Consider the following 1,153,433-nt stretch of genomic DNA (forward strand, 5'->3'; position numbering starts at 1 on the left):
TTCCTTTAAAAGTAATTTCTTGTTACCCAACAGAACCACTTTGTTGCTAACAGTTTCCTTCCTCTCTTGGCTTCGCAAAGGTTGTGCGCTTTGAATCTGCTGAACCACAGCCCTGCTCTTTCGCTCAAGATTTCATTGTATTTGTATTTGTGCTGTGTTAGTGCGGCAGGAGTGCTTTGTCATTTGTTGCTTTTGCATGGTCTATCTCCAGCTTTTTTATCTCTTTCGTGAGTTGGTTTATTCTCAGGTTCGTTTCCCTGTTTATTCTTGCCTTAATTCCTATTAGTTTACCCCTGATTGTTGCCTTTAGTGCCTCCAAGTGCCTTTAGTGTGTTAACGCTAGTCTTTGGGGAATCGTTGTGTTTTAGGTATTCCGCTATGGCTCCTCGATTTCTTTTTTGTACCCCGGGTCTGAAATAATTTCACTGTTAAAGCGGCGCCTTCTGGGGATGGCTTTGTTGTGGCAGCCCCTTAGTTTTAGGCTAATGGCTGAATGGTCTGAGACCAGTCTTGGTGCTATATCCGTATGTTCTATCAAGTGTGTGTGTGTGTTACCCCGATAGTAAGATGTAGTCTATTCTGGTGTAGGAGTTATGTGGGTTGGAGTAGAATGTGTAGTCTCTAGTGTCTGGGTGTTGTAATCTCCATGCATCTTTAAGGTTGAATTTTGTGCAAATGTTTTGTAGCGGGGTGTGGGAGTTGGTGGCGTGGTATGGGCAAGAGGATTGTCTGTCTACTATGTGGTCAAGCGGGATGTTGAAGTCCCCTGCTACGATTGTAAGTTCGTCCTGATGGAGTTTGCCTAGTGTGTCTGACACTTTCGACCAGAATGTGGGGTCGTCTGTATTAGGGCCATATATGTTTGCAATGTGGAACCGCTCCTCCCCTCCTGGTAGGTTTGTTATTAGGAGTCTACCCTTCTTGTCTTGGAAGTGGGAGTCTATCAAGATCTTCGATTTCTTGGATACTAGGGCCAGGAACCCGCGCTTCTTTTTGTCTGCTGGAGAGCAGGCAGTTTGTGCTATCGAGTTGGCTGTGACTAGTTTGGCATCTTCCTGGGCTAGTTTTGTTTCCTACAACAAGATTATATCACCTTTGGTCTTTGCTAGGTAGTTAATTATCTTCCTGCGCTTGATAGGGTGGTTAAGGCCTTTGACATTTAGGGATATTATATTGAGGTCTGCGAACAGGGTGAATAATTTGTTGTTAGCCATGTAGTGTGGGGTGTTGCGGTGGTTCCGTGATCCCAACAGTCAGTTTCCTGCAGCATCTCTTGTCCTCTGGTGAGTCTGTGCGGACCCTTAGAGCCCTGTATTGGTTTCACCTGTTGTCACATGTCTTGTGCCGTGACGTGTAAGGTGTGGAAAGAAGAATAGAATGGAAAATAGAGTAGACATAGACATAGAAGTAAAATATACTAATGTGGCTCCCCCCTCCCTTCTCCCCTCTATCCTCCCTCCATCCCTCCCCAATTCTCTCTTATGTCTGAGGTGCGACGGCAGGATTGCCATTCCGCCCCCCGGAGACATGTTGTCGGATAAGACCACTCGCTAGCCCCGTTGGCAGTGTAGAATGGAAGGGCTGGTGAGTGTGTACTTTGAGTGTGTCCGAGTAAAACAAAGTAAAAGTAAAAGGATACGTTGTCTTTCGTGAGGTAGCTGATTGTCTTTATGAGGTAGGTCTTGTTTGAGGTAGATAACTGGCTACTGTGAGGTAGGCAAAAATGTTGCGGCGGTCCCTCAGCTTCTATATTGAGGATGTACCTTTCAGGAGGCTTCCCCCCCGGTGACTGGTTCTGGCGAGGGTCCCATCTTTGCTGATCCGAGCTGGGAGGTGTCCATGGATTGAGCTGCTGGGTAATCTAAGTAGTGGGTCAGTTCTTTGGGGTCGGTAAAGAAGAGGTTTTTCCCTTTGTCTATTATCTTGAATTTTGCGGAAGCTACAAATGAGAATTGAATACCTTTACTCTTCAGTCTTTGGTGTAGGTTTAGGAAGCCTTTCCTGGTGCTGACCATGGGTTTGGAATAGTCCTGTGTGAGGATGATCTTGTCGCCCTTCCAGTTGATCTGGTGATTTTTGCGTGCAAAGTTAAAAATATCTTCAGTGTGTTGAGAACTTAGCGGTTTGCAAATGATCGGCCGAACGGCTTGGGACGTTGAGGGTTTGAAAGCTGGGATTCTGTAGGCTTTGTCTATATCGAATTGTCGTGTGAAGTTTAGGTTAGTGAGCTTGGGAATCAGGTCTTCGAGGAATGTTGAGCAGGATCCTGCGGCATCTTCCGCCCCGTCAGGGATCCCTAGTATGCGAATGTTCCCTCTGCTGCTCCTGCCTTCCATCTCTGCTGTCTGCTTTATATCGGCTCTGACTGCCGCAATCTCTGGTTGGATTGTATCTGTGGTGAGGTTCATGGATTTTGCTAGATCCTGCACCTCCGCTAGTTTCATAAGTATCATTTCTAGGGTGCTGTTTATGTCTGGTTTTTGTTTGATGGGTGAGTCTGATGTCATTGGTTCCCCTTTGCTCTTCTTCATTTGTTGCTGTTGTAGTCCCAATTCTCTGTCCGCCATGTTGCTTGTTGTGCTATTTATTTATTTATTTATTTATGTCAGGATTCGTAATGCGCAAGGCTGCCTCAGCAATGAGGCGTCCCAGCGCAACCAGAAACCAGACAGAAACCAGGGAGACACAGCGAGCGACAGATATCATATAGTAGGGAACAGCCAGGTCTTCAAGGATTTCCGAAACGTCAGTAGGTTGGGGGTGGCTCGGATGCTTGCTGGAAGGGAGTTCCACAGTTTGGCCACCAAGAGGCCAAACGAACGACCGCCCGCCCTCGCTTTCTTAACTCGAGGGACACAGACCAAATCTTGGTTGGCCGAACGCAGATCGCGTCTAGGCAAATATGGCTTCAGTAGACCTAATAGCCCCATAGGGGCTTGGAGTCGCAGAATTTTATGCGCAATACGTAGCACCTTAAACTGAATGCAGGCTTCGATTGGCAGCCAGTGCAGCTTCAAAAGCATCCGGGCCACTGAGTGAGATCTTGGGAGTGCCACTAACATGCGTGCTGCTGCGTTCTGGACCCTCCGCAGGCTCTTGATGCTAGCTTTATTGGCACCTAGATATAAGGCGTTGCCATAGTCGAGCCTCGCAAGGATGGAAGCCTGCAGGATGGTCTGGCATACTCTGGGAGGGAAGAAGCCAAGCAGAGGCCTCAATCCTCTCAGAAGCCCAAAGCAATCTGCGGCTACAGCTCTTGTCTGCCTATCGAATGTTAGTCCGGTGTCGAACCAAACACCCAGGTTCTTCACCGTCTCCTTCGGCAACGGCGTGGGTTTCAGATGATCAGGCCACCATTGCTCTGACCAGAGTCCCTGGTCCTTCCCATACAATAGAATCTCGGACTTGCTGGCATTTAATTGAAGGCAGTTAGCCTACATCCAGTCCGAGATAATCGATAAGTCCTCCTTAAAGTTCTCCAGGTTGGTACTGCATTTTTTGGAGAAAGCGATCACCAGCTGGGTGTCGTCAGCATACGACACCAAGGACAACCCCCGGCCTCTAGCCACCTCCGCCAAGGGTCCCACATACAGGTTGAATAGAAGTGGGCTCAAGATGGAACCTTGAGGAACCCCCGTGCCCAGGGCATGTTCCTGAGAATGGAGCGGCGGCACAGACACTTGGAACGACCGCCCAGCCAGAAAGGACCGAATCCATTCCAGGGCAGCATCCCTAATGCCGACCATCCAAAGACGATGAAGAAGAATCTCATGAGACACTGTATCAAATGTGGCACTTAGATCCAATAGAACCAAGGCCGCGGAATCATCTACATCCAACCTGCTACGGATGGATTCCATGACCGCCAAAAGAGTGGATTCCGTGCTATGGCGGGGGCGAAACCCGTGTTGGGATGGGTCAAAGATGTTATGCTCATCGATGTAGTTAGATAAGATGGCATTTACATGTGCCTCCACCACTTTCGCCATGAAAGGGAGCTGAGATATGGGGCGATAGTTGCCTGGGTCGTCCGGGTCAAGTGACGGCTTTTTTAACTATGGAATAATCTTGGCATGCTTCCACGTCCTTGGGACGGAGGCTGACTTCAATGAGAGGTTAACCATTTCTAAAGCCACCGGGGAGATAAGAGGTAGAAGCTGGTGAAAATGACTTGCCGCCAGCGGGGGCAGCCGCGAACCTGACTTGATCTTAACACGCAAGATCTTAAACTCCTCAGGCGACAGCAATGGCAGGGATAGCAAGCCATTATTCATCCCATTGTCTGGCCTTACTAGCACTGTGTTTTCAATGAGGGTATTCCCCATGGAGAGGCCCTGGTAAATCTGCTCCACTATTTCCACAAAGTGGAGTGCTAATGCCTCACAGTGATGGTTAGACGCTACAGGGGAAATGCTGGCCTGACCAGCACTCTTCATATTTTTAAGCAGTTTAAAGATGTTTTTTGTGGGATTGGAGCTTGTCAAACTTTTATCAGTGACAAACTCTGCCCGTGTTTTACGGATAAGCTTGTGTTACGGCGGGATTTCTGATCTATTTTTATAGGTCTAGATCCCAACTCAGGTCGACTGAACCGTTGATACCTGTCATAGAGTAAAAGGCAATCCACTACTAGGTCTATCAATTAAGGACATACACCACTCTAAAGAACCACCTACTACGAATAAGTTTTAAAAGTTTATTATAAAGCCAAAGTTAACTGGAGATACAAACATCTCAATATAAGGTTCAAAAGATATACTGGTATCAAAACAAACATAAATTTTCTAAATGCTCTTAGTCGGCAGAAGAATATTACCAAAACCAATTCAAAAATCATCAGAGTTGCAAGAATAGACACAAGCTGTAGCTTATGAGTCATTTACAGAAAGGAAGAAAATTCAGATTAGACTGTCCCTACACTAGACTAAGTGACATCCCTACTTAGTAGAATCTTAACCTAAAAAGGTGTCAGCCGTGGTGACTTCCAAAGAAGATCACTCACTTACCTTAGTCTTCGTTGTAAATCGGTGTCTCGCAGTTACCCTATCTGCCTACCCATCCGCTCTCTTAGGTTCCTCAGACCATCTGTCCTAACTCCACCCAGGGGTGCTGTCCCTAATACAAAATCACATTTACAATAGAAACGCCCTTTAGAGACGCCCCTCACGTGGTGTCAGTTCTGGCATTTTCCATGCTGATACTCCTCTGGGCCCATCGTTAGCGTTGACCTTGCTTCTCAGACTCTTCTCCGGCAGGACGGTACCCCCCAGGAAATTCCTGAAGCCTCCTCCAGGCCTGTGCCTGGCGCCCTGAACAAAACCCTATACATCACTTCTCTTGATTGGAACCTCCTCGCACCTGCAAACAGACACTTGTACAGTGGGCCCCAAATTCCGGCCTCCACCATATCTTCTAAGTCGTAAACCATCGAGCAGGCTCCGCAATTTAAGCTTAACATGACATTCTTCTAACTAGCACATGCAGATCAAAAGAAATAAACTTATCTATTCAGGCCTATTAGAACTACATGAAACGGCCTGTGCACTCTGTAAAACATTTAATTTCTCAGTCTAAACAATATTCTTACTTATTACACACAATGGTTATATGAAACACTTCTATAAAACATTTTTCAGTTCTATGATCAATAATACTTTGAATTACAATAATATTAAATCCATCTCACGTGTGTGTGTAACAACTCTTTCATTCTCTGTGAACTGCCATGTGGCCTACACATTTCTTCGTTTAGCAGCGTTACATTCTCCTCTACAACAGCCACATAACATGGTATTTCAACACTATTATAACATCTTTACACACTTCTACATTAGCTTTTCACACTGATATATACAGTCTATTCTAGTTAAACACTCTTATGTATTTTCACTCTATAAATTCGACACTCTTGTGCAATCTTTACTAAACTAATGCCATGTGCTTGTAAATATGGTGCACTTCTAATTTTTCCTCGATTTGCGCTCTCTCAGTTCCCCCCTTTGATGACTTTTAGTAGTCATCACCATCACAACACCATCCCTGAGGTATGAACTAACTCAAACTGAACTCGTTGCAGTACTCCCTCGCTTCATCATCTCTAGAGCCCTCAGACTCCTGTACTGATTATCCTGCATCGCAGCCAATCTCCTTTCCTGCTCTCTCATGGATCTCTGCAACCTATTTGATCTATACCATTGGTACAGCCGCACCAATCCCCACAAAGTGATTATACAAATCACTATTATGATGATAGGTTTCAGTATGTACCAAATGAAACCCTTTCCTAGGTTGGCAACCCAACTTCCAACTTTACCCATTCCATGACCTACTTTTTCCCACACATTTACATGTGTCAAATCCTCAATCTCATGATGAATTTCAGTGATGTTCCGTATATACTTTTCTAGAGGTTTTGAATTGTCTGGAATGTAAGTACAACATTCCTGAACCTTCAAAGCCTTACAGACTCCTCCCTCTTTGGCTAACAGAACATCTAGAGCAAGTCGGTTCTGAAGAACCATTGCCCTTATCGACTGCATCTCTCCCTCCACCAGCATTAATGATCTAGCAGTGCTGGCGGACAACCTATCTACAACTGTTGCCAATCTTCTGATCTTGACATCATTCAGTACTATCCCTAAAAGAGGAAACATAGCACCAAATACGTCCCCAACTACCTCCTCATCGCTTATATCCCTTCTTCCTCTAGCTTGAGTTCTTCCCTCTATAATTTCTAGATCCTTAGCATGGTATATTTTGGGGAAGACAATTGCTAAGTAACATGGTCCATACCAATTATCCGGTAGTTTCACGTATGCATTTCTTCCACAAACAAAATATACATTCGGGATCACCTGCATTCCCTTCAAAAAATCTTTTGTATAATACTCTAATTGGAAAGCATGTTCACAATTTACTTCTCCCACAAACACATTCTCATCATAGGTTTTACCCCTATATATACACAGTTTCGCTTTCTTCTCTCGATCTAAAGCTATTGGACCATTGCTACCCTTTCTTTGGTGTGATCTTTCTTCCTCTGTCCAATCTGTTTTCCATTGGCCTGAGGCTTTTAAAATCTTCTGTCTCCTATACCGATCATCCACTTGCCCTATAAACCTTTTCTCAATTTCTGACACTTTACAAGTCAAATTATTTCTTCGGGCATGTGAAGTATCCAACGTTTTCCAAGGAATGAAAAATTTCTTTAGTCTATCTTCACTCTTATAATAATCCCACTTATTCATATGCTTGTAATTTGGAACTTCTGGTAAAACAGCATCAAAGTTTGAAAAATAATATTCAAAACCATCACGTTCATAAAATATACTAAGCAACAAACTACATGTGATTCCATAGGTCAATGGAAGATGATGATATCTAATACCCTCGTCTACAGAGGCTGGCAATTGCATGCAGACATAACAATCTTTAGCCTCCATAGCATCAATATATTCATAAAGCAACTTAGCATATGCATTTGATTTGAAATTTCCCTGTGATTCATCCACATGCAACCTACGAGTCTCTGCTGCTAGTAAAGCTTTATCTTTCTCTGTATTGTCCCCCTTTTTACCAGCAGTATTAGGTCTCTGTGTCTATACAATTTTTGCTTCCTTTGTAGCCTTTTCTTCATTTTCATGTCCCACTACATATGATATAGTAACTACTAAAACTATAAGAAAAATTACTCCCACTAAAAGTGTGCCTACTATGCATTTTGTCCTGCGGTTTGGGTTGCCAGCCTCCATGATCTTAAGACAGTGTACTTCTGATTTTCTTTCACAACACAAAGTCTCTTTTCTTTGCTTATTCAGTCTTTCCGAACCACATCTGGAAGCTGATAATCCCTTCAGCAAGATCAGTTTTTGTGTTCCAAAGCAAAAGAGAACCCTAGCCCTTCTCCGTCCACTAAATGGGAAGTCCCTAAATTTCTTCTTCCTCCACTTGGCGCTAGGTTATCTTTCAGTCTGTTTATTTACAAAGTCTTTAACAATCTGGAATCAGACGTGTTCCAGCGGCTCTAATCACGTATTCTAATATTTCCAAACGAAGAGTGATCTCCTCATGCGTTGGCCTCGTTGGACAAAAAGTCGGAAATTCTATTCTGTTTAAAACCATGTCTCTTATCCCGCTCAGATAAGGAGGATTGGGGATAGTGAGTGTCAGCAACCTTTCGACCTCCACTCCGGGTATCACCAACACTATTTTCACTGTTATGATTGGGTCAGTACTGATCAAGGTCACTTCCCTCAACCTCCCAGATCTCCGTGCACTGGACATCTGTAGCTAGGTAGGTCCACTCAGGAGTAGCGTATCTTCTGCAGGGCACTCGCACCCTCCTCGATCTTCTCGGACCTTCCTGTTCCTGTCCTTGTGCACCTTCGTCCAGATCCGAGTCTTCAGATATAGGAGCAAGAGTTCTCTCTGGAGTTGGCTTCAAGCTCGACCTCTTCTTTCTTTCAGGCCAACTAGCTTCTCCACGCCTTGTTCTCCTATTTCTTGTCCTCACACTCGGTTCTTGATCACTCTTGTCTTGATCTGTGTCTGAGCCGTATTCACAGCAACTTTCTCCTTCGGTGGCAAATTCAGTTTCACTGTCGTCCTGTCTTTCTTCTTCTGGATCTGTAGCACTCCCAACTTTTTCCGACACCCCCACAGCTTGACTGATCCCCTCTAGTGGTTCGCCGTCCACAGCTGGATTTTCATCTGTGAGAGGAGCTGTTTCTTCTAAGGGTGCTGGAACTCTTCGAGTATGGGAAGCATGAATCCAGTTTGGCAGCCCTCCACACTTTACAGCAGTATTCGTTGTCAGGATTATTTGGTAGGGCCCCTTCCAACGCACATCTAGGCAGTTCTTCCGGACGTGCTTTTTAATAAGCACCCAGTCTCCAGGGCACAAGTCGTGACACAGGTCTCTTGAAGATGGAACTTCAGCAGCCTGCACCTGAAGAGACACAGAATGAATGACATCAGAAAGTCCCTTGCAATAATCCAAGATCAGGTCATCTGTAATATTCAACAAAGCTGTAGTTGGAACAGACGGAAGTCTCATTGCCCTCCCCATTAAAACCTCATGTGGAGAGAGACCTGTCCTCCTGTCTGGTGTGCTACACATACTCATGAGTACCAAGGGCAAAGCATCAGGCCAGCTTAAGGACGTCGATGAACATACTTTGGCTATTCGGGATTTTAAGGTTCCGTTTATCTGCTCCACGATACCTGAAGCCTCTGGTCGATAGCTACAGTGCAACTTCTGATCAATGTTCAATGCAGAGCAAAGCATCTTCACAACTTCACTGTTGAAATGAGTTCCTCTGTCTGATTCCAAAGAGGTCGGCACCCCAAAGCGTGGGATCAACTCTCTAAGCAACAACTTTGCTACTGTGAGTGTATCGCACCTGCGTGTAGGGTATGCTTCGACCCATCTGGAAAATATGCATACAACCACCAGAACATACCTGAGGCGGTTGCTTTTTGGCATCTCAATAAAGTCTAATTGCATTCTGTTGAAAGGCCCCCCAGACCTCCCAAAGTGACTCATTGTAACTGGTGTTCTTTTCCCTACGTTCAATTGCTGGCAGGTGACACACCTCCGACACACTGCTTCTGCTGCTATCCTAAACCTAGGATTATACCAAGTCTGCCTAAATAACCTCAGCATGGCATCTCTTCCTAAGTGTACTGGACCATGTATCTGTCGTGCCATTGGACTCACTAGCTCATCAGGTAATACTGCCCTTCCATCTGCTGAAACCCACAAATCCATTTCACTTTTCACACAACCAGCTGTTTCCCATGCCTTTTTCTCAGTATCAGGTGCTTTCTCTTGCAGATCTTTTAAATCATCCCAAGTATCGACTGTTTCTAGTATCATGTTTAACTCTGTCTTCTCCTGAGTCCCACCTACTTCCACTTCCGTGAAAGAATATCCTTGCTCCGCACAGTAGCGGGCAACTTCGTCTGCATATCGATTACCTTGTGACACAAAATCTGTATTTTTGGTGTGGGCTACACATTTAACAACCGCAATTGCTGCTGGACCTTGTAATGCTTCTAACAACAGTCGCACAAATTCCCCATTTCGAATAGGCGAACCAGAGGAGGTCATGTAACCTCTCTGAGACCACAATTGCCCATAATCATGAACCACACCGAAACCATATTGGCTATCGGTATAAATGGTGACTCTAATTTTGCTACCTGCTAAACAGGCACGTATCAATGCAATGATTTCAGCTACCTGAGCGGAGTGTACTCCTTCCAGGCAAGCGGCTTCCACAACTCCAGTAATGGTGCAAACAGCATAAGCTGCTCTCAACCGACCAGTATCGTCCCTTAAACATGAGCCATCAACAAAGAAAATTTCATCAGGGTCAGTCAACGGCTCATCCACAATATCTGGTCTTGGCTTGGTGCATAGTTCAGTCACATCAAGGCAATCGTGATCTTCACATTCTTCGCCTTCTTTATCATTAGGAAGTGGCATCAATGTAGCAGGATTCAAAACAGAGCACCTCTTAATGGTCACGTTCTCCACAGCAAGAATAACTTGCTCGTAGCGCGTGAGCCTATTATTGGTTAAATGCTGTGTCTTGGTCCTGGTCATTAACAGTTCTACAGAATGAGGTACATACACCACTAATTGGTGTCCCATAACTATATTTTCACACCGTTCAATGCTGACACCTGTTGCAGCAACGGATTTGAGACATCCGGGCAACGCTGCGGCTACCGGATCTAAAGTAGCCGAAAAGTATGCAACTGGTCTACGGGCATTTCCATGAGTATGTACTAAAACTGACAAAGCACAACCTTCTCTTTCGCAGCAGTAAAGTGAAAATGGTTTTTCGTAATCAGGCATCCCCAAAGCTGGAGCACGGCACAAGTCCTCTCTCAGCTGTAGGAATGCCATCAAACAATCCTTGTCCCATGGTACCGGATCACTCACCTCCTTGTGCGTCAGTTTTTGTAAGGGTTTTGCTTTCAGGGAAAAGTTAGCTATCCACTGTCGGCAATAACCCACCATCCCTAGGAACATCCTGACTTCTCTCTGTGTTTTAGGCGCGTTCATCTTCATTATCGCCTCTATCCTATATGGTGACACCTTGCGCTTTCCCTTCTCTATCCGGTGACCCAAGTACTGTACTTCTGTCAGACAGTACTGCAATTTGCTCGGAGATACTTTATGCCCATTTTCAGCTAAATGGTTCAACAAAGCGATGGTATCTATCTTACAAGCTTCTTCCGTTCCTGACGCAACAAGTAGGTCGTCTATGTACTGGACCAGAACCGAGTTCTGTGGCAGTACTAGACTTTCAAGATTTTTCTTCAATAGCTGGTTGAAAATTGATGGGCTTTCTGTATACCCTTGTGGGATATGACACCATGTTAGGACACAATCTTCCAGCTTAAAAGCGAAAAGATACTGGCTCTCTTCATCCAATGGGATTGAAAAGAAAGCCTGACAAAGATCTATCACTGTGAACCACTCAGCTTGGAATGGTATCTGAAACAATATCACTGATGGATTCGGTACCACTGGACAACATGAAACAACTATGTTATTAATCTTTCGAAGATATTGCACTATTCTAAATTTCCCACTAGGTTTCTGCAAACCCATAATCGGGGAGTTGCATGGACTACCCACGATTTCCTTCAGTATTCCCTGTTGGATCATAGAGTCGATTACGGGTTTTATTCCTGCAATCGTCTCTGGGGTCAATTTGTACTGAGGCGTTCTTGGATATTCAACATTTGGTTTTACCATGATCTTCACTGGTTGTACTCCTTTGATCAGTCCTATCTCTTCTCCAGTAAAATCCCATACCTCTGATGACACTGTATCTCGCAAATCCCGAGGAAGGTCCCCCACAGTCAGGGTAGGATACAGTTCTACGCATACTCTCGAATTTGCAACTTTAAAAGTAGCATCCTCGTCTGTAGTCTGTACCTCTACTCCCTGAGGTGTGCAGTATATTGTGCAGTTCAGTTTGCACAATAAGTCCCTTCCTAACAGACACACAGGACTAGAATCACATACTACAAACTGATGTTCATAGTTGTGGTTTCCTATTCTCACTAGCACTGGTTCCGTCAAAGGGTTAGTCATTCTCCTATTTGCAACTCCTACCACTTGAATTGTTTCCCCCGACATTGGTAGATCTGGAACCACTGCCGATCTCAAAGTTGATCGAGTAGCTCCGGTATCTACTAAGAATGTTGTAGGACACCCTGCCACTTCAGCCTCAACAAAAGGTCCTCTTTGATCCACCTCTAGAACTGCCCCGAGGGTACAGTCCTCCTCTCTACTTAAACGTCGTCCCGTCAATGGATCAACGTAGTAACACTCTTCTTCGTCTATAAAAAGAGGCATTTGTCTATAGATCTTTCCCCCTGTCGTAATCTTTGGTGGCTGCGGGAACTGGGCTCGTGGAGCCGAAGTCCCCCCTTTGACCACCTTACTTTTTGGCACTATCACCCTTTGAACTGGAACTTCTAGTACTTCCTCCTCCTCTACTTCTAGCTCTCCGTTTTCAGTGTTATAGGGACACTCGCGTTTCCAATGTCCCACCTGGTGACACCTGTGACACTTTGTCGTTTTTTTCAATGTAGCAATGTCTATTCTAGGTCTTGAGTTTTCCTCGCTGTCCTTATTCTGGCTATTTGGTTTCCGTCCCATTGACCCTGTTCCCTGTTGCTGCTGTCCACCCTTTCCAGCAGACTGCATCTGCACCATCATCAGTTTCTCTTTTAATTTCTTTGCTTTGGAATCTATTTCATCACTGCAATACCTTGCGTATCTCAAATTTCATCCAATGGTTTGTTTTGCCAACAAATTACATGTTGCTGAATCATCAAACAAATATCAGGTCTCAACCCCAAAACAAATTTCGATACAAACTGTCCTATATCTTTGGGATCCATTACATCTAAACCACTGTATTGTTTGAACGTTTTCAGCAATCGCTCATAAAACTCATGAACTGTCTCTTTGGGTTCCTGTCTTGTTCGGTCTATTTTTACCCAATCTATATCTTGTGGTGGCACCTTCTCCTTCAGCCATGTCATCACCCTATCATATTTTAACATTACTGTTTCTGATGGTCCATTGGTACGTCCATCCCTTTCTGGTTCTGCGGTTGGCCATTCGACACTAACCTTGCATGCTATCCACAAGTCTCCTGGGACCACAATGTCAAATAGGGTGTTCAAATCAATCCACAATACTTTTGAAATTTTGACAAACCTCTCTACCTGCTTGTACCACTCTACGGGATTTTCCCTTAACTTCGGAAATGAGTTGGTAAATGCAGCCAAATCTCCCCTACTCCAGGGCACATGTACATAACTCCCATTCGCTATTTCTCACAAAGGGAATGCCTCCATCTGCAGTAGCCTTCCCTCCGGTGACATCACATTTGCGCTCCGCCTGACAGTTCCCTTTTTGGACCACCTCTCTTCCCATTTGTCCAGATCTCTCCATGCTCTTATTCCTGTGATCAGTTCCCTTATGTGTGTTTTTAATCCAGTTGTCCTCCTCTCATCTAAGTCCTGATCTGAATAATGCAACCTATGGTTACCCTGCAATGCCTTTGTTCTGGACAAATCTACCATATACTTGTCTGCCAGTTCAGACAGTTTCTCATGAGTTGCTCTTGCCTTCCGAGTAACATCCTTTGCTATAAACAGCAGCTCATCTTGTTCATACATGTCAATCCTTTCTAAAGGCAACACACCATCAATTATTTCGTCCAGGTCAGATTTTAAGCTGGTCACATCGAGTCTCTTGGCTTTTATCACAGCTTTCAGTATGCTATCTCTAGAGAGTCCATTTAAATCTCTCCCATCACAGCTCTGAGTCCTACATCTGGGTTCAGGCGTGTTATGGGGAGTCCTCCCATGCTCCCATCTCTCCAGGTCCCATGTAGTTCCATCCTCTCTGGGTGTATAGTGAAACACTTCTCTATTTCCCATAGTCCCACGTTTCCCGTTCTGCCTGGTTTCTCTGGGTGCATGGTAGGACATCTCATTATTCCCCATGCTTTCGCAATTTGTCTGTGATCTCTGATCACTCGACGCATGGCAAGATCCTTCGCGGTTTCCCATGTTCCCACAATTCCAGTACTGTACGTTACCATCAGGTACATGGGGAGTGCACTTAAACCTATCCCTGTACTCTTGTGTCCTTCGGTCTCCCTCACTTTGAATGAGACGAGACATCTCTCCACACTCTGCACTTCTACCTTTTTGCTCCTGCACATTTCCACCGTCAATATGACGTGTATCTCCTCTACTCTCCTGACTTTTACCGTCCCACTCCTGACTGCTTTCGCTAGCCCCGCAGTGAGATAATGTCCCGTTGCCTCGACTTCCCCATCCAGCTTCTGCTCTTGACCTGTCGCTCGGTGCTTCTGTGGACCTATCCCATTCCCTCAAGTCAGCCCTCAACTCTTTATAGGATTTCGGCCGTGGTCCCCTCAGGTCCATCGGTCCTCTCTGACCCCCCTGCTCTGCTACGGGATCCACTGCTGAATCCAATGGGGTGCTCCACGTTATCGGTCCTGGCAATTTCCTCCAGGCATTTGTCGTGTTATTCCTTCTTTCCATCTCAACTCTTTCTCTGTCTAGCCGTACCTGTTCTTCCTCTCTCCCTTTCTCTGGGTGATAAACCGACACTATAGGACCTATGGTAACGGGTACTTGAAGAGCATCTGGCAATCCATAAGACTCAACCCTCTCTGTTGCTGGCATCTTCTGCACCACAACCCTTCCGACTACTCTCTGTACAGGACTATGTTGAGGTGTCTCCTCACCTTTGGTAGGTACCCAATCCGTTATAGGGAGTGACCTGTTCTCTTCTATGTCAACCCTACCTTCCCTTGAGAGCTCAGTACCTTCTATCTCCCTATTGTCCGAAGGTGGTCTATCTATCAACAGCCTGTTTATTAGGCCATCCTCCGACTCGCTCTCTTCATCCTCTTCTATGGGTCCCTTTTCTCCGGTAACTTCTCTCACTGGGTACAACTTATCCACTTCAATCGTCTGTACCCTCCATCTCTTGGCCTCCGCATCCCATTTGGCATCTTGCACTGCCCTTACTGATCGCCTTACCCTTTCCTGGCGTCTGTTCTGACTCCTGTCATGCGCCGCCCTAATCCACGCATTAAGCGCCTCAAACTGTGTTGGTCTAGGCAAAGGTCTCAATGAGGACATAACTGCTTTCAGCTGATGAAACACCTCTAGTCTAAACGTTCCGTATTTCGGAAAAGTCAGTTCCTCATTCCCTTCTGTAATCTTACTCCAAGTACCAAGCCACAGTATAGTATGCAACCCAACATTCATTGCCATATAGTGAGCTGGTGTACCCTCTGGCGGTGCCTCTTCCCCGTAATAAGATTCTCTTCTTTTTCTCTTAAAGATCGCTCTCAAACATTTAAAACATTTCATGTTCAAAATCTAAAAAATTTCTATTTTCTCCGCGTTCGTTTACTTCCTGATGACAATCCACCAATCCCAGCGCGGTTCTCGCTAACTGGCCTATCACAGCGCGGCTTTTCGCTGATGTCACACCAACCGGCCTATCTCAGCGCGGCTTCACACCAACCGGCCTATCACAGCGCGGCTCTCGCTGACGTCACTCCTACCGGCCTATCACAGCGCGGCTTCACACCAACCGGCCTATCACAGCGCGGCTCTCGCTGACGTCACTCGTCCCCCTTCGCAGCAGTTCCCCTCCTTTCTCGGCTCGTCTCCCGGACATGCATGCGTCCCATTCATACTCCGAAAATGATTACTTCCGCCCAAGCGATCACTTTCCTTGACTGTACGCCCACAGTCTAACTGTAATTGTCACCTTAACTGACGAAATGTCTTTCCGTGTACGTCCAGACAATCGCCTTAACTGATAGGTTACTTACACACGGTAACTTTCGACCTGCATCCGTTACCCACACACTCACTCTTGCGTTCCCCCTATCTCGGTCCTGCGGGCGATCAATGGTACCTCATGACCCCCTTTACTCTGGTCGACAACTACTCTGGATGTTCGATACACCCGAACCACTTAAGCTCTTCCCCGAACTTAAGATTTTCCCCCAGCCAGGTTGCGCGCGCTCACAACCCTCTCTCACTCACTCTACAGGCATTCAACTCCGCATGACATTACAATACAAATACAACACAAAACACCGCAATCTGTCAACGCATGACCATTGTTATACTCACTCTCGTCCGACCCTGCTGCTTTTCTCTCGCACGTCAGCACCTTCTTCGGCAGGCGATTCTTCCGCTGCTCATCTCGATTTCTAGGGACCTTGGGGTAATCTTAACCTAGTCTAGATCACCTTCCTCTTGAAGGTAACCATCCGTCTCTGCTACCAACTGTTACGGCGGGATTTCTGATCTATTTTTATAGGTCTAGATCCCAACTCAGGTCGACTGAACCGTTGATACCTGTCATAGAGTAAAAGGCAATCCACTACTAGGTCTATCAATTAAGGACTTACACCACTCTAAAGAACCACCTACTACGAATAAGTTTTAAAAGTTTATTATAAAGCCAAAGTTAACTGGAGATACAAACATCTCAATATAAGGTTCAAAAGATATACTGGTATCAAAACAAAAACATACATTTTCTAAATGCTCTTAGTCGGCAGAAGAATATTACCAAAACCAATTCAAAAATCATCAGAGTTGCAAGAATAGACACAAGCTGTAGCTTATGAGTCATTTACAGAAAGGAAGAAAATTCAGATTAGACTGTCCCTACACTAGACTAAGTGACATCCCTACTTAGTAGAATCTTAACCTAAAAAGGTGTCAGCCGTGGTGACTTCCAAAGAAGATCACTCACTTCCCTTAGTCTTCGTTGTAAATCGGTGTCTCGCAGTTACCCTATCTGCCTACCCATCCGCTCTCTTAGGTTCCTCAGACCATCTGTCCTAACTCCACCCAGGGGTGCTGTCCCTAATACAAAATCACATTTACAATAGAAACGCCCTTTAGAGACGCCCCTCACGTGGTGTCAGTTCTGGCATTTTCCATGCTGATACTACTCTGGGCCCATCGTTAGCGTTGACCTTGCTTCTCAGACTCTTCTCCGGCAGGACGGTACCCCCCAGGAAATTCCTGAAGCCTCCTCCAGGCTTGTGCCTGGCGCCCTGAACAAAACCCTATTCATCACTTCTCTTGATTGGAACCTCCTCGCACCTGCAAACAGACACTTGTACAGTGGGCCCCAAATTCCGGCCTCCACCATATCTTCTAAGTCGTAAACCATCGAGCAGGATCCGCAATTTAAGCTTAACATGACATTCTTCTAACTAGCACATGCAGATCAAAAGAAATGAACTTATCTATTCAGGCCTATTAGAACTACATGAAACGGCCTGTGCACTCTGTAAAACATTTAATTTCTTAGTCTAAACAATATTCTAACTTATTACACACAATGGTTATATGAAACACTTCTATAAAACATTTTTCAGTTCTATGATCAATAATACTTTGAAATACAATAATATTAAATCCATCTCACGTGTGTGTGTAACAACCCCTTTCATTCTCTGTGAACTGCCATTTGGCCTACACATTTCTTCGTTTAGCAGCGTTACATTCTCCTCTACAACAGCCACATAACATGGTATTTCAACACTATTATAACATCTTTACACACTTCTACATTAGCTTTTCACACTGATATATACAGTCTATTCTAGTTAAACACTCTTATGTATTTTCACTCTATAAATTCGACACTCTTGTGCAATCTTTACTAAACTAATGCAATGTGCTTGTAAATATGGTGCACTTCTAATTTTTCCTCGCTTTGCTCTCTCTCAGTTGTGATAATCCTTTACTTTCTTACGATATACAGCTTTGGCAGATGGCTCATAAGAGGGACGCCAAACATGTTCCAGCTGCTTGCACCCCTTCTTTGCCTGCGTTAGAAGGTCTGTGAACCAAGGATTAGATGGCCCACGTCCCTTACCTCCCCGCTTTGCCGGGATGCAGCTATCCAGACCAGTTATCAGCCAGTCCTGAAAGCACGCATGCGCCTCCTCGATATCTGTGGGAAGCTGAGGTCTAAGTTCCGCTAACTGCGCGGAAAGCACCTTCCGGTCTAGCTTATGCCATGGCCGTTTTACCACCACAGCAGGATGAACCGGATGTATGATGTTACAACGCATACTTTTACAGCGCCTACCTTTACAAAGCATTTTTTACACCGCAACATCCATTACAACGCACACCATACAACGCATGCCATTACAACGAATTCTTTGAAACTACCTTTACAACGCATTCCACTACACCGCATACTACATTTACAACGCATACCATTACAACGCATTACATTGCATTGCATGTAAGGTAAGTGTTGGATAGTGTAGGGGTAAAAATTATTATTCTAACTCCAGGGGGTGCAACAGTAGGGTAAGTGTTGGATAGTGTAGGGGTAAAATTTACTATTCTAACTCCAGGGGGTGCAACAGTAGGGTAAGTGTTGGATAGTGTAAGGGTATAATGTGTTGTAATGCTATGCGTTGTAATGGTATGCGTTGTAATGACTGCGTTGTAATGGTATGCGTTGTAGTTATGTGCGTTGTAGTGTCATGCGTTGTAATGACTGCGTTGTAAATGCATTCGTTGTAATGGATGTTGCGTTGTAAAAGTTTCATTGTAATGGTAGTGCGTTGTAAAAGTTGCGTTGTAAAGGTTGTATATCGGATGAACCACATCAACTCTACTCTGCCACAGTAAAGAGAATGGAATTACTGAATGGTCAGTCCATGTCAGCGGGACCGGGGAGAGGGTTTTCTAGCAGCCAAGATTGGACAAAATGGGGTCGAGCAGATGCCCAGCTACATATGTGCCCTCCGAGACCAGCTGTGGCAGCTGAAAACCTTCTTAATCTGCTAAAAAATTAGAGATCTCCGCCTTTCCTTCCAGCTCGAGGTGCAGATTAAGGTCCCCCAGGATGGTGAAATTGGCCGCTTTGCTTGCCATACGTCCAATTTTGTTCGCTAGGTCTTCGCGAAAATTCCCGGAAGGCCCAGGGGGTCTATAAATTAGGAGATCGGACATAGTCAGGTTGCCGCTCAGCTTTAATTTAAAGAGAGCACTCTCGCAGCCCACAATTTCTTCTTTTGCCAAATTGACGGCAAATGTCTCTTTAGCTATCACCGCAATGCCCCCCATGCCCCCTCTCTATTGATATGATATATCATATAGCCGTCAGGGAGGGCAAGCCCTGGCTCCGCCACTGTGTCCTGGGTTAGCCAAGTTTCTGTGAGAAACAGGGCATCAGGGGCCTCAGCCATTAAAAGATCAAAGACATCAGCATGATGGCTCACCAGAGAGCGGCAATTTAAGCTGATTAAGTTAAATTTGGTGTAACTAGAAGGACAAATAGCCTGCACCTCAGAGTTGACCCTAAAGGCGCAGCGTTTGCACTCAAAATATGGCTCTTGGAAGGCCCATGGTGCTGATGAGCACCAAGTGGCCAAACCCAAAAGTTCATCACGGGGGTACCTGAGAACATCGCCCTTGGAAGATGCGGGGGTCCAGGCGTCTGGCGCCGTCCCGGCGCGGACGGGCGCAGACGGGCTTGCCTTTGTTGCGCCTTCGGTGCGCCAGCGGCGCGCCCGCTGCTCACGTCCCCCGCGCGGGTGCCTTAGTATGGTCATTTATAGGAGCCCCAGAGGTGGCCAGGCAGGCGAGTCAGTACCCACTAGCCTGCGACCTCATTGTTCCTCACCCAAGATGGCGGACACACTCCCTCCCTTGCCCCAAGCAGTGGCTCCTTAATGGCAGCAACAGCGCAAACAGTTTAAGAAAATGGCGCGGTGAAGAAAGGTAATTAAAATGTAGTCCCCCCACAGTAAAAAACACCCGTACAATTTGCGAGCAGAAATTCAATGTAGCGCTATCTATACTCCCGGCTCATGCCTAAGGAGTTTGGTGGCTACGCGGGCGCCTCCGTGTGGACATTTGTAGGAGCCCTGGAGGTGGCCATGCAGGCGGGTCAGTAACCACTAGCCTGCAACCTCGTTGTTCCTCACCCAAGATGGCGGACACACTCCCTCCCTTGCCCCGAGCAGTGGCTCCTTTAATGGCAGCAACAGCGCAAACAGTTTTAAAAAACGGCGCTGTGAAGAAAGGCAATTAAAATGAAGTCCCCCCACAGTAAAAAAACACCCGTACAATTTGCGAGCAGAAATTCAATGTAGCGCTATCTATACTCCCGGCTCACGCCTCAGGATTCTGGACTTGCTTGTTTTGCTCTGATTGCTCTCTTTTTATCGCTCCCCGTGTGTTCTTTGAATGTGTCCCTTTTGTCGTAGCACCTCTCTGTAGGACCCCGCTCTTAATGCGAGCCTCGTCGTTCTTATCTGCCGTTAGATGTTCCTGGCTGGTATTGGGTGTATCACACTCTATGGAGCTATCTGGGTGCACTGGGCTGCTTGGTTGCTAGTCGGGTGCTGAGCTACCCTTGTATCTTATTTGTTTGCTCCTTAGTGTGTTGACTCTACTCCACTTTCTCCTCTGCTGGCGGGACTGAGTGTTCACTTCCCCCGAGTCCTCCGCTGTGGTGTGTTATGGCGCCTTATTGGCGCCTGGGTCAGGGCTGAGTGTGGTTATCTGTGTGGACAGTTAGTTTCGGGGCTGAGTCCCTACTGAGGGTCTTTTGCTGGTTTTCCCTTGCTGTTAGGCTGGGGGAAGTCTTGTGTGTCGTTAGGTTGCTCTTATTTGCGTCTTGGTCCCACCCCTTAGTAGTAGCTCTGTCTGTTGATTCGGTTCTCTGTGCCTGGTGTGCCCCATTGTTAGTTCTCACTCCCCCGCTTTATTTGAGTTATTCACTCTTCTATCGGTTCTGTTGCTCTTCTTTGGTAGTTAGGCGTTCTTGCAATCAGCCTTTGTCCCGCTGATGTGCGCTCACAGCTGTTCTTAGGCACTTTTTGTTGTATTCTTTTACTTCTTTTACTTCTGCCCGCTCTTTTCATCTCCTGTGCTGTGGTGTCGGCAAGATTGTGCACCTGTGTCTCAATGATCGCACTAGAACTTCCCTTCTTCTGTGTTTTTATCTGTCGCGGTTCGGGGTGCTTTGTGTAGGCTCTGTTGTGGGGTATAAATAAATCCAGAGAAGAAATATGTTTAAACCTTTAGGTTTAATCTTTAAGCAACGAGCCACCGCACCACTCTCTAGCACAGAGTGGCTCCAACTGTCATAACATGGAATTGGAACATTACGACATCATGACAAGCTTAAGATTCTGTTGCAGATCATTACCAAGCATAGGTAAATACAACATTACCTTTTTTTCCAATTAAAGAAAAGTAAACAAAAGCAAAAATACACAAAAAGAAAAAAAAACTCATGAACAAAAAACAACAAGCTAATAATCTTAAACATACATTGAAGAAACAGCATTTAATCATGAACATACACTGAAGAAACACTCAGCGTAACTTCCAAGGAAGGCGGGTCACCCGATTTGATCTTCTAATAGGAGGAACATACCCCAATTGAGAGACATTCCCAGTAGAACTTCCAAAAGGAACATTCCTCAATTGATCATCATTTGAGTGTGACATGTTGTCAAAACTATTTTTCACCTTAACTATTTTTCCAAGATTCCACCAATGTCCACCCTCCACCATGACTGCATTACCACATACCTTCACCACACAGACAGGTTCACCAAAAGAGTCTCCTCCCTTTCTGACAACCCTATAGTTTTTGACACGCACCATGTCACCGGGCAAAATATTCACCTTTTTCACCGAATTCTTGACATCATATCTGAAAGCCATTTTTTCTTGGGCATTCTTAACACGAGGTTCTAACTCAGAACTGTCAATATGACAAGAAATTTTCTTTTTAACAGTTCTCAATAACCAAGCAGGATACAAAGTAGAAGTGGGTACTCTACCCCTAAGAGATACAAAAGGTGCAATGTTAGTGATGGAATGAGGGGGTGTGCGATAAAACCAAATCATTGGCTTTACCGCATTTTCAACATCAAAGTTGTTATTCTTGGCCCATTTTATGCACTCCACCACTACTCGATTCATTCTCTCAACAAGTTCATTCGTTTGACGATGTCCCACAGAGCTCTTCAAGTGCTTCACACCAGACTCAGACAGAAAAGTGTTCATCTCAGAGCTAACAAACTGTACCCCATTGTCCGATACCATTGACTCTGGAAAACCCTCTCCCAAAAATATTTCTTGAAGAAAAAGAACTGCAGGATTTGCAGTGGGATTGGCACAAAATTTAACTTCTGGCCACTTGCTATGAAAATCCATTAGCACAAAAGAGAAACGTAAATTATTAGGAAGGAAATTAAACGGGCCCACAAGATCTATGCCAACCTTCAACCATGGTTTAGAAGGAAAAGGAATGGGCTGTAAAGGTGGAGTTACAACTTTCAACCCCTTTTCAGCACTGGAACAGACACAACACTCTTTAACTTTTTCCTCAACATCACAATCCATCGATGGCCACCAATACTGTAACCTCAAACGTTTCTTGGTCATAGTTACACCAAGATGACCTGCATGTGCATGATCTATTAACCTCAAACGAAGCTGCATAGGAGAAACACATCTCTCATCTCTCATTACAATACCGTCTTCAATAGACAGATCACCAGAAACTTTCCAAAAAGGTTGAATGGCAAAGGGGACACTCTTTTCCCTAGGCCAACCATCAACTATATACTCTTTGACTTTTACAAGAGTGGAGTCTGCATCCATGGCATCCTGCCATTCCTTTTCACTACCACACACATTCTCACACACATCTAAAGCCGCAATAAAACAATCTTCCCTATCCTCTTCCACATCTAAACACTCATCGTCTGCCAAAGGAAGTCTTGAAAGCATATCAGCTGTTAAATTTTCCTTGCCAGGAATGTGTTTAGTAACAAAATCATACTGAAGCAACTTAGTTGTGAGACGAGCAATGCGAGGAGTGGCATATTTGACCCTATCACCATTCAAAATGTAAACTAAAGGCTTGTGATCTGTTTGAATTACAAACTTCCTTCCCCAGATGTAGCTACGAAACTTCTCGCAAGCCCAATAGCAAGCCAAAAGCTCCTTTTCTATCACCGAGTAATTTGTTTCAGGGTCCCTTAAAACTCTTGAAGCAAAACTAATGGTAACATCCTTACCATCCACCCTTGGAGTAAGTACAGTACCCAGACCATAATTGCTCGCATCAACGGTGATAGTACAACTCACATTAGGATCATAAGCTTTAAGAATTTTTGCATTGGTCATTTCCACTTTGACTAAATCAAAAGTCTGTTGACAAACATCATCCCACACAAACGTCACACTAGATCTAAGCATATTAGAAAGAGCTTTCCTTTTGCTTGCGTAGTCGGGAATGAAACGAGCATAAAATTCACAAAGGCCCAAAAATCAATCAATCAATCAGAACATTTGTATAGCGCACTACTCACCCGGAGGGTCTCAAGGCGCTGGGGGGGGGGGAGTCCGCTACTGCTCGAACAGCCAGGTCTTGAGCTGCTTCCTGAAGGCGAGGTGGTCCTGGGTCAGGCGGAGGTGGGTCGGGAGGGAGTTCCAAGTCTTGGCGGCCAGGTAGGAGAAGGCCCTTCCTCCTGTGGTGGCTCTTCGGATGCGGGGGACGGCGGCGAGGGCGTGGCTGGTCGATCGAAGCTGGCGCGTGGGAGCGTAGAAGTTGAGGCGGCTGTTGAGGTATCCTGGTCCTTAGTTGTGTAGGGCTTTGTGTGCGTGGGTGAGGAGCCGGAAGGTGATTCTCTTGTTGACCGGGAGCCAGTGCAGGTCTCTCAGGTGTCTGGAGATGTGGCTGCGGCGGGGGATGTCCAGGATGAGTCGTGCTGAGGTGTTCTGGATCCGCTGGAGTCTCTTCTGGAGTTTGGCGGTGGTGCCGGCGTAGAGGGAGTTGCCGTAGTCCAGCCGGCTGGTGACGAGGGCCTGGGTGACCGTCTTCCTGGTTTCGGTGGGGATCCATCGGAAGATCTTGCGTAGCATTCGCAGGATGTTGAAGCACGATGAGGAGACGGCGTTGACTTGTCTGGTCATGGAGAGGGAGGAGTCCAGGATGAAGCCCAGGTTGCGTGCGTGGTCAGTTGGTTTGGGTGCGCTGCCCAGGGCGGGGGGCCACCAGGAGTCGTCCCAGGCGGAGGGTGAGGATCCCAGGATGAGGACTTCCGTCTTGTCCGAGTTCAGTTTCAGGCGGCTGTTCAACATCCATTTGGCTACGTCTGTCATCCCTTCGTGCAGGTTGGCTCTGGCGGTGGCGGGGTCGTTGGTGAGGGAGAGGATCAGCTGGGTGTCGTCTGCGTAGGAGATGATGTTCAGGTTGTGCTGGCGTGCGATGGCTGCGAGGGGGCTCATGTAGATGTTGAAGAGAGTTGGGCTGAGCGAGGAGCCTTGAGGGACGCCGTAGATGACTTCGGTGGCTTCCGATCTGAACGGGGGGGGAGGCGGACTCTCTGTGTCCTTCCGGCGAGGAAGGAGGTGATCCACTCCAGTGCCTTCTCCTGGATTCCGACGTTGCTGAGGCGCTGTACTAGGGTGCGGTGGCAGACAGTGTCGAAGGCCGCGGAGAGGTCCAGGAGGATGAGGGCCGCTGTTTCTCCGTTGTCGAGCAGGGCTCGGATGTCATCTGTAGCTGCGATCAGGGCGGTCTCGGTGCTGTGGTTGGCCCGGAAGCCAGACTGCGAGAGGTCGAGGGAGCCGTTCGTCTCGAGGAAGGCGGCCAGTTGCTTGTTGACGGTCTTCTCGATGACTTTGGCTGGAAACGGGAGCAGCGAGATGGGGCGGTAGTTCTTGAGGTCGGTAGGGTCTGCTGATGGTTTCTTGAGTAGAGCGCTGAGTTCGGCGTGCTTCCAGCTCTCCGGGAAGGTGGCGCTGTCGAAGGAGGTGTTGATGATGTCCCGCAGGTGGGGTGCGATGACAGCGTCGGCCTTGTTGAAGACGTGGTGAGGGCAGGGGTCTGTTGGAGATCCGGAGTGGATGGAGTTCATCGTGCGGATGGTGTCTTCGGTGCTGATCGGTGTCCAGGCGCGGAGGGTGGCGGTGGGGGGCGGTGGTTCGGTCGTGGCGTGCGTTGGTTGAGTGCTGAAGCTGTTGTGTATGTCCGCGATCTTGTTGTGGAAGTAGGAGGCGAGGGAGTTGCAGAGGTCTTGCGAAGGGGTGATGTCGTTGTTTCCGGCGTTGGGGTTGGAGAGCTCTTTCACGATGTTGAAGAGTTCCTTGCAGTTGTGTGCGTTGTTGTCCAGTCGTTCCTTGAATGCGGTTTTCTTGGTGGCGCGGATCAGCTGGTGGTGTTTTCGGGTGGCGAGCTTGAGGGCAGTCATGTTGTCCGGTGTTGGGTCTCTGCGCCAGGTTTTCTCGAGTGCTCTGCAGTTCTTCTTGGAGCTCTTGAGTTCGTCGTTAAACCATGGGGCTTTCTTGCTGCCGGGTCTGCTCGGCTGGGTCTTCAGAGGGGCGAGGTCGTCTGCGCAGTCGCTGATCCATTTCGTGAGGTTGGTGGCCGCTTGGCTGGGGTTCGTTGTGCTGGTGGGAGGGTTCTTGCTCAGGGAAGTAGTGAGCTGGTCTGCAGTGATCTTGTTCCAGCTTCTGCGGGGAGCCTGTTGCTGGAGATGGTGGAGCGTGGTCCTTCTGTAGCTGAAGTGGACGCAGCTGTGGTCCGTCCATTGGAGTCCCGTGGCATGGCTGAAGGCGATGTCCTTGCTGGAAGAGAAGATCGGGTCGAGTGTGTGTCCGGCGTAGTGGGTGGGGGTGGTCACCAGTTGCTTGAGTCCGAGGTTGGCGAGGTTGTCCAGCAGGGTGGTGGTGTTGCGGTCGTTGTTGTTCTCCAGGTGGAAGTTGAGGTCTCCGAGGAGGATGTAGTCGGTTGAGGGGAGGGCGAGCGGGCTGACAAAGTCGGCGATGTCCTCGCTGAATTGTGCGCGTTGTCCCGGGGGTCTGTAGATGAGGGTGCCTCTGAGGGTGGTCTTGGGGTTGACGTGGATCTGGAAGTGCAGGTGTTCGGCGGGTGCGAGGTTGTCGTCGGTGTTGGTCGTGATGCGGATGGAGTTCCTGTGGATGATGGCGATGCCTCCTCCTGTCTGGTTGACGCGGTCCCTCCGGATGATCTTGTAGCCGTCCGGGATGGCGATGGCGATGTCGGGCGCTGAGGAGGCGTTCATCCAGGTTTCCGTGAGGAAGGCGACGTCTGGGTCTGTGGTGTCGAGCAGGTTCCAAAGCTCGACGGCGTGTCTGTGGACGGAGCGGTTGTTGAGCAGGATGCACTTCAGGTGGGTGCTGCTGGAGTTCGGCTTGGTGGGTGCTGGAGTAGCATGGGTCCGGTTGCAGGTGAACTTGCAGGAGTGGCAGCTGAAGGGTCCGTGGGTGCATCTCGGTGTGGCTCGGTAGCAGCGCGGGGTTCGGCCGGTGTTGAGAGCGTTCGGTGGAGTCGTAGGTTCGTCTGGTCGGCTTCCGGCGGTGGGGGCCAGGGGTCCTGGCACTGGGCGCGGTCCAGGCGCAGACGGGCTTACCTTTGGCGCACCTTGGCGCTCAATCGGTGCTCCCGCTGCGCGCGTCCGCTGAGCGGTCGCTCAGGGGGCGTCATAAGAAGGGGGACGGGAGGGTGGGTCTGCTGGGCTGGGCGAGCGCCCGGGCCAATGGGCCGGTGGTGGGCGGGGCCGCAGGGGCCAGCGGCGGGAAAAGTGGCGAGCGGCCGGCTCCGCTGTGGCTGGGCCGCTCAGGGGTGCTGGGGGGGCGGCGGTGGCGGCAGGCAGGCGGCAGGCAGGCAGGCAGGAGGCTGGCAAGGAGGCTGGCTAGCAGGGCAGCAGGCGAGTGAGGGGGGTGACCCGCACTCGAGAGGCACAGTGGTCACTCCCGCGGTCACCCAGGCGCTCCCCTTAAGAAGGGGGCCGGGCGGGCGGGTCTGCTGGGCTGGGCGAGCGTCCGGGCCAATGGGCCGGTGTTGGGCGGGGCCACAGGGGCCAGCGGCGGGAAAAGTGGCGAGCGGCCGGCTCCGCTGTGGCTGGGCCGCTCGGGGGTGCTGGGGGGGCGGCGGTGGCGGCAGGCAGGCGGCAGGCAGGCAGGCAGGAGGCTGGCAAGGAGGCTGGCTAGCAGGGCAGCAGGCGAGTGAGGGGGGTGACCCGGCCTCGAGAGGCGCAGCTCATCTTTGTTCTTGGGAACGGGACAATCTACTACAGCCTTGACCAACCCCGGTCTGGGAGCAACCCCATCACCTGAAACCAGATGTCCCAAAAACTCAACCTCCTTTTTCCAAAACTCACACTTGCTTTTTTTTACAACAATGCCTTTCTCTTCAAACTTAGAAAGAACAGACCTAAGTATGAGATCATGTTGTTCCAAAAACTTACTGAAGATCAGCACATCATCCTGAAAGATCACTACACCTTTAACATCCTTTAGAACATTCTGCATAACTCTTTGAAAGACTGAGGCCGCCGAAGCGAGACCAAAAGGCATCCTACAGAACTGGAAGGACCCAAAAGGAGAATTGAAAGCAGTGTAATGTCTAGACTCAGCATCTAAAACAACCTGATGATACGCAGAGGCCAGATCAATCTTAGAAAACGACTGCGCCTCTCTCAATTTCTCTAAAAGATCACCAATCTTAGGGAGTGGATGAGCATCCACCCAGATCTCTTTGTTAAGACTTCTAAGGTCACAACATAAACGAATCTCACCTTTTTTCTTACGGGCTACAACCAATGGACTAAGCCACAAATTAGACTCAATAGGCTCAATTATGCCGTTCTTTTCCAACCTCTCAAGTTCCGCTTTAAGGTCAGCTCTTAAACTAAAAGGCACTGATCTTACTTTGTGTTTTATAGGCACAGCATTGTTCTTAACCTTTATTCTATGCTTAAAACCAGAAATCTCTCCAAGAGAATCCGAAAAAACACTAGGAAATTCTTTCTCTAAACACAGTGGATCAGGCATATCTCGAACCACAAGTACTTGTTCTTTTGCACCAGGCCTCAACTCCATCCCAAACAAACCCTGATGGAACCAACCCAAAATATTCAAACCACGGACAGCAACGTAAATTTTCCCATGAATCCTTCTTCCCTTAAATTCCAAAATATCTTCAATGAAACCCTCTAAGTCTATTTTACGCCCTTCGTAGGACACAGGGGCTCTATCAGGAGGGAATAATTTCCTATCTTCCCATGACTGCTTAAATAAGTCAAAAGTAATCATTGTTATCCTGGCACCAGAGTCCACCAGCAAATTCAAACATACATCACCAACCAAAATGTCTACATAGGGATCAACGCATTCTGAGGGGTCACCACACCATCATCGGTTACAGTAACAATCATGTCCTTAAAATCTTTAACAATGTTAGTCTCTAACACATGCTCCGACACCTGTTCTTCACCAATGACACAATTAACATTCTCAGGTTTACTGACACTCGCCTGACACACCTTGGCTAAGTGACCAAATTTGCCACATTTATAACATTTAGAATTTTTACCCGGACAGAAACTGTTCTCCTTTGAATGTGGAGGATAACCACACCTATGACAAATGTTTTTCTTGATAAAATTCCTCTCATTCAACCTTTCCTTCTTGGGAAAGTTAGTTTTAGAAGACGGAGCAACAACAGCATTCACACTTTCTTTACTAATATGCAATGTGCTTAATTCCTTTATCGAAGTTTGAGCAAGCTCAATACTCTTAGCTACCTTTATAACCTCCTCTAAGGTGGGATTACCCAAGGTGAGAAGTTTCTGTTGAATTTTTTTATCACTGCAGTGAGCTATAAATTGGTCTCTTACCAATTGATCACAAAACTCCCCAAACTGACATTCTGCACACAACTTACGTAAAGCACTCAAATAAGTATCAACATCTTCACTCTGAATTTGTGTCCTTTTAAAAAATTTGTGTCGTAAGACAACTAAACTAGGCTGAACATCAAACTTAATAATAAGTTTCTTAATAGTTACTTGGTACTCATCAAGTACTTCACCCTCCGCCAGAACTAAATCTGGTAAATGTTTGTATACCTCCCTTCCTTCACATCCCAGACAATTTAACAACAAACATTTTTTTCTCTCAGCTCTATATCTGGACGCACCAATTGCACCTATGTAGGTCTCGAAAGCATCAAACCACTGCCTCCATTGGATTGGTGGTGGGCCTGGGCTTTCCAAAAAAGGAGGTGGTTGATTAACAGATTGCATTGTAGAAGACATAAGATAATTAAAAAGAAATTGACCTAAATACTTCAGGTACAAAATGTTAAGTTAATATAACAAGATACCAAAATTTTTGTGAATCAAAAACATGTCAGAGGGTACTTTGTTTAAGCTTAAAAAATTAGAATGTAAACCCCCCCAAAAATTATAACTAAAGAGCAGAGCTAAACTGGTATAAACAGTTGTCTAAAGTGCAGAACTGAACTGGTATAAACAGTTGTCTGTCCTGAAACATTTTATGATGGATCATCCCAGAGGAAATAAAATCAAAATACTGTGGAATATGATTCTTAACGCTGTGAGGCAGTTCTACAGCGTTAAAGAATCACTAAACAGTTACCACGTAATATGCGCGATGCTTCAAACCTCACACCATGTCTCGATGCTTGTGTTTCAGCAGCGTAAACAAAACAAAGCGTAGAGATCAGAGTTCATCGTCCCATGAAAGGATTCCAAGAGCATGCGTAGCACGTCAGACACGCCGAAGCTCCAATGCCGTGGAGTGCAATTACCAACTTCCCGTGCACGTTCTAAGACGTCATCAGTCTGAAAAGACGCTAGCCGAGTGAAGATCAAGTATTACTGGGGATTCTTTCCAACGGTCACTGCAGATGGAGATCAGACCGGACTGGGAATTCTTTTATTCAGTAGCTGCACATCCCGACAGAACAGAAATTTCAGTGGAACACGGAGTAATCTGAGAAACATCCAAGGTGAGCCAACACAGTCAAAAGATTTTCAAAACGGAAAATAGCTCGAACGATTAATGACCGACCCCACGACCTCCTCACCTTTGGTAAAGACACACACTGCCGCTGGGGAAAATAAATCTCCCTTTGAAAACTACAGCCGCTGGGGTCTCTGGGGTGGTGATGGATTATTTCCTCAGATAGATGCAAAGCTGTAAAATGTCGTTTCTCAAAATATTCAAATAAGAATAAAGTCTCTTTAAAAATTATGCAGCAGTGGCTCGTAATCTTCCTACAGTCCTCGTCGCCAAAAATATGTTGTGGGTTATAAATAAATCCAGAGAAGAAATATGTTTAAACCTTTAGGTTTAATCTTTAAGCAACGAGCCACCGCACCACTCTCTAGCACAGAGTGGTTCCAACTGTCATAACATGGAATTGGAACATTACGACATCATGACAAGCTTAAGATTCTGTTACAGATCATTACCAAGCATAGGTAAATACAACAGGCTCCATCTTGTTTCCCCTCTCCCCCACCTTCCACTCTGCTACGCTCATTCGGCATGATATCTGTCCCTCATTGGCGTCTAGCTACTTGGGGGAGTGAGCGGAACTGGGTTTGTGCGCATCCGATGATTAGAGCACAGTTGTGGGGTTTTTGTGCGCGCAGACCTTGGCCGGAGGTTGTGCCCGTTTCGCTTGTGCCTTCCGGCCGGTAAGAGTATCTTGTGCAGGGTGAGCCTGCGTTTCCGACCTGGGTTGGAGTTAGGGCTTGGGCCGGCACCCCGCTCTCTCCTATGCTCCTTAGTGGTAGCCTTGCGGTGCAGGGTGCGCCCAATGCTGTATATCGCAGCCACGCTCTCACCTCATGTGATCTGTTTCCTCCCCTTTGTCGCGTGTCGGGTGCCCAATATTATCGGATAGTGCAGGGTTGGTGGTCTGCGTGTGTGTATTGAGCCCCTCTTCCGACTTTTCCTGGCTCGGTTTGCTTCCACCGTCTCTTTCTCCGTCTCAGCTCGACCACTCCAGTTTCGTTTTCGCCGCCGCCATCTTCTTTCTGTTCACTTTTGGGCTGTTGTGTTCCTTCAGTTGCTTTTCCTCCCTTCCCGATTATTCCTCGTGCTTTGTGGATGGCATCATTGGAAGTTTCTCATCGACTTACTCCAAATCCACCTTTCTCGTCCATGTCGTTACTAAATAAATGTCTTTCCCAAAGAGACAGGCCATTCCGAGTAGCCACCATTTTTCCAACTTTTTTTTTTACTTCTCCCTCTCTTCCTACACATTACTTCCTCGTCCATCTTCCTCTCACAGATGTTTATCATCTTTCATGCAGAACATAATCAGCAAACTTGACTTTTTCCCCCCAATCCAGAATGGCCCCATCCAATGAAGTACAAATCAATCACATCCTGGGAAGGACTTCCTGTTTCTTTTTTCTGCAGCCGATTACTGTAACAAGGTTTCATGGAGACGTAGGTCTCGGGCGTCGCAGAGTGGAAGGAAGCAGACACGAACACCAGAGTCTGGGTATGGGTGAAACACGCTGTGCTGTCTTTGCCCGTTTATTATATATAGTCTCTGGCCACACCTGGCCAGAGGATGTTACAGAGGGTGCTATTTAAGGGTCATTCCAGCACCGCTGTTGTGGTGCTGGGATCGTTACATCCCTCCCCAGCTTGGCGTTAACTTTCGTACTGATGTCCAACAGACAACGGGGCATATTATCAACGATTAGTGATAATTATCGCAAAGCACGCTTCGCGCTGGTTTTTTAACACCTGCTATCGCTGGATTTCCATGCCGGGATAGCGCGGTATTATCAACGCGTAGCGCAAAGGCGATAGGAAATCCAATGATAGCGTGTAAAACCAGCAATAGCGTGAGGATTCCAGCGATAAATTAACTGCGCTAATGAAAAACTTGCTAATAGGCAAGTGTGTACTTAACCTAACAATCCACCTCCCATCGAAAAGATGGTTAAGTCAAGTTTTTTTCAGGTGTTAAATTCCAGCGATAAGCGCGGTTAACGCGACTTTTCTTATCGCTTCACGGGGATTGATAATAGAGGGGAGTTGTGTTTGCGGACTGGTTTATTGGAGTTTAAGTCAGGAACACCTACTTTGCATGTCATTAGCGATATATATCGCTGAGAAGCAAAGCGGAAAGGAAAACGGCTAATGTTGTCAGAAAACAAGCGCTAAAGCATGTTAACGAGTCCATGTTAATGGTGTGATATAAAAATCGCCTCTTTATTGCCGGGAAGTGTTGCTAAACTAGCGAAAACTTGCATGAAAATATGCCCCAAAGCCTCTGAGTCTTTGACTTGGTGGTGGATTCGGCCTCAAGTCATACTGCAGAGAGTGGCCACTCCTCTCTCCAGACTGGCTCATGCTGGGGGCCTGTGTCGGTGCCTTCAGTGGTATTCAGCAGTATAGGTGTGGAGCGTGCCAAGGGACATACTTATCTTCTGTTCAAACTGTGGTCCCTGACTGTCCCAGGCGGTGTCTTCATCTTCTGATTTGGTGGCTCATTGGCTTGTGTGATCTACCTTTTGGAACCACAACACATTCCTTGTGATAACCGATACTGCATCAAGGCGGTCAGTGGTTGGATGAGTGGACACTGCCTGAAGCTCAATTCACGTAAAACTAAGATCATTGTTTTCGGGAACCCTTCCCCTGCCTGGTCCCCTAATTGGTGGCCTGAAAATGTGCCTCATCCTCCTCTTCCCATCACCAAAGCTAAGAACTTAGGAGTGATTATTGATGACAACCTTAATATGAGTGCCCAAATCTTGGCTATAATGTCCTCAGCATACTATATTCTAAAAATGATCAGGAAGATCCTTCCATTCATTCAAGATCACCATAGGAAAACCTAAATGACTGTGCTAGTCCTTCCCTGGTTGGACTACTGCAACAGTCTCTCTCTAACCATCCTAGGAAAACATACGAGACATCTTCAGTCAGTACAAAATGCCACGGCTAGATTGATTCTAAAGCTCCCCAAATTCCACTCCATCACGCAGGGACTTTTCAAGCTACACTGGCTTACCGTGCGCAGTCGTGCAAAATTTAAAGCCTTTTGCTTAGCTCACAGAGGATTGCATGATTCAGGGCCTCATTTCCTTAGATCAGCTTTCAAGCGATATATGCCCAACAGAGAACTCAGATCTGCCAAAGCTAACCTCTTAGCTGTTCCCAAATTTAAAGAGATGCAATGGGGTGGCAGAGGTTTAGTTTATAATACGACCAAACTTATGACTAGCCTCCTACCACATATCAGAGCAATCTCCTCACTAACATCTTTTAGGAAGGAGATAAAGACCTGGCTATTTAATCTCTAAACAGCCTCTAGCTTGCCATTCAGATAGCGCCAAGACATCCTTGTGGCAATTGCACGCTTAAAAAAATTCCTTACATAACATTACATGACCTCATATCCTCTTTTGGTGGTGACCATGGCGCCACTCAAGTGAGAGACTGTCGATGTACCTGGTTCGAACGGCGCCCAGAACTTCCATCCCAGCCAGCAGTCTTTTACTAACACAAGATTCCCTGGAAGGAGCTGTTGAGATTTAGTGTGCCTCTTCAGGCTGGCATGTTCATTGGTCCGGGTGCACCTGGCTTGCGCATCAGCTGGATCATATGGGGTTGGTGTCCACTAGCTGGAGACAGGGATGGTGTCTTGCCAATGTCCATTTAACATCGGGGACTGAGGAGACCGCTGTGTGGTGCAGTGTGATGTTCCACAGTACTCACACAAATAGTGGTACAAGCTGAGTTCGGGGTTAGTGCCTTCAGCCACTGCAATCCGGAAAGCTTTGTTTAGTGTACGCATAAAGCGTTTCACCTCGCAGTTAGCTTGCAGCCACTGGGGAGTGACACAGCGGTGATTAATGCCGAGGGTTGTGAGCATATTTCTTAAACCAGCACGTTGAAATGGTGGCCCATTGTCCATTTTGATCTCTTGGGGGAGCCCTAGTAAGAGGAAGGTCTTCTCAAGCACCGGGGCAACGCTGGAGAAATCTGTTGAGTCGATCGCCTCGACTAAGGGGTGTTTAGAATAGCTATCGATTACGAAGGCAGTTATCCGCCCATCTGGAAAACTCCAGAAGTCAAGGCTCACTTGGGACAATGGCGCTGTACATGGTTCCTCCATGATGATCGGCGCTGGGACCTCTTGAATATTTGTGCGTTAGCACGAGGGGCACTGACATACAAAGTCATCTACTGCAGCTTCCAGCCCCGGGAACCAGACTTTCTCCCTCATCTGGGATTTCAGCCAGACAGTACCTTGGAGGCCTCTGTGGGCTAAGGTCGTCACTCGGAGCTGGAGACTTTCAGGAATTACAATGTGTGCTCCACACAATATAAGCCCATCTGCTGTGGCACTCAAGTCATCATGTCCCCTCCACATCTTCCTGAGTCGTTGTTTGTCTGGGTTATTGGTATCTCTTAGGAAATTGAGCATTGAGCCTTGCTGATGAGCTTCCATGATTTTTGTCAGCACTGGATCAGACTTGGTGGCCTTGCAGATTTCCGTGATGGTGAGTGCCTAGGGGCATGCTCCATGAGACACCATGCTTACACACTCTTCCGTGGTGTCTGTGTCATCGCTGTTCTCATTTGCCAGGACATTCGGGTGACGGGAGAGGAAGTCCGCGGGGTTCATTGATCGTTGCAGTAAACTTCTTCCATCTGATAATGCTGTAGTTGGATCACCCACCGTTCAATCTGCAGGGAGGGTGTGGCGCTGTGCCTCAAAATAGTGTGATGAGCGGTTTGTGGTCAGAGACTACTCGGAATGGCTGTCCACTGTCTCATTCTATCTGGGAGTATCGTGCCTCTGTTGGCAAGAGAGCTTTACTGGTAAATGCAAGGGGCGGCCACTTGCCTGGCTCTACTTTTTGAGTGATCACTGCACCTAGGCCCATGTGGCTGGCATCCACCAGCAGCTCAGTGTTTCGCTTGGCATTGCATTAGGCCATAGTAGTTTTGCTGACTAAGGCTTCCTTGATGTTCTGGAAGGCCTCCACCTCACTGCAGCCCCTTTTCTGAGGTTTGTCCTACTTGGTCAAGGATCACAGAGGGTCAGCCATGGTTACCAGGTATGGGATGAACCGGCCACAGTATGTGGCAATTCCTAGGAAGCTGTACACTTCTGGCACCGTGGTGGGGGGGCGGTGCCTGCTTGATGTTGTCAGACTTGAGAGAGTCTACTTGAACACCTTTTTGGTTAAAAACATAACCAAAGAATTCGATTGAGTTCTGGAAGAATGAGCATTTCTCTTTAGGAGTGTGACTCCATGATTGGATAGCAGCTTCAGTGCCGCTCAGAGGTGCTGGTGGTGTTCTTTGGGAGTGGCAGAATGGATTAAAATATCATTGCTTACATTCATCACACCTTGCAAGCCAGACAGGGTTTCTCAAATTACGTCCTGGAATACCTCTGCAGCTGAGGAATTTCCAAAGTTTAGTAGCTTGTGCCGGTACAGCCCTAGGTGCATTGAGAAGGTGGTTATATAGTGACTGTCCTCAGCCAACATCAGTTAGTGGTACCTTGCGTTGAAGTCTAGCTTGGAGAACCACCTTGAGCCATTATGGTAAGCAATGATGTCGTCCATTGTGGGCGTTATGTGCCTCTCCCGCTATCTGGCTTGATTGGGGAGGCACATGTCTATACACAGCCGTACTTTTCCTGACTGCTTCGGTTTTTCCGTGATCACCATAGGGGACACCCAAAGAATTGGGAAGAAGACTTTCTCAATCACACCTTGTGATTCTATCTTGCGGAGTTCTTGCTCAACCAGGGGTCTGAGGTGAAAAGGTATGTGCCGGGTGCCGAGTAGCCACCAGTTTTATGGACTTATCGATGTGCAGCTTGATGGGAGGAGCTTTTAGACCCCCGAGGCCTGTGAAGAGGTGAGAGAACTGGCTCAAGATCTCATCAGTCCGGAAGGCTCTCACTGTGTACGTGAAAAACACTAGGCCTAATTCCTCTGCAGTGTGGTTTCTGACCTGGGTACCAGCTTCCCTGTCAACGATATGAAAGGTAGTTGTTATTTCCTGGCCTTTTGCCTTTATTTGAATGGTTATCTTCCCTTTGAGCTGCAGTTGTGTCTTGCTTCTAGGGGCCTTGATGCTGGAGCCTATGACCTAGACTATGCATGTAGGTTGTAGTTGTCCACTGCATTTGAGATCGATTGTAAACGAAATGAGGAACAATTCCTCTTCATCATCTGGGGAGGAGTCTTCTATCCGATATCAATGATGTGGTGATATTTTAGAGGCAATTGTCGTACTGATTTAGATGTTGGGCATCTTCCACAGGTTCCTCTTCTTCTAGGCCCTCCTCTGCAGGCAGTAGCGAAGTGATTTAGAGTGCCACACTTCGAGCATGTTTGACATTGTGCCGGGCGTTCTTCGAGGGGATGTTCTTCACATCTGCAATACCCACAGTAGGACCCAGATGAAGAAAGAGCTGGTGGTCGTGATCTGTTTCCTCTGTCCCAAGAGCTAGCCATCACGGGAAGCACTCACATACACCTTACAGACTAGCAATCTCATGCTACAGACAATAATCTCACACCATCACACCCTACTGGAAGCACTCTTAGATCTGAAACTGACTAGTAGTCACACACTACTGGAAGCACTCATACATCCTATGGACTAGCAATCTAATGATACAGACAGTACTCTCACACCATCGCAGGATAGCCTTCACACACTACTGGAAGCACTCACTACATATTATAGACTAGCATTCTCACATTACAGACAGTACTCTCACACCATCGCAGTCTAGCCATCACAGAAAGCACTCAAATACACCCTATGGACTAGCAATATCACGCTACAGACAGTATTGTCACACCATCCCAGGTTGGCCATCACAGGAAGCACTCACATATATCTTAAAGCCTAGAACTCTCACGCTACAGACAGTGCTCTCACACCATCACAGGCTCTCCGTCACAGGTAGCACTCACATATACCTTACGGACTAGCACTCTCACACTACAGAGAGTGTTCTCACACCATCACAGGTTAGCCATCACAGAAAGCTCTCACATACACCTTACAGACTAGCAATCTCATGCTACAGATAGTACTCTCAAACACCATCACAGGCTAGAAGTGACAGGAAGCACTCGCATATACCTTACGAACGAGCATTCTCAAACTACAGACCGCACTCTCACAGGCTAGCCATCACACCCTACTGGAAGCACACTCACACCTGTCACAGACTAGTAGTCACACACTTCAGAAAACATTCACATTCATTTTATGGGCTAGCAATTTCATGCTACAGACAGTGCACTCACACCATCACAGGCTAGCCGTCACAGGAAGCATTTACATACAACATAGTGACTAGCAATATCACGGTACAGACAGTACTCTCACACTAATACAGGCTAGATGTCACAGGAAGCATTTACATACAACATAGGGGCATATTATCAACAACTAGCGATATTTATTGCTAAATAAGCTTAGCTACATTTTTTCTATCGCCGTGCATCCCCGGATTTTATCGCAGAGATAACGTGCTATTAGCAATGTGTATCTCAAATGCGATAAAATATCCAACGATAGCGGCGAAATGCGTGAATATCGCTGGAAATCCAGTGATATTCAGGCATTATCACTAATAGGGTCTTAACTTGAATATCCACCTCCCATTGGATATATAGGTTAAGAAGTGGTCTGAACATGCGTTAGGTTTTGGCGATATTCGCACTTAGCATGAATTTTTATATCGCTACGCCTGCGTTGATAATAGGCGATAGCGATGTTAGCGACTGCATTCAGTCGCTAACAGGTTGGGTACGCCCCCTTTGCATGTCATTAGCGATAAATATCGCTGACAAGCAAAGCGGGCCCCAAACCTCTCGCTATCACCTAAAAGCTGTCGCTAACTGATGTTAGCGACAGCTTGCTAATAGGGCGGTGAAATTATCGCCGCTTTGCGGACGAAAAAGTGGCGATAATCTAATATCGCACGCCTAGATAATATGCCCCGCAGTGACTAACAATCTCAAACTACAGACAGTACTCTCACAGGTTAGCCATCACACCCGTGAGCGGCTACCGTCTGCATGATGGAACATTCATGTTGCTGCGCGTTTGAACTGTTGTGCACTGCTTACCTGAGGAGCCACGAGGTGGGGTCGCAGTGGCCTAGAGCAGAGAAAATCAAATTGGCAACCCCAAGGTCAGGAGACAGGAGAGCACGAGCTGCGGCATCTTAGAAGCCCCGCGGAGACTGGAGAGCATGCTGACATGGTAGAGGATACTCGATTGGAAGAGCGTATCAATTTACACCAAAAAAACTGCTTATTTTTAATGACATAGGTGAAACCTAATGCATTTACCAGTGCAATTAAAAAAAGTCACTTTTGATTTTCAGTAAAAGTAAGACCTGAGAGTAAATACTTTGTTCAGTGCCTGTTTTATCCCATTTGCTGGTTTAAAAGATACCTTGCCTTCGTATTCTCTGTCTTCATGCTGTATCTTGTGCAATTTGACAGTGTTTTCTTGCCTCGAATTTGGGGGTGTTTCCCTGGGTGTGCAATCGCTTTAATCCCGTCTCCCCAACCATCGGTTTCATCCCCAAGAGCTGTTGCCATTTATCAAATATCAAGATTCAAAACGTGTCATATTCTAAAAGACCACATGATGGCGACATAGCCCTTTGAAAGAAATAAAGGATACTTTAGGCTATTAAGTTAAAATCTCTCTATGGTTGATGCATATTATTTAAGTGCTTTCAGCTCAAGTGACTTTCGTACAAAAAATCGAAAATATAGATATGTAAGTTAGCATTTATAATGCATAGAGATAACAATATAGACGTTCTTGGCTCCATTTCTAGCAAATAGTTTAGATCATCTGCACCAGGTTTAGAATATTTAGAGCATTTTTCAGTCCTTGCTTGTCATTGGCATTAACCTCCAACCTGCCAATCTCCCCCTCTATTGCCTCCCAGCATCTTGAGAGATACTGTCCAAACAGTCCTGTTGTAGCATCCGACAGATTAGAGGGCAGGTGTAATGCCTTTTCTTCCTTTCTTTGCAGCTGTTTATGTATTCCTTGTTTCAGTGAATTTCAGAGCACAAAATAAAGGGCTGCCCTATTTAATTTAATCTATAGGTTCAATAAGAGTCCTTATTCCAAACTATGCATACGAGAGCTCACAGACACCAGAGACTAGACCAAAGAATTATCAACAATCATTTTATTTTTCTTAAATTCATAATTTCTTCATTTGTCTCAAAGAGATTCAGTAAGTTGTTTAAAACAGTACACCATCAGTTAAGATCAACACATCACATGTTATCATTTTTATTTTTTTCCCGAAAAACATATTTCCCACACACACTCCAGAAAGTTCTACACATCAGAATATCCAACTAACATACACACTCCGTTACCAAACATGCATACATCAAAACACTCTTCATTCAGCCCGGTCCAACAATCTTCCACGATCAGATGTAACCCAATTCCTCTGTCCGGATAACGCTAAAAGACACGTGGGGAGTCAGATGGCACAACATATATATCTTATCCAGACAGGTAAAACCACGCCATCGCGCGTTTCAGTGTAATGCCAGAATTTTAGGGCCACACCTTCATCAGGGCGATCAAAAAGGAGAGGGGGGACATGACGATACCGCAAACAGTCAACTATGTATCAAGGGCGGTACACCTAATAACACAACACTCAGCTCGCTTTCTGAATCCACAAGGCGTGGTGGTTCAGCTAGGGTGGGCATCAACAAGGGCGGAGTCACACACTTCACCAAGGATACAAGTAATCAGGAACCTCGAACTTCAGGGTCCCGTCTAGAACATCGTCGTGTCTCTTGATTTGCGTCCAATCATATAAAAGAGTGCAATCTGCCAGGTCGTGCGAAAAAGGAGATCAGCAAGATGTTTCACAGATAGATTCAACTTCTCCCATCCGTATCTGCACTTCCCTGTTTCAGAACAAGGCACTGTTCTCCGTTTTCGGATAGGGATAGCACAGCACGCAGTCGAGTTTCTTAGAGCTGTGGTTTTCCTGGTGGCTGGGAGGAGTGTGAACCAGACTTCCAACAGATTTGACGTGCCCGTCTCAATCAGGATGCTTCCACAGCATTGCCTTCCTGCAGTTTTCCACCTTCAAAGGAAAGTTGATATGTGTGATAGGTCTTCCTTTTCTCCACATACACAGTCGTGTGTCACAGCCATGCGTGAGTGTTGTAAAAAACATATAGGAGCATATTATCAAGACAGGAGATAAAATTAACACCGCTTTAGCGGCAGAAAACTGACGCTAAAGTGGCGATAATTGGCTTGATAATATGCTCTATGGAATTCCAATTGAAGCTAATGTTAAATGTGAAGGACATCTAACATGAGCTTCAATTGAAATTGCATAGAGCCTATTATCAAGCCCATTATCACCGCTTTTAGCGGTAGTTTTCTGCCTCTAAAGCGGTGATAATTTTATCACCTGTCTTGATAATATGCCCCTGAATCTCCCCAAAATCGCCAAGCCTTTCTTTCTAGCAAAATATCTAGGGGCATATTATCAAGAAACGGAGTTAAAATTATCACCGTTTTAGCGGCAGAAAACTGCTGCTAAAGTAGCGATAATGGGCTTGATAATATGCCCTTGAGAGTTCCAATAGAAGACAATGTTTTGGTGTCAAATGCAAAACAACAGTTGATGGACAGAATGCAGAACAATGTCATACATTCACCCCAGTACAGAGATCTGGGCCTAAATCAATCGTTTTTCTGCACTCCACACCACCCCAGTTCAGACATGGCCATATGCAAATCAGCCTTGACCCTGTGCCTCATGGGAACAGTCCAGCCCGAACTGCCAAGCCATGTCTTTCCTGGACCAGAATCAAGCATCCTAGGACCGGTTTCTGGCTATCAGCCGTCTTCAGCCAGGATAGCTTGACTCCAATGGTGTGGAGAGCATGGGACTCACGTCTGAGCATACCCATACCCATCCCACTCGGATTGACAAATGCAAAACAACAGTTGATGGACAGAATGCAGAACAATGTCATACATTCACCCCAGTACAGAGATCTGGGCCTAAATCCATAGTTTTTCTACACGCCACACCACCCCAGTTCAGACATGGCCATATGCCAATCAGCCTTGACCCTGTGCCTCATGGGAACTCACGCCTGAGCATACCCATCCCACTCAGGGTGACAAATGCAAAACAACAATTGACGGACAGAATGCAGAACAATATCTTACATTCACCCCAGTACAGAGATCTGGGCCTAAATCCATCGTTTTTATGCACTCCACACCACCCCAGTTCAGACATGGCTATATGTTTTGGTGTCAACATGGGCTTCTATAGGAATTCTCCAGGGCATATTATCAAGCCCATTATCGCCGCTTTAGCAGCAGTTTTGTGCCGCTAAAACTGCGATAATTTTAACTCCGTGCTTGATAATATGCCCCCAAGTTTAACACAGTTTTCTACATATCCAAACTCTGGGGAGTGAGCAAGTCTTCTCAGATAGACAGTACCCTAGTAATTGTGGGTGCCTAACCTGTGGGAGTGTGAGATGTGAATGTGTGTGAAGAGTTAGAGTTACACCCTCACACTCCGCACAGAGCAGCCTCATGTGGCACAAAAGACAGTAGTTTAGCCGTCCTCATGGACTAGCACTCACACACTACCGAAAGCACTTTCACACCCCTCCCAGGCTAGAATGCTCAAACTTCTTAAAAAAGGCACACTTCAAAGACTGCCAAACTCACACTATCAAAATGGGTGTCACAAATCGCACGCAGCTGCAGTCCCAATAAAAGCACTCATAACCTTCAGAGACAAGCATTCACACACTTGCAACAGCACTTTCACACCACATCCAGGCTAGATATCACACCTTACTAACAGTACTCTCCCACCACATCCAGGCTAGATATCACACCTTACTAACAGCACTCTCCCACCACATCCAGGCTAGATATCACACCTTACTAACAGCACTCCCCCACCACATCCAGGCTAGACATCACACCTTACTAACAGTACTCTCCCACCACATCCAGGCTAGATATCACACCTTACCAACAGCACTCTCCCACCACATCCAGGCTAGATATCACACCTTACCAACAGCACTCTCCTACCTCATCCAGGCTAGATATCACACATTACCAACAACACTCTCCCACCACATCCAGGCTAGATATCACACCTTACCAAGAGCACTCTCCCACCTCATCCATGCTAGATATCACACCTTACTAACAGCACTCTCTCACCTCATCCAGGCTAGATATCACACCTTACCAACAGCACTCTCCCACCTCATCCAGGCTGGATATCAAACCTTACCAACAGCACTCTCCCACCACATCCAGGCTAGATATCACACCTTACCAACAGCACTCTCCCACCTCATCCAGGCTAGATATCACACCTTACTAACAGCACCCTCTCACCTCATCCAGGCTAGATATCACACCTTACCAACAGCACTCTCCCACCTCATCCAGGCTAGATATCACACCTTACCAACAGCACTCTCCCACCACATCCAGGCTATATATCACACCTTACCAACAGCACTCTCCCACCACATCCAGGCTAGATATCACACCTTACCAACAGCACTCTCCCACCTCATCCAGGCTAGATATCACACCTAACTAACAGCACTCTCCCACCTCAACCAGGCTAGATATCACATCTTACTATTACTAACAGCACTCTCTCACCTCATCCAGGCTAGATATCACAACTTACCAACAGCACTCTCCCACCTCATCCAGGCTGGATATCAAACCTTACCAACAGCACTCTCCCACCACATCCAGGCTAGATATCACACCTTACCAACAGCACTCTCCCACCTCATCCAGGCTAGATATCACACCTTACCAACAGCACTCTCCCACCACATCCAGGCTAGATCTCACACCTTAATAACAGCACTCTCCCACCTCATTCAGGCTAGATATCACACCTTACTAACAGCACTCTCCCACCACATCCAGGCTAGATCTCACACCTTAATAACAGCACTCTCCCACCTCATCCAGGCTAGATCTCACTCCTTACTAACAGCACTCTCCCACCACATCCAGGCTAGATCTCACTCCTTACTAACAGCACTCTCCCACCACATCCAGGCTAGATATCACACCTTACTAACAGCACTCTCCCACCACATCCATGCTAGATATCACACCTTACTAACAGAAATCTCCCACCACATCCAGGCTAGATACCACACCATACTAACAGCACTCTTGCATCCCACAGCACTAAGAGCACTCTTACACCTGTTACGAACTAGTAGTCACACAGTACAGGAAGCACTCACATACAACCTACGGACTAACAATCTCACACTACAGTTCATACTCTCACACCATCACAGGATAGCCGTCACAGGCAGCACTCACATACATACACCTTATGGATATACAATATCATGTTACAGACAGTACGCTCACACCATCACAAGCTAGCCATCACACACTACTGGAAGCACTCTTACACCTGTCACAGACTAGTAGTCACACACAACTGGAAGCACTCACAGACTAGCAATCTCATGATACAGCCAGTACTCGCACACCTCTGCAGACAAGCCATTACAGGAAGCACTCACATACACTTTACGGACTAGCACTCTGACGCTACAGACAGTGCTCTCATACCATCACAGTTTAGTCATCACAGAAAGCACTCACGTACACTTAACAGACTAGCAATCTCATGCTACAGATAGTACTCTCACACCATCACAGACTAGAAGTCACAGGAAGCACTCATATATACCTTACAAATGAGCAATCTCAAGCTACAGACAGTACTCGCACAGGCTAGTCATCACTCCCTACTGGAAACACTCTTACACCTGTCACAGAATAGTAGTCACACACTTTAGAAAACATTAACATACACTTTATGGACTAGCAATATCATGCTACAGACAGTGCACTCACGCCATCACAGGAAACATTTAATACACCATAGTGACTAGCAATATCACTGTACAGACAGTACTCTCACACTATTACAGTCTAGACATAACAGGCAGAACTCACATGCACCTTACGAAGTAGCAATCTCACGCAACAGACAGCGGTCTCACACCATCATAGGCTAGCTGTCACACACTACTGGATGCACTCTTACACCTGTCATGGACTAGTAGTCACACACTACAGGAAGTACTCACATACACATTACAGAGTAGCAATCGCTGCTCCAAACAGTACTCTCACAACATAACAGGCTAGCCATCACAGGAAGCACTCACATACACCGTATGTGCCAGCAGTCTCATGCTACACACAGTACTCTCACACCATTGCAGGCTAGCTGTCACAGGAAGCACTCACATACATTTTACAGACTAGCAATCTCGCGCTAAAGACAGTACTCTCACACCATCACAGGCTAGCTATCAAAGGAAGCACTCACGTACACCTTACGTGCCGGCAGTCTCACGCTACAGACAGTACTCTCACACCATCACAGGCTAGCTGTCACAGAACACACTCACATACACTTCACCGACTAGCAATCTCACGCTAATGACAATACTCTTACACCATCCCAGGCTAGCCATCAAAGGAAGCACTCACATACACCTTATGTATCAACAGTCTCTCGCTACATACAGTATTCTCACACCCTCACTGGCCAGCTGTCTTATACTACTGAAAGCACTCTGACACTCTTCACATGCTAACAGTCAAAAACTACCACCAGCACTATTATGTACTGAAACCAGCCTAAACTCTTCTAGACTGGTGTATATATGAACTACAACCAACACTCTCCCTTGTGAGAACAGTCAACACACATTACCAGTGGCACTCACACCCATCACAAACTAGCATTCTTACTTCTAACATCACTCTAACACCACACAAAGACTAGGAGTCACACACTTCAGACAGCACTCTCAAATCCCTCACAGACTAGCATTCAATGACTCAGATGCCAACACTCTAATGCCGATCAGAGGTTAGCAGTCACGCTCTGCTGGAAACACTGTGGTACCCTGCACAGACAAGCTGTCACTCACTGCCAAAGTCACTGTCACAGCCCCCAAAGAATATCAGCAAAGCCAGTAGGTCTAGGGCAATAACTGTAAGAACATTTATATTCATTGGTGAATTTTTGTGCTTTTGGTATTGCAGATTGCTTGTGAGTGAATGCATGATTTTGTTAATGGGTGGATTAATATATGTGAGTGGAAGGATGAGTTGGGTCATTGTTCTAATTCTAATTTTCTGTCCATGACTGACAGGTTTTTCCTGGCAGTGATGGACTGACAAAAAAATCACACCAATAGCCCTAAATAGGGCAGATGGTCAGATGGCTTTGATGGCCCGGAGAGTCGGACCGGACCTAAAATATGCCCAGGCACCAACATAAAAGTGGCTCCCACTAGTGAATTATAAAGCTAAAAAGGTAACCCATGTTTGCAAATTGGGGCAGTTTTAACTTGTAACGACACCCTATGTGCCTATGTGCCCACACACTGACCTTTTAGACCAGCCTATAGGGCACTGTCTGGTCGCCCTATAGCCCAGTCCGACCCTGATGGCCCGTACTCCGATGGGCTGTAGGAGTAAGTTTTACACCAGCAGAGGGCACCCCCTCAGAACACTGATGGTCCATTCAACTCAAAATCTAGAAGGCGGTCTGAGAGTATGGCAGACAGGATACCCTCCAGCAAACTCTAAGGGGCATATTTATCAAGGGTTTGCGTTGTGTTTGCACTATGCAAAATAGTGTTTGTGTGACGCAAACCCTAAAATGCAATTTATCAAGCCACACAAAGCCACTTTGCATGGCTTTGAGTGGCAGTATGAATTGCTGCGTTGCATTACTCTGCCCTAGGAAGGCGTTCTAGTGGCAGTGCGTGAGTGTTCCTACGCAACTCCCATGGTTTTTAACGCAGTCCCAGATTTAACATTGCTGGCAGACATGAGATTGCGCTGAAATGCTACACCTTCCCTGGGGAGGCCTAATGATGAGAAGTATCTTTATTTCCCCTTGTTACTTTCTCTTTCTATGTCTGCTGATTTCTGCAGCCCACATGGCTAGAGGAATATGCCCCTTGTGCAGGAAGGCGTCCCCTTCTGGCACAAAAATAATCCTGAATGCAACAAAGGTGCCCTTGCACTATGGAGCAAGGAGGTCTGCATGGGCGCTAGGCAGCACGTTGTGCACCAGTACTGGGAAAAAAACAGGAATGGGTCATATTATAATAAATACAGCTCATTGCTGCTCTTTTCCTGTAACATAACGTAGCGCAGCGCAGCCAGGTGACTGGCTGCGCTGCGTTGTGTTACTTTTATATAAATATGGCCGTTAATCTGACTCTTAGGGGCATATTACCAAGCAATAGCGATAATTATCGCTATTGCTTGGTTAGAGACAAAAATTTACCGCTAAGCTGCGGCAATTGTTATCGCAGATAAACCTTGGTATTACCAAGGTTTATCGCAAATGCGATAAAAAATGGCCGCAATGCATGAATATCGCTGAAAAGTCCGCGATATTCATGCATTACCGAGCTAATGCTCTTAGCCATGTTATCCACCTCCCATTGGATAACATGGCTAAGAACTGCTCAGGGCAGGTGTTAGCTTTTGGAGATATTCGCGCTTAGCGCAAATATCTCCAAAAGTTGGTAATAGGAGATAGCGATGTTAGTGACTGTTTCCAGTCGCTAACATCTTGGCACGCCCACTTTGCATGTCATTAGTGATAAATATCACTGACATGCATAGTGGGGCCCAAGATGGTCGCTATCTCCTACTAGCTGTCGCTAACTGGTGCTAGCGACAGCTAGGTAATAGGGAGATAATTTTATCTCCGCTTGCTTGGCTTTTAAAGCCAAAAAAGCGGAGATAAACCCCCTAGTTCTTCTGTGTGTGTTGACTCTACTAATGATCGTATTTACGACTTACAGATGCACATCTACAGACCTCGCAGAAGACATACTTGCTCTCCTCACTGAGGGAATGACTCCAGTAGGGTAGCATTACCTTCTACCAATGCCAGCACGGGTTGAAAATTTTGTCTCAATCCTAAAAACAGATTATAATTTTTACATCCCACCTTTTTCCGCCTCTAAGCTGATGTTTACAAGGGAAAGAAATGTGTTGGGGGCTCCCCTGGTGAGGCTCCCAGACATTGGAAGCGACTGGGTGTGAGGCATGCCTTCTCTGAAACTACGGAGGCTCAGAGAGGGCCCAAGGACTTCTATTGACACAGTTGACTTTTTTTCAGCATTTGTGATGAAAGGTGATGGCAGATTGGAAAAAATAGAGATAGGAATTTCAGGCAATGGGTGGAATGCTGGAATAAACCCCGGTCCCTAGTCATTTCTCAGGGCTGCATCACAGTCCATCTTGTTGCCTACATTGCCACTTCAAACAGAGACCAGCCATATGCAAATCCACACAGGTCCTCCTCCAATTGGAACAATCCAGTCCAAACTGGCAGGCCTGTGCGGAGTAGACTTCACTCCGGTCTTGTGAACGTGCGGGGCATGAACCCCTCTCCTATTGCTGAAGTCGATGTGAATATTGTGGCCAAAGTCCTAAAATGCTGAGCTAAATATATCACTATTTGCTCCCAAAGAAGTAGGAGAGGATACAGGGTTGCTCCATGAGTTGTACACTCGATGCTTCCTTAACTCAACATTGTTGCAGGATGAGCACCAGCAGCGTTGGTCACACGCAGAGACACACGCACGCTCTCTCTCTCTCTCCAATTCCTTTTGTGTAGGAAATATGCATTTTTGTGTGTCACTGAGTCCAGTAGATTGGAAAATCACAAGCTTCAAAGTACCACAACTTCCACTACTACTTTGACCGCACTCAGCACTGTATGTGGACCACTGATCACACCTTGACTGCACTAGGTGCTCAGTATACTACGGGGCAGATTTATGTTAACTGGCGCATCCCCAGGGATGCGCCAGTTAATGTGCGCCACAGTGCGCCACTGCTCCGCCACCCATGGTGCGCCGCATTTACAATGCGGCGCACCATGGTGCAAGGCAGGGAAGATGCGTGACGCATCTTTCGGCGTACGGGCGGCGCATTGCTGGAGTCATGTCGCAAGTGCGACATGACTCCTGCAATGCACAGGGGCCACCCCTACAATGCATGGTGCGTCACCCTTACGCCTGCTTCAAGCAGGCGTAAGGAATTGACGTAGAAAGTGACTGAGTGAAATCTCATAGATTTCACTCAGCCACTTTTAGGAGGCGTTCCTGCACAGGAACGCCCCCCCCTGCGCAGGAACGCCTCCTTATAGCGCAGGGGTTTCCAACGTGACGCATCTCCTAGATGCGTCACGTTGTAAATAGGGCGCATTGTTTGCGCCGCCGTTGCGTCAAATTAAGTGACGCAATTGCGGCGCAAAGAGGCGCAAGGGCCTCATAAATCTGCCCCTACATTTTTAGGTCGAGCATTTGAGATCTATTGGAATTTTTCATGTTAGTTTAAAGCCATCCCCCTGATTATGGTTTGATTGTTTCAGTGTCCTTTAAAAATCCATGCTTGCTAGAGGTCAGCCCTGCCTCTTTGTTCCTCCTTCTTCCCTTCTGTTCCTCCCATGTAGCAGGGACTAAGTACAGTCTCATTCCGCTAGGGCTCTTTATGTGTTCTTTGAAAGACTACTTTTTTTCTTGGTTTTCTGGTCTGTTGCGTTTTGCCTGTGTTCAGCTACTGGGTAAAGCTGCTTACATGTAAATATATCATTCCTCCCTTCAGCTCCTCTTAATGCCACAATTGTGTTAGTACTCTCTTCCTCTCTGTTCCTCCCATTCTGCTGATTGTATTTATTCAGCCTTTTTGCACTTTTCCATGTGTAGGGCAGTTGGGCTTTTTAATAACTCTGGCATAGGGCCTAAAGGAGTTAAGTGAATAAATACATAAATAAAATTAATTACATCGCATGCGCTGAATCGCCATTTGCCGTTCCAGCGCGTGCGATGTAATTCATTGTATTTATTTATTTATTTACTTAACTCCGTTCGGCACTATGCCGGAGTTTACTAACCCCCACGCTGTCCCTCCCCTGCCCCACCCCACTGCCCCGTAGCACTTCCTCAAGGAGCGGCCACTGGTGTTCTACATGGATTCACTGACTACATCATTACACTTTGACCGCACTCATCACTGTATGTGGACCACTGATCACACCTTGACTGCACTAGGCGCTATACGTGGACCACTGTCCACTGCCAACCCACATCTTCACCAAACCCTCAAATCTGTCATTTTCTAAATGTTGAAACCTCAGCTTTGTTTTTTCATTACAACTCTATCCGAAACATACAATTCCACCTCATTCAAGATGACCGTTCATCAGACTCGACTTTCACGATTGCTGTTTGTCTAGTGTGTAAAAAAACATCCACAAAATATTTACACGCAAGCTAGTCCTTTACTTTAATTCAATATTTCAGATGTAAAAAGAAGAGATGGGTCTGTCTTGTTCAACTGCCTTTTACAGGCAATTCCAGAAGTAGGGCATGGTTTATACCCCTAATGTGGTAATGTGTATGTAAAGCATCCAGCACTGTAAATACGGCCCAAAAAAATAAATCCAGAGCTCCAGCCTTGAGACGTTGAGATGTTCTGGGTTGAGAAAAAACGGTGAGCCTCGAGGGAGAAAATGCAAATAGTACACTGGGAAGTGTGCTTGTGTTGAACCGTGGGGTGGTAGGTGCTCTGCTATATATATATTACCTACTGGTGGTCACCAGTAGGTAGTTATAGTTAGGACCTTGTTTCTATTCAAAAAGCATTTTTTCTTTTCCCAATAACTTTTGCGCCGGATGACGAATCTTTGCAAAATGTTCAAAACTCGTGGGGCGCTATGGTCAGCTCCTATCTTGAAAGGTTTGGGGAAATTCGGCACGCGAGGTCGAGAAAAGAAGGGGGTCCCAAAACGTGTTTTATCCATGTTAATTTCCGTAGGAAAGTTTAGACACGGTTACAGCCAAAAATGCTGAATGGAATTACACCAAATTTGGCACAAAGGTAGCCCTTGGTTCAGAAAGAGACCTTTTTTCAAATGGTGTAATCTGTTCAGTACTTGCTGAGAAAATAAAAAATTAAAAGATTGATATTTAGAGGCACGCTGGATCAGCACACCCACGCGACCACAAGCTTTATTCTAATTGGCTGTCAACACTCCAAACCAGGAAGTGTTGGCAGCCATCTGGTAACCGTGGCACTCAATACGCACCATGGTGCGCGTTTGCACAGTGGTGAAGGGAGGGGACGGGGTCTGAGGTGACATGTGTGAAAACACGCCCTGTGGCACGGGGGAACTCATTCCTCTTCAAATCTGAGAGTACCTGGGGGCCAACTAGCTCACCAGGTACCTCCAGTAAACGCCACTGTGCTGCGTTGCAGATAGGTGGCCCGGGCCACGCTCCTTTTTACACCTCTCTGCAATGCAGCTCTGTGGCGCTTACTAGAGGCACCTGCAGGCTAGTTGGACCCCAGGAACCCTCAGGATTGAAGAGGAATTAATCCCCCAACTTAAAATACGCCACGGGCGCATTTGGACAGTGGTAAAGGGAGGGGGCGGGGCCTGAGGTGACATGTGTGCAAACACGCCCTGTGGTGCGTTTTAAGTTGGGGAATTAATTCACCTTTCAATCCTGAGGGCCCCTGGGGGCCAACTAGTCCACCAGGTACCTTCAGTAAGCACCACAGGTCTGCATTGCAGAGAGGTGGTCCAGGCCACGCCTTTTTTTATACCTCTCTGCAACGCAGCTCTGTGGCGCTTACTGGAGCAACCTGGTAGGCTAGTTAACTCTAGGAACCCTCAGGATTCAAGGGGACTAACGCCCCCAACTTAAAACATGCCTTTGGACGTGTTTATACAGTGGTGAAGGTAGGGGGCGGGCCTGAGGTGACATGTGCAAACACGCCCTCTGGCGCATTTTAAGTTGGGGAATTATTTCCCCTTCAATCCTGAGGGCCCCTGGGGGCCAACTAGCCCACCAGGTACCTCCAGTAAGCATCACAGGTCTGCGTTGCAGAGAGGTGGTCCAGGCCATGCCTCTTTTTACACCTCTCTGAAACGCAGCTCTGTGGCGCTTACTGGATCTACCTGGTGGGCTAATTGGACCCCAGGGACCGTCAGGATTCTAGGGGACTTAATCTTCCAACTTACAATGTGCCAGGGGGCGCGTTTGCAGAGTGGTGGAGAAAGGGGGCATGGCCTTTGTCTACCTCTCACCAATCCCACTGTGTGGGGCTTACTGGAGATAAAAGGTAAGCTAGTTGGCCCCTAAAGGACCCCCAGTAGTGAAGGGGACTTTAGTCCCCATCCAAGAGCGTGCCAGAGAGCGCTTTTGTGGAGTGGTGGGCAAAGTGGGCGTGGCCTGGTACGAGTACTTACCAATGCTGCTGTGTGGGACTGACTGGAGGCAATAGTTTGGGAAGTTGCCCTCAAAGATGTCCTTGGAGGCCAACTACCCCTCTTGTTACCTCCAGTAAGTGCCACACAGTGGGATTGCTAACACAACTTCGGAGGCCATGGCCCCCTTTCTTTACCACTCTGCAAACGTGCCTTGTGGCAAACTACAGGATGGGGGATGAAGTCCAATTTAGTCCTGAGGGAGTTTGGGGGCCAAGAATCCCTCCTGGTACCGCCTGTAAGTCCTACACAGCGGAATTCCTGAGCGTTGGTTGGACGCCCAGCACTTTTTCTCCACCACTCTGCAAACTCGACTACTAGTTAAAGTAGCATGTTTCTGTACGTCTGACTTAGAGGTAGTTTTATCCCCCTGCCATATTACATACTAGGGCCTTACAGAGGGGGTCATGCTAATCACAGGCTTATCCCAACGCATAACGTTCCATAGTGTATGTAGGTGTTTTCACTGTATTCTAAGTGTCTTTTAGCATAGCACTGGCTCTAGGCCTGGTTAGTCCGAGTCAGTTACCACCAGTACGTGTCTGAAAAAGTTGTGGACACAGGATGATTTCCCCCGTTATAGTTAGTTTATCTAACTATAACTCGCGCCCCCGCAATGCACTGCTGATGACGTCACATATTACATCACTCATGACATGGACATCACTGATGACATCTCAAATGACATCACTGATGACATCTCAAATGATACTCTCACTTATAGCCATGTATATACTCTAACACACATATAAACTGCCTTTCACATATGCAGATACTCACACATGTACCACTGATAAATACATTCACTCACTAACACACCCAAACACACACTCACCCACCCATACAGTCGATCACAGATGCACTCTTGTATCTATGCACCCAGTGAATCACCCACACACACATCTATGCACAGTCACACACACCCCACCCACACAAAAAGTCAGGCACCCATACAGATACTCAGACAACCAATCAATAACTCATATAGACACTCATGTAGCTATTCACAAACCCATGCAGCCGCTTACACACCAACAGACAGACGGATACAGACATTCACACAGTTTAGTCACTAACCCATGTATTCAGTAAGATACGTTTAATCACTCACTTATAGAGTCAGTCACGCACCTACTAAATCATCCATTCAAACACTTATACACCCACTCATTCTTCCAATTGCCTTTCCCTAAATATAGTGAACATATTTAAACTTTACAGAAACAGTCACTGGATGATGTCATCAGTGATGTCATATGAGATGTCATCAGTGATGTCATATGTGACGTCATCATCTCAAATGACATCACTGATGACATTATACAAGTGATAATTTCCTGCATCTTTTCACACCCTAATATACCTTTTGATACACCCGCTCTAAATTACAGACTGCGATTCTCAAAACCATAGACACTCCAACACCAATAACTACATACCCACTCAATGATTCTTAGATCTATACACACATCCACTCACTCACCCGTACAGTCACTCATACATACTCAGTATAGGACTATCATATACAATCATACACCTATATAGACACTCACACACCGCCACTCATGCATAGAGGTACTCACACACCTAGTCAGTCATGCAAATAATTAACCACACTCCCATTTACTCACCTATACAGTTATACACACACCAGTTCACTTACTCATACAAATACTAGCACATTCTTATGCTCTTATACAAACACTGATACAAGCACACACTCATCCATACAGCCACTCCCATAATCACACTCTCACTTATAGCCATTTATATACTCTAACACACTTATATATTGCCTTTCACATATGTAGATACTCACACATGTACCACTGAGATATACATTCACTCACTAACACACCCAAACACACACTCATCCATCCCTACAGTCCATCACAGATGCACTCTTGAAACTATGCACCCAGTGAATCACCCACTCACACATCTATGCACAGTCACACACCCCCCCCCACACAAACACTGCCCATACAGATACTCAGACAACCAATCAATAACTCATATAGACACTCATGTAGCTATTCACAAACCCATGCAGCCGCTTACACACCAACAGACAGACGGATACAGACATTCACAAAGTTTAGTCGCTCACCCATGCATTCAGTAAAATACGTTGAATCACTCACTTATAGAGGTAATCACGCGCCTACTAAATCATCCATTCAAACAGTTATACACCCACTCATTCTTCAATATGCCTTTCCCTAAATATATTAAACATATTTAAACTTTACAGAAACAGTCACTGGATGATGTCATCAGTGTTGTCATTTGAAATGTCATCAGTGATGTAATCAGCGATGTCACTGACCATGCCATGAGTGATGTAATATGTGACATCATCAGCAGTGCATTGCAGGGGCGCGAGTTATAGTTAGCTGAACTAACTATAATGGGGGAATTTCTATGGTTTTGTACGTGTGAAATGTCCAGCTAACTATAACGCACCTGAAACCTATGGTTTTTCAGTGAATTTCTAAGGTTTTTTAAAATGCTAATTTCTAACTATAATGTGCCTGAAACCTATGCTTTTTTTCAGTGAATTTCTGTGGTTTTTTAAATGCTAATTTCTAACTATAACATGCCTGAAACCTTTGTTTTTTTCAGTGAATATATATATATATATTTTGTTTTTGCAGATTTAAATAGCGCAAACTCGACCCAAAGGTATTGGAGCGCTTACCTAAGCATCATTTACGAAGGACCCAAACTTGACGTTATTACACGGACTGCATGCTTATGCACTGTGAATTGCTCTGTGCTGCAGAAACATTATATTTTTATATTGTGGCAGGGGCGGATTGGCAATGCGGGCATTCGGGCATGGGCCGAAGGGCCGGTGTCTCAGTGCACTCTGTGGACCATTCCCCTCCCCCATTTCCCAATCCACAGAGAGCACTGACAGGGCAAGGAAAGGAGCTTCGCTGGGTGACCATTCAGTGATTATCAGCTGTGGCCTCTCCTTGACCCCCAGCCCTGCCACGCAATCACGCTGATGGCGGGCTGGGGAGGGGTGATTGTGCGCAAGAATCGGATTTCTAGGGGGCCATGAGTTGCTCAGGCCATTGAGCCATTTTCACCTCAGCCACCCTGGGGCCGACGCAGCCCTGAAACTGTGTTTACATTAACACCTTGCCCACAGCCCTTCTCATTCACGGCATAGTGGGCGAGGAAGAATGGGTCTCGCTGTGGTGGCCAGGTGATGTTGGTAACTCGCACCATCTTCACCTTAGCCCCACCCCCCACTCCCATGGATGGCCCAGCAGCTGTGTTTTTTGCTTTAACCCCTCTCTGGCCAGCCCATTGCCATGAGGCTGGGGAGGGCTGAGTAATTTACAAATACCTGGGGCCTTTCTGTTTTTCAGGTGCTCCTTCACTGGAAGGCTGGGGAATATTTTTTTAGTAGAAAGTGGCCTCACTGTTTTCAGATTCTCCTGTGCTAGAGGGCTGAGGAATAATTTTGAAATAGAGAGGGCCTTTACTGTTTTTCTGTTGCTCGAGGGCTGGGGAATACGTTTTTTATTAGAAAGGGGCCTCACTGTTTTCAGATGCTCCTGCGCTGAAGGTCTGGGGAATAATTTTGTAATAAAAATGGACCTCGCTGTTTTTAAGTTGCTCAGCTTGTAGGACATTGTCACCTTTGCCCTGTGTCATTCCCAAGAATTACATCCTCACACTTACATTCTTTGGGTATTTCATGAAAGGACACGCCCATGAATGTGAGCCACGGCCCGCCGAATGTGGGGCACACCCCGCAAATGTGGGCCATATATGCACCGCAAATGTGGGCCACTTTTTTCGTCAGTGCCCGGGCCAAATTGTGATCCCAATCCGATCCTGTATTTTAGCACACTGCAGTGCTTGGTGCGTGCATTGATCCTGATGCTTCAGTGCCTACTGTAAATTGTGCATATGTGTGCTGTTCGCTGGAGGCGTGAAGCAGTGCTCATCTGCATGTCACCAAGCACCCCCTGCTAACGAGCCTCATGCCATGTCTGGGGGTGTCATCTGTTTCCATGCACATCAGCAACATATCCATGGCCTCTTTGAAGCGGAGCCGCCTTTACCATTTCAGTAGATTGCCAAAGTGTTTCCTATCTGCAAGCAGCATGGAGGAACACATTGGCAACGGTTCCAATGCTCTGGCCAGTGCTTGTTTGAAGAGCCATGGGGTATTCAGCGCTGCCTTTCGCTCTCCTCTCCACAGTGGCGAACATACGCACAGATTTTGTTTGTGACTCGAACAGTGGCCCGTAGACTACGGGCCTCATTTATGAGAAATGACGCATTTCTGCATGAAAGCAGCGATGCGTCATTTCTCAGTGCGCACTCCTTGCGACATACCTGATGCGTCATATTTAATGTATGACGCATCATGTCGCAAGGAGTTACAGATACGTCAGTATTTCTGACGTACCTGTAAGCGCAAAAGTGATGCATTGCTGGAGTGTGTCACAAAATTGACGCAACTCCAGCAATGCGTCCTTTCACATGGGGCAAGCCCCATGTGAAAGGGCCTGCATCAGTCTTACGCCTGCTGTGAGGCAGGAGCAAGATTTTGACGCAACCGCGTCCTAGAAGTGAAGCAGTGAAGTCTCATAGGTTTCACTGCGTCTCTTCTACGAGGCTTTTTGCGGGGGAACGCCCCCCCTGCATATATTATACCTGATGCAGGTATAATGTAGCGCAGGGGTTTACAAACTGACACATCTGCTTAGATGCATCACTTTGTAAATAGTGCGCAACAGGAGGCATGTTTTATGCCGCCGATGCAGCACAAAAAGTGACGCATCGGAAGAGCAAAACTGACGCAAGGCCTCATAAATGAGGCGCTCCGTATCTCCAAACCAAAAAATAGAGCTCAAAGCTCGCAATAAAATGTCCTCAGCTATAAAAGCATCTTTCGCTTTTCTATACTTCTATTATAAAGAGAGAACTGGAACCTTTGAGGCGGGTAAACTCAAGAAGTACAGCACCAATCACAACACCCAATACACCATTGTAAAGGGTAGTTTCAGCAGATGGACATAGGCTATACAGCTGGCCACCATATACATTAGAAAGGTCAAAGAACATTAGGGGTAAAGTAGTCCCTTGAGGGCGTTGTCATGGGCGCGTTAAACACCACTGGGCGTGTCATGGGCGTGTTATGGGCGTGTGAATGGGTGCGTACTATAATCAATGTTCAAGCCCGTTCGGAAAAAGTGGGCGTGTTGTGGGTGTGGTCGTGGGGCGAGGAGTGTCATCAAACAAGATGCGCCGCCGCATCATGCGCCCCGTGAATCATGCGCCCCGTGAATCATATGGGCGTGTAAATGGCCGCATACTAAAATCAATGTGCAAGCCCATTCCGAAAAATATTAATTAACATAAAAAGGGGCGTGGCCTGCAACAGCAATGTGCGCGCCCATTCACGCTCCACCATACCCTCATGATTGGATGCGTCAGCATGGTCACAAGGGGTTGCACTGCAAGGAAGTAAAACAAGCATTTGCAATGCAATAGATCTCGCATTAGGAAAGTTTGAGGTATTGGTATTGCAAATGACAAATATTTTATTTATGTGTTGGTATTGAAAGTAGGGAAATTACTAGCTTTGTCATTTACAATGCCAATATTTTTAACTTTTGCAAACGTGACACCTATAGCATTCTAATGCAATATGTGTTGTATTTACTTGACTTTGAAGTATTAATATTACAAATAACAATGGCTTTTATTTGTTTTAATAATTAATACTTAAATAAAAGTTATTGTAATGTATAATGGCAATAGCTTAAACTTTTGTAAATAACTTATATGAAGATTGTGTTCAGTGTATTTTACTGTGATGAAAATCCAAGAACAGAAGTGAAATATTAACATTATTTTGTAACATTTCTAATAAAGCTTAAAACATTGAGAGAACATATTAGAACCAGTTGATGTTGATTGGTTGCAAAGAGTGATGCTGTGGCGTTCAGTGATGCTGTGGCCTTCAGTGGTGCTGAGTGATGCTGTGGCCTTTAGTGGTGCTGAGTGATGCTGTGGCCTTCAGTGGTGCTGAGTGATGCTGTGGCCTTCAGTGGTGCTGAGTGATGCTGTGGCATTAAGTGGTGCTGTTGTTTTGAGTGGTGCTGTGGCGTTGAGTGTTGCTGTGGCGTTGAGTGTTGCTGTGGCGTTGAGTGATGCGGTGGTGTTGAGTGGTGCGGTGGTGTTGAGTGGTGCTGTGGCGTTGAGTGGAGCTGTGGTGTTGAGTGGAGCTGTGGCGTTGAGTGGAGCTGTGGCGTTGAGTGGTGGTGTGGCGTTGAGTGGTGCTGTGGCGTTGAGTGGTGCTGTTGCGTTGAGTGGTGCTGTGGCGTTGAGTGGTGCTGTGGCGTTGAGTGGAGCTGTGGCGTTGAGTGGTGCTGTTGTGTTGTGGGGTGCTGTGGCATTGAGTGGTGCTGTGGCATTAAGTGGTGTTGTGGCATTGATTGGTGAAGTGGCATTGAGGGGTGGATTTGGAGGTTGGAGGGTGGAGTTGGAGGGTGGAGTTGGAGGGTGGAGTTGGAGGGTGGAGTTTGAGGGTGGAGTTGTAGGGTGGAGTTGTAGGGTGGAGTTGTAGGGTGGAGTTGTAGGGTGGAGTTGTAGGGTGGAGTTGTAGGATGGAGTTTGAGTATTGTGAGGGTGAGGGTGAGGGTGAGTGAGTGCGTGTAAGGATGAGGGTGTGACGGTGTGTGAGGGTGTGGGGATGTGAGGGTGAGGGAGGGTGAGGGTGTGTGAGGGTGACTGAGGTGAGGGTGTGAGGGTGATTGAGGGTGTGCGTGTTGTGAGAGGGGTAAGGGTGTGAGGGTGAGTGAGGGTGTGTGAGGATGTGGGTGTGAGGGTGTGATGGTGAGTGATGGTGTGTGAGGGTGAGGTGTGAGGGTGAGTGAGGATGTGATGGTGTGTGAGGGTGATAAGGTGAGGTGAGGGGGTGTGAGGGTGGGAGGGTGAGAGGGTGTGAGGGTGAGAGGGTGTGTGATGGCGTGTGATGGTGTGTGAGGGTAAGTGAGGGTGTGTGAGGGTTAGTGAGGGTGTGTGAGGGTGAGGGTGTGTGAGGGTGAGGGGGTGTGAGGGTGAGGGGGTGTGAGGGTGAGGGGGTGTGAGGGTGAGAGGGTGTGTGAGGGTGAGGGGGTGTGAGGGTGAGGGGGTGTGAGGGTGAGAGGGTGTGTGAGGGTGAGGGTGAGGGGGTGTGAGGTTGAGGGGGTGTGAGGTTGAGGGGGTGTGAGGGTGTGTGAGAGTGGGATGTGTGAGGGTGGGTGAGGGTGTGAGGGTGAGTGAGGGTGTGTGGGTGAGTGAGGGTGTTTGAGGGTGGGTGAGGGTTGTGCACAGAGGAGACGAGTAGGGTCAAAAACGGAGCCATTGCTGGGACTTTTCTGGTAAAATACATGATGAGAACCCAGGCCAGTATAATGCTGTCTTCTGCGTGCAAGTCTGGGCGCCCCCCCCTCCAATCGGGGGGGGGCGAGTTGGCAGGAAGCTGGGGAGGGTTTAAATAAGGGCACAAAGCCCTGAGTTACCACAACCCCCCCCCCTTGCAATGAGAAGAAGGAGTGAGGAATCGCCGGGAAGAGGAACAACTGACCTGAGGACAAGACCTGAAACCTGACCGTGAGCAGCGAGTTGGAGCAGAGCAAGTGCGATTCGCAAGGACCGGAGGCGCGAGGGCAGCGATTCACAAAGACCACGGGGGGACAAGCTGAAGAGTTTTCAGGACTTACGGGGCATTTGAAGTCAATACAGCAGTGCCTTGGGTTGAGGCAGGAGGCCCAGCCTGGAGTTACGAGGACCAGCGATACAGTCATGCATCGCAAGGCGGGTATAGGTGTGGGCGGCGGTGCCCCCGATACGGCGGATGTGTGAGAATAGAGCTGACCTCGGGTCGGGATCCAGAAGGTTGCTGGTAGCATAGGCGGACAGAGGGTGGGGGTGCAATGTAGCTTAATCAAATATGGCTTTACATGGAAGGGATTTAATTACAGGCACCCCCATTTGCAAAGGCATCAATCGGCGCACCACGTCTGGAAGTGTCTTCATTGCGAAAGTCTCTTTGTGGATAGTTGAGCATAAAGGCCACGCTGCTATGTTAATTTTCGCGACACCGCGGGGGTAAGAGTGGAGTTGAGTCAAAAACAGCTGAAAGTTCCCCCCTCCCCCAATAAAACAGCCCCCATAGGAGGCGGGAACCACTTGTCTAGTAAGGGCGATGTAGCATGTTACATAGTGCCACAAGAGAATTGTAGCTAAGCTTTTATTGTTGCAACCAGAACACGATGAGCACGGTTCCAGCAGCGCGCAGGGTTTGCTGCGAGGTGTTCGAGGCAGCAGTGAAACAGGAGGCGGTTCAACTCACAGGGCGCACGGTACTCGGTAATTTAGCAGATAACGTTTGTTCAAGTGGGTTGAAGTACGTTCTCAGTTGGAGCAGACAGCAGCTAATTCATGCTATGGCAGCATACGGTGATAATAAAAGAGTGTTTTCCGTTTCTAAGGTGCTTTTAGAAGTGCAGGTTGTTTTTAATGTATCACGAATTATTGTTTATTGTATCAGTCTGTACGTATTTATTTATTTAGGTAACACTTAATGCTTCTAAAAGCAACAGAACTTGGTAGTAAGCAAAGCCCCAAGCAGGTAGGAAATACAATAAGGTCAAGGTAGGAATACGGATGCATTTGTGACAATGGCGCAAGCCCATTGGAAAGGATAGGCCCCTTGCTCTCGAAGAAGGCTTTGGAACAGACGGTAATTTAAATTTTAAAAAAAGCCTTTGATGCAGCAGGAGGCAGAGAGCAGGGGGCGGAGCGGGAAGAGCTGCTGGCGTGGGAGGGTGATTGATGGGCGGGGCAGTGCTGGGGAAACCTTTGATGTGGCCTGGCGAAATGCTGCTGGCAGTGGGAAGGCTCGGGCATGCTCGTCCACGAGGCATGCACTTTCGAAAATACGCTGGAGAGCCTTTGCTTGGCCTGAAGTATGGTTTGGCTGCATTAGGGCTGTTTTCCTATTCCTGTGGAATAGGAAAGGCGAGCCCTAAAAAAAAAAAGGACGCGGCTTCCCGAAACATTCACGATCCGCCTTGACGTTGCGATCCGTTTACAGACACTACATAAAGATTCACTCATTTTGTGAAGTTGCTTTTACTCACAAGGGCTCAGTTACACGGCTACAGTGGACACTGAAGACAGGCAGCGTACGCCGGACAATGATTCAAACTCAGGACGCACACACAACCAAGGAGCTAAAAATACAAACAACGCGCAGGCACTCAAACAAGCCCTTGCAAACGCACATTCACGCCGGCCAATCATTAAAACTCACGACGCACACACATTACAATCATACATTTTCATACCCGGACAACGTCTGGACGAGCTGCTAGTCTATTATAAAACGTTTATATGATTGGGATTTCCCTGTTTAAGTATTTCATTCTAAACGCCAGAAATAGTGAATGTAAAGAAGCACTGGCTCGATTGGCATGAACATTTTATTTTACTTTTGACATAGAAAGAATGTTATCTGTTTTCCATGCCTGACGTTTAAAAAAAAAATCATAAACACATCCCTAAATCAGACTTCTGCCTTCCTTCTACATCCGTTGGCCTGGCATTCTCATTTTGATCAGTGGTTTGTTCCTGAATCCTTTTGCCACGCGCACTACCAAATAAAACCCAGAGGTAAAGAGGCTTGAGTAGACAGACAAAGTACCTTGGGTGAACATAATTCATCTAGTGATGGTATCTGTTCCCATGCATTCTTGTATATGGCTGAGTCACTTGCTGGCTGCAGGGTGTGAATATCTGTGCTCTGTTTGTTTACGTTTGAGCGGTGTATTCATGCAGACAGTGGGGGGGACAGTGGCTGCATGGTGTCTTGTGGCCCGTTTGCATCTCATCCACATAGTAGTGGGGAGGGGGACACATAAGGGTTACCTTTCATATTGGATATAGCTTTGACAGAGACCGAATTCATTCCAACCTCTTCGGACATCATTCGGGACCCTGCACAAGTCGTGTGCAAATCTGAAAGTAGGCTCCTGTCTCACTTTGATGTGAGCTCAGCTCATACCAGTGCACTGCTGTCGGCTAGCCCAGCCTCATCTTGGGAACTTCCAGGCCCCTTAAGCTCTCCTGTTGGTTTAGCTCCTCGCTTCCTTCCTATTTCTGGCTTTCTTTCAAATGGACTATAGCATGAAAGATGTGTGCCCTGCGTTTGCAATTGTGAACCCTCATCGCTCCCTGCTGCTCTCACAAGGACTGTGCCAAGGAGGTGAGTAGCGGTCACAGAGGTTGTGATTGGTGAAGAATGGCTTGGGTGTTTTTCAGTCGCAATGTTTGGTAACAAGTTATCATGGAAATGTTCACTTGGTTGAAACTCAGCTAACTTCCTTGGAAACAGAGTAAATCAAACCAGCTCTGGCATCCGAGTACCAGGAGTCCCACTTCACTGAAAATGTTAATACAAACATGACTGGCACAAATCCTAGACAATTGTAGCGGTTTTTACCTCGTTAATGTTCATGTTGCACATTTGGTACTTACCATGTTTATGCTTGCTTTTCACAGTTTAAAAAAAATATCTGCACTGCCGAGACTGAAACTCCAATTCTCCAAAACCTAAATATGCCAAGTCCTTCTGGTTCTTTTAACCACACACTCTACAACTGAGCTAAATGTGTGCTTCAATGTGGGGTCACTTTTAACCAATTGTTTAACTGTGTTCCAGTGCTCTTACCTCATCTGGAGTAGCGCTTTTCCCTCAACTTGTACACAACTGGTGAAATGTCTATTTACATTTTAATGTTTTTTAAGAAAATTCTTCTTCAAATTTGATGACCTAGCTCATGGGTACCCACAAAAATGTGTCCGGGGGGCCTCAAAGTGCGATCTGTGGTATGACAGAGGGCCGCACTAATGCCAGCAGGATGGGCATAGGGGGCTGGGTAGGCCAGGGATTTTACTCGGAGGTCTAGAAAAATGTTAAATAAATGGTCAAGCATTTAGTTGCATTTCATTTATTTATTTATTTATTTTATTTATAAAGTTTTATATAGCACAAACAAGATGCAAAAGGATATCAGAGCGCTTTACAATAGGGTGGAAGGAAGCACATAAATGCAATATCGACAACAAGTAAGAATAAGAAACGAGAATGATCTCATAATTACAGGACAATTGCATGTTAATAAATGCTTGCCTTTTTATTTAAAAAAAAATTCTGAATATTAGTGCTCAGCAGCTAAACAGCACTGTGTGCTGCTGTTCACCAGTGGGGCCGCACATAAAGGTCAAGAGGACTGCACTTTGAGTATCAGTGATCTAGCTAAATAAAATCTGTCCCTTGACTTCATTCAGCTAACTGTGTATATTCCTGAATCAGACTGCATGGCCCAGTGTATAGTAACTGCCTGGTTATTCGATCCCTGGCGGCACAGCACCCACGATAATATACTGCATCGCTAAAAACTCGTACGGTGCCAAAACCACTGCACTCGAAACCAAAACACATAGATAAAAGATATTCGGGCATATTATCAAGGGGGTTTATCTCCACTTTTTTGGCTTTTAAAAGCCAAGAAAGCGGAGATAAAATGATCTCCCTATTACCTAGCTGTCGCTAACACCAGTTAGCGACAGCTAGTAGGAGATAGCGACCATCTTGGGCCCCACTTTGCATGTCAGTGATATTTATCACTAATGACATGCAAAGTGGGCGTGCCAAGATGTTAGCGACTGGAAACAGTCGCTAACATCGCTATCTCCTATTACCAACTTTTGGAGATATTCGTGCTAAGCGCGAATATCTCCAAAAGCTAACACCTGCCCTGAGCAGTTCTTAGCCATGTTATCCAATGGGAGGTGGATAACATGGCTAAGAGCATTAGCTCGGTAATGCATGAATATCGCTGACTTTTCAGCGATATTCATGCATTGCGGCCGATTTTTATCGCATTTGCGATAAACCTTGGTAATACCAAGGTTTATTTCCGATAAAAATCGCCGCAGCTCAGCGATAAAGTTTTGTCTCTAACCACTAACCAAGCAATAGCGATAATTATCGCTATTGCTTGGTAATATGCCCCATTGTTATTTACACTGCCAATAGCTGTAACTCTCGCAAATGCGAGACCTATTGCATTGCAAATGCTTGTTTACATTGTTGTCAGGTGGCCCCTATCTGTCTTCCCAGCAAGATAGGGCACTTCTGGGTCATACTTATGGCGAGAAACTGTGATTTGGACTTGACAAGCGGCATCATGATGAATACGTTGTAGATTTGGAAAAATAATTTGAGACACAAAAGTAAAGAAAACACTTTTTACTTAATTTCAGGAATATATTCATATTGTTATGCAAGGTTTCACCTCGACACCAAGGAGGCTGTTCAACAATCAGGACTCTGAATCGTGGGGGTCGTTTGTTGTCATTTCATGAAATATATCCACTTTCATCATTTTTTAAGGCATTGTTTTTTGCAAATCCACTTCGAGTGAATGGTGCAGAGAATGTCGTACCATCTGCCACCGCTGACCATCTCAGCACAGTGTTCGGTTTGTCCCTCTGGGGTCATCCAGTTGTCAGGTTGATTGAGGGCCCAAAAACTGTCAAGAAAAAATGAAATAACTGCAAATGCCAAAAAAATAAAATAACTGCAACCACCTACAGCTTTTGTTCTTACAAAGATGTTGTTCTCCAGTGGGAGCACTGTGACAGCAAGCAGGCGAGATGAAAAGAGGGTGAAAGAAAGGAAGACGATTAAACAGACATATTGAAACTTTGCAGCAATTCAAAATACATTTTTTCTTAATTTTTGCTGCTTGTATAATATGTAAAGAAGCAAAAAGAAATAGTGTATCATCAAGAGCAAACGGAGGAGTTCTTGGGCCCAACCGTGGTGGGTGTGGCCTTTTAACTCCTGCTGTCTAGGGCCCGACCTGTTGTGGGTCCCGAGTAAAAGGGACTTTTATTACCCCTTCAGCACTTGACTCTCAGTGGTAGCGCGTCGCGAGCATTCCGAGGTTTCTGTGAGGGAGGTGGTGCAAGCTAAGCAAAGGTAACTGAAACAGTGACACCAAAAATGTGATTATCTAGTTCAATACTTACTTTTGGTAAGAAAAGAAGCATCTATGACAGACACAAGATAAGATTTAGCACCCTAAATAACACAAACCGACGTCTCTCAGGGTGTGCACTCACGCAGTTTCCTAGTCAGTGTCATCCAGATCCCTCCTCCACGTTCGCAATTGTGTCGCTGGCGGTTTACTCGGGATGACCCCACAGGTGCTGCCTGCACCAGCAAGCAACAACAAAGGGGCATATCATCAAGGGGCCGTGATAGAATTATCGCCGCTTTAGCATCTGTTTTCGGGTGAAAAGCGGCGATAATTTTATCGTATTATCAGCAAGGACCCGCTAGCGCGTGATTCCATGCCTCAGCGCCCGTTTACTTAACGCCCAGCATCGCAACGCTAATGATATGCAAAGTGGGAGTACCTTACTAAAATAAAGTGGAAAATGTCGGTGACACAACTTCCTCTTGTTATCAATCTGGCCGTAAACCCGCGTAGCGATGATAAAAGTAGCGCTAACAGCGCTTATTGCTGGTTTCAGAACGCCTGCTTTCTATCTGACTTAGCCATGATATCCTAAGGGAGGTGGATTGTAAGTATAAGTCCACCTGGCCCTATCATCAAGGATTTGCCTATCGCTGTGTTTTTATCGCTGGATTTCCTGCGATAATCGCACATTTTGCCGCTATCGCTGGATTTGTTATTGCCTTGGAGATACGCGTTGCTGATAACGCGCTATTTTGGTGATTTAATCACGCTATAGCCGGCGATAATTAAACTTGCACTAAGCGCGCTTAAAGATAATTATTGCTAGCTGTTGCTGATATGCCCCAAAGTCTCACTTTGGCCCTGAGAATTTCTCTCGCAATGATGCAATTGCGCTTTAGTGCTACTTCATCCAAGTCGCAAAAGGCCTACTGGCCCTGCTTCTGTCTTACCCAGCTGCAGCTTGAAGTAGTGTGCAGGAGCTGGGGTATGCCTTCCCATGCCCTACTGATGAGTTAGATGCACTCTGTCTTCCCGCAGTCTGCCGGGGTGGAACGCTGAGATGGTCGTGGTCGGTGACAGCTTCCAGGGGCAGCAAGCCACTTCTCCTTCACGTTTCGTGCAAGTAAGGTGACGGGGCAACAGCGGTTAGCACTTACTAAATGTAATAAGGCAACCTAATGTTATCCTAGGGGACAGGTAGGCTATACAGTAGTGAAAAGCTGAGGGGCATATTATCAAGAAACAGCGTTAAAATTATCACCGCTTTAGGCGCAGAAAACTGCTGCTAAAGCGGCGATAATGGGCTTGATAATATGCCCTTGAGAATTCTAATAGAAGCCCATGTTCTGGTGTCAACATGGGCTTCTATTAGAATTCTCCAGGGCATATTATCAAGCCCATTATCGACGCTTTAGCTGCAGTTTTCTGCCGCTAAAGCAGCGATAATTTTACCGCCGTGCTTGATAATATGCTGCGGAGTTTTTCTCTACCAAGGCAGGTAATTGCCTGTCCAATCTTTCGATTACAATGCACCCTCCCTATGAGCTACCTAGGTCCTACCATAGGGGTGACTTAAAAGCAATAAAGGGGAGTTTAAGGCTTGGCAAGGGGTTATATTGCAAAGTCAAATTGGAAATTTAAAGCTGCATGCAGACTGCAATGGAAGATATGGGACATGTTTTAAGGGCTACTTAGGTTGATGGCATAATAAGTGCTGCAGACCTACTGGTAGTATAAGGCCCTGGGTATATGGTACGCAACTCTACAAGGGACTTATACATAAATTAAATATGTCAATTTGCTTTAAGCCATGTTTAAAGGAGAGAGCAGACACATTTTAGCACTGGTCAGAAGTGGTACGGTGCACAGAGCCCTAATGCCAACAAAAACAAATTCTGCAAAAATGGAGGAGTGAAAGCATGAAGTTTGCGAGTGACCCTGCCGAGAGCGTCGAGTCTAAAACAGAGGAACAGTATGATGTGTATTTATAAACCATTTATTTTCCTCTCTGAGGAATTACACCAAACTACTGTTTTACAAACACAACCTAATGATATAAAAGTTCTCTACTGTACGACTTGAATTCTGATATAACACAGAAAAATAAATGTTAAAAGGAAAATAAAATCAGTCATTTATTAAGTATTAATGAGGTTCTAGTACAGTAATTAAGATCATTTAATTAATGTTCTGATTCAGAGTTTGGCAGATGTGCATTCTGTCACAAACCTGATGGATATCCTGTCCGCCTTATTAGGATATATTGAGTTTATAGTAAGGCAATGGAACAGTAAAAAAATGGAAAACACATATAAAGCAAGCATTTGCAATGCAATCGGTCTCTCCTTTGGGACCTTATATGTATTTAGCTATGCAGCACATTTGCCTGGGTACTGAAACATCTACTGTCCTTTAACATTGAGGAAAAATAAGCACAAAGCACCAACTTGTGTGATACGCCTTGTATGGGAACACTTGGAGAGAAATAGAGCCTTTCAGCAGGAAATAATATAGCATAAAGCTCTGTTTTCAACTTAAAATCAGGGCATTCGCTGGTCATATCACTGAAAATACAAGATTTGAAAAAAATATTATTGACTAAGGGTGCTCATGGAAGAAAATTTCTATGGACTGGAATCTAGAGAATGCAAAAAGTGATTCTGGTATTTTACTGACCTTTGCTGGCCGTTTTCTCTCAAGAAAGTTAATTAGAGGAAATTGCCAAAAAAAAAAGAAAGTCCCTCAGCAGAAACCAATTCTGGTATTTTACTGACCTCTGCTGGTCGTTTTCTATCAAAACAGTTAAATAGAGGCAGTTGAACAGGAAAAAAGTCCCTAAACGGAAGCAGACAAGTCCTAGGGCTGATCTCGAGGGCCAACAAAGTACATAAACATATAAGTATATCCCAAAGTATATACAAGAGGTCTTGAATGCTTGACCTAAAAACCTATATTATGTTTGACATCGCTACATGTATAAAAATAATCTAGGCCACAAATAGGGTGCACAAGACAACTGACTAGCTCTAAGTTAACTGAAAGCACTGCTGCTAGGATGGAGCAAATATAAATGTTTTCAAAATTCACTTTCAGTAAATAGCTCTCGATGCAATGATATAATCTGAAGTGCTAATGTGAAACATTTCTACATTTTAAGAAAATACACTTTTTGAATTTTAAACGACTTTATCCTATTTTTACATGGTGTTTGTTGTACAATTTACATCCAAACATGTTAATAACTCTATATACAGCAGATACTGGGCACACGTAAGGTATACAAAACTTATGAGTGATTTAGTTGGTTGAGACAAAACAAGAGACACCAGTTTGTATGGTGAAAACAATATATTAAACTTTATATACGTCTTCTTTCTTTTGAGTATTTACAGAACGCCAGCCGACGTGTGTTTCATCACCAGGGCAGTGCCTGTGACTCATCAGGGCTGAAAACGGCGCTTGTAATCAGGGCGGTGGAAATTGTGGTAAGAGTCAAAATCACGGGTTGGTAGTAGAAGTGATCATCTCCTGATCACTTCTATCGGACAAGACGAGAATCCACATCATTTTCTAAAGGAGATATCGCGACAGTCATACACGACTGTGCGAGCAAGTTACCCGTTTCAATATTTTACATTGCCCTGGAAGGGGATTACCTTATCGGCAAAAATCCCTGCTTTAACCAGCCATCCTTCAACTTTATAACACTCTAAACTGGTAACTCATCGTAACTGAACTTTTGAAGATTCCTACCTGCTGTTGAACCGCCCTGCCTGTTTTGGTGGAGCCGTGACTCATCAGCACGACACCTTCACCCGACTGTGCCAATGGATCGACTGCACTTGTCCCGCCTGCGATCTTGATGGAGGGGATCTACTGAGGTGATCTACTGCGACGGAGCTGCGCCACCAGCGCACAAGATGCCGTTGGGCCTTCTCGCTGTGCTCACTGGGGACAAAGGCTCTGCCGATCACTGATACCGGGGAGAGACGTCCCCTGCCAGCCGACCCCTACCCTCTGCTCACAAAGCCGATTTGCCCCTACGGACATGTCCTCGCCAGCCTGACTGCCTTCCATCTGAGACTAAGACCCTGCCACCTTCTGCGCCTTCGACTTGGGCCTTATGACTGGAACTCTTGTTGGGACCTGGTTCTGTGGCTGCCATGGCAAAGTTGGTCTGAGATCCACCACCATCTTGGCCTACAATGCGGTCATTTAGCCTGAAGCTCCTGGAGCAGGGCAGCTCCAAGCGAGACACGGAAAGGTAGGTCGCCAACCGGGCTGATCTCCTTGACCTGATGGTCATCTTGGCCCAGGCTCCAGCTGATATCCCCGGTTCGTCTGTGACACTGCTCCCCGCTGTCCCCCTGCTCGTCTCGGCAGCCGGGAGACAGCCACTGCTGACTACTGCCTCGACCCTGTGCGCTGCCCTAGGCATGGGGCTGCTCCGGATTTCCTTTTTCCACCTGCCCTCTGGCCCCTTTCCACTTCATTGAAGCTGAGGCTGAAGATCGCTCCGCGACTAGCTGGATGCGGCCCGGCCCGCTGCTTCTCATGAGGGGCCGCTTTTGGGCTCTGCTATCATATGCGACCCTACCTCGAGTCGCGGTCGACGGCACTGGCAATGTCGAATGGTTGGATGTCGGTGACCATCCTCGCGATGCTCTACCCACTGTGTTCCTTCGGCCCCCTGTGAGGTCGGGGCTCTGAGCCCCCAGCCTCTTCCCGTGTTTAATCTGTGGGACTTAAGGAGAGCGCTGGGCCCACCGATGTCCCCTCACCCTGCTGCACCACGCCGGTATAACTACGCTTCTCTAAGCCCTCAGCCCCCTGGTGTGCCTCCAGCCGTTTCCGAGAGGTGCCGTATGGCCCAGGGCATCGGCTTTGAGACTCTGGTGCCCATGATCGATCGCTCCCGCCTCCTGCTGCTGCGGGGATCACGGATCTTACATCTCTGATGCGAGATCTGTCTGCTCTCAATCTGAGGATTGGGATTAATGGCCTCATTCTTGAATTTCCCTCCACATGCTGATGTTGGGGAAAGTGCCCTATGAATGACTTCAGATCCCTGTCCCCTTGCAGTACTGAAATCTCTAAAATGGCCACCCCACCTCTCTGAACATCTGGGTTGAGTGCCTGACCCCTTCCACTTTTAATGACCCCTCCCTCTCTCTAAAATGGTTGCCCCCTGCTCTTCTCTCGAATAACTTGGTTTATTGTTTGACCCCACTACCACTCTTCTAGTACTGTCTCTCTAAAATGGCTGCTCCCGGCTCACTAGTGCTACAGTTAATCTGACGCATGACCCCAGTGCCACACTCTCCTAAACACTATAATGGGACCTAGCACATGACCACTATCCAGCATATCCCTGATCTCTCCATTAAGAGGCTCCTGGGTATCAAGGGTTGTAAACAGCTGCCCGCTCCTCACTACAATAGCTTGGCTGATTGCTTGACCCTACTTCCCCAATAAATCTGATCTCTCTTTAGAACTAACAGCGCCCTACTAATATATGTGTGGGAAGATTCCCTAATCGGGACAACTTTAGTGGACAACTGCTGTAATCCCCATGCCCAGTTCAAAGATGCAACCCCAGGCCATATTAGTAGACCGCTCCTCCTGCAGAGCTCCTACTGAGTTCCACCATGGTGACACCATAAAGTCATGTCCATGCCATACCTCAGTACTTGACCTAGCTAATCCGACCGTGCCTAAATTAAGGTACACCCTCAAGACACACCATCTGGATGGATCACTCTGTGGACACCTGCTCATTCCTACCTCACTGCCAAACCATGTATCCTAAGCTCTGTCCTCCATGACCACCCTTACACAGTGCAGTATTGACTCCAGACTTGAAAAGTTTGGCACTAACAGCGACACAATTATCTATCCGACCAACCACTCCAAAAATGCTACTAAAACCCTGAAACATAGACTTCTCAAAGCAAACCCAGAAACCCTTATCTCTGACCTCTACCTCTGTCTAATAAAAGGTACTATTACAAGCGACCTGATCTTCTACACTAAAAGAAGAGCTCAGTGAAGATTGACGTTCCACTCCCTACTCAGAATCACCTCGGCCAAAAAAATCCCCTCGCGGTCTGTGACTTTTGGCTACAAAGTCTCCAGCATTTAGAGAAAATGCCACAATATAAATCTACAACAATGGGACTATACTAATTCAGGCCACCAATCGCAACCTAGTCATCTTTGGTGAAAGATTTGTCCTCTTTAAAAGATATTTGGTCACTAGTGACTCCCCTGTTTAATCTAGGTATGCACTTCCCCTTACCCCGTCTCAGGAGCTCACTGATCCCTCGCTAACCGAGGACTGCCTCACCTACACCGATCAACACACACAGGACTATAGTTCCTCCAACCCCAGGCTCCCCTAACTCACCCATCCTGCCACGACCTGCCCCAACTATTGGCAGTAATCATGGAGCATTTGTTATTCCTCGTTCTGACCACCTCTAAGACCCTTCCCCCACCCCCTCTCCCAACAGCCCTTGCCTATATAACTCCCTCCCGCAACAGCAGGCCTGCCCACTTTCCAAAAGGAACTCATCTACCCTCCCTTCCTCTACCCATTGCCCACTATCCTTGCGTGCCTGTACATCAGAGAGGAAATTCTCCATTAGCGTATGTCCTCCATAACCCCGTCCGCCTGCCCTGTTCTCTCTTCCGCCCTTCCCACAGACCAACCCTCCACCTCACCTCCACGTGACCCATAATGCATACTCAGATACTGCTGAAAAGCTCAAGACAATAAACCAGGAACTTCTAACTCACAAAACGTTCATCCAAAAACTCATTAAGTACACCGAAGAGCTAGCCCTTGACCTCTCTTCCAACATGTCCACACATTTCATCCCTCATCTCTCTCCCAACAGGAAATCACGGGAGATCCCCATATGATCCAGCTGAAACCACCTGCCCAGAATTGGAATACCACTCCCTACCCCAATGCCCTATCTAGACCTGCCGGATCCAAAAATCCTTTTTCAGAACCTGAAATTCTCTCCCTCCTCCTTGAGTACACCTCTCCTCAGTCTGCCATCTCAGCCACTACTAGATCCTCACAAACAGCCCCACTAATTGCCCCTAGCTCGACATTCCCTAAAGATGGTTATGCGGAACCCATCCAATGCATCACACCCAACCCTCATAGAGCTCTAAGACTCAACACCAATTCCATAAACATTAATAGCCTCATGCAGATCCACACTACACAACCCACACTCACAGACACCCTGCATAAATCACACCTGAAATACATGTTACTTAACTGTAGATCAGCTATGAAAACTGCCACAGACCTTGCTGATCTCATCCTTACCCAAGAACTGGACCTCCTTATCCTCAGAAACATGGCTTAACAAATCCTCTGGCCCTATCCTTGACTTTTTAGTCCCTCCCAGTCACAACATTATCAGACTAAACCGAGTTAGGAAAATGGGAGGGGGCACAGACTGTATTTTCCACAACTCTCTCACAGCAAAACAGTCCCCTTCAGCCAATCTCTCATCCTGTGAATACTTATGCATCAATATCACTAGCACACACAGACCCTTGCACAGCCTCACATCTTCTACCACCCCCAGGTGATAAACTCCCTCTAATTGAACAAACTATGTAAACCATCTCCTCCAACCTGGGCCGACACTGCCCCCAGATCTTCCTTGGTGACCTCAATCTCCACTGGAATGATCCACATGATCAGGTGGTTACATCCCTCAAAAATGTCCTAACCAATCTCTCACTGACCCAATTCTGTGACAGCCCCACACACAACCTAGGCTTGACACTGGATCTATTCATCTCCAACCACAACTCCATCCATCTTGAATCCATTCTCCCCTGTGACTGGTCTGACCATCACTATATCAACTTCCTGATTCTTGAAAGTTAGAACCACAAAAGTACACAACCACTAAAACGGCGCCCTCCCAGTTAGAGATGGAAAACTCAGAGCCATCCCCCCACCCCCTTGGTAGGATGCACAGTCTAATCCCCGGTCCTTGGCATCACCTACCCCGAGAGCGCTAGCCGGGGTATGAGCAGGCAGCGCACTGAAGAGGAGCTTGTGAGGAGCAACGCTAACTAGTACTGGTGCTGACTAGCCATACACTAAATCTGTCTAACGTAAAAGTTATATTCATGACACGCACCAGGTGGCTTAAGCCCCCACCAAAGTAGCTGTGAATTAAATATCTATAAAGTTAAAGCAGCTTTGTACCGAATGTTTTCCAAATGCAGATGTTTCATAAATACATGCTGGCCACTGATATCCTCCTGTACACATCTTGTGCTCAGTGCCAGAGCAGGGGAAACATAGGTTTCAGCTCTGTGGGACAATTCCATACACCAAAGCCCACCCGTACAACATCGTTCTGACAAATTCGACATGTTGAGGTGCATGGCATTGATCCTTTCAGGGACACGCATCGATGAGCAGAAAGCGGCCTCTTTAGCATCTTTCGCTCCCTTGCTCCGGGACAGACATATCAAATGAGAGTCAATCCCACACAACACAGTAGAAACCAACACGGTAATACCTGCTGCTCGGTTCACCTTCCGTCTGTTTGTCTTATCAAGAGCAGGACCAGAGGCAGCTTAAACAGCACCGTGATTTACCCATATGAAGGGGACCACAGGTTCTGGATTGACTAAGGCCCCGCTACCGCTCTCAGCAGCCGAACACAGGTACAGGTTTGACTTCTGGCGAAGACAGCCACCCGGCCTGATTATGCATCAGGAACACGTCGCTTCTTGTGCCTCAGAAAGCCTGCCCTGATAGCACTGAAGGCTGTGATTGGCTGAGAGTGACAGCGAGCATGGTCCCATTGGTTACTGCAAAAACAAGCATTTGCAATGTAATAGGACTCGCATTTCCATGAGACCTATTGTATTGGAAACAGCAGTGCGGGCAGGTGACAAGGCACGGGGGGTGTGTGAAAAGGCATTGGACTGCAGGAGTGGGGCACAGGAATAAACTATCTGTGCAATAAAGGGGCACTAGCCATGGAAGGACACAAACGACGACATGGCCATCATTAGGAGGGACTAACAAGCCTATAACCAATCAGAAGGCAGCATTTAAGACACAAGCCAATGAAAATGAGAGGTGGAAAGTGGGTGGAGCTTCTACGAAGCTTCCACGCTTACTGTATACTGCATCCCTTGTAAAGAAAAAGGCAGGAGAGGCGAATGAACAAGGATTGACAAAGCCAATAGGTCTCACTGATTTTAAAAAAGCAGTGGTATTCACATTTTCATGCCCTAAGCTGCAATTGTCACATTCCTAATGCTGGCTTCAGTACCCCTTTTTGTCAAAATCACCACCTGGGAGCAAGTGCGTGATATAAACACTGTAGAGGTGTAGGCAGCATACATAGGTTAGTTTAAGTACAGTGACACCAAGAAGCTATTTAGTGATGGTGCGCTTTACAAATAAAAACAAGTGGTGGTATAAACAATAGGTCTTGCCTTCATAAGTCAAGCCATACTTGTATTTTTTTTATCTACATACTTGAAGGAAAGTAAACTCATACCTTTAGATACTTTAAAGGAAAATGCTTTCTATTTACTTTCCACTTGACAAGGAACTGGGAAATTTGCTACACCCTTTTGGTGCACAACAGCAGCCCAGGGTGCAGATTTCTGGACCTCCATTAAAAGAGACATCTTTTCAGGCGCTCTAATTACACCTCCTGCCTCAAATACACTGGATTCAGCAGCCTCCTCCTTCCTTAGCACCAGCAATGTGGCCTTTGTGAGTCAAGGTCAGGGCCTTATTGTAAGGGACTGGTTTCCTGATCTGAGCCAAGAAACAATACAAATCATACAATAAAGTATGGAAAAGAAGCTATGCACCAGGGAAGGGACAAATACAATAATGCATGTGAAGCGAGCAAATAGGATAGACAAGAAAACCAACCAACAGTAAGCTATTGGCGGACCCTAAAACGACTCTAAGGGGTCCATTAGGATGGCTGCCAGCATGACGGGGGCAATCCGCCCGCCATCCTTCCCTGTATTCCCCCCCCGCCATATTAGAATGGCGGGGGGGACCACGGCGGAGCAAAACACCGCCTGCCACTTTTCCGCCCCGGTCGCATTGCGGCCGGGGCGGAAAAGGATTAATATGGTGGCGGTGTCTATCAGACACCGCCAGCCATATTACAATGGTCATTTGACAATGCCTTTCCGTGGCGGCAATGCCGCCACTGAAAGGCATGCGGTCTTCACTCTGGATCCTAATGGCACCCCCGGGACCCCCACCCTTATGGCGGGCGGTCCCGATTTACGATGGGATGAGTCCCTAAGTATTTGTATTGTACACAATCGTTCCTTTACCAGCTAAAAAAAGCCAGTAGGCAAGACCTACTTAATATGTTCTCATTAAAGCATGTCACATGGTCACACCTCCAAGCATCTAAATCTGTGAAATATCAACCACCTCAAATAAAGTACATATTAAAAGCATGTTCAGTACGTTAATTGGAGCATATTATAGGATTAATAGGCAAGAATCAGAAATACCTACAATGGTTCTTTGTATGCTGATCCATCAACATAATACCAGTGTCCACCTGGTTTTTCATTTGTAAGACCAATCCAGTATTTGTTTTGTCCTCTCATGGACGCCAGGTATAACTACAAGAAAAGATTGAAGCACTGTTCATATTGGTGAAAGAAATTCCTTAAAACTAATCATGTATTAAATCAATATAAAAACGTATGGATCAAATTTTTTACAGAATTTCTTCAATTTCTAAAGTGCAATTTGATACTATACTGGACCTGCCTTGGCTTTGATTTTTTGTAAAGATTCCTTAAAGTTATTTGTTCCATAATACACACATATTTGTTTTAAGCAACAATTTCTAAATACAGTAAAATGCACTTCTCATCCTCAACAACATTGCTCATACAGATACACATGGGGCAGTAACTAATTTCCCACAAATAAAACACGCTTTGGCAAAGTCAATTCAATGTAATTCAATATTACTTTATTCAAATATAATAATATCCATAATAGAATCATAAAAGTAATATATTTGTTCCATTTTAAAAACATTGCACTCTCGTTCTTATTGCATTTATTAAGATCCGATTAATTGCATGTAAGCAAACTATGATTATATCGACAGCTACATCTAATGGCCATATCTTTGTTCTAAATAAAGGCATCTACATATACAAAGCTAAAGATACACTGCGTTTAGGCCCATATACTTTATAATAAATTAAAAAGACTCTACCAAATAAGACTATCAAGAGAACACATACTAATATGGCTAAAAGCTTCTTGAGCATATATATAGTGCAGCCTCATAGGACATAACTTCTAAGGGGCCGATTCCGATGTCATTTGAAAAGGATCCAAATGGGATTCAGTTTTGCAGAATCTGATTCGGAACCTTATTTCTGAATGAATCGCACACATTTCCGAATGACCGATTACGATGCCCGGAAACCGTTGAAGCAGTCCAAATCGATTTTGAAAGGCATTCAGACAGCCCGAGTCTCTCAGAGCCGATTTGTACAGCTATATGGACATGTTTTCTGGATGGGGGATTACGATGAACGATTCTGGCAGCCTTCCGATTTGGTTTGCCTGACACGAAACAGCTGTTGGAATCTGTATTTGGGGGCTCGTTGTGGGGCCCTCTTCACCCAGAGGTGTACGAATGGGGCTCTTTGGGTACCCAAGGGAACCCTCTTCGTCACCATGCACAATGTGGCAGGCACCATGGGGTGCCCGCCACAGGGTAGAAGGTTTTCCACAAACACGCCTTTTTTCAGTGGGAGCCTGTGTTCTCGTTCGGAACACAGACTCCCATTAAAGTCAATGCGAGTCCAACCGAACGATGGTGGGTAGCATCGTAATCGGTTGTCCGGACTCGCAGAACCCTAGTCTTTCAGAAACAAGTCCGAGACCAATTAGTTCGGAACAGTTTCCTAACGACATCGGAATCGGCCTTAAGTGTGCAAGATTTTCCTTCTATCAAAAGCAGATATAATATATGAGGTGAAAAGTCAGAGTGTGTCGAGTGGAGCGTGAAAAGCAGAGTAAAAGAAAAAAGTCAAAGAAGGGGAATATCCCTTGTTGGAACTAGAACCCTCACACATCCAGCAAGCTAGATGTCATGCTTCATCATATGGGTTCTGCTCCTCGTCAGACTGGCGATGCAATGTCTGACGGGCACCCGTAAAGGGGCTCTTTATCGGAGATCTTTTGTTCCAGCCATATGGTGCATGCGGGTGTGAGGGAAGAAAAGGGGTGTAGTCGTAAGAGAGTGGTGAATTAAAAAAGGTGGGTCAGTCCACAATTAATTTTATTCGTGTGGCTAACGCCCTTAATTTAAAATGGTGGGAGGGGAGATATGTGCTAGGAAAGTACAAAGCAAAATACCTACAACCCCCTGGTCAGGTCAACATGTTTCTTGCCAGGATGGCAATTCGTCAGGACCTTTGTGAGACGTACTACACAGTGAAAAAATTGGTGTTCATACAACCTTAAACCTTGAGGTCGTATTAGGGCAGGCACAGAGGTCCTGCTGAGTAGGAGTGACCTAGAAGGAAATGCATAATAAAACAATGATTGAGGTTCTATTGTACATGGTCACATCAACAAAACGCTCAAAGACACACTCGTGACTGTAAGGGACAGTGACTGCAAATGACTGTACTGGGATTGACAGATACCTTTACAAGGGGAACAGACATTGATGCAGATTAGTTTATGAAAACGCTAAACAGGAGGAAAGTGAGATGCCCAGTGTCAGATCTTACCCTAAGGGAGATCCAAAGGTGCTCCGCAGTCTGCTCTAGTGGGACCTGCACGCGTAGGTCAGGAACCTAAAAAAAGGGGGGGGAAGAGAGCGTCGATATGGAGCATAAGGGGTCACTCGCCAGTGTGATGGTAATAACCCGTAATGGGTCAAGACTCATAGAGTGGAAATTGCCGATGGGGTAGAGATGAACCAAGCAGGTCATTAGCGCGCCAAAGCAGTCACGCGGAAACAAGTAAACCTGAGGCTTCAACGTACGTCAAAGTGAGCACCCAAACACCGGATCGGCGCAGGCTGTCCCCGCGCACCCAAAAGGGAATCGTTGGTGAGCAGGTACTGGCCACGGTCAAAACTGCGTTCAGGGCACAACCAAAGCATACGTAAGAGTGTGCCAACAGAGACAAACCTCGCGTCCAAGGGACTGCGTCGGATCACCGTAGGTCAGTGATCGCCCCCCGTCCCATCGGCAATACCGCACCCGGCATGTCTCGAAGCCGGCTGGGATCACGAGGCGGGAGCATGTAGCAGAAAATTCCAAGCAGACTTACCCGGTTGGCGTGCGGTCAGCGCCGCTAACACCTACCCCCACAGTCTGGTCAGGACAGAGCAGCTGGTGAAGCAGCCGTCGTCCATACGGAGTATAAGTAGTTCCTGTCTCGCCAAGTCCGCGTGGGGGCTGGGCTTCAACGGAAGGCTGCGCATGCGTCGGAGTGGGGTGCTCCAGAATGCTACAACGAAGCCGTCAGTGGTGCCAGTAGCACAAAAGAGGCCACCATCTTAGGTGTGGGTCGGCAGTGGATTCATTGCACCGTGTAGTTGAAGTGACAGCATGGAGTACAGATTTAATGCAACAGTGTCGACCATGGAATCGAGTCGTTCAGGCCACATATATCAAGTTGGAGGCGATGAACCCATCTCTGTTTGATTCTGAACAGTGCCTGTTGTGAGATGAGGGGGTGGGATTCCAAGACTAGCCAGCGTATGTTGTCTGCCTGATGGCCCTGCTGAGTGAAGTGTTCATATAGCTTGGTGCGTGTCTTGAGACATCTAATGTTGCTCTTGTGCTCCATTATGCGTATTTTCACTTGTCTCATGGTTATTCCAAGATAGTGCTTGTTGCAAGGGCACGTAATGAGATAAATGCATCTGGTACTGTTACAATTGGTATGTCTACGTAGCTGCCAATTAAAGGTCTCGGTGAGCATAATCTCCTTAAAAGGTCGAGTCTGGGGACACACAACGCAGCCCCCACAAGGGAAGTGTCCTGTCACTGGAGGGAGGTCCCATAAAGTACTTTGACTCTTGGTAATTTGTTTCTTGGGCTGTGTGTGAATGAGGGAATCCTTGAGGTTAGCCGTTCTTTTGAACGCAAACCTCGGGGGAGGAAGATTCAGACCACTGGAGTTGATAATGTGCCAATGTTTGTTTATGGTTTTCTTTATATGGTCTGAGTTTCTTGTAAAGGAGGTGACACACGTGATCAAATCATCAGATTCATTTAGGTTTGTCTCCAGTAGTGCGTCCCTGGGGTTATTCAGAGCTCGTTTGCGAGAATTATACACAAGACGAGCCGGGTAACCTCTATCCTGTAGTTTATGTTGTAGGATAGTTGCCTCATGATTGAAGTCAGTTCTCTCTGTGCAATTTCTACGTACCCGGAGGAACTGTCCGAATGGCAGGTTGTCCCTCAGAGCTTTTGGATGGTGGCTCCCGTAGAGGAGGAGACTGTTCCTATCTGTACTTTTGCGATAGAGAGTGGTCTTCAACCCGTCCGGGTTGAGACTACTACTGAGGTCAAGGAAGGGGATAGTGGAATCTGATATCGTGCCCGTGAACTTGAGGAAGGGATTCTGCAGATTCATCCATGTACAGAAGGACTCACAGGAGGTGCGGTCTCCTTTCCATAGTACGAGAATATCGTCTATGTATCTGCGCCACACAGTAAGGTTGTCTCGTAGGGGTTATTAGGGGAGATGATTACATTCTCTTCAAATGTAGACATGTAGATACAGGCCAAGCTTGGAGCAAATGTAGAACCCATCGAGGTACCTCTGATTTGGTGGTAGAGCTGGGTACCATACTGGAAAAAGTTTTCAGTTAATGCTATGGTTGCGCATGCCAGTTCACTGTGTAGTACGTCTCACAAAGGTCCTGACGAATTGCCATCCTGGCAAGAAACATGTTGACCTGACCAGGGGGTTGTAGGTATTTTGCTTTGTACTTTCCTAGCACATATCTCCCCTCCTACCATTTTAAATTAAGGGCGTTAGCCACACGAATAAAATTAATTGTGGACTGACCCACCTTTTTTAATTCACCACTCTCTTACGACTACACCCCTTTTCTTCCCTCACACCCGCATGCACCATATGGCTGGAACAAAAGATCTCCGATAAAGAGCCCCTTTACGGGTGCCCGTCAGACATTGCAGCGCCAGTCTGACGAGGAGCAGACCCCATATGATGAAGCATGACATCTAGATTGCTGGATGTGTGAGGGTTCTAGTTCCAACAAGGGATATTCCCCTTCTTTGACTTTTTTCTTTTACTCTGCTTTTCACGCTCCACTCGACACACTCTGACTTTTCACCACCCCACCTGGGGAACTTTGTACATTGCTTTGTAATTAGTCTCTCGGACACGTACACTGGACCCCGTTAAAAATTGTCCTTTTACGGTTCCTTTTGTTGGTATAATAATATATGAGGTAACAGAAAAGCAGATATCCACATTTTCCAGATAAAAACATACTGATAATTAATATATTTGCCAGTTTTAAAAATTGGTACGAAGTATTGTTTTCTAAAATCCTTACAAAAATTAGAAAACAGAATAAAGGATATTGAGCTTTGGATGTTTGACGCTGGTGAAAGGAAATGGACTCATCAATGCAGAAGATTCAAGGGCATATTATCAAGAACGGGCGTTACATTATCGCCGCTTTTATCGGCAGGAAACTGCCGATGAAGCGGCGATAATGTGCTTGATAATATGCTCTATGAATTCCAATCAAAGGCCATGTTAGATGTGAAGACATCTAACATGGGCTTCGATTGGAATTCATAGAGCATATTATCAAGCACATTAGCGGCGATAATGTGCTTGATAATATGCTCTATGAATTCCAATCGAAGGCCATGTTAGATGTGAAGACATCTAACATGGGCTTCGATTGGAATTCATAGAGCATATTATCAAGCACATTATCGCCGCTTTATCGGCAGTTTCCTGCTGATACAAGCGGCGATAATGTAACGCCCATTCTTGATAATATGCCCCTCAGTTCCTTGTAAATCTGCACCATAGTGCGCATCCGTTTGGCCAGGCCAAGATTGCCGGCCAATCCGTCATGCGCTCAAACCACTCCTCCCAAGCTCCTCTGACACCAGCCCTGCCTAATCGGAACCCAGCCCCGTAGCGAAGAAAAATAAAATGATAACAACAGGGTTATCATCACCTTATTTTTTTTTTCTGCTCTGAGAGCAGTGGGGCGATGCACCTCTGCCTTAGCAGAGGTGCCGCCCCTGATATCAAATACCACACTGCTTTATTTACTAATATAGAAAATTCCTCACCACCATGGAGGAGAGAACGCTTCACGACAAGAAACGACAACTATGCCTGATTCATCCTATGAAACCCGTTTATGTATGTTAATGTGTAAATTTAGTTGTATTATATCAAATGTTGTTAATTGTCACATACATATTTAACTGACATTATAGGAAAAAATATAGCGTAACACTTGTTTGTATAAGAAAGAAGGGAAGCAAATGTCACTGACAGAAAAGCCCAACAAACAATATAGGGGGTACAAAATTTACAGAGCTTCCTCTTGTGAAATCACATGAAACTTTGGGAAAATTAAGTGAAAGAGCAAAATATGGCATGTTGTGCTATGTTTTAGCGTTCAGAGCAACCCTTCATCCATTTTGTATCTAAGGACATAGGGGCATATTATCAAGGACCAGTGATAAAATTATCGCTGTTTTATCGGCAGGAAACTGCTGATAGAACGGCGATAATGGGCTTGATAATACGCCCTTGTTAAGTCCCATAGAAGCCCATGTCATGGTGTTAACATAGGCTTCTATGGGAATTAACAAGAGCGTATTATCAAGCCCATTATCGCCGTTTTATAGGCAGGAAACAGCGATAATTTTATCACTGGTCCTTGATAATATGCCCCCCATTTCCACGAAAGATAGCACTTTCAAATAATGCGACCAGCAGCTGCTCACCTTCTGTTCGTGTTGTCCCTGAGCTCGCATTTTTCCTGAAAATGGCTTCATTATGCACTTTGTGTTATTCCAGGGATTTTGTTTGGCAAGCAGAATATCAAAATGTCAAAAGGTACTCAAGATCACACCTAGGCACATAACATTTTACATGGGCCTTAAACAAAATTAGCAGAGTGTTCCTGAACAACTTCTTCTAATGTGATGACTAAAACATTTGGCACAATAGCAAAGGCAATAGATAGCAAGCCCAAAAATGGCAATACAAGTTAATTTAGTAAAACAAATAACACTCAATAGTGGAATTCTTAGGCTATTCAGAGAGAGCTATGATGCATGAGGTTGGAGGTAGGTAACGTTGTCTCCAGATTTGAGATTCCTAGATGTACTTTGAATAAGATGGCAAATTATGAGAACCATCTTTTCAGTCAGATTTTCAAAGGAAGAACTTCTACCCTCACATACCCAAGTACTCGGGTTTTGTGTGTGTATGACAGAGGGATAAGAAGGCAGAGACATGTGTGTCTAACTTAGTTTATGTGTCTTACTCTGTACATGCGAGGGTGTGGACACCACACTGAGGGAGCGATCAGTGCACCCATTGAGCAAGGGATTGCTGGACACAGGTTAATGGAGGCCTTGTACATACCGATTAAGGAGAAACAAGTTTATAAATGTGAGTGAGGGCTGTAAATGGGTTAGAGAGAAATTGGTGTATATAGTTTATAGCACTATATACACACAGGTAAGAAGGGCTAAAAACCCACATGTGTAGAGGTTACATATTCAGAGACAAAAATGAACTGTGTGCATGCAGGGGAAAGTGGGATTATGTGTATTGGTCCTGGCTCTGTTTGCAGGGTATTCCCAAATGTTTAGCCTTCTTCCACCTATTTTCTTCTAACCTGTCTTTGTTTTGTTTTAGGATTCTGGGCACTTTACCACTGCTAACCGGTGCTGAAATGCATGTGCTCTCGGTCTAAATTATATTGGTGATTGGTTTATCCATGATTGGCATATTTGATTTACTAGTAACTCCCTAGTACAGTGCACCAGGTGTACCCAGGGCCTGTAAATTAAAAGCTACTAGTGGGACTGCAGCACTGATGTGCCACCCACATGTGTAACCCTGCAACCAAGTCCCAGGACTGCCACTGCAGTGTCTGTGAGTGTAGTTTTAAACTGCCATTTCGACCTGGCAAGTTCACCCTCTTGCCAGGCACAAACCTTCCCTTTTACTACCTGAAAGTTACCTCCTAAGGTAGGGTCAAGGCAGCCGCATGGGCATCGTGCAGTGCATTTAAAAAGTAGGACCTGTGCAATTGTATTTTAGTTCTCCTGATAATAAAATACTGCTGCTTTCGTCTTTCACTGTTGAAAGGCCTATATCTCCAATAGGGTAACATGGGGATTGCCTTGAAATATCTTTTAAGTGTAACTTCCTATTGGGAGCAGATAAAGATTTGGAGTTTGGGGTCTCTGGACTCACAATTTAAAAATACATCTTTTGGTGAAGTTAGTTTTTAAATTGTGTGTTTGAAAATGCCGCTTTCAGAAAGTGGGCTTTTTTTTGCTTAACCATTCTGTGCCTCTGCCTGCCTGTTGAATACACATCTGAGTTGGATGACAGTTGGGCTCTTGTGAATTCACTCTCGACAGGCTCACAAAGGGAGCTGAGGTGTGCCTTGCATAACCTGATGGGCCATCATCAGGCTGATGAGCCTTCCTGAGGTAGAGTGGTGAGAGGAGTTGCCACTGACACCTGAATAGGACTGTGCCTGTCCCCACACAAAGCTGTCTCCACCACCTTTAGTGTGTTTGGAGCCAGGTCAGGGAAATGCAGGGTTTTGTGCACTACAAAAACTTTCCTTTGATGTTTGTCTGCTTCATAGGCAGAAAGGGGTATAAGTATTGGACCTCTGATATCCCAAAATCAGAAAATTTTAGACATTCTGCCAGGAAGAAGAACTGGATGCTGGCTTAACTCTTCGAACATTCTGTGATGTTCAGACAGCTCTGCCACTCCGTCTGGACTATCTACCTCATGGTGACGTCACCGTAACAATGACAAGCACCATTGGAGGGAAGACCACAGTACTTCTGCAGTGAATGCCGGCACGAATTTTCCATAGGAAGGTTAATGGTCACATGAATGTACAACATCGATCTAGCATTTCTGGCATGTCAAGGCAGCATAAAACTCTTACGCAGTGTCAAAGCCAATAGGTCTCGCGTTAATGTGCTAAGACCTGCAAACGTGTGCATGCTTGTGCATGCAAGCATTAGCACATAGAAGCCAGATAAATTAACTTTGCATTGTTTTCCCCACACCTGTGGTCTTCAGAGAGGGGCTCAAGCATTCTCCTTTTGACACATTGCAAGGAAAATAAACAAATGGTGCTCACCGGAGGGATCCTTGGCTGATGCAGTCAATAGGTTGCTTGTTTCAATAGAGTTGACCAGCTTCTTGGCTTCATGCTCAATGTCATTTAGATAAATCACCTTCCGAAAATCTAAGAGAACAAGCATAGGCTATCGATAAAACTTCTTGGAATATGTAAGCCTGTGTCAATTTAAATGACTGCTTATTGTTTAAAAAAAAATATATGCTTATTGTTTACCACACATTTTTGCCTAATCACATCTCTCAAAGCTGAAGGCGATTTTGGCAGAGACAGGGCACTGTTGGAGAGGGGGCATACAGGGGTTGAAGGGCTGAAAGAAGGATGGGCTCAGCTGTCCTCACGGCCTCCAGTCCCGGAGGCAGGGGCTGTGTGCTTAGACTCACCAATCAATCAATCAATCAGGTCATTTATAGAGCGCACTACTCACCCGTAGGGTCTCAAGGCGCTGGGGGGGGGGGGGGGTGCCGCTACTGCTCGAACAGCCAGGTCTTGAGCTTCTTCCTGAAGGAGAGGTGGTCTTGGGTCAGGCGCAGGTCGGTTGGGAGTGAGTTCCAGGTCTTGGCGGCCAGGTAGGAGAAGGACCTTCCTCCTGTTGTCGCTCTTCGGATGCGGGGGACGGCGGCGAGGGCGTGGCTGGTTGATCTGAGGAGGCGCTTGGGAGTGTAGAAGTTGATCCGGTTGTTGAGGTAGCTCGGGCCTTGGTCGTGTAGGGCTTTGTGCGCGTAGGTGAGGAGACGGAAGGTGATTCTCTTGTTGACCGGGAGCCAATGCAGGTCTCTTAGGTGTCCGGAGATGTGGCTGCGTCGGGGGATGTCGAGGATGAGTCTGGCCGAGGCGTTCTGGATCCGCTGGAGTCTCTTCTGGAGCTTGGCGGTGGTTCCGGCGTAGAGGGCGTTGCCGTAGTCCAGTCGGCTGGTGACGAGGGCCTGGGTGACCGTCTTCCTCGTCTCGGTGGGGATCCACCGGAAGATCTTACGTAGCATGCGCAGGATGTTGAAGCAAGACGAGGAGACGGCGTTTACTTGTCTGGTCATGGAGAGGGAGGAGTCCAGGATGAAGCCCAGGTTGCGTGCGTGGTCCGTTGGTTTAGGTGCGGTGCCCAGGGCGGGGGGCCACCAGGAGTCGTCCCAGGCGGAGGGCGAGGAGCCCAGGATGAGGACCTCCGTCTTGTCCGAGTTCAGTTTCAGGCGGCTGGTCGTCATCCATTCGGCTACCTCTCTCATCCCTTCGTGCAGGTTGGCTCTGGCGGTGGCGGGGTCGTTGGTCAGGGAGAGGATCAGCTGGGTGTCGTCGGCGTAGGAGATTATGTTGAGGTTGTGTTGGCGTGCGATGGCCGCGATGGGGCTCATGTAGACGTTGAAGAGGGTGGGGCTCAGTGAGGATCCTTGAGGGACCCCGCAGATGACTTTGGTGGCTTCTGACTTGTACGGTGGTAGGCGGACTCTCTGTGTTCCGTCGAGGAAGGAGGTGATCCATTCCAGTGCCTTGTCCTGGATTCCGATGTTGCCGAGGCGCTGTACTAGGGTGCGGTGGCAGACAGTGTCGAAAGCCGCGGAGAGGTCCAGGAGGATGAGGGCCGCTGTTTCTCCGTTGTCCATCAGAGTTCGTAAGTCATCGGTGGAAGCGATGAGGGCGGTCTCGGTGCTGTGGTTCGCTCGGAAGCCCGACTGTGAGGGGTCGAGGGATCCATTCGTCTCGAGGAAGGCGGCCAGCTGTTTGTTGACGGTCTTCTCGATGACTTTGGCCGGGAACGGGAGGAGCGAGATGGGACGGTAGTTCTTGAGGTCGGTGGGGTCTGCTGTGGGTTTCTTGAGAAGAGCGCTGAGTTCGGCGTGCTTCCAGCTTTCAGGGAAGGTGGCGGTGTCGAAGGAGGTGTTGATGATGTCCCGCAGGTGGGGTGCGATGACAGCGTCGGCCTTGTTGAAGACGTGGTGAGGGCAGGGGTCAGTCGGAGATCCGGAATGGATGGAGTTCATTGTGCGGATGGTGTCTTCGGTGCTGATCGGGGTCCAGGTGCGGAGGGTGGTGGTGGGAGGCGTTGTTGCGGTTGTGGCTTGCGTTGGTTGGTTGCTGAAGCTGTTGTGTATGTCCGCGATCTTGTTGTGGAAGTAGGAAGCGAGGGAGTTGCAGAGGTCTTGCGACGGGGTGATGTCACTGTTTCCGGCGTTGGGGTTGGAGAGCTCTTTCACGATGTTGAAGAGTTCCTTGCAGTTGTGTGCGTTGTTGTCCAGCCGGTCTTTGTATGTATTTTTCTTGGTGGCGCGGATCAGTTGGTGGTGTTTCCGGGTGGCGAGCTTGAGGGTGGTCATGTTGTCCGTGGTTGGTTCCCTTCTCCAGACTTTCTCGAGGGCTCGACAGTTCTTCTTGGAGCTCTTTAGTTCGTCGGTGAACCATGGTGTTTTTCTGCTGCAGGGTCTGCTGGGCGGGGTTCTCAGAGGGGCGAGTTCGTCCGCGCCGTTGTTGATCCACTTCGTGAGGTTGACGGCGGCCTGGCTGGGGTTCGCTGAGCTGGCGGAGAGGTGCTGGCTCAGGGAAGCGGTGAGCTGGTCGGCTGTGATCTTGTTCCAGCTTCTTCGGGCAACCTGTTGCTGGTGGTGGTGGATCGTTGTTCTTTTGAAGCTGAAGTGGACGCAGCTGTGGTCCGTCCAGTGGAGTCCTGTTGCGTGGCTGAAGGTGACGTCTTTGCTGGATGAGAAGACGGCGTCGAGTGTGTGTCCGGCGAGGTGGGTGGGGGTGGACACCAGTTGCTTGAGTCCGAGGTTGGCGAGGTTGTCGAGCAGGCTGATGGAGTTGCGGTCGCTGATGTTCTCCAGGTGGAAGTTGAGGTCCCCCAGGAGGATGTAGTCGGCGGAGGGGAGGGCATGTGGGCTGACGAAGTCGGCGATGTCCTCGCAGAATCGTGTGCGTGGTCCCGGGGGTCGATAGATCAGGGTGCCTCTGAGGGTGGTCTTCGGGTTGGTGTGGATCTGGAAGTGCAGGTGTTCAGCGGTGGTTAGGGTGTCGTCGGTGTTGGTTGTGATGCGGATGGTGTCTCTGTGGATGATGGCGATGCCTCCTCCCGTCAGGTTGGCGGTGCGGTCCCTCCGGATGATCTTGTAGCCCTCCGGGATGGCGATGGCGATGTCTGGGGCTGAGGAGGCGTTCATCCAGGTCTCGGTGAGGAAGGCAACGTCGGGGGCGGTGGTGTCGAGGAGGTTCCAGAGTTCTACGGCGTGTCTGTGGACGGAGCGGGTGTTGAGCAGGATGCACTTGAGGTGGTTGCTGCTGATGTTCGGCTTGGCGCGTGCTGGTGCAGGATGAGTCCGGGTGCAGGTGAACTTGCAGGCGTAGCAGCTGAAGGGTCCGTGGGTGTGCTTCGGGGCGGCTCGATGACATTCAGGGATGCGGCCGGTGTTGAGTGCGATGAGATCGGCGGCGTTGTAGGTTCGTCGGGTCGGCTTCCGTCGGTGGGGGCCAGGGGTCCTGGCGCTGGTCGCGATCCGGTCGCGGACGGGCGCAGACGGGCTTACCTTTGGCGCGCCTTCGGCGCACAATCAGCGCGCCCGCTGCACGTCAACGCTGCGCGTTTGCACGGTCGCCATTTAAGGCGAAGTGCGCGGGTGGGCGGAGCAGCTGGGAGGCGGGAGCGGGGAGGGAACAGAAGAAAAAAGGGGCGGGGTCGGCGGTGGTGGCGGGAAGCGGGGGGCGTCGAGGAAGGCGGGAAGCACGAAGGGGGACGGGCAGACTACGAAACAAGCACAAATGCTGGAAAAAGATACTTAATACGGGCAGAGTCACGAGGGAAAAACAGTACAATACAGGCACAAATGCTGGGAAAAAGATACTTAACACGGGCAGAGTCACGAGGGAAAAACAGTACAATACAGGCACAAATGCTGGGAGAAAGATACTTAACACGGGCAGAGTCACGAGGGAAAAACAGTACAATACAAGCACAAATGAAGGTAAAAAGATCCCTAACACGGGCAAAAACCACGAAGAAAAGAAACAAGCACAACTGATTGGAAAACAGAACAGAGCAGTGAAATCAGGGTCAGCCGCCGGCGCGGCAGGCAGTGAGGCAGAGGGCACAGCAGGGGGGCACACGCAGCAGCTGGTGGCCGTGCGGCGCGGGGGTGTCCCACAAGTGGGTCACACTTACCTGTGTCGCACGGTCGCCTTTTAAGGCCAAGTGCGCGGGTGGGCGGAGCAGCTGGGAGGCGGGAGCAGGGAGGGAACAGAAGAAAAAAGGGGCGGGGTCGGCGGTGGTGGCGGGAAGCGGGGGGCGTCGAGGAAGGCGGGAAGCACGAAGGGGGACGGGCAGACTACGAAACAAGCACAAATGCTGGAAAAAGATACTTAATACGGGCAGAGTCACGAGGGAAAAACAGTACAATACAGGCACAAATGCTGGGAAAAAGATACTTAACACGGGCAGAGTCACGAGGGAAAAACAGTACAATACAGGCACAAATGCTGGGAGAAAGATACTTAACACGGGCAGAGTCACGAGGGAAAAACAGTACAATACAAGCACAAATGAAGGTAAAAAGATCCCTAACACGGGCAAAAACCACGAAGAAAAGAAACAAGCACAACTGATTGGAAAACAGAACAGAGCAGTGAAATCAGGGTCAGCCGCCGGCGCGGCAGGCAGTGAGGCAGAGGGCACAGCAGGGGGGCACACGCAGCAGCTGGTGGCCGTGCGGCGCGGGGGTGTCCCACAAGTGGGTCACACTTACCTGTGTCGCACGGTCGCCTTTTAAGGCCAAGTGCGCGGGTGGGCGGAGCAGCTGGGAGGCGGGAGCGGGGAGGGAACAGAAGAAAAAAGGGGCGGGGTCGGCGGTGGTGGCGGGAAGCGGGGGGCGTCGAGGAAGGCGGGAAGCACGAAGGGGGACGGGCAGACTACGAAACAAGCACAAATGCTGGAAAAAGATACTTAATACGGGCAGAGTCACGAGGGAAAAACAGTACAATACAGGCACAAATGCTGGGAAAAAGATACTTAACACGGGCAGAGTCACGAGGGAAAAACAGTACAATACAGGCACAAATGCTGGGAGAAAGATACTTAACACGGGCAGAGTCACGAGGGAAAAACAGTACAATACAAGCACAAATGAAGGTAAAAAGATCCCTAACACGGGCAAAAACTACGAAGAAAAGAAACAAGCACAACTGATTGGAAAACAGAACAGAGCAGTGAAATCAGGGTCAGCCGCCGGCGCGGCAGGCAGTGAGGCAGAGGGCACAGCAGGGGGGCACACGCAGCAGCTGGTGGCCGTGCGGCGCGGGGGTGTCCCACAAGTGGAGGACCAGGACCGAGAACATCTTTTCAGTGCCCCCGCCGCCCTATGTTTATGCTATGCCTTTGTAACTCATGTAACTATTCTCCAGCACCTATCTGGCCGTCACCTACACAGCTGGTCTTCTGACATTCTTTTCCTTGTCTCCCCGTATGTGTCTCCTTCCCTCCATCTCCTACTCCCTCTTTTGATCATGTGATTCAAACTGATGTAACTATATAACCCGTAACTCGCTGATCCAACTGATGTAAATCACAAAACTGTTTGTACCTACCACAGAGCCTGAGCAACCTTGGCGGATGCCCGGTGGAGCTGTCCTATGCAGCTATAGAGGAGTCTGGCCCCCTGGCCGTCACATACCCAGCCGGTCATCTGACATTGTTTTTCCTCGTCTCCCCGTTATGTGTCTCTTTCTCTCCCCCTTCAACGGAACAATGACGACGCCCCCTGGGCGGGTACCAATCTGTTTGTACCTACAGCGGAGACCGAGCAACCTTGGCCGATGCCCGGTGGAGCTGTCCTATACAGCTATAGAGAAGTCTGTCCCCTTGGCCGTCACCTGCCCAGCTGGTCATCTGACATTGTTTTCCTCTTCTCCCCGTTCGTGTCTCCTTCACTCCCCCTCCCTCTGTGATTTTTTGAGTCAAACGGTTGTAACTAAGTAACCTCTAACTCGCTGATTCAACTGATATAACTAAGTATCCTGTAACTTGTTGATCCTCATGTAAAGTGCTCTGATACCTCCGGGTCTAGCCAGCGCTATATAAAACTTTGCAAATAAAATAAATAAAATACAGGAGGAGGAGGAGGAGTGTGCACGGGCTCCCGGTCCACGCACACTTCAGGAGCGATCATCGCCGATACCCTGGGGCCCCGGGGGACGTCAGCAGCAGATCCTGACAGCGGAACATGTAGCGCACTTGAGTGGGGCGCTCTCTGCCTTCCGTGTCCGTGGGTCTAGTGGTAAGGAAGCCCTGAACGATTTTGGGACCGGCACCTAAGATGGCGGCTGCTGTCCAGATCTAAGAGCCGGATCTCGCAGCAAACGGAGCCCGACGCCGCTTTCGGACCAGAGTTCCCCCCTTTGCCCGGATGCCACAGGTGAGCGGGGGGCTGGCGCGAGTGCTACCAGGTATTTGCGGCCCGCAATGCGGACTCCCACCAGACGACGCTAACTCAAGGCCCCATGTCTGACCTTAAGATGGCGGCAGGCGCCGATACAAGGCACCTGTGACACTCGATGTCCGTGCAATGAGCTACTGCGGCCCTGCGGTGCAAAGACAACCCCGGTAACGTGCGCAGACATCCCATCTTGCAGCAGACTCCCTGCACAGCACAGCACTGTCGTTGCCATAAGGGGATGCACTGTGTAGCAGTTGGAGGCCCTCACCCACCCCAGAGAACACTCTTCATCGGAGCTGCCTGTCCCGCCACGGATCGAGGGGCGCAGGGGTGCCTCCACCCAGGAGTCTAAGCACACAGCCCCCGATTCCGGGACTGGAGGTGAGGACAGCTGAGCCCAGTCTTCTTTGGGCCCTTCAACCCCTGTATGCCCCCTCTCCAACAACTTCTGTTGTAGTCAAACAAAGTGCTGCTGCAGCCGGGCAGGAGCGAGGAACCAGTGAACTTTTCCCAGGTATGGGGGCAAGGGAGGCATGACTGGCTGATTGGCTTCGAAGTTACTCCAGTGGACCCAAGCCTACACGCCTCCTCTCCCTTCCTGACTTTGATTTCTGAACTATGTACCCCCACCGGACTTCTCCTGGCACTTTAATTCATACTCACTGGGTCACTCTCATGGACTTCTTCACGTTTTTTCCTTTGTCCTGGCCGCCATTTTGCTGCTGTTCTCGACCGCTTTTCTCTGGACCCTGACCCGCCTTCTTGTCCATTCCCTCATCCTTTCCCCTTTTCCCTCGTTTCCCCCTTGACGATCCTTAAATGTTTCTTTCTTTTTGTTATGTTATGTTATGTTATGTTATGTAACATTTTTAATGCGCACAGATGCTCCAGCAAAGGAGCGTCCTGGCGCAAGGGAAAGGCAGACACAACACAACACTAAAACCAGCACCAAAAACAGAGCACTTAAAACAGGGGGAGTTTAAAACAGAAAAGTTTTCAAGGCCCTACGGAAAGATATTAGATCATCCAGAAGACGGATTTCCAGGGGGAGCGCATTCCAGAGAACTGCAGCTTTCACTCGGAAGGAGCGTCCTCCCATCCGGCTGAGTCTGAACCGAGGCACAACCACCAAGGATTGTCCAAGGGAGCGAAGTGAGCGAGTTGGCACATAAGGAGAAATCAAATTATTAAGTAGCAAAGGTGCCGACTCACGAAGAATTTTAAAAACCATGCTGAGGGCTTTAAATTGGATTCGCTTATTCATCGGGAGCCAATGTAGGGACCGCAGAGTGTTGGAGGTAGGGCAAGCCCGAGGCAAGCCGACCACCGCCCTAGCCGCAGCATTCTGGACTCGCTGTAAACGGAGAATCTCAGCTTGGTTCACTCCTAAAAGGAGTGAACTAGCATAGTCCAGGCGAGAAATAATCATCGCTTGAATGACCAGCTGTCTTGTAGGAGCATCGAAGAATTTGAGCAGGGGTCTTAGCCCGCGTAATACTCCAAAACAGCAGGCCGCCACTCTCTTCGTGTGAGTCACAAAGCTTAACGTATGGTCAAGCCATACTCCCAAATTCCTGAGTTCCAGGACAGGGGCTGGCGCTGTTCCCAGCTCAGAAGGCCACCATCCATCTCCCCAGAGGTCCGCATCCCTTCCAACGATCATCACCTCCGTTTTTGATGCGTTCAGCTGGAGACAGTTGTTATTCATCCAGCTGGCCACCTCTCTCAGTCCACTGCGGAACCTGAGGGCATCCTTCTTGGCATCCCCGCTGATCGTAACCGCCAGCTGAGTATCGTCGGCATAGGAGACCATGGTTAGGCCCCATTGCCTGGCGACTTCAGCCAGCGGCTGCACGTACAGATTAAAAAGCGTGGGACTCAGCGAGGAGCCTTGAGGCACCCCCAGGTCCAACGGATGGAATTTGGACTGAAAGGGAGGGGTGGCAACGCAGAAGGAGCGATCACTAAGGAAGGAGCGGAACCACTGCAGAGCTGAACCACCAAGGCCAATGTCCTGCAAGCGGTGTAGAAGGATGCGATGGGAAACAGTGTCAAAGGCAGCGCTCAGGTCTAATAAAATAAGCGCTGCCGTTTGACCTGCATCCAATACAATCCGCAAGTGCTCAACCATTGCCAGAAGGGATTTGCCTTTTCTCCATACCCTTGTATCCCTCCCACCCTCCCTTGGTGCGTCCCCCCTCCGACCCCACTTAATGGAACTCTGCTCTCCTGGTTTTTTGGGTCTTGACCTGAGAAAATCTACTATTTGTATATACATGTATATAGGGATAACTCTAATCACTAGTATATACAGTAGACCTTTGTACTCTCTACCATTCTTATGTGACTCCTAGAGTATATCCATTTGTATCCCTTCCTTATGCATATAGAGATAACTCTAATCACTAGTATATGCAGTAGACCTTGGTACTCTCTACCATTCCTATGTGACTCTTAGAGTATATCCATTCGTATCCCTTCCTTATGTATATAGAGATAACTCTAATCACTAGTATATGCAGTAGACCTTTGTACTCTACCATTCCTATGTGACTCTTAGAGTATATCCATTCATATCCCTTCCGTATGTATATAGAGATAACTCTAATCACTAGTATATGCAGTAGACCTTTGTACTATCTACTATTCCTATGTGACTCTTAGAGTATATCCATTCGTATCTCTTCCTTGAATATCTCTTCCTTGTGTGACTTTATAACTTGTACATTTGCAATTTCTTTCTGTTGGTATCTTTTATGTAACGCATGTAATCCTAAGTCCTTATGTATCGCAACTGGCTCTTATGTAAAGCGCTCTGACACCTTCGGGTAATGTTCGCGCTATATCAAATCGCATTAAATACAAATATAAATATAAATATATAAATATCCTGGAAACAGCGGATGTCAAAGCAAAAGTATTGTAAACGATTTGCCTTAAATGTTGATATTGTAATATTCAGTACAGGAGTTTCCAGCATAATCATCACATTTTTTTGCAATAAGAAAGAATGCCCTGCAATCCCTTATGGGTCTCACTGACTCACGCATCTTAAACCCTCTTCATGAGTGGGGATTGTCGCGTTTGATCATATCACATCTGGGGGCTTATTCTCAAAAATGTGTGATAAGCATCGCAAAGTTAGCTTAACGCAACTCTTCACATGGCAGTCCATCGCGGGAAAATAATGCAGCGGTACCATGCAATAGTATCACGATAACGCATCAAATGTCTGTGATAAAGTCACCGGGATGGCGTAAAAAAAGTAAACGCTAATACGGAAAAACTTGCAATGGGCCGCACTGTGATAAAAAAATCAGCGACGATCTTTCCTAGGCCTACAATTCACACACGTTAGGGGGGGGAATCACTAATGAAACAACACAAACAAAACTAAAACAACTGCGAAGCACAATGGAAGTAGCCGGAGCAAGTAAAGAGGACAACCGGAACCCCACAAGCCCCTCAGAGGACCAGCCTTGGACCTCGGGGACAGGGAAGGGCAAGGACAAGAAGAGTAGGAAGAAGCGGTTCAGTCCGCAGGAAAACAGGATCCTGATAACGTAGGTGGTAGAACACCATCAACAACTGTTGGTCACCTCCACTATGTCATTGGCAACAAAAAATGGAATATGGCAGTCCATCGTGGACAAGGTGAATGCAGTGGGAGTGCTGAAGAGGACAATGGACGAGGTCAAGAGGCGCTGGAATGATGTGAAGCACAAACTTGCCAACAACCTGAGGGCAGAAATGCAGACTGGGGGTGGGAGTTTAGCACCAAAGGAGGACCTGGACGAGATGGAGGAAATGGTGTCCACAGTCATCAGTGGGGAGACGGTGGCAGGAGTGGGTGGACCGGACACTGCTCCTCATGACTGGACACAATAGCACCAGGGTGAGTAACAACCAGGGACTGGGGGAGATGGGCACAATGGCACACATGCACAATTAAGTAGAGAACATCTGCGGACAAAACCATGCCCCAGACCCCCAACTCCCACTAAGAGACCAATGTTCCCACGTATGCAACATCTCAGCACTGTATAAGCACAGAAGTCAAAGGCACACCGCATGAAAGGGAGAAGGCGATACCAAACGATAGATTGAGGCCCAGATCTCTGAACTGGGGTGAATGTATGATATTGTTCTGCATTCTGCCCATCAATTGTTCTTTTTGCATTTGAAAGGGAGAAGGGGCAGCAAAATCAGAGCTGCAGGGGCGACTCCCCCAAAATGCTGCACACACAAACATAACGGGCAGAGCACATCAACAATGTGGTACAAACCACAACACTCACACAACACAACTGGTGTCGCTTGTGTGTAGAAACTGGCCAATCACATTTGGCATTGCAGGGAAATGTGAGATGATGATGTACAAGTACAAACACACATCAGTGATGGTGTAGAAATGTCCACTGTCCCGCATCAAATAGGCAGCTCCTCCCAAACAGTCACAATGTGCACTGTCATGCAGTCTGTATGTAACCATGAACAATGCGTCAACATACATGTGAACACAATGTTAAACTGCATCTCACCTTCACATTGCAGAGGGAAATACAACACCTCCTGCAGAGCAGGCCGAACCTCTCTTCTCTGATGACAAAGAGGACCACCATACCTTCGACCCTGACGCCCTCGAACAGCTCGTGGACAGCCTCCGTAGCCCACCTGCAGGAGCAGCGCAGCCCAGCTGCTACGAGTAGACCCAACTTCCTGCACAGACCACAGAGCAGGCAGCACCACCCACCACAGCTGCCTCCCAAGACCCCCACGAAGACCATATGACCTTCCAATGCCGTGTGTTGGGGTACTAGGAGCAGCTGGCTGAACAGGTGCGACAGCCAAACTAGATGCCATACATGGGTGTCTAAGTCCCATCAGGGACCACTCACAGTCCCTAACGGACACCCACAGTCCGCTCCATGCCCTCCAATGAACTATGGCTGACATCGCTGGGGTCCAGACTCTGAGACAAGAACAACTGTCTAGTCAGAGTGGCTCCAGCGATGTCACCCGGGAGTTGGGACACATGCGGAGGATAATGGAAAACATGGAGCTGACGCAGGCGGAAAGAGCCGCTGCCATGTACGCACACCAGCGAGAGGTAGCTGGATTCCTCAATGACCCTCCTCATGGCATTGCTGCCACAAGGCCTGGCGCTGATGAATGCTGCTGCTACCACTAGATCCACATCTCCGCCCCCTGAAGTGTCAGTGCCACACAGTGCGGCAGACATTCCACCTCCGGCTGCTGGAGACAGAACGCCACCGCCCACGCGTGAGTCACATGAAACAGCAGAGGACAAAGATGCGGATGAATCTGACTTCCAGGTAAGAAGAAAACTGTAGTAATCATCTCCGCAATATGGACGGTTCTGCTTGGTTTTGCCCTCTGCATCATCACCTTCCACTGTTCCCTGGTGCACTCTGCGATATTCACCTTGGACCTCGACATGGACTGCCATATTCTGATTGGTCACCAACGACACAGCATTCAGACTGAGGACTGGGCTCCTACCCTTCCGTTGAACTTGTCATTCCCTGAAGGACCCTGGCTGGCCCTCCACGGGCCAACAATATAAAGTGGGGTTTGCATGGCCCTGTACTGCTCCAGCTACAACACTCCACTGAATGTGCATTAAATATTCATATTCAAACAGACGTTTCATGTCTATGATCTTTCAAGTGTGGAAGTATGGATGAATGTAGGGTCAGTAATTCCCCTTCTGTCCATGTTGCTCATTTTGTAGGACTTGGGTCACATGGTGACACATTGCCGATTGCGGTCCGGGTGGCGCCGGCACTACAAGAGGGAAACACGCATTAGCTACTTCCTTGTCCAGCCCAGGACGGAACCACACCCAGAGCCCCGAGATCATTGTTCACACCCTTACGCTGGACTGGCATACGCCCGGCCAGCCCACTCCGCTTACGCTTACAGGGGGGGGGGCGACAACGCTACATATCCCAGGTCTTCCATGTAGTGATCTACTGATCAAAGATCTAGTTGTCAACATGCCACAGTCACTCCCTCACGGCTGGTTTACACCCACACCACACCCATCCAGCACATGTGTCACAGGACATGTGACCCTGCCAATGTATGAATTATTATTCATCAGTAATTCATATGAGTCAAATCATTACTTTTGTTATATTGCATATTTTACCAACAGAAGGCAAGCAAATTATACATCAAATTATTATGCTTGTACAATCACAAGCAATCTATGTACAATAAATTGAAAACATGACATTGACAAATTGTCATATTCTTAATGTGAAGCTCGATGCATTTCAAGACTCTGTGGTCCCTTCCTCAGGAGATAATTCTGTGAACAAACATTTTTACATAAATGTATGCTTGTCGATACATATACATGGAGAAAAGTCCCATTGTCCAACAAGTGAAGTGCCTCACCTCATTGTTATGCATAATGTTGATTGAGCCCAAGTCAGTAGTTGAAAAGAGATGGTGTGAGAACCCCAAGAAGGGAATAAAGTGAACTAATAAGTTGGACCAGAATGGAATCCTTAAGAATACATAAAAAAAAAACAAGATGTAGGAAGTGGTGCATGTTTTGCTGGTGAGACACCATAAGAATGGGAAAAAAAACCTCAATAAACCGCACCGTGATACGTGAGTAAAAACACACCTATGTGGAAAGGAGTCGCACTGTATCCTATAAAATTAAAAATCCTCTGTAAACAATGTACATTTTGGAATATAGAGTATTAAAGCATTCAAGAAGTTATACCTGATGAATATCAATGTGAATGCTAATGCGTTGTGTGCCTGAAAAATAGACAGCATGTAAATACCTAATAAACACTCTACGTTTAGAGAAGACGCCGAGTTCACAACAGAATACTAGTACACTCACCCCGAGTGAACGTTGCAAATTCGCATATATCAATGCTGTTCAGACCTCGTACCAAAAAATACAAACCGAACGGAAACATGAGTCCTCTAGATGTGCATATTACTTGGGTACTGATAAATAGACTTACCGGAACTTATGGAGAAAGGTGTATAACACGTTTGAGGCGATTTGTGCAAGCACGTCTGATACTTCACCAACAGAAATACGAGCATAGACGCGAGCGACGTCAGAAATAAAAATAGAAAACTGACAACAATATGAACCATAATGAAGTGGGAAGAAAATCTCAATAGATGTATTGTCACAAGTCTAATATTAGACTTGTTCATGAAGTATAAAACCAGACCAATATAAACAATCGACAGATAAGGATAACCAATGAGATATTCAAGTGAATATCGTGTTAGATTGTGATCGCAAGGTGATCGGTATAGTGTGATTAATGGAGCAACTAAACAACTTGTGCATACGAAAGCAGCATGGTAAATCATTGTAGATGTACTACCGTGTTTGATTTTACTGGAATGACTTCCAAGGATATAACTTCTGCATTGCTCTGTGCTCATGATATGAAAAGCTGCTCCCACCAGACTTAAAAGTGATCTACTATGCCCCAAAGTAACACGCTAAATGTCTTCTTTTATTTCAGTTAGGCCTTACACTCGAAGGTGACTAAAAGGCGTACAGCCCCACATCCCTCAACAACCACATAAACGCCCACACACTTATCAGAAACCTCCACTCAGCCACACTCCTACTTGCACACACACGCATATACAGAAGCAGAACTGGCAGTCATGTCTTTTTCCTCCCTCATAAAGCCTGGAATGATCTGCCCCGGCACATCTGACCCACCTCCTCAGTTCTTGAATTCCACAAGAAGCTGATGACCTGACTCTTCACCTAGCCTCTACTCTGGCCTAAACATGTCCTGCTTCAGCACCGGGATACCCTTCGGTAATAACATGACATAACATGGGATATCTGCTATCCTCCATAGGCATCTGAATTTGTGCCCCCAGCTACATGGCTTGTTTGATGACTCTTGGTGCAAGCATTGATCTCTTGGTATCTTGTCGTATGGAAAATTGTCAGATGGGTTCTTAGTCTAGAGGGCAGGGTCCTGTTCTGTGACTATCTTTTGATCTACTTTTGGAGAAACAATGAGCTTAGCCTTGCATGACCTTGTGGAGAGTGCAGAGTAAATAGAAGTGCTCTATTCTGCATAAGAAATAGCAGTCTAACTTAACAGAAAAGAGTACAGAGAAGCATACTGTGTTGACTGAAAGTGGGTGGATAGATACCAGTGGCAAGTCAGTCACGTTTGATGTGGGGGTGAAAGAGGGTGCCCAATGAACTCCTCCAATCAGCCATTCACCGCCATGCACTTATGAAGTTTGGTAGAGAGTAATCTAGATGAGCATTATATCACTGCGGAAGCTAGGGTAGTGTATAGTTTCTGATGATTGGGATATATGTGGTAGTTATATATATATATAGCACATTACATATCACAGAAGTAATTACACAAGGTTACAAGGGTTGTAAATAGAAGTACATAGTTTGGGGGCCCACTGTTTATACCTGGTGCCAGCTCTGAAATAGGAGAAAGTTCAGGAGGTTTCAACCCTATAGGTGCCTGAATTTCCTGGCTTCCTGCCCGTCCTGTACTGGCCTCTGCTTGTATGGGGACACAATAGACTTGTGTGAAACCCTTTGCAAGTGTGATGAGGCAGAGCCTTTGTGATGTGCAAGTGCAGGAGATGACAGCTCCTCTCCCTTATCAAATCAGAGATGGCCCATCCTGCTAATTATTACCCTTCAGCTGGCTGTTTGGGAGCAGTACACAAATACCAACTACCAACTCCTTCTCATGCGATACAGGCTGCAGGCATCAAATGGTTGAAAAATTAAATTGATGGCTTTCTAAATGTGTCGTTTTCAAAATTGTCACCTAAAATCGGACTTTACAATTAAAGCTGTTTTAAATTACAATTTTTTTGAGAATAAACATGACTTACTTACCTGTTCCCAATTGAACGTTATCACATATTACATTTAATACGGTAACCAGTGTTAACCTATGGGAAAGGCAATACTTGCAGTAGAAAAAAACAAATTTGATAGTTTTTCCATTCCAGGACATTTGAAGCTTAAATGTTTAAATGCACAACACCCTGCCATCTGCCCTGTATTGGGTCTAACTTAGAGGTGATTTACATGTATTAAAATGGAAGAGTTAGGCCTTTATTTTGCCTGGTCAAAATGGCTTTTTAAAATGGCACATAAGGGCAGCAACAGCAGGCCTGAGACATGTTTTAAAGGGCTACTTAAGTGGGTGGCATCATGAGTGCTGCAGGTCCACTACTAGCATTTAATTTACAGGCTCTGGTACTTGTATAACCATTGTATAGGGACCTACAAGTAAATCAGGTATGTCAATTGGGTGTAAACCGATTTGATCATGTTTAGAGGAGAGAGCACAATCATTTTAGCCCTAGTTATCAATGGTAAAAGATGCAGGGGCAGATTTATGTTGGGAATGCGCCACGTTTGCGTCACGCAACTGCGGCGTAAACGTGGCGCATCCCTACGACCCATTTACAACATGACGCATCTAGGCAGATGCGTCACGTTGTAAAGCCCTGCGCCACTTGTGGGCGTTCCAGCGCAGGGTGGGCGTTCCGGGGCAGGTGCGCCTCGCAAAAGTGGCTGAGTGAAATCTATAAGATTTCACTCAGTCACTTTCAGGCCAATGCTGCGTCAAAACCCTGCGCCTGCTTGAAGCAGGCGTAGGTCTTGACGCAGCATTGTAAAGATGGGGCACCCCCGAGCCTTGCTGGAGCTGCGTCACGCTTACGACGCAACTCCAGCAATGCGCCACCTTTACGGCACAGATGCGTCACGCATCTGTGCCGTTTTTGACCCATGGTGCGCCGCATTGTAAATGCGGCGCACCATGGGTGGCGGAGCATCGGCGCAAAATAACTGGCGCATCCCTGGGGATGCGCCAGTCATCATAAATCTGCCCCGCAGAGTCTTAAGAGACAACAAAAATGGGTTCAATAAACAGGAGGCTGAAGGCAAAATGTTTGGGGATGACCCTGCAGAGAGGGCCATGTCCAACACCCTGCAACTCATAAATAGTCTTCTTATTAAAAGGTTCTTCCTTCACTTTGTTTTCCTATGCAGAGGACACCCAAATTTTGGTATCCTTATCTTCTAAGGAGAACAACAGCGCAGAAGCCTTCCAAGCTGTTTTGCCCAAGTTTCAATGTAAATGAATACCAACTAACTGAAACTTAATAGGGACAATAACATGGTTTTGCTAGTGGGAAACAATCACCACCTTTAGGGGATCTTCATTTGTTGCAGTCAATAATGGGTTCTACTCCTTCCCCTGTAAAAGTGGTGAAAAATGTAGGGGTATGGCTCGATGATACGCTCTATGTGAGTCAGCTGATCAATAAAGTAGCTGCTGCGTGTTTCTGCATGCTCAAATGGCTAAGAAAAATTCTGGCTTGCCTTCTGTTGTCAGAACAATGACTGTCGTCGAGGCTCTGGTGGTCTAGACTGGACTACGGCAACATTCTGTAGCTGGAGCTGAATTTCTACTCAAGCGGCTTCAGATTGTACAGATCCCAGCTGCACGTCTTATCCTCCACCCTTCTAAATTCACTTCTCCAGCCAGTTTGTTACAGACTCTTCACTGACTGCCAATCAATCGTCCAGTCCAATTTAAGAACTGCTTTATGCATCAGTGCCTCTTTCAACAATCATTTGCAATGCAATAGGTATTGGATTTATCAGAGTTTAAGCTATTAGCATTGTAAATGACAATGCCTTTTATTTATGTGTTTTTATAAGTAACACATAAATAAAAAACATTTTCTTTAGCAATGCTGATAGGCCAAACTCTTGTAAATGTGAGACCGTTTTCCTTTCAAAGAAGCGGCCACCATTTTCCCTGGCTGATTGGAAAGTAAAAGCATGATTGGCACATTGAATGTTGCAGGAAAGCATGTCATGCATTTGACACCGTGCCTCATCAACAACTTATGGCACAGTTGTCTCATATTGGCATCTCGGGGCAGGTATGGAAGTGGATTGAATCCTTTTTAGCCAAAAGATCACAGCAAGTATGGTTGCCTCCTTTCTCTTCTAGGCCTAGACTAAGACTAAATACGGGAGTCCCTCAGAACTCTACACTGAGCCCCCTTTTGTTTAATAATTATATGACAACCCTAGTCTACCTGGCAGAGGAGCTGGGTGCTAAAATCATAGTGTATGCTGATGATACCCAGCTCCTCTTCACTTGGAACAAAACTGACTCCTCTCCGACAATTGCTAAAAATTGCCTTGCTGAAGTCTTTAAGTGGCTAGCAAAGGTCCAACTGAAATGCAACGAGGAGAAGTCGGAGGTGCTCATTTACGGTTTCTTCCCCCCGCATTTCAGGGAGGACATCTGGCCTGAGGGCTACCCTATGCCCTGCTCCTCGGGGTGTCCGGCGAAAAATCAGGGGGTTTGGTTTGGTGAGGATTTGAAATTTCTCCCCCAGATTAACAAGCTGGCAGGTGTGTGTTTTGGCACACTGAAACGTTTAAAAAAGTTCCTGCCTCTTTTGCCTAAAATGGCTAAGGAGATGGTGACCCACGCACTCATTTTGTCAAGGCTAGATTACGCCAATGCCTTCTACATTCTTCTCCCGGCGTATCAGCTAAAAAAGCTGCAGATTGTTCAGAACGCGACGGCGTTAGCTTTGTTGGGTATGCCTGGTAAATCCAGTGCTAGTCAGAACCTTCGTGATCTTCATTGCCTGCCGGTTGAGCAGCGGGTTCTGTTTAAGGCTCTCACACTTGTTTATGTTTCCCTTTATAAGACAGGGACTCAATATCTTAGGAGACGTTTTTCATTCTATGTACTGCCTCAACAGCTTTGATCTACAGGCCAATGCCTTGCTGTTGTTCCTAGGTACCACCTGTTTAGATTAAGGTGGCAGTTCCCTTTCGGTTAAAGCGGCCATGGCTTGGAATGCCCTGCCCTTTGGACTACGTAATATTGAGAGCCTCAGGCTGTTTAAACAGTTAAAAATCCTGCTATTTAAGTAATCATACGTTTGGCAAACCCTTTTCCTTCTTTACTATTCGCTCCGGGACACTTCCGAGAAGCTGTGCGTGCTATAAATGAAGGCTAACATAACATGCAACCTGCTGACAACGGGGTTTTAATATAAGGAGTGAAATGTGTAAAGTTCATGCCCAAGGGTCATCACGTGTTTCGTGCCAGCGTCAAATAGTGACGGGAACAGGGCAGGCCATGTACTTTTGCCTACCAACATGTGGGTGGAGCCAAAGCCCCTCTCTAAAGATGCTCACATAATTGTCTGGTGATAGCTGCGCTGTCAAGCCAGACCATGAAAAAGAAAAAACATGATCGCACGGCATTCCCCCTTTCTCTTCCAACCACTATTAAAGAACTCTCCAAAACGTTGTCCTCCCCTGATGTTAAATATGAGATTAACTATTCTTCAGAATAAAGGACAAGGTTGCTTGCCCTGCAATGATAGAGTCCAAGATGCAGCCACAAGACTTGCCACAGCCTTTAGCCTCTGGGCTCACATTACACCCTCTCTGCACTAACTCCAGCTGGCTTCCCGTTATCTGCTGGGTTAATTTCCGATATCTGCGCATCCCAGACAAAGCCCCCACACAACAAACCGCTCATATTTAACCCAGACGACCAGTGCTTAATTTGAGCAGGTGCTTTCAGGTGCTCAGCACCGGCACTTCTTTCACAGGGCCGGGGTAGGTGGTGGTCTCAATATTAATTGCCCAATTTAAAATAAAAAGAGCCACATACCTTGCATGGTGATTGGCTGGTATGTTTTCATAGGGAGGCATACATCTGTTCAGGCAGGGCAGGCGTGATTGTGTATCAACCACAGGCCAGCCACTGTCAGCGCAACCAAACGTAAAGTAACCCAATAGTGGGGAATTTACTTGACACGGAACTGCTATGAATCATGTAGCAAAAAGCGCTAACTAAATGCTGTTTTTGTATTATACAGTCACACAATTTTTAAACAGTATTATTGCAAACAGTAACCTAAATAAGCACACCACATGCGCAATTTTAACATTACATTTCAGAGTGTTAATTAGGAATGTCCATTTAAATGTTCAAATAGGTGGAGTCTTTCATGTTGTACAAAGAATATGCAGCCTTATTTCACTCAGCGCCGCGTGGCACAAATGTTTTTCTGGGGAAAAGAAGGTAAACTAAAGCTTCTTTTCCAAGTCCTGGAAAGATACTGAGTTATACCCTCTTCTTATTTCTTTTATTTATTTTCCTAGACGAGCACGGCAACAGACGACAACCTCTTTGTTAAAACAGAGCACATTAAAGTGCGTGTTATTGTTTTTGAAAGAGCGCCCGCTAAGTTTTAAAATAGTTTTTTTAACTAAACCCTCAGGGCATGGGGATCTTACAATTGATTCAGGATAGCTCAGGAGGTCAATGTAACCTCCTGAGCTGGTGCAGCGGTTTCAGTCTGAATCTTAGCACGGCCCTCTTGGACTTCTATCCTTCAGAGGCAGGTAAAATGAGATGTCTAACAGCTTCTGTTTGTGATGTAAGCCTCACGAAGCCGTTCAGCTGCTGACGTGTGCTACATGCAACGGGATGTGAGTGACAGTTAAAGAGGGGTAATTGCTTTGCTATTGCTGGCCTTTTTCTTCCGCTGTTTTTACCCTTTTAGCCTACATAATGTCTTCAAACGTACAGTAATACAAGCATTTCCAATGCAATAGGCCTCACATTTACGCGAGTTTGCGCTATTGACATTGCAAATGACAATGCCTTTTATTTTTGTATTAATTTTTAAAACGTTACTAAAACGCAATGGACCCGATTCACAGAACTAACGTAAGACAAAATCCTAAACTTACTACCATTTTGGTATTCACAGAAGGCACTTACTCATTTTCGTATTCACAGAATGCCCTCACTCATTTCGGTATTCACAGAAGTTAGGAGTCCTAATTTTAGGACTCCTAAATGCCTTCTGTGAATACCGAAAGCCTTAAAGTTAGGATTTTTCTCAGTTTAGGAGTAGTAAAGTTAGGACTCCTAATTTTGCTACTACTAAACTGAGAAAAATCCTAACTTTAAGACTTTTGGTATCCACAGAAGGCATTTAGGAGTCCTAAAGTTAGGAGTCCTAACTTTACTACTACTAAAGTGAGAAAAATCCTAACTTTAAGGCTTTCGGTATCCACTGAAGGCATTTAGGAGTCCTAAAGTTAGGAGTCCTAACTTTACTACTCCTAAACTGAGAAAAATCCTAACTTTAAGACTTTCGGTATTCACAGAAGGCATTTAGGAGTCCCAAATTTAGGACTCCTAACTTCCGTGAATACCAAAATGAGTAAGTGCCTTCTGCGAATACTAAAATTGTAGTAAGTTTAGAATTTTGTCTTAAGTTAGTTCGGTGAATCGGGCCCATTGTCATTTACAATGCCGATGCTTAAACTCCTGTAAATGCGAGACCTATTGCATTGCAAATTCTTGTTTATTCTGATCTCACATGGGGGAGCGGGGCAAGGCCTCGAGGTGGATAAGAATAGTCCCGGTGGGTCCCCCACCTGTCACCAGAGCAGTCAGGTGTGTTCTATTCTCATTTTACAAGTGCATCACAGGTGTCGTGATTGTCATAATTTGAGTTTACACTGTAACTCCAAACGTTTTAGTGACATCTCAGCAGTGTCTTCAGACGGGACCATAACTTGTTTGTTAACATATCCTAAATGTACAATGCGCCTTCACATGCTGGAATCTTTTTTTTTAACTAAAGCAGCTATCATGCTGTTTACATTTAAGAAAACACCAAAATTATTTTGTATTTGTAAAATATATATAATCTTGGCAGGGGGTTGATTGCTTTGTTCTTATTACCTCGGTGTCTTTTAATCCCCCCAAATCTGGGGTACTACTGCCGTTCTCCCCAGGCAGCTAATAGTACCAGAATTTACTCTACTCTTTGGAAACACCTGATGGTTTTGTCAGGAGGGCAGTCTTTTAAAGTGAAGTAAAGTATGGTGATGTCGGGTGCCACGTGGACAACGGCATCTATTCTATAAAGTATAGAGGGAATAAGCATACCTGAGGTGTGCATAATGATCTGGTTCCATATGGTTTTGAGCGCAAGTCCCCCAAAACAGTCCCAGTTGAAATGCTGCTGTACCCTTTTCTTTTTTTGGGTTTCAAGGTACAGTTAATGCAAATAACCTTGATGGTTTTGAACACGTACATTCCCTTTCAGTAAGCGGCAGAGCTTTGTTGATTTCCTTTTTATTCGGTTATTTATGTGAAAACTAGAGTGTCTCACTTATTTTTTGTGGTAACCCTTGACCCGGTCACTCCGCTACCGCATGGCCCCCGTGTGCCCGGATTCTGCTGATGCTGCCTGCTTGGCCCTCTTGCTGGCCCTCTTGCTGCTGCCTCTCCTTAGGGTCCCTGCTCTCCAGGCTTGCCCTCGCTCTCCAGGCTTGCCCAGGCTTGCCCCGATCTCCAGGCTTGCCCAGGCTTGCCCTCGCTCTCCCCCGCTCCGCTTTCCCGCTCTTTCCCCCCCTCTGCTCCCCACTGCTTCTTTCCTGCGGCCCGCCCCCCTCTCCTGTCTCCCGCCTCCCAGCAGCTTCTCCCTCCCACTTGGCCATAAATGGCGGAGACCGCGCGGCAGTGAGCTGTGACCCTTGACCCGGTCACTCCACTACAGCACGGCCCCCGTGTGCCCAGATTCTGCTGCCGCTGCCTGCTTGGCCCTCTTGCTGCCGCCTCTCCTTAGGGCCCCTGCTCTCCAGGCTTGACCTCACTCTCCAGGCTTGCCCCGATCTCCAGACTTGCCCAGGCTTGCCCTCGCTCTCCTCCGCTCTGCTTTCCCGCTCTTTTCCCCCCTCTGCTCCCCGCCGCTGCTCTCCTGCAGCCCCGCCCCCCTCTCCTGTCTCCCACTCCCCATTCCCCACCCCGCTCCCGCCTCCCAGCTGCTCCTCCCTCCCACTTCACCATAAATGGCGGGGACCGCGCGCACGTGCAGCGGCCACACGCAGCGGGCGTGCCAATTGCGCACCGAAGGCGCGCCAAAGGCAATCCCGTCTACGCCCGTTTACGCCTGGACCGCGCCCAGCGCCAGGAACCCTGGTCCTCAACGATGCCAGCCCACTCGACGGACCCTCAATACCGGCCGGAACCCCGCCTGCTACCGAGCCTCCCCGAAACGCACCCACGGACCCTTCACCTGCCAAGCCTGCCAATTCACATGCCTCCGAACCTGCACCGCACCCGCCAAGCCGAGCACCAGCAACAACCACCTCAAGTGCATCCTGCTCAACACCCGCTCCGCCCACAGGCACGCCGTCGAACTCTGGAACCTCCTCGACACAACATCACCAGACGTCGCCTTCCTCACAGAAACCTGGATGAACGCCTCCTCAGCCCCCGACATTGCCATAGTCATCCCGGATGGCTACAAGATCACCCGGAGGGACCACGTCAACTAAAACGGAGGAGGCATCGCCATCGTCCACAGAAACACCATCCGCATCACGACCTACTCCGACGACACCCTCACCGCCGCCGAGCACCTTCACTTCCAGATACACACCGACCCCAAGACCACCCTCAGAGACACTCTCATCTACAGACCCCCGGGACCATGCACACAATTCATCAAAGTCATCGCAGACTTCATCAGTCCACACGCCCTCACCTCATCAGACTACATCCTCCTAGGGGACCTCAACTTCCACCTAGAGAACAACAAGGACTGCAACACTGCCGCCCTGCTGGACAACCTCGCCAACCTCGGACTCAAGCAACTGGTGAACACCCCCACCCACTACGCCGGCCACACACTTGACCCCGTCTTCTCCTCCAGCAAGCACATCTGCTTCAGCCACTCCTCCGGACTACACTGGACAGATCACAGCTGCGTCCACTTCAACTTCAGGAGAACCACGACCCACCACCACCCGCAGCAAGTCCCCCGCAGAAACTGGAGCAAGATCACCGCCGACCAGCTCACCACCGCCCTCAGCCAGCACCCACCCACCAACACGACGGACCCCAGCGAAGCAGCCCGCAACCTCGCACCACTGAAGAACCCTCCCAGCAGATCCGGCAGCAGGAAAGCCTCGTGGTTCACCAACGACCTCAAAAACTCCAAGAAAACCTGCCGCACCCTCGAGAAAGCCTGGCGCCATGACCAGACAACAGAAAACATGACAGCCCTCAAGAACGCCACCCGCAAACACCACCAGCTGATCTGCACCACCAAAAGGACAAAATTCAAAGAACGACTGGACAACAACACCCACAACAGCAAGGAACTCTTCAGCATCGTTAAAGAGCTCTCCAACCCCAGCGCCTGCAACAACGATATCACACCCTCGCAAGACCTCTGCGACTCACTCGCCTCGTTCTTCCACTGCAAGATCGCCGACATACACAACAGCTTCGGTGCACAGACCACGCACCCAACCACCGAACCAACGCCCCCCACCACCACCCTCTGCACCTGGACCCCTGTCAGCACAGAAGACACCACCCGCCTGATGAACACCATCCACTCCAGCTCCCCAACCGACCCCTGCCCACACCACATCTTCAACAAAGCCGACTCCATCATCGCACCCCAGCTCCGTAACATCATCAACAGCTCCTTCGCATCCACCACCTTCCCGGAGAGTTGGAAACATGCCGAGCTGAGCGCCCTCCTGAAGAAACCCACCGCGGATCAGACGGACCTCAAGAACTTCTGCACCATCTCGCTTCTCCCCTTTCCTGCCAAAGTCATCGAGAAGACCGTCAACAGACAACTCTCTGCCTTCCTCAAGACCAACGGATCCCTCGACCCATCACAATCCAGTTTCCTAGCAAACCACAGCACCAAGACCGCTCTCATCGCAGCTACCGGCAACATCAGATCCCTGCTCGACAACGGGGAAACTGCTGCCCTCATCCTCCTAGACCTCTCAGTAGCCTTCGACACCGTATGCCACTGCACCCTGATCCAGCGCCTCAGCAACACCGGAATCCAAGGAGCGGAGCTGGAGTGGATCATCTCGTTCCTCGCCGGAAGAACCCAGAGAGTCCGCCTCCCCCCGTTCCGATCCGCGGCCACCGAAGTCATCTGCGGCGTCCCGCAAGGATCCTCACTCAGCCCCACCTTCTTCAACGTCTACATGAGCCCTCTCGCTGCCATCGCATGCCAACACAACCTTAACATCATCTCCTACGCTGACGACACCCAGCTGATCCTCTCCCACACCAACGACCCCGCCACCGCCAAAGCCAGCCTCCAGGAAGGAATGAAAGACGTCGCGGAATGGATGAAGATCAGCTGTCTGAAACTGAACTCAGACAAGATGGAAGTCCTCATCCACGGACCATCCCCTTCCGCCTGGGAAGACTCCTAGTGGCCCCTGCACTGGGTACCGCACCCAAGCCAACGGACCATGCACGCAACCTGGGCTTGATCCTGGACTCCTCCCTCACGATGACCAAGCAAGTCAACGCCGTCTCGTCTTCCTGTTTCAACACCCTGCGCTTGCTCCGAAAGATCTTCCGGTGGATCCCCACCGAAACCAGGAAGACAGTCACCCAGGCCCTCGTCACCAGCCGTCTGGACTACGGGAACACCCTCTACACCAGAACCAAAGCCAAACTCTAGAAAAGACTCCAGCGCATACAGAACGCTTCTGCACGACTCATCCTGGACATCCCTCGCCACAGCCACATCCCTGCCCATCTGAAAGACCTGCACTGGCTCCCCGTCACCAAGAGGATCACGTTCAGACTCCTCACCCACGCACACAAGGCTCTCCATGACATGGGCCCGAAATACCTCAACAGCCGCCTCACATTCTACACACCCACCCGCCAGCTCCTTTCCGTCAGCCTCGACCTCGCCTCCACGAATCCGCAAATCCACCGCCGGAGGAAGATCCTTCTTCTACCTGGCGGCCAAGACATTGAACTCCCTCCCCACCCACCTTCGGATGACCCAGGACCATCTCTCCTTCAGAAAGCAACTCAAGACCTGGCTGTTCGAGCAGTAGTGACTCCCCCCCCCCTCCAAGCGCCTTGAGACCCTAGCGGGTGAGTAGCGCGCTCTACAAATTTGTTGATTGATTGATTGATTGGTTGTCGTACTGCAGGAAGTCCTGGATCAACGTACACTGAGTGATTGGCGGTCTCTCTGCAGCACGAGTGCTGTTTGTCACATCCACGCAGGTGTACTCCTGCTTGTGGGACAGCCTCTCTTCAAACTCCAGCGCGTAGTTATCCGCGTTTGTCATCATCTACCCTAGCACCTTATCAGCTTCCTCCTTGGCCTGGTAGCCCGGCACCACCTTCACCACCGTGCTCCTACAACTGAACTCCATCCTCCGGCAGTGCGCACCGTACACCAGGTCATCGGTGCCCAGGAAGTGGTCAAAGCAACAAATAGGGAAGAACATCAAACAAGCTGGACATGCGTGTGGTGTTTTGTTGCGCATGCGTACAATATAAGGCATCGCGCCCATGCGAGACAAATAGTGCGAATGCACCACCGAATCAAAAAGCAAAACAAGCACCGAAAATGTAATAGGAGTCCCATTGCATTTTTAACGGAAGTGCAGACATAAAAGAAGGCACAAACAGGAGGGGGTGGGAAGGTGTTTGTGGTCCAAGAAGTCACGAAGTATGGGAGGGAACGGGGAGAGGCAGGGGACCAAAACTGTTTATGAAGTAAAGGGGCCTATATCCACGAAAGGGAAAAAATTACGACATGCCTGTCAGGAGGCGGGATTACAAAGCTAAGCACCAATCACAATGCAGAAAATATGATGCAAGCGAATCAAACATAAGGCTGGAAAGTGGGCGGAGCTTCCCCACTATACTGTATACAGCAACTCTCGACGAGACAGCGCATGCGCTGCCTATCCGAGACCTAAATAGGGCCCTTGTATGTGAGACATCTTGTGCCTTGGTACACACCCAAATGTGCCGTCTGTTCACGCCGTCTGGACTTGGCAGTGGTTCTTAGAGTCAAGAAACCTCATCAAGGCAGTACGGATTGTGGTTTTTTGGACCAAAGCTCTAGAATCCCTTGCCACAGATGCTGAGAGTCTGTAAATCACTTACAGCTTTTCGTACGCTCCTTAACACCTGCTTGTTCTCGCCTGTCGAATTCTATTATCAATTTTAATTGGTATTGCGCTGCAGATGATGATGTTGTGAGTAGGCTAGCGCTAGGAAACCTTTCTTAAGGTAGCCAGGTGCTTTACAAATAACAAATAATAATAAAAAAGTAGCCTCCTAACTAGAATGACTAGGTTCTTAAAATGCTAATTACAAACAAATTATTGCCACTTTGCTTAAGAAATACAAAAATGTCACTATCATTGCAGCCTTCCACTCAAACGGAATCAGGGAATCATTGGCTAGAAATTCTCAGTATACAACAAATATCCCTTACTTATGTTTGTAAATCTAAAAATTATCAATGACAGCTGACTTGGACTCCAGTTACACCTCCGAGGTACCCTCCCATCAAAAATCCTTCTACTCTCAGTTCCTAAAAACCTTGCAACACCATTAAAAACCCCACACTGCAGATGCACTCCTCTACTAAATTTCTAACTTAACTGCAGAGACTGTGGGGCATATTATCAAGACAGGCGATAAAATTAGGCGATAATGTGAAGGACATCTAGCATGAGTTTTAATTGGAATTCCGTAGAGCATATTGGCAAGCCCATTATCGCCGCTTTAACCTTCGACGCTCATGACGAGCTGAGCTCGTCATGGAGTTTCCATTGATTTCAATGGAAATTACATGGAATGTCCACGCACACCTTAGCATCCAAGTGGTTAAGCAGCGATACGTTTATTGCCTGTCTTGATAATATGCCCGTGTGAGCTTCCAGTTAAGGAAGGATTAGAACCAAATGCATTCAGTGCTCATACATGTGGAGAAAATACGTGAAAAAAGATAATGATCAATGTTGTCCAGGGATGCTCAGAGTACAGAGGGAACTTGTGAGCATGACTTACATTCACAAAGGATAGACAAAGCATCCTTCAGCATCTGAAGATGAAATACATCTCTACCCCATGAAGTCCTTCAAGGTGTCTGGCAGGATCCCAGAACATTCTATGTCCAAAGAAGCTGATGAAGTTGGTTGGAAACACGTGGTAAATTATTTACCAAGGGTTGAGCTGCGCTTTGCTTTTGGTATATGTTTTATTGATTTAAAAAAATGTAAAAAGAGACAGCTTGAAAATTGGCAATATGTGTTCACTTACACATCACTATCATCACAACAAGGGAGGCAGCCATCAGGAAACTCAGGATGAATGAAACAATGACAAGTCTTCTTGTGACCTTTAAACCATGGTTTGGATGGCCCTGCTGAAAATCCGAGTGACCTTTTCCTGGAGAGAAAATGTTTCAAGTAAAAATTATTATTCTAATAGAATGTTCAGTTCTTACACTTCACTGTAGCTTGGTAATTTAACATGCAGAAAAACTAGATAAGAGGGTGAGTACAGAGGTGATTGCTCAACAATGAGTGTCACTTCACAATGTAAAGCGGCCTAAATGGGACTGCCTATCACATTTTTGGTGGTTAACGACCTCATTTACAAGGAGCTTGCACCGCCATGTGTCAAATTATGACGCCTCGCTGCGTTGTCAGTACTCCATAGTTACAAAGTTTTGTTGCGCTGTGTCAGTTTATACCTCAGTCTGAACAGGCTGCATTGATCACCTGCAACGCAGGCGTTTCCTTTTAATTTATTTCCTAAAACTGACGCTGCATTATTTACGAGTTTTTGTTAAAATGTCGTATCGTCAGCAAGCGATGCACACAGCCTGCAATGCATCACAATTCCGATGCCTCAAAAACCCAGGCATACGAATAACGCATTGGCTGTGGTATAGGTTTCTGACCAGCTGAAATCACTTAAAATACTGCAATAAGTCATTAAATCACATCCTCGCATCTAGTAGTATGACTACACATGTATCAATGTTGTAGCGCCCCTTGAGCAAGTTGGAACATAGGTAAGTCCACACATAAAGTAGGTAACACAGTACCTGTCACTTTACATCACATTTATTATATCTATCACATTAAGGTGTTACTCAACATGTCACACATATTTAGGTATCTTATGCATATGCTGACAATGCCCACTGAAATGTGACACATAGCCATACTTCATACTTGCATGCTGTATCCAGGCCCAATGGTATGGTGTCCCAGGTGACTTTACCACCATTACACTCTTCACACTAGTTCTGACTCATTGGGCTATTTGCGTCAGTTTGAAATGACGCATGGCCCCTGTTTGTGATGCATAGCTGAAGTTGAGCTTGTCATAAGCCCAAATTCAGACTTAAATTGAATAGGCCACACCAAAACTCATGCAATGCATCGCATGCCATTACAACATGGTCATTACCACAACCGCGTTGTTACATTGCATACCATTACAACGCAAGTCGTTACAACGACTTGCTGTAGGTAGAGTGCTGGATTTTGTAATAGTATAACTTACTATTCAAACTCCAGTCTGCACAACAGTAAGGAAGGTGTTGGATTTTAAATCCAACACCTTTTGTCCCCTAGAGAAAGTCGTTGTAACGATTTGCGTTGTAATGGTATGCGACGTAACAATGCGGTCTATGTAATGACTTAATTGTAATGAGATGCGATGTATTGCATGCGTTGTAAACTATGTTTCCCCCTTTCATCAATTTTGCTGCCACTGCATCACTTTCCACTTCAACATCCCTCCCCACCAATGCGTCAATTGTTTTAATGCATGGTTATTCCCTGCTTCTTGGTGCGCTATATCAGAAATACGGCACATCCATGGCCTTACAAAATGGCTTCACGCAGCACAAGTATTTCTGATGCCTCTCTGCATTGTGACAGCAAGGTGTCAGATCTTGTTAATGAGGCACTATGTGTATTAGCGCCAAATGTTGATTAGAATGCAATGTCAAAACACCGAACCTCTCAGATTTGACAGAAAGTAAAATATAATGAGCTATTGTGACATGGCTTTACACCAACTAATGCCAAATGAAATCAGGAGTTAATAAGAGGCAAGCTCAATTCTGCATGATATTCACAGGTGTAATATGTATTTATATACATGCCAAATTGTATAGTGATTAACCCTAGGCGTAGTTCGCCAAGTAGCGCTACGCGTAGCTACACGAAGTGCACTTTGCACTACGCGAGCTACACGTAGCACTACGCAAACTGCATAATACCATGTTCGCACTGTGCAAGATGCCGTTTTCAATGATTGCACAGTGTGGACAAGCATCCGGTATTGTACAATCATTGAACACGGCTTCTTACACAGTGCGAGCTGTAGTTTTTTGCCATTCGAGTAGATTTTTACTCGAGCGGCAGCTTTCTCAACGCGGGCTGGTAGTTTCTCATCGTGAGCGGTCGCGAGCAAATGCGACCACTCGCAAAGAGAAATCTGACCTCCCGGCGTTAGGAATCTAGCCGGGAGGTTTATTTTCCACGATCGGCAACTGGGAACGAGGAAAAAGTCTCGCCGGGATGTCATTTTGCTTGCTCACGGTCGCCAACTTGACGTTGAGGACCGTGAGCTAGCAAAAACTGACCACTGCACTATGCTACGTGTGTTTGCACTGTGCTACATGCGTAGCATAGTGCGAAGTAGCAGAAACTTCGCAAACTACGCAAGCGTAGCGTAGTGCTTTGCCCAGGGTTAATAGTGATGGTAAAATAGTTTTGTCTAATTTAGGAAAAATCACGGTAGAGATATACATTCCTTATTTGGAATACGACTCAAACCCACTTTTCGTGGTATGCTTCATCATAGGGTCCTCCCCACAAACAGAACTATGGCCTATATGCATGAAAGGATTTCGCATTTCTTAACAGTCCAAATCACTATTTCGGGCTGTTAAGAAATGCAAAACTGCCATTCTTCATGTATAAAGGCATATGCGGCATCGCAAAATGCGATTTCTTCCCAATAGAAATCGCATTTTGCAATTAGCAAAATAAGGAATCACAAATAGAAATTTTTTATTTGCAATTTCCTAACCGCATGTCCATAGCATTTCCTAATTGCAACTTGTCGCAAAATGGGCAATTCCATGATGCATTCACACAACCAGTCTCCCACCCACACATTCACTGAGACACCTAATAACTTACTTATGCAGACTGTTGGGCACCAACCGGATCATCCATACAGGCACTCATATACCCACTGATTCACCAACACAGCAAGGCACCTTGTGTGTGTGTGTGTATGTATATATATACAACCACGAACCATGAACCTTGACAAATTGGATGCCCTTCCTAACGGGTCAGGGCTTGCTGGCGATGTCGCCGCCCAAATATTCCACAAGAAGAATCATGCTTCCTTCCAGCATGAAATTCAAGCCCATCCAGTCGAGAGGTAAGTAAAGTAGATTTTAACAGGCAGCTCAGTAGTAATAGCATGACGCGTTTTCAACACAACAGTGTCTTAATCATGTGCAGCTGTGGGGAACAAGTAACTTTGACTTTCGATACACTCCATTAGTAAACAGTGAAGAGGGATGCTTGTATGCACACATCTACTTTAAAAGCGCCAGTCACAACTAAGTTTAGTTTTTTTGTTTTTCAATCTGGGACTGCACAAGTGGTTTCCTTACACAATATTCTTATTAATTTATTTGACAGGTCAATGTTCTGAAGCAGCGTCCGAATTTGTACGGTTTAAGTCCCAGTACTACTTGTTTCTGGATTACAGTGAACAGCATGCAACACAACTGTTTTGCGAAATACAGCATTGCATCCTTCTTATTTAAATTCATAACAATCCAGACTGATACTCGGATGGTGGGTGATTGTATTCACCTTGCGTCTTAGCGGACAGACTTATCAAGGTTTATTCCTGTGCAGTATAGATACTTACATGTTACAGTGTACGCAGTGTATTCCTGGGTGCCACGTGTAGGATTGCAGTGTCCCGGCTGGTGTCAAGACTTGGGATGGTGTTTACTCTACTTTTATTAGACACCAAACGTTAGTTTGGCTGACTTGCCAACTACGTCATGGTCGTTTGACTATTTTGTTCTCTTGACTTGGACACCACCTACTTATGAAACGTTATGCGACGTGGAACCCAGACTTAATTGTCTATTTTGCCTTGAAAAAGACTGAATACTAACAATGTACAGACGAAACACGTGTTGGCTTGGATAAATTGCTGGGTTTTGCCTTATACTAATGAAGGAGATCTGCTTTTATCTGTTGCGGAGAATCCTTGAGAACCTGTGCTGTGTGTTATAAGGACAAGCTTTATTTGCCTTACAACTAGAATCCATGAGAACCTGTGTATTATTAGGACACGCTTTATTCACTTTACCACTAGAAAACCATGACATATATTGTCATATTATGTTCCTACATTAAGGATATGTTCTAATGAAATTGATTGTGACTATCTTAGGGAGTGCTATAACTGTATTTTGAAATTATTTAAAGTCAATTTTGTGTTGAAACGCATCATGCTATTACTACTGAGTTGCGCATTGTAAGTTGGGGGATTAAGCCCCCTTGAATGCTGAGGGTCGCTGGGGTCCAACTAGTCCACCAGGTACCTCCAGTAAGCGCCACAGCGCTGTGTTGCAGAGAGGTGTAAAAAGGGGAAAGGCCTCAAGCCACCTCTCTGCAACTGTGCTCTGTGGCGCTTACTGGAGGTATCTGGTGGGCTTGTTGTTGGCCCCCAGGGGCCCTAAGGATTCAAGGTGACTTCATCCCCTAACTTACAATGCACCAGGGGGTATGTTTGCACAGTGGTGCAAGGAGGGGGAGGGGCCTGACATAACAAGTGTGCAAACATGCCCCCTGGCATGTTGTAAATTGGGGGATTAAGTCCCCTTCAATCCTGAGGGCCAACTAGCCCACCAGGTACCTTCAGTAAGCACCACAGAGCTGCGATGCAGAGAGGTGGTTCGAGGCCAGCCCCCCTTTTTACACCTCTCTGTAACGCAGTCCTAAGGGGCTTACTGGAGGTACCTGGTCGGCTAGTTGGCCCCTAGGGACCCGCAAGATTAAAGGGGTCTTAATCCCCCAAGCTACAACGTGCCAGGGGGCTTGTTTGCACAGTGGTGCAGGGAGGGGGCAGAGCCTAATATAACACATGTGCAAACACGTCATCTAGTGCATTTTAAATTGGGGGATGAAGTCCCCTTCAATTCTGAGGGTCCATGGGGGCCACCTAGCCTACCAGGTACCTCCAGTAAGTGTGTTAGAGCTGCGTTGCAGAGAGGTGGTCCGGGGCCACGCCCCTTTTTACACCACTCTGCAAACGCGGCTCCTGGTGCACTGCTGGTGGGGCGATGAGGTCCACTTGTGTCCAAGCAGCAGTGCACCAGAAGCCGTGTTTGCAGTGTGGTGTAAAAAGGGAGGGTGGTCGTGGACCACCCCTCTGCAATCCAGTGATGTGGTGCTTACAGGAGGTACCTGGTGGGTTAGTTTGGCACCCAGAGACCCTTAGTATCCAAGTGGGTGCATTTACAGAGTGGTGGAGAAAGGGGGCGTGGCCTTTGTCCACCTCTCAGCAATCCCACTGTGTAGGGCTAACTGGAGGTAAGAGGTAGGCTAGTTGGCTCCTAAAGGACTCTCAGCAGTGAAGGAGCCTTCAATCCCCATCCCAGAGCGTGCCAGGGAACGTGTTTGTAGAGTGGTGGGAAGAGGGGGCGTGGCCTACTCTTCGAACTTAGCAATGTTGCTGTGTGGGACTTACTGGAGGTAATAGGAGGGGTAGTTGCCCCCAAGGATGTCCTTGGGGGCGAACTACCCCTCTTGTTACCTCCAGTAAGTCTTGCACAGTGGGATTGCTAAGACACCTTCGGAGGCCATGCCCCCAATCTCCACCATTCTGCAAACGCTCCTCCTGGCAGACTACGGGATGGGGGATGAAGTCAAATATACCCCTGAGGGAGTTTGGGGGCTAAGAAGCCCTACTGGTACCTCCTGTAAGCCCTACACACCGGAATTCCTGAGCGCTGGTCAGAGGCCCAGCACTCTTTCTCCACCATTCTGCAACCGTGACTACTAGTTAAAAAGTGTTTGCAATGTAATAGGTCTCGCATTTGTGAGAATTAGAGCTATTGGTGTTGTAAATGCAAAGTTTTTTACTAATCTTTTTTTGGAGTGGAGTTGATGTACCTTGTGTGTAGTGGAATTATGTGATATGTTGTGCAGCGAAATTATGTGGATAGAAAGTATGTGGTATTTAGTGTATAGGAATTATGTAGAGTGGGATTATGTGTTATGGAGAGTAAGTATGTGGTATTGTAGTCTGTGTTGTGGAGTGGTAACCTCGGGTTTAGTCTTCCTCATTTCCATAGAAGCTCAACTATGAACTCAGTGAGACAAAAAAAGATGGAATCACTGAGGAGCACTTGTGACCTTGTTAGAGGTATGAGCAGGGCCACTGGAATTATATGACTGTTTGGCTGCACCGACTTTCGCACAATTAAACATTTTCTGCATTAGCCACATAATTGATCATCTGCACCCTAATCTGCAGATTTGAACAAAAAAAGTCTTGTTTCTAGCTGAAACGGATCAAACGTTACCAAAAATGCAGCAACAAGTGTTAAAGTGTGGTGGAAGGCCCTTTGCAAACCTAGAATGGTCACCTGTTACTTACTGCTAAATGTGGGTGTTAAATTGGTACTAATGGTGTGCAAGCCACTCTTCCTTCCCTCTGCGCCTCTCTTGCCTCTTTCTGCATTTCTATTGCTTCTTTCTGCATGTTTCTTTCTTTTTCTGCACTTCTCTTGACCTCATTCTGCAAATCTCTTGTACTTTCTGCACCCCTCTTTCCGCACGTTTGTTGCCTCTTTCTGCACCTCATTTGCTTCTTTTTGCACCTCTGTTGTCTCTTTCTGCACTCGTCTTCCCTCTTTCTGTACCTTTCCTGCCTGTTTTTGCCTCTCACTTGCCTCTTTCTGAACTTTTCGTGCTTCTTTCTACACACCTCATGCTTCTTTCAGCAATTCCTTGCCTTTTTGTGCACTTTTCTTGCCTGTTTCAGCACTTCTCTTGCCTCTTTCTCCACACCTGTTGCTTCATTTTACACTTTCCATGCTTCTTTTTGCACCCGTCTTGCTTCTTTTTGCACCCCTGTTGTCTCTTCATGTACCTCTTTTGCCTCTTTCTGTACTTTTCTTGCCTTTTCCTGCACTTCTCCTGCCTGTTTCTGCACTTCTCTTGCCTTTTTCTGTACCCCTGTTGCTTCATTCTCTACTTTCCATGCACTTTTATGTACCTGTCTTGCTTCTTTCTGTACCCCTGCTGCCTCCTTCTTTACATCTCTTGCCTCTTTGTGCACCCATCCTACCTTTTTCTGCACCCCTCTTGCCTTACTCTCCATCCCTCTTCCCTCTTTCTGCACATCTTTTGGTTCCATCAGCACTGCTCTTGCTTCTATCTGCACCTTATTTGCCTCTTTCTGCACTTCTCTTGCTTCTTTCCACACCGCTGTTGCATCTTTCAGAAATTTTCTTGCCTCTTTTTGTACTTCTCTTCCGTCTTTCTGCACCCTTCCTGCCTCTTTCCGTAGCTCTCTTGCCTCTTTGTGCACCTCACCTACCCCTTTCTGCACCCCTTTTGCCTCTTTTTACACCTTTGTTTGCTCTTTCTGCACTGCTTTTGCTTCTTTCTGCACCCCACTTGCCTCTTTCTGCACTTCACTTGCTTTTTTCTGCACCTCTCTTGCCTCCTTCTGCACCTCTTAGTTAGACGTAGTTTTAATCCCTCTGCCCTATTATGTACTAGGGCCATATAGGGGAGGTCATGCCAATCACAGGGGTACCCCAACCCATGGTGTACCCTAGTGTAAGTGTTTTCATTGTATTCTAAGTGTCTTTCAGCATAGCACTAGCTGCAGGCGTGGTTAGTCCCAGTCAGATATCACCAGTACCTGTCATCAAAAAGTTGGGGGCACAGGACGACTTTGCGACAGGGCCTCTTTCTGCTTCTCTGTTGGTTCTTTTTGCACATCTCTTGTTTCTTTCTGCACCTTTCTTCGGCTTTCTGCACATGTCCTGCCTTTGTAGGCACTGTTAGAAATTAGTATTTAAAAAACCTTTGATATTCACTAAAAAACACAGGTTTCCGGGACGTTATAGTTAGAAATTAGCATTTAAAAAACATTTGAAATTCACTGAAAAAACCCATAGGTTTCTGAGACATTATAGTTAGAAATTAGCATTTAAAGAACCTTAGAAATTCACTGAAAAAAAACGGATTCAGGGACATTACAGTTAGGAATTAGCATTTTAAAAAACTTAGAAATTCACTGAAAAAACCACAGGTTTCAGGGACTTTATTGTTAGGCTGACATTTTACCCATACAAATCCAGAGAAATTCAGCCTTTATAGTAAGCTGAGCTAACTATAACTATAACTCGCACCCCTGCAATGCACTGCTGATGACATTACATATTACATCACTCATGACTTGGTCAGTGACATCACTGATGACATCTCAAATGACATCACTAATGACATCATCCAGCAACTGAGTGTTTCATTGAAGAATGAGTAGGTATATGAGTGTCTGAATGGATGATTTAGTGGGTGCGTGACTGACTGCATAAGTGAGTGATTAAATGTGTTTTAGTGAATGCATGGGTGAATGACTAATCTGTGTGAATGTTTGTATCAGTCTATTAGTTGGTGTATAAGTGGCTGCATGGGTTAGTGAGTAGCTACATAGTGTCTATATGGATTAATGGTTGGTTGTCTGAGTCCCTCTATGGGTACCTGAGTGTCTGTGTGGGAATGTGTGTAGGTGATTCACCGGGTGTATAGGTTCATTAGTCCGTCAGCCAGGGGCTGTATGGGTCAGTGAGTGTGGGCATGGCTGTTTTGGTGAGTGAATGGATATCTCAGTGGTATATGTGTGAACATCTACATACGTGAAAGGCACTATATGTGAGTGTTGGAGTATATAAGTGACTCTATATGAGAGTGAGTGATTGTGAGAGTTATGTTATGTTATGGTAAATGAAGCTTGTATAGCGCACTGACACCGAAGGTTTCCTGGCGCTTGGAGACAGAGTGAGTGAGGGTAAGGCAGGGGTGACGGAGTTTAACCAAGGGGGGGAAGAGGTGAGTTTTGAGCGATTTTCTGTAATTAAGAAGGGAAGGGCTGGATTTGATGGAAAGAGGGAGGGGATTCCAGAGACCGGGAGCCAGGTGGGAAAGCGACGGCCACCGAATTTCTTGGTTTTAGCTTCGGAGGTGACTAGCAGATGAAGATAAGCTGATCGGAGGTTGCGCGTTAGTTGATGTGGGATGATTAGAGATTTGAGAAACGCGGGACCGGTGCAGTGGAGGGCTTTGAATGTAAGGCAGCCCACCTTGAAGGCTGCCCTTTGACCTATTGGTAGCCAGTGCAGTCTATGATGCAGGGGTTTTGCCAATTGCCATTTAGGAGTTTTATGGATGAGGAGGGCCGCCTGGTTCTGAACAACCTGAAGGCGGTGCAGCAGTGATTGTGGGAGACCGTAGTAAAGGGAGTTGGAAAAGTCCAAACGGGATAGTACCAGAGAGATGACAACCTGGGTTAGTGCGGCGGGTGGCAGTAGGTGGCTGATTTTGCGGATCTTCCGGAGCTGGTGGATACAGGAGATGACAGCACCCACTTGAGCTTTGAGGGATAGTTCGGTGTCGATAATCACACCTAGACTTTTCACTGATTTGACCGGGACTGGGGGGGGACCTAGCTCAGAGGGCCAGAACTGCTGGCCCCAGTGAGCAAGGCTGGATCCAGGGAGAAGGAGCTCGGTTTTCCCAGGATTTAGCTTCAGTTGATTCAGGTTCATCCAGTGTTGGATGTGGATCATGACGGTGTGAAAAGTGTTAATGGCATTAGGGGAATTGAGTGGGAAGACAATCTGCAAGTCATCGGCGTAGTTGTATACAATAATGTCTCAGTTCTGAAGTGAGTGAATCAGGGACCGGAGGTACAGGTTGAACAGCAGTGGCGAGAGGGAGGAGCCTTGGGGACTCCACAGGTCGTGGGAGTTTTTGCCGCTGTATAAGGGCCCAGACGAACGGCCTGTGTTCTTCCAGTCAGGAAGGACTCGATCCACTTAAGAGCAGTACCCTGGATGCCTGCCTGCCCGACACGGTGGAGGAGGATGTTATGGTCCACCGTGTCGAACGCGGCCGACAGATCCAGGAGTACGAGGGCTTGGGGAATCGCCACATCCGCGTTACTCCTCAGTGTGTCCAGGACTGTCAGAATGACGGCCTCAGTAGAGTGGGCAGGTCTGAAGCCGGCTTGGTTGGGCTCAAGGTGGCAGGAGGTTTCAATAAAATTTGAAAGGCATCGAGTGACCTGGGCCTCCATTAATTTGGAAAAATAAGGGAGGAGGGAGATGGGGCGATAATTGGATGGTTCCGCGGGGTCAGCGCCAGGTTTCTTGAGGAGGGGCACTAGGATGGCCTCTTTGAGAGATCTAGGGACAGTACCGCTGCTGAGTGAGCCATTCAGCAGGGGTAAGATGCAGTCGGGTAGATTGAGGCAGATATTCCGCAAGACCGATGGCGGACAGCAGTCATTTGGGGAGCCTGATTTGACCCGGGTAGCGAGTTCCGCTAACTAAGTGGGGTTGAGGGCAAGGAATGTAGTGAGGGTCAGGGGGTTATTAGGAGAGGTGTCCGAGGGATGTGACTGGTGTGGAGGGGGGATAGAGTTCTTGATTTTTATGATCTTTTCCACAAAAAAGAGGTTGAGAGCATCGCATGTCTCTTGGGTGGGGGTCTGGGCTGGGAGGGTTCTGTCGTCTGTGGTGAGTTCATTCATGATTTTGAACACCTCTTTTGATTTGTTGAACGCTGACGAGAGCCTATTGGAGAAGTGTTCCGATTTGGCTAGGGTGATGGCAGTTTTGTAGTCTCTGCGCGCAGCCGTGTAAGACAGTCTGGCTGAGTAGGAGTAATCACGTCTCCAGATCCGTTCCAGCTGGCACACTTTCCGTTTGTGTTGCTTAAGGTCATCAGAGAACCATCTGTGGGAGTTGTGATGCCTAGTACGGGGGAATTTAGTTAGGGGGGCGAACTGGTCACTGGTCGTCTTCAGCCAGGAGCCGATGTCACTTTCTATTGCGTCGATGTTGTCTGTGGGGTTGATGACTGGGCGGGTGTCGGCCAGGGTCGCGAGAAAGCCCTGGGAATCATATGTGCTCCATTTTCGTGAGGAGCCACCAGCCATCAAAGGGGCATGAGTCCTGCCGACGACAGTGATGGTGGTGTCGACTAGGTAATGGTCTGACCATACGCAAGGGGATATAACTGGCTGGGACAGAGCCAGATTATGGGTCCAGATCTGGTCGAGGATATGGCCCTTGATGTGAGTGGGTGAAGTGACCTGTTGGGTCAAATTCAAGCTATTGAGAGTTTTGAAGAGCTCGATAGCATGAGGACCGGCGTTGGTGTCATTGAACCAGTAGTTCAAGTCGCCGAAAAGGGCGAGACTAGAGTGCTGTGTTAATAGATCGGACAGCTGTTCACTCAGGATGGGGAGAAGGATGGCATAGGGTGTGGGGGCCGGTATAAGAGGAGGATCGTGAGGGCACCAGGGTCAGTTTCTAGGCTAATAAGCAAGTTGTCCACCTCAGGGAGGGGGAGGGAGTATGAAGAGATAGAGTTCAGGCGCTTAGATATGATAGCTGCCACCCCACCCCCGGGCCGGTCACCAGGGGGGTCGGCGTGGAGAATGTAGTAATCAGGGGGGAGGGCCGCCAGAATATCTGGGTGAGACTCTGTAGTTAGCCATGTTTCCGTGAGCAGAAGTATGTCGGGATTGTTAGTGGGCAGCAGGATGTAGATGTCGTCGTGGTGTTTTACTAGAGAGCGGATGTTCAGATATGTCACCCTGATGGAAGTGTCGCTCACGTCGGTTTAGCTGAAGGTTTGCGTCCGCAGAAAGAATGAGGGGCAGGGCGCATAAGACCGGCTGTGTGTATGTGCCTGATGGTGTTAGGGGACGGCGGGGCGTAAGGATGCTGCACCTCTCTAAGGGATTGTGACGAGTATGAAATGGTATGGCCGACATGGCTGGCCCTAGGGCCGGGCCTGGCGGGGACGGGCGCAGACAGACTTACCTTAGGCGCACCTTCGGCGCGCATCCGGCGCGCCCGCTGCGCTTCCGGGGAGGGGGGGACATTTTATAGTGGTGGTCAGGGTAAGAGGGCCGAGCAATTGGTCTGCTCGCCCTCTGACTCACCCAAGATGGCGGACGAAGATAGTGGGAGCAGCGCCTAATCGGATGCTTGAGGGATTTCGAAGTGAGCGCGAGCGTGGGCTATCAGGTAGGGAGTGCCCAGGGAGCTGATTGTGCTAAAATCCACAATATTTAAAAATTTTTAAAAATAAGCGTCACACACGAAAATATGATTTTCAAAATGCTAAGCGTCCCCGGCTTTCCGCCTCAAGGACCTTACTCTCAGTCAATTTCTCAGGAATGGGGCCACAGGGCGCACAGCGCTTCTGTAGTGGTGGTCAGGGTGGGAGGGCCGAGCAATTGGTCTGCTCGCCCTCTGACTCACCCAAGATGGCGGACGAAGTTAGTGGAAGCAGCGCCTAATCGGCTGCTTGAGGGATTTCGAGGTGAGCGCGAGCGTGGGCTATCAGGTAGGGAGTGCCCAGGGAGCTGATTGTGCTAAAATCCACAATATTTACAATTTTTTAAAAATAAGCGTCACACACTAAAATACGATTTTCAAAATGCTAAGCGTCCCCGGCTTTCCGCCTCAAGGACCTTACTCTCAGTCAATTTCTCAGGAATGGGGCCACAGGGTGCACAGCGTTTTTGTAGTGGTGGTCAGGGTGGGAGGGCCGAGCAATTGGTCTGCTCGCCCTCTGACTCACCCAAGATGGCGGACGAAGTTAGTGGGAGCAGCGCCTAATCGGCTGCTTGAGGGATTTCGAGGTGAGCGCGAGCGTGGGCTATCAGGTAGAGAGTGCCCAGGGAGCTGATTGTGCTAAAATCCACAATATTTACAATTTTTTAAAAATAAGCGTCACACACGAAAATACGATTTTTAAAATGCTAAGCGTCCTCGGCTTTCCGCCTCAAGGACCTTACTCTCAGTCAATTTCTCAGGAGAGTGGCTGCAGGGATGAGTGTGTGCTTGTGTCAGTGATTGTATAACAGAGGTGTTAGTATCCGTATGAATAAGTGAGATGGTGTTTGTATAACAAGGATTGACTGTGTGTGACTGACCTATGAAACAGTGAGTGGGTATGTACTAACTGGTATTGGTGTATCTATGGTTTTGAGAATGGCAGTCTGTATTTTAGAGTAGGTGTATGAAAAGGAACATTAGGGTGTGAGGAAGTGCATCAGAGATTAAGTGGATGAAGTCATGAGTGATGTCATTTGAGATGTCATCAGTAAAGTCACTGACCATGTCATGAGTGATGTAATATGTGACATCATCAGCAGTGCATTGCAGGGGTGCAGATTATAATTAGATCAACTAACTATAACAGATGAATTTCTCTGGTTTTGTAAGTGTGAAATGTCAGCCTAACTATAACGTACCTGAAACCTGTGTATTTTTCAGTGCATTTCTAAGGTCTTTTAAATGTTAATATCTAACTATAACATCCCTGAAACCTGTGTTTTTTCTCAGTGAATTGCTAAGGTTTTTCAAATGCTAATTTCGAACTATGTCTAAATAGGTTAGACGTGCAGAAAAAGGAAGAAATGCGCAGAAAGAAGCAACAGAAGTGCAGAAAGAGGCAAGAGAGATGCATAAAGAGGAAGAAACATGCAGAGAGAAGCAAGAGAAGTGCAGAAAGAAGCAACAGAGGTGCAGAAAGAGGCCTACTTCAACTGTACCTTTCTACAGACTCATACAAAGTAGCCTAATCACTAATCCTACTCCCAGGATGTCTTAAACCTCACATTTCTTTTAAAGGTTCACTATTCATCGACTGCTCAGAATGTTAGGCCTACCAAATGCAAAACAGCAGTCCTAACACTATCACTGTTGTAAGTCTCACCACGCTTGTGAAGGTATGTACGCGTGTGTATGTGCTTTCACCTAGTGACATTTCATATAAAAAATAAACATACATATACTTGAATACCTTGAATACCTGTGTTTCAAACAGCATGCTCTGTAAATTTGTGTACAAGTTGTATGCATTTCATTAGGCTCATAATACCTGCCACATGAATATTCAATAGTATATTTGAGGGCCTCTAAAATACCTACATACGTAGACATGTCTGACTATGCAACCGAATGACAGAGCAGAACTGAAAATATATTTCCACCTATAGGAGAAGCTACCAGATTTTTAAGCTATCGTCTTCAGATTCATAAGGCATGTGAGAATACATGTATAAGTAGACATATACCTCTGGCACGAGAGCATGCAGACTTTTAAACTTGACAGCTTGCACGTCCCATTTGAGTACTGAAAGAGGTGAGAGAAGTACAGAAAGAGGCAAGAGAAGTAGCGAAAGAGGCAAGAGAAGTACAGAAAAAAATAAGAGATGTGCAGAAAGAGGCAAGAGAAGTGCAGAAAGAGGCAAAGGAGGTGCTGAAAGAGGCAAGAGAGGTGCAGAAAAGGGGGAAGAGGGATGCAGAAAGAGGGAACAAAGGTGCAGAAAGAAGCAAGAGAGGTGCAGAAAGAAGCACGAGAATTGCAGAAAGAAGCAACAGAGGTGCAGAAAGAGGCAAGAGAAGTGCAGAAAGAGGCAAGAGAGGTACAGAAACAGGCAAGAGAGGTGCAGAATGAGGGAACAGGGTACAGAAAGAGGCAATACAAATGCATAAAGAAGCCACGGAGGTGCACAAAGAGATAAGAAAAGTGCAGAAAGAGGCAAGAAAGTGCAGAAAGGGGCAAGAAAGATTCAGAAAGAAGCAAGAATATGCAAAAAGAGGCAAGAGAGGTACAGAAAGATAGAAGAGGGGTTCAGAATGAGAGAAGAGTGGTGCAGAAAGAGGAAAGACCAGTGGAGAAAGAGGCAGGGGGGGTGCTGAAATAGGCAAGAGAGGTACAGAAAGAGGGAAGAGGGGTGCCAAAAAGGCAACAGGGGTACAGAAAGCAGCAACAGAGATATAGAAATATGCAAGAGACGGGCAGAAAGAAGCAAGAGAGATATAGAATGAATCAAGGGAGGTACAGAAAGAGGCATGAGAAGTGCAGAAAGAAGCAAGAGAACTGCACAAAGAGGCATAAAAGGTGCAAACAGAAGCAAGAGAACAGCACAAAGAGGAGGAAGGGTGCAGAAGGAGGCAAGAAAGGTGCAGAAAGAACAAGAGGGGTGTCTCTGAAGTCGCTGTGCGTGTGACCTGCGGACTTCTCTTTGCCTGCTCCTGAGACCTGGCTGGACCCTAACGCTGTGCCCTGAAGCGGGATCTCAGTGGTGTGCTGTGCTGACGGCGGGACTGCGATCTTCATGATCCCCTGCGGCCCGATACCAGCCGCACCTGTGAGCTATTCCCGCCCCCCCTTCCGCCCGCTCATCGGCTATAAGATCACGCCCCCGACGCGCATCACGGAACGTGCGCGGGACGGCGCCGGGCAAGGCCCGTTTCTGCCCGTTCCTGACCGATCAGGACCGGACCGGCCCACCCCCCTTGGTTCTGGGACCGCTGTACCAATATTACCTCCGAACTATGTCAGGACGCGAACTAAGAAGTATGTCTACGCTTGTTGGGGGCTCTTCTGTTGGAGACATGGATTTTTTTTAAATTAGAGCAAACTCCCTAATTGACAAGGAGAGGACATTTATGGAAAAACGCATGTCACTTGAAATTTCCTCAACTAAAAGATCTTCCCTGGGAGCAATTGCCAATGCTAAAACGCCGGACAGGGTCCCGGATACGGCCACTACAGTGTCCTCTGTACCAGAACAAGACATTACCCCTGGAGTGGATGGGCATGATTTTCAGGACTTGGATATTCTGGTCAATGAAATTTTGCCCGAAATTGACTTAATTCTTGTTAACCATGAGACTACTCCCTCTGAAACTGCGGCTGCTATTAATAGCACTCTGTGCCAAGGGCCTAAAGAAGGGGCTATCCTCTAAAAGGAAACGGGTTTATTATAAGAAAGATGGGAGTAAAGCTAAAATAGCCAAGCAATGGTATCAACCCTGGTGGGCCTATTACGGGGAGGCAATTATCTGCAAATGGGATGGTGGATTTAACTTTGCCCCCCTCCGCCGCCCTATTGCAAACCCAGCTCAGGTCCGAGTTGTCCATTGAAAGCCTGGGAGCGTTATTTAAATCCATCTTATACCCCTTAGAAGACAAAATGGAACAAATTGAACTTAGACTGGCTCATATTGAGAAAGCAACATCTGCCTTTGTAGCAAACTCAAAGTTGGCCAATAAACCGGGTGTAATTGTGATCCCTGATTGCCAACCAGGGGGGGTGCCACCTCTTGTAGATTCCATAGCCCCCACCATTAGCGGCAGACTACCTGGTCCACCAGGGCCTAACCCGGTTTGTCAGGCTCCCCCCACGCAGTTTCCTGCCCCCTTGCCTGGTGGTAGTGATAGTTCTGGGATGGTAGACAGCGGTAAGCTTGTACCGCATGCATTGGTAAAAGAGTGTAGTGCCAGTAGACCCCGGCTACCAGATTTTCCACCAGAAGCTAACCGTTATATGGTGGTTTTGGCAGGCGCTCCTGCCCTATATGAGGGCGAAGGTGAATCCCATGGCTCCCTAAAAAATAAGGTTGTTAATTGGTTACATTGGAACAGACCCCTTCCGGACCACCTATCTAATGAGATCATAATGATAAGAAGGTTGCCTTGGGTGGGTAAGTCAGTAAAAACTATAAACGAGGACTGTATAACAGTAAACTTTAGGGACCCCAGAACCATCTCCCATATTTGTGCTGGTTTTAACAGGTCACTGGATTCTGCTATCCAGACCCTGCCGTTGTCTTTTTTTTACACCCCAAATCGCATGGCCTATGGGAGAGAAACTGATGATTGGACAAGGGTCGACCGTAGGGGGAGAAGCAGGAGATTTGACGGTAGATCAGATACTATGCCAATCTATGTTCCCTTTTGTGATGATAACCGCTTTAGCTGCCTTGGTGCAGTAGACTGACTACCCCCTGTCGTATTGATGTCATCTATGGGGGGAAGTCCAGACCTGAATATAGAAGTTTTGGCGGGGAGCATTAAACAAACAGAGTATGACCCTGTGGAGTGTATGCCAACGGCTTTTGACCCACTAGGTACAATTCACCAGATACCCACCATCCCCCCATGTAATAAGCAATCCTATAGTCTGGAGGCCCCAAAGAAAACGACATGCCTTCAGTCGTCTATGGGGGAGAACATAGTATTGGATAAGGGAGGACACGGTACTGGGTACAAACTAGTGAGTTGGAATATTGCTGGTTGGCGGAGCAAGGAAGAGTTACTGGGCTGGAGGGAGTACGTAACAAACTTTGATATTCTCTGTCTACAGGAGACATGGTCAATGGAAGAGATCCATTTTGATGGGTATGCCTCTTTTAACTGCTTGGCGCAGGGATCAACCATGGGAAGGGCTAAAGGTGGGCTGGTGATATTATTGTCTGTGAGCTTGCCGGTAAAGGTCAAATCCCATATAACTATTGGATTCCACTCACAAATGCTCTGGCTGCAGCAAAGCGGGGGCCGTAATGTTCTGTTAATCAACCACTACAACAACGTGTTTGATTCCTCTAGCTTCTCAGTAATTAACGATCTTGAGACTGCAGTAGACAAACTATGTGGGGTCAACCCTGTCCATTTTGACTTTATCTGGGGGGGGGACTTTAATATCTCCATGTGCCCCTTCTCTTTTACGAATGCCTGTGGGTTTAACGGGGACAAAGGGGAGGACCGGGCTCATTTTATTCACACCCCCCATGGAGAATCACTTAATACCCTAATGCTCAAACTGGGACTGTTAATCCTTGTGCCCGCAAACGATAGGGAGGGCAACCCCGTCCCGACCTTTGTAGGGAGGAATTCAGCCACTGTCATAGACCACTTAATGGTCTCTGTGAATATCAGTTTTCTCTGCGCTGTCCCGAAAGTCGCAGAAGTGGCCCTTAGTGATCACAATGGCATTACTATGTCTACATCCGTCTGAGGGAAGAAGGTTCAAGCCCCCCGAAGGATTGTTGATGAAATAACCCCATGTAGGCCAAATGGCTGCAGGATCAAATGGTGCAGGGACAACTCAGAGAAGTTGCTGATTCAAATCGTGGCTGCGAGTCTCCAAGAGCTGCAGCGTTGCCTGGATGTTAATACAGGCGCTGTATGCATCCTTGCTGACTTTGTGAAAATAAACGAGTTAACTAAAAAGATTTTAACTATTGACAAGGTCAGGAGGTCAGGGGGCACTGTGGGTTGGTTCGACGGGGCCTGTACAAAGTCCTTACAAGAACTAAAGAAAGCACTTTCTAGCCGTCCCAGGGACAAGAGAGCCGTTAAATCCCTAAGGGCAAACTATAAAGACAATCTGAGACGCAGGAAGCAAGTGCTACGGGAGGAAGCTTGGGACAGTCTCTCTAAAGCAGCAGAGCTCCAGGATAGCAAGCTTTTCTGGAACACCGTGAATAGCCCCTTCCTTTTACATACGGAGGAGTTCCCAGTATTATCTGCCCAGGTTAGCGAGGAAAACTGGGTCGCCTTTTTTAGTAGTATTTTTAACCCGGGAGGGGAAGCCCTTTTATGTTCAAGGGCCGTAGCCTGCGGCCCATACCTCCCTATCAGTATTACAATCCCAGAGGTGGTTAACGCTATTCAGAAAAGCAAAGGAGGGAAGGCCCCTGGGCCTGACGGGGTGCCGATAGATCTCTATAAAGCAGATACTCTGTTATGGGGCCCCCTTTTGACCAAGGTTTTCAATCCGGCAGTCATGGAAAGCACCCATCCAACACGGGGTGAGTCTATAATCATACCAATTTACAAGAAAGGAGATAGAGGCGAGGCCAAGAACTACCGGCCTATCTCCCTTTTAGACTCGTCCCAAAAAATAATGAGTAGGGTGCTTTTGTTGCGACTGGAGGAGTGGGCAGAGGTTAATGGCATCCTTGCAGATTCCCAATTTGGGTTTCGTAAGGGCCTTGGTACCATCGAGCAGTGTGTTAACCTAGACCAGATCAGATTTGGCCAAGCGGGGGGAATGTACCAATAACATCAAGGTCAATTCAGGTATTAGGCAAGGGTGTGTCCTTGCCCCTTTACTTTTTTCCCTTTTTATTAATGCCATGGATTCCGAGCTAAGATCAGTTATCGCTGATGCACCAATTGTTGAGGGTCAATCGATTCCCGTACTGCTATATGCAGACGACACAGTCTTATTATCTAGAACACCGGTCGGTCTGCAGAGACTAATGGACACATTTTTTGACTTCATTAAGGGGAGGGAATTAAAAATTAATAACTCCAAAACCTTTATTATGGCTTGTGGGAAGAAGGTTAGGAAACTGAGATCATTTCAGTTCGAGGAGCAAAAAATCCAAGTGGTAGATAAATTCTGCTATTTGGGCATCACTTTTAACAGTAAGGGCACTTGGGCACAGGAAATGCTTAATGTCAAGGCTAAGATGGGCAGAGGTATCTTCGGTGTTTTTAAATTTGCTTCTAAATTGGGAAATCGACGGATATGGGACATGTTACATATCTATCGTCTTAGATGTGCCTCAGTGGCACTTTATGGTTCAGGTGTTTGGGGACACTGTGGTCATGGAGATCTGCAAGTGCAGGAAAACAACTTTCTAAAGAGACTTCTCTGTCTTCCAACCTCTGCCTCTACCGGGCTAGTTCACCAAGAGGTTGGGTTGGAATTCTTGACTGATCTCATAGGTTTAAGACCACTAATGCCCTGGTGGACTGCCCGGTGGTGGGGTGGCACCCATCATATCTAAGCACCTGAACTCCATCTCCTCTCAATCCCTCCCCATCCCTGAGGTGGATAACTTACTTATCAGCGTGGGAACTGACTCTGGCGCTCTCACTCTCCTCCTCTTATACCGGCCTCCTTATCTTATGCCATCCTTCTCCACCATCATGAGCGAACTGCTGGCCAATCTGTAAACGTTGCACTCCAGCTTCGCCCTTTTCGGTGACCTAAACTATTGGTTCAATGACCCTAACGCCGGCCCCCATGCCATAGAGCTTTTTGAGGTTCTTAACAGTCTGAACCTTACCCAACAGGTCACCCAATCCACCCATAATAAGGGCCATATTCTGGACCAGATCTGGACCTATAATCTTGCTTTATCCTCGCCAGATATATCCCCCTGTGTATGGTCCGACCTAGTTGACACCACCATCACGGTCGTCGGCCAGATTCCGGCTCCTCTGATGGCTGGTGGCTCTTCACGAAAATGGAGTGCATATGACTCCCAGGGCTTCCTCAAGGCCCTGGCCGACACCCGCCCAGTTCATAACGCTTCAGATAACGTCGACGGAATTGAACGCGACATTGGATTCTGGCTGAGGTCGGCCAGCAACCTTTTTGCCCCCCTGATCAAATTCCCCTGCACTAGGCACCATAACTCCCATACCTGGTTTTCTGATGACCTTAAGCATCATAAATTAAAAACACGTCAGCTAGAACGTATCTGGAGACGCGACTACTCCGACTCAGCCAGACAGTCCTACTTGGCCGCGCGTAAAGAATACAAAGCCGCCATCGGCCTAGCCAAAATGGAACACTTTTCCAACAGAATCTCTTCAGCAGTCGACAAATCTAAGGAGGTGTTCAGAGTCATGAACGAACTCACGACAGATGACAAAACCCTCCCAGCCCAGACCCCCACTCAAGAGGCATGCGATACTCTCAACTCCTTTTTTGTGGAGAAAATCATAAAAATTAAACATTTCGATCCCTTCCCCTCCTCAGCCATTTCCATTGGACACTTCCTCCAACAATCCCTCGACTCTCACTACCTTCCCTGCCCTAAACCCCATTTCACTAGCGGAACTCGCAGAAAGAAACACGAGAATTGCAGAAAGAAGCAACAGAGGTGCAGAAAGAGACAAGAGAAGTGCAGAAAGAGGCAAGAGAGGTACAGAAACAGGCAAGAGAGGTGCAGAATGAGGGAACAGGGTACAGAAAGAGGCAATAAAAATGCAAAAAGAAGCAACAGAGGTGCACAAAGAGATAAGAAAAGTGCAGAAAGAGGCAAGAAAGTGCAGAAAGGGGCAAGAAAGATGCAGAAAGAAGCAAGAATATGCAAAAAGAGGCAAGAGAGGTACAGAAAGATAGAAGAGGGGTTCAGAATGAGAGAAGAGTGGTGCAGAAAGAGGAAAGACCAGTGGAGAAAGAGGCAGGGGGGGTGCTGAAAGAGGCAAGAGAGGTACAGAAAGAGGGAAGAGGGGTGCCAAAAAGGCAACAGGGGTACAGAAAGCAGCAACAGAGATATAGAAATATGCAAGAGACGGGCAGAAAGAAGCAAGAGAGATATAGAATGAATCAAGGGAGGTACAGAAAGAGGCATGAGAAGTGCAGAAAGAAGCAAGAGAACTGCACAAAGAGGCATAAAAGGTGCAAACAGAAGCAAGAGAACAGCACAAAGAGGAGGAAGGGTGCAGAAGGAGGCAAGAGAGGTGCAGAAAGAACAAGAGGGGTGTCTCTGAAGTCGCTGTGCGTGTGACCTGCGGACTTCTCTTTGCCTGCTCCTGAGCCCTGGCTGGACCCTAACGCTGTGCCCTGAAGCGGGATCTCTGTGGTGTGCTGTGCTGACGGTGGGACTGCGAGCTCCAGGATCCTCTGCGGCCCGATACCAGCCGCACCTGTGAGCTCTTTCCGCCCCCCCTCCGCCCGCACTGAGGGTTGGGCTGATAAGCGACTCGAGTCTCCCGCTCCACGGGTGTCTCTGAAGTCGCTGTGCGTGTGACCTGCGGACTTCTCTCTGCCTGCTCCTGAGACCTGGCTGGACCCTAACGCTGTGCCCTGAAGCGGGATCTCTGTGGTGTGCTGTGCTGACGGCGGGACTGCGATCTTCAGGATCCTCTGCGGCCCGATACCAGCCGCACCTGTGAGCTCTTCCCGCCCCCCCCTCAGCCCGCTCATCGGCTATAAGATCACGCCCCCCGATGCGCATCACGGAACACGCGCGGGACGGCGCCGGGCAAAGCCCGTTTCTGCCCGTTCCTGACCGATCAGGACCGGACCGGCCCACCCCCCTTGGTTCTGGGACCGCAGTACCAATATTAACTCCGAACTATGTCAGGACGCGAACTAAGAAGTATGACTACGCTTGTTGGGGGCTCTTCTGCGGGAGGCATGGAACATTTTTTAATTAGAGCAAACTCCCTAATTGACAAGGAGATGTCATTTTTGGAAAAACGCATGTCACTTGAAATTTCCACAACTAAAAGATCTTCCCTGGGAGCAATTGCCAATGCTAAAACGCCGGACAGGGTCCCTGATACGGCCACTACAGTGTCCTCTGTATCAGAACAAGACATTACCCCTGGAGTGGATGGGCATGATTTTCAGGACTTGGATATTCTGGTCAATGAAATTTTGCCCGAAATTGACTTAATTCTTGTTAACCATGAGACTACTCCCTCTGAAACTGCGGCTACTATTAATAGTACTCTGTGCCAAGGGCCTAAAGAAGGGGCTATCCCTAAAAGGAAATGGGATTATAATAAGAAAGATGGGAGTAAAGCTAAAATAGCCAAGCGATGGTATCAACCCTGGTGGGCCTATTACGGGGAGGCAATTATCTGCAAATGGGATGGTGGATTTAACTTTGCCCCCCTCCGCCGCCCTTTTGCAAACCCAGCTCAGGTCCGAGTTGTCCATTGAAAGTCTGGGAGCGTTATTTAAATCCATCTTATACCCCTTAGAAGCCAAAATGAAACAAATTGAACTTAGACTGGCTCATATTGAGAAAGCAACATCTGCCTTTGTAGCAAACTCAAAGTTGGCCAATAAACCGGGTGTAATTGTGATCCCTGATTGCCAACCAGGGGGGGTGCCACATCTTGTAGATTCCATAGCCCCCACCATTAGCGGCGGACTACCTGGTCCACCAGGGCCTAACCCGGTTTGTCAGGCTCCCCCCACGCAGTTTCCTGCCCCCTTGCCTGGTGGTAGTGATAGTTCTGGGATGGTAGACAGCGGTAAGCTTGTACCGCATGCGTTGGTAAAAGAGTGTAGTGCCAGTAGACCCCGGCTACCAGATTTTCCACCAGAAGCTAACCGTTATATGGTGGTTTTGGCAGGCGCTCCTGCCCTAGATGAGGGCGAAGGTGAATCCTATGGCTCCCTAAAAAATAAGGTTGGTAAATGGTTACATTGCAACAGACCCCTTCCGGACCACCTATCTAATGAGATCATAATGATAAGAAGGTTGCCTTGGGTGGGTAAGTCAGTAAAAACTATAAACGAGGACTGTATAACAGTAAACTTTAGGGACCCCAGAACCGTCTCCCATATTTGTGCTGGTTTTAACAGGTCACTGGATTCTGCTATCCAGACCCTGCCGTTGTCTTTTTTTTACACCCCAAATCGCATGGCCTATGGGAGAGAAACTGATGATTGGACAAGGGTCGACCGTAGGGGAGAAGCAGGAGATTTGACAGTAGATCAGAAACTATGCCAATCTATGTTCCCTTTTGTGATGATAACCGCTTTAGCTGCCTTGATGCAGTAGACTGACTACCCCCTGTCGTATTGATGTCATCTATGGGGGGAAGTCCAGACCTGAATATAGAAGTTTTGGCGGGGAGCATTAAACAAACAGAGTATGACCTAGTGGAGTGTATGCCAACGGCTTTTGACCCACTAGGTACAATTCACCAGATACCCACCATCCCCCCATGTAATAAGCAATCCTATAGTCTGGAGGCCCCAAAGAAAACGACATGCCTTCAGTCGTCTATGGGGGAGAACATAGTATTGGATAAGGGAGGACACGGTACTGGGTACAAACTAGTGAGTTGGAATATTGCTGGTTGGCAGAACAAGGAAGAGTTACTGGGCTGGAGGGAGTACGTAACAAACTTTGATATTCTCTGTCTACAGGAGACATGGTCAATGGAAGAGATCCATTTTGATGGGTATGCCTCTTTTAACTGTTTGGCGCAGGGATCAACCATGGGAAGGGCTAAAGGTGGGCTGGTGATATTATTGTCTGTGAGCTTGCCGGTAAAGGTCAAATCCCATATAACTATTGGATTCCACTCACAAATGCTCTGGCTGCAGCAAAGCGGGGGCCGTAATGTTCTGTTAATCAACCACTACAACAACGTGTTTGATTCCTCTAGCTTCTCAATAATTAACGATCTTGAGACTGCAGTAGACAAACTATGTGGGGTCAACCCTGTCCATTTTGACTTTATCTGGGGGGGGGACTTTAATATCTCCATGTGCCCCTTCTCTTTTACGAATGCCTGTGGGTTTAACGGGGACAAAGGGGAGGACCGGGCTCATTTTATTCACACCCCCCATGGAGAATCACTTAATACCCTAATGCTCAAACTGGGACTGTTAATTCTTGTGCCCGCAAACGATAGGGAGGGCAACCCCGTCCCGACCTTTGTAGGAAGGAATTCAGCCACTGTCATAGACCACTTAATGGTCTCTGTGAATATCAGTTTTTCCTGCGCTGTCCCGAAAGTCGCAGAAGTGGCCCTTAGTGATCACAATGGCATTACTATGTCTACATCCGTCTGAGGGAAGAAGGTTCAAGCCCCCCGAAGGATTGTTGATGAAATAACCCCATGTAGGCCAAATGGCTGCAGGATCAAATGGTGCAGGGACAACTCAGAGAAGTTGCTGATTCAAATCGTGGCTGCGAGTCTCCAAGAGCTGCAGCGTTGCCTGGATGTTAATACAGGCGCTGTATGCATCCTTGCTGACTTTGTGAAAATAAACGAGTTAACTAAAAAGATTTTAACTATTGACAAGGTCAGGAGGTCAGGGGGCACTGTGGGTTGGTTCGACGGGGCCTGTACAAAGTCCTTACAAGAACTAAAGAAAGCACTTTCTAGCCGTCCCAGGGACAAGAGAGCCGTTAAATCCCTAAGGGCAAACTATAAAGACAATCTGAGACGCAGGAAGCAAGTGCTACGGGAGGAAGCTTGGGACAGTCTCTCTAAAGCAGCAGAGCTCCAGGATAGCAAGCTTTTCTGGAACACCGTGAATAGCCCCTTCCTTTTACATATGGAGGAGTTCCCAGTATTATCTGCCCAGGTTAGCGAGGAAAACTGGGTCGCCTTTTTTAGTAGTATTTTTAACCCGGGAGGGGAAGCCCTTTTATGTTCAAGGGCCGTAGCCTGCGGCCCAAACCTCCCTATCAATATTACAATCCCAGAGGTGGTTAACGCTATTCAGAAAAGCAAAGGAGGGAAGGCCCCTGGGCCTGACGAGGTGCCGATAGATCTCTATAAAGCAGATACTCTGTTATGGGGCCCCCTTTTGACCAAGGTTTTTAATGCGGCAGTCATGGAAAGCACCCCTCCAACATGGGGTGAGTCTATAATCATACCAATTTACAAGAAAGGAGATAGAGGCAAGGCCAAGAACTACCGGCCTATCTCCCTTTTAGACTCGTCCCAAAAAATAATGAGTAGGGTGCTTTTGTTGCGACTGGAGGAGTGGGCAGAGGTTAATGGAATCCTTGCAGATTCACAATTTGGGTTTCGTAAGGGCCTTGGTACCATCGAGCAGTGTGTTAACCTAGACCAGATCAGATTTGGCCAAGCGGGGGAATGTACCAATAACATCAAGGTCAATTCAGGTATTAGGCAAGGGTGTGTCCTTGCCCCTTTACTTTTTTCCCTTTTTATTAATGCCATGGATTCCGAGTTAAGATCAGTTATCGCTGATGCACCAATTGTTGAGGGTCAATCGATTCCCGTACTGCTATATGCAGACAACACAGTCTTATTATCTAGAACACCGGTCGGTCTGCAGAGACTAAGGGACACATTTTTTGACTTCATTAAGGGGAGGGAATTAAAAATTAATAACTCCAAAACCTTTATTATGGCTTGTGGGAAGAAGGTTAGGAAACTGAGATCATTTCAGTTCGAGGAGCAAAAAATCCAAGTGGTAGATAAATTCTGCTATTTGGGCATCACTTTTAACAGTAAGGGCACTTGGGCACAGGAAATGCTTAATGTCAAGGCTAAGATGGGCAGAGGTATCTTCGGTGTTTTTAAATTTGCTTCTAAATTGGGAAGTCGACGGATATGGGACATGTTGCATATCTATCGTCTTAGATGTGCCTGAGTGGCACTTTATGGTTCAGGTGTTTGGGGACACTGTGGTCATGGAGATCTGCAAGTGCAGGAAAACAACTTTCTAAAGAGACTTCTCTGTCTTCTTACCTCTGCCTCTACCGGGCTAGTTCACCAAGAGGTTGGGTTGGAATTCTTGACTGATCTCATAGGTTTAAGACCACTAATGCCCTGGTGGACCGCCCGGTGGTGGGGTGGCAGCCATCATATCTAAGCGCCTGAACTCCATCTCCTCTCAATCCCTCCCCATCCCTGAGGTGGATAACTTACTTATCAGCGTGGGAACTGACTCTGACGCTCTCACTCTCCTCCTCTTATACCGGCCTCCTTATCTTATGCCATCCTTCTCCACCATCATGAGCGAACTGCTGGCCAATCTGCTAATGTTGCACTCCAGCTTCGCCCTTTTCGGTGACCTAAACTATTGGTTCAATGACCCTAACGCCGGCCCCCATGCCATAGAGCTTTTTGAGGTTCTTAACAGTCTGAACCTTACCCAACAGGTCACCCAATCCACCCATAATAAGGGCCATATTCTGGACCAGATCTGGACCTATAATCTTGCTTTATCCTCGCCAGATATATCCCCCTGTGTATGGTCCGACCTAGTTGACACCACCATCACGGTCGTCGGCCAGATTCCGGCTCCTCTGATGGCTGGTGGCTCTTCACGAAAATGGAGTGCATATGACTCCCAGGGCTTCCTCAAGGCCCTGGCCGATACCCGCCCAGTTCATAACTCTTCCGATAACGTCGACGGAATTGAACGCGACATTGGATTCTGGCTGAGGTCGGCCAGCATCCTTTTTGCCCCCCCTGATCAAATTCCCCTGCACTAGGCACCATAACTCCCATAGGTGGTTTTCTGATGACCTTAAGCATCATAAATTAAAAACACGTCAGCTAGAACGTATCTGGAGACGCGACTACTCCGACTCAGCCAGACAGTCCTACTTGGCCGCGCGTAAAGAATACAAAGCCGCAATCGGCCTAGCCAAAATGGAACACTTTTCCAACAGAATCTCGTCAGCAGTCGACAAATCTAAGGAGGTGTTCAGAGTCATGAACGAAATCACGACAGATGACAGAACCCTCCCAGCCCAGACCCCCACTCAAGAGGCATGCGATACTCTCAACTCCTTTTTTGTGGAGAAAATCATAAAAATTAAAAATTTCGATCCCTTCCCCTCCTCAGCCATTTCCATTGGACACTTCCTCCAATAATCCCTCGATTCTCACTACCTTCCCTGCCCTAAACCCCATTTCACTAGCGGAACTCGCCACTCGTGTGAAATCTGGTTCCCCCAACGACTGCTGCCCGCCATCTGTTCTGCGGAGCATCTGCCTTAACTTACCTGACTGTATCCTTCCCCTGCTAAATGGGTCACTCAGCAGCGGCATTGTCCCTAGTCCTTTTAAGGAGGCCTTCCTCGTGCCCCTCCTTAAGAAACTCGGAGCCGACCCCTTGGAGCCTTCGAATTATCGTCCCATCTCCCTCCTCCCGTACTTCTCTAAATTAATGGAGGCCCATGTCACCCGATGTCTGTCAAACTTCATCGAATCCTCCTGTCATCTTGAGCCTGATCAAGCCGGCTTCAGACCTTCCCACTCTACAAAGGCAGTTATAGTGGCAGTTCTGGACACACTCAGGAGCAACGCGGAAGCGGGGTCCCCCCAAGCCCTCGTACTCCTGGACCTGTCGGCCGCGTTCTACACGGTGGACCATAACATCCTTCTCCACCGTGTCGAGCAGGAAGGCCTCCAGGGCACCGCTCTTGAGTGGGTCAAGTCCTTCCTGACTGGAAGAACTCAGGCGGTCCGTTTAGGACCCTACACTGCTACAAAAACCCCCACATCCTGCGGAGTCCCTCAGGGCTCCTCCCTTTCACCGCTCCTGTTCAATCTATACCTCCAGCCGCTGATCCACTCTCTTCAGAAATGGGACATAATTGTCTATAACTACGGTGACGACTTACAGATCATCCTTCCGCTCAATTCACCTCAGGCCATCAACACGTTCCACGCAGTCATGATCCACATCCAATTATGGATGAATCAGAACCAATTGAAGGTCAATCCAGGAAAAACCGAGCTCCTCCTCCCTGGACTCAGTCATGCCCACTGGGGCCCCCAGTTCTGGCCCTCGGACCTAGGTCCCCCCCAGCCCCGGTAAAATCAGTAAAGAACCTGGGAGTTATCATGGACGCTGAACTCTCCCTCAAAGCCCAAGTGGGCGCGGTAATCTCATCCTGTATGTACCAGCTTCGGAAGATCCGTAAAGTCCGTAATTTACTCCCTCCCGCTGCACTTACCCAAGTGGTCATTTCACTCGTGCTCTCCCGCCTTGACTTTTCTAATTCCATCTACTACGGTCTTCCACAATTTCTGGTACACTGCCTCCAAGTTGTCCAGAACCAAGCGGCCCGTCTAATTCACAAAACCCCCAGATGGCAATCGGCCAAACCTCTACTCCACAGCCAGCACTGGCTTCCAGTAGATCAGGGGGCAGCTTTCAAGGTGGCCTGTCTCACATTTAAAACCCTTCACTGTCCCGGCCCCGCGTTTCTGAAATCTCTTATCCGCCCTCACCGTCCAACGCGAAACCTCCGATCAGCCCATCGTCTTCTGCTAGTCACTCCCAAAACCAAAACCAAGAAATTCGGCGGTCGCCATCTCTCTTATCTGGCTCCCGGGCTGTGGATTCTCCTTCCCATCTCCATCAAATCCTCCCCTTCCCTTACGAACTTCAGGAAGTTGCTTAAAACTCACCTTTTTCCTTCCCTGGGCTAAATTTCCGCCACTCTCGTTCCCCTCCTCACTCTCTGTCTTATAGCGCCAGGAAGCCTACGGCGTCAGTGCGCTCTATAAATTGCACCTAAGATAATGGCCTGAAGATCTATCTTGGCCAAGGAGGAAACTGGTTTCACCAGAAGAATCATTCAAGACTGCCTCCGTTTGGAGAAATATAATGTGATCCCATGGCTTAATTACGTCATAACAACATTTAGGGATGCATTCGACTTGAATATTTTTTTGGACCCCGTTAGTGCCACTGATATCTCCAAAAAGGAGCTTAAACATGTCTATCTGGGGGTTAAAGCCAAGTTACGTAGGAATGCTACTTGCCTGTATGTAACACATCAATTTTATTATTCTAATAATCAGGCAAGTTCCGGTTATTCCAAGTATTTAAATGTGGTTACCAAGCAATCCCACCAGTACGTTCTCACCAGACTACGATGAGGTATTGTCCATAATCTGGTGGCCTTCCCCCTGATAAAAAAGTACACGTCAACACCCTGCCCCTGTGATGGGTTTTCTAAGCAGAGCACCGAACACTTTTTGTTACTTTGTCCTCTGTATTTGCATCTCCGTATTGCCTATCTTAAACCGCTTTTTAAAAAATATTTTGTGTCCACTGTTAAAACTGCTATGAGACTTTTATTTGCACTTGACGAACCGGATGTGTGCTTATTCACAGCGATTTTCATTCTGAAATCTGTGTCCGCTAGGAAAAGTATGGCTTTTTAACTGTAATGTAGTGTTTTCAGTGAATTCACAGCCTCAGCATATTTCGCCGCCCATCCCTTCTTTCGATTGTATGATTTTAACTCTACTAAATGTTTCGTATTAATGATGTATTATGTGTGCTTTTATGATTGTTTTTTAAATGATCGAATAAAGCTTTTTTTTTTTATTGAACAAGAGAGTTGCATATAGAGAAAGAAAGGCGCAGAAAGAAGCAAGAGAAGTTAAGAAAGAACCAATAGAGGTTAAGAAAGATGCAAGAGGTATGCAGAAAGAGCAAGAGAAGTACATAAAGAGAAAGAAAGGCGCAGAAAGAATCAAGAGAAGTGCAGAAAGAAGCAACAGAGATACAGAAAGAAGCAAGAGAAGTTAAGAAAGAACCAATAGAGGTGCAGAAAGATGCAAGAGGGGTGCAGAAAGAAAGAAGAGAAGCCCAGAACGAATAAAGAGAACTGCACAAAGAAAAATACACCTGCAGAAAGAGGCAAGGTGGGTACTGTAAGAAGCAAGAGAGGTGCAGAAAGAGAAAGAAAGGAGGGGAAAGAAGCAAGAGAAGTGCAGAAAGAGGCAGGAGAGGTGCCAATAGAGGCAAGAGAGGTGCAGAAAGAGGCAAGTAAGGTACAGAATGAGGCAAGAGAAGTGAAGAAAGAAGAAATACAGGTAAAGGAAGAAGCAAGAGAAGTGCAGAAAAAAGCAAGAAAACTGCAGAAGGAGGAAGAAAGGTGGAAAAAAAGAACAAAAGGCATAGAAAGAAGCAAGAGAAAAGCAGAAAAAAGCAAGAGAAGTGCATAAAGAGGCAAGTGAGGTACAGAAAGAAACAAGAGAGGTGCAGAAAGCGACAGGGCATGGTCATTTTTAAAAATGTATTTTAAGGGAGGGGGCCACGTGGCCCACCTCCCCAGGCTGATTTAGGTCCCTGGGACCCCATTCCCCAGATACCCGGACATTTATTTTCATTGTGGCATGGACACAATGTAGGGGACTGCGAGGGGAGCCCCAATACACCCGAAGCCCCTGCCATCCCCATGCCTCCTGCGGGAGCTGGCATTGCTTTGAGCAAAGGGAGCTGCTGACATGCAGCTCCCTTTGCCCAAATGCAATTCTGCTTCGCTTGATGGCAGCGAGAGCAGGTTTCCTGTACTTGCTCCATGAAGTGAAGCAGACATTTGCTATGGCATGGTGGGAGCACTGCCATGCCATAGCAAACTTCAATGTCCCAGGTGGGGGCACCCTGGGACTGTTCTTGAGCCGGCCCTGAGGGTAGGCGGTCTCCAGGGCAATGAAGGGCCTTTAAATAAAGTGTACCCCGGGGAAGTGGTGGTCCCTAGGGCAGTGTAGGGGGGCTAGAGTCCCCCCACACTATATTTTTTAAAGGTAGCCCTGGGGAGGTGGCAGTCCCTGGAGCTTTTTTTATAGTCTTTGCGGCTGCAGGAGCTTGCACTGGCCCTTGCATCTATATACATTATTGCCCCTGGGACCTAGCTCACCTGGGGGCTTAAAGAAACAAAGAACTGGAGATCACACTTCGTTTAAAAAAAAAATTGTTGGGCTTCACGGAACCTACGTAATGAAAATAAAAAAAAAAAAGCTTTGTTGGGCCCACGGGGCAACATTTTTCCTTGTGACTCAGTTTAAGTGAGTCACAAGATAGCTGCCAACACTTCCTAGTTGGAATTTTTGGCAGCCAATCCGATCTCATCCTCGAGATCAGGAGAGTTTGCAGATCCTTTGCATTGGTATATGGATATCTGTAAATATTTAAATTTCTCAGAAACTACTGAATGGATATACACCATTTAACAAAAAGCGTGCATTCTGCACCAAAAAAAAAACAGCGACTCACCCAGACAGGCATTCTCACACCGACCATGACCCCTTTATTGACATTTCACACCCAGTGACACAGACAGACAAACACTGTCACACCCAGTCTGATGCCCATGCAAACGCTCTCGCACCCAATGATACATACAGGCACACTCTCTTACACCCTCTGTGACACCCAGACAGACACTGCCCCACCAACTCACAATCACAGACAGATATTCTCACAGCCAGTCACACACAGAGAGTCAGCATTGCACCGACTTCTACACCCGACAGACACTCTCAAACTGACTATACCAAAGTGAGGTATAGTGTGCACAGAGTACCCAAAAGTTAGGCCGAGGTAAAGTAGATAGCACTTCACTCTCTATTTGTAGTAGTGTGGTTGAGCCGTAAGGCTTTATCAGAGGACCGTGTTAAGCATTTGTTGTACACACTCAGTCAGCAAATGAATTCACACACACAAAAACTGAACTTCTGACCAATTGTTTTTGTATAAACATATTCTTTTAGGTATTTTATTTTCTAGAACCAAGCAAGCCTGGCACAAGTACGCAATACATAATTTACAGTAGTAATGCAGATTGAAAAAGTTTGATTTGCAATTGTATATGCACTTTGTTTTGATTACAGTATTGTCACTGAAAATGAAATGCTTTGGAAATGCAATATATATACTTTGTAAAGACTTCTTAGTAAAATGACCAGTAGATTACTTTTCTTACACAGTATAGTATACCTGGATACCGCACTGGGACATTTCCAGTAAACAGGTGATTAAAAGTATTTTTGTTATTTAGTACAATTAAAAAATATGTCTTGGATTTTTCTACTCCACACTTGGAAACTATTCATAGAAAAACAGTCAATGTTGTCCCATGGAGGAAAATAGTGTTATCGGTTAAAAGGTAAGTACTTTGTTGTGGGAGTTTGTATTCTGGGGTTAGACTCAGGAGTCCCCCAGGGTCAAGGATGCACTCTTGTTACACCCTCAGCGGCACGCGGGTGGCCAGGTACAGAGTGCTGAGGTCCAATGTTATCCAATATGGTATAGGGGGCTTCTGACTGAGTTGTGGGAGCAAAGCTCCTGGACTTAAGCTCGGGCAAATAGGGGTTTAGGCCTGCACAAAACATGCACCCTCAGCGGTACTTGGGTGGCCGGGTGCAGAGGCTGTTTTGGCGTCGGGTGCCCTGTAGCTTTCAATGAACTTCTGGCCCATCTCCCTGCTCCTGTTTCCGGCAAAGGTCATCAAGAAAACCGTCAACAAACAGCTGACCCACTACCTCGAGGAGAACAAGGAGAACAGGAACCATCTACCTCGAGGAGAACAACATCCTGGACCCATCCCAGTCTGGTTTCCACAGCAACCACAGCACCGAAACTGCCATCATCGCCCCCACCGACAGGGCCCTCCTAGACAACGGCGAAACCGCGGCCCTCATCCTCCTGGACCTTTCAGCCTCCTTCGACACTGCCACCGCACCATACTCACATGCCTCTACAACGCAGCAATCCGAAACAAGGCCCTGGAATGGACCACCTCCTTCCTCGCCTGCATAACCCAGAGCGTCCGCCCATCCTTTCCGTACCCAAGCCTCCAAGATAATCTGCGGCGTACCCCAACGATCATCTCTCAGCCCGACATTGTTCAACATCTACATGGCCCCACTCCCCCATGTTGCCAGACTGCACGTCATGACTAAAGCATACATCAGGGACACGATGGATTTTTTCTGTTGTCATGACTAAAGCATACATCAGGGACACGATGGATTTTATCCACAAGGTAGAGAACTTGATGTTCGATGGAGACCAGCAGTTGTTGGTCTCCTTCGACATCGAGAGTCTCTACACAATCATACCGCAAGTTGAGGCTCTCATGGTGATGGAATTGGTATTAGATCAAAGAAGCAGACCTCACCAAGTTCCCACCAAATTTATCCTTGATTTGGCAAAAATTTGTTTAAAGAACAGCTTCTTTTCTTTTAAAGGGGATCTGTATTTACAACTTAAGGGGGTAGCGATGGGTTGTTGTTTTGCCCCGGAGATAGCTAATCTCGTGATGGACCAGTTTGAAGGGAGGTATGTCCTTGGTGGGGCGAACCCATTTCGGCATTGCTTGTCGAGATGGGTTCGTTTCATTGACGACATATTCCTAATCTGGACGGGGAGCAGAGAAGAACTTGAGCTTTTCCATGGGTGGCTTAATACATGTACCCCTGATCTCAAATTTACGATTAATTACAGTAACGAGAAAATCAACTTTTTAGATGTGTGTATTTTTGATAACAAAGGCCACCTGGAGATGAACCTATTCACCAAGCCGAATGATCGTAATACTCTTTTAAAATTCACCAGCGGCCACCCCAGAAGTCTCAAGGAAAACTTACCATTTGGGCAGTTTTTACGTGTACGCCGTAATTGCTCTAATAAACAAGACTATTTCGATAATGCAGACATTTTGTTAAACAAACTGTGTGCCCGCGGGTACCCAAGGAAATTAGTCAAAGCTGCACTTAAAAGAGCTTGGTACACGCCTCGAGAGAGTCTATTGACCCCGAAAGAAAAAAATTAAAAAAGTGAGACTTGTGTATTGACTTTTAACCCCAAAGCCAATAAGGTCAAGCAAATTATCCTAAGGAACTGGAGGTTGATTGAACACCTCAACATCCCCAAACCGCTCTTTGCTTTTCGGAAAGGGAAAAATATAAAGCAACATCTAGTGAGAGCTAGTAGAGAATCACCTACCGGAAAGATACCAGGAGTTTATTAGGCCTACCAGCAGTGATCGGACATTACCGATGCATGAATTGTACGGTGTGCCCCAACACTAAAAATTTGAAAGAGGTAACGATCAATGGGCAGATGCATACTATGCGTTCATTTTCTAATTGCAACACTAAAAATGTTGTATATATAGTGATCTGTCCCTGTAACCTGGCCTATATAGACCAGACGACCCAACCGGTTAAAATGCGGATTGGGCAGCACAAATCGCGCATTAGGTGTAAAACTAGTGGGGCACCATTGGTACAACACTACTCTGACGCTGGACATAGCGAAGAAGACATGATGTGGTCAGTCCTAGTAGTGATTACGGCCACAAACAGAGGTGAACTAGAACAGAAATTGAACAGAACTGAGGCCAGATTAATTGATAGATACCACACCTCTACAAATGGACTCAATGACCGGGACGAGCTGTGGGCACTGATTTAATATATGTTGTTGATTCTGTTTCGGATGCCCCTTTCGTAAGACGCACCCAGGGAGGGCCCTCCTTGGATATGTTTCTTGAGTCTCAGGATTTTTTCCTGATCATTGATGTATGTTGCTAGTATTGTTATAAAGCCCTTTTTACTGCCTTATATCACTTTGTGTATTGGGTGGGAGATGTTTTTTCAGGTTTATGTTTAGATTGTAAACCCCTGTGTGGTTATGCAGTGCATGAGATTCTCGGCCCATGTTTTTTGGTGATGGGTAGGTCCATTCACTTTTGTTTACTTTCGTGATCTTCCCAGTTTGGTGCTTTTTCACATTGGTTAAGCTTGAGACGGTTTTAGTTTTCCCTGTATTTAGACCACTGTAGGTGGCTATTTTTGGCCCCTGTTGCGGCCACCGGTATGATGCCCCTTTAGTACTAGCGAGGGACTTAGGAAGACGTGAGACTGTCCGTTGTTTATTTTTGTTGCCCGACATTTGAGCAAGGTAGTAACTTCTCTATGTCTAGGACGCTGTGGACGCGCCTGCGCGACGTCCTAGCACGGTTTCCTCATAATGGCGAATGTGAGTCGCCCGACTAAACGCGGATGTTGTTCTCCGGTTTACAGATGTGGTGGACCATGGACTAACGCTGGCCTCCTGTTTTTGGTAGGTACCGCAGTTTTATATTTCTGAGTGTCATGTGTGCTGTAGCTTCCATGTAGATCATCCAGGGTACTTCAGAGAGATAACGAGGTTTTCATTGATTATTATATTCCCTTTACTCAGGAACGAGTGTTGTAGCCTCGACCCTTGTTTTGGATCTGTAATTTAGCTTTACTGATGCCCATTAACATCAAGTGGGACATCGGCTTGTCCCGTAAAGGTACTTTCTTGGTGTTTTCTCTGCTTCTGAGTGACTTTTGATTTCTCCACCGGTGTATAGCGACTATATATATTTTTTATATCTTCTGTTTAGTGTTCTCCGGGCGCTGTGGCCCAGTGGACCGATATTACCCTCTTTTCCCTGGGTGACCTCTACATTGATGAGCGCTATTTTCTGTCTTCAGGTACCTATAACCTATGATGTGTGGTGGTTTGTAGTTTGCCCTGCACTGTCCCTTATGGTGGGGGGTTTTCATTTTTTGAACCGTGCCTCAGGATAATTGTTTAATCTTTGATTTTCCTTTGAACATTTTGGTTTGTTCTCTGGTGTCGGTGCTTTCCCCTTGTCTCTTTCGCTTTCTTTTACTATAGGCTCACTCGGGTCCTATTTCAGTAATATTCTTTCTTTGTGAGGAGTTAGGTGGTTCTGAGCACTTTCTATTGGGCACGAGTGGCACTGCATTTCTTCAGACGGGTGAGATAATAGATACGGCAATGTATTAGTGTATTTGATCTTGTTTTGATTTAATGTGTTTCATAACATTATTGTTGTAGTACCCTTGTCCTGATGAAGCCATAAAGATTCTACTGGCGGAAACGCGACCGCAACAGCGTCGACATCATTGTGATTAGGAGTCCCGTTTCAGTTTATCTGTGTTTGTATATTCAGGAGCCTTATACAAAAGAATGTTTTGAGAGAAGTTACATCTCAGGCGTATTTGGGATCTCCATTATAGATTTATATCACTCGAAGTTAGGAGTGTATATTGTGTGATAGGTCGTTCATTGAGATCTGTCTATGGGTACACTTTTTGGATATGTATTGTATATATTGTATTTGTGATTTCTATATATTGCATTGTATTGTGTGTATATAGTTGAATTTGTCTTCCTTATATATAGTTGTTATGCGCCATCTCCTTTTTGTACATGTTCATATGTCTTCAGAATTTTGCAAATAACTTGTTACATATTTAGTTGTATAGAACAGGATAATTAATCTTTTCATGTTCTTAATTAAAAATTGAATTAAACCCTCAATACTATTTTGTTCTACTACTTCATCTTTTTGATGCTCCTTGTCCAGGTATGGGAGGGTAATTTGGGCAGAACCCCTGTTATTGTTCCAGACTGCATGACCTCAACATCATCTCCTACACCGATAACACACAGCTGGACCTCACCTCACCAAGGACTCCTTCACTGCCAAGACCAACCTCCACGAAGGAATGAAAGCCATCACCGAATGGATGAATAACATTCGTCTGAAGCTGAATTCGGACAAGACCGAGGTCATCATCCTTGGCTCCACCCCCTCAGCCTGGGACGACTCCTGCTGGCCGACCATCCTGGGAGCAGCACCAACGCCCACCGACCACGCATACAACCTGGGGTTTGTCCTCGACTCAACACCCTCCATGACCAAGCAAGTCTAGGTTGTCTCATCCTCCTGCTTCAACACCCTCCACATGCTCCGCAAGATCTACAGATGGATCCCCACCGACACAAGAAAAACGGTTACCCAGGCCCTCGTCAGCAGCAGGCTGGACTACGGAAAAAACCTCTACGCGGGAGCCCCGGTCAAACTACTGAAATGACTGCAACGCATACAGAATGCCTCGGCCCGCATGATCCTCGACATCCTGTGACACAGCCTCATCACACCCCACCTGATAGACCTGCACTGGCTGCCCATCAACAAGAGGATCACCTTCAAGCTCCTCAACAACTCACACAAGGCACTCCACGACACAGGACCAACATACCTCAACAGACGACTCACCTTCTACTCCTCGAGCCGCTAGCTCTGCTCTGCCGATCGTGCCCTCACCACTGTCCCCTGCATCTGAAGAGCAACCTCCGGCGGCAGATCATTCTCCTACCTCGCCGCCAAGACCTGGAACACCCTCCCCATCCTTCTGCGGCAGACTCAAGACCTACTAACCTTCAGGAGGCTACTCAAGACCTGGCTGTTCGAGCAATAGCAGTACCCCCGTCCCCCCCTAGCACCTTGAGAACCTCACGGAAGAGTAGTGCGCTCTACAAATTCCTTTATAGATTGATTGATCGAATGGGGAGTCTCTTGTTTGCAAAAGCACTGCAGGCTCAGGGACGATGGGTGCAACCACCACTTGGAGAGGTAAGTTGGGATCTTGGGAGTTGGTTAGGCACCATCGATTGCGCCACCCAAGGCCGTGGGGCGTTGGGTGGAAGGATGCCTTTTAGGGTCAGATCTCCTTACCAGCTCCTGGTCACGGTTGGGAGGACTTACCAGTTTGAGGCTGCAGGCATAATCTGGAGGCTTGAGGCAGGCCAGGGGTCACTGGATATTGGGTCAGGATCACCAAGGAGACCTTCTCTTGGTGTTGGACCACTCGAACTCGGGCCGAGGGTACCAGGTGCAGAATGGTGCAGATCCGTGGATACTTGCGGAGCTGAAGTCTGCTGATGAACAAATACAGTGTTCACAGGAGACAGAGTCTTTGGGATGGGAGGCAGGCAGGTCCTCCAGGTTCCTCAAGGTTGCTGGCTGCAGGACACACCGGGATTTTACTCGAGCAGGTTCAAGGTGGGGACAGGCCGGTAGGGCTGGGGCCAAGTCAATGGGCATCCTCTTCTTGTTAGCTTCGGCACGGCTGTTCGGTCCTTCATCTTATTGTTTTCTTCTTCTGGTTTCTTGTCTGAGGAAGCAAGGTTCAGGGGTGCCCCTAAATACTAGGTTTAGGGGTGTTACAGGTAGGTAAAAGGTTGTGACCAATGGGTCCCTTCACTGGGGTGGGTACACTCCCTATTATGCCACCCTCCTGTTGGCTAGGTCCCCCCATTTGCAAGATGGCAGGGAGTTGTGCTTCACCTCGCCTCCCCCACCTGAGGGGTGGAGTTGGCAGAGGTAGGCACACCTCTCTTCCTCACTTGTTTTTTCTGCTGGTTGTCACCCCAAAGTGGGGGTCAGAACCAGTTGGGACCAGTTGCTGAAAGCAGCAAGTGGCCTGGGGAAGCTCACAAAGGCAGCAAGCCTTTGAAGCTTCCCATTCGTGGACCCTGCCTATCCCGGGGGAGGACGCTTGGCACATTGTCCTAGGATGTACATTGTTTCAGGCCCTCAACCCAGGAGTCCAGAAACATGTTTGGTGGTGGCAGCTGAAAGCAGCCACTCAGCCTGGACAATAGTGTTAGGTTGTTTTTCAGGGGGCATCTCTAAAATGCCCTCTGTGTGCATTTTTCATTAAATCCCACCCTGGCATCAACGTGGGTTTAATGTGCTGAGAAGTTTGGTACCAAACTTCTCAGTTTTCAGTGTAGCCATTATGGTGCTGTGGAGTCCATAATGACAGGACTCCTAGCACCATATTCTCTTAATGCCAGCACTGCATTTTAAATGTCTAAGAATGGAGTTATACACTGTAGGGGTACAGGGCTCATGCACCTGTACCCTCACCACTGTTATAGTGCACCCAGATAGAGGGGTGACTGATCTATGTCAGGGCAGTGGGTTGTAGGCATGGCACTCAGGGATGTGTGCCATGTCGACTCTTCACTTTGTTCTGTACCAAAACATGCAGCCTGCAAAGGCAGTGTGTGAGTGTAATGGTACAGGGCCTCTAAGGGTGGCACAATAAGTGCTGCATCCCCTAGAGGTCTTCCCTGGTCACAGTGCCTTGGGTACCTGTGGTACCATTTACCAGGGGCCGACCTGTGGCCAGAGATGCCAATTGTGTTCTGTTTTCAATTCAGTTTTAGGGAAAGAACATAGGCCCTGGGTACTTGATTGGCAGGAGCCTAGGGCACACTCTGTCAAAGCACATCAGCAGTTCAGCAAAAAGTGGGGGCAACCATGCAGAAAGAGGGCACTATCTCATACCGGTCGGATCCGCAATCCATTGTGAAGTTCCAAGGGGGAACGTGCTGAGTGTTGCGGTGGATTCATGAATCTGCACCAAAAAACAAAATTGGGCTTCTTCTCTGAAAATATGGAAAGGATTAAAAATTACCTATTTCCAAGTGGTATAACAAAAGAAAATATGAAAGGAAGCCTGCGATTCTTTAACTAAAAGGGTATAAGTAAGAGCACATGGTGAGGGGTAACCATTTTATCTGCTTTTGTGCTGAGAGAGAAGTAAGAGTGACATAGTTGTGACTTCAGAGTGCCAGTGAAAAGATGTTAACAGACATTGAAACTAAAGCTGGTCAATTGGATTTTTTTTTACAGATATGGTAATTAGGATAAAGTATAAAGAGGAATATTTAGAAAAAATTTATAGTGTATATAAGCTGAAAGAAAATGTGTAGCTTATGGACACTATAGTACCAGGCAAACTAGAAGGGAGCTTAGATGACAACATTAAGTAGAATTATAGTGAGCAGAAAAGGATAAGAAAGAATTGGTATTGCCTTCTTCCACATTATGCATTGGTACATGAATTTTTGGATAGTTTTGGTCTGCTTTCACATGGAACGTGTCGCTAGGCAATATGTTTTCACAGTATGTCTTAATAACTGCTTGCTGTAGAGATTACACTGGATACATTTGGCAGTATCCTATTTTGCAGATAAAGGAATACTAAAATGTTCTATTTCTCCTTTTTGCTGGTGACATCTCTTCCTCCTCATCCAGTACAGTGCCAGAATGTCTTTGTTAGTTTTAATGCATACCTTCATCTATGTGAAGGTCTTGTGTAGAAATGTGTATTTGTAAATAATTTAAAAACTTCTGTTATGTTCATTTGTTTATTGTTTGGTGTCCTTCGTATAATAATTGTGTTAATGTGTACTTTTACATGGAACTTGTCGCATGAGAATATTTTTTATCAGTCTGTCTTGATAAATCCTTCTCACAGAAGTTGCACTAAACAAACTTAGCAAATAGATACCTAAACATTTAAGTTCTCTTGGTGTCTTTAATTCCATTGTTACAGAAATAAATTGTTATCTCGCAGATGATGTATCTTTCTGCCACCCTCAAAAGGTCCTGGATGTTTATCCTGGATAGAAAGATGAAGCTTCAGCCATTGCTTTATAGTTTCCAGAAAAGTGAACACAAGCAGAGCACCACTGGTTCTGAATCCTCTTTCTACAGACTTCACTGGAGAAATAAGGGGCGTATTAGCAAGGAATAGTGATATTTATCGCTAAACATGCTTAGCACATTTTTTTTATCGCTGCCTATCGCTGGATATGTTAGCAAAGAAAACATGCTATTAGCAAAGTTTTTCTCCATTGTGCAAAAATATCCAGCGATAGCGGCGAAATGCGAAAATATCGCTGGAAATCCAGCGATATTCACGCGTTAACGCCAATGGGGACTTAACCTGACAATCCACCTCCCATTGGATAAACAGGTAAGTCATGTTTTTAGCAGGTGTTAGATTATAGCGATAATCACGCTTAGTGCGATTTTTTTTATCGCTTCGCCTCCCTTGCTAATAGGCGATAGCTGTGTTAGCGACTGCTTTCAGTTGCTAACAGTTTGGGTACGCCCACTTTGCATGTCATTAGCAATAAATATCGCTGACATGCAAAGTGGCCCCCAAACCGGTCGCTATCGCCTGAAAGCTGTCGCTAACTGCTGTTAGCGACAGCTTGCTAATAGGGCGATAAAAAAATCCCCGCTTTAGCGGCAAAAAGTGCTGATAAAGCGGCGATGAAGTCCTTGCTAACATTTTTAGGAGCTGTTTTAAAAAAAAGAAAATACCAGCAATTCTTCTTCACTGTGTAAGAATGCACCTATACAAAACAGTTTTATGGTAAGAACCATGTGGCATTTTGCACAGTTAGTAACCATCTGACTTAAATCTTTATAGACAGCTGGTGTTACAATGGCTTCTGCTGGTGATGGTTCTCCCAACGTTGCTGCATAGTTGGACTGTCCTACTGTACCTTGTTTCTCCCATGTCATTCAGTAATAGTCTCTTTCATCAATTTTTGGTAAATGCTTCCACAAGGAATCCTTCAAAAGGCAAGGTTTGGTGAGTCAGCAAGTGGATTCGCGATTCTGGTTAGTGCATTCTCGGAACAGCAAAAATGTTAAAACAAGTCATTTTTTAGAAAATCAGGAATTGGGTGCCATATATCTTTACTTATAAATATGTTCAAACTCATGTCATGAATAAATGTAGAGGGATGTACATATTTAAAATAACTTGTAAAAAATTTCGGCAAATCCTGGAATTGGGACTCATGAATCTTTTACAGTACATGTAGTCCTGTCGGTTTGGGACCCACGGAGGGACAGCAGAACCAAAAAATAACATATAAAAAAAGAAGACTTGATAAATTACATTTAAAAAACATTGAATCATTTACAATAAGTTAATATGTGTGATAAATTGTAGTATACTTAGTACTAAAAGAAACCCTAGAAAATAACAAAAAATTACAGATATATAATAATATATTTTGATAACTCGTTAAAAATCACTGAAAAAACAAAAGGTTACAGGGACCTTATAGTTAAGCTCAAATATCACTCATACAAAACCATAGAAATGTAGCAATTATAGGTACCTGAGCTAACTATAACTTACACAATGCGCAGCTCATGATCTCACATATTACATAACTCATGACATGGTCAGTGACATCAATGATGACATCTCAAATGACATCACTGAAGACATCATCCAGAGAACCACTCACACCCCTATACAGCCTGTCAAACACTCACTCAAACAACCATAGAACCACTCACATACCCATTCACAGACCCATGCAAATAATCTCACATATGCTCAGTCATACATAGACCCACTAACACCCACTCATTCACTCATACAGACACTCACTCAACATCTTACTCAGCCACTCACTCACCCATACAGTGAATCACACAACTAGTCACCCAACCATGCATCTATTTACACAGCCATACACTCACCCATACAGTCAATGACATACCCACTCACTCACCCATACAACTCACATACCCATTTACTAAACCATTCAGCCAATCACACAGCCACTGACTCACTCATACATCTAGCAGATCTATTCACTCACCCATACAGCCACTCACACATCCATTCACTCATCTACAAAACCATTTACATACTCATTCACACATCCATACAAGCACTGACATGCCCACTCACTCACCCATACAGTCACTTACTGTGCAAAACAGCTACTCACACTCGCCTACCCATTCAGCTATTCAAACTGCTACTCACTTTCTCATACACTCACTTACTCACTTAGTCACTCACCCATAAAACCTTAATTGCATCCATTCAGCCACCTACACAGCCACTCACACCCACTCACCCCGCCATAAAGGCATTCACACATCAACTCAATGACCAACACAGCCTCTGACACACACACTCACCTGTCTATAGAGCCACTAAAATCCACTCACCCATACAGCAATTCACACACTAACTTACCATACAGCTACTCTCACAGCCACACACAAATCCATACATCTACACCACCCACTTATTCACCAATACAGCCATTCATACTCCCACTCACACACCCATACAGCCACTCACTCATACACAGGCTCGGACAGTCTCACAGCCACTCAGCTGACATGTGTTCGAAATAGTATTACTAATTAGTTATGAAGAAGGAATAATAATTGAACTTATTCAGTAGCGTACTATATATTTGTAAGCCTCAAACAATTATGAAACACACTCACTGGATGATTTTTTTTTGTTGTAAATGTGTTTTTATTGTTGCATCATAGATCATGGGTACAGAGTGGATCAACTGCTGGCGTGGCGTCAACATTCAGCCACGGTCAGCCATGCGCGCAACATTTCTGTATATAAACTGGTGTAAGTAGGTACTTCCTCCATTAAACAGTACAGATCAATCAAATAGGTCATCAGGCAGGGATACAATGAGTGTGCTCCATAAGGGGGACGGAGAATAACATAGGGCATGTGATTTCCCACCTCGAGGGTGTAGGATCGGGGTCTGTACAGTTCGCATAGCGGTGTTACCAAGTAACGGGGGGACGGAACTGAGGGGGGGAAGCATATAGGTGCTAGCAAGATCAAGGTAAAAGAAAACAGGTGTCGGGCGTCGGGAGGCAAGGGGTTCCCCCAGTACGTACTCGTAGTGAGGTAGGACGGTCAGGGGGTGGAGGCATCCCACGTATGTGAATGGCGGGGACGGGTGACATGGCAGCGGGGTGTTGACGGGGAGGTGTGAAGTACCGGGATTTGATACTGGGATGACTGGCAACAGTCAAAGACTATGGGCTCTCTCGGGGGGCGGGGGGTGTAGGTGGGTCTTCTGTGTGCAAGGACAGCCGGAAGCTATGAAGGAGCATGGCCCATTCCATAGAAATGGGATTTTTACGCGCACCCCTGGCCTCCTCCTCCCTAAGGGCATCCTCCTCCGCCGCCGCCCACTTACAGACCGCCCCCGTACAAGCCGCTATGGGGGGACCTTCCGGGGACCGCCAGTGCATGGCTATGCATCTTTTCGCCAGTAGCAGCGCTAGGGACACAAAGCGTCTATGTACCGGTGCTTGCTTAGGGACGTGAAAAATGTCCAGCGCGCTGGATTCCCAGGAGGCTAGCGTTGTGAGGCCTGTGAGATCCGTCAGTGTGTCGTGCACTGTTTGCCATAGGGAGTGGAGGTCGGGACAGCTCCAAAACATATGGCGAAAATCTGCACCGGGGGAGCGGCATCTGGGGTATAGGAATTGTGTTGACGGGTAATACTTTTGCAGACGCGCCGGGGTGAGGTATGCCCTGTGTAGTACATAGTATTGAATGTTTTTGAAGCGGGCATTCCTAGAGACGCGTTTTGGGGCCTCAAGTGTTCTGGTCCATTCCGAGTCGTGTAGAGCGCGACCGATGTCTTCCTCCCATGTGGCCCATAGGGTCGCCAGGGGAGTGTACGAGAGTTCCCGGATCGATTTATACAGCCAGGTGACCAACTGGCATCCCACTCCCATATGTAGGATAGTGTGTATCACTGGATGCGTGTCAGGTTCGCCGGCCTGGAGATCATAGTAGGGACGGTATCCCTCGAGCAACTGTCGGTGTCTGAGGAATTGACCTGGGGGGAGTTCGAACTCAGCGACCAGTCGGTCGATTGGTTTCAACTGACCTTCCTCAAAGAGCGACTCCATATCCGTGATGGCACAGTGCGTCCATGCAGCTAGCATTGGGGCCGTGAAATAAGAGTCCCGCCTGAGGCAGCCTATCAGCGGCAGTAGCGGGGAGTATGGGGGTCTACCGGGGACATCCGGTGGATCCGCATCATGCACTGGCGCGCTATCGCGACTTGAAGGGGGTATGTCCGCCGGGGCTTGGTGCCCGGGAGGAGAAGACGGGTGAGTTCCGGGGTTGTGACTCTGCCAGTCGGGGTAAAAGTCTCCTGGGTGTAACGGTCCGCCGTCCAATACAATAGCCATTGGAGCTGCGCCGCCAGGAAATAGGATTCAAAGGAGGGAGCTCCGAGCCCGCCTTGTGTTGTGGGGAGTTGGAGGGTTTTCAGGGCCACCCTGTGTCGACCTGCGCCCCATATAAGGGTGCCTAGGAGAGAGTTGAGGTCCCGGAAGAAGGACCTGGGTGGCACCACCGGTAGATTAGTGAAGTGGTAGAGGAGTCGGGGAAGCATCACCATTTTAGCCAGGGCTATCCGTCCTATTGGGGCTAGTGGGAGCTTATTCCAGAAGGCAACAGTCGGGCGTAGGCCAGCGAGCGTTTTACGGTGATTACCCTCAAAGATGTCTGCCGGAGAGTGGTGCAGGTGGACACCGAGGTACCGGGGGGCTTCCGCGGACCATGAGAGTCTATGGGTCCCCAGCCCAACGTCCCGGGGAGGTAAGCTCGGTGGAGGGGATAGATCGTGGATTTGTCCCAGTTCACCCGGAGTCCTGAGGCATCTGCGAATTCAGCAAGCGCTACCCCTATGGGGGTTAAGTCAGTCTCGATGTCCCGTACGTATATGAGGAGGTCATCTGCGTACATAGAGACGCAATGTGTACCGTCCGCGAGCGGGATGCCCCAATGTATTCCCTCCTGGCGTAGTCTAACCGCCAGCGGTTCGACGGCCAGGGCAAATAAAAGAGGCGACAGGGGGCACCCCTGTCTCGTGCCTCGTTGAACCTCAAACGCAGATGAGACGTGTTTTCCCGATCCGTACCCGCGTTGTCAGATCGGTGTACAGAAGGCGTGTGTACGCCATGAGCGTCGGGCCAACGTTGTGGTGACGTAGGACCGAGAAGAGGAATGGCCAGGTGAGTGTGTCGAACGCCTTCTCCAAATCCATAATGAGGCAGGCGGCGCGGGGGAATCTGTCCCGTACCTGATCCTGGACATGGAAGACTCGGCGAAGGTTCTGTGAGGTGTTCCTTCCTGAACACTCACTGGATGATGTCATGAGTGATATCACTGACCATGTCATGAGTGATGTAATATGTGAGGTCATAAATAGTGTATTGCGGAGGTGTAAGTTATAGTTAGCTCAGATAACTGTAACTGCAGAATATCTATAGTTTTGTACAAGTGAAATTTGAAATCAGTTAAGGTCAAGACAAGATATTTACATTTATAAACAATACTTCATTATTTACAAGTGACCATTAGAATGCCGCAAATGGCGTTGCAGGGTCGACGGCGTTTCAACCTCTATGACTTGAGGTCATCAGCAGGACGATGGTTACACGGTTAGGTATGGTGCTCTGTCAGTTAAGTAGGTAGATTCTACGTCTGGAATCCTACTAGCAACTTCTTAGAAGGTATTCAATTTCAAAGAACCAATCGATGGGAGGAAGTACAGCGTCAGTAATGTACAGTGGACTGGGCAGAGGATCACGCTCGTACTAGTGAAGGAATTGCTCCACAATGGGGATTCAATAAACTCCGGTAGGCGGGAGAGCCGGGATGAGTTGGGCTGTAACTCCGTGATGGGGCATACAAAGCCGGGGAATTAATTGCCAAAATGCCTCCGGGGATCGAGATAGCCGGGTAAGAGTCAGGCGGTATCTCCGACGAATGGTTCCATTTGTCGGCGATATTGCCCGACTGCCTGGCTTTGATTGCCCCGTCACGGAGTTCCAGCCCGACTCATCCCGGCACTTCTGCCTCCCGGAGTTTATTGAATCCCCATTGTGGAGCAATTCCTTCACTAGTATGAGCGTGATCCTCGCTGTACATTACTGACATTGTACTTCCTCCCATCGATTGGTTCTTTGAAATTGAATACCTTCTAAGAAGTTGCTAGTAGGATTCCAGATGTAGAATCTACCTATTTAACTGACAGAGCACCATACCTAATTGTGTAACCATCGTCCTGATGATGACCTCGGCCCTGCAACGCGATTTGCGGCATTCTAATGGTCACTTGTAAATAATGAATTATTGTTTATAAATGTAAATATCGTATCTTGACCTTCACTGATTTCCTTTCACCTTGCGCCGCCTCACATGTGTCACTGCGCCGTTCACTCGCTTTCACACTGCCAGTACATATCTGGTTGTTATGGTTACTGCAATTTAGTTGTACCTGTGTGCTTCTATATGTAAATAACAACCTTTTGTACTATCCGTTGGTCTCCCTTGTTCTTTTCCCTTGTGCTCTGTGATTTATCCTCGCCTTAAATTGGTTTTCCACGTGATATTCCTGTTGAGACACTGTGTTATTGTTACAATTTCTACCCGGTCTCAACTGGGTTAACAGGTTTACTCCTGTTCTTTGTTTGTTCTAAGACAAACTTAAGACAGACTTAAGACAATCTTAAGACCGATTTAAGATAGACTTAAGACAGACTTAAGACAGACTTAAGTCAGACTTGTTAGGATTTTCTCTTAAGTTTGTCTTAAGGTGCAGAAAGAAGCAAGGGCAATGCAGAAAGAACCGACAGAGGTACAAAAAGAGGCAAGAATGGTGCAGAAAAAGGTAGGAAAGGTGCACAAAGAGGCAAGAGAGGTACAGAAAGGGGCAGGAGGGGTACAGAAAGAAGGAAGAGAAGTACAGAAAAAGCAACAGAGGTGTGGAAAGAAGCAAGAGAAGTACAGAAAGTGGCAAGTGAGGTTCAGAAATAGGCAAGAGAGGTACAGAACGTGGCAAGAGAACAGAAGAAAGAGGCAAGAGGCAGGCAAAAAAGGGAAGAAGGGTGCAGATAGAAGTAAGAAAGGTACAGAAAGAGGCAATAGAAGTGCAGGAAGAAGCAACAGAGGTGCAGAAAAAGGCATAAGGGGTAAAGAAAGTGTAGAGAGAAGTGCAGAAAAAGCTAAAGAGGTGCACAAAGAGGCAAAAGGGGTGCAGAAAGAGGCAAGAGCAGTGCAGAAAGAACCAAGAGATTTGCAGAATGAGGCAAGAGAGGTGAAGGGAGAGGCAAGAGATGTACAGAAAAACGAAGAAGGGTGCAGAATGAAGCAAGAGACTTGCAGAAAGAGGCAACTGAGGTACAGAAGGAGGCAGGAGAACTGCAGAAACAGGCAAGATAGTTGCAGAATCAGGCAAAAGGGGTGCAGAAGGAAGGAACAGGTGTGCAGAGGCAAGAGAAGTGTAGAAAGAGGGAAGAGGGGTATAGAAAGAGACAAGAGGGGAACAGAAAGAGGTAGGAGAGGTGTACAAAGAGGCAAGAGGAGTACTGAAAGAGGCAAAATAAGAGCAGAATGAAGCAACAGAGGTGCAGAAAGAGGCAAGAAAGGTACATAAACAGGCAGGAAAGATGCAGAAAGAGGGAACAGGGTTGCAGAAAGCAAGAGGGATACAGGAATTTACAAAAGAGGTACAGATAGAAGCAAGAGCAGTGCAGAAAGAACCTTCAGGGGAGCAGAAAGAGAGAAGAGGGGTGCAGAAAGAGGTAGACGAGGTGCACAAAGAGGCACGAGGGATACAAAAGAGGCATGAGGGGTACAGAAAGAAGAGAAGTGTAAAAAGAAGTAACAGAGGTGCTGAAAGAGACAAGAGGGGTGCAGAAAAAGGGAAGAAGGGTGCAGAAAGAGTCAAAGGGGGTACAGAAAGAAGCAAGGGGGTACAGAAAGAGGCAACAGTGGTGCAGAAAGAGTTGAGAGAGGTACAAAAAGTAGAAGAGATTTGCAGAAAGAGGCAAGAGAAGTGCAGAAAAAGAAAGAAATATACAGAAAGAAGCAACAGAAATGCAGAAAGAGGCAAGAGAGGCACAGAAGGAAGCAAGAGTGGCTTGCACACTATTACTACCAATTTAACACCCACATTTAGCAATAAGTTCTAGGTTTTCAAACGGTCTTTCACCACAGTATAACAATTGTCGCTGCATTTTTGGTAACGTTTGACCTAGTAACAAGGCTTTTTTTGTTAAAATCTCCAGATTAGGGAGCAGATGATGGATTATGTGGCTAATGCAGAAAATGTATGATTGTGCGAAAGGTGGTGGAGTCAAACAGTCTCATAATTCCAGTTGCCCTTCTCATACCTCTGACTAGGTCCACAAGTGCTCGTCAGTGATTCCTTCTTTTTTTGTCTCACTGAGTTCATAGTTGAGCTTCTATGGAAACGAGGAAGACTAAACCTGAGGTTACCACTCCACAACAAAGACTACCATACCACATAATTACTCTTCATAACACATAATCCCACTCTATATAAGTCCTACACAATAAATACCACGTACTTTCTAGTCACATAATTTCATTGCAAAATTTACCACATAATTCCACTACACACAACGTACATCCACTCCACTCCCAAAAACATTAGTAAAAAACTTTTACATTTACAACGCCAATAGCTTTAACTCTTGCAAATGCAAAACCTATTACATTGCAAACACTTCTTTAGCTAGCAGGTGCGTTTGCAGAGTGATGGAGAAAAGGAGCTGGGCATCCGACCAGTGCTCAGGAATTCCGCTGCATAGGACTTACAGGAGGTACCAGGAGAGCTTCTTGGCCCCCAAAGTCTCTCAGGAGTAAAGTGGACTTCATCTCCCATCCTGTAGTCTGCTAGGAGAGACATTTGTAGGGTGGTGGAGAAAGGGGGGCATGGCCTCCAAAGACGTCTTAGCAATCCCACTGTGTGGGACTTACTGGAGATAATAATAGGGGTAGTTGGCCCCCAAGGACAACCTTGGGGCCAACTAACCTCCTATTATCTCCAGTAAGTCCCACACAGCAGGTTTGCTAAGTTCTCATAGCAGGACACGCCCCCTTTGCCCACCACTCTGCAAAAGCGTTCCCTGGTGCGCTCTTGGATGGGGATTGAAGTCCCCTTCGTTGCTGGGGGTCCTTAGGGGCCAACTAGCCTACCTCTTACCTCCAGTAAGCCCCACACATTGGGATTGCTGAGAAGTGGACACATGCCACTCCCCCTTTCTCCACCACTCTGCAAACGTGCCTCCTGGCGTGTTCTAAGTTTGGGCATTAAGCCCCCTTCCTTCCTGAGGGTCCCTGGGGGCTAACTAGTCCACCAGGTACCTCCGGCAAGCCCCACACAGCTGGATTGCTGAGAGTGGTCTGAGGCCATGCCCCCTTTTTACAACACTCTGCAAACGTGGCTCCTGGTGCACTGCTACTTGAGGGATGTAGTCCACTTGTGTCCTGCGGTCCTCAGGACACAAGAGGACCTCAATGCCCCACCAGCAGTGCGCCAAGAGGTGCGTTTGCAGAGTGGTATAAGAAGGGGCCTGGCCTCGGACCACCCCTCTGCAATCCAGCTGTGTGGCGCTTACTGGAGGTACCTGGTGGGCTAGTTGGTCCCCAGGACCCTCAGTGTGCAAGGGGACTTAATTCTCCAACTTAGAACGTGCCAGGGGGCGAGTTTGCAGAATGGTGCAGGGAGGGGGCGGGGCCTCTAGCGAGATGGCAGCTTTTTATTTTTATATCTTTTTAGAAGGGGGCTGTGCGGCCCCTTCTTTCAGTCTTTTTGGGGCCCTGGGGACCCCTTTCCCCAGGGCCTGCCATATTTTTAAAAAAAAGAAAATGGGAAGGGGGCCCCCTCCCGAGCCCAAATACAGTCCCGGGGAGCCTATCGCCTGGGCCTGGCCACAAATAAATTTTTAAATTTTTTTATGTATGGGAGCCCACGTGGCCCCCTCCTGGGGCATTTACCTGCCCCGGGGACCCCATTCCCTGGGGCATTGCCTCTTTCTTAATTTTGTTTATTTTTTATTTTGGAGGGGGGGCTGCTTGGCCCACCTCTCCTGGGCCATTTCTTGGTCTGGGGACCCCATCCCCAGACCAAGCACTTGATAGGGATGGGGACCATGGGGGAAGCCCCAATGTCCCCACAGTGCCTGCCGGCTCTCCACCTCCTGCGGCAGCCAGCATTACTTTTGGGCAAGAGGGAGCTGCTGACATGCAGCTCCCCTACCCAGAAGCAATCTGCTTTGCTTCATTGAAGCAAGAGCGTGTTTCCCGCTCTCGCTTCAACACAGCAAAGCAGGAGTTTGCTATGAAAGGGCGGGAGTCCTGCTCCTGCCCTGCCATAGCAAACAGCAATGTGCCGGTGTTGGGCACCCCGGGACATTGCAGGAGCCGGCCCAGGGGGGCCATAGAGGGTTCCAGGAGGGGGGCCATGTGGCCCCCTCCCAGCATTTTTAAATCCCGGGGAGGTGGTTGTCCCCGGGGCCTTGGGGTCTGCAACGAACCCCCATATTTAAATAATTAGTGCCCGAGGAGGTGGTGGTCCCTGAGGCAGTGTGGTGGGCAGAAGCCCCCCACACTTTTTTTTATTTTATCTTAAGCCCTGGGGAGATGGCGGTCCCTGGGGCTTGGACCCCCCCCCCCCCCTTAGTGATGAATGCCCCAGGGAGGTGGTGGCCCCAGGGCTTTGGGGGGCTGTATGCCCCGTAGATAATGAATAAAGCACCAGGGAGGTGGTGGTACTCGGGGCTGTGGGGGCCCCGCCGGCCCCTGCTAATTAACTGTGCATTGCCCCTAGGACCTGGCCCACCCAGGAGCTTATACAAAAGAAGCGAGGAAGCCCTCACTTTGGTTTTTTTTCTCGGCTGGATCTGCACACCCAGTGCTAATTCGGCCGTTTTAAAAAGAAAATGCCTATTTTGACACTGGGAGTCCTTGTGGGACCCCCTGAGCAGGCCTAGGGGTCAGGGTGTTTCTACACTGCCCCCTTTTCTTTTTTTTAACCTTTTTTCCACAGTTTTCTTGTGACTCAGTTCTATGAGAGTCTATAGATAGATAGATAGATAGATAGATAGATCGATAGATAGATAGATAGATAGATATAGGTTTGAAAGAAGGCAGCTTTAAAAAGATGGATGGTCCTTTCAAATCTGGTCAGATATATCCAATGCAACTCAGGACAGGCATGGGAACTGGGGACGTATATTGTGGAACTAAACAAGCTAGAAGCTGCAGCTCAACTGAAGTTTGCTACAACTCTCAAAGTAATTTGGGACAATACTATGTATAATACAGGAGAGCCAGATGAAGCAGGGAGCTTACTTTGACAAATCAAAGCGCGCCATATATGGAAAGTTGGTCACCAGAGGATGAAACGCTTGAATGGGTAGTGTTGTGTCCTTCAGACTGGTTGGACCAACTTAGCTAATCGGCACTAGGCCTAACACGTGGCCCTAGGAATAAAGGAGTCAGACACGGGAAATAACTTGCTGGCTCTCCGTGCGCCCGTCTCAGAATAACGTACGTGCGTGCGGAGCCTTTCTTTATTATAGGCGGTCACATGACTTCAACACTACACGCCCCTTGCGCCAGGGGCGGAACATGGGCCCAGAACATAACATTCCTCCTAAAACAAGAAAAACTCAAAACCAAATTCAAACAGCTGCAACCCTGCAGTCTCGATGGATAGTCTATTGTACTAACTTTCATAGACTTCAAATTCACTTTTCCAAAACCACTAACGACTAGCATGACACATTACGGGACATTGTATTCAACACTGATACATGGAACAGTCTTACGTGAGGTAATCGCGTAGTCGACAGGAAGGCGTCGGGTTTCGTCTCAGCCTTTGATCCACGCCCCTCTGGCTTGAACAGTCTGTCTCTGGGGCGGAGCTGGTCTCAGGCGCCTCCATGTCGGGCGCCTCCGGATCTGACACCCCTTCGTGGGCCTCCGCGCTGCCTTCCGTCTCCTTGATCACCGCCCTCGGAGTGTTACTCTGGGTGACCTCGAGGCTAGGCGTCGGCTCCCTTCCTGGCACGTCCTGTGCAGTTTCGGTTTCTGTTGTCAGAGTTGGCGAATCCGATGCTCTCAAACCCCCATGAAAATGTTTAAAGTGCGACACATTCCTGGTTACAGTCTCTCTTCCTCGGACCACAGTGATGCGGGTTCCTTTCACACCAACCACTCGCCAGGGTCTCCTTTCATAGTTCAAACGGAATTTTCCACTGGTCACTCTGTTACGGAGAAGTACCACATCTCCTCTGCTGAATTGTGTCACCATGGCTCTTCTCTTCTGACTAATTTTAGCAAAAGCAGTCTTTCTTTTGCGGGCAATTGTTTCTTCATTTGCGGGTGCTGGGGCCCATTGGGGATGGTGAGGAATGGAATCAGGTATGATCCGTCCCATCAAAAGATGCGCCGGAGCCATCCCGGTGGTTGAATGTGGGGTTTGTCGGTAGCTGCGGAGAAAAGTGAAAATGGCCATTTCCACGGACTGCCCTTTGTCATGAGCAATGCGAATCACTTTATTGAGAGTCCTCATGAAACGTTCCGCTTCCCCATTAGCTTGTGGCCATCGGGGAGTGATGCGTCGATGCCGAATGCCCAGAGATGATAGATAGGTGGCCAATTCCTGTCCTTGAAATGGGGGTCCATTGTCTGTGCGGATTTCACACATAGCCCCATGTGTGGCAATAATCTTCTCTACTTTCGGGATTACACACTCGGCACTGGTGCTGGCTATTATCTCTACTTCCGGATACTTGGAATGGTCATCAATCATGACCAGCGTGTACTTTCCATCCGGAAGACTGCCAAAGTCCATGCTGACCTTCTCCCATGGCTGTTGGGGACGAGGTTCCACTGCAATCGGGGCTTCACGAGGGGCTTCCCCAGTCACCTGACACGCAGCACATGTCTTTACTACCTGCTCCACCATGTCATCCATCAGGGGAAACCACACCTTTGTCCGTAGGCGTGCCTTGGTTTTGACAATCCCTTGGTGACCTACATGCGCTAACTGTATTACTTGATCAGTGAGGGCTGAAGGTATTACCAAGCGATGCCCCCGCAGCAGGCATCCGGCCTCATCCTCATTGAGCTCCTCCCGGACATGATACAGGCTTTCCATTATTTTCTGGGCTTCGGGCGTGAGCACCTTCCACCCCTCCTTGGCCCGATTCCAGGTAGTCGTGTGAACAAGTTCTTTGGCCCTCTGAAGGCAGGCGTCCTGTGCTGTGGCACTCACAATGTCACTGAGAGAGATGGGACGAGGGCAAGATCGCGCCACCACCCACCTGACATAGGCCTCCGTTTCTTCAGCTTCTTCCATCTCCTCGGCCGTGGCTGGTCTGGGATGACGTGACAGATAGTCTGCCGGGTTCTTGGCCCCGGGCTGATACTCGATTGTGCAATTGTACTCCTGCAGTTGAAGCAGCCACTTCTCTATGCGAGGCGGGGGTTTCGATGAGGTTCCCGCAAACACAGACAGCAAGGGCTTGTGATCAGTCACCACAGTGAATGGTTTGCCATAGATGTAGAGTAGTGTGGCTCACTGGTTAGAGGCGGCAGGCCTGAGAGCAGAAGTCAGCCCGGGACCAGGGTTCAATTCCCGACGCGGCAGGGTCGTGGACCTTGGTCAGCGGACTCGATAATTCTCGCTTCGGTGCTTACTATAATCAGGGGTTCCACTCGGCAACTCTGGGCATTAGCTTGCCTAATCTCCACAACGGCCCCACCAATTCCAGGGATGCCTGGCTCCACCTTGGAGACTCCCAGCAAGGGACCATCCCACAGGGAAAGCCAGGACGGGTTCCCCAGAGTTATACAGCGCCGGGACGCCCCGTTGCTGGGGCAGCTGTGCGCTTTACAAGTATACTACACACACACATAGGTGAAAGTGTCGGCACCCCCAATGAATGGCAATTGCTTCTTTCTCAATCTGCGAGTACCTTTGTTCCGTGTCCGTGAGAGATCTGCTTGCAAAAGCAACAGGCGTCCAGTCGATGTCGTCTCTCTTCCTTTGCATGAGAACCGCTCCCAGTCCAGCAGGCCCCGCATCCACAGCAATGAGCGTGAAGTTGCGTGGGTCAAAGAAGGCGAGAGTGGTGTTGTTAGACAGAGACTCTTTGATGTCTCGGAAAGCTTTTTCTTGCTCAGGTCCCCAGTGCCAGGGAGTGGAGTCTTTGGTGAGGTCCCGCAAGGGGAGCGTGAGATTAGCCAAGTCTCTGATGAACCGGCCACAATAGTTGACCATGCCCAGGAAGCTCCGGACTTCAGTGACGGTCTGCGGGGGTGGCGCATCTTTGATGTCTTTTACTTTATCCGGATCCGGGTTGACACCCTCAGCCGAGAAGACGTAGCCAAAAAACCCTATCCGGTCCCGCAGGAATTCACACTTTTCTCGGTGGAGCGTCAGTCCTGCGTCTTTGAGTCTTCGAAATACTTGGGCCAGCCTTTGATTGTGCTCCGGGATGGTGCGGGCATGTATCATTATGTCATCGCTGACATTGATCACTCCCGGTATGCCAGCGATCAGCTCCTGGATGACATTCTGGAATACCTCCGCGGCGCTGGAAATTCCGAAACTGAGGCGAGTGTATCGCCGAAGGCCGATGTGGGTGGAGAAAGTGGTGATGTTGCGCGACTCCATGTCCAACACCAACTGGTGATACCCTGATCGCAAGTCCAGCTTGGAGAACCACCGGGCACCTGCCATCTCTCCGATGAGGTCGTCTATAGTGGGCGTGATATGGCGCTCCCGTCTTATGGCAGCATTCGGGAGGCGCATGTCCACGCAGATCCGGACCGCTCCGGGTTGCTTCGGTTTCCGGGTGACCACGATGGGCGAGACCCATGGGGTGGGGCCCGAAACCTTTTCGATTATGCCCGCCGCTTCCAGTTTGTGGAGTTCCTCTTCCACCAACGGCCGTAGATGGAACGCAATGCGGCGGTGTCGTAGAGCCACCGGCTGTACCGTTGGATCTATGTGCAAATGAATTTCTCGGCCTTTGAACTTGCCAATGCCCTCAAAGAGATCCGGGTATTCCATAAGGAGATGTTGAACGGATTCCTCATGGACCCCAAAGGCAAATGTCACCACACCCAGGTCTTCAGCCGCTCTGCAACTCAGCAGCATGCCTTGGCCTTCTTCTGACACGAAGATGTTGGTTTTGATTGTCTTGTTCCCATGGCGGATCACCGCTTTGAATTTCCCTCGAATCTCAAGAGGGGTGTCTTGCCCATATGCGAAGACAGTGATGGGGGTGGGACGCAGCGCCGGAGGCGTGGTCATGGTCCTGTAGAGGGAAACACTCATGAGGTTTATGGACGCGCCTGTATCCACCACTGCTATTAGATCTTGGTCCGCTACCTGTATGGCGCATTGAGGCAGTGGCCTGGTACGGCGGGCAGCGGTACCGATCATGTGTACCTTGTGTACCGACCGTTCCTCCTCCTCATCGTCATCCATATCACTGTGACTCTGTTCCCCCTCCATTATGGCCTGCACAGCGGGGCGTGGTTTACGGAATTTCTTCGACCGGCACACCTTCTCAAAATGATTCTGCCTGCCACATCCCGAACACCGCTTGCCCCGTGCTGGGCATTCTGCCATCTGGTGTCGCGGACCTCCACAATAACCACATGACTGTCCCGACACTCCACCCTGAGTGGGCGGTCTCTTGGGCCACTTAGTGGGCGTGTGCGTCTGTATTTTGTTGACCGGTTCCACTTTTACCGATGCCTGCAAAGCAGCTTCCATGTGCGCAGCCCTAGCTTTGGAGAGTTCTTTCGTGCGGCCAAGAGTTAGGATGTCCATTAGCGGCTTGCCGGACTCCTCTAGAATCCGTTCCCTCAGTTTGGCCGATGCACATCCCTGTATTATTTGCCCCCGAATTTCCTCGGTGGTATCTTGAAACCCACACGTGAGCGCCAACCTTTTGAGCCTGGTGTGATATGTGTCCAGCGACTCCTCGGGCAACTGGCGCGCTTGTCTGAACACAAATCGTTCATAATCTTGATTGGCCATGGGCTCAAAATGGGCATTGAGGGCATTAATCAGCATGTGATGAGTTCTGGGGGTCGCCTCCGGGAGGGTCCGAGCAATGGAATGGATGTCCTTGCCACCGAGATGTAACACCATGGCCCGTTTCTGTTCCTTGTGCGTCTTCGTAGCTTCGAAGAATACTAGGAGTCTATCCACCCACTCCTTCCATTTGGGAGCGAGCGCTGATGGCGCACCCTCCACCACAAAAGGTTCAATGGGCGGAATCGTCGCCATCCTCCCGGTCGCGCCGGATCAGGCACTGCGCACGACCACCTGATGCGTGGGCTGAAACGGGGCACCGCCCGGATCACCGTGTAGATGTGAACTGTGCGGCAGTAGGGTCGGAGTCACCTACTTGATGTCCATGCACCAGGCCGCTCCTCCGGCGGTCTGCGCGGGGGTGGGGTACGCCGCACGGCACGAGCACCACGAGCCGAGGAACAGGCTCGCGGCCGCCACACAGGGCAGGAAACACGTACCCTCACCCAGCGAGGATTCAGCAGCCACCCTCGTCGCCAATTGTTGTGTCCTTCAGACTGGTTGGACCAACTTAGCTAATCGGCACTAGGCCTAACACGTGGCCCTAGGAATAAAGGAGTCAGACACGGGAAATAACTTGCTGGCTCTCCGTGCGCCCGTCTCAGAATAACGTACGTGCGTGCGGAGCCTTTCTTTATTATAGGCGGTCACATGACTTCAACACTACACGCCCCTTGCGCCAGGGGCGGAACATGGGCCCAGAACATAACAGGTAGATCAACAATATTCAAAAGAAATAAAGTGAGTTTACCAGGGGGAAGAGGGCAGTGGCTGGGTGGGATACACACAATGGAGGCGAGGAAGAGAAGACACAGGGATGGAGCAAGTGGGATAAACAAAAGCAAATGATTCTCATTTGTGACAGGAAACGATAGATATAGGAGGCAAGATGGCGGTTTGTCAGTAACCGCAATGCACGCATAGCACCAGAGCTCCGAATCATGATCAGAGGATACCGGCCTTGTATCGCCCAAACCCTGCCTAAACCCTCGACCAGCTCGATGACAATGCTGAGGGAGTGTCAGAAGGCAAGCAGTCCCGACCCTAAATGCCTTACGTCTCTCTACACTTTGATCGGATGGGCTGTCCTTAAACTCTTCTTGAATTCGCCACCCCGTCTTCATAACGAGTCCGACTTTCCCACATACCTGGCAGACTCTACTGAAGGGATCGCGACTGCAGCAATGGCCCTGAAAATTGCAGCAGCCCCACTGTCCGCCGCAGCTCGAGCAAGAGCTGCCAGATTGGCGCTACATGAGAACACCGAGCGCCAGGCTTAGAGCAGTGCTGGAAAGGCTCAGATGCCCGCTGCAAAAGAGAAGGAGAAGAGGCCTCCTGATACGGCAGACAATAACTCACCGAAGCAGGACGCCGCATCAGCTCGTAGGAGAGTTGGCAAAAGGACGCAGCTGGCTCCATCGGCCCCACCGGCTCTACCGTAATGGACCTTTGGCGGAGGACATCTGGAGTACTTCCGGAGCAAGAGAAAAAGCGCTCAACAGCATCCTCAAGCAATGCTGCAAAGACTGCCCCTGCATCCAATGGGATCATACAGGGAGAGGGAGAGGGAGAAGGAGAAGCGGTTGAAAACATCGAGGGCTCAAACGCTGAAATTACAACTCCGAAAGGGAGACAGGACCCCCCCCCCCCGCCTTGGCACAATCAGCGCAAATGACATAAACAGCGCCCACTACACATGTGAGTACTATGGGGGCAAAAGTCAAGTATGGCCTTACCAATACAAGCATAATCCCTGATCCTGAAACTGTAGAAGCTATCGATCTTTTGGCAGAAGCTAATGACTCCAATCTTGCTAATCTAGCTTTGAGTGGTGTTCAGGCCCAGGAGACGCAGAAAGTGCAAAAGGCCGTTTCAGCCGTTTCTGACTGTCAGGCAAATCAGGATAGAATTTTAGGGGCAAATGGAGAACATAGGCTGCCTAGTGAATTCAATGAGCAGTCGCAAGACAATACCGATCGTAACTTGGATGGGCAAAGAGTCTTGAGCAATATTGATCACAACCCTGATGCCGAAAAAGAGGCAAGTGATTTCTTCTCCTTCTCCGAGGTTGAAGGAGAATGGACGGATGACTCCATGTCGTACCTGACGGACGAGAGCAGCAGTAATAGTGGAGACAAAGCAGAGATTAGTACCATCAAGTCCAAAACTGCCTTAAAACGGAAAAAGAAACAACATTGTGGAGGGGACCTTGCTTGGGACTATACTCTCACCAACCAACTTACTCCCCCCTCATGCAGCGTCAAAACAACACAGCAGCCCGCTTACCTTACTGTCGGGGTGGCCCCCCCCTGCAACAACACTAGATACCGTATTACAAGCCAAAGCAGCCCATCGCGAGGAAACTGCACAAGACGGGCGCAGGGCGCAAGCAGCACTGCTTAAGGTACAAGGGGTTGTACGCAAGCTAACTAAGACCTCTAGCTCTTTTGGGCACAGAATCACAGAGATTGAATCCAGGGTGCTCTCTAATGAAACCGAGCTTGCCATGAACCAGGAACGAATTGAGTCCCATGAGTCTGAGCTGGCGGACGTTAGGTGGAAGTTAGTTGACTTTGAAAACCGCCATCGAACGAGCAGTCTCCGTGTGCTTGGCGTGAAGGGGATGATGTCCGTTCTTTTATGGCTAACCTATTCAGAGACTCTTTGCCTGAACTATCAAACTGGGACTGGGACACTGAGATCCAGAGAGTGCATCGTATGCCCCTTAAGCTCCCAGCAAAACCTGGGTCCTATACCCATGCTATCTTGGTGTATCTCGGAAATTTTCTGCTTCGACAAGCGATTTCGATTTGAATAATCTTTATTTCGATCACAGGATCATAAAAGATGTACATTACATTCTATATGAAATTTAAAAGCGTATTAAACAGGATTAGTGATCAAATAGGACTAAAAGTGGGATAATTACCACGGAATTAAAATCGTCTTAAATCTTCAAGGCTTTTACACAAGCATTTTTACACAACGACTTCTAGTGTACCACACAGCGGTTAAAAATTTGGACAGTGCAAAAACTACAATCGGGGACAAATCTGTCTTTAGGACTCTGTAGGCGGGTAAAAAAGTTCTGAATCCAAGATTCCTAAGCAAGGGGACTAGCCAGTGTTTCCTGCTCCTCTCGTAGCCCCTGCAAAAGAAGACAACATGAACATCGTTCTCCTTCGGGTGTGCACATACCGGGCAAGTTTCTGAGGAGGAGCGAGAACACCAGGATGCTGTAAATGTCGCTAGGGGGAGAGTTCCATATCTCCATTGGAGAAATAATTTCCTGGTCAGTTGTGGGGTAATGGCATCTAAGACGCTTTCGAGTTGATAGGAGTCTTTTGTTTTTGTGAACTGGTTGGCCAGTGATCCGTCCCGGGTACCTTCTGTAGCTCTAAAGAGCATATGTTCATAGTAGGCTCTCGCCAGTACCTTTTTCGGGGTCTTTGGACAGGTGTTTAATGGGTCTAGCCATAGTTCAGGGTGTCCAATTGCCTCCAGCATTCCCTTGATGTATATAAGCCATGAAATACTTTTACTTTTGGCGTTGGATAACTCTAAGAATTCCTGCAACTCAGCTCTATAATTTGAAAGGTCTGGACTACTCCATAGACGCCGCCAAAATGTCAAAGGCTTAAGACCCAGCTCCTCCGTTATTGGTCGAATGCCCAAATCCAGTCTGAGCGGGAGTAATGGAGTACTCTGTGGAAGAGCAACTATCTGTCTCAGGAATTTATTCTCAGTTATTAATAATTTGGATGATGGAATATGACCTCACAATTCACCCCCATATGTAACACCCCCCCGTGCTTGGGCTTTGTAAATATGGATTATAGGGCTAAGTGGCCGATAGGGGGATTTGTTCGCCAGTCTTATAGTGCCACCCACCAGCTGTGCCAGTTTTATGTTCATTTTCGACTGGTGGGACGACCACGTTAGGTTTTCATTAAGGGTGATCCCCAAGTATTCGATTATGTGTACCCGTCCCAATTGGACTGTTCCCAACCTAGGTGGTGCACGGTTATGGGGCTTAGGATTGAGAATCATATATTTGGTCTTTTGTGAATTGATTTCCAATCCCCGGTCTAGACAGAACTGTAAGAACCCGTCCAGAATACGTTGAATGCCCATAGGAGATTTGGACAGCAGCAGGGTGTCATCTGCAAACATAATTGCAGGCACCCTGCTGCCAGTCAATTTTGGGGCGTCAGTGTTGGGGATCCTAGTTAGGTGGGCAACGACCCCGTTCACAAAGAGGCAAAACAGGGTCGGTGCGAGCACACAGCCCTGTCTTACCCCTCTGCGAACGGGGAACCTTTCGGTTAACTTACCACCTCTGCCACACCTAACACGGGCATAGTTGTTATAATGCAGTCTCATCAAGATCGCCAAGATATCTCCAGGGACATTCAACTCCACCATAACTTTCCATAATTTCACCCTCGGTACCAAATCAAAGGCGACACGCAAGTCTACAAATACAGTATACAAGGTACCGCCCTCGATTACAGCTGTTTTCCAATATAGGAGGTTCATCCTAAAAATTTGATCTATTGTGGACACCCCCTGTCTGAATCCTGCCTGATAAGGGGTCAGGACATCCGCCTCCTCTACCCAATACTGTAACCGGTCCAGAATCAGTCGCCCAAAGAGCTTTTGGGATATATCGATAAGACTGATTGGTCGATAGTTGGCTGGGAGCAGAGGGGACCCCTTTTTATAAATTGGAACCACCTCTGCACCCAGCCAAGTATCCGGGACCTCCATACCCTCCAGAATAGCATTAAATATCAGTGTGAGGTATGGGGCCCATATCCCTGGTTCCTGCTTAAATAGGTCCCCAGGTACCCCGTCAAGACCAGGTGCTTTCCCTGCGGACAGCCCAGCTATAGCCACCCTCACCTCTTTTTCTGTGAAACGGTCGCCAATAGGGCCTCGTTCTGTCCTACTGTTAGGAGTATTGGGAGACCCGTCTTCTGCTGAGTACAGTGACTCAAAATGACTCTGCCATAAGCTAGGGGCTATATTAGGCTCAATTGCTGGGGATAAGTCTTCTGTACCATTGGCGACTAAGCGCCAGAATTTGCGCGAGTCTTTGATGGTTAGGGATTTTGAGAGGTTTTCCCAATATTCTTGATCCCATTCGGACCTCGCATCTACCAGGAGCTTTCTATAGGATCTTCTCCTGTCTTGAATTTCCTGCCTGCTTTTACCTCCCTTAATAGCAAGTACAAGTTGGGCCTTAGATTCCCTGCAAGTAGCATTATACCAGGACTTCTTGGCTGGGGGTCCTTTTCTTTTCCCAGGCTTAGAAAACAGATCTAGCTGCAGGGTACTAATTAGATCTGCATGTATCTGAGCAAGCTTTTCTCTATTGGCTGCACCTTCCACCTCCTTTCCTATCTGAAACGACTTCTCCAGGAGCGGGATGATCCTAGCGTATAGTTTAGGTATTCTGTCTTTGCTAGTGGCCAGTTTCTCCCACCTGACTTTTCTCCTGTTGTTATCTAGTAGGAGTCCTGACTTGTCTATATCCATGCCAGGCGAGATGTCCTCGTTCCCTGGTGAGATATAAAAAAGTTCCAGGGCATTGTGGTCACTATCCCTTCTCTCAATGACTTTAAAGTCTACTACTTGTGACCACATTGCTAATTTAACAAGGATATAATCTAATCTTGATTCCCTACCGGTTTTGTTGTAGGGACAGATACTTGGTGTATTCGATTTACAATGACCATTGCAGGCCCTTAAACCTTGGTTTAGAGAGAGGGCAGTTATCTGCAAGGCCAGGGGGGTCCAGGCTCTGGGGGGAGGCGCCACCGTTGCAGGAACCATCCAACGTGAGTCTTCCTCAAAAGAGGGGCCATCACGTAGGCCTGATAGTGGTTCATACTGGGAGTTTAGATTGCCTCCCACCAGGCATGGAAGTTCCCAGGGAATACCATCAAGGAAGACCCTTATGTGTAATGAGGGTACTGAGGGCGAACTGTTCCCCATCTGTTCTGATGTGGGCAATTCACACCCCTCATTACCCGAGTGTCAATCCACCAATTCTAAGCTGCTATATCTATTATAGGTAGGGAAATGGGCTGGATAATGCATTCTGTGGGGCCCTGGGATTCCTCTCGTATATCTACCCCCACCGCCCCTAGGCAGATGCGTCACGTTGTAAAGCCCTGCGCTGCTTGTGGGCGTTCCGGCGCAGGGTGGGCGTTCCGGGGCAGGTGCGCCTCGCAAAAGTGGCTGAGTGAAATCTATGAGATTTCACTCAGTCACTTTCTGGCCAATGCTGCGTCAAAAGCCTGCGCCTGCTTGAAGCAGGCGTAGGTCTTGATGCAGCATTGTTGAGATGGGGCACCACCGAGCCTTGCTGGAGCTGCGTCGCGCTTGCGACGCAACTCCAGCAATGCGCCACCTTAACGCCACAGATGCGTCACGCATCTGTGCCGTTTTTGCCCCATGGTGCGCCGCATTATAAATGCGGCGCATCATGGGTGGCGGAGCTGTGGCGCACTGTGGCGCACATTAACTGGCGCATCCCTGGGGATGCGCCAGTTAACATAAATCTGCCCCAGTATCTTTAAGCGGGGGGATGGTAATGGGAGTGGCAATTTGTGGTTGTGAAGTTAATGGAGGAACTTTGTTGGTATTAAGGTTTGGCGGAGGTTGGAGTGTCTTATTGGGGATGGCTATTGGGTTGTGAGAGTCAGTGGAGGTTAACTTCTTCTTTACAACTGTTATGGATTCATTGCCCTTTTTAGCCTTTGGATCGGGGCCCCCTTTCACTACTTTAGCTGCATTAAGATCAAGTTTCTTCGAGTCAGCTAGTTGCACAGTAGATTTTTCGATATTAACTAGTCTTTCTTCGATCTTGATCTATCGGGCTTCAAGGGGGCTCAGAAGCGACCTGAGGAGTGTACCAATGTCCTCCAGTGTGATGTCATCACTGGAGTTATCCACTAGAGTCATGTTTGTGGCTGGTAGTGGTACCGTCCTACTCTGGGTTATGGGGGTAGTTGATGTGCCCTGCTTCTCTAAGTTGGTAACTGTAGTGCCTCCCTTCGCCCCTTTTCCCCTTGATGGTTTGGAGTTTGGGGACTTTTGCCTATTAGCTTCTTTAGTTTCTTTGTTGTGACCCCCCCTCTTTTTTTGCATGGCCCCTTCCCTGACCCCCCTATCTCTAGCGGGGCTAGACTCTTTATCATTAACTACCAGTTTTTTCGGCTCGAGGGTTGGGAAAGAAATTCTTGGTGAGGTATGGGGCAATTGGGTGTTAGGAAGAGCCATTAGACTCATGTCCTCATTTTCACTGGGAACCTCGATTGTAAAGTCAGGATCAATAGTAGTTGCATTGGGTGATTGATGTATTACCTGGTCGGTCGATTCGTTGGTTATAAGTTCAGGCCTACCCTCCGGAGTTCTGGCTTGAGCCATTGGCCCCATTGAAGATCTTCTAACCCAGTCGATTTCCTGGGAGATTCTTCTTTCCAAGACCTCAATTTCCTCAATCAAAAGAGATCCGGCTTTGACGAAGTAATTGTCAATGGGGCCTTTAGCAGCTAACGCCGCAGCTAGTGTCGATTTACTTCTGGTTTCTCTAGTGCTCATTGCTCCGTGGATTGGGAAACCATATGTGGCAGTAAAAAGGGGGGGGCCCGGACCGGACTCTCCCGTACTCGAACGGCCTCAAACGGCCCGCTCTTTGCCCGGTCTTCGCCCGAGCTCCGTCCCACGCGCGTCCCGCGTCGCGGTGGTGATTGCGCCTGTAATGTACAAGGAGGCTGGGGGCGTGGCCATCGGGGGAAGAGGCACCAGCTGTGTGGAATGAAGGATGCTGGTCCTCTCAGTCCCCCGGTAGGCTCCACGCACTTAGATCTCGCCAAAGGGCTCGACCTGGGCCGTCCTCTACTGGGAGCGAGTGTGCTCTCCGCCGACTGCGGAGCCGCTCACACCAGGGGAAAACAGCCTCAGGGAGCAGATGAGCGGCACCCGCGTAGCGGGTGTCGCGAAAGGTAGCGGAAGAACTGGCAGCCTCAAAGTGCAGGCAGAAGTCTGGAGCTAACCACGTAGCAGAAGGTGATTTCCTTGGTAAGGCACCCAAGCAGCCGGTGTTCCCAAACGCAGTTATTGCTGGAGGCTGGGGGCGTGGCCGCCGGGGGAAGAGGCACCAGCTGTGTGGAATGAAGGATGCTGGTCCTCGCAGTCCCCCGGTAGGCTCCACGCACTTAGATCTCGCCAAAGGGCTCGACCTGGGCCGTCCTCTACTGGGAGCGAGTGTGCTCTCCGCCGACTGCGGAGCCGCTCACACCTCGGGAAAACAGCCCCAGGGAGCAGATGAGCGGCACCCGCGTAGCGGGTGTCGCGAAAGGTAGCGGAAGAACTGGCAGCCTCAAAGTGCAGGCAGAAGTCTGGAGCTAACCACGTAGCAGAAGGTGATTTCCTTGGTAAGGCAACAAGCAATTTTTGAAAAAGCGAGGCCTGAATCTAAGCGCACCAGTAAAGGTATCCCCTATTTTGTCCACCCAGACTTCTGCCACACTACTGTGGAAAGAAGGTGGAGGTTGCGCATGCTAATCAAGCCATTTCAAGAAAAAAAGCGCAAGCATATCTAAACAATCCAGCACGGCTTAAAATCATTTATGGAGGACAAACAAAGTGTTTCCTCTACGCGATCAAAGCCAAAGAGTACTTGGACGAACTAAAATGAGCTAGCCATAACCGACTCCACACTTGCAAAAATGTCTAAAACGTCTAAAATTATGCACATCTGATTGCTTTTGTCCAATTCAGTACATATGCTAGATTAAAATAATTTCGGTCAAGGTCTACACTTGATGGGGGTGGGTTCACCAGGGGGTTTGGGTGATATTGGTTTTAATAGTTTTTTTTTCTTTTTTCTGCCACAGTTATAGGTTGGTACCCTCCTCAAATATATAATGTGAGGTTTAGTGGTCATGCTCTGTCACTGTGTTGCATCACCATCAACCCAGACTCTTATGGAGTCTGAATGCCTTAATTTGGGTTGGAATTGGGAGGGGGGAGGGGGTCGGGCACATGGAGGAGTGGGTGGGGGGGAGAAGCATCAAAAAAGAAAAAAACAGATCCAGATGTAAGACAGGAGTCACCATTACTTTAACTTTCTCTTCACTAACTCTAGAAAGTACACTAATAAAACCTGAGGCAGGTCAAGCAGGCCAGAGAATAAATCGAATAATGCATGTACAGATTTACACGGAAATAATAAACAAGCTCTTATAGGGACAAGCGCAGGCGACTGAACGAGATAATCTACCAAAATCCTGTAGATGTAGTATGTCTCCAAGAGACCCACCTGCCTTGGGATAAAAGGGAGCTAGTACAAATCGGGGGGTATAATTTATTGTCGTGCACCACTCAAACATCTAACACCCATGGGGTAGCGATACTGGCTAAAACCTTCCTAGGCCAAGCCATCCGTAAGATAGTAGATCCTCAGGGCAGATGAGTTGGCTCTGGGCATCATTGTCTGTTCGGTCTATGGATCTCATCAAGATGACCCCGCTATCTTTGAGAAACTTGAGCTCGCATCATGGTCGGGCCCACTTGTCTTTTGTGGCAATTTAAACATCTCGCTTGGACCCTCATTTAATAATCAGATGTAGCAAAAATATCTGGCCGGCAAACCGCGAGTTTTCAAGGCAATCAGCCGGCTCCAAGATAATTTGGGCTTGGTCGAAATTTGGTGTGCGAAAAAGCAGCCAGACCCTAGGTTCACATACTTCTCTTGCCCCCACAATAAATGCGTTAGAATCGACTATATACTCACAACAATGGATCTCTCTAATCAAGCTACAATCTTTAATCACCCTAAAATAATTTCCAATCACAATGCACTAACCCTCACAGTTAGCTTAACAACCTTTAGCAGACAATGCAGGAGTTGGACCTTTGATAGGAAATTGTTGTCCAACAAGGAGTACATCAAATACATCACTAGCTGGGCTCAAGAATTATTTTATATAAATCGCTTTAGCGCCCCAAGATGTGTAGTCTGGGACTGCTTCAAAGCTGCTCTTAGAGGTGAAACGACTAGCTATATAGCCAGAACCAGAAAACAATGCAGTAGGGAGTATAACCAGAAGATACATGAGCTAGCTAGGAGAGGAAGAGCACACCGCACAAATAGCTCAAGGGGAGGATGGGAAACACATTATGTATCGTATGCTGGTGTTAAAAACAGATTTAAACTCTGGGTTGACTCAGAAAGCTGCAGAGATCTATAAAACATACCAGAAGGATGTTTATGAGAATGGAGAAAGGATAGGCAAACAGCTCGCATTGCGTACTCACCAGAAAACCTCCTATAATGCTATCTCAGCTATACAATCAGGAGGACAGACACTTACACAAACAGCTGACATAATTAATGCGTTCCAACAATACTATCAGAACAAATACCAGAATGATAGCATAGCCAAAAGGGTTGAGTCTGACTTGTTTCTAAGTAACTTCTTAAGGGTCCCGGAGATGAACAGGAACATAGATGCTATTACTCGAGAAGACCTTGAGAAAGAAATGACTCTCACAGAATTACAAATGGCCCTCTCTGCTCTTGCCTTTGGGAAGGCCGCCGGCCGAGACAAAATCCCCCTTGAGTTATATAAAAGTCTGAGTCAATGTTTAGGCCCTCTCCTACTTGACTTACTCCTTGGAATACAATGGAGTGGGAGCCCTCCAGGGTCCTGGAAGGAAGCAAATATAATCATCTTTCCTCAGAAGGGAAAAGCCCCAGATCAATTGTCATCATACCGCCCAATTTCCCTAATTAATTCGGACTCGGCTCGGGAGGGTTGTCGAACATCTGGTCTCCCCATGGCAACACGGATTCATCCCTGGCAAAGGCACGACTTACCATACTCGAAGGGCTATCTCCCTATTTGACATCATGTCTGCAATGGGGGGGCCAGATGTCGATGATCCTCAAGGACGCCGAGAAGGCCTTCGACCGTGTGTCATGGAATTTCCTCTGGGCAGTATTGACCGACAATAATTTCGGCCCTAAATTTGTAAAATCCTTAATGGCGGTGTACCTGGATCCTAAAGCTAAACTACAGATAGTGGGCTCCGAATCAAGTACAATCGAAATCTCAAGATGCACAAGGCAAGGGTGCCCTTGTTCCCCAATACTATTTGCTTTATACATAAACCCCCTGATCTTGAAACTGTTAGAAAATCAAACATTCAAACCTGTTGTGACTGGTCAATATGAAACCAAGTATTGGCCTACGCCGACGACATTGCTGTCCTAACACCTAATCCCACTGAGGCTATTTCTGAAATAGAGGCAGTTACACAAACATATGGACGCTACTCGGGCTATTCCCTTAATAAGGATAAAACAATCATGCTCTGCACCGACAATATTGAACTTAATGATCCCAGAAAAGCCGAAAAAGCTATGTACCTAGGCGTATGTATAAGTTCAAATCTATCCCCAAGCTTAATTATGAGCCATTATTGAATATTATAAGAAAGGATCTAGACCGAGTCAACAGTCTGCATCCGTCAATTATTGGCAGGGGAAATTTTTTGAAGATGAACATTCTCCCCAGGGTATTATACCTTTTTCGAGCGATTCCCCTGATCTTTGAAGAAAACATTCTAAAATCACTAGAATCTCAAATGTCTAAATTTGTGTGGCAGTATGGCAAAGTCAAGAGATCTTTAAAATTCCTCTCGCTCCCACAGCACAGAATGGATTAGCAATCCCCAACATGTTATTTTACTTCTGGGCGGCTTTTCTCCAACAAATGGCTCCACTTCTATGTTCTACCCCCTCTACTGATGATATAGGGGACGCAGTAGTACCATCTATTTATGAGTTGTCAATAGGGCTGAAAGCTAAAGGTCTTTTTCTAAGACAAGTAGAACCAAGCTACTACAAGAAGATTAAGTTTAAGGTCATCTCTAATGCTTGGAGAATTTGGTCAAGAACGGCTAAATACATGCAGATCTCGAAGATAAACTGCTATACCCCCCTATGGCACTCCACATTACTGCCCACACTAGCTAACGATGATACTGCCAAAAAATTGGAAAATATAGGAATCGCTACAGTAGGCGATTTTCTGGGGGAGGATATAACTACCACATTTATAGACCTACAGAGAAAATTTCACTTATCTAATGGCGATTACTTCAAGTTTATTCAGGTCTATGCTATACTAAAGATAAAAGCTCCTAACATTAACTTAGGAAGAACTCAAAAATTATTACTAAAAATGCTACCAGAATCGGTCCAATATACGGATTGCTCTTAGAAAAACTACAGGACGGTATGGAGCAAACAGAAGCAGCCTGGGCTGACAAACTTGCTAATCCAAATGTAGATATCAATATGAGTTTATCCTTATCATCACGTTTGCTCATATCGTCTAGCTTAAAAGCCCAGACATACAAAACCATTTATAATCTGTATTTTACTCCTGCAAAGCTACATGCCTGGGGAAAAAGAGTAAACGATGAGTGTCCCAGATGCTTATCCGGCCCAGCTACGCTCATACATATGTTTAGCGAATGTAATAAATTAACATTAATCAACAGAAGGGTGCTTGATTTCTGGGAAGAGGTGTTTGGTCACAAAGTAGCCTGCTCCCCCACCCTCTATATGCTTGGTTTTGACAGTACAATTGAACTAAAAGCGGAGGAAGAAGCAATGCTATTTATTGGTACCGCTGTGTATAGAATCATACTAGCAGCGCGCTGGAAAGATGCAGATCCGCCGCCGAGTTTCCAAATGTGGCTGGCTCGCTTTCTGGGGGTATTCAATCAAGAGAGTGCTATCTATGCCACTAGGGGAAGACAAGCTGCTAGGCGGGGAAATGAGATCTGGTTACCCATAACGACTTGGAGTATAGGGTTTAGGCCTCTTGCACCATAGGCAGGATGTAATGTTATTTTTTTTGTTTTTTTCTTCCTGTTATACAAATGTAACTTATTTCTTGCAATATGAGTTATGAGATTGTAATTTTCTAAAATATGTGTATACATATGTACTTTCCTTTTTGCAGAATTTTATATAGCGCGAACTAGACCCGAACCGAATCAGGGCGCCTTACATAGCACCAGTTACGACACATGAGGACACACTTTCATTTTAGGCATGGGGAGATTAAGTGATTTGCCAAGAATCACAGGAGTTTTTGGCGTCGTTACCGAGACTCGAACCCAGATCCCCAGGTCCGAGGTCGAGCGCATTAGCCGTTAGGCCAACTCCTCTCTTTCTCTTTTATAATTGTATAATTAAGTATAATCGGGAATTTTCTATTGTCTAATGACCTCTGTCTTACCTGGATTTCACAATTAAAAAAAATATTAAAAAAGGAAACCATAGATACATGATTGGAGAAAAACTAGAAACATACAGAAGGAAGGGAGCAAGATGGCAAGAATAAAGAAGGAACAGCCCTAAGTATTCTAACTTGGAATGTGAATGGCCTCTGGGTGGGAAGCAAGAGAGGACAAATCCTAGTATATTTGAGACAGACAAAAAATGAAATAACAAAATATGCATCTACTGAAAATGAATGCAGAGAGATCATGGAAAAGCAGAGTTGGATTAAAAAAACCTCCGGTATTGATCAAGCTGATTATGCCAAAGGGGTGGCAATCTTAATTAAAACCTCATCTCAGGCAACCTAAGAAGAATGTATAACAGAACCAGAGTGATGGTGGTTCAAAGCTAAAATCCAAACATAAAGCATAGGAATTGCACTAGTTGGCTACTTTGGTCTAAATACAGATGATACAGATGATCGATCCCCTCTTTGGGATTTATATTGTCAGTTGCTAGAAATAAAAGTCCCCATAGTGATGGGGGCGATTTTAATGTCCTGATTAATCCAGCCCTTAACAAATCCACAAAGCAATAAACAACTATTTCCCCGGATGTTGACACAGGTCCAGGTGTTGATGAAGGAACTGGGTCCTGAGTGATATCTGGAGGCAGAAGGGGGGAGGAGATAAAAGATTCACATTGTATAACAAAAAATATGGTTATGCTTCTAGAATAGTCTTCTTTTTGGTAGACATCATGTTAACAAATAAAGTTAAAGAGGGAAAGAGGGAACATTTATCAGCTCATGCTGCAGTGAGACTAGATGTGCTCCAGAAAAAGAATCTATCTCTACTAGATTGACCCTGGACAGATCACTGTTGTTGGACCAGGGGGTAGTCAATCAGTTAAAGACATAAGTGACTTCTTTGGTGTAAACAAGGGTCAGCTTCCACACACATAATCTGGCACACTTATAAAGCCTACATCGGAGAGAGGTTAATTAGCCTGTCAGCTTATAAATGCAAAGAGACAAGGAGCAGGATTAAAGAATCGCACAACAGAATCCTGGAACTAAAGAACGACAGAGATAGTCACAGTGATGCTTTAGAATCAATGAAAACAAACAACAATTTCAAGATAGATAAAGGCAAATTGGCAGACTACTTAGAAGGAAAACTGCAAGCAAAATTGGAAGCCAGTAAGCTTGCTCATTATGAAATTGGTGAAGGCTGCGAGAAACTGCAGGCTTGGAAGACAAAGGTGGAAAGAGTGAGAGACATAATCAAGGGGATTACAGACAAATAAACCGGGGATTGGTACACAGCAGACGTAAACTTAGAACAGCCATGTACAAGTTTCTTTCAACAACTCTATACAGAAGATTTAGAGGTCTCAGAGGATCAGATAAGAGTATGGCTGAGGAAAGTTCTACTCACAAAACTATGATCAGATCTAGGAAATGGGATGAACCAAAAGCTAAACAGGGTGGAGATGGAGACAGCAATACAGGAGCTAAAAAAGAAAGAGTCAGGCCCGGATGGCCTGGTAAATAAGCTGTATTTAATGCTGAAGGAAGAACTAACTTCAGTACTTACTAACCTATTAGTAGAGGTTTTCACCCACCGCCAGGTTATAATGGCGGTGGGACCCAGACAGCTGCTGAGGCAAAGCTCGTCCGCCCTGGAACCGCCACAAGCAAATGTTACAATTGCTCGGCAGAGCAGTCTGCATCCATAAAATGGTGGCGGTGCATAGCAAACACCGGCTGCCAAATTATGATGAGGTCTCCAGCCAGCCTTTCCGCGGCAATGCAACTGCTGTTGAAAGGCATGCAGAGTTTGGTTTTGGTTGCGGGCCCCCCTTGTGTTGGGGTGAGGTATGTGTGCACTGGGGCATGGTACCCCACTATATTTTACTGCACCAAGTGGCAGGGACAGTGTAGTGACTGCCACTTAGTGCAGTGAAATGCACAAAATGCTGTTTTTGACATTGCGGCGGTGCTGCTATCAGCAGCCACCGCGGCAATGTTAAAGGTGCGGAAAGCGACCACCGCGGTGGCGGTCCCATCCTAATCGGGTATGCGGGACTGCCACATGCATGGCAGACGGTCGCAGTTTACACCACCATGGGAGATGGAGCCAGTCCGTCTGCCATCGTAACGAGCCTCTTAGGGACTCATTACGCTGATGGGCGGATATCAGTCCACCCATCATCATAACGACAATTAAACCGCCCGCCAGACGTGTGCTGGTCTCGCCAGTGCAATTAGGATGCGCCCACCATACTGGCGGGCGCATCCTGGCCTTTTACCATTGCAGACAATGCTGCTGGCTGAAGCAACGTCCGCAATGGTAAAAGACCATGCATAGCATTTCCCTGTACCACGTGTCAGGCACCACGTGGTGGTTGTCACTTGCTGCATGGAACTCCCTGTGCACCCCTCTACCCTCCCCACACAGAGGGCCAGCAATGGGGCCCCAAAGCAAATCCCTGCCAGCCTTTTTATGGTGGCATCGCCATGGAAAGGCCTGTCTATTCCCACATTCTAATATGGTGGACAGTGCCTGCTAGGCACCGCCACCACATTAGTGGCCACGCTCCACATGGCAGGCAATCATAACGATTGCCACTGGCGGAAAAGTGGCGGACAAACTTTGTGTCCGCCGCAATACCCACCTCCATCCTAATATGGCAGTGGGTGAATCTCGTTACAATGGCGGAATGAGAACCACCGCCGGCCCGGCGCTGGCAATCGTTCCGCCATCGTAATGAGCCCCTAAGTCCAGTACTTACTAACCTATTAGTAGAGGTTTTCACAAAATGCCAAACCCTGCCACAATCTTATGATGAAGTCAGAATTGGTGCACTTCTAAAATCTAACCAAGACCACAAATTTTGTGAGTCATACAGACCAATCCCACTACTAAATTGTGAGTACAAGATCTATAGTCATATATTAGTGAGAAGGTTAGAGAAAGTAATAGGAAGTCTAGTAGAAGAAAAACGATAAGGTTTCATGAGAGGGCAGCAACTATATGAATTTACTCATGAATTGATAGGGGCAAAATATATGGCTAGATGGAGGAACATCATTATCAACATTCACATTCGATGCTGCTAAAGCCATCGATAGAGTGAGCTGGCCCTTTCTACATAGTGTGATAAAACAACTTGACTTAGGAAGGGAATTTTCAAGATCAATTATACACATCTATAGGGAACCAACAGCAAGAGTAGTAGTGAATGGTAAACTGACAAAAAAAATAATGATACAAAGAGGAACCCGACAAGGTTGCCCCCGTCAATTGTGCTTTTTAACATATATATGGAACCATTAGCAAGTAGACTAAGGGCCCGATTGCGACATCGTTCTGGAAATGGAACCGAATGACCTCCTGTCATCGTTTCCAGCCCAGTTATTAGGATGCGACCCCCTGGATCACTGACATTATATTGACACTCATAATATCAACATACAAACTTATTGAGACAGAAATATCAATAACAGAAATATCAATATGCTATACTAAGTAAAAAAAATGCACACATTTCAAATCACAAATATTGTCAAACACGAACATCGATGTAACTAATATCCAAATCAATAATATTGTTAATATTAATATCACTAACATTTAATAAACATACAAAATAACACAAATATCGAAATAAAAAATATAGACCACACAATTATTGTCAAGATTAAAATATCGAGACCTTAAAAATATTTCAAATAACACAATACATAACAAATAAAATCTAAACAATATCACAAACATACACAACATATTAAATATGCACAATTAAAAATAAATAAAGTATACATAAATAAATTAATTTTAACATAAGTAAAATCACCAAATTAAATCCTCTTTATAAACATAATATTTAAAAGAAATAATTATTTTCATACCTTAAATACAATCTAATTACAAATTATATACAACCATACTTTTAAAATAACAAAGTATAAAAAACTGGTTAACTGAAAATGAATTATCATTTCCCAAATATGCAAACAACTGCCTAAATTATTAACAAAAATTAGTAACAACCAAGAAAAAACACCTACAACATAAATTAACCAATAAGATGTACAGAACAATTAAACAAACACTATATAAACTAAACAAAAATTACCATTATTTAATGCTACAACAGCAAACACAATAATAAGGGAAATCGCTGCCGGATTGCTTCACCAACATCAGACTTCCACATTGGAAACTCAGATTTCAACTTTACAAAGTAAGAAAAGTATAAAGTTAATGTTATAACTTAATAAAAGATAATTCAAGTACTTTTAAAATAATTAAATAAGTAATATGTTATTTATTTTAATTATATCTCCTCTACAGAAACTCCAAACAACACTCAACTAATTACAAACAACATCAAAAAATCACCTTGCCAAAAAGAAAATATAATTTAATATTACACTAATGCAACCACTATTACTCCCAAACCAAAGGCCCCACTAACCACACAAACCTTAAAATACAGAAAATGGTGTTAAAAAATTGAATTAAAATTATATATTTTTTCTAAAGAAAATAAAAGGAAAACTAAAGCCAAGCACCAACAGAAAAATGCCACCACCAAAAAACGTCTACAGGTTAAAACTTGTAAGTATAATTTTATTTATGAACATCTGTAAACAATAAAAACATTTATAATATATATAAAAAAATTATATAAATTTCTCATAGCAGTTAAAATATCAAAATAACTAAAGGTGCAAAATTCATTATTTCAAAGCAAGGAAAAATGTTATTATGCTATATGGGATATGTCTACACCCAGAAGAAAAACAAACAGGCGACAACATTAATTGGAAATGCAGTTAATATTATGCCTGTTATGGGAGGGCTACAACAAAAAAAACTACTGTATTACATGTCAAAGAACATAACCACCTCCCTAACATGGCGGAAATAGAAGTACGAGATACTTTAGAGGCTCTCAAGCTAGCACCAGCTCATAAAAATCTACTACTTAAATACTAAAGGACATACTACCCCCGGTCCCAGAATACGTAACTGGCCAATTACGCTGCATCCCAACGTTAAAAAGATTAATAGCTAGAACACAAAAATCAACTATTAACACCCCACCTGCACCCAAAAATGTCAGTGAAGTTCAAATACCACCTGATCTCACTGTAACTCATTATTACAAGCAATTCTTTCTTAATGGTTAGAAAACTAATGAAAAAAAGATTATATTATTTGCTACTCCTACAAACCTACTTAAACTACAAAACTGTGAGACATGGATGATGGATGGAACATTTAAATTATGTCCCAAACCATTTTACCAATTATACACAATCCATGAACAGTATCACAATAGCAACATCCCCTTTATATATGCCCTGTTACCAAACAAACAAACAACTACCTATTTAGAGCTCCTAACAAAAGTAAAGCAAGAAACTAATAACTACTACCCTCAAACAATTATCATAGACTTTGAACAGTCAATGATACATGTTATCCTGAAAAACTACCCTCACACAGCAATTACAAGCTGCTATTACCACTTTAATCAATGCATATGGAGACACCTTCAAAAATCTACCCTAAAGGGCTGATTACGATGACGGGCGGATGGCCACCGCCGGCCAGCGTTGGCCATCTGCCCGCCATCAAAAGGTGATTTACCCACCGCCGTATTACGATGGCAGCTGGAATCACTATTGTTCCGCGGTGGTCAGAAAGACTGACTGCCACGGTTCTGCAAGGCGGTCCTTTTCCGCCCACCTTGCGGAACTCGGAACCAGGCCATCATTGTGTGGTGATTACAATAGGCCTCTCTGCCTGTCTTTTTGCAATGGATTCTATGCTGCAAAAAGGCAGGTGGAGGCTGGCTTTGGGGCCCGTTGCGGGCCACCGGGGGAGGTCAGCTGTGTACTGGGCATTTGTCTGCACAAGGTGGCAGGCACCATGCGGTGCCTGCTACGTTGTGCAGGGAAATGCACAACATGGCCATTTCACATTGTGGCGGGTGCTGCAGCCAGCAGCAATAGCCGCCATGTTAAATGGCCAGGTGCAACCGCCGCTGTGGCGGTCGCATCATAATTAGGGTGGTGGGACCGCCACATGGCAGGCAGCTGGTCCTGTTACTGCTAGGTCCGTCCACCGTCCTAATGACCCCCCTTAGTGTAGAATGTGCACCTAATAACAATTTTGCATATGAAATTAAAAAGCTAATTGCACTAGCCTACCTCTCACCAACTGATGTAGCAGACCACTGCAATTATTAACCCCTTCGATGCTTATGACGGAACGGTTCCGTCATGAGCGCCGGTTGGGCTGTGCTTGTGACGGAACCGTTCCGTCACGGCCCCACCCGTTTTTTAGAATCTTCAGCACAGCGTGAAAATTCACGCCGCGCTGAAGGTGTTAATAGAAAGCCCCTACTACCAAACAAATGAACATACACAAAGTCCCCTACTTGACTATTTCGAGGATACCTGGGTGGGAAGGCTACACAGATCAGGACACAGAAGCCAAAATTCCACATTCCATTGTGGAATGTATACAACGGTACCCTAACAAAAAAAGCAAAAAACTAATAACGCTGTTGATGGATGGCATAATGCTTTCCAAGCCATAACAGGCAGAACACAACCAACCCAACATAAATTATGAACACAACCAACCCTACATAAATTAGCAGAATCAATGTAAAAAGAACTGAGCTACCAACAACTAATACTAGAACAATCTATATCACAGCTATGTTCAAATCTAACTAAACAAACTAAAACAATGTATGAGCACTTACAATACAACGTAAAACTCTACCCAAACACTAAAGAGCTATAATATTTAAAAAAAATAGCAAAATCCGTACTTTAAAAACTTCACACATAAACATAGAAAAATAGTAAATATGAAATGAGTTCTTAACTAAACATTTTTATTCTAACATCTAAAATATAAAAATGATTTCAATTAATTTTAAAGTTTTTTTAATGATTTGACATCGCCTCCATGGAAAGGCCTTTTCAATGGCACATGATAATATGGATGGCAGTGCTGCAAGGCACCGCTACATTATTATCTACATTTTCCGCCCGGCCGGAAATCCAACCGGCGGAAAAGCGGCAGGCGGTCTTTCCGTCCACCGCGTAGCCCCTCGCCATACTAATATGGCGGGGGTGTCACAGGGACATTTGGCAGGCAGATCGCCACTGCCGGCCCAGTGGTGGCGATCCGACCGGGATCATAATAGGCCCCTTGGTGCATGGATGTCACACGCTAGCCCTTACTACTATTCTGCTGCAGACACTACATGAAATAAGTCGAGCTCCACTTTTTTACACCTGTTATATGGACGTTAAAGCAATAAACTCTGAAAAACAAGCACTTATTTATAACAATAATAATTTATCAACCGGGATAATATTGTTTTATTGAAATGTAGTTATTAATATTTCAGCCTCTATTTTCACATGAATGGCTATTAATTCATTATTGAGGATTGTGAAACTTATTTACAAGCCCCCTGCGCCGTCTGAGCACCACTTTTTTTGATGTTTCAGCAGCTCAGATTACCAAATTATATCTATGAGGCCATGTAAAACTACTATGAGTGGCTTTGGATGGCCTCATAGATATGGAGTAAGGCGCTGCTTTGCCTTATTCTGTGCTCTGAAGACATTCCATGTGCGTTGTGGTGGGTTTTCCCACACAACACCCATGGATTTTGACGTTGCCCCACATTTACACAATTGTGTAAACCTGGAGAAGCCCCAAAACCTTACGCCTCCTGAGGTGAGGCCTATTAAGGAGAAATATGTTAATTTCTCCTCATTTGTCCTCTTACTATATGTGCTGTATTCTACAGCACATATACATAGAGGAAAAGGCTTCTTAGGATTGTTTCTGTTCAGGAAGGTACCCAATCCTGCACAAAAACAATATTGCATGCAACAGAGGCCCCCTTGCACCATGGTGCCCGGGTACCTGTGTTAGTGCTAGGTTGCCGAAACTGCACCACTGAGGGGAAAAAGATAGGAATGCACCATATTGCATAAATATGATGCATTCCTACCCTTTCATTTTGGCTTGGCCACCCCCTACATGCAGTAGAAACTGTGTAAGTCTGAAGCCTGCAAGAATGAAAGTAGGGCCATTCCGTATGGTATCTATGCTATTTTGCAGTAGATGTGCCTGCTGAGATGAGCGCCTTTGCAACAACGCTCATGCCTGAATGGTGCAATTGTCCTGTTGTGATTGGCCAGGGCAGTTGGCAGGGATGGTGAACAGAGCATGTGTACTTTTTCCTGGTGAGCCTTTGTATTACCTTCTACTTATCCATCTACTAATAGAACTGTTACTTTTTAAACTTATAATGGACAGGTGTCTCCAACCAGTAGATGGCAGCTCCCAGTAGCTCCATTCACCTTCAGAGTAGCTCACAGCCTTGAATTCATTTTTAAATAAGCACAAGAGCATATTTCCTTTTAATTTTAAGGCAATCTGTGTTTATTTTATATTATTATCATCAGGCTGCAGATAACAGGGCCTGATAAGGAGTTGTACAGTCAGATTTATGATCCAGGCTGGGGCACAGATGCGAAGACCTGAAGCACTGAAGTATTTAACTCTTAAATAAAATCCCTTGTCAGATCAGTAATGGAGCTGCAAATAAAATGAGGTCTCTGAATGTTTTTAACTGGGAGGAAATTACAATGGAAAGTTATCTTAGGGGGTGATTATGATGGTGGAGGGTCAGCCACCACCAGCCGTGTGGTGGCGGGCCCTCCACCATCTGACAGCATCTTTCCCCCTGCCATGTTACGATGTCGGGGGGAATCGTGCTGGTATCCTGGCGGTCGCAAAGACCGCCCACCATGGTGCCGCCACAGACAATCGTTCTGATTGCCTGGCGGACCAACCTGCATGTTGAAAATGGCGGTGGTGCCTAGCAGGCACCGTCCGCCAAATTACAATGCTGGCTCAAGCCAGCCTTTCCATGGAGGTGAAACTGCCATGAACAGGCTGGCGGCAATTGGCTTTGGGGGCCTGTTGCGGGCCCCTCTTGTGTTGGGGGTAGTGGTGGTGCATGGGGGGGGTACCCATGGCACCCCCCTACATTTCCCTGCACTAAGAGGCAGGCACCATGTAGTGCAGGGAAATGCACAACAGGGCTGTTTAGCATTGCGGCAGGTGCTACAGCCAGCAACACTCGCAACAAAGTTAAATGGGCCGGATGCGACCGCCATGGTGGATGTCGCATCATAATCCATGGTGCGGAACCACCGGCTTAAAGGCGGGTGGTCCCAGTCATGGCTATAGTCCACCGGCCATTTTAATGACCTCCTTAATGATTAAGTCAACTCTTCATTTTAATTTTCTCCCATTTCAAAGTGTCACATTTACAAACAGCAGGCCTCATTCTCCCAATGGCCAGTAGACACTATGCCATAAGTATAACAGAAAAATACAGCAATTTTTCTTAAAAGAGAGAAATTTATAAAGTGCAGAAAATTGTTCCATAGTATGAACATTTTTGCGCAACTTAAAATTCCTCCCATTTAAAAACAAAAAAATGTATGTTTGTGTTATATATGTAACGGTGGCACATATGGCGAAAGGTATGTCCTGTGCTGCAAGTACAGACAACACAGTCTCACAGTCACCCATACAAATATATCCCACTAATACTCACATGTTTATATATCCCCAGAGACCAGGCTCTCACTGACAACCATGGCAGCCCTGTCTAATGCCCCTAGTCAAAGTATTTTGTTCAAATTATAGTATACAGCTCTGTGGACATTAGGCTTAAAGTGAATGACGCTGGGCGTGGCGGTGTCTGGTAACCATGCGCAAGTTGTTTAGCCTTGAGTAGCTCATTGATCAGAAATAGCTCTTCCTTCAGAGAAGGTTACAGATGACAGGGAACCTTCCCTCTCCAGTATGTTCCTACAGCGTACACCATCTGAGGATAGGACACTGGCGATGAGTAGAAACAGAGGACAGGAGAAATGTGGAGATTTAGTGTAACAGAAAAAACTGAGGGGCATATTAACAATGGCCTGCGATAATTATCTCTGGCCGTGCTTAGCGATAACTAGATTAGCGCAGGCTATCTCTGCTTTTTATTGCCCTGGTAGCGCGTAAATAGCAACGCGTTACTCCAGGGCGATAACAATATCCAGAGATAGCGATGTTATCTCCCTTTTGCAGGGAACATCGCTGGTTTTCCAGTGATGTTCCCTGCAAAAGGGAGAAAACCTTGCTGATATGACCCAGAGGGTCGTGTCAGCACAATCCACCCTGTGTGTTAGGGGTGGCTAAGTCAAGAGTTTAGCAGAGATTAGTTTTTGGAGAAAACAAAACTAACGTCTGCTAAAATGCTTGGGCATCCTTGCTGATAGCTTGTATCCGCGCTGTTGATGTCCTGACATGTAATGTATGTCAGGAACGCCCACTTTGCATTAGAGATGCAAAGGTAGGCGTAGTGCAAAAGGGTGCTAACAAGCAAATATGCATGTTAACACCCTCTTGCTGGTAGGGCAAGGGTTTTATCTTTGCTTTTCTGGCTTTTAAAGCCTCAAAAGCGGTGATAAAGCCCTTGCTGATATGCCCCTGAGAGAAATCAAAAGGAATGTAAAATAGAGAAGACTGCCATTTTATCTAGCGACCCAACAAGAAACAGTCCAAAAGGCTCCTCAGCTTCATTAAAGTAGATACTTCAAGGGGTAAACAAGGAACTCAAGAAACCCTCATCTCATTGCCTAGTGAGAGGGGTGATGAACTCTTGAGACCACAGAAAAGCTCCAACTGCTCCTGCTGTAGAATGCAGCAGACATGCAAAAGAGGCTAAAACGAGGAGAATGAAAACCTTTATCCTCGTTATGCCTGCCACAAAACGGTGCAAAAACGACAGTTGATGGACGGAATGCAGAACAATGTCAGTGCAGAGATCTGGACCTAAATCCATCGTTTTTTTACACTCCACACCACCCAAGTTCAGACATGGCCATATGCAAATCAGCCTTGACCCTGTGCCTCATGAGAACAGCCCAGCCCGAACTGCCAAGCCATGTCTTTTCTGGACTGGAATCAAGCATACTAGGACCGGTTTCTGGCTATCAGCTGTCTTCAGCCAGGATAGCTTGACTCCAGTGGTGTGGGGAGCATGGGACTCACGTCTGAGCATACCCGTCCCACTCGGGGTGACAAATGCAAAAACAACAGTTGATGGGAAGAATGCAGAACAATGTCATACATTCACCCCAGTACAGAGATCTGGGCCTAAATCCATCATTTTTTTGCACTCCACACCACCCCAGTTCAGACATGGCCATATGCAAATCAGCCTTGAACCTGTGCCTCAAGGGAACAGTCCAGCCCGAACTGCCAAGCCATGTATTTCCTGGACCGGAATCAAGCATCCTAGGACAGGTTTGTGGTTCATCGTTTTTTGGCATTCTAACACCACCCCAGTTTGTATGAACTGGGGTGGTGTGGAGTGCAAAAAAACGATGGATTTAGGCCCAGATCTCTGTACTGGGGTGAATGCATGACATTGTTCTGCATTCTGTCCATCAACTGTTGTTTTTGCATTTGTCACCCCGAGTGGGATGGGTATTCTCAGACGTGAGTCCCATGCTCTCCACACCACTGGAGTCAAGCTATCCTGGCTGAAGACGGCTGATAGCCAGAAACCGATCCTAGGATGCTTGATTCCGGTCCAGGAAAGACATGGCTTGGCAGTTCGAGCAAGACTGTTCCCATGAGGCACAGGGTCAGGGCTGATTTGCATATGTCCATGTCTGAACTGGGGTGGTGTGGAGTGCAAAACAACGATGGATTTATGCCCAGATCTCTGTACTGGGGTGAATGTATGACATTGTTCTGCATTCTGTCCATCAACTGTTGTTTTTGCATTTGTCACCCCGAGTGGGATGGGTATGCTCAGACGTGAGTCCCATGCCCTCCACAAATGTATGTCGTTACAACGCATGCTATTACAATGCATGCCTTTATGACGCAAGTTTTACAATGCAAGTCGTTACAACGACTTGCGTTGGTGGGTGCTGGATAGTGAATAGTTTAATTTACTATTCCAACTCCAGTCCCTGTTGATGTTAGGGAAGGTGTTGGATAGTGAATTAAAACTATTCCCTATCCTAGAGCGCCCCCCAGCGCAATGCGTTGTAATGACTTGCGTTGAAATGGTTGCGTCGTAATGGTAGTGCGTTGTAACAGTTGCGTTGTAAAGGATGTTTCCCGCTCTCCACACTACTGGAGTCAAGCTATCCTGGCTGAAGACGGCTGATAGCCAGAAACCGGTCCTAGGATGCTTGTTTTCGGTCCAGGAAAGACATGGCTTGTCAGTTCGGTCTGGACTGTTCCCATGAGGCACAGGGTCAATGCTGATTTGCATATGGCCATGTCTGTCTGAACTTGGGTGGTGTGGAGTGCAAAAAAACGATGGATTTAGGCCCAGATCTCTGTACTGGGGTGAATGTATGGCATTGTTCTGCATTCTGTCCATCAACTGTTGTTCTTGCATTTGTCACCCCGAGTGGGATGGGTATGCTCAGACGTGAGTCCCATGCTCTCAACACCACTGGAGTCAAGCTATCCTGGCTGAAGACAGCTGATAGCCAGAAACCGGTCCTAGGATGCTTTATTCCGGTCCAGGAAAGACATGGCTTGGCAGTTCGGGCTGGACTGTTCCCATGAGGCACAGGGGCTATTTTGCATATGGCCATGCCTGAACTGGGGTGGTGTGGAGTGCAAAAAAACTATGGATTTAGGCCCAGATCTCTGTACTGGGGTGAATGTATGACTTTGTTCTGCATTCTGTCCATCAACTGTTGTTTTTGCATTTGCCTTAAAAAGGGGCAGGATTTTTGCACCAATTTCTGTCCCCAATTCCTTGTAGATAAGGATTTGTGTCAAAATCCATGGTTGGTTGCATGGATACGTTCATGCACAATGCATGGAATGCCCCTGTGATGCAAAGTATCATAAGACTGTGCGTTGCTCAACACTTCGTTACTTTTCTTTCCAATCCAACACAAATTGTGAATTGTGTTGCATTGTAAATACTGACATAAAACGTTTTTGTCGGATTTGTGGAAAAAAAACAAAGCAAATCTAGTACAAAATCTTAGTATATCTGGGCCTGTTTATGAACCAGCAGTTGTTGTTTTTTCCTCATTCTGCCGAATTTATTTGTTGGCAATACTCCCTTTCCATTGCCGGGGACCAGCCAGGAATGAAGTCATTCCACTCAAGAAATCAAGCTGCTTCCACTCCCACCCTTCTCTAGTATACAATAAAGAAGAAGGGGAACAGGACAGACAGCTACTTATTGGTTTAATCATTGGACCCCAGCCTTTTGACTCCAGTCCACCAACATTGCCCATGTCTTTTCCCGACTACTAGGGTTACATGCCACGTCCTGTTGACTTATAGATATAATGTTCATTTTACATTCCGAAAAAGGGGTTGAATGCCTGATTTCCATGCTTACAAATCTCCTGTCTCCCCATTAGGGTCACGTAGGAGATTAGTCTTACAAACTTCTTGTTTATAGCAGAGATACTGTCTTGGCATCGTCCAAAGAATATAAGTAAAGGACTTGCCCTCACCTGTACGCCTGTGACTTCCGACAAAAACTTACAAAGTTCAGTCCAAAAATTAGTGATCTCTGGGTATGTGAAAAACATGTGAAAATCATCCGCTGAGGGATCTCGACATCTTGGACAGACATGCGATGTTCCTGAAAGTTTTGCTAATTTTGCTGGGGACCAATATGCCCTGTAAAGAGTAAAGAGATGATTGCATTTAAGAAAAGCAGGTTTGACTATCTCCCGGAGCAATGCAAATGAAGCCATCCAAACCTCACCCAAATTTACATTTGGTAATTCATTGCCCTAGAGCTTTTGAATGTCCTTTTCCGGATCTTCTTCTGCTTCCACCAAAGTTCGATACCACAGAGCAACCTCCTTCTTAATGCTACCAACTTTTATTGCTTGATTTAACCACCAGGAGTCGTCCTTCTGTTCCTCCCATTCTTGTCTAGCTCACCAGGCAGAAAGTTGATAGAATTTAAACCTGGTTAATTGACCCCATGTGCATAGGCTCAAAGTTTTCCAACCAACCAAGAGGCATATTAACAACGAATAGCGAGAAGTATCGCTTAGCGCGTTTAGCGATGTTTATCTTATCGCCGGCTATCGATGGATTTCATTGCCGTGAAACTCTTATCACAACGGCGATAAGAAATCCAGCAATAGCGTCTCATAACCACATTAACTCTAGAAATCCGGAGATGAATTATCGGCGATAAGAGTAGAGCTCTTTGAAACTGAAGTGTGGTTTCAACATTATAATCCACCTCCCATATGACATAAGTCTAAGTCTGCTTTTTTGCAGATGTTGGAATCGGCGATGATGGGGGCTTAGCACGAGTTTAGACATCACTTCACGGGTCCGCTGTCGGCTTGTTAATATGGCAAAGCCGTCTTAGCGCGTTATTTCAATGCTGTTTTCCTCAGGAACGCATACCTTGCATCTAATTAGCGAGGCATTAGGAAAACTGCTGCTAACGCATGTTAGCAGCGCATTGATAATATTGCATATTTATAATTGCCGTTTTTCCAGTGCATAGTGCCCGGAAAAGCGGTGATATGTCTGTTTTTATAATGCCCCTATGTCTGTTCCCATTCTCAAATCTCATCAACGGACGATTCCTGCATGCTTCAATGGTAGGCTAAGCAAGTAATTCAAACATTCCGGGGTTCCTGGAGAGCCCCAAATTGGGGCATTGGTAGAATAATAAGACTCTCCTAATTTCTTCTGGATAAGGACCCAAATTTTCAATGCCTGCAACAAGATCTTCAGTCTTACTTTCTTGAAAAATGTAGGACCCCCGAACTTAAAGACGAATTGCTCTTATCCATCCCTCAACTCGCTTAGCATTGCCCCATAGAGAATACCTATTGCAGAGTCGTCAGGTTTGTTTAACAACATCCGATAGTTCTTAAAGTGGAAAGAATGACCATATAACAGGTCGGGGAGTGCCAACCCCCCCTTCTCTAACCTTCTCCTTAATCTTTTCCAAAATATACGGGGGCCCTTCGAGGCCCAAATAAAATTACCAATATTTCCCTGTATTTTGCTATTTCACCTTTATCAAAGGATAGAGGAATAGAATTAAAAAGGAAAGTGAACTTTGGCAGAACAATCATTTTGATAAGGTTGACCCTACCAGAGAGATTAAGGGGGAGGATTGCCCACCTGACTCACAATCTCCCAATCTCCTGGCTGATCTTCCTCCAATTAACGACAGTCACATCTACTTATTTCTGTGTAATTGTGATACCCAGATAGCGCATTTGCAGCTTTGCCCCCGAAGTCTGAGTTGATTGGTTCCACTCCATAATTTCCGTCTTATCTCTGTTTACTCTGTCCCCCGATGCCTTTCCAAAAAGCTCTGCTTTAGTCATTAATGTAGGGATAGCCTTCTCGGGGTTCAAGGTGTACAGAATATGATTGTCTGCATACGAAGCTAGTTTGACCTTAAAATCTCCATATCTAAATGAGGTGATTGACTTATCCTGTCTAATCCATGCTGCAAACAATTCAATATATACATTAAATAAAAGGGGAGAGAGGGGACACCCCTTTCTTGTTCCTCGCATAATACCGAACTAGACTGTTAACTCCCCGTTTACTAGAACCCTAGCTCTAGGTGCGTGATATAGCAGTTGAACTGCTTTTATTAAGTTATTGGGAATCCAAACGTTTTTAAAGCCTCCCAGAGATAGGGCCAGTGAACTCAAAAGCCTTAATGGCATCAACTGCCACAGCTGTTACTGGCAAGTTATAGGATTCAGCCAAATCCACTACCCCAAGCATTGTGAAGGTTAACTCATTAAGCTGCCTACCGGGAATGAAACCCCTCTGATCACTATGCACTATACTCTAAATGATCTTAGCGACCCTGGCTGCCAATATCCCTGTGAACACCTTATAGTCTGTGTTTAACAGGGATATTGGTCTATAAGACTACGCCAACAGCTGATCCATATTTGGTTTCAATATTAGAACCACAGTTGCCTCGGCCCAAGACAATGGAGGATCCTCTTCTTTGATCAGAATAGTGTTAAAACGGTTTTTAAGAACAGGCAGAATACTATCTAAAAGACCCAGATAGGAAGGCCATCTGGCCCGGCAGCCTTCCCTCTAGCAATCTTCTTCAGCTGTACTCGGATCTCCTCTTCTCTAATCTCAGACGCCAAAGATTCCCTCTGATTCTCATTTAAGTGTGGAAGTTCGACATTTTTTAAGAACTCCTCAATGTTTTCCCTCCCAGGCCTGTTATTGTCTTTGTGGAGTACTCCCATATATCTACATGCTTCCAACCCTATCTTGATATTTGTATCCACTATATCCCCTGTTACGCTCTGTTTTAGGCTACTTATTTGGTTGTGAGCTTTGTCAACTTTGGCTTTCCAGGCCAGAAGGGGGCCACTTTTGTCACCATATGAAAGTTCTGCAGTTTACTAACCTTCCACCTATCACACAGGATCTTATCAAGGGCCCCTTGATATTCAGTTTGAAGATGTTCTAACTCTTTGGTCAGCAAGGCCAACTTACTATGACAATCTGACGATGTCTTTTGCAGCTCCAATTCTTTGTTTTTATTATATTTTAAAAGTAATTCCTCCCCCTGCCTCATGTTACGTCTTTTACCTGACATTATAGAAGAGCCAATTGCCCTCAAAAGAGCCTTCAAGGCATCCCACAATATCTGAATTTTTGCTGACATGATATTCACATTAAAAAAGCTGTAACCTCATCTTGCATCTTGGATAGCACTACTTCGTCTGGCAGGATTGTCCTATCAAGGGTCCATCTTGTTATACCCTTCTTATCCCGGAGCCTCAAAGAAAGATACACAGCGGAATGATCGTAGAGAATAGCGGCCAGATGGTTAAACTTTACCACTCCCGTCAATAGCTCCTGATCTATTAGAAAATAATCGATACGGGAATGGTGACCATACTTCTTACTAAAAAAGTTAAAACCCTTCTTATCTCCCATCCTTATTCCCCAGACATCAACTAAATGTAATTCCGGGCTCAAAGTTTGAAGTACCGCTGCTGTTTCAGGAGGACTTACATACTTAGCCTTCGAGGTTCTATCCAGATCCATCCGTTGAACTATGTTAAAGTCACCTCCTATTACCACCGGGGCATTAGTTAACAAAAGGGCAGATTATAGTTTGATTAGAGCATCTGGATTGTCTTCATGTGGGCCATAATAACTAGCACAAGCTAATATCCTGTCTTGGATCTTTACCTTACTAATATCCATCTCCCAGATGTATCTGTCTGATAGCTTACTAATTTAATTCCTCGATTCACTCTTAAAATGACAGCTACTCCCCTTGTGCTACCTCTCTGATCCGAACAAGCAATGTACTGGACCCAGGCCCATTTATTAAATGCACTTATACATTCAATTTTTTCTAGGTGAGTTTTCCCTAACAAAATGACATTAGCCTCGGATTTCTTAAAGAAATTCAATTATTCGAGCCAGTTTCCTCATAGACCTCACCCCATTTGCATTCCATGAGGTGAGATGAACTAAGTTGTTACTCATTTATCATATGGTAGGGCCCACTTCCTTCCAAACCCGACCAAATGAGGCTGCTTTGGATCCCCGTAAAACTAAAGATTAAATAAAATGATTTAATTTAATTTAATTTAATTTAATTTAAATTTAATTTAAAGCCATTTGTAAAGCGCCTGGTTACTCAAGAACAGAGTGTCCCCGCGCTGAAAACTGCACAGGCGCTAGAGAAGGGAGAACGGGAGAGCCAACTGAGGGGGAAACGGTTAAGTGCGAGGGAATAAGATAGTTTTCAGTTTTCCCCGAAACCTGGTTTCGGAGGGCTCCATGCGGATCTCAAGTGGGAGCTCGTTCCAGCACTTAGAAGCCAGATATCCAAACGAGCAGCCGCCCATTCTGGCTCTGGTGACTTTAGGGATTTTAAACAACATTGCCCCAGAGGATCTGAGATTTCTGGAGGGGCGGTGTATTGTAAGAAGGCTTTTTAAGTAGTATGGCCCTGTGCCATGAGCGATGCGATGGGCAAAGCATAATGCTTTAAATTTGATACGCTCTTTGATGGGGAGCCAGTGAAGTTTGGATAGGGCAGATTTCCCTGAGGCTCTGCGGGGCAGCATTCTGGACACACTGGAGTTGGTGGAGTCCCTTTTTGCTCAAGCCCAGTAACAAGGCGTTCCCATAGTCCAGATGGGGGGTTACTAGGGCGTGAACAATGGTCTTCCTGGAGTCCATGGGGAGGAGGTCGAACACCTTTCGGAGAACCCTCAATACGCTAAAGCATCTGGCAGAGACTTTGCTGACATGGGGTAAGTAAGAGAGACTTGGGTCGAGTGTTATGCCCAAGTTGCGCACCGAGGCCGCAGGGCAAGGTAGGCTACCTAATTCCGCAGGCCACCGTTCATGGGACCATGCGGAAGAAGATTTTCCTATCACCAGAAGCTCGGTTTTATCGCCGTTAAGGCGAAGGCAGTTCTTATTCATCCAAGCTGCCACAGAGGAGAGACAGTTGGAAAAATTAGTGGCATCCTCTCTGTGGTCCGGTGTAAGCTTGAACATCAGCTGGGTGTCATCAGCATAGCTGACAATGCCCACCCCGTAAGTCTCCACTATGCGAGCCAGGGGTTCCATGTGGATATTAAATAGAGTAGGGCTCAAACTAGAGCCCTGAGGAACACCGTGGCTCGCCTTCCTAAGAGAAGACTTAAAGGGGGGGCAGTGCATCTGAAAATGCCTGTCAGCCAGGAAGGACTCTATCCATGCCAGGGCATGCCCCGTTACTCCCATATCTGATAGCCGAGACAGCAGCGTTGAGTGCAGCACGGTGTCGAAGGCTGCACTCAGATCTAAAAGTACCAACGCTGCTGTCTCTCCATCATCCACTATCTGTCTCAGAGTTTCGGTGGAAAAGAGCAGGGCGGACTCCGTGGAGTGCCCTGCTCTGAACCCAGATTGAGTGCAGGAGAGAGTGTTCTTTTAGATAGCTCATGAGCTGTCTATTGACTACTTTTTCCACCAGTTTAGCGCAGAAGGGGAGAAGGGAGATAGGGCGAAGATTTTGAAATTGGGTGATATGGATGTTCGCCTTTTTTTTTAGGGGGATTACTTGGGCAGTTTTCCAAGCATCCAAAACCAGGCATTCTTGAAAGGAGAGAGACACCATAAATAAAATGATCACGGTAAAACAACTATATGACAGATTGAGACACTTTTTTCCTTTTTCCCCCACTTGCCCCCTGCACCCCGTGACCCTTCCCCCTCCCTGGGGAACCCCCCTCCCTATCTTCTTGGGTGCTACTGCCTACGAGAACCCCCCATGCTAGTGAGACAAATCCTACAACTATATCCATACCAAATCACATAGTGTAAGTGCAGGTGACGTGTAATATGTGTCCCAGTGAAGTCATAACTGCAAGTTTATGTCTAAGTATCAAACTTATGTTACTCCTTTACACTCCAATATTTCTAATTTCTGTGTTCATTCTATATACATTTCTATATACATTCCATATACATTCTATATATACATTATAGAGATCAACACTCCAATCTCTACTCCGATCCTCCCATCTGCTGCAGCAGAGCGTCTACCTCATCCAAATCTCGAATATTGAACATTTTTATTCTGCCACATGATCTTCAACATGGCGGGGAATTTCATATGCACCTGAGCCCCTCTAGAGTGCAATTCATTCATTTTTGTTCCTAAGAGCCACTGCCTATGGGCTGTTCTCTTGCCCACAGCGGAACATATTTGGTAGGTACCACCTCCATAGTTCAACAACCGATCTTTTAATGCCCGGCCAAGGACAAGCTCTTTAATTGAAAAGGTAAGAAAATATACTAATATCTTCCTAGGGGCTTTCCTCCCTGGTGGTAACTTATACGGATCCCTGTGTACCCTTTGGAGCTCTTTTCCCCAATTGATGTCAGTCCTATCCGGGAACAGTTCACCCAATAGTTTACACTTATAACTTGTAATATCCGTGCCTTCTGCATTTTCCGCAATACCCAAGTGGCGGATATTATTTCGCCTAGCCTGAAGCTCAAGCCTTTCCATATCCTCTTGTAATGACTTATTTCTTGTTTGAGCCTCTCTATTTCCCTAAGATTTGTGGCGGTGGCTTCACCCAAGGCCTTCACTTCCTCTTCCAAGCCCTCCGTATGGAGAGCGATTCCGTCAAACTTCTGTTCAAGTGTACCACATTTCTCTTGGATATCTTTCTGATTGCTTTCCGAGGTATCATCCTTAACCGGAATTGAACCAGCAGTTGTGATTATGCCATTACTGGTCAGTAAAATGAAAGGCGTACAAGGAAAACTTGTTCTGCAATTCATTGAAATGGAGGCAGGACAGGTTTGTTCCATGTTCCACATCTGCAAATTGAGGTAGAATAGGTATGAGCATATCATCACAGACCCAGGCCTAAAGTTACTAATAGTTCATGCAAGGCAAGTTGCTGAGCTGTGTTGCTTTGCACAAACGGGAATGAGATGAACGGTGCCATATTTACAAATATATAGTGCTATTTGTTATTCTTTCCTTTTCTCCATTTTCTGTTCTTTTTCTCCTTATTTTCTCCTTCATTCAATTGTATGAGAGAGGAGGATATGTTGTAATCTTCTGATGTTGTTAAGGTTTATTATGGCGTGTGGAGCACTGTGCCTAGTGCGTTCCACATTCCAAAGAGTGTTTCTTTAGTTCTCTACCCTGGCAGTTGCTGCTGGACTGGCCAGGGGATAGCCACGCATTTCTACTTAGGACAACAGTTTATGAATAAATACTTTATTCAACTTATTAGCCATATGTTTCCAGATTACGCCTCACCTCTCCCTCAAGGGAGGTGTGGTGCCGCGGCAAGAGCGACTGACTCCGGAATCTGGGAATCATGGTTCGATCAGATTAGCCCAGCACCATGTGACTCTGGGCAATAGCTTGCTTAATCTTCCCAAAGGCCCCCAGCGCCTAGAGACCCTTACGGGAGATTGTTCACGCTTTACAAATGTGGATTATTATCAGCTCTCTCCCTGTGTTGATGCACTTGTGGCTGCCAAGCGCCAATGCACAATCTATTGTTTCCATGAGGCGTATTGATGAGCTTAACTTCTGTAGTATATTTTATTGAACAGAGCTCATGGATTTGAGGAACTGCTGTCTAGATTGGTTGACAGACAACATGATCATAGGAATTGTACATTACTTTTTGTTAGAAGATGCAGAGTTTCAAGTTAACGCAGTTCTTCGTGAAAAATAAAAAGTGATGAGAAACATTTGCACTATTTGACTGGAGGGTCTATCCAGGATTAATATTTGAATACCAGTTAAAAATGTTGGTATAAACTGCCATATAAAATGGCTATTCATGGTTAGATAAATAGGTACAAAAGGGTTTGCAGTGCAAGGATGTTATGCAACTCCATTTATTGCAATGTGAGTGAGGACTGTGAATGCATTTTATTTTTCAACAGCAAATGGTGAGTATGCTGTATACATGCATTGTGTTGTATATATTGTTTAGGTGCATGCCTTGTGATTTAAGTGCAGAGTTTGGGGGATCATTGTCCAGAAGTGATTTCATGAAAAAGTCAGAGGCACTTTAGAGGTGTGCACGTTTGTGAGGCAACATCATTAAAAACATAGCAGTGGCACATTAGGGGTGTGCATGTCAGGGACACAGCCTCATGAAAAAAAGGCGCCTTAGAGGTGGGCATGTCGGGTGCACTCTGGAAAGAACATCATGAAAAAAAGCATTAGCAAAGCTTACAGGTCTGTTATTGGCTCTCAGCCTTTTGACAATTCTTGTTTAGTTTTGTCATAGATGCAGCAAAACTTTGTTTTTCAGGAAGCTACTAAATCTAAATAATCTAAACAAAAACATTGACCAAAGGCAAAAATGTTCTTTTGGTCTCAAAACGCACACATTGCCATAGAACTCCTGGGTAAGGAAGTTAACCACTTTAGGCCCGATTCACAAAGGTAAAGTGAGACAAAAGTCTAACTTTACAGCTTTCGGTATTTACAAAGGGCATTTACTGCTCGTAAATGCCCCTTGTGAATGCCGAAAGTCGTAAAGTTGATTTTTGCCTCACTTTACATTTGTGAATCGGGCCCGTTGTGTGTTGATGCTTTGTAAAAGGGTAGCAAGCCATAACTCAGAGTAAAATCAGCCAATAGTAAAGAGAGCTGAAACACTTCCCTCTGATGCATGCTGGTGTGAGTGGAAGAACAACGTAAATGACAGAACCACAAACAGAAGAAATTTGCCTGAAAACATCTATAGTAACTATGTTATACACAACCTTTTAGTAAAGTTAAAAGGTCTTTGCTAACATAGACTTAAAACAACCCATTGGTCTGGCATTACCTGCCAGACAATTGCTTTCGGGAATGTAGATAAGAAAGAAAGGAAGAAAGAAAGAAACAGGAAGGCAAGAAAGAAACAGGAAGGAAATCAAGAAGGAAAGAGGAAGAAAGAGAGAAAGGAAAGAAAGAAGGATGGAAGAAAATAGGAATAGAAGAAAGAGAGGGAAAGAAGGAAAGAAAGAAAGAAAGAAAGAAAGAAAGAAAGAGAAGAAAGAATGAAAGTAAGACAAATGAAAAAGAAAAAAGATAGAGAGGACAAGAAAGAAAAGGGGAAGAAAGTTATAAAACAAGAGGAAGAGAAGAAAGAAAGGCAATAAAAAAGAAAGGAAAAAAGAAATAGTGAGACATGAAAGAGAGAGGGGGCAAGCAAGAAATAAAAGGGGAAGAAAGAAAGACAGAAAGAAAGAAAATGGAAAGAAAGAAGGGAAGAAGGGAAAAATGGAAATAAATAGAGAAAGTAGGAAAGACAGACAATTAGGGTTGCACAGATAGAGCTTATATCTAGAGTTCATGTGAGCTGCTGATATTTTGTGAAAAAGCAGATGTCAGCTACAAAAATGACACTTCAAAAGGAAATTACAGCAGCATTAGAAGAAACAGGAAGTGGTACAGCAAAAATGTGCCCTGTGCTTTCATCTGGCTTCCCCTATCAGCCTCTACAAACAAAGGCAACACTGAAGTAATAACCAGCATTGCATCTTTTTGGTTTGCCATGGTTTTTGCATACCTTTACTGCTTGGAAATATGTCGGGCCCTAATCAATCTGAAAAAATCCTTTGCTACAGACAAAAAAGATTTAGCTCTGAAATCAAAAAAACACATTGCAATACTAAAGAGAAGGAAAGAGGGAAAGAAGGCACAAATGAAAGAAGCCAAAAGAGAAAGATCGGCAGAGAAAGAAAAAAGAAAGAAGGAAAATGTAATAGTGAAAGAGAAGGAAAAAGAATTAAAGAAAGAGAATTAAATAGGGAAATAAGAGGAGAAAGAAAGAGGAAGAAAAAATAAAGAAAATAAAATAAAAAAGGATAGAAGGAATGAAAGAAGGCAAGAATGAAAGAAGTCGAGAACGTAAAAGAAAGAACTAATGTAAGACTAAGATGGAAAGAATGAAAGAGAGAGAGATAGATAAAGAAAAGTAAAGAAAGAAGGCAAGAATGAATGAAGGAAAGAAAAAGAAAAGGAAAATAGAAAGTAAATAGCGAAGTAAAGAGGGAAGGTAGGAAAGACAAAGAAATTAGGAAGGAAAGAAGAAAGAAAGAAAGAAGGAGAGAAAGAAAAAAGTAAAAAGAGGATAGCTTTATTACAGAACAGTTTCAAATGGACACGATCTGGTATGCTGTGACATAGCAGCTGTCAGAAAAGAAAAACTTTACAAAATAAATTTACATCTGAAGCATCCTGCTTTCACATCAGCCTCTAAACACGTAAGCAATGCTAAAGTAATTCTAAAGAAAAAACAAAATCAGTGACACTGAAGGGAACTAGCTTGTGTGTGGATGTGATCCTTGTGAGAGAGCAAAATGCAGTCACTCAAAGTGACGTTAACCAGTGGCTTAAGTCAGCTTACCCACTGCCCCATGCTATATGCTGTAGTGGGTGGAGGCAAGATGTGAATGACACAAAAACAGGCCAATGGATGAAAAGAGGAGGATGTAATCACTTTGTAAGTACATTATACACATTTTAGTAAAATCAAAAGGTCTTGGTTAACGCCATACCTAATAAAGTAAGAACAAAAACCGTGGCAATGAAAGGAACTACTTGTATGTGGATGTGCTCCTTGTTAAATGGCTAAATGCAGTCGATCGAAGTGAAGTTAGCCTGTGGCTTAAGTCAGCTGACCCACTGCTCCATGCTATGTGCTGTAGTGGGTGGAGGCAAAATGTGAATGACACAAAAACAGACCAATGGATGAAGAGAGGAGGATGATACCTTTTAATGTAAGTACATTATACATAATTTATTAAAATTAAAAGGTCTTGGTTAACGCCAGACCTATTAAAGTAAAAACAAAAACACTGGCACTGAAAGGAACTACTTGTGTGTGGATGTGCTCCTTGTAAAAGGGCTAAATTGCAGTTGATCAAAGTGAGGTTAACAAGCGGCTGAAGCAGGCTGACCCACTGTCCAATGCTGTATGCTGTAGATGGCGGAAGCAAAATGAGAATGACACAGCAACAGATCAATGGAAGAAGAGAGGTGGATGAAGTCCCTTTATGTAAGTATATTCAACATATAATTTGAGTGAAATCAATATGTCTTGGCTAACGTCAGACCTAAAAAATGAGCTATATTAGGGGTTGCATGTTGGTGAGACAATCTCGAGAATAAATCCAGGGCCTGATGGTTGTGGATATCCCTCATGATGGTGTGATGATGTGGGAAAGATACCGACTGGTGCATATTGTGTCACGGTCTTGAAGGAAGGAGGAGTGCTGCGATGTGCTGAAGGAAGAAGAGGAGTGTACTGATTTGTTTTTATTGTTGAACTAGAGAGAGGAGTTGAGTGGTACTTGTGTTACCTCTTGTGCTAGCCTGTCTGTACAGCGCAGAGTGAAGAACAAAGAATAGCTATCCTCTTTCTTTTCTCTCTCTCCTTTATTTTTTATCTCTTTGCTTTCTTTTCTCTCTTTTCTCTTACTTTTCTCTCTCTTTTCTCACTACTCTATCTTTATTCCCTCCTTTCTTTCTTTTTGTCTTTCTCCTCTTTCCACTCTCTATCTTATCTATCTTTCTTTCTCCTCTTACTTTTCTCTCTGCTCTCTTTCTTTTCTTTTTCTCCTCTTTTTTTCTCTCTCCTCGCTTTTTTCTGTCTTCTCTTTCTGTTCTGTCTCCTCTTTCTGTGCTCTTTCTCCTTTTTTTCTCTCTTTTTCTTTTTTCTTTCCTCTCTTTCGTTTCTATCTCCTCTTTTCACGCTCCTCTTTCTGTTCTCTCTCTGCTTTTTTTTCTCTCTCCTCTGTCTCTTCTCTCCCTCCTCTTTCTTTTTTTCTCTCTTTTCTCTCATTCCTCTTTTTCTTCTCACTTCTCTTTTTTCTTTTTTCTGCCTCTTCTCTTTTTTCGCTCTTCTTTTTCTTTTCTTCCTCTCCTTTATTTTCTCTTTACTCTCCATTCTTTTCTCTTTTCTTCTTTTCTCTCTCCTATTTCTTTTCTGGCTCTGCTCTTTCTTTCCTCTCTCCTCTCTCTCTTTTTTCTCTCTCTCTCCATTTCCCTCTCCTATCTTTCGTTTCTCTATATCTGTCCTCTCCTTTTGTCTCCACTCTATTTGCATGATTTCCTCACTCCTCTCTTTATTTTCACACTCCTCTCTTTGTCTGCCCAACAGTGCTCAATGAGTGACAGATGCAGAAGCCTAGGCCTTAAAACCGGCCTGCAATGAATGAATCATGACACTTCATTTACTCCTGATGCCCTGGCAAAATCCAGATAGGATAAATGGCCGGTTTTATCTGCTGATATCTGTTCAGGTATGAAGACCTCTCAATGGATATCAGAGTGCCCTTGTTGGCCGTTCTTGGCACAAATCCCATTCTAAGCTCAGAATTAAATGTGAGTCCTTGGAGCTAGCAGATCCAGCAGGCAAACCTCTTCAGTTAAAGAAAAATGCTCATTGAAGAACAGGGCACTCATAGGAGAGGTGGGCTCTTCTCATTTTGGGTGAGTCGCTGTACACTATGACTTTGTGTGTGGCTCAATGCTTTTATATAGATTTTTTACATTTTTGGACTAAAAACAGTCATGAGGTTGACGCTTGTGCCTAAGCCTTTAATTGGCAAGTGCCAAGCTCAGCTTATATATGCTTCAATGCACTTTTCTGAAGAAGTCAGGCTGGGCTCCCATAAATCCACCTCTAGGGAGCTCAACAAGGGAGTACCACAAGGCTCATGCCTGAGCCCTACACTATTTAATGTGTATGTGGCCCCCTTGGCCGACCTGGTAAGATCTTTTGGGTTCACCCCGGTGTCGTACGCCGACGACACCCAACTTCTGTTTCCCTTTAAAATCTTGACGCCTGCACTAAAAAAATCATTTGCAGACGGAATGAGGGCAGTATCGGAGTGGATGTCATCAAATTGCCTTCAGTGCAATGTAGGGAAAACAGAAGTCATGCTGTTTGGACAAGCATCAATACTCTGGTCCCCTGAGTGGTGGCCCTCGGAACTGGGACCTGTTCCCAGTCCTAAACATACTGTCAAAAACTTGGGGGTGCTATTAGATCAGGCACTCACACTAAAAGATCACGTTAACCAAGTGGCTGGTACATGCTTTCGGGCCATTGGATTGCTAAGGAGGGTCTTCCCTTACTTGCCAGACTGTCACAGAAAAACACTCGTCCAGGTGCTAGTCAGGTGACCCTCCTGGTCGCTCCTCATGCCGCACGGTCCCCGTGTGCCAGGGCCTCCCTCTGCCTGCCGCCTTCCTGCCAGGTCCTCCCGCTGCCTACCTGCCTGGTCCCCCTGCTGCCTGCCTCCTGCCCCAGGCCAGCCTTGCACGTTCCCGCGCGCTTGGCCCCCCTGCTGCCGGCCGCCTGACCCCCGACCCTGCATTGCACGGTCCCCGGGGCCCAGGTCACCCTACTGCCGGCCCGACCCCTGCCCCTGCCCCCTGCCCGCCGCCTGCTAGGGTCAGCCCTCAGGCCTCCCCCCTCGCCGCTCCGCCGCTTCCCGCCGTTTTTTGCTTCCCGCCGATCCTACCCCCACCCCTCCTCCCCCCGCCGCTCACTTCCCCCCCTCCCCGCCGCTGCCCCTCTGCGGCCTGCCCCCTCTTCCCTCTGCTCGCCCCTGATTCGCCTCCCCGCTCCCGCTTCCCAGCTGCCCCTCCCTCGCTCCACCCCCCCCACTACGCCATTTATGGCGGAGTCCACGCGTACGCGCAGCGTGCACGCGCAGCGGGCGCGCCCTAAGCGCGCCAAGGGCGCGCCAAAGGTAAGCCCGTCTGCGCCCGTCCGCGCCTAGACCGCGCCCAGCGCCAGGACTCCTGGTTCCCGCAGACCCCAGCCCGCCCGCCGGACGTACGACACCGCCACCCTCAACGCCCTCAACGCCGGCCGACTGCCGGGCTGCTACCGAGCCAACCCGAGACGCACCCACGGACCCTTCTGCTGCAACTCCTGCATGTTCACCTGCATCCGGACCTGCACTACTCCAGCACCAACCAAGACCAAGACGAGCAACAGCAGCAGCCACCTGAAATGCATCCTACTCAACACCCGCTCCGTCCACAGGCACGCCATCGAGATCTGGAACCTACTCGACACCAAAGCTCCAGACGTCGCCTTCTTCACGGAAACCTGGATGAACGCCTCCTCAGCGCCCGACATCGCCATCGCCATCCCAGACGGCTACAAGATCATCCGAAGGGACCGCATCAACCACACCGGAGGAGGCATCGCCATCGTCCACAGGAACACCATCCGCATCACGACCAACACCGACGACTCCCTCGCAACCGCCGAGCACCTGCACTTTCAGGTCCACATCAACCCCAAGACCACCCTCAGAGGCAATGTAAACAACTAGAGAGAAAGGGTCCGGAGGACACTCTTGTACCCCTTAATAACAATAGTAGAAAACAACATAAGAGTGGCCGCATCAATCAAAACACAAATAAGAATTAAGTCATGGAGTAATGATAGTACATACCACCAAGACAAGTACAGAAACCAGATAGGGGTAGGTTAAGTGAACATGCAAAGTGAAAAGAAAAGAACCCTCAGGCACCCACAAATGTTGGTAGCCAATATCTTCATTGGTTTCTTTTTTTGAGACAAGAAATATGTCCAAAATGTGATGAATTAGTGAGTTTAAAAAGAGTGTGGGCTACACCTCAAACAAAACAATCTTTATTACGAGGATAGTTCTAACTCTATTAAAAACAGTGAAAAGAAGACGGACTTATGTGAGGTTAGGTTAATTTGAACCTTAAAGTCCTATAGAAATATTTAAAAATGGGTCAACATGTTTCTGCTAGCGAGTCAATAATCAACTCAGCATTCGTCAGGACCACAAAGAAATATATCCTCACTCCATGGATGACACACACTAAGGTGCCGAACCAAAACGGAGTGGGCAGAGACAGATATACAACCTTAACTGTGCGATTTGCACAAATGTTGTCTCCTGCGGTCTCTCCAGAACATGAGAGACAGGGAAATCTGAAAAAAATAAACACAAACATGGTGGTAGGTATGTAAGTGTTAACCCTTTTAGGGAAGAAAATAAACACTGTTAGTTATTTACAACCATGCTCTGTTCAGCTTCAGAAAAACCTTCCCCAATTGGTCCCTCACATAAAAAAACACACACAAGAGGTATGGCAGACATTTTCTCACTTCGTTGTTACACGACAAATATTTTTTCACGGTAAATATTATTGGTCTTATCCAGGCTGTTTTTTGCTCAGCAGAATTCCTGGTATCACTTATTGCCAGAAAAGGCGGCTATACTTAGAAATCTCGCATTACATTTTGAGCGGATATCACATGTATGCCTTGTTAAAAACTCGTGCAGAAAAAGTGCATGGTTCGATACAATAATGGGAAAAAAGGGTGTGCGTTTCTTCACGATGGCAATAGATGGACTAAGTCCACATTACTCACATTCTGCAGACAAGAGTCGTTCCCCATGGGCTAGTGGCAGGGGGAAACCTTCACGTCCGGGCTCTCTGCAATAAACAAACAGCCAAGCAAGACCGTTCGTTATTATTTACAGGGACACGGAAATGTCTGTACAAATAAAATAAACTGCCCTTGCACTTACTTGCTCCAGGACGACCGCCCGCTTTTGCACCTATATCGGCCTCATCCACTGCCCGAATCGACACATGTTTAACCCGGAAGTGGGCGTTGAAATAAACTTTAGAACAGGAAAGACGCGACTCGGGACCACGTAACTACGTGATACGCCGTAACGTCATCCTGTCTTGGCCCTTGGGAGAGACCGCAGGAGACAACATTTGTGCAAATCGCACAGTTAAGGTTGTATATCTGTCTCTGCCCACTCCGTTTTGGTTCGGCACCTTAGTGTGTGTCATCCATGGAGTGAGGATATATTTCTTTGTGGTCCTGACGAATGCTGAGTTGATTATTGACTCGCTAGCAGAAACATGTTGACCCATTTTTAAATATTTCTATAGGACTTTAAGGTTCAAATTAACCTAACCTCACATAAGTCCGTCTTCTTTTCACTGTTTTTAATAGAGTTAGAACTACCCTCGTAATAAAGATTGTTTTGTTTGAGGTGTAGCCCACACTCTTTTTAAACTCACTAATTCATCACATTTTGGACATATTTCTTGTCTCAAAAAAAGAACCCAATGAAGATATTGGCTACCAACATTTGTGGGTGCCTGAGGGTTCTTTTCTTTTCACTTTGCATGTTCACTTAACCTACCCCTATCTGGTTTCTGTACTTGTCTTGGTGGTATGTACTATCATTACTCCATGACTTAATTCTTATTTGTGTTTTGATTGATGCGGCCACTCTTATGTTGTTTTCTACACCCTCAGAGGCACCCTCATCTACAGACCCCCGGGACAACGCACACAATTCAGCGAAGACATCGCCGACTTCATCAGCCCGCACGCCCTCTGCTCCGCTGACTACATCCTCCTAGGGGACCTCAACTTCCACCTGGAGAACAACAACGACCGCAACACCACCACCCTGCTGGACAACCTAGCAAACCTGGGACTCAAGCAGCTGGTGACCACCCCCACCCACTACGCCGGACACACACTCGACCCCGTCTTCTCATCCAGCAAGGACATCGCCTTCAGCCACGCCACCGGAATCCACTGGACGGACCACACATGCGTCCACTTCAGCTTCGGAAGGACCACGATCCACCACCACCAGCAACAGGTTGCACGCAGGAGCTGGAACAAGATCACAGCCGACCAGCTCGCGACCTCCGTGAGCATGAACCCTCCCACCAGCACAACGAACCCTAGCCAGGCGGCCACCAACCTCACGAGGTGGATCAGCGACTGCGCAGACGAGCTCGCCCCCCTGAGGATCCCGCCTAGCAGACCCGGTAGCAAGAAAGCCCCATGGTTCACCGACGAACTCAAGAGCTCCAAGAAGAACTGCCGAGCCCTCGAGAGAACCTGGCGCAGAGACCCAACACCGGACAACATGACTGCCCTCAAGCTCGCCACCCAAAAACACCACCAACTCATCCAAGCCACCAAGAAAACTGCATTCAAGGAACGACTGGACAACAACGCACACAACAGCAAGGAACTCTTCAACATCGTCAAAGAGCTCTCCAACCCCAACGCCGGAATCAACGACATCACCCCTTCGCAAGACCTCTGCAACTCCCTCGCCTCCTACTTCCACAACAAGATCGCGGACATACACAACAGCTTCAGCACTCAACCGACGAACGCCACGACCGAACCACCGCCCCCCACCACCACCCTCCGTGCCTGGACTCCGATCAGCACCGAAGACACCGTACGCACGATGAACTCCATCCACTCCGGATCTCCGACCGACCCCTGCCCTCACCACGTCTTCAACAAGGCCAACGCTGTCATCGCACCCCACCTGCGGGACATCATCAACACCGCCTTCGACACCGCTACCTTCCCGGAGAGCTGGAAGCACGCCGAACTCAGCGCCCTACTCAAGAAGCCATCGGCCGACCCCACCGACCTCAAGAACTACCGCCCCATCTCGCTGCTCCCGTTTCCTGCAAAAGTCATCGAGAAGACCGTCAACAAGCAGCTGGCCGCCTTCCTCGAGACGAACGGATCCCTCGACCCCTCGCAGTCTCGCTTCCGGGCCAACCACAGCACCGAGAACGCCCTGATCGCAGCCACCGATGACATCCGAGCGCTGCTCGACAACGGAGAAACAGCGGCCCTCATCCTCCTCGACCTCTCCACGGCCTTCGACACTGTCTGCCACCGTACCCTAGTACAACGCCTCAGCAACGTCGGAGTCCAGGAGAAGGCACTGGAGTGGATCATCTCCTTCCTCGCCGGAAGGACACAGAGAGTCCGCCTCCCTCCGTTCAGATCTGAAGCCACCGAAGTCATCTGCGGCGTTCCTCAAGGCTCCTCGCTCAGTCCAACCCTCTTCAACGTCTACATGAGCCCCCTCGCAGACATCGCACGCCAGCACAACCTCAGCATCATCTCCTACGCCGACGACACCCAGCTGATCCTCTCCCTCACCAACGACCCCGCCACCGCCAGAGCCAACCTTCATGAAGGGATGAAAGAGGTAGCCGAATGGATGAAGAACAGCCGCCTGAAACTGAACTCGGACAAGACGGAAGTCCTCATCCTGGGATCCTCACCCGCCGCTTGGGACGACTCCTGGTGGCCCCCCGCCCTAGGCAGCGCACCCAAACCAACAGACCACGCACGCAACCTGGGCTTCATCCTGGACTCCTTCCTCTCCATGACCAGACAAGTCAACGCCGTCTCCTCGTCGTGCTTCAACATCCTGCGCATGCTACGTAAGATCTTCCGGTGGATCCCCACCGAGACCAGGAAGACGGTCACCCAGGCCCTCGTCACCAGCCGTCTGGACTATGGCAACTCCCTCTACGCCGGAACCACCGCCAAACTCCAGAAGAGACTCCAGCGGATCCAGAACGCCTCAGCACGACTCATCCTGGACATCCCCCGTCGCAGCCACATCTCCGGACACCTGAGAGACCTGCACTGGCTCCCGGTCAACAAGAGAATCACCTTCCGTCTCCTCACCCACGCACACAAAGCCCTACACAACCAAGGCCCAGGATACCTCAACAGCCGCCTCAACTTCTACGCTCCCAAACGCCAGCTTCGATCGACCAGCCACGCCCTCGCCGCCATCCCCCGCATCCGAAGAGCCACCACAGGAGGACGGTCCTTCTACTACCTCGCCGCCAAGACATGGAACTCCCTCCCCACCCACCTCCGCCTGACCCAGGACCACCACGCCTTCAGGAAGCAACTCAAGACCTGGCTGTTCGAGCAGTAGCAGACCCCCCTCCCTCAGCGCCTTGAGACCCTCCGGGTGAGTAGTGCGCTATATAAATGCGATGATTGATTGATTGATTGATTGATTAGCAGAGTGGACTACTGTAATGGTTTGCTCTTAGAAGCAAATGAAGAACAACTCAATAAGTTACAGGTAGTCCAAAACACTGCGGCAAGGATTGTCCTGAATGTTCCACCTAGGACTCCCTCCCGCCCCCTGCTGACTAAACTCCACTGGCTTCCAGTGCGAAAACGAGTACAATTTAAGACCCTATGCACTATTCATAAGTGTCTAATAGGCACCGGCCCCAAATAGCTGACTAAAATCTTTCAACCTTATGTTCCTGGACGTTCTTTACGATCAAGCAGCCTTCAGCTGCTACAGGTTCCTAGAATAAAAAAAGCAAGGCAAGGAGGCTGTGCTCTGGCCCATGCAGGGCCAAAGCTCTGGAATTCACTTCCTCTCACACTGAGATCATACACTAACCATCTGGCCTTTCGAAAGAATCTTAAAACTCACCTATTCACAAGCAATTAATCTCCTTGAGCAATAATCCCTCATTGTTTCATGGTCACTCTGAGCTATATTCTACCTCCTGCAAAAGCGCAGAGATACCCCTTCGGGAGTTTAGTCAGGCGCTATATAAGAATATAAAATAAATAAAATAAATAAATAATAACATTGCAAAACATAATGGGGCTTTTAGTGATGCACCTGCAGCGGAATCTGTTGCCCCATATTTACAAGGACACGTAAAGGCACTCTGAGTGGCTATTTGTGTCCTTGTAAATATGGCCCCTTTAATTTGCCTGAAAGGGCCGTGCCATGGGTGGTGATGTAGATGTTCCCACGCAACACTCATGGCTTCTGCCACATTTCCAGATTCACAAGAAATAATAAACCTGGAAATGAATCAGCATGCTGCGCCTCCCCAGAAGAGGCACAACAAGGAGAAATGTTTTAATTTCTCCTTGTTATTTTCCTCTTTCTGTGCGTGCTGCATTCTGCAGTACACATAGAAAGAGGAAATCACCTCTTGTGAATGTTTACGTGCAGGAAGGTGTCACTTCCTGCACATATGTAACAACAACATAAGAGTGATTCAAGGTGCTCTAAAGTAATTACCCACAAGCAACCACAATTATAATCAGAAAAAGAAGATGAACCAACAAAGTGCTTAAAGTAAAAAACCTTAATTGTAAAAAGAAACCTCACTCACCAACCTGGTGGTGACATGCTTCATCATGGGGTTCCCACTGGGGGAACCGAATGTCCCCCCAGTGTGCTTCAACGCCTGTTTTACAGCGGAGCTGTTTTTTTTTAATCAAGTTTTATCAAGTGCTCAAGTGTAGTGAGTGCAATGTTAAAAGATAACAGCTGTACCATCAACAATTTTATTAATTGGTCAGCTGGTACCGTTAAAAACTTGTGAACAGGACACCCAGTGGTCAGAATATTTGAACCACTATGCCCTAAGAAGTGCAGGTCGACATGTTTCTGCTCTTAAGGCTATAGTCAGCGCAGCTTTCTTCAGGACCAAAAGTAAATATCCCCGGTGGTCCACGCACGCTAAGGCGTAGCCGATCTGTGAGGATATTAATGTGAAAAAAAAGGAAAAAAAATCACGGTTTTACCCGTGTTGGCACGCCCAGAAATCCCCAGGGGCCATTATTGCACGTGGATATTCAACACGTAGCCTAGGCATGCGGATGGGGTTACTCTTCCCGTTGCCTGTAAATTTACTGGCAACAACTCCACACTTGTAAACCTATTCTGAACGCTAACGCAGCCCGCAAAAAAACTTCCTGCACATAAACATTCATTTAAACAAATTACGTTTTTCAACTTCTATGTGTGCTGCATTAAGCAGCACATATAGAAGTTTCAAAGCGCCATTTCAGATTGTTTAGGTGCAGGAAATTAAACCTTCCTGCACATAACAATCATTCTCCTCAACCCAGGCACCCTTGCACTATGGTGCAAGGGTGCCTGTGTCAGCACAGGGCAGCAAATTGTGCACCAGCGCAAAGTGGAGCAATGGGATCCGTCATACCGTTGTAGATATGACGTACCCCTGTGCTTCAGAATTAATGCAGCGCGGCAGAGCCAAATTGCCTGTGGCACCGCGCTGCATTAATTCCTTGTAAATAAAGCCCATGTTTTCCTGGTTGGTAGAAAGCATGATTTAAAAAAAATCTTATTTTGTTTCGATAATACACTGGCAGATCCCACACTATTGCCAGTCACATAAATTCTTCTGAAAATGACTTTTTAAAACTCATTTGCATATGGATGAATCTACTCCTTCACCCAATTCACCTCACAAACTCTGAAATGTAACGCACTCCCTTGTCATTCCCTTACCTGGTGAGTCCATAACTGAGCGTTGGTTGACGTACATCGGCTTATTTCACATTCTTCCTTCCTCTGGAAGTTCAGACTTCTTGTGAATAGACTGATCCTAGAAGGACAGCTGCCCCACTCCTTGCCACCTTGTGCAAGGGCAGAGGAGTATTCGCACTGACAGCTGCTCCTTCGTGTTAGAGAACCAGGACTGTAGGAAACAGGAAGTTGTCATGTCCGTGACTTCGCTGAAGTCACGGACATGGCAACTTTTGACTCTTCTTCCCACTTCTTCTTACAGGACGGAAAGATTTCATAAACCCCTTCCATGAACTGCTCAAAATAGCTGTCCTTTAGTGTCTACTTGTGCAACAGGGCGAGATGGTGCAACCCTGGCATAACGGCAACAGACTTTAAATGACTGATAAATAACATGAAAAGTCTGAACCCACAAAAACTAAGGGCCATATTATCAAGAAAGGGCGATACATTATCGCCGCTTTTATCGGCAGGAAACTGCCGCTAAAGCCGCGATAATGGTCTCGATAATATGTCCTTGTTAATTCCCATAGCAGCCCAGGTTCTGGTTTTAACCTGGGCTGCTATGGAAATTAACAAGAATATTTAACACGGAATAAAAGTATTGGTCAACAAACCATCTGTGCTGACTTACGTAAGAACAGAGTACAGCCAGACCTACGGGCGCTATGGAATTTGGCACCTGTTGTGGGCCACCACAAGTGCAGTTTATGTTCCTCTTGTGGAAACACCATGGAGGGTTCGGAATTCGTGTTCAAAGATGTGAAGTGGAAACATACCGAATTCACAAACTGTAAAACGCGGAACGTGATATATGCCATCACATGCCCATGTCCTAAATTATACATTGGCAAAACCACGCAGCAAATCAACCTCAGAATGACTCAACATAAATCAAGCATCAAACAAAGAATTTTCACAGCACCAATGGTCCCACATTTTGTTGAAAAGCTCCATTCTGAAAAGGATTTTGTTTGGACGGTGATATCTGCATTAAACATTCCCCTGAGGGGTGGTGATATTGATGTTCACTTGCAAAACAAAGAAACATATCTCATTATGAAATTTAATGAGATGCCATAGTCCCTCTAACTGGATGCTCTGGTTCCCTGTTGAAAATCACATACCATTCAATAGGGTTATGATTAGTCTTGGATTATTGCGGAATTGTATTACTTCCTATTGGGAGGACGCAATTTATTTATTCATTAACACGATTGCAGTTAAATTCCTCCTCACACGTGTAGTATGAAGTTCTGATTAGAATGTAGACTGCTAAATAAATATGCAGCCCTGTAACCAACCAGTTGTTGAAGTTGGAACATAAAGGGGCATATTTACAATAAGTGGCGCATCCCTGCATATTAGCAGGGATGCGCCACTTATTGTGCGCCATGCCTACGCCAACATGGTTGCGCTGCATTTACAATGCGGCGCACCATGGAGCAAAAATGGCACCGCTGCGTCACGCATCTGTGCCGTGAAAGTGTCGCATTGCTGGAGTTGCGTCGCAAGCACGACGCCGCTCCAGCAATGCTCGGGGGGCCCTATTATTCCAATGCTGCGTCATTCCTTACTCCTGCTTCAAGCAGGCGCAGGGTTTTGACGCAGCATGGGCACCAAAATGACTGAGTGAAATCTTGTAGATTTCACTCAACCACTTTCAGGAGGCGTTCCTGCGCCGGAACGCCCCCCCCCCTGCGCAGGAACGCCTCCTTCTGGCGCAGAGCTTTACAACGTGACGCATCTCCCAGATGACGCAACGGCGGCGCAAAAGCGGCGCAAGGGGCTTGTAAATATGCCCCAAAGTTTTTTCGCTCTGCCGTTAATAGATGTTGCGCCCCAAGTGAAGTCACTCATCATTTGGCTTTCAGTTATGGTGCAGGCCTTTGTCAGCCATCTTTGCAGTAATTGGAAAGATTTCTTAAATATATCAGGCATTTAATTGATATGGAAAGAATGCCTTGCCCAATATACTTTGAAGAAATTGGCTGCGAGTTCGATAACAAAACAAGTTCTCAATCGCCGAACAGAGAGATCAGTGTGACGTTCAGAGAACCACATGCCCCACAATACACTTCTAAAGGAGGCATGCTAACTTCCGGTTTTGGCTCCATTTGAGCAGCATTCAGCGTGGTCGCCGACTCCGAAGTTGTTACGATGGAGGTCGACCCGCATTGAAAACCGCTTTGGAATCGAAGTAAGTGAAACACAAAATAAGTGTTGCATACTTTTACCGGTGCGAGGAAGTTGAAAAATCGCACGCGGCTGAGGGGACACAAAACATTTGTATTTCTTGGTTCTCCCTTTTGTTTACTTGGTATAGGTAACGGCGGTTATTTAGAGTATTTCGAAAACGTGTGAAACATCCAGAAATTAATAATAGTGGGCCTCATTTATGAAAAGTGAAGCATCGCTGCGTGAAAACAGCTGTGCGTCACTTTTCACTGCGCTCTCCCTGCAACATGATTGATGCGTCATATTTATAATATGACGCATCATGTCGCAAGGAGTTACAGATACATCAGTATTTCTGACGTTCCTGTAGGCGCAAAAGTGACGCATTGCTGGAGTGTGTCACAAAAGTGACGCAACTCCAGCAATGCTTCCTTTCACATGGGGAAAGCCCCATGTGAAAGGGCTTGCATCAGTCTTACGCGTGCTGTGAGGCAGGCGAAAGATTTTGACGCAACAGCATCCTAAAAGTGACGCAGGGAAATCTCATAGATTTCACTGCGTCACTATTACGAGGCTTTTTGCGGGTGAACGCCCCCTCTGCATACATTATACCTGACGCAGGTATAATGTAGCGCAGGGGTTTACAAAGTGACGCATCTGCTTAGATGCGTCACTTTGTAAATAGTGCGCATCAGGAGGCATGTTTTAAGCTGCCGATGCGTCACAAAAAGTGACGCATCGGAAGCGCAAAACTCACGCAAGGCCTCATAAATGAGGCCCAGTAAGTGCAGACTTTGTTTATTTTGGCTCTTTTTGACTAAGTAGCAGCGGAGAGCATTCCCTTATAACCAGGGGTGCATTGTTTGTTATGGCAGATCGAAAACCCACACAATGGGTGAAACACGATTGAAGAGTGACGGCTAGAAGCCGGCTGGAGGTCCCATAAGTAATAGCTGTCCTTTGGCATCCTCCTTTTTTAAATACGTAAGTTTCCATGCTAAAAGTCAAAATAATTGTTAACACATACATTAGACTGTATCAGGTTACTGTTGAGAAGAGTTAAAAGCGATATCCATCGTCCTTGAAGCTATTCATGAATTTCAGGTACATAATTTTTTATATAAGAAACTGTAAAAAAGTGTAGAAGAGGAGTTTGGCCTAGATTTTAACTAGTTCACTTACTTTCACCTTTTAGGTTACACCGTGCCCCAGCGCCCTGATGATAATTTGTTATTTGTTATTTGTTATTGCGGGTTTATATAGCGCCAAATCACCTGCAGGTCTCGGGGCGTGGAATCCCATGATTCCACGCAGGGATTAGAAAAGCGTTGGCCTTTTCCAGTATATCTGCCACATAGGGCATCAATTAATTCCTATGCTCCAGAATTAGGGTGTACAATGGTTTATACATCCGGCAGGGGTTAAGAGAAATTTCCCATATGGTTTAAGGATCTCCATGATAATTGCCTAATGTTAGGCCAAGGGAGATCTTGTTTTGAAAATGTATTGCTGGTGTAATTTTTTGAATTTCTGGAATAATTTTTTGAAAATTGTATATGGTTTAATTCTCTTTTGTTTATGCAAAATTGTTACATTGTGTTTTCAGTTTATTCACTCGACAAATGTAGTTAACTGGTGGATGTGAGTTGTATCTTGTCTCAGACATGAAATGAATGTTCACTTTCAATAAGTTCTATGAAAAAAAACGTAAATTATCTACACTGAACATATGAACCTAATGGTCGTTGTTTCCTCTCCGCATAAAATAAATAGCAGTGAAATACATAAACCAGGTACTCTCTTTTGTTGAATATTATTGTAAATTCGTCTATACCTGGTTTGCTAAGGACAAAATCCCCATTGTACTTCACACACGGTAATTCACAAGGGCATATTATCAAGCCCATTATCGCCGCTTTAGCGGCAGTTTCCGGGCCATAGAAGCGGCAATAATGTATTTCCCTTTCTTGATAATATGGCTCTAGGACCTGACATCTGGCTCTACTGCCTAGAAACAATTGCTTCATCAACAAACACAAAAAACTAATTATCACAAATCTTCGAAGAACCCTGTAAAGCATGATTCTTGCAAAATTACATAACGAATAAAAAATTATTTGCCAGAATTTTTCATCAAGGCGGTCTTATCAGAATTTTAAATTCAGCTGTGCATCAGGTGTTGGAGTATTGCAGAAATTGCAATAGTTTGAGCCTATTTGTTTCTGTATTTATTTTTGATTTCCCAAAAAAGCCATATCAAAAACCCATATCAAAATCTATCTTAATAAAAACATCGCTTTAAAAACGACACTGTTTTCAAATTGTAATATCCAAAGAAAAACACTGTAGTTCTGTATTCAATACCTCCATCTTCATCCTGAAGTCATGGCATCTTCGTTCCCAAGAGATTTATAAAAAAACAATATAAAAACACATAGGCAAAAAAGTAAAAATGTTGCTTTTATTTCAAAGAAGTTTACAAAAGTTTTACCAACTTATCCTATAACTTTTCTAAGCTGACTTTAAAAATATTCAATAGTCTCGACGTGAGCATTAGCCCACAAACTGCATCCCCAGTACCTTCTAATAAAAGTAGCCACCTACATACTTAGTAATTCTGATCTTGAAAGCGACACCCCACCGACAGTAAAAACATATGTACAACCGCAAGCATCAAGGTGAAGAGTTAAAAAAAGAATTAATGATAAACTGTGGAAAAATAACATATAAAGTCTTTAATAAATATGTTACATGTCTCAAATGTGTTAACATTTTTCTAAAATATGATGTATTATTTACCATTTTTGTTAATTGTTTGTTATTTTTATACTATCTGTAATATAAATAAATATCTATATAAATATTAAACTTTTGTATTACATTTAAATTTTTTCAAATGTGTTAAAATATAATTTAGATAAGTAAATGTTTGTAAATTAATATATAATATCTTAGAAATTCAATAAAATATATTTGTATATAATTACAAAAATATATAATTCACATCAGCTTTTTTACGTAAATAAATTCCTTTTAAATATTACTATTCAACTACTACAATTATTACCTAAGTATTAATAAACCTCCTGAAAAAATATTCCATATCCCTTACATTGCATCCCTAAATACCAATTTAAAATTTTTAATTATAATAGTAATATTATTTTGGCTAAATTCCAAATCTTACATAGAAATATTAAAGTATTAAAATTAACACATTTCTTCACCTAAACACCTATATCCATTGCATCCATCCGTAAACATTATTTTACAGTTTCATAAAATATTTTTCAACTTAAAATAATGTATAACAATTAATAAATATCAGTAGTACAGTTCTCCACCCGATACCCATATATACCTTACATCCCCTCCCGAAATAAAGATTTAAAAATATTATTAAATATTTTGATGAATAAAATTGTCATTAATTTAAAAATGCTCAATTCATAAATATTGATACTAAGGAATTAACAATAATGCCTGAGTATTAATACAATTACTCACCCAATTCCCCATTATACATCGCATCCCTTCCCTATATACTAATTTAGCATTTTTATGAAAGATTTTAAATTTTTTAATTTCCATTGATTTGAACACAATAAAAATGTATACACATTAAAACGAAGGGGTCCATTAGGATGTCGGGCGGTGGCACCACCGCGGTGCTGGTGGTGCGGGAAAATGCATTTTTCCGCCTGCGAGCAGCGGTACTCACGTCCGCCATATTAGTATGGCCAAACATAGACCATTTCCCGTCCACCGCAGTGCAACGCGCACCACCATCAAAGTGCGCCCACCACCACGGAGGTGGGAGCCTATGGAGACTCACTGCCGTGCAGAATGACGTCTGCCCTACTCCACAAATTAGGTTGCCCAAAACAAGCAGACGCACCGCAGCGGAGATACCGCACAATCGGAGACGGCGGAAGCTCGACAGTGGAGCGCGCAACCAGAGTCCCGGTCCACACCACCCGGTCACGACTGCCATGGACCCAGCTCTACACGTCTTTCCGGTGCTGTACCTGCTAAATCACGAGCAACTCATGGACCACGCGGGCGCCGACGCAGGTACGCAATTACACAAACACAACACATGGGCTGACACTGGGTCCAAATCCACATCAGACACCCTGCTGGGGACAGGAACACACCCACAAGAGCACCCGCCATGACCCACCTGCCACCAAGTTACCCCTCTGCATCTTGGACACACATCTTATGCGACCATGCAGCAATGTCCCAGACACGTCACCGCAGCGGTGAACAAGAAGGAATACATGCGCACAATGCAGAAGGCAGGGCCTGTGCCAGCCATGGGCAGGGCACAAGGACCACAGGGCCACACCTCCTCCCTCCACACATTAGCACACCCCATGAAGGAACATGCCATCTGCCCCTCCTGTGCAACAAGCAAGGTCAAACCACACCCTGCACCACACAACAAACAACAAGGGAGACAGCCACAGCAGGAGTGACTGCACAGGAATACACACAACACAGCACAATAGCACAGGGCCAAGTAAACACACACACAACACCACCACCACACTCAGGGAAACAAAAATAAGTGCAAGCACCAACTGAACACATACAAGCAACAAACATACAAATGAACACACAGCCTGCATATTCACACATACACACCACAGACTGACACACAGACACATACACACCCCACGTGCAATGGAGCACAACAAATAGGTACACCAAAGTGGTATGCACACAAAAGGAAGGCCATGGAGACACACATCAAGCATGTGTACATCACATGCAAGACAAGAAACACAGAACCACATTCTCAGACCATCAAAGCACACATGGCTGGTACAGTCAGAGAAGTCAAAACACAGACACCACAGTGCTTCAACACAGGGAGACACTGTGCAGCCAAACTGTGGAAAGGCAATGGAAGCATAGACACAACAGGAGTGCACAACCTCATCACTCAGGAACAATGCACAGACAACATACCACAACACACACAAGAAGTGCACCACCACAGAACAACACAGCCACATCAAACAAGCAACAGATGCACAGGCCTAAACTCACAGAGCAAACACAGTAGGACATCAGGGGATGCACACCAGGCAATGACAAGGCAACATACACACATAGCACTGCACGCACAACAAGCAATGTGTGCACACCAAGCATAACAGCCACACACAGACATGAGTGACACAACATCAACCCACACAACACAAATCAGCACAGCACAAAGACAACAGCACACCCAGGACGTTAAGCAATACCACAGCCAACACAGCAACAACAGATGCACAAGTCTGGGATACAAAGGTGGAATCAACCTGACCAGAGGACTGGGCAGCACACACAGTTGAACAGCAGATGAACAACCATGACTGACAAACAGCACAAGAACATCACAAATAAACAATTTGGGAAATATCCTGGGTGGCACATTGTTCCTGACTAAAGAACTATATCACGAAGCACAGTGTCACAAATGAAGTGATGATGAGGCACACACACATGTAAACCAAGGGGACAGTTGACATCTAAGTGAAGTGTACTGCACGTCACTAGTGGACATGGCAGAAGTGCACCATACACAAATTGAGGGAGTGCAGACCCACCATGGGTAGGCATCTGAAGCACAGATAGGGGATAGCTTGACACCACACACTACATGCCATACTGGAGGCAAAAAGGCACCATGTGACAACAATGCATGAGAAAACACAACCACAATGGCAGTGTGGAACAGCAGGTCTGCACAGTCTACACAAACAGTATCAAGACACATGGATGATCAACAAAACACAACACTGATATGCCAGTCACACACTCTGCATACTCACAAGTGACAAAAACAAAAAGTAGGAGTCAGACAGAACTGCATGGACACACCAACACACTGCACAGTGCACAACATACAACTCACACATGTGCATACAACCACATCCACAGGGCTGAACAATCAAAACGACAGGCACCCAACTCCTGGGTAACACGTGTGTAGTTGACAATGCAGGGGCACACACACATCAACACTCCCTACAAAGTCACCCCATCACACTGCACACTTGACTACCCAAGAGCACACATCTAAGGTAGGCTATGGGACCTGGATGACTGGATACCCACACACATACACTGCTGGGCACACATAAAGGAAGTACACACATACATGATGTCACTGGCCAGCCTGGCTGCAAACCCGTGGGCAGAATCACACTCTGTGCTGGCAGTGCCCCCAACCTGACATGTGAAGAGTATAGCTAACATTAACAAATCATGAAAATGACAACTGCATTACAGGTAAAATTCACATCATAGACACCACAAGTATAAAGGTCATGAAGAACTGAAGTCCCTGTCGCCCCTGTAAAAAAAAGAGTAGATGAGCCTAAGACATTGGCAATGCTGAAGTGACACACAGAGCATGGGGCACAGTAAACCATATACATCCACCAAAAGAACTTTATTCAGTAAGGACACTGACAAAACAGACAACGGGAGTAACTGTCTTTATTCACATATTGCACAGATAGGCACCAAGAGTAGAGAGGAACAAGGCACCAAATGCAGAGCATATCCATGAGAATCTGCACAGGCAAGGGCAAAACAGGAAGGCCAGTGTCCAGGGCAAAGTGCAGAGCGTGTACATGAGAAGCTGCACAGGGAATGTGTGCGACTGTACCTTTACATGATCAGCACACAGTCAGGGGGTAATAATGGGCAGTACAGGCCCACCTGTGTGGGAGACAGGTATGTGAGGGTGACTACCACTCAGACTTCGCTGTCAGGCAGACTGGGAGCTGGCTGTGTGTCTGGGACACTGTAGGAGCACTTGACCAGGGAGAGAGCGGCCCAGCTGAGGTAGAGCGATCAATGGCTTGGCAAGCCGGAGGGCTGCTTGGACCATGTGGTGTAGTGGCATGTGGAGGTGGAGGTGGAGTCATGCTGACGTGAGGAAAGCCGTAAAAACCTATATCTTCCCAAACAGTTGTTAACTTTCCTTATTTGGATTCTCTCTTTCGCTCGGTTTGTGTTGTGTTCTTTTCCAGGTGCAGCGCCGGGACGCCTCTAAGCTGGGGCAGCTGTGCGCTTAAAAATGGAGGTAACATAACAGATACAGTGTGGCTGGGAGATTGTGGAGGGATGCCTTTCCACTACTTGGGGAGTCTAAATGGCCTCACTCTCTTGGTAGGAGTAGGAGGTGGGGCAGACACAACAGGCACACTCCAACAAAGCTGCATCAGGTGCAGACGCTGGCACTTCCTCTAGGGACGTGCTTGACCCAACAGAACGCTTCACCTTGCTTCACCTTTGCCCCGCCATCCCCTGTTTACCAGGTATAACCCATACATTGCCCTCCTTCCCCTGCTTCACTGGGCTTGGAACTGGAGTCGAGGTGATGGGTGAATCTGCCTTGAAGCCCTCCTTAGTTGTACCCTTGCCATGCACCACCTCCTCAGTGGGCACAGAAGCTGCATGCCTCTTTGCGAGATGCTTTAGGGACAGGAGAGTCCTTAGCTGGGGATGCCTCTGAGCCATGTGAGCCTGAGGTCAGCTTCCTTGCTTTTTGGGCTTTGGTGTTGCATGACGGGCTTTTGTCTTTGCGCTCTGGGGTGGCTTTGTTCTTCTGTGGGGATGGTGTCTGCGGCCGGGACCGCTTGGGTTGTTGCTGCTGTGTGGTTTGTGTGCTGTATCAGACTTTGAGGTCTGTGGACCGTGGTTACTATCGTCAGATGTGGCCACTACCTGGGGGGTGGACAAAGGCCCCGGAGCTGGACTGGGATTATGTGGCTGTTGAAGGGCAGACGTCAATGTGGAGGACAAAGCCTGGACAGTTCGGTGCGGCCCACCCACGTCTGAATGTATGTCCTCCATGAAAGCAACCAGCTGGGCCAATTTTTTGTCATGGTCAATGAAGGCATTGAGGAGAGCTGTCTGGCCTACACCGAGCTGGCGCAAAAACTCTACAGACTCAGCTCTGATGGCAGCAGGGCGGACAGGGGCAGGGGCAGCGGAGCCAGGTTTGAAGGAAACCTGTCCCCTCTTACTGAGCTGGACACGGGCAGCACCAGAGGAAGTGGCTGGGAGGGTGGGCACTGGCCACTGTGTGGTTGAAGATGATGCAGAGTCCCCATTCCCTGGGCCTGCCAACATGGATGCATCCCCGCTGTCATCAGATGATGTGGTACTTTGCATCTCAGGCTGGGATTCCTCCTGCAGACTCCGGTCCCCCTCTGAGGCGCTGGTGACATCTGTCTCACTGGGCTCCTGTGCAGCTGTTGTGCAAGTTTCACCCCCACTGGTGTTTGTCTCCTGTCCCTCCGTGACCACAGGACATTCTGCATGAGAGAGAGATGTAGGGACGGTCAGTGGCAGCAACAGAACAAACCTATGCAAGCAATGCATTACAAAAGATGACAAAATCTACATGTTGCACACCACCCTCTGCAATCATATCACGGCAACTCACTATATAGACTCAAACAGTGAGTGGAACCCAGATTTTCAGTCATGATTGAGCCATGTGATGGCCACAAAGCACAACACCCTGCTTGTGGCTCGATTCAACCAGACACACAACTAGCTCTACGCACACCTAGGGACATGACGGGGGCACACTACTTGTTGCCACTGACCGATCTGGATGGAACAGGAGGGTACAACACCGACACAGACTACAACTCAACAGTCCACCATGGCAATGAGCCTATGCCACCCACCATGTTGTAGTTTGGGGGTCAAAAACTGGTGAACATTGTTGTCAGATGTCTAGGCCTCCATAAACTGGGTGCATGCAATGGACACATTGATAAAGTCACACTCAGATTGGGAACACTGCCGTTCCCTCCCAATGTGTTTCCCATACTACCCCATTGCAGAAGAAACCTGAAGAGCACAACTCAGAGTACAATGGAAATTCACAGCAGGGAAAATTACCTTTGTAAGTACAGCTAGCAAAAATGCATGACACTGGTACCCAGCCCAGCAGCCACTTACATGCCACTGCATCACACCACCAACATCACATAGGCCAGCGCCAGCACAGGCTCTGTACACATGCAGCCACTCCCAGCCAAAGTCACCCTCCCCAAATACTCACCCCTCGCTTGCTGCTCATGCTCCTTCAAACGTGCATCCATATCAGGCTGAGTCACCGTCGAGATGCGGCCCATTAGTGGTGTAATGATGCGCCGTGCCAAACGCCTAGTGTGAAGAAGCAGCCCTAAGGTCATCTCTGCCTCTTTGCCAGCCGGCAGATGTTGTCCCACCTCTTGTAGCAGTGGGTGCGGCATCGGTTAGAGACCCCTAGAGCTCGCACCTTGGCTGCAATGGCTCTTCACACGGCCTTACGCTGGTGTACCTTGAGCTGCAGGCATGGGAGACAAGAGGCGGAAATGATCAGTGACACAGTGTAATGTACTAACATCTATCAGTATAGCAAAAAGATAAAAACTCATTACAAATTCAACAATATGTCCATCTGAGACTAGGATACATCTCACATGGGACATCTGCATGGGATAAGATGATAGGAATGCATAGTTGTGAGGGGGGACACAGTCCCTGCACATCTCACACACATGCAGGATGCCAGCACTGAAACCCCTATGTGGCCTGTCCACATCTCCAGTCCATTGTTGGGTAGAGCAACACATACATAACATATCAACCTGTGTCTGAGGGTGGACTCACAGTGTCTAAGACTGCGCAGCACTCAGCGTCCCTGCCCTGTGACTCACAAACAGAAATTCCTCAACACAAGGCTGGTTGTGTGCTATCTACAGGGCTGGGATGGCACATAGCTGGCGTGTAATGAAAAAATACTTAGGAAATACTCTGTCCTTGCCATCACTGTGGACATGGAACAACTGCGGTGGAATTGGGTGGGGAGGGGTCTATGGCAGCAGTCCCTGGAGGCTGCAGCAGATGATGGGGTCTCAGGCAGCAGTCCCTGGAGGCATCAGCAGAAGAGGGGTCTCAGGGAGCCGTCCCTGAAGGCAGCAGCAGAAGAGGGTTCTCAGGCAGCAGTCACTGGAGGCAGCAGCAGAAGAGGGGTCTCAGGCAGCAGTCCCTGGAGGCAGCAGCAGCAGGTCAGGGGGTCTCTGGCAGCAGGCCCTGGGAGCAGTGGAAATGTGAGGCTCCCTCCCACACATATATAGCCCACTGGGGGTCGTTTCAAAGGTGCCAAGCTGCAACAATTGGTGGTCCAGGTCTGCCTCTTTCAAAAACATCCAATGACCACCTCTGTGGTGGTGGAGCACGCCTACCGTGATTTTCAAAATTGCATCATGCTATGCAATCCACGTTCCCATTGGCTGTAAGGGCATGCTCCAAGGCGGTGACACACCGCAGAGGCCCGGTGCGCGCTACAGCGATGCTGGATCTTTCAAATGCATCCAATGACCGCCTCCACTGTGGCGGAGCACGCCTAACACGATTTTCAAAATTGCATCATGCCACTGCAATCCACGTTCCCATTGGCTCTAGGGCATGCTCCATGGCGGTGACACATCGCAGGGGCCCGGTGTGCGCTACCCGATGGTGCATCTCTCAAATACATTCATCGACCGCCATCACGATTGCTGAGCACGCCTACCGCGATTTTCAAAATTGCATCATGCCACCGCAATCATCGTTCTCATTGGCTCTAGGGCATGCTCCATGGCGGTGACACACCGCTGGGGCCAGGCGGTAGCAACAGTGATTTGGGTGCCATACAATCACATGATTATTATATACAGGGAGTTAGGTCCTGGGACGTACGGACAGCTGGACCATATGTCATTTGAAAGAAATGTAGTGCTGCCCATACATATGGTTTATAACGCCTCCTTATTTGGAGTAACAAATCACCTTTTACTTGAAGATTTGTCTGGTATTATTTATTTATACCTTGTGAATCATTTTTTAGTTAGAGAAATAGTTTATACGAAAAGACAAACCATGTACAAACAGTTATTCAAACAATAACTATACAAAATTACAACACTACTACATAAAACACAAATCTAAACATTTCATATGTACATTTGCACAATATCCACATTTTTAAATGTCATATGTACATTACCAAAGTATCCGAATTTTTGATACAATTCCAATCAAGGAATAAAGAAGAAAATTAAGAAAAAATCAGGTGGAGAAGAGATGAATCAATAACATGCACAATATTAATCAGAATGAATAGACTCAATCAGTGTTTCAGTCATTCAACAGTGCTTGTCTCCATTTGGCCGACGCGTTTCGAACTCGTTATATTAATTAGCGTGTTCTCATCAGAGCTGTATGATTTTTCCTGTATGGTTTTGTGCAAAAAATGAAAAGGAAATATACATCAATTCCTCTTATATAGTGAATGGCCTCAGTGAATTGCTCAAGTATGTGCATTAATTGCAAGGGATTACCTTACAAGAGTTGTCGCAGTTTATTGGGGTTCAGTTGTCGGGGTTCAATTGTTTTATGAAGTCCCTGCAGTGGTTTCTAGAAGAGGGGACACTTAATCAGTGCATTATTCCAAAAGAGAGTAAGTTTCTGATGCCAAAAACATGTGCACTCATATCTAAAACTTTGTCGCGTATGTTACCTTATTCAGCTTGCGATAGGCATCCAAAGTAATTTCTAGGAGGTCTTGTTAGGTACCCGCCGGTACCGATTGCGAGCCTGAGGGAATGAATGAAGTGGAATGTGAATCGGGCTCGTTTTATACTGAACCGCATAAGTCAGTTTCAGCTACCGCAGCATGTACCTGTGCTCCAGGAACGTGTTTTCACTGCGCCACGCGGTTTTACACAGAAACAAATCGAAAATAGTTCAGCGCGGTGCAAGACCTGCAGGGAAAACAAGCGCTCTGTTACTCGCTGTTTATTGTCATGATTCAGGTTGGGCAGTAACATTTTAATCATCATTTTCTGCTAGAACTCATATGTCAGTCTTAACTCACACCCCCGTGTACCTGAGCTCCGGGGCATGTATTCTCACTGCTCGGAGCGGCTTCAGGCAGGGACAGCTCGAGACCAGTTCAGAGCGGTTCAAGTTCTGCAGAGAAGACAAGCGCTCGGTTAATCGCTGCTTGTCGTGCAAGTCATAATTCAATAGGGCATTAGCGTATGGTGCTCGCTTACCCGTTATCCTTAGTTTTGGGGCTGTGCTTCCAACTGCTGGCGACATAACATCATTGCGCCATGTTGGAAGGGGGAGTGGATGTTTTATTAGGTCACATGACCTCGGGAATTGTGGGAGATGTAGTTTACAATTCATGGAGTTTTTGGAAGATGAAATTTTATTCCTTTTAAGAATGCATTTATAATCTAGAAATTTCAGACATAGAATTTAGCCCAGTCTGGAAGCTATTAAATCGTAGTATCAGGTAGGCTTCCTTTTTGAGTAGAGCACCATCGACATCTTGGACTCTCCTATTATGCCCAATTGTGTGCAGGACTGTCCATTTGAAGTCAATTTCTGAATGGCCATGATCCATGAAATGTTGCACCATGGGAGCGGACACAACTTTATTTTTGATACGCGATCTATGTTGAGTGACACGAACGTTGATTTGCTGATTCGTTTTGCCTATGTACAATTTGTCACAGCTACAAATGATTGCGTAAACCACATTTTTGGTTTTACAATTGCTGACATTTTCATTCTTCCATCATGTGTTTCTGTGAATGAATTCACTGCCCTCAATTGTTGTGTCACACGACACACAGTTTCCACATCTATGGTGGCCCGTGATCTGTTTTAGACCCCATACCGATAACAAATCATGTTTAGGTTTCTCCAACATTATATCAGCACGAACAATCTGTTGGCCTATGCTTCTGTTTTTTTTTAAAGCAAAGATGGGCTTCGGAAACGGGCATTCCAGGTCTTCCAACAAATGCCAATTTTTAAGTATGGTCTGTCTTACCTGGTGGGCATGGGGGCCGAACGTCGTGACACAAACCATTTTTTCTGATTCCTGTTTGTTTTTACGTTCAAGAAGGCACTCGCGTGGAGTGTAACGTGCCCTCTTGCATGCATGTTTCAACAGTTTTTTAGGGTATCCCCTCGTGATCATTTCTTCACAGAACTTCTTGGAGTGCAGATCATAATCTTTAATCTCTGAGCAGTTTCTCCTGATACGGAAAAGCTGCCCATAAGGCAAATTGGTCCTCAGATTTCTCGGGTGTGCACTCTGATGATGGAGTATGGTATTTCTATCTGTCTCTTTCTTAAAGAGGGACGATTTCAGACGTCCATCCATGCATCTTATTTCCACATCTAAAAAAGTCATTTTGGAATTGCTCTGTTCCATCGAAAATTTGATGTCCTGATGCTTATTGTTTAGCCACTGATGGAATTCAATCAATTCGGTGTGACTCCCCTGCCACAGGAGCCACACGTCGTCAATATATCTGAGCCACTGTTTGATATGTTTCTTATAAGGATTATTGTTCTCCACGAATTTATTCTCGTACTCTGCCATAAACAATATGGCCATCTCCGGCGCATAAGGACAGCCCATGGCTGTCCCCTTGGTTTGTACAAAGAACTCGTCGTTGAAGCGGAAATAATTCTTCTTCAACGTTAGTTCAGCGAGTTCTAAGATGAAAGACGTGGGAACCCTATGTGGTCGTGTTCTCCTATCAAGGTATAACTCCATAACCTCCAGAGCTTCACTTTGCGGGATTTGCGTGTACAACGATGTCACGTCCATCGTGACCATGATCTCAGTAGAGGTATTGAATTCCATGTTTTCAATTTTGACCAAAAAGTCAGTAGTATCCTGTAAATACGACTTTACAGTAGTCAAAAATGGTTTCAAAAAGTAGTCAACATACTTCGAAAGCGGTTCCAAGCACGAGTCGCACCCTGAGACGATAGGTCTTCCAGGGGGCTCTGCTGGATTTTTGTGTATCTTGGGAAGAAGGTACAAGAGTGGTGTGCGGGGGAATTTTTTCACAAGAAAGTCCCTTTCTTTCAGACCCACATACCCACCCTCATATCCCTTTGGATCAGATCAGCAATTTTTGCTTGAATTTCTTTCGTTGGGTCCACGGTTACTTTCCTATACCAAGTTTGGTTGTTTACCTGGAGTTCACCTTCCTTAAGATATTTATCCCTAGGCCACAGGACCGTTGCTCCGCCCTTGTCGGCGGGTTTTACTATAATTGTATGGTCTTCACTAAGACCCCTCAGTGCTGTCCGTTGGTTTTTACTTAAGTTTGGTTTGATATACATGTTATTTTTCTCAAGCTTGTTAATTGAGGAAAGAACCACTTCCTCAAAGGCACGAATCTGTTTAGGGATATTCTGATTAGGAATGAATGTGGACTTATTCCTCAGCCCAGTTGTTTCATAGTTATTTGTAGGTGGCTGGTTATGAAAGAAGGCTTTGAGCCGGATCTTACGACAGAAGGCGATCATTTCCATTTTAGTTTTTGTAAAATCTGTCCGTGTAATTGGAACAAATTTTAATCCCAAGTTTAGCACAGATTGTTCATCTGCTGTTAAAATTTTTGTTGACAGATTCACTATTGTCGATGGAACCTCTATGATTTGTAGGAATTTTTCCGGGTGCGCATCTCCCATGGTATCTTTTGTCTGGGTTTGTTTTGCTGGCCCTTCTCTAAAAAAGAGACCTGCTTTTTGTTGGTGTTACCTCGTGTATCAGGGCCAGACGAGTCAGATGAAGATGATGTCTCTGAAAAAGTTTTATACCTGTTTCGTGATCGTCCTTGGTAATTATATAGGGCCCCTCTTGATTCAGCCTGAGAATAATAATCGTCCTTCAAAAATGGATAGGCTTTCTCCAAAGTGAAAGATTTAGAATCCCTTTCATATTGGACGCCCTATACAATTATATACAGGGAGTTAGGTCCTGGGACAGCTGTCCGTACGTCCCAGGACCTAACTCCCTATATATAATTGTATAGGGCGGGTGCATACCCGCGAGAGTGGTAAGGGCACTTTAAGTAGAACGTGCGCTCAATCCATTGCGATTTGATCAAGTGGAGGGACATCCTCGCCCCTCCAAGATATGTCCGAGAAAGACACCCTGTCATTCTCTGAAAATCACATTCAGTCTTTAATAGCCTCAGCTCCATTCTCTAATATTGCTCTGAGCACCTCCGCGCAGCAACAAAATGAATCTGATAAATTAATCAGATTAAGCAAAAAACATATCCGAACTGAGCTACACGGCCATTTTCTCTTGAGGCACCTGAGGGGTGGCACTATCCCTTGGGGACTTCAAGTGAAAAATGTGCCAGTCATTTTTACGGAGGATGCAGAATATAAAAAGGGTTTCAGTTGCATAAATACAAAGTGCAGTAGGGACCTCATGGTCCACACGATTGAGACAGCACAACGTTTGTGTCAAAAGGAACTAGAAGAAATTGAGGAAGTTACTAAAAGTATCCAGGAGAATCAGTTGGTTACTGATGCCAAAGCACTCCTCGGAAAAATCGAAAAGGAGATTTTGTCTTTTAAAGACACTGCCATAAACAATAAAACCGTCCAATACGAAAGGGATTCTAAATCTTTCACTTTGGAGAAAGCCTATCCATTTTTGAAGGACGATTATTATTCTCAGGCTGAATCAAGAGGGGCCCTATATAATTACCAAGGACAATCACGAAACAGGTACAAAACAGGTATAAAACTTTTTCAGAGACATCATCTTCATCTGACTCGTCTGGCCCTGATACACGAGGTAACACCAACAAAAAGCAGGTCTCTTTTTTAGAGAAGGGCCAGCAAAACAAACCCAGACAAAAGATACCATGGGAGATGCGCACCCGGAAAAATTCCTACAAATCATAGAGGTTCCATCGACAATAGTGAATCTGTCAACAAAAATTTTAACAGCAGATGAACAATCTGTGCTAAACTTGGGATTAAAATTTGTTCCAAATACACGGACAGATTTTACAAAAACTAAAATGGAAATGATCGCCTTCTGTCGTAAGATCCGGCTCAAAGCCTTCTTTCATAACCAGCCACCTACAAATAACTATGAAACAACTGGGCTGAGGAATAAGTCCACATTCATTCCTAATCAGAATATCCATAAACAGATTCGTGCCTTTGAGGAAGTGGTTCTTTCCTCAATTAACAAGCTTGAGAAAAAGAACATGTATATCAAACCAAACTTAAGTAAAAACCAACGGACAGCACTGAGGGGTCTTAGTGAAGACCATACAATTATAGTAAAACCCGCCGACAAGGGCGGAGCAACGGTCCTGTGGCCTAGGGATAAATATTTTAAGGAAGGTGAACTCCAGGTAAACGACCAAACTTGGTATAGGAAAGTAACCGTGGACCCAACAAAAGAAATTCAAGCAAAAATTGCTGATCTGATCCAAAAGGGATATGAGGGTGGGTATGTGGGTCTGAAAGAAAGGGACTTTCTTGTGAAAAAATTCCCCCGCACACCACTCTTGTACCTTCTTCCCAAGATACACAAAAATCCAGCAGAGCCCCCTGGAAGACCTATCGTCTCAGGGTGCGACTCGTGCTTGGAACCGCTTTCGAAGTATGTTGACTACTTTTTTAAACCATTTTTGACTACTGTAAAGTCGTATTTACAGGATACTACTGACTTTTTGGTCAAAATTGAAAACATGGAATTCAATACCTCTACTGAGATCATGGTCACGATGGACGTGACATCGTTGTACACGCAAATCCCGCAAAGTGAAGCTCTGGAGGTTATGGAGTTATACCTTGATAGGAGAACACGACCACATAGGGTTCCCACGTCTTTCATCTTAGAACTCGCTGAACTAACGTTGAAGAAGAATTATTTCCGCTTCAACGACGAGTTCTTTGTACAAATCAAGGGGACAGCCATGGGCTGTCCTTATGCGCCGGAGATGGCCATATTGTTTATGGCAGAGTACGAGAATAAATTTGTGGAGAACAATAATCCTTATAAGAAACATATCAAACAGTGGCTCAGATATATTGACGACGTGTGGCTCCTGTGGCAGGGCAGTCACACCGAATTGATTGAATTCCATCAGTGGCTAAACAATAAGCATCAGGACATCAAATTTTCGATGGAACAGAGCAATTCCAAAATGACTTTTTTAGATGTGGAAATAAGATGCATGGATGGACGTCTGAAATCGTCCCTCTTTAAGAAAGAGACAGATAGAAATACCATACTCCATCATCAGAGTGCACACCCGAGAAATCTGAGGACCAATTTGCCTTATGGGCAGCTTCTCCGTATCAGGAGAAACTGCTCAGAGATTAAAGATTATGATCTGCACTCCAAGAAGTTCTGTGAAGAAATGATCATGAGGGGATACCCTAAAAAACTGTTGAAACATGCATGCAAGAGGGCACGTTACACTCCACGCGAGTGCCTTCTTGAACGTAAAAACAAACAGGAATAAAAAAAAATGGTTTGTGTCACGACGTTCGGCCCCCATGCCCACCAGGTAAGACAGACCATACTTAAATATTGGCATTTGTTGGAAGACCTGGAATGCCCGTTTCCGAAGCCCATCTTTGCTTTAAAAAAAATCAGAAGCATAGGCCAACAGATTGTTCGTGCTGATATAATGATGGAGAAACCTAAACATGATTTGTTATCGGTATGGGGTCTAAAACAGATCACGGGCCACCATAGATGTGGAAACTGTGTGTTGTGTGACACAACGATTGAGGGCAGTGAATTCATTCACAGAAACACAAGATGGAAGAATGAAAATTTCAGCAATTGTAAAACCAAAAATGTGGTTTACGCAATCATTTGTAGCTGTGACAAATTGTACATAGGCAAAACGAATCAGCAAATCAACGTTCATGTCACTCAACATAGATCGCGTATCAAAAATAAAGTTGTGTCCGCTCCCATGGTGCAACATTTCATGGATCATGGCCATTCAGAAATGGACTTCAAATGGACAGTCCTGCACACAATTGGGCATAATAGGAGAGTCCAAGATGTCGATGATGCTCTACTCAAAAAGGAAGCCTACCTGATACTACGATTTAATAGCTTCCAGACTGGGCTAAATTCTATGTCTGAAATTTCTAGATTATAAATGCATTCTTAAAAGGAATAAAATTTCATCTTCCAAAAACTCCATGAATTGTAAACTACATCTCCCACAATTCCCGAGGTCATGTGACCTAATAAAACATCCACTCCCCCTTCCAACATGGCGCAATGATGTTATGTCGCCAGCAGTTGGAAGCACAGCCCCAAAACTAAGGATAACGGGTAAGCGAGCACCATACGCTAATGCCCTATTGAATTATGACTTGCACGACAAGCAGCGATTAACCGAGCGCTTGTCTTCTATGCAGAACTTGAACCGCTCTGAACTGGTCTCGAGCTGTCCCTGCCTGAAGCCGCTCCGAGCAGTGAGAATACGTGCCCCGGAGCTCAGGTACACGCGGGTGTGAGTTAAGACTGACATATGAGTTCTAGCAGAAAATGATGATTAAAATGTTACTGCCCAACCTGAATCATGACTTAAACAATAAACAGCGAGTAACAGAGCGCCTGTTTTCCCTGCAGGTCTTGCACCGCGCTGAACTATTTTCGATTTGTTTCTGTGTAAAACCGCGTGGCGCAGTGAAAACACGTTCCTCGGAGCACAGGTACATGGTGCGGTAGCTGAAACTGACTTATGCGGTTCAGTATAAAACGAGCCCGATTCACATTCCACTTCATTCATTCCCTCAGGCTCGCAATCGGTACCGGCGGGTACCTAACAAGACCTCCTAGAAATTACTTTGGATGCCTATCGCAAGCCGATTAAGGTAACATACGCGACAAAGTTTTAGATATGAGTGCACATGTTTTTGGCATCAGAAACTTACTCTCTTTTGGAATAATGCACTGATTAAGTGTCCCCTCTTCTAGAAACCACTGCAGGGACTTCATAAAACAATTGAACCCCGACAACTGAACCCCAATAAACTGCGACAACTCTTGTAAGGTAATCCCTTGCAATTAACGCACATACTTGAGCAATTCACTGAGGCCATTCACTATATAAGAGGAATTGATGTATATTTCCTTTTCATTTTTTGCACAAAACCATACAGGAAAAATCATACAGCCCTGATGAGAACACGCTAATTAATATAACGAGTTCGAAACGTGTAGGCCAAATGGAGACAAGCACTGTTGAATGACTGAAACACTGATTGAGTCTATTCATTCTGATTAATATTGTGCATGTTATTGATTCATCTATTCTCCACCTGATTTTTTCTTAATTTTCTTCTTTATTCCTTGATTGGAATTGTATCAAAAATTCGGATACTTTGGTAATGTACATATGACATTTAAAAATGTGGATATTGTGCAAATGTACATATGAAATGTTTAGATTTGTGTTTTATGTAGTAGTGTTGTAATTTTGTATAGTTATTGTTTGAATAACTGTTTGTACATGGTTTGTCTTTTCGTATAAACTATTTCTCTAACTAAAAAATGATTCACAAGGTATAAATAAATAATACCAGACAAATCTTCAAGTAAAAGGTGATTTGTTACTCCAAATAAGGAGGCCTTATAAACCATATGTATGGGCAGCACTACATTTGATACAATCACATGAGGCACTGCGATATGGGTGGCGGAGTGTCCCCACCGCTATTTGGGGATGTCTCCATGCTATCACTAATTCACTTGTGTGAATGGGGGTGCTGGTGACACACCCCGGGGGCCAGGCGGTAGCTACCGCAATTTGGGTGGCGAGCATGCCAACCGCCATTTCGGAATGTCTCCATTCCTATGACTATCGCACTTGAGACTAGGATACATCTCACCTGGGACATCTGCATGGGATAAGCTGACCCTGGAGACAGCATGTTTGGCAGTGCATAACACAACTCCACACCCTCAGGCACATGCTGCATCAATCCATCTATATGTGTGCCTGCCCTGCCCTACACCTCCACTTCTGAGGACTTACCACAACATTTGGGGCACCATACAGCCTTGGGTACTATGTGAGCACCTCATCCACCAGGACCTCCAGCTCCACGCTTGTGAATGGACTGGCACAGATCTTCTCTGTCCTTGCCATCACTGTGGACATGGAACAACTGCAGTGGAATTGGGTGGTGAGGGGTCTCTGGCAGCAGTCCCTGGAGGCAGCAGCAGAAGAGGGTTCTCTGGCAGCAGTCACTGGAGGCAGCAGCAGAAGAGGGGTCTCAGGCAGCAGTCCCTGGAGGCAGCAGCAGATGAGGGATCTCAGGCAGCAATCCCTGGAGGCAGCAGCAGAAGAGGGGTATCAGGCAGCAGTCCTTGGAGGCAGCAGCAGATGAGGGGTTTCAGGCAGCAGTCCCTGGAAGCAGCAGCAGAAGAGGGGTCTCAGGCAGCTGTCCCTGGAGGCAGCAGCAGCAGGTCAGGGGTCTCTGGGAGCAGTGGAAATGTGAGGCTCCCTCCCTCACATATATAGCCCACCGGGGTTGTTTCAAAGGTGCCAGGCTGCAGCAATTGGTGGTCCAGGTCTGCCTCTTTCAAAAGCATCCAATGACCACCTCTGCGGTGGCAGAGCACGCCAACTTCGATTTTCAAAATTGCATCATACCACGCGATCCACGTTCCCATTGGCTGTAAGGGCATGTTCCATGGCGGTGACACACCGCAGAGGCCTGGTGCGTGCACCACGATGGTGCATCTTTCAAATGCATCCAATGACCGCCTCCCCGGTGGTGGAGCACACCTACCACGATTTTCAAAATTGCATCATGCCGCTGCAATCCTCGTTCCCATTGGCTCTATGGCATGCTCCATGGCGGTGACACACTGCTGGGGCCAGGCGGTAGCAACCGTGATTTGGGTGCCATACAATCACATGAGGCACTGCGCTTTGGGTGGCGGAGCATCCCCACCGCCATTTGGACATGTCTCCATGCCTACCACTACTGCACTTGTGTGACTGGGTGGTGCTGGTGACACACCTTGGGGGCCAGGCAGTAGCTACTGCGATTTAGGTGGTGGAGCATGCCCACCACCATTTGGGCATGTCTCCAATCCTATGACTACCGCACTTGTGTAAATGGGGGTGCTGGTGACGCACCGCAGGGTCTAGGCTGTAGCTACCGCGGTTTGGGTGGCGGAGCATGCTAACCGCCATTTGGGCTTGTGTATATGGCCATGACTACCGCACTTGTGTGAATGGGGGGTGCTGGTGACACGCCGCAGGGGCCAGGCGGTAGCTACCGTGATTATGGTGGCCGAGCATGCCAACCGCCATTTGGGCATGTGTTTATGGCTATGACTACTGCACTTGTGTACTGGGGATTACTGGTGACACACCGCTGGGGCCAGGCGGTAGCTACCGCTATTTGGGTGCCGTACAATGGCAATGGCCATCTGGCACACATCAACAGTGCACAGTGGCCACATGGTCAATGGCACATCATTGTGCACACAATGCCAATGTTCCATTGACTCCACTGGTGACTACACATGCCATGTTTGTATAAGTGTTTCATAGATTGGCTTGTACTCCCTCACATGTCACTTATGAATTTGATGGACAATGAGGCAGGGAGGTGTTGTTGTGGGCTCTACAATGTGTACACATGTCAATGTGTTTAGGTGCAGTGACAATCACAGCAATGCCCGTCTCAATGTATGATGTAGTTTCTTGCATGGCCTCTTATGTCTGCTCGTGCACACAATCATCATTTCTGCGCCAACTGTGGTCATTGTGTTGTGGATGTGTGCCAGGTTGAAATTAGGTATTAAGGTGTGACAGGTACAGCAGCTAGGTATAAGACAGTAGGGTTGATTTGTTGAACATATGCTGGATGCTATACTCCCATGCTTGCCCATGTGTGATGTGGCCAGATCCCTATGTGCAGTCACATTGACCAAGGTGGTGTTTGGGGTACTAGTTTTGTATAAGTTGACAGGTGTGCCCTTTGTGTAGATGAAGGTGTCCCTTCATGTAAGCTGGTCTGTTACTCAATTTTGAATGGCAGTCATTGTTGTCGTTCATACAGAACGTGAGATGCAGAAGACAGTAGCCAGCACTGGTGGTATGTCACAACCGATGTTCAGCCTGGTGCTACGTGATGTTCTGTCCGCCATGATGATATACAAAGGACAGATATATACATTTCCCCAGGGGTGCAGGATTGCCAGCTGAGAAGGGAGACTTCTATCTCCTTCGGCACATCCCCCATGTTGTTAGTGCTATAGATTGCACCCATGTTGGTCTTGTACCACCATAGGTAAGTGAGCACATTTACAGGAATCGAAAACATTACCACACCATAAATGTGCAAGTGGTGTGCTAGGCAGATATGATCATCTCCCACGCTCAGCCCATGACTCCTACATCCTGCGTAGGATTTGTAGTGTAGTTCCTATATTCCCAATAGGCTCTGCACATTGGAATAACATAAACAGCAGTTTAGACGTAGGACTGGGGTCATCTAGGTCTCTACTGACTATGTTAGACTTAATTAGGTTTGCCAGCTAGCTCAGAGGTCACTAGAAACTTTCTCGAATAAACAAGGAGATGTTAACTTCCCTGAATAGACAAGAAGGGATTAGCTTCTGACAACCGCATAAATATGACAACTTTGCTCCCTCAGAATAAAGAGTGTATCTCTAGAGTCGTGTGAAAACAATAGACAACTATTTTACTCAGTCAATCGTGCATACTTAGTTTCACCAGAGTGCAGAGAAATAGAGAGACGGGCGTTTTCAATAAAAGGTGTTATTTATTGAGCAGTCTTCTTTCTCATGCAAGAGAAATGAATTGCCGCAGTTGCAATACTTATCATGAAGTAAAGTGCGTACAGTAAAAGGAGTATTATGAAATAATACTGTAAAAGCATTGATATGGTTTCTTAGCCATATGATACTTTAAAATGGATCAAATATATACATACATAAAAACATTGACTAACGTACTCAACTGGTGCTTCTAAGATACGCCTACCCCGGTGTACCTGACCTAAGCCTAATACGTGGAAAGGAGTAAGTAAGTTGCAGTTTAAGTTAAGTTGTTTTTTTGCCAAGAATCTGAATCAAGAAATCTCTTTAAGGGTTTAGTCAGCTCCATACCTTGGTTCTAGAATGTAGGAGGTCTTGTATCTCTCTCTCAGGACTCGATCTCCCAGCAACCCGCAAAGGTGACTGGAAACACCAGAGCTGGATTTCTCGGCAAGAGAAAAGACAGCGTCTCTCTCAGTGCATCAAGGGAGGGTCGGCTTCCTTCGGCTCTCGCATCAGCTGGGCGTCGGGCAAGTAGATAGCCGCTCTGCTCCAAACCACCGTGTGTTTGCTTAAGGCAACGTTGGTATATTTATACCTGAAAGGTGCCGTGTTTGACGTAAGGTTGGACATAAGACATCACCAAGAACTAACAGTTCTTTCTGGACTCCAGGAGTTCTTGTGCAAATCAAAGCAAAAGCAGGGGAAATTCCCGGGCTGCTGGAGGCTTGGTTTGTTTAAAGAACACGTTGTGCTTTCTAGGAGTCTATGGGAGTAGCCTTGCCGTATTTGGACTGCATGGGCTATGCCTGAATATGGACATGATTCTTATGCCTTTATAAATGTATGTTTTGTTATAACCGCATAAGGGCATGAATCGGGGATATCTAATTAGGGTCCTAGATAGATTCACAACAGATTGTGGGTGAGTATGCCTAGTTGTATAGCATGCTGTACAACTTTTGATCTGCTCAAGTCATGTTTCCGCTGCTTGGACAAGACCGGAGGTGCACTGGCATACTCGCCTGGGAAGGTGTGTCAGATTGTATTGGCATGCTGCATACTCCACAGCCTAGCCATTCGCAAGGAGATTCCCCTGCTCCTGGATGATGGTGAGGACCCAAGGCCCCCGCCTGCAAAACAACCTGTGTCCAGTGATGAGGACAGTGGAGAGGAGGAAGATGTTGACCTGCGTCAACAGCTCATCACCCACTACTTCACTTGAAGGTGGGTGACAATGTACAACATACCCATTGTTTGATGATATTGCTACTGTTGTGAAGGGGTATGTGAGAATTTTTACAGCAGACAGTTGTAGACTCAGCAGTGGTTGGCAATTTTTCCAGGATAGGTCATGTGGGGTGTTAGACCTGGCACCATTGGTGTGGGTCTCCCTTCCATTTTTTGTGCTGTTGCCTCATGTGTTTTTGCTGTGTTAGATGCTTTGGGCACTGTGCCACTGCTATCCAGTGCCACAGTGCAAGTGCTCCCTATTGTAAATTGATGTATGGATTAGTGATTCCATGTTTGGCTATTTTGGTTTACTTGTCAGACCCTAGTCTAGTGCACTGAGTGTGCCAGGGTGTGTAATCCAAATGCTGCTAGTGGGCCTGCAGCACTGGTTCTGCCACCCACAGAAGCAGCCTTGTAAAATGTGTCTAAGGTCTGCCATTCCAGAGCCTGCGTGCAGTCTGGAACTGTCATGCTGACTGGGCAAGTGCACCCACTTCCCAGTCGCCAAACCTTCCCTTTTCTTCATATCAGTCACCCCTATGGTAGGCCCAAGTGCAGGGTGCATTGTAAGTATAAGGTAGGACAAGCCCTGAGGTGTGTGGCATGTCCTAATAGTGAATTACAGCCATTTTCATTTTTCACTATTGCAAGGCTACCTGTTCTCCATAGGTCAGAATGGGCTGTTAGAGTTATTACATTTTATAATCCTAACTGTCTCAGAGAACATTGTAGCAATTCGAGTTTAGTATGCCTGAACTCAGAATAATAAATTACATCTTTTAGTAAAGTTTATTTTAATATTCTGTGTTTGCAAATACCACTTTTAGAAAGTAGGTATTTGCTTGTCTAACCATTCAAACCTGCCTCTGCTAGTTTGTGTATTCCTATGTCTGGTTTTTGTGAGTGACAGGGCTGGGGAATTCCAGGAGACAGGCTGAGTCACCCAGTGGTGAATAGCGAGATCTGCATCTTGATGGGAGGGAGGAGTGCCGCTGAACTCTGAATAGGGCTGTGCCTGCCTTCCACAATGCTGGCTCTACTCCCTGGAGAGCGGCTGATTTCTCCGTCCTGCACACTGAAAGAAGAGAAGGAGTCCTGTAAATAGAGTGTTCCAGGACTGTACTTGCCTTCCAAAATGCTGGCTCCACCTCCTGTGGGGCGTCTAATGTGCATGCCCTGCACTGTGAAAGGAAAGGAGAAGTCTGGTAAACAGAGTGCTTCAGAACTGGTTTGGACAGGGCAAAGGCCCCTCTCCTCTCAGAGAACAAAGGGTTTCTGGGTATAAATATTGGGACCCTGATCCCATGAAATTAGATAACTTTTGGACTACAAGAAGAAACCTTTACTGGGGATAGGAACCTGAAGAAACTGAGGAGAGACTATTCCCAAGCTGAAGTGCTGCTTGGGGGATTGGCCTGCAGTGGTTGCCTTACTGGTAAAGGAAGGAGAAAGGAACTTTGTAACTTTGCTTTCAACTTGTGAAGGATCTCCAAGGGCTCGGAAAAGAGCTTGCCTCCTGCTGAAGTTTCACTGACAACAGACTTCACCACCCAGCTCCCCAGAGTTCTTTTGGAAGTGCCTGCTGCTGTTTTGGGCCTCCCAAGGAACTGCGTGTCGCAAGGAGCTGGAAGCACGACTCAACGAGAAGAAGCGGAACTGTCGCACTGCACCGCATCGGAGAGAAGCGTGCCGCAACGAAGAGGAAGTGTGTCACCGTCGCTGCTGCTGCCGTCGCAACTCCGAAGAAGGAGGGTGCTGCACTGCACCGCATCAGGAGAAGAATCACGCAACGAGGTCAGAGCGTGTCACCATCGCTGTGCCTGCCGTCGCAACTCCGAAGGAGGGTGTCGCCGCTGGAACTGTCGCATTGCACCGCATCGACCAAGAGCACCTCGCATCCCCAAAAAGCAGGCCGCCATCGGAGCTGCTGCCGTCGCATCTTGAATGTGGGAGCTGTAGTTGTCGCATCGAGCGGAAGCTTCACGCATCGTGGGAGAAGAGCGTCGCCTCTGGAGCTGCTGCCGTCGCATCTTGGATGTCGCCGCTGTAGTCCACGCATCAGACTGAGAAGTTCTCGCATCCCCGAGAAGCGTGCCGCATCTGGAAGATCTTCACGTCTTTATTTCTTTGTATCTGAACTTTGACGCATTTCCTATTGCTGCGACATTGCTTGTCGTGGAAGCGCAACACAGTTAAGGTACATTGACGTAGAGTGTTGCATCTAAGAACTGAACTGAACTAAGCTTATACAACCATCCTAAAGTAATCATAGTGTGTATTTTTGTTGTTTATGGTCTTGTTGTAACTCTATATAAAGTCTACTTATTTTTTATATAAAACCTGTGTGGTGTCCATTTGTAGTGTTGTCACTGGGTTACTGTATGTGGTCACAACTACTTAACTTACAACGCCTCTGAAATAAGCCTTGACTGCTCGCGCCACGCATCCTAGGGGGTGAGCAGGGGTTATTTTACGTGTGTAATCCCCTTTCCTTGACTAGAGGAGAGGGTCCCTATTTGTCACAAGTACCTACGTGTGCCAACTAGAGACCCCCAAATCTAGCATGGGGACATCTACAGGACGTGTATGTTGACACTTGTTGCACATTGTGACGTGCACATGTTGGCTTTTCTTGATGGTGGGTGTTGTCTGTGATACCACACCCAGAACAGTGAATGTTGTTCTGTTGTGTTTCCCTAGGGCCTTCAACCTCTCCTTGCCTACAAACACTCCAGTCTCCTGGTATATTGTAATCATGGTGAAGACTATACATCCTGGAATAAACACGGAGCTGACACAACAACATGTGTATGTAAGGTGTGTTTATTTACAACGGGGACATGTGACAGGGGGATGGATATCTACAATAAGTTGATTGATTGGGCAGTGAGTTGACAGTCATGGTACATGAGGTAATCGGGATATCACCACATGGATGTGGCGACCTAGTCCAACAGACAGATGCCATTCACAAGGCAGTGTGGGGAAGAAGTCCAAATAGTCCATGCAGTGGTGAAGAGGGTTGCCATCAGGGCTGGCACCGTGACTGGCATGTGGCAGGTATTTTGCCTCCAGATAATCCTGGTGTCTTTTTAGGACTGCCCCTTCAGCGCTTAGGAGGAAGGGGCCCTGCTGCAGGGCCAGTGAGGTCTGAGGAGTCACCCCTCTCAGTGGGCGCAGGGGAGGATTTTGAACTGTCATCCTGCGGCCCACCAGAGGGAGGTGGAGGTGTTGTTTGTGGCACAGGCCTATCCCTCTGAACCGCACCCTTGCTGCCCCAAACGGTCCACAATTTGTTCCATGCTGGGGTCGATGGACCTCATCAGCAGGATGAGCTTGCGTAACAGGTCGTCTGACTGGCCCATTTGTCCCTGGGCCTGTTCACAAGCACCAAGGACTCTAGTGATGTGGTCCAGGGATTGGGTCCCAGCCTCCTGGTGTCTGTGGGTGACCCTGCCCCTTATGGCTACCCGGCTGCCACGGACCTGTTGCCTCACCACTGTGTGCATCCACATCCTCTCCCTGCCGTCCTCAGTCGGTGGTGTGGGGTGGTCATCCTCAGGGACAGGGAGGGTGTTGCAGGCAGCACTGGTGGTGGTGTTGGTGGCGGTGGACGCACAGGCTGCAACAGCAGGGGTCTGCAGTGAAGTTGTTATTGCAGCAGGCGTGGTGGGGGGGACAATGGGGTCCTGGGACTAGTTGCTCCCTGGCACACCAAATGGGCCGGCTTCAAGCTCATCATCCAGAGGATCCTGGGAGTCAAGATCCGAGAGTCCATGTCCCTGGCGTGGGGAGACTAGCTCTGCAGGTTGCTGGTGTTGTCCTCTGCAGTGAGTTCTTGGTCACCTGTGGATCAGATGGGAAATGGTCATTGTAGTGCACCCCGCAAGCTCTGTATTAGCTCTGTGTCATTGGCTGTTTGTATACTACCCAATTGACTGATCATCACATTTTTTCCTATGTGCACTACAGTACCTCCTGACATGATGCAGTGGTACATGCATTACTTGTCCATGGTGTGAGGTGTCAATGCATGTCAATGCATACCATGCGACCAATGCCTAATTTATGATTACAGGGACCTGTTGCCATCTAGGGACTGGCACAACATGTTTTTAATTGGGGACTCTTTGTTGATTCGTCTGACCTCGCAGACGTTTACATCTGGGCATCGACTGGCCATTGTCATCTCCAGCATACCTGTGTCATGTCATGTGCTTATCTTGATTTGCACCACCACACATGCTTTCTTATGTTTTTTAATGGTCCTTCTTGCTCTGGCCCCATGGCAATGCATATGTCAATAGATGATGTGCATGTTCGTGCCTAGACTTTATTCTACAGCTGCATTGGTGTGTGCCACTTTAGTAGCTGTGACTATTTCTTTTGCTACTTTTTAATACTTGATGGGACCCAATTTTGTTTTCGCCTGCACAGTACTTGCGCTGTGCTTGTGAAATTTATAGCAGTCAATTTATCTTTCAAAGGACTTCACTCCTGCCTTAACTTCTTATTCACTTCTTATTTGTCCATGGGCATGTCAATTTAGTTTCCTTGTGTTTTCCAGTGGAGTTATGACACATGTATGGCTGTGTTCTGTGAGGAGAACTTTCAAGATATTGATTGATGTGCCCTGCAGAACTCAGTGGCATTGGAGCTGTGTTTTTGCACAAACAGAATCTTAACGTAAGTTCTCCTAGAACTTACGTTAAATTTGGAGCTCTGTCTTCACTTCTTTTCCTGTAAGGTAAAGTCCATTTTAAAATATACCTTGCCCTTTAGACATCTATTTTCGTCATGTTCCATAAAATATAATGAGGCTCATTAAAACATAAAAAAGATTCCTCCCTAAGTTGACCACTGCTGCATAGCAGGGGCACACAGCTGTGAATGCCCTTCTGACATTTACACAAGATTTTTATAAGTAAGGAGGTTTTGCCTAGAAATCGTCCCAGGTGTAAACCTCTTATTATAAGTATTATTTGCAATATCGCCCAGTTTCTAATATATAGAAGCAAACACCTTGAGCCTGATACTGGTGTCACCTTAAGGTTATGCTCCAAACATTTGATGCAGTTGGAAACATGTTGTATCTTGATTTTCAATGGAGATACCACACTCATTTTCACAAAACCTCAATATGTGATCATCTCTTGCACACAGTTTCAAAGGTATTATGGTCCATTATACAGAGGCCAAACCACTCTTTAGGTGTGCTCCAAGTTTATCAAGCTCAAACAAGCTGTTTCCCTTTCTTTGTAAACTACATCAGTTGAAAAAAGCAATCTTGGATTTTGTACTCTGCAAACACCAATTTCCACACCCAGACCTTCAAATGTAACTACCTTGAAGTGTGCTGCAAATACCTGATTTTGATAGCATGCTTCCTGTTTACCTGAAAACACTCCTGTCTACTGAACATTCTCCTTAGAATATAGACTTTAAAATGGCAGTTTCTCTCTCCTACTGCTGACAGCACCTTGACTAAATCATGTGCCTGGAATGCCTTCCCATTTGTGCAAAAATTAATTGTTCCTTTCTTATAGCGTGCTTTAGAAGTGTATTGAGTTACACTGATATTACTTTCAATGGATATTGCTACAGATATGACTGAATTATATCAGTTACAATTAATGTTGTAGTTTTTATTGAGTGTGCTGCTAAAAGATAGCTTCCCGGTGCTTAAAGAACCCACCTAGGGCCAACGGCGAATGCAAAAAGAAAACTAAACCAATAAATAAACACAGAGTGAAGTAATGGAAAAGGAAGGTGCTGTGCTCTTTGGAAAAGGCTAGGGCCCTCATTTATGAAAAGTGACGCATCCTTGCGCAGGCGCAGGGATGCGTCACAATTCCTTACGTCGCGCTGCGTCAGAAGTTTGCGACGCGAATGCGTCACATTAATGGAACGGCGCATCATGTCGCAAGTGATGCCGTAAGCCGGAAAAAAGACACGCAGACGCTGGCGTCCTGATGTACCGGAAAGTCACGCAAGTGCGGGAAAAGTGCCGTAAGTCGCAATCGCGGAACTGACGTAAGCTTACGCATCGCTGCGTCACATTTACGTTGCGTCACAATCTGGAAAACGCCAAAAATACACGCATCCATCACCCAATTCTCCCGCAAATGGAAAAAATTGTTACCATGGAGCCTGAAGGACACAGCAGCAGCCAAGGGGACCTTCCACATGGCAGCCAGGATGTCCAGCCACATGGCACCCAGGAAGCGCAGCCTGAAACACAGGGAGAAACCCATGGCAAGAGGAAGAGGAAAATTAATTTCAGCGCTGAGGAGAACACCATCCTCATAAATGAGGTCACAGACCACCAGCACCACCTCTTTGCCAGTTCAAAGTTGCCACTATCAAAAAAAGAGGCAATTTGGCTGTCCATATTGGCAAAGGTCAACTGTGTGGCCCAATCTAAGAGGACAGTCATTGACCTGAAGAAACGCTGGAACGACATAAAGCGCCGGACAAAAGAGAAAATGGCAAGAAACCGCAAAGAAGCTGGGGTGACAGGAGGAGGCAGCCCATCACTACAGGAAGAGCTGGATGACCTTGAGGAGCGGGTAGCGGCGGTCATCCCAGAGGAGTTGGTGGTTGGCGTCCCAGGACAGGACAGTGCAGAGCATGAGGAACCGCAAGACACACAGGGTAAGACCCTACAAGGGGAACTGTGCAAAGAAGGTAATGTTGTGCAGTGCATAAAGTAAGGTAGCCGGCTCAATTACAGACGTGTAGTGGAAAGAGTAGTCATGCAATGTCATGAACTGTGAAGGGTCTACAAAAAGTATTGTACCAGGGAGTTCAAGTTCAAGTTCGGGCATTTATATAGCGCACTACTCACCCGGAGGGTCTCAAGGCGCTAGAGGGAGGGGTTCATTATTTGTCGAATATCCAGGTTTTCAGTTCTAATCTGAAGGGGATGTGGGTCTGAGTAAGGCGGAGGTGGGTGGGGAGTGAGTTCCAGGTCTAGGCGGGCAGGAAGGAGAATGATTTGGCCCCCATGGTGGAATATTGGATGCGCGGGACTGCGGCGAGGACTTGATTGGATGATCTTAGTTGGCGTGTGGGTTTGTAGAAGGACAGTCGAGTGTTGAGGCATTTGGGTCCTATATCATAAAGGGCCTTGTGTGCATGGGTGAGAAGGCGGAAAGTAATGATTTTGTTGACGGGGAGCCAGTGGAGGTCTCTTAGGTGTCTGGTGATGTGATCTTGGTGCGGGATGTCTACTATGAGTCCAGCAGACGCGTTTTGGCTGCGCAGGTTTTTTTCTGCAACATTGTGGAATGCATTACATTGCAGTCTGCATGAACCACAGCTGCTTGAAAATATAAATCTGAGATAACAGAAGTCTGTGTCCTTGGAACAACTCTTCCAGCATGTAAAAACACCTGTTGGATCTCCCACTCTGATGGGAAGGGGCTGCGGCTACCGCTCAAAGAGACAGGTCATGATGAGTCTTCTGAATGGGAGAGTAGGTCCTGGGTCTGCCGTAGGTGGGCCGGGAGGGTGTGCAAGGTCTTGGCGGCGAGGTAGGACAAGGATCTGCTGCTGGAGGTTGGTCATAGGATGCGGTGGACAGTGGTGAGGGGGAGGCTGGTGGAGTGGACCTGGCGTGTGGGGGTGTACAAGCTGAGTCTGCTGTACAGGTAGCCTGCTCCGGGCCACTGGAGTGTATTGTGCGTCTGGGTCTGGAGCCTGAAGCTAATCTACTTGCTGATGGGGAACCAGTGTAGGTCTCACATTTGGGGGAAGATGTTGCTGCGGTGTGGGACGCTGACAATCAATGAGCCGTAAGTGTATTGGATGAGTTGCTGTACTTGTAAGTGTTTGTTTGGGAATCCTCAGTACAGTGCGTTGCGGTAGTCCAGTCCGCTGCTGCTCAGCGCCTGCGTCACACTAATGTCAGTCTGTGGTGGGGATCCGCTTGTAGATCCAGCATAGCATGTGGAGGCAGTTGTAGCATGAGGAGGACATGGCGTCGACCTGCTCAGACATGGAGAGGGAGGAGTACTGGATGTATAGTAATTTGCGTGCATGGTCAGTGGGTGTTGTTGCTGTTCCCAGTGTGGTTGGCCACCAGGAGTCGTCCCAGGCTCAGGGTGTGGGTCCAAGGATGAGGCCCTGTGTCATGTCCAAGTACAATTTCATACTGTTGCACCTCATCCACTTGGTGATGGAATTCAGTCCCTCGTCGAGGTTTGTTGAGGGTGTGAGTGGGTCCCTGGTGATGGAGAGGATGAGCTGGGTGTTGTTGGTGTAGGAGATGATGTAGAGGCTGTGATGGCGGCCCACCTGTACGAGGGGGACATGTACATGTTGAACAGTGTTGTGCTGAGGGATGACCCCTGGGGTAAGCCGCAAATGATGTTGAGGGCGTCCCATTTGATGGATGGGTTTTGGACACTCTGGACGCTCTGGGTGCTGCGGGAGAGAAAGGACGTTCTTCAGTGTAGGGCCTTCAATTGGAATCATGATTCTCGGAGGTGTGTGTTCAGAGTGTGATGGCATACCGTGTCAAAGGCGGTTGACCGGTCCAGGAGGAAGAGGGCTGCTGACTTGGTGCTGGCTAGTTGGTGCATGATGTTGTCTGTGCTGGACATGTGGACTGTCTTGCTGCTGTATGTACGTATGAATCTGGACTGGGACGGGTGAAACATGTAGGGGTCTTCCAGCCGGCGCCACAATTGCATGTTCTTCATTACCTAGATGAACTTCGTTGGGAACGTGAGCAGGGAGATGGGCGGTGAGTCCCCGAGGGCCTCGGGGTGTGACTTGTGCATCTTGAGGAGGGCATTGCTTGTGGCGTGCCTCCATATTTCATGGAATGTTGCTGCATTGAAGTAAATGTAGATGAACTTGTGTAGTTGGGGTATGATCGCTTCCTCTGCCTTTTACAATAAGTGGTGTGGTGATGGTACTGGTGGTGATCCAGAGTGTACGGAGTTCATGACCTTGTGTGTTGCGTCCTTGTCGACGTAGTACCAGGATGTGCTGTGTTTGGGGCTGGTGGTCCTCGCTGGGGAGGTGGAGTCTGGCAAAGTTGGTGTGGATGTGGTGGTGAAGCTGTCGTCGATGGCACTAAACGTGCGCTGTGAGAAGATGGACAGTGAGTCCCACACTTCTTGTGAGGGTGGGATGTTGACAACATTTTCGCATGGGTTTCTCTGTTCAATAACGATGCAGAAGACATCATTGCTGTTGTGTGCATTGGTATCCAGAAATGTTTGGAAGGAGGAGCATTTTGCCAATCTGTTGAGGTGGTGATGTATACACGTGGCGTCCTTGTGGACTGTGTGGTTGTGTAGTGTGTGTCCATGGAGCCATGTTCACTCCATCTTCCGGCATGTGCCTTGGTAGGTCTGGAGGTAGTCGGTGAACCGGGTGGCTCTGCTGCAGGCGTGGCAGTTGGAGGCCAACGTGAGTGGGGCAAAGGTGTTGGTGCCGTCCTACATACACTGTCATAGTGTTTTGGGCACTGGCGACTGGGTTGGTGGGGTTGTAGTTCGGGCCCTGGCTGAGGGGTGTGACCAGCTGGTCTACGTTTACTTTTACCCAGCATTGGTGAGGCAGCAGTTCTCTGCAGTGGTGTGTGGTTGATTAATAGAAGGTCAAATTGATGCTGCGGTGGTCGGTCGAGTGCAGGTCAGTGGTGTGGTTGGAGGTGATGTGGGTGCCTGTTGAGAAGACGGGGTCCAGCTTGTGGCTGGCGGCGTGGGTTTGGTCCCGAGTAGTCTGCAGCCGGGTCTGGTCAGGTCGTTGATCAGTATGGTGGAGTTGTCGTCGTTGTTGTCCTTGAGGTGTAAGGTCAGGTCACACAGGATGATGTGGTGCGTGGAGGGGAGTGTGTGGGTGCTGGGGAGGGCCTTGATGGAGCAGCAAAACTGAGCACAGGGTTGGTGTGCTGTACATGAGGGTCCTCTGAAGGTGGTGTTGGGTGTCGGTGTGGATGTGTATGTGCAGGTGGTTGGCGGTGTTGATGGTGTTGTCTGCATGGGTGCCGACCTTGAGGGGGGACTTGTGGTCGATGGTGACCCATACACCAAATCAGTCAGCGCAATCCCTGCGATTCAACTTGTAGCTGTCTGGGATGTCTATGGGGATGTTGGTTGCAGAGGACTAGTCCCACCAGCTCAAGTTTAATGATCACACATCTGGGGCGGAGGTGTCAAGCACATCCCAGAGCCACATGGGCTGTGTTCGTGTGGAGTGGGTGTTGTGGATAATGCATCAGAGGTGGTTGGGTCCACTCCATGGGGGTTTGGTGGTTCACTTGCATGTGAAGCTGCATGTGCGGCAGGAGAAGGGTCCCGTGTGTATGTTATTGTGGTGGGCTGGAAACAACTGTTGTGTTGGATGGCATTGAGTGCATGGAGGGTACCGGCGTAGTACTTGAGTGTGGTGTAGTGGCGTTAGTGGCCACAAGGGGTCCTGCCGCTGGGCATGGTCGAGGCGCAGATGGCAGCAGACTGGCTTGCTTAAGGTGTGTCTCTGGTGCGCAAGTAGCACAGTCGAGCACAGTTTGGGACATATGGGGATGTGGGAGGGAGGAGCAGCTGGTAGGCGGGAGCAGCATGTGTGCATGGGGTGGTGGAACAGTGGCACAGAAACAAAAATGGTGTGCAAACAGTGTGTAAAATAGTTGTAATGAGGCCACTAATGGGACACTAATATGGTGGAACTGCACACCTGCCAGTGTGTACTCAGCAGTGGCAGCAGGGGCACACAGGGGGAGCTGGGTGTAGGTTGAGCAACATACCAGGAGCAATCTGTATTATCAAAATGTAACGTAATTAGCATGAAGACACAGGAAATGGTCCACACACAAACAACACAGCTGTGATGGCTATGACATGTGGGATGATGGGAGATGGTAAGAAATCCATGTCCCCAATCCTCTGTAATTATGGCCTGATACCTGTTGCACACATATAGAGTGCATAAAGCCACTTGGACTTGCTACTGTGCTGGAATGAGTCCCCAATATACACCAACAAAACAGACATCAGGACATGCACTCAAGTTGAATGTTGCAAGTGTGCAAGCACTGTCTGGCCATGTGCCATGTTTTTAGACAAATATATAGAATCCATCAAATGAATCATGCCATGTCATTTTAGGTAACATGAGTGATGATGTGTAGCTTTAACTTTGACATGTTGACACACATCAAACTCAAAAAGGGTAGATGACTGAGAATTGTGCTTTTGTACACCATATGTCAGACATGATCATAAACATACATCTATTTTTTATTTCAGAGCATGGTACACATCCTCATGAGCAGGAACCTATGTTTGAATCCGATGATGACGCCGTGGAAAGTGTACCAAGTGTGGACACAGACGTCATCCAGGACCTCTTACTATCAATACAGACTCCCTCTCCCCGCCCCAGAAGGCAAACCAGCACAGTGGGATCTCCGCTTGCCCAACCTGGAAGCACTCCTACGCCACCTCCCACAACATCTCTGCCTCACCACTCGCCAAACACGCTGAATATTTTTGAACAACGTGTCGTGGATGTACAGGGGCAGTTGGCACAGGAGGTGCGTAAAGGCATTGAGAGCATGGCAGGCACCCTAGAGGGAGTGCTCCGTTGCCTTACATCCAATAGTGGCAATGCGGAAACTGGTAGCACCAATGATGCACCACCACGTACTTTGTTTCACGCCATGAATGAGATATCAGAGGTCATGCAGCAGAGGCACAGACAAATGCCTAACACAAGTGGCAGTCTTGAAGTGGCCAACACACTGAAGGAAATTCAGGACACCCTTAAAGATATGAATGCTAAACAGGATGCCTACCTGACCAAATTGGCTAACTACCAACATGATGTAACAGCTGTGCTTGAAAATCAACAACTCATGCTCAGTGCATTCATGCGGTACCTGATGGGCATCGAACATGATGCTGGTACAATCCCATCTACATCTGCAGCCCCTGATGTGTCTATGCCTCCCGTGTCAACTGCACCACTGAGTCCACCATCAGCTGTGACAACAAACACATCTGATGAAGAAGAGTCTGAAGATTGTCCAGTCCTCCGCAGAACCATGCGTTAGCATGACATATTGTACATGGACAATACATATACACTGTCTGGTGCACATAAAACTGACATTGTACCACAGTAATGATGAACAACAAATTACTGCTAGCCAATGGATGTACAATGAATTATCTGCGGTCTCCCTCCATGAGGTGAACATATGATTTTGACACTCCCTTCTCACACAATAAAAACACTACTCACTCATGCATGTCTCAAATGTCATGTTGATGTATGGACTGTGCATGTACAAACTCAACCCTACTGTATGTGGCCCTTGATCATTATAGTCCTGTCATACCTTGCCAATTGCTAAGTTGTGTCACTTACATCAATGTGCACCCACAACATGCAAAGTCCAACTGGCAAAGTTCATAAAGTGAGTAGTAACATGTGTACAACAGCATAGCAAATGTGCAACATTACGAATGATGACTTTAGTTCTAATGAGTAACACTACAAGTTTGTACAAGGAGGGGGTGACGGGGAACATCAGATATGCTTGCACGCTAACATGATTGTGGGTCAGTCCAAGGTGTATGTATGTGATGATGAAATATCTGACATACCACATGTATGTATGAAAGGAAAACATCATCAGGTGGCTGGCATCAGAGGCACATCCTAAGGTAAGAAGAGTAGCACACAATATTATTAACTTAAGCATGGGAATAGGGACATGCTTCACACCAGTGATTGAAACAACATCATTCAACACTCACATGGTGTCTCATGTATGAATTCCTACTAATAATTCAGTGCTGCTGCAAAGACTGTGGCCCTCATGCCTCATTGCCTTAGATACACACTTGGTACAGTCTCCTACCACTAGATCATCAAGGTGAATGTCAACCTAGATGAACATAAGCAAGGCATACCACACTACACCTTAGCCCAAGTAAGCCACACTACACACCATCCTCTGGTGTCCACTTGGCTACATGTTTCACATCACAAACACCGTGATGGACATACTTTAAGGAGCACCCACACACCCCTGCCCACAGCACATCTTCCACAGGGCTGCATCCCCCACAGCACACAAACAGTGACAGTACATGGCCTCCACCATTGGAACATGCACCTCCACAGTAATAGCAAATGCTGAGAGCTACATGACATTAGCAGTTACACCCCTGCTGACCAAACAGATGTGAAGACCCACAGGCACATCTTTCCACACACATATGCAGTCTAAATCCTTAACCAGAGGGTCATCATGCACCCACTGATGTTCATAGGAACATTGAACATCCCCAATCCTCCACCATGACAAACAACGGCATCAAGATGTCCCTCCTACATGCCACAACAACATCCACACAATCCGCAAAGTAGGTCACACTGCCACTCCATATACACAATACATTGCATCATTGCAAGAAACAATGTACCACAACACACTAGCAGTTAGACTCCACTATGGCATGAGGCAAGGTAAAACACCACACTGGAATGTCTCCACCCTTGCAGACCGGAGCAGATGATTCAGCCTAATACATTTCACAGCGCAACACACAGAGTACTGATGCTGAGTTCCTCAGGGACTGTCCCTCAGTAACTTTGTCTGCTATGTCTACATGGCTCCGCTTGCTGAGGGCATCAGTGAACATGGACTCTGCATAGTACCCTACGCCTAATACACCCAGCTCTGCCTCTCACTCACCAAGGTACCCAACATTACAGGACACGACTAACCACAATGGATGCGAGATGTGCCAACAAGTATGTGCCTCAGTTGGACACATCTCCATTTGTTGTCAAAAAAAATTCATCATAATCCCAAGAACCACTACCACATGGAACTATACCTGGGGGTACCCTGGGCTGGATAAACAGTTCAGCACTCATATGTGCCACACAAACTATACATTGTACAGAACACATCCCTCACCCCGTCATTACGGATAATAGTAGTATCCTCACCATACTTCTTCACCCTCTGCTAACTCTGCAAGTGCATCAAAATTATTGCCAACTGATGCATTGATTGGATCTGCCACACACCCATCATCATCAGCCTGTGCAATGTGAAAGCCCTCAATAACATTATCAAAAATACCCTCTGTACAAAAAAGATTAATGTCCAGACAACCGTAGGTAGACGTTCCCTGTGGCTCACATGATAATACCACTTCCGCCTGCACATACAGGAGCTCTACTGCATCCACACCCATACAGATATACTGACACTCAAGGAGCTCACACACACCTACACAGTCAGCCAGAACCCTGGGCCAGCAAACCTCTACCAATGAATCTGCTTCTAGGCCCACAAGACATACGGCTGCAATACAGACCTATCCATGGTCACATTTCCCTGCATCTACATAGCCAGGCTGTAAACCTGCTTTCTTTTCCACTTGCAGGAAAGACGTGGGTCATACTGGCCCTCAGCATTGGGAAACACTGCAAACATTGAGGTACAGTCTCAATACCAGGTGGCCCAATAAATGACGGCCCATGTGCCATCTGACCCTCACTTGTTGTGACGTTGTGTGATGCCTAACCCTGCCTAACAGTCATCATCCATCACCAAGGCACATAGTCATGGGATAATGCTGCATGCAGCTAATCCAACCCTTGCACGCATTGATCTGCGGTACAGTCACGTGCAATGGGTGTTGCTGGGTGCCTTCCCAGCAACATCCATTGCCTTTTGACACTGCCACAGATGTAATAGGAACATGAAATGTGAGGCACTGTCCAGAAATTACACAGACCCAGTGCAGGCGTGAAGAAGGCTCAATGTTGACAAATATGATGATTTCTCCTTGTCTCCCCTTTTCCTCACAATGCAGTAGACATAGTAAGAGGAAGAGGCCGTTGTGATGATTGATTAACTGAGAGGTGTCCGTTCCTGTACAAGTCTGATGTTCACAGCAAGGCAGACACACTTGCCCCATTGTGCAAAGGTGACTGCGTTAGCGATGAACAGGACATTGTGCAACAGTGCTGGTGAGAACAACAGGACTGCGCAGTAACTAGCAGATACGGCACGGTCCTGCACTTCAGCCTGCAAAAGGGTAGCACTACAGGAAGGCCTGCTGTGCTCCACTACGGAAAAACGTCATGACAGAGGTCCCAGAATCTTTACACATGATTGTTGATCACATGGGCTCACCTGAGACACATTACCTAAAGTCCCTCAAGGGTGAGTATTGGCCTGTATGAATTAGTGATAGGGTAATGAACATTTCGCTTACAATAGCTAACATGTAACGGTAATCTCAGCTATGAGATCATTGTTCACATTCCTTGGCCAGCAAGGGTAAGGCTCATCCAGAGCTGATTTCTCTACTTCATATGCCTACAAGTACAACTGATTGTAATTGAAACAGATGTTTTATTAACAAAAATTGTTCAGACTATTTAAATGTAATGCTAAACTACACTACACTATTCAAAAATGTTTATAAAATCCTACACTAATCTAATCTAATGCACTAACATCTACACTTATCTTGTCTAACTGTTCCTATACCTACCTCACACATACTACACAACACACAGATGACCCCCCACCCCCTATTCAACAATCACACATCAGGCATACATACACTTAATCTAAACACATACTAATTAACCTACCTAACTAAACAATGATATATTTTTTTAATATTTTTTTTATACATATAAAAATACATTTAACATACACTATACATCAACCCCCACCCACTCCTAATAACTTAACACTTATCCTAACACTATTCCTAAGTACTACAACTATCCTAAATACTATGTAAAAAATGTAAACAATAACAAGGTCCGTAACTTGACATGTGAAATTCCATGTCATGGACAACGACCACAGTTGTTAACTATGTGTTCATTCCTGCTCGTCCATTTGTTCAATGTTGGCCTTCATGTCCGCAACCATGGACAGCAGGGTGGCCAGCTGCAGTTGCATGCCCGCAACCTTCAATGTCAGTTCCTTTTGGCCTTTTTCAAACATTTCCATTTGCCCCTCAATCTTGTTAATTTTGGCCATCAGGAGCACACCGTCGATCTCAGGGGGAGCTGCTGCATGCCCTGTTGCTGTACGTCCAAGTTGCCCTACTGCACCTCCACCTGGACTCGTTGGAAGGGCCTCTGCTGTGGTGGTTGGCGATTTGTGAGCAGTGGTTGTCACTGGGGTCATATCTGAGGGATGTCCAGAAGTGGATTGAGTAGCAGATCCTGAACCAAGACCAGCTGGGGGTGCAACCAAACCTGATGTTGAGGGTGCTGATGTCTGCATGCCTGATGGTCCACTCCCTGTAGGTGATTCAGTGTCCATCTGGGGATGTTGATCTTCACATGATCCTGTTGGTGGTCCGGAGTGCATGTGTGAGGTTTTGGCCTTTTCCTTCCGGCTCCGCGTGTTGGATGGTGGAGTGGGAGTTGGTGATTTCCATGCTCCATCAGCACGTGAGTGCTCATGTCGGCGTCCCATCTGCCTGAATGAACGACCAACATTCCGTATGTGGCGGTATCTCTCTAGACGGATGCGATACTGCCTCTCCTCATCTTGTGTCATGTTTTCTGTAATGGAGCAATGACATCCACATCAGTCTGCACTAACACATTGACACCTGTACACATGCACATTCATGCAACCTTCGGTACATTTGTCACGGGGCTATCGTTAACAGGGCATCAATTTAAAAGCATGGTGGCATCATCATCTATGGTCATACACAGGGATGCTAAGTGATATTGCGTACTACCTAACATGATAAATAATCTACATGACATGTAAGGCCTCAATACATATGAGATGGGGCATTCCAAATCATATGTCCTGGCCATGAACCCAATGCTCGCCATTCACATATGCAGGCCCCTTCTCAAAATGATGCCTGTGCATCTGTGTGCAGGCAAGGTTTGTATAGGCATTGTAATTGTGCTCTTCATACGCAGATACATAGCAAGGTATATGGACCATCATCCCTGTATGCTGCACAAGCCTACACCCATGTAAAATGCACCATGGAAACAAAACATGGCCAAATTAGGATTGTGTTTCAAGGAAAGACACAGGTGTGCACTGCAATTGATTTGTGCACCGCCTCCTATCATTTAACTCTTGTACATGGGGTGCTGCTTGGGAGTACATACGTGCTGCATTTTCACACTACACAACACACACTGCACAACACTTTCATGTTAGACGCATCTTCACAGGGGACGTCATATAATGGCCAGCATCAAGGCCTGGTATGTGAGTTGACAATGCATGATAAATGATGCTATGGCCATTTATAGACATGTACATCAATGCATATTTAATACTGATGTCAATAGTCAAATCTGCCGGTAGCCCTTTTAGTTGCATAGGTAACTGCATTATTATAGTGCTGATTGATGATGGACTTGCAGCACTGTTGCATCCCTCTAACAATAGCAAGTACTGACACACATGGGGCACAAGGAAATCCTACTTGTAGGAGGTATGTCTATGTTGTACTGGAATTAGCATGTGTCACGTAGCCATGGTCTACATACACTGACTGTCACGTACCCCAAGTCTCCTTGCTCTGCATGACACTCTTCGACATCTCCATGTGCACACTTGCCACCATTGTATGCACACAACACCACAACATACAAACCTATGCGAATGACACCCATCTGGTACAGTCCCTCACCCATGACCCAGCCCCGAACAAAAACAACCTCCATGAAGGAAAGATAGACGCAGCAGAATGGAAAAAGGTCAGTCAGCGGATACTGTAGACACACAATACAGAGGTTTTCATTCTTGGCAAATCAACATCCGCCAGGGACGACGCCTATTGGTCCACAACAATGGTGACTGCAAGAACACCCACGGAGCATACACCCCACTTGGGATACTTCCAGGTCTACTCACTCATAACTAACAAACAAGTGGACGTCATGTCATCCTTATGATTCTACACCCTGCACATGCTCGGATAGATATTCTGGTGGATCACCACCGGAACGTGTGAGACGGTCACCCAGGCCCTCATCAACAGCCAATTGTACAACGGGAAGCCCCTATACACAGGAACCACTGCCAGACTTCACTTACAATTACTACCCATAGTAAATGCATCGGCACAACTCATCCTCGACGGCCCTCACCACAGCTGCTATTCTACAGGCCATATTGACCAACACTGGGTCACCTTCAACACAAGGATCACGTTATGGCTCCTCACCCACACACACACACAGACACATGACATGGGCCCAGAATGACTCCTCAACCGCCTCTCGTTCTCACATCCTACCGGCCACCTCCGCTCCACCAGCCTCCCACTGGCCACCATCCCAAGGATTGACTCATCCACCACTGGACGTAGATCATCCTCATACCTGGGCACCAAGACATGAAAGTCCCTTGGCGCACAACTACGACTGACCAGGAACATCTTACCTTAATGAAAGAACTCAAGAGCTGCCTATTTCATCAGTAGCAGCACACCCCCTCCCTTCAGTGCCTTCAGACCCTCACACCTGAGTATGGTGCTCTATGGAGGTATAGATGTATAGTTTGATTGTGGTCTAATTTTATGTGATAGATACTTACAGCAGCACAAGATTTGTTACTGTGTCCCTTGCACACTGTAACACCTCATACATGTGACCCTTATCATTGAGTAAATGGATTTCCACATGGTGCCATTGAGTCCTTCACACTTCCATGCACATGTGATGTGTAAACATGCTGCATGCAAGAATGATGAATTTGGCACTGTCTGCATACTTGGCATGCATGAGGAGACATTTTAAGCATACAGACAAACATAGTAAGGATTTCTAACTCACCAATGGCCTTAGGATCCTTGAAGGACTCCACCTCACCCCTTGTGTATGGTGGTGGACCACCTACAAGGGAAAGACAATAGAGCAGATTCTCAGCGTATGTTGCATATTTCAACATAGTACAGAGATTACATGAGAGTCAGTGGTATCTTCAACATTGGCTTACGATGCATCCCATGAGGCAACCTGATTCATACAACAGTCTCTGGCTAAGTGCTTCACATGTGAAGCACACTCTTTGTTAGACCTGTCTGGATTTTTTGCGTAGTCCCTCCTCATTATTCTTTATGTTGTCCCCTTTTTGCCCCTCATACCCTTAATATTTTTGTGTCTACTACTTTTTATAGGTGTTGGTCAAGGGGATAGGTGTTCTTTTTCCCCCCATAATCTTTTACCTCAGGCCCAGAGGCCTGTTCTGACAGGGAAAGTTGGAGCCACAAAATGGTGGCTAACAACTGCCCTAACTGCCAAGTCCAGAACTTACCCATAGACCAGCATAGGGCATTCCAGAACCTTCTGGTCCATTCTGGACCACTGAAGGGCAGCCTATAAAAGGCGGAATGCGGGGCCGCCTTTTTGTCTACCTGTGAGAGTCAGCTGGAGGACAGGCTATCCTGGCAGGTGGGAGGAGACTAGTGTAAGGGTTGAACTCCTGGACTGGGAAGCAGCCTAATAATTCCACTTCTCCATTTCTCCAGTGGGTTCCTTGTCCTGTCCCCGCTGTGGAAGTTTAAGGGAGACCCTGGGCGCCTGACTGACCCCTAGCTTCAAAATAGTGGGGTGTAGGTAGGATAAGGAGACTGCGGCGCTGTGGAGCGCAGTCCTCTGCCCAGTGGTGGGAACTGTACTAAAGAGGGCTCCTGTTAACTGTCCAGTAAAAAGGGCTGGGGTCCTAGAGTGGAAAAAGAGCCCTGTGGCTTCATTCTGTGGAAGCCCCTTTGATCCCCCCTTTCCCTGTTGAGGGCAAGAAGTAAGCTTTTGACCTGGGTGGCACTGGGCATCTCTTACCTGTGTCAGGACTGGCAGGGAGCCGACACTTTACTAATTGACCAGTGGTTGGAGACTGGAGGAAGATTCCCTTGAGCCTGGGCAGCCTTGTGAGGCCAGCGCCGTAAACGGGACCCCGGGGGCACCTGTCGCGCTCTGTGTCGGCGTCCGGTGAATCCAGGAGTGAGAGTGAGCGCAGTGCTCATGCCCGGCGCCAGCGCGCTAATTCCCCACTGAATTGGGGGACTGCCTGGAGAGGAGGGGCCGAGGATTGAGCAGGCCCGGTGCGGAGTCGCTTTTCCCCCGCGCATGCGCAGTGGAGCCCATGGGTGTGGAAATCAACGTCGTCGTCCACCGCTGAGGAGAGCTGTGAGGAGGCGGCTTCGGCGAGTGGCTGGGACCGATCTGCGCGCCGAGGGTCAGATCCGTGGTGGTGAGGAGCAGCCTGTTAAGCGGCTGTTGCGCTGTGTTTAGCGCTTCGGTTTTGCTCCACATGGGGCGGAGAGGCCGAGTAGGAGGAGAGAAGCATCTGAAAGGTACAGGGGGTGAGCGGAAGATCCGCCTGCTGGCCACCCTCACAAGTAAGCAGGGAGGAGTGAGGGGTAGCGTGGGAGAGCTGGTCAGGCCTCCTGATCGTCTGGCTTCCTCCCTACACTGATTATAATTGAGAGAGAGGAGGAGGGAGGAGAGCCTGGCAAACGAGAGGCTTAATTATTAAACACTAACTGACTCAAGAAGCCTGGTTACCAGTGGGGGTGTCAGGAGTATAACATCATAATAAACCCCTGGCTCTTGACCATCAATGACAGTTTGCCCCCCTCTGATGGAGTAGAGTGTCTGAAAAGCCAAAATGAAAGCATATTGCATAATTAACTGTCCTATGGAATTAGAAGGGTTACCTACCAGACCTGGTTGTGGTGCATATTTAACTGTAATGCGCTATTGGAATTAATTAACAACTAGCATAGTAATTTAAGAGTATTATTGCTATTGCTGAGACCAGTTGTAGAGTATAGATCATATTTAGAAACTATGCCTAATTAACTATTAGAAATTCTAGTAATGTAATGTGAATTCTTAATGCCAGTGACTCTGCTAAAAAGAATGCTAATACTGTGATGATATCTGCCTTTGCGTATATTGAGTAGTAGTTTCTCTTCCAAAACTTTAGCGGATAGTGATTTCACCTGACTGATGGTAAAGTACTGAACTGTAAAATCTAAAGCATAAAAGAATAGAAGATATTATTTTTATACAGCAGTACTTATTTTCCTGAAATTTGGTGTAGTGTTGTTTTTGTGTGCTATTGCGTGAATTTACTTTTGGGTGGTCTGCAACCTTCACACTGTGCCTCTAGAAATTGCATGTCTTACCCCTAGGCCAGGCTACCCTAGGTGACCTGGCATCTCAGGTTCTAACACTCTTCCACTGCATGTATGACACACATGTGATCCCTTGTTTGTGGTGTCACATTGAGATGGCATTTGCCAAATACTTGCACACTTGTCCCATATCGATAATATGTTTGTATTGTGTAGATGTATGTGATTGTGCTTTTATGGGGGACTTCATTTATAAAGCAGCACACCATGGTGAACAAACGGCACAGATGCGCGAGGCATCTGTGTGGGAATTGTGGGCCATTGCTGGAGTTGCGTCGCAAGCGCAACGCAGCTCCAGCAAGGCACGGGGATGCACCATCTGCACAATGCTGCGTCAATACCTACGCCTGCTTCAAGCAGGCGCAGGGTTGTTACGCAGCATTGCCCAGAAAGTGAATGAGTGAAATTTCATTGATTTCACTCAGCCACTTTCATGAGGGGTTCCTGCGCAGGAAGGCCCCCCCCCCTGCGCAGGAACGCCTTCTTATGGCGCAGTGCTTAACGAAGTTGTGAATAGGGCGCTTTATTTGTGCGGCAGTTGGTCAAATGAAGTGACGCAATAGCGGTGCAAAGAGGCACACATGCCTCATTAATCTGGCTTTATGTATGTTGCATTTTTGTGTAGCTAATTATGTTTGATATTTAACAAATTAACACCAACCTGTAGTTGATGGTAAGGTGCTTATTTTTCTCAACATGCACAATTTTGCTTTTTGGAAGGTGGCAGGTGATGCACACACATGGCCATAGGGCATGTATGTGCACCATATGCACACACATATACTTTTGAGGACTGCAGCAGTGTGTCTTTGAGACAACCCTGCACCCTTGTAATAATTCACTTATGTCGATTAGCAAATAGTTGATTTGAAATAAGTGTATAGATTTTAAATTTTCCCTATGGCCCTCCTGGGCCATGGCAATGCATAAGGAATTATCCCTTAATTGCTAAGGCTAAACATGCAAAGTTGCACATACGAAAGATTAATGGATTCCTAAAATAATAGTAATTTTTCTTAATACATACCATTTGTCAAATCATAAATATGGATTCCTTGCTAATCTCAAGTTTAGATTACCAAAAGGGTTTGTTGATAGATATGGCCCTTTATCTGATGTCACAGCGTTGCAAGGGGATCATCAGTGAGACCCCTGTAGTTTCACAATTGAATAACTTAACCTTACAATACAGCTGTTAATACATTAAATAAATGTATTTTGACTTACCAATTGTTCCCTCGACCTCGATTCCAAGGTGGTCCAGGAGATCCTGCTCACGGTTGATGACATCAGCCCACCGATGCTTGTACTGTCGGAGGGTCCGGTCCACTCCAAATATTCGCAACATCTGGTACCGGACCCTCTCCCACCTCTGCTTCCTTTCTTGGGTTGGGTAACCCAGCAGTACCCTGCCTCCACTCCCAATCATGTTTGGGAGGTAGTGGACAATCAGCCACAGTAGCCCCCCATACTCCTGCTCAGTGAGGTTCCTAGACCTGGGTGACATTGTGACAAAGCACAAGCCACGCTGTGTGAATGCTACAAAAAAAATAGTGGCTTTCACAGGAATACCCCTAATAGTTTAAATCCACTAAACAGAACACTATTCCCCCTATTACTAACTTTGAAAACCCCTTAAAACAACACAAATCCCCCTATTAATGAATAATAAAACCCCTAAACAGACAGACACCCCTTTACACACAACACACAGGTAGACAATACTGAACACTACAGAGACAATTTGGACACAGTTAGCAAGACACACACTGTAAAACAACTGCAGGACAGGACAAAACTCTCAAGCACTTTGCAAACACACTCCTACACCTCTCAGAGACTACAAAGGAGTGAAAGAGAAAGCGAAAGTATCATATAACTTCCTGTTTTTGGGCAGGGCAGGCTGGTTACATCATTTCCTGTTGCGATGCGACTCGTTTCCGGTGATGCGTCATAATTGGCATGCGAATAAAACATAATTATGTCGCATCCTTGACTTGAAGCATGGTACAGTTAAAATATTTCCCCTTACGGTGCGAACAGTTCTGGCGGAAGCGTCATTATTGTCATGCGACACTACCTTTATTATGTCGCATCATTGATTAGATGCATGGCTGACTGATGACATATTTTCCCCTCAAGGTGCGACCAGTTCTGGTGGAAGCGTCATTATTGTAATGCGACACGACCTTTATTATGTCGCATCATTGATTAGATGCATGGCTGACTGATTACATATTTTCCCCTCAAGGTGCGACCAGTTCTGGTGGAAGCGTCATTATTGTCATGCGACACGAGCCTTTATTATGTCGCATCATTGATTAGATGCATGGCTGACTGATGACATATTTTCCCCTCAAGGTGCGACCAGTTCTGGTGGAAGCGTCATTATTGTAATGCGACACGACCTTTATTATGTCGCATCATTGATTAGATGCATGGCTGATTGATGACATATTTTCCCCTCAAGGTGCGACCAGTTCTGGTGGAAGCGTCATTATTGTAATGCGACACGACCTTTATTATGTCGCATCAATGATTAGATGCATGGCTGACTGATGACATATTTTCCCCTCAAGGTGCGACCAGTTCTGGTGGAAGCGTCATTATTGTCATGCGACACGAGCCTTTATTATGTCGCATCATTGATTAGATGCATGGCTGACTGATGACATCTTTTCCCCTCAAGGTGCGACCAGTTCTGGTGGAAGCGTCATTATTGTCATGCGACACTACCTTTATTATGTCGCATCATTGATTAGATGCATGGCTGACTGATGACATCTTTTCCCCTCAAGGTGCGACCAGTTCTGGTGGAAGCGTCATTATTGTCATGCGACACTACCTTTATTATGTCGCATCATTGATTAGATGCATGGCTGACTGATGACATATTTTCCCCTCAAGGTGCGACCAGTTCTGGTGGAAGCGTCATTATTGTGATGCGACACTACCTTTATTATGTCGCATCATTGATTAGATGCATGGCTGACTGATGACATATTTTCCCCTCAAGGTGCGACCAGTTCTGGTGGAAGCGTCATTATTGTAATGCGACACTACCTTTATTATGTCGCATCATTGATTAGATGCATGGCTGACTGATGACATCTTTTACTCCCAAGGTGCGACCAGTGTTATATGTAGATGTGACTTTATTGGCATGCGTCACTATCTTCATTAATGGCACATTGCAGTTATTATCTGACAATGTTGTAGCATATCTTAAGTGGTGTATGTGTTGACGCTGGCCAAAAGATGTGTGTTTACGCTTAGCGTGAAAGTGTCTCAACAGGAACACAAAATGTTTGTGTGTAAATATTTTATGTTTCTAAATTCTGCTGAGTCACACTATGACATGTGTTGACCAAAGTCACTTTGGTCCTTGTGTAACGTGACTTTTGTGCGTGGAGTCCGGAATGCATGGGTCAGATTGTGACGTACGCAGACCCAACGTCACAGTTGTGTGTAGAGTCATGAATGCATGGATGAGATTGTGAAGTATGATACACCTACTTCATTTATGTGCCTGCCACATTAGTTCTATTGTGCAAACCTGTGTGGGCACTGAGGTGTACTTTTTCATGGATGGTCATATTTAGCCTCACATCCACTGTGTAACATATTAATGAATGTAATGTTTGTCCTATTATTGAATTACCTCCAACATGACTTAGCAACATACAAGAAATGTTTATTATTTTTACCTGCTGTGTGATTTCATAATGTGGGCTCATCTTCACCTGTGGTTTTATCATTTTCTGCACCACTAAATGGGGATGCCCCATCTCGCTGCTCCCATTTCCAGCTAAAGTCATCGAGAAGACCGTCAACAAGCAACTGGACGCCTTCCTCAAGATGAACGGATCGCTCAACCTCTCGTAGTCTGGCCCAACCACAGCACCGAGAGGGCCCTGATCGCAGCCACCGATGACATCCCAGCCCTGCTAGACAGTGGAGACACAGCGGCCCTCATCCTCCTAGACCTCTCCATGGCCTGTCTGCCACCGTACCCTAGCGCAGCGCCTCAGCAACGTTGGACTCCAGGGGAAGGCACTGGAATGGATCACCTCGTTCCTCGCCGGAAGGACACAGAGAGTCCGCCTCCCCCCGTTCAGATCAGTAGCCACCACAGTCATCTGCGGCATTCCTCAATGCTCCTCGCTCAGCCCAACCCTCTTCAACGTCTACATGAACACCCTCGCTGCCATCGCACGCCAACACAACCTCTAGATCATCTCCTACACCGACAACACACAGCTGATCCTCTCCCTTACCAACGACCCCGCCACCGCCAGAGCCAACCTACACGAAGGGATGACAGACGTAGCCATGTGGATGAAGAACAGCCGCCTGAAATTGGACTTGGACAAGACAGTAGTCCTCATCCTGGGATCCTCACCCTCCGCCTGGGACGACTCCTGGTGGGCCCCCGCCCTGGCCAGCGCACCCAAAACGACAGACCACGCACGCAACCTGCCCTTCATCCTGGACTCCTCCCTCTCCATGACCAGACAAGTCAACGCAGTCTCCTCGTCGTGCTTCAACATCCTGCGCATGCTACGTGAGATCTTCCAGTGGATCCCCACCCAGACCAGAATGATTGTTACCCAGGCCCTCGTCACCAGCCGACTGGACTATAGCAACTCCCTCTACGCAGGAAGCACTGCCAGACTCCACTACACACTCCAGCGGTTTCAGAATGCCTCAGCACGACTCATCTTGGACATTCCCCATCGCTGCCACATCTCCGGAAACCTGAGAGATCTGCACTGGCACCCGGTCAAGAAGAGATTCTCCTTCCGTCTCCTCACCCACGCACACAAAGCCCGACACAACCAAGGCCCAGGATTCCTCAACATCCGCCTCAAATTCTACGCTCACACACACCAGCTTCAATCGACCGTCCACGCCCTCACCGGCATCCCCCGCATCCGAAGAGCCACCACAGGAGGAAGGTCCTTCTCCTACCTGTCCACCATGACTTGGAACTCCCTCCGACCCACCTCCGCCTGACCCAGGACCACCTTGCCTTCAGGCAGTGGCTGAAGACATGGCTGTTCGAGCAGTGGCGGACCCCCCCTCCCCTAGCGCCTTGAGACACTCCAGGTGAGTAGTGCGCTATATAATAGCTTTGATTGATTGATTGATTGTGTACTCCACATATGAGATTGTCATTCAACTTGCAGTATAAATTTTAGAAAACTAATCATACACAAGGGAGTAAAGGTAGTATGATGTATTTTTATTAATCCTTACAAAAACTCAAAATGCATGCTGAGGCTGTTATTTTTGACATTGTTAAAAAAAATTATGCACTATGTCAGCACGTCTGCGGATGCCTGCTGCTGTGCTTTGGTTTACAGGAGCATGGCCGTCCTCCTGGTCATCCTCCGGCATTTGTGGATTTAATTCAGGTCCCTCATCTCAGGGGACTTTTGTGAGCACACATATGTTGTGCAGTATTGCACAAGCCAAAATTAATTTGCACACTGTCTCTGGTGAATACAGCATACGTCCACCAGACTTGTCCAGGCGCCGAAACCTGGCCTTGAGCAGACCAAATGTTCTTTCGACAATGTTCCTGGTCCTGCAATGTGCTTGGTTGTACGCTACTTCCTGTGGCGACTGTGGGTTTCCATAAGGTGTCATCACCCATGGCTGGATGCCATATCCCTGGTCAGCTGTAATGGAATAAATGAGAAGGTACAATGAAATGCTTGTAATGGTTCTGGTCGAGTACAGGCCATATGTTGTGTGTAATATTTCTTTTGACAGTGTCCATTGGGCATGGATGTTGCAGAGAACACACCCAGTGACTCACATGCAAGACACCTTTGGCACATAGTTATGCTGGGAAATGGACACAGATTTGGGCGGACATGCATTGACTCCCTATATGCCTCTACATGACCTTGGCCCTCTTTTTTGAAGGACTTGCGCCACTGGTGCCTGACTTTTTAATTTTTTTAAAGTTAGGCACCAGCAGCGCATGATCTAAATTAATTATGCCCCTTCTATTGATGTATATGTATATGGTAGTGCAACATTATTCCATCCATGTCCTCATTAAAGCGTAATTGAAGCAATATTAACAGTATGGTAGCATGGATGGTGCATTGTATCATACTCTTTTGCTTACCTACAAGTAGGCCATTGCCATACTGGCCATTCTTGAAGCGGTCATTTATGATGCAGTTCCGGAATATGAAGGCATCATGTACACTGCCAGGGTATTTAGCCAGCACATTGGTGAATAGTCCACGGTGATCCACAATGGCCTGTACATTGATTGAATATGTATGTTTGCGATTTATGTACAAATGTGCTGTTGCTGCCGGAGGTACTAATTGCACATGTGTACAGTCAATGGCACCCAGCACATGGGGTAAGCCTGCTATGTCATAGAATCCTTGCTTGATCTCCATCTGCTGTTGTGGATTGTTGGGGAAACAGAGGTAGCGGGGTGTCAGTTGGATGATGGCATCCAGGATAGTTGGTAGGAATGATGAGAAAGCTGGCTGGGATATTCCTGCCACTTTGGCAACTGTTGTCTGGAAGGAGCCCGACGCTAGCATGTGCAACACAGCCAGGAGCTTTGCCTGTGGCGGTATGTTGGTAGGCCTGTTGGTTCCTACCTCTAGCCTTGGTCCAATGAGTCACAGTAGATGTAGTATGGTCTGCTTCTTGAGGCGAAATAGACTTATGACCTCCTCATTCCTGAGGCCTCTCAGGACACTCCTTTGACGGAATAACCGCTCCTTTCTGCGGCGTTGCCTTGGGGGGGGGGGGGTTTGTGGGGCAGGGGGTTGTGGTTGGATTCCTTGTGCTAGTCGTCTCCGTCTGGCAGCTACTCGCAGCATTACCACCTCCATGGTGTGGGGATTGTTGCAGCAATGTCCACTGTGGCCTCTCCTCTTGCTATGTGCCGATGCGTCATTTCCTGCGCGTCCGTTTTGCAGGCGCACCAAATCTGACGTAACCGCAACGATGCGCATTTCCCGCAACAGATGCGACAAAAGTGGATTGAGTCATTAATATGGATGCGTCACTTTTGCGCATGTTTCTCCGTCGTAACGCCCACCATGCATACATTAATACTTACGTGTCGCAGGGCATTTTCACGCAGTGGATTTCCGTGCGCAGTGGGTAGAAAGTGGCGCATCGTCGGAGATGCGCCACTTCATAAATATGGCGCATGCGTTGCGCCGACGATGCACCATTATTTTTGACGCACCGCCGGCGCAAGCTCTTCATAAATGAGGGCCTAGATGTTTTTCAGCCTTCTTCAGCATATCTGGTAAGCTCTTGGCCAAATTTGAGCAATATGTACCCACTTTTAGATTTTGTCTGCACAGTGCTTGGCCTGTGCTTCTGAAATCTAATGTATTTAATATATCTTTGAAGGGGCTTACATCGTATTCACTTCTTATTTGTCCGTGGGCTTGTCACTTTAGTTTTCCTTCATTTCTATTGGTTGAGCTTTGTATTTCCTTTTCCTGGTTGGTCTGTTTCTTTATCAGTATCCAAAGGTCTAATTACTCATTCGCATGTGCTTTGATGGCTGAAACTACTTTCGCTGATGCATATAAAGAATTATTTTCATGGGAGCACGCACAGCTACACTTCTTAGTTTCTCATACATTTTCATTATTTGATTGTGCCTTTACTTAACTTCTGTAGCTGTATACTAAACTTTCCCTGGCTGCATGTTTTGCTTGCGTACTTTAAATGATGGCAGCGCAGTGTTGACGTTCTGATGACCAGAGATGTCTTAAGGCATGGGCAGTGTGGGCTCTGGCCCCGGGTTCCAGCATTTCAGGGAGCCCCCTGATAGAGCCAGCTCTGTTCTGCAGAGAATCTTGCCCTAATGACCATGCATACTCCTTAAACAGATTGTTTTAGTGAGAACCTATCACAGAGATTTTGCAGAAAAATTTGTTTCTTTCATGCAACATCTATAAAAAAATGTCTTTGAGATCAAACAGGCCATCACATATGAGAAATGGGAGGATGTCACTGAGATTATTTTCAGTAATTTTAGTGAACTGCTACTGTGTTGTAATATTGAAAACACACATCAATGTCCTTGAATATTAGATGTAAATACATTAAAATGTATGGTAGTGCACTGTCCAGTGACCAGCTTAAAGAGGGCATCAAAGAGCTTAAATTGTATCATAAATTCAAATCTTTTCCGAACAGGGGCCCCAAAAATATTTTTGGCCCAGGGGCCCCAAAATCCTTAAGCTGTCCCTGCTGATTCCCAGATCTCCTTTCCGCAGAATATATTGTCTTTCTTTAAAATAAAATCAATGCACTTGAACAGTCTTTCAGTAACTTATATTGCACAACTATTCACCCAGCTATAATTTACATCAAAAAACAACTTATTATTAAACACATAGGCGGAACCGAATGCATTTACCAGTGCTTTGTAAATAACATCTCCTTTGATTTTCAGTAAAAATTAAGAGCGGAGACTAATACTTTGTGCAGTGCCTGTTTCATCCCATTTGCTGTTTTAAAAGATACCTTGCCTTCTTATTCTCTGTCTTTATGCTGTATGTAATGCAATTTACATGTTTTTGAGCCTCGGAACTGGGGGTTGTTTCCCTGGGTGTGCAATCGCTTTAATCTCATCTCCCTAAATATTGGCTTCATCCCTAAAAGCTGTTGTCAAAGGGTATGTGTTAGACCTGGCATCATTGGCATGAGTCTCTCCTCCGTTTTTTCTGTTTGCCTCCTCTGTTTACGATGTTTTTGCTGGTATATGCTTTGGGCACTGTGCCACTGCTGATCAGTGCCACAGTGCAAGTGCTCCCTATGTGAAATTGCTGTATTGATTGACTTCCATGTTTGGCTTATTTGGTTTACTATCAGTCCCTAGTAGAGTGCACCAGGAGTGCCAGGGCTTGTAAATACAAATGCTGCTAGTGGGCCTGCAGCACATGTTGTGCCACCCACAAGAGCGGCCTAGTAAAAGTATGTCTGAAGGTCTGCCATTGCCAGACCACGTGCAGTCTGACTGTCACGAGGACTGCGCAAGTACACCTACTTGCCAGTCCCTAAACCTTCCCTTAACTTCATGTTAGTCACCCCTATGGTAGGCCCACGGGCAGGGTGCATTGTAAGCATAAGGTAGGACAAGCCTGACAAGGTTGGCATGTCCTAATAGTGAATTACATCCATAGTCGTTTTTCACTATTGTAAGGTAGCCTGCTCTCCATCAGTTAGAATGGGCTGCCAGGATTATTAATGTCATAATCCTAGCGGGCTCGGGGAGCATGGTGCAATGTCGAGTTTGGTATCCCTGAACTCAGGGTTTAATAACGCATCCGTTTGTGTGGATGGTTTTTGGACTCTGTGTTTGAAAATAGCACTTTTAGAAAGTAGCTATTTTCTTGTCTAACTGTCTACCGGTCTCTGCTGGTTCTGGTGTGTGTGTGACAGGAGCTGGGTGGCTCCAGAGAGTCTGAATGAGTCAGTGTGGGATGAGTGGGGCATTTGCATTGAGAGTAGGGGAGAGTAGCTCTTGATAGCCTGCCCTGCCTGATACAATGTTGGCTCCGCCCCCCTGCCAGGCGACTGATGACTCTGTGCTTGCCTGGGACTTTCCTGGCCCGCCTCCTGCCGGGCAGCTGATGGCCCTGCCCCTGCCAGTAACAATGCTGGCTCCGCTCCTGCTAAGCGGCTGAGGACTCTGCCCTGCCCAGTGAATAGGCCAGGTGCTCTGGCCTGGCAACACCCACAACAAACCCAGGATGGGGGGAAATTCCCCTGCATGGACAAAGGGATCAAAGCCAAAAAGGGGTATAAGAGAAGGACCCCTGAACCAAGAAATCAGATCACTTCTGACAAGGAAACCTGAACCAAGGACAAGAAGCCTGCTGATCTAAGGACTACCTACCCCTTCTGCCAGAGTGCTGTTTGTTGGGGGAATCCTGCATTGCTTCTTTATTTTTGCCAAGGAACCAGGAGAGAGGAACTTTGTGTATACTCTCACTCTTTGCTGAGAAAATCTCCAAGGGCTGGAAGAGTGCCAGTCTCCTGTTGAAGTCACAGGGCTGAAGGACTTCATCTGCTTAAAGTGCTATTTGCTGGAGTTTGTGAATCCAGCACCTCTGAAAGAATCCAGCAATCTCGACGCCGACGGACGCCGCCGAATCCAGCTCGACATCGTGAGTAACGGCTCCAGTGTCCCGCTTCCTCGACGCCGGCCGCTGGGCCCGATCGACGCCAGTGAGTAGTGAGTTCGGCTCCAGCTCCAAGTGACCCCGTGTCTGCACCGCTGCTGATCGCATCGACTTCGAGCCCTCTCGACGCCGTGAGCGCTGCTCACTCTTGCAACATCGACATCAACGACGTCGTATCCTGCTTCATCCCGTGAGCGCTGCTCCCGCCTGACTTCGGTCGACGCCGCTGCAGATCGCCCCGACTCCGAGGCCCGATCGACGCCGAAGACGCGACGCCGGACATCTCGACGCCGCTGATCATCGAGTGCTTCACTTTTCCAAGGTACTGTGTTGTTGGGGTCTGTGCGACTCCGGGCTCGACGTAGCGCTCCTCGCGGTCGACGCCGAACCTTTGGATTAACTTTGCCTCGACGTCGTGTGACTCCCGTGTGGGTTACATTGTTGCCAAGAACTTTGATTTAGAGAAGAAGAGTTGCTTTTGATACTAAAGACTTTTGTGCTAAGAAGAAACCGTGCTTGAACTATTATCTTTCCTTCCAACAGTATTTATTAAGATTGTGGTATATTTTTGTCGTTATTTGGTCTTGTGCTAAGCCTTATATAAAAATACTTATTTTTATAATACTACTGTGTCGTGTCCATTTGTAGTGTATTCACTTTATTACTGTATGTGGTCATAAATGCTTAACGCACTGCCTCTGAGATAAGCCTGTCTGCTTTGCCAAGCTACCAAGGGGGTGAGCAGGGGTTATCTAAGTGTGTGATCTCCTTGCCCTGACTAGAAAAGGTGTGTCCCTATTTGTCAGAAGTGTATACCTCTGCCAACTAGAGACAGCCGCTTCTAACATTGGTGGGTCAGCGGTGGGATTTTGAACTTTGCATTTATGACCCATGTGCAGTGATTAGTGTGCGCTACATAGTGAAAGCAGACCATAGCGCAGCCACAATCTGTTTTGGTTGGATATTCTATTTTTGTTCTCCGCTTTTCCTGAAGCTTGATTTTTGAAACTGCCAGTTTTGACCATGAGTAATGCTGGAAGCACTACACCTGTTGTTGAGGAGGAGTTTGATAGGAGTAAGATAAACGACTATCCAGTAAGGAAGCTGAAATCCTTTTGCAAGCAGTTGAAAGTTCCTACCACAGGCATTTCCAAGAGAGCAGATTATCTCAAAGCATTGGAGGCCTGGTTAGAGGCCAGAGACCCCTCTGCCCCGGTGGTGGTACCGACAGAGGAAGGGGAGGAGGAAGTGCCCGTGACTGGGCCTGTATCCCCTCCTGGCAGCAGTGTTTCCTCCAAAGGTCTTTCCCCTGAAGAAAGAGAAGAAAGGGCGAAGGAGCGAGCCTACAACGTGGAAATGGCAAAACTTAAGATAAATGGGCAGTTGGAGATAGAGAATGCAAGAGGCAGGAGAGAAGCTGATTTGGAGATCAAAAGATTAGAGTTTGAAAGAGAGAAGTTAGCTTTTGAGCGTGAGAGAATGGTGAGGGACATGGAGCTCAAAGCTAAGGAGTTAGAATTGAATCCCTCTGGTGGCAGCGTCCCATCTGTGCCTGCAGAAAGTAGGTTTTATTTTCCCAAAGATGTGATCAAAGATTTTCAGAAGAATGAGGATATTGGTCAGTGGTTTAAAGCATATGAGTTAGCATTGTTGGCCCACCGGGTCCCTGAGAAGGATTGGGGAGCGGGGTTGTGGGGTCGCTTTGTGAATGAGGGAAGAGATACCCTGTTAGACATGCCTGTTGAGAATAGGACGTCTTATGCTCATATGAAAGATGCTTTAATGTTAAGGTATGGCCTAACTCCAGAAAAGTACAGACAGGCCTTTAGAGAATGTAAGAAGTTACCTGGTACCACGTGGGTGGAGTATGTGTCATATTTTTGCAGAGCCATGGATGGTTGGGTAAAGGGCAGCAAAGTGGAAAGTTATGATGCTCTTTATGATTTGTTTGCTTGGGAGCACTTGTCTAATAACTGTTTTCCAGAGCTGCGCCAGCACCTTATTGATAGCAAGATATCTAACCCTAGAAAACTTGCTGAAGAGGCGGACCGCTGGGTCAGTACCAGGGTCCACAAGGGTCCAGTGGGAGACTCAGCCAAAGGTGGGCAGGGTCCCCAGCAGAAGAGTGGGGGGGACAGGGGTAAACAGAAGGAGTCCCAGAAAGGGCCCCAAAGTAATCCCCAAGGGAACCAAGGGAAAGGTTCCCAGCCTCCCCCTGTGAAGAAATCAGAGGCCCCGCCAGGTAAACCTGGTCATAGGGGCCCACTGACCTGCTTCGTTTGTAAGCAGGTGGGACACCGTTTTTATGACCCTCAGTGTCCCTTGAAGAAGTCTGGTGCACTACCCAGTGCACCACCCCGTCAGTTGGCTAGTGTAGCTCTGGGAGGGGAGGAGATGGTTGCCCATGGTGGGGAGGGTCCCGCGGAGATGTCCCTGGTCTCTCTAGGAGACATGGAATTGGTCCCTCCACCCCCTCTGCCTAGTAACACTAAAAAATATAGGCAGTGGGTGACCATTAATGGCCATAGAGTGGAAGCTCTCAGAGACACCGGAGCGAGTGTGACAGCTGTCAAGTGTCACTTGGTGTCCAGAGAGCAGGTTGTTCCCCACGCATTCTACCCTGTGATAGCTGCTGACAACTCCCAGAAAGAGTGTGAGGTAGCTCAAGTTTCCTTTGAATGGGGGGGAGTTTCGGGTACTCTTCAGGTTGCTGTGAGGCCCGCCATGCCTGTTGATTGTCTCCTGGGCAACGATTTAGAAGACTCCCCTTGGGCTAAGGTGGAGAGGGAGACCCATTTGAAAATGTTGGGTGTGCCAGAGTGGGTGTGTGCAACCACTCGATCCATGACAGCAAGTAAGGGTGTTGATGGGGTTCTGGAGCCTGAAAGTATGGCCCAGGACCCAGCTGTAAAGAGAAGAGGCAGGGGGCGCGGGAAACCGTCCCCCGTAGTTCCCGTGGTCCAGGAGGAGGCAGACCTCGAGGGGGATGCCCTGGAACCCACAGGTGAACAAGTTGCCGAACTGGGAGACCTGCCCGAGCTGACCCATTGGCAGCAGGATGGTGGTCCCTCCAGGGAGGAATTCTGTGCAGAACAGAAAGTGTGCCCTTCTCTTGTGGGTATGAGGCAGCAGGCCTCAGCCCAAACCTCAGGTGATCAGTCAGGGTCACATTTTGTGTACTGGGAGAACGACCTCCTGTATAGCGAGCCTAAGGCTGCTGAGCCTGGGTCAGCCCGTGTGCTGGTGGTACCCCAGCGCTTCAGAGCCTTCCTACTGGGTTTGGCTCATGACGTTCCTTTAGCTGGACATCTGGGGCAGGACAAGACCTATGACAGGCTTGTCACCCATTTCTATTGGCCTCAGATGCGAAGGGATGTGGACATCCAGTGCAAGACCTGTCAGACTTGCCAGGCAAGTGGGAAAAGCGGGCGGAAGCAGAAGGCTCCCCTCCAACCTTTTCCCGTGGTCAGTACCCCCTTTGACCGGGTGGGGATTGACATTGTTGGGCCACTGGACCCCAAGACAGCCCTGGGCAACAGGTTCATCCTGGTCTTGGTGGACCATGCCACACGGTACCCGGAAGCCATCCCTCTCAGAACAGTGACTGCCCCCGTGGTGGGACGGGCGCTGATGGGTGTTTTCTCCCGAATGGGGTTCCCCAGAGAGGTGGTGTCAGACCGGGGCACCAACTTCATTTCCAACTATATGAAGTCTCTGTGGAAGGAGTGTGGGGTAACTTATAAGTTCACCACTCCTTACCACCCTCAAGGTAATGGGTTGGTTGAAAGATTCAACCGTACCCTTAAAGGCATGATCATGGGTCTTGAAGAACCAATGAGGCGTAAATGGGACGTCCTCTTGCCATGCCTGTTGTTTGCTTACCGTGAGGTGCCACAGAAGTCTCTAGGGTTCAGCCCCTTTGAGCTTTTGTATGGTCACCCGGTAAGAGGACCTTTAAGTCTGGTCAAAGAAGGCTGGGAGCAATCTCCCAGGAAACCTCCCCAGGATGTATACAGTTACATGCTGGCCTTTAGGAACCAGACTAGGCGCTTCAGGGATCTTGCTCAGGCAAATCTGGAGGCCAGCCAGGAGGAGATGAAGCGGTGGTACGACCAGAGGGCCACTCTGGTAGAGCTTCAACCTGGACAGAAAGTTTGGGTCATGTCCCCTGTGGAACCTTGTGCGCTCAAGGACAGGTGGACTGGACCATTCGAGGTTGTGGAGAAGAAGAGCGATGTCACCTACCTGGTGGATTTAAAGTCTCCCAGGAACCCCTTGCGGGTCCTGCATGTCAACCGTTTGAAGCCCCACTTAGAAAGGTCCGAAGTGGGCATGCTCCTAGCTACAGATGCTGGAATGGAGGAGGAGAGTGAGCCTCTTCCTGACCTCCTGTATGCAAAAGAGCAAGATGGGTCAGTGGATGGTGTTGTCCTCTCTGACACACTGACCCCGGAACAGCAGCAGGATTGTCGCCATTTGTTGGGGCAATTCCCTGATCTGTTTTCCTTGATTCCTGGTGTTACTCAGTGGTGTGTCCATGATGTAGACACCGGGGACAGCACTCCTGTCAAGCACAAGGCTTACAGAGTGACTGACAAGGTCAGAGCATACATCAAGGAGGAGGTCTCCAAGATGTTTGCCCTAGGGGTGGTTGAGTCCTCTAGCAGTCCTTGGGCCAGCCCCGTGGTCTTGGTTCCAAAGGCTGCAGCGCCTGGTGCTTCACCGGAACTTCGGTTCTGTGTGGATTACCGAGGACTCAATTCAGTCACCAAGACTGACGCGCACCCCATCCCCAGAGCTGATGAGCTCATCGATCGGTTAGGGGCTGCCCAGTATCTTAGTACGTTTGATCTAACGTCTGGGTACTGGCAGATCGCCTTGACCGATGGGGCAAAAGAGAGGTCAGCATTCTCCACACCAGATGGGCACTACCAGTTCCGGGTTATGCCCTTTGGGATGAAGAATGCCCCTGCCACCTTCCAGAGGTTGGTCAACCAGGTCTTGGCTGGACTGGAGGATTTCAGTGCCGCCTACCTGGACGACATCGCAGTGTTCAGCTCCAGCTGGGAGGAACACTTGTGCCACCTCCAGGAAGTGTTGTTGGCCCTGCGCAGAGCAGGCCTCACAATCAAAGCCAGTAAGTGCCAGATTGGGCAGGGTTCAGTGGTGTACTTGGGGCACCAAGTAGGGAGCGGCAAGGTGGCCCCCCTGCAACCCAAGATTGATACCATCCTGGCATGGGCACCGCCCAAAACCCAGACTCAGGTGAGAGCCTTCCTGGGTCTCACGGGTTACTACAGGAGGTTTGTCAAGGATTATGGTAACATTGTGCACCCCTTGACTTCGCTGACTTCCAGGAAGCAGCCACGACTTGTGAACTGGACTGACGCCTGTCAGACGGCCTTTGACACCCTGAAAACTGCAATGTGCACAGCACCCATACTCCAGGCACCCGACTTTTCTAAAGAATTCGTTGTCCAGACGGACGCTTCAGAGCATGGCGTGGGGGCTGTTCTAGCTCAGGTGAATGAAGAGGGCCGAGACTTACCTGTAGCCTTCATCAGCAGGAGGTTACTTCCCAGGGAACAGAGGTGGAGTGCGATAGAAAGAGAAGCATTTGCTGTGGTCTGGGCACTGAAAAAGCTGAGACCCTACCTGTTTGGGACTCACTTCCGGGTGCAGACGGACCACAGGCCCCTCAGATGGTTGATGCAGATGAGGGGTGAGAATCCAAAGCTGTTGAGGTGGTCCATTTCCCTACAGGGGATGGACTTCACGGTGGAACACCGCCCTGGCACAGATCACACCAATGCTGATGGTCTGTCCAGATTTTTCCGCCTTAGTGATGAGGACTCCCTAGGGTAAGGGTAGTTCTCCCCACATTTCAGCTGGAGGGGACACGTGTTAGACCTGGCATCATTGGCATGAGTCTCTCCTCCGTTTTTTCTGTTTGCCTCCTCTGTTTACGATGTTTTTGCTGGTATATGCTTTGGGCACTGTGCCACTGCTGATCAGTGCCACAGTGCAAGTGCTCCCTATGTGAAATTGCTGTATTGATTGACTTCCATGTTTGGCTTATTTGGTTTACTATCAGTCCCTAGTAGAGTGCACCAGGAGTGCCAGGGCTTGTAAATACAAATGCTGCTAGTGGGCCTGCAGCACATGTTGTGCCACCCACAAGAGCGGCCTAGTAAAAGTATGTCTGAAGGTCTGCCATTGCCAGACCACGTGCAGTCTGACTGTCACGAGGACTGCGCAAGTACACCTACTTGCCAGTCCCTAAACCTTCCCTTAACTTCATGTTAGTCACCCCTATGGTAGGCCCACGGGCAGGGTGCATTGTAAGCATAAGGTAGGACAAGCCTGACAAGGTTGGCATGTCCTAATAGTGAATTACATCCATAGTCGTTTTTCACTATTGTAAGGTAGCCTGCTCTCCATCAGTTAGAATGGGCTGCCAGGATTATTAATGTCATAATCCTAGCGGGCTCGGGGAGCATGGTGCAATGTCGAGTTTGGTATCCCTGAACTCAGGGTTTAATAACGCATCCGTTTGTGTGGATGGTTTTTGGACTCTGTGTTTGAAAATAGCACTTTTAGAAAGTAGCTATTTTCTTGTCTAACTGTCTACCGGTCTCTGCTGGTTCTGATGTGTGTGTGACAGGAGCTGGGTGGCTCCAGAGAGTCTGAATGAGTCAGTGTGGGATGAGTGGGGCATTTGCATTGAGAGTAGGGGAGAGTAGCTCTTGATAGCCTGCCCTGCCTGATACAATGTTGGCTCCGCCCCCCTGCCAGGCGACTGATGACTCTGTGCTTGCCTGGGACTTTCCTGGCCCGCCTCCTGCCGGGCAGCTGATGGCCCTGCCCCTGCCAGTAACAATGCTGGCTCCGCTCCTGCTGAGCGGCTGAGGACTCTGCCCTGCCCAGTGAATAGGCCAGGTGCTCTGGCCTGGCAACACCCACAACAAACCCAGGATGGGGGGAAATTCCCCTGCATGGACAAAGGGATCAAAGCCAAAAAGGGGTATAAGAGAAGGACCCCTGAACCAAGAAATCAGATCACTTCTGACAAGGAAACCTGAACCAAGGACAAGAAGCCTGCTGATCTAAGGACTACCTACCCCTTCTGCCAGAGTGCTGTTTGTTGGGGGAATCCTGCATTGCTTCTTTATTTTTGCCAAGGAACCAGGAGAGAGGAACTTTGTGTGTACTCTCACTCTTTGCTGAGAAAATCTCCAAGGGCTGGAAGAGTGCCAGTCTCCTGTTGAAGTCACAGGGCTAAAGGACTTCATCTGCTTAAAGTGCTATTTGCTGGAGTTTGTGAATCCAGCACCTCTGAAAGAATCCAGCAATCTCGACGCCGACGGACGCCGCCGAATCCAGCTCGACATCGTGAGTAACGGCTCCAGTGTCCCGCTTCCTCGACGCCGGCCGCTGGGCCCGATCGACGCCAGCAGCAACGCCAGTGAGTAGTGAGTTCGGCTCCAGCTCCAAGTGACCCCGTGTCTGCACCGCTGCTGATCGCATCGACTTCGAGCCCTCTCGACGCCGTGAGCGCTGCTCACTCTTGCAACATCGACATCAACGACGTCGTATCCTGCTTCATCCCGTGAGCGCTGCTCCCGCCTGACTTCGGTCGACGCCGCTGCAGATCGCCCCGACTCCGAGGCCCGATCGACGCCGAAGACGCGACGCCGGACATCTCGACGCCGCTGATCATCGAGTGCTTCACTTTTCCAAGGTACTGTGTTGTTGGGGTCTGTGCGACTCCGGGCTCGACGTAGCGCTCCTCGCGGTCGACGCCGAACCTTTGGATTAACTTTGCCTCGACGTCGTGTGACTCCCGTGTGGGTTACATTGTTGCCAAGAACTTTGATTTAGAGAAGAAGAGTTGCTTTTGATACTAAAGACTTTTGTGCTAAGAAGAAACCGTGCTTGAACTATTATCTTTCCTTCCAACAGTATTTATTAAGATTGTGGTATATTTTTGTCGTTATTTGGTCTTGTGCTAAGCCTTATATAAAAATACTTATTTTTATAATACTACTGTGTCGTGTCCATTTGTAGTGTATTCACTTTATTACTGTATGTGGTCATAAATGCTTAACGCACTGCCTCTGAGATAAGCCTGTCTGCTTTGCCAAGCTACCAAGGGGGTGAGCAGGGGTTATCTAAGTGTGTGATCTCCTTGCCCTGACTAGAAAAGGTGTGTCCCTATTTGTCAGAAGTGTATACCTCTGCCAACTAGAGACAGCCGCTTCTAACAGTATGAACAAGCAAGATTCAAACTGTGTCATATTCTAAAAGGCCCCTTGTGGCGACATGGTCATTTGAAAGAAGGAGGCAGGGCTCAGGCATTTTGTTTGGTTAAAAGCTCTCTCCATTGATGCATTTGATTTAAGTGCTTTCGGCACAAGTGACTTTCGTACAAAAAAAAAAAATGTAGACATGTAAATTAGCATTTATAAAGCATGGAGATAACAATATAGATGTTCTTGGCTCCATTTCTAGTAAATACTTTAGATAATCTGCACCAGGTTTTGAATATTAAGAGCATTTTACAGTGTTTTCTTGTCGTTAGTCCTTGATTGGCATTAACCTCCAAACTGCCAATCTCTCTCTCTCTTGCCTCCCAGCATCTTGCCAGATACTGTCCAAACAGTCCTGTTGTAGCATCCGACAGATTAGAGGGCAGGTGTAATGAGTTGTCTTCCTTTCTTTCCAGCTGTTTTAGATATATCCTTTGTGTGTTTGCCTTCATGCAGATTTACTGCTACAGGACAGTTCAGGAGCATGTGTTACAGGCCTTCCTTTTCTCCACATACACATTGGTGTATCAGAGCCATGGGTGAGTGTTGTCAACAAATCTAATCTCCAAAAGTCTTTAAGCCTTTTGTTAGAAGTAAACTGCAGAAACTGGGGAGTCTGAGGAAGCTCTTTATTTATCTACTATCCTCAGGCATCAGCAGGCAACCGAGGCACTTCAACATTCTAAGGTGAGCTTCAATCCAACTTTCTAAGACAGGGAATGTACCAACCAGAGAGGGGAGGAGGGGTGAAATGGGCAGGGTGAAAAGGAAGGGAACAGTAGGAAGCAGGGGCAATAACAAGCTATGAATGTAGTTGATATTACATGGAGGTTACAACACACCTCCCTTCGAATAGGGAAGGACAAAAAACAGGTGATACTAGGAGAATACGATCACCAAAGAAAACATACATCATACAATATGAATGGAACAATTAGCATTACATTTCATAGTCCTTTTGCCACAATGGTGGACGGCGAATTCTAACGTCCTTTGGTTGTTGTGTGTTTGAGACAGAATCCTCCCAGCTCTCCCTATTGGCAGACATTGGGAGATACACTTTGGGACAGCGAGCTACATTGTCCATGTTCCAGGTAGTTCCATCTTCCAATATTACAGAATTACTATTAACACGTTGGATTCTTAGAGGTTTGGAAAATGAGGACATTTTGCGACGACCTACACAGGGCCTTTTGAAAACCACCCATTGATCTTTACACCATTGCCCACCAATGGTTCCCCACTTCTGGTCGCTTGGCTTTGTAATTACATTGATGACGTCCAACCGTCTCCATAACTGACTCCCTGTCTACCCAGATGGGACATCCGCCATTTAGCCAATTGGGAGTGAGTTTGGAACCTGGCTCCCTCCCCCTTAGAGATACAAATGGGGAAACTCCAGAAATGGCATTCGGTGAGGTGTGATCGGACCATAGCATCTGTCTTATGGCTTCCTCTACTAATTAATGTGAATTAAGAGGCAATTGGATAGTCTTTTTTATCCTTCTAATGGCCCTTTCTACCTTAGCCTTTGGACACGACAAAGGGGATTTGAGATGGGAAATAGCTAACTTAGTTAAGAATTGTGTCATTTCGTCTGAAGTAAATTGAACCCCATTGTCTGTGATCAGAGTACTAGGTATACCTTCTTTAGAAAATACTTCTTTTAACCCCTTGGATGCACGCGAAATTTTCCCGCAATGCGGGAAAATTTCCCTCATGCGTAATTTGGACGGCTCCCGGCCCTCCGACTCACATGCCACCCGTTGCGTCGGACGGCCAGAAATCGTCCGACGCATCCTAAGGGTTAAAAATGTACTAAGGGAGGATGTAATGAAAGAAAATACAATTTTTGTAGCGATCCCGTGACAATGATGATTGAAAAGTACAAACATAAATCTTTTAGAAGTGTTCAGTAGGTTCAAGGGACCAATAATGTCCAGACCCAGTTTGTCCCAAGGTTTGGCGGGGACAGAAACTGAAATGAGGGGGGCTTTGCGAGTGACCTTGGGTTTGTCACAGGACCTACAAGTAAGACAATCTTTTACCATTCTTTCCACCATTGAGTTCATGTTGGGAAACCAATAATCGTGCCTGATTTTACTTTTGCTCATACTCCTCCCTGGATGTCCTTTGTGTGCCACTTCTTTGAAGCGTACATGCATGTTTGTAGGTGGGACAATTTTTTCCCTCTGTAGATCTGATCACCGATTATAGATAATTTGGCTCTCACCATCCAGAAAGCCTTAACATTCTCTGGTAAATCTTTAAGATTCTTAGGCCATCCTCTGCCAATCATGTTTTCTTAGTTCCATCAAGACAGTGTCATCTTTTAACCCTTTCTTCCATTCTTCCGTGTTGATGGCCGGAATGTCTATTGCAAGAATGGTCTATTCAGGAAGGTTAAATCGTGAATTTACATTGCAATAGGGAGTCTTGACACACAGCGAGCTATTTGGTTGCTTTCGTCTGGTAAGTAACACATGGTATAGTTAACACTCTGTTAGCCTAACACTCATTAGAGATATGGGGAGTGACCCTTTCAATGCTTTTAGTGGAGAACATGAGAAGTAGGGGTTTGCGGTCTGTATGTAGAGTAAAGGGAATTCCCCACAAGAAAAACTTAAAATGGTTTATCGCCCAATAACAAGCGAGCGCCTCTTTTTCGATGATGGAATAGTTACATTCTGGTTCCTTCAATGACCTAGACATTGACCATTAATACTTTGTCTGAATGAGGCTCAAAAACCCTTCATGCTAGCATCAGTAGTCAAGGTTGTTCATGCATTGGGATCAAGCATTCCTAAAAGAGGTCTTTTGACAATGGCTTGTTTAACATGAGTGAAGTTGATTTGGCATTGGGAATTCCAATTAAAGGGGTCCCCTTTTTTAGCAATTCTCTAAGAGAATGTACATGTTCAGCGAAATGTTCCACATACTTGGAAATATACTCTACAAGGCTTAGAAAGGATTTTAGTTCCTCCTTGTTAGTGGGTGCTGGGGCTAGCTTGACCGAATCTAATAAACTGGTTTTTGGTCTGATTCCTTCGCCAGAGATGGTGTGACCCAGGTACACTACAGTCTCCACACCAATTTTGCATTTGTCCCTTTGTGTGGTGAAACCTGCTCTGCTTAATTTGCCAAGAACTTCTTTCAAGATTTTGTTGTGTTCCGTCACTGTCAGTATGTCATTCTGGAAACACAAAACTTTGTCAGAACCCTTCCAAATGTGTTGCATTATACGTTGGAACACTGCCCCGGCTGATGCTAAGGCAAACGGATTTCTGTAAAATTGGTAGTCTCCAAAAGGTGTCATGAATGATGTAAGGGCTTTGGAATCAGGGTAGAGAGCTACCTGGTGGTACACTGACGATAGGTCCAGGACTCTAAAATATTTGGCACCCTGGATAACACCCAGCATCTCATTGATGTTAGGAATGGGATGTCTATGTACCCAAATGTTGGAGTTAAGATCTCTAAGATCAACACAAAGGCGGATAACTTTCTCTCCCTCCTTGGATGCTACCACTATGGGAGCCAACCCCTCTGAGCTTTCAATCCTCTTGATCACACCAGTGGTTTCCAACCTTTCTAACTCATTTCTAAGGGGGTCTCTTATGAGCAAAGGAATAGATCTAGCCTTGTGGAAAACAGGTTTATGTTGTTTCCTTAACTTGATCCTATGTAAGAAGCCCTTAAGTAAACCTAATTTATCAGAAAATATTTCAGAAAACTGTAAACACACTTCTTTTCCAACACCCAATCTCTCAAATAAATTTACTGGATCAGGAGCATTGGGATCCAACTTGATCCCTAAGCCTTTTTGGTGTTCCCACCCTAACAAATTTGACCCATTTTTGTGATGTATACGTTTCCCACTGTAGCTCTGTCTTTGAAATTGATCTGCATTATAAACATTCCCACGAGAGGTATGGGATCATGGTTATAGCCACCTGGATTAACATCAGGGGTTAATATCTCATAATCTTTGTTCCCTGCGTTTTCCTTGAATATAGATTCATTAATAAGAGTATAAGGGGAACTTAAGTCAACGAACACAGTATAAGGAACATCATCAAGGAAAATTTTACAATTGGGGTAATTGTTATTATGAATTTCCTTAGAGTCGGCTACTTGGAAGATGATGTCTTCATTTGAAAATGGTTCATTGTGGACTAAGTGAATGACATTGCTTCTCATTTTTTTACACCATTTTGCAAAATGTCCACGTTTGTTGCTTTCCTGCACGTGAAAGTCATGGCCAGGCATTTTAAATTGTTGGCCAAGTGATAAGGATCACCGCAACAGAAACATTTTAGTTTAGTACCTACTGCTCTTTTTGTTTGTAGAAAGCCTTGTTCTTATCATCTTTTGCAGACGCCTTATATACAGTTTTCTCCATGACATGTTTAACATCAACAGCATCTTTCATTTTGTAGAAACAAAGTTACAACTGCGGACTCCAAATGCCGCACTAGCCTTAGAGTAATTACCCAAAGTAACGTCTGAATATTAATCAAATGAGTGGTGTGCACAATCTGCTCCTGCACTCGCCGTTGAGGGATGCAACCCGCCTGGACAGGAAACAAACATTGAGAAAATAATGGAACAGTGCACTCCCAAAGTAAAGTAATGTCTAATAAAGAAGCATGTTCAGTTTCTTCATGGGTGTCATCTTTATTTAAGGATATCCAAGGAAGCAAACACACATCAGCCAACGCGTTTCGTTCATATGATGGCACTCTTGGAAGTACCTATTTATCCGGACCAATTCTGAAGACTATTGGCCCTTATCATGGAGGCTCCTGCTACGTTTTGATTATATTCATTATTCAAGGATACTGGATCTAATGCATTGACGAACGATGGTTTTCGACATATATTCATCGCCCTGACGAAGTACATCATATGAACGAAACGCGTTGGCTGATGTGTGTTTGCTTCTTTGGATATACTTAAAGATAACACCCATGAAGATACTGATCATGCTTCTTTATTAGACATTACTTTACTTTGGGAGTGCACTGTTCCACCGTTTTCTCAGCATCTTTCATTTCATTCATACAAAATGCAGCGTGTTCAATGCTTTTAACAATATCTATTGCTTGTTTAAAGTCTCAAGCATCAGCCAATAGTTTTTCTTATCACATGTGCACCTCACTAATTGGTCTCTTATAAAAGATTCAGTTAAAGTTTCAAACTCACATGTAGAAGCTATTCCTCTTAACACAGCAATGTAATTACAAACTTTCAAATGTCTTACTTGTAACCTAGAGAAAAATGTATGATATTCTAGGACTACATACATTTTTTCCTCTGAATTGGATCTCTAATTTTCTAAGGGTATTTTGATATACATCATGATGAGGAACCCCATGTGCATCTTCATTTCCACCCTCATGTTCAATTACAGAATCAGAGATCATCAAAAATGCCTTTTGCATGTTTGCCCTGGTTACGTAACAAAATATGCTGTTTGCGTACAGAAGAAAATCCGTCTCCCCAAAGCAATCAAATAGGATTCAAAAAGATTCACCCATCTTTTTCAAGGAATTAGGGGTTCTCCTGCTTCATTCAAGAAGGAAGGAGGTTGAGACATAGCAAACAATGCCATAATAGGAGAGGAGAAAAAACAAGAAGGAGAGAAAAGAATAAAAGTAATAAGAATGAGAAATGAATAGGAAAATAGAGAGGAAAAACAAGAGTACAGAATGTTGAGGTAAAAGCCTAGAATATCACCTTATTAAGATTAAATGTAGGACATGTCCCACTGTAAATCGCATAAGAAAAGGTTTAAAGAAATTAGACTTAATACGGAGCATGTCATTTATGTGTGAATTTCACAGAATTTCACTTCTGTGAGGAAGTTCCAATATTATGAAACAATATGAAATGTCAAGTCATGAAAATTGCTGAGAAAAATGGTTATTAAGTAAAGTTCTGGAACTGGAGAGAAAAAAAAATGAAAGGTTTAATAGCGCTGAAACTGAGTTAAAAGCTGTGCCTGTCAGCGGTGTTTGGGCAGGCAGGTCGGTACATCAAAATTGAAAATACTTCTTGGCTGATGCGAGGTGTGCACTAGAGACTGAATGTAAGCTGTGCCAGTCAGCGGTGAGTGAACTGGCATGGGAATCTAGAATAGAAAGCATCCAGCCTGGAATGAGGAGAAATGATAAGGTGCACAGAATTTAAGTTGTGCCTGTCAGCGTTGTCTCACGCTGGCACGCAACAATGAATGGCATCTTTAGAAGGAAACACTTTAAGGCACAAGAGAAAATCTTCACCTCAGTGGCGAAGAGTGCAATTGCTAGCTGGCGCAGTAGAAATGTACCGGCGCTTAATTAAATTCACACCAGCTGATTCTTTGAGCTGGCAGGATTCTTCACACAGGAGGTAGCCACTGAGCATGACAGAAACAAAGCTGAGGGAAGAAGTGGCAGAGGTGGTGACGCACTACCGAAATCCACACGATATGTGAGGAAAATTGGTAAGCCAGCATTGCACCAAACACTGCGCTGCACTGAGAAGTTTCTCTGGTAAAAGAGATGAGACCGATAACGGTGTCGAACATAATCAGGTACACAGCTGACAGGAGGAAAAGCAGCTGAGATGCTCCACTCTGGGGGATTGAAAGTGGTGAAGCGGAGAGACGTCAATCACAATTAGGCACTTGGCTGACAAAAGGAAACAGCTGTGACACTCCACTCTACATGGTTGAAAGAGGTGGGGTGAAAAGACAGCAACATCCCTCTCAGCTGGGAGAAAGCACCCGGACCTCAAAGCGACAGAGATCAGCCCCACAGAAGAAGCAAAATGAACCGCTGCAGAAGACGTTGTTGAACAAATGGTAAAGGTTGTGCCCGTCAGCATAGAGGGCAGCTGGCAAGCGGTATAAAAACATTCCACACAGTCGAGATCAAGAAAAAGATACAAAACTCCAGGAAGGCTTCCCACAAGCGTTTTTTAGAAGATCAATCAATCAGTACATTTGTAAAACGCACTACTCACCCGTAGGGTCTCAAGCTCTCTGGGGGGGCTACTACTGCTCGAAAAGCCAGGTCTTGAGAAGCCTCCTGAATGTTAGTAGGTCCTCGGTCTGCCATAGGAGGATGGGGAGGGTGAGGTGAGGTGGGAGAACTATCTGCAACCGGTGGTCGCTCTTTGGATGCGGGGGACAGTGGCGAGGTGAGGTTGGCGGAGTGGAGCTGTCGGTTCGGGGTGTAGAAGGTGTGTCTTCTGTTGAGTTATGCTGTTCCAGTGTTGTGGAGTGCCTTGTGTGTGTGGGTGAGGAGCTTGAAGATGATTCTCTTGCTGATGGGAAGCCGGAGCAGGTCTCTCAGGTGTGGTGTTATGAGGCTGTGGCGTGGTATGTCGAGGATCAGGCAAGCAGAGGCGTTCTGTATGCGTTGTAGTTGTTTCAGGAGTTTGGCCGAGGCTCCTGTGTAGAGGGCGTTTCTGTAGTCCAGCCAGCTGCTGACAAGGGCCTGGGTGACCGTTCTTCTTCTTTCGGTGGGGATCCACCTGTAGATCTTGCGGAGCATGCGGAGGGTGTTGAAGCAGGACGAGACGACGTTGACTTGGTCATGGAGAGTGTTGAGTCGAGGATAAGCCCCAGGTTGCGTGCATGGTCGGTGGGTGTCGGTGCTGCTCCCAGTACGGACGGCAACCAGGAGTCATCCCAGGCTGAGGGGGTGGAGCCGAGGATGTGGACCTCTGACTTGTCCAAGTTCAGCTTCAGGCAGTTGTTCTTATCTTCATCCACTCAGCAATGGCTTTCCTGGAGGTTGGTTTTGGCAGTGAGGGGGTCCTTGGTGAGGGAGAGGATCAGCTGGGTGCCATCGGCATAGGAGATGATGTTGAGGTCATGTAGTGAAGGACTGGACTTTTAACAGTACCAGCGGTGCCAGGGAACAACACCTATAACCTTCATGGGATACCTGTTTCGGCGCACAAACTACAGAGACACGGGACACTTCCTTCGGCGTCAAAGATCAGCGTTTATTACTGCAGGGAAACAAGAGTCATAAGAAGTACATGGACATGTAGGTTCTGCGAGTCTGCTTCAAATTGCATATGTAGGTCGCTCTCTTTTATACAAGATGTTGCCATTGCACAACATGTGGACAAAAGGTTACAATTCAGTTCCCACAGTAAAACTTCAAAAAGGGTCGCTTTCATGTGTTCAGAATCCCGCAACATAATTACAGTAGCAATGCCGGTTCCCAACTGTAAAAGTACATCTTCCCACCATTAGGCACACCCATTAGAGTTGTAAATGACAAAGAAGAGGGGACAAGAGCAGCTGCAAGGAAGTCAGACACGTGTAGAGAAAAGAGTGTGGGGGTAATATCGGAAGCATGATCATAGGATCAAAGAGTTGGATCCCATCTCCTGCACGGCTGTCACAATAGACCGACACGACCAGATTACCCTCAAGCTGAGCCATCTGCCTTTGCTGTGTCATTCCTCCGGCCATAAAGACGCATGAAAGGAATATGCGTCTTCCGCAAGGCTTGGGAACTAGAGGGTCAAGGGGCGAACAGTTTACCTGCTCGCTGACTACGTGAGGGCAAGAAACAAAATGGATGCCGTATCTAAAATGGAACCCAAGGGTTCGGATGAAGAACACGTAATATTAGACGAACCCTGGCAGGTAGCGTAGCGAAAATACACACACTTGCCGAACTCGTCATTTACGGTTCGTAGATACCAGACTCGTCCATATTCGGTAATGCCCAGAAGGTCGTAATAATTTTTAAACGGAACCTCAGTAGTCAGGTAACGTGGGCGAGCGTTATCATGTAGCTGTAAACAGCTTCAGGCTGAGGGATGATCCTTGGGGTACGTCGCAGATGATCTTGGAGGCTTCGGAGCGGAAAGGGGGAGGCGACGCTCTGGGTTCTGACGGAGAGGAAGGAGGTGATCCGTTCCAGAGCCTTGTCTGAGATCCCTGCTTTGTGGAGGCGTGTGCATAGGGTGCGGTGGCAGACAGTGTCCAAGGCAGCTGATAGGTCCAGAAGGATGAGGGCCAAGGTTTCGCCGTTGTCCAGCAGGGCCCTGATGTCATCGGTGGCGGTGATGAGGGCAGTCTTGGTACTGTGGTTGGTGCGGAACCCGGACTGGGATGGGTCCAGGATGTTGTTTTCCTTGAAGTAGCGGGTCAGCTGTCTGTTGAGAGTCTTCTTGATAACCTTTGCCAGGAATGGGAGCAGGGAGATGGGCCGGAAGTTCTTGAGATCCCTCAGATCCACTTTGCGTTTCTTCAGTAAGGCGTTGATCTCAGCGTGCTTCCAGCTCTCCGGGAAGGTTGCGGTCTTGAAGGAGATGTTGATGGCCTTGCGGAGCTGGGGCGCGATGGTGGCACTAGCTTTTTTGAAGATGTGGTGTGGACATGGGTTTGACGGAGAGCCTGAGTGGATGGTGTTCAAGATTTTGATGGTTTTGTCGTTGTTTATGTTGGTCCAGGAGAGTAGGGGAGCAATGTAAGTGGTGGCCACGGGGTCTGAGGTGTCAGTGGTTGTTGAGGTGGCCAGGATGTTAAATCTGTTGTGGATGTCTGTAATCTTGCGACAGAAGAATGTTGTGAGAGAGTCACACAGGTCTTGTGATGGTGGAATGTTGTTGGTGTTGGAGCTGGGGTTGGTGAGTTCCTTCACGATGTTGAAGGGCTCTTTGCATTTGCGCGTTGTTGTCGAGTTGGTCCTTGAAGGAGGCCCTTTTGGCGGATCTGTCGGGGTGATGGTGTCTGCGGATGGTGTTCTTGTGGGCTGCGTAACTGTCTGGTGTCTGCTCGCAGTGCAATTTCTTCTCAAGTGTACGGAAGGTTTGCTTGGAGGCCTGGAGGTCTCAAGTGAACCAGCTGGCTTTCTTGTTAGTGTGTCTGTTGGAGGGTTTCTTGATCGGGTGAGAGTGTTGGTGCAGTTGTCGATCCAACGTCTGAGGTTGCTCGTAGTGGTGGGGTCGGCGGGTGGGCTTTGGGCAAGGATGGTGTTTAGCTGGTCTGCGGTGATTTTGCTCCAGCTGCGGCGGGGGATCTGTTGGGTGCGGTGGTGCATGGTGAGTTTCCGGAAGGTGAAGTGGAGTTCGGTGGTGTGGCTGAAGGTGACGTGCGGGCTTGCGGAGAAGATGGGATCAGGCATGTGGCCGGCAGAGTGGGTGGGCATTGTGACAAGCTGTCTGAGTCCGAGGTTGGTGAGGTTGTCAATCAGGGTGGTGGAGTTGGTGTCGTTGTTGTTCTCGAGGTGGAAGTTCAGGTCTCTGAGGAGGATGTAGTCGGTGGAGGCAAGGGTGTTTGTGCTGATGAAGATGGCGATGGAGTCGCTGAACTGAGGCCAGGGACTGGGGGGTCTGTAGACAAGAGTTCCTTTGAGGGTGGTGTTGGGATTGGTATGGATCTGGAAGTGCAGGTGTTCGGCGGTGCTGAGGGTGTCGTCGGTGCTGGTCGAGACCCTGAGGGTGTTATTGTGGATGATGGCGATTCCACCTCCTGCTCCATTGGTGCGGTCTCTGCGGGTGATCTTGTAGCCATCCGGGATGGCAACGGCGATGTCGGGTGCCGAGGAGGCGTTCATCCAGGTTTCTGTCAGGGAGGCGAAATCAAAGGATGTATCGAGCAGGTCCCAGAGTTCGACAGCGTGTTTGCATGCGGAGCGGGTGTTCAGTAGTATGCATCTGAGGTGGTTGCGTCCTGTCATGGTGGGTGGCTTGGTGGCTCTGAGGCTGGTGAAGCTGCAGCTCCGGCAGGAGAAGGGTTCTTTGGTGTACTTCAGGGTGGCCAGGAAGCAGGTGCGCTGTCGTCCGGTGCTGAATGTGTGGAGGGTGTTGGCATCGTAGCGGCATCGGGTGTCGTGGTGTTTGTGGGAGCCAGGAGGTCTGGAGCTAGGCACGGTCCATGGATGGACGGGCTTGCCTTAGGTGCACCTTCGGCTCGGCCGTGCAACGACCGCTATATGAAGGGAGGTGGTAGGGATTAGCAGCTGAGAGGCTGGAGCGGGCGGCGAATGGGCTAGCAGGGGGGCGGAGCAACAGGGGATGCAGCAGCAGGAAAATGAAGGTTAGAGTGGGTGGAGGAAACAGAGGGCAAACTAGCACAATGACCCTATAAACAGTACAAGACCGGAATAGGAGGCGAAATACAATTAAATACAATAGGAGAGCAGAAGCAGGGGAGACAGTGGCGGAAAAATGAAGGGTAGAGCGGGCGGAGGAAACAGAAGGCAAAACGGGCACAGTAACGCTATAACAGTACAAAAATGGAATAGGAGGCGAGATACAATTAGATACAAATGGGAGAGCAGAGGCACAGTCACAGCAGAGATGACAAGGGAACAAGGGGCAGAGCGAGCGCAAGAGCTTGGGGCCTACCACTGGCCACCAGGGATGAGGTGCAGGTGGTAGCCTGCGGGTGGAGAAGAGCCTCAATCTTCGGTGCTTCTGCAGGCTGCAGCAGCGGGGGACACGTGCACACAGGTGGAGCTGTTCGGTGTGGGGAGCGACCTGCCTAAGATGAGAAGTTAACCGTACGCACTAGCAATCTCACACTTCACACAGTACTCTCACACCACTGCAGACTAGCCATCACAGGAAGCACTCACATACACCTTACGCACTAGCAATCTCACACTACACACAGTACTCTCACACCACTGCAGACTAGCCATCACAGGAAGCACTCACATACACCTTACACACTATCAATCTCACACTACACACGGTACTCTCACACTACTGCAGACTAGCCATCACAGGAAGCACTCACATACACCTTATGGACTAGCACTGTCAAACTACAAACAGTACTCTCACACCACTGCAGACTAGCTATCACAGGAAGCACTCACATACACTTTATGGACTAGCAATCTCACGCTACACACAGCACTCTCACCACTGCAGGTTAGCTGTCACAGAAAGCACTCACATACACCTTATGGACTATCACTCTCACACTACAGACAGTACTCTCAGGCCATCACAGGCTCGCTGTCTCAGGAGCACTCACATACACCTCACACATTATCAAACTCACACTACACATAGTACTCACACCACTGCAGGTTGGCCGTCACAGAAAGCACTCACATACACCTTATGGACTAGCAAACCAGTGCTATACCCAGTACTCTCACACCATCACAGGCTAGCCATCCCACCCTACCGAAAGCACTCTTACACCTGTCACAGACTAGTAGCACACAGCTCAGGAAGCACTCACAGTTTACGGATAGCAATCTCATACCACCCACATGCACCTTACAGATAGCAATCACACACTTCAGAAAGTACTTTCACACTCACATACACCTTATGCACTAGCAATGTCACGCTACAGACAGTACTCACACACCATCACAGGCTGGCTGTCACAGGAAACTCACTTACACCTTATGGACTAACAATGCCATGCTACAAACAGTACTCTCAAACCATCGAAGACTAGCTGTCACACTCTACAGGAAGCACTCTTACACCTGTCATAAACTAGTAGTCACACACTCAATCAATCAGGAGTTTAAATAGCGCTGCTCCTCACTCGTGAGGGTCTCAAGTCGCTGGGGGGTGGGCGCTGATCTCTCTGGGCATGGAGGTGCAGTTGAAGAGCCAGGTCTTGAGGTCCTTCCTGAATTGGGTCAACAACAGGGATTGCCTGAGGTGGAGAGACAGGGTGTTACAGGTCTTGGTGGCAAGGTAGGAGAAAAATCTTCCTCCAGCTCTGGTCTTGTGTATCCGTGGGACGAATGCCAGGGCAAGTTGGGTGGAGCAAAGTTATCTGGTGAGTATGTAGAATGCGAGGTGGGGGTTCAGATATTCAGGTCCTGCGTTGTGGAGAGCTTTGTAGGTATGTGTGAGGAGCTTGATTCTCTTGTTGATTGAGAGCAAGTGGAGTTATAGTAGGTTGTGTTTTATGTGGCTACGGCTGAGGATGTTGAGGACCAGTCTGGCTGTGGTGTTTTGGACATTCTGGAGTTTCCTGACCTGTTTCTGGGTGAAACCAGTGTATCGTACGTTGCTGTAGTCAAGTCTGCTGGTGATGAGTGCATGGGTGACCGTCTTTCTGGATTCTGTGGGATCATCTGAATGTCTTCCAAAGCAGGTGGAGCATGTGGCAGTAGGATGAGGATACTGTGTTGATTTGGCATCCAATGTGTGCGAGGAGTCCAGTATGATGTTGTGGTTGCATGCATTGTCCATGGGGTGGAAGGGGTTCTTACTGCGGTAAGACACCAGGAGTCATCTCAGGCTGAGGTGGCAGGTCCCATGATGAGTACTTGAGTCTTGACCGAGTTGAGCTTGAGGAAGCTGTCTATCATCTAAGTAGCAACCACCTTCATTCCACTATACAAGTTGATTCTGCGGCTGTGGGTTTGTTGGGGATGGAGAGGATCAGCTGGGTATCTTTGGCCTACGAGACTATGTTGAGTCAGTGGCTTCTGACGATGGCCGTGAGGGGAGCCATGTAGATGTTGAAGAGGGTGGCCTCAGGGAGGAGGTCTGCAGCACTCCGCAGCTGATCTCTGTATGTTCTCAGATGAACGGGGTAGTCTGACAAGCTGTGTACGCCTGTTAAGGAAGGAGTGGATCCCGTCCAGTGCATTGTTGTGAATGCCGGCGTCATGGAGTCTAGTGCTTATGGTACAGTGGGAGACGGTATTGAAGGCAGCTGAGAGGTCCAGTAGGATCTGTTTGACACAAGGTTCATAAACGTATAAGGTGCTTTATTAGGACTTTTTTGCGCACCTTATACGTTTATGAACCTTGTGTCATTTAATATGTAAAGGTGTATGTTTCTTCTGTTTTACCATTGAAATTGTGAAAATTACAGAGCCATAAGCTTTTGCCTAAAAGCCCTTTGTGTTTCACGTTTTCCAACTGTACGTTTCATGAATGCTAAGTAGGGCACAGGCTTGTGCCCCACCTTGTAAATTGATGATGAGATTGTTACTATTACTAAAAAGTAAATATGAGACCTCTGTCCGGCCGGACATGTCACACCAATATAGAAACGACTGTGTCTCTATTTATTAAACTGTATTCCTTGTCTTGTAAGGGACCACTGTTGTTTAAAAAGAATCTATCCCCAAGGTCCCTTGCTGACTTTATTGGGTGCCCTTGTTGTTTTCAAATATATGTGATTGTACGGAAGCCAGATTGGGAGGTGTCCAGGATGTGGTTCTCTTCAATGAAGTCAGAGAGTTGCGCATTGATGCCCTTTTCGATGACCTTAGCTGGGAAGGAAAGAAGAGAGATGGATCTGAACTTCTTGAGGTCTGTCAGGTCGGCGGCCTGCTTCTTCAGCAGGGGGTTGATCTGTGTCTTTCTAGTCATCAGGAAAGGTGGCAGTTTAGATGGAGCAGCTGATGGTGCAGCAAAGCTCAGGGGCGATAGAGGCGGGTGCTCCATGGAAGATGTGGTATGGGCAAGGATCTGATGAGACTCCTGAATGGATGCTCTTCATGGTTTTGAGTGTGTCATCCAGGGGGAGCGGAGTCCAGTTGAGAACGGTTGCTTGTGGTGGTGAGGGGTGTTATGGCAGGGTCCTGGGTGTCAAATCTGTAGTAGATCTCCCTGATCTTATGGTGGAAGAAGATACCGAGTTCTTTCTTAAAGGTTTTGAGGAGAAGGTGGTGTGCGTTGACAGCGTAATTTAAGGTTGCATGGGTTTTCAGGGTTTGGTTGTTCATCCATCTCCTCTCGAGTTATCTGCAGGTTGAACTCATGGAGGGCTGGCATAAACTAGCTGACTCTCTTGGAGTGTTGCTTGCCTGATGTCTTCTTGTGGGGTACCAGATTGTCAGTGCAGTTGGAGATCCATTGGTGAATGTTGTTTGCTGCAGTGTTAGCATCTGTTAGTGTTGGCCGAGTTGTCCTGTTGAAGAAGTCGACCAGAATTTCTTTGGCGGCCTTGTTCCAGCTATGACCCAGGGGGCGGTGAGGGTGGAGGTGAATGCTGGGAGTGGACAAGGTAAAATGCACGCAGTGGAGGTCGGTCCGAAGGACTTCGGTGGTGTGGCTGATGTTCCCGCTGGCGGAGAAGACAGGGCTGAGCGTGTGTCTAGCTGTGTGGGACGGTGCAGTCACAAGCTGCTTGAGTCTGATGCTGGTGGGGTTGTCAAGAAGGGAAGCGTTGTCCTGGTCACTAGGGTTTTCCAGGTGGAAGATGAGGTCTCCGAGTAGAATGTAGTCGGTGGATGCGAGAGCCTGAGGTGTATTGAGGTCTATGATGGTTCCCGTGAAGGGCGGGGTGGCAAGGGGGCCTGTAGACCAGGGTGACGCGGAGGATGGTGTTGGGGTTATTCTGGATCTGGAAGTGGAGGTGTTTCTTGGCTGTCATCTAGTTGTTCAAGTAAGTGGTCAGATGGAGGGTGTTCTTGTGGACAATGGATATGCCGCCTCCTGGTTGGATGGCGTGGTTCTTGCTGTTGATTTTGTAGCTGTCTGGGATGGCAGTCGCGATGTCTGGTCCAGAGTATCGGTTGGACCAGGTTTCTCTGTGGAAGGCAATGTCAGAAGGGGCGGCATCGATGTTGTTCAGCTGGTCGGCAAGAGGATCTGACATATTGCCGTGGTTGAGGTTGTGGCTGCAGTTCTGACAGGAGAGGGGTCTTAGGGTTTACTTCAGTGATGTGAGGTGGCAGACGGCACGGTGTCCTGAGTTGAGGGCGAGGAGGATGCTGGCTGGTAGCAGTCGAAGGTCTGAGAACCAGGGTACGAGGTACTGGGCGTAGTCCGGGCACAAACAGGCTTGCCTTTTGTACGCCTTCAGGGCACCTGCTGTGTGGCCAAGTGGCGGCCACCATTAAGTAGTGCTGTGGGGTCTGAACATCTGGGAGGCAGGAAACGTGGGAGCAGAATGGGTCACTGGAGGGGGTGGAGCGGCAGGGAATTGGAGGGGCGAGGGTGGGAAAAAAGAGAAGAAAAGGAAAAAGGAAAAAAAACAGTATAAAGGCTAGAAGCAGAATCAGGGAAAAGCATAAAAGAGAGACAGAAGGGCAGCCTGGCAGTTGAGCAGTGACGCTCTACCACTAGACCACCAGGGATGAGGTGCAGGCGGAAGAGGACCTCGAACTCCTAACTCAAGGGTCAGCAGCCGCAACGGGGCTGCAGCACCTACCAGGCAGAGCTGCACCATCAAGTGAACAAGCAGTGGTGTAGCTAGGCCTTATGCCACCCGTGGCAGCTCCTGCATTTGCTGCCCGCAGTGGCCGAATGTAATAGCAAGGGGGGGGGGTCTTGGCGACTTATGACTTTGCCGGAAACTATGGCCGCAGGTAAAGTGGGTGGAGAGAGAAGCTGCTGCCCCCAACACTTGTGCCTCCCCCCTTGCTACGCCACTGGGAGCAAGTCCACTGGAGGGTGAGTGGACCACCCTACACTACAGGAAGCACTCACATGCACCTTACAGACTAGAAATCTCATGTCACAGACAGTACTACCACACCATCACAGGCTAGCTATCACAGGAAGCACTCACATACACCTTACGGACTAGAACTCTCATGCCACAGATGGTACTCACACCATCACAGGCTAGCCATCACATATTGCTGGAAGCACTCTGACACCGTTCACATACTAGCAGTCAAAATCTACCGACAGCTCTATCATATCCTGAAACTAGTCTAAACTCTCATAGACTGGTAGATATGAAATACTACCAACACTCTCTCCCCTGTGAGAACAGTAGTCACCCATTACTAACAGCACTCACACCCATCGCAAACTAGAGTTCACGCTTCCAACAACACTCTAACACCTCACAAAGACTAGAAGTCACACACTTCAGACAGCACTCTCAAACCCCTCACTGACTTGCAGTCACTGTCTCAGACGGCAAACAACACTCTAATGCCGATCAGAGGTTAGCAGTCACACTCTACTAGAAGCACTGTGGTACCCTGCACAGATAAGCAGTCACTCACTACCAACATCACTGTCACAGTCCTCAAAGATCAGCTGCTGAGCCAGTAGGTCTGGACCTATAACTGAAAGTGCCTTTTTCATTGGTTGTTGAGTTTGAGTGCACTTGGTATTGTAGATTGAATGCAAGATTGTGTTAATGGGCAGATTAATATGTGTGAGCGCAAAGATGAGTGAGGTCCTTATTTTAATTTTCTATCCATGAATGACAAGTTTTTCCTGGACGTGATATACTGACAAAATAAATCACATCAATAGCCCAAAACAAAGCAGATGGGCAGATGGCTTTTCTCTGATGGCCCGCAGGGTTGGACCGGGGCAGAAAATGTGCTCAGGCACCAAAATGAAAGTGGCCCTCATTAGTGAATTAGAAAGCTAAAAATTGTTTGCAATTTGGGGCACTTTGTAATATTCTATTATTCCCAATGTGATGCATTTCTACCATCTTTAGAATGTTCATAAATGCAGCAGTCAGAATGTTAGTACTCTGACTGGAGAGTGACAGTTTGGATGGGCTGAGCACCTGGATAGGAGCTCCCGGTGGGGTCTCCACTAAGTCTCCCCTAGGTCCCTTAAGTCTCCTATTGAGCTTGTACCTGACTTAACCTATCTGCTCAATAAAACTACATGAAAACTACCTTCAAGCGTGGACCTATTTACTAAATTATTTTGGCGACGATCCTGAAAGAACCTACAAGCAAGTTACTACAAGCAAGTTACAGAATACTACAAGCAAGTTACAAGAACAAATTAATCTGAATTTCACTCAAAACACCCCAACTGGCACCGAGGCCCCACCAGTGACCTGCCATCAGTCGCCCACAGCAGCCTGCCAGTTGTACAAGTGTCTGGTGAGTCATTTCTCTGACTGTAGCCTTTTTCTCAAGAAGCTGGAGCCACTAAATTGCTTTGTAATTACAAGCCTTGCCTCATTCTGTGCTGTGTCAAGCCTCTACACGACCTCTAGCGACAGTTAGGCTGACCGCACTTTATCTACCTATTTTAAAAATGAGACTACAAGGATTTAAACATTGTTTGTCATAATACTTCAACCTATTTCTGCTTAATTCAATTTTTTTGTAAAATAAGCAGTCGAGTGACTCACTAATAAACAGTTAAGTGTTATTAAACTGCCAATGTTTTGTCCGCTCCTGCAACACTTCTTTGATCTTTGTGTGCAGTTTCTCTGCCTTCTTATTCATGATACGAATTTCACCAGCAGTTTCATTAACGTGAACACAGCGTCACTGCCATCTACTGGAAGTTTTTTTTATTGACAGCAGAAATTATAGAAACTTACACGCAAATGTTTTGTCTTGTTTTCAACCCTAACACGGATGGTACAGATTTAAAAATACATTGACAGTGAGTTTTAAGTACCTGCTAGCGCATTCAAGAAAACGCTGCGCTATTACAGCTGAATTTAAACTCTGAATGGTCTCAAATTCCAGCACCACTCGTAGCCTGTTTACTCACCTTCCTGGATGTCCGTTAATCGACGGTTGGTCACAAGCGATCTTCACTCCTTCCCACCTGCCGCCCGTTTGATGACGTCTGTGGAATACTTAGAGGAGTTGGTGAAGCGAGATTCTCTTGTGACGCCTGTGACGTCTTTAGAGTCATGCTTCTTACGTCGCTACGTCAGACATAGCTGCCGTTCTGTGTTTGTTTGGTTGCCACGACAACAACTTGCTCTGAGCATTTCCTGGTTACTGTTCGACGTATCCGAGGGCAGCTGTACAGATCTTCGTTTTGTTGTCACGTCCACGTTTCTTGAGGCATTTAACTTTCGGCTGCAACGTTTCTTTATACCTCAGCACACAAACTACTCTTATTCAAATGACATCAAATTATAGGATACTATGTGTGTATTGCCATCGCTAGTGGAAAACCGACGAATCCTACATCTTTCCCACTTCGATACTCTCATATTGTCGAAACATTCAGTAATGACCACGCACAGCAGAGTACAAAGACCCGGGTGAGAGATCGCTCACCGGAGCTAATGTTGTTTATTTATTTGTGTTACTAAAATTGTTACAGGCATGTTTTAGTTTTATTGTGCACAATATGTAGGTTACTCATTATATTAAGAGTTCCTATTCTCTTTTATTTGAGATAAGTTAAAATTTCTAGCCATTTATTATAATTACCTATCAAAAGTAATGTGCATTTTAATAACATTCTTTTTCTTAATTATTATCATTCTGGTTGGTAATATGTATTTTGAAATTTTCACTGCTATTAGCTGCGTATGTTCGTGATATGTATGTGATATGTCTCATTTTGATATTATTTAAGCACATTTAGTGAAATGAGGGAGCTGGTCTCCTTATCTTAGTTTATCTTCAGTGTTAGGTGATGCGCACACTTTTTCACTGATTCCTAACTTTTCGTGCCTGATATTTATTAATTATACATTTCACAGAGTGTTCTTTTTCTAGGCAATAATTTTGTTGTTGCAGTGACTTAATTTTCATTACACTTAAATTGGTATCCAACCTTTATATTATTACAACTGTGTGTTTTCTTTACAATTGTAGCTGTATTTGCTTAGGGTTTCAGTCCCTTTTAGTTTTCAGTGCTGCTTGACAGTTTTCAGACTCTTTCTGTGTTGCGTAGGGTTTTAGTCCCTTTAGTTTTCTGTTGTGCACATCAGTTGTCCATACACAGATTCCACTGGATTTAGTTTGTCTGTAGTTTAAATAGGGTTATACTCCCTTTAGTTTATAACTGGGCACATCTAGTGTCTATACACAGATTACTCTAATTATTGTTTCTCTGTGTTTTGCTAAGGATTAAAATCCTTTAGTTTCTAACAGCACTACATTAATCCACACATGGACCTCATATAGATTTTGATAGTGCTTATTTTGATAGAATTTATTGAAAAGTTTAAAGTTTTTTTTTACTTTTCTTGTTTTAAATTCTACTCATTTCTGCTGTGTATTTTCACAGTTTAGTGTCTTGATGCTTGCAACACTTGTAAGTTCTATTCTCATGCACTGTGCAAATGAGATTTTGTATTAATATCATATTTAGCTTGAGTTTAGTTCTATTTAGGTGCTCCCATGCACTTATTGCTAAATATGTTCTGTTTTATCGTATTTTGAAAATTTTTCTTGCACTATTACCTTTACATTACTAATTTGTATTTTGTTTTAGGTTAATGGTGTTTAGATGAGATTTCTTCTTTTTGTTCCTCATCTTCTTTTCTACTTATTCTTCTTTTCTGCTTTTCTGAATTCTATAATTTCAAAAATGTTCATTCTCCATTCATTCCTATTCTGGCCAGTAAGTGTGCATGGAGTTGCTTTTCATATTTAATCTATTCTTTTCTTTTCTGCTATTTAAGAAAGGAGGATGGTTTGTATATTTAATTCCATTCTTTGGTTTCTAATTTTAATTTCATTCTTCTATTCCTATTTCTAGATTTCTTATTAGTTCCTTTGTTTAATTCCTAATTCTCACATATTTCTTCAATTCTCTTATTACTTTCTTCTTGTTGTTTTACTCCTGACGAAAATTCCTCTTTCGCTAATTCTTTCTTTCTTATGCTCACTTTTCTTGATTTCATTTCTCTGTTTCTAAAATGATGTTTCTAACTTTTAAATTTTATATAAGAAAGGGGGATATGTAATATTCTATTATTCCCAATGTGATGCATTTCTACCATCTTTAGAATGTTCATAAATGCAGCAGTCAGAATGTTAGTACTCTGACTGGAGAGTGACAGTTTGGATGGGCTGAGCACCTGGATAGGAGCTCCTGGTGGGGTCTCCACTAAGTCTCCCCTAGGTCCCTTAAGTCTCCTATTGAGCTTGTACCTGACTTAACCTATCTGCTCAATAAAACTACATGAAAACTACCTTCAAGCGTGGACCTATTTACTACACACTTGTAACTTGTAAAGACACTCTGTATAAGTGTCTTACAAGGTATTGAAGATAGCACGGATTTGTGCTTGCTGCAAGCAATGTTTGTGTTTATTTCAGGGAAATCAACGGTAAAAGCTTATACAGCAAGCAGACCACAAAACAGGCCCACAAACAGCCAAAAAAATGGCCCACACACTCACCTTTTTAGACAAGCCCATCAGGCTCTGCTTGATTGCCCTATAGACCAGTCCAACTCTGATGGGATGTAGGAGTAACTTGTACACCAGCAGAGGGCACCACCATAGAACACTGATGGACCATTCGACTCAAAATTGAGCAGGCAGACTGAGGGTTTGGCAAACTCTAAGGGGCATATTTTATCAAGAGTTTGCGTGAAGTTTGCAAGATGCAACATAGTGCATGTGTGACACAAACCCTAAAATGTGATTTATCAAGCCATACAAAGCCACTTTGCATGGCCCTTGAGTAGTTTGATAAATCAGGAGCAACACAATGCAATCCAAATCGCTGCGTTGCATTACTCTGTCCTAAGAAGGCCTTCCATGGGCAATGCATGGGTATTCCTACGCAACTTCCATGGATTTTATTGCAGTTTCAAATTTACCATTTCTGGTATTCCTGGGAATGCATCGTCGCGTCAGTGCCTCAAACCTGCTGCAATCCCTCCATTGGCTTCCCATACGGAAGAGGATAAAGTTTAAGGCTCTGACATTAGCTCACAAGGCACTGCATGCCACGGGTGCTAAATACCTACAGAAAAGGTTGGCTTTTTACCGGCCGACGCGATCTTTAAGATCGGAGTCTTTGGCCCTGGCCGCGATCCCGCGTATAAAGAGGGCACGCCTGGGAGGGCGATCTTTTAGATACCTGGCCCCTCAGTTGTGGAACTCCCTTCCCTTGTCGTTGCGGTCCACGTCCAATCTGTTGGCCTTTAGAAAGGATCTTAAGACCTGGTTATTCTCGAACTAGATTTCTTCTGTCTCCTTCCTCTGTGCTTCCTGTCTGTTGTTATGTTTTTTAGCTTCCTTTTCTGGGTCTGGAGCATAAAAGCGCCGGGACACTCCTTTGGAGTAGCCGTTGCGCTATACAAGACCCATATATAACATAACATATAACATAACATAACAAGGCTATGCCTTCTCAGGGGAGACGTAATAAGGAGAAGTATCTTTATTTCTCCTGGTTACTTGCTATTTCTATGTGTGGTGCATTCTGCAGCACACATGGCTAGAGGAACATGACTCAGGGTATTGTTTTCATGCAGGAAGGTGGCCCGTTCCTACAGAAAAACAAGCCTGCATGCAACACAGGCCCTCTTGCACCACGAATCAAAGAGGCTAGTGTTGGCACTAGGTAGCACATTGTGCGCCAGTACTGGGAAAAAAACATGAATGGATTGTTTTGTAATAAATACAGTGCAATCCTGCCCTTTTCCAGCAGCACAACGTAGCACAGCACAGCCAGGCGACTGGCTGCACTGCGTTGTGTTACTTCTACATAAATATGGCCCTTAATTTGGCTCTTAGATTTTTTCTGTGTGTGTTGACTCTACTTATGATCCTCTGTACTACTTACCGCTGCACATCGACGACCCTCACAGAGGTCCTAGTTGCTCTCCTCACTGAGGGAATGACTCCCGTCTCCTGAGGGTAGCATTCCCTTCCATAAAGCATATGATGAACATTCTGGCTCAATCCTAAAAACTGATTTTCATATTTACATCCTACCCTTTCCGCCTCTAATTTGATGTTTACAGGGGAGAGAAATGTGTTGGGCGCTCTCCTGGAGAGGCTCGCACACATTGGAAGTGACTGACTCGAGGTATACTCTCTCTGAAACTACCGAGGCTCAGAGGAGGCCCCAGGACTTCTGTTGACAGAGCCAACCCTTTTCAGCATTGGTGATTATTCCTGATGAAAGGTGATGGCAGATTGGAGAAAATAGAGATGAGAATTTAAGGCCATGGGTGGAATGCTGGAACCTCAGTCTCCAGTAATTTCTCGATGCTGCATCAAAGTCCATATTTTCTGCCTACATTGCCACTTCAAACAGAGACCAGCCATATGCAAATCAGCCATGATCCTCCTCCAATAGGAACAGTCCAGCCCAAACTGGCAGGACAGTAGGGAGTGGACATCACTCCGGTCTTGTGAACGTGCTGGGCATGTGCCACTCTCCTAATGCTGAAGTCGGTGTGAATATTCTGGCCAAAGTCCTAAAAAGCGGAGCTAAATATATCACTATTTGTTCCCAAAGAAGTATAGAAGAGGATACTGGGTTGCTCCCTGAGTTGTACACTCAATGCTTCCTTAACTCAACATTGTTGCAGGACGGGCACCACATGCATGCTTTCTCTCCTCTCTCCCCAGTTCCTTTGTGTGAAAAATATGCATCTTTTGTGTGTCACTGAGACTAGTATATTGGAAAATCACAAGCTTCAAAGTTCCACAACTTAGATTTACCCCAGTATACTACATTTATAGGTCGAGCCTGTGCAGCGCATGCGCTGCGAGGCATGCTGTATCGAGTTAGGGATTTGAGGACCCCCCTCTCCACCCATATTTTTCATTGTATTCTGTTGTTGTCCTTTGTCAATGCTGGCTTTTGATTCCTTTATTGTCCTGTCAGTCCCTCCTTAGTACCGCCTTGTCTTCATCTGAAACCTCGCATGGCGACTGGCCCTTTTACTTCTGTTGTGACACAGTATGTTTTAATTTGTCAGTAAGCAATCTTTTCTTTAATGGGTTTTGCCCTGCTGCAGGCACGGTGTGCTTTCCTTACATTCAGTGTGCCATGCATGCTTTCACTTTCAAAGCAGCCGGGACAATGGTGAGGGCTGGTTTGCAATGCCCTAGGTCTCGCATTTACCAGAGTTTGAGCTAGCTTAAAACTCTCACAAATGCAAGATCTACGGCACTGCACATATTTTTGGGGCTTTTACAAAAAGAAAAGCAACAGATACTTGTTTTTTGTAAAAGCCCCCATGCCGCGTCTCACTTTAATAGCGGCTGCGCACCTTTTGTCTGACACAGCTTTTTTTTAAAGAAAGAGGTGCGGTCTTCATGCACGTAAAAGTGCGGCATGGGGGCTTTATCAACAAAAAAAAATGCGCAATCCCAATAGCTCAAACTCTGGTAAATGTGAGACCTATTGCATTGCAAATGCTTGTTTACATCGTTGTCAGGTGGCCCATATCTGGCCTCCCAGCAATATATGGGACTTTTGGGTCATACTTATAATGGCGATAACCTGTGATTCGGACTTGACAGGTGGCATCACGTTTAATACATCGTAGATATGGAAAAATAATTTGAGACGCAAAATTTAAGAGAATACTTTTTACTTAATTTCCAGAATCTATTCATGTTGCTATGCAAGGTTTCACCTCGAGGCCAAGGAGGTTGTTCAACAATCAGGACTCTCTGAATCGTGGAGGTCGTTCATTGTAATTTCATGAAATATATCCACTTTCATCATTTGGCATTGCATTCTTTTTTGCAAATCCATTTCGATTGAACAGTGCAGAGAATGTCGTTCCACCTGCCAACGCCGGACATCTCAGCACAGTGTTCGGTTTTTCCCTCTGGGGTCTTCCAGTTGTCAGGTTGATAGGGGGCCCAAAAACTGTAAAGAAAAAGAAAATACCTCCAATTACAAAAAAATAAAAAAAATAACTGCAACTACTCACAGCTTTCATTTTTATAATGATGTTCAATTCCAGTGGGAGCGCGTGTGGCAGCAAGCACGTGAGATGAAAAGAGGGTGAAAGAAAGGCAGAAATAGACCATAAAAAAGACATATTAAAACTTTGCAGCAATACAAAATTATTTTTTTCATAATTTTTGCGGCTTGTATAATATGGAAAGAAGCAAAAAGAAAAAGGGCTTCATCAAGAGCAAATGGAGAAAACAGATTTTAAAACCACATGCACATGTAATTGAAATTTATTCCCATATGTCACAATCCCTTCCAGAGGGCCACGGGCACGGAGGAGATCCTGGGCCCAACCCTGGTCGTTGTTAGCTTTTAACTTTTGCTGTCCCGGGATCAACTTGTTATGGGTCCCTAGTCGCAGGCCAAAGTGGGAAACATCCTTTACAACGCAGTCATTACATCGCACTACATTTCCAACGAAGTCATTACAACACAAAATCCTTTAAATTGCATGCCATTACAACACAGCCATTACATCGCATGTCACTACAACGCATGTCATTATAATGCATGTCACTACAACGCATACCATTACAACGCTAAGTTTTTACCCCTACACTATCCAACACTTACCGTACTGTTGCAGTCACAGGAGTGGGAATAGTATTTTTTCCCCTACACTATCCAACAATTAACCTCCTGTTGCACTCACTGGAGTAGGAATAGTAATTTTTACCCCTACACTATTCAACACTTACCTTACATGCAATGTAATGGTATGCGTTGTAATGGTATGCGTTGTATTAGTATAATGCGATGTAATGGAATGCGTTGTAAAGGTAGTTTCTAAAAATGCGTTGTGAAGTCATGCGATGTAAAATCATGATTTGTAATGGATGTTGCAATTGAAAAACTGTGTTGTAAAGGCACGCGCTGTAAATGAATGCGTTGCAACGTCATACATTCGGGCCAAGTACTACCCCATCAGCACTTGACTATCAGTGGTAGCGAATCGCAAGCATTCGGAGTATTCTCTGGTTGAGGTAGGTGCAAGATAAGCAAAGGTAATTGAAACAGTGACCCCAATAATCTGTTTGTCCAGTTCAATACTTACTTTTGGTGAGAAAATAATAATTTATTACAGAAGCAAAATAAGATTCTGCACACTGAATAACGCATACTGCAGTCTCTTAGGGTATACACTCAAGCACTTTGCTGGGCAGTATCCCCCAGGTCCTTCTGCTCCCTCCTCCTTCACGTTTTGCGTCACTGGCGGGTTACTCGAGATGACCCTACAGGTGCTGCCTGCACCAGCAAGCCACAACAAAGTCTCACTTTGTCCCTGACAATTTCTCTCGCTATGATGCAATTGCACTTTAGTGCTACTTCACCATAGTCTCAAAAGGCATACCGACCCTGCTCCTGTCTTACCCAGCTGCAGCTTAAAGTAATGTTGGGGCGTGCCTTCCCGCGCCCCACTGATGAGCTAGATGCACTGTATCTTTCCGCAGTCAGCGGGGGTGGAACGCTGAGATGGTCGTGGTCGGCGACAGCTTCCAGATGCAGCAGGCCGCGTCTCCTTTATGTTTCGTGCAAGTAAGGTGACGGGGCAGCAGCAGTTAGCACTTATTAAATAAATGTAATAAGGCAGCGTAATGTTATCCTGTGGGACAGGTAGGCTATACAGTAGTAGAAAACTGAGTTGTTCTCTACCAAGGTATGTAATTACATGTCCAATCTTTTCATTGCAATATACCGTGCCCTATGAGCTACCTAGGGCCTACCATAGGGGTGACTTATACGCAATAAAAGGGAAGATTAAGGCATGGCAAGGGAGTTATATTGCCGAGTCAAATGTGTGCTTCTGTCAGCCAACGGCCACAGCGTACACTACCTCCGTAGTGCTGCGCACATCCGTTGGCCCGCGCGACCCCGCCCACTCATCAAAGCCGCCGCACCACAGCGGAATTGCCGTCGCAGTAAAAGACTTAAGGGGATACTTAAGTTGATGGCATAACAGGTGCTGCAGGCTTACTGGTAGTATTAGGCCCTGGGTATATGGTACACAACTCTACAAGGGACTTATATACATAAATTATATATGTCAGAGAGCAGAAGCATTTTATCACTGGTTAGAAGTGGTGTGGTGCACAGAGCCTAAGGCCAACAAAAAGCCAATTCAGCAAAAATAGAAGTGGCCTCATTTATGAAAAGTGACGCATCGCTGCGTGAAAACAGCGATGCGTCACTTTTCATTGCGCCCTCCTTGCGACACCAATGATGCGTCATATTTACAGTATGACGCATCATGTCGCAAGAAGTTACAGATACGTCAGTATTTCTGATGTATCTGTAGGCAGAAAAGTGACCCATTGCTGGAGTGTGTCACAAAAGTGACGCAACTCCAGCAATGTGTACTTTCACATGGGAAAGTCCCATTAGTGGCCGCGTCAGTCTTACGCCTGCCATGAAGCAGGCGTAAGATTTTGACGCAGTGAAATCTTATAGATGACCCTTTCTTGCGTCAAAACACCCCTCTTGCATACATTATACCTGGCGCAGGTATAATGTGGCGCAGGGGTTTACAAAGTGACTCATCTATCTAGATGCGTCACTTTGTAAATATGGTGCAACAAGGCGAATTTTTTACGCCACTGGTGCGTCACAAAAAGTGACGCACCAGAGGCGTACAAGTGACGCACAGCCTCATAAATGAGGCCTGAGGAGTGAAGGCATAAAGTTTGGGAGTGACCCTGCAGAGAAGGTCACGTCTAACATGTAGGATGTGTATTTATAAACCATTTCTTTTCCTCTCTGAGGAATCGTGCCAAACGATTGTTTTATAAACATAGCCTAATGATATAAAAGTTCTCTACTATATCTGGAATTCTGATATCACACAGAAAAATAAATGTAAAAAGGAAAATTAAATCAGTCATTAAGTATTAATGAGGTTCTAGTACAGGAAAGAAGAACATGTAATTAATGGCCTGGTTCAGAGTTTGGCAGATGCGCATTCCATCACAAACCTGGTGGATATCCTGGCCGCCTTATTAGGATATATTGCACTTATAGTAAGGCGGTTAGGATATCGGAGTACCTGTCCACCAAACTGGATATCAGGCTCTAAGCCTAACATGGAACTCTAAAAAAAAGCAAATTCATACCTTTAGATACTTTAAAGGAAAATGTTTTCTATTTACTTTCCACTTGACAAGGATCTGGGAAATTTGCTACAGCCATTTGGTGCACTACAGCAGGCCAGGGTGCTGATTTATGGACCTCCAGGTGAATAGAATTCTTTTCAATCACTCTAATTACACTTTCTGCCTCAAATACACTGGCTGCTGCAGCCTCCTCCTTCCTCAGCACCAGCAATGCTGCCTTTGTGTTCCATGGCTTGGGCCTTCTTGCATGGGAGTGGTTTCCTGATGTGAACCAATAACTGATACAAGTCATACAATAAAAAGATGGTAAAGAAGCTAGGCACCAGGTAAGGGACAAATAAAACAAGCATTTACAATGCAATGGTCTCGCCTTTGCAAAAGTTAGAGCTGTTGGCATTGTAAATTACAAATTTTTCTCTATGTGTTGGTTTTGAAAACAGATAAATAAATGGCATTGCCATATACAATGACAATAGCTTAATCTCTCGCAATGTGAGTAGTGAATATTTGTAGTAGAGTTAGTAGTAGATAGAGCGAGTAGTATAGTGATTTGAGAGTAGAGAGTAGTAGAGAGTGAGTAGTAGAGTAGTAGAGAGTAGTGGTCAGTAGAGTAGTAGACAGTAGTAGAGCGAGTAGTATAGAGTTAGAGTTGTAGATAGTGAGTAGTAGATAGTAGAGAGTGATTAGTAGAGTGTGAGTAGAGTGGAGAGTAGTAGAAAGTGAGTAGTAGAGTAAGTAGTAGAGAGTTAATAGTAGAGTGAGTATTAGTGAGTAGTAGAGTGATTAATAGAGAACGCGTAGTAGAGGAGTAGAGAGTGTGTTGTAGAATATTAGAGTTAGTAATAGAGAGTAATAGAGTTATTAATAGAGAGTGAGTAGTAGAGTTGTAGAGTACTGTAGTGAGTATAGTGAATAGTAGAGTGTGAATAGAGAGTAGTAGAGTGAGTAGTAGAGAGTAGTAGAGAGTGAGTAGTAGAGTGAGTAGGGAGATTTAGAGAGTTGTAGAGTAAGAAGTAGAGTACTAGAGGGAGTAGTAGAGAGAGTAGTAGAGAGAGTAAGTAGTAAAGAGTGAGTAGTAAAGTATGAGTAGTAAAGTCTGAGTAGTAAAGTCTGAGTAGTAAAGACCGAGTAGTAAAGAGTGAGTAGTGTAGGGAGAAATAGTGTAGTAGAGAGTAGTCGAGAAGTAGAGAGTAGTAGTGAGTATAGTAGTAGTGAGTAGTAGAACAAGTAGTATTAAGTTAGTAGAGTTGTAGATAGTGAGAAGTAGATAGTAGAGTAATTAGTAGAGTGTGAGTAGAGTAGAGTAGTAGAAAGTGATTAATAGAGTAAGTAGTAGAGAGTGAGTAGTAGAGTGAGTAATAGTGAGTTGTAGTAGAGTTAGTAGTAGAGAGCGAGTTGTATAGTGATTGGGGAGTAGTAGAGAGTGAGTAGTAGAGAATGAGTAGTAGAGTAGTAGAGGTTAGTGGTGAGTAGAGTAGTAGAGAGTAGAAGAGCGAGTAGTATAGAGTTAGTAGAGTTGTAGATAGTGAGTAGTAGATAGCAGAGTGATTAGTAGAGTGTGATTAGAGTAGAGAGTAGTAGAAAGTGAGTATTAGAGTAAGTAGTGGAGAGTGAGTAGTAGAGTGAGCAATAGTGAGTAACAGAGGGATTAGTAGAGAGTAGAGTTTGTACTAGAGAGTAATAGAGCTATTAATAGAGAGTGAGTAGTAGTGAGTAATAGAGAGTTGTAGAGTACTATGGTGAGTAATGAGTATAGTGATTATCAGAGGGTGAGTAGAACATAGTAGAGTGAGTAGTAGAGAGTAATAGAGAGTGAGTAGTAGAGTGAGTATGGAGTATTAGAGAGTTGTAGAGTAAGTAGTAGAGTACTGGAGGGAGTAGTAGAGAGCGTAGTAGAGAGAGTATAAGAGAGTGAGTAGTAAAGAGTGAGTAGTAAAGTGTGAGTAGTAAAGTGTGAGTAGTAAAATTTCGAGTACTAAAGATCAAGTAGTAGAGAGTGAGTAGTAAAGAGTGAGTAGTGGAGTGAGTATTAGTGAGTAGTAGAGAGTGCGTAGTAGAGAGTGCGCATTAGAGAGTGCGTAGTAGAGTATTAGAGTGAGAACTAGAGAGTAAAAGTTATTAATAGAGTGAGTAGTAGAGTTGTAGAGAGTACTAGAGTGAGTAGTAGTGAGTAATGTGAGTAGTAGAGTGATTACTATAGAGTAGTTGAGATTGAGTAGTAGAGTGAGTAGGGAGTATTAGAGAGTTGTAGAGTAAGTAGCAGAGTAGTAGAGTGAGTAGTGAGAGTATTAAAGAGCGAGTAGTAAAGAGTGAGTAGTTGTGAGTGAGTAGTAGAGAGTAGTAGAGAGTGAGTAGTAGAGAGGAGTAGATAGTGAGTAGTAGAGAGTGAGTAGTAGAGAGTAGAGAGTGAGTAGTAGAAAGTGAGTAGTAGAGAGTAGATAGCGAGTAGTAGACATAGGAGAGAGTAGTAGAGTAGAGTAGTGGAGGGTGGAGGGTAGGGTGAGGGTGGAGTTTTATGGTGAGGGTGGAGTTGGTGGGTGGAGTTGGAGGGTGGTGTTGGAGGGTGGATTTGGATGGTGGAGTTGGAGGGTGGAGTTAGAGTTGGAGGGTGGAGTTGGAGGGTGGACGGAGGAGTTGGAGGGTGGAGTTGGAGGGTGGACGGAGGAGTTGGAGGGTGGAGTTTGAGTTGGAGGGTGGAGTTTGAGTTGGAGGGTGGAGTTTTAGTTGGAGGGTGGAGTTGGAGTGTGGAGTTGGAGGGTGGAGTTGGAGGGTGGAATAGGAGGGTGGAGTTGGAGGGTGGAGTTGGAGGGTGGAGTTTGAGTTGGAGGGTGGAGTTGGAGGCTGGAGTTTGAGTTGGAGGGTGGAGTTTGAGGGTAGATTTGGAGGGTGGAGTTTGAGTTGGAGGGTGAGTTGGAGGGTGGAGTTTGAGTTGCACGGTGAGGTTTGAGTTGGAGTTGGAGTTGGAGGGTGGAGTTGGAAGGTGGAGTTAGAGGGTGGAGTTGGAGGGTGGAGTTGGAGGGTGGAGTATGAGTTGGAGAAGGAGTTGGAGTTGGAGGGTGTAGTTGGAGGGTGGAGGGTGGTGTTGGAAGGTGGATTTGGAGGGTGGAGTTGCAGGGTGAAATTGTAGTTGGAGGGTGGAGGGTGGAGTTGGAGTTGCAGGGTGGAGTTGGAGGGTGGAGTTGGAGTTGGAGGGTGGAGTTGGAGGGTGGAGTTTGAGTTGGAGGGTGGAGTTGAGTTGGAGTTGGAGGGTGGAGTTTGAGTTGGAAAGTGGAATTGCAGGGTGGAGTTTGAGTTGGAGGGTGGAGATGGAGGGTGGAGGGTGGAGTTTGAGTTGGAGGGCGGAGTTAGAGTTGGAGAGTGGAGTTGGAGTTGGAGGGTGGAGTTGGAGGGTGGAGTTGGAGTTGGATGGTGGAGTTTGAGTTGGAAGGTGGAGTTGGAGGGTGGAGTTTGAGTTGGAGGGTGGAGTTGGAGGTGGAGTTTGAGTTGGAGGGTGGAGTTTGAGTTGGAGGGTGGAGTTTGAGTTGGAGGGTGGAGTTTGAGTTGGAGGGTGGAGTTTGAGTTGGAGGGTGGAGTTAGAGTTGGATGGTGGAGTTTGAGTTGGAGGTTGGAGTTTGGGTTGGAGGGTGGAGTTTGAGTTGGAGCATGGAGTTGGAGGGTGGGGTTGGAGGTGAAGTTTGAGTTGGAAGGTGGAGTTGGAGTTGGAGGGTGGAGTTGGAGGGTGGAGTTGGAGGGTGGAGTTGGAGGGTGGAGTTGGAGGGTAGAGTTGGTGGGTGGAGTTTGAGTTGGAGGGTGGACTTTGAGTTGGAGGGTGGAGTTTGAGTTGGAGGGTGGACTTTGAGTTGGAGGGTGGAGTTTGAGTAGTAGAGTGATTACTAGAGAGTAGTTGAGATTGAGTAGTAGAGTGAGTAGGGAGTATTAGAGAGTTGTAGAGTAAGTAGCAGAGTAGTAGAGTGAGTAGTGAGAGTATTAAAGAGCGAGTAGTAAAGAGTGAGTAGTTGTGAGTGAGTAGTAGAGAGTAGTAGAGAGTGAGTAGTAGAGAGGAGTAGATAGTGAGTAGTAGAGAGTGAGTAGTAGAGAGTAGAGAGTGAGTAGTAGAAAGTGAGTAGTAGAGAGTAGATAGCGAGTAGTAGAGCATAGGAGAGAGTAGTAGAGTAGAGTAGTGGAGGGTGGTGGGTAGGGTGAGGGTGGAGTTTTATGGTGAGGGTGGAGTTGGTGGGTGGAGTTGGAGGGTGGTGTTGGAGGGTGGATTTGGATGGTGGAGTTGGAGGGTATAGTTGGAGTTGGAAGGTGGAGTTGGAGGGTGGACGGAGGAGTTGGAAGGTGGAGTTGGAGGGTGGACGGAGGAGTTGGAGGGTGGAGTTTGAGTTGGAGGGTGGAGTTTGAGTTGGAGGGTGGAGTTGGAGTTGGAGGGTGGAGTTGGAGGGTGGAGTTTGAGTTGGAGGGTGGAGTTGGAGGGTGGAGTTGGAGGGTGGAGTTGAAGGGTGGAATAGGAGGGTGGAGTAGGAGGGTGGAGTTGGAGGGTGGAGTTTGAGTTGGAGGGTGGAGTTGGAGGCTGGAGTTTGAGTTGGAGGGTGGAGTTGGAGGGTAGATTTAGAGGGTGGAGTTTGAGTTGGAGGGTGAGTTGGAGAGTGGAGTTTGAGTTGCAGGGTGGGGTTTGAGTTGGAGTTGGAGGGTGGAGTTGGAAGGTGGATTTAGAGGGTGGAGTTTGAGGGTGGAGTTGGAGGGTGGAGTTTGAGTTGGATGGTGGAGTTGGAGGGTGGAGTTGGAGTTGGAGGGTGGAGTTGGAGGGTGGAGCGTGGTGTTGGAGGGTGGATTTGGAGAGTGGAGTTGGAGGGTGGAGTTGGAGGGTGAAGTTGGAGTTGGAGGGTGGAGTTGGAGGATGGAGTTGGAGGGTGGAGGGTGGAGTTGGAGTTGCAGGGTGGAGTTGGAGGGTGGAGTTGGAGGGTGGAGTTTGCGTTGGAGGGTGGAGTTGAGTTGGAGTTGGAGGGTGGACTTTGAGTTGGAGGTTGGAGTTTGAGTTGGAAAGTGGAATTGCAGGGTGGAGTTTGAGTTGGAGGGTGGAGATGGAGGGTGGAGTTTGAGTTTGAGGGTGGAGTTTGAGTTGAGGGTGGAGTTGGAGTTGGAGGGTGGAGTTGGAGGGTGGAGTTTGAGTTGGAAGTTGGAGTTTAAGTTGGAGGGAGAAATTGGATGGTGGAGTTTGAGTTGGAGGGTGGAGTTGGATTGTGGAGTTTGAGTTGGAGGGTGGAGTTGGAGTTGGAGTTTGAGTTGGAGGGTGGGGTTTGAGTTGGAGGGTGGAGTTTGAGTTGGAGGGTAGAGTTTGAGTTGGAGGGTGGAGTTAGAGTTGGATGGTGGAGTTTGAGTTGGAGGTTGGAGTTTGGGTTGGAGGGTGGAGTTTGAGTTGGAGCGTGGAGTTGGAGGGAGGATTTGGAGGTAGAATTTGAGTTGGAGGGTGGAGTTGGAGGGTGGAGTTGGAGGGTGGAGTTTTAGTTGGAGGGTGGAGTTTGAGTTGGAGGGTGGAGTTTGAGTTGGAGGGTAGAGTTTGAGTTGGAGGGTGCAGTTTGAGTTGGAGGGTGGAGTTGGAGGGTGGAGTTGGAGGGTGGAGTTGGAGGGTGGAGTTGGAGGGTAGAGTTGGAGGGTGGAGTTTGAGTTGGAGGGTGGAGTTGGAGTTGGAGGATGGAGTTTGAGTTGGAGGGTGGAGTTTGAGTTGGAGGGTGGAGTTTGAGTAGTAGAGTGATTACTAGAGAGTAGTTGAGATTGAGTAGTAGAGTGAGTAGGGAGTATTAGAGAGTTGTAGAGTAAGTAGCAGAGTAGTAGAGTGAGTAGTGAGAGTATTAAAGAGCGAGTAGTAAAGAGTGAGTAGTTGTGAGTGAGTACTAGAGAGTAGTAGAGAGTGAGTAGTAGAGAGGAGTAGATAGTGAGTAGTAGAGAGTGAGTAGTAGAGAGTGAGTAGTAGAAAGTGAGTAGTAGAGAGTAGATAGCGAGTAGTAGAGCATAGGAGAGAGTAGTAGAGTAGAGTAGTGGAGGGTGGAGGGTAGGGTGAGGGTGGAGTTTGAGTTGGAGGGTGGAGTTGGAGGCTGGAGTTTGAGTTGGAGAGTGGAGGTAAAGGGTAGATTTGGAGGGTGGAGTTTGAGTTGGAGGGTGAGTTGGAGGGTGGAGTTTGAGTTGCAGGGTGGTGTTTGAGTTGGAGTTGGAGGGTGGATTTGGAAGGTGGAGTTAGAGGGTGGAGTTTGAGGGTGGAGTTGGAGGGTGGAGTTTGAGTTGGAGGGTGGAGTTGGAGGGTGGATTTGGAGTTGGAGGGTGGAGTTGGAGGGTGGAGGGTGGTGTTGGAGAGTGGATTTGGAGGGTGGATTTGGAGGGTGGAGTTGGAGGGTGGAGTTGGAGGGTGAAGTTGGAGTTGGAGGGTGGAGTTGGAGGGTGGAGGGTGGAGTTGGAGTTGCAGGGTGGAGTTGGAGTTGGAGGGTGGAGTTTGTGTAGAGGGTGGAGTTGAGTTGGAGTTGGAGGGTGGAGTTTGAGTTGGAGGTTGGAGTTTGAGTTGGAAAGTGGAATTGCAGGGTGGAGTTTGAGTTGGAGGGTGGAGATGGAGGGTGGAGTTTGAGTTGGAGGGTGGAGTTTGAGTTGGAGGGTGGAGTTTGAGTTGGAGGGTGGAGTTGGAGTTGGAGGGTGGAGTTGGAGGGTGGATTTGGATTTGGAGGGTGGAGTTTGAGTTGGAAGTTGGAGTTTAAGTTGGAGGGTGGAATTGGATGGTGGAGTTTGAGTTGGAGGGTGGAGTTGGGGGTGGAGTTTGAGTTGGAGGGTGGAGTTTGAGTTGGAGGGTGGAGTTTGAGTTGGATGGTGGAGTTTGAGTTGGAGGGTGGAGTTAGAGTTGGATGGTGGAGTTTCAGTTGGAGGTTGGAGTTTGGGTTGGAGGGTGGAGTTGGAGGTGGAGTTTGAGTTGGAGGGTGGAGTTGGAGGGTGGAGTTGGAGGTGGAGTTGGAGGGTGGAGTTTTAGTTGGAGGGTGGAGTTTGAGTTGGAGGGTGGAGTTTTAGTTGGAGGGTGGAGTTGGAGGGTGGAGTTGGAGGCTGGAGTTGGAGGGTGGAGTTGGAGGGTGGAGTTGGAGGGTAGAGTTGGTGGGTGGATTTTGAGTTGGAGGGTGGAGTTTGAGTTGGAGGGTGGAGTTTGAGTTGGAGGGTGGAGTTAGAGTTGGAGGGTGGAGTTTGAGTTGGAGGGTGGAGTTTGAGTTAGAGGGTGGAGGGTGGAGTTTGAGTTGGAGGGTGGAGTTTGAGTTGAAGGGTGGAGTTTGAGTTGGAGGGCGGCCTTGGACATATGTTCTCAACCTTCCTTCGCAAACACCTCCCCTCACAGACACCTTCCAGAAAGCAAGACTATTGGTTACTACAAGGGAAAGGGGAGACACGGACAGCAAAACATCGAGCGCATTAATAAAAGAAGACAGACCGAAATTACAACAGTCGAGAACCATGGGAGAAGGCTAAGAGTAACAATTATGATTTTCCCATGTTGTCAAACGGAAGAAAAACATTTTGAGTTTGATTTGTCGTCCGCCGCAATGCGGCAAAATATTACCTTTTTAATGGCAGCTTTCGCAATCATTGTTTTTCTGAAAATCCCGGCCTTGTTTAATTAGGGTGAAGCATGTTAATGATGGAGCAGCACGGCCCGGAGACGCCTTGAGTTGGCATATTAATTGTGTTTAGGGAAAGAAGCATGAATTGCTTTTTTTTCTCGTTACCATTTCATATCTTAGGTTGGTCATTAATTTGCCCCTATTTTACTTTTTATATAAACAAGTACAATACTTTCTACAAAAGATACGAAGAGGTTTTAGGTAGAGCCCGCGAAAGGTGCATGTCAGCTATTTAGTGTCCGTACTCGGGAGGGGAGGCTTTGGGAGTCAAGGTGCAGGACTACCCTGGCCTCTGTGCCAGCAATGCAGGGCACGTGCGGAATGGCACTGGGGGGCGCACACTCACGCACCCACCGTGAGTTAAATATAGCCAGCCCTTGGCCGCGGCGAACAATGGCCGGGCTTGGGTTACACGGCAGCATGCTGCCACTGTTTGTTGTGAGCGGAGGGGGTGGGGCAGGGCAGAAACACTTGAAAGGTGCGTGGAGAGCGAGGCTCTACAAGAGTGATCGGATGGGGCTAGAGAAGGATTCCACACAAGTGGAAAGCGTGCAGACAGCACAATTTGAAGCAAGCAGAGAGGTGTGCAGACAGTAACCTTTGTTGCAAGTGAAGAGCCTCCAAGACATCAACATTTGCTGCGAGCAGAAAGTTGTGTTTGTGGTAAGATTTTACAGAAGTGAAAGGTGCTGAGACATCGGCGTTCTCCACAACTGCACAAGTGTGGGGAGAGCAAGACTCGATGCTAGCGGGCAGGATGCGGGGGCACTCTGCTGGAAGGGAAAGGTGAACGCGAGTGGAGGCATTGTCAACACAAAGTTCGGGTCCTCGAGAGGCAGCAAGCCCCGTCCTTTTCAGACCGGGGACGTGCTTTTTTACTGTTGTTTGCATTCCAGCCAATGGAGAAGAGGGGAGAAAGAAAGTAAAAAACACGCCCCCAATCCGAAAAGGACGGGGCTTAGATCCAAAGAAGAACATTACTGGGACCTCTTCTCCAATGGCTGGCCACCGTTTAGGAGGCCAGCCAATGGAGAAGAGGGGCGGGGCTTAACCTCGCTAGAGACACTCACTCTATCCCATTAAGTCTCCCCAGCGAGACTGCGCATGTGCGCAGTCTTTCGCAGGCGGTGACCTAAAAAGGAAGGAAAGCTAATGGATATGAAGCGAGCAAATGAGATTGGCAAGAAAACCAACCAATGGCAGCTCTAAGTATTTGTATGGTACACAATGGTTCTTTGACCAGGTAAAAGAAGCCAGTAGGCAAGACCTACTTAACATGTTCTCATTAAAGCATATCACACGGTCACACCTCCATGCAGCTAAATCTGTGAAATATCAACCACCTCAAACAAAGTACATATTAAAAACATGTTCACTATGTTAATTAGAGCACTTTATAGGATTACTAAGCAAGAATCAGAAATACGTACAGTGGTTCTTTGTATGCTGATCCATCAACATAATACCATTGTCCACCTAGTTTTTCATTCGTAAGTCCAATCCAGTAATTGTTTTTTCCTCTCGTGGACACCAGGAACAACTGCAAAAAAAAATTGAAGCACTGTTCATATTGGTGAAGGTAATTCCTTAAAACTGATAATGTATTAAATTGAAATAAACACGTATGGAACTAATTTTTTACAGAATTTCCTCATTTTATAAAGTGCAATGTGATACTATACGGGACCTGCCTTGCCTTTGTTTTTTGTTCTAAAGGTTCCTTAAAGGTATTTGTTCCATAATACACACATACTTGTTTTAACCAACAATTTCTAAATACAGTAAAATGCGCTACTCACCCTCAACAACATTGCTCATACAGATACACATGGGGCAGTTTCTAATTTCCCAAAATAAAAAAAAGCTTTGGCAAAGTCAGTTCAATTCAATATCACTTTATTTGAATATAATAATATCCATAAAAGAATCATAAAATAAATACATTTGTTCCTTTTTAAAAACATTGCGCTCTCTTTCTTACTGCATCTATCAAGATCCGATGAATTGCATGTAAGCAAACTATAATTATATTGAGTGCTATATCAAGTGGCCATATGTTTGCTTTAATTAAAAGCATCTACATTTACAAAGCAAAATATATACTGCGTTTAGGCCCATACACTATATAATAAATTAAAAAGACTCTACCAAATAAGAATATCAAGAGAACACATATTAATATGGCTATTATCTGCTTAAAAAGATTTAAAGTGCGGTCTCTTGGGACATAACTTCTAAGGGGCTGATTCCGATGTCGTTCGAAAAGGATCCAATGCGATTCAGAACCCTTGTTTCCGAATGAATCGTACACATTTTCCAATGACCGATTACGATGCGCGGAAACCATTCGAGCAGTCCGAATCGGTTATGAAAGGCATTCGGACAGCCCGAGTGTCCCAGAGCTGATTCGTACAGCTCTATGGACACGGTTTCTTGACGAGGGATTACGATGAATGATTCTGGCAGCCGTTCCGATTCGGTTTGCCCGACATGAAACGGCTGTTGGAATCTGTGTTTGGGGTCCCGTTGTGGACCTCCTTCACCCGGAGGCGTACAAATGGGGCCAGTGGGGGTACCCAAGGGAACCCTCTTCCCAACCATGCCCAATGTGGCAGCCACCATGGGGTGCCCGCCACAGGGTCCAAGGTTTTCCCCAACCATGCCTTTTTTCAATGGGAGCCTGAGCTCTTGTTCGAACATTGACTCCCATTGAAGTCAATGCGAGTCCAACCAAACGATGTTGGCTATCATCGTAATCCGTCATCCAGACTCACAGGACACTATTCATTAAGAAACGAGTCTGAGAACAATTAGTTCGGAACAGTTTCCTAACGACTTTGGAATCGGCCCCCAAGTGTGCAAGATTTTTCCTTCTACCAAACGCAGTTATATTATATGAGGTAATAGAAAAACAGATATCCACATTTTCTAAATATTTAAAAACATCCTTATAATGATTATATTTGTCAGTTTTAATAATTGGTAGTAAGTATTGCTTTCTAAGATCTTTACAAAAATTACAAAACAGAATAAAGTGCCTTGTGCTTTGGACGGATCTGCCATCACATAGACAAGCCCACATCTTTGCAAAAGCAACCTTCAGATGCAATGTTCCTAGACGTAATCTAGTGAGGTAAAACCTATGTTGTGTGTTCTTCACCTGTAAAGGTAGTATTGCAGGTCAGCTTGTACCGAGCCCGAAAGATATCTACACACCATAGATATTTTACATTCACAAGTATCTACTTCTGCCCCACTCTCTCCCCGAATATATATTTTACCTTACTTTTGCTATATTTTAGGATTTTAACTGTCTCCAATGCACATCTATCCACATTTTGTAGGTGCCTGTCTTTATATGTCAGCCATCTTATCTTGCTTCAAGTGTCTAAGGATAAGCAATCTGATATTTCCTTAGCAAGCTTTGCCCCGGTTTTCCTCCATTTATTGTACCACAATAGAATGGGGCCGGCATGTAGGCCATCCTCTAAAAGAGGAACTGCCACTTCCTTGTGTATAATAAAGGATAAAATGATTTTTGGCACTGCCAGCAGTCAGTCTAAGAACAATTTTTCTAAGGTTTGAAAAGGGGTCAAAATGTACCCACCTCCACAATGCAGCCCCATAACTAGCACTAGGGAGTCATTTGCTTATGTATAACATCAATATTTCCCTAATCGGTTCATGGCCTATTTTAGCAGCACAACTACAAATCGTTTCTATGGCTCTCAAAAATGTTGTTTTGCATGTATTCAAATGGGTTTCCCAGCAGTGAATTGAACTCCTAAATATGAAAATGATTGGGTCTCAGTTAATCTCACTCCCCTGATATGGTATGCCCTCTTCTTCATATATATCAACAACAGGAGAGTGAGGATAAACAAGAGGTCACTCCTATATCCCCAGTAATGAAATGCAAAAAACAACTAAAGAGTGACTTGTCGGTGCTGTGGTCAAAGTAATAAAGCCCAAGACACCAAAAAATACAGAGAAATACAACCTCACAACAATTATTGTGACTAGGCAGTTATTGAGCAGGAAAAGGAGAAGAAAAAGAGAAACACATACAAAAAGGGGTATAAACAATAACTCATAATAAATTAAGAAAAAGAACCCTCACTACCCTAGTGGTGACATGCTTCATCATGGGGTTCCCACTGGAGGAACCGAATGTCCCTCCTGTGTGCTTCTACGCCTGAGTTGCAGCGGAGCAGGTTATTGTGAAAAAAAGGTTTGTTTCTTTTTATAGGTATGTGTTCTGTGCAAGTGATGGTGAGGATTGAAAAATATCAGTAGTACCAAAAACAACTTTATTTGGTGGTCCGCTGATATTGTTTAAAAGCAGTGTGTTAGATATTGATAGTGGTTACGAGCGAATGGCCGTAGCGTGAAGAAAGCCTCCCCCGCTAAGCCTATGAAGACAGCACCTTAGTTACGTGCTATTCCTTGCCCCTGGAAATACTAGGGTGCAGAAACCGAGAAATTCCGGTATTATAAACAATTTTTTACAAAACAAAAAAATTTTCACACACTATATATCCACTGGTTGGACACGCCTTAGCGAGCGCGGACCACCAGGGATACTCACTTTTTTGGTCCTGAAGAAAGCTGCATAAAAGAATCCCAGACAGCTGAAACATGTCGACCTAATTCTTAACGGATATAAGTGGTCAAGAAAATTACCACTATCAATATCTAACACACTGCTTTTAAACAATATCAGCGGACCACCAAATAAAGTTGTTTTTGGTACTACTGATATTTTTCAATCCTCACCATCACTTGCACAGAACACATACCTATAAAAAGAAACAAACCTTTTTTTCACAATAACCTGCTCCGCTGCAACTCAGGCGTAGAAGCACACAGGAGGGACATTCGGTTCCTCCAGTGGGAACCCCATGATGAAGCATGTCACCACTAGGGTAGTGAGGGTTCTTTTTCTTAATTTATTATGAGTTATTGTTTATACCCCTTTTTGTATGTGTTTCTCTTTTTCTTCTCCATTTCCTGCTCAATAACTGCCTAGTCACAATAATTGTTGCGAGGTTGTATTTCTCGGTATTTTTTGGTGTCTTGGGCTTTATTACTTTGACCACAGCACCGACAAGTCACTCTTTAGTTGTTTTTTGCATGCCCTCTTCTTCACCCTTCCTTGTCCACTCACCATAGTATACGTTTTCTCTAAAAAAAATTATATTTATCTTCCATACAAGTGTCAAAATTATCGATCATAAGCTGCAGCCGGTTTGCGGTTTTTAGATAATAGAATTGCATCGTCTGCATATAATAGGATTTGGACTTGGCGGAATCCCACCAAGGGGGCGTCAATCTTTGCTTTCTGTAACATCTCATCCACCCCATTTATATAAAGTAAAAAAAGCAGGGGAGGGCAAGGACACAGCCCTGTCAAATCCCCTGAGCAACCTTAAGGCATTGGGTGCATTCTCCTTTCGGCCCATAGCATACCCGTGCAGTCAGATGTGAATACAATTGGGACAAGCCCCCAAATATACGTGGATACTTGTTGTGGAACTGGTCCTTTGATGTGTTCTAATAATTCCAAATTGTGTTTAAAAATATTTAGTTTCTTTGCTCCCCCTATATGAGTTTGCGAGAAGTGTGGCATGCCCTCTTCATTGGTTCTTAAATAGCCGCTGCTTTTAGATCCCATCCTATTGCATTGACTTATATTAAAAGCCCCTAAACATATTAGTATGTAATCATCTTTGATACATTTTGTAAATAATTAAAACTCCCTGCTTACATCCCCAATTACTTTGACTCTAATTTTATCAAATACATTGTTATAAAAATTGACTAAAATCAGGTTTAGCTTTTCCTCTGTTTGCAATTGAAAGAGTTGAAATTAGGGGGAGCACAAATGAGATCTTATCAATTTAAGTGATATGGTTGTAGAGATTAATAGGGTCAAGCCCCACTTTGTCCGCCCTAGATCTGAAGGGGTTTTGGAGTTGGAAACAAGGTAAAATCATCCATGTAAAAGTCCTCAATTGACGGAGTTGGTGAGGATGGCGACGGATTCAGGGGAATCAGTTATGGTGGTGCTCCTGGATCTGTCGGCAGCTTTTGATATAGTTGATCATTCATGGCTGGTTCAGTGCCTCCAGGACATTGGTATTTGAGGTGTAGCCCTTGCTTGGCTAAAGTCCTTTCTTGAAAATCGTACTCAAAGAGTCTCTCTGCAACCCTACTTGTCTGAACCCAAAAGTTTATGGTGTGGGGTGTCCCAGGGTTTGGCGTTGAGTCTGCTGCTTTTTAATATATACTTGGCTCCATTGTTCACGCTTACAGCAAACTGGGGTGTGAGGGCGATATCTTACCCCGACGACACACAGTTGATGTTTTCTTTTAAAGATCAGGCGACAGATTATTTTAAACTTTTTAAAGTCTGCATGAAGGACCTAGCTCTTTGGATGAAGTATAACCAACTTAAACTCAATGCTGAGAAAACTGAGGTATTAATCTTCAGCAAGATCCAGCCATCTGCAGCGGATCTGTGATGGCCAATGGAAATGGGCACCCTGCCCATTCCAGCAGACACAGTAAATAATTTGGGAGTAAAATGGGAGGCTGATCTATCCTGATATATCATAGCCTTTGTTTATGGTTAGTGGTATTCATTAAAAATTACTTTTTTAATTTCTTAAGAATTGTAATACTATTTTGTCTAATCTTTACAAAATTTGGCAGTTACCTGCCTGCCAAATTTCGTGACGATTGTTAAAGGAGAGAAATATTATTTGCAGTGAAGTAAAAGCAGTGTTTTTAATTTAAGTTCCATATGAATATTTTGCTTTGGACTACAGGAAAAACTGCTAAAACCACAAAAAACATGAGGTAGAACTTTACTCACACTGGGCTCTGGTTCTGATTTTGTATACACTAATTTATTTGTTTTTAGGTTGAGCCTGGGCAGCGCATGCGCTGCTCTGAGAGGTGAGCTGTATTCATGTATGGACTTGAAGCTCCGCCCACTCTCTGCCCATCTTTTCAGTTGATTCCTGTTACTATCCTTGGTATCCTATGGTTGCTTCTAAATCGTTAATATGTTTGTTAGTCCCTCCTTAGTAACGCCTTGTCTGCATTTGTAGCCTCCCATGAGGATTGGCCTTTTTGGGTTTCGCCTGCCGAAAGGCTGCGCTCTGCGCAGCTTTTCAGCGCAGGTGAAATCCTATGTCGACACTAAGCACTTCTGGAACGTCCCCCGGCTCTCATTGGCTAGCTCCATAAATGGAGGCTAGCCATTGGGTGCCGGATCTGTCCGTCAAGGCCGGACCAGATTCGGGGGCGTTCCGGAGATTTTTTCCCTGGGCGGAGTTACGTTTTTTACCGTTCCCTCCCCTTTCACTGATGCGCTGTCCATTCCCGCCGCCTCCGTGTGCCTTTCCGCCCTACCCTCGCTTTCCGTCCTCTCCCGCCCCCTCCCGCCGTCCGTGTCCTCTCCCGCCCCCTCCCGCCGTCCGTGTCCTCTCCCGCCCCCCTCCCGCCGTCCGTGTCCTCTCCCGCCCCCCTCCCGCCGTTCGTGTCCTCTCCCGCCCCCCTCCCGCTTTTTTAATGTGTGACGTCACCTGCCGCCTGCCCCCTCCCCACATGGTAAACATTACAGCTCTCCAGTTCTTTCGTTAGTACTGTGTGAAGATGTTGCCATTGGAATCTGATGGCAACATGTGCCTCCTAAATGTGCCTCCTCGTGATTCGCTATCATGCACACAATTACTAATGTCTCCCCATGCGCATCGAGCTCGTGCGTCATGGCGCTTCCCCTGAGTGAACGTTTGACGCATTGCTGAAAGTGTTATACAGTATATCTTGTTGTTTTCCGCTATCACGAGCTATCTATCATTAGCCAATTGGGGGACTGTTGATGTTCTGAAGGAAAGTGTGTGGCAGGGGCGGAGTCTGAAGGGTGCGGTGAGTTTGGGCATTCCCTGCCCATCCTGTGAAAAGGAGAGCCATTTCTAAAATATTAAGAGGGCCGTGTACATTTTACGTACGAGTGGTGGACGCCCGCCTGATTCTTTCTATTCACCAATGCGTACTCCATTTATAAATACACCTGTCCGTGTATGCGTGAAACTGGCAAGGCAGGAACCCAGCGCAGCACTTAAGGGCTGAGGTGGAGGCCAGGATGGCGGTGCAGAAACAGAGTCAAGAATCGTGTACATCACTTGAGGAACTACACATCTCTACTGCATTCTATTTCACATATTTGCATTGCATCATAGTTCTCATAATTTCAATTGCCCTGTTTCCCTTCCGCGTCTCCACAGCCCCTGAAAGCCCTGCAGCGCACAGTTGACCTCACCCCTGTATTCACGAGGCGCTATGGCATGCACAGACCAGTTAGACGCTACAAGTGCCCCGTTTGTGTTTCCTTAGAAATAGATACTTTCTGAATTCTGCATATGACCGAATTACTGTTATAAATAGTACTATGGCAGGCAGGCTAACCCTTTGGTATCCACAGAAGTCCGTCTAACAAAATCGTATCGGCCAATCACGTGGCGCTCAGCAGAGACTGGATTGTTTCTTGGGCTAGACATGTGATGTGTAACTGCAAACCAAAAATATACCAACGTTATCAGTCGTGGAATGATGACGAACAACTGCGGCAGTCCCGGTGGGTTTGAATCAGCAAGTTAACAAATACATCCATGTCTGCAGTTCTCATGTATTAATCTTGACTTTTTGAAACAATGAAAAGGATTGCAGCTGAGCATACATTTCCCTTTGTTCTTATAGGGAGCGACATTTTCGTTCGGTTGCGTTTCAGAAATGCACCAATGTTGTTTATCTTGCCCTTGTTTCTGGTGACGACGTAATTTTCGTTCCGGAACTCCCCTTTTCGGCGGCTCTGAAAGGGCCGCTGTGTGTCGAAATGGTTTGGAGCCGGCTCCACCGGGGAGAAACGGGGGAGGCCGTGTTTATTCTGAACCAAAGGCCAATCAAGTCCAGGGCTGGCAGCGCGGCACTTAGGAACATGTGCATTAATACAAATTGTAATTAAATGGATTCCCGCGGCACCAGTAATGATGCTTTAATGAAGTCTTCTGCAAGAGCAATCGGTTTGAAAGGCCGGCTGCAGATGAAGAAGAAATGATAACATTTTGGATACGCGGCGCTCGGAGGTTGAAGGATGGGTTCCGCTGCCAGGCAGCGGTGCCCCTCTGCGAGGATTTACTGCGGCTGAACCAGAAGTATGCTTGCAGTGCTGGCATTGAATATGTGTTGCATTGCATGTCGAAGAGGGCCAGGCCATTTCGAATCATGCAAGGGTTAACATATGTATGCAAAGGATGTACACACGATTCTGTAGAGACCGCGGTTCCATGTGAATCATTAGATAAAATACCAACGTATAAAGTACAAATACTATCATAAGTGATTAAAAAAGAAGACAAAAGGGAGAAATCGGGAAATCATGGTGACCTTCAAAAACAAAATGCAATGAAAAAATGTCACGATGTTGTACAAGCGTGTGTGCCCCCAAATTGACATTGTCATTGGCCGATGTGGACGATATATGGGTACTTTCAAGGGTGGTGAATTATCTCATTCAGTTTTGAAACACCAGTCCATATGAGGACACTTTTGCGTGAATGACAGTGAATCCCACCCTTGGCCAATGGCCTCTGTGATTGGGCGGCGGTTGCTGCCCCCTGTCCAGGGAGCAGCAGCGCGTGCATTGAATAATTGAATGAAGTGTTGATTTAGGAGGGCAGAGGACGGGACGCCCTTGGCACGGCCGCTATCCCCGGAGGCTGCAGGGTTGCGGGCGTTGTGCTGGCAGGAGTGTTACCTACACAGGCTATGCTGAGCTGTGGTGAGAGAAGGGGCGTTAGATCGCTACTGAGGCCTTTTCACCAGTCTTGGGGTTTGCAGAGGAAGGGCACGTAAAGGTATAATGCCATCACTGCTGCGATGAGGGAGTGGTCATTGCGCGCTGGGGCTCTCCCGAAGCCTGCTGGATGAGAGGGCAACGTCGGAGCGCGAAGGCCTAGTATCTTTCTGTGCGCACATTGGTGCTGCTGCCCCCACAAGGAGGGGGAGGAGAGGGCCGGTGGTCGTGGTGAAGGCGTTGCACCTCGTGTCTGCGGAGGAGGTCCACCTATTGGGTTTCGCCTGCCCCCTTAATAGCCATTCGGTAAGTGGCCGTTGGACTACTTAATATAATAAAGATCACATGGCCTAATTCCAGGCATTTTAACAATTCTGAATGTGTTTGTTTTTCTTCACTTCCTCCATGAGAGTAAGCACTGGAGCCGCATTGCCTATTCTGCTGAGCTGTGTTTTAACTCCGTGGAGTTTGGCGAAGAAAAGTGATTTCTGCCTGTTAATATAAAGGATCTTAATTCAGGATTGACCAGATGAATTTATACAGCTGCCTAAGTCTGTAATTGCAGTGCAGAGTGCAAAGTGAGTGTGCAGAGTAGTGAGTGCAGAGTGAGTGAGCAGAGTAGTGAGTGCTGAGTGTGAGTGCTGAGTGTGAGTGCTGAGTGTGAGTGCTGAGTGTGAGTGCAGAGTGCTAGGGAGTGCAGAGTGCTAGGGAGTGCAGAGTGCTAGGGAGTGCAGAGTGCTAGGGAGTGCAGAGTGCTAGGGAGTGCAAGGGAGTGCAGAGCGCAAGGGAGTGCAGAGCGCTAGGGAGTGCAGAGCGCTAGGGAGCGCAGAGCGCTAGGGAGCGCAGAGTGCTAGGGAGTACAAGGGAGTGCCGAGTGCTAGGGAGTGCCGAGTGCTAGGGAGTGCAGAGTGCTAGGGAGTACAAGGGAGTGCAGAGTGCTAGGGAGTGCAGAGTGCTAGGGAGTGCAGAGTGCTAGGGAGTGAGAGGGAGTACAAGGGAGTGCAGAGTGCTAGTGAGTGCGGAGTGCAGAGTGCTAGGGAGTGCTAGGGAGTGCAGAGTGCTAGGGAGTGCAGAGTGCTAGGGAGTGCAGGGTGCTAGGGAGTACAAGGGAGTGCAGGGTGCTAGGGAGTGCAGGGTGCTAGGGAGTGCAGGGTGCTAGGGAGTGCAGGGTGCTAGGGAGTGCAGGGTGCTAGGGAGTGCAGGGTGCTAGGGAGTGCAAGGGAGTGCAGAGTGCTAGGGAGTGCAGAGTACAGAGTGCTAGGGAGTACAAGGGAGTGCAGAGTGCTAGGGAGTGCAGAGTGCTAGGGAGTGCAGAGTGACTAGGGAGGGCTAGGGAGTGCAGAGTGACTAGGGAGGGCTAGTGAGTGCAGAGTGACTAGGGAGTGCTAGGGAGTGCAGAGTGACTGCAGAGATTAAGCTAATAGCAAAGTAAATGACAATGCCATTTATTTATCTGTTTTCAAAAGCAAAACATAAATACAAATTTTGTCATTTTCAATGCCAATAGGTCTAACTTTTCCAAAGGCGAAACCATTGCATTGTAAATGCTTGTTACTTTTGTGGTTACACTGTAGGTTTAGTTAGTCGGTGAGCAAGATTTTCGTTAATTATTTTATCCTCCTGCAACGGCTTTTAAGACGTGCGTGAGGCACCTTCAGGTTCAAGAACGGCAGCTGCTCATTTCTTTTACTGTACGCGGCTCCCAAAGTTAATTAACACAAACTCACTAATGGTGCCCACTGACTGCAGCCCCTCATCTCCGACCCGGGCGCCACGCTTCAAGTTTCAGCACGGCGCCCGTTTTGAGATTACCAATATAGGTTTCACATTATGACGGGCGCCCATCTTCTTTGTGATTGGACTTTTCTTATGTGGGAGTGTAACTGCTTTTTTTCTTTATTTTACCAGCGCGATGCGCGCCATGCTTTCTTATGTTCTTTTGGGCTTTAGCTGCATGAGCACTACTGGCCCTGTGCATTTATTTCTTTATTAACACCGCACACATGGGTAACAAACATTTGCAATGCAATAGATCTCGCATTTGCAAGGCTTTCAGCTCTTGTTCTTGTAAATTACAAGGCCACTCATTTATGTGTTGGTTTTTAAAACAGATAAATTAAAGGCATTGTCATTTGCAATGCCAATAGCTTAAACCCTGGCAAATTCGAGACCTATTGCATTGCAAATGCTTGTTTTAACATTGTTCTGTTATACGCTTTGTTTGGTCCAGTTTTTCAAGGAAGTTCTTAGATGGATAACCCATCTAACCTCCTAGGGAACAGAGGCGCCCTTTATATAAGTCATATGTGGGTAAAGTGGGGGTTGTTTTTAATCCCTGGCTACCTTAAATTTGTTCGTTTTTTTGGTTGCTCTCCAATGGCTCCTATTTGATAGAACCCCAAACTTAAAATTCAGAGGTCTCCAAGGCCTCTCAGATGAACATTTTCACTCCAAGCCTCTCTACACAGTTTCATTAATGTCCAATCTGTGTGCAATTATGCAGCACAGTGATGCATCATTTCATAAACACTCGGATTTGCTGTATTTACAAGGATAGGACATACGCCTGGCATCTCACCCGGATAGGGCACGAGAAACTACAACTGGGCACCACGCGATGGTACATGAGCTTGGAGGGTGCATGTGACTTTTTTGCACACTAGTTTCACGACTTCCTCTGAAAGGAAGAGGTACGTTGAACAACGGCTACACAGTTCCAGTGGTAGCTTGTATTCTTCTTTTTATATTTCACTTTTAACCACTTTCTGCAGAGTGACTGAATGTATAAGTCCTAACGAATGACAATTGCCAGAAACATGTTGACTTTATGAAATAGGGTATATCTGTTGAAGCCCTAACCCTCTTGCATTTTAATTATGCCGCTGTGACCACCTAATAAACGTTCAGTTGACTCAGACAGACATTCTTAAATCACACTTTTCTACAGTCTGCCTCACACTCACCCATTTCTCTTCGCTCATCTTCTGAGAAAACACCTCAGTTCCTCCCCTCGGGGAGTCGTAGCCCACACTACGGTGTAAGGAGGGAACCCACATGATGAAGCATGTCACCTAACTGTGAGTGAGGGTGAGTGAGGGTGAGTGAGGGTTCTTGTTCTGAGGGTTTTCCCTGATCTTAATTTTGACACTGCTGCCCCATATTTACGACACCCTTGTAAATACGTGGCAGCATCAAAATCAATGGGTTTTGCGGCAGAACACCCACCGCAACACACATTGCCTACCCTTTTCATGCTAACTATTGCGTGAAAGGGGGCATTATTTACAAGGCAGCGTTGTGCCATGTTAAGTGGCTTGACGCTGTCTTGTATATAAGACGAAGCCTCTATCACCACCACACCGGCATAAATAATAGTGACATTATGGTGGCAATAGGGGCTTGTAAATATGCCACTTAGACTTATTAATACTAATAGTATCTCTCAGAACTTAGCATCCATCTTGTGAACATCATTCGGCGGTCTCACCTGTTCTTCCTCGCTTGTGATAGAGACAAGATCGGAATTATGATCAGTGCAGTATTTTCTTGCATCAAACCAGTTTTTTGTTTCTGTTGAAAAGTAATAGAGGTAGGGTCCATTCAGCTTCCATCCCTCGGTAGGTTTGTTGTTGCATGTAGCTAGTGATCAAGAGCATAATCAACAAAAATAGTCAGAGAATGATAAATCAGTGCGATTTGCAAAAAGATGTCATGGTGCAGTTTTGGGAGCATAGCTCACTCATACATAGACACCCACGCAGAGGCAGCCTTCTTTCTTGTGACTTCTGAGCCTCCTCACCCCCTTTGGCTGACAGAATTATGTGATCCTGCCATCAACAACCATGTGCATTAGGCTCTTGCAGTGTCACCGGTCAACCATAATGTTCTCATGCTGGTTTTGTTGCAAAGTGCCAGTCAATGGTGACATCTGTGGTGTCTCATATTTGTGTCTGCTATACCCAGAGTAACTGGAATTATGCGATTGTGTAGCCACAACAATGTTCGCATTTGCCACATAATCCATCCTCCGTCACATAATCTGCAGCTTTTAACAAAGGATTGTTTCTGGCTCAAAAGGGTTCAAAAGTTACTAACACGTGTTGCAGCGCAGTGGAAGGTTCTCAGCAAACCTGGGAGGGTCACCTTTCTGTTGCTTACCGCTATATTTGGGTTATAAATTAGTATGACTGAGGTGCAGCCAATGCACTGACGGTTTTACCAGGTTTAAAAATGGTGAAATAACGAAATAATGCAATTACAAAATATGCTGCGCTATGCTGCATAATTTGTTTTTTCTTGCTGTATAATTTACTCAATTCTGCTGCATAATTTAGCTCTCTCCTGCTGCCTAATTCCAGTAGCCCTGGCTATACTCTAGAAGGGCAAGGGCCATTAACCCCACCCCCTGCACCTCAGTCAAATAAAGCATAAATACTATTCAACAATTGCACCTTAATCAACCCCCCCCCCACACACACATACACATAACACTCACACACACATGGTCCACTCAAACTCAACCTTCACTATGCGCAACTGTCCGACGAAAGAGAAGACCTTCAGTTTGTTTTAGTGTACTCTATGTATGTAATAGCTGCATGCTTCATCATTGTCACCTGACTCACGCTCACCTGTAAACAAATTATAGGCACAGGCTACAGCAATTGCACAGTTGCACACATAAGACCAGAGGAAATCACTGTCAGCCATCAGTTTCCAGGAACCTACAAATCTCACCTATCTAGAGCTTCCCACACTCTGCTTCCACTTCTACGAGATACAAGTGTCGTGAACAAATCACCCCCACTTTCTTCAACCACTAAAATACTCATCTTAGTAAGAAACAACATCATTCAAGGAGACTTATCTACTAATAAGTCATAAAAAGCACTCTTCAACCACATTGAGACTGTGAACCTCAAACAAGACATCACCTAAACTTCTCCTTCATGACTGCATTTGAATACCACTGCCCGATGACAGCAAACTATCCCAATTCTCATCCATCACTTACTACCAACCCACCTTTGACAACACAAATACTTCACTGAATAAATCCTATTAACATTACAAGGCGAAATCCTCAGGTACACAAAATACAAAAATGACATCCTTCAATTCACCATCACATCTCTTCAGAAGTCCTTACTTCCATCACATCACAACATCTTCCATTATCCACTCAAATAAGCAAAGATTCTTCCTCTACTGAGGAAAACATCTTGACTTTGGCGGACATCATCCCATCAAATATCTGCAATTGCAATAGTCGGAACATTGGTTAACATTCAACTGCAGCAACACAGCAACCAACTCCAGCATGACTTCCAGGTCAGCTCCCCACCAACATGCAACACTGAATGGTCCAATTCTCGGTACTTACTTACCACACGAACGTGAACCTTTCAACCTGGCCATGCTAAATCTTTCTTCAGCATTCAGTTCAGTATACCAACACTGCTGATAAAAATCATGTCAACATGCATTTTAACAAAACCTCACTACACAGGAGTGTATCCTAAGTCTCCCACCAACACCAGTTCATCAACATGAGACTTCATAGTTCCTAACCACTACCAGTGGCGTGTGGTTGTCCTAGTACCTTTCATCCTCTCTGATAGATTTGGATTGCGCATGAAGCCTGAATCCTCCTCATCCACCATGGTAACAAGATGCAAGAGAAGGGCAATGACACACAACTATACATTGAAGGCTCCACACACAAGGACATCAATCCCCTGAAAGCGTCCTATGCCAACCATAGATGTCACATGTATATTCCAAATTCAAACTAGCAAAGCAACAAAGTCCAGCAAGCTCAGATAGACCATGGCTCTCTAACAAGAAACTGAATGAATTCACATGAACTACATCTACTCCTTCAGAATCTGCATGGTTAAGAAATATGAAATAGCTCTGTACCTACTATTGTCACTAAATTAAATACAAACTTTACTTATAGATATGAACTTTTCTTCCAGGTACAAGCTTTAGTTCTATATATGCACTTTGCTTCTAGAGACAAGCTTTAGTTCTAGATGTGAACCTCAGAACAAGTGACTGACCATTGGCATTTGGCCATATGGTTGGTGGCATCTTTACCCACAATTGACAGTATAGAGTTGGTGAAACAAACACAGCAAGAAACCCTGTAGTCCTATAAGCAAACCAAACCCCATCTCAGGAGAGCAGTGGTCAACAATACACCAGGAAATTACAATATATGTCAATAAGAAGTACCCTAGGAAAAGAACACAAGTCTTCTCAAGCTACCAACCCACATCTGGCTCTCTTCTTTACTCAAGCACTTCATTAAGGAACACTCAAAGCACATTGCTCTAAGGAACAATTAATGTATCACAAAGAAGAAAGTTGGTCCCAACAACATGAGACTCTTCTCTCCTCACATATGTAAACAATCTTGCTTCACCTCCTAATGTTAAATGCAGTGCAGCATTCAGTGTTAGGTTTCTGATCTATAACTACAAGTACCACTTTCTTACAATCCTCAATATTGCAGATCAAAATCTAGAGTAGAGCGAACAAAGTTATTCCATCTTCATCTCCATCTTCCTTGACCAGGGGAAGAACAAGGCACATACCTCTCCTACCAAAATATTCACTCCAGAGTTGGTGAGGGATTCAGTTCTCTTCCATACATCCCTCCCCCTCTAGTTCGCGACTTGTCTAGATGAAAGAGTAAGTAGTAAATGGAGAAGGTCAACATCGGTAGCGTGCTACTTCACCTTTAATGTTAAGCACAAGAGGGGCAGATCTGCCTTCATAATGAAGAGCCCAGCAATTGAAGAGCATTAAGAGATGGTGTGTGGCATGTAGAGTAGTTGGCATACACCACTCAGGCGCTATGTGGCATGCTCAAGCTGTGATTACTTTTCTCTATCTCAAACCCTGTAGTGCAGCTGTTCTTAAACTTTTGACTTCTGTGGACCCCCACCTAATCATTACTGGAACCCAGGCCCCTCTACCGGATCATTATTGGAAACTGGGGAGCCCCACAGCATCATTACTGGAAGCCAGGGACCCCGGCCTAAGCATTTTTGATAATTTGAAGCACAAAACAATACACAAAAAGCACAGGAACAAGCATTCAATCAACAAATAGACGAATTATGAAATATTTTATTTAATGCATAAACAAATTACAATCACATTTCAATGAGAAGCTTGAAGCCTTTCTAAATTCAATTGAGGCCACTCATCATGTATACTATATCCTGTCTGATGCACTTTCACTGCTCTCACAAATCAATCTGAGGACACTAACTTATTTTTTTGCCACCAATTCAAGCTCCTTCACTTTTACAGAATGTTTTAAAAATTTCAGTTGTACATTTTCTATTTTTATTTGTCTAAATGTTACTAAACTTTTATTATTTAATTTTCCAAGCAGGTGTGGACCCCCTGAGTAGGTGCCACGTACCCCCAGTGGTCCCCGGACCACAGGTTAAGAATCACTGTTATAATGCATCCATACCTTAAAATTAGGTTTGCTGACCCTGGAATCAATTGATGTTATCCTGGTGGCAGGGCAGTATTGAAGGACTTGACAATCTTTCAGGGGCAAAGAGTCAGGCAGCCAAACCTGTATTGTCTCCCACCCCAGGGTAAATGCCAGCGGTGACAGCTCTAATGCTGGGCTTCATTGTCTATTGAGGTTTCAGTCGACCTTAGTGTGATCCCGGCTCCTTTTCTATGAGACATCCATAAATCTGGGCGCACCCACTAACTAGGAAGTAGAGAGGTCTATGGGTTGAGGTGAATTAACCTGATGGCCCTACTATGCTGAATGTACCCAATACCTCCTGGTCTCGGGAGTTAAGTTAAGGTGAATGTATGTATGTATGCGCTATCTCTATAGTGTGAACCCAGCCAAAAGTCAGCAAAATGCTCTACAGGGTCAAGAAGAAGCAGAGTCATTGAGTAATAGGAAAGATAACTGCTATGTGGACGGGTAAGACATTGTGATGTAGTGTTCTTTAAAGATCTGAGTCATCAACTTTTTTCCTATATTGAAGCAGCATTGGGGCAGTGATGGATACAACAGTTTGCCCTCAGTGGAGATTCCTTTCTCGATCTGCCACACCAACCCGACTCGAAGCCAGCTACTTTTCTTCTACATTTCCAAGGTAAGTTCAACCTTCGATTGTGGGTTCTTCGTGGGAGCCGTCCTCGTCGCCAATTTCGAGTGTAATAACTCGCAAGGAACAGCAGTGTTGAAATGATAAAGCTTTATTACAGCTCCCACAGGCACGTCTTTTCCATCCCAGGTACACATGAGAATCCCCGCATAACGCCACCAACTGTTACTGTCGCACACGTCATAACGGGCAGCACGAGACACACTCTACAGGCCTCGCACGCAGGTCGCGCGAGGCAGACGAGCCCACTACAAATATTTTCCAGATCATGGGTGCATAGATGAAAAAGTCCTGCTACCTCATATTTTCTTTTTTACACTTCTTAATCAGCTGTGGATGTGCTGAGAGCCATCAGAGATGGAAAGCTTGTCTGCAAGATAAATTACAGTTCTTATGAAGTTGGTGTGGGCTGGCAAGGGAAGTTAATGGAGTTCCATCAGGATGGCGGTGAAGATATTTGTTCAGGCCCTGAAAGAGATGTGCCGCAGCACATAGGATTTCTTACAGGGTTCCAGCATGAGGCTATGGGGCACCAACCATATACAAGACTATGAGGGCTTGAACAGCAGTTCTGCAGTTGTGAATGTAGATACTTGCTCATGTTTCCAGCGTCAGCTTCTGCCAATCTGACGTAGGAGGGAAGCACAGGGAAAAAAAAGAATACACACTTACCTTTCACTGCTGGCCCCACGATCTTATGCTCCCTCTGAGTGCTGTGCCTAGCTGCTTCTCGCAGTACAATCACCGAAAGCACAGGTTCCCAGACTCTACACAAAACACGCGCTTCTCCCATGCAATTACTCCCGGTATGAGAGAAGCGATGAGATTGGGCGGAGCAAATCAATTCCAAGCTCCAGCAGGGACTGGGAGCCTATACTCTTGAGCACTGCTGATATCTCCGAGGAAGAGACTAGAGATAAAATAGTTTTATTTTCATTTTCATTTTCTTCTTTTCTGCGGCATTTCACCAATGGCACGACGCTCCTCCGCCATAGCGCCCCTACATGTTTCCTGTTCAGGGAAGCATTGCAGTGAATTGGCTACCAAGAGTGGTACTTTTGGGACAGGTAGTTCGAACAAAGGCTAAGGGACTCACCAGTTGCCTATCCTCCAATAGGGTTGGTGGTATTAATACTGACCTGCACGTCACAGAAATGGAAGAACATTATTTGGAGCAACCCAGAAGAACAGTGGCTTAAGAAGTAAAGGTAGATAGGGCTGAAGAAGGCGGTGTCTTTTTTGAAAAACAGTTCTTAATTTGTGTTGGTGGTTGCCGGTGGTGAGTCTCAGCACACAATGTTAATGACCAAGAATTACTTTTCATTAGCTGACCTTCACCCAGAGCAAGTGAGAGAAAAGCAGAAAAGTTAGAAAAGAGGAAGAGAAAGAGAAAGAAGCCATAACAAGGAGGAAGGAGGTTTGAAAAAAGAATCTGCAAGAGTGAGACAAAGAAACAGGAAGTTTAGGTGGTGGAAGAAAGAGGCATGAGATGAAATCAAGACTACACAACCTTAATATTCAGCAATCCAGGCATTTGGCAGCGGGCTCCTTAGAAAAACGTTAGTATCCTGTACTCTTTTGTGTTTTTTAAAACGAGTACTGTCGTAAAATGGGCAAGTAGCAGTAAATCAAACCGATTTGTGATAGTGCTGGTGAATGATGCATGTTTTAAATTAGGTGAAGGATGGAAATGTTCAGAGAAAAAAACAATGAGAACCACAAGCACCAACTGCGGGCCATGGGTTTACTCTTTGTTGTATTACTAAATAAACATGTGGGCTGCCATTTTATCACCTTCAGGAGGATCAGAGCTGAGCAAATCGTTTCACAGATTCACAGTTGTGACATGCATGCTAGATACAGACCTCTGTAGCAGGCACATTAACCCACTGGATTTTATTATCAAAGGGCAGTCACTACTGGAAATAAAGGTCCAGCAGATTAACAATTTTTAGAGCACACCCCACAGACGTTATTATTGAACAAGTTAATTGACTAAAGTGTGAATCCTCCATGTCTCAATTAAAGGGGTGCCCTAAAGGCTAAACTGCACACTAATCTCTACAGAAGCCATACATATTCATCTATAATGTATGGGATTCTGCAATCCCTGTATTAAAAGCTTGTTGGTATTTTTTTTTTTAATCGACGACCTGTGACGCACCCAGGTCGGGTGAGGGAGCATATCTTAAGCAGTTGTCTAAACAGTGAAAACAAAACATTGATTTTCTTTCTTCTGCTCTGTTCTTCTAGTTGTACAATACCAATCTGAATGGAGAGATTTATAGCAGCATGTGTTTACACTCCTAAGGTAAAGTTTGGATATTTCTGCATGTTTCTACTTGTGATTTATTAAAATACCATATATTAAACTGTATTTAATATCTTTTTGCAACACTTGTCTAACAGTGTTTAATTTTGAACTCGATATTCAATGATCTTATTTTTATTCTTCTCGGTTGCAATCTCTTATATTTTCTCTCTTATATGAGCTATGCACCAATAATTGTAGGGGCTTATGGGAAAGGTGATGGTGTGACAATGTATTATAAGGAATAAAGTAACCCCTGCCGTACTTTATATGGATATTGCAAGTCACTTCAGAGTTCCCTAACACTATGGCCTCGGTCCTCTGTATGGCTATAGAACTCCTCGGTGATGTGCAATATCTTTGTAAAGTACGCAGGGAGTATTTTATCCCACATATCTCGGTTAAATTTCAACTGTCGGCCACTCTTTAACAAAGTTCCATTCATCATATATTCATCCTATAAGCTGTATTATTGCTATGTTTTGTCAGGTCATGTTATGTTATGCTAGGTTATGCATTGTTATGCTATGTTATGTCATGTTACATGCTAAATTATACTATGCTATGTTATGTTATACCATGTCATGTCCTGTTATGTTATGTTACATCATGTCCTATTATGTTAAATTATATGTTATGTGAAATTATATGTTATGGTATGTTATGTTATGCTTGTTATGCAATGCTATGTTGTGCTATGCTATACTATTCTGTGTTATGTTATGCTAAGTCATGTTGTGCTATGTTATGATCTGATATGATGTGATACGTCATGCTATGGTATGTTAAGTTAAGTTATGCTATTTTATGCTGTACTATATTATGTTATGTTATGCTTTGCTATGTTGTGCAATGCTATGCTATGTTCTGTTGTGCCATGCTATATTATGTTATGCTACGCTAAATTCTGCTATGATATGCTATGTTTAAAGTGAAATAAAAACTTGCTTAATGTTGTCATTCTTTTAATGATTTTCTGATATAAATGGAAGTAAGATGCAAACTTAGACTGGGTTCTATCTTGAGTATCACAAAAATGATCAATACTGTGTGATGTGTGCACTGAACTGACCATACAGGGTTCAGTTGGGGATGGTGAAACGAGAGAATTGTCAATGTTTAAAATTACTGTATTTTAGAATTGCGACACAATTACCACTTAGACATACATTTAATCACCAACACACTGATAGACACACTCACTCACCTATACAGCTATTTCCACATGGACTATTGAACACATACACCCAGTAAATATCCACTCACACATGTAGGAAGAAAGTCATACCCTCCTCACCCACATACACACACAAACACTGAGGCACCCATACAGATACTCATCAACCCATGCAGCAGCTTACACAACAACAGAGAGACTGATATAGACATACACAGAGTTTAGTCACTAACCTATGCATTCAGTAAGACACAATTAATCACTCACTTATACAGTCAGTCACAACCCTATTAAATCCTCCACCCAGACACGTATACACAAACTTATTCTTCAATAAACCTTGGCATTAACATATATAAAATGTATTTAAACTTTAGAGAAACACACATTCACTGGATGATGTTATCAGTGATATCATCAGTGATGGCATGTGAGCTGCCATCAGTGATATCATCAGTGATATCACTGACCATGTCATCAATGATGTAATATGTGACGGCATCAGCAGTGCATTGCGGGGGCACGAGTTATAGATAGCTCTACTAACTATAACATTCAAATTTCTCTGATTTTGTAGGAGGGAAATGTCCAACTAACTATAATGTCCCTGAAACCTATGGTTGTTTCAGTGAATTTCAATGGTTTTTAAATGCTTATTTCTAATTATTATGTTCATTAAACCTATAGTTTTTTCAGTGATTTTAAATTATCATTCCATTCTCAACCTGGTGATAACAGCCGATATTGCCGACAATAGCTTCCGCAAAACAAATCGCCACAAATGAGAGCAACAACTAACGCTAATGATATGCGGAGTAGGCGTTCCCGTGCAAAAATAACACAAAAACACCACTTCCCGATATTTTCAACTAGCAGCCAAATCTGCTTTTTACTGGTGTAAAGCGGTGTAAAGCAGGACGACTAACTACGGAGCCCAGACCAGAATCACATCTGAAGACCAATACATGCCATAGCACTACTGACCATGCACCTCCCACACCCAAGAAGGCCACAACACCCACTGCCACCACCCTCAAGACCTCCCCCCCGGACTACCGCCCTCCCTACTACCACTGAGGCGGCGCAGAACAGGACAGCGGACCTTCCAAAAACGGCATGGTCCCTCAGCCACACAATAGCTGAATGTTGGGAGATGTGGCAATCAAGTATGTGTGAAGGATGCAAGTCACCCATCAATAATAATGCACACAATACCAAGTCTAGCAGTGATGTGCTGGACAGACCTCACTATGAAGAGAACAAACCTCTCCATGTGGGCATATACTGCTGGTACTTGTGCTGTGCACAGTGGACGCAACCATGTTACCTCAGGCAGTTGGGAAGATCTGGGTCATGTAGCTGTGTTGTCCCACCCCCCGGAAGCAGAAGCGGAGTGGGCTGGTCCAACATACGCCACTCCAGCATAGGAGTGTGAATAAGTAGGCTGGGGCTCTGAATGTGGTTCACTTGTGGGAAGGCCAAAGCGTATGCCTGGGTGGCAGTCCTCACCCTGCAACGTGGCCTCTGCTGTGACTGCCGGCCTCCTTGACACAGGCCCCCTGCGAACCCAGCAGCACAGCACCTTAGACTAATGTCTGTACAGACTACTGCCTTCGATCTACACTGTGGACAGCAGGGCTCACAATTCAGATGGAGTGGCGATTGCAGATGACGCAGTCCAGTAGGCAAGACACATTGTTCCCAGTGCGTCTCGCCCGGACCGCGCATCATCGCAGGCTGCGCACAGGCTGAGCGCCAGGGGTACCACTAACTAAATGCACCACAAATCAAAACCCATGTCGCCTTATTAAGGCAGAACATTTGACTAAAGACATTGCAACCAATGCGGCATGCCCAAATCACGCATCGTCGCAGGCTGCGCAGACGCTGAGTGCTTCAGGTGCCACTAACTCACTGCACCACAAGTCATCGCCACGTAACCTTATTAGGGCAGAATTCCATAGGCAAAAAGACATCGCTACCAGTGTGGCCCGCCTGGACCACGCATCATCGCAGGATCCACACATACTGGTTGCTTGAGGTGCCACTAACTGCAGTGCAACTCAACGCCATGTGGCTGTGGACCCTTCCTGACCGCTGCCTCCGGCCTACACTGTGGTCAGCAGAGCTCACAATTAAAATTGAGTCTTGATTCATTAATTACAGAGTTCTGTAGGCTACTAACTACAATTTCCTTCAAAACCTACATAATATCCTTTTAGTATCCTTGCTTCAAGAACATGTTTTATATCAGTAATAGCGGTACAAAAGGGGCTGGTGATGGACGGAGCATCTGAACCAATCAAACACTTACACTCAGTCAACAGATCTGGGTTTAATCCATCACTGTTCTTTAGCCCACTCTGCCACCCCAGTTCAGACATGGCCATATGCAAATCAGTCTGACCCTGTGCCTTATGGGAACAGTCCAGCCCAAACTGCCAAGCCATGCCTTCCCTGGACCGGAAACAAGCAACCTAGGACCGGTTTCTGGCATTATAGCCGTCTTCAGCCAGGCTTGCTTGAATCCAGAGGCAAAGTGAGCAAGGGACTCTGTTCTGAGCATACCCCGCCAACTTATGGCGAACAAAGCGGTACAAAAGGGGGTGGTGATGGACGGAGCATCTGAACCAATCAAACACTTACACCCAGTCAACAGATCTGGGTTTAATCCATCACCGTTCTTTAGCCCACTCTGCCACCCCAGTTCAGACTAGGCCATATGCAAATCAGTCTGACCCTGTGCCTCATGGGAACAGTCCAGCCCGAACTGCTAAGCCATGCCTTCCCTGGACCGGAAACAAGCTTCCTAGGACCGGTTTCTGGCATTACAGCCGTCTTCAGCCAGGCTTTCTTGAATCCAGTGGCAAAGTGAGCAAGGGACTCACGTCTGAGCATACCCTGCCAACTTATGGCGAACAAAGCGGTACAAAAGGGGGTGGTGATGGACGGAGCATCTGAACCAATCAAACACTTACACCCAGTCAACAGATCTGGGTTTAATCCAACACCGTTCTTTAGCCCACTCTGCCACCCCAGTTCAGACTAGGCCATATGCAAATCAGTCTGACCCTGTGCCTCATGGGAACAGTCCAGCCCGAACTGCTAAGCCATGCCTTCCCTGGACCGGAAACAAGCTTCCTAGGACCGGTTTCTGGCATTACAGCCGTCTTCAGCCAGGCTTTCTTGAATCCAGTGGCAAAGTGAGCAAGGGACTCACGTCTGAGCATACCCTGCCAACTTATGGTGAACAAAGCGGTACAAAAGGGGGTGGTGATGGACGGAGCATCTGAACCAATCAAACACTTACACCCAGTCAACAGATCTGGGTTTAATCCATCACCGTTCTTTAGCCCACTCTGCCACCCCAGTTCAGACTAGGCCATATGCAAATCAGTCTGACCCTGTGCCTCATGGGAACAGTCCAGCCCGAACTGCCAAGCCATGTCTTCCCTGGACCGGAAACAAGCTTCCTAGGACCGGTTTCTGGCATTAATTAACATTCTGTTACTGCAATAGGTTAGTTGTGCATGTAGTTACAGTCAATATATCGTAAGCTATTCATGCAATACTTACTAATGTCGCCTCCAATTTCACACGTTCTGCGCAAACGCTCTTCCTTTGCTTGTAATGTCTGAAAAGAAGATCCGATTCTTGCCAGACTTTGCATGATCTGGTAACCTAAAAAACAAAATCCATACTTATTTTTCACATTATTTAATCAGTCTGCTTATTCAATGACCCAGCCAGTATTCTGCCAAAATATAGTCTCAAAAGTATTATATAACACAAATTTGATTTAAAAAATATCATGGGACAATTTATACAAGGTAAGAATATAATTTTCTAAGTGTTTTGTATATGGTTTTTAAAATATAGTTGTACATATTACTGATTTTATTTAGTTGAATTTTATTAGAGTTTATAAATTGTTATTATTATAATGTTAAGTATTTTTAATTATTTGATGTGTTTTTGTCAGGACGTTGTATTTGTAGGGGAATAGATTGAGATGTTTTTTAAAAGTTTAGTTTTTTAGTACAATGTTTTTTTATTTGTTAATTAGATAATTAGTGATGCATTTGGTTTAGATGTTTAACACATAATATGTAAATGTTGTAAATATGTTTTATTTTAAAAATGATGTAATAATTATTTGATTTAATTAGTTTTAATAACTTTGCTATGCATGTAATAGTGATATGCTTAAAGCTTTTTGAATAATAATTATTATAATATAACTTTATATTTGTACTTATTTGTATTATTTGTTTCTGTTATTAATGTAATGTGGGAATTTTCGGGCACTTTGGAGGGAAGTGTTTTTTAAATTTGTTAATTGACATAATGTTTTTAATATTATTTTTGTGTGCAATTTCATATGTTAATTGTTCAAAACAGTATCTTTTTATAGGCAAATGTTTTAAATACTTTGTTTATCTATTCTATATATATATATATTTAATTTATTTTATATGGGCTTAAGTAGGGAAAATTAAATCCAAGCCTTCTAAAATGTCGCATTTACCTTACTGTTGCCCATGTTGGTGAGGAAATGGTAGTTCTGACCAAACCAAAATCCAACACTTTCCCACTATTTTTATACTAAATCTAACCCCTCCAAAGACTAACATTTTTCCTATTGTTTCTGATGTTGGAGTGGGAATAGGAAATCTGACCGCTCCAATATCCAGCCTGTTTCAAAGTTTGGAGTGGAAATAGTATATTTGACCCATCAAGAGTCCAGTATTTGCCCAACAGTTGCTTACGTCAGAGTGATAAAGTAAACCTAACCTCTTCAAAATCTCTTTCCCTGCTGTTTATCAGGTTGGAGTGGAAGTAGTGGATTTTACCACTCGAGTCAGATTTTTTCAAAATATATATTTTTCTTTAATATTTAGAATTCTTCTAATGTAAGTTTTTAAATATTTTTTGTAGCAATACTTTTATTAATGTATTTTTTATTTTAATTTTACTACTGTATGTTTAGTATTTTGTCAATTATTTTAAAATAAATGTATTTTACATTAGTAAGTTAGATTTTATTTAATTTATTTCATGTTATGAATATATATTTTTAAATGTTAAATTATTTTTGAAGGTAATCATTGTTTTAAAGTTAACACAGTGTATAATAGATGAAATTTGATAAACCTACCTAATTTTGACAATATTCTGGTCACCTATGTTTTTTTTTCTCAACATTTTTTGATTTTTACATGTAAAGTATGTAAAGCCAATATTTGTGTCCGCAATATTTTTGACTGAAATTTTCTTAGCACCCCAAATGCAGATTTTAACTCAAAGCTCAGGCTGTTGTTCCACTGTCATGTATGTTGCTGGAATATAGCTTTGAAAAACAGTGGGGCTCATGTATGTATGTATATATTTAGTGTTGGACCTGACATCCTTTGCTTTGTTTTCTGCCACCTTTTTGCCTTCAAACCTGTTTTTGCTGACTTGCTTTTTGCTGCTGCTTCAGGGCTCTGTCACTTTACAAATGCTAATCACTGCTCATAGCTTTTCAAACATGTCTCAGGCCTGTGAGTGCACTGTAAAAGTGTGATTTCGACCTGGCAAAATAAAACTTTTCTAGGCCTAGACCTTCCTTTTAATGCATATAAGTCACACCTAGGGTAGGCCCTAAACAGATTATAGGACAGGGTGCAGTGTATTTAAAAATGTGGACATGCACTTTCAACTTTTACATGTCCTGGTAGTAATTAATGAACAATAACGTGCAATTGAGAGCAATTAGGAATGTTGAGTTCAGTGTGTAAAGAATTCTATTTATAAACCTCTTTAATGGTAAAGCCGTATATTGAGTCACAGTTTGAAAATGCCACTTTTATAAAGTTTGCATTTTTATGTCCCAACCATTTGGTGCCTGCAGCCTGTATCCTGGGCCACATAACTAGATGTAGCTGGCAGTTGGACTTTGTGTATTGCTCCCAGACAGTGGAACAAAGAGGGAATAGGTGTTGGCACCTGCGCCCTCCACGGCCCTCCGCGGCCTGGTCGCCCCCACGCTCCCCGCCTGCTCTGCCTGCCTACCTCTACCTGCTGCCTGCCAGACGCCGATCCGGCGCCCCAGCCGCCGCAGGGCCGCCCACCAAGCCCGCCGTTTTTTCCCGCCGTTCCTGCCGCGACCCCGCCCCCCCGCTTGCCGATTGGCCCACGCGCTCCCCGCCTCCCAGCTGACCCTCCCTCCCGGCTCCCTTCTTAAGGGAACCCAGACCACGATTCAGGAGCGACCACTGCGCCCTCCACGGCCTGGTCGCCCCCACGCTCCACGCCTGCTCTGCCTGCCTACCTCTACCTGCTGCCTGCCAGCCGCCGATCCGGCGCCCCAGCCGCCGCAGGGCCGCCCACGAAGCCCGCCGTTTTTTCCCGCCGTTCCTGCCGCGACCCCGCCCCCCGCTTGCCGATTGGCCCACGCACTCCCCGCCTCCCAGCTGACCCTCCCTCCCGGCTCCCTTCTTATGACGCCCCCAGAGCGACCGCGCAGCAGACGCGCGCAGCGGACGCGCGCAGCGGACGCGCGCAGCGGGAGCACCGAATGAGCACCGAAGGTGCGCCAAAGGTAAGCCCGTCTGCGCCCGTCCGCGCCTGGACCGCGCCCAGTGCCAGGAGCCCTGGTCCCCACCGCCGGAGGCCGTCCCGACGGACCTACGACGCCACCGACCTCAACGCACTCAACACCGGCCGAACACCGGGCTGCTACCGAGCCACACCGAGACGCACCCACGGACCCTTCAGCTGCCACTCCTGCAAGTTCACCTGCAACCGGACCCACGCCACACCAGCACCCACCAAGCCGAACACCAGCAGCACCCACCTGAAGTGCATCCTGCTCAACACCCGCTCCGTCCACAGACACGCCGTCGAGCTATGGAACCTGCTCGACACCACAGACCCAGACGTCGCCTTCATCACGGAAACCTGGATGAACGCCTCCTCAGCGCCCGACATCGCCATCGCCATCACAGAAGGCTACAGGATCATCCGGAGAGACCGCGTCAACCAGACAGGAGGAGGCATCGCCATCATCCACAGGAACACCATCCGCATCACGACCAACACCAACGACACCCTCGCACCCGCCGAACACCTGCACTTCCAGATCCACGCCAACCCCAAGACCACCCTCAGAGGCACCCTCATCTACAGACCCCCGGGACCACGCACACAATTCAGCGAGGACATCGCCGACTTCATCAGCCCACACGCCCTCCCCTCCGCCGACTACATCCTCCTCGGGGACCTCAACTTCCACCTGGAGAACAACAACGACCGCAACACCACCACCCTGCTGGACAACCTCGCCAACCTCGGACTCAAGCAACTGGTGACCACCCCCACCCACTACGCCGGACACACACTCGACCCGATCTTCTCTTCCAGCAAGGACATCGCCTTCAGCCACGCCACGGGACTCCACTGGACGGACCACAGCTGCGTCCACTTCAGCTTCAGAAGGACCACGCTCCACCATCACCAGCAACAGGCTCCCCGCAGAAGCTGGAACAAGATCACTACAGACCAGCTCGCTACTTCCCTGAACAAGAACCCTCCCACCAGCACAACCAACCCCAGCCAAGCAGCCACCAACCTCACGAAATGGATCAGCGACTGCGCAGACGACCTCGCCCCGCTGAAGACCCAGCCGAGCAGACCCGGCAGCAAGAAAGCCCCATGGTTTAATGACGAACTCAAGAGCTCCAAGAAGAACTGCAGAGCACTTGAGAAAACCTGGCGCAGAGACCCAACACCGGACAACATGACTGCCCTCAAGCTCGCCACCCGAAAACACCACCAGCTGATCCACGCCACCAAGAAAACCGCATTCAAGGAACAACTGGACAACAACGCACACAACAGCAAGGAACTCTTCAACATCGTGAAAGAGCTCTCCAACCCCAACGCCGGAAACGACATCACCCCGTCGCAAGACCTCTGCAACTCCCTCGCCTCCTACTTCCACAACAAGATCGCGGACATACACAACAGCTTCAGCACTCAACCGACGCACGCCACGACCGAACCACTGCCCCCCACCACCACCCTCCGCGCCTGGACCCCGATCAGCACCGAAGACACCATCCGCACGATGAACTCCATCCACTCCGGATCTCCGACAGACCCCTGCCCTCACCACGTCTTCAACAAGGCCGACGCTGTCATCGCACCCCACCTGCGGGACATCATCAACACCTCCTTCGACATCGCCCCCTTCCCGGAGAGCTGGAAGCACGCCGAACTCAGCACTCTACTCAAGAAACCATCAGCAGACCCAACCGACCTCAAGAACTACCGCCCCATCTCGCTGCTCCCGTTTACGGCAAAAGTCATCGAGAAGACCGTCAACAAGCAACTGGCCGCCTTCCTCGAGACGAACGGCTCCCTCGACCTCTCGCAGTCTGGCTTCCGGGCCAACCACAGCACCGAGACCGCCCTGATCGCAGCTACCGATGACATCCGAGCCCTGCTTGACAACGGAGAAACAGTGGCACTCATCCTCCTGGACCTCTCCGCGGCCTTCAACACTGTCTGCCACCGTACCCTAGTACAGCGCCTCAGCAACGTCGGAATCCAGGAGAAGGCACTGGAGTGGATCACCTCCTTCCTCGCCGGAAGGACACAGAGAGTCCGCCTCCCCCCGTTCAGATCGGAGGCCACCGAAGTCATCTGCGGCGTTCCTCAAGGCTCCTCGCTCAGCCCAACACTCTTCAACGTATACATGAGCCCCCTCGCAGCCATTGCACGCCAGCAAAACCTGAACATCATCTCCTACGCCGACGACACCCAGCTGATCCTCTCCCTCACTAACGACCCCGCCACCGCCAGAGCCAACCTGTACGAAGGGATGCCAGACGTAGCCACATGGATGTCGAACAGCCGCCTGAAACTGAACTCGGACAAGACGGAAGTCCTCATCCTGGGATCCTCACCCTCCGCCTGGGACGACTCCTGGTGGCCCCCCGCCCTGGGCAGCGCACCCAAACCAACAAACCACGCACGCAACCTGGGCTTCATCCTGGACTCCTCCCTCTCCATGACCAGACAAGTCAACGCCGTCTCCTCGTCGTGCTTCAACATCCTGCGCATGCTACGTAAGATCTTCCGATGGATCCCCACCGAGACCAGGAAGACGGTCACCCAGGCCCTCGTCACCAGCCGTCTGGACTATGGCAACTCCCTCTACGCCGGAACCACCGCCAAACTCCAGAAGAGACTCCAGCGGATCCAGAACACCTCAGCACGACTCATCCTGGACATCCCCCGCCGCAGCCACATCTCTGGACACCTGAGAGACCTGCACTGGCTCCCGGTCAACAAGAGAATCACCTTCCGGCTCCTCACCCACGCACACAAAGCCCTACACAACCAAGGACCAGGATACCTCAACAGCCGCCTCAACCTCTACGCTCCCAAACGCCAGCTTCGATCGACCAGCCACGCCCTCGCCGCCGTCCCCCGCATCCGAAGAGCCACCACAGGAGGAAGGTCCTTCTCCTACCTGGCCGCCAAGACTTGGAACTCCCTTCCTACCCACCTCCGCCTGACCCAGGACCACCTCGCCTTCAGGAAGCAGCTCAAGACCTGGCTGTTCGAGCAGTAGCGGACCCCCTCCCCCCGGCGCCTTGAGACCCTCCGGGTGAGTAGTGCGCTATATAAATGCATTGATTGATTGATTGATTGATTGGCAGGATGGGCCATTTTTAACTTGACGAGGGGCAGGAGCAGTCACCTAACACTATTGCACATCACAGAGGCTCTGCTTGAGCACCCTTTATAAGAACGAAGGGGCATATTACCAAGCAATAGCGATAATTATCGCTATTGCTTGGTTAGAGAGAAAATTTTACCGCTAAGCTGCGGCGATTTTTACCGCAGATAAACCTTGGTATTACCAAGGTTTATCGCAAATGCGATAAAAAACGGCCGCAATGCATGAATATCGCTGAAAAGTCAGCGATATTCATGCATTATCGAGCTAATGCTCTTAGCCATGTTATCCACCTCTCATTGGATAACATGGCTAAGAACTGCTATGGGGCAGGTGTTAGCTTTTGGAGATATTCACGCTTAGCGCGAATATCTCCAAAAGTTGGTAATAGGAGATAGCGATGTTAGCGACTGTTACCAGTCGCTAACATCTTGGCACGCCCACTTTGCATGTCATTAGTGGTAAATATCACTGACATGCAAAGTGGGGCCCAAGATGGTCGCTATCTCCTACTAGCTGTCGCTAACTGGTGTTAGCGACAGTTAGGTAATAGGGAGATAATTTTATCTCCGCTTTCTTGGCTTTTAAAGTCAAAAAAGCAGAGATAAACCCCCTTGATAATATGCCCCGAAGGTCCTTAGCACTTAGAAGAATAAGTGAGAAATAGCATATAGACCACAATAGACTACTATATAATTCCAATATCCAGCCGGACATGGATTTTTATTTTTAAGGATATTGAAAGGATAGAATCAGGGATATCAGAACAACATCAGTTGTAGTAGGGCACAGTCCTGTACCATACTATGGGGGGAACAAGAAGGAAAGGACAGACAACAAAAAATGAAGTTACAGGCGAAGACTGAGCATAATGGCCACTTGTAAATCCGTATATCAAATATTTCCGCAAGTATAGCCACAGTGGAAAACACAACAAATTATACACAATGGTCAATTGTGGAACCACTAGAAAAGGTCGACGTTTCGATCCCTTGCTCAAAATTATACGGTATCATCATCAGGACTCAAACATAACATTTGCCTGGTGTATACAAATAACGCCTCCGGGATGAGGCAATGTAGACCGTTTAGGAAATGAGGGCACTTCGCTCCCCGCAGGAAGAATCACTTGTAAGCGAGCAAAATTAACGCTCTAGCGTTCTTATGAAAACCTGCACGATATATCGGTCTGGGTAATGCGGGCAGTGGAGAGGGTCTCCAGGGTTTTCTTAGTTATTGGTGCGGTCGAGAATTCAGGGCCGCTGATAATCGTGGGCAGGCAAGCCGAGTACCGATAGCACACTGCTGCTTATTTCCACTGATAGCACATTGCTGAATGAGTGTACATATAGAGTACTGTGACCCACAATTTTTGACAGTAAAAGTGTGCATTACAGGGTACTGTCACCTACATTATATGTTTTTATGAATGTGCTTTCTAAGGTAATGCGACATGTAGTGTATGATTTTATGAGTGTGCATTTTAGAATGCTATCACATAGATTTTGTGACAGTAAATATGTGCATTATAGGGTACTGTGACCTAAATTATATGATTGTATGAATGTACACTCTAGAATATAGGGACTCACATTAGCCCACAGTCGGTCATTCAGGGTAATGTGACCTACAGTATATGGTTTTATAATAATGTGACTTACTTTTTTTGACAGTATCCGTATGCATTCTAGGGTACTGTAACCTAAATTATATACTTGAGTTTGCATTCTAGGATACTGTGACCTGCATTCTATGAGAGTATGGTTGTGCATCCTAGGGTTCTGTGACCTGCATTCCCTGAAAATATGGCTGTGCATTCTAGGATGCTGTGTCCTGCTTTCTATGAGAGTATGACTGTGCTTTCTAGAGTACTGAAACCTCATTCTTTGAGAGTATGACTCTTTCCTTCTAGACTACTGAGATTTGTATTCTATGAGAATATGACTTTTACTTCTAGAGTACTGAGACCTATATCCTAATGAGAGTATGGCTGTCATTCTAGGGTACTAAGGACTATATTCTATGACAGTATGAATGTGTGTTCTAGGGTACTGAGACCTCTATTGTATGAGAGTAGGACAGTGCCTTCTAGAGTACTGAGGGGAAACATCCTTTACAACGCAACTTTTACAACGCACTACCATTACGACACAACTTTTACAACGCAAGTCATTACAACGAATTGCGCTGGAGGGCGCTCTAGGATAGGGAATAGTTTAATTACTATCCAACACCTTCCCTACTATCCATGGGGACTGGAGTTGGAATAGTAAATTAAACTATTCACTATCCAGCGCCCCCCAACGCAAGTCGTTGTAACGACTTGCATTGTAAAACCTGCGTCGTAATGGCATGCGTTGTAAAAGAATGCGTTGTAACGTCATACATCCGTACTGAGACCTGTATTGTATGAGAATATGAATGTGCCCCCTCCACGCTATGTTTATGCTGTGCTTTTGTAACTCATGCAACTATTCTCCAGCACCTATCTTGCCGTCACCTACACAGCTGGTCTTCTGACATTCTTTTCCTCGTCTTCCCGTATGTGTCTACTTCCCTCCCCCTCCTCCTCCCTCTTTTGATCCTGTGATTCAAACTGATGTAACTATATAACCCGTAACTTGCTGATCCAACTGATTTAAATCACAAAACTGTTTGTACCTACCACGGAGCCTGAGCAACCTTGGCGGATGCCCGATGGAGCTGTCCTATGCAGCTATAGAGGAGAATGGCCACTTGGCTGTCACCTACCCAGCCGGTCATCTGACATTGTTTTTCCTCGTCTCCCCGTTATGTGTCTCTTTCTCTCCCCCTTCAATGGAACAATGATGACGCCCCCTGGGCGGATACCAATCTGTTTGTACCTACAGCGTAGACCGAGCAACCTTGGCCGATGCCCGGTGGAGCTGTCTTATGCAGCTATAGAGGAGTCTGGCCCCTTGGCCGTTACCTAGCCAGCTGGTCATCTGACATTGTTTTCCTCTTCTCCCCGTTCGTGTCTCCTTCACTCACTCTCCCTCTGTGATTCTTTGAGTCAAACGGTTGTAACTATGTAACCTGTAACTCGCCGATTCAACTGATATAACTATGCATCCTGTAACTTGTTGATCCTCATGTAAAGAGCTCTGATACCTCCGGGTCTAGCCAGCGCTATATAAAACTTTGCAAATAAATAAAAGAGTATGACTTTGGGTTTTTGAGCACTGTGACCTATATTTTATCAGAGTATGACTGTGCCTTCTAGAGTACTGAAATCTATATTCTATGAGAGTATGAATGTTTGAAAATAAACACTACATTGTACGTCTTGCGCGTGCACATGCGCACATGCAAGACATACAACGTATTGTTTTTTTAAATATAGAAGGACACGAGAGGAACAAGAAGGAGAGCGGCAAGGCTGGGGAGGCTGCAGTAACACAGGTAAGTGCTTTCTTTTTATATTTGGAAAGCATTTGGGAGGGGGGAGGGATTGGCTAACTCCGTTCCACCACGGAGGCAGAGTTTTGCCTACCTCCGGTTTCGCCACGGAGAGCGGAGTAGGCAAATCTCCGCAAACTTTGCTGGTGGAGCTACCCGCCCAGGGTTAACTATGACCTGCATTCTATGAGAATATGCCTGTGCATTCTAGAGCACTGAGACCTATATTCTATGAGAGTATGACTTTGCGTTCTAGACTACTGTGACCGATATTCTATGAGAGAATTACTGTGCCTTCTAGAGCACTGATACCTATCTTTGATGAGAGTAGGAATGTCCATTCTAGGGAAATATTACCTGAATTCCAAGAGAGTATGACTGTGCGTTCTAGAGTACTATGACCTTTATTCTATGAGAGTATGACTGCATTCTGGAGTATTGAGACTTATCTTCTATGAAAGTATGGCTGTGCATTCCAGAGCACTGATACATATATTCTATCAGAATATGGCTGTGCATTCTAGAGTACTGAGAACTATATTCTATGAGAGTACGGCTGTGCATTCAAGAGTACTGAGACCTACAGTCTATGAGCATATGACCGTGCATTCTAGCGCGCTCTGACCTACATTCTATGAGAGTATGACTGTGTGTTCCAGAGTACAGAGACCTATATTCTATGGGAGTATGGCTGTGCATTCTAGAGTACTGAGAACTATATTATATGACAGTATGGCTGTGCATTCTAGAGTACTGAGATCTATATTCTATGAAAGCACGACTTGCCTTCTAGAGTGCTAAGATATATATTGTATGAGAATATGGCTGTGCATTCTAGAGAACTGTAAACTATATTCTATGAGAGTATGGCTGTGCATTCTAGAGTATTGAGAAGTATATTCTATGAGAGTATGGCTGTGCTTTCTAGAGTACTGAGACCTATATTCTATGAGAGTATGACTGTTCCTTCTAGAATACTGAGACCTATACTCTATGAGAGCATGAATGTGCATTCTAGGGCACTGTGACCTGCATTACTTGAGAGTATGACTGTGCGTTCTAGACTACTGTGACATAAATTCTGTGAGAGTATGACTATGCATTCTAGAGTACTGAGACCTATATTCTATGAGAGCATGAATGTGCATTCTAGGGTACTGTGACATATATTCTATGAGAGTATTTCTGTGTGTTCTAGAGTAATGAGACCTATATTCTATGAGAGTATGGCTGTGCATTGTAGAGTACTGAGACCTGCATTCTAACAGAGTATGATTGTTCCTTCTAGAGTACTGAGGCCTAAATTCTATGAGAGTATGCATGTGCATTCTTTGGTACTGTGACCTGCATTCCATGAGAGTATGACTGTGTTTTCTGGAGTACTGTGAACTATATTCTATGAGGGTATGACTGTGTCCTCTTGAGTACTGAGACCTATATTCTGTGAGAGTATGACTGTGCATTCTAGAGTACTGACACCTATATTCTCTGAGAGTATGACTGTTCCTTTTAGAGTACTGTGACCTATATCATATAAGAATATGACACTGCCTTCTAGAGTACGGATACCTATATTCTGTGAGACTACGAATGTGTATTCTAAGGTACTGTAACCTGCTTTCAATGAGAGTATGACTGTGTGTTCTAGAGTACTGAGACTTGTATTCTATGAGAGTATGGATGTGCATTCTAGAGTTCTGAGACCGGCATTCTATCGTAGTATGGCTGTTCCTTCAAGAGTACTGAGACCTATCTTCTATGAGAGTATGGGCCCGATTCACAGAACTAACTTAAGACAAAATCCTGAACTTACTACCATTTTGGTATTCACAGAAGGCACTTACTCATTTTGGTATTCACAGAAGGCACTTACTAATTTCGGTATTCACAGAAGTTAGGAGTCCTAACTTTAGGACTCCTAAATGCCTTCTGTGAATACCGAAAGTCTTAAAGTTAGGATTTTTCTCAGTTTAGCAGTAGTAAAGTTAGGACTCCTATCTTTAGGACTCCTAAATGCCTTCTGTGAATACCAAAAGTCTTAAAATTAGGATTTTTCTCAATTTAGTAGTAGTAAAGTTAGGACTCCTAACTTTAGGACTCCTAAATGACTTCTGTGAATACCGAATGTCTTAAAATTAGGATTTTTCTCAGTTTAGTAGTAGTAAAGTTAGGACTCCTAACTTTAGGACTCCTAAATTCCTTCTGTGAATACCGAAAGTCTTAAAATTAGGATTTTTCTCAGTTTAGGAGTCCTAAAGTTAGGAGTCCTAACTTTACTACTACTAAATTGAGAAAAATCGTACTTTTAAGACTTTCGGTATTTACAGAATGCATTTAGGAGTCCTAACTTCTGTGAATACCGAAATGAGTAAGTGCCTTCTGTGAATACCAAAATGAGTAAGTGCCTTCTGTGAATATCAAAATGGTAGGAAGTTTAGGATTTTGTCTTAAGTTAGTTCTGTGAATCGGGCCCTACGACTTTGCCTTGTAGAGTACTGAGACCTACATTCTATGAAAGTATGACTGTACCTTCTAGAGTACTGATACCTATATTCTACGAGAGTATGATAGTTCCTTCTAGAGTACTGAGCCCTACATTCCATGAGACTATGACTGTGCCTTATAGAGAACTGAGACCTATATTCTATGAGAGTATTCCTGTTCCTTCTAGAGTGCTGAGTAGTGTATTCAATGAGAGTATGGCTGTGTATTTTAGAGTACTGAGAAGTATATTCTACAACAGTACGGCTGTGCATTCTAGGGTACTGAGACCTTCATTCTTTGAGAGTATGGCTGTGCTTTCCAAAGTTCTGACACTTATATTCTATGAGCGTATGAGGTCCATTCTAGGGTAATGTGACCTGCATTCTATTAGAGTATGACTGTGCGTTCCAGAGTTCTGAGACCTACATTCTAACAGAGTATGTCTGTACCTTCTAGAGTACTGAAACATATATTCTATGAGAGTATCACTATTCCTTCTAGAGTACTGAGAAGTATATTCTATAAGAGTATGGATGTGCAGTATAGAGTACTGAGAAGTATATTCTATGATAGTATGGCTTCTAGGTTACTGAGACCGACATTCTATGAGAGTATGACTGTACCTTCTAGGATACTGATACCTATATTCTGTGAGAGTATGAGTGTTCCATCTAGAGTACTGAGCCCTACATTCTATGAGAGTATGACTGTGCCTTCTAGAGAACTGAGACCTATATTCTATGAGAGTATGCCTGTTCCTTTTAGAGTACTGAGAAGTATATTCTATGAGAGTATGGCTGTGCATTTTAGAGTACTGAGAGTATGAATCAATCAATCAATCAATCAAAATACTTGTATAGCGCACTACTCACCCGGAAGGGTCTCAAGGGGCTTGGGGGAAGGGGTCTGCTACTGCTCGAACAGCCAGGTCTTGAGTTGTCTCCTGAAGGCGAGGTGGTCCTGGGTCAGCCAAAGGTGGATTGGGAGGGAGTTCCATGTCTTGGCCGCCAGGTAGCAGAAGGATCTGCCTCCGGCGGTGGCTCTTCGGATGCGTGGTACGGTGGCGAAGGCAAGGCTAGTAGACCGTAGCTGGCGGGTGGGCGTGTAGAAGGTCAGGCGGTCGTTGAGGTACTTGGGGCCCAGGTCGTGGAGGGACTTGTGTGCGTGGGTGAGGAGCCTGAACGTGATCCTCTTGTTGACAGGGAGCCAGTGCAGGTCCCTCAGGTGGCCGGAGATGTGGCTGCGTCGGGGGATGTCCAGGATGAGTCGGGCGGAGACGTTCTGGTTGCGTTGGAGTCTTTTCTGTAGCTTGGCTGTGGTTCCGGCATAGAGGGTGTTTCCGTAGTCCAGTCGGCTGGTGACGAGGGCCTGGGTGACCGTCTTCCTGGTTTCGGTCGGGATCCATCTGAAGATCTTGCGAAGCATGCGTAGGGTGTGAAAGCATGATGAGGAGACGGCGTTGACTTGTCTGGTCATCGAGAGGGAGGAGTCCAGGATGAAGCCTAGGTTGCGTGCGTGGTCTGTTGGCTTGGGAGCGGTGCCCAGGGCTGGGGGCCACCAGGAGTCGTCCCAGGTGGAGGGCGATGGTCCCAGGATGAGGACTTCCGTCTTGTCTGAGTTCAGTTTCAGGCGGCTGTACTTCATCCACTCGGCGACGTCGTTCATCCCTTCGTGCAGGCTTGTTCTGGCGGTGTCGGGGTCTCTGGTGAGGGGGAGGATCAGCTGGGTGTCGTCGGCGTAGGAGATGATGTTGAGGTTGTGTTGGCATGCGATGGCAGCAAGAGGGCTCATGTAGATGTTGAAGAGGGTGGGGCTGAGAGATGATCCATGCGGAACACCGCAGATGACTTCGGTGGCCTCGGATCGAAACAGGGGGAGGCGGACTCTCTGTGTTCTACCGGCGAGGAACGAGACGATCCACTCCAGTGCCTTCTCTTGGATGCCGATGTTGCTGAGGCGTTGAACTAGGGTGCGGTGGCAGACAGTGTCGAACGCTGCCGAGAGGTCCAGGAGGATGAGTGCCGCTGTTTCCCCGTTGTCGAGCAGGGCTCGGATGTCGTCGGTGGCTGCGATGAGGGCGGTCTCTGTGCTGTGGTTGGCTCTGGAACAGGACTGCGAGGGGTCGAGGGATCCGTTCGTCTCGAGGAAGGCGGCAAGCTGTCTGTTGACGATCTTCTCGATGACTTTGGCGGGAAAAGGGAGTAGCGAGATGGGGCGGAAGTTTTTGAGGTCGGTGGGTTCCGCTGTTGGTTTCTTCAGTAGCACGCTGAGCTCGGCATGCTTCCAGCTCTCCGGGAAGGTGGCGGTGTTGAGGGAGGTGTTGATGACGTCCCGGAGTTGGGGTGCGATGGTGGAGTGGGCCTTGTTGAAGACGTGGTGGGGGCAGGGGTCGGTCGAAGATCCGGAGTGGATGGTGTTCATCGTGCGGGCTGTGTCTTCGGTGGTCACCGTGGTCCAGGTGCAGAGGGTGGCGGTGGGGGGCGTTGGTTCGACGGTTGGGTGCGTGGATGGTGCGCCGAAACTGTTGTGGATGTCGGCAATCTTGCGGTGGAAGAACGAGGCGAGAGAGTCGCAGAGATCTTGTGAAGGAGTGATGTCGTTGCTGCCGGTGCTGGGGTTGGAGAACTCCTTGACGATGGTGAGGAGTTCCTTGCTGTCGTGGGCGTTGTTGTCCAGTCGTTCCTTCAGTGATTTCTTCTTGGTGGTGCGGATGAGCTGGTGGTGCTTGCGGGTGGCGTGTTTGAGGGCGGTCATGTGCGGCAGGTCTTCTTGGAGTCCTTGAGTTCGTCGGTGAACCAGGCGGCCTTCTTGCTTCTAGGTCTGCTGGGAGGGTTCTTCAGTGGTGCGAGGTCGTCGGCGCAGGCGGTCAGCCACTGCGTGAAGTTGCGGGCTGCTTCGTTGGGGTCCGTTGTGCTGGTGGGTGGGTTCTGGCTGAGGGGGGTGGTGAGCTGGTCGGCGGTGATCTTGCTCCAGCTTCTGTGAGGAACCTGTCGCGGGTGGTGGTGGGTTGTGGTTCTTCTGAAGCTGAAGTGGACGTAGCTATGGTCGGTCCAGTGGAGTCCGGTGGAGTGGCTGAAGGTGATGTGCTTGCTGGATGAGAAGACGGGATCAAGCGTGTGGCCGGCGTAGTGGGTGGGGGTGTTGACCAGTTGCTTGAGTCCAAGGTTGGCGAGGTTGTCCAGCAGGGTGGCGGTGTTGCAGTCCTTGTTGTTCTCCAGGTGGATACTCAGTGTAGTGAGACCTATATTCTATGAGAGTATGCCTGTTCCTTCTAGAGTACTGAGAAATATATTCAATGAGAGGATGGCCGTGTATTTTAGAGTCCTGAGAAGTATATTCTGTGACAGAGTGGCTGTGCATTCTTTAGTACTGAGGCCTATATTCTATGAGAGTATGGCTGTGCTTTCTACAGTACCGACACCTGTATTCTATGAGAGTATGAATGTGTATTCTAGGGTACTGTGACCTGCATTCTATGAGAGTATGACTGTGCCTTCTAGAGTACTGAGAGCTATATTCTATGAGAGTATGACTGTTCCTTCTAGAGTGCTTAGAAGTATATTCTATGAAAGTATGGCTGTGCATTTTAGAGTACTGAGAAGTATATTTTATGATAGTATGGCTGTGCATTCTAGGATACTGAGGCCTACATGCTATGAGAGTATGACTGTGCCTTCTACAGTACCGACACCTATATTCTATGAGAGTATGAATGTGTATTCTAGGGTACTGTGATCTGCATTCTATGAGAGTATGACAATGTGTTCTAGAGTACTGGGAACTATATTTTATGGGAACCTTGGCTGCGCATTCTAGAGTACTGTAAACTATATTCTATGAGAGTATGGCTGTGCATTCTAGAGTACTGAGACTTATATTCTATGAGAGTATGACTGTTTGTTCTAGAGTACTGAGACTCTTATTCTATGAGAGTTTTGGCTGGGCATCCTATGTTACTGTGACCTGCATTCTATGACAGTATGACTGTTCCTTCTAGAGTTCTGAGAAGTTTATTCTATGAAAGTATGGTTGTGCATTTCAGAGTACTGAGTAGTATATTCTATGATAGTATGGCTGTGCATTCTGGGGTACTGGGGCCTACATGATTCTACAGTACTGACACCTATATTCTATGAGAGTATGAATGTGTATTCTAGGGTACTATGACCTGCATTCTATGACAATGCGTTCTAGAGTACTGTGACCTATATTTTATAGGAGTATGGCTGTGCATTCTAGAGTACCGTAAACTATATTCTATGAGAGTGTGGCTGTGCATTGTAGATTAATGAGACCTATATTCACTGAGAGTATGACTTTGTGTTCTAGAGTACTGAGACCCTTATTCTATGAGGCTTTTGGCTGTGCATCCTATGTTACAGTGACCTGCATTCTATGACAGTATGGCTTTGCATTATAGAGTACTGAGAGGTATATTCTATAAGTATGGCTGTGCAATCTAGAGTACTGAGATCTATATTCTATGAGAGTATGACTGTGTATTGTAGAGTAATGTAACCTATATCTATGAGATGATGTATGTGCCCTTCTAGGGGAAAGTGACCTGCAATCTATGGGAATTTGGCAGTGTATTCTAGAGGGTTCACTGACTTTAAAATCATTAATAAACTACCATTTTTAATTTATGTTAAAAGTTTAAAATAATATGAAAAATAAAAATATATTAATGATTTAAAATATAAAAAATACTAAAATCTATAATAAGTTAAAACATTAAACTATTAAAAATATGTAAACTTACATTTCACAATACAATCAGTCCAACAGTAGGGAAAGTGTTGGATAGTAAAGGGGTAAAATTAACTATTCCCACTGCAAGTGCAAAAGTAGGGTGAGTGATTTAAAGCGGAGAAATAAAATGTACTATTCCAACTCCACTGAGTGCAACAGTAGGGAAAGTGCTGAGTAGCGGAGGGGAACATTTACTATTCCCACTCCAGTGGAAGCAACAGTAGGGAAAGTGTTCGATAGCAGAGGGGTAAATATTACTATTCCTACTCCACTGAATGCAACAGTAGGATAAGTGATGGATAGCAGAGAGGTAACATGTTGTATTCCAACTCCAGTGAGTTCAAAATTAGGGAAAATGTTGGATAATATCGGGGTAAAAATACTATTCCCACCCCAGAGAGTGCAACAGTAGGGAAAGTGTTGGATAGACGACAATTAAAAAATACTATTCCAGCCCCAATGAGTACAAAAGTAGGGAAAGTGTTGGACAGCGGACAGTTAACAATTACTATTCCAACTCCAATGAGTGCAAAAGTAGGGAAAGTGTTGGATAGTGGAGGGGCAAAAATAACTATTCTCACTCCAAATTGAGCAACAATCGGGAAAGTGTTGGACAGCGTAGGGGTAAAAATGACTATTCTCATTCCACTGAATGCAACAGTAGGATAAGTGTTGGATAGCGGAGGAGTAAAACATGTTATTCCCACGCCAGTGAGTGCGACGGTAGGGAAAGTGTTGGATAGAAGAGGGGTAAAAATTACTATTCCCACTCCAAAGCGTGCAACATTAGGGAAGGTGTTGGATAGCGGAAAGGTAAAAATTACTATTCCAACTCCAGTGAGTGCATCAGTAGGGAAAGTGTTTAATAGCGGGGGGTAAAATGTACTATTCCCAGTCCAGTGAGAACAACTGTAGGGAAAGTGCTGGATAGCGGAGGGGAAACAATTACTACTCACACTATAACATTTAAAAATAAATACAAAATATTAAAAACTAAAAAACTATATAAAAAGTAAAATATATTAAACATATAAAAAGAACACATATAATATTAATTTCATATACCATAAACCATCAAATATTATATAAAATAAAATAGTAAATACATTTATGAAAAATAATTATTTTAAACTAGAAAATATTTACATACGAAAAAAGCATGAAAACATAACTGTATTACACTTTACCCCTTTAAATGTAAAAACAACACACAAAAAATAAACAATTACACAAAATAAATATAAAAAAGTAACATGAATTAACAACTATATATTAATTATTTAAAAACAAATTACTTCCCACCCTTTACTCCTATAAACACAACAGAAACCTACAATTAATTGCACAACTACCATAATTAATTACCAATTAATTAATTAATTAAAATTAATTAACAACCAATTATTAATTCATGCATTATAAATATATTACTTCCTACCCTTTATGCCTATAAACACCACCACCCCTAAAATTAATTACACAACTACCATAATTAATTACCAATTATTTAATTGCAATTAACTACCAATTAATAATTCATAAATTTGAAATACATTTCCCACCCTTTACACCTATAAACACATCATACACCTAAAATAAAATTAATTACACACTTACCATAATTAATTACCATTTTTTTAAATGTAAATATCAAGCAATTATTAATTCATTAATAATAAAAAATAAATAAACGTATCGCTATAATTTCTCAATTAAATATTAATAAAGAAAAAAGAATCAATACATTTAATAAAATTCAATTACTTCCCACCCTATTCCCCTATAAACCTGCAACCTGCTATGGAAGGAAAAACAAAAAACTGATTTTTTTTATTTGTAATAACTACTAACAATTAACACATATTAAAAATACAAACAATTCATATACAAAAAAAATACATCACATACATATGAACTATATAGCAATAATAAAATAACAATATTGTTAACCACTATATTTTTGCAAACGATCATAAACACTTTTATATTTTCTAAATCGATATTACTTACCTCAAATCGATATTCTTGACAATGATATTCTAGCTGTTGATATTTCTGACCCATGATATTAATGATTTGATATTTGTGCAACTCGATATTAATAATCCACATTTGTATAGCGCACAATCACCCGTTAGGGTCTTTAGGCGCTGGGGGCCGTGGGGAAGATTAAGCAAGCTATTGCCCAGAGTCACATGGTGCTGGGCTAACCTGACGCCGGAGCCGGGGATCGAACCCTGATCCCCAGATTCCAGCGTCAGTCGCCCTGGCCGCGGCGCCACACCTCTTCCCTATTATGTCTCTGCACCATTCTAGAGTACTGATACCTGCATTCTGTGAGAGTATGACTCTGCATTCTAGAGTAATGAGACCTATATTCTTTGAGAGTATGGCTGTGCATTCTAGAGTACTGTGACCTACATTCTATGAGAGTATAGCTTACATTATAGAGTACTAAGAAGTATATTCTATGAGAGTATGACTGTGCATTCTAGAGTACTGAGATCTACATTCTATGAGAGTATTACTGGGCATTCTAGAGTACTGACACCTACATTGCATGAGTATGACTTTGCGTTCTATAGTACTGAGACGTAAATTCTATGAGAGTATGGCTGTGCATTGTAGAGTACTGTGAAATATATTATATGAGAGTATGGCTATAAATTCTAAAGTACTGTGTACTGTATTCTATGAGAATATTGTTGTGTGTTCTAGGGTACTGAAACCTATATTCTAAGAGAGTATGACTGTGCATTCTAGAGTATTAAGACCCACATTCTATGACAGTATCACTGTGCATTCTAGGGTACTAGGACATATTCTTTCAGAGTATGACTGTGCTATCTAGAATAATGAAACTTACATTCTATGAGCATATGACTATGTATTCTAAAGTACTGAGAGCTGCATTCTATGAGAGTATGGTTATGCATTCTAGAATACTGAGGCCTACCTTCTATGAGAGTATGACTGTGCGTTCTGGAGTACTGAGACCTTTAGACTATGAGTGTATTACTGTTTATTCTAGACTACTGAGACCTACATTCTATGAGAGTATGACTGTGCATTCTAGAGTCCTGAAACCTATATTCTATGAACATATGAATGTGAATTCTAGAGTACTGAGACCTACATTCAGTGAGAGTATGACTGTGCATTCTACAGTACTGAGACCTACGTTCTATGAGGGCATGACTGTACATTCTAGAGTGCTGAGACTTATATTCTATGAGAGTATGGCTGTACATTCTAGAACACTGTGAACTATATTCTAGGAGAGTATGGATGTGGGTTCTAGGGTACTGTGACCTACATTCTATAAGAGTATGACTGTGAATTCTAAAGTATTAAGACCCACATTCTATGACAGTATGACTGTACGTTCTAGAGTACTAGGACATATTCTATCACAGTAGGGCTGTACTATCTAGAATAATGAAACTCACATGCTATGAGCGAATGACTGTGTAGAGTACTGAGAGCTGCATTCTATGAGAGCATGACTATGCATTCTAGAGTACTGAGACCTACATTCAATGAGAGTGTGACTGTGTATTCTACAGTACTGAGACCTACATTTCATGAGGGCATGACTGTGCATTCTAAAGTACTGAGATTTACAATCTATGAGAGTATGACTGTGCTTTCTAGAGTATTCTGTGACAGTGTGGCTGTGCATTCTAGAGCACTGAAGCCTACATTCTATGAGAGTACGGCTGTGCTTTCTAGAGTACTGGCACTTATATTCTATGAGAGTATGAATGTGCATTCTAGAGTACTGAGACCTACATTCTATGAGGGCATGACTGTGCACACTAGCAAACTGAGATATACATTCCACGACTGTGCATTCTAGAGTAAGGTACCCTACGTTAGATATATGCATGACCATGCATGCAGAGGTGCTGAGGTTCATATTATACACTCTAAGCTTAGTGTTACAGTACTGTGGACTCCTGAGTCACCATCTCTCTGCCACTTCTGCATAAACCTGACTTTCCCTTTCATCTTTCCCCTTTCATTGGTCATGGCCATGGCTGGCCCTGTCACAAGAGTGTGGAGATCATCAAATTAAATCAATAAGCAATAAACAAACATGGCACAGTCAATATTGTCGGCCTACATTAAGGACACCAGGAATTTATCATTATAAAACACTGTCAATGTGGCCGTCATATTCCCCCACACAAAAGCTGTTTGCCTGCTCCTTACCACATTACGCGTGGCATGCCCATTTATCTCAGGTCAGGGTCAAGAGATCTTGGCAATGAGAGTTCTGGTGGAATTTGTGATTTCACTTTAATTTGATACAGTGTTTTATTCTCCTATTGATACATGGCAAGCAAATAAACAAATTCTTCTTTGAGATTTTCAGGTCATTTAATTACTTTTACAATCTATATGATTGTTTCTCGATTTTCAGGAGGCCACCTCCTGCCACAGAAGCAAACGCCACTGCAGGTTTCATAATGATGATAATATGGTGTCACTTCCTGTTTCAGGGAACTCTTTCACATTGTGTTGTTGCTGACTCACTTACCGCATGCAACTGCATTTTTTTCGCTTTATCTCCCAATTGCGCAGTTTCTCTGTTTTACAATCAGCTTACATTTCGCACTGCGCATTTCCTTCCTTTCTTTGCCTGGTTCTCTTTATGTTGCTTTTTAGTAGGCCTAGTTTACACATTTGTAATAACTCACTGTCAAACTCCCACATTCCATCTCTGATGTTTTCCATGTGATTAACACCACCAGGAGCTACTGTTTCCAGACTCACATACAACCCGTCAAATTAACATCCATGATAGGTTTGATATTTGTTAATGACCTTGATGCAGGCTCTTAACTCTTCGAACATTCTGTGATGTTCAGACAGCTCTGCCACTCCGTCTGGACTACCTACCTCATGGTGACGTCACCGTGACAACGACAAGCATCATTGGAGGGAAGACCCCCCTCAACCAACAATGTAGTACTTCTGCAGTGACTGCCAGCATGAATTTTCGATTATAAAACGATTATAAGACGAATGTGCTACATCAAGCTACCATTTCTGGCATGTCAGGGCAGCATAAAACTCTCAGGTAGTGTCAAAGCCGATAGGTCTCGGTTTAATGTGCTAAGACTTGCAAACGTGTGCATGCAAGCATTAGCACATAGAAGTCAGATGACTTGATTTTGCAATGTTTTTCCCACACCTGTGGTCTTCAGAGAAGGGCTCAAGCATTCTCCTACTGATACATGGCAAGAAAATTAACAAATTCTACTCACCGGAGGGATCCATGGCTGATACAGACACTGGGTAGCCTCTGTTAATAGAGTTGACCAGCTCCTTGGCTTCATGCTCAATGTCATTTAGATAAATCACCTTCCGAAAATCTAAGAAAACAAGCATCGTAAACAGATAAAAGTTCTTGGAATATGAAAGACTGTGTCAATTTAAACGAATGTTCATTGTTTACCACTCATTTTTGCTTAATCACATCTCTCAAAGCTTAGGGCGATTGTGGCAGAGACAGGACCCATCACCAGAATTTCATTTTGTCACCATTTACCCGGAGCATGGTTTTCTTCGTGCAGTCATGTTCCATGGGCAGGCAGACAGAGACTCTATGGGTAAGTTCATAGAAAAGTCACCAAGCTTTAGATGCAATTGGACATCTTCTAAGTACAAGGGGTACCCAATCTCGAGGCTGCCTCAGTAGATGTAAGTGGTGCTACATCACCATAAGTAAGCGCTGTTGATAAAGGTGAGTCTTAGAGTGCTCTATAAGTGGAATTTGTAGTTGGCATTATTAGTACCTTGTATTCAAAAAAATTTAAATATGTCCTAGGATACATGGGGCCTCATTTATGAGAAATGACGCATCGCTCCTTGAAAGCAGCGATGCGTCACTTCTCAGTGCGCACTCCTTGCGACATACCTGATGCGTCATATTTATAATATGATGCATCATGTCACAAGGAGTTACAGATACATCAGTATTTCTGACGTATTTGCAAGCGCAAAAGTGACGTATTGCTGGAGTGTGTGACAAAAGTGACGCAACTCCAGCAAAGTGTCCTTTGCCCCATGTGAAAGGGCCTGCGTCAGTCTTACGCCTGCTGTGAGGCAGGTGCAAGATTTTGACGCAACAGTGTCCTAGAAGTGACGCAGTGAAATCTAACAGATTTCACTACATCACTCCTATGAGGCTTTTTGCAGGGAAACGCCCCCCCTGCATACATTATACCTGACGCAGGTATAATGTAGCGCAGGGGTTTACAAAGTGACACATCTGCGTAGATGCATCACTTTGTAAATAGTGTGCAACAGGAGGCATGTTTTATGCCACCGGTGCGTCACAAAAAGTGACGCATCGTAAGCGCAAAACTGACTCAAGGCTTCATAAATGAGGCCCATGATCTTTAAGCAAAACAGGATTTTTTGGGGAATTATTGGCTCTTGAATTTCACTTCTGTAATTCTCAATGTGATGAACGTCCTCATGACGCCTTCTTCTCTGTAGGAGCAGTTTAACTCTGACTTTTGGTCAGGTCACAGTGCTGGCTTTCAGAATAAAGGACCACACATTCACGATGAGGCACAGGTGCCCACACGCTGTTCTGATATGCAGTGGTTTCATGATCCATTGTGGGTATTGTGATGGGGACATGCTGATGCACCCACATCTCCAATAAGGATGGCCTAAACCATCTGGGCATGTCAATATATTGAATTACATTTCTACCCCAGTGCGGCTAGAAATGCAATGATGCGCCCACTGTCAATGTCTTACCCGAGCAATGGGGCACATGGGGACATTTCCATCAGTGTCACACGTTTTTACATTCCTCTGCCCCTGTCTGGTGGCACAGAGGTCTGGTGCAGGGTGACTGGCATGTGCAGCACGCATAAATCACCCTAATTCCTGGCAATACGCCTGGCCCTGCACCATCGACATATCTCGCACCATGAGCACTTGCCAGAGGAAGATCCATATCAGTGCCTGCCAGCAGAGTTTTCAACTGCAAAGATTTGCTTGGAGATTTTGTGCAGGGAAAAAAAATCTGTGTGATTCCTTCCCAAAGTGCTGAGGAATGTGATGGAGTGTACCCTTTTACAGCGAGTGTTCTGTGTGGAGTTAAAAAGTGATAGTTTGTATCTCTTGTGTGTAACTCAAAGGATACCAATCACTGTTGTGAGCAGAAATGTTCGGCACTCTGGGGACCGTCGCCACAAAATTCAATGATTTGTGTTTTAAGCGTTCTCTGGTTTTGTGTTGCCTATATGTTTAGGTTATTTTTTCTGATATACCTGGGTTACTTGTGGGCATATTACAAAGAACGGCATTAAAAATGATCGCCGGTTTAGCGGCAGAAAACTGCTGCTAAAGTGGCGATAATGGGCTTGATAATATGCTCTTGAGTATTCCGATAGAAGTTCATGTTCTGGTGTGAACATGGGCATCTATTGGAATCCTATACGGCATATTATCAAGCTCATTATCGCCGCTTTAGCAGCAGTTTTCTGCCGCTAATACGGCGATCTTGATAATATGCCCCTCGGTTCCTTGTTTATGGAGGTAGCAGTGGTGTGTCCTACTTTTTTTTGCAGTACACATCGACCATATGTTGTGTCTTTGTGTTATGCAACATTTTGTTGTTCCTTTGCGTGAATAGTGCGACGTGTTGGATCCTTTATTTGGTGTGTTTGAACATATCTCAGGTAGGACCCTTTCTCCACTATTGGTCACTGCAGTTGGTCGTTCAGAGGTTGTGAAACTACTGTCCAGCACTTCACTGACAAATGGTAGACTTTGCGCCTACAATTTAAACCCTGTGTTGGAAATTGCATTGTTGGTTGATGGAGTTGTGAGGCTACTCAAGCAGCAACCACAATTCTTGTCAGGGTGAAAAATAAGCAAACACCAACTTTACCTGTGCTTAACCGTCTCGATGCTTGGCACAAAAGAAGTCAGGCTTAACTTAGAGGCAATGTGTAAAGTATATATGCAGCACTTCAAACAGTAATAGCGTGAAAACACAACTGCAGAAAAATCACACACAAATTTAGAAAGATAGAGTGAACTGCAATCAATTACTTGAAACTAAACTGACAAAAATCCAATCAGTAGAACAGGAGATATGACATTTTAAAGTATAGCACCCAAAAGCACAAAGCACTACTTTCGGTCGTGCAAGACTGGGTAAAACTCAGAAATTCAGGCTCACCTTACTGAAGCATGGGCCAGATGCATGGACCAGATTAGTCCTGCCGAAAGAGTTACCTTCAAAAGTCTAACATGAAGAGTCCAGTTCATGGTGGATTGGACCACAGGGGGCAAGAAGTGTGTCATGGATGGTCGTCGCTTTAGCGTAAAAACCAACCCGAGCATTGAGGTTGAGGATGTTTGCCGCTGTAGCATGAAGATCCTGTCCAGCATCTCGGGAGATCGCTCCTGGAGATTCTCATTAGCAATCACTCTGGGCTGTCATTGTTGTAGCCCGAAGAGCAGATCTTGGGCCTCCAGTTGCTGCTGGTGGTTGCTGTAGCATGAAGAGTCTACGGTTTGGAGGTTGGCACAGGCGGCAAGATATTGGCACAAACAAGGCACTTGGCAGTTGCCAAGAGCCCAAAACTTCAGGATCTCTCCTTTTCTTGGAGTGGACGCTCAACTGATGCCTCACCAAGGGTCCAGGAATTGAGGGGCACCTATTGGGGATTGGGAATGCACTCCAGCGGAGACCAGCAAGGCTCACATAGGTCCAGGCAGCAGGTGAGCTGGGCAGATGAAGGGAGTTCAGAGGTCTCCGGAGCTCGTTATTTATTTATTAATGTATTATATAGCGCATTATATAGCGCAAACTTGACCTGAGGGTATTAGAGTGCTTCACATAGTCTGCATTGCATCCTTTATATAAGATACATTGAGGTTAGATAGAAATAGAAGGTGACATTGTGGAAACGAAGTATACATTTGGTAATTTGTTGCAGATGCAGTTCTGAGGTAAATACAAAAGACATTAGGATATAGTTGCCCATACAGAACACACACATATATATATATATATATATATATATATATATATATATATATATATATATATATATATATATATATATTACCTACTGGCGGTCGCCAGTAGGTATATATAGTTAGGATTTTTTCTCTATGGGATTTTTGAAAATTCTATGTCTAATAACTTTGGCGTTTGTGGACGGAATTGGCTGACATTTTCAGGAAAATGGCACATTTTGTTTCTGAGCAGCCCTTGAAAATTTGGGGGGGGTTCGTCAAGGGGGGGCCGAGAAAAAAGGGGGGTCCCAAAACGTGTTTTTAACATTGAGTTTTCCATAGGGCGGTTGGCCTCACTTTTAGCCCGAACGGCTGAATGGATTTGCACGAAACTTGGCAAAATTGTAGGGACTGGTAGCCCGATGTGCCTTTTGTAGGTCTCAATATATGTGCTCCAGTGGATTTTGAGAAATTAACGTTTAAAAAAAGATATATATCTGTAACAGCGGACCGGGCAGCGTCCCAGGACGCGTACTTTGCGCGCAACGGAGCTTTGTGAAGCGAAGCTGATTGGTTCTCTGGCGTCTGTCAACATTCCAAAAAGTCCGTAGCGGCCGCCATCTTGTCTCTCGGTAGGATCGAGAGACAAGAGGAGGCCAAAACGAAGGGGGAAATGACCATAAGGGGGCATAGTAGATCCTCGCTGACCCCCTAGGTTTGATGTGGAGGTTTTAAAAGGGCCCCGCGGGGCAAAAAAAATAATAATAATAATAATCGAACGGCTGAATGGATTTGCACGAAACTTGGCAAAATATCAGGGACTGGTAGCCCGATGTGCCTTTGCTAGGTCTCAATATATGTGCTCCAGTGGATTTTGAGAAATTAACGTTCAAAAAAAGATATATATCTGTAACAGCGCTCCGCTTCGCGTAACGGAGGTTTGCGAAGCTGATTGTTCATTCTGTCACTGGGCTATAGTTGGGCTACATCTGGCTGATATTTGGGCTACATTTGTTTTTTTGTGTGTCTGGCGGCCATCTTTGGGCTACATTGGGCTACATTGGGCTTCATTGGGCTACATTGGGCTACATTTGGGCTCCAACATATATATAGGCCAATGTAGCCCAATATATATTTTTCAAAGTTAATTTTCGTAAAAACCACTGGAGCATATATCTTGAGACATAGCAAAGGCACATCGGGCTACCAGTCCCTACAATTTTGCCAAGTTTCGTGGAAATCCATTCAGCCGTTCGAGCTAAAAGTGAGTCCAACCGCCCTATGGAAATGAAGGAAATGAATGGGTAATTTGTAATTAGCAAATAGCTAATCGCAAACTAGGAATGGTAAAGAATCGCTATTTATTCCTTAAAGTTCGCTATTTAGGAAATGCAAAAAACTTTGATGATACATATGGCGGTTCATCTCTAACAAGATAAGAAGCATAGGGATACATTTATGATGACTGGCGCATCACCAGGGATGTGTTAGTCATTCTGTGCCGCTGTTCCGTCATCTATGGTGTGCTGCATTTACAATGCGGCGCATCATGGGGCAAAAACAGCACAGATGCGTGATGTATCTGTGCCGTAAAGGTGGCGCATTGCTGGAGTTGTATCGCAAGTGTGATGAAGCTCCAGCAAGGGTCCGGGGTGCCCCTGTCGCAGGGTTTCTGTTCTCACACAGAACTGTGGACAGAGGATTGGAACCTCGGCGAATTAGGGTGTCCCAAAACTCACGTTAGTAATCAAAAACCCCTTAGCAAGCTAGGTACAGTGTCACATTGGATATAACAAACTCTCAATGTTTAGACAATCCAGAATATGAACTTATAGTACCTCAGGATACGTGGAACTCATGAACAGTCGGTCGTTATATATTTCTTAGAAACCAGAACATGGAGTTAAGAAGAACACATGTGTATTTGAAATGTTTATTTACTAATGCCGTCTTCTCAGGCGTAGTATCTTAGATAATACAAGTACACATATTATCAGTAGCAAAATTACCAGCATAGTTACTAGTACATAAAAAGCGAATGGTGATAGTATGTTAACATGCTGTAAATGAATAAGAGTTAGCAACACTTATAAGCAGCCGCGGGCCGTGGAGGGAGTTACGGTGAGGCAGGGAGGCGGGGAGGGGGAGAAGCAGGGTGGAGAATACAAGTACACATATTATCAGTAGCAAAATTACCAGCATAGTTACTAATACATAAAAAGCGAATGGTGACAGTATGTTAACATGCTGTAAATGAATAAGAGTTAGCAACACTTATAAGCAGCCGCGGGCCGTGGAGGGAGTTACGGTGGGGCAGGGAGGCGGGGAGGGGGAGGGGCAGGGTAGAGAGGGCTCCACCCTGCTTCTCCCCCTCCCCGCCTCCCTGCCTCACCGTAACTCCCTCCACGGCCCGCGGCTGCTTATATCTCACCCTCCCTAATACACATATTATATTATTTGCTAAGAAGGTCTCTTTGTGTTGGTTTAGGGCGTGCCCATACTTTAGTGTCTTAGATTTGAAGGAATCACATCAGCATACACCAGCTCTCTCTTCATGTGAACCGCATCAACTGTTGTGTATGTGTGTTCGGCAAAGCAATATAAAACCCGCCTCATGCCCAGAATTGGCAGAAGTTGCACTTATGTTATGAGTATGAAGTCGTGGAGATCAGACCTCATAACAATTCTGTATCGTGTTGTTCTTGAAACTTTAGCACTCGCTGTACAGATATAGTTTAACAAGCAAAGCAGATAGTAGAGCAATAACATATTATTCTCATGTAAACCACGATGAACTACTAGGTGGAAAGCTAAAGCAACAACTAAGTGTCGTGTGCAGAAGTTGCAAAAAAGGAAAAATGGCGTTTAAACCGGTAATGAGCCCATGCTAACTTAACACGGTGTAAAGATATCCAGGACCTAGATGACACCTCCCCATGATCCGGAAACGAACTGAATAAGATAATAGAAGTGCCATCTCATGAGAGCAGATTGCAAGTTTATATGTGGACGGTCCGCAAGGTAAAGCATTAAAAACTAGGAAAATTTAATGCTAAAGAAAAATAAAACAGCCAAGTACTTTATCGAGTCTTAAGCCAATAGGCAAGGTAAATAATAAAAACTTGACAAATAAGTCAATGAATTGTCAATGAAATGCTAGTACTCAGCATATCAAACATGAAAAAGGTCTATGACATAACTGTGTATGCAAAATAAGCTGCAACAGCCTCCAATAGGAAGTCACCGTCTTCATCCGAAAACAGTTCAGCCATCCAATTTAAAAGCGGAAAAGAACATACGTGCTCTCCCAGCACCGGATCCTCTATCACCATCAGAGGACAGCTCGGTGGGTTTTCAAGAAAGCTCTGTTCCAAGAAAGACTGTGCTGCCGCCAGTAAATTCCAGGGACCAAGTAGTCCATGCATCAATGCCACAGCCATAATCCTTTCGCCAGGACAAACCAACTCGTGAGTAATGATAGGAGTCATCAGCTGATTAAAGTCGACGTCAGGAGAAACCGGTCCGCAGAGACACAAATCAATGGCCCAATCGAAATCACAGGTCAGGCAGTGAAATACAGGCTGGACACAGCTGAAGTAGGAGAATCGAAAAGATAATCCATATGCCGTGCTTAATATCGCCAACGGCATTGTGCCATAATATTCTAGCATGCGATTGCGGAACAGTGTCAGCAGCTGCAGGGTGGGAGGTTGCATAGGAGGGACATCCATATTTAAAAATGTAAAAAAGCACAAGAGCGTCCGCTGGTAATGCAAGTAAAAATGCCAATCCACGAAGCAGAGTGGAGAAAATAGAATGAAAGAAAGCAGGGATGACTCCAAAGATTTTCTCAAATGAAGTCACGAGACCACTGGTAACAACTTTAAAAAAGTGCGCCAGGGCCTTTGTGGAGGATGCGTTAAAGATAGTCCGAACCATCTTGCTGAAATTGAAAGGCAAATCTGAATTGAGAAGGGTCTGCACCTCTGTACGGGTGTTCGCTATGTGAAGCACGAAAGTTTCACGGGCCGAACTCAAGGCCACCTCTCTCTGAGACAAAAGAGCTCTTATTCTTGCCATGCCGTTGAAATCTCTCCCAAGGTTGGTATTTGTGGCCAGATTGAAAACTCCCTATGTTCATGTGTGGGAGGAAATAGAACATTTCTGCAGCAAATAACCCGTTCACTTACTGTTACCATAAAAGGAATACTTTTAATTAACTCAGAACAATCTTCATTATTGAGCATCAAATAACTACCATTTTCCAACAACTTGAACGTGGGGATGATAGCAGGAACTGGCGTGCCTTGCAACACGCAAGCCATATTTGGTCGGTGTTTGTTGCATGAACCGTGTAACTGTATGTGCCTACACATTAGTGAATGATCTGGCGTCTCAGTGCATTCCTCTCCATTCAGATAAACTTCTTGATCATCTTTGAAACATCTGTATGTGTATGGAAGCGACCAGACCTCATGAAGAAAAGCACTACCTAACGGTTCATAACGACCTATTGGTATATATTTCATACAATTTGAAAACTTATATAAAGCAAAAGGCAGCGTTATTAAACCGTGGATAAGGCACGTTGTCAAAAAACCCGCAATCCTCTGCTGATGATGTCACTGAGCATGTCATGAATGATGTAATATGTGACATCATCAGCAGTGGATTACGGGTAATAGTATCTCTAGTTTACTCCCCTATAGCTGTCTTTCTTTTAACATAAGTCTCTGTTTCCTTCCCTTATACTTACTGTTTTTGGTTCGCTTCCGGTTCGCGTACCGGCGAGCGAACTGGGAAGCGAACTAAGAGAAATAGAGGTTGGCACAGTTCCAAATATTGTACCAATTTTTTAATAACGGGGAGGTAGTTCTGAAAAGAACTTTTTTTTTTATTGTTTTTGTTGTTTTATATTTTTTTATTATTTTTCAGAACATTTTTTTACTTTTTTTGAATTTTTCTGAACAGTTTTATATTTTTTGGGGTTTTTCTTGGAGGGGGCAATGAAAACGATTCATTGTAAAGGGCTCAACAGGAGCAACAAAACAAAAAAAAAGTATTTATTATTTTGGGCGTTTCGTACAAACTTGCATATGATAGTCAATAGCTCTGTTGATCAGAGTGATGCTTCTTTCTCCGTAGCAAATGAATCCATCGCAAAATACGCAGATGTGTTTTACTTCACCAAATCTCATTTGTATATTTGGCACCATCTCCCTGCCCTCTGGTCCCGTTACTTCCGGTACAACAGATCTTCTGGCCATAATAGGGAGATTATCTAGGTCGTTCCGAAACTGTGCAGCACTGTAGTTGTTAGGATGCCACCTAGTCATATGGCGATGCATTGTGTAGTTTCCGAAACTGTATTTTTTCTCGGTTCCTCTGGACAGTCTATCTTGACATATAAGGCAAGTTACGTATCTTGCATTTACTTTTTTCTGACCTTTGGGAATTTTAAAAAATTGCCAAATGAAGTTTTCTTTCCGGTGAGACGTCCTGGGTTCCTCAGGCAAAAACTGCCTCTCTTCGTGCTCTTCCTCCTGTTCCTCTTCTTCCTCTTCTTGCTGAATTATAACTTGAGCAGGTGGTCCACTCTTCCTTGGATGTGGTGGAGGTGGTGGGGAAGCACCAGCTGAAGCTACTAAAGAAGCCATTGCTCAGTGATCACAAAGGGTCTTTCTCTCACAATGATGAAAGTCAGAGTGAGGAAAGAAGGAGGGATTTTCATCATTTGGGAAAAACAAGAGTTCTCAACCAATCAAAAGTGTTCATTTTAGATGATATGACCTAGTCTTACATCATTAGGAAACCAAAAGTGAAATGAACCAATGAAAAGTGTTATTACCAAGTCACATGACTTGCTGTGTTTACGTTAAGCGCTTTGCAGGGCCTCCCGGTTTGCTTCCAGAAACCTGCGCTTTGCGACTCGCTTCGCGTACCAGTTCGCTAACGTAGCACGTCATATGACGTATCACGCGACAACGTGAAACGTCATGCGGACGGGAGGCGTCACGATGTTGTTTTCTAACGCGGCACTTGCGGTAAAGAAACGTTTACCGGCTCGCGGTTTATTTCGCGGCATCAAGGTCAGCTAACGGGAAGCTTCCCGATTCGCGAAGCGGGAACGAAGAAAAAAAAATATTTAAAAAAAAAATTATTCATAAACATATAAAATATATTTTTGGATTTAAAGAAGAATACATTTTACAGCTACAGATATTAGCTGTTAAAAAACCAATGAAATTCACTGAAAAAACCATAGGTTATAGACCATATATAGTTAGGAATTAGCATTTACAAAACCTTGAAAATTCACTGAAAAAACCATAGGTTATAGACCATATATAGTTAGGAATTAGCATTTACAAAACCTTATTTTACTCACACAAAACCATTGAAATTCCATATATAGTTAGTTGCACTAACTATATATCGCGCACCCGCAATCCACTGCTGATGATGTCACATATTACATCATTCATGACATGGTCAGTGACATCACTGATGACATCACTGATGACATCTCAAATGACATCACTGATGACATCTCAAATGACATCACTGATGACATCATGACACACCAATACCAGTTACTACATACGCACTCACTGATTCCTACGTCTACACACACATTCACTCATTCACCCATACAATGACTCATACATACAGTCACTTATTATTACAACACTATCATATGCACTCATACACCTATGCAGACAGTCACACACTGCCACTCATCCATGGAGTTACTCACACACCAAGTCAGTCCTGTAAAGAATCAATCACACTTCCATTTCTTCATCTATACAGTTAAACACAGAACACCATACTTCAGTGACATCACTGATGACATCACTAATGACATCTGAAATGACATCACTGATGACATCTCAAATGACATCACTGATGACATCATGACACACCAATACCAGTTACTACATACGCACTCACTGATTCGTACGTCTACACACACATTCACTCATTCACCCATACAATTACTCATACATACAGTCAGTTATTATTAGAACACTATCATATGCACTCATACACCTAGTCAGTCCTGTGAAGAATCAATCACACTTCGATTTCCTCATCTATAGTTAAACACAGAACACCATACTTTTCACACATATACTAACACATACTTACTCTCTTATACAATCACTGATACAAGTACACATTGATATGCACAGAGTCACACACCTCCCAGCCAGCCACACACACACTCAGTCTTCCATACATCCAGTCATTCTTCAATATGTAAAACGTATTTAAACTTTACAAAAACACACAGACACTAGATGATGTCATCAGTGATGTCATTTGAGATGTCATCAGTGATGTCATCAGTGATGTCACTGACCATGTCATGAATGATGTAATATGTGACATCATCAGCAGTGGATTGCGGGTGCGCGATATATAGTTAGTGCAACTAACTATATATGGAATTTCAATGGTTTTGTGTGAGTAAAATAAGGTTTTGTAAATGCTAATTCCTAACTATATATGGTCTATAACCTATGGTTTTTTCAGTGAATTTTCAAGGTTTTGTAAATGCTAATTCCTAACTATATATGGTCTATAACCTATGGTTTTTTCAGTGAATATATATATATATATGCATATAGCACATTGAAGATTGCAGCAGTAATTGCACAAGGTTACAAGTGTTGTAAATAGTAATACATAATAGCAATTAACAGGAAAAAGTTTGGTAGAGAGTAATCTAGATAACATTAAATTACTGAGGGAGTTAGGATGGTATATAGTTTCTCATGATTGGGATAGATTTGGTCAAATATATATAGCACATTACATATCACAGTAGTAATCACACGAGGTTACAAGCATTGTAAATAGAAATACATAGTTTGGGGGTCCAATGTTTATACCTGGTGCCAGCTTTGAAATAGGACAATGTTCAGGAGGTTTGAACCCTATAGGTGCTTGGAATTTCCTGGCTTCCTGCCCTGGCCCCTGCTTGTATGGGGACACAATAGACTTGTGTGAAACCTTTTGCAAGTGTGATGAGGCAGAGCCTTTGTGACGTGCAAGTGCAGTAGATGACAGCTCCTCTCCCTCATCAAATCAGAGATGGCCCAACTTTCCAATTATTCCCCTTTCAGCTGGCTGTTCGGGAGCAGTAAACCAATATCAACTGCCAACAACTCCTTCTCATGCGATACAGGCTGAAGGCACCTAATGGTTGGAACATGAAATTGCCAGCTTTCTAAAAGTGGTGTTTTCAAAATTGTCACTTAAAAGCAAACTTTACAATTAAATATGTTTTAAATTACAATTTTTTAGAGAACAAGCTTGACTTACTTACCTGTTCCCAATTGAAAGTTATCACATATTACATTTAATACAGTAATCCAGTGTTAAGCAATGGGTGAGGTAATAATTGCAGTAGTAAAAAACAACTTTTCCCTCTGTATTGGGTCTACCTTAGAGGTGATTTACATGTATTGAAATTGGGTCTACCTTAGAGGTGATTTACATGTATTGAAATGGAAGGGTTAGGCCTTGCAAACACTTTATTTTGCCTGGTCAAAATGGCATTTTTAAATGGCACATAAGGGCAGCCAACAGCAGGCCTGAGACATGTGTTAAAGACCTACTTAAGTGGGTGGCATAATGAGTGTTGCAGGTCCACTACTAGCATTTAATGTACAGGCTCTGGTACTTGTGTAACCATTTTACTAAGGGCTTACAAGTAAATTAGGTGTGTCAATTGAGTGTAAGCCAATGTTATCATGTTTAGAGGAGAGAGCACAATCACGTTAGTCCTAGTTAGCAGTGGTAAAAGATGCGGAGTCTTAAGAGAAAACAAAAATGGGTTCATTAAACAGGAGGGTGAAGGCAAAATGTTTGGGGGTGACTCTGCAGAGAGGGCCATGTCCAACACCCTGCAACTCACAAACAGTCTTCTTAATAAAAGGTTCTTCCTTCACTTTGTTTTCTTATGAAGAGGACACCCAAATTGTGGTATCATTATCTTCTAAGGAGAACGACAGCGCAGAAGCCCTTGACAGCTGTCTTGCCCAAGTTTCAATGTGGATGAATACCAACGAACTGAAACTTGATAGGAACAATAACAGGGTTTTGTTGGTGAGCAACAATCCCTACCTTTGGGGGACCTTCATTTGTTGCTGTCGACCATCGGTTCAACTCCTTCCCCTACAAAAGTGGTGACAAATGTAATGGTATGGCTCAATGATAAGCTCTCTAGGAGTCAGCAAGTCAATAAAGTAGCTACTGCGTGTTTCTGCATGCTCAAATGGCTTGCCTTCTGTTGTCAGAACAATGACTGTCGTCGAGGCTCTGGTGGTCTAGACTAGACTACGGCAGAGTTCTGTAGCTGGGTGCAGCTACATTTCTACTCAAGCGGTTCCAGATTGTACAGAACCGAGCTGCACACCTTGTCCTTCACCCTTCTAAACTCACTTTTCCCGCCAGTTTGTTACAGACTCTTCACTGACTGCAACCAGTCTAATGTAAGACCTTCTGCTTTATGCATAAGTGTCTCTTTCAAATAGGGCCCTTGTATTTGAGACATCTTGTGCCTTGGTCCACACCGAAACGTCCCCTCCGTTCACGCCACCTGGACTTGGCAGTTGTTCTTAGAGTCAAGAAAACTCATCAAGGCAGTAGGGATTGTGGTTTTTGGACCAACACACTAGAACCCCTTGCCATAGATGCTGGGAGCCTGCAATCACTTACAGCTTTTCGGACGCTCCTTAACACCAGCTTGTTCTCGCCTGTCCAATTCTTGTATCGATTTTGATTGGTGTTGAGCGGCCGATGATGTTGTTGTGAGGAGGAAAGCGCTAGAAAACCTTTCTTAAGTTAGCCAGGTGCTTTACAAATTACAAATAATTGAAAAGTAGCCTCCTAACCAGAATGACTTGGTCCTTAAAATGTTAATTACAAACAAATGATTGCCATTTTGCTTAAGAAATCCAAAAATGCCACTATCAGTGCAGCCTTCTACTGAAATGGAACCAGGGAATAATTGGCTAAAAATTCTCAGCATACAACAAATATTCCTTCCTTATTTTTCTAAATCTAAAAATCGCCTAGGACAGCTGATTTGGACTCCAGTTACACCTCCGAGGTACCCTCCTACCACAAATCCTTCTACTCTGTTCCTAAAAACCCTGCAACATCATTAGAAACTCCACACTGAATATGCACTCCCCTAGGTATTTTCTTAATTCACTGAAGAGACTGTGAGCTTCCGGTCAAGGAAGGATTAGAACCAAGTGCATCCAAATAGAGAAAATATGTAAAAAAAGAAAATGATCAACCATGTCCGGGGATGTTCAGAGGAAACTGGTGAGCATGACTAACATTCACAAAGGATAGACAAAGCATCCTTCAACATCTGAAGATGAGTTACATCTCTACCCCATGAAGTCCTTCACGGTGTCTGGCAGGATCCCCGAATATTCTATGTCCAAAGAAGCTGATGAAGATGGTTGCTCCCAGCAGAAGAGGTCGCTCCACACGCTGCTCCCTGCCTCGCCTGGTATCGTAGCGCTTACCGCCAGACTGCTGAGTGCCTATCTCGCCTTGCACCCACAACTGCTTTAGCCTGCATAAATATTTATTAGAGTTCGTAGCGCTAGATTGCCCCGCCTGTTTATTATTATTTATTAAATTGCTGATGTAAATTAGATCGTAGCGCTTGATTGCCAAGGTGCGCTTGTACGATATTTGAACTTGTACTGGGCTGCCTGCAGACTTATTTGTGCCTGACTGTGCTGGCGCCACTGCCATTTGCATCGCGCTATTTACAATTGTGCCCCAATCCTGTTGCGATATTGGCTTGCTGCCATTTTGTTTTTTGTTGTTGTGTTGTGCCTCCCTGCCCTGATCTCCACCCCGCTCCCGCCTCCCAGCTGATCCTCCCTCCCACTGATACTGTTTACCCCCGCTCTGCCGTGGTAGTGCTGTGACCGTCCTGCTCCCAGCAGAAGAGGTCGCTCCACACGCTGCTCCCTGCCTCGCCTGGTATCGTAGCGCTTACCGCCAGACTGCTGAGTGCCTATCTCGCCTTGCACCCACAACTGCTTTAGCCTGCATAAATATTTATTAGAGTTCGTAGCGCTAGATTGCCCCGCCTGTTTATTATTATTTATTAAATTGCTGATGTAAATTAGATCGTAGCGCTTGATTGCAAAGGTGCGCTTGTACGATATTTGAACTTGTGCTGGGCTGCCTGCAGACTTATTTGTGCCTGATTGTGCCGACGCCACTGCCATTTGCATCACGCTATTTACAATTGTGCCCCAATCCTGTTGCGATATTGGCTTGCTGCCATTTTGTTTTTTGTTTTTGTGTTGTGCCTCCCTGCCCTGATCTCCACCCCGCTCCCGCCTCCCAGCTGATCCTCCCTCGCCCCTCCCCTTCCACTATCCACATATGACAGATGCCTACGCGCTCAGTGTTCACGCGCAGCGTACGCGCCCCATGCACGCCAAAGGTAAGCCCGTCTACGCCCGTCCGCGCCTGGACCGCGCCCAGCGCCAGCCCCCCTGGTCCACGCAAATCCCATTCCACCCGCATAACATACGACGCCGCAACCCTCTCAGCACTTAACCCCGGCCCACTCCCTAACTGCCACCAAGCCGCTCCAGGAGACACCCATGGACCCTTCACCTGCCACTCCTGCAAGTTCGACTGCATCAGGACCCACACCAAATCCACAAACTCCAAACAGAGCTCCGACACTAACCACCTAAAGTGCTTACTGCTCAACACCCGCTCAGTCCACAGACACTCGATCGAACTCTGGAACCTACTCGACACTACATCGCCAGACGTCGCCTTCCTTACAGAAACTTGGATGAACGCCTCATCAGCCCCGGACATCGCCATAGCCATCCCGGACACCTACAAGATCATCCGAAAGGACCGCATCAACCAAACAGGAGGAGGCATCGCCATCGTCCATAAGAACACCATCCGCATCACGACCAGCTCCGACGATAACCTCGCTACCGCCAAACACCTTCACTTCCCGATTCACACCGACCCCAAAACCACACTCAGAGGCACCCTTATCTACAGACCCCCAGGACCCTGCTCACAATTCAGTGAAGACACCGCTGACTTCATAAGCCCACATGCCATCCCATCCGAGAACTACATTCTACTGGAAGACCTCAACTTCCACCTGGACAAGAAAAACGACAACAACACCAACACCCTTCTGGACAACATGGCCAATCTCGGACTCAAACAATTCGTTGACACCTCCACCCACTCCGCCGTACACACGGTCGACCCTATCTTCACCTCCAGCAAGCACATCTCCTTTGATCACACCACAGCTCTCCACTGGACAGCTGCGTTCACTTCCACTACAAAAAATCCACGTCCCATAACCCCCCACAACCTATTCCCCGAAGAAACTGGAACAAAATCACCACCGACCAGCTCTTCTCGTCGCTTCAACAAAACACTCCTGCCAATTCATCTGACCCAAACCAAGCAGCCACCAACCTCACACAATGGATCACCCACAGCGCAGACGAACTAGCACCCTTGAAAAACCATCTAATCAAGCAAGGGAACAAAAAAGCCCCCTGGTTCAACGATAACCTTAAGAAATCCAAGAAGCTCTGTCGGACTCTCGAGAAAACCTGGAGAAAAAACCCTACCACTTACAACCTGGCCTCCTTCAAAAACGCCACCCACAAACACCACCAACTCTTCCGTTCCACCGAGAAATCAGCATTTAAGGATCGACTTGACAACAATACCCAAAACAGCAAGGAACTATTCAACATCGTCAAAGAATTCACTAACCCCTCCGCAGGCACTAACGACATCACCCCCTCCCAAGACCTCTGCGACTTTCTATCATCATTCTACCACAACAAAATCGCCGAAATACACAACAGCGTTCAAAACCAGTCCGAAGACCGGCCCACTCCACCCACCTCCGAACCAAAACCCCCCTCTAACAACCTTTGCGCCTGGAACCCAATCACCACTGAAGACACCATCCGCCTGATGAATTCCATCCACTCAGGATCGCCAACCGACCCTTGTCCCCACCACATCTTCAACAAAGCAGACTCCATCATCGCACCCCATCTCCGAGACGTAATCAACTGCTCCCTCAACTCCGCCACCTTCCCAGAAAACTGGAAACATGCCGAACTCAGCGCCCTTCTGAAGAAACCCACGGCTGACCCAACCGAACTTAAGAACTACCGCCCATCTCGCTCCTCCCATTCCCCGCCAAAGTCATCGAGAAAGCCGTCAACAGTCAGCTCGCCGCCTTCCTAGAATCCAACAAATCCCTCGGCTCCTCTCAATCAGGCTTCCGAGCCAAACACAGCACCGAAACCGCCTCATCGCAGCAACAGATGACATCCGAACACTACTGGACAACGGAGAAACAGTTGCTCTCATCTTACTTGACCTCTCCGCAGCCTTCGACACAGTCTGTCATAGCACCCTCATACAACGCCTCAGCAACATCGGAGTACAAGGAAAGGCATTGGACTGGATAATATCGTTCCTCAGCGGAAGAACCCAGAGAGTCCGCCTCCCCCCTTTCAAATCAGAGGCCACCGAAGTCATCTGCCGCGTACCACAAGGATCGTCACTCAGCCCCACCCTCTTCAATGTATATATGAGTCCCCTCGCATCCATCGCGCGCCAACACAACCTCAACATCATCTCCTACGCAGACGACACCCAGCTGATCCTCTCCCTCACAAAAGACCCAAACACCGCCAAAACCAACCTACACGAAGGAATGAAAGAAGTAGCCGAATGGATGAAGAACAGCCGTTTAAAACTAAACTCGGACAAAACAGAAGTCCTCATCTTAGGACCATCCCCCTCTGCCTGGGACAACTCATGGTGGCCACCGGCCCTCGGAACCGCACCCATACCTACGGACCACGCACGTAACCTGGGCTTCATTCTAGACTCCTCCCTCTCGATGACTAGACAAGTCAACGCCGTCTCATCATCTTGCTTCAACATCCTACGAATGCTCAAAAAAATCTTCCGCTGGATCCCCACCGAAACAAGAAAGACAGTCACCCACGCACTGGTCACAAGCCGATTGGATTACGGCAACACCCTTTACGCCGGAACCACAGCCAAACTACAGAAAAAACTCCAACGCATCCAAAACGCCTCAGCCAGGCTCATTTTGGACATCCCTCGGCAAGCTCACATTTCCGACCACCTGAAAGACCTCCATTGGCTCCCTGTCAACAAGAGAATAAGGTTCCGTCTCCTCACCCACGCACACAAAGCCCTCTACGACCTAGGACCCGAATGCCTCAACACGCGTCTATCCTTCTACACCCCCTCCCGCCAACTACGATCGTCCAATCAAGCCCTCGCCGCAATCCCGCGCATCCACAGATCCACCATGGGGGGAAGATCCTTCTCCTACTTAGCGGCTAAAACCTGGAACTCTCTCCCCACCCACCTCCGCCTCACTCAGAACCACCTCTCTTTCAGAAAGCAACTAAAAACCTGGATATTCGATAAGTAAATTCACCTCCCTCCACCAAGCGCCTTGAGACCCTCTGGGTGAGTAGTGCGCTATACAAATTTCTGAACTTGAACTTGAACTTGGAAACACGTGGTAAATTATTTCCCAAGGAATGAGCTGCTCTTTGCTTTTGGTATATATTTGGTTGACTTATGAAAAAAAAGCTTGAAAATTGGCAATATGTGTTCACTTACACATCACTATCATCACAACGAGGGAGGCGGCCATCAGGAAACTCAGGATAAATGAAACAATGACAAGTCTTCTTGTGATCTTTAAACCATGGTTTGGACGTCCATGCTGAAAATCCAGATGACCTTTTCCTGGAGAGAGAATAATTTTCAAGTAAATAATATTCTAATACAATGTTCTGTGCTCTCACTGCACTGAATTTGAATTTTATTTTTGCGTAATTACTTAAAAATTTTGCAAAATTGCAGTGCATTATCCAGAATTACAATAAAAAGTGTATCTATCGCCATTATAAAACATTTGTCTAAACAAGTATAAAAATGTAAAACTATTAATTGGTCAGTGGTACCAGACCATATTTAAAATGTGGCTTTGTTCTAATATTCCATATATATATTTTTTTAATTAAATATTAAGTATTGACAAAGGTCCATATTCCCTGGCCTTTCGTACAAGGTTATTTTTTTGTTCATTGCTGGGCACAGTTGCCGCCCACGTTTTTTCTCTGCGTTATTTCCGATTAAGGCCATTCGTGTCATGTTCATATATTTGCCAAATCTCGCCAGATCTGAAGAGTCCATACTTGACTGAAGCAGTGCCACTGCATCAGCGCATCTTCTGGTCCCATGTTTCAGGAACATTGGTTTTAACAGAATACGCCGCTGCTGTAGTAGTGCATGGCAGCAGCATAGTAGATGTACCAATGATTCTGCCTTATAATTACACAGCCTGCAACTGGTTATATTGTTCAACGATTTCTAAGCCGGATTCAGTTCTTTTATTGGAAGGGGTACTAAACGCGCCCATCGAATTTCCTTCAAACACTTCCTTCCTAGAGAACTGTTCATGTATGGCTGGATTTTATGCGACTCATATGCTTTAGTTAGGCCTGCCAGACCTATGTTTACCTTCAATCTTGCAAGATCGTCATTCCTTGATATCTGGTCGGTGTGCTTTTTTAGCACCTTCTTTGATGCAAAATAGTTTAGACCTTCTTGTGACCAGGATGCTGTAGATGGGTCCAATTCTGCCACTGTCTCCAGGCAATATTTCTGCCATGGGTTTGGCAACCCCTCAAATATTGTTCTCAATGCTTCCTTAAGGGATCCTTTCTGAGCTTTTGTCGTCTTGAACCAAAATTTAACCAGGGCGCTCCTGCATTCGTATTTTTGTTGTACACGGCCAAACTTGAGCCGAATCAGGGCATTTCGTGTGTACTTGGGGAGCCTAAAGAGTCTTTTGTAACACTGGCACTGAGCTTTCTCCATCATCTTTTCCATCTTACCTGGAAATGCCTGTGTTGCATACCCAGCAACCGCAAGGATTTTTGATTTTGTGACTCTCATGATGGGTTTCGTGGTAGGGCTATATAATTTACCATGGAGTTTGCGGAGGGCGTACATGGTAGCTTGTATTTTGTCTTGCGTCTTGGCCTAGTACAGGGTTGCCTTGCCTTTGTCGTTCAGCCATGCTCTAAATATTGATACGCTCTTTCTGTGGCTATGCTGTTGTTGCCCAGTCTCCATTTTAAGCTGGTTTTCTTCGGGTGTTTACCAAACACCACAACTTTTGTTTTACTGGGATTAGCCACAAGTTCATTGTCCAGGTTGTACTGCACTGTAGCTTGATAATTTAACTTGCAGAAAAACTAGATAAGAGGGTGAGTACAGAGGTGATTGCTGAAAAATTAGTGCCAGTTCACAATGTAAAGCTTCCAAAATGGGACTGCCCATAACATTTTTTGTGGTTAAGGACCTCATTTAGAAGGAGCTTACACCGCCGTGTGTCAAATTGTGATGCACGGCGGCGCTTTCAGTGCTCCATAGTTACAAAGTGACGCATCTAGGCCGATGCATCACGTTTTGTCACGCTGTGTCGGGTTATACCTCAGTCTGAACAGGCTGCATTAATCATATGCAACGTAGGCATTCCCTTTTCATTTATTTCCTAAGACTGATGCTGCATTATTTACAAGTTTTGTTAAAATGAGGGATCGTCAGCAAGCGACGCACACAGCCTGCAATGCATCAAAATTCCTACATCTCAAGAACCTAGGCAGAAGAAGATCGCATTGGCTGTGATATAGGTTTCTGACCAGCTGAAATCACTTAAAATACTGCAATAAGTCATTAAATCACATCCTTGAAACTAGTAGTATGACTACACATGTATCAATGTTGTAGGGCCCCTTAAGCAACTTGAGATGCAGGTAGGTCCACACATAATGATGCTAATGATAGTGACATTTATAAAGCGCTCAAATACCAAAAATGGTGTCTCGGCGCTGAAAAACCAAGAGCAGAACCCCGACCGACTCCTCTCACTGAAACAACCAAGTTTTCAGGTATTTCCTAAAGCTCAGGAGAGAGCTAGCCTTCCTAATCTCAGGTGGCAACAGATTCCACAGATTGGAAGTGCCATAGTAAAAACTCCAACCTCCCCAGTGCAGAGTCTGAATCTTCGGCACAGTTAGAAGATTAGCACCTGAGGACCGGAGTGATCTACCTGGCTCATACCACGTAAAGAGTTCCTGCAAAAACAGCGGACCCTTGTGTGTTAAGGCTTTAAAGGCCACACAGAGTGCCTTAAATTTAATTCTCTGTACCACTGGCAGCCAATGCAGCTTTCGAATTTCTCCTGCGATGGATTTATGCCGGGGAAGCCTCAACAAAAGGCGAGCCGCAGAGTTTTGAACTGCTTGAAGTTTCCTCAAACACTGCTTCTGGACATTCAGATAGAGTCCATTGCAGTAATCCAATTTGGATTGTATAAGGGAGGTGATAACCACTTTCTTGGTTTCTTAAGAACCTTCTTAATTTTTTTTATCAGGAAGTAGGAGGCCGAGACAATAGCATTTGTTTGTTGAATGAATGTTAATCTGTTGTCAAACAAAATGCCCAGATTTCTGGTCTTGTCCGATGGAATGGGCGGTGATCCCATTTCTGCAGGCCACCAAAGATTACTCCACGCAGGTTGAGGACTGCCAAAAATCAACACTTCCGTCTTATCGGAGTTTCATTTGGGGCAGCGTCTGCTCATCCAGATGTTAATGGCGGCCATGCAGTCATGGAATTGCACAGCCGGGGAGCTCTGTTTTCTATAAGGCTGCAACCACAATCTGGGATTCATCTGCGTAAGATGTTAATGAGAAGCCATAGCCTCTAATTAGTAACGCCAGTTCAGTGACATACACATTAAACAACAGTGGGCTCAGCGAGCTGCCCTGTGGCACCCCGCAAGGCAGCACATAAGACTCCGAATTAAACCCATCAAGCAACACCGTTGATCTCCTCTCCTGTAGAAAGGAGGTAACATAAGGTAGGTAACATAGGACCTGTCACTTTCCATCACATTTATTTTATGTATCCACTCACATGTGTTACTTAACATATCACACATACTTAGGTACCTTACACATATGTTGACAATGCCCACATTAATGTGACACATATCCATACTTCATACTTGCATGGTATACATCCAGGCCCAATGGTATGGTGTCCCAGGTAACTTTACCATCATTACACTCTTCACACTAGTTCTGACTCATTAGGCTATTTGTGTCAGTTTGAAATGATGCATTGCCTTTGTTTGTGATGCATAGCTAAAGTTGAGCTTGTCATAAGCCCAGATTCAGCCTAACATCACTTTTGCTGCCACTGTGTCACTTTCCGCTATGCCATCCCTCCTCACCAATATGTCATTTTTTTTTATGCATGCTTGTTCCCTGCGCCTTGGTGTGCCATATCAGAAATACGGTACAAAAGGGGGTGGTGATGGACGGAGCCCCCTTTTATATCAGAAATACGGCACATCCATGGCATTCAAAAATGGTTTGACGCAGCACAAGTATTTCTGACGCATCGCTGCATTGTGACAGCGATGCGTCAGTTCTTGTAACCAAATGATGTTGAGAATGCAATGTCAAAACACCAAACCTCTCAGATTTGACAGAAAGCTAAATATAATAAGCTATTGTGACGTGGCTTAACATCAACTAATGCCAAATGAAATCAGGCGTTAATAAGGGGCAAGCTCAATACTGCATGATTTGTACATGTGTAATATGAAATTATATACGCCCCAAATTGTATAGCGAGGTATATGGTCAAAATATTGATTCCAAAATATAGACTAACACAAATATCGATTCCAAAATATAGAATGGACAAAATATCGAATGGACAGAATATAGACATCAAAAATATCGTTTTTAAGGTAAGTAATGTAATATCGATTTTAAAAATATAGAAAGTCAAAATATCGAAGTACATAATATAGGTTATTAAAAATATCGAATTTTTTATAATATCGATTTTTTTACGTGTTCTGTATGTTAGTATATGTGTGAAAAGTGTATATTTTTTGTAATTTATTTGAAGTAATTAATTTTGTTATTTAATTTTTGTGTAATTTAATTCTGTAGCGGGTTGTGGGTTTATAGGGAAATAGGGTGGGAAGTAATTTAATTATAATTAATTAAATATGTTAATTAATTTATTGGTATTTATTTTCAAAAAATTGTTAATTAATTTTAAATTTGTAATTAATTAATTCTTAATTGATAATTAATTTTTATTAATTGATAATTATGTGAATAATATTAATTTCTTTTCTGTAGCGGGTTGTGGGTTTATAGAGGAATAGGGTGGGAAGTAATTTAATTATAATTAATTAAATATGTACATTTATTTATTGGTATTTATTTTGAATACATTTATAATTAATTTTTAATTGGTAATTAATTAATTCTTAATTGATAATTAATGTTTATTAATTGATTAATTGATAATTATGTGAATAATATTAATTTATTTTCTGTAGCGGGTTGTGGGTTTATAGGGGAATAGGGTGGGAAGTAATTTAATTATAATTAATTAAATATGTTAATTTATTTATTGTTATTTATTTTGAATAAATTGTTAATTAATTTTTAATTGGTAATTAATTAATTCTTAATTGGTAATTAATTTTTATTAATTGATTTATTGATAATTATGTGAATTATAGTAATTTATTTTCAGTAGAGTGGGAATAGTAAAATTTACCCCTATGCTATCCAACGCTTTCCCTACTGTTGCACTCACTGGAGTGGGAATAGTAATTTTTACCCCTACGCTATCCAACGCTTTCCCTACTGTTGCACTCACTGGAGTGGGAATAGTAATTTTTACCCCTACGCTATCCAACGCTTTCCCTACTGTTGCACTCTCTGGAGTGGGAATAGTAATTTTTACCCCTACGCTATCGAACGCTTTCCCTATTGTTGCACTCTCTGGAGTGGAAATAGTAATTTTTACCCCTACGCTATCCAACGCCTTCCCTACTGTTGCACTCTCTGGAGTGGGAATAGTAATTTGTACCCCTACGCTATCCAACGCTTTCCCTACTGTTGCACTCTCTGGAGTGGGAATAGTAATTTTTACCCCTACGCTATCCAACGCTTTCCCTACTGTTGCACTCTCTGGAGTGGGAATAGTAATTTTTATCCCTACGCTATCCAACGCTTTCCCTACTGCTGCACTCTTTGAAGTGGGAATAGTAATTTTTACCCCTACGCTATCCAACGCTTTCCCTACTGTGCACTTCCAGGAGTGGGAATAGTAATTTTTACACTCCCGCTATCCTACGGTAATAATATTGTGTATTTTTTAATATTATTATGTTACTATATATATGTTTTAACATATATGATTGTATGTTTTTTTTATAAGTTAAATTAATTATTTAATAATGTTAAGGTAATTTAAGTACTTTTAAGTATGTTTTAGCTATTTATTTTAAATATTTTTTTAATTTTCCATTATTTTTAAGAAATTCGATATTTTTACAAAGTATATATTTTTAAACGATATTTTGGGTTCGATATTTTGGTACTTACCTGTTTGTAGATAGGAATTCGATATTTTGTCTGTCGATATTTTGGCATCTATATTTTGGGTAGTCTATATTTTGTCCCTCGATATTTAGTCAGTGATCCGTATAGCGATTGTAAAATAGTTTTGTCTGATTTACAAAAAATCAGGGAAGAGATATATTTTCCTTATTTGGAATAGGACTCACACCCACTTTTCATGGAATACTTCATCATAGGGTCCTACCCACAAACAGGACTATGGCCCATATGCACGGAAGAATTTTGCATTTCTTAACAGTCCAAATCACTGTTTCGGGCTAATCGGAAATGCAAAACTGCCTTTCTTCATGTACAAAGTCATATGTGGCATCGTAAAATGCGATTTCTTCCCAGTAGAAATTGCATTTTGCAATTCGCACAAAGGGATTTTCTATTTGCAATTTCCTAACTGCATGTTCATAGCATTTCCTAATTGCAAATAGACACAAAATGAGCAATTAGAAAATGCTATTACCATCAGCTTGGATCTGATGGACATCCTGGATTGGGATAGCACAGAGATCTTCGAAGGCCATTCCCCCTTTTGGCACCACTTTGCAAACTCATCTCCTAGCGTGCTACTGGTTGGGGAATGAAGTCCTCTCGGATGCTGAGGGACCTTGGGGGCCAAGAAGCTCTCCTGGTTCTTTCTATAAAGTCATACATAGCAGGATTCCTGAGACCTGGTCAAAAGCTCCATCCCGTTTCTCCACGACTCAGCAAATGCCATTTCTACTTTGAAAACCATACAAATTCACTGAAAACAACAAAAGTTACAGGGACGTTATAGGAAATGGAATTTTAAAAAGACTTAGAAATTCACTGGACTATTGTAATTAGGCTCAAGATTTACTCATACAAAACCAGTGAAAATCAGCAGTTATAGTTTGCTGAGCTAACTAAAACTTGCGCCCCCGCAATGCACTGCTTATGACCGCACATATTACATCACTCATAACATAGTGAGTGACATCACTAATGGCATCTCAAATTACATCACTGAAGACACAATTCAAGACATCATCCACAAAATCACTAATGTACCCACTTGCACCCCATAGAACCTCTCTTACACTCACTCCCACAAAATAATTCACAAACCAATTCACAGACCCATACCAGCACTTGAACACCCACTCACTGATTCATAGATCTACACACACATCCACTCACTCAGCCATACTGCCACTCATACACCCACTCACTCACTAAGACAGTCACTGACATTTCCAGTCATACACCCATAGAGCTACTCACACACTAAGTCACCGATAGAGCTACTCACTCACCCAAACAGTCATTCATATAGCCACTGACTCACCCATACAGTTACACACAGACCCTGTAGTGTAGTTCCTATCATCCCAATAGGCTCTGCGCATTGGAATAATACCTTCAATAGTATAGGCCTAGACCAGACGTTAACTAGGTCTACTACTGTCGATATTAGACTTAAAGTTTTGGGTTTGCCAGCTTAGCTCAGAGTTCACTAGAAACTTTCTCGAATGTTCAGGAAGGAATTGACTTCCCTGATTAGACAAGAAGGGATTTAGTTTCTGACAACCATAGAACATGACAACTTTGCTCTCCCCTAATCAAGAGTATATCTCGAGAGTCGTGTGAACAAAAGGCAATTTATTTTACTCAGTCAGTACGTGCATTCTTAGTCTCATCAGATTGTAGAGAAAAGGAAGAGACGGGCGTGTTCAATAAAAGATGTTATTTATTGATCAGTCTCTTTTCTCATACAAGAGAAATGGATCGATATTATTGCAATACTTATGGTTAAGTAAAGTGCATACATTAAAAGCAGAAGTATAAAATAATACTGTAAAAACATTGATATGGTTTCTAAGCCATATGAAGGTTTAAAATGATTAAAATAGATTACATACATATATACATTTGACTAAACGTACTCAACTGGTGTTTCTAAATACGCCTACCCCGTGTACCTGACCTAAGCCTAATGCGTGGGCGGGAATAGAAAGTTACAGTTTAAGTTAAGTTTGTTTTGCCAAGTGTCTGACTAAAGAATTCTCTGTGAGGGGTTATTCAGTTCTGTACCTGGAAGTTAGGATGAATGAGGGATGGTATCTCTCTCTCTGGTCTCGATATTCCAGGCTGCCTGCGAGGGCTACCCGGAAGCGCCGGTGCTGGATCTCTCGGCAGGAGAAAGCAGCGCGTCTCGTTCTCAGCGCGTCAGGAAGGCGGGGCTGCGCCAGCGGGGTCTGCTCTGCTCTGGGCTTCGGCAAGTATGGCTGCTCCGTCTCGTCACCACCGCGTGTGTTTGCATAGGGCAATATCGGTAATATTTATACCTTTAAGGTGCCGAGATTGACGTAAGGATGGACATAGATACGTCAATAAGGATGTCATACGACTTGGTCGTTAGCACATTCTTTCGCTGAAGTTCTCGGTGAAATCAAAACAATGGCCGCAGGGTTTTTCCCAGGTTGTCATAGGTTTGATTTGTTCAGAGAACTCCGTATGCCTTATCAGGGGCTGGAGGAATATCGCTTGTCTAATTAGATCGCAAGCGTTATGACCTAATCAGATAACACGTTCCTGTGCCGTAGTGTGGCTTCGTCAGATAACGGTATCTGCATCATGGGGGTTTGCTGCCTCATGGGCTGACTGCTAGTTAACTTGTTGGTTTGTTAACCAGAATAGGGTCAGGAATAGGGGGATCGATTCAGAACCTATAGGAATACATCACACCCACTCCACGCTAACTATGGACATATTTACTAATCTAGGCATAGTAAACATAGTACAACATACTATAGAGTATCGTGTATACCTTACCCCCCCAAAATACATAAATGCACTTTGAAATTTTTCAAATATACGGAAAAAATGCAGTCATAAGTAATATATGCACTCAAGCTGTAGAATAACGCTAAAGTAATCACGCATTTTCATACATTATTGCTATTTGGTATATGAGAATTTACACATGAAATGGCTCTTAATACAGAAAAAAGGTTCGAGACCATTCCATCACAGAATAAAATATTTATGAACACACCAGCGGGCAGCTAATATCTATAAGCTATCTAAAAATAGAAATCTTAGTTCTTTAAGAATAGTTACTTACTTTAAGCAGAAGATAAGTGTCCCGAAAAATTTAAAAAAATATTTTGGGGCTGCTGAAAAAATTGCTGTCCGTGAACTGGAGGGAAAATTGTTCATGGTATTTTGTTATTAAAGTTGAAGGCCAAATTCAGGGAACGCCGTGTGCGAGCTTGCTCAAAAGTTTCTATTTCTGCTCTGGTGAGAACATCATATCATTTAGGCTTTCGAAAAAGCTGTCAACAGCTTCCTGGGAGAGTTCCACTAACTCGGAAATAGGTGTGACCATGCATTCGTGCGCATGATTGTCTCCATTGACATTCTGAATAGGATTGCTGACAGAAGGTTGTACCTGATCGATGCTGCTTTCATCTTGAACTTCACTACCCCTTAATCGTAGTGGTGAAGCTTCCACGAATGCCGTCATCAGGATTGGTAGCCTTTGAGGGCAGCACAAAGCGTGAGCCTTGATTGGACTCATCAATGTTTCTGCATCCATTGGCGCATCCGATTGTAGCGTCAGACAGGTGTCTAACACGCATTCTTCTCCGCATAGCAGGCACCTTAATACAGGTAAAACACATCGTTGCCACATTGGTCGAAATGATAGAAACCAAGTCATGTTCAGGTCTCTAAGCCGGGAGAGTCCCAGGATTTTTGATATCCGGTCCCGGTATCCAATGGCTAGGATTGTTTCTTCCCTTGTCGCAGGTGTTTTGTCTGTGACATGGTTTGCCATAACGAAATATAAGGACTAGGAACAGGATTCCTGCAATCAGTCCTAAAATGAGGGGAAGTCCGCCAAAAATCGAATGGATGAAATCTGGAAAAATACCCAGTATGGCTTTGAATGGTGTTAATGCCATCGAAAATACTGTCTTAAATACCTTTGAGACCCCATTGGTATCAGGAATATTTAAGATTTCGTTCAGGATTTCCGCGAAATGTATGGGGGAATTAGTTGATAACAAAGAATGTATCTCTGCAGTCGTCCTTGCGACTTGTAGATCATACGTTTCTTTTGATGACGTGAGCCTGGTAGGCGTCTGAAGAAGCACTGTTTTCATTCTGCTTAAAGTATCTATTCGAATAGAAGTAATTTTCAAGTTGGGCCATGCCCTTGCCTCCCTGTCTGGAAAGGAGCTGGGGAACAATGAGCGTCCACAGCACTTGACCTTCGCAGTCGTAGTTACGAGATAAGGAGTCCCGGGCATAAGACTACAACATCTGCGATCTACAATTAGAATGTAACTCCCATTATAGAGTCTTTGAAAGAATGGTTCTATCTCTGTTGCAGGTGCGCCTAGCTGGTGACATGAAAGGTTATATGAATTCCCTTCACAGGCTCCATGCAAACTAATTCCATTACACAGAAGTGTGCCGCTTAGTGACATCGCACAATTATTGCCACTAAGAAACACTTTCTGTCCTTTATTACTGACACATACATGTGAATAGGGCAAGTTCCATGTTGTTTTAATGTACCCCTTTCCCAATTTCTCGTACATGCCAGCCTGTATATATTTTTGGCAGTATTGAAACCTGAAGGTTGAAATTGGAATATTAATTATCCCATGTATTATCCATTCACTGACAGGTCGTTCTGACATTGTCACTGGTAATCTTTCGAGTTTCTCAATGCTCAGGATTGTATAATCAGCACCCTTTTGTGCCATACTGATTTGTCTATCAGTAAGGTTAAAGATTTGGAATAGTGACGTTGTGTTGATTAAACGCCAAGGCACATAGCCTGAACGCAGATTTTGTAACGTCCAGCCAAGCTGTACAATAGAACGCAATTGAGACTGACCGTGTTGTAACAACAGTAAGTCCTGCGATAATATGTCGATTGCTGAAGACACAATGCTGTCCAGAGAAAAAATTCTGGAGGACAGAGTCATTAACCCATTGTCCACTACAGAAAGTGATTTTTCCAAATTAATACGGTCAATTTCCCGTATTCTCTCTGCTGTTTCAATTTGAGTAACCTTCCAGGACTCGTTGTATGCTGCATATACAGAGGCTGCATTGAAACGCTTTTGACGCTGTTTGCGTGGTCCCATAATGAAATCACGCAAGTCAGCACCATCAGTAAGTAAAGTAAGGTGTTGCTTAATTTCTGTCAGTGTGGAAGTTTGTAGCCATTGAAGGCATAATTTGCCCACACTGTAGGTGGTGATTATCCCTGGGTGTTGTCTTTGGGGATATCTAGGGTCTGGCCTGGTCATTGTGAACCCCTGTGTTTTGTTCAGGAATCTGTCTTGACAGTTATTAGTATCTGTGGGCCAGATCAACCACTGTTTCCAATCAGGATGTGTTCTGTTTTGGTTTAATACATAGTTTACGTCTATCTCCTCATCTGTAGAGCTATTGCTGTTCATTGTTGGTTTTGGAATAGACGGTTTATTTAAGTCTTTGATTTTGGCTAAGCCAAGACAGGTAGTTTGTTGAACAGTGTCATTTAAAAATATAATTTGTTCTGGGATCATGCAGGCTCTAAACAAAGATTCTATACCATGTACTTGCCATTCTTTTGTACCCCAAACACTTTTCAATTCAACATTTTTGTCCCAATAATCAAAACCAAAAGTATTCATTTGTTCAAAGAATGAGTCTGAATATATCAATTTTGTGTTTGTTATCATGGTCTTTGTCCCTGTCTTATTTGACAATTTGAAATAAAATGTTTCAGCATTACTTGTGTTAAAACCTGAAAAGTATGAATATTTGTCATAGACGGTTCTTGAGCTTCCTTTTGGAGGTGTTGCACAATGCTCCCATTGATTATAATTTAAAACATTTCTAGGTTGTGCAGATCTATGTATAAAATGGTTGCCATAGTGGTTATAGCAATACATACTATCATAATTTGTAGAACCTTGCAAATATTCATGTTTGGTAAATTTAGCAGACATTACTAAGTCAGACATCATATTATTAATGCTTTCGAAGTCCCAATCATCAGCAAATGAGCTTGGTTTTACAAAGTCACTCAATGAGATCTTAATTTGGTGTGGATATTTCAGGATTTCAACCGGACCATAGATTTCATAGTCAGTGTTGTCCCATGCTACCCCACCCGGTATAGGATTGGCTGTGAAGTTGACTGAAGAAAATTCTCTTTTCTCGACGTGTGAAGATGTGTGTGGTTTGAGGATCAAGTTGATTTTCTGACTTGCTGTGTCCATTTTAGCATATTTTCCCTCAATGAAGCGTCCCAAAGTTAGTACCATGATGAGCCAAAGTATGAGGATAAATGCACCAAAACCCACCCAAAATTCAATCCATGGAGAAATCAGATATGTTTCTTTCAGTTGTTTCAAAAGTTCTTTAGCTTTATCTTTAAAGGTTTTTGATGATGGCTGTGTCTTTGATTCGCTGAAGGCTTCAGAGGAATCATCGAAGTTTATGAAGTAGCCGGATGCAGTTCTGTCAATTGTTCCAATTGCTTCAGGATTACTGTTTCTTGCATTTTCACTTGGTACTTCATTGTAGATTGGTGTGCCTCTGCTAAATGTTTTTATTTGGGTTTTCAGAGGTCTAAGTTCCATTGCCTTGTTGCATAGTCCTTGTTGTTCTTCTGTAGGCGTTCCGAATGTGATTAGCCTCTTAGTTAGAACCTCTGTACTGGTAGCAAACCTTGGTGTTCTGCTACTTATTGGGAGTCCACTTGGCCTACTGTTTGTTATTGGCCACATGATTGTGGTTTTACCAGGTCGATGGATACAACTCGGTTCTCCTTTTTACCAGCAAGCGGCGGTAGTACAACTGATCTTGTCCCGTTGACAGACAAGACAGGAACTGCTTTTCTGTAAGAAGGCCCAAATTCCTTCTTTACCGCGATCTTTTCTCTGACTAGATCCCCGACTTTTGGAATCCAGACAGGTGGTGGTTCTTCCGTGGTTGTTGGCTGCTGTTTCAACTTTATGTTGCTCAGGTCTTTTCTTGTTTTGTTTAAGTCCTGCAAAATAGCCAAACGGTCTTTGATATCAAAGCTTTTTTCTTTCACCACTGAAGTCTGACTATCAAGGTCAGAGATCAACATCCTAGTTCCAAATAATAATTCTTACGGACTGAATCCCTTCAGAGAATTTCTTGGCAAGTTATTTAGACTACGTTGGACACTTATTAGATGTTTGACCCACCCAGCTCCCGAACCTAATATCCTTTCCGATATAGATTGCTTTATGCCTTGGTTTTTTCTTTACACCATCCCGTATCCCTCAGGAAGGAAGTGAGAAGATTCCCGCTGTGCTATGCTCATTTGGCCATGTTTCCCCTCAGGCTGGAGGGCTAGAGTGAAAACAATGGTCAAACGTAGCATGTTCTTAGCGTATATGCCATTTAGACTCGCAAATCTCTGTATAACAGTCCAGACGTCAGCCGAGTGCTGGTGATCTACATTATAAGTGGAAACTAGCCTGTATATGTCAATCGCAAGCTTTGCTTTTTACTCTTGATTTTTCCTGGAGTGAAACGACGAGGTATTACACTGTTTCTCTCCCCACTGCGATTTCTGTTGCAGTTTGGGCAGTTTTTCACAAACATGGTGTGATGCAGGCTCATGCCTGGCCACCAGTACCGTGATTGTAATTCTTCCAGAGAATCTTTTAGTTTGAGGTGTCTGAGACCCTCGCCCATGTGTGCGTCTGCGATTAACAAGTTTCTCCTGTCCATGTTTGGAATCACTCTATCCCCCACTCCAGGGATTCGAGCAAAAGGGACGGAGTTTGCATCGATTATGTATGTATAATTGAGTGGATAGTTGATCGGTAGCGCTGAGCAGTCGCCTTTTGATGACGTTTTCACCGCCAGCACTGTTTCACCGTCAATGTATTTTAATGTACGCTTTTTTCGAACTACGGGAGCCGATTTAGTGGCTGCCGCTGTGGCTGTTTCAGCCAATGAATTCCCTGCAACGTGAACGCCATCACGCTGATGACTCAGTGAGTGTGTCACGTGAGTCTTTGGTAGTTCTTTTTGTAAAAGAGCTATTTGTTCCCAAAGCAGTTTCTGCTTTATTGTTGCATCTGTGTCATCTTTGTAACCGTTTTGAATCCATGTCTGCAAATCCTTGTTGTATGATTTGACGCAGTAATATGAATCAGACACTATAAGTGTCGGGAATTCGCGATCCGCATTATCTAGCGCCATTTTCAAAGCCATTATTTCAGTCTGTTGTTCTGAATTTGTTTCTACTGAGTGTGTTTTTGTTAATAGAGGTCTTAGTTTACCTCCGTGCCACACTTCTTTTGTAATCCCACATGTGGGGTTGTATGCTTGTTTTCCCCAAACGGAGGTTTGAGCATGTCCGTCTGTATAGATTACACAGGCGTAGTGTCGTAAGGGCAGAATGTCGATCGGCAGAGGGAATGTTCTTACATATTCTAGATTTTTTAATTCTTCTAATTCTGGATCAAGGTAGTAGTATACTTTGTCCGTCGTAATTGAATTCACCCATTGTATCCATTCCGGATTCAATGTTGTTGTTGGTAAATTACATGGTGTTGTTAATGCCTCAAAGGCTGGTTCTGCTGTTCTGACTATGATATGTCTACCGTCAGCTTTGTCTTTTTCTCTAGCTATTGCGGTTTCAATTGCATGAACAATGTTTTGTTTAATACTGAACTTCTTTTCAGCCTCTGTGTACAAGTGTGATTTGAATGCAATTGGTACCTTTTCTCCCTCATTAGAGGTCAGGTATGTGAATCCGCATCTTCCTGGGATGACTCGAATCACAAGATTGCGTGTGTTATCACGTGTTTCTAATTTTGTTTTAATTAGCATGTCTGTTTGTAAGGATCTCAGAATTTCTGTGTGGATTTGAGTCCAATTCGTTCTTTTAAAATCTGGTCTTATCAGATCATAAAGGGGTTTGACCCTTTCTGCGTAATTTGCAATGTATGTTCTTCCGAAATTTAGGAAGCCTAGAATTGACTGTAGGTTTTTTAGTGTTCTAGGTGCTTGGACTACGGCACATTTCTCTAGGAAATTGTCAGCCAGGCTTTTGCCTTCACTTGATAATTCATATCCTAAGAACAGGACTTTCAGATGGGCAATTCTGGATTTTTTAAAGTTGAATTTGTAACCCTCTGCTGCGAACCCAAGTATTATGGTGTTCACTCTCTTCAAGTGAGTATCCAAGTCATCATCTGTTAAGTAAATGTCGTTGACATAAGATAATGCTTCATCATCATATATTTGTAGTAATTCTGTTACTCTCGCTGAGAATACTCCCGGGCTGTTCTTGTACCCCTGGGCTAACCGACAGAATTGTTTTTGAGTGCCATTTATGGAGAACGCAGACAAATATCTGCTCTCTGGTGCTATGTTTTGACAAAAGAATCCATTAGAGATGTCTAATGTTATTTTGTATTTTTTGCGCACTATGTTATTCATTAGTGCAGCACTATGCGAATTTTGCACTGCAAAAGTTTTGCAACATGAGTTAAGGTGTCGGTAATCCAAAACTAGACGATATGAATTGTCTGGTTTGGAGACCGGAAACAAAGGGTTGTTCATTTGTGAGGTGCAAGTTTCAATCACCCCCTGGTATTCTAGCTGATCTAGGATTTCTTTTACCTGTTTTTTAGCTTCTTGCTTAATTGGGTACTGCCTTTGTGCAGTAGGTTGTGATTTTAATTGGATTTTGTGAGGAGGAGAGTCCTCATCCCATCCTACGTGATTTTTATATAAAGCAGCAGCTTGAGCTACTGCCCACTTTCTGGCAAGTGTGTATTTTTTATGAATTGGGATATGATTTGAGAAGGCAGGCATAATTATTTCTTCGCCATGAGGGCAATCCCTGACAAACTCTGGTGGCCAGTCTTTTTCAGCTAGAAGGATGTCATAGCCCTTGGAGACATTATCCCAAAATAGTCCCCTTATTTTTCTAGTCTTATCCCCCTCTATACGTAATGTTATTTCATATATTTTGTGAGGTTTGCTAACTCTGGTGTCTGCAGTTTCCACTTGAAGATATTCATTCGTGTCCACTGTCTCCAGATGATCCATAAGGACTTTGCAAGCTATGCTCACTTCTGCTGCTCTGTCTAGCATTGTCTGAGCCCATTCTCCGTTTTTCAGTTGTGTCCTCAGAATTCTCGGCATTGTTAACTATTTTAATGCTGGCTACCTTCTTTTTTGGAAATTGTAATTTCTTTTTTAGCTGAGCAGGTTCCTTGTCTTTGGACTTGGCGTGCTCTTTTCTTTGTTCTGATCGTCCTCTTCTTTCCGATTTCTGCGAGGAAGTCTGAAAAGATTGAGAAGGACGTGTATCAATGTCTTGATATCTATCAGGCTTCTTTAGATTATCCCTATTTCTAAGGTTATATCTTTTCCCAGAGGGGTCACTCTGGGGTGACCTGTGTCTTTGGTTCGGAGATTTTTCTCTTCGCCTAGGAGACCTTCCTCTGGACAGGAATTTCTTTTCTTTAGGATTGGATTGTTTGTTTCCATCCCAGTTCTTTTTTGGTGATGTTGAATTATTATTAAAAAATATTTTTTCAGGACTTTCAATCAGTTGTGGTTTTACTGGTATTCCACCTAAACTATCTCTACCTAGTTCCTCATAGGATTTTTCTATGATTCTGGCTATTTCAGCTGGTTGGTCTGCTATATCTGTCTCTTTTAACCTCTGGCGGATCGCCACGTTTGCTGCTTCTCCCTTGATGTTGGCTAGTAATATAGCCGAGACCTGCTTGAAGTCTTTCAGTAATTTCATACCAAGAGTTAAAGCGGGTTCTGGACCGTATTCGTCTTGAATTTGTTTTAGCACATCTGGTATTACCGAGATGGATGGAACACCGTGCGTTTTTGTGTAGATGGAAGCAAAGACTGTACCCCAAGTGTCACAGTCCTCTATGTGTGGTGCGATTCCCATTGGAAGACAGATAGTCAGAATCCTGTGTTTTTCTAACGGGGTGGTGTCTGGAAACACCGCCTCTATTTGGGTGATTTTCTGCGCTAGCCAGAAAGGTATTTGTTCCCGTTTAGCCGGTACTTTACCTAGGCAGGACTGTATGTTCTGTGGTGTAATTTTATTTGTGTTCCCCTGGTGAGGGGTCAGCTGTGGAATTTTAATTGCTGGTTGAATTGTTGAAGTCCGCATCACATACTGGACTAATTGTCTATGTATTTTTATTAGTTGTTTTAGCTGTGTTAAAAGCTCTGCTGCAGACATCCCGTCGATGTCTGGATGTGGTGTGTATCCGGCTAGGACCGGCCACGTTGCTCCTGGTCTACCTAAGGGACCGAGCCTGGTGATGTGATTATTATGTTTTAGGGCGCCATCAAATAAGAGCAGGTGCTCTTGAAATTTGAGTGGTACTTCCACCTCCTCGAAAGGAGTGTACATTTCAGGAGGTTCCTCTATTTTGTAATAGTGGAAGTACTTTGTTACAGGATTTGCTGCTGGAAAGTTTATCCATGAATAGTATACCTCTGTCTGCCGATATTCGTGTGCCTCAATTACGAATATGACTGTGCCACCTCTAGGTGTCAGTCCATTTTCTATAAGTTTTAATGTTATAGATCTCCTTTTGATGACCGGAATGAGTATTATATTCGGGTCTGCTTCCTGCATGGTAGCATCAGCTGCTGCGAGTTCAGTTGCTATTCTAACTGCCTCTCTTTCATCATCACTCTCTACCATTTTACCGACAGGAAGGTTAGTTCTTTTGTTTGCAGATCAGGTTTCTTATGGAAACAAAGATTAGATGCACAATATTTTGGAACCGTGTATCCTTCAACGTTGACTAAACCAAGAACCATACATAGGAGTTTCCTCCTGCGAGGTCTGGCGGATATAACCTTTCACCCACTCCAGACGTCTTTGGAGTATTATGGGAAAAAAGGGGTCTGAGTGAGAAAGCACGACTGAGTTACTCTAAATGTCTTACGTTAGTTTTATCGCCCTTTCCAAATGCGTTGGGCGCCATGTAGTGTAGTTCCTATCATCCCAATAGGCTCTGCGCATTGGAATAATACCTTCAATAGTATAGGCCTAGACCAGACGTTAACTAGGTCTACTACTGTCGATATTAGACTTAAAGTTTTGGGTTTGCCAGCTTAGCTCAGAGTTCACTAGAAACTTTCTCGAATGTTCAGGAAGGAATTAACTTCCCTGATTAGACAAGAAGGGATTTAGTTTCTGACAACCATAGAACATGACAACTTTGCTCTCCCCTAATCAAGAGTATATCTCGAGAGTCGTGTGAACAAAAGGCAATTTATTTTACTCAGTCAGTACGTGCATTCTTAGTCTCATCAGATTGTAGAGAAAAGGAAGAGACGGGCATGTTCAATAAAAGATGTTATTTATTGATCAGTCTCTTTTCTCATACAAGAGAAATGGATCGATATTATTGCAATACTTATGGTTAAGTAAAGTGCATACATTAAAAGCAGAAGTATAAAATAATACTGTAAAAACATTGATATGGTTTCTAAGCCATATGAAGGTTTAAAATGATTAAAATAGATTACATACATATATACATTTGACTAAACGTACTCAACTGGTGTTTCTAAATACGCCTACCCCGTGTACCTGACCTAAGCCTAATGCGTGGGCGGGAATAGAAAGTTACAGTTTAAGTTAAGTTTGTTTTGCCAAGTGTCTGACTAAAGAATTCTCTGTGAGGGGTTATTCAGTTCTGTACCTGGAAGTTAGGATGAATGAGGGATGGTATCTCTCTCTCTGGTCTCGATATTCCAGGCTGCCTGCGAGGGCTACCCGGAAGCGCCGGTGCTGGATCTCTCGGCAGGAGAAAGCAGCGCGTCTCGTTCTCAGCGCGTCAGGAAGGCGGGGCTGCGCCAGTGGGGTCTGCTCTGCTCTGGGCTTCGGCAAGTATGGCTGCTCCGTCTCGTCACCACCGCGTGTGTTTGCATAGGGCAATATCGGTAATATTTATACCTTTAAGGTGCCGAGATTGACGTAAGGATGGACATAGATACGTCAATAAGGATGTCATACGACTTGGTTGTTAGCACATTCTTTCGCTGAAGTTCTCGGTGAAATCAAAACAATGGCCGCAGGGTTTTTCCCAGGTTGTCATAGGTTTGATTTGTTTAGAGAACTCCGTATGCCTTAACAGGGGCTGAAGGAATATCGCTTGTCTAATTAGATCGCAAGCGTTGTGACCTAATCAGATAACACGTTCCTGTGCCGTAGTGTGGCTTCGTCAGATAACGGTATCTGCATCATGGGGGTTTGCTGCCTCATGGGCTGACTGCTAGTTAACTTGTTGGTTTGTTAACCAGAATAGGGTCAGGAATAGGGGGATCGATTCAGAACCTATAGGAATACATCACAACCCACTTACTTGTTCATACAAATACTTACATGCACTTACCTATTCAGTCACTGACACATATACACACTCACCCATACAGTCACTCTCACATTTACTCACTCACCCATACAGTCGCTCATATACCCCATCAGTCACCCATACTGCCTTTCACATACCAAGTTACTCACCCCTATACAACTGACACATCCACTCACACCCACAGAGCAATAAATATATTCATGCACTCATGCAACCCCTCACTCACTCACCCATACAGCCACTGACTCACCCACCACTCATCCATATAGGCAGTCACACACTCCCTCAACCACCCACAGACACCCATAAAGGTACTATGACATCCAATCAATCACCCATGCAGCCACTCATGTACTCACTCACACACGGGCACATCTATTTAGACACCAACTAACAGCCTGATACAGACATTCACACAGCCAGTCTCTCACCAATACTGTCACTGGGACACCTAATAAATCACTTCTACAGACCATTGCGCACCCACTGGAACACCCATACAGCCACTCATAGACCCACTGATTCAGCAACACACCTTGTATATGTGTATTTATTGAAAAAAACACAGGTTTCCGGGACGTTATGGTTAGGTTAACATTTCTCACATACAAAACTTGAGAAATTCAGCTGTTATAGTTAGCTGAGCTAACTATAACTTGTGACCCCGCAATGCAATGCTAATTACGTCACATATTACATCACTCATGACATGGTCAGTGACATCACTGATAACATCACTGATGACATCTCCAATTACATCACTGATGACATCATCCAGAGACCGAGTGTTTTTAAAAGTTTTAGAACGTTTTATATATATATATATATATATATATATATATATATATTACCTACTGGCGGTCGCCAGTAGGTATATATAGTTAGGATTTTTTCTCTATGGGTTTTTTGAAAATTCTATGTCTAATAACTTTGGCGTTTGTGGACGGAATTGGCTGAAATTTTCAGGAAAATGGCACATTTTGTTTCTGAGCAGCCCTTGAAAATTTGGGGGGGGTTCGTCCAGTGGGGGCCGAGAAAAAAGGGGGGTCCCAAAACGTGTTTTTAACATTGAGTTTTCCATAGGGCGGTTGGCCTCACTTTTAGCCCGAACGGCTGAATGGATTTGCACGAAACTTGGCAAAATTGTAGGGACTGGTAGCCCGATGTGCCTTTTGTAGGTCTCAATATATGTGCTCCAGTGGATTTTGAGAAATTAACGTTTAAAAAAAGATATATATCTGTAACAGCGGACCGGTTAGCGCTCTGGTTCGCGGACTTTTCGCGCAACGGAGCTTTGTGAAGCGAAGCTGATTGGTTCTCCGGCGTCTGTCAACATTCCAAACAGTCCGTAGCGGCCGCCATCTTGTCTCTCGGTAGGATCGAGAGACAAGAGGAGGTCAAAACAAAGGGGGAAATAACTATAAGGGGGCATAGTAGATCCTCGCTGACCCCCTAGGTTTGATGTGGAGGTTTTAAAAGGGCCCCGCGGGGCAAAAAAAAATAATAAAAATAATAATTGAACGGCTGAATGGATTTGCACGAAACTTGGCAAAATATTAGGGACTGGTAGCCCGATGTGCCTTTGCTAGGTCTCAATATATGTGCTCCAGTGGATTTTGAGAAATTAACGTTCAAAAAAAGATATATATCTGTAACAGCGCTCCGCTTCGCGTAACGGAGGTTTGCGAAGCTGATTGGTCATTCTGTCACTGGGCTATAGTTGGGCTACATCTGGCTGATATTTGGGCTACATTTGTTTTTTTGTGTGTCTGGCGGCCATCTTTGGGCTACATTGGGCTACATTGGGCTTCATTGGGCTACATTCGGCTAATTAGCAAATAGCTCATCGCAAACTAGGAATGGTAAAGAATCGCTATTTATTCCTTAAAGTTCGCTATTTAGGAAATGCAAATAACTTTGATGATACATATGGCGGTTCATCTCTAACAAGATAAGAAGCATAGGGATAGATTTATGATGACTGGCGCATCACCAGGGATGTGTTAGTCATTCTGTGCCGCTGTTCCGTCACCTATGGTGTGCTGCATTTACAATGCGGCGCATCACGGGGCAAAAACAGCACAGATGCGTGATGTATCTGTGCCGTAAAGGTGGCGCATTGCTGGAGTTGTATCGCAAGTGTGATGAAGGTCCAGCAAGGGTCGGGGGTGCCCCTGTCGCAGGGTTTCTGTTCTCACACAGAACTGTGGACAGAGGATTGGAACCTCGGCGAATTAGGGTGTCCCAAAACTCACGTTAGTAATCAAAAACTATTTAGCAAGCTAGGTACAGTGTCACATTGGATATAACAAACTCTCAATGTTTAGACAATCCATAATATGAACTTATAGTACCTCAGGATACGTGGAACTCATGAACAGTCGGTCGTTATATATTTCTTAGAAACCAGAACATGGAGTTAAGAAGAACACATGTGTATTTGAAATGTTTATTTACTAATGCCGTCTTCTCAGGCGTAGTACCTTAGATAATAAAAGTACACATATTATCAGTAGCAAAATTACCAGCATAGTTACTAGTACATAAAAAGCGAATGGTGACAGTATGTTAACATGCTGTAAATGAATAAGAGTTAGCAACACTTATAAGCAGCCGCGGGCCGTGGAGGGAGTTACGGTGGGGCAGGGAGGCGGGGAGGGGGAGGGGCAAGGTAGAGAGGGCTCCACCCTGCTTCTCCCCCTCCCCGCCTCCCTGCCTCACCGTAACTCCCTCCACGGCCCGCGGCTGCTTATATCTCACCCTCCCTAATACACATATTATATTATTTGCTAAGAAGGTCTCTTTGTGTTGGTTTAGGGCGTGCCCATACTTTAGTGTCTTAGATTTGAAGGAATCACATCAGCATACACCAGCTCTCTCTTCATGTGAACCGCATCAACTGTTGTGTATGTGTGTTCGGCAAAGCAATATAAAACCCGCCTCATGCCCAGAATTGGCAGAAGTTGCACTTATGTTATGAGTATGAAGTCGTGGAGATCAGACCTCATAACAATTCTGTATCGTGTTGTTCTTGAAACTTTAGCACTCGCTGTACAGATATAGTTTAACAAGTAAAGCAGATAGTAGACCAATAACATATTATTCTCATGTAAACCACGATGAACTACTAGGTGGAAAGCTAAAGCAACAACTAAATGTCGTGTGCAGAAGTTGCAAAAAAGGAAAAATGGCGTTTAAACCGGTAATGAGCCCATGCTAACTTAACACGGTGTAAAGATATCCAGGACCTAGATGACACCTCCTCATGATCCGGAAACGAACTGAATAAGATAATAGAAGTGCCATCTCATGAGAGCAGATTGCAAGTTTATATGTGGACGGTCCGCAAGGTAAAGCATTAAAAACTAGGAAAATTCAATGCTAAAGAAAAATAAAACAGCCAAGTACTTTATCGAGTCTTAAGCCAATAGGCAAGGTAAATAATAAAAACTTGACAATTAAGTCAATGAATTGTCAATGAAATGCTAGTACTCAGCATATGAAACATGAAAAAGGTCTATGACATAACTGTGTATGCAAAATAAGCTGCAACAGCCTCCAACAGGAAGTCACCGTCTTCATCCGAAAACAGTTCAGCCATCCAATTTAAAAGCGGAAAAGAACATACGTGCTCTCCCAGCACCGGATCCTCTATCACCATCAGAGGACAGCTCGGTGGGTTTTCAAGAAAGCTGTGTTCCAAGAAAGACTGTGCTGCCGCCAGTAAATTCCAGGGACCAAGTAGTCCATGCATCAATGCCACAGCCATAATCCTTTCGCCAGGACAAATCAACTCGTGAGTAATGATAGGAGTCATCAGCTGATTAAAGTCGACGTCAGGAGAAACCGGTCCGCAGAGACACAAATCAATGGCCCAATCGAAATCACAGGTCAGGCAGTGAAATACAGGCTGGACACAGGTGAAGTAGGAGAACCGAAAAGATAATCCATATGCCGTGCTTAATATCGCCAACGGCATTGTGCCATAATATTCTAGCATGCGATTGCGGAACAGTGTCAGCAGCTGCAGGGTCGGAGGTTGCATAGGAGGGACATCCATATTTAAAAATGTAAAAAAGCACAAGAGCGTCCGCTGGTAATGCAAGTAAAAATGCAATCCACGAACCAGAGTGGAGAAAATGGAATGAAAGGGAGCAGGGATGACTCCAAAGATTTTCTCAAATGAAGTCACGAGACCACTGGTAACAACTTTAAAAAAGTGTGCCAGGGATTTTGTGGAGGATGCGTTAAAGATAGTCGGAAACATGTTGCTGAAATTGAAAGGCAAACCTGTGTACGGGTGTTCGCTATGTGAAGTACGAAAGTTTCACGGGCCGAACTCAAGGCCACCTCTCTCTGAGACAAAAGAGCTCTTATTCTTGTCATGCCGTTGAAACGTGTCCCAAGGTTGGTATTTGTGGCCAGATTGAAAACTCCCTATGTTCATGTGTGGGAGGAAATAGAACATTTCTGCAGCAAATAACCCGTTCACTTACTGTTACGATAAAAGGAATACTTTTAATTAACTCAGAACAATCTTCATTATTGAGCATCAAATAACTACCATTTTCCAACAACTTGAACGTGGGGATGATAGCAGGAACTGGCGTGCCTTGCAACACGCAAGCCATATTTGGTCGGTGTTTGTTGCATGAATCGTGTAACTGTATGTGCCTACACATTAGTGAATGATCTGGCGTCTCAGTGCATTCCTCTCCATTCAGATAAACTTCTTGATCATCTTTGAAACATCTGTATGTGTATGGAAGCGACCAGACCTCATGAACAAAAGCACTACCTAAAGGTTCATAAAGACCTATTGGAATATATTTCATACAATTTGAAAACTTATATAAAGCAAAAGGCAGCGTTATTAAACCGTGGATAAGGCATGTTGCCAAAAAACCCGCAATCCTCTGCTGATGATGTCACTGAGCATGTCATGAATGATGTAATATGTGACATCATCAGTAGTGGATTATGGGTAATAGTATCTCTAGTTTACTCCCCTATAGCTGTCTTTCTTTTAACATAAGTGTGTGTTTCCTTCCCTTATACTTACTGTTTTTGGTTCGCTTCCAGTTCGCGTACCAGCGAGCGAACTAGGAAGCGAACTAAGAGAAATAGAGGTTGGCACAGTTCCAAATATTGTACCAATTTTTTAATAACGGGGAGGTAGTTCTGAAAAGAACTTTTTTTTTTATTTTTCTGAACATTTTTTTAATGTTTTTGAATTTTTCGGAACAGTTTTATATTTTTTTGGGTTTTTCTTGGAGGGGGCAATGAAAACGATTCATTGTAAAGGGCTCAACAGGAGCAACAAAACAAAAAAAAGAAGTATTTATTATTTTGGGCGTTTCGGACAAACTTGCATATGATAGTCAATAGCTCTGTTGATCAGAGTGATGCTTCTTTCTCCGTAGGAAATGAATCCATCGCAAAATACGCAGGTGTGTTTTACTTCACCAAATCTCATTTGTATATTTGGCACCATCTCCCTGCCCTCTGGTCCCGTTACTTCCGGTACAACAGATCTTCTGGCCATAATAGGGAGATTATCTAGGTCGTTCCGAAACTGTGCAGCACTGTAGTTGTTAGGATGCCACCTAGTCATATGGCGATGCATTGTGTAGTTTCCGAAACTGTATTTTTTGTCGGTCCCTCTGGACAGTCTATCTTGACATATAAGGCAAGTTACGTATCTTGCATTTACTTTTTTCTGACCTTTGGGAATTTTAAAAAATTGCCAAATGAAGTTTTCTTTCCGGTGAGACGTCTTGGGCTGCTCAGGCAAAAACTGCCTCTCTTCGTGCTCGTCCTCCTGTTCCTCTTCTTCTTCTTCTTGTTGAATTACAACTTGAGCAGGTGGTCCACTCTTCCTTGGATGTGGTGGAGGTGGTGGGGAAGCACCAGCTGAAGCTACTAAAGAAGCCATTGCTCAGTGATCACAAAGGGTCTTTCTCTCACAATGATGAAAGTCAGAGTGAGGAAAGAAGGAGGGATTTTCATCATTTGGGAAAAACAAGAGTTCTCAACCAATCAAAAGTGTTCATTTTAGATTATATGACCTAGTCTTACATCATTAGGAAACCAAAAGTGAAATGAACCAATGAAAAGTGTTATTACCAAGTCACATGACTTGCTGTGTTTACGTTAAGCGCTTTGCAGGGCCTCCCGGTTTGCTTCCAGAAACCTGCGCTTTGGCACTCGCTTCGCGTACCAGTTCGCTAACGTAGCACGTCATATGACGTATCACGCGACAACGTGGAACGTCATGCGGACGGGAGGCGTCACGATGTTGTTTTCTAACGCGGCACTTGCGGTAAAGAAACGTTTACCGGCTCGCGGTCTATTTCGCGGCATCAAGGTCAGCTAACGGGAAGCTTCCCGATTCGCGAAGCGGGAACGAAGAAAAAAAAATATTTTAAAAAAAAATTATTCATAAACATATAAAATATATTTTTGGATTTAAAGAAGAATACATTTTACAGCTACAGATATTAGCTGTTAAAAAAACAATGAAATTCACAGAAAAAACCATAGGTTATAGACCATATATAGTTAGGAATTAGCATTTACAAAACCTTGAAAATTCACTGAAAAAACCATAGGTTATAGACCATATATAGTTAGGAATTAGCATTTAGAAAACCTTATTTCACTCACACAAAACCATTGAAATTCCATATATAGTTAGTTGCACTAACTATATATCGCGCACCCGCAATCCACTGCTGATGATGTCACATATTACATCATTCATGACATGGTCAGTGACATCACTGATGACATCACTGATGACAACATCCAGTGATTATGTGTTTCTGTAAAGTTTAAATATGTTTTACATATTGAAGAATGAGTGGATGTATAAGTGTCTGAATGAAGGTTTTAGTAGGTGCGTGATTGACTGTATGAGTGAGTGATTAAATGCGTCTTACTAAATGCACGGGTTAGTGACTAAACTGTCTGAAAGTGTGCATCAGTATGTCTGTTGTTGTGCAAGCTGCTGCATGTGTTGATCAGTAGCTATATAAGTAGCTATATGGGTTATTGATTGGTTGCACAAGTATTTGTATGGGAGACTGAGTGTGTGTATGGCTGGCTGGGAGGTGTGTGACTCTGTGCAGATCAATGTGTACTTGTATCAGTGATTCTATAAGAGAGTAAGTATGTGTTAGTATATGTTTGAAAATGTAAGGTACTCTATGTTTAACTGTGTAGATTAGAAAATGGAAGTGTGATTGATTCTTTACAGGACTGACTAGGTGTGTGAGTAACTCCATGGATGAGTGGCAGAGTGTGAGTGTCTGTATAGGTGTATGAGTGCATATGATAGTGTTGTAAAGATGAGTGATTGTATGTATGAATGATTGTATGGGTGAATGAGTGAATGTGTGTGTAGACGTAGGAATCAGTGAATGCGTATGTAGTAACTAGTATTGGTGTGTCAATGGTTTCAAAAATTATACTCTGTATTTAACACTGGGTGTAACAGAGGTTATATTAAAGTTGAGGAGATGCATTGTATTGTCACATTAATGATATCATCATTGATGTGACCATTGATGTCAAAAGAGATATCATCAGTGATGTCATTTGAGATGTCATCAGTGATGTCATCAGTGATGTCACTGACCATGTCATGAATGATGTAATATGTGACATCATCAGCAGTGGATTGCGGGTGCGCGATATATAGTTAGTGCAACTAACTATATATGGAATTTCAATGGTTTTGTGTGAGTGAAATAAGGTTTTCTAAATGCTAATTCCTAACTATATATGGTCTATAACCTATGGTTTTTTCAGTGAATATATATATATATATATATATATATATATATTCACTGAAAAAACCATAGGTTATAGACCATATATAGTTAGGAATTAGCATTTACAAAACCTTGAAAATTCACTGAAAAAACCATAGGTTATACACCATATATAGTTAGGAATTAGCATTTAAAAAACCTTATTTTACTCACACAAAACCAATGAAATTCCATATATAGTTAGTTGTACTAACTATATATCGCGCACCCGCAATCCACTGCTGATCATGTCACATATTACATCATTCATGACATGGTCAGTGACATCACTGATGACATCACTGATGACATCTCAAATGACATCACTGATGACATCACTGATGACATCTCAAATGACATCACTGATGACATCACTGATGACAACATCCAGTGACTGTATTTTTCTGTAAAGTTAAAATATGTCTTACATATTTAAGAATGAATGGATGTATAAGTGTCTGGATGAAGGATTTAGTAGGTGCATGACTGACTGTATGAGTGAGTGGTTAAATGTGTCTCACTGAGTGCATGGGTTAGTGACTAAACTGTCTTAATTTGTGCATCATTATGTCTATTGTTCTGTAAACTGCTGCATGTGTTGATCAGTAGCTATATGAGTAACTATATGGGTTATTGATTGGTTGCCCAAGCATTTGTATGGGAGACTGAGTGTGTGTGTGGGTGGCTGGGAGGTGTATGACTCTGTGCATAGATGTATGGGTTCAAAAGTGCATGTGGAAACAGCTGTATGGGCGGTTGACTGTGTGCATGACTGTATTGGTGAGTGAATAGATATCTCAGTGCTACATGTCAAAGTAAGTACATATGTAAAATACAGTACATGTGAGAGTTGACATATATAAATAACTGTGCATAAGAGCCAGTGAATGTGTGAGTGGCTGTATGGATCATTGTGCACTTGTATCCAGGATTGTATAAGTGAGTAAATATGTTTTAGTATATGTTTGAATAAGTAAGGTGTGTATAACTGTATAGTTGTGAAAATGGAGGTGTGATTGATTCTTTGCATGACTGACTAGGTGTGTAAGTAACTCCATGGATGAGTGACAGTCTGTGAGTGTCTGTTTACACTGAGTGTATCTAAGGTTATATTAGAGTCTGAAGAGGTTCATCGTATTATCACATGAATGATGTCATCAGTGATGTGATCAGTAATGTCAAATGAGATGTCATCAGTGATGTCATCAGTGATGTCATTTGAGATGTCATCAGTGATGTCATCAGTGATGTCACTGACCATGTCATGAATGATGTAATATGTGACATGATCAGCAGTGGATTGCGGGTGCGCGGTATATAGTTAGTACAACTAACTATATATGGAATTTCATTGGTTTTGTGTGAGTAAAATAAGGTTTTTTAAATGCTAATTCCTAACTATATATGGTGTATAACCTATGGTTTTTTCAGTGAATTTTCAAGGTTTTGTAAATGCTAATTCCTAACTATATATGGTCTATAACCTATGGTTTTTTCAGTGAATTTCATTGGTTTTTTAAAAGCTAATATCTATAGCTGTAAAATGTATTCTTCTTTAAATCCAAAAATATATTTTATATGATTATTAATAAAAAAAAATTAATTCTTTTTTTTGTTTCGCTCCCGGTCCGCGAACCGGGAAGCTTTCCGTTAGCTCAAATTGATGCCGCGACCCGGTCCACGAACCGGTAAGAAATCAACATAGTGACGGTATCGCGTTGCCGCGTAATGCGTCTTATGACGTACTGCGTTAGCGCACCCGGAAGTGCCCCGGGGCGCGGACCGAGGCGCGAAACGCAGCTCCCCGGAAGCGATCCGCGGCGCGTCGCGAAAGCGCGACGTATCGCGTTGCCGCGTAATGCGTCTTGTGACGTACCGCGTTAGCGCACCCGAAAGTGTCCCGGGGCGCGGACCGAGGCGCGAAGCTCAGCGACCCGGAAGCTAACCGGGGCGCGTTCCGCAGCGCGTAACATGAGCGTGAGAGGTCATGTGACTTGTTAATAAAACTTTTCATTGGTTCATTTCAGTTTTGGTTTCATAATGATGTAAGGCTAGGTCAGGTGACCTAAAAATAACACTTTTCATTGGTTGAGAAGTATTGTTTTTCCCAAATGATGAAAACCCCTCCTTCTTTCCTCACTCTGACTTTCATCATTGTGAGAGGAAGACCTTTATTACTATATCAGAAATGGCTTCAGTAGTTGCTTCAGCTGGTGCACCCCCACCACCACCTCCACCTCCTCATGGGAAGAGAGGACCACCTCCCCAGGTGATGGCCAACACTGAGGAGGAAGAGGAAGAAATGGATGAAGAGGAGGGAGAAGAACCACAGTTCTTAGAAGAGGTGCCCCGGGTTTCCCATAAGAAAGCCAGTTTCATCTGGCAGTTTTATTCGATCCCTCCTGGCCAAAAAAAAGTGAATGCGAGGTATGTCACCTGCCTCATCTGTAAAGAAAAATTATCCAGAGGGACGGATAAGAAATATAGTTATGGCAACCATACTATGCACAGGCACATGACAAGGAAGCATCCACTCAATTATAGCCGGGCGGAAATACGGGATTTGCAGGAAAATCCAAGATCAACACCTGTGGCCAGATCAAGAATATCCATTTCATTGACACCAGCAGAGGCACGGGAAACTGTGCCAAACATACAAGAAAATTTTGGCCACATGATCCACACTTGTATGCACTGTCGTGCGTTGTTAGCATGTGGCAATATGAGCATAAATGCTATCAACCTGGCGTATGAACACCATAATTGCCCTAACCGCCCCCAGTAATTTTTTTTTTGCTCCTGTTGAGCCCTTTTCAATGCCTGTTTTTTGTTGTTTCCCCCCCCAAAAAAAATCAAAAAAAATATAAAATCGTTCAAAAAATACAAAAAAACCAAAAAATGTTCAAAAAATAAAAAAAAATATAAAACAACAAAAATATTTAAAAAAAAGTTCTTTTCAGAACTACCTTCCCTTTCAAAAAAAATTGCTAGAATGTTTAGCACTCTGGCAAGCTCTATTTCTTTTGGTTCGCTTCCCGGTTAGCTTCCCGGTACGCGGACCGGGAGCTAACCAAAAAATTTTTTTTTTTTAAAAAGAGTAAGTATAAGGAAAGTAAACAGAGAGTGATGTTAAAAGAAAGACAGCTATAGGGAGTAAAGAAGAGATACTGTTTAATAGATCTATTTACCGAAGAAAAGACGGAAGAGGGTATAATTGTGAAAAACAAAATAGATAACGAAGTGAAAGAAAAAAAAAGAGAGTATAACATTAACAAAGAAGAGTTTCTTGGAGAATGTGAGTGAATGTTCAAAATAAGATTAAAACATGAGGAATAACAGAGAGAAAAAATAGAAAACAGAAAACAAAAAATAACAGAAAAAGATTAATTGAAACAGCAAAGAAATGTAAGTAACATAGAGCCATATCATCAACATAGGCAATAAAAGTTTTGCAGCTTTTATTGGCAGAAATGTGTCGCTAAAGCTGCTTTTGCGGCAGAAAACTGCCGCTAAAACCACTTTTGCACCAGTTTTCTGCCAATAAAAAGAGCAATAATTTTATTGGCTGTGTTTATAATATGCCCCTTAGTGTGCTTCAACTACACAGAGAAAGCATTATGAACAAATAGTGATAGAGTGATCAGTCAAAGACACTAAGAGTAATAGAGACGGAGTGAGTGAACAAGAGTGAGGAACTATGAGAAGAGAGGGACTGAGAAAAAGAGTGGAAGGAGTTGAGTAAGTAGGTAATAGAGAAAGGAATGAGGGAAGTAGCAAAGGCAGGAAACTGAGGGTTAAAGAAATGAAGCTGTGGAACTAATAGAAGTTAAATGTGATAGAAATGTAACGAAAAGAGTACAAAACATTTACCTTATAATTGTCGTTAAATTACTCACTTTTTGTTTTTATACTTTCAATCTGTGAAAGAGAGAACAAACATTTCAAAAATATTAAAACATGTATTTAAAAATTACAAAAGACAAGGGAAAAGATTGAAGGACAAACAGTTTTTCAACAACTTTGACACTTACAGAAGCTTCTGCTTCTCCAGGCCCCCTACACAGTCCTAAAGATATACATTTTAAACTAACAGTATCTTGATGCAGATGAAGTGAGGCCTATCTTAAAACATGGTGCATCTTTTGCATTGCTGTTGTCTCAGAAAAGTGTCGCAAGACACTAAAATTTTAAATAATTGCTTCAGGATGCCAATAAGATGTCTCCTATCCAGAGGTTTGTTTGAGGTGAGGCCTACTCAGGGTTGCAGATGAAATTTCGAGTTGTTGAAGAGAATAGAGGACATAATATATGTGAAGGTCTACCAATGAAGTGAGTCATGTCCACTGCACTCTTGAACAAAGTCCAAACCTCCTATGTTTCCCTGGACAGACCTAAACTTGATCTGCACAATGTGATTCGTAATGATAGGAAACACAGGTGATGTAAATGAAATACGTGCAATTTATTTTGCTCAATTCACAATCACATCACTTGTGTTTCCTTTGCTTAGGTATCTCATTGTGCAGATGTAGTCTAGCATATGAAAGAATACGCAGAAGCGCAGCACTGCATGCAACAACTTTGACACTTACAGAAGCCTCACCTTCTCCATGCCTCCTACACAGTTCTACATATACATCATAAATGCAAACAGTACAGAATTAATTATACATGTTAAATGGTTTATTTTTGCTGTTCTCAGAATGTATCAAAATTCACTAAAAACAGTGACTTGAAGGTATTCATCATATAACAGCGGGGGAAAAAAAAACACAATCAAAATGATTGTGTTTAAAAAACCCATACAACATAACAAATCAGAATTCAGAACTCCTTAAAGTTAACTTACTTTCCATGACGTCAAAGGATGTCCTATGAACAGCTTACACTCTGTTGTGCTGTTATTACTTTCAGCCCGCCACTTTCTGAAAGAAAATCTCCATCGTTTTTAAAAACATGTTACATGCAATAAATGACTTCTTGCTCTCTACCACAAGTTTCCACAAGGCCAAATCTTGTCAGAGCCATTTATAACTCTTGGATTTCTTGTAAGCCAATCCCGTCATTTGGCATTTCTGCAACTTTCAGAATTAAAATGTTGAAGATCATTTTCACAATCAAGGAATAGTAATATCTTCCCCTTCTTGCTCAGTCATGTTCTACATTTCCTATGACACTGATACTGCTTACTATGAAGCAGACTTACACTAACTCTATGACTACTACAATTATTTAATTCTCTACATCACTTTCAATCACAAAGCAATGTAAAACAGTAGACAGCATTGCAGACTTACATTCCCTCTACTCTATGTTTTGATTGGCTGCTTCAATTAGCTTATAAAAAGAAATAGTTTTTCTGAACTCATTCAAAGTGCACTTATTTCTCCATGACGTCCAGTCTTATGGTTAGAAGTTATGTCTCTGAACTACACTTATCCTCAAGGCCAAATTGTGTAGGAGCCATTAGAACTTCTTGAAATTCCACAGAGCACATCCCGAGATTCTTTCCCTAAAATGTTGGTTTTAAAAACACCAGGTAAGAGTTTTTAAGGTCATACGGCAATTTTTTTTTGAAAATTAAAACAGAATCGTTGCAGAATGACCAGCCATTTCTAGACTTTAAATAAGCTGTGTAATGTCCTGATGTTATTGAAGGGCCGTCATGATATATAATTGCTGCAGTTACAAAAGTCCTTCCTGATATTGACAACTGCGAAGCTACAAAATTTTTAATTAAAGTTGTCAATTTTGTTCCATCAGGCCTACATCGTTGGAACATTAAAATGACATACTGGCCATATGTTCGTATAAATAATGTGGACATCATTTCAGATTTACATTGGCTACACTCCATGTTGTGATCAGCTGCTTTTACTAGCTTATTAAAGGAGACTGATTTACTGTCTGGCAAAGTTAAATATATAAATCTTTCTGAGTCTACACTAGTAGTACTTGATACCATACAGTTCTCGCAGTCATGCTGCCATTGATAAGAAAGCCCAAACAGCTGATCTACATCTACACCTTCAGCATGCAATACATCAAGCATATACATTAAAAACTCCTGACAATCTTGCTGAATATTTTGAGAGAATTGTGTTTGGCCTGAACATCTGTCTAACAGATTTCGAATTTCAGACACACTTTCTATGTTTGTTCTATCAGTGCTACATTTCTCTAACACAGAATTTAACAAACTGCAAAATCTTTGATCAGAATTGACCACAATCTCTTCTTTTACATTTTCTAGAGAAAACAAAACATTAACCACTACATTAGCATAGCATTTGACACCAGAACTGTTTTCAAATTGAAAACCAACAACATCTTCAACAGAATCCTTTTTGTTTCTGCTTGTAATTTTAGGTTCATCGACTTTTCGTCTTTTTGCTACAACCTCCCCAGTATTGGTCACATTTCTTCGTTTCCGGCCTACCACACGTTTCTCAAACAAAGGATACTGAGGCAAATGTGGCGCATACTCTCTTCTTAACCTATTGTATTCCTTAACACAATCTAGATCCGCACAAATGTTTGTGACATCACACTCAATCAAGTACAATCCCGATAAAGTTCTAACTCGTGACAATGCCACATATGCCATACCCTCCTTGAACACAGAACTGCCAATATTCACCAATGCACAGTCTACACTTAAACCTTGCGATTTATGGATTGTCACCGCATATGCCAAGCAAACAGGAAACTGCTTACGGCGAACATATAAGTCTTTTACAAGCAAAAATCTAGCAGAGCAACGACCAATTAGCTGTACTTCCTCAATGCCATCAAATTTAATTTTTAAAAATTCAATTCCATCTCTATTTCTGTATTTTACAAAATCAACAACATTACCCATTGATCCATTTACCAGACCTCTTTCAACATGTAAATTCCTTCTTAAAATTATACGGCAGTTCAAGCACACATTCAGAGTCTTTTCAAAACCTGCAGTTTTAGATATACTCTTCTCTAATGAATCCAATTTTGTTTTCAGATTCTCAGACAAAATAATTGTTGATCCCATATGCTCTACTCTGTCAATAGCTTCCAGTTTCACAATCTCTTGCTTTTCTAAATGCAACATTTTGTTGTTGAATTTGGCACATTCTGCAAGAGTTGGCATCAAACATATTCCAGATTTCTTATCAGTAATTTTCAGAAAAATATTCTCAGGCACAACATCTTGTTCTGGATATAAATTTGACAGTAATCGTGCATGTAAAGCTTCTTTCCCATGCTCGGTCACTTTTCCAATTCTAACATCTTGTAGAATAGTCTTGTAAACTTCATCCTTCGCCTGACGCATATTTTCATGCAGTTCAGCATAATTGAAGTTTAACCATATATTGACGTTGCAAATGCTGCCTAGGCACTTCCTGGTATCTTCATGCGTGAGCATTTTGAACACAGGTTGCCCTTTCACTGGTGTCAGCTGCAGAAGATCTCCGAAAACAATGATGTGTTTGCCACCAAATAACACATCATACTCTGTTTTGAGAACTTCTTGCATTCTCAAATGCACAAAGGCAAGCATGACATTGGAAACCATGCTTACTTCGTCAATGATAAGAAGTTTCATTTTCCTCAAGATTCTTGAAACTTCAAAACAAGCATCTCCAGATAGCTTGTGATATTGTAATTTGTTGTCATGCTCCACTGGCAGCATCAGTAAACGATGTAAAGTAATCCCTTTAATGTTATGTGCTGCCAGTCCAGTTGGAGCGGTGACAACACAAGACAGCGATGACTCTGTCCTTTCCTGCAAATAGCATGAAATTGCTTTAATGAGGAAACTTTTTCCAGTTCCCGCTTCTCCACTCATGTACAGTCGGACAGGCTTGAACGACGTACATGAGCACTCTTTCTTGTCATGACTTAATCCATGATCAATTTGCATGGTACATTCGTCATATATTTTCCTCTGCTCAACGTTGAGTTGTCTTTCCAACTCTTCTAAGTTAACCGCATCCTCCTGAGCATGTGCCATAGCTCTTTCCACTTCATTCATGGCAGTGGCAGCTTCATTTTCGATAACAGGTCCTCCTAGTGGATCCTGACTCAATGAAGCAGAACTCTGACTGTCCTGAGAACTGTCTCTGGCAATCTCGGCTGCAATCGTTGCTTCCTGCTCAATTTCCGCATTCAACATTTCTACATATTTGGGAAAAGCAGGACATTCTATGGTCTCCTTGGCGGCATTGAAAGAGTCTTCGTAACAGAGGAAATCTCCAAGCAGTTCCTCTTCTGCACGCCAAGGCTTGAAAAGTTGCAAAAGTGCTAAATAGAAAAACTCCTTTTTTTCAGGAGATTCGCCACTCAATTTTCGATGGTTTACCAAGTGGCATTTTCTTTGCTTGACCAGACATCCCTCACTTCCTATTACAGCATACACTCCTTTCTCAGTATCTTCTTTGATGTTCCTCTTGAATATGTAATTTTGAAGAACCTCATACAGACAAACATTGTCGAGGTGACTGCTTCTATTTGGATAATATGTATCCAACATGTTGGTCTTCAAAATGTCGGTACTGTTTGGCTCCTTTTCCGCCAAATACTCAATTTCCCGCACAGGTTTCAGAACTCGATTACGCGTTGCAGCAAGACCAAGACTCGCCCAAATGATACTCCTGGACTTGGCATAGAGACTTGCTGAAGACAACCGGTCAGAGCATTCGTAAGCTCCAATTTCTCGATGCGACAACATCTTCAGACTGAAACTGTACAACTTCTTGCTGAGGCTCTTTTCATGGGAAATGTCCTCCCACATATCCTTCAATTCTGTCTTCTCTTTTTTGGTGATGTAAGACGTCACATACCGAGCAACAGCCATACAGTTATCAGCCACAAACTGTATATCCATGTTAGCATTCCACATGGACAAAATCACCGGGTTGTAGTCGTTGATGTACTTGGACTCTTCGTTCCTCTTCAAATTGTATGTGTTTTTAGGTGATTTCTTCATGACATTATGTCGCAGCGAAGACATCAAACTGTTTACTCTTCCTTTAGAAATCACCGGTCGTGGAAAGCCGAAACGACATTTGGTGTAGAACTTGTCCTTGTTTCGGAATTTACGATGGCAGTACTTTCCACATCGATGGCTTTGGAAACGCAGAACTTTTTCTCTTAGGCTTTTCTTCTCCTTTGCGTTTGGAACAGCACACGTAGAATACTGTTGGATGAAACTCATCACTGAGTCTTCTGGATCCGTTCCAAATTTAGGTGCATCCTTGATCCACAGCAACATATGTATATGAGGAGCACCTCTCGCTTGGTACTCCTTTCTCCAGAAGAAATCCAACACCTCTCCAAGAGGTGGATTCTTCTTATTCATGATGAAAGACATCATAGCTTCAAATCTATGATTGAAGTACCTACATACATTGACTGGATCCAAAGAGCACAGTTCTCCGGGTGTCTTGAATTCGATGTTATCTACGTTAGCATTTGCCTCTCGTAGAAATTCAAGTAAGTCTTCCCAGCCATACTCGGCACAGCTCAGAGTGAGGAACCATGTGGGAGTACCTAAGTTCCTCAGCATACATTTTAAATCACCATGACGACGGTACCAGTACTCATTAGTACCACGCTGACACGCCATGAGATTAATCAGGTGAGAATCCAAAATACTGTCTTGGACATTGACTTTATCCATAAAGTCACTTGCCGAGATGTTTTGCATGTGTATACCACTTTTCAAGATGTGGTTCACTGCATATGACAGTCCAGACAGATCGCTTTCAAACAGGAGATGAAACAAATAAGGAATGCATTGTCGAAACCTAGCATCTCCTGCATACAATCGCAAAGTCCGGTATTCAGAAGCAGGAATTTGATGAGGTCGCTCATCATATCTTCCTCCCTGACCTGTTGGAAAAAGCTGTGGGAAACACCGAGCTTCCAAACTTTCCTCCCAAACACTAATGGGACTCCCTTTGGCTTGTTTCATTTGAAACAACTCAATAGCATTCCCCATGACTTCCTTGGAATGCAAAGGATGAACACTATAATGTTCATATATTTCTTCACTAGTAGAGGGTTCTACTTTCTCAATTTGACCAGCACACAAATCGCTATCCTCTTCCTCACTTACTTCCTCTTCTGCAACATATACATTCTTATAGTATTTATTATTTTTTTTCAAATACAATGTTGCCTTTTTAACTTTCCTAACATCTACTAAATCTTGCCATATTTTCTTATTCTTTGTCGGAACCCCATTAACTAAGATAACCAGAGGTTCCTCTTCCACTTTTTCTACTCCAATTGTGTTAATGTTTTTCTTCAAATCTAGAGGCAAATAAACAACTCTTCCCTTTAATCCTCTCTGTAAATCTGATGGAGGCAATTTCCCTGTCTTTGGCTCCATTCTTACAATAGCCTGAAAGGGATGGATACTTTGAATCAAAATAGATTCATAAGTATTTAAATCCTTCAATTCAGAAGGAATCTCAACCAATTCCAGATTATTATGAACTGCTCTAGCAGGCATCTGGTTTTGATTTAATTTGCAACAACAATAAGTACACACACGTTGATCCAATCCCAAATCAAAACAATTTTCTACCATCAAGTATGTTGCAAAATCCTTCCATTCACTATTATTTTCCCTTTCACTTTTTGCATATAAATCCACTAACTTAGTCTGATTCTTATAATAAGTGCGTCGACAACACACACAAGTGAAATTTGGCCTCTCACTTGATTTGACCTGAAATGTGACAATTTCCCTCTGGAAATTATCTGTACTGGAAACCTGTACACTATCTTCCACATTACCCGCTTCTTCTTGGTCAATTTCAACATTCTCCTCTTTACTTCCAAAGTAACAAAACTCAATTTCTTCACATATATTCTTCACATCTATTTCAGAACCATGCAAAAGAGCAGCGCATAATTGTTTAAGCATAATTGCTGGACTCTTAGCATAATACAACCTTCTAACTAATTTCCTCACTTTATTATGATGCACTGCTAGCATTCTGAAATGATGAAAAACACTCTGGCATACTCTCCTGGAAAGACAAGCCAGTGAATGACCATGCAAACCTGTCACTTCTCTCACTCTGCAAGGATCTAATTCTTGCAACAACCTTATTTTCTGCTTCAAACTTTTCTTATTAAATGACCGTACAAAATCACAAAGCAAATTTATGGAATCCTGTCGCACACTACAAATACTACTACACTTCCAGGTGTACACAGGACCCTTAGCACGTCTTCCTAAAACCTCATTACCTAACACCTCTTCTGCCTCTGTTGTCACAAGTTTTTCTTTTTCAACTGGACAACCATCTTTCACTTCATAAGCACGACCACTGGTGTCAACTGCATGCACCAAATCATTATCCTGGAAATAACTCTCCTCATTAAAAAATGCCTCACAGCTTGAACTATGAATCCATTTTCCAGAAAAAACTTCACAAAAATTACTACGATTAACTATTCTCTTCCATCTACTATTTCTTTTGAAATCATAAATTGCCTTGTTTAGCTTCCTAATTCTATTGATTATCAAAATAAATAACTTACGTTTAATTTCAAATGCCTGATCAATAACTTTCTCAACTTTTTTTTTTCTCTTATAAAAAACCACTTTCTGTTGACCTTTCTTAATATTTTTTAACAAATTGCCAATCATCCTGTTGCGGAACATTCGTTTACGAATGTCCCTAAACTGTTGTTTCCTTCTACTATCATGCACAGAGTTATCTCTTGCTCTAGCAGTAACATTTTTGATTGGCCTTTCCTTTCCATTTGAATTGGTTCTCTTTTTATGGACTGAAACATTTTCTGTAGTAATATTTTTTTTACTACACATATTTCTTATGAATGTTTTTGTACTCTTACCCGGTGCTTTCTTCGTGACTTGACAAATCTTTTTGTTAGAGGACTGCTGCTTCTTTTGATTCACCTGCTGCCTTTGACGTTTTGCAGCCTTTCTCTCTCTTTCTTTCGTTGGCATGGTGAAATGTTGAAATGATCTGCAGTTGAATCTGTGGTAAAATATATTAAAAAATGTTATTAACCACTATTACCAAACAGTAAATCAATAAGAGTGATCAAAAACTTAACACACTACTTGACATTTTAAATAGAAGATTTTTTAGTCCTTGGCAAATTTACAATACAGAAATAGCAGAAAAGAAATGGAATTTATGTTCATGTTACCTGTGCTATTTTATATGTGAATCTGATCTAATTTTATGAGCATATTTTAATATTTTATTGAAGACACTACACATAACCTGTTTTTGAAGGTGTCTTTATTTTTAAATTAAACGGTTTACACTTTTACTTTTTATTTATTATAAATTTTAAAAATAAATGTTTATAGTTCCATAGGCTCAAGCAGGTCAGCTTCACACCCTATGTCATATAATTCGGACAAATCTGCATCCTCATCACGCTCTTCTTCATCCTCAGGATTTAAATCATCCAAGGGATCAACATCCACTGATGTGTCAATTACAAGTTCAATGATGAGGTCAAAATCAACTGATTGCAGATTGTCGCTCATGTTGATGTTGTCTTTATCTTTAAAGAAAGATAACAACAATGAGATGTTGCAGAGTAAGAGACAAATCTCAGAGATTATAATAGTAAAATTGTTTAACAAGAGTAACATTTTGCAGCTATTATTTAGCCATGTCCAGCGATGCTGAGCAGGTGAAGCCGATGTCTAATTTTTCAGTGAACAGGACTCATCTCTTCTTAACCTTGGATAAGCCTCACCAACTCTGTGTCCCCTGCACATACTTAAATGTAAAGGGGCAGATTTATGTTAAATGGCACATCCCCAGGCATGCACCAGTTAACGTGCACCGCTGCTCTGCCACCCATGGTGTGCCGTATTTACAATCAGATAGGAGAAAGCTGCGTCAAAACCCTGCACCTGCTTTAAGCAGGCATAGGTCTTGACGCAACATTGTGGAGATGGGGCACCCCTGAGCCTTGCTTGAGCTGCATCGCACTTGCGATACAACTCCAGCAATCACTACCTTTACAGCACAGATACGTCACGCATCTGTGCCATTTTTGCCCCATGATGCCCCGCATTGTAAATTCAGCACACCATGGGTGGCGGAACAGCGGCGCAGGATGACTGGCACATCCCTGGTGATGCGCCAGTCATCATAAATCTATCCCTAAGCTTCTTATCTTTTTACAGATAAAGCGCCATATGTACCATCAAACTATTTTGCATTTCCTAAATAGCGAATTTTAAGGAATAAATAGCAATTCTTTACCATTCCTAATTTGCAATGAGCAAATTGCTAATTGCAAATTACCCATTCATTTCCATGGGCTAGGAGGCTCATAGGAATGAAGGTACAATTTGCGATTAGCAATTAGCTCATCGCAAATTAGGAATTTTTCCAAGGGTGCAGGGGTGTCTCAAGAACACCCTGCTGCACCCCTGAAAAAGAAATTTGGGGGCATATGGCGCACATACATGCCCTAAGGGCATGTATTGGCGTCATATGGCACCTTTTGTTTTTTGGAAAAAAAGCTTTTTGAAAAGAATTCGCAAATTACCACAAACTAGAAGTTGGTGGTAGTTTCCAAATCCTTAATGTCATTTTTTACATATTTTTTGTTTGATACATTGCATTTAAGTAATCGCAAAATTTGCAAATCCTTCAGTGCAATCGCAAAATAAGGAATAGCAAATTTTGCTATTCCTTATTTTGCATCAAACTTGTTTGATACATACCATTTGTCTAATTAGCATTCGCAAAGGCCGAAATTCGCAGAATTTTGATCTTTGCGAATGCTAATTAGCTTGATACATATGGCCCCAAGTGAGGCCTGTCTTGCAACATGGTGCATCTTTTGCATCACTGCTGCATCGGTTTCATGTGGCACGTTTTTTTTACACCATGACACATCTGCCTAAATGCATCAATTTGTAATTTTGTCACCTCATAGCAAATCTTTTGCACTGCCACTGCATCATAAAAGTGACGCACAGTGGCGCAAAAGAGACATACACCTATCATAAATCTGTCTCTACCATTTTAAATGATTAATCCAGGATGACGATAAGGTGTGGCCTATCCAGAGGTTTGTTTATGGTGAGGCCTACTCACAATTGCAGATTAAAGTTACGCTTGATAAAGAATACAGAGGAGATAATACATGTAAAGGCCTACCAATGAAGTAAGTAATGTCCACTTTATTGCGCCAGTCATCATAAATGTATCCCTAAGCTTCTTATCATGTTACAGATGAACCGCCATATGTACCATCAAACTATTTTACATTTCGTAAATAGCGAATTTTAAGGAATAAATAGCAATTCTTTACCATTCCTAATTTGCAATGAGCAAATTGCTAATTGCAAATTACCCATTCATTTCCATGGGCTAGGAGGCTCATAGGAATGAAGGTTTAATTTGCGATTAGCAATTAGCTCATCACAAATTAGGAATTTTTCCAAGGGTGCAGGGGTGTCTCAAGAACACCCTGCTGCACCCCTGAAAAAGAAATTTGGGGGCATATGGCACACATACATGCCCTAAGGGCATGTATTGGCGTCATATGGCACCTTTTGTTTTTTGGAAAAAAAGCTTTTTGAAAAGAATTCACAAATTACCACCAACTAGAAGTTGGTGGTAGTTTCCAAATCCTTAATGTCATTTTTTACATATTTTTTGTTTGATACATTGCATTTAAGTAATCGCAAAATTTGCAAATCCTTCAGTGCAATCGCAAAACAAGGAATAGCAAATTTTGCTATTCCTTATTTTGCATCAAACTTGTTTGATACATACCATTTGTCTAATTAGCATTCGCAAAGGCCGAAATTCTCAGAATTTTGATCTTTGCGAATGCTAATTAGCTTGATACATATGGCCCCAAGTGAGGCCTGTCTTGCAACATGGTGCATCTTTTGCATCACTGCTGCATCGGTTTCATGTGGCACGTTTTTTTTACACCATGACACATCTGCCTAAATGCATCAATTTGTAATTTTGTCGCCTCATAGCAAATCTTTTGCACCGCCGCTGCATCATAAAAGTGACGCACAGTGGCGCAAAAGAGGCATACACCTATCATAAATCTGTCCCTAGCATTTTAAATGATTAATCCAGGATGACGATAAGGTGTGGCCTATCCAGAGGTTTGTTTATGGTGAGGCCTACTCACAATTGCAGATTAAAGTTACGCTTGATAAAGAATACAGAGGAGATAATACATGTAAAGGCCTACCAATGAAGTAAGTAATGTCCACTTTATTGCGCCAGTCATCATAAATGTATCCCTAAGCTTCTTATCTTGTTACAGATGAACCGCCATATGTACCATCAAACTATTTTACATTTCCTAAATAGCGAATTTTAAGGAATAAATAGCAATTCTTTACCATTCCTAATTTGCAATGAGCAAATTGCTAATTGCAAATTACCCATTCATTTCCATGGGCTAGGAGGCTCATAGGAATGAAGGTTTAATTTGCGATTAGCAATTAGCTCATCACAAATTAGGAATTTTTCCAAGGGTGCAGGGGTGTCTCAAGAACACCCTGCTGCACCCCTGAAAAAGAAATTTGGGGGCATATGGCACACATACATGCCCTAAGGGCATGTATTGGCGTCATATGGCACCTTTTCTTTTTTGGAAAAAAAGCTTTTTGAAAAGAATTCACAAATTACCACCAACTAGAAGTTGGTGGTAGTTTCCAAATCCTTAATGTAATTTTTTACATATTTTTTGTTTGATACATTGCATTTAAGTAATCGCAAAATTTGCAAATCTTTCAGTGCAATCGCAAAATAAGGAATTGCAAATTTTGCTATTCCTTATTTTGCATCAAACTTGTTTGATACATACCATTTGTCTAATTAGCATTCGCAAAGGCCGAAATTCGCAGAATTTTGATCTTTGCGAATGCTAATTAGCTTGATACATATGGCCCCAAGTGAGGCCTGTCTTGCAACATGGTGCATCTTTTGCATCACTGCTGCATCGGTTTCATGTGGCACGTTTTTTTTACACCATGACACATCTGCCTAAATGCATCAATTTGTAATTTTGTCGCCTCATAGCAAATCTTTTGCACCGCCGCTGCATCATAAAAGTGACGCACAGTGGCGCAAAAGAGGCATACACCTATCATAAATCTGTCCCTAGCATTTTAAATGATTAATCCAGGATGACGATAAGGTGTGGCCTATCCAGAGGTTTGTTTAAGGTGAGGCCTACTCAGGATTGCAGATTAAAGTTACGCTTGATGAAGAATACAGAGGAGATAATACATGTAAAGGCCTACCAATGAAGTAAGTTATGTCCACTTTATTTCGCCAGTCATCATAAATGTATCCCTAAGCTTCTTATCTTGTTACAGATGAACCACCATATGTACCATCAAACTATTTTGCATTTCCTAAATAGCGAATTTTAAGGAATAAATAGCAATTCTTTACCATTCCTAATTTGCAATGAGCAAATTGCTAATTGCAAATTACCCATTCATTTCCATGGGCTAGGAGGCTCATAGGAATGAAGGTGCAATTTGCGATTAGCAATTAGCTCATCGCAAATTAGGAATTTTTTCAAGGGTGCAGGGGTATCTCAAGAACACCCTGCTGCACCCCTGAACAAGAAATTTGGGGGCATATGGCGCACATACATGCCCTAAGGACATGTATTGGCGTCATATGGCACCTTTTGTTTTTTGGAAAAAAATGCTTTTTGAAAAGAATTCGCAAATTACCACAAACTAGAAGTTGGTGGTAGTTTCCAAATCCTTAATGTTATTTTTTACATATTTTTTGTTTGATACATTGCATTTAAGGAATCGCAAAATTTGCAAATCCTTCAGTGCAATCGCAAAATAAAGAATAGCAAATTTTGAATTAAGGACATTTTAAGTCATTTCCACATGTGCAGTGTTTTCAAATTATGATTTGAAAATCGTTTTTGGGGAAAAGGAATGGTTTGCAAATTTATGACAAGGACATAATGGTGTATGCTTCTCTATAAGGCACTTCACTGTCTCTGATGTCATTTTTCCCATATTACATTATAAGACCTTTCCCCATGGAGCACATTCCTTGTAAATATGCTCCCACCTGTGCATGGTGAATTTAGATTTTGACTGTTTGAGTCACATAGCCATGTTAAAAGTGACCCAAAAAAATTGCAAACGCTTTAAAAAAACACATTCATGTGTCTTAAGGACATTTTAAGTCATTTCCCCGTGGACAGTGTTTTGTAAGTGGCGCAAAAGAGGCATACACCTATCATAAATCTGTCCCTAGCATTTTAAATGATTAATTCATGATGACGATAAGGTGTGGCCTATCCAGAGGTTTGTTTAAGGTGAGGCCTACTCAGGATTGCAGATTAAAGTTACGCTTGATGAAGAATACAGAGGAGATAATACATGTAAAGGCCTACCAATGAAGTAAGTGATGTGCACTTTATTGCGCCAGTCATCATAAATGTATCCCTAAGCTTCTTATCTTGTTACAGATGAACCACCATATGTACCATCAAACTATTTTACATTTCCTAAATAGCGAATTTTAAGGAATAAATAGCAATTCTTTACCATCCCTAATTTGCAATGAGCAAATTGCTAATTGCAAATTACCCATTCATTTCCATGGGCTAGGAGGCCCATAGAAATGAAGGTGCAATTTGCGATTAGCAATTAGCTCATCGCAAATTAGGAATTTTTCCAAGGGTGCAGGGGTGTCTCAAGAACACCCAGCTGCACCCCTGAAAAAGAAATTTGGGGGCATATGGCATACATACATGCCCTAAGGACATGTATTGGCGTCATATGGCACCTTTTGTTTTTTTGGAAAAAAATGCTTTTTGAAAAGAATTCGCAAATTACCACAAACTAGAAGTTGGTGGTAGTTTCCAAATCCTTAATGTCATTTTTTACATATTTTTTGTTTGATACATTGCTTTTAAGGAATCGCAAAATTTGCAAATCCTTCAGTGCAATCGCAAAATAAGGAATAGCAAATTTTGAATTAAGGACATTTTAAGTCATTTCCACATGTGCAGTGTTTTCAAATTATGATTTGAAAATCGTTTTTGGGGAAAAGGAATGGTTTGCAAATTTATGACAAGGACATAATGGTGTATGCTTCTCTATAAGGCATTTCACTGTCTCTGATGTCATTTTTCCCATATTACATTATAAGACCTTTCCCCATGGAGCACATTCCTTGTAAATATGCTCCCACCTGTGCATGGTGAATTTAGATTTTGACTGTTTGAGTCACATAGCCATGTTAAAAGTGACCCAAAAAAATTGCAAACGCTTTAAAAAAACACATTCATGTGTCTTAAGGACATTTTAAGTCATTTCCCCGTGGACAGTGTTATGTAAGTGGCGCAAAAGAGGCATACACCTATCATAAATGTGTCCCTAGCATTTTAAATGATTAATTCAGGATGACGATAAGGTGTGGCCTATCCAAAGGTTTGTTTAAGGTGAGGCCTACTCAGGATTGCAGATTAAAGTTACGCTTGATGAAGAATACAGAGGACATAATACATGTAAAGCTCTACCAATGAAGTAAGTAATGTCCACTTCATTGTGCCAGTCATCATAAATGTATCCCTAAGCTTCTTATCTTGTTAGACATCAACCACCATATGTACCATCAAACTATTTTGCATTTCCTAAATAGCGAATTTTAAGGAATAAATAGCGATTCTTTACCATTCCAAATTTGCAATGAGCAAATTGCTAATTGCAAATTACCCATTCATTTCCATGGGCCAGGATGCCCATATGAATGAAGGTGCAATTTGCGATTAGCAATTAGCTCATCGCAAATTAGGAATTTTTCCAAAGGTGCAGGGTTGTCTCAAGAACACCCTGCTGCACCCCTGAAAAAGAAATTTGGGGGCATATGGCGCACATAAATTTTAACAACATTCCTTTACCTCAAAAACGATTTTCAATTCATAATTTGAAAACACTGCCCACAGGGAAATTACTTAAAATGTCCTTAAGACACATGAAAGTGTTTTTTGATTGCCTTTCCAGCATGGTTGGGTCACTTTTAACATGGCTATGTAACACAAACATTTAAAATCTAAATTTGCCATGCACAGGTGGGAGCATATTTACAAGCAATTTGCGCCACAGAGAAAGGTCTTACATTAAAATGGGAAAAATAACATCAGGGACAGTCAATTGCCTTATAAAGAAGCATACACCATTATGTCCTTTTCATAAATTTAAAAACAATTCCTTTTCCCCAAAAACGATTTTCAAATCATAATTTCAAAACACTGCACATGGGAAAATTACTTAAAATGTCCTTAAGACACATAAAAGCGTTTTTTGATTGCCTTTGCAGCATGTTTGTATCACTTTTAACATGGCTATGTAACACAAACATTCAAAATCTAAATTTTCCATTCACAGGTGGGAGCATATTTACAAGCAAATTGTGCCACATAATTCATAATTTTCTCCTTAAATCACACTATTCTCTATCTAAATTAAAGAAATATTTTCTCACCTTAGCAAATACTTTGAGTTTGAAAACAGTCTCAGAAACACACCAATTTGTCTTCAGCAGAGCAAAAGGTATGCACTCCAGAGTCTGCAGCTATCAAAAGCACAGAAATGCTGTAATTCTTCACACATATCTCTCATGTCACCCAATCAAAACTCTTCCCTCACTTTTTTTCAAATGAAAACCCTTCCCCCCTCTGCCATTTCATGCCTTTTCTGCATGGCAACCACCTCTTGGAAGACCTCTGGTGTTTGCAAGTTCACACAACAATGTTGCAATTGAACTCTGAACTCTCAGTGCACCTGCATATCCAGTGCATTCTTTCATTTAAAGATTTTTTATTGACCAATCAAAATACATCTTTCAAATAACTCATCCATGCACCCTAACTTTCTGTTTTCAGCAATCAAAATCCACCAATCACTGTTACTGCTTCATGAACACAGAAACTCCACAGTTTTTTTCATTTTAAACTCTCATTTTTTCAACTGCCATTTCATTGCCACACTTCATCTGACTGCAGGAGAACCTTCTCTCACCATGTTTTCTGTCTGGATTGTTGGACATAGTTATATACACTGGGCTCACAGGTATGCTGAGAACAGAAAATTACCTAACCTCAATTTACAAGATGTGGAAATTAAGTGGTTTGGCCACAGAGGATTAAAATGTCACCAATTGATACCATTGGTGAAAACCTTTATGCATTTGCCCAAACCTGACCTGTTAATTGTGCACTGTGGAGGTAATGATTTGGGCACTTTGACTGGGGTAGATCTGGAAATGCTTTTAAAGGACACCTTTGAGCAATTAATGGCACTTTTTCCTCAGACTGCCTTGGTATATTCAAATATATGCCAAAGACAGAAATGGAGGTGGTCAAACCAATTTTGTCCACAAATTGAGAAGTCGAGGAAGCATGTAAACAAATCTGTTTCAGCTTACATGAGAGACCATGGAATGGGCTCCATGTACAACAATAACTTGCGTTACTACATGCAAGATATCTACAGAGGAGATGGAGTTCACTTCTCAGATGAGGGCAACAGAATTTTCACTCTGAATTTAAGACTGTGCATTGGTACCTACTTATAAGTACCTAAATGTACCATAAACCCAAAAGCTCTTCTCAGAGCTACCCTACATCTGATCACTCACAATTATTATTTTACTGTAACATTTTTCACTAATTTTCAACAAAGTACGCTCCCTGGGGCGCTACCCGGTACGCGAACCGGGAGCTAACCTCGCGAAATTTTTTTAAGCCTCCTCAGCCACCCTCACAAAACCTAGGGGGTCAAGATAAGTCTACCGTGCCCCCTTCTACCCATTCTGAACATTATTTGCCCTCCATTTTGTATCTTAATTCGACCGAAACACAAAATGGTGGACTCCCGTAACGCTTAAGGTTCGCGAACCGGGGCGCTCAACGGTTCGCGTACCGGGTCGCTCCCTGGGAAGCGCACCATCAAAAAAGGTGGGAAAGTAGTTTACAGAAAAGCCACTGGAGACAATTTCACCAAATATAGATTAGCTCATACTACATACCAATCCCTACCATTTTCATAAATTTGATTGGAATTCCATTTAGCCATTTAGCCTGTAGACCTCTCTAAATACCCTGAGGTAAATTACTTCTCAAAACACATCTGAAGTGTTGGAATTGACAACCAATTAAAATGTTACTTTCATTTTCTACTTTTTTTACCTGACATTTGATTGGTTATGTACCTGAATATATATAAAAGAAGAGAATGAAACACAGCCATTTTGACTACTACTTCCTGGTGTACATTTCAATTGGATTTTCACTAATCACTTCAACTTCTTTCTAAAGGTAAGTTGTTATTTTAAAAACTGAACTATATTGTGCACTATAAGTTAATATGGTAAACTTTTTCTGATAGTTATATACTATCCCTCTGTAGTAGTTATAGATTTAGATAGACTTCTCTGTTATAGTTATGGATGGAGTTAGGCTTCTCTTTTATAATTATGAATTTACTTACTTACGTTAAATCACATACACTTTTTTATATTCCTACTTCCACTCTGATACTATACACTGCCCAAAGATAAATTCTCTGTTAAAAAATGCCTATCTAAAATTAATCCCAACAGTGCCCTATCTCTACTAATATATATTTTTTTTATCCAAATTTCAGGCAACATGGAAGGCGAACAGAAAGTTTCATTTCAAATTGTCCTGCAAGAGAGCAGCCAAGAATTAATTGATCCAAATTATATAGAATTTATGGATGAAACTTGGGACCAAGAACTACTGCAATGTGTGCAAGCAGTGGATGACCTCCTTCAAAATGAGGACATTTTACACCCTCATAGATTACAAGCTATGTTCAATGAAAATGACGACATTTCAGACAGTGAAATGTTAGAAATGTTATTAAATTTTGAAACACAATCACAATAATAAATAATTGCTTAAAAAATAAAAAAAAATAAAAAATAATCAACAAAACCAACAATCAATTAACATACAGTATTTGAAAAGTCTATCATTCATTTTTCATTGCAGTACGCTGCCCAGAACGCTTCCCGGTTCGCGGACCGGGCGCTCCCCACGCAAAAAAAACAAAAACAATTTTTGTTTTTTTTGCCCCGCGGGGCCCTTTTAAAACCTCCACATTAAACCTAGGGGGTCAGGGAGGATCTAGTATGCCCCCTTATGGTTATTTCCCCCTTTGTTTTGGCCTCCTCTTGTCTCTCAATCCTACCGAGAGACAAGATGGCGGCCGCTCCGGACTGTTTAGAATGTTGACAGACACCGGAGAGCCAATCAGCTTCGCTACGCGAAGTTCCGGTACGCTTAAGGTCCGCGGACCGGAGCGCTGCCCAGAGCGCGCTTACAGATATATATCTTTTTTTAAACGTTAATTTCTCAAAATCCACTGGAGCACATATATTGAGACCTACAAAAGGCACATCGGGCTACCAGTCCCTACAATTTTGCCAAGTTTCATGCAAATCCATTCAGCCGTTCGGGCTAAAAGTGAGGCCAACCGCCCTATGGAAAACTCAATGTTAAAAACACGTTTTGGGACCCCCCTTTTTTCTCGACCCCCCCTGGACGAACCCCCCCCCCCAAATTTCCAGGGGCTGCTCAGAAACAAAATGTTCCATTTTCCAGAAAATTTCAGCCAATTCCGTCCACAAACGCCAAAGTTATTAGACATAGAATTTTCAAAAATCCCATAGAGAAAAAATCCTAACTATATATACCTACTGGCGACCGCCAGTAGGTAATATATATATATATATATATTCACTGAAAAAACCATTCACTGAAGTAACCATAGGTTTTAGGGGTGTTATAGTTAGCTGGACATTTCACTCGTACAAAACTATTGAAATTCTATAACTATAACTCGCACGCCTGCAATCCACTGCTGATGATGTCAAATATTACATCATTCATGACATGGTCAGTGACATCACTGATGACATCACTGATGACAAGACACAGAGTGATACAGATATGCACACAGTTTAATCACTATCCCATATATTTAGTGACACACTTTAAAATAGTCACTTAAACAGTCAATCACACTGCTAGTAAATCCTTCATCCAGACACTTATACTTCCACTCATTCTTCAATGCAGATTGCTATATATATAATACATATTTATATATCAAACTAAACCACATTCACTGGATGATGGCATCAGTGATGTCATTAGTGATGTCATTTGAGATGTCATCAGTGATATCACTGAACATGTCATGAATGATGTGATATGTGACATCATCAGCAGTGGATTGCGGGCGCGCGAGTCATAGTACAACTAACTGTAACGGATGAATTTCATTGGTTTTGAACAAGTGAAATGTCCAGCTAACAATAACACCCCGAAAAACAATGTTTTTTTTCAGTGAATTTCTAAGGTTTTTTAAATGCTAATTCCTAACTATAACAAGTCTGTTTTTTTCAGTGAATTTCAAAGGTTTTGTAAATGACAATTTTTAAATGTATTAATTGTTATATTTATTTTTTTATACTAATTTACTACATTTTTTTTAACTATTTATTTTTAGATATTTTATTTTTTAAACTACATTACAGATTTTCAATATAAATTGAAAAAAAATATTTTAAAAAAATATTGAAATTCTAATATTGTTTTTTTTATTTTATATTTTTTAATATATTTATATATATTTTATATGTCAGGAAATCATATCCTATGGAAGGAAATTCAAGTTACTGATAAGTACGGTTAGAATTACTTTTCAGGATCAGTACTGGGCTCACAGATGCAGCACTGAAGTCTCTCCTGATAACAGGTGAGTAAATCAGAATTCGTAGTTCGGCTGACTTTAGAGGAATATTTGTAAGTTCCAAAACTCCACACTTAGAAGAATTTCCAAGTGAAACCAGTCAATGTTAGCCTACGGAAGGAAATTCAAGTTACTGGTAAGTACGGTTAGAATTACTTTTCAGGATCAGTACTGGGCTCAAAGATGCAGCACTGATGTCTCTCCTGATAACAGGTGAGTAAATCGGAATTCGTAGTTCAACTGATTTAAGAGGAATATTTGTAATTTCCAAAACTCCACACTTAGAAGAATTTCCAAGTGAAATCAGTCAATGTTAGCCTATGGAAGGAAATTCAAGTTACTGGTAAGTATGGTTAGAATTACTTTTCAGGATCAGTACTGGCTCAAAGATGCAGCACTGATTTCTCTCCTGATAACAGGTGAGTACATCGGAATTCGTAGTTCGGCTGATTTTAGAGGAATATTTGTAAGTTTAAAAAATCAACACTTAGAACATTTTTCTGCAAAAAGCAGGCAATGATATCCTACGGAAGGAAATTCAAGTTACTGGTAAGTACAGTTAGAATTACTTTTCAGGATCAGTACTGCGCTCAAAGATGCAGCACTGAGGTCTCTCCTGATAACAAGTGAGTAAATCGGAATTCGTAGTTCGGCTGATTTTCGAGGAATATTTGTAAGTTCCAAAACTTGACATTTAGGGGACGATTCCTATGTCGGATGGACCTGAGTCCGTCCGACATCGACCAGGAGCTGTAACCAACCGACCTGCTGTCGTCGGTTACAGCCCTGCTAGTACAATGCGACCGAACAAGGTTCGGTCGCATTCGTATACTTAACAAAACAAGCATGCATTCCGTGCGGAATGCATGCCTGCATTGTTGAAAGCAGGGGTGCAGTTCATCCCTGCACCCTGTGGCCGGCACCTCAAGGTGCCTGCCACCGGGTGCTGGGATCAACAGAGGGGCACCATAGCCGCCATTTAGTGACCTCGCACCCATGGGGGCCCTGCTGGGGGCACCCAGGGACAATTTCTGACTGCCTTTTCGTGCCGGAGATACCGGCACGAAAAGGCATTGAAAAACTGCCATCGTACTCTCTCGGTCGCAAAGAGGCGGCCGGGGGAGTACTGTAGGATTTCCGGACGGCGGACGGGCTCTGCGAGCCTGTCGTCCGCAATTCAGAAATCCGAGTCGGATTCCTTTCCGACCGAGCCCATCAGAATGGCTCAGTCGGAAAGGAATCCAGGCAACGCATTCCGGCTCGGTCGGAAGGGCTCCGACCATCGTTCGGAGCCCTTCCGAATGAAATCGGAATTGGCCCCTTATAAGAATTTCCAAGGAAAACCAGTCAATGTTAGCCTATGGAAGGAAATTCAAGTTACTGGTAAGTACAGTTAGAATTACTTTTCAGGATCAGTACTGCGCTCAAAGATGCAGCACTGAGGTCTCTCCTGATAACAAGTGAGTAAATCGGAATTCGTAGTTCGGCTGATTTTCGAGGAATATTTGTAAGTTCCAAAACTTGACATTTAGGGGACGATTCCTATGTCGGATGGACCTGAGTCCGTCCGACATCGACCAGGAGCTGTAACCAACCGACCTGCTGTCGTCGGTTACAGCCCTGCTAGTACAATGCGACCGAACAAGGTTCGGTCGCATTCGTATACTTAACAAAACAAGCATGCATTCCGTGCGGAATGCATGCCTGCATTGTTGAAAGCAGGGGTGCAGTTCATCCCTGCACCCTGTGGCCGGCACCTCAAGGTGCCTGCCACCGGGTGCTGGGATCAACAGAGGGGCACCATAGCCGCCATTTAGTGACCTCGCACCCATGGGGGCCCTGCTGGGGGCCCCCAGGGACAATTTCTGACTGCCTTTTCGTGCCGGAGATACCGGCACGAAAAGGCATTGAAAAACTGCCATCGTACTCTCTCGGTCGCAAAGAGGCGGCCGGGGGAGTACTGTAGGATTTCCGGACGGCGGACGGGCTCTCCGAGCCTGTCGTCCGCAATTCAGAAATCCGAGTCGGATTCCTTTCCGACCGAGCCCATCAGAATGGCTCAGTCGTAAAGGAATCCAGGCAACGCATTCCGGCTCGGTCGGAAGGGCTCCAACCATCGTTCGGAGCCCTTCCGAATTAAATCGGAATTGGCCCCTTATAAGAATTTCCAAGGAAAACCAGTCAATGTTAGCCTATGGAAGGAAATTCAAGTTACTGGTAAGGACAGTTAGAATTACTTTTTAGGATCAGTTCTGGGCTCAAAGATGCAGCACTGAGGTCTCTCCTGATAACAGGTAAGTAAATCGGAATTTGTAGTTCGTCTGATTTTAGAGGAATATTTGTAAGTCCCAAAACTCCACACTTAGAAGAATTTCCAAGTGAAACTTATGCAAACAATTGATCAAACTTACATTTACTAAGCTACACACTTATACAAACACCACTTCAGTTATTTATATAGATAGTAACTCATACTTAGTGTGTTATAAAATCACTATTACAAGTATACAGTTATCCATACAGTCACTCATGCAATCACTGAGTCTTATGTACACTTATTTATATAAAATAACTGTCACGTACACTGCCTTTTGTATTTCTACTTTGTTGGACATGTATCATTGACAAATATATTTACTCATCACTTCACCCATAAAGACATTCACTCACGCAAACAACTGTTTCCACATGCAGTCTTAACCTCATATACCTAATGAATCAACTATTTACACATCTTTGTACAGTCGCACACCTTCCACCCAAAGACACACACATTCACTCTCCCATACAAATACTCACTTAACTAATCAATAACTAATATAGACTTTCACATAGCTACTAACCAACTTATGTAGTAGTTCACACAAGACACAGAGTGATGCAGATATGCACACAGTTTAATCACTATCCCATATATTTAGTGACACACTTTAAAATAGTCACTTAAACAGTCAATCACACTGCTAGTAAATCCTTCATCCAGACACTTATACTTCCACTCATTCTTCAATGCAGATTGCTATATATATAATACATATTTATATATCGAACCAAACCACATTCACTGGATGATGGCATCAGTGATGTCATTAGTGATGTCATTTGCGATGTCATCAGTGATATCACTGAACATGTCATGAATGATGTAATATGTGACATCATCAGCAGTGGATTGCAGGAGTGCGAGTTATAGTTTTAGAATTTCAGTGGTTTTGCACTAGTGATGTCCAGCTAACTATAACCCCTAAAACCTATGTTTTTTTCAGTGAATTGCGAAGGTTTTTTTAAATGCTAATTCCTAACTATAACATGTCTATATATATATATATATATATATATATATATATATATATATATATATATATATATATATATATATATATATATTCACTGAAAAAACCATAGGTTATAGACCATATATAGTTAGGAATTAGCATTTACAAAACCTTGAAAATTCACTGAAAAAACCATAGGTTATAGACCATATATAGTTAGGAATTAGCATTTACAAAACCTTATTTTACTCACACAAAACCATTGAAATTCCATATATAGTTAGTTGCACTAACTATATATCGCGCACCCGCAATCCACTGCTGATGATGTCACATATTACATCATTCATGACATGGTCAGTGACATCACTGATGACATCACTGATGACATCTCAAATGACATCACTGATGACATCATCTAGTGTCTGTGTGTTTTTGTAAAGTTTAAATACGTTTTACATATTGAAGAATGACTGGATGTATGGAAGACTGAGTGTGTGTGTGGCTGGCTGGGAGGTGTGTGACTCTGTGCATATCAATGTGTACTTGTATCAGTGATTGTATAAGAGAGTAAGTATGTGTTAGTATATGTGTGAAAAGTATGGTGTTCTGTGTTTAACTATAGATGAGGAAATCGAAGTGTGATTGATTCTTCACAGGACTGACTAGGTGTATGAGTGCATATGATAGTGTTCTAATAATAACTGACTGTATGTATGAGTAATTGTATGGGTGAATGAGTGAATGTGTGTGTAGATGTACGAATCAGTGAGTGCGTATGTAGTAACTGGTATTGGTGTGTCATGATGTCATCAGTGATGTCATTTGAGATGTCATCAGTGATGTCATTTCAGATGTCATTAGTGATGTCATCAGTGATGTCACTGAAGTATGGTGTTCTGTGTTTAACTGTATAGATGAAGAAATGGAAGTGTGATTGATTCTTTACAGGACTGACTTGGTGTGTGAGTAACTCCATGGATGAGTGGCAGTGTGTGACTGTCTGCATAGGTGTATGAGTGCATATGATAGTGTTGTAATAATAAGTGACTGTATGTATGAGTCATTGTATGGGTGAATGAGTGAATGTGTGTGTAGACGTAGGAATCAGTGAGTGCGTATGTAGTAACTGGTATTGGTGTGTCATGATGTCATCAGTGATGTCATTTGAGATGTCATCAGTGATGTCATCAGTGATGTCATTTGAGATGTCATCAGTGATGTCATCAGTGATGTCACTGACCATGTCATGAATGATGTAATATGTGACATCATCAGCAGTGGATTGCGGGTGCGCGATATATAGTTAGTGCAACTAACTATATATGGAATTTCAATGGTTTTGTGTGAGTAAAATAAGGTTTTGTAAATGCTAATTCCTAACTATATATGGTCTATAACCTATGGTTTTTTCAGTGAATTTTCAAGGTTTTGTAAATGCTAATTCCTAACTATATATGGTCTATAACCTATGGTTTTTTCAGTGAATTTCATTGGTTTTTTAACAGTTAATATCTGTAGCTGTAAAATGTATTCTTCTTTAAATCCAAAAATATATTTTATATGTTTATGAATAATTTTTTTTTTTAATATTTTTTTTTCTTCGTTCCCGCTTCGCGAATCGGGAAGCTTCCCATTAGCAGACCTTGATGCCGCGAAATAGACCGCGAGCCGGTAAACGTTTCTTTACCGCAAGTGCCGCGTTAGAAAACAACATCGTGACGCCTCCCGTCCGCATGACGTTTCACGTTGTCGCGTGATACGTCATATGACGTGCTACGTTAGCGAACTGGTACGCGAAGCGAGTCGCAAAGCGCAGGTTTCTGGAAGCAAACCGGGAGGCCCTGCAAAGCGCCTAACGTAAACACAGCAAGTCATGTGACTTGGTAATAACACTTTTCATTGGTTCATTTCACTTTTGGTTTCCTAATGATGTAAGACTAGGTCATATAATCTAAAATGAACACTTTTGATTGGTTGAGAACTCTTGTTTTTCCCAAATGATGAAAATCCCTCCTTCTTTCCTCACTCTGACTTTCATCATTGTGAGAGAAAGACCCTTTGTGATCACTGAGCAATGGCTTCTTTAGTAGCTTCAGCTGGTGCTTCCCCACCACCTCCACCACATCCAAGGAAGAGTGGACCACCTGCTCAAGTTATAATTCAGCAAGAAGAGGAAGAAGAGGAAGACGAGGAAGAGCAGGAAGAGAGGCAGTTTTTGCCTGAGGAACCCAGGACGTCTCACCGGAAAGAAAACTTCATTTGGCAATTTTTTAAAATTCCCAAAGGTCAGAAAAAAGTAAATGCAAGATACGTAACTTGCCTTATATGTCAAGATAGACTGTCCAGAGGAACCGAGAAAAAATACAGTTTCGGAAACTACACAATGCATCGCCATATGACTAGGTGGCATCCTAACAACTACAGTGCTGCACAGTTTCGGAACGACCTAGATAATCTCCCTATTATGGCCAGAAGATCTGTTGTACCGGAAGTAACGGGACCAGAGGGCAGGGAGATGGTGCCAAATATACAAATGAGATTTGGTGAAGTAAAACACATCTGCGTATTTTGCGATGGATTCATTTGCTACGGAGAAAGAAGCATCACTCTGATCAACAGAGCTATTGACTATCATATGCAAGTTTGTACGAAACGCCCAAAATAATAAATACTTTTTTTTTGTTTTGTTGCTCCTGTTGAGCCCTTTACAATGAATCGTTTTCATTGCCCCCTCCAAGAAAAACCCCAAAAAATATAAAACTGTTCAGAAAAATTCAAAAAAAGTAAAAAAATGTTCTGAAAAATAATAAAAAAATATAAAACAACAAAAACAATAAAAAACCTACCTCCCCGTTATTAAAAAATTGGTACAATATTTGGAACTGTGCCAACCTCTATTTCTCTTAGTTCGCTTCCCAGTTCGCTCGCCGGTACGCGAACCGGAAGCGAACCAAAAACAGTAAGTATAAGGGAAGGAAACACACACTTATGTTAAAAGAAAGACAGCTATAGGGGAGTAAACTAGAGATACTATTACCCGTAATCCACTGCTGATGATGTCACATATTACATCATTCATGACATGCTCAGTGACATCATCAGCAGAGGATTGCGGGTTTTTTGGCAACGTGCCTTATCCACGGTTTAATAACGCTGCCTTTTGCTTTATATAAGTTTTCAAATTGTATGAAATATATACCAATAGGTCGTTATGAACCTTTAGGTAGTGCTTTTCTTCATGAGGTCTGGTCGCTTCCATACACATACAGATGTTTCAAAGATGATCAAGAAGTTTATCTGAATGGAGAGGAATGCACTGAGACGCCAGATCATTCACTAATGTGTAGGCACATACAGTTACACGGTTCATGCAACAAACACCGACCAAATATGGCTTGCGTGTTGCAAGGCACGCCAGTTCCTGCTATCATCCCCACGTTCAAGTTGTTGGAAAATGGTAGTTATTTGATGCTCAATAATGAAGATTGTTCTGAGTTAATTAAAAGTATTCCTTTTATCGTAACAGTAAGTGAACGGGTTATTTGCTGCAGAAATGTTCTATTTCCTCCCACACATGAACATAGGGAGTTTTCAATCTGACCACAAATACCAACCTTGGGAGAGATTTCAACGGCATGGCAAGAATAAGAGCTCTTTTGTCTCAGAAAGAGGTGGCCTTGAGTTCGGCCCGTGAAACTTTCGTGCTTCACATAGCGAACACCCGTACAGAGGTGCAGACCCTTTTCAATTCAGATTTGCCTTTCAATTTCAGCAAGATGGTTCGGACTATCTTTAACGCATCCTCCACAAAGGCCCTGGCGCACTTTTTTAAAGTTGTTACCAGTGGTCTCGTGACTTCATTTGAGAAAATCTTTGGAGTCATCCCTGCTTTCTTTCATTCTATTTTCTCCACTCTGCTTCGTGGATTGGCATTTTTACTTGCATTACCAGCGGACGCTCTTGTGCTTTTTTACATTTTTAAATATGGATGTCCCTCCTATGCAACCTCCCACCCTGCAGCTGCTGACACTGTTCCGCAATCGCATGCTAGAATATTATGGCACAATGCCGTTGGCGATATTAAGCACGGCATATGGATTATCTTTTCGATTCTCCTACTTCACCTGTGTCCAGCCTGTATTTCACTGCCTGACCTGTGATTTCGATTGGGCCATTGATTTGTGTCTCTGCGGACCGGTTTCTCCTGACGTCGACTTTAATCAGCTGATGACTCCTATCATTACTCACGAGTTGGTTTGTCCTGGCGAAAGGATTATGGCTGTGGCATTGATGCATGGACTAATTGGTCCCTGGAATTTACTGGCGGCAGCACAGTCTTTCTTGGAACAGAGCTTTCTTGAAAACCCACCGAGCTGTCCTCTGATGGTGATAGAGGATCCGGTGCTGGGAGAGCACGTATGTTCTTTTCCGCTTTTAAATTGGATGGCTGAACTGTTTTCGGATGAAGACGGTGACTTCCTATTGGAGGCTGTTGCAGCTTATTTTGCATACACAGTTATGTCATAGACCTTTTTCATGTTTGATATGCTGAGTACTAGCATTTCATTGACAATTCATTGACTTATTTGTCAAGTTTTTATTATTTACCTTGCCTATTGGCTTAAGACTCGATAAAGTACTTGGCTGTTTTATTTTTCTTTAGCATTAAATTTTCCTAGTTTTTAATGCTTTACCTTGCGGACCGTCCACATATAAACTTGCAATCTGCTCTCATGAGATGGCACTTCTATTATCTTATTCAGTTCGTTTCCGGATCATGGGGAGGTGTCATCTAGGTCCTGGATATCTTTACACCGTGTTAAGTTAGCATGGGCTCATTACCGGTTTAAACGCCATTTTTCCTTTTTTGCAACTTCTGCACACGACACTTAGTTGTTGCTTTAGCTTTCCACCTAGTAGTTCATCGTGGTTTACATGAGAATAATATGTTATTGCTCTACTATCTGCTTTACTTGTTAAACTATATCTGTACAGCGAGTGCTAAAGTTTCAAGAACAACACGATACAGAATTGTTATGAGGTCTGATCTCCACGACTTCATACTCATAACATAAGTGCAACTTCTGCCAATTCTGGGCATGAGGCGGGTTTTATATTGCTTTGCCGAACACACATACACAACAGTTGATGCGGTTCACATGAAGAGAGAGCTGGTGTATGCTGATGTGATTCCTTCAAATCTAAGACACTAAAGTATGGGCACGCCCTAAACCAACACAAAGAGACCTTCTTAGCAAATAATATAATATGTGTATTAGCGAGGGTGAGATATAAGCAGCCGCGGGCCGTGGAGGGAGTTACGGTGAGGCAGGGAGGCGGGGAGGGGGAGAAGCAGGGTGGAGCCCTCTCTACCCTGCCCCTCCCCCTCCCCGCCTCCCTGCCCCACCGTAACTCCCTCCACGGCCCGCGGCTGCTTATAAGTGTTGCTAACTCTTATTCATTTACAGCATGTTAACATACTGTCACCATTCGCTTTTTATGTACTAGTAACTATGCTGGTAATTTTGCTACTGATAATATGTGTACTTGTATTCTCCACCCTGCTTCTCCCCCTCCCCGCCTCCCTGCCTCACCGTAACTCCCTCCACGGCCCGCGGCTGCTTATAAGTGTTGCTAACTCTTATTCATTCACAGCATGTTAACATACTATCACCATTCGCTTTTTATGTACTAGTAACTATGCTGGTAATTTTGCTACTGATAATATGTGTACTTGTATTATCTAAGATACTACGCCTGAGAAGACGGCATTAGTAAATAAACATTTCAAATACACATGTGTTCTTCTTAACTCCATGTTCTGGTTTCTAAGAAATATATAACGACCGACTGTTCATGAGTTCCACGTATCCTGAGGTACTATAAGTTCATATTCTGGATTGTCTAAACATTGAGAGTTTGTTATATCCAATGTGACACTGTACCTAGCTTGCTAAGGAGTTTTTGATTACTAACGTGAGTTTTGGGACACCCTAATTCGCTGAGGTTCCAATCCTCTGTCCACAGTTCTGTGTGAGAACAGAAACCCTGCGACAGGGGCACCCCCGACCCTTGCTGGAGCTTCATCACACTTGCGATACAACTCCAGCAATGCGCCACCTTTACGGCACAGATACATCACGCATCTGTGCTGTTTTTGCCCCATGATGCGCCGCATTGTAAATGCAGCACACCATAGGTGACGGAACAGCGGCACAGAATGACTAACACATCCCTGGTGATGCGCCAGTCATCATAAATGTATCCCTATGCTTCTTATCTTGTTAGAGATGAACCGCCATATGTATCATCAAAGTTTTTTGCATTTCCTAAATAGCGAACTTTAAGGAATAAATAGCGATTCTTTACCATTCCTAGTTTGCGATTAGCTATTTGCTAATTACAAATTACCCATTCATTTCCTTCATTTCCATAGGGCGGTTGGACTCACTTTTAGCTCGAACGGCTGAATGGATTTCCACGAAACTTGGCAAAATTGTAGGGACTGGTAGCCCGATGTGCCTTTGCTATGTCTCAAGATATATGCTCCAGTGGTTTTTACGAAAATTAACTTTGAAAAATATATATTGAGCTACATTGGCCTATATATATGTTGGAGCCCAAATGTAGCCCAATGTAGCCCAATGAAGCCCAATGTAGCCCAATGTAGCCCAAAGATGGCCGCCAGACACACAAAAAAACAAATGTAGCCCAAATATCAGCCAGATGTAGCCCAACTATAGCCCAGTGACAGAATGACCAATCAGCTTCGCAAACCTCCGTTACGCGAAGCGGAGCGCTGTTACAGATATATATCTTTTTTTGAACGTTAATTTCTCAAAATCCACTGGAGCACATATATTGAGACCTAGCAAAGGCACATCGGGCTACCAGTCCCTAATATTTTGCCAAGTTTCGTGCAAATCCATTCAGCCGTTCGATTATTATTATTATTATTTTTTTTGCCCCGCGGGGCCCTTTTAAAACCTCCACATCAAACCTAGGGGGTCAGCGAGGATCTACTATGCCCCCTTATGGTTATTTCCCCCTTTGTTTTGGCCTCCTCTTGTCTCTCGATCCTACCGAGAGACAAGATGGCGGCCGCTACGGACTTTTTGGAATGTTGACAGACGCCAGAGAACCAATCAGCTTCGCTTCACAAAGCTCCGTTGCGCGAAAAGTACGCGTCCTGGGACGCTGCCCGGTCCGCTGTTACAGATATATATCTTTTTTTAAACGTTAATTTCTCAAAATCCACTGGAGCACATATATTGAGACCTACAAAAGGCACATCGGGCTACCAGTCCCTACAATTTTGCCAAGTTTCGTGCAAATCCATTCAGCCGTTCGGGCTAAAAGTGAGGCCAACCGCCCTATGGAAAACTCAATGTTAAAAACACGTTTTGGGACCCCCCTTTTTTCTCGGCCCCCCCTTGACGAACCCCCCCCAAATTTTCAAGGGCTGCTCAGAAACAAAATGTGCCATTTTCCTGAAAATTTCAGCCAATTCCGTCCACAAACGCCAAAGTTATTAGACATAGAATTTTCAAAAATCCCATAGAGAAAAAATCCTAACTATATATACCTACTGGCGACCGCCAGTAGGTAATATATATATATATATATATATATATATATATATATATATATTACCTACTGGCGGTCGCCAGTAGGTAGTTATAGTTAGGATCGTTTTCCATAGGAAATCCGCAACATTCTATTGGGAATAACTTTGGCGCCGAATGAGGGATCTGCATGTAATTTTCCTAAACTTTGCCTCGCTGCGCTCCGCTCCTGCCCTGAAAGTTTCGGGGGGATCCGTCAAGCGGGGGCCGAGATAAAAGGGGGTCCCAAAACGTGTTTTCCCCATGTTAATTTCCATAGGGCGGTTGGACCCCCTTTAGCCCGAACGGCTGAATGGATTTCCACCATACTTGGCAAAATTGTAGGGACTGGTACCCCGATGTGCCTTTGCTATGTCTCAAGATATATGCTCCAGTGGTTTTTACGAAAATTTACTTTGAAAAAATATATATTGGGCTACATTGGGCTATATATATGTTAGAGCCCAAATGTAGCCCAATGTAGCCCAATGTAGCCCAAAGATGGCCACCAGAGACAAAAAAAACAAATGTAGCCCAAATATCAGCCAGATGTAGCCCAACTATAGCCCAATGACAGAATGTCCCAGAGTGTTCTAAAGAACAACTAGAGCGCTAACAGTCTTACTTATGACAAAAGTATGGCACACCTGAAGTCATCTTGATTGGAATAAAGTGTTAACACTTAAAACATTTAATTTGCAAAAGAACAAAATGAGGGGGTTCATTTTGCCATAGAAATTATGATTAGTGCTGAAGAAAGAAAAATTAGGGCACATTTTGAGTGACTTCTCAAATCCTCTTATATTTCATTAAAAAAATTCTGATATGCAGTCTCCCAAAATGGCCACCAGAGACAAAAGAGCCCAAATGTAGCCCAAATTTCAGCCAGATGTAGCCCAACTATAGCCCAATGACAGAATGTCCCAGAGTGTTCTAAAGAACAACTAGAACGCTAACAGTCTTACTTATGACAAAAGTATGGCACACCTGAAGTCATCTTGATTGAAATAAAGTGGTAACACTTAATACATTTAATTTGAAAAGGAACAAAATGAGGGGTTTCATTTTGCCATAGAAATTATATGTATATATATATATATATATATATATATATATATATATATATATATATATATATATATATATATATATATATATATATATATATATATATATATATATATATATATATATATATATATATATATATATATATTCACTGAAAAACCATAGGTTTCACACCAGTTATAGTTAGGAATTAGCATTTAAAAAACCTATTAAATTCACTGAAAAAACCATAGGTTTCACACCAGTTATAGTTAGGTGGAAATGTTACTCGCATAAAACCATTGAAATTCCCACGTTATAGTTAGTTGGACTCACTATAACTTGCGCGTGCAATGCACTGCTGATGACGTCACATATTACATCACTCATGACATGGTCAGTGACATCACTCATGACATCACTCATGACATCTCAAATGACATCACTGATGACATCATCCAGTGAATGTGTATCTTTCTGAAAAATAAATATTTTTTATATATGTATATCTAAAGGTTGATGGAAGAATAAATGGGTAAATAAATGTCTAAATGGATGTTTTTTTGTGTAAAATTGATTGGTTAACTGACTTATTAAATGTATCTTAGTGAATACTTATATATTAGCGAGTAATGTTTAAATATTTAAATATCTGTATCTGTGTCTCACTTTGTGTATAAGTGGCTGCATGGGTTGGTGAGTATCTACATGAGTGTGTATATGGGTTATTAGTTGTTTTTTTTTGAGTATCAGTATCAGTGTCTGTATGGTTCGGTGGGGGATATTACTTAGAGCACAGATGCATGAATGAGTGACTCACTATTTGTATGTATTTTGAAGACAGCATGTGTGGAAGACTGTATGGGTGGATGATTGTGTGTATGGGTGGGTTAGTGAGTATGTGTTTTTATAATTGATTGTTTAAGAGAGTAAATATGTTTCCGTTTCTGTAGAAGTATGTGTAGTGGTGTGTATATAGCAGTATAATCAAGTAAATGGTTTTTTGATAGTTTATTTGCATGTGTGAATTTGTGTGTGAGTAACTATATGGATGAGTATTAGTGTGTAACAGGATGTATAGGTGTATGAGTACATATGATGAGTAAGTGCATGCATGAGTGACTATATAGAACTGTTGGTGAATGAGTGGATGTGTATGTAGATGTTGGAAATACCTAATAAGTTGTTGTAATTGGTATTGGTTTCCCTTTTTTTAAGAAAATATTAGTTTCTATTTTTGAATGTGTGTGTCAAAGGTTATTTTATGCTGATAGGAGGTCTGCCACTTTGTCACAAGGATGTTGTCATCAGTGATGTCATTTGAGATGTCATCAGTGATGTAATGAGTGATGTCACTGACCATTTCATGAGTGATGTAATATGTGACGTCATCAGCAGTGCATTGCACGCGCAAGTTATAGTGAGTCCAACTAACTATAACGTGGGAATTTCAATGGTTTTATGCGAGTAAAATTTCCACCTAACTATAACTGGTGTGAAACCTATGGTTTTTTCTGTAAATATATATATCCAAAATAGAAGTCACTGACACTATCAACAAAATGCGAGCTGATATGATGATTCGCCTGGCTAAGGAGGAAGAAATAATAAAAAAAAGGAAGACAATCAAGTTTGAAAGAGACAGAGTCGATTATGCGAATGGACAGGTTTTTACTTTTGCGAAAAAGTATGACGCAGTAAAAGCTAAAGCGCGTTCCAATATGACTAATCAACAAACAAGAGAGGATATTTTGCTACCAGCAACCTCTTTATCCAGCTTAAGTTCAGCAGTGGAAAGTGATCTTGAGGCAGACCCCAGTCGTGAAGCAACTTTGGGGTTTACCAAGCTCTCCTTGGCACAGGAGGTGGATTGCCTGTGTCAGGATCGTCATGGACCAGTTCTCTCTCTCAGCGCCGAGACACCCACGGGTAATTGAGCGCTTAATAAATCGCCTAAAATAAATAAATAAATAAATCGACGCGAAACCTTACGATCACACAAAGCCCGCGCTCCAAAAAACAGCGGGCAAACCACAAACGCTGGCAATGCCGGAAATGCCGCATCAGGAACATCCAACGGCAACAATCAGGGCAAACAAAGCCATTGGAAGCGCAACCAAAGGAGAAATCGCAAAACGAAACAAAATCAGTAATTAATCTCACAGACTTGAAGCTTACTCCTGCTGAAACTGACGTATTAAATTTAGGACTATCATATTGCCCACCATGCAACATGAATTATGCTGATACTCGCATGGATCTTTATAGATTCACAAGGAAATTGAAACTTAAAAAATTCTTTGAATTACATCCAAAGAAAATTAATCTGCCAGAAACAGCATCTAGTCCGACTTTTTCCAGCAGCCAAAGCCACGTGACCTTCAATACCATTTGGGATTTACAACAACAATCTTCTTCAGGTAATCTGAGGGAAGTCCCACTAGAACATACTGGACAACGGATTACACCTTTTAAGCCCAAATCTATCTTTCAGCCAATCATGGCTCATGACAACTTGGATTCCTTTCAGGAGATTGTAGTGCAAGATATGAAACATCTATATATCGCAATTAATAAGAAGAAATTCGACATCTCCAAACAGAATCGATGCTACAATCAATTGGTCACAAAACTTAAACTGGACCACAATATCATTGTAAAGCAGGCCGACACGGGCGGAAACGTGGTCCTTTGGCCAAGAAACATGTACCTCCAACAAGCGGAATTACAACTAAATGATACATCATGTTACCGCAGGAGTAATGTTCAAGTTGTCAAAAATACATGGATTGAGCAACATCAGAAGCTTCAAATATGGCGAAGCGCGGGGCTTCTATCACATGAGGAGTTCAAATACCTCGAAAAAGAACATCCTGTAATCCCTTCCTTCTACCTGCTTCCCAAAGTTCATAAGGACAGTGCTATACCACCAGGACGTCCCATCATTTCAGCAATAGATAGTTCTTTGAACATGTCTCTAAATACATTGACTTTTTTTTACAGAACCATGTCAGGAACCTTAGATCATATGTTAGGGATTCCTTTGATTTTCTTAGTAAAATTGCAGAATTTGATTGGGAAGACAACATGGTGCTAATGACTTTGGATGTTTCATCCCTTTATACTTCGATTAGACATGGGGATGGTCTCAAGGCCTTGGACTATTACCTTAACAAGGATTTGCCTCAACCAACAGCACATAGTAAAATGCTAGTCGATATGACTAAAATGTGCCTTGAACAGAACTTTTTCATTTTCAATGGCGCAATATACCATCAGATAAGGGGTGTTGCGATGGGGGCCTGCTTCTCACCCAGCTACGCGTGTTTACACGTAGGGCTGTGGGAGGAGCAGGTCCTCGCCTGTCAGCACCAAGAGTTTATTTCTAATAACATTGCCTTATATTTGCGTTACATCGATGATGTCTTTATTATTTGGAGAGGTAATCAGGATAGTGCCAGAGCCTTTGTTGATTTGATTAATTTGAACAACGTTAATCTTAATTTCACTGTAAATTTAAGTTCTGAATCGATTTGTTTTTTGAATGTGGAGATATTTGTGAAGGATTCCACCCTGAGTACACGACTCTACCGGAAGCCCAGTGCAGGTAACACTATACTGCACTCCAACAGCCAACATCCTGCACACCTGATTCGGAGCATTCCCTTTGGGGAGATGCTCCGAATCAGGAGGATTTGTAGCTCGGATGCCGAATGTGCGGCTGCACAGGAGGCATGTAGATTAAGTTTTTTGGCCAGGGGTTATTCCTCGGAAAATATTATGAAAGCGATCAGGCGCTCCAATTCAGTAAGCAGACAAGAGGCACTGATCTCTAAATCTAGGAACACAAATTTGGAGATTCCTGTGATAGGAGATGGACAATTGAGTTCTCCACGACTCATTTTGACATTTAATCGTCAACATGGGGCTTTACGTAAAATCGTAAATAATAACTGGAATTTGGTCCGTAGTGACCCAGTACTTGGCCACAAAGTAGACACCAAACCTATCTTGACTTTTAGAAAGTCCCCTTCAATGTCCAAAACCTTGGTCAGTAACACTCTGGAACCTAAGATCTCTGCAACCTGGGGAGCACTAAAGAAGGGCTTTAAAATTTGCCCACAATGCAAAGCCTGTCGATATGGCTCCAACAGAACCCACTTCCAAAGCCCCTTTCAGCAACATCCCACTGCTATCCTTAAATGGCTTAACTGTAAAACCGAGTACGCCATTTATGTGTTGGAGTGTCCGTGTGGACTTCAATATGTGGGCAGCACTAAGCTGCCCGCCCACAAACGAATACTCCAACACATACGTGCAATAACTGGGCATGATCAGAACTATCCGGTTGCCAGGCATTTTCAGGAGAAACATCTAGGCATTCCTGACAAACTCCAATTCTTTTTAATTGATTGTGTCGAGCCATCGAGGAGGGGAGGTGACCGTGAGGCCAAACTCCGCCTCCTCGAGACGAGATACATCTTGGAGCTTAACACCAAGAATCCTAATGGTCTCAATGACAGCGAGGACCTTTATACCTGCCTTTAGGATTTAGGAGTTTGTTCATAAGACCTGTCCGGATAAATGTGGTATTCGTTGTTCTAGATTGGTTGTTTCCAAATTTCTGTATTGTATATATTGATGAATTTATTCCTCTTCAATTTGTAAATATATTGGTACGAATTTTAACATTAGATAATTTTCAATTATATTGTTTGCACTTTATTGTTATATCTGCACTATTTTTTCATGCACTGTTCTTGTCTGCCAGACACTTATTGTGACTTGCCCACTTGGGCTCTATTCTGATATCTATTTGTCATATGGCTTTGGATTAACGCTGCTAACTCATATATTGAGCTTTTTGTTTTTGGGCATAACATGATTATGAGATAATACCCATAGTGTACATAGATGATATTAATTGTTGTGTATATACTTCTGTTGGTTTTTTATCATGTTCTTTTGCCCTACAAATATGCTCCTTTATCTAGGAAATCGGTTTACATGATTTCACGGATTGTGCTATTCTCATTGAAAAAAATTCATTGTTTGATTTTTTGCATTCTTTGACTATTTGCACGTGAGTAGCGTTTTACTATATAGTATTTTTTCCATGCCTATGATTCATTTTGATTGCACTGTCACTTTAAAAGCTTTGCTAACCATGTGTAGTTTGTCATGTGATCAAGCCTCCCTGGAGGCGAAACGCATCATGGCGGCAGCGCTGGCTTCACGTAATTAAAACCATCTTGCACCAGCACTTTTGGGTCGACTCTTTGTTGCTGGACACTGTTGGCAAACTGCTCTTTTGCCAAAGCGACAATTTTCGGAATATATATATATATATATATATATATATATATATATATATATATATCCATATATATTACCTACTGGCGATCTTTGTTGCTGGACACTGTTGGCAAACTGCTCTTTTGCCAAAGCGACAATTTTCGGAATATATATATATATATATATATATATATATATATATATATATATCCATATATATTACCTACTGGCGATCGCCAGTAGGTAGTTATAGTTAGGACCTTTTATCCATAGGAAAACCGCAACATTCTATTGGTAATAACTTTGGCGACGATTGATGAATCTTCTTGAAATTTTCCAAACCAGCTCAGTTCCGCTCTTTCCCTGAAAGTTTGGGGGTGATTGGTCAAGCGGGGGCCGAGAAAAAAGGGGGTCCGAAAACATGTTTTCCCCATGCAATTTCTCATAGGACCTTTAGCCACATCTACAGCCGGAACAGCTGAACGGAGTTGCACCAAATTTGGCAGAGAGTTAGTCCTCAGTTCCAAATTGTGCCTTTTGCTTATATGGTGTCAATCTGTTCAGTAGTTCCTGAGAAAATTATGGTTAAAGTCATTTATATATATATGGGCGCGGTGGATCCGTGGATTGTGCGAGGATTGGCATCATAGCATAAGCGCACCATCCCGATCACACGGTCAATGCTAATTGGCTGTCAAGCGGTTGTAAACATTCGAAACCAGGAACTGTTGACAGCCATTTGTGCCTCGGTAGAAGCGAGGCTGAGGAAGTCAGTGGAATATGTGTTCAAAACGGAGAAAGGGGGCAGGGTAAAAATAATTCTCTAGACCTGCTTAGGGGGTCCTAGAAGGATCCCCAGGGCCCACATTTCTTTTTTTTTAAAACCGGGATGTGTGTAGGGTGCGTGGACTGTGCCGTAAAATAAATAAAATAAAAAGGAGTTTTTTTAAATAATTAGTCTCCGGGGGTTAAATTCCAGGGGCAAAATTATTAAATTTAATGTGGCGCCCAGAGGGGCCCCAGAGCCTCGGGGATCGTCAGCGCCCGGGGCTAGAAAGAAAAAAAATGGTGGTGGGAGGGGTCCAAGGTCCTGAAAGCCGCGGGTACCATCACCCTTCGGGGGTTTATGTATTTGTGGGAGGGAGACTACGTGGCTCCACTCCTGGAGCGCTCGAGGGCCCCGTTACCCACCGGGGCTACATGAAAAAGTATGGCTAGGGAGGGGGGGCTGTAAGGTCTACAAAGCCCCAGGGACCACCAATGCCCGGGGCTTTATGTATTGTGGGAGGGCCGGTTCCTGCAGTGTTCCGGGGTGTCCATCCCACCCTCCCTTAGCAAGAAAATCTGTTCTCTCTTTCAAAATCAAAGTCAGATTGTTTTTCCACATGGGGAGTTGTATGTTAGTAGCTCGTGATGTTGTAAAAGTAATGCTGAGTCACAAACGCGTAGAAGTTGTGCATCAAAGGCGCGACTTGTAATTTTACCGTAAAAAAATAACCCTTATCAGTAATTTCTAATATCTCCGGGGACCCTATCTCCCAGGTCTTAGAAAAAATGTTGGGGACCGTGAGGGGAGCTACAATGCCCCCACCGTCCCGCCGGCTGCCCGCATTCTTCGGGAGTCGGCATTGCTTTTCCTCAAGGGGAGATGTTAACTTGTATGTGGAAATGCAATCAGCTTTTTATTTTGAAAGTGAGAACAGATTTCTCTGCTCTGTCTTTCAAAATGCAAACTAAGTTTGCTATGGGACGGCGGGAGCCATGAGACTCCAGTCCTCTCAAAGCAAACAGCAGTGTCCCAGCGGTAGGCACCCCGGGACACTGCATGACCCGGCCATCGGGCGTTGCGGTCTCTAGGCATAGGGTCACGCAGTCTGTCTCTCACAATACACAAATTTACAGGGGTGGTGGTTTCCGGGGCTTGAGGGGGGGCCTTGGACGCAAAACTTATGCAAGGGGGTTGTAAATCTGGTACACAGTATTTTGTTTTACTTTGCTTTCCTTTTTGGTCTTGTAGAGGATCCAGGGTTAATATAACGGTTTTTGTACAGACAGTACCTTTCAACTCTACCCCCAAACGGCTTTCTGCCTGTTACCATAGTAACAGTTCATGGAACACTTAAATGAGCACAGAGGTTAGAAGTTCACCACACGGAGGAGCTTGGCGGGCATCCGAGATGGCCGCGTGAGCACAGCGCTCCCCGGACCCCCGCCGCTCCCGGCCTAATATCCTGCTTTAATCCTGATTTTTTTGCGAGGATTTCTATAGAGGACGTTGGGCTGATCTACCTGGACCTTTCAGAAACTGATTTGGACATCGGGTGACTGAATTATGTTCAATTGAACTTTTGGGCTCCGCCCTCGAGGTGCGCCCGGGACTGGGTGAGGTTCGGTGGCCGTCTTGGAGTTGAACAACAACGGCAGGGGGATTGAACTTGTGGGTCCCCTTCTTAAGTTTCGGTTTCGATTCTGCCTCAGACTGGGACATTGGTGAGAGGGTCGGGCCAGAGCTGCGGCCAGGACACGCGTAGGTTGTCGGGCCCTTGGCTGAACTGTTCCTTGAGTTGGCTGCATCTATCCTAGTGATACCCCTCTTGTGGTCCTTTGGTCCCGGGGCCTCCATTTCTGGTGCCCGGTCCGTCGACCCTGCGTGACTTTACTCGTGACGCATCTTCAAAATGGCGGGCAGAGGGGACCGAGAGACGCGCAAGACGAAGACACCTCTGCGCGGGGTCCGGTTCAATCTAATGTTATGGATCGTTATACCCACTCTAAGGGGTCCCCCGGAGCTGCCCTGCCCGGTCCCATTGCGTCTGACCACGTCGTGGATGCGTCGACGGACCCCTCCTTGCAGGACATCATGGGCGCCATTTCTGGCATGAGAGAATCCATAGGCCAACAGTACGAAACCTTGGCCCACAAACTTGACACTGTGGCAATTGAGGTGAATTTGATTCGAGCCGATCTCTCCAAGACGAACGAAAAGGTGAAGTCGTTGGATATCAAATCATCCAGCCTCACGACGGACGTCTCTGATATACAGACGGAGTTTGGCAATCTCCGTCGGGTGAACGATTTCATGACCCGGCGCTTGGAGGATTTTGAGAACAGGGCACGTCGCTGTAATGTTCGCGTGGTTGGTGTGCCGGAGAATCCAGAACCCCACTCGGTTGATCTCCTGGTTGAAGACCTGATCCAGAACCACCTTTCTCCGTCTGGCCTTAGTAAATTTTTCACAGTGGAGCGCGCACATCGTGTTCCGGGGGGCCAGGGCAAGCCAGGCGCCCCGCCAATACCTATTGTTGCGAAGCTTTTCCACTACAGAGATCGGGACGCTATCCTGCAGGCCTCGCGGGTGAAGGGCCCGGTGGCCTTTGAAAATGCCACGGTGAACTTTTATCCGGACTTTTCCCAACAGGTCCAGAAGCAGCGTATGGGATTTCGTGGTGCCAAGAAGCATCTTAGGTACATGGGGATGCGTTACGCAATGCTCTTTCCGACCAGGCTGCGGGTTGAGTATAATGATCGAACTTTCTTCTTTGATCGGCCAGATGCGGTGAATGACTGGCTAGACTCCCTGCCTAACCGACCTCCTGAGACTGAGTCCGAAGCCCACCCGGGCGGTGCTGAAGGTGGTGTAGAGAGCCGGACGTTTCGTCTTTGACTGATGCCTTGTTTTGTATAACTTCTCCAGGGATGTATGCCTATGTTCCTCTACCTCATATGTGTTTTGATGTATGTTCTTTTTCTCGTCATTGGTTTCGATCGGGGGGCGGGTGGGACGGAGCCTTTCCTCCTCCGGGGTCTTTGTGTAGAATAGGGGTTCTTGGGCGACAGGCACACTGCAGGTTGGGGTGGCTTTTTAGCTTTTTGCAGGGGTGCAGGGTGGGGGGTGTTTTCTTGTTCTTTGGGGGGTGGGTGGTTGGGAAGTTCGTTGTTTGTGTGTTCTGTGTTCAAGGCGACTTTATCCTGTATTTGAACTTGTTTTTGTGGTCGTGCTCATTGGTGGGGGGTTTGGGCTTTGTCGGGTGGGATGGGGGGTAGCGGGTTGAGATTTGTTTCGTGGAACGTTAATGGTCTGGGAGATCGTATCAAACGAAGTGTGGTGTTGAAATGTATACGACGTTTATCTCCTGATGTTGTTTTCCTGCAGGAGACTCATTTGATAGGCAATGTTTGTCATGCAATGAATCGGTGGGGCTATCGCCTCGTAGCACATTCGGGGTTTACTTCGGGTTCCAGGGGTGTGGGTATCCTAATTCGGGCTTCCCTCCCCCTGGCTATTGATGATGTGATTCAGGATGACCGGGGGCGGTATGCTGTTCTTGTGGGTCGATATGAAGGCCGTGCCCTCTCCCTACTAACTGTTTATGTGCCCCCTGGCTTGCAGACTTCTACCTTTTCAGATTTGGGCCGTGTCTTGTTGGACCTCCCTGATAGTACTCTCTTTATGGCTGGTGATTTTAATTCGGTAGTCTCCGGTCTCCACGATCGCCACCCCCCTAGGGATACTCCGGCGGCTCAGCAGTGGTTGGGTGGATTTTTGGATACCTTTGGCTTGGTGGATTGCTGGAGGCTTTTGCATCCTACTCAGCTTCAGTACACCTTTCACTCTGGGGCCCATGGGAGTCTGTCTCGGCTGGATTATTTCCTGATGCCTGCGGCTCAGTCCCCAGCGTTGCGTGAGATTGTGCACCTGCCCAGGGGTATCTCTGACCACTCTCCGCTCTGGCTTCGTTTTGAGGTTGGGGTGGAGGCAGTGGGCCGGGTGGCCCCCATTAATCCGTGGTACCTTACCTCCCCCGAGACCCGCAACCTTTTGCTTAAGTCTTTGGACGCGTATTTTCTGGATAACGAGGGGTCGGTTTCCTCGGCTGTGTCCCTATGGGAGGCCTTTAAGACAGTGATTCGTGGGCAGGCCCTCTCCCTTATTGTTGAGGCTAAGAGGGCGAGGAATAGAGAGGTGGTGGATCTTGAGGGGGAGATTTCTGCATTGGAGGAGGATTTGGAATCTGGTGTCACGTCTGAGAAGCTCCATGCCCTGGGTCTGAAACAATTTGCTTATAAGTCCATGGTCACAGACGCTGCCAAAGTGATGTTTCGGGAGCAACAGGGCCGTTTGTATGATGTGGGTGACAAAGCGGGTAAATTGCTGGCATGGCTGGATAAGAAGGAGAGAGCTAATCGTGTGGTACCCGTGATTCAGTCTGCGTGTGGTGTGAGTGTAACGGACCCGCTTGGAATAGTTGACCGATTTGCCGAGTACTTCCGTGTGGTGTATACCCCTGTGTCTGTGAGGGATGTGGCTGACTCTCGCCTTCTGTTGCGTGATATCGCCCTGCCCAGTGTTTCCGATTTAGACCGTGTGGCGTTGGACTCCCCCTTTACGGTTGATGAGATAGCTACTGCCATCCGTTCCCTCCGTTCGGGCAAAGCATTGGGCCCGAACGGGTTGCCAATCGAATTGTACAAGTTGCGTCCCGACAGGGTGGCTCCGTATCTTCGCGCCATGTTTCTGGAGTCCCGGGAACGGGGTATTCTCCCTTATGATCAGCGACTGGCCACGATAGTTGTCATCCCCAAGGATGGTAAACCGCGTGATCTATGTTCCTCCTATAGGCCCATATCCCTGCTAAATGTTGAACCCAAGGTATTGGCGAAACTCCTGGCATCCCGTCTCTTGACGGTCATTAGTGACTTGGTCCATCCGGATCAATCTGGATTTATCCCGCATCGCAACACGGCTCTGAACCTACGTCGTCTTCACGGCGCGGTTGCGAGGGCGGGGCTTCTGACGGAGCCGGCCATTTTGGCATCGTTGGATGCATCCATGGCCTTCGACACGGTGGAGTGGCCTTATCTTTGGGCGGCTCTTGAGAAATTTGGTTTTGGGCCTGAGTTTATTGGTTGGGTCCAGTTACTATACGCGGAACCTCTGGCGCAAGTAGTGGTGAATGGTAGGGTCTCGGCTCCTTTCACCCTTGGTAGGGGTACCCGTCAGGGATGCCCCTTGTCTCCGTTACTGTTTGCTCTCGCCTTGGAACCATTGGCTGCTTGGCTTCGGTGGGAACCTTCCCTCAAGGGGATTCGCTGGTCTCCGGACTTCGAGGACCGCGTTTCGCTTTACGCGGACGATATTCTTTTATATCTCACCTCCCCGCGTAAATCTCTGTCTGTTCTATTTGACGTTCTTGCTTCCTTTGGTGCCAACTCGGGCCTTGTTATTAATTGGACCAAGTCCTGTGTGTATGTTCTTTCGGGTGTTTTGCCCCCCTTGCCGAGCAGACTTCCTATTCAGGTGGTCCAGTCGGGTTTCAAGTATTTAGGGATTTTTATTACGTTGGATCCGTCGCTCCGCTTTGAGCGTAATCTCCTCCCACCGTTGCTTAGATTGCGCTTGGATGTGGCCCGTTGGCGTAAGCTTCCTTTGTCTCCTCTGGGCAGGGCGGCCCTGTTTAAAATGATGTCCTTGCCGCGATTCCTTTACGCGCTCCAAAACTCCTATGACGCTATCCCTAAGACCTATTTCCGAGAGATTGAGAGTCTTCAACGGCAATTGATTTGGGATGGGCGTCCGCGTATTGCACTCGCAAAGCTCACCATCCCTTGGTACGACGGGGGCATGGCGCTCCCCGATATCAAGCGGTATTACTGGGCTTCCCAGTTGTCTGCCATTAATCACGTGATGTTTTCCCCGGGTCGTAATCCTGCATTCGAGATGGATAGACTCCAGCTTCCGGGTGGGGACTTTAATAGAGCGCTTTATTCTCGATCGGCCGGGCGCCATCTTGTGGGCCCGTCCAAGATTGCAGTAACTGTATGGCGAGCCGCGAATGTGAGTTTGGGGTGGGAGGATCGACTGACGCTGGCGACGCCGCTTTATGCCTCGGAACGTTTGGGTGGTCTCTGGTCTACCAAGGGTTTCGACTGCTGGGATGTGATTGGGATTTATAAGGTGGGTGATGTGTGCTCGAACGGTTGTGTGAAGTCGTTCCAGGTCCTCCAGGCGGAATATGGTTTGAGTGGAAGGGAGTTTTTTCGCTACCTGCAGGTCCGGCACGCCCTCGCCTCAGTTTTGGTTCCTGATGAGGCCCCGCCTGAGTCTTCCCCCCTCGAGGACCGTGTCCTTGATGGGCATCTTCCTGACAGCACTATTTCTCTGATTTATAAAAAATTGATCAATAATCGGGCGGACTTATTGGTCCGACTTCGGGAGGCTTGGGTCAGCGATGGGTTGGAACTGGACGACGAGGATTGGCAGTCGGCACTCTCTTCTCCCAAGGAGGTGGCCATTCCTGCCCGTCTCCGTTTGGTTCAACTTAAGATCCTGCATCGAGTATATGTCACGGGTCCGCGTCTGGTGACGATGGGCTTTTCTTCGGATGGACTCTGTAAGCGTGGCTGTGGTTCGAGTGCGACCTTTTTACATATCCTTTGGGAGTGCCCGGCTGTAGCGGCTTACTGGACTGCTGTGCTTGAGGTGATGACTGATGTGACTGGTGTGGCCCTGCGGCCGGAGCCTCGACGATGTCTGTTGAATGTGTGGGAGCCCACTGACTACTCTGTGGCCCAGACCAGATGGGCTACCCTGGGTTACATGATTGCGAAGCGGGATGTTGCGCAACTCTGGGGAGCTTCCAGGCCCCCTGAGGTCTCGAAGTGGGAAGACAACATGGACTGGTCCATGTTTCGTGAGAAGACGGTTTATGTGGCCAGGGGCAGACCCAGGGCGTGGACAAAGATTTGGGGCCAGTGGAATGATTATCGTGGGGGTATTTGCACCCCTCCCCTTGTAGGCACTGCTGAGATTGTCCTATCTCCCTAGGCGAGCGTTCCCGGAACCCTTTTATACTGTTTTTTATATTTCCGGTTCTCCCCGCTGCTCCCCTCCCCCTCCCGACTTGGTTGGAGCCTCAGGGCTCTGGGTGTGTTCTCCTGATCGTGGACCATCCCCTCCGTTCTTTGGGCTGACCTTACTTACCGTGCATTCGCCTTTTAGTGTTTGTTTTTCTTTTTGTACAATAAAAATTCAAATTGCTCTGTGATATGTGTGTAGAGTAATGCTTTGTGCTCGAGCTGTGCCTGCCGCGGGTGTACATTTTTACTTCATGCATTGTGCCTTATTATTAGCGGCCAGCCCGTGAGGTTGTAGGCCCATTCTTGTACTTTTCTATGCTTACTCCAATAAAGGTTTTTGAACAAAAAAAAAAGAAGTTCACCACACTATGTTGGTAATGGAAAAAAGTTAATGTGCTGGAGTAACCGTTAGTCGTAGGAATAGACTTTGGTAAAGATCTGGTAAAGAGTTAGCCTCAGAATTATACTTCAAATTATAAAAATAATTTCTATTGGGGACCGCTTACCCCCCCCAAAAAAAAAGACGTCTACAGTTTTTTTTAATTAACTATTATTTAAACAATAAATAACTGGAAACGTAACTTAAAGATAACGATACAATAAATAACTAGAAACATAACTTTAACAAAACAATATAATAAACAAAATGTGATATGGAGTCCAAAAGAAGTACGGTAGGTAATCTGCAAAACAAAATAGAAAATTAGTGTTTAAAATTAGATCGATATGACTAAATGAGGACAAACATCTTTTAACGTGTGCAGTGTGCCTGATACATTTTACTTGTCTTATAGGCTTGCGTTCAAGCAGTGTCTGTGTGGAAGAGCCTACTGCATCAGATTTACATTACAGATCAACAGGTCTTTAAAATGATTTATAGATGAGATAGAATTAGGTGAGAGATCAAGTCATTATGCAGGACAATATTCTTTACAGCTTATTTACAAGACTCTTGCGCCAGTTTTGTGTTACTTTTCTCATGTTGAAAGTGACGCAAAAGTGGCACAGTGAATGAAATGAAAGCAGTCTTATATTGCGCAACTAAGCCCAATGGGCATCAAGGCGCCTCAAGGGGGTTGTAAATAAGGTCTTTCATTTCTAATGCATTTAATCAGAGGCATTGTATATCTAGGTCGCTCTGATTACCTTGTGTAAACACTGTGGCCAACAGAGTTCACAGCTTGAACTCAGCTTTGGTTGGTCACGGCAGAGTGGACAGCAGCGTCCATAACTTTAAAAGAGAAAGAGAAATGATGTGAGAGGGAGAGAGAGGAAGAGAGGGAAAATGACATTAAAACTGTGAGAGAGTCAAAGTTATAGATGCAGAAGATAGAAGTGGAGAAAATACTAGAAGCTCACTTTTTGCCTTGGTTGTGTGTCCAACTATGTGCTGGTTCATAGTGTACCCTCCAGTTTAGTGATCTGTAATATAGTATATAGAGTTAGTCATAGTATAGTACATACAAAAGTGGCATAAGGGGCTTGTAGATTTGCCTCTCAGACTGTTGTAATCTATCTATTGTCACTGCTTGGAGGTAATTGTAAATTCCTACGTAGTGAAACTGCTGCACACTACCCACTCTCTCCTTTCACAGATGACTTGTTGTTATTTCTGAAAGAAGCTTTTTTGCTCACCTTGTGCCATTGCCGTGATTCAAAGAGGGTGCATCACGTGTCATAGCAGCCTTCTCAAACGTTGTTACGATGGCCACGCATCATCGCCGAATCCTCGAATGTTGAGTTTTAGAGGTGTTGGGGGGGGGTGTGAGGGGGGGGGGGTGGATGCCAATTTGTGAAACACAACCTATCAGATAAAAAGGAAATTAAGATTTTGTGTAATTTTTTTATCAAAGGAGAGAGGAAGTGAGAGAGTGACTGCAAAGAATATTTGTAGCTCAACTTTTTGTCACTAGTGTGTTTTTCACCAAGTGCTGGGACAAAATGCACCATGAAGATCTACATCTAAAAGATATTAAAAGAAAGATGTTATGTTTGGTAATTGTTACTATTTTAATGTGGAGTAGAATAACATCGGCCTTTCACACACGTTCCCTCTCACATTTAAAAGAACTATTTGTATAGTTTATATTCCGGACATTTGAGCGATTATAAAAAGGTTCCTGCTATTGGAAAAAAAAATGCACATGTATTTTGATACACTATATAGGACTGCATTTGTCTAAATCGAAGCGTCGCTTTTTTGTATCCAGTCTGCTACAGCCCTTCGACTCCCTCCGATGCTCACCCAGGCCTCACTACTCACTTTTTCGTGGACAGGACACCTTCTGCATCATGTAGTCCTGATCTGCCACTAAGAAGTCTCATATATGGTGCAGAGTCTTGATATCGGTATGGCTAATGACATACTTGTGCTCCCATCATCATCGCAGGTTCCTCACCCGCTCAGTGCTTCTGATACCACTAACTCAGTGACCAAAGATGCCACACACGTAGTGGTGGGACCCCCTACTCGGTCTTTCGGTCCGACATGAGGTGTTTTAATCACTAGAATGGGCCATCACAGTGCTTGGGATGGGAGCAACTCTAAATAGGCGTAGAGCACGTGCACCCTATCTTTTTTATTTGTACAGTGACGTGTGCAAAGACGGATGCTCTAGATGGGTATGGTGTGGGTGTTTACCAGCCATAAGGAAGTGTGTGTGTACCGTTCTGACAACTAGACCTGGAACTAAGAAATCACTACAATTAAATCTGGGCAATGTTTTGTTGTTGTGTTTTCCTTGAAGCATAAGTAGAGTGAGCTGGCCTGACGAATGTCAGTGCTGCGCGAGGCTCTGAACTATGATTCCGGAGCTATGGACGTGGTCCCGTCGTGAGCTATATGAGAAATCAAATGTTTTGTTGTGCTGACGTCATCCAGGTCTTAAAAAAAATGTGTCATTATATTTGTAAAGTCCCACAACTTGGCCAACATGGAAGGTACATGGTATTACTGACTCTATATTCGTTCATAGTTGCACACATAAAAGATGGTGGACATGACGGATTTCCGTGATTATGAATGTTTGTTGTACATTCAGTGGAGTGTTGTAGCTGTAGTAATACAGGGATGTGAAAGGTTTAAGTTGCAGTTTTTGGCACATGAAGGGCAGCTAATATATATATATATATATATATATATATATATATATATACGTATGTGGTTATTCAGGTACACTGTAGAACTTGGTGCTGGAAATCAGTGTTCGAGTCTCGGAGTTGCATCCATATCCTGTTATTGTAGAGTAATGACGTAATGTACGTGTGCCTGAAAATGTATTAGTTTTGGGTTGATTTTGCGCTATATAAATATGCTAAAAAATAAAATAAAAAAAAGGAGGAATAGCCCACACTTACTGTCACAGGTAAGATGGTTGCGTACGCTATTTATAGCACAATATAATGTGGTAGGGCGGAGGAGCAGCATTTTACAAACACAATGAACACACAGACATAGATAGATAATTGAAGTGGGTACGGGCATGTGTGCTCGACTCCATTTTATTACGTTGTTGTTGTTGGTAAGAAGTAGAATAGTAATCACGATATCATATACAACTATTTAATCATAAACGGTTTATGACTCCTGCTGTACAAAGGTAGGAGCATTGTATGTCAAATAATACACAGAAGATTCTATTGTAAAGAGTTCATGAGTTGTGGTGGACTGAGGTAGGGGCGGCTTGTGTGGAGCCTGCGATGATGCGTGGTCCAGGCAGACCGCTCTGGTAAAAATGTGTTTTGACTATTGAATTTTGCCTTAACAAGGGCACGTGGCTAATATTTACGGTGTACTGAGATAGTGGTACGTCTGCTGTTTATCGTGTGCTCACCCTGCGATGATGCATGGTCTGAATGGGCAGCACTGAAATCATTCGCTGTTGCATACTGGACTATATGAACTTTCAGGGGGGGGGGGAACTAGCATCAATGATTATCAATTGCTGTGAAAACTAAGTATACTGATTGCTCCTCATAACAAATTAAAAGATTCCTCTTCACGCAGTGCATTGTAACTTTCACAAATTGGGGACGTATGTCTGGTGGCGACGTTGAAGGTAATATCCCACAGGGACTTGAAATTGCTGGTGGTGGAGGTACATTTTGGCGCAATCTTGTACATTGCTTGTTATCATAGTTCACATGATGCAGCTATTGAAGGTGCTTGCACATACTAGCAGTGCAACAGTACTTTTTTTTCTCTGCTTTAAATAAATTGAGGCTGAATTTATTGCTGTCTGTAGTGTAGATGAAAAGGTAAATTCAAGTTGTGAACCCTACTGTGCACAGTGTACATAGAAGCTAGTAGTCAGTACAGTTATAGAACAATGGTTGTTTTCACTTCTTTTAACAAAATCTGAATACATACAGTATAATTGTCTCTGCATTAAATAAATCAAGGTTGAATTTCCTACTGTCTATTGTGTAGATGCAAAGGTGAATTCAAGTTGTATACCCTGCAGTCCGCAGTGTAGATCTTAGGGTGGAGTGCATCATCTGCAATTATGATTGAAGTGGAAGATATAACATATATGCAGCGTTCATTTTTATTATTCAACTAAATATATAAGTGACATAAAATAAGTTTTTCAAGGAAGCATAATAAAGGGATATTGTGTAGGGTTTGATAGGTGTTATACTTAGTTTGGTTTTTACTGAGTTAGTGGTATCTAAAACAAAAAGGTTCTGTGGAGCCTGCGATGATGCGTGGCCCAGGCAGGCTGTACTTATAGTAATGTTTTTTATGTTGTGAATGGTGCCTTAGTAAGGCCACATGATAATAATTTTTGGTGCACTGAGTTATTAGTACCTTTGGCGCTTAGCGTGTACGTATCCTGCGATGATGAGTGGTCAGGGGGGCACAGTAATTGGAGTAATGTGTTTTATTGATTGAATTCTGCATGAATTCCATTTAAAAGGGACAGTATGTCTCACTGTGATATAAAACTGTTTACTCTTCTTTCCGATGATTTATGGTGCACTGAGTTAGTAGTATCTTTGGCGCTGAGCTTGTAGGTACCCTGCGATAATGCGTAATGCAGGGGGGCATGTGAAAAAATAAATAAAAGAAAAGAGATTTATTTCAAACAGAAAAAGACGTCTATGGTACATGTTGTTGTGTTCTCAATATGACCACTCGCAAAAGAGAGTTGAAGTAAGGTAGCAATATTAGCATCTGCTTAGTTCTTTTGTTAAATGAAGCAAGGCTGGATTCAATGCTGTCCGTAGTGTTGATGCAAAGCTGAATTCAACTGGTATCAAGTTGTCAACTCTACTGACCGCAGAATAGATTGAAGGCACTTCTCAGGACAGATACTGAAGACAAATTTAGATCCAAAGTTAAATTCAAGTTGTGAACCCTGCTGTCCGCAGTGTCGATGAAAACCACTAGTCGATACAGACGGTGCTGTGGCGGTGAGTTCCCAATCGGCCTGTATCAAGGAAGTACGCGGTCATGGCGGCAGCCACGTGGCAGGGTGCGGACCTTCGCTGCGGCGCAGTCTCTTCTCTTTACGGAAGTGAACCACACCCAAGGCTTAGCCTAATTATTTATAGTCGTACGTTGACGTTGTTTACGTTGGACTAGCCTACTCCACTTCTGTTTCAAAGGGGAGGGGGTGAACACAGATAAATGACCAAAATATTCCCCTGTGGCTGAGATAATATGGCTGCGTTCACTATTCAGAACACTACACGTATCAATGGTATATCTACACACAGAAAAGTTTTTGATTTCTATAGTGAATTGTGTATAGTATGTAACCGGTAGTCTTAGTGTTGTGTACATTATTGTTGATGTTCGAGTTCTTTCCCTTTTACATACTTGGTTGCCACATCTCTGTAGATTAAGCTAGTGTTCTGTTGAGGGGATATATTATTTTGGAAAGATTTGTTGTCCTGTTTTGCACTGCCTTTGAGGTAGTAGGAAGGAGAGGTCCATGGGGGTGGTTGTGGTGGTAGTGGTGCTGAGTATTGTGATTTTGTTGGATGTCGGAAGTGTATAATTACTATCTCTAACACATATTGCTCTTTAAACATGGGTGTGAGTTGGATGTAATTCACGTAGTACATGTTCGACGTTCTTACAGTAGTTAAATGTTGATGTTAATTTGTTAGTGGTAAGTGAAACTATTTCCTGATTTTTTACGTAGCTTTGCAGATTTGGTTTCTGGTTGAAAATATGGGGAAGTGGTCAAAATAATAAGCAGAAATTGTCATTTAAAAAACCTTTGAAATTCACTGAAAAAATCATAAGTTTCAAGCAGGTTATAGTTAGGAATTAGCATTTAAAAAACCTTAGGAATTCACTGAAAAAACCATAACTTTTAGGAATGGTATAGTTAGCTGGACATTTCACTCATACAAAACCATTGAAATTTCTCCGTTATAGTTAGTTGTACTAACTGTAACTCTTGCGCCCACAATAAACTGGTGATGATGTCACATATTACATCATTCATGACATGGTCAGTGACATCACTGATGACATCTCAAATGACATCACTGATGACATCATCCAGGTGACAATCCGATACACCTCATCATACACTACTATAATCTTTTATCACTCACTGTAAAATATACCATATTTTAATCCATTGACACACCAATACAAGTATCTAAAACCCCACCTAGTCATTCTTAGATCTACACAAACATGTAATCAATTATCTATAGATTCACTCATACATGCTGTCAATGATCAATAGAACACTATGTGTTGTATCTTAACATGATCATAATGATGCTGTAATGTTCCGAGTGTCACTCTGTGCTCACTGGATTCCAGAGTGTGGAATCCAGGGAGCAGTCCAGAGAGAGACGGTTGCAGAGGAAGCTGTCCATGAATACATCTGGGGTTGTTATACTAAATAAAATACTTTTCCACTTCATCCACTGCGTTCCAGATCTTTACAGTGGCCACGAGGATGAGATTCATCTAAACATCCAAAGAAGAAAAAGGATAAAATTGAAAGACAATCCTACATGAAGTTTGGAGAAAAGGACTTCATATGTTGAAGACGTGATGTTTCTGCAACAACCCCAGATTGAAAATATACACGGTATGAACTTTTAAAATAATTGATAAACTTAAAAAAAAAAAAAAAAAAAAAAAATTCTCCACGTCATTTTGAAGTAGCGCTGCTTTTGTAACAATTCTGAAGCGTTAATCTCATTTCCTGAACTTTAAGACTTTAAATACGCTTCGTCGCGCTTTACAGGAGATTTTAATCTCACACGAGTAAACTCAATTAAATGAATAATTGCCAATCCGCATGAAATAATATATGGGCACCTAACTGTATTTATCTCGCGCTAAACGGAACATTGAACTGAACTGTTGTACCTTTTGAAAAATGCCGTGTTGATCTCCGGACATCCCTGCATCATCACGAAAACACACTGCTCGTCACGGCTCTCTTACTAACGCAGCGACGCCCTATGACACCGCGTCATCACGCTATCCACGCACTGCGGCGGCCATCTTAAATTTCCATGGAAACCATATAAACACATATTATCGTCTGCTGTTTTCAACATATAAACACGACGATAGTTTCAGAAAGCGGCAACGATCACAAGAAACCAACCAAGGAGCAAATCCACTTACATTATAAAATAATTAAGGACAATTTATACATATAACAAAAACGAAAACATCTTTAACATCAATCATCAATGAACTGTGGAAAAGAAATAAGATATCTTCAGCAACAATTGAACAGTAAGCCATATAGATAAAACACTGACAACGGTGACTACTTTATTTATTTTAATTAATTTTTATTTCTTGCATAAATAGTGATATATTTCACACATTTCAATTCCTGTATAAACATGGATGTTTCATCTTCTGTGGTTGCTCCTCCTAAATTTTTACAATGTCCAGGTCCCCCTGCCATGAATTGGGAAGATTGGTCAGAGTCTTTCGAAACTTATTTAGAAGCAATTGGGGGTGATGTATTTCTACCATCAAGGAAATTAGCCCTATTGAAACACAATTTGGGAGTTGAAGGTAGGAAAGTTTTAAAAACTTTACCAGTAAACAATCGTGTTGTTTCAACGGTTGCTGACAATGATCAGTCTAGTGAAACTAGTGAAACTAGTTCAAATGATACATCTATTGATATATATTCTGAAGCTTTGAAAGCATTAGAAGAAAACTATGGTAAAAAAACAAGTATAGTAGTTGAAAGACACAAATTTTTCTCCAGAGCACAAATGCAAGGCGAAAACGTACAGCAATATGTAGCTTGTTTAAGAAACTTAGCCATCACTTGTAAATTTAAAGACTTACATGAAGAAATTATCAGAGACCAATTTATAAATAGAATTAAAAATATAAAAATCCAAGAACGCTTATTAGAGCTCAAAAATCCATCCTTGCAGAAAACACTGGACACTGCTAGAAAAATGGAAAATACTTCCCACTATGTTAAAGAATTGAGCTCTATACCACAAAAAGACAAAGATGAGTCTAGTAGTGTCAATGCTTTAAGTAGTGGTTACAAAAAAACAGAATTTAAAAATGACAACAAAAATATGAAAACTAATATTTACAAAAATAAAAACAGTTTTAATAAAAGGATATGTTTCAGGTGTGGGAGTCAAAAACACACTGCGGAATTCATTAAATGTCCTGCTAGTAAAGTCACTTGCATTAAATGCAAGAAAATTGGTCATTTTGCTAGATGGTGCAGAACAGGTGATAATAGCAATTGGAAACAATCTGTTAATCTTGTAGAATCTCAATTAGATAGTGATGATGATGAAAATGATAGCAATGAAAATGATATTGAAGTAATGGTACTGTATGATGATTCTGTAAATGATATTTCTGAAGATTACACACCTCCGAAATGTGAAGTATTGATAAACCAAGTATATATGTCTCTTTGGGCAGACTCTTGTTCGCCATATACTATCATAGACAAAAACATGTGGGAAAAGGGTAACAAGTACACCTTAATATCGTCTGATGTTCGACCAAAAGGTTATTGTGGAATAAAATTACCTGTAATAGGTTATTTTGAAGCACAATTAACCTTTAAAGGAAGATCTTGTTCAACCAAAGTGTATGTTGTCGAACAAGGTCGACCATTATTGAGTTGGAAAGATCTTAAGAAAATGGGATTGTTATTAAATCCAAATCATCCTGATCAGGTAGTATTATATGAAGATTTTTATGAACAAGTATTATTAACTAATGGGGAATCTTCGTCTAAATGGGAATCTAATTTTCCCCAATTGTTTAGCAAGGACTTAGGATGTTTAGTCAAATTTGAGCATAAGATAATATTGAAAAAAGACAGTGTACCTGCAGTACATAAGGTAAGAAATGTACCATTTGCCTTAAGAGAACCTTTAAAAGAAGAATTGCATAGATTATGTGAAGCTAAAGTCATAGAACCTATTGAGGCCTCAGATTGGCTTAGTCCTGTTGTTTTGGCCCGCAAATCCAATGGCAAAATCAGGATGTGTGTGGACCTGAGAGATATAAATAAAAATATTTGGGTTGACCGACATCCTCTACCACATATCAATGAAATGATATCCAGTATTAAAGATGCCATGTACTTCTCGTCAATTGACTTATCAAATGCATATCATCAAATCAAATTACATGCAGAATCCAAGCATTTAACGTCTTTTATTACACCTGAAGGTGCTTTTCAATATCTCAGAATGCCATTTGGGTTGGCATCTGCGTCTTCTGTATTTCAAAGAGTCATGTGCAATATTTTGAAAAATGAACCGAATGTTAGGATATTTCAGGATGATGTTCTCATTTGGGGCAAAGATGCATGTTCTCATGACAAAGCAGTACACAGTGTTCTGAAAAAATTACAACAGGCCGGTTTGACTGTAAGTGGTGAAAAATGCAAATTTGGAGTGAAAGAAATAGACTATCTAGGACATACAATTTCCAATGAAGGTGTTAAACCTAAAATAAAATTATTAGATGCCATCGAAAAAGCACCTCATCCTATCAATAAAGACCAATTACGGTCATTTTTGGGACTTGCAGAATACTATTCTAAATTTGTCCCAAACTTTGCCGACAAAGTATATACTTTGAGGATGTTGATGAAAAAAGGTGTTTCTTTTGTATGGTCCACATCATGTCAACAAGCATTTGACAATGTCAAAAAAGACATCTCTAAAGCAGTTGCTCTTAAACCATATGATCCAAATCACACTTCCATAATTGTTGTGGACTCTAGTGCTTACGGTTTAGGCGCTGTTCTAATGCAAAAGCATAGTGGAATTGAACGTATAATAGCCTTTGCATCTCGCACACTGAGAGGTGCTGAATCTTCGTATTCTGTAATTGAAAAGGAAGCGCTAGCATGTTGGTGGGGTGTAGACCATTTCAAAACTTTTATTTGGGGAACTGCATTTGAATTGAGAACAGATCACAAGCCTCTTATTGATATTTTTACCACAAAGGGTGCCTCAAGGGCTACACCTAGAATAGCTAAATGGTTATACAGGTTACAAGGATACAATTTTCAAATTAACTATGTTCCTGGTCACAAGAATATAAATGCAGACTGTTTGTCACGTCTTCCTTTGTCCAACGACGATGATCATACAGAAGAAGATAATGATGAATGGTTAGTAGCCAATATTGAAGAATCGTGCAACAATGCATTTAGTCAACAAGAATGGGTTCAGGCAGTAGCTGATGACATAGTATTACAACAAATTATTAACAATCTTCACTTGGGTGTTGATTTATCAACTTTAGATAAATCCATTTTAGCTGATTATAAAATGATTTGGCATGAATTATCTTTTAATGAAGGCATACTTAGAAGAGGCGACAGATTAGTAGTACCCTTAACACTACGAGACAAGATGCTGTGTTTATTACATGAAGGTCATAGTGGAATGACTAGCATGAAAAGGAGAGCTAGAAATGATTTTTGGTGGGTTGGTATGGATAAAGACATTGATAGATGTGTTCGGAATTGCTTAGCCTGCATGTGCAGTGATAAATCTCACAAATCTCAAGAAACCACAATTTCGGCAACTATTTTTCCGGATGGACCTTGGGACAAAGTCGCCATAGATATATGTGGTCCATTTCAAGTTAAAGGAATAGAAAATAAATTTGCAGTTGTATTAATGGATTTTTACTCCAAGTGGCCTGAAGTAGCCTTTCTAAAAGATATTAAGGCTTCCAATATAATCGAATTCTGTGAGGAAATTTTTCGTAGAGAAGGCTATCCGAGCATAATCTTATCAGATAATGGCCCACAGTTTATAGCTGAAGAATTTTCTATCTATTTAAACCAAAATGGTATAAAACACATTACCACTTCTGTATACAATCCTAGAGAAAATGGTTTAGTAGAAAGGTTCAACCGGGTATTGAAGGAATGCATTCAACTCTCCAACAATAATGATGAAAATTGCAAAAAGGCAGTTAAAGAAATGTTATGGTGTTATAGAAATACTCCCCATACAGCCACTGGAAAGTCTCCTTTTTCTTTGTTAAAAGGGCGTGTAGCTGGATCAAAAGTCAAACCAAAATGGATGTCTAAAGATCTTACAGAAAGAGTTGATAATAAAGAGTTAATGAACAAAGTACAACAATATCAAAAAAAATATGTACAAGAACACAATGTCAAAATTTATCAAAATGTCAAAGCATTTAAAGTAGGTGATTGGGTACGGTCACAGCTGATGGGGAATCGAAAACCAGGTTCTTCCAAGTGGTCTAAACCCAAACAAATCAAATATGTATGTGGAAATATAGTGAAATTGGATGATGGAAAACAATGGAATATAAGAAGTGTAACGAAATGTAATGATCTAGAATGCAAACAAATTAATGCTCAAAAAATTGATCATTCGAAAACAATTTCTGCAAAGAGAGAAGATGTGCCTATTTCTACATGTGCTTCTTCAACTAAGCCCAATAATATTCATTCAGCTAGAACCAAATGCAAACCAATATGGATGAAGGATTTCATATGTTCGTAATTTAAGTACACTTAAGATGCATATAAGTGAAACATAATTTTGTATTACATTAGTTTTATTTTCATTTAAAAGTTGATCTCACATATATGTATATAGTTGTTTTGTATATTTCATAGGAAGGGGGATATGTTGTATCTTAACATGATCATAATGATGCTGTAATGTTCCGAGTGTCACTCTGTGCTCACTGGATTCCAGAGTGTGGAATCCAGGGAGCAGTCCAGAGAGAGACGGTTGCAGAGGAAGCTGTCCATGAATACATCTGGGGTTGTTATACTAAATAAAATACTTTTCCACTTCATCCACTGCGTTCCAGATCTTTACACTATGAAATATACTTATACACCTATATTGACATTACACACCAGCACACATCCTATTTACTTATGCAGTCATCCTGCTCACTTATGCAAACAATGGATCATACTTATATTTACTGAGCTACACACTTACACAAACACCACTTCATTTAATCATGTAGACAGTAACTCATACTTAGTGTGTTATAAAATCACTATCATTAGTATACAGTTATCCATACAGTCACTCTTGCAATCACTGAGTCTTATGTATACTTATTTATATACAACAAATGTTACATTTCCTTTAATTATTCTACTTTGTTGGACATGTACCATTGAGAGATATATTTGCTCATCAGCACATCCATATACAAATTCACTCACCCAAATAAGTATTATGATATGTAGTCTTAACATCATGTACTTAGTGAATCAACTATTGACACAACTTTGGGCAGTCATAGACCCCCCCACAGAACCACACACAGATTCACTTTCCCATACAAATAATCAGTTAATTAACCAATAACTAATATAGACTTTCACGTAACTAGTGATGCAGCAGTTTACAGCACAACTGATAAAGTAATACAGATATTCACACAGTTTAGTCACTGTCCAATATATTTAGTGAGACACTATAATTAGTCAAGTAAATAGTCAATCACACTGCTACTAAATCGTCCTTCTAGACACTTATACATCCACTCATTCTTCAATGCAGATTGCTATATATATAATACATATTTAAATATATATTGAACCAAACCACATTCATGACCATGTCATGAATGATGTAATATGCAACACCATCAGCAGTGTATTGCGGGCGCGTGAGTTACAGCTAGTGCAACTAACTATAACGGAGGAATTTCAATGGTTTTGTACAAGTGAAATGTCCAGCTAACTATAACATCCCTGAAATATATATATATATATATATATATATATATATATATATATATATATATATATATATATATATATATATATATATATATTACCTACTGGCGGTCGCCAGTAGGTATATATAGTTAGGATTTTTTCTCTATGGGTTTTTTGAAAATTCTATGTCTAATAACTTTGGCGTTTGTGGACGGAATTGGCTGAAATTTTCAGGAAAATGGCACATTTTGTTTCTGAGCAGCCCTTGAAAATTTGGGGGGGGGTTCGTCCAGTGGGGGCCGAGAAAAAAGGGGGGTCCCAAAACGTGTTTTTAACATTGAGTTTTCCATAGGGCGGTTGGCCTCACTTTTAGCCCGAACGGCTGAATGGATTTGCACGCAACTTGGCAAAATTGTAGGGACTGGTAGCCCGATGTGCCTTTTGTAGGTCTCAATATATGTGCTCCAGTGGATTTTGAGAAATTAACGTTTAAAAAAAGATATATATCTGTAACAGCGGACCGGTTAGCGCTCTGGTTCGCGGACTTTTCGCGCAACGGAGCTTTGTGAAGCGAAGCTGATTGGTTCTCCGGCGTCTGTCAACATTCCAAACAGTCCGTAGCGGCCGCCATCTTGTCTCTCGGTAGGATCGAGAGACAAGAGGAGGTCAAAACAAAGGGGGAAATAACTATAAGGGGGCATAGTAGATCCTCGCTGACCCCCTAGGTTTGATGTGGAGGTTTTAAAAGGGCCCCGCGGGGCAAGAAAAAAAACAAATTAATAATAATCGAACGGCTGAATGGATTTGCACGAAACTTGGCAAAATATTAGGGACTGGTAGCCCGATGTGCCTTTGCTAGGTCTCAATATATGTGCTCCAGTGGATTTTGAGAAATTAACGTTGAAAAAAAGATATATATCTGTAACAGCGCTCCGCTTCGCGTACTTTTCGCGTTACGGAGCTTTGCGAAGCTGATTGGTTCTCCGGCGTCTGTCAACATTCCAAACAGTCCGTAGCGGCCGCCATCTTGTCCCTCGGTAGGATTGAGAGACAAGAGGAGGCCAAAGCGAAGGGGGAAATGACCATAAGGGGGCATAGTAGATCCTTCCTGACCTCTTAGGTTTGATGTACCATTTTGCCAAGTTTGGTGTAATTCCGTTCAGCCATTCAGGCTGTAGACGTATGTAAATGTCCTATGGAAAATTGCATGGGGAAAACACATTTGAAAGTGTTGAAATTTAGAACCAATTAAAATGTTACTTTGGTTTTGTATTTGTGTGTGATGAAAGTTAATTGGTTATGTATATATGTCAAATGAGAGGAAACCACAGCCATTTTGTGATACTACTGTCTGAGGTACATTTGTGAGGAATTTTTGGTGGTGAATTTCTGGTGTTTGATTTACACAGTACTAACACTTCTGCTACTTTTAAAAAGGTGAGTTGTTAATTTGTATGGGGAACTATGTTGTACACTTGAAGATAATTTGAAAAATGTTTTCTGTTATTTATTTGCAGTCCTTCTGTTATACTAAATACTTGATAAAGTTAGTTTTATATTATGTATTACTAAAGACGATAAATGAAAGTGATTATTTTTTTCTGCAATTTACAGCAAGCAATTTCAAAATAAAATGGCTCACAATGAAGAGACCGTGGCAATTTCTTTTGAATTGTCCAACACATTGATTGAAATTGAGAGCACCAATAATGAAATATTGTCACAAGGAGGACATGACTTGTATGATTCCATTAGATTGATTGAAATGGACAGCACCAAGAATGAAATATTGTCACAAGGAGATGACTTGAATGATTCCACTACATTGATTGAAATTGAGAGCACCAATAATGAAATATTGTCACAAGGAGGAGATGGCTTGTATGATTCCATTAGATTGATTGAAATGGACAGCACCAATAATGAAATATTGTCACAAGGAGGAGATGACTTGAATGATTCCACTACATTGATTGAAATTGAGAGCACCAATAATGAAATATTGTCACGAGGAGATGACTTGAATGATTCCACTACATTGATTGAAATTGACAGCACCAATAATGAAATATTGTCAGAAGGAGGAGATGACTTGAATGATTTTTTTGATCAATCTCTTGATGGCGAATTTATCGAGTGTTTGGAGACCATAGAGTTACAAGAATCATCATTGGAGACTTTTAATGAGGACATTGCTGATGAGGACATGTTACTAGTTCTTTCAAATTTAGAAAATTCTGAAGAATAAATTTATATTTAGAAATCAAAAATTGTTTGAGACATTATTCATTTTTATTTTTAATTTATGAGGTTGTAGCGAAGTGATTGTAGTATAAAATGAGACTTATAGTATAGAGTGCAACATTTTTATGTTACATGGTAAGTTTACTCATATTTACTTCCCTTCTGCCACTATATTATCTCCAATGTGTATTTGACATGTCTTCTTCATCTCCGGCCTCCTTTCTCTCACTGTGTGTCTCCGATGCATCTTATCGCTGCTATTTTGTGTAATTACAGAAGAGAGTAAAATAAAATAGTTCGGAACGTGAAAAGGGGGCAAAGTAGAGTACTCCTCACCCCCTAGGCCTTTTTAGGCGGTCCCAAAAGGATCAGTTTCTGCTTTCCTGAGAGATTATGGTATGAGTTCCATATACCACAATAACTTGCATTACAACATGCAAGATATCTATCTCCTATTACCAACTTTTGGAGATATTCGCGCTAAGCGCGAATATCTCCAAAAAGTAACACCTGCCCTGAGCAGTTCTTAGCCATGTTATCCAATGGGAGGTGGATAACATGGCTAAGAGTATTAGCTCGGTAATGCATGAATATCGCTGAGTTTTTAGCGATATTCATGCATTGCGGCCGTTTATTATCGCATTTGCGATAAACCTTGATAATAGTAAGGTTTATCTTCGATAATTTCTGACGATGCTTAGTGGTAAAAAATTGGTTGGTAAGCATCGTTAGCGATAAATATCGCTTAACTTTGGTAATATGCCCCAACGTCTGTTAACGTTCGATTCGAAGGAAATGAGGAAGTGTTGAAAAACATTGTCTGCGCCATCTTGCCTTTTTTGAAATGCCACACTTTTGTCGTGCACGGCAGCCATTTTAGATGTCTTGACCAGACCCACTCTCTGCACGCTGTCGATTCGTAGCATGGCTCCTCACCCTCGTAAGCATCTCCCCCAGGCACTGGTCACCACCGCTCTCTGTCTTATGCATGGGCAATAAACCTCCCCCCATCTGCGCTGCTCTTCCCTGAGAATCACACTCTGTGCCCGCCCGACACCTCCCTTTCGCCCTATTCACTACCGCACCCTCTGACACTCCTCTTTCTCTGTGTCCGATTGTCCAGGCTATCAGCTAGCCCTGCAGATGTAGTTTATGGCCCCAGCTGTAAAGAATCACCCCTCTTCAAAGGAGTTATAGTAGATCAAGGCCCACACTCGATGAGATCCGTCACACCACACGTGTTCCTACTATCTGAAAACCATCCTGTATTGTGATTGGGGAGGGGACCGAGCCTGAAGCGGAAGATTCCAGGAATGACTCTTTGTACATCAAAGTTTTTACAATTATGTGTCACATTAAAAATATATAGCACTCCAACAAAGTAGTAGGAATATAAAACTTTAATAACATATAAATATATACAACAAAACAAAAACAGTAAAAACATTTAAACAACGAAGAGACCGTGGCAATTTCTTTTTAATTATCCAATAGATTTATTGAAATTGACAGCACCAATAATAAAATATTCTTGTCAGTAGCGGTCTGTTGTGCGAATAGTTCCAAGGCAGCAGAACGCGCTGAAATCTAGATGGCACGAAAGTGATGTCTAGTAAGTTGCCGCCCAGCAAAAAACGGCGTGGGGCGCCGCGGGGGTGAGTGAGTCCAGTAGGCACCACAGCTATTCTTACCGGCATTGCAGAATTACTGCTGGGGACAATGCCTGTGCTGTAGCAGGGTCACAGCAGAAACAAAAAGGATTCTGTTGAAGATGTTGTTGGTTTTCAATTTGAAAACAGTTCTGGTGTCAACTGCTATGCTAATGTAGTGGTTAATGTTTTGTTTTCTCTAGAAAATGTAAAAGAGGGGGAGGCAGTCCAAAGTTCCGTTAAAAGGGCAAAGGAAAGGATCGGTGGTTTGAACTATCAGTCAAAAAGGGGAGGGGGTGCAATAATTTTTCCTACCGGGTCACACTGTGCTTTCACCGGAAGTGAGGTCTGCAGGATTGTAGTAATTCAAAGTGAGGCTGGCGCCAGCATGGGAGCGCCGACGTCCCGCGGATACAGTTTCGTCACTCCACGGGCGATCATGGCAGTCATTCCCCATCGGGGGTCGGAGACTCCCGCGGCTCCTCTAGAATCTTCAAGGTCGTGGAGGACTACGGTGGTGGAGTCAACCAGTGACCGGGCCATTTCTTTATGTTGGGCCCGCTCTTGCCAGGTCGACCGCCATTTTGAGAGTTCGGCAGCTACCGGCGATCGCGGGGTCACATGAGCGGACGGGCTCCACCCTGCCGGGCGAGACGTTGCAGCATGGCCACAGTGGAAGAACCGTTATCTAGGTCGTTCCGAAACTGTGCAGCACTGTAGTTGTTAGGATGCCACCGCCTGGAGCGCTGAGGGTGCAGCTGGGAAGTCTCCACCTGGGGAGGCGGGAGAGGCCTGTTCGCACCGTCTCTCCCTCCCAGTGCACCCCACGGCGTCTCGCTTGAGATTTGTTATGGCCGGACCAGGCGATGAGGACGAGGGGGGGTCGGAGGCATGTGCAAGACATCCCCCCCCAGTGTTGTCGCAGCCATTATAAAAGAAAGAAGTGTCCCGTCCGTCTTCGGGCCGGGCTTCCGGTGGATGTCGGCCGGACGCCCCTGGCTCTGGCCCCATGAACGGGTTTCTTGGTTTATCGGCTGCAGCCGGATCCCGTCGGCCTCGGCCCCCCGACCGTTGGTGGTCGGACCGGAAGAGCATGTGGCGGGACTACCTGCAACTCTCAAGGGCCACCGCGGCCGGACTGGGAGAGAGAGGGGAGGGTCGAGGAGACATTCCCCCCCCCTGCAACTGTTCAGCGTTGTAAAGGCAATTCCCTGGCCGGGTCCCGCTGGTCTCGGCCTCTCCTCCGGCTACACCCTACGTTAGGATCTCCTGGCCGAGGCGTGGCAGCAGGACCTGCCTTATATGGGCTGCTCCCGGCTGGGCGTAGCCGGAACCCTGCCCCACCTTGGAAGTTTCCAGAGTGGGGGTGGATGTTCTACTGACTTGCATTTTCCCTAGTCTATCGATTTTTTTGGCGTGGCAGGCGGTGGGACAGCGAGGGGTGATTTGGTTTCTCTTACTGTTTTTCTGGTCTCTCACCACTGGCATATTTTAACGTTTTCTTGTTTCTAGGACATTAATAGGTTTTATCATTACGTTATGTTATCGTTTCTTTGTTCGTTGTTTAATAAAAGTTCATGTTCATCAGTGGCCTACTGATTTTCGTTTTCCTATTTTTTTCTTTCCAGGTTGTTTCATGGTAAAGTTTCTGTTAACAGGATACAGTGATCACTTCGTTATTATTGCATATGTCCTTTTCACTAGGGGTGCTCTCTGGTCGGGCCAGATGACGTATCTCTAGTAAATGGTCCGGGTGAAAAAGGTGCATCAATCAGTGGGGAGTAGATAGGCATGACAGATTACAACGGGGGAGAAAGGTCCGCATTACGTACCCTTTCACTACTTGCAAAGATTTTCCTACGTTTATTTGCAAACAGGGAATACCTCCAAAAAGAACTAATTCCCAAACAGTCAATGTTCGGACAATCAATCAATCAATGAGGAATGAAATAGGTACGACGTGTTAAAGGCTTGCGTTACCTACCCTTCACTATCTGCAAAGGGAGAGAGAATATTCCTATTCTTCCTCGTTTGCAGGTAGAGAAGATCCTTAAGAGAATTAACTTCGAACAATTCAATGCTCGATTGAAAAAATCAACAAGGGGTACTGTGAACACAAATGAACGCCGCTTATGTACATACGCATTGCTATTTTCAACAGGTTGTTCCTAATGTTTCTATTTTAGCGAGGTCAAAAAGAGATCCCATTAGTGGCCTACTGATTTTGCTCGATTCCTTTTGTTTTTTTACACGATTTTTCGCTATCTGCAAAGACTAAACAGAGTATTGCGACTCTGTGCTTGTTTGTAAATAGAGAATGAACCAAAGAGAACAATCAATCAAATGGAGAGAGAAGCAGGCACGACGTATTACAAAGGGGGCAAAGGGCTGCGTTAACTACCCTTCACTATCTGCAAAGAGAGAGTACTCCTAATAGAAATGAGGGGTGGGGGGCAGCATTCAAAGCAGATCAGTGTGCATAAACACAAAAATGTTTTTACTTACCACGTACTTGACATTCGACAGCTTATGATATTTGCTATTAAAAAACCATTGAAATTCACTGAAAAAACCATAGGTTATAGACCATATATAGTTAGGAATTAGCATTTACAAAACCTTGAAAATTCACTGAAAAAACCATAGGTTATAGACCATATATAGTTAGGAATTAGCATTTAAAAAACCTTATTTTACTCACACAAAACCATTGAAATTCCATATATAGTTAGTTGCACTAACTATATATCGCGCACCCGCAATCCACTGCTGATCATGTCACATATTACATCATTCATGACATGGTCAGTGACATCACTGATGACATCACTGATGACATCTCAAATGACATCACTGATGACATCACTGATGACATCTCATTTGACATCATTCTTGTGCTAATACGATAAACCTCTTCAGACTCTAATATAACCTTAGATACACTCAGTGTAAACAGACACTCACACACTGCCACTCATCCATGGAGTTACTCACACACCCAGTCAGTCATGCAAAGAAACAATCTCACCTCCATTTCTTCAACTATACAGTTAAACACACCTTACTTATTGAAACATATACTAACACATATTTACTCTCTTATACAATCCCTGATACAAGTTCACAATGATCGATACAACCACTCACTCATTCAGTGGCTCTCATGCACAGTTATTTATATATGCCAACTCTCACATGTACTGTGTTTTACATATGTACTTACTATGACATGTAGCATTGAGATATCCATTCACTCATCAATACACTCATGCACACAGTCAACTGCCCATGTAGCTGTTTCCACATGCACTCTTGAACTCATACACCTAGTGAATAAACTGCTCACACATCTATGCATAGAGTCACACACCTTCCAGCCACCCCCACACAAACTCAATCTCCCATAGAAATACTTGGGCAACCAATTAATAACACATATAGCCTCTCGTATAGCTAATGATCAACACATGCAGCAGTTTACAGAACAACAGACATAATGATGCACAAATTAAGACAGTTTAGTCACTAACCCATGCATTCAGTGAGACACATTTAATCACTCACTCATACAGTCAGTCATGCACCTACTAAATCCTTCATCCAGACACTTATACATCCACTCAAGACATATTTTAACTTTACAGAAAAATACAGTCACTGGATGTTGTCATCAGTGATGTCATCAGTGATGTCATTTGAGATGTCATCAGTGATGTCATCAGTGATGTCACTGACCATGTCATGAATGATGTAATATGTGACATGATCAGCAGTGGATTGCGGGTGCGCGATATATAGTTAGTGCAACTAACTATATATGGAATTTCAATGGTTTTGTGTGAGTAAAATAAGGTTTTTTAAATGCTAATTCCTAACTATATATGGTCTATAACCTATGGTTTTTTCAGTGAATTTTCAAGGTTTTGTAAATGCTAATTCCTAACTATATATGGTCTATAACCTATGGTTTTTTCAGTGAATATATATATATACACACCACGCTTTCTCTGTTCCTTCAGAAGAAAGCAACGACGCCGTGTATAGCTGCCAAAGATTAATTTAATTCGGCCTCAATCGATTGAGGCCGAATTAAATTAATCTTTGGCAGCTATACATGACATCGTTGTTTTCTTCTGAAGGAACAGAGAAAGCGTGGTGTGTATATTACGGACCCACTCCTGCGGGGTCCGCAAAAAGACGCGACTTGTGTGGAGGCAGCGGTGGACGCACAGGAGAGTTGTATGGAATATATATATATATATATATGCACAAACATCCTCTCTCCGTTGAAAGAAGGAAGGGACACAGCGGGGCTCATTTGAACATTTATTAAAGAAAGGTCGGCATGACCGGTTTCGGCGTCAAGCCTTTTTCAAATGCCGCAGTTCGTGAAGGATGCCTCCGTCAGGTTATTATTGAGCTCCTGCGATACCGTGATGAAAGGGTTCAGCTGCAGCGCATTCTCGTGCCGACGCCACAGAAGCCTCTGCCACGGACTTCTGTTCCCATCATGCACTATGTTGTAATTCAATGCGCAGCAGGGGTAAGTAACCCACGAAATTGCAGGGAATAAATGTTCTGGTGTCCCCTACTCCCAAGCCCACACATTCAGTGTCACATAAGCTGGAAGCGAAAGACAATGTGGACCCCTCTCGGGAAGTCCCAGACCACCTCCAGGCGGCAGCTCCATGTCCACCGATATGCAGGCGGGCTGTGATATGCCGATACCTCGTGAAAATGCTGCTTAGTTTCCTAAACATCCTGTAGGTATCACAGCCCAAACAGGAAGGGTCCCTTCAAAAGTGCCACAGGAATGCACTTGTAGTATGCACAAACGTCCTCTCTCCGTTGAAAGAAGGAAGGGACACAGCGGGGCTCATTTGAACATTTATTAAAGAAAGATCGGCATGACCGGTTTCGGCGTCAAGCCTTTTTCAAATGCCGCAGTTCGTGAAGGATGCCTCCGTCAGGTTATTATTGAGCTCCTCCCATACCGTGATGAAAAGGTTCAGCTGCAGCGCATTCTCGTGTCGACGCCACAGAAGCACCTGCCACGGACTTCTGTTCCCTTCGTGCACTATGTTGTAATTCAATGCGCCGCAGGGGTAAGTAACCCACGAAATTGCAGGGAATAAATGTTCTGGTGTCCCCTACTCCCAAGCCCACACATTCAGTGTCACATAAGCTGGAAGCGAAAGACAATGCGGACGCCTCTCAGGAAGTCCCAGACCACCTCCAGGCGGCAGCTCCATGTCAACACCGATATGCAGGCGGGCTGTGATATGCCGATACCTCGGGAAAATACTGCTTAGTTTCCTAAACGTCCTGTAGGTATCGACGCGACTCGTGTGGAGGCAGCGGTGGACGCACAGGAGAGTTGTGTGGAATAGATGTATATATATATATATTCACAGAAAAAACCATAGGTTATAGACCATATATAGTTAGGAATTAGCATTTACAAAACCTTGAAAATTCACTGAAAAAACCATAGGTTATAGACCATATATAGTTAGGAATTAGCATTTAGAAAACCTTATTTTACTCACACAAAACCATTGAAATTCCATATATAGTTAGTTGCACTAACTATATATCGCGCACCCGCAATCCACTGCTGATGATGTCACATATTACATCATTCATGACATGGTCAGTGACATCACTGATGACATCACTGATGACATCTCAAATGACATCACTGATGACAACATCCAGTGACTGTATGTTTCTGTAAAGTTAAAATATGTCTTAGATATTGAAGAATGAGTGGATGTATAAGTGTCTGGATGAAGGATTTAGTAGGTGCGTGACTGACTGTATGAGTGAGTGATTAAATGTGTCTCACTGAATGCATGGGTTAGTGACTAAACTGTCTTAATTTGTGCATCATTATGTCTGTTGTGATGTAAACTGCTGCATGTGTTGATCATTAGCTATACGAGAGGCTATATGTGTTATTAATTGGTTGCCCAAGTATTTCTATGGGAGATTGAGTTTGTGTGGGGGTGGCTGGAAGGTGTGTGACTCTGTGCATAGATGTGTGAGCAGTTTATTCACTAGGTGTATGAGTTCAAGAGTGCATGTGGAAACAGCTACATGGGCAGTTGACTGTGTGCATGAGTGTATTGATGAGTGAATGGATATCTCAATGCTACATGTCATAGTAAGTACATATGTAAAACACAGTACATGTGAGAGTTGGCATATATAAATAACTGTGCATGAGAGCCACTGAGTGAGTGGTTGTATCGATCATTGTGAACTTGTATCAGGGATTGTATAAGAGAGTAAATATGTGTTAGTATATGTTTCAATAAGTAAGGTGTGTATAACTGTATAGTTGAAGAAATGGAGGTGAGATTGTTTCTTTGCATGACTGACTGGGTGTGTGAGTAACTCCATGGATGAGTGGCAGTGTGTGAGTGTCTGTATACACTGAGTGTATCTAAGGTTATATTAGAGTCTGAAGAGGTTTATCGTATTAGCACAAGAATGATGCCAAATGAGACGTCATCAGTGATGTCATCAGTGATGTCATTTGAGATGTCATCAGTGATGTCATCAGTGATGTCACTGACCATGTCATGAATGATGTAATATGTGACATCATCAGCAGTGGATTGCGGGTGCGCGATATATAGTTAGTGCAACTAACTATATATGGAATTTCAATGGTTTTGTGTGAGTAAAATAAGGTTTTCTAAATGCTAATTCCTAACTATATATGGTCTATAACCTATGGTTTTTTCAGTGAATTTTCAAGGTTTTGTAAATGCTAATTCCTAACTATATATGGTCTATAACCTATGGTTTTTTCTGTGAATTTCATTGGTTTTTTAACAGCTAATATCTGTAGCTGTAAAATGTATTCTTCTTTAAATCCAAAAATATATTTAATATGTTTATGAATAATTTTTTTTTTAAATATTTTTTTTTCTTCGTTCCCGCTTCGCGAATCGGGAAGCTTCCCGTTAGCTGACCTTGATGCCGCGAAATAGACCGCGAGCCGGTAAACGTTTCTTTACCGCAAGTGCCGCGTTAGAAAACAACATCGTGACGCCTCCCGTCCGCATGACGTTTCACGTTGTCGCGTGATACGTCATATGACGTGCTACGTTAGCGAACTGGTACGCGAAGCGAGTCGCAAAGCGCAGGTTTCTGGAAGCAAACCGGGAGGCCCTGCAAAGCGCTTAACGTAAACACAGCAAGTCATGTGACTTGGTAATAACACTTTTCATTGGTTCATTTCACTTTTGGTTTCCTAATGATGTAAGACTAGGTCATATAATCTAAAATGAACACTTTTGATTGGTTGAGAACTCTTGTTTTTCCCAAATGATGAAAATCCCTCCTTCTTTCCTCACTCTGACTTTCATCATTGTGAGAGAAAGACCCTTTGTGATCACTGAGCAATGGCTTCTTTAGTAGCTTCAGCTGGTGCTTCCCCACCACCTCCACCACATCCAAGGAAGAGTGGACCACCTGCTCAAGTTGTAATTCAACAAGAAGAAGAAGAAGAGGAACAGGAGGACGAGCACGAAGAGAGGCAGTTTTTGCCTGAGCAGCCCAGGACGTCTCACCGGAAAGAAAACTTCATTTGGCAATTTTTTAAAATTCCCAAAGGTCAGAAAAAAGTAAATGCAAGATACGTAACTTGCCTTATATGTCAAGATAGACTGTCCAGAGGGACCGACAAAAAATACAGTTTCGGAAACTACACAATGCATCGCCATATGACTAGGTGGCATCCTAACAACTACAGTGCTGCACAGTTTCGGAACGACCTAGATAATCTCCCTATTATGGCCAGAAGATCTGTTGTACCGGAAGTAACGGGACCAGAGGGCAGGGAGATGGTGCCAAATATACAAATGAGATTTGGTGATGTAAAACACATCTGCGCATTTTGCGATGGATTCATTTCCTACGGAGAAAAAAGCATCACTCTGATCAACAGAGCTATTGACTATCATATGCAAGTTTGTCCGAAACGCCCAAAATAATAAATACTTCTTTTTTTTGTTTTGTTGCTCCTGTTGAGCCCTTTACAATGAATCGTTTTCATTGCCCCCTCCAAGAAAAACCCAAAAAAATATAAAACTGTTCCGAAAAATTCAAAAACAGTAAAAAAATGTTCAGAAAAATAAAAAAAAAAGTTCTTTTCAGAACTACCTCCCCGTTATTAAAAAATTGGTACAATATTTGGAACTGTGCCAACCTCTATTTCTCTTAGTTCGCTTCCTAGTTCGCTCGCCGGTACGCGAACCGGAAGCGAACCAAAAACAGTAAGTATAAGGGAAGGAAACAGACACTTATGTTAAAAGAAACACAGCTATAAGGGAGTAAACTAGAGATACCATTACCCGTAATCCACTGCTGATGATGTCACATATTACATCATTCATGACATGCTCAGTGACATCATCAGCAGAGGATTGCGGGTTTTTTGGCAACATGCCTTATCCACGGTTTAATAACGCTGCCTTTTGCTTTATATAAGTTTTCAAATTGTATGAAATATATACCAATAGGTCGTTATGAACCTTTAGGTAGTGCTTTTCTTCATGAGGTCTGGTCGCTTCCATACACATACAGATGTTTCAAAGATGATCAAGAAGTTTATCTGAATGGAGAGGAATGCACTGAGACGCCAGATCATTCACTAATGTGTAGGCACATACAGTTACACGGTTCATGCAACAAACACCGACCAAATATGGCTTGCGTGTTGCAAGGCACGCCAGTTCCTGCTATCATCCCCACGTTCAAGTTGTTGGAAAATGGTAGTTATTTGATGCTCAATAATGAAGATTGTTCTGAGTTAATTAAAAGTATTCCTTTTATCGTAACAGTAAGTGAACGGGTTATTTGCTGCAGAAATGTTCTATTTCCTCCCACACATGAACATAGGGAGTTTTCAATCTGGCCACAAATACCAACCTTGGGACACGTTTCAACGGCATGGCAAGAATAAGAGCTCTTTTGTCTCAGAGAGAGGTGGCCTTGAGTTCGGCCCGTGAAACTTTCGTACTTCACATAGCGAACACCCATACAGAGGTGCACACCCTTTTCAATTAAGATTTGCCTTTCAATTTCAGCAACATGTTTCCGACTATCTTTAACGCATCCTCCACAAAGTCCCTGGCACACTTTTTTAAAGTTGTTACCAGTGGTCTCGTGACTTCATTTGAGAAAATCTTTGGAGTCATCCCTGCTTCCTTTCATTGTATTTTCTGCACTCTGGTTCGTAGATTGGCATTTTTACTTGCATTACCAGCGGACGCTCTTGTGCTTTTTTACATTTTTAAATATGGATGTCCCTCCTATGCAACCTCCGACCCTGCAGCTGCTGACACTGTTCCGCAATCGCATGCTAGAATATTATGGCACAATGCCGTTGGCGATATTAAGCACGGCATATGGATTATCTTTTCGGTTCTCCTACTTCACCTGTGTCCAGCCTGTATTTCACTGCCTGACCTGTGATTTCGATTGGGCCATTGATTTGTGTCTCTGCGGACCGGTTTCTCCTGACGTCGACTTTAATCAGCTGATGACTCCTATCATTACTCACGAGTTGGTTTGTCCTGGCGAAAGGATTATGGCTGTGGCATTGATGCGTGGACTACTTGGTCCCTGGAATTTACTGGCGGCAGCACAGTCTTTCTTGGAACAGAGCTTTCTTGAAAACCCACCGAGCTGTCCTCTGATGGTGATAGAGGATCCGGTGCTGGGAGAGCACGTATGTTCTTTTCCGCTTTTAAATTGGATGGCTGAACTGTTTTCGGATGAAGACGGTGACTTCCTATTGGAGGCTGTTGCAGCTTATTTTGCATACACAGTTATGTCATAGACCTTTTTCATGTTTGATATGCTGAGTACTAGCATTTCATTGACAATTCATTGACTTATTTGTCAAGTTTTTATTATTTACCTTGCCTATTGGCTTAAGACTCGATAAAGTACTTGGCTGTTTTATTTTTCTTTAGCATTAAATTTTCCTAGTTTTTAATGCTTTACCTTGCGGACCGTCCACATATAAACTTGCAATCTGCTCTCATGAGATGGCACTTCTATTATCTTATTCAGTTCGTTTCCGGATCATGAGGAGGTGTCATCTAGGTCCTGGATATCTTTACACCGTGTTAAGTTAGCATGGGCTCATTACCGGTTTAAACGCCATTTTTCCTTTTTTGCAACTTCTGCACACGACACTTAGTTGTTGCTTTAGCTTTCCACCTAGTAGTTCATCGTGGTTTACATGAGAATAATATGTTATTGGTCTACTATCTGCTTTACTTGTTAAACTATATCTGTACAGCGAGTGCTAAAGTTTCAAGAACAACACGATACAGAATTGTTATGAGGTCTGATCTCCACGACTTCATACTCATAACATAAGTGCAACTTCTGCCAATTCTGGGCATGAGGCGGGTTTTATATTGCTTTGCCGAACACACATACACAACAGTTGATGCGGTTCACATGAAGAGAGAGCTGGTGTATGCTGATGTGATTCCTTCAAATCTAAGACACTAAAGTATGGGCACGCCCTAAACCAACACAAAGAGACCTTCTTAGCAAATAATATAATATGTGTATTAGGGAGGGTGAGATATAAGCAGCCGCGGGCCGTGGAGGGAGTTACGATGGGGCAGGGAGGCGGGGAGGGGGAGAAGCAGGGTGGAGCCCTCTCTACCTTGCCCCTCCCCCTCCCCGCCTCCCTGCCCCACCGTAACTCCCTCCACGGCCCGCGGCTGCTTATAAGTGTTGCTAACTCTTATTCATTTACAGCATGTTAACATACTGTCACCATTCGCTTTTTATGTACTAGTAACTATGCTGGTAATTTTGCTACTGATAATATGTGTACTTGTATTCTCCACCCTGCTTCTCCCCCTCCCCGCCTCCCTGCCTCACCGTAACTCCCTCCACGGCCCGCGGCTGCTTATAAGTGTTGCTAACTCTTATTCATTTACAGCATGTTAACATACTATCACCATTCACTTTTTATGTACTAGTAACTATGCTGGTAATTTTGCTACTGATAATATGTGTACTTTTATTATCTAAGGTACTACGCCTGAGAAGACGGCATTAGTAAATAAACATTTCAAATACACATCTGTTCTTCTTAACTCCATGTTCTGGTTTCTAAGAAATCTATAACGACCGACTGTTCATGAGTTCCACGTATCCTGAGGTACTATAAGTTCATATTCTGGATTGTCTAAACATTGAGAGTTTGTTATATCCAATGTGACACTGTACCTAGCTTGCTAAGGAGTTTTTGATTACTAACGTGAGTTTTGGGACACCCTAATTCGCCGAGGTTCCAATCCTCTGTCCACAGTTCTGTGTGAGAACAGAAACCCTGCGACAGGGGCACCCCCGACCCTTGCTGGAGCTTCATCACACTTGCGATACAACTCCAGCAATGCATTCGCCGAGGTTCCAATCCTCTGTCCACAGTTCTGTGTGAGAACAGAAACCCTGCGACAGGGGCACCCCCGACCCTTGCTGGAGCTTCATCACACTTGCGATACAACTCCAGCAATGCGCCACCTTTACGGCACAGATACATCACGCATCTGTGCTGTTTTTGCCCCATGATGCGCCGCATTGTAAATGCAGCACACCATAGGTGACGGAACAGCGGCACAGAATGACTAACACATCCCTGGTGATGCGCCAGTCATCATAAATGTATCCCTATGCTTCTTATCTTGTTAGAGATGAACCGCCATATGTATCATCAAAGTTATTTGCATTTCCTAAATAGCGAACTTTAAGGAATAAATAGCGATTCTTTACCATTCCTAGTTTGCGATGAGCTATTTGCTAATTAGCCGAATGTAGCCCAATGAAGCCCAATGTAGCCCAATGTAGCCCAAAGATGGCCGCCAGACACACAAAAAAACAAATGTAGCCCAAATATCAGCCAGATGTAGCCCAACTATAGCCCAGTGACAGAATGACCAATCAGCTTCGCAAACCTCCGTTACGCGAAGCGGAGCGCTGTTACAGATATATATCTTTTTTTGAACGTTAATTTCTCAAAATCCACTGGAGCACATATATTGAGACCTAGCAAAGGCACATCGGGCTACCAGTCCCTAATATTTTGCCAAGTTTCGTGCAAATCCATTCAGCCGTTCAATTATTATTATTATTTTTTTTTTTTGCCCCGCGGGGCCCTTTTAAAACCTCCACATCAAACCTAGGGGGTCAGCGAGGATCTACTATGCCCCCTTATAGTTATTTTCCCCTTTGTTTTGACCTCCTCTTGTCTCTCGATCCTACCGAGAGACAAGATGGCGGCCGCTACGGACTGTTTGGAATGTTGACAGACGCCGGAGAACCAATCAGCTTCGCTTCACAAAGCTCCGTTGCGCGAAAAGTCCGCGAACCAGTGCGCTGCCCGGTCCGCTGTTACAGATATATATCTTTTTTTAAACGTTAATTTCTCAAAATCCACTGGAGCACATATATTGAGACCTACAAAAGGCACATCGGGCTACCAGTCCCTACAATTTTGCCAAGTTTCGTGCAAATCCATTCAGCCGTTCGGGCTAAAAGTGAGGCCAACCGCCCTATGGAAAACTCAATGTTAAAAACACGTTTTGGGACCCCCCTTTTTTCTCGGCCCCCACTGGACGAACCCCCCCCAAATTCAAGGGCTGCTCAGAAACAAAATGTGCCATTTTCCTGAAAATTTCAGCCAATTCCGTCCACAAACGCCAAAGTTATTAGACATAGAATTTTCAAAAAACCCATAGAGAAAAAATCCTAACTATATATACCTACTGGCGACCGCCAGTAGGTAATCTATATCTATATCTATATATATATAGATATATATATATATATATTCACTGAAAAAACCATAGGTTTTAGGCCTTATATAGTTAGGAATTAGCATTTAAAAAACCTTGAAAATTCACTGAAAAAACCATAGGTTTCAGGCCCTATATAGTTAGGAATTAACATATAAAAAACCACTGAAATTGATCCTATATAGTTAGTTGAACTAACTATATATTTCGCGCATTCGCAATCCACTGCTGATGATGTCACATATTACATCATTCATGACATGGTCAGTGACATCACTGATGACATCACTGATGACATCTTAAATGACATCACTGATGACATCACTGATGACATCTAATTTGACATCAATGATCACACCACTGATGATATACTTCATGTGATAATACAATGCTGCTCCTGACACTCTAATATAACCTCTGTTACACCTAGTGTTAAATACAGAGTATCATTTTTGAAACCATTGACACACGAATACCAGTTACTACATACGCACTCACTGATTCCTACGTCTACACACACATTCACTCATTTAGCCATACAATCACTCGTACATACAGTCACTCATTATTACAACACTATCATATGCACTCATACACCTATGCAGACACTCACACACTGCCACTCATCCATGGAGTTACTCACACACCTAGTCAGTCCTGTAAAGAATCAATCACACTTTGATTTCTTCATCTATACAGTTAAACACAGAACAGCTTACATTTTCACAGATGTACTAACACATACTTACTCACTTATACAATCAAATCCTTCATCTATACTCTTATACATCCACTCATTCTTCAATATGTAAAACATATTTAAACTTTACAAAAACACACAGACACTGGATGATGTCATCAGTGATGTCATCAGTGATGTCATTTGAGATGTCATCAGTGATGTCATCAGTGATGTCACTGACCATGTCATGAATGATGTAATATGTGACTAACGTGAGTTTTGGGACACCCTAATTCGCCGAGGTTCCAATCCTCTGTCCACAGTTCTGTGTGAGAACAGAAACCCTGCGACAGGGGCACCCCCGACCCTTGCTGGAGCTTCATCACACTTGCGATACAACTCCAGCAATGCGCCACCTTTACGGCACAGATACATCACGCATCTGTGCTGTTTTTGCCCCATGATGCGCCGCATTGTAAATGCAGCACACCATAGGTGACGGAACAGCGGCACAGAATGACTAACACATCCCTGGTGATGCGCCAGTCATCATAAATGTATCCCTATGCTTCTTATCTTGTTAGAGATGAATCGCCATATGTATCATCAAAGTTATTTGCATTTCCTAAATAGCGAACTTTAAGGAATAAATAGCGATTCTTTACCATTCCTAGTTTGCGATGAGCTATTTGCTAATTAGCCGAATGTAGCCCAATGAAGCCCAATGTAGCCCAATGTAGCCCAAAGATGGCCGCCAGACACACAAAAAAACAAATGTAGCCCAAATATCAGCCAGATGTAGCCCAACTATAGCCCAGTGACAGAATGACCAATCAGCTTCGCAAACCTCCGTTACGCGAAGCGGAGCGCTGTTACAGATATATATCTTTTTTTGAACGTTAATTTCTCAAAATCCACTGGAGCACATATATTGAGACCTAGCAAAGGCACATCGGGCTACCAGTCCCTAATATTTTGCCAAGTTTCGTGCAAATCCATTCAGCCGTTCAATTATTATTATTATTATTTTTTTTTGCCCCGCGGGGCCCTTTTAAAACCTCCACATCAAACCTAGGGGGTCAGCGAGGATCTACTATGCCCCCTTATAGTTATTTCCCCCTTTGTTTTGACCTCCTCTTGTCTCTCGATCCTACCGAGAGACAAGATGGCGGCCGCTACGGACTGTTTGGAATGTTGACAGACGCCGGAGAACCAATCAGCTTCGCTTCACAAAGCTCCGTTGCGCGAAAAGTCCGCGAACCAGTGCGCTGCCCGGTCCGCTGTTACAGATATATATCTTTTTTTAAACGTTAATTTCTCAAAATCCACTGGAGCACATATATTGAGACCTACAAAAGGCACATCGGGCTACCAGTCCCTACAATTTTGCCAAGTTTCGTGCAAATCCATTCAGCCGTTCGGGCTAAAAGTGAGGCCAACCGCCCTATGGAAAACTCAATGTTAAAAACACGTTTTGGGACCCCCCTTTTTTCTCGGCCCCCACTGGACGAACCCCCCCCAAATTTTCAAGGGCTGCTCAGAAACAAAATGTGCCATTTTCCTGAAAATTTCAGCCAATTCCGTCCACAAACGCCAAAGTTATTAGACATAGAATTTTCAAAAAACCCATAGAGAAAAAATCCTAACTATATATACCTACTGGCGACCGCCAGTAGGTAATCTATATCTATATCTATATATATATAGATATATATATATATATATTCACTGAAAAAACCATAGGTTTTAGGCCTTATATAGTTAGGAATTAGCATTTAAAAAACCTTGAAAATTCACTGAAAAAACCATAGGTTTCAGGCCCTATATAGTTAGGAATTAACATATAAAAAACCACTGAAATTGATCCTATATAGTTAGTTGAACTAACTATATATTTCGCGCATTCGCAATCCACTGCTGATGATGTCACATATTACATCATTCATGACATGGTCAGTGACATCACTGATGACATCACTGATGACATCTTAAATGACATCACTGATGACATCACTGATGACATCTAATTTGACATCAATGATCACACCACTGATGATATACTTCATGTGATAATACAATGCTGCTCCTGACACTCTAATATAACCTCTGTTACACCTAGTGTTAAATACAGAGTATCATTTTTAAAACCATTGACACACGAATACCAGTTACTACATACGCACTCACTGATTCCTACGTCTACACACACATTCACTCATTTAGCCATACAATCACTCGTACATACAGTCACTCATTATTACAACACTATCATATGCACTCATACACCTATGCAGACACTCACACACTGCCACTCATCCATGGAGTTACTCACACACCTAGTCAGTCCTGTAAAGAATCAATCACACTTTGATTTCTTCATCTATACAGTTAAACACAGAACAGCTTACATTTTCACAGATGTACTAACACATACTTACTCACTTATACAATCAAATCCTTCATCTATACTCTTATACATCCACTCATTCTTCAATATGTAAAACATATTTAAACTTTACAAAAACACACAGACACTGGATGATGTCATCAGTGATGTCATCAGTGATGTCATTTGAGATGTCATCAGTGATGTCATCAGTGATGTCACTGACCATGTCATGAATGATGTAATATGTGACTAACGTGAGTTTTGGGACACCCTAATTCGCCGAGGTTCCAATCCTCTGTCCACAGTTCTGTGTGAGAACAGAAACCCTGCGACAGGGGCACCCCCGACCCTTGCTGGAGCTTCATCACACTTGCGATACAACTCCAGCAATGCATTCGCCGAGGTTCCAATCCTCTGTCCACAGTTCTGTGTGAGAACAGAAACCCTGCGACAGGGGCACCCCCGACCCTTGCTGGAGCTTCATCACACTTGCGATACAACTCCAGCAATGCGCCACCTTTACGGCACAGATACATCACGCATCTGTGCTGTTTTTGCCCCATGATGCGCCGCATTGTAAATGCAGCACACCATAGGTGACGGAACAGCGGCACAGAATGACTAACACATCCCTGGTGATGCGCCAGTCATCATAAATGTATCCCTATGCTTCTTATCTTGTTAGAGATGAACCGCCATATGTATCATCAAAGTTATTTGCATTTCCTAAATAGCGAACTTTAAGGAATAAATAGCGATTCTTTACCATTCCTAGTTTGCGATGAGCTATTTGCTAATTAGCCGAATGTAGCCCAATGAAGCCCAATGTAGCCCAATGTAGCCCAAAGATGGCCGCCAGACACACAAAAAAACAAATGTAGCCCAAATATCAGCCAGATGTAGCCCAACTATAGCCCAGTGACAGAATGACCAATCAGCTTCGCAAACCTCCGTTACGCGAAGCGGAGCGCTGTTACAGATATATATCTTTTTTTGAACGTTAATTTCTCAAAATCCACTGGAGCACATATATTGAGACCTAGCAAAGGCACATCGGGCTACCAGTCCCTAATATTTTGCCAAGTTTCGTGCAAATCCATTCAGCCGTTCAATTATTATTATTATTATTTTTTTTTGCCCCGCGGGGCCCTTTTAAAACCTCCACATCAAACCTAGGGGGTCAGCGAGGATCTACTATGCCCCCTTATAGTTATTTCCCCCTTTGTTTTGACCTCCTCTTGTCTCTCGATCCTACCGAGAGACAAGATGGCGGCCGCTACGGACTGTTTGGAATGTTGACAGACGCCGGAGAACCAATCAGCTTCGCTTCACAAAGCTCCGTTGCGCGAAAAGTCCGCGAACCAGTGCGCTGCCCGGTCCGCTGTTACAGATATATATCTTTTTTTAAACGTTAATTTCTCAAAATCCACTGGAGCACATATATTGAGACCTACAAAAGGCACATCGGGCTACCAGTCCCTACAATTTTGCCAAGTTTCGTGCAAATCCATTCAGCCGTTCGGGCTAAAAGTGAGGCCAACCGCCCTATGGAAAACTCAATGTTAAAAACACGTTTTGGGACCCCCCTTTTTTCTCGGCCCCCACTGGACGAACCCCCCCCAAATTTTCAAGGGCTGCTCAGAAACAAAATGTGCCATTTTCCTGAAAATTTCAGCCAATTCCGTCCACAAACGCCAAAGTTATTAGACATAGAATTTTCAAAAAACCCATAGAGAAAAAATCCTAACTATATATACCTACTGGCGACCGCCAGTAGGTAATCTATATCTATATCTATATATATATAGATATATATATATATATATTCACTGAAAAAACCATAGGTTTTAGGCCTTATATAGTTAGGAATTAGCATTTAAAAAACCTTGAAAATTCACTGAAAAAACCATAGGTTTCAGGCCCTATATAGTTAGGAATTAACATATAAAAAACCACTGAAATTGATCCTATATAGTTAGTTGAACTAACTATATATTTCGCGCATTCGCAATCCACTGCTGATGATGTCACATATTACATCATTCATGACATGGTCAGTGACATCACTGATGACATCACTGATGACATCTTAAATGACATCACTGATGACATCACTGATGACATCTAATTTGACATCAATGATCACACCACTGATGATATACTTCATGTGATAATACAATGCTGCTCCTGACACTCTAATATAACCTCTGTTACACCTAGTGTTAAATACAGAGTATCATTTTTAAAACCATTGACACACGAATACCAGTTACTACATACGCACTCACTGATTCCTACGTCTACACACACATTCACTCATTTAGCCATACAATCACTCGTACATACAGTCACTCATTATTACAACACTATCATATGCACTCATACACCTATGCAGACACTCACACACTGCCACTCATCCATGGAGTTACTCACACACCTAGTCAGTCCTGTAAAGAATCAATCACACTTTGATTTCTTCATCTATACAGTTAAACACAGAACAGCTTACATTTTCACAGATGTACTAACACATACTTACTCACTTATACAATCAAATCCTTCATCTATACTCTTATACATCCACTCATTCTTCAATATGTAAAACATATTTAAACTTTACAAAAACACACAGACACTGGATGATGTCATCAGTGATGTCATCAGTGATGTCATTTGAGATGTCATCAGTGATGTCATCAGTGATGTCACTGACCATGTCATGAATGATGTAATATGTGACATCATCAGCAGTGGATTGCGAATGCGCGAAATATATAGTTAGTTCAACTAACTATATAGGAGCAATTTCAGTGGTTTTTTATCTGTTAATTCCTAGCTATATAGGGCCTGAAACCTATGGTTTTTTCAGTGAATTTTCAAGGTGTTTTAAATGCTAATTCCTAACTATATAAGGCCTAAAACCTATGGTTTTTTCAGTAAATTTCAATGGTTTTTTATATGTTAATTCCTAACTATATAAGGCCTAAAACCTATGGTTTTTTCAGTGAATTTCAAAAGTTTTTTAAATGCCAATTCCTACCTGAATAAGGCCTGAAACCTATGGTTTTTTCAGTGAATTTGCAAGGTTTTGAAAATGCAAATTCTATTAGCGGATAACGTTTAAATATGTTAATATCCTTGTGGGACCACCTGAACAGCCCTAGGGGTCCGATTTTTGGACCGGAGCAAGATGCTCTCTGATTGGGCCGTATTTCTTGCCTTCTGCCCCCCTGATTGTGCCGTATTTCTTGGCTTCTGCCCCCCTGATTGTGCCGTATTTCCTGCCTCATGCACCCTGATTGTGCCATATTTCTTGCCTTCTGCTCCCTGATTGTGCCGTATTTGTTGCCTTCTGCCCACTAATTGTGCCGTTTTTTCTTGCCTTCTGCCCACTGATTGTGCCGTTTGTCGGGCCTTCTGTCCCCTGATTGTGCCGTTTTTTGTGCCCCTGCCCCCCTGATTGTATTATCTTTGCCAGTGTTGGTTCGCTGCTGGTATTGCCTCTGTCCGTGTTTTTTTTTGCTGCCGTTATTGTCTTTGCCAGTGTTTTTTTTCTGCCGTTATTGTCTTTGCCAGTGTTTGTTTGCTGCCGTTATTGTCTTTGCCAGTGCTTGTTCTCTGCTGGTATTATCTTTGCCAGAGATGTGTGGGCTGTGGGAGCTGTGTGGGCTATGAGAGCTGTGTGGGCTGTGAGAGCTGTTTGGGCTGTGAGAGCTGTGTAGGCTATGAGAGCTGTTTGGGCTGTGAGAGTGTGGGCTGTGTGGGCTGTGAAGGCTGTGAGAGCTGTGTGGGCTGTGAGAGCTGTGTGGGCTGTGAGGGCTGTGTGGGCTGTGAGACCTGTGAGAGCTGTGTGGGCTGTGAGAGCTGTGGGGCTGTGAGAACTGTGTTGGCTGTGAGAGCTGTGTGTGCTGTGAGGGCTGTGAGGGCTGTGTGGGTTGTGTGGGCTGTGAGGGCTGTGTGGGCTGTGAGAGCTGTGTGGGCTGTGAGAGCTGTGTGGGCTGTGAGAGCTGTGTGGGCTGTGAGCTCTGCTTCTTTTGTGCCTCGGTCTACCTAGGCGGGCTGTGAGAGCTGTGTGGGCTGTGAGAGCTGTGTGGGATGTGAGAGCTGTGTGGGCTGTGAGGACTGTGTGGGCTGTGAGGTCTCTGTGGGCTGTGAGAGCTGTTTGGGCTGTGAGAGTGTGAGCCATGTGGGCTGTGAGAGCTGTGTGGGCTGTGAGAGCTGTGTGGGCTGTGAGAACTGTATGGGCTGTGTTGGCTGTGAGAGCTGTGTGGGCTGTGAGGGCTGTGTGGGCTGTGTGGGCTGTGAGGGCTGTGTGGGCTGTGAGAGCTGTGTTGGCTGTGAGAGCTGTGTGGGCTGTGAGAGCTGTGTGGGCTGTGAGAGCTGTGTGGGCTGTGAGATCTGCTTCTTTTGTGCCTCGGTCTACCTAGCACAAGATGGATGCCAACACTTCCTAGTTTGTAGTGTTGACAGCCAATGAGCATGCAACTTTCTCTGGAAGGCATGCTGATTGGCTGCTACTGTCTATCAACACTCCAAAACAGAAACAGTTGTCAGCCATCTTGTGCCTCAGTAGACTAAGGCACAGGAAAGCAGGAAAACAAATGTGTAGAACTCAAAAAGGGGGCAGGGTAGAAGCACCCTGACCCTCTAGGCCTGCTCAGGGGGTCCCACAAGGACCCCCAAGGCCCCTAAAAATTATTTATTTTTTGGGGAAAAATCGCGGGGTGCTCGCACGGTGCGCGCACGGTGCTCGCACTGTGCGCGCTTATAGATATATAATTGATTTCAACTTGAATTTTCTCAGCAACTACTGGAGGGATTTACACCATTTAAGCAAAAGCGTGATCTGCGAATCAGACTCTACCATTTTGCCAAATTTCTTGTAATTCCGTTCAGCCGTTCGGGCTGTAGCCGTGTCTAAAGGTCCTATGGAAAATTGCATGGGGAAAACACGTTTTGGGACCCCCCTTTTTTCTCGGCCCCCGCTTCACGAATCCCCCCGAAACTTTCAGGGAAGGAGCGGAGCGTAACGCGCCATCTTCTTTGAGAAATTCACATAGATTGATCAACCGGCGCCAAAGTTATTCCCAATAGAATGTTGCGGATTTCCTATGGAAACTAGGTCCTAACTATATATACCTGCTGGCGACCGCCAGTAGGTAATATATATATAGATATAGATATAGATATATATATATATATATATATATACTAGCAGCCCGCCCCGGCGTTGCCCGGGGCAGAAGGGGCTGGGGGCAGCATTTTGGGCTTTGTGCAGTTCCAACCGGGCCCCGGCCAGCCCGCCCTGACATTGCCTATACCGCCCCCCGCCTGCCCGACCCGACATTGCATATACCGCCCCCCGCCTCCCGCCCGCCTGCCTCCCGCCTCTCGCCCGTCTGCCTCCCGCCTCTGCCTTACCTCAGCCGCGCACAGGACTTTACCGCCATTCCCGGGCCCCCGCCCGCCCCGACATTGCCCGGACCGCCCGCCTCCCGCCTCACCTTACCTGAGCCTCCTCGCCGCTCGGAGCCGCCGCGCCACTCCTCGCCGCTCGTCACTGCTCCTCCCCGCCTGTCGTCATCACGCAGGTGTAGGTCGAGGTCAGCGCTACGTCGCGGCCGGCGCTAGTTTTAGGGGACTACTTTGTTTATAAATTTTATTTTTTTAATTTACGTTTTATTTTTATTTTAAGTCGCCTATGTCCATCTACACACCCTGAGGATCCCAACAATGTATTGGGTGTGTGGATTGGCGCTGTGGTTCCCGAGTTTACCTTGCCAAAAGTTTTCTGTTCTCTCTTTATACTAGTAGTATAGATATATATATATATACCAAGGTGTATTGAAGAATGATGGGTGTAGGAGTGTCTGAATGGATGATTTAGTGGGTGCGTGACTGACTGCATAAGTGAGTGATTAAACGTTTCTCAGTGAATGCATAGGTGAATGACTAATATGTGTGAATGTCTGTATCAGTCTGTCGGTGTGTAAGTGACTGTATGGGTTGGTGAGTAGCTACATAGTGTCTATATGGGTTTGTGATTGGTTGTCTGAGTACCTGTGTGAGTGCCTGATTGTCTGTGTGGGGAGTTGTGTGACTCCCTGCATGGATGTATGAGTGGGTGATGCACTTGGTGTATTGGTTCCTGAGTGCATCTGCGAGGGGCTGTATGGGTGAATGAGTTATTGTATGACTGTGTTAGTGAGTGAATGAATAACTCAGTGGTATATGTGTGGCTAACTACATATGTGAAAGGCAGGAGTATATAAGAGACTGAATTTGAGAGAGAGTGATTGTGAGAGTGGCAGTATGAATGAGTGTGTGCTTGTGTCAGTGATTGTGTAAGAGAGTAAGTATGTGTTAGTATCTGTATGAATAAGTGAGGTGGTGTGTCTATAATTGCATAGGTGAGTAAATGGCAATGTGATTGACTCTTTGGGTGACTGACTAGGTGTGTGAGTAACTCTGTGGGTGACTGGCAGTGTGTGAGTGTCGGTATGGGTGTATGAGTGCATTTATCAGTGGTTGTATTGATGAGTGACTGCATGAAGGAGTGACTGTATAGGAGGGTGAGTGGATGTGTGTGTAGACCTATGAATCCGTGAGTGGGTATGTACTAACTGGTATTGGTATGTCTATGGTTTCGAGAATGGTAGTCTGTATTTTAGAGTGGGTGTATGAAATGTGATATTAGGGTGTGAGGAGGTGCAGCAGAGATTAAGTGGATGATATCAATGGTTATGCCATTTGAGATGTTATCAGTAATGTCATATGTGATATGTGACGCCATCAGCAGTGCATTGTGGGGTGCACTGCTGAATTGCACGGCGGAATTTCTCGGGTTTTGTATATGTGACATGTCAGCCTAACTATAACGTCCCTAAGACCTGTGTTTTTTCTCATTGAATTTTAAGTTTTTTTAAAATGCTAACTTCTAACTATAACATTCTTGAAACTGGTGGTCTTTTCAGTGAATTCCCTATGTTTTGTGAATGCTAATTTCTAACTATAACGTCTCTGAAACCTCTGTTTTTTTAGTGAATTTCTGAGGTTTTTTAAATGCTAATTTCTAACTATGTCATGTGCAGAAAGAGGAAGAACGTCGCATAAGGAAGCAAGAGAAGTGCAGAAAGAGGAAGAAACGTGCAGAGAGAAGCAAGAAAAATGCAGAAAGAAGCAACAGAGGTGCAGATAGAGGCCTACTTCGACTGTGCCTTTCCATTAACTCATACAAAGTAGCCTAATCACTAATCCTTCTCCCAAGATGTCTTATAAATAAATAATAATACTGAGCTTATAAAGCGCCTGGTTCCACTAGCCAGTGTGTTCCCGCGCTGTGCCGCTGAGGAACCCGTCCTAGCCTGTTCCTGTGAGGTGCCCACTCCTGGGCACCCCAAGGTGAAGCCAGGCATCCTAGCAGTGGGGCCGGTGTGGAGATTAAGCAAGCTATTGCCCAGAGTTGCAGAGTGGGACCCATGATTAGAGTAGGCACTGAGGCGAGAGAATTATCGGGTCAGAGGACATTGAACACAAGACCCTGCCGCGATGGGAATTGAACCCGGGTCCAGGCCAGACCTCTGCATCAGAGTCTGCCACTCTATCCAGTGAGCCACACTTCTCCTATACCTCACTTTTCGTTAGAAGGTTCACTATTCATCGACTGCTCGGAATATAAGGACTACAAAATACAAAATACAAAACAGGAATCCTAACAATATCACTGTTTTAGGGGTGTACCAAACCATATATTAAGAAAGTGGTATATGAACCACGACTTGCATAGAGACAATGCCTAGAGCCTGTAGAACCACTGGAGCCACCAGGAACCAGCCAAGGTAGTGACACAGGGGACCCATGGGGGACATGTGCAGTGTCTAAACACAGCCACGAATCACCATTAACTTCTTTAGGGAGAGTCGCGCTTGGAATTTTAAAGATAAAGGACACTTAGAAGGGGACTTGGAGCAAACCCCTTTGGAACTAGGAGGTTTGAAAGCCAACACCCACAGGAGCACTGGAGTACTCAAGTTACCTCACCCAGGGAAGTCGGTGCAAAGGTGTATTTTGGTGTCTGATTTTGTCGTCGTTTTCAATGGCGATCTGCTGCAAAATGCTGCTGGCGTCCAATGGAAAGTGTCCGGTGTGATGCAAGCTTGGATTGAAGATAAGAACATGAAAGCAGAGGGGACAGAGTCTGGGTCACTTGCCAGTGACCAGGAGGACGATAGGCGGATGCCCATCGATGTTGGGTGATTTAAGGTGAAGGAGGTTAAGCTTGACTCTTCAGCCACGAGGACCAGTAGACATCAACGATGACCAGGTTCTGGAGTTGAGCTGTCCCCATAAGAATGTCGAGTGCTGGGGTATCAGTTTCGGGATTGGACCCAACAAGCCTTGGCAACCACAACCCATGCAGAAAGCAGAGATTGGCTTGGGTGCAGACCAGCAAGGACTGAGGGACTCACCACTTGGTATGGAGTCAGGGCATGTCTAGAGCAATGAGAAAAGCCCATGGAAAAGTAGAGATACCTTTGAGGGGACCCACCAGTTGATGGACCAGAGATCGCAAAGGAGCCTCAAGCGGAATTGCAAGAAGCAAGCTCACAGAACACTTGTGGAGTGTAGGCCCACAATCTTCAGTGCAGATGGTGCTCAGGGCTTGGTCTACAAGTAATACAATGCACAACTTCAGGAAAGCTCGGGAAGTGGATGCACTAGCAACAGTGCACAGTGTCTAGGGGTTCTGGTTCCATGTCACTCATGAGGGCTGCGGGTCTCAGCTTTGCTGGGGACTTGGGTCGCCTTCAATAAGTCTGGAAATCCTCATTCTGGCCTGCAATTACTTCAGAGTCCGGCGGGAGGTTCGGAGATACAGACTGGCAAATGCTTTGTTGGTACCTGTTTGAACAGAGGAGTCACTCCTTGACCCCAAGGGAGATTCTTCCATCCTCTAGCCTTTAGTAGAGCGTTAAATTTCCAGGATTCAGTTTCAGAGTTTCGTCCAAGTGTAATCTAAAGTCCTGTTGCCAGGGGTCCCTTACTTATACTAAGAAAAGGGGCTGGACATACTCTGGGGACTCACCTATAGGAGGGTTTGGAAAGAGAGGTGGCTACGCCCATTTCCTTTGTCCAGTTTTGCCCCTGCCACCGGTATGAACTGGACTATGCACAGGGACACCAAATGAGCCCCCAGTGAAGACTTTCTGGCACTCTCAGAGTGCCCCCACCCAGCCCCAATACACTAAAGCCTGTCTGGGAGGTGGTTACACCTCCCTGGGACAGGAAACCTATTGTCCAGGCCTCCCCTGCAGGAGTTTCATCCAGGGGCAGGAGGTCAGACGCGTGTCTGTGGCCGCAGCATCCATTTTGTGATGCTGGGACTCATTTAACCTATTACCGGGCAGACCAGTGTGTACATGTCTCTCCCTCTAGAAGAGTGGAATTCTACCCCCACCGCCAGGACTGCTGGGGGATAAGATTCCAAAGAGTTTGACACCAAACATGACACTTTTCCATGCAGCTATTCCAAAGTTAGCCTTTACCGCGTGGTTATAATGCACTTAAGAGTATATGGTCTGGCTTCATCACAGAACAGCCTCAGAGAATAGGCTCAGAAAGCTGCAGAGGAGGCTCCGCTCATGCATGGGCACCCTCTCACACAAAACCAAGCACTCTGTCTTTAGGATTGATGAGGCCTGCCATAGGAGTGACCAATAGGCTTTTATGTGTTAGTGATTAAAGGTAGATACAGTTAATCTATATCTTAGTAAGGGGTGCATGTACCACCTTGCCCAGGCTGCAGTAGCAGTCCTGTGGTGCCATTTTGGAAGGCTTCTTAGGGGTGGCTTAATACATGCTTCAGCCCCTGGTAGGCCTCTGGGGTACCTCTGCCCTGAGTACCTGTTGTACCATATGCTAGGGACTCACAAGGGTAACCCAGTAACAAATCGGGAGTGTACCTAATGTACATGCAATCAATTTAGAGAGGAAGCAGCTAGGCTGGGGTTCTGGATAGCAGGTCCCCAGCCAGACTAATGTCGAAAAAGAGTGAAACACCAGCAAAAAGTGGGGGTTACCATAGTAAGCAGATCCTATCTCCTACAATACCAATACTTGAATACCTGTGTTTCAAACCACATACTTATGTACTTATGTATTATTTTCGGCTCATAATACCGGGCACATGGGTATTCAATAGTATATTTGAGGGGCTCTATAACACCTACATATGTAAGACATGTCTGCCTATGCAACCCAATGACAGAGCAGAACTGAGAATATTTGGCCACCTATAGGACAAGCTACCAGCTTTTTAAGCTACCATCTTCAGATGCATAACACATGTGAGAATACATATACAAGCAGACATATACCTCAGTCATGACAGCATGCAGACCTTTAAACTTGACAGCTTGCACTTCCCATTTTAATACAGAAAGAGGTGAGAGACGTACAGAAAGAGGTAAAAGAAGTACAGAAAAAACAAGAGAGGTGCAGAAAGAGGCAAGAGAAGTGCAGGAAGAGACAAGAGAGGGGCTGAAAGAGGGAAGAGAGGTACAGAAATAGGGAAGAGGGCTACAGAAAGTAGCAACAGGGGTGCAGAAAAAAGTAATAAGGGCACAGAAAGAACCAACATAGAAGCAGAAAGTGGAAAGAGGTACAGAGAGAGACAAGAGAGGCAAAGAAAGAAAGAAAAGGTATGCAGAAGGAGGCAAGAAGGGTGCAGAGAGAAGCAAGAAAGGTACAGAAAGAGGCACGCGAAGTGCAGAGAGGTATGACAGCTGTAGAAAGAAGCAACATACCTGCACAAAGAGGACAAAAAGTGCAGAAAGAGGCAAGAGAGGTACAGAAAGAAACAAAGGTACAGAAAGAGGCAAGAGGGGTGTAGAAAGAGGGAAGAGAAGTACAGAGAGAAGTACAAGCAGTGCGGAAAGAGGCATGAGAGGTACAGAAAGAAGAAAAAGTATCACACAAAGAGGTAGAAAGGGACAGAAAGAGTCAAAAGAGGTGCAGAAAGATGCAGGGGAGGTTCTGAAAGAGAAAGAAAAGCACCAAAAGAAGCAAAAGAGGTACAGAAAGAGGAAGAACGGTGCAGAAAAAGAAGGAAAGGTACGTAAAGAAGCAAGGGAAGTACAGAAAACAGGCAAGAGAAGTACAGAAAGAGGCAAGAGAGGTACAGAAAGAGGAGAGAAGAGGGTACAGAAAGAAGCAACAGAAGTATAAAAAGGAGCAACAGAGGTGCAGAAAAAGGAAACGGAAGTGCAGAACGAGGCAATAAATGTACAGAAAGAGGCAAGAGAAGTGCAGAAAGTGGTAAGAGAGGTGCAGAAAGAGGCAAGAGAAGTACAGAAAGAGAGGAGAGGAGTTCAGAAAGAGAGACGAGGGGTGCAGAAAGAAGCAAGAGAGGTGCAGACGAAGTAAGAGAAGTGCAGAAGAAACAAGCGATGTACAGAAAGAGGCAAGATCAGTGCAGAAAGACGCAAGAGAGGTGCAGAAACAGGCAAGAGAACTGTAGAAATAGGCAAGTGAAGTACAGAAAGAAGCAACAGAGGTACAGAAAGAAGCAAAGGAAATGCATAAAGAAACAAGAGAGGTGCAGAAAGAAGCAAGAGAAGTGCAGAAATAAGCAACAAAGGTGCAGAAAGAGGCAAGAGACGTACAGAAAGAGACAGTAGAGGTGCAGAAAGAAGCAACAGAGGTGCAGGAAGAAGCAACAGAGGTCCAAAAAGAGGCAACAGAAGTGCAGAAAGAGGCAACAGAGGTGCACAAAGAGGGAAGGGGATTGCAGAAAAAAGCAAGAAGGTACAGAAAGAAGCAAAAGAAGTGCAGAAAGAAGCAACAGAGATGTAGAAAGAGGCAAAAGAAATGCAGAAAGAGGCAAGAGACGTGCTGAAAGAGGCAAGAGAATTGCAGAAAGAGGCAAGAGGGGTAGAGAAAGAGACAACAGGGGTGCAGAAGGAGGCAAGAGGGGTACAGAAAGAGGCAAGATAAGTGCAGAAACAAACAAGAGAGGTGCAGAAAGTGGTAAAAGGTGTGCAGAAAGAGGCAAGAAGGGCACAGAAAGAAGCAACAGAGATGCAGAAAGTGGCAAGAGAGGTACAAAGAGAGGCAAGAGAGGCGCAGAAAGATAGAATAATTATGCAGAAGGAGGCAAGAAGGGTGCAGAAAGAAGCAAGAGAGGTGCATAAATAGGCAAGTGAATTGCACAAAGAGGTATGAGAGCTGTAGAAAGAAGCAAGAAACCTGCACAAAGAGGACAAAAAGTGCAGAAAGAGGCAATAGAGGCACAGAAAGAGAAACAAATGCATGGAAAGAAGCAAGAGAAGTACAGAAAGAAGCAAGAGAGGTGCAGAAAAAAGCTAGGGAAGTGTAGCAAGAACCAACAAAGGTGCAGAAAGAGGCAAGAGGGGTGTAGAAAGAGGGAAGAGTAGTACAGAAAGAAGCACGAGCAGTGCTGAAAGAGGCATGAGAGGTACAGAACGAAGAAAGAGAATTACACAAAGAGAAAGAAAGGGACAGAAAGAGTCAAAAGAGGTGCCGAAAGATGCAGGGGAGGTTCTGAAAGAGAAAGAAAGGCACCAAAAGAAGCAAAAGAGGTACAGAAAGAGGAAGAAAGGTGCAGAAAAAGAAGGAAAGGTACGTAAAGAAGCAAGGGAAGTACAGAAAACAGGCAAGAGAAGTACAGAAAGAGGCAAGAGAGGTACAGAAAGAGGAGAGAAGAGGGTACAGAAAGAAGCAAAAGAAGTATAAAAAGGAGCAACAGAGGTGCAGAAAGAGGAAAGAGAAGTACAAAACGAGGCAAGAAAGGTACAAAAAGAGACAAGAGAAGTGCAGAAAGTGGAAAGAGAGGTGCAGAAAGAGGCAAAAGAAGTACAGAAAGAGAGGAGAGGGGTTCAGAAAGAGAGAAGAGGGGTGCAGAAAGAAGCAAGAGAGGTGCAGATGAAGCAAGAGAAGTGCAGAAGAAACAAGCGATGTACAGAAAGAGGCAAGATCAGTGCACAAAGACGCAAGAGAGGTGCAGAAACAGGCAAGAGAACTGTAGAAATAGGCAAGTGAAGTGCAGAAAGAAGCAAAAGAGGTACAGAAAGAAGCAAAGGAAATGCATAAAGAAGCAAGAGAGGTGCAGAAAGAAGCAAGAGAGGTACAGAAAGAGACAAGAGAGGTGCTGAAAGAAGCAAGAGAAATGCAGAAAGAAGCAACATAGGTGCAGGAAGAAGCAACAGAGGTCCAAAAAGAGGCAACAGAAGTGCAGAAAGAAGCAACAGAGGTGCACAAAGAGGGAAGGGGATTGCAGAAAAAAGCAGGAAGGTACAGAAAGAAGCAAAAGAATTGCAGAAAGAAGCAACAGAGGTATAAAAAGGAGCAACAGAGGTGCAGAAAGAGGAAAGAGAAGTACAGAACGAGGCAAGAAAGGTACAGAAAGAGGCAAGAGAAGTGCAGAAAGTAGCAAGAGAGGTGCAAAAAGAGGCAAGAGAAGTACAGAAAGAGAGGAGAGGGGTTCAGAAAGAGAGAAGAGGGGTGCAGAAAGAAGCAAGAGAGGTGCAGAACAAAGTAAGAGAAGTGCAGAAGAAACAAGCAATGTACAGAAAGAGGCAAGATCAGTGCAGAAAGACGCAAGAGAGGTGCAGAAACAGGCAAGATAACTGTAGAAATAGGCAAGTGAAGTGCAGAAAGAAGCAACAGAGGTACAGAAAGAAGCAAAGGAAATGCATAAAGAAGCAAGAGGTGCAGAAAGAAGCAAGAGAAGTGCAGAAATAAGCAACAAAGGTGCAGAAAGAGGCAAGAGAGGTACAGAAAGAGACAGTAGAGGTGCAGAAAGAAGCAAGAGAAATGCAGAAAGAAGCAACAGAGGTGCAGGAAGAAGCAACAGAGGTCCAAAAAGAGGCAACAGAGGTCCAAAAAGAGGCAACAGAAGTGCAGAAAGAGGCAACAGAGGTGCACAAAGAGGGAAGGGGATTGCAGAAAAAGCAAGAAGCTACCGAAAGAAGCAAAAGAAATGCAGAAAGAAGCAAAATAGGTATAAAAAGGAGCAACAGAAGTACAGAAAGAGGAAAGAACTACAGAACGAGGCAAGAAAGGTACAGAAAGAGGCAAGAGAAGTGCAGTAAGTGGCAAGAGAGGTGCAGAAAGAGGCAAGAGAAGTACAGAAAGAAAGGAGAGGGGTTCAGAAAGAGAGAAGAGGGGTGCAGAAAGAAGCAAGAGAGGTACAGACGAAGTAAGAGAAGTGCAGAAGAAACAAACGATGTACAGAAAGAGGCAAGATCAGTGCAGAAAGACGCAAGAGAGGTGCAGAAACAGGCAAGAGAACTGTAGAAATAGGCAAGTGAAGTACAGAAAGAAGCAACAGAGGTACAGAAAGAAGCAAAGGAAATGCATAAAGAAACAAGAGAGGTGCAGAAAGAAGCAAGAGAAGTGCAGAAATAAGCAACAAAGGTGCAGAAAGAGGCAAGAGACGTACAGAAAGAGACAGTAGAGGTGCAGAAAGAAGCAACAGAGGTGCAGGAAGAAGCAACAGAGGTCCAAAAAGAGGCAACAGAAGTGCAGAAAGAGGCAACAGAGGTGCACAAAGAGGGAAGGGGATTGCAGAAAAAAGCAAGAAGGTACAGAAAGAAGCAAAAGAAGTGCAGAAAGAAGCAACAGAGATGTAGAAAGAGGCAAAAGAAATGCAGAAAGAGGCAAGAGACGTGCTGAAAGAGGCAAGAGAATTGCAGAAAGAGGCAAGAGGGGTAGAGAAAGAGACAACAGGGGTGCAGAAGGAGGCAAGAGGGGTACAGAAAGAGGCAAGATAAGTGCAGAAACAAACAAGAGAGGTGCAGAAAGTGGTACAAAAAGAAGCACGAGCAGTGCAGAAAGAGGCATGAGAGATACAGAAAGAAGAAAGAGAATTACACAAAGAGTCAGAAAGGGGCAGAAATAGTCAAAAGAGGTGCAGAAAGATGCAGGGGAGGTTCAGAAAGATCAAAAAAAGGCACCGAAAGAAGCAAAAGAGGTACAGAAAGAAGAAGAAAGGTGCAGAAAAAGAAGGAAAGGTACAGAAAGAAGCAAGGGAAGTACAGAAAAAAGCAAGAGAAATGCAAAAAGAAGCAAAAGAGGTACAGAAAGTGGCAAGAGAGGTGCATAAAGGGGCAACAGAAGTACAGAAACAGAGAGATGGGTTCAGAAAGAGAGAAGAGGGTTGCAGAAAGAAGCAAGAGAAGTGCAGAACGAAGCAAGAGAAGTGCAGAAAGAAACAAGCGATGTACAGAAAGAGGCAAGAATAGTACAGAAAGAGGCAAGATAGGTGCAGAAACAGGCAAGAGAACTCTAGAAAGAGGCAAGTGAAGTGCAGAAAAAAGCAACAGAAGTACAGAAAGAAGCAAAAGAAATGCATAAAGAAGCAAGAGAGGTGCAGAAAGGAGCAAGAGTAGTGCAGAAATAAGCAACAAATGTGCAGAAAGAGGCAAGAGTGGTACAGAAAGATACAAGAGAGGTGCAGAAAGAAGCAAGAGAAATGCAGAAAGAAGCAACAGAGGTGCAGGACGAAGCAACAGAGGTCCAGAAAGAGGCAACAGAAGTGCAGAAAGAGGCAAGAGAGGTGCACAAAGAGGGAAGAGGATTGCAGAAAAAAGCAAGATAAAGAAAGAAGCAAAAGAAGTATGGAAAGAAGCAACAGAGATATGCTGAAAGGGCAAAAGAAATGCAGAAAGAGGCAATAGACGTGCTGAAAGAGGCAAGAGAATTGCAGAAAGAGGCAAGAGGGGTAGAGAAGAAGACAAGAGGGATGCAGAAAGAAGCGCGAGAAGTGCATAAGCAGGCAAGAGAAGTGTAGAAAGAAACAACAGTGGTGCAGAAAGAGGCAAGAGGGGTACAGAAAGAGGCAAGATAAGTGCAGAAACAGACAAGAGAGGTACAGAAAGTGGTAAAAGGTGTGCAAAAAGAGGCAAGAAGGGCACAGGAAGAAGCAACAAAGATGCAGAAAGTGGTAAGAGGTACAGAGAGAGGCAAGAGAGGTGCAGAAAGATAGAAAGGGTATGCAGAAAGAAGCAAGAGAGGTGCAGAAAGAGGCAAGCGAAGTGTAGAAAGAGGTATGAGGGCTGTAGAAAGAGGCAACAGACCTGCATGAAGAGGACAAAAAGTGAAGAAAGAGGCAAGAGAGGTACAGAAAGGGAAACAAAGGCGTGGAAAAAAGCAAGAGAAGTACAGAAAGAAGTAAGGGAGGTGCAGAAAGAAGCAAGGGAAGTGCAGCAAGAACCAACAAAGGTGCAGAAAGAGGTAAGAGGGGTATAGAAAGAGGGAAGAGAAGTACAGAAAGAAGCACGAGCAGTACAGAAAGAGGCATGAGAGGTACAGAAAGACAAAAGAGAATTACACTAAGAGATAGAAAGGGGTTGAAAGAGTCAAAAGAGGTGCAGAAAGACGCAGGGGAGGTTGAGAAAGAGAAAGAAAGGCACCGAAAGAGGCAAGAGAGGTACAGAAAGAGGAAGAAAGATACAGAAAAAGAAGGAAAGGTACAGAAAGAAGCAAGGGAAGTACAGGAAAAAGCGAGAGGAATACAAAAACAAGCAAAAGAGGTACCGAAAGAGGCAAGAGAGGTGCAGAAAGAAGCTAGAGGAGTGCATAAAAAAGCAACAGGTAAGGTAAGGTAATATTTTATTTGCATAGTTAATTAAAACCGTTGCAGTACAAACATCAAAATTTAAAAGTAAATCTACATGCATTGATAAAACCAGCATATGGTAATCAGAATTTCTCATTTCATTTTAAAATCATAAAGATGCATCCTTTTTGGATGACCTTGGAAATAGATACAATTTTGTGTAATAATATTATCTAAAAATCATTTAGGATTCAAGTTTTGGCATTTTTTTTCCACCGCCTTCACAAACTTCACAAAACTACAGTTCAACTGTGGATCCTGAGGCGCAAAGCAGGTGAGAACTGCTTGTCTTTGTGAATGTTTCCTTCGCTGATTAAAATAGCTTTTCAACAGATGTTTTCGGTCATCTAACAGTTTGTCCCAGAAGCATAACAAGTGCAGCATATCCTCTGGCACTGAACCACATAAACGGCACAGGGAGCCCGCCTTGTCTTTTAGCCAATGTGGGAAATGTCGGATGCAGGGTAGCAAGCCCAGTCTGTACTTTAAAAACTTAGGGCCATGTTAGCAAGAAGCGTGTTAAAATTATCGTTGTTTTAGCGGCACGAAACTGCGGCTAAAGCAGCAATAATGGGTTTAATAATATACACTATAGAATTCCAATAGAAGCCCAGGTTAGATGTCCTGCACATCTAACCTGGGCTTCCATTGGAATTCTAAAGCGCATATTATCAAGCCCATTATCGGCGCTTTAGCGGCAGTTTCCTGTCATTAAAATGGCGATAATTTTAACAAGCTTCTTGCTAATATGCCCTTTAATTTGAGCAGTTTTAGCATAACCCAACCCACGGTAACTCTGTACTGCTTGTGTTGAATAAGAGTTCAGGGTAATCCAGTCATGTGACCTTTTTGTGAGGGCTGCCTTATCTTCAACCCTCAAAAGATGTTTGATTGTTTTCTTGACCAGGTTTTTAAGCATTATAGGATTTGTGAGAGTATCCCAAAGCGGCATTAAGCCCGTATTCACCAGGCTACTTTTAAGATACTTGGCAGCTGATGAGTCAGGGTGTTGTTCTAGCTCCATCCATAGATACTCATTTAGAGACACTTGTTTGGATTTTCACACTTTATCCCAGATAGTTATGTATGCCCCCTGCAGCTATGACTGTATTATCGAGGGTCTTTGTGTCTCTGCCTCTCTGTACTTCGCTCCATTAAGTGATTGTTGGCAGGAGTTTAGCTCATATTACTTGTACCAGAGGTAGAAGGGAGGGCCCAGTAAGTTTGCTGTTTAGTGCTTTTAGAGAGATTGACAAGGCAAGATCTTTACCTCTGATGCTGGTTTTCTGAATAGTTATAGAGGTGCAGAAAGTAGCAACAGAGGTCCAGAAAGAGGCAAGAGAACTGCAGACAGTTGCAAGAGAGGTGCAGAAAGAGGAAGAAAGGTGCAGAAAGAGGAATAAAGGCACAGAAAGAAGCAAGAAAAGTGCAGAACGAGGCAAGAGGAGTGCATAAAGAAGCTACAGAGGTGCAGAAAGTAGCAACAGAGGTCCAAAAAGAGGCAAGAGAACTGTAGAAAGTTACAAGAGAGATGCAGAAAGAGGAATTAAGGTGCAGAAAGAGGAATGAAGGCACAGAAAGGAGGAATAATAGTGCAGAAAGAGGCAAGAGGGGAGCAGAAAGAAGCAAGAGAAGTTTCTGCACCATTAGTACCAATTTAACACCCACATTTATCAGTCAGTCAAATACTTTATTCGATAAATTAATATCATGTAAAGACAATTGCACAATACATAGATCACCACAAAATACATTACAAAAAGAAGAGTGTTCTTACTAACATGGTTATTATATACGAGTTAAAAATCACATATCATCGACAGTCCAATATATTTACACAATAAGTACAAAAATATTTTCTATGTTAAAAAATGGTTAAAAAGTTAAGGTAGAAATTTCATAAAATATCATAAAAGAGGTTATTTAAATCAGTCATCACAATCCTTTAATGTTTACAAAAACATCAGGTGAGTCGTTAAATAAGATTTTCTATAAAGATGGTTGGTACCATTAGTCATTCATTGTAATGCTAAGACAGTTGGATTATTTAACAAAGACCTCTTCTTTATCCTTGGAGCACCCACTAAAAAATTAGCGACGTGGAAGATAGTCCTTGGGGTCTGCAGTAGCTGTAGGAACATAAGTGCTGGTTTAACCTGAATAAACCCTGCCTCCTTTAGAATAGGGATCAGATATTTTTTTCTTGCCGCCGTGTAGTGTTCACAAAACATTAAGAAATGTAGTGTGTTTTGAGTCGAAAAATTATCACAACTACACGGCCCTGCCTTATCTGGGGTACTCCAGGTTGGAAAGTGGCCAAGGGTCAAATGGATTAGATTAAGGCGAAAACGCGTTAAAAGGAATCGGTGATAGGGTTTATTTACCGTTGTTAAATACAACTCTGGGCCGTCCTGTGTGCACAAGATAATGCTTGCCCTCACCGTAGGTTTCTCAAGTTCCATTTGTTCCCTCTCCAGTCTTAACTGGTCACCCATTATGCCCTTAATCACCCCAATATCCCTAGTGGTTATAGAGTCCGGGGAAAAGAAGAGCTCTGGACGCCCCAGCTTTGAAAAACTGTCTTTTATGTAGGTTAGCCAGGGAATTTTGTTAACTCTGTCTAGCTGCAGGCAATCTTTTAAAATACTGTGGTTTAAAGTAATTTCTTGATTCAGCCAAGTTTTTAGCCAAGTCAAGACGGGTGCCATTTTAATCTGATCCGTAATATATTCTAGTTCGTTATGAACTGTGTATGTTGGAGTGGACTGGGGAACTGAAAGAACAGCTCTTAGGAATTTGTTCTCCGTGATCGGGATATTGTCAGGGGAACAATATCCCCAGATTGGGCTCCCATAGGTGGCCACAGCAAGACATTTGGCTTTGTAAATTTTTATCAAAGCTGCTATTGGCCTGGCTCCCAATTTCTTTGCAAAACCATGTAGTGCAGAGGCTGATCTAGCGAGCGATATATTTCTGTTTTTAAGTTGGGGGCCCCAGGTTCCTCTTTCGTCAAATGTTATTCCTAAATACGGAAAAGTGGCTACCCTACATAGTTCTTGCTCACCGCAGATGAATGTTTTTAAAATCTTACGTTTGCTTGCCTTGCCCATTATCATAACTTGGGACTTCCTTACATTAATTTTTAAATCTAATAGTCCCATGAAATCTTCAAAGGAGTCCAGGAGGCGTTGAAGTCCGACACCAGTCCGTGAAAGCAACACGGCGTCGTCCGCGTACAGAAGGACTGGGATTCCCAGGCCTCCTACACGGGGGACGTCGAGTGTTGCCTCCAAAAGGGCTGGTTCTAGTCCATTTATGTAGATGGTGAAAAGGAGGGGTGCCAAAATGCACCCCTGCCTCACCCCCCTTTCTGATTTGAAGTGACTCGAGCATCGCCCCTCTGAGGTGACTCTAACAGATGCTATGAGGTCTGTATGTAGATCCGCTAAGAGTCTAACAAGTGCTCTATCTAGACCCATCTTGATTAAGATTTGCCACAATTTAGTACGGTTTACCATGTCAAAGGCAGACGAGAGGTCCATGAACCCCAGGTACATGGAACCCTCCTTTGCCCTAGTATACTTGTCTATCAGTAGATGTAAGTTCAGTCCTTGATCTATCGTACTTCTTTTAGGTCTAAAGCCGTACTGAACGTTAGATAGAACCCCCTTTTCGTCCAGCCAGTCGTTCAGTTTGGAAAGGATCACCCTACCCAATATTTTCACTGAGGCATCGATCAAAGAAATCAGTCTGTAACAGGAGGGGTCTTGCCTGTTACCTTTTTTGAAGACCGGTATAATGATAGACCTCTTCCATGTGGCCGGGCAACTATCCTGTTTCAAAGCATTAAAAACATTACACAAGACTCTAGACCAAAATTTTGGAGCATATTTAAAGACGTCTCCGGGAACCCCGTCGGGGCCCGGAGCCTTGTTTTTTATGGTCATCTCTATTGCCCTCTCAACCTCAACCGTATCAAAATTGATACCAAGGGTCTCTTCAATTTGTAACTCCCTATCGTCAATTTCCAGGATGCCCATGGGGACGACAGAGCTACTACTTTCGGCGTAGATCTGTTCAAAGTGATTGATCCAGGCCTCATCCGGGATATTAGCCTCCAGGGGAGTATTCTCGTCCTCTGAAAATAGTGGCTGGTTTATAACTTCCCAAAACATTCCACTATTTTTAAGTGTACCTGGGTCTAAAAGTTGATCCCAGGCTGTGTTTTTCAAATCCCTTTTTCTTTCGTGGATGGCTTTTTTATAGGTAATCCTAGCATTGATTATATTGGCACGATTTTTTGGTGTGGCCTTCAGTGGTTTTAGCAAATTTCCATGCGCCTTTGTACAGCTATTGTTAAACCATCTTTTACCCTTCAATAACCTCTGCCCTTGTTTGCTCATTAGGCTATGATTTATTTCTGAGCAGATATTATCAAAAGCCACCATAAGTTCTTTATTTTGGTTTTGATTAGCTAGACAGATGGCTACTTCATCCTCCACTCTAGACAAGACATCTGGGAGAAATGTCTCAGGGATTATTCTAGACCATTTCAGCCTACGTTTTTGATCTCTGGTAACGACATTTGTTCCACCCCTATGTGTCACCGTTTTCAGGGACATGAGTTTAGTTTGCTTCACTGCGAGTGAAACAGGATTATGATCACTAAATACTGATACCGCTGTACAATACATTAACACGCTATACAACAAAAAAGAAGACAAAAATAAAATCTATGATAGTGCCATCATCATTACACTTAAAGGTAGGGGACCTTTTTAAACCATTCCCACAGCTTGACTCATAAAGGTTCCATCTAGCAAGGAAAATTTCAAGGAGCTCCCCACTCCTGGAGTGTTCCATATGTGTTGGTATGGAGAGGGAAGGACCTTCGTCCTCAGGAATCATGCATGGCTCGGTACAAGGGTGAATGTTAAAGTCCCCTAATAACATTAGTTCAAAAGTATTTCCATTAGCACTGTGGGCTGACAAAAATGTATCTAATACATCCAAATTGTAACTAGTACGTTCTTTTGGGTTAGCATTATAAAAGTTCACAAAAAGAATCTTGGCCTTATCCTGAGTTGTGAGTTCAACAATTAAGCAATTTTCATCGCCCGAATGACATTCCGTTAGTTTGCCTTTAATGTCCAATTTAAAAAGAGTCAACAGGCCTCCCTTGGCTCTTCCTGCAGTACTGGCAATTGCAGGGGTAGAAAAATGGCTGTAACCGTCAAGGGAGAAACTATTTTGTTGGTCCCAAGTTTCTTGTAAAGCGATTATGTCAAATGATTTCATAATTTTAATCCAATCAACATTCCCCATTTTATTTTTGATCCCAGCTACATTCCAAGTAACAATTCTTAAAGGCGGTACAGATAATTGTTCAATACTCTCCGTAACAGTTGGTGGTCAGTCATTCTCTTCTAAAGAGGATAATGCTGTGTAACGGTTGTGTAATGGTAGAGTATGAACAAATTGCCTGTTTGCTAACTGGTAGCAGTACCTATCCCCAGTGTAATGGCAATGTTGGGCATTAGGGAAGTTAGAAGTATGTGACACATGTGGGACATTTGGAACATTTGAAACATTTAAAACATTTGGTACATTTGAAACATTTAAGCCACAGCCTGCCCCTTCCCCTCTATATCCATTGACAGGGTATCTAAGTTGGGGCGGGGTTCGGCCTTTCACCCTATCCAGATGGTTATAAAAATAGCCCAGGGGTCTAGCACAGACAGAATTTTCCTCCATTGGTAGTGAGGCTGCTCTAAGGAGAACTGTAGCCACATGTTGTGGATACTTAAAATTTATGATAATACAGTCTCCCTTCGAGCCCTTTCTTCTGTTACCAATCCAACTTGCTCTACGAGTAGATATTATGTCATCAGAAAAAGCAAGAGGGAACCCACAGTTCCTATTTAGCCATGCAAGTGATTTATTTTTTAGGGCTGTGTGTGTTTCAAGCCTAGGATCAGACAAACAGGAGTCTACCTCTGGGACATTTGTTAAGACCACTATATAAGGGACGCAATCTGGTGGTAGATTTACCGTGTTGTTCCTTCTTGGCCTACTAACTCCACCCTTTTCTCCTCTATCTACGTTCTTCCGACTAGTGGTTTGTAGTATAGCAGGCTGTAATGGCACTTGGGCCTGTGATTGAACTATTGTGGTTCTCCCCGACCTTTTAGAGCTGGTTGTAGTTTTATTTAATCGAGTGGTTGGTGCGTTTCCCAGGGGGTTCTCAGTGGGATTCTGTACTATATCTATTGACCCCAGGACCCTTGTGTCAATGGAATCTCCAGGCCTAGCCTTTAATGCAGTGACAGTTGCCCCAGCTGCCTTATTTCCAGTAAAAATAAAAGGGCCAGGAATAGAGTTAGCCATGTGGGATTCCAAAAGTCCCCCTAGCCTACCTACCTCTTTAGAAACAAGCTCCAATTTAGCCATTAAAGGTCTGACCAAAATTTCTAGTTTTGACTCAAAAATAGAAGCCAATAGTTCTTGATGGTCAGGATGTAAAATATTGGCCATATCGCCATTAGTAGGTTTTAGACTACTTGAACCATTATGTAGAGTGTTAGGAGGAATACCTGTATGGTTGGGTTTCCGCCCTACAGTTTTCTTAGCAGTAACCTTCCTGCATGCCCGCACCACTCTCCGTACCGGCGAGGGTGCTGGTGATTGTACTAAAGATGATGGTGGGCTCTGAGTGGGGGTGGTGTGATCTAGGGTCACCTGATCTTCTATAATCGTTATAGTAGAAGCATCACTGATGGTACTCACGTTCGAGTTATCTCCACTAACACTAATAAATGAATGTAAATGTAAATGTAGTATACTTGTAAAACGCACAGCTGCCCCAGCAACGGGGCGTCCCGGCGCTGTATAACTCTGGGGAACCCGTCCTGGCTTTCCCTGTGGGATGGTCCCTGCTGGGAGTCCCCAAGGTGGAGCCAGGCATCCCCGGAATTGGTGGGGCCGTTGTGGAGATGAGGCAAGCTAATGCCCAGAGTTGCCGAGTGTGATCCCTGATTAGAGTAAGCACCGAAGCGAGAATTATCGAGTCCGCTGACCAAGGTCCACGACCCTGCCGCGTCGGGAATTGAACCCTGGTCCAGGGCCGACTTCTACTCTCGGGTCTGCCGCCTCTAACTAGTGAGCCACACTACTCCACATATCTGGCTCAGGTGAAGGACTAGTTAGCGCTGGTAGCCCTGAGTCCTCTAGGTTAGTCTTATTTAGTGTAAGCATGGGCGTAAAATCCGCTCCGCTCGCGGAATTTTCGGATTTTCGGCAAATCCGCAATCCGCGAACGCTCGCGAATTTGTCGAAAATCCGTGAATCCGCTCGTGGCGGATTTTTTGCTTGGTTGCGGCGCGCGGCGTGGTGCACGGCGTTCACTTTCCGTCATTTTAGCGTTTGCCGAGTTGTTTTTCTTTGCGAGTGACGCGCCATTTTAGATCTTGCTGCGTGTTCCCGCGGGAGTTTGTCGCCCGCGAATACGTACTCGCGGCTTGCCACCTTGCACAGCACACCTCGCGAGAGTTCGCAATTGCGAACACGTAGTTGCGGCGGAAAGGAACAATCTCGCACTTGCGAAATAGAGATTTTGCAATTTCGCACAAGAAAATCACCAGCAAACAGGATAAACCTTCAGAAAATTATGATTTTTATCAGAATCACTCCTCAGGTTGACATTTGCATGGCCTTTTTTTTTTGCAAGGAGTCCATTTTGGGGGGGGGGAGGAAGGAAGTGCCCCACAGTCTCCAACTTCCTGTTCCTGTCCAGCAGGCTCCTCCCAGTGCTTTGTCCATCTCCTGGTCACTTTCATTTGGATCTGGAGCTGGAAGGATTACTTTTTGTGGGTGCTGCTGGATATTTGGATTTGAGGCCTTTTTGACTGTCTTTGGATCACTTTTGGATTAGAAATCAACTTTCACAAGTAAGTTTGTTTGGGGCATTACAGTTGCTGCAAGTAACATTTTGGAACTTTTTCAGAACATTAAATAAATTATATTGTGGGTAGCCACAGTATCCAGTAGGACCAGGGTTGGTTAGGGGTGCATGATACAACTGTTTTGTTGAATTTAAACACCATTTAGGCCATGGATGGGCTGGGATTGTGCTGATTTTTGTCTTTTTTTTGGGACTGCTGGTGGGGCCCTTTGCCCAGGGGTGGTGAGTGTTGCATGGGCCTAGTCTTTCTGTGGGGTGTCTTCTTAAATTTAAACATAATTGAGGCCATGGATGGGCTGGGATTGTGCTTATTTTATTGTTTTTTGTCGTTTTTGGGGGGCTGCTGGTGTGGCCTTTTGCCCAGGGGTGGTGGGTGGTGCATGGACTGAGTGTGCCTGTGGTGTGGTCTCACTCTCTTTAATGTAAACATCATGGATGGCATTGGATTGTGGTGATTTCTGGCTGTTTTTCTGTTTTTTGGGGGTGTACTGTTGATGTGGACTGGCCATGTGGGTGGTGGTGGTGGCCATCTTGAGTGCTGGCTGCTACAGGCAACATGTGCTTGGGGTGTAAGGGGCCATTTTGAGGAGAGGCAGTGTCTGAGGCCTGCACTTATTTTGCCTACTTTTCATCCATTATGCCCAGGGGTAGTGAGTGTTGCATGGGCCTAGTGTGTTTTTGAGGGGTGTCTTCTTGAATTTAAACACCATTGAGGCCATGGATGGGCTGGGATTGTGCTGATTTTATTGTTTTTTGTCGTTTTTTTGGGCCTGCTGGTGGGGCCCTTTGCCCAGGGGTGGTGAGTGTTGCATGGGCCTAGTCTTTCTGTGGGGTGTCTTCTTGAATTTAAACATAATAGAGGCCATGGATGGGCTGGGATTGTGCTTATTTTATTGTTTTTTGTCGTTTTTGGGGGGCTGCTGGTGTGGCCTTTTGCCCAGGGGTGGTGGTGCATGGACTGAGTGTGCCTGTGGTGTGGTCTCACTCTCTTTAATGTAAACATCATGGATGGCATTGGATTGTGGTGATTTCTGGCTGTTTTTCTGTTTTTTGGGGGTGTACTGTTGATGTGGACTGGCCATGTGGGTGGTGGTGGTGGCCATCTTGAGTGCTGGCTGGTACAGGCAACATGTGCCTGGGGTGTAAGGGGCCATTTTGAGGAGAGGCAGTGTCTGAGGCCTGCACTTATTTTGCCTACTTTTCATCCATTATGCCCAGGGGTAGTGAGTGTTGCATGGGCCTAGTGTTTCTTAGGGGTGTCTTCTTGAATTTAAACACCATTGAGGCCATGGATGGGCTGGGATTGTGCTGATTTTATTGTTTTTTGTCGTTTTTTTGGGCCTGCTGGTGGGGCCCTTTGCCCAGGGGTGGTGAGTGTTGCATGGGCCTAGTATTTCTGTGGGGTGTCTTCTTGAATTTAAACATAATTGAGGCCATGGATGGGCTGGGATTGGGCTTATTTTATTGTTTTTTGTCGTTTTTGGGGGGCTGCTGGTGTGGCCTTTTGCCCAGGGGTGGTGGGTGGTGCATGGACTGAGTGTGCCTGTGGTGTGGTCTCACTCTCTTTAATGTAAACATCATGGATGGCGTTGGATTGTGGTGATTTCTGGCTGTTTTTCTGTTTTTTGGGGGTGTACTGTTGATGTGGACTGGCCATGTGGGTGGTGGTGGTGGCCATCTTGAGTGCTGGCTGGTACAGGCAACATGTGCCTGGGGTGTAAGGGGCCATTTTGAGGAGAGGCAGTGTCTGAGGCCTGCACTTATTTTGCCTACTTTTCATCCATTATGCCCAGGGGTAGTGAGTGTTGCATGGGCCTAGTGTTTCTGAGGGGTGTCTTCTTGAATTTAAACACCATTGAGGCCATGGATGGGCTGGGATTGTGCTGATTTTATTGTTTTTTGTCGTTTTTTTGGGCCTGCTGGTGGGGCCCTTTGCCCAGGGGTGGTGAGTGTTGCATGGGCCTAGTCTTTCTGTGGGGTGTCTTCTTGAATTTAAACATAATTGAGGCCATGGATGGGCTGGGATTGGGCTTATTTTATTGTTTTTTGTCGTTTTTGGGGGGCTGCTGGTGTGGCCTTTTGCCCAGGGGTGGTGGGTGGTGCATGGACTGAGTGTGCCTGTGGTGTGGTCTCACTCTCTTTAATGTAAACATCATGGATGGCGTTGGATTGTGGTGATTTCTGGCTGTTTTTCTGTTTTTTGGGGGTGTACTGTTGATGTGGACTGGCCATGTGGGTGGTGGTGGTGGCCATCTTGAGTGCTGGCTGGTACAGGCAACATGTGCCTGGGGTGTAAGGGGCCATTTTGAGGAGAGGCAGTGTCTGAGGCCTGCACTTATTTTGCCTACTTTTCATCCATTATGCCCAGGGGTAGTGAGTGTTGCATGGGCCTAGTGTTTCTGAGGGGTGTCTTCTTGAATTTAAACACCATTGAGGCCATGGATGGGCTGGGATTGTGCTGATTTTATTGTTTTTTGTCGTTTTTTTGGGCCTGCTGGTGGGGCCCTTTGCCCAGGGGTGGTGAGTGTTGCATGGGCCTAGTCTTTCTGTGGGGTGTCTTCTTGAATTTAAACATAATTGAGGCCATGGATGGGCTGGGATTGTGCTTATTTTATTGTTTTTTGTCGTTTTTGGGGGGCTGCTGGTGGGGCCCTTTGCCCAGGGGTGGTGAGTGGTGCATGGACTGAGTGTGCCTGTGGTGTGGTCTCACTCTCTTTAATGTAAACATCATGGATGGCGTTGGATTGTGGTGATTTCTGGCTGTTTTTCTGTTTTTTGGGGGTGTACTGTTGATGTGGACTGGCCATGTGGGTGGTGGTGGTGGCCATCTTGAGTGCTGGCTGATACAGGCAACATGTGCCTGGGGTGTAAGGGGCCATTTTGAGGAGAGGCAGTGTCTGAGGCCTGCACTTATTTTGCCTACTTTTCATCCATTATGCCCAGGGGTAGTGAGTGTTGCATACTTGCATGTCCGTAGTCTTTCTGTGGGGTGTCTTCAATGTAAACATCAAGGATGGCATGGGATTGTGCTCATTTTTCTGTGTTTTGTCGAATTTTTGGGGTGTATAACTGAACTGATGTTCCTCTGTCTTCCATTGCTTTTAGGTGCACAAGAAGACTCAAGAGAACCACCAGTGCCAGGAAGAAGTCCTGCAGCGGTGTGTGCAGCATAACGTCACGCGACGTCACGTCTGGACACAGAACCCTCTGCAACTCGTGCAACTGCTGCCTGCTGACCTGCTCTGAAGAGGATGGCCCCAAAAAAAGTAACCCGTAGCTCCTCTAGCAAGAAAGGTGCCAGTAAGGAGCAGAAGAAGCAAGTTACCAAGGAGACTGGTGTGCCGCCCGCCCCTTTTTTTGGGAGTAAAAAAAAAAGTATGCCTGCAGCAGCAGCAGCGGGATCTGCTGGGGACCAAGCTGGCAGCACCCCCCCCCGCTCCATTGGGCTCAGTGCCACCACCACCACCACGCCAACTTAAGTCCAAGCCCTTGAGTGCTGCAGAGGCAGCCAGTATAGTTCTTCAATCACCATCGACCAGTGATGTTGGCTCATCGCAAGAAAGCAGCAGCAATGTCCCTCAATCAACACAGGTTGTTGTAGCTCATCTGACGAGTGTTGAACAACCACAGCCGCAACAACAATCACATGTGCAAGTACAAGCCCAAGTACATGTGGAAGGAGAGGCAGCGCAAGGAGATGCGCAAGCAGAGGTGCATGGAGGGTCACAAGTGCCCACAATAGTTGTTCCTCCCGAAGTAGGGGCACATCAGGAAATCGACAATCAAGGCGAGGTATCATTTGAGGAAGCCACTCCTCCTGCTGATCCTTCATTGTCTTCCACAACCCTAGCAAGGAAGAGATCAAGGGTGGTGTCTACATCCTCTTCAAGCACACCTCCTTCTGATGATACGGATCAAACTTGGGAACCAGCACCACAGCCGTCTGAGAGTGAGGCACACCATGATCCAACAAAGGTACTTAAGCGTAAAAGGAAGCTCGTCCAAAGTCTCAGACTTATGGAGTGTGATGAGGCTCAACAAGAAGTGGCGGATACTGCTGCTGATGAAGACTCTGCCAACGACGACCCAGTCATCATAAAGGTCACTGCAGCCCCAGCGGGCATGCAGCAAACAGACATTTTGACCCTAGCCTGAAGAGCTGCTGCGCGTGATGATGATGATGATGATGTTGTCGATGAGGAGGCAGTGGAAACACCACAATCATTGGAGTTAAGTAGTACACCAACTCGTCCCGCTTCCATATTTCTTTCTGGCAAGAAGAGACCTGCGTCAACCTCGACCTTAATTAGTGGCGGTGAAAGTGGAAAACGTACAAAAGTTGGGCAATCCAGATCCTCCACTTCATCTGGCATTAGCTTCATGACCACCACCACCAGTATCGCCGCCTCCTCCAGGTCCCACAGACACTTCAAGTCCCCAGTTTGGGACTTCTTTACTGTTTGTCCCAAAAATCCAAAGTTTGCCATTTGTACCCTTTGTAAGCTTGCAGTTAGTCGTGGTAAGTCAGGTACCAACTATGGTACCGGCGGCCAGAGTGGTCATCTTGAGAGAAAGCACGCTGTCCAATGGTTTGCGCACCTAGCTGCGATCAAGAAAGGCCAAAATCAAGGCAACGTTGATGTTTCATCTGATGTTGACGAGCAGGAAGAAGACGTGTCAAACACTTCCCTTACACCCAGTACCCCTGTCAGCAGCACACCCAATGTGAGGCACACTAAGAGTGTTGGAGCGAGTGAGACACCAACGCACAAAAGTTCACCAGCGAGCAAAATTGGGTCAACGAAGTCATTATCAGCCCGTAAATGCTTGGTCCAGGCCAACATTAGAACAATGCTTACTTCAGACGTGCCATATGAACGCAACCACCCACTGACGCGTCTGTATAACACTAAGCTGGCTAAAATGCTAGCTGTGGACCTTCTACCTTTTTCTTTTGTAGAAGCGGTAGGTTTTCTTGAATTAGTTGCAACGCTCTGCCCTAAATGGAAGGTTCCGAGCCGGTTCTATTTTGCCAGAGTTGCGGTTCCAGCACTACATGAAGATGTGCTGCAGGCGATTGGGGCAGCTTTGCAGAAGAGTGCTGTTCACACAATACATCTGACAACAGACATGTGGACCAGTGGCCCAGGCGATGATTACATGTGCATCACTGCACACTAGGTCTCTTTTTCAGGTGTTATAGCAAAGCTAAACGCAGGTGTTGACCCGGACCAAGTTTTCAAAGCTGCTCGGAAACATGCAACACTAGCCATGTTTGGCTTGGAGAAAAGTCACACAGCAGAAAACCTTTTGGAAGAGTTTGACAAAAAGGTCTTGACAATGCTATCCCCCCTAAAACGCAAGATTGGTTATGTTTCCACGGATAATGGCGCCAATGTAGTTAAGGCCATGTTCCTTGGTGACCATGTTAGAGTGCCGTGTTTGGCGCACTGTATCAACCTGGTAGTTCAAAAATTCTTGAGTGATAAAGAGAGTCCAGCGTTCGAGGTAATGGCCACCTGCCGCAAAATGTGCAACCATTTCAGCCATTCTTTTAAGGCCCGGAAGCATCTGCGGAGACTGCTACTTCAACGTGGAATGCCAGTGAAAGCACTCATCCAGGAGGTGGCAACACGTTGGAACTCAACCTTCTACATGCTTGAGCGTCTGCATGAGCAGTATACGGTACTCGATCACTATTTCTTGACAGAGGCTACATCTCAGAAGGAGGACCTGCGGATGAGTAAGGCGCAATGGGACATAGTTAAAAGCCTGACAGACATGCTTCGTCCTTTTGAGTTCTTCACGCGTGCAGTCAGCCAGGAGGACTGTAATTTGGGAAAAGCTATCCCATTGTTGTGCATACTGGAGCACCAACTGATGGCGGTTTCTTCTGAGTTTGCAAAAGATGAAAAAAAAAAAAAACATTTCATTTTGTCTGAGAAATTATTACATCGCCTACGTGGTGATGAACGTCTTCAAAACATCAACTCAGATCAGCATTACATTTGTGCTACTATTCTGGATCCACGCTACAAAAAGGCGCTGGCAGACAACGCATTCTTTCCTTTCGCTGATGCAGATGTTCAAAAGTACAAACATTGGTTAGCCTGGTCAGCCAAGAGGTTTGAAAAAGAACGGCAGGTTATTGAAGGAGAAGCCAGTACATCAGCATCAGCATCAGCAGGCCATCCGCAGTCACAAGAATCCACTTCTGCACCTGTGGCTGGGGCACAAGTGACCTCTCAGCCGTTAAAGACACCGGCAACTGGATCATCTGCACCACACACAATGACAACACTAACAGTGGCTGGGGAGGAGGATTGGCTAAGTTTGATGGGGTATGGTTCTCGAAAAAATGTCACAGGCACAGCAAAAAGTAAGCAAAGTGGAGGAACAGTTGATGACCTTGAGTCGATGGTGCAGGACTATCTGAATGACTCAACAGAGGTCTTCCTTAATGATGAGCCATTGCAGTATTGGCATGGCAAAAAACAATTGTGGCCACAGCTCTTCAACCTGGCTATAAACTATTTGTCTTGCCCACTCGCAAGTGTGTCTTCTGAACGTGTTTTCAGTGCTGCTGGTGGCATTGTAACTCCCAAACGGAGCCGCCTCTCGCCCAAAAATGTGGAGCGGCTGACAATGATCAAGATGAATCAGCACCTCATACCACCAGATTACAAAGTACGAGAAAGCACGCCGCATGAAGACGAGGAGGACAGCAACGTAGATGAGGGGATTTTTTCTCTGTTCGGTGCCACTGACCTCATCCAGCCTGAATTCGCAGAGTATGATGACGAAATCTTGTTCTTATTCCCTGACACCGAGCCCTGAAAATGAGACAATCAATCAAGAACTTTCTTTTTCGTCCTTATTCACTTTTATTCCTGTGTGCTTTGTGTCTCTCTTTCTTTGTTTTGCACAGTTAATTTAATTCAAACTTTAATCACCTAATCCCAAAAACAAGACCATCATCAGAACTGTCTTCACTTGTTTGCTTATTGATTTGAAGGTGCCGCAGTCTACATTCCTCAGGTTCACAAGTTCTGAAGAACATGCTCCTCTATCCTCCTCCTCCAGACTGCGATTTCCCTCCAAGCAGAGTGCTGGATTACGCACAATGAAGAAAGACTCAGCACTTGTGGGGGTGTTGTACTTCTTTGCGGGTGAGTTGACGGTTTTGGGCCCATTGCTGTGAAGCTCTAATAATGGACAAAAGTGTTTTGGACCAAATATGAGGTGGAAATTTCTTGCCGTTTTTGCTGACTTGCTTGCCTTTGAGGTGCTCTTTGGCGGGGTTCCGGGGGTTTGTGTGTAATTTTTGGTGTCTGTCGAAGCACTGCTGCGACAGTCTAATCTTGATTGCATTTGCTTTTCAGGAAATCCGTGGTGGAAAACAGGAGTTATGATGATTGATGATGATGACCTAGCTGAACAGCGCCGCATTTGGAACGAAGGCCGAGAGATATTGTAAGTATGAGATTTAGCTTTTTCGCTGTTTGGGGGTGTTGTCGGGTGTTTTTTTGCGGGTGGGTTGGCGCCGGCGGGTCTTGCCTGGGGCATTCCTGGGAAGGTCTAATACCGGATAGAAGTGTTTTGGACAAAATCCATAAGGAACAGCCTTTTTTTTGCCATTTCTTCAGACATCTTGCTCAATGTAGCGTTTTGGGGGGCTTCCTGCTGTTCGTGGGTGGGTTGCGGCCGGGGTCTCTGTCGAAGCACTGCTGCGACAGTCTAATCTTGATTGCATTTGCTTTTCAGGAAATCCGTGGTGGAAAACAGGAGTTATGATGATTGATGATGATGACGACCTAGCTGCACAGCGCCGCGTTTGGACCGAAGGCCGAGAGACATTGTAAGTATGAGATTTAGCTTTTTCGCTGTTTGGGGGTGTTGTGTCGGGTGTTTTTTTGCGGGTGGGTTGGCAGGTCTTGCCTGGGGCATTCCTGGGAAGGTCTAATACCGGATACAAGTGTTTTGGACAAAATCCATAAGGAACAGCCTTTTTTTTGCCATTTCTTCAGACATCTTGCTCAATGTAGCGTTTTGGGGGGCTTCCTGCTGTTCGTGGGTGGGTTGCGGCCGGGGTCTCTGTCGAAGCACTGCTGCGACAGTCTAATCTTGATTGCATTTGCTTTTCAGGAAATCCGTGGTGGAAAACAGGAGTTATGATGATTGATGATGACCTAGCTGCACAGCGCGTTACTTTGGACCGAAGGCCGAGAGATATTGTAAGTATGAGATTTAGCTTTTTCGCTGTTTGGGGGTGTTGTCGCGTGTTTTTTTGCGGGTGGGTTGGCGGGTCTTGGCTGGGGCATTCCTGGGAAGGTCTAATGCCGGATAGAAGTGTTTTGGACAAAATCCTTAAGGAAAAGCCTTTTTTTTGCCATTTCTTCAGACATCTTGCTCAATGTAGCGTTTTGGGGGGCTTCCTGCTGTTCGTGGGTGGGTTGCGGCCGGGGTCTCTGTCGAAGCACTGCTGCGACAGTCTAATCTTGATTGCATTTGCTTTTCAGGAAATCCGTGGTGGAAAACAGGAGTTATGATGATTGATGATGATGACGACCTAGCTGCACAGCGCCGCGTTTGGACCGAAGGCCGAGAGACATTGTAAGTATGAGATTTAGCTTTTTCGCTGTTTGGTGGTGTTGTGTCGGGTGTTTTTTTGCGGGTGGGTTGGCGGGTCTTGCCTGGGGCATTCCTGGGAAGGTCTAATACCGGCTAGAAGTTTGTTGGACAAAATCCATAAGGAAACACCAGTTTTGGCACTTTTTGTAAGTTAGGGTTCGTTAGGGTTAGCCCTAGCAGCAGGATTGCATGTGTTTAGGGGGGTTCTATTGCAACGCGGTTCTGTTGTTGTAGAGCACTGTTGGAGCGATGCTGGCTATGGATACTTTTGCTTGCAGGCAAGTGGTTTGAATACAATCCACGGTCTGTATTTGGGCCTACTGTTACTTTCAAAGTACGTTTTGTAACCATTTTTCTGCTAGGCATCGTTTTTGGAGATATGATTGGGTTCTTCTACATTTTTGCGACTGGCTTTAGTAAGGGTCTTGGTGGGAGCATTGCTGGGAAGGTCAAATTTTGTTCTAAAACACAGTAGTACACCCACCTTGAGGGGAAAGATCCGCTATAATATTTTGGCCATACTTATTGATCCTTAAAAAGGTGACTCAGACAGAGCACGCAATTTCAAAAATATTGTACTGTCTATTAGGGAAATCAAAGTGTCACTTTTTGAACCACACAGCGTACATACCTTTTATTTATTTATCAGTGGTATTGTAATAGCACTTCCTGTTTTCCGTTCAATAATTACAGGCCGGGTTTCAGTCAACATCCGCCAGGCAGGCAGTGGACAGGGTGTCTCTTCTGTCAGTGGTCACCCCACCACATTGATGGACGAAGCGTCAGCTGGAATGGAGGAGTGCCGCCAATAAGAGGAATTGTTTGCTGCATGCAACTTACTTACCAATTTCAACAGGACAACTCCAACAACATACGCAATACAGATACAGTATCCATTGTTGTCTTTTATTCTATGAGTGTGACTGCATGTGCTTACCTTTAGTTTGTAACCAAAGATTGTCTGTAAACTCTGTATCTTCAATTATTGTTTGTCCATGCTCTGCTTTTTTTTTCTTCTCTCAACAAAACCTACCCAAAAAGAAACCCCCATTCCCATCCATTTTACAAACCCTAACCCTCTTCCCCCGGGCTGTGTTGTTTTGCTTGATGTCTGACTAAAATGACATCAATAATTCCACACACTTGCTGGGGAGGATAAGGTGATAGCAGCAACAGGCTGGTGAAGGAATACGAGGATATCTTCTAGACTTACTCAGCTTCAGTACTATATCTTCTAGTAGTAGTAGCCAATGTCAAATAAATTCAACGCAAGTACTAGTTATACTTGCAAGCAAATACTTTACCATTTGTTAGGCTACATTATGGCACTGTTCTAGTGTACTGTCACCTGCTATTTTCTCGATCGTACCGTAACCGTTGTAATGCTACAGTAAGGAGGACAAACAAGGTTTCGTTTTCTTTTTTTCCATAGGCATGCAACTGCCACTGTGTCACACCACTAGTACCACCGCAATGAGGAAATGTCACCCGCCCAGGATTGACAACGTTAATCCCCATTTCACCTTTAGCCAGCCCTGGGCCTAGCCCTAATTTCTAACACAAATTACAGGTAAGATAAGCGTTTGGTGGGAGGTAGTATAATGGAGTATTATTTCGGAGTAGACAAGAGATTGACGGTTGTACTACTAAAGTCCTACGACTGTTCAGGAAAACAAAGTTACTGTTACACCCCCGCCCCCCACCCACCAGACTGAAAAGCAGTAAAAAACAGGTATGGTCAGATAAAGTTGAAAAATATATTTATTTAGCCCTAACAAAATAATCTCCCTCACCCACCCTAACCCCAACGATTGTCTCTGAAACGTCCCAAAACGATCCCAACTCCCAAATCCCACCCCCCAAAAGTCTATAAAAAAAGGGCAAGGGACACTCCACTACTGGAGGGTGCTGGTGCTGGTGCATGATGCGGCATGGGAATCATACTCCTTGCGGAGGGTGGCAAGCTCGGAGCGGAGGCCCTTAACCAAGTTCTTATACCTCAGGACCTCCTGCTCCAGGTTGGACATGCGGACTCGTAGGCGGCGTTGGCGTTCCTTGCAGCTCCTGTGGGGGGCAGCTGGTATTTCGGTTGCTTGGCGGTGGCGGTCGGCTTTCTTAGCCCGGCTCGGTCCCGCTGGCTTAGTCACGGAGGAGGATGCAGTGGTCACAGTCGAAGATGTTGCCCCGCTCGACTGCGTGTCCTCCTCCTCCTCCAGGGCCACCAGCCGCCGATACTCGGCGACTGTGGCCTCCAGCCTCCGTTGCCGGGCCAATCTAGCCTGCTCCCTCCTTGTTGTTGATTTGGAAGGAGCAACTATATGAAGAAAGAAAGACATAGTCTGTAACCAATGCTCCTTATTAATAACACAAAGTGATTGAGCCGAAAGTTGGGTCACAGAGTACAAGTAGCAAATTGAAAGCACAGTACATAACTATTGAGGACAGTATCTATGTAACCTCCCACTTCTGCATCCTTGCTCTAACAGTAGTGGTAGTTTAATGAACTAATTCTACGACCACTATGGACTTCCATTACAGTCGACTATGACAGTACACCAGTCTTATTCTTCTTCTTCTCTCTTGTTTAGGGAAATGGGTACGTTATCTTATGCAAGCCGGCAGAATGACATGGACACAGCACAGTGAAGTTGCACCCGAGAAAAAAAGTTGCACACCATGATGATGGAGACAGACTTGCGTTACTGTACCGGTCCAGTACATGCAGGTGGTGAAGCTATTACTTTTCTATTACGGGTGGCACTGAGAATAATCTGTTACAAGGGCTACTGCTTAATTAATTTACCTTTCACCCTACAGTGCAAATGAGTACTAGAAAAGGAAACTGAAGAAGCTAACTAATTTGATTATCTATCACTTCACATGGGACGTATTTAATGACAGATGAGATGACTTTAGGTGCTTTGCTTAATATTGAGTGAACAGTGATACACCCACACATGAATGACGTCCTACAAGTAAACTAAAGTTATTAAGAGAGGTACGGAGTGTCCACCGTAATAACCAGATATATGCTGTGAATGCAAACGCAATACAAAGTACTGCTACTATTCATGGTAGTATTGGACACATTTACAATTTCTTTTCCTTGCCTTCCCTGCACTGGGACGGACGTGCGGGTGCGGTGGTACATGCTCTTCAAGGTAACACTTACTTCACCTGGCGACCATCTACTCTCTCTAGATACACATGTGCTATGTAAGAGTCAGAGAATACCATGCTCCAGGCATCCATTCAGTCAAAGTATACGCACACATACAGTTTCTGTTTCACCCACCCAGGCTGCTGTCCTTCCACCCATCCTTGCTTCATCATTGACCCAGCCATGCACCATACCATATTCTTTCCTTCCCAGCCACCTCTGGGTCCAAGCAAACACATATCGTTCTTCTTTGCCAGCCATCATACAAGTTCGCGTCCCACTTACTTACACCCTTCTTTCGCTTTTCGTTCATCCCATCCATCACGTTCGTCTAAGAACTTATTGGGATTCTTCTCACCAAAAACTTCACAGCTAAGTCGAAGTACATTTCGAGGAGGCTACTACCTGGTTGATTTGTAATTGTAATACACCCGTGCAGAAAGCACACTATGCAGTCTTCAATCTCAATAAGTAAGGAATATATAGCTTACCTGTTTCCGCCACCACCGTTTGATCCCCCACAGGAACGGCCACCAGCTCTTCTAACGCCGCCTCCTCCCCAGAGGCCTCCGAGTCCAAGTCCAACACAGCCACCTCCGCGCTGGCCCCGTCACCAGATGTTACACCTACAAAGTACATTTAAGAATGTTAGAATACACCACTCACTACTATATAATATTTGGTCTAGGAGAAATGTTAAAAAAACAGAATACAATGTAATAATTTGTGACTGTCTACTCCATAGTAAAAATGTCCCATTTTCCAGGGAAGGCTGTTGTCTTGCTGCACTTTTATGCACAACTGATGAATGCTTGCTTTTGATTTTTAACACGCACCACTTTTTCTCCTAACAGACAGAAGCTTGACTCCTGAGTCCTAAGAACACGACCAGGATCAAGTTCAAACTAGGTGAGAGTTCGGCTCGACCACAAGAAATGTGTCCAATTAATCGTCAGCACTAACCACTTTTCCGTTTACAGTTAAATAGTTTTATGACAAAGTAGATTTTAATAAATGTGTTTACTTTTAATAAAGCTTTTACACTTAAATAGACTCTGTGGTTTTTGTTCCTCTAGACTAGAGTGGATGAGCTAAAGGTTTTGGAATTTTTGCAAGCATGAGTGCCTCTGACACTTCTTGACTGTGCTGTGACTCCGTACTACTCTCTTGTCCTGCGTACGATAATCTAGAGATCATTGGGGATCTATAATCGGTGACTTCGGGAGCTGAATGACTCTGCCACACTATCTAGTCAGTAAGGAGACAGTGCATAGAGGTATTGCTGAATATAATGGGAGTCCAATGGAATTGCCAAATGTCCAATCTTAGTTAGCTACACAGACAGACTAATAAGAATAGTCTAGTAATACCACAGGGAGTCATATTCGAGGCAGGATAAGAATTTATATCCAGTCTACAAGAAGATCAAAGACGATTTAGAAAAAATCGAATGAGGAACGCTAGGAAAAAATAGGTACTGTTTATTAAAATGTAAACTTACTGGGGCCAGCAAAGGAGCCCTCGCCTGCCCGATCCTGGCCTGCATCCTCAGCACCCTCCTCCTGTGTCCTCTTGCCCTTGGGGGGAGCTGATGTACAACATGAAAGAAAGAAAAACCAGAAAACATGGATGAGATTTTTCAACCAAATCAAACATTTGAAAAGAACAATAACAACATATTTTGGAAAAATAGCAAATAGATAGACAACTATTCCACGGGATCTATCTCATGTGGTATACTACGTTATTCGTATTGCCTGATTTGCGGAACGTTGACTTAGAAAGTTCCTATGTAACTCAAAAAACAGACTACTAAAGAGGTTTGCCTAGGCCTGGCACTGCAGGCAGCAGTGCGCAACACGTGACAGACAAAGTCCATCCTGCTTGCAGATCAGTGAATACTCAAACTATCAATCCACCCGCCACCACCGCCACTATTTCTTCTGATAGCCATGTGACTGTCTAAAGGAAGGACTGGACTTCAGTCTGTTGGGGCTGATTTATAAGTCCCTTGCGGAAGTTGCGGCTGATTTTCCTCCATTGTTGCGTGCCTTTTCTGACGCAGCGGCAGAACAAAAGACTCGCCATGGTGTTGGTGCGGCGTATATATTAAAAAAAAAAACACATATGGGCATATGGGCGATGCATCACGTTGTAAAGCCCTGCGCCATCAGGGGGCGTTCCGGCGCAAGGGAGGGCGTACCTGCGCAGGAACGGATCCTAAAAGTGGCTGAGGGAAATCTACAAGATGTCAATCAGTCACTTTTAGGACAATGATGCATGACTCAAACCCTGCGCGCTTGAAGCCGACGTACGGCTTGATGCATCATTGGGGAGATAGGGTACCCCAGAGCATTGCTGGAGCTGCGCCATCGTTGGCACGCAACTCCAGCAATGCGCTGCCTTTACGGCACAGATGCGTAAGGCTTCTGTGACGTTTTGGGCCAATGGGTGGTGGTGGCATGGCACACAATTACTGCCGCATCCCTGCTACTTTGCAGGGATGCGCCGGTAATTGAAAATATGACCCTTACTGTCTAGCATTACGCAGTTCTTTTCTTTACAGTACACTCATACATAATTTCTCAGGCCAATGAAATGCTTCTGAACACAACATACAAAACAAAGAAGCATAGTAGCAAGCAAGGCTACTGAGAAGGAGAGCAGTGCACCTGAAAATGAAATGCATAGAAGATTTTGAAATATAATTTACCTCAATGTAATCGGCAGCATTATTGCTCTTGGTAAAGAACAAAGATTTGCAAATAACAGAGCAGGATAAAACAGAGTAGTAAATGTACTACTACTACTACTCACCAAGCCCGGGGACCTCTACGCCGAGCGCGTCCAGCAAGTCCCGCTCCCGGTCCATGACATCGGTCCAGCGGTGGGTGGCCTGGTTATATGTGCGCCGGACCCCAGAGATCTTGTACATGGCCCGGCACACCTTCTCCCACCGCTGGCGGCGCTCCCGGATGCCATAGCCGGTCGCGATCTTGCCGCCTCCCAGGATCGTCTTGGGGAGGCGGCGCTGGACGTGGAAGATCAGTGCCGCCACTTCCTCCGCGCTGAAGATCTCCCTCGGGACCACTTGCTCCCCCCTTAAACGCCCGCACGGGAGCCGGGCACGGGGTGCGGGACCCTTCCCCTTCTCAGGGTGCTTCCCGGCTCCCTTTACCATGGTCTGGGCAGAAATAAACTTAAATGATAAAGAAGAAATAGAATAGTGAAGAAGAAAAGAAAAGAGTTAAAAAAAGTAGTTTAAAAGTAACTAAAAGCTGCAGAAAACACAAAAATATAGAGCTAGAAAAATAGAGGGTTAGATAATAAGTAAAATTAGATCAAAAAAACTTCAAACAAGCAAAGGATGGCAGAGATTGAGAGAGGATAGAGAAAGCATGCCCAGAACCATAGCAATGAATGAGAAACAAGATGGCCGCGCCCGTTCACGACCGCGTGGGTAAGTTCGCGCGAGATTTTCCTTGCGAGTACGCGCGAAATTGTACTAGCGAGCAGCACACTTTGCGAGATTACACATAGCGGGCGGAAACGGAATTACGTCACGCCAACAAGATGGCCGCGCCCGTGTACGACCGATAGGGTAACTTGGCAAACGTATAGCTAGAAGCGCCTCGCGAACACGCGCAAGATCACGCGAACATACACGTCGCAACAAAAACAATTTTGTATTCGCACGTATTCGCGGCTTCCGAAATCGATCTCGCACGGATTCGCGCCCCAAAAAACGCGCGAAATTGCAGAAAAAACGATTTTAGCTAAACTGAAAGCAATGAGCAGGTGCAAAAGTTCAAACTTAACATTAGTAACATTCAAGGTAGTGCTTCCTGATGGGCCCCTCCAGAGTTTGCAACTATTCTATGACCCTGCTATGACCCAAACAGCAGGCTCATAGAATAGCACCATAAAGGTCCTGTGAAAAAAAAAATTTCACTGCAACAAAAAGCTAATTACAGATAAGGAAGGAAGCAGGTGCCAGCCAGACTGGAACTTTCAAAATTACTGACACATTAATGAAACACAAATTAATTGATGGCAGTTGAAGAAGGGCAGGTGTGCTTGCTTTTTTCAACCACCATAATCTACAGTGATAAATAAACCTAATAGGTGCCAGTGAGGATGTACTAGAGGGTGGCATGGGTGTCCCAGAGGGTGGCAGTGGTGAAACAGAGGGTGCTGTGAACCTGTGATGATAAACCAGACGTAGAAACAACATAGTCGCGGCCGTTGCAAGCCGAAAAGTAAGTTCGCAATTGCGAACTTGTCCCAAAATCGGCGCGAACACGCGCCAACACAAAAAACTGAAAAATCCGCAAATCCGCTAGAGTTCGCGGATCTTCGCGGATTGCGAATCCGTAAATACGCAAATTCGCGGATTGCCAATCCGCAAAATCCGCCCATGCTTAGTGATAACCGCCTATCTTTATTTATTTTACTGACAACCTTTACTAGGTAATTATCTAAGGTCCTAGTATCATTATCAGTAGGCAACTTCACTAGCTTGGGCTTAGACATGCTGTAAAGGTCTGATCAGGAGTTTGGGCACTAGAACGGGTTAATGACAGTGACTCAATCAACGGAAATAACGCTTAATCACTCAGGATACATAGGGCCATGTAACATAACCAACTAAGTAGGGCCAAAAACAAACAATTACGATAGTAAAGTAAAATATATATGTCTTACAGGTCGACCAGGTCCAGTAACAATAGCTGAGGTACAATGACCAATGGCCGTGGCCCGGCCCGGCCTCTTCTGGCCTCTGCCGGCCACAGACGGCCCCGCCCTTGTCCCGGGCTTCTCCTGCGCGCGCGACTCACGGGTGAGAGGGGCGTTCCGTTCTTTATTGCGCCTCCGGGCGCTCCTGTGGCGTCACTCCCGCGCCTGCTGCCGCCGGGGCACCTGGGACGTGAAGTCCCAGCCCTCACGGCGTCCTCGTTATGGCGGTGTTTGCCGTTTCCCTCACGGCGTTGTGGATATGCAGTTAAGGCTGTGGTGGTCGAGTTTGCCCAAGGGTCGCTGGCCGTTCACCTCACGGCATCTGGTAAGTCCCCCAGGGAGCTCTGGGTGCTCCGTTCTTTATTGCGCCTCCGGGCGCTCCTGTGGCGTCACTCCCGCGCCTGCTGCCGCCGGGGCACCTGGGATGTGAAGTTCCAGCCCTCACGGCGTCCTCGTTATGGCGGTGTTTGCCGTTTCCCTCACGGCGTTGTGGATATGCAGTTAAGGCTGTGGTGGTCGAGTTTGCCCAAGGGTCGCTGGCCGTTCACCTCACGGCGTCTGGTAAGTCCCCCAGGGAGCTCTGGGCGCTCCGTTCTTTATTGCGCCTCCGGGCGCTCCTGTGGCGTCACTCCCGCGCCTGCTGCCGCCGGGGCACCTGGGATGTGAAGTCCCAGCCCTCACGGCGTCCTCGTTATGGCGGTGTTTGCCGTTTCCCTCACGGTGTTGTGGATATGCAGTTAAGGCTGTGGTGGTCGAGTTTGCCCAAGGGTCGCTGGCCGTTCACCTCACGGCGTCTGGTAAGTCCCCCAGGGAGCTCTGGGCGCTCCGTTCTTTATTGCACCTCCGGGCGCTCCTGTGGCGTCACTCCCGCACCTGCTGCCGCCGGGGCACCTGGGATGTGAAGTCCCAGCCCTCACGGCGTCCTCGTTATGGTGGTGTTTGCCGTTTCCCTCACGGCGTTGTGGATATGCAGTTAAGGCGGTGGTGGTCGGGTTTGCCCAAGGGTCGCTGGCCGTTCACCTCACGGCGTCTGGTAAGTCCCCCAGGGAGCTCTGGGCGCTCCGTTCTTTATTGCGCCTCCGGGCGCTCCTGTGGCGTCACTCCCGCGCCTGCTGCCGCCGGGGCACCTGGGATGTGAAGTCCCAGCCCTCACGGCGTCCTCGTTATGGCGGTGTTTGCCGTTTCCCTCACGGCGTTGTGGATATGCAGTTAAGGCTGTGGTGGTCGAGTTTGCCCAAGGGTCGCTGGCCGTTCACCTCACGGCGTCACCCACATTTATCAAAAAGTAACATGTGACCATTCCAGATTTGCAAAGGGCCTTCCACCACTCTGTAAAATGTGTTGCTGCATTTTTGGTAACGTTTGTGCCGTTTGAGCTAAAATCAAGGATTTTTTTGTGTAAATCTGCAGATTACATGGCAGAGGATGGAATATGTGGCAAATGTGGAAAATGTATAATTATGTGAAAATTGTCGTGGCTGAACATTCGCATAATTCTAGAGGCCCTGATCATGCCTCTAACTAGGCCCAGAAGTGCTCCTCTCTGGTTGCTTCTTTTTTTGTGGCTCATTGAATTCATAGTTTAGCTTATATGGAAATGAGGAAGACTAAACCTGAGGTTACCACTCCACAACACAGACTAACATACCACATAATTACTCTCCATAACACATAATCCCACCCCACATAATTCCTATACACTAAATACCACATACTTTCTATCCACATAATTTCACTGCATAACACACCACCAAATTCCACTACACACAATGTACATCCACTCCACTCCAAAAATATTACTAAAAAACATTTACATTTACAATGCCAATAACTCTAACTCTCGCAAATGCGAGATCTAGTGCATTGCAAATGCTTGTGTAACTAGTAGTCGCGTTTGCAGGGTGGTGGAGAAAGGGGGCTGGGCCTCCAACCTGTGCTCAGGAATTCCACTCTGTAGGACTTACAGGAGGTACCAACAGGGCTTCTTGGCCCCCAAAGTCCCTCAGGAATAAAGTGGACCACATCCCTCAACCAGTAGTGTGCCGGGAGGCGCTTAGCAGTTTGGTGGAGAAGGAGGCCGTGGCCTCCGAAGAACTCTTTGCAATCCCACTGTGTGGGACCTACTGGAGGTAACAGAAGGGGTAGTTGGCCACCAAGGACGTCCTTGGGGGCTAACTACTCCTCCTATTGCCTCCAGTAAGTCCCACACAGCAGGATTACTGAGTTCTGATAGCTGGCCACACCTCCTTACTCCATAGCTCTATGGACAAGCCTCCTGGTGTGCTCTTGTTCGGTGGATGAAATCCCCTTTGCTGCTTGGGGTACTGAGAGGCCAACTAGCCTACCAGTTACCTCCAGTAAGTCCCACACAGTGGGATTACTGAGAGGTGGACGTAGGTCACACCCCCTTTCTCCAGCACTCCACAAACGTGCCTCCTGGCGTGCTCTTGGTTGGGGAATAAAGCCCCCTTGCCTCTTGAGGGTCCCTGGGGGCCAACTAGCCCTCCTGTTACCTCTAGTAATCCCCACACAGTTGGATTGCTGAGAGGTAGTCAATGGAAATGTTCTCTTTTTACACCACTCTGCAAACACACCTCCTGGCGCACTGCTGCTTAGGGGATAAAGACGAATGTAGCCCTGGGGACCTCATCCCCCCCACCACCAGTGCTCCAAGAGGTACGTCTGCAGAGTGGTGTAAAAAGGGGCCTGGTCTCCAACCACCTCTCAGCAATCCCACTGTCTGGGGCTTGCTGGAGGTATCTGGTGGGCTAGTAGGCCCCCAGGAACCCTCAGTAGCAATGGGGATTCCATCCCCCAATCCAGAGAGTGCCAGGAGGTGTATTTGCACAGTAGTGGTGGTAGGGGGTGGTTCTTCTGGTGAGTTGCTGGCTTCCTCTTTTTTTTTTTTAGAAGGGGACTGTGTGGCCCCCTTCCCTTGTCCCTTTTGGGTCCCGAGAACCCATGCCCGGGACCTGAGTCATTTTTTATAAAGTGAAAATGGAGGAGGGCACAAGCCCCCCATCTGAGCTCCATTATGGCCCTGGAGATCCCATCCCTATGCACTATTGGCCTTTTTTAAAAATAAATTAAAGCGGGGATGTGCCGCAAGGCCCCCCTCTCCAGGTCAATTTCAGCATCACGGACCCCATCCGCTGAGGCCCGGCCATTTTTCTTTTAATGTATTTTTTTTTAAAGTGAGGAAGTCCAAGTGGCCCTGCTCCCCAGGTCGATTTTGGCCCTGGGGACCCCATCCCACGGGGCATGGCCACAGTGTTGGGGACCACGGGGAGCCCCAATGCCCCTGCAGTCCCTGCCGGCTCCCCACTTCCTGCAGGTGCTAGCCTTGCTTTTGGACACAGGGAGCTGCAAACATGCAGCTCCCCTTGCCCAAAAGCATTTCTGCTTCGCTTCATGGAAGCAAGAACAGTTTTCCTGCTCTTGCTTCTTGGAGGAGAAGCAGAAGTTTGATATGGGATGGTGTGAGCACTGCTCCTGCCATGCCAAAGCAAACTGCAACATCCAGGGGGTGGGCACCCTGGGACACCCTGGGACAATGCTGGAGCTGGCACTGGGGTGTGGGGTTCCCCAGGGCTATGAAGGGCCCCTGGTAGGGGGTACATGGCTGCACAGCACCCCTCCCATCAGATTTAAAGCCCCAGGGAGGTGGTGGTCCCTGGGAATGGGGGTCCACAACAGACCCCCACATTTAAATAAAGTGTGCCCCGGGAAGGTGGTGGTCCCTGGGTCAATATGAGGGGCCTCGAGCCCCCAAAACAATTTTTTTTAAAGGTAGCCCTGGGGAGGTGGCAGCCCCTGGAGCTGCAGGGGGGCTGCGTGGCCCCCCAAATTTCATGATTAAAGCCCCGGGAAGGTGGCGATCCCCAGGGTTGCAGGCGCCTGCTCAGGCCCCCCAATCTATTTACATTATTGTCCTCGAGACTTGACCCACCCAGAAACAAAGCAGGGGAGACCGCGCTTCTTTTTTTAAAAGATTTTGACGGGCTTTGCGGACCCTACCTACGAAAAAAACATTTTAAATGAATTTTTTGGCCCTAAGAGTCCCTGTGGGTCACTGTGAGCAGGCCTAGCGGGTCAGGGTGTTTCTACCCTGCCCACTTTTCTTATGTTTTTTTACATTTTCCCTTGTGACTCAGTTCAACCAAGTCACAAGATGGCTGCTAACACTTCCTGGTTGGAAATGTTGGAAGCCAATCAGATCTCACCCTCGAGATCAGGAGGGTTCGCAAATCCTTTGCATTGATATATGGAAATCTGTAAATATTTATATTTCTCAGAAACTACTTAACGGATTTACACCATTTAACACAAAGCGTGCACTTTGGATTTACACCATTTAACACAAAGAATGCACTCTGGACCAAGAGCAACCTTTATGCCAAATTCGGTGTAATTCAGATCAGCAGTTCGGGCTGGAGCTGCATCAACAGTTTCCTATGGAGAAAATGTGTTTTGGGAACCCCCTTTTTGCTCAGCCTCCGCTTGACAAATCACCCGAAAACTTTAAATGCAGCAGCTGAATTGAGCAGGCTATTAGTTAAGAACATTTTGTGAAGATTTGTCAAACGGTCAAAAGAAAAAATGCTTTTTGAATAGAAACGAGGTCCTAACTATAACTACCTACTGGCAACCGCCAGTAGGGAATATATATATTATCTTCAATGGGCAGTCTAACAGAACACTTATCCAGGTTTATTGACTATTTTTTATTTCCTTTGGTTGCACAATTGGACTCTTACACAAAAGATACGAAGCATTTCCTTAACAAAATGTCCTTTTTGAAATGGGATCCTATGAAGCTATGCATTGATTGTACTTGACATCACAAGTTTGTACACCTGTATAGAACATGCATTAGGTCTAAAAGCTGTACAATTTTACCTTGAGAAACGTCAGTTAAGATTTGCAAAACACAATCAGATGCTACTCGAATGCATAGATTTCTGTCTGAGAAACAACATTTTATTATTTGAAGATCAACTTTAGAGACAGACCTCCAGAACGGCGATGGGCACCTGTTTTGCCCCCAGCTATGCAAACTTGTTCATTGACTGGTGGGAGGAGCGGGTGCCCAGAACCGTGAAGGGCAGAGAGCTGGGCATGGTGGTGTAGTGGCACAGATATATTGATGACATGTTCATCGTATGGCAAGGCACACAAGCATCAGCTCATGAGTATATCAAGATCTTAAATGAGAATGATTTAAATCTTCACTTTTCAGGTACAGTAAATCCGGTGGCAGCGGACTATCTGGACCTGAAAGTATTTGTGGAAGATAATGCCGTACAAACTACACTTTTTCGGAAAACAACAGCCGGAAACTCAGTCCTTTTTGACAGGAGTAGCCATCCAAGCAAATTGATTCAGAGTATCCCCTATGGGGAGTTCGTCAGGTTACAAAGAAATTGTACAAGAGAGGAAGACTTTGAGGGAGCTGCATCTGAAAGTGTGACAAGATTTACTGTGAGAGGGTATGATTGCGCACTTTTAGAGAAAGCTCTACAAAAATTCAGACAGATCCCAAGGGAGAAACTTTTTATGGATGGAAGAAAGACTAGCAAGGCAACCAGTAACAACGAGGGCAAATTCAGAATGGTCACTCCGTACTTTTCGGAGGCTAACCATTTGAAAAAACTGCTTAAAAAAACATTGGTCGATTTTAAAAACAGACAATGTCATCGAGGATGATATTCCACCTCATCCTTTGGTGACATTTAGCAAAGCTAGATCGCTTAAGGATATGCTAGCGAAGAGTCATTTTGATGTTACACAGCAAAGATCTAACACTTTGAGAGAGATGAAGGGCTTTTTTCCGTGCACTAGATGCAAGGCTTGCGCACAGAGTAAAAGGGTCCTAAACTATATTGTACCAGACACAGCCATGATGAAGGTCATCACAAAATTTTTAACATGCAGCACCACATACGCGGTATACTGCCTAGTTTGTCCATGCGGCCTAAAATACATTGGCAGCACGATTTATCAATTAAAGATTAGAATTTTAGAACATCAGAGGGCAAGAGTAAAGGCAGATCCTGCATACCCTGTGGCACGCCACTTTGCAGAGTTTCATTGCAAGGACAGAACCAAGCTACAATATTTTGGCTTGGATTCGGTTACATTATTGATCTCTCAACGAAGCATCCCAGAGGACTGAACTGTGGGGAGGAATTAGGGGTGCATCTAGGTAAATGATGATAGCAACAGGATAAGAAAAGTAGTATGTGATGAAATCTTAACTAAATGAATTGTGAAGATTAGGAAAAGCTGATCACTGCTGCTAACTCAAACCTTTGCCATTTTTGGAAAATTGACTTTACACTTTATAATTATCATTTTTGAATGATTTTGCTGGTTTATTAACATTGAAAGATATAGTGTTGATTACGTGTATTTTCCAGTGACTATCATGATCTTTATTTATTTAATTTGTAGTTTTGCTAAAGAGTTGTAAATAGCATGAATTTCACATATATAGTGGCAGTCTGTAATGACATCCAGGAAAGGGGACATCTGCTGATGCATGGCTAGATGTGGTTGTGCATGTGATCCGCAACATGACTAAATTAATGCAAACATTATGCGGAATACTTTAGCGCATCTAAGCGCTTTATATGGTTCACGTTGAGATCACGGTTAAAATACTATCTACAAAATGTATAGACTAATCTGTATAGGCAGTAATGTAGATGGTTAGCCTCTTTAAAATGGCGCTTGAATTTGTCAGAGGCAATTGGTCCCTTTTTCATTTTACTGCCCGTTTTTGAACAAATGCTTTATAAACACTGTCTTATGATTACATGAATAACACAGAACAAGGCTCCGTGCCGAAACGTTTGTTCCTTGGTTTGCAAAATATAAGTCGTGCGTGAGCCCCCCCCATCTTGAGTGCAGTATTTTCTCTTACGATACTTGGAGGAAAAACGAGCTTTAATATATATATATATATATATATATATACTTTTTTTTTAAAAACAGTGACACACCCAGAAAGGCATTCTCGCACCGACTCTGACACCTTTATGGACATTTTCTCACCCAGTGATACAGGCTTTTATACCCAGTCTGATGCCCATACAAACACTTGCACCCAGTGACACATGCTGGCACACTCTCTTACACCCACGGTGACACCCAGACAGACACTGCCACACCCACTCAGAAACACAGACAGACACTCTCACAGCCAGTCATACACAGAGAGACAGCACTGCACCCACTCACACACCCAGATAGACACTCTCAGACCCACTCACAGATGCACTCACACATTTACGCATCCACTTGAAGACCTACTCAGACACCTTGTCAGACATACCCACTTAGAGACCCGGTGAAGCCCTTATACAGCCGCTCACAAACCCATGCATCTACTGAATCACCCACTCACAAACCCACGCAGGGACTCACACCACCGCAGAAGCCAATAAATGTGTTAATGGTTAAGTACATTGGTAATTAGGAAGTGTTTGGCTTTTATCATGGTAGTTTTTAGAAAGTAAAATAGAAATAGAAAGTAAAAACATTGAATTGCGACATGGCCATCAGATCCGCAAATCCGTTGCGAAGTTACAAGGGTGGACACACTGAGCCTCGCGGTGGATTTACAAATGCGCACCAAAAAACAAAATTTAGCTTCTTCCCTAGAAATAAGCAACCAAATTGGGCTTCTTCATTGGAAATATGGAAAGGGTTAAAAAATACCTATTTACAAGTGGTATAACAAAAGAAAATATGAAAAGAGGCCTTTGATTCCTTAACTACAAGAGTATAAGTAAGAGCACATGGTGCCAGTGAAAAGAGATGTGAACAGACATTGAAACTAAAGCTGGCCAACGGGAAACAGATATTACAGGTATATTAATTAGGATGTAGTATAAAGAAGCATATTTAGAAAAAAATTATAGTGTATATACGCTGAAAGAAAATGTGTAGCTGATCGACCCTATAGTACAAGGCAAACTAGAAGGGAGCTTAGATGACAACATTAACTAGAATTATAGTGAGTAGAAAAGGGGAGCGAAGAATTGGTATTGCCTTCTTCCGCATTATGCATTGGTACATTCATTTTTGGATAGTTTTTATCTGCTTTCAGATGGAACTTGTCTCAAGGGAATATTTCTCACAGTATGTCTTGATAACTGCTTTCTGGAGAGATCACACTAGATACATTTGGCACTAGCCTATTTTTCAGATGAAGGAATACTAAAATGTTTTCATTACTCCTTTTTGCTGGAGGCATCTCTTCCTCCTCATCCTGTACAGTGTCAGAATGTCTTTGTTAGTTTGAATGCATACCTTCATCTATCTGAAGTACTTATGTACAAAATTGTATTTGTAAATAGATTAATAACTTCTATTATGTTTATATGTTTATTGTTTGGTGTCCATTGTATAATAATTGTGTTAATGTGTACTTTTTCATTTAACTTGTCCCATGAGAATATTTTTTACCAGTCTGTCTTGGAAATCCTTCTCATAGATGTTACACTACACAAACTTAGCAAATAGATAACTAAACGTTTAAGTTCTCTTGGGGGCATATTTTCAAAGAGTTTGCGCTAGTGCTCGCATGACACAAAGTGGTGCAAAACCTCACACACATTTTCAGATAGGATCAAGTAAGTACTTGTGCCATATTTTAAAGTTATCATGACACACAAATGGTTTTGCATCACTCTGTGCCAAAGTTGATTTAATGTATGCAGAGTGGGTGTGTAGGTGTGTTACCCACGCAAAAAGCTCAAAAACCATGTAGGCACAGGTATTTACAAGAGTCACGCAAAGTGCTGCATTACAGGAATGGGTTGTCTGGAAGGTTCTCTGCCATTTCTTGTGTTTGGACTCCCACCAAAATACGTTGCATCCTTTTGCGGTGTTGTGCGATTATTTTTTAAGGATGTGCATGACGCACATGTTTTTTTGCGGTGCGACGCGAGACTTGTTTTCCGTAGGCGCTAGTTCGCGACACCTTGCGTTGTAAATATCACTCCGCGCTATTTCACGCGCTAAGGCTTTCTGGCGCAGCGCAAATTCTACTCGACCTTTGCATATCTGCTCACAGGTGTCTTTAATTCCATTGTTACAAAAACAGGTGATTTATCTTCCTGTCCATCATCAACAGGTTCTGGATGTTCATCCCTGATAGAAAGAGGAAGCTTCAGCCATTGTTTTATTTTTTCCAGAAAAGTGAACAAAAGCAGAGCACCATTGGTTCTGAATCCTGTTTCTACAGATTTCACTGGAGAAATAAGTGTTTTTTAGTTGTTTAAAAAATAAATTTAACAGCAATGCTTCTCCACTATGTAAGAATGCACCCATACAAAACAGTTTTATAGTAAGAACATGTGGCATTTCGTACAGGTAGTAACCATCTGACTTTATAGACAGCTGGTATTACAATGGCTTCTACTGGTGATGGTTCTCCCGAGGGTGCTGCATCGATGGACTGTCCTGCTGCACCTAGTTTCTCCAGTAGCATCCAGGAATAGTCTCTTTCATGACTTGTTGTTAAATGCTCAGACAAGGAATCAATCAAAAGGCAAGTTTTAGGTGTGTCAGTGAGTGGATTCGCAATTCAGGTTAGCACATTCTCCGAACAGCGAAAATGTTAAAACAAGAAACTTTCTTGAAAAACAGGAATACTTATAAATATGTTCACACTGATGTCATTGATGAAAGTAAAGGGATGTACGTATTTAAAAGATTTCGGCATATCCTGGAATTGGGACTTGCAAATCCATTGCAGTACATGTAGTCCTGTCCGTTTGGGACCCACAGAGGTACAGCAGAATCACAAAATAATGAGAAAAAAAAGAAAACTTGATAATTTACACTTACAAAAACATTAAATATTTTATGATAAGTAAATATGTGTTATAAATAAATTGTAGTATACTTAGTACTAAAAACAAAACTAGAAAATAACTAAAACAACAAAAAATTACAGAGATATAATACTTTGGACATATAAATTGAAAAATCGTAAACATTCTCTGAAAAAACAAAAGCTTACAGAGACTTTATAGTTCCGCTCAAATATCACTCGTACAAAACCGTAGAAATATAGCAGTTATAGTTATTTGAACTAACTATCACTTACACTCCCCCAATGCGCACAACTCATGACACGGTCAGTGACATCAATGATGACATCACTGATGGCATCTCAATTGACATCACTGAAGACATCATCCAGAGAACCACTCACACCCCTGTACAGCCTGTCATACACTCACTCATAGAACCACTCACATACTCATTAACAGACCCATACAAGTATACTCACTCATTAAATAGACCCACTCATACCCCTTCATTCACTCATACCGGCACTCCCTCACCCTTACAGGTACTCATGCAACCAGTCACCCAATCAGTCAGCCACTTACACAGCTACACACTTACCCATACCGTTGATGACTTACCTACTTCACTCACACATACAACAAATCACACAACCACTTATTAAACCATTAAGCCAATCACACAGCTGCTGACTCACCCATACAGCTAGCAAAGCTACTCACTCACCCATAGAGCCACTCACACATCTATTCACTTATCTACAAAACCACTTACATACTCATTCGCACATCCATACAAGCACTGACATGCCCACTCGCTCACCTATACAGGTACTCACACAGCCACTTACTGTACAAAACAATCACTCACACACACTCACCTACCCACTCAGCTACTCAAACTGCCATTCACTTTCTCATACACTCACTCACCCAGTCACTCACCCATAGAGACTTTCATGCATTTATTCAGGCACCCATACAGCTACTCACACCCACTCACCTATCCATAGAGGCACTCACACAGCCACTCCATAACCAACACAGCCACTGACACACACACACACACACACACACACACTCACCCGCCCATACAGCCACTAACACAGCCACTCACCCTACAGCAATTCACACACTCACTCACCAATACAGCAACTCTCACAGCCACATACTCATCCATAAAGCTACTCACACCCACTTATTCACCGATACAGCCATTCACATACCCATTCGCACACCCAAACAGCCACTTACACACAGACTCAGACAGTCTCACAGCCATTCAGCTGACATGTGCTAGAAATAGTAATACTAATTAATTATACAGAAATAATAGTAATTGAACTTATGCAGTAGTGTAGTATATATTTTTAAGCCTAAAAAATGTATGAAACAAACTCACTGGATGATGTCATCAATGATGTCACTGACCATGTCATCAGTGATGTAATATATGAGGTCATAAACAGTGCATTGTGGGGGTGTAAGTTATAGTTAGTTCAGGTAGCTGTAACTGCTGAATATTTATGGTTTTGTATGAGTAAAATTTGAGCCTAACTATAATGTCTCTGTAACCAACTTCTGTCACCGCGGCCGCACCAGTCGTCCCTGGTGCTGCCCATGCGGTGGTGAGCCTCAATAAATTCCTCCACTTTATCAAGATTCGAGCCAAAAACTGACGCACTCTCGGGTTGGTATTTCAATAATTGTTTAATGTGTGGGCCCCCTGCACCTACAGATGCGTTTCGGCGTAAAGCCTTTTCGATGTTGGCGACCACAAACAAATGCAAAGTTTAAATGCAAACCAAAACCTATCATGTGACAATCATAGATATCAAAGACTGTTTCATGACTTTTCATAGCCTTTCCTCAGAAAATCGTGGCGGCCATCTTTGAGTGTAATATAAACGTATAAAAATGTAACAGAAGAGTACAAAAGAATCTTTTACAAATATTTACAATCCCAAGGTTGATCGCCAATCGTGCATAATCATTCATGTCTAAAATATATATAGAAGGGATATCTTAGAAATCTATGAAAATCTTTGTATGGATTACCGCTCAGAGGACACAAGTGATGATGTTTCATACATGCGTTCAATCACGCATCCTTAAGTAGCTTAAGCAAATACCCAATGAAACAAATTGCACCCTCAATGGGCAATTGAAGTTCTCTTCCATTTGATACCTGATTCTATTCCTAAAACATTATTTAATTTATGCATGAAAAAAATCATCTAGGCTTAAAAAGTATTCAGTTAATAATTGTGCACTCAATGGGCCATTTCCATCATATCACAGTAGTATAGAGCGCGACAATTAAATCATTCCATCACCTCTTTCAAATTCATATCATGTTCTGGCATTGTTCAACATTAGTGTAATTCAATATATCTAAAATAGTTAATTCTAAAGTTGGCTGTATAGCATGACACTCCACAGCTACAGTACAATGCTTAATATTAATAAACAAACGTATTATTGAGTTTGTTGCAAAGAGGGTAGAAGGAATATGTCAGTGTCATTATTCTATTTGTAGGGTACAGATGAACAAACACCCAGGGCAGCAAGAATGGCAGAGTATAAGTAATCGTGGGTATGAATGTGCTTTAATCAGTGTCATGGTGTAGAAGGAAAGAGGAGTGCTGTGATGTGCTGGAGGAAGAAGATGAGTGTACTGATTTGTTTTTATTGTTGAATAAGTGGGGGGTGTTGTGTGGTACTTGTGTTACCTCTTGTGTTAGCCCGTCTGTGCAGCGGAGAGGGCAGAAAGAAGAATAGACATCCTCTTTCTTTTCTCTCTCTCCTCTTTCTTTTTTCTCTTTTTGCTTTTTTTTCTCTTTTCTCATGCCTCTTTATTTTTCCCTCCTTTCTTTATTTTGTCTTTGTCCTTTTTCTGCTCTCTATCTATCTTATTTATCTTTCTTTCTCCTGTTTCCTTTCTCTCTACTCTTTCTTTTCTTTTTCTCCTCATTTTTTCTCTCTCCTCGCTTTTTTCTGTCTCTTTCTTTACTCTTTCTCCTTTGTTTTTCTCTCCTCTTTCTTTTCCCTCTCCTTTTTCTTTTTTATTCCTCTCTTTCGTTTCTATTTCCTCTTTTCTCGCTCCTCTTTCTTTTCTCTCTCTTTGCTTTCTTTTCTCTGTCCTCTTTCTTTTCTCTCTCTCTCCTCTCTACTCTTTCTTTTTTCTCTCCTTTCTATATTTTCTATCTTTTTTCTTTCTCCTCTTTATCTTCTCACTCCTCTCTTTTTTCTGTCTCTTCTCTTACTTTTGTCGCTCCTTATTCTTTTCTTATCCTTCTCTCCTTTATTTTCTCTTTCCCCTCCCTCCATTCTTTACTCTTTCCATTCCTTTCCCTTCTTTTCTCTCAACTATTTCTTTTCTCACTCTCCTCTTTCTTTCCTCTCTCCTCTCTCTCTTTTACCTCTCCTATCTTTCGTTTCTCTACATCTGTCCTTGCCTTTTGTCTCTCCACTTTCTAATTGTGATTTCCTCACTCCTCTCTTTCTTTTCTCGCTCCTCTCTTTGTCTGCCCAGCAGCGCTCAATGCCATAATCCACGTGCAACTGGAGAGAGTGACAGATGCAGCAGCCTTAGCCTTAAAACCATCTTGCAATATATGAACCATGGCATTTCATTTATTCCTGATGCCCTGGCAAAATGGCTATAGGATAAATGGGCAGATATATCTGCTGATATCAGTACAGGTATGAAGACCTCTTAATGGACACCGGAGTGCCCTTGTTGGCCGTTCTTGGCACACATCCAATTCTAGGCTCAGAATTAAATTTGAGTCCTTGGAGCTAGCAGATCCAGCTGGCAAACATGTTCATTTAAACAGGGCTGGACTGGGAACCACAACCGGCCATGGCAAAGTGTTCAGCCGGCCCTCCCTTCCCCACTCGGGGGGCTGGGGGTTTGGAGGTGCCGTCGAGCTCTTTGCCGGGGCCGGTTTTCGTCCGATTTTGGTACAGGGCTGATTTTGCAGAAATTGCCGTGTAACAAAAACGGCCCCTGGAGGCCCAAAACTGGCCCCCACTGGCCCCCACCCATGCGGTGCACCCGGGGATGGCCAGTCCGGCTCTGCATTTAAAGAAAAATACTTATTGAAGGATAGGGCACTCTTAGGAGAGGTGGGCTCTTCTCATGTTGGGTGAGTTGCCGTACACTATGACTCTGTGCGTGACTGAATGCATTTATGTGGATTTTCTTTTGCTCTTAACTTCGTCATGAGGTTGACTCTCGTGCCCAAGCCTTTAATTGGCAAGCGCCAAGCTCAACTTATATAAGCTTCTATGCACTTTTCTGAAGTAATAACATGGCAAAACATATTGGGACTTTTTGTGATGTTCCTGAGGCGCAACCTGCTGCCCCATATTTACAAGGACAGGTAAAGCTACCCTTTACACACAACACTTTGCGTGAAAGGGGCGTGCCATGGGTGGTGATCTGGATGCTCCCACGCAACACTCATGGCTTCTGCCACATTTCCAGATTTATGAGAAATCTTAAACCTGGAAATGAATCAGCATGCTACGCCTCCTCAGGGGTGGCACAACAAGGAGAAATGTTTCAATTTCTCCTTGCTTGTTTCCTCTTTCTATGCGTACTGCATTCTGCACCACGCATAGAAAGAGGAAATCACCGCTTGTGATTGTTTATGTGCAGGAAGGTGTCACTTCCTGCACAATAACATTCATTAGAAAAATTAAGTATTCCAACTTCTATGTGTGCTGCATTAAGCAGCACAAATAGAAGTTTCAAAGCGCCATTTCAGATTGTTTAGGTGCAGGAAAGGACACCTTCCTCCACATAACAATCATTCTCCTCAACCCAGGCCCCCTTGCACTATGGTGCAAGGGTGCCTGTGTCAGCACATGACAGCAAATTGTGCGCCAGAGTAAGGTCGGCCAATGGGATCCGTCATACCGTTGTAGATATGACGCATCCCTGTGCTTCGGAATTAATGCAGCACGGCGCAGCCAAATTGCCTGTGGCACCGCGCTGCGTTAATTCCTTGTAAATGAAGCCCATGGTTTCCTGGTTGGTAGAAAGCATGATTTAAAAAAAATCTTATTTTGTTTCGATAATACACTGGCAGATCACACACTATTGCAACTCACATAAATTCTTCTGAAAGCGACTTTTTAAAAATCATTCAGATATGGATGAATCTACTCCTTCACCCGATTCACCTCCCAAACTCTGAAATGTAACTAACTCCCTTTCCATTCCCTTACCTGGTGAGTCCAAACCTGAGCGTTGGTTGACGTACATCGGCTTATTTCTCATTCTTCCTTCCTCTGGAAGTTCAGGCTTCTGGTGAACAGAAAGCTCCTAGAAGGACAGCTGCCCCACTCCTTACCACCTTGTGCAAGGGCAGAGGCGCATTCGCACTGACAGCTGCTCCTTCGTGTTAGAGAAACAGGACCATAGGAAACAGGATGTTGTTGTCACGGACATGACAACTTTCGACTCTCCTTCCCACTTCTCCTTACAGGACGGAAAGATTTCAAAAACCCCTTCCATGAACTGCTCAAAATAGCTGTACTTTAGTGTCTACTTGTGCAACAGGGCGAGATGGTGCAACCCTGGCAGACCATGGTGACGTAACGGCGACAGGCTTTAAATGACTGATAAATAACGTGACAAGTCTGCAACCACAAAACTAGGACCTGGCATCTGGCTCTACTGCCTGGAAACAAGTGCTTCATCAACAAACACATACAAGAAATTATCACAAATCTTCCAAGAACCCTGTAAAGCATGAATCCTGCTAAATTACATAACGGATACACAATATTGGCCAGAATTGTTCATCAAGGCGGTCTTATCAGAATTTTTACTTCAGCTGTGCATCAGGTGTTGGAGTATTGCAGAAATTGTAATAGTGTGAGCTTATTTTTTTCTGTATTTATTTTTGATTTCCTGAAAAAGCCATTAGTAAAGACCACCCATCTCAAAATCGCTGTTAATAAAAACTTCACCTTAAAAAATAACACTGTTTTCAAATTGTAATAAAAAAAAAACACTGTAGTACCGTATTCAAAACAACCATCTTCATCCTGAATTCAAGGCGTTCCGAGAGATGTACAAACAGTATAAAAACAAGCATTTGCAAATTAGAAGGTCTCGCATTTGCGAGAGTTTAAGCTATTGGCATTGTAAATTGCAATGACTTTTATGTCTCTGTTTTGATAATAACACATAAATAAAAGGCCTTGTCATTTGCAATGCAGATAGCTGAAACTCTTGTAAATGCAAGACCTATTTCATTTCAAAGAAGCATTCACATTGCTTAGAAAGTGAAAGTGCGTATGGCATGCTGAATGTTGCAAGAAAGCATGTCGTGCCTGCAGTAGCAGAAACTCATTAACCGCATGCGTGCGGTGGCTATTTTCGCGCTGTGCGGCATTTAAAAAAAAGCCGCGTTACATGACGAGCTGAGCATGAACATGCGAGCGGCGCAACTCATGGCGAGCTCAGCTCGTCATGAGCACGGAAGGGGTTAAAGAAATTAGGGGCAGATTTACAAGAAAGTGCTGCATCGTGGCACCGCAAGCCCTTTGGCTGCGCCACACTGCGGCACTTTCAGAGCACAGGAACGCAACATATTTACAATGATATGTCGCATTCCTGTGCTCTCCCCTGCGCTGGTGTACAAACAGCTCCAATGAGCCGGCGCAGGCACCTTTGCACCATATTGCAAGGATGCCTGCATCATGAGGAGTATGTTTTTGTGCATGAAGGGGCCCCTTCCTGCACAAAAACAATCACCACAGGCATTGTCCTCTTTGAATGCGTGCTGTAGAATGCAGCACGCATTGAAAGAGGAAAAAAACGAGGAGAAATTAAAACATTTCTACTTGTTGCGCCTCCCTATGCCTCCCCTGGGAGGCATAGCATAATGACGCATTTTCAGATTTACGATTTCTTGTAAATCTGGAAATGTGTCAGGTTCCATGGGTGTTGCGTGGGAACACCCACAACAACAACCATGGAATGTCACTTTCACGCAAAGAGCTGTGTGTAAAGGGGCAAATAGGATACAAACACATGAAAAACCACAAGATATTACTATCCCACTAACTTCCCCAGGTACCTTCCAGTAAACGTAGCCACCTGTATACTTAGTAATGTAAACTAAATTCTCCTTATCTGACCACAAATCTTTCTTGCTTCCGATCTGGACTGCAACTCTACACCAACTGTAGCAACATATGTACAACCACGAGCATCAAACTGAAGAGTTAGAAGAAGAAAATGGTCAATATTTTCCTTAATGCATTAATGATAAACCATAGAAAAATAACATATAAAATGTCTCATAAATATGTTATATATCATAATGTCTTATATTTTTCTAAAATAAGATGTATTATTTACTATTTTTATACATGTAGTTATTTTTATATCATTGTTAATAAGTAATATAAATATTACATTTACATTTTTTCAAATAATGTGTTCAAGTGTAATTTTGACAAATAAATGTTTGTAAATGAACCTATAAAGTCTTCGAAATTCAATAATATATATTTGTATATAGTATATATTTTTAATTGACATCAACTTTTTTACTTACATTCCATTTAATTATTAATATTCAACTACTACAATTAATACCTACGTATTAATAAATGTCCCTAAAAATACCCCATATCCCTCACATCGCATCCCTAAATAGTATTGTAACATTTAAAATTTTAATAATAATATTATGTTTGCTAAATTTCAAATCTTACATATTAATACTAAAGTCTTTAAATTAATACATTCCCCCACCTAAACACCTATATCCATTTCATCCATCCTTAAAAATGATTTTACAGTTTTAATAAATATTTTTCAACTTAAAATAAGTTATAACAATTAATAAATATTAGTACTACTATTCTCCACCAAATAACCGTGTTTCCCTTACATCACATCCCTAAATACACATTATAAAATATTATTAAATATTTTATAAAATAGAATTATCATTAAAGGTAAAACAGCTAAAATTCATAAATATTGATACTAAGGAATTAAAATTGTTCTTGAGTATTAATACACATGTTCACCCAATTCCCCTATATCTGTGGCATCCTGTCCCTAAATACTAATTCAGCATCTTTATTAAATATTTTACAATTTTAAACGTTCATTGATTTAAAGCAACTAAAATGTACAAACATTAAAACTAATGTATTAAAATTATTTACTGAGTATTACTACACTTCCCCACCCAATATCCTTACATCTCTTATATTCGATGCCTAAAATATTTTAATAATTAAAATTATCATAAATATAAAACAATCCCAATAAATAAACATTTATACAAAAGCATTAAAAATAATACCTGAGTATTAATACACTTACCCACCCAATATCCCTATACCCCCAGCATCCCGCCCTGAAATACTCATTTTGCATTTTTATTAAATATTTTATAATTTAGTTTTCCATTAATTTAAAACTATTAAAATTTAGAATTAATAATACTAAAGTAGAACCATTAATTCCCAAGTATTTTTTGAATTCCCCACCTAATACCCTATATCCCTTACATCCACTCCCTAAAAATAATTTACAAATAAAAAAACTAATTATAAAATTAATATTTACCAAATACCTATAACATATATTTACTGATATGCTTACCCATATACTTACATATTTGTGGTAATAACACCAGTGATAAAACACATAAGTACTAACACCAGTAGTAAAAAATGTGTGGTTATGACACTAGTTGTTAAACACATAAGTAGTAATAAAAATACATAGTAATTAAACATGAGTGCTAAATATCTAACTCCAAAAATAGTTTTAAAGTAATGCGTGGTAGTGACACTAGTGTTGAGAACATAGGGCCTCATTACGACATTGCGAAAAGTCGACCGCCGCCCGCTTGCCAGATTACGACTTTTCTTGTTGTCTAGCAGGCAGGTGGCACAGCAGTCCCGTTGAGATGCCTATTGAAAAAGCACCGCAATGAGAGCGCTTATGGCCATTCCTGCATGGCATGGACTATGCAGTCTATGTTGTGCTTAAAAGGGGTTGCATGCAGACAGGGGGGCACATCCTGTGTCCCCTTGCTTGCATCCCTTTGCACAGGGGGCCCTGTAGGGCACTCTTTGTTTCCCCACCTCCAACCTTTCCTGGAAAAGGCTGGAGTGGTGAAACTTAATATGCACGATGCTGCCGTAGTGGCACCACCATGCATATTGATTCCCAAGAACACCACACCACTGCTATGGTTTGCAGAGCCCTGGCTGTTGTGGCGGTCCCAATGTGCTGTTGCAGCAGTCCCCGACTGCCACCGCACCTCAACCATGAGCTTGGCGGTTCAATCGGCCATCAACCTAGTTATCAGGCCCATAGTAGTCATAAAAACCAGTGTGGTAAAGACTGATGCATGAGTAAGACTACGTTGTAAAGGTACAACATGGTTCAGACTGCATTGTAAATGCAGTTTCCCAAATACTAAACCTAAAATAGTAGAGGCTATCTGTAATGCTCCAAACCCAGTGGGCAAGATGAAGTGAGATCATTTCTTGGGCTTGTGGAATTTTATGCAAAATTTGTAAAGGGTTTCCCCCTTAGAGTGTATATTAAAAGGCAACTCTTAAAAAATAAGGTACAATTTTAGTGGTCAGAAGTGTGCAAAAAATGGTTTGGTTATATAACGGGGGAAATTGTGAGTGCCCCACGTCTTAAAATGTTTTGACCCTGAATAACAAAATATTGTTACTGTAGATGCAAGCTATAAAGGACTGGAGAGGAGTTCTTTCTCAAGTGGATTCAAAGGGCAAAGAAACACATATGCATCAGTTGCATTATCACCAGTGGAAGAAACATTTTCAGTAGTTGAAAAATAGACTCTGGTTTGTGTGTGTGCTCTTGAGCGTTTTAGATCATTTGTGTGGAGTAAATAATGTAGGGTGCTCAGTTACCAAACACCTTTAAGAAGACTATGGACCATGGAAGGATTGTTAAGTGCATCTGCAAGAATTGCAAGGATGTTGATGAGATTACAAGATTTTATATATAATGTGGAGTATGTGACAGGTAAACAGAGTGTTCTTGCTGATTTCCTATCATGTATGCCTGCTGACAGGAATATGAAAATGATTGGGATGATTTTCAGATTGCTCTAATTCATAATGAAGGAAGAGCTAGATTGAAGATAGAAAATGGAATATGTAAAAGCTACTATACAACAGCAAATTTTAGGATGTGTAGAACACGATTTGCCAAAGAAATTACAGATTTTAAAAGAATTAGACATTTTTTAGGTGATTAAGAACAAACAATCAGTGGTTCAGGGATTAGTATATAGAGGTGACAATATTGTTCTCCCTTGTACATTGAGAATTGTGAACTTCTGCCATGAGGGTAATGGTGGTATTGTTAAAACCAAAAAACGAGTGAAAATTGTATTGGTGGCCAGCCATGGATATTTGCGTAGAAGGGATGGTGAGCAATTGTGTGCGGTGCGCCAATTTAGATAAATCTTTGAGAGCCTTAGGACCTAGTATGTGTGAGCCAATAGTCTCCAAGAAACCTTTGGCACACTGTTGCCATTGACATAATATGGTCAGTTTTCACTTCAGCTAAATATATGATTGCAGTCTCAGGCATATTCTTGAATTGGCCTGTGATGAAGATGGTGGAAACAGTAGTTTCTGTAGAGGTTTTGATAAAGTAGTTATAGATGAAGGATTGCCTGTGCAAATTGTTAATGACAATGGAGTGCAATTTTTGTCCAAGTTGGCAAAGGATTATTTTGAAAAGGTAGGAATAAAATATAGAACCTCCTACTTTTATAATCCTAGCAGGAATGGTATGAACAAGGTATTCAAAAGGGTGCTGAAAAAAGTCATACAACTTGCGATCAAGAATGGAGAGAGAATAGAGAAATACAAATGTTGAAAAGGGTGTGGATGTATAGAGCAACATTACATGAAGCTTTGCAAGTTTCACCATTTGAGGTGATGAGAGGAAATCGGGCAAGGACGAAGTGCAATTCTGTATGGTTGCTGTGAGCATCTGAAACCACTGTCCAAGTAGAAGAGGTTGGGAAGAACATTATTATTACACATCCGAAGTGCAAATACATGTTTGTTCACATGAGTGAGGCTACAAAATATTGATATGTGAAGGAATGTGGGTCAAAGTGAAGAAACAATTGAGGCTGAAAAAAGGAGAATGTAAATATTCAGAACCATTAAAAATCTTCAAAGTTGTATGCAATGCAGTCCAATTTGGTGTTGAAAAGGTATGATTTTAAGAAGAATTTCCATATTAAAAGGGGACTGAAAATTGTTTGAAGGATGTCACAGAAGGAGAGGCAATGAGCTGAATTTTTAAATTATTGACAATTCAAGTCATGTTTTGTTAAGTTAGGGTCAGGAACTTAGCTGATATTTATTATAGTTGTTTTTTATATTTCTGATTAGATTCCATTTCTTTTTTTTCTTAAGGGAGACGAAGTGTTGTGTTTTGTAAATAGTTATTGTCATTTATTAAATGTATATTTTTTGCTTTAATTTATATTTATTGGGGTGGGGTTCCTCGGAGCACGTTGATGTGTAATCTTGTGGAGGGTCTTCAAGGAAGGAATAAGAATGATTATATCTGTTCCTTTATGTATATGAGAGTTTCGATCTACAATATGGGCCTTATTACGAGTTTGGGAGTCCCTATGGGACTGCAAAACCCATGGTGCGACCGCCCACCAGATCAGGAGTTTTTTCCTGGTGTGGCGTGCAGTCCTGCAGCTGTTTGTTAGGCTCATAAAAGAGCCTAACAAACAGACCGCTACTTTCAGAGCAGTGCCTGCACCTTCCTTCATGGTGTGGCATACATACCACAGCGTGCAGGAACATAGGGTGTATATTTACAGGCTGGCACAACATGTGCCTCCATGAAAAAGGATCATGAAAAGGGTGGCAGTGAGGCAACTCAAAATATGCTCTGCAGTTCTGCTTTGGCACTGCCAGCATATTTGGCCTCTGAGTGCTGTGAGACGACCGCAGGATTCTTGATTCGCAGCAGTCACAGCGGTTCAGTGGTGATCCGACGGCCACACTTGGAATACTTCTGGCGGGCCCGCAGTGTGTCGGTAGTTGGACTACCACCACAGATTCAGGAGCCCATGGACCGCCAAAGTCGCAATAGGTGCCTCCATTTCAATGACCTTTCTTCTTGTGAAGGGTTCTTAACGGAGAGCTGCACACTGACATATATATTTTCTTATTTCAGAAAATAACACCAGAATTGGAATTGTATTAAGATATCTTCAGTTCTAGTGGCCTGTTTCTTCTGACAAACAGTTCAATGCCATAATACCTGGCACAGTAGAAACAATGTGTCAGGCACTGAACATTGTCACACATAGAACATTTTATACAAAAAGATATAGAGTGCTCATATTGTGAACCAACAAGGTCTCTCTCACTAAAAGCAGCTGTTTGCATATTTTAATCTAATATTTACATGAATTATGATGCAGGTCAGCGTGCAAATGAAGCATAATACTTGTTGGGGCTCATTTTCAGGTTTCGCCTGCCTAGTACTTGTGCTGTGCTTGTGAAATCTATAGCACATAATATATCTCAAAAGGGGCTTACCTCCTGCCTTTACTTCTTATTCAGTTCTTATTTGTCCGTGGGCCTGTCACTTTAGTTCTCCTTTGTTTCTATTGGCTGAGCATCATATTTCCTTTTTTTGGGGGGAGTAAGACCTAATTACACATTCTCATCCACTTTTATGGCTGGAACTACTTTCGCCAATGAATTTGAAGAATTTGTTTCATAGCAGCACGCACATCTACATTTCTTTGTTTCTCCTACATTGTTATTATTTAATTGAGCATTTTATTAACTTTCCCTGGCTGCACGCATTTGTTTGTGTTGAAGGTCCAAAGGTCTGGGCTCCTTTCTGCCTTTGAAATACACTTTCAAGCAGAGTTATGATGCCTGTGTTCTGTAAGGGGAACTTTCAAGGTATTGATTGGTGTGCTCTGCAGACTGCAGTGGCAATGGAGCTGTGTTTTTCCACAAACAGAAACTTAACTAAAAGTTCTCCCAGAACTTGGATTAAATGTGGAGCTCTGTCTTCACAATCCTTTTCCTGTAAGGTAACGTCCATTTTAAAATATAACTTTCATTTTAGACCTCTATTTTCGGCATATTCCATAATATATAATGAGGCTCATTAAAACTTAAAAAAGATTCCTCCCTAGGTTGTCAGCACCTGCATAGCGGCGGCAAGTTCAAGTTCAAGTTCAGGTATTTATAAAGCGCACTACTCACCCAGAGGGTCTCAAGGCGCTGGAGGGAGGGGTTTACTTTTTATCGAATAGCCATGTTTTCAGTTCTTTTCTGAAGGAAATGTGATTCTGAGTAAGGCGGAGGATGGTGGGGAGTGAGTTCCAGGTCTTGGCAGCCAGGAAGGAGAAGGATCTGCCACCCATGGTGGTTTTTCGGATGCGCGGGACTGCGGCGAGGGCTTGATTGGATGATCTTAGTTGGCGGGTGGGATAGTAGAAGGACAGTCGGGTGTTGAGGCATTCGGGTCCTAGATCATAAAGGGATTTGTGTGCGTGGGTAAGCAGGCGGAAAGTAATTCTTTTGTTGACGGGAAGCCAGTGGAGGTTTTTTAAGTGACCGGTGATGTGCTCTTGGCGCGGGATGTCTAATATGAGTCTCGCTGATGCGTTTTGGATGCGCTGGAGTTTTTTCTGCAATTTTGTTGTAATTCCGGCGTAGAGTGTGTTGCCATAGTCCAGTCGACTCGTGACCAGTGCATGGGTGACAGTCTTTCTTGTTTCGAGGGGGATCCAGCGGAAGATCTTTTTGAGAATGCGAAGGACGTTGAAGCAGGAGGACGATACGGCGTTGACTTGTCTGGACATTGAGAGGGAGGAGTCTAGAATGAAGCCAAGGTTACGTGCATGGTCTGTGGGTGTGGGCGCAGATCCCAAAGCGGAAGGCCACCAGGAGTCGTCCCAAGCTGAGGGGGAGGATCCTAGGATGAGCACCTCCGTCTTGTCTGAGTTGAGTTTTAAGCGGCTCTGTTTCATCCATTCGGCTACTTCTTTCATACCTTCGTGAAGGTTGTTTTTGGCGGTGTTGGGGTCTTTGGTGAGGGAAAGGATTAGCTGGGTGTCGTCGGCGTAGGAGATGATGTTGAGGTTGTGTTGACGTGCGATGGAGGCGAGGGGACTCATGTAGACGTTGAAGAGGGTGGGACTGAGTGAGGAGCCTTGAGGTACGCCACAGATGACTTTGGTGGGCTCTGAGTAGAATGGGGGGAGTCTCTCTGTGTTCTCCCGGCTAGGAATGAGATGATCCAGTCCAAGGCTTTTCCTTGTATGCCGATGTTGTTGAGGCGTTGTATGAGGGTGTTGTGACAGACAGTGTCGAAGGCGGCGGAGAGGTCGAGTAGAATGAGGGCCACTGTTTCACCGTTGTCCAGGAGTGCTCGGATGTCGTCGGTCGCCGCAATGAGGGCGGTTTCGGTGCTGTGTTTGGCTCGAAAGCCGTTCTGTGAGGGATCCAGGGAGTTGTTGGATTCAAGGAATGCTGCTAGTTGGCTATTGACGGCTTTCTCGATGACTTTGGCCGGGAAAGGGAGTAGGGAAATGGGTCGGTAGTTTTTCAGATCTGCGGGGTCTGCTGTTGGTTTTTTCAGAAGGGCGCTGAGTTCGGCGTGTTTCCATATTTCTGGAAAGGTGGCGGAGTCGAAGGAGCAGTTGATGACATCGCAGAGTTGTGGAGCGATGATGGAGTCAGCTTTGTTGAAGATGAAGTGGGGGCAGGGGTCAGAATGTGAGCCAGAGTGGATTGAGTTCATGAGGCGAATGGTGTCTTCAATGGTGATTGGGTTCCAGGAGTTGAGGTAGTTAGTTGGAGGGGTGGGATCTGAAGTGGGTGGGGTGAGTTGGTCATTGGGAGTATTCTTGAAGCTGTTGTGGATGTCGGCAATTTTGTTGTAGAAGAAGGAGGATAGCGCATCGCAGAGGTCTTGGGAGTTAGTGATGTCGTTGGATGCTGCGGAGGGGTTGGTGAATTCTTTGACGATATTGAAGAGTTCCTTGCTGTTATGAGAATTGTTGTCGAGACGGTTCTTAAGTGCTGATTTCTTGGCGGATCGGATCAGTTGGTGGTGTTTGCGGGTGGCTGTCTTGAGGGAGTCCATGTTGTCTGAAGTTGGTTCTTTTCTCCAATTCTTCTCCAGGGTGCGGCATGTCTTCTTGGATTTTTTAAGGTCATCATTGAACCAGGGAGCTTTTTTGCTGGATGATTTCGACTGGTGTTTTTTCAGGGGTGCTAGTTCGTCCGCACTGTGGGTAATCCTTTGCCTGAGGTTGGTGGCCGCTAGGTCTGGGTCCGTTGCCAGGGTGGGAATGTTTTGGCTGAGTGATGTGAGTTGTTCGGTGGAGATTTTGTTCCATTTTCTTCGGGGAATGGGTTGTAGACGGTTGTGGGTCAGGGTTGTTTTGTAGCTGAAGTGAACACAGCTATGATCCGTCCAGTGGAGGGCTGTAGTATGATCGAAGGAGATGTGCTTGCTGGAGGTGAAGATAGGGTCGAGCGTGTGTCCGGCTATGTGAGTGGGGGTGTCAACAAGTTGTTTGAGTCCGAGATTGGACAGGTTGTCCAGAAGGGTGGTGGTGTTGTTGTCGTGAATGTTGTCAAGGTGGTAGTTGAGGTCTCCTAGAAGAATGTAGTTCTCGGAGGCGAGGGCGTGCGGGCTGACGAAGTCAGTGATGTCGTCACTGAATTGAGATCGGGTGCCTGGGGGCCTGTAAATGAGTGTTCCTCTAAGTGTGGTCCTGGGGTCGGTGTGGATCTGAAAGTGGAGGTGTTCGGCGGTTGCAAGATTTGCGTCAGAGCTGGTTGCAATTTGGATGGTGTTTCTATGGACGATGGCGATGCCTCCTCCAGTTTTTTTATTGGTGCGGTCTTTTCGAATGATCTTGTAAGTGTCCGGTATGGCTATGGCAATGTCGGGGGCAGAAGATGCATTCATCCATGTTTCAGTAAGGAAGGCGATGTCAGGTGACGCAGTGTCGATTAGGTCCCAGAGTTCGGTTGCATGTCTGTGGACCGAGCGGGTGTTCAGTAGGATGCATTTCAATTCGTTGGGTTCGGAGCTGTGTGTGGAGGAAGTGTGTTTGGTGAGGGTCCTGACGCAGTTGAACTTACAGGGGAGGCAGGAGAATGGGCCGTGGGTACGTCCTGGGGTAGCTTCGCAGCAAAGTGGGGTGCGTCCGGAGTTGAGGGCGAGGAGAGTAGCGGCATCATAAGTTACTCTGGGGGGTTGGGAGCGGCATAGAGCAGGGGGACGGGCGCTGGGCGCGGTCCAGGCGCGGACGGGCGCAGACGGGCTTACCTTTGGCGCACCTTCGGCGCGGCCGCAGCGCGTGGACGCTGCGCGTTGGGACATCTGTCATTAAATGGAGAGTGGAGGGGGAGGGGCGTGGGAGGGGCAGCTGGGAGGCGGGGAGGAGCCACGGGCCACGAGCACAACAAATGGAGGAAGGGAAACTGAAACTGGGCACGAACACAATCAAGGGGACAAATAAACTTAAATAAATGCAGCGCAAATACCATACACCATAAAATTCAATGCAGCGCAATTTACAAAGTAATAAATTTGGCTAAACGATACCAGGCGCTTTCACATGACAGGCAATGGGCGCCAATACAGCGTCGAGGCGCTGGAACTGCAGGCGATGTCTGGCGCAGCGTGATGAAACACTGTCTGAAATCAGCAGGAGGGGTGAGTAGGAGGTAGGGTAGTGAGGCAGGTAGGTAGGTAGGGAAGTGAGGCAGGGAGCAACCGTCGAGGAGCGAGTCCAGCTGGTCACAGAGAGCCAGGGGAGGAGTGCTCTAACTCGGCTAGAGGGTGGGAGGGGCAGCTGGGAGGCGGGGAGGAGCCACGGGCCACGAGCACAACAAATGGAGGAAGGGAAACTAAAACTGGGCACGAACACAATCAAGGGGACAAATAAACTTAAATAAATGCAGCGCAAATACCATACACCATAAAATTCAATGCAGCGCAATTTACAAAGTAATAAATTTGGCTAAACGATACCAGGTGCTTTCACAGGACAGGCAATGGGCGCCAATACAGCGTCGAGGCGCTGGAACTGCAGGCAATGTCTGGCGCAGCGTGATGAAACACTGTCTGAAATCAGCAGGAGGGGTGAGCAGGAGGTAGGGTAGTGAGGCAGGTAGGTAGGTAGGGAAGTGAGGCAGGGAGCGACCGTCGAGGAGCGAGTCCAGCTGGTCACAGAGGGCCAGGGGAGGAGTGCTCTAACTCGGCTAGTGGGTGGGGGGGGCAGCTGGGAGGCGGGGAGGAGCCACGGGCCACGAGCACAACAAATGGAGGAAGGGAAACTGAAACTGGGCACGAACACAATCAAGGGGACAAATAAACTTAAATAATAAGCAATTTACAAAGTAATAAATTTGGCTAAACGATACCAGGCGCTTTCACAGGACAGGCAATGGGCGCCAATACAGCGTCGAGGCGCTGGAACTGCAGGCCATGTCTGGCGCAGCGTGATGAAACACTGTCTGAAATCAGCAGGAGGGGTGAGCAGGAGGTAGGCACACAGCAGTGAAAGCCCTTCTGATATTTACACTAGATTTTCATAAGTAAGGAGGTTTTTCCAAGAAACCGTCCCATGTGTATGTTCTCTCGAAAACCTCTTATTATCAGTATTATTTGCAATATCACACCGTTTCTAATATATAGAAGCAAACACCCTGAGCCTGATACTGGTGGCACCTTAAGGCTAAGCTCCAAAAATATGATGCAGTTGTAAACATGGTGTGCCTCTTTTATGAGGCTGTGCGTCAGTTTTGCGCTTCCGATGCGTCACTTTTTGTGACGCATCGGTGGCGTAAAACATGCCTCCTGGTGCGCACTATTTACAAAGTGACGCATCTAAGCAGATGCGTCACTTTGTAAACCCCTGCGCTACATTATACCTGCGTCAGGTATAATGTATGCAGTGGGGGCGTTCCCCCGCAAAAAGCCTCGTAATAGTGACGTAGTGCAATCTATGAGGTTTCACTGCGTCACTTTTAGGACGCTGCTGCGTCAAAATCTTGCGCCTACCTCACAGCAGGCGTAAGACTGACGCAAGCCCTTTCACATGGGGCTTTCCCCATGTGAAAGGACGCATTGCTGGAGTTGCGTCACTTTTGTGACACACTCCAGTAATGCGTGACTTTTGCGCTTACAGATACGTCAGAAATACTGACGTATCTGTAACTCCTTGCGACATGATGCGTCATACATTAAATATGACGCATCAATCATGTCGCAAGGAGTGCGCACTGAGAAGTGACACATCGCTGCTTTCACGCAGCGATGCGTCATTTCTCATAAATGAGGCCCGGTGTATCTTGATTTTCCAGGGAGATTCCACAACCATTTTCACAAAACCTCAATATGTGATCATCTCTTACACACAGATTCAGAAGTATTATGGACCATTATACTAAGACCAAACCACTGTTTTGGCGTGCTCCAAGTTTATCAAGCTCAAAAAAGCTGTTTCCCTTTCTTTGTAAACAACATCAGTCGAAAAAAGCAATCTTGGATTTTGTACTCTGCAAACACCAATTTTCACATCCAGACCTTCAAATGCAATTACCTTGACCTGTGCAATTTACCTAATTTTTATAGCATGCTTCATGTTTACCCACAAACACTCCTGTCTACTGAACATTATCCTTAGAATATAGACTTTTTACAAAGCCCGTTTCTCTCTCCTACTGATGACGGCACCTTGACTTAATTAATTGCCTCCAACGCTTCTCATATGTGCAAAAATTAATTGTTCCTTTAGAATCGTATTGTTTTACACTAATATTACTTTCAGTGCATATTGCAACAGGTATGTCTGGATTATATCTGTTTATTTATTTGTATTTATTTATTTAAGAGGTTTTATGTAGCGCTGGTTTCACCCTGAGATATCAGAGCGCTTTACATTGAAATGAAGATAGTACATGGATTACAAAACAAATAGTGGTGACTTGAAAAAATTATGATATGTTAGAATAAAAGAACAAAATGAGTAACATATCTTGATTAAGGATGACGCTATTTACAATACAACATTTGAATGAAATCATTCCAAAATATTAAACAGTAAAAAGGAGCTAGACTCATTTTTGTCAATATGGAAGGGTTAGGCGGGCGTGGAAAAGCAGGGGTGGCAAATTGTTAGGAGGGAGGTTAAAAGGAGGGGAAGTATTGAGGAAGGGTATGATAGGGGGTGAGTAGGTGTTGGTAGAGTACAGGAGAGGTGTGAGAGAGGGGGGAAGGTAGGGGATTCAAAAAGGAAGAGATTGTACGGCAGGTATCGAAATAGAATGATTATGGACTCCATTATTTGTTGAGCAGGTGCATTTTAAGGTCTTTTTTAAACTGACGTATGAAGGGTTAAGTTGTAGGTCTTTAGGGAGGGAAACCTCCTTTACAACGCAACTTTTACCACGCAGTGCCTTTACGACGCAACTATTACAATGCATGTCATTACAATGCATAGCGCTGGGGGCGCTTTAGGATAGGGAATAGATTTAATTTACTATCCAACACCTTCCCTACTATCCACGGGGACCGGAGTTGGAATAGTAAATTAAACTATTCACTATCCAGCACCCCTAAGCACTATGCGTTGTAAAGGCATGCGTTGTAAAAACTGCGTTGTAAAGGCATGCGTGGTAAAAGCATGCGTTGTAATGTCATACATCCCTTTAGGGAGGGCATTCCAGATGCTGGGGGCCTTACAGAGAAGGAGAGAGACTGCGTGGCTTTCTTTTTTAGCAGAGGGGGGACGAGGAGGAGAGAGTAAGTGCTTCTCATCGGTCGTGCACAGCCCGCTTTTTTGTTTGTTTGAAAGGTAGAGTAGGGTCTTTTGATGGCGGGCTTTGTGCATAATGCAGGCTAATTTATACTAGGATCTGCCTTCAATTGGAAGCCATTTAAGGGTCTTTAGAGCCGGCGAGATGTGGTCAAAACGTTTGCAGTCAGTTGTAAGCCTAGCCGCAAAGTTTAGAACAGATTTGAGGGGGGCCAGGTGAGCTTTGGGAGAACAGGAGAGGAGGGCATTAATTACCATAGTCGATTTTCGAGAGGACTAGTAATTGCACAACTGATTTGAAATCTTCCGCTGGTATGAAGGGTTTGATTTTTTGGAGATGTTGGAGCATAAAAAGTTCTCTTTTTGCCAAGTTTTTTATGTGGGAGTTGAGCGTAAGCTTACTGTCGAAGGTGATGCCGAGGGATTTTACTGATTCGGAGAGGGAGAGTGGACAGTTTAGGGCAATGAGGTCAGTGATCCATGTTAGGATGGGGAGAGGGTTGTTTTTAGGAGAGAAAGGAATGATATCAGTTTTATTAGGATTAAGTTTGAGATGATTTGAATAGAACCAGGATTGGATATTGGTCAGGGCGGTGTTAAGGTGTAGCACATCAGAGTGGGATTTAATTTTATAGTACAGTTGGGTGTCATCTGCACAAAGGTGATAGTTAATACCGGCTTCTTTGAGAATGAGGGTAAGGGGTTCCATGAATAGTTTGAAGAGAGCAGGAGAGAGGATAGATCCTTGGGGGACACTGAGGGAGACGGGGTGGGGCTAGATAGGCAGTTTTGGATTTTTACTTGTTGGGTTCTGTGTTGGAAATAGGAGTTGAACCAGTTGAGGATGGTGCCATTACGGCCAAACGGAGATTTAAGTGTGTTGAGTAAGGTTGAATGGTTAACTGTGTCAAATGCAGCAGAGAGGTCAATGAGAATGAGTAGGCAGGTCTCGCCATTGTCTAGGGCAAGGTGGATGTCATCAACAATATTTAGCAATGTCGTTTCAGTACAGCCTTATCGGAAGCCAGATTGTAAGTGTCAATGTGTTTATCCAATTGCTGGATGGCACATTTTTCAAGGTCTTTAGAGAGAATGGGGAGGTTTGAGATATGGCAGAGGTTGTTGGGGTAGTTCGGGTCGGCATTAGGGTTTTGTGGAATGGGCGTTATTTGTCTGAGTTAGAGGGAGACTGAGACGCACCCAGAGGAAAGGGAGGTGTTGATATTAGTCCAATACGGGACAATTAAGTGTTTTAAGTCTTGGACGAGGGAAGGTGGGTGGGGGCCTTAGTGTTGGAGGATGGTTTTAATTTGGACAGGATGTTAACGACTTCTAGTTCAGACATGAGGTGAAAATTCAGCCAGGGGGCGTTGTTTTTGAGCTGAGTGTTGTCGGGGAGAAATTCAGGAGGGGTTGAGGAGATTGGGGTGGGGAGGACACTGGGAGTGTGAGCAGTGGGGTGGATGTTGAAATAGTATTAGGGGAACAGAGGGGCCGGGGGGATTTGAGTTAGAGTGAAGGATTGTTCAATTTTGGCAATTTTTTCAGAGAAAAGGTTCAAATTCTTCTCCTTAGCTCGTGGTGGCCGACATGATGGGCAGGGGAGGTTTGATTTCTAATAATGTTGAACAGTTCTATTTTTGGCCCCAGAGAGCTGTGATTGGAAGAAGGAAGCCTTTTTTCGAAGAAATGTGTTTCTTGTACACGGATCTAGCGGTTCGAAGTAGGACAACATTGGAGGGGGAAGAGGGTTGCCTCCAGGTTCTCTCTGCCAGTCTGAGTACTCGTCTTTCATAATTGAGGTCAGAGTTAAACCAAGATTTGGAAGGAATATTTTTAAGTGTTTTTGCTTTGGGGGGAGCAAGTTGATCTAGAACCTCGGATAAAGATTTATTGTAATGCTCAGTGAGATCATTTGCATTGAAAGAGGGAGGTGTGCGACTGAGTTGTGCTTGGAGTTTGGTCTCCAGTGCACCTGGGGGGATACTAATAAGGTTTCTGCATAATATTGTGGTGTTGTTGCTTTTGGTAGGGGCAGGCTGGGCTAAGGGTGAGATCAGGAACAATATGAGGTGGTGATCAGACCAGTCCATAGGGATGATGTTGGATAGGGATGCCAGATTACTGTTAGCAATGATGGCGTCAAGAGTAGTCCCTTTAGAATGGGTTGGGGAAAGGCAGTGTTGTTTGAGATCACTTAACTCAAGGATGTTATTGAGAAGTTTAATAGTAGGGGCATCAGGCATGTTCCAGTGAAGGTTAAAGTCTCCTAGGACGAGATGATTGTGAAAGAAGGTCAGATAGTCCTCAGCGAAGGGAAGACAGTTTGCCTGGAGGGTGATAGATGTTATGTAGTTGTATGGGGGGGTGCCTTGAATTGTAAGTTCTGCTCTAAGGTATTCAAATGTTTCAAAGTCTTTGTTTTTGGCTAGGGATGTAGGAGAGTATGATCTGCTTACTATGGTTACCCCCACTTTTTGCTGATGTTTCACTGTTTTTCGACTTTAGTCTGGCTGGGGCCCTGCTAACCTGGACCCAGCCTAGCTGCTTCCTCTCTAAATTGGTTGCATGTACTTTAGGTACACTCCAGATTGATTACTGAGTTACCCTTGTGAGTCCCTAGTATATGGTACCTTAGGTACTAAGGGCATAGGTTCCCCAGAGGCCTACTAGGGGCTGAAGCATGTATTATGCCACCCCTGGGAAGCCTTCCAAAAGGGCACCACAGGTCTGCTACTGCAGCCTGGGTAAGGTGGTGCATGCACCCCTTACTGAGATATAAGTTACCTATATCTAACTTTAATCACTGACACAAATGAACCTATTAGTCACTCCTATGGCAGGCCTTCTCAGTCCTGTAGGCAGAGTGCTTGGTTTTGTATGAGACGTTGCCCATGCATGAGCAGGACCCCTCTGCAGCTTTTGGAATCTATTCTCTGAGGCTGTTCAGTGATGCAGCCAGACCCTATACTCTTAAGTGCATTATAATATTGCGGTTAATGCTAACTCTGGAATGGCTGCATGGAAATATGTCGTGTTTGGTGTCAAACACTTTGGAATCCTATCCCCCCACCAGTTCTGGCAGCAGGGGTAGAATTCCACCCTTCTAGAGGGAGAGACTTGTACACACTAACCTAACCAGTAATAGTTTAAAAGAACCCCAGCATTACAAAATGGATGCTGCAGCCACAGACACGAGTCTGACCTCCTGCTGCTGGATGAAACTCTGGCAGGGGAGGCCTGGACAATAGGTTTCCTGTCACAGGGAGGTGTAACCACCTCCCAGACAGGCTTTAGTGTATTGGGGCTGGACAGCTTTAGACAACAGGATCACCAAGGCACTAGATCAAGTTGCGCCTTGGTCTACCAGTGCCCCCAGGAGACAGTCAAAATATGCGCCTTGGTTCAATGATGAACTTAGGAGAATGAAGTCCTTGTGTAAATCCGCTGAACGTGTCTGGAGGAGAGACTCCTCCGATCTCAAAAAGGCGGAATACAAAACAAGGCATAGAACTTATCACTCACTAATAAGAAGGACTCGAGCAACCTACTATAACTTGAGATTTGAGCAGGCGGAAAACTCGTGCCGAGAATGATTAGGAATTTTCAAGGACATATAATCACTTACCAGAACCTCCCCACCAAATAGTTGCTCAGTAGAAACCTGCAATCTGTTCGCAAATTTTTTCTCAGATCAGGTAGTAAAAATGTATCCCACCTTCCCGGGCGAGGCAAGGAGCGGAGGGGGGTGGGAGATGAGGAACCTAGCACAGATAAGGCCCGAGCCTCTCTAGATTTGTCCCCCCATCATCGGAGGAGCTTAAACATTGCCTTGAGTCTCAAGTCCAGTTCACCCAAGGACCCTATGAAACCTAAGATCCTAAGAGAGAGTATGGAAATCTTGGCTCCCTATATTGGTCACCTCCCGAAACTCTCCTATGAATCAGTGGCGATCCCTGGGCAATGGAAGGAAGTGGTCGTCATCCCAATTAAGAAAAAACAGGGGTAAAGGCAAGCCAGTTGGATAATTACCAACCAGTCTCGCTCCTTCCATACTTTGCCAAAACCGCAGAGAAGGTGGTTAACATACAACTAACCTCGTATATGAATGAGCACAACCTACTACTTCCCACTCAGTCAGGCTTTCGGGCCTCATATTCAATGGAGTCAGCTCTGTTGATATCCATGTAAACAATACATATGCATGCAGATGATGGCAAGACAATGGCGCTGGTGCTACTTGAGCTCAGCGCGTCTTTCGATACTGCCAACCATTCTTTGCTCCTGCAACGCCTTAAAAAGGGAGGGCTGGACAAACGCCCTTGGAATGGATGTGATCCTTCTTACAAGGTCGGAGCTTCCAAGTGTTGCAGAGACCGTTCTACTCGAAAAGCATTAGGCAGACGCGAAGAGTACCCCAGGGGTCCATCCTTAGTCCCACCCTTTTTAATTCATGTGTGCCCCCTTTAGCAGACCTAATTGCAAAATACGACATCAGTGTTGTGTCATATGCGGATGACACGCAATTAGTGGTATCACTATCCCAAGCCCATGACAAGGCAGCCACCAATTTCTCCACTTGCTTACAGGAGCTAGAGGGCTGGATGGCTAGGAATTGCCTTACATTGAATGGAAACAAGATGGAGGTGCTAATATTTGGCAGGACGCCGTCTATATAGACCTCAAGGTGGTGACCCCAATCCCTGGGCTCCACATCCGTTCCCAAGGAACAGGTTAAGAACTTAGGAATATGGTTGGACCCAAAACTCCCCTTCGACCACCACACCAGGGTGGTTGCTGGAAAATGTTTTGGAATAATGAAGGTCTTCCAGAACACACTGGATGTGCTCCCTGCAACCGCCAGAAAAACGCTGGTCCATGCTCTGGTGACATCGCGCCTGGACTACGGGAATGTGCTGTACCTGGCAGCAAATAGGAGGTGTGTTCAAAGACTGCAGGGCATTCAAAATGCAAAAGCTCACCTTTTTTTTTTTAGGCTTATATAGCGCTGGACTCGACTCCCGAAGGAGTATCTCTGCGCTTTGCTCGCCTAGCAGGTAAAGATATGGTGCTTACCAAATCAAGACAAGGGAAATAATGAAAACAGAAAAGTCTTCAGCATTTTTCTAAAGGCTAAATGATTGGTACACTGTCTGAGGGTAAGAGGCAGTTTGTTCCAGAGGGTGGGACCCAGAAATGAAAGAGCTCTTCCGCCCAGTCTCGACCTTCTTAAAGAGGGGACCTGAAGTAGGTATTGATTGCTGGAACTGAGGGTACGTACTGGGTTATACGGGACAAATTTCTCAGCCAAGTACGACGGACAGGAGCCATAAATACTCTTGTGGATTATACAGCAAGTTTTAAATTGTACCCGTGCACGGATCGGAAGCCAGTGCAACTTATCCAGAAGAGGGCGAGAGGGAGTTTTTGGAGGGGCATTGAGAATCAGCCTTGCAGCGGTGTTCTGGACCACCTGAAGCCTACTTAGCGAGTTTTCAGTAGCTGATATCAGTAACCCATTACAATAGTCCAGGCGACTAATCACTAGGGTCTGGACCAGGGTCTTTCTAGATGTATCCGGCAGTAAGGGAAACACTCGTCTAAGGAGTCCAATTACATGCAGGCAAGACCCAGCTGTTTGGTTGGCATGATCCTTCAGTGACAATCCCTGATCTAGTTGAACCCCCAAGTTCTTTACGGTCTGTTTAGAAATAGGGACGGGGCCCAGATCTGAAGGCCACCAATCCGGTGACCACAGCAGTGGCGCATCTCCAAATAGCATGACCTCAGTCTTCCCTACAATGCATTGCAGGAAATTTGCGGCCATCCATTGGGACACAGCCCTCATCCCTTCCGAAAATGAGTATTTAACTGCAGCTGTCAGGGTTTTAAAAGGGAAAAGCAGCTGAGTGTCATCCGCGTATGACACAGGAATAAATCCATATGATCTCATGAGATCCGCTAAGGGAGCCGCATACACATTGAAAAGTGTGGGACTTAGGCATGAGCCCTGTGGCACCCCCTTACTGAGCTCTATCGGAGCCAAACAAAAGGCACCCAGGTTGACACTCTGCGAGCGGCCACATAAGAAGCTCTTCAACCAGGACCAGGCCAAACCCCTAACCCCTATCTCCTGCAATCAACTGAGTAAGATTTCATGCGATACCGTGTCAAAAGCCGCGGAAAGGTCCAATAGCACTAGAATCACAGAGCTCCCACCATCCTGTGACATTCTGATGGTATCTGTCACAGATAGGAGTGCTGATTCCGTGCCATAGTTGGCCCTAAATCCGGACTGGGAGCGATCTAAGCCTCCGGACCATTCGATGAAACTCGAAAGGTGGGTGTTAATGTGCTTTTCAGTTACCTTACTCAGGTAGGGAAGGAGAGATATGGGGCGGAGGTTGGATAGGTCCGACCAGGGGAGGCAGAGTTCTTCCGGATTGGGTTTACAATGGCCTTCTTCCAATCCCGTGGTACCTGGCCCTCAGCGATAGAGCGATTCACCAGAGTTTGGATCAGAGGCCCAAGAGAGTTGCCCATGATGGAAACAATTCTGGCCGGAATGAGATCAAGCGGAGACCCTGTCTTAATAGGACCAATAAGTGCCTCAATGTCACTTAAGTTGGCAGCTGGAAAGACTGTGAGTGTCTCCGTGTCCATGACCCGGGACTGATGTAGGGCTGTAGATGGGGAATCCATGGGACAGATTGTCTTGAGGATTTTATCATAGATCAGCTCTATCTTATCCTTGTTCTAAGGCTACTCAGAAGAGCTCCATTCAAGAACGCTCTTGCAACGCTACACTTGCTCCCAGTTAGGGAGAGAATTGTGTACAAAACATTATGCATTAGTCACTGTATCCTGCAAGGAAAGGGCCCGGGCCACTTCCACAATCTACTGACCCCTTACATACCTACCAGGGCTCTGAGATCTGTGGGAACAGGAAGGGTAGAACTACCAGTGCTCAAAAGAGCATTGAATGGGTGGAAGATCTTTCAGATGGCTGGCCGCCAAACTCTGGAATGACCTTCCGCAGTCACTCAGGTCTGAAACATCGGAGGGGATCTTCCGAAAAAGACTAAAAACATGGCTCGTCCAAAAATAATGCCTATGTAAGGGACGGCTTTTGCATCCTGCACAATCTGTCCGGGACGGGTAACTAGCTGCAGCGTGGGGACATACTGTGTAGTATAACCATGTGCTTTAGAAACTCATTTATTATTATTATTTTGGGTGCATTCATAGAATGATTTTCAGACAGTGCTGGGGGCACACTTAGTGTCCCTGTGTATATCCCAGTTCAAACCGGTTGCAGGGGCACTCAGCCCCTGCTCTGGTACGAAACTGGACAAAGGAAAAGGGGTGTGGCCACCCCTCTCCCTACATCCTCAAATAGGTGGTTCCCCAGCGTATGTCCAACCCCTTATCTTAGTATAAGTATAGGAACCCAGTCCTTACGACTTCAGATTACACCTGGACGAAACTCTGCAACATATATCCTGGAACTTCGACATTCTATATCGACTAGAAGGCGGAAGAATCTCCCTCGGGGTCAAGGAGTGACTCCCCTGTTCAAACAGGCACCAAAGAAGCATCTTGCGAGTCTGCATTTTCAAGGCTCCCGCCTGATCCTGATGGATTTGTGACTCAGGACATAGACTTCCAGACTTCTCAGAGGCCAACACGAGATCCCAGTGAAACTGACATCCGCAGCCCTCACAAGTGACGTGGGAACGGAACTCCTGGACATCATGCACATTTGCTAGTGCATTAACTTACCGAGCTTTCCCGAAGTTGTGCATTAGGCTACTGAAGTCCAAGCCCCAAGCACTATCTGCATTGAAGATGAGTGTTCTGTGAGCCCGCTTCTAGCATTTCTGCTTGAGGACCCTTTGCGATCCCGTGTCTGTCGACTGGTTGGTTCCCACGAAGGTAACGCTTCTGTTTCTTGGGCTTTTCTGGTTTCTCCAGACGTGCCCTGACTCTCCTCTAAAGGGTGAGTCCCTCAGACCTTGCTGGTCTGCACCGAAGCCACTCTTTGCTTTCTGCATGGGTTGCTATTGCCAAGGCTTGTTGGGTCTAATCCAGAAACCAACACTGAAGCACTCGACATCCTTTATATGACCACTCAAATCCAGCTCTTGGTTGTCCCTGACACCTTCCTGGTCCTCATGGCTGAAGAGTCAAGCTTCACCTTCTTCACCTGAAATCACCCGACATCGGTTGGCATCTTCTCATCGCCCTCCTGGTCACTGGCTAGTGACTCAGACTCTATCCCCTCTGCTTTCAGGTTCTTCAGATCTTCAATCCACCCTTGGATCGACCTGGACACTTTCCACTTGGTCGCCTGCAGCACTTTTCAGCAGCTCGCCATTGAAATCAACGATGAAACCCGACACTAAAATACACCTATGCACCTAGCTTCCCTTGGTGTGGTAACTCGAGTACTTTGGTGCTCCCGTGGGTGTTGACTCTAGAACCTCCTAGTTCTAAAGGGGTTTGCTCCAAGTCCTCTTCTAAGTGTCCTTAATCTGTAATTTTCCAACGGCGACTTTCTCCATAGAAGTTAATGGTGATTCGCGGCTGTGTTTAGGCACTGCACGCGTCCCCCGTGGGTCCCCTGTATCACTACCTTGGGTGGTTCCTGGTGGCCCCAGCAGTTCTAAAGGCTCCTGGCCTTGTATCTATATCAGTTGTGGTTCTCATACCACTTTCTTAGTATATGGTTAGGTATGAGAGGCCCCCTCACTTCCGGGGGCCATCTTGGAGAGCTGACGGTCTAGTGGTTGTACTAGGACCATCAGCAGCCTCCTATTTAAAGCTCACATGGAGCAGACGCGCAGCGGTTACGCGCAGCGGGCGTGCCGTAGGTGCGACGGTGGTGAGCCAGAGGTGAGCCCATCTTTGCCCATCCGTGACCATCCGGGGCCTGGGGCCAGAACCCCTGGCCAGAATGTGGTTTACTCAAGGGGTGACTTATTGCAGCTTAACCTGGGTAGATCCCATCTGGAGCCGGGTACTATATATCGGCTGGGTTGCGAGGGCCTGCTGATCTCACCCAGGAGTATTAGTGGGCGACAGCGCTCTTCCAATATACATACCCTGAGCTACGGTCTATTGAATACCCGCTCTTTGCAGAGCCATAGGTTGGAGGTTTTCACACTTCTGGAAGACGGGGAGTTAGACGTCCTCGCACTCACTGAAACATGGTTGGAGGATTGCTCAGCGCCGGATTTGGTGGCGGCTCTTCCAGATAACCATTTGGCTATTTATTTTAATAGGGAGGGAGCCAAGAGAGGAGGAGGAGTAGCCCTTTTATATCAGTCATGCCTCCGTGCCGATAGGTTCCTCTCTGTAACCCTTGGAGGAGCAGAGGTTATGGGGGTTAAGCTCAGGAGGGGAGCGGTCTGTGTGGTGTTCTTGGTGGTATATCGGCCACCCTGGGCGTCGCCAGATTTCCCCACTCTCTTCTTAAGATTGGTCCAGGACCTGTGCACAAGATATGACAAAATGGTGATCTTAGGGGACTTCAATTATCATTGGGAAAAATCCCCCAAAGAAGGCCAAGCATTACAGATTGAGGAGGCGGTTTCCTCCTTAGGTCTCACTCAACAGGTCAAGGGACCGACACATGAGAAAGGTCATGTGCTCGACTTAGTCTGGACCACCATGCCAGTCCAGGGCACTACGGAAATTTTCCCTTGTGCCTGGTCTGACCATTCTCTAATAAAGGGTAGACTCATACTGAGGGGCCCCCTGTCCAAACCTGGGGAGGGCTGGATAACGGCCCGCAAATGGAGAAATCTTGATGGGGAAAAATTGGTTCACCTCTTAGAACACCACCCTTCAGCAAAAGAGCAGGATGTCAACGTTGATGCTCTATGTGGACACCTCCAGCATAAACTGGGGAGTGCCATTGATGTGGTGGCACCTCTTCGCAGGATGAAGAAGGTGGCGAGAGGAGCTGGGGCGCCTTGGTATAATGACTCCCTAAGGGAGATGAAACGTGGGGTGAGGAAGAAAGAACGGGCTTGGCGTAAAAAATATGACGCCATCTGCAAACAAGAATATGTCTCATCCTTAGCCCAGTATAAACTAGCCATACAATCTAGAAAGGCTGTCTTCTTCGAGGAAAGAATAGCTGCTGCAAGAAATCCGCAAAAAGAATTTTTCGGGTCCTGGCGGAGCTCAGGGTGAACAAAGAGCAAAGGCCCGAGTTCACTCAGGAGGACTGTCAGAGGTTTCAAGACTTCTTCGTAAAAAAGATATCCGATATCTTGGACGAAATTGCGGAAACTGCACCCCTCGAATGTCCTCGCCTACCGGACCTTATTGCCCCGTTAAACATCCCACCATTAGCTGAGTTCTCCCCTATCTCCAAACAGGAATTACTTAAAATCATAGGCCGAGTTAAATCGGGTTCCTTGGTGGACCCTTGCCCTCCAGACATACTCAAGGTGGCAATGCCAGGAATAGAGGAAGAGGTCCTGCATCTATTGAACACTTCTCTTCGCACAGGACAGATCCCTCTAGCTTTTAAGGAGGCTCGCCTGATCCCCTTACTGAAGAAACCTGGTGCAGACACAAAATGTCTGCAAAATTTCCGGCCCATCTCTCAGTTGCCTTTTTTGGCTAAAGTGGTTGAGCAGCATGTGTTAGCTCTACTATCGGACCATCTAGAGAATAACAACCTGCTGGAGACCAATCAGGCAGGGTTCCGTGCTAATCATAGCACGGAACTAGTTATGTTATCCATTCTAGATGAGCTAAGAACGCGGGCCGATGTAAAAACACCGAGCGCCCTGATACTATTGGATCTCTCCGCGGCGTTTGATACCGTGTGTCACAAACAGCTTCTGTCGCGGTTGAGATCCTTTGGCGTCATGGGTACAGCACATGCATGGCTTACATAATTTTTGCAGGGTAGGACACAACGAGTGCAGCTGGGTGACCTACTTTCCACCCCTGCCCCGATCACCTGTGGGGTTCCACAGGGCTCTGCCTTGTCACCCCTACTCTTCAACATCTACCTGCAGCCACTGATTGCCCTCCTGAACAGGATGGATTGCCTAGTGTATAACTATGCCGATGACACCCAGATAATCATCCGGTTGGATGATGGTCCGGGAGCATCCACTAGGCTACAGGACATACTGAAAACTACAGTCAATTGGATGTCCGAGAACTCTCTGAAAGTCAATCCGGATAAGACGGAAGTGTTGCCCATTTCCACCTCGGGTAACCCTTGGAGCGAGAAATTCTGGCCTAAAGAGCTGGGCGCACCACCAAAACCGGCAGTCGCAGTTAAAAGCTTAGGCCTATACGTGGATAATAAATTGTCCATGGAAAAACAAGTTACCACCGTAGTGGGCACCTGTATAGGCCTTCTAAGACAACTAAGGAAGATCTCTGCCCTACTCTCATTCCCAACTCTGAAACACGTGGTTTCAGCCACAATTTCGGCAAGGCTGGACTACGGGAACTCCTTATATTTAGGTTTGCCACAGCGGCTGCTGGACAAATTACAGGGAGTGATGAATGATGCTGCTAGGCTGATATTCAAAAAACCCAGGACTGCTCATGCCTCTCCTCTGATGCAGGAGCTGCACTGGCTCCCAATTCGTCAGAGAATTGTCTTCAAAGGACTGTGTATCGCTCACAAGGCTCGGTATGGCAAAGCACCAAAATACCTGAAATCCCGATTATCCCCCTACACACCGGGTAGGACTTTGCGTTCGTCGGACACCACTCTTCTGTCCCAATCCCGCTTCAAATTGACCACGGTGGGGGGCCGTGCGTTTTCCAACACGCTCCCAGCTTTTTGGAACAAACTGGATCCAGAGCTCAGGAAGGAAAGTAATTTACTTTCCTTCAGGAAAAAACTAAAAACTGTATTGTTTAAGCAAGCATGGTGCAGATCTTAGGTGCACAGCTGGTTTCAAGTGAATGTAACATCTTATCACGTAAATCTGGACAGACAGCGCTTAGAGACCCCTGTGGTTATAACGCGCCATATAAATTAAATAAATAAATAAATGACCCTAGGGCTCAACATATACTGTGCTAATTCACTGTGTGCTAAATATGTTTACTGAATGTACTTTTGCCTCTAGCCTTATAAAGAGACTAGAGGGATGTGTTTAGAATAAATACATATATTTTATATATATATTCCTGGTGTGGTTCTCCTTTCATTTGGTCATTCATGAGATTATAGACTGGTAAAACAACCTGCCTTACATTCCTTCAAGACTTAGTCTGAAGGCTGCTCTCCCCAGCTACCACTAGGATAGCTTTCTATATAGGTTGTCTTTAAACCTACCATCAATAAGGGTCATTTGGACTGGTGCAAGGTGCCCACTAGAATGGTGGACAGCATATGCCAGGCCGACTTCTCACAAGGGAGAGCTGGAGTTCATTTTAAAAGATTATTGCTAGACCACCTCCTAATCTCAGAGGTCTGTCTTTTCTGCCGGGGGGGGGGGGAGGGGGTGGAGAGTAAGTCAAAGATGCAAAGATGGGTGTTGAAAGATCGTTAAGCCAAGTTTCTGTTAGGAAGGCGACATCTATATCTTCACTTTCGGAAATTTCTGTTGCATGCTGAACCGCCGAGTGGCAGTTCACAAGCATGCATGTTAGGATTAGTTATGGGGGGGGGGACATGAGTGATGGCGGTAAATTGCGGGGGCGGTCTGGGTGAGCAGGGAGAGGGGAGAATTCTGCTGGTCCCAATAATGACTGAGATGTTATAATTGATGTTGTAGTTTTCATTGAGTGTGCTGCTAAAATAAGTCTTCCTGGTGCTAAAAGAATCCACAAAGGACCAACTGGGATTGTCAAAAGAAAACTAAACCAATAAACAAACAAAAAGGGAAGTTACAGAAAAATAAGGTTTTGTGCGCTTTGGAAAAGGATAGATGTTTTTCAGCCTTCTTCAGCATATCTGGTAAGCTCTTGGCCAAACTTGAGCAATATGTTCCCACTTTTAGGTTTCGTCTGCACAGTGCTTGACCTGTGCTTCTGTATTCTAATGTATTTAATATATCTTATATCTCTTAGAAATGGCATCAAATAGCAAGATTCAAAATGTGTCATATTCGAAAAGGCCACATGGGGGCGACATGGCCCCTTGAAAGAAGTAGGGGGATAGCCAGGCTTTGTTTAGTTAAAAGCTCTCTGAATGGTTGATACATTTTATTTAAATGCTCTCGGTACGAGTGGCTTTCCTCAAAATCCAAGATAGAGATATATGTTAGCATTTAAAATACATAGGGATAACAATATAGACGTTCTTGGGTCCATTTCTAGAAAATAGTTTAGATCATCTGCACCAGGTTTGGAATACTTAGGGGCATATTATCAAGAACGGTGATAAAATTATCGCGCTTTTGCGTCAGGAAACTGCCGCTAAAGTGGCGATAATGGGCTTGATAAAAAGCCCTTGTGAATTCCCATAGCAGCCCAGGTTAACACCAGAACCTGGGCTGCTATGGGAATTCACAAGAGCTTATTATCAAGCCCATTATCGCCACTTTAGCAGCAGTTTCCAGGCCTGTCAAGTATCACGCATCAGGTGTTGATAAAGATCAATTCAAAATGGTCAGGCGATTTCAGTAGATGTTTCCTAAGTTAATTTTGCCCGGCGTAAAACGCCTCTAATACCATACGAAGTTATTCAATGAAGAGGCAGGCGCTGGAGACAGGAAGACAGGAAACAAGTTTTATTCCGACGGAGGAGAACACATCAGATCGGACAACAAGGTATCGTCTCGAGGTGCTCTCTCAACCTCTCTGAGACCTGGTCTTTTATACACTGGTTTAAGACATGTGAACGTCCTTTATTACAACAGGGACATTGTGAAGTATGAGAACGACATCACCGGCACCCCCCCAGTTCCGGCCCCTTCCAACACATGACAACAGTAGGGGCCCTTTCCCCTCATATGATTGGGAGGGGGCTATCACGCAGCTGAGTGTTCTGCCGATTCCTTTGGAATGTGCGCCTGATCGAATCTCAGGGGATGGGGAGGTCGTGATCAATAGTGGCTCCTTTCAGGAAAGGCGAGTGCATACAGTAATGGGCAATAAACTGTATCCTCGGGCTAAAGGATGACCAGCGGTTCGTACAGGCAGTCAGGCTCAGAGGAAGGGGTCATCAAAAGAGGGGTATTCATGGACGGAAAGGAGGTGTTGGTCAGGCGCGGGGTGTGATTCCCTAAGACAGAGTCATGGGAGGGGAGGGTTCATGACTTGTGCATGTGAGTGCGGGGGCAGCCAGGGTGCGCGGGGAAGGCTTGCAAGGTCAGGGAAGTGTGCTGACGGGGCGATCGTGAACAGGGAGACCATGGTACCTAAAATGGCTGTCGTGTATGTTCGTACGTGAATCTGCAAGATGGCGTAGATGATGTTCAGTACACGAACTAAAATTCCACAGTCCTCCCTTTAACATGTCTCGCCAGCTTGTCAGTTCGGATCAATCCCCATGAGACCACGCACCTCTATTTCGTATAGGGGACTCATGTGCTCAGGTTTAAAGTTCAAAGTCTTTGGGCACATACAGTTGGAAATAAGTGCACATAAAGGTGGTAAACATTGAATACCTAAGCAACACCCACACAGTATCATGATTGGTATCAATATAAACGTAAACAGTCTCCATCCCCAGTTCTTCAAAGTGTCCCAGAACCAGCTTCCAAGCGACCATCCTTCCTGCTCCTGGTGAACCTCTGAAGACAGTCTGTGGAGGTGTTCAATTGCTTTGTAGACTGAAGGTGAGTTATCTGGCACGTAGGTGCAACAGCTGGAGCCGATGATGCGGCATGCACCTCCACGGTCGGCCAGAACCACATCTAGAACAAGACGGTTTTGAAGAGCCACCAGGCGGACTGCCTGAAGCTCAGCCGTGTTGTTGGCAAGGATGCCAGCGGTGATGTTAATTGTTGTTTCTACTGCCTGAGTCAGGTGTCGGATAGCGCGGCTATTTGCCATTGGTCCCCACAGAGGAACAAGTCCCTTTGCTGCATCCAGGAACTGTGCTCCGGTGGAGTCGGCTTGTTCAACATCTCCGGCGCGCTTTTGCCGGTGGTGGTTGGCTGGAGCCACATACGTGGGAGGAAGAATGAAGGCGATGTAGCACGTACCCCTCCAGCCTCTTGGGAGCCAAGTGTAAGCTTTGGTGCCACAAACAAAGTACATATTCGGGGAAGCAACAAAGGAGGGGGGGTCGGCTGAGACCAATGTTTTGGTGATGCGGCAAGAACTGTGACCCACCAGCTGCGTTCCTTGTCCTTCGAGGCATACGAGTCCTGTGACATTGATGACAGACAGGGCCACGGTCAGGGTGGCAGCCGTTTGTTTCCGCAGGTGGGAGAAGGTGGGTCTGGCTGGATTGTGGAGCACTTGCATTTCGACCCTTTCTTTGGCAGGGATGTTCGTAAGGAAGGTTGAACCTGAAATTGCAGGACAAAAGGGTTTTCCTGTTTTGTTCAGCCAGAACCCAAAGTAGAAGTGTGACACTGTCTGACCAGAAGTGGCGTTGTCTTTGTGGCTTTCCTGCATGAGGATCAACCAGGCGAGGCAGGAGCCGTGAACTGAGAAAGGAGAAGGGATGAAGGGGATGGAGTGTCCGGTAGCATGTGGGAGCAACCCACAGATCCAGCAGTTCGTGGCGTTTGCAGCAAGGTTGTGCTGGTGCAACAGTTGTACGAAGGAATTGTTCCAGAACTCCCTACGCCTTTCTCGGAGCTGAGGTGAAAGGGTGATCAGGTGGTGCTCTTTCATGGTGGTTGGCTGGACAGTGGTTGGCAACATCTGGTGAGCGGGTGTACTTTCCTCCAAGATCCAGAAGGAAGTCATGAGGAGGAGGCAAAAGAGGAAGACAATGAAGAAAGTGATTGTCTTTGATTTGTGCAAATTGTCAGTCTTTGGATTCCTGTAGTGGGTATTTCCTGTTGCTTCCGACGTCTTCTTATCTGGCGCTTCCATCATCTTCTTGTCTGGCGCTTCCATCATCTTCATCTTCAAGGTGCTCGGTAGTGGGCAGAACCACAGACTTTGTTTAGCTTCTCTCCGGGTAACCCTTGGTTGCTTTGGGTCACCGTTCTGAGATTTTTAACTTAGTCAGTGGCCTACTTAGCCGAAGCTCCCTCCTTTCGACGCAGGAAATACCCTTCTCGAGATGGCACAGTGGGATCAGAGTGTTTTGCAAGTTCAAGTGCCTCGGTATCAGGATAGCAGTTCAGTGATGGTCGGTCTTTGTTCAGGAGCTCTTCTTGGGTGCTGACGTTGTCTGTCGTGGCCAGGGTCGAGGAAACCTTCTTGCAGTGGTGCGCATGTAGCCAGTTCTTTTTCCCCTCCACTCGAAGAGCCGTCCGAGTGGTGATCAGTACTTGCCAGGGGCCCGTCCACCGGGGTTCCAGACTCTTCGCTCGTTGAAAGTTCCGGATCAGGATGTAGTCCCCCGGTTGGATATCGTGACCGGGACCCCTGGAAGCATCGGGGATGGCCTGCTGCACCTGTTGATGAATGACAGACAATGTTTTAGTTAACTTGTATAAATAGTCTGACATCAGGACGTCGGGGACGTCGTGAATGGAGGTCGGTTTAGGGGCAGTCCAGAGGTTCATAGGCCGCCCAAACAAAACTTCGTAGGGGGTCAAGTGGTGCTTAGTGGGAGTGGAGCGCATCGATAGCAATGCCAGTGGAAGGGCATCTGGCCACTTAAGTCCTGTGGTGGCCACTATTTTTGACAGTTTTAGTTTCAGTGTAGCGTTGTGTCGTTCAACCAGGCCAGCGGATTGGGGGTGGAAGACTGCGTGGAATCTTTGTTTTACCCCCAACCCCTTCAGGATTAATTGGATAACTTCAGCTATGAAGTGGGGGCCATTGTCGCTCCATAAAATTCGACAAAGGCCGTAGCGAGGGAAAAACTCTTTCAGTAGTACTTTGGCAGTAGTCATGGCAGTGTTATCACGGGTCGGATAGGCTTCCACCCATTTGCTGAAGGCACATACAATGACCAATACGTACTTCAAGCCTTGGCACCTCTCTAATTGGATGTAATCCATCTGGAGGACCTCAAAGGGGTGGTCGGGGATCCCAAACCCTCCCCGGGGTACCACAGTTCCTTTCCCGGGGTTGTGTTGTAAGCAGATAAGGCACTGCTGGACTAGGTGTTTGGCCGAATCGGGGATCTTGCTGTTGTGCCAGACTTTGGAAATGAGTTCAATCATGGGGGCAGAACCTATGTGTGCAGGGGAGTGTGCCATTGTCAGTATGGGGATCAAGTATGCATCAGGCAGCAACCATTTGTTCGTGTCTTTTGTCCGCCAGCAGCCTTCATCATCCCTTAGACCCACCCGCGCCCACTCAGTCAATTCGTGTGGTGTGCTGGCCGATTGGATGTCCCTGATCGTTTCCCTAGCGTCGGTCCATTTTTCTGCTTGTGACCTGGTCACATACATGCGTGTCGTTGTCCTATTCTCAGCTGTGGTTCGGGCAGTGATGTCGGCTAGTGCGTTTCCCTGTCCAACTAAATCTGTCACCTTCTTGTGTGCCTGGCATTTGATCACTGCTAATCGTTTGGGGAGAAGAACTGCTTCAATCAGGGCGGAGACTAAATCTCCGTGAAGGATGGGCGTACCGTGGGACGTCAGGAATCCCCTTTCCCTCCACAGGAGCCCAAAATGATGAACTACCCCGAAGGCTTACTGGCTGTCCGTGTAAATGTTTGCCGTGGTTCCTGCTGCTATGATACATGTTCGTGTGAGGGCAATTAGTTCTGCTGCCTGTGCGGATCGTTGTGTGATGCGAGCTGTTTCAACTACTGTTCGAGCTGTCGTCACCGCATAGGCAGCAGAAGTGGTGCCGTCTGGGAGTTTGATACAAGAGCCATCTACCCATAGTTCTCCATCAGGATCTGTAAAAGCGATGTCTCGGAGGTCAATTCTACTCCTAGTCTGTTCGTCCGTGAGGGTCACACAGTCGTGTATAGGGGGCACATCGGGGTCATTTTCGGGCAAGGGTAACAGTGTAGCAGGATTCAATGTCGTGCATCTCTTCAGGGTGATGTGGGGTGCAAGTAGAGTCAATTCGTACCCTGTCAGTCGTGCACTAGTCAGGTGTTGAGTCTTGGTCTGGTTCAAAAGGGTGTCAACTGCATGGGGCACTAATACTGTGAGAGAGTTCGAAAGCACAATTCCCTCACTCTGGCGGATAGAGACAGCAGCAGCGGCTACTGCTCGAAGGCAGGCAGGTAGAGCTCTGGCGACTGGATCAAGAGTGGCAGAGAAGTAGGCACAAGGGCGTTGTTTGGCGCCGATGGGCTGAGTTAGGACAGACAATGCGCATCCCTCCCTCTCGTGAGTGAAGAGGGAGAAGGGCTTGGAGTAATCTGGTGTTCCTAGAACGGGTGCCGAGCAAAGGGCATCCCGCAACTCCTTAAAGGATGCTTGGCATTCGGGAGTCCACGGGAGTGGGAACGGAACATCTTTGGCCAACAGGGAAAGTAGGGGTTTTATAATGAGACTGAAATTTGGTAACCATTGTCGGCAGAAAGAAGTAAGGCCCACTAATGAACGGACTTGCTTCTGCGTTTTTGGAATGGGGGTGTCTAGGATGGTTTGGATTCGGTCGGGCGTAAGTTTCCTCCCTTCTTTGGGCAGGAGGTGGCCTAGGTATGTTACTTGGGGCTGACAGAACTGCAGTTTCTTTTTGGAGACTTTGTGGCCATTCTCCGCGAGAAAGTGCAAGAGTTGGATAGTGGCTGTGATTGCAAGTGGAGTGGTGTCGGCCGCCAAAAGGATATCGTCAACATATTGGATCAACACCACTCCATCTGGTAGCTGGACGTCATCCAGCTGTCTTTTGAGGGCCTGGCTGTAAATGCTGGGACTTTCAGTGTAACCCTGGGGAGCTCTACAAAATCGGTATGAACGGTTTTTTAAAGTGAAGCCGAAGAGATAACGGCTGTCTGGATGGATGGGGATAGAGAAAAATGCGTCTTTAAGATCAATAACGGTGAAGGTGGTGGCAGTGGACGGGATGAGAGTCAGGATGGTGGCGATGTCTGAGACTACGGGGTACTGTGGCACCACCACTTTGTTGACTTCTCGCAGGTCGATGATGAAGCGGTACGCTTTCTCATCTCCCTCACCTTGCTTCTTAACAATGGGTAGGATAGGGCTATTGCAGACATTACTAACCACTTCCTCTACCACTCCTGCATCTACCAAGGACTGAATAATCGCTACCAATGCCTTCTCGCCTTCGGGCGATATCCGGTACTGTGGGAGTTTCGGGAGTATTGCATCTGGTCGAACAGTTATGTGTACAGGATCGATCATCATTCGTCCTACATCCGAGTCGTTTCTGGCCCATAGGTACAGGGGTAGGGTATCGAGCAAGGATAGGTCAGCATCTGTTATGGCGTACATATGTCGTGCGGGGTAGGGTCTGGACATGCTCGGGTTGTCGTACAGGATGACTCGGACTCCATCCGGGGAACACCTAATAGTAGCTCGGAAATGTTTCAGTAAATCAATACCCATAATGGCGTCAGGGGAGTTGGAGGAGAGCAGAAATGTTGTGTCAGTGGGATTGTTTCCTAGGTCAAAGGAGATAGGTACAGACAGGGGATTAGTGGAGGGCGTTCCATCGAAACCTATCGAGGTAATGTGTGAGCCAGACAAGGGTGCCCTTGGAATCAGTCGTTTTGATAATACACTACGTGTCGCTCCAGTGTCTACCAAAAATGGAGACTTTGTACCCAGGACCTTAGCAGTGACGTAAGGACCTTGCTGGTCAACACAGAGCTCGACTGGATCCCTCCCTTGCCCCTGGCAGTCCTATGCAGAGTCGTGAGCATTGTCGCAGTCGGATTGTTGGCACTGATTCTGTCGGGGGCGGTCAAATGTGTTTGGTCTGCCAGATCGGTCATTGGCAGTGTCGCGGGTCTGCCCTCCTCCCTGCCCTCCAGTTTTGGAACCATTTGTCATGTCCCTTGTCTCTTTATTTTTAATCAGTTCCCGAAGGGCCAGGCATTGAGACTTCCAATGCCCAAATTCTTTGCAAAATGCACACTGGTTCTCATCGAGGTCGGTTCGTGGAGCGCCAGGTGTGGAGTTGCGGTCTCTAGGGGCCGAATTCCTAGGGGCATTCGACTGGTAGTTTCCCCTATATCGTTCCCTTCCTGTAGTTACTTCATGCAAGTGGGCAATCATCACTCGTTCCTTTAAGTCCTTTTTCTTTTTCTCATTCGCCCTCTCGTTCTCGTTCTTTTGGTGTTCATAATACTGAGCCATCTGAAGGATAGCTGCAGGTTTGGAGGCTCCCCAACTACTCTCACTCGTCTGTAACTTTTGGGAGACCTCTTGCGATAGCCCTTTTACGTAGTTTTGCACGAATAGGTGTTGTCCGGTTGCGGTGGTCATGTCTTGACCACTGTAGTCGGAGAACACTGTTTCAAATTGGGAGAAATATTCTGATACATCTTCCTGAGGTTTCTGACGACAAGCCGTGACTACCGACCAGTCTACCTTCTTTTCTGGGATCAACATCTTTAGCTTCTGTACTATTTTGTCAGGGAGTTCCAGTATGTCATTTACAGGTTTCTTTCCGGGCTCTCGCTGCCTATCTAGTTCATCGAGTTTTGTCCAGGTGTGTCCGAACAGATCCGTGTGGTCGGCTCTCCGGATTTGCTTCCACACATCAGCCGGCAGACACAACCCGAAAAACAAATCCATGTCCGATAGAGTCATTATGGTTGAGCCCAAGGCTGTGCCTAGTTCTGTATAAAATGCTGTAGGGTTCTTTCTTAAATCGGGCAGGGTTTGTCTAAAAGTTAAAATATCTTGCCGATCCCATGGTTGGTAAACCCAGTTGTACACAACCCTCCCTTTTGCATCTGCGTGGTTGATATCATCGTTTGTTCCCTGACCTCTTGGGGGAACCCAGTAGGGGGCGGCTTCTCTGATAGGCATCATAGTGTTGGCTGCTTCTAATGAGGGCTCAATCGTCTCAGGGACTGTGATCTTGACCTCTGGTTTCTGTTCCGTGAGGTGGCGAAAGACCTCAAGCGTTTGCATGAAGAGGTCCGTCACATCGCTCTCAGTCCCATCTCCAACATCGACCCTTCTATATAGAGTCGTCAGTTTTGCAGGACCCTTATTCTGGTACCTATCCTCATATGCGTTCAGGGTGTGGTAGCTGAACCGTAAAATGAAATGCCGTCTGTGACTACCGGCATGTGAATTGTGCATATTCATCGTATATTCTTCGCTCTCCTTCCGTTCTACCAATGTTTTTGCTATCTTGACGATTCCATCCCGCTCATCTTTGCTCAACCTATTTGGTCTGGCTGTTAGGTGCCTGCTAGTCTCATGTTCATCTGCTGTTGTTACCAATGCGGCTGGTGCGAAGGCCGTAAGAGCCGGGGCACTAGCGCTAGGGTCACCCACACCTGCACTTTGAACTGGTGAGTGTTGTGCTAGAGGCTGGCTGGGAGCATAAGGAGGAGGCATGTAGATAATTGGAGGACCGAGCAGTAACTCGTCATTTGCCCGCTGTTTGGAGGGCATCTCCGGGTAGAGTGCAGAGGTGGTCCTGACAGGGCATTGGCCTGCCAGTCCTGATTCTTGCGTTTGTTTAACTTCCTCTCTTCTTCTTATTTCTTCATCTAGTTCTTTTGCGGCCAGATGGGCTGCTTTTCGTAATTCTTTCACTGTTTTCGCTTCCTCTCTTTTCCTGCGATGTTCTGCTTCTTTGCGCCACATGCCAATACTATCAAGCATAGTGGGCGTTACCTTATTTATTTTTACAGCTGCTTCTAGTGTTTTTATTTTATTTTCGTCAAAAGAACCTATCAGTGGCCACTGACTTTTAGGATCCTTTTTTGTATATTTATGCCATAACTTACTATAAGCTATAGCGACTAGTCCTTGCTTAGTAAACATGTCCTTATTAGGGGTGCCTTCCAGTGGAGCTGGATGGTTCATCTCTAATAAGCGGTCCGGGTTGACCCAACTATGAACCAATGGGGAGAAGATAGGCATGACGGATTACAATGGGGGCAAAAGCCTGCACTACCTATCTTTTCACTATTTGCAAAGACTGGACAGAATATTCTATTCTACGCTATTTGCAAACAGAGAATACCTCCAAAAAGAACCAATTCCAAACAGTCAATGTTCGGACAATCAATCAATCAATGAGGAATGAAATAGGTACGACGTGTTAAAGGCTTGCGTTACCTACCCTTCACTACCGGCAAAGGGAGGGAGAATATTCCTATTCTTCCCCGTTTGCGGGCAGAGAAGATCCTTAAGAGAACCAACTTCGAACAATTCAATGCTCGATTCAATCAATCAATCAATGAGGAGAAAAGTAGGCACGACGTGTTAAAGGTTTGCGTTGCCTACCCTTCACTATCTGCAAAGACTAAACAGAGTATGGCGATTCTGTGCTTGTTTGCAAATAGAGAATTTCTCAGAAACAGTCAATAAGTAATACTAGTATTTTCAAACAATCAATCAATCAATTTCGCAATTTTGTCGTGTGTCACGACCTTACCCGGACCGTATGGACAGTTTCTCGTCTTCCGTTTCCAGCGCCCGATCGTCCTCTATTCTCTTGTTGCTATCGCGGCACTCCTGGTGGTTCCCAGTCAGGACCGTAGATCACTCGGGAGAGGTCTGCTCGGAATCAGTGAAGTTCAGATGATCGGCTGTCAGACGAGGGTCTATCGGACAGGAGCTCTTCCGATCGTTGCAGTCGTTCACTCTGTGGTCGGGACCTCTCCCACTGGATCCACGTGTCGCTGATGGGCCCCACGTTGGGCGCCAATTGATAAAGATCAATTCAAAATGGTCAGGCGATTTCAGTAGATGTTTCCTAAGTTAATTTTGCCCGGCGTAAAACGCCTCTAATACCATACGAAGTTATTCAATGAAGAGGCAGGCGCTGGAGACAGGAAGACAGGAAACAAGTTTTATTCCGACGGAGGAGAACACATCAGATCGGACAACAAGGTATCGTCTCGAGGTGCTCTCTCAACCTCTCTGAGACCTGGTCTTTTATACACTGGTTTAAGACATGTGAACGTCCTTTATTACAACAGGGACATTGTGAAGTATGAAAACGACATCACCGGCACCCCCCCAGTTCCGGCCCCTTCCAACACATGACAACAGTAGGGGCCCTTTCCCCTCATATGATTGGGAGGGGGCTATCACGCAGCTGAGTGTTCTGCCGATTCCTTTGGAATGTGCGCCTGATCGAATCTCAGGGGATGGGGAGGTCGTGATCAATAGTGGCTCCTTTCAGGAAAGGCGTGTGCATACAGTAATGGGCAATAAACTGTATCCTCGGGCTAAAGGATGACCAGCGGTTCGTACAGGCAGTCAGGCTCAGAGGAAGGGGTCATCAAAAGAGGGGTATTCATGGACGGAAAGGAGGTGTTGGTCAGGCGCGGGGTGTGATTCCCTAAGACAGAGTCATGGGAGGGGAGGGTTCATGACTTGTGCATGTGAGTGCGGGGGCAGCCAGGGTGCGCGGGGAAGGCTTGCAAGGTCAGGGAAGTGTGCTGACGGGGCGATCGTGAACAGGGAGACCATGGTACCTAAAATGGCTGTCGTGTATGTTCGTACGTGAATCTGCAAGATGGCGTAGATGATGTTCAGTACACGAACTAAAATTCCACAGTGTGACGCTCACGCATTTCAGTGTGGTGTTGCGCATCACCGCACTGAAATGCATTGTCACGCATTTAATGCCATTCTGAAACTCTGGCTAAGCAGGGTGCCAGGCCACTCCGTGGGCGCTGCTTCTCCCTGCAGACGTGCTGCCAGAAGCTGGGCTCTGTATGTTAATAGTTAAGACTGCTCTCAGCTCGAGTGGCTGAGAGTGCTTCAATGTAACAAATCTATCTGCCCGGCAGCCTGTCGTGCCTCTCTGGCGTCGCGCCGCTTTCAGAAGCACCACACTTAGAGACAAGTAAAGTTGAATTTAGCACTAAGCAGCAGTGCACCATGCACGGCGCTTCTTCTGGCAGGCTTGGGGAATGGCTAGCTTCAGAGCAACAATGTAACAACCTGCGCGGCATTCGTGATAGATGACATCACAACAGTCAGAGCTCCGTCGCGAGCGGATGGTTGTGGGAGGGAGGTTGAACTGGTAATGGCAGGCAGAGCTCAACTAGTGGTAAAATTTGAAAGAAATTAAAATACAGATACTGCCCGGAGCTCACCGCGGACCACGACGGCCGATGGAACTCTCATTTATTACTGAGAGTCACTTTGCATCATGCCCGGCGGAGTCCGGATGACGTTTGCCACGGGAGTCGTCGTTGTGGCCACCAGGCGGGCCCTACCTCATTGTTGCGCGACTCTCGCCTTGCACAGTGAGTAACTGCTTTCCAAGTGATCCAAGTGATCGATGTAATGGGGAGGCACACTAAGCAGCAGGGATCATGGCAGAGAGGCAGTGACTTGACCCGCTGTATGCATGTAGGCTAATAGGGCCCCTGATGGGTGGGGGGTGGGCGCTGGCAAACGGATGGCATCGATCAGCAGTAGGAGAGCCTGAAATGAGTGTGGGTTTGGAGTGCAACAGTTCAATGAAAGGGCAAAAGTAGGTGGGGTCCAAGCTGTGAGGCCCAACAGTAAAGTCACCCTTACTTAGCCTCTCCGCGACACCAAGGGCCTCATTTATGAGAAGTGACGCATCGCTGCGTGAAAGCAGTGATACGTCACTTCTCAGTGCGCCCTCCTTGCGACATGATTCATGCGCCATCTTTACTGTATGACGCATCATGTCGCAAGGAGTTACAGATACGTCAGTTTTCTGACGTATCTGTATGGCGCAAAAGTGACGCATTGCTGGAGTGTGTCACAAAAGTGACGCAACTCCAGCAATGTGTCCTTTCACATGGGGCAAGGCCCATGTGAAAGGTCTTGCGTCATTCTTACGCCTGCTGTGAGGCAGGTGTAAGATTTTGACGCATTTGCGTCCTAGAAGTGGCGCAGTGAAATCTGGTAGATTTCACTGAGTCACTTCTACGACCCTTTCTTGCGTGGGAACACCCCCCTGCATACATTATACCTGGCACAGGTATAATGTAGCGCAGGGGTTTACAAAGTGACGCATCTACCTAGATGCGTCACTTTGTAAATATGGCGCAACAAGGCGCATTTTTTACACCTCTGGTGCGTCACAAAAAGTGACGCACCAGTGGTGCAAAAAGTGACGCAATGGCTCATAAATGTGCCGCCAAGGGTGCAGGGGCTCGACCCGATCGGAGGCGCTGCAGGTGGTAGATGGATGGAGCATTGGCCAGGCAGGAGGGCATTCTTTGAGAAGATGGGAGGGAGGTGGGCCGGGTCGGTAGCAGGGAAAACCGCATTGAGCTGAAAACTGAAGATGCAGTTAGTCTGCCTCCTTGGGGTACAGATCCAAAGGGGTTAACCACAGCAACAAACGCATTGCAGCGCACAGGGTTGTGTCATTTAAACAACATGTGTCCAAATTACGCAGATGGAGAAACGTTTGGTAAAGAAGACAGCAGGGGCCTCATTTATGAGAAATGACGCATCGCTGCGTGAAAGCAGCGATGCGTCACTTCTCAGTGCGCACTCCTTGCGACATTCCTGATGCATCATATTTAATGTATGACGCATCATGTCGCAAGGAGTTACAGATACGTCAGTATTTCTGACGTATCTGTAAGCGCAAATGTGACTCATTGCTCGAGTGTGTCACAAAAGGGACGCAACTCCAGCAATGCGTCCTTTCACATGGGGCAAGCCCCATGTGAAAGGGCCTGCGTCAGTCTTATGCCTGCTGTGAGGCAGGTGCAAGATTTTGACGCAACGGTGTCCTAAAAGTGACGCAGTGAAATCTCATAGATTTCACTGCGTCACTTCTACGACCCTTCCTTGCGTCAATACGCCCCCCTTGCATACATTATACCTGGCGCAGGTATAATTTGGCGCAGGGGTTTACAAAGTGACGCATCTACTTAGATGCGTCACTTTGTAAATTTGGCGCAACAAAGTGCATTTTGTACGCCACTGGTGCGTCACAAAAAGTGACGCACCGGCGACGTAAAAGTGACGCACAGCCTCATAAATAAGGACCCAGGTTTGCACACGGACGTTGTCACACATGACCAGTGTGCACAGCTGTTCTGTGCTCACCTGATTGCTCAATTTGATTTGACCGGAGTTTTAACCTATGCTTTGCAGACTCAACCCCGTAGGCCATTCGGGTCTTCTTGTGGGTCGGTGGTAATGTACCCACCTCCTATTGCACATTTGCTTCCCTTGGTGAGGGGCACAGACATCTTGTCAGCCAATATCCCACGTTCACCGATATATCCACCACATTCCAATGGCATTAGACAGGTTCCTTGCCCCCACAAGTTTTAAGCAACAATAAAAATGCCAAGAAAACAGCAACTCTGGTGATTAATGGACCGCCTGGGTATCATTAGAGATTTGCCCAGTGGAAATTTTACACAGAGTAAAGGTTAATATGCCTGCTGCAAAGCACGCGCACCGGGCAGCTCACGGAAATGCATATAATTTAAATAGTTCAGAGCCTTACTGCTTTTGTTGGAGAGATCCTTTTAATAGTTGAAATGTATAAATTAAAATCCTAATGTAGCACAGTGAGCTATAAACTGTTATCAAACAGCTGCATGCAAACTGCAAGGTAAAGGTTTAAGAGTTGGATTTCTCCCCAGTCTTTCATTATCATAATGTTGCACAAGGGTTCATTTGGGTAGAAAGCAATTCTTATTAGTAAAGAGAACCCCCAACCATGGTGGCACATTTTAAAATTCTGAAATTCTGCTTCTCCAGATTAAGCACTCTTATACTATGCCCAGTATAAATGACCTATGACTCCTTTCGTACATCTCTTGTGTAACATTTCCTATACACTGCTTTACACACATGTACCTCATTGTCTCTGTGTGATGTAAAGTGCACTGACACCCTACACTGGTATGAGTAGCCCTAAGAAACAAAACAAAAGCATGTGAGAGAGAGTGGTTATGGAGACGTGTAGGTCACTGTTAAAGGGTGGTATATTGCAATCGTCTAAATTGCTTGATTTTGCTCGGGAGAAAGTGTCACTCATAGTTGTTAAAATGTCACTCATAATTACATTGAAATTTTGAAAATGTCACACATGGCAATCTGAAACCTTGGCAGCTATGAGTTTCCTGCCGATAAAGCAGCGATAATTTTATCAACATTCTTGATAATATGCCCCTTAGAGCATTTTACAGTCTTTGCTTGTCGTTCGTCCTTGATTGGCACTAAACTGCAAACTGGTAATCTCTCCCTCTCTTGCCTCAAAGCATCTTGCCAGACTCTGTCCAAAAAGTCCTGTTTTCTTGCTTTCTTTGCAGCTGTTTTTAGATATCGCTTGTGTGATTGCCTTCCTACAGATTTCCAGCTGCAAAAGAGAGTTCAGGAGCATGTGTGACAGGCCTTCCTTTTCTCCACATACACAGCTGTGTGTCTCAGCCATGGATGAGTGTTGTAAAAAAATATATTCGAACCAAAATCGTCAAGCCTTTCTTTCTAGCAAAATATCTAGTTTAACACAGTTTTCAACATATCCAAACTCTGGGGCGTGAATAAGTCTTACACCTGTCACAGACTAGTAGTCACACAGTACAGGAAGCACTCACATACACCTTCCTGACTATCAAGCTCATGCTACACACAGTACTCCCACACCATCATAGGTTAACCATCACCGGAAGCACTCACATACACATTAGGGATAGCAATCTCATACACCTTACGGACTAGCAATCTCATGCTACAGACAGAACTCTCACACCATGAATGAATGAGCGTTTTTCCAAAGCGCAACATTCACTCCAAGGAGCATCTTGGCGCTAGCAGCAAAAAAAAAACATCTAAAGATCTGTAGTGTGGAAGAGCTTAGTTAAGACAACAGAAGTAAGTATTAGATAAGAGATAACACAGTGTGATCGGGGTGGCGAAAGTCCATGTTTTAGTGGTTTTATGAACATGAATTTTGTTTGTGTATGTCTCAGCTAGGTGGGCAGGGAATTCCAGGCTTTTGTCCCCTGGACAGCCATTTCCTTACACCCTCTAGATTTCAAATGGAAAGAGGGGGCTGCTAAAAAGTTCTCCGAAGATTACCGTAGGATGCGTTGGGTGGTATATGGTCTAATTCTAGATTTTAGGTATCCTGGTCTTGTTGCCCCTATGGCTTTGTAGATGATGGATAGGATGTTGAAGAGAATCTTTTTATGAATAGGCAGCCGGTGAAGAGTTCTGAGTGCTGCTGCTTCTGAGGAAGAGTTTTTAGGCCATTTAAGTACCAACCTTGCTGCTGCATTCTGGACAACCTGTAATCTTTTCAGCACCATCTTTTTAGTACCTGTGTACAGGCTATTACAGTAATCTAGACATGATAGGATTAAGGCTACTGTAACAGTTTTTCTAGCAGGTATCGGCAGAAGATCAAAGAATTTTCAGAGGGTTTTTTATCGTTTGAAAACATATGCCTGCCGCAGCAAGGGCTTGCTTGTGAAAAGGTAGTGTGGGATCACATTTGAATACTAAGTACAAAGGGGCATATTACCAAGCAATAGCGATAATTATCGCTATTGCTTGGTTAGAGACAAAAATTTACCGCTGAGCTGCGGCGATTTTTATCGCAGATAAACCTTGGTATTACCAAGGTTTATCGCAAATGCAATAAAAAACGGCCGCAATGCATGAATATCGCTGAAAAGTCAGCGATATTCATGCATTACCGAGCTAATGCTCTTAGCCATTTTATCCACCTCCCATTGGATAACATGGCTAAGAACTGCTCAGGGGCAGGTGTTAGCTTTTGGAGATATTCGCGTTTAGCGCGAATATCTCCAAAAGTTGGTAATAGGAGATAGCGATGTTAGCGACTGTTTCCAGTCGCTAACATCTTGGCACGCCCACTTTGCATGTCATTAGTGATAAATATCACTGACATGCAAAGCGGGGCCTAAGATGGTTGCTATATCCTACTAGCTGTCGCTAACTGGTGTTAGCGACAGCTAGGTAATAGGGAGATAATTTTATCTCCGCTTTCTTGGCTTTTAAAGCCAAAAAAGCGGAGATAAACCCCCTTGATAATATGCCCCAAAGTATTTACTGTTTTGGGAGTGAGGCCGAATTTGGGGGCCACCACTGTTTGGCCAAAAGTGAGAGAGTATCTCTCTCTCTCTTTCTCTCTTCAGATATTCAGGTACAATTTCCCAGCATCCACCCTCCCATTGTTTATGCCACACCCATTAACAAAATAAATATATAACAAACAAGCATTAGAACAATCAGGAAGAAGTTGCCAACATTTCAAGGTCAAAAAAACTAGAAGACATTTTTTATGTTCATTTATTTTTTAATGCGGTCGCATTGTTTTTTGCAAATCCATTTCAGGTGAAGGGTGCAGATTCTCTCGTACCACCTGCCGCCGTCGTACATCTCAGCACAGAGTTCGGTTTCTTTCTCCAGGGTCTTCCTGTTGCCAGGTTGATTGGGGGCCCAAAAACTGTAAAGAAAAAAGAAAATAACGGCAATTAAAAAAAATAATAATATTAACTGCACCTACTCACACATTTCTTTTTTTATGACGATGTCCTGCTCCAGAGGGAACACGTGGTGGCAGGAAGCAGGCAAAATGAAAAGAGGGTGAAAGAAAGGCAGAAATAGACGATAAAATAGACATTGAAAGGTTGCAGCAATACATTAATCAATGTTTTTCACAATTGTTGCTGCTTGTGTATTACGGAAAGTCGCAAAAAGAAATAGAGCTTCATCAAGCTCTATTTCTGAAAACCGGTTTTAAAACCACATGCACTTGTATATGAAGTTTATTCACATCTACAATCCCTTCCAGAGGGCCACGGGGCACGGAGGAGATCCTGGGCCCAACCGTGGTGGTTGTTGCCTTTTACTCCTTCAGTCATAGGGCCCCACCTACTATGGGTCCCGAGTAACCGGGCCTGCTATTACCCCATCAGCACTTGACTCTCAGTGGTAGCGCGTGGCGAGCATTCAGAGAACTCTCTGGTTGAGGTAGGTGCAAGCAAAGCAAAGGTAGCTGAAACAGTGACCCGAATAATCTGTGGGTCTAGGTCAATACTCACTTTTGGTAAGAAAAGTAGTATTTATTACACACGTAAAGTAAGATTCTGCACACTAAATAACACACTCTAGTCTCTCAGGGTATGCACTCAAGCAGTTTCCTAGTCAGTGTCCCCCAGGTCCTTCTGCTCCCTCCTCCTACACGTTCACAAATGTGTCGCTGGCGGTTTTCTCAAGATGACCTCACGGGTGCTGCCTGCACTATATAGTAATATCTGCCCAAGCCCACAAGGGTATATTGGGTCTCTCACCCCTTTGTTCCTGCACTAGCAAGGAGCAACAAAGTCTCACTTTGGCCTTGAAAGTTCCCCTTGCTTCAGCGTGACTGTGCTGCTTCATCCAAGTCTACAAAAGGGATGTATGACATTACCATGCATGCCTTTACAACGCGGTATTTACAACGCATGCCTTTACAAAGCATAGCGCTTTGGGGTGCTGGATAATGAATAGTTTAATTTACTAGTCCAACTCCAGTCCCCGTGGATAGTAGGGAAGGTGTTGGATAGTAAATTAAATCTATTCCCTATCCTAGAGCGCCCCCCAGCGCAATGCGTTGTAATGGTTTGCGTTGCAAAAGTTGCGTCGTAAAGGCACTGCGTGGTAAAAGTTGCGTTGTAAAGGATGTTTCCCCTACAAAAGGCCTACTGGCCCTGCTCCTGTCTGACCCAGCCGCAGCATGAAGGCATGTTCGGGAGCTGTGGTGTGCCTTCCCACACCCACGCCCCGCGCCCCATTGATGAGCTAGATGCACTGAGTCTACCCGCAGTCAGCAGGAGTGGAACGCTCGATGGTCGCAGTTGGCCACAGCTTCCAGATGCAGCAAGCAGCTTTTCCTTTGTTGTTTATGCAAGTAAGTTGGCGGGGCAGTAGCGGTGATGCAGGGCAGCTTTTGCTCTTAGACTCAAGTCCCTTTAAATGTTTAGGTGACTCTGCCAATGCCGACAACAGCTCCAATGGTCCTAGTGCCCCCCTCATGGCATAAGGGGGTCACAGGCTATGGCACTATTGAAATTGGGTTTACAGTCCCAAAGATTTCCCTTCCACAGGAATATAGCATGTTACAACGCATGCTATAACATTGCATGCTATTACAATGCGATTGTTACAACGATTTGCACTAGGGGGCATACTGGGCTTAATTACTATTCCTACTCCAGGTTTCGCAACAGTAGGGAAGGTGTTGGAATTCATTTCCAATACCTGAGCTTCCCTTAGTGCAAGTCGTTGTAATGACTTGCGATGTAAATGCATTGCGTACTAACAACGCGGTTGTAATGGTAGCGTGATGTTATGACAGCCTTGTAAACTATGTTTCACCTGCCACAGTCAATAGCCCCAACAGTCCTAGTTGTGCCTTACTGACATGCAAGGGTCATGTCGTCTTCTTTGATAAATGGATAATCTGCCACAGCAAGAGCATCTGCAATTCCAACTGGCCCACAACACAGGCCGAGGGAGCGACCAGGGATCACATCTGGCTATCAGCCTCCATTGAAATATGCCTCACAAATGTTCAAAGGCCTCTATAATGATTCCCTGTGTCAACCTTATAAGGCCCACCATCTCTCCTGACAGTGAGCCCAGGCCCACCTACCTGGGATCTGCAGACCTACCTCCAATGTGTTTATTATTACCTCAGTCCTCAAGAATGCCAGCAGTCCACACCTCCAAACAGGACTTTACAGGCCCTGGGCTTACTAATTGAAAATCCAGAGGACTCCATGTTTTATACCAAGCACAGACACACTTACAACACAGCACGCGCACACAAGCATCACATGCTGCATGGTGCTACATACAATCATCATGTGTAAACTAAGGGTAAATAAAGCAGACAGCAGCAGACCTTTACATGAATGGAATGGTAGGCTCCAATCCAGTGACACAAGTAAAATGGCTGGTTCACGCTACTGACTTTTATGAAACACCAAACGGGCATGCTGCCTTCACCATACTCGAGTCATTTAACTTCTGGCAAGGGCAGCAGCACTCTACCACTATGAGGGTAGCACTTGGTGCGTAGGTTTCAGTTCAACATAACTGCTTTACCATGAGACAAGCCAAAGTCATGGTGCACATACTGAAGTTCACCTATGACCAAAAATCAATACCAGGGGTCCATATATTCATGCAGCTGGGGCACAGCTTAGTACCTGGATACCATCATGGGTGACAAGCAGCGTTCCACAAATCCACCTTACACTGCATTATTAGACAGCTTCGGTTTAGACCTGAAAAACATATCCCAGCTGGTCCTGATGAGACCCACTAGATCTGAGGCCATCCCTGCAGGATGAAGTGTCCTCCAGGACTCTATTCTCCCATGGATGCCTGGCAGACCTACAGGCACACATTTACACCAGCCTCTTAGCACTTCCAAACCGCTAACCTAAACCTATGATACAAGTAGTGAAATGGCTTTCTACATCAGTATTTATATTTTATCATGAGTAGATATGTTGAAAGTTGTTTGAATTAAAATGCAATTTAACAAAATATTATTGAAATGATGCCATGTCTTCCCTGGACCGCAAACAAGCATCCTGGGACCGGTTTCAGGTTCATAATCCTCATCAGCCAGGCTATCTTGAATCCAGTGGCAGAGTGAGCAATGGACCCACGTCTGGGCATACTCTGCCAACTTAGGGCGGACAAAGATATACCAAAGGGGGATGATGGACGGAGCATTTGAGCAAATCAAACACTCACCCCAACTCAACTGATCTTGGTTTAATCCATCATCATTCTTTAGCTCACTCCACAACCCCAGTTCAGACATGCCATATGCAAATCAGTCCAACCCTCGGTTAAAGGCTAACTCGTGTTTTTGAAAATATTTTAAGTTCTAGCACAAGGGGTCACCGGCACACACTTTGTTCTTTCAAACAGATTGTAGCACGATTAGACAATGGTTGCAGGAAATGAAGTTAGCTTACAACCACACGCACACAAGCACACACTACACTCAATTACATTTACAATAAATACACATTCATTTACAAGCAGAAGGATGCTTTGTTTGTTAAGCATTGTTAGAATTGCAATAAAGAATGTGTAATGGAGTAGGTCAGAGTTTGGTGTTTTTGGTTCACAGGTCTTTGAGTGTTTTTCCATCTTCAAATCTGTAACCTGCAAGTCAATTATTATTTACTGTTTGTAATAAAGTATTTTTCAGTAAGTGTGTATAAAAAAAGCTGCCAGTGCAGCAGAAAATTGTGAGAGACAAGAAGCTTGCCTGTGTGTGAAGAAGGTCTGTCTCCCTGGTGTGACAGTAAATAACTGACTTTGCATTGCCCAGTGGAGTCCTTTTCTTTTTTCTTTTTGAAGAGTTTTAAACACCCTGCAACACCTTGTAGGGAAAAACGCTCAACTTAATTTTTCACTACTACAAGGCCTACCTCCCTATAGGACAACATGGGGTTAACTTATTAATTTAATAAGTGATGATTTTCAATTGGAAACAGGTAGGAATATTGAGTTTGTTATCTAAAGAATTGTAACTTAAAGCCCTTTTTAAGGGAAAAGTCACATTTTAAGTCATAATTGTGAAAAGGCCAACATTAGGTGCCAGCAGCCTGTTTCCTGGGTCTGAAGTCAAGTGTAGCTGGCAGTTGGTCTCTGTGTATTGACGATAACAGAGGACTCTGGATTGCAGCCTCGCAGCTCCTCGGAACTGCCGCTGCATGATGCATCCTCAATGCAGGATCTTGCAATGCTCAGCAACCAGGATTTAAAGTACTTTGTTCGGCTGACCTAACTTGTTCCCGGTAGCCTGCCTGTGCTCCATCGTGGACGTACTGAACTTTGTCCTGATCCGCTTGACCAGATACCCACAATCGGTGCTTTGTGTTTCTAGGCATTATTTTGACTTGAACTTTTAAATTGCATATATTCTATTCTACTGATTGGATATTTGTTGTTTTGGTATCAAATAATTTCTTAAAATGTCCTCTATTTTTCGAAATTGGTGTGGAATTTTCTTCCATTGTGTTTGCACTTCTTTGCTGTTCATATGCTACATATTTACACGTAGCCCCCTGACTGTTATTGTGCCAAGCTACCAGAGGGTGAGCACAGGTTTAGGACTTTTTGTGGTTCAAGCTGACGGGGATTGTGGCAATTGTTTAAGTAGGAGTCACCTTCCTTCATTCAACAACAACCCAATTTCCAACACGTTTGGTGTCAGAAAGAAATATTCATCTAGTGGCTGAACTGCATAGTGTAAGACTGGAATATCTGGGATAAATCCGGCTTCTCTTCTTGGCCAAATGTGCAATCCTAGGCAAATACTTCATTTCATTGATGCAAGATCACGCAGCGCTCTGCAAACAGGATTTAAGGTACTTTGTTGAGTGAGCCTAACTTGGTCCTAGTATCTGCCCGCTCTCAATCGCTGTCTTGCCTAAACTGGACTTTGTCCCGGTCAGGTGCGATCAGATAACCAGAGTTGGGGCACTGTGATTCTATCCACTATTTTTACTTAAAACTTGAAATTGCATATCTTCTGTTCCACTGATTGTTTTTTTGTCATTCTAGTCTCAAATAATATATTAGACTTTGATCTATTTTGCTAAGTTGGTGTGGGGTTTTTCTTGAGTTGTATTTTCACGTTATTACATTTTGAAATGCTGCATAAATATTTTACACATTGGGGGTTTGCTTGTGTTTCACCCTTATACAGACTGCGATGTCTGCTTAAGTAGGGTTTCGCCCTCTTCAACCAGTGACCCAGTTTCCAACACTTGCTATTTGTAGTTGCGACAAGCAAGTGATAGATAAGCTATCAACCTACCCACAGAGCAATCCCACACTTCAGATCTGCTTAGATCTTGTCTTTTAAATTAAATAAATGCTGATCTTTCATGATGGCAGAACCCTATCCTACTGTGTGGAGTAGGCAACTCTCCTAGGGGATGGCCCATGAATATAAGATCCTCCGTTTCTCCCTTTAAGCCTAATACCCACTCACACCAATTCTGGGCACAGATAACCTCCTGCAGTGACTGGTGATCTTGGAAATATTAGTTCACCTCAACCCTATTTAGTATAAACATACCACCTAACAGAATGCCCATCTGTTTTGTGTCATCATCTGTGCACTCATCTGATCCCTAGATAACTAGGGATGATATCCTGATTTTCACTATCCTTTGTATTCCTGCCAGAGCTCTCCAAATGGCAATCTACTTCCAGACCGCCTTTCTTCTTCTCTCGGAGCCAATTCACACCGATTCAGGAGGGCCAGGAAACTTAATTACTGGCAAAATAGGGGGTGGGTGGGTAGCCTGCCAGAGGGTGCAGAGTTTGGTCAGATATTTTCATGAAAGTTATTTTACTATTTTTACCAACTATCAATTGTCATTACAAAGAACATTTTTGATAATCATAACAGGACCCTGAAGGTGATTTTTATAAGGATTTCATAGGCAACTTTATTTAAAAAAAGATACTTTTAAAATTAAAGCAGGCCAAGATAAAATCAAAGACCTACTTCAGCCAAATGCATTATAGAACATGTTTGAATCCTGTTACTGAAGAGACATTCCTGTCCCACAGCTGGCCTGTCGCTCTTTCATGTATCATACACCCAAGCCTTGCGGAATAGAAAGCACTTATAATAGATGAGTTATCAAAATCTTACGATGGCATAATTTGATATGTGCGGGTTGCAACCTTTTGCTGTACTAATTTAGGCCTGCAAGGGAGTCTTGAATCCATGCTTTTAAATTCACACATATGAGTGTTATATGGACATACTGCTGCCTGCAGTTGGCATGTTACCTTTATGCCACTGCTACCTTTTGCTCCATTTTACTGTGACCTTATACAAGGGCAGATATTCCAGTTAAAGCTACCCACTGCCACCAAGATTTTAGGTGCAGAGCACATGCATTGTGTAGTAGTTTGCAGACTACCAGTGCACAGATCTGACAAAGAACAGTTAGTAATCCTGTCAATAAAAAGATACAATTGGTCACTAGGGGACAATGCTTCTCCCAGTGCCCAGAATATTCCCCAATGCATTCATGTAGATATTAAAAGTGGTTTGTGGAAATTACAGACTATGGGAAACTTTACAGGATACAATAAGGACTTGAATGGCAAATCAGAAGTGTTTGCACTGTGGACTCAGAAGTCATTCGACCGCTCCTTAAAACCAGAATAAATACTGAATAGCTTGTGAAAGGAAGACCTGAAAATCATAGCCTGGAAAAAACATACATTCAAAAATATCTACAAAAATGAAGACATGCCCCAAACTAAACATGTATTCATTGATTCACATTTTTTTCAGGTGTATTTAATAATTAATGGTCACAAGACTGATGAAATCCATGAAGGAGGTCAGGGTATTCATATTTAAATTAGGCCATTCAAATTTTTTTTTAAGGTTTCAATTCTGTATGCCGACTACTTATCCTGGGGTTTTTGTCACTATCTCTAAAAGGATGAGAATTACCAAAAACCGCAAACTGACACAACAGTGGGGAAAGTTAATTAATTCTGCTGAGTTGAAATTCCACATTCAAATATGGCAGGAAAAAGGCATTATGGGGCATATTATCTACACTCTGCAATAAATATCGCAATGTGTTCTTAGCATGATGTTAATTATCGCTGGCTATCCCTGGATTACATCGCTGTGTTAGCGGCGTATTAGCAACGCTTAGCTAACAGGCAGTGTGAAATTCTGCGATAGACTGTGATAATAAACATTAGTGCGTGAAATCCTGTGATGATTTCACAGCGCTAATGTCAGGCTTGGTAATAGGGGAGTGTGGATTAACCATACAATCCACCTCCCATAGGCATAAATGGTAAGTAAGGTTTCAATCAGTCAATGGAATATTGCGATGATGGTGGCTTGGCGCGACTTTTGTCATTGCGGTACAGCTTTGCTAATAGAGCAAAGTAGTTTTAGCCATCTTTTCCATGTGCTTTTTGTAAGGAACGACTACCTTGCATGTCATTAGCGATAATTATTGCTGGCATGCAAGGCAGCAAATTGTTTAATTGGTTTATTCTATTTAATTTTACCACCATGAATTTAGTTCATAACCTGTATATTTTGGCGTTTTTCACCAATATGGTACCTAGCGCCTCTAGCACCTATGCCTTGGGCTCCAATGAGCCCTGTTAATACAGTATTGTGAACAAAGTTGCCTGTGACAATAAATCAGAACAATTGTTATAGCAATTGTTATACAAGAATTTCAAAAGACACTTTATTAAAAACGTTATTTTTAAAATGTAATAAAATCCTGAGAATGCCAAAATCTACAGGTTATGAACTAAATTCCTGATGTTTCTTTCAATCTATGATAGGAATAAATATTGGTCATAGGAATCCTCTCTGATGCCCTATATGGGCCCCCAGAAGGACTCTTGTATTGAAACTCAAATCTTTATATTATAGCTGACAAATTGTATATCCAGGAGAACTTTGAAACTAGTTGAAAGTTTAGAGGGCGAGGCACTTAAAATGCAAGCAATTTGGTTTGATTTATATTTGATACAAGACAAACATTCCAATTTCTAGGGACGTTACTCATATTTCCCCTTTTCAATAAATATGGATGTTGGTTGTGTTCCATAATTCATAATATTCTGAATTATGATGCATATTTATATTATTAGGTACTCCTTTTCCTAAAAAAGAATGTTATGTTACAAGATTTGTAGAGCACATGGCTGCCCCAGCGAAGCTGGGTCCCAGCGCTAAACCCAGACACAACATTGCAGGGTGGAGAAAATGGGAGGCAGAGACTAGACCAGGAAAAGCCAGGTTTTAATGGCCTTTCTAATAGTCAGATGATTCTGCATACTCCAATCAATCAATCAAGACATTTATAGAGCGCACTACTCACCCGTAGGGTCTCAAGGCGCTGGGAGGGGGGGGGGTGCCGTTACTGCTCGAACAGCCAGGTCTTGAGCTTCTTCCTGAAGGAGAGGTGGTCTTGGGTCATGCGCAGGTCGGACGGGAGTGAGTTCCAGGTCTTGGCAGCCAGGTAGGAGAAGGATCTTCCTCCTGTTGTCGCTCTTCGGATGCGGGGGACGGCGGCGAGGGCGTGGCTGGTTGATCTGAGGAGGCGCGTGGGAGTGTAGAAGTTGATCCGGTTGTTGAGGTAGCTCGGGCCTTGGTCGTGTAGGGCTTTGTGCGCGTGGGTGAGGAGGCGGAAGGTGATTCTCTTGTTGACCGGGAGCCAGTGCAGGTCTCTCAAGTGTCCGGAGATGTGGCTGTGTCGGGGGATGTCGAGGATGAGTCTTGCTGAGGCGTTCTGGATCCGCTGGAGTCTTTTCTGGAGCTTGGCGGTGGTTCCGGCGTAGAGGGCGTTGCCGTAGTCCAGTCGGCTGGTGACGAGGGCCTGGGTGACCGTCTTCCTCGTCTCGGTGGGGATCCACCGGAAGATCTTCCGTAGCATGCGCAGGATGTTGAAGCATGACGAGGAGACGGCGTTGACTTGTCTGGTCATGGAGAGGGAGGAGTCCAGGATGAAGCCCAGGTTGCGCGCGTGGTCCGTCGGCTTGGGTGCGGTGCCCAGGGCGGGGGGCCACCAGGAGTCGTCCCAGGCGGAGGGCGTGGAGCCCAGGATGAGGACTTCCGTCTTGTCCGAGTTCAGCTTCAGGCGGCTGGTCGACATCCATTCGGCTACCTCTCTCATCCCTTCGTGCAGGTTGGCTCTGGCGGCGTCGGGGTCGTTGGTCAGGGAGAGGATCAGCTGGGTGTCATCGGCGTAGGAGATGATGTTCAGGTTGTGTTGGCGTGCGATGGTCGCGAGGGGGCTCATGTAGACGTTGAAGAGGGTGGGGCTCAGCGAGGATCCTTGGGGTACGCCGCAGATGACTTCGGTGGCCTCTGACTTGTACGGTGGTAGACGGACTCTCTGCGTTCTGCCGTCGAGGAAGGAGGTGATCCATTCCAGTGCCTTCTCCTGGATTCCGATGTTGCTGAGGCGCTGTACAAGGGTGCGGTGGCAGACAGTGTCGAAGGCCGCGGAGAGGTCCAGGAGGATGAGGGCCGCTGTTTCTCCGTTGTCCATCAGAGTTCGTATGTCATCGGTGGCAGCGATGAGGGCGGTCTCGGTGCTGTGGTTCGCTCTGAAGCCAGACTGTGAGGGGTCGAGGGATCCATTCGTCTCGAGGAAGGCGGCCAGTTGTTTGTTGACGGTCTTCTCGATGACTTTGGCCGGGAACGGGAGGAGCGAGATGGGACGGTAGTTCTTGAGGTCGGTGGGGTCTGCTGTGGGTTTCTTGAGAAGGGCGCTGAGTTCGGCGTGCTTCCAGCTCTCAGGGAAGGTGGCGGTGTCGAAGGAGGTGTTGATGATGTCCCGCAGGTGGGGTGCGATGACAGCGTCGGCCTTGTTGAAGACGTGGTGAGGGCAGGGGTCGGTCGGAGATCCGGAGTGGATGGAGTTCATTGTGCGGATGGTGTCTTCGGTGCTGATCGGCGTCCAGGTGCGGAGGGTGGTGGTGGGTGGCGTTGTTGCGGTTGTGGCTTCCGTTGGTTGGTTGCTGAAGCTGTTGTGTATGTCCGCAATCTTGTTGTGGAAGTAGGACGCGAGGGAGTTGCAGAGGTCTTGCGACGGGGTGATGTCGTTGTTAGCGGCGTTGGGGTTGGAGAGCTCTTTCACGATGTCGAAGAGTTCCTTGCAGTTGTGTGCGTTGTTGTCCAGCCGGTCCTTGTAAGTATTTTTCTTGGTGGCGCGGATCAGTTGGTGGTGTTTCCGGGTGGCATGCTTGAGGGTGGTCATGTTGTTCGTAGTTGGATCCCTCCTCCAGACTTTCTCGAGGGCTCGACAGTTCTTCTTGGAGCTCTTGAGTTCGTCGGTGAACCATGGTGTTTTTCTGCTGCAGGGTCCGTGGGGTGGGGTTCTCAGAGGGGCGAGTTCGTCTGCGCAGTTGTTGATCCACATCGTGAGGTTGTCTGCGGCCTGGCTGGGGTTCGCTGAGCTGGCGGGAGGGTGCTGGCTCAGGGAGGCGGTGAGCTGGTCGGCTGTGATCTTGTTCCAGCTTCTTCGGGCAACCTGTTGCTGGTGGTGGTGGATCGTCGTTCTTTTGAAGGTGAAGTGGACACAGCTGTGGTCCGTCCAGTGGAGTCCTGTCGCGTGGCTGAAGGTGACGTCTTTGCTGGATGAGAAGACGGCGTCGAGTGTGTGTCCGGCGAGGTGGGTGGGGGAGGTCACCAGTTGCTTGAGTCCGAGGTTGGCGAGGTTGTCGAGCAGGCTGATGGTGTTGCGGTCGCTGTTGTTCTCCAGGTGGAAGTTGAGGTCCCCCAGGAGGATGTAGTCGGCGGAGGGGAGGGCATGCGGGCTGACGAAGTCGGTGATGTCCTCGCTGAAGCGTGTGCGTGGTCCCGGGGGTCGGTAGATCAGGGTGCCTCTGAGGGTGGTCTTCGGGTCGGTGTGGATCTGGAAGTGCAGGTGTTCAGCGGTTGTCAGGGTGTCGTCGGTGTTGGTCGTGATGCGGATGGTGTCTCTGTGGATGATGGCAATGCCTCCTCCCGTCAGGTTGGCGGTGCGGTCCCTCCGGATGATCTTGTAGCCCTCTGGGATGGCGATGGCGATGTCGGGGGCTGAGGAGGCGTTCATCCAGGTCTCGGTGAGGAAGGCAACGTCAGGGGCGGTGGTGTCGAGGAGGTTCCAGAGTTCTACGGCATGTCTGTGGACGGAGCGGGTGTTGAGCAGGAAGCACTTGAGGTGGTTGCTGCTGGTGTTCGGCTTGGCGGGTGCAGGGAAGGTCCGGATGCAGGTGAACTTGCAGGCGTGGCAGCTGAAGGGTCCGTGGGTGTGCTTCGGGGCGGCTATCGGACTCCTGATAGTCACAGGTAGTGAGTTCCAGAGTGCTGATGCCAGCACCCTGAAAGAACGACCCCCAGCTCTTGCTCTCTTGACTCGGGACACACATGCTAAATACAGATCTGCTGAGCGCAGCGTGCGGCATGGTGTATAAGGCAAGAAAAGATCATATAGAATGGGAGGCGCTTGACGCTTGAAAATGTTGTTGACCAAGCATAGGGTCTTGAAACGAAATCTCTTGTCAATTGGGAGCCAGTGTAATTTGGGCATGAGATTAGATACTGAGCAGTATTTAGGGAGCTCAATGAGAGTGCACTCTGCCAAGTTTTGAACCTTCTGTAAAAGCTGAATCCCAGATTTGTTGGCTCCTAAATACAAGGAGTTGCAATAGTCCAATCTGGTCAGGATCGTATATTGAATAATGATCTGGTGTATTTGTGGGTTGAAAAACCCTAACAGAAGCTTACGTCCATGTAGAAGCCCAAAACATGCCCCTGCCACCGCTTTTTTTTGGGCTTCGGAGGACAAGGCACTGTCCACCCACATTTTTCACAACCTCCTTGGGCAAGGGTGCGGACCCCAGCGCATCTGACCAGCATTGGTCTGTCCATAAATGTGCATCTTTTCCTAATAGCAGAATTTCTTATTTACTGGCATTAAGGTGCCATAAGTGTGAACAGATACACCTTCAATTTTGGAAAGATGACTTTGGCACTCCTGTGATTTAATCACTGCTGTTTATTTCAACACAGAGGGATACAACATCCACGCGTCCGGCTGCCAGTTAGTTTGCCGAAACATCACATGGGCGGGAGGCGCAGGCAGCAAAGTGGTGGTGGGAATGGGCCCATTCGCATTTGCGGAGAGCTCAAAATCTTCAAGACTGCTCAACTGGAGCCGCACTAATGGTCCAGAACCTATGGGGCACTAATTGGGGGACAGGAACTCATGCCAGCTGGGTCTAGGTGCTGGGGTAATCTGGCGGAAGTCTGTTATGTCCCTGTGGCTCTCAACAGGAGGCCAATGGATTAACCCTTAGAGTCACTTTGGTAGTCCTGGGTACAGGTGAATAAGCAGAGCTCAAATAGCAGAGCATGCCTCTGAGGGTTCAAGACAGGCTGAAGGGTGCAAAACAGTCCTTCCAGGTGCATCAAAGTAGTCTTGTGAAGTAGACAGCAGGCCACAGCAGCAGCCAGTCCTCTGAAAGTCCTTCCTCAGTTCCAGAGAGTGGACTGAAGAGTGGGTCTGAGGGCCCTATTTTCATACTTGGTGCTTTCTTTGAAGTTGGGAGACAATTCTGGAGGTTTCTCTTTGAAATGTTTGGAATTTCCCGACTTCCCTGCCCTGAAGGCAGAACACAGACTATTCAGTTGCAAGTGAGGCTATGCCCAGCTCCGCTATCCCCACATCCTGCCAGCAATGACCCGTTCACATAATGCCTCTATTGTGTAAGTGTCTGAGAAGAATTCACAAAGTATAACTGGTAGATACACGCCCACATATGTGACCTAAGGTGGACACTGGAAAGCTAAGGGTAAGAAAAATGCCAACTTTCTAAAAGTTGTTGTTTCAAGGCACAAGGGAAACCGAAATAAGCAATTGGTCAGGGACCTTGGGTACTTACAGTATTTCTAAAGACAGTGGTCCCTAGACAATATAGAATAAACATGAAAAAAAATATAGATCAAATGATTTCTATATTCTTTGTCCAGCCGGACAGAATTTAATATATCATATGTTCACGTAGTCAATTATCTATACAAATCCAAGTGGGACACAGCCTGTGTCCTACTATCACATATAGAGAAGTATGACATACACAAAGGGAGTGCCAGGCAAGGAGAAAAAGTCTGCGTACATTCTAATCTTACAGACTGATAAATCATAAATACACTATTGTGACATATTATATAGTATAGTCAAAGACATTAAGGGGCCCATTAGGATGTCGGGCGGATTGCCCCTGCCAGGCTGGCGGTAGCCACCGCCGGCCTGGCGGGGGCAATCCGCTCGACAACCGCAACAGAATTATCCCCCGCCATATTAGTATGGCGGGGGGGACCGAGGCGGACGGAAAGACCGTCTGCCGCTTTTCCGCCCCGGTCGCCTTGCGGCCGGGGCGGAAAAGGATTAATATGGAGGCGGTGTCTAATAGACACCGCCAGCCATATTAGTATGGGCCAAAAGAGATGCCTTTCCGTGGCGGCGATACCGCCACAGAAAGGCATGCGGTCTTCACTCTGGGGGCCCCCTGCAGGCCCCCAGAGTGAAGGAGGGGTGGGGGGTGCACACGGGGGTACCTGTGGTACCCCGCAGCAGTTGCATACATGAAGCAGCAGGCACCGCGCGGTGCCTGCCGCTTCGTGTATGCAAATGCATGCATACATTTTTAACATTGTGGCGGGCGGTGCAGTGAGCACCACCCACCAGAATGTTAAAAATGAGGTGGCGGGCGCATCCTAATGCATACATCGGGACCCCCGCCCTTAAGGCGGGCGGTCCCTTTTATCGATGGGATGGCGGGCGGACTTCTAACGGGGGCCATAGTGTATATAGTGTCGACTGCGTTTCTATCCCTGTGCTAAGATGAGGGGATCATCCTCAGGACATTGTAATTCATGCCTGTATTACATTTCATTGTCAAGTTCAAGCCCAGATTAAAATTTAAAAACCACATGGCCACCGCATGCCTTTCTGTGGCGGTATCGCCGCCACGGAAAGGCATCTCTTTTGCCCCATACTAATATGGCTGGCGGTGTCTATTAGACACCGCCGCCATATTAATCCTTTTCCGCCCCGGCCGCAAGGCGACCGGGGCGGAAAAGCGGCAGACGGTCTTTCTGTCCGCCGCGGTCCCCCCGCCATACTAATATGGCGGGGGGAATTCAGTTGCGGATGTCGGGCGGATTGCCCCCGCCAGGCCGGCGGTGGCTACCACCAGCCTGGCGGGGGCAATCCGCCCGACATCCTAATGGGCCCCTTAATGTCTTTGACCATACTATATAATATGTCACAAAGTGTATTTATGATTTATCAGTCTGCAAGATTAGAATGTACGCAGACTTTTTCTCCTTGCCTGACACTCCCCTTGTGTATGTTATACATTTCTATATGTGGTAGTAGAACACAGGCTGTGTCCCACTTGGATTTGGATAGATAATTGACTACGTGAACATATGATATATTAAATTCTGTCCGGCTGGACAAAGAAAATAGAAATCATTTGATCTACATTTATTTTTCATGTTTATTCTATATTGTCTAGGGACCAATGTCTTTAGAAATAACTTTCGAAAAGTGACATTTTCAAAATTGTAATTAAAATCTAGCTTTACCATTAACGATGTCTTTTCATTACATTTTCATAGATACCAAACATGAAATGCTTCCTAGTCCCAATCAAAGGTTAGCACTTATTAAATGAAATAAGGCAACCCAATGTTATCCTATGGGACAGGTGGCGTCATAGTAGTAAAAACCAATGTTGGGGGTTTTCACTACCAGGACATGTAAAACTTAAAAATATATGCCCAATATTTTCCTTTCAATGCAACTAGGGCCTACCTTAGGGGTTACTTATATACAATAAAAAGGGAGTTTGAGGATTGGCAAGGGGATTATATTGGCATGTTGAATTGGCAGTGTAAACCTTCATTCAGCCTGTAATGGCATACCTGGGACATGTTTTAAGGGGCTACCTAGTTGGGTGGTACAATATGTTCAACAGGCCCACTAGAGGCATTTCATATGTAGGCCATTGTTATAGGGTACACAACTCTACAAGGAACTTATATACAAATTAAATATGCAATTTACCTGTCATCCAATTTTACCATGTTTAACGGAGAGAGCAAAAGCATTTTAGCACTGGTTAGCAGTGGTAAAGTGCACTGAGCTCCAAGGCCAACAAAACAAATTTAGCAAAAATAGGACGTGTGAAGGCAAAACGTTTAGGAGTGACCCCGCAGAGAGGGCCAAGTCCAACACGTAGGAACAGCATGATTTATATTTATAAACTATGAATTTTCCTCTCAGTAGAATTGCACAAAACTATTGATGCTTAACTATAACCTAATGATATGATAGATAGCTACTATATCATGAATTGTGATATAACAAGAAAAACAAATGTTAAAAGGAAAATAAAACCTGTCAATAGATATTAATGGGGTTCTAATACAGGCAGTGCTAGCATGTCCACCTTTTACCCGGTTCACCCCCATTTATTTTTTGCTGGGTGATAATGCTGGTAACTGACACTGACTGTACCCTGGACTCTGCTAGCAGGCCCATGCCAGTGCTATGTTTAAAACACAAAACATGTATAGGGTATACTATGTTATAGGGTATAGTAGATAATAGTTCAGGAATTTAAACTACTTATAAGACCCTAGTATATAATAGGGCATGTAAGTTAAGAGGCCAATTGCTTTCTTTGTGCTTGCATGTGTGCCCTGCTGAGTGCCTGAGGTCATTTTAAAAGCAGCCCTGCTCTTCAGCCCTGGCTTTAAAAGTAAATTTACTGCACACTCCACTTTGGTGCTATGGGCATTTTAAAAGTGACACATTATTTTTATATACTAGGTAACCCCCAGGTACCTCCTAGGTCTCCCAGTGGTGGTGGTCATGCAACTATAAGCAGAATCCTTATAAAAAAGTGTTTTATAAACCCTGTGGAGGAAAATTTGCTCATTTTATTTTTTTCTCCATTGCAGATCTTGGCCCATAGGCTAACATTGCAATATTTTATGCATGCATAATTATTGCTAAGAGAATGATAACATATCATTCAAAGACTTTTCAGAGCGGTATTGATAAATCCAACAGATTGCTGTTGTTGAATTGATCATAACTTATACAGAAAAGAAGTTATAACACTTTCTGGTCTGGAAGCCAAAATCCAGCCTACATTGGATTTTTGTTGTTTTTGGTGTCTATTTGTTCATAAAAATATTTCCTATTTTTACAAATTGTTGTGGGATTTGTATGGTGTGTTGTGTCTCACTTATTTGATGTATTGGTGTTTTTAAGTGCTTTACACACCTGTATCCTAAGTTAGGCCTGACTGCTCTGTTACAACTGAAAAGGGTTGAATAAGGGGCTAATTTATTGAGACCTTTCCTGGATCCTATACAGTGTGTGGACTTAATGCCAGTGGTAAATGTACACTTACCACTACTAATAGCCCACTTTACAACAGGAAGGAAGATCATGTAATTAATGTCCTGATTCAGAGTTTGGCAGATGCGCATTCCATCCCAAACCTGGCGGATATCATGTCCGCCTCATTAGGAGATATTGCACTTAGTGTAAGGTGGAAAGAATATCAGAGTACCTGTTCACCAAACGGGATATCAAGCTCTAAGCTTACAATGGAACAGTAGAAAGAAGATAACAAAACAAAATATAAAAAGAAAAGGACAGGAGAGGCGGATTAAGAAGGATGGACAAAGTCAATAGGTCTCACTGATTTTAATGAAGCAGTGGTATTCACATTTTCATGTCCTTAAAAAGCTGCAATCATAACTTTTCCAATGCAGGCTGCAGTACCCCTTTTTATCAAAACCACTACCTGATAGCAAGGGCATGATATAAGCAGCATACATACGTTGGGTTAAGCACAGCAACACCAAGAAGTTATTTGGTCATGGTGCACTTTACAAATAAAAACAAGTGGTGGTATGGACAATATGTCTTGTTTTAATATTGAGAGTGGAAGGCTATTGATTTTACTAATAGTTACTAGTAAAATCGTGCTTTAAAACAGTTTTTAAAACATCAAAATACTGAAAGGAAAGCAAACTCATACCTTTAGATACCTTAAAGGAAAATGCTTTCTATTTACTTTCCATTTGGCAAGGAGCAGGGAAATTTGCTACAGCCATTAGGTGTGCTACAGCAGCCCAGGGTGCAGATTTATGGACCTCCAGAAGCAACATCTTTTCAGTCACTCTAATTAGACCTTCTGCTCATTTACACTAGCTGCAGCAGCCTACTCCTTCCTAAGCAACAGCAATGCGGTCTTTGCAATACAAGTCATACAATAAAATGATGGAAAAGAAGCTAGGCACCAGGGAAGGGACACATAAAAAGGAAGGAAAGCTAATGGATATGAAGCGAGCAAATGAGATTGACAAGAAAACCAACCAATGGCAAGCTATTGGCTGACCTTAAGACCGCCCTAAGTATTTGTATTGTACACAATGGTTCTTTGACCAGCTTAAAGAAGCCAGTAGGCAATAGCTACTTAACATATTCTGATTACAGCAAGTCACACGGTGACACCTCCTTGCAGCTGAATCTGTGCACTATCAACCACCATAAAATAAAGTACACATCATTAAAAGCATGTTCCGTATGTTAATTAGAGCACCTTATAGGATTAATAAGCAAGAATCAAAAATACCTACAATGGTTCTTTGTATGCTGATCCATCAGCATAATGCCAGTGTCCCCCTGGTTTGTCATTTGTAAGACCAATCCAGTAATAGTTGTTTCCTCTTGTGGACTCCAGGTACAACTACAATGAAAGATTCAAGTACTGCTCATATTGGTGAAGGTATTCTTTACAACTGATCATGTATTAAATCAACATAAACACGTATGGAACTAATTTTGTACATAATTTCTTCCATTTATAAAGTGCAATGTTTACTATACTGGACCTGCATTGGCTTTGGTGTTTTTTAAAGATTCCTTATTTATTTGTTCCATGTTACACATATAACTGTTTTAACCAATAATTTCTAAATACATTAAAACGCACATTCTCAAACAACATTGCTCATACAGATACACATGGGCCATTTTCTAATTTCCCACAAATAAAATCAAGCTTTGGCAAAGTCAATAGGTCTGGTTTTAATTTATTTTTTTTAGTTCAACAAGATTTTATTGAGAGAAATAAGGATCCAAATAATAGCAGTCAAAATACAAAAAGGTGATACACTCCAATATGAGAAGAACGTGAAAAACCAAACATGGATATCATTTGATCAGTAACTCAATTATATGTAAATAAAATTAGAAAGAAGGGAATCAATATGAAGTTACTAATATAAGTCAATAATGGGTATATCGTGCATAACGTGGAACATATCAGCCTCTGAGATGAGGGAGGGGGCAGGGGAAGAAACAAGAGCAAAAGGAGGAAGGAAGGAAAGAAAGGAAAAAATAGCAGTAGACAGAAAGAACGGGATGAGAGGACAGGAAAGAGGGAGAAAGAGAGAAGGAATCCCACAGGAATAGCCCAATGCAACGTAACTAGCAGACCAAACATTAAGTAGACAAACCAACAGGAACTCGAGGGACTACACCTTGCGAGGAGAGGTCCATGTATTCATCCAATGATGCCCAAATCCCACTTGAAATGGAAGGCGATAGGTGTGCTAGATCTACTGAGGTGTGAGCACTGCGTAAGAAGGAAACCCATGCCCACCACGTATGGTAAGAGACTGATGAGAAAGATTTCCAATCCATAAGGATAACCTTTACCGCAATAGATAACAGAAGATCTAACAGCTGTAATTGTAACAAATCAAGGGGAAGGGGCGTAGGAGCAGCCCAGGGACCTAATATAACTAGAGGAAAAGAGAGCTGGAGCTGAATGTCAAAGATAAGAGATAAATGTTGCTGAATAAGGTCCCAAAAAGGTTTAAGTAAGGAACAATTATAGAACATATGAGGGAAATCCCCCGCCTCCAGGCCACAACTCCAACAGAGATCATCTTCTTTAAGGTTGAGAGAATGCAGACGTACAGGTGTCCAGTGGAGTAAGTTAATCGAGAAAAACTTGGACTGTATTAGGGAAGGAGCTATTTTGTTACGAAGCGCAAATTTGCTAATGGATTGCCAAGCTTCAGATGATAAATGATCTGTAATATTGTGATCAAAATGACGCATCCATTTTTGTTGTGCAACCGTCTGGTCAGGAAGCGAAGTAGAAGATAGAAACTTATATATGCGGGAGGCAACATGACCAGCTTTGAGCCAAATACAAAATAGCGAGACGGTAGGGGAGGAGGGATGAAGACGAGTTTTTGAGATGGCAACCTTGATTTTAAGAAAGGTATAGAAGTCTAGATTAGTTAGAGAGTGATTGAGCGCTAAGGTAGAAAAAGGTACGGGCTCCCCAGAGTCACTATACAGATGTTGTACAAGAGATACACCTTTCGTAGCCCAATATGACATGAGGGTGGGAGTGATATTAAGTTTAATTTTGGAATTACGCCAAATGGAAGACCATCTAGTTTTGTGCAGAGGAAATGCCAGCTTCCTGTCGACTCTCTTAATTGCGGAAATTGTATCAATAATTATAGAGCGGGAAAACAGAATGTGGAAAGTGGAAGTAGTACAGAGAGAGGCAATTGGTAGAGGTGCAGCTAAGTCCTGTTCTATGTGTAGCCATAAAGGAGTATGATGGGATGGGGGAGAAAACCATAAGGCCCCCTGAGAGGCCAAGAAAGCCGTCTGATATTTTTCCCAATCCGGAAAATTACACCCCCCCATATCACAGGGTCTACGTAAATATTTATATGCTAATCGAGCTCGTTTACCATTCCAAAGAAATTTGGCGGTGATCCCATCGATTTCCCGAAAAAAAGAGTCGGACAATTTCATCGGAATCATGGATGAGACAAAATTAATAATCGGTGTGATCATCATTTTTAGGGTTTGTAGGCGACCCCACCACGAAATATGTTTCGGAGACCATGTATCCAGAAGACGACGAACCTTAGTAAGAGTTTGAGATTCATTATAGGCAACCGTGGTATGTAGCGTGGAACAGAAATAGATGCCGAGATATTTGAGATGAGTAGATTGCCACTTAAAGCCAGCCGAACCCATATGAGCAGGGAAACAGTAGGCATTTAAAGGGAACATTTCTGTCTTATCTCTGTTTAGAGTGTATCCGGATACTTTAGAGAACAAAGAAATGGTGTCAGAGATAGCAGGGATGGCCAACGCTATATCATCTGAGAAAATGAGAACATCGTCAGCGTAGGCAGCGGTTTTAAGACAATGAGGGCCAAAGGAAAATCCTTTGATATCAGGATGTAAATCAATCAGCCGAAGGAGAGGATCAATAGATAACAGAAACAAGAGAGGGGATAAGGGACACCCTTGCCTCGTGCCCTGGCAAAGATTAAAAGAAGAGGAAGTAGCACCATTAACCCTAATGTTAGCTTTAGGTTGGGAGTATAGAGACATTACCATGTTAATAAAAGAGTCTCCGAGGTTATGTGCACATAAGACAGCTCGAAGGAAAGGCCAAGAGACCTTATCGAAGGCCTTTTCTGCATCGAGGGCTAAGGCCGCGGCAGGTAATTGGGATCGCTTAGCCGCTCCAATAATATGACAGAAAGTGCGGATATTGTCTCTTGCCAGTCTACCCTTAACAAATCCAGTTTGGGAGGGATGGACTAGATTAGGAATAAAAGATTCTAGACGTTTAGCCAAAATTTTAGCAAAAATCTTCGCTTCCATATTAAGAAGCGAAATAGGGCGGAAATTCTTAGGATCTGAATGATCCTTACCTTCTTTCGGGATCACTACTATTGTGGCATCAGCAGCTGTACCAGAAACAGAACCATTACGAATGAAAGTGTCAAAGACAGCTTGTAGCTTAGGAACAAGTAGCGGAAGAAAGGTTTTATAAAATAAGATCGGGTATCCGTCTGGACCAGGAGCTTTCCCCGAGCGGGTGGCCTTGATAGCAGCCGCTATTTCCTCCGGTGAGATAGGAGCATTCAGAGTAGAGCGATCTCCTTCTGAGATTGATTGAATCGGAATTGATTTTAAAAAGTCTTGGCACTTGTCAAAAGAAGCCTGGTTAGAGGGGGTGTATAATTTGTTATAGAAATCGCAAAAGACTTCAAGAATTTCCTCCGTTTGGAATTTGGTAGAGCCAGTGTGGTCTTTAATAGAAGAGATCTGGGAGGACTTATAGGAAGAATCTTGGAATTTTAGCGTGGCAGCCAAGAGTTTCCCAGCGCGATTCTTTAAAAGTAACTTTTTGGACTTTTGCGCCTGGAAGCCGATATGAGCTCTTTTAGTGACAATAGTATTATATTTGTATTTTAGGAGCTTAATTTGTTGTAGGTTAGTCGGGTCTTTAGTATGTCTAAAGGAGGCCTCCAGAGTTTTGATGTTAGAAGATAAGTCAGTAAGTTCCCTCTTAATCGTCAAGTTGCGTTTGGACATGCATGCTATAACTTGGCCCCGAAAAGTACACTTAAAAGAGTCCCATAGAGTTATTGGAGAAGATACCGAGTCCTCATTTTCACGGAAAAAAGTGTTTATGTCCGTGGAGAATTTATCCACTTGATCAGAGTCATGTAACACTTCCGTATTAAGTCTCCAGGAACGACCACGCGGTTTCGGCGCAAAGGACGTAAGCGTAAAAGTGACCGCAGCATGATCGGAAATGACAATGGGATGAATCAGCGGAGAGGAAGAAGCTGAGACAAGAGAGGAGTGAACCAGGAGATAATCAATACGAGAGAATGAGGAATGAGGGGAAGAAAAGAAAGTAAAGTCACTGCCAGTGGGATTATGGAGACGCCAAATATCATGTAATTGAGCAGTGGAACACATGTTAATCATCTGTTTATGTGCTTTAGGTGGACGAAACTGGAATGCAGAGTTCCTGTCTAATAAAGGATCCATTGGTAAGTTAAAATCGCCACCAACAATGAGATTGCCAGCATGAGGGGTGTCATGCAATTTTTTAGAAATGGATTTCCAAAAGGCTGGATTATCCACATTCGGGGCATATATATTCATAACAAACAAGTCATGTTGTCCATCCGACAATTTAGATAGAAGCCAGCGACCCTCAGAATCATGCTCAGAAGAGATGATTGATAATCCTGAATTCCTTGAAACTAACGTAAGCACCCCATTGCGTTTACCAGAAGCATCAGAACAAGACACATCCGACACCCATTCTTTCTTTAAAAATAAAGCTTCTCTACTGGTAATTTTAGATTCTTGAAAGAGGACTAAGTCTGCCGAGAGCGACTTACAGTAATCCAGGATTTTAGATCGTTTTACTGGATGATTTAATCCCTTAACATTAAGGGATAATACATTTAAACCCGGCATGGAACAAAGGGGGATACAAACGGAGACAGCATTGATGACAAACAAAGAACGGGGTGCAAACAAACAGTGGACCAGCTATTAAGCAAAATAGATGTTACGGGAGCAACCATGTGGGAGAACCAGGAAAAAAGAAAGGCCAGAAGAGAAGAAAGACAAGAAGAGAAAAAGAAAAGAAGCAGAGGGGGAGGTCTAAAAGAGACCCACATCATGCAAGGGAGAACGTGGAAAGGGCGAGTAGGGGAACCGTATTAAGAGCAAAAATTGGTAAGGAGAAACAGCCCAATTATTAGAAAAAATCTCACGAAAATAAATAAACCACATGAAGAAACAGCCGAACTCAGTGCAAAAACATTTTGAAAATGAGGAGCTGAGACGCTATAAGAGGAATAATACACTTCAGGGCAGATTAGCGATATCATAACATGAACAAGATCATATAATGAAGAACAATTGAATCAAAAATGCAAAAAAAAAACTTAATTATGCAATAAACAACCTAAATAATATGTAACATTACATAAATATATTGACGAATAGGCAGCTAATTCACATATTAATAATAACAACAATTACATAACTATACTATAGAGTGGAATCGTAGAAGGAAAAAAGAGAAGTGCAAGAGAGGAGCATGTAGAGACAAGGAAGAGACAGAGATGGAAGAGGGAAAGGAGCAGAAACCGAAAGGAGAATTCTACTCCGCTATACTAGAACAATAACTAGCATAAGGTAAAAATGAGAAGAAAAAAAAAAAAAAAGTGCTAGCGAAAAAGAAATAGTATATTAAATACAAGCAAGAAATCTGCACCCAATAACTATAACAAGGCAAGTATCATGCAAAGGATAGACCAGAAAAAGAGGCTGAGAGGACGGAATTGAGAAGGAAGAAGAGATTCAAGAGTAGTATGGAGAAGAGAAAGAGAAGAAAGAAAGTACAATAGCAGAGAGGTAAATTAGCGTGTAAACACTACTAGAAAGAAAGAAGAGGAATTCATCTTGAAAGCAGTACAACCACAAGTATAGAGATAAACAAATCAGGTCCCTGAGGCCCCAGGAGCCTGCGTTGTTGCTCTTTGAATCTCCATCTCTATTTCCTCCTGGTTGTCTAAGAACGTTGTCAAGTCTGCCGGTTCATCGAAGATCCTGGTACGTCCTTTATAAGTGATGCGAAACTTGGATGGACCTGAAAAGGAAAAAGGAATGCCCAAATCGGTGAGACGCTTCCGAAGATTCAAGAAGCCTTTCCGTCTTATGACTGTGTCTCTGGCAAAGTCTTGAGAAATGGAAATACGATGACCCTCCCAGTTGAGTTGTTTAATCTTGCGCATATGAGACAGAATCAGTTCAGTGTGTTGATGTCGTAAGGGTTTAAAAATGATTGCTCTTGGCTGGGTGGCTGCCTTAGAACGAAACGTAGGAACACGGTGTGCTCTTTCAATCTCAAAATCTCTGTAAAAAGATAGTTGGAGTGTATCCGGAATCCAATGAGATAGAAACTCAATCATAGAGGAGGATGATTTCTCTGAGTCCTCCGGCAAGCCAAAAATACGGAGATTGGATCTCCTATTACGGTCTTCCTGCTCCGTGAGGTCTCTGCGCAACGCCACCATAGAACGCTCCAGTTGAGAAAGGGACCTGGATTGCTTTTGCATCCCATCCTCTGCAGAACTTATTCGTGTTTCTGTCGCTGATACACGAAGAGAAAGGGCTTTAAATTCATTCCGGATAGCAGACACTTCCACTTGTAGTAAGTCAGTGTTAGTCTTTGTTGACTGCGCAATTTCATGAACTTCATTCAGGCGCGCCAAAATGGTGTCCAATGTGGAAGCATTGTCTGCCTGAGGAGATTCAGGCACCGGAGAGACTGACTTAAGTCTTTTTAAAGATGCGCCCAGGTCCTTAGAGTCCTTGCTGTTCAATGACCGACTCATAATGACAAGTGACGTAGCAGGAGCCTGAGAGAATACACTGGAATAGGCTGGAACACCAAAGTTGCGCAAAATATGTAGACTCAGTGTAGAACAGTGGCAGTTTACGCTCAAAACACGCAAAGCAAGAGTAGCTGTTCAAGTATGAGGAAAGTTGCGCAGGAAATCTCTTCAATAAAGCAGAACGGACACCTCCATGAAGAATGTGAGAGAAAAAATAAAAGCGAGCAGCTCAAAAGACCAGCCAAGAAGCAAGAAAGTAACATCAAGGAAAAAGCATAAATGTTACCATTTCAGCCGTCGTGTGTAGAAACCCTCAGCCAAGCGCTGAATACCGCAAGTTTGTATCCGCTGCGGCGCCTCAGAAGTCCGATGACAGGAACGTCATGCGCGACAAAATGGCGGTCGCCCTTCAGGAATGCGAGCGCCTGTGAGGAATAATTCAGGAAACATATCCTCGGTGGCTGATAACGCGGAAAGAACAGCGTCGTGAAGGTCACCGCATGTTCCGCCGCTGATGAGTGAAGTTTCAGGTCGCAAGGGCACGAAGAAGCGGAGAGAAACGCTCTACGGGACCAACTCACCCCGGAGCTCAAGCGCGGCACGCCATGCAACAGCGGCGCGCAAGCCACGCCCCCCGTCTGGTTTTAATTTATCAAAGCATGAAAAATAGAGTACATTTTAACAAGTGATGAAAACACAGGCATCCCCAAATCAACTTTAATGTCTTACATGAACAAATGTTATAATTGCTTAAAGCCTGGGAGGATTTATTTTTATTTAGCAGACTTTTATATAGCGCGAACTAGACCCGAACCGAATCAGGTATCAGAGCGCTTTACATATTTTCCAGTTACGTTACACGAGGAGACTCTTTCATTTTAGGCAGGGGAGATTAAGTGATTTGCCCAGAATCACAGGAGGTTTTGGCGTCATTACCGAGACTCGAACCCAGATCCCCAGGTCCGAGGTGGAGCGCCCTAGCCGTTAGGCCAACTCCTCTCCCCATTGCTTTCTGTGTAGATGACTACAAGGGATGACGAACTGAATGTGACAAACAGCATTATGATTTAGTCTACTGTTCCAATATATAAATAGTCTTTAATGTCTTCCAATGTAACTGCTTCCTGGAAGGTTGAATGTGACACCAAATAGGCATTAGCTAGCTGTGAGAAAGGGATGCCCCTCTAGGTGCAGTCAAAGTCCACTCTCAGCCCGGCAAAGTACAACCCATCAGGCGTTAGACTAACACATTTCAGTTTGATGGTCAGCATCATCGCACTAAAAAGCATGTCTTGCATTTATAGCGCCTCCTGAAGCTGTCAAGTCAGAGCACTATAATTAGCACAGAGGAAAGCAGGGCGTAGAAGCACTGCTCTGGCAGCCTATGTATATTTACAAGAACTGGTAACAAAGGGGCATATTATCAAGGGGGTTTATCTCCGCTTTTTTTGCTTTAAAAGCCAAGAAAGCGGAGATAAAATTATCTCCCTATTACCTAGCTGTCGCTAACACCAGTTAGCGACAGCTAGTAGGAGATAGCGACCATCTTGGGCCCCACTTTGCATGTCAGAGAAATGTATCACTAATGACATGCAAAGTGGGCGTGCCAAGATGTTAGCGACTGGAAACAGTCGCTAACATCGCTATCTCCTATTACCAACTTTTGGAGATATTCGCGCTAAGCGCGAATATCTCCAAAAGCTAACACCTGCCCTGAGCAGTTCTCAGCCATGTTATCCAATGGAAGGTGGATAACATGGCTAAGAGCATTAGCTCGGTAATGCCTGAATATCGCTGACTTTTCAGCGATATTCATGCATTGCGGCCGATTTTTATCGCATTTGCGATAAACCTTGGTTATACCAAGGTTTATCTGCGATAAAAATCGCCGCAGCTCGGCGATACATTTTTGTCTCTAACCAAGCAATAGCGATAATTATCGCTATTGCTTGGTAATATGCCCCAAAATGTTTTGCAGATGGCTGCGATATCCAGCCAGACCTAGAAACACCTAGGTGCCAACAATGGTGGCCTGGAAAAGAGCCCAATATTTCTTCCCTTCTGTGATTACCCCTATTGTGGGCATAGATAACTAGTGGCTAAGAAGTTACTGACAATTGCATGTTTTTATGGAGTAACTGTTTGTGATCAGTGTTTTATGGTGAGGTCCACAGGTTTTTCCCAGACATTTGTCAAGCTGTCAGCAGGCAATGTGTCTAGCTGTAAATTAAAAACACTGGACTGTGTTAAAGCTGGCCTTGTTGTCCTGGTAGGGCTGGTAACCCATGATATAGCCCCCTGGCACGACCCCAATCAGGATTACAAACCCTGCTTGAAATTCAATAAACAGAGAAAGCATATATGTTAACACCACCCAATCGAGATAGCTCTTCCGGCCAGGCTTTGATTAATGCAGAATGTATTCCGGTGAAGGCTCGGGCCATGTAGTGCGTGTATATATTTCCAAGATGAACCTGTTCCCCATACCTGGCCTTCACAGCAGCTGTGGAACAACAATCAGTTCCAGCAGGTTCTGCCCATATATTACTTAAGGGGGTGGTGATGGACGGAGCATCAGAATCAATCAAACACTGCCAAGACATGGCTTGGCAGTTTGGGCTGGACTGTTCCCATGAGGCACAGGGTCAGACTGATTTGCATATGGCCATGTCTGAACTGGGGTGGCCGAGTGAGCTAAAGAATGGTGATGGATTAAACCCAGATCAGTTGACAGGGGGTGAGTGTTTGATTTGCTCAAACGCTCCGTCCATCATCCCCTTTTGTATCGCATATATTACTTAGCCCAAGTTGCATGCGGATACTCCATGCAAGCGTTCTTGTCAACTTACATATTGTTCTTAGAAAGTTATATGCGTTTTTATTAGACACCTAGGTTAGCACAACACAGGGATCCCTGCTTACATTTTTGTTCTGGAAATTTCAAGTGGTGCTGATACTGCTGTGGTCCCTAACATTGCATTGTGGCCAACCAATCATGAGCAGAGTTTGCTAACATGCGGGTACTTTCTTGTTGGCACGGTGCAGCCAATAATCATTAACTATGTTTAATAGCAGGTGGTTGCAGGAAGAACAGGTATAGAAATTCCTTTTTGTTTGAATGCACATTGCACATCACAAGAAAATATGATTCTTCTTAGCACAAGGAAAAGTTAGTAATGGATTCCACTTTCTGCTACTTAAAGGCAGAGTTAAGCCACGCAAGGACGACTAACAAAACACATAAATAAAAAGGGCTATCAAAGTACTAGTCTATAAAAAAAGGAGGAGGACCCCGCACAGGCTTGTAAGGGACTGGGGGGAAAATATGTAAAAAGGAATAGGTCCCAATCACAAATGGACAACAGAGGATATGTCCAGTTTCAATATTCCTACTGGGGGTGTATAACTAAAAACAGCATGCCACAATCATGGGCGAGAAAGGCAAAGGTACAATGTAGTGTTATACAATGTTAACCGTTTCCCTTAGGGGACAGTTATAGACTAGCAACAAAAGTAACAAATTATTTAGGCTGTAAACATCTTATGAAACTTATCGCAACACATGTTTGGTAAAACTCTGGTTTCAAATTTATTAACAAAATCAATTTACAATTCATATAGTCATTAAAAAAACAATTATAAAACCATGTCCCACTGGACATATACAATTAACATTGATAAAAAAAATCTTTTTGTTTTTTTATACAAAACCATTAAAAACAAGAAGAATCACAAAAGTCGACGCGGCGTTTCGGTTTTTCTCTTAGTACACCTTCTTCAGGACTGATTCTAAACAGTTAAAAGACACAGAGTTACCATCCATTATCACGTTTATACAGCATTCTCCCACAATATCTCTGTATTTACATTTTGTTAACAGTTGCATATATTTTTTTTAAATTAGAGTTCTGTTCAGTTCTCTCAAACACTTATGTCAATAGATGTTTGCTTAAACCCTACAATACCACACTCTTCTTTTCATGGTATCATGTACATATTACCCCTTCCCCGTCTGGTTCAACAATTCAATTTTGTTTGCCTTTCCCTTGGAGTTCTTACTCCACAGCTGTTGTACCCACTACCAAGAAATGTCTACTACCAGCCTACCTTATTCCAAGTGGAGTGAAAATGGCTCTACTGGAGGGCGCTGGTTATACCAAAGAATTTTCTATGGGATTTTCAGTGGAAGACGAATCACAAACTGCCGTGTTCAATTGACAAGGTGTGATCTCTCTAAATTAAAAGATGTTTAATTTTTAGCGGACCATACTTTTGATTTATTCATTTTTGTTCTAACAAGTAGCTACTTCACATTGAGTGGGCAATACCACCGCTACATACCTCTTAGATTTAGTAATTGAATCAATGTTCATATATCAGCCATCTGCATCTATAAGCGGGCTTCGGGATATATCTATGGACCTAGAGAGACAAACATTCCCCTTAGTCCATATCTTTAAAAAGAACATATTACATCTATTTCATAAAAAATCGTGTAGTTTGCCTACTACCTGTTGGTATGATATATTCTTGCTGAATCTTGCTGCCAGGAGGAGCCACCGTATTCAGTACCACTTAGATGGTTCTTTTCCTGAAAAATTTAATTAATCCCTCACTCAGTATTGCAAAATAACTTTTGCCTGGGGTCTAGTTTTCTATTATTATGTCACTTACCGAGTTAGTTAAAATGGAGAGCCGCTGCTGCCTTGGGCATCTTTTAATGCGGTCAAAGATCAGCAGGTAACAGATCACTCAACTGGGGATAATCTCGTAAATTTGTCGTTATCTGTAGGGATATTGGGTATAGTATCATTTATGAGCTCTTTTAACTGTGTCACCATTGTTTATCACTACTACTACAAACTTGGCTTACATTTTTTTTAAAAAAGTTTAAGAATTGCAAAGGAGCTACATTTTTAATAATAATGTCCCCACACTTATTAGTTACCGCATTCCCCTTACTATCTTATTGAATTGTCATTCCAATACCTACAGTATTGATACGGACGCTTAATGCAGTCCACACTTATTGTATTAGTAGCGCAGATCTTTTACTGTTATCTCATTTGTATGCGCATGGGTCCTAATGTTATTAATCAAATCGGCGCTGTCATACTCTGTAACTAACGAATCTAACCATACTCCTCACAAATATTGTAACCCTTGCAAGGTTCGAGCCGTTTCTCCTCTTTTACCTTCTTGAATTCTTTCGGCCTCCCTGCTCCTTTCTCCTGGCAGCGCGTCTCGTCCGGTCAATATTCCGAAAGCAAAATGAATGATTTCCACCTTGCCTCCGGGTTTAAAAGCCTCCCGCATTTTAATTGGGCGCTCGTTATGCATCTGCTGATTGGTGGGAATCTAACCAATCCAGGAGCCGTCGTTATGGATACACAATGCGAGTTCTGCTCTTTCCTTGCTTGTCTTGCATTGGTTCAAAAGCGTTTAGGCTGTTAGCTCTCATTGGTTCAACCCACCAATGCGTTCCTATGGTAATATGCGCTCGTTTTGTGCCATTAAAACTACGGCCGTGTTGTTTCATGTAATGAATTATTACTCCTTTTATTATCTCGAGTGTTATCCTCGCGAGTGTGTTATAAGCTCTACTTCTAAGACCGCCATTGCCGTTTTGTGCCATTAATTATTACCGCAAGATGTATGGGCTGTTGGTACCTGTTATTAGACGACATGTATCTCTTCGCGGCTCAAAAATAGTCTGTTGTTGTCTACTCGCAAAGCCCTATATAGTGTCCAAATCACCCTCCTAAGTCTCCATAACTCTATGTTATATTCATTCATGTGCCCATTAGATACATATGTTTCTGCTATTTCTATAGGGATGTTGTTATCAATGTTACCATCCCCTTAAAAGAATATCCTCGTTATACATTTTGTAAACATCATAAGAAGTGTCATGGTGATCGTAATTAATTCATTCATCTAGGTGGTCTCACAGATTACAAATTTAAGTGCCTATTAGGACCCCAATGAATTCATTTAATAATTTTCTCCCAGTCTTCTCTTGAATTTAGACCCAGTCTCACACTGTTGAGGGTAGACATATAGAATTGTTCCCTTTTCTTTCTGTTATCATTACAGTTGCCCCCTCTCTTACTCATTGTTATTCTTTCTAGTCCGCACCACCTAAGATCATCAATCCCATGGCCGGCTAACCTCCAATGTTCAGTGAGAGGCGCTCCAATTTTGTTGGTTCTGAGGGCAGAGCGGTGCTCATTTAAGCGAAGCCTAATTTCCCTGGATGTCTCCCCCACATAGGATTTATGACAGGGACATTGGATCAAGTAAATTGCATTTTTGGTCCTACAGTTGATAAAACTCTTAATATTCACCGATCTGTCGTTAACTGTGATTTTATTCCCTTTGATGATACTTGTGCAATTGACACATCCCGTACAGGGATATGTCCCTGTCGGTAAGGGGTTGCCATCAATGGTCAGTTGCAAAACCTTGGGTGTTTCCCTGTATGTATGGACAAGAGAATTCCTGATCGTTTTGTTTCTCCTGAATGAGAACATAGGCTTTGGGATAGGTCTGTCAGTTTTGTCTGCTATCAGGTGCCAATTTCTGTTAATGATATTTTTGACTTGATGGCTGACTTGTGAGAAATTGGTCACAAACATGACAGGTTGTGGACCTTTTTGACTGTTATCCTTTGGTATAAAGAAATGTTCTCTATTAAAATATTTCGCCCGTTTATATGCATGCCTAACCATCCTTTTTGGGTAGCCTCTCTCCACAAATTTTACTTTCAGGATTGTTGCATGTCTCTCATAATCCTGCATTGAGGTACAGTTTCTTCTTAAGCGAAGAAATTGTCCGAAGGGAATATTATTCTTCTGTGATGCTGAATGGTTGCTATCGAAATGTAGCATACTATTCCTATCAGTGGGCTTCGTGTATAATTCCACAGTTAGGTAGCCGTTTGTCTCTTTGATTATAATATCAAGAAATTCCACACAGTGTTTGCTCATGTGTGATGTGAATTTAAGATTCATATCGCCCAAATTGAGCCAGATTAAGAAATCATTCAAGGTCTCCATTTCTCCAGTCCATATAAAAAATATGTCATCTATATACCGACCCCATTCAGAGATGTTTTCGTAGAATGGGGCGGGCCTGTTATAGATGTGCTTATCTTCAAATCTGGCGACATATAAACAAGCCAGGCTCGGGGCACATGTAGCCCCCATACTGGTCCCCTTAGTTTGTCTAAATAGTTCATCTTTATACATAAAAATGTTGTTTTTAAGGATCAAGGTTATACATTCTAAAATGAACACTTGATGGTCTGTCAGGTCTTGTTGATTGCCACACAAAATTTCTTCCATGATTTCTATAGTATTGTCCTGGGGAATATTTGTATATAGTGCTTCGATATCCAAAGTCACTAACATTTGGGTTTCCGGATCGAAAGTCAATCCTTCGCCCTTCTTGATCATGGAGGTCGTGTCTTTGATATAGGCTTTTTGCTTTTGCACTAGGGGTTGTAGAAAAACTTCTACGTATTTGCTCAACGGTTCAGTAAGTGATCCTATACAGGATACTATGGGTCTCATGGGAGGATCTAAAATATCCTTGTGGACCTTCGGGAGGCCATACAGTGCTGGAATTAAAGGATCTGTGTTGAGCATAAATGCGAATTCTTCCTCGCATATGATATCCTCATCTTTTAGCCAGTCTAAGCATTTTCCGTATGTCATCCATCAAAGTATCCCACTCTTCCCTATTCGATTTTTGATAATGTGACCTGTTGTTTAAAAGTTTAAACATTCTATTATCATAGTCCTTACTATCCATAATAACTACACTGCCACCTTTGTCTGCTGGTTTTACTGTTAGAGTTACATTTCGTTCAAGTGCTTCCAACGCTGATTTCTCCTCCTTGGTTAAATTAAAAGGTGTCCAGGTTTTTTGTTTTATAAGATTATCCACACTTTTGTCTACAGATCTCTCAAAAGCTTCTACATCTTTATGGACAGTACTGAGTGCTGGAGTCCAAGTAGATTTATTTTTTAACCCTGATTTATTTTGTTTGGGAGGTTTATCTTTCCCATCAAAGAAGATTTGTAGCCTTACTTTCCTAAAAAAGTTTTGTAGGTCTCTTTCAAGGGCATATCTATCCACAGGGGAGCAAACAGCATATCCTAGACCCCTTTCAAATAATTTGGTCTCTATAGGTGTTAACTGATGATTTGATAGATTAATTACAGCTCCTCTTTGGGAATTCATTAGTCCCATTGTTTCTGACTCCTGGTTCGTGGACGTTGAGGGTGTTGGGCTTGTACATATTGGGATTGATGATTGTAGTTGTTGCGACCTCTCCCTCTCCCTCGTTGTTGACCAAATGTTTGGTTGCGTTTCTCTAAAAAAGACAAACCTTCTTTAAGAATAGGTTGTTGTTGTTTATTAGTTTCCCCACTTTTGTTTTTGTCAATTGTTGATTCACTCTCTGAGTCCGTACTCGTGTACGAGGAGTCAAAGAACCTAACCCTTTTTCTAGGTTGATTTCTGGGTTGATTCTGCCACTGTCTTCGGGATTGGAATTGTTCCCTGGGGCGCTCATAAAAGTCCTTCTGCAAGTACGGATAGACAAATTCAGGATTGTAGTTCTCAATGTCTTTTTTAAGTTTATTACTCTTCTTTTTTATTAAATATTCATTATACCCAGCTACATCATTTTGAATCTCCTCTAGTTTGGCTCTAGCATCCTCTAATGCTGTACTCTCCTGTAATTGGCTCTCTAAGTCTTCTATCTCTTTTCTTTCAATTACCAGGAATTCATTAGCTGTTTCTATTATTAGTAGAATCCAATCTCTACTACACCGATTGGCTACCAGTGTCCATTTTTCAATGAATTTCCTATCTGTTATAAAAATGCCGGGTTCATTCGTGACCTGGAGGCCCTTGGGTATAATCCCATTTTTACAATATTCTACTAGGAACTCCGCATGAAGTTCCGCCCTTACAGTTTTCTTTTTTAAGTTCCAAAGTTTCTCCCATTGTTCCTCATCCGATTTATCTAACATAATTGTGGTGGTACTTCGGGATTTACTATTTATAAGTTGGTTAAATTGGTCTGTCCCCTAAGGGAAACGGTTAACATTGTATAACACTACATTGTACCTTTGCCTTTCTCGCCCATGATTGTGGCATGCTGTTTTTAGTTATACACCCCCAGTAGGAATATTGAAACTGGACATATCCTCTGTTGTCCATTTGTGATTGGGACCTATTCCTTTTTACATATCAAAGTACTAGCCCACCAGCCATGGCACTACTTTGTTGGTGGATGTGATCAGGCAAAATGCCATCGCTCACTGGGCAAGAGACCCAATGGATGAAGAGGGCTGACTCATTACCCCATGCAGTGTGTTGTGTTGGGTGGAAGCAAATTATAAATGGCAGTTCAACAGACCAATGTATGAAGAGGGCTGACCCAAACCCCTCTATGTGCTTACATATGTATTCATTCATTATTTATCCTTTTTTGGTTGCCTAAGGTTGGCAAGACAGCTAAATTTGTCTTTAGTATATTCCTACAAATCTTTAATAACTATTGCTAAACTGAACCTAGTCAAGCCCACTCCAAACCCTCTATTCCAAGATGCTGTATCAGACAATGATAGAAGCAGATAGAAGAGGGGAGAGGAGTTAGCCTAACGGCTAGGGCGCTCTACCTCGGATCTGGGGATCTGGGTTCGAGTCTCGGTAACGACGCCAAAACCTCCTGTGATTCTGGGCAAATCGTTTAATCTCCCCGTGCCCAAAATGAAAGTAACTGGAAATGTAAAATGTATCGTAACTGGAAAATATGTAAAGCGATCTGATACCTGATTCGGTTCGGGTCTAGTTTGCGCTATATAAAACTCTTAAAAAAAAAATAGAAATCAGATATGTGTCCTCTATTAATCTTAATACATCAGCATAACAATTTCTTCTATCTAGCTATCTATCTTAGGGAAAGCGTACATCACTACTAAGAAAAGCTTACATTCTTGACGACAACAAACCTACCCCCACATGCATCATCCCGGCCGTTTGCGAATTCCAAATTGCAAAAAATAGCGAATCGCAATTTGGAATTCGCAAAACGGGATGCATGAATATTTTCTAATAATATTAGCGAATCGGGAAAAATCGAATTTTTTACCGATTCGCAAATATTATGCGAATTCTAATTTGCTAATTCGCATTTCCCATTGATTCCTATGGGCCAAAAGGCCCATAGGAATCAATGGAAATTGCGAATTTGCAAATTAGAATTCGTATAATGTTCATGCATTCCATGGGTGCAGGGGGGTCCAAAGGACCCCCCCTGCACCCCTGAAATGTATTTTTAAGTGGATGTTTCACACACACATGTCCTAAGGACATGTGTGTCTGTAACATGCAAGTTTAAAAAATGCATTTTTTTGTTTTTTTAAATTTTTTCGCAATTTAACACGAGGGTCAACCTCGTGTTAATTTGCACTTCCAATTTCCAAATTCGCAATTTTAAAAAAAATGATGCATTGCATTTAAGGAATCGCACAAATGCGATTCCTTAAATGCATTCGCATTTTTTAGAAATGCAAAAAAAGGTGAATTGTGCAAAAAGTTTGATGCATCCCAAAAAAAGATTTTGCATTCGCAAACGGCCGATTTTTCCGAATCGCACCGTTTGCGAATGCAAAAAACGTTGATGCATGTGGGCGCTAATGATGTAACTCGATTGAGCGATGCCATGTTCAATAGGAACCCTGACAACAAACAATGCACCTCTTTCGTACCAGGTGATTTTTGCAACTTGAAAAGTATTGGCCACTCCTGTGCAAAAGGACCTACGTGCATACCATAAGGCAACCTTGAGACCATAAAACTCCACTACTAACTGGACCTGCCAATGTTTGCATCAATCCCCAAGGAGGGTGATGCAACCATGTGAATGTCAGCTGGGCCTCTCTTGTGGGTAATAAGGGCTATCAGGGCCTGGTTTCTGGCTGAACCTCTGTTTTGGCTGGTAAACACCAGTTGGGCAGTATCACCTCAAATGCTTAGGTAGATTTACCCTTTGCACACTCTTTTGAAAGAGATAACTTTTGTTTTGCTATGAACAGTTTCTATTGATCCACTTTTGGGGTTTTGGCACTTGAGCTTCCTAATATATTTTATTAGGCTGTCTGTCTCCCAGCCCAACATGTCTGTCGAGGCCTCTACACGACAATGCAGATGTCTCTCCTCAAGAGTTGATTCAGACAGAAAACTGTAATGCTGCATCAGTCAAAGTATTATAAAAGGGTCTCCCTCCTGCATTTCCATTGGGTCAAATTGTATCCTCCTCGTCGCAGATCTAATCTTAGGTAGTCTTGGTCTGCAAGCTTGAGAGCACTGATCGAACTTATCTGATACGCTAAACCAAATTGTGATCAATTTACTATCTTTATTCGGTCATGATCAATCTCAAACCACAGCATTACCTGCATTTCCGCATGTGTCCCCTAGTTTTGAATACGCATTTACATATAATTGGAACAGCTTTTTACTTGTCATTTTTAAGTGGGTCTAAATGGCAAATTGGCAGGAAATCCTAAATGTATTTTAATTAGAAAGTCAAATACCTGACTAAACACCTTAGTACAGTGTTGTTTATAGGTTGAAGGTCTGACCTTCTCCTCACACAACCTTAGAAGCCAGTTTTATTGATCAAAATGTTGTTATATTCACTGATTGTTGTGGGAAACTCTGGCGACACTCCTTAGGGGTTGGGCCAACTCCTCCTCATATATTCATATTTGTGCTGCGGAGTGTCCAATATATTTGTACTTTTACCAGATAGTTGTTGTAAAACTAATAATTGTATGATGAGATAGATGATTAGTGGAAGATGGTCCAGAACTGCTTAATTGTGTATTTCAAGGCTTTTTAATCTTTCTTTTTTTCTCTTCTCTGTGTCTGTAACCCTATTTTTATTTCGTTTTGTAGCCAACACGTCTTTCACCCACCCATTAATTCCATGGAAGGCGGGGACTTGTTCAAGGCTAAAAAATAATATATATTGAATGCAATTACACATGGTTATAACGCCTCTTGTGACGTGTGCACGGAAAGTCAGATTATGTGTGTAGGACGTCAGTCCTAGGAATTTGTGCTTGTGCTAAACTCGTGGTCGTGGTCGTGGTCATGCTCAGAAAAATCACTATCAGTGAATAAAAAGAGACCTTATTTAACCTTAGAACAGAAACATTCAAGTTATGGCATGCTTGACTTCTAGGTTGGTATTCAGGACTTTAACATTTTAGGCACGTTGAAAAAAACATGCTTTTAGCACTTGAGTATTAGTAAACATTAGGGACAAAAAAAGAATAAAAAGAAGAATCTAGTTCAAATTTAGGAACCAAATAGAACAATCAATGGCACTCTGTGTGACTTATTCTCCCATAGTACCATTTTCAAAAAGAAAGATGCTAAGACCAGGAATGTTATTGATCTTTAACACGAGATCTGTGGACAATAGACATAGAATTAATAAGGTCCATATAAGGATATGCGCTAGCCTGTACTTTTGATTTATTTCCTAAAGGTTGCAAGTAACTTAACATAGATGAAGGGTCAAGGGTACCAAGCCTATGAGTCATTCATGATAGACGGTGGGAGACATTTACTTTCAGGTTAATTGTACGTTAAGCAAGAAGAAAATGCATCAGGATTTTTCGGCTTATACCGGTTATTATCGCCATCACAACGTCACTTTCAGTGAAGCTGTGATGGCGAAAGGGGCTTTGCCCTATTTATAAGGCGGCGTTAAGCAACTTAACATGACTTAACGCCGCCTTGTAAATAAGGCCCCCTTTACGATATGCTTACCATGAAAGGGGAGGATAATGGGTGTTGTTGTGGGCGTTCCACCACAACACCAATCGATTCTGATGCTGCCTCCTATTTACAAGGGAGGCATAAATATGAGGCAGCGCCAGAATTAAGACCAGGGGAAACCTGGTCCTACCCTCGTGCAAAGAGGAGACATGTTACATTTCTCCTCGTTTTTGCTGTTTTCATGGGAGCTGCGCTGTGCAGCCCACATGAAAACAGGAAAAGGCCAATGATTGTTTATGTACAGGAAGGTGTCCCTTCCTGCACATGAATAATATTTTTTTTTAAATGCCGTTTTGAAACTTCTGTGTGTGCTGTTTTCCCATGCATGCAGACACCCTTGCACTATGGTGCAAGAGTACCTGCATTGGTGCTAGGCAGTAAAGTGTTTCGCCATCGCAGGGGGAAATGAAGGGCTGCACCATATTCTTCTAAATATGGTGCAGCCCTGCATTTTCTGAAGTGGTTGAGTGCGGCGTTAAGCCAGGAAGGCTTACGCCTCACTCCGCCACTTCCTTTGTACATATGCCCCTCAGTCTCCCTCTTAGGGTGACCAGAGATCCTGGAGTACCAGCACTGCCCTTGTTTTGGGGGTCTGCCACAGTCTTCAGAGAAGCTTTCTTCGGGACTCACATTTGTGCCTGTTTTCGCAGGCTTAGGGGTCTCCTCGCTCCTGACAAACGAGAGAAAGAGACCCTTCCGCCTGCTAAAGTTCTTTTCCTCTCTAATGCTCACATTCTTTGCTGAGTCTGCTTCTTCAGGATCATCCTAAACCTGCCTCTCAATGGCCAGAGGTGGGCAGGGGCAGAGGGCTTTCTTCAAGCTTGGCCTGTTCATACACTCTACATGTTTTCTGAAAGGAGACGAGCAGTGCTTAATTTGAGCAGGTAGTTTCCGGAGCTCAGCACCGGCCCTTTGTCGTCAACACCAGCTTTTATAACAGCCGCCACATGGTGGCACTGTTTGTCTGATATTGTGAGAAGCACAACAACAGTTGTTTAATAATTAAATATACATTAGAATCAGTAATACCTGCTACCCATAGCTATACAAAATAACTTGGGCACCATGTATTAGTCATTTTAATCTGTATTTAATTTCTGAACTGTCACACTTGTATGAGTGTGAAGGGTAGTTGGCACCTCCTGGTAAGGACCCTGGCACTTATTTCTTTTTAATTATGTACTTGAGACGAGGCACAATTAGGTCTTAGTTTTTGGGCTATGGACAGCTCCCTGTGAATAATGAAGGCATCTCTGACACGTGCGCCTACGCTTGGTCTTCCCGAATTCCTGCAACTATGTTTAAATGTGATCATCTCACCTAAAGGTGTGTTAGCCTCTCAAATGCAGCCTATTTTATATCCCTCACCAGTCTGCACATCTGACAGAGGACTAACAGCGGGATGTCATACAGAGGACTTTCCAGATCAGATCCTTGCCCCTAAGCGTGTCTTGGACAACTAAAAGCAGTACAACCTATTGGTTGACAGCTCAGCTCTTACAGCTTCTGTTTTTTTCATTAGTTCAATGTGTGCTAATGAAAGAAGATATTTTCTGGCTAAAATTAAATACAGCTACCTACAGCAATTCCATCCTAAGTTGAAACTGGCATTTATTTAGCACATTTAGCAGTTTCTGTCATATGTGACATTTTTAGATGTTGTCTTCTCCTCCAACAGCACTTTCATACTGGAACTCATGAACACTTGTGCATTGTTTAACCCTTTGGCTGCGCCACCCATTTTGCGGAAGTGCCGCAATTGGCCGACGGCAGCACCAGCGAGGTAGTGCTGCCATCGGCCAATGGCCTATGGCAGCATGCATAGGGTTAAAGTGGAACACCAGAGTGCAATGTACCTTGTAGCCGTAACTGATTAACACATGACACATGACTTCAAAGCGCTCAACTTAGCTAGAACAGAAACACTTTTCATGTTATGTTATGTTATTTTGTAATATTATATGATATGGTATGGTATGCTATGCTATCTTATGTTATGTTCTGTTGAGTTATATGTTATGGTCAGCAGACTTGTAGAGCGTGCTATCACCCAGGAGGGTATCCTGGCACAGAGCAGGTGTGTGCCTAGCTACACCTAGGGCCTAGTGGGACAACTCAAAAAGCCAGGTCTTCAGCTTATTGCAGGTTTAAAGAAGTGAGGTGGAGGCTCCTTTGTGTAGTGGCTGGTCATTCCATGCTTTAGAAGCAATGTAGGAGAAGGTTCAACCTCTGTATCTGTTTTTCTGTGTGGCTGGGATGTGTGCAATTAGAAGTCCGGACGAACTGAGGTGTCTGGAATGTTTGTAAAGGAGATTAGATTGTTGAGGTGTGTTAGGGCAAGTGTTATGTAGTGCCTTGACAGTGTGAGTGAGGAATTCGAATTGTGCTTGTTTGTGAATGGGAAGCCAGTGGAGCTCCTTCAAGTGTGGTGGGATCTGAGTTTAGCATGGGAGGTTGAAAATGATTCTGGCTGAAGCTCTGAATGCTCTGCAGCCTTCTGGAGATTTTTGTTGATTCCGGCATAGATTGTGTTCCTGTAGTTCAGCTTGCTTTTGACAACAGTGTGTGTGAAGGTTTTCTGGGTACTCAGAGAGAGCCATTTGAAAATCTTCCACCTCATCTTCAGTGTTTGGAAGTTTGAGGCGTGGCGGCTTTAACCTAGGTGGTCATGTTGAACTTGCTAAAAATGATGATCCCAAGGTTCTTGTCATGGGTGGTGTGGGTGGTTGTTGGTCCCAACTCTGTTGACCACCTGATGGTGTCCCACAGTGAAGTGCTCTTCCTCAGCATCATGATCTTGGTCTTGTCAGTGTTCAGCTTCAGACAGCACAAGGGCTGCTGTGTCTCGTCTGTCCAGAGTCATGCGGATGTCATCCATGGTAGCGATGAGTGCAGTTTACATGCTGTGGTTGAATTTCAAACAAAGCTGAGTGGTGTCATGTCCTCGTCATGATATAACGCTGCAATACATGCAACCATGATCGACTAAACTCCTGAGCATGCTGATACACAGCTCCCCCTGATGTTAAATTTCTTGGTGTGATTTAAAGAAGAGAACTCATTCTTAGGCTTTTCATTGATTTGGGTTGTAATAGTAGCATCCTTTTGAAAACCAGCACTTAATTTTATCCAAAAAATGTCCATGAAAAGTCTGGAAAACATGTAGCTTATTCCTCATATTCTTTAGAGATTGTTCTGTTGTACTCACTGTTTGGTCTAGTATCTTGAGGAAGTTCTTGGATTGAGAAAAAAGTGATATGTGGACCAAGTGGGAGATGTTTTTAATCCTTGGCTGATGGTTACCTTACATTTTTTTCTTTTTTGGATGGGATCCAAAGGCTCCTAACTTATTATGGAATGTAAAATTCGGAGCTCCCCAAGTGAATACTTTTACTCTACGCTGATCTGCACAGTTTCATTAAGTTAAACCTGCCACCAGGACTGCATTGTTTTGTAGATGAAAAAAGCTGCCAATGTCGTGTGTCAAATAAAATATGTAATGCTCTCATACAGAACATTCAACTCTCCCAGGTCCATCTGTCAGTAGCACATTTGCCAAGTTACTAGCTCTTTGCATTATGGGACTTGTAGCCATCATTTCATAATGTATAATACAGGTACTAGAATGCAAAATGAAACAAAAAACACAGAACAGAATGAGCTACTCACGCATCGACCTAGGAAATTTGAGAGGTCTGCTCGCGCTGTTTAAAACAAATAGTTTGAAACCCATTTGCCTTTCAAGCTCCCACTGGCTGCCACTTTTAGTGTTCTGGAAGAGTGGCGCCGGAACTACCAATGGTAGGCAGGATCAGAATGCCCCCAAATATGCTTCCTGGACACCCAGGGATGCCCCCATTCATTGATTTAGGCACGATCACACCGAACCAACGTGTTTCGCCTTGCGGCTTTCTCACATGAGACAGCCGTAAGGTGAAACGCATTGGTGAGGTGTGATCTTGCCTAAAAAAACGAATGAAAGCATCCCTGGGTGTCCTGGAATTTATTTTCTTGGAAGAAAGAGTTGTGCGCAACATTGTGGGTAATCGGAAGCCTTCCAGGACCAGCGCATTAGAAGCTCCGGACTGCCAACTTGAATTTGCTTGTCGTGCCTGCATTTCTGAGATAGCAAGTTACAAACTTTGGAACTTTTGTTGGCTTGAATGCAGACCGGCACGCTCGGCCGGTGTTTGCGCCAGCTCCCACAGGGCCACTGGCAGTCTGCAGAGCAACTCGTTGGAAATATATATACATATATATATATATATATAGGCAAAGCTCCAAAAGTAAAGAAGAGCACTCGCGGGGGGTTAAATCCGAGTAGGATTTATTTGGCACAAGAAATCAAAGTACAAACGCGTTTCAGCGGTACGCCTTCGTCAGTGTAAGGCGGCCGCCATGACGCGGCTCATTTAAATACAAAAGCAAAACATTTGTGATACGATCACATGGGAGATGGTCACCACTGGGCGCCATGTTAATGTCAGGCATGGCGCGAATTCATTACAAAATAAAATAAAACAAAGAAATTAAAGTGCAATTCATAAGCCTTTCTCAACAACTCAAATCACAGTAATATTAAGAAAATATGAACGGGAAAATTGATCAAAATTCAAAAGTTAATAAATCAGTGAATCATGTCAATTCAAATCGCACTATTTACATACTCAATACTCTAGTATATCCATCTTCGAAAATTCTGAGAAAGTCTGATAATCAACCAGAAAGGCATGCACTCCCATGTAAATCAATAGTCATCATTCATGTTGTTGCCCTATATGGGCTTCCAAAATTAGATAAGTTGCAGCCTATTCTTGCTTGACAAAAAAAACACTCAATAGCGCCCTGAATGGGCATTCTTACTTCAAAAGATGGAAAAATTAATGGTTTCAATAAGTCAAATGCGAGAATCATGTGAACATAACAATAGGGGAGGTGTGAGGGTTGGCAGTAGGTAGTTGGCTAATGACCTCAAATCCTGAAATTTGTAAAAGCAAATAACAAAAACAAAATTAGATACAAGCAATATTTACAAGTGTACCCTGAGTTCTTCCCCCATGTTCAGTCCCAAAGGTGTTTTGGCGGCCAAATCTATAATGTACCGAGATTCAAATCTCCTCAAGCGTTTTTCTCTATCCCCGCCTCACGGGTCTTGGGCCACATGGTCTAAGCAAAAATACCTCAGAAGTTTGCGATTACTGTCATGATGAGATTGGAAATGACGTGCTATGGGATAATTGCTATCGTTGTTCTGTATAGCCCTCTGATGTTCTAATACACGCATTTTGGCTGGATAAATCGTGCTGCCCACATACCTAAGCCCACAGGGGCAGCTCAGGCAGTAGACAACGCAAGTTGTGTGGCAATTCATGAATTTCTTAATTTTGATAGGAACTTCTCACCCTGGTATTGAGTAAGTCAAAGTCTTCTTACTATCCGCACAGGCTTTGCATTTGCTGCATGGATGAAAACCTGCGAGTCCCTGTATGCCTTTGTTCATAGGTGGTAGGTGGCTTTGGATTAGGTGATCTTTAAGAGACCTAGTTCTGCGGAAGGTCATGGATGGATGGTTAGGATGTCCCGGCCAATAATGGGGTCTGAATTCAATATTCTCCAATTGGAGTACATGATTTTCTTAAGACTCTTGGCTGCATTAGAAAAGTTAGTAATGAGTCTAAGGTTCTTGTTCCCTGTGCTATTCTTCTTCGAGACATCCTTGATAAGCTCTAATCTATTGGTCGTTTCCGATTTTTTCCATGCCTCCTTCAAAATCTTCTCCTTGTAGCCACGCTCCCTAAATCTGTTAAGACATTCTGCACCAGCCTCTGCGAAATCTTCTGATATAGAGCTGTTGCATTTTATACGCAGAAGTTCCCCATACGGGATGCTGTTTTTCAGATTCCTCGGGTGGCTACTGAGTGCATGAAGCACTGAATTACTCACGGTGGGTTTTCTGAATAATGATGTCTGCCTCCTACCATCTGTTACAAAGACCCTGACATCCAGGTAAGTGACTTCACTCGCACTGATCTCGCCAGAAAACCTAAGATTCAGATTATTGCTATTCAAATGTTTGATATATTCTGAGACTGATTCCTCAGACAAGAAAGAGATTGTCTATGTACCGTCTCCAAATGATGGTTTTCTCCACCCAGTGGTCACAGGAGTCTGACCAGGCCGCCCACTTCCCCCACCAGCCGACGGACAAGTTTGCGTAGCTGGGGGCAAAGCAGGCTCCCATGGCAGTCCCCCGTTTTTGCCTATATATCTGTTCCTGGAAAATGAAGATGTTATTAAATTGGCAAAAATGCAAAAATTCAATAAACATTTCACCGTGGTTGGTAAATTTCGATGGTCGCTGTTTCAAAATTTGTTGAATAGCATCAATGCCCTGTTCATGTGAAATGCTAGTATATAATCTGGCTATATCCAAAGTAACCATAAGGAAGTCAGACTCCCATGGGCTTCCTTCAATGTAGCGCAGGAAGTCTTTAGTGTCTCTGGTGTAGGAGGGCAATTCCTCTACAAATGGGAAAAGGTAAAAGTCAATGATTCGTGACATGTTCTCAAGTAATATATATACTAATGCGTGGTGAAGGCATGCACTGTAAAGGCCTATACGTACTAAACAAATGTGAGGTAACAAATGCGTGGTGAAGGCACTACGATGTAAAAATTGCGTTTGCAAAGATTGTTTCCCCAATAGGTTGAGCTGTTGATTTGATGACTGTTTTACCCGCAACAAACAAAGCATTAGCCTTCTCTTGTTTACCTCCTATGGTTTCTCATTAGAGTGTCATAATAAATGACTGCATACTCTAGAGACAGAGCACGGAGATGATGCATGATGTATAATTGTAATCCCGACACCAATTTTATTATCTCGATCAAGGTGTTTTGATGGAGAATTCCTGTGGGATGGCTAGTGCTATATCCGGTGTCGAACCGTCTTTGAGCCATATTTCTGTAAGGAACAAGACATCCCAGTAGTTATCAGCTAACAGTTAAAAAAAATCCAGGGCATGCCTCGGTAGGGAGTGGAAATTTAACAAACACACCAAAAACGATCTTTTATTTTATAACTGCAGAGGCTCCTAAAGAGTCATCAGAAAGTAAGGGTCAAGAGAGATTGTTAACCCTTTTGTTGCGCCCGTCGGCCAACAGCCGTCGCCAGCACTACCTCCGTAGTGCTGCGCACGTCCGTTGGCCGATGTGGCCCCTCCCACTCAATGGAACGGCCCGCACCGCAGCGGAATTGCCGCCACGGTTAAGGTGTCAAAAGAGGGCAAGGCTTGATCCAACTATGGAACAGTAAAACTGCAATTTGGGCAAGTAAAGCCAGTATCGGAGCTTACAGCATAGGGGATCCCAAATGAATGCATTGCATAGGTTCTAACTACAAACGCGTTTCAGCGGTACGCCTTCGTCAGTGTAAGGCGGCCGCCATGATGCGGCTCATTTAAATACAAAAGCAAAACATTTGTGATACGATCACATGGGAGATGGTCACCACTGGGCGCCATGTTAATGTCAGGCATGGCGCGAATTCATTACAAAATAAAATAAAACAAAGAAATTAAAGTGCAATTCATAAGCCTTGCTCAACAACTCAAATCACAGTAATATTAAGATAATATGAACGGGAAAATTGATCAAAATTCAAAAGTTAATAAATCAGTGAATCATGTCAATTCAAATCGCACTATTTACATACTCAATACTCTAGTATATCCATCTTCGAAAATTCTGAGAAAGTCTGATAATCAACCAGAAAGGCATGCACTCCCATGTAAATCAATAGTCATCATTCATGTTGTTGCCCTATATGGGCTTCCAAAATTAGATAAGTTGCAGCCTATTCTTGCTTGACAAAAAAAACACTCAATAGCGCCCTGAATGGGCATTCTTATTTCAAAAGATGGAAAAAATTAATGGTTTCAATAAGTCAAATGCGAGAATCATGTGAACATAACAATAGGGGAGGTGTGAGGGTTGGCAGTAGGTAGTTGGCTAATGACCTCAAATCCTGAAATTTGTAAAAGCAAATAACAAAAACAAAATTAGATACAAGCAATATTTACAAGTGTACCCTGAGTTCTTCCCCCATGTTCAGTCCCAAAGGTGTTTTGGCGGCCAAATCTATAATGTACCGAGATTCAAATCTCCTCAAGCGTTTTTCTCTATCCCCGCCTCACGGGTCTTGGGCCACATGGTCTAAGCAAAAATACCTCAGAAGTTTGCGATTACTGTCATGATGAGATTGGAAATGACGTGCTATGGGATAATTGCTATCGTTGTTCTGTATAGCCCTCTGATGTTCTAATACACGCATTTTGGCTGGATAAATCGTGCTGCCCACATACCTAAGCCCACAGGGGCAGCTCAGGCAGTAGACAACGCAAGTTGTGTGGCAATTCATGAATTTCTTAATTTTGATAGGAACTTCTCACCCTGGTATTGAGTAAGTCAAAGTCTTCTTACTATCCGCACAGGCTTTGCATTTGCTGCATGGATGAAAACCTGCGAGTCCCTGTATGCCTTTGTTCATAGGTGGTAGGTGGCTTTGGATTAGGTGATCTTTAAGAGACCTAGTTCTGCGGAAGGTCATGGATGGATGGTTAGGATGTCCCGGCCAATAATGGGGTCTGAATTCAATATTCTCCAATTGGAGTACATGATTTTCTTAAGACTCTTGGCTGCATTAGAAAAGTTAGTAATGAGTCTAAGGTTCTTGTTCCCTGTGCTATTCTTCTTCGAGACATACTTGATAAGCTCTAATCTATTGGTCGTTTCCGATTTTTTCCATGCCTCCTTCAAAATCTTCTCCTTGTAGCCACGCTCCCTAAATCTGTTAAGACATTCTGCGCCAGCCTCTGCGAAATCTTCTGATATAGAGCTGTTGCATTTTATACGCAGAAGTACCCCATACGGGATGCTGTTTTTCAGATTCCTCGGGTGGCTACTGAGTGCATGAAGCACTGAATTACTCACGGTGGGTTTTCTGAATAATGATGTCTGCCTCCTACCATCTGTTACAAAGACCCTGACATCCAGGTAAGTGACTTCACTCGCACTGATCTCGCCAGAAAACCTAAGATTCAGATTATTGCTATTCAAATGTTTGATATATTCTGAGACTGATTCCTCAGACAAGAAAGAGATTGTCTATGTACTGTCTCCAAATAATGGTTTTCTCCACCCAGTGGTCACAGGAGTCCGACCAGGCCGCCCACTTCCCCCACCAGCCGACGGACAAGTTTGCGTAGCTGGGGGCAAAGCAGGCTCCCATGGCAGTCCCCCGTTTTTGCCTATATATCTGTTCCTGGAAAATGAAGATGTTATTAAATTGGCAAAAATGCAAAAATTCAATAAACATTTCACCGTGGTTGGTAAATTTCGATGGTCGCTGTTTCAAAATTTGTTGAATAGCATCAATGCCCTGTTCATGTGAAATGCTAGTATATAATCTGGCTATATCCAAAGTAACCATAAGGAAGTCAGACTCCCATGGGCTTCCTTCAATGTAGCGCAGGAAGTCTTTAGTGTCTCTGGTGTAGGAGGGCAATTCCTCTACAAATGGGAAAAGGTAAAAGTCAATGAATCGTGACATGTTCTCAAGTAATATATATACTAATGCGTGGTGAAGGCATGCATTGTAAAGGCCTATACGTACTAAACAAATGTGAGGTAACAAATGCGTGGTGAAGGCACTACGATGTAAAAATTGCGTTTGCAAAGACTGTTTCCCCAATAGGTTGAGCTGTTGATTTGATGACTGTTTTACCCGCAACAAACAAAGCATTAGCCTTCTCTTGTTTACCTCCTATGGTTTCTCATTAGAGTGTCAGAATAAATGACTGCATACTCTAGAGACAGAGCACGGAGATGATGCGTGATGTATAATTGTAATCCCGACACCAATTTTATTATCTCGATCAAGGTGTTTTGATGGAGAATTCCTGTGGGGTGGCTAGTGCTATATCCGGTGCCGAACCGTCTTTGAGCCATATTTCTGTAAGGAACAAGACATCCCAGTAGTTATCAGCTAACAGTTAAAAAAAATCCAGGGCATGCCTCGGTAGGGAGTGGAAATTTAACAAACACACCAAAAACGATCTTTTATTTTAAAACTGCAGAGGCTCCTAAAGAGTCATCAGAAAGTAAGGGTCAAGAGAGATTGTTAACCCTTTTGTTGCGCCCGTCGGCCAACAGCCGTCGCCAGCACTACCTCCGTAGTGCTGCGCACGTCCGTTGGCCAATGTGGCCCCTCCCACTCAATGGAACGGCCCGCACCGCAGCGGAATTGCCGCCACGGTTAAGGTGTTAAAAGAGGGCAAGGCTTGATCCAACTATGGAACAGTAAAACTGCAATTTGGGCAAGTAAAGCCAGTATCGGAGCTTACAGCATAGGGGATCCCAAATGAATGCATTGCATAGGTTCTAATGCCCACAGCTCCCTCTTGGTATATTTAATAAAAGCTGCAGGATGGGGTACCTCATGGGCAGCATGGCTAGCGCTGGCCACGGTTCGGATGTGGACAGTCACGGACTTGCTTGACTTAGGCGTGCCAGTGGCACGTCCGCCGTGCATCCAGTGCATCAGCTGGTTCAAATAGCACAGAAGGAGAGAAAGACAAGAGCACAGACTCACCAAACTGGCAGCTCTAGTAGGTGAAACCGGAAGTTGATGTGCAAACAAAAAGAGTCTTTAAAGTAGACCGTAATACTGTACTAGTTAACATTGTTTTGGGATTACACATTCCCCTATAAAATCCCTCCCACACGAAAGTAAACACACTGAACACTACTGAACACAAGCGCTTGAGGCAAAGTTAAAATTTTAAAGACGGATGTCTACTGTACCCCACCCGCAAAAAAACAGAGGCAAGTGACCTGCTAACGCAGACTGCCAGGGACCAGAAAAGAATATGCAGAGGCAGCAGAGATTTTGAGCAACAAATAAAAAGAACTAAGCAAAGTGGTTAGACTAACATATACTTATTAATATTAATAATATGTCTCAGGCCTTCACATCCATCTTGTGAATATCATACTTCCGTCTCACCTGCTCTTCCTTGCTTGTGATGGAGACAAGATCGGAATTATTGTCAATGCAGAATTTTTTTGCATCACACCAATTTTTTGTCTCTGTTGAAAAGTAATAGAGGTAGGTTCCATTCAGCTTCCACCCATCGGTAGGTTTGTTGTTGCATCTACCTAGTGAATGAGAGCATCACCATCAAAAATAGTCTGAGAACAATAAAACAGTATGATTGGCTAAAATATATCATGGTGCAGTTTTAGGAGCATAGCTTACTCCCACATGGGTGCCTGCGTAGAGGCAGCCTTCTTTCTTATGACTGCTGAGCCCCACCCCGGCTGACAGAATTACATGATCCTTACATTAACAACCATGTGCATTAGCCTCTAGCAGTGTCACCAGTCAACCATTATGCGATCTCATGCCGGTTTTGTTGCAAAGTGTAGGAAAATAATGGGTCATATTACCAAGCAATAGCGATAATTATCGCTATTGCTTGGTTAGAGACAACAATTTACCGCAGAGCTGCGGCGATTTATATCGCAGATAAACCTTGGTATTACCAAGGTTTATCGCAAATGTGATAAAAAACGGCCTAACGCTGAAAAGTCAGCGATATTCATGCATTACCGCGCTAATGCTCTTAGCCATGTTATCCACCTCCCATTGGATAACATGGCTATGAACTGCTCAGGGCAGGTGTTAGCTTTTGGAGATATTCGCGCTTAGCGCGAATATCTCCAAAAGTTGGTAATAGGAGATAGCGATTTTAGCGACTGTTTCCAGTCGCTAACATCTTGGCACGCCCACTTTGCATGTCATTAGTGATAAATATCACTGACATGCAAAGTGGGGCCCAACATGGTCGCTATCTCCTACTAGCTGTCGCTAACTGGTGTTAGCGACAGCTAGGTAATAGGGAGATAATTTTATCTCCGCTTTCTTGGCTTTTAAAGCCAAAAAAGCGGAGATAACCCCCTTGATAATATGCCCCAATGACATCTGTGGTGTCTCTTATTTGGGCCTGCTATAAGCAGGGCCACTGGAATTCTGCCATTGTGCGGCCACGAGTAGTTTTGCATAATTAGCGATTTTCTGCATAAACCATCATCTGCTGCATAATCTGCAGATTTTAATGAAAAAATTTTTTTCTAGTTCAAACGGTTTAAAACTTACTCAAAATGCAACAACAGGTGTTGCAGTGCAGTGGAAGGCCCTTTGCAAAGCTGGTCACCTTTCTGTTGCTTATTTCTATATTTGGGTTATAAATTGGTACTACTGAGGTGCAGCCAATGCCCAGACAGTGTTCTCAAGTTTAAAAAAGACTAAAGAATGAAATAATACTATTAGAAAATGTGACACATTATGCTGCATAATTTGTCTTTTCTTGCTGCCTTATTTACTCAACCCTGCAGCATAATTCAAACCTCTCCTGCTGCATAATTCCAGTAGCCCTGGCTATACCCCCGAAGGACAAGGACTATGAACCTCGCCTCCTACATTTTCGGAATACAACGACCCCCACATATACACATATTACCCACATGCACATGGTAAACTCAAACTCAGCATTCACTATACACAACTGTCCGGCTAAAGAGAAGCACTTAAGCTTATTTCTGTGTGCTCTGCATCTTTGTAAAGGCTGTGTGCTTCATCATCTTCACCTGACTCACATTCACCTATAAACAAATTAAAGACCCAGGCAACAGCAAACAGCACATTATTTGCACATATTAGACCAGAAGAAATCACTGTTAACCATCAGTTTCCAGGAACCTACAAATCTCACCTATCTAGAGCTTCCTACATCCTGTTTCTACTTGCAGGAGATGCAAGTATCAAGAACAAAATCACCCCCACTTTCTTCAACCACTCAAATACTCATCTGACTCCGAAACGTCATCCTCCAAGAAGACTTATCCAATAATAAGTCATAAAAAACATTCTTCAACCACCTGGAGACTGTAAACCTCAAACAAGATATCAGATAATCTTCACGTTCATAGCTGCTTTTGAATGCCACTGCTTGATTAACACCTTCACTGCGGCGGCTATTCCGCCGCAGTGCTACGGGTTTTGAGCGGTCGCGCGGCGGGCGCATGCTGGTGACGGAACCGCTCCGTCACCAGCGTCGGTTGAGCTGTGCTCGTGACGGAGCGGTTCCGTCATGGTCCCGCCCACTCAATAGAACCCTCAGCGCAGGCGCGGAATTCGCGCCGCGCATGAGCGTTCTATCGAGCTGGGCGGGCCATGACGGAACCGTCCGTCATCAGCACAGCGCGACCGCGGCTGATGACGGAGCGGTTCCGTCATCAGCACCGAAGGGGTTAAAGGAAACTTGTGAGGCCACTTCTCTATCATGATTCTCATCCATCACTTAACACCGACCCACCTTTGACAACACATATACTTGACTGAATCCATCCCTTTGATAATACATGGTGAACTACCACCACGCATACATTGCCAAACAGATAACCTTCAGGAAACACTGAATCACAAGCCATAACATCATACATGCCATCCTCAGGTATACCACATTCATTGATGGCATGCTGCAATCCACCATCACTATTCAGAAGTGCTTCCTTACATCACAACATCTTCTACTATCCACTCAAAGTAGCAAGTATTCTTTCTCTACCGAGGCATGGGCTTGAAATTCCGCTCTGCTCACAGAGTTTGCAGAGTTTTTTCCGCTCCGCACTCGGCATAGGGCACGGAGTTTTGAAAAACGTTGAGGAGCACGAGTGAGATTTCACAATGAGGGTTCTCGCGTATGGTCGCTACTGCTCACCTTGAAAAACTTTCTGTTTGTTCTTGAGGAAACTACCTCTCAAGTAGAACATCTACTCGAGCGGCAGAAAGAAGCAGCACCCTATTGCGCTGTGCATGGTGCCATTCAAAGTGATTTTACAGTGTAGATCAAAAACCCTGCTCTTAAAAATCAGCGCGTTGTAATGCACTTCTCCCCTTGCAATAGTTGTTGGGTACGCAGCACTCCATGAACTCCGCCCAGGCCTAGATAGCATCTTGACTTTGGCAGACTTGACAACCATCATCCCATCAAACCTTTACAATTGCAATAGTCAGAACAATAGTGACATCAATTGCAATAACAAAGCAACCATCTCCTGCATGACTTCCAGGTCAGCTACCCGCCTAAATGCTGCACTGAATGTTAACAATGCTCTGTACTCAACAAGAAGCCTGATAAAGATCCTGTCAACATAGATGCATTTTAACAAAACCTCACTACACAGGAGTGTATCCTAGGTCTCCCACCAACAACAGTTCATCAACATGAGACTTTATAGATCCCAACCGCTACCAGTGGCTTGTGGTTGTCCTAGTACTTTTCATCAGCTCTGTGATATTTAGTTTGCACATGAAGCTGAATACTCCTCATCCACTATGGTAACAAGATTCAAGAGCAGGACAATGATACACAACTATATATTAAAGGCTCCACACACAAGGAGATCAATCTCCTGAAAGCTTCTTATGCCAAGCATAGATGTCATGTGTCTACTCCAAACTCAAGTTAGCAAAGTAACAAAGTCCAGCAAGCTCAGATCCACCATGGCTCTCTAACAAGAAACTGAGGGGCATATTACCAAGCAGGGCAATAGGCAATTATCGCCGCTTTAGCGGCCGTTTTCTGCCGCTAAGCGGCGATAATTCTATCGCTCTATTAGCAAGCTGTCGCTAACAGCAGTTAGCGACAGCTTCAGGCGATAGCGAGCGGTTTGGGTCCCGCTTTGCATGTCAGCGATATTTATCGCTAATGACATGCAAAGTGGGCGTACCCAACCTGTTAGCGACGTTAGCGACTGCTTTCAGCCAATATCGCCTATTAGCAAGGCAGGCGTAGCGATGGAAATATTCCCGCTATCGCCAAAAACTAACGCCTGCTCTGACCAGTTCTTAGCCATGTTATCCAATGGGAGGTGGATAACATGGCTAAGAGGATTTTGACGCGAATATCGCTGTATTCTCAGCGATATTCACGCTATCGCCGGAAAATGTATAGCTTTGGAGATAAACGTTGCTAATAGCACGTTATCTCAGCGATAATTTCCGGCGATGCTTAGTGATAGAAAATTCGTTGCTAAGCCTAGTTAGCGATAAATATCGCTAATCGTTGGTAATATGCCCCTGAATGAATTCACATGAACTACCTTTTCTCCTTCAGAATCCACACGGTTAAGGAATCACACATAGCTCTGTGCCCACTGTCTTCACCAAAATATAGGCTTTCAGTTGGAGACGAGCGGATTGACTCGCGGGACGCTAGCAGCATTACGATTCAAGAGGCCGTTCAAGGATGAATTAAAATTAAAAAAGGCCCGGAATACGCTAACGTGCAGTGTGTTATATACACGCACACAAAATATATATTGCTTTTTCAATTACGCCAAAATTATATGGATACTCTCAACTAAGCTGTGATTCAAGTCCTGTACCCCGTGTACTTTGGATTTTAAACAACCTTTCTGCTGATTACCTACTAACAACTACTCGTCTCAGCTTGGAGTGGTGCTCAAAATAAGCATCCTAGATTTGCCGTGCAGCTGTTCGGTTAATCAGTTCAAAGTGAGATTTCTGTTCCAGATAGGAGCGACAAGTCCCCTATTCTGATGATTGGCTCGTGACACGAGATTTCTTGGGAAGACAGTCTATATTTCCTGATGAAGACGGCGATATGCTATTTGTCCGTCGAAACGCGTTGAAATTGAGGGAATAGTACTATTTATATTTGATTTAGGAATTTTGTGTACTTCCCTTTTATAGGTGAATGAATTTGATTAGATGTATTGATGTACTTGATTCATTCCCTTTGATATATTCTCTGTGTTCCCAAGTTTTATGTTATTTTAATTTGTCTTTTTAATCAATTTTATGTATAAATAAACTGTGCTATTTTGAACTGACCGTTATCTCATAATTCTGTTGCTTATGCTTTGCTCTTAGTTTTAATGCTTGAATATTTGTTGTCCATTTTTGTCTTAGAGAAGTTGATGTCTTTACACCTAATGTGCCCAAAGGGAATTTTTATTCTGACATAAAGTTCACCAAAATATATACAAGCTTTAGTTCTAGATATGAACTCTGATTCCAGATTTCTTTCAGGTATGAACTTCAGAACAACTGACTAACCATCTCTGGCGCCACAATCGACAGTGTAGAGATAGTGAATAAAACACAGAACTAGCACCACAATTTCTATAAGCAGACCTAACCCCATCTCAGAAGAGCAGTCATCAACAAAACACCAGGACATTACAAGATATGTTAATAATAAGTGCACGAGGAAAAGAACATGTCTTCTCGAGCTAGGACATCTGAATCTGGAACAATACTGCTCCACACATCTAGCTCTCTCCTGTACTCCAGCACTTCATTAAGAAATACTCAAAGCACATTGCTCTAAGGCGCAATTCATGTATCACAAAGAAGAGATTTCAACAACATGAGTCCCTCCTCTCCTCACTTTTGCACTCAATCTCGATTCATCCCCTAATCTTAAATGCAACTCACCATTCTGTGCTAGGTTTCAACTCTATAACCACAAGTACTAATATCATACAATCCTCAATATTACAGATCAGACTATAAAGCAAACACAGTTCTAAGGCTATTGCAAGTCGCTTCGGAGTTCCCTAACCTTATTAACCGAATGCGCGCTAGCGGTTTTCCCGCTGCGCACTGCGTTTAAAAAAAAGCCGCGTTACATGACGAGCTCAGCTCGTCATGAGCGTACGAGCGTCGTAACTCATGACGAGCTGAGCTCGTCATGAGCGCGGAAGTGGTTAAGGAACTAGGCCTACGGCTTTGTTCTTCTATAGGGTCATGGAACCCCTCTGTGACTTGCAATAGCTTTATAATTTATGGCAGAGGGTAAATTATCCCATATATCTCACTTAAGATTCAAGTGTGGGCCACTCTTTAACAATTTTCCATTCAGCATACAATCTATTAAGCATTAAGTTATATTATTGTTGTGTGTTGTCATGGCATGTTATGTTATGCTATTTTAAGGTATATTATGTTATGTTAAGCTATGTTACGTTACGCTAGGTTACGCTACGCAATGCTATGTTATGCCATGTCATGACTTATGTTATGCCATGTCATGTTGTGTTATAGGTCATGTCATTTTATTTGTTGCATCGCGTCATGTTATGTTATGCTATGCAATGATGTGATGCCTATCATGTTACAGTGTGCTATATTATGATGCTATGTTATTTTATGCTATGCTGTGGTATGCTATTCTATGTTATGTTATGATGTTATGTTATGCTATGTTATGTTATGTTCTTATGCTGTGCTATGCAATATTATGTTTTATGCCCTGCCCTGCCATGCAATTTCTTGCCATGCCATGTCATGTCATGTTATGCTATGCTATGTCGTACTATGCTATGTTATGCTATGATATTTTGTGCTCTGCGGTGCTATTCTGTGTTATGTTATGTTGTGTTATGGTGTATTGTGTGTTATGTGTTTAATGTGTTATGTTATATGTTGTTTGCTATGTGTTTTATAGGTTGTGTTATATATTGTGTTATTTGTTTTATGTTATGTTATATGTTATGCTACATTTTTCGTGTTTTATGTGTTATGTTTTATGTTTTTATGTGTTATGTTATATGTTGTATTATGTGTTTTATGTGTTGTTATATGTTGTGTTATGAGATATGTTGTGTTATGTGTTCTATGTGTTAGGTTATATGATGTGGTGTGTGTTTTATGTGTTATGTTACATGTTGTGTTATGTGTCCTCAATTCATCAGCCTGGTAAGGATGAAAGACTGCGTAAGGCATCCCTCCCCTGCCAGCATTTTAGTAGCAGTTGCCTGCAAGGAAATGTTCTCATTTTATTTCTAAGCTGGATCTGGCTTTTCATATGCTGCGTAGTCCATATTCTGTGCATATGTAGGAGTACTGGCAAATGGAGCTGTCTGGAAGGTATGTGAAATCAGATGCGATTGTTGAGGTATGGTTGGCCATTTCTACTTAGTGCCTTGAAAGTGTGGGTGAGGATTTTGAATTGTGGTCTTTTGTGTATGGGGACCCAGTGGAGCTTGTTCAGATGTGGTGTGAGGCATGGGTGGTTGAGAGTGATTCTAGTCACCAAATTCTGATGGTCTGCAGACTTCTGGTGAGTTTTTTGCTGACCCTGGCGTAGAGGGTGTTCCCTTATTTGTGCTTGCTTGTGACACGGGCAAGTGTTAAAATGTTCCTGGTGCTTCTCAGGAGCCATTTGAAAATCTTCCCCAGCATAGTCAGGGTATGGCAGCATGAGGCAGTGACTGTGTTGACTCGGGCGGTCATGTTGGTCATGTTGCTGTTGATGCTAAGGTCCTTAGCGTGGGTGGTGAGTATCAGTCCTAGATCTTTCGACCACCAGATGGAGTCCCACAGTGATGTGCTCTTCCTGAAAATCAGGATTTCAGTCTTGTCAGTGTTTAGCATCAGACAGTTTTTCTTCATCCAGGGAATGATTTCAGTCAAGCAGCCTTGTCTGTGAGGTAGAGAGAGAGTTGTGTGTCATCGACGTAGGTTGATGTAATGACAGCGGATGATGCTGCCTAAAGGAATTATGTATGTGTTGAAAAAGGCTGGGCTCAGAGAGGCTTCTTGGGGAACTTCTCAGATGATGTTGCAGTAGTCCGAGGTATACTTTGCCAGGCTAACTGACTGGGTCCTTCCAGTAAAGAAGGAGTAGATCGATCAGAGTGTGTGTACCTGGATTCCAATGTTGTGTAGGCGTTGAATGAGGATGGGGTGGGTGACTGTGTCAAACACTGCAGCGAGGTCCAGTAGGAAAGGAGGGCGTCCATGTTTCTTTCATCCAGAGGCTTGCAGCTGTCATCCATTGTGGTGATTAGGGCAGTTTTTGTGCTATGGCTGGATCTGAAACCAGACTGAATTGTGTTGTGGAGTTGGTGATCACTAAGGTATTGGGGCCAGATGTACGGCCATATTTTGCAGTGGCAAATGGGAAATCAGCCCTTTTGCGACCGCAAATTTGGTGTGCCCCATGTACAAACCCTATTTTGCAAGACCGTAACCTTTTATCGACTCGCAAAATAGGTTTGCGACTCGCTATTAGGAAGGGGCGTGCCAAGGGCATCCCTTCCAAATAGAGACTTGCACTGCAACGTGAGATTGTTTGGCAACCACAATTGCAGTCGCAAAACATATTTTTTGAGGGCAGGCAGTGACCCCACGGACCACTGCCTATTTTAAAAAAATGAAACAGAAACAATTAATTTTTCCCTTTTAAATGAATCCTGTTTTCGGGCTGTATTTTTTTTTAGAAAACTGCTTAATTTAAAAGCAGTCACAGACATGGTGGTCTGCTGACCCCTGTAGGCCACAAACCCTGGGAGTGCCAACCATTCCTAATGTGGTCGCAAATAGCATCTGCCTCTTGAATATTAATGAAGCATGCAATTTCCAACCACATTAGGAATCGCAAACACTGTCTTAGACCCTGTTGTAAATTACATTTTGTGATCCGCAAATTACATGTCACAAAGCAATTTGCGACTAGCAAATTTTAAGGGTCGTTCATCTGGCCCTTGGTGAGGTATCTGTTGATGACATAAGGATTTTCTCTAAGACCTTGGTCAAGGAATTGCAGCAGGTAGATCAGTCTTTAGTTGGAAAGCATTGAAGGGTCTGCAGATTTTCTTCAGTATTGAAGTGACAAGGGTGTGTTCCGGAGGATCTGGGAAGTTTGCTGAAGAGGTATTCAAGATGGGTGTGAGCTTGCGCTGATGAGTTGCAGTCCTCTGGAGTAGGCGTGGTGGAGACCGGGGTTTGATGGGGCCCCTAAATGAATGAACTTCACGGTGGAGGAATGTTCTTCTGCAGTGATGTGTCAAGTGGTTATCATTGTGTCTTTGATTAAGATTTGGACATTTTTCACAAGGTCTGTCGGGTTCTGTTGTAGGATGAATTTGCTGTAAATGGTGGTGATTTTGTAGCTGAAGAATTTGTATAATCTCCAATTATCGGCAAGCAGTGTTGTTTGCTCAAATGGTTTAATTCTGACTTTGTGTGCATGTTTGTATCTATCTATCTATCTATCTATCTATCTATCTATCTATCTATCTATCTATCTATCTATCTATCTATCTATCTATCTATCTATCTATCTATCTATCTATCTATCTATCTATCTATATATCTATCTACTTACAACATCAGATTTAAATGTAATAAGTGTGTGTGTGTATAACCTGAGCCTAACTGTAACGTCTCTGTAACCTTTGGTTTTTTTCTGTGAATTTCTAAGGTTTTTTAACTGCTAATTCCTAACTATGACGTCCCTGTAACCTTTGTATTGTTCAGTGAATTTCTAGCTTTTTTTTTACTAGTAACGGTATTTGCAAAGTGGTGGAGAATGGGGGCCTGTGTAGGACTTACACTAGGTACCAGGAAGGCTTAGTGCCCCCTTTTGGTCCCTCAGTAGTAAGATTGACTTCATCCCCAACCGCGTTCACAGACTGGTGGAGAAAGGGGGCATGGCCTCCGAAGACCACTTAGCAATCCCAGTGAGTGGGACTTATTGGAGACAATAGGAGGGGTAGTTGACCTCCAAGAATGTCCTTGGGGGGCAACCATCCCTTCAATTACCTCCAGTAAGTTCCACACAGCAATATTGCTGAAACCTGATAGGAGGGCACACCCTCTTTCTCCACCACTTTGCAAATGCGCCTCCTGGCGCACTACTACTTGGGAAATGAAGTCACCTTGGCTCTTGAAGGCCCTTGATGGGTAACTAGTCTTCCTGTCACCTCTAGTAAGTCCCACATAGGAACATTGCTGCGTAGTCAGAGGCCACGCCCCCTTTCTCCACTACTCTGCAAACATGCGCAATACTCGTTGGGGGGAAGAAGTCCACTTTAGCCCTGAGGCCCTCAGGAGACAAGTGGACCTCATTCCTGCCATCAGCAGTGCACTGAGAGCCATGTTCGAAGAGTGGTAGAGAAAGGGGGCGTTGCGTCCGACCACCTCTCAGCAATACCACTGTGTGGGGCTTACTGGAAATAACAGGAGGTCTTGTTGGCCCCGAAGGACCCTCACCAGTGAAGGGGACTTCACCCCCCCAACCAGGAGCAGACCCAGAGGCGCATTTGCAGAATAGTGGAGAAAGGGGGCAGGGCCTCTTGCAAGTTGCCAGCTTTTGTTTTTTTTGTTTGTTTATTTTTTAGGAAGGGGGCCATGTGGCCCCTCTTTCCAGGACATAGGGGACCCCCTGCCCCTGTGCCTGACCTTTTTTCTTTGCTTTAATAAAAAAAAGCAGGAGGGGCCCAGCTTTTATTTGTTTTTGTTAATTTTATTTTTTTAAAGGGAGGGGGGCTGCTCAGCCCCCCTTCCGAGCCATTTTCGGCCCCGGGGACCCCATCAACTGGGGTCAGGTATCTTTGCTGGGGACCGCAGGGGAAGTCTGAAGTCCCTTGCTCTCCCTGCCGGCTCCCCACCTCCTGCAGGTGCCGGCATTGCTTTTACACACAGAGAGCTGCTGACATGCAGCTCCTTGAGTGTAAAAGCAAAGTGCTCCACTTTGAGCACCCAAGTGCAAAATGCTATTGTTTGATCAAAGCAGAGCAATGTTTGCTATTGCATTGTGGGATCAGTGCTCTGGCCATGCCATAGCAAACTGCAATGTCCCACAGGTGTCCAACCTGGGGAAGTGTTGGAGCCGGCCTTAGAGGGTGGCAGTCCCCAGAGCCTTCTAGGGCTCCTGGTGGAGGGGCGTGCAGCCCCCCTCCTTTTTTCAGATTTACACCAAGGAGGTGGTGATTCCCTGGGTTGGGGTTCTGCAATGGACCACCTTCATTAATGTATTTATGCCCCAGGGAGGTGGTGGTCCTGGTGCAGTGGAAGTGGTCCTATGACATCCCCCCATACAATTAAAATTAGCCCCGGGGAGGTGGCGGCCCCCCACATAGAGAGAATTAGCCCTAGTGAGGTGGCGTTCCCTGGTACTGCAGTCAGACTCAGTGGGCCTGCCCCCGTTTACAATTAAAATAAGCCCCCAGAAGGTGTCCGTCCCCGGGGCTTTGATAAGCCCCAAGAGGAGAACCCTGTGCACCCCTCTCCTATAATTAGCATATGCCCCTGGGACTTTGCCTACCTGGAGGTTATTTTAAAGCAAATGTGGGAGCCCGCACCTTTTTTTAATTTATTTTGCCACTAATTCGCAGGCCCACTGCAACATTTAAAATAAATATACTTTTTACCACTGGCGGGGTGCCTCAGGGACCCCCCCAACATATCTGGGCGGGTCAGGGTATTCCTAACCTGCCCTTTTTTCTTTTTTTAAACTTTTTTTCTGGGAGTCGCCTTCAAGCCATATCCCAAGATGGCTGCCAACAGTTCTTGGTTGAAGTGTTTTCAGCCAATCAAATTTTAGTACAATGTGCGAGTCCACTGCAAGGACTTGATTCCCCAGATATCTATATTTTTTTAAGATAGATGTCTCAAAGCTACTGAATGGATTTGTACCACATCACAAAAAGGACACTTTCTGGACCAACATCTACCTTTCTACCAAATTTGGTGTAATTCCGCTCAGCAGTTCGGGCTGTAGTCATATTCAAAAAATGAAAAATCCCCATAGACTTGAGATGGGGCAGATCCAATTTTTTCTCGTCCCTTGCTTGACAGATCACCCCAAACCTTTTAACACAGCAGCTCAACCAAACATGGTAAATGTTGGGGCGATTCGTCAAGCAGCGCCAAAGTTATTGGCAAAACAAAAAATGCTTTTCCTGTGGAAACTTTGGTCCAAACTATAACTAGCTACTGGTGACTGCCAGTAGGTAATATATATATATATATATATATATATATATATATATATATATATATATATATATATATATATATATATATATATATATATATATATATATATATATATAAATTAACTGGAAAAACTAGAGGTTACGGAGCGCTATTGTTGGGCTCAGCATCCAAGAGGACTTAATCCCCCAACCAGTAGTGCACTAGGAGGTGCATTTGCAGAGTGGTGGAGAAAGGGGGGGGCTCCGGCCAGCTCTCAGCAATCGCGCTGTGTGGGACTTACTGGAGGTCACAGAAGGGCTTGCTGGCCCCCAAAGACCCTCAGCATCCAAGGGGACTTCATTCACAAACTAGCATGCTTGCAGAGTAGTGAAGAAAAGGGGTGTGGCCTCCAAATACCTCTCAGAAAATCCCACTGCGTGAGTCTTACTGGAGGTAATAGAAGCCTTGTTTTCCCCCAACAACCATCTGGAGCCAAGGGAACTTCATCTCCCTACTAGTAGTGCTGGGCCTCCGCGAGTTGCTGGCGAATTAAAATATATATATATATATATATTAGGGGAGGGGGGCCTTTATTGGGCTGATTTCAGCCCTGTGGACCACATCCCGAGGCCTCTTGAAATGGAGGAGGGGGCCACGTTGCCTACACTCCCGGCCACTGGGCCCAGCCATTTCTGCTGGTTGTCTCCTCTGGGACCACGGGGGAGCCTGTGGGAGCCTGCATTGATTTTAGATATAGGGTGCTGCTGATCATGCAGCATCCCTCTGCCTAAAAGCAATTCTGCCCCACTTCCAGCAAGCGAGATAATTTTTTAATGCTCTCACTCTCAGAAGTGGGGAGTTTGCTGTGGCTTGGTAGGAGTGGTAAAGCTTGTGCCAAGCCACAGCAAACAGCTATATCCCTGGGGTGGGCACTCCAAGACACAGCTAGAGCCCGTCTGGGGTATGGCAGTCCTGCTGAGGCCCCCCGCTGCAATTTGTTTACGGCCCATGGAAGGTGGCTATTCAAATTAGACCTTGAGAATAATGACAACAGGTCCAGACTGGCTACCGGGCTTTCCTTAAAAAACAATACAAAACAAATGTTTTAAAAAGTATGCTAAAAGCTATTTGTTTTGCATTGTTTATTTCAAAGTGCTGGCAGAGCCCCAGCAACAAAATCAGCCCCTCAGGAGTTAACCTGGACCCCACCCTGCTCGCTCCAGGAAACAAGCATTGGAAATGCAATAGGTCTCGCAATTACACGAGTCTGAACTATTAGCATTGTAAATGATAATGCCCTTTATTTTTGCGTTCTGGTTTTTAGAACATAAATAAAAGGCTTTGTCATTTACAAGGCCTATAGCTTAAATTTGCGTTAAAACGAGACCTATTGCATTGCAAATGCTTGTTCAGTTAACAGCTAAATCTGCCGTTGATGGCTTTTCAGCGTGCGCAGCAAACACACACCGAAGGTTAAAGCCAGAATCCGAGGGGAATTACTTTCAAATGACTATAAAAATAAAATGTCAAATTAAATGGCTAATAGACTGAGACAGAGGGTGAGGTAATGTATTGCATCATATGAAAAGAAACTCAGGCCACGCGCGGTCCGGGCTGACAACCCGCAAGAGTAATTATACGGGTAATTGGCTAACAATAACACCAGCGCCAGCAGAGCGCGCGCACTGACATCTCCAAGACAGATTGACTCAGACAGGGGGTAGAGGGGGGGGCTAGGAGGGATGCACAGGAATGCGGCACACACACACGGCAGCGGCAACACAATGCCTGCCCCTTCCCGCCATACCGCTGCTTGCTGCCGGCCTGAGGCTTTATACACAGCAGCGAACCTGTCCTTAAATAAAGACTTAAAACACACAATGGCGCGGATGTCCAGTACAGGCTCTAAAGGGCAAGTTTCCTCTGCATTGGGGGATCAGCTTTTGACTTTGTTGTTTCTCTATAGCGCTGTTACTGCTGTAAGGTCGCTTCAAGGCGCTTTGCGTGGAGGGAAACGAGGTTGTAGGTTGCAGGATGAGATCCCAGCATCCTCGGTGACCGCAGGCTTCTGGTCCAGCGAATGGAACCATGTACACAGCCTTCTGCACCAAAACGTGTATGCCTTTCCGGGCGGACGGAGGGTTTTCTGGGACAGCCGGTGAGTCCTTCGGCTGGACACAAGGACGGTACAGAGCTGTACACACAAGGCCCAGAGACAGATCTAACCGGACAGTCATGAGCCTTAATGAGGGGGGAGGTGCTGGTGTAGGAGGAGGAGTGCTGCTAGGGCAAGGCTGTGTTTGCGGGGAGGTGCTGGTGTGGGAGGGGGGAGGCGCTGGTGTGGGATCCTGTATTGTAAAGCAGGGTGGTCTAAAGCAAAAGAGAACAGCAACACTGAGCATGAGGTGAAGGCGAAGCAGAGAACCACTGAAATGCCCAACTGTCTTAATGACTTGAATCGAAGTAAGCCCAAAGAAAAGAGCTCGCGTTCAAGATCTAGGGGAAGTTCTTGTAGGTCCAGGTCTTCTAGCGGATCAAGTACGTCACGTTCTCGTTCACGCTCCTCGCACTCCCGCTCAAGAAGTGAAAGCCCACCCACAAGCCCGCTCTGTAAATCTTATAAATGTGTGGGGGCAGAATTGCTGCAGAACATCTTTCAAGCGCTGAAAAATAGCGCTGAAAAATGCATGCACATCACGCCTGGGGGGGGGGCGGAGCGGGAAGAGCTGCTCTCGAAGAAGGCTTTGGAACAGATGGTAATTTAAGTTTAAAAAAAAAGACTTTGATGCAGCAGGGGGCGGAGAGCAGGGGGTCGGAGCGGGAAGAGCTGCTGGCGTGGGAGGGTGATTGATGGGCGGGGCAGCGCTGGGGAAGCCTGGGATGCCTTTGATGTGGGGAGGGAGGAGAGCCTTGTGCAGGAGAAATGAACAGATGTCCGTGAGGTGTGGGAGGTGTGCCTGATGCGCGTGCTTGTGTTTCACGTGAACTGAAAGAAAACGCCGGCTGAAAGCCCTTTGGTTTGACGAGGATTTTGCCGACTTGAATTCTCGCTCCTCAATGCGCTTGCGCGCATTAAAGGTCACGAGACCTAAAAACGCCCAGTAGCCAGCCCGGCCCAGAATGAAGAGCTTGTGCCGAGATGTACAGAGGTCTGATTGTTTGCCAACACTTCAACAAGGGAGTGTTGGCAGCCATCTTTGAACTCGGTTTCAGCCTTGTCCCACAAAAAATAGGGGAAAAAAAGAGGGGCAGTGTAGGAAAACCCTGACCCCAAGCCTTGTACGAAAAAGCACCTTTTAAAAAAAATGCTGCAAACATATGATGAAATTGCAGCAAAAATGAAGGAAGAAAAACCACAACAATCTGAGTGCATGTTGTTACTGTTGATATATCGCAAGTGGGGATCATCAGCTATTCAAGATGCAGTACTCACTGATGTCACCTGCGATTTCACACGTTCTGAGCAAACGCTCTTCTCTTGCTTGTAGTGTCCGTAATGTCTGAAAAGAAGATCGGATTCTTTCCAGACTTTGCATGATTTGGGAACCTAAAAAACACAATTCATACTTATTTATCATATTATTTATTCAGTCCTCTTATTCAATCCAGCCAGTATTCTGCTAAATGATAGTCTCAAAAATATCATGAAACACAAATTTCATGTCAAAAATGTCATGGGACAGTTCATACAGGGTAAGAATGTCAAGGAGCAAATTATTAAGCCCCTATCGCCACCACAACCTCACTTTTTGTGATGTTGTGGTGGGAGATAGGGTCAGCGCCCTATTATCAAGGCAGCTTTAAGCCACTTAACATGGCTTAAAGCCACGTTAAGTGGCTTAATGCTGCCTTGATATTAGAGCTCCTTTCACTCTAAACTTAGCGTGAAAGGGGGTGTGCAGTGGGTGTTGCTGTGGGCGTTCCACTGCAACACCCATTGTAGTCAACGCTGCCACCTATTATCAAGTTTGGCGATAATAGGTGGCAGCGCCAAACTTAAGACCAGAAAAATCCTGGTCTTAAGGTGGCGAAATAAGGAGAAATGCTTAATTTCTCCTCGTTCATGCTTTTTCCATGTGTGCTGCCTTGTGCAGTACAAATGGGAAAAGCAAAATGCCATGGTTTGTTCATTCCTGTACATGAACAAACCATTTTTCAAAATGCCATTTTGTAACTTCTTTGTGTGCTGCACAAAGCAGCACATATGAAAGTTACAAAATGGCATTTTAGGTTTGTTTATGTGCAGGAAGGAACTTCTTCCTACACAGAAACAAACCTCCCCGCTCGCAGACACCCTTGCACTCTGGTGCAAGGGTGCCTGTGCTGGCGCTAAGTTGTGCAACTTAGCACCATCGCAGGGGGAAATGCAAGGCTGCACCATATCCTTGTTAATATGGTGCAGCCTGGCTTTTCCAAAGTGACATAGAGAGGCGTTAAGCCAAGACGGCTAACGCCTTTCTCCGCCACTTCCTTAGTAATATGCCCCCAAGTATTTGGTATATAATTTTTAAAATATGATTGTATATATTACTGTTTTTATTTAGTTTAATTTTATTAGATTTTGGAAGTTATTAGTATACTGTTATGTATTTTTTATTTTTTTTTATGTTTTTGCCAGGTTGTTGTGCTTGTAGCGGAATAGTGTGAGATTTTTAAGAGGTTTCATTTTTTTTAAATAATTTTGTATATGTTTGAATTTGTTAATTAGATAATTAGTAATGCATCTGTTTCATTTGTAAAATAATTTAATAATTAATTGTTTTAATTATTTAGTTTGGTTTTAATGATTTGGTATGAATTTAATAGTGTTATGCTTATAGTTTTTTGTATAACAGTTTCATAATATTATTTTTTAAATTATTTGCATTTTTATTTTTTATGATATTAATGTAATATTTTTTGTGTGTTAGGGTTCTTTGGTAGGAAGTATTTTTTTAGTTTGTTAAGCGAATTTTTATGTACTTTGTGATTATCTGTTCTGTATATATCTAATTTATTTTGTAATAATTTAAATTAGGGAAAATTAAATTCAAGCATTCTAAAATGTCACATTACCTTACTGTTGCCTATGCTGTAGTGAGAATAGTAGTTCTGACGAAATCAAAATCCAACACTTTCCCACTGCTTCTTATATTGAAGTAGGAAATAGTAAATGTAACCCCTCCAAAGTCCAACATTTTTTCTACTGTTGCTGAGGTTGGAGTGGGAGTAGGGTATTTGACCCCTCTAATGTTCAAGGTCCATCCTGTGCCTTGGGTTGGAGTAGCAATTATATATTTGACCCCTCAAGTCTCCAGCATTTGCTCAACTGTTACTTATGCTCGAACGATAAAAGTACATCAAACCGCTCCAAAATCTCTCTCTTTCCCCACTGTTGGTCATGTTGGAGTTGGAGTGGACGTAGTGAATTTGACCCCTCCAAATCAAATTTTTAGGATCAGATTATTTTTTTACATATATTTTTTGCTTTAATATTAAAAGTTAATTTAATGTAAGTTTTTAATTTTTTTGTAGCAAAATGTATTATTTACTTTAATTTTACTATTGTATAGTTTCAAAAAAATAATTGTGTAACATCCTTAGCCATAGCCCAGAATAAGTTCATCAGAACCCTAACAGGTCTCCCATAATCTACTCCTCTCAAACCCCTTTTCTCATATCTGAGTTGCATTGCATTTGAGGAGATAGCAGAATTTAGGCCTAAAGCGTATTGGGGAAGTCTCTGGACTATGCTGGAGCTGTTACCCTACGCCAATGCACTAAAACATGCAAGAGAAGCTGATTCGTCATGTAAAATCCAATGGCTACAAAAAATCAAGTGCACATTGGTTGACATGGTGGTCAGTCACTTGGGGGAGGATCCAGTTGGTAGTCTGTTTCTATAAAAAAAAATTGCAAGAAAGCATATTGGAATATGGTTAACAGCAAGCGTATGTCATTTATATAAAATTCCTCCCTTACTGGTATCTTCCTGGAGCACAAGTATGAAACAAGGTATGAGGTTTATTCAATCAATCAATCAATCAATCAATCATGCCATTTGTATAGCGCACTACTCACCCGGGAGGGTCTCAAGGCGCTTGGGGGGAGGGGTATGCTACTGCTCGAAAAGCCAGGTCTTGAGTTGTTTCCTGAAGGCGAGATGGTCCTGGGTCAGCCGAAGGTGGATGGGGAGGGAGTTCCAAGTCTTGGCAGCCAGGTAAGAGAAGGATCTTCCTCCGGCAGTGGCTCTTTGGATGCGTGGTACGGCTGCGAGGGCGAGGCTGGTGGACCGTAGCTGGCGGGTGGGTGTGTAGAAGGTCAGGCGGTCGTTGAGGTACTTGGGGCCCAGGTCGTGGAGAGACTTGTGTGCGTGGGTGAGGAGCCGGAACGTGATCCTCTTGTCAACGGGGAGCCAGTGCAGGTTCCTCAGGTGGCTGGAGATGTGGCTGCGTCGGGGAACATCCAGGATGAGTCGGGCGGAGGCGTTCTGGATGCGCTGGAGTCTTTTCTGTAGCTTGGCTGTGGTTCCGGCGTAGAGGGCGTTTCCGTAGTCCAGTCGGCTGGTGACGAGTGCCTGGGTGACAGTCTTCCTGGTCTCGGTCGGGATCCAGCGGAAGATCTTGCGAAGCATACGCAGGGTGTTGAAGCACGAAGAGGAGACGGCGTTGACTTGTCTGGTCATCGAGAGGGAGGGGTCCAGGATGAAGCCCAAGTTGCGTGCGTGGTCGGTTGGCTCGGGTGCGGTGCCCAGGGCTGGGGGCCACCAGGAGTCGTCCCAGGCGGAGGGCGAAGATCCCAGGATGAGGACTTCCGTCTTGTCCGAGTTCAGTTTCAGGCGGCTGTCCTTCATCCACTTGGCGACGTCTTTCATCCCTTCGTGTAGGCAGGTTCTGGCGGTGTCGGGGTCTCTGGTGAGGGAGAGGATCAGCTGGGTGTCGTCGGCGTAAGAGATGATGTTGAGGTTGTGCTGGCGTGCGATGACTGCGAGAGGTTTCATGTAGATGTTGAAGAGGGTGGGGCTGAGTGAAGATCCTTGCGGGACGCCGCAGATGACTTCGGTGGCCTCGGAGCGAAACGGGGGCCTCGGAGCGAAACGGGGGGAGGCGGACTCTTTGTGTTCTTCCGGCGAGGAACGAGATGATCCACTCCAGTGCCTTCTCTTGGATACCGATGTTGCTGAGGGTGCGGTGGCAGACCGTGTCGAACGCAGCGGAGAGGTCCAGGAGGATGAGAGCCACTGTTTCCCCCTTGTCGAGCAGGGTCCGGATGTCGTCGGTGGCTGCGATGAGGGCGGTCTCGGTGCTGTGGTTGGCTCTGAAGCCGGACTGCAAGGGGTCGAGGGATCCGTTCGTCTCGAGGAAGGCGGTCAGCTGTCTGTTGACGATCTTCTCGATGACTTTAGCAGGAAAAGGGAGGAGCGAGATGGGGCGGAAGTTTTTGAGATCGGTGGGGTCCGCTGCAGGTTTCTTCAGGAGGGCGCTGATCTCGGCGTGCTTCCAGCTCTCCGGGAAGGTGGCGGTGTTGAAGGAGGCGTTGATGATGTTCCGGAGTTGGGGTGCGATGGTGGAGTCGGCCTTGTTGAAGACGTGGTGTGGGCAGGGGTCGGTCGGTGATCCGGAGTGGATGGTGTTCATCGTGCGGGCTGTGTCTTCGGTGGTCACCATGGTCCAGGTGCAAAGGGTGGCGGTGGGGGGCGTTGGTTCGACGGTTGGGTGCGTGGGTGGGGCGCCGAAGCTGTTGTGGATGTCGGCGATCTTGCGGTGGAAGAACGAGGCGAGGGAGTCGCAGAGGTCTTGTGACGGAGTGATGTCATTGGTGCCGGTGCTGGGGTTGGAGAACTCCTTGACGATAGTGAAGAGCTCTTTGCTGTTGTGGGCGTTGTTGTCCAGTCGTTCCTTCAGGGATTTCTTCTTGGTGGTGCGGATGAGCTGGTGGTGCTTGCGGGTAGCATGTTTGAGGGCGGTCATGTTGTCGGTGGTCCGGTCGAGGAGCCAGGCTTTCTCGAGGGTGCGGCAGGTCTTCTTGGAGTCCTTGAGGTCGTCGGTGAACCAGGATGCTGGGAGGGTTCTTTAGTGGCGCGAGGTCGTCGGCGCAGGCGGTCAGCCACTGTGTGAAGTTGCGGGCTGCTTCGTTGGGGTCCGTTGTGTTGGCGGGTGGGCTCTGGCTGAGGGAGGTGGTGAGCTGGTCTGCGGTGATCTTGCTCCAATTCCTCTGAGGTACCTGTTGCGGGTGGTGGTGGGTCGTGGATCTTTTGAAGCTGAAGTGGACGCAGCTGTGGTCGGTCCAGTGGAGTCCGGTGGCGTGGCTGACGGTGATGTACTTGCTGGAAGAGAAGACGGGATCAAGCGTGTGGCCGGCGTAGTGGGTGGGGGTGTTGACCAGTTGCTTGAGTCCGAGGTTGGCGAGGTTTTCCAGCAGGGCGGTGGTGTTGCGGTCCTTGTTGTTCTCCAGGTGGAAGTTGAGGTCCCCGAGGAGGATGTAGTCGGTGGAGGGGAGGGCGTGCGGGCTGATGAAGTCTGTGATGTCTTCGCTGAATTGTGTGCGTGGTCCCGGGGGTCTGTAGACGAGGGTGCCCCTGAGGGTCGTCTTAGGGTCGGTGTGAATCTGGAAGTGGAGATGTTCGGCTGCGGCGAAGGAGTCGTTGGCGTCGGTCGTGATGCGGATGGTGTTCCTGTGGACGATGGCGATGCCACCTCCGGTCTGGTTGATGCGGTCCCTCCTGATGATCTTGTACCCGTCCGGGATGGCGATGGCGATGTCGGGTGCAGAGGAGGCGTTCATCCAGGTTTCCGTGAGGAAGGCGACGTCCGGTGATGTAGCGTCGAGGAGGTTCCAGAGTTCCACGGCGTGTCTGTGGACGGAGCGGGTGTTGATCAGGATGCACTTGAGGTGGTTGCTGCTGGTGTTTGTCTTGGCGGGTGCGGGGCAGGTTCAGAGGCAGGAGAACTTGCAGGTGCAGCAGGTGAAGGGTCCGTGGGTGCGTCTTGGGGTGGCTCGGCAGCAGGCGTGGGTCCGGCCGGCATTGAGTGCGTTGAGAGTGGCGGCGTCGTAGGTCAGTCGGGTCGTCTTGCCTCGGCGGGGAGGGCCAGGGGTCCTGGCGCTGGGCGCGGGCCAGGCGCGGACGGGCGCAGACGGGCTTACCTTTGGCGCACCTTCGGCGCTCAATCGGCGCTCCCGCTGCACGCGTCCGCTGCGCGGTCGCTCTGGGGGCGTCATAAGTAAGGAGCCGGGAGGGAGGAACAGCTTGGTGGCGGGAGCGGGGCGGCGAATGGAATCACAGGGGGGCGGGGCTGCAGGGAGGCAGCGGCGGGAAATTCCAAGAAGCAGCGGGCAGCGGGAAATTCCCAGGAGCAGCGGGAAATTCCCAGGAGCAGCGGGAAATTCCCAGGAGCAGCGGGCAGCGAGCAAAGGAATCTGCAGGCAGGAGGCGGCAAAGGCAGGCAGGAGCGGCAGCAGTGAGTGGGGCCCTGTGAAATTTTATTTCTAGACTGTGTGATAGGAAACTGTTTCACCAATTTAGAGTAGGCTCACTCCCTATAAAATCGTTTACATAAAAATGGCAAAACAAAATAGATATAAAATGCCCTTCTTGCCAAACAATGGATGAGTCTATCATGCATATATTGTTCTTATGCCCAGCATATAAGTGCCCCAGAGACAAATTGCTAAAGTCGATTTGTTCTGATCTTAGTAATAGATCAAGTAAAATTACACCACGTATCCTAAAGACAAATTTGCACGAAGATATAGTAATAGCAATGGCAAAGTTTCTGTATGTGGGGTATTCAGAGGAATAATATGAAGAAGCTAGGTGTAATGGATGTCATTCATGTTTCCTATAATTTTTAAGTGTTCTTATACATTGCCAATCGGGGAGTCTTAGATATGGACAGGCTGTGTCTAATTTTTACGCTAACTAGTAGACAAGATCATGAAAAACGGCATATCTAAGGCTCTTATATTTATACCAGGGATTATACGTGCAATATTATCAAATGCTAAAATCTTTTGATTTGTTTAAAATTATTATGATTTTCTTAATACAATCATTTGTACTATTTGCAATATTACAGTATGTGTCAGTGAAAAACAATGTTTGGTAATGTATTATTGCTTTTATTGTGTCTTTAATGATTGAAAATATCAAAATAAAGACTAATTTGATTTGATTTGAATTGTGTTTATACTTATAATTTTTTTATTAGTTATAATGAATACTAAGATACTACATACAGCATTTTTTCAATTATTTGAAAATATATGTTTGTAAGTTAGATAATATTACAGTATTTTATGTTATGAGTATATATTGTTTAATGTAAGATTATGTGTAAAGGTAATAGTTAATATGGTGTATAATAGGTAAATTTGATAAACGTCCCTATTTTGACAATATTGTGGTCATCTATACTTTTGTCAATATTTGTACCCTCAATATTGTTCGGTGATCATTTGTTCCCTAATATGTTAATAGGCGATATTTTGACATACAACTGGCTGCTGTTTCACCATCATGTAAGTTGCTAGAATCTAGTTTTGAAAAACCTGAGGACTCATGTCCTTATTTATTTAGTTAGTTAGTGTTAAACCTTACATCCTTGACATTTTGTCCCCCAACTTTTTACCTGTCCATCCCCATGTTGCTGCTGACATAGTATTTGCCGGTGTTAGGACTCTGCACACGTTTCTGCTCCTAACCAGTGAAAGTGCTTGTTCTCCCTCCTTCAAACATTGTAATATTGTCTTACTCCCAATCGGCCTATTAGTGTACTTGTATGTGTTTACTACAGTGGTACCTCGTGTACCCAGGGCCTGTAAATTAAAAGCTACTAGTGGGCCTGCAGCCCTTACTGTGCCACACACTAAAGTAGCTTTTTACACCTGTCCTAAGCCGGTGTGTGCAGTTCCAAACTGCCATTTTGATCTGGCAAAATAAACCTTTTGCTAGGCCTAAACCTTCCTTTTTAGGTCTCGGCTAGCCGCGCGAAGCGCGTCTCCGCCGAGCCCCTTTTGTCGTCATGTGTGCTTCCCAGGAGACAGTCCTGGCCGCGCGCATCGCCTTGGAGGCGATTCGAAAGTGTCACACGCACGCGAACGAGCGCTGCGGCCAGGCGCTGCCTCCTGTGAAGCACACACGCATGTAAGTGGATTTATTTATATTGCGTGTGTCCTCTTTTCCCGCCTCCACCCCTGGGGTAATCCCTCGTCTATTCTTGCTCCCCGAACACCAGCCCAGCTCCCTCCCAAGCTCCGGCTGCGGCTTTACCTTTGCAGCGGCGCCGAGCCGGATGCGCGCTCAGATCCACGGAAATGTAACCGGGAGAGCGAGCGAGCTCCGCCGGGAGGCTCACATTGAGGGGCACGGGGAGTGGGGCAGCTGCAGTGCGCTTCCACCGACTGCAGGGGGGCGTCACCGAGCTGCTTGCCGAGGAAAGCGGTGGGAGGCAGGGGCCGAGCTTGCGGGAGGAGGTAAGGAGAGGAGGGAGGAGAAACGAGAGCGCGCTCGAGGGCCTGAGTGACAGAAGCACGAGGAGGCAGGACTTCTCACGAAAAACAGAATTGAGCTCTAGTTGACACCCCCGGGGTACCAAAGAGTTGTCGGCGTGAAGGAGTAGAAACGTCTCGCCCTGGGGGTATTTACATTTTAAAGCTTGGTGACGCTACTCTCGTAAGTTAATAAAACGTTGCCCATCGCAAATCGGACCCAAGCCACCACGCGTACATCTAGAAAACGGACCTCTCAGCTTCTGATATACCAGACCCGACCCTTTAGTGAAGATATGTTAAGAGCTCAGGCTCTTGAAGTTTTAAGGCTAGCCTGACTCAAAGAATGAAGGCGGTGTTCTTACCGTTGTGCAGAGTAGTGAGTGTAGAGTGAGAGTGCAGAGTAGTGAGTGCAGAGTGAGTGTGCAGAGTAGTGAGTGCAGAGTGAGTGTGCAGAGTAGTGAGTAGTGAGTGCAGAGTGAGTGTGCAGAGTAGTGAGTGCAGAGTGAGTGCGCAGAGTAGTGAGTGCAGAGTGAGTGTGCAGAGTAGTGAGTGCCGAGTGAGTAGTGAGTGCAGAGTAGTGAGTGCAGAGTAGTGAGTGCAGAGTAGTGAGTGCAGAGTGAGTGTGCAGAGTAGTGAGTGCAGAGTAGTGAGTGCAGAGTAGTGAGTAGTGAGTGCAGAGTAGTGAGTGCAGAGTAGTGAGTGCAGAGTGAGTGTGCAGAGTGAGTGTGCAGAGTAGTGAGTGCAGAGTGAGTGTGCAGAGTAGTGAGTGCAGAGTGAGTGTGCAGAGTAGTGAGTGCCGAGTGAGTAGTGAGTAGTGAGTGCAGAGTAGTGAGTGCAGAGTAGTGAGTGCAGAGTAGTGAGTGCAGAGTGAGTGTGCAGAGTAGTGAGTGCAGAGTAGTGAGTAGAGTAGTGAGTAGTGAGTAAAGTAGTGAATAGAGTAGTGAGTAATGAGTGCAGAGTAGTGAGTACAGAGTAGTGAGTAGAGTAGTGAGTAAAGTAGTGAGTAGAGTAGTGAGTGCAGAGTAGTGAGTAGTGAGTGCAGAGTAGTGAGTAGTGAGTGCAGAGTAGTGAGTGCAGAGTAGTGAGTGCAGAGTAGTGAGTGCAGAGTAGTGAGTGCAGAGTAGTGAGTAGAGTAGTGAGTAGAGTAGTGAGTGGTGAGTGGTGAGTAGTGAGTAGTGAGTAGTGAGTAGAGTAGTGAGTAGTGAGTGCAGAGTAGTGAGTAGTGAGTGGTGAGTAGAGTAGTGAGTGGTGAGTGGTGAGTAGTGAGTAGAGTAGTGAGTAGTGAGTGGTGAGTAGTGAGTGCAGAGTAGTGAGAGTCTGGCCCTGTTTCTAGCTCAAGCGGCACCGGCACCGGCACCTGTAGTCTAAAGATAATACCTCTGCCTCAAGTGAAGTACTCTGCTATCCTTTAGAAGAGCTATCAAGACCTTTCTGTTTCCACTTCTTTAAATCTGTTCCCTCTCCATCTGGTTTCTCCATCTGGTTGTGTTATCACTCAATATAGCGCCGGGACGCCACTTTGCTGTGGCAGCTGAGCGCTCTACAAATTTATAACATAACATAACTCTGGTACCCAAGGATGACTAGCAAACAATATTATTCACAACGTTGCTTACTATTCAGCAACATTTGACAGTTTGCAATCAATCTTTATAAAACAATTCAGAGTTTGATAACAAATTAATGCAACACATTGTAATATACAATGCCAATAGCTCAAACTTTAATGCTGCGAGACCTATTGCATTGTAAATGCTTGTTAATACATGGAAGTGATCCCTAGGGTTCGCCCTAAACAGCCCAAAGGGCAAAGTGCAGTGTATTTAAAAAGTGGGACATGAACTTTCAAGTTTTACTTGTCCTGGTAGTATTTAATAAGTGATAACTTTCAATTGGAAGCAATTTAGTAATGTCAAGTTTCGTGTGTAATTTTTTTAAATTTAAAAGCATATTTAATAGTAAAGCCGGATTGCAAATCACAATCCTGAAAATGCCACTTTTACAAAGTTGGCATTTTCGTGTCCCAACCATTTGGTGCCTGAAGCCTGTACACTGGGCCAGATGAGTACCCACACACTCTCTCTCTCTCATGTACACACACCCGCAAGCACGCACACAACATACATTTAGAAGCATTGTTTTTACTTTTCCCAGGTTCTAGAGAAAGGTCAAATTCCAGCTAATTATACTCCATTTGTGAATACACTAATAGTGAATAATGAGACATAATTTACTAATAGTGTTCTAAAACAACTGAGAGAAAACAAAGCAAGAACAGTGCCAACATATGTCCATAAAGACACGCTGCCACTGTGTTCCTGACACTGATTTTGCCACCTCTGAGGCAAGGGGTCGCAAAGGCAGTGCCAGTGATCGCATGGGGCAAGCAGGGGTTGCAGTTGTGACCCCTGGCGATCTCAAAATGACATCCATGCCTAGGACCTTCCTTTTGACAAAACGTATCTCACCACTTAAGGTTACGACATTGCAACCCAAGGTGCCTACTTGATATCCCTGACTCTTGTGATTTCACCACCTAGTAAGATTCTGTCCTTGACTGTTCCAACACCGATGCTGTTGGTTAAATTAATGGTGTCCAATGGACTGCATGCTTTATAACCTGTCTCCCAGCTATTACTGTCATCTCTTTTCTTACTAGCAGACTCCAAGTCCAGCTTAACTTAACCACGCTTATACTTATTTTCTTAGCAATTGTCACCGGATGAGCCACTAGAAGCTTTATTCAGGCTATAATGTACATTTGTTCTAACAATACATGTGCCTCCTTTTTGTACTTATTTTGTGTTCTTGTATACATTGCTTTCAACTCTGTATGTTATCCGTATTGTTTTGTTCTTTCTTTTCATACTAATGTAATTTATTATCGATGCAATGCCACTTATTACAATGTTGTCTGTACTCACATGGTATAATTGTATCTGTGTCCTGACCAAGTGGACCATACTTGACTGCTGTTGATATGTAATTTTGCAAGCCTACACAAATTTGGTATTCTGCTGATATGCACCATTGGTCCGTCAATTTCTATTGGACTTTGGGACATATACTCTCAATGGTCTTTAATTGTAACCTTTTACCATTTTGGCATTGCTGTTGTTCCCCCCAATATCCACCATTCCCAAGACACTTTATGTTGCTGTTCATACAGTCCTTCTGGACTGCATGCTGATTAATCACTGATGGTGCAGGTTCTCCGCTATGTGCCACACACAGGTGTTTATTGCAAATATGATATATGTATCCAATCATTGGATTCCCTTTTCCCATCACCCTTACAGTGATCCCGTTTCTCCCCTAGGCACACCTCATCACTTTCTATCCTCACTAATTTCAACAGCCTTGAGAAAGCCCCAGGTCTGCACTCTGGAAAGGTGCGAAACACGTGTTGGCTGATGTGGTTTCTTTGAAACCTGTCTCGACCTTAAAGACAGCAACCTTGTTTCGACAAAATAACAGTGTTTTTAGAACACACGATGTTGCATCAGATATTTGATTTCCCATTCAGAGATGATCAGAGATATTACTAAATCTGATTGGAGCTCTAACTTCCTTAATGACAATAAAAGTGTGCATTGTGGGGTACTATGAACTATATTATATGTTTGTATTAATGTACATTCTATGGTAATGTGACCTGTAGTACGTGATTTTAGAGTAATGTAACATACAATTTGTGACAGTACAACTGGCATTTTAGGGTACCATGGCCTCCATTATATGTTTCTATGAATGTGCATTCTAGTGTTACGTGACTTACATTTTATCACAACATTCTAGGGTAATGTGACCTACAGTATATAGTTTTATTAGTGTGCATATTAGAATCCTGTGATCTACATTTGTGACACTAACCCTGTGCATTATAGGGTACAGCAAGCTCAATTATATGCTTGAGCTTGCATTTTAGAGTACTGAGAGACTTAGATACTATTAGAGTATGGCTGTGCATTCTATGACACTGAGACCTATAGTCTATGAGAGTATGACTGTGCATATCAGAGTACTGAGACCTACGGTCTATGAACATTTGACTGTACATTATAGACTACTGAGACCTACATTCTATGAAAGTATGACTGTGCCTTTTAGAGCTCTGAGACCTACATTCCATGGGAGTATGACTGTGCATTCTAGAGTACTGAGACCTACATTCTATGAGTATATAACTATGGATTCTAGAGTACTGAGACCTACGTTCTATCAGAGTATGACCAGTGCCTTCAAGCGTACTGAGACCTACAGTCTATGAGCGTTTGACTGTCCATTCTAGACGTCTGAGATCTTCCTTTTATGAGGGTCCGACTGTGACTTTTAGAGTTCTGAGACCTATATTCTATGAGAATATGACTGTGCATTCTATAGTACTTAGACTTACATTCTATGAGAGTATGACTGTTCCTTCTAGAGTGCTGAGACCTACATTCTATAAGAGTATGACTGTGCCTCCTAGAGTACTGAGACCTTCATTCTATGAGCATATAACTGTGCATACTAGAGTACTGAGACCTACATTCCAAAACAATTAATTTTAGAGTACGGTGCCCTACGTCGGATATACATAACCATGCATTCAGAGGCGCTGCTGTCTATATTATACACTCTAAGCTCAGTGTTACATTACTGTGGACCCCTGAGTCCTCATTGCTCTGTCACTTCTGCATAGACCTGTCTTTCTCTTTCATCCTTTGCCTTTTATTGGTCATGGCAGTGGCTGACCCTGTCAGAAGAGTGTGGAGATCAGCAAATTAAATCAATGAGCAATAAACAAACATGGTAGGTCAATATTGTAGGCCTACATTAAGGACACTAGAAATTATCATTATAAGACACTGTCAATGTGGCTGTCACATTTCCCCGGGCGAACGCTGATCGCCTGCTCCAGTACCACACTAAGCATGGCATGCCCATTTATCTCAGGTATGTATTCTCATTATTAATTGATACAGTGTTTTACGCCTTTGAGCTTTTCAGGTCATTTCATTACTTTTACATTTGATACATGAATTTTTTTATCGCTTTCCATGAGGTCACCTCCAGCCACAGAATCAAACGACCACGAGAGGTTTCACACTCTAACATAATAATGATAAAATTGCTTCACTTCTTGTCCCAGTGAACTCTTTTTCATAGGGCTGTTGTTGCTGACACACTTTCCAGATGTAATTGCATTTACTTTTTCTGGTTTTACCTCTCAATTGCCCAATGGGTTTGTTTTGTATACAGTTTACATTTCACATAGCGCGTTTCCTTCCTTCTGTTGCCTAGTTCTATTTATGTTGCTTTTCAATAAACATATTTTATACATTTGTATTAATACGTTGGAATATCATGAGCTTCAGTGAAGACAATGGAGAAACTTTGGATTATAATGGCTGGCATAAGCCTGGCGCTCCACCATTCCAATTTTTGTCTCTATGTTTTTCCCTTTTTAATTTAGAACATTATATCCTCAGTGGGTGGAATGTTCTAATAGACTTATAGCCCTTCTGCCTTGGGCTATGCTGGTTGTAAAAGGCCCTCACCATGGTTTCAGGGCCTTTAACAATTGGTCTAGCCCTCAGCAGTGGGCTATAAGGCTATAATAACTCACTGTCACACTTCATCTATAAATTCTTCTATTTGATTAATACCATCAGGAGTTACTGTTTCCAGACTCACACAAACAACCAGTCAAATTAGTATTCATGATAGGTTTGACATTTGTTATGACCTTGGTGTAGGCATTCCATGCTGTTTGGACTTATACATATTTGCCACCATGTCTCGAGTATCTACCTCATAGGGCCATCACTGCGATGTCGACAAGCACCCATGGAGCAAAGGCTGAGTACTGCTGCAGTGACTGCCAGGACTAATTGTCTATAGTGCTGTATGAAGGTGAGATTAATGTCCTACATTGAGCTAGCAGTTTTAGCATGTCAAAGCCACAAATCACTTCTGCAGTGTCAAAGAAATTAGGCTTGAGTTTGATGTGCTAAGAGATGTAAACAACATTTGTGCAAGCCTGTGCATGGAAGCATTAGCAACTAGAAGGTGGATGTATTGGATTTGCAAATGCTTTTTTTACCCAACATCTGCCACCTTTACAGTGTAGCTGAAACATTCTCTTGTTGACACACCGCAAGCAAAGTAAAAAACTTCTGCTCACCTGAGGGATCCATTACTGGTGCAGTCACTGGGTTGTGAGTTTTAAAAGAGTCAGCCAGATTCTTGGCTTCATGCTCAATGTCTTTTAGATGAATCACCTTCTGAAAATCTAAGGGAGCATGGGTGACAGATAAGACTTTTTGGAATGCAGCAGCCTCTGTTACTTTAAACCACGCTTTATTAATCACCACCCATTTTGCTTAATCACATTTTCCAAAGCAAAGGACGGTTTTGACGTAGAAAGTGCACCCCTTTAAAATGCAAATAAATGTCCCAACTATACCTATACAGTGATGACCAACACTGTAATATATAATGCATATAACTATCTATATAGATGGATTTAGATGTCTGTATATATATATATATATATATATATATATATATATATATATATATATATATATATATATATATATATATATATATATTAATGTTAACATATATAATTATTAAAGTTATTTTCATATTTTAAAAGTTAATAAACTTAATTGAAAAATAAACAAACCTTTATTAATAAATTTAATTATTATATTTAAATGAATTAATCATTTATTACATATAATAATTGAGTTATTGTGCTGTAACATTATCTTTTATTAGTTCTCGGTTAAAATAAAAATAATAATGTAAATTTAAATTTGACATTAAAATGTTTTTTACTATAGTACTAATAAAAATATATTTTGTTAACATTTCCATAGGACATCTCTGCCACCGAGATCTCCAACTCTATGTGCAGCGGTACTAGTATTAACTATATACTCGCAAAGCCTGTTATAGAAGGACCAATCCCCTAATTTGTGGAGGTGGAGACATGCAAGTCTATACCTAGGTTTAAATCCACACTCAGAAATGGCAAGTAGCAAAAATTGTAGTTACATTTAATTGTAATAATAGATGACCATATGAGTAAATTTACAAGTGCATATTTACTTTTGTGACCCCACAATCTTTGAGTTGGAGAGTTGTGGAGTAACAGCTGTGAAATAGCTCGGTAAAGGCATAGTTGAAGAAGCAGAGGGCTTTGAAATTCACTCTCTCTTTGTAAAATGAGTCAAAGAGGGAATTTCAGAGTCAGTGTTATATGACATTGATACTTAAAAATAAAAGGAAGGTTGGTTACAAATTTAGAGACGTGGGGGGCTATTTATGAGGCTGTGTATCACTATTGCACCACACAACGTGGTGTAAGAGTGACACAAACATTAAGACAGATTTTTTAAGTCATGCAAAGCCATCTTGAGTGTCTACAAAATTATGGAGTAACGCAACACAGCACAAATCACTGCTTTACGCTACTCTACCTCGGGTAGGTGTTCCATGTGCAATGCGTGGGTGCTCCCACGTAACTCCAATGGATGTTGAAGCATCCTCACATTTACAAGAACATGTAAACCTGCAAATAGGCAAAAAAATACGCCTTCCCAAGTGAGGCATAATGTGGAGAAATGTCTTTATTTCTCCTCATTACTTGCGCTTTCTGTGTGTGCTGCATTCTGCAGCACACATAGAAGGAGAAATGTGCCTTTCTTTTTTTGTGCAGGAAGGCGTACCTTCCTTGTTTTTGGAAATCAGAACATTTCCATGGACAACTGATTGTGTCTCCAGTTATACCTTCAAGATGCCCTCTTACCACAAATTCTCCTACATATTTACTAGAGGGGTGGCGCAGGGCAGCACAGCAAGTGACCATGCTCCGCTGAGCTGCACAGCAGGGAAAGGGTTGGATTGCATCATATTTATCCAAGTTGGTGCATTCCCGTCAATCCCCCATGCCCTGATGCCGTTTCGGTAGCCTAGCCCAGCGCCATTGCAGGCACCCTTGCATCCAGATGACTGTGTTGTCGGCAGGATTGTTTTTGTGCATCAAGGAGGACCTTCCTGCACAGAAACAATCCATAGAGGCATTTTCCTCTTCCTAAGTGTGTTGTAGAATACAACACAGAAAGAGGAAATAATGAGTAGAAATGAAGATATTTCCCCTCCTTAAGCCTTACCTGGGGAGGCTAAGATTTTGATGCATTCCCAGTTTTACAAGTCCTTGTAAATCTGGGAATAGGTCAGAAACCATGGGAGTTGTGTGGGAACACCCACCGCAATGCCCACGGCCCGCTTCCTTGCACAGTGTAAGGCACCACATGGATTTGTTCTGAGTTACATTACTACATATTTATGAAGCCATTCAAAGCCATGCAAAGTGGCTTTGCCTGGCTTCATTAATACGACTTGAAGCTTAGCATTGTGCATGCACCATGCTTCATGTTGCAAAAATGATGCCAAGCACTTGTAAATATGCCCCTCAGTTCCTAAAAACCTTGCAACACCAATAAAACTTCACACTGCAGTGGAGTAACAAATGACCTGAAGGAGTGATTTTTAGGAGACCGAGAGCTTCCAATGTAGGAAGGATTCGAACCAAGTGCATTGAGCGGAGAAAATGTGTTAAACAAGATAATGATTGACCGTGTCCAGGGATGCTCGGAGTTCAGAGAGAACTGGTGAGCATGACTTACATTCACAAAGGATAGACAAAGCATGATTCAAGCTGTCTGGCAGGATCCCAGAAAATTCTGGGGCATATTTACAACAAACTGATGTAACTGGGAATGGCATCCCGTATGGTGTGTGATGCTGCATCATAAAGAAAGTGCAAGGATGCATTGTCTTTACAACAACACATTGCATCCCTGTCCTTTCCTTTACGCTGGCATAGGATTGATTGTTTTTGTGAAGGAAGGGATACCTTTCTGCGCAAAAACAATCAATGGAAGCATTTTCCTCCTTCTATATGTGCTACAGAATGCAGCACACATCGAAAGAGGAAAAAATTTAAAGAAATATGAGACCTCTCATTACGCCTCCCCCCGAGAGGTATAAGATGTTGACTCATTCCCAAGTTTACAAACCCTTGTAAATCTAGGAATGCGTCAAAATCCATGGGTGTTGCATGGGAACACCCACCGCAAAGCCCATGGAATGCCTCTTTGACACAGAGTAGGGCAACGCATCGACTTGCACTACTTCACCATACTCCATATCTACAAGGCCTTAAAAAGCCAAAGTGTCTTTGCATGGCCTCATAAATATGGGTCTGCACTCTGCGCCACCACTGTAACAAAAAAAAGTGATGCAAAGGCGGTGCAGGCTCTTCGTAAATATGCCCCTCTATGTTCAAAGAAGCTTATGAAGTTGGTTGTAAACACGCGGTCAATTATTTCCCAAGAAATGAGTTGCGCTTTGCTTTTGATATATGTTTGGTTGACTTAAAAAAAAAAAAGAAAGCTTTAAAAATGACAATGTGTGTTTACTTACACATCACTATCGTCACAACGAGTGAGGCGGACATCAGGAAACTCAGGATGAGTGAAACAATAACAAGTCTTTTTGTGGCCTTTAAACCATGGTTTGGACGTACCAGCTGAAAATTCACATAACCGTTTCCTGGAAAGAGAATATTTTTCAAGTAAATATGTATTATTCTAACACAATGTTCAGTGCTCTCACTGCACTGTAGCTTGGTAATTTGACATGCAGAGAAACTAGATCAGAGGGAGAATACAGAGGTGATTGCGCTACAATTAGTATCACTTCGGAAAGGTGTCAGATCAAATGAGACAGTCCATCAAATTGTTGTTGGTTAAGGCCTCATATCCAAGGAGCTTGCACCACTAATTCGTCAAAAACTTTGGCGCATCAGTGAAGCCGTAAGTAGTCCATATTTACAAAGTGACGCATCTTAGCCAATGTGTCTGTTCTAAACACTTTACGTCAGTTTATACCTGAGTCTGAACGGGCTGTGTTACTCATATGCAAGGTAGGCTTTCCCTTCTAATCCGCAAGCTAAGTGCAAAACCTGCAATTTGTCAAAATAACTATTCCTCAAAAACCCTGGTGTAAGAATAAGGCATTGGCTGTGTTATATGTTTCTGACGAACAGAAATTGCTTAAAACATTGTTCTAAGTCATTAAGGTCACTTTCCGGCTCCTAACCCACGCACACAAAGCACTCTACGAAATCGGACCCGAATGCCTCAACACACGACTATCCTTCTACACCCCCTCCCGCCAGCTACGATCCTCCAACCAAGCCCTTGCCACTGTACCTCGCATCAACAAAACCACCATGGGAGGTAGATCCTTCTCCTACCTAGCAGCTAAAACTTGGAACTCACTTCCCACCCACCTTCGCCTTACTCAGAACCACCTAGCATTCAGAAAGCAACTCAAAACGTGGATATTCGACAAGTAACTCCCCACCCTTCTACAAGCGCCTTGAGACCCTCTGGGTATGTAGCGCGCTATATAAATCATTTGACTTGACTTGACTTGACAAGTCATTAAGGGCCAGATGTAGGAACACTAATACCAGTCGGTAACTGGCCGAAATTACCAAATTTCGGCCGTTACCGACCGGCATTAGGCATTTGGGATGTAGTTGGCTCCATTTCAGATTCGGTAATTTACCGAATCGGTATTTAAGAATTCGGTAAATTACCAAATTCTTAAATACCGATACAGTAAATTACCGAATCTGAAATGTAGGAAGCACTTAAGTGAGTGCTTTTCACCTGTAAGGATTCGTTATTTACCACCAACTACAAGTTGGTGGTAAATAACGAAAACCGTTAAAAAAGCAATTTTGTGCTTTTTTTACGGTGTCATGTGGCAGACACAAATGCCCTTAGGGCATGCATGTGTGCCACATGTGCACCCATGCACTATTCAGGGGTGAAACAGGGTGTCAATGTGACACCCTGCCACCCTTGTAGGTCTTCCCCCCTTACCAATTCGGTATTCCTATGGGCCTCCAGTCCCATAGGAATGAATGGGGAATACCGATTCGGTAAATACCGAATCGGTATTTACCGAATTTTACAGATTCGGTCAAAATTACTGAATTAATACCTACATACCATTTACCCATTCTAAAATACCGAATCGGTAAAATTCGATATTTTAGAATCGATAAATGGTTTTTACCTACATCTGGCCCTTAATAACATTTGCTCAACTAGTAGTGTGCTTACACATGTATCAATCATGTTGTAGGACGCCTTGAGCAACCTGGGACAGAGGTCAATATACACATAAGGTTGTTAAGAAAGGATCTGTCACTTTACATCAAATTCATTGTATGTCGCCACTCACATTAAGGTGTCACTCAACATGTCACACACGCTTAAGGTATCTTAGACATAAGTTGGCAATGCCCACAGTAATATGACACATAGCCATACTTCATACTTGCATGGTGCACATCCATGCCCAATGGTATGGTGACCCAGGGGACTGTACCACCATTACACTCTTCACACTAGTTCTGACGCATCGGGCTACGTGCGTTAGTTTGAAATGACGCATGGCCTCTGTTTATGAGCATAGCTGAAGTTGAGCTTGTCATAAGCCCAAATTCAGCATTTTGTCACTTTTGCTGCCACTGCATCACTTTCCGTTGCGCCATTCCGCCCCACCAATGCGTCAATTTTTTTGACGCATGCTTACTCCCAATGCCATATTGTAAATACGGTGCATTCATAGCATTAAAAATGACTTAATGCAGTGCAAGTATTTCTGACACATCGCTGCATTATGGCTGCGATGTGTCAGATCTTGTAAATGAGGCCTTAAGTGTATTAGCGGCAGACATTGATGAGAATACAATTCAAAACATCTTTGCATCACAGGAGTCCCTGTGAATATATACAAAGGGGGCGCAATGGGGCAGCAAACCGTGCAAAACCCCTCATATTTGATAGAAAGCATGATAAGAAATAAACTAGCTTGACCTGTTTTTGCATCAACTTCTAATGGCAAATGGGATCAGGCAATAATAAGGGACAAGCTCAATACTGAATGGTATTCTCAGGCATAATATGTAATTCTATAAGCGCCAAATTGTATAGCGATCTAAAAATTGTTTTGTATAATTTAGGAAAACTCAGCAAAAAGATGTATTCATATATTCCTTATTTGGAAGATGACACACTCAGTTTTCGTGGTATGCTTCACCATAGGGACTTCCCCACAAACTGACCTATGGTCCATCTGTACAAAAGGATTTCACATTTCTTAATAGTAGAAATTGCTATTTTGGGCTGTTTAGAAATGCAGAACTGACTTACTTCACGTTCAAAGGCATATGCAGTGTCGCACAATTTGCCCCCAGATGCATCAAGCATCCATTTTGCGATTCCTTATTAGCGAAAAATAAGGAATCGCTAATAAGGAATAACAAAATGGTATGCAAGAAGAAATCACTTTAAAAATAGAGATTTCTTAAAATTCCTTAATTGCGATTCGCAAATTGCGAGTCACAATTAATTAATACCTCCCCATTCATTCCTATGGGCCTAGAGGCCCATAGGAATGAATGGGAAGAATTTCAATTTGCGAATCGCAATTAGCGAATCGCAAAACGAGAATGCGATTTCAAGGGTGCAGGGTGCACCCCTGAAATTGATCTGTGCACATATGTTGCGCACACATGCGCAACATGAAACTTTGAAAAATGCAATATAGTGCATTTTTCAAAGTTTTTGTAAATTACCATGAAGTTGTACTTCATGGTAATTAGCGAGCCCTATTAGCGAAATCGCTATTTTTTAAACTTTAATGCATTGCTTTTAAGGAATCTCAATTTGAGATTCCTTAAATGCAAGTAATCGCAATTTAGCGAATTCTCAATTTGCGATTTTTGCATTTGGGATGATGCATCCCAAATGCAAAAATACCGGTCACAAAGGGGAAGATTCTGAGAATCTGCCCCTTTGCGAGCGGTTTTTAGCTTCATGCATCTGGGCCTTGATTTCTACCCAGTAGAAATCGCATTTTGTGATTCGCAAATTCAGAAATAGCAAATATGATTTCCTGTTTCCAATTTCCTAACCACATGTGCATAGCATTTCCTAATTACAACTATTTGTAAAATGGGCAATTAGTAAATGCTATTGTCATCGACTTTGATCTGGGGGTAACCAGGTGCAAACTTAGAAAGGAACCCACAATTCACCAGAATCATTCCTAATGGCGGCTTTGGACATCCCGGCAAGGAGGTTAAGAGTGAGTACTTCGCAGGTAAGTGTAAAAAAATATATATGTTACAGTATTAGAGGGGTGAGAGATCCTGGGTATTGCCCTGGTCTGCTCTAATAAGGATATGATACTAGTCACTTAACATTGGGAATGGAGAACCCCTCACCCATTATAGTTCATGAACATGTAAAAAGAGCAAAGGCAAGTAATGAAAATTGTAGTTAATTGGAAAGTTCTATTCAATGAGTTTTGGTAATCCATTTTGTAGCCAATGTCCAATGGTCAAAGGTGATTCTGAAGAAATCAGAATAACTGAAACCTGGCTCTATATGCTCTACAACCTCACATGTGTTTTAGCCCCTTATGGCATGCAAGCCTGGGTCTTTTTCAAGGCTGTAAAGTGTAAAGAAACTAAAAAAACAGCACAAGTCCTACAAGTTTGACATTCTTTGAACAACTTACACCCAAAGCACTTTAGCAACTTATTTTTTAATTGTCAAGGACACCTATCATCTAGAATTCTTTACCGATTAAATTGAACTTAACTTGGCAAAAGACCGTGGTCCTCATTTATGAGGCTGTGCGTCACTTTTACGCCACTGGTGCGTCACTTTTTGTGACGCACCAGTGGTGTGACTGACTGTGATAGAAAAAATAAAATTATCATAACGTTATGTTTTTATCAATTTATTTTCCTTTAGACCAATGGGGACACGCTCCTCCATCTTAGAGGAGGAGCGACCACTACAGTTTATCTCATTTTAAAGTGCACATCTTGCGATCGGTCTACATAAAATTAAAACACCTGGGGACATATGTATGAAGCAAATTCGCATTAGCAAATGCAGAAATTCGCAGAATTACGGCGTTTGCTAATGCGAATCTGCAAAATGTTATGTATAAAGGAAAATCTGGTGCAAAATAAGGAATCGCAAAATTTGCGATTCATTATTTTGCAATTGCAAATAAGGAATTCTCAATTTGCGATTTTCAAATTGCGAATCGCAAAATTGAGAATACCTTCCCATTCATTCCTATGGGCCTCATAGCCCATAGAAATGAATGGGAAAGTACTCCTTAATTGCGATTCGCAATGTCCCAATTGCAATTAAGGAATACTAAGAATTCGCAAAAAAAATGCGAATTTGTACATACATACCAATTTGCGACTCTCAAATAGTGATTTCTTAAAAATCGCTATTTCAGAATCGCAAATGTGTACCTTGATACATATGGCCCTAAATCTGTAGCACTGTTGAGTAGCTCATCCATTGGCAGTTAACAAACCAAAGCGTTTTGGCAAAAAGACACAAGGGATTAATCATGTGAGAAGTACTTTGTAGCAAGCACAAACGTCCTCTAGCTTTATATTTCAGGTATGAAAAGGCTGAAACCTGTGACTGTTACATTGCATGTTTTCTAAGACTCTTGAGAACTACATTGAAGACTATCAGAGTCCTCTGCTGATCATTGGACATTGTCTGTTCCAGGTCTCCCTCCCCACAGTAATCTCCCTAACACCCTTTCCCCATCTAGCCACTCTGATTCTCTGGTTGTTACACAGAGTCAGTGTTGCTGGAAGGTGGGTTTTAAGGGCACTCTTCCTCAGGAACCATTGTCTTGCTTCTCACACCTAGTCACACACCCAGACAGGCAATCGTACACCCACTGTGACATCTAGACGGATGCTCCCGTATTCACTCTGACACCCATATAGACACTAAACTTGATCCCCCCCTTATCAAAGACCTAAAATTGACTGTAGAGGGGATACCTTCGTTTTTTCTGTGGAACCCATACAGACACTGTATCACCCACTCACACACCACAGCCAGACAGACACTTGTACACCCAGTCTGACAACCAAACACTCACACCCAGTCACACACCCAGAGAGACACTCTAATATCCACTGGGACACACAGGCAGACATTCTGAGATCCACTCACAGATATAGAAAGACACTCACACACCTAGTGACACACCCAGTCAGACACACTCACACTGACTCTGATGCCTATTTGGACACTTTCACACCCAGTGACACACCCGGACAGACACTTTCACACCTAGTCTGATGTCAAGACACTCTCATACCCAGTGAAACATACAGGCAGACACTCTCATACCCACTGTGGCACCCAGACATACACTGCCACACCCACTCACAAATACAGACCGACGCTCTCACATCCACTCACACACAGAGGGACAATCTTACACCCACCCACACACCCAGACAGGCATTCTCTCACACCCACTCACAGATCAACTTAGCCACTTATGCACCCTCTCAGTTCAGTTTATTTCATGTTTATTCGGACCATTGGTCCACAAACAATACATATCATTGATTAAAAATTCGTCTTAAAAGAACATTTCATTAGCACACATAAATACATCCTAAAAACAGATTCAATCTAAAATCCCCACTATTACCCAAATTGCTTGAGGATTGGCTAAAATTCATTAAAAAGGTATAAAATAGCCTTCACTTTTTGCATCAATTTCCCCATAGCCACGGCAATATCTAAATAGGCCATTTCGGTCATCAGTATCGCAGCCTGGGTCCTAGTTTTTTAATCTTATATTTCATAAATATTGGTTTTAAAAACATAATACGCAAGTCCAGGAACTTCAGGCAATCAAATAAAATATGCGGCAGATAACATTGAGTACCCACAGAACAAGTACAGCCTCCCATCTTATTTATCATAACACACTTTACCAGATTGTTCATATAACAAGGGTTTACCCCAATTCTTACCCTCAGCACTTCATTTCGTAATTGACAGTCCGGTATCTTATCAATATAAGGGAAGCATTGATTATTTTTCCATGTAGCAGCCATGAAACATATCGAGATTTTATTTACAAGGTAATTTTGATCCTGTGTATTGGATATTTCCATCCCCATCAAGCTGAGTGTCTTCTTGTCTTCTTGTCGATATTAGTCATCTGGACAGTGGGGCATAAATTAACTCCCATCTTATTACATAGCTTTGTTATTATCCCCCTGGTCTCCCTTGCCCATTTTAATTCGCTGTTCTGTATTTCATTTTTACACAGTTGAGATATTTTAGTGTTTACGCCTATATCTAAGCGTTGCCAGAAGCGCAATAGGGCCATACCTGCTTGAACACCCCATGAAGTCAAGCCGAGTTCCAGCCTTATGGCCTGAATCATTGCTGGGGAGACTAAATAGCTTTTTTAGGTTTTTACCTTCCTCGACATCCCAGTTTTCTTTGCCACTTAAAAATAACAGTTCAGCACCATACAAAAATTGCGGGGGTACAATAGCTGAATATGCTTTTAGCACTGGTCTGTCGGTCATTGCACCATAGACTTTGTTAAACAATTTCAGGCCGCTGATCGATGCAGAGGTTCTTACTTTTGACGCCTCTAGGTGGGTATTCCATTTCAAACTTTTATCGAACCATAGCCCTAAGTATCTATACTCAGTCACTGATTCCACTTTCTCAGCCCCTGTCCTCCAAGAGAACCAAGTTTTCTTACGGCCGAAGCTCAGGGTTTTGGTCTTATCCATATTGATCACAAGTTTTTTCCTGGAACAATAGACATTAAATAAATTCAATTTCCTTTGCAGGCCCACCTCAGTCTGATCCATGATCACCAGATCATCCCCATAAAGTAAGCATGCGATCTGCTTGCCATTTAATTTCGGGCTTGCCCCAATGGCATTACCCAAGGTTAATGGCAGGTCTGCTAAAAACAAGGAAAACAACAGGGGGGCAATACACATCCCTGCCGTAGCCCGTTTCCAATTTCTATTTTCCCCGATAGACTGCCATCTGTACCTAAGATTATCTGGGCCCAGTTTTTAGTGTGGAGCAGTTGTATTAGCCGCAGTAGGTCATTTGGAATTCCATAGCTAATTAAGGCCTCCCACAACAGCTCTCTATCCACCAGGTCGAAGGCTGCACGGAAGTCTACAAAACAGCAGAATAGTCTTCCCCGCGTTTCCATCGACTTCCGTGCTACAGCCCAAAGAGCAAAGCAATGATCAATTGTGGAATGGCCAGCTTTAAACCCTCCCTGTTCCGAGGGTATAATCTGATTTTCTTCTGCCCAGTCTTTTAAGGCATTCAATATACTTTTTGCGAAGACGTTTTCCCCTATATCTAAAAGGTTTATCAACCTATAATTTTTGGGGATTTTGTGATAACCTTTTTTATATATTGGCCTTACAATTGCACCCTTCCAGCTTTCAGGTACAATTCCTGTTTCCAAAATAACTAGGAACATTTTAGCAAATAACTCCGCCCACCATTCCGGTCTTGTTTTAATTATCACTGCCGGGAGGTTATCTGGACCTGCCGCACGGGTAAGCTTCATACTAGCTATAATTTCAGTTATGTATCTTGGGGTAAAATATTCCTTAATTTCATCCCTTACCTGTGGCCACCCACTCCCACTCACAAATCCACTCAGACACTCACTCACCCAGTGAACAACCCACAGTAGCACTTACACAGCCACTCACAGACCTATACAACCACTCACACATCTAATCACAGGTCCATGCATCCACTAACACACCCACTCACAGACCCACACAGGTACTCACACAGCCACGGGTGTCAGTAAATGTTTTAATGGTTAAGTACATTAGTTATTAGGAAGTGTTTGGCTTTTATTGCAGTAGTTTTTACAAAGCAAAATGTAAATTAATAGTAGAAATAGTGAATTGCGACATGGAAGGCAGATCCGCAAATCCATTGTGAAGTTACACTGGTAGGGCGGGTGCTGGGCATCGCAGTGGATTTGTAAATACCAAAAAAAACAAAAACAAATCGGGCTTCTTCCCCGGAAAGAAGTAACTAAATTGAGCTTCTTCCCTGGAAATATGGAATGAGTTAAAAAATACTGACAATTTACAAGTTGTCTAACAAAAATAAAATATGAAAGGAGACTGTGATTTAAGAGTATAAGTAAGAGCACATGGTGAGGGTGTAGCCATTTTAGCTTCTTTTGTACTGAGAGTGGACAAAGAGTGACATTGTGGTGATTTCAGATTTCTAGTGAAAAGAGATGTTAACAGACATTGAAACTAAAGCTGTACAACAGGAAACAGATTTTACAGGTATGATAATTAGAATGTAGTATAAAGAAGTATATTTAGAAAAAATGATATTGTACATAAGCTGATAGAAAATGTGTAGCTTCTAGACACTGTAGTACAAGGCAAACTAGAAGGGTGTTAGATGACATCTGTAGGGGCCAGAACTTTTCTTCACCTGCACCCTGCCATCACTGTTGTTCCTCCGGCCTCCCTCCCGCCGCCGCAGCATCCCATCACCGCGGCCGCCGTGTGGAGGGGGACTACAACCCCCAGGCTTCTTTGCGCCACCACCACCACCATTTCCGCGCCCGGAGGCGCTTCAAAAGGGAACTCAGCCCCGGCGGAGTGGGCGCTGCTAAACATCTGTAGGGGCCAGAACTCTTCCTCACCAGTACCCTGCCATCACTGTTATTCCTCCGGTCTCCCTCCCGCCGCCGCAGCATCCCATCACCGCGGCCGCCGTGTGGAGGGGGACTACAACCCCCAGGCTTCTTTGCGCCACCGCCATCACCATTTCCGCGCCCGGAGGCGCTTCAAAAGGGAACTCAGCCCCCGCATCACGGGAACCGCGTGCGGGTGGCGTCGGGAGAAGCCAGGGACAAGGGCTGGACCGTCTGTGGCCGTCCGGGGCTGACCGAGGTTTGGCTGGGCCATGTTATTAACATTCTAAAAACGGATAAATGACAATGAAGTAAGTTATTGCCTCTATTCGTGGTTGACGCTTCTAGAAGATACTTTATTTATATTGTGTCGGACGGTGGCTATTGTATCTTAAGTGAGTCCTAAGTAGGTGTCCAAAAACTAGGGGCACTTTGTTATCATTTTTAGTTTTCTTCCTTATCTCTTATATTTTGTACACATTTTCAGATAGTTGTGTTACGTTAGTTTGGTAAGAATGAATAAATCAAAGGAAGGTAAAGGAAAAGGGATATTAGGGACCCTGGACGCTTTTTTAGTTAAAGCAACTTCAGTGATTGTAAATGAAATTAAGCCGACTGAAGGTAGGCTGTCATTAGACATGCAATCGCTGCCGAGCCATCCCGTTAGTTCTAGCCTTAGCCTTAGTCCTAACCTTACTAGCCCAAATTTAGGGGAGGATGTGGTGGTAGGAGAACTAGAATCCAACCAGCGTCCCTTATCGGTACCACAGTCACCTGATTTTCAAGAGATCTTGGATTCCCCGTTAGTAAAAAATAAAGCAACTGTCACAACGAGGGCTCAAAAAGTCAAACAGACAAGTGGGAGCAGCCCTGCTGTTTCAGGTAAAAAACAAAAGTGCCAGTTACCTAAGAAACCCCGAAAACAACTTATATCTAAAACACAGTCTAGGAAAGAGAATGTGGAGGCCAGATCAGAAGCACCCATTGAGAATCATGATTCCCTATTGGCAAACACACCACCGATACAGACTACATCTAACAGATATCAGAATATGGAGGAGGATTATTGGTCTAAAATAGCAGCATTAATGAACGCCCATCTAGAACCTATTCTAGATAAGTTAGTCGACATAGAAAAACGGATATCACTCATGGAGAGACAAAAAATAAATATTCGTACTCCACACGCTGAATCGAGGCATGAACAAAGTAAATCAATCGGCGGAAGTGGGGAAACTATTATATTAGAACCCCCAGGGCAAAATAGTAAACAGATTGGGACTTTAATAACTAGCAAAAAATGCTCGGGCAGGATTTAGTCAAAAATCAGACAGGTCGGTTAAAAACCCCTGCCAAGGAATGTCCCCGACGCCATCTGCATGTAGATAGTCTAGATTCCAATCTACATCTGCCACCTCAAACTACACCTCATATTGTTGTCCTAGCAAATACATGCTCATTAACACCAGGGGAAGAGGAAGACTGGCCGTCCCTGAGAAACAAGTCATTGCACCTTATTAAAGCTAAGACAGTAATAGGTTGTAATTTCCGTTTTCCTGAACTTATCATGGCTCGGAGGGTTGGATGGGTCGGACCAAGTGAGAAAACTTTGAAGGGGGATTGTATAGTCCTAACATTTAGGACCCCAGGGCTAGTGAGAGCCATAAGTGACAGAATGTCCGGCCAAATTATGGAGACATCAAAAGTAATGATTCTACCATTTGGATTTTTCTATCACCCCCCCACATGGCAGCCCAACCTAATAAGAACAGGGAGCCTAAATATAGTAAACCATCAACCAGACTGCCCACCATGGTATCATGCGAACCGCTTTGGCCCCCTGAGTACACTGTCTGAGGTCGACTGACTACAAATGGGTATTCCGAGTAGAAATGATGCTAAAGATATGATTGTTCCTCCATCACATTATGAGTCCTTATATTCCACTCATTCTCGGGGGGAAGATGGAGACCTCCAGTTGCCCCATAATATAGCTAGTATGTGGGCTTCGATCATGGCTCCGGAGGAAACCCATGATATGATAAATGTTGATCAAGGGGGGGATGGGCATAGCACTATTAATCAAAGTAAATGTCTAAAAGTAACAAGCACTCAACATGATAGATGTCCTTTTCGTTTAATCTCATGGAATGTGGCGGGCATTTCACGAAGATTGCGAGATGAGGCATGGCTAAAATATATAAAAACCTTTGATATCATCTTCCTCCAAGAAACCTGGAGTAGATCTGATCAGGATCTAGATGGATATTGCACATATGCTGTCCACACAGAACCTTTATCAGCAGGGAGAGCAAAAGGCAGCCTAATGACCTCTATTTCAGTAAAACACAATTCACTGAAAATACATAAAATAGTGGCATCCCCATGGTATCAACTGGTCTTAATTGCAAATCTGTTTCCTGTCCCTCTGCTCCTTATAAATTGGTATTGTAATATTTTTGACACTAACACTACATCTGTCATTGATGGCCTACAGGTGGAGATAGCTAAAGTGACTGAAACGCTCTCACCATTGTGTATCTTGTGGCTAGGAGACTTTAATTGCTCCTTATGCCACCAGAGTGGGACCAAGGTTTGTGTCTTAATTGACACAAATGAGCAACCACTTGCGCATTTCAAGCACACAAAACAGGGCGATGCTCTGAACAATATTATTGTGATACACGATCTTTGCGTTCTTGATATGCCGACTGATGTTTTCTTGGGGTTGATACCTACCTTTCAAGGGACTAGGGGCTATATGAGCATAATAGACTTCGCTCTGATTTCTAGTAGGTATATTTATCTCATTGACGACTTCAGAATAGTTGCAAACCCCGCTAGTGATCACAACCCCCTTGTCCTAACACTTAGTACTGCTGTTGACAGAAAGCTGTCTTTGGAACAACCTATGAAATATAGCCAAAATCAAGGTCTTAGGCTAAAGTGGAATAGGGTTGACCCCAAAAAATTGGCGGAAACTATTTTTAAAACTAACCAGTTGCAAGTGGATATTTGCCTAACGTATGCCGGTGAGCCTGAACAGATAGTTCGGAATTTTGAATCCCTCTGTGGGAATGTCGCTACCTACCTCCTGAAACCTCCTGGGAAGGGCGACACCCGGGAGTTCAAATGGTTTGATGCGGGATGTTCAGCTGCACAAACATTTCTGATGAAGGCCCTACATCAAGTTCCCCGGGATAAGGAAATGGTAAAAAAGGCAAGGAGAATTTACAAGGAAAACATCAATAAACATAAATTGGAGCTGAAAAAGCAAGCCTGGGATGATCTGGAGAAAGCCTCCGTTTTGAGGGATAATAGATTCTTTTGGGAGGTAGTAAATCGCCCGTTTCTCAGTAACGAAAAAAGAGATATGATTGCCCATATAGCCGAGGAGAATTGGGCGACCCACTATTCTAGGATTTTTAACCCAAAGGGTGCCTCCTTGATAAATGGGGAGGAAGAGGATATTGTTTTTAATAGTGAAACCGCACATCAACTCAGCCTCTCACTCACCCTGGGCAAAGTGGAGGAGGCGTTGAGAAAAGGTATTCCCCTTCAGGCACCAGGTCCTGATGCTGTACCATTGGATCTATTTAAAAGTAATCCTGACGTGTGGGCACCAATGTTGTTAAATGTCTTCAAAGCAATTATTGTTGGGCGTATCCCATTATCCTGGAAGGAGGCAGTAGTTGTGCCAATTTTTAAAAAGGGGAAAAAAAGTGACCCATGCTGTCACAGGCCAATTTCTTTAATAGATGCCTCATGCAAGTTGATGGGGAGAGTGATACTGGCCCGTTTGGAGACATGGGCAGAATCCTCTGGCCTTTTTGTGGACTCCCAGTATGGGTTTAGAAGGGGCAGGGGGACAGTGGTGCAATGTCTCAACCTGGCCATGATTATGGGTAAGTACCTGAAGGCCAGGAGTACTTCGATGCACCTGGCCTTCATGGACTTATCCAGTGCTTTTGACACTGTGTGCAGGGGGAAACTGTGGTTGTTAATGGAGGACATGGTTTTGAGGAAGCCTTGGTTACCCTGTTGCGCAGATTACATGCTGCTACTTCTGTGGCCATTAGATATGGCCCAGGGGGTGAGAAGACAAGACCCATCCCATCAACTGAAGATGTTCGTCAGGGCTGTATCCTGGCCCCCTTCTTATTTCAAGTCTATACAAACGGTTTTGAATTTTTTTTTATTAGAAAAGTGTTCAGACTTTCCTAAAATAAATGGTAAACAAATACCGTTATTATCCTACGCGGATGATACCGTGTTGATGACCCTAACAGCAAACAGCATGCAAACATGTTTGGATGCTTTTAACGAATTTATGCTGGGCTTAGATCTTAGGGTCAATTTTACAAAATCGTTTACAATGATCTGTGGCCCAAGTGGGACAAAAACTCGTAGATTTGTCATAGATAAATTGACTATTGAAAAAGTCCCAAATTTTAACTATCTGGGTAACCTTTTTAATAAAAATTTGAGTTGGGACCCCTTAATAATGTCACGAGTACAAAAGACCACGAGATCAATAGAGGCACTTTTCCGCTTCGCAAGCAAACTTGGCCAAAAACCAATTGCAGAATTAAAAACTTTGTACAAAGCCAAATGTTTGCCTGTTGCGACTTACGGAGCGGGGGTATGGGGATATCAAAATTGTGCCCAACTACAAGTTATGGAAAACAAGTTTTTAAAACGTCTTTTATCACTGTCGAATAGTTCTCCAAATAACTTTTGTCACACTGAGTTGGGTTTAGATTTTGTGAGCGATATCATTCATGTGGCCCCATTACTCCTGTGTGTAAAAATGTGGTCTTTAGAGGATCTGCAGCTTTCAAAAGAAATCTTGAAAGACTGCGTAAACTTGGAGCATGCTATGAAGATCCCATGGTTGCGTCATGTGAAGGAAAGCCTTTGTGAAATTGGTCTTGGAAACTTTTATGATAATCCAGTTTCTATTACATAGGAAACAAAATCTAGGATTAAGATTGCATACTGTAATACTTTGGGTTTGTCAAAAAACAATGAAAATGTGTTATACCAGACAGTTAAACCAAAGCATCAATTTTACTTATCATTCACCACGCACACGCAATGGTTGTTTTTATTTGACCAGATTTCGACTAAATGCACTGCACTTTTTAGTAGCTTTTCCGAAGCAAGGGGGCTGGTGTGAGAGGCTAACCCCCTGCACATGTGATAATGAGGCACAACAATGCACTTTGCACTTTGTGCTTTTTTGCACACTCTATAAAACTCCAAGAGACCAATTTATTAAACCCATTCTAAGAGAAATTAGTACTTGTAACTTTAGAGAAGGTTTTGAGCACCTAAGGTCATTACAAACCCGGCCATTTGTAGTGCCATGCTTAGTTTTATCAGATTGGCCCTTACAATCAGGAATCGTTACTAATAGCATCTCAATTTGGCTTTTGATATTTTGTGTTTTAAACTGAAAGTAGAAGAAATTGATGACATTGACATTTATATGAATAGACTAAGTTTGTGTGCACATTCTTTAGGCAGTCACCTTACTAAAAACTAAGTAGGCTGGTGTGAGAGGCCAACCTCCTGATATATGTGACGCCTTAGATTGATAATGTATAGTAAAATTGTATATTGGCCTTTACAGCTTATAAAAATATGCAAATAACTTATTATTGTTGTAAAATTAGGTAGGATGGTAGTAGTGGCCAATTAATTCATAAATATGATATGAATTTTTATACAGAAGATAATGTTCATTGTAATGTGTTTGTGATTCTATGTATGTTGTGTGCCCGAATCCCTGGACAACAAAAACCGGTTGTGAAATTGTATGTTAAAAATGTATACTTTTATGATTCTTTGTGAATCGAATAAAGTTACTAATGATGATGATGATTAACTAAATTTATAGGGAGCAGGAAAGGAGAATGAAGAATTGGTATTGCCTTCCGCATTATGCAATGGTACATGCATTTTTGGATAGTTTTTATCTGCGTTCACATGGAACATGTCTCAAGGGAATATTTCTTCACAGTATGTCTTGTTAACAGCTTGATGTAGAGATTACACTGGATATATTTGGCACTAACCTATTCTGCAGATGAAGGAATACTAAAACGTTTCCAAACATTACTCCTTTTTTGCAGGTAGCATTTCTTCCTACTCATCCAGTACAGGGTGATGTCTTTGTCGATCTGAAGATATACCTTCATTTATCTGAAGTACTTGTGTACAAAAGTGTTTTTGTAAAAAGTTTAATAAGTTCGGTTATGTTTATTAGTTTATTATTTGGTTTCAATTGTATATTAATGATTTAATGTGTGCTTTGACATTGAACTTTTCCCATGAGAATATTTTTTATGAGTCTTTCTTGATAATTGCTTCCCACAGATGTTAAACTACACAACTAAACCTTGAAGTACTGATGGTGTCTTTAATTCAATGCATTTTATATTAGAGTTTGCTTCCCTGAAAAATTCATGTAAATCATTCCATGCATACTCTGCACAACTCATGTTTACAAACGAAGTTGGTGCACCTACATTTTGCAACATACACTTTAGCTCACCATGATGATTGGTAAATGTACTGATTGCTCCCAAGTTGGATTGCCATCAAATGTATCAAATTGTGCTCCAGCTTCTCATCTTTCCCATGAATTTTGTGAAGAAAGTACTTTACAGACATATTTTGTAGATTAACTCCTGTCTTTAGAATATGGTTTATAGTATATGAGAGTCCATAAAAAACATTTTCAAGGAATATTTAGTTGAAATGTAAGGTCCTCTAAGTATAATCTTGTTGACCTATACTCAGCTGCAGGTATTTGCATAAGGCAGTCACCTACAGTCCAGCTACTTTAACTGGAAATATTTGAGGAAAACATTGAGCATCTAAACGTTTCACCCACACACTTAGAGAAGCTTCTATAGGTTGTTTCATCTGATTGTTTAATAGCATCTCCTATAAACTCTTTTAAATGCAGTGGATGGATACTGTAGTGCTCATATATTTCTTTGGATCTACTTCTGTCCCCTTTCTCGAACTGTCCACTTTGAGGCAACATTTCTTCCTCCATGCAAGCCCTATGTGCAACAACGAGAACATATTTATTGTAGATATTATTCTCATTAAGATAGAAAGTAGCTGTCTTCACCTTATTCACATCTACTAGTTTCTGTCAGATTTTTTTTGTTTTTTGTGGGCACACCATTCACGAAAATAACAAGCAATTTTTTCAAATCTCTCACTACACTGACAGTTTCAATATTCCATTTAAAATTTAAACTTAAATACACAACTCTACTTTTAAGGCCTTTCCAAAGGTCAGTGGGTAGTAGTTCCCAGTCTTTGGTTTCATAGAAACTGTTGCTTGAAAAGGGTGTATACTAGGGCTGGGTGGTAAAGTCCGTTCTGCCCGCTGAGTTCGCACAGTTTTAGCATCCCGTGCTCTGCCTTGAGTGCAGAATTCGGCAAAAACTCCACCGACAGATGCATGGCGGAGTTTACCAGTGCCCACCAATGCTTTGCATCCCCTACCTGTGTGTTCCGTGCCATCCTGAATCGGGCAGGAAGCTTTCAGACCTTAAGATCAACTTCAGGATAGACTCAGATCTCCCCTGCTGTGTTTACGACAATTACCAACTCCAATATAAGAATAACTAGTCTTTAATAAAGGATAACAGTATGGACACTCATAAGAAAACTAGTTTGAACTGTGATTGACAGGCTAATGGGTGCATCTAGGATGGTATAGATGGTTGTGCTGCTTCATAAAGACCTGGGATTGGTTGGAAAATATACCAAATCCCAGAAGACACTGGCCAACTGATTGCCCTGCTACAGCAACCAGTCAGCGCTGCTGCTCAAACCCACCCAATCCTTTTAAAGTGGAAGCCACCTGTACTGGAAAGAAACAAGAACAGCAGTTAGAGACCTAATTGCACAGCCTACAGAGGCATGCAAACACCCAAGAGTGGTCCCGGGCATGGTCAGGTCAGTGTTAGGAGCATGTGATTCACTAACTGCCAGAATGTTGGGGACAAAGGCCGGTAGCAGCGTGTGATGGGGACATCAAAGGCTGGTAGCAACATGTAAGAAATTACAAAGATGCTCCGACAGCGTATGAAGTAGTGTGCTTTGGCGTGTGTATTAACTTCTTCATGTAATAAAGTAATGCTTTCACATTTAGGAATTGTGAGAACAGGTCAATTTCGTGACATTTCCCTTGAATTCTCTTAACACTTAAGCCTTGAACATATAGCTATGCAATCCCCTAACCTGCCTGCCCCTGCAGCGATTACTTGCACCAGCGGGGGTAGGGTTACCACTTGTGGCTCGCTTCCCAACAGCGCAGGTGGCCAGCACTACCAAAACTCCCCATCCCAGCCCAGTCAGCAAATGAGCAGGGAGCACATCAGCAGCCAGCATGCAGTTACAGCCACAGCTGAAATAGTCCATGCCTACCGCAGCATAGAAGCACAACATTACAGCCCATTCTCACAGGATAAATTAACAGCAAATCACACATGCAGCCAGCCCAGCACCATTAATCAGAGGTGCTGTGCACTGAGATCCTGTATAGGGGAGGTTGAGGTACAATGTATGACTAGTCAGCCCCATAAGACCACACAGAACACATGGTACAGTAGCCTAGAGTGATGTTGAAAGATTCTGCAGGAACCAAATTTCAGGACAGTCTGAGATTATTCAAAAAGGCCTAATGTCATTTGAGAGCCCCCATTAGTGGAGTGTGCTACTGCTCAGACTGCACCAGCATGGAATTGAACAGCACTGTGGTGTGAATAATCGGGGATCGACGGATGTCCTCTCAGCTGATGACTCTAGGTGGGAGCCGCCCACATTGCGCAAGCTCCGCAAGTGCCATGTATCAATTACACTTTTTAGATCTTCTGTTGCGTGTCTGTTGGGCTTGGAAGAGATGGCCTGTCCATCCTATCCACTGTCGCTTGGGTCTGGTGCAAGATTTTCTGTAATTCTTAGTCACCCAAGATGTTGCAGAAAGTATTTTTGGTGCACATAGAGAATTAAAGACTGGAGCTAGTTGGACTTCCACAGGTTCTAATAATAATCCGCAGAATTCCACAGAGTCAAACTTTGCGAGCTTCTCCCAGACTCAGTGTATACATTGTATCAATATTGTATGCACAATTAGTGTCTTTGTAAATAAAAAAATATCCTCCCTTTGCATGGATTTAATGCTTGATTAGTTTAAATTGTATTGTGATGTGTTGATAAAATGTATTTGTGTGCAATTCTGGTTTTTTTCTGGAATCTAAATAATAGTTTTCCCCCCACAGTTTAATGATGATTCTTTAATAGTACATCATTTTTTGTGTATGATTATAGTACCTGAGAACAGTAAAATGGGGAAACTGCACCCACAGAAGATATTTTTATAATGACAAGCATGTGGCATTTTGCATAGGGAATAACTTATACTCAAATCTTCACACAAAGTTGGTATTATAATTACTTCTACTGATGATGGTTCTCCCAAGTGGGCAGTACAGGTAGACTCTCCTGCTCCACCTCATTTCTCCTGCATCATCCAGTTGAAGACGCTTTTATGATTTATTTTTAAGGTCTTCGATATAAAAGTGGTCCCATGTAAATATTTGTTTGCAGTGCCCCTGGCTAAATGCTTGCTGCAAATATTACACTGCACATATTCAGCTATACACTTTTTTTCCACTGAAGGTATTGTAAAATTGTTGCAATAATCTGTTTGTTTTCTTGCAGTTGGTGAATCTTCCTGCTCATCCTCAACAGGTTCAGGATGTGTTCATCCTGGATAGAAAAATGAAGCTTCAGCCATTGTTTTATTTTTCCAGAAAAGTGAACAAAAGCAGAGTACACTGGATCTGAATTCTCTTTCAAGAGACTTCACTGGAAAAATACCAGTTTTTAGGTGTTGTTAAAAATAAATCTAACTCTAATGCTTCTTCACTGTGCAAGACTGCACCCATGCAAAGCAGTTTTATAGTTAGAAACATGTGGCATATCGCCCAGTTAGTAACCATCTCACTTAAACGTTTATGGGCAGCTGGTATTACATTGACTTCTACTGGAGATGGTTCTCCTAAGGGTACTGTATAGTTAGACTATCCTGCTGCACCTAGTTTCTCTAGTGTCACCCAGTAATAGTCCCTTTCATGAATTGCTGCTAAATACTTCCACATGGAAGTAGTCTACGTGATTGTTTTTTTGTAGTGCCCCTGGATAACTAATTGTGAAATAATGCACGGCACATATTTAGCGGTATCCTTCTTTTCCCCCGAAGGTATAGTAATGTGGTCCCAGACATCACTTTCACCCTTTTGCACATGCAAACACCTACTTACATAGACTCATACACCTATACTGCCATTCAAACACCCTCATACACTGATACAGTCACTCACACACCTATGTATACACTGATACACCCAATGAAACTCCAACAGCCAACAAAACAGCTACTGACACACACTATTAAAGCCACCCAGAGATTGACATATCGATGTATAGATGAATAAAGTTACAGATACTTACCAGTACGGTCAGTGACAAACCCCGTCACACACTGATATAACATCTAACACACCCAGGGACACACCTGTTCAGCCACTTCAGCACCCACTTACTCTCTCAGACACTCACTAACACACCCATTCACTCACACATATAGCCACTAACATACCCAGTCACTGACTCAGACAGTCACTTACAGTAGCGGCCCGTGATGGGAGAGCTTCCGGGCACTGACGTGGGCGGGGGTGGGCAAGGTAGGGGTTAGTAAACTATGGATTACGGCTTATTAGAGGTAAGTCAACATATAAATAAATAAAATGAATTTCGTTGCATGAACTGCATCGCCAAATGAGATGCAGCACGCACAACGAAATCCGTTTTATTTATTTATATGTTTGCTCACTTCTAATCGGCCGTAATCCATAGTTTACTACCCCCATCCAGCCCCTCACCCGCCCCATGTCAGCACCCGGCAGCACTCCCACCACGGGCCGCTACTACTTACACACCAACTCACACAACCATACAGCCATTGACATACCCAGACAAACACTGATATACCTCTTGATAGTCCCAGCCACACGATACAGAAACTGCCACATGCTGGCATATACTCACACAGGCAATTACACTCCAAGTGACATATTGATAGAGCCACATTCAGCTAAACACTGATACAGTTTCTCAAACATCCATACACATACTTATAAAGCCAGTTACACACCCTCTTACACACTAATACAGATACTAATACACCCAGGCCAACATTAATGAATACAATAACATACCCAGGCACACACTGATGCATAGACTGACACACCTAGGCATACATCAGCTGGTCTGGGCGGGGAGACAACCAAGGATAGCCTGGGAGGTACTAACACTGCCTCAGGCACAGGGTGGACTGGCGGCCCCAGATTTTGTCCTCTATGCTTATAGTGCCTAGGCACAGTTTTTACGCTTTTGGATGCACCCTACCTTTTCAGCTGCCCGTGGCAATAGAAATAGACAGGGTAGCACCTCTTCCCTTAAACACAGCAATCTATCAAACTTACAAACGCCCGTGCGAGGAAGTACATACTGTTGAAACCATGCAATGTGCATGGGGGGCCTCCGCATACGGGCACGCACGGGCATACTATATGAGCCCTCTATTCCGTTACCCAATAACCCAATGTTGTCCCCAATAATGGATGCCAAGGCCCAGGAGCATGCGACATCCACAACATCCAGATAGGCCAAGACCTATACCCGGGGACAGTTTTTTAATGCTACAACAAATGTGTGGCCCTGCACCGCATACAGCGGTTAACACAATGTTATACTACCAGATACGCGCCTCTTGCAGGAGAAAATTTTAAACTTTCCGGATCCACCTCCATCACTACCTGCAATTGAAAATACACTGACAGTAGAATCAGGCCAAAAACTCATCTCCCGCATCTACACCATAAAACAAAGGGTCTTTCCCGTTATTGTTCCAAAATCTCACAGGGTTTGGGAGTAGGACCTTGGGGAGAGCATTACTGATGAGCAGTGGCAATTCGGATGTAGACAGTTAATTCGACTGTCTCCCAACTATCACCTCATGCTTATACATTTCCAATATCTCCACCACCTCTACCGCACTCCCACACAACTGCATAGTATGGGGCTGTACTCAGATGATAATTGCTGGCAGTGCAGGTCCCACCAAGCAGCATTCCTGCATTTAGCCTGGCAGTGTAGGCCCATAGCAAGCTACTGGCTGAAAATCTTCCATCACATCAAAATAATAACCGGACAAGAGCTGCCTTGCACCCCACTAGTAGCAGAGCTGGGAGTAGTTTTAAGTGTACCGCCGAAGTCATAGAAGGTACCGGTAATGCTATTATTACTAGCCAAGAGACAGGTGGCCATGCACCGGGGTGCAGTTTCCCCCCAGTCTGCAAAGTAGTGGGTCAGGGATGTGGCTTACTGTAGGGCCCAGATGGTGTGCTACTGGGAACTCCTACCCACAAAGTATCGTCCGTGAGACATTTGGGATCCATTCGTGAGCTGGCTGGGCTCTGCTGCTGCCGATGACCCATGATATATTTGGCATGAGGCTGGGACCCCTGCTTGACACTGAGTAATGATTATGGAACAACAAACTGTTTAACAAATTTCTACCCGTGGAGCTGCGAACATCAGATTGTTTTGTTTTTATGTTTATTTAAATGCTAGATTGCTGTATGTCTGTGTTTCGACTGGGCCGGCTGGCCGGCCGGCCCGACAGCTTGTATTGTACTGCGCTTGATGTCGTTTTTTGTATTTATATGAAATGGCAATAAAAATAATAATAAAAAGTGAATTCAAATCAACGCACCACTTGTTTTCAATCTGGTTTCTTCAAAGTTCTCTGGGGAAATAACTGTTTTTGGGTGTGGTTTAACATGTACATGGGAGGGATCATGATGTACCCATTTGAAAGGCAAACTTTGGGTGTGTCAGCTAGTGGGTATACAAATCTAATTCGTAGATTCCTGAAAATGTGAAAATCGTAAAACAAGTAACTTTTTTGAAAAACAGGAATAGGGTGCCATATATATACTTATAAATATGCTCACCCGAATATCATTAATTTCTGAGAATCCGGGAATTGGATCACATATTTGGAATTTAAAAACATAAATTACATGTAGTTTCGTATATACTTTAGGACCACCGTAGGTACAGAGGAACCAAAAAATTATTTAAAAAAACAAAAACTTGATTAATTACATTTAAAAAACGTGAAATAATTTACAATAGTAAATACGTGTTTTAACCCTTCTAAAATGTATATAAATAATATTTTTGGAAAAACAATGTCTATAATTAAAAAAATATAACAGACAATATTGCTAAAATAAAAAGATACATAAATTATAGTATACTTAGTACTAAAATTAAACCCTAGAAAATAAATCAAACAAATAAAAATTACAGAGGTATAATACTCTGAAAATATAATTTGAAAAACTGTGGAAATTTACTGAATAAACCAAAGGTTACAAGGATGCTAAAGTTAGGAAATAGAATTTAAAAAAACTTAGAAATTCTCTAGACATGGTCAGTGACATCACTGATGACATCTCAAATGACATCACTGATGACATCATTGAGAGAAATAATCACACTCACTCACATCCCTATACAGCCCACTCATACACCCACAGAAACACTCACATACCTATTCACAGATCTTTACAAGTAATCACACACCCACCCACTCATCCGTCGAGCCACTAACACACCCACTCACTCATACAGCCACTCACACAACCACTCACTCATCCACACAGGAGCTCACACAACCAGTCACTCAACCATACAGCTACTTACACAGCTACACATGTAACCATACAGTCACTGACACACCCACTCACTCACCTATATAACCACTCACACATCCACTTACTGAACCATACAGCCCTTGACTCACCCATAAAGCTACTAACAGAGCTACACACTCACCCATACAGTCACTCACACATCCATTCACTCAACTACTAAACCACTTGGATACTCATTCACACATTCCATCAAGCTATGACACACCCACTCAGTTCAATACAATTAAAAAATCTATTCAGCTACATAAGCAACTATAAAAGTGCATGCATAATAAATAAAAAAATAAATGAAAACAGACAAATTCAAATGGGTCACTCATTATCTTCTTAAACAGAATAATCTAAACCCTAGATCAGTGTGCTGTTAAAGCTACAAAGCAGACATTGATTGCTGTGCCCACACAGCGATTTTCAAGAACAGTCCAACACTATAAATAATGTCCTTGTTATTCAGCTGGAGCAATACATTATAAGCATCTCTAAAATCAGTAATGTGTAGCCTCTTATTTAATGGTAATAAAATACTTATGGTATACAGTAGATAAAAATCCTAGAACAATAAAAAATGTAATGTTGATTGACCTGACTGCCCATTACATGGGTAGGGGCGAGTATCTAGATTTGCTTGAAAACCTAGTCGGAAACTTATCAGGTACTTGAGTGTACATTCCCTGAAACGGAACAGACTGTGCTGCAAATGACCCATGGGACTGGACAAGTATCTTTTGGGGTGGAACATGCCCTTCCGGGTTTATACCCAGATAGGCTGTCACTCTGGATTTGCCAGACTCCCTCTTCAGCCACTCCGCATGTGCACATTTGAAGTGGTCTACAGCTGTTCTTTGTTAACGGTGTGAGGGCCCCCTGGATTCTAAAACAATTGTTTACAGCCTATCTAGTGCATGCCAGATTCAATATAGATGAGCCATGGGATTTTTCTACCTTTGTCACAGGAGAGGCAATCTTTTATGATTTCTTTTGTGAAGTCTCCTTCCCTGTTGTACCAAATTACGACCCAAAGAAGGAATGAGCAGGCACTCCCACTCACTCACCTATATAGCCACTCATATAGACACTTACTGTGCATAAGAGGCACTCACACACTCACTCACGTACCCATATACCAACTCAAACAACCACTCACTTTCTTATACACTTACTTACACACCCAGTCGCTCACCCATGGAGCCATTCACATATCCACTGAGTCACCCATATAGCCAGTCATTCAACCACTCATAGAAGCACTCACACAGCCTCTCAGTGACCAATACAGTCACTGACAAACACACTCACCTGCTCATACAACCACTAGCAGAGCCACTCAACCACCCATACAGCAACTCACACACACACTCACTGACCAGTACAGCCATTCACACAGCCACACACTCACCCATACAGATATTAACATGCGCACCTGTTCACTCATGCAACCATTCACACACCCTCTCACACACCCATGCAGCCACTCAGATAGCCTCTCAAACAGATTCAGACAGTCGCACAGCCTCTCAGATGCATATGTAAGAAATATCATGGTCAATTAATAGTACAGAAAGAATAGTAACTCAACTTATGCAGAAGCTAAGTATATATCTTTAAGCCTCAGCAATATTTACAAAATACTTACACTCACTGGATGATGTAACAGTGATGCTATTTGAGATGTCATCAGTCATTTCATGAGTGATGTAATATGTGAGTTCATAAGTTGTGCATTATGGGGCGTAAGTTATAGTTAGCTCAGGTTACTGCTGAACATTTGAGCCTAACTATAACATTCCTGTAACCTTTGTTTTTTTCAGCAAATATGTATATATATATATTGATACAGTGATTTGGAGCATTCAGACCAAACCATGGGGGTCATTATGATGGCGGATTTTCCGCATACTCCGGGCCGGCGGAAGCCACCGCCGGCCCGGAGTATGCGGGAAATCCGCCGAGGAGGCCTGAAAGACCCACCGCCAAATCAGGATGGCTGGTGGGTCTCACAATCTGTCCGCCGCTTTTCTGCCGCGGTCGGAAGGCGACCACGGCGGAAAAGCACTAACATGGCTGGCGGTGTCTATCAGACACCGCCAGCCATATTAGGATGTAGGGAAAGTAATGCTTTTCCGCGGCGGCTTTTCCGCCGTGGAAAAGCATACGGACATTCACTTTGGGGGCCCGTTGCGGGCCCCCTGGGTGAAGGTTGCATGGGGGGTGCACATGGGGGGTACCTATGGTACCCCCCTGCCTTTGCGTGCAGGAAGCGGCAGGCACCGCGCGGTGCCTGCCGCTTTGTGCATGCAAATGCACAGCTTTCGTTTTTTACTTTGCGGCGGGTGCTGCTTCAAGCAGCACCCGCCGCAATGTAAAACATACAGGATGTGACCGCCAGGGTGGCGGTCACATCCTAATTGCCATGGAGGGACCGCCGCTGCCCATGCGGACGGTCCCTCCTACTCAGGGGTGCGTCTGTCAGCCATCCTAATCGGCCCCCATGTTTGTTGAAGGTCATGACTTGTGTAATCTGAATGATCACGAAGCATGAAGAAAGGCAAGTGTGTGTTTTTTTAATGAAAGGCACTTCAGGGGGAACATCACTTACAACGCAACTTTTACCACGCAGTGCTTTTACATCGCAGCTTTTACAACGCAAACCATTACAACGCATTGCGCTGGGGGGCGCTCTAGGATAGGGAATATATTTAATTTATTATCCAACACCTTCCCTACTATCCACGGGGACTGGAGTTGGAATAGTAAATTAAATAATTCACTATCCAGCGCCCCAAAGCACTATGCGTTGTAATGGTATGCGTTGTAAAACTCGCATTGTAAAAGCATGCGATGTAAAAGCATGCGTTGTAATGTCGTACATCCGCACTTCAGAGCTAGGACCACGGAAGGCAGTTGTCTAGTGGTGAGGTGAATGGAAAAAGAACTGCAGAGACTGTTAAATCCTTTTAAAGGACCAAGTTTAAAGAAACGCTGGCTTTGAATTTAGCATTTTTGCACAATGGATTTTTATTTCTACGCGCACTATAAAGACATTGGATGATGCATTTTATGACAATGGTCAATAATTGCTGAATCATTATATTATTGGTGTCAAGGAGGGGGAAGTATTTCTACTATTTCAGTTCAAATGGACCCACCTGATAGCATTTAAATACCTAAAAGATAATAGCACTCTTAGCAGTTGAAAAAGGCTGCAAGGACAGCCGAAACGCATCCTGAATTAAAGCTGCTATATCTCAATATCAACGAAAACTGTCTAGTATTTAAATCAATGGTAATACTTTCACATCAAGTGCAGACCTCTTCAGTAGTTGTTTGGAGGAGTATTGTGGATGTATATATATGTATATAAATGTATGTGTGTGTATATATATGTTCACTGAAAAAAACGTAGGTTTTACAGACGTTATAGTTAGGAATTTGCATTTAAAAAACCTATGAAATTAACTAAAAATACATAGGTTTCTGGGACATTATAGTTAGTTTGACATTTGACTAATACAAAACCAGAGAAATTTGCCCGTTATATTTAGTTGAGCTAACTATAACTCACGCGCCCGCAATGCACTGCTGATGACGTCACATATTACATCACTCATGACATGGTCAGTGACATCACTGATGACATCTCAAATGACATCACTGTTGACATCACTGATGACAGCACTGATGACAACATCCAGTGAATGTGTGTTTCTGTAAAGTTTAAATATTTTTCATATATATCTATGCCAAGGTGTATTGAAGAATGAATGGATTTACAAATGCCTGAAGGAATTATTTAGTAGGTGCATGACTGACTGTATTAGTGAGTGATTGAACGTGTCTTACTGAATGCATGGGTTAGTGACTAAACTGTGTGAAAGTCTGTATTAGTCTCTCAGTTGGTGTGTAAGCGGCTGCATGGGTTGGTGAGTAGCTACATGAGTGTCTATGTGGGTTATTGATTTGTTGACTGAGTATCTATATTGGTGCCTGAGTGTCTGTCTGTGTGGGTCTGTGTGTGTTGTGTGACTCTGTGCATAGATGTCTGAGTGGGTGATTCACTGTTTGTATGAATTCAAAAGTGCATCTGGGAAGGGCTGTATGGGTGAGTTAGTGTGTGTATTAGTGGGTTGGTGAGTGAATGAATGTCTCAGTGGTATATGTGTGAGTAACTACATATGTTTTACGGCAGTATATGTGAGTGTTAAAGTATATACATGACTAGACGTGAGAATAAGTTATTTGAGGAGTGGGTGTATAAATTAGTGTCTGCTTGTATCAGTGATTGTATAAGACAGTAAGTATGTGTTTGTATCTGCATAAATAAGTGATGTGGTGGGTGTGTATAAATAACTGAGTTGGTGTGTATAACTGTATACATGAGTAAATGGGTATGCAATTGATTCTTTGCATGACTGACTAGGTGTGTGAGTAACTATGGATGAGTGGCGGAGTGTGACTGTATGTATAGGTGTATGAGTGCATATTATAGTACTGTATAGATGAGTAACTGCATGTATAAGTGACTGGATATGTGTGTACACCTAGGAAATAGTGAGTGGTATGTAGTATCTGGCATTGTTGTGTCTATGGTTTCAAAAATAGTAGTCTGTATTTTAGAGTGGGTGTATCAAAGTTTATATTAGGGCATCAGTAAGTGCATCAGATTATCACATGGATGATGTCATCAGTGATGTAATCAGTGATGTAATTGACCTTGTGATGAGTGATGTAATATGTGATGTCATCAGCAGTGCATTGCGGGCACGCGAGTTATAGTTAGCTCAACTAACTATAACGGGCAAATTTCTCTGGTTTTATGAGTCAAATTTCCAACTAACTATAACGTCGCTGAAAACCTATGTTTTTTTAGTGAGTTTCAAAGGTTTTTTAAATGCTTATTCCTAACTATAACGTCTGTAAAACCTATGGTTTTTTCCATGAATTTCGAAAGTTTTTTAAATGTTAATTTCATATTTTAATATTCATAAAACCTATATTTTTTCTATTATTTTTTAATATTTTGGAGCTCTATTATCCTTTTTTTAACTTTAATAATGATGTCATGTTTTATATCTTCCCCAAAAATATGGATTTAAAAAAAAATTATTGGGAGAAAAATGGAGTCCCGTACCACTAGTTTACCAAGCTCCATCAGCACGCAAATCCTATCTGCCATATTGCTAAACTCGTAAATGATGCGCATTTCGTATCCGACGGGTTGGTGGCACCGCGTCCCGTGTAACATCATATACTTATACGGTCATGCTAGCTGCTACTTTGGTATGCGACGGGTACACAATACCAAGCCGCGCATTATGTCATGTATGTATAGAGTTGTGCGCGCTGCACATTGCGTATGCGATGAGTGCACGCTGCCAGGCCCTGTGTTACATCATAGACGTATGGTGTCACGACGGGTATGCCATTCCCTCATTTTTTTTATGTCTCAAAACTATATCTAAATAAGTTGAAAGTGTATACGAGAGCAAGCGATAATCTAAAATATTTTAAACATTTATATATTTCTAACTGTAATAAACGTATAATATGGTAAATATATTTTCTCAAAATCGGGTCGGGTGCGGCCTCCTTGCGGGCTCGGTGCGCGATTGCCATTTGACCTTAAAAAAAGCATTTGATTGGTTCATAACATTTCCCATTGTAACAGTTGGAGGACCCCACCCTTTTTAGTCATTCTCTCTACAGCATTTGATGAGAGACACCTCTTCTGCTTAGAGAGCTTTTTTGAAAAGTTTTTTTGCTGTGTACACATATCTTATACTACACACAATATGCAATGATCATCTTAATCAATATTCATGGTCTGTACAGTAGCCTTCCATGTGTGATGACTATGCATCTGAAACGTTACATTAAAAAACAAATGTGTGGGGGCTGAGCCGGGCCGGCGACCAAGATGGCCGCACGGGGTCCCGGCTCCGCCGACCTTCTTCCCTCCCCGCCCGATTCGCTCACCTGCTCCATGCGAATACAGAGCCTCCGCACGTCTGAAGGAACGCAGAGATGAGGCGTTTGATTCCGGTGAAAATCCGCGCTCCACGGCCGGTGCGGCGCTCCTTTGCGGGATGCGGCCCGCACACTGCCTACAGCCGGGACCTCGCGCTGTACTGCACCCGGCCGCCCGTTGTCTGATCGTGGCCACACAGACCTGTGGGACACCGGTCCCCCGTCATGGAGACCAATTTACACCTCAAATCGGCTGGTGCCCGCAACTGACCTGACTCGCTCTCCCCTTCTGCGGTCTGCTTCTTTCCCCCCCCCTCCACTTCGGTATACTTCATCGGCAGCCGGACACTGGGACCTGTTCTTTGTTTCCCTGGAGGTACGCTGTTTGCCTGGCTAAATCGCATCGCCAGTGAGACTCTGGCTCGCTGTGGCCGGTGGAGGCACACTGTTGCTATGGTACTCCTCGGGCTGGGGGGGCCCGTCTGCGCAGCTTAGTGTGTGGGGAGAGCGGCATCCTGTGTTTCTTTCACGATGGGGCACCGATGCACCCTGACCCCTGTCTGGCGGGGGCCGGTGGTCCCGGAGCTCGTCTGCACTACGCCGAGGTGGTGCTCCCTAGAAAATGGCGACTCGATGGGTTCTGCCTAGTCGTGGTGGCGGCCGGGTGTGCTGAATACCGGGTGATGGCGACTGTATGCCCCCGGGGGATTGGAAGACTACGTTTCGGATCTGGCGTGAAGGGGTTTTGATTGCCTTTGGACTGCCGATTACGTGTGAGCCGACATCAGCTTCCCCCGTCGCTTATTTTGGATTGAGTATTGCGGCTCCCTGCGGAGGGGCCGCGGCCGACCGTGGATGCGACTTCTGACCTTGTGTGCTCCAGTTTGTACTTTCTAGCCCGGCCCGACACACCGTGCCCTGTGTTCTCTGTACTGTTGATGGGCCCGTGGGATTCGAGTGCACTTGGGGCTCCATTGTTGCTACCTGGGGAACTCTATACTCTCCTGTGGGACCTGAACTGCCGACGATTGACTTTATCCTGTTTTCATTGGGTGCTCCCGCTGTTGTGTCTCTACTCTCCGAACAATTGATTGTAACGTGACATTATCCTGTTTCACTGGGGGCTCCTGATATTAGGGGCCCGTGCTTCCTGTCTTTTCCCCTTTTTTGAAATTATCTCGCGGGTGGGTGATCCTGCTAGGGTGGGCCGGGGTTGGAGGTGGTGAGATTGCGCAGAGGCTGTTAATTGATTTCTTATTGTTTGTCGTACTTGAGGTGGGCGCCGGGTGGGGGGGGTCGGGGGTTGGCCTGGGGTCCTCCTCTGTCTTCTTTGACACTATTTTCTTCTCTTCCTTGTGGACTTTCATTTCGGGGTTTTAGTTCCTACGGGCGACAGGCACGCTGTTAGGGGGGGTAGGCCGTAGCCATCTACAGTGGTGCAGGGTGGGGGATGGGTTCTTCTTCTTTTTGTCCTTTTATTGTTTCTATGGCCTTTTCTTTTCCTTCTATTTCCCTTTTCTCTTTCGGGATCTGGGTAGTATGTTTCTAAAATTCTGCTGATCGATTCGGTTTGGGGAAATGCTCCTCCGGGGCTCATAGCCATGAGCTAGGGCTGTTTTTCCGGTGCTGTACGTTGTTGTCTTTATTGATTATCCTGTTTTACATGCACCGGAGCCGACTTCTCAATTACGGTGATCCTGTAAGTGACTATCCTACTTTATTTTACTTCCCTATTTTGTTGTTGGTGAAATATACGTTGCCGGATCCTGTATTTCTTTAACCTTTTAAAAGACAAACCTTCGCTGCTCCTGCCGGGTCTGTGTTCTCCTCAGGGTGATTATTCCTTTGCTTTGTTACGGGGACTGCGGGTGGCGGACAGTTGCTTTATTGTTATGCTTACTTGCCTGGACCTCACTGTACTAGCGGCCGGCCACGCAGGTTGTAGGCCCATACCTGTACCTGAGCAATGTGACAATAAAGGTTTTCAAAAAAACAAAAAAAACAAACAAAAAAAAAAAATGTGTGTAACACGATGCCCCTAGTTTGTGTGTGTGTGCTCATTATTGTGCTGCCTTTTGGCCTGGGTATTGGTGGCTCGAAGGAGTATCATCAGCCACGGGCAGAGTGCACATCCTAGATCACATGTGACAAACAGTGAAGAGTAATGTGTAGATTTGTGTTACAGTATGCTCTGTTGTCAGGCTTTACCAGTATAGCAGTGTGACATATGTTAGACTTTCAGATTAACGTTTGACATGCATTGCTTGACTGTAGTGAGCGTTATCACTGTGTATGATGTAGCCTCACTACTGATCCACCCTCCATCCTAGCACATTCAAATGTGTGCGCTTTGCAATTGCAACACTTTCAATAATACCGCACACCATTGACATGCGAGTCTGTGCATGTCAATGGTGTACTTCACAACGACATGGTCTGCTTGACAACGACATGTTATGTTGGCCATTCAATGTTTTTGGACAGCATCTCATTAGCGATAGTTGCCGCCCTCCCGGTACATGCTACATTAATGTAAATTGAGGATTGTACGATGTCAAAACTGCAACAGGGACACACACATAAGTACACTTCCTGGCCAGGCAGGATTTGAACAACGCCCAGGTCTCCGGAATAATTATGCACACCCCTACACTGGCCTGGCGTACGCAAGCCCTGCCCACTTTGCGTACGTATGAATAGGATAACGACGACGCCACATGTCCCTGTTCTTCCACACTGCCTCAGGTGATATGGCCGCACCCATCTCGCGTATCACAATGCGCAATAAAAAAAAGAGATCCATGCGGTGTACACCATCCTGGCAATCAAAATATTATTTGAATTGTGAACACTGCTGGCCGTCGTGTTTGGACACACAACAATGACAGCAGCTGAGCAGTGGGGCCTGGGTGCACAGGGGCTGCAATTGTGCGCGTTGTGGCGGGAGGGGTGGGGTGCAACAGCTTTGGTGCGCAGATGCGAACAAGCGATGTTGCTGTGCGTAATGATGTGATTTCTGGCCTCATTCAGTCACATCTCTGTCTCATTTTAAGGACCTGCTGGACCGTATTATAGGCCTGAGCCAGCAGGCAGCGCTGCCCTACAGACACATGGCGTTGGTTTTTGGGGCACTGTGCTGAGCTGATTACTAAGTGTACATGCACACAGGCTTGTGCCACTGCATTACACATGCGCTCTGTTCCTATGTATGTGAACGTTGGCATAACATATTATTATTTAACCTTGTGTATTCTCATGCACTCCAACTCCTCTTTGAAGCACGATTACCAGTGGAGAAGTGTGGCTCAATGGTTAGAGTGGCAGACCCTGATGCAGAGGTCTGGTCCGGGACCACGGTTCAATTCCTGCATCGGCGGGTCTTGGGCTCAATTTCCTCAGACCTGATAATTCTCGCCTCAATGCCTATTCTAATCATGGGTCCCACTCTGCAACTCTGGGCAATAGCTTGCTTAATCTCCACAACGGCCCCAACAGCGCTGGGATGCCTGGCTTCACCTTGGGGGTGCCCAGGAGTGGGCATTTCACGGGGAAAAGCCAGGAAGGGTTCCACAGCGGTATGCATACAGCACCAAGACACCTCAGGGTATAAGTGCGCTATACAAGTACAAATTCATCATCATCACCACTAACAGTTGGTAGATCGTACTTCAGAAGAAAGGACGCACTCAACCGGTGTTCTCTATTAAGCTTGAAATAAACCTTCATTTACCTCAAGACGCTTCCAGCATTATATTATTTATCCCTTTTCAGACACTGAGTTGGTTGCGCCAAAATTGGTGGAGCGGGTGCTCAGCCTGTGATTATGCCCTGGGCATTCTGACGCCTTCCATCGTGGTATCAAGACACCGTCCCCGACCGGAGACTTGCTGTGCCACCCTGAGAGAGGCACCCCAGAGTCGGCATGTCGTTGGACACACCGGTGGTGGCAGGTGAGCAGTGAAGTCTCGGTGCACAGGAGCTGCAATTGAGCGCAGTGAGGGAGAAGGGGCGGGGGTGCAACAGCCTGAGTGTACATGTGCAGGCAAGCGATGTTGCCATAGATAATAATGCAATCTCATTCATATCTCTCTTTCATTTTAAGGACTTATTTTTTATTTTTTATTTATTTTATTTATTTTAGCGATTTGTATAGCGCCTGGTGACCCAAGGGCATCCCCGCGCTGTAAGGAGATTGTTTATCCTGTAAGGAGAGGGAGGGAGGAGGAACAGTTATTTCGGGAATAGGTGCGTTTTCAGTTTTTTGCGAAAGGTCAGGTAGATGACTTGCTGGACCGCACTCTTTCTTGCGGACCCCAGCGTCCCAGACACACGGGTGACGGGAGGTGAACAGTGTGGGCTGGGTGCAGCAGGCCGACGCTCTGTCTCCTCCTCCCTCTGTTCTTTTGACTCTCCCTCCCCTTCTCCCTTCCACCCACTCGCTCGCTGTCCCATTCTCACTTTCTTCCTTTTATTCTGACTACCTTTCTGTTTTCTCTTGGACATGGCACACATACTTTTGTTTCTTTTTTGTCTTGCAGGTTTTGTACGCTGCTTCCGGAGGAGTCCCACCCACTTATTTTATGTTATACTGTTGTTTGTTCAAATAAAGTTGTGTTTCCATTTATTTGTGTTCTTTTAATAAAGGTTATTTTTTTTTACCAATAAATGAGTGAGTGTATGGGTCTTCTTTTTCTGACAGAAAGTGTCTAAGGTTTATTGTGAAAATCGGCGGTTGATAGGAGGTTATTAGGGAAAACATTTGTAATTTTGCAGTGCACCTACCAAATATAAACCAACAGACTATTACATAAATGAAGACTGGGTAATTCTACAACTGCAAGGGTTCTATGAGTGCATCACTTTATAACACCATGAGTACTGTCCATGTGATTACAGAACCAATAAGGCAATGCCTAGGGCCACCGAGGCTTCAGGGACTGGTGAGTTGGCCTCGAAGCCCCCCGAACTATTAGCAAACAATACCCGGGGACATGGCTATCCCCTAGGCTGCGAAACATTTCTGTGCCCTCCTGTACCTAAATTACATGTGAGATTAAGGTCCCGAGTGCTGCAGAGACCCAGCAATGTAATAATAGGATTGGCCCCGGACCATTACCCACCAGGGGGCTCATTTAAATGAACGGGTTGGACCCGATTCATTCTTTTTCTCCATTTTTACCATGCGGATCCGCTTAATTGAAACAATACGAGGTTTTCCTCCTCTCGCTTCAACGAGGCTAACAAGGATTTGCTATCACAGGGTGGAAGCCATGCTCCCACCCTGTAATAGCAAACATAAATGTCCCGCAGATGCACACCCTGGGACATTTTATGAGCTGTGTCTGGGAGGTGGCGCTCCATAGAGCCATGATGCATTGGTTACTGCATAACTAGAGAATTAGTATAAACGCATACTAACACTACTTGCACACGTGTAGTACAGCGACCAGAGTGTAGTGAAGAGGCAGAGGAAGCCCAAAATCAAAAAATATAAATTGTACCAGAGGTCGGATGACATAGCTCGATGATCTGATGACACTGGGATGAGAAGAAAAAGCTTCATGAAGAAAACGAGTCTTCAGCAGAACGCAAGGATGTCATCAGTAATGTCATTTGAGATGTAATCAGTGATGTCATCAGTGATGTCACTGACCATGAAATGAATGATGTAATATGTGACATCATCAGCAGTGGATTGCGGGCTCGCGAGTTATAGTTAGGACATCTTACTATAACGGGGGAATTTCAATGGTTTTGTATGAGTGAAATTTCCAGCTAACTATAACATATGTGAAACCTATGGTTTTTTCAGTGAATTTCTGATTTTTTTAAAATGCTAATTCCTACCTAGAACGTGCCTAAAACCTATGGGTTTTTTCAGTGAATTTCATAGGTTTTGTAAATGCTAATTTTTAAATGTATTAATTATTATATTTATTTTTTATACTAATTTCCTACATTTTGTATAATAATTATTTTTAGTTATTTTATTTTTTAAATTACTATACATATTTTTTATGTAAAAAAATAAAAAACAAAATTCAAAAATGATTATTTTAATTTTTTTCCAATATATTAAAATTAATTTCTATATATTTTTTGGTGGTAAGCGTAAGGTACGCGTATGGTGCTCGCACCATCCTTTGTATCTGTAATTGTACTGTACGCGTACCCGTGCATACGTGACGAATATGTTTTGACGTTCCGCGTCGCATCGGCGCTTCCACGTGGCGTCATGTACGTTTGTAACACAATTGTAACATTTCTTCAGAATTTGAACACTGGTATCCATATTGCAGGGTCTCATTCAAGGCAGTGGCGAGAATTCTGTGCTTGGCAGTGAAAGTCACAGCCTTTAAACGAGGACACTATTTTCCCAGTTTTTTCTGGGAACACTTTAATCTGGCGTTCCATGATGAATAACATGTGTATTGCAATTTCCTATTAGGAAATCTGAATTCAGTGATTAGCTAATTTGTGATTTCCTAATAGTGATTGCAAATCCGTAGGAATTGCTATTAGGAAATCGCAAATTACATACAGGGGGGCTCATTTATGAAAAGTGACGCATCTCTGCGTGAAAACAGCGATGCGTCATTTTTCACTGCGCCCTCCTTGCGACACCAATGATGCGTCATATTTACAGTATGACGCATCATGTCGCAAGGAGTTACAGATACGTCAGTATTTCTGACGTATCTGTAGGCGCAAACGTGACGCATTGCTGGAGTGTGTCACAAAAGTGACGCGACTCGAGCAATGCTTCCTTTCACATGGGGAAAGCCCCATGTGAAAGGGCTTGCGTCAGTCTTACGCCTGCTGTGAGGCAGGCGCAAGATTTTGACGCAACAGCGTCTTAAAAGTGACGCAGTGAAATCTCATAGATTTCACTGCGTCACTATCACGAGGCTTTTTGCGGGTGAACGCCCCCTCCGCATACATTATATTTGACGCAGGTATAATGTAGCGCAGGGGTTTACAAAGTGACGCATCTGCTTAGATGCGTCACTTTGTAAATAGTGCGCATCAGGAGGCATGTTTTACGCCGCCGATGCGTCACAAAAAGTGACGCATCGGAAGCGCAAAACTCACGCAAGGCCTCATAAATGAGGCCCATTGCATTTTGAGAGTCCCAAATAGAGATTACTACTGATTTGCTATTTGGGAAGCACAACATTGGAATTTCGTACATATGGGCCTATATCTTTTATATCATATATATACCTCTGCTAGGAACCAAGAAACTGAGATTATCTAAAATTACCAAGGGAATGTTCAAAGGGCCCTGTATTCATGGTAACATTACCAAAATGAGAGAAGGATGTTTTCGAACATCAATGGTTACCACATCCTAGCATCAACATGTTTCAGCCATCTATTTAAGCCTATTGAGTCACAAGGCTTTCAAAAGAAATATTTAAAGGCCGCTGTATGATTTTGTGTGACTTTAGGCATACGAGAGGCAGTATAGGTGGTTCCTCAGTTTCTCTATCTCCCTCGAGGGCGTGACCACACTATTTGTAATTTCCATGTAGGTAAACATTTCATGTGGGGTAATCTTTGCCAGTTGTCACCACATTGAAATATATGCTAGAGGTTGTACGCTGAGTATAAATCGTATGCAAGACACCGCTGGCTCACCCCTGAACCAGTGGTTTAACAAAAACTAAACTTCAGTGGCCCCCTGCAAAGTTCATGGAGTGGGCCCCCATGGCATGCGGGACCCAGTCAGGAGCTCTCAGATGAGGGATCCGCTGCCCGTACAAGTGCCAGAGGGGGCACCATGGGGCTCGGGCACCCCCCCCCACGCACTTCAGGGGCTCCAGGAGCTATTGTTACCCCACTGCCTTGGGCTTTGGTAATGTCACAAACTGTCCCTCACTACTCTTCTGCTGCTGACACAACATGAAATAAGTCGAGCTCCACTTTTCTGCACGTGTTATATGTACAAGGCATCCAATTAAAACAAACGTTGACACACAAGCACTTATAAAAAAAAAAGAAATTATCAGCCAGGATAATATTGTTTTTTTAGAAATGTACATATTAATATTTCAGCCGCTCTTTTTACATTATTGCTATTGATTCATTATTGAGGATTGTGGGGCTTATTTACAAGACCCCTGTGCCGGCAGAGTGCCACTTTTTGTGGCTCTATGGCTGCGCACATTGCTAAGTCATATCATTACGGCCATGTAAAACCACTTTGCGTGGCTTTGGGTGACCTCATGGAAATGGAGTAAGGCACAACCAGATTCTGCGCACGGAAGACGTTCCTTGGGTTTCCGTGGCATTCTGTTTGTTGGGTTTTCCCACGCAACACCCATGTATTTTGACGCTGCCCTAGATTTACCTTTATAGAAAGAGGAAAACGCCTCTTAGGATTCTTTCTGTGCATGAAGGTGCCCCTCCTGGACAAAAACAATCCGGCATGAAACATAGGAACCCTTGCACCAGGTGCCTGTGTTGGCGCTAGGCTGCTGAAACAGCACCAGCGCAGGGAAAAGGACAGGAATTTCATAAATACAGTGCATCTCAGCAAGGTGACCGTGCGACACCCGTCCCCACCCCCTTACCCGTGAGCCATGCCAGCCGCCACTGCCCCAGTGTTTTTGCATGTGAAAACAGTGTATCAATTTGAATACAACAAATATTATCACAATGTAGAAATATATGCACACATGTTTACAGGAAAACAAAATTCTGAAAAGGACATTTTGGCTTGCTTCTAAGAACACATACTCACCGCTTTCTTAAAAAGAATGGGGACATTTCATGAAAATGTCTTCAATTTTGGGGAAGTTTTGCTGTTGACTCAAACCCCTAAACCCACTATACTTCACCAGACAACATTGCCCCGCTCCAAAGCTGTGCAAATGGCGTCAATTGCATCATCGTTGCTATAAACTGGACATAGAGCACCCGGTCCCTGATTACCCCCTTATGCAATAGAAACCATGTAAGTTTGAAGCCTGCTAGAATGAAAGTGTGTAGGGCCATTCCGATTGTTATCTGTGCTATTCTGTTGTAGATGTGGCTGCTAAAATTAGCCCCTTTGCAACTAAGCTCATGCCTGAATGGTGCCATTGCCCTGATGTGAATGTCAAGGGCAGTTGTCAGGGATGGTGAACAAAGCATGTGTACTTATTCCTGGTGAACCTTTGCATTACCTTTTACGTATCCATATACTAATAGAATTGTTACTTTTTAAACTAATAATGGACAGGTTTCTCCAACCAGTTGATGGCAGCTCCCAGTAGCTCCGAGACACGTTCAGAGTAGCTGACAGCCTTGAGTTTATTTTTAAATAAGCACAAGGTCATATTTTCTTTTAAAGTTAAGGGAAGGCTGTGTTTATTTTACATTATTATCATCAGGGTGCAGATAGCAGGGCCTGATAATGAACAGTGCTCAGTTTGATTTATGATCCAGGCTGGGGCAGAGAGGTGAACAACTGAAGCACTGAAGTATTTAACTCTTAAATAAAATCCCTTGTCAACTCAGTATTGGAGCTTCCAACCAAATGAGGTTTCTGAATGTTTTTAAATGGAAGGCAATTACAATGAAAAGTTATCTTAATGATTAAGTCAACTCTTCATTTATATTCTCTCCAATTTCAAAGTGTTGCATTTAAAAACAGCAGGCCTCATGTTCCCAGTGGCCAGTAGACACTGTGCATTAAGTGTAACTGAAAAATACAGCCTTTTTTTTTTTAAAAGAGAGAAAAATGTTCCGTATTATGAACATTTTTGCTGAACATTTTTGTGCACTTTAAAATTCCTCCCATTTGAAAAATATGATTTTATGTTTGTGTTATATATGTAACAGAGCCACATATGGCGAAAGGTATGTCCTGAGCTGCAAATACATACAACACAGGCTCTCAGTCAGCCATAGAAATATATCCCTTGCACAGACACACATATGTATATACATCATTAAAGACCACGCTCTCACTGACACACATGGCAGGACTGTCATAGTGCCCATTGTCAAAGCATTTTGTTCAGATCATAGTACCTGGCTCTTTGGACATTATACTTAAAGTCAATGACGCTGAGCGTGGGGTTGTCTGGCAACCTTGGGCAAGTTGTTTAGCCTTCAGTAGCTCACAATGATTTTCACTGATCAGTAGTATCTCTCAGGACAGAAAAGGTGGGAGACCACAGCCATTCTTGTTTAGTTTTGTCATAGTTGCTTCAAAACCTAGTTGTTCAGGAAGTTACTAAATTTAAGCAATATAAACAAAAGCATTGACCAGAGAGTAGAAATGTTGTTTTGGTCTCAAAAACACACACATTGCCATAGAACTACCAGGGACTGAAGGGAACTACTTTTTGTGTTGCTGCTTTGTGAAAGGACAGAAAGCCTTATTCATAGTGAAGTCGGCAAGTAGTAAAGAGGTCTGACACATTACCCCTTCATGCATACTGGTGGAGGTGGAAGAAAAATTTAAATGACAGACCCACGGACTAACAGAAGAAGTCTGCCTCAAAACCCCTCAAGTAACTATATTATACACAAAATGTTAGTAAAATCAAAAGGTTTTGGCAAACATAGACATAAAAAAGCCCATTAGTCTTGCATTGCCTGCCAGACTATTGCCTTTGTCAAAGAAGAAAAGGAAGGCAGAGGCATGAATGAAACAGGAAGGGAAGCAAGAAAACAAGAGGAAGGCACAAAAGAAATAAAGGAAGGCAAGACAAAAATAAAGAGGAAGGCAACAAAGAAAGAGAGAAAGGATAAGACGGAATGAGAAAGAGAGAAAGGAAATAAGAAAGAGGGAAAGGAAAGAAAGAAGGAAGGAAAGGGGAAAAAGAAGGTAGAAAGAAAGAAGAATGAAAGAAAAAAGGCAGAAAGGCAGAAAGAAAAAGGAAAGAAGGAAAGAAAGAAAGAAATGGAAGAATGAAGGAAAGAGGAAAGAAAGAAAAAAGAAACACACAAACAAACAAAGAGGATCAACTAAAAAGTGGAGGAAAGAAAGAAAGGAAAGTGGAAGATTGGAAATAAAGGCAGACAATAAAGAATGAAGGAAAGCAAGACTTGCCTTAGGGGTGTGCTCGATTTTGGAATAGGTCAGTTTACTATTCCAACTCCAGTCTGCCCAACCATTTGGAAGGTGTTGGATGTTAAATCCAACTCCATTCAACCAATGCACCCCCTTAAATCAAGTCATTATAACGACTTGCGTGCTGAACAAATGCGTACTAAAGACGCGTTTGTTCTATTGCTGGCTCTGTGAAGGCATAGTTGGATTCCGGCTTCATTCTAATGGATGTTGCACAGCCGGAATTTGTTAATATACATATATGTTAATATGTTAATATATAGTAGAAATCATCCTGCTATCACATCAGGCTCTACAAACAAAGACAAATCTAAGTAATTACATGCATTGCATTTTTTTGTTTTGTGATGGTTTTTGCAAATCTTTAGTGTTTGGGAATATGTCCGGCCCTGATCAATGTACAACAAAATCATGTGCTAGAGGCAAAAATTTAAATGTTGGTCTAAAAACAAATAAGCACATTGCCAAATGCAAATGCGAGCGTGCGGGGACTTCATTTCCCAGAAGTCCCTGCAAGACCAAGGAAGAGCTTCCGGTCCGCTCTCCCTGCTGGCCCGCCCCCCGCCCATCCAAGTCCGCTAAAACCGCCCCTCTCCCTCCATCTTGTGGGACACTTACCTACTCTGCAATCCAAGCGGAAGGCTTCACTCTAGCGGTCACGCACCAGCCAAACAGCGCATCAGCCTCCCAGCCCACCTCTCGCCGCATATATATGCTAACCATATATAAAGCCAAGTGCCAATCTACAGCCTTATATGGAGCAGGACTATGGGGATATACGGACGTCACTTCTCTGCAAACCGCAGAAAATAAGTTTTTTAGATTCATCCTATCTGCCCCCAAAACTTCCTCTGTTTACGCTTGCCACTTAGAATTAGGGGCACCATACATTGAAGATCTTGCCAGAATCCAACCACTCCTACTTTGGCGACGTATTTGGGTGTCAGACAAAAACGACCTCACAAAATCAATATTGGCGGATGCAATGTCTCTGGACTACGCTTTAAAAATCAAATGGCTGGCCTATATCCGGACCTTTCTTAGCGATCTTGGAATGGAAAAATATTATCTAAATCCCGAAAAAATTGGAGAACTCGCAAACGACAATTTAAAAAAGCGAGCGTTGGATCATCTGACAAAATTGAGACTTCAGACAGAAGCCGGAAAACAGTCGGTGCAGCATGCTATGCTGGTCCAATCTACCCTTTCAATGCAGCCTTATCTAAATCTTGACATTGGCACCTTTGAACGATTTCTCCTGATAAGATTCAGACTGAACTTATTTCATAAACTGGTGGTTTTCCCAACACCAAATGTTTGGGATCCAAATGCACCCCCGTGTCCATGTGATGGGATATCAGGTCAATCCACCATTCATACAGTTCTGTTCTGTAAGTTTTATCAGGACCATCGAAAACTCTGGCTACTGACCCTACTAAAAAAGTGGGGTCTTAGACAATGCAGAGCAGCCATGTTGAGTTTGCAGCTTTTGGACACCGAAGCCACATGTTACCATGTCCTGAATTTTCTAAAATGTATATACAGACATCGGAACAACCTTTAAATTATAATAGCACTGTAATTTCTTTTTGCTGTTTTTTAAATTAATTGGTAAAATTAGATCTCATTGAAGATTTTTAAACTGTAATGCTTTTATGGATTGTAATAATCCGAATAAAGTTTATACTACATTGCCAAATGAAAGAGAAGGAAGGAGAGATAAAAGGCATGAATGGAAGAAGGGAAGAAAGAACGGAAAGAGAGCGAGAATATTAAATAGCGAAAGGGAGAAGGAAATAGAATTAAAGAAAGAGTACTAAATAGGCACATAAAAGAAGAAAGAAAGAGGAGAAAAGAAAATGAAGAGAAGGAAATAAAGAAGGAATGAAATAAGTCAAGAGAAAGAAATAAGGGAAGATAAAAAAGAAAGAGAGAAAGAAAGAAGGGAAAAGGGCAACAAGAAAGAAAGATAATATGAAGGAAATATAAAAGGAAAGAGAAGATAAGAGTGAAGGTTGGAAAAAGAAAGAAATTAGGAAGGAAAGAAGAAAGAAAGAAGGAGAGAAAGAAAAAGTAAAAAGAGGATAACTTAATACAGAACAGTTTCAAATGGATATAATCTGTTATGCTGTGAAATAGCAACCGTCAGAAAAGTAAAACATTCCAAAAGAAATGTACAACAGCATTGGCAGTGGATGGGATCTGATAAAGATGGAATGTGCATTCTGCTATTACATCAAGCTCTGAACACAAAGGCAACACTTAAGTAAAAACAAAATCACTGGCACTGAGGGGAACTAGCTTTTGTGAAGATGTGATCCTTGTGAGAGAGCAAAATACAGTCACTCAAAGTGAAGTTAAGCAGTGGCTTAAGTCAGCTGACCCACTGCCCTATGCAATATAATGTAATAGGCAGAGGCAAGATGTGAATGACACACAAAAAGACCAATGGATGAAGAGAGGATGAGGAAATCTCGACATGTACGTATACTATATATATTTTATTAAAATCAAAAGGTCTTGGTTCACACCAGACCTAATAAAGTAAAATCAACAACCATGGCACTGAAAGGAACTACTTGTGTGTGGATGTGCTCCTTATGAAAGGGCTAAATGCAGTTGATTAAAGTGAAGTTAACCAGTTGATAAAGTCAGCTGACCCACTGCTCCATGCTATATGCTCTAGTGGGCAGTCAAAATGTGAATGTCACACAAACAGACCAGCACTGCCAGCATACTGTGAGCCCGTGACCACCGCACGCTCCCTGGTGGTTGTGGCGGTCCAACTGCAATCCAACCTCCAAAGTTTTAATATGGTGGTTGGCCCACCGGTGCGGCAGTGGCCAGATGGCCACCACAGTTCCACCATGAGTTTGGCTGACCAAGGACAGCCAAACTCCTAATCAGGCCCTCTATTTGTGACTCAATGTATTTATATGGATTTTTGTTACATATTAGGACAAAAACCACTGGTTTTACTCTTAGCCACGCCACGAATTTGACTCTCGTGCCTTAAGCCCTTAGATATGCATCTATGTAATTTTCTCAAGAACTAAAATTATAACACATATTGTTTTTCTGTTTGGAAGAAAACATGATTGGGATAATACACTGGTATATCACCCACTTTTGTCAGTCAAATAAATTCCTCTGAAAGTGAGTTTTAAAACATCTTAGTTTACGGAGAGGTCTACTCCTTCACCCAATTAACCTCAGAAACTCTGAAGTGTAACTACCTCAATTGCCATTCCCTTACCTGGTGAGTCCAAACAAGAGCGTTGATTAACGTACAGCGGCTTATTTCTCATTCTTCCTTCCACTAGAAGTTCAGGCTGCTGGTGAATAGACTGATCCCACAAAGACAGCTGCCCCACTCCTTACTACCTCCTACAAGGGCAGAGAAGCATTCGCACTGACAGCTGCTTCATTGTGGTAGAGTAAAACATCTGTAGGAAATAGGATGTTGTCATGTCTGTGACTTCCCTGTTTGCTAGAAAATGCAAACTTTTAGCTCTCCTTTCCACTTCTCTTTAAATAATGGAAAGATTTCGTAAACTCCTTAGAATAAGAGCTTAAAATAACTGTACTTCAGTAACATGGTCCAATCCTGGCAGACCATAGTAACGCAACCACAACAGTCTCTATGTGACTGATAAATAAGGTGACAGAACTGCACCCACACAAACTAGAAACTGGCACCTGGTGCTACTGCCTGGAAACAGCTGCTTCACCAAGACATAAATCAAATTATCCCCAATCTGCCAAGAATCCAGTACCACCCATTGGTGAAATACCGCAGCAACCCACTAATCCTGAAAAATTACATAACAGACAAAAAATTATCAATTAGGAATTATTCATCAAAGTAGTCTCATCAGAACTTTTTATGGAGTTTTGGAGTAATGCAGAAATTGTACTACGAATAAACCCACATATTACATCACTCATGACATCTTCATGACATTTTATATGACATCATTGATAATAGTACTGTGCATGTATAGTTATCGAGTTATAGTTATCTTAGGGCACGAGTTATAATTACTCAAGATAACTGTAACTGGTGAATTTCAGTGTTTTTGGGAATTTGAACCTTACGTTGTTACTGAACTTTTAACCTAACTATAACGTTACCATAATATTGGGTATTTTCAGTGAATATGGCCCAGTTGTATACATATATATACATATATATACATGTACATGAGTGTATATAAATATGCATATATATGTACGTATACATGTGCGTGTATACATATATATATATATATATATATATATATATATATATATATATATATATATATATATTCATTTCTTCCGTCTTCCAAATACGGACACGGACACAGGATATGTGCAAAGGTCGTTTTTATTCCTTAGTCGCCATAACGCGTTTCGGCTTCCGTGAGCCTTGACATAGTTGTGTAAACTGTTTGGCATTTTTAAAGTGACAGTGCATAATTGGTGTGTATCACGTGAAATCAGACATGGAAAACATATCTTCTGAAGGTTTCTATATTGAGGCATATCATATTCAGATATTGCGATTAGTATAACATAGGTGAGCAGTGGCAAACAGTCAAACTCTAGATAGATTTACATATATAAATATATTTGGCCAGTTTGTTACACATAATGTATTAAGGTGAAATACCTAAGTCAACATGTGTCCAATATGTTGGATATGTGTCTGATCAAGTTTTGGTGGTAGACTGTCACACTGTGTCCTATGTATCTGCTGATCGTGTGACCTAGTCGAATAATTGGGATAAATCCTCATAGTAATTGCCTACATGCAGTATGAGACTTGTATTGTTGACCAATATGCTTTGGTGCTGAATTGATTTCGTTCCGTGAAATTGATATCCATATAATTTAACAGAAAGTTTTAAGTAAATGAGTGAGTATGAAGATTAAAAAACAAAAATTTGATCTCCGTAATATTGTGTCTGTAAATATTATCTGTTCAATTCTTAATTTGAGTCTCAAAATCTTTATCTTGTAATGAGTAACAGTGGTTATTTTCGCATGACTTCAAGCATGATAAGGGTGCACCCATCTCAGCGAGATCATTGTGGACATATAGATATTTCACCATCAGTTGGAAAGCAGAAGTATACACGTGCAAAAGGCTGCTGATATTCCATAGACAAGGGGTTTTGTGCAAAACTGCTGTTGATGTACAAAGATGGGTATGTTAGAGTCCACATAAAATATGTGAATTTGCATACCTGAATACATATATCAATAAATACATTCATACATTGCCATATAGTATACATCAATATAAATATATAAGAATAAATATTAATATATAGCAGCATCAAACTGTACCACAATTAATTTATAGTTATATAGTCAATAAATATTATAAAAACTGTAAAACCTATAAATATTGGCAACTTTAATAGAATAAAAGCAGTTTTTTGTAAAACCTGTTTAAAATACATTATAAGCATGTATATAAATCTTCTGTTACATTAAGACGTCCAGGGTGTTTCGTATCGAGCTGTAGAATGTATATGGTCTCGAATTTTCTGAGTTTGTGTTCCTTATCTCCACCTCTTCTGCTGGGGGGGATTGCGTCAATCACAAAGTAGCTGAGTTCCCTGTTAAATGGATTTATGGAACTCTTTAACATGTTTTGCCACCGGGTATGTATTATCTTGATTTGTGATTGCGCGTAAATGTTGCATCACCCTTTTGTGCACTGGTAGTTTTGTGCTGCCTTCACAGTGGATGCCGCCTGGCCAAGTTTGTACATACACAGCAAATTCTGTTTTGCTAGTGAATAACTTTTGGATCTTGTATTCCTTGTTACTGAAAGGAGTGGAATATGTGTTTTTTTGTTAATGCCATGTTACATGCGTTGCATGTGTTGCATTTAAAAAATCAGTTATATTTTTTAAGCCAACTAGTACTTTCTATGATTTCCAGATTTATTTTGACAAGGCTGTCCCTCATGGATGGGGCTTGCTGTGTGTGATGGACACCCTCTGCAGTAGCAGGGGTCCTATCACCGGGTCGTTTAAGACCAATGGTCAACTTGTTTGAATGATCTTTTGTTTAGTTTTTTGTTGCCTATTGTACCCCATGATGATTCTAAATTAATCAGAACCTTTTTCTGTCCATGATCGTGTCATGTCTTGGGTTACTGTATCTACTTGTTTGTATCTCAGCAGTATTTCTCTATCTATCAGCATAGATTTGGCAACAGCCTTGTTGATGGTAATAAGGGAATATTCCCTTTCCAAAAATCTTGATTTGCTCTGGTCCTGGGCTAACCTTAAATCAGTTTCATTGCTGCAAATGTGTCTGATCCGCAGCACCTCACCGTAGGGTATGCTGTTGATCAGGTGCTTAGGATGTGAACTACCAGCATATAAAGTGGAATTGCCTCCTTTTTTCTTTCTGTATAGCCAAGTCTCAATCTTGTTGTTATGAATATAGACCTACGTGTCAAGAAAATACACAGAGACTTTGTTGAAAGTAGCGGTAAATTGTAAATTGATGTTGGATCTATCATTTAGTTGGCTGAAATCTTCATTTTTGTAGTCTGCTTGTGGCCAAATGACATCATTGCCACCTTTGTCAATGTTCCTAATGACTATACTGTTGTCCTCTTGTAGTTTCTTCATCAAGTTAATGTATTGTTGATCTTGTTTGTTATATTTTCTTTTTTGTCATCAATGTAGTATTGTTCAGTTTTTTGATTTGTGCAATAACTCCCTCATGAAATACATCAATGGAATCTTGAGGAGAGATTGGATTAAAGGTGGATTTGGCTCTGAAGGGTCTAGGCTGTATCGAGTAGCCCCCACTTGATGCGTTGATGTTTGTGCCTACTACATTTGAACGTGCCATCTCATCGCCTTCCTATACTTATTTAGTATCTCTCATGAGGAAAAGATCTGATTGCATAAGGTTTGAATATTCCATCATTTTTATGGCTATTTTGCCAATTTGTTGTTGATCATTAGTTCCCATTAGTTTGTGGTACATTTTTAGTTTACATTTTCTTACACCTATATATAACTCCATCCTCGTAGATGCCTAGTTAAAGTCATTGGGTGGGGAATAAGAGAGACTAAGGCTAAGTATTTTGAGTTCTTCAATTGACAGTTTTATTTTGGATAGATTGACTACTGTGTTATTGGTCTTTTCATTGCTGTTCACATCTTCTGCCAGTAGTCTCTTCCTTGTTTTTTGTTGGTAATAGCGGCGCTTTCTGTTTGCCTTGTGCCTCTGCCGCCTTCGCCTGCAGGTTTTGTCAGCTCTGCGTTATTTTTCTATGGTCTGGGTCAGAGGGTTTGCCTCCGTTCGTGGCATAAAAAATGAATTACTTTACGCAGTGATGGTTTTATAAGTTGTTTTCCACCCTGGGGATTTCTTATATCAAACTCGGATTCACTGCCTCCTGCTGAACTCAGGTCTGATTGAGATGGTCCTGCTCTCCTTGAGGCCATTTTTGTGGGACCTTCTGTTCTTCTAAATTTGGACACCCTGAGCACATCATACTGCTTTGCAAATGTAAAAATTTGCCCCAACTCGTACTCATTCTTTTCTCTTTGAAATTTGTATGCTATCTGCTCTTTTATTTTGTCTTCTTCTTTCATTTAGCCTAGCCATTTGTGTAATTTGATCATTTCCTCAGTTTACTCAAGTTTTTCTAGATCTTCTTTATTTCAGCTATGTCTTTGAGCAGTTGCTCACGATGAAATGTCCGCGTATTTTATCAGTATCATGGTCAATCTTCGTGAAGACTCAAGATTACATTCAGCCCATTCATGCATTAGATCGGGGTTCGGGTCTTCATAGGTGGGGGCGGTTAGAATTCACAATCCCCTGGGAATTCGACCTACGTCGATGTATCTTTGCAACGATCGGGACTCCCACCATCAGCTTTGTTCCATTTTCATTTTATTCTCTAGATTTTTTAATTTACTTTTTACGGAGTCAATGTCAGTTGTACTTTGGATGTTCCTTTCTTTGGTGTTAGATGTCACAGGGAGGGTGTCTGAAAACATTTCAATTGCTGCCGCCTCCTTGTCATGCACCATGTCAGCCAACATTAGGGATTTCAAATTTGCAGTGCTTAGAAGGAGATACAGTCCCGTTTTGATACAGCTGACTCAGCTCTTCGTGCACACTCCTCCACCCCAGAAAACGCATTTGTCCTACAGGGTGAATCTGTTTCTTCCACGTCCTCCGACACGGCTTCCACAAAACTCCACAGGCGATCGGCCTAGTATCAGGTTCAGGGGGGTCAGACACACAGTTTCTTTTGGGATTCAAGTTGGTTCCAGGTTGCCCCGGAAGTTATGTTCCACTACATGCCTCGTCCAACTGGAAGAGGGATCCGCGTGAGACCAAGGGAAACTGCGCGGTCAATTACATTACTTTCTTCGGTCTTCCATTGGATTCCTCCAAATACGGACACAGACCCAGGGTAAGTGGAAAGGTAGTTTTTATTCCTTAGTCGCCATAAAGCGTTTCGGCTCCCGCGAGCCTTGTTCACATGACATAGTTGAGTAAACTGTTTGGCAGTGCATAATTGGTGTGCATCAGGTAACATCAGAAAATTATGGACATAGAAAACATATTCCTTCTAAAGGTTTCTATATTGAGGCATATCATATTCAGATTCTACGATCAGTATATCATAGGTGAGCAGTGGCAAAAAGTCAAACTCTAGATAGATTTACGTATGCAAATATATTTGGCCAGTTTATTACACGTAATGTATTAAGGTGAAATATATTATAATTACTTGAGTTAACTATAACTGGTGAATTTCAGTGGTTGTTTAAAATTTGAACGTTACGTTGTTACTGAACTTTTCACCTAACTATAACATTACCATTGTCAGGGTCTGACATTGTAGCGCCTACCTAATATGCGCAGAGTCCCGAACTACAATTCCCAGAAGGCCTTCTGGGAAGTTACAATTTTCACTTAAATCACGCACAACGCATTGGAGCGTTGTACGTGATTCTGGATTTGTTGTCCATTAGCAGAGCGGCTGCTCTGCTTCTTCCTCGTCGTACCTGGGGTTTTCCTCGTTTGCCGGTCTCTGAGGGAGAGACCTGTTTCCTTGATCTTGCTGTGGTGCTCAGTCGGAGCCCGTTATTACGCGTTTCACTCGGCGAGTGAGGTCTTGATCCATCTTGCCCGGATTCCCTGCTTGCGGCTGCGGTGGGGCTTCCCCAGCGTTTCGCTCGGCTGAGCCAGAACGATCTTTCTGTTTGTTTTGCTCGCTCGCGGCTGCAGTGGGATCTCGTATTTCCCTGCTTGATTTTCCCGCAGCTGCGGCGAGATACTAACCACAAACCTATTTTTCCAGAGGAGCTACCACTGGCGGCTCCAAGAAGAGGGCTCGTGCTCACGGACACTTCATTACGCCTGATCCTGGTAGGCAGTCTTTGCTTGTTCCTTTGTGCTTATGACAGTTAAAATTCCTTTAGGAGTGCTCTAACTTTGCTCTTTGGCCAGGAGGAGTATGTGGATTTTTTGCTGTTTCTGTTTTGGAACCTGGTGGGTTATTTCCTGGATTGGAGTACAATATACTTTGCTGGGAGCATCTACCAAATTAAGATTACCTTTCTTTTGCTTACAACATTTTTTCCTGATTGCTTTCATTTTTTCTTGGGATACATGGGTGTGCAGAAGTGAGTATGGATGTGTGCCTGAGTATTTAATTGTATACACCTATAGGATGGTTGTATTATTTGATATTCATGAAAGATATTTGAATTCTAGGTGGATTATTTTCCTGACAGTAAAAGGAGTTTCTTACACGGTGTTTCAGAATGAAGCCTCAGGGAGGAACTTAAAAAGGTGTTGCTTTGGCTCTAGTGAGAAAATGAAGAGTGTAGTTAGGATATATGTACCGTATTAATGTTATTCTTTTTTGTTTCAGGTTTTCCCTTTCCATTGCTGCACTTACTCTATCCCTATCCCTCGCTTGATCGCCTCTGTACTCTGTGCATTGTTTAGTCAGAGTGTGGGGAAGTCAGGAGGTGGACCCCTGTTGAGCATTACCCTGATCCTGAGGAGCAAAGTGGTTGTGACATCCATAACCTCGGGGAGCCCGCGCTTCGTTTATTTTTATTTTCTCAGCTGGATTCGCACACCCAGCGCGATGTTGGACAATTTTTTTTAATGCTTTTTTGGACCCTGGGTGTCAATGTGGCACCCCCTGAGCAGGCTTAGGGGTCAGGGTGTTTCTACCCTGCCCCTTTTCTCATTTTGCGAGTTTCTTTCACTGCTTTCTTGTGCCTCCGTGCTACCGAGGCACAAGATGGCTGCCAACACTTCCTGGTTTGAAGTGTTGACATCTAATTAGATTGCAGTTCGTGATCGGCGGGGTGCACGGTTCCTCCGTGCCTCAATATATCAAAACTTGTATTTTTTTATTTTCTCAGCAACTACTGAACAGATTTACACCATTTAAGAAAAGGAGTGCTTTCTGAACCAAGCACTACCATTCTGCCAAATTTGGCGTAATTCCGTTCAGCAGTTCCAGCTGTAGCCGTGTCTAAAGTTTCCTATGGGAAATGCATTTTTTCATCTCTTTTTCTTGAATTTCCCAGGAACTACTGAACAGATTTACACCATTTAACAGAAAGTGTTCTTTCTGAAACAAAACCTACCTTTTTGCAAAATTTGGTATAATTCCGTTCATCAGTTCGGGCTGTAGCCATGTCTAAAGTTTCCAATGGGAATTAACATGGAGAAAATACGTTTTGGGATCCCCCTTTTTTTCCGACCCTGCTTCCTGAAACTTTCAGGAGCGGACCTGAGAGGGCCATACGTTTTGAGAATTTCACAAAGATTCGTCACTGGCGCCAAAGTTATTGGGAAACGAAAAAACGCTTTTTGAATCTAAATAAGGTCCTAACTATAACTACCTACTGGCGACCCCCAGTAGGTAATATATATAAAAATATATAAAATATACATATATGTATATATATGCAAAATGTATCCACTTCCGTGAAAGCGATAAGGGGACACAGCGCGGCTTAGGCATTAGGCGTTTCGGTGGTTCCCTTTTCAGATGCCTCAGGTGCAGGAGGTCCATTTAGTTTTTCCTTTTGGAGGTTGGCCCATCCACCTAAAGTAGTGGCGGCCACACCTGAACTGCATCACACCGAGAAACACTCACACTGTTCAGTGTTCCAGGACTGCAATATCCAGCATACAGTTTGTTCGTGTGCGCAAGTGAGTGTCTCTGTCAGCCCTAATTTTTGATTACTTCCAGTAAGGGGCTGATTTGGAATGTGATTAGGTTGAAACCCTGCACTGTGCTGGACCATAAGTAGTGTCCAAGTCCTCACTTCCAGCCGCTTGGTCCTCATTCGCAGCACGTCTGGAGACGCCGGTTCTGGTGACCACGGCTGTCCATATGTGATGGATTGTCGGTTGACAACAGATTCGCCGCTTTTTGGGGATAAACGGCGGTCCAGGTAAATGCCCTGTATCTTAGAGCACTACAGGAAGGGACCCCTTTGCGCAGCAATGGCTCCACGCTAAATATGCAAAATGTATCCACTTCCGTGAAAGAGATAAGGGGACACAGCGGGGCTTAAAAACAACATTTATTTAAAATTTAGCATTACGCGTTTTGGCGGTTGCCTCTTCAGATGCCTCGGGTGCAGGAGGTCCGTTTAGTTTCTCCTTTTGGAGGTTGACCCATCCCCATAAAGTAGTGTCGGCCACACCTTAACCACATCCCACCCAGAAACACTCACGCTGTTCAGTGTTCAAGGACTGCAATATCCAGCATGCAGTTTGTTCATGTGCGCAAATGAGTGTCTCTGTCAGCCCTAATTTTTGATTCATTCCAGTAAGGGGCTGATTTGGAATGCGATTTAGGTTGAACCCTGCACTGTGCTGGACCATAAGTAGTGTCCAAGTCCTCACTTCCAATTGCTTGGTCCCCATTCGCAGCATGTCTGGAGACGCCGGATCTGGTGACCATGTCTGTCCGTATGTGATGGATTGTCGGTTGACAACAGATTCACCGCTTCTTGAGGATTAACGGCGGTCCAGGTAAATGCCGCTGTATCTTGGAGCACTTCAGGAAGGGTCCCCTTTGCGCAGCAATGGCTCCACACTAAATATGCAAAATGTATCCACTTCCGGGGCTTAAAAACACCATTTATTTAAAATTTGGCATTACGTGTTTCGGCAGTTGCCTCTTCAGATGCCTCGGGTACATATATATACATATATCTATATAAATTAATGTACGTGAGTGCATATAAATATACATAAGTATATGTACGTATACATGTGCGTGTAAATATATATATATCAACTGGTAGGATAAGGACGAAAACGGACCCAGATTGCAGTGCATAAGTATTTATTAGTTGCCCTGCACCTCCGCCATGATACATTCGACCTTCAAGATATATACAACCTACTGGCGGTCGCCAGTAGGTAGTTATAGTTAGGACCTAGTTTCCATAGGAAAATAGTTTTTTTCTTTGGCGTCATTTGACGAATCTCTGCGAAATTTTCAAAACTAATTGTTCTCTCAGATCAGCTCCTGTCTTGAAAGTTTCAGGGTGATTTGTGAAGTGGGGGGCGTGAAAAAATGGGGGTCCCAAAACATGTTTTTGCCATGTTAATTTCCATAGGAAACTTTAGACACGGCTACAGCCCGACCTGCTGAACGGAATTACACCAGATTTGGCAGAGAGATAGCTACTTGTCCAGAAAGCACACTTTTCTTCAAATGGTGTAAATCTGTTCAGTAGTTTTTGAGATATGTAAAGATTTACAGACATCGATATTTGAGAATTGTGAGATCTGATTGGCTGTGCCGTTCAGAGCACGAGCTTGCCTCTGATTGACTGCCAACAGTTAAACTAGGAAGTGTTGGTAGCCATCTTGTGACTCGGTTGAAACGAGTAGGGGGATAAAGGGTGAAATAAGTAGAAGAGGGCAGGGTAGGAACAGTGTGACCTCCCTATGGTGCTCAGGTGGTGGCACAGAGAGTCCGAAGGTAAAAAAAAAAAAAATTGTATGTGTTTTCGGCGGGATTCACTTGATTCATGTAGGGTCTGGAAATCACAGCAGGAACAAGTCAAATGAACTGAGGTGTTGCAGACTTTGTGTAATTAAGCCCCCAGGGGGGCCAGTTTCCGGAAGCAATGTTTAGTTATGATGTAGGTTTACTTCTGTCACGAGGACGCCACTTCCTTGGAGCAAATATAATGACATGGGGGATAAATGTTAAATGTCGTATACTTGTAAAGCGCACAGCTGCCCCAGCAAAGGGGCGTCCCGGCGCTGTATAACGCTGGGGAACCCATCCTGGCTTTCCCTGTGGGATGGTCCCTACTGGGAATCCCCAAGGTGGAGCCAGGCATCCCCGGCGCTGATGGGGCCGTTGTGGAGATTAGGCAAGCTAATGCCCAGAGTTGCCGAGTGGGACCCCAGGTTAGAGTAGGCACTGAGGCGAGAATTGTCGAGTCCGCTGAACCTGGTCCATGACCCTGCCGCGTCGGGAATTGAACCCTGGTCCCGGGCCGACTTCTGCTCCCGGGTCTGCCGCCTCTAACTAGTGAGCCACACCACTCCATACGTGTCTTACCTTCCCCTCAGCTCTAAAGAGCAGCACGTGTTTGGCCGTATACGTAAAATTTAAGTGTTACTGTCGAGGAGGCACTATTTCCCCAGGCATTCATGAATTAAAATGCGGCCATGGGGAGTACGATGTTAGCGGGCCTTTAAATTGGATGGAGGCGTACCCTTGGGACATTGTAGTTTGGTATGGGAGGGCAGGATCTGTGCAGAGTTGCCGGTCTATCTTAGCAAACTTCTGCTTCACTTCAGGGAAGCGAAAGGAAAAAAATGTCTCTCGCTTTTATGAAGCAAAGCAGATTTGCTTTTGGGCAAAGGGAGCTTGCATGGAGCAGCTGGCTTTGTTCAAAAGGAATGCTCACTACTGCAGGACGTGGGGAGGTGGCAGGGACTGCGGGGGATTGGGGCTCCTTCTGCGTTTTTCAAACATTGTGGCCAGGCTCCGGAGTATATGTTTCCCTGGCCTAAAATGAGCCGGCTGAGTTTTAGTTATAGGGTGGCTCTAAAAAGAGCCCTTGTTTTCAGTATGAGTCTGTTGGAGCTACATGTAAGTGCGAATGAAGAGCTTCAGGTTTTTGAGAAAAACTCTGTTTCCTTGATCTGTGAAGTGCACTTCATCACTTCTGTAGAAATGATCCATATCAAAACATATATTGTTGTTGTAGATGGACCCCATTCTATGATCTCTGAGGTATGCAGAGACAGCTTTGTTGACATTCTTTATAACTTTCTCAATCTGAGGACAGAATTGATTTGCCCATTTCTACTTCTCTCTTTGGCATATATTGGAGAATACAAAGACAGTTTAAGGGAAAAGCAACATCAACTGTGCAGAGGTGTCCTTCATGAGCATTTCCAGACCTACCCAAGTCAATATGCCTAGATCATTGCCACCATAGTACACAATCATGAGATCAGGGTGTTGGAGATGCAAAGAGGTTTTAACAACAGTTGGTGCCACTTTAATCCTCTCTGTGCAAACCATTTAATTACCACATTTTGTAAACCTAGGTCTTTGTCAATACATCTGTATTCAGCATACCTTTTGCACCAGAAAATATAGCTGTGTCCTAAGATCAATATTAGCATTTTGAAAGTTTGGCTGGAAGGAATCAAAAGATGTCTGTAGCTCATTTAAAGCGGTACAAAAGGGGGTGGTGATGGACGTGGCACCTGAACCAATCAAACACTCACACCCAGTGTAGCTCATTTAGTCCTTTGGTAGAATGGGAGATATGTTGAAAGGTGGAGAAGAAGCTTTTTTGGGAGAAAACGATAACTGATTGGCTGATGAAGAATATTGTGTAGTGAAAACCTCGCCTTCAGGAAGCAGCTCAAGACCTGGCTGTTCGAGCGGTAGCGGACCCCCCACCCCCCAGCGCCTTGAGACCCTCCGGGCGAGTAGTGCGCTATATAAATGCTTTGATTGATTGATTGATTGAAAACTAGGGTGCATGTTAGTTTCGTGAAAAAGTATGTTTCTGATTGGTTAATATAAAATGTTTGAAAAATACACTAAATAGGATACAATCAGACATACAGAACGCAACCACACCTGCTACTTGCATTTGGAAGGTACTGTTCTGAACTTTAAAAAATGGTAAACTTGTAACCTGCACATACCATTCAATGTTGCAGAAACTGTTGGGATGAAATATTGTGAACTTCTGACCTGCACTGGTCATTGAATGTTGCAGAAACTGTAGGTATGGAAACTGGAAATAAGGTGATTTGGGGAGGAGAAGAAATAACTGTGGTATTAAAATATGAAATGCAAAATGAATTACAAATGATATGGTATTAAAGGAGGGTTATCAAAATGAGTGGTATGTTTAGAAGAAGTGTGTTGTTCAAAATTTGCAGTAGTATTATTAGAAATAGGTTTCTGAATTGTGGTAAGGATTCAGGGCTGTATGGCGATGCAGCAGTGTGGAAAAGTGTCTAAACCACAAAATAAGAGAACCATTTTGGGGCGTTTTACATGAGAGTTAGAGAGGGTTAATATGAGTAACCAATAGAAATGTGTTTTGCACTGTGGAATAATGAAGGAAGGATTTGGATGTGCTATTTACATCTATTTCTGATGAGAGTCTTGAATTATATTTATTGTGTGAAATAATTTTGTGAAATTTGAAATCTGGATACCAACTACAGAGGTGAGTTACAAATTAATAAGGTGTGTCATATTGTGTAGTAGTGGTTATGTCTGTGAGGTGATCTTTTTAAGTTTGAATATATCGTTTTTAAAATAATATGGTGTTGCCGAAGTGTGCTGTTTCACATTTGCTACAAAATGTGGATAGAGTGTGAGTAGTTTGCTGAACAAGTACTCCATATGTATTTAGGTGTCTTCGAGAAAGGAGAAGTGTAGTTTGTCATGTGCAAAGGGGTGTATGGTTTTGAAAGTGAGGTACAGGATAAAATTAGGCTCCAAAATCGACCAGGGCAACATAAAGGAAATGTTGCACGTTTGCAGATAGTGCGTTTCAAGAAATACTGGGGGGAGAGGGGCTGGGGGTTGGAAGAGGCATGTTTTATTAACTTGAGCAAGATGAAAAAAAATAGAAATGTTGCGTGCAGACGTTGTGCTTGGACTTTTGACACTGGTGAGCTATATTTGAATATAAGTGAAGCGAACTGTCACACTCCCTGGCTGTGCAGAATGTTCAGATATTAGAAGGCCGGGAGATCGAGAGACTAAGAATGACACGTCCCTTGCCACATGTATTTTCACACGTGTTATGCAACGGAATATCCAAAACCTACAAAACACTAGTATATATCCATTTGTGCTACTCGGAAAAGGCACAGCCAGATGTACGCATACTGTCAGTAATGTGGTGAGACTTACAACTGTGATATGGAAAGCGTTTCTGCTTTGCACTTGAGTACTGTTAACACTGATAGTAGATGCTGAGTAGTGAAGATGTAAAAGACAGATGTGATCAAAGATATGCTGGTAAAGGGATTAGTGATTATGGTACTTCGTATGAGTGTTTGAGAAGGTATTGTTGAAGTGTGCTATATATATTTAAGTGTCTTCGTGAAATTAAGAATGCAGTCTCTTATGCTGAAAGGACTGCATGGTGTTGTGACTAAGGTACAGGGGTAAATTAAGAACAAAAATCTGCCCAGTAAATGTAAGAGAAATAGGGATGTTTGTAGATTGTGCCTTGTCGGAAAATACAGGGGAGGGGCGCATTTCTTTACAAGAGATATGTGTTATGAATGTCTGGGAGATAGAAAATAAATGGAAATGTTTCCTGCATAGTTTGTGTATGGATTTGTTTACATTGGTGAATTACATGTGAATATAAGTGAAGGTAATTGTCAGGCTCACTCCCTGTGCTGAATGTGCATATATTAGAGGGCTGGCCGATGAAGAGTTTGGGAATGACACCCCCTTTTTACTCTCCCTCTCCCTATTTCTCAACCTCAATGGTTACTCCCTCTTCTCTTTCTAAAAAGAAATTAACAGAGGCCCATCTACCGTGAAAAATAGCACTTAGACCTTCACAGGACTGTTGGTTGTATCTGTAGAGCAGAGAGAAAGTCAAAATCTGTTTGAATGATACAGTACTGCAGCGTGTTATATTGAAGGACTACATGGTCTTGTAACTAAGGTACAGGAATGAATTGGGGTCAAAAAACGGCCAGGGAAATGTAAAAGGAATGGCCTTCTTCAGATTGAACCTTGTGAGAAAATACTGGGGGGGGGGGGGTGGCTTTAACAATGACATGCTTTATTAACTTAAGGGAGATGAAAAGAATTAGATGTTGCCCTCACACTTGGTGCATGGGTTTGCACACACTCGTGAATCATAACTTAAGGTAATTGTCAGGCTTCCTGCTCGTGCTGAAGCTGCGTACATCAGAGGGGCGGCAGATCGAGAGACTGGGAATGACACGTCCCTTGACCCCCCTCCTTCCTCCCGCTCTCTAATGGTTCCTCTCCGCTCATTTGTAAAAGGAAGGTAATAGAGGCCCATCTGTGTTGATCCTCACTGGGCTGCTGGGGGCATCTGATGAGCACAAAGAAAGTCGTAATCAACTTTTATGTCATACAAAAAAGCTGCACATAGTTGCAACTAACATATTGTCCCAATTTACATAGTTAGATGATTCCTCTTAACAGTTTAACTTTGCTGAGGTGTGTGTATGCTTCAACATGTATTTTCATACAAGTTATGTATGGGAAGATCAGATAGCTATAAAACACAAGAATAGATCTATTTGTATGGTTTTGGAGTAAGATGGCACTAGGAAAAGGCAGAGGGAGATGCATGCATCCTTTAGTAAAATGGTGAGACTTTCAACTGTATCATGTAAAGGGTTTCTGGTTTGCATTTGGGTAGGCTGAAGATTGTTAGTAGTTGCTGAGTAGTGAAGAAGCAACAAGCGAATGAAGTTAAAGACATGGTGGCAAAGGAATTAGTGATTATGGTACTTTGTAAGAGTGTTTAGAAAGGAATTGTTGAAGTACGCACTATATATTTAAGTGGAATTAGTAGTTTTTTGATATTTAAAATCAAAAAAATAGTAATTTAAATAATGTTTTGGTAGTTAGAATCAGTATTTATAAGTACCTATTTTAAAATATTGAGTAGATGTAAGAAACTACTGAAACTGTTCTTTGTTTTTCAGGAATATTTTTTGTATGGATTAGACATTCAAGATGCCAAGAAAAGATAAAAAGAGAAGGAAACAAAAAAAAGAGATCTACTTAAAGAACAGTCTGAAAACTGTGTTACAAACAAATGAGAATGTTACTAAGGATAAAGTTTGTTTAGGTAAGAGCACTAAAGACTTTCTTAAAACAGTTGTGGAGAAATTATAAGAAGAGAATAGGAATGAAAGGAAGAGTTTTTGACTAAGGAGAATGACAGTTCCAATGGTAAAAAAAAAATTGTTTTTGGAAAAAAACACATGTTACACGAAGACAAAAGCAATTTCAACAGCTTACACAATGACTCTTTTGAAGTAGAGTAATTCAGAATTTATTAAAAGATTGTAAGAAGTATAAAAATATTACAAGCATATCGGCAGAAACAACAGATTGAAACTGTAGTGGATACTGCTTTTAATTTGAAATGAAAATTATTTATTTTAATATTAAAGAGAATTAAATCATTGGACAAAACAATGAACTTTCTGAGAGACAAAAGCAAAAAAAGGACTTGTTAATAGGAGTAACTTTTGTTAAAGTTTCAGTGGTGAATGGAAACACACTTCTACTAGTGAGCCTTTCTTTAATGAATAAAACTACTTCAACAGACTACATTGATCTTTGCAGTTAGTTGATAATGGAGTTCGCTGTTACGAATTTTATGATGGTTGTCCTATTGCAAAAGAAAAAATAGCTGAAGAAGTGCATGGAAATCGCACACAAGCTCCTGTATATAAGTGGGATTGTAGTAGTATTTGTAATATTCAACAGGAATCTATTGACATAATACGAAATTTTTTACAACAATATGCAAACAAAAGTGTTAAACAGAAAATTAGGTTGTTACAAGGACTGGCTCGATGGAAGGTAAGTCAATGTATGAAGAAGCACAGACATTCTCTGGCTCGTCTTTCAAGAAAAGTGTGTAAAAGTACTTTTCACCAATTAGGAATGTTAGCAGTACACCACTCAGGAATGCGGAAGTTTGTAAGGAAAGTGTACTATGTAAAAACTCCTGCATTTTTTTAAGTGAACTGAACACAGCTCTTTTACACAGGTGTTTATCAGATGTAGAAAAAATGTATGATGAAATTGAGTTTAGTTTTTTTGGTTCAGAACAGCAGTGTGTTGAAAGTGCGAGTTTGACAAGTGCAGATGTTGAAGAACATGGGAAAGAGTTTAACATTGATCAGTTTGTAGAAGAAATTAGAAAGTTTAAGACAGTGTGTTCTGAAAAACAAACCATGTTTGTATTTGTTATCAAAGTACTCATTATAAAAGTCAAACTAGGAATGATAATTTATATTTAAAAAGTGAAAGGAGAACAATGATAGCGGCAATTTGGAGCTTACTTGTTAGTGGAAGGTCAATTTGAGTTGGCTACTGATCAACGTATTTGTAAAGATTGTTACAACAAATTAGAAAAGAACAAAATGCCAGCTAGAGGAGTACATAACAACACACAACAGATTTGAATACATATGAGTCAGTTCTTATTCAATCGGTTCACCCATTGCAAGCTATAATTCACATGGAGCCTAAAACAGGAAAACTGCCACCAACAGATTTACAAATAGGTCTTGAAAGGAAGAGTTCTGTACTTATCTTTTGATTTTAGGAAAAATATTGAAACTGTTGGTGGAGACAGAGAGGAAAATGAGCCAATAGTTATTCTAGTAAATGGTGTACCAACAAAGAGTCGGAAAATATGGCAAGAATTTGTAGATGTTAATAAACTTCAAAAGGCTACGAAATATCTTGTATAGACAATAATTATTATAAAAATGTATATGTTGATGAACAGGTAATATGTTTAGAAGATGAGTCAGGAATTTTATGTGGTCAAATAGAGAAAGTGAACAACTTGAGGAGAGAAGAGGTTTATGAAGATTACACAAAATGTCCTCTACATTCAATAGAAGTAATAGGAAACAGCATTGAATTATTTCAAATGAAAAAAGCAAAGGGAACTCCAATGAGTGTATGGGAGCAAAGCTTAGAAGCTCGTTGTTTTCCACAGCTGTTCCCCACTGGACAAGGTGGACGATATGATGAGAGACCTGTACTGATTCCAGCTTCAGAATATTGCTCAACAAAATTTTACTCTGACGGTCCTAGATTTCGACAGTGCATTTCATATATATTTCACCTTTTGTTTGAAAGCAATTTGTCTTCTCTTTCATATGCAGTGAACCACATACTTAAAATGGGAGTTCATCAATCACTTGTTTCTGCCAAAGAATTCATGGACAAAGTTCAATGAACAGGTGAAAATTTAGAAGCACAGTTAATTATTTGATGGCATGTCAACATGGAACCAATGAGTATTGGTTTCATTGTCATGGTGAACTTAAGTGTATGTTAAGAAACTTAGGTACACCAACATGGTTTGTAACACTTAGCTGTGCGGAATATACATGGGAAGATTTACTTGAATTTCTATGACAAGCAAATTCCAATATAAAAAATATTGAAATGAAGACACCTGGAGAACTGTGTTCATTGGATCCTGTAAATGTGTGCAGGTATTTTAATCATATGTTTCAAGCATTTATGTCTTTTATCTGTAATAAAAATAATTGTCCTCTTGGAGAAGTTATTGATGTTTTTTTTGGTGAAAAGAGTATCAAGATAGAGGTGCTCCACATATTCTCAAGCTATTATAAGGAATGCTCCGAAATTTGGAATGGATACTGATGAAACAGTATTGTCTTTTATCGAACAGTATGTTACCTGTGAGATTCCAAGAGAAGAAGGAGAAGAAAGCTTGAGACAACAAGTTTTACGTTTCCAAAGTCACCGTTGTGGAAAGTACTGTTGACGAAAATACAAGTCTAAAGGAAAATTTGATACCAAGCGCCGCTTTGGATTCCCATGTCCAGTAATTTCTAAAGGAATGTTGTAAGGCATACAATAACTCGAAAATCTCTGAAGAATATGTACAACTTAAAAAGAACAGAACTGTCAAGGTATATTAATGACTGCAATCCAGTTATTTTGAATACGTGGAATGCAAACATGGACATTCAATATGTTCCAGATAACTCAATTGCCGTTGCATGCTATGTTAAATCATATATAAAGAAATCAGAAGAGACAGAGATGAAAGAAATGTGGGTAGAAATTTCACAAGAGAAGAGCCTTAGCAAAACATTGTACAGCTTTAGCTTGAAAATGCTTTCCCACAGAGAAATTGGTCCTATGAATGTTCGAATCACGTGTGCTCTTCCAGCTTATATTCAAAGTCACGAGGAATCATTTGGGCAAGTTTGGTCTTACCTGCACCTGAAGTAGAGTTTTGAAAACATTACAAGAAATTGAATACTTAGCAGTGAATGAACCAGAAAGTACAGAAATTATTAAAAACTAATATGCTGGATACATACTATCCCAAAAGGAGTCCAAACATGGACATTCAATATGTTGCAGATAACTCAATTGCCGTTGCATGCTATGTTAAATCATATATAAAGAAATCAGAAGAGACAGAGATGAAAGAAATGTGGGTAGAAATTTCACAAGAGAAGAGCCTTAGCAAAACATTGTACAGCTTTAGCTTGAAAATGCTTTCCCACAGAGAAATTGGTCCTATGAATGTTCGAATCACGTGTGCTCTTCCAGCTTATATTCAAAGTCACGAGGAATCATTTGGGCAAGTTTGGTCTTACCTGCACCTGAAGTAGAGTTTTGAAAACATTACAAGAAATTGAATACTTAGCAGTGAATGAACCAGAAAGTACAGAAATTATTGAAAACTAATATGCTGGATACATACTATCCCAAAAGGAGTCCACATTTGGAAGAGCTATGTCTGTATGAAATACTTCAACATTACAGCTTCAAAAAAAGTTACACCAAACAGAAAATATGCAGTAATTGGATGTGACGGTTGTTTAGTAAAACTTGCCAAAGGAAATCTTATTATCCACAGAAAACTCAGTTGCAAAACTCCAGATAAGAGAGAATTGTTCTCTTTAGCGCATTTGCAACTGTTCAAGCCAAGGAGTAGCTTGGACATTTAGACTGCTATGAAGATTCTTTTAATGCATGTAAAAATAGCATTGCATGTACAATTTTCTCTACATATCTACAAATGTTAAATGATTAAATTGAACAAGAAAAGACTAATGCAGCTGAAATAGCTAACAACTGTTCTCAAGATAGTCAAAGTTCTGGTCCAGCTAGTCAAGATCCACTGGGACATCCAATAACGAAAAATGAAGCAGCAATAGCCATGAATGAAGCAGACATTGCAATGCAACAAGCACAACATGAGAATACTACGTTGGAAAACTTAGAGGAACAACTAAATATTGAACAGAAAGGAATATATCTACAAGTGACAGAACAAATACAACATGGTTTGTTGCATGAAAAAAAAGAATGTGTATGTTCATCATTTAAACCTATTCTGGTGTATATCAGTGGTCATCTGGAACAGGTAAAAGTTTTTTAATTAAAGGTTTGACCAGTTATCTACAAAAAAACTACAGATTGGCATTCATTGTGTGTTATAACAGCTCCAACAGGATTAATAGTGCAGAACATTAAAGGAATTACTTTACATAGATTACTTATGCTACCAGTTGAACATGATAATAAATTGGAATATCAGAAGCTGTCTGGAGATGCTTCTTATGAAGTGTCAAGAGTGCTGAAGAAAATGAAACTTTTAATCATTGATGAGGTGAGCATGATCTCAAACTTAATGCTTGCTTTTGTACACTTGAGAAAGCAACAGACTTTAAAAACAGATTACGATGTTCTGTTTGGAGGTAAACATGTAATTGTAATTGGAGATCTACTACAACTAACACCTGTAAAAGGACAACCAGTTTTTAAAACACTTGTGCATAAAGACACTACGAAATTTCGGGGAAGTATTGGAAATATGAGCATGTGGTTACATTTTGAATATAAGGAACTTATAAAGAATATGCGGCAATCAACGGATGAAGATTATGGAAATATTCTCAAAGATATAAAAATTGGTATCCTCACAAAACATGGTAACCAAGCTTTAGAAAGTCGGCTGCTAAGGAACTTGTTTACAACTGAAAACACAGCAGCGAAAGTAAGGTACAAGAATCTTGGAGAAAAGAAGTCCATGGTTTGCCTAATGCCTACACTGCAAGAGTGTTGTACATTTAATCAAGCACTTCTGAAATAGGAAAAAAAAGAAATAGTTCACATAGAAGCTACTGATAAAATAGAGCACCAGGGAGTGACCATTCTTCTTTCAGAGAAACTACAGACTAAATTGAACTCTTTGGAAAAGTCTGTATCTAAAACTGCTGGGTTAGAAAAAACTTTAGAAGTAAGTATAAATTGTCTGGTTATTTTGCGGCATAATTTGAATGTAGAAGAAGGTTTAGTAAATTAACCAATTGGGAAAGTTGTTGATTTTGTAAATTATCAGAACAGAGATGGAATAGGATTCTTGAAAATAAAATTTGATGAGATTACAGAGGTAAGACAGATTTGACGCTGTGCTGTACGTTTTTTGCTCGTAAAAGACTTGTATGTTCGCAGAAAACAGTTTCCTTTGTCTTTAGCATATGCAGTAACTATTCACCTCCCTTTGTCTCCAGTGTTTATGCCACCAAGCAGGGGGTGCCGCAGGGCTCAGCTCTGAGCCCTACCCTCTTTAACCTGTATGTTCACCACTGGCAACGGTGGCTAAGAACAGAGGGCTTACGGTAGTAACGTATGCAGACGATTCCCAGTTGGTAGTCACATTCACCAACTACATCACTCGGGATGCCTGTAAGTTCCAGAGCGATCTTGAGGCTACCGCCGGATGGATGTCTGCCAACTGTCTCCAGCTTAACACCAGCAAGTCTGACATACTGCTCGTGGTAAGAGACTCAGGCTGTGGAGTGAGCTCTGGTGGCGTGCCTCCCTGGGGCTAGCACCTGACCCTAAACAGGTGATAAAAAACCTGGGGGTTTTGGATTAACAATGCCCTTAGCTTTTGTACCCAAACCAAGAAGGTGGCTGGGACTTGTTTTGGGCTACTGGGGTGGCTCAAACCACTGTTGGGTTTCTTTGATCCCCCAATCAGGCAGGTTATCATCCAGTCTTTTCTTATGTCAAAACTAGACAATGCCAGTTCCCTTTATTTGGAGGCCAACCTGTCCGAAATTGTCAGACTACAAATGATTCAGAATGCGGCGGCCCGAGCTCTCCTTGGCCTGCCTAGGAGGTGTACAAATTCTAATGCCATCCGTCACCTCCATTGGCTGCCTGTTGCCAAGCGCATAGAATTCAAGGCCGTCTGCATGCTTTCTACACCTCCTCCCGCCTACTTCGTTCTATGGGACAGAATCTTGTGGCTTTCCCTAGGATGAGGAGGGTCCATGCTGGGGGGCGCTCTTTCCATGAGTTGGCCTCGAAACTCTGGAACGCTCTCCTAAATCCATCGTTTTTTTTGTGCTCACCATGCCATTCCAGTTAAAACCCAGCCATATGCAAATCAGTATTGACCCTGTGCCCCATGGGAACAGTCCAGTCTGAACTGCCAAGCCAGGTCCTACCTGGACTGGAAACAATCATCTTATGACCGGTTTTAGGCTTTCAGGCCTCATCAGCCAGGATAGCTTGATTCCAGTGGCATAGAGAGCACGGGACTCACGTCTGAGCATACCCGTCCCACTCGGGGTGACAAATGCAAAAACAACAGTTGATGGACAGAATGCAGAACAATGTCATGCATTCACCCTAGTACAGAGATCTGGACCTAAATCCATTGTAAGCCGCCATAACATAACATAACATATAGATAGTGCTTTGGTAAATATTGGAAGTGCTGTGTTCAAAGACGGCATGGCATAAGTTGCATTATCTCAAGTCAGAACAATTTCTGGTTTGTATTTGATTGATTTCAATGACAACAAGATTAGTGCTGTGGTAAGTTGTGTAAGAGAATATAATCATTTAAGAAGACTTTATACATCGAATTAAGGTGAATATCCCATTTATGAGAAACGTGTTGTGTGTTCGAAAAGAAAATTTATTAAAGAATGAAGTGTGGTTGAAAAAAATAAAAAAATTGAAGAGAAAGTAAAGGTGTAAAGAGTTGATGACATTGTGGGATACCAATTGGAAAATACTTAAGGTATCAACTGTTCCGCTAATGTAGTTCTGAATGTTGTATTTTATCTACAAGATCTTCATCTTGAAAACATGGGCAATCATGAAAAAAGATTATGCTCTGCACTACGTTATGTATGTCAACAATTGACAACTGACAGAAGTAAAATCCATACTGCTTGTGGTATTTGCAATCTCTTGGATATACGTACTGGTTCTTTGACTTTCAGTCTTAATATACAACAAGATCCACAAGAATTTCTAATGCCTATGCCTGGAGTATTAGTAGATGAAGGAATACAGATTGAAAACTTATTTGGACTAAGTTACAAATGGGATAAAAAATGTGAACAGTGTTCATTAACTTCAAGCACTGAAGTCGACACAGACCGATTCATACGCTTAACAATACCAGACTGCAAATCTGTAGCGTTTAACAGATTAGTAAAAGCAGCAAATCATGAGATGACATGGTCTCATTGCAAATCAGAGATGTTATCCACATTACACATAGACAGATATGTAAAATATCTGATTTTAATTCTACAACGTTGTAGAGCAAATGGAAGAAAACTGTAAACCAGAATTAAAAAATTTGTTGCCAGTCAAATATCTATATCTGGAAGAACGTTTACAACAATGACCATTATTTTCCATGCTGGACCTACTACAACATCTAGACACTATACTGTGGGTTTAAAGTGTAATAATGGATGGACACATTGCAATGAAGCACACTTGGAAATAAAACCCAGATTGCCTTACAAATTACCAAATTCATATTTGATCTTTTTGAAGCCAAAGCTTTGAATACATCATTCGGCCTATTAGGAAGATGTAAACATGCTTTAACTAACTCATATGGGATATTTTGCAAACCAAAGTTTTGAATACATTATTCAGCCTATTGGGAAGCTGTGAGCATATAGTAGAGAGCACTGGAAACAATTACTAACTATAACTAGTGTTGGGACTATTATTTGTGCTTATTGGTATTGCATTTGGAAAAATTGTTTTGAAATGCAAATAGTTTATATATTTGTTTTGTATATTGTAGGAGAAGTAAATGAGTGTGTGTTTTGAAAATGTTTTTGAGATAAATGAAAGATGTCCTGTAGTAGAAGGATGTAATGAAATAATTGTAAGGAGGAACAAATATAGGTACAGATATTAAAAATAATGTTGAACGCTGATTGTTTTTTTTTTCAACAATCTAGTTGATTGTATTTCCCCGCTGTTTCATGATGATACTACATTGACATCACTGCGTATAGTCAAACTAAGTGGAATCTAGGGGGCGTGGCCACTTAGGCGACCAAGATGGCCGCTTCTGCCTGAAGCTCCGCCGTCCCGGCGGCCGATCTTCGCCATCCTGCCGGATTTTCCCTGACTTGAAACCGGCCAGCACTTCCATCCTGCAGCGGAGGCGATTTGCCTCCATCCGACGTTGGTTCGAGGTACGGAGGTGCCCCGAGAGGACTACTAGGCAGAGGAGACGGTGCGCCACTCCATCAGCGCCCTCTCTGATTGCGCCTGGCCCGCCGGTGAGTTTTTGCTTCGGGGGCGTGCTGCCTCTTGCCCTCGGCTCGCCTGTGGCGGTGGGGGCTGGGCTTCGCTTCCTCCGGTCGCCCGGTGGTTTCGGGACTCCGGGCACACGAAGGCCTTCGGGCCCGAGGCGTAGGCCGGAGCCGGGGCCTCGAGTGGTGGCTGTCCCCTGCTTAGGCTGGGGGCGGCGGGATCTGGTTTCCGGGCCGCGGGAGGACTCGGGGGTGGGGGGCATCTCGGGGGCTGAGACGGCGGAGGGGCTGGGCGGCCCCGCCTTCCTCCGGGGATTTCTTCCTGTGCCTGCCTGCTGGGCAAGTTGCCACACGGCCCACATTGAGCGCTTTTCACCAACTACGCAGCTGCCTTGGCACGCAATTTCTAGACGGAAAGGCCTGTTATTGGCCCACCGCGTTTTGGCCTTTGGGACTACTCTTGACTCGGACGTGGACTGCGAGGCATTAGTGGGGGCTGCCAGTGTATATGCCCCCCCCCTGTGCCGGCCTAGGGATTGCCCCGGAGTGCCTGACTGCATCAGGGCCCTTTTTCTTCCTGAGAGTGCGTGCCAGTCGCTGTGCCTCCCTCTTGCCCCCTGGGTGTCGCTGCCCTCCCTGCACTACCCCCGGTCCACGGGGTGTGGACCCTGCTGACCAACATGGGCAAGAGGGACCCCAACCAACGGAAGCTCAGCTTCGACAAATCCTCCCTGCTTACCACTGACTCCGCGTCGGGGACTTCGTCAGACGCGATGCCCCCCCTCCTCAGGATTCCACCGCCACACTGGTCACCACCATGATGTCCGAAATGAGGGCTGGTTTCAAATCATTGGACACCAGATTCGACGCTTTGGAACAGAAGTTGGCAGATATGGGCTCTAAGGTACAGGCCCATGATCGCCGGCTTGATGTAGTCGAAGCCAGGGTGTCGGACATTGAGGACACGAGCGCGAAAGATCGGAAAAGGTTAGAACGCGTTGAAAAAATCCTGAAAGAAGTGGCCATTAAAAACGAGGATTTGGAAGCGCGCGGTCGACGAAATAACATCCGTATTTTGGGCGTGGCGGAAACTACCCAAACGGGCAGAATGGACGTGTTCGTTGAAAATGTGTTGGTTGAGCTGTTTGGCAGGGATCAGTTCACTCCCGGATTTGTGGTGGAGAGGGCACACAGATCTCTGGGTCCCCGGCCAAAACCGGGTCTCCCACCACGCCCCATCATAGCCAGGATTATGAACTTCAGAGACCGTGATGCGGCGCTTCGAGCAGCTCGTGAAAAGGGAGAGATACGATGGCAAGGCGACTCCTTGTCTCTCTATCCAGACTTCACTCTCATGGTTCAGGAGGCTCGCCGCAAATACACGGGGGTGAAAGCCACGCTCCGTAATTTAGGCCTTAAGTATGGGATGCTCTACCCCGCACGCCTTAGAGTGGACGTGGCTGGTAGGCCACGCATTTTTGATACCCCTTCGGAGGTCCAAGAATTTTGCCGCACTTATAAGTCAAGGGCCTCACAGTCATCTGACACCTCCAGAGCGCCTTCTCCAGCTCAGGAAGACTCGCAGCGCAGTGTAGACCTGTTTTCTGGCTCCGGCCATGGCTGACACTTTGCCTTTTGCCATTGCTACTTCCCTCCTGCCACGGCCTTTCATAATCCAATTGCATGACTATGGTCTGGTATGTTGCGTGCCTATTTGGATTAGTCTGCCCGGCCGTCGTGGCGATGCCACCCCTAATGGCGGTTGCCTTGTGTCATTTGGGGTTTTTTGTTTCATTTTTTGCGGTACACCCAGTCCATCCTGTCAGTTTTCAATGCATGGCATTCTGTCATACCTCTTTGTTGGGATGGGTTTCCCTCTTCGGGATCTGTGAGAGGTTGGGTGGGGGGTGGAATGGGGTTTTGTTTGGTTTTGTTTTTTTAAGTTGTGTTGCATCATTGTCGATATTGCCCATTGTGTGTTGAGCTGCTTCTATCACATGTCCTCCTTCATGTTATTGTACTCATGGCCAGGTTAGGCTTTCAGAGCGGCCCCTCTGGCCTTTCGCTGATGTCGTGGTATGTCAGGGGATTGAATAACGCTCGGAAATGTAGACAGGTTTTCAACTACATTGCCCGACACAAGATAGACGTGGTTTTCCTGCAGGAAACTCACTTGTCACCCGACGCTGCCTCCCAGGTTGCCAAAAGTTGGGGCCCCCATCGCTTCTTTTCCCACTACAGCAGATACTCCAGGGGAGTTGCTATCTGCATACATAATCGTGTACCATTTAAGTTATCGCACGTGGTAACTGATAGCGAGGGTAGATATGTCATTGTTTCAGGTACATTATTGGACCACAGCCTTACACTTGTAGGAGTTTATGGACCTAATATAGACACTCCCGCTTTTTTCCCTGAGCTGCAGGGACATCTGTTTAACTTGGACCCAGGGCCCTTGATACTTGGAGGCGATTTCAATTTGCTATTCAACCTGGCCAGAGACAGTATGTCTTCGGCTCCTGACTCGAAACCACGCTCATGGCCCATCCTGCTTGATTTGTGCTCCCATTTTTCCCTCATTGACATTGAGGCGTCCTTACATGCCCACACTCCTGCGTACACACACTACTCAGGGTTTCATGACACCTGGACCAGGATTGATTACGGGTTGATCTCCCCGGGAGTGGCTGGCTGGGTAGGCGATCTCCCATTGTGCTGCTGCTGCAGGTCCCGAGGGCGGGTGGCTATGAAAGACAGTGGCGCTTCCCCGGGAGGGCCTTATCGGACCCCGTGTTCGCAGAGGGAGTCAGGGAAGCCATAGAAGAATACTTTGAGCTGAACACTGGCACGGTGGATACCTGGGCGGTCCTGTGGGAGGGCTTTAAAGCTACCATTAGGGGCATGTGCATAGCTAAACACACAGGCGTGTTGCGCGATATTCGTTCTACCCTGCTCCAGATTGAGCGCAATATAGCGGCGTTGGATGCGGAACAACTCACGACACACACGGCTGAGAGGGAAACAAAACGCTTACAACTGATGCTACGCTTCCGTGAGGAAGCGGACAGGGAACTTCATTTTCTGACCAGGGCACACACGGCTAGGCAATATGGGAAGGGCGACCGCCCGGGCAAATTGCTAGCTCAGCTACTGCGGCCCCCGCGTAAGTCTGCTTACATCACTGACCTCATGGGCCCTGACGGGGACACGCTGCACACTACACCGGCAATTTGTGACGCGTTTTTGCACTATTACACATCTCTGTACACTTCCACGCTGGCCGATGATACCTTGGACCGTGGTGACTATCTTAATGAAATAGCAATGGTGTATTTAGAGAAATGGATGATAGATTTTTTGGCCGATCCCATCACATCTGATATTATCATTGAAGCTATCGACTCCATGAAAGGCTCTTCCGCCCCCGGTCTGGATGGCTTCTCTGCGGATTTTTACAAGGCCTATAAAGAATTGCTGGTCCCCCGCTTGGTGGAGGTGTACGCGGAGGCCCTTGAAATGGGCTGTTTGCCCCACACGCTTAGGGAAGCGGTCATTGTGCTTTTGCCCAAACCGGGTAAAGATCCCACACTGTGTGGTTCTTATCGCCCTCTCTCTTTGTTAAACCTGGATTACAAGATCCTAGCAAAGGCCATTGCTATCCGCCTGTCTTTGCTGTTGGAGTTCATTATCTCCCCGGCACAGTCTGGCTTCGTACCACACTGCTCCACATCTCTCAACCTCCGCACCCTTTTCTCCGTCCTGCACCGGGTGGACCCTGCCGTTCTAGCTGCGGCGATTCTTTTAGACGCGTTCGACTCCTTAGAATGGCCATTCCTTATGTCGGTGATGCGCCGGATGGGTATTCCTGAGTGCCCGGTGAACACGGCGGAGTTGCTATACATGCGGCCAGTGGCGCAATTGCGCCTCAATGGCACTGTCACTGCACAATTTCCCCTGTCGCGTGGTACGCAGCAGGGCTGCCCCCTCTCGCCAATCCTATACATCTTGGCGATGGACCCGTTGGTCCGTCACTTTCAGGAACGACATATGCATTGGGGTCTCCAGTTCCGCACTGGACCGCTCTTAGTCTCGCTTTATGCGGACGATACCATCCTTTACGTCCGGCATCCGCAGGACAACCTTGAACCGCTGATAGCGGAAATAACCAGGTTTGGCGCGTTCTCGGGCCTGCGCATAAATTGGCACAAGTCTGCTATTTTTCCACTCACGCCGTGCACTACCGAATGGTCCTGCCCCTTCCCTCTTTCTTGGAGCCGCGACTCGGTAACATATCTGGGGATACATGTCCACCTGGATACTGACTCCATTATTAGACTAAACTATGGCACCGCCTTGACTACCCTGGCGGGTCGGATTGAACGATGGAATCGTCTCCCACTGTCCATGGCTGGGCGTATTGCCATCATTAAAATGATGGTGCTGCCACGTTTTTTGTACCTGTTCAATAATATTCCTGTTCCCCTTACACAAATCTTCTTCACACAGTTGCGTTCCTTGCTCCTACGCCTTGTGTGGGGAGACAAAAACCCTCGCGTGTCCGGGCGCGTATTGACGCTCCCCTATGAGCGTGGCGGGCTGGGCGTTCCCGATTTTTACCTTTACTTTCTGGTGGTGCAGTGTTCTTATGCGTTCCCCTGGTACCACCCTGATGCCCGGATCGTTTACTTGAAGCCTGAAGCCGACCGGGTTCTACCGGGAACACTGGCCACCACTCTGCCTTCGGGCTTCCCTAGAGACCCACGTGACATCCAGACTGTCTCGTCAACCTGCTGGGCTTGGGGCAGACTGCGCCGCTTGACGGGGCGTGCCCAGATGTATTCTCCTGCCCTCCCACTGCCCAATTCCTCCTGGCTTGCTATCACTGGGGAAACCGTGGTGAAACGCACATTATCCAAAGTTCACATTTCCACCATTGGGGACCTGTTTCCTGAGGGCCATGCCTTTTCCCTCACACCCGCTTCACTACACGGACGTTTATGGACTCCTTTGTGCTCAATAGATTGTGATCCTTGCTTCGTGCCTTGTTCCCCTCGTTCCCCCTCCCTCCTGAAGATTTCCCTCCCCTCACCTTCCTTATCCAACACGCATCAGGGACGCATCTGGTCTCTAAACTATATCGGATGTGCTCTGACATGCTCCCGGCCCCGGATCAGACGGTGCGAGAGGCGTGGGAGGCAGATTTGGGTTACCCCATTACAGATGAACAGTGGCAATGGTGCTGCAGGGCGACCAAAGACATCTAACTTAACAGTAGACACAAGCTCCTACATTTAAGTTCTTACGTAGACTCTACTTCACACCAGTGCGACTGCATAGAATAGACCCTGCGCGTCCACACAACTGCCCCAAGTGTGGCTGCCCTCAGGCAGACTTCGAACATCTTTCGTGGACATGTCCCGGGCTCCAGGATTACTGGTCCGGAGTGCACCGCACACTGGGGGACATGCTGCGCCTGAATCTAGTCCCCATCCCCGAGATTCTCCTCCTTGGCTATGTGGCAGACTTCCCTAAGGCGACACGTAGACTGGCTGCGCTGGGATTTTTGCTGGCAAAACGCGAAGTGGCACTTCGTTGGTGCGACCGTCGACCCCCGTTGCACACTTCCTGGCTCCGGAGCATGGCGCACTGCAATACCAATAGTGAGGAGTACTCTGCCACGGTCCCCGTTACCTCCAGGCCTCATGACATCTGGGGCCCATACCGTACATATCTTACTGGTGTCGCGGCTGCGGCCCAGTCGGCCTCTACCCCAGACATGGATTCTGAGGGGATTGGTTGATACGCTTTTCTGCCACACAACCCATTGCTCACGCACTGCGGACCTGGCCTGCCTGCCTGCCGGTTACTCCCCCCTCCATCAATTAGCATTGTGAGGTCGAGTGTAAAACCTCAACTTCGCCGCGACTGAGAAATTTACCCTTTCACACCTGGGCCTGGTGTTGCAATTGATTACACTGATTGTCAGATATGTTGGCCTGTTTTTGATATTGAGTATGCTCAAGTTATTTTGCATTGTATGTATGTACTCAAGGGGACGAGATGTGATGCAACTGTATTATTTTACATCTATACAATATTTCCTTGTATGTTTATCGTTGAAAATTATAAATAAAGAATTTAAAAAATATAATAATTAAGTGGAATCTAAGAACAGCAAAAAAGGTAAAATGAAATGTTATGTAAATCTTAAATTCTGCTGTAGTCTTAAAAATCTAACAGTGTAATTTGTGTAATACATTACATTACATAACAGTTTTTTGGTTTATTTCATTGTACGTAGTAGTAAACTTTGAAAACAGTTTAATGATCAATAGCACAACAGTACTTTGATATTTACTAAAGTTAGGAGTCCTAACTTTACTACTCCTAAACTGAGAAAAATTCTAATTTTAAGACTTTCGGTATTCACAGAAGGCATTTAGGAGTCCTAAAGTTAGGACTATTAACTTCTGTGAATACCGAAATGAGTAAGTGCCTTCTGTGAATACCAAAATGGTAGTAGGTTTAGGATTTTGTCTTAAGTTAGTTCTGTGAATCGGACCCATAGGTTTCAGGGACGTTATAGTTTAAAATTTATATTAAAAAAAACTTTGAAATTCACTGAAAAAAAACATAGGTTTCAGCGACATTATGGTTAGAAATTAGCATTTTGGAAAACTTTTGAAATTCACTGAAAAAAACAAAGGTTTCAGGGATGTTGTAGTTAGAAATTAGCAGTTAAAAAACCTTTGAAATTCACTGAAAAAACATAGGTTTCAGGGATGTTATATTTAGAAAATTGTATTTAAAAAACCTTTGAAATTCACTGAAAAAACAATAGGTTTCAGGGACGTCATAGTTAGAAATTTGCATTTTAAAAAACCTTTGAAATTCACTGAAATAACCACAGGTTTCAGGGGTGTTATAGTTAGAAATTAGCATTTAAAAAACCTTAAAAATTCACTGAAAACCCCATAGGTTTCAGGGACGTTATAGTTAGAAATTAGTATTAAAAAACCTTTGAAATTCACTAAAAAAACATAGGTTTCAGTGACGTTATAGTTAGAAATTAGCATTTAAAAAACCTTTGAAATTCACTGAAAAAACATAGGTTTCAGGGACGTTATAGTTAGTTGGACATTTCACTCATACAAAACCATAGAAATTCAGCTGTTATAGTTAGTTCAGCTAACTATAAGTTGTGCCCCTACAATGTACTGCTGATGACATCACATATTACATCATTCATGACATGGTCTGTGAGATCCCTGATGACATCTCGAATGGAGTTAGACTCCCACGAGGGCTCTGGTTGACTGCCAGAAACATGGGATAAATGTTGTTGGCAGCCATTACAGGACATGGGGACTTATCCCCTATCCTGAATTTAGAAGGAAAAAAAAGGGGCAGGGTAGGGATACCCTGACCCAGAGAGACCATCCTGGGTCCAATAGGAAATAAATACAGCAATTTAATTACCTTGTGCCCCGGAGAGGCCGCCCAGACTGTTTTCATGAAGGTGAGGGGGCTGCGTGAACCCCATCCCACCCCTCCAGAGGCCCCAAGAAGACCACCCCTGGGCTAAAAATAGTCTATATGGGAAGGGGGCTAGGAGGTCATCCTGCTCAAGCCTCTAAAGGCCCTAGGGGACCACTCCTGGGGCCGATTACTTTAAGGGAGTGGATACGTGTGCTCTCTGAGCCATTAGTGGAACCACTATGTCTCAGGGAGCCCACCCCTAGTTCATAGTGGTTTCCCCACCTGCACCGGGGTGGGCAGATAACCAGTGTTTGCAAACATCAAGTCCGCTCCCAGCTGTTGGGAACTTTGAAAATGCTCCTGCGCACTACGAGTGGATGTTTGGGTGTACAAGTAAGGGGGGAGAGGACATTTGGGCGTACAACTAAGGGGGTAAGCCTAGGCTGCACCGCAGTCAAAATAAACAAAGAAAAAAGCTCCAGAACAACGGATTGTAAAAAGACTGAAGGAGGAAAACTTATTATTTTTTCCCTCTACTTTGAATAAATGTTGATGGTGCAGGCCTATGTAGAGAAGCACCATAGGTGCCCCCCCAGGGCCCATATCGAAGGGCCAGGGGGAAGGAGGGGCCTGCTATGGGCCCCCAAGTCACATTCCATAGCCTTTCATTGTGGGTTGACCACCATGAAACGGCCTGCAGAAAAGGACATTGTAATCCCTACAACAATGCCTGAGCAGGCACCCCCACTCTTGTAGGGATTGCAGTCCCTCCGGTCATCTGACGGACTCCTTGAGCCCGTCAGATACATGGCAGTCAGTCTCACCGCCTGCCATCCATCCGCCCGCCCTCATAATGTGGTGTCCGGTCCTGCAGGATCTGATTGCGCCTGTATATGTATAGGTATATGTATATGTATATAACTAATATAAAAGAAAAAAATTAAAACGTACCTCCTGTTCCACTCCTGCCGATGGCTGCCTTGTTGCTCCTCTTGTCGCCTTCGGCCCAAATGAGGATGGGCCCTCAGGGCACAGGCTCCACACCCAATGCAGACACTGCTCTCATATGAAAGCAGCATCAGGATTGGTCTGAGCAGCCTCATTTGCCACTCAGACGGTGCAAAGGAGCCTGTCTCTTTTCTCCAAACCTGCTGTGTAACACAGATGAGTTGGACAAAAATCTGTGGGCATGTGTGTTTGGCCAGCCTAGTATGGCCGACCAAGCATACATGCGCACTTATGAGTGCACTCCACTCCTACTCCCTGACATGCCTGGCCCGCCCTCCCTATATCTATTACGGGGCTCAGACAAACAGCATAAATAAAATGATAATAACTGTGTCATTGTAATTTTATATATCAACGGATTGCACAGGTTGTGGAGTGATGCTGCTCCGCAATTCCGGAGGAGCCACCCCTGGTGATCACACATGTAAAGCAGAGTCATGTGCATGAGTGAAGTCCTGGAAGTAAAAACATGATCGGTCAGGTTGCAGCGGCTGGATTTGATAAAACGAGGTGGGCCAGTTAATGTAAATGCATAAATGTATTTACAAATGTGACAAAAATATAATTATTATAAAAGGGAGCCTAAGGCTGTGTTGGTGAGCATATTTATCATAAAACTAAATTAAAATCCAAAGTGATGCAAAAAAAACATTTTTGAAGGAAACAGTTGTTTTGAAAAAACAAAAACATTTAAATCAGAAAACCCGAAAGCAAATCATGTGGATACAACGAAATGTGCTTATTTCTAAATATACATCTATCTATGTCATCCATCATACATGAGGAGCACATAGCTGCAGAGTGAGTATTTTCTAATCACATATGCAGTCAAGGGAAGAGTCAGAGACATGACTCATACAGTATGTGCAAATGGCAAGGCACAAAAAACAAGCTCTTGGTTAAGTCCATCTTTGTTTGTATCATTTTATTAATGTCCATAATTCATCCTGTTCATTAAGGCCTTGTTCATGAGTGTGATATTTTGCAATAAATTTGTCCTTAGTGTGAAGAAGTAAAGGTTCAATTGTGCCACCACTTTTGTCCTGGGTAGCCACAAATAGAACCCCCCCCATTTGATGTAATTTTCAGAATGCTGGTGTACTGGAAAATGGTCTACTAAAGGGGCGCCTACTTTTCTACACCGCACCCTACTAGACCTGTGCTGCAAGATATGGTTTTTGACTGGCTGAGTAGTTTGCTCTTAGTAGCATTTTTCAGAGGGACACCATATGCAATGCACTACATTTGTAGTGTTGCCATTTGAAAATATGTGTTGTTTGTTTATATATCCATTCACAGTAACCTTTTTTGAGTTAGATGTGAACTTGCATGCCAAACATTGGCCGCGGTTGTGATGGCCAGTACCTGGAGGAAATTCAAGGAAAACGGGTAAATCCATGGTATCTGTCTTATGGGCCGCCCTCACCAGATATTGCAGCAGATTCTTTCCCCATTGAAAGTGGTCTAGGGGTCTGAAAAGTGGTTAAGATTCTTAGATTATTTAAGATAATCATTTTAATCTTATTGGAAAGATTTGAAAAGCTCAGAACAACACGTCAGTAGAATACTGGGCTCTTTGGTCTGTGGTACCAGGAGGGTCTCTCTTGGTGTGACCCATGCTCCTTTTATGGAGTTTTTACAAGTTTCCTGGAATAGCCATGTTCGGTCAGTTTGTTGCAGAGAATAGCGACTTTGTGGAAATAATCCTTTTACGGCTACAATTTCTGTGTTTCAGCAGAAATTGTCTGGATGGTAAATTGTCTTCTAAGGATTTAGGACTATAATGAAGGAGGGTATTACGGTCAGTTGGGTTGGTATATAAACTGGTGTAAATCTGCCCTTCATCTGTGGAGACCCATACGTTTAGAAGATCGAGTCTTTCAGTGCTGTGTGACATTGTGAAGTGGAGGTCTTGGGATCTATTGTTAAGCCACTCATGAAATTCCATCAGTTCTGTTGTTGATCCTCGACTAAATATTGATGGGTACTGGAAAAACTCAACCACGATTATCAAGAGCATGTTTCATGACTGACAATGCTTCGTCTTGAGCTATATTGGTATCAACAGACTTAATGTCCATTGACACCAATATATCTTTGTTGTCAAAAGCAAGCTTTCATATTAGCATTAAAGTCCATCGAGTTTCTGATATATGACTTAGTTTCATGAACTATGGTCTTCAAGAAGAAATCAATGAATTGTGAAATGAGGTCTAAATCCTGAAATTATCGGATTCCCAGGAGGATTAAGTGAGTCTTTGTTGATCTTTGGAAGAACGTATATGACTGGTGTTCTGGGGTATTTGTTATTGCAAAACTCAAATTCCTTATTACTAATTCATTTGTTATTTGGAGTTTCTTTAGTCATGAACTTAATTTGATGTCAAAAGTCAGAGGTAGGGTTTTGTGTCAGACGACGGTAATGGTCTTCTTACTCAAATGTTATAAAACCTCACTATCATATTGTCCTGCATCTAAGACAACTATCCCTCCGCTTTTATCAGCAAATTTTATGATGATCTTGGGATTATGGGATAATGACTCAAGAGTTTGTCTTTCTGCGTACTCTAAATTTTTTGTACATAATGCTGTTTTTGGTGAAGCTAGTAAATTTGGCTGAGAACTGTTTCCTAATATGCTATTATGTGAGGTGGCATCTCAGTACTAGAGGAGCAGACAGTAGATATATTGCTGAGCCCTGTTATACTCTCCGCATCGGTGTATTATTTGTTGTTGAAGAAGACTTTGAGGTGTATCTTAGAAATTGTAAGACCTCTACTTTGGTCTGAATAGGGTCTTGGCTTGTGGATGGAACAAACAATAGACCTTTGCTTAGAAAGGGAATGCTCTGCTTCAGTGAGTGTGTAGGATCATAGATTGTATACTGAAATCTGTGGCGGATTTACCATCTATACAACTTCCTCAAGGTTTGTAGTTTCCCTGGATCCCTCCGCCTCTGAATCAGCCTCTGTTGCCACAACCTCTGACTAAAAAAGAGAGCTGTTCTTGATGTGAAGGGGGCTGGTTGTTATTTGGACCACTTCTTTGGGTTTCTAAGTTGGAGTCTGAGGAAGTGTCAGAAAAGGATATGAACTATCTTCTTGACCTGGAGTACTTTGGTATGTAAGGGTTGTTGAAAGATCTGCCTTTGAAAAAGTCTTCTTTTAAACAAGGGCAAGGGGCCTTCATGCCATAGTTCTTCATGCCTCTTGCTACCTGCGTGGTTTTCTGATTGACAGTGAAGGTCTTGAGTTCAGCAATTTGCTTGTCTATCTCTTCTAAGATATTTTTTACATCACTAATAAATTGATCACCCAGAATCTCTTTTTCTAACTCGTTATTTCTTTGAGCTCTTCCTCTCTTCTTTTGAGGGTAGTTTCAATGGAGAGGGCTAACCAGTCTCTAGAACAATTGGTGCCCACTGCATTAAATGGTGCCAGATAGTTTTTATCATCTGTAAAGATGACTGCCACATCCTTGACTCTAGTCCCCATGTGATTGTGTTATTCTTAAGATGTTCCAATAGAACTTGAGCATGCAGATGCATTCTAATTTGTTTCTTTTCAAGTCATTTCAACTTTTTATATTGTCAAGCTTAGTGTTGGAAATAGTTGTATTACCATCACTCAAAATCGAGGGGTTATCAAGGAGTTTCTGAAATTTGTTCATCAGTATAGCTTACTGTGCATTGCTCAGACATACTTAAATTGAGATAATACCAAAAAATAACAATAGTACTAATAGTAAGCATAAACCTTAGTCTCCGTGTCAGTGCTGCTAGGCTGCACCATATGCCAATGCCATCAACCTGTCAGGTAGAAATACCCTGACCACAAGGCTTGGTGATAGGGTCACTGAGGGACCATGTCTGGGGCCCAAAAGGATTCTTTTTCATTTTGGTGCGAAAGTTGCGGAGGATGAGTGAATCCGCTGTAACATCTTTTGAAAAAACACCAGCGCAGTCTCCTTGTTTATAAGCCCCCGGGTGGGTCAGGTCCCAGTAAAGAACAAATATTTATATTTTGTGAGAGGGGAGCTGTTGGAAAGGCGATCCCAGGGGGGACAGAAGGTGTCTGACTGCCCGCCCCGAGACCCACCTTTCGGTATAGAATAGGCCGAGCGCCGTAGGGAGGCCTCCTGGGCGAGGCTCCTCTCCTACAATCGTAACAGCTGAGCAATCACACTACTTACAGATGGACACCACACAGGAGGAATATTCGCAAGAATCTTTATATAAGCAATTAAGGCACGTTCTTGGCAGGATAGCAGGCAGGGATCGAGGGATCCGTAAAGTCTTGGTTTCGGGGATAGGGGGTAGCGGGACAGTCTCGGCACCAACTGGTGCGTGAATAGTTCAAGGGGTCAGGCCGCGACAGCGTCAGCAGGGCCTCGAAGGTGGTTCAGCTTGGTCAGGCCGCGACAGCGTCGGCAGGGCCTCGAAGGTGGTTCAGCTTGGTCAGGCCGCGACAGCGTCGGCAGGGGTCTTGAAGGTAGTTCAGGTAGGGCAGGCCGCGACAGCGTCAGCAGGGCCTCGAAGATGGTTCAGCTTGGTCAGGCCGCGACAGCGTCAGCAGGGCCTCGAAGATGGTTCAGCTTGGTCAGGCCGCAACAGCGTCAGCAGGGCCTCGAAGATGGTTCAGCTTGGTCAGGCCGCGACAGCGTCAGCAGGGCCTCGAAGATGGTTCAGCGTGGTCAGGCTGCGACAGCGTCAGCAGGGCCTCGAAGATGGTTCAGCTTGGTCAGGCCGCGACAGCGTCAGCAGGGCCTCGAAAATTCCAGGTGCAAGAGTTCGGATCAGGATCAGCCGCGACGAGGTCAGCAGGGCTTCGACTCCAACTTACAACTGAAGCCCTCATCCGGGGCTGGCCCAGATATAGGACTGGAGTCCTTTGATGTCCGGACCCTCGCGCCTGGGGGTCAGAGGGGCCGGGATGAAGGTGTCCAGACACCCAGCAGGGGGGTGGAGCCAGCGCCCAGGGAGGCTGGAGGGCGATTGCTACCAGGCGTCCGGGGACGGCTGGAGGCCCATCGAAACTCCCCTTCTCCGGGATCCGCCAAGTGGCCAATCAACCACCTGGGAGGACCTTGGTGCCTCGATGTCGGGGCTTGCTGGGCCGGGCCCAGGGAAGGCTGTGGCCACGTGCTCGGGACGTGATGGCCCCAAGATGGCGTCGGGCCGGACATGGTGGCCTGGCATGGGCGACCGTCCGGCAGCGTTGTTGAGCGGGGACCGCCGGGGTACCAGGAAGGGGGCGAGCCGTAGGTTGCCGGGGAGGCTGCTCTCGCCGAGGGTTCGTGAATGTTCGTATCAGGGGGGTCGATAGTAGGTTGATGGAGGGCCGAGGTCGTCCTGGGCCCGCCATGCGGGAGGGGTCGGACCACGCCACGAGGCCGTGTCCAACAGGAGCGTGCGTGGCCTTTCTCCCAAGAAAGAGTTTGGCCCTAGGGCCGCATCCTCCGGCTTGGTGCTATTTCCTGGGGGTGTAATGGGGCCGCCTCCCCTGGCCATTTGCGGCACCCATACCCCAGGGTCCTGCTTCATTGTAAAGGGGGAGGAGGGCACGCAGCCCCCCCTCCCAGGGCCAATTTTGGCCTTAGTGACCCCATTCCCTGGGGTCCGGCCACATTGGAAAGTGGAAGGAGGCATGCAGCACCCCTCCCTGAGCTGTTTTTGGGCCCAGTTGCATTGTAGTGGGGAGGGGGCATGCCCCCCAGGCCTATTTCTGCCCTGTGGTTTCATTTCCCTGGGTCTGCGGTATTTTTAAAGGAGGAACGCAGCCCCACTCTGTTACAAGGGAAAAATATGCTATTGCATTGTTTTACATAAATTAGCATTTGGAGCACCATTTTGTTTATGGGTGCCATTTTGAATCATGATCAAAACTAAAAAGTAGCTCCCAAAACTGGCGGTAGTGGATGCACACAAGTACTTAGTCCATGTTCTGGGGAGGGCCAAACAGAGGAAGAGGCATGACGCATTCATGCCATGGACAAACGAGGACAAAGGATACAAGAGCGACGATGGAGCGAGCAAATAGGAAGCCTATGGGCTGGCTGAAGCTCACAGATTGAACACAACACGGCTCTTTGAGACAGCACATGTGCTGTCTAGCTCAGACCTAAAGAACCACCCACGCTGGAAGAAAACTCCCATGGTGACAGGAACATTCGTTTTATGTTTTTCAAAACAAACTTCTGCTTTTTGCGTTTGCTTTTGAAAAACAAAAAACGTTTGCTCTGTAATCTCTTCAAACATTTACTCTGCAATCTTACAGTGTCTTCAGAGGAGCCTCCAGGCAAGTGGAGATGTCTAAATATGGCGTCCTGTGGGCCATTAGGGCAGCAGAGTGCATGACTGCCATAGTGAAGTAAAGCACGCCAAACCCTAAATAACCCCCTTAGTGCATTAACTGTGTGTAGGATAATGGAATTTCAATGTTGCTTATGACAATTTATGTTGTCCGCTTAATTTGGTATTTAGCTGGTAGGAAGTCTTCCATGTCAAGCTTTTTAATAGACTGTGCAATCAGCTTAAGAAAGTGCAAAACAAAGGGATGGGATGGACAATCCTGATAAGTTCCTTTTGTCAACTGAATCTGGGGGAGAGGTGAATAATTGAGAAAAGCGTATTGTTATTTGACAGGCGATTGTTAACTCTGACAAAGGTTAACTGGATGCTGTGATTTACGAGTCAATTCAATGCATTAAGTACAAATCAATATGTATGTAAGACCGGTTGAATGAACTGCCAATTCAAAATGCTTTTTCAGCACCAAGGGAAAAGAGATAGAATGGGGAAAAGGCCTTTTTACAAGTATGTTCCATTCACCACCATTTATTTTGCTGCCTGTTGTAATGCAGCCTTCGATGAAACCCATCTAATATAGATTCATGAATAAGCAGTGGCGCAGTTTCTTTAATTGTTAGACCAGTATTGGAGAGAGTTATTTTAATATCATAAATGAATAGAGCTATAGGGCGCTAAAAAGTACCAATATTTGGGTCCCTTACATGACTTTGTGACTGAATGAATGAATGAATAAATGAAATCGCTGTAGACTGAAATCAGTGTGATCGATAATATCTCGAGTAGACTGGGAGGAAGCCAAGGATACCAATAGGACCAGCATACTTCTGATTCATACTGGTCACCAGCCATTGTCTAAGCCTTAGATAATGGCTGGTGACCAGTAAACCTCAGAAGTATGCTGGATCTTTGTGATGACAAAGATTTGTTCGGCTCGGTGATGGTCATCCAGCGGCATCGGTGAGACCAGGGCTGTGGTGCGGAGTGAAGGCAGGGCTCGTTGCTGTGCTGAGAGATCACGGTGCAGGTGATAGTGGCAGTTGCGGGGAGCTGGTGTCGGTCGGTCCAGACTGCGGTGTGCGACGGGACGGTGTGTCGCAAGACTTGGGAGCAGTGCCCCAAGCCAGGGTGCCTTCATGGTTGTCAAAGTCAGCGATGGCGTCGGTGAGACCAGGGCTGCAAAGTGCAGCAAGGTGGTGCAGAGTGCGGTGCCCACAGGTCACGTGCAAGCAGCAGCTCGGCAGCGGTCGTTGCCGTCAGGGAGACCAGGGTTGCAGTGCGAGATGTGGCAGTGCCCTCTCCAATACATGTCCTACCTTTAATATACATGGCACCCTGCCCACAGGGGTACCTTGGGCCTACCTTAGGGGTGACTTACATGTAAGAAAAGTGAAGACTAGGGCCTGGCAAGTGGGTGCACTTGCCAGATCAACATGGCAGTTACAAACTGCACGCACACACTGCAGTGGCAGGTCTGAAAACCATTATCAGAGCTGCTTTGGCGAATGGCACAATCAGTACTGCAGGCCCACCAGCAGCATTCGATTTACAGGCCCTGGCACCCTCAGTGCACTTTACTAGGAACTTACTAGTAAGTCAAACATGGCAATCATGGAAACACCCTTCCATAATACAATTTACTATAGGAGCACTTGCACTTTAACACTGAACAGCAGTGAGAAAGTGTGCAAAGACACTAAACCAGAAAAAAAAGAGTCAAAACTAGGACGTCAGAAAAGGAAAAAAACAGGGGAAACATGCCAAAGGATGTCAGGTCTAACAGGCGCATTTATGAATGTTGATAGTTGTTGATGATGAGGAGTACCAGTTTCTAGAAAACTTTGTCAGAAGCGGGTCCTTACACCTAAAAAGTTTTGACAGGGGGGTCTCGGCATCAAAAAGTTTGAAGACCTCTGATCTAAAGTTACATTATACACATAGACAATAGTTTACATTACATTCACACTTTCCTAGCCATCATAGGCTGTAGAAGCTTTGGGACACTGGTAAACGGGTGTATCCATAGCTTGACTGACAAGAAGTCAGACTACACCATTGCACTTCTGGAGCATGGGTGAACACTTCCGGGTTAAGGCAGGTAGAGACAGCACAAGTATGAACATAGAGTATTAGGTATTGGCAATGTCTCCAGGTTGTTGTGCTATGTCTGCACTTCACTCACACTCAGCTACCTTTCCCACCTTATTTTTCCCAAGGGTTTTCCTTTTGCCCTAAATTAGGGTAATAACTTTGTTCTCCTGACTAAACACCATGTGACTGCAGGACTGGGGTGGGGAGGGGAGCGGGAGTGGGGTTGCGGGAATCGATTTTCTTTCTTTAAGTGTTGTATTACTCAAAACTGGAATTGTTTATCTAATTCTCGATGCACATATTGTTGACTCTCTTTGTGGGTCACAATGTTCGACCTGCATCTTACCTCCTACATGGTTGCGCCCAATCTGCCTGTCGTGGACTTGGGTCAGCAGACTCGATAATTCTCGCTTCGGTGGTTACTCTAATCAGGGGTTCCACTCGGCAACTCTGGGCATTAGCTTGCCTAATCTCCACAACGGCCCCATCAATTCCGGGGATGCCTGGCTCCACCTTGGGGACTCCCAGCAGGGACCATCCCACAGAGAAAGCCAGGACGGGTTCCCCAGAGTTATACAGCACCAGGAAACCATACGGATGGGTAGCAGTGCGCTTTATAAGCTCAAATACATTTACATTTACATTTAGTCTTTGTAGATTTGCTTGTGGAATTTGCTTTGTTAAAATCCTTGTCTTCTGAAACTTTTGTTACCACATTCACAATTATACGAAGGTTGGTAAGGGAAACCAAACCTGTACTTATCTGTATGTTGGAATTATATGTATTTCTTAATTAAGTCACACTCATATTAATCATTGATAGGAGCACAAGGGACAACTAAGTCTGTCAATTGACTTAAGATTGAAATCACTGAAAAGAAGCCACTGAATCCGGTGTATGTTTCTCTCCTCCATTCTCCATTTCCTGCACATTCCTTGGAGTCATTTTATAGTGGACGTGAGGCAGGCATCAGGGAAGGAGAGGGTGCTAAATAGGTTTGGCCACAGGCCTGGACATATGCTGACACGTGTTGTCCTTATTCCATGAAATGTTCTTTAAAATATTCAAGAAATTAGTTATCAGCTTCATCTTGATGACTTACCACCACACTTTGAGTATTTCTTCCCGAAGAAATTCTTCAGTTGATATGCTAACAGCCTGCAGGAATTTTTATGTTCTTCCAGTTTTTTCATTTGATACATTGCACATTCAGGGGCATATTATCAAGGGGTTTATCTCCGCTTTTTTGGCTTTAAAAGCCAAGAAAGCGGAGATAAAATTATCTCCCTATTACCAAGCTGTCGCTAACACCAGTTAGTGACAGCTAATAGGAGATAGCGACCATCTTGGGCCCCGCTTTGCATGTCAGTGATATTTATCACTAATGACATGCAAAGTGGGCGTGCCAAGATGTTAGCGACTGGAAACAGTCGCTAACATCGCTATCTCCTATTACCAACTTTTGGAGATATTCGTGCTAAGCGCGAATATCTCCAAAAGCTAACACCTGCCCTGAGCAGTTCTTCACCATGTTATCCAATGGGAGGTGGATAACATGGCTAAGAGCATTTGCTCGATAATGCATGAATATCGCTGACTTTTCAGCGATATTCATGCATTGCGGCCGTTTTTTATCGCATTTGCGATAAACCTTGCTAATAGCAAGGTTTATCTGCGATAAAAATCGCCGATGTGCGGCGATAATTTTTGTCTCTAAATAAGTTAGAGACAAAAATTATCGCTAGCTGTTGGTAATATGCCCCTCAGTCCCTTTGTTTATCATACAATTTATAACAAAAGATTTCATACAATGTGTTCCATCCAGACTAAAGAGCAACCAACTACACAGCAGCATGCCACAGCACAATATTTTCATTACAAGAGGGGAACATTTCCATATGTTGTAACAGTTTTCCAGGTGGGATTGAATTTCAATTGTTCCTATTCTTAGCTGAACCTAAAAAAACATAGCCCAGACAATTTAGACTTTTCACAGCCTGGTGGGCAGGACATCTGGATTTTATTAAAGGCACAAAGGCTAAGAATATGCAAATCTCCTTTATTGCTTAGCCCACAGCCGCTACAATTGATGAATCTAGAACGTCAAAGAACATCCATTAAGCTATAAAGTCCCCTCACACATAGTCTTCTCCATTCTTTGGCGTTGCATACAAAATAACTTCTAATGTTCTTAACTTCAGCTGAAAATTGTCATTAGTGAGGCAAAATTCTTACTCTGCAAGAGAAAAAATCAAATTCAGTAATTTTACCTAATAGGGATAATCTTAGCCTCCATGTCTTTAATAAAATCCAGATTTTCTGCCCACGAGGCTGTGAAAAATCTAAATTTATGGCATGACACGGAGGCTAACATTATGCAAGTTCAAAGGATCCATTAATCTGGATCCTTGGTGGCCAGAGTGTCTGGGCCCTCCTCCTCCCCCTAAAAACCAAATTAAGAGCTTGGGTGTTTGGTTGGACCCTAGTTTGGGTTTTCAAGTGCAGGCACGCAAGGTTGCAGCAACAGGTTATGGTCTGCTTAGATCGCTAAGGAAGGTCCTGGCCCTACTTCCCCCTAAGGCTAGACGCCTTCTGGTCCAGTCACTTATCCTATCCCGTTTGGATTACGCGAATGCGGTTTATTTGGGTGCACCATTAGGCACTATTAAAATCTTACAGTCTGTCCAGAACTGTGCGGCCCACTAATCACTGATGTCCCTAAATATAGCTCTGCTAAGGCGGCACTGCAAGCTCTACACTGGCTGCCAGTGCAGGAGAGGGTCCGATTTAGGCTATGTGTATGGTTCACAAGTCAACCATTGACAATGACCCGGCCCTTCTTTGCCCCATGTTTCTTCACCATCAGACCCCTCGATCTCTCAGATCTAATCACAAAAACCTTCTGATAGTTCCTAGAGTCAAGCGGGCGCATATGGGTGACTGGCGCCTCTCATTTCACGCAGCCAAACTTTGGAATCCGCTCCCTGACTGTATTGGCTGGAAGCTAACCATCTGGCCTTTAGGAAACGGTTGAAGACCTTCCTCTTTCAGTGAGCGGTGACTCGTGCTCGGTCTAAAGCGCTGGGATGCCCCCGGGTAGCCATGCGCTATACAAGCACGTAATTATTATTATTATTATTATTATTGCATTTATTGAGCGCGCAGCTACCCGGAGGTTTCCCGGCGCTATCATTCATTCATTCATTCATTCATTCATTCATTCATTCACAAAGTACATTTAGCAGATTATAAATTGCGCTTGTAATAGGTCTAAACTAACAACTTTTAAAATACTTTTGTTGGACCAATTCTTAGCTCTAAGGATGTCCTATAGATCCTCGCCCAGGAAGAAAGCTTTGGAAGCTGAATCCCCCTAAGAGAATGAGCACCACATATAGTTATGTCTACACCTGCTTCTTTCATTTCTTCCTTCACCCATCTTGCTAAAGTGGGAGAGGAAACTGTTCTATGAGGAGATCTATGGGATATTAGCATTTGTTCTATATTCCCTCTAAACCTTTCAGTCTTCTTTTCATACTCCATCAGGCACTTAACCATGCATGGTCTTTCATTCTGTGTACAGAAGGGGTAGAAAATCGAAGTTGACATAGTTCTGATAAGTAGTTAACTACATGCACTAAATATGTTGAAACAGGATTGTAATTCCATTGAAGACACCAGCAAACCCATTTCATGACAGAGCACTTCATTAAGCCCCAGGTAAAGCTGCAAATTGCAAATCAGCCTGTCAGCAGTTCCAGGCAGTTGATATGTAACTCCTTCTCTTGTTCTATCTCATCTGACTGGATTACTATCTCTGGTTCCTCCCCAAAGGTGGTTCTACCATTCCATGCTTCTGCATTCCTTAACCACCGGATTAGTTTCTTCCTTGAATCTGAGTTGAGAGATACTGTTTGGGATTAAGATTGATTTGATCTTAACGCTTTGGCTTTGAGACTCTTGAGAGCTCAGTAGTACAAGGGGCCTGGGTAGATAGCTTGGATCGTCGAGGATATGAGGTATTTTTCTCGGCCATAGAGAGCAGGAGTGCTTCCGTTCCGACCTTACTTGACATGTGATATTATAAGAGTAAGAAACCAACCCCTTTTCCCGACTAAAAAACAACCTAAAATATTATCCCTAATGGAGGGTAGGGAAGGTAGGAAAGGTGATGGACCTCTATATGGAAGTTTTTTATTTATTTTTATTTATTTTTTTTACTCACTCACTAAGGTGGGAGGGGGAAGTTCAATCAATTCACATCTAGACAAATAAAGTATTAGAAAAAGAGGCTGTACTTATCTTGTAAGTAGCATCAACGAAGAAGGGAGAATACTACGTGTGGGGGAAATTATTGCCTATTAGAATGTTCTTTGACGTTCTAGGTTCTTCAATTGTCGCTGCTGTGAGCTAAGTAATAAAGGAGATTTGTATAATGTTAGCCTCTGTGTCATGCCATAAAATTGCTTTCTTGAAGTCCTATACTACAGAAATGTTGAAATCAAAACCAGTTTTTACAACACAAAAGTCAACAATGTCTTTAGCTAAAAGTTTAGAAAATAGTGGCATCTGCACTCTCGCTCAAGAATGGAATGTAGAGTGTGGGGTGAAGGGGGTGCAAGAGCACGATGCAGCCGGGTAGTGGTTAGCCTGTCGGATTGAGTGGAGGAGGTGCCTGCCCCACTGTGTGTGTATTTCTATATGTGTGTGGCCTGATATAGGCAGCAGTGTTTCAGTTGCAGTTTTTTGCCTTGGGTAGGCTGGCACATAGAAAAACCTACCAGACCCAGACAGTTCTCAAGCTAGACATCCAGGGGAGTCCAGGGTGGTGTGCTTCGCATGCATCACACACAATTGTTTTAACCACAATGCCCTGCAAACATCAAACTTTGACTAAAAACACACGTCCTTATATTTCTGTGAGAAAAACTTCTGGAATATATGTGGAGTCACAAATTTCCTATCACACATTGTTCCCCAAAGTCTCCTGGTAAAAGTGGTACCTCACTTGTGTGGGTTGGCCAAGAGACATTGACTCAAAAAGGCCCTTTAGTGCTACATCGAGAAATCATCAAATAGGGTATCTGGGGGTTTTGGGGATGTGCTTGGCCACCACCCACGACCCCTACCAACCACAGACATTTTTTAAACTAGACAACCAGGGGATTCGAGGGTGGTGTGCCTTGAGTAAATCCCACAAGGTTTTCTTACCCACGATGCCCAGCAAACTTCAAGCTTTGCCTGAAATTCTAATTTCTAATTTAATTTCTAATTTAAAATGCTTGTAAAGCGCAGCATACACCTTGCGGTTTCTTGGCGCTGAAGGTTCAGTGGCTGAGGGGAGGGAAGACCGGGGAGAAAATTTAGGCGGGGAAAGCCTGGCTAAATAGGAAAGTTTTCAAGTCTCCACGGAAAGAAAGGTACTGAGTTGCGGAACGGAGGTTATCAGGGAGAGAGTTCCAAAAGGAAGGGGCCAGAGTAGAGAAATTGGATCCACCCCATTTTTTGCGCGAGAAACGGGGGATCAGGAGAAGGGACTTGGAGGAGGACCGGAGGTTTCTTGCAGGGACGTAGGGTTTGATAAGTGAAGTGATGAAAGCAGGGGCAGTGCCCTGACGGGCCTGGAAAACCATGCACCCGATTTTGAAGAGGGAACGTTGTTTCACGGGGAGCCAGTGGAGTTTCTTTAGGAGGGGGGTGGAGTGGTGATAACGTGGGAGGCCAAATATCAGTCTGGCCGCCTGGTTCTGGATGGCTTGGAGTCTACGCAAACTATAGGCAGGGATGCCATGGAAAAGAGCGTTGGCGTAGTCCAAACGCGAGATTACCAGGGCGGCCATGATGGTCTTGAGGGCCTGAGGGGTGAAGAAGCGGGAGACAGAGCGGATGGTTCGAAGAGTGAGGAAACAGGAGGAGACCACGAAGCTGATGTGTGAGTGAAGAGTGAGCTGATTGTTCATTTTTACACCCAGTGTTTTGACAGTGGTGGAGGGGGAGGGTGCAGGGCCGAGAGAGGGGGGCCAGAAAAGAGAGTTCCAGGGACTGGACGAACCACCAGTGAGAACCAGCTCAGTTTTATCAGGGTTCAGTTTAAGGTGGTTGTGATTCATCCAGTCCCTGATGAATGTCATAGTAGACTGGAAATTGGAGACCGAGAGAGAAGAGGGGGACAGATCAAAGATGAGCTGGAGGTCATCCGCGTAGTTGAAGACGGTGACCTCCAGCTGCTGGAGAGCAAAGATGAGAGGAAAGATATAGAGATTGAAGAGAAGGGGGGAGAGGGAGGAACCCTGGGGAACACCGCAAGTGACAGGGAGGGGAGTGGAGGTGAAGTCGCCTAGACGGACCGCCTGGGTGCGGTCCCTCAGAAAGGAGGAGAGCCAGACAAGGGCTGATCCCCCGATGCCAGCCGCCTTGACACGGGTGAGTAGGATGGTATGGTCCACCGTGTCAAAGGCGGCGGAAAGATCGAGGAGGACCAGTGCCTGGTGGTTGTTGTCATCCATGCCCTTTCTGAGGTTGTCTAGGACGGCGACTACGACCGATTCTGTTGAGTGCCTGGGGCGGAATCCTGCCTGACGAGAAGCCAGCCCCCCATTAGCCTCAATGTGGGTGCTCAGAGCCGCGGTAACATGGCGTTCCATCACCTTGCCCAGAAAGGGCAGCAGGGAGATGGGGCGAAAGTTGGACGAGATAGAAGGGTCCGAGCCGGGTTTCTTCAGCAGGGGTACGATGGTGGCTGCTTTTAGTACCGGGGGCACCACACCCTGTGCCAAGGCGCTGTTGAGGAAGGCAATCGGGGGATCAGGGCAGCTAGAATAGATTTGCTGTAGGATGCGAGCGGGGCAGACATCCGCCGGGGACCCAGATTTAACTTTGGGGAGAATCGACAGAAAGGATTCCTGAGTGAGGGGAGGGATAACAGTGAAATGATTTTGTACTGGGGGGGGGGAGGGATCGACGAAGGTAGGCGAGGGTGAAGGGATATTGGCCTTGATATTGGTGATCTTATCCACGAAGTAGTTGTTTAATTGGTCGCAGAGAAGCTGGGAGGGAGGGATTTGGGGCGAGGCTCGATCTGAGAACGCCAGGTCGTTTACGATGTCAAAAATAGCCCTGGGTTTGTTGGCGGCCGACATTATTCTCGTAGAGAAGTAGTCGGTCTTTGCAGCTAGGATTGCTGATTTGTAATCAGCCAACAGTGTCAGAAAGTGGGTTTTTAATAACGGGCAGTAGTTCTTCCTCCACTGCCTCTCCGCCCTCCGAACGCTCAGCTTAAGTTCTTTTAGATGGTCGTTAAACCATCGGTTAGAGTCCTTAAGCCGGCGGATGGAGATGCGTCGTAAGGGGGCCTCTGAGTCACAGGCTCCAGCCAGCCAGGTGTTAATGGCCTTGGCCTGTGAGGCCGATGATAAGCCAGAGAGGGGGGGGATGGAATTGTGAAGCAGGGAGGTCAGGGAGGGGAGATCCAACCTGTTCCAGTTCCGCGCCCAGGTGTTTTTGGCAAGCGGGGTTTTGGGGGATGAGTTGTGGGGGATGGAGAAAGAGATGAGGGCGTGATCGGACCAAGGGCAAGGGGAGACCGCCACCGAAGCCAGTGGGAGGTTAAGAGCCCAGACCTGATCAAGTGTGTGCCCGTGAGAATGAGTGGGGACAGAAATGTGTGGGACAAAGTTGAGGGAAGACAGAGATTCGGTAAATTCTTTTGAGGCGGAGCACTCGTGTGGGTCTGAGGGCCAGTAATTAAAATCCCCCAGCACCAAAACCGAGGCAAAGTTGACCGCCAGATTTGCCAGCAGGTCTTGGAAGGCAGGTAGAAATGAAGGCGAGGGCTGAGGGGGGCGGTACATGAGGAGACAAGTGATGGGAGGGGCGGTCTGGAGGGAACGGGCCACCAGGAAGTCGACAGGGGCCATAGGGGGAGAGGGAAGTAACTGGAAGTGCAGATCTGACCTAGTAATTAGTGCGACCCCACCGCCCGCCCTGCCGGCCGGTCGATCGGCACGTAGGGCCACGTAAGACGGTGGAAGGGTGGCCAGGAGAGCGGGAAGGGAGGTATCGCAATACCAGGTCTCGGTCAAGAGCAGTAGGTCAGGTTTCTCGGTATCGAGTAGGACGAACAGCTCGTGGTGATGCTTGACCGCCGACCTGGTATTGAGTAGAATAACGGACAGAGCTGGGGTGGAGGGGGGTGGGTCAGGGCAGGGGAGGCAGGGTGGCAGGGGAGATTGCGGCGGGGAGTGCGGCAGTGCAGGGAGGGTGGGGGCAAGGCCCAATGAATCGACGAGTCTACGGACAGGGTCCGGAAGTGGCCAGGTGCCTTGGAGGGCGATAAGGTCTTTGGAGGAGTATGATATAGTTTGGGCATAGCGTCGTGCCCCTTGCCCCGGTCGGCCGCGGACGGGCGCAGACGGGCTTGACTTATGCGCGACTTCGGCGCGAAGTCGGCGCTCCCGCTGCGCTCGTCCGCTGCGCGTTCTGTATTGACACATTAATAAAGGCGGCCGTAAAGGCGGTAAGGGGGCGTGGCCTGGAAGTGGGCGTGGCCAGCCGGCAGGAGGGCGTCACGTGAGCGATGGATCCGCTGCACGGAGCCCTCGATGTGCAAACAGCAAGTAGCAGCAAGGTACAGTTTTAAAACACAATTTTAGAGTAAAACACAAAGCGTCTCCCGGCTTCCGCCTCAGGAGCAATGAACCAGGTGAGCGCTCGATAGCTGGCGCTTAAGAAGGGCGGTAAGGGGGCGTGGCCTGGAAGTGGGCGTGGCCAGCCGGCAGGAGGGCGTCACGTGAGCGATGGATCCGCTGCACGGAGCCCTCGATGTGCAAACAGCAAGTAGCAGCAAGGTACAGTTTTAAAACACAATTTTAGAGTAAAACACAAAGCGTCTCCCGGCTTCCGCCTCAGGAGCAATGAACCAGGTGAGCGCTCGATAGCTGGCGCTTAAGAAGGGCGGTAAGGGGGCATGGCCTGGAAGTGGGCGTGGCCAGCCGGCAGGAGGGCGTCACGTGAGCGATGGATCCGCTGCACGGAGCCCTCGATGTGCAAACAGCAGGTAGCAGCAAGGTACAGTTTTAAAACACAATTTTAGAGTAAAACACAAAGCGTCTCCCGGCTTCCGCCTCAGGAGCAATGAACCAGGTGAGCGCTCGATAGCTGGCGCTTAAGAAGGGCGGTAAGGGGGCGTGGCCTGGAAGTGGGCGTGGCCAGCCGGCAGGAGGGCGTCACGTGAGCGATGGATCCGCTGCACGGAGCCCTCGATGTGCAAACAGCAAGTAGCAGCAAGGTACAGTTTTAAAACACAATTTTAGAGTAAAACACAAAGCGTCTCCCGGCTTCCGCCTCAGGAGCAATGAACCAGGTGAGCGCTCGATAGCTGGCGCTTAAGAAGGGCGGTAAGGGGGCGTGGCCTGGAAGTGGGCGTGGCCAGCCGGCAGGAGGGCGTCACGTGAGCGATGGATCCGCTGCACGGAGCCCTCGATGTGCAAACAGCAAGTAGCAGCAAGGTACAGTTTTAAAACACAATTTTAGAGTAAAACACAAAGCGTCTCCCGGCTTCCGCCTCAGGAGCAATGAACCAGGTGAGCGCTCGATAGCTGGCGCTTAAGAAGGGCGGTAAGGGGGCGTGGCCTGGAAGTGGGCGTGGCCAGCCGGCAGGAGGGCGTCACGTGAGCGATGGATCCGCTGCACGGAGCCCTCGATGTGCAAACAGCAAGTAGCAGCAAGGTACAGTTTTAAAACACAATTTTAGAGTAAAACACAAAGCGTCTCCCGGCTTCCGCCTCAGGAGCAATGAACCAGGTGAGCGCTCGATAGCTGGCGCTTAAGAAGGGCGGTAAGGGGGCATGGCCTGGAAGTGGGCGTGGCCAGCCGGCAGGAGGGCGTCACGTGAGCGATGGATCCGCTGCACGGAGCCCTCGATGTGCAAACAGCAGGTAGCAGCAAGGTACAGTTTTAAAACACAATTTTAGAGTAAAACACAAAGCGTCTCCCGGCTTCCGCCTCAGGAGCAATGAACCAGGTGAGCGCTCGATAGCTGGCGCTTAAGAAGGGCGGTAAGGGGGCGTGGCCTGGAAGTGGGCGTGGCCAGCCGGCAGGAGGGCGTCACGTGAGCGATGGATCCGCTGCACGGAGCCCTCGATGTGCAAACAGCAAGTAGCAGCAAGGTACAGTTTTAAAACACAATTTTAGAGTAAAACACAAAGCGTCTCCCGGCTTCCGCCTCAGGAGCAATGAACCAGGTGAGCGCTCGATAGCTGGCGCTTAAGAAGGGCGGTAAGGGGGCGTGGCCTGGAAGTGGGCGTGGCCAGCCGGCAGGAGGGCGTCACGTGAGCGATGGATCCGCTGCACGGAGCCCTCGATGTGCAAACAGCAAGTAGCAGCAAGGTACAGTTTTAAAACACAATTTTAGAGTAAAACACAAAGCGTCTCCCGGCTTCCGCCTCAGGAGCAATGAACCAGGTGAGCGCTCGATAGCTGGCGCTTAAGAAGGGCGGTAAGGGGGCGTGGCCTGGAAGTGGGCGTGGCCAGCCGGCAGGAGGGCGTCACGTGAGCGATGGATCCGCTGCACGGAGCCCTCGATGTGCAAACAGCAGGTAGCAGCAAGGTACAGTTTTAAAACACAATTTTAGAGTAAAACACAAAGCGTCTCCCGGCTTCCGCCTCAGGAGCAATGAACCAGGTGAGCGCTCGATAGCTGGCGCTTAAGAAGGGCGGTAAGGGGGCGTGGCCTGGAAGTGGGCGTGGCCAGCCGGCAGGAGGGCGTCACGTGAGCGATGGATCCGCTGCACGGAGCCCTCGATGTGCAAACAGCAAGTAGCAGCAAGGTACAGTTTTAAAACACAATTTTAGAGTAAAACACAAAGCGTCTCCCGGCTTCCGCCTCAGGAGCAATGAACCAGGTGAGCGCTCGATAGCTGGCGCTTAAGAAGGGCGGTAAGGGGGCGTGGCCTGGAAGTGGGCGTGGCCAGCCGGCAGGAGGGCGTCACGTGAGCGATGGATCCGCTGCACGGAGCCCTCGATGTGCAAACAGCAAGTAGCAGCAAGGTACAGTTTTAAAACACAATTTTAGAGTAAAACACAAAGCGTCTCCCGGCTTCCGCCTCAGGAGCAATGAATCACACATTTTCCTTACATTTTTGTGATGGACCTTGCAGAAGACACAGGATCCCCAAAATTGCTACCACACCCCATTGACCTATTTGTGCCAATAAAAACGATTTTCCATTTACGTGGTTGGGCTAGTGCCCGCATGAGGAATGGATCAAACCGAGGTCAATGGGAGTCCCCTCACACGGGCTATTCAGGTCCAGAAGCGAAGGGAAACACTAAAGCATTGGTCAACACCAGGAGAAGAGGATGAAGAAGAGGAAGAGGAAGACGTATAAAATGAAGTAGTAGCGAGATATAGATTTTTAATGTGTGGCAGTTACCAGGAGAGTCCGTGGATGACTGTGTGGCAGTTCTAAGACGTCTGGCCACATCTTGCAATCTCGAAATGTTTCATGATGAAATGTAGTGGTACCAAATGAGAGAACGAGAGAAATGTAGTGGTACCAAACTACCCCACCAGTCAAACAGGCAGCTCAGATCGGATTCCCTCTCACTGGCCAGCGTCCCCAGAATACAAAAGTCTCGCTCAGGGGGGCGACTGTTTTCCTATAATGCCCCAAAGTTGTGGAACTCCCTACCAATTTTTATCCGGAAAGAACACAACCTTCTTGCCTTCCGTAGGCATCTAAAAACATGGCTCTTCCCATAGTTTCCATCTCTTCCTTGGCAAGATAGGTCCTCTGTTAGCGCTTGGACGCCCTAGGGTAGCTACGCGCTCTACAAATCCCTATCCAAAATCCAAATCCAAAATCCAAAGTGTTGCTCACGAAAAAGACTGCAGAAGAAGTTATTGATGGAGAAGGTACCTAGGTTGGACAAGGCTGTAGGAAATAGCCTACAAAAACTTTTGGAGTCAAGCGCTGGTGGTACAGCAACAATGCAAGTAGTTAAGGAAAAGAGTTGGAAAGGACCGGACTGCAGGAGCAGAAATGATTGTAAGATCGACCCGGGCGATCAATGCATTTGGGGGTAAAAGGTCATGTTGCCAGTGACAAGAGATGTCGAGCGCTGAGACCTATAGGCAGGAGATGCAAACCGAGGACATTATGCACGGATGTGTAGAGGGGCTTACAGACATAATGGTAGTATAGGAGAAGTGTGAGCACAGGGCGGTCAGTGTTAAACTCTTCTATAGTGAATGATGTGCCTAGTGAGAATCAAGTCTATATGGAGCAGGTGTGATACTTAAATGGGGTTCGGGGTGCTCCATTGTGTGAGGTAGGTAGGTATAAACGGTAAGTCTAAAATAACAACATCTTGTTGCCCTTCTACTTATGCTGCTTTATCTCTCCGCCTGGCCACTCCCAAGTGCTCATCCTACCTGCTCCTTTGTTGCCCCCCCCAAACCACCGGGTTTTTTTGGGGAGGAGGGAGGTTGGTGTGGGGTGAAGGGGAGACCAAGCATCCCATTTCTGCCGCCTCTATGCCTTAAAAAGGGACTTTAATATTACATCTTTTTCATTTTTTTATTTATTCATCTCAGATGATAAAAAAATGGCACCCGCATCATTTTGCAGGTGTACGAATGTGCAATGACACCCGAGTGTGCCCCGGTCATCACGTATACATAATGACACGGCACTGCAGATCAGTCTTCCCAATTTTGTTTGTTTCGAGCGTTTTTTAAAAACTTTTGCCAATGCTTGTTTTGTAAAGGGTAGGGGGGTCGATTGGAGGAGGAATGGGTGGCTCTTCCTAAAGAGTACTTAATGTACACCGTATTCCACGTATTGTACGGGCTATACTAGAATGTTATTAATTTATTAAAATGTAGGTAAATATATGGCTTCACGTTTACAAGCACACTTGGTGTGTGTGCAATTGAGAAGGGTTAATTTGCTTGCTGTATGTATTATATTTCTGTGCAAACTGTAAATCCTAGATTTCAACCCTGACTGATCCACTCAGGAGAAGTGTGGCTCAATGGTTAGAGCGGCAGACCCTGATGCAGAGGTCTAGCCCGGGACCAGGGTTCAATTCCCGCCTTGGCGGGTCTTGGGCTCAATTTCCTCGGACCTGATAATTCTCGCCTCTGTGCCTATTCTAATCATGGGTCCCACTCTGTGACTCTGGGCAATAGCTTGCTTAATCTCCACAACGGCCCCCACAACGCTAGGATGCCTGGCTGCACCTTGGGGGTGCCCAGGAGTGGGCACTTCACAAGGAAAAGCCAGGAAGGGTTCCACAGCGGTATTCCTACAAGCGCCGAGATACCCCAGCTGGGGTCGATTCGTGCGCTATACAAGTACACTATGTTTTCATTCACTCATCCCTCCCAGAACGGTAACACACATCTGCCATCCCCACTCATCCCCCCCCCACCACAACTTCACACAAATTGTGTCTTCATATTATTTAGCAAGTAAAAGGGTCAACTGCAGGCAGTGCTTAATTTGAGCCGGAAGTTTCCGGTGCTGGGCACCAGCATGTAATTGTCAACACCGACGCCTGTGACAGTCTGGCAATTTTGAGGTGAGCACAACAACAGTTAATTATTAATTCAATATGAATTAATAATGAGCATTGCCCACCGCCCAAGACATTTTTTGTAGCTTTTGGGCTCTGAATTAGTCCGGATTGTCACACCTGTAGTGTTTTATGGTTAGTAGTTGCGATGTTATTGCTATTGGCAGAATAGCAGGGTCAATGTGTGGTTTAAGTTGCAATAGCCTCCTTGACAAGAGTCCTGACACTTATATATTATTATTATTTTTTTCAAATTAAGCACTGGCTGCAGGGGTCCTGGTACCTACCCTCTGTGTCCTCACAATGTGCAGGGGTCATGCGAGGCTTTCGGTTGCTGTTAAGAAGTTGTGTGGGTCGGTGAAGCCTGTAGTTCTGACGTCACTGTCACCTGTAAAAAGTGACATATTTTATTGCTACAAGGTAGGGCACAACTCTCTTTTATTGGACCGTGAGCACTAATTTCTAAAGATATTTAATACGTCTCTACATGTTTTGCATACAAACACTATTCAGTGATATTTTCCCATCTTTTTTAAGCAAAAATGCACAATTTTTATCGAAATCCCAGATTCCTGTTAGAAGACATCGGAGCTGAGGCTTTTAATTCTGGGCCAAACCCAGGCCTCAGATGCCGCTGTAGGAAAACAGCGTGGGTTACTGGCGGTGAGCAGCCCTGCCAAGAACAACAGGCGCCTGGCCAAGAATGTCAGAAGTGGGGGAGTTTAATAAGATGCGAGCCACGCCATAGCCTTTTATTAATTTGCTGACTAGGGCTTCTTTTCAGAGGCCGCTGGGGGAGGGGGCTAGTGGCTAGAAGCCACTTCCTAATTGTAAGCATGTGGAGAGATTCGGGTTGAGATTTGCACAATGTCACTCAGGCAACCCTAGGGGAAACGAAAAGGAGTGTAGGAAACAGGCGCCATTGCACTTTCAGGACTACAGAAAAATACGACCCCCTTTCCTTGGAGATTAGAGGGTTTCTGTACAGAAATTTTGCACTGGTGCAAAAATATAACATCTTTCAATTTGCATCTTTTTATGCTTTCCTAAGGGAGAATGATGCAGGAACAGTGCAAGGAATTTTGCCGTATGGGGCAAATTCTCGTTTTTCACAGCTTTGAGCCTGACAATGGGGCAGATTGTACAGCTTCCTATTGTCAGATTGTCTAACTTTCTGCTCATTGCTAATAATTGCAAAACATTTAACACATATTTGCTTGTAAATAATTCTGAGTATCTAATACAGACTTAAAGAAAAAGGCCTCCTCAAGGCATGACATTTGCTTACAGAAATGACGAATAGGGATTTTTCACTTTTTGCAATGAAAATAGAGCCATCTTTTTTCTAGAACTTTTTTTAACTTCAATTTTATAAAAGTTGCTTAAAGGGCATTTATTACTCCGGTCTTTTATTTACAAACAAACCTCATTAAGTCTGGCATTAGACCTTTTCATTTTAATAAATGTATAAATGCAATATACTTATTTATATAGGCTTTCCTTTCAGCCACTCCTGTTCATCCATTGTCCGGTTGAAGTGTCATTACAATTTTCTTCCGCCCCCTACAGCATACAGGATGGGGCAATGGGTCAGCCCACTTCAGCCATTGGCTAACTTCACTGTGAGTGACAACATTCTATCTTTTCACAAGGAGCACTTTTACTCACAAAGTAGTTCTCTTAAGTGTCTTAAGTGTCAGAGACTACTATGGCAATGTGTGCTTTTTTGAACCCTAAACCTTTTAATATATATTGGTGAGGGCCTGCAAGGCCATCCAACAATAACATTTTAAAAACAAAAAAAAATAAGCATTGGCAAAGATAAAAGGCTGACATGCAACACCTCGGGCCCTATTACAGATAGGGAGTATTGTTCCTGTTTGCACCACGACGCACCTTTAAGCAGGTGCTCCACGTACAAACAGGGAACGTGCGCCCTATCATGTTGAATGTGTTGTCCTCAAGGCACCCTCAAGGCACCCACAAACCCACGCTGCTCATAAGGCAGAGCATTCAAGGGGAATATGGGGCAGCTGTTTAAAAGCAGCTCCGTCTTTCTCTGTGCAGGCAGCAACCCGCCTGAACTTTTAAGGGAGATTAGAGATCCCCTTGCAGTGACTCCAAGGGGATGTCTGGGGGGTCCTTGGAACCCCCGTTCATCCCTATGAGAGAGAGACCCTTTAATGCGCACTGAAAGTGCACCACCTTTTGTGTGGGAACTTTCAGGGCACCTCCTAATGACATGTTTACCTCTGCACCCATGTCAGTAATAGAGCGTGGATGCAGAGGCAAAGAGATTCCCTCATTTGCATGGGCCCACGCCCGGTACAAATGAGAGAACGCCATCTAATGAGAGAGCTGGTACTACATGTGAACTAGCACTATCTGTATTAGAAAAGGGGCCGCGCACGCATTTTTCGGCACCTTCGGCACCTTCTATAATACCACATTACTCTGCGGGCACGCAAAGTGGAGTCAATGCATGTTGCGCCCCCTGGGCACCTCAGTAATATGGCCACAGATCAATTGGCTTTGCCACTGCTTGTTGTACAGGCCTACATTGAAATGTATTTGTTGTACAGGCCTACATTGAAATTTATGACGGATACCTAGTAGGTCCCTGTTTTTGAGAGTGAAAATACCACAAATAAATTATTTACAGTACCTCTGATCTACAAAATATGATCAACCCTGTAGGAAATGGGGGTTGCCCAAATCTCCAAGGGGGTAGCATGGCATCAAGCGGGCAGGCCAAACTTTGAGGACATGTGAAGCATTCACGCAATACCCACAGTCAACACACCAGGCACACCACAAAAGAGGCAGGACACCAGTTTGAGTTGGAAAAAGATACGTCTTTTAGTAGGGTTTCCAACCTGCAAGGCAAAAGAATGCAAAACAGTAGTGTCACACAAGACGCCCAATGGCGCCAGAGCCAAGTAAATAAAGGGGGGAAATTATGTACATAGGAAGTAGTCCATGCTGTAAGGGAAAAAGGATGGATTCAAAATGTCATTAGTTCTGGAGCCCAATCTGGCGGGGCCAACTCAGACTCTCATCCTACAGGGAAGGCTGTAAATGCAGAAGTTCTACATTAGCATAGTTAACCATCATGCACATTAACACCAACCCAACCCCTGTTAGGGAAAGAAAACATTAGGGCATCACGGCATAACATGGGCAGGAACATCTGCAATAAATCAGCCTATCTGGCCCATCAATCTGGTACATAACAAGGGCCTGGAATAACATCAGGCCAACCCATTGACCAACCTAGGTAGAACATACATCGCCCAGCATAGATATCAGGTAGGAGCCCTCCTTATATATCAGGAACACCTGTAAGGAAATAGCTAGGCTCCCTCTACCAACAACCTTGGGGTATCAACATCAGGCAGAACGTTGGCATCACTATAAGCATAAGACATCAGGGTGTACACCACAGCCAACTCTCTTCATGAACATTAGGCATACACATTATAGAGCATTGGCAGGTATTAAACCATACGCATGAGCCTAATCCTCCCCACTGGTGCATCATCTAATGAAGGCCCCCTAGGCATCTGTTCCCTCCCGGCTCATTCAAGCCAACCTATATGGGGGTGTGCCCTTAGGTCATAATACACTGACACACTGGGTGCGGAATTCAGCGGAAGCACTGCCTTGCCACACTAACACAAATCCCAGGGCCTACACTAGCTGGCATTCACCTGGACATCCCAGGCAGGGATTAACTAATGTCGTAACCCAGTTCAGAGGCCTGGCAAACCTGCTGGTACTTCTCACGGGGGCCCTGGCGTAATTAGGGCCCACAAGCTCAATTACAATGTCTCCGGGGGGGGGGGGGGGGCGAGCACCGACCCTGTGCCCCGTTGCCCTCTCCACCCCCACACTGTGTATTGTTGCCCACACTCACCGGCTGTCCAGGACCTCCTTTGCGGTGGGGGCAGGCACCGGCAATGTGCCTCGATGCCCCTGCTGCACAGTGCTTTCAATTGCAGGGCTTCCCTGACCAACCGGGAGCCCTGCGGGACCTGCAGCACCTTCTCGTGACCTCTGTCTCTCCCAGGCCCCTCTGATCTTGGGGGGACCCGGGCTGCAAGGCAGAAGGGCCAGGCACCGACAATGTGCCTCGAGGCCCCCTGACGTGGCACACGCGAAGGGAACTTTTCTCCCCTCTGGGGGAATCACCCGACTCCTCCTCCTCACCGGAGGTCTGGGCGGCTCAATCGGGGCTCCTCAGGTCCTCACGGGAGCCTCACAGCTGCTCTCCTCCGGGCGCTTCAGGTCGGGAGGTGGGGCTGGCACCGACAGTGTGCCCCGGCCCCGCCTACCTCACCGGACCTTCTCCCTCGGGGCACAGACCGGCGGGGTGGCCTCCCGCTCCGGTCGCTTCACTCGGGGCTCCCTCGTTGGCACGGGGGCCCTGCAACCTAACTTCACCCGGGTCCCCCTCCGACCTCACGGAGACCCGGGGCTTCGAATCCCCTTCTCCTGGCCTTCCCGGCCGTCAGCCAATCCCTGCGCGGCCTTAAAAGGTCACGGCCGCGCAGGCCAATCCGTGCGCGGCGGGGGCGGGCCGATGACGCGGCCGGGCCCCCGTCACGTGATAGGGGATCTGCCGGCCTCAGGGCCTCGCGCGGCCCTTTCTTCACTTCGGCGGCCTTCTCCTCACACCGGGGGCCGCCGCAACGGTATTCACAACGGTGGGGGTCCCTGAAAGGCGGTGCCGGGCCGCGGTGGTGATTTTCACCAATTTACGACGGGCGCAAGGCAGCGCCAACACTCCTCGGGCTGCGGCGGTGAAATCGGCGGCAATAAGGGGTATGCTCCCTTTTAATTAATTATCCTTCTGTCGCTATTCTCCACAGAGACCGGGGTGCTTTTCTCAGAGGACAGCTCCTCCCTCAGCCCACACAGTCCTCAGAACCAACAGCACTTCGGGGGCCACACCAATCACAGGGCACAGTCCCTTGGGGGCACCATCCTCCCCAGGCAGCTCCACAGGCAGCAACAGCCTTTAGACATCCAACGCTTATGGGGCGATACGGCAGTTTATGCCAGTCAGCTGTCCACAGCCTTTCACCATAGGCATCTCACAGCCCAGCGCTTCCAGAGGGGCCACCGCTTCCTTGGGGTCATCAACCTCCCCAAAACAGCACTACCGCAGCACACCTCAGAGGGGGAGGGTGAACAGTCCCACAGTCCTCCTCAGGGGTACACTCCTCACCTCCTGGGCGCTTCTTCACGCAGTGCTGGCGTGGTTCCCGGTCCATCCAACGTCAGTGACCAGGGAAGGGGCCCTCCCTTGTCAGGGGCCCATGGGGACAGCAGCGGGGGGGTTTATAAGGGTGCAGGGCCCAGCTCACAGGCCCATGTGGCGGTAGCACCTCACAGTAGATCCCCTCCCTTCTTGGTCCCAGCGCTGACTGACTTTCTGGTGACACGTCTCCCTATTTATACCCTCCTCCCTCACAGAACCAGCACCTTCCGGAATGTTGGGGATAACTGGTTCACACTGGCTCAAGGGGAGGGGTTGAGCACCCTGGGTGCCAGGCTTCCCTCCAAAAGCTAGGGGTAGCTGGGTAATATTATCTAGTCCGCTGACCTATGTCAGTCCAGTGGCAAAACCCAGGGCCATGGCATCCATTTTAAAAACACTACATTTCAGTCAGGTGCAGTTTTAAAATGGGGGATTTTACAAGTGCTCACATTATTTCATGTAATTACATTTTTCACAAGGGGTCTCACACCACTCATGGCCTATACAGGTTTAATCCCATGGGGGAGACAATCTAGATAAGGGGGTCAAAAGCAAAAAATTTGGGGGGAAAAGGCCAAGTCCAACACAACTCCCCCCCAGCCAAAAGCCAGGGTAGACCGATCAATGCCTTGATGGGCTTCCCTGCTTGGGGCGGTAAAAGGTGGACGCAGGCCTGCAACTACAGGAGCACCTGCAGTTTCTCCTCCACTCTGGAACCCAATGGTTCTCTCTCGCAACCCTCCCTTCACCAACAAAACCACCCCACTGGTGTTCCCTAGTGGGATGTTTTTCCTTCCTAGAGTGGGAGGCTCTAGCCTCAGGCTTGTAATTCTCCTGGACCACTCTCTTCTCTCCAAATTGCCACTGGTCCACCCATCTGGGGTCTACACCCTCAGACTGACCAGCCCTTAGGGGCGAGGCTCTCCTCCCCCTACTTCTCCTCCTAGGGTTCCTCCATCTCCTACGCCTGGGTACACCCTCACACAACTCTCTCCCCAACCTGGAGTCGAAACCCACAGGCTGAACTGGTGACAGGGGCAAGTCCTCCCTCTCCCTGCACCCCCTCCCAGAGTTCCGCACCCTCCTACCCGGAGAAGTACCCCTGGGAGTCACTTCCGGGGGGACTCTGGTTACAGAGGTCCCTCCCACCAGGGCAGGCAACCCCTGTCCCTGGCCACCCAACCCAGGATCTGCGCCCTGTGGCTGAGCTGGTGACAGAGAAGAGACCTTCCTCCCTCTGCACCCCCTCCCAGAGTTCCGCACCCACTAGGAGTAGTACCCCTGGAAGTCAAATTGGTAGGGACCTGAATTACAGGTACCCCACCCTCCAGGTCAGGCAACCCCTTAACCTGGAACCCCAGTCCAGGATCTAAACCCTGTGACTGGTCAGACCCCCGAACCACTGGAGCTCCGATTATTGATGCTCCGGGTCCTCCTGACATGAGGGGATCCCTTCCTCTGGATGACACATCGGGACAGCCTAGTCTCCCAACCTGGGGTTCTCTTAAAGAACACTCCAGGCCCGGTGACCACAGCTGGGGCACCTCGGGACACCCCCTGTCTCACTCCCTTCAGGATCACTCCCCTCAGCCTTCCCAGACGCTCTGGCACTTACCCAGAGGTCTGCCTCCCGTGCAAGTTCCCTGGGGTCTGAGAACCCGCACCGCAACAGATGGTGACGCAGTCTTGGGAAACAACTCCTCAGCATGTGCTCCCGGATAACGGCATGGCACAGCCCTTCCCAATCCTCCACTGCTCTCCTCACCACCCAATCCTCCAGTACAGTCCAACACTCCTCCTCGAACTCTCCCCAGGACTGATGGAACAGCTTTCCCCTGCCCCTAAACACTAACCCGTCCTCCTCTTCCGGGGAATCAGGCACAGTCTCTTGGGCTTCGGGAGTGGGACTCCTTGCACTGGACCTACACTCGCTGCCACCACTGGATCCCACCCTCCACGGTGAATCCAGACTCCTGAAACCACTCTCAGGGGACAACCTACCCACCTGAGCTGATATCTCTCTGGTGAAGGCCCTCTCCGCCTCCGCCATCCTCTCCTGGGCTAGGACTTTTTCAGTCTCTAGTCGCTGCTCTTCTACCCTCAGCTGCGCTAAGCCCTTGGCATGCCTGAGCTTTGCCAGCGCCAGCTGATACTCCCTCTCTTCCCTCCTATCTACCCACTCTTCTGGGGACAGGGAAAGGGATTGGGCAGTAGCCCCGGGGCTGGACCCAGTGCTGGACTCCCTATCTACAGTGTCCTCATCAGCTCCTGGCATCTCCGCCCTCTCAAATTCTTCCTCCTCCTCATCGGAGTAATTACCTCCCAGGGTTCTGGATGGGGAGCCCTCTCTCTGGTCTCTAACCCACTGACCCTTCAAAACCTCGGGAGGGTAGTCAGATAAGTCCCCACCAATCTCCAAGGGCTCTCCCCTCTTGAGGGCCTCATAGAGAAACAAATTCCTCCTAATGTTCCCTACTGGGGGTATCCCTCTCTCCAGGAGGAAGTCTATCACCTCCTGTTCGGTGTACTCCATCAGTTCCACTTCCTGGTAAATCAACCCCATCGTGGCGAGGTACACCCGGGACACACCCTCCCAGTGGAACAAGGGGACAGTTCAGAACACTCTTTAGGAGGAAGCAATTTAGCAAACAATCTTCCAAACAATAATCCCCACCACAAGGCTCTACTTGTGGTGTAATCTGTGGCCGCTGTGGTACTGCGCAAACACAAGTCCTATCCCACCGCTTGCCACCAATGTAGGAAATGGGGGTTGCCCAAATCTCCAAGGGGGTAGCATGGCATCAAGCGGGCAGGCCAAACTTTGAGGACATGTGAAGCATTCACGCAATACCCACAGTCAACACTCCAGGCACACCACAAAAGAGGCAGGACACCAGTTTGAGTTGGAAAAAGATACGTCGTTTAGTAGGGTTTCCAACCTGCAAGGCAAAAGAATGCAAAACAGTAGTGTCACACAAGACGCCCAATGGCGCCAGAGCCAAGTAAATAAAGGGGGGAAATTATGTACATAGGAAGTAGTCCATGCTGTAAGGGAAAAAGGATGGATTCAAAATGTCATTAGTTCTGGAGCCCAATCTGGCGGGGCCAACTCAGACTCTCATCCTACAGGGAAGGCTGTAAATGCAGAAGTTCTACATTAGCATAGTTAGCCATCATGCACATTAACACCAACCCAACCCCTGTTAGGGAAAGAAAACATTAGGGCATCACGGCATAACATGGGCAGGAACATCTGCAATAAATCAGCCTATCTGGCCCATCAATCTGGTACATAACAAGGGCCTGGAATAACATCAGGCCAACCCATTGACCAACCTAGGCGGAACATACATCGCCCAGCATAGATATCAGGTAGGAGCCCTCCTTATATATCAGGAACACCTGTAAGGAAATAGCTAGGCTCCCTCTACCAACAACCTTGGGGTATCAACATCAGGCAGAACGTTGGCATCACTATAAGCATAAGACATCAGGGTGTACACCACAGCCAACTCTCTTCATGAACATTAGGCATACACATTATAGAGCATTGGCAGGTATTAAACCATACGCATGAGCCTAATCCTCCCCACTGGTGCATCATCTAATGAAGGCCCCCTAGCCATCTGTTCCCTCCCGGCTCATTCAAGCCAACCTATATGGGGGTGTGCCCTTAGGTCATAAATACACTGACACACTGGGTGCGGAATTCAGCGGAAGCACTGCCTTGCCACACTAACACAAATCCCAGGGCCTACACTAGCTGGCATTCACCTGGACATCCCAGGCAGGGATTAACTAATGTCGTAGCCCAGTTCAGAGGCCTGGCAATCCTGCTGGTACTTCTCACGGGGGCCCTGGCGTAATTAGGGCCCACGAGCTCAATTACAATGTCTCCGGGGGGGGGGGGGGCGAGCACCGACCCTGTGCCCCGTTGCCCTCTCCACCCCCACACTGTGTATTGTTGCCCACACTCACCGGCTGTCCAGGACCTCCTTTGCGGTGGGGGCAGGCACCGGCAATGTGCCTCGATGCCCCTGCTGCACAGTGCTTTCAATTGCAGGGCTTCCCTGACCAACCAGGAGCCCTGCGGGACCTGCAGCACCTTCTCGTGACCTCTGTCTCTCCCAGGCCCCTCTGATCTTGGGGGGACCCGGGCTGCAAGGCAGAAGGGCCAGGCACCGACAATGTGCCTCGAGGCCCCCTGACGTGGCACACGCGAAGGGAACTTTTCTCACCCGACTCCTCCTCCTCACCGGAGGTCTGGGCGGCTCAATCGGGGCTCCTCAGGTCGTCACGGGAGCCTCACAGCTGCTCTCCTTCGGGCGCTTCAGGTCGGGAGGTGGGGCTGGCACCGACAGTGTGCCCCGGCCCCGCCTACCTCACCGGACCTTCTCCCTCGGGGCACAGACCGGCGGGGTGGCCTCCCGCTCCGGTCGCTTCACTCGGGGCTCCCTCGTTGGCACGGGGGCCCTGCAACCAAACTTCACCCGGGTCCCCCTCCGACCTCACGGGGACCCGGGGCTTCGAATCCCCTTCTCCTGGCCTTCCCGGCCGTCAGCCAATCCCTGCGCGGCCTTAAAAGGTCACGGCCGCACAGGCCAATCCGTGCGCGGCGGGGGCGGGCCGATGACGCGGCCGGGCCCCCGTCACGTGATAGGGGATCTGCCGGCCTCAGGGCCTCGTGCGGCCCTTTCTTCACTTCGGCGGCCCTCTCCTCACACCGGGGGCCGCCGCAACGGTATTCACAACGGTGGGGGTCCCTGAAAGGCGGTGCCGGGCCGCGGTGGTGATTTTCACCAATTTACGACGGGCGCAAGGCAGCGCCAACACTCCTCGGGCTGCGGCGGTGAAATCGGCGGCAATAAGGGGTAGGCTCCCTTTTAATTAATTATCTTTCTGTCGCTATTCTCCACAGAGACCGGGGCGCTTTTCTCAGAGGACAGCTCCTCCCTCAGCCCACACAGTCCTCAGAACCAACAGCACTTCGGGGGCCACACCAATCACAGGGCACAGTCCCTTGGGGGCACCATCCTCCCCAGGCAGCTCCACAGGCAGCAACAGCCTTTAGACATCCAACGCTTATGGGGCGATACGGCAGTTTACGCCAGTCAGCTGTCCACAGCCTTTCACCATAGGCATCTCACAGCCCAGCGCTTCCAGAGGGGCCACCGCTTCCTTGGGGGCATCAACCTCCCCAAAACAGCACTACCGCAGCACACCTCACAGGGGGGAGGGTGAACAGTCCCACAGTCCTCCTCAGGGGTACACTCCTCACCTCCTGGGCGCTTCTTCACGCAGTGCTGGCGTGGTTCCCGGTCCATCCAACGTCAGTGACCAGGGAAGGGGCCCTCTCTTGTCAGGGGCCCATGGGGACAGCAGCGGGGGGGGGGTTATAAGGGTGCAGGGCCCAGCTCACAGGCCCATGTGGCGGTAGCACCTCACAGTAGATCCCCTCCCTTCTTGGTCCCAGCGCTGACTGACTTTCTGGTGACACTTCTCCCTATTTATACCCTCCTCCCTCACAGAACCAGCACCTTCCGGAATGTTGGGGATAACTGGTTCACACTGGCTCAAGGGGAGGGGTTGAGCACCCTGGGTGCCAGGCTTCCCTCCAAAAGCTAGGGGTAGCTGGGTAATATTATCTAGTCCGCTGACCTATGTCAGTCCAGTGGCAAAACCCAGGGCCATGGCATCCATTTTAAAAACACTACATTTCAGTCAGGTGCAGTTTTAAAATGGGGGATTTTACAAGTGCTCACATTATTTCATGTAATTACATTTTTCACAAGGGGTCTCACACCATTCATGGCCTATACAGGTTTAATCCCATGGGGGAGACAATCTAGATAAGGGGGTCAAAAGCGAAAAATTTGGGGGGAAAAGGCCAAGTCCAACAAACCCTTAAAAAGTACATTAGCTTTTTCCGGGCACTTTGGATCAGCTTCTTAGAGCCACTGCTTCAAAAAAAGTATGAATATTTTAGATCAGGCCAGAGGAGTATTTCATAATATTGTACATAGGTGTGTTAGTCCACCCGCCTGAGCAGTGATTCCATTCCAGTCAACGAGGCTCACTCCTGTGCTGTTGTATGAAGAAAGCAATTGAAAAGAAAACTTCTCCCACTAAATGCACAACAAATACGTATCTATCGGAATAGGTATTTATTTTCAGTAGAGCATTTATCAGGTGTTATCTTTCAAGAAAATATTTTTTGTGTGGAAGTGAAAAAAGGCAGAAGGAAGGAGGAAGAGTAAGATGGGAACAGAGGGACAAGAGAAAAAGGCCTATATGAGTGAGCTGAAGAGGCACAATGCGTAAGGTGGTGGAAGAAGAAGGCATGAAGTTGAATCAAAACTGGAAATTCTTGGTTTTCGGCCAGGGGTGGGCGGTGACCCTCAACACTGGAGGGGTGTGGGGGGGACTAATAGACAATCTCAGTGGGGAGAAAAAAGATGATTTAAAAAAATTACAAATGTACTTGCCCATGTTTAGTTCTCCATGTTTTCTTCTTTATTCTGTCGTCAGCAAGATGACAGGTACCTCAAGGAGCCTCAGGCAACCCCTTTCTGCAAATCCCGATGCTACAGACGAGCAGCATGAGAGCTGAGCCAGGATTGGCTGGAGTAGGCTGACTTGACGCTCCTGCAGCGCTTTCCACCCAGCTGTCTAATACAGCTGGTTGGAGGGATTTGCATTGTGCATGTCAATCTGGCCGTCGCAAGACAACCGGCCAAAATGACATGCGCAGTGCAAACTGGTGGAGTGAGCATCACTCCCCTGCTGCCAGTCAGCAGCAGCCCCACCCCCAAACCCCCAAACGCTGCTCGGGCTGGGAGCAGTGGAAAAAAAACGGTAATTCATTTTATTAGCTGTGGCTGCAGGGGGGCTCTGCCCGAATTGGGTGGGGGGGGGGAGGCGCCACTGTATTCGGCAACACCAGCGTTTGATATTGCTCTCATCAGGCTCTGACATTTGCCTCTGTACAAATCCAATTCTCTATTTTGACACAGGGCCACAAGCATAATATTCAGTAGTTAAGCTTGGGAATACTTGGAAAGTAACATGTAAAACTGAAACAGAAGGAAATTCGAAAGTGTAAGTCACTTTGATAGGATCATTCTGATGGTGCATTCCAGCGCAGGAAGAAATCCCAAAATCGAGGAAGCTTAATACATAGAGCAGCTTGTTGCAGATGGCAATTGGCTCACAGGATTCCAGGGTAAATATGCCCTCAGTTGCCCTGCAGTGAAAATGCGAATTCTGGTAGAGAGAAGGCTCTATTTGCCTCTCAGTTGCTAAAACCGAGTCAATATTATGAAGGCTCAGATCCCAACGTTGAAGCTGAGGAAGGGTCAGGCGGACTATTGCCACACGTGCCGAAACTATGCAGCCATCATGAAGTAGGGAAAGGAAGGGCATTTAGCAGTACAGATAATGTTACTGAACTTTGAATATATGGTGCACTTCACAAATTGAAGAATGTATTAGTGATTAATATTGGTGTTCAGATAGTGTGCTGTCTTTACCAATATTTAGTGTACAATCTTAGAAGAATGAAACGTAGATTTGGGTTTTATGATGCTGATGGTAAAGAGTTGAGTTCAATGAAATTAAATCCACCAAGCAAAGAATAATTTTAATTTAAGCACTAATAATGAGTAACAGACAGGTGTGGGCAAAGCAAATAGGTCACAGCAATGCCGGTGCATTTTTTGTAAGATAGCCACCAAGATGTCCATGCATCCACCATGGCTCTCTTTGAATGGGTTTGGAAAAACATTATAAACCCATTCAAAGATGGCCACCATGGATCTGTGTGTAACCACAGCACCGAGACCACCCTACCCAGCGCCACAGGTGACATCCGCACCCTCCTTGACCAAGGCCACAACGCAGCCATGATCCTACTCGACCCGTCAGCAGCATTCAACACCGTCTCCTACCGCACACTCACCACCGAACTACACAACACCGGCATACAAGGAACTGCCCTCAACTGGATCCACTCTTTCCTCAATGGCAGAAGCCAAAGAATCAGACTGCCACTCTTCCTCTATGAACCCACTGAAGTCAACTGCGGAGTGCCCCAGGGTTCATCACTCAGCCCAACCCTCTTCAACATCTACATGGCCCTCCTTGCTACCATCGTCAGACAACACGGCCTCAGCATAGTATCCTATGCCGACGACACCCAGCTCATCCAATCCCTCACAAAGGACCCCACCACCAGACTCAACATCCAGGAAGAAATGCAGGACGTCGCACTCTGGATGAACAACAGCTGCCTGAAACTCAACTCAGAGACAAAAGAAGTCCTGGCGCCACTCCATCAGAATGGAACAACACCGGGTGTACCACCGCCTTCAGCAGCTCTCCAAACCCTACAGACCACTCTCCGAAACCTCAGAATCATACTTGACTCCTCCCTCTCCATGAACCGACCGGTCAACGCTGTCCCCTCCAGCTGCTTCAACACCCTACGCATATTCCATAAGACCTTCAAATGGATCCCCCCCAAGTCAAGGAAGACAGTTACATATGCACTAATAACCTGCATGGTGGAATACGAAAAAGCCCTCTACACCAGCATAAACATAAGAGGCAATGCGCAAAGTATTTGTGCAACACACACACACACACAGTCACACAATGAGAGCACCACAAAAATACTCCACAAAGGTTAGGAAAATGGATTACATTTTTATGAGTAGTATAAGATAAAAACAATAAAACAAAAAAAATTCAATAAGTAGAACTGGAGTTATTAATTTTTAAAGGATAAATGAAAATATAGTGCTAAGAGTCCTAAAGCGCCAACCTGGGATTTCTGGTTGCACTAGAATTAGGTAATTCCAAAGTTCAGGCTGACCAAGATGAATTCGGGATTCATTCATGTCCGGCTGAAAAAGTACCTTGCATGGAGGAAAAGTCAACTTCGAGGACCCGCTGCGTGAAACAGTGGGCGATGCATCGTTGTCAATCTCTTTGTGATGCAGCAACCTCATTGGCATCAAAGGAGATGCACTAGTTATAATCGGCGTAAAGTCACTAATGCGTCGGATTTGTGAATCGGCACATCACAAGCTCACTTTCAAGGGCCCAGGACAAGATTGGCACCACTTGGCAGAGCGGGACTCACAGAAGGCAGAGTGCAGATGCTGTTGCAGGAAGTCTTTGATGTCCCTGAGACTTCAGAATAGGTAGCTAGCAAGCAAGCCCTTGGAGTCACTCTGGGTTTAAGTAAGATGGGTCCAGTCCTTTGCTCAGCAGGGCAGAGGGTAGCAAACAGCAGGAACCAGGCAGCACATGAGAGCAGAAAAGCAGTTCTTTGAGAGCAGCAGTCCAGCAAGGTGGCAGTCCTCTTACCAGCACTTCAGTCCTTCTTCCTGGTGGAGTTCTTCACAGGTCCAGTAGTGTACTGTCTTGGTAGGGTCAGAGACCCAGTACGTATACCCAGTTATGCATTTGAAGAGGGGGTGACTTCAAAGAAGGGTCTTTGAAGTGCGCAGAGGCCTAGTGCCATGGCATGATGAAGGGCTCTGTGTGCATTTGAAAGACAGCATGCCTGCTATATAGTTGACATGGTCTTTCATGTACAGTTTGTTGTTGATCATCATTCCTAGGTTGCGTACTACAAGTTTAGGGGAGGGACAGGGGCCAAGATTCTGAGGCCACCAGGAAGTAGACCAGTATTCACTGGCCTTCCCGAAGTGGATGATCTCAGTTTTACTCGCGTTAAGCTGGAGGTGGTTAGTTTGCATACAGGAACTGATATGGACCATACAGTTTGTGAATCTGAGTTTAGTGTCGGATGGATCAGCGTCCAGGATGATAGGTAGTTGCTTGTCGTCCGCATATGACACTGTGTAGAACCTGTGGGATCTGTTCACCCTTGCCAGGGGTGCCATGTAAAGATTTAAAAGGGTGGGGCTAAGGATAGATCCCTGGGGGACTCCTTTATCTACCGCCCGACTTTGGGAGATGAAGGACCAGTTTGGTAGCTCCTGAACCAATTTAGGGCCTTTCCTCTAATTCCTTTCTCCCACAGTCGGTGTATTAGAATACTGTGGGAGGTGGTATCAAACGCTGCAGACAGATCAAGTAGTACAAGCATACCTGACTGACTGTTGTCCTGGGCCAGTCTAATACTGTCAACTACCTGTATCAGCAAAGTTTTGGTGCTGTGGGCAGCCCTTAACCCCGATTGAGAGGGATCCAGCGGTTTATTATTCCCCAGAAAGGTTGTATTTTGCCTGTTGACTAAGGACTCTAAAACCTTTCCGAAATAGGGAAGGAGAGAGATTAGTCAATATTTGCGAGGTTCTTTAGGATTAATAGAAGCCTTTTTCAGGATGGGTTTGACCCTGGATGCCTTCCAGATTATGGGAAAGGTGGCACTATTTAAAGACAGATTAAAAAGGTCAGTTAGAGGTGCAGTTTTTGGACGATAATGCTAAAACGTCTTTTGCTCCAAAACCATGTATTCAAGAAGTTGCTCAACCCCCTGAGCTCTTTGTTATTGTTCACGTCTTAAATTCTTTACACTTTTTTTAATTTATTTACTGTAACCATACTTTAATTGCATAATCATTGAATCCCGCATTTAGCCTCCATTCTGTATACCCCCTTTTTTTCTTTTCCTTTTGTTAGTCTTCCATTGACCTTTTTTCTATTACATATTGATTTGTGGAATTGCCATTAACAATTTTTTGTATCGCTTAAACTTGAAGCCTTTCTGCTTATGATTGCATACGTGTTCCTTTTCTGACATACTGTTAATAAAAGTATCTTTTGAAACTTAAAAAAGGTCAGTTAGACTTTTAAGGAGAGCTGAGGCAATGCTGGGCATGAAATGGGGTGAGACTGGGTTGGTCGGGGATCCTGATTTTATTTTGAAGAGGGCAAGACTCAGGTCCTCCTCAGTGAGTTCCATGAATTCATTTAGATAATTTGGGACAGGTTCTGGATCACTGATGGGCGCAGTCTCATTGTATTCAGTGGTTGAATTAGGAAAGAGGTTATAAATGGTATTCATTTTTTCCTCATAAAAGCCCATTCAGTTGAAGCGGGGCTTTCAGACTGGCAGGAGGGGGACTAATAAATTCCTTTAATATTTTATACAGTTCTTTGTTAGAATTTGCGGTTGTGTCAATTCGGTTGCTAATATATCTTTCTTTAGCTAATTTTATGTTGTCAAGATAATGTCTGCACACAAGGCCTTCCATAACTCAGGGCCTAAAGCCATCAGAGCACTGCTCCACTGGTATGTGCTGACCAGATCGATTTGCTAAGCTTCTCATAGCCTATTGGTGTGAGAAGTTGGCCTGGCATATTCTATCCACTAGTTATAGTGGGCACCTTGCACCAGTCCAAACAACCCCTTAGAGGTGATAGGTCAAAGACAACCTTTATTGAAAGTTATCCTAGTGGTAGCTATGGAGAGCAGCCTTCAGGCCAAGTCTTGAAGGAATGTAAAGCAGTTTGTTTTACCAGTCTATAATCTCTTGAATAACCAAATGAAAAGAGGACCACCCCAGGTATATATATAAAATATATGTATTTATTCTAAACACACCCTAGTCTCTTTATGAGGCTAGAGGTAAAAGCACACACTTTACACTTAATATCACACAGTAAATTATCACAATATAAGTTGAGCCCTAAGGGCATCTCAAACCATATATTATGAAAGTGGTATTCCCCCCCCACCCTTAGCACTCCCGCCACTCCTGGTCCCCACTCTTCCCTCAACATCGCCCCCCCCCACTCTCACGCCCCAATACCACACTTGCACCCCCGCAACGACTAGTCTCAACACGTCTCGCAATTGCCTCACCCCCCCTGACACTGATTACCCTTCCAATAACTCTAACCCTGTACCCAACGGCACGCTGGACATAATCATGACCACCCTCCTCCAAGTGAAAGAAGAACTCCACACGCTCAAAGAGTTACTCCTCACGCACATCGAGCACCCCCCCCACACCACCACCTCTCAACTAATAAACAACTCCCCCGCACATCCTAGTCACCCCTTACATAGGACCTCTATCTCCTCTCGCAATATCTCCTCTCGCAATACCTCCAACGGGCCGCAGCGCACTAACAAGACACATCCCACTCGCGCCTTACATTGGACCTCTATCCCCTCTCTCAATACCGCCAACCGCCCCCAGCGCGCTATCAAGACCCTCTCGGACCGCAACATACACACCCTTCTCAGCACATATGGCCCGGCAACCCAAAAAAACGCCTGGCCACCATCAACATATCCATTCCTACGATTCTCTCCAACCCTATCAGGCACCCCACGCGTAGCAACAGAGGCTCTGTTCCCAACAACCTCACTAAAGTCCGTCTCACTATAGACCCCTCCACCTCCCCTTACACCCCCAGACTCAAATGCACACTTCTCAACTGTAGATCTGCCCAAAAACACTCGTCGGAGGTCGCTGACCTCATCTTGTCTATGGACCTTGACCTGGCCATACTAACGGAAACATGGTTAACTGAATCCTCCAATCCTATCATGGATATCCTAGTCCCCCCCAACTACTGCATCACTAGACTTGACAGGTCCAACAAGACTGGTGGCGGAATCGCTTGCATTTGCAAGAGCAACCTCTCTATTAATAAGGTCACCGCCCCTTCTCTTACCTCCTGTGAATACTTCTGCCTTGATGTCATCAGTGAGAGCAAACCTGTATGTTCACTACATATCATGTACCACCCCCCGGGGGACAACCTCATCTTCTCCCAACAACTCATGGACACAATGTCAATCAACGCAGGACGGCAAAACACACAAATTTACCTTGGTGACTACAATCTTCATTGGAATGACTGCAGTGACGCAGTAGTTAATAGCATCAAAAATTTCCTTAACGCTTCTGACCTCACTCAAATTTGCAACGCGGCCCGGCACATGACAAAGGCTCTATCCTCGACCTTGTCATCTCCAAAGAAGGCACCATTCAACTTGACTCAATCCAACCCTGTGACTGGTCAGACCATCATATTATCACATTCCTTATCAAGGAAAAAGTAAAACGCATCCCGGTGCAATACTCCATGCCCAAAGTCTGGAAAAGAGACATGAGGAAACTCAATCCAAACTCTCTTCCCCCTAACAGCTGCAATCTCCTACTCCCCCCTACCGACGTTACTGACGTTCAGTACCTAACTGACCACTATCTCAACTCCATGGCCTCAATAATCAAGAGGCCGCCCCATTGCAACTGAAAAGAGTACCCACTAAGATATCCAACCCTTGGTACAACGGGAGTCTCAATGAAGAGAGACGGGCTGTGCGAACAGCAGAGCGCACCTGGAGATCAGTTCCCTCGACATTCCATCTTAAAACTCTGAGGAAAAAGAGAAATGCATACTTCAGGAAAATAAAACGCTCAAAATCAGAGTTCTTCAGACTCCAGCTAGACCAAGCAAAAAACCATCCAAGTAAATTGTTCGAGCTAATCCGAGCTCAATCTAAGGAACAACCCCCAGCTGTCGACATGTTGAGATCTACTCCTTCCTGCGAAGATTTCTCGGTTTTCTTTAACAAAAAAACTGACAATATAAGGAGCGACCTCCTCAATAACGCAAGCCTTTACTCAATACCCAACTGCAGAACACCCAATAAACTAAAAAACAATGCGAATTGGTCATCCTTTGACACCTACTCTGAAGAAGATATTGACAGGATACTCAGCACCCTAAAACCATCCAATCACCTCACTGACCCTCTTCCGGCTAACGCCGTAAAAGACTTCATCCCTTTGCTCCTCCCACTTTGGACTAAAATTATCAATAGCTCACTACAACAAGGAACTATCCCTGACTCCCTCAAAGTTGGACAAATTACACCTCTACTGAAGAAACCAACAGCCGACCCCACGGATCTAAGCAATTACCGTCCGATTACCAACATTCCCACTCTCGCCCAACTTTTAGAAAAATGCGTCCAACTACAATTGACAAAACACATAGAACAGTTTGATCTCCTCAACCCACATCAATCAGGCTTCCGAGCAGGGCACAGCACTGAAACAGCTATGACTCACATAATTGACGATGCCCTTCAAATCCTAGATCAAAACGATATCTGCCTCCTCATCCTTCTTGATCTCTCTTCAGCATTCAACACAGTGAAACATGAGAACTTACTCGAACTCCTAAAGACAAGAATGGGCTTCTCTGGGACTGTGCTTCGTTGGTTCACCTCCTTTCTACACAACCGATCTCAAAAATTTAAGAGCAAAAACGTGTTGTCATCCCCAATACCGGTATCGTTAGGTGTCCCTCAAGGATCCTGCCTATCCCCTACTTTGTTCAACCTTGTTATGGAACCTCTCACCACCCTACTACAAGCATCCAATGTTCACTTTCACATGTACGCTGATGACACTCAATTATATCTCAAGCTACAATCCCCCAAAGACATCCTGAGTCTGAACTCTATGATCAGAAACACCCAATCTTGGCTGGCCGATAACCACCTCAAACTCAATGCTATGAAGACTGAGTTCCTCCTAATCGCACCTCCCACGAGAATATCCAAAACAAACATGGCTTAAGCACCTAACAGCACTCAATGTCCAACCGACCATCGTGGACTCAGCAAAATCCTTAGGCATAACACTTGACACCAACCTCAACATGCAGCAGCATATCAGCAAGGCAACTAAGGGGGCGAACTTCCAAATAAATACCTTGAGGAAACCTAAACCCTTCCTCCCAGCAAAAGACTTCCAAACCGCAGTACAAGCACTAGTCATCCCTCGCATAGACTACGGCAGCGTGGCCCTCTGCGGCCTCCCCCTAACTACAACGGCACCCCTCAGAGCGTCACTAAACGTGGCGGCAAGACTCATCACTGGATCAAAAACACATTCGCATATCTCCCCTGACTTTAAATACTTGAACTGGCTACCTCTTGAAGCCAGAATTCAGCTGAAAATTGCCTGCATGACGCACAAGGCTATACACCTGAAATCACCCAGCTACCTCACACATAAGTTGACAATTTCCGGCGGGTCCAGAACTACCAGAAGTACAAACAATCTTCTGCTGAAACCGAGAAGATTCCGGAAGGAAAAAACGTACAAACGCTCCTTCTCAGGAATGGCGCCTAGGATCTGCAACGCACTTCCTCCGGAAACCAGGCTCATCTCCTCCTCCCTTCTTTTCAAGAAAGAAGTCAAAAATATCCTTATGGCTAAATACACTTAAACAACTACGTTTGATTTACAATGCGTCGATCAGTATTGCCAGTATTATATTATTATATAGCCTATATATTCCTATGCACGGGTGTTTTGACTTGTATTAGACTAAAATGCTCAGAGTCCTGATCCCACATATATGTATTTTCCTCTATTTCTGTTTTATTTACATTGTTTTGGATGACCCAAGTCCCAACTAGGCCATGCTACCTCATACCTGTACTATTTGTATTATTGTGGCTTTGTACATGAACTTGATGATCTACATCCTTACTATGCTCCCTGTTCCCCTACCCTTCCACCTGCCTCTGTAAAGCGCTCTGTTATCTGCAAAGATCTTGTTCGCGCTATATAAAACCTTCAAAATAAATAAATAAAAATAAATAACCACAAATTGACTAGACACAAGGCATAGAGCCTGTAGAATCACTGGCCCCACAAGGAACCACCCAAGGTAGTGACACAAGGAACCCACTGGGGACGCGTGCAGTGTGAGAACACAGCCGCAAATCACTGTTAGTTTCTATGGGGAAAGTGGCAGTTGGAAATTTAAAGATTGAGGACACTTAGGAGAGGACTTTGAGCAAACCTCTTTAGACTCAAGGGGTTCCAGGGCCAACACCCACGGGAGCACCGGAGTACTCGAGTTACCTCACCAAGGGAAGCCGGGTGCATAGGTGTCTTTTGGTATCGGGAATCGTCATTGATTTCAATAGCGATATGCTGCAAAGTGCTGCTGCCGCTGAAGTGGAAAGTGTCCGGGGTGATCCAAGCCTGGATCAAAGATGAGAAGAACCTGAGAGCAGAGGGGACAGAGTCTGGGTCACTCACCAGTGACCAGTGGTATGGTAGTCGAATGCCCTCCGATGTCGGGTGATTTCAGGTTGAAGAGGTGAAGCTTGACTCTGCAGCCACGAGGACCAGGAGGCGTGGACGATGAAGAGGAGCTGGATTCGAGCTGTCCCATAAAGGATGTCGAGTGCTGCAGCATTGTTGACCAGATTGGACACAACAAGCCTTGGCAACAGCAACCCATGTAGAAAGTGAAGAAATGCTTCGGTGTGGACCAGCAAGGTCCGAGGGACTCACCACATGGTGGAGAGTCAGGGCACATCTGGAGCAACCAGAGAAGCCCAAGGAAAATCAGAGTTGCCTTCACATGGGAATAGCAGTACAAGCCTTCAATCTTGCAGGTCTGCTTTGTTAGTGCCAATACACCTCTTCGGAGTTAGACATGCGCTTTATAAATATTCTTGATTGTTTGATATTTACTTGGATACGTCAAGAAGATCACCCTTTCACACACCCTGGCTCTTTTTCTCCATTCAAACCTGGACAACTTGCAGCACCAAAGGCAGTGGGCAGTTACTACCTGTAGTAGTGGGCAGGGCTACTGGTAAAATGGCTGTAGTTGGATAGCATCCTCTAAACAAATATTTTAGCCATGGGCTTTTATTTATATATGAAGGATGGAGGAGTAGAAAGGATAAGGTGGGAGAGAAAAGGGAGAAGGAGATGACAGTCGAAAGCGCGATTGAAAGAGAAGTGGAAGGAAGAAATAAGAACAGAATGAAGAAGGAATGAGGAGGAGCTGTAAACATTGTGGCTAGAGATAGAAGAATGGATGAGTGGGGAAAAGAAGATGAGAAAAAGGCCATAAGGTTAAAAACTATTTTAGGGGATCCTTTTGTAGTTATGCCCATGCACTCCTCACAGTATGGGAGCTGGTATGGCAAACTTCTCAAGGGCTGCTTTTGGTTTCTAGTCCAGCCTTGTCCCACTGAAGCCAATGGTTTTTAGCAGTAAAACACATAGTGGGAGAAATTCAAATTTCATGACAGCGGAAGTTTTTGCATCGGGTGGTTAACATTTCTGTTTTAGAACTGGAAGAGAGCGTAGCCTAAATGCTAGAGCAGTCGGCTTCGAATCTGGGGAACCGGGTTAGAGTCTCTGCAACAATGTTCAACATCCTGTGATTCTGGGCAAATCACTTAATCTTCCTGTGCCTAACATAAATTAATGTATCTGTCTGTAACGCAACTGGTGCTCATGTAAAGCGCCTTGATACCTTTGTGTCGAGTTCCCGCTATAAAACTGTGAAAGAAAAAAAACTGAAGGCCCAGTTTAAAGCTTGATGGACAGGGTACCCCATCATAAATATGACACAGTACCCTGCTCACCAACCTACGGTGAGTCCACCACATTTATGGAGAGACGAGCTTTGACTTAGTATTCTGTCAACAGAGCCCCCATTGGCTTTGTCAACTGAATACTTCTTCTGATGCACCGATGCAACAGGGGTGGAAGGTGTAATAGCTTTCTTTCCTGTGTCGCGGTTCTTTAGGATTAATAGAAGCCTTTTTCAGGATGGGTTTGACCCTGGATGCCTTCCAGATTATGGGAAAGGTGGCACTATTTAAAGACAGGTTAAAAAAGGTCAGTTAGAGGTGCAGTTTTTGGACGATAATGCTAAAACGTCTTTTGCTCCAAAACCATGTATTCAAGAAGTTGCTCAACCCCCTGAGCTCTTTGTTATTGTTCACGTCTTAAATTTTTTACACTTTTTTAAATTTATTTACTGTAACCATACTTTAATTGCATAATCATTGAATCCCGCATTTAGCCTCCATTCTGTATACCCCCTTTTTAGGGCTCGGGTCTACGTCACACGAAGTGGGGCGGGGCTTCCGAGCTCTAATGGTATAAAAAAAAAAAAGTTCAGTAAGGGCTGTGGGCTGCCGCATTCCAGAAGGCGCGCGGTTTTTGCGTGTGGTATTCTGCCATGTGAATGGTAATTGGTCCAGGCAAGGCTGTGTTTAAGTAAGGCAGCACGCCATAGGGCTTTGGAATTTTTGCAATGTCCACTTCCTGCATAAAGTGTTCGGACACGCGCAGAAGAATACATAAATCCTCAATTACCAGCTGTCCGAGGTGCCGGTAATTGAAGACAGATGGTGCTGGGAGCGTGTGCACTGCTGTGATTTTTTTCCCTTGAGCTCTGTGTGCGCGCCGGCAAATCCGCGCCTGCTCTTTGACTGAGGTAGGCTAAACAAGCATTGGCAAAGCAAATAGGACTCTCCTATACAAAATCTGTTGGTTTTGTCAGGGATATGTTTAGCCATGTTGTACAGCAGCCTGGCTAGTAGTGCAGAGTAGGGAGTGCAGAGTAGGGAGTGCAGAGTAGGGAGTGCAGAGTAGGGAGTGCAAAGTAGGGAGTGCAGAGTAGGGAGTGCAGAGTAGGGAGGGCAGAGTGCAGAGTAGTGAGGGCAGAGTGCAGAGTAGGGAGGGCAGAGTGCAGAGTAGTGAGGGCAGAGTAGTGAGGGCAGAGTAGTGAGGGCAGAGTAGTGAGGGCAGAGTAGTGAGGGCAGAGTAGGGAGGGCAGAGTAGGGAGGGCAGAGTAGGGAGGGCAGAGTAGGGAGAGCAGAGTAGTGAGGGCAGAGTAGTGAGGGCAGAGTAGTGAGGGCAGAGGGCAGAGTAGTGAGGGCAGAGTAGGGAGGGCAGAGTAGGGAGGGCAGAGTAGGGAGGGCAGAGTAGGGAGGGCAGAGTAGGGAGTGCAGAGTAGGGAGAGGAGAAGTGAGTAGTGAGTAGAGTAGTGAGTAGTGAGTAGAGTAGTGAGTAGTGAGTAGAGTAGTGAGTAGAGTAGAGTAGTGAGTAGAGTAGAGTAGTGAGTAGAGTAGTGAGTAGAGTAGTGAGTAGTGAGTGCAGAGTAGTGAGTGCAGAGTAGTGAGTAGTGAGTGCAGAGTAGTGAGTAGTGAGTGCAGAGTAGTGAGTAGTGAGTGCAGAGTAGTGAGTAGAGTAGTGAGTAGTGAGTAGAGTAGTGAGTAGAGTAGTGAGTAGAGTAGTGAGTAGTGAGTGCAGAGTAGTGAGTAGTGAGTGCAGAGTAGTGAGTAGAGTAGTGAGTAGTGAGTAGAGTAGTGAGTAGAGTAGTGAGTAGAGTAGTGAGTAGAGTAGAGAGTAGAGTAGAGAGTAGTGAGTAGGTAGTAGAGTAGTGAGTAGAGTAGTGAGTAGAGTAGTGAGTAGAGTAGTGAGTAGTGAGTGCAGAGTAGTGAGTAGTGAGTGCAGAGTAGAGTAGTGAGTAGTGAGTAGAGTAGTGAGTAGAGTAGTGAGTAGAGTAGTGAGTAGAGTAGAGAGTAGAGTAGAGAGTAGTGAGTAGAGTAGTGAGTAGAGTAGGGAGTAGTGAGTAGAGTAGTGAGTAGAGTAGTGAGTAGTGAGTAGAGTAGTGAGTAGAGTAGTGAGTAGTGAGTGCAGAGTAGTGAGTGCAGAGTAGTGAGTAGTGAGTGCAGAGTAGTGAGTAGTGAGTGCAGAGTAGTGAGTAGAGTAGTGAGTAGTGAGTAGAGTAGTGAGTAGAGTAGTGAGTAGAGTAGTGAGTAGAGTAGAGAGTAGTGAGTAGAGTAGAGTAGTGAGTAGAGTAGAGTAGAGTAGTGAGTAGAGTAGTGAGTAGAGTAGTGAGTAGAGTAGTGAGTAGTGAGTGCAGAGTAGTGAGTAGTGAGTGCAGAGTAGTGAGTAGTGAGTGCAGAGTAGTGAGTAGTGAGTGCAGAGTAGTGAGTAGAGTAGTGAGTAGTGAGTAGAGTAGTGAGTAGAGTAGTGAGTAGAGTAGTGAGTAGAGTAGAGAGTAGTGAGTAGTGAGTAGAGTAGTGAGTAGAGTAGTGAGTAGAGTAGTGAGTAGTGAGTGCAGAGTAGTGAGTAGTGAGTGCAGAGTAGTGAGTAGAGTAGTGAGTAGTGAGTAGAGTAGTGAGTAGTGAGTAGAGTAGAGAGTAGTGAGTAGTGAGTAGAGTAGTGAGTAGAGTAGTGAGTAGAGTAGTGAGTAGAGTAGTGAGTAGTGAGTAGAGTAGAGTAGTGAGTAGAGTAGTGAGTAGAGTAGTGAGTAGAGTAGTGAGTAGTGAGTGCAGAGTAGTGAGTAGTGAGTGCAGAGTAGTGAGTAGAGTAGTGAGTAGTGAGTAGAGTAGTGAGTAGAGTAGTGAGTAGAGTAGTGAGTAGAGTAGAGAGTAGTGAGTAGAGTAGTGAGTAGAGTAGTGAGTAGAGTAGTGAGTAGTGAGTGCAGAGTAGTGAGTAGTGAGTGCAGAGTAGTGAGTAGAGTAGTGAGTAGTGAGTAGAGTAGTGAGTAGAGTAGTGAGTAGAGTAGTGAGTAGAGTAGAGAGTAGAGTAGAGAGTAGTGAGTAGGTAGTAGAGTAGTGAGTAGAGTAGTGAGTAGAGTAGTGAGTAGAGTAGTGAGTAGTGAGTGCAGAGTAGTGAGTAGTGAGTGCAGAGTAGAGTAGTGAGTAGTGAGTAGAGTAGTGAGTAGAGTAGTGAGTAGAGTAGTGAGTAGAGTAGAGAGTAGAGTAGAGAGTAGTGAGTAGAGTAGTGAGTAGAGTAGGGAGTAGTGAGTAGAGTAGTGAGTAGAGTAGTGAGTAGTGAGTAGAGTAGTGAGTAGAGTAGTGAGTAGTGAGTGCAGAGTAGTGAGTGCAGAGTAGTGAGTAGTGAGTGCAGAGTAGTGAGTAGTGAGTGCAGAGTAGTGAGTAGAGTAGTGAGTAGTGAGTAGAGTAGTGAGTAGAGTAGTGAGTAGAGTAGTGAGTAGAGTAGAGAGTAGTGAGTAGAGTAGAGTAGTGAGTAGAGTAGAGTAGAGTAGTGAGTAGAGTAGTGAGTAGAGTAGTGAGTAGAGTAGTGAGTAGTGAGTGCAGAGTAGTGAGTAGTGAGTGCAGAGTAGTGAGTAGTGAGTGCAGAGTAGTGAGTAGTGAGTGCAGAGTAGTGAGTAGAGTAGTGAGTAGTGAGTAGAGTAGTGAGTAGAGTAGTGAGTAGAGTAGTGAGTAGAGTAGAGAGTAGTGAGTAGTGAGTAGAGTAGTGAGTAGAGTAGTGAGTAGAGTAGTGAGTAGTGAGTGCAGAGTAGTGAGTAGTGAGTGCAGAGTAGTGAGTAGAGTAGTGAGTAGTGAGTAGAGTAGTGAGTAGTGAGTAGAGTAGAGAGTAGTGAGTAGTGAGTAGAGTAGTGAGTAGAGTAGTGAGTAGAGTAGTGAGTAGAGTAGTGAGTAGTGAGTAGAGTAGAGTAGTGAGTAGAGTAGTGAGTAGAGTAGTGAGCAGAGTAGTGAGTAGTGAGTGCAGAGTAGTGAGTAGTGAGTGCAGAGTAGTGAGTAGTGAGTAGAGTAGTGAGTAGAGTAGTGAGTAGAGTAGTGAGTAGAGTAGTGAGTAGAGTAGTGAGCAGAGTAGTGAGTAGTGAGTGCAGAGTAGTGAGTAGTGAGTGCAGAGTAGTGAGTAGAGTAGTGAGTAGAAAGTAGTGAGTAGAGTAGTGAGTAGAGTAGTGAGTAGAGTAGTGAGTAGAAAGTAGTGAGTAGAGTAGTGAGTAGAGTAGTGAGTAGAGTAGTGAGTAGAGTAGTGAGTAGAGTAGTGAGTAGAGTAGTGGGTAGAGTAGTGGGTAGAGTAGAGTAGTGGGTAGAGTAGAGTAGTGGGTAGAGTAGAGTAGTGAGTAGTGAGTAGAGTAGTGAGTAGTGAGTAGAGTAGTGAGTGCAGAGTAGTGAGTAGTGAGTGCAGAGTAGTGAGTAGAGTAGTGAGTAGAGTAGAGTAGTGAGTAGAGTAGTGAGTAGAGTAGTGAGGTGAGTAGTGAGGTGAGTAGAGTAGTGAGGTGAGTAGAGTAGTGAGTAAAGTAGTGAGTGCAGAGAAGTGAGTAGTGAGTAGAGAAGTGAGTAGTGAGTAGAGAAGTGAGTAGTGAGTAGAGAAGTGAGTAGTGAGTAGTGAGTAGAGAAGTGAGTAGAGAAGTGAGTAGTGAGTAGTGAGTAGAGAAGTGAGTAGTGAGTAGAGAAGTGAGTAGTGAGTAGTGAGTAGAGTAGTGAGTAGTGTAGTGAGGTGAGTAGTGAGCAGAGTAGTGAGTAGTGAGCAGAGTAGTGAGTAGTGAGCAGAGTAGTGAGTAGTGAGTGCAGAGTAGTGAGTAGTGAGTAGAGTAGTGAGTAGAAAGTAGTGAGTAGAGTAGTGAGTAGAGTAGTGGGTAGAGTAGTGGGTAGAGTAGTGGGTAGAGTAGTGGGTAGAGTAGTGGGTAGAGTAGTGGGTAGAGTAGTGGGTAGAGTAGTGGGTAGAGTAGTGAGTAGAGTAGTGAGTAGAGTAGAGTAGTGAGTAGAGTAGTGAGTAGTGAGTGCAGAGTAGTGAGTAGAGTAGTGAGTAGAGTAGTGAGTAGAGTAGTGAGTAGAGTAGTGAGTAGAGTAGTGAGGTGAGTAGAGTAGTGAGTAGAGTAGTGAGTAGAGTAGTGAGTAGAGTAGTGAGTAGAGTAGTGAGTAGAGTAGTGAGTAGTGAGTAGAGTAGTGAGTAGTGAGCAGAGTAGTGAGTAGTGAGTGCAGAGTAGTGAGTAGTGAGCAGAGTAGTGAGTAGTGAGTAGAGTAGTGAGTAGTGAGCAGAGTAGTGAGTAGTGAGTGCAGAGTAGTGAGTAGTGAGCAGAGTAGTGAGTAGAAAGTAGTGAGTAGAGTAGTGAGTAGAGTAGTGAGTAGAGTAGTGAGTAGAGTAGTGAGTAGAGTAGTGGGTAGAGTAGTGGGTAGAGTAGTGGGTAGAGTAGTGGGTAGAGTAGTGAGTAGAGTAGTGAGTAGAGTAGTGAGTAGAGTAGTGAGGTGAGTAGAGTAGTGAGTAGAGTAGTGAGTAGTGAGTAGAGTAGTGAGTAGAGTAGTGAGTAGAGTAGTGAGTAGTGAGTAGAGTAGTGAGTAGTGAGCAGAGTAGTGAGTAGTGAGTGCAGAGTAGTGAGTAGAGTAGTGAGTAGAGTAGTGAGTAGAGTAGTGAGTAGAGTAGTGAGGTGAGTAGTGAGGTGAGTAGAGTAGTGAGGTGAGTAGAGTAGTGAGTAAAGTAGTGAGTGCAGAGAAGTGAGTAGTGAGTAGAGAAGTGAGTAGTGAGTAGAGAAGTGAGTAGTGAGTAGAGAAGTGAGTAGTGAGTAGTGAGTAGAGAAGTGAGTAGAGAAGTGAGTAGTGAGTAGAGTAGAGAGTAGTGAGTAGTGAGTAGAGTAGTGAGTAGAGTAGTGAGTAGAGTAGTGAGTAGAGTAGTGAGTAGTGAGTAGAGTAGTGAGTAGTGAGTGCAGAGTAGTGAGTAGAGTAGTGAGTAGAGTAGTGAGTAGAGTAGTGAGTAGAGTAGTGAGTAGAGTAGTGAGTAGAGTAGTGAGCAGAGTAGTGAGTAGTGAGTGCAGAGTAGTGAGTAGTGAGTGCAGAGTAGTGAGTAGTGAGTAGAGTAGTGAGTAGAAAGTAGTGAGTAGAGTAGTGAGTAGAGTAGTGAGTAGAGTAGTGAGTAGAAAGTAGTGAGTAGAGTAGTGAGTAGAGTAGTGAGTAGAGTAGTGAGTAGAGTAGTGAGTAGAGTAGTGAGTAGAGTAGTGAGTAGAGTAGTGGGTAGAGTAGTGGGTAGAGTAGAGTAGTGGGTAGAGTAGAGTAGTGGGTAGAGTAGAGTAGTGAGTAGTGAGTAGAGTAGTGAGTAGTGAGTAGAGTAGTGAGTGCAGAGTAGTGAGTAGTGAGTGCAGAGTAGTGAGTAGAGTAGTGAGTAGAGTAGAGTAGTGAGTAGAGTAGTGAGTAGAGTAGTGAGGTGAGTAGTGAGGTGAGTAGAGTAGTGAGGTGAGTAGAGTAGTGAGTAAAGTAGTGAGTGCAGAGAAGTGAGTAGTGAGTAGAGAAGTGAGTAGTGAGTGGAGAAGTGAGTAGTGAGTAGTGAGTAGAGAAGTGAGTAGAGACGTGAGTAGTGAGTAGTGAGTAGAGAAGTGAGTAGTGAGTAGAGAAGTGAGTAGTGAGTAGTGAGTAGAGTAGTGAGTAGTGTAGTGAGGTGAGTAGTGAGCAGAGTAGTGAGTAGTGAGCAGAGTAGTGAGTAGTGAGCAGAGTAGTGAGTAGTGAGTGCAGAGTAGTGAGTAGTGAGTAGAGTAGTGAGTAGAAAGTAGTGAGTAGAGTAGTGAGTAGAGTAGTGGGTAGAGTAGTGGGTAGAGTAGTGGGTAGAGTAGTGGGTAGAGTAGTGGGTAGAGTAGTGGGTAGAGTAGTGGGTAGAGTAGTGAGTATAGTAGTGAGTAGAGTAGAGTAGTGAGTAGAGTAGTGAGTAGTGAGTGCAGAGTAGTGAGTAGAGTAGTGAGTAGAGTAGTGAGTAGAGTAGTGAGTAGAGTAGTGAGTAGAGTAGTGAGGTGAGTAGAGTAGTGAGTAGAGTAGTGAGTAGAGTAGTGAGTAGAGTAGTGAGTAGAGTAGTGAGTAGAGTAGTGAGTAGTGAGTAGAGTAGTGAGTAGTGAGCAGAGTAGTGAGTAGTGAGTGCAGAGTAGTGAGTAGTGAGCAGAGTAGTGAGTAGTGAGTAGAGTAGTGAGTAGTGAGCAGAGTAGTGAGTAGTGAGTGCAGAGTAGTGAGTAGTGAGCAGAGTAGTGAGTAGAAAGTAGTGAGTAGAGTAGTGAGTAGAGTAGTGAGTAGAGTAGTGAGTAGTGAGTGCAGAGTAGTGAGTAGTGAGCAGAGTAGTGAGTAGAAAGTAGTGAGTAGAGTAGTGAGTAGAGTAGTGAGTAGAGTAGTGAGTAGAGTAGTGGGTAGAGTAGTGGGTAGAGTAGTGGGTAGAGTAGTGGGTAGAGTAGTGAGTAGAGTAGTGAGTAGAGTAGTGAGTAGAGTAGTGAGGTGAGTAGAGTAGTGAGTAGAGTAGTGAGTAGTGAGTAGAGTAGTGAGTAGAGTAGTGAGTAGAGTAGTGAGTAGAGTAGTGAGTAGTGAGTAGAGTAGTGAGCAGAGTAGTGAGTAGTGAGTGCAGAGTAGTGAGTAGAGTAGTGAGTAGAGTAGTGAGTAGAGTAGTGAGTAGAGTAGTGAGGTGAGTAGTGAGGTGAGTAGAGTAGTGAGGTGAGTAGAGTAGTGAGTAAAGTAGTGAGTGCAGAGAAGTGAGTAGTGAGTAGAGAAGTGAGTAGTGAGTAGAGAAGTGAGTAGTGAGTAGAGAAGTGAGTAGTGAGTAGTGAGTAGAGAAGTGAGTAGAGAAGTGAGTAGTGAGTAGTGAGTAGAGAAGTGAGTAGTGAGTAGAGAAGTGAGTAGTGAGTAGAGTAGTGAGTAGTGTAGTGAGGTGAGTAGTGAGCAGAGTAGTGAGTAGTGAGCAGAGTAGTGAGTAGTGAGCAGAGTAGTGGGTAGAGTAGTGGGTAGAGTAGTGGGTAGAGTAGTAGGTAGAGTAGTGGGTAGAGTAGTGGGTAGAGTAGTGGGTAGAGTAGTGGGTAGAGTAGTGGGTAGAGTAGTGAGTAGAGTAGAGTAGTGAGTAGAGTAGTGAGTAGAGTAGAGTAGTGAGTAGAGTAGTGAGTAGAGTAGAGTAGTGAGTAGAGTAGTGAGTAGAGTAGTGAGTAGAGTAGTGAGTAGAGTAGTGAGTAGAGTAGTGAGTAGAGTAGTGAGGTGAGTAGAGTAGTGAGGTGAGTAGAGTAGTGAGTAAAGTAGTGAGTGCAGAGAAGTGAGTAGTGAGTAGAGAAGTGAGTAGTGAGTAGAGAAGTGAGTAGTGAGTAGAGAAGTGAGTAGTGAGTAGAGAAGTGAGTAGAGAAGTGAGTAGTGAGTAGTGAGTAGAGAAGTGAGTAGTGAGTAGAGAAGTGAGTAGTGAGTAGAGTAGTGAGTAGTGTAGAGAGGTGAGTAGTGAGCAGAGTAGTGAGTAGTGAGCAGAGTAGTGAGTAGTGAGCAGAGTAGTGAGTAGTGAGTGCAGAGTAGTGAGTAGTGAGTAGAGTAGTGAGTAGAAAGTAGTGAGTAGAGTAGTGAGTAGAGTAGTGGGTAGAGTAGTGGGTTGAGTAGTGGGTAGAGTAGTGGGTAGAGTAGTGGGTAGAGTAGTGGGTAGAGTAGTGGGTAGAGTAGTGAGTAGAGTAGTGAGTAGAGTAGAGTAGTGAGTAGAGTAGTGAGTAGAGTAGAGTAGTGAGTAGAGTAGAGTAGTGAGTAGAGTAGTGAGTAGAGTAGTGAGTAGAGTAGTGAGTAGAGTAGTGAGGTGAGTAGAGTAGTGAGGTGAGTAGAGTAGTGAGTAAAGTAGTGAGTGCAGAGAAGTGAGTAGTGAGTAGAGAAGTGAGTAGTGAGTAGAGAAGTGAGTAGTGAGTAGAGTAGTGAGTAGTGTAGAGAGGTGAGTAGTGAGCAGAGTAGTGAGTAGTGAGCAGAGTAGTGAGTAGTGAGCAGAGTAGTGAGTAGTGAGTGCAGAGTAGTGAGTAGTGAGTAGAGTAGTGAGTAGAAAGTAGTGAGTAGAGTAGTGAGTAGAGTAGTGGGTAGAGTAGTGGGTTGAGTAGTGGGTAGAGTAGTGGGTAGAGTAGTGGGTAGAGTAGTGGGTAGAGTAGTGGGTAGAGTAGTGAGTAGAGTAGTGAGTAGAGTAGAGTAGTGAGTAGAGTAGTGAGTAGAGTAGAGTAGTGAGTAGAGTAGAGTAGTGAGTAGAGTAGTGAGTAGAGTAGTGAGTAGAGTAGTGAGTAGAGTAGTGAGGTGAGTAGAGTAGTGAGGTGAGTAGAGTAGTGAGTAAAGTAGTGAGTGCAGAGAAGTGAGTAGTGAGTAGAGAAGTGAGTAGTGAGTAGAGAAGTGAGTAGTGAGTAGAGAAGTGAGTAGAGTAGTGAGGTGAGTAGAGTAGTGAGTAGAGTAGTGAGTAGAGTAGTGAGTAGAGTAGTGAGTAGAGTAGTGAGTAGAGTAGTGAGTAGTGAGTAGAGTAGTGAGTAGTGAGCAGAGTAGTGAGTAGTGAGTGCAGAGTAGTGAGTAGTGAGCAGAGTAGTGAGCAGTGAGTAGAGTAGTGAGTAGTGAGTAGAGTAGTGAGTAGTGAGCAGAGTAGTGAGTAGTGAGTGCAGAGTAGTGAGTAGTGAGCAGAGTAGTGAGTAGAAAGTAGTGAGTAGAGTAGTGAGTAGAGTAGTGAGTAGAGTAGTGAGTAGAGTAGTGAGTAGAGTAGTGAGTAGAGTAGTGGGTAGAGTAGTGGGTAGAGTAGTGAGTAGTGTAGTGAGTAGAGTAGTGAGTAGAGTAGTGAGTAGAGTAGTGAGTAGAGTAGTGAGTAGAGTAGTGAGGTGAGTAGAGTAGTGAGTAGAGTAGTGAGTAGTGAGTAGAGTAGTGAGTAGAGTAGTGAGTAGAGTAGTGAGTAGAGTAGTGAGTAGTGAGTAGAGTAGTGAGTAGTGAGCCGAGTAGTGAGTAGTGAGTGCAGAGTAGTGAGTAGAGTAGTGAGTAGAGTAGTGAGTAGAGTAGTGAGTAGAGTAGTGAGTAGAGTAGTGAGGTGAGTAGAGTAGTGAGGTGAGTAGTGAGTAAAGTAGTGAGTGCAGAGAAGTGAGTATTGAGTAGAGAAGTGAGTAGTGAGTAGAGTAGTGAGTAGTGAGTAGAGTAGTGAGTAGAGTAGTGAGTAGAGTAGTGGGTAGAGTAGTGGGTAGAGTAGTGGGTAGAGTAGTGGGTAGAGTAGTGGGTAGAGTAGTGGGTAGAGTAGTGGGTAGAGTAGTGGGTAGAGTAGTGAGTGCAGAGTAGTGAGTAGAGTAGTGAGTAGAGTAGTGAGTAGAGTAGTGAGTAGAGTAGTGAGGTGAGTAGAGTAGTGAGTAGAGTAGTGAGTAGTGAGTAGAGTAGTGAGTAGTGAGTAGAGTAGTGAGTAGTGAGTAGTGAGCAGAGTAGTGAGCAGAGTAGTGAGTAGTGAGCAGAGTAGTGAGTAGTGAGTGCAGAGTAGTGAGTAGTGAGTAGAGTAGTGAGTGCAGAGTAGTGAGTAGTGAGTGCAGAGTAGTGAGTAGAGTAGTGAGTAGAGTAGTGAGGTGAGTAGAGTAGTGAGGTGAGTAGTGAGGTGAGTAGAGTAGTGAGGTGAGTAGTGAGTAAAGTAGTGAGTGCAGAGAAGTGAGTAGTGAGTAGAGAAGTGAGTAGTGAGTAGAGAAGTGAGTAGTGAGTAGAGTAGTGAGTAGAGTAGTGAGTAGAGTAGTGAGTAGTGAGTAGAGTAGTGAGTAGTGAGTAGAGTAGTGAGTAGTGAGCAGAGTAGTGAGTAGTGAGCAGAGTAGTGAGTAGTGAGTGCAGAGTAGTGAGTAGTGAGTAGAGTAGTGAGTGGAAAGTAGTGAGTAGAAAGTAGTGAGTAGAGTAGTGAGTAGAGTAGTGAGTAGAGTAGTGAGTAGAGTAGTGAGTAGAGTAGTGAGTAGAGTAGTGAGGTGAGTAGAGTAGTGAGTAGAGTAGTGAGTAGAGTAGTGAGTAGAGTAGTGAGTAGAGTAGTGAGTAGAGTAGTGAGTAGTGAGTAGAGTAGTGAGTAGTGAGCAGAGTAGTGAGTAGTGAGTGCAGAGTAGTGAGTAGTGAGCAGAGTAGTGAGTAGTGAGTAGAGTAGTGAGTAGTGAGCAGAGTAGTGAGTAGTGAGTGCAGAGTAGTGAGTAGTGAGCAGAGTAGTGAGTAGAAAGTAGTGAGTAGAGTAGTGAGTAGAGTAGTGAGTAGAGTAGTGAGTAGAGTAGTGGGTAGAGTAGTGGGTAGAGTAGTGGGTAGAGTAGTGGGTAGAGTAGTGAGTAGAGTAGTGAGTAGAGTAGTGAGTAGAGTAGTGAGGTGAGTAGAGTAGTGAGTAGAGTAGTGAGTAGTGAGTAGAGTAGTGAGTAGAGTAGTGAGTAGAGTAGTGAGTAGAGTAGTGAGTAGTGAGTAGAGTAGTGAGCAGAGTAGTGAGTAGTGAGTGCAGAGTAGTGAGTAGAGTAGTGAGTAGAGTAGTGAGTAGAGTAGTGAGTAGAGTAGTGAGGTGAGTAGTGAGGTGAGTAGAGTAGTGAGGTGAGTAGAGTAGTGAGTAAAGTAGTGAGTGCAGAGAAGTGAGTAGTGAGTAGAGAAGTGAGTAGTGAGTAGAGAAGTGAGTAGTGAGTAGAGAAGTGAGTAGTGAGTAGTGAGTAGAGAAGTGAGTAGAGAAGTGAGTAGTGAGTAGTGAGTAGAGAAGTGAGTAGTGAGTAGAGAAGTGAGTAGTGAGTAGAGTAGTGAGTAGTGTAGTGAGGTGAGTAGTGAGCAGAGTAGTGAGTAGTGAGCAGAGTAGTGAGTAGTGAGCAGAGTAGTGGGTAGAGTAGTGGGTAGAGTAGTGGGTAGAGTAGTAGGTAGAGTAGTGGGTAGAGTAGTGGGTAGAGTAGTGGGTAGAGTAGTGGGTAGAGTAGTGGGTAGAGTAGTGGGTAGAGTAGTGGGTAGAGTAGTGGGTAGAGTAGTGAGTAGAGTAGAGTAGTGAGTAGAGTAGTGAGTAGAGTAGAGTAGTGAGTAGAGTAGTGAGTAGAGTAGAGTAGTGAGTAGAGTAGTGAGTAGAGTAGTGAGTAGAGTAGTGAGTAGAGTAGTGAGTAGAGTAGTGAGGTGAGTAGAGTAGTGAGGTGAGTAGAGTAGTGAGTAAAGTAGTGAGTGCAGAGAAGTGAGTAGTGAGTAGAGAAGTGAGTAGTGAGTAGAGAAGTGAGTAGTGAGTAGAGAAGTGAGTAGTGAGTAGAGAAGTGAGTAGAGAAGTGAGTAGTGAGTAGTGAGTAGAGAAGTGAGTAGTGAGTAGAGAAGTGAGTAGTGAGTAGAGTAGTGAGTAGTGTAGAGAGGTGAGTAGTGAGCAGAGTAGTGAGTAGTGAGCAGAGTAGTGAGTAGTGAGCAGAGTAGTGAGTAGTGAGTGCAGAGTAGTGAGTAGTGAGTAGAGTAGTGAGTAGAAAGTAGTGAGTAGAGTAGTGAGTAGAGTAGTGGGTAGAGTAGTGGGTTGAGTAGTGGGTAGAGTAGTGGGTAGAGTAGTGGGTAGAGTAGTGGGTAGAGTAGTAGGTAGAGTAGTGAGTAGAGTAGTGAGTAGAGTAGAGTAGTGAGTAGAGTAGTGAGTAGAGTAGAGTAGTGAGTAGAGTAGAGTAGTGAGTAGAGTAGTGAGTAGAGTAGTGAGTAGAGTAGTGAGTAGAGTAGTGAGGTGAGTAGAGTAGTGAGGTGAGTAGAGTAGTGAGTAAAGTAGTGAGTGCAGAGAAGTGAGTAGTGAGTAGAGAAGTGAGTAGTGAGTAGAGAAGTGAGTAGTGAGTAGAGAAGTGAGTAGAGTAGTGAGGTGAGTAGAGTAGTGAGTAGAGTAGTGAGTAGAGTAGTGAGTAGAGTAGTGAGTAGAGTAGTGAGTAGAGTAGTGAGTAGTGAGTAGAGTAGTGAGTAGTGAGCAGAGTAGTGAGTAGTGTGTGCAGAGTAGTGAGTAGTGAGCAGAGTAGTGAGCAGTGAGTAGAGTAGTGAGTAGTGAGTAGAGTAGTGAGTAGTGAGCAGAGTAGTGAGTAGTGAGTGCAGAGTAGTGAGTAGTGAGCAGAGTAGTGAGTAGAAAGTAGTGAGTAGAGTAGTGAGTAGAGTAGTGAGTAGAGTAGTGAGTAGAGTAGTGAGTAGAGTAGTGGGTAGAGTAGTGGGTAGAGTAGTGAGTAGTGTAGTGAGTAGAGTAGTGAGTAGAGTAGTGAGTAGAGTAGTGAGTAGAGTAGTGAGTAGAGTAGTGAGGTGAGTAGAGTAGTGAGTAGAGTAGTGAGTAGTGAGTAGAGTAGTGAGTAGAGTAGTGAGTAGAGTAGTGAGTAGTGAGTAGAGTAGTGAGTAGTGAGCCGAGTAGTGAGTAGTGAGTGCAGAGTAGTGAGTAGAGTAGTGAGTAGAGTAGTGAGTAGAGTAGTGAGTAGAGTAGTGAGTAGAGTAGTGAGGTGAGTAGAGTAGTGAGGTGAGTAGTGAGTAAAGTAGTGAGTGCAGAGAAGTGAGTAGTGAGTAGAGAAGTGAGTAGTGAGTAGAGTAGTGAGTAGTGAGTAGAGTAGTGAGTAGAGTAGTGAGTAGAGTAGTGGGTAGAGTAGTGGGTAGAGTAGTGGGTAGAGTAGTGGGTAGAGTAGTGGGTAGAGTAGTGGGTAGAGTAGTGGGTAGAGTAGTGGGTAGAGTAGTGAGTAGAGTAGTGGGTAGAGTAGTGAGTGCAGAGTAGTGAGTAGAGTAGTGAGTAGAGTAGTGAGTAGAGTAGTGAGTAGAGTAGTGAGTAGAGTAGTGAGGTGAGTAGAGTAGTGAGTAGAGTAGTGAGTAGTGAGTAGAGTAGTGAGTAGTGAGTAGAGTAGTGAGTAGTGAGTAGTGAGCAGAGTAGTGAGCAGAGTAGTGAGTAGTGAGCAGAGTAGTGAGTAGTGAGTGCAGAGTAGTGAGTAGTGAGTAGAGTAGTGAGTGCAGAGTAGTGAGTAGTGAGTGCAGAGTAGTGAGTAGAGTAGTGAGTAGAGTAGTGAGGTGAGTAGAGTAGTGAGGTGAGTAGTGAGGTGAGTAGAGTAGTGAGGTGAGTAGTGAGTAAAGTAGTGAGTGCATAGAAGTGAGTAGTGAGTAGAGAAGTGAGTAGTGAGTAGAGAAGTGAGTAGAGTAGTGAGTAGAGTAGTGAGTAGAGTAGTGAGTAGTGAGTAGAGTAGTGAGTAGTGAGTAGAGTAGTGAGTAGTGAGCAGAGTAGTGAGTAGTGAGCAGAGTAGTGAGTAGTGAGTGCAGAGTAGTGAGTAGTGAGTAGAGTAGTGAGTAGAAAGTAGTGAGTAGAAAGTAGTGAGTAGAGTAGTGAGTAGAGTAGTGAGTAGAGTAGTGAGTAGAGTAGTGTGTAGAGTAGTGTGTAGAGTAGTGGGTAGAGTAGTGGGTAGCGTAGTGGGTAGAGTAGTGAGTAGAGTAGTGAGGTGAGTAGTGAGGTGAGTAGTGAGTAAAGTAGTGAGTGCAGAGAAGTGAGTAGTGAGTAGAGAAGTGAGTAGTGAGTAGAGTAGTGAGTAGAGTAGTGAGTAGAGTAGTGAGTAGAGTAGTGAGTAGAGTAGTGAGTAGAGTAGTGAGGTGAGTAGAGTAGTGAGGTGAGTAGTGAGTAAAGTAGTGAGTGCAGAGAAGTGAGTAGTGAGTAGAGAAGTGAGTAGTGAGTAGAGTAGTGAGTAGAGTAGTGAGTAGAGTAGTGGGTAGAGTAGTGGGTAGAGTAGTGGGTAGAGTAGTGGGTAGAGTAGTGGGTAGAGTAGTGGGTAGAGTAGTTAGTAGAGTAGTGAGTAGAGTAGTGAGTGCAGAGTAGTGAGTAGAGTAGTGAGTAGAGTAGTGAGGTGAGTAGTGAGGTGAGTAGTGAGGTGAGTAGTGAGGTGAGTAGAGTAGTGAGTAGAGTAGTGAGGTGAGTAGAGTAGTGAGTAGAGTAGTGAGTAAAGTAGTGAGTGCAGAGAAGTGAGTAGTGAGTAGAGAAGTGAGTAGTGAGTAGAGAAGTGAGTAGTGAGTAGAGAAGTGAGTAGTGAGTAGAGAAGGGAGTAGTGAGTAGAGAAGTGAGTAGTGAGTAGAGAAGTGAGTAGTGAGTAGAGAAGTGAGTAGTGAGTAGAGTAGTGAGGTGAGTAGTGAGTGCAGAGTAGTGAGTATAGTAGTCAGTAGTGAGTAGAGTAGTTAGTAGAGTAGTGAGTAGAGTAGTGAGTAGAGTAGTGAGTAGAGTAGTGGGTAGAGTAGTGGGTAGAGTAGTGGGTAGAGTAGTGGGTAGAGTAGTGGGTAGAGTAGAGTAGTGGGTAGAGTAGAGTAGTGAGTAGAGTAGTGAGTAGTGAGTAGAGAAGTGAGTAGTGAGTAGAGAAGTGAGTAGTGAGTAGTGAAGTGAGTAGTGAGTAGAGAAGTGAGTAGTGAGTAGAGTAGTGAGTAGAGTAGTGAGTAGAGTAGTGAGTAGAGTAGTGAGTAGAAAGTAGTGAGTAGAGTAGTGAGTAGAGTAGTGAGTAGTGAGTAGAGTAGTGAGTAGTGAGTAGAGTAGTGAGGTGAGTAGTGAGTGCAGAGTAGTGAGTATAGTAGTCAGTAGTGAGTAGAGTAGTGAGTAGAGTAGCGAGGTGAGTAGAGTAGTGAGGTGAGTAGAGTAGTGAGGTGAGTAGAGTAGTGAGTAAAGTAGTGAGTGCAGAGTAGTGAGTAGAGAAGTGAGTAGTGAGTAGAGCAGCGAGTTGAGTAGTGAGTAGTGAGTGCAGAGTAGTGAGTAGAGTAGTGAGTAGTGAGTAGAGAAGTGAGTAGTGAGTAGAGTAGTGAGTAGTGAGTAGAGTAGTGAGGTGAGTAGTGAGTGCAGAGTAGTGAGTATAGTAGTCAGTAGTGAGTAGAGTAGTGAGTAGAGTAGTGAGTAGAGTAGTGAGTAGAGTAGTGAGTAGAGTAGTGAGTAGAGTAGTGAGTAGAGTAGTGTGTAGAGTAGTGGGTAGAGTAGTGGGTAGAGTAGAGTAGTGAGTAGTTAGTAGAGTAGTGAGTAGTGAGTAGAGTAGTGAGTAGTGAGTAGAGTAGTGAGTAGTGAGCAGAGTAGTGAGTAGTGAGCAGAGTAGTGAGTAGTGAGTGCAGAGTAGTGAGTAGTGAGTAGAGTAGTGAGTAGAAAGTAGTGAGTAGAGTAGTGAGTAGAGTAGTGAGTAGAGTAGTGAGTAGAGTAGTGTGTAGAGTAGTGGGTAGAGTAGTGGGTAGAGTAGTGGGTAGAGTAGTGAGTAGAGTAGTGAGTAGAGTAGAGTAGTGAGTAGAGTAGTGAGTGCAGAGTAGTGAGTGCAGAGTAGTGAGTAGAGTAGTGAGTAGAGTAGTGAGTAGAGTAGTGAGTAGAGTAGTGAGGTGAGTAGAGTAGTGAGGTGAGTAGAGTAGTGAGTAAAGTAGTGAGTGCAGAGAAGTGAGTAGTGAGTGCAGAGAAGTGAGTAGTGAGTAGAGAAGTGAGTAGTGAGTAGAGTAGTGAGTAGAGTAGTGAGTAGAGTAGTGAGTAGAGTAGTGAGTAGAGTAGTAAGTAGAGTAGTGAGTAGAGTAGTGAGTAGAGTAGTGAGTAGAGTAGTGAGTAGTGAGTAGAGTAGTGAGTAGTGAGTAGAGTAGTGAGTAGTGAGTAGAGTAGTGAGTAGTGAGTAGAGTAGTGAGTAGTGAGCAGAGTAGTGAGTAGTGAGCAGAGTAGTGAGTAGTGAGTGCAGAGTAGTGAGTAGTGAGTAGAGTAGTGAGTAGAAAGTAGTGAGTAGAAAGTAGTGAGTAGAGTAGTGAGTAGAGTAGTGAGTAGAGTAGTGAGTAGAGTAGTGTGTAGAGTAGTGGGTAGAGTAGTGGGTAGAGTAGTGGGTAGAGTAGTGGGTAGAGTAGTGAGTAGAGTAGTGAGTAGAGTAGAGTAGTGAGTAGAGTAGTGAGTGCAGAGTAGTGAGTAGTGAGTGCAGAGTAGTGAGTAGAGTAGTGAGTAGAGTAGTGAGTAGAGTAGTGAGTAGAGTAGTGAGGTGAGTAGAGTAGTGAGTAAAGTAGTGAGTGCAGAGAAGTGAGTAGTGAGTAGAGAAGTGAGTAGTGAGTAGAGTAGTGAGTAGAGTAGTGAGTAGAGTAGTGTGTAGAGTAGTGTGTAGAGTAGTGAGTAGAGTAGTGAGTAGAGTAGTGAGTAGAGTAGTGAGTAGAGTAGTGAGTAGTGAGCAGAGTAGTGAGTAGTGAGCAGAGTAGTGAGTAGAAAGTAGTGAGTAGAGTAGTGAGTAGAGTAGTGAGTAGAGTAGTGGGTAGAGTAGTGGGTAGAGTAGTGGGTAGAGTAGTGGGTAGAGTAGTGGGTAGAGTAGTGGGTAGAGTAGTGGGTAGAGTACTGGGTAGAGTAGTGGGTAGAGTAGTGAGTAGAGTAGTGAGTAGAGTAGTGAGTAGAGTAGTGAGTAGAGTAGTGAGTGCAGAGTAGTGAGTAGTAAGTGCAGAGTAGTGAGTAGAGTAGTGAGTAGAGTAGTGAGTAGAGTAGTGAGGTGAGTAGAGTAGTGAGGTGAGTAGAGTAGTGAGGTGAGTAGAGTAGTGAGGTGAGTAGTGAGTAAAGTAGTGAGTGCAGAGAAGTGAGTAGTGAGTAGAGAAGTGAGTAGTGAGTAGAGTAGTGAGTAGAGTAGTGAGTAGAGTAGTGAGTAGAGTAGTGAGTAGAGTAGAGTAGTGAGTAGAGTAGTGAGTAGAGTAGTGAGTAGAGTAGAGTAGTGAGTAGAGTAGTGAGTAGAGTAGTGAGTAGAGTAGTGAGCAGAGTAGTGAGTGCAGAGTAGTGAGTAGTGAGCAGAGTAGTGAGTAGTGAGCAGAGTAGTGAGTAGTGAGCAGAGTAGTGAGTAGTGAGCAGAGTAGTGAGTAGTGAGTGCAGAGTAGTGAGTAGTGAGTAGAGTAGTGAGTAGAAAGTAGTGAGTAGAGTAGTGAGTAGTGAGTAGAAAGTAGTGAGTAGAGTAGTGAGTAGAAAGTAGTGAGTAGAGTAGTGAGTAGAGTAGTGAGTAGAGTAGTGAGTAGAGTAGTGAGTAGAGTAGTGAGTAGAGTAGTGAGGTGAGTAGAGTAGTGAGTAGTGAGTAGAGTAGTGAGTAGAGTAGTGAGTAGAGTAGTGAGTAGTGAGCAGAATAGTGAGTAGTGAGCAGAGTAGTGAGTAGTGAGCAGAGTAGTGAGTAGTGAGCAGAGTAGTGAGTAGTGAGTAGAGTAGTGAGTAGTGAGCAGAGTAGTGAGTAGTGAGTGCAGAGTAGTGAGTAGAGTAGTGAGTAGAGTAGTGAGTAGAGTAGTGAGTAGAGTAGTGTGTAGAGTAGTGTGTAGAGTAGTGGGTAGAGTAGTGGGTAGAGTAGTGGGTAGAGTAGTGGGTAGAGTAGTGGGTAGAGTAGTGGGTAGAGTAGTGAGTAGAGTAGTGAGTGCAGAGTAGTGAGTAGAGTAGTGAGTAGAGTAGTGAGTAGAGTAGTGAGTAGAGTAGTGAGGTGAGTAGTGAGGTGAGTAGTGAGGTGAGTAGAGTAGTGAGTAGAGAAGTGAGTAGTGAGTAGAGTAGTGAGTAGTGAGTAGAGTAGTGAGTAGAGTAGTGAGTAGAGTAGTGAGTAGAGTAGTGAGTAGAAAGTAGTGAGTAGAGTAGTGAGTAAAGTAGAGTAGTGAGTAGAGTAGTGAGTAGAGTAGTGAGGTGAGTAGAGTAGTGAGGTGAGTAGTGAGTAAAGTAGTGAGTGCAGAGAAGTGAGTAGTGAGTAGAGAAGTGAGTAGTGAGTAAAGTAGTGAGTAGAGTAGTGAGTAGAGTAGTGAGTAGAAAGTAGTGAGTAGAGTAGTGAGGTGAGTAGAGTAGTGAGTAGAGAAGTGAGTAGTGAGTAGAGTAGTGAGTAGTGAGTAGAGTAGTGAGTAGAGTAGTGAGTAGAGTAGTGAGTAGAGTAGTGAGTAGAAAGTAGTGAGTAGAGTAGTGAGTAGAGTAGAGTAGTGAGTAGAGTAGTGAGTAGAGTAGTGAGGTGAGTAGAGTAGTGAGGTGAGTAGTGAGTAAAGTAGTGAGTGCAGAGAAGTGAGTAGTGAGTAGAGAAGTGAGTAGTGAGTAGAGTAGTGAGTAGAGTAGTGAGTAGAGTAGTGGGTAGAGTAGTGGGTAGAGTAGTGGGTAGAGTAGTGGGTAGAGTAGTGGGTAGAGTAGTGGGTAGAGTCGTGGGTAGAGTAGTGGGTAGAGTAGTGAGTAGAGTAGTGAGTAGAGTAGTGAGGTGAGTAGTGAGGTGAGTAGTGAGGTGAGTAGAGTAGTGAGTAGAGTAGTGAGTAGAGTAGAGTAGTGAGGTGAGTAGAGTAGTGAGTAGAGTAGTGAGTAAAGTAGTGAGTGCAGAGAAGTGAGTAGTGAGTAGAGAAATGAATAGTGAGTAGAGAAGTGAGTAGTGAGTAGAGAAGTGAGTAGTGAGTAGAGAAGTGAGTAGTGAGTAGAGAAGTGAGTAGTGAGTAGAGAAGTGAGTAGTGAGTAGAGAAGTGAGTAGTGAGTAGAGTAGTAAGTAGTGAGTAGAGTAGTGAGGTGAGTAGTGAGTGCAGAGTAGTGAGTATAATAGTCAGTAGTGAGTAGAGTAGTGAATAGAGTAGTGAGTAGAGTAGTGAGTAGAGTAGTGAGTAGAGTAGTGAGTAGAGGGTAGAGTAGTGGGTAGAGTAGTGGGTAGAGTAGAGTATTGGGCAGAGTAGAGTAGTGAGTAGTGAGTAGAGTAGTGAGTAGAGAAGTGAGTAGTGAGTAGAGAAGTGAGTAGTGAGTAGAGAAGTGAGTAGTGAGTAGAGTAGTGAGTAGTGAGTAGAGTAGTGAGTAGTGAGTAGTGAGTAGAGTAGTGAGTAGAAAGTAGTGAGTAGAGTAGTGAGTAGTGAGTAGAGTAGTGAGTAGTGAGTAGAGTAGTGAGTAGTGAGTAGAGTAGTGAGGTGAGTAGTGAGTGCAGAGTAGTGAGTATAGTAGTCAGTAGTGAGTAGAGTAGTGAGTAGAGTAGCGAGGTGAGTAGAGTAGTGAGGTGAGTAGAGTAGTGAGTAAAGTAGTGAGTGCAGAGTAGTGAGTAGAGAAGTGAGTAGTGAGTAGAGCAGCGAGTTGAGTAGTGAGTAGTGAGTGCAGAGTAGTGAGTAGAGTAGTGAGTAGAGTAGTGAGTAGTGAGTAGAGTAGTGAGTAGAGTAGTGAGTAGAGTAGAGTAGTGAGTAGAGTAGTGAGTAGAGTAGTGTGCAGAGTAGTGAGTAGTGAGTGCAGAGTAGTGAGTGCAGAGTAGTGAGTGCAGAGTAGTGAGTAGTGAGTAGTGAGTAGAGTAGTGAGTAGAGTAGTGAGTAGTGAGTAGAGTAGTGAGTAGAGTAGTGAGTAGAGAGTAAAGTAGTGAGTGCAGAGTAGTGAGTAGAGAAGTGAGTAGTGAGTAGAGTAGTGAGTAGTGAGTGCAGAGTAGTGAGTGGAGAGTAGTGAGTAGAGTAGTGAGTAGTGAGCAGAGTAGTGAGTAGTGAGTGCAGAGTAGTGAGTGCAGAGTAGTGAGTAGTGAGTAGTGAGTAGTGAGTAGTCAGTAGTGAGTAGAGTAGTGAATAGAGTAGTGAGTAGAGTAGTGAGTAGAGTAGTGAGTAGAGTAGTGAGTAGAGTAGTGGGTAGAGTAGTGGGTAGAGTAGTGGGTAGAGTAGAGTATTGGGCAGAGTAGAGTAGTGAGTAGTGAGTAGAGTAGTGAGTAGAGAAGTGAGTAGTGAGTAGAGAAGTGAGTAGTGAGTAGAGTAGTGAGTAGTGAGTAGAGTAGTGAGTAGAGTAGTGAGTAGTGAGTAGAGTAGTGAGTAGAAAGTAGTGAGTAGAGTAGTGAGTAGTGAGTAGAGTAGTGAGTAGTGAGTAGAGTAGTGAGTAGTGAGTAGAGTAGTGAGGTGAGTAGTGAGTGCAGAGTAGTGAGTATAGTAGTCAGTAGTGAGTAGAGTAGTGAGTAGAGTAGCGAGGTGAGTAGAGTAGTGAGGTGAGTAGAGTAGTGAGTAAAGTAGTGAGTGCAGAGTAGTGAGTAGAGAAGTGAGTAGTGAGTAGAGCAGCGAGTTGAGTAGTGAGTAGTGAGTGCAGAGTAGTGAGTAGAGTAGTGAGTAGAGTAGTGAGTAGTGAGTAGAGTAGTGAGTAGAGTAGTGAGTAGAGTAGAGTAGTGAGTAGAGTAGTGAGTAGAGTAGTGTGCAGAGTAGTGAGTAGTGAGTGCAGAGTAGTGAGTGCAGAGTAGTGAGTGCAGAGTAGTGAGTAGTGAGTAGTGAGTAGAGTAGTGAGTAGAGTAGTGAGTAGTGAGTAGAGTAGTGAGTAGAGTAGTGAGTAGAGAGTAAAGTAGTGAGTGCAGAGTAGTGAGTAGAGAAGTGAGTAGTGAGTAGAGTAGTGAGTAGTGAGTGCAGAGTAGTGAGTGGAGAGTAGTGAGTAGAGTAGTGAGTAGTGAGCAGAGTAGTGAGTAGTGAGTGCAGAGTAGTGAGTGCAGAGTAGTGAGTAGTGAGTAGTGAGTAGTGAGTAGTGAGTAGTGAGTAGTGAGTAGTGAGTAGAGTAGTGAGTAGAGTAGTAGAGTAGTGAGTAGAGTAGTGAGTAGAGTAGTGAGTAGAGAGTAAAGTAGTGAGTGCAGAGTAGTGAGTAGAGAAGTGAGTAGTGAGTAGAGTAGTGAGTAGTGAGTGCAGAGTAGTGAGTGGAGAGTAGTGAGTAGAGTAGTGAGTAGTGAGCAGAGTAGTGAGTAGTGAGTGCAGAGTAGTGAGTAGAGTAGTGAGTAGAGTAGTGAGTAGAGTAGTGAGTAGTGAGTGCAGAGTAGTGAGTAGTGAGTAGAGTAAAGTAGTGAGTAGGACATCACTGGCAGCAGCTGTGCAATCTTCTTACACTCAGAAGGAGACCACAGGCAGCTGAGTTACAAGCTTCTCCCACTCACAAGAAGGACATCACAAACAGCAGCGGTGCAAGCTTCTCACACTCACAAGGAGACCACAGGCAGCTGAGGTGCAAGCTTCTCCCACTCACAAGAAGGACATCACAAGCAGCAGCGGTGCATTCTTCTCACACTCACAAGAACGACATCACAGGCAGCAGCAGTGCAAGCTACTTACACTCACAAGGAGACGACAGGCAGCAGAGGTGCAAGCTTCTCACACTCGCAAGAACGACATCACAAGCAGCAGTGGTGCAAACTTCCCTTACACACTCACAGCAGGTACTGTGCCAAGGCAGCAGCAGCAACAGAGCAAGAGTCCCTTACAAAGAACAGGCACAGCACAGAGATGCACAATGCAATCTTCTCATACTCACAGGCAGCAGCGGTGCAAGCTTCTCACACTCACACGAAGGACATCACAGGCAGCAGCTGTGCAAGCTTGTTACACTCACAAGGAGACCACAGGCAGCTGAGGTGCAAGCTTCTCCCACTCACAAGAAGGACATCACAAGCAGCAGCGGTGCAAGCTTCCCTCACACACTCACAGCAGGTACTGTGCCAAGGCAGCAGCAGCAACAGAGCAAGAGTCCCTTATAAAGAACAGGCACAGCACAGAGATGCACAATGCAATCTTCTCATACTCACAGGCAGCAGCTGTGCAAGCTTCTCACACTCACAAGAACGACATCACAGGCAGCAGCAGTGCAAGCTTCTTACACTCACAAGAAGGACATCACAGGCAGCAGCAGTGCAAGCTTCTTACACTCACAAGGAGACCACAGGCAGCAGAGGTGCAAGCTTCTCCCACTCACAAGAGGACATCACAAGCAGCAGCGGTGCAAGCTTCTCACACTCACAAGAACGACATCACAGGCAGCAGCAGTGCAAGCTTCTTACACTCACAAGGAGACCACAGGCAGCAGAGGTGCAAGCTTCTCACACTCACAAGAAGGACAACACAGGCAGTAACGGTGCAATATTCTCACACTCACAAGGAGATCACTGGCAGTACACACCACATGAACACACTCCATAACACATAGCAACTAAGGGTGGGCGTCCGAATCGGCTACGCCCACGGAGTAGGCGTAGTGTTGCCTTCTACGCATTTTGCGTAGACAGCGTAGCCGGCAACACTACGCCCACTCCGTGAGCGTAGCCGAGTCGGCCGCCACCCGCCTCCCTCCCGCCCTCCACTAGATACTTTATTTAAGCATTTGCACGGATAAAAACAACTTAAAAGCACTTACCTTGTCCGGGGCTCGTCCGGGTCTTCATCTTTGAATAGCGTCCTTTGCCTGGATACCAATGCGCATGCGCGGGCGGCCGCGCATGCGCATTTCTCGGGAGAAATGCGCATGCGCGGCCGCCCGCGCATGCGCATTGGTATCCAGGCAAAGGACGCTATTCAAAGATGAAGACCCGGACGAGCCCCGGACAAGGTAAGTGCTTTTAAGTTGTTTTAATCCGTGTAAATGCTTAAATAAAGTATGTAGGGGAGAGCGGGAGGGAGGTGCGTAGTGGGGCTACGCGGAGTGCGGGAGTGGGCGTAGCTTCTCGCCCTCTCCGCGTAGCTCCGCGGAGCCCCACTACGCCCCACTACGCCCAGGGTTAATAGCAACAATACATTGGCATTTACAATGCCATTAGCTCAAACTCAAATAAATCCGAGCCCGATTGCATTTCTAATGCTTGTTTTCTTTTCCTTTTGTTAGTCTTCCATTGACCTTTTTTCTATTACATATTCATTTGCGGAATTGCCATTAACAATTTTTTGTATCGCTTAAACTTGAAGCCTTTCTGCTTATGATTGCATACGTGTTCCTTTTCTGACATACTGTTAATAAAAGTATCTTTTGAAACTTAAAAAAGGTCAGTTAGACTTTTAAGGAGAGCTGAGGCAATTCTGGGCATGAAATGGGGTGAGACTGGGTTGGTCGGGGATCCTGATTTTATTTTGAAGAGGGCAAGACTCAGGTCCTCCTCAGTGAGTTCCATGAATTCATTTAGATAATTTGGGACAGGTTCTGGATCACTGATGGGCGCAGTCTCATTGTATTCAGTGGTTGAATTAGGAAAGAGGTTATAAATGGTATTAATTATTTCCTCAAATAAGCCCATTCAGTTGAAGCGGGGCTTTCAGACTGGCAGGAGGGGGACTAATAAATTCCTTTAATATTTTATACAGTTCTTTGTTGGAATTTGTGGTTTTGTCAATTCGGTTGCTAATATATCTTTCTTTAGCTAATTTTATGTTGGCAAGATAATGTCTGCACACAAGGCCTTCCATAACTCAGGGCCCAAAGCCATCAGAGCACTGCTCCACTGGTGTGTGCTGACCAGATCGCTTTGCTCAGTTTCTCATAGCCTAGTGGTGTGAGAAGTTGGCCTGGCATATGCTATCCACTAGTTATAGTGGGCACCTTGCACAAGTCCAAACAACCCCTTAGAGGTGATAGATCAAAGACAACCTGTATTGAAAGTTATCCTAGTGGTAGCTATGGAGAGCAGCCTTCAGGCCAAGTCTTGAAGGAATGTAAAGCAGTTTGTTTTACCAGTCTATAATCTCTTAAATGACCAAATGAAAGAAGGACCACCCCAGGTATATATATATATATGATGTATGTATTTATTCTAAACACATCCTAGTCTCTTTACGAGGCTAGAGGTAAGAGCACACACTTTACACTTAATATCACACAGTAAATTAGCACAATATAAGTTGAGCCCTAAGGACATACCAAATCATATATTAAGAAAGTGGTATCAGAACCACGAATTGACTAGACACAAGGCATAGAGCCTGTAGAATCACTGGGCCCACAAGGAACCACCCAAGGTAGGGACACAGGGAACCCACTGGGGACGCATGCAGTGTGAGAACACAGCCGCAAATCACTGTTAGCTTCTATGGGGAAAGTGGCAGTTGGAAATTTAAAGATTGAGGACACTTAGGACAGGACTTTGAGCAAACCTCTTTAGACTCAAGGGGTTCTAGGGCCAACACCCACAGGAGCACCGGACTACTCGAGTTACCTCACCCAGGGAAGCCGGGTGCATAGGTGTCGGGAATCGTCATTGATTTCAATGGCGATCTTCTGCAAAGTGCTGCTGCCGCTGAAGTGGAAAGTGTCCCGGGTGATCCAAGCCTTGATCAAAGATGAGAAGAACCTGAGAGCAGAGTGGACAGAGTCTGGGTCACTCACCAGTGACAAGTGGTATAGTCGAATGCCCACCGATGTCAGGTGATTTCAGGTTGAAGAGGTGAAGCTTGACTCTGCAGCTACGAGGACCAGGAGGCGTCGACGATTAAGAGGAGCTGGATTCGAGATGTCCCACAAAGGATGTTGAGTGCTGTGGCATCGTTGACTAGATTGGACCCAACAAGCCTTGGCAACAGCAAACCATGTAGAAAGTGAAGCAATGCTTCGGTGTGGACCAGCAAGTTCCGAGGGACTCACCACATGGTGGAGAGTCAGGCATATCTGGAGCAACTAGAGAAGCCCAAGGAAAATCAGAGTTGCCTTCACAGGGACCCACTAGTGATGGACCAGGGATCACAAAGAGGCCTCCAGCAGAAACACACAAACTGGCTCACGGAACACCCGTGTAGTATAGGCCAGCAGTCTTCAGTGCCAAAGGTGCTCGGGGCTTGGGCTACAAGTATCCCAAAGCACAGCCTCAAAGAAGGTTGAGAAGCTAATGCACTTGCTAATGTGCACGGTGTCCAGGAGTTCCAGTTCCACGTCATTCACGAGAGATGCGGGTCTCAGCTTTGCTGGGGACTCGGGTCGGCCTCTGTGAAGTCTGTAAATCCACCTCCTGGGCTGCAAATACTTCGGAGTCCGGGAAGAGCTTCGGAGATGCACACCGGCAAGATGCGTCTTAGGTGCCTGTCAAGCAGGGGAGTAACTCCTTTACTCCAAGGGAGATTCTTCAGTCATCTAGTTGTATAGATCGTCGAAGTTCCAGGATATCTGTAGCAGAGTTTCGTCCAGGTGTAATCCAAGTACTGTAGCCAGGGGTTCCTTTCTTATACCCAAGGAAGGGGTTGGACAAACTCTGGGTTTGGAAAGAGGGGTGGTTACACCCATTTCCTTTGTCCAGTTTCACGCCAGAGCAGGGGCTGGTAGCCCCTGCAACCGGTATGAACTGGGCTATGCACAGGGACACCAAATGTGCCCCCAGTGCAGACTTCAAAGCACTCTCAGAGTGCACCCACCCAGCCCCAATACACCAAAGCCTATCTGAGAGGTGGTTACACCTCCCTGTGACAGGAAACCTATTGTCCAGGCCTCCCCTGCTGGAGTTTCAGCCAGCAGCAGGAGGCCAGACTCGTGTCTGTGGCTGCAGCAACCATTTTGTGATGCCAGGGCTCTTTTAAACTGGTGCCGGGTATACCGGTGTGTACATGTCTCTCCCTCTAGAAGGGTGGAATTCTACCCCTGCCGCCAGGACTGGCAGTGGAGGGCAAGATTCCAAAGTGTTTGACACCCAACACGACATGTTTCCGTGCAGCCATTTCAAAGTTAGCATTTACCGCAACGTTATAATGCACTTAAGAGTATATGGTCTGGCGGCATCTCAGAACAGCCCCAGAAAATGGGTTTCAAAGGCTGCAGAGGGGTCCTGCTCCTACATGGGCACCCTCTCACACAAAACCAAGCACCCTGCCTTCAAGATTGATAAGGCCTGCATTGGGAGTGACTAATGTGCAGTGATTTAAGGTAGATTTAGGTAACCTATATCTAAGTAAGGGGTGCATGCACCACTGTACCCAGGCTGCAGTAGCAGTCCTGTGGTGTCATTTTGGAAGGCTTCCCAGGGGTGGCATAATACATGCTGCAGCCCCTTTTAGGCCTCTGGGGTACCTATTCCCTAGGTACCTAAGGTACCATATACTGTGGACTTGTAAGGGTACCGTAGTAACCACACTGGAGTGTACCTAAAGTACTGGGAATCAATTTAGAGAGGAAGCAGCGAGGCTGGGGTCCTGTATAGCAGGGCCCTAGCCAGACTAAAGTCGAAAAACAGTGAAACATCAGCAAAAAAGTGGGGGTCCTACTCTCCTACAAGTGGTGCCCCCCAACGTTCGGAAAGCGAGATGGGGAGGCAGATTCTTCTCAGTGGTCACTGCTAATCTATAAAAATACCCTTGAGAGCCACCTTACGAGCCTGAAAACCCATATGGCCTTTAGGAAAGCCCTTAAAACTTGGCTATTCATCTTTTCATTTTCATTCCCTTACTGGGGGCCCCTAGGGTTATCATGTTCTTTTATAAATTAATCTAATTTATTCATTCATTCATACTACAGTTTCTAGCTAATGCCCACCCTGGCATACTGTTCTCAGGTGGTGCTGTGGTAATCCTGTTACCAACCTCAAAGGATGCTTACTACTTTGACTTCTGGTTTACACAGCACAAAACATTAACCTAAATAACCATCATAACTACATGTATGTTTGTGGAGGATGATGTATTGAAAAGAGACTGTATATTTAATACTGTGGACTAAACAATTATTTTAATTTGAGTATTTGATTATTCTTTAATCAAGCATCACCTCCTCCTCCATGCCTTTGGTGGCCTGGGGAGCTGGGCTCCCCGCCCTCCCCTAGGGACTTGGTTAAAAACCGTGGAGTCAGATGGGAAAAGGACCTGTCCCTCGCTGCACAAGTCTGGCAAATCTTGGCAGCATGCTCCGGAAAAATTAGAGCTATCAGAAAGTTTCTTGGCTTGCTGCCGGAAGTGAGCCCCAGGATCATGGTTCATGCCCTTGTGAAATCCCATCTTGACAAAGCCAACAGTCTTTAACTGGGGATGCCAGAATATCTGATCAAAAGGCTCCATACAGTGCAGAATGCGGTGGCAAGGCTCTTCCGCAGTGTGCCTGCACATCTCCCGTCATCTCAGACAGCTCCATTGGCATCCGGCTCGAGGTGGATCGAATTCAAGGCTCTCCCCCTCGCTTTTCTTGCCATCCAGGGTAAGGGCCCAGGCTACCTCAGGCAGCTACTTAGCCTGTACCGCCAGGAGCGGACTCTAAGATCCAACCATCATCATATTCTGTTGTCCCTCACTTTTCGAAAATGAGATAGAGGGCAGGTATTTTATGGTAAGGACCGCCAAACTTTGGAATGCTCCATCTACATATGCTAAACTCAGAGCAGGATTTCAGAAATGCGCAGAAAACCTGGCTCTTCAAGCAAGGTGAATAGCAGTGCAAGCCTTCAATCTTGCTGATCTGCTTTGTTAGCGCCAATACACCTCTTCGGAGTTAGCCATTTGCTTTATAACTATTCTTGATTGTTAAATGGGAAATATGAACGGATTATTTAACACTGGGTTTGCTTCATCTCCAACCCGCTAGAGGTTTAATAGTTGGATCCAATGGATGTTGTGATGAGTAGCGATATTACTATGAGCGATATTGATTACAGATTAAGCAGTTTGCGACTTTTGCGTATACTAGATATGGAACTTACAGGGGGACTCAATGAATATGGAATGAGACCCCACATGAGTACATATAAAGATGTACACATGGGGTTTAGATAACCTACCATACGAATCGGAACAGTTATCATTTGGGGCATGGAACTGTGTGAATGGGTGATTAAGGAGTCTGGATTGAGACAGAACATTGTCTCATATGTGTTTATATATACTTATAATTTTTAGGTAACAGACTACACGTTCTGTTAAATAACGGTTCTGGATGAGGAACTCATATGAATTGGACGGTAATGGTCTACATTTAATATATCGTATTTGGAGCTCGTCTGTGATATGTTCGATATCATTGACTGTGAAGTATAACTGTTGGATGTGTGATATTTGTGATGTTTGTTTTGCTCTAGTTGGATCCGTTTTTATCAAGCTGTTAATTGGTCTCCTGAAGTACGGTTCATATGGTATACAACAATGTGGATGGATATTTGAATAGCTGAGCTCGTTTCCTTTAGAACATCTTTATGGGGACTTTTTTAAGGTCCTGGGATTGTAGATCTTCACAGATCTACCAGGAGATAGAAGTTAGGCTTGTACACTGTGTTTGTAATTGTTTGCTGCATGATTAGTGTCTACATTATCAGCCTTTTTTGTTTAAGAACTTTTCCCTTGGTGGAATTATGCACTGAAGATGTGGACAATTGAAGAACCTATTTACTTTAAAATCACTCCATGATCTCTGCTGAGCACAGGGTTGTTATGGTGGAGGTGACCATATGTAGATAGGACTGTATAACATGGAAACATATATTTTCTTAAATCTGCTTATAGCCCTGAAGAAGTCAGGGATGCGGAGGCATCGCCAACTGACGAAACACGTGTATGCTAGAGAGGATTTGAAAGAAGTTACATGTGATTAAGCTTAAGATTTTATCATACCTCAAGAATAAAATCAACGTGTGAAAAGAAGAATGACTGAACTTCTTTGAATTACATGAGGCGTTGTGCTCAGGACATTTCATAACATCCAACTGACCCTTGTAGTCTACTTCATAATCTAGGGTACACATGGGAGCAGGTGCAGCCCTTCAGGTCGCCTCACAGGTCTCAAACAGCAGGTCCAGTTCTCTCCTGTTCTTTTGCAGGTCCGGAAAGTGTTCAGATGAGCTGTGGATGGGACTCTCTTTCGGCTGTAGAAGGTGGAAGTGTCTCCTGTACACCCCCTAACTAATGAGGAAAAAGGTCTAAAGGACAAGCCTTCACACTTTTCATCACATCCTGTTTGCCTTACTGCAAACTATCAAACAGTATACTGTCCTGAGGCAAATCCAATATGGCAGAATCTTTCTTCACCTAGAAGAAGCTTGTGTGCCAGCCAGCGGTGTGCTTAAGAAAATTTGTAGCCCCTTCCTGCTTAAATACACCAAACTGGTTCTGGGACAAGTTCTCCCTCCCATTCGGCTGGTGCACAAAAGGATTTCTCTTTCCCAGGTGCTCCTTTACACTAACTGGTCAGGTTAGAGTGATACTGGTGGAGCACTACAGAGGCGCTACAATGCATGCAAGCTGTACTGAAGCACTCCTGGGAGCAGGGTGACATACAAGATGAATTCTAGTCTCTTTATAAAGAATAAACATGTGAAGCTCTGAGAACAGATGAATGCTTAGTGAGTGCCTATGCAGCCAGGACGCACATCGAATGGAAAACATTCCTATAAGGACAACGACATCATGAGCCAACCACCAAGACCAAGTTACCGGGCCTAAAGGCATCAGGCATGATCTGTGATGGAAGATGGAGTCATGCCAAGAAGTGAGGCAATATTTATACCAACCACATTAATCGTAGGGGCAATAAATCATATTCATTTAGGTCATCGGGGAACAGTAAACTGAGGCATGGCTGTTTAATAAGGTCTGGTTCTTCAACCTAGACAGTCGAGTAGAAGAGGTGGTGTCTGAATGCAGCTTATGTCATGCATCAAGAAATGCATACCTTTAGCACCAATATTTACACAAGGTGAACGTCAGGTCCCTATTCACAAGTACGTGGACAAACCCAGACAGCCATCAGCTTTTCGTCCTCATCTGCACTTGCAGTAAATATTTCGCAGTGGAACATGTGTCAATGTACTCGTCTGAAGGGGACTGAATGTCAGAAGATTGAGACCAAGAATAAATGAGGATGGGTTCGGGGGGATTCTCTTAAAAAAGGAATATAATTAAATTAAATATTAATTTCAGATTTGGAGTGGGTAGTAGTAAAGGAAGGTTAGGAGTAGATTTAAAAAAGAGGTGGGTGGTCCCCACCAAAAAAAAAGAAAATTAAATTTTACATTAAATATATTCACTGAAAAAGCAAAGGTTAAATTGACATTATAGTTAGGTATGGTTATAATATCTTACTTTACATTAACAAACCTGAAAAATTCACCTAAAAGACAAAGGTTAAAGAGACATTATAGTTAGTTGAAAATGTCAGTTGAAATGGTATATTTTAAACTAAAAAAATCACTGAAATTCACCAGTTATTGCTAACTGAAGTCACTATCACTTGCACCCATGCCATGCACTACTAATTACTGCTTAAATGACATCACTCATGATAAGTTCGATGACATCATTAATCACATCAATGCGACATCTGAAGTGACATCGTTGATGACAACAGTGCATATTGAAGATGCCAGTTACTTCAGTTAACTATCATTGGTTATTTTCAGTGTTTTTTTGTTTAAAATGTTATGTTTGAACTCACATTTTCACCATCACTTTAAACTTTGTTTTTTCCGATTACGTATTCATATATATAATGATTTCTCTGTAAGGAGCTTGCTTTCTGCCCAATTTGGTGTAATTCCATTTAGGAGTTTTTGTTGTAGCGCTGTTCTAAATTCCTAAGGGAATTTGCATGATGAAAATGCATTTTGGGGTCCCTCTTTTTTGAGCCCCCCCCACTTCATGAATCACGCAAAACTTTTTGAGAAGGAGCTGATGTGGACTAATCTTGTTTTTAAATATTTCATGAAGCTCTGTGAAACTGCGCCAAAGTTATTAGCAAACCATAAAATCAATTCCCTATTGAAATACTGTCCTAACTATAACTACACAGTGGTAATCGCCACTGGGTAAAATAAGCAAACATTCGCTGAAAAAAATAACTGTTAAAGTGATGTTATTGTTAGGTGAAAAGTTCCATTTAAATGTATAAATTTTCACTAAAATCACTTGAATTCACCAGTTATAGTTATTTCAAGATATTTTACTTAGAGCCCTCACCATGCACAGTGTTATCATCAATTATGTCATCAGTGATGTTATCAATGATGTCATAGAAAATGTAATGGCGGAAGAGATTTAATATGTTAGGTTCTAACCAGTGCATAGCCAGGGCGTGAAATAATTATAGCTGGGGAATTTCCATGCTTTTTTAGTTTAAAATGTTATGTTTAAGCTGGCATTTTCACCTAACTACAACATCACGTTAACTTTTGGTTTTATCAGTACATTTCTGAGGTTCTTTTAATGCAAACTAACTTATTATTACCATACATAATTATAGCATCACTTTAACTTTTGGTTTTATCAGTGAACTAGCAGCCCGTCCCGACGTTGTCCGGGTATGAAAAGTTATGTGTGTAATGTTTATAATAGAAAACGTTAATGTGTGTATGCTGACAGTGCCCGGCGTGATCCCATGTTTGCGAGTGCTGGTTTGAGGCCCCGCCTGTGCCCCGGACTAAATTTTAAATGAGAAGTGCCTTAGATCGTGTGGTACGCTGCCTGCCTTCAGTGTCCGCTGGAGCCGTTGGAGCGTGAATGTGGCGGTGAGTGAATGGCGCGCTTGTGCGCCCCTTTTTTTGTATTCCCTGCAGCCACTTTTGAGAAATCTTACGTTCCTAAAGGAGTAAAGTTTTGTTTTGTTAGTTTCATTTTGTAGGCAGTATGGCAAGGTCCATCAATGCGGCGCCCGTTGGTGTTTTGATACGGCCGTGCGAGAAGTGATCAGAACGCCAAGGCGGAGCGTGAATGTGCGCGCACAATGGTGGCGAAAGCCGCGCCCCTTTGTTTGGTTAATTTTAGTGCAGCCCCCTCTGACAACGCTGACACCCACAAAGTTTGCGCCGCACTATATATCATTAATGTCGCGTCATCAGAACGCCAAGGTGGAGCGTGAATGTGCACGCACATTGCTGGCAAAAGGCGCGCCCCTTTTTATTTTAATTTTGGTGCAGCCCCCTCTGACAACGCTGAGGCCCTCAAAGGTTGCGCCACACTATATGTGATTATTGGCGCCAGAATGGCAATGTGCGTGAATGGGGCACAGCTTGGTGTTTGTAGACGGACGTGTGAGACGCGAAGGTGGATCGTGAATGGGCGCGCACATTGTTTGTGAAAGGCGCGCTACTGAAGTACCCGGCCATTTTTTGTTTTGTTTGTGGCACGCCCCTGTGACAACGCTGTTGTACCACGCCCCTCTGTCAATGCTGCACGCCCACAAAGGAATAATGTAGTGTAGTTTTGTCGCAGGGTTTCTGTTCTCACACAGAACTGTGCACAGAGGAGTGGAACCTCGGCAAATTAGGGTGTCCCAAAACTCACCTTAGTGTCCAACTCACCCCTTCCCGAGCTAGCTACAGTGTCTCATTGGATATATCAAACTCCCAATGTTTAGACAAACCAGAACATGAACTTACTGTACCTCAGGGTACGTGGAACTCATGAACACTCTTTCGTTATATTATCATTACAAACCAGAACATGGAGTAAAGAAGACACATGTGCATTTGAAATGTTTATTTACTAATGCCGTCTTCTCAGGCGCAGTATCTTAGATAATACAAGTATACTTATTATCAGTAGCAAAATTACCAGCATAGTTACCACGGCATAAAAAGCGAATGGTGACAGCATGTTAACATACCATAATGAATATGAGCTAACAACACTTATATCTCACCCACCCTAACACATATATTATATTATTAGCTAAGAAGGTCTCTTTGGGTTGGTTTAGGGCGGGCCCATACCTTAGTGTCCTAGCATGAAGGAATCACATCAGCATACACCAGCTCTCTCTGCATGTGCACCGCATCAAGTGTTTTAACAATTCTCGTGCAAAGCAATATCAATCCCGCCTCAAGCCCAAGTTGGCAAAGGCTGCACTTGTGTTATGACTATGAAGGCGTGGAGATCAGACCTCATAACAATTCCATATCGTGTTGCTCCTGAAACTTCAGCACTCTCCGTGCAGACATGGTTTATTAAACAAAGTTGATATCAGAGCAATAACATATTATTCTCACATACACCACGGCAAACCACTAGGTTGAAAGCTAAGTCAACAATTAAGGGTCGTGTGCAGAAGTTGCAAGAAAGGAAAAATGGCGTTTAAATCTCAAATGTACCTATGCTAACTTAACACGATATAAGGATATATAGGAGCTATATAACACCCCCCCATGATCCGAGAACGGACTAAATAAGATAACAGAAGTGCCATCACATGAGAGCAGAACTCAACAATAAACGAGCATGAATAAAAATCAATTATAAAAACTAATGCTAAAAAATAGCCCAAAAGTATAACGTGGCTCAAGCCAATAGGCAAGCAAAAAAGAAAATGTCTTGACCAAAAGTCAATAAACTCAAGGAAATGCTATTAATCAGCATGTCAATTCGAGGCAGTGTTTATGATAAGACTGTATATGAAAAGTAAGCTGCAACAGCCTCCAGGAGGAAGTCACTGTCCTCATCCGAAAACAGTTCAGCCATCCAATTTAAAAGATGAAAGGAACATACGTGATCTCCCAGCACCGGATCCTCTACAACCATCAGAGGACAGCTCGGTGGGTTTTCAAGAAAACTCCGTTCCAAGAAATTCTGCGCTGCCGACAATACATCCCAGGGACCCATTAGTCCATGCGCCACTGCTAAGGCCATAATCCTCTCGTCAGAACAAACCAACTCGTGAGCAATGATAGGACTCATCAGCTGATTAAAATCGACGTCAGAAGAAATCGGTCCGCAGAGACACAAATCAATGGCCCAAAGGAAATCACAGGTCAGGCAGCGAAATACAGGCTGGACACAGGTGAAATAGGAGAACCGAAAAGATAATCCAAACGCCGTGCTTAGAGTCGCCAACGGCAGTGTGCCATAATAATCAAGCATGCGGTTGCGAAACCGCGTCAGTAGCAGTTGCGCGTGGTCTTGCACAGGAAGGGCATCCATATTTAAAAAGGCAGAAAACCACCAAAGCGCCAGCCGCTAATGCAAGAAAAAACGGGAACCCTCCAAACAAGGATGAAAAAATAGAATGGAAGAAGGCAGGGATGACTCCAAAAATCTTCTCAAAGGAAGTCACGAGACCACTGCTAACAACTTTAAAAAAATGTGCTAGGCCCGTTGTGGAGGATGCGTTAAAGATAGAACGAACCATAGCTCCGAAATGCAAAGGCAAATCAGTATTTAAAAGAGCCTGAACCTCCGTACGGGTGTTAGCAATGTGAAGCACGAAAGTTTCACGGGCCGAGCTCAAGGCCACCTCTTTCTGGGACAAAAGAGCTCTTATTCTAGCCATGCCGCTGAATTCTGCTCCCAAGGTCGGTATCTGTGGCCAAATGGAAGACTCCCTATGTTCACGTGTGGGAGGATAAAGAACATTTCTGCAGCAAATAACTCGCTCACTTACTGTTACTATGAAAGCTATACCTATAATTAACCCACAACAGTTTTCATTATTGAGCATTAAATAACTACCATTCTCTAACAATTTAAACGTGGGGATGATAGCAGGAACTGGCGTGCCTTGTAAAATGCAAGCCATATTCGGTCGGTCCTTGTTGCATGAACCGTGTAACTGTATGTGTCTGCACATTAAAGAATGATCTGGCGTCTGAGTACACTCCTCCCCTGTGAGATAAACCTCCTGTTCATCCTTGAAACATCTGTATGTGTATGGGAGTGACCAGACTTCATGAAGAAAACCGCTACCTAAAGGCTCATAACGACCTATGGGCACATATTTCATACAATTAGAAAACTTATATAAAGCAAAAGGCAGCGTTATTAAACCGTGGACAAGCCACGTTGCAGCAGTGGCTTCCGCCACAGAAAAAGGTAAAGATTCCAACCTTTCAATATGTAACATAGAAAAGGAAGCATCACGCATTGAAAGCAAGCGTTGTTTGTCAGTCAAATTAAACGGTGCAAATAAAGAGGAAACGTTCATGTATCCCCAGGGAACTTTACCCATTTTCAGAGTCTGAAGTGTCCATGCAAACTGCATTATTGACCGTAATTGATTTTGACCATGGTATAACACTGACACTTCATCATGCACAATATCAACAACAGACGACACAATATTATCCAATGTGTAAATTCTAGAGGAAAGCACGTTAATGCTATTGTCAACAACTGCAAGCACTTTCTCAAGATTCGCCTGATCAATAGCCCTAAGGCGTGTAGCAGCCTCAATCTGTGATAGTTTCCAAATTTCATTATAAACCCCATATAACCATCTTTTCGACCTGCCACTAGCTGGGCCTTTAATGAAATCATTCAAATCCACGTCTGCATTCAGTTTGGAAAGGTGATACTTAACCGCAGGTAAAGTAGAATGTTTCAGCCAAGTTTGACACAACTTGCCCACAGAGTAAGAGGTGACAGTATGACTCAAGTCAAACCGGGGATCAGATCTAACAGTCTTAAAACCGTCAGTCATATTTAAAAATCTTTTTTGGCAAGAATCAGCACTACGGTGCCAAAGCAGCCAACCCTTAGGATTCATACTGGAAATGTTAAAAGAGGAATTAAGAAGCAGAGCTTGTAATTCTTTAATGGACCATTGAGTAAAATTACTCCAACCCTCATATTCCTCCAACTCCGGGAAAGAAGGAGTGTTCAATCTTTTAGAAGTAGCCAATCCAAAGCATGTGGTTTGGGAAATTGTTTCATTCAAAAACAACATATGATTTGGGATGAGACATGCACGGTGCAAAGCCTCAGTGCCTTGTACCTGCCAGGCCCTCGAACCCCAAACCGATTTAAGGTCGATTGTTTCCTTCCATAGCTCATAGCCTCCAGTAACTAATTGATCTAGAAAGGCCTTCGAATACAACAATTTAGTATCGGTAAGTCTAACCTTGGACAGTGGCTGTTTGTGAAATTTAAAATAAAAGGACTCGGGATTGGACTGATTAAAGTCAGTGAAATAAGTATACTTTTTCAGAAATGTTTCTGAACTCCCTTGTTTAGGTGCTGGGCAATGTTCCCACTGAGTGAAATTAACAGTTTCCCTTCGGGATGACGTTTTGTGTAAGAAGTGATTGCCATAATGTTGGTAACAGAACAATTCACCATAATTAGCAGATTCTAAATATAAATCTTCCGCATCGAAAGCAGCATAGTATTTCAAATCAGAAAACAAACTTTCCACAGCATTAACATCCCAATCATCAGAACGAAAGTTTTGTTTCACCACATCCCCCATATTCACTCTAAGTACATTAGGAACATTAACGACTTCCGTTGGTCCATGAATCTGAAAACGAACTGCATCCCACACGATTCCATCCAGGACAGGCCATGCTGTGATGTTAACCAAAGTCAAGTCTCTTTTTAATCTGTGTGTAGAATGTGAAGAGGAAAGTGGGGCCAAAGTTCCATTTAAATGAGTAATGCATGTTCTTTCCTCGACATAATGTCCATTGATGATTCGAAAAAAATAAAACACAAAACCAATTGACATAAAAAGGTAAATCGAAACAAGGACCAGCCAAATGTAAGTCCAAGGTGGTATCAAAAAATGTTTTTTAAACAGGCTTGCATAAACTGCAACACGAGAGGGTTCCTTTGAGGTAAGAGAAACAGAGTCAAAAGAAAATCTGGATTCTGTGGCTAAACGTGCTTGCAGGTCAGGTATGGACAAATCAGTGGGATAGGCATAGTCTGTATCATCAATGTTAGCTCCCGGTAAATTATTTAATAAAGGACTGGAAACAGCAGGTAATTCGATGGCCACTTCAGGTTCAATATTAGAAGTAGTGGGCATCACTGAATTTCTCACAATGGAAGGACAGGAAACAGCTGGTGTCATGCTAAGAAGAATCGGCCACTCTGTGTATCTTGACATTGTCAATAGAAATAAACCTGTTTTCCTTACGACCTGGAAGTGGTGGTAAAATGACTGTTCTTGTGCCCTTCACTCCAAGCACTGGGACTGGAGCTCGATAGGAGGGACCAAACTCTTTCTTGTTGTCGATCTTCTCTCGAACCAGTTCTCCAACCTGGGGTAGCCAGCCAACTACCGGGATCTGCAACGCATCATCCGATGTGGAGGGCAAATGTTCCTTTGCAAGACTGTCTCTGGTCTTTTGTAGATTCTGTAAAACATTGCAATGTTCATCTGCGTCAAAGGAAGTGGCGCGAACCACAGAGTCTAGACCGTCAAGGTCAGGGACGTACATCTTGATGCCAAAGAGCATTTCGTATGGGGTCCGCCCACCCAGAGACCTTCTAGGGAGATTATTAAGAGCACGCTGCACGCCATAGAGGTGAGCCAGCCAGTTTCTGCCAGTGCCTATAACTCGGGCTGTCAAAGATTGCTTTAAATCACGGTTCATTCGTTCAACTACACTATTACCCTCAGGTCTGTAGGGTGACGAAAACTTGACTTGGACCCCCATCGAAGTCATGGCATCCTTATACGCCTTAGAGGCGAAAGCCGGACCCTGATCCGAATGGAAGGTACCACAGGCAAAAATCCCTATAAAGATACGCAAATCTCTAATGACAGTCCGTGAATCAGCGCTGCGATGTGGCCATACCCACACAAAGCGTGTGCATGAGTCAACTGCTACTAAGATGTACTTATACGCAGTATCAGATGAAAATGGACCGCAGTGATCTAAATAAACACAACCCAGCGGTTTATTAGAAATATACAACTGAGTCTGTGGCGGACGCGTAGCAGTTGAAGGTTTAATCTGCTGGCATATGTCACAAAGAAGGACATAATCACGCGTCTGTTTGTACAGTCCCCGCCACCAGAAACGTTGTTGTAATTGAGTTACAGTGGCCGAGACGCCCGCATGCGCAGACGCCACACCTTCATGAGCCGCTGTAATCAAGTCTGCTCTGCGATCCGAGTTGGGAATCAGCCGCTCCCCAACATCAGGAATTGTCACAAAAGGAACCTTTTCGGGACTTAAGTGGTATTTATACTTCGAAGGGAATCCCGCAGGATGTTTACTTCCCTTCTCAGAGGCAGCAACCGCTGCCAAGATGTCGCTATCAATCTTGGTTTTTGACCTAGGAACCGCTGCAACTAAGTATGTAGATACCGCTGATTTCGCTGCTTCATCAGCAAGCGAGTTGCCAACAGCGTGAACTCCCACGCGCTGATGACCGAGAGTATGAATTACATAAACGAGGGGCAACATAGCTTTAAGCTCTGCCACTCGAACCCAGATCATTTTATGTTTTATTGTGCTACCCTTTGAATCATGAAAATCATTTTGAATCCAAAAGAACAAGTTTTCATTGTAAGACTGGACACAGTAGTAAGAATCACTTACAATCAGAGTAGTAACACTTGGATCCGCGTACTCTAACGCTAGTAATAGAGCACGAAGCTCTGCCAATTGTGCGGTGCAATCACCAAGGGGCATCGTGTGCACTTCCCTGGAAATTAACTCATCATTAAACATAGCACCGACCACAATGGCGCATGTGGAAACGTAGGCATGTTTAGAGCCATGCGCAACCTGCGCCGACCCATCAGTGTAAATGATGCAATGGAAGTCCTCCAAAGGTCGCATAGCCAGAGGAGCAGGATGAACGAATTCATACTGCAAGTACTCTTGCGACCGTAAGGAGGCGTCAAAAATAAACATGACATCCGTGGACGTCAATGACGCAGCCCACTGAATCCACCGAGGGTGCAAAGCTTTTGAATTTGGTACACTGGCTTTCGTGACTGCCTCCAAATGAGGACAGGGTGTTACCACTAACATGCGTTTCCCCTGCGACAGTGCTCGTTCCTTAAGAATCGCCATCTGTACAGCAGTTAAAACCTTTTCCACAGTGGGAAACCGCAACTCAGCCGAAGTGTACAAGTGTGACTTGTAAGCAATAGGTACTGTGTCACCTTCATTAAAAGTGAGGTACGTGAAACCCACCGTCCCAGGAATTATTCTTATTACCAGGTTGGTGCGGTTATCACGAGTCAGTAAATTTTTAGAAGCGAGCAGATCAGCCTGCAAGGATTGCAAAATGGCTGAATGCTCAGGCAGCCAGCATGATTTTGAGAAAGTTGGTTGTATCAAAGCATACAAAGGCTTGATACGCTGGGCATATTCCGGAATGTAAGTTCTGCCGAAATTCAAGAAGCCCAGCAAAGACTGTAATTTTTTCAGTGTTGTAGGAGCGCGCAATTGTGCGCATTTCTCCAAGAAGTGAGGAGCCAAACCTCTACCTTCATTGTTCAGCTCATAGCCTAGGAACAACACCGTGTGTTCTGCAATGTGCGATTTTGCAAAATTAAATTTGTAACCCATGTCTGAAAAGGTACAAATTATGGAATTCACTCGACACAGATGCATCCAAATTTCGTCGTCTGTGAGATAAATATCATCCACATAAGAACATGCATCTGTATCGATTCCCTCCAATAGTGTGACTATTCTGGAGGTGAAGACTCCAGGACTATTTTTGTAGCCCATTGGCAGTCGCCGGAAGCGTTTTTGCACCCCAGCGGACGTAAAACTTGTCCATTGGGAGCTAAAGTCATCCAGTCTGTGGGCATAAAAACCATTGGAAATGTCAAGCGTTGTCTTGAAACGCTTACGCACTAGACTATCCACTAGGGCAGAGCCGTGAGTATTCTGTACTGCACAGTTACGGCAATGCGAGTTCAAATGCCGGTAATCCAATACCAAACGATATGATCCGTCTGGTTTGGTCACAGTAAAAAGGGGATTATTCATCGGTGACACACACGTTTCAATAACACCCTGATATTCCAATTGCTCAAGGATTTCTGCGACGGCTGCTTTAGCTTCACGCCGTATGGGATATTGAGGCTGAGGCTGTGGCTCAGACCGCAAAGGAATTTCGTGGCAAGGAGACAATTTGTCCCAACCACATTGGTTGCGGTACAGAGCCGGCGCAAGAGCCCGAGCCCACTCTTCTGCAAAATGCTGCGCATGCTCAGTTGAGACAGTGTGCGCGAAACTGGGCAGGATTACCTCCTCCCCTCGCGGCGCTGTGAGCACAAAAGGTGGGGGCCAGTCAGCCTCCGAAAGCAAAATGTCATAAGTAGACGAAAGGTTCTCCCAAAATACCCCTCTAACAGTACGCTGTATGTCACCTTCAATTAACAGGACAATTTCAAAAAGTCTTTCAGGGGGAGCTAATCTTGTATCGGCTGTTTCAATCACAACGAACACTTCAGTCGCTGTCACCCTCAGTAGTGGACGGAGCGCCTCTCTGACTATGGTAATCTCCGCCGCGCTGTCCAGCAAGGTCAGAGCCCACGTCAGATTCCGAAGCCGCGTTCTCACTATCTGTGGCATATCTATGCGCTGTTAAGGCTGCGACTTTCTTCTTCGCAAACTGCGGACGCTTAGGCGTAGAATCCTCCTGCTTCACAGCGCCGTCTGTCTGGCGGGACTGACCACGTCCTTGCTGGCCACCACGTCCACGTCCACCCCCTCCTCCTCCACCGGTCTTCAGGGCCGATGTTTCCTGAAAGGAACGAGGAGAGCGTTGATCAGAACCCTGAAAACGATCAGGTGATTTAATCATCGCGCGATCGCGCAAATCATAAACTTTTTCTGCCGGCGCAGGAGCTTGTATTGCAGGAACAGAATCCTGAGTTTGCTTAGTCTGCTTCCCCTGTATCTGTTTTTTAGGCCAATTCTGTTTCTTGGACTTGGGCTGGGCATCTGTCACCGCAGATTGTCCCAGTGGTTGTTTTTTCTCCTTTACTGGAAAATATTTCAGACCCCTACTTGTGCGGCCAATTGTCTTATAAGCGGCCACTACAATCTTCGCCAACTGGCGGGGTTTGTCGGCATCGGGCAGAGCAGCCAAAGCATTCGACACCTGAAAGTTAACTGCATCTCCTTTAACATTGGAGATAATGAGATCACAAACAATCTCAAATGAACCACACAGGCGCATACCCAATTCAACCGCTGCCTCTGGACCGTGATCATTCTGAACACGTCTAATGATGTCAGGCAGGGCAGTCATAGACGGGGTGCCGAAGCACCTTGTATAAACTGCCGCAAATGTTTTTCCCCAGCTTTCAAAATCAACCAGTTCAGGAGTTAAATCCTTAGGTAGAGTTATCGTCAACATTCTATGTTTATCAGCAGGAGTAGAATTCGGAAAAACCGCCTCCAGTTGATCAAACTTCTCTGCTAGCCAGAATGGGAAGTCATCGTTGTCAACAGGACGCGCACCAAAAACCGAATTAACCATCACTGGATTGAGACGCATTCCGCCTCGATCCAAGGGAACGGCCGCACCCCCCTGGGGACCACCAGGCAGGTGGCGACCGATGTACTGCACTAAAGCGCGAATCACGGAAATGGAAACAACATGTAGCCTGCGAATTTCTGCTAGGGTACAAGCCCCGTGATTCGGGTGCGGGGTAAAGCCACCCAGCGCAGGCCAATTTGTACCTGGAATTGAGAGTGGACCTAACCTCGCCGCGGACAAAGAGTGGGGGAGGGCGCCATCAAACCAAACTCGATGCTGCCAATGATCAATAGGTATTTCCAATGCTCTGTACGGTGTATACTCAGCCGGGACATCCGAGGCGGTGTAAGAGTGGAACAACCCAGAATTAGCGTCCACAGCCGGAAACGTAACCCAAGAGTAAAACAACTCGTAAGGAAACGCCGGGTCTGCACATACCACGAAAATCACAGCCATCCCATCTACCGGGACTTGGTACGTCTGAAGATGGTTGCGTACCGCTACGCGACTATGCTGAGCAATGGCCACCGCCATGTCAACACTGGAAACAAGAAAACACAAAGAATACTTTGTAGCACAACTGGGTAGTAATTCAAAGAAACCGTTTAAGAAAGAATCAAGCTTGAAAAAAGACCTATTTCAAAAAATAGGTAGGTTTCACCGACACCCCGTTTTCCGGATACGGATGCGAAGGGGTTAAGGTTCGAACGATAAACTACTCGAGTGTCATGATATAAGACCACCGAAACCGTTGGGCGCCATGTCGCAGGGTTTCTGTTCTCACACAGAACTGTGCACAGAGGAGTGGAACCTCGGCAAATTAGGGTGTCCCAAAACTCACCTTAGTGTCCAACTCACCCCTTCCCGAGCTAGCTACAGTGTCTCATTGGATATATCAAACTCCCAATGTTTAGACAAACCAGAACATGAACTTACTGTACCTCAGGGTACGTGGAACTCATGAACACTCTTTCGTTATATTATCATTACAAACCAGAACATGGAGTAAAGAAGACACATGTGCATTTGAAATGTTTATTTACTAATGCCGTCTTCTCAGGCGCAGTATCTTAGATAATACAAGTATACTTATTATCAGTAGCAAAATTACCAGCATAGTTACCACGGCATAAAAAGCGAATGGTGACAGCATGTTAACATACCATAATGAATATGAGCTAACAACACTTATATCTCACCCACCCTAACACATATATTATATTATTAGCTAAGAAGGTCTCTTTGGGTTGGTTTAGGGCGGGCCCATACCTTAGTGTCCTAGCATGAAGGAATCACATCAGCATACACCAGCTCTCTCTGCATGTGCACCGCATCAAGTGTTTTAACAATTCTCGTGCAAAGCAATATCAATCCCGCCTCAAGCCCAAGTTGGCAAAGGCTGCACTTGTGTTATGACTATGAAGGCGTGGAGATCAGACCTCATAACAATTCCATATCGTGTTGCTCCTGAAACTTCAGCACTCTCCGTGCAGACATGGTTTATTAAACAAAGTTGATATCAGAGCAATAACATATTATTCTCACATACACCACGGCAAACCACTAGGTTGAAAGCTAAGTCAACAATTAAGGGTCGTGTGCAGAAGTTGCAAGAAAGGAAAAATGGCGTTTAAATCTCAAATGTACCTATGCTAACTTAACACGATATAAGGATATATAGGAGCTATATAACAGTTTGACACGCCCACGCCAACGCCCAAGTGTACTTTGACACGCCCACACCAACGCCCACAAGGGACTACTTTACCCCTAAGGTTGTTTGTCCTTAGTAATGTATATGGTGGCCAGCTGTATAGCCTATGTCCATCTGCTGCATCTCCCCTTTACAATGCTGTATTGGGTGTTGTGATTGGTGCTGTACTTCTTGAGTTTACCCGCCTCAAAGGTTTCAGCTCTCTCTTTATAATAGTAGTATAGATTTCTAAGGTTCTTTTAATGCAAACTAACATATTATTACCATACCTAAATATAACATCACTTTAACCTTTGGTTTTATCAGTGGATTTCTGAGGTTCTTTTAATACAAACTAACATTATTACCATGCGTAAATAGAACATCACTTTAACCTTTGTTTTTTTCAGAGAATTTTTAAGGTTTTTTAAATGTAATGTTTTATCATTAGCAACTCCTCCATAGGGGCTGGCTGCCAGGGCATTGACCCACTGCCTGCCTCTGCAGCTAATTGCTTCAGGTGTTGCAAACAGCTGTTAAATGAAAAAAAATGACCTCAGATCGTTTTTTTCTATATACAATCTGTAATGTCCTCTTGGCATCAGAAAAGGGGCTCCACTAATTGTAATGTGCATGTGTCAGCCACAGGCTGTTACAGCCCAGCCTCACAGAGTCACAGCACATGTCTGACATGCTGTCAGATAGTGGAGCTTCAGGGCTTGTCAAACATGCACCTTTTACCCCATCAGAAGTAGGGGTAGAGAAAAGGAGTTTACTGCTAACCCTATCCTGGCTTCTGATTGGGTAGAAGATCTTTGGTCTAGCTCTCATGTGCTGCTTGCCAGAGTTATGCCACTCGGAAATTGTGGGCCCTGCTGGAAGAGCATGCCAGCTCGTGCTGAAGAGGCATGCCGCGGGTATTTTTTTTCTTTAGCAGTTTTACTTTGTGTGATTGTGGGTGTGGGTGTTTATGTTTGTTTATCTGCATGCCGGTGACTGTGTATGCATGTCAGTATGTGTTTCATTGTATGCGTGTCTAGGAGTGTATATGTATTTAATGCATGAGTGTGCACAATATGAAAGCCTGTGGGGCGGGAAATCTTGTGCCCAGTGGAAAGCGAGGCCATCAAACGTGTTAAACTAGTAAAATAATCCAGACTGTATAATAAAAGACGTCTGCTAAATTGGTGTAAACATTTGACTGCAGCATTTACAGAGTTTTCAGGGTTTCGAGAAATTCTATGCAAATTACTGTTTTTTGTTTTGATGATAATCATGTTTATTTCTTTGTGAATTCACCACCACACAAATCAGAATGCTAAGAATAAAACTGCAAAACAGAGGAGCTGCTGGCACTTGAGATTAAATTTCAACACTCTTGTTTTACATGGGTAGTGTAGCTGCCAATAGTGCAACAGGTGCAGATGCACCGGGGCACTGTAGTGTGAAGGGCCCTCTTCTCCCCAGTTAGTTGCCGTTTTTACAGCCAATCTGTGGCAGGGAGGCCAAATGTTCTGTCTTGCATTAGAGCCCAAGGTGGCCTTACTATGCCAGTGTGCTTCTGTATTTTGTAAATTAGGGAAACATCATGGTCCTGTCTGCACAGGGCATGCTCTGGATGCAGTTAGTAAAAGTCTCTGTCTCTTCTCTTTGTGTATTCTCAAAGATCAGTCAGTCAATACGCAGCGCAGGCATCTAAAAAGGCTGTAATATAGGCATTGTTCTCTCCTAGCAATTGAATTGCCTCTGTTAATTTATATTTTCTGGCAGACAAAGCCAGTGAAGTATATCGCTTCTGCTGTTGCAGTTGTCGAGTCGTTACTGACTCATGTTAGATAATTTAAGAAAATCTTAGAATACAAAGGTTCCCAATTTATCAGAAGGATAAACTAGTAAATGTAGCACACAAAACATACTCTAGAGCTCTCTAGAACACATATCAAGAGCTCTCTTATTACAAAATCGTAATACCAATGATACTAAAAAGGAACAAAGGATATCACACAATAATTAAACCAATGGTGAACAACAAGACTGTCACAAAATATTGTAAAAAATCTCATACATATTTATTCCATACATTTATACATTTATCATAAAAACAATTTGTCATGTGCATGAGACGCAAAGTTAACACAAAGAATAAAAACCAGTATCAAAGTACTGTATGAAGAGCTAAAACAAGAAGCAGTTACAGTACTTTGAAACTACGGTAGAGCCTGTGGAGATCTTTAAAATGGATTAGTCGCAGTCGATAGTTAGGGGAGAGACGTTTAATCTGGGTGCAGCAGTACAGCCAGTTGGCCTGGGATATTCTGATGTCAAGGTCAGTTTCCCATGCCACACACGCCCTGTCAGTGGAGATGGGTAAAAGCATGTGTATGGTAAAAGCAACTGTGTGGTCAAAGCATCCATGTGGTAAAGGCATGCATAAAAACTTCATGGGTGTGAAAGGCATGCTTTATTATGTCATAAGTCGCCCAAACTCTCTACTCTTTTCCCTCTGTTGTAAAGTGGAGTACTATGTGGTGTGGGGGGGTTAGTTCTCACCATGCAATACAATCATGATACCACAAAGATGACCCTTTGATTCACGCTAATAAATTCTTAACTCAGTCCTGGTAGTGTGGCACAGAGGAGTCAGGCTTTACTAGATGAACATGTGTTAAGCATTTCAGAGTACCAAGATGGATGATAAGTAATTGACGCGACTCGATAGAAATCCAAATAATCCAATTTATGAAGACTAAAGTGTATTTTTATCTTAATTTTGACACCAAAACTAATGGAATAGCATACATCTAACCACAGTTATAGATTTTTGAAGCAGTATAAAATCAGTGCAAAATGACTATAACATTGCAGTCAAAGGGAAAAACCACTAGTGACAATCAGTCAATTACAGGTCAAGTTGTGTGGAACTCTTGCAGGGTTAAGACCATGCGGGCCCCTGAACCAGGCCATGACAGTCAGTTCAATTGTACCTGACATGTGGAGCCCGGGTGGAGAGATGTTCTGGCTGTTCTTGGTGCTGAATGGGGGCCGCAGGCAAGCTGGTTTTATTGCTTACACATGCTGATGTAAAAAAACATCATGCAAAACACAACACTGCTGATGTTGAATGAAGGTTGCATAGCGTTCCGTGTAGATGCAGTATTGAGTGTGGGAGGTAATTGCCGGATTGGCGACCAACAAGCCTTGGCAATAGTGAAAAGTGATTTCAATGTCCGGTGATCCTGGGGAGCACAGTAGCTGCCTGGAACTTCGTGGAGGGCAGTACTACAACTCCCACAATGCACTAGACCATCTGGTTTTGGGCGATCTCTCGTGGGCCCGATGGCGAGTGATACTTCTGATCTGGAGCACTGTTTTGCCTGCAGTCTTAGGGGACTAGTACCATTAATCCATGGGAGTCTGAGAGTGCTTCAGACTTCCACATGGTCCCTCTGTCAGGGGGTGCTCAGTTTTAGCCAAGGACAAGTTTCAATCACGCAGTTCCAAATTTGTTGCCACGGAGACAGAGTATCCCTCTTTTGCTTTGCTGTGGATAAAGTCCGGTTGTCGCTGACACAGGTCTCTTCTTTGTCCTTCTTTGATGCAGAATGTTTCAAAACTGAGGCTTTAGTGTGAGGGGTGTCCCTTACATCCTAGATTTAGGTGAGTTAGGGGTGTGGGAGCTAGTAGCCATTGCTACCGCTAATCCCTACAGCTAGTCCCCCCCTAAGGTTACCACATCTGGGGGTGTTGGTCACCTTTTCATCAGGTGCAAATGTGTCTGGGGCAGAGGGATGGCTGCCTCCTCAACTGGTAGTCAGCCCTGTTGTATATCAGAGGCAATGCAGCCTTTGTAGTTCTCCGCTCTGATGTGCTACTTCACTAGCCACCTTCGGAGGAGGGAGGTGTGATCTCCTTCCTGCCCAAGCCTTTGGTCTAGACTCCTGGGAGTGATCATTGTTAGAAATTAGGGTCTCTAGATGGTAAGTTGGTATTCTGTCCAAGTAGGGATCTTTCCTTTTAGTCAGTATAAGGGAGTTGCAGTTATAAAATAACCCCTGCTCACCCCCTTGGTAGCTTTGCATGAGGAGTCAGGCTTATCTCAGAAGCAATGTGTAAAGCGTTCACACATAACACACAGTAAAACAGAGAAAACACTGCAAAATGACACCACATCAGTTTCAGAAAAATAGTCGAAATTTATTTGTGTAAAACAAGACCAAATTGATAAAAATCCAACATACAGTACTCAAGAAATGAATTTTGCAATAATAAGATTAAAGTACAGTTCCTTGAAGTTGATAGCTCCACCTGGGGTTATAACAGCGTCATGAACAAACAAATCTAACAGTACAGGCCAACTGCGAGTTTGAGGGCTAGCTATGACATCAGAAAGACCCGCAAACAGTACCTTAGAACTGCAGAGCATCGTCATCCTTGCACTGAGCTCCAAAGAGGCGGCTTCACCGGCGTCTGCAGGAATCAGTTCCAGAGGTCGGTGCAGGAGTAACCGGTCATTGAAGTCAGAGGTTGTGGATTAAACTTTATGAGGTTGAAGTCTGGAGCACTGATGTGTGACAGGTCATGGTGCAGGCAGAGGCTCGATGACAGCCTCTGGCATTGTCAGTGAGACCAGGGATGTAGTCTGAAGCAGGGTGGTATGACTTGCGGGGTCCACAGGTCATGCTGCAGGCAGCTGCATCATCGTTGTTGAAGCGCTGTCATTGGTAGACCCAAGATTGTGATACAAAGTGGGGCAATGCTTTGTGCGGATGCCCACAGGTCCAGGTGCAAGCTGTGGCATTGGTTTACAATGCTTGAGTCGAAGGTGCCAATGTTGGTGTACCAGGACTGCGGTGTGGGATGGGACGATGTTTTATGTACATTACGAGTGGTGTCCACAGAGCACGACGGTGCAGGCAGCGGTGTTGATATTTGCTTGGAGCGTCATCGTAGGTGAGGTCAGGCGGCGATGTGAAGCAGGTGATGCAAAGTACCTTACCCACAGGTCATGTGCAAACAGCGACGTCGGTGACAGCATCGTGTGGTGGTGGCGGTGAAACCAGAGTTGCGTTGTGAAGCAGGACGATGCTGCGGGCAGTGCCTTCAGGTAACGGAGCCGGCAGCTGCATTATTGAGGGCTTAGTAGTGGTTTTTCTTTTGTTGCATCACTAAACACACAGTTCCCAGTGCTGCTTGTAGATGAACTTGAAGTCTTTGATGTTTCTGAGGCCTCCAATAGAAGGGCATCAAGACCATGGAGAAACATAGGCAATAAGTTGCAGAAAGTTTAGTCAAGTCCTTTCACTGCCGAAAACAGAAGCAACAAGCAGCGGACCAATACAGCAAAGCACACAGTAAAGCACACAGTTAAGTGAAAGTCCCTGCTGAAAGCCTATCCAGCTCTTCATCTTGGCAAGTTCCTTAGTCCAAAAGAGTTCTACCGTTCTGGGGTCAGGGCCTCAATACTTATACTAGTTCTGGTCTTTAAAGTTGGCAAGCTTAAAAAAAAAATCTTTCTTGTTCACAAGATCCAGTTCTTTCCCGTTCTGTCTCAGACACTCTCCAGGAGGAGGAAAGGTATTTGTGCCGCACAGGTCCAGCCCTATTCAGGTGCCAGTGACGACTCCTCCCACTACTCTTAACCCAGGAAGACCCATCAATCTGGTAATGAGCCATCAGGAGAGGCAAGGCACACCTAAGCTCCCTTTGTGTGACTGTCTAGAGCAGTGTTTCCCAAACTGTGGTCCGCGGACCCCCAGGGGTCCGTGACACATTCCCAGGGGGTCCGTAGGCAACAGTTTTAAAAGCACAGAAATATTTCTTGTAAAATTAGCAACTTTCCAGCAACAATAAAAGTGTCAAGAGAATGCCAGTGATTAATGTACATGCTGGAGAGCGAGGAGAGTTTTGTTCAGTGGCAGCTTTGATTTAACTAATGTAGCACAGAGGGTTAATGTTCCTACTGCAAAGAACGTGTAACATGCATCTTAAAAAGCAGAATTTTATGTGCCTAGGTTCGTGGTCACTGCTTTTGTCTCAGAGATTCCTTTATTACTGTGCACTTCATAAGTGACAATTGTAATCTAGCAGAGTAAACTGTCATCAAAGAGCTGCTTGCAAACTGCATGGTACCAGTTAGTAACTTATATTTTGCCCCAGTTATACATTATCCCGATGCTGCTAAAAATATATATTTGGGTGGAAATACATTTTTAATGTTAAAGTCAATGCTAGCCACTGTGTTATGCTCTGAATCCTGAGTTTGTGCTTTTCCATTTTATATGCACACTGATTTACATGTATGATTCAATGTCTCTATATGTGTGTGATGTAAAGTGCTCTTACATCCTACAATGGTATGAAAGATGCTACAAAACAAATGAAATACATGTGACAGAGGGGCTATTACTTCAATATAAAAACTAAGGGCCAGATGTACGATCTATTTTTATATGCGCGAACGGGTTTGCGAACCCTTTTGCGCATGCAAAAACCTATTGGGCCATGTACATAGCCTATTTCGCGAGTCGCAATTTGTTTGTGACTCTCTAAATAGGTTTTGCAACTTGCTATTTGGAAGGGGCATTCCCTTCCAAATAGCGAGTCTCAAAACCATGTACAAATGTTTTGCGTTCGCAATTACCACCTACTTCAAGTAGATGGTAATGCATTCGCAAATGGGAAGGGGTCCTGGGGACCCCTTCCCAAATGCATGCACAATTATTTTTTACGGTCAGGCAGTGGTCCCAGGGAACTGTGCCTGCCCTTAGAAAATGAGACGAAAATGTTTCATTTTCTTTTTTTTTTTTTTTAAATGCATGGTAAACAGGCTGCATTTTTTTTTTAAACTGCTTTATTTAAAAGCAGTCCGAGACAGGGTGGCCTGCAGAGCCCAGCAGGCCACCATTGCTGGGAGGGCTGGCATTCCCAATGGGCTGGCAAATTGCGAGAGGTTCATTAATATTAATGAACCTCGCAATTTGCGACCCCATTGGGAATCCCAAACAGTGTGTTGTACATTTCATTTAGCGACTTGCAATTTGCCACTCGCAATGTGTCGCCAATTGCGAGGCGCTAAATGAAATGGTCGTACATCTGGCCCCAAAATCCTTAGTACTTTGAGTATTTGTTTTGTGTGCACACGTGTGTATTTCTTTCGAAATACTGTTTTAAACCCTTGGCCGTGGCGGTAATTCCGCCGCGACGCTAGGGGGGCGCACGGCGCTGCCATGCTCGTGACGGAACCACTCCGTCACGAGCCGTGGTGGCGCTGTGCTTGTGACGGAATGGTTCCGTCACGGCCCCGCCCGCTCAATAGAACGCGCCGTGCAGGCGCGAAATCAGCACCGCGGCGGCCGGGCCGTAACGGAACAATTCCGTCACCAGCACAGCCCCACCGTGGCTCGTGATGGAATGGTTCCATCACAAGCGCGCAAGGGGTTAATGTTTGAAATTTAACTCACACAAATTGCTTGGGGGTCCCCGGCTTCCAGTGGTGACCCAATGGGGGTCCTCAGGAGTCAAAAGTTTGGGAACCACTGGTCTAGAGTGTATGCAACTGTCAGCTACACAGATGCGGATTTCACAGGCAGGCGCAACGGATTAAACAAGAAAATGCCCACTTGATCAAAGGGGCATTTTCAAACATACAATTAAAAAAACATCTTCACTAAAAGGTATACTTTTAAATTGTGATTCAGACATCCCCAAACTCCAACTTTCAATCATCTTCCAGTGGGAATCTACACTGGAAAGGTGTGTCCGGCCAGACAAAATGAAATGCACAATATTTCACTAGCAGGGCATGTAAAAACACACCCCTACATGTCTTACCTTTTAGTTATACTGCACCCTGCCCATAGGGCTGACCTGGGCCTACGTTAGGGGTGACTTACATGTAATAAAAGGGAAGGTGTGGGCCTGGCAAGTGTGTGCACTTGCCAGGTTGGGATGGCAGTTTAAAACTGTGCGCAGACACCGCTGTAGCAGGCCTAAGACACATTTGAAAGGCGTTCTGTGTGGGTGGCAAAATCAGTGCTGCAGGCCCATTAGTAGCATTCGATTTACAGACACTGGGCACATCTATGCCCAATACTAGGGATTCGCTAGTAAATCAAATAAGCCAATCATGGAAATACCAACCAATACCACAATTTACAGAGGACTCACTTGCACCTTAGCAATGCTCAGTAGTAGTAAAGTGCGCAGAGACAACAAACCAGCAAAAACAAAGTCAGGCATACCATCAAAAACAGGAGGTCAGAAAGCAAAAAGTCTGGGGAAACACGCCAAAAGATGCCAACTCTTATAAGCACACTACCTGGCAGGAGGTCAGAATCATGTTTAGGCCGCAGCAAGCGCTGGAATAGCAGGCTTACCAATCAGAGCACAGAGAAGCTGGTGGAACCAGGTTTGCAACCTCTAACGTTTCCACCTGGGTGTATGGCACACTGCCCTCGACTCGAGATTTGTGTCGGGGTGATAAGGTACGTTGTTTGATACCAAACATTATATATTTCTCTGGTACCATAATGGAGCTGCCAACCTCAGAATGCTCGGATGCCAGTCCATGTTATTTTTATGGACTGTTAACACTTATACCAGTTTCCAAGGGGGAACACCAGTCTTGAACGTATATGTGCTCACCTTTAATATAATGCACCCTGCCTCCAGGGCTCAGGAGGACTGCCTTAGGGGTGCCTGACATATATTTAAAATGGTGTATTCACTTTGCCACACATAGTTCAAGCAGTTTACACTACTCCTGTAGTCTGCAATAGCAGGCTACTGTCTGTAGTTTACTTGTATTACTCGTGGTGGCACCAAACTGTAATGCAGCTCTGGGGACCCCCTTACCATTCATGCCCTAGGTACCCTTGGAACCATATACCAGGGACTTATAACAGGGAAAAGTATTTGCCAATTTGGGATTACCAAGCTGAACATAACAGCTTGGGGAGAGAGCAATGGCACTTGGGTGTGGGTAGCAGACTGCAGTGCACTATCAGAGTCATAGCCATCGGCATTTGGAGAAACAAAGTGTGGGGAGGGTGACCCTGCATAAAAATACTCTTTCCTACACCCTCCTTTCAAAAGTCCTATCCAGCCATGATCTGAATACATCAACACAGAGACCCCATATTTAATGTATAATTCCTGCTGGAGTAGTGTTGGCAAATCCCAATTGTTCAGCGTGTCCTGGCTGCAGGAAAACTTTAATTTCTAGGGTGAAAAGATGAAGAGATACATACCTTGGGAAGTGCTTGTGTCTACTGAGCACCAAAAATGAAAAAAGTTGAGACATTCTTGGAGTTTGCTGGAGTGTAGATGGGATAGAAAATACTGTAGGTGGTTTTCCTGCATCTGCCAATCTCTATATAAACCTCATGTAGTTATAGTTATAGATGTTGTTTGACCTATAAATCCATGCCATAGTGAAAAGTTTAACTTACAACTCTCCCTACAAAGATACGAGATCTACTCCCTTTGCATCAACCTATCAAGGTCAATGGTCCCACTAGGTTGGATCACATCAACAACACCTACCATCTGCCTATAACATGAATGCAAGAGGGTGTGGTCTTACAACTAGACTGTAGACTTTGGAGCTGGGAAACCAAGTTTCGAGACTTGGGGTTGACTCCACATCCTGTGAATCTGAGAAAATCACTTAAGCTCCCCGTGCCTACCAAAAACAAAAACAAATGAATATGTCCTTGTGTAAGGTAACTGGTGCTCACGTAAAGCGCTCCAATACCTTCGGGTCGAGTTTGCGCGATAAAACTGCAAAAAAAACGAGCATTGGCATAGCCAATAGGTCTCACCTTTGGGACCTTATAAGTGTTTAGCCACGCAACAGTTGATGTTGTTGCACCAAGGATATTGTGCTGGATAACTAAACACTTATAAGGTCTCACAGGTGAGACCTATTGGCTATGCCAATGCTTTCCGTAAAGTGGGTCTGCGTTTGAGCAAAATAAGTTAAACACATTCCATAAAAGAGCGACAGCTTTCACTGGTTACACACAGGACAGTCTTGGCTCAGGGTTTAATGCACACCGGTGCGCATTTTACTCCTAACACAAATCAAGTTGATACACAACATGGGTTAGAGAAGGTCAGTGTTCTTTGTAATAATAACACCTGAATGGAGATAATTAGAGCACCCCAATTTTTAAATCTAAAATGAAGCCCAAATGGCATTGCCAAGAAACATATTGTACACAAGTATTTATGAAATGAAATGAAATGAAAAATTATATTCATATAGCGCGAAACTACCCAGAGGCCTTGCAGCGCTTTAACTGATTACTATGGCGAGGGCCGGGATGGGTTAACACGCTTTTGCAAACAGGTGTGTTTTCAGAGCTTTCCTGAATGCCATCCGGTTGTTATTCTGTCTAAGATTGAGCGGGAGAGAATTCCACATTCTCGCAGCGATGTGCGAGAATGAACGGCCGCCCCAACGGGCTTTATTGATTTTGGTTGTGGTGGCTAGATGCAATGCACTGGAGCGAAGGGTTCTGGAAGGAGTGTAGGGTACAACCAGGGGGAGCAGGATGGCAGGACCCATGCGATGAAAGGATTTATGCACAATGCACATGGCCTTAAAGTGTACTCTGTCAGCCACTGGGAGCCAGTGTAGTTCTTTTAGGGCCTTCTTGGCTGAATGCCAACGAGGAATGTTAAATAATAATCAGGCAGCACAGTTTTGAGTGACTTGGAGTCTATTCGTCACTGTCGCCGGGGTTCCTAGGTATAAAGCATTTCCATAATTCAGGCGGGAGAGTATCAGGGCCTGAACCATGATTCTCCTCGTCTGGAATGGAAGTAAAGGGAGCACCTTCCGGAGCATTCTCATTAGCCCGATACAGATGGATGCCGTTCTGGTGGCCTGAACAGAGAAATCTAATGCTTCATCGAGCCAAACTCCAAGGGGCAGATTTATGAAGGCCTTGCGCCGCCGGTGCGTCACTTTTTCCCATGTTAAAAGTGACGCACCGGCGGCGCAAGGCCTTCATAAATCTGCCCCCAAGACTCTTTATCTGAGGTTTAGGGGGAGGAGGAGAGCCAAGACAGGTGGGCCAGATGGAAGCCAGAGTGGTCGGTGCGAGGTGGCCCAGCAGCATAATCTCTGTCTTCTCCCCATTGAGTCTGAGATAGAAAGATTGCATCCACTTGGCTACCGCCTCTAGACAGGGGCCCAGGGTGTTGGACGACCCCGCAGTGTGGTTCAGAGAGACCACCAGTTGGGTGTCGTCCGCGTAGGTGTCAATACGCACACCGAAGGGATGGACTATCCCTGCTAGAGGTCGCATGTAGACATTAAAAAGTGTGGGGCTTAGGGCAGAGCCCTGGGGAACCCCACAACTGAGTGGTTGCTTGGAGGAAACTGCCTCACCCTCAAACACCTGGAAGAAGCGCTCGTCCAGGAAGGAAGTCAGCCATTCCAGGGCCGCGCCCGACACGCCCATGCCCTTTAGGCGATGTAATAGTGTGGCATGGTTGACAGTGTCGAACGCGGCGCTGAGGTCTAATAGTATGATGGCTGCTTTCCCTCCCCGGTCCAGCACAGATCTGGTTTCTTCCGTTACTGCTAATAAAGCATTTTCGGTTCCGTGTTGAGGGCGGAATCCCGTCTGAGAGGCACATAGCAGATTGTTAGATTCTAAATAATCTACTAAGATTTTATTAATGTGCCTCTCAAGCAGTTTGCTCATCCAGGGGAGTAAGGAGATTGGGCGAAAGTTGGCCAAGTTGTTCTGATCTAAGGTAGGCTTTTTCAAAAGGGCCTTAACCATCGCACATTTCCACAGGACTGGGACAGAGCTGGAGGTTATGGAGGAATTGAGGACATCTAAGATGACAGGGCGGATGGCATCAATGACCTTGGTAAGGGTCTGCGGGGGTGCTGGGTCATTAGGAGATCCCGAGGTGACTTTAGGGATCATTCTATCTAATGAGATGGAGTCTAAGAGAGGGAACTCATCAAGTGAGCAGGGAACTGGAGGGTCAAAGTTAGAGGCGGCGGTAGTCTCCAGGTCACTTCTTCCAGTGGCAAAGGAGGAGTAAATGGCCTGGATCTTCTGGGAAAAGAAGGTGGCTAGATTGTTACATCGGGCTTGCGCACCGACCAAAGACGGACGCTCAGGGGGGGAGAGATTAATGATTTGGCAATTTTAAAAATTTCTTTGGGGGAATTTGAAGCTATGTTGATTTTAGAGTCATAGAATTGGGCTTGTGCGGATTTCAGTTCATTTTTATATAGCTTGATTGCAGCTCTATACTCTGCTTTCTTGGATTGCGAGTATTCTTGTCTCCAAGCTCTCTCTAATTTACGGCAGGATTGTTTCATAATTCTCAGGACGGGGGAGTACCAGGGGGCTACTTTAGATCTTTTTATTGAATGCAAGGATTCCTTCGGGAGAACTTGTTCAAGGGTATTAAGAATCCAATTGTTAAAATTGGCGGTGGCTGTGCTGGGATTTGTCACCTTCGGAGGTAGATGTTCGATGAGAGCCGATTTCCACTTGGAAAAGGGAAGCGAGACCCATTTTCTCCCCCAGTGTCTATTATTGTTTTGTGAGATGGGGCGGGTACTTGTGGACCATATAAAGGGTATTAAGTAGTGGTCGGTCCAAGGTAGTGGTGTAGGTAACTCGACCCTTAAGCTATCCAAATTACTAAAGATGTGATCTAGGAGATGCCCCTTATTATGCGTCGGGTGGAAACCTTTCTGGAGCAGATCAATGGCTTGGAGATTCAGTCGAAGACATCACATGGCTGTCAAATGATGTAAGCAGGGAGAAAAGAAAGCAGAGAAGGTGTCCCACCCCTTCTTTCGGAAATGGTATGCCGCTGAGCGAGACAAAGCTCCCAGAGCTGACACCCATCTCCACACGTAACGTAAACCTGTGTGCACATACTGAAATTGGCTCTAAGTAGCGTTTGGCGGGGGTGCCTTGTGAGAACGCTCATAGAAGCAGAAAGCTGCCCCCCCTCTCTCCGGGGGCACGCCCTGCCCCCTATCATTCCAGGGGTTGGAGCCAGGGCTGCCTGCAAGGGGCGGTGTCTGCTCGCACATGTGACACCTCTTCACCTGTGTGTGTACTTGAAACCTGATCAGGGATTGAGGCGCTACACGCAGCGGGCAAAATGAACTACTTGTCCGCTGGAGCTCGGCTACCAGGGGGAGGCGGGTTAACGGAAAGCGCCTCAGCCTCCTCCCCCCACCTGAACTGCTAGCAGGCACAGCCCCTTCTTACCTGGCGGCTTGAGGCAGGTACAAACTCTGCAGCAGCTACAAAGCGAGGCACGAGGAAGTGGCAGATTTTTTTTCCTGTTTCTCGTTGCAAGTGCCCCGACTATTAGATAACTTGGGTAAAGGAAAGCACTCACTGCTGGAGTAAAGGGAAGTAATTCCGCACGGTGTTTGCTGACTAAAGTGGAACAAACTCCTCTGTCCATGACGGTGCCATCTTGTTCTTCAGCACACCTGCTATATGCACACCCCGCCATCTGTTTCCAAAAAACGTGACCACGAGACGTGGGCGCGATAATTAAAAACAGATGGCGCAGTTGCTTGCTCTCGCAACAAGGAATGCAAAGTATGCAGCTGGCACCCGACTGCGCTGCTGCTTGATCCCGAGCTCTCTAGGACAGGGGAGAGAAAAGGCGGGACATGCACCGGGCCTTTGGCCAATCGCGTGCTGTCTTTCTTAGAAAGACGCATGCAAAGGCCAATAGCGGGTGATGGAAAAAAAAGCACACGAACGAGTGTGTGTTCCAAGTTTATAGCCCTTACTAAAAGCCACACAGGGTAGCACATACGCGCTGGCTCAGGCGAGCCCTAAAAACTGCAGAGGATCAACCATCAGCCTGCAAGGGAGTGCCTGGACCGGTAACAGAATGCACACACCAGCTCTGCCTTCCATTGCTTGACCACCTCCCACGTCACAGATGGGTTTGGTGAAGCTGACCACCCGCTAGGTGCCTGTAGGCAGCCCAAGATCCGGGTTCACTGCTCGACTGTGCAAAAGAGAGCCAGGTGGAGAAGGCATGGAAGGCGAACCCTCAAAATGCAGAAACCTCAGTTACACATGCTAGGAGAGATTCCGTTGAGAGATGGCCATCACGTTTACACAAGTTAAAAGAAGAGCGGATAACTCTGATCTTCAATGCTGCTTTTATATGAGAGTTAGAAAAAGAACCCCTCGCCACAACCACCTCACCAGGGTGGAGCCATTTACTGTCCACGCCCGCAGCCCTCAATGGCAGGCGCGGTGCGTCCATTGGGGCGTAGGGGCGAAGCCCCACTAAGCCCCATGGACCCACCACGTCGTCACTAGAAGCCAAACACAATTATTTTAAAAAATCGCGCTATCTGCCGGCCGGGAAACCGGGAGACACCCGACCTTCCCGGAGTGCGCAAGGGGGGGGGGGAGGATCGGGCTGCTGCAGCTGCGCAAGTGTATTTTTGGGCACAAACATGCCCGCGCATGCGCAGATCGTTTTCTTGTGAATTCCCCCTTAGAGAGAGGACCAGGGGGCGGGCCGCAGCCCCCGGGGTTACACAGGGCGACTGGGCGAGGAGTCATGGTGCCCCCCCAGCCAATCCTGGTGCAGGATTGGCTGGTCACTACATAGCCCGGTTACATAACCCCTGACGGATAGCACGGCCGACTTTGGTGCTGGGAAACCAGGTTCGAGCCTCTTATCAAACCATAAAAATGTATACATGACTTACTTTGGTGTTAAATAAATAGATATTTTAAAAAACAAATAAAAATGATGTTCCGACTAAGGTGTGAAATTGGTGTCGAATAAATACATGTTTTTAAAAACAATTAATATTAATCATGTATCATTGGTGCTGGAGTACAAGGTTCGAGACTGGTATTAAACACTGACAAGCTGTGTGCAAGTTATATGGTCATAAAAATACATGAATGATGGATGCAGGATGGGTGGATGCATGAATGGATGCAGGATGAATGCTGGGTGGATGAATGGATGGGTGGATGCATGAATGAATGATGGATGCAGGATGGATGGTGGATGGGTAGATGAATGAATGATGGATGCAGGATGGATGCAGGGTGGATGGATGGGTGCATGAATGAATGATGGATGCAGGATGGGTGGATGGATGGATGGATGATGGATGAATGATGGGTGGATGAATGGATGGGTGGATGCATGAATGAATGATGGATGCAGGATGGGTGGATGGATGGGTGGACACATGAATGGATGCAGGATGAATGATGGGTGGATGAATGGATGGGTGGATGCATGAATGAATGATGGATGCAGGATGGGTGGATGAATGAATGATGGATGCAGGATGGATGCAGGGTGGATGGATGGGTGCGTGAATGAATGATGGATGCAGGATGGATGGATGGGTGGGTGGATGCATGAATGGATGCAGGAATGGATGCAGGAATGGATGATGGATGGGTGGATGGATGGGTGGGTGGATGGATGGATGCATGAATGAATGATGGATGGATGCTGGATGGGTGGATGGGTGAATGGATGGATGGGTGGATGAATGAATGATGGATGCGGGATGGATGGGTGGATGGATGGGTGCATGAATGAATGATGGATGCAGGATGGGTGGATGGATGGGTGGACACGAATGGATGCAGGAATGGATGCAGGATGGATGGGTGGATGGGTGGATGGATGGGTGGATGGATGGGTGGATGGATGGATGCATGAATGAATGATGGATGGATGGATGCAGGATGGATGGGTGGATGGATGGATGGGTGGATGCATGAATGAATGATGGATGCAGGATGGGTGGATGGATGGATGGGTGGATGCATGAATGAATAATGGATGCAGGATGGATGGATGGGTGAATGCATGAATGAATGATGGATGCTGGATGGATGGGTGGATGCATGAATGAATGATGGATGCAGGATGGATGCAGAATTGGTGGATGGATGGGTGGGTGGGTGGATGGATGGATGGGTGGATGAATGAATGATGTATGGATGGATGCAAGGTGGTTCGGGCTCGCTCGCTGCGCTCGCTCGCTGCGCTCGCTGCGGTGCAATATGCAAATTAGTTTACGCCCACCACTTTCAAATGTCACCAGCCGCCCCTGCCCGAGGGTGCATTGCCATTTAGGAGAACTGGCCAGAAGGAGCCTCATGTAAGCAATTCTCACCCTGTCCCGTTTTCCATCGCCCAGCGCTGTGAAGTGGTCGGCAGGTGGCAGGCATAGGCGCTGTACAAGACAAATGAGTAATAAATCAAGTTCACGAGTGCCCTTTGTGGGTGGAATTAAAAAATAGAACGTCGGGAGAACTGGGACGAGGGTCAACCAAACGGAAGCGGGTATTATTTTCAGGACAAAAGGTTCTGAAACAAGTTCATGCTTTTGTTTAGACGTGTATTAGACTGTTACATAAGGCTGCGCGTGCCTGCAACATGTTATGCAGTTTGCGCGGATTCGGCCCATTAGACGTTTTTTATAAGCACCAGATCAAATGACACAACTTGTAAAACATACAGAAACAGGGATTTACAGGCCCGAGGACAGGATGGGAAATGATATTTTGTATAGTAAATTTTATTTGAAAGTGCTTGGCCAGCAGGCACAATTCTTCCTAAAGTTTCACTCTGCTCGGTACAGCAGTTCCTTAGACTGCGGTAGTGCCGCATGCATGGATTCTGCAGGGGTTCCGGAGTTTGGTCTCTGAGCCCTGTGTGCGGTGTGAGGGGCTGGGGTGGGTGTGTGAGGGGAGGGGGCTCCGTCTGAGCCTGGGATCCCTCTGTAACAGCTGCAGCAGCTGTGGGGCTCACACAGCGCCTGGACAGCTCGCAGGATGCAGTGGCCTCTTCTCCTCCTCGCCGGGCTCTCCAGCTCTGCCTGGGCCCCCGCTGTGGGCACAACCCCCGCACCCACCACTGCCACCGACAGCACGCAGAGCTACCCCACGCCGGCAGGGGGCACCAGTGCGCCCTGGGGCACCGAGCGGGCCAGTGGGACGGCCCGGTCCTCTGTCTCTGGTGGGGTCCGGAAGGGCGCGGAGGAGGCTGAGCGGGAGAGCAGCGCCCCGAAGCCCACTGCTGCCAAACCAGGTGAGAAAGGTGCGGAGCCGCGTCTCGTGCACCGAGTCGTGCCACCCTGCCCGCCGCGAGCAGCACTGGTCTTGTCAAATGCACTGCCCAGCGTTCAATGCATGAAGGATGCACACAAGAGATGCTTTCGGAATTTAAAATAAAAAGAAAACATATTGAAAAGTCATCTTTTGGCCAATTGAATTATCCGAATACAGAGCTGATTTCCGGAACTATCTGCTTACTTTAAAGGTTTTGGATTTATTGTGATATATGTGTGTGTGTGCGTGCGTGCGTGTGTGTGTGTGTGTGTGTGTGTGCGTTTTATACGTTTATATTATCGGAGTGCATAGAAGCTGCGTCTAGCGCTATCCAAGACATAAACTGGTTTATTATACCAGAAGTTTGCATTTGACTCGCGGCTCCCGTACGCTGCATTGACAGATTTTTACCGCCTTTTACCGGCTCTTGTCGTAATCTGATAATCAAGTACAGTCGGTTCCATTTCGGAAATGCAAACAACAACTCCCATAATCCAACTGGTTATTTATGCACGCCAATGTCAGGAAGGAAGACGGTGTCCCAAGCCCTCTGGTACCCCTAGCTCGCGCGTCACATGGGGTGATATCAGATTATAGCGCTTCGAAACTGCAAAATTGTACCCGCCACTATAGTGACACACTATTGATATTATTATTATTATTATTATTAAAAAGTCACTTCCGCAGTATGGACATACAGTGTGCTTGCAGATCATAGTAAAACATAATTCTCTCAACGGGGGAAACTAATTTTGTGCAGTTTGCTGAGCAGCGTCCGCAGTGATATAAACATGTCTGAACTGTGAGGCGCGGCTGCGAGGTGTCACACAGCTCCAGGTGGCTGCAGACAAGCGTGGATGGCGAGAGGTGGCCCTTTGGCTTCCACCGGGTGGGCGTAGCTCTGGCTGGGGCTAGCACGCACAGAATATGAAAAGTAGGGGCTTCAGCGCCCAAGTTGGAATCAGGCGTCCTAACGTAATTCCCACTTGAGGAAAGTGTGTGATCCTGGACACCTCACTTCAACTCACCAAACATTGCTTCCCTTATCTCCATCTGTCAGATGCGGAAGTGTCTGGAAAGATACCATCCATTGGGATAGGTGTTATATGAAAGACAACATGTGTGTGTCATACATGAGAGGTCTAAGTGCATGATGCAACGAGAATGTGGTAAACATACTCATGTGCTGGATGACAAAAACAGTGCGCTCTGGTGGCAGCTTTCCCAGTTAACATGCATGATCCGTGCAGGGAGATTTCATCGTTCATAGCCTAAGAGTGATGGCATATGTACCTGCTACTGAGCAGGGGAATTCTTTTTTTCAGGGCCAAACTCATCAGTGCTTCATTTGTGAAAAAAATAAGTGCACCAGCCCTTGTCAGGAGGCCACGGGAGCTTGCACCACCCATTGTCCATGTCAGCGCTGCCAATGACAGTACTAACACAACTACTAACCATCACACTCCCACAAGTGTGACAACTCAGACTATTCCAGCCCCCCAAATTTGGGGGCAGGCATTGGGCATTTTTAAGGTATATTGAATTGGCATATAACTGTTGTGCTTGTCTCTAAATTAAACAAACAACGCCACCATGTGGCAGACCATCAAAAGGGCTGGAGGTTGACAATTAAGTGCTGGTGCCGAACACCTAAACCACCTGCTCAAATTAAGCTCTTTGCCACTACCAGAGATGCACTTTGTAATTAGAAAGATAAAAAAACAATAGTGACATTCGGAGTGCAGGTAGGCGTGGAGCAACAGGTTCTGCCTATTTCAGTTTCAAACAACTCTGGAAATCGGTTCGTCTCAAGCTTGAGTGGCACATAAATTATGAAAAGAGAGGACATTTGGGATGTTGTCTGTTAGGGACAGAGCATTCCCCCGAAAACTACACAATTCTGTAAAGCCAGCTGCCAGATTATTATTGGGGTACTGCCAGCCGTATCTTGGGGACTCCAGTGCTTCTAGCACCAACACCAATCAAAGAGGTGTGATGGGCGGGGTCTCATCTCCTTCATTGGTGGGAGGGGAGTGCCAATGAGGTCTAATGCCAGTATCGACGTCGCCTTGTAAATACATGTAGGTGATTAACCTCTGACCTTGAGCAGAGTGGCAGTCAATGCTGCATTAGGATCCAGATCCCCCATGGTTGTGAAACTGGTCTCCACCCTACCAGCCCTCCAAAACTGCCAGTAGCCAGTCCGGCTCTCTATGGCACTGTTTAGAGCCCTTCTCCACCTTGGAAAGAGATGTACAATTGCTGGTGTGCCTCAACTGGTTGCAGACACGCCAACTCACAAGGTGCCACCATGAGACACGTGATATCGGCTCCCATCACATGGTCACCCGGTGAGGAGCCGATATCACGCGGTGACAGGGAAAACGATCTGAAAAGCGCTGTCAATAGTGGTTTTCCAGCTCGTTTTCCGTGGCTTGGAACTACTGACATCCATTAAGGGGCGTGAAATCACCCAAGGACATCAGCATCAGCCTGGGAAAGCTTTTTTGGTTTTGGTGGTAGGGTCTGGGGTCAGGGTGGGGGCAAAAGTACCCCTTAGGTACTTCTCAGCATGAGGCCCGCGTCCTCCAAGACCTCGCCCCCTCCTCATACAGTGAGATCTTTGTTCAAGTTGGCAGGTATGTGGTAGAGAGGCTTGTCTCTGCTGGGGCTGCTGAGCTCTGGAATAGCGTCAGTGTTCTGGGCATTGCTGAGGGAACTGCCTAGCAGTTGAGGTCAGGTCCAGTGAGAAAGGCCTAGTTTTGTTCTTCTGGAAGTTTTCCAGAGATGAGTCAGCCTTCTCGATGAAAAGCCACTCGCCACAGGGAATATCCACCAAGGAGCCTGGACACCTCCTGCAAAGCCTGTACAACACAGGCAGACATGACCCTGAAAACCATCTGGGGTTGAAACGCCGTTGACGCCTCCAACATGGCCTAAATCATTGGGGACATTATTACTTTGATTATATTCTGTGTTGATTGTTGTATAAGTATTTCCCTCTGCCATTGTGTGTTTTTTGATTTTTTCACATGTCTTGTGTTTTATATTGTGTAGTAGTGTAATTGTTTTAATGAGTTTTGGGTATGATTAAAACTATTTATACGCTGTACATGGTTTCTTTTGATATCATGGTTTTTTCAGGCCTCTCTTTATCTGTTTCTTTTACTTCAATTTCTCTTGTATGCTTTATGTACATTTATGGGTATTTAATTTATAGTGTGTATGAGTATTGTTCAAGAGCCACTGTTTGGACAATTATCATTATAGCCCCTGGCTCTTGTTCTAGGGTTGCCCATGTGTTTGAAAATGATAGTGGGCTAGTAAGGCATGGACATAGTGGCCTAGTAAAGCAAAGACATAGTGGCCTAGTAAGGCATGGGCATAGTGGCCTAGTAAGGCATGGAATAGTGGCCTAGTAAGGCATGGACGTAGTGGTCTAAAAGGCATGGACATAGTAGCCTGGTAAGGCATAGAGATAGTGGGCTAGTAAGGCATTAGCATAGTGGTCTAAAAGGCATGGACATAGTGGCCTAGTAAGGTATGGACATAGTGGGCTAGTAAGGCATGGACATAGTGGCTTACTAAAGCATAGACATAGTGCCCTAGTAAGGCATGGGCATAGTGGCCTAGTAAGGCATGGACGTAGTGGTCTAAAAGGCATGGACATAGTAGCCTGGTAAGGCATAGAGATAGTGGGCTAGTAAGGCATTAGCATAGTGGTCTAAAAGGCATGGACATAGTGGCCTAGTAAGGTATGGACATAGTGGGCTAGTAAGGCATGGACATAGTGGCCTACTAAAGCATAGACACAGTGCCCTAGTAAGGCATGGGCATAGTGGTCTAGTAAGGTATGGGTGTAGAGGGCTATTAAAGCGTGGACATAGTGGCCTAATAAGGCATGGGCATAGTGGCCTAGTAAGGGTGGACTTAGTGGCCTAATAAGGCATGGGCATAGTGGCCTAGTAAGGGTGGACATAGTGGCCTAGTAGGCATGTGGCATTCACATAAGGAGCATGAGACTGCCAGAAGCAAAAATATTCCGGCCCAGGGCATCCAGATGTTTTGACTTCCCTTCCAGAGGTGACGTAGAAAAGTCATTTGAGTTCAGGATTGTGGGTGGAGCCCGCACCACAGGCTCTCAGCCAACATTTTGAGTCAATCAGAGTGATTCTACGGCATCAGGCAACTTGTCTGAGGATTGCTGAGCCTGAAAAGCGCAGTTCCCATGCTGTCAAAAACGGTTCCATTAGAGCCCCTGTTAAATGGAAGCAAGGTCTCGCCAGCTGGAGAAGGAGGCTGCACAGTCTCCATCAACATTTGAGATATTAGCACCTCGTGGACTGAGTTATTTCTAGTGTTGGTGCAGCTTTACGCACTGCAAGGTTCCAGGAAGAGGTTCCCTTTGCCGGTTCCAGCAGGGGTAAGGCCTATCCTCCTCTGGTAAGGTATCAAGACCACTGATCACTTTGTTGATCAAGGTAAAGACCAGCAGTGGAGTAAGATGGAGGCAACAGATTGCTGGCTTCAAAATCATCATCCTCGGTCTCACCATAATGTCTTTCAGGCAGGAATATGGCTTTTGTATCATCTGAAGAGCTCCTCCATCCTGATTCATTTCTGGGCTCTAAGAAGAAGTTGTTAATCAAGGCAGGTTGTGGCCTTCTGTTTTGCAAGCTGGTTATTTCTATTCTGTTCTATTCTATTCTATTCTATTCTATTCTATTCTTAAAGATTTCTAAAGCACATGGCTACCCGTGAAGACTTCCCAGCGCTAGAACAACCAGGTAATCCACAGCTGAGTGAGTGATTAGAACAGGAAGGTTTTTAACATTTTCCTGCAACACGGTTCACATTTATTTTTTCTTAGATTCAACAGAATTCCATTCTAGCGCTTAGGTACTAGGAAGGCAAAAGATCTACCACCATTCATGGGCCTCATTGCCCTAGGTACTGTGAAAAAGTGTTCAGTGCATGAGTGCAGCATTCTTGCAGGATTATATTGGGTAAACAGATTTGGGATCAGCTTGGGACCTCTATTATCTATTGCTTTATGAGCCAATCACAGTACCTTAAAATGTATTCTCTTAAGTACGGGCAACCTTGCCAGGGCAGTGGTAACAGAGTGGCACTTGGGAATTTTGCATAAAATCCATGTTGCAGCATTTTGAATCACCTGAACTCTTTTTATAAAAGACTAGCAGCCCGTCCCGACGTTGTCCGGGGATGAATTGCTGCCGGCCAGTAGTATATTGTTTTGTAGGATTTCGTTTAGATAGCATTTCTTATCTGTGACGGGCCTGTGAAATGCTCCGATTCACAGTGCACTGCTGATGCACTTAAGAGTGCTCGTTCAGTAGTGTGTGAACTCGAGTTTCCCTTTTCCTTGCAATATTATATAGCGCGAACTCGACAACATGGCATGAGCACAATTTACATTACAGAAGAACATATTAATTTGTGGTAGGCACGGGGAGACAAAGCGATTTGCCTGGAATCACAGGATGTTGAGCTGATGCCGAGACTCGAACGTAGCTCCCCAACTCTAAAGTTCGCAATTCTAGAACTTGTGGCGGGAGGTGTGTCTAAAAGTGTATGTCGGTGCTGGCCATCAATGAGAGAGACCTGTGCATTTTTCAAATGGGTGGTGAAAAAATATGAGTATGTTGCTGGATATGTGGGCCGGCGTGCCACCAATGTACTTACCGGGGGAGGGTAAACACCCATTATTCCGCAACTTTCCTTCCGCATGCCATCACTCTGCATACTTTCATTACGAAAGTACCATGACTCCGCAATGCCATTATAACGCATGGCATTACATTTTATATGCTTTTACCACGCATACATTTACAACGAAAGTCGTTGTAAATGCATGAATGGTAAAAGCATGTTTTTTTTGTAATGTTTGGATAAGGTAAGTATGGGTATAGGGGTATATGTTTTGGGGTACTGAGGTATATATTTTGGTGTGTTTGGGTATTTTAAGGGTTCAGATATAGTTTTGGGTTATGGGGTACAGGGGTAGTTTTAGGGTTTAAGGATAGATATGGGCTTTTGGGTACAGGGGTATTTTTAGGGTTCAGGGCTAGGTTTGGGTTTTGGGGTATAGCGGTATTTTTAGGGTTCAGGGGTGGGTTTGGGTTTTGGGGTACAGGGGTATTTAAGGGTTCAGGGCTAGGTTTGGGTTTTGGGGTACAGGGGTATTTTAAGGGTTCAGGGCTAGGTTTGGGTTGTGGGGTACAGGGGTATTTCAGGGTTCAGGGGTAGGTTTGGGTTTTGGGGTACAGTGGTATTTTTAGGGTTCAGGGCTAGGTTTGGGTTTTGGGGTAGAGGGGTATTTTTAGGGTTCAGGGGTAGGTTTGGGTTTTGAGGTACAGGGGTATTTATAGGGTTAAGGGCTAGGTTTAGGTTTTGGGGTCCAGGGGTATTTTTAGGGTTTAGGGATAGGTTTTGGTTTTGGGGTACAGGGTATATTTATAGGCTTAAGATGGGTTAGTGTTAACCCTTTCGATGCTCATGACGAGCTGAGCTCGTCATGCAGTACACTGCTCGTGTGCTTATGACGAGCTGAGCTTGTCATGAATCATGGAAATCTGAAAAGTTCAGCACAGCATGGGAATTGCTCTAGCAGTCATGGTGTTAATTTCAATCTACCGAGCTCGCCCTTCCATGTGGCGTTCCGCAAGGCTCATCCCTAAGTCCGACACTTTTTAACATCTATGTGTCGGACTTAGCTAGGGTAATCAAGAACTACCGGATGAGCCTTACCTCATACGCCGACGACACCCAACTGGTGATCGCAATTGAGAATGATGGTGAGGAAGTAGCTGCTAGCTTCCAGGAAGGCATGGTGGCTATCAAGGAATGGATGGCTGTGAATTGCTTGCGTCTCAATTCAGATAAAACGGAGGTAATGATCTTTGGAAAACGATCGCCACAATGGTCTAACACATGGTGGCCCACTCCGCTTGGAGCCCCCCCAGAACCTGTGCATAAGGTCAGAAATCTGGGAATTATGTTCGACGATAATCTCAATCTCACCAGCCATGCCAATCAGGTAGCGTCATCTGCCTTTTATAAGCTCAAGATCATCAGAAAAATCCTGCCCTATCTGCCTGAGAGTACAAGGAAAACAGTGGTGAGCTCCTTAGTACTCTCATCACTTGATTATTGCAACGGACTATTTGTAAATGCTCAGGCACGGGTGGTGGCCAAACTGCAGCTTATTCAAAATGCTGCCGCAAGGCTACTATCTGGCATTCCCAGATTTCAGTCCACCAAGCAAGCAATAAGAAACTACCACTGGTTAACGGTGAGAAATCGCATTAGATTTAAGACCTTGTGTCTCACCTTTAAAGCTCTCAAGGGTCACGGCCCAGCGTTTCTCAAACAGAAAATTTGCCACTACCTTCCGAAAAGATCTCTTCGATCTGAACAAAGACTTCTACTGGTAGTGCCACGAACCAGGACGGTTAAATGGGGCGACAGATGCTTCATTAATTCCGCAGCCAAACTTTGGAACATGCTTCCAATGGAAATAAAGTTGGCACCTTCGCTACTCCAATTTAGGAAACTGGTAAAAACTTGGTTATTTGACCAATAACTGCTCAGCTCAACATTTCCTAAGGTAGACACTTGCTTAATCAGAGATCGTTAGCTAAGTCATAGCGCCACGACGCCCACGGGTATATGCTGCGCTTTATAAATTTTTAAAATAAATAAATAAATTATTCCATCCACTTGGATTGCAGTTTTGGTGGTGACCATTTGATCCTTATTTGTTTGCGGCAATTAGTGGCATCACTATAACCAACGGAAAAGTCTTTATGTTATGTTATGTATGGGGTAGTAGTGGAGCCGTTCCTTTTTTCTTTCTTGGGTGATTACTGCTTTATTGTCTCTCACCTGTAATTTCCATGGCGTGGCGTTGGAACACGATTTAGCTGACTTTTCTGCACCTTCCTTCTGTTTTTATCTTTTTATCAAGCTTTGTTTAGAGGCGAAGCAACTGCTCTAGTCTCCAATGATTTAATCATGGGAAAACATGCTTGTGTTCATAAAGTCCCCATTCCCCCACCTTTACCCCAAACCTCAATAGACAGGATGCTCCAGAGGGCTATAGGTGTGGTAACGACTGAAATCGAGTTGACGGAGCGTAGCCTGTCCTTAACTCCAGATATTTCTTGGACTGTGCCTGAGTCACCTCCCCCCCAAGCTATAACATCTGGATCTGCACCTAGTTTAAAGGAAACTATGATAGGACCAATTAGAGTCCCTTCCACCCTCACCTCAAGCACCTCCATTGAACTTAGCATCTGGTGATGCTGGAATCTCTATTAGGTCATCTAGAAATAGAGGTGGTAAAGCTGGTGATGGGGTGGTGAAGTCAGCAAATACTGGAAATGATAAGGACGGTACAACTACTAAAGCACCTAAAAATGGGGGTCGCAAAACATGTTTAGGGGCAGGTGCCAAGAGAAAGAGAACATCTGAGCCTACTCCTAGCAGAGAGGAACCTCCTGCCTCTCAGAGAGCAATTGAAAATCCCATCAATCTTTAAACGACCCTAGACTGTCCTACCTGGGTAAGGAAGATGATAGTGGACTTAGAGGTAGAACTGAGAGTAATTGTTAAGGAGGAGCTGGCCCACCTATTAAACCTTCTGGGTACTGGCCACTTAAGCGGCCCCAGTATCCAGGCAACCTGCATTGCTGGTACCGCCTTCGCTATAGGGTAAAGGGTTGATTGTAGTTCCCAGACGGACAACGTAAGGCACCGGCTCCGGGCAATTTAGGTCCTTTAGAGGCGGCACACACTAACAGGCGAAGGGTTGTTGGTGGAGCTGCTAGTGGGATGGGGTACTCCAACCAAGACCCAGTTGAATCCCCAATGGGGCACCCAGAAGATCTAGGTATCCCATCGACCCAAGAGAGGAGGGCTAGGACTGGACCAGAGAGCTCCTCTAACACTAATAAGTCTCTTAATCTTGTTTTGAATAAGGAGACTCTAACTAGAAGCAGACTTGCCCATCTAGAGTATGGGGCGGGACGGGATAGGGTGGACTCTGTAGAGGTAGAAGGCAGTGGACAGGGACCACCAATACACCCAACCATTAATTTGCCCCCTGCTTAACTTCCTTACGTTGTCATACTGACTGGTGTACACAAGCTAAAAAAAGGACAGAAGGAAACCCAGTTTGATCCTAGGAATAAGTGTCTTTTTTGGTTGGTTAAGCACAAGCAATTTCCCTACAATCAGGCAGGAGAAATAATAGTGGTCGGTAGAGTGGGGTGGGAGGGCAAGAACCCCAAATCCATGCAAGGGGACTGTATAGTCATCAACTTTAACAACACTTCGACTGTACATCCTTTAGTAGCACAGTGGGCTGGTCCTTTTGCCTTAAATACCGTAATCAAAGCCCTTCCTTTGTACTATTTTTACTCCCACTGCCAATGTCGGACCTCACATAACAGGACCCCAGTAAACTGGCCCCAAGTGCATTCAATTGTACACCCTCCCCCTAGACCTCTCTTATACAACATCTCAGTTGGTAATATATTTGGGGTACTAGAGGAGGTTGATTTACTTGGGTCGACTGTTTCCCACGTTCCTGGACATGGTTCCAGGTGGATGGTTGGGGAACATGGGGACTGTTCTAGTGGGCAGAAGAGCCAGACCAACAATGGTGGAAGTGGGGAGGAGAAAGAGGTCTCCCAATTAGAAATTCAGCGGGGAGATATAGTCCAGTTTGGGAGCTGTGGGCTGGTATTTAACCCACCCGCCCCTTATCCTTCTGACTCCTCTACTTTCATTCTTGGCAGGTTTTAAGCCCCAGGGAGTAAACCTGGAATGGACATCTTGGCCCTGTCGGCATCAGCAAACCATAATCTTAATAACAGTAATCCCAAGCGCAGCAACCCAAACTCTGTCCAAAGGTTGAAGGTCCTATCCTGGAACATTGCTGGAATTAAAAATAAGCTTCATTCCCCTGACTGGGAGCTATTCTTGGGTGAATTTGAGGTGTGTATGTTCCAGGAAGCCTGGGCAAGGGAAGATGTTGTGAGGATGGGCTTTGCAACTTATAATATGATGGCCTCCTCAGGGGGAAGAGGTAGGCCCTCTGGGGGGGTTGTCCACCTGGGTTGCTACCCATTTGAATTGCACTGTCGAACAGCTGGACACTTTGTCCAATGATATTCAGTGCACGGTACTCACGTTTTCGCCGGTTATTGATTTTTTAATTTCAAACTGACTCATTTATAGAGCATCCTTAGATGTCATTCACCCCAATGTGGCAAGGAAGCTTTATATTCAGTTTCGAAACAGGAACATTGCCATTGCATGCTTTCACCTACAAGTGGCAGAAAGTGCCTCCTCTTGGATGCCCTGCGTGTACCTGTCTAGATGAGACGGCTATCCATGTTTTCTTTTTTTCCCCAGGCTATACTAAGTCTAGAGAGCGTTGGCTCGTACCTCTTTGTAGAAATCTAGCGAGTAACCAATGTTTAGAGGCATTCAGAATTTTACGAACTGACACACACCCACCCATTGCGTTTGCAATGTCACGTTTTTTTAATTAAATGTGGCAGAGTCGAAGGGGATTCTTAAGTTTATCATTGAAGGCAGTAATCTCCACCACTGAGCATTGATTCGTATTTTACCATTATCCTTTTTTTAAAAACAGTTCTTATTAACGTTTTTAGCTGTTTTTACCATTTTAAAAATCAACAATAATGTATTATTGTATTACTCCTTTTCCATTGGTGGTTTAGACAGTTAATTGATATAATTCCCAATCTTTTTTTTAAATTGTCTTTTTCACTACCTGTATTGTTTACTTTTTATGGTCTGTAATGACAGAAATAAAGTCTTTGGAATTGGAAATTGGTTTCTAAATGAGTCAAACAGTGCCACCATGTGGCAGAATATCATAAGCACCAGTATTGAAAATTAAGTGCCCGTGCCCAGCACCGGAAATCACTGGCTCAAATTAAGCACTGGTTTACTGCTGTCCAGTCAGACAAGATTCTAATCACTTAAGTATTTACTTCCAATTCTTACTTCTTGGTGTCTAGAAAGGAAGATGGAGTGTACAATGGTGTCATCCAAAAATGCAGTCACCTGCAGTTGTGTGTTGCAGTCAGTTCTGAATCCTGTCTGAAAAGGGTGTAACCCAAGGCTATCACCACTAACATCTTGCTACTGGAAAAAAAAGTTTTTCTTGTACCTGGGAAAGTGATCCGACTGTGTTCGAAGAAGGCTTGTATGTGATTTGATATTACAATGTGTGATCAGTAGGACCACAACACCATTGATTGTCTGATTAATGAGGCTGTCGGAGGAAGGACTATGAAGACTGAGGGCAAGGAATGTGATATGTCAGTCCAAAGATAGGAGAAGAGATGTACAGAGTGAGAAACAGATGCCCAGGAAATGATGCCTTTATAGGATGTTGTGTTGATGACTTGAGATTACTCCAGAGCACAGTTAGTGTGCAGTCAGAGCTGTGGGAGGAAAGAGAGGGGAAGTTAAGACGTTAAGGTGATTCCCAGTAGGAATTTCTGTTTTAGTGTCGTAGACTGTAGGTGCACAAAATTATAAAGGCTCCTGTGATCAGAGGATCCAAGGAAGTTGTAAGTAGCTGTGGTCACAGAAGTGTGAGCTGAGAGCAGGTTGTTGTGCTGTGGTGACAGGGTAGGGGTCCAGGTGTAGAGCACGCGCAGGAGAAAAAAGTCTACACATAATGGGGGTAGAGACACCAACACTGGGAATATCGATTTATGTCCTTCCTTCCTTTGTAAAGCGCTCTGATGTCCTTTGGGATCTTGTTCGTGCTATATAAAACTTTATAAATAAATAAATAGAGATCTTTGGTAAGGTGAGGGTGATGTTCCTGGCATGATGCTGAGAAATAATCCCATCACTGATCCTGCCGCTGAATACTGTGACGTCACATGGCCGTCACATGGCAGTGATGTTATAGTCCTCATTAGTGATGTCACTGTTCTTGTCATTCAGCACTACCGTGTCACTGGTCCTTCTACAGAGCACTATTGGTACCGCTCTTCCTGTCACTGACGCTCGTGATATGACAATTCTTGCAGTTGATGGTGCCAAGGCTTTGAATATTAGTGCATCGGTGCCCCATTAATTGGCACTGCGCTTGTCATCGACATTGTCAATGGAACTGACACTTAATACTGTCCACGAGTGTTCAGGACACCATTGCCCCTGTCATTAGTACACGTGATACACATCACTAGTCTTCTTACGTGCACTGCTGATGCCACTGGTTCGGTGCTGGGCACTGGTGAGGTCACTACTGGTCCTGCCGTCAGTATTGGTGATGTCACCCATCACGCATCTGTCGCTACTGAGCTCACCATCCGTTTGTGCGCTCTTCTGCTTCCTGGGTTTCTGTTGCAGACACTATTCCTTCCAAAGGGTGCTGATGACGTCATTGGTCCCGTCACTAAACACTCTGTGATATCACTGGCCCTTCCGTAGTGCGCTGCTGATGTCACTGTCTGGGATCCGGGCACTGCTGTGGGGACTGCTGGTGCTGTCATTCGCACTGGTGATGTCACTGGGCCTGCATCCGTCACCGCTGAGATCACTGAGCCTGTCAACGAGCGCTGAGGCGCCATTGTTCCTGTCATTAAACACTTGGTGATCCTGTCATTAAATACTAGTGAGGTCCTTGGTGAGGTGACTGAGAACCCGGGGTGTCCTGGCACTGTCATTGGTGATTTCACTACAGATCCGGTCATGTGCACTGGTGACGTCACTCATCCTCTCTTTCGTGCTTTGACACCTTCTGTCATTATTTAGTAATAAAGATGTAGGACTAGGAATAAAAGTCTGATATAAAGCAGTGTTTGGATCTTTGTGATGAAGATGTCATTGGAATCCTACTTTTATTTCTATGACATTTACTGAGATGAAATATAGAAATGCAAGTGGAATTTGAGTAAGTCCTGAATTAGTGAACTACCTGTATGTACCTAAGGAAGGAGGGGTAATCCTATGGTGTTCCATCTGTGCACAGCAGCCCTCGCTGCAGTGTGGTCTCCACCCGGTGCCATGGGCGTCCGCAGAGGAGGGCAAGGGGGTGCGCTTGCCCCCCCCTGGATCGCCGGTCCCAATCATTTTGGTCCGTAATGTTCAAGATTACAGCAGGCTGTTCCCCTGTGAGAAGCCCCAGGAGTTTAAATGTTCTCTCATTTGGGGCCTCTCGCACTTCTCTTTGAACTCTAGAGGCTTCAGCAGCCCCTCCCTGACCTCGAGCAAACTGTGGACAGGCCCATTGTCATTCTCTCTGCTGCTGATCATCATATAAAGAATGACAATGGGCCGTCTGCATTAAACATGCCTTGAAGGCGAGTGAGTAAGTTAAAAGGTTGCCCCCTCCTGGAAGGCGAGTGATTAAGTTAAAATTTTGCCCCTCCCTGGAAACATCTCTGCGGACGCCATGCCCGGTGCTTCCACGCTGTTGTGGTAGCGCTCTAGTGTTCCTTTAGCGGAACAGGAACCACGTCACAGGACGTGGTAGGCGGGGTCATTGTTCTCTGGCGCTTAAGCTGGAGGAAGTCAGCCCCGGCGCTCTAATAAGAAATAAATAAGTTTAACACCTAACGCGGTGTCTGAGCCTTATTACAATGGCGACGAGTCGGGATCACTATTACCCGAACGCACGCGACCTCTGAAATTGCACGCATCTCGCGTGAGGAACGAAAAAACGGACACGGAGCGCGGCAGAGGAGCCGGCAAGACAGCAAAGAGCGTGGAAAGGGTGCCAAAACGCTCGAAAACGCGCACAAGCCAGAAGGGGACCCCACACAGTTGCCAGAGCCCAGAAAAGGCCACAGCCCGAAGAAACTATACCCCGAGGGGGTAGTGTGCACTGCGAGGCTGCTGACGTCACCACGAGGATCCCCTAAGTACCTGGCCAACACCACGGTGAGCCCTTGAAGTGCCTCTGCACCAGGGGGAAGAGGCGCACGCTGGCGGAAACCGCAGGCCCATCGAGCAAGAAGGGGGGAGGCAGCTCACGAGCCACTACTCGCACCAAAGAAAGTGGACTGGGAGAGGACAGCGAGGGAGAGCACAGAGAGGACGAGGGAGAAGAGCAAGACGCCCCAGGGAGTCCGTCCAGGCAAACAGTCACTGTACCAAAGCCCAGGAGGAACGCCCCAGCCATGGCGAGCCAGAGCACATCCCTCACCCAACTAGTTCCATTACTCACGAAAAGCGGAGAACCGGAAAGGAAATGGGAAGACTGGAAGAGGTACTTCCTTAACTATCTGGAGGCGCTAGAAGAAGAAGGGGACACCCCATTCTCGAGTAAGAGGAAAAAGAAGATTCTGCTCCACAACTTAGGTCCAGAAGGGCTCAGGATCTACGACACGATCGTGAAAGGAGAAAGAGCCGCAACGGACACGGAGGTATTTGATCATGCCATCGAAGACTTGGACGCACATTACAGGCCTGTGGTGTGCGTTGCCATTGACAGATTTAACTTCTTTCAGAGGAAGCAGAAGAGCGGAGAGTCCGTGGATGAATATGTTGTAGCGCTGAGAAAGCTAGCTGCCACGTGCAGATTTGGAGGACTGCTGGATGAATTCATCAGGGACCAAATCATCATGCATACCTCTAGTGCCCACATACAGGAGAAATTGTGGGTGAACGGCGACGCTCCACTCAAAGAAATCTGGGCGATGCGATGGTAAAGAAAGCAGAACTATCGAGAAGGTGCGCCCAAGCGGCGAAGAGAGACGCCCAGGAAACGCAAGCGGTGTGTAGAATAATGGCGCCAAACAGAAACGACCGTTGGAGGCAAAATGAGACGAGGAAGACCCAGGGAGGAAATAGAGCTGATTTCCCCAACAAATCACAGGTGGACAGCAAGTCACACAAGACAGGAAAAAACCAGTGTTACAGGTGTGGGAGCTCTAACCACCTAGGAAACGACAAGGCGTGTCCTGCTTTCAAAGTTAGATGTTCGTATTGCAACATCTTTGGACACTACGAGAAGGTGTGTCGCAGGAAACCGAAGAATGCCGTGGTGCGCTTGGTGGACCAGGATCTGCGAGATGATTACAGCGATCAGGACGACAAAGGGGAGGAGGAGGAATTCCTGTACATTGACGTCCAGATTCTGGAGATGGATGGTTCCAACTCAGACAAGCCCAGGCTGGATATGCACATAGGAGGAATACCCTTGGAGATGATCGCGGACAGTGGAGCGCCCATCTCGATCGTCCAGAGGCAGGTGTGGGAAGACAACTTCGCATCAAGGATCAAAGGAGCACTCCTACCCATGGATGTGAGACCGGTAACGTACACTGGACAAAAGATCCCCATGCTAGGCTACTGCCCGCTTTTGTTTGAATTTAGAGGCCGCCATGCGCAGTGCAAGCTGTACGTTGCAGAGAGAGGCCCTTCCGTACTGAGTTGGAAGGACCAGGGAGCCTTGGGGATCCAGCTCAACCCAGGAGGCATAGAGAAAATCCTGCTCATGGATATGGAAATCAAGGAAGACGTACAGCTGTGGCGGAAGACATATCCCAAGGTATTCAACGAGCAGATAGGTGAGCTGGGAAAGTACACGCACCTCATCAAGCTGAAAGAAGGGGCAGTACCAGTCGTCCACAAAGTGAGGAACATCCCGTTCCGCAGCAGGGAGGCGGTACAAACAGAACTGGAAAGGTTAGAAAAAGAGGGAGTCATAAGGGCAATAGAGAGCGCAGAGTGGTTGTCGCCCCTGGTTGTAGCCCAAAAACCCAATGGCAAGGTACGTCTCTGCGTGGACTTAAGAGAGTTAAACAAAAACATTGTCATAGACAAATTCCCTCTACCACGCATCAGTGAAATGCTGGCGAAAACGAAGGACGTCGCATGGTTCTCCACAGTGGACCTCTCGTCGGCCTACCATCAGGTCAAACTCCATCCGTCGTGCACCCACCTCACGTCGTTCATCACGCCATTCGGGTGCTATGAGTTCGTGAGGATGCCCTTCGGCCTAGCTTCTGCCGCTGCTGTATTCCAGAAAATCATGCACAAGCTCCTGAAAGACCTGAAAGACGTCCTCTTCTTTCAAGATGACATTCTGGTGATGGGGAAGTCGAGGCAAGAACACAATGTGAAACTTCACAAAGTACTACAGAAGCTGCAGGACAGTGGTTTGACCGCCGAATGGACCAAATGCAATCTAGGCGTCCAGTCAGTCACATACCTCGGACATGAGGTGAGCGGGCAAGGGATAACGCCGAAGAAAACAAACATGAGAGCCATCATGGAAGCACCCACCCCGGAAAAGAAAGAGGATGTTCGGTCATTCCTAGGAATGGCCGAGTACTACAGCAAATTCATTCCTCATTTCGCTACAAAGACACACCACATACGACAGCTGCTCAAGGAAAAGAACCGGTTCCAATGGGGGAAGGAAGAGCAGACCGAGTTTGACGCGCTCAAGCTGGAAATGGGAACAGCCATTCCCCTCAAAGGATTCGACCCCAAAGCGGAGTCTATTCTCACCACAGACGCCAGCGATCGAGGCTTGGGAGCTGTACTGATGCAGAAAGGGGAGTCAGGAGAGATGTCGACTGTCAGCTTCGCCTCCCGCTCGCTCTCACCCAATGAGGAGAAGTTCAGTGTGGTGGAGAAAGAAATGCTGGCAGTGGTCTGGGCGGTCGAGAAGTTTAGACAATACCTGTGGGGCGCCAAGTTCCTCGTGAGAACTGACCACAAGCCATTGGTTCGCGTGCTAACATCCAGCGGACATGACCACGCTACACCCAGGATAGCCAAGATGACTCTACGGCTATTGGACTATGTTTATGAAGTCGAGCACATCCCTGGACCACAGAACAAAGTAGCCGACTTCCTAAGTAGGGCAGCCGCCATGGAAGAAGCACGGAACGAGGACAGACAAGAATGGGATGGGTACGTGGTAGCCACCATCCAGGACACTGAAGAGGTGATAAGCGCCCAGGAATGGGAGGAGGCCTACGGTGTAGATACAGACTTAGTAGCTGTAAAAGGTTATGTAGTTCACGGCTGGCCAGAGAAAAGACACTTAAAGGAGGAACTGAAGAGGTACTGGGAAGTCCGAGAGGAACTGTCCTTGGCTGAAAATCCAACGTTCTTACTCCGAGGGGACAAGGTAGTACCGCCCAGAGACTTGTTGGAACGACTGATGTCCTTGCTACATGAAGGGCACCAGGGAATCACAAAAACGAAAGCCTTGGCCAGGCAAGCATACTGGTGGCCTGCCATCGACGCGCAGGTGGAAAGACATGTGCGCTCTTGCGAGTCTTGTGCAAAGTCGGACAAAGCTCAGAGCATGCTGAGACCACCGCTGGGAAGGTTTCCGATTCCAGATGGGCCGTGGGAGATGTTGTCGGTGGACATAATGGGGCCAGTCCTGAACAAGGAAGGCACTCAAAAGTATGTGGTAGTTGCCATCGATAGGTATTCTAAATGGCCCGAGATACAAATCTTGGAGCGAGTGGACACTGAAGCCGTGATAAAGTTTTTGCGCACCACGTTTGTCAGCGAAGGAATTCCAAAGATCATCACCTGCGACAATGGACCCCAGTTCACTTCGGAAAAATGGACAGCCTTCACCAAAAGAAACGGAATCGAAGTGAAGCACACCCCGATCTACCACCCGGCGGGGAACGGCCAAGTGGAACGTTTCAATAGGGTGATCATGGGCACCATACAGGCAGCCATTGAAGATGGAATGGATTGGGAAAGGGAGCTGGAGAAGATGATTTGGGCATACCGGATCACACCGGGTAGCACAGGCTACAGCCCCTTCAAGATCTTAAGAGGCAGAGAAGCGTTCACCAAGGACAATGCAGCGTGGAGGAAGTTGATTGTCCAGAGCAAGTGGTCACCGGCGGTGGTCAGGAAAAATTTGGAGAGAGCTCAGGAAGTCTACACGTCCCACTACAACAGAAGACGGAACACTCGCAGCACAGAACTGGACAAAGGTGATTGGGTAAGGGTGAAGTTGGCCATCATGAAGAGAAAGGGAGAGAGTGGTGGAACCCTACGCCAGATCTGCTCTCCTGAGCGATGGTAAGATTTGGTCGATGGACAGAATGGCTAAATGCAGCAAGATACTGAAATGGGAAGATGATGTGGAAGAAGGAACGGAGGATGTCTTGGAAGAAGGAGAAAGCGAAAGTGAAGAAAGGACAGGAAGGAATGAGATAGGAATAGAAGGACTAAGGGCAGGTACAGAAAGAGAGCGGAGTGAAACGACGGGAGGAAGAAGCAGAGGAGAAGAAGGAAGTGAAAGGATGACGAAGGACGTGGAAGTAGAAGGGACGAGAGAAAGAAGAGAAAACGAGACAACGGGAGATGAGAGAAAGAATGAGAGAGTGGAGACTCGAGCAGGGAGGAGAATTAAGGTACCAGAGAGATTTAAGGACTATGAAATGGACTGGAAGTAAGACTTTGTACATTTGGTTATGGTGCATAAAGGGGGGAGATGTGGTAGCGCTCTAGTGTTCCTTTAGCGGAACAGGAACCACGTCACAGGACGTGGTAGGCGGGGTCATTGTTCTCTGGCGCTTAAGCTGGAGGAAGTCAGCCCCGGCGCTCTAATAAGAAATAAATAAGTTTAACACCTAACGCGGTGTCTGAGCCTTATTACAGCTGTGAACGGATTTTGCAGGATCGCAAACACAGGGGTCTTTAATTCATATATTCCTGAAGCAGTGAGAAGCAGACAGCTCGTGCGGATGAAATGACATCTCCCCCGTAGACTGCAGCGAGAGGGGTTTCTCTCCGCCGCCAAGGCTCCGCGTCTGCGGCGGCTCCAGGGAGTGTGTGTTGTTGCTCTTGGCGTCTCTTCCTGAAGACTTTACTCGTGGCTCGATAAACACGGGCCGAAATATCATCTTGTTTAAAAGAGCGGGGGCGTGTCCCTCCTCCAAGGAACTCTGCAGCAGCGCGTCTGTAATATACCAGCAACCCGTGACCTTTCCCTGCGTGACCTCCTTGTGGTGACCTGTGTGAGGTGGTAAGACTGAGGGATTCCATGGCTCAGAGACGTAAACTCAGAGATGTAAACCTTCCCCTCCTGACAGACCCCATGTTTCAGAGTCTTAAACCTTACAGCCCTGAGACCTGTGACTATGTCTCATAGACAGGGGCGTAGGAGACACTAAAATTCTGGGGGGGACAGGGACAACCTTGTGGACTTCCCAGTGACCCTATACAAATCACCACCCGTTAAACAAATACAATTGCATACTTTCAAAGTAAAATATTGACAAAAGCAGGCATGTCACAGTTTGCATGTATGCTGTATTGTTATTTACAGTCATATAGTAATCAGACCAAATGTTAAAAAAACATGTATATGAATCGTGCATCTTCATGCACCAAGTAAACAAAGGTCGCTGACTTAGGGTGGGGGCGTCGTATTTGCAAGCGCATTATGGTTTGAAAAATACCTGCTGCTGCATTCCTGGTCTTCAGCAATTTTCAGGCAACAATAAAAATGTGAAGATAACTTCGGTGATTAATGTTCTTTATTGAGAGAGATCAGAGGTTTGTCTAGTGGACGTTTTGACTCTTGGTAAGGTAGCCACGGTGGGGTAATATGCCTGCGCAAAGAACGTGTACCACGCAGATCACAAAATGCATATCATGTAAATAGATAGTGTGTTACTGCTGTTGTTCAGAGCTTCACGTCCCCAATGGCTCTAGCAAGTGTGTCGCTATCTTCACCTTCTTGGTGCAACACCCTTTCCTGCTGTTTTAGGTGTAAGATTCAGGCTATCCAAGCAGCATTTATTCCTCACAATAGCACTATGGAGATACCTTTAGAATGTCATCTGATGGTCTAGTCCCCACCTGGTCCGTATTCAGCACAGTGGACCCATTGGTGTGTCATAAAATTTTGAAGGTTCTGAAATCAGGCTTACCTTCCGACCCCTGCCCAGCAAGGACACTGGCAGCAGTTGCCGAGGTCATCAACACTGAGGTTAATACCATTATCAATCTGTCTCTTCAGAAAAGGGTGGTACTGCGGGCTTGGAAGGAGGCCAAGATCCTTCCTTTTCTAAGAAAAATGCAGTTGCTGGACCCCCTCTGCCCAGGGAATTACCGACCTATCTCCCTCCTCCTTGCTGTGGCGAAGGTGTGTGAGAAGGTGGTCAATAAGCTGTTGACAGGCTTTGTGGAAAGGGAGTTGCTTCTGCACCCTGCTCAATCAGGGTTCAGGGCATCCCACAGCACAGAATTGGTGCTGGTGGAGGTGGCTGAAGCCATCCGGGAGTGCTTTGATGCCGGCGGGAGAGCAGCATTAATTTTGCTTGACCTCTCGGCGGCGTTCGACACGGTCCCACACGTTCTTTTCTCTCATGTCTGGCTAAGATCGGTCTGTAAGGCGTCGTGTGGGACTGGTTTAGGTCATTTCTGGATTGGCGTGCCGAGCAGATCTGGATCCCACCATCCTCCTCCTCCCCTCAACCGGTAACAACCGGTGTTCCACAGGGTTCCTCACTTAGCCCCCTTCTTTTTAACATCTATGTGACCCCGCTGGTCTATTTGGCAGAGGAGTTGGGGGCTAAGGTGATGGCATATGCAGATGTTACCCAGCTGCTTTTTACCTGGGACAAAGAGGCGGACACGGTATTACCGGTTCAACACTGTCTGCCCTCGATTTTTAAATGGCTATAATTAAGGGGAAATTTGCCAAAGAGCAGAACCTCTGTTTAATTATAGAGAGCAGCTCTGGCCTCCAGAGTTTCCTTCACCCACCTCATCAGGGAATGCAGCAAAAAACTTGGGGGTTTGGTTTAATGAACGTCTTTCCTTCTCGACACACATCAACAAGCTGGCTGGATGTTGTTTTCGGCCTTCTTAACTCTTGCCTCACTTGTCCATGTATGTCGTTGTACAGTAGTAGGACACGGCTGTGTTCCACTTTGATATTTTACTGTAAATACTGATTATCTATATAAAATGTGTAATTAAAACCTGTCCGGCTGGACAGATGCTATAGATTCCAATTTTGGTCTATATGAATTTTTTTCAGTATCCTTTGAATGTCAGGGACCACTGTTTTTTGAAGTAATACTTGCACCCAAGGTCCCTCGCCTATTGCTCCTTTGGGTATCCCTTGTACTATATAAAAGTAATCAAAATCACAGTACCTGGAGTTTTTGAGTAAACCTTGCCTGCCGCTCTCTTTGCTTTACTGTGACGCAAAGGCAGCAAGCAAGGAGTGTCTTCCTTGAATCCCGATCGTAGGATCAACAATTGGGCACAGTGACGTCATCAGCACTTCCTTGCGGTTCACCACTGGAATGCACTGTGATATATCCGCCACTCTGACGTCATTGGTACTTCCTTGCGTTTCACAAATGGAATGGCACACGACGTACTAATGAGGATGGGTCTCCTTGAGTATGGCACGCACACAGCCATTCGTTGCTGGAACGCATGCCTCAAAATGTGCGTTATAGAGGTCCCTGACCTTATCCCTGCGCTGCTCTGCTCACGGATGACATTTTCCCACAAAAACAATGCGTCGAGAAGCATGTGGGACATCAGAAGTCAGGATTCGGTGAGCGAAGAGCAAATGAAGACTCCGCTCGTCGTGGAATAGTGAATGTTGAATCTTGTCTTTTCGGCCATGGGTTCGTCTGCGTGGCCCAGCCCTCGTCACCAAAATGATGTTGTAAGGCACAAGAACACCAGGTAGGCTGAAGAAGTCTTTTAATTTTGATTACAGCTGAGCCACAAGCAGAACAGCCATCAGGAATCAGGGTAAGACGCCAACTGACAGTCTTGGAATTCTAGACACAGAATTCCGATGCAGTGAGGTTCTGGACGAGACACATTCTACAAATAAGCATTGGATACTACATAAACCTTCCTCTCTTGAAACCTGAGAGACTCCATGTCTCCGAGACATAGAACCTTCAGTCCTGAGACCTGAGAGCCTTCCATACTTGAGCGTTCTTTCTTACAGATTAACACCTTCAGGTATGTTCCCCTCCAAATGCACTATTGTTTTTATTGCGGTCTAGGATAGAAAAAGCTGGTTGTGTGGCCCTAGCCACACTTCCTGCCAGGGCTTTAAATGGGGCAGATCCCTCCAGGTCTCAGGCTCAGCAGTAATTAAAACCTGCCCTTTAAACATGTCCGAATAGGGCAGATATTTATCTCCCTAGCGTTATATGAAAAAATACTGACTACTTTCTGACTGTAAAAAACGTTAAGGTAATTAATTTCAGCGATGTAGTTTCCTGAATCTTGCATTCCCTAAGAATTTTTGCTTTTTCCAGGATGTTGTGTTTGCAGGATATCGGAAGCAATGCAAACAATAACCCTGGGTCTGTCGAGCTCAGCTCAGGGAAAGCCAGGACCATATGGCAGGGAATGTAAACAATCACCCTCAGCCTGCCCATTTCAGAGAAAGGCTGGAGGATTTGGCATGCAATGTGAACAATCCCCCTTCACCCGTCCATCTCAAAGGAAGCATGCATGGTTTGGGAGGTAGCCGCTGATATGATTAGTTTCATGTTGCCGCCACTTATTCAGAGCGCTCCCATGGAACCCTCACTCCTGCGGGGGTAAGTTGGCCAAAGGAAACAAAAAGCCCCCTTGGCCAATCAGAAATCTCAATTTTTTTAAGTTGTGCTCGCAGGATTCTCTCAAGCATCCAGCCATACAAATATTTTTTAACCGTAATTTCTCAAAAACCACTAAATGGATTTACACCAAATCACAAAAAGCATGCTTTCTGGATCAAGATCTAGCCTTCTGCCAAATTTGGTGTCATTGCGTTCAGTTGTTTTGACCATACCGCGTTCTAAAAATGTCTATAGAAATTGCATGGGGATTTAATTTACATTTTGGGAACCCCCTTTTTCTCGGACCACTGCGAAACTTGCCAAGAAGGAGCTATGCAAAGAAAGAGCACTTAAGAGGGTAAGCAAAATTCAGCAGAGCTGAGTTAGTTGTAGTGACAAGCCAGTGTTATAAAGGTGATAGGCTTGATTTGTGCTTTGGAAAAAATTATATCAGATCACATAGATCTGATTTGTTTATTATGAAAAGTTATTGCAAAGGAGTAGGTTTAGCCAATTTATTGTGATTTTTTTTTTAACCCTTTCCATGCGTGGGATTGCCCTCGGCCATCCGACGTCATGGTGGGCGTGTTCATCGGACAGCCGGGGGGCGTCCGAATCGCGCACCGTGGGGGAATTACACACGCGTTCTAGGGGTTAAAGCCTTTCGGCATTTGAGGGTGAATTGTTGTTGGAATCTGTAGACTGTTACATCAAATCTCGTAGACTATTGTAGTAGGTAAGGGTTTTCATGTTGGTTACCCTTTCTAAAACAAAACTCTTGGTGTTTCAGATTCTTTTATGTGATAGTCCTTGTTGGGCCCTTTCTGAGGGATTGAATATTGCTTTTTCAACTGTAATTTTGTATATATTTGTAATTGTAGGAAAGTGCAATTTTTGTATGGTCACCCCTTCCCCTACACACACATACGTTTTGCTCCATTGTTGATGGTTATGACTCTGAAAGTGCACTGGAGCCTGCTGCCCAGACCCCAGTGTCTGGCAAGGACTTTAAACCTCATATAAGTCCTTGGCAAATTGTACCAGTGATACACAGGGCATAGGAGTCACAAGGGTCTGAAGCACTGTTTGTGCCACCCTGACATGATTCTAGTGTCAAGGTCGATGTGGCATGCAGCTAGTTGGCTTAAAGGTTGCCCACCTGGCTGCCCCAGCCTTTATTGTGCTCTGGCAGTCGGCCCGCAGCTGCTGCCATCAAGACAGGAATGTGGTCACCTCAGGGGCCGATTAGTGGCTGGGGCTAGTAGCCCAAGGCTACCTGCACCCACACCCCTAATGCCCCATAATCTAGGATTTAAGGGACAACTGTGGCATCAGACCATCATATCTATGATGACTGCAAAGAAGGACAAAGAAGAGACCCAAGTCTGCAACAACAGGAGCTGCACAAACCAACAGTAGAATACTCTGCACCTGTGACCACCATCCTGGAACATCAGGACTGCGACTCATCCTAGACCAAAGAATAGCTCCTCCAGACAGGGGACCCCTTTGAGAGCCAACAGCAGCTCCAGACTCCCTTGGGCTAGTGGCACTAGTCCCTGCAGCGGCAGATAAAAAGAACATCCCAGAACCAAGGAATTTATTTTTCTGCTAAAATCCATAACTCTGGGTATACATATCCAATTTGATTCATTTTGGTGTCCAAATTTATATAAAAATCTGCTTTACATATATAAATAGGTGTCCGATTTTTTCTGAGTTGTCAATTACTTATCATCAATGTTGGTACTCCGAAATGCTTAACACGTGTTCCTCTAGTAAAATATGACTGTTCTTTCCCACTCTACCAGGACTTTGCTAAGGATTTATAGTTGTAAATCCAACGGCAATCTTGGGGTATTGTGAGAGTAGTGCAAAGTTAACTCTGACCAACATCACTACACAGTACTCCACCTTCTTACAGTAATTTAGTTATTTTATCACTCTGTGCCTGATAGCTGCCTGTTTACGTGCAGTACAGGAGGCCATAGTTTGTTACGGTGACAAACCAGTCAGGTATAAATGCTATAGGCGTGATTTGTTCATGAGGAAACGCTGTGGCAGGAACTATAGGTCTGATGTGTTTAATGTGAAAAGTCATGGCAAAAGCAGTAGAACTGAGTTATTTATTGTCAAAGTCATATATTAAATCCAATAGACATCTAAAGGTGATTTGTTATGACACCCTCTGACAAAACCTTGGGGGTAAAAGATATTCACTGTGAGAATCCTTGTTAGACCCTCTGAGGAGGAGTCGTATATTCTTTGCCATTACCAGTTTTGTACATTTGTCTATATTTATGACTGTATACATGATGTTTACCTTGTAGGAAAGCATACACCCAGTTTAGTAGGCCTACCTGGGTAATGGTAATGAGTCACTGATGAATGGTATAGCCCTGATTGGTTCGTTAGAAAAGTTAGAAAAGTTATTTCAGATGTGATGGGTATGATCTGTTTAGTAGAATAAAAGCAAAACAGAACACTGGGAATAGTCTATAAAGTCTAATATATGTTTAATGTAAAATAGCTGATATGGAAGCAAAAATAATGCAAGACAACTGCAGTTTCAACAGACCAGAGTTTCTGCCCTAAATTGGCTAGACTATATACTTCTAAAATCCATAAATAATCTTGACATATTTATACAACTGTTCTCAATACAAGTGAATGGAAATTGTAACACCTTACTTGGAATGAAACCAAGCCATATTCATTAGTGAGCCAGTGCCAGAATCATCTTGCGAGTAAGCATGTTCAAAAGTGGCACCAAAGTCAAGACTAGCTTTATAATGTGCATAAACATTTTTGGCTTCTTTGGACCACTGCACAGGTTAGGGAGGGTCCTTTTTGACATAATGGTGTAGCTCGGGATCCATTGACTTCAGTACCAAGCCCTACCCAGGAAAGTACATTACTGGGCAATGATCATTTGACGGGCTAACATACAAATGGCTTTCACATGATTGGGTGACAGGTGCCGTTACCCCACTTAGATTTCATAGCCAAGGTATCCATCTCAGGGAGGCAGAACTGAAGCCTTGTGAGCCTTTTTGGCCAATTCAGTGTGAAGGTAAATTGAGTCTACTTTGCACTGATGCCAAGGTAAGTCATCAACATACTGAACAAAAGCAAAACCCAGGAGGAAAACCGATGAGTCCAGGTCCTTTTGTAAAGCTTGGCAAGAGATCGACAGAGACATTGTAAATCCTTGAGGGAGACTCCACCATGAAACCTGCAAACCTCGGAATGAAAACGTGAAGAGGAACTGACTCTTTTCATGTAAGTGGATGGAGAAGAAGGCAGAACAAAGGTCTACTACAGTGAACTATTTTGCCGTAATTGATTTCCAGATATCTAGAACCCTGATGGAGCCTCCTAAAACATTACCCTTCATAGTTTTAGGAGACAACGGTATAAAATTACACCAGGAGCCTTTAACCACTTGTGTGCTAGTGACAAGCTCATCTCGTCATGAGGGACGGTTGAGCTGCCCTCATGACGAGCTGCGCTCGTCACAGCCGTTGGAACGTTCGCACTCGGGGATAATTTCCTTGCTGTGCTGAACGTTCCAAAACGGGTGTGGTCGTGACGAGCTCAGCTCGTCATGAGGGCAGCTCCGCTGTGCCTCATGACGAGCCGAGCTTGTCACCAGCACAGCGGCGCCGCGCGCGTTCCCCCTCCCCCCCCGTCACAGCGGGGGGAAAACACCCCGCAGCTAAGGGGTAAAGGAAAGGTTTCATGCACTTTGAGCGTGGAGCAAGGGGATATTCATTTTAGTTTGGAGCATTACCACAGGGGTTTAAATTCTGCTATTAATTGTATCTCCCCTTTAAAAAAGTATAATTCCACTCAGAAACAGATGAGACCTTGGTATTCCCTGAAGTTAGGTAAAGAGAAATCAGCATGTCAACGGTTGGAAAGACGTTGGCGTTCATCTCAGATTCAGATGGAGAGACAGATCTATAAAGAAACCTTATCACGCAATCACAAAAACATAAAAAAGCACACATATCACTTCCCAACTTAGTCATTCAGGAAACTCCTCAAAAGAGTTGTATAAAATTCTCAAATCCTTAACAAATCCCACGGTAGCTAATGATCCTACCCCTCCATCTCAAGGAATATGCAATGATACCTACCCACGTGGAAGATCAAATAAATTCTATTTACGCCTCATTTTCTGGAACCACTCTCACCCCATTACAATAATTAATACGATGCTCCTCTTAGACAGCTTTACCCCGCTACAAGTACACACTGTGGAGAAAATGCTAAATTCGGCCTAGTCTTGGTGTCCCACCGACATCATACCAGCTAGGGTTGCTGGCCTACCATCTGCTCAGGTTGCCCCATCCATGTGCGCATTATTTAAACTCTCAATGAGGGAGGGCCTATATCCCCAGAGTGGAAGAAAGCACAAGTGATTCTGATGCGCAAAAAGGCAAATTTATCTGCATCGGTTCTGTCTAACTATTGCCCCATCTCCCTTCTTCCTCTGATGAGCAAACTATTGGAAAGATATATTAATTAAAAGCTTACCGAGCACACAAAGTCTACTGGTTGTCTAAACCCTTCTCAATTAGGTTTTAGACCTATGCACAGCACGGAGTCGGCCCTGATTGCAGGATCTGGTTATATCAGATGCTCTCTGGACAGCAATAAACCAGTGTTACTAGTGCTGTTGGATTTATCCGAGGCTTTTGAGACTGTCTCATCACATCTTATTGCGAAGACTGGAGGAGATTGGAATTTGTGGTTGTGCTCTTCAATGGTTTACAAGCTTTCTGGTGGACCGTATGCAGGTCATTAATGTAGATTCCTTCTGGTCCCGTGCTAAGCCCCACATTAGTCAATATATATGGGGTTCCCCTTGCTAAGATTGTGAGGGAATTTAGTTTCATTCCCATTTCCTATGCAGATAATACCCAGCTGCTCTTATCTTTCAATACAAATTCCTCAACCACAAAATCTCGTTTTTCAGAGGGCATGAAAGCTATCTTCTCATGGATGATGGACAACTACCTCCAGCTAAATGCTGGTAAGATGGAGATTATGTTATACGGTAATGCAAGACACTTTGGTCCTTGGATTGGTGGCCAACTGACTTGGGTACTGCCCATCCCTAAAATGGTGTTTAAAAACTTAGGTGTACTTAGATCAGACACTGTCAATGCAGGACCAACTTGTGGCTATATCTGGGACCTGCTTTTACATGTTACGCTTGTTACACAGAGCCTTCTCCCTCCTTCCACCAGCTGTTCGTAAAACCTTAGTTCAGGCACTGGTCATTAGTTGCCTGGACTAATGTAATGCACTTCTGGACGCGGCCAATGAATTCTGCTGAATAGATTACAGGTTGTACAGAATACGGTGGTGTGGCTGGTCACTAATATGACTCCCAGAACGACTTCCCTTCCCCTCCTTCAACAACTCCACTGGCTGGAAATCTGCCAGAGGCTTCTATTCAAAGTGTGCTGTATTGTCCATAAAGCCTTAAAAGGCAAAAGACCTAGCAACTTAGCTTAGAAACTCATTCCCTACCAGCCAAGCAGAGTGTAGCGCTCTAGTATTAAAGATCTCCTTACTAATCCCCATTTGAAGAAATCGCACTCGGGAGGCAAAGCCTTCTCTCGTAGGGCCCCATGGCTTTGGAACTCATTACCCCATACTCTGCAAAGCTATGATGATCACCTGCGCTTCAGGAAACTCCTGAAAATGGAACTCTTTGTGGTTTACATGTATGTAGCCCTGGCATTGCACTACAACAGCGTGGACATACCCCTCCTGATTCCTGCGCCTTTATAAGCTTCTAAATTACACTAAACATTCACGGAGATGTAGGACGAGATGGTGGCAGGTTTTGGGACCACAATGAAGTTAGGGATGACCTCATTATTTATAATTTGCATACTCCAAACGAACCGGTACACACTGGGCTTAGCCACCATCCAAATTGGCAAAATGAGAGTATGACACCTGCTAACAATAGGTACTGGCTCCCCCTGCTTAAGAAAATCAGCTATTACTGGATGAATCCCTGCCTCAGCCTCTGGTTTGAGTGGATATTTCAGTATTCTGAGCAGCTTTGTGGATCACTCTTGATTTTCACAGGTTTCCTCAATGTTATTAATCCCATATTATTGGTGCCTGTAGACAACAATGTGGACTGTTCTTGGGAAAGCAATCAGTTCAATCTGGAGATGTGGTATGGTAACTCACAGTAGATTTATAAATTGGTGTTTTCAAATAGAAAGGCGAGAACGTCCTTCTGACGCTGCTTGGGTACGTTAAGGTAAGCGCTGTCAGGGGTGCAAAACGCACTACAATTTAATTTACACGGGATGTCACGTCTCATCCGATGAGCAGGTGACGTAGGACTGAGTATAAGGAATACTTATCACTGATAAGTGTGAGGGAGATAGAGATATGGTCAGGGATGTGATTGGGAGCACGCTGGTTGATAATACCCCTGTGTCTATGGACAAGCCTGAAAGAGTAAATGAGTGAAACTCAGGAGGTGTCAAGGCAGAGCACTAGCTCCACTGTCATTGATGCCAGTGGTGCATTTACCATTAATAAGGCAGTCTAACTAAGGACCTATCTGATCTACTGGAATTAGGGCATTGTTGACACTGCTGGAACTTCTTGGGCTGTCCTAAAACTCGATCAGGATATGAGTATTGCATAATCTGCTGAAATTTGGGGAGGGGGATTAGCAAGACCGGGAACATGAACACTGTTTTTGGACTATCCTGCTTTGAATGCCCAACTTGGCCACATGCAAAGAAAGATCCTGGGGTCTTCCATTGCCCTCTCCTCCATTCGCCTCCCCCTTTTAAGGGCCCCCGGACCTCTTTCTTTTACTGTTTGCTGCATGTTTTGTTGTTTCAATGATATCAGTTTTGATCCAACGTTCTCTTTCTTTCATGAGAAGCCAGGCAATGGTTTGCATTGGTCACTAACTCCGCAAACTTCTTAGTTTGCAATCCAATGCGCATCGTCATCAGTGGACATCTCACTTTCTATAACAATCCCTGCACAAAAGCAGCACCTACATCTTACCGAGCCATCTCAGTTGAACAGGCAATGCTGGAATAACTCTTGACCATCAATCAATCAATCAATCAATCAATCATTCAGGGATTGGTAAAGCACAACTACTCATGTGTGAGAACCTCAAGGCGCTAGGGGCGAAGAGGGACGGCTCCGTTGAGTGCTAGGGTCATCCTAAAAGCCAGGTCTTGAGGTCCGTCCTGACCTGGGGCGGTGTGGGGGCGTGCCGGAGGTAGAGGGGGAGGGTGTTACAGACTTTGGCTGCGAGGTAGGAGAAGGACTTTCCTCCCATTCTTGTCTTGCTTACACGTGGGATGGTGGCCAAAGAGAGCTGGGCTGATCAGAGCTGTCTTTTCGGTGAGTGGAAGGAGAGGCGGCTGTTCAGGTATGTGGGTCCGGTGTTCTGAAGGACCTAGTATACATGGGTGAGGAGTTTGAAGGTTATTCTTCTTTCGACTGAAAGCCAGTGGAGATCGCAGAGATGTTGGGTGATCTGGCTGTCCCCATTCCTTGTGGGACTCAACACTCAGGATACTATAAAATCTAACATGCATTTAATGCAAAATACTCGATATGCAAGAAAAAATAATGCAAGGCAATTGCTGTTTCACCAAACCAAAGCTTCCACCTTAACCCCTCCCATGCTGGTGACGAACCCCAGCCGTCACGCTCCGCAGTGCTCGTGTGCGGATGACGGCTGGGGTTCGTCACGGCCCCGCCCTGTTCTTTTGTTTACCGCACAGGGGGGAAATCGCGGCCGCAGCGAAGGGGTTCAAGCAGCAGGAGCACGTAATGGTAAAATTCATACGTTAGTTTGTAATATTTTTTCAATTTTTCTCAGTGCAATGGAATGGAAACAGGAACATGTGACTGAGCAGGAAACTAACGGATATTCACTAATGAGTCAGTGCCAGGATCTTCTTATGAGAAAGAATATGAGAAAACTTTGACAAACTGATAGAGAAGGCACAGAGAGGAGCTGACTCAGCTATTTTCTAACATCCTCATTTAGTTGTGCCAATCTTCACAGAGATTCTTGTTTTAAAATAGTGCAGATATTGTGCAATTGAACTAAGTCTGAGTGAAATTAAAATTATGACAATATATTTCTCGTAATTTCTGGAATTTCTTGTTACTCTTTCTACGTAAAATTCCCACAATTATGCGTCATGGAACGTTGCATAATTACTCACCTTTCACTGTAAAAATTTAGAGCAAATGCGCAATTCAGTGTGTAAAAATTACTGTGAACAACAGAACACAAACAGTTGTTTTTCACTGATTTTGTTTTTGCACTATTTCGTATCTTAAATTTTGTTTAAATTACACATAGTGTGCGTTATCATACCTACCTTTTTGTGAAATTACATGAATGAAAATTACTCTAATCTCTCACACCCCTAAACTGTATAACATGAAATAAAATGGCTGCAGTGCATTAGAAATGAAAATAACTTAACATGCATATTAGGAAGTTGGTGATCTTTAGGCATGAATAGAAACAACGTAGCATTCAATTCAATAATAAAATTCAACTGTACATGTTACGGCACACAAAAGCATTGGAAGATTAACATACATACAACAGTATTAAGGTGCAGATATAAAATATAAGTAATCTACTTTCTCAGTAGGCATGACTTATATTGAAAAACGTATGTCATCACCAATAGGCCTCTGAGGGTGGGTTGATATGGATCTGTGTCAATGCCTCTAGACAGCAACATGCAGCAATGTCTCAACGGGAATCAATGAGGGGAAGTAATTTAAGGAATAACCTAAATATGCAGCATAAAGTAAATAGCACACATAGTCCCAGGAACGCGGTTAGATGCATTTATAATGTCAGTAAAGCAATGAACATAAGAGTCAGCAGATCAAAATGCAGAATCAACCATGCTTTATAAGTTGTGTACTAAATGTGGAAGTGAACACTTTGTGCTCATAAACATTTTGTAAACGGCTCAAGTGAAAAAAGTACAGAATGCTAAAGCCCAGACCAAAATTACAACAAAATCATACATGAATCAATACATTTATTAAATAGATTTATTAAACCATGCTATAATTCATAGTCCAAATGTAGCTTGTGCGAGTCAACTGCGCTTTGACATTCATGACTGGGGGTCATCATCAGGACATAAACAAAACAACTTTGGATGTTAGCTACCTGGTCAGGTTTCATAGGTACATGGGTGGATTCTAACATGATTTTATAAAACTATTTCATAAATGTTTGCGCCATTTACTCTATTTTCATGAGCAAAAAGGATTTCGGTGTTAATTACGTCCTTTGATCAATTCTGCATCTCTACTCTGAGGGAGGACTTAGGAGGTGCAGCTCCCTTAAAGGCCAACGTAATACAAACATTAACAATCTTCCTCTTGTATATACATATGCAGAGGGTATTTGGGTCAGCCCTCTTCTGTCTGTTTGAGTGCTTCCCCCATGATGCCATACAGTAAGGGGTAGTTGATAGGTTCATTTCTGCCATTGGCTCTATTGCCCTTTGAAGAACATTATTTTGCCTAATCACATATGTGTGTCTACCTGAAAATGAGTGCGATTCAGTGAGTGGGCTGGTGGTCAGTCCTTTAGTTTTCCATTTTGTCCTGGAAAAGGTCCTCTTCCATTTCTCTCCTTCTACTTTTAAGAGCATCTTGTGGCTCCCCAGACTATCTTACTGGGATACTTACCTGTTCCTCGTTTCATCTGCAGTGTTCTGCATCCTGTGCTGCCTCTATTTCTAAACGGGACAGCCATCATGGAATGGTACTCTCCATAGTGTATCATTGTTTTACTGTTCCAAGATGGCCTCCATGTTTAAATGCATTATGTTGGCCACCTTGGAGCAGTATAACAGAGATAAATGATGCATTTTAGCATTCTAAGATGACTGCCCAGTGCAATGTTTACTATGCAGGCATTCTGGAATGATATTGTGGTGCATAGTGTATCATTGTTTTTAACCCCTCCAAGCTGGCCAACACATTACTTGTAAACATGATAGCTATGTTGGAACTTTAAAACAAGTATACACTATGTACAGTATGACTGCATATTTAGGTGGCGGCATGTGTTCTTTTTCTACTTTTATTCTTTTAATTTATCTCCCCCATACTTGTTGAGTTATTCTCTGATTTACTTTGGGTGGGATTACTGGGTGTATGCAAAAATGAGTCAGTTGGTGGATGAATGTTTGTATGGGTGTGAGGATGAGTGACTGAGTGCATTTATTCTAACACATGTTGTGCCTATATTCATGAGAAACTGAAGAGGCATTTTTAGTTACAAGCCAACCCTGCAGCCATTGCCAATGCTTGTTAATCTTTTTCTGTTATATTGATTTTGTGATTTTAATGTTTTTTAAACACTGCTTTACTTGGTTGCTCTATGAATTTAACCCTCACTGAGGATGTTTGTATGAATCTACAATGTAAGTAAGTAAGTAAGTAAAGTTATTTGTTTAGTTAATTAAAACCATAGCTTTTTTACCTCATAGATCAATTACGACTAAAAACAAAGGTTTAAAAATTATTTCAACAGGTCCCATCCAACAAGATGGAATTATCACAGAATAGTTTAAAAACTTCAGTTGCCAGATAATAAATATTATATTTAAAAAATCCCAAAGTGTAATGTCCAGTTTACACGGTGCAATGTTTGATTGTGATGTTTCGGCGAGCCCTATACATTAAGATAAAGTTGGGACGCACAAGTTTAAGAATGTCAATTATAGGGTAATACACGTATTATTTGCGTTTCTAACCTGAACTGGTTTTTCTAATGTGTTTAAGTTCATGAGTCTCTGAGACCGGTGTTTACCAGATTGACCAATCAGAGTCCTTATGGTGAGTCACATGTATTTACTACCGGGTAGATATATCAGTAGGATATGAACTCTGCTTTTTCTTAGCAGGGTAATCTTACAGGTCAAATTACAACCAGCGTTTGACCCTCAATGAGAAAACTGTTTAATTGACCTTAGATTTCACAGCATGTTCAATTATCCTGAGAAACATTATCAATTTGCAGTTCATTTGGGGGTTAGATGGATCCTGAATCTACATTACACTTGCATATTGCATGGTCCTAACGCCATCCTACGTGCATTATGTGTCTGTATAAAAAGGAAAAGACGAGGTTTAAAAACTTCTTATGTTTCTGGTTGACTTTTTGCAGCCAAGCCTGTACTGAAGAAAAAGGTCAAGGTTATAAAGACAATGAAAAAGGTTGTAAAGAAATTGAAAAAGTCAACTTTAGCTGAAGACCAAGAAAAACAAGCAAAAGGTATGTACATAATAATTCTGCTTATTAATTTTTTTTCCCGATAGATATTAAAAACCATTGCAGTTTTAACAAGTCAATCTTTCTTCATAACTTCCCTCAGGAGGAGATGTCTATTAATTTTTATATCTGCACTATGGAAGTGAAGTGTGGAGACACGCTAATATTTCAGTTTATTCAAGTTACCCTTGTAGGCTTGTACATAGCAACACTCCAGCAGGAGCACATGTGTTCCTGCAGCTCACTCCTTTGGGTTTAGGAAGATAACCTTCACCAAAGAACCTTCACGCCTCAGGCACCGATGGCATGAGAAGTCTAGAGTGCTGGACATCAACCGCTCTGATAACCACAAGGGTCATGTTCGTGCTATAAAAAAGTATCAAAATAATTACATAAATACATATTGAAGCGTCCGCAGGATAGCACATGTCCTGCATTGCATTGTAGTATATATATATATATATATATTCCTCCCTACTTGTCCTGTAGCTGCAGGATCGCACACAACGGGGCATTTGTGAACGCTCTGGTTTTTCTTGCCTCATGCTGCTTGCCTTTGATTTGCCCCCACATTGATGGCAAGCCGACGTGTTTCGAGGCTCTGCGCCTCTTCTTCCTAGGCTGGGACAAAGGAAACTGAGAGCTCACCTCCTTGTTGTTCCTTCTTTTATTTCTCGTGCCCCCGTGACATTACATTCATCACTAAGCATTAATTCCTTTGTCCCAGCCTAGGAAGAAGAGGCGCAGAGCCTCGAAACGCGTCGGCTTGCCATCAAAGGCAAGCAGCATGAGGCAAGAAAAACCGGAGGGTTCATAAATGCCCCGTTGTGTGCGATCCTGCAGCTACAGGACAAGTAGGGAGGAATATATATATATATATATATATATATATATATATATATATATATATATATATATATATATATATATATATATATATATATATATATATATATATATATATATATATATATATATATATATATATATATATATATATATACTTCATGCTCGCTTTTGGGGTGCCAAAGCTAATTTTCGGGCAGGTAGCCCCACCATGGGGAAGTGCTTGGTTGCAGAGTTTTGTATTCGCTGTGATCCTATGTGGAAAGTGTTTTGGTGTCAGACGGGACTCCCAAGAGAGGTCCTCCTATCTTTTCTTGGAGTGAAGCGCCAACCAGTGTGATGGAAGAGGAGGTGTGAGAGGCAGGAGTGTAGAATATAATCTGGCTCTGTCATTTACCCTGAAGGATCTGTGCAGTGTTTCATAATTTCTACACGTAGGACAGACCAGCCTCAAAAACCGTTTGCACATGTTCTGCCCACTGTGTACCACAAAAGTTACAATGTGGTGCATAGGACACGCCTCATATATTTTGCAAACCTCATTTGTACCCGGCCGTCTTTGCACTGGAAATAACCCCCCATCTCGAAATAAAGCCATCAGTAGAAGATGTCGTTGGCTCACACGTAAACTTGTCCAGGTGTCAGCTGAACATTTCCATAAACTACTCCTTATTTATCCATGAATCTTGTTACTGTATGTGAGGTGGTCATGTGTGTGCCCATCAGTGCCATCATGTTCCCCTGCATCTCCTTCACTCACCTGTTATTGCTGCCATGTTCTCAGGTGCAGTCACTGCCCATGTATGTGCCATTATATGCCAGTGAATCCCATCATGTGCCCAGGTATCCACATAGCATGCCCCTCGCTGCCGCCAAGTGTCCACAGTAACCATGATATTCTAGTAGATGTCTCTGTCATCTTCCTAGGTATTCAACATCATTCACTGCAATTATCTGCCCCATCATTTGCCACTGGATGTCTTTGGAAGTTCACCAGCCAAGCAATGTCCCGCAAACATAGGGCCTTATTTACAAGCCAATTGTGCCGCCGGAACGTCACTTTAAATGACATTCGGCGATGCACTGGGCTTACCTATCTCTACGAGGCAACGTAAAGCTACCCTGCATGGCTTTTCTTGGCCTCGTAGATATGGTGTAAGGCAACGCAGCACAAGTCACTGCGTTGCCTCACAACTGACAGGAAGGCGGGTGCCATGGAATTTGACACATACCCAGATTTACAGCATGCTGTACACCTGGGAATGCGTCAAAAGCCTACGTCTCCAGAAGGGTGGCATAAGGGTTGTTTTTGGAAAGGAAGGTGCAAGGAAGGTGTCCCTTCCCCCACAAAACAACCTGATTTCGAAGCAGACACTCTTGCACCGCGGTGCAAGGGTGCCTGTGTTGGCTCATGGCAGCCATTTGTGCGCCACCACTGTGAAAGAGGACAGGAATGCGCCGTATATAATAGATATTTCCAGCCCTTTTCTTTTGACATAGGGCAGCACAGCAGGAAGGCTTGCGGCGATGCCCTACACCAAAATATATTGAGACCCAGAGTTTTTCCAGTACCGCCATCCCCAGGTAAAACAAGCCTCAACTGGATCCCGGTATCCTTGGGAATGTGCGGTAATCATACGGAAGAGTTGGAGCGGTTGCAAAATGGTGGAAGCGCGGTTCACTTCCGTGACTTCATACATGCATACTCTACATGGGAAAGGGGAAAAAACAATGTAACGCACATTAGCGTAAATTTACGCAGTTTGGATATAAACTGCAATATGTAAGGTCACGGTCTGCACTCAATCTAGGCTTTCAGCTGGCTTACTCTAGTGCTGACTGGTGTGAGGGGTCTGCCTTTGCAGTGTAATGGGACACTCAATTAAATATATGTGGTCCATGCAGGGAAGACTGCCCCTACTGGAGAGACTTGCCTTGCTTTTAAATGCTCGTCTTTGGTTGTAGGGATGTTGGCCAAGTTTAGGGCCCAGCTCTTCAGATGGTTTTGGAGAGAGGAGCAGTGCTTAATTTGAGCCGATGGTTGCCAGTGGGGGCCACTGGCACTTACTTTTTGCATCAGACATTTCCCGAGAGCAAGAGAGAGAGAAACAAACAAAGCAAAAAGAAATAGAAACATAGAAAACAGTCTCCAATGGAGCAAGCAGGACCCTACAAGAGCGAGTTAAAGGGACAGGGAGTGTTTGGTAGTGGAGTAAAGAGACATGCAGTACTTGCGAAGAAGCGCAGTAGATGTCTAATTGCAGATCTTGAGAGGAAATATGACCTGTCTTGCAGAAAAAAAACATATTCATTTAATTTGAAAGGTTTGACTGCCCATTTCAAAATGTTCAGTGTCCCAATAAACAATAAGTGACTCACTTCCGTAAATGAACAAAACACATAGTAACCAAATTAAACTAGGAACACATGCAAAACATGATTGGCATTAATTAGAAATGTTGCCTAATGATTTAAAAAGATGTTACTGTGAGCCCCGAAGAGCTGCGCATGTCTTCCGAGCTCTGCGGTCAGTGCTCAGAATTCACTGTGGAGTGACCGAGGCACGGCCTTTGTTACCATTGAAGTTTGTAACCATTAGAGTTAGTTACTTTGGGAGATGCAGAAGAAAAAGCCTGATATAAAAAGGTGGCCTTACAGAAAAATAGATCCTCATAGTCACATGATCATAACATGTTCCTTCAAGAGAGGGATAAAAGCCCATTGAAGAGGTGAGGGGGTTGTGTGGTGTTTATTGGAAGTGTCTCATCAACATCATTGTTATTCCTATCATTATTTCTATTATTATGTTCAGAGGCACTGGAGAGAATCTTCAATGTCTGCCTTCTTACTGTGGAACATTATTGTTTTCGAGAGGCAAATATGTGAATCATGAAATTCTATGCAGTTTAGAAACACTAGACTCAAAACACCAACATTCCAGGAAGTGAACAGCAATCAAATTATTCCTCAAAGTCACGAATGTCAAGATCAGAAACCACAGTGTAGACTTCTCATGTGAACACATTCGATCATGTGCTGGCATTCTGGAAAGACTTCTCCAATCTTTAAAGGGCTCTCTGTAAACAAAGGTACCACACCATCTTGAGAGAAGAGGCTAAAGCCCTCAGGCCTCTCCACATCCCTCCCACACGAGGAAGACAAACCTGGACACCTAGGACCCTGCAACTTATCCTCCGATAAACATTTGCCTATCATGGGAGCGGTCATTCATCAATCTTTCGCCAACAGCTGCACAAAAAGATCAACTGCGATGCTCCTGCGCGACTCCCACTCCAGCCCATGATTGCAGCGTCAGACAGCAGCAGCATCCATTCAGATGGTTGATGGTGCCCAATCATCTTTACTGCCTCTTTGTTCGGCTGGCTCTCTACACAGCATCCAACACCCTCAACCATTGAGGCCCACTTGAGGCCCTAACATACCGAATGAGCTCATAAAGCGTTGTCTTCCAACTGCTCATATCATGATTTGGGATCAAAGCTGGTCCAGTTGAGTCTCACAGGATCCAATCAGTTTGAATCTATCAAGGCTGGTTTGTCTTGCCCGTGTGTATTTGGAACCCTTAAAAGCCACGGCAAGCCCTGCTGCCGCAAAGATATCAGGCTTCACCAGTATGTCGATGCTACACAGCCGCGCCTCAAAGTCTTCTCAGTGTACAAAATGCATCCACTGAAGGACTGCTATACTGTAAGTCAAGCATGAATGTCCAAGACCTACCTCGAACTGAATGCCACCAAGACAGAATGTGTGCCAAGTGCCAGTGACTGCAAAGAAGAACTGAAGTCTGGCTCTCAGAGCTGAATTGTAAGGATCTGGGGACCTTTCTACTCACCTCAACATAAGAACCAAGCGCATTTATTACTACATTGAGGCCTATTTCGATTTCAATGTTGAAATCAAACATAAGATGAAAAGTAACTCTCATTATTGGCTATCCTTTCTAAATCACGCGGATTAGCCTTTGACGCTAATCTGAACGTCAAGGATTACACAGCATAAAAAACAATATGGCTTTTACCCAGCTCCCTCTACTAAAGAAATTGAAACTTTTCCTCCTGTTATGTACCCCCACCCACCTTTTCGAGCACAAATGGCCAAATTCCAAAATCCCCCAAAGATGTAGGTGTATAATTTTCTCTGTGGATGAAGGGATAATGAAAAGGTTTCTCAGACCTCTGCTATGGCAATTCAAATAGGACAAAACAGTGTTTGGAGAAAAACAGACGTGCCAGGGAACTCACCTAGTAATATATGGGTCCAACCATGTTTCTTACACCCTCAAATATTGTAACAAATATGTATCACACTAGTCATGATAAGATATATACTCGAAATGGCAAACAGTATCAATGTAAAAAAAGAATAAAAATACCAGTCATTATATCTCATATATCAGTCAATCAGTCAATGAATAAGGACTTATGTAGTGCAACTAAATTACCCATGAGGCCTGATGCTGAAAGTTAAAATCATCTCTTAGGGCCTTATTACGATGGCGGTCGGATGAGCGTCCGACCACTATCGTTGGAGGCAGGTGACCAACTGACAAGGAGTCGATGGTTCCACCTCCCCAACTATGATACTACCACTATGTAGGTGGTCGTACAATGCCTTTTTCTACTGCAACTTCTGCTGCAGCTAGGAAAAGGGCTGCAGCACATGCTGCAGTAGAAAAGGGCATTTTTCAAACAACTGTGCACCATTTGCCATGCACCTATGGTCCTGCAACTTCCTGGTGGTCCGCATACCCTACCCAGGGGGTCCGCAACTGCTTAGAAAATTAAGTCATGTTAACATGTAAATAATGTGTACATAAATAAAGAAGTACAATTGAAAATGTAAAAATATTTTGTAAATGTGAAGGAATTTGAAATTGGAGACTAAAAATGAAGGTAGCATCTTCAGATTGATTTGTGGAAGTAGTGCAAGTGCATCAAACAGAATATAGTATCGATGATGAGCGGCCTCAATTCAATTTTGAAACTTCCCATTGAAATATTTTTTAAATAATTTTTTTGATTTTTTTTGTGAATTAAATATTTCATAAATATGTGTGTTTGTTTCAGGAATGGTTCTTTCTGTATTTTTTGAGTATTCTTATGTGGTTCAAATCTTCAAAAATGCTTGGGCCGGGGTCACCGGCTTCCAGTAATGACTTCCCGGGTTTCAATAATGATTAAGGGCCATATGTATCAAGCCAAATTGATTTCGCAAACGCCGAAATTCGCAGAATTTTGGCACTTGCGAATGCAATTTGGACTAATGGTATGCATTAACGAAATATGCTTGAAAAATAAGGAATCGCAAACTATGCGATTCCTTATCTTGCGATTGCATTTAAGGAATCGCAAATTTTTCAATTCCTTAAATGCAATGTAAGAAGCTAAAAAAAATTGCAAATTGGCCTTAAGGAATCGCAAATTACCACCAACTTCTAGTTGGTGGTAAGTTGCGAATTCCTTTCAAAATGCATATTTTTTCAATTTTCAAAGTGCCATGTGACGCACATACATGCCCTTAGGGCATGTATGTGCGCCATATGTGCACCCATGCAGATTTCAGGGGTTCAACAGGGTGTCCTTTGGACACCCCTGCACCCTTGAAAATATTCTCAATTTGCGATTAGGAAATTGTGAATCCCACATTTCCCCTTCATTCCTATGGGCCTCCTGGCCCATAAAAATAAATGGGAAATGATTCCTTAATTGCGATTAGCAATTTGCTAATCGCAATTAAGGAATTTCAAGAAATTCGCTAAAAAGAAGCGAATTTCTACATACATACCATTTTGCGATTTCTAAATAGCGAATCCTTAAAAATCGCTAGTTAGGAATTGCAAAACGGAATGTTGATACATATGGCCCTATGTGGGGATCCCCAAATTTCACTAATAATGAAGTGGGGGTCCATAGCAGTCAAACAGTTAAAAAAACACTAATCTAGAGTACGAATATGAACTGTGTACCTCTGTCAAACGTAAGGAGCTACTTGAAACTATGTACTTTAATGTTCTCTAATAATCCTTTCCAAGTCATGGTAGGCCCTCATTCCAAGAATCTCGGAATTACTAGGTGTTAGAATTGCCCGACGGACAAACGGTTACCGTACTTTGCTTGTTTTCGACCTGGTCTGCGATTTTCAGGTTGGTACAGTGATGACGCTAGAAATTGTTTTTCCCGAAATGTAAACCCATGCAGTTTCTCTATAACAAAGTGTTTTCTCCACACATACATGTCTTGAAATTGGTGCGGGGGAAAATTACTGCTCATCGTGAACTTTCTACCAGTTGGTTATTTGTAAAACAATAAGTGCTGAGGCCCTCATCAGGAGGACACCTGCAGCTTGCACCATTCATTGCTACTGCTAGCACTGCCAGTGACAGTACCAATGCAACTACTAACCATCACATTCCTACAAGTGTGACAATTCAGACTACTCAAGGCCTCCAAATGGTGAACAACGTTTACAACGAAACTTTTACAACGACCTACCATTACAACACAATTTTTACAACGCAAACTATTACAACGCATTGCTCTGGGGCGCGCTCTAGGATAGGGAATAGGTTAATTTACTATCCAATAACCTTCCCTACTATCCACGGGGACTGGAGTTGGAATAGTAAATTAAACTATTCACTATCCAGCGCCTAAAAGCATTATGCGTTGTAATGGTATGCGTGGTAAAAACCGCGTTGTAAAGGTAGGCGTTGTAAAAGTATGCGTTGTAACGTCATACATCCCCTCCAAATCCATAAGAATGGCTTGGGTGGCACGCTTTAGTGTTTGTTAATATATATTAAATTGATTAAAACACTTCTTGTGCTCATGTCCAGATGTGGCAGATAGCGACCATATTTGGCAGACTGTCACAAGTGCCTGTACTAAGAATTATGGGGCTTATTTAAGAGACCTTGGCGCTGCCGAAGCAACACTTTTTGCTAATGCTATGGCGGCGCAAATGACAAATTCATATCTATCAGGCCACGCAAAGCCACCATGCATGACTTTGGATGGCCTCATAGATATGGAGTAAGGCAGTGCATCGGAAATCGCTGCTCTGCCTTACTCTGTGCTCGGGAGGCATTCCACGGAAGTTGTGGTGGGTTTCCCACGCAACACCAATGGAATTTGACGCTGCCCCAGATTTAAAATTTCATGTGAACGTGGGGAAGCGCCGGATCCTTACACCTCCCGAGGTGAGGCATAAGGAAGAGAAATAACTTTAATTCTCCTCATTTTTTTCCTCTTTGTATGTGTCCTGCAGAATAGAAAGAGGAAAATGTCTGTTAGGATTGTTTTTGTGCAGGAAGATGCCCCTTTCTGCACAAAAACCATCCTGTCGACAACACAGGCACTCTTGCACCACGGTGCAAAGGTGCCTACGATGGCGCTAGGCAACCGATACGGCACCAGCACAGGCAGAAAGGGCAGGAATGAAGCGTATTGCATAAATAAGGTGCAGTACTGTTCTTTCACTTTGGTGCAGGGCACCACAGCAAGGTGACTTGCTGTGGGGCCCTACTCCAAATCCCTGTAAATGAAGGCCTAAGTGCCGTTGCTGAGCACCGGAAACCACCCGCTCAAATTAAGCTCTGCTTTGCAAACAACTAGGAATCCAGAACTAGGTGAAAATACTGTTCATGCCAGAGCCCAGGTTTACTGCATATCCCAGAATGAGTGCCTTAGTGTAGCAGTGCCCATCAGTATGATGGCAGCGCACCCTGGGCATGGCCCGATCACGTCTGATGTCCCGCCGAAGTCTCTGGCGTCACACAGGACGAGTGCATGAGTTCATGGACTCAGCACACCAAAGAACATGTTTGCCCGCGTGCATCTGCTGCTCTGCCTTACAGAAGTGCATGTGTTTTTAATCACTGGATGACCTGCCAAATGGGTTGGATGACACCAATAAACACCAGAGTTGTTTTAATGCAGCACAATATATTCTCTTTCAACAATAACAGTTCGTCCTGTACAGAACGCTCCACCCTCCTTGCCTTGGGCTCATTTTGCAAGAGCTGAAATCTCGGATTTCTTGCTGGAAACTTACTGAGATCTTGGGAAACTGATACGTTTGGAACAATGTTTTGATCTCTTTTGAGTGGGTGAAAACCTCTGTCAGCAGCATTCGCACTATGAAGAAAAATAACAACCATTAAATGTAATTACTCAGTAACAGTTCAGTGTGTGTCAAAGGAACATAGATAACGAAAAAAACTACAAACAGAATGAAGTGAGATGTTATCTTGAACCCTACCCACTTCCGGTGTTGAGACTAGTTGCAGAACACCACTGGCCCCACAGCAGACTCCTTCTTCCACCCATGCCTCACTCCTGGATCTTTTATGAGTTTTCAATCTGGTCATCCCAAGCAACATGTGTGCCAGACTAACCATGGTCTGTGCCACCTGGCAAGCTGTCAGAACCACTTTCTACCAATCGAGGTGTCCGGGAGGGGTGCAAAAGATGTTAGGGCAGATTTACAAGCCCCTTGCGCCGCCGGTCCATCACGTTGTGTGATGAACCGGTGGCGCAGCCTTCTGAGTGAAATTTACAAGCACAGGTAAAGTCACTCTGTGTGACTTTACATGTGCTTGTAAATATCGCTCCTGTTCACGCAACACTGCATGTTAGGGGCGTGACATGGGTGTTGCTGTGAGTGTTCCCACACCACACCCATGTCCACTGATGCATTTCCAGATTTACGAGAAATCGTAAATCTGGAAATGCGTCAGAATTAGGGGTGGGCGGACATCTCCATTCCACCCACGGAATGTGCGGAGATTTGCCCTTGCGCAAAGAGGGCGGAAATTTGTGGCAAATTTCCGCACATTCGGGGGCAGAACGGAAGTTGGCCGCCCCTCCAACCACACGCCCGCCTCCTGCCCGCCTTATTAAATTCTATTTAAAAGCCTGAAATGAAAGTTGGATAAAACTTACCTTATTGCCGCCGCAACCTTCCCCATCGCGGCTTCATCTTGGAAACTGCACATGCGCGGAAGCCTCTGAATGTGCAGTCCTGGCGAGTAATGCGCATGCGCAGGCTCCCGCGCATGCGCAGTTTCCAGATGAAGACGCGATGGGGAAGGATGCGGCAGCAATAAGGTAAGTTTTATTCAAGTTTCATTTCAGGCTTTTAAATAGAATTTAATAAGGCGGGCGGGAAGCGGGGGGCTGGCGGGAGGCAGGCGGCGGGCGGGCAGGCGTCGCATAACAGAAATATGCCGAGAGGCACGGATATTGGTTCAATATCCGTGCCTCTCCACGAAAGTCCATTACACGACTTCCGCCCACCCCTAGTCAGAATGCTACGCCACCCTTCACGTGTCGTAACGAGGTGCAACAAGGAGAAATGGTTTCATTTCTCCTCATTTGTTTCCTCTTTCAATGTGTGATGCATTCTACAGCACACTTTGGAAGAGGAAATCACCTCAAATAATTGTTTTTGTACAGGAAGGTGCCCCGTTCCTGTACAAAAACAATCTCCCCACAACGCAGGCATCCTTGCACCATGTTAGCATCTCAGATGCAACATGACACAGTTAATAACACAATATATTCAATGTTTAATCAAAACTTTCATCCAAGAATAATAAGTTACTATTTACAGAGAATTAAAATATGGTAATTTCGAATAAACCTATAAAAAACACCAAAAAAGCAAACAAGTAACATTAAACCTACAACAAGCCAGCACTATTAGTTTTTCATTTATTTCCCTGTGTGCCTTGCTGCGCTTTGTTAGCATTGAGTGCGAAATTCTTTTTTCACAGAGCACTGTGTAAACGGGATTGTGTCTAGGTGCTATATGTAAATATAATGCTGTGAATGACGTCCCAATGAGAACATAGGAAATTAAACTGATGCAAAGCAATGGCAGACCAGACCACACGCTTTTCGGGTTGGGCAGGTGCAGCCCCCTTTAGATTCACTTCACGCTTTGCATCATGGTACTCGTAGTCTCTCAATTGTCAGTCATTCATTCGCAACGCTGTAAGTTTTCACAAACATATGCTGATTTTTCTTTAAGTTTTGTCAAAAAAAAGCCTCTAGTCACAGTGTAATCAATGACGCAGTTCAAAGGGCAAGGAACAGAATTGCCTCTCCGGGGGCGCGCGCAGTACACCGTCGCGCAGGAAGCAAGGCTCTGACGGACCACGTTCATATGCTTGAACCTGCCTGCCTGCAAATGGGCTCGTTTAATATTAACAAGATGGCAGCTCAAACTGAGTCCAAAAGGGCATTGAGCTCATTTCCTCCCGGTGAAAAATGCCAACTTGGGTAGGCTTATCCCCGTCACAGTGTGAACTCAACTTTCTTCATTGGGCCCCGGGGTCAGTGAGTGGGTCTGCCCGTGGTTGGTGGGCCCAGGGCTGTAAGTGGTAGTCAAAAAGTTTAAGGTCTCTCAAAGGGGCGTGACTGATGACATTAAGGATCTTATTGTGTCCTACAAAACTAATAGAGCCCTTAGATCCATTCATCTTCACCTGGCTTCTATGCCCAGGATCAAGAGAGCCCGATCGGGGGGACGTCATTTTTCTTATAAGGCCTCCAAACTGTGGAACTCGTTACCACCTGCCATTCGGGCACAGCCAAACATCTGCCTTTCCGTAAACTGATGAAAACTTGGTTATTTCCTTAAATCCTTCTTATTTTCTTCATTTAGCACACTCACCAGCGCTGGGAAGCTTACGGGCAGCCATGCGTTTATAAATCCTATTCCATTTCCATAAGCTAAAATATCTGTGCTTTGCACAGTGTGCCGTCCGACTGGTATTTTGCTATTTCTGTCACTGCATCCAGATATATGATAAAACAAGTAACATTAAACCTACAACAAGCCAGCACTATTACGTTTGTAAATGGTTGTTAGTTGCAAAAAATAAATAAGCAACAACTATGGCTTTGCTCTATATAATATTGAAAATGCTTCAGGTCTGAAATGATGAGACTGAAAGAACTATACAGAGTCCCTTGAACATTACCTCAAAAGCAGTGAAGGGTGGTGCTGCTGCAGAGGTAAGATTTTTCTTTCAACCCGTGGGTGTTGGCAAAAATGAAGAGCCCGATAGAGACCCATCTCGGCGCCTGCTTTTAAGAACTGCCGGCTGGACCCGGCCCACTTATAGCCCTGGGTAGGCCACTGGGCAATGCACGGAAGCACAGTGATGTGGCATGAGCAACTTGCACCAAAAAGTCGCCTTTTGCAGGACATCCTCCTTCTGCCCCCCCGGCCCGCACCCCCCTTACCTTGAAGGCTGGACTCTTTACCCGGATCGCTGGGTACCACTCTTCTCCGATGTTAGTGTAGTGAGTCTGCTTCAGGTCAGTGGGTCCTAGTTACCGACCCGGGCTTTGATCTCCTTCTATGTATGCATGCAGTCTCTCTGTCTCGCTTTCTATCTCCTCTAAACTCACTGCCTGCCTTCACGGTCGTCGGAGTAGTTTCTTCTCCCGGTAACTTCGATTCTAAAAAAATCGTTTTATCTCTCCTGTCTCCGTTGCATGATTCACAAGTACACATGAGTGCAGTGCTGAGGGGAACAAAGAGTGCCTACGAAATAAATTACTGAAAACCGTGACTTGAAGAAACGGTTCACAACCTCTCTTTCCTTCTTTCATTTAGTTGCTTCCCTGTGAAATGGAACCAAAAATGAACAAGCCCACACGCGCTGCATCGAGCCATGTGGTTTCAGTTATCGCGCCCGTGTCTGGGCACGATAATTGAAACCACATGGCGGTGGTGCGGGTAACCGACAACAATAGGCCATGGGCGGAGCAATGCACCCGCCTTTGGCCAATGGCGTTCTCTCCTTGTTAAAAAGACGCACACAAAGGCTAATAGCGTAGGAGAAAAGAAAAAGCACACGCACGAGCGTGTGCAATTCCTAGGTCCGTTTTGAAACCCCCTACATGAGTTCACTTGCTGTGGGGTCATAATACATTCACAAATAATTTTATAGGGTTTATGCATTATATGTTTGATTTTTATGACACGGTCCTATGGCATATATTTGTTCAACATTGCTTTAGCAATAGTTTGTATCCAGCCTGTTAATGGACATCTAGTGTAATGAGGTGACCCAGTGCCCCTCAGAACCTGGGTGTACAAGAATGTGGAAAAGGTGGTTCTGTCGGGTACAGAATTATTATTTGGTTTACTGAATAATAACTAAAAAACAAACAACAATAAGTAACAATACTCCAACCTTTCAGTAATAATCAATGAAAAGGGGAGAGAAGAAAGGACAAACACCATAAACAAAACCCACACCAAATTTGAAATCAATCATAGTCTGTATTTAAGGATAAGTCAATATATTCTTTTGCACTTTGTGGGGTCAAAATAAAATTTAGAAGGCTGTCAAAGTTCCTAAACACATAATTTGTTCCAATGGTACAAGTGATATGGTGCAAAAAGGTGCCAAATAAGTGCTAAATATGAACAAAATGTATACAGTGCTGTACAGATTTGCTGAAACTGGTCATTCAAAGGACATCCATCACTTGGTACATAAAGCTCCACACCACTTGGGATTTACATTTACATTTCAAGTGGAGCGGAGAAAGTAAGGTCAGGATTATCAGGAGCACCAGTGGGGTGCGTGACTGACTAATAAGCATGGCAGGTCTTCCTAAGGACAAGGTGATATAGCGATACACGGGACAGCCTGCACAATTAGAAATGGGTGGGTTTTAAAATGGTGTGTTAGACATGGGGAAGGAGCAGCATGATAGCTGACTGTGAACCTACCAGAATTAATGCAAGAAAGGTCTTCAGGTGTGGTCCACCGTGGGTTGGACTCACAGAGGAATGACTGACGTAAGGTCCTAGATGGTGGTAATTCACATCAATAGTGTAGCATAGTTATGAAACTGATGGGAAAAGTGACTGAATAGCAGTATAAAATCAATTTCCCGAGAGGCATGCATTTAGAAGGATATGCGTGGCCAGCTTAGGTTGTTGATTGTTGTTAGAAATGAGGGTCTCTAGTTGGCAATGGTCTGCACTTTTGTCCAAATAGGGACCCTTGCTTCTAGTCAGTGAAATTAGGATACACTCCTAAAATACCCCTACTCACCCCCTTGGTAGCTTGGAATGAGCAGACAGGCTTATCTCAGAGGCAGTGAGTCAAGCATTTGTGAACACATACAGCAATACAGTGAAAAGACTACAGATGGACACCACACCAGTTTAGAAAAAAAAAATAATCTTTATCTAGATTTAACACAAGACCAAATGACAAAAATCCACAATACAGTATTTAAAAACTATGACTTTCATTTGGTAGAAATAGCTTAATTCAATGTAGATGGTAACTGCGACACTTTACTCTTAAAGTACCTTGGATGCGTTACGCAAAACAAATAAAAGGGTTTCAGGGAAGGTGATGCGTCAGTTCCTTGATTCGGTAGAGGTGATGCGTCGGGTCCTTACTGCAGCACAGGGGAGGTGATGCGTCTGTTCCTTACCGGAGAGGAGGGGATGCGTCTGTTTCTTACTGCGTTCCGGTTACGATGCAACAAGATGGCACCTCAATGCGATGCAGCAATCCGGTGAAATGCGACAAGATGGCGTCTTTGATGTGATGCGACAAATTAGATACGATGAGTGCACGCCCGACGGCCGTGTGGTGAAATCAGTGGTTTCTTAAGCCTCAACAGGCCCTGCAACGCGCTTCACGTGTGATGCGACGGCAACCTCTGCGGCGGCGACACGCTTCTCCGGCGATGTGCCACGCTTCCTCAGCGATGCGACGGCAAACAGCTGCAGTGGCTGCATGCTTTTTTGGCGATGCGACAGCTGCAGCGGTGACACGCTTCTCCTCGTTGCCTCGTGCTTTCAGCTCCCAGCGACCTGCAGTCTCTAGAGGTCCTAAAACAACAGCAGACACCTCTCTGCAGGAAGAATTCCAAGCAAGGAAATTTAGGGGAGCTGGTGGTGAAGTCTTTGTGTCCCTAAGACTTCAGAACAGGAGGCAAGCTCAGCTTCAAGCCCTTGGAGATCTTCCTCAAGATGATAAAGTACCCACAAAGGTCCTTTTCTCCTTTCCTTGGCAATAAGTCGCCACTGCAGGCCAACCCCAAACGGTAACCAGAGCAGGGGCAGTCTCCTCTTTCAGCTTCCTTGGTTTCTCTCCTTGGTAAAGTTTTGTCTCGAGTCCCAGAAGTGATCTAAAGTTCTGGGGTCAGGGCCCCAATATTTATACTACTAAACCCTTAGTTCTCTGAAGGCAGGGAGTATCTGTACCTAGTCAAAACCAGTTCTGTCGTCCCTGGTGCAGCTTCCTGGCAGGAGCTGGAGACAGCATTGTTGAAAGCAGACCTGGCCCAGGTAGCAGAAAAGAAATCTCCTGCCCTACTCTCTATTCAATGTAGGCTCAGGCAAGTGAAAGGAAATCTCCCCTCCTACTCTCTATTCAACCCAGGTCCTATTGAGCCCAGCCCTGACTCTTCAGACTGCTGGAGCCAAAGCCCTCTCCTGCCCCCTGTCACTCGCACACCAGACATGTAATGCACAAACCTAGCAGAGGCATACTGGATGGTTAGGCAAGAAAATACCTACTTTATAAAAGTGGTATTTTTAAACACAGAATGTAAAAATTACCCACACTAAAAGATGTATGAACATTCTGAGTTCAGGCATACTAAACCCGTTTTTCTACCTTGTTCCCTGGGTCAGTTTGGATTATAAGATGTTATAATTAAACAATAGTGAAAAAAAACGAAAGTGGTTGTAATGCACTATCAGGACATGCCACACACACCAGGGCATGTCCTACCTTTCACATACAATGTACCCTGCCCATAGGTGTCCCTTGAGCCTACCTTAGGGGTGACTAACATGTTGAAAAGGGAAGGTTTAGGGACTGGGAAGTGGGTGCACTTGCCAAGTCGACATGGCAGTCCCAGACTGCTCACAGGCTCTGCAATGGCAGGCCTGAGCCATATTTTACAAGCTGCTTCAGTGGGTTGCACAATCAGTGCTGCAAGCCCACCAGCAGCATTTGATTTCCAGGCCCTGGACACTCATGGTGCACTGTACTAGGGTCTGACAAGTGAATCAAATAAGCCAATCATGGAGTCAATAATCCATAAAATCAATTAACAAAAGAGAAAATATGCACTTTAGCACGGAGCAGCAGTGGTAAAGTGCCCAGAGTCATACAACCACCAACAACATTCCCTCAGACTGCCCGCATGGAGTCCAGCTGGCTCTCAGAGGTCTTCGGCTGGTCCTCGGCTGGTCCACACAGACCCTCAGCAGGCACTTGTTGACCTTCAGTCAGTTCTCACAGATCGTCAACCAGCTCTCACAGACCCTCACCCAGCTCTCAGGGACCCTCTGCCATCCCTGTGAGAGCCCCAGCAACTCTTCCAAACCCATAACTAGGCCCCACTGGGACCTTCTCCATGGATCTTGGAGCCAATCACCAATCTACCAATGTGGAGAAGCGTGGCTCAGTGGTTAGAGGCGGCAGACCCGGAAGGTGAGATCGGCCGTGGACCAGGGTTCGATTCCCCGCCTCGGCGGGTCTCGGGCTCAAAAATTCCACGGACTCGACAATTCTCGCTCCGGTGCCTACTCGACTCACGGGGTCCCACTCTGCAACTCTGGGCAATAGCTTGCTTAATCTCCACTACGGCCCCGTGTGGCGGGATGCCTGGCTTTCACCTTGTGGATACCCTGCCGGGGTATCTCACAGGGGAATACCAGTGCGGGTTCCCTAAGCAAGCGCTTAGATACCGTGTCAGTGATTTGCGCTATATAAATACATGTACATTTACATCCCTAAAGAGAACCTTATCTGGCCATGTGATGCTCGCATCTCAGCCTCAAGTAACCTCAAAGCAGTACTGCTGGCCTTCAAACCATTACTGTGAGCTCTTTATCTCTCATCTGCGCCCTCAGAAATCTTTACACACACCCCATTGACCATACTGCCAATTACCCATGCCATCCCTTGCAAACCGTGAGACTCCCTGACACCTTGCCCTCAGCCCCTCAGCCAAGAGTCTCCAGTCATTTTCATTCACTGCCCAGCCAGGCAGTTCCTAATCTCCAGCTCTTAAAGTGCATCAGAGAAGGAATATTTTTGTGAGCATGCACTCACATATTGGCACATTATGTATATGCCATTGATAGTTTATTAGCAATGCTAATGTGCTCTCTGCAGCACTGGTGTAACATGGAAGTCACGGATTCAAATACCAGTAAGATAACTCATTAGGTTCACCCACGTCTTTCAGAGATTCTTGAATACCATGTAAAACACAAGCCTGAGAAAGTTCTGTGGGCTATGGGGTGATGCAAAAATCTGTATGGCATAAGTTTTTACATGCAAACCTTTAAAGTCAACTCTTAATTCTACGCTGATGACACACCTTTCATCTGTCAGCGGTCCACACTAATATTAACAGTAGAAGTGACTCAAAATTGGATGAAATCGAATTTATAATGTAATTAAATACCAGTAAGATTGAGATTGGCTCTTTTTTTATGAGATTAGTAGTTGGAGTGCTTGTTTTCGGCCAATGTCCTGGGTTGCCAGACCAGAGGCGGTTCTTCTGCTCATAGTTTGAGCTTTAGTCTGGATTCCAAATTTTCACTTGAACCTCAGGTTTCATCCATTACACAACAATGTCTATTTTGCAGGTCCTGTCTTTTCCTCTTTCATTGAGTGATTGTTGCCAAAGCCTTCATCCGGTCTAGATTGAACTGTGGCAACTCTATCGCTTGGGTTCCCCAAGAAGACACTGGATTGATTGCAAAGACTTCAGGACGTGGCAGTCAATGTAGTATTGAATCTAAAGAGGTTTGACCCCACCTCCCAGCTGAGCCGCCCTCGCCCCTCCCCCCCCACTCTCCATATATGACAGTAGTTCCCGCGCGCAGCGTTTACGCGCAGCGACCGCGCCCAATCCGCGCCGAAGGTGCGCCTAAGGTAAGCCCGTCTACGCCCGTCCGCGCCTGGACCGCGCCCAGCGCCAGATCCCCTGCCCCTCGCACTGCCCAGCCCCCCCGCATTACCTACGACGCCGCCACCCTCCTAGCCCTTAACCCCGGTCGCGCCCCCACCTGCGTCCAAGCCGCTCCCGGGCACACCCATGGACCTTTCTCCTGCTACTCCTGCAAATTCATCGGCACCGACAACATCTCCGCTACGACCACAACACAAACCCCTGACCCCAACCACCTACAATGCATCCTTCTCAACACCCGATCAGTCCACAGACACGCCATTGACCTATGGAATCTACTAGACACCATCTCTCCGGACGTCGCCTTCCTTACAGAAACTTGGATGAACGCTTCCTCCGCCCCAGACATCACCATTGCCATCCCGGAAGATTATAAGATCATTCGCAAGGACCGCACCGGCCACACAGGAGGAGGAATCGCTATCGTCCATAAGAAGTCAATCCGCATCTCAACCAGCTCTGACGCCAATCTCACCAACTCTGAACACCTTCACTTCCAGATCCACATCGACCCCAAGACCACACTCAGAGGCACCCTCCTCTACAGACCACCAGGACCCCGCGCAAAATTCAGTGAAGACATCACGGACTTCATCACTCCTCACGCGCTCCCCTCCAAAGACTACATCCTTCTGGGAGACCTCAACTTTCACCTTGAAAAGATCAACGACCGCAACACCACCACCCTCTTGGACAATCTCGCCAACCTCGGACTTAAACAACTGGTCACATCCCCCACCCACATCGCAGGTCACACACTCGACCCCATCTTCACCTCCAGCAATCATGTCTCCTTCAGCCACACTACGGAGCTCCTCTGGACTGACCACAGCTGTGTTCACTTCACCTACAACAAACCAAAACTCACCAACCACCTCCAACCAACTCTGCAAAGAAACTGGAACAAAATCACCACGGACCAGATCTCCGCATCGCTCCTTCTAAACACCCCAGCCCACTCTTCTAACGCAAACGAAGCCGCCGCCAACCTCACCCTATGGTTATCCAACACCGCCAACACCTTAGCACCACTGAAGAAACGTCAAAACAAACCTGCCAGCAAAAAGGCCTCATGGTTCAACGATGATCTTAAAAAGTCCAAGAAACTCTGCCGCTCCCTCGAAAAGGCCTGGAAAAAAGACCCAACTACTAGCACCAAGGACGCCTTCAAAAACGCCACCCGCACTCACCACCAACTAATCCGTAAGGCCAAGAAAACAGCATTCAAGGATCGACTTGACAACAACGCCCACAACAGCAAGGAACTTTTCAACATCGTCAAGGAATTTTCAAATCCCTCGGCCAACTCCAACGACATCACCCCCTCTCAAGCCCTCTGCGACTCCCTAGCTTCATTCTTCCACAACAAGATTGCAGACATCCACAACAGCTTCAACAACCAACCCGGAAACCAACCCACCCTACCTTTTGCTGAACATTCTCCCCCCGTGAACACCCTTAACAACTGGAACCCAATCTCCACTGAGGACACAATCCGCCTGATGAATTCCATCCACTCAGGATCCCCCACAGACCCATGTCCTCACCACATCTTCAACAAAGCAGACTCCGTCATAGCACCGCACCTCCGAGACGTCATCAACAGCTCCCTCAACTCCGCCACCTTCCCGGAAGACTGGAAACACGCTGAACTCACAGCCCTTCTGAAGAAACCCACAGCGGACCCCACCGAACTCAAAAATTACCGCCCCATCTCGCTCCTTCCATTCCCGGCCAAAGTCATCGAGAAAGCTGTCAACAACCAACTCGCCGCCTTCCTCGAAGCCAACAAATCCCTCGACCCCTCACAATCTGGCTTCCGAGCAAAACACAGCACTGAGACCGCCCTCATCGCAGCAACAGACGACATTCGAACTCTGCTGGACAACGGAGACACAGTCGCCCTCATCCTCCTCGACCTCTCTGCAGCATTTGACACAGTCTGCCACAGCACCCTTTTACAACGCCTCAATAACATCGGAATCCAAGGAAAAGCACTTGAATGGATCACCTCTTTCCTCACCGGAAGAACTCAGAAAGTCCGCCTCCCTCCATTCAAGTCCGAGGCCACCGAAGTCATCTGTGGCGTACCACAAGGATCCTCACTCAGCCCCACCCTCTTCAACGTATACATGAGCCCCCTCGCGACCATCGCCCGCCAACACAACCTCAACATCATCTCTTACGCGGATGACACTCAACTAATCCTTTCTCTCACCAATGACCCCAGCACCGCCAAAACTAACCTACACGAAGGAATGAAAGAAGTTGCCGAATGGATGAAACAAAGCCGTCTGAAACTGAACTCAGACAAAACAGAAGTCCTCATCTTAGGTACATCCCCCTCTGCATGGGACGACTCCTGGTGGCCGGAAGCCCTCGGAAAGGCACCCATCCCGACAGACCACGCACGGAACTTAGGCATCATACTGGACTCTTCACTCTCAATGAATAGACAAGTCAGCGCCGTATCCTCTTCCTGCTTCAACATTCTTCGCATGCTTAGAAAAACATTTCGCTGGATCCCCACCGAAACAAGGAAATCAGTCACCCATGCTCTGGTCACGAGCCGACTGGACTACGGAAACACCCTCTACGCAGGTACTACCGCTAAACTCCAGAAGAAACTCCAACGAATCCAAAACGCCTCAGCCAGGATCATATTAGACATCCCACGCAACGAACACATCTCAGGTCACCTTAAGGACCTCCACTGGCTACCCGTCAATAAGAGGATCACTTTCCGACTGTTAACTCACGCACACAAATCACTCTACGACATCGGACCAGAATGCCTCAACTCACGACTGTCCTTCTACACCCCCTCCCGCCAACTACGCTCTTCCAACCAAGCCCTCGCCACTGTACCTCGCATCAACAAGACCACCATGGGCGGCAGATCCTTCTCATACCTGGCTGCTAAAACATGGAACTCACTCCCCGCTTACCTTCGCCTTACCCAGAACCACCTAGCATTCAGAAAGCAACTTAAAACGTGGATATTTGACAAGTAATCTTCCTCCCCTCTCTAAGCGCCTTGGGACCCTCTGGGTATGTAGTGCGCTATATAAATTCTCTGACTTGACTTGACTTGACTCTCATTGACCTCAGTGGTCACCCATCAGCAAGAGTATTCATTTTAAATGTGCTTGTTTGATGCACACAGTATTTTATGGTTCCTCCCTTGCATTCTATTCCAACAAATGTAAAAGATCTATCCCCTCCTATCAACTGAGATCCTCCTTCATTGTACACTTCTCTAGTCCAAAAGACAAACTCCAAAGTTGGGGTGGAAGATCTCTTCAGATCTGGGGTCTCCTCTGTGGAACTCACTACCACTTTCTTGTCAATCAGAGTGTGTCTTCTACAAGTTCCATAACCTGCTTTAAATCTGTCTATACTACCAATGATATGAAATAACCTTTGGTTCATCGTACATGCCCTAGAATGAGGAATCCTTAGCGCCAACAGACACTGCCCATGGCCATAAGTGCGCTTTATAAGCAACTTTAAATTTAAAAATATGAAAATTGAAATGTAAATATTAATTCCAATTCAATGAATTTTTGGCATTTTTAGATGTGATTAATTATATATAATAAAGATACCTTGTGATATTATGTATTATTTTTATTTGCTTTACTCTTCGTATTATATATTTATTTGATAGACTACAGTCTTAATGATCTATTCTTAAAAAACGTTTAAGTGCTTGGCAGAATTATTTTTTCAGAATGTAATCAATTGAAAGCCCTTGTATTAATATTTGTCTTTTTTTTTGTTGCAAAAAAAATTCTCCTTCTGTATTGTGTGCTATACAAAAGAATTCATGTCAGATGAATAGATAAAAGCAGCCAGGGTGTTAGATATCGGATTTCTTTCTTATGTTTTTCAGATAGCCACTTTTTAAATAAATTTATTTCAGGAGCACATACAAATCTTTCATATAAATATAATTAGTTTTATCCAATTTTTTGATGGAAGAGACAGAGGGCGACTTGGTTTTCTCCGTGGTAGCCTCCTCAGAAAGACCAGCAGTCTGGTGTCTATAGTTGACAGGCAGGCTAAGGGATGTCTCTTTTGTTTAACTAATGCTTCTGCTCATCTCTAAAGCTCTGAACTTAAAGGTGAGAGTTATCCTTATGGATCATGAACAATTTTTTTGTGTCCTTTGAGTCCTCCTGGAATTAAGTTGCGCCCCCCACAAGAGCACGGCCCGAGGTTGACAACCTCTGCCTAAGCTGGAAGTATAAATGCTCTTCTAACATTCATCATCAGCATTAAGATTTGCATGTTGGAGCAGGAATTGGTGCATCCCATTCCACACACTGTCCTCACCTCTTAGAAATACCTGGGCAATGGCAATGATGCCCGTAAAGTTGTGGCACAGCTTGAATTTCCTCTGTACACCAGGCCTCCTCCATTACTTGCACTTCTCCTTCAACTGTAGTAATGATGGTAGTCATACGGCTAAAGCTGAAATAGGAGTGAGAGTTCTGACCTCAAATGGATACCCAGATATTTGAGTTGGGGCAATTTCATCAAGGGCTGTGCCACTTTTGCACCACACAACGGGGTGCAAAAATGACACAATCCTTGAGATGTGATTTATCAAGCCTCGCTAGGCCCTGAAAGGCTTGATAAATCCAGAGTATTTCAAATCAGCAAAAATTGCTGCATTGTGTTACTCTGCCACAGGCAGGCGTTCCATGGGTGGTGCATGGGTGTTCCCACGCAAAAACCCATGCATTTTCATGCATTCCCAAATATATGATAAGTGGTAGAACTGGAAATGCATCAAAACATCAAAACCCCAGGTGAGGAGTAACAAGGAAAATGGGTTTATTCCTCCTTGTTAGTTCCTCTTTCTATCTGTGCTGCATTTTGCAGCACAGACAGAAGGTGGAAAATGCATCAAGGGGTTGTTTTTATGCAGGGAGGTGCCCCTTCCTTCACAAAAACAATCCTGCTAACAACGCAGACGGCTTTTCACAATAATGCAAGGGTGCCCGCATAAATATGGCTGATTCCTGCCCATTCCCTGCTGTGTGATAAAATGATACATATGCCCTTGATATTCCTCATTTTAATGGCGCCTACAAAGGCCTCGTTGAGGTACAACAGAGGCATGATAGCAAAATTACAGCTTTCCCCTGGTGGCGCTCTGCAGGTTTAGAGAAGGCCTTGCATGCTCTTCTAAAGCTCAACATCTTCAAGTCCATCATTCAGCGTACGCTAGCATCCTCTTCCATCACCACCAGAATTAGTATTAGACATCTTTTTTTATGGTGCTTTAGTGTTGTGTTATTCTAACAGCTCCAAATAACTAAATTTGCAAAAAAACATGGGTAAATAATACCGTTTACACTGTACTGTTACTTTATTATTATTATTAATTGTGTTTTGTTAAGCGCAAACAACCCGGAGGCCTCGTAGCGCTGAGTATAGTCTGACTAGTGTGAGCTGAAAAGACCAAGATTAGATAAAAAGAAGAGTTTTCAGTTCCTTCTGGAATTTCAGAAGGTTAGATTTGCTGCGAAGGGTAGTAGGCAAGGAGTTCCAAGCCTTGGCGGCGTTCCAGGAGAAAGAGCGCCCGCCCCATCTGGTGCGTTTGATTTTGTTCATGGTGGCCAGGAATGCTGTGCTAGATCGCAGTGATCTGTGGGGGAGGTAAGGGGTCGCTAAAGAACAGATCATTGCTGGTGCGGTCTTCCACATGGCCTTGTGCATAATGCACATAGATTTGTTACTGATGGATTCCACCTGCCTCCTCCCAAGTGTAACCTGAGGGGAGCTATGTTTAACTCCTTGCATGCTGATGACGAGCTCAGTTCGTCATGCAGCACGGTGGCCGTGTGCTGATGACGAGCTGAGCTCGTCATGACCTCTGCGGAATGCCCACGCGGGGATAATTACCCCGCTGTGCTGGGCGTTCCTTTGAGCGGGCGTGGCCATGACAAGCTCAGCACAAGGCCACCGCGCTGCACGACAAGCTGAGCTCATCATCAGCACCGCGGCGCCACGCGCGGCACCCCTCCCCCCGCGCCGCGGGGGAATTAGACCCGCGGCGATGAGGTTAATATCTGCCAGTGCTTCATTTGTGAAAAAATAAGTGCCAGGGCCCTTGTCAGAAAGCCACTGCAGCGTGCGCCATCTATTGCCCCCTCCGATGCTGTTAACGATAGTACCAACACAACTATCATCACCGCTTGCAAGAGTGACAATTCCTAGTATTTCAGCCCCCAAAGTTATAAGAATGGCGTGGGGAGCAGGTATTAGTCAATGTTAATGTATATTGAATTAATACACAGCTGTTGTTATGTTCATATCTACAATAGGCAGACTGCACCACCATTTGGAAGTCTGTCGTAAGCGCAGGTGCTAACAATTAAGTGTTGGTGCAGAGCACCTGAAACCACCGGCTCCAATTAAGCACTGATATCTGCCTTCCCTTCGGTACCAGGCAGTCAGGGCACCCCGATAATACCTCTTTCTCGCATGGTTCTCTAATGAGAATATGTGCACAGGCAATAGAATCACCTTATTAGCATGGGGTCATGTCCCATACAAACCAGGGAACGCCCGCTCCCGAATGTCCCATCAGTGTAGTGATAGGTTCACTTTCTGATTTTAGAACATCTAAATTGGCCCTTCTGTATTACAGAAATGTGGCCCTTGCATAGGTTAGTCCAGGAGGCCTTCTGCACAGGGTCTGCATGTTTGCTACAGTGGCTCATATTATCCAAATACCAGGAGGGAAACCGATACTGTTGACTGGAAGATGACCCACTTCTTTTTTCAATTCTATCTTCGAGCTAAAGTTCTCTACACTCCTCTCTCTATGTGTTAATGCTTATTTGTTGCTACTCTGCTACTACTTTACAAATATCATCATTAAGGCTCCCTAGTTTCAATTTTTACTTGTTTTTATATAGATAAATAATGACAGAAAAATATTTATTTTATTGTCTGTATTCATTTCGAAATGTTGATAAAAACGTAAATTGAGTTGCTCTTTGTGTGATTCAAAATACTCTCTGTGATGACTGCCAGGGTTATCAAAAGGAATTATTTTAGGAAAGCGGTTTAAACAGCAGTAGAAATGCACAAGGTATGCACAAGGTTGATACTGACGTTTGCATATTTTCATATAAGAGCATTGATTTATCTTCTGTGGGTGTCCATATCACTGAATCCTGGCAGGCATTCAAGCATGAGTGCATATGGATCAGTTAAATAAAAGTGGAGATATACCAGTTTCAGCTTCATTTTTTTCACAAAACCCAAAATAAATATAGATGAACACAAATATTATTTGCAAAAAATACACAAGGATAAATAAAAACATGGATGTCAAAAAAATTAATACCATAAAACCAGGATCACTAATAATTAAAGTAAAAGCAGTGAGATTCTTCTCGGAAAAGATTGCAGTGGGTCTTTGCCAGAAATATTGTTTTAATATTGCAAACAGCTGAATGCTAACCCACCTCCCACCCCAGGCCCTTACTTACAGGAATCAAAACAAAATATGAAACAAGCATTGTCAGAGCCAACATTTCTTTGGCGATCACGAAAGGAGGAAAGATGATGTGGCGCAGAGGAGACGGGAGTAGACCATATTCCCTAAGGCTGATCCTTGGAACACCACCAGGGTGGAGTTATTTAAGCAGGAATGGAATGCTTGTTCCTCTTCTTTTTGCAATTATCTTAAAAAAATCATAAAATTCAGAAATGACACTTGCGTTGAGAACATTCATACTTTTTCATAGCTTGAGTTCCAAATATTCCATTGCATATCGTCCTTCCCTGTTTTAACATTGGTGTGACCTCTGCGCTAACGTGGTATTGGGGCAGATCCGCTGCTCCGTTGAGGGATAAAAAAGCTTTATACCAAAAGCCCAGCTGCTTATAGAACCACTGTGTGGGTCCATGCAATGTATTAATTTTATTAGGGTTAGCATTTCATGCAATTGTCATTTGGGTCATTACATTGTCATGCTTTTGACAATATTGGATGCCACAAAAATACCTCAATCTTTGCATTCCTCACTGATCAGAATGAGGTATTCTCGTTTTAAAGGGCACAATAATTTCCCACTGACTAGGACAAGGATTTCTTGCCCTACAGAGCAGTTTGTCTGCATTCCGCTTGATAAACAGCTTGTTGCACTTGTTCTGACAAACTGTTTGCATGAGTCCATGTGTCCTACCTCCACTTCACTGACATCTTTGACACTCAGCTCACTGCCAACAACTGGCAACAAAGTGGAATTAGAACCCACACTGAATGTGCAAGGGGGTACAATGTTGAGTCCTACTCCCTCGGGTGACAAAGGATCACTCAGTGATCATGTTTTCATATGTAGGGAGGGATATGTAGGGTCCGCCTTCCAAGCTCCTGCTGCCTACCATCAAAGTACCACGAAAGAATCAAGAGGAAAATTGGGCTTGGCACGCTTAACAATTTCATGAAGTTTAGGACCTGGCCCTTTTTGCCTGGTCATCCCCAAACATTTTGCTGTCTTACTCCTATTTTTCTGACCCTCTTTTTGTTAGGTTTAGGACTCTGGGCACTTTACCACTTTACCACTGCAGATCAGCGATAAAGTGCCTTTGCTCTCTCCTCTAAAACATGGCATGATTGATTTCTCCTTGATTAGCATATTTGATTTACTAATACTTCCCTAGTACAGTGCACTACAGGTGCCCAGAGCCTGTCAATCTAACGCTACTAGTGGGCCTCCCTATAGTCAAGCTATCCTGGCTGATGAGGGCTGAAAGCCCGAAACTGGTCCTAGGATGCTTGGTTACAGTCCAGGGAGGACCTGGCCTGGCAGTTCGGGCTGGACTGTTCCCATTGGGCGCAGGGTCAAGACTGATTTGCATATGGCTGGATCCAAACTGGAATGGCATGGTGAGCAAAAAAAACGATGTATTTAGGCCCAGATCTCTGTACTAGGGTGAATGTATGACATTGTTCTGCATTTTGTCCATCAATTGTTCTTTTTGCGTTTGTCACCCTGAGTGGGACGGGTATGCCCAGACGTGGGTCCCGTGCTCTCCATACCACTGGAGTCGAGCTATCCTGGCTGATGAGGGATGAAAGCCCGAAACCAGTCCTAGGATGCTTGGTTGCAGTCCAGAGAGGACCTGGCCTGGCAGTTCGGGCTGGACTGTTCCCATTGGGAGAGGGTCAAGACTTATTTGCATATGATATAGCTGGGTACAAACTGGAATGGCATGGTGAGCAAAAAAACAATGGATTTAGGCCTAGATCTCTGTACTGGGGTGAATGTATGACATTGTTCTGCATTCTGTCCATCAATTGGTCTTTTTGCATTCGTCACCCGAGTGGGACGGGTATGCCCAGACGTGGGTCCCGTGCTCTCCATGCCACTGGAGTCAAGCTATCCTGGCTGATGTGGGCTGAAAGCCCGAAACCTGTCCTAGGATGCTTGGTTCCAGTCAAGCGAGTACCTGGCCTGGCAGTTCGGGCTGGACTGCTCCCATTGGGCGCAGGGTCTAGACTGATTTGCATATGGCTCGGTAGAAACTGGAATGGCATGGTGAGCAAAAAACGATGGGCCTCATTTATGAAAGCCTTGCGCCACCGGTGCGTCCCTTTTTCCCATGTTAAAAGTGACGCACCGGCGGCGCAAGGCCTTCATAAATAAGGCCCGATGGATTTATGCCGGGATCTCTGTACTAAGGTGTATGTATGACCTTGTTCTGCATTCTGTCCATCAATTGTTCTTTTTTGCACTAGTGGGCCTCCACCACGGATTGTTCCACTCACATAAGTATCCCTTCAAACGTGTCTCAGGCCTGCCACTGCAGAGCCTGTGTGCGCAGTTTTGAACTGCCAAGTCGACCTGGCAAGTACACCTACTTGCCAGGCCCAAACCTTCCCTTTTATTGCATGCAGGGCACTCTTAAGGTAGGCCGTATGTAGCCCATGGGGAGGGTGCAGGGTATTTAAAAGGTAGGACATGTAGTTTTAAGTTTTACGTGTCCTGGTAGTTAAAAACTTCTAAACTCGTTTTTCACTACATCAATACCTATCTCTCCTCTCGGTTAGCATTGGAGCTGACTTGTAACACTTTGCAGGTGTATCTTGGATACACCTGCAAGAAATTTGGACTTTGGTGTCTGTTGACTCACAATTTAAAAACACATCTTTTAGTGAAGTTGTTTTTTTTAAATTGCAGGTCTGAAAATGCCAGTCACCCACAAAAGGAGCTGAGGTGTGCCCTGAATATCCTGTTGGCCCATCATCAGGCTGATGGGTCTTCCTGAGCTAGAGCAGTGGGGGGACTTGACACTTGCACCTGAAAAGGCCTGTGCCAGTCCCCTCTAAAAGAGCTGCTTACCCCCTGTCATGTGGCTGGAACAAGGGCCAGGAAGGGCAGGGTATTGTGCACTGCAAAGACATTTCTTTGAATTCTACTGACTTTAAAGCCTAAAATAGGTATAAGTACTGGACCTCTAACACCATATAATCAGAACACTTCAGAACTTTCTGCCAAGAAGAAGATCTGTTGAGCTGCCAGGAGGGACTAGTACTTTGCTGCTTGCTTTGCTGGGTTGGCCTGCTGTCTTGGAAGTGAGAGGACTGGACTTTGCTCTCTACATCCTGTTTTCCAAGGTTCTCCAAGGGCTTGAGTTGAGCTTGCCTCCTGGTGGGCCATCAAAGATTTTACCTGCAGCACCTGGGTTTTCTGCTGGGAGGCCTACTCTGCCAAGTGGTGCCAAATCCAGTTCCGGGGGCCTAGAAAGTGAGTTTGCTGTACTAAGTAAGACGGAACCAATACATCGACTTCAGAGACTGTGCCGCTGCCTGCATCAGAGCTGTGATGCCTGCCCGACACAATGAAGTAACTTGCAACCAAGCCCAGCAGTCATAGCAGGTGTCTAGAGCTGCAGCAACTGTGGCCCTATGGCGTGATATCAGCACCGCAAAGTTGACGCCTTGTGGCTTGACTCCCGACACTTCATCGACCCCACACAGCCAGGGGAATCAACGCTCAATGCCAACGCCGCAATACACCCCCTATGCCTTGCAATGTCCCGGACGTCAATGGCTCAACGACTCTGCACCGGCTCCAGGAACTGATGCCTCACTTGCCTCAGTGACACCTCGCCTCATTTGAGCAAATCACCGTCATGAACACCGATGTGCTAACAACCTCCACCTAGAGTAAGGAATCAACGCCGCACCAGCCTCAGCGACGCCTCTCCTCCCCGGCACCTTGCAATATCTTCATTTTGTCTTAATTTCTAAGATACTGTAACTGGAGTCTGAACGACTCCATACTCCAGTCCGACCGCAAGTAACTCCTAAGCGATATTTGCTTCTAAGCCCCCCTTTTTTATTTATTCTTTATAAATTCATTACTCTGGTTCTAGTTATTGGATTTTTGTCGTTTTGGTCTTGTTTTACTCTTAAAAATATTGTGTTTTCTAATCCAAAAATTGAATATTTTTGTGGAGTTTTCATAATGTTACTGTGTGTGTGTTGAACAAATACTGTACACATTGCCTCTTTAGATAAGCCTGACTGAACTGTGCCAAGCTACCAGAGGGTGAGCCCAGGTTTTCTTTAAGTGTGTATCTAGCTTACCCTGAATGGAGTGGTGGTTGCTGCTTGTACCTGGTGCATACCTACCCTGATTACCAAAAACATGTTTTCTAACAGGGATTGTACCACATGGGAGAATATTCCACCAAGAAAAAACATGGTTCAGCTTAGCAAATGTGCGCTAAACTGCTTGCAAAATATCAAACATGAGAGGTACAATAGTTCACTTAGACAGTGACGCAGAAGGCAAGAGGCCTGGAAGGACTTCAAGAATCGCTGGATTAGGAATCTGAAATGAAGAGGTTCAGCTCATATCAATTAATTGCAATCGGATGCCGGCAAAGGCATAGAAGTAGTGTGGCTTCATCCACATTGCAGCAAAAGAAAACTTGATCTTAGTGGAATAATTCAATGTGCTAAATCTAAGACCTTGCCGACAAGCCACCAAAACATGTTTATACACTCACTTAAGAGCTAAAGAATGTCCAAAACATAAAAGATGAAGTGAATTCCTATTCTCTGTCATAAATCTCTTGACTTTTCTTGATTATATTCCTTTGATGACATTGATAATTACATCGTGGGAGATATTAAAATAAAGAATAGGATTATTTTCTGAATATTTATATAATCCAACTCAGTGTTCCGTGAATTCTGTTGATAGAGACTCAAAAACACTATTGTCACACTGTCTCTCCAACCTCATTGCGGGTTACAAGTATAATCAATATTTACACCAATAAGATGATATAAAAACCAAAGCCACAATTAGCAATAATAAAACTGGTTGGGGTAATATTTAAGGGAATGCGATCTCATGGCACCATAGAATTTATCTGTGTTCCTGCTTTACGCACTATACTTTCCCTTAGATACGTTTTTATATCAAAAACACAAATACAGGTGTCTCTCTGATAATGTGCTTGTTGTTGTGATCTGAGAATGTGGTAGCCAACCTCAGCATGGCAATCATTTGTATTTTGTATTTGTTTAGCTCCTCGAGAGCGCGCTGCTTAACAATTCTTGTATTTTCGTGTATGACCAGATCATCTGCGTACTGTATGATTGGTAGCCTGTGGGATCTAATTCTTGGCAAAAAATGTTTGCCTTGGTCAATGCACTACATAGATCTGCTGTGTAAATAGCATTGGGGCTAGCATAGAGCTCTGTTTAACCCGTGATTGGTAGGGATCCGGCTCGTAACTTTGTTTCTTTGGCCGAGCTTAATGGGCACCCATGTGTTGGAGTCCCATGAGTGGTATGTCCCATTTACTAACTTGTCCCACAAGATATTTCGCTCCACCCCATCAAAGGCTGCTGAGTAATGAACGTAGCATGCAAAAAAAAAAGGGGGGGGGTGGAGGTGACCATGCATTGAAGAATGATATATCACGAAAGGCTCAGCCATTATGTTGTCTACTGTAGCTACTTTTTGCTTAAACCATGTTTGGTAAAGAGGGATCAGATTTGCATCAGATACCCATTCCTCTAGTTTGTGCAGTAATATTTTTGCATAGGCCTTCGCCATGACATCACGGAGAGCAATTAATCAATAGTTTGCTGGATTTGAATGGTCGCCTTTTTATATATTTGGTGTAAAATAGAGCCTTTCCACGATTCTGCGCCTTGAATAGATTGCAATGATTCCCAAAAAAGAGGCGTCGGGTAGTTTACCCAAAACTCGATGTCTGCTCTGAAGAGGGACCTCGGCAAGTCATTTGGGCGAGGTGCCTCGTTTTCTCTAATGAAGCGGAGAAGTTTGTGGGTGTCAGCAGAGACAATAAGGATGTTCGTGGAATTTTTATTCGGATGGGTCAGATGTTCCTGAGTACTGTCACATTGTGAGGTCATGTCCAAAAAGAGTTTGTTAACGTGCACAACCCAGTTTTCTATAGTGATGCAACCTTTTGTAGCCGTGGCATCCTTGTTACTGTTGGTTTGTGATGCCCTTTTCCTCCTATTGCATTAAATATGGAGTCTGTCATTGTATCACAGTTTTCCGGAAGATAGTTACCCATTGTAGGATCATCAGCAGTATATTGTAGGCTACACATGTTTCTCCGTGCATTAAAGTGGGATAAACAGGCCTTACTCTACTTTAGCCCTCTTATAACTGTGTAGTTTTCTTTCCCCTTTGATGCTTCCAGTACCAATGGTTCCACCATATACAACACAAGTTGAAATGTCATTCTTGATGGGTAGTGGCCACTTTCCTGGCGCTCGATTACCGTTGGGAGTTTTTAAAAGGAGGATACTCACGAACATATGATCCAGGGTTGATATTCCCTTAAATGTATGTGGAGCTTTTTTCAACAGTTTCGTAGATGTTTGAAAGGGGTATAAAGAATAAAGTCTCAAGTCATGCAAACAGTTAATCAATGTCCTCTTTGAGTAGTCTGCAGGGATTGCCTGTGTGCCACCTAGTTTCTCACAGAATATTCATATTACTCTCTCTTGTCAAAACTATCTCATATGTAGCAAATCTGCAAATCAGCTCATCCAGTGCTTCACAAACCCCTGCCACTAAGGACTGCTTATCTAGTCTATAGAGATTTAGGCAGACATTGATAAGAAGTATTGGTTAAATTCATCTGCAAGTATTGAGAGCATGGATAAGACTGCCCAACAAGAAGGGTGTTCAATGTTGAGGGTGGTTGTCTGCCTGGGTAAAAAATGGACAAAATAATTGCGAAATTATGTTATTTCTGAAAAAACTAAAATCAGAGCTAATCTCTATCTGGGCCTGCTTTACAGCTTCTGCATAGTTAGGCACTTATCAATTTTCTAAAACAAATCTTAAACAGTTTCAGTAAATACATCGTTTAAGGGGGTGTTATAATTAATATCAAAACAGGAAAACCACTGAAATTCACTAGCTATTGGAGCTATGCAACCATAACTTCAATCCCCCGCTCTCCACTACACTACTCATGACCTGACACAAGATATCACAAATTACATCATCAATGACATCACTGGTGACAATAAGTTCATGATCACCAGCAGTCTTTCATTTTTTTTTTATTTTTTTTTTTAAGTTTGATTCATTGAAGAAAAGAAAGAGGGAGAGGGGAAGGGGGAGAAGAGTTACAATAAGTAGATGGATGAAATAAGCAAACAATAATAATTTCATGAGAAATAAGCATAACAAGCATGAAAAATTATGAACATATCAAGTGAATACAAATAAAAAGTGAAATACATTATATTGAGACTCAATAATAATAATAGCAATCAGGTATTAAGAACAAATGAATAATAAGAAAATAGGGAAATCATGGGGGTTTATGTACTTCAACTGTTGTAACATCTGGAGAGGAATTTGCGGGGGCAGAGGAAGAGAAGTATGTTACCAAAAGGTAGCCAAATCAGGTCTCGTTTGATAGCTAGGGAGGTGGGAGAAAAATAGTTGGTATCCAGACGATGATGAAAACAGACCGCATTCCACCAAGATTGATAGGAAATATTTGCAGCTTGCTTCCAGTTTGAAGTAATGACCTGAAAAGCTACAGCAATGAAAATATCAAGTAAAGGGTAGTGATTGGGAGAATGGGGAAGTTCAGATGAAAGGGAACCTAGAAAAACTTGTGTAGGGGAAAAGGGGACCCGGAATCGAATTTTTTTTTGTATTTGCTTCCAAATTTGCTGCCAGAACTGGGAGGTAGGAGGGCATTCAAACAGCATATGTTTTGAGATCAGCAGAGGGGCAAGGACAGGACAAGCAGGTGGAGGGAGTTCCTGGTGAAAAACGGGATAATGCAAGTGGGGTGAATAAAGTTCTGTGATAAATAAAATATAAAGTTTGGGTAGTGTTAGCAGCTCTAGAGGTTTTATGAAGTTTAGTCCAAATTTTATCCCAAAAAAGTACAGGCCAATTCTGAGAAAAATCCGACTCCCAGGCAATTTCAATGCGAGATTTCAGTCTATCAGCGGTAAAACGAAGGGAGTTATATAAAGCCGATGCAGAAGGAGAAGCAAAGGGAAGTGGATCTACGATCTAAAGGAATATCATTAGAAGGTGAAAGAGAGTGAAGATAGGAAATCAAGACAGGGCAAAGGGCAGTGTATTGTGAGCGGGCAGAAGCAGGTAGAGAGAAAAGGGTTTGAAGCTCCCGGAAGGAAAGAGGTGTATTGTGAGAAAGAAGTTGAGAAATCCAATATATTCCTCGGGAATGCCAAGATTTCCAAAAAATGGTGCGGTTACGGATTTTGAGAAGTTTATTATTCCAAATGGGTTGTTCGTGAATGGAGAGGAGAGAGGGGTAAAATGAGGATAAATAAGGTGAAAGAAGATTACGAGAATGCGATATAATAGGCGTGCGAAGACGAGCTAAGGGAGACGTAAAGGATAAGAATTCGTGGAAGGTGAAAGGAGAAATAAAAGAGGATTCCATATTTAGCCAGACAGGAGGTTAATGTGGGAGATCAGATGTGAGCCAGCGGATGGATTGTTTCAAAGAAAAAGCTCGGTGATACTCTTTAAAATCAGGAAAACGAACACCAGAATGAGCTTTATCCTTTCGTAGGGAGGTAAGAGCAATCCGAGGACGCTTACCGTTCCATAAAAATTTCAGTAATAAAGAATCAATTTTTTTGAAGAAAGAGAGTGGAATGTGCAAAGGGAGCATGGAAATAGTGTAGAGAAGCAAGGGGGATAACATCATCTTTATAGAGTTGAGCCGACCCCACCAGGACAGAAAGAGCGGGTGCCAACGAGTAATAGCCGTATCCATTTTCTTGTAAACATAATCAAAGTTTAGTTTAAGGGTATCAGATAAAGGAGGAGCAAACCAAACCCCTAAGTATTTGATCTTAGAAGGTCGCCATGAAAAACCCGTGGAAGAGAAAAGATTTTTCTGACAGAGGATTCAGAGGTAGAATTTCACACTTACAAAAAGTAAAGGGGATAAGGGGCAACCCTGCCGAACTCCCCTATGTAAAGAGAAATAATCAGAGGACATACCATTAACTAAGATAGAGGCTTGAGGGTCGGAGTAAAGTAAAGAAACAATAGCGATGAATTTGGAAGGAATGCCAATCCAACGTAAAGCCTGAAACATAAAATCCCACCCGATCCTGTCAAAGGCTTTCTTCGCATCTAAGGAAATAGCTGCAAAAGAAAGAGTCAAAGAGGAAGCCTTGCTAAGAATGTTGAGGAATGCCCGGAAATTATCAGAGGAGAGACGTCCCTTGACAAAACCGGATTGTTCAGGACCAATAAGATCCGGTAAGAGGGGATCCATGCGTAATGCTAATATTTTTGCTAGAATTTTAAAATCAGTGTTAACCAAAGATATTGGTCTGTAATTTTTGCATAAGGAGTGGTCCTTGTCCTCTTTGGGAATAAGACAAATTAAATCTTGTTGAAAAGAACCGCTAGAGGAACCCGCTTCAAAGAAAGTACGAAAGAGGAGTAAAAGTTTAGGAAGAAGGAGAGATGAAAAGTGGCTATAGAATTCAACAGTAAATCCGTCAGGGCCAGGGGATTTAGCATGACGAAGATTAGAAACAGCATGCGAAATTTCAGAAAGTGAAAGGTCCTGCTCCAGAGATTGGAAATCAACATGGGAAACCGAGGGAGAAGGGAGAGAATGAAAGTAAGAGAGGAGATCATCAGGTTTCGGAACTTGTTCTGGAGTATAGAGAGTATTATAAAAGTTGACAAATTCATTAAGGATGTCCTTATCCTTAAAAGTGGATTCTCCAGAGGAAGTCTTAATAGATTGAATTTTTGTGCGTTCCTTGCGAATCTTTAAATAGTTGGCCAAAAGCTTCCCCATTTTATTCTTACCTCAATAATATCTGGAGTTACATTTTAACAGGGTATTAGAAGCAGCGTCAGTCGTGAATATATTAAATGAGATTTTCACCTCAATAAGAGTTTTAAGGGAAGATTCAGATTTAGAAGCATAGTAAGCAAGCTCTAAAGCTTTAATATCAGCTAAAATTATCTCTGACTTGGCCTCACGAAGTTTCTTCCGCCGAGCTACAAAATTAATAATAAAACCCCTAGAGGCTGCTTTAAAAGAATCCCAAACCATAACAAAAGGGGAATCAGGAGGTTGATTTAATAGAAAAAATTTGTTGGCGAAGGCAGTAAATTCTGTACAAAAAGTGGGTTCTGAAAGTAGAGCGTTGTTAAAACGCCATCTGCCAGAGTGGGGTGAAAATGGGAGTAGGTCAAGATCTACAAAAACTGGAGCATGATCAGAAAGTAGGAGAGAGCCAATTTCAGAACGGATAGCGTGTTGGTACAGGGATTTACTGAGAAAGATATGGTCAATTCGGGATTGGGATTGGTGAGGGGGGGAGAAAAAGCTGTATTCTCTAGCATCTGGGTTACATAATCTCCAAATATCTACTAAGGCATTGTTCTGAAAAGAATTTACAAATTGAGTGTGCATTCTAGAGGGAATAAAATTGACTTTTGAACGGCGGTCAAGGAAGGGGTCCACAATCTGATTACAGTCTCCACCGAAAAGTATGTAATCCCCAGAGAGGGAAGACAACTTAGTAGAAATAGAGGGCCAAAAGGATCTGTCGATCCCAGTGGGAGCATACACATTGAAGAGGGTGAGTGGAATATTATCTATTAGTAATGTAACAATAACCCAACGACCATCAACATCACATTAATGAGTAATCGAGGAAACGTTTAACTTTATTTTTTGTGCAACAGGATTAAAACACCATTCTTTCTAGTTGTCGTAGGAGAACAAATAACATGACCCACCCAACAATGTTTGAGTTTCAGAGCTTCCGCCTCAGCAAGATGAGTCTCTTGGAGGAGGGCAACGTCAGTTTTAAGTCTTCCTAGATGTGAAAGAACCCTTTGTCTTTTAATGGGATTATTTAATCCCTTAACGTTCCATGTCGTTACACGGAATGTAACAATTTAAAGAAAACAACTAAAAGCAACATGCTTATTAATGTATTAGCAATACAATGGAAAAATTGATAAAAATGGAAACTGTAGGAGAGTAGGGTCTGCAATCCTATGATCACCCAGATTTTTGCTTTTTGCTGCACTGGTTTACGACTTTCCCTGGCTGTGGGCCTGCTAATCAGACCCACAGCCTAGCTGTTCTCTCTATCCAAATTGTACTCAGGTACTGAATTGGCACTGGGCCCTCTCTAAGTCCCTGTACCCAGGGCTGAGGTGCACCCAGAAGTCTCCCAGGGGCTGAAGCATGTATTGTGCCACCCCTGGGCTGACTAACTAAACTGACACAACTGGCTGCACGACAGCTGGGGCAAGGTGGTGTAATCACCCTTTGCTTTAGATATAGTATACCTATATCTAACCCTAAAAATGGACACACAGATCTCCTATCAGTCACTCCTATGGCAGGCCTTAACAATCCTGAAGGCAGAGTGCTTGGAATCGTGTGAGATGGTGCTCTGGCATGAGCTGAGCCTGTCTGCGGCTTTCGGGATCCATCCCTTAGCCGTTTCCATGATATCGCATACCATATACTCTTAAGTGCATTATAATCCTCGCGGTTATATGCCAACTCTGGTATCGCTTTATCAAAACATGTCGAGTAAGGTGTCATACGAATTGGAATACTAACCCCTCGCCAATTCTGGCGACGGGGTTAGCATTCCACCCTTCTAGAGGGACACGACATGTATGTAACCTGTAACCCCGGTTAAAGTCAGACATAGCCTCAGCTCCACAAAATGGATGCTGCCACCGAGACACAAGTCTGCCCTCCTGCTGCTGGGAGTCCTCCCAGAGCAGGAGGCAAGGACAAAGGGTTTCCTGCCAGGGGCGGTGCCAGCACCGTCCCCGACAGGGTTTTGTGTATTCCAGGTAGGCAGGGCTACAGAGGAAGGTGACTGCAAGTGGCACCCCGGTGCTCACTGTGCATAGGCCGGCTGAAACCAGTTCCAGGGGCACTCCAGCCCCTGGCCTGGGGAAAGCCCGCCAAAGGAGAGGGGTGTAACCACCCCCCTCCTGGTCCCACCCATAGGGCAGGACTTAGTCGCGTGCCAGCCCCCTTTTCCCAGATAAAGGTAGGAGCAGGCCCCCTTCCAAATTAGATCATCTTTGTAATCAAGACACGACTTTCTACGAAAGGACATCAAGATTTCTTCTTCAAGATTCTCCCTTGTGGCTAAGGAGTAGTCACCCTGCATCCGTAGGCACCACCTTAAGAACACTGCGGTCTGCTGCAAGTCCTTCCTCCGGAATCCGACTGCCCAGCTCGACAAGAGCCGGCTTCCCTGGCACCTCCGACCTCTACTCACCTCTACAGCCAAGCTGAGAACCGTGAGTGCGACGAGACCTCAAGGGACCGACTATTGCCAAGACTGCACGACTTCTTCACAGCAAGCCCGCCGAGTAATCTCCTGGCGAGGGCTTTGGGGTCCGAGAAGCCCCCACCCTGAGCAGCTCCAGCACCGAAGAGCAGCCCCCCAGCATCTCCACGATCGGCGTGGGGCCCTTCTGCTTTTTGCTGCTCACCGCGTTGTTTGGCTACTAGCCCGCTGGCTTGTGGCCTTCTGAACGACGCCCGACGACATCACTGCTGCTGGTCTGGTTGCTCCAGACTGGCTCTTGCTCCCTTCCAGAAGAGGAGCACCCCGGACCCTCCTGGTCCACTCAAGACGCCATTTTGAGTCCACCGCGTGGGCTTGAATTAGCCAAGGCTTTGTTGCCCAATCCTGGGCTCTTCGACGCCGACAGCTTCATCCATCGTGGGACAGCTCGCCCCTCCATCCTGGTCGCCGACAACGCCTCCTGGTCCGTGAGATCTGCAGAGCCCAGCGTCGCCCACTCACCTAGTCGAGGTGACTACCATCCGGTGCCCTCCTGATGCCCACTGACTACTGGCTAGTAGTCACGAACTTGGTCCCCTCTGCTTTCAGGTGTCATCCATCTTCCAGATCCAGGCTTGGATCAACTCGAACTCTCTTCACTGGTCGCCTGCCAGCATCTTTCTTCCAGGCTCCTGGTTCGTCTACGAGGATTCCCGACGTCTTTTGAGACCTATGCAGCTGCAGCCCCTGGGCTAGGTAACTTCGGCATTTCGGTGCCCCAGCATAGCCTCACTATCCAAGGGTCAGGATCCACTGTCGTTTTCTCCCTACCAGGTCGGGTTCGCCCGTGAACACTAACTTTAACTTTACTAGCTATCATAGACTTTGTCCCGCATCCCGCGTGAGAGTGCACACTCTGCACCCGAGTCCCCTGGGCCTCCTAGAAGTAATCTAACAATTCTATAGTCAAGTCCTAGCGATTCCAAAGCCTATTAGTACTGTACTTACCTGCTAGTAATTTCGCATTCCACTTTCAGAGTATATGGTTTTTCGTGCCCCTCGGGCATTTGTGTATACTGTGCTAACTTAAGTATTTTTATAAGAGTTTTGTTGTGTGCTTAGCTCCCTGTCTCATAAAGAGCCAGGGTAGTCTTGTTATAAATAAATACACTGTTTATTTTCATAACAACTTGTGTGGTGTCCTTTCACTGGGTGTTCAAGGGGTAATGTGATGGTAAAACAGCTGGCTTAACACGCCCTCTAGAGTCTTAGCCTTAGACTGCTCGTATCCATGCTACTAGGATAGCTGGTCTATAAGGTTGACTTACAACCAATCATCAATAAGGGTTGTTTGGACTGATACATAGTGATCACTAGAATAGTGAGCACTGCATATCAGGCCAACTTCTCACATTGGTGAGCAGCGGTTGGGATTTGAGCTTGCTGTTGTTTTACCACACATATCCTAAGAATATCTTGTGAAAGATCACATAAGTACTAAAGGTACATATAACTTAGCTTAGAATACTCTGAGTTCTACTGAACCAGCTGTTGTAGCTCCTAGGGCCTAGCACACCCTAAACTACAACTCTAGCAAGGGATCAGTAGGTAAACATATAGTGTAGGTAAGTGCACCACTTACACCTCACTAGAAAAGCATGTCTACCCAGGGAGAGTCCTCAGGGACCCCTCTTGTGGTGATTGACCCTCCACAGGTCAGCTCAAGATATGCAGCTCTCAATTTCCAGGAGTTGAGACACTTGTGTACCTCCAGGAAATTGAAACAGGGGGCTAACCCCACCACTCCCTTCCTGTTGGATCTCTTAGAGACCTATGATGCTAGTAGAGCATCTCAGGGAGAGGGGAATATGCCAGCCTTAGAGGGGCACCTTGGTGATCCACACCTCCACAACACTGTAAATGCAGTTGGGGAGGAGGATCCTGAGGAACTCTCTGGGGATGAGGTAGACAAAGGTCTTGAGGTAGTCAGAAGGCTAACTAGGGCCAACATAGACTTGCTTGGGCTAGGATCTGGGGGACCCCCAGTACTGACCCTAAGTAGGCCTAACCTTGGAGTTAGGAGAGATAGATCTCTTTCTAGGGACTCCAATAGATCTCTGCACTCTAATGCCTCTTCTCAGAGGAGAAGGAACTCTCCCCAGAGGAGATTGACTTCCCCTCAGAGACTGGAGCATGAAGCTAGGATGAGACAGGCTACTCTGAGGATTGAAAGGGAAGAACTTGCCCTGGCCAAAGAAAAGCTTGCCTTTGCTAGAGAGCAGCAGATGAGTGGGTTAGCTCCCACTGGTGGCAGCAATCTCCCAAGAGATAGAGAGAAGGGTTTAGATACTAAACACCTGACTAAGATAGTGCCCCCCTTTAAGCAAGGGGATGACATCCAGAAATGGATGGCTGCTCTGGAGAGGGCCTGCACTGTGCAGTGCATTCCCCGGAGTCAGTGGGCAGCTATACTGTGGCTCTCCTTTGATGGTAAAGGTAGAGATAAGCTCCTCACTACAAGAGTGGAGGATGCTAATGATTACCAGGTCCTGAAAAATGCACTGATTGATGGGTTTGGTTTAACCACTGAGCAGTACAGGTTGCTGTTCAGAGACACCCAGAAAACTCAGTCTCAGGACTGGTCTGACTTTGTGGATTGTGCCACTAAGGCTTTGGAGGGCTGGTTGCTGGGTAGCAAGGTTACTGATTACACAGGGTTGTACAATCTCATGATGAGAGAACAGATTTTAAATAATTGTCAGAACCAGTTGTTGCACCAGCACCTTGTTGATTCAGATCTGACCTCTCCCCAAGAATTGGGAAAGAAGGCAGACAAATGGGTCAGGACAAGGATCAAGCAGAACCAGAACCAGAACCAGGGTGGTCAGAAGAAAGCAGACCAGAAGGGTAATGTTAAGAGTGAACAAAATGACCAGAGGTCTTCACCAGGTCCCCAACAAACCAAAGAGGGTGGGGGTCAGGCTTCCCAGAAGAAGAAGACTCAAGAAGGCCAGTCAAAGAGGTGGTGCCAGTACTGTAAAAGTAAGTCTCACTGGTTTAGTGAGTGCACCAAAAGAGGAGGACAAACTCCTGCCACTACAGCCCCTAAGGCAACTGCACCCCCTAGTACAGTCAGTAGTGGTAGTGTACCTCCCAAGGCATTAGTTGGGTTAACCTTGGGAACTGAGGGGTCTGACAACTTAGTTGGCACACTCACTCAGGCTGTCCTTGTCTGTACAGGGGATATGGATATGTCCCTTGAGATAAGTCCCAATACTTTGGCCAAATACAGGCAGACACCTTTGATTAATGGCAAGATGGCTCAGGCCCTATAGGGACACTTGTGCCAGTGTCACCATGGTGACACCTAACTTTGTGGACCCTGGACAGATCATGCCAGGCACAGATTTCCTGGTGACCAATGCCAGCAACGTCACTACCAGTCATAGTATGGCGATTGTGGCTTTCTCCTGGGGTGGAGTGAAGGGACAAAAGAAAGTTGTAGTCAGTTCAGACCTCCCAGTTGATTGTTTGTTGGGCAATGATTTGGAGTCATCACTATGGTCAGAAGTGGAGCAGAGGACTCACATGGAGATGTTAGGCTTGCCAGCACATGTGCTTGCTGTGACTAGGTCACAGGCCAGAAGATGCCCCACTGAACAGGTGCTGGATCCTGAAAGTATGGACCAGACACCTTCCAAGAAGAAGAGCAGTAGGGTTAAGGCTTTGCCTTCCCCCTTGCCCCAGGTTGAGGATCAAGTCTCTGAGGAGGCTGATCTGAGAGAACTGAGGGAAACTGAGCCTAAAGAGCTTGAACTTGATCAAGTTGAGTTTCTGGGCTCAGGGGGACCCTCCAGAGCAGACCTGGGGAAGGCACAGTTAGACTGCCCTTCCCTTGAACCCCTCAGACAGCAGGCTGCTGCTGAGGCTGCAGGGAATGCCACAGGTGCCCACAGGGTATACTGGGAAGATGGACTCCTGTACTCTGAGTCAAGAGACCCCAAGCCTGGTGCAACCAGGAGGCTGGTCATCCCCTTGTCTCTGAGAGGTTTCCTTCTCACCTTTGCCCATGAGATTCCCCTTGCAGGTCATTTAGGTCAGACAAAGATGTGGGACAGGCTTGTCTCACACTTTCACTGGCCCCACATGAATGAGAATACCAAGGAGTTTTGTCGCTCCTGTGTCACTTGCCAAGCCAGTGGTAAGTCAGGTGGCACAACAAAGGCCCCCCTCATACCACTACCTGTGGTGGGGGTCCCCTTTGAAAGAGTGGGGATTGACATTGTTGGTCCAATGGAACCCCAGACAGCATCAGGGCACAAGTTTATACTGGTGGTGGTGGATCATGCCACCAGGTATCCTGAAGCTATTCCACTTAGGACCACTACAGCACCTGTAGTGGCAAGGGCCCTAGTTGGAGTGTTCTCCAGAGTGGGCTTCCCTAAGGAGGTTGTTTCTGACAGAGGTACAATCTTCATGTCAGGATATCTGACTGCAATGTGGAAGGAGTGTGGTGTGAACTACAAGTTCACCACACCCTACCACCCACAATGCAATGGGCTTGTTGAGAGATTCAACAGGACCCTCAAAGGGATGATTCATGGGCTACCTGAACCTCTTAGGAGAAGATGGGATGTCCTGATCCCCTGCCTCTTGTTTGCTTACAGAGAGGTCCCACAGAAGGGGGTTGGCTATAGCCCCTTTGAGCTTCTGTATGGGCATCCTGTAAGAGGACCCCTGTGTTTGGTGAAGGAAGGATGGGAGAGACCTCTCAAAAAGCCTGCAACCAACATAGTGGACTATGTACTTGGTCTCCGCTCCAGGATGGCTGAGTATATGGAAAAGGCATCTAAAAACCTTGAGGCCAGCCAAGAACTCCAAAAAGCTTGGCATGACCAAAAGGCTGTGCTGACTGTGTACCAGCCAGGACAGAAGGTGTGGGTGCTGGAGCCAGTGGCCCCAGCAGCTCTGAAAGACAAATGGTCTGGGCCCCACACCATCATTGAGCAAAAGGGAGAGGTTACCTACTTGGTGGACCTTGGAACTCCCAGGAGCCCTCTCAGAGTGCTCCATGTGAACAGGCTCAAGGCATATGTTGACAGGAAGGACATGAGCTTGCTCATGGCCACAGATGAGGGACAGGAGGAAGAGAGTGACCCTCTCCCAGACCTGCTCACTCAGAATCCTGATGATGGATCAGTAGATGGTGTTGTCTTTTGTGGCAGCCTCACTGAACATCAGCAACAGGATTGCAGGCAAGTTCTGCAATCCTTCAGACATATGTTCTCTCTGACACCCAGCCAAACTGATTGGTGTACCCATGATGTTGACACTGGAGACAGTCTGCCTGTCAAGAGTAAAATCTACAGACAGCCTGATCATGTTAGAGACTGCATCAAGACAGAAGTGCAGAAAATGTTGGAGCTGGGAGTCATTGAGCCCTCAGATAGCCCTTGGGCTAGCCCAGTAGTTCTAGTGCCAAAGCCTCACACACAGGGTGGTAAGAAAGAGATGAGGTTTTGCGTAGACTACAGAGGCCTCAATGCAGTCACTAAGACTGATGCCCACCCAATACCAAGAGCAGATGAACTTATAGATAAATTGGCTTCTGCCAAATTCTTAAGTACATTTGATTTGACAGCTGGGTATTGGCAAATCAGGTTAGCTGAGGAGGCCAAACCCAAGACAGCATTTTCTACCCCTGGTGGGCATTATCAGTTTGTGGTAATGCCCTTTGGTTTGAAAAATGCACCTGCCACCTTCCAAAGGTTGGTGAATCAAGTCCTCACTGGGCTGGATGACTTCTGTGCAGCATATCTTGACGATATTGCTGTCTTTAGCTCCACCTGAGAGGATCACCTGGTCCACCTGAGGAAAGTGTTAGAGGCCCTGCAAAAGGCAGGCCTCACTATCAAGGCCACTAAGTGCCAGATAGGGCAGACACAGGTTGTATACCTGGGCCACCTTGTAGGTGGAGGCCAGGTTCAGCCATTGGAGAGTAAAATACAGGCCATCCAGGACTGGGCTCCTCCAATCACCCAGACTCAGATTCGAGCTTTCTTGAGCCTGACTGGGTACTATAGGAAGTTTGTCAGAAATTATGGGTCCATAGTGACCCCTCTTATTGACCTGACAAGCAAAAAGATGCCAAAGAAAGTTCAGTGGACAGCAAGCTGTCAGAAAGCATTCAATGACCTAAAGCAGGCCATGTGCACAGCACCTATCCTAAAGAGTCCAGATTACTCCAAGCCATTCATTGTCCAAACAGATGCTTCTGAGTTGGGTGTGGGAGCTGTTCTGTCTCAGCTGAATTTTGATGGTAATGATCAGCCTATTGCTTTCATTAGTAGGAGGCTGACCCCCAGAGAGAAAAATTGGTCAGCTATTGAGAGGGAGGCCTTTGCTGTGGTTTGGGCCCTGAAGAAGCTGAGGGCCTACTTGTTTGGCACTCACTTCACCATTCAGACCGACCATAAACCCCTCTTGTGGCTAAATCAGATGAAGGGTGAAAACCCCAGACTGCTTAGGTGGTCCATTTCCCTACAGGGGATGGATTTTACAGTGGAGCATAGACCTGTTACTGATCACAGCAATGCTGATGGGCTCTCCAGGTATTTCCACTTAGAGCAAGAAGACTCACCTGGTCAAGGTTAGTTTATTGTCCCAAAGTTTGGGGGGGGGGTCATGTAGGAGAGTAGGGTCTGCAATCCTATGATCACCCAGATTTTTGCTTTTTGCTGCACTGGTTTACGACTCTTCCTGGCTGTGGGCCTGCTAATCAGACCCACAGCCTAGCTGTTCTCTCTATCCAAATTGTACTCAGGTACTGAATTGGCACTGGGCCCTCTCTAAGTCCCTGTACCCAGGGCTGAGGTGCACCCAGAAGTCTCCCAGGGGCTGAAGCATGTATTGTGCCACCCCTGGGCTGACTAACTAAACTGACACAACTGGCTGCACGACAGCTGGGGCAAGGTGGTGTAATCACCCTTTGCTTTAGATATAGTATACCTATATCTAACCCTAAAAATGGACACACAGATCTCCTATCAGTCACTCCTATGGCAGGCCTTAACAATCCTGAAGGCAGAGTGCTTGGAATCGTGTGAGATGGTGCTCTGGCATGAGCTGAGCCTGTCTGCGGCTTTCGGGATCCATCCCTTAGCCGTTTCCATGATATCGCATACCATATACTCTTAAGTGCATTATAATCCTCGCGGTTATATGCCAACTCTGGTATCGCTTTATCAAAACATGTCGAGTAAGGTGTCATACGAATTGGAATACTAACCCCTCGCCAATTCTGGCGACGGGGTTAGCATTCCACCCTTCTAGAGGGACACGACATGTATGTAACCTGTAACCCCGGTTAAAGTCAGACATAGCCTCAGCTCCACAAAATGGATGCTGCCACCGAGACACAAGTCTGCCCTCCTGCTGCTGGGAGTCCTCCCAGAGCAGGAGGCAAGGACAAAGGGTTTCCTGCCAGGGGCGGTGCCAGCACCGTCCCAGACAGGGTTTTGTGTATTCCAGGTAGGCAGGGCTACAGAGGAAGGTGACTGCAAGTGGCACCCCGGTGCTCACTGTGCATAGGCCGGCTGAAACCAGTTCCAGGGGCACTCCAGCCCCTGGCCTGGGGAAAGCCCGCCAAAGGAGAGGGGTGTAACCACCCCCCTCCTGGTCCCACCCATAGGGCAGGACTTAGTCGCGTGCCAGCCCCCTTTTCCCAGATAAAGGTAGGAGCAGGCCCCCTTCCAAATTAGATCATCTTTGGAATCAAGACACGACTTTCTACGAAAGGACATCAAGATTTCTTCTTCAAGATTCTCCCTTGTGGCTAAGGAGTAGTCACCCTGCATCCGCAGGCACCACCTTAAGAACACTGCGGTCTGCTGCAAGTCCTTCCTCCGGAATCCGACTGCCCAGCTCAACAAGACCCGGCTTCCCTGGCACCTCCGACCTCTACTCACCTCTACAGCCAAGCTGAGAACCGTGAGTGCGACGAGACCTCAAGGGACCGACTATTGCCAAGACTGCACGACTTCTTCACAGCAAGCCCGCCGAGTAATCTCCTGGCGAGGGCTTTGGGGTCCGAGAAGCCCCCACCCTGAGCAGCTCCAGCACCGAAGAGCAGCCCCCCAGCATCTCCACGATCGGCGTGGGGCCCTTCTGCTTTTTGCTGCTCACCGCGTTGTTTGGCTACTAGCCCGCTGGCTTGTGGCCTTCTGAACGATGCCCGACGACATCACTGCTGCTGGTCTGGTTGCTCCAGACTGGCTCTTGCTCCCTTCCAGAAGAGGAGCACCCCGGACCCTCCTGGTCCACTCAAGACGCCATTTTGAGTCCACCGCGTGGGCTTGAATTAGCCAAGGCTTTGTTGCCCAATCCTGGGCTCTTCGATGCCGACAGCTTCATCCATCGTGGGACAGCTCGCCCCTCCATCCTGGTCGCCGACAACGCCTCCTGGTCCGTGAGATCTGCAGAGCCCAGCGTCGCCCACTCACCTAGTCGAGGTGACTACCATCCGGTGCCCTCCTGGTGCCCACTGACTACTGGCTAGTAGTCACGAACTTGGTCCCCTCTGCTTTCAGGTGTCATCCATCTTCCAGATCCAGGCTTGGATCAACTCGAACTCTCTTCACTGGTCGCCTGCCAGCATCTTTCTTCCAGGCTCCTGGTTCGTCTACGAGGATTCCCGACGTCTTTTGAGACCTATGCAGCTGCAGCCCCTGGGCTAGGTAACTTCGGCATTTCGGTGCCCCAGCATAGCCTCACTATCCAAGGGTCAGGATCCACTGTCGTTTTCTCCCTACCAGGTCGGGTTCGCCCGTGAACACTAACTTTAACTTTACTAGCTATCATAGACTTTGTCCCGCATCCCGCGTGAGAGTGCACACTCTGCACCCGAGTCCCCTGGGCCTCCTAGAAGTAATCTAACGATTCTATAGTCAAGTCCTAGCGATTCCAAAGCCTATTAGTACTGTACTTACCTGCTAGTAATTTCGCATTCCACTTTCAGAGTATATGGTTTTTCGTGCCCCTCGGGCATTTGTGTATACTGTGCTAACTTAAGTATTTTTATAAGAGTTTTGTTGTGTGCTTAGCTCCCTGTCTCATAAAGAGCCAGGGTAGTCTTGTTATAAATAAATACACTGTTTATTTTCATAACAACTTGTGTGGTGTCCTTTCACTGGGTGTTCAAGGGGTAATGTGATGGTAAAACAGCTGGCTTAACACGCCCTCTAGAGTCTTAGCCTTAGACTGCTCGTATCCATGCTACTAGGATAGCTGGTCTATAAGGTTGACTTACAACCAATCATCAATAAGGGTTGTTTGGACTGATACATAGTGATCACTAGAATAGTGAGCACTGCATATCAGGCCAACTTCTCACAGAAACATAGTTATAAAGAGAGAGTGATAAGAGAAAAGGAGAAGAAGGAAGAAATGTGTGAGGAAAAAGTAGAGAAACTGTTATAGAGAAAGGAGTGAGAATGAGAAGAAAGAAAAGAAGAAGAGGGAAGGAGAGACCAGGGAGAAGGGAGAAAAGAAGAAAGAAGGAGAGACCAGGAAATTGCAAGAGAAAGTTCAAGAGTAAAAGGGAGAGAAAGAGGACAGAAACAGTAATAAACAAAGAGACAGTACAAGTCCGAAACGAACGACTGAAAGACATACTTACGAAAACGGAAAATTCCAGAACAGAGATGGGGGTGGTGGTGGCGGGAGATGACGACGACAACGACCAGAGCCGACAACGAACCTCTAGTACAATCCAATGAGCAAGATAAGAAAACAGTAGGAGACATCAGGATGAAGATGCAGAGGGACATATCTGAAGAAATGAGAGAAACATTAGGAAAGATACAAGGGTCTACAACAAAAACACGACAGAAATGGAATGCATAGAGTATAAAAACAGTAGAGTGGTAAAACACACATTTTAGCAAAAACGTAAAGAAAACAGATCAAGCAATGTCAAAGCAGAAAAGCAGAACCACAATGTGGTGAAATCAATAAGGCAATGAACAGTAAAGCCTCTCATCCAGGTTTGGAGGTGTCCATGACATCAGAACTCTGTTGACGAAGGAAAGCTTGCAAGGCTGCAGGATCTTCGTACGTGGTTGTTCTGTCTTTATAGGTGACCTTGAAGAGACAAGGATATAAGAGACCATATCTGGCATTGAGGGCTCTTAACTGCGGCCGTAGGTCTAAAAACTTTTTCCCCTGATCCGCGGTGGCCTTGGAGACATCCTGCGAGAGATAAAGGCGATGACCTTCCCAAATAATTTGCTTTTTGAGCTTGGCGGCTGAAAGGACATGCAAGAGGTCGGTGTATTGCAGGAACAGCATAATACCACCCCTTGGCTTGGAAGATACCTTAGGACCGAGTCGGTGAGCTCGCTGAATGGTAATGGAGGATAAGGCCGGGGTGTCTAGGATCTTCGCAAGGAAAGATTGGAAGAAGATGTTAGGGTTAGACCCCTCTGTGAGTTCCGGAAGACCATATAAGCGTAGGTTGTTCCTGCGGTTCCTATTTTCCAAATCCTCTGTTTGACGCCTGAGTAGAAGGATCTCAGCTTCTATTGAAGGGATGTGGGAGCATGCAGAATGTAAAGAATCCGAGGATTGCTCCAAGATCGTGACACGAGAGTCTAGAGATGTCCATTTCTCTTGCATGGCCTGCATATTTTTTGTGGTTGCTTCCATAAATGGCTTGAAGGCCCGTAGCTCTTCCAGGATGAGATCCATAGAGGAAGGTGAAGTGCTACTCCCAGGAGACGGTGGGTCTTTCTTCAGATGCTTGGTGAAGTCAAGGAAGACTGCTCCTTCCCTCCATTTTGAGCCTTAGGAATGGCCCCATGTTTAGAATCAGACTTCGAGTATTTGCCTTCTTCCTTTTCTTGGGTAGGTGAGTCGGAGTCAGAACCAACAGGTAGCTTCGGTAAGTTGGTGAGTTTCAAAGTGCGAAGTTTCTCCATGTAAGGCAGCCAGAATAATGAAAGTGAAGACAACAAGTCAATATAAAGTATGAAATCCTCCTGATAAGGAAGAGTGCATGGAGAGCAATGACAGAAAGTCTCAACACGAAGCCATGGTCAGAAGCGGGAGAAACACATAGCACAATAGCAAGTATTAGGCCGGGAAGAAGATCACGACTAATTGAGAGAGTAACTCAAATTAGCCTTGAGACAAACTGCATGATTGATGATGACAATGCGTAGGAGAGGGAAAGCAGCAGGAGTAAATATAGCCACAGCCAGCGTTGCAAAAGCTCATAAAAGTACAATGTCAATCTTCCAGGCAAGAACAGGTATGAGAAAGACTGTATGAAGTGCGCAATGAATGTGGCTTGACTCCCTGAAAGCAACCGTTAAGGTAGAACCTCCTGACGCAGTACTTCAATGCATGGCATAGCAAAAGGGTGAATTCAAATGCTGAAAGGCGTTGCACGAGAAAATTTTAGTAGCTGTGATGCAGGAAGACAAAGAAGTGAAGCAGGTGGGCGGTGAGGAGAAGCGCAGTAAGCGCGAAATGGCGCCCAAAATCAACAGTGAGAGAAGCGCGAGAGGGAGAACGCTTCCGAACATAGTCATAGTTGAAGGAGGCTCACCAGTAGTAGTCCGTGTAGCGAATGTCTTCTGCTGAGTGAGGAGAGAGTAAATGAGCTTATAAGCATTTAAGCCGGCCGCCTCCGAAAATCGCGGCCGGCGCACAAAATGGCGGCCGTTGCCGCGAAAACGGACCTCTCTCACAGACGCCGTGTAGGGTCGCGAAACCGGGAAACAATGAGGGCGCTAGGCTCTCCTCACGTTCCGATTCGCGGGACACGCTGCATTGTGGCTGAAGTCGCGGGTAAACTGCCCCAAATCTGATGCGGGCGAGGAACGTTGCCGGAGCTCCCGGTCTACGCCGCCATCTTGGCCGGCGTCCAAGCCACGCCCCCAGTCTTTCATTTTAAAACAGTGTCCTTCCTGGTTTTCGGGTTCTTCCTCTGACTAGAAACTCTGTTGGCCTCTTTTTGTAGATTTCCAAAATGTTCAGATTATGATTGTAGAGCTGTCTGTAGTGAATACTTGGCCAGAGCCTGAAACATTTCTTCAATGTGCCAAAGAAGTTACCCTCTGTGTTCTATGACTGGATTTTTAGCCTTAGCTCTGTGGCGCAGTAACCCTATACTCACTTGCAACACACTGATCTATCGCTAGACCTTGAGGAGCTACATTTATTTATTTATTCATTCATTACATTCTTACATAGAGCCTCATCACCAGTTGGTGCCAGTGAACTTCACATCAAACTAGCACCAGAGAAAGGGAATCATCCTCTTATAAATAACTTTGCAAATAACAAAAACAAAACAAATGATTTCAAGTGGACGCTTGTAGATAAGGACTCAGGGGGGTACTTATGGGATTGGTGGTGCAGGGTAGCGCAACAGGTGAACTGTCTGCACTACCCTGCACCACAGGGGAAATGGCAATAGTGCACTGTAATCATCCAATACGGTGCATTCCTGTCCTTTGCCCCTGTGCGGGTGCCATTTTGACACCCTAGCGTGAATGCAGATAGCCTTGCTCCATGGTGCAAGAGGGCATGTGTTGTCAGTAGGACTATTTTTGTAAAGGTAGGGCCACCAGGAAGCATGGAGGCGAAGAGGAAAAGCAGGTGAGGATATCAGCTGCATGACGGGCCGAACACCTCGCACTTGAGACATCATCGGGAAGGGACCCAGAAAAGATGCAGGAGACAGAGCGAGTAGGGATAAGGTCGGGAGCAGCATCTCCGGGAGCAGAGAACAGGGCCGGCTCTAGGGCAGTGCAATCGGTGTGATCGCACCGGGCGCTGACTTGGGGTGGGGGCGCTATGTTCATCTATTTTAAAAGCACCCCATGCCACCTACATTGTCCCAGCAATTTTCAGGCTTCAATAAAAATGCCAACTCCGGTGATTAATGTTCTTCCTGGAAAGGGACCATCTAGTGAACGTTTTGACTCCTAGCCAGAGGATAAATATGCCTGCTGCAAAGAACGTGTTCAATTCACATCACAAAGTGCATATAATATAAATAGGCCAATGGGTTACTGCTTATGTCAGAGATCCTTTTGTTACTTGAAGTTTTTAAGTTAAAATCCTGATAATAGAGCAGTGAGCTACTAACTGCCATCAAGGAGTTGTATGCAAACTGCAAGGAACATATTAGAGCTATATATTTTTTGCCCAGTCTTTCGTTGTCCTAATATTGCAGAAGGGGTTCATTTGCTTAGAAATTAATTATTATTATTAAAAAAAATCCCTAACAATAGTGTTATATTTTAAATTCTGAATGTGTGCTTTTCCAGTCTAAGGACTCTTGAACTATACTGCCTACCAGTATGGATGAAATGTGACTCCTACACCTTGTAGACCTCTCTCTTGTGTAACATTTCCTATATACTGACTTACACACATGTGATTGTCTCTGTGCAAAGTGTGTCTGATGTAAAGTGCTCTGATATCTTAAACTGCTACGAGTGGCGCGATAAAACTAAATGAATGTGCGAGACAGTGGTTATGGAGACTTGAGGGGCACTGTTAAATGGTGGTAGTGAGGGAATCCGTGGCGGAGGTGGTCATTGGGCGGGCGCCAACAAACATTGTCGCACCGGGCACCACTAGTGCTAAAGCCGGTCCTGGCAGACAGGGTTGGATTGAGATTAAAAATCGGCCCGGGCACGCATAAAAAAATCGGCCCACATTTGCATAATGCCTTCCCTCAAATCACTGCTTTCAACGTAATTTTACATAAAAGGGCGGGGGGGGCGGATAAAAAAAATGCACGCATCAGTTTACTAGTGAAACACACCTGAAAACAAGTGAGGCCACTTCTACTCAGGCCCCCTGCCCCGCTCAGTATGCCTACATTAATGGGAGGCCCAGCGAGAGAAAAGGTGTGACACCTCTACCTGTTGCTGCTATACGGGAGATAATGAGCGCCCATCTCCCTCCAGAAAGGCCACTCAGACAACCACTGGGCAGCTGGAGGTATAGTCCAACAACAGAGACACCGCCCAAATCGGCCCCCAGGCTGCTCAAAAGCAGCCCTCAGCTGGAACACGGACCCCGGCCCCTCGGGCATTGCCCGAATGCCCCCGTACCAATCCGACGCTGCTGGCAGCGAAGGAAGGAGGCGTGCGGCGGCCACGTGACAGGTTTCACAACATCCCCCAGCAGGGCCGTTTCTACCATTAGGCCAGACTAGGCGGCCGCCTAGGGCGGCAAAAGGGGGAGGGCGGCAAAAAACATGCCACTGTACGGGCGATAAAGGTTTGGTTTAACCAGTGACCCAAATTCTTTAACCCAGTGATTTTAATATGAACCTTTACATGGGTACGTCTATGGATCATATAATGGACATTATTTATCACATTTGGCATGTGCTGCCTATCCAAGTATTTAAACAAGCATTTGACAGAACATTTACAGAGGCTGGGAGACAATGCGCAAATCAACATTCTCCGCACACTCGCAACAATATTGAGGCGGTGTGTTCCTCATCACACATTGCTGCTTTTGTGCGCTTTAGGAAGGAAGGGTATAGACAAAGTCTGTAAAGACATTGCTTGTAACCTGCCTATTTCATAGTGTTTACGTTTTTGCTGTGACGTGGCATTAGGCTTCTGCAGGTGCAGCGTTCCAGGCATATAAAAAATCAAGCTTTCTTCCATGGAATATAGCATTATAGCGTGACAGTACAGCCTTTTCTGTATTATTGGAAATAATTTGTTTTTATGTAGAATTTCACAGTGCACTTCTACGTATCGAGGCACTAGTAAATAAAGGGTTTAACTTTAACTGTATGAATATTTCCATATACCACCAGGGAGATATTATGGCTTTTGTGCAATGTTCCACTCTGGACGGTAAAGTGCTCTCAGCTGGGGAGCCAGGCATAGACTGGGATTGGATTCCCTATGTCTTTGAATGCGATGTTCCCAATGCAAGCACACACTTTCATTTTTCTTTCTCTCTCTGTTACTGTCTTTCTCTCTCTGTTCCTGTCTCTCTCTCTGTGTTCCTGTCTTTCTCTCTCTGTTCCTGTCCTGCTCTCTCTGTTCCTGTCCTGTCTTTCTCTCTGTTCCTGCATTTTTCTCTCTCTATTCCTGTATTTCTCTCTCTGCTCCTGACTTTTTCTCTCTCTGTTCCTGTCTTTCTATTCCTGTCTTTCTCTCTCTGTTCCTGTCTTTTTCTCTGTTCCTCTCTTTTTCTCTCTTCCTGTGTATTTTCCACGCTTTCCCTTTTTGCCAGCTGCCAAATACCCCGGGGAGCTGTGGACAGATTTACCGGTAGTCTCTGTTTCTGTCCTGCCTTTCTCTCTGTGTTCCTGCCTTTCTCTCTCTGTTCCTGTCTCTCTCTCTGTTCCTGTCCTGCTCTCTCTGTTCCTGTCCTGAATTTCTCTCTCTGTTCCTGTCTTACTCTCTCTGTTTCTGCCTTTCTCTCTCTGTTCCAGTCTTTCTCTCTCTGTTCCAGTCTTTCTCTCTCGCTCTCTCTCTCTCTGTTCCTGTCTTTCTAACTCTGTTCCTGTCTTTTTTTCTCTCTTCCTATGTCATTTCCACGCTTTCTCTTTTTGCCAGCTACCATATACCCCGGGGAGCTGTGGACAGACACACTGGTCATCGACCTTCAAAAACTGGCCTCCCGTGACCCAGACTCCACCCCGCCTGCCGGAAAATGCCTGCTGAAATAAATGACCAATCCGTTCTCGGCGATTATGCCTCATAAATGCACTCAGATTTTTTGCCTGGAACTGGGTTCGGCCCACAATGTGAAAAGTGTTTTGGCCGCGAAAAATGACGTTTACTTAGGTTGTTTCAGTAGCAATCACTAGTGAGGCAGCTGTGGGGAAAGTGGCAGGTCATGATCTATAAAATAAAAAGCTGAGCTTGCAAAAGAGAAGTTCGCAGTGCAGGCACAGGTGCGCAGGCCATGGTTTAACCCCTTCGCTGCTGGCCCGTTTCCGCCACTGTGCGGTAAACAAACGAACAGGGCGGGGCCGTGACGAACCCCAGCCGTCATCAGCACACGAGCACCGCGGAGCTTGACGGATGGGGTTCGTCACCAGCATGCAAGGGGTTAAGGGGAGGGGCACGAGAGATGGCGGGAAGAAGAAAATAGGATGGAGGTTCAAGCTAATCAGTTATTCCTCATTACTTTGCCTTGAATTTTGCAATTTGATATATTGACTGCCTTTCTATTTTGCACATATTAGGCCCACGCTATTAACTCTTCATTCTACCACTCTTTACTTTTCAATGGTTGAAACATTTCAAGCAGCATCTTTGCGGCATGCGATTAATGCACCAGCAGATGCTTCCCGCGGGGTCCGAGTAACAGAGGGGACCTGACGAGATAGCCAAGGGCCAGGAAAGTGAGGCTCATGGAATGGAATGGGAGTGCTGCACCAACGAGACGAGAGCAGTGTGCGTGCCTGTGTGTGCTGAAGAACACAGAGTGGAGCGTGCCGCCGAGCTAAACGGTTTTGAGACAGTGACCGTCACGGCACTGAGGCAGGAAAGCAAAGTCAGTATGTATCGGAGCGGGAGACAACGTGAAGTAGCCTCAAGGAAGAGAGAGCGGAGAACCCTTGTAACACTCTAACGTGACAGCAAAGAGAGGGGCCTGCTGCGTGTAACTGTGAAGAAGGGGGCACCACCAGAGCAGGCTTAAGCTACGCACACTAGTCCCTCCAGTCCCGACCTATATTGCTTTGCACACCGCAGCCCCTTCCGGAACATGCCCACCCCAGGCCCCCAGAGAACACTCTTCATCGGAGCCACCTGTCCCACCACGGACTCTCATGGACTTCTTTACTTTTTCTTTTGTCATGGCCGCCATTTTGTTGCTGTTCTCGGCCGCTTTTCTCTGGACCCTGACCCGCAATCTTGTCATTGCCTCGTCCTTTACCCTTTTCCCTCGTTTCCCCTTGACGATCCTCAAATGTTTCTTCCCTTTTCTGTTTTCCTTTTCCCCATACCCTTGTATACCTCCCAATCTCCCTTGGTTCTGTGACTGCGTCCCCCCTCCAACCCCACTTAATGGAACTCTGCTCTCTTGGTTTATTTTTTGGGGTCTTGACCTGAGAAAATCTACTATGTGTTTATATATGTGTATAGAGATAACTCTAATCACTAGTATATGCAGTAGACCTTTGTACTCTCTACCTTTCCTATGTGACTCTTAGAGTATATCCATTTGTATCTCTTCCTTGAGTGACTTTACTACTTGAACATTTGCAATTTTTCTTTCTGTTTGTATCTCTTCCTTGTGTGACTTTACATCTTGTACATTTGCAATTTTTTCTGTTTGTATCTTTTATGTAACGCATGTAATCCTAAGTCCTTATGTTTTGCAACTGGTTTTTATGTAAAGCGCTCTGACACCTTCGGGTAAAGTTCGCGCTTTAGAAAATAGCATTAAATAAAAAAAAATTAAAAAAAATACATTAACGTTATTTACTGAAAAACTCAGATTCACCAAAAGATTCTTTTGGTGGTTCTGAGTTTTTCAGTAAATAAGAGAGCAGAGAGGGCCACGTCTTTGGGCGCTATGATGTCATGGGTATTCGATATCCAATTATTAAATGCCTTTGCATTTAGCGATAACATTAACAGAGTAAAACAAGATACCTAGGTCCGACGCCCAAGTAAAGCTATCTCGGTTCATTTTAGCCCATAAGCGGGTTAGAGACAGGGGAATAGTATTTTTAAATGTATTTTGAGTGATAAGGGTTTTAAAAGACAGGGACAGCTGCGTGATGTGACCATAAAGGAGGAAAAGGCCTTTCGACACTAATCAAATTATGCTTGGTAGCAATGGGTTTGAGAGTGTGTGCAGCCGATCTGTGGCATCTTTAAAAAGTTGTGGGAAGCCTGTTGGAGCCTAGAAGGTTAGTAGCTTCTGGGTCCTGGGAGTTTTCCAGGTGAGAATTGAAATTGTCATGAATAGTAAAACTGGGCCTTTGAATGATAAAAGGTGCCAGCAAGGAGCACATGAAGTGAGTAAAACCTGGTCTGAGGCCTGGGGGAGGCAGCTGAGCCTGAAATGGCATTTATTTCACATTTATAGCACAACTCTACCCAGCTATGGTGTTGGTGCTCTTACACAACAGCAGAATTTGAAATGCCAGCACTTAGGAACTAAATTAAACCAGTTACCTGCGGTAAGAGATGCGTGAAAATATCCAAACTAGCAGAAAGCGGGAGGAAGAAGAGGAGATAAAGAAGTGAAGTCTAAAAAGGGACATAAACAGGGGGCAGGTTTGGGCAGTGGGTATAATAAGGTGGAACTAATTAGAGCAAGTGAGGGGGCGGCATTTTTCAATTCTCGCCTAGGGCGGCGAAACACCTAGAAACGGCCCTGTCCCCCAGGCTTAACATAATCTTCAAACTGATGCCTTTGGAAACACAGACCGTGTCAAGATCCGAGCGAGAGATTGCCTCAGAACGGGCTGTTCCACTTCTAGTGAAAAGGACACACACAATATTATTCTATTGAGTCAGCTTGTGAGGAGGGCACATATTACAAGACCCTGGGAGGGAATCCGTACACATTGAAGATTGAGTAAACACAGGAAGAGGATTTTTGTGGTTTATGAAAAAAATCTCTCTTCATTTGACCGTATTATGTGTGTCCATCCGGCAATAATGTCTGTTTTTCATTTTACACAAAGGCTAGCACACTCCACCCCTGCAGTGCAAGTTTTAGTTAAAAACGGATAACATTCGATTATTCTTATGTGCCTCACAAATTAAATTGAGGTATGCTTTGGACTTTGAAATACCTTTCACCCCTTACATTTTCACAATACATGTATATAATCACAATGGTAGGAGTGATGTACCAGGCGCGCGACAGGAGCCGTATTCCTAACATTGAACAGGATTGGCGAGGCCACTGGGCCTGCCCTGGCAAGCTAGTGCGAGGGCTGTTTGCGTTTTTATGGCAAGCAAGCATATGCCACAAAAATAAAACAAAGATTAGAGAAAACATGATGTCCTCTAAAAAGATAGCCACGTGCTTGAAATAAAAAATGTACATTAAAAATTAGCTATCTCATAGGGTTTTACTAGCTCCTAGCAGTCGGGTGCGCCTAGGACGGAGAAGGAAACCAGTTTTAACTTTAATGCGCATCGCCACGAAAATATAATTCGTACAAGTTCCTAAACAAGTCATAAATCATAATCATAACTGTAGTGTTTTGAGACTCTGGCCATAAATTCACACTCAAGGTGTAGATTACGTTCAATGATTCCATCAAAATATAGTTTCAAAACCAAAGATGTATTCACAGTAATTGCGCGCTCTCTCCTGGGCACGGGTTCTCTACCTCTTCATTCTCTCATTTATTTTCTCTAATTTCCTTCTCCTTTTGTTCTATCGCTCTCTAACTCTCCCTCCTTACAACAGTGTCTCTGATTCAGCATTTCACCTCTCGGCCTCTCTCCCTTTCTCTGTGTCAGTCTGGCATTCCGCCCCTCTCCTCTGCTTCTTCTACCTCTCTTTCCCTCTCGCGCATTTCTCTCTCGCTCTCTCTCTTGTCTCCTTATATTGCTCTCTCCAACCAACTCTCTCTCTCTTTTTCTTTCACCTTACCATTTCCACTACCTCTTTTTTCTTGTCGTTTTGCTCTACCTTTCTCTCTTTGTCTCATTCTATTTTATCTAAAAAAACGCATATTCTTTATGGATAAGAAAATATATTCCAATCCTCAATGGATGTTAAAAGATTTATTGACACTCTCAGTTTCTCTGCGTTTTATAAGATGCTCTTACATAGAAAAAATCTAAAGGAGGAGACTCACAGCTGTGCTTCCAGGAAGCGCATCGAACATTTTGCCAAGTCATGTCTTTTGACATTACTGAAGCAGTCCAGAATAAAACAATGTATCCGTTTTGCTGACCTAACATTCTGAGTAAGACAGTATGATTGGAAACCAGATGTTCCATATGAAGAGCAGGAACCCCGCCGCTGGAGACGATCCCTATGGTGCAAGGTTCGGCTCACATCTGGAGTAAAACGGACCAAGGACCACACCACAATAAATACAAGGGCCTCCGTTACCAGTTCCCCGGTAATTTGCTGACGAGGCAGGTATTAACAATTCCAGATGGTATCTCCCTGTGAATTAAAAAGAATCACGAAGGCCGGTTTTAAGAATTGCACATAGTATCTACCTGTGAATTAACGAGAATCATGAAGGCCGGTATTAACTGTTCCAGATGGTATCTCCCCGTGAGTTAACGAGAATCATGAAGGCCGGTATTAACAGTTTCACATTCCCCAACGCATTTTCTGTGGATGGTAATCAACATCTGGCCAAATCAGTCCAGTGTTTCTGGATCCAGAAACTTCAGGCCCAGGAACACCAGATCTCTTGGAGTTGTCCAGAGCAGTATCCTTGGGGCAACCCTTAGGGGGGGCTAATTGTGGTATTAGCATTTGTATGTTTATGGATCTTTTAAAGAGCAGCGTACGGCCTAAAATCCAGGGCAGACCTGTCCAACTTTGGTCGATGACAGCTGGATCCTTGCCAGATGTTCAGGCTGACACATGGTTTACATTTATATATGATCAGCAGAAATGGAAGTCATTTACATGGTGAGAGGTTAGACCACAAACCTGCTTTGGACTCAGTCCTGAGGGTCATAACCAGACCACACCGAAGAACAGATCATTAAAAGTGATCTTCAGGGAATCAAGAAGCCCGTGTTTCAAGGGATTTGATGGTAGATTGACTTTCCTTGGACAATGCTTGGCAATTCCCTGGATTAATTATATAAAAAATGTTTTTGGGGGAAACTCGATCTGCTGGAGGTGTGCTTTAATCCAGAGATCATAGAGGCACGATCAAAGATGCAGGTGAAAAGAATGTTTTTGGACGGGCGAGTTAGACTTCATCCGGAGGACTTTGATAGACTGTGCTGCAGGCCAATTACATCAAGGACTTTGATAGACTGCGCTCCAGGATCAAGTACAATTTAATCAAACATTCCCAGGGCTTCGGGTTTTATTTGGGAGCTGTTTTAAATGTGAACAAGATTTCTTTTTAGCATGATGCATCTCCCAGTTGCATTTCCTAGAGAGGTGGGCTGGGGTCCTACTGTACCAATGTGCCCCTGTGATAATGTTTCCCCCAAAGCAGTGTGCACTTTATGCTTTTCTGTCAGATGGACTCTTGTGCAAGGAAGCGGTACTTGGCACCAATCCTGCGCACGTCTAGCATCAGACAACATTTGGAAACCTTGGTTGATCTGCAGCAATTGAATCATTTGGAAATATGTGTAGCAGTGGCACATTTTATTTGTTGTGCGCTGGTGATCAGAAACAGATACGGTACTCTGGAAATTATTCAGTGATTTGTTTTTTTGGGTTTCATTTGGTGAATAGTGCACTAATTCTTTTTTTAAAGTGATTGTATTGTCTATTTCGTGTACTTTGAGCATATGTACATGAATTATTTGTACTTAGGATCTGTCACACGTTAGTTTCATTTACAGTATGACTACTGTGCGTTTTGCAAAATAACAATATCCCAATAGCTGATAGATGTATTATTTTCGTTTGGTTTATTTCAGATGGCAGCCATATGTACATGAATTGTTTTTATTACTGTGCACTTTTATGGCATTTCAGCCTAATAAGTTTTATGATGATGATGCTGACTTTCAGGATGTAGTTCTCCATTCTGGCATCAGAAAAGTGCCTAGAGACGCTTCAATGTGCAGTAGCCGCTTCAAAGTGTATTTATTCAGTCGCTTACGGAAGACTCAAGCTTTTCTAGTTAGTCTACAATGTGTTGAGTGATGTGTAGACTCTCCCGCCTCGCTCACTTCCTTTCCTTGCCTCTTTCTCCCTCACAAGAATGCCCTCCCCTGGGGTTGGAGTCCCTCAGAGTGACGGACCACCAGCTTCGAGCCTCCAGCACTGAGCGCTATGGACTGGGCGCTCATCGTGGCCGCCTCAACATGCAGGTGAGCCAACACTTTGCACACATTGGGTGCAATTTATGACAATTAGAGGCAACGCCCACTTAATACGAGACTTTTCTATTTGGGCTAAAATGTACTCAAATTTAATTGAGTAGTGTGTGTGTGTGTGTATATATATATATCCACTATGAGATTACTCGACAATTCCATGAATAACCATCCGGCACTCGAGGTAAAGTTTTAGACACTTTTAGCGCTTTATTTAAACGAGGGTAACATCTACGCGTTTCACAGCCACTGCTGCCTTGTTCACGATATATATGTATATATATATATATATATATAAAAGAAACTTTATTCCGACCAAATGGCCATAAAAGCTCGTGAGCAGTGTGATGGGCTTGCATCGGTGGGCAGTGTGAGGGGTTGTGTTAGAGGCTGCATTGGTGTGTCGTATGATGAGCCAACACTGGTGAGCAGTGTGATGAGCTGACATCGGTGGTCAGCATGAGGGGCTGTATTAGAGGCTGCATTGGTGTGTCGTTTGATGAGCTGACACTGGTGAGCAGTGTGATCAGCTTGCATCGGTTCACAGTTCGAGGGGCTGTGTTAGAGGCTGCATTGGTATGTCGTTTGATGAGCCGACACTGGTGAGCAGTGTGATCAGCTTGCATCGATGGGCAGTGTTAGGGGCTGTGTTAGAGGCTGCATTGGTGTGTCGTTTGATGAGCCGACACTGGTGAGCAGTGTGATCAGCTTGCATCGATGGGCAGTGTTAGGGGCTGTGTTAGAGGCTGCATTGTTGTGTCGTTTGATGAGCCGACACTGGTGAGCAGTGTGATCAGCTTGCATCGATGGGCAGTGTTAGGGGTTGTGTTAGAGGCTGCATTGGTGTGTCGTATGATGAGCCAACACTGGTGAGCAGTGTGATGAGCTGACATCGGTGGTCAGCATGAGGGGCTGTATTAGAGGCTGCATTGGTGTGTCGTTTGATGAGCTGACACTGGTGAGCAGTGTGATCACCTTGCATCGGTTCACAGTTCGAGGGGCTGTGTTAGAGGCTGCATTGGTATGTCGTTTGATGAGCCGACACTGGTGAGCAGTGTGATCAGCTTGCATCGATGGGCAGTGTTAGGGGCTGTGTTAGAAGCTGCATTGGTGTGTCGTTTGATGAGCCGACACTGGTGAGCAGTGCGATCAGCTTGCATCGATGGGCAGTGTTAGGGGTTGTGTTAGAGGCAGCATTGGCGTGTCGTTTGATGAGCCTACACTGATGAGCAGTGTGATGAGCTGGCATCGATGGGCAGTGTCAGGGGCTGTGTTAGAGGCTGCATTGGTGAGTCGTTTGATGAGGCGACACTGGTGAGCAGTGTGATGAGCTGACATAGGTGTTCAGTGTGATGGGCTGTATTAGAGGCTGCATTGGTGTGTTGTTTGATGAGCCGACACTGGTGGGCAGTGTGATGAATTTGCATTGGTTCACAGTGTGAGGGGCTGTGTTAGAGGTAGCATTGGTGGGTCATTCGATGAGCCGACACTGGTGAGTAGTATGATGAGCTGACATAGGTGTTCAGTGTGATGGGCTGTATTAGAGGCTGCATTGGTGTGTTGTTTGATGAGCCGACACTGGTGGGCAGTGTGATGAATTTGCATTGGTTCACAGTGTGAGGGGCTGTATTAGAGGTAGCATTGGTGGGTCATTCGATGAGCCGACACTGGTGAGTAGTATGATGAGCTTGCATGGGTGGGCAGTGTGAGGGGTTGTGTTAGAGGCTGAATTGGTGGGTCTATTGATGAGCCGAAACTGGTGAGCAGTGTGATCAGCTTGCATCATTGGGCAGTGTGAGGCTGCATGGGTGGGTGGTTTGATGAACTCACACTGGTGAGCAATGTGATGAGCATGCATCAGTAAGCAGTGTCAGGGGCTGTGTTAGAGGCTGCATTGGTGAGTCATTTTATGAGCCGACACTGGTGAGCAGTATAATGGCGCACAACAGTGCAGACCACGGTGTTGCTCCCTTTTGGTAATACAACCCTTGTTTTTCTTTCACCAAATGAAAATCCTTGGTGCGATCAGAACCCTCCTTGCTGCTGACATGATGCCACGTTTGCTCTGATTTCTCCCTTCTAGTCTGGCATCTACGATGAAGATTTGTATGATGGAGCCTGGTGTGCTGAGGAGAAGGACAAAAACCAGTGGCTTGAAATTGATGCCAGAAGGCTAACTCGATTCACCGGGGTCATCACCCAGGGAAAGAATTCAATATGGACGTAAGTTGTACATGAGAAGGATGACACCACAGTAAAGTGTTTACTGTAAGTGTTAGCCATTAGGCATACTATTTGGTGTAGAGTCAGCTTGGTATATAGACCATTATATCGCTCAATGAGTTGAGCTGGGCTATATGTTATATATATATATATATATATATATGTTTATAAGAAGTCGCCAACTCTCAAGGACTCTCTTGGTGCTGCATAAGAGGGTTGCCTCTGAAGTATGGAAATTGTTTCAAAGATGCCCTCTCTTAACTATCTTTATTTATTCTGCACCGAGGAAGGTTTTCAGTTTCTTCCTAAATCTGAGAAGAGTAGGCGCAGTCTCCATATCTAATGAAACAAGCCTTGATTCCGAGCCCTCAAAGTGTGAGTATGGGCAGACTTCACAATTGTTTTATCCACAAAGGAAGTGCCAACATTACCCCCTCATGGGTCCTCCCCGTCCCAGTTCTAACATGGTGAGGCAGTCCTGCCTCCACCCAGCCAATCACAGCACCAGTATTTTTATAGTACATAAGCCCCGCCCACCTACCGCCATGCCTGTTTTTTTTCTGCTCCGACGGCTGTCGGAACGCTGGTGCTCCCGGTTCCGGTCCCTGGATCCAGTTTCCTTTGGTGGCGGTTCCGTGAGTTTTTCATGTGTGTTTAAATAAATTCTGTTGTTTTATTCTTGTAATGCACGGCTCGGCCGCTCCAGTTTTCCGGTCGGCCGGGCTCCTGTTCTGGGGTCAGGTGCGCTCCCCGCTCATGTGCTGGGCTGGGGCGGGGAGTTTTGATGGTGTCCTGGCCTCGGGTCGTTCCGGCGCTGCTGCATTATCGCAGCGTCTGGCCCCCGCGGCCATTCTCTTTTGACCTGTGGCTGTGGGTGGAGACGTCAGGGCTGCCCTCTTTTTATTTCATTCTTCAACACACCTTTGCGTGATTGGTTGATTGGGGGCAGTATTTATTGGAGGTTGCTGGGCACTTCCTTTGTTGTGGTGATTTCCTGTTTGGTTACTTCTAGGTTTTTTCACCATGAGTGAGGGGGCTTCTTCTCCTGTGCCGGCTAAGGCTGTTTCCAAACAGCATAATATTCAGGATCTACAGGAGGACGACGTCTTGCAGATTTCTAGAGCTGATTTGCGTGACTTGATTGATTCTGCGGTCCAGTCTGCGCTGCTTGAGCCTGCGGCTAAGCGGGCTAAGGATGATGAGGATGAACTGGACAATTCCCTTAAGGGAAAGTACATCCAGGGCAAGGTTTTTTCGGACATGCTGGTGCATATTCGAGAGGTGCTTGGGTTTGACCCTAAAACCCTGTCTGAAGATGGGTTTTACGCACAGTATAGTTCCTCTGTGGTGGATGACCTCCCCTTCCATGATGTCCTGAAGGATATCCTCACGAAAGAGTGGCTGGAGGTGGATAAGCAGGGTATTCCGCGATTCCTGGGGAAGCGATATCGCCTGGCGGACTTTGATTCCCAGTTTCCTGCGATTCCGAAGGTTAATTCTCTTTTGTCTTCTATGGCTTCCTCCTCTTCCTCTTTATCTTCGGAGGAGGCTTCCCTGTCTGATCCGGTGGAGCGTAAGGTAGAATCTGCACTCAAACGTTCTTACGGCGCTTCTCACTTTGGGGTGCGTGCTAGCACTTATGCGGCCTATGCGTCACAGGTCCTGCTCAAGGATTTCGAGAGGCTGTTTGACTGTCTTCAGGATCATGGGGACCCTACTCCTGTGTTGGCTCAAATGGAGGTTTTGGCGCAATTCCTGTCAGATGTCACTTTTGATTCCTTGTGGGCTTTCTCCTCGGCTGCTGGGGCGGCGGTGGCTGGGAGGAGGTCTCTGTGGACTAAGCCATGGCGTCTTGATGCTGCTCAGAAGTCTTTGGTCCATAAACTGCCTTTTGAGGGTCCTCGTCTCTTTGGGGATGCCTTGAATTCGATGGTGCAGCGCTCTGCGGAGGAGAAGAAGTTGTTGAAGCCTTTTCAGCCTGCTCCTAAGAAAAGGTCTTTATTCCAGAAGCAGGGGTTTCAGGGGGCTTTGTCCTCTCAGCCCTTTCGTGGTCGGGCCCGTGGTCGGGGGGCCGCGTTCCATTATAAATCCCGGCCTCAGCAGCAACAGCAGCAGCAGCTGCCACAGCCTCCCTCTGGTGCTGGACAAAAGTGACTATGCCGCTGTGAGGGCTCGTCTCCATTTGTTTCTGGACCGTTGGTCAGCTCTGATCTCCGATCAATGGGTCTTGGATATCATCAGGTGGGGTTACCGGATTCCCTTCCGAGGCCCTCCCCCTCTGGATTGTCTTCTGGTTACCCCGTTGTCAAGAGACCCCGTGCGGCGGTCTGCCATGTTGTCCGGCGTCACCATGTTGTTCCAGAAAGGGGCGGTGGTGCCGGTTCCAGTGGAGGAAGTGGGCCTGGGGTTCTATTCCCGTCTGTTTCTGGTTCCAAAGCCCGATGGTTCCTTCCGCCCCATTTTGAATCTCCGTTCCCTGAACAAGTTGGTGCGGTTGGATCATTTTCGCATGGTCACGTTGCAGTCCGTCATTCCCCTCATCCAGGAGGGAGATTTTTTGGCTTCCCTGGACTTGGAGGACGCATATTTTCGCGTTCCGGTCCATCCTGCCAGTCAGCGGTTCCTGAGGTTTGTGGTCCAGGGGATGCATTACCAGTTTCGGGTTCTGCCGTTCGGCCTCTCCACTGCTCCCAGGACTTTTACCAAGGTATTGGCTCCTGCTGTGGGGGTTTTGCAACATCAGGGTTTCTCCGTGTTTCCCTATATTGATGATTGTTTGGTCTCTGCTTCCTCTTTCCCTCAGGCTCTTCTGGCGGTGGAGGCTACGTTGTCCCTGTTCCGGGAGCTGGGGTTCAAGGTGAATTTGGCCAAGTCTCATCTGGATCCTGTTCAGAGACTTCAGTTCATCGAGGGTCTGTTCGACACCTCTCTGGGGGCGGTGTTTCTCCCTCCTGTTCGGATCCTTTCCTTACAGACTCTGCTGCGGGATCTGTTGAGTCGTCCCTCTGCCCCTGCTCGTGTTTGGTTGCGGGTCCAGGGGTTGATGGCTGCGACTACTGCTGTGATTCCTTGGGCTCGCCTCCATCTCAAGCCCTTGGTGACTCATCTGTTGGCTCGGTGGGACCCCTCCCGGGCGCATTACGAGACTCTGATTCCTCTCTCTCCTGCTCTGGTTCGGGACTTGGACTGGTGGCTTTGCACTCCCAACCTGGAGAAGGGGGTGCGGTTTTGTCTTCCTCCTCCCATTTTGTTGACGACGGATGCCAGTCTCTGGGGTTGGGGGGCCACTTTGGGGTCCTTGGAAGCCAAGGGTCGGTGGTCTCAGGGGGACAGCACCCGTTCCTCAAACTGGCGGGAGTTGGCGGCTGTCTGGGAGGCGGTGCAGTTCTTTCAGGTTCCTCTCCTGGGGGCGAATCTGTTGGTTTGTACCGACAACCAGGTGGCTCGTTGTTACTTGAACCGTCAGGGGGGGACCAGGTGCGCGTCTCTGAACATGTTGGCCTCCATGATTTGTGCTTGGGCGGAATCTCATCTGTTGGCCTTGAGGGCGGTGTACATTCCGGGACGGTTGAATTTTCATGCGGACGCTTTGAGCCGCGACCTTCCTTCTTCTGTTCTGTACCATCTCTCTCTTCCTCTGTTCCTGTCCCTTTGCCTTCGGTTCGGGACTCCTTGGATTGATCTTTTTGCGTCCCCTCACAACTCTCTCCTGCCCCGGTTTTGTTCGGAGGTGCTGTGTCCTCAGGCTTGGGCGGTGGATGCTCTTTCGATTCCCTGGCCTTCGGGCCTTCTGTATGCATTCCCTCCCATTCCCCTCCTCCCGAGGGTGCTGCAGAAGATTCGGAGGGAGAAGGTTTCGGTCCTGGTGATTGCTCCTTTCTGGCCTCGCCGCATTTGGTTTCCTCTCCTGCTGAAGCTGGCGAAGGGTCGGTTTGTCCGGCTTCCTTTGTGTCCATCTCCTCTCCAGTTTCCACTCCTGTCTCTGCCTTGTCTTCGTCGTTTGCAGCTGACGGCTTGGCTCTTGAGCGGTTGACTTTGGAGTCTTTGGGTTGTTCATCGGTGGTGGCTCGTGACATCCAGTTGTCTCGCCGCCCTTCGACCCTTAAGTGCTATGGCCGCCATTGGGGTTCTTTTGTTTCTTGGTGTTCTTCTCATGGGGTGGATCCTGTACTGGGGGTTCCTACTTCTGTGTTGGAGTTTCTCCGGGATGGTTTTTTGAAAGGCCTTTCCCCTTCCACATTGTCTGCTCAGTGGGCGGCGGTTCGTGCTTGTCGGGGTCCTGGGGCCTCCTTGGAGGGTGTTGCTCCTTTGGTTAGTCGGCTTCTTCGGAGCTTTCGGCTTCGTCGGCCGTTTTCTCCTGTTCTCATTCCTTCTTGGGATTTGCCTACTGTTTTGCGTGGTTTGCAGTTGCCCCCTTTTGAGCCTTTGATGGAGGCAGATTTGTTGTGGCTGTCCGCTAAGGTGGCTTTCCTGTTGGCCATTACCTCCGCTCGCAGGTTGGGTGAGTTGGGTGCCTTGCTCATTTCGTTTCCCTATTTGCAGTTCCTCCCGGATCGGGTCGTTTTGCGGCTTGATCCGGCTTTTCTGCCTAAGGTTTCTTCGAGTTTTCATTTGCAGCAGGAGGTGATTCTTCCTGATTTGCCTGCTGAGGGGGATTCCCTTGTTCCCCCTTCTTTGGATGTTCGCAGGGCTCTCCAGATTTACGTCCAACGTTCTCTGGGGTTCCGGAGTTCTCCTGCCCTGTTTGTCTCCTGTGGGGGTGTGGCTAAAGGGAAGAAGGTTTCCACTTCCACGATCAGTCGGTGGGATCGTTTGGCGGTCTGTCAATCTTACAAGTCTTTGGATTTGCCTCCTCCGACAGGGTCAGTCGCGCGTTCTGTGTCTGCTTCCTGGGCTGAGGCGGCGGGGGTCTCTATCCAGGAGATTTGTAGGGCGGCCACCTGGGAGTCTCATCACACATTTGTGCGACATTATCGGCTTGATGTTTTACATGCCTCTGCTGACAGTTTTTCTGTTGGCGTCTTGAACGCTGTTGTTCATTGATCTTTTATTGATTAAAGTTTTGTACTCTGCATGGATCCCTGGTGTCCTGCGTGTTTTCTTTATTGGTTCTCTGCTTGTGAGTTCCTCACGTTGTTAGGACTGGGACGGGGAGGACCCATGAGGGGGTAACGTCTTATTACTTACCGGTAATCTTCATTACCCCGATTGGGGTCCTTCCCGTCCCAGTCCTCTTCCCTCCCACCCTCCCGCTGTGTTTGTGTCAGAGTCTTGTTGATAACAGGCATGGCGGTAGGTGGGCGGGGCTTATGTACTATAAAAATACTGGCGTTGTGATTGGCTGGGTGGAGGCAGGACTGCCTCACGTTGTTAGGACTGGGACGGGGAGGACCCCAATCGGGGTAATGAAGATTACCGGTAAGTAATAAGATATTACTACAGACTTGATAGGTCTGGTAGGCCACACAGGAAACTTTGAACCTGATAGGTTTGTGGACTCATAACCAGTAGAGTTGACAAAGATAGAATGAGACTCCCTCAGATGTCTGCAGGTTCAATATTAATCTCACCGTCGCAGTCTCGATAGCTTTTGGTTTGTGTAAACCCTTCTTAAGTCCAAAATAACTAGAATTGTATAAAGCAAGCCAGCCCCGATTGCACAAACGACATTTGCTACCGTGAATCTGTGGGGGAAAGAGGGGAAGGGAGGGACATCTTTCAATGGTCTGCGACTGAAAACAAAGTTGTATCCACGTATACAATATGCTAATTAAAGTCCGGATATGAATGCATGTAGGTTCCCTAAGTGCCTTTCAACCTGCCCTGGGACCAGAAGAAACCCCGATAGAGGTAGCGGAAGCATTGTCTCCCACAAATTGATCTTAGTAGTCAACAGCAAGATTTAACCGGGTTCAACCACTAACACACTTCAAATCACCAGAGCGGCCAAGGCTAGTGGCCATCAGATTTGCTTTAAGATTGATCACAGCCTAGGTGTTATCTGCATGCACCCTGGTGATCACTTGGTAGTCCTTTGTCACAGCTGCCAGTGGCTGAAGATAGAGGGTGAAGAGGAAAGTGATGAGCCCTGGGGAACATCCCATTTTACTTCTTACATCTCTGATCTGAATGACCCTGGCTGAATTACTTGAGTTCAACCTTTGAGAAAGGATGAAACCCTATCAAGGTCTGCAGCACCCACCCAATCACAGATAGCCTTGGGATCAAAATGTGGTTAGCAGTATCATAGGCTGGGAGTTGATATAATAGGATGACCGCCCCGTGTTAGCCTGTCCATCATCATCCTGAGATCATCCATTATAGAGGTTACCGCGAGACGGACAACATCTTTCTTAGACTTGTCAGGAATGCCCCGATTCTCAAGGAGACATTAATGATGTCGGAAACAGAAGGAGTCACCCCTTGCCTAATTTTGATTATGTCTTCTGGGCCTGCTAGGGTCATGAAAGCTTTATGGTTAATACAATCCCAGCAAATACAAGACAATATCCATATTTTATTAATAATGGATACGTTCATAATTACTTTTATAATTGTTAACATTTCTCTTCATATGTATATGTCAACATAATACAAACAGATTTAAGTATGATTTTACAACAGCCATTACTAGAATACGCCAAAGAAAATGGTTTAAACAAGGATTATTGGGCAGCAAAATACGCCCTAAAATACGTGCCTGTAAATAAATGGGCACACATACCCATAATAATGGTAGAAGCATGGTTATAAGAAATAGATCTTTCAAGGCTAGCTATATACCAAATGTGCTTGTATATGGTTAATAAAACTAAGCTCAATAAAAACATTTCTGCATAAGTACCTTAATAAAAATAAAAAAAGGAACAATAACACAAAGGGAAATTATTGGAATTATAATGTTTATATTTTGTTTACTTTTTATGAATGCATTTTTGATAAAAAGAAAAAATTATTATTATGAAAATAAACAAAATTCCAGAAACGGGACCAAACGTGGAAACTATTTGAGAAGAGATATAATGCTGGTTTCTGGTGAATGATTATTTTTGGCTCTAACGGAATTAAAAACTATTGAATCCCCAGCATCACTCTAGAGACCTGGAAATCTTCTTTCTTTTCTATTTTACCACCCAGCAGTTAAAATTGCATAAAGCTTCAGCTGGATGTACTATTTTCATATCTCAAGATATGTCTTTGGAGGCTGCCCAATGTAACAAATAGATACGTGCCATAATGCCTGGCCACTGCAGTCCACGGGCCTAAATCGTTCAACAATGTCACATAAAAATCTTATTACATAGGGAATCCTAAATCTTAGAATAAGTATCCAAAGATAGGTCTTTTGTCATTAAAATTGTTATGTTGAAAATTGGATTAAAAATGGTGATGTTAAGGTAGGAGATGAATATAGGGTGGGGTGCAAACAATTGGATTGCCTCACAACCTGTGATATCTTAGTTATCAATTATTCATTAAATGGGGGGAAAAAGATTGGCATGCAGCAAGGTGCTCACAAGATGATGTGTCTAACAGGGACGGGGATCCCCCGTTGCAACAAACCGCGCAGCTCAGAATCCATCAGAGGAAGACAATGCATCCAGGGTGTTGAATGGGGGAAGGCCCTGCTCTCTACTCTGCAGGTTAGTTGGGACTAGGCTCGGTCAAGGAGGAAATTTAAGGCGAAGAGGGTCTTGGTGAGGATGTAGGTGACAAGTGGGTGGGGGCTTTCAATAAAAAAGCAAGAGTGGTCCAAGTAATGAGAGAAATAACAAAAACATTTTAGAGGGAAGATGAAAGAAGACACTTGAAAAGTAACAACAACATGGCAGCAGTAAAAGTTAGTATTCGTGAATGTAAATGGAATACAATGAAATACATTTTTTATGCAACTTTTGGAGCGGACCATGCTAGATATGATCTCAATGCAATAAACTCCTTTAACTGAAACCTGCTAAGAGGTTCTGCCTTACGGCCCATGGATATCTGAACGTTGATGATCAAATGCCTCAGCAGTAGTAAGCTGAGCAGCCGCATTGTTTAGGAAAGGAGGAAAATGGATAATCCAACAAGGAGAGAGGGATACAAGGGGCAGGTGGCTGTTGACCTCTTTAAGGTGGGCATCCACACTATGACCAAAGGATTAACGCCAGATAGTTGGTGAATAATGATATAATTATATAATTATATAATTAAGACGATAGTTGCAGAGTAGTGCAGACAGTCTGAAAGTCGCACAAGAATCAATTATTTTTGGTATCTCATGAACTGAAGCACACTGAATCTAAGTTAGTCAATTAAATTTGCTATAACAATGTGTAGACGGCATCATAAAACTTACTTTGAAAAGGCTGGTATGTCCTTTTTTGCAAGTTTCGATCAGCATATGAGTATAACAAAGGCTCTGCAGACAACATATACAACTGGGAGACCAAGAGGTATTACCAAGTGGGACTGATCATTTGTGAAGAAATAGACACGATTCGAATTAGAGCAGAAGGAATCAGATCTGGAAGCAGCTTGTCGTCTAGTAAATGCAGATCGCTCCTGCAGACATCTCGTCTATCTGGAGAAAGCTTGTATAGCACCAAGGGAGATTTTAAGTAAGAAAGAGGATTTGAATAACTGGACCACATTTCAAAAACTCTTTCAAGAAGATTGTTAGATTGGTGGCATGGAAGATTAAAAAGTAACAGATACATAATCAAATGTAGCTGTCCAAAGATCCAGCTACGAAGCATTTAGAAGAGGAGTCAGATAGAAATGTGACCATGTTGTTGAAATTCTACCACTGAGATGTGTTAGGCCAGATCTAAAAAAGGATGATCTGAGGAGAGGGGATGACACAAACTGACACAGCGTGCCATAGAGTAGACTGGTGATGTACCTGGACATTCATGTAAGTATCTGCTGGAGGCAAGATTTATATGAAAATCAAATGATATGTAGGTAGTACAACTAATACTAATAACTAATATTTGCATTTCATCAAGAGTAGAGAAGGGACGGAGTGATCACTGCTGAGGGAACTTGGGAACATTATTTATTTGCTGCTATGAGTGATAATTTATTGGACTATTTATTTGGAAGGATACACAGGAGATGTACCTGAATTAAAATGATGCAGATAGAGGCACAGTAGAAGGAAGATATGTGTATTTATGCAAGGAACTAGGAATAATGCAGTTTCATTCCTCAAGTGCACATTTACAATAAAGTAAACCAGCAGCATTTACTCCTGACTCATCTTTAACTCAATCACTAATCAGCTATTTCTCTGCTTCAGCCCTTTGATTTATATTTAGAATTTTACATTCTTGGATCAGAATCGAAGAAGGTGTCATATAAAAATCCTAAAACTAACCTCATGAAACATCGATGGTTGAGTAACGCACTATGCCAAAAACACTAGACTCTAGGAAATATGTTCAGGTGCCTCACTTTCGAGATACAAATAGAGAACAAAGCAAACATAGGAACTAGGGCACAGTGATAGGTTCTTTCTGCACATATAATAGGCTATGATATGTCGTTTCATAGAGAAAACAATAATCACATATAAGGTATAAATGGTTAGATTATCTCACTCAAGTAAATAATTGAGTAAATAAATATAAAACAAAAGACTAGACAGAGTGAACATATAAAAATGAATACAACTGGTTAATAATTAGATTTAGGGACTTGGTAGAAGGAGATGTGATTAGATGGATAACTCTCAATGTAAGTATGATTACAGTGTAGACCAGAATATTGGGTCAGTATACCTGAGTGAATGGTATGCTAATAATTTGTATATGGGCAGGTCAACTCTTTTTCAAATGGAACGTTTAATGATATTAAGTGGGCTAAGTACAGAAACTTAGAGTTGAGATGACACCAATGGATATAAAACTGTCTGAAACACGATCACCAATGCTGTTATGGGGAGCATTACACCAGGCCACAGGTACCTTTACTAGTCAGCGGGGATGGAGCAAAGGTCAGAAAAGATATGGTGATTCATCCCGGTCAACCCCAAATCTTTCAGTGGAGCGAAGGTGGAGCCTGTAGCCAGACATTGCTACATAGATAAAATACCTTTTTGTGGTCCTGCTACAGTCAAGTTTCCTGTAACAGACCTGCTGATTTTCTTCAAGAGGTGGCGGCATACCATATTCATGGGACAATTACCCCTGTATAGACTTTGGGAAAATTGATCAACAGTAGTAGGGCTCTCCTACATAAGTCGTGAGTGCCTTTTGACCAAGAAAATTCTGAAAAAGGCCAACTAACCTGAAAGTGTTATTTACAATTAATATAAAGAATAAAGCCCAGAGAGGCAACTCAAAAAGTAAAACTGCAAAAATGCTAAGGTGAACAAAATCTCTCCGGACTCGTCAGAGGCGTCGGTCAGAATTTCTAATAGTGCTTTGTTCAAAACAACAGTGCACCAATGCAGCCAACGCGTTTCACCCTGAATAGGGCTTCCTCAGGGCAATAAACAACAGTACTGAGGTTGAAAATGTACTTCAGCTGCGCAGATCGTGAAGAGAACTGTCAAACCTCAAATTAATAAAGTTAAAGATGTAGTCAATGTCTATCAGTCGCCTAATCCAGTGCAATGGTACGATGTTCACTATGGTAAGTTGAAAACGAATAGGTGAATATTGCAAATAGTGAAGGATATTCCAACGCGTAAGGTAGGATGTGGTCTTTCACGCTCGCGCATCATGAAAAAAGTGTGATGGCCGGAGCATGAAAGACCACGTCCTACCTTACAGCTAAAGGAAGCCGAGAACATTCTTCCAAAAATCAATTTGGTTTGAAGACACGTAAGTGAGTGACTTACAAGTCTAAAAAAATCAACAGTAAGGGATCCGTTGAACTTAAAAAAGTCCTGACGAAGGCCCAGACCTTCTTTTTTTTTGGGGTATTAGAGGCCGAAACATGTTGACCACTCACGAGTTAAATTGTGGATAGTTAACAAGTCCTAAAACATCACCACTTCATTTTTAAGCTTATCCACCCATATTAAACGTACATTTCGGGAGACAGGAGGCAATTGTAGACACCACTAGACGGAGCCCACTAGTACTTTTATTTAAAGGATGCGGAACTCACTTAGGGAAGCGAGTACCTAGCTGTGAAACCCAATGAATACTCCACAGCTGAACGACACACCACAGTGATGATAACTAACACCACCAATGCCAGAGATTGGTTGAGGGTTTCAGGTCAACACTTACAATACCTGGACCCCAAGAGACCAGTGGTGCTCACTCCCCTTTGGTTAAGGACATTATAAAAATGGAAGTAGAGTGAACCCTACAAAAACATCTACCTCCCTCCCCCCATGATTCACACGTTTCTGGCCCTTCAGCCAGGGCGGGAGGCCGTCATACACCAATGTGCTTGAGCAGTACAGTGTTAATAAGTTGGGTCAGCTTAGAATATCTGTCACTCCAGCCAGGGCGGGAGGCCGTCATACACCAATATGCTTGGGCAGCACAGTGTTAGTAAGTTGTGTCCGCTTAGAATATCTGTCACTCTAGCCAGGACGGGAGGCCGTCATACACCAATATGCTTGGGCAGCCCAGTGTTAGTAAGCTGGGTCCACTTAGAATATCTGTCACTCCAGCCAGGGCGGGAGACCGTCATACACCAATATGCTTGGGCAGCACAGTGTTAGTAAGTTGTGTCCGCTTAGAATATCTGTCACTCTAGCCAGGACGGGAGGCCGTCATACACCAATGTGCTTGGGCAGCACAGTGTTAGTAAGTTGGGTCAGCTTAGAATGTCTGTCACTTCAGCCAGGGCGGGAGGCCGTCATACACCAATGTGCTTGAGCAATACAGTGTTAATAAGTTGGGTCTGCTTAAGAATATCTGGCACTCCAGCCAGGGCGGATGGACGCCATACACCAATGTGATTGGGCAGCACAGTGTTAGTAAGTTGGGTCGCCTTAGAATATCTATAACTCTAACCAGGGCGGCAGGCCATCATACACCAATGTGCTTGAGCAGCACAGTGTTAGTAAGTTGGGTCGGCTTAGAATATCTGGCACTCCAGCCAGGGCGGGAGGCTGTCATACACCAATGTGCTTGGCAGTAAAGTGTTAATAAGAATATACCTCCTTTTCACGCATGCCTTCACTCCATGTGCAATTACTAAGCGGTTGTTACACTGACCGCATTGTAACAACGCTTACCATTACCCTGCAAGTCAAAACAACGACTTGCGGAGATGTTTGAATAGTATAATTTACTATTCCAACTCCATTCTGTGCGGACAGTAGGGAAGGTGTTGCATTTTAAATCAAACACCTTCTCACCACTCCGCAAGTCGTTGTTTCGACTTGCGGGGTAATGCTATGCGTTGTTACAACATGGCTTTTGTAACAACTGCATTGTAATTGTGTGTGGGGTGACAGTTTCGTTGTGAGGGCTGTTTACCTGTTAATAACAGCAGACGGACACTAGAGGTGTGCATCTTTTGGTTTTGGATAGCAAAGATTTGCAGATGTTCCTAGTTTACATTCTGCGTCACAAAGTAATTCTGTGTATTACAAGATCCTTTTACCAATTCAGCAGATAGTTTCTGCTCTTATCAAACCCCGCTAAACCTGGAAATGTATAGACCTCTAGAGAGCTTTTCAACGCACAGTGGAGTTCAGCAGGAGAAGATCACAATGACCCTGATTACAAGGGGCAATCAGGTGTGGTAATATAGTTTATTCCTTATTTGCCACTTCACTGGGTAACTGACAGGCATTGCAAGGCTACAGCTCAGCCATGCTTCTGGTCAGTTACACCCCTGCGTGCCATCCTAAACAGCTCATACCCCGCATAGCCCCTGCAGCATTATTTCCTGCACATGAACAACTGGGGGCTTGCCTTGCTATGCTCCGCCCTGAAAGGGGAGTGAGTAAAAAGGGACCAATGTGTCAAGTGTTCCAGTAAGGGGATCACCCCATAACGGTAGCGCTGATTGGGTTCCCAACAGTGCTGGCTCATCAGGTGGGCAGGGCAGCATAGGTCGGTTACAGCTGCCTGCCCTCGGATTGCCCGAAAGATAGCCCACCATATTTGCATACTTTTGTATAGAATAAACATGCAGCAATATTTTTCCCAAACAAAAGTTGTATTGTGTATTTATTTATGGATGCATACTCTGTTGTGGTGGGTGGGGTGTGTTGCCAATAATGGGAACAACTTTGCACTACCATAATGGGAACTCACATAGGTAAGCACCCACGTGCCCTTGTCACGTGTACGTGGAGATGCAGGCACCGTGCACACTGTCGAGATAAGCGCTGCATGAACACCTCCTCTTGCATACATGCATCTATGCTGAGAGTATCTCTTAAATCCAGCACATTTGTAAATCAAAGGGGCCACGCGTGTCAAGAGCGCCATAAACATTGTATTAACTGGCACTTTGCCATTAACCAAAAAATTGGTAAAGAATAAACAGCGAGCAGTTGTCTATAATTTGTCCAGTGAGGAAATGACTATTTGATAAAGGGTTTTTTGTTGTGGGTGGAAAACAGAGACCATGTAAACTGTGAGCCTGGGGGGAGAGTGAAGCATGAAGGGTAGAGTACTACCAAACAAGACACCGACATCCTGCAGGAGACTAGGGCTGAAAATACAAAATAAAACTGCCTGGAGAGGCCACTGAAACCGACATTTGATTGTAAGGGGTACATGAAGATAACTAGAACTGGGTAAGGGAAGAAATTGCTTTAGCTAAATGATGGAATGGAATGATGTGGGGAAGTTCTACAGTGCGGATCGGCAAGGCCAGCAGAAAACCAGAGGAGCTAATGTAGGTGGTGGGATGGGATCAAGAACAAAAATGAAAATTACAAATGTTTCTAATTTAGGATTTAGACGATATGCCAAAAGAGACTGCTTTTTCCAGGTGCCGGACGAGCTCACGCCAGCAGGAAGTTGTCTCTTTAGGGTTGCGTTAGTTATTATATGTCGCTTTCCATAACCCTTCTGAGGCTTGAAGCACTTCTCCGAGTGCCTGGTTGAGCAGTCGACCTCAAAGCTGGGGAACCGAGTTCAAGTCTCGGCAGGGATGCTCTACATCCTGTGATTCTGGGCAAATCACTTAATCTCCCCATGCATCAAAATTAATGTGTCTGTCTGTAATGCCACTGGTGCTCACGTAAAGCACTCTCATACCTTCGGGTCGAGTCCGCGCTATATAAAACTAAAATAAAAATGTCAGCTCTTCCCTTTATGTATCCAAGAATACCAGGTCTTCCCTTTATGTATCCAAGAATACCAGCTCTTTCATTTATGTATCCAAGAATACCAGCTCTTCCATTTATATGTCCAAGAATACCAGCTCTTCTCCTATGAGTCTGAGAATGCCAGCTCTTCCCTTTATGTGTCAGGGAATATCAGCTCTTCTATTTATGTGTCCATGAATACCAGCTCTCCCATTTATATGACTAAGAATACCAGCTCTTCCATTTATGTGTCAGAGATTACCAGCTCTTCCCTTATGTGTCTGAGAATACCAGCTCTTCCCTTTATGTGTCCGAGAATACCAGCTCTTTCATTTATGAATCCAAGAATATCAGCTCTTCTATTTATGTGTCCAAGAATACCAGCTCTTCCTATTATGTGTCCGAGAATACCAGCTTTTCCTTTTCTGTGTCAGAGAATATCAGCTTGTCCATTTATGTGCCAACGAATACCAACTCTTCCTTTATGTGTCTACGAATACCAGCTCTTCCCTTTATGTGTCAGAGAATACCAGCTCTTCCCTTTATGTGTCTAAGAATACCAGCTCTTCCCTTTATGTTTCTGAAAATACCAGCTCTTCTATTTATGTGTCCAAGAATACCAGCTCTTCCATTTATATGTCTAAGAATACAAGCTCTTCCATTTATGCATCAGAGAACACCAGCTCTTCCCTTATGTGTCTGAGAATACCAGATCTTCCCTTTATGTGTCTGAGAATACCAGCTCTTAACTTTATGTGTCTGAGAATACCATCTCTTCCCTTTATATGCCCAAGAATACCGGCTGTTCCCTTATGTGTCTGAGAATACCAGTTCTTCCCTTTATGTGTCCGAGAATACCAGCGCTTTCCTTATGTGTCTGAGAATACCAGCTCTTCCCTTTATGTGTCAGAGAATATCAAATCTTCTATTTGTGTGTCCAAGAAAACCAACTCTTCCTTTATGTGTCTAAGAATACCAGCTCTTCCATTTATGTGTCTAAGAATACCAGCTCTTCCCTTTCTGTGTCTAAGAATACCAGCTCTTCCTATTATGTGTCCGAGAATACCGGCTGGTCCCTTATGTGTCTGAGAATACCAGCTCTTCCCTTTATGTGTCTGAGAATACTAGCTCTTTCATTTATGAATCCAAGAATACCAGCTCTTCTATTTATGTGTCCAAGAATACCAGCTCTTCCATTTATGTGTCCGAGAATACCAGCTCTTCTATTTATGTGTCCAAGAATACCAGCTCTTCCTTTTATGTGTCCAGGAATACCGGCTCTTCCTATTATGTGTCCGAGAATACCGGATGTTCCCTTATGTGTCTGAGAATACCAGCTCTTCCCTTTATGTGTCTGAGAATACTAGCTCTTTCATTTATGAATCCAAGAATGCCAGCTCTTCTATTTATGTGTCCAAGAATACCAGCTCTTCCTATTATGTGTCCGAGAATACCAGCTTTTCCTTTTCTGTGTCCGAGAATACCAGCTCTTCCCTTTATGTATCTAAGAATACCAGCTCTTCCCTTTATGTTTCCGAAAATACCAGCTCTTCTATTTATGTGTCCAAGAATACCAGCTCTTCCATTTATATGTCTAAGAATACAAGCTCTTCCATTTATGCATCAGAGAACACCAGCTCTTCCCTTATGCGATCCTTTACAAAGACCACTTGCAATGCCACTTTGTACCTCTACTCGACTTCCCTGATAGTTCTCAAGCACTTCATTTTACAATAAAGGAAGGGCAATGTCCTTTTTTTAATGGTATCTTAGTATATCGACCACCTGGCTCGAGAACTCATTTCACTTACAACCTTCTCCAGGCTCTGGAACCCTATTTTGGCCAACATAACTTCTCAATCCTAGGTGATTTTAATTATCACTTAGAACGACATGACTTACCGGATACATCATGCCTTATCGAGGCCCTGGAGTCCTGTGGACTCAAGCAACGAGTCAGAGGAGCGACCCATCGTGCTGGCCACACTTTGGATGGCCTCTTCTCTAATGACCCTCGGCTTACTATTAAGGATTCGATGCACCTATCCTGGTCTGACCATCTAGCGGTTCCTTTTATTTTGGAATACCATAGGTTGGACTCTTGTAAAAGAGGGAATCATGTTTTGGAAACTGCTAGAAATTTTAGGAACCTTAGCAGTGATTCTTTTGTGCCCTGGGCCGCAAGTCTCTCTGTCACTAGCCTGGACAGCGTAGAGACTGCAGTTGGCCATTTTGAGCAGGTCACTACTGAAGCCTTGAACAAACTGGCCCCAGTACAGCTCCGTCGCCGAGCCAGAAAGAGACCATCCGCCCCCTGGTTCTCCGATTCCCTCAGACTTCTTAGGCAAGAAGTGAGACGAAAGGAGAGGCTCTGGCACGCCAGCTGGGACTTTAAGAACAAGGAAGCTCATAAACTCCTTGTTAGGAAATATAAAGCTGAGATTATCCGGGCCAAACAAGATTACTTTGTAACCCTGACCACCTCGCTCTCCTCGCCGAAGGAGCTCTTTAAAACTGTTGACTCTCTAGTCAACCTGCAAGCCCCTGACCCTGTCATTCCTTCGCAGGATCTGTGTGACAGGATTGCCTCCTTTTTCCACACCAAAATACAGGATATCCATCTGGCCCTCGAGGAACAAAGAGTCTGTGTTAGTGCATCTGTCACTTGGGTTGAGATGAATATGAATACTACAGACATCTCCCCATTGTGCACCCTGGACTCCTTTCCTTCGCTGGCCCTACAAGATCTGGAGATCCTGATCAATAAGATCAAATCAGGATCCCCTCTGGATACCTGCCCACTGAAAATCATCAAGCAGTGTAGGGAGACTCTCTTACCACCGCTGCTAGACATAATGAATCTAGCTATCAGAGATGGTATCTTCCCTATGGAGTGGAAGAAGGCGGTAGTCAAACCTCTGCTAAAGTAGGCATCCCTTGTTCCGGAGGTCCTAAAAAACTTCCGTCCCATCTCGTTGCTTCCTGCTCCAGCGAAGATGCTTGAGGCACATCTTAACAAGCATCTCGCTATCTTTGTGGAAAGCTCGGGATGCTTGGACTCCTCCCAGCATGGATTCAGGAGGGAACACAGCACCGAGTCAGCCCTCACCATCGTGCTTGATAAGATCCGCACGACAGTAGATGGGGGCCAGACCTCCCTCCTGGTCCTGCTAGATCTAACAGCGGCCTTCGACACCCTCTCCCCCTCAGTGCTTACATCTCGCCTGAAGGAGGTGGGGGTGAGGGGGGCAGCCTTGGATCTCTTGACCTCCTTCCTTACTGGGAGAGAACAAAGAGTCAAGCTGGGAGAGTTCCTATCTCCATCCCGACCAGTGCAGTGTGGGGTCCCTCAAGGGTCGGCGCTTAGTCCGACCCTTTTTAACATCTATGTGACCCCACTAGCCAGATTAATAAGATCTTTCGGGATGGAGGTAGTCTCTTATGCAGACGACACCCAAATACTCGTCTCTCTCCCCCATTCTGATGTGCTTACCGCCTCCAAGTTTAGATCCTGTATGGAGGCGGTTGGCCACTGGATGATTCAGAACTCTCTTAAACTGAATGGGGAGAAGACTGAGATATTGGTGTTTGGGGGAAAAGAAAACATCTGGTCAGCCCTTTGGTGGCCTGACTCACTAGGAATATGTCCCTCCCCCACCACGTCTGCTAAGAACCTTGGGGTGATGTTAGATCCAGCCCTTGACATGGGCGCTCAGGTGAGCAGAACTGTCTCTACCTGCTGGGGCCTGATCCACACCCTGCGAAGGATCAGGAAATATCTTTCCCTGCAGGCAAGAAAGCAAATTGCTGTTGCATTGATTGGCTCTCGTTTGGATTACTGCAATGCGCTGTATGCTGGGCTAAACCGGAGCCACTTACAGCGCTTGCAGGTGGTCCAAAACGCTATAGCCAGATTTGTTCTGGACATTCCCAGGCGCTCCTCAGCCACTGCGGCCAGGAAATCGCTGCATTGGTTACCGGTGGAATCTCGAATCCGGTTCAAAGTGCTATGTATGACCTACAGAGCCATCGCAAAAAATAGCGACACAGGTCTCGGCTCTATCATTTCCCACTATACCCCTGGTAGGAGCCTGCGTTCCTCCGGGAAATTGCTCCTTAAAGCCCCGCGTGTACGAAGAGCCAAATGGGGTGGCAGGGCTTTTTCGACGCTAGCCCCCAAATGGTGGAATGACCTTCCGCTTGATTTGAGATCTCTTCCATCTCTACAGAATTTCCGCAATGTTTTAAAAACTCACCTCTTTCGAGAAGCCTATGTGTAAGGACATCTGTTTCAATTTGATCGTATTGTTAGGCGCCTTGATACCTGCGGGTTATTGTTTATGCGCATTATAAATTTTTATCAATCAATCATTTATCAATGTGTCTGAGAATACCTGCTCTTCCCTTTATGTGTCTGAGAATACCAGCTCTTAACTTTATGTGTCTGAGAATACCATCTCTTCCCTTTATATGCCCAAGAATACCGGCTGTTCCCTTATGTGTCTGAGAATACCAGTTCTTCCCTTTATGTGTCCGAGAAAACCAGCGCTTTCCTTATGTGTCTGAGAATACCAGCTCTTCCCTTTATGTGTCAGAGAATATCAAATCTTCCATTTGTGTGTCCAAGAAAACTAACTCTTCCTTTATGTGTCTAAGAATACCAGCTCAATCCTTTATGTGTCTAAGAATACCAGCTCTTCCCTTTATGTGTCTAAGAATACCAGCTCTTCCATTTATGTGTCCGAGAATACCAGCTCTTCCATTTATGTGTCTGAGACTACCAGCCCTTCCAATTATGTGTCTGAGAATGCCAGCTCCTCACTTATGTCTCTGAAAATACCTTAATCTCCAGGTAGACATCAAAGCACATGGATCTGCACAGTATAAGCTAGTGCTCTTATGCTGATTAATGTTAGTGTTAGTTATTTAGACAGCTCGACTGTTACCCAGAGGTTGTAATACCATTCAAGCTTTAGTACCACCTGAATGAAGACAGATGTTAGATACAGGTTTTAAAAAAGGCTATCGCCATATCAACTAATAGTTGGTCCCTCCATACAGCAAAACATGTAACAGGACCCTAAAAGTTCACTGAGACTGCTCATTTGAGTGTAAAACAGGGCCAGCATGAAAACATGTTCTAGGGGTGAGTTTCCTTTCTGATTAACCTTATCTGTACTCCAGACATCTGCTCCTTGTCGTGCTGTTGATGGTAGTGAACTATTGTATTGGTTATACATTTATATATACATTTGGTTATGAACCAAGAAATAGAGGATGGACTAAGTTTGGTGGTCCCTGAATAGAGAAGCATTAAACCAAGGCCAACTTAGCAGACATCTTTCTAGGACTTCAAACACTCTTAAGTGTGTTTTTAGTCCCAAAGTTATTGTCTTTTGAAAACAATGGCTCAAAAGCCTTTCAACCTAACAATAATGACGAACAATTAGGGTTTCGTCAGGGTGGTGGCAGCTCCTGGCATCACTGGGGGCTTACGAGGCTAAGGAACTACAGTGTGCTCTGTGTTGGCTCTTGCCACTCGCTACTTCTGTATCCTGCATCTGCTGATCCTGATGCGCTGTACGATCAGGTGCAGGCGCCTTGTATTTTTTTAAATTGCTGTTATTCTTTGACACTCTGCATTACTGTGGGCTTACCATCTCTTGTGGCTGCACACGCCCCGGTCCATCGCGGCTCCTCTGCCGTTGCGTGGAGGGCGGCTCTTCTCCCACGGCTCTCTGTGCCGCTCGGGCGGAAAGCGGGCGCCATCTTGGGACAGCCTGAAGGACACAGAGACCAGACTAGGCGGTCTAATTGTCCGAGGCTCTCCCGCATAAAGCGCACATGTGTTTCCGGAAGCGCAGCGGACGAGCGCAGCGGGCGTGACGATGGCGCGCCGAAGTTGCGCCAAAGTTAGGCCCGTCTGCGCCCGTCCGTGGCCGACCGGGGCTAGGGGCACATCACCACGCTCGTCTTTTAACATACTCTTCAGCGCAATTGCGTTCTCTCCAAAATTACTGGTTGCTCAATTCTGAGACACTGTCTCGTGTTCAGGCCCTTGGTATTGCTCACCCCTTGCCTCCCCTGTCCCTCACAAAGGCCCCTCACCCTTCCACGATGGTGTCTTTTCCGTGCCCCTCTATCCCCACTTCCTCTCCCACCACCTTTGTTCTCCTTTTGAACACAAGGTCCGCTGTTAAGCACCAACTTGAAATATTCAGCCTTTTGGATTCTAACTCACCAGACCTGTTGTTTTTAACTGAAACATGGTATCGCCCGGACTCCTTACCCAGCGTCCTGGTGGCCCTCCCGCCCCACTATTTTGTACTCCGTGCTGACCGACCGGAGGGGAAGGCAGGTGGCGGAGTCGCCCTGATTGCTCGCGAGGGACTCCACTTTCAGACACTTGCATCGCCCGCGATAATAGCAGCAGACTGCCTTGTAGTGCGTTCTGTCTCCTTTAAGATTCCAATTACATGTGTGTTAATGTACCGACCACCTCAGCTATCCCCTGGTTTTCTTCCTGCCATTCAGGACTTGCTGGCCACCCTGGCAGTTAACAGTGCCTCAGTCCTAGTCTTGGGAGATTTTAATTTTTGGCCTAATGATCCTGCCGAAGATACAATGTCCAAACCCAATTGCTGCTCAGTCTTAATTTTACTCAGCACGTCCATATGCCCACTCACAACCGGGGCCACACTCTTGATCAGATATGGACATTAAATATTCCGATTTCCGCCCCTATCATTGCGACCTGCACATGGTCTGACCACTCCTTGCTTGCCTTCTCCTTGGATCTTAGTATCACAAAAACACCTCTTTTCCCCAAAAACACCTGGGCAAGGAACTGGAATCGAGTCGATATTCCGTCTCTGTGTGGCTCATTAACTACCACCTGCCCTGATCTGTCGGATTCGTCTCTACACTCTCAAGTAACCACCTTAGAGCGCTGGCTTACCAAAACCTGCGACCTGGTGGCCCCTCTGAAGCGGGTTACCATCAACTGCACACATAATGCCAACAAGTGGTTTAGCCCTGGCCTCAAAGCCAAGAAACTGGAGGTGCGACAGGCTGAACGAGCCTGGAGGCTAGCATACTGCCCGACCCACACACAACACTATATTACCATCCTTAGTGAATACAAAAAAGACATCTTAGTAGCCAAGACAGAGTACTTCTCGGGGCGTATTCTAGCTGCGGAAAGCCAGCCGCGTGAGATTTTTGCCACCGTCCACGAGCTGGCCTCATCGGATAGAACTCTGCCTAAGATGCCCCCTTCTCAGGCCCTATGTGACTCACTCAATGAGTTTTTTATTGAGAAAGTAGTTCACATTAAGGCTAATATCCCCCCCCCTCGCCCACCTACACTGATCCCCAAAAGCCAGGCAATAACCTGTTTCTTACACACATTCCTGCACTGACTAGAGAATCCCTTCTCCCCCTACTTAAGCGTGTCAAGTCAGGTTCTCCAGCTGACATTTGCCCGGCCCGCATTCTCTGTCAGATTTTTTCAGACTGCTCATCTCCTGTCCTCACTCTCATGAATGATTCCCTCACGTATGGCATTGTCCCTGTCGCTTTCAAAACCGCTACAATCATTCCCATATTAAAAAAACCCAGGGCGGACCCAGCCTCCCCGGCAAACTATCGCCCTATATCCCTTCTCCCGTTTCTGGGAAAGGTTGCTGAGTCCCATGTCACCCAGGTTCTAAGCTCTTTTATAGAGGATAGTAACTACCTTGCACCCTGCCAGGCGGGTTTCCGTCCTCTGCATTCCACCGAAAAGGTGGTCATTTCGGTCATGGATCAACTCAAGGAGGGGCTTGATACCAACACCCCCCAGCCCCTTGTCCTCCTGGACTTGTCCGCCACCTTTGACACGGTTGACCATTCCATTCTCTTATCCCGTGTCGAGGCGGCGGGCATAGGGGGACTGATATTGGCCTGGCTCGGCTCCTTCCTGTCTGACCGTACGCAAGCTGTTCATCTGGCCGAGTTCTCTGCCCCGCCTCGCAGGGTGCAATGCGGTGTCCCTCAGGGTTCCTCCCTCTCCCCTCTTTTGTTCAACCTTTATTTTTTCCCCTTATTTTTGCGCTGCAACAAATGGAGGTCACAGTGTATAACTACGCTGATGACCTCCAACTCATTTTTAATCTGTCCCCCCTTACATCAGGTATCACTAGCTTCCAGTCCATTATGCTGTTTATCCGGGATTGGATGAATGCGAACCACCTTAAACTCAACCCGGATAAAACAGAGTTGGTTTTGACTGGTGGCAGTGGTAACCCTTGGTCCCCCTCGTTTTGGCCCCCTTCTCTAGGTTTATCCCCCACCCCATCACACTCAGTCAAAACCCTTGGCATTATACTCAATCATCATTTGACACTTCACTCCCACATTAGTTCTGTTGTCTCCTCCTGTTTCTTTACCGTGCGCACCATTAGGAAAATATCTCGTTTTCTTTCTCCCCCTGCACTTAAACTGATCCTAATGGCTATGGTCCTATCTAAGATCGATTATGGAAATATCATTTATAATTGTGTCCCCGCTTACGCACTCCAACGCCTCCAAATGGTACAAAACCAAGCAGCACGCCTGGTATATGGCCTATCCAAATCTCACCATTCCTCTCCCTTGCTTATTGCTCTACACTGTCTTCCTATCAAACAACGGGCCCTGTTTAAACTGGGATGCCTTACTTTTCAGGCCCGTGCGGGCACGGCTCCCGCCTTTATAAATTCGGCCGTTACTAACTACTGCCCTCCTGGAGACCTGCGCTCGTCCACCAAATCTCTTTTGGTAATCCCTCGTTTTAAGAAACTAAGATCGGGAGGTCAGAAATTTTCGGTCCTTGCCCCTACTTTCTGGAACGCACTCCCGTCCCCTGTTAGACTTTCATCCTCCTACATGGAGTTTCGTAAGGCCCTTAAAACTTTTTTGTTTCAGCAAGCGTTCAGCTCCTAGCCTGCTGTTCCTTTCCTGCCCAGTAAAATAACCCCCAGCGCCAAGAAACTGCATAGTGTATGTGCGCTCTACAAATTCTTTTAAATTCAAATTCAAATTCAAATATGTGGTATCTGTCTGTACCCTATAACCACACCATATTCAAAATATTTACCATTGTAGCCATCTCTTTAATGTCTTTACTCTTGATGGTGGCATGCCACCACCGGCTGAACTTGGCATAAAAAGAAGATAGCACAGCTCCATATATAAATCATTGCAGTTAGTTGTTCGAGGATATGGACACACGTAATGAGATGAGATGCATGGGGGACAATCCTAAAAAGTTTATATAAGATGTTGATGAATCATGGTGAGCCAGTCAATTAGAATTTTGTAATTTCACACTCATGTTATTTTGCATATCGGAAATTGGAAAATATATTTGAATGTATTTCAGTTTTTTAAAGCATTCCTTATTGTGTTTTGTTCCACAGAGATGACTGGGTGACCTCCTACAAAGTCCAAGTCAGCAATGATACTCATGTCTGGACCACCTGTAAGAATGGGACAGAGGAAGTGGTAAGTCTATTGGTCTACTTGTTACTTCCTGGAGGATGCTATTTTCATGCCAAGTCCAGAGTATGAGACTTAATATCATATTACAAATTAGTTTTTTTTAAGTTTATACGCCCGAAGAGTAGTTGGCCCCTACCAACCATAGAGCATTGCAATAGAATTTTATTTCATTTTGGGTATATTTATTGTCCAAAGTTACTAGAACTGACTTTGCTGGCTTCTTTGCTTCTTCAATTAAGGTTCTATTGTTTGCAGTACTGCTAGAGACAGCATTGCATAAATACAATATAGAGTGGACTTTGGGACAGACTGTTGCAATATGATTTGATGGCTTTCTGAGCTATCTCAGCTTCTTGCTCTTGGTTGGATTTCTTTCCTCCATATTTTTCTATTCGCCCCACCCCTTAAACATTTCTTTTTTACCCTTCATTTTGACTGGATGAGATGTGTCCTTCCACTGTTGACATCAAGGAAATGTGTGTGTGTATATATATAGTATATATATATATATATATATATATATATATATATATATATATATATATATATATATATATATATATATATATATATATATATATATATATATATATATATATATATATAAATATATATATATATTTATATATATATATACATATATATATATATATTCACAGAAAAAACCATAGGTTATAGACCATATATAGTTAGGAATTAGCATTTACAAAACCTTGAAAATTCACTGAAAAAACCATAGGTTATAGACCATATATAGTTAGGAATTAGCATTTACAAAACCTTATTTTACTCACACAAAACCATTGAAATTCCATATATAGTTAGTTGCACTAACTATATATCGTGCACCCGCAATCCACTGCTGATGATGTCACATATTACATCATTCATTACATGGTCAGTGACATCACTGATGACATCACTGATGACATCTCCAATGACATCACTGATGACATTACTGATAACAACATCCAGTGATTTTTTGTTTCTATAAAGTTTAAATATGTCTTACATATTGAAGAATGAGTGGATGTGTAAGTGTCTGGACGAAGGATTTAGTAGGTGCATGACTGACTGTATGAGTGAGTGATTAAATGTGTCTCACTGACTGCATGGGTTAGTGACTAAACTGTCTTAATTTGTGCATCATTATGTCTGTTGTTCTGTAAACTGCTGCATGTGTTGATCAGTAGCTATATGAGTAACTATATGGGTTATTGATTGATTGCCCAAGTATTTGTATGGGAGACTGAGTGTGTGTGTGGCAAGCTGGGAGGTGTGTGACTCTGTGCAGATCAATCTGTACTTGTATCAATGATTGTATAAGAAGGTAAGTATGTGTTAGTATATGTTTGAAAATGTAAGGTGCTCTATGTTTAACTGTATAGACAAGAAAATGGAAGTGTCATTGATTCTTTACAGGACTGACTAGGTGTGTGAGTAACTCCATGGATGAGTGGCAGACTGTGAGTGTCTGTATAGGTGTATGAGTGCATATGATAGTGTTGTAAAGATGAGTGATTGTATGTATGAATGGAGAAGCGTGGCTCAGTGGTTAGAGGCGGCAGACCCGGAAGCTGAGATTGGCCGTGGACCAGGGTTCGATTCACAGCCTCGGCGGGTCTCGGGCTCAAAAATTCCACGGACTCGACAATTCTCGCTCCGGTGCCTACTCGACTCACGGGGTCACACTCTGCGACTCTGGGCAATAGCTTGCTTAATCTCCACTACGGCCCCTCGCGGCGGGATGCCTGGCTTTCACCTTGTGGATACCCTGCCGGGGTATCTCACAGGGGAATACCAGGACGGGTTCCCTAAGCAAGCGCCTTGATACCTTCGGGTGATACGTGCGCTATATAAGTCGCAATACATTTACATTTACATTTACATTTACAATGATTGTATGGGTGAATGAGTGAAGGTGTGTGTAGACGTAGCAATCAGTGAGTGCGTATGTAGTAACTAGTATTGGTGTGTCAATGGTTTCCAAAATTATACTCTCTTTTTAACACTGGGTGAAACAGAGGTTATATTAAAATGTGAGGAGATGCATTGTATTGTCACATGAATGATATCATCAGTGATGTGGTCATTGATGTCAAATGAGATGTCATCAGTGATGTCATCAGTGATGTCATTTGAGATGTCATCAGTGATGTCATCAGTGATGTCACTGACCATGTCATGAATGATGTAATATGTGACATCATCAGCAGTGGATTGCGGGTGCACGATATATAGTTAGTGCAACTAACTATATATGGAATTTCAATGGTTTTGTGTGAGTAAAATAAGGTTTTCTAAATGCTAATTCCTAACTATATATGGTCTATAACCTATGGTTTTTTCAGTGAATTTTCAAGGTTTTGTAAATGCTAATTCCTAACTATATATGGTCTATAACCTATGGTTTTTTCTGTGAATTTCATTGGTTTTTTAACAGCTAATATCTGTAGCTGTAAAATGTATTCTTCTTTAAATCCAAAAATATATTTTATATGTTTATGAATAATTTTTTTTTTTAATATTTTTTTTTCTTCGTTCCCGCTTCGCGAATCGGGAAGCTTCCCGTTAGCTGACCTTGATGCCGCGAAATAGACCGCGAGCCGGTAAACGTTTCTTTACCGCAAGTGCCGCGTTAGAAAACAACATCGTGACGCCTCCCGTCCGCATGACGTTTCACGTTGTCGCGTGATACGTCATATGACGTGCTACGTTAGCGAACTGGTACGCGAAGCGAGTCGCAAAGCGCAGGTTTCTGGAAGCAAACCGGGAGGCCCTGCAAAGCGCTTAACGTAAACACAGCAAGTCATGTGACTTGGTAATAACACTTTTCATTGGTTCATTTCACTTTTGGTTTCCTAATGATGTAAGACTAGGTCATATAATCTAAAATGAACACTTTTGATTGGTTGAGAACTCTTGTTTTTCCCAAATGATGAAAATCCCTCCTTCTTTCCTCACTCTGACTTTCATCATTGTGAGAGAAAGACCCTTTGTGATCACTGAGCAATGGCTTCTTTAGTAGCTTCAGCTGGTGCTTCCCCACCACCTCCACCACATCCAAGGAAGAGTGGACCACCTGCTCAAGTTATAATTCAACAAGAAGAAGAAGAAGAGGAACAGGACGACGAGCACGAAGAGAGGCAGTTTTTGCCTGAGCAGCCCAGGACGTCTCACCGGAAAGAAAACTTCATTTGGCAATTTTTTAAAATTCCCAAAGGTCAGAAAAAAGTAAATGCAAGATACGTAACTTGCCTTATATGTCAAGATAGACTGTCCAGAGGAACCGAGAAAAAATACAGTTTCGGAAACTACACAATGCATCGCCATATGACTAGGTGGCATCCTAACAACTACAGTGCTGCACAGTTTCGGAACGACCTAGATAATCTCCCTATTATGGCCAGAAGATCTGTTGTACCGGAAGTAACGGGACCAGAGGGCAGGGAGATGGTGCCAAATATACAAATGAAATTTGGTGAAGTAAAACACACCTGCGTATTTTGCGATGGATTCATTTCCTACGGAGAAAAAAGCATCACTCTGATCAACAGAGCTATTGACTATCATATGCAAGTTTGTACGAAACGCCCAAAATAATAAATACTTCTTTTTTTGTTTTGTTGCTCCTGTTGAGCCCTTTACAATGAATCGTTTTCATTGCCCCCTCCAAGAAAAACCCAAAAAAATATAAAACTTCAGAAAAATTCAAAAAAAGTAAAAAAATGTTCCGAAAAATAATAAAAAAAATATAAAACAACAAAAACAATAAAAAAAAAGTTCTTTTCAGAACTACCTCCCCGTTATTAAAAAATTGGTACAATATTTGGAACTGTGCCAACCTCTATTTCTCTTAGTTCGCTTCCCAGTTCGCTCGCCGGTACGCGAACTAGAAGCGAACCAAAAACAGTAAGTATAAGGGAAGGAAACAGACACTTATGTTAAAAGAAAGACAGCTATAGGGGAGTAAACTAGAGATACTATTACCCGTAATCCACTGCTGATGATGTCACATATTACATCATTCATGACATGCTCAGTGACATCATCAGCAGAGGATTGCGGGTTTTTTGGCAACGTGCCTTATCCACGGTTTAATAACGCTGCCTTTTGCTTTATATAAGTTTTCAAATTGTATGAAATATATACCAATAGGTCGTTATGAACCTTTAGGTAGTGCTTTTCTTCATGAGGTCTGGTCGCTTCCATACACATACAGATGTTTCAAAGATGATCAAGAAGTTTATCTGAATGGAGAGGAATGCACTGAGACGCCAGATCATTCACTAATGTGTAGGCACATACAGTTACACGGTTCATGCAACAAACACCGACCAAATATGGCTTGCGTGTTGCAAGGCACGCCAGTTCCTGCTATCATCCCCACGTTCAAGTTGTTGGAAAATGGTAGTTATTTGATGCTCAATAATGAAAATTGTTCTGAGTTAATTGAAAAGGGTCTGCACCTCTGTACGGGTGTTCGCTATGTGAAGCACGAAAGTTTCACGGGCCGAACTCAAGGCCACCTCTCTCTGAGACAAAAGAGCTCTTATTCTTGCCATGCCGTTGAAATCTGTCCCAAGGTTGGTATTTGTGGCCAGATTGAAAACTCCCTATGTTCATGTGTGGGAGGAAATAGAACATTTCTGCAGCAAATAACCCGTTCACTTACTGTTACGATAAAAGGAATACTTTTAATTCAGATTTGCCTTTCAATTTCAGCAAGATGGTTCCGACTATCTTTAACGCATCCTCCACAAAGACCCTGGCGCACTTTTTTAAAGTTGTTACCAGTGGTCTCGTGACTTCATTTGAGAAAATCTTTGGAGTCATCCCTGCTTCCTTTCATTCTATTTTCTCCACTCTGGTTCGTGGATTGGCATTTTTACTTGCATTACCAGCGGACGCTCTTGTGCTTTTTTACATTTTTAAATATGGATGTCCCTCCTATGCAACCTCCCACCCTGCAGCTGCTGACACTGTTCCGCAATCGCATGCTAGAATATTATGGCACAATGCCGTTGGCGATATTAAGCACGGCATATGGATTATCTTTTCGATTCTCCTACTTCACCTGTGTCCAGCCTGTATTTCACTGCCTGACCTGTGATTTCGATTGGGCCATTGATTTGTGTCTCTGCGGACCGGTTTCTCCTGACGTCGACTTTAATCAGCTGATGACTCCTATCATTACTCACGAGTTGGTTTGTCCTGGCGAAAGGATTATGGCTGTGGCATTGATGCATGGACTACTTGGTCCCTGGAATTTACTGGCGGCAGCACAGTCTTTCTTGGAACAGAGCTTTCTTGAAAACCCACCGAGCTGTCCTCTGATGGTGATAGAGGATCCGGTGCTGGGAGAGCACGTATGTTCTTTTCCGCTTTTAAATTGGATGGCTGAACTGTTTTCGGATGAAGACGGTGACTTCCTATTGGAGGCTGTTGCAGCTTATTTTGCATACACAGTTATGTCATAGACCTTTTTCATGTTTGATATGCTGAGTACTAGCATTTCATTGACAATTCATTGACTTATTTGTCAAGTTTTTATTATTTACCTTGCCTATTGGCTTAAGACTCGATAAAGTACTTGGCTGTTTTATTTTTCTTTAGCATTAAATTTTCCTAGTTTTTAATGCTTTACCTTGCGGACCGTCCACATATAAACTTGCAATCTGCTCTCATGAGATGGCACTTCTATTATCTTATTCAGTTCGTTTCCGGATCATGGGGAGGTGTCATCTAGGTCCTGGATATCTTTACACCGTGTTAAGTTAGCATGGGCTCATTACCGGTTTAAACGCCATTTTTCCTTTTTTGCAACTTCTGCACACGACACTTAGTTGTTGCTTTAGCTTTCCACCTAGTAGTTCATCGTGGTTTACATGAGAATAATATGTTATTGCTCTACTATCTGCTTTGCTTGTTAAACTATATCTGTACAGCGAGTGCTAAAGTTTCAAGAACAACACGATACAGAATTGTTATGAGGTCTGATCTCCACGACTTCATACTCATAACATAAGTGCAACTTCTGCCAATTCTGGGCATGAGGCGGGTTTTATATTGCTTTGCCGAACACACATACACAACAGTTGATGCGGTTCACATGAAGAGAGAGCTGGTGTATGCTGATGTGATTCCTTCAAATCTAAGACACTAAAGTATGGGCACGCCCTAAACCAACACAAAGAGACCTTCTTAGCAAATAATATAATATGTGTATTAGAGAGGGTGAGATATAAGCAGCCGCGGGCCGTGGAGGGAGTTACGGTGAGGCAGGGAGGCGGGGAGGGGGAGAAGCAGGGTGGAGCCCTCTCTACCTTGCCCCTCCCCCTCCCCGCCTCCCTGCCCCACCGTAACTCCCTCCACGGCCCGCGGCTGCTTATAAGTGTTGCTAACTCTTATTAATTTACAGCATGTTAACATACTGTCACCATTCGCTTTTTATGTACTAGTAACTATGCTGGTAATTTTGCTACTGATAATATGTGTACTTCTATTATCTAAGATACTACGCCTGAGAAGACGGCATTAGTAAATAAACATTTCAAATACACATGTGTTCTTCTTAACTCCATGTTCTGGTTTCTAAGAAATATATAACGACCGACTGTTCATGAGTTCCACGTATCCTGAGGTACTATAAGTTCATATTCTGGATTGTCTAAACATTGAGAGTTTGTTATATCCAATGTGACACTGTACCTAGCTTGCTAAGGAGTTTTTGATTACTAACGTGAGTTTTGGGACACCCTAATTCGCCGAGGTTCCAATCCTCTGTCCACAGTTCTGTGTGAGAACAGAAACCCTGCGACAGGGGCACCCCCGACCCTTGCTGGAGCTTCATCACACTTGCGATACAACTCCAGCAATGCGCCACCTTTACGGCACAGATACATCACGCATCTGTGCTGTTTTTGCCCCATGATGCGCCGCATTGTAAATGCAACACACCATAGGTGACGGAACAGCGGCACAGAATGACTAACACATCCCTGGTGATGCGCCAGTCATCATAAATGTATCCCTATGCTTCTTATCTTGTTAGAGATGAACCGCCATATGTATCATCAAAGTTTTTTGCATTTCCTAAATAGCGAACTTTAAGGAATAAATAGCGATTCTTTACCATTAATAGTTTGCGATTAGCTATTTGCTAATTACAAATTACCCATTCATTTCCTTCATTTCCATAGGGCGGTTGGACTCACTTTTAGCTCGAACGGCTGAATGGATTTCCACGAAACTTGGCAAAATTGTAGGGACTGGTAGCCCGATGTGCCTTTGCTATGTCTCAAGATATATGCTCCAGTGGTTTTTACGAAAATTAACTTTGAAAAATATATATTGGGCTACATTGGCCTATATATATGTTGGAGCCCAAATGTAGCCCAATGTAGCCCAATGAAGCCCAATGTAGCCCAATGTAGCCCAAAGATGGCCGCCAGACACACAAAAAAACAAATGTAGCCCAAATATCAGCCAGATGTAGCCCAACTATAGCCCAGTGACAGAATGACCAATCAGCTTCGCAAACCTCCGTTACGCGAAGCGGAGCGCTGTTACAGATATATATCTTTTTTTGAACGTTAATTTCTCAAAATCCACTGGAGCACATATATTGAGACCTAGCAAAGGCACATCGGGCTACCAGTCCCTAATATTTTGCCAAGTTTCGTGCAAATCCATTCAGCCGTTCGATTATTATTATTATTATTATTTTTTGCCCCGCGGGGCCCTTTTAAAACCTCCACATCAAACCTAGGGGGTCAGCGAGGATCTACTATGCCCCCTTATAGTTATTTCCCCCTTTGTTTTGACCTCCTCTTGTCTCTCGATCCTACCGAGAGACAAGATGGCGGCCGCTACGGACTTTTTGGAATGTTGACAGACGCCGGAGAACCAATCAGCTTCGCTTCACAAAGCTCCGTTGCGCGTAAAGTACGCGTCCTGGGACGCTGCCAGGTCCGCTGTTACAGATATATATCTTTTTTTAAACGTTAATTTCTCAAAATCCACTGGAGCACATATATTGAGACCTACAAAAGGCACATCGGGCTACCAGTCCCTACAATTTTGCCAAGTTTCGTGCAAATCCATTCAGCCGTTCGGGCTAAAAGTGAGGCCAACCGCCCTATGGAAAACTCAATGTTAAAAACACGTTTTGGGACCCCCCTTTTTTCTCGGCCCCCCCTTGACGAACCCCCCCCAAATTTTCAAGGGCTGCTCAGAAACAAAATGTGCCATTTTCCTGAAAATTTCAGCCAATTCCGTCCACAAACGCCAAAGTTATTAGACATAGAATTTTCAAAAATCCCATAGAGAAAAAATCCTAACTATATATACCTACTGGCGACCGCCAGTAGGTAATATATATATATATATATATATATATATACACATATTACCTACTGGCGGTCGCCAGTAGGTAGTTATAGTTAGGATTGGCTACCATAGGAAATCCGCAACATTCTATTGGGAATAACTCTGGCGCCGGTTGAGGCATTTGTGTGTAATTTTCCAAATGTTGGCCAGCTCCGCTCCGCTCCTTCCCTGAAAGTTTCGGGGGATTCGTGAAGTGGGGGCAGAGAAAAAAGGGGGGTCCCAAAACGTGGTTTCCCCATGTTAATTTCCATAGGACGGTCTGACGAATCTATAGCCCGAACCGCTGAACGGAATGACGCCAAACTTGACAAAATTTTAGGGACTGGTACGCAGATGTGTCTTTGCTATGTTTGCTGAAAATTGCTCCAGTGGTTTTTACGAAAATTAACTTCAAAAACACATATATATCTATATGCGCGCTGCGAGCACTTACAGGTACGCGTACCGGGGAGCGCACCCGGTGCACTACGGGAGTGCGCGAGCGGAAAGCCGATTGGCTGTCGGGTGTCTGTCAACATTCTAAACAGTCCGGACAGTCCGCCATCTTGTGTCTCGGTAGAATCGAGACACAAGAGGTGAAAAAGAAAGGGGGAAATAATTAAAAGGGGGCAGAGTAGACACCCCCTGACTCCCTAGGTTTTCTGAGGGGGGCCTAGAAGGACCCTGAAGGGCAAAAAAAAAATTTTTTTTTTTAATTTTCGCTGGGTGCATTCCCAGGTGCGTGCTCCGGTACGCGCACCACAGGGAAAAACTTTGTAAAAAATTATAGTAAAATAATAATTTAGAGTGCTTAGAGGTAGGGTAGCTCTGAAAAGAGTTGTTGTGTTATGTGGGTGTTTTTTGTACCTACAAGTAGGTACCAATGCAGAGTCTTATATTCAAGAGGAAAACTCTATTCCTCTCATCTGTAAAATGCACACCATCTCTCCTATAGATGTCTTGCATGTTGTAACGCAAGTTGTTGTGGTAAATGGAACCCATACCATAGTCTCTGAGGTAAGCAGAAACAGATTTTTTTACATGTTTCCTTGCTTTTTCAATCTGTGGACACAATTGGTTGGACCAGTTCCATTTTTGCCTTTGGCATATATTAGAAAATACCAAGGCAGTTTTTGGAAAAAGTGACATCAATTGCCCAAAGATGTCCTTTAAAAGCATTTCCAGACCTACCCCAGTCAAAGTGCCCAAGTCATTGCCACCACAGTGCACAATTATAAGGTCAGGGTGTGGTAAATGCATATAGGATTTTACCAATGGTATCAATTGGTGACTTCTCAATCCTCTCTGTCCAATCCATACAATGTCCACATTTAGTAAATCAAGGTTGTAAATACCTCGGTTAGCTGCGTATTTTTGACTCCAGTGGACATAGCTATGACCCACAAACCAGACTTTTTGCATGTTGAAGGTAGATGTGCTTCTAGTCAGATGAATTGTGGAAATGAAATGGCAGTTTGATTATGAAAAAAAGTGCTTGGGAATCAGTGCAGTTGAAAAACCAGAAATGATTGGTGCTTTCTTAAAAATCTCCACTGAAAATTAGGCTGCATGCTTTTTTTTTTGTAAGAAGTCATTTAAATGATTGGGAAAAAGTCATTTAAAGAAACATTTCATTTCATTAGCTAGTAGATTGAGAGGTCAAACAACCCTGATAGATTTTTTTGCAACATAGTATGATGAACTTGTGAACTGTGTGCTGGTTTAAGAGGGAGTTACCATGGTTACTTGGTGAATGAGCACTGGGGGGATAGGTGAATGTTATGTGAGTTTCAAAGTCTTGAAATGTACAACCAATTAAAATGTGCAGTTTGGTTTTGAATATATGTGGGAACAATTTTAATCGGTTAGGTACAAGAATATGGGTCTGAAATGAGAAAGAATCTATGCCATTATTCTTTTCTTCCTCTCTTTTCCCATACTTTGCTCTTTCACTGTTTTCCCTTCCCTTACTTTCCTTACTCCACTTCACTAATTCCTTCTCTTACTCCCTCTGTCCTCTTACTTCTACACTCCTCTTACCTCATTCTCTCTCTGTTAGCCTCATTCTCTCGGACCCCTTAGTCTGTCACTCCTCTTCTATCACACTCACTCCCTATAACACAGCCACACTCCCTCACTTATGTTTCTTTCCTCTCTCACTCAGGGCCTCATTTATGAGAAATGACGCATTGCTGCGTGAAAGCAGCGATGCATCACTTCTCAGTGCGCTCTCCTTGCGACATTCCTGATGCGTCATATTTAATGTATGACGTATTATGTCGCAAGGAGTTACAGATACGTCGGTATTTCTGACGTATCTGTAAGCGCAAAAGTGATGCATTGCTGGAGTGTGTCACAAAAGTGACGCAACTCCAGCAATGCATCCTTTCACATGGGGCCATCCCCATGTGAAAGGGCCTGCGTCAGTCTTACGCCTGCTGTGAGGCTGGCGCAAGATTTTGACGCAACGGTGTCCTAAAAGTGACACCGTGAAATCTCATAGATTTCACTGCCTCACTTCTACGACCCTTCCTTGCGTCAATACGCCCCCTTTGCATACATTACAGCTGGCGCAGGTATAATGTGGCGCAGGGGTTTACAAAGTGATGCATCTACCTAGATGCGTCACTTTGTAAATATGACTCAACAAGGTAAATTTTTTACAGCAGTGGTGCGTCACAAATAGTGACGCACCGGCGGCATAAAAGTGACGCATGGCCTCATAAATGAGGCCTTCAGTCTTCTACTCATGCGTCATATTTAATGTATGACGTATTATGTCGCAAGGAGTTACAGATACCTCAGTATTTCTGACGTATCTGTAAGCGCAAAAGTGATGCATTGCTGGAGTGTGTCACAAAAGTGACGCAACTCCAGAAATGCATCCTTTCACATGGGGCCATCCCCATGTGAAAGGGCCTGCGTCAGTCTTACGCCTGCTGTGAGGCTGGCGCAAGATTTTGACGCAATGGTATCCTAAAAGTGACGCAGTGAAATCTCATAGATTTCACTGCGTCACTTCTACGACCCTTTCTTGCGTCAATACGCCCCCTTTGCATACATTACACCTGGTGCAGGTATAATGTGGCGCAGGGGTTTACAAAGTGACGCATCTACCTAGATGCGTCACTTTCTAAATATGACTCAACAAGGTGCATTTTTTACAGCACTGGTGCATCACAAAAAGTGACGCACCGGCGGCGTAAAAGTGACGCATGGCCTCATAAATGAGGCCTTCATTCTTCTACTCATGCGTCATATTTAATGTATGACACATTATGTCGCAAGGAGTTACAGATACATTAGTATTTCTGACGTATCTGTAAGCGCAAAAGTGATGCATTGCTGGAGTGTGTCACAAAAGTGACGCAACTCCAGCAATGCATCCTTTCACATGGTGCCAGCCCCATGTGAAAGGGCCTGTGTCAGTCTTACGCTTGCTGTGAGGCAGGCGCAAGATTTTGACGCAACGGTGTCCTAAAAGTGACGCAGTGAAATCTCATAGATTTCACTGCGTCACTTCTACGACCCTTTCTTGCGTCAATACGCCCCCTTTGCATACATTACACCTGACGCAGGTATAATGTGGCGCAGGGGTTTACAAAGTGACGCATCTACCTAGATGCGTCACTTTGTAAATATGACTCAACAAGGTGCATTTTTTACAGCACTGGTGCGTCACAAAAAGTGACGCACCGGCGGCGTAAAAGTGACGCATGGCCTCATAAATGAGGCCCTCAGTCTTCTACTCTCACTTTTTCTTTCACTTTCTCTGTTTCTTCACTGCCTTACTCACCTTGTCACACACTCACTTGTCTTTATCCAGTCTGTATCTCCACTCTTTCCTAAACATCACTGCTCTTTTCGTTCCCTTCCACACCCCCGTTCTTTTACTACATTTTCTTCACTTATCCACATTCCCCATGTTCACTCTCCTTCTCCTCACTCTCCTTCCCCACACTCACCTTCTTTCAGTCCCCCTACTTCACTTCCCTTCCCCTCTCATCCCTTTCTTTGCTTTCTCACTCATTTTCCTCTCCTCTCTCACTGCACTCCACTTCAGTTACTCTTTTTCATTTTTTTAAGAATACAGCTCTTTGATGAGAATTGGAGGTAGTTCTGAAAAGAACTTTTTTTTTCTTCTTTTTTCCTTTTTTTGAACAAAAACAAAAACAGGGAATGGGAAACTGCTCAACAGGAGCAAAAAAAAAATAATCAAAATTAGGACTGGGGACGGCAGCGGTGGTTCTCTAATGCTCGAACCATGAGCATAACACTTTGTTCCCCATAACAAAGTAGCTGATCACATTGTCTGCATTTAATCATGGCTTCATTAAAAGCAGGCTGAATATTAGGGATCAGCTCTTCTGGTCGCCCCCTCACCGATGCAGTTGCTCCTCCAGTTGAAGTAGAGGCACCATCTCTTGGAGCCTCTCGTGCCAGAGCCCTGACACTCTCCCGGGCATAGTTCTGGGGATGCCTTCTCTCGACGTGGTGAATCATGGTAGAATTACCAAAACTGTACTTCCTTGTGGGGTCTCCTCTGGAAAGTACAGTATGGCAGATCTTACACTCCACCTTTGGAGCATTTACTTTCTTACGTCCCTCAGGTATATCAAAAAATTTCCAGATAAAATGCTCCTTAACTCTAGGCTGAGGAGGCTCTTCATCTATGAGTCATCATTGCTGCTGGATGCTCTGGCAGCCATGATAATCCAACAAAGATTAAGCAGCAAAAAGACAGGTCTTGCAGTCACAAAAGTGAAAGAAGAAGTGAAGGAAATGGGTGAGGATATCATTCTTTGTAAAAAAAACTGTTAGCAACCAATGAAAAGTGTTATTTTAAGGTCACATGACTTGACACGCTTACGCTGCGCGCACCGGAGCGCTTCCGGGGGCGCTTACGCGGCGCGCCTGAGTGACGTTTTGGTAACTTTACGGAAATGCAAAATCATTTTCATTTCGTAAATCAAAAATACTACTTTTATAAGTATGGTACTGAATGTCTTGCATTATTATTTACTTTTCATACATATTTTTTTTACGGACGCAGAAATAGCGCTCTCGCTGCGCTCTCGGGAGAGCTTACCGGTGCGCGCACCCTGAGCGCCCCAAGTCAAAATGATACGGGTAAGCTTACCGGTGCGCGCACCCTGAGTGCACCAGGAAAAAATGATTAAAAAAAATATACATTGAACAAATCCTTTTTAAAAAAAATATATATATATAATTAATACTTATAAAAAACAGCTAATAAAAAAAAAATTCGTAGGTTACAAAGTCGATATACAAAGGAATTTGCTTTTTAAAAAACAATGAAATTCACTGAAAAAAACATAGGTTTCACAATTGTTATAGTTAGGAATTAGCTTTTAAAAAACCTTTCACTAAAAAAACATAGGTTTAACAATCGTTATAGTTAGGAATTAGCATTTAAAAAACCTTTGAAATTCACTGAAAAAACCATGGGTTTCACACTCGTTGTAGTTAGGAATTAGCATTTAAAAAACCTTTCAAATTCATTGAAAAAACCATAGGTTTCACACCAGTTATAGTTAGCTGAACATTTTACTCATACAAAACCATTGAAATTCCCACGTTATAGTTAGTTGGACTCACTATAACTCGCGCGCCCGCAATCCACTGCTGATGATGTCACATATTACATCATTCATGACATGGTCAGTGACATCACTGATGACATCACTGATGACATCTCAAATGACATCACTGATGACATCACTGATGACATCTCAAAGGACATCACTGCCACAATCTCCTCCATAAATAGGCACATATACATGCACCCTAACGCTAGGAGAGGAGCTCAGCTACATAAGACAAGAACCAAGGAAAACCTATTGACTATACCTGAAAGCAGGTTCTATCCCTGAACAGGGTTCATGCAGCCTTCTAATCATCTATAGGTGGCAAAACGAGTACCAATTCCATTGGATAGTAAATAGTTTTCCTATAAGTGCTTAAACAGTTACAAGAAGGTATGAAGTACTATATTCAAATATACGGTCCCAGCTTTGTTCCTTTACAGGGAAAGTGTGAGTCAGGCAATTGTATGATAACAACAGCATGATTCTCTTGTGGCCATTCATGTGAATGTGAATGGCACAGATAGAATCTCTAAGGGTCTTCTGCAGGACCCAGCTCTGTGACTCACATCCCCGCCCTGAAGCTTGTCCTTCCTTGGAATTGAGGAAGTGCTGAGATCAGACCCTGAAACCACAACTGAGCCTGCACTGCAGATGGCCCATTCAAAGGCAGCATGCTATTAATTACGAAGATACGGCTACAAAGAGTCTCCAGCAATGGTCTTGTTTACTAAAGTGGGTAAGGAGGGAGGAAGCTTGCACAGCACTGCAGCCTGAATCCTTTGTATACACTTCCGGCGGGACTGACTGTGCATTCGAAGCCAAGTGCAGTGTTTCATACAGCACTTAGAAACTGTAGTAATTACACAATCCTGGTAATACCTTACTAAGGGGCAGATGTATCAAAGGGTTTTACCCATTCTGTGTCTATGGGAAAAAGTGTTCATACATATGGCCCTAAGGGCCTAATTTATTATTTGGCAGACAGTCTTTCATTCCGCTGGGGGTACGGATTACATTACTCCGTACATGGACTGCTCTTAATAGGGCGGTACTCCCAGTGCAATAAGCTCGGCAGCCCAATGGTAGACATACACCACCTGTGAATGACTACTTGCAGAGCAGGTGAAGGTTGCAAAAGGCCCGAATTAGTAGTCCCGCCACCTCTAGAATGGGCGGTGGAATGGTCATTTCATCTGAGCGTCCACTGTGCCCCAGTCTAAATTAACCCCAGTGTGAGATAACTGTAGCCATGGCTTTTTGAAGCTTATTTAAAATACCCTGTCGTTGTAGGCAATAGTGGTGTTCCCTGGGATCAAAGGGCACAGGATGTCATTTCTACAACCACTGGTATTTGTGTGAAAATTACTGTTATTTATAACTTACACTATCGTGTCACTTCTACCCGTCGGTCAGCTGACGCGACGTCGGGCTTCGCTTCCTTCACGGGACCGGGGCGACTTGTGCCCAGCTCCGTAAATTTCATGAGGCGAAGCACGGCTTCTTTGGGCATCCCGAACCTGCCGGCTTGCCTTCGGGTCCCGTGGACACTGTAGGGGGTCCTAGGCCTTCTCCGCCAACGGCACCTGCCCCGGCGCCACAGGCCCCCCTTGGATCCAGGCTTGGATCCGGATCGGCGCCGGTTGACTTTATAAAACCTCCACCGACGCCTCTTCCTATGGCTCCACTACCGCAACCGATGCCGGTCGTACCCCTGGCCGTGGACAAGGAGCTGGACTGGCATCGCCCGATGCCAGATCCGGCACCGACTGGTGTTTTTGTGCCCCTGTTCACTCCTGGGGTCTCTTTTCAGACAGATTGGCACCCAGAGGATAAGGAGGAGGACTGGAAGGGGTCAGGTGACTCTCTAATTGATCAGCTAGACTCTGAGCAGGACTGGAGAGAGAAACTGGGGGATGCCAAGGGTCTAGACACCTCCCCTGACACTGGCATGTTGTCTCCTACCAAGGCTAAGGAGGAGGGAGCCTCATACCCAGTGGTGTACCGTAGGGCGGCCGAGGATCTCAACCTCGAGCTTCCTACAGTGGCGGTCAGGACTTACCTCCTGGCAAAGGTGCTTCAGCTGGCTGCAAGCTCTTCTGCCCCTGCTGCTGTTTAATGAGGCCCTTACTGACATCCTTTTGGGCACCTGGCCCAGGCCCAACACGGGGGCTCCCGTTGATGGGCAATCATCCTAACGCCACCGCCTGGCTCCAGGCGACCCCACTCTCCGCTCCCAACACCCCACCCCAGAGAGCTTGGTGGTCAAGCCTCCACTTCCAGAGTGCTTTCCCTACCGCTCCCCCGGAAATGGAATCCAAGATACTGGATCCTCTTGGAGAGAACATTTTCTCTTCCGCCACCTTGGGACTGCAGGCGGTAAACACTGCATGTCTATTGGGCCATTATTCCCACTCTGTGTGGGATACGGTGGCGCAGGTGCTGCCTCAGAGTCCGGAGGAGGCCCAGACAGTGCTCTCCCAGGCAGTTACTGCCGGGAGAGATACGGCGAAGTTTACCAATCATTGTGGGCTGGATACCGCCGACTCTCTGGGCAGGACGATTTCCACCTCAGTAGCTCTTCACCGCTACGCCTCGATGAGATCGACTGGCTTTTCGGGGAATGTCCAAAATACCCTCATGGACATGCCTTTTGATGGCCATCGCCTTTTTGGGTACATACCGGACAAAGCTCTAAAGCGTTTCAAGAACTCACGGGCTATGACCAAGTCCTTGGACCTCTCCAGCCACCCTGAGCAGTCTGCTTTTCGCACCTTTCGTGGCTACGGAAGGGGTGCCCCGATACGTCCCGCCCAGAGCCACAGGCCGCAGCAAGTTTCCCAACGTTCGGGCGGCCAGGGACATGGGAACCACCGCCCCGGTTCAGGGGGCAGAGGCCGGGCCAGTCCACCAACCCCCCCTTTGCAGCATCCTCCAAATCTTCCTAGTCCGATCTTTCAGGCCCATCAAACTCCAGTGAGCAGCAGGATCCGCCATCAATTTTGCGCGTTGGAATTTCGAAAGGGCGGCACTCACAGGGCGACGCTTTTTGTAGCGAGTGGAGTTGGGTCTGTTGTATGCCTTTCCACCTATACCACTTTTGCCAGAGTGCTGAAGAAGATCAGGTGCGACCGAAGCTCTTGTTTTCCTTGTGGCTCCGGATTGGGCATGAAGAGTTTGGTATCCTGAGCTGCTCAACATGGCCATCGATCCTCCGACTGGTCTGCCTCTTCGGGAGGATCTACTGTCGCAGCAACAGGAGACGGTTCTCCACCCGAACTTGTCTAGCCTCCACCTCCTTGCGTGGAGATTGAGCCTGCCTCCCAAAGTTTGTGATGTAATCTTGGCAGTCAGGTGTCTCTCCCCTACGAAGGCATATGTCTGCTGGTGGAACAAATTTGTGGCATGGTGCACAGCAAAGACTGTGGATCCTCTCTCGGTCCCTCTTTTTGAGGTTCTCTTGTTCCTTATTTCTGTGGCCCAGCAGGGCTCTGCACTGGGCACTATCAAGGGCTAGCTCTCGGCCATCTATGCCTTCCTTCGGCTTCCAGATCACCCTTCTCTTTTCAATTCCCCGTTTGTTAATCGTTTCTTGACAGGCATAACTCATCTCTTTCCTCCTATTCTCTTCATTATGACTCAGTGGGAGTTTAATCTAGTCTTAACCTATTTAATGTGCGCTCCCTTTGAGCAGCTTCCCAACTGTCCATTGAGGCTTCCGACGCTCAAAACGGCATTCCTGGTAGCCATCACATCTGCAAGAAGAGTGAGTGAGCTCCAGGCTCTTTCATCCAAGCCTCCTTTCTTACAAGGCTCTGGAATGGATCACCTCCTTCCTCTCCGGCAGAACCCAGAGCCTCATCCTCCCCCTATTCCATTCCAAAGCCTCTGAGATCATCTGCGGCGTACCCCAGGGATCCTCCCTCAGCCCGACACTGTTCAACATTTACATGGCCCCGCTCGCACACGTCGCCCGACACACGACCTCAACATAATCTCCTACACCGACGACACTCAACTGATCCTCTCCCTCACCAAGGACCCCTTCACCGCCAAAGCCAACCTCCACGAAGGATTGAAGGCTGTCGCCGACTGGATGAAGATCAGCCGACCGAAGCTGAACACAGACAAGACGGAGGTCCTCATCCTCGGCTCCAAACCTACAAGAAAGACAGTCACCCAGGCCCTCGTCAGCAGCAGACTCGACTACGGAAATGCCCACTACGCGGGAGCCCCGACCAAGCTCATCAAACGACAACAACGCATCTAAAACGCCTCAGCACGACTGATCCTCGACGTACTACGGCACGGCCACATCACCCCCCACTTGAGAAACCTGCACTGGCTCCCCGTCAACAAGAGGATATCCTTCAAGCTCCTCATCCATGCACACAAAGTACTCCACAAGACCAGCCCAGCCTACCTCAACAGACGGCTCTTCTTCTACATCCCCAACCGCCAGCTACGCTCCGCCGACCTCTCGCTCACCACCGTCCCGCGCATCCGAAGAACAACCACCAGCGGGAGATCGTTCTTCCACCTCGCCGCCAAGACATGGAATACCCTCCCACTGAGCCTACGACAGACCCAAGACCTGCTGACCTTCAGGAAGATACTCAAGACCTGGCTGTTCAATCAGTAGCGCCCAACCCACCCGCCCCCCTCCCCAGCGCCTTGAGACCCTCGCGGGTATGTAGTGCGCTTTACAAATGATTGATTGATTGATTGATCTTATCAGTACTGAAGAACCGGGTTTTCTTAGAACCCAGCGGTGCCAGGGACACACCCGAAGTCTTCGGGTTTCTCCTGTCTTAGACTACAGGGACACGGAATACTTCTGGTTGGTGTCAGAGATCAATTTATTAGCTGCAGCTAGTCACAGTAATCCCAGCAACTACAACACGGTGTACAACTCAAGAAACTGTTCAATTTTCATAGAGCGAGACATCATCTTATATTGACAATTTCGACCCATTATAAATGCACACCCACTGCGGCAAATTCTGACCAATAGAATACATTTTACATACATTATCACATTCCAAAAAGCTCACTTTACATCGTACCAACCCACAAGTTAATTATTAGGAATGTCCCAAATTCGATTACCACAAGCCGGACAAACCCATAATTGAAAGCACTACCCATGTAATGAAAAGTCGTAAAAGAAAGAAACAATTCAGATGTTGAGTAGGATAAGATATGTGCAAGAACACTAAAAACTAATGCTATCCTGAACATTGATTGGGAACTCGGACAATGGTCAGCTAGAGAAAACTGGCTTCGTAAAGGGTCAGCTTCAGGTGACGGGGTCAGCATCTTTGCAGCTCACTCGCAAATCGAAAAGGGCCTGTTTAAATACGTACATGAACAACGAGGCCCATGCAACTTCGTTCGTTCGTTTACTACCTAGGACTACGTGAGGGCAAAATAAAATGGCGTCTTGAGCAACGCAAACAAAATGGAGTCCGGTCCCGAAAACCACGGAACCTCAGTACATCCAGTCAAGGTAGTTCTCAGGACTCGTCCATCCTTCCTGCCCAAGGTTTCACTTCAGGCAGACCATCACTTTGCCCACCTTCTTTCCGCCTCTGCATCCTTCGAAAGAGGAAGAGAGGCTCCTTTGTCTGGACCAAAAATGTGCGCTTTCCTTTTATCTGGATTGCACCAAGCAGTTCCGGGTGGATAACCAGAGCTTTGTTGGCTACTTGGGCGCCAAGAAAGGTCGGGCCGTACACAAGCGGACTATCTCTCGATGGGTCCTTTTGTGTATCAAAGCCTGCTATTCTTTGGCGAAGAAGGAGCCTCCAGTGGGGCTGCGCGCCCATTCCATCAGGGCGATGGCAGCAACTACTGCTTTGGGACGAGGCATTCCTCTGAATGACATCTGTCAGCAGCTACGTGGGCTTCGTTGCACAGATTTACAAAACGCTACTGCCTTGAAAGTCAAGTCCAGAGAGACGGCTTCTTTGGCTATTCTGTTCTCCAGGTCTTTCTGGTGTGATCTTTGTTCAGAGACCCACCTCCGGGATTGGTATTGCTGGGGTATCTATTCTAAGGTAAGGATTCTATAACTAACATGTTTCTTTCAGCTGAACAAGTTACTTACCTTCGGTAACGATATATCTGTAAGAAACATAGGTTAGTTATAGATTCCTTACAACCCCACCCACCCTCCCCATTCAGTGAACTAATTTCTAGGGTTAAGGATATCCTTTCAGGGCCCTAGTTTTGTGCACCAGTGGTCAGTGTCTTGTATGACTCGGCGTTTCTGGTGCAGAAAACCGCGTACAGAACTCACGTCAGTACGCGAGGATGGCGTCTAAGTAGCTCCTGCGACGTCATCCAGGTGACCACGAGGCCACTGATGAACGCGGAGCCGACCGACGCCACCTTTTGACGCACAGAGGTACTGCTGACAAAAATCTTTCCAGATCCAGTCTAGCGCCGGGGGGTAATTCTAAGGTAAGGAATCTATAACTAACCTACGTTTCTTACAGATATAACGTTACCGAAGGTAAGTAACTTGTTCTTTTAGGCAAAGGTTATGTGGTGTCCTTCCTTATGATGTCACTAGAGTGCAAAGGGCAGGAGATGCCTCTTCCTCTTCCACTACGATGTAGGTGACACGTGGCTAGATGTGGAGCATTGCAGGAGATGGGTTCATGGTTGCAGTATGAATGAATGAATGAATGAAGCGAAAGGATTTATTAAGCACAAACTCCTCCCCAAGGGCATCTTGGCGCTGCACAAGACCGGAAGGTGAGCGTTCTGGTCTCCTCTTAATGGACAATGATCTCCTTTTACTGAGCAGGTGTCCTATTGCTGAACAAAAGCCAGGTTTTCAGAGATTTTCTGAAAACTGATGGAAAAGGAGCTGTTTTGAGTGCAAAGGGTAGGCTATTCCAGAGTAGGCCGGAGGCCCCGAGACAACGTTTCCCAACCCAGGTAGTCTTTCTAAAGGGGACAAATGCCTCACCGGCAGCCAGTGAAGTTTCCTACTAGCCCCGCTTGCTGATTCAAAGTTTGGGATTTGAGAAGGCACCGCGCGCTGAGTTCTGCAGGGTCTGAGGCTTCTTCAGGGAGCCTGCTGAAGGCCAATTGCATCAGTCGAGCCCTGCAAGTATAAGAGAAGTGAGTACTGTCCTCAAGAGCCCAAAAGACAGATATTTCTCTATTTCTTTTAACTCATCTCAGTGAGTATGAGGCGGATGTAACCTTATCTAGCAGGTTTGCCAGGTTTGTGACTTCAGTCACTGGGGTGGGGAGGGTGCCTTATTCCGGTGGGACAAAAAGGATGACCTCTGTCTTTGCTGAATTTAATTCCAGGCAGTTACCGTCCATCCAGTGGCTTACCTCACTCGTGCATGTATGTCCTAGGTAGAATGTAACTTTAACAACAACAGGTAACTTTCTTTGTCCCCATCATCAATAGACACAGTGAGGGAGCAGACACACAAAGACTATTTAAGGTAGGCTTCTCTCCTATAAGTGCAGAACATGTGCTGTGTTACTGCAGTTGTTACGTGGGTAGGTAGATTATGATTACAGAATAACGTTATCATGTGACGAGCACATTCCTGCTTTAGACGCACTGGTCCACTGAGTCACGAAATCCGGCGCGGGCTTGTCTTTCACTTCTTGCGTAACTCAAAATAGAGATGTGTATCCTATTCTTTCACAATGAAGAAAGCAATTTATTCATACTGTCTGTTAACTCTTATCCTCACTTAAACGTGATTTCTGTTGTGAGTTTGCGTCTTATGGTTTGCACAGCAGCACAACATAGACCACAAAAAAAGCATGCCACATTCTATGACAAAAGTGGACAAAATAAAATATTAAACCGGTTAAAAGGAGCAAAAGAAAAATAAGTCATACTGTCAATATCTTAAACAGAAACGTATTTTTATGTTCTTTTTTAAATCCATCCAACTTTCCTTGCGTTGAACTTCGCTCATCCATTCTTTCGTGTAGCTGTCAATCAGTCATTCATCAATTGATACATCAACGTGTACACTCATACATCATATGCTGCACACTCTAGGCAGCCCTATTGCCTTCGTTAGTGCTGATGCAGACGGCCACACATGCATCCATCTTTTGTAATACATTCCTGATGCGCGCAGCTGTTTTTCCGTTTCTTCCAGGGTCAGAGCTGGGGTTTTGTTTCTCTTCCCAGCACGTCTTGCCCTGCTTCCATCTCGCTTCCTCTCACCACACAGAGGTTTCTCTTGTCCTTTTGTTCCGCGGCGGGTCGGAGGGCAGGCCTGCTTTCCATCTCTGCTTGATATGTGAAGCTTTCCCTGCAGACGAGGCTTCCCAGAGGCGTCTGGGGCTCACGGATGCTCGTCTTCCATGAAGGGCTCGTGTTCGCCCCTGTGTTTACATTGGACCTGCCTCTGAGGTTCATTGAGTGTGCCCTGACCCTGCTGGTAAGGGTTGTGGGCCCTTTTTAATAAGTTAAACCTATGTTAGCCTGCCCCCTGGCGGCATCCACGGGTTCTGCATGCAGGGAGAGGCTGCTTCTCGTCTTCCGTTCAGTTTGACAATGAAACATTTTATAACCTTGTCTGTGTTCTGGAGGTATAAAGTTCTCTGTATTATCAAGACTCATTTATTGCAGTATTGTCTATGTAGTAGTTCCTAAAGAAAACATTGCAAACTTACAAATTCCACCACATGAAGTAGCCAGTTTGTAAGGCAACTGAAAGAAATTGGATTATATCTTTCTAGCAGCTCTGATTTCCAGGGGCACAGAGAATAGCATTCAAACTTTTTTTATCGCCTTCAAAGCCCAGGAGATATTTGTTCCCAAGTACATGCAGGCAGTAGTCTCACTCTACTGTCATAGCCTGACAGCACAATGAGTATATAAAAGACTGATGGATGTAATGCTTGAATTAATCTCAGCCACTTGTAATTACTCGTGCCGCTTCCCAGTCTATCATTACTTTGCACACCATGCCAACTCAGTTTGGACCCAGCAATATGCAAATCAGTTTTGACCCTGCTTCAGCCAGAACATTTCAGCCTGAACTGCCAAGCCAGGTCACCCTGAACCAGAACACAAGCAACCCTGGACCGGTTTCACCCTAGTTATGTTTAGGGGTGGGCGGAATTTGCGTAATTGCGTTACGCAAATCTTTGCGAAGCGGTAGAAAATATCCGCAAACACGCAGAAATTTCGTGCACACGCGGAATTGCTTGTTCGCGTTGCTTTTTTTACTGTTCGCAATCGCTGTTTGCGTGCTCGGGGGAAATATCTTGCGAACATGCATTTGAGAACGCGAACAAGCAATAAATTTCGCGAAGTTGCGGAACGCAGAATTTTGGGCAATTTCGCATTCTCTGTGGAACGCGACATTACCCAAATTCCGCAAGCGGAATGGAATTTACCGCCCAGGCCTAGTGCTCATCAGCCGAGTACAGCTTGGTTCCTGAGAGCAATCAGGGTGAGCCAGGTTATAGTAACCAATTGTAAGCGCAAGAAGAGAGGTTGATCCGGGTGTTGAGGAAAACATGTGAAATTTGCCCAGAGCCCAGAAATTGACCTATACGGGAACTGTTCGTAAAAAACGTGGAAAATGCACATTTACAAAGGATTCTCAAAGACCCTAGATATACCCTCCTCCTGCAGGAGCAGCATCCTGAATTCTTTTTAGCAACAATCGTTGAAATCAGTAATTGAATTACCAGGAAGTGATCCAGAGCCCACAACAGTCAAGGATCTCCACAGCTGGGACAGGGGGCGGGGAAAGTCAAGGTCTAATTATTCAATATTGAAATGACGTGGCTCTCATTGCAGACCTGTACTTTATCAAGCATGCAAATAAATTCATATATAAATAAGTAACATATTAATCTATTTCAAATGCTAACCCTGTCCATAAATTAGTTATACTTCAATTAACTAAAACAAAAACGTCACCTATCCTCAATACCTACAATAAACCTAATTCAAATAGAATTAATGCAATTGAACCCTAATACCTTAGCTTAAATCGATTTAAAACTATATTGAATGCTATTGAAATGTCCTTACTCAACGTACTGGTGCCTGTAGTAGTGGAAAGTCTGATCTAATGTTTCCAATATACTGGGACCTTGAGGAACAGAGTGTGTGGTATTGGGTGCACCCACATGCAGTAGGTCAGTGGTCACTCTCAGTGCTATGGACACTGCTCCATTGACCCCCAGCTAGATTTGTGCAGCATTATAGAAATATCAATACACACATTGCAGTTTTCCATGTCTAGGGTAAGTAGCTTTTCCACCCCCTGCTGTTCTTCCGTCCGCTACACTCTTGAATATTGTCCCCCATTAGCTGCTCAAACCGCCCCAAAAAATATGACTGGAAACATTACTCCTGCCTGCCACGAGTCAATCTGAGCATTCTGATTGGCTTTGGCAGGGGTTTGAAAACTTTGCCATGGAAATGCCAAACCAGCAGAGATCATGCATCGCTGGATGGTTCTGTAAGAGACATGCAGGAAATGCAATGCTTACCATGGCCACCTCAAATCAGCCAATAGCAGGGGAGACAGGGGCTCTGCCTACTAGTAGAGGGGCCTGAGAAGGCCTCAAGGGCTGTTGGCTCCACTACACCATTGCCTTACTAGCAAAATTGTTCTTTAATAAAAATGTGTGCAATAACACTGTGTGCTTCTCACAGTTAGCCATACTGCTCCAACAGAAGCAGTTCCTTCACTGAATTCTATGCGAAGTACAAATGTACATCTGTTTGACCACCCCATAGTCAGTAAATTCATAATTACAAGCAGGTGTATATCCGAGTATTGTTTACACAAATATCTCTTGACATAAACGTTGTATCCCAAATATCTTTTACAAAAAATATTGTCCCAGTGGGTTTACATTTTCTATTAACTCTAATGGGACTGTAAAAGATACTTAGGACACAAAAGACTATTCTTAGTCCTAAGCCTTATTGGCAAGTCATCCGGGCAGCCCTAAACCATAGACCACACTGTGTGTTGGGGTTAAACTCCCTATTGCCAAGTCGTGGATGGCACCTGTGGACCAAAGACACCTTCAATATTATGATCAAAATCCCCATTGACAGGTCACACAGTGAACTTTTAGACCAAAGACCTGTGGTAAATAAATAAATAATTACCGGTACTATTTTTCTATGCATTAACTGAAAAGGATAGCTCAATAAATAAGAGGCAGAATCCGTGGTATCTGAGTCATACGGGCTTTAATTAAGTGGCTCGAGCCAATGGACCATCGGGTTCCATCACCTGCTAAGGTTCAGGAGGGACAATCTCAGGAAAAAGAGGGGACAGCTAATATTTCATTAACATCATACAATATATATAGTAAAACAGTACAGTTGCATTGAATACAGTAGGCGTAACAAGTGAAAAGAAGAGGATAAGAACATATGGGCGTGAAAAGAAGGCGTGCACAGGGCGTGCACGGAGGTGTGTGATGTAGACGTCACAGAAGTGTCATAAGTGGGTGGACACATGGAGGGGGCTTCATGGGCAACTGGAACCTTTAACCTACTGGTGCGCGCAAACGAGTCATGACGTGTAACTGGGGAGAGCTGGGGGCCGCTGACTCCTAGCACTAGAAGAGGAGACTGAAGTCTGGGATGTCAGAACGACCTGTACCTATAGCATATCTGATACCTCGTGTTTAGAGTACATGTTGCTTGATTCTAAAAGTCATCAGGGCAAAGGCTACTTGTCACTAAAAGCTAGTGTGTGCATATATTTCTTCATGTATTGCATGAACTATGGATCTTCTATGGATACTAATTCAGGAAATCGTTTGCATGGAGACAGGAAGACTAGACTATAGATGGAGATGTTTATGCTGTTCGTTAGCTAGGAATGTGAAGCCGGGGAGCTGAACAGATAACTGTAGGCATAACATATTCTTGGCAGGCAGGCCAGAGCCGAGCCGGGCACCACGCTGCTTGGCAGGAAGTGAGTGAAGGGTCAGGGATGCGGGCGGGGCTGCATCTCTCGGAGTGCTTCAGGAGGCTTGAGGCTTGAATCTGGTGTCCGGGCCCTGTGAGGCCTAGAAACGGGTGCATCTCGATGATTTAACGTGCACAATGTAAAGACGTTGGCAACATAGGCCTAAAAGCCTAATTCACGTTACTTTCAGGAGAACTGGACAACTGACATACTAACGTTGGACGCAACTGTAAATGCGTCTTTATATTCGGCCATGGAGGGAAATATGCATATTAATCATGCACATATATTACATGTTGGGGAGCACGTAGGGACACATAACAGGGCAAAATTCAATTTTCCTCATTCCCTCCTTGTTCCCTACGTTCCCTTCAGGAAACATCAATATTCATGAGACCATCTATCTGTTCATACAGCATCATTTGCTCGTCTTTTATCTTTTGGGATTAGGACTTTGGACGTGGAATACAAGATGTAGCGCACAAGCCGCAAATCGCCGGGCCACATTGTAAACAGAGACAACAACTGAATATGATCATTACTACTACTCCCAGGTATGACAGTACTTTCCATCCCCAGGCAGATATTACACTCCAGAGCCAGCCGGACCAAGTCCAGGTGCCTGGATTCTGGTGTAGCTGATGGGCTATTTTATGAAGTCTAGTTATTGCTGAATACACAGACGGTGCGTTATTAGGAATGAAAACGCAACAACTAGATCCGATGACTCTACAAGCTCCGCCCCTATCGGCCAGTATGACGTCAAGAACAAGGCGGTTCTGAAGAACAACAAATCTCATAGCAGACTGCTCTTCTGTTAAGTTACCTAGGGCGGAAGTAGTCTCATTCACTACTGCTTCAAGGGTTCTGGTTAACCTGCGTATTAATTTACTATTCTGGACAGGACCTATGAAGAAGAAGAAACCTTTATTGAAATCCGTATACTGTTCTAATGCAGTTTCAGTCTGATCGACAATTGGGGACTCGATCTCCCTTCTATGTCTGACATGTACTAGATGTGTATTTCGGTGATAATCGGATGGGGCCAGGAAAACTGGTGGCAGTAGGAAGGCAATGTAACATGTTCCATCCCAATCTAGGGGCAGACGTACATATGCGGTCTGACCACATATAAAATAAGAATGACGTGAAGCTTTGAAAGTAGATTTCCCACTGTCACTGTACTCGACCACAGTAGTACAATCACTGTGTCCTAGGTGTACTGAACCATTCTTTCTGACACATAATTCGCCTTTCACTGGTAGAACTGTTATAGAAGGCAAGTCTGGAATGGTCTCGGACTGAACATTCAAAACCATGAGGTTGGAGGAAAAATTACCTAGATCATATACTTCATTTTCTAGATCTAACCCTGTCCTATGGGAAAGACCATCCTTGTCGGGGAAACAGGTTCTATTCAGAAGGGACTTATCGTCTAAGGATGATGTTAATGTAAACCATGCTCCACACGAACCATTGTGTGAGAACGGATAGGGAAAGAGTGGCAGAGCTCCCTTCACTGTCTGGTAAGGTGGGAGTCGACCACATACCCAGCAATTAGTGGCATTGCTGGTCTGATGTGAATAGTGTAACATACGAATAAAAGTATTGTTGCGCATTGCAAGTCGATAGGATAACTCGTGAGGGGGTAGTTCACTAAATGTGTGCTCTACTGTATCATTAGAGGAAAGGTGTACATGTGAACCAAGAGGAGGAAAGAATACATGTAGCATATAACTTATACATGTGATCGTAAGACTCAGAAATAACATAAACAATAACGTAACGACGCATCTGCTTCGGAGAGTTTTACAGTATTTCATTTTCTTGAAGTTTCGTCTATCTCTCTCACTATGTGGGTCTATCTCATACATGTCAGGAACCTGTCTAACCGCTTCACCCAAGAGGGACTTAAACAATTAAACGCTGTCTGACTTACTAGACCTCAATTTGAGTTTATACTCCTGCTGCGGAGTTTTCTCTAACAGGGGAAGTTTAGAGTCAGTATCGGGGCAGTCCTTGAAAAAAGTCTTTGGACGCAGTCCATGGAAACGCTTGATGTGACTGGAGTGGAGCCAGCCTTTACGTCCTTCCAGCTTTACGGCGGTCCTTGTGGTCATCAGAACGAGTTTCGGCTCCTTCCAGCGGGGCTCCAGAGGGCTTGAACGATCGAAGTTGCGGATCAAAACAAGGTCACCTGGAACGACCTCGTGCGGTTTCACCTGGGTGTTGTCTGGAAAGGCAGCCGCGACCTGTGAACGACAAGAGAGTAGTGCAGACATCAAGGAAGCTAGGTAATCTGTCAGCATATTACTGTCAACATCGGTGATTTTACGAGGCATAGGTGTACCCCACATGTTTGGGGGACGACCGAACACAACTTCGTAGGGTGACAAACCAGATCGGGAGTGAGCGACCATTCTCATATAGAAGAGGGCAACCGGCAGGGCTACCATCCAATCTACACCTTTCTCTGCACGGACCTTCGCTATTCGTATTTTCAGAGTTTGATTATGTCTCTCGACGAGGCCAGCTGCCTCGGGATGTCGTACGCAGTGGAACTTCCACTGGTACCCTAACAGAAGTGATACTTGTTTCATGAGTTCGGTCGAGAATGGCTGTCCATTATCCGAATACACGACCCGGGGCAAACCATAGCGAGGGAAGAACTCACGAACCAACTGCTTGGCAGTGGTCGCGGCAGTATAATTTGGGACCGGATATGCTTCTGTCCATCTGGACAAAGCGCATACAACTACGAGGACATACTTGAAACCTCGACATCGATCCATCTGGATATAATCCATCTGGAGGACTTCGAAAGGGTGGTCAGGAGGATGGAATCCACCTTGTTCCACGGGAACACCTTTACCTGGATTGAACTGACAACAGATCATGCAGGTACGTACTTTCTGCTTCGCTGCTGCTCGTAAATGCTTGTTAAACCAGAGGTTCTGAATACTGTCTAACATGGCTTTTTCTCCTAAGTGTGCTGGACTATGTGCTGTGTTAATAATGACTTGAACCATAGAGTCGGGGAGAAACCATGTGGCTTTTCCCTTCGTCAACCATCCCTGATCTGTCTGGACCCCTCCATGTTCAGACCATTTCTTGATTTCATCTGGAGTAGCATGTGTCTGTATGTCTAGTACGTCTTGTGTGGGATCCTTAACTGTCATACAAGTCGTCTGAACTGGAACGTCTGTCTTTGTCGTGTCAGCTGGAATGTCTGGAGTCTGAGCTGTAAGCTTGGCTGTTCGATCTGCCAGGTCGTTACCCTGGGAAATGGTGTCAGTGGCTTTCGTATGTGCCTTGCACTTCATAATCGCTATAGCTGTCGGTAAATGTATTGCTTCTAACAGAGCTTGAATGAGGGGGCCATGCTGAATCTTGGCTCCATGAGAGGTCATGAAACCTCTTTCTTGCCAGAGGACTCCAAAGTCGTGTACGACTCCGAATGCATAACGTGAATCTGTATATATGTTTACTTTCAGGTTCTTGGCTCGTATGCAGGCTTGGGTCAGAGCGATGAGCTCTGCTGCCTGAGCAGACAGGGTGTCAATACGATGTGTTTCTATAACTTTAGTTTCAATAGTTACTGCATACGCCGCTACTAACTCTCCTGTACTTGTTCTCATACATGAACCATCCACGTAAAGTGTCAGGTCTGGATCAGGTAATGCAATGTCCGTCAAGTCTTGTCTTGGCTTCGTCATGGTGTTAATAACTTCCACACAGTCATGTGTGGCAGGGTTTGAGGTAATCGAGGGTAACAGTGTAGCAGGATTTAATATGTTGCAGCGTCTGATTTCTATGTGTGGCTGGAACAATGTCAGTTCATATCCTGTTAATCGTGCAATTGTCAAGTGCTGAGTCTGTGTTCGGTTTAAAAGAACTTCCACAGAGTGTGGAACCTGTACTGTCAGGGAGTGTCCTAACACTATGGAATCACTTTGTCTGATAGCTAGAGCTGTGGCTGCAACTGATTTGAGGCACGCAGGCAGAGCCTGGGCTACTGGATCTAATGTGCTAGAAAAATAAGCACAAGGCTTGTGTTGTCCTGCTTGGTCTTGTGTGAGAACAGATAATGCTGTACCATCACGTTCAGTGACAAAAAGTGTAAAAGGCTTGCTGTAGTTTGGTGTCGCTAACACAGGTGCTTGGCATAAAGCGTTCTTTAATTCATTAAAAACAAGTGTATGTTCCTGGGTCCAAGGGAGGACAGTCGATGTCGCTGCCTCCTGTGTTGTTAACTGTATCGGTGGCTTGGCTAGATAGGCATACTGAGGAATCCATTGTCTGCAGTAAGAAGTGAGGCCGATAAAAGCTCGTACCTCCTTCTGTGTCTTGGGCTGTGGAAGATGTGCTATTAACTGGATACGGTCAGGTGTCAACTGTCTACCCCTCTTGGACAGCAAGTGTCCAAGGTATACCACTTGCTGGACACAGAATTGTAGTTTCGAAGGGGACACCTTGTGCCCCATTTCTGCCAGAAAATACAAGACTGTCAGCGATGCACGTTCGCAGTCACGTTCTGTACGGGCTGTGATCAGTAGATCATCAACGTACTGGAGCAGGGCAGTGTCAGTTGGCATGTGAATACTGTCTAGTTGTCGTTTAAGTGCTTGACTGTAAATACTAGGACTTTCTGTGAACCCTTGAGGTGCACGTGTAAATTTATAGCTTCTTCCATTTAAACAGAATCCGAAAAGAAACTGGCTGTCTGGATGAATGGGGACACTAAAGAAAGCGTTCTTGAGATCGATAACAGTAAAGAACGTAGCTTCGGAATCAATGGCAGTCAATAGGGAAGAAATATCTGGAACCACTGGGTACTGGGGTATGATACATTTATTAAGTTCTCGAAGGTCAATTACTAGCCGATAAACTGGAGGTGCATTTGGGTCAGTACGTTTAAGAATCGGAATGATAGGAGAATTACATACATTGGAGTCAGTTTCTACAACCACTCCTTGAGCGATGAGCTCGTCAATAATTTTCGATAAGGCTGCTACAGCCTCAGGTGGCAATTTGTATTGTCGGATTCGGGGTAATACAACTCCTTGCTTCAGAGTGACACGATATGGTGTAATGTGCATACAACCTACATCAGTTGGACCTTGCGCCCATAAATGCTGTGGTACATGCAATAATCTTGGATCAAAATCTCTTAACACATAATGTCCTTTAAAATCACGTAAAAACAATCTCACTCCTTCCGGAGAACAACAAATTACGGCACCTAATTCTTTCAATGTTTTAATACCAAGTAAGTTTTCTGGACATGATTTCGTAAGTAATAAGTCTGTAGTTCGGGACAATGGACCAACTTCTAAGGAAACTGGTTTCGATATTTCGTTAACAATAGGCTTTCCTGAAAATCCCAGGGAAACATTTCTTGAGCCTGAGAGAGGAGCCCCTGGAACCTCGTCATGACTGATGGTAGTCCTACTTGCCCCTGTATCAATCAGAAATTTTCTGTCTTTCCCTAATACCTGACTGTGTACATAGGGACCCTCTTGATCTACAGGAACCTCGATGAGAGGCAAGCCAACCTCCCTCTCTAGGCTGTTTCATGAATACTGCTGATATTCTGGATAATCTGACTGTGCGTACTGGTACATCTGCTGTGTAACGTGTTGTGTGGCAGCTATAGGCTGCGGTACTGTAACTGTCTGTTGTGCGCTCTGCGGTGGTTGCGTATTTTGCGGAACATGTTCCTGTCTAGGAGGACGCGGTCTTTCTTTCGTCTTACCAGTAGCTATATTGTGTTTCAGAACTGCACATTCGTTTATATAGTGACCTGGCTGTTTACAATAATTGCATGTCCCTTTAACGGGAGCTGCAGAATGACTGGTCTGATTCGTACCCCTCTTCTGACTATCTGCTGGAACAGACTGTGCAACTAGTACTTTCATTTTCGTGTCTTTCATACGTCTCCTTTCGTGTTCTTGTTCTTCTCTGATTCGGTTCTGGTGATACTGTAACATTTGTAGCATCTGAGACGGGGTATTAGCTTGCCAGGTACTCTCGACTTTCAGTACTCGATTTTTAGCTTGTGGTAAAGAATTCTCAACTAGTTTGGTAACAAAAAGATGGGGATACGACTCACTACTTGTTTTCAAGCCGCTATTAATAATGAAACTTTTCTCAAATCTGGAATAGAAATCACTAGTGTCTTCGTCTTGTTTCTGTTTACAGGCTGAGATAGCATCCCAGTCTTCCTTTTTCGTGGCTAATAATCTTGGCAAGACTTGTATTAACAATTCGGGCAATGCTTTGGCTTTTTCCCCGAGACCGGTACCAGGAACTCGTGTATTATCTTCATTCTCTAATGCTGTCCAGTCAATCTTTTTCTCTCCCACCTCCCATTCTTTTTCTTTGAGTTTTTCATATATGCCCGCAGGCAACAGGACCTTTAACATTTTAATGATATCAGGATACGTGTATTCTCCCATACGGAGCATGTCTTTTAATTCACGGTGGAACCCTGCTGGATCTTTATCGTGACAGGGCACTAACTTTTTCATTTCTAGTAGTTCTATTTTCGTTAAAGGGGTGTAAACAAATACTCGTTCGAGCTCACCTCCCGTTCCCTTAACAGGATGCACTTCTCGCAAGGGATTTTGTCTGTCTATGTAAAATGTCTTTCTTACTGGGGGTGGAACAGGAACAAAGTGTGGAGTCAGGAATGTTCTGTATTTATGACGTTGTTCTAAAATGACATTAATCAAATCGGTACCTAGGCCTTTCCATCTGTTTAGGAGTAACTCGTCCAATACATTATATAAAGGACCTGGATCAGAAGGCTGATTCTCGTACAGTGTAATGAGGTGTTGGATCATGTACATACCCACCAGTCGCTGTTCGTCTGGGGGAAGCTTCAGAAACATTTGGGCCACTACTTCGTCTGAAAACGTGCTAGAATCACTAGTCCATCGAACTGCTGACCGGGCTAGTTCCTGTTTATGCATGGTACTAAGCTCACTGTAACCTATTCGAAGTTTCAGAACTTTATCGGTAGCCTGGAATAAATGTTCAAGAGAACACTGTTCTGGTACGGGAGGAAGAAAAGTTTTCTTGTATTCTAGGCGTGTGTGTCTGTCAAAAGGTCTCGTCCTACCTACGTACGCTATTCTGTTTGGATTCTCGGTGTAAACATCTTCATCTGAAATGTCATTCTCTTTCTCGGTTACTCTCATTGCTTTCTCCCTTTCGTGTATGTCTAGAATTTCTTTACGAATCTTTCTGTACATGATTTCTATACAATTTTGTTTACTGTGTTTTCCTTCTGCTATATTGTCACTCCACCTTGTCAGGGCTTTCATCTCGTCTTTGTCTTTATCTGGATGATCTTGTTCTCTTATTAAACAATTTATCAAAAACTGCAAAATCATACTTTGAATCTCGACTTTCCTGTGCGCCATAGCTTCGTGAATACTTTCTGGTTTCTCCCCTGTTCGGATGAAATTATATATTCTGTCTAAATGTTCCTTCATATCTGGCATGGTAGTCAAAAAATTCGCAACTCGTCGTAAACGTACGGAATATAATATCATCTTATCTTCGCCTGGCATTGGATCATATCTGCAATCAGTAAGAAAGTGTTTGAAGGCTGCGTATGTAGCCACTTTTGGCGTACGCTGTAATGCTGCTTCTCTTAGTGTTGTTCGTTTTACTTGAGGCGGGGTGACAGGAATACCTCCCCCTGCTCCTCCTGAACTAGAATTGTCAATTAATACTGAGTGTGCCGTTGCTGGTAAAGTGACTGGTAAAGTAGGCATACGTAATGTGGGTTGGTCCTGGGGTACTGGCGGATTAGAAGGATTCCCGGGACCAACGGCTGGAGGAACAGTAATTACGTTATTAACAGGGTGATGAGGTTGAACAGGCGGAGTAGGGTTCGGATTTGCATATTCTGGGACAGTGTCGTCTAAATAGGAAGAAAGGAAAATTTCAGCTGCAGTCGGTTTATGGCGTAGCTTAGTCGGGACCAATGGTGGCGGTAAATTACAGGGTGTTTCCGGGGTCGCCTTAGGCAGACCCTCGGCGAGAAGGGGATACATACCTTTAATAAGGGCATTTCTTTGTCTGTCTGACTGTTCTGCTCTAACTCGTTCACCTTCTTCTAGTAGTTCCCTTTCTTGGGCTTTTTCTGAGGATTCCCTACTTAATTCTGCTTTCCTGAATTCTTTTTCTGTTCTTTTATGCGATTCTTTACGCCACAATTCTATGGCATCTTTCTGGGATTGTCTGGCTTTCTTTTTCCATAATGCTTCCTCTACCCTCATGATGCACTCGGCATCCCATGTTCCTGAAACAGGCCATCTATATTTCTCTTCGAGATCCTTGGTATAATCCACCCATAAGTCTAGATACAGTATGGCATCTAAGCCATGTTTATGATACATGAAATGTCCGGGACTGTCCCTGGGAGGGACAGGAACTGATTCTTCGAGTAATGCTTTTCTGGTCCCTATCTGACGTAACTTTGAAAACAGAGGCATATTTGGACGTACTTGAACTTGAACACAATACACAATGAACACAGTAATGCAATAGCAAAACAAATCATTCATACCACGACATCAATACACATTAATAACAGTTCGAACAGATACTACTTAGTACATTGAAAACATAATACATCGAAAACATAATACTGGAACTTCTCGAGAAACTATACTAGAGAACAGAATTACTAGAATTACTGGATGCACTGCTAAAACAGTACAGAACATACCGGTCTCCTAAAGAGACACGTCATACCGTATCCACCTAGGTGAACACGTCGGACCGGATCTGTGTACCCAAACCCGTCGGACCGGGCACAAATTAATGCACCCGTCTAGATGCGTTCCCTGCAACGGTACTCACCGGGAAGCAAAACTGAAGGCCTCGGAAACTGGACTGGACTGGACTGCTACGACGTCTGGTTACTACGCACTACGCATGCGCCTCGGGCTTCGGAAACAGGTGGGCCTCAGGATACCTCGGACCTTGCTCTCTCGGCTTGGGCTCTGGTCGGGACGCTCCGCCTTCCTCACCGCCTCGTCTGGATGCCGGACCGCAGTCTCCGTCTCTTCCGTGGGCCTGAGGGAGATTTAAGCAGGAAAACCTGCAGGTGCACAGTAGGGGTCCGTCACGGCTGTAGAAGGGTCAGGGGGCCTGCGTTACATCGCCGGCGCGTGGGGAAGGGGTTCGTCCCTATTCGGGCGCCATTATGTGGTAAATAAATAAATAATTACCGGTACTATTTTTCTATGCATTAACTGAAAAGGATAGCTCAATAAATAAGAGGCAGAATCCGTGGTATCTGAGTCATACGGGCTTTAATTAAGTGGCTCGAGCCAATGGACCATCGGGTTCCATCACCTGCTAAGGTTCAGGAAGGGACAATCTCAGGAAAAAGAGGGGACAGCTAATATTTCATTAACATCATACAATATATATAGTAAAACAGTACAGTTGCATTGAATACAGTAGGCGTAACAAGTGAAAAGAAGAGGATAAGAACATATGGGCGTGAAAAGAAGGCGTGCACAGGGCGTGCACGGAGGTGTGTGATGTAGACGTCACAGAAGTGTCATAAGTGGGTGGACACATGGAGGGGGCTTCATGGGCAGCTGGAACCTTTAACCTACTGGTGCGCGCAAACGAGTCATGACGTGTAACTGGGGAGAGCTGGGGGCCACTGACTCCTAGCACTAGAAGAGGAGACTGAAGTCTGGGATGTCAGAACGACCTGTACCTATAGCATATCTGATACCTCGTGTTTAGAGTACATGTTGCTTGATTCTAAAAGTCATCAGGGCAAAGGCTACTTGTCACTAAAAGCTAGTGTGTGCATATATTTCTTCATGTATTGCATGAACTATGGATCTTCTATGGATACTAATTCAGGAAATCGTTTGCATGGAGACAGGAAGACTAGACTATAGATGGAGATTTTTATGCTGTTCGTTAGCTAGGAATGTGAAGCCGGGGAGCTGAACAGATAACTGTAGGCATAACATATTCTTGGCAGCCAGGCCAGAGCCGAGCCGGGCACCACGCTGCTTGGCAGGAAGTGAGTGAAGGGTCAGGGATGCGGGCGGGGCTGCATCTCTCGGAGTGCTTCAGGAGGCTTGAGGCTTGAATCTGGTGTCCGGGCCCTGTGAGGCCTAGAAACGGGTGCATCTCGATGATTTAACGTGCACAATGTAAAGACGTTGGCAACATAGGCCTAAAAGCCTAATTCACGTTACTTTCAGGAGAACTGGACAACTGACATACTAACGTTGGACGCAACTGTAAATGCGTCTTTATATTCGGCCATGGAGGGAAATATGCATATTAATCATGCACATATATTACATGTTGGGGAGCACGTAGGGACACATAACAGGGCAAAATTCAATTTTCCTCAGACCGCCCTGCATTTTATTGTCAGAAGTCCATGGTGTTGGGTCTTCATCAGTATCAGAGCTATTGAACCAACACTTTTCACAAGACCCTAGAGCTTCATGGCAAACTGGTGATTCAGTAACATAACCTCTTGCACATTATAGTGGGGTTTACAGAGGGGTGAAGGTCTATTCTTCATTTCCAGGGGTTAGAAAGTTGAATGCAGTCTTACTGATGTAGGAGCAAGGGTCTTGCCACAGGCTTCCCCTAACTGATAGGGTAAGGCGACACACAAACAGGGAGGTTGTAGACTGCAGAGGAGTGAGTGGTACTTGTTTTTGAGACTGCTGATGAATGCTAGTGATCAAAGGTTAAAGGTTTGTAGGGTCGTGCTTGGAAGGCATCTTTGGGATTTGATTAACGAATAGAAATTTGACAATATCATGGTTCTGTAAAAGGGTGGACTGGTAGAGGTCTGATTAGATGAAAGTAGTGGCAATCTAGATGGGATTGTTCAGTTTTGGACATCCTTTTGGAACAATTTGTGGATCATGTCTGGGGAAACTCTATTTTTAAAGGTATTATTATGACTAAGGCTTTTCGCTACATTGGAAGGTTTGGATCTGTCTTTTGAGATGGCGCATCTGAAACAGAAAGGATGCAAGATTCTTTACAGCAAGATGTGATGCAGTCATGGGAGATGTAACTGTTCTGAACTGAATACAGGATTTTGAATTCCACTTCTACTGACATTCATCCAAGTCACACTGTCAACAAGACACAGTATTGGCAGTGCCTTTTAATGGAAATGCTATCAAGATGAACACAGGTACTTAAGTGGCTCATAAATGAATGAAACAGGCATCTGCGTGGTTGGTTAGTGTCCCTGCGATGCCGGACAGTGTGATGGTTTAGCTTCGTAGGATGCAGTGCAGTGTGGTGGGTTAAAGGCTGCCTGCAAGGGCTGCTTGGAAGCGCCGGAGCTGGATTTCTCGGCAGGAGAAAGCAGCGTCTCGTTCTCAGCACGTCAGGAAGGCGGGGCAGCGCCAGCGGGGTCCGCTCTGTGCTAGGCTCCTTCGGCAAGTCTCGCTGCTCCGATCTCGTCACCACCGCGTGTGTTTGCTTAAGGCAATATCGGTAATATTTATACCTGTAAGGTGCCGAGATTGACGTAAGGATGGACATAGATACGTCATTAAGGATGTCATACGAACTGGTCGTTAGCACATTCTTTTACTGAAGTTCTCGGTGAAATCAAAACAATGGCCGCAGGGATTTTCCCAGGTTGTCATAGGTTTGATTTGTTTTGAGAACTCCGAATGCCTTATCAGGGGCTGGAGGAATATTGCTTGCCTAATTAGATGGCAAGCGTTATGACCTAATCAGATAACGCGTTCCTGTGCCGTGGTGTGGCTTAATCAGATAACGGTTTCTGCATCATGGGATGGCTGCTAGTTAATTTGTTAACCAGAACAGGGTCAGGAACAGGGGGATCGATACAGAACCTATAGGAATACATCACAATGCAGCACCGTGTACTGTTGTAGATAATGTCCTAGGAAGGTGTACTGTGGTGAATTACTGTCCCTAGCATGCAGTGAACTGTGGTCAATCACAGCCCTAAAGATGCACCACAAATACAGTACACTGCATCCCAGGGAGCAAACCCTAAGATGCAGTGTACTGTATTGTGGTAGTCTATTGTCCCAGGAAGGTGTAACTTCTGGTGTATTACTGTCTCCAGGATGCATTGAACTGTGGTCAATCACAGCCCCAAAGATATAGAACTGGTGGTGAATTACTGTTCCTTGGATTCAGTGAAGTGTGGTCAGTCAGAGCCCTAAAGATGCCACAAAGAGTGTTAGGGTTTCTTCTTGAGGATGCAGTTTAGTGGATTGTGGTAGTTTAATGGCCGGTCCAGAAAGACCTACACTTTGTTGATTACTATTCCTTGGATGTAGTGAAGTGTGGTTGGTCAGAGCCCCAAAAATGCAGCACAATATGCCGACTTCTATTCCTGGGCGATGCAGTTGGCTGAGAGGCCCTGTGATGTGCTAATGTATATGGGATTCTTTATGGAGTGTGGGTTAATGTCTTGAGTATACAGCTACTTGTGGTGCGTAGTATCCCCAGAATGTAGTGTAGTGGGTTAGTGCTCAAAGTGCACTGTGCAGAGTGGTGGTCCAGTGCTCCAATGTAGTTTGTTACATTACTTCCACTAGGACACTCTGCAGTGTGGTGGGACAGTGCTGGGATACAATAGAGTTTGTTATGTTAGTTCCACTAGGACACTCTGCAGTGTGGTGGGACAGTGCTGGGATACAATAGAGTTTGTTATGTTGGTTCCACTAGGACACTGTGCAGTGTGGTGGGACAGTGCTGGGATACAATAGAGTGTGTTATGTTAGTTCCACTAGGACACTCTGCAGTGTGATGGGACAGTGCTGGGATACAATAGAGTTTGTTATGTTAGTTCCACTAGGGCACTGTGCAGTGTGGTGGGACAGTGCTGGGATACAATAGAGTTTGTTACGTTAGTTCCCCTGGCACACTGTGTGGTGGGACGGTGCTCCTGGGATCCAATGTTATGTTACAAAACATTTACATCCAGCACGGATACTCAAGAGTGTCCCGGCATGGTTCCACTAGGACACTGTGCAGTGTGGTGGGACGAGGCTACTGGTATCCAAAGCAATTTGTTATGTCAGTTCCACTAAGACGCCGTGCAGTGTGGTGGGACAGTGCTCCTGGGATCCAATGCAGTTTGTTACCTTAGTTCCACTAGGACACTGCGCAGTGTAGAGGGACTGTGCTCCTTGTATCCATTGCAATTTGTCACGTTAGTTGCACTAGGACAGTCTGCAGTGTGGTAAGACCGTGCCCCTTGTAACCAATGCAGTTTGTTACCTTAGTTCCTCTAGGACACTGTGCAGTGTGATGGAACAGTGCCCTTATGATCCATTCAGTTTGTTACCTTAGTTCCACTAGGACACTGTGTAGTGTGGAGGAACAGTGCTCCTTAGATCCTATGCAGTCGGTTAGGCCTCATTAAAATTGTGCAAAGCCATAAATATTGGTAGTAAAGTCACTCACTTTGCAGGGGGGCATCTCTGCCACTTCCACCAGTGCGCATTCCTCGGTGGCATCACATCTACTTCAGTTTGTTTAATGGGACAAAAACCCAATTTGGGCATTTATTTGTGAAAACAAAAAAAGAATGCCGAGTGGGCAACAAACACATGGCAGCTCATCGGCATTCAGTTTTCCTTAAAGGGTACCCGCCACACCGCTAGATGCACTGTTGGGAACCTGGCCCATGATAAGCTGGTATATATCTTTCCATTAGCTGAGCACTCCCCTGCTGCGTGGGCAGGAGTGAAAGCCGCCACTGCACTCATGGTTGTGTGGTCCACTAGCTCAAGCATATATGGGCACATTAGCGCCTAAAGGGTTAAGTGCTGTGTGCTCCAGTAGCCTGTCGAGGATGCAACCAGCAGATGTTACAGCCTCTTACACATTAACCCCTCCTGTGCTCATGACTAGGTCAGCTCGTCATGAGCCACAGCGCTCCTGTGCTCATTGAGAGCTGAGCTCTTCATGACCGCGCCCGTTAAATGGAACGCTCGCATGCTGGGCAGATTCCCCTGCTGTGCTGAGTGTTCCATGACGAGCTCAGCTCGTCATGGGCACTGGAGTGCCCTGGCTCATGACGAGCTAAGCTCGCCATGAGCACCGGGGCGCTGTGCGCGCCCCCTGCCCCCAACACAGCAGGGGAAACAGCCCTGCCGTGAAGGGGTTAAGACTACAAACAACTCCAAGTTTACATACTGAGGCATGAAGAGTGGTGCAACGTTCAATCTGAGTACGTTAGTCAGGAGCTAGAGCCAGCCGCCTTTAGATCTTGGTGGGTGGGTTACTCCATCACAATGATGACCTGCATCCTGTCCGCGAAATATAAATCCCATAGGATAGAATGGGATTTATTTTGGAGGACAGGATATCCGTTACCGTTGTGACGAAGTAACCCGTTCCCTGAGACGGGTTACTCTAAATCAGGGCACTTGTCTTGACATTGCCACGTCAGATACTAGACCAGCTTTCTCTTGCAGCACTTTACATATGGCTGTAGACAGAGCTCCTTTAATTGTACATATGTGGCGTTTGCTGAGAGAGGTAAAACTAGCCTTAGCAATACCTAAATTATTGGCCTTTATTCATAACACATTTTCTGAATGTACAGTAAATTACACCCATGATATATGGCAACTTACACATGTGTAACTTAGGTGTAGTTCACAAAGCTCGAATTGTCCATAAGTTGGGAATAAGGAAACTGAACAAGCATTGGGAAAACCAATCGGTCTTGCTTTTCTCAAACTTGCAATGGCAAAGCTAATTGATCTGACTATACTTTATAAGAAGTAGTTAGTAATGGTTTGGCAACTGCGCGAGTTGTTCCCAGCTTTCCTAAAAAAATTACCATAAGGAAACCATCTCAATGGGTACAACATTATGGAAGTTGGAAGTAGGGCCCCTTTGTTGATTAGATTGGGCTGGTAGAGTGAAGCTGAGCCCTCAAGGACCCCAGCAGATGGTCTTTGCATTGTAAGGAGTGATTTTAAAAGGCATAAAAAGAAAGGAGATACTTGTGACAATGGGATAGTATTCCTGGTTTATTTGTAAGAAAACTAATGCGGGTGTGTGCCCCGCCTATCCTTTGAAAACAAAAAATCTGTACATCCAACAACATGTTATCAACAAAGCAAAGTAAACCAAATAAACTTGCAAGAGTGATCAGTAAACAGCCTTAGCCTGCCGTAAAGTGTAGCAGGAGGTGCTTCCTAAAGAAATAAGCCATAAACCAGCGATTAAAATGTCCCAGTGCGAGTGAAGGAAATACAGCAAAGACTCTGAATTACACACTACATGACGTGTTGATTCTTCAGTTTAACAAAAGGACTACTTGAGCTCAGTCACCAACGGGAACACAAGTGGAGCAATGTAACAATCCACTAAATGCCATGGCCTTGACGGACAGCTTATCCAAGCAATGGCAAACTATGAAAAAAGCATGAAGGCCAATGAATGAAGTGGGCTGAGTAAAATCCGCCTTCTTTGTAGTACTTCTTGTGTGTGCTTTTAGTAAAGTCTACCACACAGATGAAGCTTTCCGTAATAAAACCTAAAAAGTATAGCACTATTTTCACAGGAGCAAGATATGAGTTAGCGGGGGAGGGGAGGGATGGAGGGGGAGGGGGGAAGGAGAGGAAGGAGTCCAAGACATCTAACAATCAATCAATCAATCCATCAGAGTACTTGTAAAGCGCGCTACTTACCCGTGAGGGGCTCAAGGCGCTATGGGGAGAGGGGGTGCTGCTACTGCTCGAACAGCCAGGTCTTGAGGAGTCTTCTGAAGGCGAGTAGGTCTTGGGTCTGCCGTATGTGGGTAGGGAGGGTGTTCCAGATCTTGGCGGCGAGGTAGGAGAAGGATCTGCCGCCGGAGGTCGTTCGTTGGATGCGGGGGACAGCGGCGAGGGCGAGACTGGCGGAGCGGAGCTGGCGGGTGGGGGTGTAGAAGCTGAGTCTGCTGTTCAGGTAGGCTGGTCCGGCGTTGTGGAGTGCTTTGTGTGCGTGGGTGAGGAGCTTGAAGGTGATCCTCTTGTCGACGGGGAGCCAGTGTAGGTCTCTCAGGTGGGGGGTGATGTGGCTGCGGCGGGGGACGTTGACGATCAGTCGGGCAGAGGCGTTTTGGATGCGTTGTAGTCATCGTAGGTGTTTTGGCTGGGATTCCTGCATAGAGTGCGTTGTCGTAGTCCAGTCTTGTGCAGACGAGGGCCTGTGTCACCGTTCTTCTTGTTTCGGTCAGGATCCACTTGTAGATCCTGCGGAGAATGCGGAGGGTGTTATAGCAGGAGGAGGAGACGGCGTTGACCTGCTTAGACATGGAGAGGGAGGAGTTGAGGATGAATCCTAGCTTGCGTGCATGGTTGGTGGGTGTTGGTGCTGTTCCCATTGTGGTCGGCCATTAGGAGTTGTCCCAGGCTGAGGGGGTGGGTCCGAGGATGAGGACCTCCGTCTTGTCCGAGTTCAGCTTCAGACGTCTGCTCCTCATCCAGTCGGCGACGGCCTTCATTCCCTCGTGGAGGTTAGTTTTGGCGGTGTGTGGGTCCTTGGTGAGATAGAGGATGAGCTGGGTGTCGACGGCATAGGAGATGATGTTGAGGTTGTGATGGCTGGCCACTTGTGCAATGGGGGCCATGTAGACGTTAAACAGCGTCGGGCTGAGAGATGAGCCCTGGGGAACGCCGCAGATGATGTCGGTGGCTTCGGATCGGAAGGGTGGGAGGCGGACGCTCTGGGTTCTGCCGGAGAGGAAGGACGTGGTCCAGTCAAGGGCCTTCTCTTGGATTCCAGCTTCTAGGATGCGTGACAATGAAAACAAGCATTGGCATAGCCAATTGGTCTCGCATTTTAGAAACTTTGACCTATTGAGATTGTAAGTGATAATGCCTTTTATTATTGCAGGTTTTTTTAAACACATAAATAAAAAGGCATTGTCCTTTACAATGCCAGTAGCTCAAAATCTCGCAATTGCAAGACCTATTGCATTGCAGATGCTTTTTATTTTAAGATGAGGCAAGGACTGTAGGCAGCCAAACAATCAACGAGTGTCACAACAAAACAAAATAACCGGGACAAAGAAAATGTGAGGGTTGGCCTCAACTACTGCTAGCGCACAATTGAGTGCTTTACAAGTACTTACTCAACTCGGGCATCCCCCGCGACCAGCAGACTGAGACACTGCAGGCTCCCAGTTTTTGCAACTTTGTGAATTGGTGCCTCTCCGAAACAATCCTGTGAAAAATATAGAAGACAGATTTTTATTTCCTACCCAGAAGAGAAAATAACGTAATGTGAAGTGCCTTAGACTAGACTGGCAGCTGATGGTTACGACAAGAAGCACTGTCTAAATCTCTAATGTGCATCAAAACAGACAAGCGAGTCTCAGGCCTCTCACAGATGTGCAACAACCACATACACATTTCACTCAGTTTGAGCATCGGCGTACTTTGAGGCAGACAAAGCTCAAGGAGCCACCTTCAAACAATGTCGGTGCTGTGCTGAGTATAAACAACCCCTCGGTCTGCAACTGGCAATATTATTAAACTGGGAGCTACGGGGTGAATTATTAATAAACATTTTTCAGACACTGTTTTTTTGGGCCTGGCTTGACATCGCAGCTGGTACCAGTTATTTCAAATATACAGAGTGGACACTGGTCCAACAAGGGCACTTATTTTCCCCTTCCCTCATGCTACTGGGAGTTTGATGCATAACCCCTCTTCTTGCGGAGAGCTTTCTTACAATGCATGAGGAGCTGTTTTAAAATCCCAAAGGGGTGTTAATCATAACACATTAAATTAATATCTGAGTTGCATTGTATACAGAAAGCAACAATTCTGTATTATTTTACATTGCTTTTTCTTTAATATTTTGCACAGTGCTAAGAATGCAAGCCAGACTTATTGGCGTGGTCAATGCTTGTTGCAAAGAATGTCAGACAGCGCAAGCAACAGTTTCCTGTTGCGCCATAAGATAGGAAGCTGAAGGAGAATCAGAATAGACTGATACAGGATGATCCTAAAATCATTTACCTGTGAGTGTGTTCTTTCCCTTTGGCTCACAGGGCCTGTGTAAAAGGCCGGAGGAACAGCAATGCACACTGAACTCTCTGTTCTGTCGCGATGTAGGTTTGCTACGAGTCGTACTCTAGATGGAATGCTTCTTCACTGTCATGCACATTCAGATCTGGGGCCTCTCTGCTAAGAAAGAGATCAAAGACAACAATCGTGGCACGGACAGCCATGCCATTATGCACTTAAAAGGTTTTCATTTGCTACTATTATGAACTCAACAGCCAAACACACAAGGGGGTTTGGTTGCCTGCCCTTTGGCATAATTCGGCGACTGGCCTTAAAATCGAGGCAATTAAGATTGTTTCAAGTTAGAGAACAAAATCTGACCTTGTATTGGTGGAAGGCTCATCTCTTTTTTCCCCAATTAGTAGCATCCCTTTGTTTTTAAATGTTCCAATTCCTTCAGTGCTATCCTAGAGACGTAATATATGTGATAAATGTTTATAGACAATACAATACATATTTAACATTTTAAATAATTCCACATCGCTGTCTGTTAAACAGACAATAATGTGTCCAAAATATCCCAGCCACAAACAGCATTAGTGCGCCTGTATTCCCACCATGATGTGCACTGTACAGAACATGTAAGAATGGAATGATTCAATTACTACGATTTCAGCACACGAATTTTGCATTGAAACTGTGTACTGCCATGTCTCTGTCTTTGTATTTTTTATTTTAAAAGTGATGCCCCCACAGCACCCTTTTAAAGCAAGCGCTCGCACCAGTTTGTGTTTATTTAATCATGACAAAAGCTATGGCTGCTTCAGGCGAAACAAGCATTGGCAATGCCAATTGATCTCGGCATATTAATGAGTTTAGTGATGTAGTTGCTATTATGAATATATAATAATATACTGTGTTTAGTATCAGATGAATAAGTTAGCAGGTTAACAATGACTTCAGAGTAGCAGAATAGTAATGCAGCAGTTTTAGTAGTGAAGCAGTTACGGCAGGAGCAATAGAGTAGTGATAGCAGGTACCATTAGAGCATTGCTAGTGGTGTTAGCAGAACAGCAGTATGAGCAAAGTTAGTAGGATAGCAGTGTCAGCAGAGTGAGCAGTTTAGCAATAACAGTAATATAAGAAGAACAAGTACAATTTCACCAGGAGACTAGTAATAGGAGTAAGATCACAGAAGTAACAGTGGGACAGTATGGTGAGCTGCATTATTAGAGTAGAACTGCACTAACAGGAGCAACAGTATCCACTTAATAAGTTCCTATTCAATTCAATTCAATTTGAAAATTACGACACCGTTTTGAAGGAAGGAGTAATCAATCAAAATAATTGGAAATATGCAGAAAACCAGCAGGGAACTATTTTGTTATAGTAATATTACAAGAAAGAACTTACTAGGCGGCACATCCTTCAAACATCGGGGTAGTTTTCAGGGCTTGGGTGTTTTAGGGCTGAGATGCTGGTTTTAGGTTTAAGGGCAGGGTGAGAGGGGAGGAGTGTTGCACAGGGTTTGTGGCATGGTAGGGGACATGGCGGGTGCCGGCAATTACAAAGCGGGTCCCGTGACCTCACGTAACCTTTACCGTTCATATGCCTTTACCAATCATGCATTTACAACAAAATTCATTAAAAAGACATGCATGGAAAAGGCATATGTCGGGTAAAGACATGCATGGAAAAGGCATATGTCGGGTAAAGACATGCATGGAAAAGGCATATGTCGGGTAAAGACATGCATGGAAAAGGTAACGCATGGTAACAGAACCGCATTTCAACAACCGTGTAGTTAAGGCAAGCGTGGTAATCATATGCTTGATTCCATTATACAATCATGGGCAGTGTTCTCTAACAACCTCCTTCCATTTGATGCAGGAGGGGAACGGTGGAGCAGGACTGCACACCTCGGCCTGGTGCCCAGTCTAGAATCACCCACTGTTTACGTGAGTGCAGATTCCATCCCCGTTTCACCAGATCCATTGTTTCTGGACCCGGGATTAGTGGGTGATTAGAAACACCAAGCTGATGGCCCATAGACCTATTCTCATTTCAGAAACTGCTCTGGGCAACTTGTAAGTTGACCCTCTCTGTACTCAGGGTATTTGTGTCAATGTTTACTAACTCTCCATTTATTTTTTAATGTCAGACATTAACTCATCCACGGGTACATTTTGAGATCAGTTTTGTACTATATGTCTCGGTAGCTGTGCAGGTCTCTGTTGCAGTAGATCATGTGTCCTCCTGCTAAAAGATGCATACACCTAACAACAAGTCACCAAACAGATGCTGTGGCTAATTCTGTGTACTGTCTGTTTATAAACATTAGAGCATCAGAATGGAATCCTTGTTTGATGATAGCAGGTTTATGGTACAATAATTTTATCATGCAGGAGACTGCCGTTTTCCTTTCTATTAGCCAATGGTTGCAACAAGGTAAGCACTCAACGTCCCAGAACGTGGAACAGAAGTTTGAAAGAGGAGAAGAGTGAACACGGTTAAAAAGAGCCTTTGTACACTTGAAGACAGGCGAGAGGAGTTAAGAAGCTACATTTCCGATGATAGACCGCACAAGCCATACTTTCAGGAGAGTGAATGAACTAGAGTAAATTACATTATTGTGAATTTAGGGACACAAGTTTAAAGATTCACATGCATTGCCAGTCAGGCGTTCTTCCTCCAGTCCTGCGTTACGAGATGCCCTGCTGCTATCTAGTGACTGACATTGTGGAGAAGTGTGGCTCACTGGTTAGAAGCGGCAGACCCTGAAGCAGAGGTCGGCCCGGGACCAGGGTTCAATTCCCGTCGCGGCAGGGTCTTGGATCAATGTCCGCGGACTCGATAATTCTCGCCTAGGTGCCTAAGCTAACCATGGGTCCCACTCTGCAACTCTGGGCAATAGCTTGCTTAATCTCCACAACGGCCCCATCAGCGCCGGGGATGCCTGGCTTCACCTTGGGGGTGCCCAGGAGGGACCATCTCACAGGGAAAGCCAGGACGGGTTCCCCAGCGGTATACAGCGTCAGGACACTCCGAGATGGAGTAACAGTGCGCTATACAAGTATACATTTACATTTTACATTACTTAATGCACTCTTGCTGTGGTACAACCTTCTCGACCAGATTTTTTTTGTTGTTGCTATTACTGTGAACCATTGCGGGCATTGTCCATAGGTATTATAATTGCACACACGACATACGTTCAGGATGCCTTTTGATGCACAACTCTACACAGTAATGGAGACATAAAGCATCTCTGTGTCAGTACTAGTATCGTATGCCAACACTAGACATCACTTTTACTTTGTTTCAATGTATATAGCGCGAACAAGACCTGATGGTATTAGAGCGCTTTACACGAACGCCAGTTACATTACATAAGGACCCATTCATTTTTGGTAGGTACTGGGATATTAAGTGATTTGTCCAGAATCACAGTCTCCTGAACCGACACCGTGGCTCGCACCTGGTTCCCCAGCTCCAAAGTCAACAGCTCTGCCCGTAAAGCCACATCCTCGCCTCTTGCACTCACCATAGTGTGTATGAGTGGCGGTGATAGAAATGGGTCTCTGCACTGGCTGCTAGGACCCCGGCACAGAGATAGAGCTGCCCGCGCTCAGCATATGCCGTGAGACCTTTTTCTGCCATCGGCATCTGCCGGAAACTTTTTTTGTGGCCAAAATGGTGAATACTGCGGTCATCAAGTTCCTAAGCTGATTTAGCGATTATTTTGCATATCACAAAATGTTGGGGGTCCTGTCTAAGAGTCTTATACTCTTCCTGGAATTCACAGCAGCTCCTCTCCGGGACGAGCCCTTTGTGGCCAGGCATTCCCAGAGCGGGCACCAATCCCAGTGCGGCTCTTCCCTGACATCAGGGGTGCAGCACACAGGGTTCCCGAGGCTCCGGAGCTGGTTTAAATCTTTAAAAGTTTAATTGGCATGAACCCAAGCCCGCGGTGGTGATAACACGCAGTGCCCTCACAGTTCCCACACAAGCAGAGGTGATCCCCCAGGCCCATGATCTCACGATGAGATGTGTGGGGGGGGCGGGAGAGAATGCTCCGACAGCGGGAGGGGTGGCACAGGAATCCCCCGGGCCCGTGGCAGTGATCTCACGATGAGATGTGCGGGGGGAGCAGGAGAGTAGGCTCGGACAGTGGGAGGAGTGGCACGGGCACAAAGTAGTGCTCAGCAAACACGCAGTAATGGGGTCAATAGCCGTGGAAGGAGCCATGGCCATCAGAAGGCGGGACTAGCAGTCGCTAAACCAATCAGAAGGCAGCATTTAGAAAAAAAAATCCACAAGCCAATTAAAAAAATAGCCGAAAAGTGGGCGGGGCTTTCCTCACTATACTTTATACAGAATCTCTCGACGAGACAGCGCATGAGCTGCATAGGCCGAGACCTTAAAAGGAGGAAAAAGAAGGAAAACGTTTAGCATGGACTTTAAGACAACAAAAAGAAATGAGAAAAAATGAAAGAACAATTTAAGCACCGAGACCGCCCTCATCGCAGCCACCGACGACATCAGATCCCTGCTTGACAACGGGGAAACAGCTGCCCTCATCCTCCTGGATCTCTCAGCAGTGTTCAACACAGTATGCCACCGCACATCAATACAGCGCCTCAGCAACACCGGAATCCAAGGGAAGGCACTGGAGTGGATCATCTCGTTCCTCGTCGGAAGAACCCAGAGAGTCCGCCTTCCCCCGTTCCGATCCGCAGCCACCGAAGTCATCTGCGGCGTACCTCAAGGATCCTCGCTCAGCCCCACCCTCTTCAACGTCTACATGAGCCCCCTCGTAGCCATCGCAAGCCAACACAACTTAAACATAATTTCCTACGCTGACGACACCCAGCTGATCCTCTCCCTCACCAACGACCCCGCCACCGCCAGAGCCAGCCTCCAGGAAGGAATGAAAGACGTCGCAGAATGGATGAAGACCAGCCGCCTGAAACTGAACTCAGACAAGACAGAAGTCCTCATCCTGGGATCATCCCCCTCCACCTGGGACGATTCCTGGTGGCCCCCTGCCCTGGGCACCGCCCCCAAGCCGACGGACCATGCACGTAACCTGGGTTTTATCCTGGACTCCTCCCTCACGATGACCAAACAAGTCAACTCCGTCTCGTCATTCTGCTTCAACACCCTGCGCATGCTCCTAAAGATCTTCTGATGGATCCCCACCGAAACCAGGAAGACGATCACCCAGGCCCTCGTCACCAGCCGATTGGACTACGGGAACACCCTCTATGCGGGAACCACAGCCAAACTACAGAAAAGACTCCAGCACATACAGAAAGCCTCCGCACGACTCATCCTGGACATCCCCCGCCACAACCACATCTCTGCCCACCTGAGAGACCTGCACTGGCTCCCCGTCAACAAGAGAATCACATTCAGACTCCTCACCCACGCACACAAGGCTCTCCACGACTTGGGCCCCAAGTACCTCAACAACCGCCTCACATTCTACACACCCACCCGCCAGCTCGGCTCGACCAGCCTCGCCCTCGCCACCATCCCACGTATTCGCAGAGCCACCGCCGGAGGAAGATCCTTCTGCTACCTGGCGGCCAAGACATGGAACTCCCTCCCCATCCACCTACGACTGACCCAGGACCATCTCTCCTTCAGGAAACAACTCAAGACCTGGCTATTCGAGCAGTAGCGGATCCCTCCCCTTCCAGCACCTTGAGACCCTAGCGGGTGAGTAGCGCGCTTTACAAATATGACTGACTGACTGACTGACTGAAGGAAATATGCAAGAGAGAGGAAGAAACGCAAGAAAGAAAGACGCATTTCCTCTGCCACACGCACTATCTATTTCTGCAAGGTTGCACTGTGAGTGAGTTATTTTCTGTCACAGGTTCTGACAGCTATTAGTTTATTTATTCCAGCTCCCAGTGTAAACAGCACCTCCAAGACACACAAGCAGGGCGTTCGTTCTCTGCCCTCCGGCATCTGTATCTACATGCTGGCTCATCAGAGCCCGCCTCGCACTGTTCCTCTTACCACGTCAACAAACAGCCAGACACGCGCCCCCTCCATTTAATGGCTGTCTTAATGGAACTTTAATGGTATATGTAAAGATAATATTTAAAATAATAGCCCCTCTAAACAGCGAAATAGGAGCTCCTGAAGGGAAAACACAGTATTGTGTGTCAGGATTTGCAATCCTCTCACTGAGCCCTGGATTCATGGTTTATTTCCTTTCTGAAAGTCTATGGCAGCTGAACACAGCCAGAACAATCGCGTGCACCTCGCGCTGAAAGGAGGCAGCTGAGGGAGGGAAGAGAGGAGGGGGCCAGCGCCTGTTTCCCTTGCAGGAGCGAGGAACCATCTGTTAATTACTAACAGATGGTTTTGAAAACTCGGTCTCGCAAGGGAATCGCCAAACATGCACGCGGTGCCATTGAACGCAATGCAATGCGTGCACATTTTTTTCTACAAAATTGAAGCGTTGGCTAAAGGTTTTTCTCCTAAGCAGCGCATGCGCGCTGCGTAGTCGAGACCTAAAAAGGGGTAGTATCGCATGAGTGCCCATTAATGAGCAATACGCATTATGCGAACACGAACAATACAGTAGCCATTAGGGGCATTCACAAAAGTTTTAAATGTATATGCTATAGATCTGGAAACGTGTAACTTACACCTAAATGGATCTGGTTAAGTGCATCAATCAATTTGAAATTAACAAGATGTTCGTAGAAAAGAGTGTCGTTTTAGCAGTGGTTTAATTGGCAAAAAAGAATGAATCAGGAACAGAAATGCATCCTTTTTAATGTTGTAACCATTAATAAGCCACACCTAAGCAGGACTACAGAAAGAGGCACAAGTTGACTGTTTTTGACATTTCCGGATTGTCTTTACACAATGATAAATTTAGATTTGGCTCCAATAGAAACTTTTGCAAATTGGCAAAAAGTTATAATTTACACGAGTAGCCAAAACTCAAGAGGAAGTTATGTCTCTTTGGAACTATCATTGATACGACACACAGTGTCTCAACGGGTCCATGGTATAAGGTCAGTGTTTACATCGCTGTATTTAGATGTCCGAGTGGTGTCAATGGCCCACTCTGTGGTCTTTTGGGATAGAGGGCACCTGCTTTTCTGTAGTCACCATGTATTGATGGTACCAGTCATTCTTTCCGCCATCGCTGCAGGCGACAGGAAGTGATACCTCTCCTTATTGTATGCTTCCTGTTGCACCTTCACTCTACAGCTTTAATACGCAGGCCAGTTGCCCATCCCTCCCGTTACGAAGCCTGTTCCTCAAAAGAGCTGGCCACTTGCCCACCAATATGGACGGGTAATTCCAGAAGGAAGCCTTTGACTTGGCATTTCATGCCCATGGGTTCAGCCTCCTACTGTTTTTGCTTTTTCCTGGGGGGGAGGTTCGTTTTTTGTGGTCCCTTCATTGATATCAGATGTTGAATCATGCTTTTTTCCTTGATGGCTTCCAGATGCTGCCTGACAGTGGTGGGCCTGTTCCTGTTTAAAGTCTCAAGAGTTGGTTGAGATTGCTGAGTCATGCCTCTGTAACTCTTGGGTGACTGACAGCAAGAGAGCTGTCTAGTCATGAGTCACTCTCATAGCAGGATATCCCCAGGGCCCTGCCTGCAATGTACAGACGTTACAGTTATACAGAAGTATTCAGAACCACAAAGAATAAAGATAAAGAAAGGACTTCAAAACTTTTATCATCTCTTGACGTTCTTTACTGTCACATCCAAAAAGATGCAAAATCAACTAGTTTCCAGACATGGGGTAAAAAACAACCATTAAACACGTCTCACCTTTTACCAAGGTCAGGATTTACTTTCTCGGAACAAAGGCTGCCGAGCCATCAGACCAACTTTTTTTATTCCCTTCTTCAAATGTCTTTTCTTGGAATACTTTGCATTTCCTTTGTTTGAATGTTCCTGATGACCGTGGTTTCAATTATCATTATGAAGAATTGTGTTTTGTATGACTCACATAAAATAAAATCTTCATTTTTCACGAATGCAAGTAGAAATAGTAAGTGAAACACCAATATCCAGTGATATTTCCCATTACATATGGAACAATTTGTAGTCCCAGGGCAACAGATGTGACAATAGGTTGTATAAATCAGTAAAAATGGGAAAGAGGAGAGCCATAACATATACTGGTTACAAAGCAAGAGTATGGCTCGCCAGTGTTTCTGGCTGCCACCCCAGGGGGTCTACTTTCTTGCGCGTATTCCTCCTAACTCAGGAGGAAAACTCATGGTCTTAAGACCCAGGCAGTGTTTAAAAATGGAACCAGCCTTCCCCAGGCCTGAAACATTCTCCCTGGCATTTGTCACACCAGACCCAAGCTGCTAGTCCTAAAATACAGGGTAGAGCCGTGCAAGATAAACTAGGCTACAGGAGGGTAGCATGCAGAAATAGAACAAGGTAATTCGCTTTGCGTGCTACAAGGGGGGGCCAACTTCGAAAGAGGCCCCGGAGCAGCCTGCAGCATTCTCTTTCAAACCAGACTAAAGAAAACTGTAGTAAACACTGTTCTGAAGTCTGTGAAACTCTACTCAAGCAACAGCCACAATCCCTGTCAGGGTGAACCACAAAAAGTTACTAAATTAACCTGTGATTAACCCTCTGGTAGCTTGGCAGAAAAGCAGTCTCGCTTAACGTAGAGGCAATGTGCAAAGTATCTATGCAGCAATACAAGAACTGATCCCACACCAATTTGGAACAATATAGTAGATTTTAATAAAACATTTGGCACCAAAACGACAGAAATACAATCAGTAGAACCAGAGATATGGAATATCAAACATTTCAGGTTAGTATAGCGCTTAAAACGACAAAGCACCACTCGCAGCTATCTGGTTGTTAAAAGATCAGGTGAAACTCAAAATTTCAGGCTGACCGCGATGGAGTGCATGCTGGATACAGGGGCCATGTTAGTCCAGCTGCTAAAGTTACCTTCTACAGTCCTGCGTGAAGAGTTCCATTTGGAGTGGAGGAGGCTTTCAGGAGCAGGGAAAGCATCATGGATGATTGTCGCTATAGTGCAAAAGTAAACCAGGTGTCACGGATGGTCATCGCTGTAGCACAAAGATCCTGTCAGGCAACACAGATGGTTGTTACTGGAGATTCATGTTGGCGGTCACCGCAGGCTGCCGCTGCTGTAGTGCAAAGTGCAGATCTCCCATTGCCGTTCGCCGCTGGCAATTGCTGAAGCGCAAAGAGTCAGGGTCACCGGAGCTTTGAGTTGGTAGTCAATGCCAGTGGCAACATTTTAGCGAGAATGGGCCCATTCACATTTGTGAAGAGCACAGAACTTTCCTTCTTGGAGGAGCTCAACTGATGCCACACCAAGGGTTCAGGACCTGGGAGGCATTTCCTGGGAATCAGGCCTTCACTCCAGCAGAGACCAGCAGGGTTCAAGCAGTTCAAGTTGCAGTTCCAGGCAAGTTGCTGCAAGTACACTAGGCAGTTCAAGCCAGCCCTCTGGAGTTTGTTGTGTCCATGTAGCTCAGAAAAAGAAGCCAGTCAGCTGCCCATTGGAGTCCCTTCAGCCTGTAGTGAAGGGTGCAGGTCCAGTCTTTTATCTCAGCAAGCAGTGCATGTGTCAACCAGCAGGGCAGCAGAACATCCTTCTTCTGTAGTATCCACAGGTCCAGTGGTGTACTGAACAGTGGGTCTGAGGGTCCCCTTGTTATACCTGGTTACCAGCTTTGAGTGGGAGAAGCTTCCGGAGTTTCTGCCTACAACCTGGCCCCCTTAGTCCACCACCTTTCCATTGCCCACCCTCAGCTTCCCTGCATTCCTCTCATTTTCCCAACACACTGCCAATTAAAGATGACAAGTGGGAGGGGGGAAATTATGATTGAGCAAAGTGGGGGACTCATGGTCCCACCATTACAGTCAAGACACAAATATGATTTAGTGACATTCGGTTATGGATGTCGGCTTCTTTGAAGTGCTCTCCTCTGTGTGCCACCCTTTGTTAAAGGCTCAGTCTGCCACAGTCGGAATGGCTCCAATTCTGATTGAACCACAACACATACCAAGGGAGTTACTGGGGATCACAAAGTGCAGTCAGCCTCCACTGAAATGGGTCGATAATTAATGAGTTGAATGTGTTACATGGGGAAAGGTTGGTTCCCCCATAGGTTCTAAGAAAATATTAATTTCTTCATGAAGGACATTAAGGGATTGAAAAGACAAAGTCTAGTGTCAAGAGTGTCTACTGGTGGCCATGAGTGGATATGGATGTGGAAGGAGACGTGAGAGAATATGGAATGTGTATGTCAGCTGATAATACACTTAAAATGTGTAGGCCCCCCATGAGTGACTTTGTTTGTCCTGACAGTCTGTGGGAATGTGTTGCAATGGACATTATGGGACCTGTGGGCAGTCCAAGGAAATATATCATTACACTCATGGATGTTTTTTCTAAGAGGCCAATTATGAAGATTATCAAGAAGTTGGACACTGAAATGGTTTTGAAGTTTCTTTATGAAGTTTTCCTTAATGAGGATACCCCTGCTGTTATTATAAATGGCAATGGAGTACAATTTTCTTCAGACAGGATGAAACAGTATGTGAGAGTGGGATTACTCACAGAACTACTTCGTTGTACAATCCCAGCGGTAACAGGATGGTAGAGTGGTTTAATCGAGTTTTAAAAGCTGTCATTCAACTTGCTTGCAGGAGTGACATATCATGGGAAGTACACATTTTTAAAACAGTATGGTCGTACAGAGTCACTGTTGTGGAAGCCACCAGATTTTCTCCTTTTGAATTTAGGAGGAGAAGGAAGCCAAGATCAAAGTGGAACCCTGGAAGGTTGGCTTCTTCAGAAATCGTAGACTGGAAGCTTTCAGAAGTCAAAGGAAATTTGAGTCAACATGACAAGTACAACAGTATTATAATAAAAAGCATAGGACAAAAACTACTTTTGTCAAAGTGGGACATTGGGTGAGAGTTAAAAAACCTGGGAAAGTGCCTAAGGTGGCTAAAGAGTTCTATGAACCACAATGTATAATTCAGGTAATGGAAAATTCAGTGAGGTTAGACAATGGGAAGTGTTGGAATAAAGTATAGCATTGTGTGCACCTAGTAAAATAAATGAGGGCTGTGACAAGGGAGTATGGGTGGAACATGAGGTAGAACCGGAAGAAGGATCAATAGAGAGACATGTGGAGTCAGAAAAAGACAGAATGTTAACCACTGGATAGTCTTGGTCAGAAGAGGGTTTCGTAAGAAATAGGAGTAAGACCGAAAAGGATCACATGGCGTCCTAAAGCGTTAAATGATTACCAATGTAATGCAACTGTTGCTAACATTTGATTCTTTGTGTATCTTTTTAATTTCATTTTGTATATTTGTTCTGACATTGTTGGGGTTGGCCGGTTGATCAAAATGCATATGGTTCAAGTTATGTTTATGTCTCTGTAAGGTAGGGGGTGTAGTGTAGGGCAAATGTAGAATATATTGATGTCTTAAGAGGTAGATTGCAAGGGAACGTGGAGTGATCACGAGAAAAAGACGGTTGGAGTTGGTGCGCGAAGTAACCTGTGCTGTGCATCCAGCCTAGTCGAAATGAATCTTAATTTACTTACTCCTGTGTTGTGTTTCACTACAGGGTGATTAAGTGATTTGTCCAGTAACACAGGATGCTTAATCCAATGCCAGACTGGAACCTGTTTGTGATATATCTTGATTGAGTTACAAAAAACTCACAAGGTGCCGAAATGTTGGTCGGGGCACACTGCACCAAGCACAGGATTCTTGTTCATATATTATAACCCATATACTTAGTTATGTAGGCCTCGACTCTTTTAAATGATTTCTAATCTTCTTTGGCCACGCCCCTTTAGCGACCCCTCCCCCACACACACCTCTTTCATCCCATGCAAAGCACTATCCTTACAGCCAAATTTCCAGTGTTTCTTAAGCATGAAGCGCTTCAACGCCTCATCAAGGGTTGCTAGCGCTATATAGATGGAAATGCAATACAGTAAATTTCTGAACCAGCGCAGAGGAGCACAGTTCACCAGCAGTCTTACGAAACAGATGGGGACAGTATGTGGACAGCAGTGTGCGGCTGAAGGAAAAGTAGTGGCAGAAGCGGGGTGACTTCGGTGGGGGTCAGTGGTCGAAGTGGGCAGGATCATCAGGGCACGGCATGCCCCTACTGCTTTAATGTGATCAGGGCCAGACTGGGAACAACAACCGGCCCTAGCAAAGTGCTTGGCCGCCCCCCCTCCCCACTCAGGGGGGGGGGAATTTGAAGATGTCGCCGAGCTCTTTGCCAGGGCCGGTTTTCGGCTGATTTTGGTACAATGCTGCAAAAACGGCCCTGTAACAAAAACGGCCCCCAGGAGCCGAGAACCGGCCCCACCCGGTTGCCCAGTGCCCACTATGGCTAGTATGGTCCTGAATGTGATAGATTCTGTTCCCCTACTTTCTTATTTTAAACACACGTCCCACACGTCCAGGATCAGGTGACAAGGGCAGGCAGAGAAGGAACGGCAACATCTCTTCCTTCCTCCTCAGAGAAGACAAGGATAGTGTCCACTTCTCCTGCTCTACCGCTGGCAGCTGCTTCAAATCCCCCCCCCCCATCTCTTTCTCACTCATTCTCCCTCTCTTTCTGTCTTGCCTCTCCTCACTTACTGGAAACAGTGACTTCAAATAACGGTTTCTTACCCTCTCTTTCCTCCTTGAAATGGATCCAAAACCAGAAAAACACTTTTGCTCGAAATGTCTTTTTTTAATATTTTTCTATTCAAAAGTGCAGCCTTGGGACATAGAGAAATAAATGGTGCAATATGTGAAAACGTAACTAAATAAATATTGCTTTATTTTATAGATGCTTTAAAGAGATCTTAGAGACTAAGAGCACCAAAATGTAAAATGAAGCACTGGCCAGAATGCTAGACTTGGAGCCTGGTAGGTGCCCCACTGCTGCAGAGAGAACTCGGGGTGACTTGTGGCAACGATTAGGACTCAGTCACCACTTGACGGAATCGGGAGTTACACAGGCCAGCTCCTTTCCACTTTCTCCTTGCGCTACAGTTGCTCTCTGTTAACACCTTTGCTGCGGGGGTAATTCCCCCGCTGTGCTGGGGGCGGGGGGGTGACCACAGCTCCCCCATGCTCATGACGAGCTCAGCTCGTTATGAGGTACAGTGCTCCTGTGCTCATGACGAGCTCACTCGTCACGGCCGCACCCGTTTTCGTGGAACGTTCAGCACAGCAGGGGAATTATCCCCCCAGTCTTGCAAACAGACATTTGAAGCAGCACACCCTAGTACGACGGAGACTCTGTCACTGAAGTTACAGGACCCTTGAAGAGGGCAGCTATAGGGCGGTGCAACCGGTGTGATAGCACTGTGAGCTGACTTCGGTTGGGGGCGTCTTGTTTGCAAGTATATTATGTTTCTAAAAGCGCTGCTGCCTCCTTCCTGGCCTCCAGCAATTTTCGTCAACAATTAAAATGCCGTGATAATTCTGGTGATTAATGTTCTTCCTAGACAGAGATGGAGATTTATCAAGTGGAAGTTTTGACTTGTCGAAAGGTAGTGTAGAGGGTTAATGTATCTGCTGCAGAGACCATGTACCATGCAGATCACAAACTGCACATAATGTAAATAGGTCAGTGGGTTACTGCTTTTGTCACAGAGATCCTTTTGTTACTTGCAGTGTATACGTTGAAATCCTAACATAGAACAGTGAGCTGTTAAATGTCATCTAAGAGCTGAATGGAAACTGCAAGGTATACATTAGAGCATTTTTTTTTCCACCAGTCTTTTATTTTCCTAATGTGGCAAAAAGGGTGCATTTGGATATAAATCAATTCTGGTTATTAAAGAGAATCCCCAACCATGGTATTACGTTCTACATTCAGAGTTTGTTTCTCCAGACCAACCACTATTAAACTATACTGCTAGGAGTAAGGTTGTTATGTGACTCCTACACCCTTCTAGTCCTTTATCTTATGTAACATTTCCTATACAGTGATTTACACATGTATGATTGATTGTCTCTGTGTAATGTATGTGATGTAAAGTGCTCTGACAATCTACACTGGTATCAGTGGCGCTGTAAATCAAGTTAAGACACCCTCCCGCACAAAAACAATCCGTAGAGGCATTTTCCTCTGTAGCACACATGGAAAGAGGAAAAAACAAGGAGAAATAAACATATTTCTGCTCGATCTGCCCCACCATGGGAGGTGTACATATTTGACGCTTCCCCAGGTTTAGATCACTTGGTAAATCTGGGGCAGCGTCAAAATCCATGGATGTTGTGTGAGAAAACCCACTGCAGTGCTCATGAATCGTATCCCAGGCCCAGAATAAGGGGACTCAGCAATTTGCACTGCGCCGCCTTACTCACGATTTATTAAGCCACTCAAAGCCACGCAGGATGACTTTGCCTGCCTTCATAAATCTCTATGTGGTGCAAAAGTGACGCAGGGCTCTCATAAATAAGCCCCATGGTTTAAAAAATACTATTCCGCAGCCACACTAAAGAAACGTGTGAATTACTTGAACGAACACGGAACACTGCCGGTATTCATGCTGCCTGGTGACAATACTATATAAATTGGCAAAGGCCCATTTTTTCCCCCAGATATTACTGCAGTCCCTTTAAGATGCACCCCAGCCATAGTAGAGGGGCACCTGGCAGCAGTAGATAAACACACACTGCAACCAACAAATCACATTTATCCTTCAAGCCATTGGTGCAGTATCTGTGCCATCTACCAATGGCTTACAGGAAATCCAAAAAGACCAAGTGAGACAAGCCAGTTCAACCAATACTATCTTAGAGCCTAATCACACACAGAGTGACGCTGAGCAGCAGCATCAAAGGTCACAGAGTTCTAACACCGGTACAAAATAGGACCCAAAAAAAGGTGAAGTTTGAGGGATGCGTATGCAGAAAAGGCAGATTACACCCACTTTGCTATATGCTCTCTCAGTTGTCTCTAATGCAGGTATGAGGAATGGCCTTGCAAATGATCTAAGTTACCAGTTTCCTTCATCTGTCCATGTGTGTCTCAACCAGGGGGTGTTTATTCAGATTTGTGCCAGCGGAAGGAGGTCTCTGGATAATCTTTTTTGCCTCTCTGGGGAATGTGTTGCTTCCTCCTTTTGCAAGGCAACTCCATGTCCCCAGACCAGGGGTTGGTTGCTCTGTTCGTCCCCGGGCCACTGGCAAATGCAGAATGCAGCACACACCGAAAGAAGAAAAACAGTGGAGAAAATATAGTAATTCCTCCTCGTTGAGCCTGCTCAGGGGAGGCGTAAATTTGAAAAAGCGTCAAAATCCATGGGTGTCGCATAGGAACATCCCCCGCAAAACCCATGGAACACCTCCTGAGTGCAGAGTAAGGCAACGCAGTGACTTGCCCTGCCTTATTTACTCTATATCTGTGAGGCCACGCCAAGTCACACAAAGTGGCTTTGTGTGGCCTCATAGATATGATTGTGTGATTTGCTCCACCCGAGCATCACAAAAAGTGATTCTACGGTGGTGCAAGTGGCACATAAATATGCCCCTAAGGATATCGTTAGTGACAACTCAGATGGAGAAAGGGCAGTGACAATGAGGTGTGTTATGTTCTGGTAAGCCTCATTAAGAATAGATGTTCCTTTGGCACTGGGTTGACATGTCCTCAGTGCAGCAGAAGGACTCCAGTTGGAGTCCTTGGCTGCATCACTGAACATGTGATAAGCAAAAAAGCAAATTGCGAATTGCAAATTGCAAGCTTTATATCAATGAACAAGCCTTTAGTGACGTTCCAACAAGGGATGGTGCCTGATGCTCTGAGTCACTATAAGAAGCACTTGACAGTCAAGGAAAAGAAGAACTTGATTCGTAGAGCCCTGAAAAATTTGAAATATGAGCATCACAGTGTGAGTAATACATAACACATCAATAAAATGAAGTGCCAGACAACAACGAAGAAAAGAATAGAGCTACATTAAAATCGAATTTATGGTCTGGCAGTAATAAAATATGACTTGAAGAATAGAAGTTTAAAAATATGAAGTTCTCTGCTGTTTAAATCAGCGCTTACATTAGACAGGAATATATTTCTTCTAGGCCTGATTTTTAGGTCCAGCCTGAGTCAGCGCTCATGCGCTGCACTACGAGACTGCTGTAGAGGTGCATGAAAGAGAAGCCCCTTCCACTCTCCGCCCATATTTCTCATTGGCTTGAGTCTTTGTCCTTCATAAATGCTTGCTTCTGATTCCTTAATAGGCTTGTTAGTCCCTCCTTAGTACAGCCTTGTCTTCATTTGTAACAACCCATGCCTACTGGGGCCTTTACTTCGGTTGTTACTTGGTATGTGTTATTTGGACTTGCAAGCTCTAGTTTCTTTATTGAGTTTCACCTACATCAGTCACAACGACGTGTTTTGCTTACATGGCGCTTTTTGAAAAATCTTTATATATTTTGTTTACAATCATCGCACATTTTTTTTAAATGTATTTACTTTGGTTAAAATCGCCACACTCGCACTCTAACTGTAAACATCTTCAGGGCTGGTGCTGCGATTGCTTCAAAAGTAAAGAAATAGAAAAGAAGTGTTTTTTAATTTCTTTACTTTTGAACCAATCAAGGCTTTCGGCCACATGCATCATTGTAGGATTTTGCAATTCCTAAATTGCGAAAATTAAGGAATCGCAATTTAGGAATTGCAAAATCCTATGCATCAAGAAATCTTAAAAGTTTTTAGGATTTCTTAATTTTCGGAATTTGCGATTCCTTAATTGCGAATCGCAATTAAGGAATGGCATTACATTGATTCCTATGGGCCTAGAGGCCCATAGGAATCAATGCCGTTTTGCATTTTTTTTTGCGATTCGCAATTTGTTGATGCATTGCAAGGGTGCTGAGGGGGGTCCAAAGGACCCCCCCCGCACCCTTGAAATGTTTTTTTAAGTGCAAGTTTCACACACACATGTCCTTTGTGAGTGTGTAACAAGACACTTTCAAAAATGCATTTTTGAGCATTTTTGAAAGATTTCGCAAATTAACACGAGGGTCAACCTCGTGTTAATTTGCACCTCCTATTTCCAAATTCGCAATTTAAAAAAAAAATCATGCATTGCATTTAAGGAATCGCACAAATGCGATTCTTTAAATGCAATCGCATTTTTAGGAATGGCAAAAAATTGCGAATTTTGTGAAAATGTTTAATGCATCCCAAAATGTGATTTTGGAATCGCAAACGGCCGATTTTTCCAAATCGCACCGTTTGCGACTCCAAAATCACTTGATGCATGTGGGGGTTTGCACTTTAGCTTAAGATATGTGCAGTGAAAGCGCGAGTGCAGCAATTGTAACCAAAGTAAATAGTGAGAAAAAAGGACGCGGGGCTGCCAATTTTTGTCTTTATTTACTTTGGTTACAATTGTGGCACTCGTGCTTTGCCTGCAAACATCTTAAGCTAAAGAGCGATGCCTCGATTGCTTTAAAAGAAGAGAAATAGTAAACAAGCATTGGAAATGCAATAGGTCTCGCAGCATTAGAGTTAGTGCTTTTAGAATTGTTTATGGGTTTTTTTGTAAATCTTTAGCATTTTTGTTTCCTGTAGCCAATGCTAAAGAATAAAAAAAAAAAAGCCATAAACATTTCTAAAAGCTCTAACGGTGGGAGACATTTTGGAACACATGTACGTGTAATGCCAATTACTTCCAATTGGGTACAGGCAGACACGCTAATTCGATACTAGGAGTAAGCCCAAGATGATGTGCCCTCACGTGTATGTGATGGACAACACACTTGTAAATAAGTTATTAAATTAAACACCAAACAAGCCTTTACTTTAAGTGTCAGCCCTGTGTCACGGAAACCGCTGGTGAATCAAGATTGGGCTGTGCAACTAATCACAGGATAGTCAGGCGCTACACATTTTGCAGGAACCGTAAATAAGGTGTACAGAATTGATGCCAATTACAAGCCATAAATAAACAGATGGGACATGGGGAAGAGTGGCAAAGGAGTTTGCATATAACAAAACGTGCCCTCCTGCGTCTCCCATCGAAACTTCAGATATTAACTGCTACCAACTACAGTAGAGTTCTCTCAGTAGAGTAGCACACACCCAAAACTGTGCAGATCGATCCAGCTTGACTTCAAGAATCAACTGCCTAAAAAGACTGTAGCACACTGACCTGGACTTAACGATACGTTATTAAGCGACTTTTTATAACTAACACTCTCAAATGCAAAGCAACCCCTAAAAAAGAAAGTCTTGGTCGGAAATAAGCTTGATCACGAAAAGAAAACCTTTTTCTCGGCATAACGGAGCAAACAAACTCAGACACTTGCTGAGGCAGCATAAGGAAAAGTAGCAAAACAAGACGGAGGGAAGAGAGGGGAGGGGGGAGGAGAAATGCGACACGACGGGAAGGGGCAGGCAGGATGACTCAGGGGAGGGGGCGGAGCGGGCTGGACTTAACGATACGTTATTAAGCGACTTTTTATAACTAACACTCTCAAATGCAAAGCAACCCCTAAAAAAGAAAGTCTTGGTCGGAAATAAGCTTGATCACGAAAAGAAAACCTTTTTCTCGGCATAACGGAGCAAACAAACGTTATTAAGCGACTTTTTATAACTAACACTCTCAAATGCAAAGCAACCCCTAAAAAAGAAAGTCTTGGTCGGAAATAAGCTTGATCACGAAAAGAAAACCTTTTTCTCGGCATAACGGAGCAAACAAACTCAGACACTTGCTGAGGCAGCATAAGGAAAAGTAGCAAAACAAGACGGAGGGAAGAGAGGGGAGGGGGGAGGAGAAATGCGACACGGCGGGAAGGGGCAGGCAGGATGACTCAGGGGAGGGGGCGGAGCGGGGCAGAGCGGCATGTGGGTGTGAACAAGCCGGGCCTTTGAAGTGAAGCTAAGCTTCACTTCAAAGGTGTCGGAGGAATGCGGGTGGCTGTGCACGCGCTTTTAAGCTCAATGCACATGCGCATTGAGCTTAAAAGTCACGGGCACTGCAAGGAATCGCCACGATTCCTTGCAAGTTAGATAAAGTGTGGATGAGCCCCTATAGTCTCGCTTGCTCGATGCGCATGCGCATCGACAGGCGAGACCTAAAAAGTGTTTTCCTATTTCCTTATTTTTGAAGCAATCAGGGCACCCACGCTTTAGCTTAAGATGTTTACAGCTACAGCACGAGTGCTGGGATAGCCTTCAAATTCTTGTTACACTTCCAGTGGGGAGACTGTGAGGAAACAACAAGTGGCGTGGCTTGGTAACAGTTCATTCACCTTAGTGCCTACTGGTTTGCGCTATGCTGTGGGAGCAGGAACACTGGCCTCAAACGCCCCCAGTCCAGTCACAGCACTGAGCCTCTCTGCTGCCCTTTTCATCGCTCTTACAACAGGGACCCTCACTTGCAGAAGAGTGCACACTTGACTTTTGAGAAGTTCTGATGTCAGGACACATGGTCAAATGACATGTTGCACACTGGATGCCCTCTATCTCCATCCCCCAGTCAGCAAAAAAGGCCATAAATTAAGCCATTTGTTGCAACTTAGCACCCTCTTCTGCCTGCTTATTGAGGTGCTGTCAACGGCGGGAATTATCAAATCGACCGGGGACTGAAACGCGTCTGGCGAGAACGCGGATGACTACAGATAAGAACCTTATCACGGGGCCTGGGATCTTAGCCGAAATTGGCATTACAGAAAAAATGTGTTCTATGTGGAATACGAGCCTTGGACGAAATGCACCGGCTGGACGTTGTTGTGATATTTTTCTTTGACAAAACTTTGTATTTTTGAAATAAAAGAACGAATTGGAAATATGCAAGAACTCCCTATGGATTTTCTTAGAACGGTGTCGCTAAAAATAACTATTATAAAGCATTTTGCTTGTGAAAACGTAATGACTGTGCGCTCCTTTCTGTATAGGTTGTTGTGTGTGCAAAATGTTGCTAAGATCAGCAGCTGTGGGCCAGTCACACTTTAAATATGGTTTGGCATCTCTCAGCCGTGTCTTTATTCGTGAGGGCATCAATCTACTACAGTTAAGAAAATTGGCAATCTCGTTGGCCTGAATGACAGCACCGCCATTTGTAATCCTGTCACCTCCAAGCGCCCTTTAGACCGCTTACAAATTCACTGTCTGTTCTTTATAGAGTTGATATACACGTTGTAATGCACACCAGTAGAGGCAGGCATTGTGAAAAGTGAGAGAGATGAGGCAAGCAGAAATGGGTTAGAGACGTTGATAATGCAAAAGAAAAACATACCATGACTTAAAAAAATATACGTCTATGCTCTAAGGCTTTACAACGATACAATGAACAGAATACACCAAACTGTGTCAGCTGTCAAAATAACAGAAATAAGAAGCATGGAGGCGAATTTTTAATTTTGATATAATAGGGGGTACTGGAGATAAATCCTGTGTCAACACAAATTTAGGAAAGGTCCTGGTGCAGCTCTCAGAATAGGCGATATTTCCTACACTGCAATAATAGTATTTAAATGTGGTAAATATCCGACCCCACTCCGACTAACTCATTTGGAGTTTGGTGCACACAGTTCTCTGAACCACATCCCAGGCATCGAAATTGGCATTTATCTATTTTTCTATGGAATTTCTTTTTCAGTGCGCCTTATGAGACTTGAACTAATATTTTTCCCAGATCCAGATTCTCTATCTTGGGCCCAGTTGGTCGAACATACTCTTCATCCAGTGTTTAAGTCGTGCCTAGAGGCATGCTGTATTGGAGTATGCACTTGAAGCCCCGCCCACTCTCCACCCATATTTGTCATTGGCTTGTGTCATTGTCCTTCGTAAATGCTGGCTTTTGATTTTTAATAGGCTTGTTAGTCCCTCCTTGGTACCGCCTTGTCTGCATTTGGTACCTCCCATAAGGACTGGACGTTTTACTTGGCTTGTTACACGGTCTGCACCATAAGTCAGTGAGCACTATTTTGTTTATTGACTAATGGCAGCTGCTTTGTGTATTTGCAGCACGCCCACACAGGACAATGGTGGCCGCTTTTCGTATGGAGCGCTATGCAGCTCTAACTTTAAAAGTGGTCGCCCCAACGACTCTCACGGTACAATTGCAACGCTTTAAAAAAAATGTACTTTTAAGATGAGTGCGGCGTCTGCTTCAGGGACACAACACTTTCTTTTACCTTTTACTTATTTTTTAATAAACTTAAATGCTGAGTGTGGCGCCCGCTTTAAGGACACCGCACTCTATTTTTTTTTTTTTTAATAAACTTTAATGGTGAACGCAGCACTCGCTTCAGGGACACAGCGCTCTGCAATACAATAGATCTCGCTTTGCCAAAGTTTGACATATTGGTATTGTAAATGAAAATGCCTTTTAATATTATAAAAAGCAATGCCATTTACAATGCTAATAGCTCAAAATCTCGCAATTGCAAGACCTATTGCATTGCAAATTCTTGTTTGGTATACTTTCAGAGAGCTGGTCTAGAATGGCAAGAGACTTGAAAAAAAGTGATGTGTAACAGGTGACCTTTGTGTGTAGCTGTGCAGTTGTGCAGTTATTTCTCAGTATATTACTCAATCAGTAAAAAAGTGTCAAGAAACGGCCCTCTAGGAGCTTCAGGTTCTAACACTCTCGCTGTCTGTCAACCTCTTAGATTTTTAAAGCGAACAGCGACATCGAGACGCCCGTGCTGAACATGCTGCCCACGCCGATGGCGGCCCGCTACATCCGCATCAACCCCCAGACCTGGTTCGAGAATGGCACCATCTGCTTGCGGGCTGAGATCCTGGGGTGCCCGCTGCCTGGTATGTCCTTTTCGCTATAACGTACTACTGCGCTATAATCGCACTATAATTACACTCCAAGCTGTTCTTGAAGGTAAAAGGCCTTTTATTAGGACACGCTGTAAAACATAATACTTTAACCAAAACATCAATTTAACTCTAACAATCCCCAACCTAACACTTTTCATTCACCTCATCCATTCTCCCCTCACTCTTGCTGCTCACTTCCTGTTCCACTCTGTGACCTCCTCCAACTCTCCATTCACCTCCTCGCTTATCTTTTAACATCCTCTCCTGTACCTCTCGCCGTTGCACTCTTGCTTCCCGCAACCCCATCATTCACCTGTTCCCCCCCCCCCGCGGAGGGGTGGGTGTGCCCGTCCAAGACTCCCCAACCCTACAAAATTCTGTAACCAGTAAACCCCTATAGGGCGGTTACCTGCCCCACCTCTTTCTGGCGTGCTCCTTTCGTCACTCTCTCACTTCCCTGCGATATCAAATATATTCATTCCAGAATTTGCTTATCGCATCCAGCATCTCTGTCATATAATACGCGTTCCCCAATTGCGAAAGGTGCACGCCATCGTCCCTAAAAAGAAAAGGCTCCTCCAGTCGTAGCCCAACATGCCTAACTACTTTGATGTCTCTAGAGGCACCAAAAACTCTCATTGCCTGTTTTAGCTTCCTGCGGGCTTTCTCAACTGTTGCCGGCTTCACTGCCCCTTTCCACACTTTACGTGGCACGAACTCTGTCCACACAATGCATGTTCCTGCCAGGTTTAGTTTCATAACCTCCAGATCCCTCTGCATCTCCTGTAGTACCGCCAGTCCTGACAGGTGTATCAAGTAATTTTCGCCCAGATGCAGGACCAACATATCCGGGCAGCCTCTTTGCTATATCAATCTTGTCAGCCAGGGCAATAATGCCCCCCCCCCTTTACCCCACCAATGCGCCTCGTGGTGGTTGCTCTTCAGACCCAGGTTATGGCCGTAGACCTGTCGTTCTGCATATCTGGCTGCCCAATGTATGAAAGAGTGTTCAACAATCCAGGTAACCGGCTTGGTCCCTGGGCCCCCCACACAACCTACGCCAAGAAAAATAAGTTAGTACACACATTGAGGCTGCCTTCCTTAGGCGTTGCATAAATCCCCCCACCCCGAGAACCATCTCACCCTTATATGCACACATGTCTCACAGCACCTGGACCTCCACCTCCCAATCTGACGTATCCTATCCCATGACCAGCCCAGCCGTGCCCGCTGCCGTGGCTGCTCCAATGTGGAATGAGTGTGTGCCGTACCTGGCAGGGTCCTTACCCACTCCCCTTAAAGCCATGTGCAGTACCACAAATAACCGAAAAGCCGTAATCTTCTCCCTGGATGCGTGACAAAAAATTATGCCCGACAGCCTTTTTGACCCACCCAAGAAAATTTGCCATTTTTGCAATGGGAACGCTCCCATACATCCAGTCCCATTCAAGCACACACATTTTCCCCTACGTGCCTGGTACGTTTTTTAATACCCCAGCCGAATCCCCAGTCGTTCCCCATCCAATCATATTTCCTCGTATGTTCTACCCATTCGCCCCTTTGTGCCTCTCAGCTCTGAAACCCGAAACGCCCCAAAAAACATCCACAACATGGATAGACAGAAAATGGAAACCTCGTATCCAACAAGTGGGCAAACCCCCCAACAACTTCTGTAATAGTTCAAAAGTAATAGCCTCCTTGGGTGCTCCCCCGATCCTTTCCCCCTGCTCCTGACCCCAACCCTTTAGCATCCTACTTAGTGTCTCATATTTTGCCAGGTCAAAGCCTGAGTACAATTTACTGTAAAAAGAAATCCTAGCCAACTTCCCGGCTATCGTCGTCTGTGACAAACCCTTTTCAACAAAACTGAGAACAAAACGTATAACTCCCTGCTCAGTGTCCTGACGTGACATGTTCCATGTATCCACGCTCAAGCCCATAAATGATCCAAATTCAGCCCGAACCAGCCTGTAGCTACAGCTTGTAGATTCTGCTATTGACTTCTCAATCAGGCCCATCACTCATCACTCACTCTCACTCCCAGGCCCAGATGCCATCCGGCAGCTCTGTCTTGCATGCATTCGCTCCAGGTGCCAGTCATCGGAATCACCGCCACTGCGAACGAGACAAAGCATCTGCAATGTCATTACTTGTCCCTGGAACATGCTTCGCCTGAATTACTACATTCCACTGCGGGCATTTCAGCATGAAACTACGCAGCAGCTGCAAGACCCTCAAGTCCTTTGCTTTCTGTTTATTCACTATCTCTACTACCGTCATGTTGTCTACATGGAACAGCACCAAACTATTCTGAAATTCTGGGCCCCACATAGCCAAAGCCACCAGCAATGGAAAAAACTCGAGGAAACCTATGCTCCTCCCTTGTTTCACCCAATGGCCTGGCCATTCTTCAGCACACCATTGACAATCCCAAAAAACACCAAAACCAGAAGCCCCTGCTGCATCAGAAAAGATTTGAACTTTCCAGATCGTCCGGTCTTCTACAAAGTCCAACGATACTCCATGAAAGTCTGTCAAAAATGTTTGCCACACTCTCAAATCCTCTCTGACACCCATTGAAATCCTGACTCTGTGGTGTGGTAGCACTGCCCCAGACATGGTCATGCCGAGGCGTCGGCAAAATGTCCTCCCAGCTCCCACCACCCGGCAAGCAAAATTCAAGGAACCCGTGAGTTGCTGTACTGTCCTCAAATCAATCTTCTTATCGCCAATCACCCATAACAGGAAAGCCTGTATTTCCATCACCTTCCCCGTGGGCAACATGGCCAACCACAGGACTGTGTCCAGTTTGATGCCCAGGATCGTCAATCTACAGCTGGGCCCTGCTGTTTTCTTCGGCTCTAAGGGAATCCTAAAAAGCTGTGCAATGGCTTGAAACTGTTGTAACGCCTTCCTGCAGTCTCCTGAAATTCCTCTGCCGATGAATAAGAAATCATACAGGTAATGAGACACTCCCCAGTGGCCACTTATCTTCATGAAAGCCCACTGCATAAACGTGCTGAACATCTCAAAAAATGCGCAATAGATCGCACATCCCATTGGCAAGATGGCCCCTTCAAACTGCATCCCCAGCAATGAGAAATCCGCAGGATGTATCAGCGATAGACAGAACGCTGATTTCACATCACATTTAGCCAGTTCCGCCCCCTGCCCATGCAACCTTACTCGGCGGATCACGTAGTCTACTGCTGCATACAGCACCCTCGAATCCTCCTCTGCAATTAAGTCATTAACGGACCTCTCCTCCGGCTAGGATAAGTGGTGTATAATCCTATATGCTCCCGGCTCTTTCTTAGGGACCACCCCTAGAGGTGAAATAGTCATCTACCGGCCAATCGACAAATGGGCCTGCTATCCTGCCTTCCTCAACTTATTTTCTTAATTTTGCCACCACCACTTTGGGCAACTCTCTGGCCGATTTCAAATTTTCTGCCCACCGTCTTTCTCTACGACCCTGATAACCCACCTGGAAACCTTCGGTAAATCCGCATAGAATCTTTAACTCAGCTTCTCTGTCCGGGTACTTCGAGAGCCACGGGCCCATGGCCTCGATCCTAACTGGGGTAGGAGCCCTTTGGCATAGCCTGTCTTCTGCCCTTAGTGGCCCACCACTGCCCTGACGGCAGGGCCAAGGTGAAACATTGTGTGAGTGCGTGCCTTCCCCCACATTTCGAGCATTTGTGTTTGAATTTGCAGATGCCCAGATAAATTCAGGGCCTGTTCCTCGCCCGGGTGTTCCTTTCCTCCTGCGTGAGTCCCCAGCTCGGAGCCAGTCCCAGCGCCCTGCCGGGCCAGCATTCCACTGCCCCGTCCTCCCCCACTGCCGCACCCAAGTCCCGAGTTCCTTTCAGTAACAACGAGCTGACGTGCGTGCAGGCCTCCCGCCCACCCCTCCTCCCTCGCCAGCGAGTCGGTCAGTGCCGCGTCACCAGGCAGACGCGCAGGCAGGCTCTGCCGCCTGCCCCCAGGCTTCCCTGTCTTGGGCTACCCCCGCCCCTACACTTCTTTTCCCGGTGGTGGCTCTTCTTGGCAAGCCACTACCGCAGCAGTGACTCCTGCCGACGCCGCCCTCGGGCCATCCCAACCCACTCCTGCTCTAAGACGCCAGACCGCAGGAGGTCCTCCCGGCCTGCCTGGCCAAGCACCCGCAGCGCGGCTCGGACGGCCTCCGCGTCAGGTGCAGAAATCATGAATGGACCTGTAAGCTGGCTCTCCCTGGAAGCCTCTACACTACCTGGGCTTCATCCTGGACTCCTCCCTCTCCATGACCAGACAAGTCAACGCCGTCTCCTCGTCTTGCTTCAACATCCTGCGCATGCCACGTAAGATCTTCCGGTGGATCCCCACCGAGACCAGGAAGACGGTCACCCAGGCACTCATCACCAGCCGCCTGGACTACGGCAACTCCCTCTACGCCGGAACCACCGCCAAACTCCAGAAGAGACTCCAGCGGATCCAGAACGCCTCAGCACGACTCATCCTGGACATCCCCCGTCGCAGCCACATCTCCGGACACCTGAAAGATCTGCACTGGCTACCGGTCAACAAGAGAATCACCTTCCGTCTCCTCACCCACGCACACAAGGCCCTACACAACCAAGGCCCAGGATACCTCAACAGCCGCCTCAACTTCTACGCTCCCACACGCCAACTCCGATCGACCGGCCACGCCCTCGCCGCCGTCCCCCGCATCCGAAGATCCACCACAGGAGGAAGGTCCTTCTCCTACCTGGCCGCCAAGACCTGGAACTCCCTCCCGAACCACCTCCGCCTGACCCAGGACCAACTCGCCTTCAGGAAACAGCTCAAGACCTGGCTGTTCGAGCAGTAGCGGACCTCCCCTCCCCTAGCGCCTTGAGACCCACCGGGTGAGTAGTGCGCTCTATAAATGCTGTGATTGATTGATTGATTGATTGCCCTGACTGCCCACACCAATCGACAGATCGGCTACCTCGCTCAACTAAAAAACTACCCTCCTACGCTCTTCTGAAATTTCTCAACCCTCCCAGGTGGTGTCGGGTGCAGGAAGAGTAAGAGTCTCCTCCCCTGGACCCTTATAACACCTGGCCCTAGTCCCCACCCCCAGACCACCCCCTGACCCGCACAGCTTGCCTTCTGGCCCCATTGTGCGAAAACTCCAGGGGAAGACTGGTCTGCGACCCTAATTCTCCTGTGGACCGCATTGTGTACACCACCTTGAACGTAGTAACGTGCTGGCCTCCAGAGGGGTAACTAAAGAGTGATAAATGCTCATAGTACAGCACGTAGCAGCATCGAAGGAAGGTTTTTTACGCTAATAAATTAAAACACGTTCTTTAAAGAGCTTCACTTAAGAGAGCTACCACACATGTAGGATGTACAAGGAAGCTGGAGAGACTATAAGGTGGGAGACAGGGCACTAAGGAATGGATACCGACACAACACTGAGCCATAGAAGGCGAGCTCATAGAGCGACTTTGCCACACACCAAGGACACCTGGGCCTGGTTGAGAGGAGCGACCTCAGCCCCAAGATAAGCAACCATAACACCAGATCCTGGCCCTCCCACCGCAACAAAACCCTGGCACTTATCTCTATCAACATCAAAGCACACCAGGATAGGTTTGTGACACACTAACCTGAAAATGAGCCCCACACTAGTTATTCCTATCAGCAGCTACCGTGAATGCTTGGCAATTGGTCCATTGGGAGGCAACCTCGTATGACTAGATGGCCCCTGGAGAGCAGGTGACCCCTGGCTTCCTGCGTCATTAAAGACACCATACTGTGAGCTTTGGCATCTGGTTGATGGCTCAGTCTGTCCTCCAACACCTAAGAGAAAGCAGGTTCCTTTAAAAGCCTGCCTCCCCGGGACCTCCCTTGCAACCTCCAAAGACTACTAACTTGCATATCCTTTGGAGATCCATCTCCTATGAGGGAAGGACAGTCAGATAGATGAGCGACCCAGCCCTGGAGGAGGAAACAAGAATAGCAAAGTCAGCCATTAGCACCCATGACCTGGGGTACAAATGGTGGTGCAACAACAAGGCAGCAGCGGACGTGGTCTGAAACCATGTCGGCCATCTTAAAGTGAGGCCGCCATGTTTAGAATGCAAAAGGATGTATTGTTCTTATCCAATCAGTTTACTGATTCACAATTCATAATCGGAAATGGGAACACAAGCCCTTAGAGCAAGTGAGCAGTATGAAAAATATGTTATGGCTGCGTTCGACCCCCAAATATTAAGGTAAGTGGATAGAGGGGTTATTGAGTCAGATAACAGAAATGGAACAATACATGTCCTTATAAGAAGCCACATACACAGCAGCAACTAAAAAAAGGCAAAATATTTTGATGCTGTCATTGTGCATCAGTGTACACAAAAATAAAACAAATGCTGGCTGCACCACGGAATAGTGCTACTTTTTGGAAGCCATTTTGACACTAAGGCCTGGAATAGACAAATAGAATGCATGCACCGCAGACAATTTTGCAATGGGCTTTATTTTAGAATAACCTCATTCCAAGATGGCAGACATACAGAGAGTTGTGGAAGATTAGACATTACACACATCTAAATACATAGGAAGAGACAGTGACGGGGAGAGAGGGACACATATAGAGTAGCTGAAGAGACACAGAACAGCTGACTAATTCTCAGAGAGACAGACATAGGCAGGTACACGAGGGGCAGAGATACAAACAGATATCAAGGGACAAACTGAGAGCCATACATGAGACAAGCACATCCTTGCTCTGAATGTGCAGTTTACCATATGGTAACTTCCTCTGCAAGTGAAGATCAGCCGTCACAACCTGTGTTAACCATACAGGCTTATTCATGTGATCCTGTTGTGCCTACACAATCGAAGGACAAATGTTCTCTGCGGTGTATTCATGTATAATGCATTACACCTAGTTCATTTATGTTGCATGACAAGTGAAAGAAAAAAAATAAAAGAACTAGTTCATGAAGCCATGGAAAGAGCATTACTAGCAATTCAATCATTTTTTAAATTAAAATACATTATGTCTAAAGTGCATATTCTGGGTAAGAAGTGCATAAAGACAAGTGTATAAGCAAGAACAGGAAATAAATATGTGGAACACATGGTACTATTGTTGCAGAAATAATCATAACTGTACAACAATCCTGCTATAGGTAAAGAGTTGGTGTAGTTGTCATAACATCGACAGCGTTTCAACTCTAAGTGATTTAATGGATCATCATCAGGATGGAAATGATTAGGAGCATAAGCAAAAAAAAGGAATAATGTATGGGGGAGGTCCAAAATGAAATCTGGTTCAGAGCAATGGAGCTACTGGAAAGAGCCAAAAAAGAGAGGACCACAAACGACAGCATCAAAAAGAGAAGAATATTTGATAAGCCAAATGATATCAAGAATGAACACAGGACCAAACATCTTCCTAGAGTCAATCAGGAACAATGTTTGTTAAATGCTGCGTTGTGGCTGTCAGTGTCCACGCTTGGATAAAGCACTGCACCGTACACTTGTGAGGAGTCAAACAGGAACATGGTTTGAGAAGCGCTGCCCCACAACTGGCAGTGTCCACACTTTAAACCATCTGATAATGTGAGTTTTTATAAGGAATTATAGATGAACGCATCACAGTGAACGTTTGTCCTTTGATTGCATTGGTTGCACCGGGTTCTTGGTAGTTTGCAGAAAACCCCTGTGATGGTCAAGTTGTGTCTGTTCTACAGAAATGCAATGCAAGTTCAGCTTTGCACAGTTTATACATATTGGGTTCTATGCACTATTGCCCCATGAAAAGTTTCCCCTACTTTCACATTTGGCCACTAGAACATTTAACATGTATTTATGGCATGAGGTTTAGCATGGGACACTTGTGAGTGACACTTCATGTACTATGCAAGGCCCTTAGATTTTACACACAAATGTGCGAGACAGTGCAAAAAGTGCATTGTCAAATCTGCCTGTCACAATTCCCAAAATGGCCGCCTTCTGCACAGGTCAAGAGAGATTTTCACAAGAACTGTGTACTGGCTTCATCAGCTGGCCTGGAAGTTCAGGACAGGTCTGCAGAGGCGCTGCTTCAGCATCTGGGCCACTTTTCTAAGATGTCTATCGTGAAAAAAAGCTTCTTATTGTTTTTTCAGTGCACATGTGGTATTACCAGATGTGATAATCCTACACCAAGTAAATTTGCACCAGAATTACCAGGTGCAAAATGCTCATACCCGGTAATAACAAAAGTATGTGATGCTATTCCAAGGCATAGATTCCTGTTTTAGGGGAGGGATAACTCTGCAGCATCAGTATTAATGTGTGTAGTGATTCTGCTCCCAGGGATGCCCAAACCTTTACTCTGGGTGTAAGTACTTCTTAATATATAGTCAGCGGCACATTTATACAGCAAACTATTAAGATGTGTTGATTTGAACACGCATATTTATGGCAGCTTAACTTTCACAATTGCACCAGCAGTAATCAATGGGTATGTGTAATTTATCTTGATAATTCTGACTTTCTCCTGGAGGCCATGGGACAACCTGTCAGCAGACTAGTGTAATTCACTCAGACCCAACAGAGTCAAGCCACAAAGAGGGAAGTGTGATTCACAGGACGTGAAGACTCAAGTTCCTTCAGAACATCTGTTTTTTCACAGCTGCGGTACAAAGCCAGATAAACCACTTTCTTAGTTTCAGTTCCACAATTGCTAGTTTTGAATAAAAAATATATTTTCACTTGCAGTGTTTGCTGCAGTGAAACTGGTTTCATTGCACTGAAAAAATATGGTAGTATTACCTAAGGTGGTGGGAATCATTTTATCCTGCTAGGTTCCAATCTCCAACGTGCAAGTCAAATGATATTTTAGTAAAAAAGTACTTTAACCAAGGGAGATTACTTACCAGCTTGGTAAATAAAAATATCCGGAAGAAAATGTAATAAATAAAGTAGTAGTATGTTCTAAGAACAAAACAGAACTTCTGAACTAATTGAAGCGTATGTTTTTTCATTTGTGGCATGCACCTTACTTCAAATTTCAGAGCCAGCTTACTATCTAGTTTTCCCTGAATTGCAGCTGATACATCTGTCCAATCACCTTCCAGCTGAATTAGTTCCTTTAATGTATGTGTAGAGTATAAACCGCAGGCGATATTGTTTGTGTGCCTGTGTTGCTGTCTTGGTCAGCGTGTGTGCCTGTCCATCTGTATCCTACGAGTGCTTGCTTGCCTGTAACATAGGTGCCTATGTGTGACGGCTCCTCCGCTAATAAGGCAGAGGAGCGTCGCCCCCACTGCTCTCCGAGGGGGGGCAAAGCACTACACTCACCGCCGTGACGGGAACTGCTTGACCAGCAGCCAGCTCCCTTCTCCGCTCCAGAACGCCGTGAGGGAAACGGCCAGCGAAGACCACAACTCCCAGGTGCCCCAGTCGCAGAGGCGCACCTGGGACGTCAGACACAGCGCCCAGAGGCGCCAACAAAGAGTGGAGCGCCGAGCGCTCTGTGGGGGCAAAGCACTACACTCACCGCTGTGACGGGAACGGCTTGACCAGCAGCCAGCTCCCTTCTCCGCTCCAGAACGCCGTGAGGGAAACGGCCAGCGAAGACCACAACTCCCAGGTGCCCCAGTGGCAGAGGCGCACCTGGGACGTCAGACACAGCGCCCGGAGGCGCCAACAAAGAGCGGAGCACCGAGCGCTCTGTGGGGGCAAAGCACTACACTCACCGCCGTGACGGGAACGACTTGACCAGCAGCCAGCTCCCTTCTCCGCTCCAGTACGCCGTGAGGGAAATGGCCAGCGAAGACCACAACTCCCAGGTGCCCCAGTGGCAGAGGCGCACCTGGGACGTCAGACACAGCGCCCGGAGGCGCCAACAAAGAGCGGAGCGCCGAGCGCTCTGTGGGGGCAAAGCACTACACTCACCGCCGTGACGGGAACGGCTTGACCAGCAGCCAGCTCCCTTCTCCGCTCCAGTACGCCGTGAGGGAAATGGCCAGCGAAGACCACAACTCCCAGGTGCCCCAGTGGCAGAGGCGCACCTGGGACGTCAGACACAGCGCCCGGAGGCGCCAACAAAGAGCGGAGTGCCGAGCGCTCTGTGGGGGCAAAGCACTACACTCACCGCCGTGACGGGAACGGCTTGACCAGCAGCCAGCTCCCTTCTCCGCTCCAGAACGCCGTGAGGGAATTGGCCAGCGAAGACCACAACTCCCAGGAGCCCCAGTGGCAGAGGCGCACCTGGGACGTCAGACACAGCGCCCGGAGGCGCCAACAAAGAGCGGAACGCCTCCCGTCCCACTGCTCTCCAAGGGGGGGCAAAGCACTACACTCACCGCCGTGACGGGAACTGCTTGACCAGCAGCCAGCTCCCTTCTCCGCTCCAGAACGCCGTGAGGGAAACGGCCAGCGAAGACCACAACTCCCAGGTGCCCCAGTGGCAGAGGCGCACCCGGGACGTCAGACACAGCGCCCAGAGGCGCCAACAAAGAGCGGAGCGCCGAGCGCTCTGTGGGGGCAAAGCACTACACTCACCGCCGTGACGGGAACGGCTTGACCAGCAGCCAGCTCCCTTCTCTGCTCCAGAACGCCGTGAGGGAAACGGCCAGCGAAGACCACAACTCCCAGGTGCCCCAGTGGCAGAGGCGCACCTGGGACGTCAGACACAGCGCCCGGAGGCGCCAACAAAGAGCGGAGCGCCGAGCGCTCTGTGGGGGCAAAGCACTACACTCACCGCCGTGACGGGAACGGCTTGACCAGCAGCCAGCTCCCTTCTCCGCTCCAGAACGCCGTGAGGGAAACGGCCAGCGAAGACCACAACTCCCAGGTGCCCCAGTGGCAGAGGCGCACCTGGGACGTCAGACACAGCGCCCGGAGGCGCCAACAAAGAGCGGAACGCCTCCTGTCCCGCGGGACGCGCGCGGGCGGCGCCGGGCTGAGCCCGGGCAGAGGGCGGGCCGTCTGTGGCCATCAGGGGACGGAAGAGGACGGGACGGGCCACCCCCCCCTTTCATTTCCCACTGAAGTTCACAAAGGTACTGTTTCCATTTGGACTAAAGCTTTTTGTTGTATATAGTGCCCTAGCAACGCAGCGGGAGACCCTGAGGTGGGGCGTTTGATCGTTATATATATTCTAGCAATTACCGACTTTGAAACGTCCCCCTTCCAAAATGACCATACGGGTAAATAAAACTATAGCCCCCGCGACACGATCACACACCAAGCTGTTGGCAATTACCCTGTCGCCCCCTTCCCCGGAGAAAAGGACAGCAGTACATAAACCATGCATGAGGAAAAAGAAAGGAAATATCTTAAATAAACTGGGTAATAATAAATTGGCAAACCATGACCTGGTGACACCGACTACCAGTAAAATTGGCCCATCGCTAGGAATACCATGCTGGGTCACAAACATGGTTGCCGATTTACAAGCATCCTTGGAGCGGACTATTGTTGCCCAACTTAAGCCTCTGGTCTCAAAACTTGATAAACTCATTGCTGCCACAAATACAAAGGGGGAGGGATAATTGAGTCAGCCAAACAAGTGAGAAACTCTGTACCTCATGTCATTGATACCCCATCTCAAAGTGTTCCAAGAACTAGAGTAGTGGAAAATAAAAACCCCCTAGTACAGACCATCAATGGTGTGGCTCCACCAATTCCCCAAAAGCCCACGCATGATCCACCACAACACCTGCCAAGGACTAACGCTCAGAAGCAGATCTGCGAAGCAGCAGGAAACTCGGCAAATGCCATAGCGAAAGAGACGCCAAAGACAAGAGAGGGCGATAAGGGGATTAGTAGCACTACTTCACCACCGAAACAAAGCCAAACATCAAGAACCTTTTCTTGGCAGCCACCAACAATTAACTTACCCCCCGAAGCCCAGTCCTATGTAGTGGCACTTGTAGGAGTTCCTCCATTAACTGAGGGGAAAAGAGAAAGGGAGACTGAGTTGAAAAACAAGTGCATCCAGTGGCTTAGTGTAAATAGACCCCTTCCGGGGAATGTCTCAGGGGATATCTTGTCAGCCAGAAGAGTGGGCTGGATTGGGAGGAGCCCAAAGACAGTAGCAGGTGACGTGATAATTCTGAATTTTAGGGATGTCTCTGCTGTAGGGTATATTTGCAATGCCCCGCACTATAGTTCAGATACGCAAATATGTCCTCTGCACCTCTCGTACTTTTACCCCACTCCTAGCCTGGAACCTTGTCGCCCAAGATTCACACACAATAACAGGGGGGGTGTTCCCTCATCACATAGAACTTTAAATGGGGGGGGTTTTAGGGAGGGCATGTCTTCCTACAGTTCACTACTCCCGATACAGTCACATTGGAATAGGTTCAGTGCTTTGGAAGATGTAGACTGACTTAGTCAAGGAGGAATGTCACCCTTAGAAGCCACAAATATAATACACAGAGGTTCAGGGGCAACAGAGGAAAATATTCTCCCACAAATGCTGAGGGAGGCTCCAAAAGCTGTCAACACTGTAAGGGAAAGGATTAGCAATAGGGGGATTAGGGAAGTTGAAGGATCAGATAGCTCAGAAGAAGGATGCCTAAAGTTGGTCTCCTTTAATATAGCCGGGCTGAAAAACAAGCTGCTTACTCCTGAGTGTGCCACCTTTATGGCAGCATATGACATCTGCCTGATGCAAGAGACCTGGGCATTAGAAGAGAGCTCGAGTGCGACCTTTGCAACGTTTGACATCTTGGCAGTATCTACAGGCAGAGGTCGCCCGTCGGGCGGGCTATCAATTTGGATAGGAACTCACCTGGGAATCCAAGCAACTAAACTCCAAACAAACTCCCCGGATATCCAATGTATCTTAATAGAACCCCCAAGCCAACCCCTAGTAGCAATAATAAACACCTACTCGAGGCCATCTAGGAACGGCCAGGAATCAGCTACATTTACAGCACTGAATTCTTTCATCCAAGGGCTAGACCCCTCTATCTCAATAATCCTCGGAGGGGATTTTAACTGCTATTTGAACCGCTGGGTAGTCTTGAACTGGGTGACCAAGACAAGGTAGATGCATTATGGCATATCCCGGACCCGAATATTGCCCCTGTCGGGGCATGGACACCACTTGTGCTCCAAATAAAATGTTTCTCCCTTGCAACATCCCTGCGGGCGTGCAATGGGAGATTGGACCCTGACCGCCCAGCAATGGCAACTTTTAATCGGGCAAACAAAACAACCATCATTGACTATTTAATGGTGGATGCTAAAAATTGGGACAAGCTAAAAGAATTTAGGGTTATTCAAAGACAGGACAGCGATCACAATGCCCTGGTAGTAACTTTTAAACCAGGGTCATTTGGATTGACCACCTCTGATCGCATACCTGCCACGATGACACTTCCTCTCACGCTGACCAACAACAGAAGGAGGGTTAAGTGGCCACACCTTGTAGATTCAAGCTCGAAGCTTGCCAAAATCTACCAACTCGCTATTCCCTTTATAGAGCAGATGGGTGACTCGCCTGGTTGGCATCAGGCACTAGATACGCACAAACAGCTAGTTGAGGTACTAGGGGATGCGTTTTACCCCATTAGTACAATTAAGAAGCATGTCCCTAAAAGACACCCCTGGTTTAATGATGCATGCAGGAACTCAAAAAAGGAGCTCCTTGCGGCAATTAAGGCAAAGGACAGAGCGAATATTAGGGCAGCCAGACTGATCTACAAAAAGGAGCTGATCAGGGGCAAAAGAGAGTGGGAAGAAGACAGGTGGGAAGAACTCAGAGGTGCCCTTGTGACTAAAGATGCCAAACTATTCTGGGCATTAGTAAATTCCGATGCTAATGATGGTGGGGGGATCCCTCTACCAAATATCCCCCCCTCAGTGTGGGAGGCGCATTTCTCTGCACTCTACACTAGCCCTGTGACCGGCTACAGTGACTATTTAGATAGGTCTGGGACATTAGAGTTAGATGGTCCCTCCTGGATTTCTCCTGCCCAAGACCCCCCCCCACGAGTGTCGACTGCGGGGGGCCTCGGGCATGGGACACCGGATAGACCATAGGGACACCGAGGCGAGGATGGCCCGAGAAATGGTGAGAGTATCTCAGCTAAGGAGGTGGAGACTGCAATTATTAGACAACTCCCTAACAAAGCGCCAGGGTACCGGGTGACCTTTTCCGTTCTCAGCCAAAGATCTGGGCCCCGTACCTAACTGTATTGTTTAATGCAGTCCTACTGGGGGCAAAAATACCTGACACCTGGGCGGGGGCCGAGATCGTCCCCATTTTTAAGAAGGGGAGCCCTTTGGATCCGGCAAATTATAGACCAATCAGTCTCCTGGATACTACCCAGAAACTGATGGGCCGGATACTCCTGGATAGAATATTGGGATGGGCGGAGGAGTATGAAGTAATGACTACCCTCCAGGCCGGCTTTAGATCAGGGATCTCGACCACGGACCAACTCTTTAGGCTGCAGGTCCTTTTCTGGAAGACCGTAAGTGTCGAGGGTGGCAGCCTCTACCTGGTCTTCGTTGGCCTGTGGGCCGCTTTCGATCTTGTGCCGAGGGAGAGTTTATGGAGGGTCCTAAAAGACCTTGGCCTTCCCCCCTACCTATTGGAGGCCTTGAAGCGGTTTCATGAAGGGAACTATGCCCGGGTGAGGTGCGGGAAGAACGGGGAACTATCTGCACGTTTCCCTGTAACCAGAGGTGTACGCCAGGGCTGCGCCCTGGCTCCTACGCTCTTTAGTCTTTATATAAATGGTGGGGGAACTAGATAGAGTCAGGGATAGCAATGCCCCTTGGTTGGCGTCAGGTCGGGTGCCTGCTCTGATGTTCGCAGATGACACCCTACTGTTGTCGCGAACATCAACAGGCATCCAGCGGGTTCTGAACGGTTTTGTTTCATTCTGCGCCTCGCGGGGACTTGAGATTAATTTAGAGAAAACGAAATTTATGATCTTTGGTCCCCCGAAACGCACTCGCCCTAGCCCTACATTAAACGGCACCCCGCTCGAAAGGGTGAGAACCTTTGTATACCTGGGGGTCACTTTGACTGAGGACTTTGGTTGGGGCCCTCAGGTAGCCAAATCTACCCTAAAGCTCTCACAGATACTAGGGGGCATAGGTAAGTTCCAGCAGACAACGCAATTTAAGCCAGTCTCCCCAGCGCTTGAAAACTATAGTGTTCAAGCTAGACCTGCTGTAACCTATGGTGCAGAACTTTGGGGACATTCGAGCATAGCAAGCCTTCTCAGGGTTGAACGGGCCTTTATGAGGAATCTGATTGGTCTACCTCAAAGCACCCCGCTCATACCCTTGAGATTTGATCTAGGTGTGGAGCCCATCTCTGAACTATTAGCAGCCCGGCCCCTCTTGTACTGGAGAAGGCTCTGGACAGTACCTGAGCTGGCGGACTACAGAGTGGAGTTCGTTGCTGTCTGGGGGTCGTTGAAGAGTAAGAAAATACCCTGGTTGCTCCACATCAAAACTATTGCCTATAGAATAGGAATGCCCCAAATCTGGGAGACCCCGGCGGAGAGTTGTCCAGTGGTGCGGAGAACTGAGCTGCTGGCCTCTTTGAGGCACCACAACCTAAGTTTGCTGCACCGCTTGCCAAGTATGGGCAGGTTGTCTTCAGAATTTTTGCAGGTAAACCTCGTGCCCAGAAGGGAGGAATTTTTGGATCTAATAGAACCTCCGCCTGCAAGAAAACTATATACACAACTAAGGCACGGTTGCCTGCCACTTGGGACACTAACCTGCAAATGGACAGGTCAAGAGGAGGGAATCTGCCCTGTCTGCAATAATAGTAAAGAAGACATTGCCCATGTTTTGTTCTTTTGCCCTGCTTATAGCGCAATCCGGAGAGCTTGGCTGGTACCACTATGTAGAAATTTGGGACTAAAACATTGTGCTCAAGCCGTCAGAATTTTAAAATATGATACATCCCCCCTCATCGTGTTTTCGGTCTCCCGCTTTTTGTACGGTATGTGGCGTAGAAGGTCCACTCTGATTAATTGCGTCTAATTTTAACGTTGGCCATTCTTTGCTGATAACTGATTGTTTAATAACGTTTTAGCTGCTGGTTCTTAATTATTTATGTATTTTATTGTATGTACATATTTTATCTGTGCTTTTATGGTCGTTGACCGAAATAAAGTTATCAAGCAAAGATAATAATGTAACTTTATTATGCCACAGCACTGCAGGGAGCGGAGTGGAGGCACTCCAAGTGTGCATGACATTTTGACCGCACCTATCGAGCCGCCCAAAACAGTCACGAGCACTTGGCATGTTCCCCATCCAGGCTGCATTACAGCCTGGGTAGAGAACATGTCCCAGGCTCCCAAGCTTGGTCTGAGCGCCGAACTACAGCGCTCTGACCAATCACAATGCTGTATTGCAGCTTTGGGATTGGTCAGGGGAGCTTTGGAGCCCGGGTGCTTTCTGCTGCTGGACTCCAGACAGGAAGAAGTCAAGAAGATGAAGAGGATCGGAGGAGAGTTGTCGGCAACACCGGCCGACTTCCCATGATTGTGTCATTACATCTGCAAGGCCTAGTTGGTCCACTCATGGAGGTTAAAGGGTTATCTTTCAATAGGAGTTATTTGGAGTGAGTGTTTTCTTTAGGCTGAATTCTGGAGCAGTGCTGTACATGGGGTTCATGACTTCTTTCTGTATTTTTTAATGTTATTTGGGTTGTGCATGTATTCATCCTCTTTTCCTTCTTCAGCTTTTTTAAGCCACTTATGGTTTTTGTAAGTTACACTTTTCATTTGTTTCCCTTTGCAGATCCAAATGCCCTCTATTTCTTGGACCATGAGCCTCCGGTTACCGACAAACTGGATTTTAGGCATCACAACTACAAGGAGATGCGGAAGGTACCAACCTACACAGTATTTTACATTACCAGAGCTTGAACCTAAGGCAAATGGAGTTCAAACAATGATAATTGAGTTGTTTTTCAGTTAAATGTAACAGCATTGTATCTTATTACACATCATTGCATTTGTTTAGATAGTGAATAGCTCTGTCTGTTCGTTACAAACTCTGTCACTATTCCTACATCCTTTTTCTAGGCAAGCTGTCTTTACCCGCACGCCTTTTATACAACCTGACTCTCAGCAGTCAGAGCCAACAAGCTCATGGTTGCCAAATAAGTAGCTATCACCCGCTATCAAAAACTATTCATAAACTAGTACTTACTTATACTTTACAGGACAAAAACCAAGGACCTGAGGTAATGTTCTTGGAGTTACAAAACAGTTACTGTTAACGCACAGCAAACGGTTTGTGACCCCAGAATATTTTTTGAGGTCACCTGGAGGTACTAATCAATCAAAGCACGAAAACCAACATTCTTATTTAGGTAACTTTCCAAGTTTTGAACCCTAGCATATACCTGTGAATGTGGGTATGGAGAGTGGAAATGTCTGTTCGTGCAGTGGCATTCATAAAATGAAGAAATTGTAACATGTCTCTCTTAACTACAAAATCTACTGTTAGAAGAACAAATCTGTCATGATGCACGAGAGCCTATATTAAAAAAAAAAGTGAAAACTATCCTTCATGGAAAGATTTCGCTAAGACTTAGATCCCTTTTGGGTGTTGGTATCCTATCAATGATTTGCGACCGCATTTGTGGACACAAACAATTGATATATCTCATTGTTGTGAGGTGACTGAACTCCAGAATATCATTTGACCATAATATTGTGGACTAAATATTGTGTCTACAAATATATATACACTATTTAAGGTGTTATTTTGATACCTTTTTTGTAAATAATATTGATATTTTAAAAATACTCAAGTATGGGTGTGTTGCTTTGGCGCCAAGCATGGCATACATGCCTCCGTAGTGCTCCGCTAGCCCGAGCCTGTTTGGTGCCAAAATCTTACAATAATCCTGACCCAGCGCAGATGCTGCAAATTGTCTCTGGACCGCATTTGGATCACTATTGGCAGAGTTATGTGGCGGTGGCGAGTGGCATAGGCACAGACCCGAAGCCGACACATGGCCGAAGTGTGTGGAGCTCGCACAGGGGACGGGTTGTGTGGACTGGGCCGCTGAGGGTGTGGCCGGTGGACCAGCTGGGGAAACCGCATTGCTGTGACCATCTTCGCTCGGCGGGGCCTCGGCTGGGTGCCGGTAGGGACTTGGCGCTCAGCAAGTGGTACTGGGCCATTGCTGTGGGCCCCTCCTCCTCTCTTCCCCTAAGCTGCTGCGGGGCGCAGCGGTTTCTGGAGCCCGCGGCATCCTTTGCAGGCTCCGTGTGGACCCTTGTGCCCGACTGGTGGGAAAAGCTCCTGGAGCCAACGATATCGACGGGGCCCTGAGCTGGGGACCCTGTATGCTGGAGGACACTGCCCTGGGTCACGTGGGTGCTGCTGACTCCGATGGTACGGGCCAGATCGGGCCCTTGAATGGACGGCGAGGGAGGCATTTTGTAGGCCGTGGCCTCTGTGCTGGGACAGGCTGTTCAGGAGAGATTGCGACTGATCTGTGGGGCCCTAGCTCGCATGGCCACGGGTGCGCTCACATCAAGACAGGAGATCTCACTGCTGCTGCCTTTGCTGCCCCTGTGGCCGTTTCTACTGGGCCACTTTGACTCACCTGAGTACCTCTTCTAGATGATCGTAGCGGGCCTGTGGCCCCCTGGAGATTTCTGGGGCAGGAAGGACTTGTTGCCCTGAGGGGTATGCTGCAGTGGTATGTTTATCGACGGCGAACTTACATCTTGCTGATGCCTTGACACAACTGGAACTGCTGGAGGTGAGGCGCAATAACTTTGGGGCCTTTTTGTTGCTGATCCTGGTGCAATCGGCCGGGGCGGGTGCCTGGGTCGGGGGTCCAGCGAGTCTAGCCCCTGTAGGGCGTCTACTTGGCCGTCCCTGCTTGGTGGCAGAAGTGGCTGGGCTAGGCCTGGTGCGGTTTGCTATAGGGAGGGTTGGATTCTGTGAGGCCCGGCCTAGTGCCTTGCCCTTGGTTGGTCTGCATCACTGCCCATAGGCTGGTAGGCTTGGTACCACGAAGCCCCCCGCATGCCACCAGCGGTCATCGGCCCAACCTACCTTATGTACCTGCTATGGTTGTCGGTCCCAGGCTTGCTTCTTTGTCCGCCTCTCCGCTTCATAATGGGTAGGGACAAGCCTGGGGCGGCGGCCTCTAAGCAACCCACTATGGATCATTATACTACCCCACCCGCTGGGAAGGAAGGTACAGAGGGCTTGTCCCCCGACAGTGCGACTCTGCTCGAGGTGATTAATCAATCACGTACGGCACTGGAGGCCCAGATCAGGGTGGTTGGATACGAGGTGTTGGTTCTTTGCCAGGACCTTCGGAAAGCTGTGTACTGGATCACAGAGGCGGAAACCAGGGTTTCCACGGTGGAAGACACGATGTCCACCCTCCAGAAGAAGGTGGACAAACTCAGCATGATCTCATAGGAGCTGGCTTTGCGGGTCGAAAACGTAGAAGTAAGGGCGCGGGCCAACAACATCCGTCTGGTGGGCTTACCAGAGGGTTGCAAGGGCACATCCATGGACGATTTTCTCTCTGTTTGACTCAGGGCACTGTTGCTGCCTGAAGCCTTGTCCCCCTGCTTCATGATAAAAAGGGCCCACCACGTCTTGACCCTGTGCCTCATGGGAACAGTCCAGCCCGAACTGCCAAGCCAGGTCCTAGGATGCTTGTTTCCGGTCCAGGGAGGACCTGGCGTGACAGTTCGGGCTGGACTGTTCCCATGAGGCACAGTGTCAAGACTGATTTGCATATGGCCAGGTCTAAACTGGGGTGGCATGGTGAGCAAAATAATGATGGATTTAACCCAGATCTCTTGACTGGGTGTGAATGTTTTGATTTTGATAGCCGGGACTGGTGTATCAGTGGACTAATGCATCCACTGCAGGGGCCTGTGTTCGACCTCATGGTCACAGGTTCAAATCCAGTCGGGTCCACTCAGCCTTTCATCCATTGGAGGTCGATAAAATGAGTACCATTGAGTTGGGTAACAATATACATCTGTTATTTCAGCGCCAAGATGCCCCGTTGCTGGGGCGAACGTGCACTTTACAAATACACCTGTTATGTTATTTGTTCTGCAATTCGTCCATCAATTGTGTGTCTTTTGCTTTCTCGCCCTAAGTGCGCCAGGTATGCCCAGACGTGAGTCCCGTGCTCTCCATGCCACTGGAATCAGGCAATCCTGGCTGAAGAGAGGTGAACCCCGAAACCGGTCCTAGGATGCTTGTTTCCAGTCCAGGGAGGACCTGACCTGGCAGTTCCTGCTGGACTGTCCCCATTGGGCGCAGGGTCACGACTGATTTGCATATGGCTGGGTCCAAACTGGAATGGCATAGTGAGCAAAAAAACTATGGATTTAGGCCCAGATCTCTGTACTGGGGTGAATGTATGACATTGTTCTGCATTCTCTCCATCAATATTTCTTTTTGCATTTGTCAACCAAGGACAGTCCCCCCCCCTGCGTCCAAACTACATATACTCGCACACACATTGGGATGGACTGAGTCATGGCAAGCGATTCACCCTCCCGCGTTGGGATTCTCGTATGCATCGGCCGCCCATCACACTCTTTCGCGGCTTGATTACATATTCCTTCCACGCAGTTATTCACACCGATTGGCACAGGCTACGATCCTGGCCAGAGGACTCTCAGATCACTCACCCGTTCAGATCAAGCTGTGCTTACAGACCCCCGGACCTCGTGCAGGTGGCGCATGTCCCCTTGGCTTCTCCAGGATGCTACATATCAGGAGAGTCTCCGTCTCGCTATTGCAGAATATCTCTGGTTTAACGTGCCTACCTCTCCATCATCAGTAACATTATGGCAGGCTCTCAAGCCAAAGATTAGAGGGACTAACATTAGCCTCCGCACAGGGGAAACACATAATCGCCTGGCACAAGTGCAGGAACGGGAGAATCGCCAAAGCCTGCTGGAGTTGCAAATTTTGGAAGGGTCGGACCCCAGCTCCTGCCGTAGCCTGCTCCATGTTAAGCAACAAATCCACCAGCTCCACACAGATGAGGCCAAAGAGGCGTGGCTGGCAACACAACACAGGATATATCAATGGGGTGATAAGTCCAGTCAAACGCGGCAACGGTTGTGCCAGGCTAGATCAGCCCCGGTACACGTTACTCTGTTGCGTGCTTCGGATGGTTCCCTATGTACCTCTCCCTCTGCGGTGGTCCATGTGCTCGCCTCCTTCTATTCTAACCTGTATCAGGAGCGGGAGTTGATAGCGGCACCTCTACTAGATGAATTTCTTTCAGATATTCCCCCCCTCAGGCTTTCTGACCAGATGCGCGACCAGCTGGATAGCCCCATTTCAGTCGATGACTTACAGGCAGCGCTGGCAAGTATCCACCCAGGTTAAGCCCCTGGCCCGAAAGGCTTCCCAGGCGAATATTTGCATGCCGACTCTGGGTCCCCACTTGCTACAGGCCCTGCATGGAGCCTTAGAGCAGCGTATTTTACCACCGGATTGGCGTCACATCGAGATTGTGGTATTCTTAAAGCCCGGTCATCCCTCGAAGACGCGGCCTCCTATCGGCCTATCTCACTGCTGAACTTTGAGGCTAAGCTACTAGGTAAGGTCTTGGCGGACTGCCTTAGATCTTGCATCCACGACCTCATACACCTTGACCAGGCAGGCTTTATGCCGCAGCGTTCTACGGATGATGCCCTTTTTTTATGTAGGATCCATGCTTCTCGGGGCCGCGCATCCTTTAAATTCTTCGGGTTTTCAGCAAACCCACTGGGTTGTGCACCAACCCATCCAAATCCACTCTTTTTCCTATCTGCGGGGACCAGCGTAACCAAACTTGGGCCTCGGAAATGGCGCCGCTGATACTGGCTTTAAATATCTTGGGGTTTTCATCTCGCTGTGTCCTATAGTCTTTTGAACGAATAATATTGCCCCATTGCTCCCTGCTGTCTGCAATGAGACAACGGTCTGGTCCCAGCTACCTTTGTCTCTTAATGGAAGGTCCGCTATTTTCAAGATAGTGTCCCTACCGTGCCTTCTATACCGGCTTCAAAACTTTCTGTACCCCATCCCTCCGTCATGGTTCACACAGATTAACGCTCTTTTGAACAGGTTTATCTGGCCGGGAGGAGCAATTTGTGTGGCCCTATCCACGCGTACGCAATCTACCTACTGCGGGGGCATTGCTGTGGCAGATGTCCAGGCATATTATTCCACCTAACACCTCTTGGTGATCAACGAGTGGTGGTATGGGTCACAGTTGGACCCTGCCTACGCAGTCGAGTGGATCGCTTTGTCCGGCACCCCATTGCTACATCTCCTATATAGAAATATGTCCTTGGACACCTTGCCACCGGCATGCCAGACGGTCATACGAATCTGGCTGTGGACGGTACGATCCATGGGCTGGTGGCGTAGACTTACCCGCTCCACTCCCCTATGGCATGTCACCTTTCTCCGGCCTGTTTCAGCGCTCGACGGTTTCCACAAATGGAACCTCACCAGGATCTCCATGCTTTGGGATGTCATGAGGGGCACTACCCTCAAATCATTTCAGGGGCTGCAGTCAGATTTTGACCTTCATAAATCACAGTTTTCATTCACGCCGTCTGGAGGCTTTGCCTGAATTTCATGCCCTAGAGGGACGCCTACTGATGAGGGACATTGGGGACCACAAAATTAGGCGAATATATCAGACACTCAATACACACACTAGGACGACGATCCTTAAAACTAGAACAGCATGGGAGGCTGATCTGCCGGCCCTCACACATGACGACTGGGCCAAAGCTTGGTTAGTCCCGTTACTCGGCGGTGTCTTCAAGATATAGGCTCACTCAGTTCAAGTACCTCCACCGGGTGTATTACACTCGTTATCGGCTGTGGAAAATGGATGCTATTCAGTCCCCTCTGTGCCTCCATTGTAGCTCAGAGGAGGGCTCCTTCTTGTATACAGCGAGCAGCTGTGGGATTATACAGCCGTTCTGGACTAGTGTGGTGTCTTGCCTAGGTCGGGTCTTGGCGTGGACTGTCCCGCTGGATCCTAGACTGATACTTTTACATGGCACGGAAGACATTGGTGAGAACCGCTACAAACAGTACCTGTTATTTCTTGGCCTTACCGTAGCCAAACGTGACATAGCACAGCACTGGAAAGACCCCTCTCCACTGAGTGTGTCCAATTGGAAGAAGGCCTTGGACAGATGTATGACGGCTGAACTGGTGGTGTTTCAGGCGAGGGGATGCCAACAGAAGCACGGGAAGATTTGGGCCCGCTGGGCCACATACAGTGGTACAGATATCCCCCCATTGTCACAATCTGCCTCCCATGACCCCGTTGAACGATTGGTGGTTAGCAACTCCCTGTGTAGTGTGTTGTTTCTGTGCTCTTGTGACTGGGCATCGATATGTATTGTATGTGTAATGATGCCCACGCTTGTTTGGCGCTGTTTGTATTGTGTTTGGTTGTTTATTTTGCAGGCCATGTGGATATTACATACGTATTGTACCTCTTGCATTTTGTATGTCTTATTCAGGCTGGGCTTCGCCCTACTGGTATGGAAGAAACTCAATAAAAATGTATTGTTAGAAAAAAAATACACAAGTATTGTGGGACTGAATATAGTTTTAGTTAATTTTGTAACATGTTTTATTAGTATGTTTAGATTTGCAAATATTTTTAGCTTTTAATGGATTTACTTTTTGTATTTTATTGTTGTGTTTATTGTTTTTTTTAAATCTTTTTTTATTACCATTTTAAAATAAAACATTGAGATACAGTCTTTAAAGGGCTAGAACTTTTGCACGTATAAAATGATTGCAATTCACTGTTGTACACTTGTAGACCACTTCCATTGCATACTTGCATACAGTGAAGTAGTGTGGCTCACTGGTTAGAGGCGGCAGACCCGAGAGCAGAGGACGGCCCGGGACCAGGGTTCGATTCCCGGTGCGGCAGGTTTCTGGACCAGGGTCAGCGGACTCGATAATTCTCTCACCTCGGTGCCCACTCTGATCAGCGTTCACACTCGGCAACTCTGGGCATTAGCTTGCCTCATCTTCACTAACGGCCCCACCAGACCGCCGGGGATGCCTGGTCTCACCCTGGAGATACCCATTAAGGGACCATCTCTCAGGGAAGCCAGGAAGGGTTTCGCAGCGGTCGAAGCGCCTTGGGACCCTACGGGTAAGTAGAGCGCTATATAAATGCCTATACATTTACATTTACATTTAATTGAAACTAAGTGAAAGTGCATGTTGTTTTTTTATTGTTATTACATTTTTGGTTATTTTGGGGTATTTGGAGATCGAGTCAGCAGTGTTTCAAATTTAAATAGTTTTACTTGAAATCATTTTGTTTTTATAATGTTAAATATTTTTGATTTGGATGTTTCAAAAAATAAATATTATTTATTTATGTGTTAGAGTTTGGAGTTTGAATAGTAGATCTGACTCCACTCCCCTCGCGCCCCATGATGTGCACTTTTTGAGGGATTGGAATTAGAATAGTTAAATCTCAACCCCCAACATTGCACTTGGACCTTGCTTATACAATTGCAAATATAAGCACTTTCCCTAGTGCACTCCACATGTGCACTTTGGATTACAGTTTTAGCAAACAATCAATCCGTATTCGTAGAGCGCAGCTTATTACTCGCAAGGGTATCCAGGCGCTAGGATGCTGGGCTCAGTCGAAAAGCCAGATCTTGAGTGTCTTCCTGAATTCCGCCAGAGAGGATGCTGATCGGGGATGGAGGGGGAGGTGGCGAAGTAGGTGAAGGAATGACTCCCACTGAAGATTCGGCGGATGGGAGGTGTCTGTGCGAGGGAGGTTGAGCGAAGGTCTCTGGAGGTTTGGAGGAAGTTCAGGTGGTGGTTAATGAATGAAGGTCCTTGGTCGTGGAAGGTTTTGTAAGCATGTATCAGCATCTTGAATTGGCATCTTTTCTGGATGGGGAGCCAGTGGAGGTTCCTGACGTATTGGGTAGATGGATCTGTTTGGGCAGGTTGAGGATGAGTCTGGCTGCTAAGTTCTGTATCATATGGAGTCTTTTCATGAGTTGGGTGGTGGTTCCTGCATACCTGCTAACAAGACTCCAATCTGTCACCCAACAGAAAAGAAAAGGCAGGGTCTGAAGATTCATAGCCATCTTTTTCTGAGAACCTAAAATGTCAAGACCTAATGGCAGCCTATTTCCATCTCTCCAGTTTCCCACTTCTGAAGAAACCACATTCCCACTCTCTCTAGTGTCAGTTTGAACAGAGGTTCAAGTTTCATGCAGATATTGCTTTAAACCAGCAGTCTTCACCTGCGATCCACAGACTTACTCAGGAGCTCTGCAACTGTTAAGAAAATTAAATTATGTTAGCAGATTAGTAAAGTGTTTATATACATAAGAAATACAAATATAAAATGGAACATTTAAAAATGTTCTGTTAATCTGAATTAATTTAAAAATGGCGGCTAAAAATGTAGTTGGTATCCTTAACTTGAATCATGGGAGCAGTGCGAGTACAGCAGATGGAATCTAGTACAGATGATTATTGGGCTCTATTGAATCACTGGTGTGCGGCAACAGAAAGAAAGCATGAATTAGGAGCCAAAAAGGCAAGTGTAGCATATCCCTTTAACTTTTAGAAATAAAACCACATTTTCAAAATGTCTAACCTTCCCATTAAAATTTTGATTTTTGTACCTTTTTTGTTTTTAAGAATTAAATTAACTATTTCATAATTTGTGTATGATTGACGTGTGCTTGTTATTTTTCTTTATTGTTTTGAGGTTCAAATTGGAATTGCTTTAGCCAGGGTCCCTGACTTGCAGTAGTGATTCACTGGGGGTCCACTGAAGCCGAAAGTGAAGAATCACTGCGTCAAACAATGAATGCAATTAACCCAGGATTGGAATAGATAAGAGTAGGGACCCCCTCTCAAATTTACTTCAGGTCAGGGAGTAGAGGGGAAGAAATAAACCAAAACAGCCAAGAAACTCCCTCATGACCTATATATACTTTTACCACAGGAGATGCCTCTAATGACACTGGCATACACAAAACATATCTTCACTTTTTTTTGGATTTACTCATTTATTATATTTTTGAAAATCTTTTTTTCTTTCATATTTCTTTATAACATTTTACTAAATACAGAAAGACATTTCATATGTATTATACAAAACTTTTTGAATTCAGACCATAAATATACATTTCATACATTAATTACACAAATTCATATATTCTAAAAACAAAAGCCCATTCTGCTAAACCAGGTAGAGAACCCAAAAACACACACACTCACAACATACATTCTAAACATGCATCACTTCAAAGCATCCACTAAACATCCTGTCGCATTATATCTGTCGTCCAGTATACAACCATAGTTGTTTGATCTAAATTAGGAGAAAATGGCCATGGTATGTTGTGAGTGTGTGTGTTTTTGGGTTCTCTGCCTGGTTTAGCTGAATGGGCTTTTGTTTTTAGAATATATGAATTTGTGTAATTAATGTATGAAATGTATATTTATGGTCTGAATTCAAAAAGTTTTGTATAATACATATGAAATGTCTTTCTGTATTTAGTAAAATGATATAAAGAAATATGAAAGAAAAAAAGAATTTCAAAAATAAAATAAATGAGTAAAGCCCCAAAAAAGTGAAGATATGTTTTGTGTATGCCAGTGTCATTAGAGGCATCTCCTGTGGTAAAAGTACATATAGGTCATGAGGGAGTTTCTTGGCTGTTTTGATTAACCCAGGATTGGCCCTTTGGAGTTTGTTTGGTCCATGACTGACCCACCATCATCATTTCTTCCAGCAGCCTCTGTCCTCTGGTGAACGCACTACACACAGTTGAGTAGCGGTGTTACCAAGTAGATTCAGTACTGAATCAAGGAACAGCAGTGTGCCTCCTCCGGTTTGTCGGCAGCAACTGCCACAGGACAGGACGTTCAGGTACATTCCACCTGAAATAGAACCAGGCCTTCTTAGAGACTATGGCAGCCCCAGAGGTCCATACACAGAAGAATACCCCAACAAAACACAACTTCCCCCTGACAAAGGACACACAAATAGGAAAATAAATATATTAAGTTACATGCAGGAACAGACAATTGAGTATACAAATAAATAATTATGAAACTTGCTTGACTGCACCATTGTCTAACATACATTACGAGAAAAATCCAAATGAACATGAGCAAAGCCTACTGGAAGAATCTAGTGAATATACTAGGCCCGAAAAACAAAATCTTCCAATATTCCTGGCTTTGAAATCCCTCTTCCAAACTTGCTTGTCTTCATATTCTCATTTTAACTCACATAACATCCTCCCTTCATAGCACTCTCAACCAAAGCATCGGGGAAAACCCCTAACCCATTTCCTCATTTCTTCAGTAGGTGACACATGCTGCTTTATCTTACAACCATTCAGAATTTTCTTGCTGCAACTTCCAATGGTTGTACTCTTCCTCTACTCCCTATACTTGTATAAGCAATACATGCCATTCCCTTCCCTCATTTTAGCAGTGCAGAATTGTACATCACATTCTTGACAGTCAAATGATGTACATACTTACTTTCATCCTTCTTCGCTCTGCCACAGACCAAATCTCCTACCTCCAACATTAGGTCCTTCACTCCATGTTTGGATTGATAGCAGGATTTAAACACTGCTTTGCATGGTTTAGCATCTTCTTGACCTTCTCTGGGAAGGATCTGTCCTAACAGCTTTCTTCAATTTGCAAAAAGCATCCTAACTTTCCTGGGGCCATGCAAGTTTCATCCTGTTTTTCTATAATTGCCTGATACGATATGTTTTCTATGAAAAATGTTCAACAATTTTTCATAATATTCTTCAAGTCACAAGACGTTCTAATCATCTTTGCTCTCCACCTGTGAGGCATCAATTATAGCTTCCTCAAGCACTTTCTCAGGCTTTATACCATCACTTTCAATTGTATTGCCTAAGTAAGTTACATTATTTTTGGCACCCCTACATTTACTATAGTTTACAGCAGAACCTTTTTTTTTCAAAATACAAAGGACCTCCTCGAGTTCGTGCCATGCTCTGATTTTCTTTCATCCAATAACTAATATGTCATGTTTGATGAAAATCACGTCCTTCACCTCCTTGGAAGTTTCATTCAGGAGCCTTTGGATGATAGTGACCACAGAGGCCAATCCGAAAGATACTCGGAGGAATAAATTACACCCCACATGTGTGATGAATGTGGTGAGTCTCATAGTCGCTAATGTGACTTGGTGGTTGGCTTTTGTTAAATCAATAGTGGAAAACCATGTACTCCCTTTTGTGATGGCCATCAATTCATTCTGGGCAATAGGAATCTGGCTCCTGACATGTTTTTATTTAGATCTCTCAATTTCACATACAATCTCACCTTTGCCTTAGCAGGATGTACCACCACCAAGGGTGCCACCCAATCTCAGGATTCCAATGGTTTTAATATCCCAGCACCTGTAGTTTCTGGAATTCTTACGCATTGTTTCCTTTGTATATATAGAAATATTTCTCACCTTGTGCACACATGGAATAGATAGTTTTGTCGTTGAACTCATACAAAATACTAAATTTAGGGCACATTTATAACACCAATTGCCCAACATCATCTTCTTTCACGGGTTCAGGGCTACTGGGGTCTAGTACCATGCTAATGCTCCTTGGTCTATCCTCCCCAACACAGTTGGTCCATTCATGGTGTTGTGCGGCGCTTTAAGCTCCGAGTGAGTTTTCCCGATTCATGCCCTTATATAGGTACAATTCACATTGCCCTTATATAGGCATAGGAATCAAGCCCTTATTTAGGCATAGCCCATGCTACCCAAATACAGGCATGGCTACTTCCACCCGTACCAAACGTCACGACGACTTCTTGGAAAACCAGCTTAAGCAGTTAGGGAACTCCCCCTTGCTTGAATATTAATTTGTCCAAGTACTCAGTCACTTTACAAAGAACAGCTATTCCCTAGGGGTTCTTTCCTGACATTCATATGCCCGACTTTACGTCAAACTATGGCATTCCTAAACACCTTCAAGATATAAATATAACTACACTTGCTCTAGGAAGATACGGTGGTTCGGAGAAGTCCGAAGACCTACTTGCCCGACGCAGCTCACTACAGCAAGTGCAGAAGAAAGCCGACTCTCCAGCTGATGCACTGATCAAGAAGCTGCCCTTCTCCTGTCGAGAATCCAGCTCCAGTGTTACCGGCTCTCCTTGTGGGGTGTTGGGAAATCGAGTACGGAGACAGAGATACCAGACCTCCTTCATTCTAACCAAGGTTTGGAGCTGATTAGAACCTAGAGAAACCTTTGGTAGATTATTGTCAAAAACAAAACCTATGCTACACAATACTTACTTCTTACCGCGTACTAGACTTAGGTTAGGTGCATTGGGGTGGGCGTATTTTAGAAGCACCAGTTGAGTATTTTAGTCAATGTTATTTATGTATGTATTTTTATATGGCTTAGAAACCATACAATGCTCTTACAGTATTATTTCATATTATTGTTTACGCTGTACGCATTATACTTTGCAGTCTGCATAACGATTGTAGCATTTCACCTCTCTTGCATGAGAAAGAAGACTGTTCAATAAACCCTTTTATCGAAAACGCCTGTCTCACTATTTCTCTACAACTCTGTAGAAACGAAGCATGCACGATAGACTGAGTGAAATACTTATCTATTGTTTCTGCGACTCTGAGAGATATATTCTTTTTCTTGGGAAACAAAGTTGTAATATTTATGCGGTTGTCAGAAACTAATCCCTTCGATAAAGTTTCTAGTGACATCTGAGTTAGCTGGCACACACACAATTAAGTTTAGTATATTCGATAGAGACCTAGTTGACCGTAGTCCTACATCTAATCTATAGGATATATTATTCCAATGTGCAGATCCGATTGGAAATATAGGAACTACACTACAATGGCCACACCTAAATTGCCCTCCCTTCCTGTTTTTAGACTCGAATAATAATTGTCTGTATACTAACATTTCAATAGTTTCCCCTGTAAAGTTTTCTGTGCTAATGTCAGTCATCTCCAGCTCTTTACTCAACACTCACAAATTTACTCTACAATAAATAGTTGTTTGCTATGTTGTACCTTGAGCCATAGCCTGCTCCAATGTTTATCCTAACTCCACCTAAAGTCACTTCACACATCTGTTTCTTTTTCATCACACCACCTACTACCAACATCTCCACTCTTAACACACAACCCTCATCCTTACTGTTGTTGATGTCACTTGAATTTCCCCAATCTTCCTCACTGACATATTTTAGCCTGACCACACTTTTACTTGTGGTATACTCTGCAAAAGTGTCTCACATCATCACAAGCAGAACATTTCTGATTGTGTGCCAGACATTTTTGCTGTAAGCTAAATTCTCCGAACTGCCACGCCTAAAGCACTTATTAGGCATATCGAAAACTTTGCTATACTCTGCTCTTGCTTCTCAAATGACATACTATCTGGGTCCTTGGCCTTTCCATATTTTCTTTTCTTAACTTTACAGACATCATCATTTCACTCGTCATCCTCAACCCAGCCTTAGCACATTTGCCAATTAATTCAGCTTTTTTTCACTGTGGTAATTAATTCCTTTATCTCAGATTCCCCACTCATCCACAATCTGTCCTGAAATTAGTATTTCTTGTGTGTATTGTAATTTGTAATCTACTTGTGATCTGGTGGGCAGATGGTGGCAATTCTCTGTGGTGCAGGGGCGCAGCGGTGCAGTACCGCCCACTCCCTCACCGCCGAAACTCGTAATCGGGCTCATAGTGTCTTTACCTCGACACCTCGATACCCTCAAAGGTTAGGTTTCCAAAGCTCAACAATTGCCGACTTCTAGGCACCTGCCATGAGACCCGAAGACCAAACCCTCTACATGACTAAGTAAAGACCTTGGTATGTCCAGATTACTGTTTAGGGGCCAACACTTACTATGTAGAATAGAAATATATAATTTGCCTCCATTTCCAGGCTGCATACATACAAAATAGAGAAAGTAATGAATACAGGGATGTTTACACAAGTTAGACAGAAATCTGAATGATACTTTGAGGTCATATAGGACGAGAAAGGTTTTGAGTGGTCAATAGCATGAAACAAGGTGGTGGGGACTGGCCAGGTCTTGAAATGTAAAACTTATCAAATAAGGTGATTCTACTCGCTGTCTAATGTCATGTAACAGTGTAAACACTTGGTGGATTTGCACTACAGGTCAACTTGTTGGTACTTTAGCATTCTATTTAATCTAGTAGATGTTTCATATTTCCTCCAGCCAATTCTATGTTGTTTGCTTCTTTATTTTGTATAGTTAATGAAGATGGTAAACGAGGAGTGTCCAAACATCACCCGTGTGTACAGCATTGGGAAGAGCTACCTGGGCCTGAAAATGTATGCAATAGAAATATCTGACAACCCCGGAGAACACGAGCTTGGTGAGGGTCCTGCTTGCAAAACCATTCATTGGCAACTGGACGGTTATATTTTTCAAAGACTCATACTAAACTTTGTCAGGCCTTTCCCCCAAATTGTCCTCAGTTAGTGCAGGTGCTCTTGAAGCTGTGTTTGAGTTAAGGCATCTCTTCTTCACAACATACTTTCTCAGTTTCAATTTTATTTTTGGGGTTTCAAGTTAGCTTGGTAGAGTCCATTAACAGTGGTGGCTCGCACAGGGAGTGCTGCGAGGTGGTAGGGCAGGGTGGGGAAGGGGGAGGGGTGGGTGTTGTAGTGGAGTCGGACGTACGACGGCCAGGAGTAAAGTAAGTAAATAAATAAATAAAACTATTTACCTTGCGCTCGCTGCTTCGCCGAGTTGGGGATGCAGTGAGCGCAAGGTAAATAGTTTTATTTATTTATTTACTTACTGTGCTCCTGACCGTGGTGCGTCCGACTCCACTACCGCCCCACCCTGTCCCTCCCCGGCACTGCCCCATCACCCCACAGCACTCCCTCTGCGAGCCGCCACTGTCCATTAATCTGGTAGCTGTATAAAGATATTGTTACCATCTGGCCTAATTGGCCCCCTTATTTATTTAACATGTAAGTTATGATTGGAATCCAAGATGGGCAGTGCTGCGGCAGCAGTCCCTCATCAGTGCGTATCTAAGGTACATAGGTGTGCCTTAGACATGCACTGCCGTGAGATAACCACAGCCCATTTCAGCGTGGAAAGAAATGCACAATGTGGTGCATTTTGTTCTGTGCAGGAAGAGGGGGACAAAGATACAAGGGGCACAACATGTGCCCCCTGCATGCAACCCCAGGAACATAGGAGACAGGGGGCCTATGAGGGCCCCATTAGTTTCCTCACCACCACCCTTTTCAAGGGGGGCTTACTGCCATGAAAAAGAGGGTAGCGAGGAAACTTGTAATGTACTGCAGCGGCAGCGCCATCACATTACTTCCTCAGACCTCTGCGCCTCTGCCACTGGATCAAGGATCCCAGCAGTAGCAGCGGTTCAGTGGTGGTCCAACGACCGTACTTGTAATACGGTGGGTGGACCGCCACCACGTGTTTGGCGGTACCATGGACCTCCAAACTCGTAATCGGGCCCTGGATCGTACTAATGCTATACATTTTCTTTTGAGCTAGTTGTCCTCCTTTTATTTTTATTTCTCCAATGTTTTTCAATTTTCTTTGAAAATAACTTCCTCCTCTCAATGTTAACTTCACCATTATCTTACTTATTTCACTGTTACCCCATTGTATATTTTTTCCTTTAAAATTTCATCACATTGTATTTCTTCCATCTCATTCCTCTACTTTAATATTACTTTCTCTCAGTTGTCTGATTTGTTTGTTATTACTACCATCACTCGCACCCCGTCTGGTTTTCAACTCATTTTGACTGCAATCAAGCTACATTTGCTGTTTGAAATTGTTGTCTTTTTCTCACCTATCTATTTCGTTCTAGAAAATGTTTTTTTATCCTTTCTACGTTATGCTTTTTTCCACACATTGTATGCGTCACATGTCCCTCCTCACATATTGGTTTCTGTTTTCCTTTCACTTACGCACCTGGACTCTTTCTGCAAGATAGTTGCCCACTAGTATCAAGATGGCTGCTCACTGGTATCAAGATGGCTGCCCACTGGTATCAAGATGGCTGCCATTGGTATCAAGATGGCTGCCCATTGGTATCATGATGGCTGCCCATTGGTAAACTGATATTTTTGTCTACTCTGCAGGTGAGCCAGAGTTCCGCTATGTGGCAGGAATGCATGGGAATGAGGTTGTGGGTCGGGAGCTGATGCTGAACCTGATGGAGTACTTTTGCCAAGAGTTCAAGAAAGGAAACCCACGTATTGTGCGACTGGTGACAGAAACTCGGATTCACCTGCTCCCCTCTATGAACCCTGATGGATATGAGACTGCGTACAAGCTGGTAGGCACTACATCCAGGAAAAGCTCTTGAGGCTCTCATTCCAAGGGCAGTGTGACTGAGGTTTTCTGGTCAAGATTTACTCTGAACATGCAATAATAATACACATTGACTGGCAAAAGCAGAATTCAACAACAATGTCTACAAATTATACAATGTAACAGGAATCACATAATTCAGCTATTTCAGACATTCATTTTAGTAGCCTTCATCTTCAGCTGGATGAAAGGTTGTGCACTGCAGGAGTGAAGGGGCCACCATTGTGCAATGGTGAAGTATCTGAGTGCTGGTGGGAAGGGCAGCTGGGTGTGGGGTAAAAAGTGCATTACACTGCAGGTATTTGGGGACAGCAGCGACATCTTCAGGAAGTGCAATCCTGCAGGCAGACGTGTAGGACAGAGACACTTGTCAGGGGTGTGGCTCACTTATTTCAAAGAGTGCATGTTAATAACTTCATCAGCCTTCCTTGATGGGCATTAACAGCTAATTATTGCCTTCTTACCTTCCAGGTGCACGTATCTCCCCCCTAGACCACATTGGTAACTTTTGGTTGGAATGTGCTGTGAAAGACAAATGTGCAGTCTGTAGGTAAACTGTGCTGAAAAGACGATTTTATGGCATTTATGAGCTATGAAGTAAGTCTGAGCTCAGCTGAAATGCATTCTGCAGGGCATTGCACATTTCTGTTTAGTATTGTTCTTCATTCACAACTTCTGGATCAGTGCTGAAAGTAGACCCTCCCCCCTTGGTTCTGCCAAGTGGGGTATGGGTGAATGACCTGGATTTGTAGCCACTTTCCCCAATCTGAAAGCCAAGAGAGCACAGGCAGCAGAGGAATGCTCTGTAGAAGAGTTGGAAGAAGTTTTGGGGGTGGGGAGGGTGGCCGTTTTTTGACGTCTCAGGTAACTGAAATGGTGAGGCCATAGCTGATAACAGGTAGGTCATTAATTCGGCTGCATCCTTGAATCAGGAGATTGTTTTTCAGGGGGTGGTGATTACAGTGTTTCACAGGACCGGGAGTAAGAGAAGAGACATGCACTGATCATTGTCAAGAGAGAGTTGGAAAACTTGAGTAGAGAAGAACTGTTTGAAGCATGCAGCTGAACAAGGCCCAGGAGAGTTGGATGCTTCTGGCTTGTCAACCAGGCTGAGAATCTTAGATGTTTATGAAGGTTTGAAGGACGTTAAGACAGACAGTACCAGAGGTGACTTAACCTAAGAGTCATGAAGAGCTTCTGGGGTGTTACAGATTTGGGCAACCTCTGCTCGGAAAACTCAAGGAATGTTCATAACCAGAGCTCTTTTAAGAAGTGCATTTTGCAGAAACTAAATGTAGTTTTGCATCCATATACATTCAGTGGATTGGGTGGGTGAAAGCAGTGCATGCAGCGGGAGAAAGGTGAATGATTGTTTCTTAAGTTATTTTATTTTACATCCTTAGGGGTCAGAGCTGTCGGGCTGGGCAAACGGCCGTTGGACCTACCAGGGCTATGATCTAAACCACAACTTTGCTGATCTGAACACCCCACTGTGGGATGCTGAGGACAATGAGCTGGCCCCGGAAGCATTCCCCAACCATTATATTCCGATCCCAGAGTATTACACCATGGCCAATGCAACGGTAAGTACTGCAAACATCAGCACACTTTAACCCTTCGGACCTTAAATACCTAGATGTGTGGCAGCATCACAGTACAGTGATATTTTGGGCAAACTCCTGACTTCCAATTAGACAGACCACCACCATTTTCTATAGGATAAAGCAGGATACACTTATTGTGTACTTCACAGTGTCACAATACATTGGGTCACAAATACGCAGTGGCAATGCAGTCATGAATCTCAGACACATGAACTATGGTGTTCCCATATCATGTGAACTGAAAGTTTCATGGTAGAATCCAGAGTCTTAAAGGAATAGAATATTCACTAAGCACTGCAGCATATTGCAGCATATTGCTTTACAAGGTTTTGGGAGTCCCAGAATCTCTGACTTCTCTGTATCCATCTGTCCTCTTGATCTTTATGTGGACATCTTTATATACGACAAATAAAGCAAACCTTCACTGTAGATATGAATCCCACTGAAGATGCAGATCTATGCATAACAGACTTAAGCATGCACCATAATGAATGCAATACTGAATGGAGTATGTAGGGAGGTCTTAACTATCTTTCACAGAGAAATCACTTCCCTTCTATTTTTATGACATTTCAGTGTCCTCACATTACTTGGAAAGGGGAATAGTTCTGCTCATCGAAGGGTATCAATTCTGTTTTCCTGGGTGGCTATGGACTTCAGGAACATTTGTGAATACCAACTAACAAATGTTCTTGTTGGTATTGATCTACTTTCCAACTATGCATCGACTCAGGAATAACACCTCTCCTTTGCTCCAGTCTGACTTTAGATTTGAAGGGTGCATCGAATTTGATTGGTAGAGTATCTTTGCCCCACTACCAGAACTTTAAGTGGGGTTTGCCCCAGCTTGGTGAACACATTTAGGCCTAGACCTACACCACTTCCTTTGCTACCATGCTAGCAGAACAAGTAGCCTGAAGGCCTTTGCTGAAGCCCTACACAACTCCCTTGAAGCTTTTGGTGATCTAAACTCTGTGGAAGTCCTAAGCCAGCTCAGGGTTTACAGGGGCATAGGAACAGAACACCAGAAAGCCCTCTTTATCCCTTACTAGAACCGAGAGAAGGTCTTCCTGAGAAATAAATGGCTACAAGTGCAGTGAACTGAGTGATGACTCTCCCTGGCTGCACAATCCTTTATTGGATTATACATCATTTAATTATGGAGTTTCTTTCATTGGTCAAGCACCTATGCTGGTTGGTCTGTAGGCTAAACTGAATGAAAAAGGCCTGAGGAAAGTACTTTAGGGCAGATTTACAAGAAACTAACGCAGCGCGGTGCAGCAAGTCATTTTGCTTTGCAGCGCTGCGTTAGTTTGGAAGCACAGGGAACCAACATATTTACAACAATATATTGCATCTCTGTGCTTCCCTCTGCCCTGGTGCACAAACTGCTGCCATGCGCCGATGCAGGCACCCTTGCACCGTGGTGTAAGGATGCCTGCGTTGTGGGGAGATTGTTTTTGTGCAGGACGGAGGACCTTCCTGCACAAAAACAATAATTTGAGGTGATTTCCTCTTCCAATGCATGCTGTAGAATGCAGCACACATTGAAAGAGGAAAGCAATGGGAATAAATTAAAACATTTCTCCTCGTTGCACCTCCCTATACCACCCCTAGGATGGCATAGCATTCTGACGCATTTCCAGATGTATGGTTCCTTGTAAATCTGGATATGCATCAGTGGACATGGGTGCAGCATGGGAACACCCACAGCAACACTCATGTCACGCCTCTAACACGCAAAGTGTTGCGTGAAAAGGGGCAATATTTAAAGCACAGGTAAATTCACGGAGGGTGGCTTTACCTGTGCTTGTAAATATCACTCAGAAGGTTGCACCACCGGTGCGTCGCACAACGCGATGCACTGGTGGCGCAAGGGGCTTGTAAATCTGCCCCTCTGTACCTAGAGTCGCCAACTCTCGCTCCCATGTCTGATTTTGTTACTGTTCGTGGGCTATGCTACATCACTACGAATCAGAGTGGACAGTCCTGTCTCCGTACCATCTCCACAGTAGTTCATTGAGGCAACATCTCGAAATGCAGGAGCTATACAAAGAACATTGTTGTGGGTCTGGTTGAGACCAGATACCAAAACCCAGAGCAGTAGGCTTAAACAGGTTTTAACATATTTTCAGTACACAAATGTACAGTTGGAAGCAGAAGTATATAATCTAACTTGCCCAACATTATGTGATTTTTCTGTTCTCTAGGAAACAAGGATAGCAATGTAGTGTCTCTCTATCCTGTATGTGTAACTGTTATATAATAAATGATCACAGGTTGATTCCTGAAATTCCACCATGATCATGCCTTCCTTAAGTGAAATAACCTTTCCTATTTCCACAAGCTCTAACACATCCTTTTTTAAAGCCTGCCCGTGTTGTCTTTGCTAGCCCCTATTAACGTTTTGCACCATCTTCCTTATCAGCGCAAAGTAACTGCCAATGTTTACTCTAAGAATCCAGCATACCCTACAATCTCTTTATAGCATATAGCCCGCCGTAGAGGGCTATACCGGCTATTAAAGGCCCTCTCCAGCGTTAAAGACCCGAGCCGAAGGCGAGGGCCTTTAACAAGGGAGAGGGACTTTAATAGCTGGCATAGCCCAGCTACGAAGGGCTATAAGGCTATTAGAACATTCTGCCACTAGAGAGCAGAATGTACTAACAAAAAAGAACACAGCCTTATGGGAGTGTGGGTGGATTGGGATCCCCTCAGGCTCCCTGAAGCTTTTGTTCACAGCCAGAGCTGTGAACAAACAAACATTGGAATGTTAGAGCTCCAGGCTTATACCAGCCATTATAAGCCCAGAGCACCCCATTGTTTTCAATGGCTCGCCCAACATTCCAATGTTCTAATATAGACTGTGTACTGCCATCTGCTGCCTTGCGGCTAGGTTCATGACATAGAAATACTCCACACACTCATCTAACCCATGATACTCAAAGTACGGCCCGAGGGCGGCTGACCTTCACATGTTGCCCCTTGGTGAGCAGCAGCCCCTGTTTACTTAAGAGAGTACTAATTTTCATAAAGATAAGAAATAAACGGACAAGCATTTGATAACCGAAGTAAAAGAACAGAAGCAAAAAAAAAGTTCCCTGCACCACTTAACTTTCGGAACACATTCTTTTGAAAGACATCTTGCAACAGACATGCTTAAAAATGACACTCTTCAAAATTCAAAATGTTTTTTCATTAACATGCAGAAGCGTTTCACCTTAGTACATAGGATTGTATCAGTGCATTTAGAAATATTTTTAAAAGGGATAGTTTTTTTAAATAAACATAGAATCATTCATGCCTCCTCCTACCCAGACAACAATGCCAATAGTGAACTAAGAAGCAAGTCAGTTATCCTGTCAAACTTCTGGGTGGCTTCGGTTCTTACTATACTTGGATAACATCATAGTTAATTAAATCAAACCCATTAGAAGGTGTTGTACCGTACATATCCTGAACACGATTATTTCAAGGTGCTCTCACATGTGGAATGAAGAAAAAGGAGGCAAAGTCAAATAAAGCAATTGCCTAGGATCACACAGTTTGGTCAAGTGAGGAAGCCAGGATTGATCATAATTTTTTTCGGTTTCACATGGTGCAATTCTATTTCATTCAAATCCAATAACGAAGTTTCTTCTTTTTTTGTGCTTGACTTTCCTAAGGCAGTGATAGCAGGTAAAGAAGGCTGGTAAAGGGATAGCGATTCATATATGCTTAGCACAGTATTGTCAGATCTATTCTAGAGACTAAGGAATTAATTCAGAGGACAGTATGGACTGAAACCCTCAAAATAACTCCATGACTCAGTGACCACACTATGTGCATGCTTTGCCTCCCAACACCCAACTTACCCCGAGCCTGCAAAGCACCACTCCCATCCCACGGGCATCAGTGTGGCCCTTGGACACACCAAAGACCATATTTTGTGGCCCCTGGGAACATGTTTTTGAGTACCCACGATCCAACCAATCTTCCGCCCTGCTCTGTCCAGGTCCTGTGTTTTCTTCAGTCAGCTACTATCTCAATGTGCATTGACGCTATACCTCTTTCTGTGGCAGGTTGCTCCAGAAACGCGAGCTGTGATTGACTGGATGCAGAAGATTCCATTTGTCCTGAGTGCTAACATGCATGGTGGAGAGCTAGTGGTTACATATCCTTTTGACATGGCACGGTCCTACTGGAAGGCAAAGGAGATGACCCCTACTGCAGATGACGCGATTTTCCGTTGGTTGGCCACGGCCTATGCCACCACTAGCCGCGTAATGATGGAGGAAGACCGAAGAGTTTGTCACACAGAAGATTTTACAAGAGTCGGCAACATTATCAATGGGGCCGACTGGCACACTGTAGCTGGCAGTAAGTAAAACACAAAATTCACTTTTCATAGTCGTTCAAATTGAGAGATTAATGCAGCAAATAAAGGTTAATACAATAAAACAAGTTCAGGAAGCACAATAGGAAGATAAGCCCAACACTTACTTGTGTAGCTATGAAAAGTCCTTAGTCAAGATGTAAACCATTTTTGAGGTCTTCCTACAATTGGATTTAGCTGTGTGATGATGTATTGTCTTCAATACTTGAACATCTACTTAGAGTGGGCTTTTGGTCTGCCTCTTGTAGGACGGGATGGCTTTGTTGTCCTTTTCACTTATCTGCTCCAGATTCGCTCACTTTCCTCCCTGTTCTTGTCCACCTCCTTAAGCATTTTGCTTTGACTCTCTTTTTTGGATTGGATGAGTGTATCTTTCCACCTGATGACCCATCTTCCTCTGCTGGTTCTTCTGAAGTAATCGCACAGTTTGTGTGCGAGTTCTTCTCAATGAAGCTGTTACCACCATGTTGCCTGTTTTCTTCCTAGAAGACAGTGACCCATTGCCCTGGATGTCAATATTCAGCAGCAGGAGGGAGCACCTCCTAGTGTTTCACGGCTACATTGGAATTAGGGGTCTTGCAACCAATGCATCATGCTATATTCTTCTCCTGTGTTTCATACACATCCTTTGTGATAATAAAGTCACATTTAGACAAGGAAGCATCACACGTCATGTACACAACTCTGTTGTCATCGAGGATATGCAAATGACCGCTTCCATTAGCACTTTCTGAACATTGTGTTTGAGGGGCAACAAACATTTAAACATTTCTGGGTCTCTCATTTACACAAAAAAATAAATTTGAAACTGCAACGCTTTTTCAATCTCAGTTCTGTTGTTCCCGCCTCGCCCCTCTTTTACTGTCAAATTACCGTCATTAGCCCATGCATATATGGCAAATGTTACATTATGCATATGTCTACAGTGCAGTGTAGCCTGTGAGGGTATCCTGGAACTGTGCAGGTGTGTGAGGCTAGCCCCCAGGAGTGGGGAAATGACTTACTGAAAGAGCTCCAGGAGCAAATAGAGGACTTACTAAAACAGCCATGTCTTCAGCTTCCTGCAGAATTCAAGAAGAGATTAGGAGGCTCATTCCATGCTTTGGGAGTGATGTATGAGAAGGCTTGACCTCCAGTTCTGCCTCTGTGAAGGCGTTGGATGTGTGTTAGTAGAAGTCCGGCTGAGTGGAGGTGCATGGATGGTTGGTGGAAGTGTATGCAGCTCTTCGGGTAAGCTCAGCATTTGTTGAGCTATGTATGTGTGAGGATCTGAAACTGCATGGCTTGTGTATCAGGAGCCAGTAGAGCTCGATCCATTGTGGTGAGATGTGTATACTGCATGAGACTTTGAGGACAAGTGTGGAACTGCTGCATGATGGATGGTTTGCAGTCCTCTTGGAGATGTTTGGTGATTCCTGGGTAATGAGAGTTCCCATAGTCTAGTCTGTTGGTGATGAAGGCCTGGGTGACAGTCTTTCTGGTGTTGTTCAGAAGCCACTTCCACTTGTAGATCTTTCCCGGCATCCTCAGAGTGTAGCAGCAGGCTGCGGTGATGGAATTGATCTGGGCGGACATGTGCAGTTTTGTCAACGATGAGACTGAGGTTTCTGGCCTGTGGGACTGCGGTGGGTTTGGGTTTGAGGTCCGTTGTTCACCAGGTGGAGTCCCACGATGAGGCATCCTTACTGAAGATTACCTCTTCTGTATTGTCAGTGGTTTAGTTCGAGTTTAGTTCAGTGGTTTAGTTCGAGGCAGTCTAACTCCACCCAGGTGGCAACATCAGATATGCAGGAAGTGATTTTGTTCCTCATGTTGGGGCATTTATTTGAGATCAGCTTTATACGTTGTGTGTCACTGGCATAGGTGAGAATGCTGAAGTTGTGGATGTGGATGAATGTCTGACGAAATATCGACAGACAGAAAATCGACCTACAAAAATATTGACACAGAAATATCGCAGTCAGAAATAAGTCCAATCTACATAAAGGTAAGTACAAAAATATATAGAAAAAAATATTGTCAAAAATATTGATGTTAAAAATATAGATTTTTTAATACCATAATAATAATGAAAACGTAAGTAAATACTACATATAATTAAAAGAAATATAGTTAAAAATATTAAACCATATATAAAAATAATACCTATTACATATAATGCTAAAATAAATTAAACACGTTTATATATATGCTTACTCCACATAGTGAAACATTAGGAAAAACTTTGGATAGCGTAGTGGTAAAAACTACTATTCCCACTCCAGAGAGTGCAACAGTAGGGAAAGCGCTGGTTAGCGTAGGGGTAAATATTACAATTCCCACTCCAGAAAGTAACAGTAGGGAAAGCGTTGGATATCGTACGGGTAAAAATTACTATACCTACTCCAGAGAGTGCAACAGTAGGGAAAGCGTTTGATCGCGCAGGGGTAAAGATAACTATTCCCACTCCAGAGAGTGCAACAGTAGGGAAAGCTTTGAATAGTGTACGGGTAAAAATTACAAAAACCTACTCCAGAGAGTGCAACAGTAGGGAAAGTGTTGGATTGCGTGGGGGTAAAAATGACTTCCCACTCCAGAAAGTGCAACAGCAGGGAAAGCGTTGGATCGCGTGGTGGTAAACATTACTATTCCCACTCCAGAGAGTGCAAAAGTAGGGAAAGAGCTGGATAGTGTAGGGGTAAAAATTACTATTCCCACGCCAGTGAGTGCAACAGTAGGGAAAACGCTGGATAGGGTAGGGGTAAAAATTACTATTCCCACACCAGTGAGTGCAACTGTAGGGAAAGAGTTGGATAGCTTAGGGGTAAAAATTACTATTCCAACTCCAGAGAGTGAAACAGTAGGAAAAGGGCTGGATAGCGTAGGGGTACAAATTACTATTCCCACTCCAGAGAGCGCAACAGTAGCGAAAGCGCTGGATAGCTTATGGGTAAAAATTACTATTCCCATTCCAATGAGTGCAACAGTATGGAAAGCTTTGGATAGCGTAGGGGTAACAATTACTATTCCAACTCCAGAGAGTGCAACAGTAGGGAAAGCGCTCGATAGCGTGGGGTTAAAAATTACTATTCCCACTCTAGAGAGTGCAAGAGTAGGGAAAGCTTTGGTAGAGGTTAAAAATAGCATACTTATAACTTAAATAAATATTGTAATAAAGTAATGATTAATACATTTAGAAAGAAATAAAAAAACACAAATATATCAAAAATAATAATTACTTTAATAATAATAAATACCTCCCACCCTATTCCCCAATAAACACACAAGAAACTCCACTTAAAATTTCACACAATTAAGTTCAATTCAATGATCTTTATTTCGTTGCATTGCAACATAAAAGATATACAATAATACATAATAAAAAAAATTCATTATACAATACCAAAAAAACAGTCATCAATACTACGCGTCATCGTTTTAAAACAATCTGTCATGGTTTAGAATTATCACAGGGTTTAAATAAATAGTTTAAAACACATTATACAGTGTTAAAAAGTCATTAAATCGAGTCAAAATTTATAACATCCAAGGCATAGAGTTTTAAAATTACAAACCTATAAAACTAAAAAACATAATCCGTGGTTTGAACAGGTCCGAATGGTATACAGTTTAAAAAGGAAGAGACATTTTTAATCTAATGAAATTTGCAGCCAGAAGAAATCTACTAATTCCAAACACGATTGCTTGGCTGGTGTCCGTTTTTAAAATTCTACCAGCTTCCTTGTGGGATCTAGAGCCAATAATATAACATAATGGCTTTATCCATTTTTTCCTTGGTATGCTATAACTAGGGCAAAAAAACAATATGTGTAAAACGTCTTCCCTTATATTATTAGAACATAAAGTGCAGTAGTCGCTATTTGTCTTCCCCCAGCTTTTCTCTGTTGCTTTGGTTCTCAGTGTTCCATATCTGAATTTTAGGTATAGGGTTTTGGCCAACGGCCGCTGAACCTCATCAAGAAATGTTTTAAAACACGCCACATTTTTGACCATTAAGAATGTTTCGGTTAAAGGGCCGTGTGTCCTAACATACGCAGAATCGTGGCTCACATAAGACCAGAAGGATAACTTAACGATTTTCTTGGAAGCCATAATTAAGGACTCCGGCTCACTCCAAAAGTGCGCTAGTCCTAGTTTGGATAACCACACTCTTACAGTGGAGAAGTGTGGCTCAATGGTTAGAGCGGCAGACCCTGATGCAGAGGTCTAGCCCGGGACCAGGGTTCAATTCCCCGCCTCGGCGGGTCTTGAGCTCAAAAATTCCACGGACCTGATAATTCTCGCCTCGGTGCCTATTCCAATCATGGAGTCCCACTCTGCAACTCTGGGCAATAGCTTGCTTAATCTCCACAACGGCCCCCACAACGCTAAGGATGCCTGGCCTCCACCTTGGGGGTGCCCAGGAGTGGACACCTCACAGGGATAGCCAGGATGGGTTCCACAGCGGTATTCGTACAAGCGCCTTGAGACCCTTGCGGGTGAGTAGTGCGCTATACAAGTATCAATTTAATTTTACAATTTACATTTACATGCTTAAACCAATAAATTCGGTTACCACTATCTAGGTCCAGTACTTCTTTCAACCCACTTTTGTAGTCAATCAATTCGGGGGTTGTCCATAATCTAACCCATAATAATAATGGTCTCAACATTGCATGATGGTCAGTATGCTTGATATTTAGATCTAAGAATAATGGTACCAATGGGGTGTTAGTGGGAACTTTTAATAATCCCCTGATAAACTTGTTTTCCAGTGTTTCGAAGGTCTTCCTACATACTGGTCCCCAAAGTTCCGCCCCGTACAAAACAGCTGATTGGACCTTGTACCTAAAAATCTCTATTGCTGGGGTTACTGCCTTGTTCACACATTTATTGTGTCTTTTTAATATTGGGAGACAGTTTTGTTTGAACACTATTTTAGATTTTTCTAGGTGAGGTCTCCATCCCATAGTCGAATCTAATAATACCCCTAAGTATGTAAAACTCTGTTCATAGTCAAGCTTATGACCGTTTAACATTAGGTTTTAAAAAAAACTTTTATGAGGGTTTAGTGCCATGTATTTAGTTTTTTTTGTGTTAATCTCTAACCCTTTTAAGGTACAATATTGCTGGAACCTATCTAAGATCTGAAGGCCCCTAGGAGTCTGTGAAATGAGGATCGTGTCGTCCGCGAAAAGGAGGGACGGTACACGTTCCCCTCCCAATCGAGGCGAATCATTATCACAATCCTCCATATAAGCCGCAATGTCATTAACAAAAAGGGAAAAGAGTGTGGGAGCAAGTACGCATCCCTGGCGTACTCCCCTTTTTATTGGGATTGAGTCTGTAAGTTCCCCGTTAGGGCCCCACCTGACCTTAGCATAGTTTTCCTGGTGAAGGCCCATCACCAGTTTTAAAAGTTCCCCAGAAAGTCCCTGCCTTTCCAAGGACTTCCAAAGCAGGTCACGAGGTATTAGGTCAAATGCTGCTCGTTAATCTACAAAGGTCACATACAAGTGGCCCTTGCGGATGATGACATATTTCCAATACAAGCAGCATAACCTTAGAACCTGATCTATGGTCCCAGTTTTTTCCCTAAACCCCGCCTGATATTTTGATAAAACTAATTCTTCGTCTAACCACGTGTTTATACGATTTAATATATGCCTGGCATATATTTTTTGAGTTATGTCTAAAAGACTAATGGGGCAATAATTGGCTGGATCGCCTCTATCCCCCTTTTTAAAAATAGTGATAATTTCTGCACCATCCCAAGTTTCTGGCATTTGATCACCGGCCGCAATAGTATTGAATAAATGGTTTAAATATGGTGCCCAAACATCAGTGTTATGCAAATAAAGATCGCCTGGAATTTTGTCAAGTCCAGGTGCCTTCCCTTGTTTGACTGAAGCAATTGCTAACTCAGTTTCGTGTAAATCAAAGACTACCGGTGGGTGTGAGTTCGCTGGCTGAAAGAGTCGGTTCTTCCAAGGGAGCAACCTCGCTTATTTTAGCTGCGTACAAGTTTGTAAAATGTTTTACCCACGTGGCCTCGTCTAAAAAAACCTCTCTAGAGCCTTTCTCGTGTTTGTTCCCCTTGGCCACTAATTCCCAGAAGTGACTCTGGTCCTTGATTTTAGCTGCTTGTAACATACTGGACCATATTCCGTCGTCCCAAGAGGATTTTACTTTTACCAATGTTGTATTATATAATTTCCTTTTGTCTTTAATTTCTACGGAACTTTTTCTTTTAATTGCCTCAATCAAAGCGGTTTTGGCAACACGGCATTCCTTATTATACCATGATTTCCCAACTGGTTTAGCATTTGCAATACCAGTCCCTTTTTTTGGTCTTTTTGTTAAAAGGTCTAGTAATTGGCTAAAAAAGGATTTGTGTAGGTTAATAAATTCCCCATGTTCACTTCCGAGCGGACAATACGATTCAAATGTATTTGCTAAGGTGCAATAAATATTAGATAGGAGGTCCTCTCTTTCCAATATATATGCCCATTTGACAGCCCTTCTATTGTTGCTAACAATGATGTTATCTAGTGTTGGTAACTGTGCATTTGTAACACCTCCCTCTATATTTCCCTGCCCATTTAATACGTTTTTAAGAAAGCTGGTTTCAAGGGGGTAATGGTCACTATCAAATCTCTCATTGACTTTTAAATCAATTGTATATTGCCACAAGTCAAACGAAATGATAACATAATCAAGGTTGCTTTTGTAATTTCGCCTCTTAAAGGTGGGTGCTTTTGGGCTATCAGAAGGCATACGCCCATTACAAGCCCTCAGACCATGGCTTGTAAGCAACCTAGTGATCTGAAGGGCTAGTGTGGTCCCAGCGACGGTTCCATTATCAATCAGAAGAGGTATCCTATTAGCCACATCCTCTTCTTCATACAAATTGACCATGCCCGTGATCGGTTCAAAATTACAATTCATGTCCCCGCATAAAATAACACTTGCATCAGGCTCTAGGGTGTCCATAAAACTCTCCAGTTTTTCAATACATGGCGACACCTTATGAGATGGATGAGGACTATTATACACATTTATAAGGTTAATCACCCTTTTGTCCTCTATAGTTATTTCCAGGCCTAGTATATCTAGGGAGTCAGTATTTAAGATCTTTATACCGATATTAATAGATACACTGGTCCATATTAGTAGGCCTCCTGCGGCTCGACCTCTTGGTGAAGGGACAGCCTCTATTTGATATGTTTTGTATCCCACTCTATGGACCTGGTCCGTAGCCCATGTCTCCTGCAGCATACAGATATCAAAGGTGTTCATGTATCTATTCCAATCTGGGTCACATATTTTTGCACGCACCCCCGCCACATTCCATGAAACTAATGTAATCAAAGAGGGCCCCTCATTTGACCCACAGTTGCCAACTATTGTGGGTGAAGACAAGCTACAATTAATCCCAGTGCCAATTACAGTAACAGAATTGTCTGCCCTCAGGGATCTACTTCCTTCTTCCTCCTTTGGTCCATCAGTATTATAGTTGTTTGCACCACCACTATCTACCTCCCTGTTCCTTGAACTTCAATCACATTCATCCAAACCACTGAAAACATCAAACCTGTTCGATGTTTCCAATGGCGTGAATGGGAATATGTGAGACATTCTTCTATATTCACTTGTGTTGTATCTTGGGGGTATGGTGTTCCACCCAGGTAAAACAGGGGCTGATGCTGGTTGGTACATTTGAACAGGGTTTCTAGCAAGCTCCAAGTTAAAAAAAATGGTTATCCAAGAGAGCATTGCTAGTAACCGGTTTATTTGGAAATACTATGGATCTTGGATAAAAGTAAGTCAGTGGACGCGGTATAATACAACTATTCTCATTACCATGTGGCCAGGACAGTATATATTGGACCGCATTTTTATCTCTGAAATTCACCACAACCACATCTCCCCCTATGTCCTTTGGTCTTCCTCCTAGCCAAGGCAACCGTCAGACATGGATTATTTTGCCATTAATATTACTGGCCTTTGGTCTGTATGAAATTAGCCAATGCATTATTTTGTTCTTAAGTTGGAAAAAACCTTGCCGCTTATTTCCAGGCAGTTCTGGTACCCCAGTGAGTACCACCACGTAGGGTACAGCTTCTGGTGGGAGTCCTGTGGGTAGTCTCCTACCTTGGACCCCTCTTGTATATCTGGCTTCTTCCCCTTCCAATCTAGGTAGCCCATTTAATGAGTTACCCGCTTCCCTTACTTGATTATTATTAACGGGGATATCAGGAATATGATTCGAAGCTGCAGCTGATCTTGATGTCACTATTTGAGTCTGATTTGGTTTAGGAGTTGGGGAATATTTGGTGGCAGATAGTATACCTGTAGGCTGGTTTTTGGTCGCAACTGGTGTGGCTATTTTCAAATAATTACAAGGAGTAGTGGTGGAAGATGTTGCCACTACTACATTTGATGTAGTAACGTGGGCCGAAGTGGAGACTCTGCTAGGGATTGACGCTATTATTGGACCCTTATTCCTTAAAACCCTAGCAGAGTTTCCATGTGTGGCCAAGCTTGCCTCTATTTTCCCTAGTCTTGTCTCCACCCCTTTTAATCTTTCAACTATGGCTAACGTATAACTCCTCACAATTATTTCTATACTATCTAGTAAATTACTAGTGGGAGTTGACGGGGACCCTTCAACATTTATGGCGTGTTCTGTATTATACTTAGTGGCCAAGTGTGAAGTCGATAATAAAAGTGCTGGAGGGTCTAACACTGTCTCTGCAGCTCCCTTCGCAACTATAGTTCCCGTTGCTTCAATGGTGGTAGAATTAGACTTTTTCCCAAATTCAGAATGACTTAATTTGGGCTTAGTTGGGTCCAATCTTTTGCGTCTCTTTTTAATTGGCGGTGGGCCATGGATTTTATATGGCAAGGGTCTCGTTGTTTTTCCTCTTACTATCTTCCCTGGCCTGGGTGTTGGTGAAATCATAACTTTTGATGCATTAGGGGTACTGGAAAAATCAAGGGAGATAGGAGCTGATTCAGTATGCGTTGAACCGATAGAAGGTGCTAGACACTCCCTTAACAATATGGGCACACTGTCCCCAATTGTTGTTGTTGTTGTTGTAAAAGCTTTTATTCGACACTTAGTCATAAAGCCAACACAGACATATAATACAAACAAGCAAACATATTCACAATTAAAAATTTGTTTTGCAATTAACAAAACATTCATATATACAAAAGTGCAATAAGTGCAAACCCCGATCCATATTTACAATTTGTTTGTGATTTTAGGGAGATACATTAGTCATATAAAGATATAGAACCTACAATCAGCAATATTACATGACCCGGTATTAAAAATAATTTTTATGCAATTATAAATAATTAAAAAGCCAGCAATAAAAACATTTAATATTCTTACAATATCATTCCAAGTTTCTTCCTAGTTAAACAAACACCATGAAGGTACCTGCTCACACCAAATGTTATCAATCTAGCAGTTGAGGATCTAAGTAACCGCTCTGCCTCTTTATAAGAGCGTGTGCCCAGGTTTTTACAAAGTGGTATGATCCATTTCTTACGTTGTAAGCTGTATGACGGGCAAAAAAAGAGAATATGAGCCTCGTCTTCTCTTTGTTTTAAATCACACAGTTTACAAATTGGATCATTTTTAGCTCCTCCCCACCGGCAAGTATTCGCATTAATCTGTAAGACCCCGTATCTATAGAGGAGGTAAACAGTTTTTGCCAAGGGTGGCTCAATTTCATCCATAAAATATTCAAATGTGGGGTGGTCCTTGAATTGTAAAAACTTATGCGTTAGTGAGCCAGTAGCACGTTCATATACATTAATATTCACAAAGTTCCAATAGGCAGATTTTACTTGTTCTTTACAAATGGTTAGCGAAATAATTGATAGCGCGGGTGTTTCCCAAAAGTGTGAAAGGCCTATTTTTATGAGCCAATGGGATACATGTCTCAACCACTTGATTGAATTAAAAGAATCTAACTCCCTAACTTCCAATAGTCCTGCTTTGTAATCGGCGAGTTCCGGGGTGGACCATAATCTTACCCAATAGAGCAATGGCCTCAGCCAACTCAAATGACCAGTGCGTTTTAAGCTAATGTCTAGGTATACTGGTACTAGGGGCGTTCTTCCTGGTAGTCTTAATAGACGTCTGAAGAAAACATTTTCATCAGTATCAAATGTTTTCTTTGTATAAGGCCCCCAGATCTCAGCCCCATAAAGGGCGGCAGATTGTGCTTTGGCTTTGAACACCTCAATCGCAGGGGTTATAGCTTTTGAGCTACTCCCACCATGGATTTTTAAAATTGGGAGGGAGTTTTGCTTGAGTGTTAGCCTACTTTTTTCTAGTTGGTTTATCCAAGACATTCTATTATCCAGCCTAATACCTAAATAATCAAAAAAGTCCACATAGTCAAGTTTGGTGTTGTTCAGGGCCAAGTTCTTCTTAAAAGTTTTAGGGGGGTTGATGGCCATATACTTAGTTTTAGAAGAATTAATTTCTAGCCCCTTTAGCTCACAATAACTATTACATTTATTGATTAAGTTTTGCAGGCCTTTTGGTGTTTGGGATATTAAAATGGTGTCATCAGCAAATAACAGTGCTGTGACTGCCTCGTTACACAACTTGGGGGAATCATGATTACATTGTGCCAAATAGAGGGGAATATCATTAACAAATAAAGAAAAAAGGGTTGGGGCCAGCACGCACCCTTGCCTGACCCCCCTTTTTACCGGTATGGCTTGGGTAAGTTCGCCATTTCTTCCCCATCTAACTTTGGCAAAGTTGTCAGTATGAAGCTTTATAAGGTTAGTCAACAAGTCGTCTGGAACCCCCATCTTCCTTAATGTTTCCCATAAGAGGTGACGAGGAACAAGATCGAACGCTGAGCGTAGGTCCACAAATGCCACGTATATACTACACTTCTTTATCTGGATGTATTTCCAGCAGATACACATGAACCTATACACTTGATCCACGGTGCTTGTTTTAGTTCTGAATCCTGCTTGGTATTTTGAAAGGATTTCAGATTCCTCTACCCAATTTAAAAGTCTATTTAAAATGTGTCTGGCAAAGATTTTCTGTAAAATATCAATTAAACTTATTGGTCTATAATTACCCGGATTGTAGCGGTCCCCTTTTTTGTAAATAGTAACTATTTCAGCCCCTTTCCAAGTTTCTGAGATCGGGGTTCCCAGCAAGATTGAGTTACACAAGAAGTTTATGTAGGGGCACCATACTTCAATATTATGGGTGAATAAGTCACCGGGTAGTTTATCTGGCCCCGGAGCCTTTCCTGCCTTAATTGCTTTTATTGCACACAGTGTTTCGTTAATGCTGAATTTCTCTATATTAGAGCACAGAGGGAAAGACCCGAAATAATTGGGCTCAGAAAATGGCCCAGCCTGATCATAGAGATTTTCAAAGTGATCAAACCAGATTTTTTGATCCAAAAAGAAGTCTCTATTTGAACTGCCTGTTTTATTATTTTTAGCTATTAAATTCCAGAAGGTGCATTGGTCGTGCTTCCTAGCGGCATTTAGGAGATCTTCCCAGATTAAATCATCCCATTCCTTTTTTGCGTTATGCAAAAGTCTTTTATATTCTTGTCTGCATTCTCTAACCCTCATCTGAACTTTGGATTTTACGGCATTAATTAAGTTAGTTTTTGCTAGATGACACTGTCTATTATACCAAGGTGTCTCTAGTTCCAATTGCCTTCTTGTATTACCATGTTTGTTATTACATGGCTTGCTCAGGAGGGGAGTTAAAGAATCTATTAAATGATTATGCATTGTCAAGACATCATGAGAACCCAACTTTAGGTTTTCATATAAGGGGATGATATCTGAGAAAGTATTGTAAATGCCCACAAGCATATCTTCTTTTGCCAAAATGTTAGGCCATTTTACTGCTTTTCTATTATTGGAAACAACAACCTCAGCCACCTCTCTTTCTTGTTCGATCTCACTAGCAGTTATCAAAAAAGGACCCGATTGCAACCCCAATTGTAAGGGGAAGTGATCACTTTCTGATCTGTTCACGACCTTGAAGTCCAACAATAGGTACCAAAGGTTGGTTGAAATCAGCATAAAGTCAATCAATGATTTTGACTGTCCCTTGCTAAATGTGTCATTAGCTGGCTTATCTGGATCCAATCGTCCATTACAAGCCCTCAAGTTATAGGATACAGTCATTTCATAGATTTGTATAGCTGCCACTGTACTTTTTACTAACTTAACACTATCTAGGGGCGGGATGTTGTGAGCTCTGTCTTCGTCTTCCAATAGGTTTTCAAGCCCCAATATGGGCTCGAATCGGCAATTGAAATCCCCACCTATGATTATTTTCGAGTCTGTCTCTAGATTACACAAATAGGAGCTAAGTTGTTCTATAACTACTGATTCCTTTTTTTGTGTGGATTTGGTCTATTATAAACATTTATCATGTATATGTCGCCCAGATCTTTCGTAGCTATCTTTACCCCGAGCAAATCTTTAGAGGCAAGGTACAAGGGTGATACAACAACATCCAGAGATATACTAATCCAGATTATTAAACCACCTGATGGTCTTCCTCTTACTGATGCAATAGCACCACAAAAAAAAGCTTTGTAACCCAATCTATGTACAATATCGGTTGCCCAGGTTTCTTGTAGGAATATAACATCATGTTCCTCCAAAAAGGAGCTCCAATTCCTATCACAAAGGTTTCTTACCAACCCCGCAATGTTCCATGACATAATTTTCAGATCTCGTTTTGGCTTGCTTGGTACTAAGTTGATTTGGTGCCTGTCCCTTATGTTCAATGAGGTCCCCTCAATAGATTCCACCAATAACTCATTTCCACGTATCTGGGCCCCAGATTCATCATTTAAGAAATTTCCATCCCTAGTGGATTTGGTTAACTCTATTGCAGAAAGCAAAGCACCAATACCTGCGTTTGGTGATGTGCTTGATTCCCACCGGTCCACACTAGCCATAGGGGAAGGCAATCCATTGGGTTCGTAGTTTTTTTCTATTTGTCAATGGCCCCACCAAGACCAGTTTTTATCCGTTTCGTTGGTTAGTGGGTTTGTTATACCAACAGGAGTCGGGGGGTCAAAGAATGAGAGTCTACTATCCATCAAACCTGGCTGACGGCGGGCCCTACTGTCTTGATTCCATTGCTTTGGGTAAAAATAACTGAGGTCGCAAGTCCCAATTCCTCGGTTATTTCTTCGTGGCTGTTGGTTATACACGAGTTGTGCTACAGAGGGATCTTTAAAATTAACCAAAATGCAGTCCCCTTCAATGTCTTTCTGCCTGAAACCCAACCAGTTAACTCTTCGGACTTGAATGACCTGACAGTTAACATTGTACGGTAGAGGTCTATTTTCCCTTAACCAATATAAGGTCTTATTTTTCAGTTCGTCATAAGACTCCCTTTTGTTAGGTTTCAAAGAGGGAACGCCAGTAAGTACTACCACATACGGTTGGCACCCAGGTGGAAGTTGTGCATTTGGAACCTTCTTTGACACTTGCATTCCTAAATTGCCATCTGATGTTTGAGCATTGTTACTCTTATCACACACTGGTGTGGGGGCTATAAATCCCGTCCCATTTGTAGGTTGTGTATGCACCGAAGTTGAAGAAGTGGTAGTATTGATTATTTGTTTGGATCTACGCGGAGCAGGCTTTGGAGGAGCAGCCAATGGTGGTCCACCAGTCCTTGGTTGTACTTCGGTGGGCTCCATTCTCGGTCCCCCCAATGCAGCATTTGTCCCACCTAGGTCTGCCACCTCATCAATCCCAGGCGGACAAGCTGGTTGAGCTGGGTTAGAGGTCATTGAACTCCCATCCATCCTTATAGACTCCTGTCCAATCTTAGAGTGAAGTTTAATCAATGATTTTATAGCAAAGAAATTATCCAAGGACTTTTGCTCAAAATTGTCCAGGCGCTCCGTTAATCCATCCAATCTTTCCGTTACTGGTAGCAATAAGCTTGTCATAAGGGATTGCATCCGTTCTATCAGTAAATCCGGTACTAATGGGGCTTCAGAGTTGTTAGCAAGATCAATAACCGGGGTAGTACCAACAGAAATATTCAGTAAGTCAGACTCATAAGGAGTACTTCGATCTGTCCCATTGATCATAGAGTCAGTGGCTAGTGGTTTGTAATTAGCTCCCCCAATCATATAGTTTCTACGGATTCGTTTTAGAGCCTTTAATCTATATGCTTTGCGTGGGGTGAGTAGTCTTTTCCGTTTTGCAGTAGCCCTACTTGTTTGCTGAGGTGGTGATTGTAGAGCTTGTTCTGTTGGAGTATCATGTATCATTATTGGGGGTAAGACAGGTGGGGCAAGCGCTGTAGTATTAGACTCAATTCTTACTACGTTATTAGCTGGTATATTGTTTGACAATGCTGGATCTGGTATTATTTGAAAAAGGTCACTGTCCGGCCTCGGGTCAACAACACAGGGTTGTTGGTCGCTAAGGAGTAAGGGGATATTGGGTTCCGATGAAATGATATTTGGCGGAGATTTGGCTTGCGCAAGTGACCCCATAGAGGATCGCTTATTCGCCAAGTATTCGCGTGATAGTCTACGTTCTGCTAGGATGATTTCCTTCTCCACAACAGAGACAGCGCGTGTGATGAAGTTATCCATGGTCCCCAGCGTTGAATTCCCCCCTCTACGCGAGCATCTGCCAGAGCGGGTGGCCATTGGAGAATATGCAGACATAAGGGTCAAATAACGCCGTGGGCAATGATGATATAAACCCCCACGCAATGCGCTTCTGGTTTACCTTAGTTGTTGGGGGGTGGCCCGTCCCGGCCCCTGCTGGCCCCGGACGGCCACAGACGGCCCGCCCTTTGCCCGGGCTTCGCTCGGCGTCCCGCTTGCGTCCCGCAAGACGGTCCCTTCTCTGTTGATATAGGATGGGCGTTGGGGGCGGGGCACGCAGGGGTGCGCTGACCGGATGTCTCGTGGTCAAGCAGGGACTCCTGGGATAGTGAGTCCCTGCCGCGCTACCCCTGCAGCCTCCACAGGTGTTCTCTCCCTCTCGGCGCGTCAGCCAGTCAGGTGCAGCAACGTTGGTGGGTCACAGGCGTCCTCCTCCCACAGCGAAGCGGCTCCCGCGCAGCGGGAGCTGCGAGCAGTAGAACTATACAACTCCAGCAAACGGGGCAAGTATTCTCCCGCAGCGTCCCACAGCGTCTCCTTCCTGGTCCTGGGTCACACTGGAAAGCGCTGCTGCTCTCTTTTTGGCCGGTTTGCCGGTGGGGGCGGGGCACGCAGGGGTGCGCTGACCGGATGTCTCGTGGTCAAGCAGGGACTCCTGGGATAGTGAGTCCCTGCCGCGCTACCCCTGCAGCCTCCACAGGTGTTCTCTCCCTCTCGGCGCGTCAGCCAGTCAGGTGCAGCAACGTTGGTGGGTCACAGGCGTCCTCCTCCCACAGCGAAGCGGCTCCCGCGCAGCGGGAGCGACGAGCAGTAGAACTATACAACTCCAGCAAACGGGGCAAGTATTCTCCCGCAGCGTCCCACAGCATCTCCTTCCTGGTCCTGGGTCCCCAATTAATGTAGCGTCCATGGTGTCAGCACAAAAGTCATTAGCTGTTGTAACAACAGGGATTGGTTCAGATAAAGCCCTGTTCTTAATTCGTTCTATAGAACGGCGGCGGTCGTCCCGGCGTTCTGCTAAAGATAGAACTCTAGTACCTTCAAGGGCAGTTTTAGTAAAATAATTATCAAGGGTACCATTCAACAAGCCCCCTACTTTATCAGGGGCAATAGCAGGGGGTGGTGTAATCACGGTGGTAGACATTACCAACAATAGCACCAAAAGTACAATGAGTTTACACTCTTACTTGAATAAAGTCCCACAACCAGGGGGTCTGGCCCAGTCCAGTCTCCTCAGGCCTCTGAGGGCCACAGAGGGCCCGCCCTTTGCCCGGGCTTCGCCCGGCGTCGCCCACGCGCGTCCCGCGACGCGGTGGCTCTACAGTGTTTTTATCTCGCCTCCTGGCGCGAGATAGCGAGATTGGCGTCAGCTGGTGTAGCCGCTGAGGAGTCTGGGACGTGTAGTTCGTCCCCTCCGCTCGGCGGCCGCTCTGGTGGTTTTGGCGGCAGCGGGAGGGGAAGACAGTCGGTCCCAGTAAGCAAATGAGCGAGCCCAGGCAGGTAGGGGCAGCAACGATCCCCAAAACAGCGCTAGAGAGCCTCCGCTCCTGCGGGGCTCTGCAGTGTTTTTATCTCGCCTCCTGGCGCGAGATAGCGAGTTTGGCGTCAGCTGGTGTAGCCGCTGAGGAGTCTGGGGCGTGTAGTTTGTCCCCTCCGCTCGGCGGCCGCTCTGGTGGTTTTGGCGGCAGCGGGAGGGGAAGACAGTCGGTCCCAGTAAGCAAATGAGCGAGCCCAGGCAGGTAGGGGCAGCAACGATCCCCAAAACAGCGCTAGAGAGCCTCCGCTCCTGCGGGGCTCTGCAGTGTTTTTATCTCGCCTCCTGGCGCGAGATAGCGAGATTGGCGTCAGCTGGTGTAGCCGCTGAGGAGTCTGGGGCGTGTAGTTCGTCCCCTCCGCTCGGCGGCCGCTCTGGTAGTTTTGGCAGCAGCGGGAGGGGAAGACAGTCGGTCCCAGTAAGCAAACGAGCGAGCCCAGGCAGGTAGGGGCAGCAACGATCCCCAAAACAACGCTAGAGAGCCTCCCAATTAAGTTAATTTTCAATGAATCAATTAATAAAAAATAATTCCCAATTAATAATTAAATTAAAATAAATTAATTATCAATACAATAAATATGTAATAAACATAACTAACCAATTAATAATTAATTAACAAAACAATTAATTATCAATACTCATTTTTTCTTCATTAATTACTTAATTAAAAAACATTTACTTCCCACCCTATTCCCCTTAAACCCCAAAACCCACTCCAATAATAAATTAATACAAATAAAATAATTATCAATTAGTAATAATTAATTACCTATGAATAATTAATTAACAATTCATTAATTAGTAATAACAATAATGAAAAATGAATAATTACTTAATTAAAATTACATTACTTCCCACCCTATTCCCCTATAAACCCACAACCCGCTACAGAAATAAAACACAAAATGTTATTAAAATTAATTAATAATTCCTAAAAAGTATTATTTATTTACTGTAATTAAATTACTTCCCACCCTATTCCCCTATGAACCTACAACCAGGTACTGTACTAAAACGTAAAATTTACTTTAAAAAAAATTACTTATTTCTACCAAATGTATACATTTATTTTAAATAGTACAATACTCAACAATAAATATAGAACACATACATAGAAAATACATACTAAAATACATAACACTCATATAAATATCGATATTATTAACATCGATAATTTTACTACCGATATTACTAACATCGATATTTGCAACATCGAAATTTCTTACCTTAACTTCGATATTCTGGGTGTCGATATTCTTGATTTCTATATTCTGTCCCTACGATATTTAAAACTCTATATAAATGTGCTTCGATATTTTAAAATCAATATTTTGACTGTCCACCGATGTGGATGACATCGGCCAGTGGGGTCATGTAGGCGTTGAAGAAGGTAGGGATGAGTGAGCAGCTTTGAGGTATTCCACAGATGAGTTCCCGGACCTCTGAAGAGTCATAGGATAGGTTGGTAGTCAAGAGTTCTATTGGAGGGCAGGTCCCTGAATGCTGGTCTGTGAAGTCGTCTGATGAGGATGCAGTGTAAGACCATGTTGAAAGCCGCCAAGAGGTCCAGTATGATGAGAGCCGCAGTTCGTCTACTGTCTATGATCTCCTTAATGTCGTCTGACATTGCAGTGAGTGCTGACTTCGAACTGTGGTTAGGTATGAAACCTGACTGCATGTTATCGAGTAGCTGGTGGTTAAGGATGTGGTCTGTGAGGTAAAGCAAACAGAAGGAGATGATGGACGGAGGCCTGAAACATTTCAGACGCTCACCCCCAGTCACAGATCTGGGTTGAATCCATCATTGTCTTTAGCCCAGTTCTCCACCCTAGTTCAGACCCAGCCATATGCAAATCAGAATTGACCCTGTGCCTCATGGTAGTAGTCCAGTCCGAACTGCCAAGCCAAGCCTTCCCTGGACCAGAAACAAGCATTCTAGGACTGGCTTCGGGGTAACACCTCTCATCAGCCAGGTGTCTGTTAATGGCTTTCTCCAATACATTGGCTGGGTAAGGTAGGAAGGAGGCTACCAGATAGTTTTTGAGCTTTGATGGGTCTGCTGAATGCTTCTTCAGTAAGGCGTTGGCAGCAGTCTGCTTCCAGGCTTCTGGGAATGTGGCTGTATCGATGAAGGCAAAGGATTGGTGGGTGTATGGGTCAGATGGGGCACAGGAGTGGATGGACTTCATAACTGGGCAGGTCTTGTCTGTGGTGATTGCTTTCCATGTGGTCAGGGTGCATTCTTTGGCCCAGATTGTAAGACTGGCTGCGAGGTTGGTGGGGTGAAGTTAAAAGTCAAAGTTGTCATATATAGCTGTGATTTTGTCACTGAAAATTCAGAGAAGTTGGTGAATAGTTCTAGTGCTGGGTTGATGTTGCTGGTTGTGGCTGCGGACGAGGTGATATATTTGATTCTTTGATGATGGAGAAGTTTTCTTTGATATTGTTGGAGTTGGTGTCAATGCAGTTTGCTAGGGCTATCTGCTTGGTGTTCGGGATTTACTGGTGGTTGTTCACCATCCATAACTTAAAACGGACAAAGACTATCCTCACTCTCAGAGTGGATGGATGAAGTGCCACCCATGCACTGAAACATGTTACTTGAGCACGAGGTCGCTCTACGTGGTGGGAATTATTTACTTTTGGATGAGAGCATCTCCATGGATCTGCAAAGTGCTAGGACCGAACAGGCTCGAGATGATCCATTGTCGCTGTGCTGCATCTGGCAGGAGGCAGTGCTGGACCTTGTGTGGTGCATCATGGAGATCTTCCAGCTGCTTCTGAAAATAGTAGCGATGATGGAGGGCAAAGGGAATGTGCCAAGACGTGGGGGAAATGACATAAGATACACACTGTCCACGAATGATAGGAAGTGACACACAGGAGGAGGGTCTCTCATTTTGCTTTCATATCACTTGCTGCTTCACGCCTGCACCACATAGTTGTGTTTAGAAGCAAAGCTTCTTGGGGTCTACCTTTCAGAAATGTTAGAGTGCATAGGGGCCCAATTCACAAAGGTAGAAATACATGCATTTATTTACTCACATGTATATGTCCTTGTACACCTAGATGTAATTCTACACTTTATTTGCTATTCACCATTTCAAACTGTAGATTTACACCCTAGTGCAAACGGATGTCACAACTTCCACAAATCAGAGGTGGGAGCCTCCTGTAACAGGATGTACACGTGTAAAATGCCTACTGCTAACTTTGCCAACAGAGGTGAAGTGCATTGTTCTTTAAAATGAATTAAACAAAATAATGTCTACTATAAATGTAAAGAATTCGAAATATTTGTGATAAACCTAGCCCTGATAAAAGGATTACAAATCATAAAAGGAAATGTGTATTGAACAATTCATTAATGCACATATTGATATTTAATTAATTGATAAGTACTTTTTAAACAATCATTTAAAATAAATCACAACCTGCTAACGTTTTTTAAAAATTCAATGTGGGGTAACTTTTGTGCTGCAGTTATTTAAAATATTTGTAATTTCTTAATAAAAGTTTAAAATTTAATTTTGTAATGTTAAATTGATGATTACATTTTAAAATAAATAAATAAAAATGTATATGTATTTAACATTAAAAAATATATGTGTATATAATTTAAATATTGAAATAATTTCATTCATCCAGTATTAGTTCCTTGGGGTGGTATTTTATTTCCCTGCCTTTATTATCTTTATTGGAGTGTGTTCCATTACCTGGGAGTGGCTGTGTGTGATGTTTGACTTCCCCCAGGCTAGACTTGTGCCTTTAAGCCTGTTCTGACACGATTAGGGTTCTAGTAACCTTAGAAGTGTAGTTTGTGAATAGCAATGATCATACTCTTTTGGGGGGTTGTAGTGGAATGTCCTCCCTAAACCACTCAATAAATGTCCGTAAGCTCATTCCATTTAGTTTTAAGTGGTCTTCATTTTCAAGTTAACCCCCCTTTTCTCACCCACATATACTGCAAAATTGTATATCTACATGAGCGGAGATTTCTCCACCTTCTCGGAATTCTATGCACAGAAAACATAGGAGAGGCAGAAGTCTCTGGCCATAGGTTTGTGAACAGAACAATGATAGAGGGACTGGGGCTCTTCGTAGGTCCAGCACACGGGCCCCTGCAGTTATAAAAATACAGAGTGACCTGGTCCCATGTGGGTAGCTAGGTCTGATGGGTGAACAGCAGCGGGGAGTGCTCCTTTTAGGAGCAAGGGCCCTCACACAGCCTGAGAGTTGTCATGCTTCATCATCAGGCATTTCCTTGGTGGCCCCTCGAGGGGCCTCTTTGCCGATGTGTGTTGCACGAATGATCAAGTGTGAGTAGAATGGGTGAAGGTGAAGTATATTAAAAATTTCTAAAGGGATTCAAACAAGAATTATGTTTTAATACTAGGATACCTTTGTCAAGAATAAAAATGTGGTTAGAGCATCAATTAGATATAATGGTCTATCTATTAATGTGTTTGCTATGTTCGCCTTTAGTGGCCAGGGTATGCCCAGACATGGGTGCCTTGGTCACTTTGCCACTGGATTCAAGCTAGCCTGGCTGATGAAGCAACCGGTCCCAGGATGCTTATTTCCAGTCCAGAGAGGACCTGGCCTGGCAGTTTGGGCTGGACTGTTCCCATGAGGCACAGGGTCAATACTGATTTACATATGGCTGGGTCCAAACTGGGGTGGCTTAGTGAGCAGAAGAATGATGATGGATTCAACCCAGATCTGTGACTGGGGGTCAGTGTCTGAAAAGTTTCAGCACTCCATCCATCATCTTATTGTGTTTGTTGTAATGGTCTATTTAACTGCAATGAATGTGAGTCAACAAGGTGAACGCGTTTCATGCCTGTTACAGTCCCTAGTCAATCATGGCATCTCGTCAAGACCAGGAAGACCTTGTTCTACTCTTCACAGGGGTGGGGAAATATAGAGCATGTGCACCATGTTTGAAATAGACATTCAAAATACGCCCAGTATACTTTACATAGACATTCAGAACACCTCCTAGGGGTAGACCTAGAGTTGGGGGAACAAGAGAATGCAGGAAAAACATTAAAACATTAAAACAAGGTATTTATGATCATATCAAAATACAGTTGTAACGGAGAACCACATAAAAGTGATGACAGAAGCTCATACTGTGTAATGATGCATGCTGAGCACAGGCAGGCATTTAAGCATATGAGTTGCTTGATTAGTCTAAGGAATACAGCATCAGGTATGATAGTGATGCATGTCCATCTATTGCTACTCACAGGTGGGCGGGGTGTGAACAATTATCCATACACCAGCTGCGTGATTATGCTTAGGAATCAGGTCTCGTATAGACCAGCATTAGGGTCTCTGGTAAAGTACACCGTCTCATAGTGAGTGTGACCCGTCCGGAAAGTGGGGTGGCGGAGCAGTGATCAGTGCACACCTAGGTTTGTGTGGTCCCTCAGGGAGGGAATTATAAAATCCGGAAATGAGGGAGAAACCTACCCAGGGTTCCGGGAGGTAATGGCCCCAATCGGACCGGACAAGGCTTACGCAGCAAAAAAGTACTGTTGATACTGCAAATGTAAAGGAAAAATAAAGAATGGATATCTTTCAATAAACGGGCTGCTCAGCTTAGACTGTGGTCAGAACAGCTATCTCTCCCAAAGCCGTCGCGGAGTGGAGAAGGTCAGACGGGAGAGTGGGTGAGGGGTTTGAATTACGGCGTTGAAGCTCAGTGTGGCTATCGACCTACCCAGGGCCCTGTGGTGCCGGTGTGGAGTCAGCAGTGTGGTGGCTCCCAAAATACTACCTGGTCAGGCAACCGGTAGCTGGAATGTAAACCCGCATTGTCACACGGCAGGTGCCATCTTTGTGGTAGTGGCAATAGGATCTGGCTGGTAGGGGTGGGGCCTCGGGAGAGGGAGGAACTGGAAAGCTGTCTTAGGGAGTCCCAGGAGAACCTAGAGGTGGTTAAGGTGAAGGAGTGACCAGTGGGCACACTAACAGGGTTCTTGGATTGGGGTTTGGGAGTTGAGGTCACGTATACTACAAAATTGTATATCTACATAAGCGGAGATCTCTTCCCCTTCGCACAGTTCTCTTTACAGAAAAGATAGGAGAGGCAGAGATCTCTGGCCATAGGCTTGTGAATGCATTTTGTATTAGGTTAGTAGCACCACCATAGTTCTACTTTATGTACTACAAAAAGCAGATCAGGCTCAAGATTTTTTTTTTATTGTACACAATTTTGCATGCAGGAATGGATATGTGGGTGTTAACAGCAACTTCTCCTCTGTCCGTCTTTGAAACTGCACTCCTACTTCCAAGAAGAAACACTATTAAACATAATGCATTATGATTTTAGCCCCTGAGTGAGCATTCTCTTTGGCCTTTTTTTGCAGATTCTGTTCACGGAGGGTGGTAAACAACCCTGCACAGTTGCCAAGTGGACTCTTATCATGTAGTCTGACCTGTGTTTAGTCAAAGTCACTTTGCATTGTGGGAGGTGTGCTTTTCTTATATAATAGTAAGCATGGGCTTAACCCCTTCGACGCTCATGACGAGCTGGGCTCGTCATGAGGTAGCCTCCTCGCACGCTCATGACGAGCCCAGCTTGTCATGAAACATGGGAATGAGTAAATCTCAGCGTACGGGCGGAATTCCGCCCGCACGCATGCGGTTAAAACAGCATCCCATAAAGAGCTGCTGGCTGGAAAACGTGGACTCAACAATGTGAAATTAGCACAATTGTAATTCACATTCAGAGGTCCTCCCCCTCTTACGGCTAATGTACCAACAAGTGAATATAGTAACCAGCAGCAGCTACTGCATAAGGGTGGCTGAAGCAGAGCAGCATCAATTACACCAGCTGACACTCTGAGATGGAGCCTCAATATCATACGCTGCCAGTCAAATCGCAGGGCAACTAATACCTCAACATAGGCACAAAGTTGGCATTACATCTTACCCGTTCTCATGTTTCATGCGTTTTGTAGCTGGGGAAATAGCCGTTAACTCAACATATAAAATAAACAGTAAAACACACAAACCAGTGTCATCTACTCCCATGTTTCCTCACTGCACGCAACATTAATCTCAAATGTTGCCAAATTACTCCTTTCAATTCACCACAGGTGATATCAATTGGCCTTGCCAATGCTGGTTTCCTTTGAGGATGTGCGCATCAGCTGCAACTTCTGAAAATGACCTATTCCAACTTGTATGAAATTTGGCACCAAGGATTTAATTTCCTCCACCTCCCCCAGCAGTATCAATGTGCAGGCGTGAGCGACCATTGAGCGCTTAAAGGCTGGAGTGGATAGCTAGTCGGATTCTATTTTTGGGATATCCAGTTCATTTCTACCTATGTATCTGATTATTGGTAAAAACATGATAGAGTTTGTCAAATATTGGCACTGTACTTGCTTGACTGTGTGAGTAATACATTTGAAGAAGTTTATGTTTCTGCTTCCTATGTTCTTCCTTCTCCAGGTATGAATGACTTTAGCTACCTTCACACCAACTGCTTTGAGATCACGGTGGAGCTCTCTTGTGACAAATTTCCACATGAGATCGAGCTTCCTATGGAGTGGGAGAACAACAGAGAGGCCCTCTTAATCTACATGGAGCAGGTAGTTCTGGAGAAAGGCTTGCTGAAACTGAAGGTGGCATTGCATGGAAACACACACTCAAAACACAACTCCCTCTCTCTCTCTCTCTGTCTCTCTCTCTCTGTCTCTCTCTCCCCTGTCACAGTGATAGTAATACCTATCACAGATAATTCATTGTATGGTGCCAGGGTATAACAACAATGCACATTTCAGCACATGTAGAGCATTCATGGCCAAACAAAGCACTATAATTTACACAGGTTCTGAGGGAATGTTTGAGGACCTTGCGTGGATAAACTCCCCCGGAAAATAATTCACATACAACAATTATATCCACGGGTCTACACCTATCAGTTGAACAATGAGAGACTTGTAAACGAAATGTTTACCAACCTCCTTGGCTACAGCAAGTTGCATAGAAATACCTTATAAAAGGACGGATTCCCATCACTCCCCACTGGTGACATGCTACATCATCAGGGTCTCCTCATTAGTGTCACACTAGTGGCACTGAGGGCTGCAACCCTTTCAGAAGCAAAGGGGAGCCCGAGGATGTTTTAAAGGGGGTATCAATGTGGTACTTAATATCACCGTACTTATTAGACGTACAGATAAAAGCGATCTGTAGATGAATAAGCATGTCACCAGGTGAAGTAAGTAGGGGGACATCGATGAGTTCTATGGGACTCATTTCCCCCCCCTTCAGAAGATTGCCGTCCAGGGATGCACTGACAGTGCGCCACCTTTTTTGGCCACCTTTTTTCCTAAGTACTTGTTTGCCTGTGTGCACGTATCTGTATTATGGACATGGGTGCAGAGGGAAAGTGATTGCATAACTTGTATGGGACCATGGCCCGATGCAAATGAGGGAATTCCCTCTGAAAATAGTGCTAGTGCTACATGGGCACCAGTGCTATCAGTATTACAGAAGGTTCTGTAGTACTAAAGTGCCGGGGTGCACAGAGTGGGAGCACATGCTAATTGCACCCCAAGGGCACTTTCAGTGATATGGCCCCAGGTCTAGACTAGGCTGCTACACACCTGTTGTCAAGTTCACATTGCAAGTGTTGTCCAAACCCAGGTATCTCCTGTCCCAGAATCAACTGCATTGATTCTTGTATACAACAACTCATATCCAGCACTCCATCAAGACGATACCGCGCACTCTGACTCTCAACCCAAATGTCACTCTGACATAATAGAATGTATAATCTCTCAGTAGCTGCAGCAACCTACGCCTATGACCTGAATTCCTGAAACAAGGGACAGCAACTCCCTTCTCTTAGCTCTCAAATCACCTCCCGTTTCCATTACCATCACTGCTCCCAGCTCCATCTCAGGGACCTTCTCTACCCCCCTTAATCCACCATGGATACCACTGGGATCACACAGTGACAAGCTCCAGAAAGCAAAAAGTAAAAAAAAAACTATAAACCCAGCTCCACCTCACATTCAACTGAACACTAATACTTCAATCAATCAAAAGCCTTCCTTTCGGTTGCATCTAACACTGCCCAGGACAACCGAACACTAAAACCTAACCTCTATATCATTCCCTTTAAATAATCTAAAAAAGTAATCTGGAACTTCTATCAGACCCTCTCACATGGATGTTGAATGGTCTATCATTCCTACTTCCAGACCTCCCAGCACTCTATTCCAACCTTTCCCTTCGTCCCTAGTAGAACTAGAAACACTCAGAACCCAAACAAATAGGATTTATCTGAACTTGCAAAACGCCATTTCAGAAATTAGGAATATTTTACACCTCTCAGAAAATGATCTCTCAGCCCACAGCAAGGTAAATACTATTCCCCTTCCTTTGTCCAATCACCAATTCCGAACCTGCAAACACTATTGATACCTGGCAGACTTGGAAACGCAGTCCCTGTTGCTATCTTACAAATCGTTACCCAATACCACACCATGGTGGATGAACATATAATTCGACCAGTCCCAATCAATTAAACAGAACAACACAGCCAAATAACAGAAAGGTAAACCTAACAACATAAAAAAAGTAACATTAACCCCCAAAAAACATGAAACTAACCTGGGTAACTCACTGAAACCAATCTCCTGCCTTCTACTCAACTGCCGCTCAGCAATGAAACACGTCTCTGACATTGCTGACCTTATTTTGAGCTGAGAAATTAATATAACTATCCTGACGGAATCGTGGCTTACTGAATCTTCTTCCCCATGCTTAGACCTTCTTGTGCCTCCTGACTACAACATTGTTGGACGAGACAGACCACACAAAATGGGTGAAGGCATTGCCTTTATCCATCAAGCAGACATCTCTATTACTATACTTCACTCCCACCCTCTTTAATCTTGTGAATACCTTGGGATCTCATTTAAATCTACAGATAACCAACTCTATAAACTACACGTATTTTACCACCCCCAGGCAAAAACGCCCTGTTCATTGACCAACTAATAGAATCATTACTATAAACTCTGCCACTTTCTCCAATGATATATTCCCATGGGACTTCAATCTTCATTGGGAAGACCCCTATGATCCTCAGGTCAATGCTGTCAAAGATTTCCTAGCAGATCAATCCCTAGTCCAAGCCTGCGACACTAGACTGGATCATTTCCAAAGAAAAAATGGTTAAAACAATCCAAGTATCATATCACATTATATTAACACCTTCCAAATACCCCCTACAAGAAAATAAACTAACCTCGCAATCAATCAGACACAGACAATGGGTTCATGGCACTAAACCCTAAAGTTGGAGATAATAGCAACTCAGTGCAAAAAAGAACTTCTTCATCCTAATAATATGGAGGACGTCAACAAGCTTACGGAACACTACAACTCCATGGTGACAAAAATTGTTAACTCCCTAGCCCTTCCTAAACTCAAAAGGATACCGGACAAAGAAAAAACCCCTTGGTTCAATGGTTCTCTCAATGAAGAAAGACGCAAACTGAGACTAACTGAACGGCATTGGAGACAACATACTTCATCTCCTCACTTAAGACTGCTAAGAAGGTCCAGAAACTCCTAAACAAAAGTATCCTAAAATCCAAAAAAGACTTCTTTAGATCGGAACTTGACAAAGTAAAAAACAGACCAAGGAAACTATTCAAAATATTAAAACAGCAATCAAACAAAATGGCCAAATCCGCACTCCTGACAACAAAATCACATTTAAACAGCAAAGAATTTTCTTGCTTCTTTACTGCTAAAGCCACTTCCCTAGAGAAGGAACTCAAGATTGCCACTGACAACCCCACTACCCCTATAAATTCTCCAAACAATCATCCAACCCAACCTACTCTGTCCAAAAATAAAGCCCACTTGTCCTCCTTCAAACTTTACGACCAAAGAGACATCACCAAAATCTTATAGACTATAAAACAGAACAATCACTACAACGACCCCCTCCCGTCTAATTGCTTGTCATATACCAACCATACTGTCATCCCCATTTGGACCAAGATAATCAATGCATCTCTTTCACAAGGATCCATCCTGGACTGCCTAAAAACTGTCATAGTCATCCCCATCCTAAAAAACCCAACAGAGAACTCTTTGGACCATACCATTATCGCTGCTTTAGCGGCAGAAACTGCAGCTAAAGCGGCGATAAGGGGCTTGATAATATGCCCTAGAGAATTCCCATAGAAGCCCAGGTTCTGGTGGGAAGGACATGAAACCTGGGCTTCTATGGGAATTCTCAAGGGTATATTATCAAGCCCCTTATCGCCGCCTTAAGCGGCGATAATGTTTGCGCTGTTTTTGATAATAATGCCCTAAATAAATAAACTGCAGTGCATACCTTGTCTTAGTAGCAATGTATTCCCTCTCCAAGTATTAGTATTCCAAGCCTTAATGTGAGTATGTTTTCCCATCACAATGTAATAATCTGTGTCCTTGTCACAGTTTTTCCTATGCTTTGTCTACTTTTCAAAATAAAAAGTGGAGAAACCAATATTAATAGCTACAAAAAACGAATGTAGAAAACCAAAAGTCAGAAAAAAAGTTGGAAAGTGGTAAAAATTTTGAAAACTTAAAATATCTTTTAAAATGTGTAAGAGATAGTGTCGAGTAGGGTAGGGGTGAGAGTGTACATTAGGATTAAATATAAGATTAGAGTTAAGGTAAGTGTTAGGAGTAGGGTTTGGGTTAGGGATAAGAATAAGAATAGGTTGATGATGTGGGCTAGGGTTCAGTTAAAAATGAGTTAAGGGCTGGGTAAGGGGTAGGGTTAGTAGTAAGATAATGGATACTGTTAAGGTTCAGGTTAGAATTGAGGATACAGTGACATATTGGCTTAGAGCAGCAGGTGGAAGGTTGTGTATTAGGGCTAGAGGTTGGATTAGGCTTAGGGTTAGAGGTAGGACTAAGCTAAGAGTAGGCATTTGTTTCAGGGTATACCGAAGTCATCTGCGGCGTGCCACAAGGCTCTTCACTCAGCCCCACCCTCTTCAACGTATACATGAGCCCCCTCGCGACCATCGCACGCCAACACAACCTCAACATCATCTCCTACGCTGATGACACTCAGTTGATCCTCTCCCTCACCAAAGACCCAAACACCGCTAAAACCAACCTTCATGAAGGAATGAAAGAAGTAGCCGAATGGATGAAGCACAGCCGTCTTAAACTGAACTCAGACAAAACAGAAGTCCTCATCTTAGGTACTTCCCCTTCCGCCTGGGACGATTCTTGGTGGCCAGCTGCCCTAGGAAAAGCACCCATTCCAACGGACCACGCACGGAACCTGGGCGTCATCCTGGACTCCTCTCTCTCGATGTCCAGACAAGTCAACGCAGTTTCCTCATCTTGCTTCAACATCCTCCGCATGCTCAAAAAAACATTTCACTGGATCCCCACCGAAACTAGAAAAACGGTCACCCACGCACTAGTTACAAGCCGCCTGGACTACGGAAACACCCTATACGCCGGTACCACCGCTAAACTTCAGAGAAAACTCCAACGCATCCAAAACGCATCAGCCAGACTCATACTAGACATCCCGCGTAAAGACCACATTTCCGGTCACCTAAAAGACCTCCACTGGCTCCCTGTCAATAAGAGGATAATGTTCCGCCTCCTCACCCACGCACACAAAGCCCTATACGAACTTGGACCAGAATGCCTCAACACGCGACTATCCTTCTACTCCCCCCCCCCCGCCAGCTACGTTCCTCCAACAAAGCCCTCGCTGCGGTTCCACGCATCAACAAATCCACCATGGGGGGAAGATCCTTCTCCTACCTAGCGGCTAAATCATGGAACTCCCTTCCCATGCACCTCCGCCTCACTCAAAACCACCCAGCCTTCAGAAAGCAGCTTAAAACCTGGATTTTCGACCAATAATTCCCCACCCTTCCTCAAGCGCCTTGAGACCCTCTGGGTATGTAGTGCGCTATATACATTTTTTGACTTGACTTGACATAGGTCATTGATTAAACTAAAGTTAGGTTATTGATAGGGTTATGGTTAGGGAGGGAGGGGATAAAGTTAAGCTAAGGGCCAGCGTTAGGATGACGGATAGAATTAAGGTTTGGATTAGAATTAGGGATCGAGTGACAGACTAGGTTACGGTTAGGCACAATATTATGAATGACATTTGTGTTAGGAGTCATGAGTTTGAGTACAAAATAATAAGGGGTAATGAATGAGATTGGAATTAAGGTTATGGTAAGTCCAAGGGTTAGAAATAGGTTTAAGGATACTGGCAGGATTGAGCATAACAATAGGTAATGGCGATGGCTAGGGTTATGTTAGCAATGGTAGTATGGTTAGAGATGAAATGGCAGTACAGGTAAGCGATACTGTTAGGATTAGGTTAATGGATACAGTTAAAATTAGAATTAGAGTTAGGGATAAAGTTCCCAATTGGGTTAGGCACAGTGATAGGGATGACATTATTCAGAGGGGTACTGGCACAGGGCGCCTAACAATACGAGGTAAATGATGAGATTCACATTAAAGGTGGGCGTAATGTTTTAGAGATAGGGTTACGTTAAGGTAAGGGATAGGGTTTGGACACAGATTGGTTGTTGGTGGGCCAAAGTTAGAGGTAGGATTAGATAAAGTATACTGTGAAGGATCAGGTTATGGATAGAGTGACAGATAAAATTAGGGTTAGACACAGTGTCGGGATGAGATTTGTGATAGGTGTTATGGGCTACAGTCCAGAATAGTAAGAGGTAACTGAAGGGATTATCATTATGGTTAAGAGGTAGTGGTTAGGGTAAGGATACCTTGCAGCAAGAGTTAAAGCTGGGCTTACCTCGATGTTCATGATGAGGCTCTATGTGTGTTCCTTGTGTAATGCAGGGGTTGGTTTGGGGCACAGTAACAGTGTTCTCTTGTCCAAGTGAGAAGCAAAGGTTTTCTTCTTATATTGTCCTCATCCCCGTGTACGAGCCTTCACTGTATCATTATGAGTGTCTTCCCTGTCTCTTCGTATATGTCATCTTTGCCCGATGTAAAGGTTGCTGTGTTAGAACATAATTGTCTTCTAGTTTCAGTGAGCATGAATTCCTTACCCCTGTATGTGTGTAGTCCCTGTCTGAGGGTCATTGTATCAGTATATTCACTGTGACTATGAATTGACTCTCTAAGTGCTTGAGTCTTCCTGACCCAGTAACAATAATTCCATGTGCTGCTGCCAGTGTGCTCGGTGTCCAATGCACATGTCTGTAGGTGAGTGTCCATGACCCCACATTGCAGTGGCAGTGCAGAGTAGATATATCGCCACAAAAATATCGTGGGACAGAAATATTGCCGCAAAAATATCGTGGAGGAGAAATATCGAGAACAAAAATATAGTTGACAAGAATATCAACTGACAGGTAAGTAATATCGATTACAAAAACATCTTTGTAATAAATATCGTTTACAAAAATATAGTTTACAAAAATATTGATTTATTAATAATTGTATGTATTTTAGTGTTTTTAATGTGAATTGTTTGTTATTTTAGTATATGTTTTAGAGTTTTAGTAGTTATTAATTTATTTTAAGTTTCATTCTGCGTTTTTAGTTCCGTAGCGGGTTGTGGGTTTATAGGGGAATAGGGTGGGAAGTAATTTAATTTCTGAAAATGTATTGAATAATTAATGTGTTAATTTATTATTTAATAATAGTTTAATAATTAGTTGTTAATTAATTTCAATTAGTCAAATACATAATTAGGTTAATTGCTTAATTAATTTTAGGTGTGTGTTGTGGTGTTTATATGTGTAAATTGTGTGAAGGGTGGTAATTAATAAAAAAAAGTATTGAATAATTATTAAATACGTTTAAGTTACTTACCATTAATTATTTAGTAATTATTAATTGTAATTGTGTAATTAATAGTAGGTGTGTGTTGTGGTGTTTATGGTGTTAAATAATGGGTAATTAATTTTTATTATCTGTGTTAATAATAATAATATATTTAAATGTATATATATATTAGTTATATTAATATTGGAAATTACATTTAATAAAAATGTTGATGGTTTTATTTTTTATTGTTTTGGAATCCACAGTTTCCCTACTGTTGCACTCACTGGAGTGGGAATAGTAAATTGTACCCCTCCGCTATCCTGCGCTTTCCCTACTGCTCCACTCATTGGAGTGGGAATAGTCATTTTTACCCCTACGCTATCCAGCGCTTTCCCTACTGTTGAAGTCAATGGAGTGGGAATAGTAATTTTTACCCCTCCGCTATCCAGCGTTTTCCCTACCGTTGCACTCACTGGAGTGGGAATAGTAATTTTTACCCCTCCGCTATCTAGCGCTTTCCCTACTGTTGCACTAATTGGAGTGGGAATAGTACATTTTACCCCTCCGCTATCTAGCGCTTTCCCTACTGTTGCACTCACTGGAGTGGGAATAGTAAATGTTACCCCTTCGCTATCCAACGTTTTAACTACTAATGTTTTTATTTTTTTATTAAATGTATGTATTATTTTTTTTAATAGTTTAATGTGGTAATTAAATATAGAATATTTTATTGTAAATTATTTATATATGTGTTTATTTTATTTTTATATAATTACAAAAGTTTATACATTAAATAAAGATAATAGTTAATAAAATATATTTAAGTAAATATATGTATATGTAAATATGTTTTTGTGTTTATATTTATAAATTAAGTTTATTTGTTATAGTTAGTTTAAATCTATATTACATTTAATTTGTTTTGTTAATAATATTAATATTTGTTAATTAATTAATTTTAATTTGTGTTATTTTTTCCATTTATATTTTTTACATCGATATTTGTGAGTCAATATTATTATACTTACCTGTTTAAGTATAGGAATTCGATATTTTTGTAATCGATATTTTTACATCGATATTTTTTTCAACTATATTTTTGAAATCGATTTTTGCAATCGATATTTTAACATGGAACTGCAGTGGGTGTCCGTATGTTCACTGTCCCAGTACACATGTTTCTCTTCCCCAGTGTCCAGGTTTCATTGTTGCCAAAGTTGAATGTCTCCGTGCCGCATAGTCTTTTCACCCCTAAGTGTTTCTCTTTTCCCAACCTACTCTCCCCACGGTCCCGCGACACTAACTGCAAGTAACTGGAGGGCTATGTTATCCTTGCAATGACTGTCCCTATGTATTTTTCAGTTGTATTTGTTTTTTTCAAGAATTTGGCAGCTTATTGAACTTGACAACATAGGGTGAAAGAAGGATCCTTTTAGACGAACCCACATCTACAGCAGAGTTGAATATTCTGCTGAGGAGCAACATCACCAATCATGCAGTGTGCCTATAAAGGGACTTGTGGCATGAGTCTCCAAAACAGGAAAACATATGAGCCTTGTCACAGATAGGGTGCACTGGTCTGGTCTGCGCAGTGTGCAAATTTAATAAGTTGCACCAGGCACAAACCATGACAGTGAACCCTATCACATTATATGTGCTGCCCCCCAGCCTGCCGTGAACTTTTGCCTTACCTAGATGCAGCGTATTAGTTAAAGGCAGACCAATGGCCCATTACACGGAGTGCTACGGGGTGACAAAAGGCATGTGCACCTTCCTTCTGCACCACCAGGGCACTCTGATATTACAGAAGGGGCTGCCAATAACTGTGCAGCCTCTTTTGTAATATGTGCTCTGTCACTATCTCAACAGTTGTGTTCCCTCACATGCATGGCGTTGCTGTCCCATTCAAAAGAAAGACAACTTTGCCTCTGTGCTCCAGCTATATTATAGATGCAGGTGCAGGGGAAAAGGAGCTATCATAGACCATACTGCCTGTACGCTATAAAGAAGCGGTGCACCCACTGATGGCGGCCCTTGGAATGAGGAAAGAGTGTCCTGTTGACACCCCGTACATCTCCCTGCCGGCAGGTGCAGTCACTCACCATCTCCGTACCTCTTTGAGAGGCAAGCTGTCTTGCCTCCTGCAAAGTAAGATACTATGCATAAAGTGTGCATCTTCATAAATGTACTATATATTCATGTCCGGCTGTTAGCCCTATTCCAAATTCAAAAGAAATTCGGTGGGAGAAAGAGAATTTGTGTAAACCAGGAGAAAGCTCACCCTCCCTTTATTCACTCTATAAGTTTTGTTTTGCCTGTTTTTATGTCACCATTGTCTCCGGTTTACTGACCTACCCTAGCTAGTGCCCACATAGTCAAAAACTCTGCACTAAAATATGACAACCTAGGATAAAACTAAGGGCCTGATTAGAGCTTGACGAACTGGATATCCGTCGCCATTGTGACGGAGTAACCCATCTGAATCGGGCCGTAAAATTGTGTTAGGGTCGGAATATTTTAACATCTCCCATCCACAAGGTGAAAAGCAACTCATCTGAGATTTAAATCACCTAAAATGTGTCCACATGTTTCAGCGTGTCTGTAGTACTCAGTATGGATTGTATGCCTTCATCAGGACACCATAAATAAATACAGGATGTAAGATGACAGTGCCCCTGTTGCTACTAGTAGGTACTCCTGATACTAATTTAAAAAAACGAGTTGCCCTGTGTGCAACATCCACAGCTAACCACTAGCTAAACCAAAATAACACTCCCTTATTTCAAGCAACCCCTGGCATGTCCCATGCACTCACTATGTCATCTAAAATGAGCTGATACTTGATTAAACACATGGGGGAAACATGTTTGCTTTTCCAGTTAGGCTCTCTTAAAATCTACTTTGGAGTTCCAGTATGTTCCTATGTTTCATTTAGGCAACAAATCTTCACATTAGCAGTGGCTTGTGTTGCCATTCCGTCCTATTAGTTTTGTCCAAAGGTACAATATTTCCTGAATGTAACTGGGTCTGATTGCAGGTTGAACTGTCTTCTGCTCATGGTTTCCAGGTACTAGAAATATAATGAAAACCAATGACTAAATCCCTTGAAACATAGGAAACTGTCAAGTGAGTGAAATCCCAGAGGACGTACCCCTAGCCTTCTCTTACCAGAATCCCACTTCCCATGTGCTTCAAAAATGTGTGCAGCGACTGCGGTCGCGACTGAAGCATCTTCCGAATGCGGAAGGGTGAGACCTTTTAACATGCCCTTGGAAACATGTCCCACCAGCTGCTGCTCCTCCTGAAAAACTGCACCTCATGCACTGCAATGGAGGAACTCCCTAGGAGTTTGCGTCAGCAGCATGCAAGTGAGTGAATAACAGTCCTCTCTGGGTGATCCAACATGTGATTGCCACTATCTCAAAGCAATGGCTGAAGGCGACGGATGCCAAGGAACACGGTATTTTTCCAAATCAAAAGCTCTTTTGACTGCCCCAGACCTATAAAGGGTGAAGGAGATGGGTGAATAGCAAGGAATGAGGCATATTGTGCTTTTAGCTAAATCTGCATCTTCAGTCAAGCTAATAAAGGAGTTTTGATTACCTAATTCTCTGATTTATTCTGTCTTCTAGGTTCACCGTGGCATTAAAGGAGTGGTGCGAGACAAAGACACGGACAAAGGAGTCGCGGACGCCATTATTTCAGTGGATGGCATTAATCATGATATCAGAACAGGTAAGACAAATCAGGAGCTCAGAGCTGAAGGCAGCAAAACCAAGGGCTCAATAAACTACCAAGCAGAAATACCAGGCTCAACAAACCACCAATGCAGAACCATAACCAGAAAGAACAGCGGTGGCAAAGCAGGAGTGCAGGGTTTTATAAAAACAGAAACTACCGCTACAACAAACTACCCATACAACAACAAGCAGGTTTTTTTAACATAGCAAATTATATCAGACTTTTAACATAGTGATTATGTAATTAGTGTTCATTACACAACAGTATATTCTCAGAAGTATCTCTACGTTTATAGTCCCTTTTCTAGAGACTGGAATTAAATGAATGGCCAGCACCCATCAAACTTCCTGCCTTCTCCTCAGGCTAGCTTTCATGAAAATGAGCATCAGGAAGACAGTCTTCAATGAAATGTGACCACTCATGGAAATTAGATGATGTAATTCTGGGTGGCAATATTTAAACGATGTCCTTTTAACCCACATATCAGATACGTTCTGTATTGGTCCTACCAGGGCATTTTGAAGGTGGTATAGTGGCCTAAAGGCACCCTCAGCCTCTCCATACATTCAATAAAGATTTCACTCTTCTATGTTAAATTGGGTGGAAATTGAGCCATGTATATATTAAACCATTCCAAGCATGCAAGTCCTGGGGACCCCACTAAGCTGTTCCTAGTATTCAACTTAGCACATGCAGGCATGCCTGAGACCTTTCATGCTGTACTGTGTATGTTCCCTCTTACACACAAGCCATGTCTCATTTCTACATCCATGCATCTCCTGACTTTCGCCTCTCGTTGCCCCATCTTCTGTGACACACATTTGTGTCTTCAAAACCCCCACCTCCTCTAGAAGTGCCTCATCTGTGCTTGCTTGGACACCTCCCAGTCAGTGCCAGGTGCATTAAACCGAACAACAACTGAAGTCCCGACCCCATTTCTGCACCTAAAGAGCAATGCACAGTGCGACATTGCAATACATACATTAGATTCCTCATATAGGGGCCTTTTCTTTGAAAATGTATAACTCGGCGAAGTTGCATAGCTTCACATCTATTCTTGGTGCAAGTTACAATTTTTGGGATTATCAAATAATGTCATTAGTATTCCTGGGAAACGGATTGTTGAGGCAATGCAGTTGTCCTCAGAAGAGTAAGAAGCTATACTTGTGTAATGGGACATAGTCTACAGTTATGCACGTGTGAATGCTCACCAAAGGTGCATTTCCAACTGCTAAACTTTTTGTATTGTTACTGTGGAGAACCCTTTCTCCAACAGCGCTTCCTAATTTGTATGATTTCCCCTGCCCTTTTGTATCCTGGAAATAGATTTACTCCTGCATCTCACAGGAGTAAATCTTTCTTTCAGGATGAAAATAGGTAAAGGAGATGTTTGTGCATATCAACAAACTCACAAACTCACAATTTGTGAGTGGGCACACTATTTGAGGGGCCTCATTTATGAAGTACTTGCGCCGCCGGTGCGTCACTTTTAAAATGGGAAAAAGTGACGTACCGGCGGCGCAAGGCCTTCATAAAAAGGCCCGAGGTATCCCTACCGTGAAACACCCACCCCTGGCCCTTGGTTGAATACATATTACATGTAACTTAATGGACTTCAAGTGCATATTCACATTTTGTGTATATAGGTTGCCAGTTCACAAAGCTTTTTCTCTTGTGAATTGCTCCTGTCTGAGATGTGATATATACCTAAATGTCAAGGTCTGATTCAAAAGGCACACTATGTGAGTAAATATTTCTTATTCCACACTTATGAGTGACATAATCATGTATTTCCAAGAATAAGATGCAATGAAAAAAACTTTGCAAATCAAAACAAACATTGTCTTCCGTTGCGAAAGCATTCCTTGGTCTTAGAAGCAGACTATTTGATCAATTTACCCTTCTACTTTATTTTAGATTCTTTTCCTCTTTTCCTTTAAATCTTTTATTAATTTGTGTCTCTCAATCTCCACTACCTCAAACACCATTCCCTCTTTCTCCTCATTCTCTCACACAGTTTAAGTTCTGTACCCGCATTCTCTCTCCCGCCTCCCTTCATCTTAAGATGCCTTTCTTTTGCTCTCATTTTCTCCTCTTTTTTCAGCAATTCAACTTGCTTTTACAAAACAATCAGTGATTTATCTATTTTTGAAGCATTCTTTATTTTTCTATCTTTTCACAATTTCACAATTTTTCTATGAAATAAACCAGAGACTAAGGAAATCCCATAGACATCTATCAAATGTCTAATGCACAAAAAGCCAGAAAGCATCAAAGATATTGTGTTGTGACCTCCCCAAATTAGACTCCATTTACAAAACATTACGTTTGCCTGTCTGCCTTTGGTCCACTGTCAGCATGTCATTATCTTTAGCAGAACTTGTGAAAGTGTTATTTCACTGCTTTGTTATAACTTCAAACGACACAAGTCCGCCTCAAACTATTCAATATCTACTTCTCAAGATTGAACAGTAGGGATGAAAGGTAAACCAATAAAAGATTACTTATTTTTATCTCACTGGTTCAGACCGGTTACTTCTCGGATTTAGGAAATTCCCAACTAGATTTTGAAATGCAGGCTAAACGTCGTTGGTCAATATCCTATATAGACCCTTTTAGTAGACCTCTGAGTTGGAATAGGCTTCACACTGGGGTATCACAAGTGGTCCCCACCAGACTGCCATAGCACCACACTTATGCTAAGAGTCGATCCAGTGTGCGAGTATCTGAGCCCAGATGATTGTGTGTTTCCCTTCTCAAGACACACTCTCTCCCAGCTGAAGTCTGATAAACACATCTGATCCGCTGTGAACAGGTATGCAGTGCACATGAACCCAAAATACTCTAGAGGCAAGTTAGCTACTCCATGCTCTCATAGTCTTATGCTACAGCTTTAGGGTGGGAGGTTGCTAGGGGAACATTCTAAACATGTTACAACTGTGCATTTTATTCTCACTGCTAGCAACATGCCCAAGTGTTGTTTTATATTCTGTGTGGTTATTACTGATGTCATAAGCAACAGTATGGAACTGTTGAAATAAATACTTTTAAATATATGGCGTCTTCTCTAAGTGCTATACTTGAATATGTTATTTTAAGGATAAAATTGGGTTTAAATTACCACTGCGTCTCTTAAACTCTTTATGGGACTGTTCATAAACCAGAAAACCCTAGTACCACGCCTGCAGGAATGCTCAGTGGGATGTGTGGGGTTACAGTAACCTCGACTTTCTTGCTCACTGAACTACCTCTTTGCACTCATAGATCAGGAATCAAACCCCTATAGGCCTGGGCTCTGGATCCCAGGATATGCAACAATTCTAAGTGCAAATTGTCATTTCAGTTGCGGCATTTATTGCTAAATTCTATACATGTTAGCGCTACATTTATACAATTTTTTTCAATGTAATGAGGAGAGAAAAGGGAATCTCCTGCTTCTGTTTGCTTGATGGGATGTCCCACCAAAGGACATCATAAAGACAGAAATTGTGGCTGTGTCCTATCTCCCTATTAGGGACCTCCTGATGACGAGTATTTGTACCCGAAATGCATCGAGGTATGTTTTCATGTAAATGACCATCTCGCTGTCTTGCAGTGGACAAAGAATCATGAAGAACTAAGATTATCAAATAAATTATAACATGATTAGGACCAGAATAATGGTGCAATAATTCAGTACAATCATGCACTAACGTTAATTCAGAAATGTTATGTGTATACAACATAATAATCAAGTATGCAGTGTGTGGAGCAGGTAACACAGGTCAAGGGGTCACGGTCTATCATTTACTCTTTCATGATGCCTTTGTGCTGGACATCAATAAAATGAGAGCAGGAGATGACTGAAGTTAGCCACACAGCTGCACTCACAGGACACCATCCATAGGTATCGGAGAGTACAAATATGGAGGTGTCAGTCAAGGTAGTGGCTACCATAACCATTGGATGAGGCTACAGGGCTAGGGTCTGGGACCACATTTGGAGACTTGAGACACATTGGGATGTTATGAGTGGCTTTTTTTTTTTAATTAACATGGGGTGGATGAGGGGCTCATGGGATGGAATACAGTGGATGGCTGATGGCCCTCCCACTGTCCTAAGTTGCCCCCAATGTTTGAAACTACAGATAGCTACGTACAGATGTTAAAAAAAATATGAGCAGCTAGGAGTCGTGATACTTCCCCAGTTGTTTGAGGGGCAGCGGAGACATGTTATACCACAAGATATCTCATATGAAAAAGGCGTGGTGATGTGTGGGAGGTAGAGATTGTTCCTGTGAAGACATAAAGGTGGGAGGTCTTGGATTGTAGTTATGCTCTGCTTTTAGTTACTGGTGATGACTTTTTGACTTCAACCATATTTTCTGTAATAATGCATAGATCTGTGATGACCATTGTGAAATATTTTTCATTGTCTGACTATGTGACCTGCTCTTTGCAGCTTTTGATGGAGACTATTGGCGCCTCTTGAACCCTGGAGACTACGAAGTCACTGCCAAGGCAGAAGGGTACCACTCGGCCACCAAGTCATGCCACGTGTCCTATGAAGACCACGCCACCATCTGCGACTTCTACATTAGCAAGACCCCAAAGCAGCGACTGCGCGAGATCCTGGCTAAAGGTGGGAAGATCCCGAAAGACCTGCTGCTGCGCTTGCGACACATGAGGAACCGTACACTAAGATCTCAAAGCCATCCGAAGTGAGAAGAGTTAGTACGAAAGAAGGCAGCATCTGCATCATACGGACATGGAGGCATTGGAGCGAGAAGGATACAGCAGCAACGATTCCAGGGATGTATCTCAGAGAACACCCACCTGCAACTCCAACAACGCATTCTGCTGATGATCCTAGCACATTATTTTATCTTCCGTGCCATTGAAGTTGACAATCGAAGTGTGTAAACAAGTATCAAAAACACACACAAAATGCGCTTATGCCCCTCGCATGTGCAGAATCGCATTGCAGTCGTTCAGTTCTTCTTAGGATCTCTGGTGATAGAGGCCGAGCTTCACTTAACAAGATGTTACAGCTTAGACTGCAAAAAAACCTACATTTGCAAAATCTTAAGGCTCAAAACTAGAGACTATCGCGTATCAACCTTATATAAATACTGCCCTACAAAACATCCGACCTAAACATAACTCCACTCCAGAGCACTTGCCCCAAATAGGCCTGCTCCTGGCTATGCAGAATGCTCCCATGCTTTCTTCTGTTCAATAATAGGAGGCAGGCACACTTTTTCTACAGTGGGGCTCAGACATTCAAGTAAAATTCTAATTTTTATCACTTTTGTAGGTAAATCTGACATAGCTTTTCCATTGTGAAGGGCAGTGTGAATATTAGTCATGCTTTTGCAGCCCATCAACACTTCCTTTTTTGACATGGTGAGGTGTAGCACAAGAGTTTAAATGGCACCTGGATTCAGAACAGGTCATTTTTAAGACTGGTTGGTAACCGTATGGTTGAAATCAATGTTGTAAGGTTATCAATGTTGGGCATATGTACCCACTGGCATAGTAGAGGCGTAACAGCGATCTACCCAAGTCAGCCATTTTCTCAGTGGGATATTGCCACTTGTACTCACATGTTAAAATGAAATATAGATTTTTTCACATGGCCAAACTCAAAGATCACTGTTCTCTGAAGCTTGTATATGCTGAGCTACCTGTTGTCTTGTAAAACCACTTGAAACATATAGTTGCATAAAGGAAATTACTTCAGTATGTTCCTAAGAAATTGTGTTTAGAAAACAATGAACTGAGAAGAAGATTAGTTAGTGAAACACAAGTTTATCTCAGCAACTAGTCATTACTCTGAGTTGCATTGCAGTCCATCGATTATTTTCGCAAATTGTGCAATTAGAGACAAGGACTAGTAATATGTGAGTCAGCCTGGGTGCTGCTCCAATACCAAGAGCCCAGCATGAACTGCTGGTTCCCTTCCCCTCTGAACAGGAGTACAGGCTACCCAGGCACATTCACTCATGCTGCACAAAAAGGTTGAAATAATTCTGGGGTTACTTGTGTTCCCATTCAGATGGGACGTGACTTCCCAGTGTGGCCTGGACTGTTCCTTGTGGGTGGGATAAACGCTGACACGCTTGAGGCTGAACCCATTCTGCAGTGGCAGAGACAAGATCAAAACAGTAGACTGGAATGAGGCCTAAACTAATTACCAGTGGCTAAGATTAATTCAAGTATGCCATCTAACACCTTTTGTGCTGTCTTAGTAAATAATGCACTGCCCAGTGGTTTGCTTATACTTCTTTAAGGTGGCCCAATGCCTAAGGTCAACCGTTCTAAGCCAATAGGCTACAACCTAGCAAGATACAAGTGTTTTGGTGGGTGAGGTATCCATATACAAGGCTACCGCCTACTCTGGACCACTTCTGCCTGCAGGCTAGGCATGTTACATTACCTTCAAGAAGGCCACCTCAACACTCCACCGTACTAGGAAGCATGTCTAAGATCACCAGGAGGGAAACAAGAAAGAAACAAGAGACAAGAAAGTGAAAGAAGGAGAAGATGAAGTTCAAGCCTTATATGCCTAAGAATCCATCCAGATGTGGCTTGGGCAATCTGCATCCCTTGGTTTAGAAACAACTAAAAAACCTTCTCTTCAAGGAACATCTTGTTCACCTGTAAGTGACCAACTTTACCCATAGCGGTGAACAGATGGGACTCACCAACAATCTACATATTCGGTCTTCCACTTAAGTGCAGTGCTCAGTCCCTTGTAGCTTGTTTTAAACTCTATAAATACACATGCTATGAGAAGAAAAGAACATGGATCTTTGTAGGGGAGTTGAACACAGTGTCACTTTTATTTTAACTGAGGCAAACTACAAGGTTATGGAAGGAATTCTTGAATTAATCTGACCCACTGGCGCTAGCTCTGGCCGCATTCCAGTCCATCATTTTCACCAGATATGTCACTCTAGACAAAGTCTTGTAATATGCAAATCAGCCTTGGTCCTGCTCCAATAGTAACAGTCTATTCCAAACTGCCAGGCTAGACCCCCCAGACGGTAAAGCAAGCAACCCGGACTGGTTTGAACCTACTTGGGCCTTGATAAGATATATTTGACTAAGTCCTATGGCACGATGACCACAGGACCAGCATCTGGGCTTACCCGTTAAACTTAGGATGTCAATTACAACTACCAACAAGGTGATAGAAGGAATACCTGAATTAATCTAAGCCTCTGGGATCACCGCACTCTAGTACATCATTTTTGACGCACTACAAGTAGACCTCCATTTTTTAAAAGGGAGAGGTGTGGCGCCGCGGCCAGGGTGACTGAGGCTGGAAGCTGGAGATCACGGTTCCATCCCCGGCTCCGGCGGCAGGCTAACCCAGCACCATGTAACTCTGGGCAATAGCTTGCTTAATCTTCCCGACGGCTCCCAGTGCCTAGAGACCCTTGCGGGTAATTGTTCGCGCTTTATAAATGTGGATTATTATTATTATTATTAACTGAGCTGTTGGAGACATGATGTTTCACCTGCCCCCAGTGGCCTACCTTCTCAACTAGACTTCTTTCACTATTGCTTCCCTCCTCTTTCTTGCACTTGAAACCAAGCAGTATTCCTGTGCACTGTAGGTTTCCATTCTGCTATGTCCAACACTTTCATTTGTATAACATATTGCAACTTTTCACTGAGGAAAAACCATTGAAGAACTTGGCAAAAGCCTCTGCAACCTATACACAGTTAGATAGTACTTGGGGTTGGGGGCCTGCTGCTTGTTGTGCTTGTGTAACCTGCAGGACACGGGTTCACATCATAACAGGGTCAATGAAGCCTTTCATGGTTTATAAAACAAGTTTCTTACACTTGGGTACTAATGACTCCTGTCTTTAAGCGCCGAAAGACTATTCAGATTGCGGTATATCCTATATAGCTAGTCACTAGTAGCCGGTTCTACGTCTTTGTTGTACTTCACACTGAAGGGTTATTACAGATGAAATACGTTTTTGGAAGTGGTGACATGCCACAAAGAACTCTTGTTCTTGCTAGATAGACATGTTTGGAAGACATGGATTGTAAATACTTTTCTGACTGTGATGCTATGTTAAAAGACAAGATTGGGTTTACAAATGTATGTTGATTATTTGACAATGTAGCCCAAAATATAGCAATGCTGGCATTCACCTGTCCTTGCTAGTCAAGCGACACAAGCATATTTCAATAAAATTATGAAAACTCCTCCTTGGTGCATTTTTCTGTGTCCTTTAAAATGAAATTGTGTTCTTTGGTTCATTAAATGTGCATTGTCAAATGCAGTTCAAATTTTCTGTTCTTTGTAGAATTTCATAGCAGCAACGTAAAGATGTGAAGAGACATTGAGTCTGGATTGTAAAGGCCGCCATTTAAAGTTCGGAAATTTACGCTTATAGAATTAGACCTATATTTGCTATAAATGTCTATTCAGAATAGATCACAGGAGTACCCTTATCAACATAGGACAATCATCGTTCTTCTTGAGTACTCCTGTGCTTTATATATACATGTGCACACATTTTCCAGTGGGAGAAAATGTCCACTGGCATCCACGTGAACCAATGCGCCCTTGCAGCTTTTTTTTCTCCAAAGGAAAAATATTAATCAATCTGGAGAAACCCATCTCCTACACTCCTTTTAATATTCAGGAACCACAGTGGTCTCCATACAGCCCCAATCCTAGAGATCACATGCTTGTGGATATTCTGGACTTGCAAACTTTCTTAGAAGCTTTCACCAGGCTTTGTGTCTGAGCCTGATAGGGTGCTACTGCAACTGGGATCTTGCAGCTCCCCCGACTGCCATGAACTCAAGAAGATCCAAAGAGGGCAATATGGACCAGATGGTTAAATGTAACTTGTCCTCAAAGCCAATGCATCATACTGAAGACCCCGGACATGCTTTTCTTTGTCCAGGCAATTGCTGACAAGATTTGAGTAGAAGCATTTATTGGTCAAATAAATAAGAAGGGAAAAGACTAGAGCAGCCAAAAGCTTTTATCAGTGGTGATTGAAAATAGAGTGATTGGTGCCTAACGTACTTAGGACCCATGTCAGGGTGTAAATTGACCATACACCAAGCTGTACTGGTATGGTCTATTTCTCTTCACAGTCCTCACATGTCTTCTACAGAACCAGGACAATGGATCCCACAAGTTGGCTTTGTCTGGAATGTCATGATCGACACTCCTTGCGGTACTGCAAGGAATATTCCGATTAAAACCTTGCTATTACACATTGAATATCATCTACTAATCATGGCACAAGCGTGTGATGAAAATCTCCACTCTCACCACACTTAAGACCTGCTACGAAACCCTAAAAGTTGGCCACCTCCACCCGTTGATCACTCCTGGAGTAATAGCTGTGGTGTTCTAGTGTTCTTGTCTCTATCTTCACATCCTAACTAACTAAAATTACCTCATTAAATATTATAAGAAAGATGAACATCTAGGTTATACACCTCTCACCAACCCACAACCCAATCTATGATATCCGGGATAACCTTGCCTAACTAAATTTTAAAAAGAGAGAAACTAAACGTGCCCCATGGTTGTTTTCAGCTCCGGAAATTTGAGATTGAAAAACTACATGCTTCTGAAATGATATTCCGACATAAACATGCCTAAAAAATCTTTTAAATGTAACTAGACCTGAAGGTAGAGTGACTTGAATAATATACTCGACCTATCTGTAATGAGTCTACTTTTTCTTCAATTATGACATATGAGAGCACCGTCAAATATGTGATTTCAGCATGTTTACTGTCCAAATATTTATTTTGTTGATTTAATAGACTAAACTTTTGCTCCTTGTACAATAGTCCATTTTCTGGAAATTCACCCAGGATATGAAACGCTCTCCCTAGAGAACTCCGTTGTAACCCTACTTTTCCTGCTTCAAAAGGGACCTGAAACTCCTTTTCGTCAACCAATACCTTACCACTCACGCCAACCGAATGCTCCAGTTGCTCACTCTCACCAAGCCTCAACCGTTTGTGACAGTTGGTTATTTGACTGTTTCAGCTGTTTAATAAGTTAGTCACTCCTTTAATTTCGTCTGTCTTAAACTAATCCGCATACTGTAATTACACGTCTCCCGGTACTGACTTTCCTCATCTCTATTTCAGGCGTGATCTTGAACTTATGTGTCAAGAGAAGTACGCAGAGCTACGTTAGTCAATTTCTCATTTATGCATCCTATGTAAAGCTACGTCATGCTATTTCTTTCCTTTTTTATCTAGAGCGCTCGGATACCTTGGTGCTAGCTAGCACTATTAAAACACTTATAAATAGATAAAATCTAGCCCAAATAAGGCTACACTTGACCACTGACTTGCCTCTTAGTTCACTAATTGCATTGTCATCAGGGAGGGATCAGAATGGTTCTCAATTGATATTTAAAAGCTCTCACTTTTCATAAATATAATACTAAAGCATGCTGTGGTAGCACATTTCAATAAAAATTGGCTGCAAGTGCAAACCTGCCCACTGACATGCAGTTTTACTGTTAAACCTATGTAGCATAAAAAACAATGTGTGGAAATCGGATTTTCAGCAAATATTTATCATTTGCACTTCACCCAACCTCTGCTGGAGCAGGTATGAGCGGTAGGGCGGGGGAGTCAACAGAAACACTTACTTTGCACTTGCCGAGTAAGCGATGCAGCGTGCGCAAGGTAAGTGGTTTTCGTTTCTTTTAAATTTTATGGTACCTTTTTGTCGTCTGTGGACTCCCCCCCCCCCCCCACCCCGCCCCACCGCTCTTAACTGCACTGGCCATGGTTGACATCCGCAAGTAAAGTATTTAATTTGTTTGGATGCTAATAAAATCTTTCCTTCCCTCACACTTCAAAATTAACATTTCTTAACTACTGAAATGTATTGTGAAACATTTGTACAGTTCATCTACAAGCTATTTGTATGAAAAAAGTGACATCCTACTTCCAGCCTTTCATATTACACTACCTCTACCCCGGCACGAGTGTCAGACAATTCACTTCACTTTTCTTTCTCTGACTGCAAAGTCAGAGGATTTAGTAAACACCAATCTCCATGATAAAATAAGCAGCAATTTGTAAAAAGACATAAACTGGCATTTGACCTCTGTCTTTAAGCAAAATAAAATGTGATGAGAGAAAAACAAGATTTAAAGGCATCTTTATTGCTCATTCAAATTCAGAACACCCTTTCTTTGTAAGGAGTTTCTCGCCAGATCGGGCCAGTGGGCCCTAAAAATGGCTCACCATGGTGAGTGGGCAAGAAGATTTTTAAGGCCTGATGCAACCACATTGCACTATAAACAGACAGGAAAAGGTACAAAGAAGCCATTGTGGACGCCAAAACACTGCTCATCCGAAATACACTGTAAATATGGTCACCAAAATTGCTTTCATTGAGATATACATGCCTCCGATAACATATGTCTGAAAGCAGAACAAGCATTAGCAAAGCCAATAGGTCTGGCCTTGTCAATCAAATATGTTGTGCTGTGACGTATTTATTTATTGATTATTTTTCTTTGCAACCATATGACAGATACATTTAAAGAATAAACTTAAAAAAAAAAAAAAATTATGCCAACTTAAAGTAGTGGCTTAATTCACATTTTGTTTCCGCCCACCACAACATACAAGAGCAATGGCTCAACCCACTTCAGCCACTGGCTCTCTTTTGAAGGACTGCATTTTGCTTATAAACATCCACATATATAGATAGATAGATAGATAGTCAGGCAGACAGAAAGGCAGACAGAAAGGCAGACAGACAGATAGACAGAAAGGCAGACAGAAAGGCAGACAGACAGATAGACAGATAGATAGATAGATAGCTAGATAGATAGATAGATAGCTAGATAGATAGATAGATAAATATACCTACCTTTGTTTTTTTCAATGAATATATACAGATAGATAGATAGATAGATAGATAGATAGATAGATAGATAAATATACCTACCTTTGTTTTTTTCAATGAATATATACAGATAGATAGATAGATAGATAGATAGATAGATAGATAGATAGATAGATAGATAGATAGATATAATGTTATAGGGCCACATGCATCAAGCATTATTCCGGTCGCAACGGTTTGTGAATGGAAAAAGGCCTTTTCCAATGCATGAACTTATTTCCATTCTCAATTTAGGTAATCACAATTTTTTGCGAAAACCTAAATTGTGAATGCATTTAGGGAATCGCAATTTGCGATTCCCTAATGGCGATGCGTGTAGCCTTTCCTAAATGCAAATTGTGCATTTAGTAAACGCTAATTATCATCAATGTCAAGTAGATGGCAATTTGTGCATGCTTTGAAAAATGCACCAAAAATGCATTTTTCAAAGTGGCGTGCAGCTCACACATGCTCTTAGGGCATGTGTGTGCTGCACATGTGCAAACGTACCTTTTTGGGGGAGTGCATCAGGGGGCTTTAGGCCCCAGGTCACCCTCACTTTTGCATTAGCAATTTGCGATTACTAATTTGGTAGTCGCAATTTACGAATGCATCCCCATTCATTCCTATGGCCCTCAATGGAGTCACATTAGCTCATAGCGATTTGCAATTACCGAATCGCTATTAGCTAATGTTAGGGAATCGCTAAATTGATTGTGATTACCAAATAGCGATTCCTTAAAAATGACTATTTGGTAATCGCAATTCCTGATGTTGATGCATGTGCCAGATAGGTAGGTGGATTTGCCAATGCCAGCATTAACATTTTGAGCTAAAACACCGAAATGTACCAGTTATAGTTAGGAGCACTAACAATAACTTGCGCCCCCGCCATATGCTGCTTATGACCTCACATAGCACATCACTCGTGTGACATGTTCTATGATATCACTGATGAAATCTCAAATGACATCATTGATGACATCACTGGTGACATCATCGATAACATCATCCAAGGTTCGTTTTCCCACATATTGTTGTAAAAATCGCTATGGCTTTACAGGTTAAAATTAACAACCAACCACAGATATAATGGAAACCCTCATTAAGTACGGTATGAAATCTGTTTACAAGTGTTCAGAGAAAGCCAAAATAGTTAATGCAAGTTCCCCAAAAAAATGCCCTGCTACAGACAGCTTTTATCTGTTATCAAACCTCTGACACACACTGAACCTTCATAAAGATATGAAGTTGATATCAGTAGAGAACTGAGCAGCATATTATCAAGGGAGGCGATAGTATTATCACCGCTTAGCGGGCGATAACGGCCACTAAAGTGGCGAAAATTACCTATCGCCCTATTAGCAAGCTGTCGCTAACAGCAGTTAGCGACAGCTTGTAGGTGATAGCGAGCGGTTTGGGGCCCGCTTTGCATGTCAGCGATATTTATCGCTAATGACATGCAAAGTGGGCGTACCCAACCTGTTAGCGCCTGAAAGCAGTCACTAACATCGCTATCGCTTATTACCAACACAGGCGTAGCGATGGAAATATTCATGCTAAGCGCAAATATCTTCAAAAACGAACACCTGCTCAGACCAGTTCTTAGCCATTATATCCAATGGGAGGTGGATATAATGGCTAAGACCCTGTTAGCGATAATGCGTGAATATCGCTGTATTCTCAGCGATATTCACGGATTTTGCCGCTATCGCAGGGAATTTTATCGCTTTTGAGATAAACGTTGCTAATAGCACGTTATCTCAGCGATAAAATCCTGTGATGCGCAACGATAAAAAAATTGCTGCTAACCCTACTTAGCGATAAATATCGCTTTTTGTTGATAAGATGCCCCTGAGTTCTGTAAACAGTGCTTACTCTATAAGGAGAGTTTACTTTATACCACACTGCTTGCAAATGCGGAATCTTTCATTAGGAATACACAACAGTCTGTTAAAAATATCCACTAAGAACAGTGCCCACTCTATTCAACAGCTGTCAAAAACGACACCATTCACTTAAAATAACCAAGAGCTGACGGTGCTAATCATCCTACCAGCTGCCCTGATTATACCATGGTGCAAACTTTATAGATAGTCAACTTTTTGAAGCAAAAGAAGCACAAGTACATAGGATAGTGCCTGGTACTCAGTCTTCTATGTTAAGTAGAAATTGTCATGCTGAGATGATTCTCTTCAATAACTCAAGGTTAACTACAAGTATACAGTACATAGCACCTTTGCCCCACTGGAAAAGTTTTCTGAAGTGCCAAAATGCTTCTGTGTAATATAATGAAAACAAGTCTACTATCACCTGTACAGAGAGTTACTCTTCAATACAAAGATTTATAATATGTTCAATACCTCTGTGGAAAAGTAAATTTTGCCATGTTCTGTGTCCCTACGTGTTCCCCATGTTATGTTATACGTGTATGATCGATATGCATGTATTCCCTTCTGATCGATTAAAGACGCAATTACAGTTGTGTCCATCTCTAGTATGCCAGTTTCCAGTTTTCGTGAATACAACGAATATCCGGCCTATGTAAAGCTACGTTGCCACGTTTCACAGTGTGCACGTTAATTCATTGAAAAGTCCCCGTTTCTAGGCCTCAAAAGGGCCCGGACTCAGATTCAGCTCCTGTTTCCTGAACCCTCTCCGAGGAGCGATACAGCCCCACCTGTATCCCTGACCCTTAGCTTACTTTCATGCCTCACAGTGCCCGGCTCGGCCTGACTCTGCCTCCAGTCTGCCAAGAGTATGTTATGTTTCTAGTTATCAGTCCAGGCCTCCTTCTCTGCATTCCTAAGCTACTGAATCACATCAATAGTTTCCGTCATGGTCTAGCCTTTATGTCTCCATGTAAGAGAAATACTGTATTAATATTCATAGAATATTCCCCGCACACGCACTACATATAGGATTATGTATGCACCAGTCTTAATGTCTGTTAGCCTTTGCCCTGCTAACTTTTGGATTCTATCAACATGTTCTCTAAACACTAGATACTAGATATGCTTGGGTACGTGTCGCTCTGACACTCCAGACTTTAGTCTCCTCTTCTAGCGCAGAAGTCATAGCCCCCCAGTTCTCCCTAGTAACACGTCATTGTCAGTTTGCGCGCACCACTAGGTTAGAGGTCCCAGCTGCTCAGGTAGCCCCCTCCATGTTTCCGCCCCGTTTATGACATATTCTGTTACGTCTACATCACATGTCTATGTATACGCCCTGAACACGCCTTCTCGTTGCATCAGTTATGCCTTATCTTTCGCGACTGTTACAAGCTCCGCCTACTGCTACGCCTACTGTATTGAACTCAATGTATTTTGTTTAACTATATATACTAATGTTCTGTTATTAAAAGTTATCCCTTGTCCCTGTATCCTGTTCCTGCCCCCGATGCGCATCTTTCCCATTCCCGTACAGGCTGTCCTGTTCATGTCCTTTATGCTTAATTAAAGCCTGTATACTCTAGCTACCTCGTATCTTGACTCTTATTTATTGAGCTATCTATTTGTATGAGTATCCTGAAAAATAGCACAGGTAATTAATTATTTATTTACCACATAATGGCGCCCGAACAGGGACTTGCCCTTTCACCACGCGCCGGAGAAGCCATGCAGGCCCCCTGATCCTCTGCAGCCGTGACGGAACCATACCGTGCACGTGCAGATATTTCTGCTTCAAGTATCCCTCAGGCCCACGGAGGAGACGGAGGTTGCGGTCCAGCATCCAGACGAGGCGGTGGAGGAACGCGGCGAGTCCCGACCAGAGCCCAAGCCGAGAGTCCAAGGTCCGAGGTATCCGGAGGCCCACCTGTAACTGAAGTCCGAAGTTCGTTCGTCCGTCCGTCGTCGTAGCAGTCCAGTCCAGTCCGAGGCCTTCCGTTCTTGCTGCCCGGTGAGTACCGTTGCTGGGGTAGTATCTAGACAGGGTCAATTGATTTGTCTCTGGTCCGTGGGTTTGGGTACACAGATCCAACACGAAGTGTCCACTTAGGTGGATGCGGGTCCTGACGTGTCTCTTTATGGGACCGGTAAGTTTCGTACTGTTTTAGCAGTGCATCCAGTCATTCTAGTTTCTGTTCTAGTAAAGTTCTGTTCTCGGTGGAGGCGCTAGGGGGCGCACAGCGAGATGGCTGCCTGAGCAGCAGCTCCGCCGGGCGATCGTCAACTTAGCGTGATTTCGCCGGTGTCGCCCCGGCCTGCCGCTCCCTGAGCACATCACCAGATGGGGGAAGACCTGCTGCGTTGAATGTGAGGCAGCGGGCGCCCCACAGAGCGAGGATTGCCGGCATAATCGCCGTGAACTGCGGAGACGCGTTAGAGTGCCTGACAAAATGGCCGACGCTTTGGGACAAACGCGCATCTAACGTGATGCCGGCGAGATGCACTCGTCCTTCCACACCGCCTACAACGCTGCTGGGGTAAGACCGTGCACTGTCAGTCATTCCGGGGCCCTTATCTTGCACCCCCAGGCTGCGGGGCGCCTAGAACCTTCGCAATGGCGCAAATGACTTTGCCTGACAAGATGGCGGCGGTCAGCGCGAATCGGCGCGAATGTTAGCAGCCTCATTACACAGCGCACTTGGGCCCAAACCCTGCGGGACTGCCGGTTTCCATGCCAAACTACGCTGAAGCCTGAAAGGCGACTGTGCTGGCGTGCACGGAGTGCATACTGCGTTGGAGGAGCAGTGCAGGTGGTGCGCAGCAAGCAGACGTGTAGCCCTCTGCAACCACGTGCCACCCCGGTGTGCGGCGAGAACAGGGAGCCAACTGCCATTGTGCGCTGCCGCAGGTCGTCGCAAATACACTACGACCGCGTGGCCAATTGCTGGACGTGCTACGAAGCGCTTGTGTGTGGCTGGGCCTCTTGCGAGTTACCACGTTGCCACCGATTCTCTCCCCTTCGCGGCTCGGTGGGGAAGCTTAGCGCAAGGTTGCCATACACCTGGTGGGGATCACCACGGCGACGGCGGCAAGAGTCACGAGGGCATCGGGGCCCGCAAGTAAGAAGACAGTGTGCCCGACCGCCGCCATGGGTAAACCGGACAAGCAACAACAGAAACTGCCGTTTGAGGCCAGAAAAGCGCAGAAACCCACAGAGGATGGGGTGGAAGATGGCGATAATACAGGGCCCAGCAACAACATTGAAAAGATTTTATTGGCTATCCAGTCCAATTTGCAGGACATAAATGGTAAGCTGGATAATCTAACATGCAGAATGGATAACATGGCGGCGCGGCAGGAGAAGCATGGCGAGCGACTGGACGAGGCCGAAACGAGAATCTCCGCGGTCGAAGATGAGGCGCGTGCCTCCACCTCCAAGTGCGCTGGTATAGAACGACTCCTGGAAGTAATCAAGGCGAAGGAGGAGGATTTGGAAGCGCGTTCGAGGCGCAACAACGTCCGAATCACGGGCCTGCCGGAGTCCACCAACACAGGGCGGATGGAGTCCTACGTGGAAACGCTCTGTAAAGACCTGTTCGGAGCTGAGGCCTTATCACCACTTTTCATCGTGGAGCGGGCACATAGGTCACTGGCCCCAAAGCCACCTCCTGGCGCCCGGCCGAGGCCAATTGTGGCGCGCATCCTCAACTACCGCGACAGGGACACGATCCTTCGACTGGCAAGAGAAAAAGGGGAGATACAGCATCAAGGGAACTCGTTAGAGTTTTATCCAGATCACACGGTCGCGGTCCAGCAGGCCCGGAAAGAATACACCAACGTCAAGGCCAAACTACGAGAACTGAACATTGTGTACTCAATGATGTATCCGGCACGCCTCAGGGTGGTGTGGAAGGAGAAAGCGATTATCCTGGCGACTCCGAAGGCAGCACAAGAATTTGTTAAGAAGGTGCAGCGCGAAATGAGAGACGACACGCAGAATGTACGGCATCATGAATCGGACTGAAGACATCGGGTTGCCCCTAGTCGACCAGCGGTGAGTTCATTTCCGGTCCACTTATGAGCGTTCTAGCATGGCGGCTGTTGTCTGCATTGGTAGGCCCAGCCTGGCGCAAATCTCCTGAGTGAGGGGCCGAGGTACTGGTGCAGCAAGACCTGCATGGCTGGGTGGCAAGAACCCGTTGGGGCACTGATACTGCTGCTCGACTGTGTGGGGGTGATACGGACTATGGATTGTGGACACTCTGCGCTGCCAGCCCCCCCCATTGTGCTGCACTAACTAACGTTGGCGAGGACAATTGGAGCATTGGGGAGGTCTGTACTGTGAAGCATGGTTCGCACATTGTGGACCGCAGGACCTCGTGATATATAAGCTGCCTACTAGGCTCCCACTCTTGGGCGCATCAAACTGTCGCTGTCTTTGCTGTTTCCGATATGCGATGAATGGGGGTCAGCAGTCGGGGGGGGGCGGAGGAATATATTGTTTACTGTTGGCCTTATGACATCACGGTGTGAAGGGCTTTTCCTAGAAATGTGGCTGTTCTACAGCGCTGTTGATGTGTCGTTGGGGGGCGGTGGGGGGGTGGCGGCGGTTGAACACTTGAATTGCATTCATTATAGCTTGTCTAGTGTCGCCCACACCCGTCCATCGGGTGGAGAGTTGTGCCCCCAGCGGACCTCCGTGAGGGTATAACCCAATCAGAGTTCGGAGCTGAGCACTGTAGTTATGGTTCTGAGTTTAAGGGAATGGTGCACTGCAAGGGTAAGGCTTCGGCAGGTTGGGGTTGCTGGAGTGGGTGGGATAAGGGGTGGGGGGTTGCCTACCTGTATGAATGGACCGTCAAGGTGCGATATACCTCTCCTTTTTTGTGGTTCCCCGATGGTTCAGACTGCTGTTGTACAATTCGGAACTCCTAAGAAGGGGACGCTGGTAATTCCAACACAGTTGACAAATGTGGCGCTGTCATGTATTGTATTGATCAAATTTGATGGGTTCGAGGGTGGCGGGTAGGAGCAGCTTGAACATTATTACTTGGAATATTAGAGGGTTCTCACAGCCTCGTAAAATCAGACAGATCTTTGCAAGCCTGACTAGATGGAATGTGGACATAGCGTTTCTACAAGAGTCACACCTAGCACCACATTCACACGCTCAGTTGGGGTCGAGGTGGGCGGAGGCAGTCCACAGAGCTTCATACTCATCCTACTCTAGGGGGGTGGTCATATTGATTAAGCGTGGGGTAGGTTTTGAGACTCAGACAGTGACACAAGATCCAGCTGGGAGGTATGTGTTAGTATCAGGTACACTTAGAGGTCAGCGAGTGACGTTGTTGAATGTATACGGTCCAAACACGGACGCCCCGGATTTCTTTAGGGAAGTATGGGATCACTTGCAGAAACACAATAGCGAACACATATTATGCGGGGGTGACTGGAACATGACCCTCCGCGATGGGTTGGACCGTTCATCTAACTCGTTGGAACAACACAAACAGTCACGCCTAATGGTGGGTCACATGATGAAAGACATGGGTTTAGCAGATCTATGGAGGCTGAATCATGCGGATGCATCTGGGGCCACGCACATAACAGCTTCACATAACAGCTGGTCCAGACTGGATTACTGGCTGGGCACCAAGGACCTAGCGCTGTGGGTACGTCACCTGCAGGTGCTGCCCCGCACACTTTCTGATCACAATCCCGTTCTGCTGCAGTTGGATATTCCACGTTATGCACCCCCCCCCTTCCAATGGCGTTTCAATTCACGAGCCCTCACTGACACGGTATATGCTGATACCATACGGACAGCGATAAGGGATTATTTTGCAATTAATGAGCATTCGACTGAGGACCCATGCCTCCTTTGGGAGGCGTTCAAAGCCACGATCAGAGGGGTCTGTATTGGCACCACTGTAGGGGTTCTCAGGGATATTAGGGGCCAAATCCGCAGGTGCGAGCAGCGGATGAGAGACCTGGAGTCCCTGTATGAGGCCACTAACGATGTCTCGCATTTGGCTGAACTGCGTGTCATCCACACTGAGCACGCAGAATTTCTTGAATCTGAAATGAAGTACCTGAATCGCACGCATGTGGCCAGAGCCTTTGGGGAGGGGGGTAGGCCTGGGGCGGTGTTGGCTCGGAAGATATGTGAGGGCCGTGGTCCGGCTACTATACTCAGGGTGAAGTCCAGAGAGGGGGAGCCACAAACGCATGCTGCGGATATATTGAAATGTTTTGTGGACTCATTTGGGTCACTATACCAATCCCAACCTACGGCCTCGGCGGAAGACACGTATGACTACTTGCACGATGTAGCCATTGGCTGGCTGTCGGATGCGCATAGGGAGTACTTAGCCAGGCCTATCACGGCGGAAGAGGTGACCGAGGTAATAGGCTCGCTGCCAAATGGTAAAGCGCCAGGCCCGGATGGGTATACCTCGGAATTTTATAAACAATATGCAGATATTGTCGCACCGCGCCTGGTGGAAATGTACGGCGCCTCCTTTGAAAAGGAGCTGCTCCCCCCCACATTGCGCGAAGCAATGATCATCGCTCTCCTTAAACCATCTAAGGATCCGGAGGAGTGCGACTCATACCGACCACTGTCACTGATCAATGTGGACTCTAAAATCCTAGCGAAGCTTATAGCGCAACGGCTATCTCCTCTGATGACCAGTCTGGTCCTACCGGACCAGTCTGGTTTCATACCCTCCAGATCTACCACGCACAACACTAGATCCCTGTTTGCACTCTCACACTACCTGCAGCCCTCGGTCAAAGCGGTGGCGGTCATGCTCGACGCTGCAAAAGCGTTTGACTCCATCGAGTGGCGATATATGCTCACCGTCCTGAATAGAATGGGGTTTCCTAGGCGATTTGTGCAATGGGTCTCCTTACTTTACACGAAGCCTTGTGCAAGGATTAGAATCAATGGTTATGTCTCGGATCAATTTGCTATTGAGCGAGGGACGAGGCAAGGCTGCCCGCTCTCGCCCCTATTATTCGCTCTGGCGCTGGAGCCTTTGGCTTGTCTGATAAGGCAGAACTATAAAGAATCGGCGTTAAACTTCATAGCCAGGCCGCTTCACATATCATTGTATGCGGACGATATGTTACTCTATGTCCGTGACCCTGAGACTCATCTGAACTCACTACTCAGGGAATACATCAGATTCGGAGGTCACTCAGGGCTGGCTATAAATTGGGCCAAATCCTCTATAATACCCCTCACTGACACTACATCTCAGTTTACGGTGGACTTCCCGCTTGAATGGCAACAAGACCCGGTCAGATACCTGGGAATAATGTACCATAGAGACCCAGAAGAGGTACTGCGGGCGAACTACGGTGTGGTACTCTCCAGGCTGGAGGATAGTGTCCAGAGATGGATACATTTGCCCCTCTCGCTGGCTGACAGGATAGCTATTGTAAAGATGAACGTGCTGCCCAAATTATTATACCTCTTTAATAACGTCCCGATTACACCACCGCAGGCTATATTCCGCCGCATTAACTCCTTGGTTAGGACCCTGATATGGGCTGGCAAACAGGCACGTGTGGATCTGCAAACTCTTACACTCCCCTTTGCACAGGGTGGTTTCAGCGTGCCCGATTTTCTCCTATACTACCTCTGTGCACAGGCGCAATACGCGGCGTATTGGTACCATGCGGTCCCATACATCACACATGCGGCTATTGAGGAGAGTGATGCGCATCCTATTCCCCTTTCAGCGATTATTTCACACACACGTCCGCCGCTGCATACTAGGGATATTAACACAGTGGACACCACGGTCAAAGCATGGCACAGGCTAGGACAGCTGGCTCATAAAACCCCACTGTACGCGCCGGCCATGTCATTACACCATCATCAGGAGCTGTCAGTCACTAGGGAGAGTGTCGGAATGTCCCTGCTAAGTAGAGCTGGCATTGACAGGATGGGGGATGTGTTTCAGGGGGGCACCTTTGTGGGCCTAGACCAGTTAGGTTACATCCAGAACCAGACTCCCATGTTTCACTTTACATATTACAGGCTCACAAGGGCTTTGAGGGAACACTATCCGACGTTCCCATTGGAACCCGAATGCCTTACACCACTACAACTATTGATCACAACTACCGATTTATCGCACCTGGTTTCTAGACTCTATTCAGCTGCACAGGCCGAGTTAGCGGGACACGCATTGAAGGCCAAGGGGCGGTGGGATACACTGTTAGACACCCCACTGACAGACGACGAATGGGCTGGCACCTGTGCACTGACTCAACTTCTGACACCCAACGGTAATTTGAGAATCATTCATTTCAAATTCCTTCACCAACTCTACTACACGCCGACAAAACTGCTTAGATATGGGTTGCAGGAGGAAGATAGGTGCAAAAGGTGTAACAGAGAGGGAGCGGGCTTCGCTCATCTGGCATGGGACTGCGCCAAAATTGCGAGGTACTGGGTGGAGGTCACCGCAACGTTGTCTATCATTTTGGAGGAGGAGGTGAAATGCACACCCAAAGTCTGTCTGCTAGGGATAGTGCCGCAGTTCAGGGCGTTGAAACGCAAGTTCTGTGTCATAGCCTTGTTGTTGGCGAAGCGACAGGTGGCACAATGCTGGCACAGTCGCAAGGTGCCGAAGGTAAAAACATGGTTGCATGACATGTCCACCTGCCGGGACAAGCTACAAACATACGAGGAGCTACTGCCGGCGAACTCCAGGCCCAAGAGTATTTGGGGTTATTTAGAGGAGTACCTCGCTTCCATACAGGATGATGAAGAGAACCGACCATTGGATTGAATTGATTGGGGTACTGTGTAGGTAAACAACACATACATGAGTCATGTACCGGCTGGAACCTAGGGGGAACTGTGACTGCCATAATAACGGAAGTTTAGTATGTACTGATAGCACTTTACGGTCTAAGTTGGGGAAAGTTGTTCTTTTGTTCACTGTTGAAAACAAATGTGAAAAAAAAAAGTGAGACTCATTTCATTTACCAGCGAGTAACCATATGTGGGGCGTGCGTAAGAACTCTGACTCACACTGTAACGCTGATTATGCACGACGTACTTATCCTATGTTGGTTGCTGACATTTACGTAGCGAGCCGGCCTCAGGGTTGTAGGCTCATGCTGTGTCAACTGCTATATGTTAATAAAGGTCTTGCGAAAAAAAAAAAAAAAAAAAAAAAAAAAAAAAAAAAAGTTCTGTTCTCGAGAAATTCATGTGTTCTGTTCTCAGTATTTCAGGTAGTATTTTGTCCGAACTGTTATTTTAAATGTTATTCCATGTGTTTTCAATGTCGTGGTATGAATGATTTGTTTCTCATGTAATTATCGTGTTTATTGTGTATCGTATTGTGTCCAGACTCCAGTCCAGTCATGCCTCTGTTCTCCAAGTTACGTCAGTTAAAAACTAGAAAAGGTCTGCTCGAAGAAGCAGTTCCTGTCCCGCCTAGGGACAGTCCAGGTCATTTTATGTATCAAAAGCATGGCATAAGTGCCATATTGTATCTAGATTTATGGGTGGAATACACCAAACAGTTAGAGGAAAAGTATAGATGGCCCGTATCAGGTACGTGGGATGCCGAGTGCATCATGCGAGTAGAAGAAGTATTATGGAAAAAGAAAGCCAGACAGTCCCAGAAAGATGCCATCGAGTTATGGCGCAAAGAATCTCATAGAAGAACAGAGAAAGAAATCAGGAAGTCAGAATTAAGTAGAGAATCCTTAGAAAGAGCCCAAGAAAGGGAATTAATCGAAGTAGGTGAACGAGTTAAAGCCGAACAGTCAGACAGACAGAGAAATGCCCTTATTAAGGGTATGTATCCTCTTCTTGCTGAGGGCTTGCCAAAAGCAACCCCGGAAGCACCATGTAATTTCCCGCCGCCATTAGTTCCGATTAAACTACGCCACAAACCAACCGCAGCTGATATTTTTCTCTCATCCTATTTGGACGACACAGTCCCAGAATACGCGAATCCTGTTCCGCCAGCTCCTGTAAATAATGTAATTCCTGCTCTTCCAGCCACCGGGGCACCTGTTACAGTACCCCCGGTCCAGCCCATAGTACAAGTTCCCGCTACATCAGTCACTCTGCCAGCACGAAGAGTATCAGTCGACGATTCCAGTTTAGGGGCCGCGGGAGGAGGTCCTCCTGGTACCCCGCCGCCACACAAACGTGTAGCGTTAGTCGAGTTACATGAACGTGCGTTACAGCGTACGCCCAAACACCAGTCCGTCGCAGATATCAGGCGAGCTCTTACCGAATGCTGTTATGATCCAGTCCCAGGCGAAGACAATATGGTTTTATATTCATTGCGTGTAAGACGGGTGACCGAGTATCTGGCCACCCTACCGAATATGAAAGAAGATTTAGACAGAATGTATCGTTTCATCCGTAAAGGAGAAGATCCAGAAAGTGTTGGCGAAATCATGTCTTTAAGGAAAGCTGAGACCCAGCTCATGCTATTAAAGTTTCTAATTAATTGTTTAATAAGGGAACAAGATTATCCGACTAAAGATCCGACCGAAATGAAAGTTCTGACAAGGTGGAGTGATAATATAGCCGAGGGTAAACACAGGACCATCAGTAGTATAGAGAGTATGTACAAGAAAATACGTAAAGAAATAATAAGGTTACACGAACAACGCAAAGAAGCACTAGTAAGCGAGAAAGAAAGTAACTCTGATACTGAAGAAGTAGAAGACGAGAATACCGCCAGAATAGCGTATGTAGGTAAATCTAGATTTCCAGACCGACATTCACGCCTAGAACACAAGAAAGTCTTTCATCATCCAGCACCAGAACAAGGTTCTCTAGAACAAGTATTTCAAGCTACCGATCACATTCTGAAATCACGAATCGGTTATAGTGAACTTAGTACCATGCATGAACAAGAACTAGTCCGATCAGCAGTCCGATGGATTACTGATTCTACCACTTTTCCAGACGAAATAGTGGCACAAATGTTTCTGAAACTGCCCCCAGCCGAGCAGCGATTGGTGGGTATGTATATGATCCAGCACCTCATTACATTGTATGAGGGTCAACATTCTGATCCAGGTCCGTTACATGATATCCTGAACGAGTTACTCCAGTATAAATGGAAAGGTTTAGGTACCGATTTAATTAGTGTCATTCTAGAACAGCGCCACAAATATAGAACGTTTCTGAACCCGCATTTTGTTCACGTCTCACCTCCAGAAAGTAGACCGTTTTACATAGATAGACAGCATCCGTTACGAGAAGTACATCCAGTTAGGACAGCGGATGGTGAAATGCAACGAGTATTTGTTTACACTCCAGTCACAAAGATGGAACTCTTAGAGATGAAGAAATTAATTCCCTGTCACGACAAAGATCCAGCAGGGTTCCATCGAGAATTAAAAGACATGCTCCGTATGGGAGAATACACGTATCCAGATATTATTAAAATGTTAAAGGTCCTGTTGCCCGCAGGGGTATATGAGAAACTCAAGGAAAAAGAATGGGAGGTGGGAGAGAAAAAGATCGATTGGGCAGTTCTAGAAGCTGAAGATAAGATACGAGTACCAGGTACCGGTCTTGGGGGACAAATGTAAAGAATTGCCAGAGTTATTGATTCAGGTTTTGCCTAGGTTATTAGCCACGAAAAAGGAAGACTGGGATGCAATCTCTGCATGCAAACAGAAACAAGATGAAGATACTAGTGATTTTTATTCTAGATTCGAGAAATGTTTTATCATTAACAGTGGTTTGAAGACAGGTAGCGAGTCATACCCTCATCTTTTTGTTACTAAACTAGTCGAGAATTCAAGCCCACAAGTTAAGAATCGAGTTCTGAAAGTCGAAAGTACTTGGCAAGCTAGTACCCCGTCCCAGATGCTCCAGATGCTCCAGTATCACCAGAATAGAATCAGGGAAGAGCAAGAACACGAAAGGAGACGTATGAAAGACACGAAAATGAAAGTACTAGTTGCACAATCTGTTCCACAAGACAGTCAGAAGAGGGGTCCGAATTAAGCCAGTCATCCTGCAGCTCCCGTTAAAGGGACATGCAATTATTGTAAACAGCCAGGTCATTTTATAAACGAGTGTGCAGTTCTGAAACACAATATAGCCACTGGTAAGACTAAAGAAAGACCACGTCCGCCTAGACAAGAGCAAGTTTCACAGACTTCCCAGTCACCACAGAATGCACAACAGACAGTTCCAGCACCGCAGCCTATCGCTGCAACACAGCATGTTACACAGCAGATGTACCAGTATGCCCAGACAGAGTATCCAGAGTATCAAGCATATTCATGAAACAGCCTAGAGAGGGAGGTAGGCTTGCCTCTCATCGAGATACCTGTAGATCAAGAGGGTCCCTATGTACATAGTCAAGTATTAGGGAAAGACAGAAAGTTTTTGATTGATACAGGGGCAAGTAGGACTACTATCAGTCATGACGAGGTTCCAGGGGCTCCGCTCTCAGGCTCTAGAAATGTTTCCCTTGGATTTTCAGGAAAGCCTATTGTAAACGAGATATCAAAGCCAGTTACTCTAGAAGTTGGTCCATTGTCCCGAACTACTGATTTGTTACTTACGAAGTCATGTCCAGAAAATTTGTTAGGTATTAAAACATTGAAAGAATTAGGTGCAGTTATTTGCTGCTCTCCAGAAGGAATACGCTTGTTTTTGAGGGATTTCAAGGGTCACTATGTTTTACGTGATTTTGATCCAAGATTGTCCAATGTACCGCAGCATTTATGGGCGCAAGGTCCAACTGATGTTGGTTTTATGCAAATCACACCCCATCGTGTGACTCTCAAGCAAGGTGTAGTCCTGCCACGAATCAGACAGTACAGATTGCCACCTGAGGCTGTAGCAGCCTTATCCAAAATTATTGACGAGCTTATTGCTCAAGGAGTGGTTGTAGAAACTGACTCCAATGTATGTAATTCTCCTATCATTCCAGTCATGAAACGTACTGATCCAAATGCACCTCCAGTATATCGATTAGTGATTGACCTTCGAGAACTTAATAAATGTATCATACCCCAGTATCCAGTAGTCCCAGATATTTCATCTCTGTTAACAGCTATCGATTCTGAAGCTATATTTTTTACAGTAATAGACCTCAAGAATGCATTTTTCAGTGTTCCGATTCATCCAGACAGCCAGTACCTTTTCGGTTTTTGTTTAAATGGAAGGAGCTATAAATTTACACGAGCTCCTCAAGGTTTTACAGAAAGTCCTAGCATTTACAGTCAAGCACTTAAGAGACAACTAGACAATATTTGCATGCCACCAGACACTGCCCTGCTCCAGTATGTCGATGATCTACTGATCACAGCCCGTTCTGAGCGTGCTTGCGAGCGAGCGTCACTTACAGTTCTGTATTTCCTAGCCGAGATGGGGCACAAGGTGTCCCCTTCGAAGCTCCAGTTCTGTGTCCAGCAAGTGATCTACTTAGGCCACTTACTGTCCAAGTGGGGTAGGCAGTTGACACCAGACCGTATCCAGTTAATAGCGAGTCTTCCACAGCCCAAGACACAGAAGGAGGTACGTGCTTTTATCGGCCTTACTTCCTACTGCAGACAATGGATTCCTCAGTATGCATTTCTAGCAAAGCCACTGATACAGTTGACGACACAGGAGGCAGCCGTATCGACTGTTCTCCCTTGGACATCTGAACATACACTTGTTTTTAATGAGTTAAAGAAAGCTTTATGCCAAGCACCTGTTCTAGCTACACCGAACTACAGTAAGCCTTTTACACTTTTTGTCACAGAACGTGATGGTACTGCATTATCTGTTCTCACACAAGATCAAGCCGGACAATACAAGCCTTGTGCTTATTTTTCGAGCACATTAGATCCAGTAGCCCAGGCTTTGCCTGCGTGCCTCAAGTCAGTTGCAGCCACAGCTCTAGCAATCAGACAAAGTGATTCCATAGTATTAGGACACTCCCTGACAGTACAAGTTCCACACTCTGTGGAAGTTCTTTTAAACCGAACACAGACTCAGCACTTGACAATTGCACGTTTAACAGGTTATGAACTGACATTGTTCCAGCCACACATAGAAATCAGACGCTGCAACGTTCTAAATCCTGCTACACTGTTACCGTCAGTTACTTCTAATCCTGCCACACATGACTGTGTGGAAGTCATTAACACTATGACTAAGCCAAGACAAGACCTGACAGACATTGCATTACCTAATCCCGACCTTACACTTTATGTGGATGGTTCATGTATGAGAACAAGTACAGGAGAACTAGTAGCCGCGTATGCAGTGACTACTGAAACTGAAGTTATAGAAACACACCGTATTGACACCCTGTCTGCTCAAGCAGCAGAGCTAGTTGCTCTGACCAAAGCCTGCATACGTGCCAAGAACCTGAAAGTAAACATATATACAGACTCACGTTATGCATTCGGAGTTGTACACGACTTCGGAGTGCTTTGGCAGGAGAGAGGTTTCATGACTTCTCATGGAACCAAGATTCAGCATGGTCTCCTCATTCAAGCTCTGTTAGATGCAATACATTTACCGACAGCTATCGCTATCATGAAGTGCAAAGCACATACGAAAGTTACTGACATTATTTCCCAAGGTTATGATCTAGCAGATCGAACAGCCAAGCTTACAGCTCAGACACCAGACATTCCAGTTAGCAAGACACAGACATCCACTCTAGAACAGACTACATGTATGACAGTTAAGGACCCTACACAAGATGTCATAGACATACAGTTACATGCTACTCCTGAAGAAATCAAGAAATGGTCCGAACAAGGAGGGGTCCAGACAGATCAGGGATGGGTGACGAAGGGAAAAGCCACATGGTTTCTCCCCGACTCTATGGTTCAAGTCATTATCAATACCGCACATAGTCCAGCACACCTAGGAGAAAAAGCTATGTTAGACAGTATTCAGAACCTTTGGTTTAACAAGCATTTACGAGCTGCAGCCAAGCAGAAAGTCCGTACTTGTATGATATGTTGTCAATTCAATCCAGGTAAAAGTGTCCCGGTGGAACAAGGTGGATTCCAGCCTCCTGACCACCCTTTTGAAGTCCTCCAGATGGATTATATTCAGATGGAGCGATGTCGAGGTTTCAAGTATGTCCTTGTAGTTGTATGCGCTTTATCCAGGTGGACAGAAGCATATCCAGTTCCAGATTACACAGCAGCGACCACTGCCAAGCAGTTGGTTCGTGAATTCTTCCCCCGTTATGGACTCCCTAGGGTCGTGTATTCTGATTACGGCCAGCCATTCTCATCTGAGTTAATGAGACATGTTTCCCTCTTGCTAGGGTACCAGTGGAAGTTCCATTGTGTGTGCCATCCAGAAGCAGCCGGTCTCGTAGAGAGACATAATCAGACCTTGAAAATCCGTATTGCTAAAACATGTCAAGAGAAAGGTGTAGACTGGTTAGTTGCCCTGCCAGTTGCTTTATTCTTCATGCGCATGGTCGCACATTCCAGATCAGGTCTGTCCCCTTATGAGGTCGTATTCGGCCGCCCCCCGAACATGTGGAGTACACCTAGACCCCGCAGTATTACAGATGTTTCAAGTAATATGTTGACAGATTACCTAGCTTCCTTGATGTCTGCCCTACACTCTTGTCGTTCACAGGTTGCTGCCGCATTTCCAGACAATACTGAAGTGAAACCGCATGAGGTCATCCCCGGGGACCTCGTTTTAATACGGAACTTTGATCGTTCAAGTCCGCTGGAGCCTCGCTGGAAAGAACCGAAACTAGTCCTTCTGACCACCCGTACGGCCGTGAAGTTGGAAGGCCGTAAGGGTTGGGTCCACCTGTCGCATGTCAAGAAATTTCATGGACTCCGTAACAAAACTTTTGCCAAGAACATGTCCAAGGATTGTTCCTTTTCTAAAGACTGCCTGAAACCAGACTCTAAATCAGACATTCATTCAAATCCAGAATTGAAAGTTCCTCTGTTAGAGAAAACTCCGCAGCAGGAGTATAAATTAAAACTCCGGTCTAGTAAAATAAGTCAGCCAGTTTAATTGTCTAAGTCCCCCTCGGGTGAAACGGTTAGACAGGTATCTGACATGTATGAGATAGACCCCCATAGTGAGAGAGTTAGTCAAAACTCTATCCGATGTATCGTTTTTCTAAGTTTTCTATTGTTTCTAAGTTTGATGGTTACCTGCACAAGTTATGCATTTCATTTATGTTTTCCAATTTCTCATGTAAATAAGTTTTCTAATGTTACAGTAGAGCACACGTTTAGTGATCTGCCTCCTCACGAGTTATCCTATCGTCTTGCTATGCGCAATAACACATTTATTAGAATGTTACATTATTCACACCAGACCAGCAATGCTACTAATTGTTGGGTGTGTGGTCGACTCCCCCCTTTTCAGACACCGAAGGGAGTTCTGCCACTCTTTCCTTATCCGTTTTCACATAATGGTTCGTGTGGAGCATGGTCCATGTTAACGTCATCTTCAAATGATATGTCCTTTCTGAATAGAACATGTTTTCCAGACAAGCAAGGTCTCTCCCATAGAACAGGGTTAGATCTAGAAAATGAAGTTTATAATTTGGGTAATTATTCTTCGAATTTCATGGTCCTGAATGTTCAGTCTGATACTACTCCAGACTTACCTGCTATTTCAGTACTACCAGTCAAAGGCGAATTATGTGTCAGAAATAATGGTTCCGCACATGTAGGACATAGTGATTGTACTACTACTGTCGAGTATAGGGACAGTGGGAAATCTATTTTCAAAGCCTCACGTCATTCTTATTTTGTTTGTGGTCAGACCGCATATGTTCGTCTGCCCCTCGATTGGGATGGAACATGTTATATTGCCTTCCTACTGCCACCAGTTTTTCTAGCCCCATCTGATTATCACAGAAACACACATCTAGTACACATCAGACATAGACGGGAGATCGAGTCCCCAATTGTCGATCAAACTGAAACTGCTCTAGAACAGTATACAGATTTCAATAGAGGTTTCTTTTTCTTTATAGGCCCTGTCCAGAATAGTAAGTCAATCCGTAGATTAACCAGAAGCCTTGAAGCAGTAGTGAATGAGACTACTTCTGCTCTAGGTAACTTAACCGAAGAGCAATCTGCTATGAGATTTGTCGTGCTCCAGAATCGTCTCGTTCTTGACGTCATACTGGCCGATAGAGGAGGAGCATGTAGAGTCATCGGATCTAGTTGCTGCATTTTCATTCCTAATAACGCGCCGTCTGTTTATTCAGCTATAACCAGACTTCATAAAATTGCCCATCAGTTACACCAGAATCCAGGCACCTGGACATGGTCCGGTTGGCTCTGGAGTATCATATCTGCCTGGGGATGGAAAGTATTGTCATTTCTAGGTATTGCAGTAGCGATCATATTCAGTTGCTGCCTCTGTATACAATGTGGCCCTGCGATTTGCGGCATTTGTGCTACCTCTTGTATTCCTAGTCCCAAGTCTCGCTCTAAATCCCGTTCTAAGACAATTCGAGACGAGCAAATGATGCTGTATGAAATGATAGATGGTATCATGAATTTAGATGTTTCTTGATGGAAACGTAGTGACAAGGAGGGAATGTGGAAAAGTAAATTTTGCCATGTTCTGTGTCCCTACGTGTTCCCCATGTTATGTTATACGTGTATGATCGATATGCATGTATTCCCTTCTGATCGATTAAAGACGCAATTACAGTTGTGTCCATCTCTAGTATGCCAGTTTCCAGTTTTCGTGAATACAACGAATATCCGGCCTATGTAAAGCTACGTTGCCACGTTTCACAGTGTGCACGTTAATTCATTGAAAAGTCCCCGTTTCTAGGCCTCAAAAGGGCCCGGACTCAGATTCAGCTCCTGTTTCCTGAACCCTCTCCGAGGAGCGATACAGCCCCACCTGTATCCCTGACCCTTAGCTTACTTTCATGCCTCACAGTGCCCGGCTCGGCCTGACTCTGCCTCCAGTCTGCCAAGAGAATGTTATGTTTCTAGTTATCAGTCCAGCCCTCCTTCTCTGCATTCCTAAGCTACTGAATCACATCAATAGTTTCCGTCATGGTCTAGCCTTTATGTCTCCATGTAAGAGAAATACTGTATTAATATTCATAGAATATTCCCCGCACACGCACTACATAAAGGATTATGTATGCACCAGTCTTAATGTCTGTTAGCCTTTGCCCTGCTAACTTTTGGATTCTATCAACATGTTCTCTAAACACTAGATACTAGATATGCTTGGGTACGTGTCGCTCTGACACTCCAGACTTTAGTCTCCTCTTCTAGCGCAGAAGTCATCGCCCCCCAGTTCTCCCTAGTAACACGTCATTGTCAGTTTGCGCGCACCACTAGGTTAGAGGTCCCAGCTGCTCAGGTAGCCCCCTCCATGTTTCCGCCCCGTTTATGACATATTCTGTTACGTCTACATCACATGTCTATGTATACGCCCTGAACACGCCTTCTTGTTGCATCAGTTATGCCTTATCTTTCGCGACTGTTACAAGCTCCGCCTACTGCTACGCCTACTGTATTGAACTCAATGTATTTTGTTTAACTATATATACTAATGTTCTGTTATTAAAAGTTATCCCTTGTCCCTGTATCCTGTTCCTGCCCCCGATGCGCATCTTTCCCATTCCCGTACAGGCTGTCCTGTTCATGTCCTTTATGCTTAATTAAAGCCTGTATACTCTAGCTACCTCGTATCTTGACTCTTATTTATTGAGCTATCTATTTGTATGAGTATCCTGAAAAATAGCACAGGTAATTAATTATTTATTTACCACACCTCTACACAGCTATGGTGCATTAGGAGGACAGGCATTTTTTACATACTTACACCCATTAGCTCGTGGGAGACGGATGCACAATTCCCTGAGCGGACTCCAAGGGGCATGTACTTCCTGTTCGGCTCTCACGATCTATCTGCAAGATAGATACCTTTGGAATTAGGTGAATAACAGTGTTTCCTTGTGATTCTGAACAAATTAAGTAATTAGAGATGTTGATTAGCTTGGAAAAATTGATTATGAATTGTTACATTAATGAGATTCAGGAGCACAGTCCTCCTCATCCACTGTGAGGGGGCGTTCATCAGCATCTTGTGAGACCTTACTTTTATAAAGGAATTTGCCGTTTTACTGAATATACCCTGTTATAATAAGTATAATTTATATGTACGAGATTCTGCTTCACTGATTTTTCATTTTTTAATGATCTTGCAAAACTATTGTGAAAGCGTAAAGTTTTTTAAGCCACATAATTGTCACTACTTTCATTACAGTACCTACAACTTTTATTGGCTTCTCTGAGAATTTGAAGAAAAAGTGACCAATCTAGTCCCATTTTTTTACAGCATGGTTACAATATATATTATGGAGTGAAGAGATACTGGACTATTCAAAAACACCTAACCACAAAGTAGGTTGTAATAGGGACTGGCGACTCCACTAATACCTCTCCCCAGGACATCAAAGATGCACAATACAGTGTGGGGAAGGAGTGGATGAAGAGTGTGCGCACTAGGAAGAAACTGGCCTCTACACTGAGACCTCTTTCAGATCACAAGTGTGCGCAGGAGGGTGTGGGGAGCGACTGCCCTCTCCACTGAAACCTCTCTCTGGGATGACGGGTTCATGTAGTAGGGACTGGGGGGCCTGGGATATCCTTAGATTTCTCTTGAATGAGGAGTATCCGTAGTAGTGTGTTGGTATGGACTTGCCTCTCTGCTGAGACATCTCTGTTGAATGACAGGTGTACAACTATGGTGTGGAGAGAAATTAAGCTATGTACAGCGATGTTGCTCCTGGATGATGACAAGCATACAGACCAAGGTGTACACAGACTGCAGGTCAACTCGGACATCTCTGCAGAGTAATGTGCAAAACAGGCTGTGAAAAGTAGGCTGTGGGTAGAGACTGCACTCTTTCCGCATACCTCTCTTTATAACAGTGAATGTTATTAGTAGAGTATAAAATGGAGTATCCTATCTGTTGGTAACAGTGTCTTGGACAAACAGTGTGCATATTTGAATGTAAGGACCAGGGTGAGTTATTTATATTGCCTGACACCCTACACATCACGTAGTTTTAATGTCCGTGTTGTCCAAAGGACAAGTAGACAGTAAATGATGGTACACTGGGACCAAGCTATCCAAGCCTGTTGCCCACTGCCAATCAGAAATATGAAGAAGATACCACCACATTCTCAAATGTATAGTGGCCTGTTATTGGTCACATGACCCTCAATGTAGACAGTACTGAGTTTGGATGACGAGGATTATGGGCCCGCCCCCTCTTACAGCTTTCCTTCCTATTGGTAAACCCTGCTCAGGGGTGGGCTCTGGTATTTGTTTGGCATGAAAGACTAATGGAAGAAGGAGGAGCCGGCCCATTTCCAGAGCTGAATTTGATAATGACGGTGTTCAAATTCGCAGTTCCTCACAAAACACCCATAGCACTGTCCAGTGAGAGGTTTTTGTCTGCCCCACAGGGCTCGCTTGAAGATGCCAGGTTCCTCCTCTGACCGTTTCATATTCATAAGAGCACCAGGCGAACATGGGGCTTTTGCAGCTCGAGAACACCCACAGCAATGGCAGGTAAGAGGCTGGCTTCTCTGCGCCTTGCTTTCACCCCATCTCTTTGTTCACCTTTCTGATCTCTGCCCTTTACCCTTTGCTCCACCCTTGGGCTACTTGTGCTGAATCCAGGTCGCTCCCCTCGCATCCGAGGTTATCAGTAAAGCTCCTTGATTTTTCTTGTCATGCAATTCTGGGACCCCCTCCCTTCGCACGTTGCTATTACTCTGTGCTTAGTGTCTCATCAGGTGCTGAACTATTGTCTTTGCTCCCTACTCAGCCTCTCATGCAGCCTCTGCATTGCTCCCCTCGGCTTCTAATGTCTACATTAAAGCTCCTCACTTCCCCCCTGAGGCTCTCATGCAGCCTACATGCCACCCCCCTTGCTTTTCTTTCCAAGAGCCCCTAATTTCTCAACCAGTGCCTTCACCATGCTGTTTCCTCCCCCTTGTGGCTTATAGAGTGGTGCTGCCTACTAGTGCCTTCTGCCCAGAGAACTAGGTGCTCTGCACTTATCCCTTCACCGGCACCCGGGAAACAAAGGCCAGAAAAAGTATATATTTACCACAGACTAAACACCTAAGCCTTACTGACAGTGATAGGACAGTGACACTCAAGGGGTGACAGAAACACAAGGAATACAGGAAACAAGACAAAGAATTCAACAATATCTGTGATCTCCTGGAATGTTGCAGGTCTCGAATGTATTAACCGACACCAAGGCAATGACCATCTTGACAGCGCATGACATTATTTGCATCCAGGAACCTTGGTGAGAGAAAGAGACAATGATAGAAGGATACTGTGAGTTCTATTCTCCTACAACTAGAATGCACACAAAGGGCCACGCAACAGGGGGCTTGTCAATTTTCCTTTCGGCCCATTGGGATTTTAGAGTCGGAGAGCATGATACTGGCCATAAATATTTACAAGGTGTCGAAATCAAAAATTGGCAACCCAAGCATATAACCAGCAATTTATTTTTAATAAATGTCTACATTCATCCAGCAGTAGCAGAGAAACAACAGTGCATGAAGAAACTAGAACAACTGGTTACTGCTATTAAGCAAAAACACACAGAGTCATTTTCTGCAAACTGTAGATTTGAACTTAAATGCGTTAGAGAATCCCTACCAAAGTATGACAGAGAAAATGGAGGATATCCAGTGGTGGATTCCCACACAAGTTTCACGCCTGCAACGATTAGACTCTTTGGGGTGCTCCCTAATTGCCTCACTAGAGGCATTGTCAATGCAAGCACTGAATGGTCGCTTAGCAGGGTATAAACCGATACACACTACGCATTATTGGCCAGCAGTGTTGGCTTACACTTTCATTTCTGTTGCTCTCTCCAACAGTATTCAAACTTGCTCTATCCAACTGCACCGGGAAAGTGATCTTATGCCCCAGGTTTGGGGATTTTGCACCACAATCAACAGCAAACCATCATTGTTAGCGATAGGGACAAATGATCTGCATTACACCTGGAGAAGGATCAAATGGAGTTTGGAAGCCTCTATAAAGTATGGTGATTGGAAAACAGCATTAGCTGACCAGGGGAGGCCATTAATAGATACCATTAGTGATTGGGAAAAGCTAACACAAACATTAACCACCTCCTTGCTCGGTAATAAACCAGGCCCTGACCCCTTAAAATTCACGGACTCCAAAGCCTGGTGTACAAAGAAGCTCAGGATGTTAAAAAGAACACTGAATAAGAAGTTGTGAGAAAGTGCCATCTTTCTTGCCTTGGTATGCCCCCACTTTTTTCTGAACTACTGATGTACTTTGACTGAGTGTGCCCTGGGCCCCTGCCAATCAGGTACCCAGGGCCTGTGTTCCTTCTCTACAAAGAAAAGCTATGCTGAAACAAAATACCCAATTGGCATCTGTGGCCACCTGTCAGCCCCTAGTAAATGGTACCCTAGGTACCCAGGGCATGGTGACCAGAGAAGACCCCTGAGGGCTGCAGCACTTACTGTGCCACCCTCAGGGGCCCTGTACCCTGGCACCCACACACTGCCTTTGCAGGCTGAGTGCGTAAGTACAGAACTAAAGCAAGAGTCGACATGGCACACATCCCTGTGTGCCATGCCCACAGAACCCACTGCCCTGCATATGTCAGTCACCCCTCTAGCTGGGTGCCCTATGCCAGAGGTGAGGGCCCAGGTGCATGAGCCCTGTGCCCCTACAGTACCCAGGGCCATTCCTGGGCACTGTAAGTGCAGTGTTGCCATTTAAGAGTATATGGTGCTGGGAGGTTGTCATTCACGAACTCCACAGCATCATAATGGCTTCACAGAAGACTGACAAGTTTGGTACCCAACTTCTCAGCACATTAAACCCGCACTGATGCCGGTGTGGGATTTAATGTAAAATGCACGAGAGGGCATCTTAGAGATGCCCTCCAAAAACCCGAACCTACAATCCAGTTCTGGTCTGAGTGGCTGCAGAGGCTGCCACACAGCAGACATGTTGCTGGACCCCTGGGTGGAGAACACCCCGCTCTCCTGGGTCTGCAAAAAAGCGCATCCTGGGTGAGGTGCTATGTCTCCTCCCCCTAGATGGACAGGGGGAAGCTTCAAAGACATACCACCTCTGAGAGCTTCTCCAGACCATTTGCTGTACACAGCAACCAGCCCCCCACCAGTCCTACCCCCACTCTGGCGGGAAGACTGGTGGGAAAAGCTACGTCAGGAAGGGGGGGGCAACCTGTGCCAACTCCACCCCTCAGGTGAAGGAGGCGAGGTGAAGCACGACCCCGGGCTCCGGCCATCTTGTAGATGGGGAGTCCTGCCCAATCCCAGCTAGGCTCCTGCCCCCCGTCCCACAGGAGAGGAGCACGCTGGGGGGTGTACTCACCCCAGGACAGGGACCCAATTGGTCCCTGCCCTTGCCCTACCTGTAGCACCCCTAAATTTAGTATTTAGGGGCTCCCTGAACCTTCCTTCCTTAGATCCCGATATCAAAAGAAGAAAACAGATCAAGAAGAAGAAGACCGGCCGTGCAGCTGCTAACAACAGTACAACAACAACTGACTTGGCCCCAGCCCTATCGGCCTGTTGATCCTGAAACCTGCTCCTGCCTAATCCCGGCAACCTCCGCGGACAACAACCTTGGGACACCCAGAGGACCTGCCTGCCATTGACCCTCTCGAAGATTGGGACTTCCATCAGCAGAGGCTCTGCTGCAACACCCCACCTGGTGCTCACCAGGAAGCTCCGGACCAGCCCACTCTTCACCAGCCGAGCCCGGGCCGGGCCAACCTGAACCAAGACCACGAGGACGTCCCTCCGGCGACTGGAACCCAAAGTCCAGTACCCAAAGACCCGCCTCAACGAACCAGCCGACGTCTGCAGAACCAGGGGCCACCCCAACCGCGACCAGCCGAGGATAAGCTTTTCCGAAACCCAATCACACCCCTGCACCCGGTGCCCCGCGGCCCCCTGTGCCTCCCTTTGGGGTACCTACCTGTGCTCCAAGATCCCAACCTACCTCTCGAAGTGCTGGTCGCCCCTGGAGAGTCACCGTCCCAGGGCATGCAGCCTTTGTTCCTTTGTCAAGATCCTCATTGGATAACATTGAGCGCCCGATGGCTCAAAAGCACCCTTTACCCAGCCGCCCGAGTGCCGCTGGCTGTGACCCCTCTGTCCTAACTTACTTCCCCCCTTGCCCTGAGCAAGTGACCAGGAGCCCAGCTCCCAGAGCCGCGTGGCCTGCTAGCCAGCCGCCACCAACTGAAGGCCCCCTTTTCCTCATTGGATAACATTGGGCCTACCTACCTCTGGACCCGGCCGCCCCAGCGCTGTTGGGACTGAACTAACTCTACTCACCTGCCCCTGGGGGACCCCTGAGTCTACAGCCAGAACCCTAACTGCACCAACCGAGTACTCACCTGGAAACCGGTAATTCACTTACCTGCCATGGGATAACATTGATCCATTTTTACTCGAACATTTTCTAAGTGTGGAGTTTTGAAAACTGAAAATATTCCTATTAAATCAGCCAAAGTCTGAATTCGAAAATACTCACCTGTGATCAGGAGAGAAGCCAGTACGGTACCTTTCAGGCCAGTACTGAACCGCAAAAGTAATTCCTAGCAGGTTTACTAGTAACCTGTGTTTTTCCTCATAGGAACCCATTGTCTACTTTTCTATGAAATGTGTCTACTTTTGAAAACTGCAAATATTCTTTAAAAATTGTACAAAATACTGAAACGCAATTACCTACCTGTTTTGAGTTAAGCCCCCAGTGATGGCCCTAGGAGACTAGTACTGGGTTACAAAAGTAACGCGATCGTACTTTACCTGCAACCTGCATTTCATCCCATTGAATAACATTGTCAGATTTACCTTGAAAAGTTTCAAAGTGTGAACTTTTAACACAGCTTTATATTCCTGAAAATTCTGCACAGTAACTTACTTGTTTTTGCTAATCTGGTTTCAGCTTAGACCCCTCTGCATACCCTTTCCCCCCTCTGCACTTACCTGATCGGTCCCTGGTCAGTCACGGCGATCTTGTGCTGCTTGAACTGAGGGACGCGACTCCTCCCCCTTGCTGCCTACAAAGCCGCCAGTTAGAATCGCCGCGCTGGTGTGAGCAGTGTGAGCCAGACGCTGGTTGGCGAGTTATGCTTCACTTTTTAACCGAATGTCAGGCGTTAGCGCGGTTGACTTAAAAAACGTCTAACTTCTAGTGTTTTATATCCTTTTGTGTTTGGTGCTAACTTGTATTTTAAAATACCCTCTCCCCCTCTGCACTTACCTGATCGGTCCCTGGTCCGTCACGGCGATCTTGTGCCGCTTGAACGGAGGGACGCGACTCCTCCCCCTTGCTGCGTCACTTCCCGGGTCCCTATATGAGAGAGATGGTTCTCGGGCCGAAGGTGCGCCTAAGGTAAGCCCGTCTGCGCCCATCCGCAGCCGGCCGGGGCTAGGGGCACCCCACTCTGCCCTCCCTGCCAGGTATTCGGCCCTCGAACTGACTCACTTACATGCCCATTGGCCCCTTAGTACTACTACTCAGTCCACACTCAACTCACTGGGGCTGCCTTGTCCAAGACGGGCCTTTCCTGAGGTCGCTTCTCCTCGGGCCATGGAACCCCTTTTAGTCACATCATGTTCGGACTCCCCCTCCTCCCTCGCTAAAAAACTGTTAATCCCAAGCTCACTGTGAGCTATTTGAATACTCGCTCCTTGCCTAAGCACCAGCTGGAAATATTTCAACTCTTGGATTCTGACAAACCTGACCTGTTATTTATCACCGAGACATGGCTCAATGAGGAATCCTCCCCGGACATTCTTGCTGCGACCCCTCCAGGTTATTACATTCTCCAGGCTAATAGGGCCTCAGGCAAACCAGGTGGTGGGGTGGCAGCTATCATCAAGCACCCCACCCGCTTTTCCTCATTGGCTGTGGACGATATTCCCTCGGTCGATTGTCTTGTCCTTAAACTGGAATCTCCAGTTGTACATCTTATTTGTGTCCTGGTCTACCGGCCCCCTCAGCACATGCCCAATTTTCCATCTAGGTTCGGTGACATGCTCTCTCAATTGGTTATCAACAACTCCAA

At 45.1% G+C, this 1,153,433-nt stretch overlaps 3 protein-coding genes and 1 long non-coding RNA gene across 10 annotated transcripts; 1 reads left to right on the top strand and 3 right to left on the bottom strand.

The window, feature by feature from the left end:
- Positions 1-63,725: 63,725 nt before the first annotated feature.
- LOC144817764 (C-type lectin domain family 4 member F-like) lies at positions 63,726-548,389 on the bottom strand. Of its 4 annotated transcripts, none has more exons than XM_078674558.1 (7): positions 548,156-548,388; positions 382,979-383,107; positions 364,519-364,626; positions 342,436-342,540; positions 330,700-330,851; positions 75,035-75,144; positions 63,726-64,023 (listed from the first exon to the last, which is right to left on the bottom strand). In XM_078674558.1, the coding sequence occupies exons 1-7, from the start codon at positions 548,205-548,207 to the stop codon at positions 63,873-63,875; spliced, it is 807 nt and encodes a 268-aa protein (XP_078530684.1). In that variant the 5' UTR covers positions 548,208-548,388; the 3' UTR covers positions 63,726-63,872. The 4 variants fall into 4 exon arrangements, with proteins under 4 accessions (XP_078530684.1, XP_078530687.1, XP_078530685.1 ...); XM_078674561.1 differs by having other exon boundaries at positions 63,887-64,023; positions 75,031-75,144; positions 548,156-548,389; XM_078674559.1 differs by lacking the exons at positions 63,726-64,023; positions 75,035-75,144 and adding exons at positions 306,228-306,528; positions 318,781-318,890 and having other exon boundaries at positions 548,156-548,386.
- Positions 83,929-216,412, bottom strand: LOC144817765 (uncharacterized). The gene is made up of 3 exons (XR_013606975.1): positions 216,271-216,412; positions 111,574-111,702; positions 83,929-84,038 (listed from the first exon to the last, which is right to left on the bottom strand). It is a non-coding gene; the product is annotated as an uncharacterized LOC144817765 (long non-coding RNA).
- Positions 548,390-592,212: 43,823 nt separating the features above from the next.
- On the bottom strand, positions 592,213-716,996 carry LOC144817767 (CD209 antigen-like protein C). 3 transcript variants are annotated; one of them, XM_078674566.1, is made up of 7 exons: positions 716,835-716,995; positions 673,484-673,612; positions 670,170-670,277; positions 655,965-656,078; positions 640,742-640,893; positions 610,180-610,289; positions 592,213-592,377 (listed from the first exon to the last, which is right to left on the bottom strand). In XM_078674566.1, the coding sequence occupies exons 1-7, from the start codon at positions 716,884-716,886 to the stop codon at positions 592,221-592,223; spliced, it is 822 nt and encodes a 273-aa protein (XP_078530692.1). In that variant the 5' UTR covers positions 716,887-716,995; the 3' UTR covers positions 592,213-592,220. The 3 variants fall into 3 exon arrangements, with proteins under 3 accessions (XP_078530692.1, XP_078530693.1, XP_078530694.1); XM_078674568.1 differs by having other exon boundaries at positions 592,265-592,377; positions 610,176-610,289; positions 716,835-716,994; XM_078674567.1 differs by lacking the exon at positions 655,965-656,078 and having other exon boundaries at positions 716,835-716,996.
- Positions 716,997-853,672: 136,676 nt separating this feature from the next.
- Positions 853,673-1,121,730, top strand: LOC144817766 (putative carboxypeptidase X1). 2 transcript variants are annotated; one of them, XM_078674562.1, is made up of 14 exons: positions 853,673-853,938; positions 887,805-887,912; positions 947,502-947,611; positions 949,701-949,840; positions 973,505-973,589; positions 1,039,204-1,039,354; positions 1,056,119-1,056,207; positions 1,070,681-1,070,804; positions 1,072,558-1,072,754; positions 1,074,193-1,074,372; positions 1,078,455-1,078,752; positions 1,102,421-1,102,560; positions 1,113,415-1,113,517; positions 1,117,964-1,121,730. In XM_078674562.1, the coding sequence occupies exons 1-14, from the start codon at positions 853,683-853,685 to the stop codon at positions 1,118,224-1,118,226; spliced, it is 2,244 nt and encodes a 747-aa protein (XP_078530688.1). In that variant the 5' UTR covers positions 853,673-853,682; the 3' UTR covers positions 1,118,227-1,121,730. The 2 variants fall into 2 exon arrangements, with proteins under 2 accessions (XP_078530688.1, XP_078530689.1); XM_078674563.1 differs by lacking the exon at positions 853,673-853,938 and adding an exon at positions 875,575-875,687.
- The last annotated feature ends 31,703 nt before the right edge of the window (positions 1,121,731-1,153,433 follow it).

The sequence above is a fragment of the Lissotriton helveticus genome, chromosome 2_1 (assembly GCF_964261635.1).
Source record: "Lissotriton helveticus chromosome 2_1, aLisHel1.1, whole genome shotgun sequence".
NCBI lineage: Eukaryota > Metazoa > Chordata > Amphibia > Caudata > Salamandridae > Lissotriton > Lissotriton helveticus.

Bases quoted from the DNA above. Each gene is read 5' to 3' on its own strand.
- LOC144817764 (XM_078674558.1), bottom strand. From the start codon at position 548,207: ATGAGAAATAAGCCGATGTACGTCAACCAACGCTCAGGTTTGGACTCA. The intron at 383,108-548,155 runs GTAAGGGAATGG...TTCTCTCTCCAG, and splicing joins CTCAGGTTTGGACTCACCAG to GAAAAGGTCATCTGGATTTT. The intron at 330,852-342,435 runs GTAAGTATTGCA...CTTGATCACTAG, and splicing joins TGAAATTGGAGGCGACATTA to CTACATGCAACAACAAACCT.
- LOC144817767 (XM_078674566.1), bottom strand. From the start codon at position 716,886: ATGAGAAATAAGCCGCTGTACGTTAATCAACGCTCTTGTTTGGACTCA. The intron at 670,278-673,483 runs GTAAGTAAACAC...ATGCTCCCTTAG, and splicing joins CGTTGTGACGATAGTGATGT to ATTTTCAGAAGGTGATTCAT. The intron at 610,290-640,741 runs GTGAGACGGAAG...CTTTCATTGTAG, and splicing joins TCACAAGCAAGGAAGAGCAG to TTGTACCTGGAGTCCACAAG.
- LOC144817766 (XM_078674562.1), top strand. From the start codon at position 853,683: ATGCAGTGGCCTCTTCTCCTCCTCGCCGGGCTCTCCAGCTCTGCCTGG. The intron at 887,913-947,501 runs GTATGTACATAA...CTCCCTCACAAG, and splicing joins CCAAGAAAAACAAGCAAAAG to AATGCCCTCCCCTGGGGTTG. The intron at 1,102,561-1,113,414 runs GTAGTTCTGGAG...TCTGTCTTCTAG, and splicing joins TCTTAATCTACATGGAGCAG to GTTCACCGTGGCATTAAAGG.